The sequence below is a fragment of the Schistocerca gregaria genome, chromosome 2 (assembly GCF_023897955.1).
Source record: "Schistocerca gregaria isolate iqSchGreg1 chromosome 2, iqSchGreg1.2, whole genome shotgun sequence".
Taxonomy (NCBI): Eukaryota; Metazoa; Arthropoda; class Insecta; order Orthoptera; family Acrididae; genus Schistocerca; species Schistocerca gregaria.
In genome coordinates this window covers 390,819,498-391,735,653 of record NC_064921.1, presented here as the reverse complement: position 1 = coordinate 391,735,653, position 916,156 = coordinate 390,819,498, and the positions used below count along the sequence as shown (strand labels likewise).

Below are 916,156 nucleotides of genomic sequence, written 5' to 3'. Positions count from 1 at the left end.
TTGGCGTCCTACTATCAAAAAATGATGACACTGGTAATGTAACTATTCGTGATGTCACTTGTATGACACTCAATGAGAGAATTTCTCAGTTCTCACCGGGAAACATTTTTTTAAATAGTGAAACTGAAGGGCGCAACAGCGAAAATTACTTTGATTACTTGCTCAAGATATTGCAAACGAAGGAACGGGATACAGTTCGTAAAAAATCAAAATACTAGTGACACAATTTTATACATCTCATGCAACTAATAACACAACAGTTTACAAAACAACAGGAATATCAGGAAAGCTTAAGGAAAATATAGGACAATAGTCTACACAGCAAAATCAGGCATTTAACAATTTCAAGACTAGCATTAGTCAATAGTTCAGTGACGTGTACAAAACTATACGCACTGAATTATCACGCGAACTATCTAGGAAGGTGACAGAGCAAGGAAAAAAACGTAAACAGGAGATAATTAACAACGTATCCTGCAATGTAAATACGTTAACGAAAAAAGTATCAGCCGTAGGCGATAAACAGCAACAACTGGCAGGTGAGATTAAAAATCATCCGTTCAGGAAATTATAAAGGAACTTTCTTATTGATATGTGAATAGATAATTATTCGACACTTACCAAAGATCAGTTTGAAAAGTATTTAACTCTGACGGGCAAAAGATTTACGCTCTTCGTTTATTAGTTTTATTAATAGTTACTTTTCATTGTTCTCATGTCCTGGTGATGAAATTGTGCTAAATAATGAAAGCAACTTCCGAAACAGAACGACTTTTTCATTTACAATACCATGGATCCCAGCTCCAGTAACTGTAGGTTATTATTATTTTAATTTTATATGGAGAATAGATAGAGGCAGCGATCCTCACGACGGCGCTGCTTAACGATAGTGGGACATGAATGTGTTATCTCTTTCCCTTCGTGGCCACCAATGTCAATTTCAGTATTTATGTCATATTTGCTGTGACATTCAGAACCTTGCAATCTTTCTTTTCATTTAATTACGTAGTCCGATTATTTTCTTTCTCAGATGAATAAATGCATTTTAACCACAATCTTTCCACCCAGGCCACGGGCAATGATAGAATGAACGTGCCTCTATCTCAATGATATGTTCGCATACAACTGAGTATGTACAGACGTAACTATACTTATGACCCATTTCCTTTATAGTATCAATACTTCTTTGAACCACTCCCTCGCAAATGTACGTGCCCTCTTATTTTGTGTAGTCAGTCGTGTATATTACCTAATAACTGTACTTTTAATATTCAGTGGTTTAGTATCCACAATTGACCTTTGACTGTGTCGCAACGACTCTTCACACGAAACGATCATACTAAAATCTTATTTCAAAATTACGACACCGCCTGACTAAGCTTCTAACAATCTAACAGAGCAGTTACAATGGGGACTGAGTGCCATGACTATTGTTATTACAGAATTCATAAATAATTATTCGATTGAATTATTTAAATTTGTTCTTGTTGCATGTTGAGTCAAGTGTAATTTTGCAGATTTTTGTACATATATTATACGCGAATGTATCACAAGATGGCGGATCATTTCCATTGATTGCACGTGTATAAATAACTTAGCAGTCTTCTGTTTCACCGTGGACATATTTTACTACATTGAATATCACGAACGAGCGCAACGTCATCTGTGATTTGTTTGTGTGTAGTATGAGCCGCAATAGTAGTGAAGTTCGGCTGCACACTGAATTACGGCTATATACAGCTATGGTGAAATTAAGATCAGAAACCAGAACGATGGATAATTCATGCAATGAGCAATCGGTTGCTCAACCTATGCCTAATACAGAAGTAGAAAATATTGCTGATACTGATAACGCAGTCGCAGCGACTAGTGGTATTCAGTCGCAAGCGACAGACGACATATTGTCGACTTTGGAAACTGTTCCAGATTCCGCAAATGTACAAGGTTCACTAGAGCCAGACATTACGAAGATGTTAGAGTAACGCAGGCAGATTTGGTGTCACAATTTGTAGCTCAGACAGCAGCCCAAATGAATACACACGTAAGAAATGCCACAACACAGATAAGCAATGTCACTACACAGATAGACAATGTCTAGATAGGGAATGTAACAACTCAGATAAACAATGTCACTAGATAGGTAGACAATTTCACAACACAGAAAGGGAGTGAAAAAAAAAAAAAAACACCTTACCGATTTGCACAATAACCTGACAACACAACTAAAAAAGACAGGTAGCGGATCAGGTAATAGAAGTGGTACATGAAGATTTAAATGCCATGAATCGGGATATTTGTAATTTCAAAACCACAGTTAAGAATGTGCCAAATCAGACACGTAAGTTAACTGAAAATTTCAATGCCGTGAGTGTACAGCAAACCGATCTCAATACAAAAATGCAGGAAGCTGTAAATCAAGTTGCGGACATGACAAAACAGTAGTTTGAGGACTTCCCAGAAGAAAAAGACACACACATAAACCGTACTCTAGAAACAGAGTAACAAAAAGCAATAAGTAACCCTATGGAACAAGTATACACGACACAAAACACATCTGTAGTTAAACTGCAAACTGACATAGGCCAGATACAGAAAAATTTGTCACAGGACTTACCGGGCTGGCAGTATCAAAGAGTCACGCAACTTAAAAGGAAACTTAGTACTATGAAAGAATGACACCAAGACGCAGAAGAAGAGATTGACAACATACCTACAGGTAAGAGCGATAGTGCAATTAAGTGACTATCCTACCAGAAATTATTCCTGTGTTCACTGAATTATGAGGTGTATGGTAACCAACGACACCGTGATCAAAGAAAGAAACAGCAGGTAGCAGAACCCACTTTGTCATCAGTTTTGTTAGAAAAGAGTCTTTTAAAACAATGGCCATTTCAAGTGTTTATCCCTGAAAAGATGACTGTTAATCCGATAATTTTTATAAAGTCATTCAAAAATGTATTGACTAAAAGGTGGCCGAACAGCAAAAAGTACAATATGTTATGAGTTACATCCAGGGCGATGGAGCATTATGGGCGATGGAAATGTCAGAAACTTGTCAGAACAGGTTGAAAATGCATTTCTTTCAAAGTACTGGTCACATGGCGTTTAAGGTAGATTAAGAAAACCCCTATTCAACCCGGAACAATGTTGTTGTTGTTGTCGTCTTCAGTCCTGAGACTGGTTTGATGCAGCTCTCCATGCTACTCTATCCTGTGCAAGCTGCTTCATCTCCCAGTACCTACTGCAACCTACATCCTTTTGAATCTGCTTAGTGTACTCATCTCTCGGTCTCCCTCTAGGATTTTTACCCTCCACGCTGCCCTCCAACGCTAAATTTGTGATCCCTTGATGCCTCAAAACATGTCCTACCAACCGATCCCTTCTTCTAGTCAAGTTGTGCCACAAACTTCTCTTCTCCCCAATCCTATTCAATACCTCCTCATTAGTTACGTGATCTATCCACCTTATCTTCAGTATTCTTCTGTAGCACCACATTTCGAAAGCTTCTATACTCTTCTTGTCCAAACTAGTAATCGTCCATGTTTCACTTCCATACATGGCTACACTCCAAACAAATACTTTCAGAAACGACTTCCTGATACATAAATCTATATTCGATGTTAACAAATTTCTCTTCTTCAGAAACGCTTTCCTTGCCATTGCCACTCTACATTTTATATCCTCTCTACTTCGACCATCATCAGTTATTTTACTTCCTAAATAGCAAAACTCCTTTACTACTTTAAGTGTCTCATTTCCTAATCTAATTCCCTCAGCATCACCCGATTTAATTTGACTACATTCCATTATCCTCGTTTTGCTTTTGTTGATGTTCATCTTATATCCTCCTTTCAAGACACTGTCCATTCCGTTCAACTGCTCTTCCAAGTCCTTTGCCGTCTCTGACAGAATTACAATGTCATCGGAAAACCTCAAAGTTTTTACTTCGTCTCCATGAATTTTAATACCTACTCCAAATTTTTCTTTCATTTCCTTTACTGCTTGCTCAATATACAGATTGAATAACATCGGGGAGAGGCCTCAACCCTGTCTCACTCCTTTCCCAACCACTGCTTCCCTTTAAGCCCCTCGAGTCTTATAACTGCCATCTGGTTTCTGTACAAATTGTAAATAGCCTTTCGCTCCCTGTATTTTACCCCTGCCACCTTTAGAATTTGAAAAAGAGTATTCCAATCAACATTGTCAAAAGCTTTCTCTAAGTCTACAAATGCTAGAAACGTAGGTTTGCCTTTTCTTAATCTTTCTTCTAAGATAAGTCGTAAGGTCAGTATTGCCTCACGTGTTCCAACATTTCTACGGAATCCAAACTGATCTTCCCCGAGGTCGGCTTCTACTAGTTTTTCCATTCGTCTGTAAAGAATTCGTGTTAGTATTTTGCAGCTGTGACTTATTAAACTGATAGTTCGGTAATTTTCACATCTGTCAGCACCTGCTTTCTTTGGGATTGGAATTATTATATTCTTCTTGAAGTCTGAGGGTATTTCGCCTGTCTCATACATCTTGCTCACCAGCTGGTAGAGTTTTGTCACGACTGGCTCTCCCAAGGCCGTCAGTAGCTCTAATGGAATGTTGTCTACTCCGGGGGCCTTGTTTCGACTCAGGTCTTTCAGTGCTCTGTCAAACTCTTCACGCAGTATCGTATCTCCCATTTCGTCTTCATCTACATCCTCTTCCATTTCCATAATATTGTCCTCAAGTACATCACCCTTGTATAAACCTTCTATATACTCCTTCCACCTTTCTGCCTTCCCTTCTTTGCTTAGAACTGGGTTGCCATCTGAGCTCTTGATATTCATACACGTGGTTCTCTTCTCTCCAAAGGTCTCTTTAATTTTCCTGTAGGCAGTATCTATCTTACCCCTAGTGAGATAAGCTTCTACATCCTTACATTTGTCCTCTAGCCATCCCTGTTTAGCCATTTTGCACTTCCTGTCGATCTCATTTTTGAGATGTTTGTATTCCTTTTTGCCTGCTTCATTTACTGCATTTTTATATTTTCTCCTTTCATCAATTAAATTCAATATTTCTTCTGTTACCCAAGGATTTCTAGCAGCCCTCGTCTTTTTACCTACTTGATCCTCTGCTGCCTTCACTACTTCATCCCTCAGAGCTACCCATTCTTCTTCTACTGTATTTCTTTCCCCTATTCCTGTCAATTGTCCCCTTATGCTCTCCCTGAAACTCTGTACAACCTCTGGTTCTTTCAGTTTATCCAGGTCCCATCTCCTTAATTTCCCACATTTTTGCAGTTTCTTTAGTTTTAATCTACAGGTCATAGCCAATAGATTGTGGTCCGAATCCACATCTGCCCCTGGAAATGTCTTACAACTTAAAACCTGATTCCTAAATCTCTGTCTTACCATTATATAAGCTATTTGATACCTTTTAGTATCTCCAGGGTTCTTCCACGTATACAACCTTCTTTCATGATTCTTAAACCAAGTGTTAGCTATGATTAAGTTGTGCTCCATGCAAAATTCTACTAGGCGGCTTCCTCTTTCATTTCTTAGCCCCAATGCATAATCACCTACTATGTTTCCTTCTCTCCCTTTTCCTACACTCGAATTCCAGTCACCCATTACTATTAAATTTTCGTCTCCCTTCACTATCTGAACAATTTCTTTTATTTCATCGTACTTTTCTTCAATTTCTTCATCATCTGCAGAGCTAGTTGGCATATAAACTTGTACTACTGTAGTAGGTGTGGGCTTCGTATCTATCTTGGCCACAATAATGCGTTCACTATGCTGTTTGTAGTAGCTTACCCGCATTCCTATTTTCCTATTCATTATTAAACCTACTCCTGCATTACCCCTATTTGATTTTGTGTTTATAACCCTGTAGTCACCTGACCAAAAGTCTTGTTCCTCCTGCCACCGAACTTCACTAATTCCCACTATATCTAACTTTAACCTATCCATTTCCCTTTATAAATTTTCTAACCTACCTGCCGGATTAAGGGATCTGACATTCCACGCTCCGATCCGTAGAACGCCAGTTTTCTTTCTCCTGATAACGACATCCTCCTGAGTAGTCCCCGCCCGGAGATCCGAATGGGGGACTATTTTATTTCCGGAATATTTTACCCAAGAGGATGCCATCATCATTTAATCATACAGTAAAGCTGCATGTCCTCGGGAAAAATTACGGCTGTAGTTTCCCCTTGCTTTCAGCCGTTCGCAGTACTAGCACAGCCAGGCCGTTTTGGTTAATGTTGCAAGGCCAGATCAGTCAATCATCCAGACTGTTGCCCCTGCAACTACTGAAAAGGCTGCTGCACCTCTTCAGGAACCACACGTTTGTCTGGCCTCTCAACAGATACCCCTCCGTTGTGGTTGCACCTACGGTACGGCCATCTGTATCGCTGAGGCACGCAAGCCTCCCCACCAACGGCAAGGTCCATGGTTCATGGGGGGGGGGGGGGGGGGGGGGGCGGCGGAACAATATAATCCAAAATTTGGATCATTGCGGAAGTATTTTGTGAGATGTTCAAATAAGACGAAGTTCTGGGACGAGCCAGTGACACACACAGACATCCTATGCATTTTGAAAGCTAAACTACCGCTTAATATGTGGTACAGCTAGTACAAGTACCTGAAAGCAATGTGGAGAATTTTCTGTCTGTCTTGGGCTCTACTGACTTAATTAATGGAGATGCAAGACAGAGCCACACCAGCCAAAGTAAATTCCATAGCGATGGTGGCAAGCATCCCGCGCAGTATGGCGTCAACAATGTAGCGTGCACGGCTGAGTTACTACCAGCTTTTCTTGTTCCCGCCGCAGCAGAGCATATGCCAGGCCCTAGTTTGAGAGGCAATTTTGGTATAAACGGAAAAGAAAAAAATGATGACACAGACTATTCTGGCTACTCCGGTAACCAGAAACAGAACTGGAATTGAAACGATAACGGGAATCAGTGGGGTAACGCTAACAGTAATTTTCAGCCTCAATTTAGCAACAACAACACAGCTGAATCACGAAATGCGCAGTGGCAGTACCCGATTAGTAATCAATTGTATCAGTCCCAGGCGCAAAGTAACATTACAACTATAAACTCAGGGCACAATCATGATCGGATTCCGCAGCAGAGAAACAACACGTTGGGATTGAATAGTAAATGAAAAGAACAATAAACGAAACACATACAAACAGTAAGAGCGGGGCGTTAAACTAAACTTGGCCTCATTATGCGCCCCAATGTTGGCCATGGATAGATGTGAGGGTGATCCATGCTACCATGGTAGTAATTTGCTATTCCAAGACAACCAGTAGACTTAAAGAAGAGATAGGACAGAGCAAGCTCAACCTGACAAGAAACATTTTACAAATGGCTACATGGTGTTATGAGATTTGTGGTTAGAGGAAATGTATTACTTCAGACCCATGTGAAATCTCTGTTGGCCAAGAAAAAAGCTAAGTGCAAGTAAGGTACACTGTTCCAGACATTATTGTACATATTCTGCATGACGCATGTTAAACTGCATAGCCTCACAATGGTAAAATGAAAGGACTCTATGCACACAAGAGACTTGACAAAATTCTACCATGTTTAAGTATCATACTTCACATATATCTCTGCACTCGAGCGAAATAAGTAACCTATGGTAAAAAGAAGGAATACGAATAGGGTAAAGTAAGTACATATTATGCAGCTACATGAATCAGAGCATTTCCCTACTTTTGTTTACATTTGTCGGTGAATGTGGACACAATACACAAGCATACTAGGACATACACATCAACTGATGACTAGCAATGTTAGCAGAGGGTGTACTTAGGTTTGACTGAATAGTTTATGATCACATTGGTATTTTATTTTTAAGTTTGTGTATGAAGGATTCTGGAGCGAACAATTACCACAGACATCGGAACAAAGTAGCTGCAAGATTCCTTTTTTTTTATGCCGCTTGTGTATCAAGAGGCAGGTATAAGAGTTGAGGGGCATGAAAGGGAAGCAGTGGTTGGGAAGGGAGTGAGACAGGGTTGTAGTCTCTCCCCGATGTTATTCAATCTATATATTGAGCAAGCAGTGAAGGAAACAAAAGAAAAATTTGGGGTAGGTATTAAAATTCATAGAGAAGAAATAAAAACCTTGAGGTTCGCCGATAACATTGTAATTCTGTCAGAGACAGCAAAGGACTTGGCAGAGCAGTTGAACGGAATGGATAGCGTCTTGAAAGGAGGGTATAAGATGAACATCAACACAAGCAAAACGAGGATAATGAAATGTAGTCGATTTAAGTCGGGAGGTGCTGAGGGTATTAGATTAGGAAATGAGACCCTTAAAGTAGTAAAGGAGTTTTGCTATTTGGGGAGCAAAATAACTGATGATGGTCGAAGTAGAGAGGATATAAAATGTAGACTGGCAATGGCAAGAAAAGCGTTTCTGAAGAAGAAAAATTTGTGAACATAGAGTGTAGATTTAAGTATCAGGAAGTCGTTTCTGGAAGTATTTGTGTGGAGTGTAGCCATGTATAGAAGTGAAACGTGGACGATAAATAGTTTAGACAAGAAGAGAATAGAAGCTTTCGAAATGTGGTGCTACAGAAGAATGCTGAAGATTAGATGGGTAGATCACATAACTAATGAGGAGGTATTGAATAGAATTGGGGAGGAGTTTGTGGCACAACTTGAATAGAAGAAGGGATCGATTGGTAGGACACGTTCTGAGACATCAAGGTATCACCAATTTAGCATTGGAGGGCAGCATGGGGGGGGGGGGGGGGGGGGGGTGTAAAAATCGTAGAGGGAGACCGAGAGATGAATACACCAAGCAGATTCAAAAGGGTGTAGGTTGCAGTAGGTACTGGGAGATGAAGAAGCTTGCACAGGATAGAGTAGCATGGTAGGACTGAAGACCAAAACCACAACAACGTGTATCAAGATTGTAAAATACAGGGTAAGTTACAAAAAATATTGGACTCCCTAGGGTACTGCATAAGTGATTTACGACTGAAGATATAAAATATTGCCAATATCACTGGGAAGTACACTACTTGACGCTCAGTAAGACTAGAGACTTTTCTTCGAAATGAAAGTACTAAGAACCTATGTGGACTTAAGACGTATACACTGATTTTCTCTTACATTTATAATATTTTATCGAATCTGGGTTGAACAAATTTTGTGGAAGAAGTAAAGTAAGAAATGACTAACGTGACCTTAAATATAGACAGTAGAGCGTCGATTATCCGAACGTCGGTCAACCGAACGACCGCTTAGCCATACTGTATACTCACTCGCACCTGTTACTCTCCCACCCTACCAGAGCGGCCTGAGCTGGCGAGGCGTGCGCATCGCTGCCGTTGCGCGCTACGCTAACTCGGCCGTTGAGAGCTCGTGAAGAGGTTTCTGTGCTGTGGGAGCCGCGCAGAGCAAATTGTCGTGCGTTGTTTTGACAACGCGTGCAGATTGTCGTGTTTCGCGCCTCACAGCATGGGAAAGAAGGGTGCGCAGAGGAAACCTGCCGCTACGAAGGGTCCTTCGGTTGCGCAACTCACTAAGTCTGCCGACCATGCAAGGAACTCCAGAGAAGACGAGTCGCGGCCTGTCCCCCCTTTATACATCAAGTGTAAAGGTGGGTGGACAGCGCTGTTCGACACCATGACGAACTGCGCACGGAACGAAGTGGTCTACGAGTCTGTCGATACAGACTCGCTGATCTGCGTTCGAGCCGCAAACGTGGCCGACCACAGGGCGATCAAGGTCGCAGTGGCCGACCACATCGTCGACGCGCCGCCGGCGCGTGAGAAGGCACCTTCCGCAGGAAGGATGAAGACGACCAAGGCACTCCTCAGGGGGCTACCTTGGTGCTGTGACGAGGCAGCGGTCCGGGAAGGGCTGCTGCGAGCCGGGTTTGGTGGTGTAACCGCAAGGCTGCACAACCGGACCAACAAGAAGAGGGCGCCGCTCTATGCCGTTACCGTGCATACGGTCGACGGCGGGAGCGACATCTTCGACTTGCGGAAGCTGCTGGGCTTCCCGGTGACGTCAGAGGCTCTCCCGACCGCCATGGACCCCCAGCCCCAGTGCTTCAGGTGCCAGGGCGAGGGCCATGTTGCGAAGTATTGCCGCAACGCGGTGCGGTGCGTCAAGTGCTCAGGGGAGCACGACAGCCGCGCCTGCGACCGCGGCAGCAACGTTCTGCCGACCTGTGTCCGGTGTGGCGGCCCGCACGTCGCCAGCTGGCGCGGCTGTGCTGCTTTTGCAAGCCGCAGCCGTGTCGGGGGCGGCGAGGCGGCCGCGGCCGCACCGACGCAGCGGAAGATGCGAAGACGACATCAGAAACGGCGTAGGGCGCAGAACAGCCCGGCGCAGCAGAGGGACGGCGCAGCAGCAGCTCCACCTGCCAGGAGCAGGGAAGACCGCTTGGAAACGGGCGGCCAGGACGCAGCCCGCGCTCCCGAGAAGATACGTGACCTCGAACTCGGCAACGCCGTGAAGGAGGCCACTGCAGCCCTCAGAGCCGTCATTGCGACGGAGAGGGCTGCCTTCGCAGCCGCCGTGGCTGCAGAGAAAGAAGAGGCCTTAAGGCAGCTGCGAGCAGTCTTCGCCCGAGGCCCCGGCCCAGTAGTACCTGCGAACACTCCTGCGACCTCGCAGAAGGACGTCCGCGCGCCTGAGCCAGCGGTTGCCCCAGCAGCACCGCAGGTGAAAGGTGCTGAGAAGAAAAAAGCCGCTCCAGCTGAACCGGTGGCAACGCCGACCGCGACGGGAGCGGGTCCCCCAAGGGATCGAGAAGCCAAAAGGGCAGCCTTTATCGCCCAGTCGCGAGCGAACGGCAAAACTTCCTCGGACGCTGAACTGACGCAGCTCTTCGAACAAACGGAGCTCTTTGAAGCTACATTGCGAAAGAGCTGCGGCGTGCAGTAGAGGAGGACGCTGAACGGTAGCCGATCGCTGTCGTTCTGCACCAGCCTGATGAAGCTGCACCAAGTCTCCGACGACAAGGCGCAGCAGACGGCCTAACAGCAACGCATGCGTTGCCGCGCCGAACTCTTATGTTACAGGGAGGAAGCCACTGCAGCCGGCCCAGGGGACTACAAGCGAGCCCAGCCGCAGCACTCGGACTGACCCAGCTAACGGACACGCAACACATAGATAACGATGCATGACACCTCACGCTAACCGACCTCACCTTGCATGCTCTATCGCAGCTAGCAAGCCGCTACTGCCCTTACTACCCGTCCTACTGTCGCAGAGGTTTTTTTTCCCTTGGCTCTGGCCTTGGCACTTTTTTTCCCTCTGCCCTTACAACCGCTACCCTTCAATCGCTTTCGACCACTTCTATCTCCTGATGGACCTTGTAAATGAGTAATCTTACCCAGACGCATGGACAACATCACAGCCTGCATCCTGTGACGCCTGATTCAAAACTAACATGCTTACGGAGGTGACAGTAGAACTTTTGGTTTGGTCACCACGTTGATGCGGGCGTGGAGGGGCCCCATCCTATATAAAATTTCTCCCACCCTACCGTCCATCATCCCCCTCACTCCCAAACCAGGTTTCCCACAGTAGTCGCCGCACTGGGCCACCGCTGGCGGAACATTGCTTCTGATGGGGCCTTCACAAGGCGCTGCTAACCGGCCAAGCCGCCAGTCGCTGTTTTTCAACAATCAGTACACGTCTGACAGCTTGGCACTGGCAGTAAAGTAGCGGCAGTATCAAAGCTGTTCACAGCAACAGCTGCGCCAGCTTAGAGTTGAGGCGTGCCGCTCCGCGCAGTTTGAAGGATTGCGCGCCCCCAAGAAGAGCTTGTCACGGTGCAAACAGTCACCTTCTGTTCTCTGTTACGACCACTTGTGTGCTGTTGCGTGAAGAAGCGAACTTGACTTAGCTGCACGTCAGCGTGTAGCCTTGCTTAGACAGACTAAAATAAAGGATTTTTTTAACGTTAATTTTGTATACTGTGTGTATTGTTCATGCAAAATGCGTATGTGATATGTATATATTTTTGTTTAATAAACTGTGCCACATACTATATGTTCCTACTGAAGTTAACTTTGTATGTTACTTTGTAATACTAAAAGAGATGCCTGTTTTTATGAATAAATTTACTGTACAGTACTTCTTTTTGGCAAATAAACATGTACAGTTAGATTATGTGAACAAACCAGTTTTCCGAACACCCATGTCCCCCAATTACTTCGGATTATCGACGCTCTACTGTACATATATTAAAGAAGTGCACATCCCAGTGATACAATGATGAACACACGAACGTGAAAACGTGTACAGACATAGACGTAGGAAGGAGCATAGCGTACAGCAGTCAAGCTTCATTATCAGTCTGTTGTTCGTATTACCTAGCATTTTAATTTACCATTCATGTGACAATTTAAGTATAGTGATTTGTTTGTTTATGTGTTTTAATTTCATTCTACTTGTTTTTGATGTGTGTGTCATGCATTGTTACAATGTAGGGTGACATAAAGATGAAATTCTCTCCCCCCCCCCCCCCCCCCTGCCCCCAGTAACTCGCAGGTAGTTAATGCACAGAGTGTATCATTTAGAGACATTAGGTATTTTTAATCCAAGGCTTGTTCTTTGATTGAAAGCAATAACAACTTTTTCTCGTCTGCTGAGCCTAACACATCCAAGGATTTTCTTTCAGGGTTTACTCCCTCAGCCTTTGAAGATCCCTCTTCGACGTACGGCAGTGGTTCCACTCATCATTTGCCCTTAGGAGGGAAAGGGTGCCACCTCCGCCAGCTGCGCCGTACCAAAGATGTTCTCCGCCGTAGCTGCCGTTAAGGACTTCGCCATATCCCTGGCAAGGGTCTGATAATGGTTAGAAAAAAGGAGAGGTTTAGGATAGGATAGGACACAGGCTAATGATAGGTCGTTGTGGGACACACTTCGTCTGGCTCCTCCCCTTTCCCTCCGGATCCAGAGCATGCAAACCTCCTCACCTGCATAAATAGTTCTACGTTAAGGTAGTGTCCCCTGAAGATCTCAAGTGGAAAGGAGTAACATGGGATGTAGTGGAGTGGGAAACGCTATACCAGGACAGAAACCAACGGAGGCATATCGTTCACAAAGTTCCTACCCGACTCCCTCGAAGGAAATCCTGATGATGATGATGATGATTAGAGACAATTTTTATGAGCACGTTTGGTGCATTCATTTTTTGTGTAGTCGTTTCGATGTGTAGGTGCATGTGCAGTATAATCCTAAGTTAGGGAAGTGTTGTTCTTCTCGAAAACATGTTCTCTTATGCCTCATGCGATGTATCGCGAAGTATAGTACTAGAGGCATGTGTTTTCTGAGAACACATTCACCAGCCCACTTGTGTAATGAAATATTTTGAACAATATGTGCACAGATAAAGTTTTCAAAGAGAATACAGGAGCAAATAACGAATGTGCGCATAAACTACTAAAAACTAGCCAGTGGTCTCATGAGCTACAGTATTTTTGAACGGTAAAAATGAACAGGACAGTGTATAGTTACCCAGTGACTGTGAGTTATTCAGTGACAATGATTTATTCAGTGATATGTGAGTTACATGCATAGAGGCAAGTGAGAACAAGTTTTATACCACGAGCCTTCTACTTCGAAATAAAGGAGACTTGGTGACTCGAGGAAGCCTGTTATGGTTCGAGTGTCTGTGCTCTAGGACAGTGTGCCATTGGGAAGCTGAACAGTAAAGTGCAGTACTTACCTTCATGCAGTGAACGTAGGAGGTGCCCTGTGGTCCCCTCTCACAGCCAACGTGTACAACGAGTTGAAGCTGATGCAGTAATTTGGCAAATGATGCGAATGCTGCACAAAGCACTTCATAAAGATGTAGTGATCGGCATGCTGACATCGCTACCTGGCGGAAGGGTCATGGCTACTGGATTCCAAATGGTGCGTGCTGCCAGACTAATTGTTGTGTGTGTGTGTGTGTGTGTGGGGGGGGGGGGGGGGTGGTTACTTGTAACTGACGCATTATTGGCTGACGGCGTGATGCAGAAGGGCACTTTGAATGGAAAGAAAAATGCACCTACAGTCACCATAGTGCAAAGAGATGTAGAGACACAATTTCCTGACCCGCTAGTAAAGTCTTACCACTGCAGCTCATTATTTACGTCTCATGTTACGAAATAAAAATGACACCCAAGTTCATTGAGCTTAAGCAGAACAGCGCCTATGTTTATGTATATGTTAGTGTTAAGTTAGAGTAAGTACTAATATCGTCATACCAAAGTATACGACATTCTTGTGATTTTTTTTTTCATTTTCAGGAAAAATGTAATCGTAGAATCATAGAAAAGACTTGCGAAATGTAATTTTGTTGCCAACGTGCTACCGAAAATATTATTTGTTCACAGGAACAATGACTACAAAATAATAATAAGGAACTGAACTATTCACTAATACAAAATGTAATGTAATATTTATGTATATTTTGTGTACCCTTGTGTGTATGTTTTGTTTTCATTGCTAAGTGCTAGGGCCAGCGTCAGCACTACGTAAGCAAAGTGGTGATGAGAAATCCCTCAAAAGGCACGAATGGTGCAATTCAAATTCGTATGTACCCCCCATGAACCATGGACCTTGCCGTTGGTGGGGAGGCTTGCGTGCCTCAGCGATACAGATGGCCGTACCGTAGGTGCAACCACAACGGAGGGGTATCTGTTGAGAGGCCAGACAAACGTGTGGTTCCTGAAGAGGGGCAGCAGCCTTTTCAGTAGTTGCAGGGGCAACAGTCTGGATGATTGACTGATCTGGCCTTGCAACATTAACCAAAACGGCCTTGCTGTGCTGGTACTGCGAACGGCTGAAAGCAAGGGGAAACTACAGCCGTAATTTTTCCCGAGGACATGCAGCTTTACTGTATGATTAAATGATGATGGCATCCTCTTGGGTAAAATATTCCGGAGGTAAAATAGTCCCCCATTCGGATCTCCGGGCGGGGACTACTCAGGAGGATGTCGTTATCAGGAGAAAGAAAACTGGTGTTCTACGGATCGGAGCGTGGAATGTCAGATCCCTTAATCGGGCAGGTAGGTTAGAAAATTTAAAAAGGGAAATGGATAGGTTAAAGTTAGATATAGTGGGAATTAGTGAAGTTCGGTGGCAGGAGGAACAAGACTTCTGGTCAGGTGACTACAGGGTTATAAACACAAAATCAAATAGGGGTAATGCAGGAGTAGGTTTAATAATGAATAGGAAAATAGGAATGCGGGTAAGCTACTACAAACAGCATAGTGAACGCATTATTGTGGCCAAGATAGATACGAAGCCCACACCTACTACAGTAGTAAAAGTTTATATGCCAACTAGCTCTGCAGATGATGAAGAAATTGAGGAAATGTACGATGAAATAAAAGAAATTATTCAGATAGTGAAGGGAGACGAAAATTTAATAGTAATGGGTGGCTGGAATTCGAGTGTAGGAAAAGGGAGAGAAGGAAACATAGTAGGTGAATATGGATTGGGGCTAAGAAATGAAAGAGGAAGCCGCCTAGTAGAATTTTGCACAGAGCACAACTTAATCATAGCTAACACTTGGTTTAAGAATCATGAAAGAAGGTTGTATACGTGGAAGAACCCTGGAGATACTAAAAGGTATCAGATAGATTATATAATGGTAAGACAGAGATTTAGGAACCAGGTTTTAAGTTGTAAGACATTTCCAGGGGCAGATGTGGACTCTGACCACAATCTATTGGTTATGACCTGTAGATTAAAACTGAAGAAACTGCAAAAATGTGGGAAATTAAGGAGATGGGACCTGGATAAACTGAAAGAACCAGAGGTTGTACAGAGTTTCAGAGAGAGCATAAGGGAAAAATTGACAGGAATAGGGGAAAGAAATACAGTAGAAGAAGAATGGGTAGCTCTGAGGGATGAAGTAGTGAAGGCAGCAGAGGATCAAGTAGGTAAAAAGACGAGGGCTGCTAGAAATCCTTGGGTAACAGAAGAAATATTGAATTTAATTGATGAAAGGAGCAAATATAAAAATGCAGTAAATGAAGCAGGCAAAAAGGAATACAAACGTCTCAAAAATGAGATCGACAGGAAGTGCAAAATGGCTAAACAGGGATGGCTAGAGGACAAATGTAAGGATGTAGAAGCTTATCTCACTAGGGGTAAGATAGATACTGCCTACAGGAAAATTAAAGAGACCTTTGGAGAGAAGCGAACCACGTGTATGAATATCAAGAGCTCAGATGGCAGCCCAGTTCTAAGCAAAGAAGGGAAGGCAGAAAGGTGGAAGGAGTATATAGAAGGTTTATACAAGGGCGATGTACTTGAGGACAATATTATGGAAATAGAAGAGGATGTAGATGAAGACGAAATGGGAGATACGATACTGCGTGAAGAGTTTGACAGAGCACTGAAAGACCTGAGTCGAAACAAGGCCCCCGGAGTAGACAACATTCCATTAGAACTACTGACGGCCTTGGGAGAGCCAGTCATGACAAAACTCTACCAGCTGGTGAGCAAGATGTATGAGACAGGCGAAATACCCTCAGACTTCAAGAAGAATATAATAATTCCAATCCCAAAGAAAGCAGGTGCTGACAGATGTGAAAATTACCGAACTATCAGTTTAATAAGCCACGGCTGCAAAATACTAACGCGAATTCTTTACAGACGAATGGAAAAACTGGTAGATGCAGACCTCGGGGAGGATCAGTTTGGATTCCGTCGAAATGTTGGAACACGTGAGGCAATACTGACCTTACGACTTATCTTAGAAGAAAGATTAAGAAAAGGCAAACCTACGTTTCTAGCATTTGTAGACTTAGAGAAAGCTTTTGACAATGTTGACTGGAATACTCTTTTTCAAATTCTAAAGGGGGCAAGGGTAAAACACAGGGAGCGAAAGGCTATTTACAATTTGTACAGAAACCAGATGGCAGTAATAAGAGTCGAGGGGCATGAAAGGGAAGCAGTGGTTGGGAAAGGAGTGAGACAGGGTTGTAGCCTCTCCCCGATGTTATTCAATCTGTATATTGAGCAAGCAGTAAAGGAAACAAAAGAAAAATTTGGAGTAGGTATTAAAATTCATGGAGACGAAGTAAAAACTTTGAGGTTCGCCGATGACATTGTAATTCTGTCAGAGACGGCAAAGGACTTGGAAGAGCAGTTGAACGGAATGGACAGTGTCTTGAAAGGAGGATATAAGATGAACATTAACAAAAGCAAAACGAGGATAATGGAATGTAGTCAAATTAAATCGGGTGATGCTGAGGGAATTAGATTAGGAAATGAGACACTTAAAGTAGTAAAGGAGTTTTGCTATTTAGGAAGTAAAATAACTGATGATGGTCGAAGTAGAGAGGATATAAAATGTAGACTGGCAATGGCAAGGAAAGCATTTCTGAAGAAGAGAAATTTGTTAACATCGAATATAGATTTATGTATCAGGAAGTCGTTTATGAAAGTATTTGTTTGGAGTGTAGCCATGTATGGAAGTGAAACATGGACGATAACTAGTTTGGACAGGAAGAGAATAGAAGCTTTCGAAATGTGGTGCTACAGAAGAATACTGAAGATAAGGTGGATAGATCACGTAACTAATGAGGAGGTATTGAATAGGATTGGGGAGAAGAGAAGTTTGTGGCACAACTTGACTAGAAGAAGGGATCGGTTGGTAGGACATGTTTTGAGGCATCAAGGGATCACAAATTTAGCATTGGAGGGCAGCGTGGAGGGTAAAAATCGTAGAGGGAGACCAAGAGATGAATACACTAAGCAGATTCAGAAGGATGTAGGTTGCAGTAGGTACAGGGAGATGAAGCAGCTTGCACAGGATAGAGTAGCATGGAGAGCTGCATCAAACCAGTCTCAGGACTGATGACAACAACAACAACATGTAAAGAAGTCAGAGGACTTCCAGTGTGTAAAGTGGTTGGGCTCATTGCCCGAAATTTGACATTTCTTAGGGGATTCCCCCAAGGGCGTGATATAAAGGAACTAAACAATTTATTTTTTATTGATAAATGTATAGATAATTATTCGACTCTCATACCAAAGATCAATTTGAAAAATATTTTACAATGAGGGACAAAAGAAGATTTATGCTCTTTGTTTATTAGTTTTAGTAATAGCTACCTTTCGTTGTTCTCATGTCCTGATGATAAGACGTGCTGTGTAATTAGTGGTGAAATTGTGCTAAATGATGAAAGCAACTTCCGAAACAGAATGACTTTCTCACTTACAATACCATGGATCCCAGATCCTGTATTTTAATTTTGTTTGGAGAATTAGATGGAGGTGGCGATCTTAACAACGGCGCTGCTCAGCAATGTGTTCATCTCCTTCCCTTGGCCGCCAATGTCAATTTCAATATTTAGGTCATGTTTCCTGCGACATTCAGAACCTGCAATCTTTCTTTTCATTTAATTGCAAAGTCCGATTATTTTCTTTCTCAGATGAATAAATGCATTTGACCACAATTCTTTTCACCCAGGCCACGGGGAATGATAGAATGTACGTGTCTCTATCCTGACTGTACGTTCATGTACAACTGAATATGTACCAACGTGACTATATGTATGACTTATGACCATTTCCTTTACAGTATTAATTCTTATTTTGAATCACTCACTCGCGAATGTATGTGCCCTCTTACTTTGTCTAGTCACTTCGATGTATTCCCTAACAATGTTAATTCAATTAATTATTCAGTGGTTTAATTTCCACAATTGACCTTTGCCTGTATCGCAACGGCGCTTCACGCGAAATATTTATTACACAACAATCATACTAACTCTCTTTTTCAAAATTATGACACTGGCTGACTAAGCTTCTAACAATTTAACAGGTTGGTTACAAGATGCAATCCCAAGTGGATGTGTCAGTAAAAATTGTGATGGGTACAGTCAGTGAGGTGCAAAGACGTGCACAAAAACTTACCTACAGAAGTACAAAAGTTAAGTCTAAGAGTAGACCAGTTAAGTTTAGAGTCAAAATTTGCCAAAAAACAGAGAGATAAGATAAGTGCAAATGTAAAGGAAATAGCTGAAGCTGGGATGCTGTACAAGTGCAGCACCCTTGCCGAAAAGGTAGTGTCCAACTGCAAAATTAATGTAGATACTGTAGAAGAAGCTCTAAAAGAGAAGGAAGGTCAGTCTGTAACTAAAATAGATTAAGGTTTAAAGGAAGCAGAGGAAAGGTTACGATGCAGTATTGCTAAAACTACTGACATTCGAAAACATGTTTTGACATGAAACAAACCTATGCGTTTAGAGAAGTTGGATACTTTCACTGGTAATCCACAATACATGGGTTACCCGACGAAGGAAAATAGCGGAGGTTGCAGAATACAGCAGCACATGCCGGCAGCTTTACCTGTCAAGTAAGTGCAATTGCCATGCGCTACGCCACAAGCGAACACAAACACGCCTGTCACTGATAGTGCAGAGTGTTTGTCAACATTACTTGCAGATGAGGGATTACTTACGCATCGACAATTTCCGGTATTTACCTGCGTAGGGAAAAGAACAAAATCCGTGGTCTTTATCAAAGCTATTCGCAATGTTTTGCCTCGTACCTGGACCAAAGCCCAGAAAATTATAGATTTTTTGTTGGATACATACAGGATGACGTTCTGCTATGGGCTATGGACATGACAAAAACATTACCGCTACTACGAACAGTTTGAGAGAGCCTTTCTGGATAAATTTTGGTCTGAGGACATACGAGAGAGGCTCAGACATGAAGTATTCAACCCAGTTCCATTCAATAACAAACATGGAAGTTTAAGGGGCTATTCTGAAAAATATTAGAATAAAACCAGATACTGGACGAATCCGGTACCTCAAGTAGATGTGCTGAAAATTTTAAAGTGCCGTCTTCCTGCCCACATTAGGGAACAACTCATTACCATTCCGGACAACATTGTATACGTTCTATCTGTAATGAACTCAATAGATTTGATATACGAAGAGAGACCAGTACAACCCAGCCTATTCTTATGCAGATAATGCCACAGAAATTTACGGACCAACAAGTGATCAACTGATTCTTTGTACAACGTGGATGGCAACCTTACTCCACACAGACCTACAGAAACGGTAATCACAACCGCAATGGAGAAAGACCTAAATTAAAGGGCAGATATAAAAGAAATGGGAAATATTTAACAAAAACCATTGCCACAGGCAAGCAGCCAGCTTGTACAATATGTACAAACACAAGCTACCGGCAATAATCAGCCGATCGCTTAACAAACACAAAACAATACGAGACAGCCGCATAATCCACAGACAGCGGAATTTGGCTAACAAAGTAACACACACATGCTGAATAACGTGCAAAGATAAAGAGAATTTCAGTTGAGAGCCTCACAGTATACTAACTGGCGTAATCAAACACTTACAGTCCATATAGTAGAAGTTACACCTAACCCAGATATCAATGCCAACGCAACGCCTAAAAACTTGAAACGGTTACGGTAGGGCCCCTTTCTGTGACCTTGGAGGAGAGTGGGGGCATGAGCCTGATCGACACTTGCTTTATCAGATATTATCAAGATAGTGATGTGAAAAATGATCTATATCAAAGTAATGAGGATACACAGAAAAAATTGCCAGAGAGCAAGGTGCAAGCTACTGTTAAAGCCACAATATTTGACCTTGATACACCCTTTGTGCTTGACACAGGTGCTATGACTAATATGTCACAGAGATTCTTTCAAGAACTAAAGAAACTTGGGCGTATACCCACGCTGCCAGTTCAAAATTACAAGGTACAAACTGCCACTGATCAGAAATCGGAAGGAGTCAAAATACAAGCCTTAATTCTCTTCCAATTAGGACAGTTTACTGTCAGATGCAACTTTTTGATAGTAGAGAAATTAATAGTTGATCGTTTAATTGATATGGGTACATTTACGACATAGCAAGTACAAATTGATATACGAAAGGACCAATGTCATTTCACTTTGTGCTGTCGATTGTTTGTATCAACAACAAAACTTAATATCTGTGAACTCGAAGTGTTCTGTCGAGCCTCCATCTTAACCATGGGGGAAGAATATTCTTACCTCCATGGTCTTAACACTGTTTTAGTCAGATCTTTGTTATACTTCATTCTGTATGGACGCAGTGTCAAGTGTAAATATATACGAGCTACGACATTTATGGGAATCAAGTTTTCTATATCTCGATTACCAATCCCGTTTCCATAACTGTAAATAACTAATCAGGGGAAGTACTGGTAGACGTAAAACTGAAGTTACTCACGACTTTGAGGTTCAGTTGGCAAATTCCATAGTTATCTTTGTCAGCACATACAATAACGAAAGAACTGTCGGCAGCAGAAGAGGTAAATGTTGACCAAATAAACACAAAGGAAAGTGAATCAAAGCGCTTGTCTCAAGAACAGCAGGCGGAACGTAGGGAACTGACACTTGCTTACATACACATATTTGAATAATATGAGATATTACTAAGGATTTTATGTACAAAATGAATGGGAGTATACCATCTTCATATGTGGGAGCAGGAACTTCGAATTTCAAGTATTACGTTTTGGATTGAATATGTCACTCACTTCTTACAAGTTGTTAACAACCTTACCCATAGATCAACAGGATTTACACCAAATGAGCTGCTGTTCAGTTGCAAACAAATAGATGAGTGGGAGAAACCTTTGCCCAAGATACCGATACAGGGGTTATCACTGGAGGATAAAATACGACAAGCAGTAATCAATCTTGAAACCTGGGCTAAATACAGGAAAGGAATTTATGACAGGATGCTGAAACCTGCAACACAATTTTATGTAGGACAAAAGGTGTTACTTAGAATATATCCGAAATCCACAAAAATTGGAAAAATAAGCTGTAAGTGGCAACTATTATACATAGCACCATACATAATTACTAAAATCAACTATCCAGGCCGGCCGGTGTGGCCGAGTGGTTCTAGGTGCTACAGTCTGGAACCACGTGACCACTATGGTCTCAGGATTCGAATCCTGCCTCGGGCATGGATGTTTGTGATGTCTTTAGGTTAGTTAGGTTTAAGTAGTTCTAAGTTCTAGGGGACTGATGACCTCAGAAGTTTAGTCCCATAGTTCTCAGAGCCATTTGAACCTATCCGGGAGCATGCAGATTCGTACACACAGACATGGGTAAAGACAAGGGCCTTTACCCATACAAACACTTGAGAACATTTACATACTGAAGAAGGGCTGTATACCCTTGTAAGTTGTATATATGTATAATAATACTGGATGTCTCAGTCCAGAATCGATGTTGCTAGTTGATAAGGGAATTTTTTTGCTTTTATTGTATTGTCGCAAAACAAGCTGAGTAGCACTGTGGTGTAGTGGCTATGATACTCAACTGTTGCATGGAGGGTCATGAGTTCAAAACTCATCTGGATTGTACAATTTTAATTTCTGTATTCGGATTGTGAACATTCTAGGAGTAGCCTTAAATGACAAGAATATATATATATTCCAGTGCAATGATTCTTGTCATTTATGGCTACTCCTAGAATAAATGACAAGAATCATTGCACTACATATATTCCAGTGCAATGATTCTTGTCATTTATGGCTACTCCTAGAATGTTCACGAACAGAATATAGAAATTAAAATTGTATTTGTTCTGGCCAGAGGCAGATCACTCTACACTCTTGTATGTGCAAGTGCTGAATAAACCTTCAGTAAGTGAAGTTAGTGTTCATCATTCATCTAATTACACTTTCTTCTACATGACATTATTGTGGTGGAGGCGCTGGGTATTGAAACTTGTGGTAGCACACACAGTGGCTCCCATCACGCCACGACAGAGCTGCTGTTTACGTGCCGAGTAACGTGAGTTCGAAACATATTTAACAGATTGCAATCTACTGCAGACAGAAGAAGAAGAGGACGTTACGATGACAGCAAATGTGTGCCACCACATGTGACATCCTTCAGGGTTCTCTGGTGACTATGGCAAAGATCAAAACAAGTGACTAAAGGTATATGAGTGTTTAGCCAGATTTAACAAATGGGATGGCATCGTGTCTTTGGCTAACGTATTTTTCTACTTGGAGGGCACTGCCAAGCAATGGTATGAGAACAACGAGGAGAAAGAAGTTCACAAGCTGGGAAGTATTCCAGGTGGAAGTGTGCAAGTATTTAGGCGACACATGACAACAGAAGTGCAAGTCTGAAGATAAATTAAAGTACAGGGCACAGCGTCCAGGAGAAGCTATAGTATCCTACATTCGAGACGTATTGGAGCTGTGTAAAATAGCGGATCCTAGAATGAAGGAGGAAGATAAGGTTGCACATCTCATGAAGGGTGTTGCTGAGGCCATGTATAAAGCCCTACTCCTAAAGTTGCTTCAGCAGACGACTTCATAAAATGGTGCCAGTATATCGAGACAATGCACCAAAACAGAATTACATGCAAGAAGTTTAAACAACTTCCAAATGTCGTATCGATGTCTGTGATGGAGGAAGAAACTAATTTCACAAGTGTTCTTCGTCAGATAGGGAGAGAGGAAGTTCAGAAGGAACTTGGATTGCACAGCGAGCAAAAAACTGAGACTCTGCAAGAGGTCATAAGGGAGGAAGTGGAACAAAAATTGAAACCAGTCTCTCGTCCTTCGTTTCCCTTTAAAATGGCGAAAAAGTCGAGACCTAGGCGGAGTTACGATTCTACAATGTTGCATGAGGAACCTGCTGGGGCACCAAGAAAGACTGACGTCTGGAGGACCAAGGATAACCAACTAGTATGTTTCCACTGCGGACAACCGGGACATGTGGTGAGCTATTGTCGAGAAGGGTGGCGGATATTTGATGACGCCCACTCCAGAAGACAGCAGACTGATCTTAGCCAACGCCAACTCCTGGACAAAGAAGATGTGGGTGCAAGACGACATAGGTCACCATCGCCGCAAGCTAGCCAATGGAGAGGATGCTCCCCAACTCGCCGATCAAGGTCTCCATCGCCCTTTCGAAGCTCCGGCTGATCACCTAACCGCTGCAACCTGGAAAACTAAACACCTTTCTTGGAGGTGAGGCCGCCAAAGAGAAAAATCCTCCACCGTTGATCACTACAAAAATGACAGGAAACTGCTGGCTGACCAGCCCTATCTCTTGTGAACTCTGGAGCATCATATTCATTCATTTCGGGAAGTACCGTCGCCAGTTGTAGAAAACCGTATTTGTCACCAACAAAATATCTCTGCTGAAGGTGTCTAATGGGAAATATGTAAAACCTACAGGAAGATGTACCATTCGTGTGCGTATAAGTGGCCGTACGCAGCCCTTAGAATTCACTGTCTTACAAGAGTGCAGTCATGATGTCATTCTCAGATGGGACTTTTTGAAAGCGTCTCAGGCAATTGTAGATTGTGGTCGCTCGAAGATTATGCTATACGAGATGAGATACGGTGGACAGGAAGATGTGCATCCAAGTGTGTAGAGACTATGTGTGCTGGATGAAGTGATCATTACTACAGTCAATGCTAGAAAGATAACTGTCACATGTAATGCCATGTCTCAACCCATGGATCTTGTAGTGGAATGTAAGAGAAGCACACCACTGAAGAATAACTTGCTCATCCCAGAATCTGTCGTCTTGTTTGAGAATGGATTAGGTGAATTGTGGTTAGTTAACTGTCACTGAGAACCACAGATCCTTCCAAGATGCATGCACATAGCAAACGCTGAGTCGTTAATTGAAGAACAGTTGAGCATCATAGAAACCTCCCATGCCGAGTCTGTGGGCGAAATTAGCTCTGCCACTATGAGACAAGATCTTCTAGTTCGATTATCACCAGATCTCACCAAGGCAACAGAAGCAGCTACTTGCCATTCTTCAAGAGTTCTCTGAATGCTTCAATACACACGTGAAGAGCAAATTAGACAAATCGACAATGAAGCACCGGATTAGTACTGGAGACCATCAACCAATAAGCTGCAGAGCATACAGTGTGTCAGCAATGGAACGTCGAATAATTTGCGATGAGGTAGAGAAAATGATGAAGAATAACATCATTCAGCCTTCGCAGAGCCCATGGTCATCACCAGTGGTTCTCGACAGGAAGAAGGATTGCAGTTGGCGCTTTTGTATTGAATCCAGGAAGCTTAATATGATAACTAAAAAGGACGATTACCCCCTTCGACAAATTGACATACACTAGATTGTCTGAAGGGGGCTAAGTTTTTCTCAACCATGGACATGTACTCAGGATACTGGCAAGTCGAAGTAGATGAGGCTGATCACGAGAAAACTGCATTCATCAGCCCTGATGGCCTGTATGAGTTTAAGGTAATGCCGTTTGATTTGTGTAATGCACCAACAACTTTTGATCAGATGATGGATAATCTTCTAAGTCACCTGATGTGGACAATGTGTCTTTGTTATTTAGATGACATTATTATGTTCTCAGAGACATTTGATATATACATAAGAAGACTAAGGGCCGTTCTTAAGTGTCTTCAAGAAGGTGGACTGAAACTTAATCCAACAAAGAATCTCCTTGGAGCAAAAGAAATCAAAAATACTTGGACATCTTGTGTCAAATGAAGGTGTGCGGCCAGATCCAGAAAAGGTGAGACCTATAACGGAATTTTCTATTCCTAGAAGTATTAGAGATGTGAGAAACTTCCTCGGATTATGTTCTTATTACTGTCGTTTTATCAAAGACTTTTGTATCAAAGCCAGGCCACTCCAAGAGTTGTTAAAAGCTGATGCTAAATTTATCTGGGGTGGTGCTCAACAAGATTCTTTTGATGTGCTGCGAAAAACTCTGACAACGGACCATCTACTTGATTTGAATGATGAGAGAGCACCTACAGAACTACACACAGATGCCAGTGGGTATGGGATCGGTGCTGTTCTGACGCAAATTTCAGATGGAAAAGAGAAGGTTATAGGCTCTGCTTCTAGGACACTTACAAAAGCCGAGAGAAACTACTCAGCTATAGAAAGAGAATGTCTTGTTGTGATCTGGGCCATAAGCAAATTTCGACAGTATCTCAATGGAAGGCCATTCGCAGTTGTTACAGACCATCATTCACTTTGTTGGCTGACAGGTCTTCAGAATCCAACAGGATGACTCGCCAGGTGGGCACTATGTCTTCAAGAGTACGGCATTACCATAGTGTACAAAAGTGGAAGAAAACACCAAAATGCCCACTGTCTCTCAAGAAACCCTGTGCAAGACCATCAAGACTTTGATGAAGATAGTGACTGTCTCGCAGCACTCCAGGATCTCTCTGCTGAGCAGGAGGAGGACGCCAAGATATCTCAAATTATGCTTGCCTTAAAACAGTCAGAGGATGTGAAAGGACAATTTAAGGAAGTTAATGGATTACTATGCAAGAAAAACTTTGATCCGTTTGGAAAGAAGTGGCTACCAGTTATTCCTAAATGCATGCGCTTAGACGCTCTACAGCAGTTCCATGACGCACCTGAGGCCGGACATTTAGGATTTATTAAGATATACGATAGAATCTGCAAGAGATTTTCCTGGCCAGGTTTATTTAGGAGTGTCTGTCACTATGTGCCGCACTGTGAAGAGTGGTAGGGGAGAAAGGCAGTTACTCAGAAACCATCTGGCTGACTCATACCAATCCCCTCAGTCGAAACGCCTTTCCAGCGTGTTGGGATTGACCTCCTCGGACGATTTCCCACGTCTGCTAGTGGCAATAGATGGATTATTCTTGAAAGTCTCTTAAGGGCATGGAATCCTGTACTGTTTCGCATCAAAATTGAACACTCTTGGGTGTGGCACTGAGTGCAATATATCGTTGCCCCCAGTGTTCTACTAAAGGCGGCGCCACTTCCCTGTCTTGGAGGACAGCAACCATGATGGGCGATGCATGCTCCGTGTACTGAACGGTGGTCTATACAGGGTGTTACAAAAAGGTACGGCCAAACTTTCAGGGAACATTCCTCACACACAAAGAAAGAAAATATGTTATGTGGACATGTGTCCGGAAACGCTTACTTTCCATGTTAGAGCTCATTTTATTACTTCTCTTCAAATCACATCAATCATGAAATGAAAACACACAGCAACAGAACGTACCAGCGTGACTTCAAACACTTGGTTACAGGATATGTTCAAAACGTCCTCCATTAGCGAGGATACATGCATCCACCCTCCGTCACATGGAATCGCTGATGCAGCCCTGGAGAATGCAGCCGTCCACAATACGAGCACGAAGAGTCTCTACATGTGGTACCGGGGCTGCGTAGACAAGAGCTTTCAAATGCCCGCATAAATAAAAGTCAAGAGGCGTGAGGTCACGAGAGTGTGGAGGCCATGGAATTGGTCCGCCTCTACCAATCCATCGGTCACCGAATCTGTTGTTGAGAAGCATACGAACACTTCGACTGAAATGTGCAGGAGCTCCATCGTGCATGAACCACATGTTGTGTCGTATTTGTAAAGGCACATGTTCTAGCAGCACAGGTAGAGCATCCCGTATGAAATCATGATAACGTGCTCCATTGAGCGTAGGCGGAAGAACAAACTAAAATGAGCTCTAACATGGAAATTAAATGTTTGCAGACACATGTCCACGTAACATCTTTTCTTTATTTGCGTGTGAGGAATCTTTCCTGAAAGTTTGGCCATACCTTTTTGTAAAAACCTGTATAGGATGTTGATGTGCAGCATAGCGTCAGTTCTCAGCAAGACTCATCAGCAGAAGCAGCATTCTCCATGAAGATGGTGACCAGCTGGATCTTTTATTTATTTGTTTATTTGTCCATATAAATCTCTTTTTAAGTACAATGTTGTACACAGGATATTGGACAGAAAACCTTTTTAGCTATAGGATTTTCAAATGTCAAACACACATTTTATAAATTTTTTTGACAAATTAGATCTATACAGTTAATAATTACAAATTTTTGAAATACTATATATTTATAAGCTATTTCTACAATTAAAGATACAAATTAAATTTTTTCTTGCATATGATACTGTGAGATTGAATAGTAGCAGTTTTTCAGTAGTTAGGATGTCACAGACTTTTTAAAGGTTTGCAGTTCAGTAAGAGATGTTATATGCCTTGGTAATCTGCTGTAAAGTTTTGTTCCTGCATTATATACACCTTTTTGGCATAATGTGGTGTTACAATGATTAACATGTATGTCACTGTCTGACCTGGAACTGTAATCATAGACACTTTTGTTTTGAGGAAAAAGGTTTTCTTTTCTCAGTATGTTTCTTTTGACATGCGTGACTACTTCCAGTATATAAATGCAGGGAAGTGGTAGGATCTTTAGATCTTTAAAGAAAGGTTTGAATGATTTTCTGCTGCTGACTTGTTTCACTATTCTTATAATTGCCTTTTGTTTCCTGAAAACTGTTATGGCGTGATGTACATTTCCCCAGAAAATGATACCGTACTTTAGTACTGAATGTACTTGAGCAAAGTATACAGCCCTAACTGTTTCTGCACTAAAACTGTTGCAGAGAATTCTTACCACATCGCTCATTTTTGCTAGTTTTGAATTTAGGGCTGTGATATGAGTGTTCCATTTAAGATTTTCCTTGATATGAATCCCAAGAAATTTAGTTTCATTGACAGCACTAATGTTTTGGTTATCTATACATATTGCAGATTGTGCTGGATTTTTATTTTGATCAGTGTGGAAACTCATGAGTACCGTTTTTTGGGGATTAAGAATAAGCCTGTTTCTGGTAAACCATTCAGATACTCCCTTTGTAATATCTTTTGCAGATGCAGTAAGATTTTCTTCATTATTCCCTTCAATCAATAGACTGGTGTCATCTGCAAACAGTACTGGTTCAGAATCCATAACGTGTGATGAGAAATCATTAATGTAGACCAAAGAAAGCAAGGGACCTAAATCGGAGCCCTGTGGAACACCATGACTTAGTCCACATGGTTCTGAAAGGTGTACCTGGAGTTCATTTCCTTCCATGTACTTAATTTCAGTTACCTGAGAGTGATATTCCAAATATGATTTAATCCACTGATTTGGCACACTGTATACAATGATCAATCACATCAAAAGCTTTTGTTAGGTCCAGGAATAAACCTGAGATATTTCTGTAGTTGTCCACTGCATTTAAGACATGGTTTCTCAGATTGAAAGTAACAGTTTCAATTTATCTCTGGTCTGAAGCCATGTTGACATCCAGAAATAATATTATTCTTGTCGAAGAATGTAATTAGTTTTGAAAGGAACACTTTTTCAATAATTTTCGAAAACCCTGACAATAGTATCGCCGAAATATCGAGTCAAGTTGATTTCAGGATCCGGCAGCAACACCAAAGAGACTTTCAAGACTTATTACGCCGGGAAAGCCTATGAAGTCACAGATGGATTATTGTTTCCACTAATTATCTCACACGCTATGCCGTTACAAAAGCCGTGAAAACAGCTGAAGCATTCGAGGTAGCCAAAGTCATTGTATTAAAACACGGTGCCCCAAGGTCGTTAATTATAGATTGAGGGAAAGTTTTTAATCGAATCTTTTGACAGAGATAAGCTATTGGTGCATCACATGATGACTGCCTACCATCTGCAAGTTAACGGGCTTACTGAATGCCTTAAGACCTTGGCCGGCATGCTATCAATGTTCATCAGTGTTGAGCAGAGTAACTGGGATGAGGTGCTACCTTTCGTGACGTTTACCTACAACATCGCCAAACAAGACACCACAAGATTTACGCCATTTTTTTCTGGTGTGTGGGCGTGAGGCGACTACGACGATGGACACTGTGTTTCCGTTACATCCTGATGACGTGGACGACGACTACATTGCCCAGGTGTTAACCAGAGCTGAGGAAGCTCGGCAGTTAGCTCAACTCTGCAAGCTGCAGGCTCAAGAAAACGATCACCGAAGCCACTGATCACACAAGCCACTGACCTGTTGTCTACCAGCCTGGTGACCTTCACTGGATCTTCAGTCCTGTTCGGAAGATGGGTCTCTCTGAGAAGCTCCTCAGGCGCTACTTTTGATCTTATAAGGTTATAAGACAGTTGTCTGATGTTACTTATGAAGTTGAAGATTTCGACCCCGACACAAGACGATAAAAGATCAGAGATAAGGTCCACATCGTTCGAATGAAGCCCTACAAGGATACTTCAGCGCAGGGTAAATTCGAAGACCCAGTGACTGGCAACAAGCGGGAAGGTGACAGAGAACATAGCAGCAAAGGAAGTTCTAAGAAGATGAGGCCAGGGCGAGCATCAGTCATCTGGAGTTAGAGCATGCAGGATGACTCATTCCCGCACTAGGACGATGTAACGTCAAGATGCTGTTCACTTAAGGAGGGAGCAATGTCGCAGATGAAACTGAATAGCACTGTGGTGTAGTGGTTATGGTACTGAGGTGCGCGCCAGACATGCACAGCTGGGAGTGTTGGTGCGCCCAAAACAAACAAACCTGATAAGCTACAGCATGTATTAGCATTTGTCACACACACACACACACACACACACACACACACACACACACACACACAAAGGTAAGGGAAGGGGATTATATACATGGGAAAGGGATGCTAAATTATAAGATATTTACTTAAGCTATGCTACTACATACATTACATAAGCTGTGCTATTATATACATTTTATCTATGTATGTACAATGCTTGTAAAGCTAAGTATTGAAAGTACATGCAATAATTATACTTGATGGACAAGAAAAGTCTTGCTGCATGTAAACGACGAGTACATTGTAAGTGGCAAACTGAATAAGAGGCCGCACCATGCCTATAATACACTTTATCTTTCAGATTTATAAGTAGAGATACACACATAACATTAAATAAGTTTTGTGATAGCCCAATTGCACACTGAAGTGAATGAATACATGGTTGAATACATGAAGAAGATATTAGTGGCCATTGAACCACTATACATTTATCTATGAAGATTTAGTTTTAACCTAGTATTAAGGTTTTTTCTTCCAGGGGAAAAAGCATTGACACATCATAAAGTGAAGAAAGATAAATGCTGGTAGAGTGTTAGCTACCATATAAACATAAGAAAGGACCACACCACAAGTAAATATGATTCTAAGTTTATGGTACATATGAATGTGACTTACACTGAAATTTTTATTCATGTTTGTTACTCATGTAAACACTGTTTTACGCTCATTGTATGTAACATATCATATTAACAACTCTGTATACCTCAGCACATGAAATGGTTACCCTTTATACAATGAAAATAACAAGTAAATACTATACTGCACTTTTAAACACTGAATAAGTATTTAATAGAATGGGTAACTTTAGATTTGAGTTGTGTTTATAAATTGCAAACTGTTCTGTTCTTGGGAATTCCTCAACCCTGTAGTGTATAGATCCTTCCTGGAGAATGCTAGAGAGGTGAGACCATGCATAGTTATCTGAGCAGCGTGTAGTATCTACTGTAGCGACTATTGTTTACTTCTTTAATTCTTTGGAATTGATAAAAATGCTCTGACAAGAAGTCACTGTAAATTGAAATGAAATATATATCAATTTATGCCATAAATGAAAACAGAATCTATAATTGTGAAAATTTTATATGACGCGTAAAGAAAGGAGAGTAAAGTGTGTACTCATATAATTGGAATCAAATAATGTAACAAAATTGTAATTTAACAAAATGTACTAAAACAAAATGACAAGCAATGAAAATTATATAAAAGGGGGAGAGAATATGTTGGAGACTAGAATGTATATAAGTGACGATACTGGCATGTCAGCAAATTAATAGGATAAGTGTAATTTTTTATGTGTATAGTATGTGAAAAGACCACTACAGGAAATTTAATGCAACTGTATAAAAGATGCTCAAAAACAAAGAGCAAAAACATACAAAACCTGGCTGAAAAGTGTTAAGTGTGCACAAGGGCAATATTTCATGTAACATGAATTTTCTGTGCTGGACAATGTCATAAAAGTGACAAGGAACTTACCTTGTCAATAGATGTTGGATGTACAGCTGGTGTCCCCACTGAATAAGTGATGAGGTGAAATAAATTCCTTGGGTCGCTGATATGGAAACCAGTTCTGACCACATCAAAGATTTCGCAAAGGATCATGGTACTGAACGCAAGCTTCACAAATTTGGTAAAAGCTACTGTAAATGAGCGACACTGATACTCTGGCTTTGTACTAAACATGAGTGCAAACTGAGACAATAAAGGATGTTGCACTGTGTACTTACTGCGCAAGCTAAACACTGTGCAGATGCTGACTGACAACGATGCGACTATGTGTTTACCAGCAAGCATTTTGTTAGGAGAGGAAACTTATGTATTAAAGGAAGGGGGCAATTATGCTGACTCATTTTTTTCACTTTTTCATTCTTTCTTTTTATACATGTAAGCTACATATATGAAAACTGAATGACTTATAAACGGCGTCAAAGATAAATTAACGAGTTGTTTTGTGGCAAGAATAATGTTTTGATACATCTGCATTAAAAAAGGGAGAAGAACTATTTTCTTCAGTTCATTAATTCCTGTATCTTCATCTGTTTGTTTCCACCAGTGGTAGTGGATGGACGTATGACTAGATCTGACATATCCGTATTGTTTAAAAATGTGTGTTTCAGCGATACATTAAAAACAGTTATAAAAAGTTATTAGGAAAGCAAAGTTTATTTGTACATGCCCATCAGTCACACAATGTGAAGCTGTACATATCTTAAATTATGAATATTGACTTTAAATGTGTGGATACTGAAGGTCTGTTGATGTTGGTACCAGTTAAAGGTTCTCCCAGGATAAGTGTACAGATTTATAAATTAGCTTCCAATTTCTTTTAACTATTCTTTTGAGTTAGTTTTTTTTTATTATTCAAGCAGCAATTATTAATCAGTTCCCATTATTTGCACACCAAAATATGCCACTATTCAGGTAGCATCTACAGTTGTCACAAATGACACTGCGTTTACAGTAAACTGAAAAGCATAACAGCTCACTTAAACTTAAATAAATTAGTAATTAGAAAAAACTTATCTTTTTATGAATTGTGCTGCTAACTTTTTGACAGCAGGCAAACATTAAAACACGATAGTGTAAACAACACACAGACGTTCGCTAAACATAAGTTTTTTTTTGTAGCAGAAGAAAATGAAATGAATGAAGACTACAACACACAACATTTCTGATGACAATTTACATACACTATCAGGAAATTATGTAAAGCCTTGAGATGACTCCAAAACAACTGTCACTGAATTGTAAAAACGTTGTATTGTGAAGCATACACCCTGAGTCTGAGAGCTTTGCCAGGTGTAAATGTTGCCAGCATAAAATGGGTTTCAGACAATGCTTTAATTGTAAAGGCTTCTTAGCAGGCTGCACACCATTCAAAACTGGTATTTTTTTCTGCCAATTCAGTGGGAAGGCAGTCACTTAAGAACAAATTTGCCATAATATTGAATCTTACTACAGAACGAACTTAGTTCATTCAGATTTTTCAATATGACAATGAACATCCAATTTACTGAACATTTGTCCCAAATACGTATTTCTAGGTTGAAAGAAATTGCATTCATCAAGTTGACAGCAAAGGCCATTTGGTAGGACCTGATGAAAATAATCTCTAGCTTTTGTAGTCTCTGCCACTAAAAAAAGAGTTCTTTGCACAACCCAGAACAGGTTCAAACAACTGCCTATAGTTTGCATTGGTATCTATATCATTAAACAGGATATACTTTGAAACCAAATCAGCTTGCTTCTGGATCAGAAAAACCACTACACGAAAATACATGCAGTTCAAAAATATTAGCCCATTCTGGCAAAGCCACCACTAGAGTCGCACCACATAACATGGTGAGTGGTTGGAGACTTCTGCACATAGAGCAGTTGGTGGTGGGGGAGCTATCTGTTGCAAAGTAGCCAGACGGTGCATTAATCTGGGTTCAAACATGCAACTAATGTGGCACCACAACTACTGGCTCTCTGTAACAGCATCATGAGCAGCTATGTACACAGAACACCAAAAATAATACATTGTTACATTGCTTTCAATATGGCATTAATTACAATGATATGGGTTGGTATGAATGCTATAGTGTAGGTTATGCCATTAGAGCTGAGGCAAAATTTAGATACAAGAAATACAAAAAACAAATTTTGGATTCGAAAATAGATTTTGCACAGGATTAAATCAGTGGCCACAAACACATTTATAAAAGAAGTAATACCAGGAGGTGAAATGCTATCAGCAATGGCAAACTAACTAACAGCTGGCATGTAAATATCATCACGCCACTCTTCCAAGATTTTAGAGTCCGTTTGTACTTGCTGATATAGGCACTTTGAGTAACTAACTTAGTTTAACAGCTGCCACATCATGTTCAGGGGCTATTTTGTGCATACAATTCACAATTTATATAATGATTTGTCTCACAAATCACTAAATTTATAAGACTCACTTTTTTGTTACATATATTTGTTTATTCATTCATCCAAAACAAAAATTATTAAAGGATGTCAGGTTCACGACTGTGTCATTTCTTCAGTAATAAAATGAAAACACACCGAAATCTAATGCAGCACTTATGCCAAGATAAATGCCACATAATGCTCGTGTTCCAAAATAATGCCACCAGGGAGCAGTGGTGGAAGGAATGTGGTGCAACAAAGTACAACCAATTTGAACTTTTTGTGGCATAACAAAAGTAGTGTCTCTTAAGTTGCTGCACTAAAAACTGAGAGTTCACACCTGCAATTGCATTGCAACTGCAGTATCCACCAGCTGTGGTGATTCTTTTGTTGTGTGTGTGAATCTGGCTTCAAGCAAATATCTGAGCAAGCTACACGTACAGTATCTTTCCGGCATGAAGCTGAAACATTCTTACTTCAGAAAATATGAAAAATGTCTGACATACAACACAAATCATTATTTAAAAAACAACAACAGCAGTTTCTGTTTCTAGATGCTTCATTTATAATAAATAATTTATAATTGACATCAATATTGTTTCTATTGTAGCCTACACAATTATTACAATACATAACACAAAATAAGTTTCCACTCGCTGCTTGTTGGGGCTGATCTCATGGAAAATAAGGACAGATTGTGGTAATATTTCCAACACAAATTTTTGAAGAAGGTACAAGATTCTTTAGTCATTGAAATAACTGACACATCACAGAGAATGAACAAATAGTTACTTTTTCAAAAGTGAAGACAACACTTCAATAAGCACAAATAGGAAAATAATTTTGTATATTTTTATGACTATGAATCAAACTTTATTCGCAACAAGACTGATGAGCTGTTGAAGACAAAAGACAAGCTTTAAATGAAATCCACAATAAACTGCATTATGAATTAAAATATTTTATAATTCTGTTACTAAACCAAACAAACCTATTCTTAGGTCACATGACGTGGGCTTAAATTGTTCAATATATTTTTAAATGCAGCAATAAGCAGTATTGACACAGTCAGCCCAAGACATCATCTTCACCCCATCTGTGTGAGTCAGATTAATCAGAATTGTGAAGATTAATTATGAAAGGCTTCAGCACCAAGTCTCTATTGATTCCCTTTTTAAAATGTTCTTCCTGCAGTTTCTGAATGTCTGGCAAAGTTTGCACATGCAGAGATGGATACATTGTTCACTGCTTCTTGTGTGAGTCTTAGGACGTCAGCAATCCGGAAGGTACTTTTTCTTTCTGCGATATGTGCTTTAACTTCCACCCTTGCCAGCTCAATCAGATTGTAGTGGCAGTGATATGGTGACAACCTGTTTACTCAGTACCCGTGCTGTCTTGCAAGTTTGTCTACCTTGTAAGTGCAGTATTTAGGTTCTTATGCATTTACAAGCATTAGTATGGTAACTCTACTCTGCTTTTTGATGCAGTGTGAGGAATTCTGTTAGTCGACAAGCATGAAATAATTTCATCCTTTCTGATATTTGAAGTAGGAGACTTATTCAAGCTTGCATTGGCCATGAAACTAACAGAATTATCCACCAGGTACAGCAGTAGCTGTTGTACAAACCACACCACTTGAAGACAGAGTAAGTCATTTCAGACCAGTAGTCACTGAATGCTTTGACTTTGATGCTTTAAATATTAATTTATTTTCTGGTATTAAGCCTGTCTTTGCAGAAACAGCATGAAGCACGTAAGGCGTCTTCCTTTCCCCAAAGCGACCTTCAGGCCTCCAACATCATAACTTCTCTTCCAGCACAGTGGTTTAAAATGGTTCTGGTATATGTACATTTCATCAAGATAATAAATATGTGATTGTCCACCTTGTTTTAGCTCTTGTGTGGTTTTCAAGAACACAGCTATTGTGGGGCACAGTAAATCTTGTCACTGTAACAGAACTTGCCATACAAGACATGGACAGCACCTAAAAGAAAATCACTTCTTTTTTTTTTTAAAAAAAAAAAAATATTAGCTGCAAAAAAAGGGAAAAAAACAAATTAAGCTGTGCAAATAAAACAATACAAACAATACATAGGCTTCAGTTTAAAGAGTCAGAACAGGGAAACTTCCTGACATATGCTTAATGAATTACAGTACTGCTCAGATAAAACTGACTGCAGTATACTATGAATTAACGAGCAGTGGCTGCAAAACTCAGAAATGGACTTAAGTGAACTATATGTTTACATATTAGCCACAAATTATTGTAGAACAAATATTGCACATGGTAGCATGGCAATTTACATGAAAGAAAATCTAAATCTGCAGCACTCAGTAACAGACCTAAACAAGCACTGCACTGAAGGTGCATTTGAAGAAGCAGCTGTAATATTGCACACACAAAAAAATTATCATCTGCGTACCATACCCCACCTTCTCATGATGAAGTTCTTATAGATAAAGTGAATGCATTAATCAAACAGTTCAGTAAGCAATATACCACAGGGTAAAAAAAGTCCAGCACCTTGGAATATAATAAAAAGTGAGATAAATATGTGCAAAGGGAAAACCACAGTTCCCATAGATTGAAATACCTTAACGAATACTTCATAAACTATACCAGTTCCCATTCTTCATTTACTACATGTAATTCTATTTGCTGTTCAGCTGTTGTCTCTGCTTAAGCAACAAAAACCAGCAACCTATGAACGAACTTAAGAACCCAAAAACAGACAATTACTATGGGATTGTGATTCTTGAAGTTTTCCCGGCGTACTGAGTATTCGATGAGATTTCGGGATTGCAGCCGGATCACGTTGACTTCTTGCCACGATATTTCGGCTGGCAATCGTCCAGCCATCTTCAGGTGAGTGTGCGTCACTGGAGACTGCAAGTTCCGGGAGTCAGCTTTATAGCAAAAAATTGGCGCGAAAACGCATGCGCATTGGTCACCGTCACAGGAGCGTCCTCTGTCGAAGTCCGCGCCCTCTGGAGCTACTGTTCTATCTTTGGAGCGCAGGCACATGCGTTAAGGTGAAAACTACATGTCCGCCCTCTGTCGGAATGCGCGCCCGCGTCGTTAAAAACAGACGTCAGATGTCGCTAGACGTGTCATTTAGAATAAACCGTCTTCTCTCAGAGGAAATTAGAGAGATCACCGGGTCCCAAGCCTTGTCCAGTTGAAAACCGCCGTCACGATTTATAAGATTTTGCGCTAGGCGTATCTCCACAGATTCTTTAATAACGGAATCCCAAAAAGTTTTCGCTGGGGCCAAGATTTTCGTGGCCGAAAATTCCATAGCGTGTCCTGTGGTAATACAATGCTCAGCTACGGCCGACTTACTGGGCTGCAAAAGGCGAGTGTGGCGTTCGTGTTCAACGCACCTTTCATGTACTGTGCGCGTCGTCTGACCGATGTAAGCTTTGCCACACTGGCAAGGAATTTTATAGATTCCGGCCTTCCGCAGACCCAGATCGTCCTTTACCGAACCGAGAAGGGCACTAATCTTCGCCGGTGGCCGGAAGATTACTTTTACTTGATGTTTCCTTAGGATCCTGCCTATTTTAGATGAAAGGTTGCCGGCGTATGGAAGGAACGCCCTGGACCTGAAAAGCTCCTTATCTTCTTGATGTGAGTGGTCACGTTTCTTCCTTTTTAGCGCTGCTCTAATCTGATGTGGAGAGTAACCATTACCTCTGAACACCGACTCTAAATGTTCCAGCTCCTTTGTAAGGCTGTCTCCATCAGAAACAACATGAGCCCGGTGCACCAACGTTCTAAGGACACCAGTAGTTTGTGAAGGATGATGACAACTCGACGCTTGCAGGTAGAGGTCCGTATGTGTGGGCTTACGGTAGACAGAATGCCCTAATGACCCGTCCACTCTCTTGGTAACCAAGACGTCCAAAAACGGCAAGCAACCATCCTTCCCTATTTCCATCGTGAACTGGATGTTATTGTGGATTGCATTCAGATGCTGCAAGAACCGTGACAGTTCTTCTTTACCATGGGGCCACACTACAAAAGTGTCATCTACGTACCGCCAGAATACACTCGGTTTAAGTTCTGCCGAATCTAGTGCCCTTTCCTCAAAGTCTTCCATAAAAAAGTTTGCTACCAAAGGCGAGAGAGGACTTCCCATGGCAACACCGTCAGTCTGCTCAAAATACTCGTTATTAAATAAAAAGTAGGTTGAGGAAAGGACGTGATGGAAAAGTGCTGTTATGTCGGCCGTGAACTTATTGCTGATGAGAGACAAAGAGTCCATAAGAGGAACCTTAGTGAAAAGTGAGATGACGTCGAAGCTGACTAGTAAGTCAGTTTCACTGAGCCGAAGTGACTTTAGTCTACTAATAAAGTCAGCCGAATTGCGAACATGATGCGCACACTTCCCCACAAAAGGTCTCAGTAGAGAGGCGAGATGTGTCGCCAAATCATACGTGGGGGCGTCGATATTACTGACGATCGGCCGCAAAGGAACCTCTTTCTTATGGATCTTCGGAAGACCGTATAACCTGGGTGGCACAGAACTGTGAGGTCTTAGTCTTTTCGCCACTTCTTGCGGAATAGAAGAAGAATTCAGCAGTGCTGATGTTTTCCTTTCCACTTTCGCTGTGGGGTCTTTGCCAATCTTCCGATACATTGGTTCATTCAGCAAGTTGTAAATCTTCTGATTATAGACCTCACGTGGCAAAAGCACTGTAGCGTTTCCCTTATCCGCTGGTAAGATCACTGTATGAGGATCTTCTCGTAGCTTTCGTAATGCGGCCCTTTCCATGGCAGAAATGTTGCTCTTCTGACGTGGAGCTTTCGTGAGTGCACGGCAGGTTTCACGTCTAATTTCTTCTGCAGCATCACTAGGAAGAGGTCTTACAGCTTCCTCAACAGCACTAATAAAATCAGTTAAAGGCAGGGTCCTCGGCGTAGGAGCGAAGTTCAGGCCTTTCCCAAGCACAGACAGTGTTACGTTGTCCAAAACTTTATCCGTTAAATTGACCACGGAGCGTCGTAAAGCATCTTCTTGCGGTAACGTTGCTGACAGCCGGGTGAACTTCGAAACCTGTCTTGATGTAGATTCTTTATGAACCCAGTCCGATTTAGCCCAGGTCACGCCATCGACCCATGCCCAGGAAAGTGATGGCAGGCTGGATGCAATCTCCATATGCAGATGAAACAGCTGTTTCGATATGGCGTCCAGTTCACGCCGAGTAAACCGGATCCTCTCCTTCACTAATGCCAAGCTCGCCTTTCGTGTAATGAATTTTGCAGCGGCGGTCTGGATAAAATGCCTCACTCTGGCAAACTTCGGTATAAGGCCGTTGTCCCGACACTTCAGTAAAAAACACAGAGAACTTAACAGTCTCGCTCGCTTATTGCGTAGCTTGTCCAACCTCTGGATTTGTAATGCCATCGCCTCCCCGAAGAGGTATCTGATGTGATTCTTGAAGTTTTCCCGGCATACTGAGTATTCGATGAGATTTCGGGATTGCAGCCGGATCACGTTGACTTCTTGCCACGATATTTCGGCTGGCAATCGTCCAGCCATCTTCAGGTGAGTGTGCGTCACTGGAGACTGCAAGTTCCGGGAGTCAGCTTTATAGCAAAAAATTGGCGCGAAAACGCATGCGCATTGGTCACCGTCACAGGAGCGTCCTCTGTCGAAGTCCGCGCCCTCTGGAGCTACTGTTCTATCTTTGGAGCGCAGGCACATGCGTTAAGGTGAAAACTACATGTCCGCCCTCTGTCGGAATGCGCGCCCGCGTCGTTAAAAACAGACGTCAGATGTCGCTAGACGTGTCATTTAGAATAAACCGTCTTCTCTCAGAGGAAATTAGAGAGATCACCGGGTCCCAAGCCTTGTCCAGTTGAAAACCGCCGTCACGCCGTCAGACGACGCGCACAGTACATGAAAGGTGCGTTGAACACGAACGCCACACTCGCCTTTTGCAGCCCAGTAAGTCGGCCGTAGCTGAGCATTGTATTACCACAGGACACGCTATGGAATTTTCGGCCACGAAAATCTTGGCCCCAGCGAAAACTTTTTGGGATTCCGTTATTAAAGAATCTGTGGAGATACGCCTAGCGCAAAATCTTATAAATCGTGACGGCGGTTTTCAACTGGACAAGGCTTGGGACCCGGTGATCTCTCTAATTTCCTCTGAGAGAAGACGGTTTATTCTAAATGACACGTCTAGCGACATCTGACGTCTGTTTTTAACGACGCTTGCGCGCATTCCGACAGAGGGCGGACATGTAGTTTTCACCTTAACGCATGTGCCTGCGCTCCAAAGATAGAACAGAGGACGCTCCTGTGACGGTGACCAATGCGCATGCGTTTTCGCGCCAATTTTTTGCTATAAAGCTGACTCCCGGAACTTGCAGTCTCCAGTGACGCACACTCACCTGAAGATGGCTGGACGATTGCCAGCCGAAATATCGTGGCAAGAAGTCAACGTGATCCGGCTGCAATCCCGAAATCTCATCGAATACTCAGTATGCCGGGAAAACTTCAAGAATCACATCAGATACCTCTTCGGGGAGGCGATGGCATTACAAATCCAGAGGTTGGACAAGCTACGCAATAAGCGAGCGAGACTGTTAAGTTCTCTGTGTTTTTTACTGAAGTGTCGGGACAACGGCCTTATACCGAAGTTTGCCAGAGTGAGGCATTTTATCCAGACCGCCGCTGCAAAATTCATTACACGAAAGGCGAGCTTGGCATTAGTGAAGGAGAGGATCCGGTTTACTCGGCGTGAACTGGACGCCATATCGAAACAGCTGTTTCATCTGCATATGGAGATTGCATCCAGCCTGCCATCACTTTCCTGGGCATGGGTCGATGGCGTGACCTGGGCTAAATCGGACTGGGTTCATAAAGAATCTACATCAAGACAGGTTTCGAAGTTCACCCGGCTGTCAGCAACGTTACCGCAAGAAGATGCTTTACGACGCTCCGTGGTCAATTTAACGGATAAAGTTTTGGACAACGTAACACTGTCTGTGCTTGGGAAAGGCCTGAACTTCGCTCCTACGCCGAGGACCCTGCCTTTAACTGATTTTATTAGTGCTGTTGAGGAAGCTGTAAGACCTCTTCCTAGTGATGCTGCAGAAGAAATTAGACGTGAAACCTGCCGTGCACTCACGAAAGCTCCACGTCAGAAGAGCAACATTTCTGCCATGGAAAGGGCCGCATTACGAAAGCTACGAGAAGATCCTCATACAGTGATCTTACCAGCGGATAAGGGAAACGCTACAGTGCTTTTGCCACGTGAGGTCTATAATCAGAAGATTTACAACTTGCTGAATGAACCAATGTATCGGAAGATTGGCAAAGACCCCACAGCGAAAGTGGAAAGGAAAACATCAGCACTGCTGAATTCTTCTTCTATTCCGCAAGAAGTGGCGAAAAGACTAAGACCTCACAGTTCTGTGCCACCCAGGTTATACGGTCTTCCGAAGATCCATAAGAAAGAGGTTCCTTTGCGGCCGATCGTCAGTAATATCGACGCCCCCACGTATGATTTGGCGACACATCTCGCCTCTCTACTGAGACCTTTTGTGGGGAAGTGTGCGCATCATGTTCGCAATTCGGCTGACTTTATTAGTAGACTAAAGTCACTTCGGCTCAGTGAAACTGACTTACTAGTCAGCTTCGACGTCATCTCACTTTTCACTAAGGTTCCTCTTATGGACTCTTTGTCTCTCATCAGCAATAAGTTCACGGCCGACATAACAGCACTTTTCCATCACGTCCTTTCCTCAACCTACTTTTTATTTAATAACGAGTATTTTGAGCAGACTGACGGTGTTGCCATGGGAAGTCCTCTCTCGCCTTTGGTAGCAAACTTTTTTATGGAAGACTTTGAGGAAAGGGCACTAGATTCGGCAGAACTTAAACCGAGTGTATTCTGGCGGTACGTAGATGACACTTTTGTAGTGTGGCCCCATGGTGAAGAAGAACTGTCACGGTTCTTGCAGCATCTGAATGCAATCCACAATAACATCCAGTTCACGATGGAAATAGGGAAGGATGGTTGCTTGCCGTTTTTGGACGTCTTGGTTACCAAGAGAGTGGACGGGTCATTAGGGCATTCTGTCTACCGTAAGCCCACACATACGGACCTCTACCTGCAAGCGTCGAGTTGTCATCATCCTTCACAAACTACTGGTGTCCTTAGAACGTTGGTGCACCGGGCTCATGTTGTTTCTGATGGAGACAGCCTTACAAAGGAGCTGGAACATTTAGAGTCGGTGTTCAGAGGTAATGGTTATTCTCCACATCAGATTAGAGCAGCGCTAAAAAGGAAGAAACGTGACCACTCACATCAAGAAGATAAGGAGCTTTTCAGGTCCAGGGCGTTCCTTCCATACGCCGGCAACCTTTCATCTAAAATAGGCAGGATCCTAAGGAAACATCAAGTAAAAGTAATCTTCCGGCCACCGGCGAAGATTAGTGCCCTTCTCGGTTCGGTAAAGGACGATCTGGGTCTGCGGAAGGCCGGAATCTATAAAATTCCTTGCCAGTGTGGCAAAGCTTACATCGGTCAGACGACGCGCACAGTACATGAAAGGTGCGTTGAACACGAACGCCACACTCGCCTTTTGCAGCCCAGTAAGTCGGCCGTAGCTGAGCATTGTATTACCACAGGACACGCTATGGAATTTTCGGCCACGAAAATCTTGGCCCCAGCGAAAACTTTTTGGGATTCCGTTATTAAAGAATCTGTGGAGATACGCCTAGCGCAAAATCTTATAAATCGTGACGGCGGTTTTCAACTGGACAAGGCTTGGGACCCGGTGATCTCTCTAATTTCCTCTGAGAGAAGACGGTTTATTCTAAATGACACGTCTAGCGACATCTGACGTCTGTTTTTAACGACGCGGGCGCGCATTCCGACAGAGGGCGGACATGTAGTTTTCACCTTAACGCATGTGCCTGCGCTCCAAAGATAGAACAGTAGCTCCAGAGGGCGCGGACTTCGACAGAGGACGCTCCTGTGACGGTGACCAATGCGCATGCGTTTTCGCGCCAATTTTTTGCTATAAAGCTGACTCCCGGAACTTGCAGTCTCCAGTGACGCACACTCACCTGAAGATGGCTGGACGATTGCCAGCCGAAATATCGTGGCAAGAAGTCAACGTGATCCGGCTGCAATCCCGAAATCTCATCGAATACTATGGGATTAGTAACAGTAGTATTTAATACACAGCCTTTGCAATCACAATACCACTAACATATCTGAAAAATCATATTTTTAATGAAGTTGCGTTTTCCAAATGTCCGAAAACAACAGTTAAACTCCCAATTTATAAGAAAGGTGAAAGAAAAATGTAAAAAAATTACAGAGTCCTATCAATAGTCCCCATTAATCAAAAATCATAGAAACCAATATAGATATGCAAATTTACAATTATTTTGGAAGCAATAAAATACTGAGTAAATGCTAGTGTGGCTTTCAATCTCAGCTGTCAACAAAAAAAGCAGTAGAGGACCCCTCAGTAAAATATGCGAAGGATCTGAGAACAAGAAACTCACTTATGCAACACTGTTAGATTTAAGCAAAGCCTTTGCCTCAGTCACACATGACATAATGATAAAAAATCTAGAACAGTATGGCATTGTAGATAAGCCATTATGACTATTTGAGTCCTGCTTAAGTGACAGGATACAGTTAGTAAAGGCAAACAACCAAATGTCAACACCCCTGAAAATAAAGAGAGAAATTGCATAAGGCTAAGTGCTTGGGACTTTCCTGTTCATTGTGTATATCAACAGCTTCCCAAATTACATGGCATTTGTCAGTGTATTGTATGCTGATGACACAACACTAAGTACACACAGAGAAAACCAGCAAGATGTCTTAGAATACAACAAAGGTGTAACTGAAATGAGCAGTGACTGGCACAGGTCCAATTTTTTGCCTATAAATCCAAAACACTGAGGGAGTGAAACAGAAGATGAAGTGTTTTTTGAAAATGTCATTATTAGGGCAATTTTGAAGCTATACTTAAGAAAGTTGGTATTTGGTTTCTTGGTGAGAAAGAATTATATGTATTAGCATTTTTGGAAATTAGCCCTATATGAGTAAAATTTATTTGATAAAAGCTTTTTTTGAAAGTACATCATTATTAAAGAACTGCTAAAGTATTTTTAAAGCTACATCTTTGAAAATTGGTATTTGACTTTCCAGTTACAAATATAAAAATATGTTTTTCAGTGTTTTTGGAAATTGAGCCCCTAAGGGGGTGAATTAAGGGATGAGATATTTTCTGAAAATATTGTATTCTGAAAACACTTTTTAAAATTAAAGATTTGGCTTCTCTATTAGAAATAAAAAATGTATTTCACTGCTATTGGAAATTCATTGCCTGTGTGGGTGAACCAGGGATGAATGTTTTTATGGTAATATTTCATTGGGCACGCATCTTTGAAGCTAAATATATGAAAATTTATATTTGGATTCTCTTTTAGAAATAAAACATAAACATATTACTGTTTTTGGAAATTCAAACCCTACGTGGGTGAAAGAAGGGTGAAACCATGGACCTTGTCATTGGTGGGGAGGCTTGCGTGCCTCAAAGATACAGATAGCCATACCGTAGGTGCAACCACAATGGAGGGGTATTTCTTGAGAGGCTAGACAAATGTGTGGTTCCCGAAGAGGAGCAGCAGCCTTTTCAGTAGTTGTAGGGGCAACAGTCTGGAGGATTGACTGATCTGGCCTTGTAACACTAACCAAAATGACCTTGCTGTGCTGGTACTGCGAATGGCTGAAAGCAAAGGGGAAACTACAGTTGGAATTTTTCCTGAGGGCATGCAGCTTTACTGAATGATTAAATGATGATGGCGTTCTCTTGGGTAAAATATTCTGGAGGTAAAATAGTCCCCCATTCGGATCTCTGGGTGGGGACTACTCAGGAGGACGTTGTTATCAAGTGAAAGAAAACTGATGTTCTACAGGTCAGAGCATGGAATGTCAGATCCCTTAATTGGGCAAGTAGGTTAGAAAATTTAAAAAAGGAAATGGATAGGTTAAAGTTAGATATAGTGGGAATTAGTGAAGTTCGGTGGCAGGAGGAACAAGACTTGTGGTCAGGTGAATACAGGGTTATAAATACAAAATGAAATAGGGGTAATGCAGGAGTGGGTTTAATAGTGAATAAAAAAATGGGAATGTGGGTAAGTTACTACAGACAGCATAGTGAACACATTATTGTGACCAAGATAGACATGAAGTCCATGCCTACTACAGTAGTACAAGTTTATATGCCAACTAGCTCTGCAGATGACGAAGAAATTAATGAAATGTATGATGAGATAAAAGAAATTATTCAGACAGTGAAGGGAGAAGAAAATTTAATAGTCATGGGTGACTGGAATTCGGTAGTAGGAAAAGGAAGAGAAGGAAACATAGTAGGTGAATGTGGAATGGGGGTAAGGAATGAAAGAGGAAACCGCCTGGCAGAATTTTGCACAGAGCATAACTTAATCATAGCTAACACTTGGTTCAAGAATCATAAAAGAATGTTGTATACATGGAAGAAGCCTGGAGATACTGACAGGTTTCAGCTACATTATATAATGGTAAGAATGAGATTTAGGAACCAGGTTTTAAATTGTAAGACATTTACAGAGGCAGATGTGGACTCTGACCACAATCTATTGGTTATGAACCGTAGATTAAAACTAAAGAAACTGCAAAAAGGTGGAAATTTAAGGAGATGGGATCTGGATGAACTGACAGAACCAGAGGTTTTAGAGAGTTTCAGGGAAAGCATTAAGGAACGATTGACAGTAATGGGGGAAAGAAATACAGTAGAAAAAGAATGGGTAGCTTTGAGAGATGAAATAGTGAAGGCAGCAGAGGGTCAAGTAGGTAAAAAGACGAGAGTTAATAGAAATCCTTGGGTAACAGAAGAGATACTGAATTTAATTGATGAAAGGAGAAAATACAAAAATGCAGTAGATGAAGCAGGCGAAAAGGAATACAAACGTCTCAAAAATGAGATCGACATGAAGTGCAAAATGGCTAAGCAGAGATGGCTAGAGGACAAATGTAAGGATGTAGAGGCACATATCACTAGGGGTAAGATAGATACAGCTGACAGGAAAATTAAAGAGACCTTTGGAGAAAAGAGAACCACTTGCATGAATATCAAGAGCTTAGATGGAAACCAAGTTCTAAGCAAAGAAGGGAAAGCAGAAAGGTGGAAGGAGTATATAGAGGGTCTATACAAGGGCAAGGTTCTTGAGGACAATATTATGGAAACGGAAGAGGATGTAGACGTGAGGCAATACTGACCCTATGACTTATATTAGAAGAAAGATTAAGGAAAGGCAAACCTACATTTCTATCATTTGTAGACTTAGAGAAAGCTTTTGACAGTGTTGACTGGAATACTCTCTCTCAAATTCTGAAGGTAGCAGGGGTATAGTACAGTGAGCAAAAGGATATTTACAATTTGTGCAGAAACCAGATGGCTGCTATAAGAGTCGAGGGACATGAAACGAAAGCAGTAGTTGGGAAGAAAGTGAGACAGGATTGTAGCCTCTCCCCAATGTTATTAAATCTGTATATTGAGCAAGCAATAAAGGAAACAAAAGAAAAATTCGGAGTAGGTATTAAAATCCATGGAGAAGAAAAAAAAATCTTTGAGGTTCGTCAATGACATTACAATTCTGTCAGAGACAGCAAAGGACCTGGAAGAGCAGCTGAATGGTATGGACAGTGTCTTGAAAGGAGGATATGAGCTGAACATCAACAAAAGCATAATGAGGTAATGGAATGTAGTCGAATTAAATTGGGTGATACTGAGGGAATTGTATTAGGAAATGAGACACTTAAAGTAGTATATGAGTTTTTCTATTTGGAGAGCAAAATAACTAATGATGGTCAAATTAGAGAGGATATGAAATGTAGTATGGTGATGGCAAGGAAAGTGTTTCTGAGGAAGAGAAATTTGCTAACATTCAGTATAGATTTAAGTGTCAGGAAGTCGTTTCTGAAAGTATTTGTCTGGAGTGTAGCCATGTATGGAAGCGAAACATGGACAATAAATAGCTTAGAAAAAAGAGAATAGAAGCTTTTGAAATGTGGTGCTACAGAAGGATGCTGAAGATTAGATGGGTAGATCACATAACTAATGAGGAGGTACTGAATAGAATTGGGGAGAAGAGAAAAATTTGTGGCACAACTTGACTAGAAGAAGGGATCGGTTGGTAGGACATATTCTGAGGCATCAAGGGATCACCAATTTAGTATTGGAGGGCAGTGTGGAGGGTAAAAATCGTAGAGGGAGACCAAGAGATGAATACATTAAGCAGATTCAGAAGGATGTTTTATTTATTTTTATTTATATATTTATTAATTTCATGTTCCGTAGATCCAGTTAGTGAGTCAATCACAAGGATATGGAACGTGTCAAATTGTACAGGTTTCAATTTAAACTTATAATAAATACAAGGGCAATTCAATGCCAAATTGTACATAGTCTAAGTAAGACATACTATAAATACAGTAATATATACAATGTCAGCTAAGTAACATAACAACTATTTAACAGAAAAAAGTTTCAAATAAAGGTTACAAATAAGAGCACAAGGTTAAATCAGACATTAGGCCTACATGAGTAAATACAGGTGCAGCCAATTTGTTGTTGCAAAAACTGATTATGCTCAAAAAAATCAATGAACTAGTTCTAGGCACATTAAGTTTAGTAATGATGTACACTTTCTTTCAAATATTCATCCACAGTATAAAAAGATCTCTCTGTCAGGTAATCTTTGAGAACTTGTTTAAATTTTGGCAGTTCTGTATGAACACATTTGATATGTAGTGGGAGAGCATTGAACAGCTTAATGCTGGAGTAGTAAACTCCTTTTTGTACCAGAGCGAGATGTTTCATTTCGGCATGTAGATTGTTTTTGTTTCTGGTGTTATAGCCATGGAATTTACTGTTGTCTTGGTGGATAGAATAATTTTTGCACACAAAGGTCAGCAAGGAAAAAATATACTGTGAGGCAGTTGTTAGGATACCTATCTTTCGAAACAAGTGCCTGCAAGTGTGTCTTTGATGGACCCCACACATTATTCTGATTGCTTTTTTTTGGATGGTGAAAACTTTTTTTGCAAGTGGTTGGTTCCCCCAGAACATGATAGCATATGACATCAATGAGTGGAAGTAGCCAAAGTAGGCAACCTTAATGGCGTCAACTTCAGCCACTGAAGAAATTACCCGTAATGGAAATGTTGCCGAGCTAAGTTTCTTACATAGATGTAGAATGTGAACTGACCAATTACATTTACTGTCTATATAAGCACCCAGGAATTTTGTATCTTCAACTTTCTGTATTGGTTGATCTCTACATTTTATGTTAATTTCATTGAGATTACTTTGTGATGTATGGAACCTCATATAATGAGTTTTATTTGCATTGAGTGAGAGACCATTTGAGGAGAACCAATTTAAGATGTCATTAAAGACAGTATTTGTAGTTTGTTCAAGATTGTGATCTATCAAATCATCAATTAGAATTGTGGTATCATCAGCGAACAGGGTAAATTTGCTGTTTGTCTCAGAACAAAGAGGAAGATCATTGATGAAGATGAGGAACAGCAATGGGCCCAAAACGGAGCCTTGAGGCACCCCACATGTTATTGTGCCCCACTCAGACGAGACAGGTTTTCCAGAAGAGCCATTTAGCATTACTGTCTGCTTCCGGTCCTTCAGATATGATTGCAGCCACAAGCCAACAGTACCACCTAAACCATAGTATTCTGCCTTTTTCAAAAGAATTTGGTGGTTTACACAGTCAAAGGCTTTCGTAAGATCACAAAAAATACCCCCTGGCGACATTTTTTTGTTAATGGCTTCCAAAACTTGGTTGCTGAAAGAGAATATTGCCTGTTCGGTACAAAGACCAGCATGAAAACCAAACTGATTTTTGCTTAAGATACTGTGGAAGTTGAGATGATCCACAATCCTCCCGTGTATGAGTTTCTCAAGAATTTTCGAGAAGGTAGTTAATAGGGATATTGGGCGATAGTTTGTTACATCGTTTTTATCACCTTTTTTTAAAGAGAGGAATCACTACAGCCAATTTTAGTCTGTCAGGGACAATCCCTTCTTGTAGGGATGTATTGTATATGTTGCATAAGGCGGGACTAACAAATTTATAACAGTGTTTTAGTATTGTACTAGAAATATTGTCCACACCAGCAGAATTTTTATTTTTTAATGATCTGATTACTCTTATGACTTCGCTTACAGTAACTGGAGGTAAAGATAACTGTGGGATTCTGTTGCTAATAGCTTTCTGTAGGAGGGACAATGATTCTTCCATAGAACCATTACAGCCTGTCTTCTCTGCTGCTCTCAAGAGAAGATGTAAGTTGCAGTAGGTACTGGGAGATGAATAGGCTTGCTCAGAATAGAGTAGCATGGTGAGCTGCATCAAAACCAATCTCTGGACTGAAGACCACGACAACAAACAACATTTTATGAAAATATTTCATTGTGAAAGAATTTTTAAAGCTAAATCTTTCAAAATTGACATTTAGTTCTCAGTTGGAGGTTAAAAAATAATTGTTTCACTGTTTTGGAACATTAGCTCCTAAGAGGGTGAAATAGGGTCATACTGATTCACTGACTTATCATCACCCAGCACAAACTGCTAAGGATAGAAACTTGAAGTTTGGAAAGGGTGTAGATGTTACACTGTAGACATTGTTTAAAAAGGCATTTTCCAAAAATTCCATTCCTAAGGGGGTGACATAGGGGATGAAAGGCTTTTCGAAAGTATGATGCTATTAAGGGAATTTTGAAGGTAGAACTATGAACCAGGTTTTTTGTTTCTCAGTCAGAAAATTAAAAAAATATGTGTTTCAGCATTTTTGGAAATTCAACCACTAAGGGGGTAAAATAGTAGGTGAAAGTATTCTTGAAAATAAGTAATTACTAAAGAACTACTGAAGGATTTCTAAGGCTACATTTATGTCAAATGGTATTTGACTTCTCAATTAGGAAGAAAAAAATCTGCATTTCCATGTTTCTGGAAATTCAGCCCCTAAGGATTGCAATAGGGAATTAAAATTGTTATGAAAATATTTTGCTACATGAAAAAGATTTAAAGATTATTTTAAGAAAATTGCTATTTCACAGCTTGATTAGATGTAAAGAAATATTTGTTAGGCGTTGAAAGTAGCTATCGAAATATCTCCACAAGGATGCAAAAGATGTAAGAAAAACTTTGGACTCCAGCTACCAGTATCGCTTTTTGGTCAGAAGTACATTTGGAAAGGACCATGCTTATATGGCCTTAATTAGCATGAAAAGCTTAGAAGGTGTTGCAATTTGTGAACCACATAAAAATTCCATTAAACAGAAACAAATAAAATTTCTGAGGGCCATACACTCTATACGGGTGAAGCAGCAGGTTCTAACCTTTTGACGACACGAGGAGTGGTGAGAAACTGGATTGCATTCACAATTCACACATCTCTCTCATCAGTTGACTTACGTGACAGGTCTAGCTGATCCTCTTCTCTGGATAATCAGCTTCGTCAATCTCCCAAAAGCTTCTCCTCCGAAGACTATTACTAGTTATAGGAATTTAGAGACTCTACTTTTGAAATAATTGGATACTCACAGAAAACTTTCAGTTCAATCATGGTATATTTTCACTTCAACAGGAAACCACTTTACCTTTTCTTGTATAAACATTTAAACTCTGTTAAGCCAACTGAGTCATCAAACATTAGACTCTATTAATATACATTTATATCATGGCCGGTTTAATAACCACCTCCACTTATTAACATGTCTTGCCTCTAGTGAGTTCCATACATGAAATAACTAAAAGTTTCTATTCAATCCCTGCTTCACCTATCTCTTTAACAATTATCACAGTACCATAAACTACGGAATATTACACAAACACTCCTTGTCCTTTTAATACAGCTTCCAAGGCACGACCGGCAAACACTTGTCAGTGTTGCTAGTATGACGCAGCTCCTGTCCTCCTGTGAAAAACGTCAATCCTGCACACACAGATATGTGATGGGCAGTAAATAGGCTCTGTCACACTTATCTTTAAAACTTTGCATGTTTGAGGCCATAGAAGGTCAATTGGTTCCAGAATTTAGATGGAAATGCTTAAGTCACAACATATCCCCCTCCTTAGATTGAACATGTGATATTTTATACGTAATCATTATGTACATTAATATTGTACCTAGTAACAATCCACATTTTAAAAGTAATCATTTACTACATAAGTGTATATACACAATTTTTTTTCGTAAATCCTTGAATTCCATAGAGCAGGCTTCCGATTTTTGTCTTTCCACTGATTATTTACTCTACTTTGCTCTTTAGGATGTAAGCCACTACTTATGATATCATTCCGCATTACTCTTACTTATGAATGGTGAGGACTCTCTCTTCAGCTCCAATTGTAAATTCCAGGTGCCATGGACACTTTAATATTTCATCCTTTATTCTAACTTTTTATACTATTTTTTCTCAGTACTGACTAGTATCATTATTGATTGCTGTCTGCAGTCTGGAGGGACTCTGGGAAAAATGAAGATGTTCTTTCTGACATTCATAAAACCTAATAACGCTAGTGGTATATAGTATAGTTCCTACCAAATGTGTGACTTCTGCCGCGATACTGCCCTTTTCCCTTTATGAACACTACCTATACTTTACATATGGGTTGACCCTATGAGTGTACTTCCTCCTTCCATTTTGGTAGGTATGCTCCTTTTAAATCCTATTCACCTGTGGTACAGGTCAATCACCTTCTTGGTGCCCCTGTCCGCAAAGTATAGGTCAGCCTTTCTTAGGTCTGCCTATCTGCCTTTTATATCCAATAAACGCTGGGTGCACCCCCTTATTCTTCCTGAGTAGGCCTCATTGTTTACTGCCCTAGTATACATCTTTATGTACACTTTAATTTAATATTCTCTGGAAAAATTAAAAATCTACTTCACACTTAACAATTACTTTTTAATACTTCATTTCATACCCTAGAGTCCTGCTTTACTCATCAACTTCTACACTTCCAGCATACACCATGCCTACATACATTATTCAATATAATTTACTTAAGCTATAAGAGTCCCACCATCCTACCAGTCGTCAGAATACTTGGGTTAACCTTCTTTGATGCTTTCCTCTCTGGCTTATGTCCTCTTTCCTTATTCATGCATGCTCATTATGCATACTTGATGTGGAATCTTTCTAGTCTTGTATACTTATACAATTATCATAAGTCTTCTACACTTTTGCACATATGTGATATAGAATCATCATTGCCTTATACCAATATATATATCTCTATTTTGTGAAAAGGTGATGTAGAACCATTACAGTAAATGACAATGTGTGCATATTTCCCTAAAGTATTCCTATATAACCATGTGTGCGATGTAGAACTGTCACAGTAAACGACAATGAGTGCATTCTTTCCAGATGTACACATTCATATATAACCATGGGTGTGATGTAGAACCGTCACAGTACATGACAACGTATGCATCCTTTCCTGATGTACACATTCCTTTCCCCCTACAACGCTTGACGGTTCTCCAGTTTTTGATGTGTAACTTCATTGTCTGTGTACTCATATTTCTATGTGTGTATGTGTAATAGTGTTTGTGTAGTGTGATTCTTCGGCCTACTTTTATGAAATAAGTTGTAGGTTATGGGAAACCGTGGAAATTAAGAAGGACTTCTGCGATAGAAGTAGTTGAATATGGAAATAGGGAAAGATAGATAGGTACTCAAATGAGAAGTAAGAAAGGAAAAAGTAGACATGGATGCTAAGATCAAAGAAGGAAAGAAGATGGCCCCAAAGACAGGGAACCCTTCCCACCCCCACTTCCCCGGGATCCCTGCCTCACCGGTACTTGAGTGAGAAGCCAGTGGAGGTATGGTGTTAATTGTCTCCTACAGAACAGACCCTTGAGGTCCCTGAAGAAAAATCTTAGCAACATCTATGGAACAGCAAATGGTGAAGAATCAGTCACACTTGTTTGCGAGGGTCATTTGAATGGTGTGATGTGTGTTTAGTGTCCGCTCCTGGGATTGGAATGACTCCTTACCCTCTCCCTTAAAACCCACATCCTTTCGTCTTTCCCTCTCCTTCCTGCAGAAGCAACCATCGTTTGCGAAAGCTAGTATTTCTGTGTGTGTGTTTGTGTGTTTTGTTCATTGTGCCTGTCTGCCGGCGCTTTCCCGCTTTGTAAGTCTTGGAATCTTTGTTTTTAATATATTTTTCCCATCTGGAAGTTTCTTTCTATTTTATTTAAATAATGTATCATGTTATATTAATAGTTTAATTATTTGCCCAATATTATATCTTGCATTAGCTCAATTTCTTTTTCAGTTCATCAAAATGAATATGCTCCAAAAACTATAAATTTTAACTTTTACTTGAACATATTACCTTCAGTATGAATTCTGAAATTATTTTGAAAGTTATGTGCTAGCTATGGTTCTCCCTATATACCGAGAAACATGTAGCAAAATCAGGGTTTACCAGACAGCTTTCAAGAAATTCATAGTTAGAGACCTTCTAACAACATCTCATATCAATTATCCATTAGTGACTTTGTTTCCATTTAGACCTCTACACACCAGTTTGCAAGGCAAACTGGAGAACAGATTACCTTCAAAGAATAACTTAGGCAAAAATAAGACCTAACTACACGTGGATGGCAGGGGAGACTAGCTGACTAGGCAGATTTAGTCTATCTTACCTCAGGGATAAAACTGCACACTCATTCCCGTCTCATTTCACTACCTAGCAAGTCAAAATAAGTTGGGATAACACAGGACGAGTCATGAAGACAGGCAGGGGCACCACTGAAATAACCGAAGACAAAGCTATAAAAATTCCTAGCGTGCACAACTCTCTACTCTCTAACACTGAAGATGACTTAATCCAAATACTTAATGAGCACAATCCTCTAACAACCGAGGACAACTCAAGTCACATACCAGGAGCAGTTTTGGGTGACGTAATCACAGTTCCTCATTGGTATGTTTCTCTATTAAACTGTAATTGGTGGATAATAGGATAGTGTAAGAAGTAGGGGGAATTTAGTGTAGGAAAATTTTATGACACAAGAAACATCGGAAACAACTAGGGATCCAATGGTCATCACTCCGCCCGTTAACACAGAAGGTTAATGTCCTTGGGAGATATATAACTTTATGTCTTTAACATTGTATTTTCCTTTTTCTGATCCTGTTATAGGATCTACTAAACATAAGGCTTTGGGATGTATTACCATTTGTACTTGGTAAGGAAAATTTATGTGTCTCCTTCTTCAGGGCAGAGCTCTGCAGATGCTGTTTTACGAGAACTAGATCATCAACTTTGTACTGAGGTTCAATACCTTCTCATTATGTTTACTCACTCACTGTTGTATCTTGTCAACCAGATTTTTTTTTTGATGCTATTGCCTGTTTAAGTTGGTAATCATCAGTAGGCTGTTCAGGTCAACCCTACAAAGGTTTTACCTATTACTTCTAAAGGTGTTAATCCCAATGATAAATGTGGTAGTTCATTTAAAATAAGTTCAAAATCTTTGATCTTCATGACCCATGACGTATGTTGTTCATGGCAGAAGGTGATGCATAATTTCCCAATCTCCTTCATTACTTGTTCACATGGATTCGAAGGCATGTTATAGTTGAATATTAATACTTGACGAATATCTTCCCGTGCTAAAAATTCTTTAAATTTGTTACTGACAAATTGTTGCCCATTGTCTGTAAGAAATCATCTTGGTTTGCCTACATCAAGAAAATATTGTTGCAGACAGGGAATCACGGTTGGTGTGTTAGCTTTCTTAAAAGGATACAACTTAATACACTTCAACTAACACTCTATGAGGACAAAAATGTTTGATACTCCTCCCTTTACTTTCGGAATTGGTCCAAAGAAATCTGTGGCTGTAAGACTCTGTAATGCCTTAGCAATGATTGGACACATTTTGTATTTAACATAAGTGTTACTCACTTTTACCTTCTGACAAATTTCTCAAGTCCTAATTAAAGATGCTACCTTATGTCCTAGCTTCTTAAAGTAATAGGACTTATTCATAGGAGCTATACATTTCTTTATCCCTAAGTGTCCATGTCCAGTATGAACATACCACACAATCTCACCCTCCATTAACTTCTGGATGCATAAAAGTTAATTTTTGCAACGTTATACTGTCTCTCAAAACAAATTATTCCCTATAACCTTCCATTTCCCTGCTTGATTAGGAGGTAAAGACTTCCTAATACTCATAGCAAATATTTCCGTGAAGTAGGGATCATAATGGATGTTTTAGATTATCCTTTGAGCCATCTCTTGTACACTGGAGATCACTGTGTTTAAATATTACCATCATACTATGCTTTTCACTACCATAATATTCTTATTCTGTTTATTTCCTCTAGAGATCACTTTATTTCTTATTCTGTGATTCTCTTGGGTTGTTTTCCACTTGACTGTCATATCCACTACTAAAATTACAGGATAGTTTAAGAATTCAAGAATAGATTACAGAATAGTGTCAGATTTGAAGAGAATTTGGTGCAGGAAAAGTATTTTGGAAGAAACACCAAAAACAACTTGGGATCTGGCAGTTGTCACTCCGCCCATTAACACAGAACATTAACGTCCCTGGGGGACAGATGTGACTCCGCCCCAATCCCACTGATCTCATATTAACTTCACTTGAGCAAGTGCAAACCAGTACTTCTCGTTAAATTTTGTGTGAAAGTCTCCCCATGACAAAACAATCACCACTTTACTTGGTAACACACCATTAGGTAAAGTTATTCTATTTTCTACACTATCCTGGATGAATTTGAATTTCTTCCATAAATTATCTATACCTCTCTTGGTATTGTTAAGTTCAGAAGACAAATTTGGAGACTCGTTGTTGGAGCTTCCTCTTGCAGCCACTTTTCAGTCTATCATTTCCTCCACCTGTCCCTCCAGAGTACTGATATTTATTATAAAACAATAAACTGGTAGCCAAGATCACAGGAATTCTTTTTATTCCATGATTACTGGTTTTGGCAAAACCAAAGTCGCCATCATTGGATCTTAGTACACATACAAGTTACAACATCAAAGCAAACAATGGTGATATTAATAGTTGCCTATAACATGCAGGCCTTACAAAATTGTCGTAAGTAGCATATAGGCATCCAAGATCCAAGAGAGATGACATAAATGTTAAGTGTCACCATCACGTACAAGCGCAAGGTTGCAATGCTGGTTACCGCATCAGTGTCAGTTTCAATGTGTGTGAGCTGTGTACTCTCCACACTGTATCTTCTTAGTTGAAGTATTCTTGGCATAACTCTTCTTAGTCTAAAATGTTGAGGTCTACTCTCAGTTCCTTGACGTTATTACTTTCTTAAGTCTTTTACTGTGTTGCATTTGCAACTATCTTCCATTTTGTTTCTTCGACTCAATCCAATTACTCAAAACAGTTCTCTTATCTTGTTATGTCTCATTGCTATGGCAAATCAAAACATCTTTTTCCTGTTTCCATCTTAAAATTCCCATTTTCTTCAAGTCCCATCACTTAGGCCGCCACGTTCTAACGTTATGATGACACGAGGAATTGTGCAAAACTGGATTGCATTCACAATTCACACCTCTCTCTTATCAGTTGACTTACTTGATGGGTCTAACTGATCCTCTTCTCTGGATAATCAGCTATGCTGATATCCCAGAAGCTTCTTCTCTGAAGACTATCACTAGTTATAGGAATTTAAAAGACTCTACTTTTAAAATAATTGGGTACTCGTAGAAAACTTTCAGTTCAATCATGGTATATTTTCACTTCAACAGGAAACCACTTTACCATTTCTTGTATGAACATTTAAATTCTGTTAAGCCAACTGAGTCATTAAACATTAGACTCTATTAATATACATTTATATCATGGTTGGTTTACTAACCACCACAAATTATTAATATGTCTTGCCTATATCAAGTCCCATACATGAAGTAAGTAAAAATATCTATTCAATCCATGCTTCATCTGTCTCTTTAACAATTATCACAGTACCATAAACCACAGAAGATTACACAAACACTCCTTGTACTTTTAATACAGCTTCCAATGTGTGACCAGCAAACACTTGTCAGTGCCGCTCGTCTGACGCAGCTCCTGTCCTTCCATGAGAAATGTCAATCCTGCACACACAGACATGTGTTGCGCAGTAAATAGGCTCTCTCACACTTATCTTTAAAACATTGCATGTTCAAGGTGGCAGAAGGTCAAGTGGTTCCAGAATTTACGTGGAAATTCTCAAATCACTACAAGATGCTAAGCTAGTCTATAAATAAAATAAAAACTGAAGAAACTTACTTCACCCTAAAGATATTAAAACAAAGTACAAAAAGCATTAAAGTACTGGTAAGGCATTAATATAAAAACTCCATGGGATAAGCACACAAATTACCTGTGTGGCAAACTTGTTCATACTCTCTTCCTATAGTACAAGCTGAGGCACATTATTAGTAAAAATTTATTAATTTCTGCATACTCTGCTTTCTTTGATTCCCAACTGCAGTAAGAAGTACTACTTTGGGGTAACTCAATGACTTCAAGTACATTCTTCAAGTGGCAGAAGAAAGCTGTTTGATGTACCAGGTGGTTATACTTAAATTTTCCCTACTGAACACGTTATAACACAGAAACTAAGTACCGTACGAGTATCAAACTTGGTAGCATTAATGCCCAGAGTATGGGGTGCATGATTTCCTTGCATCACAGCACCACTGTACAGTTCCAACTATGGCCATCACGTGCCATGATCAGTCATCATGATTCATAGTCTCTCATATCTGACCAATCGCATTGCACTTGTTGACGTGTCAACATGAGCTTGGACAAAAGGAGCATGGCATTATTGGTGAAGCTCTATTATCAAAACAACAGTAATGCTGCAGCTACACTTCGTGAATATTACTGGCTGAAAGGATTATGGAAAGGTCCTCTTTCTCCATGTGCTGTGCCGACCACGATGAAGTAGTTTGAATCAACTGGAGAAGATGGCGTTGCTCCGGGCAGAGGCTGATGAGCGATTGCTCCACAGGTGGTTGATGAAATCACTGTTACTATGGAAGACAATGCTACGTGCAATTCCTGATCATCTGGCAGTGTGCGTGCTGTATCATGGCAGTTGAACATCCCGTGGTCCACTGAATGGAAGGTGCTTCGAACCACTCTCAAATGGTATTCATAAAAGATCCATATTGTACAGCAGCTTGCACTACAGGATGCACACCAATGTGTTGACTTCACTCTCCACTTTCTCACAAGGATTGAAGTTGACAAGGCCTGGCCCCGGACCTTCATATGGACAGATGAAACTCATTTTTCTCTGACGGGTGAGGTGTACACACATAACTGCTGAGTGTGGGGATGTTCACCTCCAGTCACTATGCTTGAAATTTCTCTGTATGGTGAACATGCCACCGTATTGTGTGGCTTCATGGCTATGTTCATCATTGACCAATTCTTTTTTGAACAGGTTGGTACTCAATGATCAAAGGTGTGCAGTGTAACTAACCAGCATTACCGCAATATCCAGAATGAAATTTTAACTCTGCAGCAGAGAGTTTGCAAATAAGAAACTCCCTGGCAGATTAAAACTGTGTGCTGGACTGAGACTCAGACTTGGGACCTTACCTTTTGCTGGCAAGTGCTCTACTGTGATATGCTTCACCTACAGAAGAGAGACGCATTGAACTCAACAGTTTTCATGCAAGGTAGGCCCCCACCACACATCTCTTGTGAAGTTTACCTGCTTCTCCTAAACACATTTGGAAGTGATCAGATTATCAGCCAATCATTTCCAAATGTTTGGCTGGCATGATCACCTGATCTCACTCCCTGTGATTTCTGCTTGTGGGGCTACCTGAAGGATGGGGTTTACAGGGGAACATTCGCACAGGTGTGGATCTGAAGGACAGCAAACCTATGCACATGCTATGTTCTGTTGTGCAAAATACAATCCTGCACTGTCAGACATTTCTGGACACTGATGGGCCCCATATTGAGCCCCTTTTGTAGCAGTAATGGTACCAGTATGCAGTATGCAATGGTATGATGTACCATAATAGCACATTAAAAGTGTTTCAATTGAATTGATTCTGATTTTACTAAGTTTTGAAGCCCCTCTTTTCCGCAATTTAAAAACTGGGCAGTTTTGGAAATCAGCCTTATGCAAACACAATTCTGCATTATTTGTCTTCCACGTGTGCTTGACATTAATGCTACCATGTTTGGCACATGTGTGGCAACTAGTTTCCATGTTATAACAAGTTAAATAGGGAAAATTTATTTATAACCACCCGGTATATTAGGTCTAACACCACAACAAAGCTGCAAAATACTTTAAAGAACTCAAGATAATGAAACTGCCTAGTATGTATGTCTACAACTGTTTAATATATGCTAAAGGAAACATAAGCAATTTTAACTTAAGGGCCAACTCTATGCCTATAATATCCGAAATAATAGAAACCTAGCTATCCTGTACTCAAGATGGACATTAACCCATGAGAGTCATACGGATCTACGGAATTCTATAACAAACTCTCAAAGACAGTGGGTGATGCTACTACTACTATTATTATTATTTTATTACCACCATTATTTTAGCATTAGTATCTTAATTGTCCTGCACATGAATATTTACGTAATTATATTTTATTGTTTTTATTTATTCAACACTGGCGAAGCCAGTTGTATAGAAAACATACCAAAAGGTAAACAAAGATTCTATTCTATGAAGGAATTTGGGACAAGGTGGGGCAAGTAGTTTAGTGGACAAAGAGACATTAAACTAGATAAGCTAAAAGCAACTAAAAGTGAATTAGTGGACAAGTAAAACCTCAAGGTATTAATTTCAAAAAGGTATTGGTGAAGGAAAAGGAAGAAACAATTGCAAAATTTAACAATAAACTAGAATTTACTAGTACTGATTTTAAAGGAAAAATAGAGACTTTAATAATCAGTAACATATACTGCTTCACTATTTACAATAGTCTGCCAATGCTGGACTAACTTATCGATCCCACCATTGTTGAGGTGAAAGAACTTGGAGCATATATTCATCTCAAAAGGAAGTTCTTTGAAGGTTATTTGATGGAGAGCGCAAAAGGTGAAACTGTGAGGGTGCAAGGTCCAGGTCAAGTTAGACTTAGAAAATTTCTGATCCACAGCGTCAGCCGAGAACTGCTATATGTACATCAAGAACCAGGGGCTCAAGGAGGCAACAGTTTTGTCTATACAAGTAATGAATATGGTAAGGTGTCAGTCTTCGTGCAGCCGCGTGAGCAACAGCATTGGACCGCTCACACAGAAGATGCCATGATATTATAGGAGAAGAAGGCATACTTGCCTTACAGTTTATAAAGCAATAGACAATATTGTTATTAATATGGAGAACTATGTTGGTGCACAAGTTGTTCTGCATGGTCCAACAATATTTTGTGGTGGAGTTCTTAACTTTACCCTTAGCAACAATGATACCCAGAAGCATGGTAACAGCTGGGTAACCATAGTCCTTGTCCATGGACCTAAAGTTGATAAAGTTCCTAGGCTACAAAGTTTTAACAGCTGTGAAGTCATCATGGATTGTACATTTCACTTGCAGAGGTCTACAATAGTGATAATGATAAATCATATTACCTGTCGACCATGCTTTTCATTCTCAGGACCAGGTATCATAGTAAAATAAATGAATCTGAATCTGTGTCAGTGTGGGTGAAAGGTGTTGAGGAATGCAAGAAAATTAAACTTGTTGGTGATCTAACCCATTATTATTGAAATTAAATAAAATCTTTCCTTTCCCTTATCCTTACCAAAAAATATATATACAAAAAAAATTAATTACCCTATTGCATCAGCCACATGGGAGATATTCTGAGTGAGCCAACCCATGCATAATGTTTTTGTCAGTCTATCAGTATGTGGGTAGGCATTATTGTGAAGTAGCATGACTCCATGCAGTCTTCCTGGTCATTCTTCTGGGACTGCATCTGCAACACATCTCAGCTGTTGACATTAAATGTCAGTAGTGACAGTTACTTCTTGGGAAAGCAGTACATAGTACACCACACCTTCACTGTTAAACCAGATGTGTAACATTATCATTTGTGGCTGCATGCACATCTTTGTATGGGGACTAGCTGCTTTGTTTGGGTTGAACCATTCCTTTCTTTTCCTTATGTTAATATAAAGACACCATTTCTCATCACCAGAAACAATACAGGACAGGAATGGTCAGTGTTGCTCACAAACCAATTGATGATGAGCAAGCAGAGATGCATATATGGCCACCTGCTGACTATTTGTGATTTTGACTTAGAGCATGTGGTACCCAAACATCCAATTTTTGAACCTTCCTCAATGCATGTAGATGTCACATTATATTTGAATGATCATAGTTCATCACATTTGATAGTTCTTGAGTACAATGACATGGATCATTGTGGATTAATACATTTATATGATCTTCATCAAACCCTAAAGGTCTTCCTGAACATGGAGAGCCACTAATGACAAAAAGATACTCCTTACAACGAGAAAACCATTTTGTAACCATGCTCTGTCCAGTTGCATCATCCCCATACACGGAAAAAAATGTTTCTCGTTTCCTCTGCTGCTGTCCCCACCCTGTTGATCTCAAACAGAAGAATATGTTGGAAATGTACTGATTTCTCCACTTGGCACTCAATTTTCTAGCATCTGTAGTTCCACTTATCATCTCCTAATGACAAAATGACAACTTGTAAACTCAAATAGCAATAGTGAACTACAAATCATAAATGACAGTCTATAAATAAATCCATTACAACCAGAATACCAACATGCAAAACAAAAATGCTGTAAGCCTGTCCGCCAATCTAATAAAATCAAATGTGCGAAGTAACCATATATTTGAAAATTGGAAAAGACAAAGTAACTGAGCCTGTCTTGCATTAGTTACATAAGGTAATAAATACCATAGTTACTATCTACAGATGTGCTAAAAGAGCATGTGAGAAATGTCATATTCATAACTAAAATGCTAAAACGGAAAATGACATTATGGGAACCATATACCAACTACCACCTCTATTTCTCTGGCATTTTAACAGGTATAAAATACAAATACAATGTTAACAACAAAGGAAAGAGAATTAACGACTTGCTTGAAATCACTGAACATTGTTTTATAATGTGGGCATTACTTTTCATAATGGATTGATAACAATAATCATAAATAATGAACACTGATGCACAACATTTTCAAATATGTAGTAGAGGTTATCTACCAAAGGAAATATTCCAAGGTTTTTTATCTATTTATTTTTTAAAGAACAAGGGCTCAAAAGTTTACTGGCGCAAGTGCATGGCACATATGTGTTTTGCTAATGCTGGCAGTTGGATCACCAGTCAACTGGGGAAAAAAAGGGAAGATATCCTTATATGCATATTAATTATCTTACATGCTAACATACATAGGTACCTACATTGAAAACCACATCAGCAAAACATTTTTGTAATGAATAAAAATAAACTTTAGACAATAACTTTTAGTAATGTTAAGTTGAACCCAGGGGAATATATATGAGATAAATCAGATGAGGAAGCTCAGCAACCAGGTACAGATTCTAAATACATGAGGAATGAGTCCTTCAAATGATACAAGGCAAGGGAAAAGCACAGTGGTATGCAATGTTAAATAGGATACTGTACCAATGCATATAAGTTTGTGTAATTTTTATGTTGATGATGCCAATGGAAAGATGTCCCACACCAAAATGGGAGTGAAAGAGAGAGAGAGAGAGAGAGAGAGAGAGAGAGAGAGAGAGAGAGAGAGAGAGAGAGTGTTTGTGTGTGTGTGTGCATGTGGAGAGGACAGGGTGGGGGTGGGGGTGGGGGAGGTTTAAGGTAATGTCCTTTTGCAGGAGGAGGTCTACTTGAGTGTTTCTACAGGAGCAGGATACCACTGATTTTTAGGCTCACTCTGAGGTTGCAAATTAGGTGAACCTACCTGAGTTCTGTTTTCCATTCTTTATGCAGATATAATAAATGAATGGTTTTGTGTGCTATTCATGATGAGGGGAACAGTAAATGAATAACCAAAGTATGCAAGACAACAAAAGTTGTTCATTGTTTCAAGCATATGATGCCTCTGATTTAAAGGCAGTGCCACCAAAGGATAAAAATCTTATACCTACACTTGCTGTAGTGGATATCCTATGATCCGTAATGCAGGCAACTATGCCTGCACATATTTTGCACAGTTTTATACAAGGAATATCTATATCTTTTGCTATTAAGCATTATGGTAGGTTGATATGAAATGTTGTGCGAGATTCAGGTTAAATAGTAATCTATCTATGTAACTGTCTTATTTGAATACAATTTACGGCAGGTGAGAGGTGTTGCTCATAAGCCATAGTTTCCTTAGAAGTTTAGTTGGTTAACCAAACTGAGGTTACTATTTGTTTTGTTACTCCTTCTGTAGGCTGTCAATAGTAGTGTGTTTGTGTCAATTTTGGGCCTGTGGAGATAAAGCCAATGGTCACTGTTCTGTAGGATCGGTGAACACATCTCCACACTGTGGCCCACCAGTGAAGCACCTCCCAAGGAATGATCTGTGGAGTGGGATGGGAACTGCCTTTGGGGTCTGTCTTCTTTTCTTTTTAGTTCTGCAATCCATAGTCTTTCTTTTCCTTTCTTTCTTCTCCATCAACAATACCATGTCTATCCTTTTTCTTTCCAGATTCAGTAGTTTCCATCACAGAAACCCTTCTCTTTATCCTTGCGTTGGGCTCCAAGATATGTATTGCACTTACCAGTGACTCCCTGACTGTGTAAAAACAACATCAAATTGGTACCAGGAATCGATAATTACTGCATGTTACAGTGGCACTGACCTGATTGTTGCAGCCCCCCCCCCCCCCCCCCCCCCCCTTGATAGCACCACTCTCTGTCACCACATTGCTGAAATGTGTGTGGGACAGTGTTTGCTCAAAGATGTACACAATATCTCAATTTAGTTTGCATTAACACACACATTTATTCTTTGCTGAGTTCAGTTATTAATACTGGTGATCAGTTTGTCAACTATGAAAATTTATTAGTGCACTGAACAGGAACAGCAATACAATTACAGTGGAAAAGTTCATTTTTCTAGTGTGGCACAAAAACATATTTCACAATTACATTAAAATGTCACTGTTTGTGCTTCACAATGTTCTGTAGTGATTTACTAGAAAGATTTATACTTGAGTCATTCGTTTAAATCAGTCCATAATTAGTTTCATCCTGTCCAACAATAACTAGTTTCAATGACAATAACCTTCCATAATACTTATTATTCACAAGACGTTTAAATTAAAATGTTCTTTAACCTGGGGTACAGAAGTCACTCAAAAGTTTTTGAACATTTAAGTTTTTGAGTTTCGTGATTTTTGGTATGCGTATTTTCGCATACTGAGCATGCATAATAGTAGTGTGAGTTAACACTGAAAAGATGCCTGACAGGGGTCTTACTCGTGAGCTCTCTAACTGTGAACTGCCAATTTTGGGTGACATCTGACTGCTAATAGATAGGTGTAAGAATAAACTGTTATTTCATAAACCACATTATGCTCTGAAAATTGGTTAGGCCAGATTTTACTGTTTTGGATCAACTACAATAGCAAAAGTGATTTTGACTTCTAGAAAATGTCGCAGGTTAAAAATTTCAAAAAGTACATGGACACTACTCCTATGCAATGTGGATCCCTTTGTTTAAATTTGAAATTTAGCAGTGGTTAAATTTAATTTTGTCTTCAATTAATTAGACTCTGATATTTTAAAGTACTACACAGGAAAATTGGAATGTGTAGTTTGTTGGTGTGGGTCATTATATGGAACTACTCTTATTAGCTCACAAAGTTTCTCATATATTGTACTAGAGAGTCAACTTTAATTAACTGTGACTTTTAATTAACCTGCTTTATAGCCACACTAATCAGTACAATCAAAATAACAATACGAATAATAAATTCAAATGAAATGTAGTTTAAATAAAACCTTGTGATTTTCAAGTAAGTGTTAAGTGTATGGGGCAAGGTGGTTAGTTCTGGGAGTAGAAAAACATAAGAGATGGGAAGAATCGACTTTGCTATGTTACAGTGTTGAATAAATGTAGTTAAGCAATGAATGCTTATCCTGCTTAAATAGTGAATTAATAATTAAAACTAGAGGTGTAACTGAATTACGAGCCCTGTTTGTGGCTAGTCCACAGGGTAAAAAGCATTAGACTTAAAGTTAAAAAATAATTTATGAGCAGGACATTTTATGACTACTTCAAGAATTTCAATTCATGATGAATGAGTGACTTCTCGGTAAAGATATTTTTGCAACTGTGGTCAAAAAAATTCAAGGTCCGGTACAATGCAAGGGTTAGGGGTTACTAGTTCTTGGAGCCAATGTTATGACTATATCACTCCTACGGATTTTGAGATTGAGTTCTGCAAAATGGTTTTCAGTTGTTGAAACTGGGAAAGATAAATGTGTTATAAAGCCTGGTAGTACATACTCTTTAATGCTATGGATTCCAAAGAGTGTTCAGTACCATCAGTATAATTTGTTTGTTTAAGTCCAATAACTATGACATCATCATTTGTCTACAGAGAGGGATATGAAGTGTAATATATAACTTTGGTAAAGTGAAGTGTTGCATGATACCTACAGTATTGAAAAATTATGATTGCCATCCATGGAAGTATATTTGCTTTTAGTTAAGTGATTTAGAAGCACATACTGTGCAGAAACCTGATGTTATGTTGCATATACATGGGTTCTGGGATGGACACAGATTTTTTGTAAGACGAGGTGATGACAGCAGCTGTATCACACTTTGCAGTACCTGCTGGTTGGGCAGTTTATTCCCTGCACTATTGTCATGGCTCAAGATGTGCAACACCCCTCCCATAGAGCAATGGGTATCATGACAAATGGTATTGTGTGATGGTAGCAAGAGAGTAAGCTGGCTGTTCGTTCTAAAGAGTACTTCCAATCACATTGTACAAGCACACGTAATGTCGCACCTCACACTTAAATATGTACATTTATGAAGTGTTTGCATATTGCAGCTGATGGATCAATATAACATAATATAAGAAGAAGTACTTTATAATAATTTAGTAGGAAATTGAAGATGTAGATAAACTTCCACAAACAACAAAACAATACAGGGGACTTAGGTATTTTACAAGGTGGAACACTGAAACCAAGGACAAACATACAAAAGTTTATAGGGAGGAGACCTAGACCTGGGGGCATGGATTATTTTTAAATAACCATAAAAAGGTGCCGTTTCTGGACCTCTTAAAAACTTGTGTAATACCAAGTTTTAAATCATTTTTCTAATAGAAATATGTTTGTCTACACTATATTTTTTCCTTGTACTTGGCTCTTTGATTTTTACAAAACTAAGACAAAGATTATTTCCAGCAGTGGTTAGATACTTTTTAACCACAGCATAAATAGGCTTATTTACACACCTACAAACACTTTGTCTCGCAGTGTATTAGTAAACAAAATTCAAACCAGTCTAAGAACCTCCAAATGAAAAGATGTTACATACAATTTACACAAAGGTGTTGTAATTTCTAAGGTGATACAAAGATGTTACATTATTATTTATGTATAGATGTCATTTGCAAAACAATTATTAGTGCAGATAGCAGATGTGGCTTTACATTGTGAAATGTTCGCAACTATTAAATTCTTATTTCTTTGGGGAAAAAGTAAACTGTTGAAGATGTTGAAAAAACTGTCACTGTTAAATGCAGTTTGTTCATTTACCTTGTTTTTAGAAAAGTTTTCTTTGTGTAACAGTATTTCAGTTGTTCTAACCAGTCAAGTTTGCTACCTTCATTTTCTGTGTGGAATACAGTAAGGTTTATTTTTCTTTAATGTTTCAGTTAGCAATGTTGGCCTATGTTTTGATGGACATTTTGTCAGTTGATTTTACTGAGTAGCTATTATTGTCTGTAAATGCTGTTATGGTATACATCTCTTATGTTATTGCTTTCAGATATGGGTCTAAATGTGTTTGGACAGTGTAATGATTTGTGTATTGTGATATCAGTGTAAGCTGGTTTCCTTCAGATGTAAAAGTTGTGTTCCCATTGTTCATTAACAGTTATGAGGTCTAAGAAATTTATGGACTTGTTTGTTTCATGTTCTATTGTAAATTTGATTTTATTATGAAGTGAGCTGAAAAATGTAAGAAGTTCATCAAGTAAAATTTTGTGGCATCAGACAGAACTAGAGTATCATCAATATATCTCCTGTAATAAGCAATTTTTCCAGTAAGTTTAATGTCCCCACAAAAAAATTGTTTTCGAAATGGCTGATGAATATGTCATCCAGAAGGTTCAACCTGTTGTTACCCATAGCTAACACTTCTTTCTGTTGATAGATCTTGTCATTAAATGAGAAACTCTTAGGGGGCACTACCAGTTCAAGTAAACTGGCCAATTTTGAAATCTCTGGCATGGATTTTGTATTTAGTTAAGATAATTTTGTATTTAATAAGGGTTTTTTTCTATTGTCTCATTGATAGGTATATTTTTTAACAGATTAATGATGTCCAATGAGACAAATCTAGATTGCCTGGAGATTTTTATATCTTTAATGAACGTTGTCTGCTCATGAATGTTTTTTTATTGAAGTTGTGGGTTCACAAGTGTAAAATTTCCTAGGGACATTATTTAAAAGTTGTGAACATTTGAATGCTGATGTATTCTCAGTGCTTTCAATGGGTCTAAGTGGTATTTAGGTTTATGGGTTTTTGGTTGTGCTGTGTATTTGTGGGCATGGGGTTCATTAATGTGCAACTATTTATTTGTTTAGCAGAGAGGAGAAAGTTATATTCATTAAGGAGTGGTTGAATCATGGCTAAGATCAGTAATGTTGTTTTCTGAGAAAAAAATTAATGTTTTAGCAATGTACTCATTTTTGTAAAGGACAACAGTCAAGTTTCCTTCATTAGCCTTAACAACAGCAGCATCATGTTCATTGAGATAGTTTCAACTGTTTAAACACTTTGCTTTCATCAAGGATTGTATCGGACCTTTATTTTACTTGGTTCACTCCTTGTAAGTGGTGAATTTTGTTAATCTTATGTGCAAAGACAATCTGTTCATTATGGTTCAGAATGGGCATATCTGCAGCTTTATTAGTGTTCACTACCTTATTGACAAAAGTTAGCACTGGTTTAGGTGGTAAACATTCGAAACAAAAAACTGGAACTCCAAAAGAAATACTACAGTCCCCATAATAGTGTAACCACTAAGCATAGAATTTCTGTGGAAGAGTCATAAACAAACACGACATTGGTTTTTGAACACAGAATATACTTTATTTAATAAAGTTCTTAAGTAAACCACAGACCAAAGTTTAATCACCTCTATGTGGTGAGTTGCAACTTATGGTAATTTGTATTTTTGTTCCTGGATTTTCTATTGTCTACTCTCAATATGTAATCATATTGATATACAGTGATTTGTCTTCTAAACAACTTACAAAGCTGAAATATCTAAGTATTAAAAAAAAATGTTGCACTTTGGAGTATTGACCAGATGTAGATAAGTAAGGAAGCTGTCAGAGTGGCTACAGAAAAAATTCATCTGAACTACTTAGCCATGATAGCATATAAATTGTTGATGCTCTTAAAACTTTCAACAACAAACTTTTATTAACAGATACAGGTTTATGATAAACAAGACCTTCAAACTTATGATTGCAATAAATTAATGCTAGGCAGGATGTGTACCTATAAGCAAAGCAGTTATCAGTGACTTAGCTCATGAAGCATCAATAAACAAAGGAAGCACAGATTCTAAAACATGAGCACCTGGCTGGTGTGTGAACTCAATGAGAGCTATAAAACACAGGCGGCTTTTATTTACTGCATCAGCTCCCTAGGTAGAAGTGGAACATCACCAAAATATCTTGCAGGAAAGTAAACTTGACATGCAGAGTACACTCTTCTGTCAGGTTGTGCATCTGCTTTAGATTGTAGTGTTCATCTGTTGGGTTGTGTATCAGTTTTAGATGAAAGCACTTATGGTTTAGGCTAAGGGTGATTCTGAGTCACAATAGTAGGTAGCATTTCCGCTGAGATGAATCCTCTGAAGATGAATCTAAGACCGGTTTGTAAGCAGTGCAAAAGCTAAGTAAGACCATAGTCAATGCAACTGTCCAGCTTGTGGCATGTCACATTAATGCAGCCTTTAAAGAATGGTGTGATCACTTGACCATGCCATTGCTCACTGAGTGGTAACTAAATGTCCAGTGATAGAGTTGGTTATGGTCAGTGGGTAAAACAATCAGCGGCAGTCAATAGGTAACATTGACCATTAGAAGGAGGTAGTGGATCCACAACATCAATGTGCACATGTACGAAATGCTTTTTTGTATCTTGAAATTCTCCATTGTGCACATGTACAGGATGGGCTATTTTACTGTGCTGACACTGAAGGCATGTGTGAGCCCACTAACGACTATTCCTTTGGGCCAGATAAAACATTATGACATCAGGTGCTTAGATGTTCTAATGGCAGGATGGCATAGGTTGTGGAGGGTGTTGAAAGCACATCTGCAGAAAGTGAGTGGCAGAAATGGGTGAAACCAACCACTGGAAATGTCACAACATAGTTTGATGTTGGAACCAGGAATGTCGGAAAGTTGTGACTGAAGGTTGAATGATGCATTGTGCTACAGCTTCTGGCGTTCCTTGTCAGATTCCTGTGTCTATGCGAGCTGAGCAAAATCAGTATAAGACCAGAAATGTGGTGTACATCAGTACTGAGTTGAGCAATAAATTCCAGGTGGCTGTACTGTTGTGATGAGCTTTTGTTGTTGTTCTGTCTGAAGGCATGTGATCCGTAAACATTATAAATTCTTTTGTTGTTGTTCTGTCTGAAGGTATGTGATCAGTAAATATCAATTCTCTGTCATCCTACTGTGGTCAAAAGTGCTTGATTGTTTCGTGCACAGACAGAAGCTCATAACTACAAGCACTCCATTTTTCTTCTGAAGTGGATAGCTTATGCAAGAAGAAGGAGAGTAATTACCAAGAGCTAACAACTTGGTGCTGCAGAGCTGCACTAGTAGCTGTCTGACTGGCATCAACTACTAGGAGGAGGAGATTAGTGTTTAACGTCCCATCGACAACAAGGTCATTAGAGACGGAGCGCAAGCTCGGGTGAGGGAAGGATGGTGAAGGAAATCAGCCGTGCCCTTTCAAAGGAACCATCTCGGCATTTGCCTGAAGTGATTTAGGTAAATCACAGAAAACCTAAATCAGAATGGCCGGAGACGGGATTGAACCGTCGTCCACCATCAACTACTAAAGTGAGTGGTGCATCCAATACAGGATGTGCCAGGAGTGGATCCCTTTTTAAGTTTTACATTTCACTGCATTAAAAGTGGAGTTCATCTCATCTGTCCATTGGATGGGTGAATGCTCCTTAATTTTGGATCCAATAAGTACTGTAGTTAATAGTTCTTGCAATGCAAGTGAGTGGGAGAGAGTTCACCTTGCAGGTGAAATTAGATGGCCCAACAAGGTGATGTGAGGTTTACGAAAACACATTTAGCAGTGTTCAGTGACATCATGTTGTTCTAGGTGTTTGTCCTCCTCTGGCTGAAAAGAACAGAATTTCATTCAAGTGTGCAAAGTAGAATGACAGTCCTTTCAACAGAGAGTCAGTGAACATCTGCTATGATTGAATTGTGTTGTACAAACCAAATGCCATATAAAGACTTTCAAATAAGCCAAATGGAGTGATTACAGTAGTCTTCAAAGGGTCTTCTTGTCTACTGACACTGTATTTCACTGTGGTATTGAACGTCATGTAAAATGTCTCTTAATTGCAGTAATTAATCATCCAAAATTGTCAACAAAATTTACACATCCTTTATGTTTGGAAATACTTTTGTAACAAATAATATTTTAGGCTATTCCTGAAGGTATGAAGTTCACTTTTGTCTTTGATCACTTGTGGTAGGTTATTGTATAATTTAACAACATTATAAAGCACATTACTTTGGGTTTTAATTTTGTTTTTTTCTGTTGAGAGGTAAGTGGTGGCTGGATCTGGTTCCAAGTTCATGTAGAGATCTGTTTGTGGGATACTTATCAATGTCTTTTTTAATGTGGGCCACTGTCTGCAAAATTTCAAGATTCCAATAGATTTAATCAGCTGAGTGCAGTGAGTTATCTTACTACCTTTTTCATAATTCGTACACCATTTTTTTGCAGCTTAAACATTGTTTGTCTGTTCTGCTCATTTATTCCCCAGATCATTATCCCATAACTCATTAAGGAAGAGAAATATGCAAAATATGCTGTTCAGTGCATGAACTACTACACACAGACTTTATTATTCTCAGTGAAAAGCATACTGAAGCTATTCATTTTCTGAGTGCAGGAACATGCTCAGTCCATTGTAGTTGTGTGACAACATGGAGCCCTAGAAATTTTGTTTGTGATACATGTTCTATGAACTCATGTTTCACTTTTAAAGGGTGATTTTTAGGTTTCCTACTTATGTGGAAACTAAAACTGTTCTTTATTTTTACATTTAAAATTAATTTGTTGTTGTCTACCCATCTGCATACATGTACGAGTGTTTCTTCAGCTTTTACATGAAAGCCTTTGCACAATCCAGTATACTTACACAGTTGCATCACTGGAGCATAATTTTAGCCCTCATTAGAGTCAGTGGATATCTGTCCCATATTGTTCTCAGATTGACCACACAGTAATCATCAAAGCCACCCTTTCTGTGTACAAGATGCAGAGGGGAAGACCAAGGACTACAAGAAGGGTGAATAACACTATCCCTGAGCAACACCTTCACCTTTTTGATTGCAAGACAACTGAGAACTAAATGTCTAGGATGGCATCAAACTGGTGAGCCATCAGTAAAATTCACGGTGTTGCGACATACCTCCCTCATCTCTCTAGGTGGGTTGAGTCAGGAAACTGTTCAAGCAACTCAGCATACCTGCTTTCAGCTGTCTGCACTAGCTTGGCACTGTGAATCACTGCAATGTGTCAGAATCCAGCACTAGAATATCTAATGATACTGTTGATAAGATTTGCATTTGCTACATTGGGTAAACAGGAAGTTGTTTCCAATTATAGGCTCAAAATCTGCAATAATAAAATTTCAGATGAAAGCAAAATGCAGCCCCAAGTACACCTCAATATATTGTTTAGTGTTGTAGGCTTAAAAGGTTGAATACATACTATTTGTTGATAATCACACCTACATGTATAACACTGCCTATTAGCCCATTCTCCAAAATTCTGAGCCTGTTGTTGCCCTCAGACTAAAATTATTGTGGAGTCATAACACTGGAAATGCACATACATCCAGAGAGTCTCATAAGGCATGTTTTCAGAGAAGTGAATCAAGAATTTCTCAAGACATGCATTCTCATTTCCCACCCCTAGATCCACATCTGCGAACCACTGTTAAGTACCACATATTGGGGTTTCTTCCCATTATAATTGCATGCATACCATGAGAAGTGTGACTGCATAAATGCCTCTGTGCATGCTGTTATTAGCTTACTTTTGTCTTCATGATCCCTAAGGGAGCAATACATATTGGGCAAAAGAATATCTTCAGATTCTTCACTTAATGCTGCTTTTTGAAATTCTGCAAGTAGGCTTTCACAGGAATCTGTCTTCAGAGATCTGCCTTTCAGGTTTCTGAACATTTCTCTAGTTTTCTCACTTAAGTCAAAGAAAGCTGTGACATTCATGCCACCACTCTTTATCAACATTCAACATCCCCCTTTTGTCCTATTTGGTATGAGTCCCACACACTTGATGGAGATGGATGACGGAGATGGAAAGGGTTTTAAGGGGGCACGATGGCGAGGTCTTCAGTGCCCACTCAGTAACAGATTGAGATGGGTGTCAAGAAAAGATTCAGAACAGTAAGATAAAACATAACATAAGATACAGGAAACTAGCTTGGAAAAATATGTGCCCACCTACACCGAAGCATGGGACGAAGCATGCCGCCAGCAGTAAAACATGGACAACCCAGGAAGAAAGTGGTAGAGGGAGCTAGAACAATATAGCAGATGGTAGTGGCTGGCTGACGACAAGGAAAAAGGCTTGAGCAACATCCTAAGATGGCATGCACAAGTAGTTTGTAAGGAGTCTCCTTTGTAGAGTGACTGCTTTTTCTCAGCATCGTGCCAAAGAACTGAAGTCTTTTCCTGACTTACCTACAAATGAGCCAAGGTGATTACTCCATTTCATATCTTTACAAATTGCTACTCCCAGATATTTGTATGAATTGATTGATTGTGATAGTCTCAGGATATTACCGTTTTTCTACCTCGTGAAGTACATAATTTTACATTTTAAGCAAATTGCCAATCATTGCAACACTTTGAAATCTTATTAAGATCTCTCTGAATATTTCTTCAACTTGTTTCAAACAATACTTCATTATAAATAACTGCATCATCTTTGAAAGTCTGAGGTTCCTATTAATATTGTTTTGTATACTTGAAGTTACTTTTACTTCTGTCGATGACTTTCCATCCAAGATAATATGCTGCATCCTTCATGCCAAGAAATCCTAAATCCAGTTACAAATTTTGCTTGATAACCTATATGATTGTACTTTCGATGATAATCGTTGGCGTGGTCCAAAGTCAAATGCATTTCCAAAGTCAAGAAATACTGCGTCCACTTGACTGCCTTGATGCATGACTTTCAGGAAATCAGGTGAGTAAAGTGCAAATTGATTTTCACATGACTATTTTTTTGGAACGCTTGATGGTTGGCATGGAGGAGGCCATTTTGTTTGAGACTATTCATCATGTGTGAGCTCAGAACATGCTCTAGGATTCCACAACAGATGGACATCTCTGAACAGGGCAATAGTTTTATTAATCCACTCTGCTATCTTTCTTTTAGTTATTTTACAATGACAGGGAAAATTTTTTCGTTCAAGGAATCTATGGCGTATTATGGTTAAAATAGGAGTTACCACAGATGAAAATTCTGTACAGGCTTTGACAGGGATGCCAATGGGCTCTGGAAACTTGTTCAATTTTTATCAGTTTTTCAATACCGCTGATACTAATACCTGTATCAATAATCTCCACAGTGGTGTGAGAAGTAAATTGGGGCAGTACTTCTGTCTCTTCTGTACTTCTGTACTAAAAGAGCATTTGAAAACGGAATTTAGTAGTTCTGCTTTTGCTTTGCTACTGTACCCTGAATTGGGTCAGACAAAGAGCACTGTCTCCTCAAACTGGAATGTATCACAAAGCTGTAACACTGAGATGACTTCGAATTAACATAGAAATGTACTTCTCACAGATGAAGGGGGAGGGGATACAATGAGAGGAAAACCATAAAAGTGACCAGTATGAAGGGGAGTGGGTGTTTTGTTGTGAAGGAACATGTTAGATTAGCAAAATCAAACGCATAGTTTCATCATAAAAAAAGGTAGCAGCAAAGAAATGCGAGTAGTCAGCAGATACAACAGTAGATATGACAAGAAAACTGTAGCTCCTCATCATCCAAATGATTTTTTAAAGGAAGACAAGAAAAACTAGAAGGCTTCAAGGCAAGAAGTGCTCAGTGTTTCTCAGATCTCCAGCATAATATACAGTCCATAAGAAATGAAGTGCAGATAGAAGTGGAACTGCAGACTACTGATAGGTCACTTGTATGCACAACAGAACATTGGTGTAGGGGATCTGAAATTACACATGAAGCTCTAAGCTCATATAATCTAGGATGCCATTATAGTAGAACCACTATGAGAGGTGGTGGATCATACATAAGTCTAAAGAAAGGGCTTATGAATAAAGTTAGAAATTACAGCATTTCATTAATTGAAGGAAAATATGTAGAAATATCAGCTATAGAGATAAGAAAGCCACATATGTTTCAAAGACTAACTGTACCATGTATTTACCATTCTCCCAGTGGTGACACAGATACATTCATAGCAAAACTAATTCAAGCACTGGGCATTGTTACTAATCCTAAGGGCAAAATCCTCATTTGTGCAGATTTAATCATCAACACATTGAACTCAGATGGGTTCTGCAAACATTTTCAAACATTACATACAGCTATAGAATATCACCATTGGTTAACACAGCCACAAGGGTAACTAAGCATTCAACATCAATTATTGAACATGTACTAACTGACTTCGAGAAAAAAAATTTGTGGTGTAGCTGTAAGTAGGCTGGGCCTCTCAGATCATTCCAATCAGTTCTTAAAATTAAACGCAGCTGTAGAAAACAAAACTAAAATACTCACATATAGAAGTGTCAACTCCAAGAAAATAAAGGTCAAATTTATCATGCAAATGATGAAAGTGCATGGAGCCTAGTACAGATAGGAAGTTTTCAAAGTTTCTATGAAATTTAAATTCAGGTTCAAAGAAGTGCTTCCAAAAGTACTACTAGTCACTAAAACACAAAACAGACGTAACTGGGTGATGAATGGAACAAGGAAAACCTCTCTAACACAAACATCTCAGCAACAAAAAAACAGCCAAAATGACCCTGCATTTCAAAAATACCACCAAACATACAGAAACATTCTAACGCTTTTTTGGATGACAAGAGACATTGCGGTGTTGGGTTGCATGGCTCACACATCTCTTCCAGTTTACTTACACATTGTGCATGTGGACGATCCTCTTCTACATCTACATCTACATCCATACTCCGCAAGTCACCTGACGGTGTATGGCGAAGGGTACCCTGAGTACCTCCATTGGTTCTCCCTTCTATTCCAGTCTCGTATTGTTTGTGGAAAGAAGGATTGTCAGTATGCTTCTGTGTGGACTCTAATCTCTCTGATTTTATCCTCATGGTCTCTTCGTGAGATATACGTAGGAGGGAGCAATATACTGCTTGACTCTTCGGTGAAAGTATGTTCTCAAAACTTTAACAAAAGCCCGAACCGAGCTACTGAGCGTCTCTCCTGCAGAATCTTCCACTGGAGTTTATCTATCATCTCTGTAATGCTTTCGCGATTACTAAATGATCCGGTAATGAAGCGCGTTGGATCTTCTCTCTCTCTTCTATCAACCCTATCTGGTAGGATCCCACACTGTTGAGCAGTATTCAAGCAGTGGGCGAACAAGCGTACTGTAACCTACTTCCTTTGTTTTCGGATTGCATTTCCTTAGGATTCTTCCAATGTGTCTCAGTCTGGCATCTGCTTTACCGACAATCAACTTTATATGATCATTCCATTTTAAATCACTCCTAATGCATACTCCCAGATAATTTATGGAATTAACTGCTTCCAGTTGCTGACCTGCTATTTTGTAGCTAAATGATAAGGGATCTATCTTTCTATGTATTCGCAGCACATTACACTTGTCTACATTGAGATTCAATTGCCATTCCCTGCACCATGCGTCAATTCGCTGCAGATCTTTCTGCATTTCAGTACAATTTTTCATTGTTGCAACCTCTCGATACACCACACCATAATCTGCAAAAAGCCTCAGTGAACTTTCGATGTCATCCACCAGGTCATTTATGTATATTGTGAATAGCAACGGTCCTATGACACTCCCCTGCGGGACGTCTGAAATCACTCTTACTTCGGAAGACTTCTCTCCATTGAGAATAACATGCTGCGCTCTGTTATCTAGGAACTCCTTAATCCAATCACACAATTGGTCTGATAGTCCATATGCTCTTACTTTATTCATTAAAAGACTGTGGGGAACTGTGTCAAATGCCTTGCGGAAGTCAAGAAACATGGCATCTACCTGTGAACCCGTATCTATGGCCCTCTGAGTCTTGTGGACGAATAGCGCGAGCTGGGTTTCACACGACCGTCTTTTTTGAAACCCATGCTGATTCCTACAGAGTAGATTTCCAGTCTCCAGAAAAGTCATTATACTCTAACATAATACGTGTTCCAAAATTCTACAACTGATCGACGTTAGAGATATAGGTCTATAGTTCTGCACATCTGTTCAACGTCCCTTCTTGAAAACGGGGATGACCTGTGCCTTTTTCCAATCCTTTGGAATGCTTCGCTCTTCTAGAGACCTACGGTACACTGCTGCAAGAAGGGGGCAAGTTCCTTCCCGTACTCTGTTTAAAATCGAACTGGATTCCCATCAGGTCCAGCGGTCTTTCCTCTTTTGAGCGATTTTAATTGTTTCTCTATCCCTCTGTTGTCTATTTCAATATCTACCATTTTGTCATCTGTGCGACAATCTAGAGAAGGAACTACAGTGCAGTCTTCCCCTGTGAAACAGCTTTGGAGGAAGATATTTAGTATTTCGGCCTTTAGTCTGTCATCCTCTGTTTCAGTACCATTTTGGTCACAGAGTGTCTAGACATTTTGTTTTGATCCACCTACCGCTTTGACATAGGACCAAAATTTCTTAGGATTTTCTGCCAAGTCAGTACATAGAACTTTACTTTCGAATTCATTGAACGCCTCTCGCATAGCCCTCCTCACACTACATTTTGCTTCGCGTAATTTTTGTTTGTCTGCAAGGCTTTGGCTATGTTTATGTTTGCTGTGAAGTTCCCTTTGCTTCCGCAGCAGTTTTCTAACTTGGTTGATGTACCACGGTGGCTCTTTTCCATCTCTTACGATATTGCTAGGCACATACTCATCTAATGCATATTGTACGATGGTTTTGAACTTTATCCACTGATCCTCAACACTATCTGTACTTGAGACAAAACTTTTGTGTACTCTGAAATCTGCTTTTTGTCACTTTTGCTAAATAGAAAAATCTTCCCACCTTTTTTAATATTTCTATTTAAGGCTAAAATCATCGATGCAGTAACCGCTTTATGATTGCTGATTCCCTGTTCTGCATTAACTGATTCAAATAGTTCGGGTCTGTTTGTCACCAGAAGGTCTAATATGTTACTGCCACAAGTCGGTTCTCTGTTTAATTGCTCAAGGTAGTTTTCAGATAAAGCACTTAAAAAGAATTTCACTGGATTCTTTTTCCCTGCCACCTGTTATGAATGTTTGAGTCTCCCAGTCTATATCCGGCAAATTAAAATCTCCACCCAGAACTATAACATGGTGGGGAAATCTACTCGAAATATTTTTCCAAATTATTCTTCAGGTGCTCAGCCACAACAGCTGCTGAGCCCGGGGGCCTATAGAGACATCCAATTACCATGTCTGAACCTGCTTTAACCATGATCAACACCCAAATCATTTCACAATTCGGATCTCCATGAATTTCCTTCGATACTATTGCACTTCTTATCACTATAAACACGCCTCCCCCTTCACTGTCCAGCCTGTCTCTGCGGTATACATCCCAATCTGAGTTTAGGATTTCATTACTGTTTACGTCTGGTTTCAGCCAACTTTCTGTCCCTAGTATTATATGGGCATTGTGACCATTTATTAATGAGAGCAGTTCTGGGACCTTTCTATAGACGCTCCTGCAGTTTACTATTAGCACATTAATATTGTTATTCCCTGTTGCATTTTGCCTACTCCTACCTTGCCACATCTCAGGAGGAGTCTTGTCGGGCCTAGGGAGGGAATTCTCTAACCTAAAAAACCCCCATGTGCACTTTGGGTTATCAGCTAAGTTGCTCTTACCATTTAATTCATCTCCGAAGACTGTATCAGGTTAAAGGGAATATTATTAACCAGCTCTATATTCTTGAAATAAAATATGTACTTGTAGGATTTTGTCAGTTCAACAACAATATATGTACAAACTCCAGGAGGACTGGAGGAACAGGTAGAGGAATTAATCAACCGAAAAGTTGCCAAGAGGGTAAACCCAGACAACGTTCCGGCATGTTTAGCTTCAGAACTTAATGATACTAAGAGAGGCATGGACGATTTGTGGAAAGAGCTTAAACTTATCCAGGATAGGGTAGAGAAAAGGGTGGCTGCACCAAATGTAGTGTTGACTACTGAGGTGGTGACAGATTTACAATGGGGAGCAAATTCTGGACTTTCCAGACAAATTCCAAAATTTAAACCAGATGGAGACGTATATCCAACTCATTTCTTGAAACGATTTAATCAAGCCTTGCTGAAGAATTGGGAAGACGCAAAAAAGATAGAATTTGCTCTAGATTATCTTCTAGGAGAGGCATCTGAGTAGGGCACAGTGAATATAGAGAATTTCTCATCTTAGGTAGACTTTCAGAAAAGGTTTAAGGAGAAGTATTGGTCAACAAGGGCCTAAGAAAAGTTAATATCTGATTTGTGGGACCCAAAGTATTATAACAATACATGCTGTACAATGAGAAAATATTTTGACTGGCATTTAACAAGGGCAAAATATTTACATAAACCCATGGAGGAAGAGGGTTTGGTAAGAATTTTGATAAGGTGATTACCCACTTACGCTACAGAAGAAATATTATGTAGTGGGTGGAAGGCAGTAGAAGAACTGTTATCCTTTGTAGACACACTTGATGCCATCAATAAGGACCGAAATGAGAATGTGCAAAAAAGTAAGAATCAGAACTACAAAAGGAATAATAATAATAGCAATAGTAATTTTAAAAGACGTGAAACTATTTTGGCTAGAGTACACTGGTATAATCAGAATAGTGGTAACAACAATTATCAAAAAAGACATCCAACTTTGAATATAGGCCCAGGACTCACACAGGAATTTGTACCTAGTAATAATAGAGCTCAAAATGGAAACGTGATACCTCAATTTGGTAACCAGCTAGTAATTACCAATAATGAGAAAAATGTCATGCTATCTGGATCCAGGGCTGGCGCCCAGGTCATGGAAATACATTAGAAGGCCTACATCATAATAAATATGATTGCTTTACACATAAAGTACCAACAAAAGAATGGTTACTACTGGAAGAACACACCAGTAACAACATTAATCCATGTCCAATTATGATTGGAAGAATAGAAGGTCTTGAAGTTAACATCTTTATAGATTTGGTTAGTGAAGTGTCACTTATTTCTCAGGTTTCTTTAAAACATTAAGAACTAGGTATGACTTACCTATACTACCAGTAACAGAAGTATATATAGTCGGTATAACTGGAACTAAAAGTAAGGTTGTCAAATATGAAACCCAAGTAAATTGTAGCACTGGAGGTATTACGTTCCATCAAACACTTCTTGTAGTAGAAAATATTAACAGGGATGTGTTATTTGGCCTAGATTGGCTGTCGGAATTTAATGTCATTTTGAATTTTGAAGAGTGTTGTCTTTATTTTGGATTAAGTGAAATGAATATTCTGTTAAGTTTATCATTTCCAATTAACAGCGACAGTGCAATTGTCACCAGAGATGGTGACATGCATCACATCAAGCTGACATACACAATAAAGTAAATGAATCCCCAATATTAACCAACAACCAAAAATCAAATTTAACCAGAATTCTATTAGAATATGAAATGGTATTTTCTGATAGTCCATGGAGTATTAGTGACTATATATGTAAATTTAAGATCAAAGATGATACTCCATTTTTTTTGGTAAACTTTACCCGATACTGGTAAGCTTAAAGGAAACAGTTAAGGAGGAGATAGATAAAATGATAGACAAGAACAAAGTATTTGGCAGTAGTGAAAAAGGCTGCAGGAGGTGTGTGGCTAGTACTGGACGCACGCACCCTAAATAAACATATAGAAACTGAAAGAGATAGACCTATCTACATCAACAAGCAATTGTCAAAATCTGAAAAAGTACATTTTTTTAGTTCGATGGACCAAACTGCTGGGTATTGGCAGATCCAGTTACATCCAGATTCAAGGAAATATACAGCATTTCTATTTGATGGGAAATCCTGTCATTTTAATGTGTTACCATTTGGACTAAATATCTAGGTATCAGTATTTATATGAGTGCTGGACAAAGCAATAGGGAGAGAGTTATTAAAGAACTTAATCATGTATGTAGATGATATACTGATAATATCACCCACCTGGGATGAGCATTACCTGACCTTGAGGAAAACCCTAAAATGATTTAAAGAAAAAGGTATTACAATAAAATTGTCTAAATTACACTTTGCAAGGCAAGAGCTAAAATTCTTGGGACATATCATAGGTGTACAAGGAATTAAGCCTGATCCAGAATGTATAAAGGCCATTAAGGAGTGTCCACCACCTAGAAACATAAGACAATTGGAGGGATTTCTTGAAATGGCATGGTATTACAGACACAATATACAAATTCAAGTGTTGAATGACCCTCGACTTTTGCATTTATTACAAAAAGGAATACCATGGAGTTGGGACCAAGAGGAACATAATGCGTTTGAAAGTGCAAAATGGGCACTATCAGAATCACCGATATTGCACCATCCGGTGATGGCTGAACCATTTAAGATTTCAACTGATGCATCAGACTATAGTATAGTCACAGAACCTTTCCAAGGTGAATGGGGTTTAGAAAGTATAGACCATAGGTCAATAGGTTTTGCTAGCCGGAGTCTCAACAAACATGAATTAAATTATACAGCAACAGAAAAGAAATTATTGGCCATAATATGGGATATACAAAAATTCCAAACACTGATAGCCAGGTCCGAAATATATGTTTAAACAAATCACCAAGTTCTGTCATTTTTAATGAATAGTCAACTACTAGATAGTAGATTGATGCAGTGGACGTTGTTTCATCAGGAATATGACATTAAAATCCAGTATATAAAAGGTTCAGAGAATATTGTACCCAGCAATTTGTCTCTGCTACCAGTAGGCATGAAAGAACTAAAGTGTACAGAAGGGCCTGATGTAATTTTTATGATTAATTTTTTAACATTAGAATATCCACTTAACAAGGTGCAAGAAATGGCTCAGCAAATAACAGATAACATCCAACATGATCTCTATTTTACAGATATATTTGCTATTTGTGTTAGGAAGTCATTACTGCCTAATCAAGTTGGAAGGTGGAAGATTATAGGACATAATTTGTTCTGGAGAGACAGTAAGACAACACAACATTGGCGTTTATGTATACAGAATTTAGTAGAAGATGAGTTAGTGTGGTACATTCATGAGGGGTATGGGCATTTTGGTATAAAGAAATGTACTGCACATATTAATATGTTCTACTACTTTAAAAAGCCAGGACGTAGAATAGCATTGGTCATTAAAACTTGTGAAATTTGTCAGAGGGTAAAAGAGGATAACACTCACATTAAATATAAAATGTATTCAATTATTCCTAAAGCATTACATGATCTAACAGTTGCAGATTTCTTTGGACCAATTCCAAAAGGAATGTTGGTCAAAGTACATTAAGTTGTACCCTATTAAGAAAGCAAATACACTAATGGTAATGAACTGTCTGCAACAATACTTTCTCAAGATAGAAAAACAGAAGCATTTCCTTCATGATAATGGACCACAGTTCATTAGTAACGAGTTTAAAGAATTTCTAGCTAGCGAGAATATTCATCAAACACTAATCTCGAACTATAATCCATCTTCCAACCCATGTGAAAGGGTTACGAAAGAAATTGGGAAGTTATGCCACACATACCGCCATAAAGAACATACATCACGGGCAATGAAAATTAGGGACTTCGAGCTTATTTTAAATGAATTACCACATTTATCAACTGGACTAACACCTTTGGAAGTAATAGGTAAACCCTTTGTAGGTGAACCTCATATTAAATGCTTTACTTGGCCAGAACAACCTGCTACTGATTACCAACTAAATCAAACAATAGTTGCTAAGAAGTTAGTTAAGAGGGCACAACAGTGAAGGCTATCGAACCTCAGTACAAGGTCGATGATCTAGTTCTACTAAAACAGGATCTTCAGAGCTCATCCCTGAAGAAAGAAACACATAAATTTTTTGAAACGTTTGTGGGACCTAACCAAGTACAATCGGTTGTTGTTGATGTGGTCTTCAGTCCTGAGACTGGTTTGATGCAGCTCTCCATGCTACTCTATCCTGTGCAAGCTTCTTCATCTCCCAGTACTTACTGCAACCTACATCCTTCTGACTGTGCTTAGTGTATTCATCTCTTGGTCTCCAGCTATGATTTTTACCCTTCATGCTGCCCTCCAATGCTAAATTTGTGATCGCTTGATGCCTCAGAACATGTCCTACCAACCGCTCCCTTCCTCTTGTCAAGTTGGGCCACAAACTCCTCTTCTCTCCAGTTCTATTCAATACCTCATCATTAGTTATGTGATCTACCCATCTAATCTTGAGCATTCTTCTGTAGCACAACATTTCAAAAGCTTCTATTGTCTTCTTGTCCAAACTATTTATCGTCCATGTTTCACTTCCATACATGGCTACACTCCATACAAATACTTTCAGAAACGACTTCCTGACACTTAAATCTATACTCGATGTTAACAAATTTCTCTTCTTCAAAAACTCTTTCCTTGCCATTGCCAGTGTGCATATTATATCCTATCTACTTCGACCAACATCAGTTGTTTTGCTCCCCAAATAGCAAGACTCCTTTACTACTTTAAGTGTCTCATTTCCTAATCTAATTCCCCTCAGCACCACCCAACTTCATTAGACTACATTCCCTTATCCTCATTTTGCTTTTGTTGATGTTCATTCCACGCTCCTATCCGTAGAACGCCAGTTTTCTTTCTCCTGATAACGACGTCCTCCAGAGATCCCCACCCAGAGATCTGAATGGGGGACTATTGTACCTCCGGAATATTTTACCCAAGAGGACACCATCATCATTTAATCATACAGTAGAGCTGCATACCCTCGGGAAAAATTACGGCTGCAGTTTCCTTTTGCTTTCAGCCGTTCCCAGTACCAGCACAGCAAGGCCGTTTTGGTTAGTGTTATAAGGCCAGATCACTCAATCATCCAGACTGTTGCCCCTGCAACTACTGAAAAGGCTGCTGCCACTCTTCAGGAACCAAACGTTTGCCTGGTCTCTTAACAGATACCCCTCCGTTGTGGTTGCACGTATGGTGCGGCTATCTGTATCGCTGAGGCATGCAAGCCTCCTCACCAACAGCAAGGTCCGTGCTTCATGGGGGGGGGGGGGGTCACCCACCCGAAAACCTTATTTTTAGTGTATCCTGCAACAGGAGAAGAAAAAGGGAAATATAATGTTAAGGATATAAAGTGGTATATTCCCCAGGGACATTAACATTCTGTGTTAACGGGCAGAGTGATGACTGTCGAATCCTGAGTTGTTTTCAGTGTTACTTCCACATTAGTTTTCTTACACCAAATTCCCTTCGCTTCTTCAACTATTCTGTAATGTACTCTTGAATACTTAAACTATACTATAATATAAGTAATTAGAAAACCGGATATGATTACAAGATTGAGACCATTCAAGAGAATCATGGATAAACGGTGATTTCTAAACATAATATGGGACAAACAGAAACTGAATGAATATAAACTGAATGAATAAACAATTATGTTATCGTAGTGTATAATTTTCTATTTTTATAGAATAATTTTATACCTTATGTGAGATGTAAAGTAAATGGGAGGGTTTGTATCACTTTTGGAAAGGGTAGGTAGTGTAGGTACAAACATTACTAGCACTACACATATACCACACCTTTCAAATGACCCTCGCAGACAAGTATAACTGATTCTTCACCATTTTCCATTCCATAGGAGTTGCTAAGATCTTTCTTCGGGGATTACAAAGGTGAAGGTGAGAAAGTCCGTACTGCAGGAGACATTTAACATCTTACCTCCTCCAGCTTCTCACTCAAGTTATGGTGAAGTAGAGAGCCTGGGGCTATCTTCTTTCACTTCTTTGATCTTAGCAACCATCTCTACTTTTTCTTTCTTACTTCTCATTGGAGTACTGGTCTATCTATCCCTCTTTCCAAATGCATAACTTCTATCGCTGAAGTCCTTCTCATGTCTCTGTAACAATCCTCATGACACCACAAACCACGGAACATTATCCAAAAACTCTTTGACTTTTTGATATGACTTCCAAGGCACTGCTGGTAACAACTTGTCAGGGCCCCTCGTCTGACGCAACTCCTGGCTCCTCGTGACAGCTGTCCTTCCTGCACACACAGACATGTGTGGCACAGTAAAAAGGCTCTCTCACCCTCACCATTAAAATGTCAGGTGTTTGAGATGGTGGAGAGCCAAATGTTTCTAGAATTTACCTTGAAATTCTTGAAGCACTACAACATATGTAGAAAAGTTTTAGTAACATAATAAAGGTCCCAAAATGACAAAAATATAGAAAAGGCAGAAAACAAAATAAAAGCAGCCCAGAATGTGACCAAACAGGAGCAAATAGAAAAAAGACAAAACAGGTAAACATACAATTAGAGCCCAATGATACACAATACAAGATTTAAAAAATGCAAATCAATATTTCAGCAACATAGGTATGAAGCTACAACACAAATATGACAAAATATAGCCTTTACAAACACTGAACTATGCTCCAAACACAATGATGCCATGATCCACCACTTCATAAAAAATAAGCAATGTAGTTTGGAACCTAAAAAATAAAACCTCAGCGGGTATAGATGAAGTGCATATGTTATTGCTGAAGGACTGCCTGGACACCATGTATTTGTGTGTTTAGAAACATCATAAATGAATCATGCACCACAGGTTGCTTCCCGGAGGCACTAAAGCATGCAAAGGTCCTGCCCCAACATACAAAAGAAGACCCTGAAAAATCTAGAAAATTATAGGCTCATCTCTTTCTGTTATCATTTTAAAAAGTAACAAAAACCACAATGAAAATTATACTCATGGAGTATGTAACAAAGTGCAACCTTCTGTGTAAAGAACAGTTTGGGTTCATGCCTCGTACAAGCGCATGATGAGCTATATTGCATTTTACAATTGTTGTTCTGGAAGCACTAGATAAACAAGATCATACTGCATAACAGGCATCTTCCTTGACTTCAGCAAAGCCTTTGATACAGTAGACCACACAATTCTGCTACATAAACACGAAGCTCTAGGGGCAAGAGGGGTAGCAAATAAGTGGTTTCGTTCGTACATAAAAAGCAGAATGCAATGGGTAGAGATCTGTCAGACAAACTCCAATCATACCATAAAATATCTTTCTGATGGATACATTAATACTGAAGTCCGAAACATCACCAAGTGCAATAAAGGACAAAGCTGAAGAAACACTTGTGCATGTATGCAGATGGGTTGACAACAACAAATTACTTATTTTTTTAAATAACTCTTTAAACATGGAGCATGAGCTCATAGAATGTGTATCCCAAACAAAATTTCTAGGGACCCATGTTGTCACACAACTACATTGGACTGATCAAGTTCCTGCCCTCAGGAAATGAGTAGCTTCAGTATGCTTTGCACTGAGAATAATGAATTCTGTGTGTAGTAGTTCATGCAACGAACAATAAACTTTGCATATTTTTGTTCTGTGATGAAATATGGAATAATGTTCTGGGCAATAAATAAGCAGAACAGACAAACAATCTTTAAGCTGCAAAAAAGTGCTGTATGAATTATGAAAAAAAGAAGCATGAGAACTCACTGCACTGAGCTGATTAAATGTATTGGAATCTTGACTGTTCCATGCGTGATTTTGCAGACAGTGATCCACATTTAAAAAAGACATTGATGAGTATTCAATGAACAGATCTCTACATGAACATTGAACCAGATCTAGCCACCACTTACATCTCAATGTAAAAAACAAAATTAGAACTAAAAGTAATATGCTGTATAATGGAATTAAAATATACAATAAAATACCACACGTGACCAGAGACAAAAGTGAACTACATACCTTCAGGAATAGCCCAAAAAGTGTTTTCAGATATAAAAGGTTACCTAAAATGATGTGGAAATTTTGTTGACAACTATGCTAATGATTAATTACTGTATTTAAGAGGCATTTTACAATATGTTCAACAGTACAGCGAAATACAGTGTCCAAATAGTTAACTTGGTAGACAAGAAATTTAAGTGTAATTGTGTGTCTTTATGTATCTCTGTGTCTCTATTTTATGTATTTGTGTGTTTAGAAACATCCACACAGTTTACATTGTCTAGGGATGGATGGATAAACAAATAAATAAATGTTGTACAGTTTTATGATTGCAGCTGACTCCTTCCATGTAAAATTTATTTAAAGCATTGTTGGCATTATAAATAATAGTAAAATAAGAGAAAATTTTTCACAACAACTAAAATTGCACAATGAGCTTTCACAATAGCATACTTCAGTATTTTCAGTCTTCAGTGCCATGTATATGTCTTGGCATCCAGCCTGGTACTTATATCGCGAGTAAACATTTGAGCATCTCCTGACAGTTATAATTGAAATGTCAAAATTTATGACACCATTCTCTTTCTTCCCATATTCTTTCTGGAGGACTGCTTCTATATTTAATGAAACAAGAAAGTAAGTATTAGTTACATATAGATGTACAACAATTAACATATAGGATTGTGGATATATATAATTTGCTGTGCTGTGTCAATGCTCTACTTCACCTTTTTACTTTTTTTGTGTTTTCAGCAGTCTAGGATGTATGTCATTAAAATAATTGTTTCTTCTCTAGCAGTCTGTGGGGTTGCTCAAGATGGGTAGTTATAAAGTATTAATTACTACCACTAAATACATTTATTTTCAAACAATTGATGCTCCTGGTTGGAATATCAACAGTATTAGGAAAATGATAGATTGCTACAAATAATGAAGATGACACACTGTGTTGCAAACAACATAATGTAAAGATTGTTAGACATTTAGATTTCAGCCAAAGTCTACTTAAGAAAACAGGACACACACAAGTTCACACATCTCGTGTACACATGACTTCCATCTCTGGAAAATGTAGTCATGTACATAAGGGGCTTGAGTGAATGTGTGTGTTCCCTTTTCTGAAGAAGACTTTGGCCAAAAGCTAAATGCATAACAGCTTTTCACTGTGGCTACCTGCAACTCAATTTGTCACCTTTAAAGCGAGTAGCAATCTATCGTTTTCCTAATACTGTTGTAATTAACTTTTTGTTTGTCTATTTTCAAGTAATTGTCTATAGTCATGGCATATATTGTCCTTGGCTTGAATAGCCAAAACAAACTGGCACAGCACACTGATAAAGTGAAACATGGTGCAGTAATTTCTTTTCAGCATTTATAGGGGAACAATAACACAGCAATCCGCGCTAAGTTGGCAGAAGTGTACAGCAACAGTGCACCATCATATGCCATGATAGTTGGGTGGTGCAGATGCTTCCATTGTGGCCAAACAAGTCTGAACAATGAAGAACTAAGTGGCAGACTAACTCCTTGTGAAGAATTATTGCAAGAGAAGGGGAGGTCCTGGTGCTCAAAGACTAGTAGGTCAAAATTTTCAATATAGTGGAAAAAGGGGAAACCAGTCAGCATCAGGGTAAAAAAGTTACCCCACTCAGTTATGTGACTGCTCATGTCCATTCATAAAATCTGCTGAACCGAGACAGAATCGGTAATATTTCAGCTGTGTCAGTTCGATCCAGGTGACTTCCTTAGGCATCTAATCACTTGCCATGACCGCAAGATATAAGAGCAACGGGAAACATTTTTATGCACCACTGCCAAAAGGCAATGACCCAATTATCATTAGACAAAATTAAATTTTCATTGAGTAATGCTAACATATTGTGCCTGTGTGGGGCAAATGATCACACGAGCATACTATTGAAATCTCTTGATGAGGTTACTGGAGGCCATAAGACAAAGCATTGTGGAAAACTGTCCAAGGATTAGTTTTGTTCAAGGATAATGCCCCAGCTCATTCTGCATGGGACACAGCCACACATGTTGCACACTTCCATTCTCACTATATGCCTGAAATAAACCCTGTGACTTCTTTTCTCTTTCCTCAGATGAAGAAACCATTATGTGGCAGTTATTGTCAGAATGAGGATAATTTTCAATGTGGGACATTTTCTGTACAGTCAAAAATGTAGATTTCTACAAGCAAGATTTGTGCCACACTATATGGTGAAAGTGTAGAGCAGGATAAACATCATCACCAAGTTTCTCATTCACTGTTTACTCTTTTGCTTTCATTATTTATTTACGTCCTTATCAAGGTGATAATTAAAAGTTTATGAGTACCCTATCTTGTACAAACAACACAATACTGCTTCGTATATTTCCCCTAATCTTTTTATGCAATACCTCAAGGAACTTTATGGTATTAGGTTAATACAACGCAATCAGTCAAGTTCCATGAACTTTGAGTATGTTTCAGCATCTAAAAGTGAGCATGACAATGAAATTCTGAATGTCTTAGAAAGTGGCGATTTTATTTGATGGCATTGTGTGCACAAGATGCCTCTTTTAAAAAAAAGTCATGTTCGAGGTGAGTTGTAGCCATGGAGAACTGCTGAGGTGGAACAGTTGATAGAAGGTAACCTCTGGGATACCCGACATCCTCCAGCTGTATTATGCATGTCCATATAGGCAGGGCTCTATGGGGGTTGACTTAAGAAGTAACAAAATGCACATCATATAATGAAACAAGGAAGATGCATGGGACCACGCACAGTGTAGTACTTATGACATTCTCTCCATCCACAGTGAAAAAACAGCCAATTAAGACTGATGTAGTATTTCAGACACAGACAGAAATAGTAGGAGTCAACAACCAGAAGTGAAGGCAAGAATCTACAGAAAACATCAACACTATTCTTTCCACAGAGATATAAGTTTTTAAAGCATCAGAAATAAGGAACATCGAGTCTCAAGCCAATAGATTATGAAAAACTTTATTTCTTCAATGGTTTTGATGATAATTCTTGAGCATATGGAAGCTGAGTTCTCCCAAGACAATGATCCAGATACTAAAAAAAATTTCCATCCATCACAGACTCCATACTTCAATAGAAAGACCAGAAGAATGAGGAACCCCACTGTTAAATAGCTCCCATACATTAGTGAAACTCAAATGGTAAAATGTGATATTGAATCATAATTCAGAATAACACAGGCATTGCAATATTGTATTTATCCACTGATACCAGGCAAGTGACTTTCAAGTGAAATGTCTCCCTTTACAGGAATATACGTGATGACATATGGAAGTTTGGGTCTGGGTGTGAGACAGCCAAACAATAATGCAAAAATTTGCAATAAGCAGGAAATCATGGTTTGGGCCCCATTCCAGCACAAATTTTCTTCGTCATCATTCCATTATACAACTGTGTTTGTCTATATTCATAATGGTGAATACATTTCATGTACAACTGGTAAAAGGTTCATGCAGAATACATGAGACTCTTAGCACTGTCTTTAGCAGACATGTTTTCAAAGCACGTATATCTCTGTGTAAAATGTACATAAGATGACCTGAAGGAAGAGAGAGGTAAAGGTGGCTTGGTCACATTTCTTAACAACAAACCATTTCTCAACTGTATCTGTGAGCATTATCTTAGAAGCAATCACTGGTTGTGTACATATGCCCTGGGTTCTATCATGCCCTGGGTTTCTACTATGCCCTGGGGTTCTGCCATTGCACTGTTTACCTATCAGAAGCATTGTAAGTGCTTAGTGTTCTGAACAAAGGGCAGAAATATGTCTCATCACTACTATGGGGACATTTACTGCCATTTTCTCTTCATATTCTGTTTTTGTGACCTCACAGATGCTGCTCAGTGGTGTGTGGTTGTTGAGTTTCATTCCAATAGCTACTTTCCAGTCAGCATATATTTAGGAGATCAAATGTTGCCTGAACAGATGGTCAGCATGGCGAACTTGGCATTATAGAGTTATATTTGAAGATCATCCAGGAATGGTTAGACCAAATTATGAATGTGATTTACTAAGTCACAGGTGGAACCATTCCAAAGTTTTAACCTTATATCCGTTTAGATGAAGAGGGTCAAATACTAATTGTGTTATCAATCAGAGCAAGATGGGATCATGGTGTGAGTTTCACAATAAACCATTCCATGATTCCATCTCAGTATGGGAAACCATGATGAGGATTTTGAATAAGATGGAAGGTGACTTGTTACTGTTGTAATTTGATGTCCCTGCCTCCTGATTAGCAATATATATGTTGCACTGACATTCCAGAATGTTTCATCAAGGTTACCTTATCTGTGAGTTAGACTCTGAACTGTCTGCCTCTCATGACATAGTATGTTGTCATGATAGTGCTGATGGCACCTTACAGGGACACACATAAATCCTTCTCACCCTGTCCACCATAATTTGGGAGATATTATGAAGAGTTCCTGGGTTGTGGTGGGAGAACACCTTAATTCAGCTCCTAAAACCATGGAAGCACCATACATTCTCATAAAGTGGGTGGTATATTTTACCTCCCTGGCTGTGAAATAGTGTGACAAGCTTTTTGAGCACTCTGCCTTCTCTGCTGCCCAAACAACATGAGTCAGATATTTCTTTTGAAACATAAATAAAGAGGTTTCACATATTTTATGTGATAATGTAAAAGAAAATTTATGTTTAATATTCAAACGGTGGAATCAGAATGACATGACTGTGAATACTTTATTGGGCTTAAGTAGAAGCTATAGGCCTAGTAGGCCTATACCTATTTCAAACAATGATGATATTTTATGGCTTCAAACCAAGAAAAGAAAGAGAATGTGACAGATCAGTCTACAAACTTACATTTACTCACAGCAACTTCTCATTTTTAAACATTAAGGCTCTTGAAAGTAAAGTTGAAATACTGGAAGAATCATTAACACAAAATAAGTATTCTTTTCTCTGTTTATCCTAACATTGGCCTAAACAGGAAAGAAAGAATGGAATATAATAAAGCCAAAGGATATAAATACGAAAACAGCATCTGCAGAACTCAGTACCAACATGGTGGCATTGTAATCTACATTTCCCATGAAACAGACTTTACAGACTTGATCTCAGGTGGGCAGGTATTGACAAACACTTTGAAATTGCTGGTATAATATGTATTAAATTGAATTGAATTGAATTTTTATTTGATCCTGTAAGATTACATTGTGTACAGTAAATGTACGTGTAATATAGGACATGTCAAAGTGTTAACATTTCTTATCACTTATTTTTCTACATCTTTAGCTTACATTTTTACATTACTGATAATGAGTAACAATATATACAAATTTAATGGCATAAGTATTCTGCAACACTGTAAAACTCTTTTCTTTTTCAATGAGATAGTCTTTAAGTTTCTTTGGAAAGTCATTGTGAAGTACACTATCTTTCAGGGTTTTGGACATACTTCTTAGTAGTCTGATACCAAAGTACTGGGGTCCTTTTTCTAGCACTGCCAGTCGGTGGGGTATGCTCCATACTTCATTCTTCTCTTGTATTGTGGGTGTGTACACTAGCATTTGTAATCCAGCCCTCACTACCTTTCGTGATGTACATTATTGTTTTGTATATATACAACGATGAAAAAGTTAAGATATTTAAATTCTTGAAACAGTTTCTGCATGTTTCAGAGGTCTTTCTTCTTAAAATGGTCCTAATTGCTTTTTTTGTAATGTGAACACTCGTTTTGTCTCTTGTTTGTTTGAGTTTCCCCACACAGTCACTCCATACTGTAAGTATGGTTCGAAAAGTCTATGATGCACTGTACACAGAAGGTTCTTGTCTGAATACTGTGATAGCTGCATCATTAAGAATATGACAGAGCTCTGTTTCTTACAGACATTATTAATATGTTTTTTCCATTTCAGTTCATTATCCACAAGAATACCTAAGAATCTAGCAGATTCTACTTCTTCCAGCCTTGTTCCATCAATCTCTAAATCCATGTCTACAGCCTTTTCCTTGTTCATGTAATTAAAGTTATTTTAGCATGTATCTACCATGCTCCTGGCTTGGACTAAAATACTTTTTTAGATCACTTAGACACAATACTCTACTACATAACAAAGTGGACAGAATATGAAACAATAATAGGGAAGCATAAATTCAAGCTTTGATGTCACTTGTGTCAAACCTACTGTAAAAAAAGTCACTGAATAGTCTAAGGCAGCACAATTTCCATTACATTAATTCAAAACCTACTAGACTAAAGCATGCTTAGATAACATTTTTTGTCAGCTATCCTCATGATATGTATTCCACCAATGTGAAATAATTTACTTTCTTAGATCACTGTATGTTAACAGTAAGGTTAGAACATTTTCTAAGTGTGGATAGGAGATGTCCCAATACAAGTTATGAGTCTCAAAGTACCTTAATACTAACAAAATACAATTTACAATAACTAGTGCACTTGCTGAGCATAATAGATTGGGATAAATTATTTCTAAGATGTGGTACCAGTGCCCAACTTGTTTATGAAACCTTCCAAAATTATTTAATTAGTACCTTCAATGCTCATCCTATTCCAAAGAAAAAATATACAACTAGGAAGGGAAAACCATGGTTTACCCAAGAATTAGAGAATCTAAAGGCTAAACTACTGTTGTTAAAAAGGCCTAAGCAAAGTTAATAATTCTGATGAAATTACGGATCTGAAAAAATTACCAAGAAACTGTACAAGAAAGAGTTTCAGTTGGCTAAACAAAGATCCAACTAAAGTGCTCTCCAACACTGAATTTATAGTCTCGGTGTTAAGCAGAACATCACATGTGAAGAAGAAGAAGAAGAAGAAGGAGAAGAAGAAGAAGAATGGAAAGCAACAACAGAAGGAAATGCAACAACCACACAGTGCATTCTACAACTACAGAAAGAGTACTGAGAACATCAACATCAGCAGTTTCAGTGGGAACAAGAAAGTGAAAATCAAAATGTTTAAGATCAGGTCCTGATGCCAACGCATCTGCTTTAGCAACAGAAGGCCACATTACATCTTAGATCATAATTCCAGTCAACCAAAAGACTACAAGATTGTCATCCAGGAAATGTAGAGTTGCAATATGCAGCCAGGATTTTCAGTGGTAATACATCACAAGAACAGATAGATAAAATGTCAAGCCAGTGCTCATTCCAAAACAAATACAGGTATCAAAGCACAAAAATAAAATTAAATTTGGGTGCATTAAATCAGAATGTGCATTTATCACCAAGTAAAGGACATGACATTTGAGATACATGTTTGTTGTGTTCAACAGAACACTGGGTTGACGAGAGAAAACTTTAGATGATGATTTTTGTAAATTATGCTATAGGTAGTCTTTTGTGACAAAATAATTACAAACAAGGTGGCTGTTGTACCTGTGTAACACCTAATAAATATTGTGAAACAATATGCTTCACTGAAGAAATAGTGAAAGATAAAGATGCAGAGGTATCAGAGGTTGAAATATTAGAAGCAAGAAGAGCTGTATTTATTTGTACAGAGTACCCATCAATTGGTGATGTGAACAACTTGCTAAAAAGCATATAATCACTACTTAACAAACTAATGCATATAAACACAAGAGTAATTCTATACAGCAATTTCAATACACACTTTGCAAAAGAGTCAAAACAAAATACATATTTACTGAGCCTCCTGCCAATCTTCAATTTACAAGGTACCATAGAAACATTGATACATATGAGAAGAACATCAGTCTTTAAAATTTTCCACATCTTTATTAATGTGCGAATAAACTCTCACTGAAACATTGAACACAGACTTTGGGGGCCACATAGTATGGAAGCTTACTCCTCACTTAGAAAATCAACTAAACTTATTAAATACTTAATAAAGGACAGCAAGTGCTACAGTGATAAAGGCATAAATTACTTTCTCCATTGCTTAAACAAAGAAAACTGAGGAAAAATATATCAATGTTCAAATACTGATGACAAATTTGATCACTTCATTAGCAACTTTGCTCATTACTCTGAACTGTGTTTCCCTCTTAAAAAGAAGAGTTTACACAGCGAAAATAATTGTACTACCACTGGAATACAAATATATGCAAACTCAAAAAGGTTACTACAACAAAAGTCCTAATACATGGGTGTACTGAAAAGTAATGAATCTGAATTTTTCATTTTGTTCTCAATATTGGTTGAGGTATTACACACCATGCACATTACTTGGTTGACTTTCCTACTTTGTTGACACAAGTTGCAACCCTCTTCCATTCGAAGACTCCAACTTATAGCATGTAACATGATGGTATGTAACATAACTATGTCATTACTTGAGAAACAGTGTGATGTAATTCAGTTTTTAATTCGAAGAGTTTGTCCACACATGGGGTACTCTCTCCATCAACATAATGATGCCAGACCACACACAAGAACTATGACATCTGTAACAATCTGGTGCCTTGAGTTCACTGTCATTGATCATTTTCCATACAATCCCAACTTGGCCCCATGCATGATTTTCATCTGTTTCCAAAACTGAAGGAACACCTTTAAGGTCTTCGCTTTGATAGTGATAAAGTGATAGAAGCAGAGGTGAGATTGTGGCTCTGTCAATGAAATCAAACATTCTACAGTGCCACTACCAACAAACTGGTCTCTTGCAGGGAGACATGTGTTTGTCACCAAGGTGACTATGTTGAAAAGTAAATGTGTAGACATAAAGAATAAAGATGCAGAAAGTTAATGTGTGGTCAAACTCTTCAAATTCATAACTCTATTACAGCATGGTGCTTCTCATGCGCCAACATAATTATGTTACACACTATCATGTTACAAGCTACAATTTGGAGACCTCTAGAGGCAGAGGGACGCAAATGTGTAGACATAAAGAATGAAGATGTACAATGTTTAATGAAATGTACACTCCTGGAAATGAAAAAAAGAACACATTGACACCGGTGTGTCAGACCCACCATACTTGCTCCGGACACTGCGAGAGGGCTGTACAAGCAATGATCACACGCACGGCACAGCGGACACACCAGGAACCGCGGTGTTGGCCGTCAAACGGCGCTAGCTGCGCAGCATTTGTGCACCACCGCCGTCAGTGTCAGCCAGTTTGCCGTGGCATATGGAGCTCCATCGCAGTCTTTAACACTGGTAGCACGCCGCGACAGTGTGGACGTGAACCGTATGTGCAGTTGACAGACTTTGAGCGAGGGCGTATAGTGGGCATGCAGGAGGCCGGGTGGACGTACCGCCGAATTGCTCAACACATGGGGCGTGAGGTCTCCACAGTACATCGATGTTGTCGCCAGTGGTGGGCGGAAGGTGCACGTGCCCGTCGACCTGGGACCGGACCGCAGCAACGCACGGATGCACGCCAAGACCGTAGGATCCTACTCAGTGCCGTAGGGGACCGCACCGCCACTTCACAGCAAATTAGGGACACTGTTGCTCCTGGGGTATCGGCGAGGACCATTCGCAACCGTCTCCATGAAGCTGGACGACGGTCCCGCACACCGTTAGGCCGTCTTCCGCTCACGCCCCAACATCGTGCAGCCCGCCCCCGTTGGTGTCGCGACAGGCGTGAATGGAGGGACGAATGGAAACGTGTCGTCTTCAGCGATGAGAGTCACTTCTGCCTTGGTGCCAATGATGGTCGTATGCGTGTTTGGCGCCGTGCAGGTGAGCGCCACAATCAGGACTGCATACGACCGAGGCACACAGGGCCAACACCCGGCATCACGGTGTGGGGAGCGATCTCCTACACTGGCCGTACACCTCTGGTGATCATCGAGGGGACACTGAATAGTGCACGGTACATCCAAACCGTCATCGAACCCATCGTTCTACCATTCCTAGACCGGCGAGGGAACTTGCTGTTCCAACAGGACAATGCACGTCCGCATGTATCCCGTGCCACCCAACGTGCTCTAGAAGGTGTAAGTCAACTACCCTGGCCAGCAAGATCTCCGGATCTGTCCCCCATTGAGCATGTTTGGGACTGGATGAAGCGTCGTCTCACGCAGTCTGCACGTCCAGCATGAACGCTGTTCCAACTGAGGCGCCAGGTGGAAATGGCATGGCAAGCCATTCCACAGAACTACATCCAGCATCTCTACGATCGTCTCCATGGGAGAATAGCAGCCTGCATTGCTGCGAAAGGTGGATATACACTGTACTAGTGCCGACATTGTGCGTGCTCTGTTGCCTGTGTCTATGTGCCTGTTGTTCTGCCAGTGTGATCATGTGATGTATCTGACCCCAGGAATGTGTCAATAAAGTTTCCCCTTCCTGGGACAATGAATTCACAGTGTTCTTATTTCAATTTCCAGGAGTGTATTTTATTTAAAAGGCTTTAAGAGTTATCACACAAAAAATTGGAGGCATTACTTTTCAGCACATCCTCATTGAACATCTCCAGAATTCGATATCTATTTCAAATCCTGCAAGAAAATTTTCAGCAGCACAGTAAAACAGGCAAAAAGAGTAGCAGATGACATGTACATTAATAAACTCAAAAAATACAATGAAAGCTATGTGGAAAATTGGAAATGGTGGTGTTGGAGGGGGGGGGGGAGGGGGGGGGGGAGAGCTCTCTGAAAGCTCATCTGTATTACCAGACCCCAGAAAAATTGCAAATAAATTTGATTTATTTTTCACACAGGTTAGCAGAAGACCTTGTACATCAAAACTAACAGTGAGCCATAATGAATTAGTCCAGATGTAGGTCAAATGAAGAGTCATAAAACAGTCAAAAAGAGTAGCAATTAACAGACACGCAAAAAAACTCTGAAAATAAAATGAAAGCTATGGAATAATGGAAGGGGGAATGCAAAGGAAAAACAAACAGAATTTCAAAATATTAAGCTCTCTGAAAGCTCATCTGTATTATCAGACTCCAGAAAAATTACGAATAAATCTGATTTGTTCTTCATACAAGTAGAAGAAGACTTCATATAGCGAGACTAGCAGTGTGCCGTAATGAATCAGTCTAGACATATGTCAAACAAAGTAAGTCTGTTGCTATACCTCAGTAGTGAGAAGCAATTGCTACACACAATTATCATGTTGAGTACTGCACGTACAGGGATGGATGTTTCACAGACAGGCTATTGCATCAGGTTTGTGACTGCTGGTGGGCACACCCTATCAGGCACAAGGCTCCTCTGAGGCCGGGGGCAACTTCGTGGCTGTCAGTGTGTTAAGAAACTTAAATCAAAACACTCCTCTGGTACAGACAATATCCCTGATTTTATTATAAAGAAATGTGCTCCCTTCCTACTCCAGAATCTAGTTGTCATCTGCAACTGTTCACTGTCAGTCCGTGCATTCCCAAAAAATTGAAAACAGCCAAAGTAAAGCCCCTTTAAAAAATGGAATAAAAGCAGATGTATCTAATTATAGGCCCATATAAGTTCTATCTGCCTTCCCCAAAATAATAGAGAAACTCTGCTATATGAGAGCATTTCTCAGACTCACAGCACGGTTTTTGTAAACCCAGATCTACTGAGACTGTAATCTCTGTTTTCCTAAAGGAAACATAAAATGCAGCGGACAGTAAAGGCCATATTTTGATAATTTTTGTAAACCTCTTAAAGGCATTTGATGTACGTCACATCTTGCTTATAAAACTCAAGTGTGTGGTACTAGGGGATCAGCCTGTGGGAGCTTAAAATGTTACTTGCAAAACAACGAGTGCATATTTTAACTTGTATTCAAAGAAAGATATATCATAAAATCCTGTTACTCAGAAAAACAATGTACGAAGTATGGTGTACCACAAGGTTCCATGCTGGGACTAGTTTTCTTTTTGCTCTTCATAAATGAGCTGGAAGCAACCGACCCACAACCCAAGTACATTAAATCTGGAGACTATCAAAAAAACAGTTAAGCAATGAAACCAAAATATGTACATCAGACATTACAAATAGATTTGGTGTTAACAGTCTAATAATAATAAAGACTATGCACCTCTACACAGTTCAGAATAAGCAATCCATTAACCCCACCTGTAGAGTTATTTACCAGAAACTTGGAAAATGTTACAAAATTTTTTGTAGCATTGATATTGGATGGTGTAAAATGGATCCAACATACAAAGCATGTAACCAATAAACTGTACACCTTCTGTTACTGCATAAAAATTCTTTCAAGCTACATATCAAAAGAAACAATGTGTACTTAGGCAAACCAAAACATCTACTGTGATGTGGCATAATCTTCTGGGGAAACTCAATTGCTACCCTATGTTGTTTCACAGCCCAAATGAGAACTCTGCAAGCATGGGAAGAGCAGCTCAAAGAATCATATACAAGCCTTTATTTTAAAAATTTAAGCCTTTCTTCAATCTTGTTTATATTTTCTGCAAGTAATAATTACATTACAATAATCTTTGATGGTAATAACCAGCTTGTAATTAAAAACCAGGATATTCAATCACATAATACAATAAAAAACCAGGATATAAAAGTCCAATATTCAAATACAATGTTAAAACAAACTGGACATCTGTAACCAGCAAAACAAGCTGCACAACAGCCTTGTGATATTAAAATGATCAAAGTAATTTCAACATTTAAAATAGCTGTTCATAGTTATCTACTCCAGAAGTGTTATGATGGTGGAGTTGAGTATCAAGCAAGTTCAAAACCTAAGTGTGTACATTCTGATTGTAATATTATAATGATATTAGAAAATTTTTATGGATTTTGTTGAGTGTGAAATAGTTACATGTGTTGTAACCTGTGTAAGTATAAGTAATTTCTGTTAATTACTTCCAGATGTGTGGTTCGCGGGAAGAACGACTGTCTGAAAGCCTCCGTGCATGCTCGAATCTCTCTAATTTTACATTCGTGATCTCCTCAGGAGGTATGAGTAGGGGAAAGCAATATATTCGATACCTCATCCAGAAATGCACCCTCTCGGAACCTGGCCAGCAAGCTACACCGCGGTGCAGAGCGCCTCTCTTGCAGAGTCTGCCATTTGAGCTTGCTAAACATCTCCGTGACGCTATCACTGTTACCAAATAATCCTGTGACAAAATGCACTGCTCTTCTTTGGATCTTCTCTATCTCCTCCGTCAACCCGATCTGGTATGGATCCCACACTGATGAGCAATACTCAAGTATAGGTCAAACGAGTGTTTTGTAAGCCACCTCCTTTGTTGATGGACTGCATTTTCTAAGGACTCTCCCAATGAATCTCAACCCGCTACCCACCTTACCAACAACTAATTTTATATGATCATTCCACTTCAAATCATTCCGCACGCATACTCCCAGATATTTTACAGAAGTAACTGCTACCAGTGTTTGTCCCGCTATCATATAATCATACAATGAAGGACCCTTCATTCTATGTATTCACAATACATTACATTTATCTATGTTAAGGGTCAGGTGCCACTCCCTGCACCAAGCGTCTATCCGCTGCAGATATTCCTGCATTTCGCTACAATTTTCTAATGCTGCAACTTCTCTGTATACTACAGCATCATCCGCAAAAAGCCGCATGAAACTTCCAACACTATCTACTAGGTCATTTATATATATTGTGAAAAGCAATGGTCCCATAACACTCCCCTAGGGCACACCAGAGGTTACTTTAACGTCTGTAGACGTCTCTCCATTGATAACAACATGCTGTGTTCTGTTTGCTAAAAACTCTTCAATCCAGCCACACAGCTGGTCTGATGTTCCGTAGGCTCTTACTTTGTTTATCAGGCGATAGTGCGGAACTGTATCGAACGCCTTCCGGAAGTCAAGGAAAATAGCATATACCTGGGAGCCTGTATCTAATATTTTCTAGGTCTCATGAACATATAAAGCGAGTTGGGTCTCACACGATCAATGTTTCCAGAATCCATGCTGATTCCTACAGAGTAGATTCTGGGTTTCCAAAAACGACATGATACTCAAGCAAAAAACATGTTCTAAAGTTCTACAACAGATTGACATCAGAGATATAGGTCTATAGTTTTGCGCATCTGCTTGATGACCCTTCTTGAAGACTAAGACTACCTGTGCTCTTTTCCAATCTTTTGGAACCTTCCGTTCCTCTAGAGACTTGCGGTACACGGCTGTTAGAAGGGGGGCAAGTTCTTTCGCATACTCTGTGTAGAATCGAATTGGTATTCCATCAGGTCCAGTGGACTTTCCTCTGTTGAATGATTCCAGTGGCTTTTCTATTCCTTGGACACTTATTTTAATGTCAGCCATTTTTTTGTTTGTATGAGGATTTAGAGAAGGAACTGCGGTGCGGTCTTCCTCTGTGAAACAGCTTTGGAAAAAGGTGTTTAGTATTTCAGCTTTATGCATGTCATCCTCTGTTTCAATGCCATCATCATCCCGGAGTGTCTATATATGCTGTTTCCAGCCCCTTACTAGTTTAACGTAAGACCAGAACTTCCTATGATTTTCTGTCAAGTCGGTACATAGAATTTTACTTTCGAATTCACTGAACGCTTCACGCAAAGCCCTCCTTACGCTAACTTTGACATCGTTTAGGTACATCTGTACTTCAAAACAGTATTACAAAAACAAGCCCTGGATCAGCATAATTTGATCTTTTGAGTAAGGTAAAGGACACTTGTAAAGAGTATTGAGACTAGCAAATATAATAAACCCCAGTGATTAGCATTTATACGAAAATGTAAGATTGCTTAGTGATGATTTGACTATTTAGGTTAGCACAGTGTAATGTCCGCCCCCCCCCCCCCCCCCCCCCCCCCATGAACCATGGACCTTGCCATTGATGGGGAGGCTTGCGTGCCTCAGCAATACAGACCGCCTTACCGCAGATGAAACCATAACGGAGGGGTATCTGTTGAGAGGCCAGACAAACATGTGGTTTCTGAAGAAGGGCAGCAGCCTTTTCAGTAGTTGCAGGGGCATCAGGGGCAAAAGTCTGTATGATTGACTGATCTCACCTTGTAACACTAACCAAAACGGCCTTGCTGTGCTGGTACTGCAAATGGTTGAAAGCAAGGGGAAACTACAGCTGTAATTTTTTCCTGAGGGCTTGCACCTTTACAGTACGGTTAGATGATGATGGTGTCCTCTTGGGTAAAATATTCCGGAGGTAAAATTGTCCCCCATTCGGATCTCTGGGCAGGAACTACTCAAGATGATGATGTTATCAGGAGAAAGAAAACTGGCATTCTACAGATCAGAGCATGGAATGTCAGATCCCTTAATCGAGCAGGTAGGTTAGAAAATTTAAAAAGGGAAATGGGTAGGTTAAAGCTAGAAATAGTGGGAATTAGTGAAGTTCGGTGGCAGGAGGAACAAGACTTGTGGTCAGGTGAATACAGGGTTATAAATACAAAATCAAATAGAGGTAATGCAGGAGTAGATTTAATAATGAATAAAAAATAGGACTGCAGGTAAGCTACTACAAAGGAGCATAGTGAACACATTATTGTGGCCATACAGACACAAAGTCCATGCCTACTACAGTAGTACAAGTTTATATGCCAACTAGCTCTGCAAATGATGACGAAATTGATGAAATATATGATGAGATAAAAGAAATTATTCACATAATGAAGGGAGATCAAAATTTGATAGTCATGGGTAACTGGAACTCGATAGTAGGAAAAGGGAGAATAAACATAGTAGGTGAATATGGATTGGGGATAAGAAATGAAAGAGGAATCCACCTGGTAGAATTTTGCACAGAGCATAACGTAATCATAGTTAACACTTGGTTCAAGAATCATGAAAGAAGGTCGTATACATGGAAGAAGCCTGGAGATACTAGAAGGTATCAGACAGATTGTTCAATGGTAAGACAGAGATATATGAGCTAGGTTTTAAATTTTAAGACATTTCCAGGGGCAGATGTGGACTCTGACCACAATCTATTGGTTATGAACTGTAGATAAAAACTGAAGAAACTGCAAAAAGGTGGGAATTTAACGAGATGGGACCTGGATAAACTGACTAAACCAGAGGTCGTACAGAGTTTCAGGGAGAGCATAAGGGAACAATTGATAGGAATGGGTAAAGAAATACAGTAGAAGAAGAGCAGGTAGCTTTGAGGGATGAAGTAGTGAAGGCAGCAGAGGATAAAGTAGGTAAAAAGACGAGAGCCAGTAGAAATCCTTGGTTAACAGAAGAAATATTGAATTTAATTGATGAAAGAAGAAAATATAAAAATGTAGTAAATGAAGCAGGCAAAAAAGAATACAAACGTCTCAAAAACGAGATTGACAGGAAGTGCAAAATGGCTAAGCAGGGATGGCTAGAGGACAAATGTAAGGATGTAGTGGCACATACCACTAGGGGTAATCTAGATACTGCCTACAGGAAAATTAAAGAGACCTTGGAAGAAAAGAGAACCACTTGTATGAATATCAAGACATCAGATGGAATCCCAGTTCTAAGCAAAGAAGGGAAAGTAGAAAGGTGGAAGGAGTATACAGAGGGTCTATACAAGGGCGATGTACCTGAGGACAATATTATGGAAATGGAAGAGGATGTAGATGAAGTTGAAATGGGAGATATGATACTGCGTGAAGAGTTGTCATAGCAATGAAAGACCTGAGTCGAAACAAGGCCCCGTGAGTAGGGAACATTTCATTAGAGCTACTGATAGTCTTGGGAGAGCCAGCCCTGACAAAACTCTACCATCTAGGGAGCAAGATGTATGAGACATACGAAATACCCTCAGACTTCAAGAAGAATATAATAATTCCAATCCCAAAGAAAGCAGGTGTTGACAGATGTGAAAATTACCGAACTATCAGTTTAATAAGTTAAATTACTAATGCGAATTCTTTACAGACAAATGGGAAAACTGGTAGAAGCCGACCTCAGGGAAGATCAGTTTGGTTTCTGTAGAAATGTGAGTCAATACTGACCTTATGACTTATCTTAGAAAATAGATCAAGGAAAGGCAAACCTACATTTCTAGCAATTGTAGACTTAGAGAAAGCTTTTGACAATGTTGACTGGAATACTCCCTTTCAAATTCTGAGGGTGGCAGTGGTATGATGCAGGGAGTGAAAGGATATTTACAATTTGTGCAGAAACTAGATGGCAGTTATAAGAGTCGAGGGACATGAAAGGGAAGCAGTAGTTGGGAAGGGAGTGAGGCAGGATTGTAGCCTCTCCCCGATGTTGTTAAATCTGATATTGAGCAATCAGTAAAGGAAACAAAAGAAATATTCGGAGTAGGTATTAAAATCCATGGAGAAAAAAAAAAAAAAAAAAAAAAAAAAAAAAAAAAAAAAAAAAAAAAAAAACTTTGAGGTTCGCCAATGACATCGTAATTCTGTCAGAGACTGCAAAGGACCTGTAAGAGCAGTTGAACGGAATGGATAGTGTCTTGAAAGGAGGATATAAGATGAACATCAACAAAAGCAAAACAGGATAATGGAATGTAGTCAAATTAAGTCGGGTGATGCTGAGGGGAACTAGATTAGGAAGTGAGACACTTAAAGTAGTAAAAGAGTTTTGCTATTTGGGGAGCAAAATGATGATGGTCGAAGTAGAGAGGATATAAAATGTAGACTGGCAATGGCAAGGAAATCGTTTCCGAAGAAGAGAAATTTGTTAACATCGAGTATAGATTTAAGTGTCAGGAAGTCACTTCGGAAAGTATTTGTATGGAGTGTAGCCATGTATGGACATGAAACATGGACAATAAATAGTTTGGACCAGAAGAGAATAGTAGCTTTGGAAATGTGATGCTACAGAAGGATGCTGAAGATTAGATGGGTAGATCACACAACTAATGAGGAGGTATTGAATAGAATTGGGTGAAGAGGAGTTTGTGGCACAAATTGACCAGAAGGAGGGATTGGTTGGTAGGACATGTTCTGAGGCATCTAGTATTGGAGGGCAGCATGGAGGGTAAAAATCATAGAGGGAGACCAAGAAATGAATACACTATGCAGATTCAAAAGGATGTAGGTTGCAGTAGGTACAGGGAGATGAAGAAGCTTGTACACGATAGAATAGCATGGAGAGCTGCATCAAACCAGTCTCAGGACTGAATACCACAACAACAACAGTGGAATGTTAATACACAATGTTGCTGTTTCAGTGTACCAAAATATGAGAATGTAAAAATTTAATAATAGATAAACAGTGAATATATCTTACAGTAGACAAAAGGAATAGGCACATGAAGTGCATTTGTTCATTAACAGACAAGTCCAGACCTGCCAGTCGGGGAGTTTCAATGCCGCACTAGTACAGATGGGTTAGAACAGTGAGATCTGCGTTGACGTGGCTCATCTGACCATTGCCGCTATGCATCACTTGAGCGTTGGAGGGCAGCGTGGAGGGTAAAAATCGTAGAGGGAGACCGAGAGATGAGTACACTAAGCAGATTCAGAAGGATGTAGGTTGCAGTAGGTATTGGGAGATGAAGCAGCTTGCACAGGATAGAGTAGCATGGAGAGCTGCATCAAACCAGTCTCAGGACTGAAGACAACAACAACAACAACAACAACAACATCACTTGAGCCGGGTCACAGTCTTGGGGGATCGTCGGTTGGTTGTCCTACCAGTTATTCGTGCAGGTGTTTGTCAGGTTGTGTGTGCAGTTGGCGTTATTTCCACTGACGACTATTTTAGATGTTGTCGGCATTCTGAGAGAATTGGTTGGTTGGTGTGGACCAGGGAAGATATCTCTGCGCAGTGTTGGAGCAAGTGTGGAGCTGTCCAATCTCTATGAGCTTCGTGGCTCACCGACCCAGGACATCAAAGTTGAGTGGTCTTTTAAGTACCCAAGCCATGTCCATTCATGTTGTATGGTTCTTTTGGTGGTTCACTGTTGGGGAGGTTTTCCTGTAAGCAACACTGAGTGTTTGTATTACTGAAATTTAGCCACAATGTGGTGGAATTAACTATATTGGTTGACTACAATTTAAATGCACCAGTGGAAATTTCTGCCTTGTGGCCATTAGTGTCTCGGTTACCTGCCCTGGTCACTAACATAATTTCAGGCAGTGTCCTTTCCTCACCTGTTGTCACTGTCCAACAGGGTGTGTAGTTTTGACTGTTTAATACATACACATATTTGATTGTGGATAATTACACCTGTAACATTTTGTGTTTGAATTCTCATGTACCGATTGGTGGCAAGCAAGTCGTTTGTTGGTTGGTCCGTGGCTGTCCCTTGGTTGGGTTCTGACGGATCAAGCGTAGTTGGGCTCACCATCTGTCTCAACTAAGTGAACGAGAGCAGACCAACCCCCTGGAGGCATCTGAGTGCCGTTGTCTTTACTGCCTTTCTAACCAGTGTTTGTCTGTTTATAATCTATTATAGGCAATGATAAAAAAATTTCTTGGTTTTACTGTGTGTTATGTAAATTAATGCTCTTCACGTGCATATAAGTAAGTTTGAATTCTGGCAAATGAATATTTGGTGAAAGGTTCATGCCATTATGTTGTCCTTTCTTTTAGTTTGGTTTCAGCTGCTTAAAACTTAAGGCTTACGGTGATATTTTAAAAAAAATTTGGAAAATTAATTTTGGGCCTTCAGTCACAAGGAGCCTTATTCTTAAAATTACCTTTCAAGCTTAAACATTGTGGCCTTCTGCCCTTGTTTTACATTGTAGTCAGATTGTCTATTTAATTACAAAGCACATAAAGTCAATTTTAATAGTATCTACTAATACTGATATAAATTACTTCACTTAAACTGGCATAGAATATTGCAATCAATCTGTGTTGTGGAATGTTAATAACTGACATTGCTGTGTCAATGTATTGAAATATGGGTCTGTACAAATTTAGTGAACATAAAGAACAAGTACATCAGAGTAGACAAAAGCACATTGTGTGCATTTTGTTCATTAAAAAATTGGTTTAACAAATGTCTGTTAAAACACATTAGCAGAAATGCACTATAGCCAAATTGTCCATTTAATTACAATGCATACTGAGTATCTTCTAGTACTGACAGGAATACCTTCACTTACACTGGAATAGAATATTGTAATCGACTGATGTTGTGTTAATTGTGTAGTTTATTGAGAAGGCATTATAGTAAATCTTAAACAGCTTACACAATCTTGGCAGCGCGCCAGCGGCGGACTTAGTGCACAGCGGACGGGAGCACCTAGAACGGCTAGTGCTCCCGTCCGGGATAATGCGCTGCTGGCAGCCTGAAATATTTTAAGTCCGACTCAAGGTCATGCGTTATCGGACTCCTATATAAGCGAGCGTGCGCCGCGCAGCGGCTCATTCGCGCTGCTGCTGCTGCACAGGCAACTGCATTGAACGCTGCCAAGATGCCGTACAGAAGATACCGTCGCCGTTCTAAACAGACAGTCTATTAAACTATCGAGAACATCGAATTTGCTACAACAGCTGGAGACAAGAAGAATCGCATACCAGTGAAGTCTGTCGCTGCTCAAGCCTTGCTGGACGGACCTTCTGTTTTCTGTGGATGCCGACTTAATTTTAGTTTAGATATTAATGATTCCTTTGGTCATGGTAACGGATGGTTTACTGTAGCCATTGTACGTGGAGGTACAGGAGTACCAAATGTTCCTGGACTTGAAAGTTTCATTGACAGAGACTTTGGTAAATCCGCTTATATGTCAACATCTGCTTTGTCTTTTTATACTCATAACAGGAGGAAAATATCCGTAAATGAGTCTGTATTCATTTGGGTAAAAGGTAAAGGTGTATGTGAATATGTAAAGTTTCTTGGTGATTGTACTGTATTGTACTGTCATTCAGCTCAGCAGGACTGATGGCAGATAGGTAAGGAAGGGTTTGGGGGCACACAACATGACAGAATTTTTATCATATTGCTATTTTTGTTTCATGAGTGACATATGGTAGATAATTGTTTCAAAATGTAATTAAAGAGTTTTTAAATATTTTCATTTCATGAAATAATTACAAAATGCCTATTTTTATGTTTGATGTTGAGTGAGCAGGGACCCAAAGCAATACAGGCATGGATCACTGCCACATTGGTCAGTGACACATCCTCAGCCAATAGCTGCTGATGCTTTGGTAGAAGATGCTGCAAGGATTACATTACAAAATTGTTGAGAACATCACTTCCTTGATTTCTAGAACTGTAAGAGAATTGTAAGAAGGTACAGGGGACGTGGAGGCTGTATTAGGAGCATATACGAGAAGGGAAACACATGCAGGAGATAACAACTTCTTACAACTTCAAGTTCTCTGCAACCATTGCACTACCACTGATGAAGCATGAATCAGCTCACCAAGCTCAAGGGGACAAAGTTAGTGAGAGAACCAATCACTCAGAGGAGATTGGAAGAAGTCAGTCTTCAATACAGAAGACTTGCTACAAGCCCAGAACTCACCCGAGAGCATTGCATAATTCAGCTATATTTCAGAAGGGAATATCGTAGCTGCGGAATACAAAAGTGGGAGCAGGTGTTGTTCACTAATGAATCACGATTGGACCCATGATCACCTGACAGTAGACAGCGGATCTGGAGGAGGCCTGAGGAAAGGTGTTCCTCTTGCACATTCTCATCCAGGATGTCTTTTCAGGGCAGTCCTTTGTTGTTGTGGTCAGCAATCAGGATGGCTGCAAAGATGGAGTTGGTCTTTGTGGAGCATCAGGGCCTTAAATTATATTGGTATGTGGAAAAAATCCTTTTTGAGCATGTTGTACCTTTTGCTCAATTTATTGGTGATGGTTTTATACTAACACATGACAATGCAGGGCCATATGTTGCAGGAATTGTGCAAGAGCCCTTGGATGAAGCAGAGGCTCGTGCTATGGCTTGGCCTGCTGAAAGCCTTATTAGGATTCTGTTGAGCTGCATGGAACCAGTTGTGAGAAAGTCCCATCAGCACTATTCAGAGGCCTTAAGAGGCCTATGGAGGTCCTTATAAGAGAGAGGGACATGATTCATTGAGGACATTGCAGCACTAATCAGGAGCATTTCTGAAAGGATGGATGCCATGTCTGGTAAAAAGAGAAGGCCATGCACCCTTTTTAAGATATAAAGAGAGGTCTGCAAACTATACAACCCCAATAGCAAAGTGCTTTACCTCCATTTCTTCATGAGCTTTCTCAAAATTTGCTCAAACTGCGAATCAGTTTGTGTTATTTGAACAACTCTGACTTAACTTGTTTATAATCATCCTTTTTTCCATTGTTTGGAACAATACTTTATTGCAAAAAAAGACATACTGGACTGTAACTTAAAATAAAACATTAAAATACAAAAAAAAAATGGTACAAATAACAAATTTAGATATTTTAAAAAAGCTCTTAATTAAACGAAATAAATACAAACCATCACTTTAATTTGCTACAAATAGTACAATATTTTATACTTTATTAGTATGTTCTAGGATGACGAATTGTGAGGAGACCAACTGTATTCATTGAGGCTGTGAACTTAACACTAAAGTATACAAAGAGATATGAAATAAATATCTAATCCATGATAAATCAGTTAATTATTCTTAAATCCAGAACAAACAGGTGTCTGAAATTATCATTCAAAAATTTTAGCACAAAGTGACAAGACTTACAATGAAAAAGAAAGGGGAGGGGGACTGATGGGTCACCTTCAATAATTTCAAAGAAACCATGTATTGGCCCACCCGGTTGGCCATGCAGTCTAATGCATGGCTTTCCAGGCGGGAAGGAGCACCTGGTCCCTGGCATGAATCCGCCCAGCGGATTTGTGTCGAGGTCCAGTGAACCGGCCCATCTGTGGATGGTTTTTAGGTGGTTTTCCATCTGCCTCAGCAAATGCGGGCTGGTTCTCCTTATTCTGCCTCAGTTACACTATGTCGGCAGTTGCTATGCAAACAAGTTCTCCACGTATGTGTACACCACCATTACTCTACCACGCAAACACAGGGGGTACACTCGTCTGGTGTGAGACATTCCCTGGTGAGGTGTGTCTACCAGGGGCCGAACTGTACAATAACCCTGGGTTCAGTGTGAGGTGGCGGAGGGGTGAAGTGGACTGCGGTAGTCGTCGTGGGGTTGTGGACCATGTGGCTGTGGCGGGGACGGAGCCTCTCCTACGTTTCTAGGTCCCCAGTTAACATACAATACAATACAATACAACCATGTATTTCCAAAATAATGGCTGCAACTTTAACCAAATGTGCAACCAACTCTCCTGGAGTGTCTATGTCTGTCTGATACACCAAAAGCCAGTTGCTCACTAACGTAAATGTATGACATTTCAGCAACATCTCTTAACACAATATTCAGCACACAGCAGTTTGAACCCCATCAGTGAACATCATTAGTGTCCAATGAACATGTAACAAGGAAATGGTGCACCTCTGGCAAATTTAGTTATGTAAACAAGTCTTTATTTTTATGTACTGTAATCCTATTTACTACTGGTCTTTGAGGAGAAGCTTGTATGTATCTTTGGCATCTCATTATCTTCAAATGTTCAAATGTATGTGAAATCTTATGGGACTTAACTGCTAAAGTCATCAGTCCCTCATTATCTTCAATTTGCAATTCAGAACTGCAGAATCGCTTCTTTGGCTGTGTCAAAAGATATGATAGTCCCCTTAAGCAAACTATGTCTCTTGCTGGTAATCTTAAGTGAAGGATCACATGTAATGCATTTTGATTTTATATTCCTTCACATCCATTACCATACAGGCATTGCCATTGTCTGCTTGAATGATAACTATGGTACTGTTGTTTCTTAGTTCTGCAACTGCTCACAGTTCTCCCTTTAATACATTTGTTTTAAGCAGCTTAGCTCGTATTAGGTCTCTTTCGGTTTCTTGCCTGAATTTCTCCACCTGAGCTGGGAACAAATGTCACAAGAAAGCTTACACAGATTCAATGATGTAGGCACATGGTACATTTGCACACAGAGTCTACAAGAAGGCCATTAGCACTAATGGGTATGTGCATGTTATGTCTCACAACCACCTACAATAGAATAATTCAGAAATTCAGTTTTACATGCATTAAGAGGGTTCACCATCTCTGCAATGCAGATAACATAAAATCAGAGCTGCAGAAACCCTGTCTTGCCCACAGTGCAAATGGATACAATGAAGAAACTGTCAATAGAATAATGACCACAAATAACAAAAATGTCAGAAATGAGTGTTTGGAACAATAACTCACTGCTCTTCAGCCAAACATGCAAGAAGTCAGCAACTGTCAGGGAATTTTTTTTCACAGGAGCATTAAACGAATCTATCAGAGCAAAAACAAAACTAGAAGCCAGCTAGCATCAACCAAAAATGCATTGATATGTTGCAAATACTGGGAGTTTATCAGGTCAGCCACAAATGTGGAGTATTTTACATCAGAGAGCTGGACATCCTATCAGAACACGTCTTAAAGAATGCTGTCATCATGTGGGGCAATCTTAAAGTCATATACAAAGAGTTAAATTTTGCACTGTCCCAGGAGTATTGCACACCATGATGAAGTCCATTTACAGTAACAGCTGAAATATTGGAACATTTTATGGCATGAAACTGATCCTTGTTAATGAACAGAACAGCCGCCCATCAGACAAAATGCTTGAGACTGTGATGTTGGTGTACAAATTGGTTGCTGTCATGTCTGCACAAGCACTTCTCCCACATGCAAAGGCATGTTACATGCATGTTCACATGGTTTGGCCATTTGGGGATTAAAAGCATATTTAAATATATTTTCCATATAATAGCATAATTTTATACATTTATAATGCATATTTATTTATTTATCTTTATTTGTCCAAGCATAATATCATAATGATATGGGAGTTACCGTAGTAATACAACACAAATCAATAGCTCAAAATACACACACACACACACACACACACACACACACACACACACACACAAGGATAACACTTGTAGTTAGCCATAGCCTTGTTAAGGAACCTTCCTGGTATTTGTCTAAGTGACTTAGGAAAATCACAGAAAACCAAAATCAGGATGGGCCGACAGAGCAATTCCGTTCCCTCCCCTCACATATCAGGTGAGTGTTTTAGTAGCTGCACTGTCTCGTTTGGTTGGTCCCTATTGTACAACATTATTTGATGTACACACAGTTTGTTTTGGGTAACTCATAATAGGAAACAGTTTCATTCTTCATTGTTGCACACATGAAGGACAGCTGTTGATGATGGCTGGAGTGTGAAGATGCTACTGTATCCCTTACACTAACTCCATGCAGGAGTGTGGACGCTCTGATTGACTGGAAGCTGGGGTTGCAGGGGACTCAGACTTCTGTACGTACCCCTTCGTCTGGCCTTCGCTTTGGTGGAAACATCCTCCAGAAAATGCCCAGAAGGGTACGCGTCCACCTCCTGCGGCCCATAACAAGATGTAGAAGACATTGACTGCTGTGACATGGATGGGTCCAGCTCCATCAGCTCAGTTCATAGTCATGAGCAATGATTTGACGACAAGATGCAGCAGAAGCTGCACCAGTTCCAATTGGAAGATGTGAAAGTGCATCCGCATTACCACGTGGAGCTGTCAAATAATACACACTCTTGTACCGGTATTAAAACAACAACAAAGCCCATCTTTGCAATTTTTGGGCAGTTTGTACAGGAACTGGCTTCATCAGATGAAACAAGGATTGTGATGGCTTGTGATCCATTACTAAGCAGAATTTTCTGGGATACAAATAGTGGTGACACCATACACAATAGCCAGAGTCTCTTTCTCTATTTATGAATAGTTAGACTGAGCTTCGGACAACACTTTCTATGGGAAAGCAATAGACCTGTCTATCACCAATTCTGTGCAAAAACACTGCACCAATTCTGTAAGAAGAAGTGTCAACTTGCAACACAACTGGTTTGTCAAGATCAAAGTGAACCAAGCATTGATCACTGAGCAATGCATCTTTAAGTTTTTGAAAAGCTTCTTGGCACTCATCTGTCCAAACAAAGGGGACACTCTTGTGACTCAAGCAATCTAATGGAGCTGTGATTTGTGCAGCATTAGATATGAACCGAATATAATAGTTTATTTTCCCTAAGACTGACTGCAATTCTGTGACACTGCAAGGAAATGGCAGGTCTTGTATGGTTAACCAATGTGACTGAAGAGGATGTACATCTTGACTGTTTATGGCATGACCAAGATTTTGCAACTCAGGTTTAAACGCACTGCCAAAAGGCACACCCAAATATTTAAACAAGCCCAGATGAGTATTCACAACACACACATTTTGAGATTCTTCATCTAGTGGTATTAGAAGATATGCATCGAGCAAATCAGTTTTTGATAAGTAGTGACCAGTGCCTAATCTGTCCATGAGATCCTCTGGGCATGGCAAAGGATCAGTATCAATCACAGTTTGTGAGTTGAATGTAGACTTAAAAGTCAACACAGAGGCAAATGCGACCTGAAGGTTTGGGGAGCAAAACCAGTGGACTTTCCCATTGACTAGCTTGTATGGGCACAATAGCTCCACTGTCTTCAAATTCTATATGTTCAGCAGCCACTTTGTCACATAATGCAATGGGAACAGTTCTGAACCAACAAAATTTCAGCTGAGCACTATCTTTCATAGTAATATGTGTAACAAAATTGTTAGCCTTGCCTAAACCTTCAGAAAAGTGTTCAGGGAATTCTTTCAGCAAGCTAGGCACACTGTTTTTGGCATTGAATGCAGTCACTGGCAACACATTGTCCTGAATTTTAAAACCAAACAAATCAAATGAATCAAGGCCAAATATCTTCTTACAATCACATGATTGTAGCACAGTGAAAGTCACAGTTTGCTTATGTGAGCGATACATGGCAGGCAAAGTATATTTTCTGAGAATAGGAATGTGTTGTCCATTATAAGCAGTTAGGTGCATGCTAGGTTTAGACAGGCATGGGAACCCTAACAGTTCATATGTGTTTCGATTCAGCAGAGTAACAGAGGCACCATTATCCAACTGAAATTTCACATGTTTTCCACTAAGATATAAATGAACAAAAAGTTTTTTGGACTGACGTAGCACTGAAGAAACAGTTCGCCTGCTAATTTTGCTAATGCCTGCAGCAGGCTTTGAATACAGTGCATCGATTAGATGGGCCTTGTAACTAGATTTTTGTGAGTAGGCAAAATTCTTATGTTTCGTCTGTTGCAAATATATGGATTGTATGTGACCTTTCTTGCCACAAGCATAACACTGTGCTTGGCTGTAGGGGCTATCTTGGAGTTTGTGCCATGAATAGCACCAATGTAGCCACCTGTTTAGAGAACTGTTTATGAGCCTTGGCATGTGTGTGCTGTTGCTGCCTACAGGGCCATTCATGAGCAAGGGACGACTCAACCAGACAAATTGGTGGGTGTTCAAATTTATCAGCCACTATGGCACCTGAATTGTAATGATCTAGAATTTGCACTACATGATGAAATGATGGCTCTGACTGTTTCAAAATCTGTTCTCTAAGGCTGCCATCAGTTACACTGTACACAATCACATCAGGCAACATAACATCTGAATATGAAGCACCACAAGCACATTTGAATTTGCATTTCCTCGTCATACCCTGCAAACCTGTTACCCACTAGTGATAAGTCTGTTCTGACCTTTTCTTGCAAAGAAAGAACTGATACCTAGCTGCCACCACATTCACTTGTTGGTCATAATAGTTAGAGAACCTACAACTTGATTATAGGAAAATTCACTCAGAGTGTCATTAAGGAACAATTTCTGGATGAGGTGAAAGATTGCACTTCCTAACATTGACAAAAAGTAATGTAGTTTCACAGTACCTGGTACTTTGTGAACAAGGAGGTGGGCTTCATACTGATGCAACCACTCGAGCCACTCCTATTCTTTTTTGTTAAACTGGTGAAAAGGCGGTTACAGTTACAGTTGTTGCATGTTGTGCTGCATTTATCACTTGGTTAGCCAGTAACTGCTGTACTGTGTTTAGAAGGGTTGCAGTCTGCTGCATCTGAACCTGAAACATCTGTGTCAGCTGCACTGCATCTATCGCTTGCAGCTGAGGTGCCTGAGCAGGGGGTGGAAGAGGTGGGGTTCCTCATTTTTGAATAGTCAAATGCAATAAACAGACAATGCAAGCAATAACAATTAGCACACAAGCGAAGAAAATTTCTGCAACACCCACCTTAAAACACTGAATAAAAAAGCACTATAAGAGATACTACTAAAACATGTAAACACATCACTGCAAAGAAAAGACAAGGTAGAATTAAAGTTCCAACAAAACACAAAAGCCCACAACAAACAAAACAGAGACAATGTGTGGCAACTGGGTTATTGCTTTGATATCATCAGCACCCTGTTATTCAGACATTTTTGTTGCCATGTTATTCGTCCATCCTCGTTGACAATGTTGTCGTGTCTAGGAATCCTGCATACTCGGTTTGCTACACAAACAGTCAAACACTCATATTAATGAGTTTTACTACAAAAGCCAATTACAATTACTTACCTGTGACGTGTCACAGGCAAAGGGCAACATGCAAAATAATCAGTCTTCTACAGAATAGGCAAATACAAGTCTATGCTACACAGAGATAGCTAATGAAGTGGGTAACGTTGAAGCTGCTATCAAAGTGGGCTGCCAGCAGTCGGGTGTGGCACTTATGTCCTCTTCACCTAGAGGCTGCTGCTGTTGCATTGTCATCCTGGAGGTAAGTCGGTCAGCGAATGATTAGCTGACCTCTTCTCACGGCTGTCTCTTCTCTTTCGTTCACAACTGGTGTGCCAGCCATGACTTTATGCCATAGCATGACAAATTCTGAAAATCTTTGTAAAACAGTAAGATGGTGGGAAGCAAGCTTTCTTAGGTTCACTAAAGACATTTATTTTGTGGCAAGTATACTTCCCCAAGCCTTTTTGAAAAACTACTTTGGTGATAATCATACTTACAGTGAAACTTTAAAACAGCATTAATTGGTAAGATTTATACTTCCCATGCTAATAAAATTTATTATTTCACAACAAAAAGAAATCACACCTAGTCCAAGAGACTGCCAGGAATGTACAGAAGTGAAACAACATATTACCATAAACATTGTATAGAAATACAGTTATTGGTAAATTCATCCTCCATGGCCCTGTAAAACTGTTAAGCAAATATATTTTAGCAATATTTTTTTCATTTCCTTTAGCAGTTTATCATAAAATTTTATTCTCTGATAGAAAATGCTGTTTTGAGTTTTTTTTTCTTTTTCCTTGGTAAATGTAAAGTCCAAATCGGTTCTTGTTCCATGATTATGTATAGAATTATTAGTGTAATAATTAGTAACTTTTTCCTTAGTGTGCAAATAGAGTGGTACACATTTGATGCAGAAAGAATGCCTAATTTTTTTTATATAGTTCTGACCATAACTACATCTTCCAGTTGTTATTCTTACAGTCATGTTTTCCAGCTTAAAAGCTGTGTCCAATGTTTGTACCTTTGATGTCCAGAAAAGAATCTCATAGTTATGAATTGAGTGTACATAGGCATAGTATGTCATCACAAGACATTGGCTACTACAAAATGATGCTAAAACCCTAAGAGCATAACATACTGATGAAATTCATTTTTCCAGTCTCTTTGTGTGTTCATTCCATGTTAGCTGACAGGCTCATCCCTAAAAACTTTGTGTTTGTTGTGCAATCCACAGATTTATCATTTATGCTTAATACAAAATCAAAAAGTTTTGCATCACCTCAGTTCTGAGAGTTCCAGAACCTGTACAGAAAATTGGAATGGAGGTCAACATAAACATCATTTCCGCTGTTGTTAATGCTCATGAAAAACATGCATTGCATGTTGTACCACCATACAGCAAGACTGTCAGAGGTGGTGGTCCAGACTGCTGTACACACCGGAACCTCAATACCCAGTAGCACAACCTGTTGCACTGATATATACCTGTATTCATTATGGCATACTATCCACAAGTTCATCAAGGCACTGTTGGTCCAAATTGTCCCACTCCTCAACGGCGATTCGGTGTAGATTCCTCAGAGTGGTTGGCGGGTCACTTTGTCCATAAACAGCTCTTTTCAATATATCAATAGGGTTTATGCCTGGAAAACATGTTAGCCACTCTAATTGAGCCAAGTTGTCCTGAAGGAAGACATTCACAAGATGTGCACAATGGGGATGCAAATTGTCGTGCATGAAGATGAATGCCTCACCAATATTCTGCCGGTATGGTTGCACTATCAGTTGAAGGATGGCATTCATGTATCATACAGCTGTTACATCGCCTTCCATGACCACCAGTGGTGTACATCGGCCCAACATAATGCCACCCCAAACCAGCAGGCAACCTCCACCATTCGCTGGAGTGCGTCTAAGGCATTCCAAACACTTCTCCAACGATCGTCTGGTTGAAGGCATATGCACTACTCATCGGTGAAGAGAACTTGATATCAATCCTAAGCAGTCCATTTGACATGTTGTTGGGCCCATCTGTACCATGCTGCATGATGTCATGGTTGCAAAAATGGACCTTGCCATGGACATCGGGAGTGACGTGGCACATCTTGCAGCCTATTGTGCACATTTCGAGTCGTAACATGGCGTACTGTGACTGCATAAAAAGCATTATTCAACATGGTGGCATTGCTGTCAGGGTTTCTCCAATTCACAGTCTGTTGGTACCAGTCATCCACTGCAGTAGTAGCCCTTGGGCAGGCTGAGTGAGGCATGTCATTGACAGCTCCTGTCTCTCTGTATCTCCTCCATGTCTGAACATCACTTTGGTTCACTCTGAGATGCCTGGACATTTCCCTTGTTGAGAGCCCTTCCTAGCACAAAATAACAATGCAGATGCAATCAAACCGTGATACTGACTGTCTAGGCATTGTTGAACTACAGACAACATGATCCATGTACCCCCTTTCTGTTGGAATGACTGGAATTGCTCGGCTGTCAGACCCCCTCCATCTAATAAGCGCTGCTTATGCATGGTTGTTTACATCTTTGGGCGGGTTTAGTGACATCTCTGAACAGTCAAAGGGACTGTGTGTGTAATACAATATCCATAGTCAACGTCTATCTTCAGGCGTTCTGGGAACCAGGGTGATGCAAAACATTTTTGATATGTGTATGACATTGTTAATTCATTACATTCTGCCCAGCTGTAGACATCTTTGAGTGTGTCATTTGCTTTCTCTAATAGCAGTTTTAGTGTTTTGTCAGTGATTAAGATGTTGCTTTCATCAACAAAGAGAATTTTTTTCCACAGCTTAGATTATCTGGAAAGTCACTTATATATAAAAAGATGATAACTGGAACAAATACACTACCCTGGAGAGCATTTATGTTTATGTGTCTCTTGTCTGACAACTGTTTTATTAAAAATTTATCAGCAGTTGGTGTTTGAACTATTCCAATCTTTTGCACCCCATTTTCTGAGTAAGACTGGAACTAATCATTCACTATTGTTCTTATACTTAGTGCTTCTAACTTTTATTTAGTTGTATTTTGTGGTCAACATTGTCAGAAGCCTTGGACAAGACATCCTTGACAAGAGCTTCAAGTACCAAGTATCAAGACCTCTGTAATGGCTGATGTTGTACTTCTCCCACTTTGGAAACTAAACTATGCTTTGTTAAAATGGTTGTATTTATTCACATAACTCATCACTCTCTATTTCATGACTGATTCAATTATTTTCGAGAATGAGGATGGTGGTGAAACTGGCATGTAGTTTTCAATGCTTTCTGTGTCACCTTCCTTTAGTATAGGCACAACTCATACATACTTTAGATACTCTGGAAAAATACCTGAACTAAATAACTCATTTATTTTGTTTGTTAATGGGGTTTGTATGCTACCTACACATGTGTTCAGAACAGGGACAGGAATTTTCATCTATGCTTGCTGACTTCTTATTTTTCAATTGTTGTATTGTCTTCCTGATTTCAAGCTCAAGGTCATTCTTGAAACCACATGTCTTTTAGCCACAATTTGCTGCAGCTACTCCACAGTACCAGAGAAATACTCATTTACAAAATTTTCTAATACTTGAGGACTCTATCTTGTTTTATGCCCATCTGTGATCTCTAAGTAATTATACTTGTGTCTGCCTTTTCCAGTTTCTTGTTTTATAACATCCCATACTATTTCACTTTTACTGTCTGCATTATATATTATACTGTTATTGAATAATTTCTTCACTGCAAGTAGTACCATACTGCTTATTTTTAATACTTCCAGTAGTAATCTAGGAACTGTGGATTAGTGTAGTGCTTTTGTAAAGAAATGAGAATTTAAGTGACTGGGAGGACTTTATAATAACTACAATTATCCATCTATTTGCCTTAGATGCTGCTGTATTAATCACTACTTCTGGTAATATCTCCTCAAAAATTAACATAAACAGTGTGTAGAATTCAGAGAACTTAGCATCTACATTGATTTTCAAATACACTTCATCTCATGTTTGATTTGAAAATGCTCTAGAAAAATATATCATATCATTTTTCTGGCTTCAGTGGATATATAACAATAACTTACATCAAACTTATTGATGATTTGTATGTGAAATACACCAAAATTGCAGAACATGAATAAATCTGCAAATTTCGTTACAGTCAGCAAATTTGACAGTGACCTCAAGCATTCTAGTTAAGCTTGTTGGATGCCAGTAGAAGTTGATACACTTCATGCCTTTTCTCACTATTGCTGATACTTGCTATCTGTGGTGAATGCTATGAATTATTGTATTTGAGCCATGAGGCACAAAAAAATATGCTGTCTGCACTTCCCTCCACACCCCTACTGTCCCTCACTCATTGGCCTCTAACTGGAACCTCCTTTGCGTTTAGTGGAATGTGGAGTTTGCTGGCTGTACACCAATTACTATTTTAGAAGCAAAAAATTTTAGCAATCAATTCACAAAAATGTGTGTAAAATATGGCAACAACAAGTCATTAAACCATTTCGTTCTTGCATTTGTATTACAAAGTTGGTCAACAATGAAATCCTTTTCCTGAGAAACGAAAACAACTGAATTCTGTACCATCCAGGATCTAATGAACACAGATACCTGATATATTTATGTCAAATTATAAAGTTCCTACTTTGAGTACAAAACGAGACCCTTTGTCAAAATGGATAGAGGGAAAGGAATTTCGAAGAACTGACAGTGCCGTCATTTATTGTGACTGTTACAATAATGGTGTAAGTAATCGTGTATTTCCCTTAGTATTACCAGGTGGGAGCATATTGTTCTTTAAAAAAATATTTTCACCAACAATAGTAGTAGTTGTAGTAGTAGTAGTTTATTCATCCAGAGACAATGTACACTGCATGGATTTCATCAAAAAATACATAGTATATCTATGTATACATAAAGGGTGAACAATACTCTACACAATACAAATGTGCATAGTAGACTACACAACACCAGACTGCATTGAAATAGCATGTACAACTTTGATTAATTACATTAATGTATGAGAAAGGCTTCTTACATGGAATACACAGTTGATATTTAGATGTAACACATAATAATTCTAACACTTTTGTACATATTATTTATTTAGATCATAGCAACAGTAAGATAAAAATTACTATTGACACAAAGTACATAAATCTAATTGTTTTGTATGAAGCTATTCCAGGTATTCGTTTATACTGTAATAGCAGTTGGTCATTAAAAATTTGAATACTGCTGCTTTAAATATAGGCATTTTTTATTTTTTTTATCTTTACCAGTAGTTTGTTATACAATCTACTTCCTTGTATGTTTGTTTGACTCTGCGCCAAAGCCTTGTTAACACTTTTATTACGAATGTCATTGCACTTTCCTGTGTTGTAAGTATGTAGATCAGAGTTGGATTGAAAATTGCTAATATTTATTTTTACATTAATTATGCTTTTTTGTATATAGAGGCACAGTAGGGGTAGAGTATTTATCTGTTGAAATAATTGCTTTGAAGGAGTTAGTCTTGAACTGTTGATAATTATTCTAACAGCTCGTTTTTGTAAAGTGAAGATGGTTTTGAGATTTTTCTTACTATGACCACAGAAAGTGAGGCCATAGGTAATAGCAGAATGTACATAAGCAAAGTAAACTGTTCTGCTACATTCCCTACTACATACAAAGCTAATAACATGTAATGCAAAGCAAGCAGAGCTTAACTTATGAGAGAGATACAGGATGTGGGATTTCTAGTCTAAATTTTCGTCTATGTGTACACCTAAGAATTTTGTGGTAGAAACTCTCACAATTTCTTTATTTTGTATTCTGAGATGCAAATGAGAGTGTGACTTTGTTTTCCTGTAATGGATATAGTTAGTTTTAGAGATATTTATGGTTAACTTGTTCATTTCAAACCAATTTTGCAAATATTCTATAACTCTGGTTGCAGATGTTGGCAATACCTGGTTTATGTCAGTTACTTCAATGTTTGTGTCATCCGCAAACAGGGTTATATGAGTACCGTTTACTGGAATCTTGATATCATTTATGTAAAGAAGAAATAGGAGAGGTCCTAGAACACTACCCTGTGGTACCCCAATTGGCACAGTCTGAATATCCAATCTGTAAACAATACTTTGGTTTTTACTGTTTGTTGTTGCAATTTCTACTACATGTTTCCTATTATGAAGATATGACTGAAACTACTTTTTTGCCATTCCTCGTATACCGACATATTCTAATTTGTCTAGCAGGATATAATGTTGGACAGTATGAAATGCCTTTGATAGGTCCAAGTTTATTCCTATTGTATTGTTGTTCCTATCTAGTCCCGTTACAATATTTTCAATCAGTTGGGTGATGGCTGACTCTGTACTCATTCCTTTGCGAACGCCATGTTGGTTTACAGACAATAGGTTGAATTTCTCGAGGTAATTTGTAATTCTGTTTTTCATGACTGTCTCTATTACTTTTGAAAATACCGATAATAAAGCTATTGGTCTATAGTTTCCCACTTCATGTATATTGCCCTTTTTATACAATGGTTTTATTTTTGCAATTTTTAATCGTTGAGGAAAGATTTCTGCCGACAACGATATGTTTATGATGTGTGAGAGTGGTTCTGATATGACACTAGCACATCTCATCATGACTGAACAAGGTACTTCATCAATCCCTGAGGAAATTTTATTCTTCATTGTTTTTATCATTCAATTAACTTCCAATATGTTTGTGGGAGGTAGCAATATTGAATTAACACTTTGTTCTCCTGGGATTGATGTTCTACTAATCCTAGAACAATTTTTACTCAGATTGATTGGACTATTTATGAAGTAGTCATTAACGTAATTTGCTAAAGTAAGATTTATGACTAGAGCACCTTGATCATCTTTTAAAACAAAGTCATCTAGATTCTAATATTTTTGTGTGGGCGTATTTCTTTTTTTGCTACATTCCATATAGCTTTTGATTTGTTTGCTGGCACAGCAATCACACTATAATTGTGCATTTTCTTGGCTTTTTTGATCACCTTCCTGTAAATTTTCTTATGCCTTAACAAAATCTGTGAAGTGTTCATCTTTGTTGTCTTTTTTAAGTTGACTGATATGTTTTATTGTTTGACTAGATACTCTAATAGCAGGTGTTATCCACTGGCTTGTGTTCTTAGGCATGACATTGATTTTTGTGAGCTTTTTTGGAAAACACATCTCAAATAGGGACATGAATGTACTAGAAAAAGCATTGAAAGATTCCTCGGTTGTTGTTTGTGCAAAGACATCTTCCCAGCTTTCATTAGTTAACAATTGGATGAAAGTATCCAATTTTTCTGTATAGAAGTGTCTTTTGTATTCCCACTTATATTTTAATGCCTTGGGTACAGAGGAATTTATGTATGCAAATAGTGTTTTGTGATCCGAAAGACCTAAGTTTACATTTAGTGCCTCAGTGATACCATTATCCATATTTGTGAAAATATTGTCTAAAAGAGATTATGACAGTTGTGTTATTCTGGTGGCATCTGTAAAGAGTGGTTTCATGTGAAAGCTGCTTAGTATAATCAAAAGCTGTCTTTTTTCATCACTTTCAATTAACAGGTTAATATTAGAATCCCCACATAACAATAATTTCGCTTCATTACTATAAAAAGTTTCTGTGTTTTTGAAGAATATGTTTTTGTCATCCTGTGGTGATCTATATATTGTTATGACAACTAGTTTTTCACTCTTCTCCTCAGGTTTTAACTCTATGGCACACGATTCAAAATGTGTTTCTGTATTTAGACGGTCAAATTCTGTTTTCACTTTGAACTGCAGTCCTACTCTAGAGTAAATGCATACCCCACAATTTTTAAAAATGCTTCAGCAATAATGTGATGCTAAATTAAAGTTGCTTATATTTATGAGACTTAATTCACCAGCCTTGCACCAGTGTTCAGATAAACAAATACAAGAGAGATCATTAAGATTGTTGGCACTGAATATTCTGACACATTATCCTGACTGGTTTGCAAGTATTTTTTCTTTTGTCATTACCTGGTACTGTGCTGTTTTTTCCATAGTAGTTGTGACTTATCTGCAAATTTTCTTACTGATTTGTCACAATCTTTTCCTTTTCTTTCTTTGAAGCCATAAAAAATCCTTATTTAATGATGTAGATGTACCTTGCCTTTGACTCCTCCTTAAGCAGTGTTGTGTTGCTGCAACTGTTGTCGATGGTTTTGTTGCTGCTGCTACTGTTGTTGTTGGTTTAGTTGCTGCTGCTTCTGTTAATGTTGGTTCTGTTGCTACTGTTACTGTTGTTGGTTCTGTTGTTGTTGTTGTTGCTATTGCTGCTGCTGTTTCTGCAGCCGGTGGTGGTGGTAGTAGTGGTTGTGGTGCTGACAGGATTCTTCATCCGGTTGCTGCCTTTGTTTCTTTTATTGGCACTATATCTGTTGATGGTGGATCTGTCGTTGTATCTGTTGGTTCAGCTGTTTTTTCTGTCGATGGTTTTGTTGCTGTTACTGATGGTGGTTTGACCACTTGTGATAATTTTACTGCTGCCCCCGGACAAGATTTTGATGTTGCTGTCGCTTCTGCTGTTGTTGCTACTTGTGATGAACCTGCTTTTATTGATTTTTGTGATGTTATTGTTACTGTTGTTGATGGTGCTGCAGATGTTTGCTGGTACCTTTTATTTCATCCAATACTTTTTGAGCTACAATTTTCTTTCCTAGGCCATTCAAATGAAGGCCATGAGAAGTGTGGAATCTCCAATCAATGCCACTAATATCAACAACACAAACATTTTCGAATTGACTGCATATAATGGAAAAACTCTCATTAGCAGTACTAATCTCTATGTTCACACAAGACCAGGGTGGCAAATTGTAGCAATGTGGAATGTTGACAAAGAGAATGTTTGTATGTGACAAATGAGCCAGATGCTTTTTCATTCTCAGCAGGCTGTAGAGGTTTCATTTTTATATACATTGTTAGAGCCACCAAACAAAGCCACAAAGTCTTTTGAAGTCAACTTGATAATGTCATCAGTGTAAACATTCTTAATTACCTCTGAAAGGGAAGCCCCAGGCTTGACATAACTTGTGGATTTCACAACTGATGCCTCATCAACAAGAGAAGCTATTCTGTGTCCGTGGCTATCAGCTAAAATGTGCAGTTTTATCATGTGATTATGTATTTTTTGCTGTGGCCTAGGCATATGTTGACATGGATTGCATGTAGGCCTATTCAGAGGAGCAGCAACGGCTGAAACATGTACCTGCATATTTTCAAAAGTACTCTCTGAAGCACTATCATTTTTTATTTTGCTTAGCACTTTGTACCTGTTTTGTAGTTGAATAGGTGGGTTTAGTCTGACCCTGTAAACATTGGTATCATATTTCCATTCTGACGACGATTTTTCATGTATTTTCGGCGACGGATCAACTTTTGCACACCAAGAACGGAACTTTGTTTTGCATACGTCATTACTACCTACTCTCCTGTACTTTTTACACACATTGTGTCTTGTATTTTTGCTACTATAGTTTATGATTCCTGAGTGAAGTTGCACAATGTATCAGGCCACTTGGTTTAAAACTTTACTAGGCCTAGCAAATGTTTGCATGAAAAAGGCTACATTTCATTTTCAAATCAAATGCTCAAAGAAGTTTCAAGTAGATCAGCATGTAACCTCTGCATGTGACACAAAAAAAGTGGAACTATAGAAACTCACAGAATTGCAAAGTGTGCACTCAGTATGTTACCATTTGACATGTTCCACATCCACAAGGATTCCTCAGCACAGATATGTGGAAAGAAAAACTAATCTAATCTAACTACCAAAGAGAGTGCAAAATCAATTTTTTGTGTGAATTTATGTGATGTTTTACTGTTCGAAAACCAGCCTGTCCTGCATTAAGATCATTTTTAGAAAGGGTCACCAAACATGATATCCTGGCTCCATCCACCTTGTGCATAAATCACCTTCAAATACACGCACAGATAAGTGAAAAACTACTTAATATTAAAAGACAGTTTCCACATTCACTCATTTAACACTACATAAAAAAGATTTATTTTTGACACTGCATCAGGGAACTGCAGTGATTTTATGTTACATAATTCTTGGAAGAATACCTGTGATTTGAATTATCTTGCAAGAATTTACGAATTTATTTTATGAACTTGAACTAACATCAACTGGCACATTAATTGTTATTTTGTCAGTTAGGTACTACTTGAAATGGAACTTGGAAATCTGTAATATATGTGCCTCTGCTGATGAAACTACTGACTGTATGGGTTGACATACTGCAAATTTAATAGTTGGAAAATTGAGGGCAGACTAGGGCAAGTACCTCCACTGTGCTACAAAGCTTAGGAAAATGAAACCACTCTAAAACTGCATATTTCTTTGATGAAGGAAAGCATGAATAATTGTAAATAGAAAGACATTTGTATTGTCTGTAAAAATATTCGTAAGCCCAGGTACCACTGTTTTGATCAGCAAAAATTGGTGGACTTCGGAGATACTATCTATATAGTTACTTGATCTAACAGTATTTGTAAATGTTCATACAGGTGTAATTTAATTTCATATTATATTTGACTGTGAGCTGCTTTACCATGTGCTTTCATACTTTCTTTTGCTGCTGAGTTCTGTGTGTCATTTCTATTATAGTGGATGCTCTAAACAAAACACATGTTGTCAGCACTGCACAAAGAGACAGAACCTGATTCTCTCCACAGTGTCATCTGCATTTTGGAAGCCTGTGTACCTCCTCTTCAACCTGCAAACCAAGGGAGCTGGGCTTGCTAAAATGTTTACAGACTTTACATTCTGTGTAGCAGTAATCTGACGGTTTTATCAATTTTTAGGAATATTGTGGCCACCAAATTTAAATAAAAAAGAGTAATATTGTTGCTAAGCAATGCCTCTCCACATATACTGAAGACCAGGAAAGCAGTTAAAATATTTTTTCCTAACCTCAAACATGTTATATGTCTGGCTCATGTGCTACATTACATGGCTGAAGTAGTGCAACTAAAATATGCAGATATTCTACACAAAGATGGTAAGTGGACACATAAAATAGAAAGATTTGGTAATTCTGACAGCACTAATTAAATCATATGCTGACTTTTTTCCTATCTTGAAAGTACTTGTCTGTAATGCTGCATTTATATACATAATGTCAGATTTAGTTTTTCCAACACAAATTATCTTAGTTCTGTGAGTGGACATGTGGCCGCTCCTTCAGCAAGGTCCGAGCGGCACACGGGGGGAGGGGTTTATTAGTTATTGGGAGCTCCAACGTTAGGCGGGTGATGGAGCCCCTTAGAGAAATAGCGGAAAGGTCGGGGAAGAAGGCCAGTGTTCACTCTGTCTGCTTGCCGGGGGGTCTCATCCGAGATGTGGAGGAGGCCCTACCGGCGGCAATAGAGAGCACTGGGTGCACCCGACTGCAAATTGTTGCTCATGTCGGCACCAATGACTCCTGCCGTCTGGGTTCAGAGGTCATCCTCAGTTCGTACAGGCGGTTGGCGGAGTTGGTGAAGGCGGAAAGCCTTGCTTGCGGGTTGGAATCAGAGCTAATTATTTGTAGTATCGTTCCCAGAACCGATCGCGGTCCTCTGGTTTGGAGCCGAGTGGAAGGCTTAAACCAGAGGCTCAGACGATTCTGCGGAGAGCTGGGGTGCAAATTTCTCGACCTCCGCTATCGGGTGGAGAAATGTAGGGTCCCCCTGAATAGGTCAGGCGTGCACTACACGCCGGAAGCGGCTACGAGGGTAGCGGAGTACGTGTGGAGTGCACATGGGTTTTTTTTAGGTTAGAGAATTCCCTCCCTAGGCCCGACAAGACGCCTCCTGAGACGCGGCAAGGCAGGAGTAGTCAAGATGCAACAAGGAATAACAATATTAATGTGCTAATAGTAAACTGCAGGAGCGTCTATAGAAAGGTCCCAGAACTGCTCTCATTAATAAACGGTCACAACGCCCATATAGTACTAGGAACAGAAAGTTGGCTGAAACCAGACGTAAACAGTAATGAAATCCTAAACTCTGATTGGAATGTATACCGCACAGATAGGCTGGACAGTGAAGGGGGAGGCGTGTTTATAGCGATAAGAAGTGCAATAGTATCGAAGGAAATTGACGGAGATTCGAATTGTGAAATGGTTTGGGTGAAGGTCACGGTTAAAGCAGGCTCAGACATGGTAATTGGATGTCTCTATAGGCCCCCGGGCTCAGCAGCTGTTGTGGCTCAGCGCCTGAAGAATAATTTGGAAAATATTTCGAGTAGATTTCCCCACCATATTATAGTTCTGGGTGGAGATTTTAATTTGCCGGATATAGACTGGGAGACTCAAACGTTCATAACGGGTGGCAGGGACAAAGAATCCAGTGAAATATTTTTAAGTGCTTTATCTGAAAACTACCTTGAGCAGTTAAACAGAAAACTGATTCGTGGCGATAACATATTAGACCTTCTGGTGAGAAACAGACCCGAACTATTTGAATCAGTTAATGCGGAACAGGGAATCAGTGATCATAAAGCGGTTACTGCATCGATGATTTCAGCCTTAAATAGAAATATTAAAAAATGTAGGAAGATTTTTCTGTTTAGCAAAAGTGACAAAAAGCAGATTACAGAGTACCTGACGGCTCAACACAAAAGTTTTGTCTCAAGTGCAGATAGTGTTGAGGATCAGTGGACAAAGTTCAAAACCATGGTACAATATGCATTAGATGAGTATGTGCCAAGCAAGATCGCAAGAGACGGGAAAGAGCCACCGTGGTACAACAACCGAGTTAGAAAACTGCTGCGGAAGCAAAGGGAACTTAACAGCAAACATAAACATAGCCAAAGCCTTGCAGACAAACAAAAATACGCGAAGCGAAATGTAGTGTGAGGAGGGCTATGCGAGAGGCTTTCAATGAATTCGAAAGTAAAGTTCTATGTACTGACTTGGCAGAAAATCCTAAGAAATTTTGGTCCTATGTCAAAGCGGTAGGTGGATCAAAACAAAATGTCCAGACACTCTGTGACCAAAATGGTACTGAAACAGAGGATGACAGACTAAAGGCCAAAATACTAACTGTCTTCTTCCAAAGCTGTTTCACAGAGAAAGACTGCACTGTGCTTCCTTCTCTAGATTGTCGCACAGTTGACAAAATGGTAGATATCGAAGTAGACGACAGAGGGATAGAGAAACAATTAAAATCGCTCAAAAGAGGAAAGGCCGCTGGTCCTGATGGGATACCAGTTCGATTTTACACAGAGTACGCGAATGAACTTGCCCCCCTTCTTGCAGCGGTGTACTGTAGGTCTCTAGAAGAGCGAAGCGTTCCAAAGGATTGAAAAAGGGCACAGGTCATCCCCGTTTTCAAGAAGGGACGTCAAACAGATGTGCAGAACTATAGACCTATATCTCTAACGTCGATCAGTTGTAGAATTTTGGAACACGTATTATGTTCGAGTATAATGTCTTTTCTGGAGACTAGAAATCTACTCTGTAGGAATCAGCATGGGTTTCGAAAAAGACGGTCGTGTGAAACCCAGCTCGCGCTATTCGTCCACGAGACTCAGAGGGCCTTAGACACGGGTTCACAGGTAGATGCCGTGTTTCTTGACTTCCGCAAGGCGTTTGACACAGTTCCCCACAGTCGTTAAATGAACAAAGTAAGAGCATACGGACTATCAGATCAATTGTGTGATTGGATTGAGGAGTTCCTAGATAACAGAACGCAGCATGTCATTCTCAATGGAGAGAAGTCTTCCGAAGTAAGAGTCATTTCGGGTGTGCCGCAGGGGAGTGTCATAGGACCGTTGCTATTCACAATATACATAAATGACCTGGTGGATGACATCGGAAGTTCACTGAGGCTTTTTGCAGATGATGCTGTGGTGTATCGAGAGGTTGCAACAATGGAAAATTGTACTGAAATGCAGGAGGATCTGCAGCGAATTGACGCATGGTGCACGGAATGGCAATTGAATCTCAATGTAGAGAAGTGTAATGTGGTGTGAATACATAGAAAGATAGGTCCCTTATCATTTAGCTACAAAATAGCAGGTCAGCAACTGGAAGCAGTTAATTCCATAAATTATCTGGGAGTACGCATTAGGAGTGATTTAAAATGGAATGATCATATAAAGTTGATCGTCGGTAAAGCAGATGCCAGACTGAGATTCATTGGAAGAATCCTAAGGAAATGCAATCCGACAACAAAGGAAGTAGGTTACAGTACACTTGTTCGCCCAATGCTTGAATACTGCTCAGCAGTGTGGGATCCGCACCAGGTAGTGTTGATAGAAGAGATAGAGAAGATCCAACGGAGAGCAGCGCGCTTCGTTACAGGATCATTTAGTAATTGCGAAAGCGTTACGGAGATGATAAACTCCAGTGGAAGGCTCTGCAGGAGAGACGCTCAGTAGCTCGGTACGGGCCTTTGTTAAAGTTTCCAGAACATACCTTCACCGAAGAGTCAAGCAGTATATTGCTCCCTCCTACGTATATCTCGCGAAGAGACCATGAGGATAAAATCACAGAGATTAGAGCCCACACAGAAGCATACCGACAATCCTTCTTTCCACGTACAATACGAGACTGGAATAGAAGGGAGAACCGATAGAGGTGCTCAGGGTACCCTCTGCCGCACACCGTCAGGTGGCTTGCGGAGTATGGATGTAGATGTAGATGTAGATCTACATAATTGCTACCATCTTTTATTGTGAAATTTTTTATGAAGGTAAGGTGGTAAGAGACTGGCAAATAACAGGCTACCTTTAAATAATACAAATGAGACAAAGGCTGTATGATCAGTCATTAAATCTGAGTTAGGCATTATAGCCTGTAATCGAGAAATTTCAGCAATTGACATTGAAGGAAATACTACTCTCTGTCCAATTCAAATACCAGAGAACTTTAATGAATTCTTTATAAATGTAGCAAAGTCTAATGCAGATGTAACAGATTATACAACAAAGTAAATCCCTTCGGCCTAAGCGTAAACACAGATAACCTTACAAAATTCTTAAAAGTTTCTGTAGAGGATGTAGAAAATACTATTCTAACATTAAAAAACAAAAACTCCGCAGGGTGGGATGGAATATCCAACAAAGTTATTAAAGTATGAATGTAATAGAGAGAAAAATTGCACGTGGGAAAAATATATCTAAAAGCAAAGATGATGTAACTCACCAAACAAAAGCGTTGGTATGTTGATAGAGACACTAACAAACACAAACACACACACAAAATTCAAGCTTTCGCAACCCACGGTTGCTTCATCAGGAAAGAGGGAAGGAGAGGGAAAGACGAAAGGATGTGGGTTTTAAGGGAGAGGGTAAGGAGTCATTTCAATCCCGGGAGCGGTAAGACTTACTTAGGGGGAAAAGACTCCTTAGGGGGAAAAAGGGACAGATATACACTTGCACACACACACATATCCATCTGCACATATACAGACACAAGCAGACATATGTAAAAGCAAGAGAGATGTCAGTCGAGGTGGAAGTACAGAGGCAAAGATGTTGTTGAATGACAGGTGAGGTATGAGCGGTGGCAACTTGAAATTAGTGGAGGTTGAGGCCTGGAGGGTAACAGGAAGAGAGGATATATTGAAGGGAAAGTTCCCATCTCCGGAGTTATGATAGGTTGGTGTTAGTGGGAAGTATCCAGATAACCCGGACGGTGTAACACTGTGCCAAGATGTGCTGGCCATGCACCAAGGCATGTTTAGCCACAGGGTGATCCTCATTACCAACAAACACTGTCTGCCTGTGTCCGTTCATGCGAATGGACAGTTTGTTGCTGGTCATTCCCACATAGAAAGCTCCCCAGTGTAGGCAGGTCAGTTGGTAAATCATGCGGGTGCTTTCACATATGGCTCTGCCTTTGATCGTGTACACCTTCCGGGTTACAGGACTGGAGTAGGTGGTGGTGGGAGGGTGCATGGGACGGGTTTTACACTGGGGGCAATTACAAGGGTAGGAGCCAGAGGGTGGGGAAGGTGGTTTGGGGATTTCATAGGGATGAACCAAGAGGTTACTGTGTAAACATTCCCCATGTATTTTGATAGCTATTAGTTCACTAATGGTATTTTTACTTTTGTTAGCAGAAAATAAACACAAACAAGCAAAGAACTGATCTGAACAGAGTCCGTAATTCTACTACTTTTAATACAGAAAGAAAGTTTTTAGATCAAGGGATAGCACTTGGCAAAATATCGTAACTTTTCATTGCATATGAAGTGTTATGCTGGGCAGCATGACATCAGCATGTTATGATGCTATGAGTAGGATACAGGTAGTTCCGCTTGTTAATCTTTTCCTCTGACAACCAAAAAAAAATTCTGCACAGCTGTACCAGTAACGCAGTGTTGATTAACAAACCACAAGGCACTGGTATGCGACCGTTGTTGACATGTCCCCTCTTGCAAAGCACATTACGTTGACAGCATTTGTTTATACACTTTGTGCACTGTCCATGATACTTTTGTCCACAACTACACAGTTTGTCACATTCATATATAGCCACAAATTCTCAGTTCACAGAATTGTTCTTTTACATGATGCACACCATAAACATGTTCACTCTGTTCTCGCAGTTCAAATTTCAATAATGTCAGTGGAAGTCAGATGTACTGCACAGTTCATTAAAGTCTTCAGTTTCACGTCTTGATAGAACATAAAAGAGAACAGTTCCACCACACGAACATCAATGCCAGCAAAGTTCATTCGCATAAAAGCACTGTTCGTTGTGGCGATTGCTGTGTTATTCTGTGGTTTGGTATTTAACTAATTTGTAAATGGAAATGATAATCTTATTTGATTACACTGACTAATTACTAAACAATTTTTCTCCCGGCTATAGATTTGATCAAGTTGCTAAAGAACTCTAAGTTAACGTTGTGTTAAAGTGTTGTCTGTAAGTTGTGTAAGTGTCACTAAATCACAGTTCATACAACAGATTCAATATTTTGCCTTTAAATATGTCTGCTTGTGTCTGTATATGTGTGGATGGATATGTGTGTGTGTGTGTGCGAGTGTATACCTATCCTTTTTTCCCCCTAAGGTAAGTCTTTCCGCTCCCAGGATTGGAATGACTCCTTACCCTCTCCCTTAAAACCCACATCCTTTCATCTTTCCCTTTCCTGATGAAGCAACCGCTGGTTGCAAAAGCTCGAAATTTTGTGTGTGTGTTTGTGTGTTTTTTATTGTGCCTATCTACTGGCGGTTTCCTGCTTGGTAAGTCATGGAATCTTTGTTTTTAATAGATTCAATACAACTATTGATTAAGATGGAGGCAGTTATCTTCAGCAAGATGATCATTAAAACCACCGAATATCAGCTGCGCACAACACTGATGTATGTTACCTGAAACAATATTCTTCGCAACCCGTGCGTAATTAATTTTGGCTCGATACATCAGCTAGAAGAGTTTGTTATAACACTCATGCTATGAGCACTGTTTTTAAAGAACCAATCTGATTCGAATCATTTTCATTAAAATGACTTCGGGACCACTGGTGCACATTTATTTTTACACATCTGTATTACCTTCGGCATTTATTCTGCAGAGTTAGGTAATTTAAATTTGAATTTGCCACTGAAATTATTGTTAAGATGGCGGCAGACAATTGATAGAGACTTTCTATTGTTAGAGCAAATAAGTAAATATTTAAAATCTACTTTCGTATGGTGCACTATTTAGACTTCATCAAGCAAACGTTTGATTTGTTTCTAAGGAAAACACAGACAAAAACGTGATACAAATCGCTATCATCAATGGATATGCTGCTTGCGGCAGAAATAAATAATTAACAAAGATAATGCTTACTGAGAGAGGAATTAAAGTTACAAATAATTATTCACTCATATTTATAATAATAATGAACTCTATTTTCAAGTAATAATTATCAAATAATTACTGTTTCTTAACAGACCTCAGTTCGATATGCGTCCGCAACCTACAAAAGCCAAACAACAAAAGGTAAAAACAAAGGAAGATGCAGATCATAAAAGGAATTTACAATTATCATTGTATTTGTATGATACTCATCGATATGTCCAATTACATCATGGAATATTATATAAATAATTAATATTTATAAGTTTTCACTGTTTTTTCATACGTCGAATAGATAATGTTTATAATGTTACAGGCATAATTTCCTCTTGTCGCACTGTAGCTAAAATTTATCTCATGGATGTTACATCGTGTCGGTCACAACCAAGTCTTGTTAGCAGCACTTTCACAGTCCAGTTTATTTACTCCTACAGCTCGCTGGTGATGGCATTACATACCACAGTGGTAAAGTGAACTGACATTCTCATAGTTTGGTATCACTATTCGTACAATTACGGCTGCTTTTCATAAAAACATAGTATCATTTTCCAGCGTACGCTTCACAGATGCATCATTCATCATACCTTTTACAACACATCCTCTGTTCAACTATCGAAATCGCCACTGCTGTCCCCTATATACAGATGTTATATCATTATCGTAAATTATGTAAATCTTTACAAATGATCTTGACTACATTTTTCACAATTAATAATATACCAAAACAGAAATTTCCAAACTTTTCCACAGTTACAAAGCAAGAAACATATTAATCCACTTTCAAATGAAATAATCACAATTACATCTTTACATTTAAAAAGCATAGCAGTACTTTACATCATCATAATTACATATGCCGATAGGAATAAAAGAAAAAATAGAAAATGAAAGAAAATCATGGCAAAAAATTTTATATGCTTAGTTAGCAATGCCTTCACAAGCTCTACCACTTCTGGAATCCATTGTTATTGAAGAGATTAGGGGACAAGGAAGGAGCCTCCACGAGAGCATTCTATAGCAACATCATCAGATTACAGCATGTTCCCATATACACCCAACATCATCAATCATGTTTGAAGTGGACACAGGATTATCAAGTTTGGACCGTGGGTTAATGGAAATGTGTTGCCTGATCAGATGAATCACATTTTTTATTATACTAGGTTGACAGTTGTATCAAGATATGCCATCATCAGGGTGAATGGGTGCTCAAAACACACACTGTGCCATGGGATAAGGGCAGTTGGGACAGTGTTATACTCATCTGGGCTTCTACAGGACCTGTGGTGGTGACAGAAGGCATTGTGATGGCAGTGGACTGAGTGAGAGTTATAGCAAATCACTTACATCCCTTCATGCTTTCTGTCTTCCATAATGTGGTGACTTCCAGCAGCATAACTCTCTGTGTCACAAGACCAGAATCATGTTACAGTGGTTTGAGGAGCATGCCAGTGAACTCCAGCTAATGTCTTGGCCAAAAAATTCGCCTCATCAGCCCAATGGAACATATGTTAAATACTATTTGGTGTCAGCTCTGCATCCGCAAACCACTGGTGTGCAATTTAAAGGAATTGTATGACCTGCACATAGGTGCCAAATACCTCTGGAAATCTACCAGGGACTTTTTTGAATCCATGCCACAGAGAATCACTGCAATATTGCATTCCACAGGTGGACCAACACATTGTGTAGCACATGGCAATAATGTTTTGGCTCATCAGCATAAGTATCACGGATAGCAGCTTGTTTAGGACTTTCCTCTTTTGGAAATTCAAATTATCTGTACTTCAAAATGAGTTAATTACCAAAAAAGCCAAGTGTAAATCTATATCCTGTTTCTTACATAATAGTGAAAATACACTGAGGTGACAAAAGTCATGGAATAGCAATATGCGCATATGCCGATGGCAGTAGTATCATGTACATAAGGTATAAAAGGGCAGTGCATTGATGCAACTGTCATTTGTACTCAGGGGATTCATGTGAAAAGGTTTCTGATGTGATTACAGTTACACAATGGAAGTTACCAAATATTGAACACAGAATGGTGGTTGGAGCTAGATGCTTGGGACATTCTGTTCCAGAAATCATTAGGGAATTCAATATTCTGAGATCCATCACATCAAAAGTGTGCTGAGAATATCAAATTTCAGACACTATCTCTCACCTTGGCCAATGCAGTGGCCAACGGCCTTCACTTAATGACTGAATGCAGTGGCATTTGCATAGAATTGTCAGTGCTAACAAACAAGCAACACAGCATAAAATTGCCACAAATCAATATGGGACGTACACTATGTGATCAAAAGTATCCGGACACTCCCAAAAAACTTACCTTTTTCGTACTGGGTGCATTGTGCTGCCACCTATTGCCAGGTACTCCATATCAGTGACCTCAGTAATCATTAGACATGGTGAGAGAACAGAATGGGGCACTCTGCGTAACTCACGGACTTCAAACATGGTCAGGTGATTAGGTGGCATGTAAGATTTCCACCTCCTGAACATTCCTAGGTCCATTGCTTCTGATGTGATAGTGAAGTTGGAAACGTGAAGGGACACGTATAGCACAAAAGCGTACAGGCCGACCGCGTCTTTTGACTGACAGAGACCAACAACAGTTGAAGAGGGTCATATAATGTGTAATAGGCAGACATCTATCCAGACCATCATACCGGAATTCCAAACTGCATCAGGATCCACTGCAAGTACTATGATGCCTCGCTTGGTGTAAGGAGCAACAACATTGGACGATTGAACAGTGGAGACACTGTGTGCGGAGTGACAAATCACAGTACACAATGTTGCAATCCGATGGCAGGGTGCAGGTATGGCAAATGACCAGTGAATGTCATCTGCCAGCATGTGTAGTGCCAACAGTAAAATTCGAATGTGGTGGTGTTATGGTGTGGTCGTGTTTTTCATGGAGGGTGCTTGCACCCCTTGTTGTTTTGCATGCCACTATCACAGCACAGGCCTACATTGATGTTTTAAGCACCTTCCTGCTTCCCACTGTTGAAGAGCAATTTGGGGATGGTGACTGCATCTCTCAACAAGATTGAACAACTGTTCATAATGCATGGCCTGTGGCGGAATGGTTATATAGCAATAGCATCCCTATAATGGACTGACCTGCACAGAGTCCTGACCTGAATCCTGTAGAACACCTTTGAGATGTTTTGGAATGCCGACTTCATGCCAGACCTCACCAACTGACATTGATACCTCTCCTCAGTGCAGCACTCAATGAAGAATGGACTGCCATTCCCCAAGAAACCTCCCAGCACCTGATTGAACATATGCCTGCATGAGTGGAAGCTGTTATCAAGGCTAAGGGTGAGCCAACACCATACTGAATTCCATCATGACCGATGGAATTGATTTTAAACGTACTTCCCTATAAGCTATAGACTTGAAACTTTCAACTATGCTCAGAAGTGGTTGAGCAATGTTAACTCGCCTTCTCTTCTAGTGTGTGGCAGAGAGTACTTACTTGGAGTACCACAGCTATTTCCCTGTTTTATTGTTCCAGTTGCAAATGTTTTGCAGTTAAGAATAATTGCTGCTATGCTTCCCTGTGAGCTTGATTCTCTCTCATTTATACATTCATGGTCTTTTTTCGAGATATGACTGTGGAAATAAACCTGAAGTTTAGCACTAGTCTCTGCTGTAATCTCATCAAAATGTTTTAAATCAGTTGAAAATTTCACATACGCAAGACTAAAAAGCAGAAGATAATTATTTAAATATAGAAACTTTTTAATATAAAACAGTTTTAAAGTGGACTAAAAAATATTAAATAATCTCTCCTAGCCAAATAAAGATTCCTAATGTCATACATATTGTCCTGAAAATTTGAGCTTGTGAATTTTTAATAGCTATGATATCACCTTCAAAACTGAAATTGTCAGGGGAACTTATGTAGCTGGTGATATAATTCTCTGTACTAAATATTTACCTACAACACAAATAAATGACTGAATATTCAAATGATTTTGCATTTGTGGACATCATCGCACATTGCCTATAAAACAGAAAGCAAACTGTTGCTAAAATGAGGCAAGATTACTTTCTTCTTTATATGTGATGAAGGGAATCATTCTGCTGATCTTGGCATCCACAATTACAGCTGCAATGTGTCCAGATTTTCCCAGATTGGTCCTAATTTTGAGGGTATCTAGAGGCATGCTGGAGGGATTTTTGTGCAACTGTCCAGGGTAAACCTGGACTTTTTTCGTGTCTATGGAAATTTGATTGATTGGAAATAGATTGTAATAAACCTTAGTTGAAAATTCATCAAAGGAGGACCAAACAATAGATTGTTTCTTCATTTTAGACTGTTAAAATGCAGTGGGAAGCACACTTAGAAGCTCTGCTATAGACATAAAGTATGTTCCAAAATGATCTTAACAAGTTAGATCACTCGTATTTTAGAAATAGGAATAGGTAGAAAGGTTTGGTTTACAGCATAATGTTCACACACACCTGAAGCTGGGTTTTTTCCTTATTTTCCCCTGTTATTGACTGACCACTCTCCAGCAGTTGGCACGATGTGTAGAATGGTTGGTACACACCAGATCTAATTCACAGGCCCTGCAGAACCCTATTTCATTTTTTTCTTCGGGTTGAACTTTCACGAACTGTGAGCTTGCATCAGAGCAGCAACAGCACACTTTAATGAGGACATCCTAGGCCAGACATGGAACTGGAATATTGCTTAGATAACATGCGTACTACAGATGGTGAGGTGACCAACTGTACTTCCATTCCCCCCTTTTTTGTGTGACAGTCACAATTTTTCTCGCCCTGTCCCAAATGTTTTCAAAAGCAATTCGGGACACCTATTTGCACTGGATTTAACGATTATGGAATGATTTATCGTGAAGTATATGTTCATTTCACCTGTATTGTTATGCTGTTCCCAAATGAGTAATGTATGGAGCAATGACAAAACACAATTTGTTGTAGAAACTATAAAAGCAGTGTTAGTGACTAGAGTGAATTATGATCAAATTTGATTGAACCTTTTTGATAATGCTGTTGACAATTATAGACATGTTGAAGAAAATTTACATCACTGATGAATACTGTGTGTCTGCTCACACTCCACCTTAGAAGATACTAATAAAATATAAATTAATGCTGTATCAGTTTACATGTACACACCATCAACTTCAACTTCCTGAAATAAATGAGCACCCAATCCAACATCACTAGGTCTGTCATAATACAAAAAGTAAGAGACAAATCTGGTCTGAACAATATCTGACTTTGAAGCATGTGTCGTTTGATCTCATTGAAAGTATCTTGACACTCCTGATTCCAACTTCAAACGGTGTCCTACTTCAAAAGTCCACACAAGCATGGAGCATTCAAAGCTTGCCTGCTACAAAATTTTCTATAAAATCCAGTTAACCTGTGACAGTTCACCTACTTTATTTATTCGTTTGCTGTCCTCGGTGTCGACTTACTGGCTGAAAAAACAGGGGTGGAAGTGCAACTACTGTCTACAGTAAATGATGTAGCTGACAGATGCATAGTTGCGTTTCACAGTCTTTTAGTTTCACTGATCACAACCCCCAATATTACACAGTCATATGGCCAGTGCACTACTGTTTAACGTTTGATAAGCCTCATTAATAGGTTGCAAGCGAACATCCACATACTGCTACAATAGTTTAGTGTTGAACATCTACGAGCAGTAAAAAACATAACCACATAGTCCACAATTCTTTTGGAATAATGAGGTACTATGGAACAGACACTGTCATTGTTTTAACATATGGCCTAATTATGTAACACTTATTTCACAGTTAAGTGGATGCATTGTTGTTGATCTAACCAACACAGGTTTATTGTCTGAAACTTGGTTGTAGACTGACTGTCTCTGGACCAAAAATCAGGCCCTTATATATCGTCACAATAATAGGTACTGAAACTACACATTGTTCAAAGTTAAATTTACAGAAATTACAATTAAAACTTAACTTGTTAAAGCAACTGAATACATCAAAAAATTCAACAGTTTCTTCAACTACAAGGGTCAAGTGTGTTTAAATCATGAAATTAACATATATAGTTACACAAACAATACTTTTGACAAAACTGTTAATTACTTTGAAATTAATTAAAGGCTGGCTTTGCTAACATGTTTTTGAATAGAGCAAAATAGATACCATAAGAATACTATTAGTTGTTCTTCCAAATGTTTATAACTAGTACAGAATTTATATTTGTTTATACATCAACAACAGAATTTAAGCTACAAATCAGTTACTGATTTCACCCTATAATAAAAAATACCAACTAGGAATAGTCAAAATAAATTAGAAAACCAATTACATACATAAAACCAAGCACAAAATTATATCTGGTGTTATATTCTTTAAAACTGAGGACCAACCTTTCTCTTTTATGAAAATGCAGGTTATACTCATGTATGTTAATGGTAGTCAGTTAAGAACAAAAAGAATTTTAAGGATGCAGATGGCAATACAAGAGAGGAAGTAAAATTAGCCCAGCTTGCTTCATCACAAACCCAAAAAATGATTTAACCTGTTTTTTGTTACAACGAGTAGGAAAATTACCAAGAACATCAACTTTCTCTTTGTCGGGTGCAATTCCTTTTTCAGATACATCATGTCCTAAAAATTTAACTTCTTCCATACCAAATTTACAGTTACCTATTTGCAAAGTCATGCCTCTTGATATAATTTTGAAAACATGTATCTTAACAGATTCAAATATTGTTCCCAAGTCTTATCAGTTACCAGAATGTCATCAACATACACAATTAATTTTGAACTCATTTCACTTCCCAAGACAGAATCCAGAGCTATTATGAATCCAGCTACATATACATTTAGCCCAAATGGCACCACACAATACTGAAAACACTTACCTCCATACAAAAATGCTGTATACTTTCTAGAATTAATTACAATTGGATCTGGTGAAATCCAGAGGCCAAGTGCAAACTACTCATGTATTTTACGTAATCAAATTTGTGTAACATCTCGTCCATGTTCTCAGGATAATCATTCTCCCTGATAAGAAAGTCATTAAGATGTTCAGAGTCCAAATCAATGCTCACTCCATCATTTCTCTTACTTACCACAACTAAATGATTATTGTAGGCACTCCTACTTCTCTCTCTATTACACCCCATCTTTCCATTTTCTGAATTTATTTCTCAGTCTCATCAAAATCTACATCACGAAACACCTGATACTCACCTTGGTTCACAATGTTTTGCAAATAGTTACAACTTTTCCCACAGCTTAAGATACAAAAATTATTTTACACATAAGTATTTGTTTTAGGTTCCAAAATAAACAAATCTTTAGCATTCCATCCCAAACAAGCCTCAGCTTTCACATCCAAACCATACCGAGAATTATATTTTCTTCCAGACTGGGGATCACTAAGCATCCATCTTCAAAAGTCTTGCCTTCTATACTAAACATTAAAAATACTTGAGAGTTTACCAATTTGATTTGCTTACCTGTAGCTCCTCTTATCTTTACATCTAAAATGGGCATTTTCACAAAATTCTTACTACACTGGATTTTGTCTCTAAATTGTTCAGATATAACACAAATCAGACTACCTGTATCAATCAAACAGTTCACTTTCCACTGATCAATCTTAACCTTAATGTAAGGACATCCAAAATCTGAATCATCATCTCTGTTATTAGACATTTCACGTAAAAAATCACTTTCAATTTCATCAAATGCTATATCTACACTGTTTTCACAGGGTTTTATCAACTTTACTGGTACCATAGCATTACTTTGGTTACTCATGTTTTCAGGTAAAGATTGAACTCACTGAATGGATTCCATAGTACAATTAACATTACTTATTACAAAAGGAATACAAAATATGTTACTGTCAAAATTACACTTCCTACTTAGATCTCCTTTCACTTCACTCCACTAATTTGGATACAAATTTTGATTAACCACAGCTAACTCACTCCAGAATGCACATTTGTCTACATTATCATCAATTTGATCCCAAACAAATTTCAAAAAGTTTTCACGTTTATTCTCTATGCTTACAGATAACTCACCTTTACTGTTGGGATCACTACTCAGCATGACATTAATGAAAAACTGCTTTGACTGGAGTGGTATCCCATGACTCCCTCTTACATCACTACAAACATCACTTACCTTAACTGTATTCACAAATAACTCTGGAACTTCATTATTCTTAAACTCCACAAAAACCTGATACTCATCATCATCACATTCTTCCAAAATTACTTCATCAATAACATTGTTAACAACAATTCTCATCACTACCAAAGTGATATACAACTCACCTGCATTCATTTGCAATAAGCTACCTGTCTCAGACTTACCAACCTCAGTCAATTCACAGCTCTCATTCACATCTACATCAAAAATACCCCCAATTCATATCCAATACAGTCATTGCCCGTTTTGCATGCATCAATAACACTGTTTTATGACCAAGAGAAGAAATCACTAATACACATTATGTAAAAATTCTCATTACTTTCACATTCTGGTTTGTGATTACTGTCTGCATCATTATAATTAGACGTAGTATTACAAAATTTGATCAAAACACAAATGAGAAATCTGATGTTCCTTCTGTTTAACTTCAGATACCTGTGCCACATTATTAATACTGTTATTATTGTCTAAATGTGAGTGTAAATTGGGGGTCCTATGTTTCCTCGCTGCAAAACTGTGGAACTTCATTGAGGCAGACAGTCATTTCCTGAATAGTTACCTCTATGTTTGTTTTTTCTATTAAATTGTGTAGTTATCTCCATTGTTCCTATTCTGCTGATGTTCAAAATTTCTGTCTCAATTAGCATTTTGACCCTGATTTGAAATTACCACTATCTCTGTTTCTGTAGTTGTTCCCATTGTTATTTCTATCATTTCAGTTATTACAGTATATATCTCTTTCTACTGCCCTATCCTGCCTGTTTACACATAGTAAAAAATGTTCTAGACAATTGTCAGGTCCGTGTAGTAAATCCCATTGCAGCCTTTCTGGTAATCTCCTTTTCAGTGAGTCAATTAATGTAATTTTGTCAAATGGCCTTTCAAGGTGTGTTAATTTCTTAAAATGATTATTACAAAAGTCTTTTCAGTGTACCATTTTTCAAAACTTTGGTATGATACCCATTGACTTAAATTTAGATTTACCCACGACCAAATTTAATCTTTTGATCCTCACTCATGCCTGACACAAAACTATCTCTACAGTGGTGTAGAAAATCCATTGGATGTAAATTGTCTGATGGAAAACTTTTGATAGGAATGTTGGACCATGCAATACCACTGTTTGAATAAAGATTTTTGTGAGTACAGTTTTCCTGAACTACTGAAATTTTTTGATCTAATATATTTTCATTAGTTAGCATACTGTTTTCAACATTTAAAATTCTTTGATCTAAACTACTAAAGTTCTGTTCCATTCTTTCTGCTATGGCTGTCTGTTCAACCCTGACATCATCAATATTCTTCTCTTGTTGTGCAGATCGGGCCATGAACTCATTTTCCAAAACAATAAATTTATTTTCTAATACACTGACTTTTTCATTCACACTGTTTAATTCCTCTGACAACCATCTTTAGTTCCAAAACGTCATTACTAATTTGGTCTATTTAGTACTGTACCCTGTCCATTTTATCACTGTTTTCAGACAGTTCTGTTTTTTTTTCTGTTAACTGATAATTGACTGCACTAAATTTGCTATTTTTGTCGATCTTCATTTCCTCTAATTTTAATAAAATCCACTGCAAAATATCAGTTTTCACTTTTTCTTTGCTTTCTACACTTTCACTTGGTTCAAACATATCCAGACTACATCCTATAGCTTTCACTTCATCACCACGACCCTTGTCTCTATTCTTTTTGCTAGCAATCACATGAGTCCACCAGAAAAATTAATTTCACAAATAGTTTGTACTTTTCTGATGTCTTTCGTCACCGTTGAAACGACTCTGTTGGGCAGTTCTCTGGTCTTCTTTCATCAACTGTTTGGAGTTTCTGAATGTATATAAAGACTGGAAATAAGACAAACTTACTGTCCTTTCTCCTTGTGCAACAGATAAGACTTCATCATCAGTCAACAGATCACGGCTGATGCCCACTCTTGTAATCTTATCCTCTCACACAACACTATTAAATTCTTCTTAGTTCGTTCATTATTTTCAAAAGCTTCAAGAGGTATAAGATATACAAAAGAAAAACTTTTTACTTATCTTCATTATCTTGTTGTTGTTGGCTCCAAGTGTTGTGTCTACAGTACATCCTTTAGGCTGTAATTTTTATAAAGTTGCATATTCTTGTTGAACTGAATAAATGATGATGCTATGAATATCTTTTTATTTTATCGCATTCTTCTAAACTGCACCAACTTTACAATCTTCATTCCAGAACACTAATTCACATTGTTGCTGTCAAAGATAGAAAAACGTCTACTTTTATCTGAGGCATGCCTACCACTCCTTATATTCTGCAGTACTCACATATTCCAAAGAGCTTACAAAGCAAAAGAGTTTAGAAACTTTCTTGAAAAAAGAAGAATCATCACCAAGATTTAACATTATTTTACTAATGAGTCCAAAAATAAATTTAATAATTAGTGTTGGATTGTGCAATTAATAATATGAATATTAAGTATGACAGACATTCCATAATTTCAAATATTTTTTAAAAGAATAATAATTTCAACTATTAGTACATATCAAATGTAACAAATTAATTTCTTTTCATACATTTTAGCCTGAGCCATAATATTGTATCAGACAGCTGATATAATGTTCACCTATACAAGAATTGATAGTATACATGGTATCAGTTGTTTCTATATAAAAAAAGGTAATGTTAGAGGAGGTTGACCAATTATAACAGCCAAATGCCTTGTATAAATTACTGAAGATACAGCTGGTGATACTTTTAGCACTTTTTCTTTGGAAAAGTGTTTTCAAATAAGCATGTTTCAGATTAAATTTTGGTACTGTTCGCATTATAAACTTAATGTTGCCTAAAAAGGCTTCTTTTGCTCTGTCATTAATCACCCTCATGTTATGCTTTAAATTTTCTGAAGTTACATGTTGCAGTTGCTGAGAGCAGCCTGACAAACAAAGAAGAAATTATATTTGCTAGCACAGGAATCTTCTCCACACAACAACCTGACAAATTTATCCATTACAATGTCTCAATTTTTCCCAATTTCTCCATGAGAACAGAGAAACTGAAGCAATAAGAATTATTGCATTTTTGAATGCTGTTCACAAGCAAAAGCTGCTATTTGCTGATCTATACAGAATGTAATTATTTCTATATTTGTTGATTTTATTTTAATTTAATGTGGCAACACCTGGAAATTTGTGAAGACACAACTAGTCTGAAAAACAGATTAAAGCAAGGCAGTTTCATACTAAATAGAAACTGTAATTACGAAGCAGCACGTCAGCTTTATGAGAACTCACAGCCTAATCAGTGGAGGTAAGCTTAGGCATACAAAGAAATGAGCCTACTTCAAGATGTGACTGACAGTTATCATATGTGTGCTATCTTTCTGTATCAAAGACTTGCTAAACCTGGATTGCCATTATTGGATAAAGATCAGATATAATAAAACAGGAGTTCTATAACAAAGCAGGTGGATTCTTTCATCCTGTTATGTTTTTCTACCCCAAACATTTCTATTTATATTTTTGCAAATACCTTAAAGGTTATCACCTCATATATGGCATGTGCACACTACTGAACATCTCAAATATCAACTCAAAGCACAGCCAACTTTACTGTTCTACCCACTACGTTCATTTTGTTAATCATTTGGTGTAATTGGTTTACCTAAAAACTGCTAATCACAAATACCAGAAATTGCAAACTTTGTTATGATTGTTTGCATGTAAACTTATACCAAGTTACTAATTTTTTGATAGAGTAGAGGAAAAAGATAGATAAATAATTATAGCAACCATATGGCTAATCCTGCAAAAATGTTAGCCATTTTTCCACTCATTTAGTTTCAAAGTACTTAGCATTCTAATCTAAAACATTGTTACTCAAGTAGAATCCCACATTTTGGCAAAATAGACTGAATAATGCAATAGCAATTATTGTTTTATCTAAATGTCCTCTGTCAAATAAATCTTATTCCGCTATTCAGTTAGCCAAAAATACAAACTGTGAACTGTGTTATTTCCAAATTAGACTTACGATACACATCATTTTTGTGTCACTACGACTAGCTACTCAAAGTCACTGGTGAACTGTTAATACTTTCCTTGCCAGATATTAATACTGTGAATCAGAGCATTTATGTTAGATTACTGCACTTGTACAGTCATCATCGTTCTAGGACATCAGTCAAGTGTATTATGTGGCTTACCCATTATCTGTGTGTAAATAATAATAAATAATAGTAAATGCGATTGGCTTCAGCAACAAACAAAAGGTTATTTATTATCAAAATGCAATTAAAGTGTTTTGAACTGTAAACCTTGTATGGGCAATGTCATTTGAAATAGCCTACTTTAAACAACCATTTTTCAGCCAGATTCTAAAAGGTGCACCTACCGATGGCACATTTTTACAGGTAAATTGGGTAATGTTGCAAGTTGAAATAACTACTGACACAATTTAATATCACTGTAGGTAGTGTAAAACATGTTTCATCATTCTATGTATCAGTTACTGCACAAAGGAAATGAACCACTAGAGAAAATGGGACTGATCATTAATTAGTTAGGAATATTAACTAGAATATTAACTAGAATATTAACTAGAACCATAAGTTGAGGAAGATGGATCAAGACAGAACAGGATGAAAAGGACTGACACTGAATACAAAGTAAGTTCTAACTGACCATAGATAGGTGACAAAATATTCCTATTCCTTTTGTCTCTTTCTGTGCGATAATCTTGAAGAAAAATATTTGAAAACAAAATTAAGTGGTTATAAATACATACGGAAAGGATAGATAGCCACTCACTGTAAAGATGACACTTTGACTAGGAGACAGGCACAATGAAAGACTGTTACACATTAAGCTTTGGCCAAAGCCTTCATCAGAAGGAAAACACGCACATAAACTACACAAACAAGCACACCTCACACACACATGACCGCTATTTGTGCCTGCTCAAGACAGGCTAAAATTGAAATGCATTGAATGGGAGCAACAATCTGTAGTAGAGACAGAGAAAGGGGAGGGATAGTAGGCTATGAGTGGGGGAAGAGGAAAAAATGCTGCATACAACAGTGTACAGGAACTAGAGGTGACAGACAATGTTACCTGGTACAGCATTGGGAGGCTGTGGGGTAGGGAGGGAAAGGAGGAAAGGGGAGTAGAAAGGAGAGGAGTAGAGAGGGGTATAATATCAGTGGATGCATTGGCAGAGAGCAGTGCACAATGAGGGTGAGGGGCATGAATTGGGCGCAGCTAATAGGACAGCCAGGGCAGAACATGTGCTCACACTCCTGCCACTATTGAACACCACCTCTCCCAACATCCTTCAGATCCCAGACCCATTAGCTCATTTCTTATACACCATTCTAACTAAATCCTAACATGCAACTGCTTCTCGTTTGAAGGGAAGGTACACGAACAAAACTGTGGCACAGCCACATCGCCGGCCAGAGTGGCCGTGTGGTTCTAGGCGCTACAGTCTGGAGCCGAGCGACCACTATGGTCACAGGTTCGAATCCTGCCTCGGGCAACGGATGTGTGTGATGTCGTTAGGTTAGTTAGGTTTAATTAGTTCTAAGTTCTAGGTGACTGATGACCTCAGAAATTAAGTCGCATAGTGCTCAGAGCCATTTGAACCATTTTGAACAGCCACATAATCTGCATCACATCCTCCTATGCCAGTCTGTTTGTGGGCCATCTAGAGGAAACCTTAATGGTCTCCTAAAACCTGAAACCCCTGGTATGGTTCTGGTTCATTGATGATTCTTCATGAAATGGACTCAGGTCTGAGACACCCTATTCTCATTCCTTCACTACCTCAACACCTTTCACCTTCTCTCCCATCTGCTTCATCCAGTCCTCCTCAACCCAGCATGCCACATTCTTGGACATTGATCTCTTCCTCTCTGATGGCTCCATCCACACCTCTGTCCACATTAAACCACCAGCCATCAATAATTTCTGCATACCAGTTATCATCCCTTCCGCACCAAAAAATCTCTCTCATACAGTCTGGCTACCGTGGGGTGGCGTATACCATCAGACTTGTCTGCAATGGATGTCTCGTGTCATACCCCCACACAATCCAAGTCTTTCCACTACCTACAATATCCAACTACAAAGGACAGGATCAACTGAACCACATCCTTCATGTGGGCTTCAATTACCTAGCATCATGTCCTGATATGAGGGACATCATATCCAAGATCCTTACCACTTCTCCCAAAGTGGTGTCCCATTACCTACCCACCCTCCACAACATCCTAGTCCCTCCCTATGCCACTCCCAATCCCAGCCCCTTGCCACTGTGATCATATTGCTTTGGGAGAACCCAGATGCAAGACCTGTCCAATCCACCAACCAGAACTTCCTATTACAGTCCTATAGCATACCTGTCCTACCCCATCAGAAGCCGAATGCCCTGTGGAAGCAACCACATCATGCAGCAGCTCTGCTCCAACCATTGCTCAGCTTTTTATATTGGTATGAATACTATCCAGCAATCTACCAGGAAGAATGCCCACTGGTGAACTGTGGCCAAGAGCAAAGTGGACTATCCTGTTGCTCAACGTGCAGCTGGAAATAGCATGCTTTATTTCAGTGTCTGCATCACAACCCAGGCACTCTGGATCATCCCCTACACCACCAGCTTTTCTGAGCAGTGCAGATGGGGAATTATCCTTACAACACATTCTCCACTCCCAAAATAATCCTGGCCTCAACCTACAGCAATCCTCTGTCCACCCTCCATCCAACAGTTTCCACCCCCTTTGTGCTATCACCTCCTCCCAACTCATCTCCCCTTACCCTCATTTTGCACTGCTTTCTCCTAATACACTTACTGATATTTTCCCCTTCTCTGCTCCTTTCCTTTCCACCTCCTTTTTATCCCTTCCATCGCTCCCCCAAAGCCTCCTGTCGCTGCATCAGGCAGCCCTGTCTGCTGCCTCCAATCCCTGTATGCTCTGCCAGGTAGCACTGTTTCCTCTTCCCCCACCAATATCCTCCTATCCCCCCTCCTTCCCCACTCCACTATGGATTGTTGCTCCCGTTTGATGCATTTCAGTTTTAGTGTGGGCTGAGTAGCCAGAGATAGAAGTTATGCGTGTGTGAAGTATGATTGCTTGTGTAATGCATGTGTGTTTTTCTTTTCTGATGAAAGCTTTGGCCAAAAGTTTAATGTGTAACAGTCTTTTCTGTTGTAGCTCCATGTGTCATCCTCACAATGAATGGAAAACTGTCCTTTTCATAATTGTTGATATTCCAACTTGAACTTTCCATTAATGATTATAACATTTACATGAGGAAAGCTCCAGCTTTTAACATCTTGGAATTTTACTTACGATGTGCCGTCATTTTTACACAACCTGTAGCCAAGTATGGACACACTGCCACTAATCTGGGATTGTTCTCACAAGAAGGGTCCTCCAGTGAGTTACACACATAGCACCGGAATGATGTAGTAGCTGAAAAGATGCATAATCAGATTACATCCAATAATGAATTTGTAGTTTATATTTGAATGTCTTGTTTGTTTATTTATTCAATTAAACATGAGGACCATTTTAGTTGAATCAACTGTAATTATTTTATTCAGCATTTGGACTTTATATTTTCTCAATTTATCAGTGAACAGTATTGACAGTTAAATGTTTTTGGAATTATCTGCAAAGCCTATAAGTCTAAATTTCTTGGAAAATGTCACTCGGAAATATCTGTTCATCTAAATAAAAATGTCTTTCTTTGACCTTAGGGAAGAAGGAAATCTCTTAAACTGATGAAGTATTATTGCTACTTGATGTGCTTGCAAAATATTTATAGTTGTAATTGCTGGGTAAAATGGTTCATTTTGGTGTCCAATCCTTTCTACCTCTCCCAATCCACCAAATATCCCAGTCCACACTTATGTCACAACTACCACAAGTCCTTGCCACATGGATGCTGTCACTGTGGAAGACCCAGGTGCAAGCCCTGTTCTATACATCCCACCAAGTATGAGGGGAATTTACAAAGTAAAGGGACTTTTGAGAAAAGGAATATTTATTCTAATGATAAAAAACTGAAACATACATTATTTCTCTAATAACCTTTCTGCACTTCAACGCACTGTGTCCAGTGTTTCACAAGATCTTTGATTCTGTTAGAACAAATTTTTTTTATTGTACCTGTAACCAATTTTGCACAGTATGAATGACTTCTACATCTGTTGCAAATCTTCCTCCCCTAGATGTTTTCTTCAGTGGTCCAAACAAATAGGAATTGCTTGGAGTCAGGTCTCGACTGTATGGAAGGTGTTCCAGCCATCAAATTGCAGTTCCTTTATTGTTTTGGCTGTCCATTTGACAGAATGTAGCCAAGCATTATCTTGCCGCAGGACAACACATTTTCACAGTTCTCTGGTACATTTGGATATGATTGAAGGTTTCAGTTTAGTTTGCAACACATCACAATAGCTCTCATAGTTCACATTTTCGCCTCTTGGGATGAAATGAATGGCTACCACACATTTAAGTCCCAGAATAGTGTTAGCGTAATCTTACCAGCTGATGGTTGCTGTTTAAAGTTATTAACTTCTGGTGATGATGAGTGTCACCAAACCATGCTCACAACCTTACTTTCGGGTTCATGATGATGCACCCACATTTTGTCTACAGTAATGATTTGCTGTAAAAACCCATGCCCCTTGTGGTGGTAATGCACCAAATGTTTATGAGATATGTCAGTTCTCTGCACCTTATGCTGCATTGACTATTCTTTCAGTACCCACTTTGCACACACTTTCTGAAAATTTAGCGGCAATTTTGTCCGCTACGATTCGTCTGTTTTCCATCACCATACCCTTAACAGCTTCCAAATTGTCCTCAGATGTCAAAGTTGACAGCTTGCCCTATCTTTCCTCATCACATAGAAAAGTTCTTCCCTGTTTAAAGCACTCTATCCATTCATAGCTCTTGCTTTGCTGTCACCGTGCTGTCCTGGCATCCAATGAATAATTTCCACATGTTCAATACTGTCTGCAAACAAAAAAGTGTATCACTGTTCTCATTTCCTCCTCAGCAAAGATTGACAATGGAGCTCCCATGTTTCATGGTCTGCTATCACACTGCAACTAACACAGAAATAAGAGTGACATGTTGCATTGCGTTGTTGCAGACAACAATACTTCAGCCCTGGATACAAGCAGTCAAGCATTGTTATCAAGAAATTGCAAAAGCCCCTTTACTTTTTGACTTACCCTCATACATCCTATTTCAGTTTCATTACAGTCATACCACATCCTAGGAGAGGCAGTGGCACTTGTGGAAGTAATCATGTTATAAGTCATATCTGGTATAACTTTTTCACAGCTTTCAATGTGGACATGACTGCGAATTAACTGTCCACCCAAATGAGTGGACATTGCTGATCTGTAAGAGCAAAGTTGACCACCCTATGGCAGAATACACTCCTAAGTTCAACATTCTGAATGTCAGTGACTGCTTCACATCCTGTGTCATCTGAATCCTCCTCTAAATACCAACATACATAGATGAGTATTGTCTTCACAACACATACTTCGATCACGCAATCATTCTGGCCTCAACTGCCTCTGGACCATGTCTTTCGTCCACTTCCACTCCAGTCCCCATGCTCCCTCCCCACTTTTTGGTGAAATGATTGAGTGGATTGAAAATGAGATGCCTTATAAATCACACAACAGACCTTTCTCTGAATTTTCATAACGAAATAAAGAGTGAGAAATGAACAAATGGCACATCAGATTAACGAATGTGAGTTCTAGTTTTTTTCTTTGTTTTTGATGGGGGAGGGGAAGATGTTTAAATATAATCAGGTTAACTAAGAAAAACTAAGTTACTGATTTGAGGGAAAATTGAAATATCTGATGATAAGCAAAAACTGAAAGTTCTCTGCTTTCTCTTGATTTATATGCTCTTAATAATAGTGGAATACTGACTGATATTTAAATATATTACATTTCATGCTTGCTGCGCAAAATTTAGAAATAAAAATATATTTTGAAAAATAGATGGTCAAATGTTTTGAGAAATGATTTTCTAAAATTAAAAAATAAAGGGTCCTTCACCTATAAATTCTGGCTGAGTGATCTCATCCCAGAAGTTCAACATAGCCTCCAATCCATGGTAAAAGTTTTATCAGGCTCTTTCCACAACCTTTCCTCTGAGTTCATTTCCCTCCTCAACCTCATGACACCCCTCACACCAACTTTCCATATGCTCTCCAAAATCCACAAACTCAACATTCCTGGATGCTTCATTGTAGCTTGGTTATTGTTCCCCAGAGAAAGAGTTTCTGCTCTCATTGACCAACACCTTCAATCAATTACTGAAAATCTAGTATCCCACATCAAAGATGCCAACCACTTCCTTCACTGGCTCTTCATCATCCCCACCTTTTTACTTCCTGGATCCCTACTCATCACTGTTAACACCACTTCCCGATACACCAACATCCCTTGTATCCATGATCTTGCAACTATTGAACTTTACCTCTCCCAAAGCCCTTCAGACTCCAGACCCACTACCTCATTCTGCATACATCTTATTAAATATATCCTAATACACAACTGCTGCTCATTTGAAGGAAGGTATACAAACAAACCTATGGCACAGCCATGGGCACCCGCATCACACCCTCCTATACAAACCTGTGCTATTACTAAAGCATTCTTAAAAGAAATTTTTAAACCTCTTACTCACCTGATTAATTGCAGCATTAGAGAAAACATGTATACAACGGTTCTAAAAATGAGTGTAGTAAAACCAGTGTATAAAAAAGTAAGTAAGGAAGAAATCTCCAACTACAGACCAATATTGTTAATTCCCACTTTTAGTAAGATATTCAAAAGCATTATCCTTTCTCAGCTAAGAGCCTTTTTCACAAAACATAAACTGCTTGTAGATTCGCAGCATGGCTTCAGAAAAGAGCTAAGTACAACCACAGCAGTTACACAGTTCATCCATGAAGTTTACTGTCTGTTGGACCAGAAGATGCAGACTGCAGGTATATTTTTGGACCTGACAAGAGCATTTGATACGATAAACCATAGGGTACTTCTCAAAAAGCTAAAATCTTGTAGTATTGGGGATCAAGCCATGAATCTTCTAACCACATACCTGTTGAATCATAAGCAAAGCACTAAATTGTCATACCAACTAGATAATAAAATCATGAAATCCCAGTCCACCAGTGAACCTGTATTACAAGGTGTACCACAGGGATCAATCCTTGGACCGTTTCTCTTCCTTATATATACTAATGACATTGCACAACCCATTAACTCCCATATTGTAAGCTATGCAGATGACACATCAATCTTATTCCATGGGAGTAAATCTAAAGAGCTAGAATCTCTTGCTACTAGTGGTGTAACAGAAGTAACAAAATACTTCAATGATCAGGGACTCAAGGTGAATGTCACCAAATCTCAACTACTGGCATTTAAAACAGGCAGTTCTCATCACAACAATATGAGTAGTGTGTGTAATATCTCTGCAACAGAAAATGGTAACTAAATACCTGGGTGTATATGTTAATGAAAATTTGTGGTGGCCATAAGACATTAATTTCGTATGCGGAAAAGTCAGTAGTGTCATATGTCTCCTCAGCCAGCTCGCAAAGACAGTTCCTAGCCAAGCACTGAAATTAGTATATTATGAACACTTTACCCCTTTCTCAATTACGGAATTGAACTATGGGGCTGTGCAGCTGATGTACATTTAAAAAGAATACTACTAATACAGAAAAGAGCAACAAGACTTATACATGGGATGGGATACAAGAGATTCATGTTGTGAAGTGTTTGTGCAGCATGAATATCTGACAATATATTCTCTGTACATCTTCAAAATAGTTGTAGTTTTTATAAGTCAACCAACAGAAGCTATCAAGGGCAGTGATGTACACGATCACAACACTAGAACAAAGTGTAACTATTTACGTAACAGAACAACAATAAAAATGACTGATAGAAGTCCATATATCAGTGGTTTGATTTGGTATGACAAGCTACCAAACTTTCTAAGAATGTACACGGGATATGTTTTTAAAACAAAATTAAAATCTTTTCTAATAGAAAATCTTTATATTCTTTCAATGAATTTTAAGATAGTGATTGTAACATGAGGCATTAGCATATAAGCTGTAATGTGATAAATGTAAAAAACAGACGTAAGAAGCAACAGCTACAGAATATAGTGTATTTTATAAGTATAAATATAACCATAGTATTAAGTCTGACATTTGCAGAAGCCATCATTACGATGGCTCCATGCAAAGAAAATGTAAATAAATAAGTAAAAATAAATAAATGTGCCACCTACAGGAAACATTCTTAGCTTTCCAAAACCTAACCCCTGGTCTGGTTCACGTTCATTGATGATATATCCATGATGTGGACTCAGGGCCAAGACACCCTATCCTCATTCCTTCAACACCTTACACCTTCTCTGCCATCTGCTTCACCTGCCCTCCTCAACCCAGCATATCATCTTCCTGGACATCGACCTCTTCCTCTATAATGTCTCCATTCACAACTCTGTCCACATTAAATACACTAACCACCAACAGTATCTGCATTTTGACAGCATACCTGCTATGACAAGAACTCCTTTGTCCAGTATGAGGTCTGTTCAAACATTCCAGAACATTTGCATGAATGGTGTGCTGGAGTGAAATGCGGTAGGCATCTCTGCATACACATGTTTAATGTGTAACTACCAGAAGTTTCATTGTTGTATGTCTGTTAGGTACTGTTTAGTGTTGTGCTGAATAGAATGTCATTTCACATAGTCCGTGAATTCCAAGATGGCAGAGTTAGAGGTGCAATGAGTCAGCATTAAATTTTGAATGAAACTCAAGAAAACTTTACAGAGACAAGCCAAATAATGCAGATGTTGATGAATGCTGAAGCTGTACTTGATGTTGCAAATGGTTCACATGATTGACAAATGGGCAGACAGAAGTTAAACATGATCCTTGTTCAGGATGCGCTTCGATGACTACCAACAATGCTCATGTCAGAAAACTTCAAATACGCAGACAGCGCTTAGCATGATCCAGCAAGAGGCATAATAAGACTGCCTCCAGAAGTGAAAATGGTTTTGGGAGTGGCTTATCAGTTGCGGAGGAGAAGTATTTTGAAGGAAATCATACAGAAGGTAAGCATAGTAAAAGGTAAGCATAGAAAAAATCTGTGGGCAAAGTTCCAGAATTTTTTGAAGACCATGTATGCTAAATGTCTCACAAAGGTGTTCAGAGACCAAGTCTGCAAACAGATTTTCCAAGCAATATTTACACAAACCCCCCAATCTTCCCAAAACCCCCAACAACCAGCTACATTGGAGCACTCTCTTCATCAGCGAATATGACTCTGGACAGGAACAACTGAGTCATGTCCTTCATCAGGGCTTTGATTATCTATCATAAAGCTCTGAAATGAGGACATCAAAATTAAGATACTTACCACGCCTCCTAAAGCGGTGTTCTGTTGCCCACCCAACCTCTACAATGTCCTAGTCCATCCTTATGCCGCAGCTAATTCCAGCCCCTTGCCACAGGGATCATGTTCCTGTGGAAGATCCAGGTGCAAGACCTGCCCAATCCACCCAACCAGCACTTCCTATTCCAGTTCTGTCACACGCTTACCCTACCCCACCAGAGACTCACCACCTATGAAAGCAACCATGTCATACACCAGCTCTGCTGCACTCATTGCATGCCTTTTTATATTGGTATGACTACCAACCAGCAACCCACCAGGAAGAATGGCAGCTGCCCGACTGTGACCAAGAGCAATGTGCACTATCCTGTTGCACAACACATAGCTAAAAATAAAATACTTGATTTCATGGGCTGCATCACAACTCAGGCCCTCTGGATCATCCCCTCCACCACCAGTTTTCTGAGCTGTGCAGATTGGAGTTATCCTTACAACACATTCTCCACTTCCCAAATAATCCTGGCCTCAACCTACACTACTGGTAAAGGAACAATGAGGTTAGTGGTACACTATGACTATGTTCAATATCACTTTACGCTATTGTTCCTGCCGTCAAGCAACTGAGTGTCTGGTAGACGTTTAGGAAGACATTAGAGTTTATCAATAAAATGTCTCAAACATGTATGCATGAGCAGTGTTTGAGGTACACACACCAATAACACAATTAACAGAAGTGAAAATGTCTGCTGTTATATTACTGAAAATATCTTAGTGACAAAACATGAATTATATATGTTACATGGTGCACATGCAGTATCTATGCAAAGGCATTTTGAATAATAGACACAAAGGACTGTCTGAGGATGTGAGTCACAGTAGTTTGCATAGCCATTTAGTCAATATTCTTGTCAGACACACACCCTCTTACCTTCTTGTACATCAATCAGCCAGAACATTATGACGACCTACCTAAGAGCCAGTATGTCCACCTTTGACACAGATAACAGTGGTGATGTGCTGGTATGGAACCAATGAGACCTTGGTAGGTCACTGGAGAGAATTAGCGCCACATCTGCACACACAAGTCACCTAATTCCTGTAAGTTTCTGGGAGTGGGTGATTAACTCTGACACCACATTCAATCACATTTCAGATGTGATCAGGTTCAGATCTGGCGAGGGGGGGGGGGTGGGGGGGGGGGACCCACCACATTGTTCCTTGAACCACTCCATCACTCTCCTTGCCTAGTGACATGACTTGTTGAAAAATGCCACTGCCAGTGGGAAACATGATCATCATGGAAGGGTGTACATGGTCTGAAACCAATGTACAGTACTCGTTGGCCATTATGGTGTCTTTCATGCTCCATTGGACCCACAGATATCCATTTAAATGTTCCTCCGAGCATAATGGAACCACCACAAACTTATCTCCATCCTGCAGTACAGGGATGGAGGTGATGTTCCCCTGAAAGACGATGGATTTGTGCCCTTTCGTCAGCATGAGGAAGAAAGGTATTGGGATTCATCAGACCATGCAACACAATACAACTGCATCAACGTCCAGTGCCAATGGTCATGTGCCCAGTCAGTTGTAGTTGCTGATGTCATGGCATGAACATTGGCACATGCATGGTCATTGACTATGGAGGCCGATTGTTAGGAGTGTTCAGTGCACTGTGTGTTCAGATGCACTTGTACTTTGTCCAGCGTTAAAGTCTGACACTAGTTCCACCACAGTTCACTGTCAGTGTTGTTTTATGTTCTACCCATCCTACAATTGAATTGAATTGATTTGATTTGATTTTATCAGGGAAGCAAAAACAACATTGGTCAAGTCCACTGCTGCTGGCACCAAAACAGAGTTTATTGTGTGGTATCATTCCCTGTGTCTCTAGTAAAGCCAACGAATGCTCTTTAACAGTGCAAGGAGATCCTTTACCATTGCTTTGCTAGACACAATTTCTTCAGGTTTGGTTGATCCGAATATCGAATGTGATGTGGCTTCCTCGCCCACACCACACATCCTGAATTTGGGGTCTTCTTCTATTATCCCCATTGTATGTAGGCGTTTTTTGAAGTTCCCATGGCCTGTCAATAGTCCAATCATGAGTTTCATTTCTCTCCTGCTCAAGCTCAGGATTGAGAGACTTCTCTTAGAACATGGTTTCGGATCAATACTTTGCCATGTTTTTGCTTTTGGACCTTAGCCCTATATTATACATGCTGTCTCCTTGTCCAGTCTCATAGTTTTATTTTGATCATTGCCTCGGTGATTGTCAGAACAGGTTCTGGTCCAATAAATGATGTCATCGGCCCTATCCTGGCCAACCTATTGGCTTGCTCATTACCACCAATCCCTGAGTGACCAGTGATCCTCAATAGGTTTACCTAATGCTCTCCCCTCGCTCCACAAGGACTTTGTGGCATTCTGCCGCAATCTTTGATCTTGTTGCAGAGGTTGCCAGTGCTTTCAGGGCTGCTTGACTGTTTGAATAAATGAAAATGCTACAATCTCTGTAGCACCTCCGCAAATTCTCCTCCATGCATACCCTGATAGCAGTTATTCCCGCTGGAAACACAGTGGCCATCTTCCCTAGAGATATTGCACTTTCCAGCCTTGGCTGCACTCCTTATACCCTGGGCCCAATGCCTTGGTCTGTTTTTAAAACGTCAGTGAACCAGACTATGTCCCCAGTATGGTGTCGAAGTTTGTTCTCACACAAAGGCTTGCTGAAGCAGCTGGGAGTTATTATATAGTTGGCCACCATTTCCCCAACCATACCTATATCTACCTCACTCAGTATTTTAGTGTGAGTTTTTGCCAGTTTTTAACCTGTGTGCTCAAGCTGCTGCCTCCATTTTAGCCACAGATGTAATGAGGGCATGTCCAGCATGATTTCCATCCCAGCAGTGGGTGTGCTGCTAATTCCACCTGTAATGGCTAAGCAGGCCAGTCTCTGCACCTCAGCAAGCTCCTTAGCAGCTACCTGCTGTTCTACCTTTTTCCACCACACTGTAGCCCCATAAATAATCAGAGGTCTTACTAACGTGGTGTATATCCAGTACATACCCTTGGAGCTTAAGCCCCAGTCATTACCAAAAGCTCTCCTGGTACTCATTAGAGTATCTTTCACCTTCGAACAGGTGCTCCTTATGTGAGGGGTCAACAATAGTTTCTCATCCATGGTTACCCCTAGATATTTCACTATCCTCTTAACTGGAAGAGTTTCATCGAGAAGCTTGAGATTCCAATATGTGTGTTGGATCAGTACTTGAAAATTTGTCAAGTATTACTATAACAAGATCATCTGCTTATCCCTGGCAAAAGTACTGCCTAGAGCTTAATTCTACAATGAGTTCATTCACCACAAGGTTCCATGGAAGAAGGGACAGAGCCCCTCCTTGAGGACAGTCTCTGGTGGTGTTGATTACAATTTTTTCTTGCATCATGGTGGTTTCTACCTTTCTACCACTAAGCATGTCTTTAATCTACCTGTAAATGGTGGTCTCCAAGTCACACAATTCTGCAGCCTTAACCATGGATTCAAAGCTCACGTTGCTAGAAGCCCCTTCAATGTCCAAGAAGATTCGGAGAGCTATTTCCTAAAAGTGTAGTGCTTTCTCTACCTTCCTAACAAGCTGGTGGAGTGCAGTTTCACACGATTTTCCTGGTTGGTATGCATGTTGATTTATGTGTAGAGGGACCCTAGTTAACCTCCTCTCCCTAATATGCACACTGACCAGTTTTTCTAATGTTTTAAGAAGAACGGAGAGCAGACTGATTGGTCTCATACCCTTGGCCTTGGTATGATCAATCTTCCTGGCTTTGGAATGAAGACAACCTTCACTGTCCTCCAGACATTAGGAACGATTCGTGCTGCTAGGCTAACCCTAAGAAACCTGTATAGGAATCTTATTAAGTTCACTCCTGCTTGTTGCAGGAGTGCTGGAAAAATTCCATCTGGACCAGGTGACTTGAAAGGTTGGAATGTTCTCACTGCCCATTGGATTTTACTATGGTCAACACATTCTCTGGCAGATTCCCAGTTCTCCCTATGAATACCTGAAAACTGATATCTCACAGGGATCGTGTCCTCATCTATGTTGTCTGTCAGAGTACCTTGAGGAAAATAAGTCTTGAGGAGTAGTTCCAGTGTTTCATGTGCTGCTCTTATATACTCCCCATCCTCTTTCCTTAAAGTTCCTCCTGGATTAATTGGTATATCACTGAGGATTTTGTGAAGTCTGGCCTGAGCAGCCGTACCCTCTACCTCCTCACAGAAAACTGAGACTGTAGTACTATAGGTCCGTTTCCATATTTCTTACCTCAGCTTTTTCTGGATATGCTTATCCTGGGAAGTGGGAGGCTTAGATTCCTCACTTGTTCTGCTACTGCCTGCCCTCGATGTAGAAGGGGTTTATACACTCCCTTCGTCTTGGCACAGTCTTTACTGGAGGTCTCGGGCTGAAGCCCATTTAGTTCACTCCATTTTTGTTTAGGAACCCACTCTTTTCCTTCCTTTAGCTTTTGTACTCTAAGAAGTTTCCTCCTCTGGGCCCCACAAAAGTCTTTGATCTTAACCTGGTCCAACTTCTTAGTAAGCATTCCCACTACTTGAACAGGCCTGTCCCCCTATTCAGCCAAGGGGCTGTTTTCCACCCGCTCCAGCCCTGATGTTTGGGTGTCTGAGGTCTCAACTTGCCCTTTAGTATTACTATTTCCTTTCACGTCCAGTTTGGTCCCACGAGGGTTGGGGATCTAATAGGTCCACACCATGAAAACCCCATGCGGTGAAAGGCTAATTACTCAGGGAGGTTGTCTGGTATCCCTGAGGCTCAGTTCATGTCACATCTTACCATGTGCCATGCACCCCTCGGCATCGATCGCATCACACCTTCGGTTGGGTATTGAGGAGTTGGGAAAAGACAAGGAATGGAAGTGGGATGACAGGTCGTTGTGGGACACACTTAGTCTGGTCCATCAGCCAAGACCTTACTGACAGTAGGTTCCCACAGCCGGCATAGCCCTCAGCTTCCTGCAAACGCACAAGCCTCCTCACCTGCACAGACTACTTCAAGGTGGTGTCCCCCGGGGAGGAGCCTATGATGTCTGACATATGTAATCGAGGGTCGCAACCCAACGCCATAATGTCTGGATATGGTTTCACCATATGTTGAAGACAGTCCCCACAGCACTATTAGAACACATGACAGGTCATGCAGTTACCAAAAATGCTCGTGCTCAGACTCCAAGCCACCAGTCTTTCTCTTGGTCAAACTCAGATTGTTTACCTTCCCCATTCTACACATGGACAGTGCGCTCACTGATACTACATGGACTGTGCATGTGTCTGACTAGCAGTCATTCTTACCAGGTGATGCTGCTATTGCCTGGATGGGTTTATATGGATAACAGGTCAGTGGTCATAATGTTTTGATTGATCAGTGTAGTTATGAGTTGTTCGCTGTTCAAGTATTGTAAGATCACTGGTCAAGGACCAGGATGATAGAGAGTTTTGTTGTGTGTTACGGTAATTTACCACACTTGTATTTCACATTTTATTATAATATAAGCACATAGCCTCAATGGCATATTCGTAAATGTAAACTTGAATTCATTTGTTTGTTGAGAGATGTATTTGTATACACAAATTTCACTTTTACTGCAATTTGAGAAGTGTGAAATTGCAAAACCTATGTGGATAATTTATGGGAAATTATGGAGGAGCTGAAATGCAAGTCTGGTATTGACCCATGGTGTATACACTTTCAGCATATCATTTCAAAAGAATGTCTTACAGATACAATGCATGCATGTTGTTTAAACATCCTTCTAGCAGATTAACCATGTGGGTCTTGTAGTTGAGTGAGTTTGATTAATAGTTGTTCAGCAATCTGGGAGAAAACATACAAATGCACATACTTTCCACTTGAAGGTTGCAGCGCTGCAAATGTTTGGGAAAGGAATGAGTGCCAGGCAGACAGAACAGGCAGCTGATGCAGACTGTCAGAAATTTAGGTCACAGTTGCAGTTCACAACACATGTAAGCGTACTTTGCACATCAACATGACCATGTTTTGTCAAGTCATGTGGGCCAAAGAGCAACTGATAGCACAGTGGCTGAGAAGTTTTGGTGGTGTACAAGAAAATGAAATGTTGAACTGCATTCCATGTGTCCAACAGGCAGATATCAGTCACAAAAAGATATCTCTTCAAAGGTTGCCCAAACTGTCTAAACCCTTTGAAATGATACAGCTTGATATTTTGGGTCCATTCAACAGAACTCCAACTCGTAATAAATGCATATTAACCCTTTCGCTATGGTGAACTTCTGTAGAAGTCAGGAGAGAAGGTGCTGCTCAGCCAGTGGACTGGTGCAGCAGTCAAGTGCAGTCCCTGCAGCCCAGCTGGTGGACTGCTGTAGCATTTCTCCACTGCACTATGCTTGAATTGTGTGGAAGTTTGACTTGGGCGCCATCTAGTGGCTTTGTTCAAAGTCTGTAGCTGACAACAGAGTCACTAGATGGCAATGGCATTCAGTTTGAAAGCATTGGCTTTGTTTGAGTTGCCTACTCATTTCCCACTTTGTTTCTAATTTGAAGTGACATGTTGTTAACCTCAGTTAGTTTCTACTAGAAGTTATATGGTAGATAAGTCATACACAGTGGAGGAAGCTCTTGCTCTCATACTGGGTAGTGACTTTGAAGATGAAAGCAAATCATCGTCCAAATCTGACAACGAACATGAAACACCTATTGTAGCTGCTTCTACATCAGGTACATGTGCTACTCCAGCTATTCCATTGACATCCCCAGATTTGTGTTTGTGCACAGAAGATGAATCTACAGGCATCAAAACTGCTGAGCAAGACAAAAATAATGTGGAAAAATGACAACTTGAATTTGAAGAAACACGCGTTTGACACAGCTACTTATGGACTGAAAGGTACCGTAAACAATGACAGTATGCTCAGTTTCTTTCAGTTGTTCTTTAGCTTGGATATCATAAACATTTTGTGTGTGTAAACTAACAGATACTTTTCTCAAATGGTGGCTGCTGGTCACGTTCTAGAAAGGATCCAGAGAGTATGGAGTGACGTGAATGTAAATGATATTTACATCTTCATTGCCACTATGTCTGTCATGACAAGAGTAAAGAAATTGAGCCCATCTGAATATTGGTCTGGGATTCCAGTTATTCATACACCAATATTTTCTAAACTGCTACCTAGAGACAGATTTCAACATATCTTGTTGTTTTTACATTTCGCCGATGACAAAAAGTCTCATGACAATGAATGTTTGTACAAGCTATGGCCAGTAACTGACCATTTTAGAAAACAATGTAAGGAAAATTTCCATCCTTATGAAAAGTTACGTGTAGATGAAAGTCTTCAATTATTCAAATGCAGACTAAAAATCAAGCAGTACATATCTGCTAAATGTAGCCATTATGGGATTTATTTATTCATTATATTTTAGATTTTATTGTTTACTGTGGCCCACATATAGATATTGAAAACTCTGATCTCAAAAAATGTTGTAGCTACATTGGTAGAGCCATATTTACAGAATGGACACATCCTGTAGTGTGACAATTGGTATACAAGTCCTGCCCTGTTTTGTTGCTTGTATAACTGGTTAATAAATGCTTGTGATACAATCAGACACACAAGGAAATATGTGCTTAACATACCTAAGAAACTAACAAAAGGAGAGCTTACCGATACTTTCCATTCTGCATCGGTATTTCTGTTGGCACTAAAATGGAATGACAAAAAACATGTATGTATGCTTTTGACAGTCCACTTTGCAGAAATGGTGGCAATATCGAATATGGATTGTCCAACGGGCTTGAAGCAATTGAAACCTTCAGTAGTATTAGACTACAATAAATCAATGGGATCTGTCAGTAAAAATGACTGGTAATAAAGACCATGGAAAGCATCAGAAAATCCACTAAATGGTATCACAAGCTGTTTATTCACATCATGGACATGTCCCTTTTCAATGCTTATTGCTTATATAAGACATTTGTATGAAAATTAGCTACACTAACTTTCAAATGGGAGTCATACAGGGAGTCCTGGAAAAATATAAAGTAGAAAAAAGAAGATACAGCGGAGGAAGAAGATCAGAGACTGACAGGAGGGCCTGATGAGTGGAGCAGCTACAGAACTTGCATTGTCTGTAGAGCACAGAAGAAGTGGAAGCAGACTAAAACGTGTTGTAAGGAATGGAATACAACACTTTGCACCTTTCCCTGTTTTGTGATTTACCGTACACAAGAGACTTTTTGAAATTATATTCTTGTAATGTAATCCTACTGAAATGTATTGTAAATCAACCAAAAATAAATGTTACTGAACAAGTGAAAACAAAAATAATATTCAATAGGTCTATACATTTAAGTAATAAAGCACCCACCCCTCCAGAGCTGACTCCGAAACACTGATCTTATAGAATGTATGAAAAAATTACACAAATTATATGAAACATCAAAGAAAACAATCTTTAGTCAAAATGAATATTAAAAGCATGTATGATTTGTATAAATACTTTCCTGAATGAATATATAGTATAAAGTGTGATAATTGTGATAACAGTACGAGTGTGGCAGGAGGACAGAGTAATGCCGTGGGGCGCGTGAAATATTCACTATACAGGGGCACGGCTGGGTGGGACTGGCACTTGTCCATAGTGCACAATGCAAGTCATGGCGCCGGCATGAAAGGGTTAACATTCACTGACCATTTTTCGATGTTTATATGTATGACAGCAATTCGCGACTAGCAAGCTGCTATGGCATTAGTGAATAATTAGATTCTTAAATCTAATCTTATCAAGGTACTAATTTTTAATCTGATTTGATGAAATACCGATGCCTTTTACTTCATGTTCGCAAGGTACAGACAAGCCTATTTCATTTGCAAGTAAACAGCTGTATAAAACATGTTCACCAAATATTATTGAAGATGGTGAATTACTACATCAAGAGTCAAAACATAGTCTAGGTACATACCTTATTCATGTTGTCAGTGCATACTATTCTAAAGTCCATACTAGTACTGGCCTCTCGCCATATGAAGTGGTCTATGGAAGAAAATTGCCATCTCTTTTTGATGTACTAAAACCAAAGACTGATAGAAAAAGAGGACAGGATGATAGGAAATGTGTAAAGACATCTTGGAATAAGTTCCATGGTACCAGAGATAGCTGTAGATGGTAAAAATTGTAGAGGCAGATAGGAACTGGAATATATGCAACAAATAATTGAGGACACAAGGTGCAACTGCTACTCTGAGAGGAAGCAGTTGGCCAGAAGATGAATTTGAGGGGAGCTGATTGTAACAGTCAGAAAAAAAATTGAAAATTGGAAATCTATGTGAAATCATTGTACTCTAAATTTTACTTATTGAATTCATGCTACTTAATACTTTATACATGTAAATTTGTAAAAATCACAAACATGTAAATAGAGTCAAAGAAAACACTTATATTGATCAATATAAAAACAGGTAAATCCTAAAATAATAATATTCTCTTCCTTACTGTCTCTCCAACATTTTTTGCATTTATTGTGTGAAAGGAATGCACTCAGGGCACACAAAACCTCTTTTTCAAGTTAACATTCTTCAGAGACCAAGGAGATGCTAATTAACAAACAAACAAAGCCTACACTTCATAGCGAAGGGTCTGATGCTACACTTTCTAAAGAGAAGATGGTAACTGATATAGTATGATATGTCTCACTGCAATCAGCCATGTAATGTTACAATTAATTAAATGAGAAGTTTTACAGAATCATGGGAAATCACTTCTAGATGTGTATGAGAATTATGTAATGAATAAAGCTCTAAAGTTCTGTACTCCAGATTCCAGGGGCCAAGGGAAACACAGGACCCCCTCTACCCCCTCCTCATCGCCTTGTGAATGCTAAACAGTATACTCCTGTTACAAGGGAAGAGTCTCATTTTTCAGAGGCTGTTTATAGTAATTTCCATTTCTATTGCTCTCAAACGAGCTGCTTCAAACAACCTCTGAATAAAGAATGAAGCTACTACTTGACTTAGGTTATTTGTGAAGGCTGTTCCTATTTCTTGAGGGTAATATGTTTCAAACAGTCTCACGAACTCTACACAAGGGGTTGCATTTTATGTGTGGAATGGGTGATAAACAAATGATGTGTACATGGTTTTCTCTTCCTTTGTCTATCATGTGATATGATGCTCATCAAGTATTAGCACAATAGAAGCACCACTACTTAGCTTCACAAAGTTCACAAAATTGTGTTGCTTATTTAGTAAAAATGTAAGTCTGAATGCAGTTACTGCTAGCATGGCAGGCTGAATTTATTCAAGCTTGAGACAGCGTGTCCTAATATGTCACATATTAAGATACACGTGCTATCGCATATTAGGAATAAGCCATTGTACATTAGAAACTTTGCCTCAAAGTTATGCTGCTCGGTTTGATAGATGATCCTTCATAGCAAATGAAAGAGTACTTTGTGAAGAATATAATCATACGAATATTATTCCGACAGCTATTCTACTTCACATATTACACCTCTAGAGACACACACGCTCAAAAAACTTGAAATTCAACACTTTTTAATCAAGTGTTCTCGACAATGTCCAGCTCGGTAAAGGTCTTACTGCCACTGCTCTACACCTCAGGCACCATGAGAACGACTTCCTGATACTTCCCAATGGAGTTGAGCACTTACTCATGTCACTATATAGCTGTCCCACATTAGCCAGCTCTCCCATAATAGACATCTTCCAGCTCTATTAAAAACGTGGGCCTCAGAAGAAATTTTTGCAATTTGGGTGGGGGGGGGCGAAAGTTCAAAACTTGCCAGGTTTTATACAGTGATTCAGTGAGTCTGAAATTGTATTACAGTTTGACAAGAAGTGTACTGAACATATTGTATGTCAGGCATCAATGACCTACCATTCATCCATTGTTGGACCACGAGGGAGGACATCAAACAGAATAGCTGCTTCAGAGTCCCTGAAGACCACTGCCACGATTTTACCTGCTAAGACTGCAGCTTTGAAATTTTTCTTCGGAGGAATGGAAGTGTGGTGCGATTCGATATATTGTAGTTTTGTTTTTTGTTTCTGGTTTGAAGTGACAATCTAACGTTTCATCATCTGTGACGATGTTCAACAAGCAATTGTCATATCGGCATTGTAATACGCAATTGATTGTGCACAGATGGTCTTTTGTAGCTCTTTGTGGTCTTCTGTTAGGTGGTGAGGGACCCAACAGACACACACCTTGGAGTACCACAACTGGAGGACGTTTGTGTCAGCACTACAAACAAAGATGCCCAGTTGTGCAGCGAGGTGCTTTACTGTAACCCATCAGTCACCTCAAATGAGAATGTCCTCACATTCCAACACTGCTGTGTACGCCCAGCAGGCTTGCAGGAAATCGGATAGGTTTCAACGACCTTGTTGGTGATAAGTTAGCCAGTCAGGGAGAAGCAACCAGCTGGGACACAAGCAGCAATAGCAAAGCAACCAATTTTGTAACTTTTACAAGCTCCTAACCAGGAGGAATTGAATACGATTGGGGAGAAGAAGAGTTTGTGGCACAATTTGACAAGAACAAGGGACCGATTAGTAGGACATCTTCTGAGGCATCAAGGGATCACAAATTTAGCATTGGAGGGCAGCGTGGAGGGTAAAAATCGTAGAGGGAGACCAAGAGATGAATACACCAAGCAGATTCAGAAGGATGTAGGTTGCAGTAAGTACTGGGAGATGAAGAAGCTTGCACAGGATAGAGTAGCATGGAGAACCGCATCAAACCAGTCTCAGGTCTGAAGACAACAACAACAACAACCAGGAGCTAATTGTATAGTTTCATTGTGTGGTTTGGTAGTTTAGTTTCTCGGGTTTCTGCATGTTAGTTTAATATATAATAGAGACTGTTCTTGGGGTTTTGTTTGCGTCGGAGAGTAAACCGATGTTATGGCATACCTCTGCTTATTAATCTAATTTATTAGACACAGTTCTTGTGTTTTTGTCAGAATCTACAGTAGAGTTCTGCACCTCGTGTCGATAGTCCATTTGTCGGTGTAGTGTAGTTTTCCATAGTGTTTAGTGCTGTGTGCAGATGCGAACTAAGATGGTGACACTTTGCTCTCAACTCCAGGCTGTGATACCTTTGTCTATACAGCTTGAAGCTGCAGTGGATGAGCATGACTGTTGCAGGCCAGCTGTGGGGTTCCAATGGACGTACAGCACATCTGAGTCACTCGATCAGTCTGTACCAGTTGCTAGACCAGTTACTGCTCGCACTGAGGCTGAACCCTCACCCATCGTCAAGTGGGAGGTCACCTTGGGGCTTGGCAGGTGGCAACCAGGGAGCCACATGTAAGGCTTCCCCCATTAGTCTGACAAACAGGTTCCAGGTGCTGTCTGTGGCTGACAGTGTTGCTCAGCCAGATGCAGTCGACTTGCCTGTTTCAGAGGAGACCTCTCTGCCTGCAAGATCCCAGCAGTCACAGAGGATGGGATTATTCGTAATTTGGAGCTCTGATGTTAGGCGCGTTATGGAGCCCCTTAGGGACATGGCTGCCAAGGAGGCTCCAAGTGCACACCAGATGGAGTAATTCCGGACATGGAACGGGTCGTTTTTGATCCCATGAAGAGCACAGGGTGCAGCCAACTGCAGGTGGTGGCTCACTTCGGTACCAAAGATGTATGTCATTTTGGATTGCAGCTAACAGAAGTGGTAAAGGCTGCCAGTCTTGCTTGCGAAATGAAAGCAGAGCTCACCATTTAAAAAATAGCCGACAGGACCAATTGTGGACCTCTGACACAGAGCTGAGTGGAGGGTCTGAATCAGACTCTCATGTGGCTCTGCTACTGTGTAGGCTGCAGAATCCTCGACATGCACCATATTGTGTATCAGGTTCCGCTGAATAGGTCAGGAGTCCATTAGACACAGAAGGCATCTACACGGGTAGCAAGGGCTGTGTGGTGTGGACTGGGCGGTTTTTTAAGTTAGAGGGTCTCGGGGAAAACACAAAACGGGCTTCCATCTCAAAGGGCGCCAGCCGAAAACAGGAAGTTTTTCCAAAATTTCTGTGAAGAACCTAACGGTGTTCCAAAAGGATAGGCTAAACACAGGTGGCGGTGACGTGTTTGTTGCTTTCAGAATTAGTTTACCTTATCATGAAATTAAAGTAGATATTTCCTGTGAGTAGGTATGGGCAGAGGTCGTTCTTGGCAACCGGAATAAAATAATAATTGGATCCTTTTACCGACCTCCCGATTCAGATGATACAATGGCTGGAAGGCTCAAAGATAATTTGAGTTTAATTTCAAACACGTACCAAATTCAAACAATTATAGTTGGTGGTGACTTTAATTTATCCTGGATATGTTGCCGATAATACATGTTCAAATCCGGAGGTACGCATAAAACATCTTCCAAAATTGTGCTAAATGCATTCTCTTAAAATTATTTCGAACTGTTAGTTCATGACCCGACGGGAATTGTAAACGTTTGTGAAAACACACTTGACCTCTAAGCGACAAATAATCCTGAGCTAAAAACGAGTATAAAAACGGAAACAGGGATTAGTGAACACAAGGTTATCGTAACGAGATTGAATATTGTAACCCCCAAATCCTCCAAAAGAAGACGAAAATTATACCTATTCAAAAAATCAGATAAAAATTCACTTGACGCCTTCCTGAGAGACAATCTCCACTTCTTCCATATTAACAATGTAACTGTACAACAGATTTGGCTTGAATCGAAGAAATAGCATCGACAGCGACTGACAGATTTACGCCAAATAAATTAACCAACGACTGAGTCGATCTGCCTTTGTACATAAAATGCGTGAGAACAATGTTGTAGAAATAACGAAACAAGAATATGAAATTTAAACGAACGCATAACCTCCGAGATTGGCGATGCTTTACAGAAACTCTAAATTTAGCGCGGACTTCAATGCAAGATGCTTTTGTGTCACCTGTAACTCAATGTTTGCTTGCGAAACTTCACATAAAATCGTGTTTACTGAATCTTACGTTGGTACTAAGTTGTAATGCCATGGGAGCAGTTGCCGGAATTAGCACACAAGCATGCCGGAGTGGCGACATTCTGCAGCCCGACAAAGGCTGCACATGGAAGCGCTAGAGAATATACTGGAGACTATTTTGGTAAGTTCTGTAAGTCTTCACATTCTCCACAACTGCAGGACTGCGCAGAAACCAATGTCACGCGAAGGGAGAGGCGTACCTTGACAGCCAAACAAACAAAAAAAGCCAAGTAATATTGTCAGTGCTAAACCCACGATATTTCTCGCCGCACTTGACATTACTAAGTCTACGGTGTAGCACAATCACAGATTCTAGGTACGCGGGAGAATTGTGTAATGGATAAAAAATGTACACCCCAGATTCCAGGAGGAGGGAAGTGCCCCCTTTTGCGTTCCCCACCCTCCCCCTACCCCCTTCCCTATCCTTGCTGACGCCTATGGTCCACAATACTTTTCAGTGTGTAAATTAAAGGCAGCATTAACTCAGAACAGAAATAGTCATTTTCTCAAATTAAATTATAATTGCAATGAGGCTAGGCGTAGTGCATTCCGTCATTTGTCGTCATTAGCTTCACACTCGCAGACCGCTGAAATTATTGATTTCTATTTTACTGGAAAATCAGAATGAAACGAATCGTTATTTCTGTTAGACAGCCATGTTCTATGCTTATCCTGTCAACTGGAATGTCATGCAGTTTCGTGTCCGCTAACCTCTTTCGAATCGTTATACATGTCCAGCTTAGTTTTAATACATACTGTCTGACAGGATTTGAACATTTTATTCAGACCCGTTCCGCGAATAGTTAACTTATTTTTCCAACATAGATTTGTAATTATTTAGAGATCAAACATAATGAGCTCATTATTAAACATTTATTCTCTCTCACTCAGTTTCATCTTAATAATATTCCCTGCTGCGTCTGCATTCCTGTTCTGTCTGCAGCTTCTGTAAATAGTTTCGTGCATACAGACAAAACTTTCTCTTCAGCAACTTAATGTGTATCTGAATGTGTTCGAAACTGAGAGTGACAGGGAATTTTAGTGTTCGCAAATAAAAGAACAAAACGAGTGTTGTTGAGCTTGGCGCTTCCGTTTGAATGCATAACTTGAAAAAAAAAAAAAGGAACTATATCGTTATCAGTTTCATCCGCGCCCACAGAATTCAAAATTAACCCCGGTTAGTTACGCTTCTACGTAAAAGATAAAGTTTTTCTAGACGTCTCTAAAATGAGTTATTACCCAAAATAATAATATTCTCTCACTTCTGTAAAACTAATGTCCTTAAAATAACTTGGATAAATTTTGTTTAAATCGTGTGAGTTTTGTAACACATTTTTTTTTATTAGCTCGTCCTATAATAGTTCTCTAAGGGGAGCCGGAGGTGGTCAAATCCAAAAAATTACGATCTTTTTTTTCTACCGAAAATTAATTGGAACATTCCTCTTTAATGTAAACTTTGAATTATTGTTCTACTCGCCCTAGAAGTTGAGTTATTACCATTTTCCCCCACGCCTGCAGAGGAAATGGGCGGCCGCTGAATGCATCTAACACCCTCTCGTGACTTCCTGGCGAACTGCTTGGGATTTTCTCGGCCTGTTACGCATACAGCGCCTTATGTTACGCATACAGCGAGTGTGCAAGGGCTGGCTACATTGTTTTATGTGCCAAATGAAGCGCTAAGAGCGCGGAACATCGTCTCTTTGCTGTTTACCGTTTCGAATTAGTTCAGGTGGGAGAGGCAGGCTTACCGATGAGGTGATTGAACGTCTAGAGATACTATGGGTATGCTATAAGGCAAAATACTAGTAATGTTAGTGACATACGAAAAGCAGTGTGGGCATTGTTCCTTAATACTGCCTCTTCCAATGAATACCCTCAACACAGCCTGTGTCCAAAAGATTCCTGGTGCAAATATAATGCAAAAAAGGACTATGATCACAAACATGGTTTGCCAGCAGCTATGATAAATGCAATAAAACCAATTTTTCATGACTTAGCACAGCCAGCATTGTTACACAAATGTCTACACGGAAAGACGCAGAATCCTAATGAGAGCGTAAACAATTTGATTTGGAAAGTGATTCCTAAAAGGGTGTTTGTATGCATAAAAACACTGCACTTTGGCATTTATGATGCAATAGCAACCTACAACCAAGGGAACAGTGTGAAGTGTGAAGTTCTGAAGGCATTAGGATTTAAAGCTGGGGTGAGTACTGTACGAGCACTAAGAAATATTGACAAGGAAAGTATAAGAGGAGCAGAAAGAAGAGAAAGGCATATGAAGTAAGATGGAACAACAGGCCAGAAAAGAAGACAGAAGAGGAAGCTTTTGGAGGATGAAGAAGAAGACCCTGATAATCCATCCTATAGTGCAGGAATGTATTGAGAAACTTTGATAACCATTTCCCATAAATTAGAATTTTTCGAATATAAGGAACTGCTTCTCAAAATCCACTCAAGCTAGAGAGATGAAATTTTTATACAGCACTCCTAGTGGTCAAACTTACATTGTAACACAGCCATCTGGCAATATGGTCAGTAGTTTCATTTCAGTTTAAGCATAAAGCAATTATTTGTAAAAAAAATTGGGTCATTAATAAAAAAAAATAATTGGAAGGAAACTAGAAAAGATACTCCAAAATCCCTGTCATAACTGCAATATTAAACCACTCTATATGTAAAAAAATTCAAATTTTTCTATTTGGTAGTTTATTCACAAATGTTCCTCAAACTTAGTGATTTTAACATGGGCAGCATAGGCACCTCCGGCTCCCCTTAAAGACTCCAAACAAGGTTCAGCAGTCTTGTACTCATCAAGACAAGAAAAACTACTACAGAATCGTCGTTAACACGTACCAAGATAGGAGCATTAACAACGTTGGCCAGATGGCAGAACCTAACTCTTGATTCGACGACTGACGACTAGGCACTTTGACTGTGAACTTCTTGCACATCGACGCTAACATGTCCTTCGTACCGCGCCAGGTGGCGCAGTGGCTAGCACACTGGGCTCGCATTCGGGAAGACGACGGCTGAAACCCGCGTCCGGCCACCCTAATTTAGGTTTTACGTGATTTCCCTAAATCGCCTCAGGCAAATGCCGGGATGGTTTCTTTGGCCGACTTCCTTCCCCATTCTTCCCTAATCCGATGGGACCGATGACGTCGCTGTTTGGTCCCCTTCCCACAAATTGACCATCAAATCAACGTCCTTTAGACCGCATCTGACGCAGCTAGTGAAATCACTACACACTGTATTTCGCGATCGCTGTCGGCATCTCATACTTAATGTGAATAATGTCTAACTGGCATTAATTTGGAACCTTTTATATAGTACGTCTCGCTGGTATGACAGCATATTGCCTCTATAAGCCAACAAGAGTAATAGCGTGGCGAAAGTGTTGCCAAAATTAGTGACGTGGCTGTACACGCTGCGTGATGTAACTTGTCAGACATTTCCCGTGCAAGCTGTTTTGTTTTGTCGATCGTACATATTGCGCCTAAATAGGTTCTTGTTTGATTACATGATACCCCTGGATACTTTCGCATCCCTTAGATACTATGAGTGTGGTTACGCAGCATTTAAAGAGTAATAATTCCGAGATCTTACTTTTCTAGCAGAGTTAACCAATACACTGCTTCCTCCTGCTGTAGAAAGTACTATGAAGGTAAAGAGACTCAAGCTTATAACAAGTCCGACGAACAGTCGATATCACAAACCCCTTTTGCGGCTGCAGCATAAAACAAGGGGAGCGATAGCAAATGAAGTACCCTCCGCCACACATCTAAACGTAGCTCTGGGAGTGTAATTGGAGATGTAGATCTATATAAATTCAGCTGCGCTCAGAGCAACTGAAGAGCTTAGTTTGATGCAAGGATAATGAGGTATTTGTCTAAGAAAAACGTTACATATAGAGCGCTTATATGGCCATGTAGGGTCACTGCTCTAGCGTGTGACATCTATGCAGGGTTGTATTTATGGAATTTATTGACATGTAGTTACAAAGAAAAAGGAGAGTAAACAATCACATGCATTTTTGACGTGCACAAGAATGCCAAGAGCTGCTAAAAAAGAAAAAAAATGGCAGCGCCAAAAGAAAAGCTACCGTATTAATGTCTCGCTATAGGGTAGTATTTACAAGGTTCATTGGCATGTACCAAAGAAAAGCAGACTAAATAGTCACAGGCTCTTTAGACATGCACAAGAATGTCAAGCAAGTGCTGAAAATAAAAGAAAAAAAGTCAGCGACACCTAATGAAAAACTAAGGTATTAATATCACGCAAAATCTGTTTGTAAAAATTCAAGAATCTGTTTTCTCGGTAATCACCATAAATATTCTTCCGCCCACTACAACTGCTCCAGTACGAGCTGCGAATATTGGTACAGAACGAATCACCTCGCAGAGAAGCTTATCGTGCTGTAAGCATTAATTTTTCCTATACTGCAACTGTTAAATGAACGGGCAATAAAAACTTATATATGTGACTATAAGGTGTAAATGATCATTTGTAAGATTACATCAAGAGTGTATAACGCAGCCGTACAGGAGAGAACGACATAATTTATTAGCCGACCCATGAGGGTTATCAGAGATAAAGCAGAAAAAAATAGAACACTCACAAAGCTGCTAAGCATAGTAGAAAATATGCAAACGAATCATAAAACTACATTGAATGTAAATATTTATGTTCTGTGGTGCTTGTCTCACGTATCAACATACGCGATAGTATAAGTACTCAGAAGCTATTACCACAACGCACATGTAGATTTTTTACTCTTTTTTCTTTGTCTCTATACACATTCTAGAAAGATGTGATCTGAAAATGGGTTAATACAGGGTAGCAAAAGACTCAGCATTGCGTAGTACCGGTACCTGTATGCGAAGGGCGAAGTACGAAGCCTGGCCCTCTCTTCACAACTGTACGCTACTGATACAGCTGAGTCATCCAACTGTAGGGCCATTCACCAGTGCAATGGTCCTACAAAACTATGTTTCCTAGACAGTGCTACAACTCTTCACCACCTGATGATGCTTTTAAAAGCCGAATACGACAAGCATAATCACACACTCGCATTTACAAATGTACCATTCACTATATAATGCGTAGCCATTTACCTGACACTATACAACAGGAAATGATAAACAGTTTTTCAAGAATCATACTACATATATGCTGTTTTCTTCTCAAATGACAAACATATTCTGAGCACAGATGAAACAATGCCTAAGATGAAATTAGATCACCGAGTTCCTCTGCTGTGTTGAGGCTTGAAGCCAAAGACCATATATAACACAGACCGCGCATGTGCCTATCTCTGCCGTGTTAAGGCTTGAAACCAACATCTACGCTATGTGATCAAAAGTATCCGGACACCTGGCTGAAAATGACTTATAAGTTTGCGGCGCTCTCCATCGGTAATACTGGAATTCAATATCGTGATGGCCCACCCTTAGCATTTATGACAGCTCCCACTCCCGCAGGAATGCGTTCAGTGAGGCAGGGGCGTCTGATATTGGGTGGGGGGGAATGGCATACTGGGGGTCTTGCCCCGGGAAATTTTCTAAATTTTAGATGAAAACTAGTGAGTTTTAAAGTTTTTTTAAGCGTTTTAGATTCATATGATCAACATTAGAACCCCGAAAACTGGACTCTCGATAACTCGACACTCTGGGAAACTCGACAAGCCACACTCATTTTTTGTCCTTGAAGAAAGAAACAAAACATAAACACGCACGGTATTTTCGTAAAAATCTAATTTAATTTACAGTAACAATCATGCTTATAGACTATTACAGAGCAATGAATATATGGCTCTGAAAAGACTGAAATTACATTCAAATAAATCCTAAACTATAATTAAAAGAATAAAACATAAAACATTGCTGTCGCACAGTAATAGCACTTTGATTAATAAGTGAAATAGCTAGTTTAAGCTTGCTTTGAATAAGGCTCAGGGTTCATTAAAAAAAACCACCCTAAAATATTTAAGTATTTGAAAATAACTAATGCAGTACTACAGTAATACAGTACTAAACTAGCACTAATATTTAGAAACTGAAAATTTAGCATTATGTATGTCTTTAATTCTCTATTTTACAAAGATTTTTAATACCGGTATTGCTCTAAATGTCATTATTAGGGCTAGAGTGTCTTTAGAAAGGTGCAAATGTCGACTGTCTGGCTGGATTACTGAATATTCATTGATGACTGGTCGGATATCCTGTTCGTCCAAAACATGTCGGTGGGCATGAAGAACAGCCAAGTTGTTCAATCGCTTTTGTCCCATTGTTGATCGGAGATATGACTTCAGACGTCTAAGTGTGCTAAATGACTACTACTTCATTACTTCACGTAACATTTCTCCATCTACAGGTTCTTATGTAATGTACTTTCTTACATCACGCATGTTTTTAAGACCAGTTGTTTTTTATTAGCGATATCGGCTACCATATTCAAGTGTAAGCGCAGTCTTTCAGTCTAGGTCATTTTTGAAAAGCTCTGTTGATTTTTCCAAATTTATTTCACCTCAGTTTACTAAAAGCAAGCACTCTTGTTCAACTGCAATGACCTGTTGAGTCCAGTTGAAGCAACCCCTTAGTAATGCAAGATTGCACCGTTACACAAACTTCAAGGTAAATAGCTTTGTGGTATTCCTTTGGGGTTTTGAAAGTGTGTGGTGAGCTGGCTCCGTTGTTTTCATACCTCTTTGGTATACTTCGATTCCGAGGAAGCGAAGGATCATCAAGTTGTGAAGGTCTTTCTGTAAACATAATTCCCAAAAGTGTTCAAAACTATCACGCTTTCCATTCAATGTACAAATCAAGCCATCATATATTTTTTCCAGATCAGGAACACTTAGATGAGCGCATTGAATTTTTTCATTGACATCCTCTGCTGGGTTCATTGCATGGCAATAAAGATGTAAAAAGAAACAAGTTTTGAATTGTAGCATTGACTCAAGGTAGCCTGCACTTTTGTAACCTGCCTCTGTTTTGGCCTCTGCAGAAAATGTTTCAAAAAACCCTAGAAGTTCTTCAAATATTTCCAGTCTTCTCAAAATATTAGAAGCTTGCATAGTCCATCAAGTCGGGCAAAGGGGTCGTAGACCAGGTTGGTTGTTGGCGCTCTCACAGCGCATGCTTCTGAGAAGTCTCATCCTTTTGTTGGATTCCCTTATGGTGTTTATTTAAGTCCTTGGCTAAAGCCTTAATATACCTCATAGACGTAAGATGGCGGAGACTGTCTACAACAGCCAAGTCTAAACTGTGAGCAGTGCAGTGCACATAACACGCTTTTGATTGCATACCAAAACTAACTTCTTTAGTCCTTTGAACTTACCTCTCATATTCGAGGCACCATTCACTGATAAATCAAGACGAGCAAAAACGTCTTTTAAAATAATAAACAGAGTTAGTGATTCAGTTTCGGAGGTCTCGTATAAGCCAATAAAGTATTCATTGATGATTAAGGAATCGTCGACAGTACGAATACAAATTGACACTTGTTCGTGAAGCGAAGAATCAGTTGTTTCGTCAACCTCAATAGAAAAATGTTCAGTCTTCTCGATTGTAGCCAATACCTTTCTCAGCACAGACTTTCCTAGTAGATCAATGATCTCGTTTTGAATATCGCGGGATGTCCACTTATACCTCGAACGCCCTAATCAATCTTTAAACTCTGGTATGTCATGCTTTCGGAGTTTCGACAGTTGAAAAAAAAAATGAGTATACATCTTTGTGCTCTCTAATCGTTAGTCTTTGGTGGCATAGAAATTACATGGCAGTAAAAATTGTTCCAAGAGCTAAACGGCCTTTCTTCATATCACTGTCTAACTGTTCATTCAACTGGGAGGCCACACTTCGGTTAGTGATAGCATTTAGTATCAGAATACCTTCTTTATGCGTAATCGTATTTTCATGGAGACGCAATTTTTCCAAAACCTTTTTCCAGTAAGAAAACCCTACGGAGGTAAATGCATCTTCTTCCTTTGAAGAAAATTGTAATAGATGTTCAGCATCCGCCTCTTTGCTGGTTTCGCAAAAACTTTTTCTGTGCACGATTCATATTTGATCAACCAAGACTTCTAAAATGATCTTCCACTACTGGATTGTCCAGGTTTCGGCTGTGAACGGTTCTCGCCTGAAGACGATGATGCAACTGACGACACAATAATTGTTGGAGGTTGACTTGCAGTATCATCAACATCCAAGCGCGCCTTTTTGGTTACAAATTTATCCATTGCAAACTTAATTCACAATACACTAAGAGACTGAAGTAAGCGAATAAAATATAGTCATATAAAATAGTCCACTAGACACTAAAGTCAGAACACTAAACTCGTCTGCAGAATATACGGAAAGAAACTATCCATACAGAATGGCTGCGACAGCAGGGTGGGCTTTATATAGCCTCGGCGTCGTAATGTCTCGAAGCGTCAAGGCGACGCGAGGCGGAGGGATCCAGGCGCTCCTGTTCCAATACTTTTGATGTCGCCGTGGCCGCAGCGCTGGCCCGCAGACGCCAGACATCACCCAAAGGTTCGCGCACCGGGAAAAATTATGAGTGTGCCTGCAGCACCGTATCAGTATCATGATCCACACCACTCGTTTTCAGTTAACCTGCTTGTTGTTGTTGTTGTGGTGGTCTTCAGTACTGAGACTGGTTTGATGCAGCTCCCCATGCTACTCTATCCTGTGCAAGCTTCTTCATCTCCCAGTGCCTACTGCAGCCTGCATCCTTCTGAATCTGCTTAGTGTATTCATCTCTTGGTCTCCCTCTACGATTTTTACCCTCCATGCAGCCCTCCAATACTAAATTGGTGATCCCTCGATGTCTCAGAACATGTCCCACCAACCGATCCCTTCTAGTCAAGTTGTGCCACACGCTCCTCTTATCCCCAATTCTATTCCATACCTCCTCATTAGTTATATGATCTACCCATCTAATCTTCAGCATTCTTCTGTAGCACCACATTTCGAAAGCTTATATTCTCTTCTTGTCTAAGCTATTTATCGTCCACGTTTCACTTCCATACATGGCTACACTCCATACAAATACTTTCAGAAACGAATTCCTGACATTTAAATCTCTACTCGATGTTAACAAATTATTCTTCTTGAGAAACGCTTTTCTTGCCATTGCCAGTCTAAATTTTATATCCTCTCTACTTCGATCATCATCAGTTGTTTTGCTCCCCAAATAGCAAAACTCCTTTACTACTACTATATTCCATTATCCTCGTTTTGATTTTGTTGAAGTTAATCTTATACCATCCTTTCAAGACACTGTCCATTCCGTTCAGCTGCTCTTCCAAGTCCTTTGCTGTCTCTGACAAAATTACAATGTCATCGGCGAACCTCAAAGTTTTTATTTCTTCTCCATGGATTTTAATACCTACTCCAAATTTTTCTTTTGTTTCCTTTACTGCTTGCTCATACAGATTGAATAACATCGGTGATAGGTTACAACCCTGTCTCACTCCCTTCCCAAACAGTGCTCCCTTTTCATACTCTCCGAATCTTATAACTGCCATCTGGTTTCTGTACAAATTGTAAATTTCGCTCCCTGTATTTTACCCCTGCCACCTTCAGAATTTGAAAGAGAGTATTCCAGTCAACATTGTCAAAAGCTTTCTCTAAGTCTACAAATGCTAGAAACGTAGGTTTGTCTTTCCTTAATCTTTCTTCTAAGATAAGTCGTAAGGTCAGTATTGCCTCACGTTTTCCAACATTTCTACGGAATCCAAACTGATCTTCCCCGAGGTCGGCTTCTACCAGTTTTTCCATTCGTCTGTAAAGAATTTGCGTTACTATTTTGCAGCTGTGACTTATTAAACTGATAGTTCGGTAGCTTTCACATCTGTCAACACCTGCTTTCTTTGGGATTTGAATTATTATATTTTTCTTGAAGTCTGAGGGTATTTCGCCTGTCTCATACATCTTGCTTACGAGATGGTAGAGTTTTGTCGGGACTGGCTCTCCCAAGGCTGTCAGTAGTTCTAATGGAATGTTCTTTACTCCGGGGGCCTTGTTTCGACTCAGGTCTTTCATTGCTATGTCAAAATCTTCGCGCAGTATCATATCTCCCATTTCATCTTCATCTACATCCTCTTCCATTTAAATAATAGTGTCTTCAAGTACATCGCCCTTTTATAGACTCTCTATGTACTCCTTTCACCTTTCTGCTTTCCCTTCTTTGCTTAGAACTGGATTTCCATCAAATCTTTTGATATTCATGCAATTGATTCTCCTTTCTCCAAAGGTGTCTTTAATTTTCCTGTAGGCAATATCTATCTTAACCCTCGTGAGATAAGCCTCTACATCCTTACTTTTGTCCTTTAGCTATCTCTGCTTAGCCATTTTGCACTTCCTGTCGATCTCATTTTTGAGACGTTTGTATTCCTTTTTGCCTGCTTCAATTACTGCATTTTTATATTTTCTCCTTTCATCAATTAAATTCAATATTTCTTCTGTTACCCAAGGGTTTCTAGTAGCCCTTGTTTCAACTCATTACTGAACGTGTTTTAAAATGTAACTATTGTCAAACAAGGAAAATAAAAAATTCCAACATAATTTTGTGATTATACAAAGCATAATATAACTAATAATTTTCTCAAATTATTGAGGGCTCGCCCCCCCCCCCCCCCCCAAACGAATGGAGTTGGCGCCAGTGCAATCAGGTGCTGGAGGGTGTCTTAGGGAATGGCAGCCCATTCTTCACGGAGTTTTCCACAGAGGAGAGGTATCGATGTCAGTTGGTGAGGCCTGGCACTAAGTTAGCGTTCCAAAACATCCCAATGGTGTTCTATAGGATTCAGGTCATGACTCTGTGCAGACCAGTCCATTATAGGGATGTTATTCTCGTGTAACTACTCCGCCACAGGTCGTGCATTACGAACAGGTACTCGATCGCGTTGAAAGATGCAATTGCCATCCCCGAATTGCTCTTCAACAGCGGGAAGCAAGAACGTACTTAAAACATCAATGTAGGCCTGTGCTGTGATAGTGCCATGCAAAACAATAAGGGGTGCAAGCCCCCTCCATGAAGAACACGACCACACCATAACACCACCGCCTCCGAATTTGACTGCTGACACTGCACTTGCTGGCAGGTGACGTTCACCGGGCATTACCCACACCCACACCCTGCCATCGCATCGCCACATTGTGTAACGTAATTCGTCACTCCACACAACGTTTTTCCACTGTTCAATCGTCCAATGTTTACGCTCCTTACACCAAGCGAGGCGTCATTTGGCATTTACCGACGTCATGTGTGGCTTATGAGCAGCTGCTTTACCATGAAATCCAAGTTTTCTCACCTCCCACTTAACTGTCACAGTACTTACAATAGGTCCTGATGCAGTTTGGAATTCCTGTATGATGGTTTGGATAGATGTCTGCCTATTACACATTATGACCCTCTTCAACTGTCGATGGTCTCTGTCAGTCAACAGACGAGGTCGGCATGTACGCTTTTGTGATGTACATGTCCCTTCACGTTTCCATTTCACTACCACATCGGAAACAGTGGACCTAGCGAGGTTTAGGAGTGTGAAAATCTCGCTTACCGACGTATGACACAAGTGACATCCAGTCACCTGACCACGTTGGAAGTCCGTGAATTCAGCGGAGCGCCCCATTCTGCTCTCTCACGATGTCTAATGACTACTGAGGTCGCTGATATGGAGTATCTGGCAGTAGGTGACAGAATAATGAAAGTAATATGAAAAACATAAGCTTTTGGGGGTGTCTGGATACTTTTGACCACATAGTGTAAGTCATCTGACTCAGAGCAGAAACCCGAGTTCCTGTCATTGTGCACTGTGTGAAATGGAGCTGGCAGTTATAGTTTTTCTCATTTACAGCTGAAATCAAGCATTGATCCTGATAGTTCAACGAATTGTAATATTACTGTTACGCATGTAACACTGCAGTTAGTGTAGTTTCTCCAAAATTCTTGATAATAAAGAAATGGTTATCGTTTTTACATGTGGACAAGTCGAAATGTACTGACAGTCCTTTTTAACAAGCAACAGAATCACTGCTCTTTAGTGAGTACTTTTTTTTGCGCTGTGAATTCTTGAAGCTGACGTCTTCCACAGGAGCAGAAGACAATATAACAATATCGCAAAGCAGCATTAGTTTTCTAACGATTCCACAAGAATATGTGTGGAATGTTTTTGTATGCTGTTGTAAGAAAGGAAATTTGTTTATGTGCATAAATTCAGGTAGTTGCGCAAAACAAGCACATTCATTTTCTGACTTTCGCTTAATCCAATAGATACCGAAACGATATCAAGACGGAAAGTGTAATATATTGCAAAACGTTATTATATTTGTGTAGCGAGCTAGATATTAACAAAGTGTCATCTTAAAATCTTAGTCACTCATCAAGTTTAACGTGTAAGGACCAATATCCATCCTAACTTTCAACTCGTTCAATGATTTTGAAATAGTTCTCTTTAACAATTGAGATTTTCAACTGTTTTTGAAGTGTGTAGGGTCAAAAGAAGACTTCTCTGCACATATATGAAAGTCATTAATTATGCTGCTAATACAAAGTACAAAATTCGATCTGTAACAAAATTACATCGTAGATGGAGAAACCTCAGGGATATGGAATGAGTGAAGATCTATACTAACAAGAAGCAAATTGTAGACAATCTGTATTAACATTAATGTACCTATCTCTATAATTTAATTTGATTTCATTTATTATCATCCTTTTCATCATTTACATGATACAGGAATTGTCATGATACTGTCCAGAATATGCACAGCAGAATATTACAAATTTCTATCAAACACACAAAATTAACATTATGTTGAAAATTAAAACATTGAATTGAAAGATATAAAATTAACATTATATAATATGTAGAAAATCAAAACATTGAATTAATTTGTTGTTCTTTTACATGTTCTTGTAACATGTACTGTATGTGATGGATTTATATATATTTAGTACATTTTGGAAAACACATATTATACATAATTTTAGAGTTAAAGGAGTATAAATGAGACATAGAACTGACAATGAGAACAACATGATATTGACAATACAACTATCAGTTAGTAATTTAAGAATTCAAAATAGTCCTCTATGCTATAAAAACATTTATTTATCATAAACCTTTTTAATTCTAACTTAATTTTTTTTTTTCGTCTTCTGTTCCCCTGGTGAGTGGCAGAGCTTAATAAAGCTTTATTCCATAGTGGCTCACATGTTTTTGAGTTTTTGTTTTTCTTGTTCTTTCTACATGCAGATTCTTACAGATACATGCATTGTAGTAATGAAGATCTGAATTTACATGTAAACTACTCAAGTGTGTCCCTGTATGCAGTATGCTTTTTAATATGTACAAAGATGGTACTGTAAGTATGTTTAGCTGCATGAACAAGGCCTTGCAGTGTGTTTGTGGGGAGCTGGGTGTAATAATTCAAATGGCCCTTTTCTGTACTTTAAAAACCTCTCTCTCAGGCGACATTTAGTTGCACCACAGAATGTTATTCCATAGGATATAATAGAATCGAAATGAGTCATATACACTAATCTTGTACACTCTTCACTGCAAACTCTAGAAATTATTCTCAGTGCAGAACATGCTACATTGAGTTTTTTGGATATGTGTGTGACATGGTCTTTCCAGCTCAGTGCTGATAAATGTACATGCCTAAAAATTTTGTAGACTTTCTCTATTTCATGCTCACTCAATGATAAATGGTGATTATCCTTCTCATTTACTTTACCATACTTTATGTAATTGGTTTTATTTGAATTCAGTGTTAACTTATTAGTGTAAAAACCACTGTTGCACACTCTTCAGAACCTTTTCAGTTGTTGTCAATAAGGATTTACTGTCATCACTTATAATTATACCTGTATCATCTGCAAGTAACATAATTGTTGATGATCTGTTGGGTCTTTCAATGTCATTTATATAGATTAGGAATAATAGGGGGCCAAGAACACTACCCTGAGGGACACCTACTGCCACTATCTTAGCATCAGAAACTCACTTTATTTTTTGCTTATTCTGAGATTAGGTGAGTTTCACAACCTGAGCTCTATCTTGGAGATAGGATTCAAACCATTTCCTCCCAATTCCTCTGATGCCTATTGCCTTCAGTTTGTCAAGGAGAATTTGACGATCTACTGTATCAAAGGCCTTGAAAAGATCTAGGTTGATTCCCACCACACATTTGTTATTGTCTAAATTTTTAATAATTTCTTCTGTATAGGCCTTCTGTATATACCTACAGCAACTAATTACTTACAAGTAAAAATGTTCAAATGTGTGTTAAATCTTATGGGACTTAACTGCTAAGGTCGTCAGTCCCTAAGCTTACACACTACTTAACCTAAATTATCCTAGGGACAAACACACACACCCATGCCTGAGGGAGGACTCGAACCTTTGCCGGGACCAGCCGCACAGTCCATGACTGCAGCGCCTTAGACTGCTCGGCTAATCCCATGTGGCTACAGGTAAATAGTTATAGGTAAAAAGCTGCTGCATCCACTGTTTTACTAAATAATTTGTTTGCCTCCCACAGGTTCCTTAATACTTACTTGATTACACTAGAATTTTTCAAACAAAATTGTTACTTATATCTGCAAACACTGTGTCTTGCTTACATCGCATTACTATTTAACATACAGCTTTACAACATAAATCTGTACCTGCCAAATAAATAACACAGCTTTTAAATTATTGAATCTAGATCTTCAGTGGTAAAAAGAGTGGCTAATTGAAGTATCGTTTCCTTTTGAATTAGTAGAAATTCCCAGATTATTGCTTCATGTTAGACTGGAGCTTGTTAAATGCCATACCTTCACAGCACAATCCATTATTTCTCTGAGAACACTGGCAAGAATGCAAAGTGCACATGAACGTGATTGTGATTGCCTTGTATTGTCTTAAGTATATCACAGTTGAGCTGAAACTTGTTTTTGTTGTCCGAAAGAAAAACCAATAAGGAGTACAGGTACTGTGGGGGGTAAGCATTCCAAGAGCCTTAAAAAGCACTCTGCACAATGTGTTGTTATTACACAATAATCTTGCTGCTCACTTCTGGAGAATAGACACTGATTACTAGACATGTCCAAACAAAGGATTCATTTACAACAGAGTGAAAATATGCGAACACCAATGCCCGACACCCCATCAAAAGAATCATCATTTACACGGACAGCAATGTACACCTGAAACACTTTACACAGACATTAATCAACCTTCAAACCACTGTATTTGTCTTAATAATATTGTATATTTCTTATATGTGAATTGCTCTCTCAGAAGAATAAGGCAGACAGCCTTCTCTTAACAGGATCATACTCAGTTTTGTAACTTCTTTAGGACCTGCAATAGGCTGCAGCTTTTTCTTGTGAAGTGTCTGGAGGGAGTACTTTTCTGATGACAAAATTTTCATCTTCTGACCTGAGGCCAAAAAGTTGAACAGAATTCTAAAATCAACAGTTAACACAAAAAATGAACTATTGATATTATTTATAGAAGCACTTAATTTATCACAGAAAAACAGAGTTTCTGCAAGACTTATATCCTTGTCCTGTGGAAATTTATTACTGTATCACTTAATGCAGATCTTTCAGAATGAATTTTATTTAACCCAATTTTTGCTGTAGTAGAAACTCTGTATAAGAGGGCACAAGAGAAAATTGTTCAGTCAACTTAAAAATTAAGATAATAACGTAGTTTTAAGGCATATAAATTCGGAAACTGATATTCTGAATTACACACTGAAACAAATATAAGGCATTAGTTCATCCCATATCAGCAGCAGAACTTAAGAAAAATGTAGAGCAGGTCTACAGAATGGGACTCAAACTCATTAATTTATTTCACACAAACAAACAAAAAATCTACAGCTCAGCTGTATGTGACTTGACTTCTGCAGCTGTAGGTGCCGCAACATATGTACGTAATTCCACTTTCAAAAGCATCATAAAATTACCGAGTATTAAACAAAATCATGAAAAGTAAAGTTGCTACTCACCATATAGCGGAAATGCTGAGTCGTCTATTGTTGATGAAGGCGTTAATGGCCAAAAGCTTTATCTGTGACAGTCTTTTTGTTGTGCCCATCTGCGACTCAGCATCTCTGCTATATGGTGAGCAGCAACTTTCCTTTTCAAGGTATTGCTGCATTCCATCTGGATTTTCCATTATTTGATTATTAAACTAAACTGTTTTTGTGTGGATGCTTCTAATCAGAGCATGGTGTTGCTTCTTGTTGTGGAGTCTCTCTTCTTCATGTAGCCTTATTTTACAATACGTGATGAGTACGGCTTTTTTTCAGCTGATGAATGTGATTATTAAGGGGAAAACTATTTGGACCCTATTTATTCAGCTGAAGTAAAACATCATTCCTTACGTCCTGGAGAGCTGAGGTAACTAATTTTCACACTAAAAATGGAATTTGTCTAATACTTGCCGACCCATTTTGCACAGATAAGCATGATCACTGGATATAATAGAAAAGCCACCTCTGCTTTTTCAGTTCAAAATAATGGTACTAGAAATTTTAGCACACAGTGAAATTTGCCAGTTTTTTGTTCAGATTCCTAGCCAAATAGAAAGTGTAAGAAATTGGATGAGGTATGTACAATGGCAGAACAGTAGATGTACCAGTATGAATGTGTCCTAAAAATCCTTTGGAAGCAGCTTCAAACTGTTGGATTGCTATTCTGCGCCTCCACGACTAACCACAGCATTGGAAAATACTCCCACCAATACGAAAGTTCTTCACGGTGCAGATCCTTATGACAGCTTCACACACAACTAAAGATGAAAGTATACTGGAAATCTTTTACTTGCTTTACATGCCTGCATCACTAAGTGGGACAATTCATATAGTATGAACGCTTATATTACATAAAAATCGAATCTGTTGGTTATAAATGGATTTCATTTCTTATAAAAGCTTAACATTTCACGCATTTCTTGCGGAATCGTCAGAAAAGTGATGTTGCCTGCCATACTGATATTATGTGTTCCACTCTTGTGGGAACGATGCACTAAAAGACTCACAGTGTAACGAAAACAAGTATTCACTGAAGAATTGTAATTTCGTTGCTTGTAAACATAACTATAAGTACGTTTCACCTCGCTACATGTATAAAGAATAATCATCACATTAATATTAGGAATTTTGGAGAAATCAGATTAACTACAGTACTACATGTGTAACTGCAATAAGGCAAATTGTTTTCTTATTAAAACCAATGCCTGATTCCAACTATAAATGAGAACTGTGTCAACTCCTCTGTACACAGTGCATAATAAGTAAAACTCGGCGTCCTGTCCTGAGTCTCCTGACTCAGATGTTGATTTCAGTGTAATGACGTTACTCACAGTCTATGTTATCTAAAGTCTATGGATTCGTAGATAATAAGTCGGTTATTTTCTGTGGCGTAGCGTCATCATTGTAAAGTGCAATAAATGAATGTGTTTTTAAAAGGCAGGGTTAGATATTGTGTAAGATTTTTGTCACTTGTATTAAATCATTTGTTCGTTCCAATTCATTCGGTACTGATTTTCATTCTTAGTGAGTTTTGGAAGAATTGTTTTTTATTCTGGACAATTTTCATTTTTTGATTTTGGGTTTGTAGGTCTGGGCTTTTCTATTCCAATGAATATGGAAGACTTGAAGCAGAGATCGTCAACTGCAGCACAGAATACAAATTTTACAGTCATCGCTTTTTTTCGCCTTTGCTAGCACTACTGTTACTACAATATTTTTCAGTCGATATTAGCACCATCGAAGGTGAAATACCGACATAAGAAATGTTTGTATCCAGTACTATACAGGGTATCCAATTTTAATCTATACCGCCGATATCAGTAGTGGATCAACGAGGACACCACCCCAGGGGGACACCACCCCAGTAGGGGCACCGTTAGCCAAGATGGTGGCCGTCACCTCAGCTGATGATGCGAGTACTGTTATCCAAAATGGCGGCCGTAAAGTCAGTTGATGATGATGATGCGAGTACCGTTATCCAAAATGGCGGCTTTGGTGGGAAGATAGGTCAACTGGGCTACCTCTACTAACCTAAGAAAATGGCGATAAGGAAAGGGCTCTTGGCCCATCCCTATTAACCTAAGAATATGACGGGAAAGAAAGGGCAGTTGGACTACCTCCACTAACTTAAGTCACATGCCCGCCACCTCTTCCTAGGAATTTTGGTGGGACGATAGGTCAATTTTGCTACCTCCACTAAACTAAGAAAATGGAACCAAAGAAAGGACACTTGGGCTCCAGTAACCTAACTCACCTCTTCCTACCAACTGGACATAAGTCTTTTTTTAAACAATTAGAGCCACTACCACCATCAATTGTCTTTGCCATCCTCTTGGAAACTGTTCTCGAATTTTGCTGAAAGAGCTTACTCCTGCAGCTGGGGGGAGTTAGTATGGTTTCGCTCCCACTACAGGCTGCTCTTCCAATTCGAATATAATGTCTATAAATTTATTTAAATTCGTATAAATTTCCCTAAATTTGTTTAAATGTGTATAAATTTGTTTAAATTTATTATGTACCTACAGCATTAATGTTGTGTTACCGCCACAAGAAGCTGAGATATTGGATTCTCAGTGTTTTAATAGTTGTGTTACATGCACTCATTCAGCTCTGGGCATAAGTCTTTATTTAAACAATTAGAGCCACTACCACCATCAAGTGTGTTTGCCATCCCCTTGGAAAACGTGCGTCGATTTTGCTGTAAGAGCTTACTCCTGCAGCTGAGTAGAGTTAGTATGGTGTCACTCCCACTAGAGGCTGGTCATTGATATAGGCAAGAAAAGGTGTTCAGTACGCTTTCAAATACCTAGTTTCAGCTACTTTTCAATGTCATCCAACCACATTTCCTACATACATCGAATTACAGATGTCACCTAGTTTCTTTATTTATAACGCTGATACAAAACACTCACCATGCCAGGAGTCTGGAGGGGGAAAATAGGCGCGAAAAAAGGAATCAGCCTGTTCTGGTCTGCTGGAGAGAGGAAGGAGTGTACCTTATTTATGTTTTTTGAACAATTTATTTAGCCATGGATTTCACCTAATTTATTTATGACGCTGATGCAAAACTCTCACCCTTACGTGCTTTGAGTCACAATATACAGTTTACAGACCTGCAAACTGCCAGTAAATAACGCTGATGTGTAGAGATGCAAACAACTCGTAAATTAATGAAAAATCCAGTACACACCATACAGACGTGCACACTATTCCCAGATCATCGAAATAATGCTTGAAAACATCTAAAAATAATTCAGTCCATACTCAGTGCACGCCAAAAAACCCAACTTATCAGCAAATGGAACCCTGATTCTACTGGATGGAAAGCCTAAGTGCACCCCCTAACACATGGAAACTGTCCACATGAGGGAGAGGAAGGTTAGGTTAGTGTACTTCATTTAGTTTTGCTCAATTATCGATCCTAATTACTTAAATAATCACAAAGATCGGTCTTAATTTCACAAGTAAACGCATAGTGCTACACAAGAATGGCTTAAAATGGCAAAAAACTAACTATACCATACAAGTGGTCTTATCATGCTTGTAAAAAGAAATCGCAATACCATTCGAAACTGACCTAACCACAAAATCGACCCTAATTACACAGCTATATGCATAGTGCTGCACAAGGATGGCTTAAAATCTCAAAAACTAGCTATACCATATAATTTGTGTTATCCTGCTAGAAAAAAATCCCAATACCACTCCAAACTTTCGCAAATGTCGATCCTTTTAAATCACAAAGATCCGACCTAATTACACAACTATATGCATGGCGCTTCTCAAGGATGCCAATACTCCACAAAAACAGACCACTCGTGTTACCCTGCTTGGAATAAAATTATACCACTCTAAACCAGTGACAGAAACACTCATTCTCTACCCTACACATACAAGCTGAGGGGGGGGGGGGGGGGACGCTCAACTAACTAGATTCTCATGTTGGACAGAGACGAGCTAATTTTTTTTTTTTTTTTTTTTTTTTTTTTTTTTTTTTTTTTACCTGCAACCATATAGCACCTATCCATGTTTGACGTCAGAGTTCACTACACACATCTACTAAAAAAAATCACCTGAATCTAAACCAATATACGCTATCACAGTTGATGGGAAAAACTGCATCACAGTACTGGAGGAAATCCTCTTCCTAAATGACTGCGTTCTCACCCCTGTACAATCAGAAACTAGGTCACCAAGCTACTACACCGACGTTCTCGCAGTCCCATGCAGTCCTGTGCTGGGCGGCGAGTGAAATCCCCAGCAGACCGAGCAGACTGGCTCCCACATGAATCGATCACGCACTTCACCAATACAATAACAGGATGGCTTTCCCCCAAATGCATTTGCTTGTGTAAAAGTATACTCGCGCGTCCGGCCCTAATGTCTATGAGCCACCCACTGCTATCGTTCTGACTTTCTTTGATGTCACGTAGAACGTATCAGCAGGGGGCCTCCACCGCCGTTCTGTGCTCAATTATTATTTATTTAACATCAACTTTACTCCTATAATAAAGTAACTATTAAAAAAACATTTCCAACCATAATAAATGTCCTCTTTCCACAAAAATAGACGAAGACCAGTTTCATGTTTTTTTATGTTTGAATGAGAAACTTGTCACATCTGCTAAGACATTTTACCTGGAAACTGATATTTCCACTTGCGAATACCGATGTCGGTGATGTAGCAGATTCCAAATCACCCCTATAATTTATGAAGTCAAATAACGTCTTTCTCATATCGAGAGAACCAGCAAATGTGTCTTCCGCCAGCTAGATGTGCATACCAGAACCGATCTTTTCTCTCAACTAAATAAAGATGTCAAATACTAAGAAGCAATCTGCAGAACAAGGTACATTGGAGGGAATAATGACCCAGGGCAAACATACGTCCATATTCAATCTTCTCAAATTTCCACTTGATCAAAAAAGCTGTCCAACACACATACTAAGTATTAGTTCCCTTTTTTCGGCGATCTAAAGGACTACACGATTGTGTGAACTACATTTGGACGCCCCCCTCCGCCATTAGCAGGAAACGTCACTCATTGCCAGCACAGGCCGCGCGTAGGCGGAATCATCCTTTCATCCTACGAAATCGGCCACATATATATTTGATCACTATTCTTACCGTTAAATGTTACGATTGCGGTTTCAGGTGAATGACATTCGAGAATGATCGAACTATCCGAAATACACCCTGCTGACGGCTGTTGCTCTGGAAACAGGAGTATCTTGTCATACGCCATCACAGTACTGAACGTCAAATCCATACCTTCCTTACAACTAGACATAGTCATTTCCTTTTCACATGTCTGAACAGAAACACATGACGCTCAAGGCGAACCTATCACATATCTCCTACTACTAACTGTCAATAACTAACTGCCAATAACTGGTTGCCTGCGAATTGAAATAATACTGACAGAAAATCAACCATGGGTGGACATGTCTAATAAGTTTTCTTGCGAGTGCTACCACTGTGTCCTAGAAAGAGAGGCCTAATCGTCTTACAAACAGCGAGATGGATCTGTCGATTGAGGTCGTAAGAAATTTACACTAGATTTTCAGATCTCTAGTGCTATGTTATCTGCTAGAAACGCTGTCTGGGATTTGGAATCAAGTCCTCCCATTCAAGAACATGCCTGTGTAGGATCCTATGGAGAAGTCCTTTATTCATTACAGCCGCTGGTGAATCACATTTCTAGCACTCTCATATCTCAAAACGAGTCACCTTTCTCGAACCTATCTGCTACATTAAAATTCGAAACTCGTTTTAGGTAGCCCTCATGCATCTCGCAACTGCTGCCATTTCTCAAGCCTTACAATTTAAGTCGGAACTGAGTAGGAGTCAGCATGTAGAAACAGGCTAAGCTGCTTTACTGTGACAGGGCTGTGTTTTGACCATTCGATCGAGCTATGAGAAGGACAACGATTTTTGCTACTGCACTGTGGTGCTCCCTCAAACTATATACAAGTATGAAACTTCCTGGCAGATTAAAACTGTGTGCCGGACCGAGACTCGAACTCGGGACCTATGCCTTTCGTGGGCAAGCACTCTACCAACTGAGCCACCCAAGCACGACTCACGCCCGGTCCTCACAGCTTTGCTTCCGCCTGTAACTCGCCTCCTAGCTTCAAAACTTTACAGAAACTCTCCTGTGAACCTGTACGACTAGCACTCCTGAAAGAAAGGATACTGCGCAGACATGGCTTAGCCACAGCCTAATGGATGTTTCCAGAATGAGATTTTCATTCTGCAGCCGAGTGTGCGCTGATATGAAACTTCCTGACAGATTAAAACTGTGTGCCGGACCAAGACTCGAACTCGGGACCTTTGCCTTGCTTGGGTAGCTCAGTTGGTAGAGCCCTTTCCCATGAAAGGCAAACGTCCTGAGTTTGAGTCTTGGTCCGGCACACAGTTTTAATCTGCCAGGAAGTTTCATATCAGCGCACACTCAGCTGCAGAGTGAAAATCTCATTCTGGTATACACAAGTACTACAAACCCACATGCATTCACATCTATCTTCCCAAAATACTATCTTCGTTATTCTGTACCATCCAACAGAGAAATATTACGAACTATAAAAGCTCCACTAACTTCATCTGAAAGAGAACATGATAAGATTTTTACTGCATCTCTCTCCTCCCATACATCCAAAACAAATACAGAATGAGTGCAGGCATCGAGCAAATGTGACCATCCTAATAAATATACAGCTATTGATCAACGGCACAGACCAGTTTAAAGTTTCATCAGTAGGAGGCTGATCACATCCCGGAACTATACTGCAGATCGCAAGAGATGCTCCCTGTGACCCTGTCTCATTGTTTGAAACATTGTTTTTTTCTGCTCTAACACACTCTCTTCATTGCCAAACATTTAGTTTTCCCACCACGACTTAGAGGTCTGTGTCAGGTTCTAAACTGACATTAAAACGCTCTGATACACGGCGAAAAACTAGACGTCACTCGGTGGCGCGATTGACGTCATTCAAGATGGCTGCCGTCACATTAGCTGATTATGCAAGTGCGGCTACCCAAGATCGTGGGAGAGTGCCACGCCTTCCTGCCAAGACCCCCTAGCCGGATGTTTGAATTTTGGAGGGAAGTTAGGTCAACTGGGCTACCTCTAGACATCGTACGGTGTAAATCGTGTTGTTACAACTGTTACCCTAACATTTTACATTAATTTCCACAAAGACCAATGATGTGACAGCATGTTCCCCAGTTTCAATATCATAGCTAAAAACACCCCTTCTCCACTTTGCGAATGTGGATAGATGACTGTGCAGTATGTCCACTCATTGTTAATTCTCGTACACATACATCATCAAAGTATATCGGCATAGAGATAGATCGTAAATTAAGCACTACACTCGAGCTGTTAGGAATATGTATAGCGCTGTCATTGACCAACCCACCCTACAGCACCTTGACCGATTTAATCTGCAACCTACCAGAAGTAGAACACTACATTTCATGACTCGTGAATGGATCGAGCTTGCCGAGTCCTCACCCATCCAAGTGCACAAGATTTCTTGAGATGTGCCCATGTCGAGGAGGTTAGCACTCATAATTGGTGTATAGTAACAGATTTGAAAGTGTTGTCATGTAATAGCAGACGGTTAAGAAGAACAAGAAAAGGGTAATTTTCATGCCCGAAGGAGATTCAGACGGGTGGAGTTTGAAGCATTTTTAAGTAAATTAACCATGCAATCAATTTGAAACTATTATTCCAGAGTCTAGGATCAGTAGCTGGAAGGTACTGGTAAGAGAGAACATAAACACACGCACTTCTAAGGTTACAACGTTCTGCACTTAAAATGGGCTATAATGTTAGATTGCTTAAGTTTCCGACATATCACTCATATGGAATGTAGGAGGAGTGCTGTTAATACTCCAGTGTAAGAAATATATTTCATGCACATGACATACATCCTTGTTCCTGGTTTCTATATGAAAAATATGTTATCAAACTGTAAAACGAAAAAAACTACTTTCTTAAAATATTGGTTCTGTGTGATACGAGCACAATATAGCTTTCCAGAGATGTATAGTATCCACTGTTCACACCCGATCGTGGCTCAGAAATATACTATGCCTGTATCAGCCCTATATAAAATGACCATTAGCACCAGGGAATATCTCTTACTAGGAAACAGATAGATATATAGCAGCAGCGCCCACATGTGAAAATTACAAGTCATTCCGCCACTTACTCTGTAAACAGCACAAATGTCAGGCAAATGTATACAAGGGGGTTGCAGTGCCTCACAAGTACCTATTCCTAACTTAGTTATGAAGCTGAAGTCTCGATTTTACACCGAAGATGCGAAAGGGGGGTCAGAGTACATCGCATAAGTCATAGTTCGTTTAGAAAAATGTGTCACGTTTCATCAAACATGAGGTGGAAGTCCTCTGCTAAACGAGTGGCTTACAGTTAACAAAAGCAAGCAGACAGAGCTTCTAATCATATACAGAACACGTGGCTCTATACGAGTCGAACACAGGCTATGTCATGCGACTGTAGATGCATGTAAATTCAGAGGTGGATGGTTCTCTGTCTTCCTGAAAAGTATCAAATACAGTAATCAACTAGCATGTATCACTGACACCTCAATAGACATACATTATAATGCTGCCTCAACAGACAAAAAATTGACTGCTTCCGTGATTCCCTTTGCTTCCATGTCGACGTTTTCTCAGATTCCTCTTGCTGCCACATCTTGTTCCAATGTACAAATTGTTCTGCGCCAAGCAGTGCTTGCTCAACTTCCACAGCATTTCGATGTATATTAAGTCAATTTATACCTATTCCACCATCATTTTTCGCAATTCTGTCTATTTTTTATCAGTTCTATCCATTCGATCACGACATAACATCTCTTTCTTTGTTCTAAAATTACTTTTAAATCTAGTACAGCTGTCAACACCTGGCCCAAATGCATGGATTGGGAGGCATAGTATAGCACCATACTAGGTTGTATCCAGTCATCTCCACATATAGAGAGCGTTTGCTCTGTTTTCTGTATTTCTGTGTATATGCATGTGTCGTGGACAGCTTCCAGGACCCGAGTTAACGTTTGAGTTTGGATATGCCTCCAAACATTGGTCCAGATATATACAGTGCGTTGCACATCCACAATATACCACATCCAAGTTAGGGTACAAGTGTGGATCTGCCACGCACTATATATAACTGGAATGATATTTGGAGGGCGATCCACCTGCAGGGGGGCTGGGCCCTGGGAACTGTCCATGACACATACATATACACAGACATCCATATACATAGACATCCTTGCCTTGCCATCTGCCTCACCACCCTCCACACACCGCCCCAACATGCCCTGCCCTGAACAATCCCACCTCACCCTACCTGACCCACCTCAACCTGACCTGTCGCACCTGCCACACCCCACCTCATCCTACCCAAAACTTCCCCACCTCCCCTCACCACAAGCCTTGCCATCCACCTCGCCTCAACTCACCACTTGCTCACCACACACTTCACTTCACCTCGCCACCTTCCTCGCCTCGGCTAGCCACCTCCCTCGCCACCTGCCTCGCCACCCTCAAATCCTGGCTTTGCCACCTGCCTTGCCTCACCATCGATCTCGCTACCCACCTCTTCTCACATAGATACACTCCTCACCATCCACCTCACCTCTACTCGCCAACCACCTCGCCACCCACTTCGCTTCGCCTTGCCATGTATGTCACCACCTGATTCGGTGTGCCTAGCCACCTGCCTTGCCACCCACATTGCCAACTGCCTCTCCTTGCCTCGCCAACCACCTTGCCAAAGACTTCGCCTCCCCTTGCAACCCACCTCAACTAGCCTCACCTTGCCACCTGCCTTGCCTTTCCTCGCCACCCACTTTGCCAGCCTCCTCACCTCCCCTCGCCACCAACCTCAACACATCTCACCTCACCAGCCACCTTCCTCGCCATCCCCATCACCCCATTCCACTTAGCCACCTACCACTCACAATCAGCCTCACCACACACCACACTTCACTCTCTCCTGCCCCACCCTACCCCGCCCCATCCTGCCACAGTGCCCCACACTGGTCTCCCCAACCTGCCCGCCCTGACCCGTCACATCTCACACCACCCCACCCTGCTCTGCCTTGCCTCACCACCTGCCTCATCACCTGCCTTGTCTCGCCACCCAACTCACCACCCACCTCACCATGCCACCCACCTCACCATCCAACTCTCCTCGTGTACATACATGGCTCGCCATCTGCCTCACCTCACATCATGACCTGCCTCACCACGCACTTCACTTCGCCTTGCCACCAGCCTCACCACCTTCCTCACCATGCCTGGCCACTCGCCACCTGCCTCACCACCCACCTTGCCTTGTCTCACCTCCCACCACACCACCCACCTTGACTGGCATTGCCACCTGCCTCACCATCTTCCTCACATTGCCTTGCCACCCACTTCGTTACCCGCCTCATTGTGTCTCATCACCCGCCTCCCCTCTCACCTCTCTTTGCCTCACCACCTACCTCGCCACATGCCTTGACACCTGCCCCACCCACCATGCCCACACCTCCCACCCTGGCCCATGGCACCCCAACTCACCCTGCTCCAACTCACCCTGCCACCTGCCTTGCCTCTGCCTTGGAACCCGCCTCGCCTTATCACCTGCCTTGCCCCCATCTCATCTCACCTCACCACCCACCTCACCATCTGCCTCACTTTGCGTAGCCACGATACCCACCTGGCCTTACCTCGTCATCCACCTCACTACCCACCCTACCATCAACCACGCCACACCTCGGCACCTGCCTCACTTTGCCACGCCAACTGCCTCGCCACCTGTTGCCTCTTCTCACCACTAGCCTCACCATCTGCCTTGCCTCACCTCGCCACCCACCACACAACCTGCCTCACCTCGCCTCGCCTTGCCACTCGCCTTGAAAACTGCCTCGCCTTGTCATCTGCCTTGATACCCATCTCGCCTTACTCTGCTCCTCACCTAGCCACCTGCCTTGCGTCACCTCACCACCTGTTTCGCAACCCATGACACCTTGCCACCTGCCTCAAACCCACAATGCCTCACGTTGCCACACCCCTCGACATCTGCCCTAAACCACCTTGCCCCGCCTGTCCTGCAATGATGTACCACCCCTCCCCACCTGCCCTGTCCTACCCCACACTACCCTGCCCCACCTACCTCACCACCTACCTCACTAACTTCCTCGACACCCGCATTGCCACCTGCTGCCTCGCAACCTACCTTGCCTTCATACCTGCCTTAAGCCATGCTGTGTCTCACTTGCCACACCACCTGCCTAGCAACCCACCTCACCTCCCCACCCACCATGCCTCACCATGGAACCTGTGCCACCTCCGCCACACTCACACCACCCCTTCTTGCCACATTCTGCCCTGCCTCACCTCACCTTGCCACCTGCCTCACCACCTACCTTACAATGCGCCTCGTCACGTGCTTCACCACCCACCTCGCTTCGCCACCTGTCACACCACTCGCTTCAGCTTAACTCGTCACTCGCCTTGTAATCTGCCCTGCCCTGCCCCATCCCACTCCATCCTGCTCTTCCCTGCCTCATCTCGCCATCTACTTTGCCAACTGCCTCACCACACGCCACGTTTCGCCCTGTCCCGCTCCACGGGTCTTATATGCCCCAACATGCTTACCCCACCATGAATCCTCCTGCCCCATCCTATCCTTCCCCTCGTTGCCTAGCCACCTGACCCACCACCTGCCTCTCCTACTGCCTTGCCACACACCTCGCAACCCATCTCACATTGATAGCCACCTTGCTCCTTGCCTCCACTCACCATCCCACCCACCTCACGAGGTGCCACACCTCACCTTGCCACCCACCTCATCAACTGCCTCATCTACCAACACCACTGACCTCACCTCACCTGTCCTGCTTGGTCACCTGCCCCAAGCCACCCACCTTGCCTTATCTAACTTCCGACACACCTCCCGCATCTCCTCACCTTGCCACCCACCTTGCCATCTGCCTTACGCCGCCAACCACTTCGCCACACACCACACCTCGACATGTCACCTGCCTTGCCACCCACCTCTCCTCACCACCCATCACATTACCAGCTCGCACCACCAAGCCCAGCCCACCTGCCCTGTCACATCCCTCTGTGAACCAACTGCCCTGCTTCGCCATACCACCTGCCTCACAACCCACAAGGCCACTGTCCCCGCCCTGACTTGCCCTGTCATTACTGCTCTGACCCTACCCACCCCATCTGCTGCATCCCGCCTCTTCTCAGCATCACCCTGCCCTGCCATGCTTCGCCACCCACCATGATACCCACCTTGCAACCTGCCTCGTCTTGATACCTGCCCCACTCCATGCCGTGCTTTCCTCGTCGTCTACCTCGACACACTTTCTATGCCTTGTGTCACCACTCCCTCCTCTACCCACCCCACCACCTAGCCCACCACCAACTATGCCTTTCCTTGGCATCCATTTCGCCTCACCTCATGAACTACCTCGCCACCTGACTCGCTTCTCCTCACTACTTGCCTCACTACCCACCCTGCCTGACCTATTCACCCACCTCGCACACTGCCATTCGTCTAGAAACCTGCCTCGCCTCGCTATCCGCCTCGATACCCACCTCGCCTCACCTTACGACTCACCTAGCCACCTACCTTGCCTCGGCTCACTACCCACTTTACAACCTGCCATGCCTCGCCACCTGCATCATGACTCATCTTGCCCCACCTCGCCACATGCCTCGCCTTCCAGCCCAAACTGCAGTGGCCACCTGTCCCACAATGACATATACTACCTCACCCCACCCTCCCTGATCTGCCTAGTCCTGCCCCACACCGCACTGCCCCTCCTACTTCACCACCTGCCTTGCCATCCACCTTGCCACCTACCACAACTCTCCTTGCCTTGCCTGACCACCTGCCACACCTCACCACCCACATCACCTCTCCTCGCCACCTGCACCGCCACGTGCCTTCCTACCTGCCTTGCCACCCACTTCATCACCCACCACACATTGCCTTGCAGCCCACACCACACCCACTATGCCCGCCACACTGAGACCACCCAGTCACACTCCGACCTGCACTGCCCCACCTCACCTCACCAACTGCCTCACAACCTGCCTCTCCAGCTGCCCCACCCCATCACACACTGCACCATAGTCTCATCCTGACCCTCCCCACCACGACCTGTGACACTTCACCTCACCCCTAGCTCTCTTGGATAACAATTTTCTGAGGCATTCGATTACATGAAGAGGGCCCATTGAGATTCTTTCACCGTCGCCATATCTAACGCTTATGGACTTTTACTAGTGGGGAACTGTGAAAGAGGACGCTGGAGGAACTTCACCACAAGATTACAGCGACATGTGCAGTGATGTCCACTGTAACATTGACTGAAGTAGTTGCGGTGACTGCTCGTCGTTCTGTTATGTGTGTAGCTGCCAATGGTGAACATTTTGAACATTTAAAGTAACCATGTGCTAAACTGAAGGTTGTGCAATATGTGTGATCAATTATTAAATGTAAGACAAACACGTAAGTAACTCTTTTCTTTCCTTACAGTGTGTATGCATTTTTCTGGTGGACTCTGTATTATGTACTTACTCCCCAATACAAGTGCTAGAAGTTTGTAATGGGAATTTCCAGACACAATGTGTAGATATGCGAACTGATGTGACAAATTTTATGTATATTTCTTTCTTCTGTACACTGTTAAAATAATTGTAAATATTCTGGATACTATTTTCTATACCTTGTTTTTTTCTCTCCATAAAGTGAATAAATTACTTCAGTTTGTGTGAGTTATTCCAACATGTGGAACATACGTTCTGTAAAAACGAAATTACCTGTTCGCCTATTTTGAAGAAAAGAAAGAGACAGAAGAAATAGGTATAATTTGATTTAGTTCGGCCTACACTGTGTACGACAACAGGCAGTAACATCAGCATTAGATGCATCTTTTTCTATAAGAGTAGGCCCATTTACGCCACTAAAAGTGTTCAATTTTACAATGAGCAGTTACATCTGCGGTGTACATGTCCGTTCTGTAAGAAGTGACTCATTTACATTTCATTAAAAGTGCATTTGGGCTGAAATATGCACATCAGACATTATCCACATGTAATACCAGACACTCTGCAGTGGCAGTACGTGGCACAAGCTGCAGCATAGTGGCCCAGCCTGGCCAAGCATGGCACAACATCTGTGGTCCAGAGGTCTATATGGCTGCTAGTAGTGCACGTGTACTGCTCTCAGAACCTCTCTGATGTGCAGAGAGTGGTGTGGGTGTGGTGTGACCCTCCCAGTGTGGTATTTATTTAAATAACGACATAAGCATTCCTATTCCATTTCTCTTACAATATTGTTTTAAACTTAGGGCAAGTCACCTCTTGGGTTTCAAACTTAGAATGACAAGTGTTTGATCTGTGACATCAGATTGTGGAAAATTATTTAAGCTGTGATGCCAGAGGGAGAATCATTTAAGTGTTGTAAGCTTAGGAAGTGATCCGAAATATCACAGGAGTGGCAAAAATCAACGAGTTTTGAATTTTCCATCATTTTAAAATTAGGACAGGATTCTGTACTTGGCACAAGTGCTCTGACAACAATGCAGACCATGCTGATATTCCAATTTTGAATTGTGATGTCATAGAGCTGTGCTTATATTCCCTGTTCATTCATATTGACCTGTCATTTTGGTTAATGACATTGCAGAGCCAGTGCTCATATTCCCAGATCTTAAATCACCATCTTGGATTCTGATGTCATAGATGATGTTTGTATTTACAGGCCTGTTATCTTGGGCCACTTTCTTGTATTGTGACATTAGAGTGACTGTATTCATATTCCCATATCTGTTATCTTGGATTATGACATTATAGAGCATGTGCTGATGTATCAAGGTGAGCCATCTTGGAGTGTCATATATAGCCTGTGCTTGTAACCCACATCCGCTATTTTGAATTTTAAACCAATAGGACAGTACCTCATTTTGAATTTTTTGATTTTCTCGCCATTTTACATTTAGGACAACTGCCTTACTTCAGTGTCAGCATAGGATTGAGGGAAATCTGTGTAGCACAACTGGGCTGTTATGGATTTCCCACCATTTTTTGAATTTATAGCCATGTGGTATAAAGGAAAATGGCCTATTAGGTCAGTGGAGCATGCGGAAGGGGGGTGGGATATCTGGCAACATTGCAGGAGGGGTAGGATACATCTGACAACAATGCTGGCTATGCTTGAACTGTCTCAGCCCCACCACTTAGTTCTAACTATAATAACTGCAACCTACCTAGCTATCTTCCACTTGATAGAAATATATTGTGTAGTACAAATTTTCCATTTTGTAGGTAGTCGAACTCATTGTTAACATGCACTCAACGAATGACAACACAGGTGTTGTGGTTTTACACTTCTACTGCATAATAATAGCCTGAATTAGATGCTTGTGTTGCTAGAAGCGGTTGATAACCTATGTAATTTTAACTTGACCTAAGTGCTGATGTAGTAGGGCGTTCTGTGATGATGAGTAGGCCTAAGTTGAGTAAGGAATGAGAAAGAGTCTCACATATAAGTATTTGCTGATAATTTAAAATTGTGTATTGAAAAATTTGCAATGTAAAGTCTCTACCTTTCAGGAGTGGGTTACTTCCTATTAAGCATCTTTGATTCTTATAGATGTCAGCTAATCTTATGATATGCATCCAAAGGCCATTGCAGGGAGAGATGACAAAGATCGATACAGTTATCTGTCATTTCACAACAAACTTTTGCAACATATTCTTTTCGTTCTGGAAAACCTTACCATATAACTTTTACTATGACTAATACTACAGTATAACATAACAGTCGCGACACTCGCTGCTGTAAAAGTTGTTACCGTTTGAGAGATGGAGCGACACTAGCGCTCCAAGCGGCGAGTAAGATGAACGTCAGACGTGTCGTAAGCTAATGTTTGTTTTGCATCCATTTCCTACGTAATGTACGAAATATTTGAGTTATTTTCTTTCCTCTAAGGGTTTATGTAGAATCAGAAGGCATTCAAGCTTCTAAAAATGATTATAAAATAAGCGCAAGTATGGACAAAACCGTGAATCGAGTGGCAAGCTACAACACATTCGTCAAGAAACGCTTGTGACATTGGATAGAACTACAGTTTACCACGTTGATAGCAAATGAATATAAACACACAGATTCACATGTAAGAAGCACAGACATGTACCTCTACATGCAAAAGCGATCGACAGCTCATTTATCATTCTGTAGGCCTACAGTGTTTGTCATTGCAGTCGCCTGTTGCCACAAGTACGACCTTCATCTTTATATTATTCTAAGTGGGACAAGCAGATGCCAAACAGTGGGAGAAATATGTTGAAAATATTATAATGAGCTGATTACATTACATTTCACGCAAAACCAAATATTTGAATAATTTTCAAACAATCTGTCAGTGAACAAGGTACTAACAAAATAATGTCATCACACGAAGGAAGCAAGGAAAATTAAGTGACTAACAACAGAAGTGAATGAAATACATACCAAACGCCTTTGTAAGACACGAATAACTCCTCTTAATCTACCCACTTCATCGTTAAAGCATGTCTGTGTTGACGATTCACACTTGGCACTGATATATGGAGAGATGAACTGGCTGCTTCTGTGTCATAGGACTGTTTTACAGCTTTGGATGGATGTCGAATCTTTGTGGCAGTTTCCTCTTCATCGTTAGTTGAGGTGGCTTATTTGGGATGTCAAACAGTGTGGGTTCTGCATTCTACACGAGTTTCTGGGTTCATGAGCTGGTTTTGTTCGAAGTATAACGAATAAAGCCTAATATTATTATACAGGTAAACTGGATCTTTTTTCATAAGGTCTTCTCGTCTGCTACTAACCATTTTCTGCTCCTAAAACGAAACATTAATCATTAATACACATGTAGTTTGCAACTGAGTCCCGACGATACAGTTTAGTTATATACCTCTCAAGACCCTTAGAAAACGTAAAGAAGACAGCTGTGCTGTCTTCTTCCTGTTGTTGCTGCAATTTATTGCGCTACAAACGCTCCAGCTTGTAAAAATCATTGTAGAAATCAAAATAAACAACCACTATTCGCTTTCACTATCGCGCCGAACTCACAGTTTAAGTTACTGACCACTTGGGGCGCTGCTGGTGCGGTAGGCAACAAAATCGAGGCGAAGTATCGTGACTGTTATGGTAGACTGTGCTAATACGAACATCCTCTTCCTGAGCTCAGTGGTAAGACGCTGGACTCCTGTTCAGGATTACGGCAGTTAAAATCCCCGTCCATTGTCTGTATGTAACTTACATATCCTGTGATTGCTCTACATCGCTTAAGGTTACTTTGAAAGTACATGGCCAATTTCCTCTAGAGCTTGTTACATCTCAAACGACCACATCGTAGACAGGATGTTCAAACCTAATTTTGTTTCTTTATTAATTCGAGATTTCACTCAGAATAGAAGCATACTGTCTCAGTTTCTCAGGTAATGAACTGGAAGTTACAGTACCCAAAATGGGAACCGAACGTCATCATCTTGGTCATTCGAGATTTCACTCAGAATAGAAGCATACTGTCTCAGTTTCTCAGGTAATGAACTGGAAGTTACAGTACCCAAAATGGGAACCGAACGTCATCATCTTGGTCATGATTTCAAATGATAGTGTGTGCAGTTGTTGGCGTTGAGAAATAAACGAAAAGCTGTTTACGTTCTACAATAACTTATCTACAACAATGTGTAAGTAAAACAATATTTGTACTAGGGATAAACCGAATGCCGCTGCGCTGTTTTTAACGGGTTTGCAATGTATTTGCCAGAATGGAACTCTAATACCCATCCGACCATCCTGATTTAGTTTTTTCATGGTTCCCCTAAATTACTTTGGGCAAATGTCGAGATGATTTATGTATCATATCTTCTTTAGAAGTAAGAAAGCTACCGATCCGTCAACGCTTAAATCGGACCAGCTTGCTGAAATCTTATAAAAAGTAAAACTTCCTGGCAGATTAAAACTGTGTGCCCTACCGAGACTCGAACTCGGGACCTTTGCCTTTCGGGGGCAAGTCCTCTACCATCTGAGTTACCGAAGCACGACTCACGCCCGGTACTCACAGCCTTACTGCTGCCAGTATCCGTCTCCTACCTTCCTTTCTTATAAAAAGTATTTTGCTTTGGCAGGAGGGGTAGACTGAATACTTAAGCAAAAACAATTTTACACTAGATAACATGTAATTAGCTTGAAGTTATTACAATACTTTACACTAATGTAGGCAATGGCCGACCGTGCGTGCTATTCAGACAAGAGTACAAGAGAGACAGTCACCGTTATCTGTGAATTACACTGTGCTAGTGTAAAAACCATCGTGTATGTCTGTCTGAACGCGGTAATCTCCAAAACAACCAGACGAATTTTCGTGGAATTTTCTTAGGTAACTCGAGCGTAGCTAGGGACGACATACAAGCTGTATTTCACCAAAACTGCAACACGAAAAAAAAGACATCGTAATTTAAAGTTGTATTTAAAATCGTTTGCTCAGCTTAGTGGCCCGGATGTTTACTCATCACGGCGTAGTGCACCAAAGAACCATAGAAGGCTCTGTTAGTTTCGTAGCACACCAAAGAACCAACAGATAACATGTTTATTTGTCAGTGACATGTATTTTCGGAAGTATCTGTCACCGACAGAATTAAGTGCCACAAACTTATCTTTATGAATACAAACAAACAGCGAGTTTACGTGACTAGGATATATGGATTTACTGCTTCCACTCTGTTAAAATCCTAGCTTCTTTTGACAAGTTTTATTTACATTATGTCCTAGGAAAAACGCATTTATTAAGTTTACTATGTGATTTGTGTGCTCACTCATTATATTTTGATTTCATTTTTTTACAAATAACAACGCCTAGAAAACGGTGGTGTCTTTCGAATACACTAGAACAGCTAACAGACTGAGAACTGCACGGCCTCAAGAAATCAGTGAAGACTGTGAGACAAAGCTTGTTGCGGCTCGAGAGCTTCAGGCTTAGATTTACCCTTTCGAAACTCCTTCTGAAAGCAAGGTGTAAAGTAACTCTGTTCGAGTATGTCATGTTTTATCTAGCGCCTCAGAAGACTTCACACACTGAGGTTATCTCAAACATAACGTCGTAGAAGGCAAAATTTTGACGGACAATCGTGCAGACAATAAACTTTTTATGTCCTGAATACTGCTTTTTCGTAAAAGTTTACCGTTTCGCTTTCGAACAGAGCTATAAATAAACACCAGGGCAACACCGGGGTTCTTAGCTAGTTTCTCATATAATACCATGGCTGACTGCCTGCTCCACCCTTGTCAAATTGTATCAGTTACATGTAAATGTCTGTGTATGTGAAGTATAGTGTTGTGTACATAGTTCCGCGTAGTCAGCGCATACACAACTTTCCCACTAGAGCGCGCCCTGCTAAGCACAACAGCGCAGGCGCAGCGCTCGTCCGTCACCGCACTACGAGATGGCGCTGTCTTAGAGACGGACCAAATTCTGCTTCCGCAGATCAGCGTATTAGTATGTAACGCAACCAATGAGATTGGTGCTAACGTAGAACCTTTTCTCCTCGTGGATGACACTTGCGCAGTGATACCTGAACGCTCGAGGTATTATAACTCCCTCTACTATCCTCTCCTCCATGATGATCACCCATTCCCTGACACCCTTAGTAAGGCCAATCACTTTGCCTCCTACCTCTCTGATGTCTTTTCCATCCCCGATGATCCCCAGTTCGATTACTCCCTCTTCCCGGATGTCCGCGATCGAACTGACACCTCTGTCCATCCCCTAGCGCCTGGTTTCCAGTACTTGGACAACATTGCACACACAGAAGTCAATGCCCCTATCACTACACGGGATCTCATTGCTACACTCCGCACCAAACGCAACACCGCTCCTGGTCACGATCGTGTTACCTACCGTCACCTTCGTGAAGCTCCTGTCTCTTTCCTCTCCACCCTGGCCAGGCTCTACAATGTAGTCTTGTCTACCGGTTACTACCCTGACCTGAGGAAAACCTCACATATCCTGATGTTCCTTAAACCTGGTAAACCGCCATCCGCCGTCTCCTCCTACCGTCCCATCAGCCTTACCTCGGTTTTCAGCAAGGTCCTGGAATCTATCCTCACCTGCCGCATCCACCAGCATCTCCACCAGCACCGCCTCCTTCCCATCACCCAGTGTGGCTTTCGGCCATCCTTCTCTTCCGATGACCTTCTCCTTCACCTCACTCATCTCCTTTCTGAACAGCTTAATTCCCGTCACTCTGCAATCTTCCTCTCCCTGGACCTCGAACGTGCTTATGACCGCTTATGGCATTCCGGTCTCCTCTTCAAGCTCCAAACCTTCGCCCTTCCCATTAATTACGTCCGTCTGATCGGCTCCTTCCTACGTCACCATCTATAACACAGATTCCTACACCTTTTTTCCCTCCGCCGGTGTGCCCCAACGCTCCGTCCTCTCCCCCCTTCTGTACCTTTTGTATACGGTGGACATACCGCCACCGTCACCCCCCGTCCACCTTCTCCAGTTTGCCGATGACACCGCCTTCCTTGCCCTTGCCCCCACCCTGCAGCGCTCCCAACACCTTCTCCAATCCCATCTTGACCGGTTCACCACTTGGTGCAACCAGTGGTTGCTCAAGGTCAATCCCTCCAAAACCCAGGCGATCATTGTAGGCGAAACCACCCCTTCCTTCCACCTCCTTGATTTCTATCTCACCGTCTATGGCCGTCCTATCGCCCTCACCCCCACCCTCAAGTGGCGGATTTCTTCGCTTCATTCTAGCGCCAAGCGTTCATTTCTGTCTCCTATTTTCAGTCCTGTAACGCCCGCCTCTTTAACCGAGTTCGGAAGTTCACTTCTGAAAGGTAGCCACTTCGAAGAGGAACTGGTAATGGAAAAACGTATCTTCGCCACTTTTTTTGTATGAAAGAGAAGAAGAGTTGACGCCGTACACTTCGTGAACACCAGATTTTGCGTCAGTGTCCTGGAAGAATGTTGGTGGTGATTCGTGTACTGTGTGGGCACGTTAACCCGTTAACCTCTTCGCTTCCCGCATGTCGAATACGACACACGGAACCGGTAACTTTCGTCTGCATACAGAATCCATGTAAAGGCGAAGATACACTCATCAATAGTTTCCTCGCCTTCCGCGAGGTGTTACTACCTGACACAACACGTCCCAGCGCTCTTCGGGTCATTTATTTACGTCAGCCATTGTTTCCCAAACATTCACAGCGGAAGAACACCGAAATGTTTTCATTCACTTACACACGAGGTATATAACTTGAACTGATCCTGTTTAATTGTCAACAGAGGTTAATGGACTGTTAATACCTTGTAGCACTCAGATAATACTGCCCACTACTTTGCAGCGTAAGTATCACGTTTGTGTCGTATACAGCACTGTGAATTTGCATCTCGTAAAAAGGTTTCTTCATTTGTAAATATTCAGCAATAAATTCCTGTCTATTTTGGCACATTCCGCTATTGTCGGATGATAATAAGTGGAGTAGCTATAGTAAAAATTAATTATTGATATAAATCTTAATGATTAAAGATTAATGTTTTGATTAAAGGTAAAGTGAGTAAAAAATTTTCCTTAGTGTCGCAAGATGAGATTTCATGAGCTGGGGAAAACATTCGAATTTGATGGGAAACAATCAGAAACGTCAATCGTTGACGAGGGTGATGAGGTCTTCTTCCCACCTACAGACACAACGCCTGTAGTTTTGTCGTCCGAAACGGCTCAAACGTGACAGATTGACAATTATGGCTGCCACAAAAACAAAGTAATCTTCCTTGTCATTACAGAGATATGTGTGAACCCGTTTTATCTGCTCCAGTTTTGAAGAAGCAGTTTGGGAAGAAAAAGACGATCGGTTGCACCAGTATGGCTACTTCATAAAATTCATCACAGCAGGGATTTTGGGCTTGTTCTCCACATGTACAAGACAGATGTCATTCATAAGCGCTGGCTAGTCACTAAACACAACATCTGAAGAAACAAACATACTGTAAGAGCTGGGTGTCCTCAGAATCCAAGGACTCTGAAAATATCTATAGACGAACAGATTGTTCCATTACAGAGTCAGACTATGACAAGAAAATATATTCGTGGCAAACCAAATGCACGTGGTCCGAAGAACTTGGTTTGCGCCTCGCTAGACAGACTTCCTTTCGCTCTCTTCATGTACGAGGTGAAAGGTGACACAATAGTGGAAGGTTATATCTTTTTAAATATTGGAGACACAGTTGTGATGAATCTGATAAATACGTCACCTGGAGGTTATATTATTTAGAAGGACAGTGATTTTTCACCCACTGTGCTATTGGACCGTCTTCATTCTGAGCGAGGTTGTTAATCAACTGGAACCATACAATTAAGAGGAATTCCAAGACAGAGCAATGCAATGGAAACGTCTATAGTGCAACTGACAAGTTCATACGAGGAGATGGACAGGTTTCTGTCGTCAAATGTTATGACACTAAAGCAGCAGTCCTTGCTTCGAATGCAGTAGGAAAAATGCCTGTAGGACAATGTAAGCGGTGTTCAAAGAAAGACAGAAAGTGTATCAGAAACCAAAGCCCACCAATCGTTCAAAGCTACTACGAAAATATAGCAGATGTCGACAGGCCGCATCATTGCAGCATACATGCAAACTGCAGAAACTAGGAAGTGGACAGTCAACTCAATGTTACAGATGAGAGTTGCCAGAAAGTAATGCACTGAATTTTTTTATCTCAGCCGAAAACACAGCTACGAAGGCGAAACATTACGTATGTATTATTTGAAGTCTCCTGAGTGAGCACGCCAAGTTTCCATCACTTCGGACAGATAGCTCAGCTTTAGGACAGTTTCAAAGTGGCGTCTGCAGGTGACGTAGTTACTGTGAGAAATATTCACAAACGCTTGTGCAAAGTCTATGGAGCATCTGTTGTCAACCGAAGTACAGTTAGTCGTTGGACACAGAGGGAGAGGTCATCAAAAGCTGGTTCGGCGGAGCTACACGATTTGCAGTGGTCAGGGAGACCATCCAGACCTGACAAGTTGCAACAACCTGATGTTGTCATTCGTCATTAAAGGATGTCATTCGTGGAAGACATTTTGAGGACGATGAGGATGTGATTCAGACAGTGAAGCACTGGCTCTGCCACCAGGGCAAGGATTGGTACTGACAAGGCTTACATGCGCTTATTTCGTGCTGGAGGAAGACCATACAACTGGATGGAGATTATATGGAAAAATAGGTTGTGTAGATAAAACACCATTCTTTTGCGCATGTAATTCTTATTATATTCAATAAAGAATTGTTGAAGAAAAAAATGTGGTGCATTACTTTCTGGGCAACCCTTATACTTTTAATTTTGGCTGTGCTCCTGCTTGGATTGGATTCAGGCAGGACAACATTGCTCTGAAAATGAAGCGCAAAGAAACATTGGATTAAGTAAAGTTCAAGACTCAGATGTCAGAGTGATTACCCCTGCCGAAAAAGGAGCACATGACAATGTAAGGGAGTATGGTGAAGAAGTTGTATATGAAGTATCCTGCCTTCCAATAAAAAGGAAACTTCCAATGTTACAAACAAACCAAATAAACAGAAAGACAGGAGCATTACAAATTCCAGAAATTGTTGGTGACAGTAAGACTGAACGCTATAGAATGGTTGCAAAAGTGTAAGAGCAAGAGTCTACAGCAAAGAATGCCATGTTCATTTGGGTATTGTGAAAGAAATAAACTGTTTCAAAACCACAAGTATTGTGTGTGACAGAACATCGTCTTTATGTACGTATAAACTAGTATTACATGTACCATGATGTATTTAAGTAATTTCTTCGTACTGGTTCCTTTCCATAACAAGTTTACATAATATAAAATTAGTATATTAATCAACTTCATTTTTTTACAATTGCATATCTTGGATGCCAGTGTGTTCTAGAGGATCTATCGTTTCCTTTGAAAACAGTTACATTTTCTTAACCTTGTTGGTCAGGTGATTACATGTACGAGGCGTGTTTTTAAAGTAAGTACCGTTTTGAAATTATAAAAAGACGTGCTAAGAAACTCAATAATTTTATTTTTACATGAAAATCTGTACCTTAATCTACATTTCTACATAATTTCCGTCAATATTGAGTCACTTGTCATAAAGTTGTACCAGTTTTTTGAATACCCTCCTCAAAGAAGTCTGCCGCCTGACTTGTTAACCGCTGCATCACCACTGTTTTGACTTCGTCATCGTCCTGAAGACGCTGACCGCCCAGATGTTTCTTCAAGTGCAAGAACAGATGGTAGTCGCTGGGTGCCAGATCGGGGCTTTACGGAGGATGAGAGTTTCCTATCAAAAGGTGTGATGAGGTATTTGATCTGATTCGCCACACGCGGACGGGCATTATCTTGCAGCAAAACGATGCCCTTGCTCAACTTCCATAGAATGTTGCTTTGATTCTGGTGTGACGTAGGCCACCCATGTTAAACTGCCCGTAACAATTTGGCTTAGGAAATCATCACCGTCATTGTGGTACCGCTCAAGGAAAGTCAATGCTCTGTTTAAAAGTTTGGTTTTGTGCACATCGTCAACATTTTCGGTACCCAACGTGCGCGCAATTTTCGGTAATTCAAGTGCTCGGTCACAATGCCATACAAAACACTACGAGAAACATGAGGAAAGTCATCCCGCAAGGAGGAAATCGTAAAGCGTCTGTTTTCTCTCGCCTTATTGCCCACCTCCTGCACCAAACTTTCATTAACGATCGAAGGACGCCCACTCCGTTGTTCATCATGCACATTTGTGCGGCCATCTTTAAATGCTCTCACCACTTTCTTACCATACCATCACTCATAATGTTTTCTCCGTAAACTGCACAGATCTCACGATGAATATCGATCGCTTTTAGGCCTTTAACACTAAGAAATCTTATAACAGACCGTACTTCACTGTAGGCGGTACTCACGACTATCGGAGGCATCTTAAACACTCAGTACACAACAGAAACAAGGAAGAATCAGACTGTAAAGGCGTCAGTGCGTAGATTAAGGTACAGGCTTTCACGTAAAAATAAAATTATTGAGATATCTTAGCACGTCTTTTTTTAATTTCAAAACGGTATTTACTTAAAAAAACACGCCTCGTAATACCACTATTAGAGTGAGAAACATACTTTTCTACTAGTGGCATTGAAGAGGTTAAGGTCAGTTCCTCCAAGATTGATTTCTCCCTCTTCGACGAGCGGTGTAGCCTCGCACTCTAGGGCGCTTTGCCACGGTTCGCGCGGATCCCCCCGTCGGAGGTTCGAGTCCTCCCTCAGGCATGGGTGTGTGTGTTGTCCTAGTTTAAGTTAGATTAAGTTAGTTTAAGTTAGATTAAGCAGTGTGTAAGCCTAGGGACCGATGACCGGCTTAGCAGTTTCGTCCCATAGGAACTTACCACCACCTTCACCCTCTTCCTTCTGTCTCTGCTTCCGTCTGCTTCTCTTAGCAACATATTTGTATTCTGCTATAAGAGACTCTTTTTCTTCCTCAAGAGCCGAAACGAAGAAAGTTGAGATGTTGGACTCTGGAGTCTGGAGCGAGATCGACGTTCTGTCTCATCCCACATTTACATTGACTTGGGGGTCAGACTCTGGGCAAACCAGTCCTTTTCATGAATGTTATTGTCCACAAACCATTGCCTCACTGATGTTGCTTAGTTACGGGGTGGGTTATCATGCTGGTACAAATAATCATCAAGTTTTCCTCTACTGTATGTAGTAAACAATGCTGTAAAATGTATTTATTTCCTTCCGCACTTAGTGATTATTTGAAGAGCAATATGGAGACCCACACTAACCACGAAAAACTTCCCTATACTGCAACACAACCTCTTCTGTACTTCACTGTTGACACTGTATGTGATGGTAAATAAAGTTCTCCAGGCATTCATCAATCACAAATTCTTCCACAGGATTGCCACTGGGTATAGTGTGTTGCATCACTCAAAAACACGCTTTGCCAATTATCCATCGTTCAGTGGCGCCCTCGATACACTACCCCAATCGTTGGCTATCACTGACTAAAGAAACGTGTGGTTTATGAGGAACTGCTTGACCATTGAGGGACTATTTTTTAAGTGTCTACGAACAGTCATTGCGCTGCTGGTAGCACTTTGGAACTGTCGAGTGATTACTTCCCCCGATTTCATGTAGGTTTTTACATCAACCGTCCGCAGTACTCGACAATCCCTGCCCGTCATTGCATGAGGTCTGTCTGCTCTTCGTCTAAATTAGGTTTTACTTTTCCGTTTTCAGTTCACAGTTACATCATCAATAATCGACCTTGGCAGCTTTTAGAGGACTGAAATGTCCCTGGTGGATTTGTTACTCAGACGACGTTCACTGATTAGTTCACGACCCATTTTGCTGTCACTGCTTCCCTTACTAACGACACAATACTGCCCACTCCTTTCGTACTGGCGGGCTGCCGCTCGTGACAGCTAGTGGTCAATTCCTCATAGTATAAGCGTTAGTCAACATATACACACCAGTCACTAATGTCCTTAACTATCAAGTAAAGTAGGCCATTATGCTCGTAGAAAGATATCCGTTCCAAGTAGGCGGTTGAATATACTCTCTCTAGGTTTCATAGGCAACAGTGGCTTAGTAGATCACTTTAATCCCACAATGTCATGATTTCGACTCAGATATCGCGAAATATGGGAGACAGTGTCACAGAAATTATACAGGATTTGGGCTGGGCATCATTAAAAGAAAGGCACTTTTCATTGCGACGGAATCTTCTCACGAAACTCCAATCACCAACTTTCTCCTCCAAATGCGAAAATATTTTGATGACTCCGACCTACATAGGGAGGAACGATCACCAAGATGAAATAAGGGAAATCAGAGATCGCCAGCCACGGTGGCCAAGCGATTTTAGGCGCTTGAGTCCGGAACCGCGCGACTGCTACGGTCGCAGGTTCGAATCCTGCCTCGGGCATGGATGTGTGTGATGTCCTTAGGTTAGTTACGTTAAGTAGGTCTAAGTTCTAGGGGACTGATGACCTCACATGTTAAGTCCCATAGTGCTCTGGGCCATTTGAACCATTTGAAATCAGAGCTCTTATGGAAAGATATGAGTGTTCATTCTTTCCGCGCATTATACGAGATTGGAATAATAGAGAATTGTGAAGGTGGTTCGATGAACCCTCTGCCAGGCACTTAAATGTGATTTTCAGTATATCCATATAGATGTAGATGTCCCTCGTCGGCTTATCGTTTATTTTTATTAACAACAAGCATGATTTTCGATTGAGTTCTTCTCCTTTTCCATACAAATTGAGGTTAATTCTCCATCCACTTTATCTGAATTTGCAATAATTGCAGTGCTACCAGTAAACAACTCCTAGCGAATAGGAAATGGCCAAAGGCTTCCCCGCTTCGTATATTAGGCATTCCCTCACTTCGCTCCGCAAGATTTGCAACAGTGATCCTATAGCTCGTCCAAATGTGCCAGAGAGGCATCTGTGTATCTACTGTGTTGTGTTTCAGAGGCAAAAATACGTAACTCCTTATGTGCTCAGATCAACGTAAAACCCAATGTACTACATTTAAGAGTTAGAATTAATCTTTTTCCCGCCGAAGGGGAACTTGATTGAAAGATGCAGTTACTTACGGGACTTGATGTGAAAAACAACACTTAAGGCGGCGTTCCGAGTCAAAACACAGGTAGGAGAGAGCGCTTAAAGGCTCTTTGGGTAGACGAATGTTTTTGTTTAGTGCATTCAACAGAGCGGCGGTCATTAGTATCTCCGGTTATAGCCTTCTAATGGGTTTACGTTGTGCTTCGTTTATATCCTGTGCCAGTTTGACTATCCTCACATCACGGAAGACAGAAACCGAACAAAATAATTGATCACGCACACGTTATCAGATAGTCACGGCGCCGACGTAATACAGCTTGTGAATAGTGCAAGCGTGGAGCAGCAGAAAAGCCACAACCAACTGGGCGATGAAGAGGAGAGGAAAAAGGGACAACCAATAGTCGACATTAGAATTATCTCGGATTTTTTTTCACCCCTGGAAATAGGATGCGAAGAAATTAGATTTATTTGTATTTAAGGAAGTGACGTCTTCTACATGTAGGAAGAATTGGAAAGATTTGCAAGCCATCGTTCAATCATTGAAATATATCCTATATGGAGGCACCTGACATTTTCTTTGCTTCATGCCCCTAATTAATTCAGTCCTGAAAGTAGGTAACTGGGTAGCTGCGAGGCAATGGCCTCTGGACTGATTTGGCTTTTATTTATGCAAGAGACTGCTTTGAAATTAAGATCTGATTTCAAATACACATTTAGTTTTATTTACATTTACTTATAAAATATCGTTTCTCGAATTAAAAATAACTTCCAGAGTAGTTGTTGCAAATTGTATGCATTAATTTATTAATTAATTGTGTTCTGTAGATTTCAACGTGAAAGCGAACCTTCATAAATGTCAAACATACATTAATAATTGTTTCTTTTTCTATAATTTTGAATATTACTTCGATGTTGCATTACCAGTGAAGAATATAACAGATCAGGTAAGTCTAATGCATGGATACCACATGGCATAAGTAAATAAACAGATATTCTTAGAATTCTTAATACAACAGCAAAACGAAATGCAAAAAAGGGCAGCTCCTTTTGTATTAACACGTTGTAGGGGAGAGAGTGTGGCACATATGATACACGAGTTGGGATGGAAGTCATTACAGCATAGACGTTTTTCGTCGCGGCGAGACCTTTTTACGAAATTTCAGTCACCAGCTTTCTCTTCCGAATGCGAAAATATTTTGTTGAGCCCAACCTACATAGGTAGGAATGATCATCAAAATAAAATAAGAGAAATCAGAGCTCGAACAGAAAGGTTTAGGTGTTCGTTTTTCCTGCTCGCTGTTCGGGAGTGGAATAGTAGAGAGATAGTATGATTGTGGTTCGATGAATCCTCTGCCAAGCACTTAAATGTGAATTGCAGAGTAGTCATGTAGATGTAGATGTAGATGTTTCTGAATTCATGTGTAAGAAGCTATTGTTGGTATATAGGAAAGTAAGAGTTTTATTGTTGTGGTCTTCAGTCCTGAAATGGTTCAAATGGCTCTGAGCACTATAGGACTTAACGTCGATGGTCATCAGTCCCCTAAAACTTAGAACTACTTAAACCTAACTAACCTAAGGACGTCACACAACACCCATCCATCACGAGGCAGAGAAAATCCCTGACCCCGCCGGGAATCGAACCGGGGAACACGGGCGTGGGAAGCGAGAACGCTACCGCACGACCGCGAGATGCGGGCTTCAGTCCTGAGGCTGGTTTGATGCAGCTCTCCATTGCTACTCTATCCTGTTCAAGCTTCTGCATCTCCCAGTACCTACTGCAACCCACATCCTTCAGAAACTGTTTAGTGTATTCATCTCTTGGTCTCCCTTTACGATTTTTACCCTCCACGCTGCCCTCCAATACTAAACTGGTGATCCCTTGATGCCTCACAATGTGCCCTACCAATTGATCCCTTCTTCTAGTCAAGTTGTGCCACAAACTCCTCTTCTACCCAATTCTATTCAATACCTTCTTATTAGTTATGTGATCTACCCATCTAATCTTCAGCATTCTTCTGTAGCACCACATTTCGAAAGCTTCTATTCTCTTCTTGTCTAAACTATTTATCGTCCACGTTTCACTTCCATACAAGGCTACATTCCATACAAATACTTTCAGAAACGACTTCCTGACACTTAAATCTATACTCAATGTTAACAGATTTCTCTTCTTCTGAAAGTCTTTCCTTGCCATTGCCAGTCTACATCAAGAAAGGAAATAACGAAATGACAGCAGTCTGGCAATTTCTTTATAATCATGCAAGTGGAAATAACTAAAACACTATAGATTCATCATAAACAGTAAAGGAAAAATCGTTGAAGATCCCACACAGATTATTAATACATTTAATGATGATTGTACTAACATAGCACAAAATTTAATTTCAAGCCACTCTAATCCAAACGATTTTGTAAAAGTTCCCAAAAAATGAAAATACATTGCTGCTGTATCGAGTGGCTACAACACAACTAAGTACTGCTGTCAGTAAACTTAAATCCTGTGGTACTCATGGAATCCCAGATAAGATCATTAAATAATATTCAAGCTAAATAGACTCTCGCCAACAAATACAATCAATATATCATTTAGTACAGGAATCTTCCCAACACATTAAAACAATCAATAATAAAACAATTTAAAAAAGAATGGTACATAAGATATACTATATAATGTGATCACCTTTGAAAAGTCTCAATAACCACCTTTTGCATCACAGACTACTGCGAGATGTGCTGGAAGAGAATCAACGAAGTTCTGGACGGCACCGACAGGAATGTGGAGGTATGCCGATTCCAGTGTCATAGCAAGTTGTACTAGGTCTCTCGGTTGAGGGTCCATAAGGCAAACAGTCCGATAGGGGGGTCCCACAGATTCTCGACTGAGTTTAAATTCGGGAGTTTGGTGGCCAGGGGAGTACGGTAAACTTATCCTTCTGCTATTTGAACCACACACGTACACTGTGAGCTGTGTAACACATGCATTGTTCTGCTGCTAAATGTGACTGTGCCGAGGAAAAACAAACTGCATATAGGGGTGATCATGGTCCCCTAACATAGATGCGTAATTGTGTTGATTTGTTGTGCCCTCCAGAATGAGAGGGTCATCCAGGGAAAGCGACGAAATATTCCCCAGACCATAAAGCTGTTACAGGGTGTAAGCTTGTAGACGTTTCATGCTCTGCATGCCAACCCCATCTGTCCAGTGGACCGTAAGACGTGGTTCGTCTGAAAAGGCCACTTGTTGCCACTCAGTGACGTCCAGTCCCGGTATCGGCGTGCAAAATTACAGGCTTCATTGCCGACGGACAGCAGTCGTGATGGTTATAAAACCACAGGCAGCAACGTTAGCTGGACGTTCGTTGAGGAGACACATTTGGTAGCCCCTTGGTTTCTCTGGACAGTGAATTGTTCAACGTTGTGCATCTATTTCACGTACACATCTCTGCAGCCGTCATTCTCCCCTGTCATCTATGACATGTGGTACACCCCAGTTGCCACTATGCTGTTTATGGATAAGGCCATTTTGCCATGGACAGTATACTTTAAAAGTGGCAGCACACGAACAATTTACAAACTTAGTCTTTTTAGAAATGCTTCTACAATTGGCCCAAAACCCAATGCTCTTTCTTTTGTGGAAGTCAGATAAATCACTCAGTTTCCACATTACGACAACGATTGCATTGTTTTGCGCGTCCCCCGACACGCTTTATATACGCTCCATTGCTATTGCTGCCACCTATCGTCTGAGAGGTTATTGCATACTGACATTAAACATAGGTGGCGATCACGTTAATGTGAGTGGGCTGTGTTCAAAAGTATAGTAATTTCGTAGTTGCCTCAACTGGTTTAACTCATATGTTTCTGATATATAATAGATGGTAGAGCTATTTCAGGATGAAAGTTGCTTTTTAGGACAAAGGAAACGTAGTTGTGGAGGAACTCGAGGCTCTGTGTTGGCCTCTGTGTTCTTCTTGTTTACATACCATTTGTGAGAAGCAGAGCCATTATTGTGTATTGAAAACATTTTTATTAAAGAACACGATTACGCTGATTTACAGCAGAAGTTCTCTTGACAAAATAAGAAGGAGGAAGATGATACAGTGACTACTGTATCGTTGTGAATGAAAAAAAAAAGGCTCTGAGCACTATGGGACTCAACTACTGTGGTCATCAGTCCCCTAGAACTTAGAACTACTTAAACCTAACTAACCTAAGGTCATCACACACATCCATGCCCGAGGCAGGATTCGAACCTGCGACCGTAGCAGTCGCACGGTTCCGGACTGCGCGTCTAGAACGTTGTGAATGAGAAGAAGAGGTATGGATGAGCTATAGATACATATGAACGAACATCAGAAGCAATATAAGCCTAGAATTTTGGGTCTGTAGCATTGAGCAGACACTGTGCTCGAAGTTTTTATGAGTTTTTACAGATGGAAAAACATGTTGAACTACTAAAAAGAGGTTGAATAAATATTGTGTCTCAAGATTGGTTAGGGGCTGTTGTAACACTAAAATAATAAGATGTGCTTTCTATGAAAATACACTTAGTCTGTTATGGTGTGGAGTAACATTCTGAGGAAATGCAATTATTACTAAAAAAATTATTTAAAATTTAAAAACCAGCAATAATGATAATGAAATGTGGTACCAATAAAGAATTACACAGGAAAACTTTAAAGGATATTAAAATTATGCTTTTTTCACGATTGTGTATAAATCGAAGTGTGTGTTCCTTAAATCACATAGGAAATTTCAGCACAGCCATTATTGTGAACTTAGAAACAACGATTATTTTCAATAGAGAAGTACATGGGAAGGCTCTACATCAGAAAAGCATAGTATAAACCTAAAATAATCTTTTTTGCATTTCCTGTGGAATTAAAAACATATAAAATATTTGGTACACTTGAGAAAGAGTTGAAAAAGGCGCTATCATACAAAAGTTTTTACAGCATGGAGAAATATGCCAATCATTCACATTAACAAAGGCATCTCACTTTGTTTAAGAATACATGTGATGTGCTTTACTACACTCCTGGAAATTGAAATAAGAACACCGTGAATTCATTGTCCCAGGAAGGGGAAACTTTATTGACACATTCCTGGGGTCAGATACATCACATGATCACATTGACAAAACCACAGGCACATAGACACAGGCAACAGAGCATGCACAATGTCGGCACTAGTACAGTGTATATCCACCTTTCGCAGCAGTGCAGGCTGCTATTCTCCCATGGAGACGATCGTAGAGATGCTGGATGTAGTCCTGTGGAACGGCTTGCCATGCCATTTCCACCTGGCGCCTCAGTTGGACCAGCGTTCGTGCTGGACGTGCAGACCGCGTGAGACGACGCTTCATCCAGTCCCAAACATGCTCAATGGGGGACAGATCCGGAGATCTTGCTGGCCAGGGTAGTTGACTTACACCTTCTAGAGCACGTTGGGTGGCACGGGATACATGCGGACGTGCATTGTCCTGTTGGAACAGCAAGTTCCCTTGCCGGTCTAGGAATGGTAGAACTATGGGTTCGATGACGGTTTGGATGTACCGTGCACTATTCAGTGTCCCCTCGACGATCACCAGAGGTGTACGGCCAGTGTAGGAGATCGCTCCCCACACCATGATGCCGGGTGTTGGCCCTGTGTGCCTCGGTCGTATGCAGTCCTGATTGTGGCGCTCACCTGCACGGCGCCAAACACGCATACGACCATCATTGGCACCAAGGCAGAAGCGACTCTCATCGCTGAAGACGACACGTCTCCATTCGTCCCTCCATTCACGCCTGTCGCGAAACCACTGGAGGCGGGCTGCACGATGTTGGGGCGTGAGCGGAAGACGGCCTAACTGTGTGCGGGACCGTAGTCCAGCTTCATGGAGACGGTTGCGAATGGTCCTCGCCGATACCCCAGGAGCAACAGTGTCCCTAATTTGTTGGGAAGTGGCGGTGCGGTCCCCTACGGCACTGCGTAGGATCCTACGGTCTTGGCGTGCATCCGTGCGTCGCTGCGGTCCGGTCCCAGGTCGACGGGCACGTGGACCTTCCGCCGACCACTGGCGACAACATCGATGTACTGTGGAGACCTCACGCCCCACGTGTTGAGCAATTCGGCGGTACGTCCACCCGGCCTCCCGCATGCCCACTATACGCCCTCGCTCAAAGTCCGTCAACTGCACATACGGTTCACGTCCACGCTGTCGCGGCATGCTACCAGTGTTAAAGACTGCTATGGAGCTCCGTATGCCACGGCAAACTAGCTGACACTGAAGGCGGCGGTGCACAAATGCTGCGCAGCTAGCGCCATTCGACGGCCAACACCGCGGTTCCTGGTGTGTCCGCTGTGCCGTGCGTGTGATCATTGCTTGTACAGCCCTCTCGCAGTGTCCGGAGCAAGTATGGTGGGTCTGACACACCGGTGTCAATGTGTTCTTTTTTCCATTTCCAGGAGTCTATGTCTTATGCATGAAGAATGTTTCCTGCCGCTCTTCCTTTGTTTTGAATGTTTCAAGTGGCCAGAAAACAGAAAGCTGTTCAAGTGAGCTTGGCAAAGACGACAGTAACTGTGGTTGTAGTTGTGGTGTTCAGTCCCGAGACTGGTTTGATGCAGCTCTCCATGCTACTCTATCCTGTGCAAGCTTCTTCATCTACCAGTATTTAGTGCAACCTACGTCCTTCTGAATCTGCTTAGTGTAGTCATCTCTTGGTCTCCCTCTACGATTTTTACCCTCCAAGCTCCGTTCCAATGCTAAATTTGTGATCCCTTGATGCCTCAAAACATGTCCTACCAATCGGTTCCTTCTTCTTGACAAGTTGTGCCACAAACTACTCTTCTCCCCAATTCTATTCAATACCTATTCATTAGTTATGTGATCTACCCATCTAATTTTCAGCATTCTTCTGTAGCACCACATTTCGAAAGCTTCTATTCTCTTCTTGTCCAAACTATTTATCATCCATGTTTCACTTCCATACATGGGTGCACTCCATACAAATTCTTTCAGAAACGACTTCCTCACACTTAAATCTATACCCGATGTTAACAAATTTCTCTTCTTCTGAAACGCTTTTCTTGCCATTGCCAGTCTACATTTTATATCATCTCTACTTCGACCATCATCAGGTATTTTGCTCCCCAAATAGCAAAACTCCTTTACCACTTTAAGTGTCTCATTTCCTAATCTAATTCCCTCAGCATCACCCGACTTAATTCGACTACATTCCATTATCCCTGTTTTGGTTTTGTTGATGTTCATCTTATATCCTCCTTTCAAGACACTGTCCATTCCATTCAACAGCTCTTCCAAGTCCTTTGCTGTCTCTGATAGAATTACAATGTCATCGGCGAACCTTAAAGTTTTTATTTCTTCTCCATGGACTTTAATGCCTACTCCGAATTTTTCTTTTGTTTCCTTTACTGCTCGCTCAATATAGAGACTGAATAACATCGGGGCAGGCTGCAACCCTGTCTCACTCCCTTCCCAACCGCTGCTTTTCTTTCATGACCCTCGACCCTTTTAACTGATATCTGGTTTCTGTACAAATTGTAAATAGCTTTTCGCTCCCTGTGTTTTACCCCTGCCACCTTTAGAATTTGAAAGAGAGTATTCCAGTCAACATTGTCAAAAGCTTTCTCTACGTCTACAAATGCCAGAAATGTAAGTCTGCCTTTCCTTAATCTATTTTTTAAGATAAGTCGTAGGGTCAGTATTTCCTCACGTGTTCCAACATTTCTGCGGAATCCAAACTGATCTTCGCCGAGGACAGCTTCTACCAGTTTTTCCATTCGTCTGTAAAGAATTCGCGTTAGTATTTTGCAGCTGTGACTTATTAAACTGATAGTTCAGTAATTTTCACATCTGTCGACACCTGCTTTCTTTGGGATTGGAATTATTATATTCTTCTTGAAGTCTGATGGTATTTCGCCTGTCTCATACATCTTGCTCACCAGATGGTAGAGTTTTGTCAGGACTGGCTCCCTCAAGGCCGTCAGTAGTTCTAATGGAATGTTGTCTACTCCTGGGGCCTTGTTACGACTCATATCTTTCAGTACTCTGTCAAACTCTTCACGCGGTGTCGTATCTCCCATTTCATCTTCATCTACATCCTCTTCCATTTCCATACTATTGTCCTCAAGTACATCGCCCTTGTATATACCCTCTATATACTCCTTCCACCTTTCTGCTTTCCCTTCTTTGCTTAGAACTGGGATTCCATCTCATGTCTTGATATTCATACAAGTGGCTCTCTTTTCTCCAAAGGTGTCTTTATTTTCCTGTAGGCAGTATCTATCTTAACCCTCGTGAGATAAGCCTCTACATCCTTACTTTTGTCCTCTAGCTATCCCTGCTTAGCCATTTTGCACTTCCTGTCGATCTCATTTTTGAGACGTCTGTATTCCTTTTTGCCTGCTTCATTTACTGCGTTTTTATATTTTCTCCTTTCATCAATTAAATTCAATATTTCTTCTGTTACCCAAGGATTTCTGCTAGCCCTCGTCTTTTTACCTATTTGATCCTCTGCTGCCTTCACTATTTCATCCCTCAAAGCTACCCATTCTTCTTTTACTGTATTTCTTTCCCCCATTCCTGTCAATTGTTCCCTTATGCTCTCCCCGAAACTCTGTACAACCTCTGGTTCTGTCAGTTTATCCAGGTCCCATCTCCTTAAATTCCCACCTTTTTGCAGTTTCTTCAGTTTTAATCTATAGTTCATAATCAATAGTTTGTTGTCAGAGTCCACATCTGCCCCTGGAAATGTCTTACAATTTAAAACCTGGTTCCTAAATCTCTGTCTTACCATTATATAATCAATCGGATACCTTCTTATATCCCCAGGCATACAACCTTCTTTTATGATTCTTGAACCAAGTGTTAGCTATGATTAAGTTATGCTCTGTGCAAATACTCTCCCCCATTCCATATTCACCCACTATGTTTCCTTCTCTCCCTTTTCCTACTCTCGAATTTCAGTCATCCATGACTATTAAATTTTCGTCTCCCTTCACTACCTGAAAAATTTCTTTCATCTCATCATAGATTCCATCAATTTCTTCATAATCTGCAGAGCTAGTTGACATATAAACTTGTACTACTGTAGTAGGCATGGGCTTCGTGTCTATCTTGGCCACAATAATGCGTTCATTATGCTGTTGGTAGTAGCGTTCCTCCTGCCACCTAACTTCACTAATTCCCACTATATCTAACTTCAAACTATCCATTTCCCTTTTTAAATTTTCTAACCTACCTGTCCGATTAAGGGATCTGACATTCCACGCTCCGATCAAGAGGACGCCATCATCATGTAACCATACAGTAAAGCTGCATGTCCTCGGGAAAAATTACGGCTGTAGTTTCCCCTTGCTTTCAGCCGTTCGCAGTACCAGCACAGCAAGGCCGTTTTGGTTAGTGTTACAAGGCCAGATTAGTCAATCATCCAGACTGTTGCCCCTGCAACTACTGAAAAGGCTGCTGCCCCTCTTCAGGAACCACACGTTTGTCTGGCCTTTCAACAGATACCGTCCGTTGTGGTTGCACGTACGGTACGGCCATCTGTATCGCTGAGGCACGAAAGCCTCCCCACCAACGGCAAGGTCCATGGTTCATGGGGCTAGGCAACAGCAACTACGTAAGTGAAATTAATTGAGTCATGTGGTTTGAGTACAGTGGTATCACTGTTGTGTGTTTGTGTGTGTGTGTGTCGGGGGGAGGGATGTTTGAGAGAGGAGAGAGGGAGGGAGGGAGAGAGAGAGAGGGAGAGAAAGAGGGAGAGAAAGAGAGAGAGAGAGACTGTAGAGTCAGTGATACGTGAATTACTGCATAAGATTTTCGTTGCATTTCTACACAGTTAGAAAGAAAATTTATTGCCATGTTACATCATCTACTGTAGTGGGTCGGGGGTGCAATGACAGCTACGGGATGGTGGGTGCCGTCTTCTTGTTTGGCAGGACACAGAACTGATTCTGGGTTTGCTGCCTGAGCCATGGCGCTACATTCGATATATCTGTTTTTAAGTGACTCGTCCATCTCGTTCTATAAAATGATCGAAGGATAAATAAATATTAAGTTATTAATAAATGATAGTAGCAGTTAGAAATAACTTTAATAAAGACTGTCATTAAACTTCCATGAACTATTTGTGCTTACACAAGCTAAGTCAACATTGTAAAAAAATAATCAGGTAAGCCTGAGGCCTACTTTGGACTGGACAACAAACGCCATCGATTAGTCATGTACTGAAAGTGAGTGCAATTATCCCAGGGCCTTTGCAGAGTTGTAATTATTTGATTTACCTCAATGTGTCAGTAAGCTACTTTTTGCTACAGTATCCCAGCAGAAAATTCCGTACATAGGTAGGAGTAAAAACACATGAACTATTCAAGCATCCTGGTTTTCAAGTCTGTATAGTGAGAAATACAAGAACAAAACACATTAAACTGACTTCCTTGATTAGTTTACCTGTGTGCTGATCTCATTTTTTGCTAGTGGCCAAGTTAGATTCCAAGGAATTTAACACATATAGTTTCATATTGTGTCTATTTCTAGCACTAGTAGGTATTTGTTTGAAGTGGCATAACAATAGTCTTCATAGGAGTATGAATTAAACTGTAACTGTGTACCAATTGTAGGCTTTTGTAGCTATAATTTGGAGTATGCCTCGTACAACTCAGTGTGTTGCCTGATTAGTACACTTCTTTTATCGACAGACATTATGGTCCTGAAGAATCATTTAGAAGATTTTGGAAGGGTATTTATATAAACTAGTAACGGGAGTGGAACCAAAACATAACCTTGTAGGACTCCGCATTTTATGTGACACCATTCTCAATTTAGAGTTATTCCTGTTTTGCAGTTACTGGATGTGACCCTCTGCAGTCTACAATTAAGGTAAGACTCCATCTACATGGGAAGATTTTCACAAATTTTATATTATTTTAGTTTCCCATGTAGAATTTTGTGATTGGCCTTATCATGGGAACGTTAAGGTCATAGGTTTTATTGAAAAGCTCTGCCAGAGATCTATTTGAGAGGTCATAAGGTGCCTGTAAGAAATGTGAAGCACGCAGAAGACATGGCCTGATATCAGTGGAACTTCATACATGTACACACCTGTTGGTGGGTGTGTGAATGATTACCAGAGTGCATTAATGTGGTTCGTGTTTAATTTTGTTACTGGGCCTGATAGGGTATATAACGGGAGTGAACTGAGTCAGATGTTGAGGGATCACGGTAAAGGGCACGGAGATGCCACGTCTCCTATGAGACAGCGTTATCAGTACTTGATATAATTTGAAAGGAACCTCATTCTCCTTTTGGACTTTCTGCAATATTCTGAATTATCCCACACGATTGGTCATGTGACTTCAAGTCTTGGCGTGTACTGATTGAGGGAACTCTGACGGCACAATAGAACGTCATGGGCATCGTGCTTCTCGTGGGACAGTTTCGTAGTGCCATTTTTCGACACGACAATGCTCGTCCACAGACAGCGCGTGTCTCTATGAACTGTCTCCATGACGTTGGGGCGCTCCTGTCGCCAGCAAGATGCTCACATCTGTTCCTGATAGAATATGTGAGGGTGGTTTGAAAAGTTCTCAGGCCGGAATAGAAAAAAGTACTTACATCACTAAAACTTTTTATGTTTCAATGTAGTCTCCTTGTAAATTAATGCACTTGGTCCAGTGATGTTCCAGTGCCTTGACCCCATCACGAAAATGAGTTTCCTCCAAGCTTGCAAAATAGTTGTCAACTCCGGCTATCAGTCCTTCGTTTGGAGTGAATCTTCGTCCATTAGAAAAATTTTCAGTTTTCGGAAGAGATGGAAGTCTGACGGAGCCATATCTGGTGAATAAGGCGGGTGTGGCAACAATTCATACCTTAGTTCGTGTAATTTTGCCATGGCGACTGCACATGTGTGTTGATCCAGCATCGAGAGTCGCGGCACCCATCTTGCAGATAATTTTTTCCTTTCTAATTCTTCAATTAAAATGTGATTTACTCTTTCAGATGACATCTGGCAAGCGTCAGCAACTTCACGCACTTTCAATCGGCGATCCTCCATGAACACTTTGTGCACTTTTGCAATGATTTCTGGAGTAGTGACACATCGTGGCTGACCACTGCGCGGATCATCCTCTAATCTCTCCGGTCCAAATTTAAATTCATTTGTCCACTTGACAACAGTTGAATATGAAGGAGCACAGTCCCCAAGTGTATTCTAGAAATCGGCATGAATGTTCTTTGCTTTCATACCTTTCTTTACGAAGTACTTAATCACTGCTCGAATCTCGATTTTTTCCATCCTCACAAATCACTACGCGGGAACAACAACGGAGCCACGTCACCGCCACAGCTCTCTTCCAAGAGCACTGACCTAGCACGTGTTTACAGGCAACAGTCCAATGAATATCATGAGAACAACTCGTTCCTCTCGTGGTGATCCCGATAACTTTTCAAACCACCCTCGTGTATGGGACCAGCTCGGACATCACCTGTGTTCCAGTGTCACATACGGGATCTTAAGTACCATTTACAATAGCCGTGGGCATGATTGCCTTAGGAGAGGATATAACTGTTTGATGACACTCTTCCCCGTCGAATGATGCACACATCCATGCCAGAGGGTGTGCAACCTTATACTGATAAGTGGACTCATACTGCCAAGTTCCTTGTAAATTTTGACACGATATTGCAAACACTGAAATATCACATACCTTCTCAGCCCGTGAAGCTTCATTTCGTTTTCTTCATTCCTTCTGACTTCTGAGTGCTTCACTGTTTTTGCCAGGCAGTGTATCTGATACACACACACACACACACTCTTTCTCTTGCTCTCTTGATAATTATTCACGAAAGCCAAATTGAGAGCCACTTAACAAGTTGTGTTGTAAAAAAGGAATCAGTATGCTGCTATAGATCGCTTCCTCAACAACGTTTCATAACACCGGGAGACATTAAATAGGTCTGTAGTTAGAGGTAGTTTGCTCACGTCCTTCGTTTATTGATGGATGTCGGTGCTATGTATTTGAGTCGGCTAGGCAATATCCTTTGAGTCATGGAGTAATTACATAGCTAGAGGGTGATCCTGTCAAGTTATCAAAATATTTTGGTACACTTGCTTCTCGTTGTGTGCCGCGCAGGGTAGCCGCGTGGTCTGGAGAGCCTTGCTACGATCCGCGCGGCTCCCTCCGTAGGAGGTTCGAGTCCTCACTCGGGCATGGGTGATCGTGTTGTCCTTAGCTTAAGTTAGTTTAAGTTAGATTAAGTAGTGTGTAAGCCTAGGGACCGATGACCCCAACAGTTTGGTCCCATAGGAACTTACCACAAATTTCCAATTTCTCGTTGTGGTCTTCAGTCCAAAGAGTGATTGATGTAGCTCTCCATACCACTCTATCCCGTGCAAGCCTCTTCATCTCCGAATAACTACTATAACCTACATCCATATGAACCCGTTTACTGTATCCTTCTCTGGGTCTTCCTCTACAATTTTCACCCACTATACTTCCCTCCAAAACTAAATTAGTGGTTCCTTATTGTCTTAGAATGTGTCTTATCAACCGACCCCTTCTTTTAGTCAAATTATGACATAAATTTCCTTTCACTCAAATTCTGTTCAGTACTTCCTCATTAGTTACGTCATGATCTTCCAGTCCAATCTTCAGCATTCTTCTGTAGCATCACATTTCAAAAACTTCTCTTCTTGTCGGAAGTGTTTATTGTCCACATTTCACTTACATACAACGCTGCACTCCAGGCAAATAGCTTCAGAAAAAGACTTACTAACACTTGAAAGTATTTGAAGTTAACAATTTTCTCTCCTTCAGGAAGGCTTTTCTCGCCGTTGCCAGTCTACATTTTGTACCCTCTCTACCTCGGCCAACATTAGTTATTTTACTGCACAAATAACAAAACTCACCTATACTTTTAGAGTCTCATTCCCTAATCTAATTCCGTTTTGCACTTTCTGTCATCTTCGTTTTTTAGATGTCTATATTCCCTTTTGCCTGCTTCATTTACTGTATGTTTATATTTTCTTCAAATTCTGGTTGTTTGATTCCTTTTTTTTGTCGTAGTAGACAAATTTTGCTTTTCTCTTGCTTCCTGTTAGAGAGGTATTACTTGAAAATTTTGCCTGTGACTCCGTAACATTCTACTTTACTTACAAGAGCATAGAGATTCACGCAGTGAAGCACATACATTCTTGGTGCATCGCCAAATAACCTTTTATCTTTAATTACATATTCCGCAAGCCACCAAACTGTGAATAGCGGAGTGTACCTTGCATCTCTGTTCTATGAGTCGTCTTCCCTACGGTCAACCTTACGTGCTCGTTCTCTTTCATATCGCTTTGCAACGTTACAATTAGATATTTAATCGAGGTGGCACAATTAATACTGTGTTCGGACATGGTATTTCCTACTCATCGCACCTAACAGAAATTCTGTCTAAGTCATGCCGTATCCTCATAAAATTGCACAACGATGACTCTTTTCTGCACACTACAGTGTCATCAGCAAAAAATTGCTCACCCTGTCGATGAGATTGTTTATTTATGTAGACAGCTAATGCGGTCGTGTCACACTTCTCCCGGGCGCTTCTGACGATACCCTTGTCTCTGATGAACAATCGGCGTTTGTACTGGGTTTCTTATGAGCCACTCATAAATATGAGAACCTATTCCGTATGCTCGGACATTAATTAACAATGTGTAATGAGGATATGTATCTAACGCTTTCCGGAGACCTATAAATATGTAACCTGCCTGTTGCCTTTCATTCATAGTTCGCAGGTTAACGTTCGATAAATCAGCGCTGATTTACGTACAAAACCTTTCCTGTCTCAAGAAAATTTATTATATTCGAACTTAAAATATGCTAAAGAATTCTGCAGTAAACCGACGTTAAGGATATAGGTTATTATATGAAACCTCAAAATGTGATTGCATTGTAAAGAGTAGAGAGGAGAACTTTCAATGGTTTGTTAGATAGTTGACGAAGACATAATGCTGGATAAATTTTGGTGGGGGAAGAATACTAATTTAATTTTATTGTACCGTGATATATTTTAATTTAGTGACAGGGGAAACTTTTGATGTTTCGCGGACAGCTGACAAAATGAAGACGTTGCATATATTTCCGTGAGGGGGAAACAGTTAATGTAATTGTGTTTGCACTGAAGCTAAAGGAGCTTGTTCTTCCGAAACTCGTAGTTCAATAAGTAGAACCATGTCACGTACCTGAATGCAATAATCCAGAATATTAGTCTGTGAAAATAGGCAACGATAGAAAGTGTAAATTCCCTTCCCAATTTCGAATCATGCAGAAATTCAAACTGTGATTTGGGAATTAGATTTTTTATGACCGAGAGATTAAGAAGGCAATTTTGCGTAATATTTCTAAAATATTGGAGAATGTTTTGACTAACAAGAGTATACGGATTTATAGTCTGCCATTTTCCACGTGTTACGCCGAAAGATATACTCCAAAAACTTGTCCCTACCTCAACATCGTGATCCAAAACATTACCTAGACTGCCATCATTTTACTATACATAGCTCTCATGTGTCAGCGTCTTACCTGTGGTTTCCTTTGCTCCAACTGACGGCTGGAAGATTTGAGTTAAACGCTCCGTCAATGTTCAGCTAACTCAGTACAAGATTTCAATGGAAATCGGTAACGGTGATGTTTGGAATCATCCTGGCCTTCATCTGAAGAGATAAATCGGCACGGGAAAACAAAATATATTTGCCCGGCTGGAAATTTCAACCCCGTGCTTTCCGAATACGAGTCCAGTACCGTAACTACTGCGCGCCCCTCTCTGTTTTTCGTCTACTGTCGGGTCCACCACCGTTTTCCATGTGCCTCAGATTCTAGTGCCGGAGACACTGAACGTCCAGCTATCTACAACATTCGTATGTAAATGATAATGTCACAAGATAATTAAACAGCTTTAAGGCATGTACCAACCGTAACTTGTATGGGCGCATGTGTAAACGTTTTCTTAAAACCTTCGACTCTGTCGCCTCTGGCAACCGAAGTTTAAGATTTGTTTGCTGAGCGGACTTCTTAGGACTACGACGGTAAAATGCTGTGGCTGGGTCAACATCATCTTCAGACACTTCTTACTTCACACAAACATCCGGCAGTTTCGAACTGATTATCCCATTGGTAGATGTTGGTCCCACATGGGGGATCACAATTAAACTTTAAACGAAACACATGTCGACTGAAACTGAAAATCCACTCTCAAAATACTGCAGAACACGAAATGCTTTACGCTCAGGAGTAGCCGTTCTGCATATGTGGCGCCGCCGGCCGGGGTGACCCAGCGGTTCTAGGCGCTACAGTCTGGAACCGCGCGACCGCTACGGTCGAAGGTTCGAATCCTGCCTCGGGCTTGGATGTGTGTGATGTCCTTAGGTTAGTTAAGTTTATGTAGTTCTAAGTTCTAGGTGACTGATGACGTCAGAGGTTAAGTCCCATAGTGCTCAGAGCCATTTGAACTTTTTTTTTATGTGGCGCTGCAAGCAGGAAAACAAAACAAAAAAAGCAGTACTCGCGCAACACTTACCCAAAACTGTTTCAGTTACCCTTTATTGTGATCTTTAACCAGATTAGATTAGATTAGATTAGATTAGATTACTTTTTTGTTCCATAGATCCGTGTTGAGGAGATCGTCGTGGATGTGGAACATGTCAATGCGGAATTTGTTGTTGGACATCTTGGAATATTCCCGCTTCAGCTCTTATGGTTTCAAGAAGTCCCGATTGGTGATGGTGTTTTACGTAGCCTTCTAAATAGCGTCTGTAACGTAGGTGCGGTCCAAACAAAGAGCTGTCATCGGGTTTCTTAAAGCCGGAACCCAGAGCATCGTAGATATTCGTAGACGTTTGCAGAATGTTTACAGAGACCTGGCACTGAACAAAAGCATGGTGAGTCGTTGTGCGAGGCGTCTGTCTTCATCGGAACAAGATCGCGCAAACCTGTCCCGACCACCTGCGTGATGACTGGACGCACACAGCTGTGATTCCTGCAGTGTTGGAACGTGCGGGAACTGAGCAGCCATAGCGTACGGATCTCCGTGCCGGCACGTTCACAGGAGCTCAGTCCGTCAGTTCACCTGATGATGGCGACATGTTTGATCGCCGAAATATTGTGCCCGTTGGACACTATAGACCGGCAGTACACCCGTGGATATTTTGATTATCAAATACGCCGGGAGAAACTCAAGAATCACAACGAAAGTATTATTTCCTCTAACATACCGCTCGCAAACTGACAACGAGCATAAATTAGAGACATTCAAACTTATTCAGAGGAGCTTCATTTTCTAGTTCGACGAAGGACGACAATGGATTTGTGCCTTTTGCCACATATCTTACGTTGATTGAGTGCAGACAAACAATATTTAGCGTGGAGGTCCCGAGTTGGGTGTATGCAGGACGTACTTCTAGCGATGCATTTCTATTTGATTCTTCAGCTATTACAAATTTGTGTATTTTTGATGAAGCAGACATTTACCCCAACAGTTACTACATTTGTAAACAAACAATTTTTTTGTGACGCCCGGGAGTACTTGGTTTCAGTTTTCATTTATATGGGCAAAACTGCTTCTTTAAAAAGAAAGGCATGACAGTCAGTCGTAGTTTGGATATATTCAAACCTTGTGTTTCTACACTAACTACTTAGCCTAATAAAAAGACAAAAAGTCCGCAGTTTAATCTACAAGCGTAGATCTTAATGAAAACAATGTGCCTTCAATACTAAATCAACATCTACATCTACATGATTACTCTGCAATTCACATTTAAGTGCTTGGCAGAGGGTTCATCGAACCACGATCATACTGTCTGTCTACCATTCCAATCCCGAACAGCGCGCGGGAATAACGAACACCTAAACCTTTCTGTTCGAGCTCTGATTTCTCTTATTTTATTTTGATGATCATTCCTGCCTATATAGGTTGGGCTCAACAAAATATTTTCGCATCCGGAAGAGAAAGTTGGTGATTGAAATTTTGTAAATAGATCTCGCCGCGACAAAAACGTCTTTGCTTTAATGACTTCCATCCCAACTCGCGTATCATATCTGCTACACTGTCTCCCCTATTACGTGATAATACGAAAGGGGCTGCCCTTTTTTGCACCCTCTCGACGTCCTCCGCCAATCCCACCCGTGAAATTTGTGTTCTATAACTGAAAATTATTTTCAGTTCACTTCAGCGTTTTAGTTTATTTTCTAGTGTTACTCAGTGGCCCATAATTTTCTATTGGCAGCTATCAATACGTAAAAAAAGTAATTCATTAGCAACGAATACACAGTGCCGGAAAAAAATAATACACCTCGAAAGACGAAGCCGATTTTGATCCGATGAGAGCATATGCCAGCTGGTGGAAAGCAGTTGTCCTGCTAATGGTTTCAACGCCTTCCGTCAATAGATAGCGTAGTGGCATGGCTCCCAGGGCGCATCCGTGTCCACGTTTGAACAGGGCCTGCTCACGGCCAGAAGGCTCGGTGTGGTGCAAATGCTTGAAGCAGGCAACCATACCACATAGAGGCGCTGGTGCCTCCTACAGCGAACTGAGCGAGTTTCAAATGGGTCAAAATGTGGCCTTCTGATTGACGCAATGGTTCTTTCGCGGAATTGCCACACAAGTTGGACATACTGCGTCAGTTGTGCAACGATGCTGGTGTGTCAGTGGTCACGTTGTAACACCTACAACGCCTCTCGGTGTTAATAAACCAAAATAGCTCCCAAATTAGCTCCCATGCCCTCGAAATACAAATTCAGAAAATGTCCCAAGCCCCTCCACAAGTAGTAATTTACGAAATAGAAATAAGAGACAAATAGAGGGAGATCTATAGTGTAATTATGTAATAGGCGTATTTAAACTGTTTTAGCATGTAATTATCTGAACTGTTTCTTATTTAAATTGTTTTGTTAATTAAATTGCATTGTGTATTATTGAGAAAGAGCGGGAAACCGCGCATAGATACATTTTGAGAAAGAGCGGGAAACAGCGCGCAGTAATACATCTGTAATGGTAGCAGGGATTGTCTGCACCAAAAACCATTGTTGGCGGCGAGACCGCACTTTTGTAGCATTGAGCGTTGGAAGCGAGCAGTTGCGAGTAAGATGTGAGACGAGGCAGTCGTAGCTAGCGAGACATGAGAGGAGGTCGCTGTAAGCGAGGTATGAATTAACACTTTGAAAGAAGCGGTGTGCTCGCCAGCCACTCGCTATATGTAGCGCAATGCTAGTTTTTAAGAATTTTTGTAAAGAACTATGCCCCTTGTAATTGTTTGTCAAGATCGTTCTCAGAATATAGTTATGTAATTTTGATGGAAAATTAGGTATGTAGCGCAACGCTACTTTTTAAGAATTTTTGTAAAGAACTATGCCCCTTGTAATTGTTTGTCAAGATCGTTCTCAGAATATAGTTATGTAATTTTGATGGAAAATTAGGTATGTAGCGCAACGCTACTTTTTAAGAATTTTTGTAAAGAACTATACCCCTTGTAATTGTTTGTCAAGATCGTTCTCAGAATATAGTTAACTTCTACCAGATTAAATGCATTAAGAATTTTCTATCCCAAAATCATTCACGTAAATGCTTTACGGAATTTATTGTTATCTTAAAAGAAAAGTCTAAACTGAGCTTCAGCTTTTATCAAATCTAAATTTAACTTCAACTTAAAGAATTCCAGTCACAAAGTATTATGAAACTCCACCAGCAGCTTATAATTATGTTAAAGAGAAGTAAGTATATTCATTCCACAGTTTGCTGTAGCAGTCAGATGGCGATCCAGTATAAATAATTAAAGGTAAGAATCAGTCTTAATAATTTCAGGTAACGACTGAGGGCCACGGCGACAACACATTTTATGTTTCGTCGTAATAATCAGCAGGTAGTCTTGACAGAGCAGCAGTTAAAAGATTTTAAGAGACGCAGCGTTCAGTCAGCAAGCAAACGTACATCCAATATTAGACGGGAAGGTTTCAATAGCAGAAAAATAATAGAAAAAGAAAAGAATTTTCATCATAAATTCTGGAAGCATAGGAGGGGGGGAAAACGGTAGAAATGGTTAAATTATTTGTTATTCTTATATATGAGAAAATCAGTCACAGAACGTAGGCCTTGAACACCAAAGATAACGTTTACTAAAGTATAAATAGACATACAATGGAATTATGATACTCCAGTCTCTATCCTCTAGTCTGTTCGAAGTCAATTAGGACGTACAGCTTTAGGAAGCAACAATAGGAGCTTTATTAAACCAGGGCGCGAGAATAAATCGCGACGAGATTGTTTTTTGGGAAGCATTAATTTCAGATCAGAATTAGAACTTTTGTCATATTAGAGAAACGGGGAGGTATCAATAATCTCTCTGACTTTAACGTTACTTCGTGCGAAGATTTAAATATTTTACGGAATTAATGATTTTTGGACAGATTCGGACTTTGTATTGTGATAGTGGAAAAGCTTTACTTCACGCGACTAGTTATCATAGTTCGTGACAGTTTATGGATATTAAACGGGGACAATCTTTTTATCGAAAGTGACAGAACATTGTTTAATATCATTGATATTGACGGGATTCCAGATTAGATACTTATTCAAAGAACCCCTTTGAATGCGATCGTGTGAATGAACTGATTTATTAATAATTATTGTTAAATAAAATAACGTGTTAATTTGAAACTGACAATTCGTCTTGAACTTTACTTCGATTTAGGATCATAAATAATTAGGTACGTGATTTTCACCAAGAATAAACTGCAGACCAGTAACTGAAACAAGTGAACGAGAATCTATTGAAAACACTAGTATTAATTTACTTATGGTTTTTTCCTTCATAACTGGGAAGACAATACGTGTAGTGACTCACTGGGGTTAATTTAAGAACTAGCCGGGATAAAACAAAACCCTTCAATACCAGTCAATGTATAGATAAATTAACATTCCTACTTTCATGCAAGATACGGAAGTCGGGATAGAGAAAAGGGTCGCTACAACGTGAACATCTTTACACCCACAGACAAGGTTCTGGACGTCAACACAGCACAGTGCTTTACCGGGACCGTCATGTTATAAGGGAATCAGTGGCAGATCGTACAGACAAGAGGACTTGTGAGCCCAGACGAGTCAACACGAACTGTTGCGAACCGGTTATGAGCAGTGGGATTACGGGAACGCACACCGCTAGCTCGTCTTCCAGTCAAGCCGCACCATCGACGAGCACAGCTCTGATGAAGCCGTCAGAGGATCACTTGGAAGACGAATGCCGTGGCTTCAGCGACGAAAGCAGATTCTAGCTGCACGCAAGTGATAGTCATTGACGAGTACAACTTAGACCTGGTGAGTACTGTCTCGTAGAGTGCATTCGTCCAAGACACACCAGGCCTTATGGTCTGATGTGCGATACGCTACAGCTCTCGTTTACCTTTGATGTCACAAGAGAAGTCCAGCGCTCGGTAAGCGCCGAATGTTTCAAACCCGGTTTTTCCTGTTCTCGCAACAGGAAAGTGATGTTACACCAGTATAATACTCGTCCACACGCTGCCCGTGAAACCCAACTTTCTCTGCAAAACGTGTAGGAAGTTCCCTGTCCAGCACCTTCTCCAGACTTCTCTCCAACCGAGCACTTGTGGGGTACGATGAGACAAGAAGTGATGATTATATGATAGCGGAACAAACACTGGTAGCAGTTACTTCTGTAAAATATCTGGGAGTATGCGTGTGGAACGATTTGAAGTGGAATGATCATATAAAATTAGTAGTTGGTAAGGCGGGTACCAGGTTGAGATTCAATTCAGTGGGAGAGTCCTTAGAAAATGTAGTCCATCAACAAAGGAGGTGTCTTACAAAACACTCGTTCGACTTATACTTGAGTATTGCTCATCAGTGTGGGATCAGTACCGGATCGGGTTGACAGAGGAGATAGAGAAGATCCAAAGAAGAGCGGCGCGTTTCGTCACACGGCTATTTGGTAAGCGTGATAGCGTTACGGAGATGTTTTGCAAACTCCAGTGGCAGATTCTGCAAGAGAGGCGCTCTGCATCGCGGTGTAGCTTGCTCGCCAGGTTTCGAGAGGGTGCGTTTCTGGATGAGGTATCGAATATATTGCTTCCCCCTACTTATACCTCCCGAGGAGATCACGAATGTAAAATTAGAGAGATTCGAGCGCACACGGAGGCTTTCCGGCAGTCCTCCTTCCCGCGAACCATACGCGACTGGAACAGGAAAGGGAGGTAATGACAGTGGCACGTAAAGTGCCCTCCGCCACACACCGTTGGGTGGCTTGCGGAGTATAAATGTAGATGCAGATGTAGATGTAGACGTAGACTCGTAAACCGAGAAATCTTGCAGATCTACGCGAACAGTTCGAGCAGGAGTGGTATACCGTACCGCAGGACAGTACTCGTCATTTTTACCATACACTAAATGCCAGAGTCAGCGCCTGCATTGCCGCCCACGGAGGCTACACCACGTACTAATAATACAGGTGTTTCGGCACGGGTCTACACCTGGTAACCTCTTGCTTCATTGATTTGAAATGTAATTATTTCGTGTATTCACTATGCATTGTTGCAACAATAAGTCTTGAACTGGAAACTTCTAAAAGGGTGCACTACATTTTTATCCGATAGTGTATGTCGCGGATCTGACTGTCAAGTGCAAGTTATTCGATTTGTAAGTGCTTAATCATCTTGTGTAGGGTGACCATATTTTCTTCAGACAAAAGTGGGACTTTCATACATTTTCGACTGGAAAGAAGTACATAAGTAAATTTCAAGTTTTGAGAAATTTACTTATTAAGAAATGTAACATTTATAACACAGAATGTAGAAAGACCTACAGTAACAATCACTACAAAAAAAGTTCTTAGTGAACACAAGGAATTTATGGTTTTGTGGATTCCACACCGCAATCATATTTCTTCGAAGATGAAATTTCATCCAGCAACTCAGGTTTGCCTAATAGGTATGAATAGAAGTCAGTGCAACTGTATTTACTGAAGTTTAAACAAGTCAGTAAAATACACTTAACGCTCCTCGCCGTAAATCTGTTCCTCTCATCTGTCCACTCTGACGATAGTAAGCTGAAAACTTTTTCAACATTTGCATTGTGGGCAGGGAGTGAAAAGAAGTACTGCGCTATATTAAGAGATTCTCTGAACTGTTCATTACACTGACAAGATCTGATAACCTACAACATTTTTCATGTACCATCAACTGATTCCATTGTTATCGGCCCGTTTCCACTTGTTTTACAAATGACTGTATATGAACTATTTCATCAAATAAGAGGCTGTCATTTATTAGAATGCCCTTTTCATTTAGCCACATTAAAGTATATTCAAGTGAGCATCATCCATGATAATACAGAAAACTGAGCTATTCCCTGTAACCACGAGGATAAATAGTCCACTGAAGCATCATAAAACATTGATACTGCTATGTCAAATTTCTTAATAGGCTGGTCATCACAATCATTCAGCAGTTTTTTTTATTTTTTTTACACTTAGTGGTACAAAATGCTCATGTTTCCTTAAATTTAGACTTGTCAAAGCTTTATTTAAGACTGGTAATACTTCACATATGGAATTATTCTGTTTCTCAATGCTCAGAATGGATTGTTGGAAAACACTCATTTGTGAATGTACAAAAAGTAAATAACATTCATTTATAGGATCACTGAAAAACACTGAGTTAGACTGTGACAAAAAGTAAGATTTCAAAGGTTCATACAGTTTCAAGATCTTTTCTATGGCTGGCAACAATGAAAGCCACCTTGTTTTGGAAAAGGAAAGTAAATTTTTGTGACACCAACAAATTCACAAAATTCAGTGAGTTCTGCAACACGAATAGAAAAATATGAGAATGGTTGTACAACTTCATGACAATGCAGTCAATGTCAACAGGTAAAATATCACAAGCACTCTGCGAAGTGTCCAGAACGAGATTTTCACTCTGCAGCGGAGTGTGCGCTGATATGAAACTTCCTGGCAGATTAAAACTGTGTGCCAGATCGAGGCAAATTGGAAAGTAGGAGACGAGATACTGGCAGAAGTAGAGCTGTGAGAAGGGGGCGTGAGTCGTGCTTGGGTAGCTGAGTTGGTAGAGCACTTGCCCGTGAAAGGCAAAGGTCCCGAGTTCGAGCCTCGGTCCGGCACACAGTTTTAATTTGCCAGGAAGTTTCACTTTGAAGTGTGTTATGAACAACATGTGCTGGACAACCTATGCCTACAATGTTAAGAGTTTTTACATTTTTCTTTCAGATGTGTGAAAACATTATTACCCTTTTTCTTCATTAACACCCCAAAATAACAGTATTGTCTGCACCAAATGCAACACACTTTGAGATGATGCTGAATGACTGTATAACATGAGAAAGATAATTGGAAATTGTTTCGGACTTTTCGTTCTGCAATTCATCAAGATCAAGCAATTTCGACAGCAGTCCACCCTCACAGAAAAATACTTACCAATCACAGGAAAAATTTTCTGATGCCCATGGTTGCTAACATAAGTAGATATTGAAAAGTATTTTGCACTGTTTACAGCAGCTATTACCTGTTTCTAGGAATGCGAAGCTATAACATTGTTGATAATTACTTCACACTTTGTTCTTCCACACGTAACATTTTATGCTATCTTAGAATAAGGATTTTTTTTGTTTAGTTGAACACTGCAGTCATTAGAGCGATAGCTTCGGTGGTGTTTAACAACATGGAATGACAGGGTTCCTTCTGCTGCAGCTACTTTTTCTGTTCCTGTGTATTTTAAGTTACAAAATACCTCTTTTTTTTGCGAGGAACCTGCCAATCGAAGACTCTCCCTGTGTTTCTCTGATTCCATATGATGCTTGAGATCTGCAGCATCACCATGAGACACGGATTCAGCACAGTTACATACGTGACATTTTTCTGAACAGTCATCGACCGTAGCAGTGACGCAAGGAAATTTCCACTGAAACTCTTCCGAAAACTTTGATTTTCGTTTCGGCATCGCCACGACGTGCTAGCACTTCAAGAAACTGATACTGAGTGCTGACAACAATGTCAAGCAAAAGCAAAGAAAATAAGAGTACGCAACAATTACAGTGATTAAGCTGTACATTATCAGGTGGTGCCAACGTACGGAATGTCAGTTTCCATTGACAGTCTATAAAATCGACACTCAGAAAATATTTTAACCACTCTGTAAATGTCTGAAAATAATCCTTGAAAATCGGGACAAATTGCTTGTTTTTTTAAAAAGTCGGGACAAATTTTTGAGCCTCAAAAACCGGGCCAATCCCGATTAATCGGACGTATTTCACCCTAATCTTGTGTGACAGTGTTGTCATTTGTTTTATCGAGCAGCTCATTTGGTCACACGAAGCTATGTGGACCTCGTTTCGGAAGTTCTGATGACCAAACAAACAAACAAAAAACAAAAAAAAAAAAGTTCGCCATGACTAAAGATAGACTTTTGCATCAGAGTTCAAAGTCGCTATCCTCTAACCTTCGGAGGATCTCACTGAACTATACGAATATAGTCACGTCAGACAAATCATATAAATCTACGAAATGTTCCTCGAACGTTCCACCGACCTAACAGTTTTGCCATTCAGTAATCATTGATAACAGGGGGCAAAACTGTCCGTTTGCGTCGGCGTCTATTGCCCAATTTGGAAAGATAGAAGCCTATACTTAGGTATCACGAATCAGAGACGTAGTATGTGTATTTATCGTCTCGAGGCTTGTGAAAAATGCTTACTGAAAAGAAGTTCTCGAAACATGCTCTCGAATTTCGAGTCCTTAATTCAGCGTGCTATTGGCTTCACGATTGCGCAAGGTTAGATTTAGTTTTAGGACGTTATCTTAACTCGACAGCTCATCTAGAGCTACTGCGGAATAACGGGCCCCCATTAACTGCTGTTTTGTAGTAGAATGGGCTGTGAAAGGTCAGTGGAATACGAAACCCGGTGTGTGTGAAATGGACACGTGGCAGGTAAATGCCTCTACGTTTAATGCGTACCTCAGCTTTAGACTTTTTACCACACATAGCAAGAAGTGTGTGCGCATGGTATGAAAAAGGAAGCTTACGGTTCGACGTCCCGTCGACATCGAAATCATTAGGGGCAGGTACGGCGTGAAGGACATGATTTCAGTCTGTGAGGCAATAATGATTACTTTGAGAGAGGGGCACAACTCGTCGCCTAACACAGTCACCCAACAAATACTGCCAATGAATTATGAACAGGTATAGAAGCATCCTGGCGAGGTATCTGAAACGACGATCTAATGCCCTTTGATATGATGCTAATACGTATTGTAGAGGCCCTCTCGTCAGCTTCACATCTAATATTAATTGTGTGTTAGTGGCTGGATTGAGGCTTTAGTTTGCTCTTTTCACCAGTCATGAAACATCTGTATCAACCTTTTGTACAGTTTCTTCTTAGTGGTGCAACCTTGAAAAACAGGAATACACAACTTACTGTATACAGCAATCATATGATCATCTGTTGACGCTACAGGTAATGAGATGATTTCTTCTGTCAGAAATGTGTCCTGACGCAATGTACACGTTAGCTGATAAAGGAAGTGTGATGGTCTTCGGGAATAATTAGAAGCAGACAAAAAATGTTACAACTTTTTATTAATATTCAAATATGCCCAGTTATCTGGTTTTTGAATGGCTCTAGTGTGAAGCATATCGTGCAACACAACATATACACCATGTTACAGTACTTTACAGGAATAGAAAAATCACTAGACCAATGTTACATATAAATAGGTCCCTTTATACAATATAGTTTTGTAGCTATTTACATAAAAATAAGATAAGTAGTGAACTAATTCACTACATCACATACATAGTGACATTTCTGTGTCTACATAAAAATTGTGACGTTCACAATCATCAGTTTAATAAGCACCTGAATTCAGCTTTGTAAATACTGTCGTAGTTGCTATCAGTAATAACTGCACTGGTAGACTGTAGCACTTTCCATTGTACATCCAGGAATAATAGTGGAAGAACAGTTCATATATTACGCTATATATAACAGTGTAATGCAACACCTTTTGTTAATAGCCGCAAACATTTTTAACTTCTTTCAAAATGGTTGGTTGGCGCTAACAGAATGAAAGGGGTCATTCTTTGGCATATGACCGACGTTTTTGCCTCTGCGTCCAAAGAGAGAACAAAGGAACGGTAGGGGAGGAGACGAGAAAAGTTAACTAGAAGACTAAAGAAAAATTAAATGAAAATATAGAAGGCATTGTGTAGCTGAGAGTATGTGAGACGCGAAGACATCAAACTTAACTGGAAAGAACTGTTCAGTCACGTGGTAGAAACTACTTTAAAGGTATCTTATCCGTAGTGTGTGCTGTCCTTGGAACAAAATCACCATCACAGTAGAAACTTTTAATATACCTTAAATTTCGTGCGGCTAATGCAAAGGGAATAACAAAACATGCTCAGGTTTCATGGCACATCGTTCGTAACTGAGCTCACGAGCTCTCCTTATGCAGTGTAGCGGACAGAACTCTGAAGTTACTGTCAACGTGGCAGTCTATTTGCAGATGCACTGAGGTCGCTCTCTAGGAGAACCCCAGCGAAGCCAGTCTTTATATTGGTGTAACGTTGGTTGTGAGGAGAAACAAGCAGCCGTTCTTCCATTTATTAATATTTTACGGTTAGCATCTGTCTGTTGTGATGTTGTCATTGTAATGGACGTTTTCAGTGATGTCATTTATACGTTGACATCAAGGAAAGAAGATGGTCTGGGGTCAGCTGCCAGGGCTCATCGTCCTTTGTAGGTAGTGTCATATCAAATATCTCGGGGCTATTTGTTTGGTCAACAGCATCTTGGTGTCCAAAATTATGGCCGCTACTGTAATATTTCACCGTCGTTAGGCAAGGATCATCATTATCTGCAATGAAGCTATCTATATAGCTGCAGTTGATACTCTGTCGCGTTCTCTTAATGTCCGGAGCGACGTTCAGGTCGATTTTTCACCTACTACCAGAAGGATTTCATAATTGTAATTAATGTACAGACAGGCTGACCTTAGGATGTGTGTTACCAATGACGGCTTAGACTTCAAAATATACAAACGGTGGTCTCTGTAGGTTGAAATAAATGTAGGTTGAAATAAATATTTCTTCACTGTACATGTAAAAGCCAAACATAGGTGATTTACGTGTATTACTAGACATGAATCTGGCCGCCCAGTGACAATTTAATCGGTGTTGTGTGTAAGTAACTGTTTACGTCGTGTGGATGTAGGAGTATGGCGAATAAATGTGATGTAAGACGATTGGGAAAATGTTTTCGTTATGACTGGGCGCTGTCTCTTAGTACTGTGGAGACTAAATATTGAAATGCACTCCGATTACGGATTTAATGCTGAATGTCCTCACACAATAGTACTTTATTGATCTGTAGGGGAGACGTGTAACTTGTTATGGATATGTAATCTAGCTTTTTTTGGGAGGTTGGATCGGGGGGGAGGGGGGGGGGTGGAGGAGATACGACTCCATGTGTTGTTAGAATGTGATCATTATGACTATATGACATGTTGATTGTGCAAGAAATTTTGTGCATGCCAGTGGTCATGGCCTGCAGACTATCTCCGGATATGGTCGATATTTGAATCGGACGGTAACAAGTAGGACAGATGCTAACAGACAGACAGTGCGGTGGCAGATATGTTGGTCCCAATTCTCCATCGGTTACGTCAGTTTGTTGGGGCGTATCTGTCCTCCGAGAAGAACAGTATACAAGCATGTGTGAGGTCGGATTTACGATCGTGGACGGACAAGTTTAGGGTCGTTCAGCGTAACTGAGATTATTCAGTTTCAGACATCTGTTCACTCTATTTTGTTTTGAAGACTGCAGTCAGTGTTCACTTTAAATGTCCTAGTGTGTTAATATGAAGTTTGTTGCAAGTAGTAGTTTCAAGCCGCGAATACTACAGAACGGACGCTTCGTTCGTGCGCGGAGCAAAACACGTTTCCAGATCTCGAGAACACACTACTGAAGCTCGATACGCGTGGCACGGCTGTAATTTAGGAACCAGAAAAGCAGGAATTAATATCCACGCCGCGTCCTGTGCGGCCCTCTTTCGTGACTGACTGACCGCAGTTGCAAGACAGAGCGTGCTGGGTTTGATCATGCTCTCCCACCAAGACTTCCTTTGGCTGTCAGTTTCTCTCTTAGGCAGTTCCGGTGGAGATGTGCTGGTCGCGTTAACACTTTGCGAAGCACGAGAGGAAGTAGAGGAGGTTCGTAGGAGCTAGGAATGCGTCGACGGCGGAAAGCGACGGAGCGCGACCGCCAGACTGTGAGACCTGAGCATGTTTTGGCGAGCCGCAGTCGTCCCGAGCGCAGAGACGGGTGGAGTGGGCAGGGGAGGGCAGCGGCCGCTACGTGTCGTGCCGGGGCGAGCCGGCGGTGGAGCCCAGCTCGCTGACGGCGTCTGCGTCGTTCTCGGCCGCCTCCTCCTCGTCGATGATAGAGATGTCGCGCAGCGAGGGCCGCGCGCTGCGCCTCCAGCCCTCTGGCGGCGGCGTGGCGAGGCGCCGCAGCAGGCGGGGCCCGGACAGCATGATGAGCACGGCGCCCAGCGGCGCCGTCAGCAGGATGGACAGCACGCACGTCGTCTGCGTCAGCTGCCCCCACGTCAGCTCCTCCTCCGTGCCGCCGGTCTCCTTCACCTTCTCCAGAGGCTGCGAGCACAGCGCCGCCTGCCCGACAACACCGAGCGTCTCATTTCGGGAACAACCGATACTTACGAACAGTTGTCGATAATTCTTCCGGGTTATATGGCCGTGGTCCGTGGAATTCTATTCCTAAGTGATTTTTATCAATGACGATTATCGATATTTCAGTTGAAGTGAGAGGAGAAAGTACAAACTGGATCAGACTAGGAAAAGGAGTAAGACAAGGATGATATTTATCACCTACTCTTTTCAACGTCTAGTTGGAAAATATGACTGACCAATGCTCATTAGATTAGATTAGATTAGATTAATACTTGTTCCATAGATCATGAATACGACACTTCGTAATGATGTGGAACGTGTCAGGTTAATAAAAGATGTCTGTACAAGAAATTACATTACACAAAATATTGCATGACACTAATGATTAAGTTTTTTTTTTTTTTTTTTTTTTTTTTTACTTACTTTATATCTAAAAATTCAGCCAATGAGTAGAAGGAGTTGTCATCTAGAAATTCTTTTAATTTATTTTTAAATGTTAGTTGGCTATCTGTCAGGCTTTTGATGCTGTTTGGTAGGTGCCCAAAGACTTTTGTGGCAGCATAATTTACCCCTTTCTGTGCCAAAGTCAGATTTAACCCTGCATAGTGAAGATCATCCTTTCTCCTGGTGTTATAGGTATGCACACTGCTATTACTTTTGAATTGGGTTGGATTATTATCAACAAATTTCATAAGGGAATATATATACTGTGAGGTTACTGTGAGGATCCCTAGATCCTTAAATAGATGTCTGCAGGATGACCGTGGGTGGGCTCCAGCAATTATTCTGATTACACGTTTTTGTGCAATGAATACTTTTCTACTCAACGATGAATTACCCCAGAATATGATGCCATACGAAAGCAGTGAATGAAAGTAGGCATAGTAAGCTAATTTACTGAGATTCTTATCACCAAAATTTGCAATAACCCTAATAGCATACGTAGCTGAACTCAGACGTTTCAGCAGACCATCAATGTGTTGCTTCCAGTTTAACCTCTCATCAATGGACACACCTAAAAATTTTGAAAATTCTACCTTAGCTACAGACTTCTGTTCAAATTCTATATTTATTACTGGAGTTTTGCCATTTACTGTACGGAACTGTATATACTGTGTTTTATCAAAATTTAAAGAGAGTCCGTTTGCTGAGAACCACTTAATAATTTTGTGAAAAACATCATTTACAATTACATCACTTAGTTCTTGGTTTTTGGATGTTATTACTATACTTGTATCATCAGCAAAAAGAACTAACTTTGCATCTTCATCAATGTGGAATGGTAAGTCATTAATGTATATCAAGAACAGTAAAGGACCTAAGACCGAACCCTGTGGGACCCCGTGCTTGATAGCACCCCAGTTTGAGGAATCAGCTGTTTTAACATTACACGAACCACTTATTTCAACTTTCTGCATTCTTCCAGTTAAGTATGACAAAGTAGTAGAAATTGGAGGAAGAAGAGTAGGGTGTTTGAGATTTGCTGATGACATGGTCCTTCTAGCCACAGGGGGAAAAGAATTACAGGATTTGGTGGACACCATTGCAACTAACGGAAAAAAACATGGAATGAAAATTAACACAAATAAAACAAAAGTATTGGCACTAGGAGGAAATAAGAAAATAAAAATTATTCTGAATGGAGAAACACTAGAACAGGTGCAAAATTTTAAGTATCTTGGAAGCAGGATAGACACCGACTGGAAGTGCACCACAGAAATTAAAACAAGGATAGCAATGGCAAAAAAGGCGTTTTATAAGAAAAGGAGAATTTTCTGCAGCGGTCTGGACAGAGAACTCAGAAAAAGACTCATAAAATGTCTTATATGGAGTGTTGTTCTATATCAGGGCCGGCCAGAAATTCTGCACGCGTGCGGTGCTCTTGCACATGTGCAACTTCCGGGTCACAGCATGCACGCCGCAGCCGTCACCGTTCATGTAGTGCATGTTTCTACGCACAGATGTCGCTTTATCCACTTGCTGGGATACTCTGTTCCGGCGCATTCTAGTGCTCTTTCCACAGCTTGCAAGCCAACCGTGGGAAGGTATTTCGCGTATTTCACAGTACCTGATATTTCTCAGTACTTCCCTGTTAAGGTTAAGGTCACTAGGGGTGAAGGAGACTGGGTATGTTGCGATCTTGCTTGTACCACAAACAGGGAAGTGCAGCCGCCGCCGTTCATTTAGGGCACATGTCTAATAACAGATGTCGCTGTCGCACATGTGCAGCACTTCCGCACGTCTGCACACTGTGCAGCATTTGGCCAGCCCTGTTCTATATGGTGCTGAAACGTTGACTGTGAGGAAAAAAGACAGAAAGGCTGGAGGCTTTTGAGATCTGGACATGGCGGAAGACGGAAAGAATAAGTTGGATGGACAGAGTAAAAAATGAAGAGGTACTGAGAAGAGTGGGAGAGAAAGACAGTTACTAGAGGTAATAAAGAGAAGAAAAAGAAATAGGATTGGTCATATATTAAGAATGAATGACGGACTGATAAAAACAGTATTAGAAGGTTATGTAGAAGGGAAAAGGAAGCGAAGAAGGAAGAGATTCCAGATACTGGATGACATGATGGACAGTAAAACATACAGCAGCCTTAAGAAGGAAGCAATGGATCGCAGAAAATGGAGAGGCAAAGGACCTGCTAATATAGCAGATAACTGATGATGATTATCGATAGTTACATTTTATCTTTGACTAGTTTTCTCTCTGCTACTATGTGCAAGCTAGACCACGCCCACTTTCCTCGGTATTTAGGCCGCTCTCCGACGCCCGATCCAAGTTATACACAGATTCACGACCCTTTAATCCCATCAGTTCGTTACCACAATCATCAGACAAAAGGTAGGGATCAAATTAGATCTGATCGTTTGACCACTGGGGTTCAATACCCATCAGACCATCTAGTCAGACTCGTCAGTCAGCAGGACCAGCCATGCCTCTGAGGATGTCCAACGTAGTATTGGACGAAACGTTAGGAATAGAAGAATTCAATGGACCACGGCCATACAACCCGGAAGAATTACCAACAACAGTACCATCCGGTCGTGAAAGCCTTCATTGTATGACTTCCGAACAGTGTTCAAATAGCTCTGAGCACTGTGGGACTAAACATCTGAGGCCATCAGTCTCCCAGACTTAGAACTACTTAAACCTAACCAACCTAGGGACATCACACACATCCGTGCCCGAGGCAGGATTCGAATCTGCGACCGTAGCAGCAGCACAGTTCCGGACTGTAGCGCCTAGAACCGCTCGGTCACAGCGGCCGGCTTACGAACAGTGTTTACTCACATTATGTCGATTCGTAATTTAACTTAATTGCACATTGTGTCTCATTGTCAAATGTCAGAGCGGATCGAAAACAAGACTCCAAAAAATGACAGATTTTTTTCCCCCAATTTTTGTAACGAACAGTGGGAAGGGACAAATGGGGTATAAAATGTACCAGCCAGAGATAGTTTCGAAAAAAAAAGAAAAAAGCTTCAGGTCTGATCTGCTTGAGAAGCGAATTCTTTCTTTCTTCCATCTATCCTTCCTTCCTTCCTTCCTTTCGTTCATCCATATTGAAAATAAAATACATATCAAGTAATAACTTAAACTGATACTTAACGCTGGTCAACAAGAACATTATGACCACATGCCCGCTATCGATGTCAACCCGCCCAGGCGATAACAGCACTACCTGGCGAGGAATGACTGCTAGTGAGACACACTCCTTGTGCATGTAGTATCAGTAAGAATGCTGTCTGTGTGTAGAATGGGGAAGGTGCGCGATCTGCGTATGATCAAGGGTAGACTGTGATGGCCCAGAGGCTCAACACGAGAATTTTGGCAACTGCACGACTTGGGTTGGGTTGTTTGGGGGAAGAGACCGAACAGCGAAGTCATCGGTCTCCTAGGATTAGGGAAAGACAGGGGAGGAATTCGTCCGTGTCCTTTCAAAGAACCATCCCGGCATTTGCCTGGAGTGATTCAGGGAAATCACGGAAAACCTAAATCAGGATGGCCGGAAGCGGGATTGAACCGTCGTCCTCCCTCCCGAATGCGAGCCCAGTTGCACGACTTGGCCGGTGTCCGAGGAGTAATGTGGTGTCTTCAACACGTGGCGAAACCAAGGTGAAAACATGTCCACACGTCGTGAGGGATGGATGGCCACCACGCTTTACAATACACATCAAATGAATCCTCAATTGCGAATAAGGACTACTATGAGCTGTAGAATGGAATGACGGCAATGAAAATTTGTGCTGGCCCGGGACTTGGGAGAGGTTTCCTTACCATTTGGCTATTTGTGCACAACTCAGTACCAGACCCAAACTTCCATATGTCGTCGACCATGCGTCCACGGTCTGTACTCATACATCCATTATGTATATTCCCGTACAGATCAGACATTGCACTTCAAAGTCGTTTGCCCGGTATCAGGAGATAATAAGATATTGCAGTGCCTGTGTTATTCTGCTTACTGTGCAAAGTTCCTTTGGACATGCCCCAATACAGATGTCGGACGTCGTAGGCTGGGCAGACTGGTAAAACAGGAAAGGCGACAACTGTGGCTGAACTAACATCAGACTAATGCTGGGCAGGCTACAAGCGTGTCTGAACACAGAGGGCACGGAACACTTCTAACGACGGGCCTCCGCAGCTGACGACCTACGCGTGAGCCACTCTTAACACTACAACGTCGGGAACTATGACAAACGGATACTTTAGGTTATGGTTTTAGGGCACAAAACAGCTACAGTCATAAACGCTCATTCTGTGGCACAGTGAAGGGTAAAAACAAGAATTTAAAGCAACAGCAATGGAAGCGAAACTCAAGAAGAAGGGAAGACAAAAACGGAAGGAAATCTTAGAAATACGCTATTGAAGGTCGGTTGTTTTCCTCGAAAAGAGCTTCAAATGACCGATGTCATCTCACTAACACTTAATAATCTGAAGAACGCGATCGGATGAGTGCGCGTCATCTGCTAAACGGAAAGATAGATCAGGCGACAGCTGTAAACGGGGCACAGCTAATTAAAATAGGGGCACTGAAGTTAAAGGTGGGTCGCCGTCCACGATTGATAGCAGTGAGGACAAGCGGGGGGAGGGTCGCCGCTTAAAAGATGTAGATGGCTAAAAAGACAGTGCCAACTCCGGAGTCTACTTAAGGCTGGGAGGAAGAGGTCCAAGTACAGGAGAGAGGTTTTATGTCCCATAAATTATTATCCTAATGTGCAGACCAATGTGTGTGCCATATAAGAGCAACACGACGACATAAAATGCTCTGCAGGTCGGCAAAGGGAATCATGTGAACAGAGCGCCAAGGAAGAGTGAGAGAACAGCCTTTGCCTCTATATCATCTGCCTTGTTTCCACATACACCAACATGCCCTGGGATCCAAAGGAAGGAATGTCACAGAGATGCTCCCCAAGTGGAGCATGTGGAAGCAGCCCTGAATCCGGTAGACCAGAGGGTGGACGAGATAAAGAGCTGCGCGAATCCGAGCATATAATACACTGCATCGTCTGATGGCGACGGATGTATTGGACAGCCTGGAGAACAGAATAAAGCTCCGCAGTAAAATCCGAACACTGCTCGGGAAGCCGAAGTCTAATAGGGGTGTCGTCAATGATATAGGTACTCCTGACACTAAAGATGGTCTTGGAGCCATCAGTGTAAATAAATGTAGCATCCTCCATTTTTGTGCTTAGAGCAGCAAATGTCCGACGACAAACTATGGGTTGGTGGAGGGGGGGGGGGGGGTACTACCCTTGGGAAGCTGACATAGGTCATGGAGAAGGCAGGCCCATGGGTGAAGCCAAGTTGGCGTTGTACCCCAATTTGTCAACAAAGTTCTACGAAATTGGAAGGAAAGTGAATATAGAAGTTGGTGGAAGCAGCCTCCGGGTGACAGTCGAGAGGAAGGGCTGCCTGCATAGCCTAAATCCAAGGACGCGTCGAAAATAATGGCATGGACTGGATGAGCAGGCATGGAAGACAGATGACTAGCATAATGACTCAGAACAGATCGCTGATTGGACAGCGGAGGTTCAGCAGTCTCAACATAAAGGCTCTCCATGGACGCAAAACGCAGTCCACAGTGGTGGACAGAATCTAGTCACCGAAGAATAGACGGACGTGCAATGGAGTAAACGAAGCCTCCATAGTCAAATTTCGAGCGCACTAAGGCTCGATATAGGCGGAGGAGGACCACTCCATCTGCTCCCCAGGAGGTACCACTCAGAACACGGAGGGTGTTGAGGGATCACAGACAGCATGCCGAAAGATATGAAACGTGGTGGGAAGACCAGCACGGTTTTCTGTCAAACAACTCCTAAGACTTTGGCGACGTACGCGAATGGAAGGTCAACAGGGCCTAGTTGTAGGAAAGGGAAATGAAACACATGTTCGACGCCAAAAATTTACACAGACAGTCTTACTGGGAGAAAATCGGAAGCCGGTTTTGATGCACCATGAGTTGAGGCGATCGAGACATCTTTGAAGACGACGTTCAAGAAGGCTGGTCTGTTGAGAGCTGTAGTAGACTGCAAAATCGTCGACAAAGAGGGAGCCCAAGACATCGGGAAGGAGACAATCTATAATTGGATTTATGGCAATGACAAACATTACAACACTTAGCACAGAGCCCTGGAGCGCCCCGTTTCCTTGGGAGAAAGTATAGGATAGAGTAGTGTTCACCCGCACCTTAAATGTGCTCTGTCATAAATTTATCGATGGAAAGGTGTTGCCGACCTCGAAAGCTCCAAGAGAACAGTGTGCGGAGGATGCCTTTCCTCCAACAGGTATCGTATGCCCTCTTCAGATCAAAAAATAGAGCTACCGTTTGGTGTTTCCTGAGAAAATTGTTCATTATATAAATAGTGATGGTCAACTGTGGAACGATGCTTTCGGAAACTGCATTGGCCTGCTGTTAAAAGGTTTCGGGACTCCAGCCAGCAGCCTAAGCGGCAATTTACCATACGCTCCAAAGCATTACAAACACTACTCGTGAGAGAGATTGGGCGATAGCAGGAAGGGACATGTTTGTCCTTCCCAGGTTTCAGAACAGGAATGACGATAGCTTCCCGTCATCTTTTCGGAAAGGTACTGTCGACCCAAAGTCTATTATAATAGGCGAAGGAGATAGCACAGATTAGGATATGATAGTCGCAGCAACATTTGAACGTGGATATCGCGGTCTAGGGGTAGCGTCTTTGATTCATAATCAAATAGTCTTCCGTCTCGGGTTCGAATCCCGCCACTGCCTAAATTTTGATTAATAATCAGCACTAGCGGCCGGAGTAAGAAGTCACCGTCATTCTGCCAACAGCCTTGTCAAACAGGGTGGAGGAGCGGACAGAGGTTCAGAGCACACACTTGCCCTAGGGGTGGGAAACTGCCCCCAAAGGCGGAAGAATCAGCAATGATCAACAGCATGAGGATGCAGAAGGCAATGTAAATCACTGCATTAAAGACATTTAACGTGTATCCACAGGACGGGTGGCCTGTAATTGAAGTGTCATGATCTCTCCATTGGCAAGAGATTCCGGAATAGTCACCCATTCGGATCTCCGGAGGGGGACTGCCAAGGGGGAGGTTACCATGAGAAAAAGTTTAAATAATCAACGAAGGGATAACGTTCTACGAGTCGGGGCGTGGAATGATAGAAGCTTGAACGAGGTAGGGAAACTAGAAAATCTGAAAAGGGAAATGCGAAGGCTCAATCTAGATACAGTAGGGGTTAGCTAATACCCTGTTAAAGAATCACAAGAAGAGGAGGTATACTTGGAAAATGCCGGGTGATACGGGAAGATTTCAGTTTACATCATGGTCAGAGAGAGATTCCGAAATCAGATACTGGATTGTAAGGTGTACCTAGGAGCAGATATAGACTCGGATCACAATATAGTAGTGATGAAAAGTAAGCGGAAGTTTAAGACATTAGTCAGGAACAATCAATACGCAAAGAAGTGGGATACAGAAGTATTAAGGAATGACGAGATACGGTTTAAGTTCTCTAAGGCTGTAGATACAGCAATAAGGAATACGTCAGCAGGCAGTATAGTTGAAGAAAAATGGACGTTCCTAAAAAGGGCCATCACAGAAGTTGGGAAAGTAAACTTAGGTACAAAGAAGGTAACTGCGAAGGAACCATTGGTAACAGAAGAAATATTTCAACTGATCGATGAAAGGAGGAAGTACAAAAATGTTCCGGGAAACTCAGGAATACAGAAATACAGAAATACAAGTCGATGAGTAATGAAATAAGTAGGAAGTGGAGGGAAGCTAAGACGATATGGTTTCAGACTCAGCATGCAGGAAAATCAAAACAACCTTCGGTGACGTTAAAACCAAGGATGGTAACATTAAGAGTGCAATGGGAATTCCACTATTAAATACAGAGGAAAGAGTGGATAGGTGGAAAGAATACACTGAAAACCTCTATGAGGGGGAAGATTTGTCTGATGTGATAGAAGAAGAAACAAGAGTCGATTTAGAAGAGATAGGGGGTCCAGTATTAGAATCAGAATTCGAAAGAGCTTGAGAGGACTTAAGATCGAATAAGGCAGACAGGATAGATGACATTCCATCAGAATTTATAAAATCATTGGGGGAAGTGGCAACAAAAAGACTATTCAAGTTTGTGTGTAGAATGAGTCTGGCGACATACCATCCGACTTTTGGAAAAGCATCATCCACACAATTCCGAAGATGACAAGCGCGAGAATTATCGCACAATATGCTTAACAGCTCATGCATTAAGCTGCTTACAAGAATAATATACAGAAGAACGGAAAAGAAAATTGAGGATGCGCTAGATGCGATCAGTTTGGGTTTAGGAAAGGCAAAGTCATGAGAGAGGCAATTCAGCTTGGAAGGGACTGTGTAAATGGATTGGGTGATAATGGATAGTGCTGGAACGCCAGCTACAGGGGGGAAATCAAACTGCACTGATTGGAAACGAGGGAAGACAAAGTGATCATGAGGACTTAGCTTTGTTTTCTTAAGACAGAATATGACCAGGGAGTAGAATCTTAAGAGGATCGGCATGTCATCCCGATTGGAGCGAATTCCGCTGATATTCTAATGGATAACTGACATAGGGTGGACGAAAAAAAGGAGAAATGTCACCACAGTAGCCATCAACTCGGCAACTGCTGAGAGCTGGTCTCCGGCGGTGTGGAATGGCATTCAGCCAGACGCAAAAGATCCTAATCCATAGGTTGTTCGGGGGCAACTCCTGCCACCAGTGATCGACTGAAAATAGGGGGGAGGGGCGCCAACAAAGTAAACGGGGCGGGGTGGGGGAGGGGGGGGGAGGGGCGCCCTCAAAGAAAACGGGGGAGGGGCGCCCTCAAAGAAAACGGGGGAGGGGCGCCCTCAAAGAAAACGGGGGGGCACTCACAATCAAAACAGGGGGGGGGGAGACAACGAAAACGGGAGGAACAAAGAAAATAAAAGAGAACAATTCTCAAATGTCGCCGTGAAAAGTTGGTAAAGAGAAAAATCAAGAAGAGAGAAGGACGAAGTAAGAGCAGATACTTGACACTGTAGACATAAAAGAAGAGACACCACTTCATTCCCAAGCATATGTCTCCGAATGTAGGCATAAAACATACTCCCAAAGAGAGGGAGAGGGGGAAGGGAAGGGGCGAGGTGGGGAGAGGGGGGAGAAGATTTCAGACAGGCAGGGATGTGGAAAGGCAAGGTAGGCAGCATGGAAAGGAAAGAGCTGCATGAACTCAGGATCCCTTGCTCGCGACGCATGTGTCCACAAAAGAGTTGTGGACCACGAAGGGGGGGGGGGGAGGGGGAGGGGGACACGTGACTACAATCGGCACTGGAAGTTAGCGCAGTGGTGGTGTTGCATGGTTTGATGAATCCAGATCTGGTTAATAAAATTCTTTTCCGGGCTATTATGCCGTGGTCTGATGGATTTCGCATTGTAACCCGACGTTTCGTCCCCATCTGCGGAGGACATCTTCAAGGGGGTTCGTGGCTTCTGTTAACTTCCGAAACACACACTGTCTCACTACTGACAAGGTAGTCAGTAGTGAGACAGTGTGTGTTTCGGAAGTTAACAGAAGCCACGAACCCCCTTGAAGATGTCCTCCGCAGATGGGGACGAAACGTCGGGTTACAATGCGAAATCCATCAGACCACGGCATAATAGCCCGGAAAAGAATTTTATTAATCATGGCAGTTCCGGCCGTGAAAGTATACATTTTAGGAATCTAGATCTCTTCTTCATCATGCCGATGGGAGGGAGCGAGCCCATCGGCTTCAAGAGGAACAGCTCCTTGGCACCTGTATTGCTGGATAGATACTACCCGGTGGCGGCTCGATTATGCTCTAGGGAAAATTCATGTGGGCATACAAAAGGTCCAGGCATCACAACGGCCAAGGAGTACCTTACACTGGTTGCAGATGACGTACAGCTATCATGACGATCATGTTTCCTGACGGCAGTGGTTTTTTACAGCAAGATAATGCACCATGTCACAAGTCCAGGAGTGTGAGGAAGAAGTTTGTGGAACACAGCGGCGAGTTCCAGTTGATGTGCTGGGCCCCAAACTCACCAGATCTGAAACCGATTGTGCACGTCTTGGTTGTCACTGACGTGGCGGTTAATCGACCCCTCCCCGGCATTGACGGGAATTAGGTGACTTGTGTGCGCAAATGTGTGATGCCAATTCAGTCCCAGCGATCTATCAAGGCTGCATTTCTTCCATTCCATGACGCATCGCCGTTGTTATCCGGCTGTTAGGTAGATGGTCATAATGTTCAGGCAGATCAGTGTTATGATGCAATGTCCTTTCAGTTTTTTTTTTACTGTGATGCATGTAACAGATGTTGCTTAATAATAACCATGGAGACAAAATTAGCTAATCTCTGAATAATGAAATAAAATTGTTATTTGTTGACTTGTATGTACATAACACTATATTGTCACATGAACATTTAACTACACATTAATTTATGCATTACACATTCTGGTTTACGGTTATTTGCAGTGAGAACAGTATCTAACCATTAGTAAGAATCTTCGCTGTATTAATATGGTATTACGAAACTAAAAGCTCACCTGCACCGTCGCCTTGGCCATACATGCCAAAGCCACGAATATCTTCTCTCTCAGGTTCAGTCTGCTGCCAATGCCCACCACAACCGTGATCAACAGTCTTAACTGCAAGAAAATAAATAAGGTAAGAACAACATTTGATGTTAAAGCAAAACTGTGTTGACGGAGAGACTGGTGTAGTTTGCTAACATATCATATCATATTGTATTGTATTGTATTGTATATCACAGTTTGCGCTTCCAAAGTTCCTGTATGTCGATACATCTGTAAAGATATTGCACGCGTATCCTCGCAGAAGTTATGTGCCTATGAAGTATTTTGTAATGTATTATGATACACCTGTGGTGAAACTTCCTAAATTTAATTAATGAACACTCTGATCCGGCGTAGTGATCCAAGGGCTGCTTACAGACCTCAGTGTCTTTCTTAGGTCTCGTGGGACGTCAGTATAAAGCGTAATATAGTTAAGGCACCTATACACAGGCGGACGAGTCTGCCAACCCATATGCCGAGATCTGTCTCGAGCAGTTCGCTTGTGTGTGGGTGGGTGGGTGGTTCATGTTCGGGTCCATGGTTCGACCAGATGACCTCTACATAACTGCCCCCACTGCTACCTGTCAGCAACCACTCCCGTCACTGCAGGCAGGTAGGGTCCATAGAAAGTCGCTGATGTCCACGCACAGTCCGACAGGTTGCCGGAGCCCCTACAGTTGTGGCTGGGCGCCTTTAGCACACCACTCTCCCGGGCCCTTAACGTCTGCTGTCACAAACTAGAAGTATTATAGTCTGTCAACTGAAGATAGAGCAGCAATTGTGGTGAAGGAAGAGGCCTTTTCTGAAGAACGCTACCATTAATTTCCCATTATCAGTACGAAGCGACATGCAGTGATTTACAGAAATACTGTTCCTTTGCGTTTCTGTATTAGTTACTAATTTATGTATCCCTTGTAGCGTTGGCGCATTCCACTTCGTGGACGTGTCTGTACTCTACATTGCCTCTGCACGCTGTGGGAGGCTCCGTATAACTTTGCAAAACAGCATGTATTTGATCCTTGTGACCTAGTCGAGGAGAGAGAGAGAGAGAGAGAGAGAGAGAGAGAGAGAGAGAGAGAGAGAGAGAGAGAGAGAGAGAGAGAGAGAAGACTCCGACGTTCACTCTTCAGTCACATTTCTCCTTTGCTCCCTCAATTCATCTCAGTCTGAAACGATAGCAAACCAGCTACAGTGGCAGACATTATAAAACTTAAGACTTGGAGATCCTATGGTGCCAGTGACATTAAATTTTGTCACACTATTTATTTACATAGTTTAAGCCCACATTGGTACACAAAATTCGGACAGCATATAACAGAATCTACAATGAATAAATTTAGATTTTAGCAGTCAACAGTTTCTTCCTTTCCAAAACAAATTCATTCAGTGTGATCTGACGACTCTGTATTCTGCAGATATGACATACTACTTTCGATTTGATGTTTTGAATGTCAGTCGTATGTATTTGTTCCCCAATGGAGAGAATGGAAGTTTTCTTGAAAGTAATGCAGTTTGTTACGCTGTTTAAAGTGTCTTCAACTGGATAGTAGCACGACTTCGAAATATTTACTTCCTGATCCTATTTGCCCGGACATTAACACAGCTGAAGCTCTACGAAGACCTTTTGATCGTCAAGTTCCAGTAATGAACTCAAGTCACTTTTTTTTTGCAGCTGTGGGAAGCACTAGTAACAGCATGGCTTCAGAAACTTGTTAAAAATTACTAATTCCTAATCGACTTACGAACACCTTGCGTAGAACCTGCGAACGGTGCCTAGTCGACTGAGTGTTAATTATTTGCGTGTTGAAATGCTCTTACCTACAGAAATACTTTGTAGTTAAAACTTCGAGTAACTATTGAAAACATAAATTTGACGACTTTTACTTACCACTATTGCCGTGATGAGACAAGCCAGGGAAAATGATACAACGTCTCCTTCCAGATCGCTGAACTTTATCTGAGTGCCTGTTATTCCAAACAGAATTGGCTCAAAGATCATCCAAAATATTTCGAACGCCGTGGCCACTGGATTCTGAAAGTGAAAAATGTAACATCTTAATAATAATGTTTTAAGCGTTAATGTATACAGCAAGATTAAAAAATGTAACCATTAATTTTGCCAGATCGTAACTGCACAACAGCAGGCGTGTACGACAGAGACAGTTGCCGTCTCCAGTTCGTCTGGCCGTTTGCAATGAACAATTTCGCCGACTCCTTTTGGCTCCATACGCCCAAGCAATACGGAGGGACAACAGATTCCGGCTTACGAACGTAATGCGGGAGATGCCTGAGCTACAGCGGTTCTAGGCGCTTCAGTCTGGAGCCGCGCTACCGCTACGGTCGCAGGTTCGACTCCTGCCTCGGGCATAAATGTGCGTGATGTCCTTAGGTTTAGGTTTAAGTAGTTCTAAGTTCTAGGGCACTGATGACCTCAGATATTAAGTCCCATAGTGCTCAGAGCCATTTGAACCATTTTTCCTCTGTAACTTTAGAATAACGGGACTGATGACCTCGCCGTTTTTTCCATGAACCCTCACCTATAATCAATCAATAACGTGGCTAGTAGACACACAATCAATAGAGTATACAAGGGGGATGTGTTAGTAGTGGGGGCTGTAGGAGGAAAGCCGTTCTAAACTGAAGCCTACGTTCATATAAGTTTGTAAAAATTAAGTGGAGCGCCTCCAGGCCCGAGCACTTGCATGGGAATCATTCAGAAAGATCTACAGTCACCTCTCTTTTGGTGAGTATTTAAAAGGAATTCCGCTGAAAATGCAACAAACGCAGCGATTTATTTTCCCCTGGCTTGTTAACCATTTGGTAGTTCCAGAGAAGCGTCATCAGTGGCTAATTTGAGTAAAACCTACATTTCTTTTGACATCTTAAAATTTGCTTCTTTCTCCAAAACACTGTGGTGTTTACATAACTGCGAGAGAACTGTGGAATATTGGTTCAGTAAGTTCATTAAGTGAGGAATTGAGGATAAGGATGGTCAACAGCTTATGAAAAAGCATATAAACATGTAATGTATTCACTTATGTTGTCCAAAATCCACAGCATTTCTCGTTTCAGCAGTTGTCGATAGTCCTTAAAATTGCAATCTTTCATCGAAAAAATTTCTAGTTGAATAACAGGATGGATAAGAAAATTTTGCATAGTAATATTGTAAAATACTTTACTCTTCGCGTGATATCATTTGCCATAATCTCACTTCGATATCACAAGTCGTTTATGAACCACGAGGAATGTTGTGGATATTTCATCCTGGTTTTATCGCTGATACATGCGACCACACATGTATGTGCTACATCATGTCAGTTTTCTCGAGACTGGTGGCGGATAGAGACCTCCACTCAAGTCTAAAGAAAAATTCAATGTGTTAGCTAAATTTCATATGGAGCAACATGTGTTATATTCACCAAACTCAAAATCATAGCGACCCTCAGTTTTCACTGCAAACTTTTTCGAATTTCAGGCAGTGTCTTACTTAAATGCCAGTATCACAATAACTACAGTCTTTGACGAAATGATGGGCACATCATCATGAAGCTGACATATAAAACGATAAAAAGGACAAAAATGAATTTTTTAATTGTACTGTTTCTGTAAAATCGTTTTGGAAAGATTACAGGAAGTGCGCCTGGATTCTGCCATCGAAGCGCGTCGCCGACCGGCCGAAAGGGGGCAAAGTATGCTGGCCTCCCCCTCCGCCCAAACTAATGTCCTCGCCCAGCGCCCTAGGACGAAAACTGGTCACTGAGTTCCATGAGTAACACTGAAGGTTCCATGAGTAACACTGAAGTGGGTAGAGGAACCATAATTGAGGAGAGACAAATCGAGATCTGTAACAAGTAGGTCAGTTAGGAAACCCCTACCCATTGAAGTGGCACTCCCCCACAGTGGGTGGTGGGCATGGAAGTCACCAAGGAGCAGAAAGGGGCGGGAATTTCTGTATTAAGGTAGGCAGTTCAACATAAGGAAGTGGCCTACCTGGAGGCAGGTAGACATTGCAAACTGTGATTTCCAGAGTCGTTTACACTCTAACCAGTACTGCTTCCAGGTTGGTACATATTGGGATCCAGGCACTAATGACATCGAAGCAAACCAAAGTGCAGACCCTGCCAGATGCTAGTCCCAGACCGGCACGGTTCCGAAATATTGCAGAGTGGTCATCACAGAAGTGCGTTTCTTGAAGAGCAAGACAGAATGCAGAATAGGAGGAGACAAGTCGTATTTCCGATAGGTGACGACAGTATCCATTGCAGTTCCACTGGATGATGTGTGGCGAGAGTTCAGACAAGACAAAGATGCCGAGTAGAGGTCATATTCAGAGATTGGAGAGGCATAACAGACCCTGGGACATTGCCAAGATGATCACAGATTGGGCGGCAGAAGCAGCTTTCAATAACAGGGAGCCTGACCAAATCTTACTAAGGGATTCTACTTCACCAAACGTGTCCTCGATATTCTGGCAGTGAATGTGTCCCCATCCGTCCTAGTACAGACGGCGCGCCTGGCCCTCTTCCCGTGGTGTAGCCAGGGGAGGGAAGGCTGCCGGATCATTTGAAGCAGCTTTCAATGGTTCTTCACCATTCAAAGAGAGCTTTTTGAGAACTGCCAGATTTTTGTAGCTTCATGCGCCAAGCATCCGCACTGATACCATCCACTCCGATCAGGGGCTCTCCCCATGTGCAGCGCCACCCAACCACAGCAAGGGCCGCCTGGATGGGAAAGGCTGGAAGAAAGAAAGTAGGTTAGAGGGGGGGGGGGGATAGTTAGGGGTAGGGGCGGTAGGAGGGGACGACACACGTACATGCACAGAGACAGGCGTGGGGGGGGGGCATACAGGAGGAAATGGACAGAGAGGGGAGGAGGAAATGAATGAAGCGTGTAGAGTAGGACGAGATCGACAAATGAGAGTAGGAGGGAGATGCAGGAGGCTGGTGCAAGGTTAGACGGGTATTGGGCCAGTGGACAAGGAAGATTGGTTGGGGATTGGGTTGTTTTGGGGAAGGAGACCAGACCAGACAGTGAGGTCATCGGTCTCATCGGATTAGGGAAAGACGGGGAAGGAAGTCGGCCGTCCCCTTTGAAAGGAACCATCCCAGCATTTGCCTGGAGCGATTTAGGGAAATCACGGAAGACCTAGATCAGGATGGCCGAACGCGGAATTGAACCATCGTCCTCCCGAATGAGAGTCCAGTGCTTAACCACTGCGCCACCTCGCTCGGTAAGGAAGAGTGGGAAGAGATGGATAGAGAGGGGGAGATCGACGTGGACTGGTGGAGAGAGAGGAAGATATTGTCAGACTGAGGGGGCAGCAGAGATGAACAAAGAAAGGTGGGCGGGGGGGGGGGGGGTGGGCATGTGGGAGGATGAAGTGGACACACAGGGTGGAGGAGCAGATGTGTGCATTGTATTTGTTTAACACGTACATAAGCAAAGTTCTGGGGAAAAGCTAGTTCTTCCGTATCTTTAACTGCTATTATTGCAGTAATATGGTTATTCTTATCAGAATAGACAGTAAACCATCGCCAGAAAAAAATAGATCAAATATATGTGCTGACATCATAGGCAGAAAATGATGAGAGAGAGAAAGTGTGTGAGGACGGGTAATTGACTGGAAAGGGAGACGACAATGTTAGGGGACTGGAACGTGGTAATGTGGAGAAGGAAGAGGAGAGAGAGGTACAGGGGAACCTGCCGCAGTCTTCGTTGACTTTTCTGCTGCGTATGATACAGTAGTCCCCCAACGATATCTCACTAAAGTCAATGAAATAACAAACGACATTAGACTGAGTTACGTGTTAAGAGGCATGTTGCAGAATCTAAGATTCTATGTAATCCCCAAAGGAAAGAAAAGTAGCTGGGGTACCAAAAATATAGATTACGGCTAGGGATCTCTTTCCTCTGTTCTGAACAATATATACATAAATGACAAGCCACACCAGCCAGGAATAAAACCATTCGTATATGCATATGGTTCAAATTGCTCTGAGCACTATGGGACTCAACTACTGTGGTCATCAGTCCCCTAGAACGTAGAACTACTTAAACCTAACTAACCTAAGGACATCACACAACACCCAGCCATCACGAGGCAGAGAAAATCCATGACCCCGCCGGGAATCGAACCCGGGAACCCGGGCGTGGGCGTGGGAAGCGGGAACGCAACCGCACGACCTGTATATGCAGACAATATCGCCGTCACTGCTCAAGGAAGAACATTTGAAGAGAATGAAAGGAAACTGACAGTACTTTGGAAACCTTGGGGAACTACTAAGAGAAATGAAACCTGCAACCTAATCCAGGAAAAACTCAAGTAGGCTATGTGCATTTCATCTGTCTAATAGAGAAGCCAAAGACAGTTCAAAATAGAATGGAGAAAGCTTAGATTAGACCATTACACCAACCCAAAATACTCTTAATTGGGAGTCAGCCTACGCCACGCACCCATTTATAGTAAAACCATTGTATTTTCCTAAAGGGAAAAAGATGTGAGCTAGAAACAAAATTATACTTAAACTATCAGCATGGGGAGTGTGCCCAGCCTGAAGTTCTTTGTTCACCCCCAATGCAGCTGTATAATAGACGGCACCCGTGCAGGAGGCGTCTTGTCACGAAGTAGACGTTGCTTTAAATGAAACTGTCAGGATTGTTAAGGGGAAGTCAGAGCCTAAGCCTGGCCCCAAAATTTATCCACTGGGGCCATAGCACCACAGGATATCAGAATCAAAATAGACGGCGAAATGGAGGAAAAAACGACAAACTGACACACAACACTTAATGTATAAAAAGCAAACAGTTCCCGCTCCCCGTGAGTCTAGGAAGAGTTTTTATGCAGGCGAGACTCGCCGTTCGCAGGCGAGACTCGCCGTTCGCAGGCGAGACTCGCCGTTCGCAGGCGAGACTCGCCGTTCGCAGGCGAGACTCGCCGTTCGCAGGCGAGACTCGCCGTTCGCAGGCGAGACTCGCCGTTCGCAGGCGAGACTCGCCGTTCGCAGGCGAGACTCGCCGTTCGCAGGCGAGACTCGCCGTTCGCAGGCGAGACTCGCCGTTCGCAGGCGAGACTCGCCGTTCGCAGGCGAGACTCGCCGTTCGCAGGCGAGACTCGCCGTTCGCAGGCGAGACTCGCCGTTCGCAGGCGAGACTCGCCGTTCGCAGGCGAGACTCGCCGTTCGCAGGCGAGACTCGCCGTTCGCAGGCGAGACTCGCCGTTCGCAGGCGAGACTCGCCGTTCGCAGGCGAGACTCGCCGTTCGCAGGCGAGACTCGCCGTTCGCAGGCGAGACTCGCCGTTCGCAGGCGAGACTCGCCGTTCGCAGGCGAGACTCGCCGTTCGCAGGCGAGACTCGCCGTTCGCAGGCGAGACTCGCCGTTCGCAGGCGAGACTCGCCGTTCGCAGGCGAGACTCGCCGTTCGCAGGCGAGACTCGCCGTTCGCAGGCGAGACTCGCCGTTCGCAGGCGAGACTCGCCGTTCGAAGGCGAGACTCGCCGTTCGAAGGCGAGACTCGCCGTTCGAAGGCGAGACTCGCCGTTCGAAGGCGAGACTCGCCGTTCGAAGGCGAGACTCGCCGTTCGAAGGCGAGACTCGCCGTTCGAAGGCGAGACTCGCCGTTTATCTTTATGACTGGACACACTGCTAAATATAAATCTGCGTCCCCAAAGAGGAAATAACACGAGATCAACATCTACTGTATGGCATGTGCAGAGCACTGACTAGACTAAGAACAGAAGTCAAAAAGCATAAAGTAAACACGGTTAAGTGGGGCTACCCTTAATATGACCAGTGAGAATGCATAGAAAAACAGAAGTCTGAGCATTCGCTCAAGTGCCCTAGAATGGAGTTGGTTTGCATTTTTATGCAATGATAAGGATATGGTAGCTGGAGAGTTATGGCAGAAGAGAATTTAGAGGTTCTCGTCCGGAAATGGAAAATAAAGTAGAGAATCCGAATCAGATACTGGAATGTATAGCGTACCCAGCTTTGATCAGAATTTAGTAACCAGTAAGAGTAGGCTGAAGTTTAGAAGACTTCTCCAGAAGAATCTGCGTGAAAAAAAAGGGGGGTTACTTAAGCATTGTGGAATAATGAGATACATTTGAAGTTATGAAGCTACAGATACTGCGATAAGAGTATCACAGTAGGCAGTTAAGTTGAAGGGGAACGCACAACTCTAAGAAGGGCAATCGCCGAAGTTGGGAAGACGAACATAGCTACAGGGAAGGTAAATGGGGCGTTTGTGAATTCGGCAGTGAGCTGAGTAAAGTTGACCGCTCAGCTCAGTGGCAGAGGGAAAGTACTGATAGTCGTTCGTTCACCACAGTTTCCACAATGAAACCTTAACGCTATTTCATTATCAGAACTCTTCTTACGAACTTTTGCAGACTTCGCTCCACCGCAGTCTATAGAGTGTCTCTTTTCGTCAGGTGTTATTAGTCCGTATTTCAGACAAAAATTCAAAGTATTTTACATTATCTAAGCATGGAATTAGATTCTTCCACGTCAGGCAGTCGGACGAAGAAACGTCTACGGCACCAGACATCCCAACTCAGTACCGAAGTAAATCGTATAGGTTTCCGTAGCATCTCTCAATTTATGGTAACTCTCGCCACCACAGTCGCATGATCGATTTAGAATGGCGCGTTCGGTATTTATCGTTCGGGGTCTGCGGCGCCGATAGGCAAACCTTCTTGGAAATTATCCGTGTTTATGTGGTTCCATGCTCATATGTAATTTAGCACTCTTTTTGGAACTGGTTATGGAAGATACTGGTGTTGTGGGCGATGTTTGTGAGAGTTTACCAATGGGTTTTTCTCAATCGTATGGTTTCTAGTGGTTATTTTTAATTTCATGCTAACATAGCCTCTGACGTGTTTGGAAGGACAATTTGTATAAAATTTCCTATGTAATGTTTGTGTTGAAACCTACCAGTTCATTTAGAATTTCGTGAGGGTAATTTTGTGCGTGGAACGTATGGTGGATGCTATGGGCTCAGTTTATCGTACAGGTATGACATTTTTAGAATCAAAATCCATCATACATAAGGATATAACGTTGGCAAGAGAATTAGAAACGAAGAAGAAATTTGTATATATACTCGCTATATATCAAAGCACGATATCTCACACAATTAACGCGTTACTAAAACACACCAACATAAAATTTGCATACCAGACGACAACACAATTTTCGAACACTACTAAGCTCCTGACAAAGCAATCTAACTGTATATTCAACTCCAGGCATATATAGAATTCAGCGTAATGTATGTGTTAATTTCCAAATAGGTCAAACTAAACGGAATTTCAATATTCGATACAGGGACCACATCAGAAAGCGACTGCATCAACTTCCTTCCACCAACTTAAAACAGAACGACATAGAATGGCCTGTCAAAGTTTTACACACTGCACAAGAAGGGTCACTTATGAATATTCTTTAAGAAATTGAAATATATTGTCACATACAAAATTACCCTCAAGAAATTCTAAATCAACAGAACGTTTTGAAACACAAATACTATACAGATAATTTTATCGGAATTATTCTTCCAAACACGCTAAACGAACGTGGAAAACCACTTACAACTATAGACAGCATACCTGCAGCGTAAATAGTCTGATGCACGGATTCGATTCCTACCTTCTCGGAAGCGCGCTAAGCTATTCGAGCAGGCCGACGAAATGTGCAGTCTGAAACTAGATTGCTTGACGAGAAGGGAGCTATGAGGTGCTTACGTCCTCTACGTCGAGCCCCTGGCTGCTCCAGGAGACGCAGGACACGAAGGCTGCAGAGACGCAGCCCAGCGGCCCCGCGCCGTCGAAGCCGATGGTCTCGCTGCCGAAGACGGCGAGCATGCCTCCGCCCAGCAGCATCAGCACCCGCAGCGGGATCACGTACGGCTGTGGGCAGCCGCGCCTTAGTGACTACAAAAGCACTTACAACGGGCTGTACAAATATTTCACTGCGTCTCGGCGCTAACTGCTAGACTACTTACCTGAAAGTTTTGGGTTCGGTCCCCGATCAGTCCAAGAATTTTATCTGTCACTTACCACTCCATCTCTGACAACATTTTCTGCTCCAAAAAATGCCGAAGTTTGGAGTCCATTTTAAACTGTACCCTGGCTAAGTAAGTTTACAGGTCAGAGGAAGGCAATGGCATCATCACCTCTAATAGCATTATATCTAGTAAAGCACTGCGGCGATTGAATTAACCTTTAGATTGATGACAACTTTATCTCAACGTTGCGAAAAATCTCTCTTCTTCATATTTTGAATTCTTTTATTCTTAAAATATATGATCAAATCGATTTTGTTGAAAAATTATTCTTTATACTTGAAAACCACGTTTCAATGGAAGCGGCGCTTGGGCCCTTTGCGACTCTGTAAGTAGGCTGTTTAGGTTTTTATATTGGTAACGCTACGTAGCGCTCTGTATGAAAATCACAGGCTGTGCTGTGTGCAGTCTGTGGCTGGGTGGCATTGTTGGAATAGTCGCTATTGTAGTGTTGGGCAGTTGGATGTTAACAGCGCGTAGCGTTGCGCAATTGGAGGTGAGCCGCCAGCAGTGGTGGATGTGGGGAGAGAGATGGAGTTTTGAGAGCGGATGATCTGGACGTGTGTCCATCAGAGACAGTAAATTTGTAAGACTGGATGTCATGAACTATATATATATATATATATATATATATATATATAATGACTTTTGAACACTATTAAGGTAAATAAATTGTTTGTTCTCTATCAAAATCTTTCATTTGCTAACTATGCCATTCAGTAGTTAGTGCCTTCAGTAGTTAGAATCTTTATTCAGCTAGCAGTATTGGCGCTCGCTGTATTGCAGTAGTTTGAGTAACGAAGATTTTTTTTAGGTAGGTGATTCATGAAAGGTATAGGTTATTGTTAATCAGGGCCATTCTTTTGTAGGGATCATTAAAAGTCAGATTGCGTTGCGCTAAAAATATTTGTGTCAGTTTAGTGTTGATCAGAATAGGTAAAGAGGGAAATGTCTGAGTACGTTCAGTTCTGCTCAGCTGTTTGCAAATCAAATGATGTAAGCGGTTTATCAGCACAGTAATTCATTAATTTTTCTAATGGGACGTTTCAACTCCAATTGATATTTTTTTCTCTAAGAAGCTATTTTTAATATGCTAGGCGACGAAAATGTCGATATAGGTGCCCATCAGATGTCTCGATTGTGTGTTTTCGACAAAAAATGGGTTAAAATCCGGTTATGGTTACACTATCGCAGGAGTTCAACGAGTGACAATCTGCGGCACCATTACTGTTCTGGAAGTTGATGTAAATGGAAGCAAGCTGAGGTGAACGGGAAACTGGATACTTTTGATCATAAGCCACCGCTAAAGAGAGGTTATCGAAGTTATTGCTGATGCGTACAAACAGCTGACTGACGATAATCTGATGGTGCGAGGCCTTTGAGCTTATAAGCAGAACAACAATGAAGCAATGAATTCATTAATTTTGACTTATGCTCCGAAACAAATGTTTGCGACTGAAATTCCTCCAAATTGATAACAATCGGGCATGTCTTTCAACGAGGAATTTAAGGATGTCTTTCATAACATTTGTTTATTTATATTCAAAAGCGACAAAATAAGTTGATTTTCAGTGCCTACGTTTCCAAGTGACCGCCAGTTTGAAATGCACTTCAGGAAATTTGACTTTCGAGGTTCACGCCACAGAGAATTTAATTCAGATATTTTACGTATGTTTAATTTTGTTTACAGACCTATACTTCATCCTTAATCATGCGAACTGTTTAGTTCTGGTATCGGCGCAGAGGTATTTTGGCCGCCATTTAGTGCTGCATAGCAAGGTATGTACTTTTGTGTGTTAAAAAAAGATTTGTATGAAAAAATTTCTTACAGGAAAAAATGTTGCACATGAGCATAAAATAAGGCTCCAAGACCGGAGAACTCTTTATATCAATCGACGTACAGGGTGTTTCAAAAAGTTTTACATCAAACATTTAAGGGTGACAGGTCGCATCATGGGGAACAACTTCTGTTCAAGGCAGAATGTTCGCTGGCATTTCCTGTTGACACAGACGTCTTTTATAATTGATTATGCCCCTGAAAGGCGACAGGGCGTAGGCACTCTGTAGCGTTTATGGGCAGCGTATGTTGCCTTTAGTCCACTCAAGTGCTCTGCGTGAAAGGGGGCAGACCGAGCTTAGTCACACTCATTCTTAAGGCTTTCTTGTTGAAAATTATTGCCAGTTAGTTAGGGCAGGCAGTCTGTAGATGCAGCATCCGTTGTTAGTAGACACTACTAGTTCAGTGAAATCTCGTTATCCCTGGCCGGCGAATTCAATAAAACGACACCCAGCGCAGCAGGGGGAGAGAGGCATCAGCGAACTTTTTGTCTGTAACAAAAGTTGTTCCCCTTGAAGCGAGTTACCACCTCTAGACGTTTCATGCAAAGATTTTTAAACATCATGTATATCTGCCCAGGAGGGAGCAAGTATACGGTTTCTGTGTGAAGGCACTATGAAGGTAGAATCTTTATTTGTCGAGGTTGGAAATACCAGTGACTACGTGCCAATAAAAATGTTTTGGATGTGTAATGCACTCGCTGTAGCGGCAGGGTACATAGAATAATACCCTATATAACATTTTTTGAGTCGGAACCAGTGACTTTCTGTGGTTACGGAGCTCCACATTTAGCAACCCATGAATTGTATTTTTTGCCTGACTCATTCTACACACTATAGAAACGAAACTGAGAAGTATGTGGTGCGGTTGTAGGCAAAGTGGGTTTGGAAAATAAGCAATCATTGGCTTCAGTAAATCATAACGGTGTAGAGGTGGAGCAGTAAAAGATAAACAACCACTTGTTTGCGTATGTGCGCAAGTGTGTCGAGGCAACTGTGTCACTTTTCACGTTCATTTCGACTGAAGTACCTAGATACCGTTCCCAGCCACAATAAGGCTGTCAGGCGCGTTTACAGTCTGAAAACAGGAGGTATTGTAAATGAGAAGCCACTGTAACGACTTCGGAAATCATTGAGAGCGAAAGGCCGGTGTTGATTCGGAGCCCAAGGTGAATTAAAGTCAAGTCGTGAATTCGTGCGCACAATGGTACGGGAGGATTTAAATTTTCATTGGTAAAATATGCGTACTATTGAACAGCTGAAGGCACGAGATTAAACGTAATTTTCCTTTGCGATTCGACTGCAAGTGCTCATTAAAGAAAATGAATATGCCTTAATCATGAGCGATGCAGATCATTTTTGTTTGAGTACGGAGTTCAGTTAGCAGAATTTCCAGTAGTGTTGCAAAAATAACCATTCAGAGTGTTATTACTTTGAGTTTTTGGGTTTACTGAATTATATTTTTTAAAGATGAAAATGGTGCCTTACGTTCACCTGGGGAGCACTTTGTTGCGTGCATAACTGAGAAAACGGCGTATATACAACATTTTAAATGTCTATTTCCTACAAAATGATGCAAACCAGCACATTGCACGATTATTTATGGACGCCGTTAATCGTTTGTTTCGAGGCTGGGTCATTTCAAGCTTTGGCAACATCTCTTGGCTCCCAAAACCCTTAAGAGGTAATCAACCAAAAAGTGCCTAAAGTTGGTAGAGAAATGCGGAGATGTGTATATGAGAATTTTCAGTAAATGCTTGAAAACCGAAGTCAAAATTAACTAAATCACTGTCTAGACGTACTTAAATCTTAATATGCTGTGCGCTAAGTCCACCGCTGGCGCGCTGCCAAGTTTGCGTAAGCTGTTCGGCGGGTTGCGTTGGCCGCCTTTGTAGGCGTAACATGCTGTTGCATCCTTGAGCCCCGATTCTAGATGTACCATTGTCCGGTTCTCAGCTACGCCACAGATCAGTTTGCAAATAAACAATTTATTTATGAAAATATACAGTACAATCACCAACGAACTTTACATACTCACATACTCCTTTACCTTTTACCCAAATGAATACAGACTCATGAACAGATATTTTCCTCCTATTACGAGTATACAAAGACAAAACAGAAGTCGACATATATCCGTATTTACCAAAGTCTTTATTAACTAGTTCGGCCATATTAATTATTAATTAATGATTCGTTTGGTCATGGTAACGGATGGTTCACTGTAGCCATTGTTCGTGGTGGTTCTGGAGTACCAAATGTTGGTGGAGCGGAAAGTTTCGTTGACAGAGACATTATTGCATTTCGCACCTACCATATGGCCGAACTAGCTAATAAAGACTTTGGTAAATCTGCATATATGTCGACTTCTGCTTTGTCTTTGTATACTCGTAATAGAAGGAAAATATCTGTTAATGGGTCTGTATTCATTTGGGTAAAAGGTAAAGGAGTATGTGAATATGTAAAGTTTGTTGGTGATTGTACTGTATATTTTCATAAATAAATTGTTTATTTGCAAATTGATCTGTAGCGTAGCTGAGAACGTAACTACGATTTTTTAAATGTAATAAAATGCTATTTCATAAAAAAACCAAATCAGAATTATCCACGTCATAAACATTCTATTTTCGTCGGCTGGAGTGTATCTTTGGAAACACCACAGGAAAAGACACCTGACGACTTAGGACAAGAAATTCAATGTATGTGCTGCCTATAAGGTGAAATTTTTCTGAAATTGTTCCTTTTAGTTTTTTAGACAATCACCTATATCCTGTAATTTCTACCTTAAATATATGATCACTGCTATATAAATATTTAGTAAATACTTAGGCAATAATTCATTTAATCAGCAGGCAGTATAACTAAAAATTTGTACCTTTCTTCTACCACTATTGCTGCGTACTGGCGCATACACTGGTATATAATAATAATATTTAAAACATTACTAAAATGTATCTAGCATATCTTACTTGTAATAAAATGTATAATATTGGAGATTAACAATCAAGAAAAAATTTCTATAAAGACCAGTTTTTCGATTGCATTACTAAATCTAAAGTGAGCATACCACAAAGTGACTGGTTTCTCAAGGATTCTCTCTAGTGCCGTACCCAAATAGCATACTCACATCGTCTTTCTCGGGGATGTACTTGGCGAGAATTCCCCAGACGATACCGAAGCCGATGCCGCCGAAAACAGACACTGGGCCTTGCGCAATCTGATACGCCAGACTATCTGTGAACAAACGTTAACAAACTGTTTCCAGACTAGCTCTTTCACTCTGCAGTGACTCAAGACCCATACTCAAAGCATCAGGTCTCTGCTTTCTGAGGACAGGAACTGAGTCATGCCTGATTTGCATTCAAAGTAAGATTCTGGTTTCGAATCCAGATCCAGAACACAGTTTCAATCTAACAAAATATTGCGACTTAGGCTTGACAAACAAGGGAACACAGGCAGATAAGCAATGTGCTGTATCTTTACATGATAAAATAACAAATATTGACCACACTTCTATATTACACAACTGTGTTGCGAGTCTGTATCCCTTTATATATACAAGGTGTGTGTAATTACTTAATTGATTTCAACCAAGTTTTTTTTTGAACCCCTGACATATATGCTGGCCTGCTCGACAGGTTATAGTGCAGATAGCATCTGTATGCCTTGCAGGGGCTACATGTGCAGATGGCCAAATGGGGGCGGGGGAAGGGGGGCAGGAGATTGAGAGGCAGAGAGGGATGGGGAGGGGAGGGGAGGGGAGGGGAGGGAAGGGGAGGATGTTGTGGACAGAGGGCGGAGGAGGTGGTGGAGGAGGAGGAGGAGTGTGAATTGTGTGCTGGGTGCATAGATAAGTGAAACTGTGGGAAAAAGAGGCAAGTATATTATAAAGAATTACGTATGTATACATCTACGTTATGTATACATGAACGAATGTATGCATGTTCAAATGTTCCACACATCTATTGAACAACTAGATTTACAACCAGTCTTGATACATACACAACTTACAATTTGGGAAGAAACATACAGGTGGGGGTGCAGGTGAAAAAGGGGATGACACAGAAGATTAACTCGGGGATATCTGGAGCAATGTCAGCCAAATTCTCTGCATACATATAATTTTTATTATTTGTGTACAGATGTGAGTCTGACATACCGCCGGGGGTGTGAGTGGGACTAGCAACTCGTGATGTGTAAAACTATTCGTTAATGAATGATATCCGTATCTAATCCATAGTTTTAGTTGTCACTTGGCTCACTGGTGACTGGCGCAGTGACGTTTAAGTCCTAGGGGTGAGGTAGTGACGGGGGTGCAGAGACATGTGCACACCAGAATATCTGTGTAACGCCTTAATCAATGTACACCAAACTTGGCACAGGTATCACTTGTTATCTGAAAAAAAAAAGAAAACCCACTGTGACAGGAAGACAGCTCTAGTAATCTATGGCTGAGAGTGAGGTCGAAGAACTGTGAAACAGAAGCATAACTAACACTTGGAGCAATTTCAACTATTTTCAATATACAAGTGACTCATTACTTCTGTGTTGCGTTGTTTTCATCCCCACTTCTACCTGTACAAGTCCAAGTCCTACAGGTTATGATGGGAAAGAAGGGTGACATGTAAAAATGTTAAGAACTTCAAAAGTTTTTTGGTATTTCTTCTTAGTTTACTTTAAAAGTATTAAGTGCACTCTGTGTCTGATTTGTGTTGTTCAACGCGTCAACTAGGGCGCAAGCAAATACGCACTGCGTGTACTCCTTACCCAGGCAGTTTCCTCAGGATTGAAATGAAACGATGGGTCGAAATTTACTACAGAGGCAGATGAAATGTGTACAAATATGTGTGAAATATGATATATACGTGACAGATATACTGTATATACGCGGGCAAAAAGCCAGTATACAAATAAAATGCACGAGGATCTAACAGCGACAGTGAAACCTTTATGGCTGCACGAATAATTTTTTTTTTGTATGAGACGAGCTGAGCAAAATATTTCTACTATTCTGCACAGGATGAGACAATAGAAGCACTGGTGGCTGGTGGAATATGGAGCGCTTCTCTACTTCATTGTAGCAAGCCTTTCCAACACAGCAGCATTTTTACACATGTGTAATACGAAACGCGGTTTGCTGCGCAAAGTACCGTCAACCGGACATCTTTTGACCGATTTTCAGATTCAAATGTGACTGTCATGAATTTTTAAAGTCTGTGATATTTATCGTAGTAAACATAGGGACTTGTATGAAAGCATTACACTCCCGTTAGTGAAGTACATTTCCTTAAATGCAGATGAAGTAATCGAAAAAACTGCATGTGGTGAAATTTCGCATGAATTTTGGGACACATTAACTGGCCTATACTTCCACCACAACTGTCAATTAGCATTCTATTTGTCGTCAATATTTCAAAAATACAATGAAACTTTCACCACCCAGAAATAAATAAATTGATCTAACGTTTTCCTAAGTGCTCCATTAAGCCCCATAAAAGAAAAAACCTAGTATGATACATAAATTCTGTGATCCATCATCAAAAGTATAAGTACAATGAAAGGCACTAGGATGTTTAGCATAACAACTTCCGTTTCATCCATTTTAAACCTAAATCCTAGTTTCAAAACATCCGGTGCCGTTAGAACCAAGATTATATGTTCTTCATTTATCGAGGCATTATCTGGCTCTTGTAACCAAACGAACTTCGTTTCTTGTTTCCGGAGATTTGACATTATGTGCTATACTTGAATCATTGCCTGAGCAACAATAACTTGTGTTTAGAGCAATATATGATTGACATTTGTTTTTGTTAGTTGTAGTCACATTAACAATTACATGAGTTTTCGTATATATACTTGTGAATAATGTTTTTTTTCCTTAGTTCCAAACTACGTGTATCTGTACTCCTGGGATGACAATGACCAGTGGTCAAAGTAGTCTCAAAACAGTGAAATCATACACACGACCTCAGAAATCGTAACATACTGGTAGATATATGGAATTGAAGAAGAAACTAATCAGTGGTTTGTTTGGCGAATTAATCGAGTAACATGCGTGATACAGTAGAAGACACCAATGGCTTTGCAGTAAAATGATATGGATGAATTTTGCACAACCTGATTTTAACAGATTTTCGTATACAATTATAAGTCGCAAGAGGTTCGTAAACTGTTGCGGAGGAAAATCGGCACTACACTGAATCATGGAGTGTATACGGATGGAACTTTACCACCAAACTATGTATACTTAACACTTAACAGAGACAGCAGAGAGCTGTAAAACTTTTAGTGTCCGAGTGGTCAAAGTAACCAGGGCGGTAAAAGTATGCCCGGTTTACGGTACTGACAAGGGAACCTCCCCATTGCACAACCCTCAGATTTAGTTATAAGTTGGCACAGTGGTTAGGCCTTGAAAAACTGAACACAGATCAATCGAGAAAACAGGAAGAAGTTGTGTGGAACTATGAAAAAAAAGCAAAATATACAAACTGAGTAGCCCACTCGATAAGCAACATCAAGGCTAATGTGAGCCCAGGAGCGCCGTGGTCCCGCGGTTAGCGTGAGCAGCTGCGGAATGAGAGGTACTTGGTTCAAGTCTTCCCTCGAGTGAAAAGTTTACTTTTTTTTATTTTCGCAAAGTTATTATCTGTCCGTTCGTTCATTGACGTCTCTGTTCACTGTAATACGTTTAGTGTCTGTGTTTTTGCGACCGCACCGCAAAACCGTGCGATTAGTAGACGAATGGACGTGCCTCTCCAATGGGAACCGCAAGGTCATAGGTCAACCGATTCCTCCACAGGGAAATACGTCTGATGTATTCTATTCGACACTGGTGACGGCATGTGTGTCACATGAGAGGAATATGTTATCGACCCACCTAACTTTTACACTTGGCGAATGGGTAAAAAGATTCTTCTACCTTGCCCTATTAAGGTTTCCTCTTGGATGTGATAATCAATCCCAAAAAAGTGATCGCATCGGACGGACAGATAATAATTGTCTGAAAATAAAAAATTAAGCTTTTCACTCGAGGGAAGACTTGAACCAAGGACCTCACGTTCGGCAGCTGCTCACGCTAACCACGGGACCACGGCGCTCCTGAGCTTACGCTATCCTTGATGTTGCCTGTCCATTGCATGGACTACTCGGTTTGTTTATTTTGCTTTTTTTCATAGTCCCACACAACTTCTTCCTGTTTTCTCGATTGATCTGTGTTTAGTTTTCAAGGCCTGTCCACTGTGCCAATTTATAACTAAATCTGAGGGGGGTGCGATGGGGAGGTTCCCTTGTGAGAGTGACAAGCGTGTAAGTTGTAGGGGCACTCACTCTGGGAGAACATGATGCTCTGGACGACGCCGAAGACGGCGACGGAGGTGGCGTCGTCGATGCCGGAGATGGCGATGATGACGGTGGGGATGCCCTTGCTGACGCCGTAGCCCTTGGCGCGCAGCCGCAGCAGCCCGGGCACGATCACCGCCGGCGACACCGCCGCCACCACCGACCTGCCACAGCACCGACGTCACCACACTGCGCTCTCGCTATCCGCTACTTGTGTTACAACGTCGCTACGGCTCTGAATGGGCAACAAAGACGAATCGCCTAGCGCCAGGGGCCTCCGAACTACGGCCCGCGTTAGCTGGCCGGTCATCTCCGGTATCCGGCCCGCCAAATATTTGTGGTTGTACCTATACTGGCAACAATTGAGTTTCGAGGCCTATCGCGACCAATACACCGCGACATTGTCGGAGCTCTATCTTTACAAAGCGGAAGGTCATGGTTAAACTTGTGGCTATCCACAATAAACAGACAGATCATGCTCCGTGCGATAGTGAAAAAAAAAGTAAACAGACTAGCACAATAGCAGTTTGTGTAATTTTGATAAGTATGGTATGCAGCCATATCAGACATATAGTTGCCCAAATCCTGCCCTTACTTACCTTCAACCTGCAGGTTTACATTACTCATGTCGGTAAAACTGAAGAAGTAGCTCAACCATTGAGGTCAACAATAAGCTGTGAAAAGAAACGGAAAAACCAAAGAGAGGTACAAAAACTCATGTTCTGTATGTAGTTTAAAATAAAAATGAGAAGTTCAAGCCAAAAGCTTATTCGAGCATTTTATTCTACTCACGAATCTGGCGCAAGTCTTTCAAATGGACGCCACTTCGGCGACTAGCCTTAGTAATCAATCATTATGGAAGATGCTTCTTAAGCGAGGTTCCACTTTCTTTTGATTACGTCGTAAAATACATACAGAACGTGCAGTGACATACTTTTTTGTCGATGAAATTCGCCAGAATAAAATACGCCAGAATTTCGGTCAGGTGCGTCCACCAATAAAAATTATGTAATTAAATAAAAATCGTTGCTCGTTTCAGTTTCCCACAACGTTAGATTTTTAAGATTTCATCTTTCCTTTAGCCTTACATTACGGTGATCATGGAGTGCTAGGGTGCTTTAATCTCACTAGGTGGATTTTGGCCCTTATGACTTCGTGGAAGAGTCAATGTGGGCCGCGGACTAAAATGTTTGGAGACCCCTGGCCTAGTCAAAGAGCTTAGCCGGCCGCGGTGGTCTAGCGCTTCTAGGCGCTCAGTCCGGAACCGCGCGACTGGTACGGTCGCAGGTTCAAATCCTGCCTCGGGTATGGATGTGTCTGATGTCCTTAGGTTAGTTAGGTTTAAGTAGTTTTAAGTTCTAGGGGACTGATGACCTCAGATGTTAAGTCCCATATTACTCAGAGAATTTTTTTTATTTATTCATTCTTCTGACAAGTCATTTTTGCCATATGGAATATTTACTGTTTCCACTCCTCAGCTGATTAGGTCCGACGTCAACGAATTAGAAAATAAATGCTTTATTAACAGCGTTGTAAGTGGCCTACCGGGAAAGTTTGTCCAAGTGTGAATAAGAAAGTTTTTACAAGGTGATTCCCGCAAAGAAGAAAACAGCCACCTGCCACTGTTAACTTGTTAGCTTTTTCCCCAGTCCTTTACATAAACAACCAAAAATTTAATATAAATGTGAGTAGCCGTCTGAAAATGAACCTGTCTGCTCGAAATCAACAACGGTGCTATTTGGTTATGCAAATAACATTAACAGTGGGTGGTCGCTGTTTTCTTTTTTGCGGGAACCAACTTGTATTTTGTACACAGCCAAGGTCTTAAAAATTTCAGTTTTCGATGAAATAGCAGGAAGAAATTCTTTAGTCGAAGTGTCATCAATACTGGGGCGCTAAATGTTATTTGAGAAAATACAGTTACGGAAATATAACATTAGGTTTTGAATCAGTAGAACTGTAGTCAAACCACTTCTCATAGTGTGACCAAAAGTATCTGGACACATGGCTAAAAATGACGTACAAGTTCGTGGCGCCCTCCATCAGTAATGCTGGAATTCAGTATTGTGCTGGCTCACCCTTAGCCCTGACAGCTTCAACTCTCCCAGGCACACGTTCAATCAGGTGCTGGAAGGTTTCTTGGGCAATGGTAGCCCATTTTTCACGGAGTGCTGCACTGAGGAGAGGTATCAATGTCGGTCGGTGAGACCTGGTGCGAAATCTGCGTTCCAAATCATCCCAAGTGTGTTCTATAAGATTCAGGTCACGACTCTGTGCACGCCAGTCCATTACAGGAATGTTATTGTCTTGTAACCACTCCGTCACAGGCCGTGAATTATGAACAGGTGCTCGATCGAGTTGCTCTTCAACAGTGGGATGCAAGAAGGTGCTTAAAACATCAATGTAGGCCTGTCCTGTGACAGTGCAATGCAAAACAATAAGTGAGTGGGACTGGTCCAATATTCCATGTGCTCGTATTTTGTTCATTAGACAGCAATAAGGAACTGTATCGAATGCCCTTGGGAAGTCAAGGAACACGGTATCTACCTAGGCGCCTGTATCTACTGATTTCTCATTATATATAACTTTGGTTGTCACGTGGTATCTAACAAAGTAGTAGATAGCACGTGACAACAAAAGTTATATGTAATGAGAAAACAGTAGATACAGGCGCCCAGGTAGATACTGTGGTCCTTGACTTTCCAAGGGCATTCGATACAGTTCTTCACTGCCAAACTTCTGCTGTCACGTGCAGTTGACAAACTGACAGCACTATTCTGACCTGTCATTGGTTATTCCAGAGTAATGGTGACCGTGGAACGGTAGTTGCCTGCTTACCCCAGCTGCTGATCGGCAGGCAACAGCTAGTTGACACCTTGCACCCAGGATCAGCTTATTCTATCAGCGGTACATCGAAACCCGTCGGAAGTGGTCAATTGTTGATGCAGCTGAATCCGTATATTGAGGAACTGCTGGCTGGCGAACACACGTGGCTTGTTAGACTGGGGTAGCTAGCAACCAAGCCATCGGCAGTTTGTAACCATCCTACCTGTTCGTGCTGTTGGGATGTTTGGTTATCTGAATAGCCTGCCTTATTTTCCGCTCCTGTATCCGTGCTTGCCGAGCAAGCGTACGGTCTTCTAGAGGACAACTGACAGGTCGGCCGCCTACAATCCAGGTGGCGTTCAGCTGTTGCTGATTTGCTATATTCCCCTGTCTCTCACACCGTACATGCGAATGCTAATCGGTCACTCGGTTTCGCCAAAATAGCCTTCTGTACAACCATTCCTCCTCAGGTTTCTTGACTTCACTGTCCAGTGCTGTTTCAGAATAGTGTCTTCATCTGTCACGTGACAAACGAAGGTCAGTATACACTATCAGCTCAAAAGTATCCGCACACCCCTATGTAATGTTGTATTGGCCACTAGATGTCACGAGATGCCGACCCGCTAGTATAAAAGGTACGGAGAGTACGGTAATGTCAGTAGAGAAGCAGTAACAGGAGAATGGGGGTGGTCAGAAGGTCTCAGTGACTCCCAGCATTGATTAGTCACTGGCTGTAATTTAACTACCAAATCCATCAGAACATTTCAACCCCTCTACTGTCATCAAAATCGACTTCTGGTGATGCGATTTTGAACTGGAAACGCGAAGGGACAAACACAGCTAAAGATCAGGTGGTCCGTCACTTACTAATGGCTAGGGATCGTCGTGCATTGCGGAGGGTGGTTGTATTAATTCGTATGTAACCAGCAGAAGGATCACTCGTGAATTCCAAAATGCTACCGAAAGTCAGTGTGAAGAAAGTTTGAAACAATGGGGTACAATGGTCGAGCAACTCCTCATCAGCGACACAAATCTGAAGTCGATGCTGAGCGAACTTTAAGTGGTGTGAAGGGAGACTCCACCGGACAGTGGATGACTCCAAAGTGAGGTGATCTTGGTTGGGTGTGGGATTGAAGGGACCAGACTGCTAAGGTCATCGGTCCCTTGTTCCACGATAAAATCACACGAAATAAAAACTGTCAGTCGTTAAAAACGGAGAACTGAGACAAGGGACGACACAATACAAGAAAGGCAGACAAAGACCAGACAAACGGAACTAAAATCGCACCGAGTGTGAAGGTGGTTGGCCGACCATGAAAATAAGGAAAAGCCAACCACCAAATGACATTAAAACCCACAGTTTAAAACCACAGGCCAAAGGCCCAAGTCAATACAGGAAATAAAAGGACAAACACTCAAATCATACGATAAAAACCCCCTGCCCGAATAAAACTCAACACGAGGTCCGCCATAGCAACGTCATCACATAAAAGGGCAGGGAGGGTATCAGGCAGCGCAAACGTCTGCCTGAGTCCTGTTAAAAGCGGGCAGTCCACCAAAATGTGGACCACCGTCAGAGCTGCCCCGCAGCGACATAGCGGTGGGTCCTCCCGGCGCAACAAATGGCCGTGCGTCAGCCACGTGTGGCCAACGCGCAGCCGGCAGAGGACGACAGACTCCTTCCGAGAGGCCCGCATGGAGGAGCGCCACACACGGGTCGTCTCCTTCACCGCCCGAAGTTTGTTGGGCGTGGGCAGGGTGCGCCACTCGTCACCCCAGGCACCAAGCACTTTCTGGCGCAAAAGCGACAGGAGATCACACTCCATAAGGCCGAGTTCCAGAACCGGTGAACTCACTGCCTGTTTAGCCAGCGTGTCAACCCGCTCATTGCCCGGGATGCCGACATGACCTGGGGTCCAAACAAAGACCACGGAGCGGCCGCAACGGGCAAGAGCATGGAGCGACTCGTGGATGGCCATCACCAGACGGGAACGAGGAAAGCACTGGTCAAGAGCTCGTAAACCACTCAGGGAGTCACTACAGATGACAAAGGACTCACCTGAGCGGGAGCGGATATACTCTAGGGCGCGATAGATGGCAACCAACTCGGCAGTGTATACACTGTTCCCGGGTGCCAGCGACCGTTGCTCACAATGATCCTCTAGAGTAAGAGCGTAACCAGTGCGACCAGAGACCATCGAACCGTCGGTATAGGTCACGGCAGATCCGGGAAACTCGGCAAGGAGAGCAACAAAGCGGCGGCGGAGGGCCGGAGGAGGGACCGAGTCTTTCGGACCCTGTGCCAAATCCAGCCGAATGCATGGTCGGCGCACACACCAAGGGGGCAGACGGAGATTGGCCCGGAAAACAGGCGGGAGAGGAAAAAACTCAATCCCACACAGTAGAGCCCGGATGCGAACCGCGATCGTACACCCTGACCGGGGCCGCCTGTCTGGAAGATGGACGATCGAGTGCGGGAACAGGAGACGGTAGTTGGGATGCCCTGGCAAGCTACAAACGTGGGCAGCATAAGCGGCCAGAAGTCGGTCGCGCCGGATCCGCAATGGAGGAACACCAGCCTCCACAAGTAAGCTGTCAACAGGACTTGTCCGAAATGCTCCTGTGGCGAGTCGGATCCCGCAGTGATGGATGGGATCCAGCAATTGCAACGCTGATGGCGACGCCGAACCATAAGCCACACACCCATAATCAAGGCGGGACTGGATCAGCGCTTGATACAGCCGGAGAAGGGTGGACCGATCGGCACCCCATCCGGTGTGGCTAAGGCAACGGAGAGCGTTTAAATGCCGCCAGCATGTTTGTTTAAGCTGCCTAATATGAGGCAGCCAAGTCAACCGGGCATCAAATACCAGTCCCAAGAAGCGATGCGTCTCTACCACAGCAAGAGGTTCACCGTCAAGGTAAAGGCGTGGCTCAGGGTGAACCGTGCGACGCCGGCAGAAATGCATAACGCAGGTCTTAGCGGCCGAAAACTGGAAGCCGTGCGCTACAGCCCACGACTGCGCCTTGCGGATAGCGCCCTGCAGCTGGCGCTCAGCAACTGCAATGCCAGCGGAGCTGTAGTAGAGGCAGAAGTCGTCTGCATACAACGAAGCTGCGACGGACGATCCCACCGCCTCAGCGAGCCCATTGATCGCAATTAAAAACAGGGAGACACTGAGGACAGACCCCTGTGGGACCCCGTTCTCCTGGACCCGGGAGGAACTATGGGACGCAGCAACTTGCACGCGGAAGGAACGAGACGACAGAAAATTCTGAATAAAAATCGGGAGCGGGCCCCTAAGACCCCATCCATGAAGTGTGGCCAGGATGTGATATCGCCAAGTCGTATCGTACGCCTTCCGCATGTCGAAGAAGACGGCAACCAGATGTTGGCGGCGTGCAAAGGCTGTACGGACGGCAGACTCTAGGGAGACCAGATTATCGACGGCAGAGCGGCCTTTACGGAACCCACCCTGAGACGGAGCCAGAAGGCCTCGAGACTCGAGGAGCCAACTCAACCTCCAGCTCACCATACGTTCTAGCAACTTGCAAAGAACGTTGGTGAGGCTTATGGGGCGGTAGCTGTCCACCTCCAGCGGGTTCTTGCCAGGTTTCAACACGGGAGGACGATGCTTTCTCGCCATTGAGACGGGAACACACCCTCAACCCACATGCGGTTGAAAACATCTAGGAGGCGTCGCTGGCAATTCACAGAGAGGTGTTTCAGCATCTGGCTGTGGATGCGGTCTGGCCCAGGAGCCGTATCAGGGCAAGCAGATAGTGCACTCTGGAATTCCCAGTCGCTGAAAGGAGCATTGTACAACTCCGCGTGGCGCGTGTGAAAGAAAAGCCTCCAACTTTCCAACCGCTCTTTCCGGGAGCGGAAGGCCAGTGGGTAATTCGTAGATGCGGAACACTGAGCAAAATGCGCTGCTAACCGGTCCGCAATCGTGTCGGAGTCAGTACACACCACTCCATTCAGCGAAAGCCCAGGGACAGAGACAGGCGGCCGATAGCCATGGAGTCGCCTAATCTTAGCCCAAACCTGCGATGCAGAGGTACGGACGCCAATGGTGGAAACATACCGTTCCCAGCACTCCTGCTTCCGTTGGCGAATAAGGCGTCGGGCACGGGCACGGAGCTGTTTAAAAACGATGAGGTTCTCCAAGGACGGGTGCCGCTTATGGCGTTGAAGAGCCCGCCGGCGATCTCTAATCGCCTCTGCGATCTCGGGCGCCCACCAAGGCACAGTCCTCCTCCGAGGGGACCCGGATGAACAGGGAATCGCAGATGCCGCCGCAGAAACGATGCCGGTGGTGACCGACTGAACCACCGCATCAATGGTGTCAGGGGAAGGAGGTGCGATAGTGGCGAGAGAGGAGAACAAGCCCCAATCAGCCTTATTCAGAGCCCATCTGGAGGGGCGTTCAGAAGAGTGACGCTGTGGTAGTGACAGAAAGATGGGGAAATGGTCACTACCACATAAGTCGTCATGGACACTCCAGTGGATGGATGGTGAAAGTCCGATGGCCGAAAATGTGCCATGGACGACGCTGAAATGTGTCGGCTCTCCCGTGTTTAAGAGGCAGAGGTCAAGCTGCGAGAGAAGAGTCTCGACATCTCTACCCCGGCCAGTAATCGCGGCGCTACCCCACAGGGGGTTATGGGCGTTAAAGTCGCCCAGTAACACAAAAGGAGGAGGCAGTTGTGCTATCAATGCAGCCAACACATGACGCGAGACATCACCATCTGGCGGAAGATACAAACTGCAGACAGTAATAGGCTGAGGCGTCCACATCCTTACAGCGACAGCCTCTAAAGGTGTGTGAAGAGGTACACATTCGCTGTAGACAGAGTTAAGGATGTAGACGCAGACTCCACCAGATACCCTCTCATAAGCTGCCCGGTTCTTGTAATAACCCCGATACCCACGTAGGGCAGGAGTCCGCATTGCCGGAAACCAAGTTTCCTGTAGGGCAATGCAGAGGAGAGGGTGACTGCTGATGAGTTGGCGAAGCTCAGCAAGGTGGTGGAAAAAGGCGCTGCAGTTCCACTGGAGTATTGCTTTGTCCATGTCCGAAAAAGGCGTGAAGGGGCCGAGGAGGCAGATTACGCCACTGGGTCACCTGCTGCCACCGATGGAGGACCAGTACAATCTGCTTCCATGGCGTCTGAGGGTCCGGCGAGATCCAGGTCCTCAGCGGACGCCCGGATCTCCACCTTATCCCCGGACGCAGAGCCTGTAGGGAGCAGTGGGGTGGATGCCACCGCGTGGTCCTTGGCCTTAGAGGTCTTCTTCTTCGTCTTGTCTCTCTGGTCCTTGGGTTTCATTGGCTGGGAGGGCTCCAGCGAGTCAGTCTCCGGGACGGAGGAGGAGCGGGAAGCCCTGCGATCAGCCGCTGGTCTGCTTTTCTTCCATTGGCTGACGTCACCCTTCCCAGAGGTGGAAACCTGGAAAGGAAGGGACCCAAGGGACCCTTTCCGTGCTATTCGAGCAGGGGATGTTTGAGGCTTCCCCAGCTTAGAAGTGGGGACTGATGTCCCCGATGGTTGGGGGGTTGCTGCTCCTGAGGCAGGTAGTGCAGGAGCAGCAGGGAGTGAAGTGCCCCCCACCATCAAGGGGGCAGGTGTAGCATTCCGGCTCTGAGAGGTGGCAGTCTGAGGGAGAGCTAATGGGGCCATAACAGTAGTAGCCGCGGCGTAAGAGGCAGTCATTCGAACAGGGTGGAGGCGTTCGAACTTCTGCCTGGCCTCAGTGTATGTCAGGCGGTCCAGGGTCTTATACTCCATGATTTTGCGCTCTTTCTGGTAGATCCTGCAGTCCGGCGAGCAAGGTGAGTGGTGCTCTCCGCAGTTTACACAGATGGGAGGCGGAGCACATGGAGTATTGGGATGTGATGGGCGTCCACAATCTCGACATGTGAGGCTGGAAGTACAGCAGGAAGACATATGCCCGAACTTCCAGCACTTAAAGCACCGCATCGGGGGAGGGATATAGGGCTTGACGTCACAACGATAGACCATCACCTTGACCTTCTCAGGTAAAGTATCACCCTCGAAGGCCAAGATGAAGGCACCGGTGGCAACCTGCTTATCCCTTGGACCACGATGTACGCGCCGGACGAAGTGAACACCTCGCCGCTCTAAATTGGCGCGAAGCTCGTCATCGGACTGCAATAGAAGGTCCCGATGGAATATTATGCCCTGGACCATATTAAGACTCTTATGGGGCGTGATTGTAACCGGAACATCCCCCAGCTTGTTACAATCGAGTAACCGGCGGGACTGGGCGGAGGACGCCGATTTGATCAAAACCGAGCCCGAGCGCATTTTGGACAAGCCCTCCACCTCCCCGAACTTGTCCTCTAAGTGCTCGACGAAGAACTGAGGCTTCATGGATGTAAAGGATTCACCATCAGCTCTCGTACACACCAGGTAGCGGGGCGAGTATGGTTCGCTGGCATCCTTAGTCTTTCGTTCCTCCCATGGTGTAGCCAGGGAGGGGAACGATTTGGGGTCATATGTAGTTGCGTTGTATTGAGCCCTGGAACGCTTAGAGACTGCTGGCGGCTGGCCACCAGCAAGAGTTGATGTACCACGCTTCATTGCGGGTCATCCGCCCTGATGCCACCTACTCCGACCAAGGGCCCTCCCCACGGGCGCCACCCAGCCTCAGCAACGACCACCTGGCAGGATGGCCATTGCCGGGAGTCCCAATGCCCCAAGGAGATAGGCATCTACTCCTTGGCATACGTGGGGAGTTAACGGCGCTGGCATCAGCAGAGCGATCCCTGTGTAGTCAGGGGGCTACAACCAACAGGGTACATGGCGGCCCCACCACAACGGACTGGCTACCGTACTGGATTTCAGGTGATGTAGTCCAATATCGTCATTGGCGCATAAAGCGACACAGCATAGCAGACTGCAAGAAACCGCGCCCAAGAACAAATCCACGCCCAAGAGATGGTAGGTGAGCGGGACTGCTAAGCGATGACGACAAACCTGGCTAGAGATGGTAATGCTTGATGGACACATCGCTCCTTGTAAGGCGCCCTTCCCCAATCGGCTCGCTCTTCGGAAAATTTAGAAGGATGGAGGTCAAACCCGTTAGGGGACCATCTCACAAGGCCAAAACGTTTGAGACTCCTTTTAGTCGCCTCTTACGACAGGCAGGAATACCGTGGGCCTATTCTTACCCCCGAACCCACAGGGGGGCAAAGTGAGGTGAGTGATGGATCACGCTATAACCTGTAACATCCGAAGGGAGAGTTTGGGTTTGGTGAAGGCCTCGAGAACGTTGCCTGCCACAATGTCCAGTGCTAACAGAGAAGTACAGAGGTGGTATTACGGCATGGGAATGTGTGTCGTGGTTAGGATGTGGTCCCTTTATTGCAGTCAGGAAAACGCTAAATGCAGAAGTTTGTGAACAAATTTTACAGCATTGAATATAGTGTACAGCAGAGGAAGAGTTCGGAGACGATGACTCACTGTATCAGCATGACACTGCAGCCTGTCATAACGCATCTGTGAGCAACATTCCTCAAGCGATCTGCCCTGTCGGAAGTCCGAATCTGAACCCAGCGGAACACCTTTGGGATGAGTTACGAAAGGCGTTCAATAAGGAATGTAACACTTTTCTTGGGCAATTTCGGTTAAAAACAGGCGGAATTTGTTGTTGAACATCGCGGAATATTCCCGCTTCAGCATCTAAGGTTCCGTGTAGTTCCGATAGGTGGCGGTGCTATACGTAGCCTTCAAAACTGCGAGCTGTCATTGAATTTCACAGATGTTCACAGGTGCTTACAGAATGTCTACGGAGACCCAATGTCAGTGAAAAAAAGGCTCGATGCGTCATTAGGCGAGGCGTCTGTCATCTTGGCAACAAGGTGGCGCAAACCTGTCCGATCTCCCACGTGCCGGCCGACTCAACTATCCGCAAGAAATCAAAGGAACCACTTATGTTCGTCGAGACAAACGTGCAAACGAACTTTATTTCCGATACATTGCAGGGCCTCACACAAATCTGCGCAACGACTGGAACCCACAAAAATTCATTGGACAACTCTTCGTCACCCGTACAGCCGGATCTTGCCCCCTCCCTACTTCCATCTGTCTGGTCCAATGAAGGATGCGCTCTGTAGGAAGCAGTACGAGGATGATGGGGAGGTTATTCATTCAGGAAGACGTTGGCTCCGATGTCGGCGAGTAAAGTAGTACCATTCGGATGTACAGGCCCTCCCAGGAAGGTGATGTAAGGCCGTCACATTAAACGAGGATTGTGTTCAAAAACAGGGTTTTGCAGCCCAGAAAGTGGAGAATAATATGGGGTTCAAATGGCTCCGACCACTACGGGACTTAACATCTGAGGTCATCAGTCCCCTAGAACTTACAACTACTTAAAGCTAACTAACCTAAGGACATCACACACATCCATGCCCAAGGCAGGATTCGAACTTGCGACCGTAGCGGTCGCGCTGTTCCAGACTGGAGCGCCTAGAACCGCTCGGCCACACCGGCCGGAGAAATAATATGGTGTATTTGAATCCTGAATAATACTGACGTGCTTAAAAAAGAAAAAAGGCATTTGTTACGTTACTTATTGAACGTACCTCGTATATGTAGACCATCATCAAAGGAGGTGGCTTACAAAACACTCGTTCCACGGTTAATGTGCTAATAGTAAACTGCAGAAGCGTCTATAGAAAGGTCCCAGAACTGCTCTCATTAATAAACGGTCACAACGCCCATATAGTACTAGGAACAGAAAGTTGGCTGAAACCAGACGTAAACAGTAATGAAATCCTAAACTCTGATTGGAATGTATACCGCAGATAGGCTGGACAGTGAAGGGGGAGGCGTGTTTATAGCGATAAGAAGTGCAATAGTATCGAAGGAAATTGACGGAGATTCGAATTGTGAAATGATTTGGGTGAAGGTCACGGTTAAAGCAGGCTCAGACATGGTAATTGGATGTCTCTATAGGCCCCCGGGCTCAGCAGCTGTTGTGGCTCAGCACCTGAAGAATAATTTGGAAAATATTTAGAGTAGATTTCCCCACCATGTTATAGTTCTGGGTGGAGATTTTAATTTGCCGGATATAGACTGGGAGACTCAAACGTTCATAACGGGTGGCAGGGACAAAGAATCCAGTGAAATATTTTTAAGTGCTTTATCTGAAAACTACCTTGAGCAGTTAAACAGAAAACCGACTCGTGGCGATAATATATTAGACCTTCTGGTGACAAACAGACCCGAACTATTTGAAACAGTTAATGCAGAACAGGGAATCAGCGATCATAAAGCGGTTACTGCGTCGATGATTTCAGCCGTAAATAGAAATATTAAAAAAGGTAGGAAGATTTTTCTGTTTAGCAAAAGTGACAAAAAGCAGATTACAGAGTACCTGACGGCTCAACACAAAAGTTTTGTCTCAAGTGCAGATAGTGTTGAGGATCAGTGGACAAAGTTCAAAACCATGGTACAATATGCGTTAGATGAGTACGTGCCAAGCAAGATCGTAAGAGATGGAAAAGAGCCACCGTGGTACAACAACCGAGTTAGAAAACTGCTGCGGAAGCAAAGGGAACTTCACAGCAAACATAAACATAGCCAAAGCCTTGCAGACAAACAAAAATTACGCGAAGCGAAATGTAGTGTGAGGAGGGCTATGCGAGAGGCTTTCAATGAATTCGAAAGTAACGTTCTATGTACTGACTTGGCAGAAAATCCTAAGAAATTTTGGTCCTATGTCAAAGCGGTAGGTGGATCAAAACAAAATGTCCAGACACTCTGTGACCAAAATGGTACTGAAACAGAGGATGACAGACTAAAGGCCGAATTACTAAATGTCTTCTTCCAAAGCTGTTTCACAGAGGAAGACTGCACTGTGCTTCCTTCTCTAGATTGTCGCACAGTTGACAAAATGGTAGATATCGAAGTAGACGACAGAGGGATAGAGAAACAATTAAAATCGCTCAAAAGAGGAAAGGCCGCTGGTCCTGATGGGATACCAGTTCGATTTTACACAGAGTACGCGAAGGAACTTGCCCCCCTTCTTGCAGCGGTGTACCGTAGGTCTCTAGAAGAGCGAAGCGTTCCAAAGGATTGGAAAAGGGCACAGGTCATCCCCGTTCTCAAGAAGGGACGTCGAACAGATGTGCAGAACTATAGACCTATATCTCTAACGTCGATCAGTTGTAGAATTTTGGAACACGTATTATGTTCGAGTATAATGTCTTTTCTGGAGACTAGAAATCTACTCTGTAGGAATCAGCATGGGTTTCGAAAAAGACGATCGTGTGAAACCCAGCTCGCGCTATTCGTCCACGAGACTCAGAGGGCCTTAGACACGGGTTCACAGGTAGATGCCGTGTTTCTTGACTTCCGCAAGGCGTTTGACACAGTTCCCCATAGTCGTTTAATGAACAAAGTAAGAGCATACGGACTATCAGACCAATTGTGTGATTGGATTGAGGAGTTCCTAGATAACAGAACGCAGCACGTCATTCTCAATGGAGAGAAGTCTTCCGAAGTAAGAGTGATTTCAGGTGTGCCGCAGGGGAGTGTCATAGGACCGTTGCTATTCACAATATACATAAATGACCTGGTGGATGACATCGGAAGTTCACTGAGGCTTTTTGCAGATGATGCTGTGGTGTATCGAGAAGTTGCAACAATGGAAAATTGTACTGAAATGCAGGAGGATCTGCAGCGAATTGACGCATGGTGCACGGAATGGCAATTGAATCTCAATGTAGCGAAGTGTAATGTGATGCGAATACATAGAAAGATAGGTCCCTTATCATTTAGCTACAAAATAGCAGGTCAGCAACTGGAAGCAGTTAATTCCATAAATTATCTGGGAGTACGCATTAGGAGTGATTTAAAATGGAATGATCATATAAAGTTGATCGTCGGTAAAGCAGATGCCAGACAGATTCATTGGAAGAATCCTAAGGAAATGCAATCCGACAACAAAGGAAGTAGGTTACAGTACGCTTGTTCGCCCAATGCTTGAATACAGCTCAGCAGTGTGGGATCCGCACCAGGTAGGGTTGATAGAAGAGATAGAGAAGATCCAACGGAGAGCAGCGCGCTTCTTTACAGGATCATTTAGTAATTGCGAAAGCGTTACGGAGATGATAGATAAACTCCAGTGGAAGACTCTGCAGGAGAGACGCTCAGTAGCTCGGTACGGGCTTTTGTTGAAGTTTCGAGAACATACCTTCACCGAAGAGTCAAGCAGTATATTGCTCCCTCCTACGTATATCTCGCGAAGAGACCATGAGGATAAAATCAGAGAGATTAGAGCCCACACAGAAGCATACCGACAATCCTTTTTTCCACGTACAATACGAGACTGGAATAGAAGGGAGAACTGATAGAGGTACTCAGGGTACCCTCCGCCACACACCGTCAGGTGGCTTGCGGAGTACGGATGTAGATGTAGATGTACTTTAGTATTGCTCATCAGTGTGGGATCCGTACCAGATCGGGTTGACGGAGGAGATAGAGAAGATCCAAAGAAGAGCGGCGGGTTTCGTCACAGGGTTATTTGATAACCATGATAGCGTTAACGGAGATGTTTAGCGAACTCAAGTGGCAGACTCTGCAAGAGAGGCGCTCTGCATCGCGGTGTAGCTTGCTGTCCACGTTTCGAGAGGATGCGTTTCTGAATGAGGTATCGAATATATTGCTTCCCCCTACTTATACCTCTCGAGGAGATCACGAATGTAAAATTAGAGAGATTCGAACGCGCACGGAGGCTTTCCGGCAGTCCTCCTTCCCGCGAACCATACGCAACTGGAACAGTTGCCACACACCGTTGGGTGGCTTGCGGAGTATAAATGTAGATGTAGATGTAGACTTCGCTCCAGACCCGAGAGTCCAACACCATTACCTTCTCTAGTTTCGGCTCTTGAGGAAGAACTGGCTGCCATTTCTCCACAGACAATCAATATCTTGTCTGAGCGCCACTAGCCGAGTTCAAGCCATTACGATGGCGAAAGGTGGACATACCTCATTAGCTAACAGATTTCCAGATACTTATATTACATAGTGGCAATCGTAACAGCAATACATAGTTCTGAAGAGTACCTCTACAAAATACGGCCGAAACAGCAGTTCTCGTTTTTAACAATACGACACGCACCCTAAATATACTGCCGCTGCGTATACCTACGTTAAAGTGATTTATCTGCAAACTTTCGGAATGACACTGCTGCAACGGGCATACAGAATCCAAGAAGTAATACTATTGTCTAACTAAAAGCGCGTTGCAGAAATACGCAGATCCCTGTGTTTCATAACGTGGCAGCGATCTGTGTAGCCAGAGACAGCCGGAGCATGCAGTGTCGCAACTTCCCACTTGCTGATGGACATACGTGGGCAGCGGCTAGATGCCCGCCAAACACGCGCGAGGGATGCGCGCATTTCATTACACTCCATTCCACTTGAAGCGACTGTGTGTCTCAGTAATACAAAAACGAAAGGAACGTCTACAAGACGTTCCTAGACAACTATCGCATAGAGACCACGTGTGAAGGCTTTGTTAAATGATCTCGTCTTTCTTGGGCAGATAATACTGGGAGTGACACTCTTCGAAGCCAAGCGCTATGTCGGCAAACTCACTCGGCAGGAAACCTAAGAGTTTTTAGTGTTAAGTGGTTTGAAAGGATACACGGGTAATGCGGTAACAATGCGAAAAATGCATGCTTGAACATAAATGCGGGTACTAACAAGGGAGGGAACCTCCCATCGTACACCCCTCAGATTTAATAAGTTGGCACAGTGGATAGGCATTAAAAAACTGAGCACACATCAATCGAGAAAACAGGAAGTAGTTGTGTGGAACTACGAAAAAAATAAAATATACAAACTGAGTAGTCCGTGAGCAAGATATGCAATATAACAGGAAATTGTGAGCTTAGGAGCGCCGAGGTCCCGTGGTTAGCGTGAGCAACTGTGGTACGAGAGGTCCTTGGTTCAAGTCTTCCCTCTACTGAAAAGACTAATTATTTTATTTTCAGACAATTATCAAAGTTCAGGCACTCGCACATAATCAACTTCGCTCTCCAAAATTCGAGGACATGTTCAGATTTGCTTGGACATGTGCAGGATTTGACGGTCTACGCAAGGAAAAATTTGAAAACGTTAAAACATATATGTTGTGAAGAACACAGGGGAAATTGTGCGACTGTGAAACTGTTGCATTCATTTGTTGCAGTTTATGTGGCAAACTCTTATGTCTTCATCACTTTTTTGGGAGTGATTACCACATCCACAAGAAAACCTAAATCGGGCAAGGTAGAAGAATCTTTTTACCCATTACCCTAGTGTACAAGTTAGGCGGATCGACAACATATTCCTGTCATGTGGCGCACATGCCGTCACCAGTGTCGAATAGAATACATCAGACAGGTTTTCCCGTGGAGGAATCGGTTGACCTACGACCTTGCGATCAAATGTTTTTGGTTCCCATTGGAGAGGCACGTCCTTTCGTCTACTAATCGCACGGTTTTGCGGTGCGGTCGCAAGAACACAGACACTAAACGTATTACAGTGAACAGAGACGTCAATGAACGAACGGACAGATCATAACTAAGAAAATAAAGAAAGAAAAATTTTTCACTCAAGGGAAGACTTAAACCAAAGACCTCCAGTCTCGCAGTTGCTCACGATATCCACGGGACCAAAGCGCTTCTGAGCTCACCATCTGCTGTGATGTTGCTTATCTTGCGCATGGACTACTCAGTTTGCATATTTTGCTTATTTTTTTCATAGTTCCACACAACTTCTTCCCGTTATCTCGATTGATCTGTGATCAGTTTTTCTAGGCCTATCCACTGTGCCAACTTATAACTAAATCTGAGGGGGCTACGATGGGGAGGTTCCCTTTTAAGAAACTGCAGGTTGCCCTCTTATATTTGACCACACCCGCTCAACGGCAGTTTGTAGTGGTGAGGCGGTCCGTTAATTGTGCCTGAATAGTTTGATAAGAAATTCTGGCCTGGTACACAGTGCTGTGTGACCGTCTCTGTAGCTGAGAAGTCAGTGGGCTGACTACATTGCAGGGGAACCACGTTAGATTCCCGGTACTGACAGGTGGGAGGACAGGTACGCGATACACTCAGCTTCGTGAGGCCATCTGAGGAGCTACTCAACGGATTTATAACTGTTCCAAGATCAAGAACCCAACGACGACCGGGAAAGCGGTGTGCTGGCCATAAGACCTCCATATCGCACCCAATGACACCATTGGATCCACGAGACTCAGAGGGCCATAGACACGGGTTCCCAGGTAGATGCCGTGTTTCTTGACTTTCGCAAGGCGTTCGATACAGTTCCCCACAGTCGTTTAATGAACAAAGTAAGAGCATATAGACTATCAGACCAATTGTGTGATTGGATTGAAGAATTCCTATATAACAGAACACAGCATTTCATTCTCAATGGAGAGAAGTCTTCCGAAGTAAGAGTGATTTCAGATGTGCCGCAGAGGAGTGTCATAGGACAGTTGCTATTCACAATATACATAAATGACCTGGTGGATGACATCGGAAGTTCACTGAGGCAATTTGCAGATGATACTGTGGTGTATCGAGAGGTTGTAACAATGGAAAATTATACTGAAATTCAGGAGGATCTGCAGCGAATTGACGCATGGTGCAGAGAATGGCAACTCAATCTCAATTACACAAGTGTAATATGCTGCGAATACATAGAAAGACAGATCCCTTATCATTTAGCTACAAAATAACAGGTCAGCACCTGCAATCAGTTAATTCCATAAATTATCTGGGAGTACGCATTAAGAGTGATTTAAAATGGAATGATCATATAAAGTTGATCGTCGGTAAAGCAGATGCCTGACAGATTCATTGGAAGAATCCTAAGGAAATGCAATCCGAAAACAAAGGAAGTAGGTTACAGTACGCTTGTTCGCGCACTGCTTGAATACTGCTCAGCTGTGTACCAGATAGGGTTGATAGAAGAGATAGAGAAGATCCAACGGAGAGCAGCGCGCTTCGTTACATGATCATTTAGTAATCGCGAGAGCGTTACGGAGATGATAGATAAACTCCAGTGGAAGATACTGCAGGAGAGACGCTCAGTAGCACGTTACGGGCTTTGTTGAAGTTTCGAGAACATACCTTCACCGAGGAGTCAAGCAGTATATTGCTCCATCCTACGTATATCTCGCGAAGAGACCACGAGGATAAAATGAGAGAGATTAGAGCCACACAGAGGCATACTAACATCTTTCTTTCCACAAACAGTACGAGACTAGAATAGAAGGAAGAACCGATAGAGGTACTCAGGGTACCCTCCGCCACACCCCGTCAGGTGGCTTGGGGAGTACGGATGTAGATGTAGATTGGTCAGGCCCGATTGGCCTGTAGGAGGCCAGAACGCGCGACGTTGACCTTTTCACCTTGACACAGTCATGCATATCCTTTGAAAGTTGACGGAAGTGAGAGTACGGCTGCTCACCCCAGCAGGAAGCCCCAGATCCAGGGCATGCCGAGCAGGAAGTGCGCCATGACGGTGATGACGGCGCACTCCGCCAGCCACGGCACCAGCCCCAGCTTGAGCACGTGCACCGCCAGCCGCCGCAGGGCGCCCGGGTCCAGGTCGAGGCCGGCTCGGATCAGGATGATCACCAGCGCGATGCGTCTGCAGGCACGACGTTTCCGTTACCAGTGGCTTGTCAGGTGAGAAATCACAAGTCAGGTAACGAGTGAGGTTGTCTGCAGAATCGGTGAGCAAGCGAATATGTATAAAACTGTAATTAGAGACGGGCTAGCATTATTGGACCTGTATTGACACGTGAGGGAATAACTTGCATGGTACTGGAGAGAGTTGTAGAGGTCAAAATCGTAGAGGCTGACATGTTTGTAAGACACAGATCTAAACATAGTCAAGGACGATTTTCCAAATTGTTGATTCTCATTACACCACTGCCCATTAAAATTGCTACACCACGTGCTACAGACGCGAAATTTAACCGACAGGAGGAAGGTGCTGTTATATGCAAATGATTAGCTTTTCAGAGCATTCACACAAGGTTGGCGCCAGTGGCGACACCTACAGCGTGCTGAAATGAAGAAAGTTTCCAACCGATTTCTCACACACAAACAGCAGTTGACCGGCGTTGCCTGGTGAAACGTTGTTGTGATGCCTCGTGTAAGGAGGAGAAATGCGTACCATCACGTTTCCGACTTTGATAAAGGTCGGATTGTAGCCTATCGCGATTGCGGTTTATCGTATCGCGACGTTGCTGCTCGCGTTGGTCGAGATCCAATGACTGTTAGCAGAATATGGAATCGGTTGAGGAGGGTAAAACGGAATGCCTTTGTGGAACCCAACGGCCTCTTATCACTAGCAGTCGAGATGACAGGCATCTTTCCACATGGCTGTAACGGATCGTCCAGTCACGTCTCGATCCCTGAGTCAACAGATGGGGACGTTTGGAAGACAACAACCATCTGCACGAACAGTTCGACGACGTTTGCAGCAGCATGGACTATCAGCTCGGAGACCATGGCGCGGTTACCCTTGACGCTGCAGCCAGACAGGAGCGCCTATGATGGTGTACTCATTGACGAACCTGGGTGCACGAATGCAAAAACGTCATTTTTCGGTTTAATCCAGGTTCTATTTACAGCATCATGATGGTCGCATCCGTGTTTGGCAACATCGCGGTGAACACACATTGGAAGCGTGTATTCATCATCAGCATACTGGCGTATCACCTGGGATGATGGTATGGGGTGCAATTGGTTACACGTCTCGGTCACCTCTTATTCGCATTGACGGCACTTTGAATAGTGGAAGTTACATTTGAGATGTGTTACGACCCGTCGCTTTACTCTTCATTCGATCCCTGCGAAACCCCACGACCGCATGTTGCAGGTCCTGTACGGGCATTTCTGGATACAGAACATGTTAGACTGCTGATGTGGCCAGCACATTCTCCAGATCTACCACCAATTGAAAATGTCTGATCAATGGTGTTCGAGCAACTGGCTCGTCACAATACACCAGTCACTACTCTTGATGAACTGTGGTATCGTGTTGAAGCTGTATGGGCAGCTGTACCTGTACACGCCATCCAAGCTCTGTTTGACTCAATGCCCAGGCGTATCAAAGCCGTTATTACGGGCAGAGGTGGTTGTTCTGGGTAATGATTTACTAGGATCTATACACCCCAATTGCGTGAAAATGTAACCACATGTCAGTTATAGTATAATATATTTGTCCAATGAATACCCGTTTATCATCTGCATTTCTTCTTGGTGTAGCAATTTTAATGGCCAATATGATCGTCAACGTTTGGTCCTCGAGTCAAAATTTCGGTCAGGAGAATAAGTTGCAGAGTGGAGAGCTGCGTTACCTGAGCACGGAGCAGACTTCTACGTAGGGCCCGGTGATGTCGATGACACCGAGGTTCTGGAAGGCGATTCCAACGAGCAGCATGCCGACCAGCGAGGGCAGCATCAGCAGCGTGGCCACCCAGCCGCCGACGTGCGCCGTCAGCGTCAGGAGCGCCAGCTTGAACAGCTGACCACCTGCCGACGCCCAGCAAGCGGTCAACGGACAAAACATCTCTCTATGCAGGAGGAGTCAGTTGCAATTCAAGTGTTTCTGGCTTTCTGTATCAATTTTGCCTCCTTGTGTTGTTAATTTGATATCACATTGCCATTGAGGACAGGAACACAAGATAAGGCTTAACGCAGGCAGGAAATGAAGTTTGTATCCTCATGTTGAATGAAGAGAAAAGGATAAAGGTTAGAGTCTAATCTAGTCGACCAAGAAGGTTGTATAGACGGACGTCTACTACGACCGTTCGAAAGGAGTCATCCTGACATATGCCTTGCCAACTTTGAGATATCAAAGAAAACCATCAAGATTGTGTTCTTTACCTTACTGAACTTATCGGGAGATTGCTTGTGGGCACCAGTGAGCTGCTCGTGAACCATGGTTGACGAAATGTTAAATATACGTGACGTTGAAGTTTTACGAGGTATCACTCGTATTTACGTCATGGAAGGTATTCATTCCAGTGATACGCTGGCTGGTATAGGAATTTTGTAACTACACTGCTAGTCCTTAAAGTTGCAACAGCATGAAGTCGGCGTACAAGAAACATCAAATGGCATGAATTGTATTTAATGGTAGCATACGCAAATGATCAGCATTTCAGCTCAACCACAGAAACTAGATAGGTTTAACACAATCTACATTGAGCACTCGCCTATCATGAAAGATCACCATTGGTTTTTTCACTCAGAAATCACATTTGAATGTGCGGTGTTTCTGTGAAGCTCGTCTAATGCCTCGTGTAAAAAGGAGAAATAGATACCAGCTCATGTAAGAATTTAACAGTGCCAAAATCGAGGGCTATCGAGGCTGCTGATTATCATTCCGCGATTTTCAGCTATCCAGCCAATATGGGTTCACGTCGTGCAGGATGTCAACAGGCCAACTTAACTAGCATCCGAGAGGACAAACATTGTTCTCCCGTGCACTGTGTATAGTCACGACACGTGGCGTGAGTTAGGAAACCGGCTTATTTGCAGCAAGCCAAGTATCCACACGGATAATGTGACGAGGTCTGGAGCACCATAAGCTGTAAGTGGTGTGACCATTGTTGCGGCTCCCCTTGACGCGTCAATAGAGGAGCCCCGAAAGTGGTCGGCCCTACGACAGTGGACACAGAAATGGCACCACGTCGCCTTTTGAGGCGAGTCGTGGTTCTGTGTGCAGTTCACGACGCACATATCCTCGTGTCGAGGATCTGAGAAGAAATAATATTGATAGACTGCATTCTTCTCTTCATACAGGCCTAGAACCTGTCATCCTACGGAATGCCGTTGGGCACACAAAGATAATCACCTCTAGTCACACAGCCTATAATTTTGGCAGAAGACTATGCATTTTTGATGTATTAAGGCCAGTGGTTGGGTCTCATCTTAGAGGTCTCCGTAATGTTATTTTTCAAGAAGACACTGCAATACTGTACGTTGCCCATAGTGTCCTATCTACATTGATACAAAGGGTGTTCCAATATTGCTATTTCCAGGATGTTCTTCAGATCTCACATCCACTGAAAACATCTGTCCATCCGTTACAGAGAGGCGGACTCGCCACCGCTTACCAGCTAGTACAGTTGACCAATTTTGGCTCTGAGTTGAAGCTGCATGGAATGGATACCCCGTATCTGTTATCGAAGCTCACTTCGATTCTGTGTCAAGTCCGGTTAGAGCTGAAGTTGGTGTCAAATTGGTGCTATCTGTACTAAATTTCGCACACTGTACACCTACAGATCACCTAAAGAGTTAATCATGTGTTGTTCATACTATGCTATATACGTAGAACAAGCGACATGTCGTGATTTGCTAACCTTCCTTCGGGCGTAACCGCAATGACCAGCAGTGTGTTTTATTAGTTGTGTTGCTAATCATTTAGTGTGAGCGACAGACAGTTTTGTCGAAATTGTCTGTGGATCTAAAGGGTGTTGAACGTGAACTGTTGCATCATCGAGTTTGTCGCAAAACTTGACAAGATCCGCAACGGAAAACAGCACACATTCTTAAACTGCGACGTAGTTGCGAATAAAACAGTGATCCAGAAAATTTAGAATATTACTTTATTTTCGTCTATGGTCAGAAGACTACCGGTTTCGGTTAGCGATAACCGTCTCCAGATCTGCAGAAAAATGGGAAAATCAAATACATTAACGGTTAGTCTACACCTTAAAATGATAAGTATTGCATTCTTCATACACGTGGAAAACACGTATTTAAAATGTGACGAGACATACCCGTTTTAAAACATCTAATATAATGAAGTCATAGTCGCGTTGTAAAAAACCACACAAAACCATCTCAGCATCATCGCACGCGTTTAAAATATACTGTAAACTAGGCCACAGGGCCGGCAGTTATCCTCTTCAAAGCGCTACACTTCATAAACTGAGGTACAGCAGACAAAATATGTGTGTACTAAGCTCGTCAGATGTCACTGCAGTGGGCCTACAAATATTGGACAGTTAAACAATTGTACAAAAGCTATGAAACGAAAAGCACAATAAGAATAACTATTGTCCGCTTTACAAAATGTAAAAGTTACTGCAGTAATAAATGAAATATTAAAAGACGAATAAATTTTAAAATAAATAAAAAGGAAACAGTTGAGTGACAATATGAGATGCTGGAACGCACTTTGCCGATTGTTAGGTAAAAAGTAATAAGATACGCAGGAACAGGCTTAAGGAGCTAAGAAAATAACATAAGTATAATACAACTAGATAAAAAAAGCCAAAGGATGTAGTAGCGACCGGATTGCAGCATAGCATTGTTGCATCTAGCTGGCTTTCTTCTCCAGTTATTTTGTCATTGTTATTTGGCTAGCTCCTTGGTCATGTGGCTACTTTTTATCTAAGATCACAAATGTGTGACAGAATCACGTAACGTCACTTAATATTTTGTTTTTAATAACTTTACAACTTAACTTCATTCGCGTTTTTCATATATTTCAATTTATAATGATAGTAAATTATACACCTTTCAAGCCCAAGAGTTTTTACCTACTACACTTTCATTTTATTGCGCTCTGTGTAATCGATGAATGTGTGTAGGTCAGTAATAGTGACATCTAACGAGCTTACGACACACTCATTTTGTGTCTCTGTGCCTCAGTTAGTTATGAAAAACAGCGCTGTTAACAATATGACTGCCGGCGCTGTGGCCTAGTTTACACCACATTTCAAACACGAGGTTCGATGTTAAGTTGATTTTGTGTGTATTTATCGATATTAGGAAATGTTTAAAACCGGGTATGCATCATACACGGAAAAGCCAAAGAAACTGGTACATCTGCCTAATATTGTGTAGAGCCACCGCGAGCATGCAGAAGTGGCGGAACACGGCATGGTATAGACTTGATTAACGTCCGAAGTAGTACTGGAGGTAATTGACACCATGAATCCTGCAGGACTGTCCACAAATCAGTAAGAGTAAGAGGGGTGGAGATCTCTTCTAAACAGCACGTTGCAGGGCATCCCAGTTATGACCAATAATGTTCATGTCTGGGGAGTTTGGTGACCAGCGAAAATGTTCAAACTCAGATTAGTTTTCCTGTAGCCACTAACATCTCTGGACATGTTGGGTGTCGCATTGCTTGCTGGACAAGTCGGAATGCACAATGGACATGAATGTAAGCAGGTGATCAGACAAGGTGCTTGCGTACGTGTCACCTGTCAGAGTCGTATCTAGACGTATCAGTAGTCACATATCATTCCAAATGCACACGCCCCGCACCATTACAGAGCCTCCACCAGCTTGAACAGTCCCCTGCTGGCATGGACAGTCCACGGATTCATAAGGGAGTCTCCATACCTGTATGTGTCCATCCGTTCGACACACATTGAAACGAGTCACGTCCGACCAGGCAACATGTTTCTAGTCATCAACAGTCCAATGTCGACGTTGACGGGCCCGGGCGAGGTGTAAAGCTTTGTGTCGTGCAGTCATCGAGACTACACGAGTGAGCCTGCGGCTCCGAAAGCCCATGTCGAGGGCGTTTCGTTGAATGGTTCGCACGCTGACAGTTATTGATGGCCCAGCATTGAAATCTGCAGAAATTTACGAAAGTGTTGCGCTCCTGTCATGTCGAACGATTCTCTTCAATCGCCGTCGGTCCCGTTCTGCAAGATCTTTTAGTGGTGGCAGCGATGCCGGAGATTTGACGTTTAACCAGATTCCTGATATGTACGGTACACTCGTGAAATGGTCGTACGGGATACTCCCCACTTCATCGCTACCTCGGATATACTGTGTCTCATCGCTGGTGCGCCGACTATTACATCGCGTTAAAACTCAAATCTTGATACTCTGCCATTGTAGTAGCAATAACCGTTTTAACAACTGTGTCAGACGCTTGTCTTATACAGGATGTTACAAAAAGGTACGGCCAAACTTTCAGGAAACATTCCTCACACACAAAGAAAGAAAATATGTTATGTGGACATGTGTCCGGAAACGCTTACTTTCCATGTTAGAGCTCATTTTATTACGTCTCTTCAAATCACTATCATGGGATGGAAACACACAGCAACAGAACGTACCAGCGTGACTTCAAACACTTTGTTACAGGAAATGTTCAAAATGTCCTTCGTTAGCGAGGATACATGCATCCACCCTCCGTCGCATGGAATCGCTGATGCAGCCCTGGAGAATGCAGCCGTCCACAATACGAGCACGAAGAGTCTCTACATGTGGTACCGGGGCTGCGTAGACAAGAGAATTCAAATGCCCGCATAAATAAAAGTCAAGAGGCGTGAGGTCAGGAGAGCGTGGAGGCCATGGAATTGGTCAGCCTCTACCAATCCATCGGTCACCGAATCTGTTGTTGAGAAGCGTACGAGCACTTCGACTGAAATGTGCAGGAGCTCCATCGTGCATGAACCACATGTGTCGTACTTGTAAAGGCACATGTTCTAGCAGCACAGGTAGAGCATCCCGTATGAAATCATGATAACGTGCTCCATTGAGCGTAGGTGGAAGAACATGGGGCCCAATCAAGACATCACCAACAATGCCTGCCCAAACGTTCACAGAAAATCTGTGTTTATGACGTGATTGCACGATTGCGTGCGGATTCTCGTCAGTCCACAAATGTTGATTGTAAAAATTTACAATTTGATCACGTTGGAATGAAGTCTCATCCGTAAAGAGAACATTTGCACTGAAATGAGGATTGACATTGTTGAATGAATCATTCGCAAAAGTGTATCTGTGGAGGCCAATCAGCTGCTGATAGTGCCTGCACACGCGGTACATGGCACGGAAACAACTGGTTCTCCCGTAGCACTCTCCATACAATGATGTGGTCAACGTTACCTTGCACAGCAGCAACTTCTCTGACGCTGAATTTAGGATTATCGTCAACTGCACGAAGAATTGCCTCGTCCATTGCAGGTGTCCTCGTCGTTCTAGGTCCTCCCCAGTCGCCAGTAATAGGCTGGAATGTTCCGTGCTCCCTAAGACGCCGATCAATTGCTTCGAACGTCTTCCTGTCTGCACACCTTCGTTCTGGAAATCTGTCTCGATACAAACTTACCGCGCCACGGCTATTGCCCCGTGCTAATGCATACATCAAATGGGCATCTGCCAACTCCGCATTTGTAAACATTGCACTGACTGCAAAACCACGTTCGTGATGAACACTAACCTGTTGATGCTACGTACTAATGTGCTTGATGCTAGTACTGCAGAGCAATGAGTCGCATGTCAACACAAGCACCGAAATCAACATTACCTTCCTTCAATTGGGTCAACTGGCGGTGACTCGAGGAAGTACAGTACATACTGAATAAACTAAAATGAGCTCTAACATGGAAATTAAGCGTTTCCGGACATGTCCACATAACATCTTTTCTTTATTTGGATGTGAGGAATGTTTCCTGAAAGTTTGGCTGTACCTTTTTGTAACAGCCTATATAGGCGTTGCCCACCGCAGCACAGTGTTCTGCTTCTTTACATACATCTGTATTTGAATACGCATGCCTATCCCAGTTTCTTTGGCACTTCAGTGTATTTTAAACGTTTTCCAAATGTATGAGGATAGTAATACTTCTCATTATGGCATATTTTGTTTTGATATGAACATTGTCCATTAGTTGTACTTTGTTTTCCCATTTTTCTGCAGCTCTGAAGACGGTCGCCAGTGACCGAAATCGGTAGTCTAAAGAGAAAAAATTTTGTGATCCCAAAAAGAAAAGATTTATTGTGGACGTTGTTTAGGCCACGTCGGAGGGCCCACAGGGCATGCAGAGTATGATAAGTAGTCGCTGCAGGGGACTTACCGGGGCCGGCGTCGTGTCCGACGACAGCGAAGGTGACGACCCAGCAGAGCAGCAGGATGATGACGAGGGCGACGACGCGCGCGAAGCGGCGGTAGGACGGGCAGATGGGCGGCGGGCACAGCCGCGGCCAGAACGCGGGCTGCCACGACGGCGTCGTCTCCTTCTGGTGGCACCGCTTGAACAGCAGGAACCACCACGACCTGTCGGCAAAGGCATCACCGTACCCACAGTTGACCGCTGGGACTACTGCTACAAAAATCGACATTAGACAGAGACAACTTCGACTATGGACGTATGATCGTTCCACGAAATGTCCGCTTGAAGAGGGTGTAAGTATGTGTGGTGAGCATACTGTAAGGCCTTCGGTACACACACCGATTATTTGACTTGTCGCTCTAACGAACTAGGCGAGTGTCAGCAATATGTCTCGTGGTCTTATTGTGGCGTGTTTACCTTCTGCCGTTAGGTCAGACGATAGAAATGCCACTTGTACGCTAGAGTAGCAGATTGAAGGTAACCAACTTTAAACAGAACTTGATTAATTTTCACACACATTTATTAAAATAATAATAACCATAAAAATTATTTAACTTGGGTCTGGATGCTATTTACAATTGACAATCTGAAGTTCCTTTGGTCTTGGTACGTTAATCTTATTCTCACATATCTCTGATACTTGACAAAGTGTCTATTCATTTATCTTCATGCCTATGTACAGGAATATGGTAATCTGATTAGGCGCAGACTGACTAATCGGAGGTCTGTACACTCGTTATAATACCTCGAGCGTTCAGGTATCACTGCGCGAGTGTGATCCGTGAGGAGAAATGTTCTACGTTAGCAGCAATCTCATTGGCTGCGTTACGTATTAATACGCGGATCGGCGGAAGCAGAATTTGGTCCGTCTCTAAGACAGCGCCATCTCGTAGTGCGGAGACGGACGTTCTGCGCCTGCGCTGTTGTGCTTAGCGGGGCGCGCTCTAGTGGGAAAGTAGTGTACGCGCTGACTACGCGGAACTATGTACACAACAGTACGCTGTTTAGGTTTTTATGTTGGTAACGCCACGTAGTGCTCTGTATGAAAATCACTGACTGCGCTGTATACAGTGTGGCTGGTTGGACTCATTGCTGGAATATTTGCTGGGGTACTGCTGGGCAGCTGGATGTGAACAGCGCGTAGCGTTGGACAGTTTGAGGTGAGCCGCCAGCAGTGGTAGCAGTGGTGGATGTGGGGAGAGATATGCCAGAGGTTTGAGCGGACGATCTAGACGTGTGTTTGTCAGAAAAAGGAAATTTGTTTAATTTGATGTCACAAAGATATATATTGGACTTTTGAATGCTATTAATGTAAATACATTGTTTGTTCTCTATCAGAATCTTTCATTTGCTAACTATGCCTATCAGTAGATAGTGCCTTCAGTAGTTAGAATCTTATTTAGCTGGCAGTATTGACGTTCGCTGTATTGCAGTAATTTGAGTAACGAAGATTTTTGTGAAGTAAGTTTCATATGGCGACCCTCCCTTACAAAAATTATAAATGTCTGTTTAAGCTGACACACAATATTTTTAGCGCAACACAATCTGACTTAATAATCTCTACAAAAGAATGGCCCTGACTAACAATAACCTATACCTTTCATGAATCACTTACCTCACAAAAATCTTCGTTACTCAAACTACTGCAATACAGCGGGCGCCAATACTGCCAGCTAAATAAAAGATTCTAATTACTGAAGGCACTAACTACTGATAGGCATAGTCAGCAAATGAAAGATTTTGATAAAGAACAAACATTCAGTCTTACAAATTTACTGTCTCTGATGGACACAAGTCCAGATCATCCGCTTTAAAAACTCCATCTCCTCCCCACATCCACCACTGCTGGCGGCTCATCTCCAACTGCGCAACGCTACGCGCCGCTAACAGCCAACTGCCCAACACTACAATAGCCAACAACAATGCAAACCAGCCGCAGACTGCACACAGCACAGTCAGTGATTTTCATACAGATCGCTACGTGGCGTTACCAATAAAAAACCTATACAGCCTACTTACAAAGTGACTGATTAAAGGTATAGCTTATTGATAGTCAGGGCCATTCTTTTGTAGAGATTATTGAATGTCATCCCGCGCAGATTGCGTTGCGCTAAAAAATATTGTGTCAGTTTAGTGATGATCAGAGTAAGTAAAGAGAAAACTGTCCGAGTACGTTCAGTTTTACTCAGCTGCCTCTGTATCAAATAACGTAGTTTACCAGCGCAGTCATTCATAATTTTTCTAAGGGAACGTTTCAAGGGGCAAGCAGCGACAGAGGAGGTAAGAGGGAACAGCCGATTTTGTATGTGCAATACCTTATTCTCACCAGCATTCTCTTCCTGCTGCTGTCATTACAGCAATTAAACCTATTTTCAGAGGTTTTGCTGATCCTGACCTAAGGAAATGTTTTAGCGTTGTACCAATTTTCCAGTACCCATATCATAGAAGGCAGCCACCAACACTTTCCACCAAGTCTCTACGCCGGTCTCTAGCTTCTTGTCTGGGCCAAAATGCTGTCACAGCCAGTGGTTTGTGTGAGCAAAGAAATGACAATCAGAGGGAGCAAAGTCCGTGCTGTATGGTTGCTGATCGAATACTTTCCATCGAAAATGCTGCAGGAACGTTTCTGTTGTATCTGCAATGTGCGGCCGAGAATTGTCTTTGAAAAGGACAATTTCTGATTAAAACATTTCTCTATGATTGTTTTGAATTTACCTTCATAGACGACTTCTCTGATCACCTGGTCCATTTAATAAATAAGATCATCGTTTGACAAATCTTTCCCTGATTGCCTACATCATGAACATCTGAACGTCCTGCTTCAAAGTTCCTGCGCCACTGCCGAACTTTGTTGCCACGCATGACTTATGTCGGCTGCATGAAACCAGGCGGAAGCACTCAGCGTGAAGAAATCGAATTACAGCGTGCACTTCGCACTTGACAGTGGACTATTGTTCTAGGCACCTTTACGTGCTCAATGTGCACTCAAAACTGAAAATTACGACGTGACGCGATTGACGAAAGTACACATGGCACAGATGTGACGCACAAAGCTTCATTGGATTAGCCGGCCGTAGTGATTGAGCGGTTGTAGGCGCTTCACTCTGGAAGCGCGCGACCGCTACGGTCGCAGGTTCGAATCCTGCTTTGAGCATGGGTGTGTGTGCTTTCCTTAGGTTAGTTAGGTTTAAATAGTTTTACGTTCTAGGGGACTGATGACCTCAGATGTTAAGTCCCATAGTGCTCAGAGCCATTTGAACCATTTCATTGAATTATCACTGTGGATTTAATTTCGCGACAGATTGGACCTTGGGAAAAAATGGTGGTGGAGGGTACTTAGAGTCCTACCGTTCTGCCCCTTTTCCAAACAATTCGCGAATGCTGAACGGAAAGAACGACAGTCTGTATGAGCAACAGTTTGACTTCTTTTCCAGCCGTGATCATTTCGGGAGATTTATGCAGAAGTAAGTAATATGTTGCCCAGTTTCTCGAAACGTACACGCTCTAAATTTTAACTATTAACTGTCTTTTTGACTAGCGTCTGACATTGCCGCACTTATTAATCCAACCCGTTACGAAAATCACCGCTATTATTAGTATATTCTGTATCTCCTCTATTACTACTACTTGGTAAGGATCCTAGATTAACGACAGATACTCAAGAATCGATCAACCAGGGTTTTGTAAGGTACTTCTTTCATCACTGAATTACATTTGCTTACAAGTCTCCGTCTAACATCTGCTTTTTTTTCTCTGCAATCTGTTTGTGTTGTTCCACTTTACGCGTGCTTGTAGGTATTCGAAAAATTTACTCCAAGAATAGTGAGTGTTTCCGTTTATTTATGCGCTGCTTAGCGTTGTTTACATTGAGGATCAACTGCCAGTGGCCACATCAAACGGCGGACACTAATACAGAAATTAAGGAAAGGTCGACGAAGGGTTCCAGCAGCGAGCTAACACCCAACACGAAGCCCGCAGCTTGTTCTGCAGACAGAAGAGCGCTTACGTGTATTTGAGCATAGGAGTCCTCTACACTTCAACGACAAACGCGTGCCGGAGTTTTCATCTTCTTTTTAACTTTTTCAGTCAACTCAAGGTAACATTTAAATATTACATTCCTGCGTTTGGCTACGTGGTATCGGCTCTGGTTTCACACCAGAAACTGACAAGAAAATCGAAGAAACAACTCCAGAACAAATTTGTGCGATGCTGAAACAGACAGACTGAATTTACTAAACTGTGTTTAGTACTAAGCTTAAATGTTATCGTTAGCTTAAAAATATCTTATGAAATATTCACATCTGAAGCTGAATATTATATTTCTTTTCTTTTACACCATTATTCTGTCAGACAGTCTTCATCTTCTCCCAAAATGTTGTAATAAGAATGTAGTAGCATTCTACTTAGCATTGATTCGCTCCTACAATATGGCTTACTAGTGTGTTGCGGGAAGTGGCCAAGTGGTCTGCTGTCAGTTGCAGAGTTCTGGTACTGGCGGAGTTCGCATGTTCAGCTGGTAAACGTTCCGACTATGTTAGTCCGTATCAACCGTAAATCATCTGCGGGTCTGCTTGCATTTTGGGCCATTTTCTATCACTGCTACTTTTTTATATACAACAAGATATTCGTGAGTGTTCTCGCGAATCTTCTGACGCTGTTCACCATAGCGTTTGAATATCTTGTATGCCATGAATGGTAACTGCGTTATTTCGGTCACTTATGAAACGTACGAAGCTAATTTTACGTCCGACTTATCTACCCAGTTAAATACGGCTTGTTCTTTTCTGTCTGCTAGGAAGTTCTGGACTCTAATCGTAAACATGGTACGATATTTCGTAAACTCGTAATTGTTTCACAGCCTAAACAGTCTGGAATTGTATCGGACGCGTTTTGGAACATGAAGTTATGGTATGAACAATGCTGTCTTAAGCTCCAGACACTCTGCTGAATATTCTATGTGCACTTACAGGCTATGCTTCTAATGGTTCATACACGACAAGCGAACTGCGATAAAATGAGAGATTTGCTTTCTGTCAGAATCAGTGCACGGAGAGAATAGAACGATTTATAACTGCACACGACAGTGAAATTTGGACGAATTGGCTATTTATTCTGGTTTTGCTACGCGTTGTTAATTTGCAGTGATATGAAAGTAAACTATGTTTGGGAAAACTTTGAGGCCACAGTATACTTCTCATACCGTAGTAACACTTAATTACCATGCTACGCCGATAAGAAGAGCAACGTTTGTTGCTACTTGGTTATGTTGTTGTTGTGGTCTTCAGTCCTGAGACTGGTTTGATGCAGCTCTCCATGCTACTCTATCCTGTGCACGCTTCTTCATCTCCCAGTACCTACTGCAACCTACATCCTTCTGAATCTGCTTAGTGTTTTCATCTCTTGGTCTCCAGCTATGATTTTTACCCTCCACACTGCCCTCCAGTGCTAAATTGGTGATCCCTTGATGCCTGAGAACATGTCCTGCCAACACATACTACTAGTCAAGTTGTGCCACAAACTCCTCTTCTCCCCTATTCTATTCAATACCTCATTAGTTATGTGATCTACCCATCAAATCTTCAGCATTCTTCTGTAGCACCACACTTCAAAAGCTTCTAGTCTCCTCTTGTCCAAACTTTTTATCGTCCATGTTTCACTTCCGAACATGGCTACACTCCATACAAATACTTACAGAAACGACTTCCTGACGTTTAAATCTATACGCGATGTTAACAAATTTTTCTTCAGAAACGCTTTCCTTTCCGTTGCCAGTCTACATGTTATATCCTCTCTACTTCGACCATCATCAGTTATTTTGCTACCCAAATAGCAAAATTCCTTTACTACTTTAAGTGCCTCATTTCCTAATCTAATTCCTCAGCATCACCTGAATCAAATCGACTACATTCCATTATCCTCGTTTTGATTTTGTTGATGTTCATCTTATATCCTCTTTTCAAGACACTGTCCATTCCGTTCAACTGCTCTTCCAAGTCCTTTGCTGTCTCTGACAGAATTACAATGTCATTGGCGAACCTCAACATTTTTATTTCTTCTCCATGGATTTTAATTCCTACTCCGAATTTTTCTTTTGTTTCCTTTATTGCTTGCTCAATACTCAGATTGAATAACATCGGGCAGAGTCTACAACCCTGTCTCATTTCCTTCCCAACCACTGCTTCCCTTTCATGCCCCTCGACCCTTTTAACTGCCATCTGCTTTCTGTACAAATTATAAATAGCTTTCGCTCCCTGTATTTTACCCCTGCCACCTTCAGAATTTGAAAGAGTATTCCAATCAACATTGTCAGAAGCTTTCTCTAAAGTCTACAAATGCTAGGAACGTAGGTTTGTCTTTCCTTAATCTTTCTTCTAAGATAAGCCGTAGGGTCAGTATTGCCTCACGTGTTCCAACATTTCTACGGAATCCAAACTGGTCTTCCCCGAGGTCGGCTTCTATCAGTTTTTCCATTCGTCTGTAAAGAATTCACGTTAGTATTTTGCAGCTGTGACTTATTAAACTGATAGTTCGGTAATTTTCACATCTGTCAACACCTGCTTTCTTTGGGATTGGAATTATATTCTTCTTGAGGTCGGAATTTCACCTGTCTCATACATCTTGCTCACCAGATGGTAGAGTTCTGTCAGGACTGGCTCTCCCAAGGCTGTCAGTAGTTCTAATGGAATGTTGTCTACTCCCGAGGCCTTGTTTCGACTCAGGTCTTTCAGTGCTCTGTCAAACTCTTCACGCAGTATCATATCTCCCATTTCATCTTCATCTACATCCTCTTCCATTTCCATAATATTGTCCTCAAATACATCGCCATTGTATAGACCCTGTATATACCCCTTCCACCTTTCTGCTTTCCCTTCTTTGCTTACAACTGGGTTTCCATCTGAGCTCTTTATGTTCATACAAGTGGTTCTCTTATTTCCAAGGGTCTCTAATTTCCTGTAGGCATTCTCTACCTTATCCCTATTGAGATAAGCCTCTACATCCTTACATTTGTCGTCTAGCCATCCCTGCTTAGCCATTTTGCACTGCCTGTCGATATCATTTGTTGAGACGTTTGTATTCCTTTTTGCCTGCCTCATTTACTGCATTTTTATATTTTCTCCTATCATCAATTAAATTCAGTATTTCTTCTGTTACCCAAGGATTTCTACTAGCCCTCGTCTTTACTTACTTGATCCTCTGCTGCCTTCACTACTTCATCCCTCAAAGCTACCCATTCTTCTTCCATTGTATTTCTTTCCCCAATTCCTGCCATTTGTTCCCTTACGCTCTCCCTGAAACACTGTACAACCTCTGGTTCTTTCAGTTTATCCAGGTCCCATCTCCTTAAATTCCCACCTTTTTGCAGTTTCTACAATTTTTATCTACAGTTCATAACCAATAGATTGTGGTCAGAGTCCACCTCTGCCCCTGGAAATGTATTACAATTTAAAACCTGGTTCCTAAATCTGTCTTACCATTATATAATTTATCTGAAACCTGTCAGTATCTCCAGGCTTCTTCCATGTATACAACCTGCTTTCATGATTCTTGAACCAAGTGTTAGCTATGATTAAGTTATGCTCTTCACAAAATTCTACCAGACGGCTCTCTCATTTCTTAGCCGCAATCCATATTCACCTATGTTTCCTTCTCTCCCTTTTCCTACTCTTGAATTCCAGTTACCCATGACTATTACATTTTCGTCTGCCTTCACCATCTGAATAATTTCCTTTATCTCATCATATATTTCATCAATTTTTTTGTCATCTGCACAGCTAGTTGGCATATAAACTTGGTTATAAATTAGTTTAATTACTTCAGTAGCTTTCTGGAAAAAGCAAAAAAGACGGAAATAAGATGAATGGGAGAACTGAGGCATAAAGTGGAGGAGATAACTGATTTCCTAAAAAACCAACTAGGGATATTAATACAAGAGCAAATAAAGAAGACTCTAGAAAAGGAAAGCCAGCTAGACAGAGAGAAAACCAAAACTGATGGAAACAACATACAAACTAAATGTAACAACAAAGTTAAACCAGAGGGAACGACAATATACAGAAATCCTCTGCTCCAGCAACAAAATCAGCTACAAGTCCAAATCAATGCACATGACCAACATAATAAAACCCGAAATTAGGTTAATGAGCTAGAGGAACCGACTTTGAGTACTGTGGTAGGGAGGAGCTGGTACAGAAGAAACCAGAGTAATAATAAAACCATATTGGGTACAAAAAAAGATGAAGAAATGCAAGCAGCATAAACAACAGCGTAGCTATACATCGGTAACAAAGAGAACCACCACAACTGCTACAGTAGTGAAATACTGTAACAAAAACGGAATACTGTGACGACTAGAATGTGAAGAACTGCGCACACTGGGCGACAAAAAAGCTTTCAAAGTAGGCATTCCGTTTGAAAAGCTACAAATCACACAAGAACCAGAATTCTGGCCAGAAAACATTAAAGTACGTCGATTTCGTTTCCCAAGACGATCAATGGAAGAGGAAACAGCTTAACTAAACTAAGAAGAAAACCAGAAGAGCAAGAAATAAAAGCAGTCTTGTGGAATAAAGAGGGAGTAAAAAGTTCTCTTAACCTAACACCAACAGACATTCTGCAAAACTCGGATCTTGCAATTCTAACATAAACCTTCCTGATAGACAGCTGGCAACATAAAGATTTCTATAATTATCACCTAATGGCCAAGAAGGGAGAAAGAGGACGACCCATGGGAGGAATATCTATCCTACTGAAACCCTGAATGACGCCCACCAAAAACATTATAAAACAAGAAAATAGTATGCTAGTAGAAGCGGCAAACAAATATAATTGCAGCCTATTTTAAACCGCACACAAATGCTGTAGAAATAATTGACAAAATACTCACACTCAAACAATGCGACAGCAAACCCACCATTATCGCACGCGATCTCAGCTGCAGAATACACACAGAAAACTATAAAACAAAACTACTCATTGAAACCCTAGAAGAAGATAGTTTCACCCTACTTAACTATAGACAGATACCTACATACATATGCCACAATGGGAACAGCACCATTGATATCGCATTAACAAGAGGAGAAGTAGAAGGAAGTATTCAACCAATATGGCATGACTATTACTCCTATACGAAAGCACATTCCAATGAAGATAAAAATAAATATCGTCACGTCACCGCCAGTAAGAAAGACCCACCAAATCACACAAAGAAAAATTGATATAGAAAAATGGACAAACCAGCAAGAACAATTGACACAAATAGACACTTTCATAGAGGAAGGAGACCTTGAAAAAGCATCAGACCAAATAGAAGACCTCCTAAAAAATTCAGTGATACAACAATCCCCAAAACAAGGACGTCAAAAAGATGGTTCGATGCTGAATGCTACAGAAAAAGGAACACTGTTCTAAAAACGCTCCACATACTAAGATACCAGCATGACGAGAAAACATACAAACTGTACGCAGAAGAGAGGAGAATCTGCAAAAAACTAATGGAAGAGAAGAAAAAAGAATACATAGAGAGGCAAAAAGAGAAGCAGATGAAGCAGAGAAAAACCCATACATAGCAGCAAGACCAAGAAAAATGGCTCATACACCAAATATAGGCCTGAAGGAATGGGAAGACCACTTCAGTAAGATACTGAACAAACGAGGAATCAAAACACCCCCAAAGAAAGAGAAACAATTTCAAACTAAGGAAAAAATGTATGGGAACCTCTAAATGAAGAATACGTGAAAGAAGTAATAAAAGCACTGAAGAACAAGAAAGCAGCACGATATACAGAAGCTGCAGACAATCGTTGAGAGAATAGACCAGCAGGATATACAGAAGCTGCAGATAATCGTTGAGAGAATAGACAGATGGTGCAGTGAACACAAACTACACATATACATATCAAAGACAGAAATGGTAATTTTCAGAAAAGGAGGCAAAACACTCAAGAATGCGGAAATCAGCATCAAAGGACAAAAAATAAAAATCTCATCAGACTTTAAATACCTAGGAGTGACATTGCAACCAACAGCCAAATGCTTCACAAAATATACATCATAACGTGCAGCCCAAGCAATAATAGCAATATAGGACATCAAAAACATCCGCCTACTCAGTCTAGGAACAGCCATGAAATTATTCAACACAAAAATCTTGCCGATCCTGGCCTATGGGATGGAGGTTATATGGGACCACCTGACAAAAGGAATCTAGAAATACTAGAAAAGGTAAAATCACTTATCTAAAAAGAGCACTAGGTCTCTCAAAGTCAACAAGATCTAGACTAGTGTACCTGCTAGCGAGAGAGACATTCCTAATTGAAGACATCAGACATCGATATATGATGCCACACACCAGGGCTTCCAGAAAGAAACTTAAGATCATGGACAAACGAGAAAAAATGTGGCCGGAGTTCTATAGCACCGAAGCAATGACGAACCGCTCATGGACAGCACCAAACTTCGAACAGCGACATGTCGTAACTAGACTTTCTATTCACGGCTCTCATCATCTAATCTGCAAAACCAAAACTTATCACGACCCAACCACAACATGTTTATGTTAACTGTGTAACGAAGCCTGTTAACTATATCACATAGAACTGTGCAGGAAAAGAGTGAAATCGATAAATGAATATGCAAAAATGTAAAATGTTAAGCAAAATAACTGTATATGGCTATTTGGCTGCAATTTTATTAAATAAAATAGTTTAATTACTTTAGTTTAATTACTTTAATTAGTTTAATTGCTTAATTAGGTCACAACGTAAATCTCCGGAGAACACAAATACATATCCAAATATTTTTCAAGAGGAGAGCCAGGGCCGAAGTCTTGACAGCTGGAAGTGTTTCTATAGCTACGTTTGTCCTTGATAAGTGGGAGATACGGTATTAAAAGCATGAAACTAATAACGTGTTTGTCGTTCAGATGAGAATATCTGCGTCTGGTTTAACAGACTGTCAGTTAATGGCATTAACACCTTGAATGGTTTTAATTTTTCCTAGTCTGTGATATGAGCGTGCGTTGACAAATGTGCATTACTGTACCACTTTAAAGTATGGTTTTTTACTTCTCATAAGGTACAGTATTCTACCACTGATCACACAGCAGTCGAGATGACGCCGTGGAAAGTAGCTACCGTGTGTTCATCAGCTTACTTTCATAACATACAGTTTCAATACCTTTGCAAACTATTTCGTTTTTTCATTTAGTGACTCAAAATTTCAAGTCTTTTCAAGCCTAGTGTTGACGAATCTTGAGCCTATTATTTTGTTTCCCTGTTTTTCATTGGCTTAATGGCCTTTTAAGTTCAGGCCAAAATTGTTAACCAGTACAATGGGGAACTTGGAAATTTAATGTGTAAAATATTCAAGATACAATTCTCAAGATTGCCGATCCTGTAAATAAAGAAAAAGTTATCTAAGAACTCAGCGTGCCTAGTTTCTGCAATAACAATATTACAAGATATTTCAGTATCTTTTTAATATGTCCCTCCAAGTAGTTAGTATACAAGAGGAACAGTAATGTCGGGGAAATAAATGACTGCGGAAATTATTTGAAAGTAATTAGAGAATTATTAAAAAAGGTAAAGGGCCGGAGAAACAGTAGCGGTTACCTTTATGTGAAAACAGTAGCTACGTGCAGGAACTAATCACTGCGGAAGCTATGTTTAACTGTATACCTGTACACTGAACAGGTTGTTGGGAAGCACAGTACTGTATCACAAGAAAACTTGTTTACTGTATGAAGTTGTGATGTAACTTGAAGGGTTGATTTATGTTATTCGAAAATAATACGCCAGTTTATTCCAGTTGAATGTCTGGAGTAAGTTGGCGTGGTCACAAATGAATTTAGTTTCAAGACATTAAATACAAACATCATAAGTCTGATTTTACTACACATATCTAAAATACAATACCTGATTACCCATTGACTGAATAACTGAGGAGGCGCTATCCAATGCACCATAATGTTTTTTAAAGTTTATGCTTGTATTCTGAGTAAAGATAAATATAAAGGAAATAACGAGGATAGGTTGTAGAATATGTTGAAACATCATCTAGAACCGTCTCTAGGACATACCGAAGCGGGTGAGGCACTTCTAATGGGACAGGTTTTAGGAGTCAAAATTACGCCTAATTTAGCGATATTTGACGGTGCAGATTATATGACCTCTTAGTGGTATTCCCTAGTAACAGGAAAAATCTACACTGTGTGATATACACAGGTTTGCTAATGATATCTGCATTGGCCGCTCTTTGAATTCACAAGGAAAGGTTTCCAAATCAGCCTACATCAACGTGTTCTACTTTTGCAGAAACTAGGTAAACTAGCACGGAGAAAGGCTTCTTTCTCCATAGTACCAGGTTTAATTGTTTGACCGAGCAGCCAAGCGGTCACACACACGAGAAAGAGAAATGTCTTAGAAGGAAGATACGGATGAAAGAAATCGTGAAGTAATGTCGAATGAGATTGTTTGCTGAAAAAAAAAATCTAAGGCATAGGTTCATCCGCCAAGCCAGAAGAGTTTCTTTAATTACTGCCTCATTTCTTTAAGAAGTTTATGTCTTCGATGTAACATGTTTTAGGGAACACAGGCATCGCACGCCAGCGACACATCTACCATCGTAATTACTATTCTGATAAAACAGTTACTCAGGTCGCACATACTTTGATCAACGTAACCGCTTTCACTTGTCAGACACGAGCATCATTACTTGATCGTTGCCCCGGTAGCAATGCGTTAGGGGTTAAAGGTATCACTCAGTGCCTCAGTCAGAACGAAGTGTTTGTTGGTCCCAGGGCAGCGATCGTGCGAACCCCGGTGACATTGGTAATGGTGAAACAGATTGCGTGCGATCGTTGGCCTTTCTTTAAAATTTGAATTGTTATTGTTTTTAATGCAAGTGTGGTGATCAGATACTTGCTCTACACACCTACGATTCCTTTAACACCGAAGTGCAATGAATGGAAACTTTCTTCCACTAACTGGTTTGGAACAGGTTACCCTACTCGACACTCGCCGCTCTAGGGGGAGGTATTAGTTTTTGATGGAAGTAATGGAATTAAAACTCTACATGACTCACGGAAATATGTCGTCCGTATAAATCTTGTTATCGTACGAACAACTGCTTTAGCGACCTTTAAGAATATCAGCCACACACAAACATTCCATTAAAAAAAAATTATGAATTACAGTGCTGGTAAACATCTTACGTTATTTGATTTTCAAACAGCTCAGCAAAACTGAACGTACTCAGACATTTCTCTCTTTACTTATTCTGATCAATAGTAAACTGATATACAATTTTTTTTTGCGCAACGCAATCTGACTTTCAATAACCCCTAACAAAGGAATGGCTCTGACTAACAATAACCTATACCTTTCATGAATCACTTACCTCACAAAAATCTTCGTTACTCAAACTACTGCAACACAACAAGCGCCAATACTACTAGCTAAATAAAAGATTCTAATTACTGAAGGCACTAACTACTGATAGGCATAGTTAGCAAATGAAAGACTTTGATAGAGAACAAACAAAGCATTTACCTTAATAATGTTCAAAAGTTATCATATACAGGGTGTTACAAAAAGGTACGGCCAAACTTTCAGGAAACATTACTCTCACACAAATAAAGAAAAGATGTTATGTGTACATGTGTCCGGAAACACTCAATTTCCATGTTAGAACTCATTTTAGTTTCGTCATTATGTACTGTACTTCCTCGATTCACCGCCATGACTTCATACGGGACTCTACCTGTGCTGCTAGAACATGTGCCTTTACAAGTACGACACAACATGTGGTCCATGCACGATGGAGCTCCTGCACATTTCAGTCGAAGTGTTCGTACGCTTCTCAACAACAGATTCGGTGACCGATGGATTGGAAGAGGCGGACCAATTCCATGGCCTCCACGCTCTCCTGACCTCAACCCTCTTGACTTTGATTTATGGAGGTATTTGAAACCTCTTGTCTACGCAATCCCGGTACCAAATGTAGAGACTCTTCGTGCTCGTATTGTGGACGGCTGTGATACAATACGCCATTCTTCAGGGCTGCATCAGCGCATCAGGGATTCCATGCGACGGAGGGTGGATGCATGTATCCTCGCTAACGGAGGACATTTTGAACATTTCCTGTAACAAAGTGTTTGAAGTCACGCTGGTACGTTCCCTTGCTGTGTGTTTCCATTCCATGATTAGTGTGGTTTGAAGAGAAGTAATAAAATGAGCTCTAACATTGAAAGTAAGCGTTTCCGGTCGCATGTCCACATAACATTTTCTTTTTTTGCGTGTGAGGATGTTTCCTGTAAGTTTGGCCGTACCTTTTTGTAACACCCTGTATATATCAGTTCATGATATTCAGTATAACCAATTTACTCTTTCTGATGTGGTCCAGATCGACCACTCAGAATTCTCCCCACATCCACCACTGCTGACGGCTCACCTTCAACTGCTCAACAATAGCCAGTGATTTTCATACAGAGCTCTACGTGGCGTTACCAATATAAAAACCTAAACAGCCTACTTACAACACCTATCATTTAGTAATTGTAATGGATATGTTTCTCTGGTTCCGCTTGAAGTAGTGAACGGCTCGGGTCGACTAGATCAACCCTGGCCGCAGGACTTGACATTTTCACGTCGGACACTGGAGTGCGTAAACAGGCCGGAAGCGCTGGGTGAGCGCTGGCTGGCGGACACTCACCTCTGCAGGTCGTCGAGCGGGTGCTGCTGCTTCTCGTAGTAGGCGCTGCTGCCCGTCGCCGTGGAGAACTTCTTGCTGGGCAGCGGCAGGCCATCGTTGTATAGGAAAGGCGGCTTCCCGTTCTCTGCTCGCAACGAAGAGAACGCTTCATTAGTACAAGTGGAGCAGTTGCCTGAGGAGCCTTATGTACACACACCAAAAAAAGTCTTGCATCACCCCGGTTCACAAAACTCCTTAAGATAGACGTTGACTGTGGGTATTGTATCACAGACAGTCCCTTTTACTATTCAGAGGTGTCACTAACCCCGCCCAAAGATGGAAACAACCATCCATGAGCAACTCCTATTAGACGGTGGGGTTCCGACAGCCGTTCAATTCCAATAATTCCACCAGGAGGGAGGTACACGGCTCGTGTTGTCGGTAGTCCAACCATGCCTAGACGGTCAATACCGCGGATCGATCGCGTCCGCATTGTTACTTTGTGCCAGGAAGGGCTCTCGACAAGTCAAATGTCCAGGCGTCTCTGAGTGAACCAAAGCGATGCTGTTCGGACATGGAGGAGATACAGAGAGGCAGGAGCTGTCGAGGACATGCTTCGCTCAGGCCGCCCAAGGGCTACTACTGCAGTGGATGACCGCTAACTACGGATTATGGCTCAGGAGAAACATGACAGCAGCGCCACCATGTTGAATAATGCCTTCCGTGCAGCCACAGGACGTCGTGTTACGATTCAAGCTGTGCAAAAAAATGGTTCAAATGGCTCTAAGCACTATGGGGCTTAACATCTGAGGTCACCAGTTCCCTAGAACTTACAACTACTTAAACCTAACTAACCTAAGGACATCACACACATCCATGCCCGAGACAGGATTCGAACCTGCGACCGTAGCGGTCGCGCGGTTCCAGACTGTAGCGCCTAGAACCACACGGCCATCCCGGACGGCCAAACTGTGCACGATAGGCTGTCCGATGCTCAACTCCACTCCCGACTCCAATGGCTAGCTCTATCTTTACCACCACGACAACATGCAGCACGATACAGATGGGCCCAACAACATGTCGAATGGACCGCTCAGGATTGGCGTCACGTTCTCTTCACCGATGAGTGTCGTATATGCCTTCAACCAGGCAATCGTCGGAGACGTGTTTGGAGGCAACCCGGTCAGGCTGAACGCCTTAGACACGCTGTCCAGCGAGTGCAGCAAGGTCCAGATTTCCTGCTGTTTTGGGGTGGCACTATGTGGAGCCGACGTACGCCACTGGTGGTCGTGGAAGACGCCGTAACGGCTGTACGATACGTGAATACCATCCTTCCACCGATAGTGCAACCATATACGCAGCATATTAGAGAGGCATTCGTCTTCGTGGACTACAATTCGCGCCACCATCGTGCAAATCTTGTGAATGACTTCCTTCAGGATAACGACATTGCTCGAATAGGGTGGACACAGTGTTCTCGAGACATGAACCCTATCGACATGCATGGGATAGATTGAAAAGAGCTGTTTATGACGACGTGACCCACAAACCACACTGAGGGATCTACACCGAACTGTCTTGAGGAATGGAACAGTCTGGACCAATAGTGCCTTGATGAACTTGTGGACAATATGCCAAGACGGATACAGGTATGCATCAATGCAAGAGGACGTTCTACTGGGTATTAGATGTACCGGTATGTACATCAATCTGGACCACCACATCTGAAGGTCTCGCTGTATGATGGTACAACATGCAATGTGTGGTTTTCATGAGCAATAAGAAGGGCCGTAATGATGTTTATGTTGATGTGTATTCCAATTTTCTGTACAGTTTCCAGAACTCTCGGAATCGAGGTGATGTGAAACTTTTTTGATGTGTGTATTAACTGCGGCACGTCGTCGTCGTCGTCTTCTGACATCTCAGTTCCAGACGATGCCTGTATGCTTCAGCCAGAAGCTGTTGTGCTGGTCTTTTTCTAATCCTCCTAAATGGTTTGTGGATGGAGTCTACAAAATTGGCTTAGAGTGAGAGTAATTTCCACGTGACGGCTGGTATTTCCAACTTCAGTTGCACAAAAATCGTGCCATAATGCAGCGCGTTATAGAACCATCGTAAGAAGAAGGGAATGGCCAATGAGAATGGCTACATTCCGGCTCTGATTCTAACTGGCTGAAAGACCTAAATCTATCATAAAAATTATGCACAACCGTCGTGTCTGTCTTTAAAAACGCTAATCTCCAAAACTAGAGGTGCATTTTGATTGGGTTTTCTCAGGTAGCTTGAGCATAGCTTGGGGCATTGTACAGGCTTCAGTGCACCAAAATCTGATAACTGAAAACCGATCGAGATTCAAAACTTTGTCTGTCTGAACACACTAATTTCCAGAACCACTAGTCTCATTTTTATAGGGGGGGGGGGGTGTCTTCGCTAGTATTCTCAGCGTAGCTAGAGGCACCAAATAGGCCATATTTCATCAAAATGTGGTGGCGGGAAAAAGTCACAAATACTAGAAGATTGTATGTATGTCTGCCCTACATCTCCGAAACTACTGGAACGACTTCACCCAAACTTGGTACATATACCAATTACTGTCTGGAAAGTATCTCTGCGTGCGTAAGAATCACTCGTACGTACCTATAAAATGGGGCTAGGGTAGGGGGTGAAAAAGAAGTATAGGCTAGGACGAGCGCGTACCCAGATGTTATTCATGTGGTACTTGAGAATGAGAGCACTTAGTGATTTGTAACAAACTTTACACAAAATTTCAAACCTTTACAAAAAACTTTCTCGCTGTCACACCCTCACATAAAGATGGAGATTAAGTCTTACTACATTTTCGCTGTTCATGCAGTAAAAATGTCACGTCAGGCTTCTTTACTACTAATTGTATTCACGACATATTTTGCAGAAAGTGTTCACGTATAGCACTGAATATTGGTGTAAAATTACATCGTTGTACGGCCCATAGTTCAGGGGATGTGACGACGTAAACACTGAAAGCGTGAATAATTGCAACGAAGTTTGAATTTATTCCTTCTGATAATAATCGAAAAAAGGTAGAAAGTATCCACAACGATGCTGAATCTACTTACAAAGTTATATAATTGTAGGGCACAGAGACAGGCGGAGGAGATGGACAGAGAGAAGGGGGAGAAATCCAGAGGAAGGGGGGGCGGGAGGAAATTGATAGCGAGAGGGGAAGGAAGGAGACTGAGTACCATAATTAAATAAATACGAGCACATACGCAGGCAACGTTCAGTTCTCAGCTAGGGTAACATAATTTCGTGGAAGGCTTGGAGCTCGCGAAATTTAAGACTCGGTCGGCAGACGTCGTGGAGTTGAGGTGGTGAGTCATTAGCCGTCTGGGAATTCCATTTACGTGTAGAGCGTAGTAAGAATCACTAAGTGCTTTTGAGAGTGTTTTAAGTAATCTGGTATTGTCCTCACGATTCCTAGAGGAGCAATAAATAAGGGGTTGCTGTATATTCATAGAGTAATCATTTACAGCCGGTTCTTGAAACTTTGTAAGTAGACTTTCTCGAGATAGTTTCCATCTATCTTCGAGAGTCGACCAGTACTTACACACTCCCATAGGTAAAACCACCCGTGACCATTCGTGCTACTCTCTGTATGCGTTCCACATCCCTGTTAGTACTCTTTGGTGTGGGGACCCACACACTTTAGCAAAATTGTACGGTATATAGTCTGTTATAGACTGATTGCATGTCTCAAGTTTCGTATCTATAAACCGAAGACAGCAACCTGCTTTATCTAGGACTGATCCTAGGCGTTCATTTCATTTCTAGCAACCAAATATGGCTCTGGGCACTATGCGACTTCTGACGTCATACGTCGCCTATAACTAATTAAATCTAACTAACCTAAGGACATCACACACATCCATGCCCGAGGCAGGATTCGAACCTGCGACCGTAGCGGTCGCTCGGCTCCAGACTGTAGCGCCTAGAACCGGCTGGCCACTTCGGCCGGCTAGCAACCAAATACTTTACGTAGTGCTATGTAAATGTACCCTCTCCATTTTTCATTTTCAGTTTCATTTAAAAGCTTTCAAGAATGTCTACAATAACAGAAGCACAAGAGCTTCACACATAATAAACTGAAAGAATTCACGCCACCCGTAAGGCAACGTGTATTGTTTTATTTACTTTATTGTCCAAACATATGTGAACGAGAGTACTCCGATGACATTGGGTACGCGTACGTCAGAACAGTGTGTGTAGAAGGCTCTGAGTCACACAGAACGGGCAGGAGCACTGAGTCACGTGACCGGAAGTATTAGGGAGTGCCGAGTGCGTAGGGAAGTTGCAAGCTTCTAGAACAAATCCAGCTTAGGAATACCTTTTTGATAGCAAGAAAGCGCGCTGGACTGATACTTCTGACAGGAATCCCCATAAGACTGAGGTGCGATATTGCGAGTTATCGCCATAGAGACAAAAATAGTCCCTCATTATTCTTAGTCCCTCAGGTTAAGAAAAATATTTAATAACTATCTAAGCCAAGTAATTGAGGACAGTGCTTGAGAAAACGATTTCGTCTCTTACATTTCACATTTCATGCAATGCTTGGCGCTGGTGTGAATTTCCATATGTCTGCAAAAGTACAACACGCAAGATAGTTGATTGGTCGAGTGTGTATAGCAAACTTCCAATTCATTGTTTCATGTTTGAATGTGTAGGCGAGAGTGCAATTTTAGTTTCATTATTAGAAGACTTGAGAAGCAGTGAAAAAATAACTATTTACGATTGCCCCGAGTGAAACCGGTATCCAAATTCTATATGCTTCCAGTATAGACATATTGATCTACAAGTGGCTAACGTACATAAAATTTATCTAAGTATTAGGGCCTGATTCATAGTGAAGAATAATATGAACATTACTGGTGAAGGTATCATCATATGTCGAGGAAGGCAAGACGTTAACCTGATATTCTGTCATCCGTGTGCTCTCGGATTCAACAATAGGTGCCAAGTACTACTGCAATAGAAATACCTTGCAAATGTAACAGGTGCGCCTCTCAATTACATTTCAGTTATCATGTTAGATCCGCTTTCTTATTTACTACGAACCTTTTTATTTCCAAAATTACTTTAAGTTTTGAGTGCGTCGAGAGCGGAAGAGCAGTGCAATATAAGGGTGGTTCTCGCGTCTGGCTGTCAGCCTGCTGCACGCCCTAAGTGATGCAATTTGCTTGGCACCCCTGCTATCAGGTGACTAACAACTGACGCCGTTACATAGCAACAACAATCAAAATTATTTTCAATCGTTAAAGCATTTGGTTTAGTCACAATGGTAGTCACGAGGAATAAATGCCAGTGACAAACATATCCACCGAGCCTGCTAACTTTCAGACTTCCTATCCCTGCCAGAGTAGGATTCCATTCCACGCTAAATAAATCCCCTTAAGTGCATATTCTATCAGCAGCGGAGTGTATGCTAATTTGGAACTTCCTGGCAGATTAAAACTGTGTGCCGGACCGGGAATCGAATTCGGAACCTTTGCCTTTTCAGGCAAATGCTGTATCTACTTTGCCATTCAGGCCCAACTCACTAACCATCATCACAGCCTTACTTCTGCGATAATCTACCTGTTAGCTGGCCGTAGTGGCCGAGCGATTCTAGGCGCTACAGTCTGGAAACGCGTGACCACTACGGTCGCAGCTTCGAATCCTGCCTCGAGCATGGATGTGTGTGATGTCCCTAGGTTAGTTAGGTTTAAGTAGATGTAAGTCCTAGGGGACTGATGACCTTAGAAGTTAAGTCCCATAGTGCTCAGAGCCATTTGAACCATTTTAGAATCTACCTGTTACCTTCCAAACTTTCACAAGTAGCTCTGCATTACTTACAGGACAAGCAGTCCTGGACGAATTCCCATGACATGGCTAAGCCAATTTTCCACAGTATCTTCTCATCCAGGACTGCTAATGCAGAAAAGTTTGGAATGTAGGAGAAGGATTCTGACGGAGCCAAGAGAACGGGAAGTGACCTATGTTTAGATAGTGTAGTCCGTAGATAATTTCCCCGCGAAAGGCAGAGGTTCCGGAATCGAGTGTCAATCCGGTACTGCTAGGAAGTTACATTCAATTAGCTATACGAATTGAGCGCGAAGTTCACTGAAAGTTTCGGAGATGGTTCAGATGTGTGTTTTGAGTGTTTTCTTGTCTCATTTAAGAGTATTAATGTATTTATGATTTATTCCATTTATTACCCCAGCCATCTCTGTTTCTGACAAAAAACTTTCACAACAGTAGGAAAATCCTACCATGTAAAGTCACCAAACGTGCCACGGAATGTTCTAGTTTCACGTAGCCGCCTATACACAGATGAAAAAGATTTGGTTGTCGTTGCAGCGGGAACAGATCAGCGTAGCGTCTGTGTGACGCTGTTCAACGCACTCAGTGAACCCTTACATGAGACATTTATAGGGCAACTGATCAGTAAACCTATCCGTACTGCCGACAATCACTGTTTACTAACACTGCCAGAGAAACAAACCGTGCAGTGCTGAATGCAAGCTTGTGGGCGATTTTTGAGTGAATGGAGTGTTTCCAATCAAGCCACACAGCGCCTATCAACGACATCTGCGTTGTGCACATATCATCAGTGCAATAAAATTTATTACAAAGTTAATTGGGGGGGGGGGGGGGGGGGGAGAAATAAATCTATACGCAATAACTGTTGTAACGACCCACCAAAAATATTGTCGGAGCTTGGTTCACCCTGTATACTTCGTTATATTTCTGATAATTTTCAGCCCTAAACTCAGGGTCGAACGAATCTATAGTAAGAGACGTATGGAGCTCCAATATGTTGATGACAACATTCGGACAAGAACTCTTGACTATTCTGAATGCATTCACTTTGTCAAATATATTTTAGTTCTTACTTTAAACTTCGCCAAGACCAATATTTTATGCTAGGCTATACAGTAGGAGACTGAAAGATCTCTTAACATAATTAACTGGCAATGAATCCAGAATGTTGACCCTTCCATACTAGAGAAGACACCATAATCCGAGTGCTCAAATCTGTTGTACCCCTAACTCCATCTCTGGAAGTGAGACGTTTTCCTGTAGTCAATGGCAATACCGGAGACATTTACATATCTGCCTCTTCGGCGTCACGAATGGCGTCCATTAGAAATATGTGCACTAGCATTTGGTACGTATGGAAAGTAAAGCTAGAGGCATTAGATAATATACATGGTTGCATTTTCTACAATCTCTCTACACTATGAACACGGTATCATAATAAATTCTTTTTCTTGTTGATTAAGCGGCAATGCTGGTCAATAACTGGCAACATAAGTCACTGATATTCGACATAAACTTAGATTCTGAGAAATTTACAAGTTCTCAATGAGCTACGAAACAATACGACATGCATGTATGGATGCCGAAGAAGATTCAACGTAACATAAGTTTTCCTCAACATGCCCAGAGAAAGATGTCCGCTTCCTAAACTTGGAAAAAGAAGAAATGTGCATAAAAAATCAGCCACTATTAAAAGCCGATTTAGAACAAATAGCGCCATCATGCTTGCTCTCACATAGTCCTGTTCAATCAAGAAACAGTTGGAAAACATTGGTTAGGGTACACTTCCTCATCCTACCTGCGTCCAGATTCGGCTCCCTCGGATTTTCATTTGTTTGCTCCACTTAAGGAGTCATTACGTGAAATAAACCTCAGCAACAACGAGGTGGTCAAAGAAGTTTTGGGAAAGTGAGTCAAGAAACAAAACAAATGCTTCTTTGCATCTGGTGTAACAAAAAAAAACTGTTCCTAGTTGAGCAAGTGCAGTAATATTGGCGAGGATTATGTTGAAAAGTAGCAGAAGTCTCTTTTATAAAAATACAGTTTTTTGTACATCAGTTTGTCTGTTTAACTATTCAGTGTTCCTTGTATATCGTAATCTTTGTGTACTTAGATACTTCCACGGCTGATCGTCACGCAAATTGACTATTCCCCAATCTCGTGAAGTAGTATAGGACTAAAGCTGTTAAGATTGAGCAATGAGAAATTATGACAAGGTTTTGTTCAGTGTTAAACTTTTCAATAAAGAACTGGACCCCTGAACGCAAAATACTTGTCCATTAACATTATTCAGAATCCCATTCCTTCATAAAGAAAACATGTTTCAAAATTGGCTTGCTAAGAATGCATACTGAAGTTAATTCATCAACACACTGTCAATCCGGTTTTTGGCGTTTACAATGCCTTTATTTTATTTGGTCAGATCTATTAAAATCGTATGGTTTAAAAAATTGCTCTGAGCACTACGGGACTTATGTGGTCATCAGACCCCTAGAACTTATAACTATTTAAACGTAACTAACCTAAGGACATCACACACACCCATGCCCGAGGCAGGATTCGAACCTGCGATCGTAGCGGTCGCGCGGTTCCAGACTGTAGCGCCTAGATCCGCTCGGCCACCCAGACCAGCTATGGTTTAAATATTGCCGTCAGAATACGATGTGACCCTGCAGGTGAAGTGAACGAACAATGAAGTGATGTGGATAAAATTGAACGCTTCGTTACACTGTGGGTACCACTGGCAGAATATATGCATTAAAAAAACTTAAGAGCCCCTGTTTCACCGTGTACCTGGTAAATGTTCATTGTGCCTTAGGCTTGAACCGACGCACTTTTATAACTTACAACTTATAATAAGAGCACAGTGAAGAAGGGCGAATCGAATGTGGCGGACGTCTACTACCTAGTTTTGTGGTTCCATCGAGTTGCACTGTGTCGTCATGAACGTTAGCCAATCAGCGACCCAGTTTCTTGGGAACCTTTATGTGCAGTAGTCAGAGATCTCTTGCTTGAAGGCTAGAGCTTTGACAAATGCCGGTAATTGTGCTAGACGCGCATAGTTGGGCTGGCTCCCTCAGGAAGTTTGAAACAAAAGCTTCTCTCGCCTCCTAAGCTGGGCGGCAAGCCGGAGCACAAGGGTCCGGACACTTGTCTTGTGTATTCGATATGGGAGCATTCAGCCAGCAACTTTCACTATAATGGCGAGAGACCAGTAAGCTGCGAGCATTAGAGTCGCATTCACAGGGTTATTAACCGCGAGAGTGTTGAAATTAGGTAAAATCATGACCTTTTCGTGTTGCCTTTTCCACGTGGACTTACTGTGCTTGTGGTCTTCGTTCTCGTTTTCAGTTCCTTCAGAACACATTGTGATCAGTATCCGTCACCGAATTAAATTCATTTAAATTCAAGGGTCTTACAAACAGATTCTCTCCTCGAATATGCATTTCTAAACAACATGTAAAGTTATATTCACTCCGTTTTATGTCATGTTGTTCGGAAGGGATGTTTACATGTTCTGACTGTTCGTAGCCAAAAAGTGTAATTTGTGTTATATTTGATCTCTCGTGCATTTTGGGCTCCGAGAACTCATTTTCTTCCACTTACCCTTTGTTCACAAATCCTGACATGCGTAGCTTGCTTTCATGTTTTGAGTTGTTAATCTTTGTTTCATATAAAACGTGCTCCAGTCGCTTAAACTGTGCGTTTCTGAGTAGCTACGCTACTCATACTTGCACTGTTTGCATTTATTTCCCGCAAGAAATTTCAGCAATCCAGAAAACGCGACGTTGATATAGTTCTTCAAATTAAACGGTGGCGGAAATAGAGTCGTCGTAAATTATTGCTTTCATCACATGAGCTCTGTTTCCAGGTTGTCAGGTAGTGCAGGGAACAATTGACAAACCTCTGTCCTGCACAACTCGAGGTGATAAGGATATGAGGCAGAATCAAATCGATGTTTGCAGTTACTGTTCTACGTACTGTATTTTACAGTTGTGCGATTTCTGAGTAACTCCCTCTTCGTTGCTGTCTCTGAACTCCAACAGTTGAAGTCAGGTATCGTTATTAATGGCTCATATTCGGTGTCTGGGTGCATATTTTACGACAAACTGGGCTCGTCATCTATAATTAACATTCAGGCACAGTTTCGGAAAGAATGGCAGGCTTTCAAACTAAAATATAAAGGTCGATTAAAACGTTTTCGTGCGAAGGCAGTACAGAATCTGTATGCCAGTCATGTGAAATCGGCACCAGCGTTGAGGCAGTAATCCCACACACTCACCTGGTTGGCCGGCAGAGGTGGCCGAGCGGTTATAGGTGCTACAGTCTGGAACCGCGCGACCGCTACGGTCGCAGGTTCGAATCCTGCCTCGGGCATGGATGTGTGTGATGTCCTTAGGTTAGTTAGGTTTAAGTAGTTCCAAGTTCTAGGGGACTGATGACCTCAGACGTCAAGTCCCATAGTGCTCAGAGACATTTGATTTGAACCACTCACCTGGTTGAAGACACCCGCTTGCTAAAACACAGTCTCCTGCTGCGTGTAGAATTCCGTAACTGCTTGTCGCAAATCTGCACGTTCTCGTCCGACATAAATCGTCGACCCTTCAAGGCCTTTTTTAAAGGGACCGAAGGCTTTCGTGGGTCTCCCACTTGAGTTAGCATAACTTCTGCGTTACAATAATTGCGATATGGAGACGTTCATTATCATGAAGAAGCAGCAGCAGCAGCAGCAGCAGCAGCAGTAGTAGTAGCAGAACACTTTGTCGCAGTTTTCCCGGACATTTCGCCTTAATTCCAAGCCGTCCATTAACATTATTCAGAATCCCATTCCCTCAAAGAAAACATGTTTCAGAATTGGCTTGCTAAGAATGCATACTTAAGTTAATTCATCAACACACTGACAATCCGGTTTTTGGCGTTTACAATGCCGTTATTTTATTTGATCAGATCTATTAAAATCGTATGGTTTAAAAAAATGGCTCTGAGCACTATGGGACTTAACTTCTGAGGTCATCAGTCTCCTAGAACTTCTAACTGTTTAAACTTAACTAACCTAAGGACATCACACACATCCATGCCTGAGGCAGAATTCGAACCTGCGACAGTAGCAGTCGCGTGGTTCCAGACAGTAGCGCCTAGAACCGCTCGGTCACTCCGGCCGGCTAACTTTTTGGGACGATGGATGACACCACGGTATCGTCGGCGCTATCGACACCGAATTTCAGTGTTGGCACCGGCTTTCATCGCCTGCAACAAAGCGCTCAGCGAACGTGTTGTCTTCAACAGTGACATGCATCAATTGCTTCAGACAAACAGTCATCCAGATAATGTGTGTGACGCAACCGAAGCCGAGGTCGAGACCTTCAGCTAGCGCACGAATGGTTATGCACCGGACTGCCCTAATCACTTGTTGTTGTCCATAACGGATGAGGCACGTCTGAAAGACATAAATGTCACTCTAATCCCTTGCCTTCATACACTCACATCGCAGTCGCACTGGGTTGCATATACGCTGCAGCAACGGCGTCAAACGGAAATTTTTTGATCGCCGCTTGTACATGCAGCCGTTATTGTAACGAAATAAGTGAAATGTTATTGAAAGAACGATATTAACAAACTGCAAATGCTTATCAGTGCTGTTGCGCACTCTATAAACCGATAGATGTACTCTGATGTTCTAGATCCACGCTAAAGTACGCTTCCTGGAGAACGAAGTTTCACCAACTTGAGGTATTACTCTTTAGAGTGCCAAGAGGCATTATTGGCACTAAGCGACAGTTTGTGGAATACTGTAGTTCGGCAATATATACAACGGAAAAGCCTCAATTTGTTTATATGAACATACGGAGCTAAAAAGCAAATTCATCGAAAAAATTCGCTAATATCTTTAATGAAAACATATTCCTTTGTTCTGCTAATCGAGATGATAGAATTAGCATTATATGTATTATGAAATGTATTATGAAATGTATGCCAGAAGTAATCTCTTCATGTTCAGTGGCTACGAATGATAACTGCATACATTTCTTGTAAGTAAAAACGAAATATGAAATCAAGCAACGAGGCATCCAGTTTTCCAAGAAGGCACGAAAATCTGATTTAATTCCATATCATGTAATGTCATACAGGTACACGTGCGCCATTGTCCAATGTAGCTTCATGAAAGTTTTTTTTTTTTTAATTTGTAATTCTTGTTTTCAACAGAGTTATTCGTTAGAGTCCACATTTGATTCTCTGGCCAGAGGTCTGGAATTTATGTTGCAAAAGTCTGATTAGGAAATGAGAGACTAATAATAGTGTATGAGTTTTGCTATTTGGGTGGAAAATAGCTGCATATGCCCAAGCATGTAAGAAATGCAATTCAGGCTGGTAATAGTAATAGAAGATTTTTTGAAAAACTTAATATCTAATATAAATTTCAGTGCTAAGGCGGCTTTCCTCATGGTATTTATCCGTCCTATAGTCTTGTACGATAATGAAATTTGGATGATAAATAGTCCAGACAAGCAGAGAATAGAATCTTTTGAAATTTTGCATTACAGAAGAATGGTGATGATCACAAGGGTAAATTAGAGAGAGAGAGAGAGAGAGAGAGAGAGAGAGAGAGAGAGAGAGAGAGAGAGAGAGAGAGAGAGAGAGAGAGAGAGAGAGAGAGAGGGGGGGGGGGGGGGGAGGGGGGGCCGGGGGGAGATATTTCCTTACACGACGCCGATGACAACTGTGGTTTTTTTTCCAGACCAATAGTGAGACTTATATTAGCCTAGTTATTCCTTTCTCTTCTCTCTCCTCTCCATCCTCCCTACTTTTATTGGTCCAGAGAGAATTAAATGAATTATCGCGTTACTAAAGGCTGAACGGAACTACTGCGATCACAGTTCGGAATTCTGCTTTCGAAACTACGTTAGAACCTGTTGTTCTCTTAATCTTAATCCACCGAGTAAACTGAAGAAATTCCTGTCGAGAAACAATCGCCCGCTATTCGGGGCAACGGCCGTTCTTTCGGCATGTGTGAAGTTCACTCATTGATCCCACGCTCATTTGGACAATACCTCGGTAACGTCCCGGTTTATGTACTGATGGCACTGCGCAGGAAGTTTCAACCCGCATTGTTTACGACGATGGCCAAGGATGCAGAGGCTACATGTGACTTCTACCTCCTTGCCTGTGTCCAAGGGAATTAAGCTGGCGTCCTGTAGCATAATTTATACCCATGAAAGTGTTGGACTGGCAAGGGCGGACAATCCAAGTTCGATTCAGCCACCTGACAGCAGTGCAGTCGGTAGGCGTGGATGAAGCCGACATGATTGAATTCCAAAAACCCTCGGAATTTCCTTAAGTTTTTGATGCCGTTTGAGACAATTGTTCGATAATCGTCACCATGAACTGGGGTCCATTGACAGTGGTTGTGGGAAGCCCTTCAATGGCTAGTATCTGGAAGATTGAAAGAAGTATGGTGCCGTTGGTGGTGGGTACCATGCCGACTACAAATGGGTAGTTAGAGTAAGCGTACACGTCGGTGGGCCACGTAGAGTTCAGAAAGGGGCCAGCAAATACCAGATGGATATAGTCCCAGGGAAAACAGGGGATAAGGATTTCAGCCGAGAACCCTGATACCAGGCACAAGTGGAACGGCTGCACTTCATGATGGAACAGCTGTGCTCCATGACAACGTCCTTGATCAGTCTTTTCCAGTAGGCATACTGCCTAGTGCACAAAACTTGAGTAAACAGGCTATTTGGGATGGTGACACGATTATCTGCCTCCACATTCATCAGCGGAACACTGATGATTACTGACACAGTGGAAGAGGCAAGCTCAGACCCAGAGCTCTTTGACATGTAAGTGGACCACCCATGGAACACACACTGCGTAAGATAAGTGTGAAATGCATGACTGCAGTGATTTGAGCAGCCATAGTGGAAACACTTCCAAGGTCTGCCACTGTTACATGTAAATGTGGAAACAGGACCTTTCCTGTTGGTCAAGGGCAGGTCTGGTTCCGAGGGTAAGAAAGATAAATCATTTGAAATTCATTGCTGTCTTGTGGGCTTTTATTAAACGGTGTAACTGAAGGAGCTGAGGAAAAGTGCCTAACACTGGAGCTTTTGTGTGAACCACTCGAAGCCGGGACCGCGGCCCAAACAGTGATACCAGCGGTTTCTATTGTTAGTGAGAACTAACACTCTTGAACAGGAAACGTGGATCCTCCTAAGTGCAAAGACAATCACCAAAGCTTGTTTATAAATCAGAGTAGTTGCTTTGAGCAGGTGTCAACGTTTTTCACACATGAGTAATCTACATCTACATCCATACTCCGCAAGCCACCTGACGGTGTGTGGCTAGGGTACCCTGAGTACCTCTATCGGTTCTCCCTTCTATTCTAGTCTCGTATTGTACGTGGAAAGAAGGATTGTCAGTATGCTTCTGTGTGGGCTCTAATCTCTCTGATTTTATCCTCATGGTCTCTTCGCGAGATATACGTAGGAGGGAGCAATATACTGCTTGACTCTTCGGTGAAGGTATGTTCTCGAAACTTTAACAAAAGCCCGTACCGAGCTACTGAGCTTCTCTCCTGCAGAGTCTTCCACTGGAGTTTATCTATCATCTCCGTAACGCTTTCGTAATTACTAAATGATCCTGTAACGAAGCGCGCTGCTCTCCGTTGGATCTTCTCTATCTCTTCTATCAACCCTACCTGGTGCGGATCCCACACTGCTGAGCAGTATTCAAGCATTGGGCGAACAAGCGTACTGTAACCTACTTCCTTAGTTGTTGGATTGCATTTCCTTAGGATTCTTCCAATGAATCTCAGTCTGGCATCTACTTTACCGACGATCAACTTTATATGATCATTCCATTTTAAATCACTCCTAATGCGTACTCCCAGATAATTTGTGGAATTAACTGCTTCCAGTTGCTGACCTGCTATTTTGTAGCTAAATGATAAGGGACCTATCTTTCTATGTATTCGCATCACATTACACTTGTCTACATTGAGATTCAATTGCCATTCCGTGCACCATGTGTCAATTCGCTGCAGATCCTCCTGCATTTCAGTACAATTTTCCATTGTTGCAACCTCTCGATACACTACAGCATCATCTGCAAAAAGCTTCAGTGAACTTCGGATGTCATCCACCAGGTTATTTATGTATATTGTGAATAGCAACGGTCCTATGACACTCCCCTGCGGCACACCTGAAATCACTCTTACTTCGGAAGACTTCTCTCCATTGAGAATAACATGCTGCGTTCTGTTATTTAGGAACTCCGCAATCCAATCACACAATTGATCTGATAGTCCGTATGCTCTTACTTTGTTCATTAAACGACTGTGGGGAACTGTGTCAAACGCCTTGCGGAAGTCCAGAAACACGGCATCTACCTGTGAACCCGGTCTAAGGCCCTCTGAGTCTCGTGGACGAATAGCGCGAGCTGGGTTTCACACGACCGTCTTTTTCGAAACCCATGCTGATTCCTACAGAGTAGATTTCTAGTCTCCAGAAAAAGTCATTATACTCGAACATAATACGTGTTCCAAAATTCTACAACTGATCGACGTTAGAGATATAGGTCTATAATTCTGCACATCTGTTCGACGTCCCTTCTTGAAAACGGGGATGACCTGTGCCCTTTTCCAATCCTTTGGAACGCTTCGCTCTTCTAGAGACCTACGGTACACCGCTGCAAGAAGGGGGGCAAGTTCCTTCGCGTACTCTGTGTAAAATCGAACTGGTATCCCATCAGGACCAGCGGCCTTTCCTCTTGAGCGATTTTAATTGTTTCTCTATCCCTCTGTCGTCTACTTCGATATCTACCATTTTGTCAACTGTGCGACAATCTAGAGAAGGAAGCACAGTGCAGTCTTCCTCTGTGAAACAGCTTTGGAAGAAGACAGTTAGTATTTCGGCCTTTAGTCTGTCATCCTCTGTTTCAGTACCATTTTGGTCACAGAGTGTCTGGACATTTTGTTTTGATCCACCTACCGCTTTGACATAGGACCAAAATTTCTTAGGATTTTCTGCCAAGTCAGTACATAGAACTTTACTTTCGAATTCATTGAAAGCCTCTCGCATAGCCCCCTCCTCACACTACATTTCGCTTCGCGTAATTTTTGTTTGTCTGCAAGGCTTTGACTATGTTTATGTTTGCTATGAAGTTCCCTTTGCTTCCGCAGCAGTTTTCTAACTCGGTTGTTGTACCACGGTGGCTCTTTCCCATCTCTTACGATCTTGCTTGGCACATACTCATCTAACGCATATTGTACCATGGTTTTGAACTTTGTCCACTGATCCTCAACACTATCTGCACTTGAGAAAACTTTTGTGTTGATCCGTCAGGTACTCTGTAATCTGCTTTTTGTCACTTTTGCTAAACAGAAAAATCTTCCTACCTTTTTTAATATTTCTATTTAAGGCTGAAATCATCGATGCAGTAACCGCTTTATGATCGCTGATTCCCTGTTCTGCATTAACTGATTCAAATAGTTCGGGTCTGTTTGTCACCAGAAGGTCTAATATGTTATCGCCACGAGTCTGTTTTCTGTTTAACTGCTCAAGGTAGTTTTCAGATAAAGCACTTAAAAATATTTCACTGGATTCTTTGTCCCTGCCACCCGTTATGAACATTTGAGTCTCCCAGTCTATATCCGGCAAATTAAAATCTCCACCCAGAACTATAAAATGGTGGAGAAATCTACTCTAAATATTTTCCAAATTATTCTTCAGGTGCTGAGTCACAACAGCTGCTGAGCCACAACAGCTGCTGAGCCCGGGGGCCTATAGAGACATCCAATTACCACGTCTGAGCCTGCTTTAACCGTGACCTTCACCCAAATCATTTCACAATTCGAATCTCCGTCAATTTCCTTCGATACTATTGCACTTCTTATCGCTATAAACACGCCTCCCCCTTCACTGTCCAGCCTATCTGTGCGGTATACATTCCAATCAGAGTTTAGGATTTCATTACTGTTTACGTCTGGTTTCAGCCAACTTTCTGTTCCTAGTACTATATGGGCGTTGTGACCGTTTATTAATGAGAGCAGTTCTATAGACGCTCCTGCAGTTTACTATTAGCACATTAATATTGTTATTCCTTGTTGCATTTTGCCTACTCCTGCCTTGCCGCGTCTCAGGAGGCGTCTTGTCGGGCCTAGTGAGGGAGTTCTCTAACCTAAAAAAACCCCATGTGCACTCCACACGTACTCCGCTACCCTCGTAGCCGCTTCCGGCGTGTAGTGCACGCCTGACCTATTCAGGGGGACCCTACATTTCTCCACCCGATAACGGAGGTCGAGAAATTTGCACCCCAGCTCTCCGCAGAATCGTCTGAGCCTCTGGTTTAAGCCTTCCACTCGGCTCCAAACCAGAGGACCGCGAGCGGTTCTGGGAACGATACTACAAATAGTTAGCACTGATTCCACCCCGCGAGCGAGGCTTTCCGCCTTCACCAACTCCGCCAACCGCCTGTACGAACTGAGGATGACCTCAGAACCCAGACGGCAGGAGTCATTGGTGCCGACATGAGCAACAATTTGCAGTCGGGTGTACCCAGTGCTCTCTATCGCCGCCGGTAGGGCCTCCTCCACATCTCGGATGAGACCCCCCGGCAAGCAGACAGAGTGAACACTGGCCTTCTTCCCCGACCTTCCCGCTATTTCCCTAAGGGGCTCCATCATTCGCCTAACGTTGGAGCTCCCAATAACTAAGAAACCCCTCCCCCCGTGTGCCTGCTCGGACCTTGCTGAAGGAGCGGCCTCATGTCCACTCACAGGCAGAGCGGGCGATGCCACACGGCCAGCCTCCACATTGACCCTCCGCCTCGTGCGCCGCGAACGCCGTTGAACCCGCCACTCCCCTTGGGGAGAGGATGGTCCAACCGCGCCCGGTACCCGCGAAGATGTCTCGACAGCAGGGACAGTGGGTGAAGCATGTAACACCTGGGGTGTACCTTGCGACGCACCCGACTCCCCACTGCCGCTACACTCCGAGGCAGCAGCCTGAAGACGGCTGACCGCGGCCATCAACACGCTCAGCTGTTCGCGAAGAGTTGCTCAGTACCGTTATACACTGAAGCGCCGAAGAAACTTGTACAGGCATGCGTACTCAAATACAGAGACCTGTAAACAGGCGGAATACAGCGCTGCGGTCTTCAACTCCTATATAAGACAACAACTGTGTGACTACTTGTACAATGGCAGGTTATCAAGATTTAAGTGAGTTTGAACGTAGTCTCCAAGATATCGATGAATGGGGATTTTACCGCACGTCAAATTCATGAGTGTACCAAGAACATCAGGAATCCGATGAAACATCGAATCTCCGACATGGCTGTGGCCGGAAAGAGATCGTGCAACAACGGGACCAACGACGAGTGAAGAGAATCTTTCAACGTGACAAGTGCAACCCCTCCGCAAACTGCTGCAGACTTCGATGCTGTGCCATCAGCGTCAGCGTGCGAACCGTTCAACGAAACATCGACATGGGCTTTCGAACCAGAAGGACCGCTCTTGTGCCCTTGATGACTGCACGTCACAAAGCTTTACGTCTCGCTTGGGCATGTCAACACAGAAACTGGGCTGTTGACGACTGGAAACATACTGCCTGATCCGACGAGTCTAGTTTCAAATTTTATCGAGCCGATGGACGTGTACGGGCATGGAGACAACTTCATGAATCCATGGTCCCTGCATGTGAGCAGGGACTGTTCAAGCTGGTAGAGGCTCTGTAATGGTGTGGGGCGAGTGCAGTTCGAGTGATATGGGACCGATGATACCTCTAGATACGACAGGTGACACGTACGTAAGTATCCTGTCTTGTCACCTGCATCTATTCGTGTCCAGTGTGCATTCCCACGGACTTGAGCAATTCCAGCAGGAGAATGCGACACTCCACACGCCCATAATTTCTACATAGTGGCTCCAGGAACACTCTTCTAAGTTTAAACACTTCCTCTGGCCACCAAACTCCCCAGACATGAACATTATTGAGCATATCTGGGATGCCTTGCAACGTGCTGTTCAAAGAGATCTCGACTCCCTCGTACTCTTACGGATTTATGGACAGCCCTGCAGGATTCATGGTGTCAGTTCCATCCAGCACTACTCCAGACATTAGTCGAGTCCATGCTCGAGGGGCATCGTCCAAGGAAGGGCTGTCCAGCTTCAGGGCTGCAGTGAGTACTTCCAGATCGGGAGCCTATTCGACCACTACATCTAGAATCAAGGAGTATGTATACAAGGTGTAGCAAGTCGAGTTCACACAAGTGAATTCGGAAAAGAGACTAAAAATCTTGTAAATCACTCACTCACGAGCGAGGTGACTGACGTGGTTGCTTGTGGTACTAATGAAACTCTAGTTGCAATGCACCCACATAGAATCATTGAGAATAATAATTTTTAACAAGATAAACGTCTCTTGAGAAATCCAAGAAAGGAACAGTGACCATTGAAGGGCGTTATCAGAGACCTGGAAGGCACGGTAGTTCTGTTTCAGCTGCTGCAAATACGTGTGCCAGCCCTCTGTCACAGTTAAATGTAGGAAAAGAGAGTGGGCGCTGTCCGCCTGGGAAGTGAAAAATGCGTGAATGGGGCACCTGGGAAGACTGGGAACTGCTCGAGAACCCGCAGAATAGGCCGACCAGCCGAAGCAGTCGATAGCGAGTCGCCGAGAGTTAACAGGAGGACCACAACAAGAGAAAAAACAGACGACGGAGACGGCACAGCGGAATAGTCCAAGTAGTAGTTCTGGAACGAAAACCTAAGGTGTAATGAGTCCTGCAACCAAATCGACGGTACAAGAGGGCAGTGGAATCACGACTGAAGACAGAGCCGCCGAGCTGCTGGCACTAAAGGGCGGCCGCGAGCTTGATGTGCCTGCAAAATGGGCGTGGCTCCGTGGCCAACACTGCAGCGCGACAGCAGCTCGAGCTCTGGAGCGGCTGTCTAGAGTTTCTTGCCCTCCGACGGGCTTTCAGTCTCTCCGGTCCGGAAATCAGAATGTCTTCCTCCACAACGATTAGGGCCACCTTCCATATCTGGGCTACCACACAGCTTCTGTTTATGGAATTTGGATATGAAGGGGGTGATTTTAGCTTTTGTTGTTGCTACAATGATTTATGCCTAAGATAATTTCGTCAGTATCCAGTCAGATGATGAAGCTTCAGCGCAGTACGTTGGCAGGGATCAGACTAAATTACGAAGTATAAATTAATGGTATTCCTCGGCTGGAAGATAATTAACTACAAACACAAATGCTTGACATAAAATTCGTGGAAAATAGAAACTGATGTACACGGTCCGTCGGTTGTTATACCAAATGGTAGGGTTTAGTTAATGAATACGATACTGATTATGAAAAAAGTTTGTCCATAAAAGACTAGTAGAACAAAATATTTTGAGAAGTCGGAATAACCTAAATCGGGTTATTAACAAATGGCAAGGGAATGAAAGTTCTAGACAGATTAGCTGAATATATAAAATGAGACTTCAGCATGGTTTGCTGTACAGAAGGGCAACAAGATAATGTATGTACGATATATTGTTAATTTTCTCCTCTAACAGTCTAAATTAAGGGAATTGGCCTGAATTCACACGTTGACATAAATCAGAAAATATCAGAATGGCAAGTGTCTTAACGACTGCGACATAGTACTTGCTATACGAAATCTACATCTACATCCATACTCCGCAAGCCACCTGACGGTGTGTGGCGGAGGGTACCCTGAGTACCTCTATCGGTTCTCCCTTCTATTCCAGTCTCGTATTGTACGTGGAAAGAAGGATTGTCGGTATGCTTCTGTGTGGGCTCTAATCTCTGATTTTATCCTCATGGTCTCTTAGCGAGATATACGTAGGAGGGAGCAATATACTGCTTGACTCTTCGGTGAAGGTATGTTCTCGAAACTTCAACAAAAGCCCGTGCCCAGCTACTGAGCGTCTCTCCTGCAGAGTCTTCCACTGGAGTTTATCTATCATCTCCGTAAAGCTTTCGCGATTACTAAATGATCCTGTAACGAAGCGCCCTGCTCTCCGTTGGAACTTCTCTATCTCTTCTATCAACCTATCTGGTACGGATCCCACACTGCTGAGCAGTATTCAAGCAATGGGCGAACAAGCGTACTGTATCCTACTTCCTTTGTTTTCGGATTGCATTTCCTTAGGATTCTTCTAATGAATCTCAGTCTGTCATCTGCTTTACCGACGATCAGCTTTATATGATCATTCCATTTTAAATCACTCCTAATGCGTACTCCCAGATAATTTATGGAATCAGCTGCTTCCAGTTGCTGACCTGCTATATTGTAGCTAAATGATAAGAGACCTTTTTTTCTATGTATTCGCAGCACATTACACTTGTCTACATTGAGATTCAATTGCCACTTCCTGCACCATGCGTCAATTCGCTGCAGATCCTCCTGCATTTCAGTACAATTTTCCGTTGTTACAACCTCTTGATATACCACAGCATCATCTGCAAAAAGCCTCAGTGAACTTCCGATGTCACCCAAAAGGTAATTTATGTATAATGTGAATAGCAAAGGTCCTACGACACTCCCCTGCGGCACACCTGAAATCAATCACTTCGGATGACTTTTCTCTCCATTGAGAATGACATACTGCGTTCTGTTATCTAGGAACTCTTCAATCCAATCACACAATTTAATAAAAAATATCATCCAAGGAAAAAGCAATCACTGCGATGATCTGGGAAATCTTTTTGGTAAATTCAATAAGGCCATGATGTCGAAGAGCTTTGGTCCTCTCTCTCTTCTTAGTACCCCAATCTGGGTTTGCAGTAATTTCCGCAAATGATTGCTGTCAAATGTTTGCGTATACTGAAAAATGTGAGTAGACTTTCGTTAATTATAACTAAGTACAGTGCAGAACTTTTGCTAATAATTTTCCCTCGATATTTCGGTCACGTGATCCATCGACTTAGCTGGGGTGCTAACGATCTCTGCACAGTTCTGTACGTGCCTCACCTCACCTTCAGACGCTGACTGAAGGTGACTACGTTCGAATGCTTCGCAAAAGATCGTCAAGTAGTGGGTCCTTGTCGACCAGATGTTAAGCGAAAACCCCATCACCGTATTCACTGGGTTCGAATTACGCTCCAAACAAACAGTTGACGTGTGTGCGAGCTTCCACACAGATGAGTAATGCTCACTGACAATCTGGCAAAAGTCGACGTGGCTGTTGGCAGTTTTGAGCCAGATTTCCAAAAGCAGGGTGTTGGTTACACAAGATGCCTATTTTTACGATTAATTCGATCCTATTACTTAATTATTTGTGTGTCGTAGCATATCCAACGGACGACCTTGAAAATACTGTTCACTTCTAGTAATTCATCCGACGGAAATTCAGCAATAGCCTGCTTTGAAGAAGTTAGGATAAGTGGTGGAAGAACAGAGCAATTTCTGATGGAAACTTGTTTGCACGTAATGCTTTCATTGAGTGTTTCGTACAGATTATAAAGTCGGTGTAGATTTTCCCGACACTGAGGAGATGCCACTGGCAGAAAAAAAAAAGAAATCCTCCAAAATTTGAGCAATCGGGACACAAGAAGCGGCTTCTTATTCTTAATCAGGTGGCTATGGTGTTTGTTGAGAATTACACTCCAAACGTCTTGGTGTCATGAAAAATCAAATAATCTCTTCACATGGAACAGAAGTCTGAATAGCCCAAAAAGATAACGAGCCCGTGCGTGTGAGCTCGGCGAATACGGAAGATTAAAGTTTACATCGATGTGCATGTAATGAAATTCGCTTTGGCATATATTGCCGTTCAGTTTGCATTCCGTAGAAATGTTGGAACACGAGAGGCAATACTGCCCCTATGATTTATCTTAGAAAATAGATTAAGGAAAGGCAAACCTACGTTTTTAGCATTTGTAGACTTAGAGAAAGCTTTTGACAATGTTGACTGGAATACTCTTTCAAATTCTAAAGGTGGCAGGGGTAAAATACAGGGAGCGAAAGGCTATTAACAATTTGTACAGAAACGAGATGGCAGTTATGAGTCGAGGGACATGAAAGGGAAGCAGTTGTTGGGAAAGGAGTAAGACAGGGTTGTAGCCTATCCCCGATGTTATTCAATCTGTATATTGAGCAAGCAGTAAAGAAAACAAAAGAAAAATACGGAGTAGGTATTAAAATCCATGGAGAAGAAATAAAAACTCTGAGGTTCGCCGATGACATTGTAATTCTGTCAGAGATAGCAAAGGACTTGGAAGAGCAGTTGAACGGAATGGACAGTGTCTTGAAAGGTGCATATAAGATGAACATCAACAAAAGCAAAACGAGGATAATGGAATGTATTCGAATTAAGTAGGGTGATGCTGAGGGAATTAGATTAGGAAATGAGACACTTGAAGTAGTAAAGGAGTTTTGCTATTTGGGTAGCAAAATAACTGATGATGGTCGAAGTAGAGAGGATATAATATGTAGACTGGCAACGGAAAGGAAAGCGTTTCTGAAGCAAAATTTGTTAATATCGCGTATAGATTTAAAACTTCAGGAAGTCGTTTCTGTAAGTACACTCCTGGAAATGGAAAAAAGAACACATTGACACCGGTGTGTCAGACCCACCATACTTGCTCCGGACACTGCGAGAGGGCTGTACAAGCAATGATCACACGCACGGCACAGCGGACACACCAGGAACCGCGGTGTTGGCCGTCGAATGGCGCTAGCTGCGCAGCATTTGTGCACCGCCGCCGTCAGTGTCAGCCAGTTTGCCGCGGCATACGGAGCTCCATCGCAGTCTTTAACACTGGTAGCATGCCGCGACAGCGTGGACGTGAACCGCATGTGCAGCTGACGGACTTTGAGCGAAGGCGTATAGTGGGCATGCGGGAGGCCGGGTGGACGTACCGCCGAATTGCTCAACACGTGTGGCGTGAGGTCTCCACAGTACATCGATGTTGTCGCCAGTGGGCGGCGGAAGGTGCACGTGCCCGTCGACCTTGGACCGGACCGCAGCGACGCACGGATGGACGCCAAGACCGTAGGATCCTACACAGTGACGTAGGGGACAGCACCGCCACTACCCAGCAAATTAGGGACACTGTTGCTCCTGGGGTATCGGCGAGGACCATTCGCAACCGTCTCCATGAAGCTGGGCTACGGTCCCGCACACCGTTACGCCGTCTTCCGCTCACGCCCCAACATCGTGCAGCCCGCCTCCAGTGGTGTCGCGACAGGCGTGAATGGAGGGACGAATGGAGACGTGTCGTCTTCAGCGATGAGAGTCGCTTCTGCCTTGGTGCCAATGATGGTCGTATGCGTGTTTGGCGCTGTGCAGGTGAGCGCCACAATCAGGACTGCATACGACCGAGGCACACAGGGCCAACACCCGGCATCATGGTGTGGGGAGTGATCTCCTACACTGGCCGTACACCTCTGGTGATCGTCGAGGGGACACTGAATAGTGCACGGTACATCCAAACCGTCATCGAACCCATCGTTCTACCATTCCTAGACCGGCAAGGGAACTTGCTGTTCCAACAGGACAATCCACGTCCGCATGTATCCCATGCCACCCAACGTGCTCTAGAAGGTTTAAGTCAACTAACCTGGCCAGCAAGATCTCCGGATCTGTCCCCCATTGAGCATGTTTGGGACTGGATGAAGCGTCGTCTTACGCGGTCTGCACGTCCAGCACGAACGCTGGTCCAACTGAGGCGCCAGGTGGAAATGGCATGGCAAGCCGTTCCACAGGACTACATCCAGCATCTCTACGATCGTCTCCATGGGAGAATAGCAGCCTGCATTGCTGCGAAAGGTGGATATACACTGTACTAGTGCCGACATTGTGCATGCTCTGTTTCCTGTGTCTATGTGCCTGTGGTTCTGTCAGTGTGATCATGTGATGTATCTGACCCCAGGAATGTGTCAATAAAGTTTCCCCTTCCTGGGACAATGAATTCACGATGTTCTTATTCAATTTCCAGGAGTGTATTTGTATGGAGTGTAGCCATGTTTGGAAGTGAAACATGGACGATAAAAAGTTTGGACAAGAAGGGACTAGAAGCTTTCAAAATGTGGTGCTACAGAAGAATGCTGAAGATTAGATGGGTAGATCACATAACTAATGAGGAGGTACTGAATAGAATAGGGGAGAAGAGGAGTTTGTGGCACAGCTTCACCAGAAGAAGGGACCGGTTGGTAGGACATGTTCTGAGGCATCAAGGGATCACCAATTATCATTGGAGGGCAGCGTGGAGGGTAAAAATCGTAGAGGGAGACCAAGAGATGAAAACACTAAGCAAATTCAGAAGGATGTAGGTTGCAGTAATTACTGGGAGATGAAGCTTGCACAGGATAGAGTAGCATGGAGAGCTGCATCAAACCTGTCTCAGGACTGAAGACCACCACCACAACAACAACAACATATATTGCCGTTGAATTTAGGCAGCACTATTTATGACCTGTAATTAGTTTTATAAGGGTAAAGGTTGTTAAAAAGAAATATATGCACAGCAGAACTGTTGGTACAGAGTAAGACAAACGATGTGTGTTTCACAAGTGGGAACAAACTAGAACAAAATGAAAGAAGTCTAAGTTAGAACTACTTGAATGAAGCAACGAAGAAGTGAACAGTCCAATGCCTCAGCAACGGGATGCCGACTATGAAGCACTGGAGCTTTAGTCGAATGGGGACGCAATGAAATCACGGTCCGAAATTCTGGGTACGTTACCCTTGCTGTCTCTACATTAGATGAGAAGTATTCCTTTCTGGCGCGAAGCTATGACTCATTCTGTACACGAACAGAAGTAGCAAGTGCACCGTCCCTTACGATTAAATACTAAGAGGGACTACGTCAGTGCTTTTCCTGTAACACTAAGTTTTGAAACGCTTTCGATTTTTGTCATGAAAAACCTCGCTGCACGCATTTGTCAGAGCCACACGGGAGACGGTGCTTCACCTCCCGCTGGCGCTTTCATTCTCGTTCTTACAGGTCAGTACGCCTACTTCCTCCAGAAGAGTACCCATTTTGCAGTGGTTCACTGTTCGCAGAAAACAGCGGCTGTGATAACTGTTAGTGGAGCATCCCACGCCAGAGCCGTTTCACTGCTTTATAGGATAATGAGGGTCACGGACGAATGCGCTGCTCCTTAATCGTAATTCACTGGAACTCAGTAACGCCCCCATTGTAACGGAGCCAGTAAGATGGCTCAAATTCTTGAGTACGGACCAGACACTGTTGTCCTATTGCTTAAAACATGCTGAAGATTTGGCACGTACAATTGCGCTCCTAGTCAAGCCGAACAGTTTTAAAGTTTCAGTTTTTCTAAGTTAAATTTAGGATACGAGTCCAAGAGTAGTTCCATCACTGATCAATACTATGCTACGCTTGTGTTTGCAAACATCTCCCGGCCTTAAAAAGTTGTAGCATGCCTAATTGTTTAATCGTTTACTCAAGGGGAAATAGGATTGCTCACAGAGACTACGCGCTTTTGACTTTAAGATATAAATGCGGCTCCTTGGCTTTTATTAAGGCTGCGAAAGACTTCTTGTATCGCGTGTGTCCACTGAAATGAAATCTCATTTAAAAATAATATATGATCTGTCACTGTTTGCAATACAGATATTGGTATTTTCATGTTTGTGTTTGATGCGACAATAAGAATGCTCAATTTAAACTGCTCGACATTTTCATTCCGATCAGTTGGGGACGTTTCCTATTACTTTTCGTCTATACAAATTTCGATGTGTGAAAATGAATCTCTTTACCATATGGAAACACGTTGTCATTGCCAAATCTGATTACAAATACGGGTAACATTCTTTAGGGAACTTCGGAAACTGTCTACCAGATCTGGTCTGTGTACCCAATTTATTGACAATTTGATGCGTAACTGAAAGGTTTGGGAAAAGTAGTTGAATTGCTGAGAAGACAACAAAGCGACGTCGTACTGACGGACCACAGAAAATTTTGAGTCCGTGTGAGAGAGATTGACCGAAAGTCTCTGAACTTGGAGGCGCAGTCTATCACAATAAGGGCTGCGAATTCTAACAAAGGATCATCTACGGCCCTACAAGGCTGCACTACTGCAGTGGCGTGAATTGGCCGATAGGCGTTAGAAATCAAAAATGTGGCTGCCAGTTTTCCGAAGATCATCATCTTGAGCGATGAGACGCATTTCCAACTGGACGGCTATGGTGACCGTCTACTTAGAAGAATACTCTGCCTAGGAAACAGGCCATTTATGCCGTTTATTAAAGCTTTACTGGCACATACATAACTGATATGTCTTCAAGAGTAATGCATATTGAAAAGGGGCTAAGCTTCAAGATCCATTTTTCGGTTTTACTTTCGTTCTTTGACATAACTTTTAAAATAATGATGAAGGAAACTGTAATTATCTTCCCAAGATGAAATGCGACGTGAGCTATTGAGCAATTTCTTCCGTTTGAGCTTCCAAAATTTCTAGCTCACTCAACAAACGTGACGCATTTATAGCAGAATTACAGCAAACTGCGGAACCTACAAAATACGCCCATGAAATTACGTCAATGCGACCATATCAACCATTCACAAAAGCAGCTTTCACGTTCGATAATATTTCTTTCGAAAAAGTTCTAGAAATTGACAACAGGAGGCAGTATCAGTTAGGGGCAGGTCGCGAGACATCCGTACATTCTTCTCATACGAAGTAAGTCCAGTCTTCCAGCAATAGTGTGTCTTGTCCGTCGAGAAAATGGCGGCACAACCTATACCCGGGTGCGGTCTTTTCAACACAAAGTTGCGGCCAGAGTTACTCGGGCTTGGCCTACGAAGTGTTCACTGTCGGATTCGGGTCTACGAGAATGCTTACCTAACACTTCAACAGCTGATGCGTGTACAACGAGCCACTGGAGCGGATTTTGAGCGGGTACAGTGATTACGAGTTTCTTCCAGAATGCCGCAGATAGTGCTATGATGGTAAAAGGCTTACGTTATCACAACATAAAGTGAAACTCTTGCCCAGAATCGGGTGAGATGGATCTCGAAAATAAGACACCATCTGTCATAACCTTGATTCCCCCGCACTGTTGCAGGAGAAATCACACACACATATACATATACATATACATATACATATACATATACATATGCCCTCCCCCAACACAGGTCGCTACAGATTTACATGACGTCGAACCATTGCATAAACTGACTAATTTGTAAGTAGGCTGTCAAGGTTTTTTTTTTTTATTGGTAACGCCATGTAGCTCTCTATATGAAAATCACTGTGCTGTGTGCAGTCTGAGGCTGGTCGACATTGTTGTAATACTCGCCATTGTAGCGTTGGGCAGATGGATGTGAACAGCGCGTAGCGTTGCGCAGTTGGAGGTGAGCCGCCAGCAGTGGAGGATGTGGGGAGTGAGATGGCGGAGTTTTGAGAGCGGATGATTTGGACGTGTGTCCATCAGAGACAGTAAATTTGTAAGACTGGATGTCATGAACTGATATATATTATGACTTTTGAACACTATTAAGGTAAATACATTGTTTGTTCTTTATCAAAATCTTTCATTTGCTAACTATGCCTATCAGTAGTTAGTGACTTAAGTAGTTAGAATCTTATTTAGCTGGCAGTAGTGGCTCTCTCTGTATTGCAGTAGTTAGGGTAACGAAGATTTTTGTGAGGTGATTCATGAAAGGTTGAAGTTATTGTTAGTTAGGGCCATTCTTTTGTAGGGATTATTGAGAGTCAGATTGCGTTGCGCTAAAAACATTGTGTGTCAGTTTAGTGTTTATCAGAATAAGTAAAGAGTAATGTCTTGAGTACGTTCAGTTTTGCTCAGATGTTTGAAAAGCAAATAATGCAAGAGCTTTATCAGCACAGTAATTCAATAATTTTTCTAAGGGGACGTTTCAAATTCTAGAACCGACTGGGGACCGACCATTGACCATCGGCTTTTTGGACTTTTACTCTGTAGGGTGGTACTTAACGCATGGACTGTTGATGAATGAATAAGATTAACATTTGAAAAGCGGTCTACATTGTGTTGTTCTGTAGTTTACGAAGGTCGTTTATGTTTAGTGAAGTGAAACCTCGTTTATTTGGAATATAATTGTTGTCACTGCTTTTGATGCTTATATATGTGAGATACTAGAATACTATGATATTACAAATATTATACTGTTTATATCACCATCACCATTTTTGATGTTTGACTCAGCTTTGTGAAAACTGTTGGGTTTTACGCCACAACGGCGACTTAAGCTTCTGTTGCAATATTTTAGTGTCGCCGACACTGGCGTGTGTCGAGTGTTTACGTCGTCGAAGCGAAAAAGTAGCCTGTGGTGCTAAACCTACCCGTCCCTATGAGCAACTGGGATGACGCCAAACTTCATGTCCCCGTTCGATGTACGGATCAATATCAACAGTTATTCAGAGCCACCGTTTCATCTCGCCTTTAAAGCCAATTGCTGAAAAAGGGACTATTCAGCGTACTAGATTCGAACTCATATGCTTTGTTTTGAGAGTTACCCAACAGTACGAGTTAGCAATCTCTTATAAATATGGATATCTAAATAAGATAAAAAACAGACTATAGAAATGGCCTAACTTTAAATCTTTTCGCTATTATGCGTTTATTTTCTACCTACATTCTTGTATGTAACGGGTACAAAAAGCGTAGCTTTTTCCTTTTATCTAGTCCTTGACCATCACTTTATTACAAACTGAATTTCTGATATCTCTAAGATCTTGTGCGATTTTGACTGGTTACAAGATACTTCAAACAGTTCCAAGGAACACATTACAACAGTTTCTGAAGCTGTATTCCATTCAGGGATGGAATTCTAGGGGAGAAGGTGAGCAGTGTTAGTTTGTAGAATTGCCCTTAGTTATCCAGATGGACTCCAAATTTCTTATTCTCTTATGTGAAGCGCACGATTAATGTGTGTAGTTTTCTGGTCAGGTGCGTATACTGTACCTAGTTCCAATATCTCAGTGTTTTTAGGAAGTAAAAATATTTTTTATTTCAGTAAAATACTAGCAGGTGTGTGCGACAGCTTCGTATTGAAAACACGTGCTCACGGCTTTCTCCATATTTCCTTTTATAAAGGCTCACTAGTGGCTTCCTGCATTAAGTCAGACGCAACAGCAGTGTAAACGTTGCACCGAAAACGACTCCGACAGCGAACAGCCTGCCAGATGTGCATTGAAGTTGACGCTCTAAGAAATGTTTTTCACAGATACAGCGTAAACCAGGTGTTTTACACTAGTGACAATTTACACTTCCGCAAAAGACGTTTGTAAGGTAGAACCCATTTCAGAAGAACTAGGACATTTCCTTTCCAGAACGTCGGTTTAGAGCTCAGGTAAATTGATCCATAAGAGCTCGACCATTTCAAGTGCTATTTTGAGGGATTTCAGTTGGATGTTGTCAGTCCTATGTTTCCCAAAACAGAGAAGAAAGCCTTTAGATGACAGAAGTTCAGTTTATGGCAGAAAATTGCTAGCGAGACTGAAATTGCTCTGAGTATTTACTCAGACATTTACATTACTGTGACACGGCCATCCCGCTTCTCGTAGATAAATTTCTCTTGCCTTTTAAAGATGATCCTCAATTACGCGGCCTGGCCGTTAGACACTTAGCGTGAAGGCTGGCATTATGCAGTGCGGTATCGGACGGAATCCGTGAGCCATGTTTGTCACCTCAGCACGCTGCTCCAGTTTGTCTATCATCCTTTTTTCTTAACTCTCTTGCTACAATTATCTTTTCATAGAAAAAAATCACCCACATTATGAGAATTTATAGCCGGTGTCTGGAAAAAACAGAAAAATGGCTCTGAGCACTATGGGACTTAACATCTGTGGTCATCAGTCCCCTGGAACTTAGAACTACTTAAACCTAACTAAGCTAAGGACATCACACTCATCCATGCCCGAGGCAGGATTCGAACCTGCGACCGCAGCGGTCATGCGGTTCCACACTGAAGCGCCTAGAACCGCACGGCCACACCGGCCGGCTGGAAAAAAAACATTCAGGTCTGTTTTACAGAATGTCACAATAGACGGTTGATATTTAGAACAAAATAAAAGCATTATTGTGCGTCAAGGCAGATCAGAGGTGTCTTTAGGGTTGCAGCACTGCCGTCTTTAACCCCGAGAAACGAGGACCGAAGGCAGGAAAGACTACTTCCCTGTTACATGTGGAGCGCTCACGAGTTGCACTTAGGTACACCAACCAGTAACCCTCCATCTACGATTCCTTAGGGAATCTAACTCCCATGTATGAAACAGCTAGCTTCTCAGGCATCTCTTTGTTTATGAAGTCATATCTCTCGAGCTGAGTCTTACGATAAAATTTTAGAAGTTCATTCATTAGCGTATATGGATGCTCTCGGCAAAATGTGATGCAAATATAGTTGGTAGTATAAAAGTAATAAATTAAAAAGTCGTGCACAGTGCTGGGGTTTTACTGCATGAACTGCGAAAATTTAGTAAGAAACGTTTTTGTGTTCATTACTTTTTTGAAGGTGTCGGCGAGAAAAAGTTTCGGAAAGGTTTGAAATCGTGTGTGACGTTTGTTGTCAGTCGCTAAGTACTCTCATTCTCAAATACTGGACGAATATACAGTGGGCTAATTTGCGCGCTGTGATTTAAGCTGCCTCCAGACATTTACACAGTTTCTAACTGAAATAGGCCTACTGCTCTTACTGTGTCAAATCTTTACGATGGGATCATACGTCTTAAGTCAGGGTCATGACAGCTTTTTCAGTTTTTAAATTTGGTCAATAATTATAATTATACACAATATTGCAAAAATCTGAACTTCTCCTGCAAGCTATTATGTAAACAACCTGCAATTGGGTATCATGCACCAGGTTAGCCGTTTAGTGATACAGATGTCTCTTCATTGACGGGTTTTATGGGTGTTATTCTATACGTTGTGTTTTTGTTTCATTTTCGGCGCTGTTCTCCTCCTAATTGCCACCTGAATTGGTGTTTTCCAGACTTCACTAGGAACTGAACACTTGTTTTGATGCTGCGTATTGGTTGGTGTTACCGACAGTTCCTAGTGCTGTGGAGTCTGGAAAACAAAAATTCAAATGGCAGTTATAAGAACAGCGCCAAAAGTGTAACAAAAAAACATGACATGTAGAACTACACTCACAGAAACTGCCGCTGAAGATGGCTTACAAAGAATAAAGGCGAAACGCGTATGGCGTGAAAATTGCCTCTCATTCCGTTGTAATTAAACGGCCCAAAAGTAAAAATTATCAACATAACGAAATAACTGACAGGCACTTTGGCTCCACAACACTCCTCTGACGTCATTACTTGGACGACTTATTTGAAAGAAATGTTTTTGAATCAAAGTTTCGTCTGCCGCTTTAATTCTGTTGATTATTTCCTAAAAAATCTACTGTGTTATGTTGCATATTGGCAAGTTTATTCTACCAAACCTCAAACGGAGAATTTTTTTCCTCGGGTTCCCTGACATTGCTACGGAACATTTTTCACCTATATCGTCAATGAGTTCTCTCCTGTGTGAACCTCGCCTCTTGCTCCTTGGGGGTGGGTACTTGTGTCTCACTGCACACGACAGTCTCTCTCCTGCTCTAATTTACACGCCACCGACTTAACTTCGGAGTCATTTTCCGTCTTCCTGTTCTTGCACTGCAGGCTAACAATTCACAACTGGGACGCAAGTGTAGCTAATCACATACCCAAATCAGTTTCCTCGACGGGTCTACAGTTCGCTTTGTCGAGTAATACTTGGGGCCGGAAGGTAACTATGTATTTTGCTATCCGTGCAATATTTCGACGGTTGCGCCTAGTACTCCGTCAGGTGCTGCGATTTAATGTTATGTACTCGCTGCCCAGACTGCAAACGGAAGATGTGGGCTCTGCTGGACCTCTAAAAAAACACACGGTTTATCAATAGTATCGGGAAAACATCAATCATTTCACTTTTATCTTCTAACCATCCCTAAAGAAGTCTGTAGTCTCGCCACGACTTCCTCATCAACCTCACATCTTTTTTGTTCTCTGTACCTGGTAAGATTCTATACAGGCCCGCTGGCCACTGAACAGCTCGACAGCTAGCACGAGATAGACTAGCGTAGACACACAAAACAACAGCGAGCCATAAATTAGCTTAATGGTCTGTGGAGCTAATAGAAGAGATGTGGACTTCGTTTCCCGTTGCCATTAACTTCCTCTGCTCCAAGCTGATACCACGTTTCTTACTCATTAGTGACAGTTTTGAGAATAGCTTTAATCCAAATTGATATCCTGAAGTGGCCTCCTTTAGCCTCCGGTATCTTTCAGGATGTGATGTTCATAGCTTTATTTATCCTCAAAGGTTTACTTAAAACGTATTTAATCTAAAAACTATAATAGGTTTTAAAACAAGAAAAAAATCAGGCTTGCGAGGTAATATACCCCGTATACAAACTCTACAGCGCCTCTAACTCCAGTGTCCCAAAGAGTGTCACATCATATATAACTCATTTTGTCCTAAAGCGTTCAGTTGTATTTCGGTAAAAACGTTACTTACGTGTAGACTAAATTTGTTACGTAATAAAATACTGAACCCAGACACGAGAAATACAATGATTCTGTAAGCTGTCGTGTGCATTCTAAAGTGACAATATGTAGGACTTAACAACAAACTTACCTGATACCAACAGAAAAAGAACTTGTGATGCCAAGAAAATCTTCTGTTTACGCAGTTGTTAACAATAAAAAGAAGTGAAGTGGTTCTCTACCCAACATCTGGTTCAAATGCAACAATGCGTCACTTGGCGTGGTTCTAACTCCGTTCTCGAGACATGGGAACTGAAAAACCTATCCAGTTATAGTGACAACTAGAATTTTAACCTGGAATTCGAACGACGCTTTTTCCTTTTATACAAAGTATTGCTAGAAACGATAACTAATTTAACTGCCAGGAATAAAACTAGAACGGAACAGGACGGAATTTCATACATTTGAGTATATTGTCCGACACGCAACGTCTGAGACATTCCGTCCTTGCTATACCAGAACCAACAAATTGGGATCGCAAATGTCGCTGTAGATGAGAAGAGAGACGGTTTTAATGGACAGAGATGAAAATAGTAAACAACCAAATCGCTGACGCGTTGCAGTACCCTGGAGTAATTGTTACTCAGTCACTTAGGAAATTATTTTTTCACAGTATCTTAGCATGTTGGAAATAAATTGGTGACGCCTTAACTCTGAATTTTAATACAGGAACTATTGAGAGGCTACCTGCATATTGCATTCTTCTCGCAGAAATTGTGAAAATGGTCATAGAGGTCTTTAATACATACCATCACTAACAAATTTCAGGATACACACAACGCAGATATAAAGACAATTTTCGTGTTATCTCATTAGATACCAAGAAGCACCTTTTAGCCCGTCTTTTACAAGCCAAATACACATTCATTACAGAAAGGAATAGTAACAAAACTAGTAGCTTTGAAATGGAGTATTTGTTCACACTGATAAAGTACGACATTCCTTAAAATATTAAATCTAATTGTGGAATCCAGAAAAACATCTTGTCCAACGGCGTTCTCGTAACATCTTAATATTCACGTTCTTTCTTCGTGCATTAAATGATTGCGTTCTGTCTACGTCATCGTGAATAACAAGTGACTGCAGAGCAAGAGAACAAGAAGTTAAGTCTACTGCATGAGAGTTATAGCGACAACATAAATGTTCATTTTTGTCGGTGATTATTGTAATAAACTAGGGGACATTAAAAATTCCTGACAATTCACTCTTTTACAAGCTACAACGATATATTCACGCCCAAGTAACTTATTAACAACAGTTATTACTGTTTCGGCGATCTCTGAAGAAAATAAAATCTATGCGCTAACTGCATTTTATTATATCTCGGTACTGTTACGAGTCGCGAACAGGCGCTTCCACCTTAACAGAAGGATTTTTTTTTTTTAATCGTGAAGTACTTGTTTCCATTTTGGATTACTTCAGAGATACAAAAATCAATCTCGACAGTTTGTCTGCTGAGTGTTCCTCACGCAAGTTCACTTTGTATGCAGTTTATATGTTGCTCTTTTCGAAAACCAGAAGGGTACTCTAAAAAATACCAAAATTTTAGCCGTGTGTGCTAATTATGAAGCCGCGGGGGCGAAAATACATAGCGGAAGAAAATATATGCAATACTCTTGATTAAAAGCAGCTTCGTTGTATATCTCAAAATTACATTATTGTTCAATAGAACTGAAACAATGTTTCCGTTCACAATATGTTTGTTCAATTCTTGGGATAACTTATTTGAGAATATCCTCTTGAGGCGCATAGAATTACATAGAGTAAAAAAAAAGTTAAACCGATTGTTGGTGGGCTGTTGAGAGAACTAAGTAGTGCGCAGTAGTGCTTTTGGCTTTAAGTCTCCCTGCACAGTATTTAGATTATTAGGCGTTGTCCATTGGAGCAGGCATTTGGTTGTAGTCCTCGTCTCTGTTCCCACTCACACAACGAAGGAAATGTTACTGCAACACTCGTCGCGACTTGTGTGCAGGTAACAGATTTCAAAACAGATTCACAGTTTTATAATCTTTTTTCTTGGATCACTCCAGCGGAAGAGCTGTTACCTGCACAGCAATCTGCTCCGTGAGTCAAAGGGATTTGGTATAAACAAAAATATGTACAAGCGATACACATAATAAACAATTAATTTGTACGATTTCAGGAATATTCTGTTCCAAAGTCAACACGGTAATAGCAACCATATTTCCCTGGCACCACCTTATGTTATTTTCATACACAAACCTGTCAGTAAGTTAAACTTGGAAGTATTCTTCAAAAATCGTGAAGTACCGATGCTAAAGCAATTTTGCTTTTTGGTATTTTCTTGTGTATGTGTCTCTTGTATATGAAAGCGCATTAAGGCGTACAGATTGACAGATTATGACGTTGTACTTACGATACATGGCCCGTAACCCTTGTACAAGAAGTCTTAAACTGACTGTAGTCGCTCAGACCTAAATATTGCTTCCCTTGTAAAAAAAAAAATAAGGTGAAAGAAGTGGTTCATAACTTTCTGAACAGCATGGCGGCGAGCTGGTATGACATGGGCATACAAAAACTGCCACAGCGTCTACAAAAATGCATCGACAGAAATTGTGATTATGTCGAAAAATAGCTAAATGTTCTAGCTGTAAACTGATGTAAACCATTGTAGAAATAAACGCTCGAGCCATTCTTTTGCTTATCTGGAAAATAAAGTGTGTTACATCCTTCCAGTCGGTCATGAATTAATGTAAGTAGTCACGAAGTACTGTGGCAGAGAAACGATAATCTTCATTTTCCTGAACAATAAGAGGCGTAAAGCTTTCATTCCCTCGAAAGTAGGTTTGAATACCACAGATGTCGTGTTGCAGCCGTCTGCTCTTGCTATCCTCCAAGTTGTAAGCTAATCCATCGAAGTATCAAGAAACCTACGGCTTAATCTGAAATACCAATAACCCACTAATCTGTCATTCTTTTCGTAAACGAAGCACTAAAATGTGGAATTTTTGGCAAGTGCCAGAAGAATTTTAGAAGTAATGAAGGTTCTCAGCCGTTACCTTTAAGTTTTCCAGTCTGAGTCCTGGCTCGTACTCTATTTCAGTTTAAATGATATCTGTAACCACGTCAAATTTATGTTGTTCATCACCCCTTATGGCCCTGTTATTTTCGGCAGTTTATGTGTGATATACGGACATTATCATGTACCAAAATACTAGCCGGAGATGTTTCTGTTGTGGGGCATAGCTTTTCCGATCTACCATGCAATTTTAATTATTTCTAACGAAACGTGAACAAATATGGACAGACAATTTATCTTCAACTGTGCTAGATTAATGTGTTATCGCAGTCTTCATGTAGTATTCTTATGTGTTGGCTCCGCCGAGCGGTTCTAGGCGCTTCAGTCCAGAAGCGTGCTGCTGCTACGGTCGCAGGTTCGAATCCTGCCTCGGGCATGGATGTGTGTGATGTCCTTATGTCAGTTAGATTTAAGCTGTTAAATCCCACAGTGCTTAGGGCCATTTTGTTATTGGCCTCGCCAACCCACAACTAGATTGCCACTTCGCAATTAGTCGCGGACCTCGAGCTAGGCTTCGTGTGTGACGTCACGATCAAGATTTCAATGGGAATAATATCACACTGGATCCAGCTGTACTGAGTCCCCCCTGAAATTTATTTTTGTTTTATCCATACTGGATTTTGTAGAAACCCGTGGCTGCTATTGAATCAGAAAATATCGATGAAGAACGTCATCAGCCACAAATGCTTTTGAAAGCTTTATTTTACTGCCACGACGGTTTCGAGCTATGATGCTCATTAGACGGATGCACTCGTTTTAATAAAGCATCCGTATTAGATTCGTCAGCAACATGTCTTCCGCTGCTGGACTACATAGCGGTTAGTGCCACCTTATATACTGCGTGGGTGGCTTGCACAACACTGAACAATTTGTTAATGTGCTGCAATTGATAACTTCTACATTAAGTGAGTTATATGCACTTAATTGGTTCTAGTAAACGCTCGCTGTTTCGTGTTGTATTTGCCCTTATGAATTTCTGAGGAGGAGACACAAGGTATTTACGTGTAAACAGCACACAAATACCACTAACAGTTGTGTCGCACAAACGCTTCACAATGTTCATGTTAGTTGCAACTTCAAATACAGTTGCTAGTGTGGTATGTGTGTGAAACACGCGTGAACACTATGCACCCACTCACACTCAAGCCTCCAGATGTCAGTCGGTCCGTCCGTCCGGTACCAAACGTTGTACATTGATAGATTATCAACCAAGACACCGATACAGTTCGTGCTATGCGCTGTAGACCCGGAGAACGGGCATAAACGGTAAGTACCACATGACCTACAGAACACAGGAAAAACATAACCGTGAGAGTTTGTTGTGCGGAGCTCCTGTGGGGAAGTCCATAGAGCGCTGATTCCTCGTAGACACGATCGCGGGTTCGAGTCTTGGTCGTACCAGATTTTGTAATTTATTATGTTCAAATGCGGGTGAATTCCTAACGGACCAAACTGCTGAGGTCATGGGTCCCTAGATTTACACACTACTTTAACACACACACACACACACACACACACACACACACACACACACACACACACACGAGGGAGGACTCTAACCTCCGGCGGGAGGGGCCACGCAATCCGAATGTAGTATGTGTAAAACTCGAATGATACTACTTGTTCGTGACACGTAAAAGGATTGTTTGGAGTTTATAGATGTACCGCGGTGCTCTCATCTAGCAATCTCGTGATTACTGTTATTATTGTTATTAATACTTCAGTTGCCTTACACACGCGGTTTCTCTATTCTTCTGTTCCTGTTTGTTTATTCTGTGAAACTGCAAGTGTGTTCTATTGGTTTGCTGCTTTCAACAACATGTTGTCCCGCGCAGCTGTCTCACACATATTACAGTACAAAAACTGGCAAGAGCAGGGCTCGAATCCGGGACCTTTGGTACTACAAACTAAAGCTTCAAGTTCCCCGAAGGAGCTCTACATGACAGATGCTTACAGTTACGTTTTTCTTGTGCTCCATAGTCATGCGTTACCTATTACTTACCGTTTACGCACATTCTCCTGGATGACAGCACATAGTACGAACTGTATTGGAGTCCTGACAAACTCTGTCGATATAAAAATTTTGATACCGCTATGACTGATGAACATCTTGATGTTTTGATGTCACAAATGCTTAAGGACGAAAACTAGGCAAAAATCCGTTCAGTCTAACTGTAAGTGCATATAATTCACTCACTTTGTTTATAGACTGTATAGCGCGTTAACATTTTTCTCTATTATGCAAGTCACCTACACGGAATATAAGGTGGCGCTAACTGCTAAAGCATTACAATAAAGTACAAGAGCTTGCGACATGCTGCCGACTTTAATGAAACAAATGTCTCCGTCGAACTACGGGCACGATAGCCCAAAACCGGTCATAGCAGTAAAAAACGAGCTTCCTCAACAATCTTCGATTAATAATTATGTCTCCCAGCGTTCACCAACATGTAACCATCAGAAGGTCGTTAACGCCGTCCGCAGCTGCACTTGCGTTTTGTTTTGCGATCAGCAGAACACACTACCGGTGAAGAGACCCACACGTATATAGAAAGACTCCAGTTTTAATGCAGACGATGTGCAACATCGCGTAAATGGCTGTGGAAGGAACTCCGTGCCCAGCGAACAGCAGCAGTATTTGAGCCCGGGGCGGCTTTCGGAGACGCGCAGGACTCACCGACGGCTTCCCGAGGCTCTGGCGCGGCCGCAGTCCCGGGCGCAGCGGCGTCGGCAGAGCAGTCTGTGACGACGACGGAGAGCTGGCCGTGGGCCGTGGAGAAGACGCGCAAGCTCGGCCTGCGCCACGGCATGGCGACTCAGCCCGCTCTGGCCGCCCCGCCGCGCAGCCTCGCCGCATTAGCGCCACCGCGGCCGCTCCCAGCGGAGCGCTCTGCCGACCAATCGCGAGCTGTCGGGGCTACGCGCTTTCATCCGCCAGGGGGGGAAACGACGGGGCGCGACACGATTCCACTTCGATGCTGCGCTTTCGGGCTTTCAGCCGAGTTGTCGGTTGCATTTTTTGTATTTTCAACGGATACAGTTACTGATTCTGTGAGTTCTATCCCAAAAGTACCCGAACTAACAATGAAAAAAAATTAGGAAAAACACTTTTACTTCTCTGCATATTCTCCTTTCAGCTCGGTACACTTTCTACAGCAATGTTCAGTAGCTTCTGACCTTGTGGGTGACATCGGAAGTTCACTGAGGCTTTTTGCAGATGATGCTGTGGTGTATAAAGAGGTTGTAACAATAGAAAATTGTACTGAAATGCAGCAGGATCTGCAGCGAATTGACGCATGGTGCAGGAAGTGGCAATTGAATCTCAATGTAGACAAGTGTAATGTGCTGCAAATACATAGAAAAAAAGATCTCTTATCATTTAGCTACAATATAGCAGGTCAGCAACTGGAAGCAGCTAATTCCATAAATTATCTGGGAGTACGCATTAGGAGTCATTTAAAATGGAATGATCATATAAAGCTGATCGTCGGTAAAGCAGATGACAGACTGAGATTCATTAGAAGAATCCCAAGGAAATGCAATCCGAAAACAAAGGAAGTAGGATACAGTACGCTTGTTCGCCCACTGCTTGAATACTGCTCAGCAGTGTGGGATCCGTACCAGATAGGTTGATAGAAGAGATAGAGAAGATCCAACGGAGAGCAGGGCGCTTCGTTACAGGATCATTTAGTAATCGCGAAAGCGTTACGGAGATGATAGATAAACTCCAGTGGAATACTCTGCAGGAGAGACGCTCAGTAGCTGGGCACGGGCTTTTGTTGAAGTTTCGAGAACATACCTTCACCGAAGAGTCAAGCAGTATATTGCTCCCTCCTACGTATATCTCGCTAAGAGACCATGAGGATAAAATGAGAGAGATTAGAGCCCACACAGAAGCATACCGACAATCCTTCTTTCCGTGAACAATACGAGACTGGAATAGAAGGAGGTACTCAAGGTACCCTCCGCCACACACTGTCAGGTGGGTTACGGAGTATGGATGTAGATGTAGATATGTCCTGTGAGAGCCGTCGAACACTGCAAAATAGGCATCAATTGCAGACTCCGGCTCATCATTTTTGGCAAATCTTTTTTACCACCAAGCCATTTCTTGAATGCTGGAAACGTAAAATAATCGGAGGGGGATAAATCTGTCGAACAGATTTGATTTTGACCACTGTGATAATTCATGTGTGAACAAGTGCATTGTCACGATGAAATAAAACTATTTTTCGCTAAATGCGGTCGCTTTTTACTAGATTTCGTGACTCAAACGCGGTAATAAGTTTCCATATGCTCGTAATTTATTGCTTTTCCTTGAGGGTGATACTCAATGAAAATCATCCCACGCGCATCCCAAAAAACTGACGCTTTGCCTGCAGATGACTCTATCTTTGCCTTCTCTGTAGCCTATGCCCCCATTTCAGTCCAATTTTTTGACTGTTCCTTTGTCTCAGATGTGGACTGATGAACTCTGATTCAGGCCGGCTGCTGTGGCCGAGCGATTGTAGGAACTTCATTCCGGAACCGCACTGCTGCTACGGTAGCAGGTTCGAATCCTGCCTCGGGAATGGATGTGTGTGATGTCCTTAGGTTAGTTAGGTTTACGTAGTTCTAAGTCCAGGGGGCTGATGACCTCAGATGTTAAGTCCCATAGTGCTTAGAGCCATTTAAACCATTTGAACCCTGTTTCATCCATGGCTACGAATCGACGCGAAATATCGGCTTCTTCGGAACGAACTATCGCCAGTCAGTCACTGAAAGATTCTCAAGATGCTGTTCTTCTACATCTACATGAGTACTTTGCAAATCACACTTAAGGGCCTGGCAGAGGCTTTGTATTGTATTGTATGGAACTGGGGACTTAGAAACGACGGAGAGGCTACAACCCCGCCGTAGACCGCAGTGGTACACATCCTCACAACAGGCTACAGCAGTCCACTCACGCTACCACCGCCGCACGCCGTACCAGAGTTCGTGTGCGGTTCGGCCCCCAGTGGACCCCCCGGGAACGTCTCACACCAGACGATTGTTACCCCAATGTTTGCGTGGTAGAGTAATTACGGTGTACGCGTACGTGGAGAAAGTGTTTGCGCAGCAATCGCCGACTTAGTGAAACTGAGGCGGAATAAGGAGAACCAGCCCGCATTCGCCGGGGCAGATGTAAAACCGCCTTAAAAACCATCCACAGGCTGGCCGGCACACCGGACCTCTACACTAATGCGCCGAGTGGATTCGTGGCGGGGACCGGCACGCCTTCCCGCACGGAAAAAGGGCGCTAGACTGCACGGTTAACCGGGCGGGCTGTCAGAGGGTTTATCGAACCACCCCCACACAATTCTCTTTATCCCACTCTCGAACAGCGTGCGGGAAAAACGAACACTTATATATTTCAGTGCGAGCTCAGATTCTCTTATTTTATTATGATAATCGTTTCTCTTTATGTAAGTCGGCATCAAAAAAATATTTTTCTCGTTCGGAAGAGAAAGTTGGAGATTGAAATTTCGTGAGAAGATCCTACCATAACGAGAAACCCTTTGTTTAATTGATGTCCACCACGAATCCTGTTTCATGTCTGTGACACTGTCTGCTCTGTTTCTCGATCATACAAACCGAGCTGCCCTTCCCTGAACTTTCTCGGTGTACTCCTTTAATCCAATCTGGTAAGCATCCCACACACTGCAGCAGGACTCCGAAAGAGGACAGATAAGGGTAATGTAGTCAGTCTCTTTAGTAGATCTGTAGCATTTTTAAGTGTTCTTCCTTCCATACAACATTTTCTATGTGTTATTTCGAATTTAAGTTGCTCGTAATTGTAAATTCCCAGGTATTTAGTTGAATTTACGGCCCTTGAATTTGAGTGATATATCGTGTAACCAAAATTTAAAGAATTCCTTTTAGCACTCATCTGGATGGCTTCACATTTTTCATTATTTAGGGTTAAATATCAATTCCCGCACCGTACAGATATCTTTTCTGAATGGTTTTGCAATTTGTTTTCATCTTCTAATGATTTAACTAGACGATACACGACATCATCATCTGCAAACAACCTAAGATGGCTGCTCGGATTGCCTCTTAATTCGTTTATATAGATAAGGAACAGCAGAGGGCCTATAGCTCTACCATGAGGAACGCCAGAAATCACTTCTGTTTTACTCGATGACTTTCCGTCAAGTTGTGTTGTTATACGATGGCTATCAGGGAAGTACGAAACCTAACAACTGAAGGAAACTGGAAAAAAATATTTTTATTTCTCTATATAACCTCCTTTCAGCTCGATACACTTTTGACAATGACTGTCGTTAGACTTCGTACAAGATATGGGCGAGTTCATTCGTTGGTTCGTTTGTTTTGCGTTACTTATAGCTTTACATGTCAGCTTCATGATGACGTGACCATGATTTCGTTAATAGTCGTAGTTATTGCGATACTTGAATTTAAATAAGACACTACCCAAAATTCGAAGAAGTTTGCAATGAAAGTTAGGGGTCGCTATGATTTTGAGTTTAGTGAATATAAAATAATATGTTATTGCATATGAAATTTAGCTAACATATTTAATTTTGCTTTAGACTTGGGTGGTAGTAGCTGTCTGCCACCAATGTCGAGAAAATTGACCTGATGTAGCACACATATTTGTGGTAGGATGCACCAGCGAGAAAGCCAGAGTGGAATACGCACAACATTCCTCACATTTCATAAACTGTTTGAGATATCGAAATGCGGTTTTGGCAAATGATAGCACACAAAGAGGAGAGTATTTTGGCTGATAGTTATTTGCAAAATTTCGTTATCTACCAAGTTACTCCACTAACTACAGACTTTTTTCGATGAAAGAATCTAATTTTTAAAGGCCATCGACAACTGGTAAAACGAGAAATGGTATGGATTTTGAAAAAAAAACATAAGTGAAGAAATAACACGTTCGTTTTTGTACGGAGAATCTGCTTTTTCGTAATCTATTGACCTTACTATTCCTCAAAAATATTCTCGATAAACCACTCTTTCAGAATTCTCTTGTAGTTGCATCTCCACAGAATGCTAGAGAGGTGGCATTGTGCAAACTCCGCTGTGTTTTGGCAAAAGAAGATAATTTGGACATGGCAACAACTTTGAGGTTCGCCGATGACATTGTAATTCTATCAGAGACAGCAAAGGACTTGGAAGAGCAGCTGCACGGAATGGACAGTGTCTTGAAAGGAGGATATAAGATGAACATCAACAAAAGCAAAACGAGGATAATGGAATGTAGTCGAATTAAGTCGGGTGATGCTGCGTTAATTAGATTAGGAAATGAGACACTTAAAGTAGTAAAGGAGTTTTGCTATTTGGGGGGCAAAATAACTGATGATGGTCGAAGTAGAGAGGATATAAAATGTAGACTGGCAATGGCAAGGAAAGCGTTTCTGAAGAAGAAAAATTTGTTAACATCGAGTATAGATTTAAATGTCAGGAAGTCGTTTCTTAAAGTATTTGTATGGAGTGTGGCCATGTATGGAAGTGTAACTTGGATGATAAATAGTTTAGACAAGAAGAGAATAGAAGCTTTCGAAATGTGGTGCTACAGAAGAATGCTGAAGATTAGATGGGTAGATCACATAACTAATGAGGAGGTATTGAATTGAATTGGGGAGAAGAGAAATTTGTGGCACAGCTTGACTAGGAGGAGATTATGCCAGAGTAGAATCTAGCTAAGCTTTAATATTAGTTGGAATAAGGCCTTTCAAATTAAACTATTGTATCACATAACCTTTACAAATTCACTGAGCGTATTCACTATTGACAGCTACGAAACAAGTATTAAACAGCGTAGCATAGTCGAACTCAAGCTTTGTGAGGACGGTACTTTCTACCGTTGTCGTTTGTTTGAAACAACAACCGTTATCTATACTTCGAGTCGAGTACTTCTGGATTCCAACCAGGTTTTTAAATATTGTTTTCTTTTCCTTTGTTATTATTTCAAGTCTCCAAAGGGGGCGGACCGATAGCGGACGAAACTTTTCATCAGCGAATAGTTTCACATTTTTGACGAACTTTTAAGATGTGGAAAACAATTTATTATAAAGGAAGACTCAAATCTTACGGACATCTGTTTAGGATGTATGAGAAGAAGCTGAAAAAACACGTGTAACATAATTTACAGCACTTCAATTCGTTTTTGGGTAGGTTCTGCCTTGACGAAACACAGTTTTTCCCTCTTTTCTTTTCATGCAGGTTTCGCTAACGATTTTTAAATTTACTTTCTGTTAAATAACAGGAAAAATACTTTTTACTATATCCACAATAGAATTTCAGCTCTTAAGAAAGTATTTACAGATTGAAAACAGACAATTTTTATATACCTTGTTAACACATCGTGTAATTTCCGTAGTTTTCTATATTTCGAGTTATAGCTATAATACATGCACTGTGTCACAATTTACATGATAAAAAAAACAAGATGACAAACAGCTGAACGGTGGGAGTTCTGAATCTTGATTTTGGTCTTAGACTTTGAGAGGTGAATCTGACACTTGATGTGTGAGTATGTGTGTGTGTGTGTGTGTGTGTGTGTGTGTGTGTGTGTGTGTGTTTAGGGTTTGGGTCTTCTGACGGTTCTCTGGGACAGAGAACAGAGTTGTATTGGAGTGAGCTGTGTATGCATTTATTATTTCTTTTCCTTCCATTTCAGTTTACAGCAGACCTAAATGTTCAGAGAGGTGAGAAAGGATCTTGAACGGGCTGGATTAAATCGACGAGACGCCTCAGACCAGACAAAGTACAGGTAAGTGATGCACAGTCTTGAGGATGTGAGTGATGAAAAGAAACTGGAGAGGGTCAGAGGAAAGATAGGCTGCTAGAGAAAGATATGCAAAGATTTGAACTGGAAAGAGGGCGTCCAGTAATGCGTCTTTGTCACCTAAAGTAGTCTTAAATGGACATTATCGAGAAATATGAAAAAGTCTGACATTTCAGATATATTCATCAGTGGACAAGGTTTATAATTTTAAAACTTTTTTTTGATTTTGGCCAAAAGCTAAACTATAATCAATGACGCTAACGTTAATACTGCTATGTTGCATGAAGATGATCGTTTTCGTGTCGGAGGTGGAATAATGAGTGAGACAGTTTAAAACTGCAGGAAGAAGCTGTCATTGGGGGGGGGGGGGGGGGGGGAGGGGTGGAGGAAAGAGGAAAACGAGAGGTTGAGGTGATGTTGATGTGGAGCCTTGTTGGCTAAACCTGGAAGGTAGTACATGTCTTAGGACGAATTTCATTATTAATTAGTAGGAGTAGGTTGAAGTTCCGGTGGGAGAGGATGGAGAAGACATGGAGGCGTATGGACGGTGGGATATGGATGCAGTGGTGCAGCAGGGCACAGGATTGGTGATTAGTGTATATGATAGCGGATGCCAGGACTGGGTTTTTACGATTAATGTATTAGGTTCCAAGGTGTTCCTAGAAGAGAATATATGGGAAAAAGATGACGGTATAGGATGCGAGCTGAGGAAGGTAGGCGGATGCCAAAGGTGAGGTGGAGTGCATGTCTTCCCAGGTTTTAAAGGGATTTGAAGTATTTAAGTGAAGCAGAGAATGTGGGAATATTGACGCATGTTAGGATGGGTCAAGTGTCAGTTGTAAATACAGGGTGTCTCACGGGAGACGCCCTGGAGGGGTCCGTCGGTCGAACGGCGCGTTTGCCGGCCGTTGCCGCTGCCTCTGCCGGTTGTCGCTATGCGCAGTTCCCGGACACTAATACCTTGCACGTGCCCTCTACACTGTGCGACTGAATGCACGGGTGTTTTCTTTTGAGTTCTTTTGGTCACTTTTAATGGCTTCAAATATTGTTCCTAGACGTTGTTATCGCAACTGCGCCGAGTCCGGGGCTTTCCCTACCCGTATGTCGCTGGGCCCGGTCCTCAGACAGAAACATGTGCGCGTGTCTTCTATACTGTGAAACTGAGTCTTCGGGTGGTTTGTTCCAGCTTCCTGTCGAGTTCCCATTCGGTAAGATGATCGTTTTCATGATGGAGGTGAAATAATGAGTGCGACAGTGGGACCCTGTAACGAAGGATCAACGAGTGTTTCTTGTAATGAACTATGCAAAAACAGAAGCTTATGTGGAGTGGATATTGCGGTGTGCATGTTCCCCATGATTCGACGATACGCAGATTAGTGCAGAAATTTCAAGCGGATATATCTGTGTTACAAAAATGAAGGCCTAGATAATCTAGTGTTTTAACCGAGAATAAATTAGGTGAGATAGGGGAGGAGTTCGAAAGAAACATTTTTGATCACCACGGACGGCAGTGCATACTCTGGAGGTTGCTCCCATGCTGACCCTCCAAGGAGTTCTTGTGGTAGAGCGTTCCATCCCTTCAAACTGCGGGATGGTCGTCGGTACGTGCCTGTGGACGTGCTAAAATACTTCTTTGCCACGCATCCCACATTTGCTCATTGGGATTAAAGTCGGGGGAACGGACAGGCCAGTCCATTCGCCGAATATCCTCTCATTTCTAGAGCTGTTCCTCCTCCTCCTCCTCCTGCTATGTTCGATACGGTCGTGCATTGTTATCCATAATAATGGAGTCAGGACTGAATGGACCCCTGAAAAGATGCACAGATGGAAGGAGTAGAGTCACAGTAACGCTGACCGGTGAGTGTATCGTATTCGAAGATATGGAGGCCAGTACGCCCACGCAACGTTGTGCCCTCCCTCTCCCTCCCCCTCTTCTTGTCACATATACCATAAGAACTGTACCACCAAAAAAATCTTGTAAAACAATGTTCCTGGGTGCATTATGTGTTCCCGCCTCTTGCCATGTGAGGATACGACCAGCATTGTCGAACATGAACGTTTTAAGAGGCATATGTAACCATGAACAAAATTCTAGGATTTGTTTATCATACCCAGATGTGACTAGACATTAGTATGGATAGATGTATCTTTAATTTGTTTCATACCGCTTAAAGGCGGAATCAGTACACTAAACAAAATGTTCCTGCTCAGTTTACGTGGTTTCGCTTAAGAACACCACCGGCGTTGAGCTATTATGTCCTAAATATAAGGTATCTTTCTTTAACTGAGAACCACCAAGTTGTCTTAGCAATACATGAAATTGGTGAAACGATATGACTAGATACCACGAAGAATCCGTGCATTAATTGATTGAACTGGCAGTTAAATAGAGCATAAGGACAAAAGGGTTACTGTCTTGTATAAGACGAGGAGATATTTCTGTATCTCACGGAAAAACGACAGAAGATAGGCACACTTCGCACAGTGGTAACGACGTGCTTAATTTGTATCTTGATCCACGTTTATACTGCGCAAGTCACCTTACAGTATGTGACTGAAGATACTTATGTTACCACTATTTCGTCCAGCTTTTCTGTTCCACTATAGAACGGCTCATCAGAAAAATGAAAGTCGGTAAACCTCCGTATGACATTTAATTTCTCTGATTTTGTCATCGCGTTCATTTTGAGAGACGCATATTGGAGAAAGTAATATGTTATCCCATTCTTCTTGGAACGTGAGGTTGCGAAATTTCAACGGTAAACCTCTTCATGTTGCACAGCGCCTCTGTTCTATCGTCGCTGAAGCTTTTTCAGTATCTCCGTAACGCTCTCGAACCCGTGCAGACGATCCAGTGACGAAACGTGCCGCTATTAGTAAGATATTCCATATCTCTTCATTAATCCTACTTGGTAAGATCCCAGACTGATGAACAGCACTCAAGAATTGTTCGAAGGAGAGTTTTGTATGCCACATTTCCTCACGGATCTCTGAATAAATCTCAACTTGCAATCTGTTTTTCCTACATTTTTTGTGTGTTCATTCCATGTTAGGTCGCTCCATATGGTTGGTGCTAGGTATTTTATGGTGGTTACGTTTTTTTCAGTGACTGCCGCCAATAGCGCAATCGCAAAGTAGTGGATCTGTTGACCTATTTACGCCCAATACGTCACACAGCTTTGCGTTCAGAGTGTACTGCCAATCCCTGCACCAGTCATCAATCATCTGTAGGTTATCCAGCAGTTCGCTAGAGTCTGTAACCTTCCAGTAGACAACGCGTCCGCCAGTAGCCTTATAGAATCCCAGCGTTGTCCGCCAGGTAACTGGCATAAATGGTAAATACCAGTGGCCTTATAACACTCATTTGTTGCACTCCCGAAATTACCTCTACATGTGTAACTTTCTTTCTCTAACAACGACGTACTGAGTTCCATTTGCAAGGAAGTCCTACACTCCTGCAAATGGAAAAAAGAACACATTGACACCGGTGTGTCAGACCCACCGTACTTGCTCCGGAAACTGCGAGAGGGCTGTACAAGCAATGATCACACGCACGGCACAGCGGACACAACAGGAACCGCGGTGTGGGCCGTCGAATGGCGCTAGCTGCGCAGCATTTGTGCACCGCTGCCGTCAGTGTCAGCCAGTTTGCCGTGGCATACGGAGCTCCACCGCGGTCTTTAACACTGGTAGCATGCCGCGACAGCGTGGACGTGAACCGTATGTGCAGTTGACGGACTTTGAGCGAGGGCGTATAGTGGGCATGCGGGAGGCCGGGTGGACGTACCGCCGAATTGCTCAACACGTGGGGCGTGAGGTCTCCACAGTACATCGATGTTGTCGCCAGTGGTCGGCGGAAGGTGCACGTGCCCGTCGACCTGGGACCGGACCGCAGCGACGCACGGATGCCAAGACCGTAGGATCCTACCCAGTGCCGTAGGGGACCGCACCGCCACTTCCCAGCAAATTAGGGACACTGTTGCTCCTGGGGTATCGGCGAGGACCAATCGCAACCGTCTCTATGAAGCTGGGCTACGGTCCCGCACACCGTTAGGCCGTCTTCCGCTCACGCCCCAACATCGTGCAGCCCGCCTCCAGTGGTGTCGCGACAGGCGTGAATGGAGGGACGAATGGAGACGTGTCGTCTTCAGCGATGAGAGTCGCTTCTGCCTTGGTGCCAATGATGGTCGTATGCGTGTTTGGCGCCGTCCAGGTGAGCGCCACAATCAGGACTGCATACGACCGAGGCACACAGGGCCAACACCCGGCATCATGGTGTGGGGAGCGATCTCCTACACTGGCCGGACACCTCTGGTGATCGTCGAGGGGACACTGAATAGTGCACGGTACATCCAAACCGTCATCGAACCCATCGTTCTACCATTCCTGGACTGGCAAGGGAACTTGCTGTTCCAACAGGACAATGCACGTCCGCATGTATCCCGTGCCACCCAACGTGCTCTAGAAGGTGTAAGTCAACTACCCTGGCCAGCAAGATCTCCGGATCTGTCCCCCATTGAGCATGTTTGGGACTGGATGAAGCGTCGTCTCACGCGGTCTGCACGTCCAGCACGAACGCTGGTCCAACTGAGGCGCCAGGTGGAAATGGCATGGCAAGCCGTTCCACAGGACTACATCCAGCATCTCTACGATCGTCTCCATGGGAGATGCTCTGTTGCCTGTGTCTATGTGCCTATGGTTCTGTCAGTGTGATCATGCGATGTACCTGACCCCAGGAATGTGTCAATAAAGTTTCCCCTTCCTGGGACAATGAATTCACGGTGTTCTTATTTCAATTTCCAGGTGTGTATATCCAATCGCGAATCTGCTCCAGTACTCAATAAACTGACAATTTACTCACTAAAGGATAGTGCTGCCTCAACTTGAATACCTTTGTCTACGTTACTCTGGATCTGATGGAGGAACACCGCGAGTTATGTTTCGCACTCTCTTTCGCCCTCTGTTTGCGGAATCCATGTTGATTATTTATAGGGGAGAATTTCAATGTCCAAAAACGTCCTAAACATGTGCCAAAACTTAGTTCAGCGACATTTGCGGCTACAATGATTGCAAATATTGGGGAGAGACAAATCAGTAAGCTGACGTATTTAGCATATTTTCAATTCAATAACGTCATGTGGAATAATGTTCTGGGGAAATTCATCTTTAAGAAGGAATGTCTTCATTGCTCAAAGACGTGCAGTACGAATAATATGTGGTGCTCAACCACGATCACCTGTTTAAGGTTCAAATGGCTGTGAGCACTATGGGACGTAACATCTGAGATCATCAGTCCCCTAGAACTTAGAACTACTTAAACCTAACTAACCTAAGGACATCACAAACATCCATGCCCGAGGAAGGATTCGAACCTGCGACCGTAGCGGTAGCGCGGTTTCCAGACTGTAGCGCCTGTTAAGGAGATGGGCATTGTGACTACTGCTTCACAGTGTATTTATTCCCTCATGAAGTTTGTTGTAAACAATCCACTACAGTTCAAAAGGAACAATGAGGTGCATAATTACAGTACCACATTCCTCCACATTAAGGTTGTCTTCAGCACAAAAACGGGCGCACAATGCTGCAACAACAATTTTTGATCATTTACCCAGTGATATAAAATGTCTGATAGACGTCAAAGTAAAATTTGAAAACAAACCGAGAAAGATTCTCCTTGACAATTTCTATTCACTCGAAGAATTTATATTGTTTTGATGTGGTAATGATGAAAGGTGTTGGGTAGGAATTACTAACTCACATCTGTATATCCTTTTCGTTTTAGTATAATAAAACTTAGAAATGTTCAGAATGTAGTCATATGTACAAATTGATTTGTGATGTGAATGTAAAATGGCTCGCTCAGCATCATTATGGTGTCGTGCAAAATGATCTACGGAACATGTAACTAACTAACTAATAACGATTCTAAGGAAGATTAACGACAGTGATATAGGCCTACAATTATTAGCGTCTGTCCGACCACTGCTCTTGGAAATGATTTACCTGTGCTCTTTTCCAGTCACCAAGTACCCTTTGTTGCTCCAGTGACTTAAGATAAACTACTGGTAGAAGTGGAACAACTTTAAGATTATTCTCATTTATTGTTCCGTCTCAGTTGCATGTTTTTAATTAGACTGCATCTTTCGATAACGCTGGAACATCTTCTGATCTAAGTAGTTGGTGGTTCTGAGTAGACAAGACAGGCTGCTGACACTACTCAGATCCGAAGATGATCCAGAGTAAACAAAACATGTAATCTGATTAAAAATGTGCAACTGAAACGGAACAATAGATGAGAATTATCTTAAATATCTCTTCAGTTGCGGAATATCTAAAGAAGATTTTGTCGGCAATAGTGGGGGAACAAGTTCTTTCACATAATCTCTGCAGAGCCTCACAGGTATCTCATTCCACCCAGTTGCATTTAGACTGTTGAACAGTGTAAATTCGTTTTTATTCTGAAATAGTTGGAAGGAGAGACTGCATTACGGGCTTCCAAGGAAAAAGAATTTCGAAATAACGAATTCGGTATTTCGGCCTTATCTGAGCTATCTTTATATTTCAGTGCCACTGTGATCACCAAGCGACTGAATAGATGATTTCGACCCTGTAGACCTAAGTCGAAACAAGGCCCCGGGAGTAGACAACAACCATTGGAACTACTGACAGCCTTGGGAGAGCCAGTCCTGACAAAACTCTACCATCTGGTGAGCAACATGTATGAGACAGGCGAAATTCCCTCATACTTCAAGAAGAATATAATTCCAATCCCAAAGAAAGTAGGTGTTGACAGATGTGAAAATTACAGAACTATTAGTTTAGTAAGTCACAGCTGCAAAATACTAACGCGAATTCTTTACAGACGAATGGAAAAACTAGTAGAAGCCGACCTCGGGGAAGATCAGTTTCGATTCTGTAGAAATGTTGGAACACGTGAGGCAATACTGACCCTACGACTTATCTTAAAAGAAAGATTAAAGAGAAGCAAACCTACGTTTCTTGCATTTGTAGACTTAAAGAAAGCTTTTGACAATGTTGACTGGAATACTCTCTTCCAAATTCTGAAGGTGGCAAGGGGAAAATATAGGGAGCGAAAGGCTATTTACAATTTGTACAAAAAGCAAGTGGCAGTTATAAGAGTCGAGGGACATGAAAGGGAAGCAGTGGTTGGGAAGGGAGTGAGACAGGGTTGTAGCCTCTCCCCGATGCTATTCAATCTGTATATTGAGCAAGCAGTAAAGGAAACAAAAGAAAAATCCGCAGTAGGAATTAAAATCCATGGAGAAGTAATAAAAGCTTTGAAGTTCGCCGATGACATTGTAATTCTGTCAGAAACAGCAAAGGACTTGGAAGAGCAGTTGAACAGAATGGACAGTGTCTTGAAAGGATGGTATAAGATGAACATCAACAAAAGCAAAACGAGGATAATGGAATGTAGTCTAATTAAGTTGGGTGATGCTGAGGGAATTAGATTAGGAAACAAGATACTTAAAGTAGTAAAGGAGTTTTGCTATTTGGGGAGCAAAATAACTGATGATGGTCGAAGTAGAGAGGATATAAAATGTAGACTGGCAATGGCAAATAAAGCGTTTCTGAAGAACAGAAATTTGTTAACATCGAGTACAGATTTAAGTGTCAGGAAGTCGTTTCTGAAAGTATTTCTATGGAGTGTAGCCATGTATGGAAGTGAAACGTGGACGATAAATAGTTTAGACAAGAAGAGAATAGAAGCTTTCGAAATGTGGTGCTACAGAAGAATCCTGAAGATTAGATGGGTAGACCACATAACTAATGAGGAGCTATTGAATATAATTGGGGAGAAGAGGATTTTTTGGCATAACATGACTAGAAGAAGGGATCGGTTGGTAGGACATGTTCTGAGCCATCGAGGGATCACCAATTTAGTATTGGAGGGCAGCGTAGAGGGTAAAAATCGTAGAGGGAGACCAAGAGATGAATACACTAAGCAGATTCAGATGGATGTAGGCTGCAGTAGGTACTGGGAGATGAAGAAGCTTGCGCAGGATAGAGTAGCACGGACAGCTGCATCAAACCAGTCTCAGGACTGAAGACCACAACAACAACAGACATTAAATAAAACCCAAACTTCTTAGAATTTTTAGTGGGATCGTTAGGCAAAATTACTCTTCGAAATTCGTGGAATATTTCTCGCGTCGCTTTCCTAGCTCTCATTTTGGCATCATTCAGCTTTTCATTGTATTCTGATTTTTTACTACGCTTTATTCGGAGATGAAGCTCTCTTTGCTTTGGCAGTAACTTTCTAATATGGCTTCACGGGAGGAGAAGGATTTAAATAGACCTCCAGCTGTTCTGGTTGGTTTCCTCAAATCTCTTCAGGGGAGTGCTGTGGCAGTTGTCTTAAAAATACCGTGTCAGGTTTCTCGCTCCGCTCTTTCCCTTTGCGAGCTCTCGCTCCAGAGCTGACGCCCTCATTATCGGCAGCGCAATGAACACCAACCTTCGCTGCTTCCTTTAGAATTTTAGCGTTTTTTCACCATTCGTTCTTACCACCAATTTGACTGAGTGGTAGAACAAATCGAACTTTGTAGTTTGATTAACTAGGGTGCAGAAAGATGTATATATCCATGAACTCGATGAGCTAGAGTCAACGGAATAATTTCGTTATTCTTTTATATGAAAAAAAGGAAGTTCGTTAGAGTCATACATACTTCACACCCTTTCTTCTGTTTAGATGGATGTAAGATCGCCATGTTTGTAGATTTAAATTAATTATGAATAATAATCTTGCTATTCAGTCAGACTTACTTACTATTCATTGAATATGATCTTAAATATCTTGAGTCTACAAGTTTATACATGGTTCAACAGTTTCATTCCGATGGAAAGCGGACGTTTGGTGATGTGACGATTACGAGCCATCAAAGTGCTGTCATATGCATATTTGCATCCTTTCTCTTAGAACGTGCAGTGTAAATTGTTGGTGTACTAAGTTCGACCATTTTTGCTGTGAATTGCAACATATTTCATCGCATTGTGCTCCAGTTTAACACGGTCAGCCATCGCCCAGCTTACCGCTTTCCTCGGCGATCTCTGCGCCTGGTTTCACCATAACAGGAAAAAATAATGGTAACAACGTGCAGAATCGGGTTCAGCGGGGAGATTGTGTAAATACCAGCTTATCTGCAAACCAAACATGATTTTCACTCCCGCTGCAGCCTTTGTGATTTATCCTACCTCGGAACAATTTATATTCTGAGGCACAACGTAATTTAGCCTTCCATCTTTATTTTGATGTGATTCGTAGGATAAAAAATCTCTGTGCTCCGCTTTATCAGCAGTAGCACTAGCACCGGTTCCTTTAAGAATGATCTGTCGATACAAACGTGATCGTAACTTCTATATGTTAATTTTCTAATGTTGCCTCGCTACTCATTTTTCTAAATTTTTCACAACGTGAAGAAGTAGTAATGATTTCCCGCACGTTCGGTTCCTTCTACACGGTACTACAGATATTTATTCGTACTATTCGAATAAAATATGACTTGCATCTCGCTGGGATTGTCATCATGCACCTATCGACCTTGAAAATTATTGATTCGACACAATGTTGGTAATTTCGATTATTTTTACATACTATCGCTTACCACCTCCACGGCTATCCCCGTCCAATAGGCTGTATGCCACATTTTATTATAGATGGCTAGTCATTTCTACTCCAAGTTTGATGTAATAACATAAAGCCCCCGGTGCGTTCTTGCGATCGTATGTGAAGGCTAATCTAAGGAACTACTGTCGGGATTTTATACGCTTTTCATTAATATATAGGCTAATTCAGGAGGAAAGTTTGTGTATGTTTTATAATTATAGAAACGATGAGCATGTAATATATTTATTGTTAATTGTTCTATATGTAATTGTCGCTTGGAGGATCACATCGTGGTAGTCATGGGAGCATTGTGGTCTCCGTCATAACAAACATCACTCATAACTAAAATTGTATGGGCGCGACAGCTGTTTGATGAGAAAGTTTCAGTGTGGATGTACAACCAACGTCTCATCTCCTACGGGCACCAGAAAACTACGAGTAGAGGATTGGTGGATGGCCGGCCGGAGTGACCGTGTGGTTCTAGGCGCTACAGTCTGGAACCGCTCGACCGCTACGGTCGCAGGTTCGAATCCTGCCTCGGGCATGGATGTGTGTGATGTCCTTAGGTTAGTTAGGTTTAAGTAGTTCTAAGTTCTAGAGGACTGATGACCTCAGAAGTTAAGTCCCATAGTGCTCAGAGCCATTAGCCATTGATGGATGGAGGTCGTTGCGGTGCGGCGAGCGGGAACCGGGGAATTTGGGGGTGACGAAAAGCGGGTCCGGATGGCCGAGGCGGTTAAGGCACGCATTCTAGAGAAGAGGAGCATCCGGGTTCGAGTTACAACCGGGATAAATTTTCAACTCTCGTCTTTGCATTGCCGCAGTACTCTGTGCGGATGGAAGTCATTATTTCCTTCCTGTCTCTTTCCCATCCCGGTTGTTTTCCATCCCTGTCATCCCAATTATTCATACATGGTGGGGGCTACGAGTAGGTCAGCTACAGAAAAGACGGTATCTGCCAGGAAAAGCAGCAAAGCAGCTGCAGCTCAAGAGATCAGCGAAACTTCGCCACGATCTACACGTATTATTATTTACGTCTTTTTGTCTGAATATGAAGGCTAATCTGAGGAATTACTATAAAAATTTGATACTGCAGCTTTGCTTTGCTTTTGTTCGCTGATAGATTAACTGCCGGCCGCGGTGGCCGTGCGGTTCTGGCGCTGCAGTCCGGAACCGCGGGGCTGCTACGGTCGCAGGTTCGAATCCTGCCTCGGGCATGGGTGTGAGTGATGTTCTTAGGTTAGTTAGGTTTAAGTAGTTCTAAGTTCTAGGGGACTTATGACCTAAGATGTTGAGTCCCATAGTACTCAGAGCCATTTTAACCATTTTTGAAGACAGATTAACTCGTGTCGAAGGTTTCCGTGTATAATTTATTACCGCTTCATCGGACAAGTAGTCTGGCGGCAGATACACTGACGGAAAAAAGTAATACCATAAAATAATTAATGTACAATAATGAATTTTTTCTGTCTAGGTAAAATATTTAAGCAATTAACATTGCAAGATCACAGGTTGATGTAGGCACGAGATAAGCCATTGGAAATGTGAAATTCTGGTACATTAATAATCGGTGTAACCGCCAGAATGTTAAATGAAAGTATGCAAATGTGCAAGCATTGTGTTTTACAGGTGCTGTGTGTCAGTTTGTGGAATGGAGTTCCATGCCTGTCGGACTTAGCCGGTCAATACAGGGACGGTTAATGCAGTGCGTGTGTGACGCTGGAGCTGTCGTCCGATGATGTCCCATATGTGGTCGACTGGAGACAGATCTGATGACCGAGCAGGCCAAGGTAACATGTCAAGACTCTGTACGGATGTTGGTTACGATATGTGGGCGAGCGTTATCCTGTTGGAAAACACCTCCTGGAATGCTGTTCATGAACGCTAGCACAACAGGTCGAGTCACAAGATTGACATACAAATTTGCAGTCAGGGTGATTGGAATAACCACGAGGGTTCTCTCGCTGTCATACGAAATACCACCCCGGACAATAACTCCTGGTGTAGGTCAAGCGTGTCCAGGTCGCAGACAGGTTGGCTGCAGGCCCTCAACTGCCCTCCTTTTAAAGAACATACGGCCTTCACTGGCATCGAGGCAGAACCAGTTATCGTCAGAAAACACAACAGACCTCCACCCTACCCTGCAACAAGCTCTCGCTTCATAACACTGGAGTCCCAAACGGCGCAGGTTTGAGGTCAGTGAAATGCATGCTACAGGGCGTCTAGCTCTGAGATGTCCTTGAAGTAACCGATTTGTATGAGTTCGTTGTGTCGCTGTAGTGCCAAATGCTACTGATATTGCTGCTGCAGATGCAGTACGATGCGCCAAAGCTCCAAGCCGAAAATGACGAACTTCCCTCTCAGTACTCCTACGTGGCCGTCGGGAGCCCAGACTTCTTGCAATTGTATATTCCGGTGACCACCACTGCCAGCAATCCTATACAGTGGCTACATTCCTGCCAAGTCTTTCTGCAATTTCGTTGAAGGAACATTCAGCTTCTCGTATCTATCAAAAAATTGTTCAAATGGCTCTAAGCACTGTGGGACTTAACATCTGTGGTCATCAGTCCTCTAGACTTAGAACTACTTAAACCTAACCAACTTAAGGACATCACACACATCCATGCCCGAGGCTGGATTCGAACCTGCGACTGTAGCAGCAGCGGGGTTCAGGACTGAAGCGCCTAGAACCGCTCGGCCACAGCGGCCAGCTAGCTCACTGTCAGTGAGTGTTGACAATGGTGTCTTTGTCGCCTTAAAGGCATTCTTGACTAACATCGGCTCACCACGTCCATTCTCAAACGCAACTAATGCTCATTACCGTTACAGCGAGTATTTAAAGAAAACATGATTTGCATCCTCATAGTGGCGCTACTAGCGTCACTCTTACGCAACTGGCGCAAAATCTGAATGCGTCATCTTTCAGATGTAAAAACACGCCTAACAACTTTTGTTTATGTCGCACAACTCCCTTTTGGTGTTGCGATTTTCGTTCCATCAGTGTACTTTCCGAGTCGCTAGTGTTCGTGAGTAAGCGCGCGAGCGTGTGTGTGTGTGTGTGTGTGTGTGTGTGTGTGTGTGTATCTATGTGTGTGTGCGCGCGCAACTGTGTTGGGCGTTACGATACTATCGTCAAAAACAGTAGAGATAAGAAAAATGGGGAGCCTAAGAATGCATTGTAATGTGCTGACTAAGGTAATATCAGTTTACGTCGTATCTGATACTAAGCGAAAAAGAACATATTGACTGAAAGAAGGAGGGAAATAAAGACAAGAGGAACAAACAAAATTGAACTGTTGGGATTCAGAAGCGAATGTATCCATCAAGTGATTAGATTGCTGCGATGTATACTGAGAGGCTTTAACTATGCGTCTCGATAAGAATTTCGAGAAAAATGAGCTCGGATACGTTTAAGTGTCTTGTGTGTGTTGTTTGTGGGAAGAGACCAGACAACGAGGGCACCGGTCTCATCGGATTAGGGGAGGATGAGGAAGGAATATGGCCGTGCCCTTTCAGAGGAATGCCTGGAGCCATTTAGGGAAATCACGGAAAACCTAAATCAGGATGGCCGGACGCGGGATTGAACCGTCGTCCTCCCGAATGCGAGTCCAGTGTGCTAACCACTGTGCCACCTCGCTCGGTCGGATACGTTTAAGATGAGAGCTATGTAAGTTTATTTGAACGGATATGGAACAATAGCTTATTAGAAAATCGTAAAAATTAGGGTGTTAAAGTGTAAAAACGATATTCTCGTACAATCAAATTTTCGGATAATAAAGAGTTTTTGCCTAACAACAACGTCTGTCTCCATATTATTGCCACCCTGCTTGTTTTCTGTTCTGGATTTATTTCCCATCCTCGAGGTTATTAAAAATAAATCAAAGAAGAAATTAGGCACGGGGTGTGGACTGCAACCCGCCTTCGGCACACGGAGACCACGCGTAGGAGCCAGTTCAGTGCTTTCAAGAAGACTGTTTACAACCTTGATATTCGTACATTTGCCCGTAGAAAGATGAGTTCTTTGTCTCTGCAGTCCGTTCAAAACATACAGTGTTAAAATCTAATTGTAATTTCAAGCCGGTCTCGGTGGCCGGGCGGTTCTAGACGCTTCAGTCCGGAAGCGCGCGACTGCTACGGTCGCAGGTTCGAATCCTGCCTCGGGCATCGATGTGTGTGATGTCCTTTGGTTAGTTAGGTTTAAGTAGTTCTAAGTTCTGATGACCTCAGATGTTAAGTCCCACAGTGCTCAGAGACATTTGAACCATATGCAATTTCAATAATGTCTATTGTCTCATAAAGTCGCAGCTGCCGAAGAATACAGTTTCAGTCTTGGTAATAGGAATTTTTATCGCCAAGAGAGATTCTTACGCGTTTCCTATGACGGGTTTTCCTGACTGCAGCTCAAGATGGCTACCATTCTGTGAGAAAGGAGAGATCTTGAGTAGTAAGTGTATGGACTCGGAGTCATGACAATTCGCAGCGGATATGAATCTTGTGTGGACTCAAAGCCCCGACGGAGACAATGGTACATTGCGTTATCATCAACTTCCCACGTGAATGTCGTCGCACCTCTTTACTCTGGCCTATACACAGACCAGAAAGTGATCGTAAAATCGTGAATAATATTCGATTCAGTCAGCAGCCGAAATTGCGCTTTAACTGTTGAATCGGAGTTTCCTGAGGATGAGTAATGGCCGTAACTTCTTTACTGGCACAGGTGCTAACGGCTCTCCGTAGATAATGGTGTCGGAGCTCAGACGTCAGACACAATAAGATGAACCACAAAGCGCCCTCAGACTGGAACAGTATGCTGAGTTCCCCGCAGGATATACGGCGAATATGATAAGTAGCTGTTACTGAACTTTATGCTGCTCTCCAAATTAGTCTTTCTTTTTCAGAACTCTTTCTCTTTATATAACTACTGCAGCTTACATCCACCGTCTTTACTATAGTCAAGAGGTGGTCTCGCTCTACAACTTTTACGTCACAATTCCTGTCTTACCAGATCTGCTATTCGCTGATGCTCCAGGACGTAAACGAATAGTTGATGGTGTACAGAAACCAGCCACAAATTGGTTTTAGGTTGCTTCATTTAAAAAATACCGTTACCGGTTTCGAATTTTTCACAGTTCAACATCAGACCAGTTTATAACGCTTTCATCAAAACAAATTATACATTGATTTCCTGTGAGTTGCCCTAGGATAAACAATAATTCACAGTTATAAACGTGTAATCACGAGTGCGCTACATATTTGTGTTGGAATGCAACTTGCATGAAATGTCCATCTGGCGCATTTGTGCCTGCCGTTTTCTTGCAGTGAAATACATTCTCAATGATGTTTGTATTTTCACAGACACAAAAACTGCATTGCATTGTAAATCACTTTCGTTAGGTCATGAATAGGGCCCGAATTTTAATGATAAGTCATTTTTTTTGCTGAACTGTAGGGTGAATTTTAGAACAATTTATACACAAATCTAGGCATTTTCGTGTCCAAAAATGTATTTTGATTGTGCATATAAAGTCATATTTCAACAAATTTTAGTAATAGGTCATATTGCGGCTAACTTTTAATATAATAGGTCATATTTCCGTCAACTTTTGCCAAAAATGGATATACCGTTTTTCTCGTATCTTCACGGGACACACGTATAAGAAAATGAATATGTTGCCCACGAGACAGTATTTAACGTGCTATTACAGCTTTATTTCTCAGGACTGCAGCAGAAAATCGGTGTATCATAACAGTCGTTTCGCGAACATAAAACATTGTTGCGCAGAGTCGACAATACGCTCTCAGAGCCAACAAAGGCGGCTTCTGCCGTAATAATCATCGCAGTCGCACAGGTGTTCGCAGTAACCAGTTTGAGTACAGCCTTTGCCTTGTTCAACATGCTTAAAGTAAAGTGCTCCGACAGCGTAAAGTTGCGGGGATATGTTCGAGAATTTGGAGAGAAGTTCTTTAGTACTGATGGGAAAATATTATTTTGTAAACTGTGTAATGTTAGAGTTACTGCAGAAAAGCGCTTTAATGTGCACCAACACTGTAATACTGCTAAACACAGCAGCTGTGTGAAACTAAGTGCTGAAAATAACAGAAGGCAAACGCTGTTATTTGAACAGACAGGTCAATCGTCAACCGTGCTATCATTCTGCAAGGATTTGTGTGAGATGATCGTGTCCTATAACGTCCCATTGGAGAAGCTGAAGAATCCACGCTTTAGGCGGTTCTTGGAGAAGTACACAACACATCCAGTTCCAGATGAACCTACACTGAGAAAGAACTATATATCCGTATGCTACAATGATGTGCTCAACAAAATACGAATCACTATTGCTGAGCAAAATATCTGGCTGTCGATAGATGAAACTACGAATATTAGTGGGCGATATATTGCAAACGTTGTTGGTGTTCTAAAAGTTGATGGCCCTGGAGATATGTTCCTACGAACGTGTGAAGCTCTCGATGGAGTAAACAATTCAACGATTGCTATTTTTTTGACAACTCTGTGAAGCTGCTGTGCCGGATGGCGTGAAAAGAGACAACGTTTTGCTGCTTGCAACAGATGGTGCTTCATATGTGACTAAAGCAGCCAAAGGGCTTCAGATTCCCTACCCCAGTGTGGTGTACGCCACTTGCCTTGTACATGCTTTGCACAGAGTTGCCGAAGAGGTGTGCGATCAAATTACCCTGACGTTGTCAAATTAATTTCCTGTGGCACGAAAATCTATGTGAAGGCTCCGCTATGGGTGCCGAAATTCAAGGAACAAGCAACTTCAACGTCCCTCCCACCTAAACCTGTTCTTACACGGTGGGGTTCTTGGCTGAATGCTGCTGAATATTACTGCACCAACTACACCCAAATAAAGTCAATCTTCTGTGAGCTTGACAGAGATGAATCAAGTGCTATCAAAATTGTGAAAGAAGTTTTTGCAGATACTTTGCTCGAAACTTGGCATACATCAACGCCAATTTTTCAGTGATATCAAAAGCCATCAAAGGACTGGAAGCTATGTGACGCCCTTAGTATTGTGCAACATGTGCAGAGTGAGTTGGATCGAGCTCGTGGTCATGTGACTGACAAAGTGAAAACCACATTGCAAAGTGTTCTCCAACGGAATCCTGGATATTACACACTGTGCAAAATTTGTGACAGTCTCTCAGGGAATGCCGCAACATTTGAAGATACTGAAACAAAGCTGAACTCCTGTGACCTGGATGCCTTCAAATACGCTCCACTGACGTCTTGTGAAGTGGAGAAGAGCTTTTCCAGGTACAAAACTATCCTCAGCGACAATCCTCCGCTCCTCGGACAAATAGATTTTTGTTTGGAATCAATTTTCTGACGATCTAAGGGCAATTTCATTTTTGCACAATGAAGTTTGTCTGCCCAGAAGATCCTATTTTGTTTTCTCTCTTCTCTTCGGCTTTCCTTCACCGCCTCATTCTTCTGTTTCTGCTCGAGTGTTCATCACCGGTGATGAGAAGAGGATTCCCATTTTTTCCGCCCTCCACTTCCTTCTGTCAATTGATGATAATTTTGGCAGAGCACAGATGTCAGAAAAGGGAGAGTGCCTTTGACACTCAATCCCAGCTCTCTCTTACAAGTGTCTGGCTAGGTTTCCTTCTCTGGACCACTGTTTCTTTTCATATTATTATCCTCGAAGGTCTAAATTTCAATTTCCTCTCTTGCCATGAAAAGAGATGGAACAAAATTCTCCGCCGAATAAATATGAGGAGAGTATGGTCATATTCCCGTTACTTGAAATACTTGTCCTGTCTTCACCATTGCTGTTAAACAGCAGGCATTTCTGAATAGACCACCGCTGTTCACTAACTGACAAATGTATCGTTAGACCCCACCGCATAACAGACAGACAACTGCTACCACCTCGAAAAGGGAGAACTACTAAGCAGAATTAACTACGAGTACAGCACATTAAACTGCAGTTACTGGTTGAAGCCACTTAAACTGCGAGGTTCGCGTGATACACTTTATGCTAACAAAAACGCTTTCTTACCTGAATTCCATGAAGAATAAAGCAGTTGTCTGTTCTTTTATGTCACTATGCATCGTTACAATGGCTATCCAGTGCTTGTTTCCTTCCAAGTGTAGACGACGCAGGAAAACCTAGTGCGTTCACTTCGACGACGAATGCTCTTGACCAAATTTCCCTTAAGTGGAAGAAGGATTGTTGTAGAAGCTTTTAAACTCTCTCATTTTTCCACTCCGGTAAGTATACTTGCACTTACTGGAATCTGGATCCTAGAAAATCTGTGAGGCCCTCCACTTTTCTTGCAGCGGCTGCCAATGAACTTTGTTGAACCTTCCCGTGATGCTCTACAACTAACTAGGAACGAATAACGAATCACAGAGTAGTTCTCCTTTGTCTCTTCCCGTAATCTCCCGTTGGTAAGGGTGTCAGACCGAGGAATAGTTCTGAAAAATTGGCATAATGGTTTTTTTTGTCGACTTCCATCGAGAGTAGATTACTCTATTTTAAGTGTCTGAGAATCAGAGTAACAATACAGATTATTAATAAAGATACCTTTTTTATACTTTTCGCCTTCTTCTTTGAAGGATATGACGAGCTGGTTGATTTCCAATTGTTGTACTTACCTTAGAACCAAGGATACTCTTTGCCTTCTTCTCTGAAGGATATGACGAGCTGGTCGATCTCTAGCCATTGCAGAGTCAAAAACTTTTCGGTCACGTACCAGGGGAACCGAATCAGAGTAACAATACAGATTATTAATAAAGATACCTTTTTTATACTTTTCGCCTTCTTCTTTGAAGGATATGACGAGCTGGTTGATTTCCAATTGTTGTACTTACCTTAGAACCAAGGATACTTTTCGCCTTCTTCTCTGAAGGATATGACGAGCTGGTCGATCTCTAGCCATTGCAGAGTCAAAAACTTTTCGGTCACATACCAGGGGAACCGATACGGTTGACAGGATACCCCAATTGGCCACATTCAGCAAATGATTTCTCGGCCGTGAAAAAAGATAGGACTAGCGAGCTATTTATCTGGAAAGTACTGATATGTAACTGTGAGAGATGTATGCTGTTGACGGAAGAAATAATCCTCATACTCAGTAATCGTGTTGTTCGTACGTGAGTTACGAATGTGATGCTACAACGAAAATAAATTAAACGGGAACATTTTAAGTGAAAGAGAGACGTGCTATACAAACAAGGGACATAAAAATTGTCTCTTACATACTAAAACTATTTTTTTAAATACCTTTCATTCCTCGCTCTGATGTGGAAAGAGAGTTGTTTTAGATCTGACTAACTGTCGATGTCGTTTCTTTTAGGATCGTAAGAAACGTCTGCACCTCGTAATATAGGCAGTTTCACCCAAACAGGAATTGCAGTTTAATTCATTGTACCAGTGGTTCATTCTAATTAGTACTGCCCCCTTGTCCAAACATTAGCAGCTGTCTGTCACGAGATGGAATCGAACGGTACATTTAGCAAAAGTATTTAAAGTAACGGGAACATGATCATAAAAGCCTAACGGTTATTCAAAATGGTTCAAATGGCTCTGAGCACTATAGGACTTAACTGAGGTCATCAGTCCCCTAGAACTTAGAACTACTTAAACCTACCTAACCTAAGGACATCGCGCACATCCATGCCCGAGGCAGGATTCAAACCTGCGACCGTAGCGGTCGCGCGGCTCTAGACTGAAGCGCCTAGAACGGCTCGGCCACACCGGCCGGCAATGGTTATTCGACGGAGAATTTTGCTCCTTCTCGCGCAGGAAACTCCAGTTCAGTCCATCGACGATAATGACACGAGATGAAACAGTGGCCTAGCGAAGGAAACCCAGCCAAGAACTTCTACAGAAGTCTTAGAAAACGTATACATAATAGTTAAGAAAATAGTGTATCTTTCCAGAGAATCTGTCTATGTCTCCTTTACTTCTGTTGGAGACAAATGCAAATCTTCTTTTCTTCATAATATCTACAGCAGTATTTAACCGCATCTACATCAACATACATACTCTGCTTGTCCTGTTCCACTAGCAAATGGAGCGAGAGAAAACGCACTGTCTATACGCCTCCGTAGGAATCCTAATTTATCTTATCTCGTCTTCATAATCCTTACACGAAATGTACATTCACGGCAGTAGAATCATTCTGTAGTCAGCCACAAATGCCGGTTCTCTAAATTTTCTCAACAATGTTTGGCGAAAAGGACGTCGTCTTCCGTCCAAGGATTTCCATCTGAGTTCACGAAGTATCTCGTTGATATTAGCGTGTTGATAGAACCTACCTGTAACAAGCTAACAGCACGTCTGTAATTGAACTTATATGTTTATTTTTCCTACTCATTTGCATTAAATTACATTTTTCTACATTCACAGTACGCTGCCACTCATCACATCATTTTGTGTAATTCATCCTCGGTTCTCTTGTAGGCAATCAACGACGATATTTTCTCATACACTACAGAGTCATCAATATAAAGCAGCAGGTTGGTGCTCACCTACCTGCTAGATCTTTAGATAATTTATATTCATATAAAGACAACAAGAGAGTTGCTGTCAGATTTACCTGTGGCATTCATGACGATATCCTGGTGTCTGAACACTCGGCGTGCAGGACACCGTACTGGATTCTATTACTTAAAGTGTCTTCGTATGCTCGGATCTTCGTTAATAATCTGCAGTGGGAAACTGTGTCAGCTCTACGCTTCTAAGTGGAGAAAAAAGTTTTGAATCACGCTCACAGTTTGCCTGGTTCTTTTTTTTTTTTTACCGAAAGTCTCTTTTTCATTACCATTTTGACCATAGGAAACGGTTGCGTACCTGCGTATTAGAGTTGAAAGTAACTCCCAGTCCGTCTCAGTAGAATCTCCAATCGTAGAGGAAACAACGTGGCTTATGTGGACCGTCCAGTTGGACCGTTCAGTCTGTCAACTTGTCCCTAAAGGTCATTCGAGCTTCGACAGTGCGTGAATTGTCCCTTTGCGGAAAGAAGGATTGTCAGTGCGGGAACTTGCCGCCGAATTGCTGGGTTAATGGCGCCAGGTTCACTTCACCGACGAATCCAGGACTTCTCTGACACCTGTGTGACCGCCCAGAAAAGAGTGGAAGAGGCTAAATAATAACGCACGTCCCAGGCATGCATCTCACGCGTCCACCCGGGAGGTGCATCAGTCTTGTCTTCGGTCGGTTTCAGACTGGGTGTCAAAACGGCTCTTATCTCCATCAAAGGGCCGCGCGGTTAGAGGCGCTACGTCACTGACTGCGGAGCCCCCCCCCCCCCCCCCCCCCCCGGAGGTTCGAGTCCTCCCTCAGTCTTGGGTGAGTGTGTTGCTCTTAGCGTAAGTAGTGTGTAAGTCTAGGGACCGATGACTTAAGCAGTTTGGTCCCTTAGAAATTCACACACATTTGAACATTCATCGAAGGTAATTTTCAGGTTGTGCGGTACCGGAACAAGATCCTCGAGTCTATTGTTCAACTTTACAGTCAAGGTTTCGGCGATGCCCGTTTGTCTTTCATGACGATAACGGCAGTTAGTCACACCTACCATAGATCATTTGAACGATTCTGTAATCGAAATAATGGGGAATGAGTCAGTTTACAAGATACTTATGCATGAGTAGCGATAACATTGATGAACACATTATTTTGTAGTCCTAATAATGCAACTACATCTAAAAAGAAAGCTTTTCTTTCTTTTTTCTTTTTTTACAAGCTGTTACTTTTCAAACAGAAATCCACCCATGGAATATAAGCAACTGTCCAGAAGAAACGATTTCAGGTTAGATTTAAAAATTGCTTTGCTATCTGTCAGACATTTTAATTTACTGGACAAATGATCTAAAATTTTCGTTGCTGTATATTGTACTCCTTTCTGAGCCAGTAGCGGCTCTAATAAAGAGTACAGGTAATATATTCCTCTAGTGTTGTGGGTCCTCTCAAATTGTGGTGGAATAGTTATGTCGAATTTCATAAGTGAATATATCTGTAGCAATTTTGCAGTTAACAGTTAAAATGCCTAGCTCTTGATTAGGTATCTACGTGACGTCCGTGGATGAACACCACGTATTGTTCTTACTGATGACTTTTGTGTAACCAGTACTTTCTTTCAAAGTGGTGAGTTACCCCGGAAAATTATCCCACAAGACATTTTTAAATGGTAATATGTAAAATGTGTCATCGAGGTTAATTGGTTTGTTTCTCAGACTAGGAAGTAGCTGAACTAATTTGTTCGAAAAGCTCGGCAATATGCTTCTGCTAGATCGTTTCCTTCAATATGTACACCCAAAAATTTGCAGCACTCCACACTGTTTATTGCCTCCTGTTAACGTGTCATATCAGTTGATGGTGAGGCGCTTTCGTCGTACACAAATGAATGTAACTTTTTTTTTTTCAAAATTAAGAGCGAGTCCATTTTCAGAGAACCATTCAATAATTCTCTGAAAAACAGCATTATCGATCTCTTCTGTGGCTTTCTTTCTAACGATATTTATTACAACATTAGCATTGTCCCCAAAGAATGGCAACTATGCTCGTTGAATGTTAAGTGAAAAGTCATTCACATATATACAGAATAGGAGTGGACCCAAAATTGGCAAATTTAATGCTCTTCCAGCATAGTTTGAATTATGCAGCAGAATTTTTTGCCTTCTGTTTGTTAAGCATGATTAACACTAGCTGTGTAAAACGCGATCAGTTCAGCAAAACTTGAGTACAAGTAGGCCCTACACAGCGTCCATCTCGAGAAGACCTTCGTCCAAGAGGCAGTAATCAACCGAACAGAATAGCTTGCGACACGTGATCAAAGGAAATCGATTGAGTGTGCTCGCTGGAACCCTCGTCACACACTGGCTAACCGTAGGGAGCAGCAACTTCCGACCCTCTTGTGGACAGCATGCCAAGAAGGATTCAAGCTTGTTATAATGCACGGCGTGGAGTGACACGGCACTGAATGTTAACCAGCAGCAGATTTTGATATGACACAGCGCAAAGATTTTCACTTGCCAATAGGCGCCCTTTGTTTTGGTTATGTTGTGGTTTTTCTTTTACAATACAGTTTCTCTTTTTAGTTTTAAAAGATTATTTTTTCATTCCTTGTTCCCCTTCAGTCTAAGCCTACCCACGTCCACAGTGATGCAGGCTGTTCAGAAAAGAAGGTTCGAACAGTTTATTTCAGCTTTCCAGATTAAGGTTCGGTTTGCTCAATGTCGTAAAACGCGTAATTTACACTGGCACGCAAAAGTTAAGGACAAAGGTAACTTTCTCATGAGGCGCTACTGCCAAGTAACATGGCTCGGCGAAACTTGCACCATAAATAGAAAGAACTGCAACAGTATAGTGCAGAAGGTAAGTGAATGGAATGTGCTTTGAGACGAAAACACGGAGTAACATCTACATCTACGTGATTACTATGCTATTCACAATAAAGTGCCTGGCAGAGGGTTCAATGAACCACCTTCAAGCTCTCTCTCCACCGTTCCACTCTCGAACGGCACGCGGGAAAACGAGCACTTAATTTTTTCTGCCTGAGCCCTAATTTATCTTATTTTATCGTGATGATCATCTCTCCCTATGTAGGTGGGTGCCAACAGAATGTTTTCGCAATCGGAGGAGAAAACTGGTGATTGAAATTTCATGAGAAGATCCCGTCGCAATGAAAAATGCCTTTGTTTTATTGATTGCCACTATAATTCACGTAGCAGGACTGTGGCACTATCTCCGCTATTTCGCAATAATACCAAATGAGCTGTCCTTCTTTGTACTTTTTCGATGTCATCCGTCAGTCCCACCTGACGCGGATCCCACACCGCACATCAATACTGCAAAATAGGGCGGACAAGCGTGGTGTAAGCAGTCTCTTTAGTAGACCTGTTGCACCTTCTAAGTGTTCTGCCAATGAATCGCAGTCTTTGGTTTTCTCTACCCACAACATTATCAATGTCATCGTTCCAATTTAGGTTACTTGTAATACTAATCCCTAAGTATTTAGTTGAATTTGCAACCTTCAGATTTGTGTGACTTATCGCGTAATTGAAATTTAGCTGATTTCTTTTAGTACTCATGTGAATAACTTCACACTTTTCTTTATTCAGGGTCAATTGTCACTTTTCGCACCATACAGATATCTCATCAAAATCATTTTGGAAGTCGTTTTGATCATCTGATGACTTTACAAGACGGTATGTGATGACTTTACAAGACGGTATGTGACAGCACCATCTGCAAACGACCTGAAACGGCTACTCACATAATCTCCTACGTCGTTAATATAGATGAGGAACAATAGAGGGCCTATAACACTTCCTTGGGGAACGCCGGATATTACTTCTGTTTTACTCGATGACTTTCCGTCTATTATTACGAACTGTGACCTTTCTGACAGGAAATTACGAATCCAGTCGCACAACTGAGGCGATACTTCGTAGGCACGCAGTTTGGTTAGAAGACGGTTCTACATCTACATTTATACTCCGCAAGAAACCCAACGGTGTGTGGCGGAGGGCACTTTACGTGCCACTGTCATTACCTCCCTTTCCTGTTCCAGTCACGCATGGTTCGCGGGAAGAACGACTGTCTGAAAGCCTCCGTGCGGACTCTAATCTCTCTAATTTTACATTCGTGATCTCCTCGGGAGGTATAAGTAGGGGGAAGCAATATATTCGATACCTCATCCAGATACGCACCCTCTCGAAACCTGGCGAGAAAGCTACACCGCGATGCAAAGCGCCTCTCTTGCTGAGTTTGACACTTGAGTTTGCTAAACATCTCCGTAACGCTATCACGGTTACCAAATAACCCTGTGACGAAACGCGCCGCTCTTCTTTGGATCTTCTCTATCTCTTCCGTCAACCCGATCTGGTACGGATCCTACACTAATGGGCAATACTCAAGTATAGGTCGAACGAGTGTTTTGTAAGCCACCTCCTTTGTTGATGGACTACATTTTCTAAGGACTCTCCCAATGAATCTCAACCTGGTACCCGCCTTACCAGCAATTAATTTCATATGATCATTCCACTTCAAATCGTTCCGCACGCATACTCCCAGATATTTTACAGAAGTAACTGCTACCAGTGTTTGTTCCGCTATAAAATAATCATACAATAAAAGATCCTTCTTTCTATGTATTCGTATGTTGTAAGGAACGGTGTCGAAAGCCTTCGTTCTTAATAGGGTGTGTGATCGCTATGGTTCGCAGTGCATGTCCTGCAACTTTCTCCCGTGCTGGCCACGAGGTTCATAAGCAGTTGTTGTGGTAGGACGTTCCACTTCTCCATAAGCGCTGTCGACATTTGCTGGATGGTCTTTGGTGCCTATGGACGTACTGCAATATGTCTCCCCAACGCATCGCACACCTGCTCGATGGAATTTAAGTCAGGGAACGGGCAGGCCAGTGCATTCACCGAATGTCCTCTCGTTCCAAGAGACTCCCTATCAGCGCAGTTCGATGCGGCCACGGATTTCCATCCGTAAAAATCAAGTCATGGCTGAAGAGACGCACATGGGGAAGGGTAGAGTGTCTCAAATAACGTTCACAGTTGAGTATATCGTGTTCAAAGATTTGGAGATCGGTACGCCCGTGCAACATTATCCCTCCCCACTCCATAATACTTGTACCACCAAAACGATCGTGTTCGACAGTTTTGCTGCATCAATTACGTGTCCCTACCTCTCGCCAATGAGCGTACGTCCACATAAACGAAAATGATCGTTTTGGTGGTCCAGGTGTGCTGAAGAATAAAGCTGCATGAGCGTACTGACCTCCAGATCTTTGAAACGGTACATTCACCGGTCAACGTAATTGTGACAGTGTAATCTTTCCCCGGGTGCGTCTTTTCAGGGATGCATACGGCCCTGACTTTATTTTTATGGATGGAAATGCAAACCGCATCGAACTGCGCAGGTGGAGAAGCTTGTGGATCAACAGGGCACTCGGCGAATGGTCTGGTTTTCCCGTTCTCCCCGACTGAAATTCCGCCGAGCACGTGTGGGATGCGTAGGGCAGCAAGCCCACACGCATCCAGTAGCTGTAAATCCGCTGGCGGGAGAATAGAGTACCCTAAGGCAGGAACACCTTATCAACATTGTGGCCAGTATCGAAATACGTTGCAGGCGATCCACTGCCGAGCGTAGTAATTACATACTCTATTAGGAATCACCGCCTCTTGTAATGTCCACTGGACCATCATGAACCGCTGCGGCTTCAGTTGAATTATTATCTTTGAGTAAAACCGTGATTTCTGTGTTTCTCATTGCTTGTAGCTTTCCGTTACCTTTTGTACTATACAGTCGCAGTTCTTTCTTTGTGTGGTCCGAATTTCATCGATCCATGTTACTTGACGGTGATACGTTATAAGAAAGTTTCTTTTGATTTTGTTTTGCATACCAATGTATTAGGTAACTGAACTGGTTGACGAGAGTTATCATTTTCACACCTTCGCTAATACTGACGCATAATCTGCTTCGAACAGACGAGGAGCTCCACTGATTAGTCGTTTCAGTTTATCTAGCTGTCGGGAACATCTGACATTAATTTATAGTATCACCTTACATAATAGTAGATTCAATAACATAGCCTGTGACCAGAGAAGTAAGATCTCTGTGATATATAACTGGAACATGAATTTTCTGACAAGAGGCTTCTCACCGTCAGCCGGTTGTAACTAGATTGTCACGATAGCACGTGTATCAGAAACGCAATATGCAACGTGATAATCAAGCAACAGCCAAGTTCAGGACTGAAGTGTATTTAGCCTAAGCAGAAAAAAAGGTATTTCTTCCTCGTGGGAATCGTCGTTTCCGTAGTCGGAGAAACAAAAGCGTATACTGGGAAAATGCTTATCAAGGTCAAAATTACTTTGCGACATATGGGGAGCTAGAAGATCATTCATCATATATAGTAAATACTTAATTAGACTATTAGGTTTTATTACCAAAGTAAATAAAATGAAAAACAAATGAAATAGAAACTAGTCGTGATGGAATTCAGGTTATGATGATGGTATAGCATGACGAATCTTTCTCCCTGTTCCAATTCATAAACTGCGTCACGCAGCAGTTTGTATGAAGGATACTGCAACCACATAATTCAGGCCATTCGCTAGCTGTTCCCTTTACTAGATGGTTGCATCCTTGCCTTTCCGTACTGCGCTCTTGGAAATACGAAGTAAGCGAATCTACCGTTCATACGAAAATGTTAGAATGTTTTCTTCCAAACTGTACCTACACGGGATTGCTGAGAGCGTAGAAAGTACCCACACTACCACCCACCAGTGACTCGTCCTTTTGATGGACCCCTTTGCGACCGTATGGAGAAAGTGGAATATGAGGCACATATTCATTTTATTGCTGTACTATGCTAAGCTATAGTCATGTGAGTAGAAATGGAATCATTTATCGTTATTCTTGTGGAGCCTAGAACTAACTTGGGTGCTCTAATGACCTTGATGGTGATGGCAAGTTATACTTCAAGTGCCCTTTTGGAATGATATTTTTTTCTAACGTTTCCTTTAATTGCTAGCTTCTTCCATTTCCCTAGAAATTATGTTTGTCATTAACGAAAATTTGAGAAAAATCAAAGATTTAGCGAATCTTCCTAAATACGTCCCGTAGCCTTCGATGTTACTACAGAGCATTGGAGAACATTCCAAAGTTACTCCCGAGTCTTTGAACAGGGAACGATTTAAATTTTTCCCTTCAGTAACGCAGGGTGACAGTTTAAGGAGGAGGGACGAAATCTTCCCCAGGTAACTAGTCAAAATTCTTAATCACAACAGTGATTCGTTCGGCCGTTGAGTCAGTTGTGCGACCTTCTTATGCCTTCCCCCTCAGTATCATTTCCGACATCACTTCTAAATGTAAAATAGGACGTTTACCTGTTATCTATCAGATATCCACTGGCCCACTGTTCTTTATCAGTTATGTAACTGAAACCGTTTTAAATTGCTTCCGAGCTATAGATGCGATCTCTGAGGTTACGACATCCTGCCTGAGAAATAGGGCGCAGAACGTTGACATGATTCAGTTTCTGCTGTGACATACTACGGAGATTCTTGAGTCTCCTGGTTTTTGTTCAAAGATAGTCACTTTTGGCTATTTCTGCCATGCAGTCAGAACATCAATGTCGAAATATCTGCCATTTTGAGATATCCTCATCCCACGTGAAAGTTACAATTGATTTACTTATTTTTCATCCGTATTCTACATTTCACATGAATTTAGCAGCCAAAGTAGACAGATGCTTACATGGGAACCCCACAGTAAAGATAATTTAAAAACGCATGCCTGTTCTCGACGCGCAAGCTGAACCCTTGTGTTTCGCTTTATTCTGAGACATCAAAATGAGACTAATCGGAGGTTCTGTAGATGTGTACCACCGGCCGTGCTCAGAATCCCATAGCTGTGTGAGATTCTCCGAATGTAGAGTGTGTCGCAAAGAGTACTTGATATCGTTAGTCTATGAATATCATGTTTCCCTCGTGACTTGATTGAGAGAAAAATGATTGACTACATGACTCCGCACGCGTTCAGTTTTCTCGTATTTCTTTCTTATAGACATACCATAAGACGTACGGTGTAAACAGATTTCCCATATTTAACTGTTTGTCACAAATATTAATTCTCACAAGAAGATGGTCGCCCATGTTTGAAGCGCTCCTTGTGATATCCCTGAGCTTACTGACTGAGGTAGGCGATTGCAAAACCAATACTGTATCTCTGAATTTCTTCGAACTTCTCTTTTAATCCGATCTGGATAGCAGCCTCAAAACTCTAGCAGGACTGAAGACCTGAACCACTTTGCAGCTGTCGTGCACTTTCCCAGATTTTCTTTTTCGTTCTCTACCCCTAAAGGCAGAACGGCCTAACAGTCGGTAGTGGGGAAGATGGAGACTCAAATGCGAATATTTGGGATGTTTGCCTTACAACTAAGTGAGAGTCGGAGACGCGAACTACTTTGCAAATTAAGTATTGGCAGTAGGTCTCAGACAAAAACCGTGACAGTCTGTTGTGCGAATAAGTCTAATTGTTTATGGACACTGCCTTTCAAAAATAGTGAAGCACCCAGAAGAGGAAGCGGAAACTTTACGCGTTGAAATGGTTCGTGCTGTTATTGGAATAGCCGCGCGGGATTAGCCGAGCGGTCTCAGGCGCTGCAGTCATGGACTGTGCAGCTGGTCTCGGCGGAGGTTCGAGTCCTCCCTCGGGCATGGGTGTTTGTATTTGTCCTTAGGATAATTTAGGTTAAGTAGTGTGTAAGCTTAGGGACTGATGACCTTAGCAGTTAAGTCCCATAAGATTTCACACACATTTGAACATTTTTTTTGTTATTGGAATGATTACAAAATCGAATCATATACAAAGAAATTACTAGTATAAGCCCATGTATCAGTAAGGCGTTGTACTCCATCTGACCTTGATGCACGCACTGCTTCGATTGGGACGGGCGTCATAAAGGCGTGGCATCCTCTCCTGGGTCAAGCTGGCTCACACCTGTTGTAACTCGCTCTTGATATTCTGAATACTGGCGCTGAGACGGAATTGACGTGCGAGATACTGCCAACGTATTGTATCAGGGACACATTTGAGGATCTTGCTGGCCATAGAAGTACCTCAGCATCACGAAGACAGGATCCTCGTGACGCAACCGTTCAGCTGTCAAGAGTTCTCTCAGTCACTACCAGCCGTGACTCGAAGTCCTGCCACTCCTACAAGACGACGCCAGGGCTAACACCGCTGTGCCTCTGCAAAATATGGGTAGAATAGGACCTCTCCACAGCTCGTTGCCATACTCGCCGACAATGGTCATCCGAGATAGTACAGAAACACTATTTATCGCTGAACACAATACGACACTTTTTATCAGTAGTCGATGCTTCCCGATCACTGCCCACTCCAAACGCAGCCGTTTGTTTTGCGTGGTTAACGGCAGCCCGCACATAGGGCCTAATTCGCTAGTCCAGCTGCTGCTAGTCTCCGACTAAGGATGCGGAATGACGCAGAATGTGCAGGGAGTCAGTTACTTGTTCTTGGATGACAGGCGGGGATGTGAAGGCATTATTAAGTGGCTAATGCACAGCACAGAAATTCTCCCTTGGGCTGGGCAGACATGGTCGATCGGTACCTAGAGGACTCTGATGAGTTCCCACGCAGTCCAGGCTAGTATCATATCCGAATGCTCCACAAATATGAATAATATATGATTCGACCAGCTGGCCAAATGGAAACACACAATGAAGCCTCTTTCAAATTTTGTCTCACACGAGTAAGCGGCATCTCCGTGTCCTTTAGAGTGATCACTCAACCGTCTGCCTTCGTAGCAGAGTGGTTTGCGCGGCTGACTGCCATGAAGGGTTCCAGGTTCGATTCCCGGTAGGAGATCTTATCAACCTCGGGGACTGGGTGTTGTGTTGTCATCATCATCATTTCATCATCATCGACGCGCATGTCATCGAAGTGGCGTCGAATAAAATGACTTGCCCTAGGCGGCCGAACAATCCCACACGGGGTAACCTGGCCGATAATGCCATAGGATAATTTCATTTGTCACTCAACATCTGGCGCTATTCACGTTCTTTTGTATACCCTAGCACACCTGGTAAAAACAATAAACACGAACAACACTAATGCACTTTGCTGGACGTTCTACCTGTCACAGAGCATTCCTACTCTAATCATTTACATACCCGACCATGTCTTCTCGGTTCTTCACTTTTAATGTCAGGCAGTGTATATATATAACCATGAAATTCAATAACTCACTCGAAATGTGCAGTGTACTTATAGTGTCTTATGACTTTCCTAGAATTCTCTCTGTAAATATAAATCTTACAAACTAAATATCGTCTACATGGGACACAGCCACCGTTAGGAATTAACATAGAGATATTTGCCTTATTACTAGTTTTATTCTACAGACGAGAGCATCTTCACACCTGTGAGTGGAATTTACAGTATACAACAAGTGAAGTAAACCTCATGATTCAACTTACAAAATGATAATTTACATTCAGTGCCATAACTAACACACGTTAAACGTTTAAAGATCCTCTCGGCGACATCGTCAACAAAAAATGATTTTGTTGTTCACTGGAAGTACATTGGCTGAGTGTATCCTACAAAGGACAACAGAGAAAAGTTATCGTATCATGTTTAGAGAACAAGAACCACATCCATATGTGGCAAGGTGTGTGCAGGTCGCCCAGCCAGTGTGGAGGTAGTTTGATTTTTTATTTTTATTTCCAAAATTTTCCCTCTTAAATTTTTTGTATGCAGTGTTCCAGTACAATTCGTTGCGACCTAGGTGTCGCATAGGACCCTCACCTCTCCACGGGTTGTATGTTCCCGTGAAAGGTGCTAAGGAACAATTCCGTATGCACCGCTCTGTCGGAAAGGGACTGGACGCTCTCTTTGGTACCCACTATAGCGCGAACTATCTCCTCTCGCTCCTCATCCTTCGGATTTTATGCCGACGCCAAAACGAACATCTTTGTATGACCACTTTGACTGGCAGGCGGTCTCTCAGGTAAAAAAAAGGCGTCCAAATGTATTCTATGTCGGAGAATATATTGGCCTAGTAAGAATTTAACTCTTATTTAACAAAATCTCCCTTCAGTAACCCACACCCTCCTCTATCCTAGTTATAAATTGATTAAAATTACTTGGTAGTTGACACTTCACGTACTGGAGGCGTCTTCCCCGAATCAGAGCGCTCAACGTCACGCCTGAACTAATCGCCGTTACCAAACTTCCACAACAAATGGTCAGTTAACGGTAACGAAATACGCACATTTCGTACACACCACCAGCCAAAGACTACTGGATTCTTTCGCACAAGACGCGATTCGACTTTAAATATTCAATTATCGTCACAGAGATCGGCCTAAAGTATATAAATGTCATACGTCATGGTGAAAATCCGAACTTTTTGAAGGCAGAATAATGATTTTGCAACTGGTTCTATATACAATTAAATATGGCGATACGATTTTAAGGTCTTCCAGTGGTAACGTCACAGTTTACGGTGCAACGGGATGTGGGTTCGGATAATAACACGTGGCATATATATATATATATATATATATATATATATATATATATATATATATATATATATATATATATATATATTCCTGGAAATGGAAAAAAGAACACATTGACACCGGTGTGTCAGACCCACCATACTTGCTCCGGACACTGCGAGAGGGCTGTACAAGCAATGATCACACACACGGCACAGCGGACACACCAGGAACCGCGGTGTTGGCCGTCGAATGGCGCTAGCTGTGCAGCATTTGTGCACCGCCGCCGTCAGTGTCAGCCAGTTTGCCGTGGCATACGGACCTCCATCGCAGTCTTTAACACGGGTATCATGCCGCGACAGCGCGGACGTGAACCGTATGTGCAGTTGACGGATTTTGAGCGAGGGCGTATAGTGGGCATGCGGGAGGCCGGGTGGACGTACCGCCGAATTGCTCAACACGTGGGGCGTGAGGTCTCCACAGTACATCGATGTTGTCACCAGTGGTCGGCGGAAGGTGCACGTGCCCGTCGACCTGGGACCGAACCGCAGCGACGCACGGATGCACGCCAAGACCGTAGGATCCTACGCAGTGCCGTAGGGGACCGCACCGCCACTTCCCAGTAAATTAGGGACACTGTTGCTCCTGGGGTATCGGCGAGGACCATTCGCAACCGTCTCCATGAAGCTGGGCTACGGTCCCGCACACCGTTAGGCCGTCTTCCGCTCACGCCCCAACATCGTGCAGCCCGCCTCCAGTGGTGTCGCGACAGGCGTGAATGGAGGGACGAATGGAGACGTGTCGTCTTCAGCGATGAGAGTCGCTTCTGCCTTGGTGCCAATGATGGTCGTATGCGTGTTTGGCGCCGTGCAGGTGAGCGCCACAATCAGGACTGCATACAACCGAGGCAAACAGGGCCAACACCCGGCATCATGGTGTGGGAAGCGATCTCCTACACTGGCCGTACAGTTTACGGTGCAACGGGATGTGGGTTCGGATAATAACACGTGGCATATATATATATTCCTGGAAATGGAAAAAAGAACACATTGACACCGGTGTGTCAGACCCACCATACTTGCTCCGGACACTGCGAGAGGGCTGTACAAGCAATGATCACACACACGGCACAGCGGACACACCAGGAACCGCGGTGTTGGCCGTCGAATGGCGCTAGCTGTGCAGCATTTGTGCACCGCCGCCGTCAGTGTCAGCCAGTTTGCCGTGGCATACGGACCTCCATCGCAGTCTTTAACACGGGTATCATGCCGCGACAGCGCGGACGTGAACCGTATGTGCAGTTGACGGATTTTGAGCGAGGGCGTATAGTGGGCATGCGGGAGGCCGGGTGGACGTACCGCCGAATTGCTCAACACGTGGGGCGTGAGGTCTCCACAGTACATCGATGTTGTCACCAGTGGTCGGCGGAAGGTGCACGTGCCCGTCGACCTGGGACCGAACCGCAGCGACGCACGGATGCACGCCAAGACCGTAGGATCCTACGCAGTGCCGTAGGGGACCGCACCGCCACTTCCCAGTAAATTAGGGACACTGTTGCTCCTGGGGTATCGGCGAGGACCATTCGCAACCGTCTCCATGAAGCTGGGCTACGGTCCCGCACACCGTTAGGCCGTCTTCCGCTCACGCCCCAACATCGTGCAGCCCGCCTCCAGTGGTGTCGCGACAGGCGTGAATGGAGGGACGAATGGAGACGTGTCGTCTTCAGCGATGAGAGTCGCTTCTGCCTTGGTGCCAATGATGGTCGTATGCGTGTTTGGCGCCGTGCAGGTGAGCGCCACAATCAGGACTGCATACAACCGAGGCAAACAGGGCCAACACCCGGCATCATGGTGTGGGAAGCGATCTCCTACACTGGCCGTACACCTCTGGTGATCGTCGAGGGGACACTGAATAGTGCACGGTGCATCCAAACCGTCATCGAATCCATCGTTCTACCATTCCTAGACCGGTAAGGGAACTTGCTGTTCCAACAGGACAATGCACGTCCGCATGTATCCCGTGCCACCCAACGTGCTCTAGAAGGTGTAAGTCAACTACCCTGGCCAGCAAGATCTCCGGATCTGTCCCCCATTGAGGATGTTTGGGACAGGATGAAGCGTCGTCTCACGCGGTCTGCACGTCCAGCACGAACGCTGGTCCAACTGAGTCGCCAGGTGGAAATGGCATGGCAAGCTGTTCCACAGGACTATATCCAGCATCTCTACGATCGTCTCCATGTGAGAATAGCAGCTTGCATTGCTGCGAAAGGTGGATATACACTGTACTAGTGCCGACATTGTGCATGCTCTGTTACCTGTGTCTATGTGCCTGTGGTTCTGTCAGTGTGATCATGTGATGTATCTGACCCCAGGAATGTGTCAATAAAGTTTCCCCTTCCTGGGACAATGAATTCACGGTGTTCTTTCCCAAAATGACTGAGTATTATTATTTTCAATTAATTGGTTTCAATCTAATTTTTTTATTTTTAGGCTTTTGTCGCGTGAGTTCCATCATCGTATTGACGTTTTGTATGCTCTTATTTTTCCGCTGATCATTCTTCTTTCCTTTGCAATCTGCCTGTGTTGTATAAAGCCTCGTCCTCCCCCGGTAGCTGTGTGGTGGCCGGCATGGTTGCTCAGCGTGTGCGGTCAGAGGGTTAGCTGCCCTCTGTAATAAATAACTGAGTTAATTTATCAACGACGAACTTAAACGGGTGTCTTACGACGTCCGCCCCGAGCAGAGGCAACGAACGAAAACGAACAAAAATGAAATTAAAAAAAGAAAAAATAAAGAAAAAAAAGAAAAAAGTGGTCAGCGCGACTGAACGTCAATCCTAAGGGCCCGGGTTCGATTCCCGGCTGGGTCGGAGATTTTCTCCGCTCAGAGACTGGGTGTTGTGTTGTCCTCATCATCATCATTTAGCCCCCATCGACGCGTAAGTCGCCGAAGTAGAGTCAAATAGAAAGACTTGCACCCGGCGAATGGTCTACCCGACGGGAGCTTCTAGTCACACATCTCAGAGCCTGTATATGCCTTTGTATGAGTTCCAACCAGGACTGCTCATCGCTCGGTGTCGCGTCAGCTTGCGTAGAGAAAACGAAAAGTTACACTTCGGTTTTAGCGCTGAAGATGAATTTTGTCTTGAGTTTGTTCGTACAGGTCAGCTTTAATCACCGGCAGCAAAGCGAGCATGTTTTAGTTCTGCCGCAGCTTTCTGACCGCCGTTTTCTCGGATACATTGCATATCAAGAGGTTGTGATTAGTTTAGGATAGGAATGAAAGTTCATGGCACGCATTGTCCCTCAGTTCAGTCACTGGTCATTGAAAATCAGCTGTGGACAGAGCTTCTCGCGCTCCCGCCGTATCTAATGGCAGCAGCTTCCAACATTGCTCCGCATTACATGAACAGCATTTTAGCACTTGGGACCAACCGTGTTTGCGTATCTCCGTTAACCGAGCGATAACCGATGTGGCAAAATTGTAGCGCAAAGCGACTGACGTCAACTATCTAATAATTTTAAACGAACTATAGGAGCCACCCTGACTGGCACATGTGAGGAGCCGCGGGCAGTGGACAGCACTGGATGTGCGCCACATTCTGCAGGCCAATCGCAGGCTCGCAGTGCGTGCTGTACATGGGACGCGTGCGTGTGGGAGCGCCAACGCGTGCCAACAATTGGGCGCTTCCTCCAGGCGCCGCGCTCCGGGGACGCCGGCGTCGCCGCCACCAGCGCCACCTGTGGCGCCTCGGCACGCGGACCACTCCGCAGAGGGACACCTGCCCGGTGCTCGCACTGACACGTTCCCACTGCGGCACTCAGACACGTCCCGGCTATGCTAGTGCTGATGTAGGCCCAATTCACACTAGACGTCAAGAGAAAGTCGAGCCACGTCACGGAACGGCAAATGGTGCTGTGCTCCCACTAGTCGGGGAGTCGTTTTACGAAAACGACGTCACGTTTAACTGCCCAATACTGGTCGATGAAAGCTATGAGGGGCCGTCCATCGATCAAAAATGAGGGAACTGGCAATAGCGGTAGAATTTATTAACAGTCGAAGCAAATTATTGATGGACGTTCTTCACGGAAGGTGCATGGTAAAGCATATTCACTGCTGGGAACAGAGAGGTGCAAACATTTCAGACCATCAGCGTCCTCAGGAAAAAATATGTACAGTAAAAAAATTGAAAAGTAAATAGTCAAACGTGTTGTGAAATTGTTCTTGTTGCTGTGGTTTTCACACCAGAGACTGGTTTGATGCAGCTCTCCATGCCACTCTATCCTCTGCAAGCTTCATCATCTCCCAGTACCTACTGCAAGCTGCATCCTTCTGAATCTGCTTAGTGTATTCATCTCTTGGTCCCCCTCTACGATTTTTACCCTCCACGCTGCCCTCCAATACTAAATTGGTGGTCCCTTGATGCCTCAGAACATCTCCTACCAACTGATCCCTTCCTCTAGTCAAGTTGTGACACAAATTTCTCTTCTCCCCAATTCTAATCAATACCTCCTCATTAGTTATGTGATCTACCCATCTAATGTTCAGCATTCTTCTGTAGCACCACATTTCGAAAGCTTCTATTCTCTTCTTGTCTAAACTATTTATCGTCCACGCTTCACTTCCATACATGGCTACACTCCATACAAATACTTTCAGAAACGACTTCCTGACACTTAAATCTATACTCGATGTTAACAAATTTCTCTTCTTCAGAAACACTTTCCTTGCCATTGCCAGTTTATATTTCATATCCTCTCTACTTCGACCATCATCAGTTACTTTGCTGCCTAAATAGCAAAACTCCTTTACTACTTTAAGTGTCTCATTTCCTAATCTAACTCCCTCAGCATCGCCCGCCTTAATTCGACTACATTCCATCATCATCGTTTTGCTTTTGTTGATGTTCATCTTATATCCTCCTTTCAAGACACTGTGATCCATTGCTTTTAGTGTATCTCTCACTATTCCTAATCACTCGTAACGTTTCTTCTCCGAAGCATGTGGTTAGCATAAATCATGCTATAGGATTATAGATATCTATAGAGCTGCGGTAACAATACTCCAACGTTTCCATTGCAAAATGTATAAAAACGTGTAACATGACTGGTTGCCGTTAACGCGCAAAGTAGCCGCACCAAGCCCACATCTTCATCTCCAGATACATCCATACGATGGAAACCACTGTGAAGAGCATGGCAAAGAGTCCTTCCCATTCCCATTCCTTTCGTATACGAAGCGCTGTAATTATTCTAACCTTGTCTTCGTGGTGACTACGCGAGAGATATGTGGAGGCCGTAGAATATTCCTAGATTCCTCACTTCGTAAGTAGGCTTTCTTGGGGTATTTACCTGCATGTCTGAATGAACAGATATTACTGACGACTGACACCGTCCGAAATTAATTATAAAGAAATCCGCTAAATGCGAATATCTTGGTATCAGCAGTTTTAGGTATAGGTGTGCTACCTATTAGTGAGAAATAAAAATTTGTGCCAGATCGTGACTCGCACTGGATTTCCCGAAAATTGCGAACGGTGGCCTTGACCATTTGGGCTGTCCGTGAATGACTTCTGGACCGATCTTAGCTACCATATTTCACACAGCCTACGTTCATATACCATAGTCCCCTACACTCATCACTTCATGCTCGTAGCTTTACTCTGTATTATCGCACCAATGATAACGAGACTGTGAGGAATGTTATTATCGTCTTGTGCGCACCTCCACTCGCAGATTGGGTCGGACCGAGAAGTGTGCGCGGATGTCCAAATTGGTTAAAGCGACCGCTTGCGATAAGCGGGAAATTCTGTTCGAGCCGTGGTCTGGCAAAAATTCTTGTATGTCACTGATAGGTAGTACATCTATATACCTAGCACAGGTGATGTCAGGATATTCACGTTCACCGAATGTATTTCTCATTAATTTCGCGGGATAGTTTACGTCTACCTTTAAGTGTCTGCCAGTGCAGTTTTTTCGGCACCTCCATGACGCTCTTCCATGGGTCAAACAAATCTGTGACCATTGTGCTGATCTTCTTTGTATACATTCAATATACCTTGTTACTTCTATTTCGTACATGCCTCATACACACTAGGGTGGGTCACACGAGTGGTTTGTAAGAAGTCTTCTTTGTAGACTGACAGCTTCGTTAGTAGTGTACCACTAAACCGAAAAGTCTGTCATTTGATTTCTCACAGTTGACACTATGTGGCCGATCCATTTCATATCCCTACAAATAGATATTCCCAGATATTTGTACGAGTTGACCGACTGCAGTTGTGACTTATTGATTCTGAAGTCATAGATACGCCATTTTTTCGTTTTGTGAAATGCGAAAATTTACATTTTGACATTTGAAGCTAGTTGACAATCTTTGCACCAGTCTGAAATCTTATCACGATAAGAAAATATCTGTGCAGTTTTCTCCAAAAGCTAGTGATGTAACAACCGATGGGTTTTAACAGCTGATTGGTCAGTAGATTGTTTTTTCGTTCAATCGATTTTTTCAGTTGAATGAAACAATCGAATGAAACTAGTCATTGCGGACATGTCAGTAATATGAATATTTTTACTCACTTTTCAGGTTCGAGTGGTTTCACTTACTCTGAGACAACCGAAAAACAGAAGTCTGTGACAGTTATATGAGTATTTTCACTCGTGCAGGTTCGAGTGATTTCATTTAGAGCTACGTACTTTCTTAGCCTTTACGGTTATACGTGAACCATTTTTAGAGACGAATAACGCATCTTCTTTCTAAGAGAGGTGAATAAATAGTATATTTCTAAAGAATGAAATAATTTTGAAATATTTGTATTTATTTACTTAAACACGGATTTTTCGTACTTCTGACATTAAATATGAAATTTTGTTTAGTTCTACTAGGCTAATAACTGGTGATATATGATAAATTATTTTTAAATAAGTGAAAAATTGCTTTTTTATTTACATTTCTTGAAGCTCAGTCTGTCTCTTCCCTTTATTTCGCACTCATCGGCGATAATTCTGATAGGTAAATACTGAGGTATGATCAACAGAAATCGTATGAGATACAACGTTTCGAAATGTTTGATGACTTAAAACACTTTCTGTTTATGCTTATACAGTCACTTGTTGGAAGTATGCTTCTGCGAGGAATATCGGTCATCATTTCTTCGAATTTCTTTGATTAATGAAGTTTCATAACATGAACAATTCTTGTAGACACTGTACATCGTGACATATTTATCGCGAAGATCACTTTCTATCCAGCCAGAAGACTTCTTTCATTCTCAGGCCACTGAGCGTTTCGACATTCTGATCCAGACAAAAAATTCGCTATCAAGAAAACGTCTACTTATAAACACTGACGGAACGCTGATGCGAAATGTACTTATTAGCACTGACGTAAGTAAAAAGCAAATTTCTGAACGACAATAACAATGATGCCAAGCGATAACAGAATGCAGTCAGCAATAATGATTAATAATGGCAAAACTATCGAATGTTTCTGCTCAAACTGAATACGCCGGAATGCGTCGACTGTTTCGGTTCAGTTCCTCTCACCGACTATTTCACTCGAAACAATGAATGGATAGTTCAACCGATTTGAAGGTGAAGGGGCGAGAAGGGAATGGAAAGGGAGGGCATTACGGAGAGCATTACCCATGTCAGCTGCGTTAGAATGGTACGCGGAATCAGCAGCGACGAGTGTAAATATGTGGCAGAACTCGAACCCAGGATCTACTCCTTACCAGGCAAGTGCGTTATCCACTGCGCCATCCGGGATGCAGTGTTCATCGCAACTACGCGGTATATCTCAGCACGTCTCATGGCCGACCCACACTCTCACTGAGTGCCATCTATTCGCAGTCGGTGTCTTTTTCCTCCATGGTCGCTACCCTGAGATTCCTGCAGAGGTCGGACGGAGTAGTACATCCACACTGAAGAAAGTGGATTCATTGCCAATTTAGGAGAATCAGTTATATGAATGTGTGGCGTTTGTTCTCTCGCACAGGTGCGAAAGAACGGGATCATACATATAATACGTAAAACTACAACCGAATGAGTCGATTGTTTTCCAAAAACCGACTGTTTTCATTCGGTTGTTCTCATCGGTAGAACACGCCCGCATATATTTCCACATCTGTTGATGACTGTCCATTTAAGATTACATGCTGCATGCTCAATCTAGTCACGGATTTCGCTTGATAGTAATATGATAATAAGGGCAAGTGTGGTATTAAATCGAAACTTTTTAGAAATCAAGAAATACTACATTTACCTGAATGGTTTGATCCATACCTTTCAAGGCTGGTTGGCATCGAGGAGGTCGCTTCGTCCAAGCTACCTCAATAACCATTTTCAATGTTAGGGCTCTTCTTTCATGATACAGTCTGTACATGGATAAACTTGTGGGGTAGACTACGTGACCCTAGGTTGTAAATAGTAGTATCATACATCCAGGTTTACCCAGACTTGTCCTAATTTTGCAGATGTCCAAAAGTGGCCTTTTGTTGTTTTTTTTCCAACCGTCCCAGGATTAATCAGGACCTGTCACTGGTGGAATTCGATTAATTGGAAATATAGATTTCAACACATATTAGTTAAAATTCTGTAAATGAGGACTGGTATGTGATTAGGTTTGTTCATATTTTATTAAAAAACCATCAGCCAGCACTCTTAGACAATCTCCTATATGTACAGGGTATAGGTACAGATACTGTGACAATTGATACCTTAGTAAGTAATCCACTTCAGTGTGTTAAGTTGTTTCTCTGAGTCTTACAGTCTCCTCGCAACGACGTCACGTAATTTACTACCTGATGTTTACTACACGGTCGTAACTGCACCATGAAGTACACTACACCTGTCTGTATAGGCTATCCATTTTGCGTCCCTGCGTCTGCGCTTCGATACCGGACCTGCTGCCCAGGGGAGAATAAACTTTAATGACTTGCTCTGCCACACACACACGCACACACACACACTTGGAGGTACTAACCAACCTAAAAACATACTGCTCGTATTAGATATAACTGTTCGTCTTAAATGAGGTAAATACTAATGTAACTTGTTCAGTACAATGTCATCAGTCATCAATAGAAATATCTGCACTTATACCCCTAATACCTATATTTTCCATACTTCTTTGTTGAGAACAATAAGAAGCCGCCAACAATCTATTAAATTTCCAGGATTTCCGACGTCTTTGTCCGGTTTCGGCAATTCAAGTGATGTCAGGCCTGTACTATGTTCATCATTACGAAAAAAACTAGATGTAAACAATACACAATGAATTAATACGCGTTTGCTGGGATCTCACCAAATTACTTTTCGTGAGGAGCGGAAGGTAAGCTGTCTCGAGTGGAGCCAATTGTGATAGTAATGATATGTCTTGTGGTGCACGTTACTCACATGTCGACTGAGTGATAATACAGGACAACAACTTTACTGGCGCATTTAATTTGGACAGCACTGGCCAGTCAGCTGGTCCAACTAATCTGCAGTGACGTGAGCAGCTGTACCTGTGATGTAAAACGTAAGGAGAAAGAAACAATATAGCTTCGAATGTAATTTAATTTTTAAACAGAATGACATAATATTCAGCAAAACACCAGCAATACCGCACGTTTTTTATCAAAGGAGACGGAAAGCATAACATGCTCTTGTTCGTAGCTAACATAGCGTTGTAATTACAAACAAGAGCATAAAAGTTTGTAACTTAAACTGGGGTAATTCTTCTGCACTAGAAATGTGTGACGCGAAAGCTTATTGTAGGCATTTCACGGTATAGTTCAATATTGAAGACATTGAAGGTATTAGTTGCAGTCAGTCGTCTGGTAATCTCTCAGTTCCTTTCATCTCCAAATCCGCGAAATACATTTCAGTACTGGAGCTGTCATCTGCTACATTGATAATGACTCAATCGACAACTGAATCCTTGAAGCCATTCAAGCAACACATTTGCTCCTTTTCATCTACGACACATGCCATTCTGTATTCCTCCAGCATTCGGTAGTGACACGAAACAATACTTCGTGCAGTACTGCATCTGGCAGCTTAACTGTATTTTTATTTCTCTCGGCAAATTCGTTAACTTTTCTCCAGATCAATTGTGTTGTGTTCATATTGTAATTGTATAATGGCAAATGTAAAAATACACCATCTTTATGGTGTGCTCAATGCTGCAAAAATTATTGTTGTCTATGTTTCCATGACACTTATCACTCTGGCTCGTGAGAGACCACATCAATGGGCATAATCCAATGATAGTATTTGATTTTTCCTTTTTGTCCTAAAAATTTGATTTGTTACATTTTCTTAATTTAACCCAACTTGGTAACAATCTTTTATAAAAGATCAATAATTAAGAATTTATATTTGTAAAGAAAACAGGAATTTTGCGTGCTTTATTTATTTAAAACAAGGAGAGGTTCATTTTTCATTAACATGATTAGATATGTGTCATATTCATTTGATGAATATGACACATAAAAGATGTAGGTATTATAATCTGAACCAAATGAAATAAATGATCGTATGGCATTGTTGTCTGGGAGGTCCCATTCGGGTCCAGTCGCCAAGTGCAAGTCTTATTTGAGTCGACGCCACATTGATCGACTTGCGTGCCCATTATGAGGATGGAATGATGATGAAGACAACACTGCACCCAGTTCATGAGCGGAGAAATCTCAAGCCTGGACGGGAATTGAAACCAGGCCCACTGCATGGGAAGCAAGCATGTTACCATGCAGCTAAGCTGACAGACATCTGAACAAAACAAAAAAAGAACGACGAAAATGAAGTTTGAACCCAAATTTTTCTACAATGCTATCGACTCCACAATGCACCCTATACTCTAATATCTCTTAATTTAATAAATATAGTTCCTCAGAGAAGCTCAAAGCTGGTTTTTTTCTGTAAACTTGTGAAAAACATTACGAACATGTTTCTATGAGCGTGTCTCACTACTGAAATGGAAGCAATGTCAGTCATTTTCACCTAAGCACTGTATAAGAGCGCGATAATCAGGCCACAACAGGGAAAGACTGTGACTGTCCATGATTGTTGAAATAAAAGATATATAGCTAAAATATAATTAAGAAAAAATTTGATGGTTGTTAATATTAAATATTCATTTACTGAAACATAATAACAAAGATATCGAACATTTGATGTAATGTTAATAACACATCTCCTTATAATTTATCTCTCTTAAACATATTCACAGCTTATGGTTAGCATCATGATTGAATGTAAATATTAACATCAATTATTTTGGCTTTCTGGTCGGTAACTCTGATCAAATTCTATATATTGGCATCTGTGTTCTATTTTTATTTATTTTTGATATGAAATATCATTCATGTTAGACTGGTTATAATTATTATGGTCTCTGTTTTGGACATTTCTGTAAGTTCCATAGCTTTGTAGGGTATGTCCCTTAGTTCTGTACCTTTTTAACTTTTTATGACTGTGTTAATTTTTGACATCATGACTTTGTAAGTTTTATAAAATATTTAATTCCTTTTCTTTACCCCCTTCTTACAAACACTCCCACAATATTTTATTATTTTCACAGTTGTATTAGTTTTATAATATGTTTAAGGGCAGGGTTAAAAACCACATCTTATTTTTCCCATTGTCTTCCTAGTTTTGTCAATAAATATATAAAATCATATGATATGATCATTTCTCTGTGTTTTGATTTTATAATTAGGTATTGCCTTCCTTTGTTAATTTTTATCTGAATGCGAAATGATCTTTTTTGATTGTGTCTTATGACTATGTACCAATGTTGATGAAATATTTATTAACCACTGTGTTAATGTGTAGATTCATACCATGTCTTTTTATTTATTTTTATCTATATGGAATTTTAATTTCATTTTGTGATTGTCTCCTCGTTTGGATGACATATTTTTCTAATCATTGTGTAAAAGTGTCGATACGAGTTTCTTTATAAAAAAATTTCGTTAGATTGTGTCATATGTATAAAATTTTAGATGTTTGCATCTACATATTCTACAGCTCTTTTAAATTTTTCTTCACTCTTAAAAATTGTATTTCCTTCACATTAATTTATTTAATGTATATTTTTGTCAGATGGCTTGACTGATTTTAATTTCATGGATTGATCTGTAGCTTGTATTTTACACACTTACATTTGTTGAATGTATTGTTAAATATTGCAATTCTTACATTCACCAAACTTGTGTACCTGCATTTTATATTTTTTTATTGGTGCTTTTATGTAATCTCACTCAAGTGTAGAACTACTTATGCTTTAGTAGTGTAATGTGATTATCACCTGGTTGGTTGCTTCAACTATTTTGGACTCGATCAAAACTGTTATCTTTGACTTTGAAGTTCTCTGACTTGTATTGCCGTACATTACATTTTGTCCTTGTGTCATTGTGCCAACATATTTTTATCTTGTTCCAACTTTTGATTTTATGTTATCTTGGCAATTATGGTTTCCAGTGGCATCGTACTTTAAAGCATGCCTGATATGTGATACATGTGTGATAATTTTCATGCTTTGATCGATTTAACATTTTTTCTGTTTCTCTTATTTCGTTTGGCTTTGTCACATTGTCGACTTTTATATGTTGAACAGCTGCCGTTGATGATGGTTCAGAACCGAAACCGGTAGCAAAGTACAACAACATTACTACAGACAGCACAATGTTATGCATTTAAAAAAATAATACGTAAGTAGGGCCTACTTCCAAGAGCGTAACAACAGCCGTGTACGTGTGCTGCGGCTGCTGACGAATCTTCGCGTTTGTTTGAGTTTACATCAGGGTTATTCTTATGGTGAACGATGTATGCAGGGTGTATCAAAAAGAATCATTCGATTTTAAAAAAATCATAACTGTTTTGCTACTTGAGATATATGCATGAACAATGTACTTTGGGAAAGAGCAAACTCTCGAGTTTTACATCGTTCTCGCTAGGTACCAGCAGTGTGCGCCCACTTCAGTTCTAGTATAAATGATGTCGGGACAACAGAAAGCGTTTTGTGTTCTACGTTTTGCGCAGTGCGGGTCAATAAAAACTGTTCAGCGTGACCTTCGTACTAGGCATGGTGAGAATCCTACAGAGCATTAGACAATGGCATGAACGATTTCGAGAAACAGATTATCGTGTATAGGTAAATCGTCGGGCCGTCCCCGAGTGTCTGACAAAGAAGTCGAACGCATCCACCATAGTTTCACAAGGAGTTCGCAGCTCATGCCCCCGATGTCCATCTGGCGTGTGTTGCGTCGACATTTACGCATTAAACCATAGAAAATTCATCTACTGCAAGCTCTGCATGACGGCGACAAACAACAACGTGTGTTCTGCAATTTCGTTCTTGGCAAAACTGGAGGGTGATTGTTTTCTTCCAAGCTTAAAGTTTAGCGACGAGGCAACATTCCGTTTAATGTGAAAAGTGAAACGTCATAATGTGAGAATATGGGGTACGAAACATCACGTGAAGTTGTACAACATGAGCATGATTCTCCAAAATGGAATGTGTTTTGTGCAGTTTCACAGGAGAAGGTGTATTGTCCATTTTTCATTGTCGAGAATACTATTACAGGACTTACTTATTCCACAGTTGGGGACTGACTCAAACGACTTCATTTACGAACAGGATGTGGCACCGCGAGATTAGCATCTGGAAGTGCCGGAATTTTTAAATAGAAGGATTACTGAGCTATGGATCGGTCGCATTGGACCAAATGATTCAGCTTTACATTACTGGCCCCCAAGATCGCCGGACCTGATTGTAAGTGATTATTTCTTGTCGGGTTTATAAAAGACTGTTTATCTCTCTGCGTTAAGAACAACAATGAATGAACTGAGACATCGCATAACAGCAGCTGTGGAACATCTACATCTACATTTATAGTCCGCAAGCCATTCAACGGTGTGTGGCCGAGGGCACTTTACGTGCCACTGTCATTACCTCCCTTTCCAGTCGCGTATGGTTCGCGGGAAGAACGACTGCCGGAAAGCCTCCGTGCGCTCTCGAACCTCTCTAATTTTACATTCGTGATCTCCTCGGAGTAGGGGGAAGCAATATATTCGATACCTCATCCAGAAACGCATCCTCTCGAAACGTGGACAGCAAGCTACACCGCGATGCAGAGCGCCTCTCTTGCAGAGTCTGCCACTTGAGTTTGCTAAACATCTCCGTAACGCTTACCAAATAATGCTGTGACGAAATGCGCCGCTCTTCTTTGGATCTTCTCTATCTCCTCCGTTAACCCGATCTGGTACGGATCCCACACTGATGAGCAAAACTCAAGTATAGGTCGAACGAGTGTTTTGTAAGCCACCTCTTTTGTTGATGGACTACATTTCCTAAGGACTCTCCCAATGACTCTCAACCTGGTACCCGCCTTACCAACAATTAATTTTATATGATAATTCCACTTCAAATCGTTCCGTACGCATACTCCCAGATATTTTACAGAAGTAACTGCTACCAGAGTTTGTTCCGCTATCATATAATCATAGAATAAAGAATTCTTCTTTCTATGTATTCGCAATACATTACATTTGTCTATGTTAAGGGTCAGTTGCCACTCCCTACACCAAGTGCCTATCCGCTGCAGATCTTCCTGCATTTCACTGCGATTTTCTAATGCTGTAACTTCTCTGTATACTACAGCATCATCCGCAAAAAGCCGCATGGAACTTCCGACACTATCTACTACGTCATATATATATATATTGGCCCGGATTCCCGGGTTCGATTCCCGGCAGGGTCAGGGATTTTCTCTGCCTCGTGATGGCTGGGTGTTGTGTGATTTCCTTAGGTTAGTTAGGTTTAAGTAGTTCTAAGTTCTACGGGACTGATGACCATAGATGTTAAGTCCCATAGTGCTCAGAGACATTTGAACTATATATATATTGTGAAAAGCAATGATCTCATAACACTCCCGTGTGTCACGCCAGAGGTTACTTTAACGTCTGAAGACGTCTGTCCATTGAGAACAACATGCTGTGTTCTGTTTGCTAGAAACTCTTCAATCCAACTACACAGCTGGTCTGATATTCCGTAGGCTCTTACTTTGTTTATCAGAAGCTGTAACTCAGGATATGCTCGTTGCAGTGTGGAAAGAATTTGAATACCACATTGACATATTCCGTGTATCTTCTAACAACCCTACCACAACAAAGGTCAAAATTTTAATAACGATTGTAGTGTTGCTCACGCTGCATTTTCAGGCAACAACTAAGTTATGTGGCAGGTGTCATTAGAGAACAGTTAATAGTCATTTCATGTAATAATGAAAAAACTAGGCACTCAACTTTTTGTGTTTCCCACGCTGGTCTCGTCGTAAAATCATGGCTCAATCGTTGAAAATCTAGGTGCTTATGATTCCAAGCTCGGATGCAAAGAGGCCTAGGTTTTATTCTACTATATTCAAAAGTTTTGTAGTTGCGCTTCAGAAAACATTCTTCAAGATTAAACCTTTCAAAGTTAGCACAATGGTGATGTAAAAAAAAAAAAAGAAATAATCTGCACTCCGAATTTAGGTTACACTTCCTTTTAATTGCAATATCACGTAAACACAAAACATCACTTCACAATACAAAACATACTTGAAAACATCTTCCTCATAGTGGACGACAATATTCGTCTTTCCAACATGACGTTCACTACTTAACTTTGTCAAGGTCCGACTCTCTAACAAGTTAACAACTAACTAACTAATAATCGCTTACGCGGCCAAAAATCAGAGTTACAAGTACGTCAAAGATCATAGTGACAGAAGAAAGAATACACATAAGAATAATATCATTGCAATATAAACATATCGATGTATCACAAATGAAACCAAATCTGAATGTTGTCTCAGAAATATGTCAACTACTTTGCAGAAACACTGTAGAATATTACTGGTATCGAGAGGTTCGGGTGAGGTGCCGTAATGGATGCGTAATTCAAGTACCATTACAATCTCAAGGGGGGCATATTGAACACCTACGGAAAAGTGTGAAAAACACTCTTTGTGATTCCCGTTCATCAAAAAACAAAATTCGTTGTATTTGTTTAAAAGTTTCAGAAATACAGACGAGCCAAACTGGATACAGACGTGCCAAATTGGATAAATCTTTTCGGTACATCCTGTGCAACAGTTATAGGGGACCCAAGAGTGCTGCGTACTCACCGTCGCGGTGTATGGGCGGCGGCGAGGGCAGCGGCGAGCGCGAGGCTAGCCCGTGCGAGTAGTGGCCGAGGTGCGGGAAGCCGTCGAGCGGTGGCGGCGGCGGCGAACCCGGCGGGGGCGGCGGGGGTGTCAGCGGGTTGTGCAGGATGGACTTGCGGCGCTCGTGCGGCTCTGAGACGGAGCTGATGCGGCGCAGGCGCGGCGGGTCGTGCTCGTTGGCCACGACGGGGTCGGAGGCGATGCTGACGCGCCGGTGGCGGGCCTCGGTGCCTCCCGGGGACGGCGACCTGTCTCTGGCCGGCGGCGGCACCGGCAGCGTGGACGAGCCCGGCGGCTGCTGGTTGGGATCGCTGCCCGCGTCGCCGCCATCTGCAGCAACCACCGGACAACTCAGTCGCGCCCTCGGCGGCTGCTGCATTCACGTCACACAAATACACTGAAGCGCCAAGCGAACTGGTATAGGCATGCGTATTCAAATACAGAGGCACAATACGGCGCTGCGGTCGGCAACGCCTATGTGAGACAAGTGTCTGGCGCAGTTGTTAGATCGGTTAGTGCTGCTGCAATGGCAGGTTATCATCCGAGGTAGCGATGAAGTGGAGATTTTTCCCGTACGACCATTTCACAAGGGTACTGTTAATATCAGGAATCCAGTAAAACATTAAATCTGCGACATCTTCCAGCATTCGAACAGAAAACTTCAGAACACAGCTCCACTGCACAGGTGTGAGTAATGTGCCTGGATTAAGGAAGCGGTTTGTAGTTCAGTATTCTACAAACCAAATAATTTGGCGTTATTCCTCCCCTTCATTCTGTTTACTCACATTCTATTTGATATTTATCAATCGCCGCTGTGCACCACCTTCTTATTATTTTTACAGTCTTAATTTGTGGGGAAGAACATCAGATTGTCGGCGCCTGCTGTTACATGAATGTAACGCGTACGGACAGCGTTGAATGTGAGGTATTATAGAGTTGTAGGAAATTTTAGTGACTTAATACACATAATTTCACTGATGCACAAGTGGCTGTCAATCCAGCCCCAGTGAAATATTTCCGCCAAAAGTGTCTTTCTACACCTGTATGCTCGTTCAATAACACACTCAGAGTACATGGTAGTCATACTACGTTCTCTCTCATAAATTCATTACAGCAAAGTGATCCGTTCTATCAAAATAATAACAATGAAATGCAGCAGAATCAAACAAGATCCCGCTGTTAATGAAAAATATTGTAAGTGTGCTCGAAGCCAACAACATTGAAAGTAAAATTCCTAATCCTTATACGGAGGCAGTGGCATCTAATTGTCTGTGTGCCCGTTATAATAATAATAATAATAATAATTATTATTATTATTATTATTATTATTATTATTATTATTATTATTATTGTTATTGTTTTTATCGTGTGCATCAGTTACAACAACAACTGCAACGCACATTTATCCCAAAAAATAGAGGTATGCCACTATTTACACTATATAAACATTCAACGGCTCAGACTACACTAAAGTGTCGAAACAGTCCAGCGCATCGCCTCGTCAGATTCTCCATATACAATCCCGTTACCACCAGGGAAACGTCTGTTAGGGTACTCATTTACAATTTGGCTCATTGTCTGATTATCACCATAGTAAGACGTACTGTTAGTGACATGATGTCGGCGAGAGTCTTATATTGAATTTTCTGAAAACAATGCCCCGTAAGACTCTAGCTAACCTGTTATGCAACATGTTGAGCAATCGGCAGTTTAAAGTGCACCAAAGTTAAAAGAAAAGCAGATGGCGTGTACTCAGTGATGGGTTGCCTTATCGTCCTGTTCTTGCTCCGTCGTTATTCAGTCTCTATACAGCAGACCTGCTGAACTTGACCTACCGGAAATCCCAACGTGCAGATGACCTTCCAATGTCATATCAGAGTGAAGATATTTCTGAATGTGAAAAACACCTAACAAATAGCCTCACTAAACTCTTCGGATCATGGTACCTTAGACATAACTTTGTAAAACGTAAATATGTCTTTTTCACCTCTCTAATCGTCTAGCAATGCCCAACCCAAGATCAGCCTGCGGTTTGGCTCTCTTGGCCTAGTCAAATGCAACGTTAAGCCAAAATACCATGGTGTCACATTAGACACAACGCCGTCACATCACAAACTCCTTTGTAACACAGCGATAAAAGATACAAACTCGAGTAAACGGTGAGGAATCTCGCAGGCTGTACATTGGGAGCATATGCGTCAGTTGGGTTGACAGTTAGTTCGTTGTTCCGTGTTTTCGAGACTTGCCTCTCATGTTTCCGTATAAAGTCCCGGCTGAACCCAGTGGAGAGCATTTGAGCACCTTCCTTTGCTGCTTTCCTGGATCAGAGGCATTTCCGAGAGAACGAGAGTGAATCTTCGTGAAGAGGGATTGATTCACTTTTAGAAACGTGATGCAAAGATTGTAGAGAGACCCTTTTCTACGAAAATGATCTGGATAGATGTTCGATAGTATTGGCAGCCAGCATGTAGGTGTAGATCTGACTGTATCATTAATCGTTCTCATAGCTGCACTCCAATTAGCGTCAACCTTCTTCACATGAGCGCTACGGAGCCAAACTAGTGAGCAATATTGTGCTGCAGAACATACCAACGAAAGAGTTTCTCCTCGGAGAACTAACGCATTTGATCCCAATAAACAATTTCAGAGACAATTTGAGTAGCCGTCTTGGGTTGTTTGCAGATGACGCTGTCGTTTTTTAACTAGTAAGGTCATCAGAAGATAAAAAGAAATTGCAAAACGATTTAGAAAAGTTATCTGTATGGTGCAAAAATTGGCAATTGACCCTAAGTAACGAAAAGTGTGAGACCATGCACGTAAGTGCTAAAAGAAATCCGTTTAACTTCGATTACACGATAAATAAGTCAAATCTAAAGGCCTTAAATTCAATTAAATACCTAGGAATTACAATTACGAACAACTTAAATTGGAACACATAGAAAATGTTGTGGAGAAGGCTAATCAAAGACTGCGTTTTTTGGCAGGACGCTTAGAAAAATAACAGCTTTACTAAAGAGACTGCCTACACTACGCTTGTCCGCTGTCTTTTAGAATACTGCTGCGCGATGTCGGATCCTTACCAGATATGACTGACGGTGTACATTGAAAAAGTTCAAAGAAGAGCAGCGCAGGAAGATGTAGCTGTTCGTTCTTTCCGAGCACTATACGAGTTTATAATAATATAGAATTGTGAAGGTGGTTCGATGAACCCTCTGCCAGACACTTAAATGTTATTTGCAGAGTATCAATGTAGATTTAGATGTAGATGTCGATACGGGTTGTGCAGCCCATGTAGTGTTTCCTTGTTTACACAAGATGTTGTTTGTAGCAGCTACTTTATGATTCGTGTTCATTCAATGTTTCTCATACGTTAGTGCTCTACTTAATGTGACATCCAAGTATTTTGGGGTTGTGCAATGCTCTAGTCGTTTCCCCTCCCATGCTACTTGTAGCGTCTTTGACGCTTGTCAATTACTCGGGTAAGAAACACATGTTTGTGTCTTCGACGGGTTAGGTTTGTGTCGGTTTTCCTTGTAGTAGACAGCCAGTAGTTCAAGAGCTTCTGATAATTTCTTTTAGACGGTCTCAAAGTTATTTGCATGGGCTGTAATGCCACAGTCATCTGCGTATATAAAGCTTTGAGTGCCTTCTGACAGTGGGTGGATGATCATTAGTACAGATGCTGAAAAGCAATGGAGCCAGTACACTAACCTGCGGTAAGTCATTCTTCTGTGTTCTCCACCATCTTTTTTGCACTTGGAAATCAACAAAGGTTCTTCTACTGTGGAGGTGATTTACAATCGGTTGTGTCATGCTATAGTCTTTGCTTGGTTTGAATCTTTTTTGCGTAGGAGCAAGAGCTGATTGACTGTCGTGATCAGCTCATAGATCTATGAACACAGCCTCAGTGTTTCTTCTTTCCTCGAATCCATCCTCGATGTGCCGCGTTGGTATAAATACCTGCAATGTGCGACATTTGCCTTCTATGAAGCCAGCTTGTTGTGGGACCAGAAGATGCTTCAGTATTTCTGCGAGCCTGTTGATATCATATCCTTTCGGAAATTTTATAAATAAAGGATGGTAATGAAGCTAGCTTGTAGCTCTTAGTGTCATCTGGTTCTTTACCAGGTTTTAGAATGCCTACGACAAGGGACTTCCTCCTGGTCTTAGATATTCTACAGAGCGACATGCAGTTATTCATCTGAGCAAGTATACTGGTGGAAACAAGAGATCAGCCAGCTATTTAATAAATTTAAGGAAATAGGAGACCAAAAAACAGCTACGAAATTGATGTGTACCGTTAATTCTTTGTATGTAACATAGAAATATAATAAGACTATGGAACCAGGTCATTTTTCGCAGATCGTGTGCTGCTTAAAGGGACTAATGATGACACATTCAACACAATGGACTCACTAACTAGCAAGCAGTGAGCGCTCGGTACCAGAGTCACGACCAAGGGTAAACTCGCCAATGACAGACCTATTCGCACGGGAATAAAGCTGTTAGCGGCCACTCGATAATGTGCTGTGACGGCGTAAGGGGCTGCTCTGCAGACAATAGTTAGAACTCTGGAGGGCCACTAATTAGATGGCTTGTTGCCCAGACCTCCAAACTGGCAACAGCTCGTGAGAGAGAAAATTTATTTCATCACATTTTCGTGATCGAACGTCAACTTTTCATAAAAGATACAAACAGATGTTTGTAATTTTATTATGGCGACGGAATTTTCTCGTTATGCTCAGAGGATGGTCGTGGTATTAATTGAGAAACAAAAGAAAAAATGCTTTTGAAAATGCAAGGATTGCAACTGAAAAAGGAACGTTCCATCAGCAGAATGCATCGGCCAGCAGAGTTTATTTTGGAAAAGGAAACGCTGGAGATTAGAATTCGAAATTTTGACACATCCTCCATATTCACCAGATGTAGAAGCAACTTCCAGTTTTTCCACAGGCTACAGAAATGTATTTCCACTGAACCTATTTCATTCTTAATACGGCATTTTCTGAACAGCATTTACGAGTCGTACGAGCTACAATCACCATCTTTCATACTCGTCTGGGCGCCGTGGTCGAGTCCCTGTCCTACAACTACTATCATGGATGGTGAAGTACTGACATAGAAATATTAAAACCAGTGGTACAAAATTACTTGTACAGCTATTCGGTGACAACACTGTGCGAAAAAGGCCTACTTCTAAAGTTTTTTCATCACATACACAATGTTATTAAGCAGCTGTTTGGGGAATTGCTCTGTGATATTTGAAATGATGTCATTACCAGTATTCTATCGATTTTTTTTGAACGGGGGACGTATTAAAAAGAGATTATTGGCACAGGTAATACGCTTCTTTAATTTATATCGCTAGCAGAAATGTACCTACCTGGCAATATCTACTTTCTTGTGAAGTACTGTGAAGATTGTAATGAATTAATTCAAGCGAGAGCTCTATTGCCGGAGCTCAATATATAAAGGGTGTCCCGGGAGGAATGATGTGGAGTATGACAGGAACGACCATTCTGAGTAAAAAGTCTAGTAAACATGGACTCCAAAACACTACCTTTACGGGTACGAGCGCTTATTCATCTTCGCTACCGTGAAACACATCTCTTCTAGTGAACAAGAGCTCACAGCTCTTACGTTATGAATTTTAGAGACCACGTTTACTATACGAGTTTTCTTTCTTTTTGGTCCATACTAAATGGTCTCAAAATACAGATAGCAAAGAGCTTTGTTTCACAATATCGAATATGAAAAAGTCCTCATAGGCATTAAAGTATGCATTTTAGAGCCAATGTTAAGTTGATTTTTTTAAAAAATTTTGTTGTTGTTGTTTTGTTTCGAACGGTCGTTTCTGCCATGTTTCCGAATACTGACCACTCCTCCAGGGACATCCTGTATAAATACACTGTCTAGTCAGATTAATGTGACGCCCTGTCAGAAGCCTGAATAACCACTTTTCTACATCTACATGACTACTCTGCAATTCACATTTAAGTGCTTGGCAGAGGGTTCATCGAACCACAATCATACTATCTCTCTACTATTCCACTCCCGAACAGCGAGCGGGAAAAACGAACACCTAAACCTTTCTGTTCGAGCTCTGATTTCTCTTATTTTATTTTGATGATCATTCCTACCTATGTAGGTTGGGCTCAACAAAATATTTTCGCATTCGGAAGAGAAAGTTGGTGACTGAAATTTCGTAAAAAGGTCTCGCCGCGACGAAAAACGTCTATGCTGTAATGACTTCCATCCCAACTCGTGTATCATATCTGCCACACTCTCTCCGCTATAACGCGATAATACAAAACGAGCTGCCCTTTTTTGCACCCTTTCGATGTCCTCCGTCAATCCCACCTGGTAAGGATCCCACACCGCGCAGCAATATTCTAACAGAGGACGAACGAGTGTAGTGTAAGCTGTCTCTTTTGTAGCGCGGGCCGCTGCGAGACGTGCTCGATGAGAGTTACTGAGTTTCTGGAAGGTACCGACAGGGACGCGGAGCCATGCCGATTCCAGTGCCGCGGCCAACTGTGCTGGCTTTCTCGGTTAACGATTCATGTTGCGAGCAGCGCGATCGAGGAGGTCCCACAGATTGTCCATCGGGTCTAAATCCGGGGAGTTTGGTGGCCCGGGGAGTACGGAAAACGCATCCTGATGCTCTGAGAACCATTCACATACACTGTGAGCTGTGTGACACGTTGCATGGTCATGCTGGTAGATTCCATTGTGCTGAAGAAAACATAACTGCATGTAAGGGTGGACATAACGAAATCACACAGGGAATAGTACGAAAAATTCCCCAGACCATAATGCTCCCTGCTCCGGTCTGGACCCTTCCGACGACTGTTGCAGGGCGTTTGTTTTCAGACGTTTCACGCCGTACAAACCAACGGCTATCTGTCAGATGAGCACAAAACGCTATTCATCTGGTAAGGCCACCAGTCGCCACTCAGTGGACGTCTAGTTGCGGTATTGGCGTGCAAATTCCAGCCTTTGCCGTCGACGAGCAGCAGTCAGCATCGGTGCATGAACCGGATACTTGCTGCGAAGTCCCATGCCAAGCAACGTTTGCCGAACGGTCGATGAGGAGACACTATGGGTAGCTCCTTAGTTCACATGGGCGGTCGGTTACTCAATAGTTGCACGTCTATCCGCCCGTACACTTATCCGTAGCGTTCGTTCACCCTTGTCACTTATGGCCAATGGCGCACCCTAGTTGACTCGATGACGGTTTTGGATAAAGCCATTTTGCCATACGCTGTTTATTTTAATCACGGGGGCGCGTGAACAGTTTACAAACCTACTCGTCTCGGGGGTGCTTCCACCCTTGGTCCAAAAGCCAATGATCATGGCCATATCGCGTTCTAATATGACAATGACTGCATTGTTTTTCCGCATCGTCCGCCACCGGTAGCTGAGTGATACAGCGCGACAGAATATCAATCCTAAGGGCCATTTTACAGGCCGGCACGGTAGCTCAGCGTGTTCGGTCAGAAGGTTAGCAGCCCTCTGTAATTAAAAAAAACTGAGTTAATCAATCGATCAACAACGAACTTCAACGGATGTCTAACGACGTCCGCCCCGAGCAAGTAAACATACGAAAGCGAACAAAATGGGATAAAAAAAGGGCCCGGGTTCGATTCCCGGCTGGGTAGGAGATTTTCTCCACTCAAGGGCTAGGTGTTGTGTTGTCCTACTCATCATTTCATCCCCACCGACGCGCAAATCGCCGAAGTAGCGTCAAATCGGAAGACTTGCACCAGGCGAACGGTCTACCCGACGTGAGACCCTAGTCACACGACATCTACATTTTTTTTCCGCATCTCCCCCAACATACTTTGTACACCCTCCACTGCTAGTGGAGGGTGTAGTTACTGCATGCTGATGGCGAACATAGGCGATAGTCACAAAAATTTGACTGTACCTTAGAGATTAACGATTGCCTTACGATGAACCAAAGTGCGGTGCCATTCTCATTCAATAATTTACGAAAAAGCTAATTCTGCCAAACGTACAGACGATTCTATTGTTCTAAGTGACTCGAGTGTTTATTTAGTACATCGAAAACAGTCTTCGTCACTGGAACCACTGTTGCAGCATAACTCTACGCCAATGTTGCAATAATAAAAATTGCAACACCACGAAGGCGTTATCCAACAGTCGTGAAAATGGCATGAAGTGTAATCTGCATTACTACAGGAGTACTGCGTCCTCGGATATTATTAGCATATCACTGCAACCGCACTAAGTAGGTAGAAGTAACACCATCTACCTACATTGCCGGCCGGTGTGCCGAGCGGTTCTAGGAGCTTCAGCCTGGAACCGCGCGACTGCTACGGTCGCACGTTCGAATCCTGCCTCGGGCATGCTTGTGTGTGATGTCCTTAGGTTAGTTAGGTTTTGTGGGGAGTGAGATGGCTGAGTTTTGAGAGCGGATGATCTGGAGAGAGACAGTAAATTTGTAAGACTGGATGTCATGAACTGATATATATATATATGATGACTTTCGAACATTATTAAGGTAAATACATTGTTTTTTCTCTCTCAAAATCTTTCATTTGCTAACTATGCCTATCAGTAGTTAGTGACTTCAGCAGTTAGAATCTTTTATATTTAGCTGGCAGTATTGGCGCTCGCTGTATTGCAATAGTTCGAGTAACAAAGTTTTTGTGAGGTAAGTGATTCATGAAAGGTATAGGTTGTTGTTAGTCAGGGCGATTCTTTTGTAGGGATTTTTGAAAGTCAGATTGCGTTGCGCTAAAAATATTGTGTGTCAGTTTAGTGTTGATCAGAATAAGCAAAGAGAGTAATGTCTGAGTACGTTCAGGTTTGCTCAGCTGTTTGAAAAGCAAATAATGTAAGAGGTTTAGCAGCACAGTAATTGATTAATTTTTTTAAGGGGACGTTTCAGTTTAAGTAGTTCTAAGTTCTAAGGGACTGATGACCTCAGATGTTAAGTCCCATAGCTCTCAGAGCCAACCATGAACATTCTGTAAATAAATCGCATTAGACTGTTTTATTTGTGTGAAGGTCGACCAATGTTTCCTTTAAGAAGGAGAAACGTCTCCCAGAATGTATCAGAATTTGACAGTTGCAGGATCGCGGCCAATCGAGACTAGCGCTCAAGAGGATGACATATTACTTGAAATACGTTATATTGCTCGCCCAGCTATGTAGGGTGGTGCAGCCACGTCGCACAACTTGAACTTGAGTCGTTTGCAACGAGGTAAGTATCCATATGGCCAGTGCGACGGCGTTTGGAGCTCCATCGACTGTCAGTGCGCCGTCTATTGTTACGGCTCCCCTTGATGCGGTGGCAGGGAGAGGTGTGCCGGCAGTGGGGGGCCCATCAACACTGGACGCAGGACACTGGATACACGTCGTCCTATATAACATCACGATGGTTGTATCCGTGTGTCGAGACTCCAAGGGGAATGAACATTGCCAGACTGCATTAGACGTCGTCATACAATACTGGCGTGTTGGTCCAAATGGCTCTGAGCACTATGGAACTTAACATCTGAGGTGATCAGTCCCCTAGACTTAGAACTACTTAAACCTAACTTACCTAAGGACATCACACACTTCCATGCCCGAGGCAGGATTCGAACCTGCGACCTTAGCAGCAGCGCGGTTCCAGACTGAAGCGACTAGAACCGCTTGGCCACAATGGCCAGCTGGCGTGTTGGTGTGCAGTTCCATTAGGTACACAATACGATCACCTCTCGTTCGGATAATCGGTAATCTGGATAGCAGTCATTACCTTTCTGACGTATTAGGGCTGGTGGCTGCGCCATATCTTTGAGATCTGTGTGTTGTTATCTTTTAACAACAAGAAAACGGACTACCGTGACCTTAAATTGACACATTTAGCCTTCTCCATCATCCATGAAAGTTTATAACGTGTTCACGAAAACCGCCGTGTGTAGCTTCTTGTTGTGTACATAGTTCTGCATAGTCAGTGCGAACACAACTTTCCCACTAGAGCGCGCCCCGCTAAGCACAACAGCGCAGGCGCAGCGCTCGTCCGTCTCTGCACTACGAGATTTCGCTGCCTTAGAGACGGACCAAATTCTGCTTCCGCCGATCCGCGTATTAATATGTAACGCAGCCAATGAGATTACTGCTAACGTAGAACCTTTCCTCCTCACGGATCACACTTGCGCAGTGATACCTGAACGCGTGAGGTATTGTAACGAGTGTACAGATCTCCCATCAGTCAGTCTGCATTTGTCCGCATTAGTCTGTAACAGTCTGCATTTGTCTGCATTAGTCTGTACCAGTCTGCATTAGTCTGTACCAATCTATAGTCAAGTTTCAGTCTGCACCTAAGAAGATTATCATATTCCAGTACATAGCCATGAAGATAAATGTATAGACACTTTGTCAAGTATCAGAGATATGTGAGAATAAGATCAACGTACCAATACCAAAGGAACTTCAGATTGTCAATTGTAAATAGCATCCAGAACCAAGTTAAGTAATTTTTATGCTTGTTATTATTTTAATAAATGTGTGCGAAAATTATTCAAGTTCTGTTTAAAGTTGGTCACCGTCAATCTGCTACTCTAAGCGTGCAAGTGGCATTTCTATCGTCTGACCTAACGGCAAAAGATAAACACGCCACGATAAGGCCACGAGACATATTGCTGACACTCGCCTACTTCGTTAGAGCGACAAGTCAAATAATCTGATGGTGTGTGTACCGAAGGTCTTACAGTACGCACACCACACTTCTATTCGACCCCGCAGTTCGTCTGTGTTGAAGTGCGATCAGTTGTGTGAGAACATAAAAGTTTGTAACGTGTTCACGGAACCGCCCTGTCTAGCTTCTATTTGACCCCGCGGTTCGTTGTGTGAAAGTGCGATCAGTTGTGTGAGAACAGCGACGCTGTGCAGAGCCGGGACGAACGGCGGCGGTGGGTGTCAGAGCTGGCGCTATCGCACAAGTAGGACGTGCGCGGGCGGCCGCGTCGTGCGCTGCAGAACCCACAAAGGCAGGCGCCGCGACGCCGCCAGAGGTCGATGGCGGCGATAAGAGCGGAGGAAGGCGAGCCGGCGCTGCCGGAGGACGCCGGCCGGCACCACCGCCGCTCGTTGTGCAGCCAGCCGCGACCGGCTCGCTTCTCTACCCCTTTCCCCGTTATTTTGTTTACATCAGCCTTCTGACTGGTTTGGCGCTGCCCGGTTCGCCACGAATTCCTTTCCTGTGCCAACGTCTTCACCTCCGAGTAGTACTTCCTCGCTATTTTTTGGATATATTGCACTCTCTGCCTTCCCCTACAGTTTTCACCCTCTGCAGCTCCCTCTAGTACCAAGAAGTTATTACCCGATCTCTTAGCAGATGTCCTGTCAGTCTGTCCTTTCTTGTCAGTGCCATCCACATGTCCCTTTCTTAGCCCATTATGTGGAGAATCTCCTCGTTCGGCATACATCTACATCTACATACATACTCCGCAATCCACCATACGGTGCGTGGCGGAGGGTACATCGTACCACAACTAGCATCTTCTCTCCCTGTTCCACTCTCAAACAGGAGGGAAAAATGACTGCCTATATGCCTCTGTATGAGTCCTAGTCTCTCTTATCTTATCTTTGTGGTCTTTCCGCGAAATGTAAGTTGGCGGCAGTAAAATTGTACTGCAGTCAGCCTCAAATGCTGGTTCTCTAAATTTCCTCAGTAGCGATTCACGAAAAGAACGCCTCCTTTCCTCTAGAGACTCCCACCCGAGTTCCTGAAGCATTTCCGTAACACTCGCGTGATGATCAAACCTACCAGTAACAAATCTAGCAGCCCTCCTCTGAATTGCTTCTGTGTCCTCCCTCAATCCGACCTGATAGGGATCTCAAACCCTCGAGCACTACTCAAGAATAGGTCGTATTAGTGCTTTATAAGCGGTCTCCTTTACAGGTGAACCACATCTTCCCAAAATTCTACCAATGAACCGAAGACGACTGTCCACCTTCCCCACAACTGCCATTACATGCTTGTCCCACTTCATATCGCTGTGTCAAGCGCTACACTACTAATGGAGTATTCAAACATTACGAAATTCCTTTCCTATTCGTCTTCATTAATTTACATTTATCTATATTTAGAGTTAGCTACCATTCTTCACACCAATCACAAATTCTGTCCAAGTCATCTTGTATCCTCCTACAGTCACTCAAAGACGACACCTTCCCGTACACCACAGCATCATCAGCAAAACAGCCGCACATTGCTATCCACCCTATCCAAAAGATCAACAGTGGACAGAAAACAACAGCGGACATACTCTCTGTTACTTGCTGAAATTAACTGCAGAATTCAATTAGCCTTTATTCTGTCTTTTGGCTACTACCAAGCCCATATTGTCACGTAAATCTTTCTTCTTTCTCCACAATAACCACTAAACCCATACTTTTGCATTACTGTACGCGCCACTTAACTCTTTACCCAGAATTATGGGGTTCTTTAAAAACATTATTTTGATTTATGCCTTTTCCAGATAGTCTCATGTACACAAAATATTAATTAAATTAATTCTTCAAAAATTGGATGAGACAGATCTATGAGGACCTTCTGAGAGTGTCAAGTTTAGACACACCAAAATCACAGCTTCTGAATTTTACTACCACTGTATTTCTCTTTTCCTGTGCTACACTAAGCCTATGCGCTAATGAAACGTTACGTAGATCAGTAGGTTACTTGTTAGAAATACCCGAAGCATTCGGATATTGAATGACAGACAGGTCAGAGACATATTCAGATAAGTGATTTTCCCTCGTCACTAAGGAATCCTCAGGTATATCTTGCATGTTTTCCGTGGTAATGTTAGTTTCACAGTATTCATCAAAAACAGAAAAAACAGCTCCTCACCAAGTACATCACCATTCGTCAGACATTACAGAATCTTTTTATCTCATAACCCGGACATATGATAGTAATAAATTCATTTACTTCACAAATTTAAAATTTCTCACCGTAACCTTACTTTGCGTTCACTTTCTCCCAGTGGGTCCATTTCGAACTCATCAAAAGTGCTCACCTGTTACAGAACCTGATATCGTTTCTAAGTTGTCTCATCTAAGTGTTAGTCTCTCAATAAAAATAAGAATAAACTGTAACCAACCATCAAATTATTATTCTATTGGAACGGGGATAGGGCTCAAACATCTACGCGTACTTGCTTCTGCTTGCTGCGACTAACGAGCATTCTGGCCATCCAGTAGGAGCTGCCATCTATTGATGCTACAACACACTAAAACGTAATAGTGTCATGTGAAAGATACTCTGTAAATAAATGTAATAGTCCAAATGGAACTGCTGCCTGGAAAGAGTTAACATTCCGGGTGAAATTTCATTGTAATATAAGATGGCTAGTTTGTGGATCTGGGGGGAAACCAGGCCAGGATCAAATATATATAATGGATGAATAGCCATTGGCTTGGTGCACCGACCACCTTGGTTGTATCGCTTGGTCGTCTCCTGCAGCTGTTTAGTCCAGTGTCAGACTGTTTCTCCGACTATGTCTTGTCAACATCTACGGAAGCGATTAACATACGGAATCTCGTGCAGCAAAGTGAACGCTATACGCAGATGGCGTACACGAATTTTCTTTCGTTGGATTATGGTGGCACTATCATGCTTCAAAGGTAAGTTACAGCTCTCCATGATCCGGTAAGATTGATCGGGTGCAAACAGCGTAATATGCCAGCTAACGTCAGAACCATAAGATATTTTTTAAAAAACTGTACTATCTAGAGTGATCACAGTTTTTAAAATTGTTGCAAGTCACGCATAACTAGTTGATACGTTACATCAGGTATCCGGAGGGATAGTGCTCACAGAGAAGAGAGTAAAAGACTTGGGATGGTCTGGTTTCAATGCCAAATTGTGTTCTCATTCACAAAGCTACTAGAAGAGGAAGTTCATGGAGGTATTCGTAAACCTCTTCCAATCATTGCTGAGTATTTTTGTCACTGTATCAGCCCGCATTCTCCGCAATAACTTCCCATTTCTCGCATGGGTGATAATCCCTTCACAATGAAATTGGCCGAGTGTATGTTAAACGAAGACCAGTAAGCGTTGATCAGAGATTTCTCTGGCAGTGGTTGCGTGGCGTTCGTTAGGGAAAATAAACAGTGTTTGATGATTTATTATTTATTTTAACAACGATCAGCGCTTGTCGGTGGGAACGTTTTGTACAATATTATCTGTTATCTGAGCCATTACATATCAGCATATGTTGTTGGCCACACGTATAATTTCCAGTGCTCATACTCATCAGAGACGGCGACAAATCGTTAGGTTTTGAGGGTAATATATTATTCTGTACGTTTAGATATTTGTAAATAATTAATTCTCAGCCTCCCCCCGTGCTGGAATCCCCAACCGGCCATTAAAATTGACGTTTTCCGTGGTTTCTCTAAATCGCTTGATTGTTTTGATGGTTCCTTTAAAAACTAAGTTAGATTTACTTTTGGAGAGGATCTGCCTTGAACAAAACACAATTTTCTTGTTTTTCTTTTTATTCCCCAAACATATTTTGCTGAAGTTACAGCATCAACAGTGGGTTTTGTATTATCTTCTACAAAACAGGAAAAGTGCTTTTTACTGCTATTACACATATAAAAAACGAAAACATTTTGTATTTATATCTTGTTGCCACATGCTATGGATTTCATGGATTTTATGTAATTCAATGTGATTGTCCTATTTCACAGTTTGTCATATGCAACCATATAGAACTGCTCGACGTTAATTCTGTATGGTTACAGATGACAAACTGTTAAACAGAAGAAGAACAATGAATTACGTAACATCTATGAAATCCACAGGATGTGGTAACAAGATTATATGTATAAAATTTTATCCGTTTTTCAAATATGTAAATACTGACTTTAGAAACTCAAATTTATATGTGTGTCAGTGGTAAAAAGCATGTTTTCTGTTTCATAGGAGATAACGTAAAACCTACGTCATGTTGTAACTTCTGCGAAACATGTCTTGGGAATAAAAAGAAAAATAAGAAAACTGTGTTTTATTCAAGGCAGATCCTCTCCAGAAACAAATATACAAACATCAAAAAAAGTTTTGCATCGCTTCGGTTCTCAGAGTCCCGGAACCTGCACAGAAAATTGGAATAGAGATCAACATAAACATCATTTCCGCCCTTTTTATTGCTCATGAAAACTACACATTGCATGTTGTACCACCATACAGCGAGATTTTCAGAGGTGCTGTACACACCGGTACCTCTCATACCCAGTAGCACGTCCTCTTGCATTGATGCATGGCTGTATTCGTCGTGGCATTCGACTGTAGGTCGAGATTGTCCCACTCCTCAACGGCGACTCGGCGTAGATCCCTCAGAGTGGTTGGTGGGTCACGTTGACCGTAAACAGCCCTTTTCAACCTATCCCAGGCAGTTTCGATAGGGTTCCTGTCTGGGTAGCATGCTGGCCACGCTAGTCGAGCGGTGTGGTTATCGTGAAGGAAGTCATGCACAAAATGCGCAGGATGGGTCCGCGAAATGTCGTCCATGAAGACGAATGCCTCGCTCATATGCTGCCGATATGGTTGCACTATCGGTCGGAGGATGGCATTCCATGTATCGCACAGCCGTTACGGTGCCTTCCATGACCACCAGCGGCGTACGTCGGCCCCACATAATTCCAACCCAAAACAGCAGGGAACCTCCACCCTGCCACAGTCGCTGGACAGCGTGTCTAAGGCGTTCAGCCTGACCGGGTTGCTTCCAAACACATCTCTGACGATAGTCTGGTTGAAGGCATATGCGACACTCATCGGTGAAGAGAACGTGATGTCAATCCTGAGCGGTCCATTCACCATGTTATTGGGCCCATCTGTACCGCGTTCCATGGAGTCGGGTTTGCGAAGATGGACCGCGCCATGGACGTCGGGAGCATGCAGCCTATTTTGCACAGTTTGACTCGTAACACGACGTCCTGTGGCTGCACGAAAAGCATTATTCAACATGGTGGCGTTGCTGTCAGGGCTCGTCCCAGGCGTAATCCGTAGTTAGCGGTCATCCACTGCAGTAGCAGCCCTTGATCGCCCTGAGCGAGGCATGTCATCGACAGTTTCTGGCTCTCTGTATCTCCTCCGTGTCCGAACAACATCGCTTTGGTTCATTCTGAGACGCCTGGACACTTGGCTTGTTGAGAGTCCTTCCTGGCACAAAATAACAATGCAGACGCGATCGAACCGCGGTACTGACCGCCCAAGCGTGGTTGAACTACAGACAGCACGAGCCGTGTACCTCCTTCCTGTTGGAATGACTGGATCTGATCGCCTGTCGGACCCCCTCCGTTTAATAGGCTCTGCTACATCTTTGGGCGGGTTTAGTGACATCTCTGAACAGTCAAAGGGACTGTATCTGTGATACAAAATCCACAGTGAACGTCTATCTTCAGGAGTTTTGGGAACCGAGGTGATGCAAAACTTTTTTTGATGTATGTATTTGTAAGCAAGCAGGGACAGACGAGCTTCAACCTCAATATGATTAAAAAGTAGGTGGCTGTTTTGCTTCCTCGTGCTTCTATGTCGCCAGTGTGACACTGAACACTAATCATCCTTCCTTCTCTTCCCGCCCATCTTCTTCCGTGCCTCCTTCCCTCCCTCACCCCCCGCCCCCTCCCCGCCATTTCTCTTTCTCTCGCACACACACGCAATGTTGAGTTTCCATCAGACTGTTTAAATGATGACTTTTTTAAGTAGCCACCTCATCGACCACGCCGTGCACGCCTAGTGATTTCTGCTGCAAACGACTTACGAGGTTGGTGTTTCCACACACATTGTGCATTTCAGAACGAGTACAGGTTCGAAAGTATCTGCGAGTGGACTTCGTACAGTACGTTAGACGTGACGTCCCACGCCAAGACCCGGGGCCAACGAGATACACAGGCCCTGCAACGAACTTGTGACGTCACACTAGTCGGCTTGTCCGTCACATTTCGCGAACCCTCGGCTCCGTGCTGGGCTCACGGGAAATCAATATTTAATTGTAAATGTACCCACTAGAGATCTTAATTTTGTCGTGTGCCATCGAGAACTTGCATACATTTAAACAAGCAGTCAAGAATATTTAAATTCGTCTGAAATAGTTACTCGCTGCCTGCTGGAAGCAGCTGCTGGCACTAGTAAGACCTGCAGTGTCTCGTGCTGTGACGTACGCGACACGGCCATTTTGCCCGTGGGCCTCGCCAGAACCGCTGCGCAACAAGAGTGCCGCATCGTTAAGAGTGAGTATACGCTCCGGGTTTTCCGCAGGCACAATTCTGCTACGGCACAGCTACAGGTGCATAACAGTGTGCGAATGAAATGGCGCGGCAACTGGAAGCGTACTGCAAAGTTGAAGCACGCGTGACAATACGATTCTTGTGGACAAAACGTCTAAAATGCAAACAGATTCCCCGTGAAATTCTGGCGATGTATGGTCCAAATGCAGTTTCGCGTCCAGCTGTAGTGAAATAATCCAACAAAACTGACCAAGGGGCGCAGACGTGGCAGATGTCAATTGGGTATGGAGGTCATCGACATGGACCACTGGTGGTAATGTCCAGGAATTGATTAGCAGCAATAGCAGCGGTTAACAAATGGCTCCGTGACCCAGGAGTGGATTCCTGCCGTCGAGAAAGTGAGCGATTGCGAAAGCGTTCCGGCCGTTGTTTACAGACACTTGGTTACTATAATGAAAAATAGTGTCGTGCATCTATGTGCATTCAGTAAAAGTTACTTGGCCTTCCATAATACTCTGTAACTTACTTTTTGAAGTCCCCTCGTTGTATTGTCCCATACAGTTCTCGTGGAAACGAACAGGCTGTTGGACACTATGCCATTCTTTATATTTTTTCGAAGATGGGCACCAGAAGAAGTTTGAGATTTTCATCTAGTCTAATGACCTAACGATAGACGCAAAATTGAGACCAAATGTAAATATCAATTCAACACGCACCGTGTAGCGGAACATATCATTGTAAAGTAGCCATTACAGACCCCCTGGCAGTGGCGGAAATTCAGCAGCACGCCTTACCTTTCTCAGAATAACGTTGCTATCACAGATACAGACAAGCAACTAAGTGGTCTGTCAACATAATAAACGTTCCGTACCTCATCAGACGGAATCTATGAGGAGAAGATCGCTTGATTCGTGTTGTGATATCATTGTGATATCCAGTTTTCTGTAACGACACGATTGTGAAAATCTTTTGCCTCCACTTCCTTAAACGTTCTTTCACTAATTACTAACACATTCCATTTTTATTTCTAAATGGCGTTGTAAAAGATATTGGAGTAATTTGCTCTTCATTGTGACGCACTGCTGACGCCTGATTCCGGGAAAAATCCTTCAGACGTTCATATCAAGTGTCGAGGTAGCCAGGTCATTATGATTGTACTGGAATTTTAATGTGCCATCTGAATATTTTCCGATAATTCATTCTCTCTCGTCTACTGTCTGCAGAATTATCTAAAATTTTAGTTTCAGCGTTGAATGGTGCGTGATAAACGGAGGAAGTACCAATGACGAAGAACATTTATTCTTCTAGTGTTCATGTCATAAAGGTCTTTTAGCTTGTAAGCTAAGCTAAACTTACTAATACTTGCTGAATCTAAAATTAATTCAGCTGTTGCAGACTTCTTTGTCATGGCGTAGCTTAAAACAGATAATTTCTTCTATGAACTGTCAAACAAGTTTTAGTCTTCATTGGCATTTCACCGCCACTGCGCTACTCACAGGACCATTCGTATCTCGAACTAAAGACAGGATCAAATTATTTGAAATCCCTTACGGTAGAAACTGTAGTGGAAGACAGAGGTTGGAATACATTCAACAAATAACTGAAGACGGTGGGTCCAAGAACCGCTCTGGGATGAAGATGTTGGCACAGGCGTATAGTCATGACTAGCCTCATCAAGCCAGTCAGAGGACTGATGACTCAAAAAACATGTACGAGATGGAGCCGGGTATTAAGTTCTGCTTATCTACCTCTAATAACTCTTGTATCGGACTGTTGTAATACAAAAATCAAAACAGTTATCTGATGTGATGAGACATAGTGAAAATATACGCTTTTTAATCACTTTCGTATCATACACAGGAATATTTACTTCCAGATGCACTTAAAAAGTGTAATATAGTGTTACATGTACTCGATAATTCTATTCTAAAGGTTTGTGATGTGAGAGTAATTTTCGCACCTGTGGAATATCACAAGCAGGATAATCAGTCGTAACTACCGTCTCGTAACAGAGTACTGGATTGTAACAGAGTGGAATGCATTTCACGAAATCATTGATAAGTTCGTCGAAGGTATTTGATTCCTGTGAATCTGCATGTTCTACAGCTATGGAGTAATTGGGAGGGGGGACGGGGGGTAGAGGGAAGCTGTCGTAATTGTAACACACATTCCAAGCGAACAAGCGAATCCCACACATGCTCTGTGCGTAAGGCCATAACGCCCTTTGGTCATGGCCTTTGACTGGTGCCCTTACCTTGCAGTGCAGCATGTACTCCACCAAACTGACTTGATTAGGTTGTCATCCACAAAAATAAACTATTACTAATGGTTGTAGTACATGGCAGGACAAAAGTTTCTGATTTTCATCCCCTCTTTCTAGAACAGTCGAAGAACGGTTGCAGGACGACGTGGAGTTCCATCTGTCTGCCAACCCTCACTCCTTACTACATCATCAGTCCGGTACCTCTATGTTGGGATATTTTGCAGAAAAATCTCGATTTGTTTCGCTTTCTCTCGAAACTAAAAGAGTTAGTTATCAGCTGGGCACAAAGTAGCGACCGGTAAGAGAGCAAAACTCGGCTACTTTCGATGTCTTCAGCTCTGATGTCAACCCACGCAATTTTTAATGGAGCATACAACATTTGACTACACACGAAAAAGGGCGTCTTGACGGGACAACTAGATGGGTTGATATTCTGCGTCATGTCATTGTTTACAATTGTTTTGCATGCCAACGCCTAACCCGAAGGAAAGCGAACACGTAGTAACGACTGTGTGTTGCTGTCGACCTACTGCTAGATACTGTACGATAATTTTCCTCCATTACCTACCACTATTTGGAGGTGAATCCTTAGCTGTGAGAGTATATTTTGGACCCCTCTAGTGGGATATGATATTAAACATTCTCAATGAGAATATTCTGCTCTAGAAATGATTCGTCGACTTAGAGGTTCTGGAAATCACGTTCCTCACACCAATGACCACTTTCACTTTACGGAAGTGAGCCTGCCGCTGTGGCCAAGCGGTTCTAGGCGCTTCAGTCTGGAACCTCGAAATTGCTACGGCATGGGGCATACAACATTTGACTACACACGAAAAAGGGCGTCTTGACGGGACAACATTGCGGACTAGATGGGTTGATATTCTGCGTCATGTCATTGTTTACAATTGTTTTGCATGCCAACGCCTAACCCGAAGGAAAGCCAACACGTAGTAACGACTGTGTGTTGCTGTCGACCTACTGCTCGATACTGTACGATAATTTTCCTCCATTACCTACCACTATTTGGAGGTGAATCCTTAGCTGTGAGAGTATATTTTGGGCCCCTCTAGTGGGATATGATATTAAACATTCTCAATGAGAATATTCTGCTCTAGAAATGATTCGTCGACTTAGAGGTTCTGGAAATCACGTTCCTCACACCAATGACCACTTTCACTTTACGGAAGTGAGCCTGCCGCTGTGGCCAAGCGGTTCTAGGCGCTTCAGTCTGGAACCTCGAAATTGCTACGGCATGGGGCATACAACATTTGACTACACACGAAAAAGGGCGTCTTGACGGGACAACATTGCGGACTAGATGGGTTGATATTCTGCGTCATGTCATTGTTTACAATTGTTTTGCATGCCAACGCCTAACCCGAAGGAAAGCCAACACGTAGTAACGACTGTGTGTTGCTGTCTACCTACTGCTCGATACTGTACGATAATTTTCCTCCATTACCTACCACTATTTGGAGGTGAATCCTTAGCTGTGAGAGTATATTTTGGACCCCTCTAGTGGGATATGATATTAAACATTCTCAATGAGAATATTCTGCTCTAGAAATGATTCGTCGACTTAGAAGTTCTGGAAATCACGTTCCTCACACCAATGACCACTTTCACTTTACGGAAGTGAGCCTGCCGCTGTGGCCAAGCGGTTCTAGGCGCTTCAGTCTGGAACCTCGAAATTGCTACGGCATGGGGCATACAACATTTGACTACACACGAAAAAGGGCGTCTTGACGGGACAACATTGCGGACTAGATGGGTTGATATTCTGCGTCATGTCATTGTTTACAATTGTTTTGCATGCCAACGCCTAACCCGAAGGAAAGCCAACACGTAGTAACGACTGTGTGTTGCTGTCTACCTACTGCTCGATACTGTACGATAATTTTCCTCCATTACCTACCACTATTTGGAGGTGAATCCTTAGCTGTGAGAGTATATTTTGGACCCCTCTAGTGGGATATGATATTAAACATTCTCAATGAGAATATTCTGCTCTAGAAATGATTCGTCGACTTAGAGGTTCTGGAAATCACGTTCCTCACACCAATGACCACTTTCACTTTACGGAAGTGAGCCTGCCGCTGTGGCCAAGCGGTTCTAGGCGCTTCAGTCTGGAACCTCGAAATTGCTACGGCATGGGGCATACAACATTTGACTACACACGAAAAAGGGCGTCTTGACGGGACAACATTGCGGACTAGATGGGTTGATATTCTGCGTCATGTCATTGTTTACAATTGTTTTGCATGCCAACGCCTAACCCGAAGGAAAGCGAACACGTAGTAACGACTGTGTGTTGCTGTCGACCTACTGCTCGATACTGTACGATAATTTTCCTCCATTACCTACCACTATTTGGAGGTGAATCCTTAGCTGTGAGAGTATATTTTGGGCCCCTCTAGTGGGATATGATATTAAACATTCTCAATGAGAATATTCTGCTCTAGAAATGATTCGTCGACTTAGAGGTTCTGGAAATCACGTTCCTCACACCAATGACCACTTTCACTTTACGGAAGTGAGCCTGCCGCTGTGGCCAAGCGGTTCTAGGCGCTTCAGTCTGGAACCTCGAAACTGCTACGGCCGCAGGTTCGAATCCTGCCTCGGGAATGGATGAGTGTGATGTCCTTAGGTTAGTTAGGTTTAAGTAATTCTAAGTTCTAGTGGACTGATGGCCTCAGATGTTAAGTCCCATAATGCTCAGAGCCATTTGAACCATTTTTCAAAGGAAGTGATCACTAGCACCCACCAACCCCGACTCCTGAATTTCTAATAGCTGAACAATGTTTCATTATTCGCTTACGCAGATGTTCAAATGGTTGAAATGGCTCTATGCGCTATGGGACTTAACATCTGAGGTCATTAGTTGCCTAGACTTAGAACTACTTAAACCCACCTAACCTAAGGACATCACACACATCCATGCCCGAGGCAGGATTCGAACCTGCGACCGTAGCAGCAGCGCGGTTCCGGACTGAAGCGCCTAGAACCAGTCGGCCACAGCGGCCGGCACTTACTCAGATGTGCTCCAAATTGCGCCAGGCGTAATATTTCCTGCTAAGTGAATCAGCTCTACCAAACTGTCATCAAATTGTTTTGCCCAGTGCGCACATCATAAAGATACAGTTTTAGCTCATGCAATAAATCTTTCACACTGTATAAAACTTAGTTGCTGTATGAAAAACCCACTCCCAGAAACCGCATGTTGAAGGACAGAGCGACTAGAAGTTTTATCGGTACTTTTCTCTCTAAGTGGCGGTGATTCTACAGCGCTATCCGTTTCCTAGATAAGTGCTTCAGTCGCAAAAGCAGATGACGGTGGTTGTCTGAACGGAGACTTCCTGATTATTCGCGACTATTTTCTTGGACAAAGCAGTAACAAAGCTAAGCTCCATGTTCTGGCGCTGATGGGCCAATCGGGATCGACCGACAGTCGCGTCGTCCTCTGACGGTGGCGTTACTGGATGCGATACGGAGGGGCGTGAGGTCAGCATACCGCTCTCCCAGCCGCCGTCAGCTTTCCAGATCTTAGAGCTGCTACTTTTCGGTCAAGTAGCTCCTCACTTCACATCACGAGGCTAAGTGTACCCCGTTCTAGTCCAGTAACAAAACAGAGAAAACATCGCGGGCGGTATAGGGAACGGAACCCTGGCTCTCCGGATGGACGCCAGACACGCTGACCACTTTGTTTTTTTTATCTCATTTTGTTCGTTAGTGATCATTGTATTTGTTCGGGACGGACGTCCCATGACGCTTGTTCAAGTTCATCGTTGATCCATTCACTCATATATATATATATATATATATATATATATATATATATATATATATATATATATATATATATATATATATATATTACAGCGGGCAATTAACCCGCTGACCGGACAAGCTGAGCTACCGTATCGGCTGTTACTAAGCTATGGAGGCGGACGAACACGGGAGTAGTCAATGGGTATTTATAGTATACGATACGCTTAACATGACAAAATAACTGCACAGCTACAACTTCGATTATAGACACAGTGTGTGTTAATTAGTAGTTACAGTATCAAGCGAATGTTAATTAACTCCAGATTTCTCGCATGAGATCTCACTAGCATTTGTTTAAAATGTTCGAAAACTAATCATTCCCATTTCTTGCTACACCCTTAATCCAACAAGAAGTCTTGTTAGTCGTATGGTTAATTACTATGCTTTTAAGGCAAAAATAACCATTTTTGTCGCAGAGTATACTAACATTAGGTGTACGCGCTTTTTACAACGTTCTACCTGTGATAAGATCCCATTCTCGAGAGTCTGTAAAATGTCCGCATACGGCTACCGTAATAACTTCACTGGACTCTTCTCACTTACTTCAATGTCAGTATATTAACGTACTAATCATTTTAGACTGTTCAAATATCCAGAAAATTACAAAAAAAAAAGTGGTTCAAATGGTTCTGAGCACTGTGGGACTTAACATCTGATGTCATCAGTCCCCTAGAACTACTTAAACCTAACTAACCTAAGGACATCACACACATCCATGCCCGAGGCAGGATTCGAGCCTGCGACCGTAGCAGTCGCGTGGTTCCCGACTGAAGCTCCTAGAACCGCTCTTCCACCGCGGCCGGCCAGAAAATTACATTCAAACGGGCAACTCGAATGGAGTGTGAAATCGATCTCCTCGATGTTGTTCTCCTCGTATAAAGTACAGTTCTACGGAAAAAGATACTAACAATGAAAAATATGCCTCACGTAGCCCTCGTCTTCTTTTTAGTTATATACCAGCAAGTTGGCCTGACGAGGACTATGAAAGTTTCCAGTCTAAATGTGCTGCAACACGATCTCTTAAAGGCCGCTGTCTCAGGTTAAAAAGAGATGAGACAAATGCCTCGAGAAAGATGTTAATTCTGTCAGTATTATAGGGAAAAGCCTAATCAAGTAGCTGAGAATGTGTAAAATAAATATAACAACAATCACACGTAGGTGGGGGGAATATTGGTGCCTGACTCCTTGTCGACGACATTAGAATAGGAGCAAAAACTTGGACTGGAGAAGAATGGAGGAAAATATCAGCCGTGCAATTTTCGAAGGAATCACCCTGGCATGTGTCTTAGCAATGTCGGCAAACCCTACGCCCATCCAGACGCGGATTTGAAACACGATCTTCGTGGTGGGTGTCGAGTGCTTTTAGCCACTGTATCACCTCGCTCTGTATTATTGAAGTGACTATTTTAAAACGTAGACCCAGATAAGTGATTTTGTAGCCACAATACCCGAATATTTTCAGACGACTTTCGTGAGTCGAACACGATTCTAAGAATTTCACTAAATTAGGTGCAAAGTAAAACTGGTACCGCGTTTTGAGGTAGCACACTGCTCATTAATGCGCCTATACGGTTATTTTACGCTGCATTAAAAACGATCAGATATTTTTGCCATTTTTAATCCCAATTTGTTCACTGCGTTAACTGTCCTGCTAAACATACGTATGTTATGATCAATACTCATTCTTGTATATTTTTCAGAACAAGCACACGTTCGACCTATTAACTTACATATTATATTTATTTTTAAGAAGGGATCGTCACATTACGTCAGGTAATAAGAGACTGCGAGTACGCAGTGAATTTATCTCGTGGTAACATTTGGTACAGTCTCAGTTATTTACTTAGGCATCTGAAGATAGTGAGCTGTCGAAATGATTCGAGGCTGGTAATAAAAGGGCTAAAGACACGTAATGTAACGAAATTTTACAAATCTCAGCTCGTTCCATGAGAAACTTGGAGGAAATGAAACTATGGCTTCTTAACGCAGTTGAGAGCAACACCTTCACTGCCGGTACAGAGAAAGAATGGTCCAACTATGCGAATAAATTTTACTCTCGACTCTATGCCAACATATGCAGGAGACTTTTTTTTTTTTTTGCTTAATTTTATCGAGTGTGTGAGATGCCCATAACTGAATTAACATTTGGCTTTAATATTCTGCGGGCATCGAGAATATGTATGATCAGCAGTGTGCGCAAGTGACATTAGAGCACTACACAGGTTGGAAAAAATAATGTCATTATAAGGTCAGAGGAGGCTAGGGAACATCCAATAAAGCAAAATTTTTGAAGCAGCATTGGGTCGAAAATTAATCGTTGTGGAGCTGCGGCCATTAAACAACAGCCAAACAACGACTAGCGCGGAGATGGTGCCTGTTATGATAAAGAGCACAATTACTGATTAAATTAGGCGAATATAATGGTCTCAGCTGGTATTAGGCAAAGCATAAATTTCTGCCCAAGACTATGGTATGTGCGAATTTTCTGTGAAGTTTACTGGGTGGATGTTGATTGTTAAACCAGCTGCGCTAAAAGTATTGTAATGACATTAACTTGTAACCTGATCTACAGGAATAGCACAACAGTAGACAGGTAAGAGTGAACTAGAAATGGTGGAAAAGAAACTAAATTTTAAACACTCCTTTTTTTCAAGAGGCATTTTTAACAGTAAATGCCCGAATTTTTGCCTCCAACACCGCTACAAAGTTGCGCACCCTCTCGGAAACGTGGCACGATTATCGTAGCTACAAAACACGATCGCTCATCCGAACAATACCCACTCGCTCTTCACAGGTTGACTGTCATCCTGTGGTCGTAACCCACTGCTATCTGGAAAGTTTTGTTCGTCTCGACGTTCCCTACTCTGCTCCGACCGTATTTTTCTTCACCCTGTATAAACAATCAACAATTAAAAGTCCTGGAAATGAGAAAGAAACTGGAAGCTCATTTTACGAAAAAGCTCCAGTTCTTCTGTGTACTGAAGAAAATGTGAAGCCCATGTCGCATAAAGAGTGTGAGATTAATATGGATAGCGATGCATATTGGAGTAAATCGATTTTTAACTTCCTCGGTGAATAGCAACAAAAGTATTCGTTGTTTAATCACATGGTCACTGCATTCCTGCCGTATAGCCGCTGGACCGAGAGTGTGAGAGCGCGACGAACGCGGCCGTCCGTTCCCGCGTCCGCTCCTACCTGTATAGACGGTGAGGAAATGCATGCGGACGTCGACCGAGCCTGCAAAGGACTGCGACCCCGCGGAAGACGCTCGCGCGGGCGAGGCAGAAGCGCGCATGCGCGGCACAGCCCACTGTCCGTCGCGAATCTGTTGCCGCGTCCTCGCCGAGGCTGCGCTCTCGTACGTAACTTTCCTTACGTCACAACATCAATAACACTGTTGTTGCGGACCTTCCGAGAGGGGGCAATTTTCTCTGTAAAAAAAAAAAAAAATTCCGACACAGAGCCTGGTGCCGAAAGCAGCATACGAGTTGATCTGCTGCCACGCTTATGCTGCGATTGTGATGGCATCGTCATCGACTGGATCCTAAACCCTCTCCTTCCTTCCACATTCGAGTAAATTCATTGTTAGCCGTTAAAAATAGCAAATAAATGAATTTCGCTTACTGTGCACATATGGAACAGTAGCGAGAATACACCATTGAATTTGTAGGTGAATGGGACGTATAAATTAACGAGCTCCTCGTTCTGGCCGTGAAGGCCCAAGGCATGTCTACAGGACGCCGTGACATTCTCTGTCTTGAGACGACATGCGAATGCGGTATGAAGGCGATGGCGCGGGGGGGGGGGGGGGGGGGGGGGGGGAATTGAGGAGGGAGCGTGTGGTCAGCACACACCGCTCTCCCGAAAGTTTTCGTAGACTTTCCAGACCGTTGAACCACCGCCATTCGGTCAAGCAGCTCCTCAATTGACATCACCGAGGAAAAGTTCTTGTCAGTACGGGGAACCGATCTGGGTTCCTCCGCATGACAGCCATCTACACTAAATATTGAGAAGTGTGAAGGAATCCGTTAAACAGTATTGGTTAAAAAGAGTCTTGGTTGCAATTTTATTTTTTTATTTTTCAACTAGGCGTTTCGCCTTATTTAGGCATCTTCAGGTTATCTTAATTTGGTATTTCTTAGAAGAATCCTTTAGACAGTGTAACCAATGGGCATCGTCGAACACATCAGGCCAACATCGCCTTCGTTAAACTCAGTAGACGTGAGGGACTCCCTCGTAAACGCGTAGTTGAAAAATAAAAAAATAAAATTGCAACCAAGACTGTTTTTAACCAATACTGTTTAGCACTTGTTTGCTGTATGCTACATATGGATTGAAAGAAATCCTTTAAACTTCGGTTACACGATAAATCAGTCAAATCTAAGGCCCCCAAATTCAACTAAATGTCTAGGAATTACAATTATGAATAATTTAGATTGGAAAGAACACATAGAAAATGTTGTGGGGTAGGCAGACCGAAGACCGCGTTTTACTGGCGGAACACTTAGAAAATGTAACATATCTACTAGAGAGACTGCCTACACTACGCTTCTCCGCCCTCTTTTGGAGTACTGTTGCGCGGTCTGAGATCCTTACCAGACAGGGTTAACGAAGTTCATCGAGAAAGTTCAAAGAAGAGCAGAACGTTTTGTATTATCGCGAAATAGGGGAGAGAGTGTCAATGGCATAATACAAGATTTAGTATGGGCATCGTTCAAACAAATGCGTTTTCCGTTGCCTCGGGATCTTCTCACGAAATTTCAATTAGCAACTTCCTTCTTCGAATGCGAAAACGTTTTGTTGACGACGACCTACATAGGCAGAAACGATCATCATAATAAAATGAGTGAAATCAGAGCTCTCTCGGAAAGAGATAGGTGTTCGTTTTCTCCGCGCCATGTTCGACGGTAGACTAATAGAGAATTAGTGTGAAGGTTGTTCGATGGATCCTCTATGAAGCCTTTAAATGTGATTTGCAGAGTATCCATGTGGATGTAGATGGCCTTTCAGCTATTGAGGAGTGATGTAAGAGTATCCATGGTTCGAAATTTAGTACACAGATCTGCCAAATTTCTAGGATTTGTTTATATTTTAAGTTACCTCGATGTGATCTTCAGTTCGGAGTAATAATAAAATACACGAAACAGGACTTGTACCCTAATAAATCTTCTTACATAATAATTAAAGCTTTATATTCTGAACGATTATCCTGGATAGCAAAAATGCATATAGTTCTACTAATAAAGCCTGTTTATTCATATTCAAAATTAGCACGAGATTTCACTTCCACCCAACGAAATTATTTGTTTGCAAAGTTTTGCTAGTAAATATCTAGAAAATCACGTACCCTCACAATATGTGGCAGTTATAACTGCCGAAATCAGATACTGGATTATAAGGCGTACTCAAGAGCAGACATAGACTCAGATCACAATGTAGTAGTGATGAAGAGTAGGCTGAAGTTCAAGAGATTAGTAAGGAAGAGTCAATGCGCAAAGAAGCGGCATAAGGAAGTAATAAGGGATGACGAGACACGCTTGAAGTTCTCTGTGGCTATAGATACAGCAATAAGAAATAGCACAGTAGGGAGTACAGCTGAACACGAATGGACGTCTCTAAAAAGGGCAAACACAGAAGCCCAACTGCGCTGGGCATCTAGCCAAACTGTCTTGTGTGGGAGATAACAGGTACGTCATTCCACGGTGCTTCAACTCTACACCAGAGCTCGTCAGTAGCAGTACGGGCAAGTGGTGTCACGTCAACCCATGACGAGATGCACTGGTGTGCAAAACTAAGGACCAATGCAAGTTTCGTACGGTGTACCACTACCAAGTAACATAGCTGGATGAAACGTGTACCATACGTACAAAGAACTGTTGCACTATAGTACAGAATCTTACTGAGAGAAGTACGCAATCAGACGAACGGAATAATACTTTTGTGGAAAAACATAAATTACACTGAAGTCACAGCTATTTATTGTGCTGATCCGGACAGTACAAAAGCCGGGACATGGTTCATAATAGGATGTGCACCACGGACGGCAGTGCACGCTCTACAACGTGCTCTCAAGCTAGCCACAAGGTTGTTAAGGAGTTCTCGTGGTAGGGAATCGCATTCCTCCATTTGGAGCTGTTTACAGCTGCTGGATGGTCGATGGTGGATATGGACGTGCTACAGTACCTCTTCCCAACGCACTCCACTCGTGCTCGATGGGATTTAATTACGATGGGATTTAATTACGGGGAAAGGGCAGGCCAGTCCAGCGAGCCAAAATATATCGCCTCGTTCCAAGAGCTGCTCCACCTGCACCTGCTGTGAGCAACGGCCATGAGGGAATAACGCGATTCCCAACATCAATCGTCGTGGACCAAGCGTGTCACTCGTCTCTGGTCTCCGTGGTTAGGGCGTTTTTACGAGCACTGCTCTTACGACATGTTACATTACTGCGAGTGGTACAACATTCTTGTAGTTACGTTCAACAGTTCGCATTGATACATCGATGAAACGGCAACCATTCACGATTGGGTGATAAGTACACCGAACCACGATAGCTCCTTTCTGCCTTTCTCTCCCTCGACACATCTTAATGCATTGACTCCAAACTGGCACATACGCATACTTTAGGGCTCTGAGCACTATGGGACTTAACATCTGTGGTCATCAGTCCCCCAGAACTTAGAACTACTTAAACCGAACTAACCTAAGAACATCACACACATCCATGCACGAGGCAGGATTCGAACCTGTGACTGTAGCAGTCGCGCGGTTCCAGACTGAGCACCTAGAACCGCTCGGCCACCGCGGCCGGCCCGCATACTTTACTGCCATAACTTAAGTCGGTGGTGGAGGTTCACGTGACCTCTAGGTAGACGGCCGCTGTGGCCGTGCGGTTCTAGGCGCTTCAGTCCGGAATCACGGGGTTGCTACGGTCGCAGGTTCTAATCCTGCCTCGGGCATGGATGTGTGTGATGTCCTTAGGTTAGTTAGGTTTAAGTAGTTCTAAGTTCTAGGGGACTGATGACCTCAGATGTTAAGTCCCATAGTGCTCAGAGCCATTTGAACCAACCTCTTGGTACCACTGTTACGCCATCTTCGCTGCTACAAGGCGACCAGCGTGCACTTTCAACTGAATGATTGTTACTTTGTCCAGTGAGTTTATAGTAACAGGTTAAGATTTTCGCAGTTGCTATGGTATAGTAAAATCCAATTTTTCAGGAACATAATGCACATCTTCACTCAGTTTATTGCCTATGTTGACTTTTCCTACGACAATGGAAGGGTCGTCCGAGAGACTTGACGGCGTCTGCGCCCGCCTGATATGAGCCTACATGTTTACTTTCCTTTGAACTGCTGTTGTAGACCACTAGTTCCCAACCTGGGGGGAGGGGGGGGGGGGGGGGGGGTTGAGAGATTTACAGGGGCCGGATGGCGCAGAGACCTCATTTGAAAGCACATACATACGGCAGGCAAGTAAAAAATTTTGTATTCTTAGTAGTGCTAGCGAATGCATTTTTTTTAGATTTAGCAACATCAGCTTTGTCTTGTGCGTCGCCTAGTTATTGTTGATATACCACGTTCTTCCATCTGCACTCTGCATTCTTAACTCAATGTCCTCAGTGACGGCCCATTACGGCCTATGCGTCTGGGACCTCATCTAACAACAGCTCACCCAGCGTTGAAAAATAAACAAAAAGAGTTTTTTGTTGGAAAAAGAAATTCTTTAAATCGCATGAAACTGGAGTGCAGCAGGAAAGTGGGAATCTTATTGAAACATCATATGAAATTACTGTCTTAATGGCAAAAAACAAAAAACTCATACTCTTAAAACAACTAGAACTCTTTTTGGTAGAACACATTTAGGAAAAACAGACAAGATACATCTTTTAAACAACACTGTGCAACGTACTATCGAAGAAACGGCCCTGAATGTGAAAGAAAAGCTAGTTGAAACAGTATAACTTTCTGTTACCATACATTTGAAACCATCTTTTACTAAAGTTTGGACTGCAGATTACTGAGAAGTAAAGTTCTTCGAAAGAAGCAAATAAATAAATAAATGAATAAGGTTGGGGCATGATATATTCTGTGGCTGCATAGATGGGGGTGGGGGGTGGTGGGGTAGAGGGCACCTGGTAGGAAAACTTGAGAATCACTTGTAGACAGTGTGCACGGGCCTCCCGTGTCAGAAACAGAAGCTCTGAAAAGAAGACACACACAGTCATTGCAACGACCCCTTCTACACGTCGCCTAATAAACGGAATTAAACTGAATGTCGACTAGACGCACCGTCTATTACTCATAGCACTGTGTCTCGTGATGTTTTTTTCTTTACAATATGTGTTTTAAATACTGTGGCACGGTTTCGCATTACTGTCACGAATACATAAAAAATAAATAAATTCTGGAATGAGGTAAAACCGCTCCTGATATCCAGCACTACTGCTAGCATAATGTAAATGGAGCAAATGTTACTTATAAGATTGCAGCATGCTTGTCTCATGGAGTTACCCGCAGGATATTGATGTAGAGGTGCACATAATAAATGCGCAAAAGAAAATTAAATAAAATTTCATTCTGTGCAAAAAGACTTACTTAAGAGAGTGTTTAAGCCTGTAATACACAGCATACTACTTGCAATATTTTCTGAATTTTTTGTCTGATGACGTTTAGGCATTGTCAAGAGAGAACTGAAGGCGGAACATTAATTCAACTGGAAAAGAATGAGAGAAAGAGTGAATTATGCTGTCCTTACCGAAACTATCCCAACATTTGCCTTATTATCTGCGTGAACAGAACATTATTTGAATTTAGCACATTTCGTGTACGTCTACGGTTTTCCTTTTTTGACACCACGTCGAACGCTTCTTCTCGTTTCTTTAATACGTAAAATACTCTGTTGAAGCGTTATGGAAATAACATAAACAATAGCATTAAAAACATGCTTAAGTTTGTTCTGAATAATCGAGTTTCATAGTACAGTTGTAGCTCACCAGCCTCGTACTCGGTAGAGATTGGGTGCAGTATTTGGTTTCGACAGCCTGATTTAGGATTTCTGTGTTGTTTGTTGTTCTATTGTCGCTTCATGAGAAAGCTGCCTGTAGATGGGCTTCACAGAGGCAAGGAGCTACTTAGTCACCATTCATTCCCAAAATGGAGCTATGTATACCATGGTTTTTTCGAGATTTGGGTCTGATAAAGGGAGTTAATATTGCAATTAGAACTGTGTCAATTTTAAATGATTCTACACTACATAAAAGGAAATAGTGAAATGGTTTCCCTTTGAAGAATGATATTTTACACATAGAGCTTTTTTTTCTGCGATGACTGTGCATTTAAACCGTGAGATTGGAAAATAATAGCTTGTGTCATCACGTCTCAATGTGTGGAAAATCCCAGCCACTTCGCGCGACGGTTGAGGGGATGCAACTGATGATAACCGACGGACTGTAAGGCCGGCGCACCCAACGCCTTAATTCTTTCCGTGCAGTCCACCAGGTGTCAATCGTCTCCTGTCGGGGAAATTAGCGGGTAGAGGCTTAGCGGGAATACCGTCTCAATGGCAACTGTACCAGGAGGGCCAGTGGCGTAAGGTTGGTTGGCAGGTGAAGAACGACATCAAAGTTCGGAGACATGAACAACAAACAAATAATAGATTCCGAAGTTCTGCAGAGTCAACAAAATCTCCATCATGAGACGGATAAATTGGCGAGTGAAGCATTTAATGTAAGTACTATGCTAAAACTTTGGACTAGTAACGTGACGTGTAAAATGGTACCAAACTGCAATACTAAATACATTCCCCACCTTTCACACGTTAGTGAATGAAGTATCTAGAATGGTGAGACAGCCACTGTGATGTAGGCACGGCAATACTATTAGTAATTTTATTTTTTTGTCGTTTCAGTCTGCTGGTTGTGATACAGAACTTTACATTGACGTGCTATTGATAACGTTTCATGATGTACCGAAACCGGTCATATGTTAATAAAAATGCTTTGCAAGGAAAATAGAACAGAAATTTTATACTACTAATGATCTATCATTAAAGATAAGTAAGACGTAATAGCCTACCGCAATCTCTGCTGTGTGAAAAATAAGTTCATAGCAGAAAATGCCTCTTGTACGAATATTCTGTTGAAATCCAAATGAAATTTATTACTGAAAATGTTGGCAGTGCGGCAACCAAGCAATTGCGATTGACGTGGTAAAATGGAAACAAAGTGGAAACTGCACACAAGTGGAATTTGGCTTTCATTAGTCCAAGTTCGGTAGGGTATGACAGTGAAATCGTTAGTGACCGAATCAGTCTCTGTCAAACTAATGCTCCTCCATGTAAACGCAACATCATTCAGCTCCATGCCCTTACTGGTACAGCGAAGGACGAGGAGACACAGGAGTTCTGTGAATAACTGGGATACGAGCTTCGTAAGTTCCCTAACAAAGAACATTCAATAATTCAAAGAGACCTGAATGCTGAAACTGGACATAATAACCAAGAAACGCACTTAACAGTCTGTGGTTATACCTTATGGTCTATGTGAGGCAAATGAACGAGGCAGGTACTGCCGGCCGGTGTGGACGAACGGTTATAGGCGCTTTAGTCTGGAACCGCGCAACCGCTGCGGTCGCAGGTCCGAATCCTGCCTCGGGAATGGATGTGTTTTATGTCCTTAGGTTGGTTAGGTTTAAGTAGTTCTAAGTTCTAGGGGACTGATGACCTCAGAAGTTAGGTCTCATAGTGCTCAGAGCCCTTTTGAACCATTTTTCGCGGCAGGTACTTACTAGGTTTCTGTGTGAGTAACGAAATGACTAACAGCACACTATCTTCCAACATCACCCAAGATGACTATACACATGAATATAACCTGATGATAGAAACCAGACTGACGTTGCAAGACTTCGGTCTTGGACAGTGAGAACTTTCCTGGAGCTGACTTTGGAAGCGATCACAATCTGCTGTTCATGAAAATGGGATTCAGCTCAAATCCACTAAGAAGAGCGATGAAAGACAACTAAGACCCATAAAAAGAACACTCGTCGGGAATTTAGAGACCTTATAAGGCCAAAACTTAACTACATCAGTCTTGATAAGGAAGCACCAGCATCACAAACATGGGACCGAATGAAGGGGAGTCGTTTTCTCGTCACATACGACGTCAGAACGATCACAAAGTGCAAAATAACCTTGAATATCACAGTCCATACTAAAAATAATTGAAGAGAGAAGCAATCTGAAGAAAACCTGGCATCCACACTACCCAGAATCAATAAAGATATAATCACCTGCGCAAAGAAATACAACTAAATTGTGGAAAGAAAGATCTTGATCATTTCAAAAAATGCAACAGAATTCAGAGGTGAGTGGTAGACGATGAGGATGGCAACACAACGGTACGGACAGTCAAGCAGTTGAGCAACTTACATTAGAACCTACAATTTTACGCAGCGAAACAGAAAAAGCAATTCAACATCCGAAGAACTCTAAATCCTCCGGCCTAGACAGTATATCTGGGGAGAGGATCAAAGAAATGGGGCAGGGAGGTGTTCATGTGCTGCATTGTGACAGGTATATGAGAAACTGGGGAGTGGCCACAGGACTGGTAGAAGTCTCTCTTCATCCCTTTACACAAGGAGGGGCCCATTGGGAACTGCTCCAACTACCGAACTATTGCTCTCATATCTCAGGCGAGCAAAAATTTGCTCTATGTCTTGAAACCGGCGTCTGAAACAGTATGTTCAGCCTCACATATCCACAGTACAATCAGCTTTTGTTGAAGGAAAACAGACTCCTAACGTACAACAAATAAGCGAAAAATCGCGAAGTTCTATGTTTCTGTTTTCATCTGCTTCCTTGTCTTTGGCTGTGATGTCTGGGAAAAGTTGTGACAAGTACTCGCAAAGTTAGGTGTCCCACCACAGTTGACAGCATTGATTAGAAGTCTGTACAGTAATCACCTTGCAGCTGTGAAGACAAGTGCTGGGACGTCTCATTTCTTCAGTATATAAAAATGAGTCAGACAAGTTGTGTTCTATCCCCTCAACTGAACAGCATCCATGCAGAACATGTCATGGGGAACGCTCTTGATGGTTGGACTAAAGGCGTCTCACATGACGATAGAATTGTTAACAACTCCGATTTGCTGATGACACCTGCTTTTAGCCAGCAGCGAAGGTGAACTTGTTGAGCTCCTAACAAAAGTAAAGAACATTAGTCTATCATATAGTTTACACATCAATATCAGTAAGTTCAATCTCGTGATAACTCATCTAGGAGCACAGGTTCAACTCACAGATTATTGAAAGGAAATGGAAATCGTGCATTCTTTCATCTGTCTTGGGTCATTCATCTGCGACACATAAAGCTGTGAAGAAGAGATAAGAAGACGGATCACGCTATGGCGAGTGGCTATAAAGAAGCTCACCATCACTGGCAGAACACAGCGATAACGAATAACACAAAGACCCGGCTTGTTTAAACATTCGTGTTTTCCGTCTTCCTTATGGTTGCGAAACGTCGACGCCTGAGGCAAGAGACAGAGTACTGATGGCCGGCCGAGGTGGCCGAGCGTTTCTAGGCGCTACAGTCTGGAACCGCGCGACCGCTACGGTCGCAGGTTCGAATCCTGCCTCGGGCTTGGATGTGTGTGATGTCCTTAGGTTAGTTAGGTTTAAGTAGTTCTAAGTTCTAGGGGACTGATGAGCCCAGAAGTTAAGTCCCATAGTGCTCAGAGGCCTTTGAACCATTTGAACAGAGTACTGATGCATTTCAGCTTTGGTGCTGGCGCAGGATGCTGCACATAAAATGGATCGAAAGAAGAACAAATGTGTCCGTTATTGAGCAACTCAGTATCTCCAGGCTCCTTTCTTCTCGTGTCAATCAAAAAATTCTCTAGTTCTTTGGCCGTATTGTGAGAAGAGATAAAGAAAATCTAAACAAAATAATCGTGTAAGGGAACATCGATGGCACGAGATCGAGAGGAAGAGCAGCGAGCAGGTGGATAGATCAAATGAAATCTCCAGTCTACCTCTTCCGCAGGCTCCAAGAGAAGCTGGTAGCCGTCCGGGATGGAGACGATCGGTTTTGGGATCACGGCACTTACTTAACAATGCGCACGAAACTTGTGATGATGATGGAACTCTTTTTGTAAACGAATTCGCCACCAGTCATTCAACTAATGTAGTACCATTCCCGAAAAAGAAGTAAAAGTTGAGATTAAAAATTAAGTTTAATAATGAATTGTGTAAGGTTGACTCAGGGCTTAGCAAAAATGATTATAATTCCTCCTGTACAGTGCGCCTATCATGTGTTGTATGTCTCAAGAAGGCAAAAATGATGTTAAAAACAACAAGCAGTGCAGCACATGAGTTGGCCTCGGAAACGCAGCTGGAGGTGAGTTCTTATTTCACGCCTCATGGAAGTACAGACTAAGAAAAAGGGATAGCTGCGGAAGCATCGCTTGTGTTTCATGTAGTTAAACATAATCAAAATTGCGTTTCTGCTGTAGCAATTTATTTTCGCAATAATTTCCAGACACAAAACTCACTGTAAAATATTCATTTGGACCACAAAGAGGTCGAAAACAATTTTGATAGTGATATGTCCATATTCAAAAGAGCGAATAGACCAGCAGTTGAACGAATATTAGTACGTTTTCCCGATGCAACCAACAAAAGGTACGTTAAAACTTTACTACTCTTTTCGTTGTGATACTTTGAACTGAAGGCAATAAACCAGGAATTTTGGGATATATATTTCAATTTTAGACCTGCATGTGTTAAATATACTTTTAGACGCGTCATTTTTCGGAAAAAGACCCCAGTTTGTTCAGTTTAGCAGTGCCAGATTCTTAAAAAAGTGCTGACGTCCTTTAGAAAACCGTCGTAACTGGGTACGTTGTTATGCAACACATGTACAGGGTGCACTCATCTGCAGGTGGTCGGTCACGTCGGCACCAATGATGTGTGACGCTATGGATCGGAGGATATCCTCTCTGGCTTCCGGCGGCTATCTGATTTGGTGAAGACTGCCAGCCTCGCTAGCGGGATGAAAGCAGAGCTCACCATCTGCAGCATCGTCGACAGTACTGACTGCGGACCTTTGGTACAGAGCCGAGTGGAGGGTCTGAATCAGAGGCTGAGACGGTTCTGCGACCGTGTGGGCTGCAGATTCCTCGACTTGCGCCATAGGGTGGTGGGGTTTCGGGTTCCGCTGGATAGGTCAGGAGTCCACCTACACACAGCAGGCGCCTACACGGGTAGCAGGGGTTGTGTGGCGTGGACTGGGCGGTTTTTTTTTGGTTAGATAGCCTCGGGCAAGTACAGAAAGGGCAACACCCTCAACGGGTGCGGGGCAAAGTCAGAACATGAGGGGACCAATCAGCAATCGGTATTGTAATTGTAAACTGTCGAAGCTGCGTTGGTAAAGTACCGGAACTTCAAGCGCTGATAGAAAGCACCGAAGCTGATATCGTTATAGGTACAGAAAGCTGGCTGAAGCCAGAGATAAATTCTGCCGAAATTTTTACAAATGTACAGACGGTGTTTAGAAAGGATAGATTGTATGCAACCGATGGTGGAGTGTTCGTCGCTGTTAGTAGTAGTTTATCCTGTAGTGAAGTAGAAGAAGATAGTTCCTGTGAATTATTATGGGTGGAGGTTACACTCAACAACCGAGCTAGGTTAATAATTGGCTCCTTTTACCGACCTCCCGACTCAGCAGCATTAGTGGCAGAACAACTGAGAGAAAATTTGGAATACATTTCACATACATTTTCTCAGCGTGTTATAGTCTTAGGTGGAGATTTCAATTTACCGGATATAGACTGGGACACTCAGATGTTTAGGATGGGTGGTAGGGACAGAGCATCGAGTGACATTATACTGAGTGCACTATCCGAAAATTACCTCGAGCAATTAAACAGAGAACCGACTCGTGGAGATGACATCTTGGACCTACTGATAACAAACAGACCCGAACTTTTCGACTCTGTATGTGCAGAACAGGGAATCAGTGATCATAAGGCCGTTGCAGCATCCCTGAATGTGGAAGTTAATAGGAATATAAAAAAAGGGAGGAAGGTTTATCTGTTTAGCAAGAGTAATAGTAGGCAGATTTCAGACTACCTAACAGATCAAAACGAAAATTTCTGTTCCGACACTGACAATGTTGAGTGTTCATGGAAAAAGTTCAAGGCAATCGTAAAATGCGTTTTAGACAGGTACGTGCAGAGTAAAACTGTGAGGGACGGGAAAAACCCACCGTGGTACAACAACAAAGTTAGGAAACTACTGAAAAAGCAAAGAGAGCTTCACTCCAAGTTTAAACACAGCCAAAACCTCTCAGACAAACAGAAGCTAAACGATGTCAAAGTTAGCGTAAGGAGGGCTATGTGTGAAGCGTTTGGTGAATTCGAAAGTAAAATTCTATGCACCGACTTGACAGGAAATCACAGGGAGTTCTGGTCTTAGGTTAAATCAGTAAGTGGCTCGAAACAGCATATCCAGACACTCCGGGAAGATGATGGCATTGAAACAGAGGATGACACGCGTAAAGCTGAAATACTAAACACCTTTTTCCAAAGCTGTTTCACAGAGGAAGACCGCACTGCAGTTCCTTCTCTAAATCCTCGCGCAAACGAAAAAAATGGCTGACATCGAAATAATTGTCCAAGGAATAGAAAAGCAACTGGAATCACTCAACAGAGGAATGTCCACTGGACCTGACGGGATACCAATTCGATTCTACACAGAGTACGCGAAAGAACTTGCCCCCCTTCTAACAGCCATGTACCGCAAGTCTCTAGAGGAACGGAAGGTTCCAAATGGCTGGAAAAGAGCACAGGTAGTCCCAGTCTTCAAGAAGGGTCGTCGAGCAGATGCGCAAAACTATAGACCTATATCTCTGACGTCGATCTGTTGCAGAATTTTAGAACATGTTTTTTGCTCGAGAATCTACTCTGTAGGAATCAACACGGATTCCGGAAACAGCGATCGTGTGAGACCCAACTCGCTTTATTTGTTCATGAGGCCCAGAAAATATTAGATACAGGCTCCCAGGTAGACGCTATTTTTCTTGACTTCCGGAAGGCGTTCGATAGAGTTCCGCACTGTCGCCTGATAAACAAAGTAAGAGCCTACGGAATATCAGACCAGCTGTGTGGCTGGATTGAAGAGTTTTTAGCAAACAAAACACAGCATGTTGTTATCAATGGAGAGGCGTCTACAGACGTCGAAATAACCTCTGACGTGCCACAGGGGAGTGTTATGGGACCATTGCTTTTCACAACATATATAAATGACCTAGTAGATAGTGTCGCAAGTTTCATGCGGCTTTTCGCGGATGATGCTGTAGTATACAGAGAAGTTGCAGCATTAGAAAATTGTAGCGAAATGCAGGAAGATGTGCAGCGGATAGGCACTTGGTGCAGGAAGTGGCAACTGACACTTAACATAGACAAATGTAATGTATTGCGAATACACAGAAAGAAGGATCCTTTATTGTATGATTAAATGATAGCGGAACAAACACTGGTAGCAGTTACTTCTGTAAAATATCTGGGAGTATGCATGTGGAACGATTTTAAGTGGAATGATCATAAAAAATTAATTGTTGGTAAGGCGGGTACCTGGTTGAGATTCATTGGGCGAGTCCTTAGGAAATGTAGTCCATCAGCAAAAGAGGTGTCTTACAAAACACTCGTTCGACTTATACTTGAGTATTGCTCATCAGTGTGGGATCAGTACCGGATCGGGTTGACAGAGGAGATAGAGAAGATCCAAAGAAGAGCGGCGCGTTTCGTCACAGAGTTATTTGGTAACCGTGGTAGCGTTACGGAGATGTTTAACAAACTCAAGTGGCAGACTATGCAAGAGAGGGTCTCTGGATCGCGGTGTAGCTTGCTCGCCAGGTTTCGATAGGGTGCGTTTCTGGATGAGGTATCGAATATATTGCTTCCCCCTACTTATACCTCCCGTGGAGATCACGAATGTAAAATTAGAGAGATTAGAGCGCGCACAGAGGCTTTCAGACAGTCGTTCTTCCCGCGAACCATACGCGACTGGAACAGGAAAGGGAGGTAATGACAGTGGCACGTAAAGTGCCCTCCGCCACACACCGATGGGTGGCTTGCGGAGTATAAATGTAGATGTAGATTTAGAACATGTGCCGTGGTGTTATAAGTTGTCTGATTTTGGGAACTTTCAAAGCCACTGGAGTGCCAAAGTATATTGAGGGACAATTCGTTTGAAGGAGCTAACTCACCGTTCGCACGGTGTTTTCTCATGCCGGCCACGAACTGCGGAAGTCAAACATGGGCCGACGGCGGCGATTAGAACGACGCGGGGGGCCGTGCTTGCTGTGAGTTTCCACTGTGTGCCCAGCCTAAAGGCGTGAATTAAAGCGCCCAACTGTTATTTGCTGCGCCAACGTAGTGATTTGCACACCGTTTATTCCAAACCACACTAGACCAAGGATTCTTCTCACCAAAGAGACGGGGGAAGTATTATGAAGGAATAATGTACTACTGCGTGTTAAGAAATCAAACCCACGATTCAGTTGAGAAAAAAGAATGTATCCAGAATGAGATTTTCACTCTGCAGCGGAGTGTGCGCTGATATGAAACTTCCTGGCAGATTAAAACTGTGTGCCCGACCGAGACTCGAACTCGGGACCTTTGCCTTTCGCGGGCAAGTGCTCTACCATCTGAGCTACCGAAGCACGACTCACGCCCGGTACTCACAGCTTTACTTCTGCCAGTATCCGTCTCCTACCTTCCAAACTTTACAGAAGCTCTCCTGCGAAACTTGCAGAACTAGCACTCCTGAAAGAAAGGATATTGCGGAGACATGGCTTAGCCACAGCCTGGGGGATGTTTCCAGAATGAGATTTTCACTCTGCAGCGGAGTGTGCGCTGATATGAAACATCCCCCAGGCTGTGGCTAAGCCATGTCTCCGCAATATCCATTCTTTCAGGAGTGTTAGTTCTGCAAGTTTCGCAGGAGAGCTTCTGTAAAGTTTGGAAGGTAGGAGACGGATACTGGCAGAAGTAAAGCTGTGAGTACGGGGCGTGAGTCGTGCTTCGGTAGCTCAGATGGTAGAGCACTTGCCGGCGAAAGGCAAAGGTCCCGAGCTCGAGTCTCGGTCGGGCACACAGTTTTAATCTGCCAGGAAGTTTCAAAAAGAATGTAATCTGTACAATGTGAATCAAACAGAAACATTCATGGTACATAACGAAATACAGGGATAAGGGTTGTCTTGTACCTTGCCTTCGCTGAAGTCTGGAAAGCATGTACCATTATTACGATGGTAATTTATTGTGCAATGCAATTGTGTTTATGTTGTTACGGATGGGTATGGGGATGAATAAAGAGATCGACGGTGTCATTTCGTAAGCTTTTGCTGTAAGGTTTAAGAGACGGTAAACAACGAACCTGGACAGTCTAGCAATTAGGTACAGAACAAAAGTCCCCATCCTTTCATTTTGACTCCACTAGTTCAAGTGGTTTAACATTGGTGATGCTAATGTCTTCTACCACCATAACTGAAATCTTGTACATATGATACCGAACATCACCAAACTAACATCCATCAGCGACATTGTCTATAGAGCCTGGTACGTAACACATCGTAGCAAGAACATAAACTACGTGACCAAAAGTTAAGATGTCACTCGACCATTTTTGCCAAAAAGGTCCCACTCCAATAGAGGGTGAATAAGGAGGAAAATTACGTGCTTTGAGGGGCGATAGTGTTGCTGATTCTGAACAAAAAACGACGTACGAACATATGTCCTGTTCCTAAGGGTTTTCGAGGAAATTAGTCAAAACAGTGGGGACCAGGACAAATGTAGGTGATAGTACATGAAACATTGTGATCTAACGTTTTACTTAAGTTTGCGCATTTCCTCAAAAAGATGTTCAAAAAGTCCACTGTAAATTGCAATGCATTTTTCAGATTTTGTAGACAGCTGCTGCATTGCTGATCTGAGCTTAACGGTCATTTACTTGAACACACGCATGTAAAATACAAGCGAGAAGTTTCTTCTTTGTGTCCGCTCTGCGCTTGTAGCCTTCGCTCTTAAGCTAACCGCACAAACAGTAAGCTAATGGAGTAAAATCCGTGACCACGGTGGCTAAGAAACGACTCCACGACAACCGATTCAACGCCCAGGATACGTTTCAGTGACGTACTGTGTCGCTGCCTTTACATAATGCACGGGAGTTCCGTCATGCTGAAGATAAGTACCACGTCCTGTTGCCAAAGGAGTATCCTCCAACTATTCTGGTAACACATTTTGAAGGAAATGAAGATACCGTACTCCATTAAGACAGTTCTCTAAAACAACTGGACTGATGAGTTCGTCATCAGTAATACCGCACCACATGATCACAGAGAAATATCGTTGAAAACTTGTTTCCACAGTAAGGTCCACATTTTTATCTGGCCACACTTGAAAGGTACAGACGTTACTGATGCCACTAAGGGTAAATGTTGATTATCAGTGAACAAAATACTCTTATGTAGAACACAGCGTTCATTGGCGAAATACAGCTTCCTTTGTCAATGATTCATTGACAGAATTCCTTCCGTTTGGCATCATCTCCTACATGCGGATGTTCCACACTCTGCCATTGATATGGATGCAGACCATGCTCATGTACTGTTCTCATCACTAACGTTTGTGGAATACCAAGCTGTGCAAAAGTTCTTCTAGAGCTGGTAGTGGGGTTGCGTTTTACCATTTCAAAAATGTTCTCAACTTCACTACGGTCTTATTGGAAGGAACATTCAGATACAAAACGTACACTGAGAAGCGTACTGCAAACATCCGGCTACGTAGCATACTATCTGGAACTTTCTGATTAGAATATCGTCATTTGTATTCGTGAACAGCAGCTCTGGAATTCCAACTGTAAAACCCTTAGACAGAGGTCATGTGACGGTAATCTGCGTGTGTGAAGACCTGCGGCATTTTCTCTACACTGACGAGTACTGATTTTACTGTGCACATAACAATATTGTAGTACACTTGGGTAACCACCGTTGTACGAAGACGTGAGGTAAACAACACGTACACTTGCACAATTCTGCAGTAAAGTGCACGTTGAAATGGTCAGTAATGACAACGCTAAGTAGCCTAACGTAGCGTTGGTTATATTCCCATGTGAGCGCTGGTAATAAAGGACATGGCGACTGACACCCGCGATTTTCAAGCACCTGTATCTCGAACACAGTCGAGAAAAGGGCTTTGTTCATCTGAAGTTTTTTGTTCAGAATCATGACTCACTCCTCAAAGCATGTAGCTTTCCTCTTGGCTCGTCCTGCGCAAAATCAGAGTTGAAAAGACTAATCATTGTGAACTTGAGGTACCACCGAACTCTGTCACTTCACAGATAGAATGTTTAACTCAATGTAAGAGACGCCACGACTGGATAACGTAAATAAACTAGGAGGCAGAAACAGAGACATGACTGTGCCGTCGAGTACCCACTTTATCGTCCGTAGAAAAAGACAGAGAGAGGGCAGAACGCAAACATTCAGCGCTAGATGTTAGGAAACGTTTTACTGGTTAGCTTTCTGAGATCAGAGACAGAGAGGGGACCCGTTTCTTTCATGTCATCTTTTTACTGGCCAGCGCTTGGAATATCATTAGCTAATCAAAAATGACGCGAAGAATGAGAAAGCGAAAATCCGAGTCTTCCTTTTCGAACCAGACGGAACAATATCACCTCATCGCCATACTTCATCGTAAGACATCTTCGCCGCATATCGCCAACCGAGCAGCCAGGCACCTCTCCGAGCAGATGAGCTGGGGGAGTTGGAATACTTTGGCTGAGTCGCATTCAGCCGCAGGGGCAGGTAATGGGTGCGAAACCAATGTCTGATTTTGAGGACCACTTCATCCTCCACCTACAGGTAAACACAGTGAGATCTAGCCGCGACAGCGAGACGAAACGTGGGGACAGTCAAATCGCTGCTGCTGAGTTTGAGTAATTTTCAAGCTCCACTCTGAAATTGTCTGAGTTAATTGTCGTCTTTAGCAACTGTAATAAAATTCTTATTGAGACCAGACGCGTTTCGCTTTATTTTATAGCACCCTCAGTGGTCACTGCAACAATATGGTTGTTTCTCTTACAGTTTCTTTTGTTTTGATCATTCACAGTTCGCATGCTTCACTTATTACTATAAACAAATTTCATTCTTTTCGTTACTCACGGTTTCTTGTAATTTATTGTATTCTTCTACGTCTTCCATGTGTATGTGTGGAGATGTGTTGAGTATCTGAACTCATTTAAACTTCTGTGCGCTGTCCTCTCGTCATTTCATGTGAGGTTTTCTTTTTCTTTCTTCTTTTTTTTTTTTTTTTTTTTTTTTTTTTGCGGGAAGTGTTGGCATGTTGTTCGTTTTGATAGTGGTGGAGGCGTGTGCTATCGACCTATTAGTGTTAATATATCTTCTGGTTAGGAAGAGAGAGGGAGAGAGAGAGAGAGAGAGAGAAAGCGAGAGAGAGAGAGAGAGAGAGAGAGAGAGAGAGAGAGAGGGAGATTTTTTTAGAGGGGGTGTTTACCTTTCTGTCTGTGTGTGTGTGTGTGTGTGTGTGTGTGTGTGCGCGCGCTCGAAAGAGGGAGAGAGTGCGATGTTTTTACGATCAGTATGGTTTCGATTTTGGCCACAGATGATAACGATTATCCTCCGATAGCGCTATCTCACTTTTAATACTTACATTTCAGACATCATGGTACGACTTTGCAGATATAGTTGTTTTAGACCGAGACGCGATTATTATCTACCCTTTACGCAGATGTGTCAAATTAAGCCGGTCGTTGTGGCCGAGCGGTTCTAGGCGCTCCAGTCCGGAAGGAACCGCGCTGCTGCTGCGGTCGCAGGTTCGAATCCTGCCTCGGGCATGAATGTGTGTGATGTTCTTAGGTTAGTTAGGTTTAATTAGTTCTAAGTCTAGGGGACTAATGACGTCAGATGTTAAGTCCCATGGTGCTTAGAGCCATTTGAACCATCGTCTAATTAATAGTTTGATACTGTCAATGTTTGTCAGATGATTTAATGCACGCTTCGATGTAATAAACCGAATTAATTGAGGTTTTTGTTTAATTTCGTAGCTAAAAATGTCCTTATTCACTATTTTGGAGGGGCGAAAATTTATTGATGTCAGATTAACAAAGCCACTTTTTTACAACTTTGGTCACATAAACCTTGAAAATAATGCGATATTGGAGAGTAAACATGTGTCCCACGAAATACTACGATATAGCTTCCCAAACCGTAACCGAATCTCCGCCTTGTTTCACTCTTGGGGCGTAAATCCCGCCTAAATTGGAAACAGTGTGAAACAAAACTCATTAGAATAAATGAAAATCTTCGATCGCTCAATCTTCAGAGCACTACGTTTCCCTGCTACGGGCATTTGCGCCACTGATGAATGGTTTCTTAATTCCTGCTCATCCTGCAATTCCCCCCTTATGGAGCTCCAATCGTGCTGTTTTGCTGCTATCTGCATTCACGAGTGTGACATTCAGTTCTGCTGTGACTTTTGCAGCTGTATACCAATATTTTTCGTCACATCGTGGATTTGTGCAGTTTCACTAGTGCTTTGTCCTGGCACACAATCAATCGGAATTGACATATTGTCGCAGTGATTCCGCAGCCGAGATCGCCTTAAGGAAGCCGAATTGAATCTCAATGGGAGAAGATAGTTTCTCAGGGCAGAACAGGTGGCAGCGTAAAACATCTTATCATCATCCGTTGCAAGAATAAGCCTTACGCTTCAAGGGCTGTGGTGTGCTACTGTAAGACCTTCGGTACACACATCATCAGATTATTTGACTTGTCACTCTAACGAAGTAGGCGAGTGTCAGCAATATGTCTCGTGGTCTTATTGTGGCGTGTTTATCTTCTGCCGTTACGTCAGACGATAGAAATGCCACTTGCACGCTTAGAGTAACAGATTGACGGCGACCAACTTTAAACAGAACTTGATTAATTTCTCACACATTTATTAAAATAATAAAAATCGTAGATATTACGTAACTTGGTTCTGGATGCTGTTTACAACTGACAATCTGAAGTTCCTTTGGTCTTGGTACGTTAATCTTATTCTCACATATCGCTGATACTTGACAAAGTGTCTATTCATTTATCTTCACGGCTATGTACAGGAATATGATAATCTTATTAGGCGCAGACAGAAACTTGACTATAGACTGATGCAGACTGACTAATCGGAGGTCTGTACACTCGTTATAATACCTAGAGCGTTCAGGTATCACTGCGCGAATGTGATCCGCGAGGAGAAAAGGTTCTACATTAGCAGTAATCTCATTGGCTGCGTTACATATTAATACACGGATCGGCGGAAGCAGAATTTGGTCCGTCTCTAAGGCAACGCCATCTCGTAGTGCGGAGATGGACGAGTGCTGCGCCTGCGCTGTTGTTCTTAGCGGGGCGCGCTCTATTGCGAAAGTTGTGTACGCGCTGACTACGTGGAACTACGTACACAACAAGGGGGCAATGCTGATGTAGAAGAATTTGAAACTGAAGTTTCGGGCTTATTCCAAAGACTCTTGAGAGAATTTTCCTACATGCAGATCGTTTTACGTCACAGTTCGATCCCCGAACCCGACACGATTGTGTTCCGCATGAGGTGGCCATTCCGCTCGCGGTACTAATTATTATCGATACAAGGAAACCCACTTACTGCTGCAGGAGACAACAACATAGTCGTCGAGGAGTGGACGCAGCTGTTCAGTTTTCGTCATCGTGCACCAGCGCCCACCGATGTCGAGATACAAGGCTATCGTGTAATATTATCTATACAATATTGTGATTCCTACATCCTCTTCAGATTAAATTTTATTCTGCCGTCTAACGTTTGAATCAACAAGATATTATTTGGACAGTCGTGATTACGAAAGAAGTTAAACAGCAATAAATCGTGATTTCTTCTGTATTTCATAATCTAGGGCTAACAACACACTACGAACACTGAAGAACGAATAAATATGTGTGCTGAACAGATGGTCACACTTCAATGAAAGTTTACAAATTATGAGAGTTGTACATTGCACGTGTGCACAATCAGATGTCATACACGTGTGGCCAGATCGTGTATGATAAAAATTTCAGTTATTATTTAGGCTTCTCTAGGATACAACACGTACTATCGTGTGCGGAGACAATGGTGTGGATGGATGTCATCTTGGGGTATAACGTGCCAACTTTCCTCCTTCCGCTGTTGCAGTGGCTCAAGATTCACTATAGGCAATCGAAGCCGGATCAGATATTACCCAATCATGTCCTCAAGCCGTTTTATGGACAACATGTCTCGTGAAAGTTCTGGCTATCGTACCTGATCACGGACGAGGAAATTGGAGAAATTAGAGCTAACACAGAGGCTTACCGACAATCATTCTTCCCACGCGCCATTCGCGAGTGGAACAGGGAAGTGGGGATCTGTTAGTGGTACCAGGAGTACCCTCCTCCACACACCGTTAGGTGGCCTGCGAGTATGATGTTGATGTAGCTGTAGATCCAGGGAGATTGTTCAGCAACGCCAGAAGTACGTGCGTGTACGTTGTCGCACTATAAGAGTACATCTCGCCGATTTACAAGCACGGCATGAAAGTCAGTTGTGTGCTAGTTCTGAATGAATTCATACGTGTTCACTGCTCCCAATTTGCGACCAGAGGTGTACAGTTACTGTATGTTGTGTTTCCTGTAATTATACGCGCATGCCACTGTCTGATATACTGCGTTCCGCGATAGATGCCTTTCTCTACATCTACATCATCTACTTGATCACAATTCACTCTTAAGTATCTGGCAGAGAGTGCACCACTTTCAGACTATTTCTTGACAGTTCCACTCCCGAAGAACAACCGGCAAAAAAGAACACCTAAATGTTTTCATGCAAGATTTAATTTCTCTTATTTTATCACGATGGTCAGTTTCTCCCTATATAGTTGGGAGTCAACAAAATATTTTAGCATTCGAAGGAGGAAGTTGGTGCTTGAGATTTTGTGAAAAGATCTCGCCACAACGATTAATACCTTTGTTTGAAGTACTGCTACTCCAACTTGCCTATCGTATCAGTGATATCTTGGGCCCCATTTCACGATAATACAAATGACCAGCCGTGCTTTGAATTTTTCCGATTTGTCATATTTCTGGTAAGGATCTCAAACCAGGAAGCAATATTCCAGAAGCTGTCGGATAAGCGTAATGGAGGCAGTCTTTATAGTATATTTAAATAAGTGTCTTTAGGTCACCGTCTCCACATTTCCTGTATGATGGTTATAATTTAAGTAGTTCGTAATGGTAACCCCTAGATATTTAGTTGAATCTACAGCCTCTAAATATGTGTTTGATCTTGTAGCCGAAATTTGATGGAGCAATTCGAGAGCTCTTGTGGAGGATCTCACACTACTTATTGTTCAGGATCACATTGCAGATATCTTGTCCGAACCATTCTGTAATTTGTTTTGCTACTCTGTTGACTAAACGGTTTACGACGGCATCCTCAGCAAACAATGTAAGAGGATACGTCAGATTGACTCTTAAATCGTTTATAAAGATCATTAATAGCAGAAGGCCCATGACACTTCTTTGAAGAACCCCACATATGTATTTAGTTTCACCAGATGACTTTTCTGTCAGTTATTACGAACTGCGAGCTTTCTGGCAGAAAATCACGAATCCACTGACACAGTTGAGACGATACTCAGTGGGCACACAATTTGATTAGAAGCCGCTTTTAAGGAATAGTGACAAAAATCTTCTGGAAATCTAGAAATACTGAATCAACTTGACAATCGCTATCGATAACACACATTACTTCGTGGAAATAACACGCCAGATGCGTTTTACAAGAACCACTGAAGCCAAGACAGAATCTGTCTTCTTCACTAAACATCCACTAGCCTCGACTGTCTTCCAAGTGTATCTTGATAGACATTATATGATCAAAAGGGAATATTAATATGGGATGTGTCTGTGGACGAATGGTAGTCCACTCTTCGTCAAGAGCCGAAGCCAGAGAAGCTAGTGATGTTGCAGGCAGAGGATCCGGAAAGAAGTTTACGTTCTAACTTATCCCAAACGTATTTATCTGGGTTCAAGACGAGACTCTGTAGAGGCCAGCCCATTTCAGGATTGTCCACAAACCATTGTCTCACAAATGCTGCTTCACAATAGGATGAATCGTTATGCTGATGTAATTATGTATCCGAACTGTTCCTCGACTGTACGCACAACACAATGTTATAAAGTGTGTTTATATCATTCCGCAGTTAGCATTTTCTTAAGAAAAATAAGGGACGCGCGTTCTAACCACGAGAGAAACCTCACACAGTAACACCACGTCATCTGTACTTCACTGTGGCACTATATATGATGGTAGGTAATGCCTCCAGGGATTCGACAAACCAACCTCATCCATTGGATTAACACAGGGTACAGAGTAACTCGTCATTCCGAATCACTCGTTTCCAGTCATCCACTGTCGGGTACCGTCGCTCTTTACATCATCGCTTACCACTGACTACAGAAATACGTGTCTTACGAGGAGCTCCACGACCACTGTTCCCCATTCCTTTTTAATTCCTTACACACACTGACGAGTTGAACTGCCGGCTATACTTTGGAACTCGTGAGTATTCGTTCCCCTGACTTCATGAGGTTTGCGTTTCCACTTCACGATCACATCACCAAGAATCGACTTGCGGAGCTTTAGAGTGTTGATATGTCCCTAGTGAATCTGTTTCCAACTGTCATCTTTAAACGTGTTCATTTACCCCTTTACACTATCTTATGTCCTAACCTGATAGGGCTGGAAGTGGCAACCTGTGTTCGAGGAGACGGCTCGGCTAAATGCCTCTAGCAATTAGAACACTGACAGACGTCTTGCTCTGTCATGGATGATCCTGCAGTTATTGGTCGGTAAGTTCAGAATGATATCCTAACAAAATATAAAAATTCCATTAAATACGCTTGTGAAACACTCCGTTTTCTTCTCATACGTGAAGTTCCGAAAACAGGTAACGGCTACCTTCGTCAAGCATAACGACTTTAATCTGTTGCTACAATGATATCAAACGCGCAAAGATCACGATATGCCATTTACAAAAGAAGCAACCACAGATAATGGCAATCTGTCATACCATATGTGACATACAATGAAGTCATACACAGATATCCCAGTAGACGTTGTATTCGTAATACAAAGCTCTCAAATTACCAATCACAGCTGAAATTCACCTGATTACGGGGCGATGGCTAGTGCAGACACCCGATGCCCTTTCGTCCGAGATCAAAGTCCCAATAACAACACAGTTTTGAGAAAAGCATCACAAATAATCGACCGAAGTCTTATTAAAAATTAATTCCTCCATTCGAGTGAAATAGTACGTGTTGTCTTACCAGCTGATGACATACGTGCTAAGGTTTTTTTTTTAGTTCTTATCCGAATTGCAGTAGCTTCTTTACAAATCGTTTGTGCTGACACGAGCAACGTAGGTGACACACAGGACTCATATCACAGATTTGGCGCATAACTGTACATAAAAAAGCATTTAATGCAAGAGCTCATAAGAGTTTTTAGAGCGTTTGCTCTTTCCCTGTTGCCGATTAACATGTGCCGGATAAATGTTTCTCGATGTTTTTTTACTTACAGCAGGTCGGGTAGGCTCCTTCGACGACCATCTTACAGCATTGTAAATGGTGAAACTTCCTGGCAGATTAAAACTGTGTGCCGGACCGAGACTCGAACTCGGGTCCTGTGCCTTCGTAAATGGTAACAAGAAACAACACACTGAGGAACAAAAACATTATACTATTACCTACCGCGTAAATGAATGCCACCTGGTGTCGTTGTGGGCACGTAACGCGCAAAGGAAAGTGTATAAGCGAAGCAGAGACGAATGGCGAATCATTCTAGTGACGATACTGGCCGAAAATGAGGAAATCCACAGACGTAAGCGACTTTGACAATGGATATATTGTTATGGCACGGCGTCTAGATCCGATCATGTAGTTCGAGTGCTGCTGTAGTGATCATCTATGGAGAGTGGTTGAGGGACTATGAAGCAAGGAATAGGTGAAAAGGTGATAGACGTCGATGCCTCATCACAGAGTTTGGAGATTGGAGACTTGCCCGTTCCATAAAGCATGACAGGCGGCGATGTGTGGCAGATCTGGGGCTTCGCAGCAGATGACGCCTGCGAGTTCCCACGCTGACGCTGTCATCTAGGCAAACGGTGGCTTGAAACATGCACCGTACCGGGTGTCCAATAGGGGCAATATCATGCGGTGACGGACATTTACCATGGGACCTGTGATGGTAATTGAAGGCATCATAACTCCTATGGACTACGCGAACGCCGGCAGCTGTGACCGAGCGGTTGTAGGCGCTTCAGTCTGGAACCGTGCTACCGCTACGGCCGCAGGTTCGAATCCTGCCTCCTCGGGCATGGATGTGTATGATGTCCTTAGGTTAGTTAGGTTTAAGTAGTTCTAATTTCTAGGGGGCTGATGACCTCAGATGTTAAGTCCCATAGTGCCAAGAGCCATTTGAACCACCATTTGACTACGCGAACGTTATAGCGGGTGACCTGCATCCCTTCACGTTTGATGTCTTCTCTGACAGTGATGACATCTTCCAGCAGAATAACTATCCGTGTCACAAGATCATAATAATGCAACGGTACTCTGAGGTGGATGATAGTGAATTGGCCACCATATTTCCCTGATCTGAACCCCATGGAAAACATCAGGGATGCCATCGGGCTCCAAGTCCGTGCCCACAAATCCCCACCCGCTAATTTATGGAATTTGCGTGACCTACACGTAGACATCTAGTACGACGTGCCCTGGGAAATCTACCAACAACATGCCGCGCAGAATCACTATTGTACTGTGTTCCTAAGGTGGAGGAATACACTATAAATGAGATTGTCTTTTGACTCATCAGTGTCACTATTGTAATGCGTTCCTAAGGTGGAGGAATACACTATTAATGAGATTGTCTTTTGACTCATCAGTGTATATTAGTAACTAGTTCTTTCTATGTCGCTTTAGTTTGCATGTATTTGATGGGGTTCACATTTGCACTAGGAGATAAACAAAGCTTCAACAAAGAATAATTATTATATCGAGATCTGCTGGACCCTTGTTCATGTTTTAAGCATACCGCTATCTATATCTCTAAGGTAGGAGAGTACTGGCTTGAGGGTCTCATTCCCAATTGGCAGCGCAGTGACTGACTGCATCTACTATGCACTATTTTCCAGTTACGGCTGAAGAGAATATCTTGTGCCAACAGACAAGCAGGAATGAGGTAAATATTACTCTTATTAAAGGTAGCTTGTACCAGAGACGTGCTAAGTTCAGTCCGTCGACTGTTGTTATCGACGGTATATGGCAGCACAAAATAAGACAGGGATGTGGATGAGAACAAAAAATAGTTCGTCCCTATGAATCATCACTTTCATTAATAGTGGGGCTTCTCATGTAGTGCAAACCTCATGAATCTGAAATTTCCAACATCGACGAAGGCGCTATGCTACATGGAAGCGGCACGCAACCACACATTCGCCCGTATCTCGTTAACGGCTCGTCTGTGTACCGACTTGTACGAGAACATTTTTGGTTCTATTGTGGTATACGCTGAGGTGAAAACAGCCGTGGGATACTTTCTAACATCGCGTCAGACTTCCTTTCGCCCGGCGTAGCACAGCAGCTTGACGTGTCCTGGATTAAACAAGTCGTTGGAAGTCCCCTGCAGAAGTATTGTGAAATGCTGCCATTACAGCATAACTGTTTAAGTTTTGCCAGTGCTGAATGTTGGGCAAGAAACTGACCTCTCATTTATTCCCCATAAATGTTCAATGGGATTCACGTCGGGCGATCAGAGTGGGCAAATCATTCGCTCGAATTCTCCAGAATGTTCTTGAAACGAATCGCGAACACTTGTGGCCTGATGACATCATATCGTTTTTTGGGAGCATGAAGTCCATGAATGACATCAAATGGTCTCCAAGTAGCCGAAAACAACCATTTACAGTCAACAATAGATTAAGTTGGACCAGAGGACCCAGTCCATTCCATGTAAACACAGCCTACACCATTATGGAGTCACCACCAGCTTGTACAGTGCCTTTTAGACCAGTTGGAGCCACGGCTTCATGGGGTCTGCACCACACTCGAATCCTACCATCAGTTATTACCAACTGAAATTGGGACTCATCTGACCAGGTCACGATTTTCTAGTCGCCTAGAGTCCAAACGATATGGCCACGAGCCCAGGAGAGGCGCTGCAGGCGACGTCGTTCTGTTAGCAAAAGCACACGCGTTGGTCGCCTGCTGCCACAGCTCATTAACGCCAAATCTAGCCGCATTTCCCTAACAGATATGTTCGTCGTAAGTCCCACACTGATTTCTGAGTTTATTTCCCGAAGTGCTGCTTGTTTGTTGACACTGGCAACTCCACGCAAACGCCACTGCTCCCGATCGTTAAGTGAAGGTGCACTGTTCGTGTTGAGAGGTAACGGCTGAAATTTGGCATTCTCGGCAGACCCTCTTGACACTATGGATCTCTGAATATTGTATTCCCTAACGATTTCTGAAACGGAGTTACCTATGCGTCTAGCTCCAACAACCATTCCGCGTTCAGAGTCTGTTGATTCCCGTCTTGCTGCCATAATCAGGTAGAAACCTTTTCACGTGAATCACTTGAGTACTCATGACAAACCCATCAATACATTGGCCTTTATAGCTCGTGTACGCGATATTTACGCTATCTGTGTATGTGCACAGCGCTATCCCACGACTACTGTCAACTTATTGTACAGTCTGTTAATGAGTCTACATGGCTTCTACAACCAATGTCCCGACTCTCAGCCTTTGTCTACTCCTACGCACTTTCCGATTGCGACGTTAATCATTTCTAAATGCAAAGCAGATATGTACGTTTTCCATAGAACTGTTTCCTTGTTGTCTTTCTATTACCTCTTCCTTTGGTAATTATATAAGCACACAGTAACTTATATCTGTGACAACGCTTTTCAAATTATATCAGTGTCTTTCAGTTTTGTGTGAAACTCGGAGGCCAAGATAATTAGTACACAATGACTACGCTGTGGAAGTGTGTCAATCCAGACACGTTATTTGACCGTTTGGTGCTTTCACTCGCAGTTGTTCAGCGTTACTGCATCTTACAATGTGTACTTCTTGGTAAAAATCAACCAAGAGGTTCGTCTGAAGCATGCCAAATGAGATTCACAGGTAAACCGTTGAAGTGTGAGATCTCTAAATTTATGGTAGGAGATGCAAAACAAGGAAGATTAGGGTTTAGCGTCAAATACGACGAGAGGTTCTTAGAGACGGAATGTGGGTTGGGATTGGGGAAAGATGGTAAGAAAATCGTCAGGGCCCTTTCAGAGGAACGATCCTGGAATTTACCTTAATTGATTTCGGGAAATCACGAAAAATCTGAGTGGCTGATAGGGATGTGAACCATCATCCTCGCGAATGGAAGTCCAGTGTGTTATCACTGCACCGCCTAGTTTGACGGCAGAAAAAACAGAGAGCGGTAACCGTAGACACTGTCGAAATACGGGGTAGTTATAATTAAACTTCCGCTACAGTGTAGGCGGAAAACTGTTTATCTTATGGGTATCACACTTTATTGGAATGATGTTCAGACTATGAGCTGCGGGATTTCTGTTGTTGTAGTGTTAGTGTCGTGACTTGCCATGAAGCATCGATACTGGTACGGCGACGAAGGGATGAAACACAATTATCGGTGTGCATTACAGCTGCAGACAGTCAACATGGATCTGGACAAGATGAGCAGGGCTTTACTCGTAAAGCAATAGTGCTACTGTTCGCAACCCATTAAAGGAATGAGAGGCCCTGTTTCCGCACCGGGGTTGGACAACAGTTCGTATTAACTGGCGGCTTGAGAATTGCTCCTGGAAGAGGTCGACGGTCAATTGCGCCAAAAGTTGTTGAGGGAGTTACTGTTGCCATGGTTCATAATGCTGGACGTTATGTGCGATCTTCAAGCATGTACGACTTGTGTCACTACACTGAATATTCCCCGGTCCACCGTTTGAAATGTGCTGCGAACGACTGTGAAATAATATCTTTAATGCGGTCACAGGCTGTCGTGCATGCAGATGGTCGTCACATTGAGCAGCACTTGTAATATGGAAGGTAAACATGGTACACAATTAACGCATGATACTCTGTCATGTGGAAATTAAAATGTGTTTCTTTCAATTGTTTATTCGTTACTTCTCTTCCGGATGCCCTTACAGAAATATCCACTTCGTTTCATTGCCCTACGCCCACTCTTTTTCCACAGTGGCTCTCTTAAGTACCTAGAGTTTAATTATGACCGGCTTGTAACTACAAAGACGGTGTTTCCTTATCCGACTACCCGATGCTGTTGCACCTATGGTATGGCCATTAATCGTTGAGGCACACCACCGCGGCAAGGATCATAGTAGTCCGTGAGGGGATAGTTTACGTATTAATAACAAAAGAATTGTAAGGCGTTGTTGTTGCGAGACTCAGGGTTGTGTTTCACGCGGCTAATCAGAAAAAGGTGTCTTCCTCCACGCACAATGGCCCCTTTTTTCGCAAATTGTGAGAATTGCATCTGAAGTGTATTTCTTGAGTGTAGCTGCGTGTAATATATGTTTCTACACTGTGGTGTCACGTTTGTGTTGTGTGATCATGAGACGAGGGAGAGAGTAAAACGCCGTGCCGGCACATATCCTACTCCTCTCGAATAGCACCAACGGGGTTACCAAGCTTAACGCCCACACCTGACGGACGGATCGCCATCAACAGAGACGCATGTCCTCACTTCGTGAGACATTGCGGGGATGTCTGGAGTTTATTCCAAGACATTGGCGGCAAATCTAGAAGTAAAGCACTTTAAGACACCACCTCTCTCTCCCTGCCCGCCAAATGCTGGCGGCGACAATTTCTTCCACTAACACGAATCGAACCGGCTACGTTCCATGCCGAGTGTTTGCGCACAGGCGTGCGTTTGGAATCTTGGCCACAGATGCGAGATACACTGATCAACCAGATTAATATGACCACCGACCTACCATCGACATAAACACGTCCGGGCGATAGCAGCGTCACCTGGAGAGGAATGACTGTTAGTCAGACACACGCACGGAGCGTGTACACGTAGTACCAGTTACCGTGCTGTCCATTTGTAGAATGGGAAGGAGCTCGATCTATCTGAGTGTGAAATCTTATGGGACTTAACTGAGAAGGTCATCAGTCCCTAAGCTTACACACTACTTAATATAAATTATCCTAACGACAAACACACGCACCCATGCCAAAGGGAGGACTCGAACCTCCGCCGGGATCAGCCGCACAGTCCATGACTGCAGCGCCTGAGACCGCTCGGGTAATCCCGCGCGGCGAGGGCAGTTGTGATGGCCCAGAGGCTCGGTACGAGCATTCCGGAAACTGCACGACTCAGGTGTGCGAGGAATGCTGTGACGAGTGTCTTCAACACGTGGCGAATCCAACGTGAAACTGCGTCCAGACTTCGTGGGGTTGGGCGGCCACCCCTCATTACAGATGTCGGAAGTCGTAGGCTGAGTAGACTGGTGACAGGTGACGAAAGGTGGCGGGACTAACATCAGACTTTAATGCTGGGCAGAGTATCAGTGTGTCTGAGCACACAGTGCACCGAGCACTCCTAACGATGGGCCGCCGCAGCCGACGACCCATGCATGTGTCAACACTACGGCATCGGCGACTACGACTGAAATGGGCACGTGCCGATCGGCACACGGCGTTGTGACAGTGGCAGGGTGTGGCATGGCCTGATCAACCCCGACACCTTCTTCATCATGCCGATGGGAGGGCGCGAGACCGTCGTCTTCCAGGGGAACAGCTCCATGACAACTGTACTGCGGGACAGAGACAAGCTAGCGACGGCTTCATTGTACCCAGGGGAACATTTACGTGGGCATCCATGGGTCCAGTGGAGCTCGTACAAGGCGCCACGAAGACCTAGGGGTATCGTACATTGTTTCCAGACCAGGTAACCCCTTCATGACGATCATGTTTCCTGACGGCTATGGCATTTTTCAACAAGATGATGCGCCATTTCACAAGGCCACAAGTGTGATGGAGTGGATCGAGGAACATAGTGTCGACTTCCAATTGATATGCTGCCCCCCCTCCCCAATTCGCCAGATCTGAACCCAATCGAACACATCTGGGATGTGAATGAATGTGACGTCAGAGCTCATCGCCCCCCCACCCCTACCCCGAATGTACGGAAATATACTAGTGTTAACAATTTTAAACAAAGCCTAGCGGTGTAGCTCAATTGCAGTTTGAGATAATCGTAGAAGAACCCACAAGAACAACCAGTACTCACAAAGCAAAAATCTTGACTATAAAACATATCGGTTTATGAGCTGCTAATATGCTTCAGAACTAAAAGCAAAATGTCAATAAGAAATTACGAACAATTAAATACGTGAAGAAATGTGACAGCAATGAGCATTTGATGCATCTTTAATTAACTCATTTCCTTTATCTGTATGAAGCTTAATGTGTGACACTTATCTGCAATAACGTTGGGAATATACAATAAGTGAAGTTACTCCCAACCCTAGAGGCATACAATTCCTGCCATCAATTACTCCAACGTTAAAAGGCGATTCGCATCTTATCAGAAACATATAGCCACCAGTTCAAGCTAACTATCAGAGCATTCATTACTGTAAGAGTGTGCTGCAGCGTACTTAAAGTTTTGCATTGTTAAAAGCACATCACAATATAGCGACAGCTCAGTTGGAGTCTCTGACAATTCTCTCCATTACGTAATACAGTACCCTTGCGAGATTTTTGTGTTGGTGAGTAAATTTTATCAACTTGTATTTGGTGTATCACAATTAGTAGTGACACCCGACTCCGGTGAGAATACGCTGACGTGACAAATGTCATGGGTTAGCAATACACACATATCCAGATGGCGGTAGTATCGTGTACACAAGACATTAAAGGGCGGTTCATTGGCGGAGATGTCATTTGTACTCAGGTGGTTCACGTGGAAAGGTTTCCGACATGATTGTGACCACACGACGGGAATTAACAGACTTTGCACGCGGAATGGTAGTCGGAGTTAGACGCATGGGACGTTCCATTTCGGAAATCGTTAGGTAATTCAATATTCCGAGATCCACAGTATCAAGAGTGTGCCGAGACTACCAAATTTCAGGCATTACCTCTCAGCACAGACAACGCAATAGGCGACGGCTTTCCCTTCACGACCGAGGTCAGTGGCGTATATGTAGAGTTTTTAGAGCTGAGAGACAAGCAAAACTGCGAGAAATAACCTCAGTGTATACGTGGTGCCTGTTCTTTCGGGCATGTCCGAAAGAACAGACACACCCGATAGAACAGACACATCGAATATATAATTACGGCGATGACAGCCTGTGATCCCGTCAGTGCAGATACACACCAAGCTGAAACACTTACGACAATCGAAGAGATGCCGCGAGTAGCGAGCCTAAAGAACAGTGCACTACATCAGTAGTGTGTGGTAAATGTCGAGAATTTGGGTCTGACGGGAGGTATGCTAGGGTAGTCCATGCAGTTGCGGTAATCGCTGTGTCCGGATGGCGTAGTGGCCAGCGCGTCTGCCTAGTAAGCAGCAGACCCGGAGCGAGCACACATTTACAACTTGCCCCATTGCTACAAATCAATGCCCACTGATAGCTAATGTCTTTAATTTCTTTGTGTCTTGGTACATTAACAGAAGAGAGAAAGATAGGGAGAAATTGTGAGCGGCATCAATCTAATAGAAAGGTTGAAAACTATAAGAACGACTTTTTGTGACTTCCCCAATTGTTACAGCAGTAGTGCGTCATCTTCTTGTTAATCTTGTTCCCACTTCGGTTCATACAGAGCACTTTTCATGTTTCAGAGATGATTGCCATTTGTATAGATCTCGTAATCGGAAAATTTCTACTGTGCGATACTGTTGACAACGATGGAAAAAGCTAATCAAATAATGGACATGTTATCTTGAGTGCCATTTGGTACCCATTTCCAGAAATAAAGATTATCTAGGCTGAAGAGATTGTGACTGAGGGCTACTATCCATGAACAAATGGCAGCCGCATCTGTATTTCTTTTTCTTTCCTTCAGTTACTAGATAGTCTCAAAAGAATGTCAGAAATTTTGTGCCGAAGAGTACAACTGACGGGCTCAGATGTAACACTAGTTCTGAGTGTACAAGTATGTTGCACGATACTGGTAGCGTTCTTTTCAAGGGAACCACCTCAGCAATCTGCTAAAGCGTATGACCCAGGACAAACGGAAGAGCTCAGACCTCCCAAATGCGAGTCCGATGACTAGACCGCTGCGACACTTCGTTCAGTTGCTTGAGAGGTCTATGTAGTGCAGCAGTACAGTGTCCAAGAAGTCCCTGTATTCCTATATCAAAAATTATATTGCATTTTTGCGCACTTAAAGCCGCTTGGTTGTAATTAAAGTTCCTCTACTTACGCTGTCCACTGAGGGCTATAGCTGTCGAAAGACAGCGAAACTTGGTTGGTTTTCTAATGCGGAACCGATTTACGCTGAAAACAAAAGTTCCAGTTTTGGTCACTAGATGCAAATCTGGCGCTGTGAATTCAAGAAAATGTTTCCATGAGTAAGGGATTAGGAACGGGACGTGGGCAGAAAAAGTCAAACAGGTGAGAAAGACATAATGTTAACCGAAGCTTACACAATTTGTTGAATGTGAGACAGATGTGATCAGTAGTTGCTGGCAACATTTCTGACGGAATATAATGAGCACGCGTTCCTTTATACGGACTTCGTATCAGGTAGAGACCTTATGTGACTCTGGCAAAGGCGTTCTTTTAGATATCCCCAGCGTCAAAAGTCACGTGGATTCAGATCGGGTGATCTTGTAGGCCATGCATTTAGAAAACCTTTGAAGACAACACGTTCGAAGGAGGTTGCATTAAATAGATCTTTCCTTGGGCGAGCGACATGAGCTGTTATCCCATCTTGCATGAAAAATGTGGTTTCCATAAAGTGGTACTCTTCCACTGCAGGAATCATGTACTGTACAAGGAGTCTCGATAACCTGCAGATGTCACGATGCACCTGACTGACCCCTTGGGTTACTCTCTTCAAAGAAGAACGGACCGAAAATAAAGGTTCTTGCCAATCCTGAGCACACAATCACGTACAGTGAGTGCGATGGCTCTTAGCGCAGAAGATGCTGTTCAACAATGCGGCAAATTCGTCAATTCTGTGTATTCACTACATCCTGTATGTAGAAATGTGTCTCGCCGCTGCGTATAATATTGCCCGGCCACATGTCATCAACTCCGGTACGTGCCTGAAACCGAAACGAAAATTCAGAACGTTTCTACGGATCATGTGGTTTCAGTTGGCACACCATCTGGACCTTGTACGGGTATCAGTGTAAAGTAGACCGGGAGACTTTTTGTAGTGTTGACGGTGGGAAGACACTGCACAATGACTAGCTCTACGCTGAGCGTGAGCTTCATGGCGAGTCACAGCAACAGAAACCTCGTCAATAATTTGCACTGGGATAGGACGTCTTCCTCGTCCAGGTGCCACACCAAGCTCACTTGTGTTTCCTAATTGCATTATCTTCTTTAAACCATTGAATGACATCGGGTGTCTCCTCAGACTTTTCAGTCGGCGATACTCTCTCAATGCAGCACTGTAATTGCTGCCGTTCACTTAAAACAGTTTCACTATCAGCGCAGTGCCTCACTTCTCGATAGCCGGACTGTTCACTCACGTTATGGTTTGTCAAACGAGAGCGTGGATGCCATACCTTCATACAAACAACATATAGCGCCAGATATGCACCTGGTAATCACAACTGGAACTAATTCATTTTCAAGCGTAAATCGGTTCAGCATTAACGCTTAGCATACCTACCAAGTTTCACTACCATACGATAATTACAAGCCGGCCGCTGTGGCCGAGCGGTTCTCGGCGCTTCAGTCTGGATCCGCGCGACCGCTACGGTCGCAGGTTCGAATCCCGCCTCGGGAATGGGTGTGTGTGGTGTCCTTAGGTTAGTTAGGTTTAAATAGTTCTAAGTCTAGGGGACTGATGACCTCAGATGTTACGTCCCATAGTGCTCACAGCTATTCGAACCATTTTTTATATGATTACAACGCACACAGTACCTCTGTGAGTAGCTGTGCTTCAATTACAACCATCTGGTATAAAATAGACGTATCCAACTGATCTGTGTAGGCACCATAGTGCCGTAAAAAGTGATCTATGTTTCTTCAAGTCCTCCTTAACATCTTTTAGAGGATCTGACGAGTTATGGTTTCGCACAATTTTTTAGTCTTGTACCGACATTGAGCCTCACGAGGAGTGATTATTCCCTGTAATGAGTTGTCTGGCCTGGTAAGGTCCGGGATTCGTGATACTTATTTCAGTGGGGCTGAAGATGTTTCTGAAACACGCCCAATCACGCGGCCTACAATTCTTCAAGGAACTCACAAACCTTAATACGAAAATGTGCTTGAGTTCCTCCCTGCCGTTACTATATTTGACCCATTAGCCTCATGTCCTCGACCCCAACTCTTAACCACTTTTTCAATATGTCCAAATATGAGTTTCCGTTCATGTACCCTTCAAAAAAATTGGTCTGAACATGTGTCGTAATGACATCCCAGCCCATATCAAGAGAAAATCTTTGCACTTAATGGTGATTTTCCTTTCACCAGAAAACCACAGTCCGCATTCCTGACAAAGTAATTTCTAAAGTGCACTCATTGCTCCTGTCATTGTTTTCGCTATATGTGGATTTCCTATACCCATACACACACCCATGTCCGCTCTTCAACAGTGTTAAGTGCGTCCACTCTTATCAGCAAGGCGTCGCAACTTCAACACTGGAACCGTATAGACGAGATTAAAAGCAGGAATAGGAGGATACTCGGACTTCTTGAACACGCTTTCTAATTCTAATTTTATCCTATTTTCATACGTATATGAAACACTTTGACCCATTCTGTAAGCTTACAACATGTATTGTCTAACGAATTCACTGCCGAAGTGTTGTATGTTGATTAACAAAACCGCATACAGTGGCCCAGAGATAATCTGTCGCAAGTAGACTATTCGAGATGATAACGACAGAAAAGTACACGTTTGATAAACCCCATTAATTGTAAGCGGTGTTATTCTCTATCAAAAATTCGCAAAAGAAATTACAGCTATCACTAGAAAAGTGACACAAAAATAAGATGAGAAGAAGGCCACAAGAAAATCTGCTGCCATGTTTGGTGACTGAGAGCTGTTGGCTGTATAATTAAAATCATGATTGTACAATGGAACCGCAGCTAATCCTCAAAAGACAATTCCGAATTAATATTACGTTACTATGCTAAGCTTAACAAAAGCTCCGTTAAGACAAGGCAGAAAAGGTATCGGTTGTGTTCTTTCCCGGTGAAAGATTAGGGAAACAATGGAAAACCTGCATCTGGACGGTCGGAGGGGGATTTGAACTCGTTCTCCACAGAACGGGTCCAGAGCCTCAAGCATTGCACCACTTTGATCGATGGACCTTCATTGTGAAAGAGAGTTTGTAAGTGGCATGGAACGAGAGATAACGCTGACAAGTATAGGTGATGATCGAATTCAGAGGAAGACAGTAGTTATAGAACCACCGGACGACAAGAAAATTTCGTGTGCTTTGGGAAGATAACGTCGAGTTACTCGAGGCTTCATAAATCAGCTCCTTGGTGTAGTGGATAACAAGTGGATCTTCACAGCTCTACTCAGCAAACGAGGGCTGAAGCTGGATCATAATGCTATAAATTCTCTCAATACGTCCAGTAAACGCACTTTTCTGTCTACATAACGTATAGTGAATTCTCGTTTTATTCGCGTTTAACAATCGTCCTCCCAGAGGTGCGTAGGACCCTAATCCCATGTCCCACTTTCCTCTTGTCAGTGTTGATCTTACACAGTCGTCGTTATCACATGTTAGATACTTACATTAAGAGGCACTCAACGCTTCCGAAAGCCTCCCGTTTGAATGGCGTACTATCGCTAAGACTCCCTAAGCCTCCAATTCTCGCACTGCATTGAATGAACTGGAACATTCAGCAGCCTATGGTGCTGTTAAGTACTTTGCTTCTCCATACTGTAGCTTGTCCGTGACTATTACGAAGTGTTCTAAATAAAATCCTCCCTTTGCCACAATATCCTTTATTAATAATGCGACCAGTTTCGGAGGGTTAACCAACAAACTAAAAGCACGAGGAAGCCTGGACTCAAGACCTGATACGACCAACGTGCTGCTCAGCATGCCGTATCCCCTTTCCAATATATATATGATGGTGGAGACGTAATCCTTCGAAAGTGCCACATCACAAATGAAACAGAACCAATTTGTGGTGGAGATGAAATTTCAGTACTTTGTCTTCAGTATTTAGAGCCTTGTCGGCTAGGCGCACTGATTACTCAAAACGAAGTTTCCGAATCCGGTTTCTGCAGATACATTCGGTGCTGTACGATGTTTTATTTCTCCTTCGATTTAAGTGTTGAACACTTGCACAGGCCTGTTCCAAAACAAAAAGCACTATTGTTAAGTATCAGTTGTGTAACACCCTTGCTAGTTATTACCTAAAATTGAAAACGGGCATCATGAAGCATCCAGATATTCCTCAGAGAGAGTAAAATCTTGGCAAATGACGTTATTTGAAACAGTTTGCAGAAATTTGTTTAAATCCTACTGTTTACCTAAGTATTCCCATTAGGACTGAGTAACAAATTTAAAAGTCAAACCGTTGTCGAAACAGATTCTAATTAGGGCAATTTTCTTAGTTAGACACTATTTCTGAGATGGTTAACATGGAGGAATACAAACCAACGGCTGTGTAATTAATTATGGACAGACAGACTTCTAGACTCTTTTATTAAGACAACGGCCGGCGGAGAAACTGTGTAGAGCGAGGTGAGGGTAAAGAATGAAAACTCCACTTCTTATTATATCAGTAGGTGACGAGAACTAGCACAAATTTCGCGAAAATGTATCAAATATTGTAAGATAATAGCAGTTCTTGCTTCATATGTGTGTGGAGCATATCACTTGCGCAAAAGAAGTCAGCCATGAAAGCACAAAATGTGAGAAACAGGGGACTGCAGTAACGTTTTGTTTTCAATCTATCCGTTATGGATGATGTTGGTGCGCCTATAGATTTAAAGTTCACATTAAGAAGACCGCAACCAGCCAGATATTTTTTGTGGATCTATTTACTCAACAGATCTGGCTAAGGCTCAGTATATAGGTACATAACTTCTCCGGTTAACCACATCAAGATCTTGTGCTGATTACAAGGACAAGGCACATTCATTTGTCCAGTCGAGCTATAAGTCTTATTAACGAAGTATGTCACATTTCACTACAAAGCGCATTTCAAAGAGGCTGTGAACTGTGGAGAAAAGATATTTAATATGTATATGTATATGAAAGGGCGGAGACGTTGCGGTTGTTGGTGAAATTGCATACGCGCGCAACAGACAAGAAGGTGTAATTTTTAATGTCAGTGAATATACATAAGTTTGTAAATATTGAACGGAAAGTAAAATATAATCGAGAACGGCACTAGCAAGAAAAGTATTACTGTATAAGAGAAACTTGTAAACATCGGATAGTACCTTAAATGTTAGAAAGTCTTTTTATGAAGGTATAGGCTGGAGTGTAGCCTTCCACGTAAGCGAAATGTAGATGGTAAACAATTCTGACACGAATAGAGGTTTTTGAAATCTGCTGCTACAGAAGAATGATGAAGATCAAGTGGGTAGATTGAATGACAAATGAAGAGCTACTGAATCAGATTGAAGAGAAAAGGAATTTGTGGTAGAACGTGACTAAAAGAATGGACGGTTGATATGATGGACCTGAGGCACTAAAGAATCGCCAATTATGGTAAATTATGGAAGAGCTTGGTAGAAAAATTATAGAGGGAGACCAAGACTTGACTATAGTTTGTGATAAACAAGTTACCTTGTAACGGTGGATGATCGTCTACTTACGGCTATACACTGAGCCGGTCGCCGTGGCCGAGCGGTTCTAGGCGTTTCAGTCTAGACCCTTGCGACCGCTACGGTCGCAGATTCGAATCCTGCCTCGGGCATGGATGTGTGCCATGTCCTTAGGTTAGTTAGATTTAAGTAGTTCTAAGTTCTAGGGGACTGATGACCTCAGAAGTAAGTCCCATAGTGCTCAGAGCCATTGGAACCATTTTTGAGCTCTACACTGAGATGACAAAAGTCATGGGATAACTAACTATATGCACATACAGAGATGGCAGTGATATAAGGTATAAAAGGGTAGTGCATTGGTGGAGCTGTCATTTGTGCTCAGGTGATTCGTGTGAAAAGGTTTCCGACGTCACGTTATGGTCACGGGAATTAACAGACTTTGGACGCGAAAAGGTAGTTGGAGCTAGACGCATAGGACATCCCATTTCGGAAATCGTTAGGAAATTCAATATACTGAGATCCACAGTGTGAAGAGTGATCCGAGACTACCAAATTCCGGGCATTAACTCTTACCATGGGCAGCTCAGTGGCCGACGGCCTTCACTTAACGACCGAGAGCAGAGTTTTCAATGCGTGAAATAATCACTGGAATGAATATGGGGCGTACGACGAACGTGTCCGTTAGGACAGTGCGGCGAAATTTGGCGTTATGGGCTACGGCAGCAGATGACAGGCGCGAGTGGCTTTGTTAATGCACGACACCACCTGTGGCGCCTCCCCTGGGCTTGTGACCATATTGGTTGGACCTTAAACGAATGGAAAACAGTGGCAGATGAGACGCGATTTCAGTTGGTAAGATCTAATGGTAGGGTTTGAGTGTGGCGCATACCCCACGAAGCCATGGACCCAAGTTTTCAACAAGGCTCTGTGCAAGCTCGTGGTGGTTCCATAATGATTTGGGCTGTATTTGCATGGGGTGGACTGCGTGCTCTGCTCAAACTGAACCAATCATTGACTGAAAAAGGTTATTTTTGGATACTTGGAGACCACTTGCAGCCATTCGTGGTCTTCATGTTCCCAAACAACAGTGGAATTTTTGATGACAGTATGCCATGGCAACGAGCCGCACTTATTCGCGATTGTTTTGAAGAACATTACGGACAGTTCGAGCGAATGATTTAGCCACCCTGACCGACCGATATGAATCCCAACGAACATATGAGATATAATCTGGAGTTGCGTTCGTGAACAAAATTCTGCACTTGCAATACTTTCACAATTATGGATGGTTATTGTGACGGCATGCCTCAATATTTCTCCAGGGTATATCCAACGACTTTTTGAATCCATGTTACGTCGAGTCATTTCAGCGTGTCATGAGAAGCTGCATACAGGAAAGGGACCCTGATCCAGAAACGAGCGAGTCGAAAAGTATGATCGAAAAATGTTCTGATACCTCAGACAGTGGAATACATGTACCGGTATTGTTGTTAATAAGCTTATAGGGTAGACAATTTTCAGAGGTGATAGTATGGGCCAACACAAAAGAAAAAGAGTCTAGTAAGCAAGGACTCTAAAGTGCATAACTTAAGAGGTATAATCACTTGTTCATCTTCACTACTGCGAAATACATCTCTTCTACTGAACAAGTTCCCATAGCTCTGAAGGTATGCATTTTAGAGTCCATATTTACTATACTTTCTTTTCTTGTTTTGGTTCATACTACCACTTCTGAAAGTTCTCTACCCTACAGTTTTAGCAACAACAATATTCCCTTGTCAGAGGTATCAGAACGAATGTCGCTTATAAATTTCGATGCGGCCATTTCCGGACCAGGGTCCCTTACCCCATATTGATAAATTTACCCTTCCCCATCATCCCTGACAGTTCGTACATAATCACGGAACCAGCCTGTGGACAGAATCTCACAACCTGATACGTCAGAGACACTTGCCGTCGCCAGACAACTGATGGCACACATGCTCAGCAGACAGGTGCATTACAAAACACTGGTAACCCCGTTCAGTTGTTGACATCTGATTATTCTCGAGATAAGCTTCTGGACGCGCCTGAAAGACAGTGAGCCCTTATCTGTAGATACCGGTTCCCACAGCACAATTCAGATGCGCGTGACAAGAAATTCCCAAAAGATATACGTCGCGCGTCCAAAGGAAAATCATAATTACTCTCAATCATGCTGGATGGAACGAGCATAGACCACTTCTTATGTGCGTACTGACAACTGTGATTATGATTGCGATATCGTGTCGCAGTGGTGGTGGAAGTATGTTGCTACGGACAACAACACGTCTCCTCTCAAACAGACAAAGACTGTGGACACTCGAATAGCAAGATGACCTGTTCTTTAATATTATGTGAAGATGGCAGAAGCAACAGGCGGAAATGGAAAATGTTATATGGTTCAAATGGCTTTGAGCACTACGGGACCTAACATCCGAGGTCATCAGTACCCTAGAACATAGAACTATTTAAACCTAACTAACCTAAGGACATCACACACATCCATGCCGGAGGCAGGATTCGGGCCTGCGACCGTAACGGTCGCTCGGTTCCAGACTGTAGTGCCTAGAACCGCTCGGCCACAACGGCCGGCGAAAATGTTATAGAATGAAAACTTCTACAGCACGCTAACAGACTGAAATTACTATATTTCCTTGTCCAGTGGTATAAGATGATTAAAATTTCAGTAAAAAATGAACTATTACTAGAAATGAAGAGTACTGAATTGACACAAGTCATGGGATAGCGATGCACACATATACAGATGGTGGCAGTATCGCGTATACAACGTATAAAAGGGCAGTCATTTGTATTCAGGTGATTCATGTGGAAAGATTTCCGACATGAATGCTGCACACGACTGGAATTAAGAGAAGCTGAACGCAGAATGGTGGTTGGAGCTAGACGCATGGGAATTCCACTTCGAGAATCGTCAGGGAATTCAGTATTTCGTGATCCAGATTGCCGAGACTACCAAATTTCAGTCATTACATCTGATCACGGGCAATTCAGTAGCCGGCGACCTTCCCTTAACGACTGAGAGCAGCTGGATTTGCGTGACATAACTTCAGAAATCAATGTGGGATGTATGGCTAACATATCCTCTAGGACAGTGGGGCGAAATTAGTATATATGGGCTGTGGCAACATATGACAGACACGAGTGCCTCTGCTAACACCGTGGCATCGCCCGCAGCGCCTGCTTTTTACACTATACGGCTGGAAAACCTTGGTCTGGTCAGATGAGACCCAATTTCAGTTGGTAAGTGTGGCGCAGACCCCATGAAGCCACGGACCCAAGTTGTCAAAAAGGCACTGTGCATGTTGATGACTCCCAAATGGTGTGTATATGAAGTGAACTGGGTCTAGATATTCGGGTACTTGGAGACCATCTTCAGCCATTCATGGATACATGTTCCCAAACAACGATGGATTTTTTTGTTGATGACAATGCGCCATATCACTGGGCGACAGTTGTTCGCGATTAATTTGAACAACATTTTGGACAATTCGAGTGGATGGTTTGGCCACCCAGATCGCCCAACATGAATCCCATCGAACATTTATGGGACATAATCGAGAAGTCAGTTTGTGCACACTTTCGCTGTTATGGGCGGCTATAGGAGCATCATGGCTCAGTATTTCTGCAGCGAACTTCTAACGACTTCTTGAGCCTATGCCACATCGAGGTGCTGTACTACGCCAAGGAAAAGGAGGTCCGACACGTTATTAGGAGGTATCCAATGATTTTTATCACCCTAGTGTAGTGTGAGTACATGATTGGTGTTTGGTGCGTCTAAAGTTACTGGAACTTTATAGATGTAGATCGCAACACGACATGCCCATAGGACTTGTAGCTTATCGCCATCTATCGTACTCTGAGAAATATCGAAACATTGGCATGAAATGAAAGCATCGTACAGAACAGCACAGGCCGGTGGCTGTAATGAAAATACTACGGAACGAGGTGACAAGACGGCCTCGGAACTGCAATGTGCCAAGACAAATATGTACGGATCGTTCTGGAAGCACTATAACACGGGATGATCGTAGGACTGTACCACTGGCTCTGACGAGCAGCCAGAATAAAGAAAGCATGATGTGATGTCAAATAGTGATACAAATCCGCTACAACTGCTTATTATTCTAATAGTTTTATTGTAGCATATTGCCGTATTGGTATTAATAATGATTACTAGTTTCGTTCAAATTTGGAACATCTTCAGATCTTTTAATGCAGATGATAACTAAACGGAAACACACATACGATAAGTACACAGTGACTTTATCATATTGATGTACCACAAAGTCGACACTCTTCTATTTGATGCAGCCTGCCACGAATTGCTCTTCATCTCAGAGTAGTACTCTCATCCAACGTCTGCAGTTATTTGTTGCTCTATATTGCAGTCTTCCCCTACAGTTTTTACCCTCAGCAGCTCCCTCTTGTACCCTGGAAGTTATTTCCTGATGTCTTAACACATGTCCTGTAATCCTGTTCGTCTACTTGTCAGTGTTCTTCATAGTTCCTTTCCTCGACAATTCTGCGGAGAAGCTCCTCATGTTCTATCTTACCAGTTTACCTAATTTTCAACGTCCTTCTATAGCACCAGGTCTCAAATGCTTAGATTCTCTTATTTTTTTGTTGTTTTCTTACAGTCTGCGATTCAATTCCACACAATGCTGTGCTCCAAAAGTACATCCTCAGAATTGTATTCCTCAAATCAAGGTCCGTGAATCTTACTAGTAAGTTTATTTTGATTTGGGCAGCCTCTTTTGCCTGTGCAATTTTGCCTTTTATGTCCTCCTTGAGTCATCCGTCATTTTGCTGCCAAGGTAGCACAATTCCGTAACTTATACTTTTCTCCCCCCCCCCCCCCCCCCCCTCTTTGGATGGTAAGTTTCACTAATTTCATCTCTGCTACTCCTTCTCTCTTTCATCTTTCTTTGCTTTATTGGCAATCCATATTCTGTACTGAGTAGGCTGCGCATTCCATTCAACAGATTCTGTAATTTTTCCTCACTTTCACAGAGGATAGCAATTTCATCAGTGAACCTTAACATTGACATCCTTTCACCTTGAATTTTGATGCCCCTCCTGAACCTTTCTTTTATTTCCATCATTGTTTCTTCGATGTACAGATTGAACAGTTTGAGATAAAGACTGCATCCTTTTCTTAACGTTTTGTAATGTGAGTACTTGGTTCTTAGTCTTCCAAATTATTTTTCCATCTTGATTCTTGTACATATTGCGTATTATCCATCTTTCCCTTTAGCTTACACACATTTTTCTGAGAATTTTCAACATCTTGCACCATCTCACTTTGTCGAACACTTTTTCTACGAGGACAAATCGTATGAATGTACGAGTATCTTTATTTTCCCTAAGTATTGCTTCCATTATCAACCGCAACGTCAGAACTGCCTTTCTGGTGCCTTTACCATTCCTAAGGCCAAACTGATCCTCATCTAACAAATCCTCAGTGTTCTTCTTCATTTTTCTGTACATTATTCTTGTCAGCAGTTTGGACGTATGAGCTTTTAAGGTAAGTGTGCAATAACTCTCGCACTTAACCCTACTTGCTCTCTTAGGGATGATATTCTTCCTAAAATATGATAGCATACGTCGAGACTAATCTGCAAACCAAGTTGTATAGTTGCTTGGTTGCAACTTTTCCCAGTGATTTCAGGAATTGCAAAGGAATGTGGGCAAGTCTTTCAGTGCTATGTTTAACTCTTACTCTAAAACTGGTTCTCTATGTCTTCCATATCCCCAGTCACATCATCAAATAGTTCTTCCGCCTCGCAGAGGCCTTCAGTGTTATCTTTCTACCCGTCCTCTTGCTTTCCCGTGTTGAACATCAGAATTCCTGTTGCACCCTAAATGTTGCCGCCCTTGCTTTGAATTTCACAGAAGGTTGTTTCGACCTCTCCGATGATAATTGTTTTTTTATTTCTTCGCATTTTTCGCACGCCATTTCTCCTTGGCTTCCTTGCATATCCTATTTCTTTTATTCCTAAGTATTCCTGTCTTTTACTGAACATTTTTGTACTTCCTTCTTTCTTCGATAAATTTATTTCTTCTCTTATCAAAGTTACTTTGCGATGACATTCCTTGTCCCTATGTATATCCAGTACTGTGGCTTTAGGGATGTGAAGTTCCCTCCATTTGAACTGCCTACTGTGATGTTCTACAGCCTCATCATTCGACAGTACTTCAGTGCCCCATCTCTTTCCAAATTCATTCTTTTGAACAATTCTCTTAAGCAAGGCCTACTCTTCCACGTTACTAAATTATTAGATTATCATCTCCCTTTGCAGACTGAACTACTCGTTCAGTATTCTAATACACTTTCGTTGTCTCTTTACCTTCTGCTCATGACGTAGGCATATGTACCTGAACTATTGTTGTTGGCCTTAGTTTGCCGTTGACAGTGATGGGAATAATCTTATCATTGAACTGTTCGTAGCAATTTACTCTCTTCCCTGCTTTCCTACTCATGACGAACGCTACTCCCCTTATACCATTTTCTTTTGCTGCTGTTATTACCGAACATTCGTCTGCTCGGAAATAGTAATCCTCTTTCCACTTGACTTCACCAACCTCGCTATGTCTAGACTGAGCCTTTGCATTTCCTCATTCAGATTTTCTAGTTTCCCAGCGACTTTCACAATTCTGACATTCTACGCTCCGACACGTAAAAAGTTACATTTTCGTGGTTTATTCAATCTACTTCTCGTGATCACCGACCCCAGAGATCGAAATGGAGGATCAATCCGGAATTTTTTGACAACGGAAAAAATCATCAGGACACTTTTCCATTTCAGGTCACATGTCCTGTGGATATACATTGTGTGTCTTTAACTCAGTCGTTTCCAATGCCTTCTGCATCCTCGTATTATTGCTCCTTGCTCATTCTTCCGCGTTGTAAGGACAGTGTCCCATCCAAGTGGCAATAATGTGCCCCAACTCCCTGTCCTCTCCTACGCCATCTTTGATAAGGCCGTTAGCGGAAAGAGGGTGACATCGGTCGCCATTACTAAATTCAAGCAGAGGCTGGACTCGAACCCGGGACCCAGAAGGTTTTGATTATTAATAAGAAATGCTACCCATTTTTTCCAAACTATTTTTTTAAAAACTTTAACAATACACGGACATTTCACAATAACATAAAATAAAATCAGTTTATGAATATTTGTATACACTGTAATACACCCACACTTCAAACTGTGAACGGTTGTGGGAACACACTTCCCCGTCATCAACTTTAAATAAGTTCTAATGAACACAAATAATTCTCCTTTGTTTTCGTAGATAGCTATTGAAAACTTTTTCTAATTAACTTCAAGACCATCGTGTCACTTTTCCGTTATTGTATACACTTTTATGTGTATCATATGTGTGTTTTACATTAATTACGTTAGATCGAGCTTAGAATTTCATTTATTTGTTTAAACAGAATTGAAGATGTTCAAAATTTGAGCGGACGCGGTAACAGTTACAAGACGATAGACTGCAGTAAAACTATTAGAATAGACAGATGACAAATCCGGACAGCGATTACAACTGGAATCTCACCACGAGCCGCCCGTGGTGGCCGAGCGGTTCTAGGCGCTACAGTCTGGAACCGTGCGACCGCTGCGGTCGCAGGTTCGAATCCTGCCTCGGGCGTGGATGTGTGTGATGTCCTTAGGTTAGTTAGGTTTAAGTAGTTCTAAGTTGTAGGGGACTGATGACCTCAGAAGTTAAGTCCCATAGTGCTCAGAGCCATTTGAACCATTTTCTCACCACGAACCCTCGGGAACAGATAACTGAAGGCTCGCTTCACACCTTAAGTTATGATGCGTTGTTCACCTGCGACCCCATACCACAGGCAACACAGACTTGCAAGTCGTACAGGCGGGGTAATTTGGCACACTGAGTGCTATTCTGTGGTGTTCCGCGCTGAGTCTCCCTTGTGTTTGTAGCGCTCAAATAGCTGACGACCTGGTGGTAGGCTACAGAAAGCAGCTATTCTCTAGAACTTTATCCCTCCAACTCCTGAGATGATGCTCCGGAATTGGATATGACAAGAGAACTGATGTAGTTCCTGAAGAGAGACGAAAGAGTCGCCAGTTTCTAGCAAACAGAACACAAAAATCAAATGTGTGTGAAATCTTATTGGACTTAACTGCTAAGGTCATCAGTCCCTAAGCTTACACTCTACTTACCCAAATTATTCTAAGGACAAACACACACATCCATGCCCGAGGGAGGACTCGAACCTCCGCCGGGACCAGCCGCACAGAAACAGAACACAACACGGCATTTTGAACGGAGACATGTCTTCAGACGTTGAAGTAACTTCGGGCGTGCCTCAGGGAGTGTTATTGGGCCTTCACTTTTCCATTGTGTTTAAATGACCTAGTAGATAAAGTCGGGAGTTCCATGAGGGTTTCGCGAATGATGATCTTATATACAGAGAAGTTGCGACGTTAATAATTATAGCGAAATGCAGGAAGACCTGAAGAGGATCGACGCTTTGTGCAGGCAGTGGTAATAGACCTTCAACATAAACTAATGTAAACTAATGTAACTACTGACAGAGAGAGATCCCACATTGTATGATTACAGAATTGCAGAACAATCACTGCAAGGAGTTACTTCCATGAAATACCCGGAAGTATGCATACGGAGCAACCTGAAGTGAAACGATGGCATAGAATTTATCGTGAGGCAGACATCGGACTGAGCTTCATTGGAATAATTCTCAGGAAATGTAATCCACCAACAAAAGAAGTAGGTTACGAAACACGCGTTCGACAAATACTTGAATATCACTCGAAAGTCTGGTATAGATAACAGTTTGTACTGACAGAGGAAATGGAGAACATCCGAAAAAGAGCACCACGTTTCGTTACAGGTTCACTTTGTTAGTGCAAAAGCGTCATGGAGATCCAGTGGAAGACGTTGTAAGAGGGGCATTCTGCATCACGAAGTGGTCTACTGTTAAGGTTCCCAGAGCTTAAATGTTTAGAAGAGTCAATCAATATATTGCTTCCTCCTGCGTATATCTCGCGGAAAGACCATTAAGATAAAACCAAAGAGATTCCAGAGGCTTACCGGCAGTTATTCTTCCCGCGAACCATACGTGACTGGAACACGAAAAGGGAAACACTGATACGCAACATACCCTCCGCCACACGCCATAAGGTGGCTTGCGGAGTTAGATGTAGTTGTAGGTGTCGAGTATGTGGAAAGTATCGTAAACCGTGTTATACTCTTCATCAGTAGGGTATCAGTAGGGTATCACACGACAAACGCTTTGTGGAATGTACGAGGTGCATTCACGTTCTAAGGCCTCCGATTTTTTTTCTCCGGACTGGAAAGAGATAGAAACATGCACATTGTTTTAAAATGAGGCCGCGTTCATTGTCAGTATGTTCCAGAGATGGCAGAACCGTACGGCAGATGGAATTTTACTGCCAGCGGCGAGAATGAGAACTGTTTTAAATACTTAATATGGCGACGTTTTCCTTACTTGAACAGCGTGCAATCATATGGTTTCTGAATTTGCGTGGTGTGAAACCAATTGAAATTCATCGACAGTTGAAGGAGACATGTGGTGATGGAGTTATGGATGTGTCGAAAGTGCGTTCGTGGGTGTGACAGTTTAATGAAGGCAGAACATTGTGTGACAACAAACCGAAACAACCTCGGGCTCTCACAAGCGGGTCTGACGACATGATCGAGAAAGTGGAGAGAATTGTTTTGGGGTTTCGCCGAATGACTGTTGAACAGATCGCCTCCAGAGTTGGCATTTCTGTGGGTTCTGTGCACACAATCCTGCATGACGACCTGAAAATGCGAAAAGTGTCATCCAGGTGGGTGCCACGAATTCTGACGGACGACCACATGGCTGCCCGTGTGGCATGTTGCCAAGCAATGTTGACACGCAACGACAGCATGAATGGGACTTTCTTTTCGTCGGTTGTGACAATGGATGAGACGTGGATGCCATTTTTCAATCCAGAAACAAAGCGCCAGTCAGCTCAATGGAAGCACACAGATTCACCGCCACCAAAAAAATTTCGGGTAACCGCCAGTGCTGAAAAAATGATGGTGTCCATGTTCTGGGACAGCGAGGGCGTAATCCTTACCCATTGCGTTCCAAAGGGCACTACGGTAACAGGTGAATCCTACGAAAATGTTTTGAAGAACAAATTCCTTCCTTCACTGCAAACTAAAACGTCCAGGAAGAGCTGCGCGTGTGCTGTTTCACCAAGACAACGCACCCGCACATCGAGCTAACGTTACGCAACAGTTTCTTCGTGATAACAACTTTGAAGTGATTCCTCATGCTCCCTACTCACCTGACCTGGCTCCTAGTGACTTTTGGCTTTTTCCAACAATGAAAGACACTCTCCGTGGCTGCACATTCACCAGCCGTGCTGCTATTGCCTCAGCGATTTTTCAGTGGTCAAAACGGACTCCTAAAGAAGCCTTCGTCGCTGCCATGGAATCATGGCCTCAGCGTTGTAAAAATGTGTACGTCTGCAGGGTGATTACGTCGAGAAGTAACGCCAGTTTCATCGATTTCGGGTGAGTAGTTAATTAGAAAAAAAAATAGGAGGCCTTAGAACTTGAAGGCACCTCGTACGGATCCTTGAGTGACTTCAGTGGTTAGCACACTGGACTCGCATTCGGGAGGACGGCGGTTCAATCCCGTCTCCGGCCATCCTGATTTAGGTTTTCCGTTATTTCCCTAAATCGCTTCAGGCAAATGCCGGGATGGTTCCTTTGAAAGGGCACGGCCGATTTCCTTCCCCGTCCTTCCCTCACCCGAGCTTGCGCTCTGTCTCTAATGACCTCGTTGCCGACGGGACGTTAAACACTAATCTCCTCCTCCTCCTTGAGTGACTTTCCACCGATACTGATTTTTCACCCATGGAGCACACCTGGAATGCAATCGGAAGACGTGTACTTTCATATCTACCTCCGGTCAGTAATTTTCATGAGATGACACAGCATGTCTTTGAGTTATCGCTAGAAATCTCTCAAGATGACATTCGGAGGTTGTTTGGTTCCATGACTGAACGAATACAATTGTGGATTCGTGCGCATGTCCCGCGCCTCACACTGATATTGACACTGGCCATCAGTCCCAATTAGAATTAAAATTTAATCACTTAGTCCTCGGTATACGATGTCAAACATCTCTCGATAGTTTGATAAATTCGGACCAGTGCTTCATGATATAGAACTTTCCGTCGGTGTGATTTATCTTTCTTCCTCCACGTGTATACGCCTTTTTGCGGCCTCAATAAATAGTGGCTATTCGTAATTCTTTACTTTAACCCCTACTTGTGCATATCTCTTACAATCACGAATATCTGTACGACTACTCTTAAATTTTAATCACTACTCCTTGATACTATCCCTAATCCTAATGTCTTCCTCTTACACTTCAATAACTCTTCAGCGAATGCCTCATATGTAAACATTCCCGCCCACATAAAATTAACTAAAGCCTCGAACTTTACAGTCGACCGGAATTTCAGTCGGCGCTTTCGTAGGAACCAGTTCTGTGGCAAGACTACACATCTTACTGAGTTCAGAGAATAAATGACCCACTGCCGCAAAATACAATACCGGCAAAAAGACTTAGTACACGCGGGAAAACGACTTCGGTTCTGATGCGATGGCGGCATATGCCCCTGGGGAGTAGTAGATGTAGTAATAATGATTTCAACATCGTCCGCCAGCAGATAGCGTAGTGGCATAGGTACCAGAGCACCATCTGTGTCTACCCTTTAATAGGGAATGCTCACAGCCAGAAAGCTCAGAGTGGTGCAAACGTGTGAAGCAAGCAGCAAACCATGCCACGAAGACGCACCCCTGCTTCCTACAATCAATGAGCGAGTGTGAAAAGGGTTGGAGTGACCGGATGTTCCTTTCGGAGAACTGCCACACAAGTTAGACGCGCTGCGTTATTTGTGCAACGACGCTGGTATCGCTGGTCACGTGAAGATTGTCAGACCTGAAGACGAGGTTCTGAGGTTCTGGCCGTCCATGCATCACAGACGCTTGCAAGGATCTTCCTATTGTAAGGGCAGCAGTGGCAGATCGTACAGCTACCACAGCAAAAGAGGGCTTGTGAGCCGAGACGTGTCGACACGAACTGTTGCGGACCTGTTATTATAAGTGGAACTAGTGGCACACACACCTCTACCGTCTTCCTCTCACGCCACAACATCGATATGTATGACTATTGGTGCCATCACCTGGCAGATGGAATGTCGCGCCGCGGTCTTCAGCGACGAAAGCAGTTTCTGCCTGTATGCAAGTGATGGTCGTTTGGGCGTACGCGTAGGCCTGGTCAGCGCTGTCTAGCACAGTGAATTCGTCACATGACTCACAGGCCCCACCCGAGGCCTCATGGTCTGGGATGCGATAAGTTACAGCTCCTTTCACCTTTGGTGTTTCTGGAGTCCACTCTAACCAGCGCTCGGAGCGTGCAAAAAATATGGTTCAAATGGCTCCGAGCACTATGGGACTCAACTTCTGAGGTCATCAGTCCCCTAGAACTTAGAACTACTTAAACCTAACTAAACTAAGGACATCATAGACATCGATGCCCGATGAAGGATTCGAAGCTGCGACCGTAGCGGTCTAGCGGTTCCAGACTGTAGCGCCTAGAACCGCACGGCCACTCCGGCCGGCTCGTAGCGTGCAGCGTGTTGTTAGTTTTTTGCCGTTATTGCAACAGGAAGAAGATGTGTTATGGCAACAGGATAATGCTCGCCACACTGCCCGTGAGCCTCAACGTGCTCTGCAAAATGTGCAGCAACTTCCCTGCCCAGTACGATCTCAGGACTTACCTCCTGTCTCGCAAGTGTGGTATTCGATGGGACGAGAAGTGAGTCGTGCGACAACTCTTGCAGGGGTGCTATACGTGCACAGGACAGTACTTACCAGCCCTAAGATCGGCTGCATGCCAGAGAGAGCGTCCATGGAGGCTACACCACGTACTAATATGGGGTTTCAGCGCGGGTCGATAACCCTACATCAGAATCGCTTGTGCTACTCAACTGTAAATATAGTCATTTCATGCATTCTACATGCACTGTTGCAACGATATATCCTGAGTGAATCGGACACCTCTAAAAGGGTGTACGATTTTTTTCCGGCAGTGTAATTCTGCAAGGCCTACATAATTTTTCCAAAGGTCTCGTAAAATTCCTCCTTTAAATTCTTGTAAGTAAATGCCCAGAATGCGATTCTTTCGCTTTTCTTCACCACAGTGCACTACGCTGCACCCAGTTGATACCGTACTTTTGTATTAAAAAAACTGAGTACGCTACTAATGACTAACTCAGAACTTAAGAAGTTATTCTAATAATTCGACAATTTCAATTTAGAGAAATTTGTTGTTTGCTACATCCAAAAATAGGATGCTGCTTGGATATTCTGAGTTGCTGAAAACCGATGAGGTGGTAACGCTTTGGCTTAATTTGCTCGTAACTGCTCCCGCACACTCAGACTGTCCCTGAACCATATCTGAAGTCTATCTCCGAGCTATATCAATCAGGGCACAACTGACAGCCAGACAGTTTGAATGTATAAATTTCTTTCAGTAATTAGCGTTATTAGCGTATCTTTCCTCTGATAATATCTCTGCTTGCAACTGTCATCAGGCACCACTAAAAGATACAATGCGAAGTAGTGTCACGTGCGCCTTGCGTTTCACGTTCCACAGAAGTTATTAGTTTCAGAACATATCCGGTGATGGCTTCTTACCCGATACGAGATAAAGTGTTGTGAATTTTCTGTGGACGTGTTGCTTCCAATGGCCAACAATTATCTGAAAGAGCAGCCACTTGTCATCATATTATTAGTGAATGTCTGCGTGGTCTTTCCACATTTAAGGCTTTGGATCTCTCCTTTAGTATTAAAAGATACGAAAGTAAGTAACAATACTTAACTAACTGCCACTATATTACTTACTAGCTAACCTGGCAATCTTTCACAATTGGGGTAAACATGTATGGGAATTTGATGTAGGTCCTAATACGAGGCACCCTTGAGAATTGTATCAGACACAAATTTCGACTCCTCGTTGCGACTTTATACACTTTGAAGATATGACACTCGAAATTATAATAAATCATACAGAATGTAAATGAGAAAGAAGACGCCTTTGTTGTTTTTTTGTTTTTATTGTTTGTTAGGTTTTTTCTTTTAAATTTTTTCCTACACAATACGAACGTACAATTACACAATTTTTTTACTGTGTGGTTTAGAGCCCCAAGTTGAGTACCCTCCCAATGGGTAGTTCGTGCAGAGATGTTAGCCATCGTGCTGTGGTGGTGTAATGGTTAACATTTCTGCCTAGCAAGCGAGAAGCCCGGGCATCGAGTTCCGGCCGCAGCATAAATTTTAATTCATTTCTTCTGCTTTGATCATAATCGTAGATAATGAAGAGCTTTGAATGTCTCAGGGAAACATTTAATTAAGATCTTTCTGGATTGTGTAGGAGGAGTATCAGATACGTATAAATTAAACAAGAAAGGAACGAGGACAAATCTCTATGGTAAGCCATAGAGTACTATTGGATAGCTCTTCCTATTCTTACAGCAAATGTCCTTCCAGCCAAGAGTTGTCAGTTAATTTTGTTGTCCATCTTGGTGGAATCACTTAATTTATAATACAACCTATGCCTCCAATCGGTATCATACGATGCAGTTAGATCAGTAAAACGTCTCATGTTTTCTTCTTAATTTGATATTCTGCTTCAGTGAATGTTGTAAGTGATAAGACCCCATAGCAGAGTTCCGTCCTGGTCGGATTCCAGCTTGCTCAACACGAAGGTTCTGAAAAATCACTGAACGAGTCCAGCTGTATAGAATTACTTCAAAGAGCTTGCTCTCAATAGCGCAATTTGGCGATAGTTCTTTTGCTGGTCTGATGACTCGCCAGGTTTGAATATTGCTATGATTTTTGAGTATTTAATTTTTTCTGGGATTGCGAATACTTCTGTAAAGGGTAGTAACAGCCTAAATCGAAAAAGAAACAGAAGTTGCATGTTTTTATATGTCCATTTGATTGGCGCACAGAGCCCTTGACATATACTCTGAGAATAGTGTACTGAACAGTAGAGCACTGTGCGTCTGTCTGGCTTAATGCTCCGTATGTGGAAAAAATGGATGTACTACTTAACGGATTCATGCACGACGTTAGTGGTCAATATGGACTGCTTCTACATACTGATTACCTATTTTGCGTCACATTTCACTTCCTGGTATTAGACGGAACTGTGCGCTTCTACGTGAATATTAAAAGATTATTGATAAGCCTTACCTTCCAGTATTGAACGATGTATACGCTGTCGAACGAAAAAGATTGAGATCAAGACATCACAACTAGGATTCTTCCTGAAGATGAATTAAATGTCATCGTTGAATGCGAACTGCTGGCGACAAAGCCGTTCTCCACAATACCAGAAACTTCCCCGCCACCAGGAGAAACCCCTTTTATTTGATCAGCCTCAAGTGGTTTGGACTGTCATAGATCGCATCCGAACGGGCCAAGAAAGATATGCAGGCAATCTCCCCAAATGGCAGAAATATTCATTACCATCTTGTAACTCTAGTGCTGAACGAAAAGCACTTGCTAATGTTATATCGACGTGTCCTGCATGCCCCTCACAAATTAAAAAAGTTAGATGCGAATTTTCTCTTTTGTTTGCTCGGCTCTTAAATCAGTTGCATTATTAGTACCGCAATACTATCAGACTATTAAGGTAACAAGCCGCACTACAAAAATAGCACTTTAGTAACATATTCTACATATGTTATTTTAACGTCCATTGTCATTAATAATGAAATCTAAAGGCTACATCTTTTAATTTTTGTTATTACACAGACGGCATGAGTGAACGTTTACTCTAACTAGTACTTGCGAATTAAAATAATGGCGAAAAAAATACACAAAATAGTTTTTAAACCCTCTTATTTTGCTAAATTACGCTTTTGCAGAAAAGTCTCGAAACTGGTGAAATGAAAGCAGCAGATTAAACGAACAAAACTGCACAAAAACTTTCGCTTACCGAACAAACTTCTTGACACTTGTCGCCGAATGGCTAACGTTTTATTGTCGTACCTGCACACTGTGCATTTTCTGTCTGTGATTACTGGGAAGATTTCACTTGATTCGAAGTCCCCTGTCCCGCTTTGACTTTATTACCAGATTGTTTTTATTCACGCTGTAGATCTAACCGAGCGAGGTGGCGTAGTGGATAGCACACTGGATTCACATGCGGCACTACGACGGTTCAAACCCCGCCTGGCCACCCATATTAAGCTGTTTGTGTTTCTCCTAGGTCGCTTACGGGATGGTTCCTTCTATAGCGTCCCCAGTGCTATATTACGAAAAGACTTTAAAAAAACAGTATTTATAAAGAAGGGACATTTAAAAATTGAATAGTATATTTTTATCATGTAGCCGTAAAATAATAATTTCTCTATGTTAGTTTCGATTGCAAAGAAATAATTTATGACAAAATGATCTAAAGAGGTGACAAGATACGCTCTTTTGTCAATTTTTTAGTCGTCTTCACTTCTTCTCTTGTCTTGATTGTATAGACGGACATCTTGCGAGGGCTGGCAAATGTAAGCATGTTTGTATGAGTTAAGCAAATTATATGTATATATATTGAGTTAATCTTATTGTGCACTTTTAATTTGTAAGAGGTGATCCCGATTTCATGTCCGCCTTCCTTTAATTAACCTGCATTCAAGTAATTTACAGTTCAACAATCGCAGCGGCCTATGCAGCCAACAACGCCATTTATTAATTTTTCTCCACAGCCACACGAAGTTGCAGAAAATACGTAGCTTCAAGATTCTTATTTTCAGTACCATAGCCGAGAGGCAGAGCCAGGACTCCGACTACGTGGCAATGGTTAACGGAGGTGAGAGAAAAAGTACTCTCGCGCGTGTGTGGAGCGCAATTGTAATTAATAACTAAAGATCTCTTGCTTTAAAGTGAACTGATTAGCCGAGGAAATTAATATGAAAACTTTATTACATGTTTCAACTTATATACTCATGTTTTAAGATTCAGCGAGTCTATCATTCATTAATGTAACAAATAATTTGAGATTAATATTGTTAAAAAAGAGAACTTCAGGAAAGCATTTAATCGTAAATCAAAATTAAAGGATTATCATTTTTATTAAGGCCCACCACGTAAGTCGGCAACAATCAAAAAATAATAATAACAATAATAATATATTAAATTACGACGCCCGACGGACGCGAGACTTCCTTCCCTAATTCGAGCTTTGGCCCTGCCCTTAAGGACCTCGCTGTTATTGGGTCGTCCTTCCTGCACATCTAAGAAAGTGAATATGAAACTTACGATTGCTCACTGTGGAATACCGTACCCGAGATCCAAATCGAGTACGATCTCTCTCGACCCGAAATTAGAGCCTGTATTTGACTAATTCGGGTTGTGAACGTGGTCGCACTGCTGTGTGTTGGCAGATACTGAGTTGAGGCGGCGCACTGGTTGAGACGCTGGTCTTGTGTTCTAGTGGACCGTGGTTGAGAACCCTCTTCGGATATCTACATTTAGGGTTTTTATGAATCGGTTAAGGCAGAGTTTCCCGACACTTCAGTACTCATGACCCAGTGTTTAATCACAATTGTCATAGCCGCTTCCCTCCCACTGTTCCTCACACGCTAACAATGTACACGGTAAACATTAATAAAACTGACAAATTGCAGGGGTGGATTCCTGACATGTGTCCGGAAATGGACAGTGTGCTTGCAACGTCAACAGATCACACCGAACACAGTACAGAACTGCATCGCATCCCCGTCACAACAGATGTTCAAAGCAGCTTCCGTGGGATTGCAGGTGTTACGGACAGGAGTGGTTGTCATGCAGGATACACTTCATCATAGTTTGCCTTACACCACGTTGGCCGGCCGGTGTGACCGAGCGGTTCTAAGCGCTTCAGTCGCAGGTTCGAATCCTGCCTTGGGCATGGATATGTGTGATGTCCTTAGGTTAGTTAGGTTTAATTGGTTCTAAGTTCTAGGGGACTGATGATCTCAGATGTTAAGTGCCATAGAGCTCAGAGCCATTTGAACCATTTGAACGCCACGTTGGCGGGCCGCTTGCCTGGAGCTTGTACTAGGGTTCGTCTCAATAACCTGTAGAACCTGGTCCTCAAGTCTGGTGTACGCACAGTCCGTCACCTCCCTGCACTTTCATCTGTTTGGAAGGACCCACGATTAAACAAATGTCCAAAAAGGGCTTGAAATGTTGTGTGGCCGTGCAACCTCTCGACCGTTCCCATCTGCTCGGCCGTACACAAACATCATCTCGGCTTGTTGCCGAGTACCGTAACATTCTGCTGCTTGCAATACCCTGCGTCAGTCACGCAGCCTGCTACACACAAGGAACACACGGCACGTGGTGGGAGCAGCAGTCATTCGTCAGCGCCATCTGCAACGATGCATTTCCCGACGCATTTTCATAGGACCTTTTTCCCCTCATTCCCATTCAGGAACCCGTCCCTGCAGCTTGTCGGTTTTATTAGTGTTCACCCTGTATATACAATAATGTATTATGACGCTAAAGTTACGAACCTTACAAATTACCAATAATAAGCAAAATAGTTGCTACTGCGGATCACAGATCCGCTACATTGACAAAACCAGAATCAATGGGCATCTATTTCTCTCCGTCTTACAGGTAGCACACAAAAAGTTAATGGATTGCCTTAGGGGCGTGTGGGGTGCAGAGAGCAAAGTAGTACGGCCGTTGTGCGGTGCTAGAACGTGCCATGGAAGATGCTTTCCTGTTCGTCATCTAGTGCTGACAATTTGTGGGTGTGCGCAACTCAAAAATACCGATCAGCTGCAATATTTTGACACTGTGCTCCTTCCGCATTTGCGTCTTTTCTGGGGTGCGTTCGGCCCTGCCTTCATTATTATGGCTGACAACGTGCGACTGCATCGAACTGCGCAGGTGGAGGAGCTCTTGGAACGAGAGGAAAGTCAGCGAATGGACTGGCCTACCCGTTACCCCGACTGTACTCCCATCGAGCAAGTGAGGGAGCGTTGGGGAGATGTGTTTCAGGGCGTCCGCATGCACCAACGACCTCCCAGTAGTTGTCAACCGACTGGTGGAGGGTTGGAATTCCTTACAAACTCTGTGGCCCAGATGGGAGCACTTTTCTGAGCACACATGGTCGTCCATTGTGATCACACACCATATTAAGAACAATGCCCCGGCTTTTGTGATGTCCAGAGGATCATAGTACATCGCAGTATCTTCGTTGCCGTTACTGTCTTTCAATAAACGCGCTATTCCTGCTCGTCTCATTGCATGTATCTTTCAGTTATCTTCTGTACTATAGTATAGCATGTCTTTCTATGTATGGTCAAAGTATCATCAAGCTAGGGTGCTTACTTGGCAGTAACGCACCATGCAAAAGTGACTTCCGTCATTAAATTTTGCACATCAGTGCAGGTATCAGTGGAAATATTTTAATTTAATTTTTTGTAATGTCAGAATGTATTTTTCTTTGCTTTCCTTTCAGTAAATTAATCAGTTTTTGAATTCTTGTTTTTTTGTTTTAATACGCTCACGCCCCCCATTTAGCATCAACACGCTCCCTTAGGGGGGCATGGCCCACAGGTTGACAAGCGTTCTCTTAAGACAAACAGCGCGAGCGTTCATCTGAAAAAGACAGCGTCAGTGTTCTTTCCCCTCCGAATTTGTGATATGTCTCTGATGAACTCGTTACAGATGCGATGTGGGACAGTAATCATTTTTATTAATCTTTCTGTTTCTGGTCAGTACATGTCCAATATGAGCTCTTAAATTTTTTCGGCGTGACTGATTAATGGGGTACTTTTCAATGTCGAGCCGAGTTGTCACATCCATCTTATGTCTAATTTTTCGAGAGGCACTCAGTCGTATTCCTCAGGTGCTGTGACTTGTGCTGCTATATGTATTCGCTGCCTGAACTCTAAACTTAAGATTCCAGCTAGCGATATGTGGTTTGTGGGGCGCTCAACTGCGCGGTCATCAGTGCCCGTACAAAGCCGAATTTTTACACAGTCCTATGTAGCCACTGTATGAATGATGACGATGATGAAATGATGAAGACAAGACAAACACCCAGTCCCTGGGCAGAGAAAGTCCGCAACACGGCCGGGCATAGAACCCGGGACCCCGTGATCCAGAGACAGCAACGCTAACCACTAGATCAGGAGCTGCGGAGAAGGGTCCAGGAAGCGAGTACATATTACACCTACATCTACATTTATACTCCGCAAGCCACCCAACGGTGTGTGGCGGAGGGCACTTTACGTGCCACTGCCATTACCTCCCTTTCCTGTACCAGTCGCGTATGGTTCGCGGGAAGAACGACTGCCGGAAAGCACCTCGTAGCATAGGAACAAGACGACTGGGTCCATCTCGAAATATTGCGCATAAAAGGTAGACAACCACTCGCCTGAACGCTCGGAAGCACACCATTATGTGTTAAGTTTCTTAAAATCACGGCCACCTTATGTGTAACAATTGCAAAGTTCCTACCTCGAGGCAGTCACGCAATCGAATGCGCCGCGTAGCGTGAGCGGGATACATCTCTCGAGTACAATAACAAGCGTTAAGGCGCAGCGCACAGGCGATCGCTGTTACCAAATCACAAAGACTTCGTGTTTCGGAATACAGGTACTTCGACTATTGTGACATTCGTCTGCAGCTCATTCAGCGGTTATATGAGCACGGGAGCACACAGGGAAGAATAAATGCAATTAGTATTCTTGCAACATCCACGTGACGACAAATAGACAAGTTTTCTTTCTGCACCTTCTTTGTGCTTCTGCCGTGGCAGGTCGCGCCTGTTACGGAGAAGACGCCTCCTCGGCATTGCTTTCTGATGCTGAGCAGTACTCGTCTCAGTGGCATTGCGAAGCGACACTTTCAGAACGCCGGTTGTGTTTTCGAAGGGCACTTCGTCTGCTGTTACTGACTGCGGCTTAGAAATTGGCAACGGTCTATTTTTCCGGCATTCATTCCGAAAATACTAGTTGACAGGCACGTGCCTTTCCGAAGTCACAGTGTGTTTCGTACTGTGTGTATATGACACACTAGTGGGAACCGTGGAGCATGTTAGAAGCAAATGTGGTGTAGCGAAACTGCCTCAGAGTGGCAAATATTTACGACGATGTTACTGCTCCCGAACACATACAAGGGCAAATTATTATGGCAGGCCAAGGAACTTTTGTAGTACACTGCACTATACTCCATAGTGTCACAGACACGTGACACTTTTCAATGTAGCCACGTGATCTCTCTAAACCACGTTAGAAACACACTACCAATCGTTCAACTCCTGTGCGATAGAAACCCTCTCTTTGGTCACGGAGCTGCTCGAAAACCGTTTAGTGAACGCCCTGATCATCGAAAAAACTGCTTTATCTGCGTGCCAGTTCCTCAATTGCCTACATATGTCAGCTGTGGTCTGTGGCCTTCCTCCACGATCTGCATCACATACTTCTGTACGGCCTTGGTCAAACTGTAGCACCCTTTCGTCTCAGTACGACTAAACGCGACACTGAATTCGATCCACACACCGCGATAATTTCGCAGTGAATCAGTCAGCAATTTATACGTTTTTTCGCACAATAATCATACTACTCGACGCACTTCATCTTTGGTGTACGTTTCCAGTTGCCGCACAATTTCACTCCAACACTGTGATTGACCTGTTATCCGTACCGCAGCATACACTTAAGCGCCAAAGAAACTGCTATGGGCATGCGTATTCAAATACAGAGATAGGGTATGTAAATAGGCAGAATACGGCGCTGCGGTCGGCAACGCCTAAATAAGACAAAAATGACCGGGGCAGTTGTTAGATTGGTTACTGCTAGTACATTAGCAGCTTATCAGAATTTAAGTGAGTTTGAACGTGGTGTTATAGTCGGCGCACGAGCAACGGGACACAGCATCTCGGAGGTAGCGTTGAAGTGGGGATTTTAGCGTACGACCATTTCACGAGGGTACCGTGAGTATCAGGAATCCGGTAAAACATCAAATATCCGACATCACTGCTACCGGAAAAAGATCCTGCAAGAACGGGACCAACGACGGCTGAAGAGAATCGTTCAACGTGACAGAAGTGCAACCCTTCCGCAAACTGCTGCAGATTTCAGTGCTGAGCCATCAACAAGTGTCAGCGTGCGAACCATTCAACGAAACATCATCGATATGGGCTTTCGGAGCCGAAGGCTCTCTCGTGTACCCGTGATGACGGCATGACACAAGCTTTACGCCTCGCCTGAGCCTGTAAACACCGACACCGGACTATTGACGACTGGAAACATGTTGCCTAGTCGGACTAGTCTCGTCCCAAATTGTATCGAGCAGATGAACGTGTACGGGTATGGAGACAACCTCATCAATCCATGGACCCTACATGTCAGCAGGGGACTGTTCAAGCTGGTGGAGGCTCTGTAACGGTCTGGGTCGTGTGCAGTTGGAGTGATATGGGACCCCTAATACGTCTAGATACGACTCTGTCAGGTGATACATACGTAAGCATCCTGTCTGATTACCTGCATCCATTCATGTCCATTGTGCATTCCGACGGACTTGGGCAATTTCAGCAGGACAATGGGACACCACAAACGTCTAGAATTGCTACAGAGTGGCTCCAAGAACAGTTTTCCGAGTTTAAACACTTCCTCTGGCCACCAAACTCCTCAGACTTGAAATAATTGAGCATATCTGGGATGCCCTGCAACGTGCTGTTCAGAAGAGATCTCCACCCCTCTTACTCTTACGGATTTGTGGGCAGTCCTGCAGGATTCATGGTGTCAATTCCCTCCAACACTACTTCAGTCATTAGACGAGTTCATGCCACGTAGTGTTGCAGCACTTCTGCGTAACCAAAGACTGCGAGTCATTCGCAGAACACTTAGAAGGTGCAACAGGTCTACTAAAGAGACTGATTACATAACCCTTGTCCGCCCTATTTTGCAGTGTTGATGTGCGGTGTGGGATCCGCATCAGGTGGGACTGTAGGATGACATCGAAAAAGTACAAAGAAGGGCAGTTCGTTTGTATTGTAGCGAAATAGCGGTGATAGTGCCACAGACACGATACGTGAGTTGGATTGGCGGACATTAAAACAAAGGCGTTTTTCGTTGCGACGGGATATTCTCATGAAATTTCAATCATAATTTTTCTCCCCCGATTGCGAAAACATTTTTTTGGTACCCACCTACATAGGGAGAAATGATCGTCACGATAAAATAAGATAAATCAGGGGTCGCGCAGACCATTGAAGTGCTAGTATTTCCCGTGCGTCGTTCGAGAGTGGAACGTTATAGAGACAGTTTGAAGGTGGTTCATTGAACCCTCTGCCAGGCACTTTATTGTGAATAGCAAAGTAATAACATAGATGCAGATGTATAACCAGCCGCTTGCTGCTGAGTTCCACTCTCAGCATCGTTTGCAGAACAGTCATTGAGGAAATACTTTTAATAATCGCTTTGTTAACCTGGGCAGTCAGTTCTTCAACAGTTGCACACCTATACGCCCGTACACATTTCCTCAGCCGCCATTCACCCGTGTCATGTGTGTCCCGTGGTGCACCGCACTTGCCTCAACGTCGGTTTCGGATAGCGCGTTTTTGCCATGCACGGTATACATTTACCAGGACGCCACAAGAGCAGTTTACAAACTTAGCAGTTTCGGAAAGGGTTCCACCCTTTGCCCGAAAGGAAATGAACACGCCCTTTTGAATGTCAGATAAATCGCTCCGTTTCCGCATTACGTCAACGACTGCACCGTTTTCCGCGTCCCCCTCGACATACTTTATATACCCTGCAATGCTAGTTCTGTTACGTGACATCTGTGAGTGGTTACTGCTCAGGCAGCCAAGAGCTGCATTCACTTCACGAGGTGGTAACTCAGACTAGAGGCAGTTTAAACTCATGACCAATAATCATTTGTCGAGTCTACCTAACGTCCGATGAGCAGTGCAACGCTGGAATAACACACTCAAGCCGGAACCGGCGGTCAGAAGTACGTCTTCAGACACCGGTGTTTAAAAGCATCCGGAAGCAGAAAGGAACCACTACTACCAGAGTAGCAAAGAAAAAACACACCATCCGGCCCACAAATCAAGGAAGCTGTCTAGCTACACGCCTTAGCGGACAGCAGCGGAAAGCGAGGAAAAGTACACTGTCGTAACATATACTAAGCTCCAGGGCAGGTAACTGGGGCGTTAGCGGCCACTAGGTAGGAAAAATACCACTGGATGAACTTCAAAAATAATAACATATAGAATGCAACAATTAATAGTAAGAAGTGGAGGAAGGGTAATTAGGTTCGCCTTCCCCAGACGCTCCACTCGCTGCTCTTCGTCTCGGTGACACTGCGAGCAGCAACACGCAAGCAGAAGGTGAGATCTCACAACGGTGGAGGTTTCACTACTTGAATGAAAGTCCACTCAAACTTCCTGGGTCCGGTCGACAACTGGGTTGTAGCCCTCGCGACTACAGCCCTTCCATCCAGTAGTGTCTGCGTGTCGCCAGTGGTCCCGGCGTATTTACGCGCTGCGAGGACCTGGCTGCTCGTCCGTCCCCAACCGAACGGCCGACCCATACCACAAGGAAGCACCACAACGTCTCTCCAAAGATAGTACCACCGTTACTAGATATCGATAACCGCCGCTTCTGCCACTAGCGGACAGACAACGCTTGCAGACGGAGTGGCGCCAATGAACACAAGAAGAAGACGACAACCGTAACTATACCAACTAAATGATGGCAACCTAGCAACGGCACCAACGCGAGCCACAGCACGGCTCAGAATCTGTATTTGAAGCTAACACCAGAACGATTGCGCTGCCGCCAATACAGATTTGGCTTAAGGACCACGAAGATAAGATACGAGAAATTAGGACTCATATGAAGGTATATAGACAGTCGTTTTCACGTCGCTCTGCTTGCGAGTGGAACAGGAAAGTCGAATTTCAAGTATTGGTAAACGCTATCTTCCGCCACGCGCAGTATAGTGCTTTTGCGGAATATACAGGGTGTTACAAAAAGGTACGGCCAAACTTTCAGGAAGCATTCCTCACACACAAATAAAGAAAAGATGTTATGTGGACAAGTGTCCGGAAACGCTTAATCTCCATGTTAGAGCTCATTTTAGTTTCGTCAGTATGTACTGTACTTCCTCGATTCACCGCCATGATTTCATACGGGATACTCTACCTGTGCTGCTAGAACATGTGCCTTTACAAGTACGACACAACATGTGGTTCATGCACGATGGAGCTCCTGCACATTTCAGTCGAAGTGTTCGTACGCTTCTCAACAACAGATTCAGTGACCGATGGATTGGTAGAGGCGGACCAATTCCATGGCCTCCACGCTCTCCTGACCTCAACCCTCTTGACTTTCATTTACGGGGGCATTTGAAAGCTCTTGTCTACGCAATCCCGGTACCAAATGTGGAGACTCTTCGTGCTCGTATTGTGGACAGCTGTGATACAATTCGCCATTCTCCAGGGCTGCATCAGCGCATCAGGGATTCCATGCGACGGAGGGTGGATGCACGTATCCTCGCTAACGGAGGACATTTTGAACATTTCCTGTAACAAAGTGTTTGAAGTCACGCTGGTACGTTCTGTTGCTGTGTGTTTCCATTCCACGATTAATGTGATTTGAAGAGAAGTAATAAAATGAGCTCTAACATGGAAAGTAAGCGTTTTCGGAGACATGTCCACGTAACATATTTTCTTTCTTTGTGTGTGAGGAATGTTTCCTGAAAGTTTGGCCGTACCTTTTTGTAACACCCTGTAAATACAGAAGTAGATGTTCCAATTTTAACAGCTAGCTGTGTAGATCGTACAGTCTAGAAAAGTAGTTACACACTGGCGAAAAAACGAATAGAAGAAGGTGTTTGTTGGGCACCACTGGGGGCACACACACTGCCCAGCACGAGTAGTGCGTGGGGGGACGCTGGCTCGGCGTGCCTCGCCGGGACCTCGGTGCTATCGCACGACTCCGGAACGCACGCGCCGAGGTCGGCGGACGCGTTGCGCAGGCGGCGACGCGCGGTGGTCGGCGCTCGCGTGCTGCTGCAGCGGCGCAGCCAGCAACGGGGCCAAGGCGTCTGGGCCAGGCGGTACCGCGCTACGATACGGAGGCGCCGCGCGCCCTCCCCAGTCCTTCGCTGGCAAGCGAGCGCGCCTTTCAGGTTTCCTTGAGCGTAGCGGCTTTTGAACCACAGTTGACAGTTAACGTACACTGCCGTTTACATCGAAAATACACTGACGGAAACGAAAACCCAACACAAAAAAAGTAGAGTAATGTAATCTAGGGAACAAAATCGTCTAGGTAACATATTTAAGTTATTGACGTTGGAAGACCACAGGTTAATGTAAGCGCGAGGTACGCCACTGCAGTTGTGAAACGCTTGTCTCTTAATGCACTCCGTCTTCAGGCCACAGGCCCTGACGTTATAATGGTTTTCTTTGACCGGAGCCGCCACTATTCGGTCGAGTACCTCCTCAACTGGCATCACGAGGCTGAGTGCACCCCAAGAATGGCAACAGCGCATGGCAGTTTGATGGACACCAACCCAAGTGCCGGCCACGCCCGACAGCGCTTAACTTCGGTGATCTCACGGGAACCAGTGTATCCACTACGGCAAGGCCGTTGCCCTTGTCTCTTAATAACCCATGTAAATACCAGAACTTTGAATGCAGGTCTGCAGACGTGCATGCATTGTGCTGTACAGGAGCTGGATGTCACGTTTATGGGAAGGAGTTCCGTGACGTTGCACTTTCTCCGTGAATACAATGACAGTTAATGCTATTTGTGAATGATGCTGGAGTTGTCGTCCGATGTTGTCCCATTTGTGCTCGATTGGAGACAGATCTGGCGATCGAGCAGGCCAAGGCAACATGTCGACATTCTGTAGAGGAAGCTGGGTTACAACAGCGGCAAGTGGGCGAGCTTTATTGTTGGAAAACACCCATTCGAATGTTGTTCATGAAAGGCAGCACAACAGGTCGAATCACCAGATTTACCTAAGTTTTGCAGTCAAGACACGTGAAATAACCACGAGAGTGTTCCTGCTGCGTCTTACGAAACCGCACATCAGACCATAACTCCAGTTGCAGCTCCAGTGTGTCTAGTGGGAAGACAGGCTGGTTGCAGGCCATCAAATGGCATCCTTGTAACCAACACATGGCCGTCATTGGCACCGAGGCAGAACCAGCTTTTATCAGAAAACACAACAGATCTCCACCCTGCCCTCCAAAAAGTTCTCGTTTGACACCATGGAACCCGCAAATGGTAGTGGTTTGGTGTCAGTGAAATACACGCTACAGGACGTCTGGCTCTGAGTAACTGATTTGTAGCAGTTCGTTGTGTCGCTACGGTGCCAACTGCAGCTCAAATTGCTGCTCCTAATGCAGTACGATGTGCCATAGCCATACGCCAGACACGATGGTCTTCCCTCTCGGTAGTGACATGTGGCCGTCCAGAGCCCGCTCCTCTTACGACCGTACACTCTCGTAACCACCGCTGCTAGCACTCATGTAAGTGGCTACATTTCTGCCAAGTCTTTCAACAATATCACAGAAAAAGTGTCCAGCTTCTCGTAGCCCTGTTTCACAACCTCCTTCAAACTCAGTGAGTAGTTGATAATAGCGTCTTTGTCACCTTAAAGGCGTCCTTGGCTAATCAACTCGCCCCGTCAATTTCAAAGATAACTAACGCTCACAACCGTTACAGCGTGTATCTAGCGCAAACCTGATTTGCGTCCTCATAGCAACGCTACTAGCGCCACTGTTAAGAGTCTGACGCAAAATATGAATAAATATCACCTGTCAGTTGTAGAAACATGCCTACCAACTTTCATTTATGTGACACAGCTCTTTGTTGGTGTTTCGTTTTTTTTTTTTTTTTTTTTTTGCGTCGTTGTAATTTAAAGTCCTGTTCCATTTTCTTTGTACTGTGGTGTAACATGTCGATTCTATAGTATAACATGTTCCATTTCTAAACACTTAGACCGACGAAAGATGTTCGTGGAAACTATAAACGTCGTTTAGGCAGTTGTTACGTGTGGAACATCCCACTGAGCGCGCTCTGCTTCGACATATGAACAGGTTTGGTTTAAAAGGCGTCGGCTCAGAACATCGACAAGGCGCGACGGCCAGTCAACGTCTCCACTTGCTGTGGATCGCCGCTTTTGCTTTGACGTCGCGGGCTGGTGATGTCTTGGAATCAAGGAGTAAAGGGTGTGGGTGATAATGTCAACACCAGAACAATTGAAGATGTTACAAAACTATCATTCTCTAATGCCAGATCAGTACAAGAGTGCATGTCGCGATCTGTATTGAGCTATCAACTCAGAGATATTTTTGACCCTCAGTTGTAAATGAAGCAGTACAGTGATGAAGCGACTACCTGATTTCAGTAGCTTGAATGTATTGCAGCTGCCTTTTAACAGCAGCCTGTTTCAAAACGTGAAGATGTCTCACGTCACGGTTTAGTGCCGTTGCTCAGCTGATCCGTTACAGCGAATAACTTCAAGAACGGCGACTCCAAAATATACGTAAGGTAAAAAGTTGGCGTACATACCAAAGGGGTTACAGACTGTACGTGGAATAGAACACATGCTACTAAAACTACATCCGTCACACTTCAACATTTGTAGAATTTAAATGTCACTGCTCAGTTATTAACCGACTTGGTAGTTTTCCGGGCGCTGCTAAGCTTGAAAAAAATTTCGATATATAATTGCCGATCAAGAGTATCCGGCCAATCCTATGTAATGTGGAATTGACTACTGGACTCAAAGGAGGCGGGGAGTGCTGTCTGGTCAGTAGGGAAGCAGTAACAGTAGAATGAATGCGTCAAGAGCGACCAGTCACTTCGAACGTCAACTAGTGGCTGATTGCCACCTAGTAACAGATCCATCAGGGACATTTCAACCCTTATGAAGCTGCCGAAGTCTGTTGTGAGTGATGTGACTGTCAGCTGGAAACGTGCAGGAACAACCACAACCAAACGAAGACCAGACAGTCTTCATGTACCGTAAACAGTGACAGTCGAGCACTTTCGGAGAGTGATTGTAAAAAATCATATGAAATGAGAATAATCACTCCTGAGTTCCATAGTACTGCCAGAAGTCCAGCTGCCACAATTACTGTGCGTTCGGAATTAGAAAGAATGGTGTACAGTGGTCAGGCAGCTCCTCGTAGGCCACACATTTTTGTTGCCAGTGCTAAGCGATGCTCGACGTGCTGTAAACGGGGACGCCGCTGGGCGGTGGATGACTGGAAACGGGTGATTTGGGATAATGAATCGCTCTGTACCCAGTGGCAATCACAATGGGTTTCGCGAGTGCACGGGGAACGTCGCCTGCCATCGTGACTAGTGTTATGGGCGCTAATAATCTCGTCGTTGAGCGCCTCTAACGCACAAACACAGACATATACACAGAAAGACACACACACACACACACACACACACACACACATACACACACACCCGTGGTTTTAATGCCGGCAGTGCAGTACGGAGGAGGTGGTGTTCCGGTATAGGAATGTTTTTCATGGTTGGGGTGTCTCCCCTTATTCCACTTAAGAAAACACTAATTCAGGAATGAAATGATCACATTTAGCAGCGTTGTGTACTGCCACAGGAGAGGAACAGTTGGAAGACGATGACTGTTTGTGTGGGGATGACAGTGCTGAAGCTGTGAGGGAATACTTTGTGGACAATAACAGTCCTGAAATGGACTGGTCTGCCCAGAATCCCAGAATCACTACCTGAATCCAATGGGAATACCTTTGGGGCGAGCTAGAACATCGAATTCGCTCAAACCCCCAGCGTTCAATCTTCTCTGGTTTCAGCTCTTGAGGAAGAATGAGCTGCCATCCCTCCTCACGTATTCAGAAGCGTCACTGAAATTGTCCCCAACAAAATTCAAGCCGTCATAAAGCAGAAGAGTGCAGACAACCCATTTTATTCTCCACTAATAGGTGTCTGAATACTTTAGATACTGCATATTCTTTTTGATAATCAACGTAAGCTAGTATTGTTATTTTTTAATAATCCTTTGCTTAGTGCTAATTATTAGAAATATTTATTTATGATGGATAAATTTGTATTAACATCTGCACAACAGTTTAGCTCATTATGTTTTAGCACAATAAAACTTGAAAAAAAAAATAGCTGCATGCGTTGCGTAGCTTGAAATTTGTTGGTTCAGACCTCGCTAGATGCAAGTTTATTTTATCTTTATTTGCTTTCTGCACTTATTAAGAGGTTGAAAAGTTAGTTAACAAGTATTGACTCATACTTCTTAACGAAAGTAGTATTCGTTTGTAACTACCTTTGCGTGGCCCCAAGTGTCAATTATGCGTAGTTTTGTTCACAGTGTTTGTTCGCTGATCACATAGGCTCAGTCGTTGGTAAAGTAGGTAGTAGACTTCGTTTCGTTGGTAGAATACTGGGGAAATGCAAAGGATATTGCCTACAAATCACTCGTGCGATCTATTCTAACGTGTACCAGGGGCTATTGAACGCATACAGAGCAGGGCCCACGAATGCTCACAGATTTGTTTGATCCATAGGAGACTGTCAAAGAATTTCTGAAAAAAGTGATTTGGCAGACTCTTGAAACCATTCCAAGAATGCCTACTTATGAAGGTTCAAGAACCATCTACATATCGCTCCCACAGGGATAGTCAGGACAAGATTAAAACAATTACAGCACACACGAAGCCATTTAAGCTGACGTTCTTCCCGCGCTCCATAAGTGCATGGAATGGGTGAAACCGTATTAAGTGATACAGTGGGACGTACCGTCTGCCACGTACTTCACAGTGGTTTGCAGAGTACAGATGTAGAAACTGGTTGATCGACTTGCATTTACTGCCAGCAGCAATTACTGCCAGATTTTAAAGCCGTTGGCACTGACAAGGAGTGACTTCGCCTCTGATCCCTGATTGTTAAGTTCTACTTACGAACACTATTTGACGCTGAGCTACATGGTTGCAAATGGTACACCTTCTGTTGCAGACGCAACGTACAGTTAGCGTTACTACACCGTAAAATTGGGCAACTTAACTCACGACGAGGTCAAAGGCATGTCAAAACACGATAATTAAAACCCAATAGTCAACAGCTCATTTCTGCGCTGAATCCATACAACATCTGGGGCATAAATACCACTTCACTTTCAGGCCATATTCCGCGGTATTGGGTTCACCTGGTCAACTTAAACCAGGTCTACATAACGTACAGCGCTCCAAAGTGTCCCGTTAATTTTGTGCAGTTAGTTTAATTTGGAGCCTATGCTCCATCTGTAAAGTCTTCACCATCGATTGTACTGTAAACACTAGCCCTTCTTCCATAATCGATTAAATGTAAAAAATATTTGATGTTTTCCATTCGGGTTGAACCGTTGTCCAGTGTGATGTATTGTTGTTCGGTGAGTTTACTGCATCGTCGACGAAATGACATTTCCTCAGCCTCACTTTTGAGAGTAGCCCGTGCTGGAGTTTTCAAGAACACATTGTCTAACACATGAAGTTCCATTCCAAGATATGCTACCTGCGAACCGAATCCTTCCAAATAAGTGACCTCTGACTCCGGTGGTGAGTCGTTTATGCTGCAGTCCGTAGTTGCAAATCATTTTAAAAATGCAGCTCTACATTTCTCGACCAATATTGGCTTGTTTCCAATCTTGCCCCATGGTTGAATCACGATGACAATGGCCATTTGCGTTTATTTGTTCCCATTACTGCAGCACCGAAAGGGGGCATTCAAGTTACGACTGATGTTATCTTTCAAGCTCTTGAAACTCGGCATGGCCAAGAGCACAGTTTTACTGTCGCACTCTGGCTCAAGTCAGCGTAAACTCAGCCACAGTTGATGATTCTCTGTCCACTATAAAGAGCTGCGGTCAGCAAATTCTGAATGAATCGTAGTCAGGTATAGATATCTCGTATAAACTTGTTTGCTTTAGTGATCATCTGAGTGAGACAGGGTGAGCTTCATTACGTACGCCGTTTCACGCCATTAAAGAAACGATAAGAGGAGTATCTGCAGCCAGCGTAAGTATGCGCACTAAACTGGGGGCAGTAAAGTGGGACGTAAAAAGAAGCACACGGTGGGTTTCCATTCGAGCCGTATTTCGTAGTGACGAGTGGAGGCGGCAATGAAACGTGAACGCGTTCACCGGCCGCTGTGTCGCGGTGCTATTACTGCGGCTGCGTCACCATTGTGTCATGGCCCTGCAGACGATCGTGAGGAGTAAAGAACTACATCAGTTTTCGAAAATACTATACACCATAGAAAATGTTTCATTTTAATCGAATACTGAAACAATTCCTTGAAGAAAGGCTATTCTTTCATCCCACTTGTCTCCTCAGCGTGGATAGAACTCCGTCTCTAATGATTTCAACGTCGACGAGATATTAAAGTCTACACCTGGCAGCCTCCGTTGTCTCATCAGGGTATGCATCAGAAGTCTATCGAGACGTCGACAGTTGTCTTGTGCGTGCTACAAAACCGTACGCTACTCTGGTTTTATCGTCGAAAAGAGGTTGGTGAATGCATAGAGTGACCAAATACCCAGTTATAGCCCCTCAGTATTGTTTCAGCTTCCGCTAAGCAATCAGTTTGGAGTGTTACCGTAAATAGGAGAAGAGCCTCAACCAGAGTATGAGCAAAGTAGAGTGCAGCAGACTCTTAGGAACAACTTTAAAGATAGGTCGGTAGAAAAATCAAGTAGAAAGGCAAGAACCCTTCTGCTAGTTAGGGGTGCACGTCAAAAAATACAGGGAAAGCTAGGTGTAGAGTACCACATCACAAGCATCGTGAAACATAGTGGCAGGCTTAGCTAGGTGACGGGTAATATAGGGGCCTTTTGCAGAGATTTTGATGAAGAAATTACTTATGTACTGTCCAGTTACATTAATGTGCCTAAATAACCACCTTCTGCAGCGCGGGGCATTGTGAGTCGCGCAGGAAGAGAGTCAACGAGGTTCTTGGAGGTACTGACAGGGATGTGCAGCCATGTTGACTTCACTGCTGTGGACAACTGCGCTCTGTTTCTCGGTTGAACGGCCAGATTGAGGCGGTTCACAGATTCCTCTTGGTTTAAATCTGGGGAGGTTGGTAGTTAGGGGACTGCTCTAAACTCATCCTGGTGCTCTTCGAACCACGCACGTACACTGGGGGCTGTGTGACACTTTGCACTGTCCTGCTGGTAGATGCCATTATGCGTGTGCGGGTGGACATCGTCCAAAGGACACATGCATACTTATGCTGATTTAGTATGCCTTCCATAAGGACGTGATCACCCAGGGAATGCCACGAAAACATTCCCCAGACCATGACGCTCCCATTTCCGCTCTAGACCCTTCCGACGATTGTGGCAGGGTGTTTGCTTTCAGACATTTCACGCCGATGGACAAAAAATGCGATTCATCTGAAAATGCCACCTGTCGCCCCTAAGTGGAAGTCCAGTTGCGCTACTGGCGTGCAAATTCTAGCTTTCGTCGTCAATGAACAGCAATCAGCATGGGTGCATGAACCAGGCACCTGGATAACAAGTAATGGTATTAAAAGTGGCCTGGTGGAAATGGGAGCACCAACAGCACCACTCATGTGGGGCTTGTGGAGGTTTTGCAGCGCCATGACCAACCCTAGGTTAACAGGGCTTTTAGTCGTGTAAACGAAGATCTGATGGTATTGCTTCTAGGGAAACGAAGTTTCATGCCTGTGCTGTACCTGTTGTAGTAATTGAGAGATGGGCTGATGCACCTGGTAGGATAGGAAAATAAAGATTAGCCGGGCATGTCGCAGAAAATGTAAGGAAGACCACAAGCACGCAAGGCGAAATTCCTTAAGTAGGTTAGTAAGGTTATAGGCAACCAGACATGGAAGATTTTAGAACAGATTCATAATTTAAGTAACAATTTCCAGAAAAGAAAATTAGCTTGTTTCGTCAGTTCATTAGGGGCCTGAAAAACAAGTTAAATGAGCGTCATGTGTATCTAGGTAATGTGGAAAATTCTAATGTGATAGATGTTGTGTGCCTTTCTGAACACTGTAAAAGCAGGAATACAGAAGTTAAATATCATTTTCGTGTATAGTTAACAAGGAGAAACGAGGAGATTATTTGCTACTAAAGAATAATTCTCTTGTAATTGCAACAGTCTACAAATCCCCTATATGAGAAATCTAGACACATTATTGATCTACCTGTCAGACAAGAAGAAACAATTAGTTGTTTTTGATGATCTGAACGTAGATTTATTAAATCTATTAAAAGGTTATAATAGGAAAAGTTAACTGGAATCATTATTTTGTTGCTCCAATCGGACTTCAATAGCGAATTTTTCAGCTCACTTACAGCAAGATAGTAGGAGCCTGACCGATACATTCTATGGTCAGCGCTCAGGCAGACACAATGTGTCCAAATTTCTAACAGACTTATCTGGTCATGACGCACAACTGATGGAAATAAACAACGTAGCACCTTACAACTGACTTTATCATTGAAAAGAGGTTAGTGAATGCATATTGACCAAATACCCAGTTACAGTCACTACAGCACTGAGGCATGTTTGTACAAAGCTGTGGGGCTTTTTAATGAGAACCGGGTTCAGCGTTGTAAGAATGAGTTTAAAAAAAGTGGTATGGGTCAAGGTTTACAAGATGTGTGAGAAAAGTAATGAGACTTATTTTTCATTTTTATTTCATCTGAACAAGCTGTTTAAAACAACAATACTGTCCCCTTCAAAGTAGTTCACTTCTGCAGCTGTACACCGGCAGAGTCGCTGTTCCCAGCCTTCGTAGCAGCGCTGCAAGGCTTCGACTGGCAGGGCCTTCAAAATGTCAGTCACATTCTCTTGAATGTTCTCCAGAGCTCCAAAATGACGCGCTTTTAAGACTTTTTCAGTTTGGGAAAAAGACAAGGACTCAGATCAGGTCAATAGGAAGGATGTAGAACAAAAAGAATCCCTTTGAGGTCGAAAACTCCGTTGAAACGTTGCGACAACGCAACGCCACCATCCGACTGGTAAGCTAATATTATTTCACCAATGAAATTAGCCGAGAAAGAAGCTACCATTATCAATTATCAAGGATATATTTATTTCAAAAGCTGTTCATCTGTCTCACACATTCCAGGAAGTTCGCTACTCTGAGAAGCACAGTAATGGATTAATCTCTTGACATTCAGCCCCAATATAAATTTTAAGTTACCTATACTTGTCTATACCAACTAAAATATCTTATCTGATCAAAGTATCAGGATACCTATTAGTGAATATTAATAGGGCGTATGTCCGCCCTTCGCCTTTATAGAGACACTTTATGGAGAAATGGCATTCCATTCTTCCTCAACGGCCGAAACCAGAGAAGGCAGTGATGTTGGGCTATGGAGTTTGGAGCGATGTTGACGTTCTAACTCACCCCAAAATTGCTCCATTGGGGTCAGATCGGGACTCAGCGCAGGCTATTCCATTTCTGGAACGTTATTGTCCACAAACGATTACCTGCTTTACGAAAACGTGCATTGTCATCGCCTCCCAGCTCTTCCTCTGCCGTACGAGCACATAATGCTATATAAAATGTGTTTACATTCTTTCGCATTTAGCGTTTTCTTAAGCGCAATAATGGTATCACACCCTAAACGCGAAAAACACCCCAGTACCGTGGCGCTACCTCCTCCGTACTTCACTGCTGGTATTCCACATTACGGCAGATAATTCCCCCACGCATTCACCAAACCCAGATCCTTCCATCGGACTGTTTCACAGTAAAGCGTGATTAATCGCTCCAAATCACTCGTTTGCAGTCATCCACTGTCTAATGGCGTCGATTTTACAGCACCTCAAGCGTCACCTGGCACTGAGTACAGAAATATGTGACTTTTCACGCTTTTCTTTGTATCTCCCTAGGCGCAGTCGTTGTGCTAGCTGGATTTTGCTAGACGAATTTGTTACTCAGGTGACATAAACTGACTGGTCCACATTCGAAGTCTCTTAGATCTATCGACCTATTATGATGTAAGTGCATCTCTGCTGAAAATATTCTCCGCTTCCTTTTATACCGACGGGTCCACCTTTCGTGAAATCTAGCAGCCAGTTTCGCGTTACACAGAGATATCAGAATATTTTTGATCAGAAAAGCAGCGAGTCATCAGAACAGTAGATCTTTTTCCGGTTGTCAATCATCCAGTTCGTACACTCGTTGGACACGGCGAGTCATTTACAAGGATGGACTCGTCTGAGAGCGCAGTGCACGGGGTCTATATTGACGTAGCCCGTCTGCGAGTGTTCTGGTGCGATCATCGGTCTTCATGGGCAGCCTACTTGACCTCTGATATGTTGGTCATCTACTCCAGAAGTACGATGAGTCTATTAAAATCTTTCAGTCGCCGAACACAGCGCTGGATTCCTCTATCAATCTCTGGTTGTTCTTCTATCTCTCCTGTTGACGCCGATCTCAGTACACTCAGTAAGCGGACGCCACAGTTTTAGCGAAGTGCACATCGTCTAAGTATTTACGTTCCGCTTTCTGTGTCATGCTGATAAATATCCATAACTCTTAAACCATCACTTGCCTGTGACTGATGGGTATGTGCTGCAGTTCTGATTGACGCTTCTTCTCGGGAGTCATAAGATCAAAAGACCACATTTACATGTGTCGAGTTGCCGGCCGGAGTGGCAAGGCTGTTCTAGACGCTACAGCCTGGAACCGGCGACCGCTACGGTCGCAGGTTCGAATCCTGCCTCGGGCATAGATGTGTGTGATGTCCTTAGCTTAGTTAGGCTTAAGTAGTTCTAAGTTCTACAGGATTGATGACCTCAGATGTTAAGTCCCACTGTGTTCAGAGCCATTTGAACCATTTGATGCACATGGCGAGTTGTCATTCAGCGATCATTGAGAATACAGCAGGAGGGTGAACTACTTCAGCAGGCGCGGAAGGATACTCAGTACACAAAAACGAACTACTTTTAACAAAAGAAAATGTACATGTCGGACCCTCTTAGTTACTTCTCTTACGGGTGTAGATTTTGCAATTTAGCAGCAACTGAAAACATGCATGTTCATATGCGGGCCGCTGAAAGCGCTAATTTCCAAGCAGACAGGTAGTTACCATGTGATAAAACTCCAGTAACAGCCTTGCTAGAATGTCTGGCTTTACATTTTGGTTCAGAATAAGAGTTGATTGTTCACGAAGATTAGCACTTCGTGCAACAGTGGACTTTTTTGTAGTTCCGTGAGAAGATTATGACGAACTTTGGAGTATGCACATCGTATGAAGATAATGGAAGATCTTGTGGCATGGATTTCAGGAGCTTTAAAAAGTGTCACCCAAATCTTTGGTCGAATCTGACTGTCTCTTATTGGAAGTTGCACTTTACTTTTTAAATGATGAAGATGACAATATTGAGCCATTGCTGTTGTAACAATATTTCCGTGATAAAGTACTTAAAAATTTACGCATTGCGTTATATTTTACTTTCAGCAATCAGTTAGACATGGGAGTAGGGGAAAGTATTGAACTTTGGAACCGGCCGGTGTGGCCAGCGGTTCTAGGCGCTTCAGTCTGAAACCGCGTGACCGCCATGGTCGCAGTTTCGAATCCTACCTGGGGCATGGATGTGTGTGATATCCTTAGGTTAGTTAGGTTTAAGTAGTTCTAAGTTCTAGGCGACTGATGACCTCAGATGTTAAGTCCCATAGTGCTCAGAGCCATTTGAACCATTTTTTGAACTTTGAAACACTTCTAAGCAACTCTGAAAATAAAGTTTGAAATTATTTGTTATTCCATTTTGAAATGATGGCAACGCTCTTGCCGCAGTGGATACACCGGTTCCCGTGATATCACAGAAGTTAAGGACTGTCGGGCGTGGTCGGCACTCGGATGGGTGACCATCGCGCTGTTGCCATTTTTCGGTGTGCACTCAGCCTCGTGATGCCAATTGAGGGGCTACTGGACCGAATATTAGCGGCTTCGGTCGAGAATACCATCATAACGACCGGGAGAGCGGTGTGCTGACCGCACGCCCCTCCTACCCGCATCCTCCCCCGAGGATGACACGGCGGTCGGATGGTCCCGGTAGGCCACTCGTGGCCTGAAGATGGAGTGCTAATTTTGAAATGATAGCATTCACTTTATGTGCGCTGCAGTCTTTTTCTGGAATTACAAAAATTGTCCCAGAAAAGTAAATGCGGGAAACTGTTGCAAAGTACAAAATGGTCATGTAGCTAGGAACAAATACTGCGAAACCCCCTCCAAACAGACCCTAAAGGCCCAACAGTACCGTGCTACCGCCATGTCATCCTCACCCACGGGCGGCACTAGATGTGGATGTGGAGGGGCATGTAGTCAGCACACCCCTCTCCCACCCTCTGTCAGTTTTAAAGACCGGAGCCGCTACTTCTCAGTCAGGTAGCTCCTCAACTGGCCTAACACGAGTGGAGTGCATCCCGCTTGTCAAAAACACCCGGTAGACCCCGACGGTCAGCCATCTAAACGCTAGCCAAACAAGACAGCGCTTAACGTCGGTGGTCTGACGCGAACCGGTGTGATCACAACGGCAAGGCCGCTGGCTACTTAGGAATAAATATTCTATTCAAATTTAAAAGTCTTGCAATCGAGAAAATCTTACCAATATTGTATTTAATATTCTTCGGGTTTCATTATTACTCAACTACACATCAATAATTACTAAATGAAATCAAATTAAGAAGTATTATAACGGACTGGTTATAAGTTAAAAATATTTTTAAACAGAAGCTCTTCGCAACTAATATAGATTTCCATTTTCAAGACAAGGCAATTAAGACACTGAACGAACTCAGGTCATTTCTGAACATCATGTGTTCTATGGTAAAAAGACCTTCCGTTTCAAGGGACAAGACGATGCACGACTGACGAAATATGGCATTACTGTCTACACTTTATGTAACTAGTTTTAAAAAATATACAAAATTTTACTCACCATAAGGTGTTATAACTGAATAATTAACAATACCCTCAAAATAGCAGCACTTGAAAATGTAAAATTTTTAATATTTACAAACGCTGGGCTAAATACATCATATTCCACAACAATAAAAACAGTTGCTTTAATGTCCATTCCTTTATGTGATTCTAAAATGAGTCACTAGATTGAAACACCTAGGTACACTATTCTACGTATACATCACTCTCTCCTACCTCGGGAAAAATTCATTTTCCAATTTAGTTTCATTTCATGGACATTACAGTTTCTCATATTTTGTAAAAGTAGTTCTTACGCATACTGTACTAGCTCAGTGTTCATAAATATTTAAAAACATATTTTTACGAGTATCGCGTTCCTGGTGTGTAGAAGAAATGCACCACAGCCATATTATGTCTCCATAACGCTGTTCCCATTCCCAGGACTGCCTCAGGTTAAATTCTCGTGGGAAGTGGACCTTACCGTGCGCAATTGCTACAGCTCGTACCATGCCAAAGCAGCAACTCGGAGCGCAAGCTAGGTTGCGTCGCTGTCCTTGTCAAGCAGAAAACAAACGGGGAAAGACTGTCAAAAGTGGTGTCTTACGTTTTCCAATAACGTTATCATGTCCTGCAGATAAGATGGGAGAGTGGTGATTAAACCCCAGCCGGACAGCTTGATTTGATGTTTGCTTCAAAACGTCGCGGTTCAATTTCTGCTCCTCCCTTCTCTAAGTTGCCCAATACCTACTGTACATCTGAAGGAAAATAAACGAGAGAAGACGATAATGGATGCACCTGAGATTAGCTCCAGGTTTTTAAAGTGTCGGTCGGAACGTTTTAATTGCTTGCGTCTTCAGTGCACCATGAAGAAGTTATGATATATCAGCACGAATATTTGCGATGTGCCTGGCATGATGTGCAAGAGAATTAACTGTGTTCCTCGATATTAAATACGCTGTTCTTTCAAGGTCCACCCATCTCTTTAACTTGTGTGTTGGTCTTCAGCAACAATTTTAAGTCAAACTCACTTTGTTGTAGAATAATGTTCCCGGATACGACTATGAATTATCCCGGTGCAAAATTTATTACGACGACCAAAAATTAGATTAATTACATAACGAACTCATATAGTAGTTAACTGTTGATGCGCATTTTTATCAATCTTATCATGCAGCCACAACCACTATCTACTTAAACGTATCTTATATTGACAAATAATTATAATTACTTATTTTTGAATCGGTCCTAAAACGAAGTATACTTTAAATAAGTAAAAAGCGCAAGTAATGCACATGTTCAGCCATGACAAGCAGAGAATGACGAACTTTAGTCCACATCTTTCATGAATAAAATCTAGAAGGCCAAAGTTCAAGTCACACTTTTACATCAAGTAACAGAGCCTCGTCCTTCTAGAGCACGGAGACCTGGAACACTTTTCAATCCATTCGCGTCGACGATGGCAGCATAATGTCGGCGTTCGGATGTTTTGTTGCAGACACTAGACGTTTTCATGGGGGGTGGTAATCAAAGCCCAGTTCGGGCAGCTCGATTTGATTTTCTGTGATGTTTGCTTCAAAAAGGCTGCGGTCCAGCACCTGTTCCACCCTACTTTAACCAAGCATAAATTGACTTCCGGATGACGTTAATGACCTTAATGTCTGACTGCCGTTAAGCCCTACAAGTGGGGGTTGGACTTGAAACCAGAACCTCACATTTTATCGGCAGTGTTCCACCAATCAACGCCTAGTTTCTTGTCTCAGTCTACCAGAACCTCCTTTTCCTACATTTCCAAAATTGTTTAAGCAACGTTGCAACATTCCTAAACTCATGCGCGTGGAGGAATGAATATGAAGTCAGGGGCTTCAGTTGCTTCTTCATAGAGATTAGATTAGATTAGATTAATACTTGTTCCATAGATCATGAATACGACACTTCGTAATGATGTGGAACGTGTCAGGTTAATAAAAGATGTCTGTACAAGAAATTACATTACACAAAATCACAAAATATTGCATGACACTAATGATTAAGTTTTTTTTGTTTTTTTTTTTTTTTACTTAGTTTATATCTAAAAATTCAGCCAATGAGTAGAAGGAGTTGTCATCTAGAAATTCTTTTAATTTATTTTTAAATGTTAGTTGGCTATCTGTCAGGCTTTTGATGCTGTTTGGTAGGTGCCCAAAGACTTTTGTGGCAGCATAATTTACCTCTTTCTGTGCCAAAGTCAGATTTAACCCTGCATAGTGAAGATCATCCTTTCTCCTGGTGTTATAGGTATGCACACTGCTATTACTTTTGAATTGGGTTGGATTATTATCAACAAATTTCATAAGGGAATATATATACTGTGAGGTTACTGTGAGGATCCCTAGATCCTTAAATAGATGTCTGCAGGATGACCGTGGGTGGGCTCCAGCAATTATTCTGATTACACGTTTTTGTGCAATAAATACTTTTCTACTCAACGATGAATTACCCCAGAATATGATGCCATACGAAAGCAGTGAATGAAAGTAGGCATAGTAAGCTAATTTACTGAGATTCTTATCACCAAAATTTGCAATAACCCTAATAGCATACGTAGCTGAACTCAGACGTTTCAGCAATGGAGCAACTGTCACACCTATCTTCGACAGCCTCTCACATACAGAATTTCATCAATATGACAATGCACTAATGATGAAAAACCATCTGGTTGAAATTCATTTAAATTTCATTGTACCGAATTAAGGTCGTTTTAAGTTTCGCTACCAAGTGTTAGCACTTCTTCGTGTGCAGAAGCGTAGCTTCCACCTTCGAGCTATGCGTTACAAATGGCAAGCAACGCAGACAGTGCAGACGTATGATTGTGTATGTGTTCTGTAGCCTAGCATCCACTATTCTTATGTACTTGTTGGGAAACAACGATAACTATATTGTAATAGTGTCCACTGTAGTATCCGTCACTTATCTGATGTAAATTTTTGTAATTTTTGCTTGATTACTTTATTACTATTATACTGAATATAATCCTTTTAGACGAAGATATTAAATTGCTGGTGCGAATATGTGTCGCAGTGCTTTTTTTTCCCCTCTGCTATAGTTAATGTACACACTTTCTTGTCTAGACATTTGGCGGACAGTACGTAGTTTTGGCTTCGCTCGTAATTGCACTTAAATTTATATACACCCTAAGAAGAAGAAGGGAAAAAACGACGCATCAAGAAGGAATTAGGAATTATCCGAATGGGACGGAAATCGCTAGATGTGATGTACATGAACAGACAAGGAAATGATGACAATTTCAGGAAAAATTGGGTGATGTATTCTAGAGACGCCCCGGTCATCGCCCGCCATACGGCCTGACAAGCAGAAGTGATGGTCTGAAGTATGAAGTACGAGGGCTATTCGGAAAGTAAGGAACGCTAGGTTGCGAAATGGAAACCACAGTGACAATCAAAACTGTTTTATTTGCAACGGTTAGCTACACCTCCCACCTACTTGTCTACACAGTCGCCGCTCAGACTTAGACATCTGTCGTAACATTGTACCAACTTTTCAGTTCCCTCGTTATAGAAGACAGCCGCCAGTGCTTTTCGACAATTTTCTATTCTTGACTGCAGCTCGTTGTCCGTGTCAAAATATTGTCTTCATAGCCAACGGTTCATTTGAGCAGAGATGAACCTCAGCGGTAGCCAAATCGGGCTGTATTGTGGGTGATCAAACACTTCCCATCGAAAACGCTGCATTAGCATCTTCATTACCCCTGCAGAATGCGGACGAGAATTGTCGTGTAGAACGAACCGCATGACTGTTATGATATGTGAATTGCATAGCTTCAGGCGAAATCTTTCGCCAGGCCCTCATACATGGTGGGAGACGCTAATTCCTAGAGGTCTTCACGTTCTCCCTGTGAGCTCAGAACTGAAACGAGCGACATGATGCGATCGACGGGCGTACTAGAAACAGTGCCCAACGCATCTGTGCAAAGCTTCATCAGATTTTCACTGTACTCTCCATTTCGCGATCGATCGTTCCTTACTTTCCGAATAACCCTCGTATCATTTCTTTTCATAGTTGTCCGCGGAACCCTCACAGCGCAGCTGTACGTCGATGACATTCTACCCCCCGTTTTGTTGCCCTTCATGGCAAGCCATCCTGGGAGTACATTTCAGCAAGATAACGCCCACCCACACACAGGGAGAGCTTCTATTGCTTGCGTTCGTTCTTGCCAACCTGTCTTGGCCATAGTAGTCGCCGGATTTCTCCCCAGTTGAGAACGTTTGAAGCATTGGAGCATTATGGGCCGGACCCTCCAACTAGCTCGGGATTTCGACGCTCTCTCTCGCCAATTGGACAGAATTTCGCAAGACATCCCTCAGGACGACAAAGAAATCTGTCAATCAATGGCAAGCCGAATAAATGCTCTCATAAGGGCCAGAAATGGTTGACTTGATTAATTCGTGAAGATCTTTCTCTTGATTAAATCATTCAATTTTTCTGAAATGTTAATCATTTGTTTGTGTGTACATGTACATCACATCTACCGATTTCCGTACCATTCGGATAATTCCTTCGTCGTGTAATTTTTTTTAAGAGTGTATTATTGACTGGTCTGCTGACTCAGCGCTTGAGATTTGTAGCAAACGCGTGAATGCATAAGGTAAATTAACGAGTCGTAACTTACTTATAATCTGCTGGTTAGAAGCAAATGTTGTTAATGAATTTTCGGTTCACGCGTCATATAATAGGCATTTCATTGTGGCGTTCAGTATCACGGATGACCTATACCGCAGCAGCTGCGAGAGAGGTATTCTGTCGTTGTCCTTACATGCTAGTGGAATTAAGTAAAAAAAATTCATGTGTGCGCATTTCGGATCCGTGCAGTAGATTTTTCGTGAAAACATCTTCATAAAATCACAAGTGTTTCGTATTAATGTGTAATTTAATCATCAGTCTCTTTAATACAATGGCTATGCCAATATTATCACTGTCTGCTATAGCACGACGATATGTGGTAGTCACGGTACATGCTCGTCTTGCGCTGTCGCGTTACCCTCTCTGTGTCTGTGATATCACTGTTTCCTGTGCTGCCTTCCAGCAACGCCCGCACATGACTAGTAGACTTTTGCGACATCGTTTTGCGCCATTTTTTCATTTCCTTTTCCACACTGCAGTAGTTCTCACATTCATTTGGCACTAGAACTATTAAATTTTTTTCGGTTCCTTTGGATGCGAGCTTCCCTGTGAGGTGCGTTTTCTGCAGTTCCTAGCAAGTTTACGAGTCATATGACAGGGCACTTTTCATTATTTTGTAACTTTCAATTTTATACCAATTTTCACTTACATTTTGAGGAATATTTTTAGTGTCACACTTTGGATCCCAGTACCGTTCCACGAGCTCTTCACCGTGACACCGGAATCACTGTCCTAACTGAACGCGCTTCCACGGTAACACCACTTTATATCTTTACACAAAAGCCAATTCGTAACAATCACTTCCGCAGTTTGTGGTCTAGTGGCTAGGGTTGCTGCCTCTGGATCACGGGGTTCCGGGTTCGATTCCCGACCAGGTTGGGGATTTTCTGTGCCCGGGGAATGGGTGTTTGTGTTGTCATCATTTCTTCATCATCATTCGTGACAGTGGCTATATCATACTGTGAAAAGAAATTCGACTGTGTCAAAATTGGGACTTTGTACGGGCGCTGATGACCGCGCCGTTGAGCGCCCTACAAACCAAACATCATCATCATCGTAACACTCACGCACTGGCGCCTACGCTGGTACGATGCCGCCAAAGGCAAAATAAATGCTTGCCGACAAAAAATGTTGAGACGTGATCTATCATCATTGTTTACGCAGTATAAGTCTCGTAGCTATTAACGCTTCAAAGCTGATGGTATTTTGTCGCACAGAAACGTTCAACCGACGAGCGAATACATTAAGTTGGTGCATAAGTCCGTAGCGTTTTTTTTTTTCACGAATTAACAGAGAACTTGCTGATTAATAATATAGTCAGCTTCACTATTTACAACAGTCTGCCTATCCTTGGGTAATTTTTCAATTCCGCGACTGTAGAAATCACGAGGTTTTGAGGCGAACTCATCGAGCCATTATGAGAGCGCATTTTCAGTTGGAAAGCACGTTCCTCGCAGGGTGTTCGATAGAGAACGGACTAGGAGAAAATCTGAAGGCTCAAGATCAGGTGAATAAGGTTGGTGCGGAATAATTTCCCAACCCAGTTTTTGTCAGTCTGGCAGAATACGGGAGTGGAGTAGTATCAAGTCACACAGTCTTCCTGGCCGTTGCTCATAGAGTGCGTCTGCAAGAGATCTCATTTGTTGACAATAAATGTCATCAGTGATGGTTACGCCTCGGGGATACAATTCGTAGCACTCCACACCATTACTGTTCCAGCACAAGCGTAACATTATCTTTTGTGAATGTGCGCATGTCTTTGCACGGGAAGTTGCTGCTTTGTTTGCGCTTAACCATTCCTTTCCCTTATGTTACCATAAAGACACCGTTTCTCGTCACCAGTAACGATACAGGATAGGAATGGTCGGTGTTGTTAACGAGCCAATTGATGGCGAGCAAACAGAGGTGCATATATGACCACCGCCTGATTTTTGTGATTTTGGCTTAGAGCATGAGGTACCAAACAACCGATTTTTGAACCTTCCCCATTGCATGCAAATGTCGCACGATGGTGGAATAATCACAGTTGATCACATTTGCCAGTTCTCGAGTACAGCGACGTGGATCATTGTGGATGAATGCGTCTTAACGATCCTCATCAAACCCCGAAGGTCTTCTTCAACGAGGAGACACACTAATGTCAAAACGGTCGTTCTTAAAACGAGAAAACCATTTTCTTACCGTGCTATGTCCAATGATATTATCCCCATACAAGGCACAGATACTCGTGGCTGCCTCCGCTGCTGTCACCCCAGTATTGAACTCAAACAAAAGAAAATATGTCCCGATTTTTCCACCTGGCACTCCATTTTCTAGCGTCTACGACTCCACTCATTATCTGTAGATGACAAAATGACAATATGTAAACGCAAATACCAATAATGAACTACAAATAAAAAAATGACAGTCGATAAATACACCCATAGCAACCGGAATACCAACCTGCAAAAGAAAAACGCTACGAACTTATGCACCAGCTTAATACGTTTTCAGGTCAAAAGCAGATCCGTCATTTATTTAATTAAAGCACGCTAAAATAAAATAATTATAAAATAGGACAGCCCCGGCACGTACCTTGTGCTCGGATAGAGGACACCGGCGATACCGTATCACCGGTCAAGTGCACGCCCCAGTTGCCTGCTGATGGACGCTATCTGGGCGGCGCGGCTGCGCCCGCGTGGCGATGGTCAGCAGGGCGCGCTGCAGGTGCCTGCTTTTGCGTCAGCGCACTCGGCAACACGGCTCACTGCACTAACACCGGCCGCGGTTACAGGGAAAAATTCCGAGATCAATGCTGACGGCGTTGCCGGAGCGCGTCTGACATGTATTACGGCCTTGTCACTTAGACCTGTATAGACCGGAACAGTTCAAACAGTGCCACGCTTCTGTGAAGCACGAGTAGGGAATCTGAGAACGCTCGATTTCTCCCTCCGACCGTACGATGAGAGGCATAATTACCTGCCGAAGTATTAATGCAATACCGCTAGACGGTGTTAATGTCGGCGTGTTATTGCAGTAAACTTAATGGACAATAGTACGATAAAAATCGGTACTTATAATACATCAACATCCAATAAAAACTATACTAATAGATCTAGCACATTTCAGGTGGCCATAACTAGGATAATGGGATAGTAGGATTAAAGAAGACAACATGGGTTCCGGTTACAAAAACATTTTTGTTCTTCAAGATTCGCCCAGCCGGGGTGGTCGAGCGATTCTAGGCCCTACAGTCTGGAACCGCGCGACCGCTACGGTCGCAGGTTCGAATCCTGCCTGGGCATGGATGTGTGTGATGTCCTTACGTTAGTTAGGTTAAGTAGTTCTAAGTTCTAGGGGACTGTCCCATAGTGCTCAGAGCCATTTGAACCATCTTCAAGATTCAAGGGAATTAAAGAAATTACCTGCCAGTGGGCATTGATTTATATCAATGAGGCAAGATGAAAATATGAGTCCGACCGGGATTCGAGCCCGGGTCTCCTGATCCGTAAGCAGATGTGTTGACCACTACGTCATCCAGACACAGAGGTCAGCACAACCGCCCCGAATACGCAGCATGCTACCCGTGAGACCACACGCTATTGATGTAGCGCCCCTGCTCATTAGCCTCATTACTCACTGCATCTCGTCGATTCCAGAGTTCGAGATTGGTGTGCATGTAATAAGGCTAATGGGTCAAATGGCTCTGAGCACTATGGAACTTAACTTCTGAAGTCATCAGACCCCTAGAACTTAGAACTACTTAAACCTAACTAACCTAAGGACATCACACACATCCATGCCCGAGGCAGGATTCGAAGCTGCGACCGTAGCGGTCGCATTGTTCCAGACTGTAAATAAGGCTAATGATCAGGGGCACTATATCAGTAGTGTGCGGAGTAAGTTGAGAATTTGGGTCTGGGGGGAGGCGAACTGGGGCAGTCGGTGCAGGTGTCGTACCTACTGTGTCCAGATGGTGTTATTGTCAGGGCATCCACGTAGTAGGCAGTAGACGTGGGTTCGAATCCCAGTCTTGCACAAGTTTTCAGCTTGCCCCATTGACATAATTCAATGCCCACTGGCAGCTAATGTCTTTAGTTCCTTTGTTTCTTGATTTATAGTGACTGCAGGATCCAGTTGGTGTCTGTTCTTTCGAATACGCTGTTGTTCTTGTTGTTTCCTGTCCCCTCAATCCGAAGACTGGTCTGATGCGGCTCTCTATGCCAGTCTGTGCGAGTCTCTTCTTCTCCACGTAACTACTGCAGCCTACATCCGCTTGAATCTGCGTCCTTTAATCAAGGCTTAGTGTCCGTCTGCAATTTCTGCTCCTCTACACTCCCCTCGATCACCAAACTAACTATTTCTTGATACATTAGGAAGTGTCGTATGAACCTACCGCTTCTTTCAACAAAGGTTGGCCGGCCGCGGTGACCGAGCGGTTCTAGGCGCTTCATTCCGGAACCGCGTGACTGCTGCGGTCGCAGGTTCGAATCCTGCCTCGGGCATTGATGTGTGTGATGCTCTTAGGTTAGTTAGGTTTAAGTAGTTCTAAGTTCTAGGTGACTGATGACCTCAGATGTTAAGTCCCATAGTGCTCAGAGCAAGTTCAACAAAGTTTGCATTACAGGTTTATCCTCCCCAGTTTTCTTCATTACTTATTGGGACTACACATTTAACCTTCAGCATTCTTCTGTAGAACCACATTCGAGAAGCTTCTATTCTTCTCTTGTATTTACTATTTGTCGCCCATGTTTCAGTTTCATATAAGGCTACACTCCAGAGAAATACTGTCAGATAAGACATTCTAACACCGACATTTACATTCGATGTTAACAAATTTCAGTTATCAGAAACACTTTTCTTGCTATTGTCAGTCTGTAACAAAGATTCTTGAGTACTAACTGAGTGAGGTCCGCATAAGGTTGGATTAAAAGGAGACTTGTACATCTACATGATTTCTCTGAAGCTTACTATTAAGTGCCTGGCAGACGGTTCACCGAGCCACCTTAAAGCTATTTGTCTACCGTTCCATTCTCGAACAGCGCGAGGGAAAAACGAACACCTAAATATTTCCGTACAAGCTCTGACTTCTCTCATTTTATTATGTTGATCATTTCTTTCTATGTAGATGACCTCCAACAAAATTTTTCGCATACGCGGGAGTTTCTTCTGGAGCTCAAATGGGAATTTAGACAAACGGCATTTATAGTTGACTGTAAAACGATTTTATTGTGACCAAAATAATTTCGCGTAAGGACCACGAAGATAAGATTAGAGAAATTGGGGTTCGTATGGAGACATATAGATACTGATTTTTCCCTCTCTCTGGCTGCTAATGGAACAGGGAAGAGAATGACTAGCAAAGATACAAGGTACCCTACGTTACGCACCGGACGAGACTTGCAGAATCGGTCTGTAGCTGTAGATACATATCTTCTTAACTCAGGCCATCGTCAGCTATTCTGCTGCCTACATAAGTTAACTCGTTTATAGCTTTTAGTGTCTCATCTCGGGGTCTAATTACCTCAGCATCACCTTATCTGATTCGATGACGCTTCATTAACCTTATTTTACTTTTATTTAGCTTCATCTCCTAATCTCTTTTCAAGACAATCATTCTGTGAAAGAGCTCTCTGGATCTAGCAGGCATGTGTACTTGTGCTACTGTAGGGGGCCGGGGTTTGTGTCTATCTTGCCTATGGTGATCACTATACTGTTCATAGTAATTAATCCACATTTCTATTTCCTACTTAGTTGTTAGATCTATTCCTGTTTTAACAGTATATTCCTGTGTAGTCAGCTTTGTTTAGAAACGAATATGTGAGGTATCACTAACGAAACTAGCGAACGTAGAAGAACGCTATTGTCTCAGAATCCAGAGAGCTCTAAATACTTATTGAAGGGAACGGCACGGCACTTTATTGTATTTTAGGATGACTGCACATAATACTGAAATAATCAAAAAAACTTTCGTAGTTTGAGATTGCCGTTTCAAGTTTTCCTTCCAGAGTGTTTGCTGTTGCGCTTCGCAAGCGATAACAGCACACGTGACACTGTCACTTAAAATACTTTACAGTTGTACCTGCTGCCTGAAATTTCCCTGAAAGATACTCTGGCACCAAGGATGTGGCATTGCCAACACCTTTGAGGTATGAAGTGCACCCCGCGTAACATTTGAGGGCGACGGAACAAGGTTTCCGATAAGTGATAATACGTAAATGGGGACAGCATTTTACTTTACGGTTCATGATTCAAACATTTTATCTATAAATAAAGAGAAACAACTATGATACTTCTAGATAGAACGACCTATCTTCTTTATCATAGCAGTCGATAGCTGTGTAGAAGAGAGTATAGTGATGCCAAGCATATAAAGTATTTGGTGTGGAAATTAACCAGACGATTTATTAAAAGTGAAGACATAAGCTGCCACTACGCAGCACAGTTTCATAGGCGCTGCCCGATAAACATGGCACAAACAGGCCTGCGTCGTCTCAGGACAACGTTACGCCGTTTCAAATGTTCAGATGTGTGGGAATTCCTAAGGGACCAAATGCTGAGGTCATCGGTTCCTAGACTTACACACTACTTAAACTAACTTATGCTAAGAACAACGCACACACACATGCCCGAGGGAAGACTGGAACCCCCGGCGGAAGGGGCCACGCAATCCGTTGCATGGCGCCTCAAACCGCGCGGCCACACCACATTTTAAGTATTGTTCATGGGCGTGGGTTTACGATGTCATTAGTTTGTGTACTATATAGATCTTTTCGCTTATGTTTTCGTTATCTACCTGTTCGAGTAATGACGGATTGGAGAGGCAGGCGAACTGGTAATGGAGCAGAGGGATTTACAGTTGGGAATATTTCCAATTTTGGCATTTACCTTGCAACCAAGAAAAATATCCAGAAATACTGGGCCAGAAGCAGGTTATGGGAACTACTCGTAATTTTAAATGTACTTTTAGAACAGTATGCCCCACACAAAAAATGAAAGTCTAGTATTATGTGAAAGTCTAGTATTATGTGAAAGTGTATTGTTTTTGTGTGTAAAGAGTTAATTCGATGATTTTCTCGACATTTGCTGTGTATTTGTAACCATCGTACGTAGATATAGAATATGAAATAAAAGTAAAGAAATTCAAATTAATGTAATGTGATGAATGTGTTTAAAAATGACTACTCAGCAACACTGTAGTGATGTAATAGTAGAGCCAGAAAAAGATGTTTGCTGAAACAAAACTATTTTTGCTGCAGTGCATGTAACAATCCACATCTCCTTGTAACAGAGTGACGGCGTGAAATCATATTGGTGCCGTGGTCTACGCGAGCGCTCCAAGTTTTTGCGATTCACGCGAATCCGCTATGCGACGTAATTACACCACTGCCGACGAAAGACCGGTTAATCCACGGACCCAGCTCTGCCGTTCGTGCTAGTGTATTAGTGAAACTCTTTTTTCACTAGAGCCGTCAGGATCGCTTTAACCTGCGGAACAAAAACTAACTGCCAAGAAATAATGAGGAAAATTTCCGTGATATCGCAGGAACCGCTCGGAATACTGGTACAAAGAAAGCTTTCCCCAGTGCCAGCCTGCGCTAGAATGTGGGGAAAACCACTTCAACCTCTTAAGTCGACGGTAAAGGGAGTCTCCTGGCTCCCGTGTAATACTTACAAAGATCACGACTGATGCATGACCTCCTCTAAAGGATACTGTGCTGTCCCGCACCAGACTTAAGAAGCAAAAGATTATTTTCCATATTGAACATTTACTCTTCCGACAAGCACTATCGTGCTGGAAAACATGCACTACACACTTGTGATTGAGCCAACTCACTTGCGTGTACAGAACGAGATGGAGAATGATTAAGACATGCGACTCGTATTCAAGAGACGATGTGTAAAAACTGCATCCTGATGAACGTTTCCTGTTATTTCTATGAATATCACCAAATGTACGCCGAAAGGGAGGAAGGAAAATTAAGCTTTTACGTCCCGTCGACCTCGCGGTTGTTAGAGACGAAACACAAGCTCCGTTTGTGGAAGGAAGGGCAATGAATTCTGTTTCGTGGCATTTATGCTTCAGGGAAACCACGAACAGCCCACATCTAATCGCAGAAGGGAATTTGAACGGCAATGCAATTCCGACATAGGTCGACGTGATTCCTCGAATAATGCGGAGTCGTGTTATCCTCAGTCTCCACTCATGTAGGTAAGTCTATTCGATCCTTCAGTCTCAACTATCATTCTAATTACAAAATAGTTACTTCAGAATCTCCTCAGAGAAAGATAGCATAGTGGTTTTAACTCACTTTTGGGGTCAGAACGAAGCGATGAATTGGTGAGACAGGCTTCGGTTTTCTGTGATTTCTCAAATGGCTTAAGCATATGCAAGGGTGCTCGATTTCCTTCTCCACACTTTCTCAATCCGAGCTTGAGTTCCATCGACAGGAACAGTAACCCTAATCTTCCTTTCTTGGTTTTCAGTATCTCTATACATAATAAAGGTAGCAATAACATGTTGCCAAAAAGTACGCACCTATTTGCCAGAGCCAAATTTACAGGCAGCTGCGCCCCATACGAGAAACTTTTCGATGACTGTCCCTCTCAACCTGCCACTTCATTGTTTACGACTTTCGGGCTTCTTTCATACATTTTTGTTGTCCTGAAAAACTAAGATTATAAATTTAAAAAAATAATCAATAGTGGGATCACTTAAAAGAAATGAATCATGGACTCTGCACTTGTTTACTGCTGGGAAACAGGAAGCTGTATCAGAGCGAGGGAACAAACAAGTTCGACTACTTGATATCATCTTTTGGATGATATGGCGATACGCAGGGCGGAAACGAAAGACTGGTTTTCACCTTAGAATAATAACGAAACAAATCAGACGGTTGCTGTTTATTCACAGAAAGGAAAAAAGTAAATAAATGTCGAGACCACTTTCCGACAAAGTTATCAGTAACGTCATCACCATCAGTTCTCTTTCGAATTCCACCTTGTGTCTAAAATACGGAAAAAGTAGATAAGTCTTTCTTTCAAAGCCGTAGAGATGATATTTATTTCTTTTTAGACCAGAAAACGAACTTTCCGCAGAGAAATTAGACACGGTCGTTGACAGGCGCACTCTGAGCGCAGCTATAACGTTCAGGTATAATTCGTCTAAGGCTTTTTCTTGCAGGAACAATAAAAGCACCACTGAAGTAAGCAAAACATTAGCTAACACGTACAATGGTACAATTGACAACCAAAACCATGTCAGCTTGTAAACGAATCGACGCGGAAAACAGCTTTCCCTCCAACTGAAGTCAACAAATGAATCAAACATTACGCTAGAGATAGTCGTGCTGGCGTGCCTTCCATCTTTTCTAATTACATGAAACCTCTTTGTGTGTGTGTTCCCAAGTCTATCTAAACTGTGAATGATAAGAGGTCTCTCGGCGGGTTGACACTGTACCTGCATGGAATATACATAAGTTCAGCCCTGCCATTTACACACTGTCACTGGTCGGGTCTTGTTTTGGTATCTTCAAACATTTGGGAAATGTTAGGGGTGTTCACTTCCCTTGAGACGACCAATACACCGTCTGAAGACCTGATCGGTAGATGGTACGCATTAAGGTCAGTCACAATATATTGCTTTCCATTTTGCTTCTATTGTGGTGTGTGTGTGTGTGTGTGTGTGTGTGAGAGAGAGAGAGAGAGAGAGAGAGAGAGAGAGAGAGAGAGAGAGAGAGAGGAGGGGGAGAGAGACGTGAGGTATTATTGTTCATAAAACTTCGAGAGGCTGCTTGGTGTATAATTTGAAAGTGTGTCTTTAATTATAATTACCTGACATTGTCGTATTGTAAGAGGCGGTCTTTAAATGCAGTTTGTAGTCTTTTTTTGTAAAACATTTTATTGATCAAGTTCGCAAGGAAGGATACATCGCTATATCCTTGCGATCTCGGCCAACAAAATGTTTTAAAAAGAAGACTACAGGACCTACGACACTATGTATATTCAATGGTGAAAACAAGCATGTTTTCTTCAAGATGTATGAGGACAGAAGGTTGCGTTTTAAATATAACTGTTTAGTGCACATGACTGCGATGATGGCATCCACAGAAGAGTCTGTTGAAGAGTATGTTGTTGAGTTTGCATTGTTAACTACGAGAATCGAAGGGTATGGCGAAAACCATGTCGCATTCTCTCACTGCATAAAAGTTTTGGATCAAACTTAGCGCTGGCCGCGGTGGCCGAGCGGTTCTATGCGCTTTAGTCCGGAACTGCGCGACTGCTACAGTCGCAGGTTCGGATCTTGCTTCGGGCATGGATGTGTGTACAGGTTAGTTAGGTTTAAGTAGTTCTAAGTTCTAGGGGACTGATGACCTTAGCTGTTAAGTCCCATAGTGCTCAGAGCTATTTGAACCATCAAACTTAGCTCTTAAGTCGTCCAGCCTTTAATCTTGCCAAGTATTTCCTACTGTAATGTATTTCAACGAAGCACAAAAAGTGAAGACTCTACCATTCACTTGTTTGGTCTCGTCATTTGTTCCTACGCTCTATTAACGTGAATGTCCGGCCCTTGTATCTGAGTGGTCAGAGCCGCAGAATGTCATACCTAACTGCCCGGGTTCGATTTCCGGCTGGGTCGGAGATTTCTCCGCTCAGGGGCTGGATGTTGTATTGTCCTTATCATCATCATCATTCTTCCCCATCGACACGCAAGTCGTCGAAGTGGCGTCAACCAGGCGAACGGTCTACCCGACGGGAGGCCCTAGCTACACGGCATTTCATACTATTAAGGTTAATGCCACCGGACAGGCAATGTGATTTCACACGCCCTGATTTCTTTAGCGGTTTCGAAGTCACCGCGTACTAAATATCTCTCTTCATACATAAAATATCTATCTCATTTAACGCGACATCATATCGAAAACGTCCAGCATCTTGGCTGTTCCTGTGCATAACTCTAAGCCCCTCTCTATGTCAGCCAGGCGACTCTAGAGCAAACCAACCAGAAACTTGTATAAAACCACTCTGCCTTGAAGAGGAGATTAAAGTTAAATCAGTGTCGGCATATTTTCACTCTTGATTTATCCCAGCTGCCTCCCTTCTATCTTACAATGAACCTATGTTTCTGTCAATACTATCCGTGCTCTACTCATCCATACCTACTGGTGTATTTTTCCTACCTTATCGTATTATTTCTTGCTTTTCTCTGATCACTCAACTTGTCCAAATTTGCTCCGTCTGTGCGTGTGTCACGCAATTCAAATTAGGCGCGATTTCTCATATTCGACAACAATGTAATGGCAAAATTTCTTAATGCAACGTTGGTGACTGACATTTTTGAAATTGCATCTATTCATTACTGTATCTATTATAATTAATATGGTTCATTTCTTCCTCTTGTCGTTTTGCCACTTCAGGAATTCATTCTCATACACTTTAGTCTTCGTCGCTCTTCTGCCCATGATATTTTTGCCGCCTGTCTGATTCTGTCCTGGAGATTAATAACAGCCTCAATTTTTTGTTTGAAAGCCACCCAGTTGTAAATCTCGTTTTTCTGCATTGCCATTTCGTTCAGATTACTTTGCACCTTTTGGATCCAGCGTAATTTGGTTCTCCTGTTCACAGAAACTATAGTATCTGCTGTATCAGTTTCATCTGACCCGTTCTAAAAATGTCCAAAGAACGTAGTCATTTTCCTGAAGATGATACACTTTGTAATGGAACTGATAAATGACCCATTTTCACTTTGTATTGTACTACTCGGTACATTCAAATAAATGGACTACTCGATCCAAGACATTCAGAAATCGATAAAAAAATGTTTCGGTTTTTTTATTATAATGAAATAACCTGCAGAATACTACTTTACTTTCGTACAAATATAAGACAGAATATGTGTTGAGGAATTATTTCAAAAATATTGTTATAGACAGATTTGTTTAAATTTTGAAAAGACGTTTGAGATTCTAATTATTGTTACTGTTATTTCTGTAATATTTGATGATTACTTGAAAACATTTGTAAAGTAAATTATTAATCACATACGACTTTCTCTGAATCTTTAACATCTTGCAACGTCGTTGTACTGCAGGATTCGCATCTTCGGTCATCTTTGTCTAACTTTAAGTGCGTATTAATGGAGTTGTGTCGAAGAAGTGATGCAATGCATTACGAGTCCTAATTTGTCACATGTTTGAGTAAGATGGGCCGACCGCGGCCAGAGGTTCGAATTCTACCTCGGGCCTGGATGTGTGTTGTCCTTAGGTTAGTTAGGTTTAAGCAGTTCTAAGTTCTAGGGGACTGATGACCTTCGATGTTAAGTCCCATAGTGCTCAGATCCATTTGAACCATTTTTTAGTGTGATGAGCTGAGAGATTTTGGCTGAACCAATAAATAATTATGAAAAACCTCCACAACTTTTTATTATACAACTTAAGGCATAAAATGAAAACGTAGACACTGAACGAAATGGACACTGAGCAATCAAATGAAATAAATTTCTAGAAGACACATGCTGAGTAACATTACTGTCCATGTAATATTCTAGTTGCAACTTTACAATCATCCGCCTCTCCGTTTGTGCTTTGTCATGTGCAGTCTACAGCAATGCACGTCACTAAATATCAGCTGACGAACTTCAATCATTTGGATTTAATAAGTAATTAACTGTTGTTCGATATTCCAAATATCCTCATGAGAATCCTTCCTTCCACAAGTTCTTTTCTTCTAATTAATCGTGCTGTTACAAGATTCACATTTTCTGTTTTATATAATTCTCCAGGACGTATCATTATCTGGTAAACCCTTAATTTTGCTTTAGTCAAAAGAGTCTTCATTATTTTTATAACGTTGTGCTCATTAACTACGTTGACTGATTAGGATGTTTGGTTAAATGTAAGAGAAAGCCTGAGAACCCGAATCTTGCCGTGCGGAATAAATGCAGAGGTAAATAAATACAAATTGGTGATATACGGCCCAGTTTAATTAATGTGACCACTGACGAAGTTCGACGTCCATGTGCAACAGTCACTCACAGATGGTAGCACTAGTAGGGACGGTATGGAAATGTGTCGCGGGGATGTGGAAATCAGTGCAGTCGTTGTTGTAATGAGGAAACGGAGAGATTTGTCTGACGTCCGAAAGAACATGATTATTGTCTTTCGTGCCAAGGGTGGAAGCATTTCCGAAATGTTTGTAAACTGTGCGCGTGCACCCACGGTTAAAGTATACCGTGCATAGCAAAATGGCACAATTCAAATCCGGTGTCGAGGGAATTAAGATGTACAACAGGCCACAGATGACAGGTGTGAACGACGGCTGCGGAGATGTCTACGGGAAAATAGACGAGCAACTGCTGAAGCATTGATGCCAGGATGACGTTGCTGCGTATGGGCATCAGCAGCAGGCACCTGGTTCATGCACTCATGCTGACTGCTATTTAGTGACGACAAAGTCTGGAATTTGGATGCCAATGTCGCAACTGCACATCCACTGAGAAGTGACAGATGGTATTTTAATATCAGTCACATTTTATGCCCGACCATACAGGTGGCCTTTGGCATATGTGGCGTGAAACGTTTGAAAGCAAACACCCTACAACAATCGCCGGAAGGGTCTAGACTGGAGCGCATTCCGTGGGTGATCTCGTCATTCCTGAAGGCACTGTGGATCAACACAAATATGCATCTATCATTTTGTTTTTCGTCAGCACAGTGGCATTTACCAGCAGGACAACGCAACGTGTCACACAGCCCGCAGGTGGCTTTTTTTGTTGTTGTTTTTTTTTCTTTTTTTAAATCTTATGGCTAGGGCTCCCCGCCAGGCAGGCCGTTCGCCTGGTGCCGGTCTCTCAATCTGACGCCACTTCGGCGACCTTCAGTAGATGAGGATGATAGGATGACAATGAGGACAGCACAAAACCCAGTCCCTGGGCGGAGAAAATTCCCCGACCCAGCCGGGAATCGAACCCAGGCCCAGAGGATTGACAATCTGTCACACTGACCATTCAGCTACCGGTGGCGGACGCAGCTCGCAGTGTACGAACGTGTTTCGAAGAGCACCAGGATGAGCTTACCATTCTCCCATGGCCACCAAGCACCCCGGATTTAAATCTAATCTAGACCACCTCGGCCGGGCTGTATGCGTATACTCAAACGAGGAACGTAGCGCATGTGGCTACGGCATGGCTCCACATCCGGTACCTCGCAGACCTCATGACTCCCTTCCTGTGCGTGATTATTCAGGACATTGACGAGTGGTCACTTTAATGTGACTGGACAGTGTACCACCGCTGTGGTGTGCTTTAGACCGGCGGGGCTGTGCGGCGTGGCGTGCAGTGAATACGCGCTGAGTGCAGGTTGTACCGTACTGCGACTGCCAGTGGCTGCGTTTCCGCCGGGCGGAAACGGCGAGGCTGCGGCTTTCCTGAGGCGTGACGGGCCCGCTTAGGCGGCCGACCGCCCACTCGTGGAATATAAACACGACGCCGGCCGCCGCGCTCTGCAAGACCCCGCGCTATCTGCAAGGCCGATCAGGCGCTCCGTGTTCCCCACCTGCCAGTGCGAGCACAAAGCGCGACAAACGGCTCCAGCCGAGCTAAGACGGGCACTAACTGACATTTTCCCTAATAGAGGCGAAGGGACCGACATTGTCTGCACCTACGAGGGATGCTAAAAACGCAAACTGGGAAAAAAGCCGCAAGTCTTGCGGTATAACCCTTCATTTTTCCCAGTCTACTCAGTATTTAATTCAGCACATTTAGTCCGGTGACTGTCCAAATATTTAATACCGCCAGCAGGATAAGATGTTGGAAGGAACGGGATTTCAGTAGTGCTGGTGACGTCAGCGGATGTTCAAATGCTTGTATTGAAAACATTTTATTTTTCCCTCTCAGTCGCACAGTTTCAGTACATTACCGGTTTCGGCATCCATCGACATCTTCAGATCTACAATACAAATAAGTTAAAACTGAAACTACAGAAATTAGGTCAAAAGTGACACATGAAAAGTACAGTGATTTCATAACATAATACTGATGCCGTAGTTTAGTTTTCATAAGCCTGAGGATGAATAATAGGACCATGTCGTAGTTTTTCAACCTAATGCTTTATGCACCTAAATTAGTCATCGTCTCCCGTCCTTCAGCTTATTTAATGCACTATTGGAATACCTGTACAGAAAACTAGGATTTCTGTGGTTGCTGGAAACTGGATTCATGTCCACGTCTATGATACAGCTCAAGTGGTGTATATCTATTGTTGGATTCTTTTGATGTTAATACAGAGTGTTGATTCAGCATTGTGGTTAGTCATTTACTCGATTTTCATACAAAGTACTGAAGCACATGTTGCCAACGCCTTCTTGGCGATACTTGTCAATACTAGGTTTATGAATTCAGTGATTGTCTATGAAAAACATACTGAAATACTTCAGTCAGGCACAGTTTCTCTCACGAATTAGTAATAAATATCCCGCTTTCTGCGTGAATAATTTGCAGGTTTTGAAAGGTAAGTTTCGCAGAACTGTAGTAGAGTTTTGTAATATGCACGATCAAGTTCTGATGCAATAATTTGTGCAGAGTATGGTGATAAGGCCTTCAGATTTTGTAAGCGTTTGTAGAGTTTGTTCTTAGGCGACGTCATTATTCAATAGCTTTAGTGAAGTATTTTATATTCTATGTCATTTTCAGATTGGAGTACTGTGATTAGAGTTAAGGCAAATCATCCCGTAGCACCGTATTTAGCTATAAGCCAACCACACTACACCCCGTATTTCTGAGAATTCTGAGAGGCTTTTAAGAGTGATTACGCAGCTTTTGATGTTCAATTGTACAAGCTATGCATTTCAATTTTCCGTTGTGCACAATTTCTGTGAACATTTGGTACTGTACTCATTTCTTTTGATTTATTCGCAGTCAGATGGTGTTTCACAGATGCTTTTTGGACTATGAATATTCGTATAAAAGATCATGGCTTCAGTCAGTCAAGGCTTAGTCTAAGTATTCATGGATAGTAGACCAATCACAACGCAACAAATGACTTACAAACTGACAAAACCACATTTTCGATTAATATATGTCGATGTATGTGGTCTGCCACATGAAGAATTAAATACACTCATCATATTAACTGACGATGTAGTTTTCTCAGTAGGCAGCCGTGACCTGCTATGACATCCTTATATTTTACATATTTTAATTTTGAGGTAATCTCCATAGTTTCACTTTCAAGTTGCAAACTTGTCTTGTAGATCTGACATGTTCGGTGACGGCCTAAACCCATAATTTCTTATTGAAATTCTGGTGACTGTGTCGGGTGAATTAAGTGTTTTCAAAGCAAGAATTAGATATGTCCAGCTGTGCAAAACAAAGGTCTGCCTCAGGTTCAGTCGTGTAGCCGGTGTGAATGTTCGTTCAGCCTTCATTTGTGTATTGTGTATTGAAACTGGGGACCTACAAACGACGGAGAGGCTTCGTCCCGCCATAGCCCTCAGTGGTTCACAGCCCCACAACAGGCCACAGCAGTCCACCCACCCCACCAAAGCCTCACACCGAACTCAGAGTTATTGTGTGGTTAGGCCCACAGTGGAACCCCCGTGAACGTCTCATACCAGGCGAGTTTAGCCCCAAATGTTTACATGGTAAAGTAATTCTGGTGTACACGTGCGTGGAGACAGTATTTGTGCAGCAATTGCCGACCTAGTGAAACTGAGGCAGAATAAGAACCAGCCCGCATTCGCTGAGGGAGATAGAAAACCGCCTTAAAAACCATCCACAGGCTGGCCGGCACGCCGGACCTCCACACTAATCCTCCGGGCGGATTCGTGCAGGAGAGCGGCACGCCTTCCCGCTCGGGAAGAAGCGCGTCAGACCACGCGGCTAGCCGGGCGGGCCAGCTGCCATGGTACTTGCACTGGATCCTGATACAGTTTGGAGTTCCTGGTCTCGATAGATGTCTGCCTATTACACATTACGACCCTCTTCAACTGCCGGCGGTCTCTGTCGGTCAACAGACGAGGTCACTCTGTACGCTTTTGTGCTGTACGTGGTCCTTCGCGTTTCCTCTTCACTATCAGATCGGAAACAGTGGACGGAGAGATGTTTAGGAGTGTGGAAATCTCGCGTACTGACGTATAATACAAGTGATACCGAATCATCTGACCACGTTCGAAGTCCGTGAGTTCCGCGGAGCGCCCCATTCTGCTCTCTCGCGATATCTAATGACTACTGAGGTCGCTGAATTGGAGTACCTAGCAGTAGGTGTCAGCACGATGCACCCAATATGAAAAACTTATGTTTTTGGGGGTGTCCAGATACTTTTGATCACGTAGTGTAAGTTCTCTGAACATCTCTGTTACATGTGATTCTTGAGTTTCTCCCGGCGTATTTGATAATCAAATAATCGACGGGTGTACTGCCGGTCTGCAGTGTCCAACGGGCACAATATTTCGACGAGCATACATGTCGCCATCATCAGGCGTACGGATCTCCATTCCGCCACGTTCACAGGAGCTCAGTCCGTCAGTTCACCTGATGATAGCGACATATATGATCGCCGATATATTGTGCCCGTTGGATACCTTAGATCGGCAGTACACCCGTGGATATTTTGATTATCTCTGTTACACATCCGTATGTGCTAAAGTTACTAATTATGATCCTCATCTAGCGTCAGATTCTGAAGCAGTACTCTAGAATAAGTGACACTAACGTCTTGTATGCTATTTACTGAACAGATGCCACTCACATTTCCAGAACGCCTCCTACAGATCTAAGTCTTTCATTCACCTGCTACTGATTTCATATCGCTTCGTAGTATTATCTCTAGATAGTTATGCATAAATCTCCGTAAGTTTTCCACTTGTATTGTAATAGGATATTATCTGGTTCATTGTTACAGATATTATCGTACGTTGTAGCACTTGTACGTAATACAATGTGCATACGACGCCTGGTGTTGAATCCAGAAAGTTTGAATGGCGCAGGCTCTGGCAGTTATTACTGAATGTAAATACATGTAACATATTGCGCGTATATAGGAAAAGACATCCACTATTGTACAATTAAGCTGTTATGACTGTGGTGTGTGTACTGTAAGACCTTCGGTACTCACACCATCAGATTATTTGACTTGTCGCTCTAACGAAGTAGGCGAGTGTCAGCCACATGTCTCGTGGTCTTATCGTGGCGTGTTTATCTTCTGCCGTTAGGTCAGACGATAGAAATGCCACTTGCACGCCTAGAGTAGCAGATTGACGGCGACCAACTTTAAACAGAACTTGATTAATTTTCACACACATTTATTAAAATAATAAAAAATATACACATTACGTAACTTGATTCTGGATGCTGTTTACAACTGACAATCTGAAGTTCCTTTGGTCTTGGTACGTTGATCTTATTCTAACATATCTCTGATACGTGACAAAGTGCCTATTCATATATCTTCATGGCTATGTACAGGAATATGGTAATCTTATTAGACGCAGACTGAAACTTGACAATAGACTGGTACAGACAAATGCAGACTAATGGAGACTGACTAATCTGAGGTCTGTACACTCGTTATAATACCTCGCGCGTTCAGGTATCACTGCGCGAGTGTGATCCGCGAGGAGAAAAGGTTCTACGTTAGCAGCAATCTCATGGGCTGCGTTACATATTAATACGCGGATCGGCGGAAGCAGAATTTGGTCCGTCTCTAAGACAGCGCCATCTCCTAGGGAGGAGACGGACGTGCGCTGCGCCTGCGCTGTTGTGCTTAGTGGGGCGCGCTCTAGTTGGAAAGTTGTGTACGCGCTGACTACGCGGAAGTATGTACACAACAATGACAAACGACTGGAAACAGTATCAATAAATACCTAGTAGTAACTGTCCAGTGCGACCGTAAGTGGAACGATCAAGTAAAAATAAATAAATAAATAAATAAGAAAAGCTGATGCCAGACTGAGATTCGTAGGAAGAATCTTAAGGAAATGTATCTCATCCACGAAGGGAGAGGCATACATGGCACTTCTTCGACCGATTCTTGGCTGTTATTTATCGATCTGGGAACCTTAATGGGTAAGGACTGAAGAAGAGATGGACACATCAAACAAAGAGCGGCGCGTTTCATCACGGGATCGTTAATTCGACGCGAGAGTTTACAGAGATGCTCAGCATACTCCATTGGCAAAAGGTTCCAAAGAGGCGTTGTGCATCACTACTGAAATTTCGAGAGCACCATCCCGAAAGGGCCGGACGAGATATTACTTCCTCCTACACACATCTCGCCTAATTCTCTCGTTCTTCCCACGCATCATTCGCGAGTGCGACCAGTTAGTGGTACCAGAACTACCTTTGTCACACACCATTAGGTGGCTTGCGGAATATGATGCAGATGGAGAAGTTTCCGTAGCTAGTCAGGGAGCAGTCGCAGAAGGCGGCCGCTACTTTGACAAACAGCACCGTGAACAACAAAGCTGAGGTAGCAGGATACGACCCCCACCACGGCAAGTAGCTGCGAGCGGCGCTTCCGCCGAAGACGGCGGATGACGAACGCCGCGTTCTGCGTCACGGCGGAGGTCACAGCCGCTACCCGCCGTGCCCCTGACGCGCTCGCCGCTTCACCACTTCGCATCGCCCCTACACCACTCAGAGGCTATCGCTACTACACCGAAGCGCCAAAGAAACTGGTACAGTCATGAGTATTCACGCACATAGATATGTAGACAGGCAGAAAATGGCACTGCAGGTCGGCAACGCCTATTTAAGACAATAAGTATCTAGCGCAGTTGTTAGATCGGTTACTGCTTCTACAATGGCAGGTTATCAAGATTTAAGAGAGTTTGAACGTAGTGTTATAGTCGGCGCACGAACGGTGGGACACAGCACCTCCGTGGTAGCGATGAAGTGGGGATTTTAGCGTACGACCATTTCACGAATGTACCGTGAATATCAGGAATCCGATAAAACATCAAATCTTAGACATCACTGCTGCCGGAAAAAGAACCTGCAATAACGGGACCAACGACGACTGAAGACAATCGTTCAACTTGAGAGAAGTGCAACCCTTCCGCAAATTACTGCAGATTTCAATGCTGGGTCATCAAGAAGTGTCAACGAAACATCATCGACATGGGCTTTCGGAGCCGAAGGCACACTCTTGTACTCTCGATGATTGCGAGACACAAAGCTTTACGCCTCACCTGGGCCAGTCAACACCTACGTTGGACTGTTGATGACTGGAAACATGATGCCTGGTGAGACGAGTCTCGTTTCAGGTGTACCGGTATGGAGACAACCTCATGAATCCATGGTCCCTGCGTGTCAGCAGGAGACTGTTCAAGCTGCTGGAGGCTCTGTAATGGTGCAAGAAGTGTGGAGTTGGAGTTATATGGGGACCCTGATTCGTCTACAAACGACTCTGACAGGTGACGCGTACCTGTCTGATCACCTGTATCCATTCATGTCCATTGTGCATTCAGAAGGACTTGGGCATTTCCAGTAGGACAATGCAACACGCCACATGTCCAGAATTGCTACAAGAACACTCTTCTGCGTTTAAACACTTCCGTTGGCACCAGACATGAACATTATTGAGCATATCTGGGATGCCTCGCCGCGCGGGATTAGCCGAACGGTCTGAGGCGCTGTGAGGCTGGTCCCGGCGGAGGTTCGAGTCCTCCCTCGGGCATGGGTGTGTGTGTTTGTCCTTAGGATAATTTAGGTTAAGTAGTGTGTAAGCTAAGGGACTGATGACCTTAGTAGTTAAGTCCCATAAGATTTTACATATTTTTGAACATTTTTTGTGATGCCTTGCAACGTGCTGTTCAGAAGAGATCTCCACCACTCATACTCTTACAGATTTATGAACGGCCCTGCAGGATTATTAGTGTCCAGCACTACTTCAGAAATTAGTAAAGTCCATGCCACGTCGTGTTACAGCACTCCTTGCGTGCTCGCAGGGACCCTACACGATATTAGGCAGGTGTACCAGTTTCTTTGGCTCTTCAGTGTACATGGTGAGATTACTTAAACCGAGCAAACTCTGGGAGGCTGCACGAGACACTGACACAAATATTTTTTCTCTAATTCCATGTTTTATCTGAGGATTTTTTAAACCGGTAGAAGGATTCTTCACTGAATGAAAATTACTTAATCTAACAAAGTCTGGGATGTTGCGTGGGACAATGAAAACACTTTTCCCTGATACCTGTTCCTGTGAAGACAGAAGGTAACACAAATACCTTTTAATTCTTCATTACCAAGAGACATTAACATTAACACAACACAGGCACTTTAGCTGCAGTAGAGGTTCAAAAATACCTCCGTTGACTTGGAAACAGAGGTTATCCTGGTGGATAATGCCCTGTTTAACACGGCCAAAGACTGCAGGAGTGTCCTTAATTCCAGCGAGAGGCACGTCATCCAACATCTCTGGCAATGCCCTGGTGAGGAAACTGTAATAGTGCCTGTCATTTATGGAGATATGCACCAATTAAACAGTCATCAACAACATCTGCCTACACATCCACGTAGAACTGCAACTGATGAGCGCAAGTAAATGTGGCATATGTATTAACCTAACTTAAAACATTAGAATTGTGGATGTTGAATTCCACCTTAAGCCCGAACCTTGCTTCATCTCTATACAGCAGAGAGGACGGAAGTGTAGGATGCATTTGACACTGTGCCAAATACCACTGCGAAAACTGTGTTCTGAGTGGATAATCAGATGGCTTCAGCTATAAGTGAAAGCTATTACTGAAAAGGATTAACAGTTGCTCGTGAAGGATGTTTCTTGCATTCGTCTGATTCGTTCCCATGTTACGCGCAATTGCACGAGTGTTGTGATCGATTATTCCATCTGCCGAGTTAACAAATGCTCACAGGTAATTCTGACATTAGAGAAAAATGTTTATTTTGGTGTCTCGTGTAACCACCCACAGTTTGTCGATTTAAATAATTTTCACCCTGTATACCCAGAAGGACACCCCCACCAACCATCCAAATTCTGATAGCCTTACTCCAAAAGAGCCATGCCTGACGAGTCTAACGACGTTACTTTATCCATTCTCAATAGCAAAGCTAATAATGACTACAAGTATTCAAAAACAACAGTTATGTTTCTAGAAATTAGCTCTCAACTGACTGTAAACATGTGCCTCCCTCGTAGTTCTTCGTCAGGAGCCTAGCAATGTTACCGAGACAGTATTATACTTCAAGAGACTGTTTTCAGGCGATAACGTCTTGCTAGATCTACGTCCCTTTTACTGCTTCACAACCGCTGTATGGTATGAACTAATGTGATACTCCGTATTTCTATGCGACTCTCAAATGATCTACAGGAAAAACAACTATTGGGTCTCTGATACACACTGGCTTTCTAGTAGCATTGCCGGCTGGTTTTGGTGAACATTTTGGTGACGCACTCGTACCGATTTACAAAACAGTGTAGATTTCTTCTGTTCGTTTTACCTGTCTACATTGCAAATGCAATTTGGTAAGGACCAAAATCAACGAACAATATTCAGCCATCGGTCGGGCGTCAGCATCTTCAGTATCTTCCTTTGCATGTGGATTACGCTTTCTTAGCATCTTTCCAATGAATTTCATTTCGGCATTTGTCTTTCCACTACAAGATTCCTTATTCGGTAGTTGTGCCTTAAATAGCTCCGGGTGCAATACTTTTAGATGCTCGACAGTTCTGATGATTGATTACGACTCAATAAACGTTTTCGTTTATTTTGAACCACTGGAACACAGTGGTCTAAGTTGAGGGCCAACAGCCAGTTATGGAACAGGCATGGACCATCTGCGGGTCTTCTTGAATTTCGCAACAATTTTCTAAATACGCGTCCTACCCGTACACTACTGGAAGCGCTGGTGAGGAGCCTCAACAATACCGCTGATATCTGCTAGAGCATTTGCATATATCGTGTATTGTAACGGACCTATCATATATCTTTGCAAGGCGCCCGTTGATCTCTCACTTCCGTCATTGTCTCCTGGATAAGAAGTACGCAGCTTACTATGATTTCAATGTGGCACGCCATTTCACAAACACTATATCGTTTATTATGTGGCAATGCGGACTTAACTGAACGCATTCTAAAATCAAGAAAAACGGATATGATATCTACGGCATTCTGTGTATCGTGGACAAGCAGATAGATACGATTTTGATATGTCTAATACCTGAAAAGAAGGCGGAATTGGTAAACTATGAAGAAATCATAGAGACTGAAGGAAACTGATACCACAAATGTCTAAAAGCGGCCAAAGAGGCCATAAGTTTGAGACATTAACGGCGTATACAATGACATATGACCAATATCTCCTTCACATAGGTGGACTAGTTACCGAATGGCAGTAAGCCAGACATTTCTATGCCTAGAAAATTGCTACGGTAGGGCTGCGAACAATGTGTGCACTTTCTAATGATCTTGTTTTCCTACGTTATCAAGTACATTGTTGAACTTTGAACTACGAATCTGCAGATTGAAGGATGTGGACGAGCCAGGTGCTAGAGTTGGGAACGTCCTATTTTCTTAGTAATCATATTCAGAGTTGTGTTTCACAGGAGCGGAGACGTCCATGTGCTCACAACTCTTAAGTATGAATTTTAGAGTCCATATTTACTAGACTTTGTTTCTTTCTTTTGGTCTATACTACCACCTCTGAAAGTTGCCTGCCCTATAATCTTAGCAACAACAACACTGGTATATTTATTCCACTGTCAGAGCTTTCAGAACGATTTTCGTTTAGCGTATCTGGCCCGGTTGTTTCAGAACGAGAGTCCATTACCTAAAATTGATATATTTGCCCTTCTCCGTCATCCCTGAAAGTTTGTAACATCATCACAGAAACAGCCTGTACTACAATAACGACGTCGTATGCAGAAAGAGGCTGCTAAGTTTCTGCGTGCATTCCAGAGTGTTGTTACAGATGAATAACATCAAGATACAGTATTCAGACTCTCTAAATCCTCTCAACATGCTGCTATGTTTCAGCACGCATTTTCCTTAATGATGTAACAGATGAATGGCAAACGGGAAAATACAGCACGTAAACCCTGTAAGTCCTCTCAAAGCGTATTTGACCCTCTACCGCATCCAGACGACGAAATTCATCCCAATATTCATCCTTTCATAACCGATGTATGTGTTTTCATACTTCCCCAAACCATAGCTCTCTCCCTTTCGTTTTCTTCTCTTTCCATCATCAGTTGTAGTAACTACCCACACCACTTCTTCTCGCCTTTCAGACTACACTCACCTCCTCAGTCAGCGCCGTCTGCTCTTTTGTAGTAATATACCCCACAGTTCTACGCAACTACTCGTGTTTTCCATTCCCAAATTATCCTCCTATAGTGCGGCAGCTTCCGATCGCTGCAGTGTTTTATGCCTTCATCTTCACCGTTAATCAGAACCGGTTTAAAAATTACAGTAGTGAACTCATGCAGTTTTTAGTATCGCCAACGCACCGTTTTAACAACTTGTTACCATGCAAACGTCAATAATTGTAGTTTTTTCTAAAATAATTCTTATCTAGTTTGCATCCAAAATGAAGAGTGGATATTTGAAAATCCATACCTACTACCGATAGTCCACCACTGTCCTTGATAAGTGACTGCAACAAAAATTAATAAAGAAGATAAAGAGAGAAAGGTTTCGGGTAGGATTACTGTGAATTTCTCCTATCTCCAATGGCAATTTCTAGGTGTAGAAAGATGTAGACCTATATCCATTTGTTAAAAACAGTTGAGTTAAATAACACGTGTTTCAGTTATTCTTAGGAATCTTCAACCTTTATATCCAGCATTACATGAGGGTAATTTTTTAGTGTCGTGCATAGCAAAAGCTGGAATTAGAGTGTTGTAATTCGACGACAGTAAGTTTCCTGTTACGTCTGTTAAGTGAGACTGTATATTCTGTCTGCCTCTAGTACAGGCTAGCAAGATGACTGCATTCCTAAATAACAGCTCTCGATACACGTAGTAGGTAAGACTTCTAAGAAGTTCTCTCCCTCGTGTAAAACACTCTTTATGGTCTGTGTTCGTCAGTTGTGAATTCGAGAAAAACCTCACCCTCTTCTTAGGATAAGGAATGTAGCTACTTCCCAAAATGTTGGACGGTAATTCATTATGGAACTAAAAAAATAAAGTTACTTATGCAACAATGCCATCATGAAAACCTACCTGGGCGCTAATGATCGCGGCATAGTGGCCCTTTGCCAAGATAGTTTCAGTAGCGAAGCATAAGTTTACTGCGACAACGATTTGTGAAATACATGAGCATAGAATTATTCAGCTTTCAGCATAAATCAACGGAAGCCCAAATCAAACTGTGTAGCTACTGAAACTTTTTTTTTTTTCAAATGAGGCTCTTAACCTATACTAACCAACATAAGTAGTATCTGTTGAGAAGAAACTGTTTATTTATTTTTACATTTCTTGTACGGCAGCTTTTTCTATGTTATTGACAGCATTATAAAAGGTGAGTGTTTGACACACATAAACACATTGTAGAAAGAGATGGTTGACTTGGATCTTGGACATACGAATAACAAAACATACAGGGGAAACTGCATGATTATGGCGACGTATTAACGAAAAAAAAAGCACAGTCTGAGGTACGATTTCTGCTGCCAACTGAATGAAAAGGGCTACACATTAACAACGATCAAAATATATCCAGGTAAATTGTGCCATAAGTTTTCTCACAATAATATCTAAGATCTTACGAATATTACGAAGCGAGATGATCAAAAGGAATTCGATTTTGTGAAAAGAAACGTCCTACTATGAATAGTAATGATCGATAGTGGCGAAGGAACAATAACAGCCGAAAGAGCTGGAGTGCAGGAACGTGAGCCTGGCAGCTAATGGGCACGAGCCGTGCAATAAAAGTGCAAAAGAGCGCCAACATTAGGGCTCGTTGGCGAATAACGAGGTAAGTAAGCCATTTAAGCACTCTGCTTCAATTTTCCTCAGTCTAATGAAGTGCATCAGCAAAGAGAAGGAAAGTACTAATAAAAACAATGAGGACTGCAGTTAGTGCACTACCGGAGTACCGTGCCATCTTAGAGTTGTGTTGTGCCTATTACTTAAACTGTTCTTCCTTTTTATGTTCCTGGCAGAGGTTACCATTTTTGATTAATTTATCTATCATAAATGAGGGAGAGGAAGGGAGAGGGGGGCGGGGGAGGTATAGTACACTACTGGCCATTAAAATTGCTACACCACGAAGGTGACGTACTACAGACGTGAAATTTCAGCGACAGGAATAAGATGCTGCGATATGCAAATGATTAGCTTTTCAGAGCATTCACACAAGGTTGGCGCCGGTGGCGACACCTACAACGTGCTGACACGAGGAAAGTTTCCAACCGATTTCTCTTACACAAACAGCAGTTGACCGGCGTTGCCTGGTGAAACGTTGTTGTGATGCCTCGTGTAAGGAGTACAAATGCGTACCATCACGTTTCCGACTTTGATAAAGGTCGGATTGTAGCCCATCGCGATTGCGATTTATCGTACCGCGACATTGCTGCTCGCAATGGTCGAGATCCAATGACTGTTAGCAGAATATGGAATCGGTGGATTCAGGAGGGTAATACGGAACGCCGTCCTGGATGCCAACGGCCTTTTATCCGCATGGCTGTAAACGATCGTGCAGCCACGTCTCGATCCCTGAGTCAACTAATGGGGACGTTTGCAAAACGACAACCATCTGCACGAACAGTTCGACAGCATGGACTATCAGCTCGGAGACCATGGCTGCGGTTACCCTTGACGCTGCACCACAGACAGGAGCGCCTGCGATGGTGTACTCGACGACGAACCTGGGTGCACGAATGGCAAAAAGTCATTTTTTCGTATGAATCCAGGTTCTGTTTACAACATCACGATGGTCGCATCCGTGTTTGGCGACATCGCGGTGAACGCACATTGGAAGCGTGTATTCGTCATCGCTATACTGGCATATCACCCGGCGTGATGGTATGGGGTGCCATTGGTTACTCGTCTCGGTCACCTCTTGTTGGCATGGACGGGCACTTTGAACAGTGGACGTTACATTTCCGATGTGTTACGACCCGTGGCTCTACCCTTCATTCGATCCCTGCGAAACCCTACATTTCAGCAGGATAATGCACCACCGCATGTTGCAGGTCCTATAGGGCCTTTCTGGATACAGAAAATGTTCGACTGCTGCCCTGGCCAGCACATTCTCCAGATATCTCACCAATTGAAAACGTCTGGTCAATGGTGGCCGAGCAACTGGCTCGTCACAATACGCCAGTCACTATTCTTGATGAACTGTGGTATCGTGTTGAAGCTGCATGGGCAGTTGTACCTGTACATGCCATCCAAGGGCTGTTTGATCAATGCCCAGGTGTATCAAGATCGTTATTACGGCCAGATGAGGTTGTTCTGGGTACTGATTTCTCAGGATCTATGCACCCAAATTGCGTGAAAATGTAATTACATGTCAGTTCTAGTATAATATATTTGTTCAATGAATACCCGTTTATCATCTGCTTTTCGTCTTGATGTATCAATTTTAACGGTCAGTAGTGTAATTTTCAGCTCTTCCTCACGCCAAGATGTCTGACCCACTGCCTGAATAGCCAGAGCAGAATACAGCTACATCTGCACTTTGAGACACGCTATAAAGTGTTCCCTTCATTAATTCATTTATAGACGGTACATGAAATACCGTTCTAGGTACTCCTCTGTATACACCCAAAATGTCTCTCCTTTCACTGTCGAGGACATCACATGAAATCTGTGCCGCAGAAACTAAAATATTCTGTTAATATTCTGCATTATGGGCTTTAGAATTTCAGAGTACGGCTTTCTCTGATGCCTGACGCCTTCCCTGTGGTGTCTCCCCCCTCGAAGCTTCTTGGACATTTCACTGACCACGTCGCACTTACTAAACAATCGCCTTACGAATAGTACAGCTCTCCGATGAAATTTCCCTGCCTCTTGCGTTAGAATACTTTGGTGAGGCTTCCAAACCGGTGAACAATTATGAAATGTAGTAAGTCGAAAATTCTGGAACAGATCTTTCTCGTCAAAGAATCGTGCTGTCTTAAGATACTTTCCACAAAACTCTATCTGTCTTCCTCACATCTAAATCTACGGTATGAAATCTAATCTATTAAATATTTGTCAGCTGTGACTGATTCCCGTGACTATGTGGCTATGTTGACATGCCTGTCATATATATTTACAGTGAGGACAACCGTGCCTGTAGCTGATCATCTGCACGGCATAGCAAACGTACCGTGTTCTGAATACATAGACACTATATTGTATGACTACGCCACTGCAAAAGAATAGCTGGAAGCAGTTACTTCCGTAACGTATCTAGGAGTAGCCGTACGGATTGATTTTATGTGGAACGACCACGTAAAAATAATCGCGAATAAGGCACGTACCAGACAGATTAACTAGAAGAATCCTCGGGAAATGGAATCCACCAACAAAGGAGGTAGCTTACGAAACACTCATTCGACCATTACTTCAATATTGCTCTATACCAGTTTGGACTGATGGAGGAAATAGAGAAGACCCAAAGAAGAGCTGCACGTTTCCTTATAGGTTTTTTTAGTAAACTCGAAAGCGTCACGGAGATGGTCAGCCAACTCTAGTGCAAAACGCTCTGCGGTCTACAGTTAAAGTTCCGAGAGCGTACATTCCTGGAAAAGTCAATCAGTATATTAGTCCCTCTTACGTATATGTGGCGAAAAGTTGAGTAAGATAACATTAGAGAGAATCTCGGGGAATACCTGAGGAGAAGTTTCTTACTGTTGCTTTTCTCAGATTCGTGGCTCTGCTTTTGTCGTATAGTTGCGTATGCTGCAGATGACAATAGCGACGATAACTTCAGCGTTCTGATGTGTCCCTTACGATCAAGGTGCGAAGAGAAAGTAAAAGAAGTAGATCATCCGTCATTGGTCCACTGATGCTGAAATGGAGCGAATAAGCTGGCCGGCATAGTCGAGCGTTAACCACCAACAGCCTCCCATGCGCTTAATTCATACAAATGACATTTGAAACTTCGTGGCAGGTTAAAACAAAATCGGGGAAGAGAGGATATTGTGGGTCATGGTTTAGCCACAGCCCAGTCTGCAGAATGAATTTTCACTCCGTAGCATTGAAACTTTTCAGATCAGCGCACACTCCGCTGTAGAGTGAAAGTTTATTATAGAAACTATTTCGTAGACTGTAGCTAAGCTAAGTCTTCGCAGAATCCTTTCTTCCAGAATTGCTAGTCCGTCAAGGTATGCAGAACAACTTATATGAAGTTTGGAAGGTGCTTGGATAACTCAGTCGGTGAAACACTTGTCCGTGAAAGTCAAAGTCTCTAGGTTCGAATATCGGTACAGCACACGGTTTTAATATGCCAACTCTACACAATTTCCGCAGCAGAGTGAAAAAGTCATTCTGCAAGCTAACAGTTGCTTTGGAGAATGGCATTGGATGTTGGCGCACGCTATGTTGATTTCCAACAGCCTCTGCATTTCCGCAGTTCATAATTATAACCTTCGCAGATCTCTTTCCGGTACTTTCACCTGCCCTTTCAACTCTTCGTGCGTTCTCATTAGTACTTATGCACTGCAGTTGCGGAACACGCCGTTCTTCTCGTGATAGTTTTGAGGTAATTTCGTCGTTCATTTCTGGCCAAATAACGCTGATATAGTTTCTCTTAGCGCAGAATCAAGTGCTCCTTGGTGACCCTAAACAGGTACATGCATTACGTGATTTACACAGTCATGAATAATTCAATTGGACACATCTACGTTGTAGCGTGTAGCGCCTTCTTTCACTCTGATGACGGTGAAACCCACTAGTAACCGAAAGCTATCCACTATTTAATAACACTTAATTTGCTTACTATGCTCCAATTGAAAACAGTGGCGTAGGCTTTCCGGAACTCAAGAAACGTCCTTAGGGTGCTTATGACACATTTCCGTCTGACATCAGCTTTCCCTATTACTACAACTATGTGGTCGTTTCACTTTAAATCACTCTGGTTGGATATTTGACGAAACCGACTTACTCCGGCGATCGTGGGATGCATGTACCTATACAGGATCACCGCGGACAGTTGCTTCTAAGCTGCGAAAAACTGTATCACAGTCGAAATGAAAGGTCAAGTGTAGGAACGTGTTGTATGTAGGTGACAACAGCGAAATTTCGGAACCAGACAGCGGCTTTGTGAAATCAACAGAGCGCGCGCCAACACACACCAAGCCAAATGTCAGTTGCATCAGTTTATGGCATCAAACACTGTTGATAGTTATGCTCATGTCATATAGGAACTCGAGTCGGCATCTTTTGTGCCGCCTTTCGGCTTCAGTAGATCAGTACACCATTGATATGTTTCCTTTTCTCTGCTTTCTTTTCCCATCTGCATCCCAAGAAAAGAAACAATACACCGAGCAAATGTTTTCAAATTGCTCAAATGGCTCTGAGTGCTATGGGACTTAACTTCTAAGGCCATCAGTCCCCTAGAACTTAGAACTACTTAAACCTAACTAACCTAAGGACAGGACATACATCCATGCCCGAGGCAGGATTCGAACCTGCAACCGTAGCGGTCGCGCGGTTCCAGACTGTAGCGCCTAGAACCGCTCGGCCACCCCGGCGGGCAAATGTTTTCACCACTGGCATCTGCAGAATACGTATTATTAGGCAGAGGCGTAGACAGAAATGAGAGAAAAGGAGCGGTAAGAAACTTCCATTCAGTTTACACTCGCCTCCGCAGCAGAGCTGGCAAACGCTCGCCTGAACGATGGCGCTCGAGTCAGTTAGTTCGAAACCTGGTGGTGGATGAAATTTACACTGCAAGTATTTGGTCAGCAAGGGAAGGACAGGAAGTGGCATAAGGTTCCTGATCACCGGATTTTGTGGCAATATCCTGAATTAAATTGCAAACCTTTTTCAGTTTCTCATGTAATGAAGGCATGTGACACCGTTGGTAATCCGTCCGTTGGATGGGACTGATAGACTCGGCGGCGCCCTTGGTCCTGTCCAAGAGGAGCAGGATATGAGCCGGCAGCGGCTTTCACCTTCTCCTTCTCTCATCATCTTACAACACAAACACAACATCGCGCGACATATACAGCCGTTACACTCACTCACAAACAACAAATACACTCATGAACTCCGGCATATCCGCACGAAAAGGGCTCACTGCGAGCGGAAGAAGAATACCTTCTCCGACTTCGTGTCTGGATCTACCCCATGGGGTCTCCCAGCCAGCAGTGACATAACTCTATTTTCTTTTGCTCAGGTCTTCTCCCATAATATCTGCTTTATTTTGTACGTCACCGAACCGTGTATTAAAACGAATATTACTCTTTGCATACTTTTATCAAATACGTGTCACGTAAATTTCATTCATCAGTTAATTATACATCGGTCAAGTTTTGTGATTGAGATCACATACACCACAAGAAAATACAAATTCGTAAATAATTGTGTCTGTTGCTTAATGTACGTAATCGGTGTCACGAAGTTAATTAAAATTGTTTATAGAAATTTATTTGTGCACATACAGAGAATAGGAAGTTCGTTGGTATTCTTGATAAGTTGAAGTATTTTCTTCTGCAGGGACACCACAGCATGGATAAATTCGAGGTAAGACGCCATTCCACAGGGCTGTATTTTAAAAATGGCCTGCATTCAGTGCTACTAGTTTCGAGCATGGCCCAGTTTCAAGCGATTGTAAAAAGATAACAACACAACACAATGAAAAGAGAAAGTTTCAGAATAAAAGCCGTACAACGACAGTGGATGTAATGTTTACGCAAACACTGTAATTACCTGTAACAGATGTGAACATATTGTCCTCGTCTCGTGATATAAAAATCGTGTCATCCGTAACTGTCTTTAGCACAACCGTCAAACTCAGTAATCTAAAATAAAGTGCACACACTATTAAAACGACAAACCTCGTGATGCATAGCTACAAAACACACCTACACACAACAGACACGTGTGTACAAGTGTGTGGAGGAAAATTCTCAGTGTCAGTAAATGCAGTTTAAACACAGGGCATTTACAGTATTATCGACACACAGTTTCAAAGTACCTGTTCTATCTTACACTAACAATAATATTGTCGTAGTAAACTCGTGTTAGCTCTCCTAGAGAACGCTAGCGGCCAGTTCTATGACTGTCGTACTGAGGTATCACTCAATCTCTTAACGGTCTCCTTGCCGACAATACACAAGCCATTCCCATAAACGCTTTTCTTCGGGTCCACTGTTGACTATATGAATGTAGAATTATATTGTTATGCTATTTGTATGACAGAGGCAACTGCCACCTTAAAATAGCGTGATGATCTTTGACACATGTATTTTAATTTTTGGCCCTTATTAGTATATGAAAGAGTAAAGGCCACCGCAGTAGTTAAGTCAGTGGACTAGTATTCTGGAGGAATCCGGCTCAGTACTCCGTCGGCTGCCCTCTCTCACTCACTCATTTACGAATGTCAGACCTGTTGACGTGCGCTTATAACTGTCTCAGACCTATATTTTTATGAGGTGTAGAGAACATACGGCTGGAGTACAAAACCTGATGTAAAATTTTTTGGGCAAGACAAATGTGTGCTTGAATATGATGTTTTACGTGTTAATTTATTCTACCAAGATGTTTTGTTAAAGTATGTATTCTTACGTGGAGTTGAAAACGGTTTATACTACTGACACGAGTCGCCAATAAAGCGCTATTCATTAAAAGCAACTTGTGGAGGTAACGTGAACTCCTTCAAATACAGGGTGGTCAGAAACAGCCGAAAAAGCTTGTAAGAGTGTTTCAGACGAGGTTATGCTGACAAGTAAGTGGTAAGAAAAAAATTCCATGCGTTGGCCCGTTTCCGAGTTATTTAGCATCAAAGCTAGCCAATCAGGTCGCTGCGGGCGCAAATTTAAGCATTTGCACGCTCTAACATTCGTTAATGGACAGACATCTGCGGCTCAGCGGGGTACCACTTGTTCTTACAAAATGGTTCAAATGGCTCTGAGCACTATGGGACTTAAATTCTGAGGTCATCAGTCCCCTAGAACTAAGAACTACTTAAACCTAACTAACCTAAGGTCATCACACACATCCATGCCCGAGGCAGGATTGGAACCTGCGACCGTAGCGGTCGCGCGGTTCCAGACTGTAGCGCCTAGAACCGCTCGGCCACTACGGCCGGCTTGTTAGAACAATCACTACCAATTATAATATGACTTTTTCGGAATTTGATAATTTTAAGTTAGGAAACAAAACGAATAGCACGTCTGGCGACACTGTCTGTGGCAGGCTGCTTGAATTTGCTCGCGCTACTACCTGATTGGCTAACTACAATGCTAATTAAATCGGAAACGGCGCGATGTATCGAACTTTTTTTTCTTAACGACTGTTTCTCAGCAGAACCTACCCTGCAACACACTTACGAGGTTTTTCAGACTGTTTCTAAATAATCTGTATATCAGAGCTGTGGAGCACTTAAAAAAAAGAGTCAAGTGAATTTTTGTCGTTTAGCGACCTCGAGAAAAGCTATATCCGTCTCACTTAACTGTAAAATTATCGCGGCCTCCTGCTAGAAGCTGCGACGCAAATTCGAGAGGAAAAAAAACCAGAGGTTCTGTCTTTTACAGAAGTGTACCGACAACCCTTTTTCGAGTGTGCCATTCGTGAACGGATTAGGTAGGGGAGAAAATCGTTCTGGTGCTCCGTGCTCCCTCAGTCAGACAATATGCAAGTCTTTGCAACGTCGGAGTAGGGGGTAAATATTCCTTCTTCCTCTTCTGTACCTTGAGCAGCCTCGTTGTGGCTCGCCGTGGCCGTCGTCGTCATCGTCGTCGATGCCGTCGCCGTGCTCGCCGAGGTCGTCCTGGGTGTAGCGTCAGCGAGCTCCATCCCACTATTGTGCACCTGGCATACCTGCGGCCGCTCGCTCCGGAGTACGCGTCGCCACTGGAACACGCTGGGCGCCGTGTCGAGAGAGCCACGGCTCGCGAACCAGCTGCGCCCGCCGCGCCGTCGTGGAGGGGAGCAGATAGGCGCGCTGGCGCTCTCAGGTATCTCCTCCAGAGGGCACAAGTCACTCACCACCGTAATCTCGACACGGAATCCCACACACGAGCCCGGACACACCACTGTTCAATTCCGCAAACTGACATCAGCTCCTGAGGATCTAGTCACACCGTTACATCTGCATTTACTTTGCTGACCAGGGAAGCGTCCTGGGACCTATGCTGTTCCTGATGTAAATAAATGACCTGCGTGACAATCTGAGCAGTTCTCTTAGGTTGTTCGCAGTTGATGCTGTAATTTACCGTCTAGTAAGGTCATCCGAAGAACAGTATCAGTTGCAGAGCGATTTAGAAAAGATTGCTGTATGGCGTGGCAGGTGGCAGTTGACGCTAAATAACGAAGAGGCGATCCACATGAGTTCCAAAAGAAATCCGTTAGAATTCGATTACTCGATAAATAGTACAATTCTCAAGGCTGTCAATTCAACTAAGTACCTGGGTGTTAAAATTACGAACAACTTCAATTGGAAAGACCACATAGATAATATTGTGAGGAAGGCGAGCCAAAGCTTGCGTTTCATTGGCATGGCACTTAGAAGATGCAACAAGTCCACTAAAGAGACAGCTTACACTACACTCGTTCGTCCTCTGTTAGAATATTGCTGCGCGGTGTGGGATCCTTACCAGGTGGGATTGACGGAGGACATCGAAAGGGTGCAAAAAGGGCAGCTCGTTTTGTATTATCACTTTAATAGGGGAGAGAGTGTGGCACATATGATAACCGAGTTGGGATGGAAGTCATTAAAGGAAAGACGTTTCTCGTCGCGGAGAGATCTATTTCAGTCACCAGCTTTCTCTTCCGAATATGAAAATATTTCTTTGAGCCCAATCTACACAGGTAGGAATGATCATCAAAATAAAATAAGAGAAACCAGAGCTCGAACAGAAAGGTTTAGATGTTCGTTTTTCCCGCGCGGAGTGGAATGGTAGAGTACTAGTATGATTGTGGTTCGATGAACCCTCTGCCAAGCACTTAAATGTGAATTGCAGAGTAGCCATGTAGATGTAGATATAGATGTAGATGTGAAGAAAAATCTGCGCACTCGGACTTCGCTGAACGATTCCTCACGTACTGCCCGCATCTCGTGGTCGTACGGTAGCGTTCTCGCTTCCCACACCCGGGTTCCCGGGTTCGATTCCCGGCGGGGTCAGTGATTTTCTCTCCCTCGTGATGGCTGAGTGTTGTGTCCTTAGGTTAGTTAGGCTTAAGTAGTTCTAAGTTCTAGGGGACTGATGACCACAGCAGTTAAACCCCACAGTGCTCAGAGCCATTTGAGCCATTTGAACCATTTGAACCTCACGTACTAGCAATACAAAAATGTATGACAAAAAATTTCGTTTGCGCATATTTCGGGCATTAAATCGACTTTAATGATTGGCAAACTGGCCACACTGTAATGAAATGTACGGTAAGTACCCCTGTCAGCAGTTGGAGCAGTGCTGTGGTGTTGGTGCGCTGTATAGCGTTTGCGTTAGCATGCAGGAGGTCCAGGGTTCGATTCTGGAAGGAAGCTTATTTGTTTTCGTTTGGTAAAAGTAGTTTGTTTGGTACGGTATCTAGCATCTTAATCGTCATACAGCGATTGCAGCCTTTTTTTTTCAGTTACGTGCTACGAACACGGAAATGGAAGTACAATCGTTTTAACTGATCAGCCTTTAAAGAAACCTTTTGTATGTGTAGACGCGAACTGTCTCGTACCACTGCACCTACTAGTTCCAAAACTGTTTTCTGTGTACAAATGGCTCTGAACACTATGGGACTTAACATCTGAGGTCATCAGTCCCCTAGACTTAGAACTACTTAAACCTAACTAGCCTAACGACTTTTCACACACCCATGCCCGAGTCAGGATTCGAATCTGCGACCGTGGCAGCAGCACGGTTCCGGACTGAAGCGCCTAGAACCGCTCGGCCACAACGGCCGGCTATTCTGTAAAGTGTCTCCCTTGTCATCAGAAGGGTTCTGGGAACAGCATGTTGTCGTAGTACTGAAACAGATGCAAAACCTGTCTAAGCTGTAAAATTACTTTGCTTTGCGTTAACTCAAATTCACATAATTAAATTACCAAAACTTTGCTCACCCATAAAATTCTTTTCGCATGCGTGACATGTCTTAATGTAGCAGGGAAAAGAAGGGAACCAGCGGAAAAGTGCTCCAATCGGAGCACAAAAAGGCGCCCATGCAACAGTTCATTAAAAGACTCTGACTGAAAAACGGGGCTCCAGCCGCCCACTGTGAGACAAGGAAAGGGATACAATGGCAATGGAACACTGTTGACAGTGACACAAAAATGGTACGAAAAGGGTGAAGGAGACAGCGCCAGTGGGAGAGGAATGAAGACGAGGAAGACAGAGATACTGACAGTGAGAAGAGACAGGTGTACAGGGAATGAATGAATGAGGTAGTAGCAGTGAGAGAGAGCGAGAGGAAGACAGTGGCAGTAAGAATAGACAGCATTAGTAGAGCACAAAGAAGGAGACTGTGGCTGTGAGATAGGGAATAGTGATAGTCATAGAGACACAAAGAAATAACGGCAGTGAGTTGGGCTGAATCAATAAGCGAGAATGGGCAAGTGGGAGAGGATGGGTACGAGAGACTTACAGCGATGGACTAATGGGTGTAATCGAGGTACAGTTCTGGGAGCTTATGGGAGTAAGATGTGAGTTGTATGTTAAAAAGTGCGCTAATATGTTTGCAGGCCAAAATTTTTGGGAAATTTTTAAAGGTGCTGAAGAAGGCAGAATGAGGCACCTGTTACCCCACTTTTGACTCAGTCTTTTGTGAAAAATGAGCATATTCGCCTTTTTTGTGCTCCAATAGGAGCGTTTTTCCGCTGGTTTTACACTGATGAGTCAAAAAGTTATGACCACTGCCCACCGAGAGGTTGTTTGCTGCCTGGTGGCACGTGACGCGGAAAGAGAAGTATATGACTGGAGCAGAGACGAATGGGGAATCTCTCTGGTGCCGATGAGTGACGCAAATGAGGAAATCCGCCGACTTAAGCGACTTTGACAAAAGCCAAATTGTTGTGGCCCAGTGCCAGCGAGCGGGCATCTCGGAAGCGGCGAAGCTGGTCGGCTGTTCGCGTGCTGCTGTAGAGCATATGTGGAATGTGGTTGAAGAATGCTGAAACCACGAGTAGGCGACAAGAAGTTGGACGTCCACACCTCATCACAGGACTTAGTGATCGGTGACTTGCCTGCTGTCTAAACTGAGATAGTCAGCGACCTGTGGCAGTTCTGACGACAGAGTACAGTGCTGGCGCAGGCGCAATTTCTTTTGAGCACGCCGTTCAGCACACGGTGTTGAACATGATGTTCCGCAGCACAGGACCCCCTCCGTGTTCCCATGTTGACCCAGCACCATCGTCAGTTATATTACAAAACTATTAAAAAACTAAAAACCCGCCTCGATCGCGAAAAAAGCACCTAGTGTTAAATGTCAACCCAGGTTTCGGCGTAGATAACTACACCTTCTTCAGAACAACAATAAAACCCACAAGTGCCTAACAAGACCTTTGTCAATGATTAAAAGAACACCATAGCTATACATTTATAAACGAAAAAGAAAAGGAAAACACAAAAAGTACGTATGTACAAAGTCAAAACCACTACTTAACTTAATGGTGTACGCTCCACCTCCCACCGGCCATGACTCGCCATAAACTGCAGCTACAAACGGTCGCTCACTTACAAGCCTGACCCGCTACCTATGCACATGCGCAAGACGAGGGAAGTTACTTGAATGCGCATGCGTATACGAATACGAGAAAGTTTATACATGGGTCGGGGCTAAATAGCCCATTTATTCCCAACCGTGGACCAACTTGAGTATAATGCCCCGAAAATAATTCCCTTTTCGCATGATTTTGACCCAAGATAATCATTAAAGCTAACTGACCTCGATTTAAGGGAAAGATTCAGCAGTAGAAAATGCTGTCAGTGCTCAGTGGAGAGAAAAGGAGAGCTTGAACGAATATTTGAATGAATGGAAGATTACGATTATATCCTCTAACTTCCTGGCACCACCTGTAAGTGTGATATGATCTTCCTTATAGGCAGATCACGTGCAAAGGGCATGTAAATCTTCACCTTCAAAGATTAACGCCTGTTCACAAATAGAAAATGGAATATAACAATCGCTTTAAACACAGTCTGAAGCAGCATATAGTTTCGAAATATCGCCAACAGCAACTTACCTTATTGATTGTAATATGCGCTCAATGAATTCAAAATATTCCTGCGTATAGAATCTCGTTTTTTGAAAATAATAATTCAGCTGACGGCACAGTGTACGTGGGAAATTCTTCTCAGCTCAAGTACTGACACCCCTGTCCGGAACGACCGAGTCGAAAGCTATAAACGGAAATAGTTCCGAGATCTGATGGTGGAATACAGGTACCAGGACGGTTTTTGCTAAGGTTGTAGGGTAGGCAACTTTAAGCAGTGGTAGTAAGGACGAAAGATAAAATATGGGCACTAAAATGCATGCCTCAAGAGCTGTGATCACTTATTCCGTAGAAGAGGGTGTTTCACAGTACCGAAGACGAACAAGTGCTCATAGGTCTTAAGGTATACATTTTAGAGCCCATATTCATTGAACATTTTTTTCTAGCTTTGGTCCATATTACCTCCTCCAAAAAGAAAAGGAAACCAAAGAGCTTGGTTTTCACAGTATCGAAGATGAACAAGTGTTCATAGCTCTTAAGGCAGGGATGTTAGAGCCAGTTCTTACTAAACAGCTTCTTCTTTTGTCGTGAAAATTGCGTAGCAACAAAACTGCCGGCGCATGAATTCTACTGTCAGAGGTATCACAATTATTTTCGCGTGTAACTTTCGACTCGGTCGATTCCGGACCAGGTTCTCTTACCTCAAATTGACACATATATCGTTCTCCATGAGCTCTGAAAGTTTGTAACATCATCACAGAATATAGCCGGCCGCGGTGGTCCAGCGGTTCTAGGCGCTCAGTCCGGAACCGCGCGACTGCTACGGTCGCAGGTTCGAATCCTGCCTCGGGCATGGATGTGTGTGATGTCCTTAGGTTAGTTAGGTTTAATTAGTTCTAAGTTCTAGGGGACTGATGACCCAGCAGTTAAGTCCCATAGTGCTCAGAGCCATTTTTTTCATCACAGAATATATATTTAGCACTGAAAGCATTGTGAACAAAATATTACGCCCAGCTGTCTTAGCATAACCACGATCTCACCATAATTCTTGTGGATTACAGAATGGAAATGACCATTTAAAAGTAACTTCAGCTAAGTACAGGAAGCTTCCTCACGATGCATGTGGCCTCACAACTCCACAAAAGCAAGCCGGCTGAGAACAACGTAAAGAACCAGCGGGACAAAAGGCAAGAAAGACTGCGACTCTTTATAAAACGTTTAGAGAGGCATGCTGCCACCGAGATCTGCCGCGCAGAACGTGACTGATCAGTCAACTGTACCTCCAAAGGTACGTTTTTAATATTAGGTGCATTGTGCTGTCAAAATGGCTCTGAGCACTATGGGACTTAACTTCTTTGGTTATCAGTCCCCTACAACTTAGAACTTAGAACTACTTAAACCTAACTAATCTAAGGACATCACACACATCCATGCCCGAGGCAGGATTCGAATCTGCAACCGTAGCAGTCGCGCGGTTCCGGACTGAGCGTCTTAACCGCGAGACCACCGCGGCTGGCCATTGTGCTGTCACCTACTGCCACGTAATCCATATCAGCGACGTCACTACCCATTAGACATCGTGAGAGAGCAGAATGGGGCGCTCCGCGGAACTGCCGGCCGCGGTGGTCTCGCGGTTAAGGCGCTCAGTCCGGAACCGCGTGCCTGCTACGGTCGCAGGTTCGAATCCTGCCTCGGGCATGGATGTGTGTGATGTCCTTAGGTTAGTTAGGTTTAAGTAGTTCTAAGTTCTAGGGGACTGATGACCACAGATGTTAAGTCCCATAGTGCTCAGATCCATTTGAACCGCGGAACTCACGAACTTCCAACGTGGTCAGGTGACTGGGTGTCACTTGAGTCTTCTGTACGCGAGATTTTCACGCTCCTAAACATCCCTAGGTCCACTGTTTCCGATGTGATAGTGAAGTGGAAACGTGAAGGGATACGTACAGCACAAAAGCTTACAGGCCGATCTCGTCTGTTGACTGACAGAAAACGCCGACAGTTGAAGAGGGTCGTAATGTGTAATAGACAGACATCTATCCAGATCGTCATACAGGAATACTAAACCGCTTCAGGATCTATCGCAAGTATTATAACAGTTAGGCGGGAGGTGAGAAAACGTGGATTTCATGGTCGAACTTCTGTTCATAAGCCACCACTCATGTGGTAAACGCCAAACGACATCTCGCTTGGTATCAGGAGTGTAAACATTGGACGACAAAACAGTGTAAAAACATTTGGCGTGACGAATTTCGGTACACAATGTGGTGGTCCGATGGCAGGGTGTAGGTATGGCGAATGCCCGGTGAACGTCATCTGCCAGCGTGTGTGGTGCTTAACAATAGAATTCGGAGGCCGTGGTGCTATGGTGTGGTCGTTTCTTTCATGGAGAGGTATTGCACCCCCCGTTGTTTTGCGTGGCACTTTCACAGCACAGGCTTACATTGATATATTAAGCACCTTCTTGCTTCCCACTGTTGAAGAGCAATTCGGGGATGGCGATTGCATCTTTCAACACGATCGATCACCTGTTCATCATGCACATTGCCTGTGCCGGAGTGGTTACACGACAATAACATCCATGTAATGGACTGGACTGCGCAGAGTGCTGACCTGAATCCTATAGAACACCTTTGGGATGTTCTGGAACGCCAACTTCGTGCCAGGCCTCACCGACCGACACCGATACCTCTCCTCTGTGCAGCAATCCGTGAAGAATGGGCTGTCATTCCCCAAGAAATCTTCTAGCACCTGATTGAACGTATGCCTGCGAGAGTGGAAGCTGTCATCATGCATAAGAGTGGGCCAACACCATATTGAATTCCAGAATTACTGACGGAGGGCGCCACGAACTTGTATGTCATTTTCAGCCAGGTTTCCGGGCACTTTTGATCACCTAGTGTATTAACTACAATATACCCCACTGTAGCATATTCAGCAGTCGATAACTCAGGTGTAGAATGTCTTTCATTATTTTACCGAGTCACAACTCGCGTAAAAATATGAATTACACCCTAAGACAAAAAGAAATATGCACCACGAAATAATTATCCGAATGGACGGAAATCGGTTGATGTAATGTACGTGTGCAGACAAACAAATGATTAAAATTTGAGGATTTTTTTTATTCTAGAGAAAGCGATTCATAATTTAAGCAAGTCAATAACGGGTTTGTCCATCTCTCACCCTCATTCATGCAGTTATTCGGATTGGTACTGATCGACAGAGTTATTGGATGTCCTCCTGAGGGATATCGTGCCAAATTCTGCTCAATTGGCGCTTTAGATCGTAAGAATCTCGATGTTGCAGGGCCGTGCACATAATGCTCCATTCGTTGCCAGCTGGGGAGAGATCCAACAGCCTAGCTGGTCTAGGTAGGGTTTGGCATGCACGAAGACCAGCAGTAGAAACTTCCGCTGGGGAGTAGGATATCGTCGACTTACCACTGTGCTCGAAGGTTGCAGCGGATGACGACCATTGGGGTTCTGCTACGAAAAGAAGTGACACTCCGGGCCATCAGTCCTGGTTTTCGGACTGTATGGCGGGCGATACTCAGTTTGGCATCCCACCGCTGTCTCAGGTGTCATCAGACACGACTTTCTATTGCCTGGTTCGTGCTTGTCAGACCCTATCTTGTCCAGCAAAGTCGCCGAATCTCTCCCCAACTGAGAACGTTCGTAGCATTACGGGTAGGGGTCTGCAACTAGATCGACACTCTCAAGATCTGTACACCCGCTGGACAGAATTTGGCACGGTACTCCTTAGGAGGGCATCCACCAACCTTTTAAATAAAATCCAAGCTGAATAACTGCTTGCATAAGGATCAGAGGTGGGCCAAAGCGTTAATGACTTGGTCGGTTTCTGAAGGCCTTTCTCTTGAATAAATCAGCCAGTTTATCTGAGACTGTAACAATTTGTTTGCCTGCGTGTACATCACATCTATTGATTTCCGCCCCATTCGGATAATTCCCTCGTGGTGTTTATTTTCTCAAAATGTATTTGTCACACTCTTATATACGATGTTTGTGTGTGTGTCGCTTAGTCACTGAGCTGTTTGAATGTTTTTATTCATGTGCTTCAGTTGAATCTGTTCAATTTTTACATCACGTTTCTCTAGCGTTTAGACGAGTCACAAGTAGAGTTAGAGTTGTTTGTATACCTTATCATCCGCGCCTTCGCTATCTCATATGTATTTCGCGTTCTATACTGATATTTGACAAGCGACTGAACGCATTTCGTCAGTATGTCTCATGAACCATTGTACTCTCACTTTCTTGGATAATCCTATAAACGGTTACTTGCAGTCAGATTACTATTGCTTTAACGATATTATCACTCTGTTACAATATTTATATTACTGAGAGAATGTACTTCTCATTGTTTTTTTTTTCGAACGACTGTGGTTGAAGACTTCTGTATAGTACCTAAGGTTTCACTGCCAAGAGTATACACGTATACGGAAGATCAGAGCTTGTCAAGTTATGAGGTAACAATCAGCGCATGGAGCATTTGAAATCAACCCCCTTCTCACTATGTTGCATAGATCAAATAGCTCGGGGACAAATGAAAATTTTTTGCCCAGTAAGCCAGGGACGACTCCATTTAACAGATATATTTTTCACAGAGAATTTACTATCTTCAATTTTACTGCTATGTTTGCAACTGTACTTAACCTCGATCAATGGATATTTTCTCAGAACAAAGAATGACGCCATTAGATACGCCGTTATATATTTCAGTATTCTGTAGTAATTCCCGGGAGTGCGATCCCTGGTTTCTGTCACACTGTCTTTGGTAAGCTCATCGTGTGTACCGGATGCAACCCATACCGAAACCTTACGTCAATCACCTCAATATTGCCCGCATCTCGTGGTCGTGCTGGAGCGTTCTCGCTTCCCACGCACGGGTTCCCGGGTTCGATTCCCGGCGGGGTCAGGGATTTTCTCTGCCTCGTGATGGCTGGGTGTTGTGTGAATGTCCCTAGGTTAGTTAGGTTTAAGTAGTTGTAAGTCCTAGGGGACTGATGACCATAGATGTTAAGTCCCATAGTGCTCAGAGCCATTTGAACCTCAATATTTAGTGCGTCCTGTAGATAACATGGCACAGAGTAAATGATAGCTCTCGTAATTATGACGTAGGCCTAAGTGTCAATCACGGCATTAACTGACACAAATATACCAAATAATTGACCTCTCTATCAAGGCTCACTCTTTGCTGAGTCACAATGACAATTTTCGTTATTCCACAATGCTATCAGACAGTGACATCTCCGATAAAGACAGCTGTGGGAAACAAACCTGGCAGGAAGTGGGCGCATTGAGAAAGACTGCGGCTTCCAAAATTAAACAAAACGGTAAACATTCGTGTCTGAAATTTCGCCGTAACGTTTGTCCATCACGTCAAAAACAGACATCAGTTGCGATGAAAAACAGCATAAGTCGTTGACCTACAATAAGACTCGGATACTTATAGAAACTTTTTTAGATTTTTGTACGGAAACTGTAGAACAACCTTCACAATAATGAATTTTAGTAGTTACCATGATTAATCCTAGAGATATAGACCTATAGAATGGTAAGAGGGATAGCAGAAGTACTATTCTGTAGGACTGACATTCGTTGAACTCTAGAACGTATTCTGTTTTAAATATTACTCCGGTCTCGGTCCAAGTTCCTTATCACTGAAACTACCATAAATTCTGGAAACGTTTCACACACGATATTTTGAAGCAAGTGGAAACAACAAAGTGATATGTGTGTTTCTTAAATTTCGGCGGTTTTCGATTCGGTAAAGAAGCAAAAAAGATTCATTAAGGATATTTAGAAGGTTATTAGAGGGACATATTTATCTGCGAGCAGAATACAAATGTTTCTAGGGATGAGGAATAACGTAAGAATAATAGAGGCAGGGACACCTTCAAATTACCCACCGAGGAAAGCGATATTACCGCTGCAATCTTTTTTCTGTTTACGAGGTTTTCTGTGATAACATGATCTCCAAAGGAAGTTGAGCAAATATTTTGTCAGATCAAGATAAAAATTCAGCTTGGAGGAAATTTGAATAGTGTTCTTAAATGAAAACAAATAAAAAGTGTTGTGCTTTCCTAAATATAAAAATGCATTTTCCATCTATTGCAGGATTAATATACATTTAAAGCAGTCATGTCATAAAATTACGTGGGACCAATGGTTTCGTATTCCCATCTAACCAGTCATATTTAGATTTTCCATGGTTATTCCATATCACTTCCTTAGACAAGACACAGCAAGTCCTTTTCGGTATCATTGTCCCTCTGCGCCGGCGTTCCTTCTTTATTAACCCCGATGCCGAAAGTTTACTTCTTTAAAGAATTGATATTGTATTTATTGCATTCGGGAATGCATTCGTTCCAGAAACATGAATACTGCAAACTGTATGTAGACCTGTGGTTTACTTACAAAATTAGTTCCTTTTGAATTACGATAACGGTGCTTTCCAGGGAAGAGTGTGAATTTTTATGTTACACGCGAACGAGAAATCGGGACAGCGGACAGTTGCGCAGTAATGCACAAATTGGATTTCGATACAATAACATGGCTCTTTAGGGGGAGCCAAATGCACCAAGTTCTTTGGTTGTTGCGACGGTTAAAATACCCAAATCAGGCTCCAGTCCACTAATCATTCTAACGATCATGCTACTGGCATCCATTCGATGGTTGTATGTGTCTTAAAAAACTTTGCCACAGGCAGTAGCTGAAATGCCAGGTAGTCTCTGTTCCAAACTACACTCCTGGAAATTGAAATAAGAACACCGTGAATTCATTGTCCCAGGAAGGGGATACTTTATTGACACATTCCTGGGGTCAGATAAATCACATGATCACACTGACAGAACCACAGGCACATAGACACAGGCAACAGAGCATGTCGACACTAGTACAGTGTATATCCACCTTTCGCAGCAATGCAGGCTGCTATTCTCCCATGGAGACGATCGTAGAGATGCTGGATGTAGTCCTGTGGAACGGCTTGCCATGCCATTTCCACCTGGCGCCTCAGTTGGACCAGCGTTCGTGCTGGACGTGCAGACCGCGTGAGACGACGCTTCATCCAGTCCCAAACATGCTCAATGGGGGACAGATCCGGAGATCTTGCTGGCCAGGGTAGTTGACTTACACCTTCTAGAGCACGTTGGGTGGCACGGGATACATGCGGACGTGCATTGTCCTGTTGGAACAGCAAGTTCCCTTGCCGGTCTAGGAATGGTAGAACGATGAGTTCGATGACGGTTTGGATATACCATGCACTGTTCAGTGTCCCCTCGACGATCACCAGAGGTGTACGACCAGAGGTGTACGGCCAGTGTAGGAGATCGCTCCCCACACCATGATGCCGGGTGTTGGCCCTGTGTGCCTCGGTCGTATGCAGTCCTGATTGTGGCGCTCACCTGCACGGCGCCAAACACGCATATGACCATCATTGGCACCAAGGCAGAAGTGACTCTCATCGCTGAAGACGACACGTCTCCATTCGTCCCTCCATTCACGCCTGTCGCGACACCACTGGAGGCGGGCTGCACGATGTTGGGGCGTGAGCGGAAGACGGCCTAACGGTGTGCGGGACCGTAGCCCAGCTTCATGGAGACGGTTGCGAATGGTCCTCGCCGATACCCCAGGAGCAACAGTGTCCCTAATTTGCTGGGAAGTGACGGTGCGGTCCCCTACGGCACTGCGTAGGATCCTACGGTCTTGGCGTGCATCCGTGCGTCGCTGCGGTCCGGTCCCAGGTCGACGGGCACGTGCACCTTCCGCCGACCACTGGCGACAACATCGATGTACTGTGGATTCGGCGGTACGTCCACCCGGCCTCCCGCATGCCCACTATACGCCCTCGCTCAAAGTCCGTCAATTGCACATACGGTTCACGTTCACGCTGTCGCGGCATGCTACCAGTGTTAAAGACTGCGATGGAGCTCCGTATGCCACGGCAAACTGGCTGACACTGACGGCGGCGGTGCACAAATGCTGCGCAGCTAGCGCCATTCGACGGCCAACACGGCGGTTCCTGGTGTGTCCGCTGTGCCGTGCGTGTGATCATTGCTTGTACATCCCTCTCGCAGTGTCCGGAGCAAGTATGGTGGGTCTGACACACCGGTGTCAATGTGTTCTTTCTTCCATTTCCAGGAGTGTATAACACACGTCACAAGACAGGAAGACAACACATAGGTACAAGGAGCACGCACTGGCCCACCGAGATAAACATCTGGTTGGCTCGGGACAGTAAATCAGTAACGGCAAAGTCGTAGAAAAATTTGATCTGCAAGAATTGAGAGCAAAGCTACATCTAGTTTTTATTGTAGTATTTGCACCGATAGCGAGATCAACAGAGATGTACAGCTAAATTGGTTGAACAAGGATGGAGAAAAGAATCAACTATGAGCTATGCAAACAGGGTGCACCACAGAATACCCTTGAGTAATATTGGTAAACAGTACCAGATACGGATGATGAACTACAGATATTAATTTGCTGCCACGCCCTTCATGAAATGACGGCACCGAACTAATCCCGCGATCAGTTTCCTCAAGTTATAACTGGTAACCCAACCTTCTTAGAGCTCTACGTTCCATTTTTCCTCTTGCCTGCAATTTATTGCAATTTACATCAGCAGATGTAAAAATATATGTTCGAGTACTATTTTTGAACAGAGCGAAATGGTGTAATGGCTGAGTCATTTGTCTCGCATTCGGGAGGACGACAGTTCAGATCCGCGTCCTATCATCTGGATTTGGATTTTACATGATTTCCCTAAATCGTTACAGGCAAATACCGGAGTGGTTACTTGGAAAGGTCACAGCGAATTTCCTTCCCCATCCTTTAGTTATCCGAACCTGTTATTCTTCACTAATCTGGTTGTCGATAGAACGTTAAATTCTAATCTTCCTTCCTATTTTTTTCACTATTTGTGCAGTACAATGCTCATAAGAGGTGAAAATAAAACGCTAGTATTGACCTAACAGTACAACGCTGGTTGACATTTAGAGGGTAACTCGTGGAAACGCAAGTCAGTCATTACTGCCGCAGATAGACCGTAAATAGTTGCTACCAAGCACAGCTGTAGTTGGGTTAGCTGTTTCATGTAGTTTACTGTTTACCTTCGCGTCTGATAATCGCCAGTCCACCTGCGTACCCGAGCTCACTAACAACTGCCAGTGCAGTAGCGCTTGACGCATAGATAGTTGCTTCGAATCCTGTCGGTGGAAGAAACTTTCACCGCCAGTATTTAACAGGCCTTGGAGGAGAGGTGGTGGTATAAAGTTCCTAAACACCACAATTGTCCTTACTGTATTCGATTAAAATCGAAACGTCTCGCCAATGTCGTATAGAGTGACTCTGTTGATAGTGATCCGTCATGCGTACGAGGACGAAGTCGGCGATCTCTTTGGTACTATTCGAGAGGAGCAGGCCGTGTGTGTTGACACCGTTTTTCACCCCCTCCTTTCTTTAACCATACAACATATCGATGACGCCATGCTATACACTCATCCATTATAGTCACCTACGCCCAAGAAATACACACACACACACACACACACCGCGGGAAATTTCGTCAGCGAAGAAATGAGCCGTTGTTGGCCTCTGTGCAGTAAGCATACAATGTGTAGGATCAACGCCAGTTAAACGCCTGACAAAAAGCCGTACAGAATGTGTACTATCAATCCAAACGGTAGTAATTACAGCCGGCCGTAGTGGCCGAGCGGTTCTAGGCGCTTCAGTCTGGAACCGCGCTACCGCTACGGTCGCAGGTTCGAATCCTGCCTCGGGCATGGATGTGTGTGATGTCCTTAGGTTACTTAGGTTTAAGTAGTTTTAAGTTCTAGGGGACTGATGACCACAGCTGTTAAGTCCCATAGTGCTCAGAGCCACTTGAACCACTTTTGGTAGTAATTACACTGACGGAAATAGAAAACACCAGTCTGACAAACTTTGTGGAGACCTTCATAACGTAAAAGACATTAAATGATTAAACTTCCTTTCCATTCGGAACGGATATCCACCATGGAACATCCTCCATATGTCATCCTGAGACATTTTTTGCCGTGTCTGGAACACTTGATGCGTCAGTGCGTGAACATTGCTGATTGCAGGTTGGTATGAAAGTGTACATCTTCACACCGCGCCCCAAAGGTACTCTGTGGGTGACAAATCAGGAGATTGGACAGCCCAGTCATGCATCAGTACATTCTTCATGACGCTTGTGATGTGGACTGCAGTGTGGTGTCTTACATTATCCTGCCGGAATATGCCATTTGCTGTGACAAAACTGTTTTTTGCTACATACCAAATTAGTTATCTTGTCGTGTCCAATAGCTCTCCACAATTATTCCAGGAGAAATATGGCCCTCGGGGATCGCTGCTTCGTATGACTTCTCACGACGTCTTCTAGGGACACACCGACGTCGATCTGAGAGCCACAAACAGAAGTGAAACTCGTCGCAGAACATCGCAGAGCGCTGCTCAATTTCCCAAGTGACTCTGGCTCCACACCATGCAAGTCTCTTTTGTCTATATAGTGGTGACAGCGTTAAACGCCGCATGGCATTCGAGATCTCAACCTACCTTCCAGTAATCTGTCACCAGTCGTTCTCGGTGAAACTCTACCTCTGATCTCTACCCTAATTTTAACTACTGTCATCCGTGCATTCGTAAGAGCCAGTCGAATAGGCCTAAGACTTTTCGTGGTGTAGTCCCTCTGGAAGTACTATTGTCCAGAGACCATTTCGTTACCACTTGTTCTGCAATCATTTTATTATCGCCAGCTGTCTGTGCCATCTGTCGGTATGATGCCCCATATCTCTCACGGCAATGAGTCGACATTTCTCAAAGTCCGAAAGATAGCAGTAGACACCCAGACTGTGTTGCGACGTCCACCTGAGAAGCTCCAGGAACGTTAAACATCCAACAGCCATCATGTACCCGCATCACTCTTCATATGTAAGAATGGCTTTTTCTGAATAGAAAAAAAATTCATCAGATGATCGCACGGACATGGAAATATTGCAGTATGTTTAATAGCTTTCGATAAAGGTGTTCACCGCCCAAAATTTTAGATTTCGCGGCCTCTGTGTTTTGCGCCGTGGATGGGCACCTCCTGAAGAGCACTGGTGCCATTCGTCAGCCTGCCTCGAGTAGCCTATTTTTGTAGTGGCGTGCTATGTCTGGATTTGATGCCGAAACCTTGCCTTCACCGGCAATGATTTCGAGACATAACTCATGACAATACCCCCTCCCCGCCACACCCTTTACCCAATCCTCTCCCACGCCAACTTCAAGTGTGCCAGCACCTTCCTAAGAAACTCGTGTATGTTTTGGTCGACTAGCACTCCTGGATAACACGGTGGAACGGCTTAGTCACGGTTCGCTGCAGAGTGAATGATTCATTCTGAAAACAACCCAACTAGTTGCGGATAAGCCATTTCTCCGCAATATCTGCTTCCTCCAGAAACGCTAGTATCGGAAGATATGCTGTGGAGGAGAGCTACTGTGAAGTTTGGAAGATGGAAAAGCGGTAGTGGCAAAAGTAAAGCTGTGGCTGTACGCATACAGATTTATTACAAGAGTTCATCCGATATCAGTGAGTCAGTAATATAACAATTCTCCTTCATCAAAATACTATATATTAAATTGAAAAATAACTATGAAATTTTTGAATAAATGTATCCTTAACGTTTAAAATTCTAGGAAATTCCTTAAACGCTGAGAGATGGCTACGCAGCCTATAGGCCACAAGCAAAAAGAAAAATGAACTGTGAGGGTGCATTGTGAGCCGCACCCGGTACCTCAGTCGGTATGAGAGATTCCGGGATGGAGTACCGATCCTAAAAACAGTTTGACCCTGCCGTGAAGTTTAAAAAAAAGTGCACATCTAACTGCAGTGTGAAATATTCATTATGTAATCAGTTATCGTTCGGCATCCGCTGTGGGCGCTCTTCTGTGTGAGAAGATCAAGTTGATGAACAGTAATAATGTAGGAAGCATTGCCCACTTCTTTAGGTAGAAGCTACACCACGAAGATGACGTACCACAGACGCGAAATTTAACCGACAGGAAGAAGATGCTGTGATATGCAAATGATTAGCTTTTCAGAGCATTCATACAAGATTGGGGCCGGTGGCGACACCTATAAAGTGCTGACATGACGAAAGTTTCCAACCGATTTCTAATACACAAACAGTAGTTGACCGGCGTTGCCTGGTGAAACGTCGCTGTGATGCTTCGTGTAAGGAGGAGAAATGCGTGCCATCACGTTTCCGACTTTGATAAAGGTCGGATTGTAGCCTATCGCGATTGCAGTTTATCGTATCGCGACATTGGTGCTCGCGTTGGTTGAGATCCAATGACTGTTAGCAGAATATGGGTTCAGGAGGGTAATACGGAACGTAGTGCTGGATCCCAACGGCCTCGTATCACTAGCAGTCGAGATGACAGGCATCTTATCCGAATGGCTGTAACGGATCGTACAGTCACGTAGCTGTCGCTGAGTCAACAGAAGCGGACGTTTGCAAGACAACAACCATTTGCACGAACAGTTCGACGACGTTCGCAGCAGCATGGACTATCAGCTCGGAGACCATGGCTGCGGTTACCCTTGACGCTGCATCACAGACAGGAGCGCTTGCGATGGTGTACTCAACGACGAACCTGGGTGCATGAATGGCAAAACGTCATTTTTTTTTTTTTGATGAATCCAGGTTCTGTTTAGAGCATCATGATGGTCGCATCCCTGTTTGGCGACATCGCGGTGAACGCACATTGGAAGCGTGTATTCGTCATCGTCATACTGGCATATCACCCGGCGTGATGGTATGGGTGTGTCATTGGTTACACGTCTTGGTCACCTTTTGTTCGCATTGACGGCACTTTGAACAGTGGACGTTACATTTCAAATGTGTTACGACCCGTGGCTCTACCCTTCATTCGATCCCTGCGAAACCCGACATTTCAGCTTGATAATGCGCCACCGCATGCTGATACAGAAAATGTTCGACTGCTGCCCTGGGCAGCACATTCTCCAGATCTCGCACCAATTGAAAACGTCTGGTCAATGGTGGCCGAGCAACTGGATAGTCTCAATACGGCAGTCACTACTCTTGATGAACTGTGGTAAAGTGTTGAAGCTACATGGACAATTGTACCTGTACACGCCATCCAAGCTCTATTTGACTCAATGCCCAGGCGTGTCAAGGCCGTTATTACGGCCAGAGGGCCGGCCAGAGTGGCCGTGCGGTTCTAGGCGCTGCAGTCTGGTGCCGAGCGACCGCTACGTTCGCAGGTTCGAATCCTGCCTCGGGCATGGATGTGTGTGAAGTCCTTAGGTTAGTTATGTTTAATTGGTTCTAAGTTCTAGGTGACTGATGACCTCAGAAGTTAAGTCGCATAGTGCTCAGAGCCATCTGAACCATTTTTGAACGGTCAGAGGTGGTTGTCCTGGGTACTGATTTCTCAGGATCTATGCCCCCAAATTGCGTGAAAATGTAATCACATGTCAGTTCTAGTATAAGATATTTGTCCAATGAATACTCGTTTATCATCTGTATTTCTTCTTGGTGTAGCAATTTTAATGGCCAGTAGTGTATTTTGCAGACGCTTAACAGTAAGGATGGTGGGTGACCTGTTGAAGCTCTCGCCGTACATCAAATTTTGACTGAAATTTTGCACATGATAAAAGCTTGTGTCAAAATGGTGTCAAAAAGCCTCACAGCTCAGCTGGACAATCGAAGAAATCTGTGCGTTGATCTTTTTGAGAAGATTGCGAATGGTCCAGTCGTGTGATCACAGGTGATGAACCCTAGATTATTGAGTACGATCTTGACACGAAGCGGCAAAGGGAAGAATGGCACCCTGAGACATCTCCTAGACCAAAAAAAAATCTCGAATGAGCAAATCAAAAATCAAAACAAAGTAGATGGGAGGGGTATCGTCCACAAACAATTTGTTCCTCCAGGTCTAAATATCAGCCAAATGTTTTGCAAAGATGTACTTTGGTAGGATCAGGAAAGTGGTGAATCGAATGAGACCTTTCATTGCAGACAAATGGATGCTGCATCACGACAACGTCGCATTTCACAAGCCACTGTCATCACGGAATTTTGACCTCAAAAAGGTTTCTGTTGTCACACAATCCCCCTACTCGCCTGATCCGAGCCCTTGTGACTTCTTTTCCCGAATTAGAATAAGTCTTAAAAAGACATTATTTTGGGACTCTGGAGACCATTCAAAAGAATGTGACCGACGTGTTAAAGGGCCTATCAGTTGAAGCCTTTTAGCGCTGCTTCCAAGACGGAGAACAACGCCGCCGCCTGTGTATAGCTGCCGAAAGGGACTACTTTGAAGGAGACAATGTATTGTTTGAAAACAAAAAAATCTTTGGTGGATAAAAAAACCAGTCTCATTACTTTTCTCACACGGATCATATAGGCAAATATCAGTAGAAACTAAGAGCTCTATAGTAGACAACCTGGCACAAATGGTAGCTGTAAATGCCTGTACCTGTTCTGTAATCTAATCCAGTGAGAGGCTGCATTAGGTAAGACATTGGACGTTCATGGAGTTCAAAAACCCGTGCATTTACCATCTATTTAGATTTTTAGTGCAACAAATTGTTTCTTTGTTCTCGCGCAGTTGAAGTAGCGAAAAGATCCAACGTTCTCGATGGTGAAGGAAAGCGGTACTGCAGATGCCGAGCCAGCCGCCTAAGCTTTGTGCCCATTAGGTGCTATTCGATAACAGTAGCTAGTGTGTCGACAGCTAGTTTATCCGCGTCACTGCCTTTCATTTAGACACAAACACAACAATACGCTGCAGGAATATTCATCAGTCATCCAGAAACCACAGATAAACATAACATGCACTTGAGTGAGGACAGAAGTGGGATTCTAACCAGCGGAAAATTGATCACAGTGTTAGGCTCCAAAGTAATGACTAGATGTTGGCTGGAATGCCGACTTAAATGCAGCATACGCCTGGGACTTTTTCCACAATACGAGACGGGAAAAGGCAAGCGACGGAGACCGGTATATGTCGGTGATCCTTCTCTTCGAGAAAGATGATCCAGGAGGAAACAAAAAGACGTAGATGCCAGGTTTTGACACGACGTAAGAAAAACTACGCACAGCGAAAGAATGAACCGATTCGTATTTAAATTGAGATCACACATACGAGGAACATTAAAAAGAGAAGTATCTCAAGGCAAGCACAACAGTTGAGTCATACTGTTAGCGCAGCAGTACTCAAGAAACCCTCACACAAACCTATATCCCGCGGTTAGATCTTTTTCTTGGATTCATAGACTGCTTTAGCTGTATTGTATAGACCGGAATAAATAGAAGCGAGCAATCTGATGTAAACTGCAGGCGAGCACGAGAGAATAGCATTCGGTCGTGTTCGGTTCGCATTCGCAACTGCTCCCTCTTGTTGCGCGGGTTGGCGGCCTTTCAGCGAACCACCAAAGAGGCTTCGTACTCCCTCGGCTTCTGCGCTCGCCGATGTGTGAACAGTACAGAGAGGGTTAGCTTTCGCACTCTGTTGTTTCTCGAGCATAAACTACCTGTAGTGAGTGATGGGATGGTCAGAATGGGGAGTGACTAGGGAAAGTAAGCAAGAAGATAAATCCAGTACTTGCTTCCTTCTGGCTGGGGCCGGCCGTTGTGGTCGAGCGGTTCTAGGTGCTTCAATCCAGAACCGCGCTGCTGCTACGGTCGCAGATTCGAATCCTGCCTCGGGCATGGATGTGTGTGGTATCCTTAGGTTAGTTAGGTTTAAGTAGTTGTAAGTTCTAGGGGACTGATGAGCTCAGAAATTAAGTCTCGTAGTGCCTAGAGCCATTTGAACCATTTTAAACCAATATATAGAAAAACGACTCAAGAACGTAAGCCAGTCGGTGTGGCCGAGCGGTTCTAGGCGCTTTAGTCTGGAACCGCGCGACCGCTACGGTCGCAGGTTCGAATCCTGCCTCGGGCATGGATGTGTGCGATGTCCTTAGGTTAGTTAGGTTTAAGTAGTTCTAAGTTCTAGGCGACTGATGACCTCCGATGTTAAGCCGAATAGTGCTCAGAGCCATTTGAACCATTTTCGTGCGAACTATTCCAGACTGGAGGGATTTAGGCGAACTGTAGAGCAGAGTACTCAACCTTTTTTACTTGCTGCCCACTTTTGTATCTCTATTAGTGGTAAGATTTTCTAACCGCCCTTCAGTCCCACAGTAATGGTGGTTTACAGAGAAGAGAAGTAACTTCACGCTAGAAAATTTATAAAGCCGATTTGCAACAAGTTAAGGCATATAATAAATTAGTACTGAGTTTAGAATTGCGTTTGTCACTAAATAGTGTGTTATTTGTTCAGGTCACACATTGTTTGATATTTAAGACCAATGTCAAATTCTTCCTTTTCTTTTTTATAGGTCGTTGTGGTCGCCGGTAAAGAGAAAAAGTAGACTTCTCACTGGAGTTCAACACCTGTCAAAAAATGAGATATATGAAACTAATGTAAGTAGGTTGATTTTTGTCGAACGCTAAAGCATCGGTCACTTGCTTTTGATCGTTGAACTTACCGGATTGTGCCAGAAGAAACCGGCTACATTTACGGTTCGTTGTACCAGAAGTGTGCAGGTGCCTACAACGACTTATTGAAGACCTCATTCACTTAATACTTTGTTTCCATTTTTAAGAGTCCAGAGAGCAGACGGACCGGAGAGGATTATGGATTGCAGCGAAATCTCTTTCCTAATCTTTATATACGTGGGATTATCTCGTGGAAGTGGGGCAGTCGTGTAGGATCGCGGCCACTGCTTCATCAGCGTTGCTAGCCCATCCAGATTTCCCCAGCGGTGCCCTTCAAAACAACAGGCCCTTCATTATAACGCATGTATATTCATTCATAGCTAGCTTGATCTTTCCGCTAGCCAACAAAGAATTCCCAGGTGCTATACATTACAGGACAGCTTGCTACAAGTTTTTCAGGCTCGTGTGCTATTTCAAGTTTTAATCACTTGTTCGGGGTTTATCTCAGTTCACTTAATTACATATAAATATGCTCCTAAACGAAATAAACGACGCACCACGAACGAATTAACCAGAGTTCGGATATCGGTACATGTGATGTACATGTACAGAGAAATGATTGCAGTTTCAGAAGAATTGGATGAGTTATTCTACAAAAAGAGCTGACAAGTCTTGCAAGTCATAAACGCGTTGGTCCAGATTTGGCCCTTATGCAAACAGTTATTCATCTTGGCATTGAATGACAGAGTTGTTGTATGTCCTCCTGAGGGATATCGAGCCATATTCTGTCTAACTGGCGCGTTAGGCCGTCAAAATCCCGAGCTGGTTGGTGCGCCCGCCGATAATGCTCAATTGGGGACAGATTGGGCGATCTGTCTGGCCAAGTTAAGGATTGACAAACAGTAAAAACTCTCGCCCCGTGCGGGTGGGCATTATCTTGCAGAAATGTAAGCTCGAGATGGCTTGCCATGAAGGGCAACAAAACGGTGTGTAGAATATCGTACCGCTGTACTAGAGGAGTGGCGCTGATGGCAAGCAAAGGCGTCCTGCTACAAAAACAAATGGCACCCCAGACCATCAGCTATGGCTGAAGGGTAGTATGGCGGATGACTGTCATGTTGGTGTCCCACTTCTGTCCGTGGAGTCTCCAGAAACGCCTTCGTTGGTCATCGAGGCTCATTCCGAAGCGGTACACACTACTCAAGACAATTATACTCCAGTCTATGAGAATCCAGGTCGAAGACTTGTCTGGACAATATCCGAATGTCGGTGGATACCAAACTAACTGTCGCCTGCCTTACGGCCCTACAACCCAGAGTGATGGTCCGAGGTGCCGTTTGTTCTCATAGCAGGACGCCTTTGGCTGTCATCAGCGGTACCCTTACAGCTCAGCGGTACGTTGACGGTATTCTACGCCCCGTTTTGTTGCCATTCATAGTGGGCTTACATTTCAGCAAGACAATGCCCGCCCGCACACCGTGACAGTTTTTATTATTCGTCTTCGTGCTTGCCAAACCCTAATTTTACCAGCAAGGTCGACGGTTCTCTCCCCGACTGGGAAAATTTGGAGCATTATGGGCTGGGCCCTCCAACCAGCTCGATATTTTGACGATCTGACGCGCCAGTTGGTCAGAATTTGACACTATATCCCTCAGGAGGACAACCAACAACTCTACCAATCAATGCCAATCCGAATAACTGCTTGCATGAGGGTGAGAGCTGGACTTGAACAATTTGTGAAGCTCTTTCTCTTGAATACTCGTAATCATCGATTTTTTCCGAAATGTGATCTTTTTTTTTTTTTTTTCTGTACATATACATCACATCTACCGATTTCCGTCCCATTCGGATAATTCCTTCGTGTTGCGCCTTTTTTTGTCTTAGAGCGTCTTTGTATCCTACTTACTTGCTCTTTATCTTCTTTGGTCTTTGAAATTAATTCGCTATGTTAAGAATAGATCTCCTTCCCAGCAATGCCGCATCTGGATTCAAACCGGGATCTCCTGCTTATCACGAATCACTTCAGCTATCCGTACACACTCCCTCGATCGACCCATATTTCTAAATATCGTACTGTCAACACTCTATTATCGTACTCCACCGGTCTCGGTCCGGCTCAAATTATCGTAATACGTCACTGCTGGGCAGTACAGCTGATCTCAAGAAATTCACAGTCAGCGAATTCATTCCCAAGTATTTGGTTCGGCTGTGCATCGTCAACAGTGCCTCTTCTTTAGACATGCTTGTAAGTTCCTTGTCTTAGTTACAACAGACAAGAGGAAGTGGGAGCGCCTGGAATCGAACTACACTGTCCAGACACCTCTGTGTAATGCGGAATTGACCGCTAGATGTCACGAGAAGCGGACAAGCTAGTATAAAATGAGGCAGACAATATTGTGGCTCTGAGCACTATGGGACTCAACTGCTATGGTCATTAGTCCCCTAGAACTTAGAACTACTTAAACCTAACTAACCTAAGGACATCACACACATCCATGCCCAAGGCAGGATTCGAACCTGCGACCGTAGCAGTTGCACGGTTCCGGACTGCGCGCCTAGAACCGCGAGACCACCGCGGCCGGCAGACAATATTGTGTTGTCAACAGAGAACGTGTAACCGCAGAATGGATCAGCCAGGAGAGCTCAGTTGCTTCGAACGATGTCCAGTCATTGGATGTCACCTGAGCTATCAAATCCATCAGGGTATCAGAGTTACCACGAATTTTTACTTCAATTTGAGTAGGAGAGAAGACTTTCATTTTCGGCGGTAGATGTACGTTTCTGTTGTGTTTCGGAACCGATTACTTTATTTCCAAACAGGTTTGCGATCACACGGTAATAATGATGATAATTCGGTGTGGCTCAATGCCCTGGTACAATTCTTGGGCGGCTTGTGTGTCACTAACTTATCCCAGTTATCCAACATGGGAAAGGGAATCTTCAGTTTAACGTGGAATCCGTGACTCCTCACATCGTCGAGAGGTGAATGCTATGTCACAACTCAGACTGAGGTATTCCACGTTGCGACCGGGATCCGATTCCCCGTCCCTTCGGTTCCAAGACACCCGCTTTACCGCTAGACCACCAGACCCGACGGTCTCTGTTATGTTACCGATAGTGATGTGGGATCTGATATCACGTTCTGTGAAGCCTACCCAGAACGAAGAATTGTTGGATGGAAGAAATGACACAGTAACGTTGATTAAATATCTAGGCGTAACGTTGCAAAGCGATATGAAATAGAACGAGCCTTCGGTTTATTGGGAGAATTCGAAGAAAATTAAGCTTATCTACGGGTATAAAGGAGACCAAGTACAAAACACTGTTCCGACCCATTTTTGAGTACTGCTCGATTGTATGGGATCCTCAGCAGGTCTATTTAAATAAGTAAGACATCGAAGGAATTCAAAGACCTCCTGCTAGATCTTTTACTCGTAGGTTCGATCAACACTTGACCATTACTTGGAAATCTTTTCGAGGAACACTATTGAGAAGATTTAGAGAACCGGCATTTCAGCTGACTGCAGAACGACTCTAGTGCGCCAACGTACATTTCGAAGGACTGCTAAGACAAGATAAGAGAAATTAGGACTCTTACGGAAGCAGACGTATTTCCCTCACTCCATTTTTCGAGTGTAACGGGAAAAGGAATGAATAGCAGAGGTACAAGGTATCCTCCGCCATGCATCATGTGATGGCTTGTAGAGATGAAGATGTAGAAGATTACTGTTTAACGTGCCGTCCATGACGGGATCAATAGAGCCGGAGCAGGACAAAGAAAGAAAGCGGAATCTCAGGTTGAGGAGTATTTAATAGGTATTAATGGGCACGAGGAAACGAGTCACGTGCTGCAGAGGCGACCTCCAGTGGTAATGGGTTCCCGTTCCCGCACTGCTGGCAAAACAAACCATTAGGGACGAGTTGCCGCTTCCGGCCGCCGGCGCCACTGCGGGCCGTCTGATCGTCTGATGTTTCACTTACCAGAACGAAAATTTTATTGTGACATTAAGACGTGTGTTGGTGCGGCTGTACTAACTCTCTCACATCACATCCGCTTTCGGAGACGCGCCCGCTGGCTCTTGGTGGTACAGCGACGCGGTTCTCGGGGACTGCCTGTCGAATACCAGCAGTAAAAGAAACTTCTACTGTCAGTAATTTCTGGTAATCGGAGGAGAGGTGGAGTTTAGTTCCCAGTCGCATGACCTTGCGCCAAATTCTTAAATTTAATTCCAACCGCCTGTGCAGTGTCTCAGTAGTTGAGGGCGTGTGACACTATTGACAGTGATTCGTCCGTTGTGCGGGGTACGTTTAGGTTGACGACTCCCTTAGTGCTATTCGAGAGGAGCTATGTGCCGGCACTGAGCTGTTTCATCGACATTAACAACACAAACATTACACTACTCTCCATACGCACTCACCACATCATACAGTACCACTCTGAATACAGTGAATCGGTAGTAGAAAAATACCCTACCAAATTTAAAAGCAAAGTGTTTTTATTATTTTCCTCTATAAACTCCGCTGTAAAAATCTGATAGAAAATCCAAATGTATTCTGGTCGTATGCAAAGTACAGCAGGGGCAAGACACAATCAGTTCCTTCGCTGCGCGATACCAGTGGTAATATTACCAACGACAGCGACACAAAAGCAGAGTAATTAAACACAGATTTCCGAAATTCGTTCACAAAGGAGACGAAGAAAATATTTCAGAATTAGAATCAACAGCAACTGCCAACATGAGGAACTTAGAAGTAGACATTTTGGTGTAGTGAAGCGGCTTAAATCACTTAATAAGGCAAGTCTTCCAGTCGAAATCCCAATTAGGTTCCTTTCACAGTATGCTGATACTATAGTCCCATACATAGTAATCATATGCAACCACTAGCTCGACGACAGATCTGTACCTAAAGACTGGAAAGTGCACAGGTCACTCCAGTAATGAAGAAAGGAAATAAGAGTAACCCGCTGAATTATACACCCATATCACTAACGTCGGTTTGCAGCAGGGTTTTGGAACATATGCTGTTTCGAACATTACATATTATCTCGAAAAGTAACGGCCTATCGACGCGTAATCAGCAAGAATTTAGAAAATATCGTTCTTGTGAAACACAACTAGCTCTTTACTCGCACTAAGTAATGAGCGCTATCGACAGGGGATCTCAAATGGCCTCAATATTCCTAGATATCGCAGAACGCTTTTCATACTGTTCCTCACAAGCGACATCTAATCAAATTACGTGCCGTCTCTGTTGAGCGACTGAATTAGTAATTTCTTGTCTGAAAGGTCACAGTTAGTTGTAACTGACGGAAGTCTTCGAGTAAAACGTAAATGATAGCTGGCGTTCCAGACGGAAATGTCATAGGTCCTCTGCTGTTCCTAACCTACATAAATGAGTTAGGAGGCAATCTGAGCAGCCCTCTTAGATTTTTTGCTGTCATTTATCGCCTAGTTCACCCACCAGAAGATCAAAACCAATTGCAAAATGATTTAGACAGGATACCTATATGGTGTGAAAAGTGGAAACTGACTAAATAATGGAAAGTGTGAGATGATCCACATAATTCTTAAAGAATTCTCTCAAATTTCCGTTATACGACAAATCACACAAATCTAGAGGCTGTCAGTTCAAGTAGATACTTAGCGATAACAACTGAGAATAACTTAAACTGCAATGATCACATCGATAACGTTGACATACCGGGATGATTCCCTTGAAAGGGCACGGCCGATTTCCTTCCCAATCCTTCCCTAACGTCCGTCGTTCTGTGAATATAAAATAAAGAACTACCGCTGGATCGTAGTAATCTAGTAATTGTCGAACATTTCTGTGATGTTCACACAATCACTAAACTTTTTTTTGTAATCTTCTCTATATCCTTCATAAGTTCAACTCTCTAGTGGTCTATCGGTGCCGGCAGTGCAACTCAGCATGTTTGGTCAGCGGGCTGGCTGCTCTCTGTAGTAAATAAACTTGAGTGAAGTATTCAACCAATAATTTAAACGGGTGCCATATGACGAAATAACAGGAACAATAACGAAAGAAGTGGCTAGCGTTCCCTGGTTGGATAACTGGGGTAGCTTGGGCACATGCAAGTCGCGGAAGTGGCGTCCAATGGGAAGACTTGCACCAGGCCACCGAAATTATTGTTCCTCTATACGCGTACCGAAGTACTCGTAACATGGTGATGGTCGATGTTGGGACTTTGCTCATCTTTCCGGGTATGACTTTTCCTTATGTCGAGGGCTGCACTAAGTGGTGATCATCTGTAGGTTTTCTTGCATTTCATACTTCAGAGCGGGCTAAAAAGAAATAGAAGCTCCTAGAAGGAAAGCAGAAAAAGAAGAGCAGTTTCACGGTATGTGACGTTATTTCTGTGATTGCAAAATCGAGACAAATTTACAAAGAACGTAGCAATGTTTGGCCAGTTACCAGTTCGACGTTCCCTCTAGCCAGTGCTTGCACTGGTAGTGTTGGGAAGGGTGTCATCAAGCCGTTGTATCGTCTCCCAAGGGAAAATAACCAACAATATCTGTAAGTGGTCCTTGATCTCCCCTATACTGGCAGTGGGATGGAGACGTCCGAGTTGGTCCTGCAAACGCTCTACCGGGGACAAATATGGGGATATTACTGGCCGTGGGAGGCCCTCAACATAACGCAGACTGTTCTCAGAGACATGTGCCATGTGTGGACGAGCATTGTCCTGTTTAAAAATGGCGCCACGACACTGACGCTTGAGGGGTAATACATGAGTGTGTAGAATGTCCGTGAAGTGCCTGTGCCTTACCATTGCTAGCGCCAGCCTACGCATTGTCTAGTCTATCCTGTTGCCGCTTATCGCCGAACAATGGTGCAGGGTAACAAAAAACGACGCAAGGAGTCCATTATTTCTGGCAGACGCAGAGGTGAAGGGGTCACGACGTGTTTGCTGCACTGTACGGCTACCTCTTCTTGTCGTGGCGTGTGTTATCGAGCTCAGGTTCCCATGCACTCAGACGTATGGCAGTTTTCACATCTGAATACCCCAAAAATCTCTATATTGCATTATTCGACCAACCGGCCGAATGAAGACCCATAATGAGGCCCCTTGTTAATTCCGTCACGTGTCGATAACGCCGTCTACACGAGTATGCAGCATCTCCGTGTGCTTCATAGTGATAAAACATCTGATGCCGTTCATGCCCATTATACACTATACCAGGCCTGTTACGACAGTAAACACCAACAACACTAATGCACTCTCGTTGTCGTTCTCTCACAGAGAATTGACCTCTAATCATCTACATCTACATCACTACTCTGCAATTCACACTCCACTTGAGTGCCTGGCAATGGGTCTTTAGAACCACCTTCAGACTATTGCTTTTCCGTTCCACACTCTAAGAACCCGAGCGAAAAAAGAATACGTAAATCATTCTGTACGAGCTCTGATTTCTCTGCTTTTATTATGACAATCATTTCTCCTTATGTCGGATGCTCACCGTAAAACATTTTCACATTCAGAGGAGAAATTAATGACAAGACCTCGCCGCAACGATAAAACGCCATTGTTTTCATGATTGCCACCCTAAATCGCTTATCATATCCGTGATACTTTCTGCCCTGTTTCGCGATAATACAAAACGAGCTACCCTTCTTTGGACTTTTTTCGGTGTCCTGTCTGGTAAGCATCGCATACAGTACAGCAGTGCTCTAGCAGAGGAGGGACAAGAGTAGCGTAGGCAGTCTCTATGCTAGATCTGTTGCATCTTCTAAGTGTTTCTCCAGTGCAGCGTAGTAATTGGTTTGTCTTCTGCTCAATATTATCAATGTGGTAGTTCCAATTTAAGTTGTCCGTAATAGTAATTCGTAGCTGAATCGACAGATTTTAAATTTGTGTGATTTATCGTGTAACTGAAATTTAACGTGTTTCTTTTTGTACTAGTAGGCACGTAATTTGATTAGAAGTCTCTTGTGAATAACGGTGTCAAAAGCCTTCTGGAAATATAGAAATATTGAATCTATTTGAGATCCTCTGTCTATAGCACTCATTACTTTGTGCGAATAAAGAGCTACCCGTGTTTCACAAGAACGATATGTCCTGAATGCTTGCTGACTATAAGTCATAATGTTCGAATACACACAATAATATGTCCCAAAATCATAGTACAAATCGACCTCTATAACATGAGTCTGCAATTCAGTAGATTACTCCTGTTGCCTGTTTTGAATATTGGTAAGACCTGTGCAACTTTCCAGTCTTTGGGTACGGACATTTCGTCGAGCGAGCGGTTGTATATGATTGCTAAGTGTGGAACTATTGTATCAACATTCTCTAAAAGGAACCTAACTGGTATGCTATCTGTATCGGAAAACTTACCTTTATGAAGTTGGTTGGCTGATTTGGGGGGAGGGAGCAAATAGCGTCATCGGTACGATCAGATTAGAGGAGCTAGTGCTCTTTCAAAGGAACCCTCTCAGCATTCGCCTCAAGTGATTTAGGGAAATCACGGGAAACGTAGATCAGGATGGCCAGACGCGGGTTCGAACCGTCGTCCTCCCGAATGCGAGTCCAGTGTGCTATCCACTGCGCCACATCGCTCGGTCCTTTATTAAGTGTTTTAAGCTGCTTCGCTACACCGAGGATATCTACTTCTAAGTTACTCATGTTGACAGTTGTTCTTGATTCAAATTCTGGAATATTTACTACGTGTTCTTTGGTGAATTAATGTCGGAAAATAATAATTCCGTTTTAGTGGCGCTGTCATCGTTAGTATTAACACCGGTATCGCACAGTGAAGGTATTGATTGTGTCATGCCGCTGGTGTACTTACTGTGCAACAAAAATGTCTTTGGCTTTTTTGTCTGATTTTGTGACAGAGCTCCGTCGTGGAAGCTATTAAAAGCAACTTACATTGAAATTCGCCCTGAATTTCGAGCTTCAGTAAATCATCGTCATTCATTTACATATCCGCCGATGGAATATTCGCTATGCCAAGAGTGGCACGATTTTGGCTTTGATAACAAGACTGACACCACTTTGGTGCGATGAGTAGTTGGGCAGAGGTATGCCCCCTCTGGTGCAAACAGTGATATCTTGTGACTCCGAGCTGTGGCGAGGAGTTCGCTATGAGCCGAATTGTTGGGTTGTTCAGCGTCGAGTGCACGATTCCACGGCTGACAGCAGCGTAGCCAAATTGAGGCCACTCCTGGCCTATCGGGCAGAGTGCAGACTTGCCGCTGTGCGACGAGTGGCTCGCAGCTATTGAGTGTGCAGTTGTGGCTGTGGTGTCTGACATTTTGGACACGGGATGTTACGGTGTGACCTACAAGTAAATATAATTAGTATGTACCAAAAAAGATAGTGCTCCGATCAGGCTCTGAGGCTGGTGTTTCGCTGATTCTGCCATCGTGTAACCACAGTAATTAAACTGTTTAGTTCACTGGGAACTGCTATAATTTGCTGCTGAGATGAAATGGCCACAGTGAACGCTTGTTAAAATCATACAGAATAATGTTGATAAGATATTGTGTCTTGTGCCTGATGCTGAACTGCTTCAGGTAAACCTTCGAGTGGTGGTTAATTTTCATTCTTCGGATGACAACAGATCGTTTTGCAACCAGTCCTGATGTGTAATGGAAGCAGGTGATTGTCTAATAGCAGCCAAACAAGAGCAAGGTTGTCTGGGATCGAAACCCGGAACCATCGAGGGAACAAAAATGGTTCAAATGGCTCTGAGCACTATGGGACTTAACATCTTAGGTCATCAGTCCCCTAGAACTTAGAACTACTTAAACCTAACTAACCTAAGGATATCACACATATCCGTGCCCGAGGCAGGATTCGAACCCTCGACCGTAGCAATCGCCCGGCTCCGGACTGAGAGCCTAGAACCGCGAGACCACCGCGGCCGGCCTTAAAGGGAACCTGCTGTTCTTAATTTGTAAAATCATGTTAAATAGTTGTTAGTGATCTGGAATCATTCCGAATCTCTGTTTTAAAATTTTGTCCCTACAAAATTCCTTTGGGAACTTTGTTTTGCAGTTGCTGATGTGTTCATCTTGTTTCTGTTACAAGACGTTTTTTTCGTATTACAGAAATGTTTTAAGGTATTTGCTTACTTAAGACTCAAGATTCAAAGGTATTTTACTGAGAAGCTCTATGGAGAGATCTGTTAAAGTTCTCTGTCTTTTTGTTAAATAAATGTACAAAATCCCTCTTTTCATCCTTGATATCTGTGTGTTCTGGGTGCTTCATTTCTTTTTAACAGACAGTTTAATATTTTAATAAACCCGTAGCCCGTATATGACGGTGTCGTCCACAAACTGCATCACTGACCTACCGACGTTATGTATCATTCGTTATGTGCGTACCATGGTAGCAACGGCCGTATCGCACTTCTTCGAGGTATGCTCGGCATTACTTTCTGTTCCTAGCACGTCTTCATTCTGTGAATGCGTTCTTAGTTGTCTTTGAAACTTCCTGGCAGATTAAAACTAGATGTTGGACTGAGGCTCGAACGTGGAGCCTTTGCTTTTCCTAGGAAAATGCTCTACTAGTTCAGTTATCTTCGATAGGAAGACTTCTGTTTAACCGCATACTTGGTCTGATAATCTTAAACCTGTATTTTGCCCACTAGTCATGAGTGTGCTAGAGTTTCCTCGAAGTTTTGATACATTGACCTTTAGTTATTAAATAAAGCAACCTTCATGTTTTCTTTCAATTTTTTTGTCCCGCCTTGGCATATTCAGTTGATGCCTTCCCTTGTGCATGCATGATTTGGAATTTTCGTTAATTTTTATTTTTATTCCCGTCGTTAGCACTATAAGGGAAGCACTCACGTTCTCTCTGTGTGAATCACGGGTTAACTGAAAGTGACAGTTTCTGCATTGCGATTCTGAATCGTAGATGGGACATCAGCTCGATATTTGCCAGGATGGCTGTGTAAAAACTTCAGAAACATACACCCACGCTGCTTGTGTACGAAACCGCCGTCTCTAATAAGCCACATGAGAACGTTTAACTGCAGTTTATTTTTCTTTAGAGAACTGACTGCTGATGAAAAGACATACGGTTATTTCATTTAGGTCAATACAAGAGCATACTCCGCCGACCCGTCTACTGATCGAGTTGGTGCAGTGGTTAGCACACTGAACTCGCACTCATAAGAACGACGGTTTAAATCCGAGTACTACCATCCGGATTTTGATTTTACGTAATTTCCCTAACTCGCTCCAAGCAAATTCAGGGACGGCTCCTTTGAATGGACAAGACCAATTTCCTTCCCCATCCTTTCGTATTCCGAGCTTGTGTTCCGTCTCTAACGGCCTCGATGTCGATGGGATGTTCAACCCTAATCTTCCTTTCTACATCTTCCAATGCATGTATGATGTTATTAAAAGATAATTTTGATTTTCTGTCCTCCCACAGAGATCAATCATATGATCAAAAACATCTCAAAGACGCATGGGTGGTATATGCTCTCGTATTGTCCTGTCTTTTCGTTAGTTGTTTGTTCTCTCAAGGAAATTTATAACGTATTATTTCTAGAATTTCTGTCGTTACGTAATTAATATAGCTTTACTTCTACTTTTATCATTTAAATGATTGTACGATGGTTGTTCAGAAAGTAATGAACCGAATTTTTTTTTTCTCAGCCAAAAACAAAGCTACGAATGCGAAATGTTACGTATGTATTATTTGAAGTCTCCTGAGTGAGTGCGCCAAGTTTCCGTCACTCCCGACAGATAGCGTACCTGCAGGACAGTTTCAAAATGGTGTCTGTAGGTGCTGTAGGTTACAAGCAACGTGCCGTCATTAAATTTCTCACTGCAGACAAAGAAACTGTGGGGAATATTAATAAACACTTGTGCAAAGTCATTTGCTGTCGACAGAAGCACAGTTAGCCGCTGGACACAGAGGGTGTGGTCATCAGAAGGCGGTTCGGCGGAACTCCACGTTTTGCAGCGGTGGCGGACACCATCCACGGCTGTCACACCTGACACACCTGACCTGGCCCCCTAGGACTTCCACTTGTTTGGGCCACTAAAGGATGCCACTCGTGAAAGACATTTTGAGGACGATGAGGACGTTACTCACGTAGTGAAGCACTGGCTCCGCCACCAGGACAAGGATTGGTACCGAAGGGCATACACGCCCTTGTTTCGCGCTGGAGGAAGGTCACAGAAAGGGATGGAGAATAAGTGGAAAAATGCAGTGTGCAGATAAAACACCGTTCTTTTGTATCTATAATTCTTATTATGTTCAATAAAGAGTTGCTGAAGAAAAAAATTCGGCGAATTACTTTCTGGGCAAACCTCACAGAAGTACAGTTTGCTTTTGCTTCTAGGTAGCAAGTCAGACATATGATAGCAAATAAATTAATAAATTATATAAAATAAATTTAATTAAATTTTTCATATGTGTATTGTAAGTTGTGGTTTAATGAACTACTTTTGTCCCAGTAACTCGTGTTGCACTAATTACTCACCACACTGCTGTTTCACACCACACATAAGCTTTTCAATCTACTGATGAGGATTTTCAGCGGCATCTCAGGATCAATCTCTCCAAAACGAACAGACTGCAACAGCCAGTTGCAGTAGTGACGTGTAGCAACAGTATCTGAATTGGTCGATCGATGCACTACTATTGCTTAGTAACGTTTCAGTTTGTGCACAGCTCTGTGAGCAGATTCTGCTGAGACGCAGTGAAGTGCTAAATGGCGGAATAGATTCATCATACTTTTTTCCAAGGCTGCTTTGAAGTCATCAAATTCGTTTGAAGTCGATACGCCATATGCCACATTCGGAGGCTGCCTTCCCACTATTGGTTCCCACTCTAGTTGCACGCCGGACATAGCCCTGGTGCCGTGCATGACATGCCCTGTCTTACAGTTGCACATGATGGAACCGTCTACAGAGGATAACTATTGAAATTACTACCGAAAAACTGTTTCATTGTGTACAGAATGAAGTAGAAATTTCGGACAGAAAATGGACGAGACCGCACCTCTGAATAGCAGGCCACCTTAAAATCCAACTTGCATCAATCTTCCTTCTTCCATTTCCCCACAAGGCACCTTACACGTCCATTTCTTGCAACTGCTTGTTATTTACTCGTCTTTTGTTATTCTTTTGTCGTTAGGTGAGAGGGAACAACACCTCAGAAACAGACCCCACAACACAAAGAAAAGACGAACGAAAAAAACACAGAGCGACAGTTGACAGCGCTTTCTGCAGTAAATAAGCCAAATCAAAACACCTTGTTCAGTAGAAGTAAGGTTTTAAGTTGAACAGTGTTCGTAAAACGCCGAAAACTGGGCACGCTGAATCAGCAAACCATCTAAGTACAGCTACAGGACGACATATGCTCTAATATAACCAATCGTATAAGAAACAAATATTCATTTAAAATCACTAAATCGCGAAACTTGTGCTACAAAAAGTTATCTCTCACCTGACGATGAGGGATAACAAAAAACTGTAATGTAATAACAAGTCTGTAATTGAGAATGAGATTTTCACTCTGCAGCGGAGTGTGCCCTGATATGAAACTTCCTGGCAGATTAAAACTGTGTGGCGGACCGAGACTCGATCTCGGGACCTTTGCCTTTTGCGCGCAAGTGCTCTACCATCTGAGCTACCCAAGCACGACTCGTGCCCCGTCCTCGCAGCTTTACTCCTGCCAGTACCTTGTCTCCTACCTTCCAAACTTTACAGAAGCTCTCCTGCGACCTTGCAGAACTAGCACTCCTGAAAGAAAGGATATTGCGGAGACATGGCTTAGCCACAGCCTGGGGGATGTTTCCAGAAAGTTCCCGAGTTCGAGTCTCGGTCCGGCACACAGTTTTAATCTGCCAGGAAGTTTCATATCAGCGCACACTCCGCTGCAGAGTGAAAATATCATTCTGGGAATATCCCCCAGGCTGTGGCTAAGCCATGTCTCCGCAATATCCTTTCTTTCAGGAGTGCTAGTTCTGCAAGGTCGCAGGAGAGCTTGCCGGCACGGAAGCTCAGCGTGTTCGGTCAGAGGGTTGGCTGCCCTCTGTAATAAAAAAAAACTGAGTGAATGGATCAATAACGAACTTCAACTCGCGTCTGGTGACGTCCGCCACGAACAATTGAAACGAACAATAGCGAACAAAATGAGATTATAGCACTTGCCCGCGAAAGGCAAAGGTCCCGAGTTCGAGTCTCGGTGCGGCACATAGTTTTAATCTGCCAGGAAGTTTCAAGTCTGTAATTATTGTACACGGTCCAGTCTACATTAATGCGACCACCGCCAATGTTCGACGTCAACGCGCAATGCACATTCACAGATGGTAGGTGGCAGCACCAGCAGTGGAGGGTATGCAAAGCGTGTCGGGCGTGGGAGGAGGGGGGGGGGGGTGCGGGAAACAATGCAGTTGTTCTCGTAATGCGGAAACGGAGCGATTTATCTGACGTGCAAAGGGAAACGGTCATTGGCTTTCGGAACAGGGGTGGAAGAATTCCTGAAATTGCTAAGTTTGTAAATTGTTTGCGTGCCGCTGTGGACAAAGTATATCGTGTATGGCAAAATGAGACGCTATCCAAAACCAAAGCCGAGGCAACTGTTTTGCACCACGAGCCATAGACAAGAGTGAACGACGGCTGTGGAGAGTTGTATGGGTGAATAGGCGTGCAACTGTTTAGTAACTGACAGTGCAGATGATCCAAGGGGCTACCGACAGTCTCTTCGGAACGACCTTTCAGCGAACGTTGCTGCGTATAGGTCTCCACAGTACGTGTCTGGTTCACACACCCATGCTGATTCCTGTTCATCTGCGACGGAGGTTGGAATTTGCCGCCAATACAAAACGTCCACTGTGGCGACAGGTGGCCATTTCAGATGGCTCACGTTTTATCCTCCATTGGTGGGAAATGTCTGAAAGCAAAACACCCTGCCACGATCGTCGGAAGGAACCAGGCAGTACGAGGGACTGTGATGGTGTGAGGAATGTTTGGGTGGTATTCCCTCGGTAAGATCGTTATTCTGGAAAGCACGATATATCAACAGAAGTATGCATGTGTCTTTGGGGTCTATGTCCATCCCCTATATGCTGTTTGTTTTCCTTCGGCAGGATGGGATCTACCAACAGGACAGTTCAACGTGTCAAACATCTCGCGGAGTATGTACGTGGTTCAAAGAGCACTAGGATGAGTTTACAGTGCACTCTTGGCTGCCAAACGCGCCGTATTAAAAGGTAATCTTGATTGTGTGGGACCACATCGATCGGACTGTTCGCATCATTGTTCAAAATGGCTCTGAGCACTATGGGACTTAACATCTGAGGTCATCAGTCCCCTAGAACTTAGAACAACTTAAACCCAACTAACGTAAGGACATCACACACATCCATGCCCGAGGCAGGATTCGAACCTGCGACCGTAGCAGTAGCGCGGTTCCGGATTGAAGCGCATCATGTATCCTCAACCGAGGAACCTAGCGCAGATGGCCACGGCAGAGGAGACGCATGGCTCTACGTCCCTGTCGGTTCGTTGTAGAACCTCACTGACTCTGTTTCAGCACGTCTTACAGCGGTCCGCGCTGTAAAAGCTAGGTGTTCCGGTTTCTGACAGACGGGCACATTAATGTGACTGGGCAGTGCACTATTATAACGCAAATATTACATACGGAAACAAACGGTGTTACAGGTCACTAAAGATGCTTCCAAAATAAAAGAACGAGAAACGCGTATGGGACAGTAACAACTTAGATTTAGTTGCGGTAGACGAACCACGTGTCAATAATTTTCGAATAACTGCAAAGGTATGAGATCACGTAAAATCGAGGCTCATGTTCAACTGGACGAAGTTACGGAGAGGGTGCCTTGACAGTACCGACCAGACATGCACCTCGAGTAATTTACAGAAACTGCGGGAAGCCTCAGCAATAAAGAATGCCTGGTGTTAAAAGCCAAGTCCTGCAGTTCATTGTCGCAGCCATTGTATGTAGTCTCTCAGTAATAGCCATTTGACTTCGCCAGATGACACTGCAGACACTTAAGAGCATTCGTTATGGAGAGCGTAAAGTTTGCGATGACAAGGTCGCGAAAAACTGCTTTGCGTCGTCGAAAATGATCTTCCACAATAGCTATTCGTCTCGTGCTCATGACTTTTCGCCTGAAAACTGAAGCCTATTTATGACTTTTACGCTCGGCCTTCGGCGGAGACAATCGTAGTCTCTTGAGAAGCCCGTGATGATTTCTTTATTCTGTTTACTGCTTTGTTGGCGTTTTCCTCTGCATCCTCTTTACCCTCTATATCTACTCCACGTGGTACTCGGTACGTGTCAAAGTGTACTATATACCAATAATAATTTCTCCATTTCCTGTTGAACTGGATTATGAAGCGAAAGGAAAATGATTGTATATTCCCAATAACACTTCGTAATTTCGGTTACCTATTCCGTATTGTATCTAAACGAAATGAATTTGTCTATGGGTGGAATAAACAATGGGCGAATATGGAACGGTTTTGAGGGGTAATTTCTAAGAAGAGTTGCATATCAAAGTCGAGGAGTGCCTTCGACCGATATACAGAGTGAATCACCTAAAACGTGCACCGCAAATATTCTGGAAATGGTAAGTGCCATTGTTTCGTGGTTTTCACAGAAATGATTGGTATCAGGGGCCCATATTGTTAGACAATACAGAGACTGTAAAAATACTTAGAAAATGTAGTTTTTGTGCAAAAATACACTTTTTAAATACATATTTATATAAATATAAATTACGCTGCCGGGGACGCGCACTCTGTAAGTAGGGAGAAGGTAAACTCTCACGTTTCATGATATGAAGTGCAGTCGGCACACTGTCAACTAAGGAATAATTTATTCCTAGGATAAAAAAATACCCGAAATCTACAGTTTGTAGATGTCTTGACATGGTTGTGGGGAGGCATAAGAGTTGGACGGTGTAAACAAAAGAAGCGAAGCTCATCTAGCAGGCAATAAGAGCATATATTAGATCAGAGCACCAGCAGGCATCAACTCTGTACACATGTCAACTCCCTGTTGCAGATCCCTACACGGTAGAGTGGAAGTCAGATGAATTTGTAGAACTGTGCCAAACTTTGAGTTTCCATCAAATGCGTGGCTACATGAGTCTACAGACAAGCTCTTTAATGTGTCGTAGCAGTACACGGATTTGTTACCAGACTACGAGTTTCCAATCTGCACCACTCGTTGAGTCTCATCGAGGTAAGAGGCGAGTGTGACTGCGTTTTCATGATCTCCTATCTAAAATGCAAACATGTAGATCATCGGGAAGAGGGTTATTCTTAGGATTTTTTAGCAGGCTGGTGTATAGGAGACGCAAATATCCTCGTATAAAATCAAACAACGCATGGGTATGTTAGAAATATGACCATATACGTACGGAAAAATATTAAAAATGTGAAAATGACATAAAATGGTAAAAATCGACGAAAAACTGGTATAATTACGACAAATTAATTACGTAATTTGACTGAGAATATATAAAATTAGAGAAAAAGTATCATGAAATGTGGGGATTTGAGGTGGGTTGTAGTACCTGGACACTCAAGGCCGAGAAAAACTTAAAAATTATGCTCCGGCTGCATTCACGTCTCACTCTCCCCCTCCCCCTGTAAACTAAAAGGCGACCTAAGTATAACACAGAGGGTCTATATTAAAGCAGGCAAAACATATGTATCCCAGTCCATAACTGTGTTCCCACACGTGCAGTCGAATATAGATGTTACCGAATTACAGATGGTTCTCACCAACAATGTTATTCCTTAAGTATTAAGGAGACGAATCAATTTGTTTATCAGACTTAAGCCATTTCCTAGAGTGTTAACAGTGTGATAGGGGTGCTCTCAAGAGACATGGTGCTAGGACCAAATTGCTATATTATCCTTCACATGAGCAAAACTAACTATCATCAAACCAGGACTTCTTTGTGCAAGAGGAATGCTACCAGAGCTGTGGTAATGCTACTGTAAACAGTAATAAGACTGTTACATCTCCTTTGGCTATTGATCGTGGGGCTTACTCCCTCATAAGAAGTTGCTGCTTCTTCGTGTGCAGTTTGTGCAGCAGGGTGTTGGTGATATCTCAATGTATCAGCTATCCAATTTATTCAAAGCAAATGGTTCAGATGGCTCTGTGCACTTAGCCTACTCATTCCCGTTACCGTGCACATGGGCCGGGATGTCGACATCCTCGGTGGCTAAGTGTCGCCCTCTCTTCTACATCTTCGTGATTATCCTATGTACTTCCCTGGCTTTTAACAAGGTACCTGTCATGTTCGGTGGGCTTCTCACATACGTTTCTGCTTTGACAAACACTATTTAATCTTGACTCGCTCGCTGAATCGCCCAGTCTTCATCCAACAGAAAATGTTGTGGACTATTTAGAACATGTAAAACACAACAATCAGTAGTCCCAAAAGTTGGCAGTTCTGTGGGGTCAGATAGTCAATGGATGGCTTCAGCACGATATGACATACGTGAAGAATCTTCCTTTCCAAATTGAGGCCATTGACAAGGTTAAAGGCGGTCTTACATGGAAATGGCGTCCTGTCTTCTGGTGATAACTGACTTTTTGTCTAGGTTAATTACTGTCTGTCTTCCACGTTAAAGTTCAGTGGCACTTAGACAGTGTATCTTCAGTCAATAAATCAGGTGGGGCACTCCTAATTTTCTAAGTTCTGGTTTTCCAGTTTCTACCTTTTGGGACACGAGAAAGGCGTGCATGCAGAGACATCCCGAGAGGTGTAGCCACAGGAACCACTCGTCCGTAATAGGTGTACCACTATCCGGATGCGGGTTGATATATGTGAACTAGTGTGGCTGCCCTTGTAGTATGGCATAAACTTCTCAAGCCTTCTTGGGCCCACTTCGGACGCTTCCAGTTCACCAATGGCATCATGTCTTCCATTGGAATGACCTATTCAAATTTTTGCATAGAATGAATAAGATTGCATCTAGCAGGGGAACCATGTTGATCGCCAGTGGTGACGCTATGTTCCAAGGCGACGGGGCCCTCCTCACACAGCTCGAGTCGGCCGAGGCCTGTTTTGTGAGCACAGGGATGAATTTTTGCATCTCCCTTTCCCGTCACAGTCACCAGATCACAGGTAGTACTTACCAAAGCAAGAAAAAAATGACTAGTGAACATTGGGAAAAATGTATAGATAACTTCAGAGCTAAGGGTACTTCTTCATCTTCCATACTGTTTGACGTATCTCTTCTACTGCAAGCTCGAAGGATGCATATTTTTGGAGGAGGTCGTATAGTTAAAGCCAATAAAAAAAAGGTTAGTACGTACGGGCTCTAAAATGCATACCTTAAGAATTATGGCCTCTTAAATGAACAAGTGCTCATAGCTCAAAAGGTATGCATTTTAGAGCCCATGCTTAATTGACATTTTTTGTCTTCTTAATTTCTTTTAATGTTCAAATGTGTGTGAAATCTTATGGGACTTAACTGGTAAGGTCATCACTCCCTAAGCTTACACACTACTTAACCTAAATTATGCTAAGGACAAACACACACACCCATGCCAGAGGGAGGACTCGAACCTCCACCCGCAGCCCCCTAGTACATGACTGCAGCGCCTTAGACCTCTAGGCTATTCCCGCGCAGCTTTTTTCCTTGGTCCATACTACCACCTCTGGAAGGTGCCTACCCTACAATCTTAACAACAATAGTGTCGGTACATATATTCCACTGTCAGAAGTATCACAATTTTCGTTTATAATTTTCGACTCCGTCGTTTCCGGACCAGGGTCCCTTACCTCAAATTGATACATATACCCTTCTCCATCATCCTTGAAAGTTCGTAAGATCATCGTGGAGTAACCCTTTAATCCTAGATTCATCACTTAAAACTAGCTCTTCAAACTCTGTTAGTATGCATTCGAAGGATACTTTGTGTATATCTTCAAGCGTCTACACTTCTGTAACGCCTTCTATTGGTTAAACAAACCTGTGACCATTCGTACTATCTTTCTTTGTACACGTTCAATATCCCCTGTTAGTCCTATTTAGTAATGGCCTCACACGAATGTTTTGTAAGCAATCTCCTTCGTAGACTGATGGCATTTCCCCTGTATTCCACCAATGAACTGAAGTCCACTACTTTTTTTTACCAACGACTGAGCGTGTGTGACCGTCCCATTTCATATCCCTACACACTGTTGCACCTAGGTATTCGTTTGACCGATTTCAACTGTGGCTCACTGACACTGTAGTCATAGGATGCTACGTGTTTTCATTTTGAAGCCTGCACAATTTTACATTTCTGCACGTTCAAGCACATTGCATTTTCGCCTCTTTAAAATCTTATGACGATCCGACTGAATAATTGTGCACCTGATTTGAGATAGTTCTTCATTACTGACACCTGATTCATCTGCGAAAATTCTGAGGTTGCTGTTAATATTGTCTGCAAGCTCATTAATATACAACATACGGTATACGGTGAGCATCCCAGCACACTTCCTGGGGCACACCAGAATTCACTTCTACATCTGTCAATGACTCTGCATTCAAGACAACATGCTGTGTCCTCTCGACCAAGATATTCTCATTCCAGACACAAATTTCGCTTAATACCTCATCCGCTCGCACTTCCGCTGATAAGGGTAGATGTGGTAGTGTGTCAAATGCTTATCGGAAGTGGAGAAATACTGCATTTACCTGAATTACATGATCCATGGCTTTCAGCATGTCACGCGAGAGAAGTGCGAGTTGGGTATTGCATGACCGATCTATTGGGAATCCAAGCCAATCGGCAAGGTTATTCAGTTCGAGGTATCTGATTACGTTTGGTCGCAGAATATGTTCTAAGACACTGGAACAAACGGCTGTAAAGGTAAACTAATATCTATGTCACTCACCTTTGGACGAGAGTATCATGGATTTTCGTCTGTGTAGGAGCATTTGAAAATGAGGTTCAGCATTTCTGCTTTTGCCTTGTTATCCTCTCAATTTCAGCTTCTGTCTCGTCAGTCAGTGTCTGGACTCTAACTTGAATTTGTTTGGGATCTGTGAGAGGTCATTCGATAATATTCTGTTACTGTACTCGTTGAAGGTTTCACACATTGCACTCTTGACAAACGCCTTTCATTCGGTATTTCTCTGTCTATATCCCTACACGTCGTTATACACCTGTTATGCAGTGTTCTCTGACCCTTTGGAAGTTTCTTTACGGTTGTTGTACACCAAGGAGGGTCTATCCCAACATGAACTGCTCGAGTAGATACATATCTATCACGTACTTGGTAAACAGTTCGTTTAAACTTGAGCCACAGATCTGTATGCTCCTTTCCTGAGCTAAATGTTTCTAGTTCGACATGTAGATGTAACACTTGTGGCTCCTTATTCACTTTGATGAACATGTAAGTCTTCATACTTGCTTTAGTTGCTCTTTGTACTTTGGTAATATTTTCCCTAATGGTCACAGATATCACACGGTAAAGTCACATTAATGTGACCACCGCCTCTGTTCGATGTCATCGTGCTATAACCACTCACAGACGGCAGTTGGCAGCACTGGCAGTGGAGGGTAAATAAAGCGTGTCGGGGGACGCAATCATTGTCATAATGTGGAAATGGAACAATTATTCGACGTCCAAAAGGGCATGATCATTGGCTTTCGGAACAAGGATGGAAGCGTTTCCGAAACGGCTAAGTTTGAAAACTGTTCGCGAGCCGCTGTAGTTAAAGCGTACCGTGCATAACAAAATGGCGCTATCCAAAAACAGCACCGAGGAAACTATAGTGCACCACGAGCCACAGATGACAGGGAAGGAACGACGGTTGTGGAGGTATGTATGGGCGAATAGATGTGTAGCTGTTGAGCAACTGACCGCCAAGATAAACCAAAGTGCTACCAACAGTGCTTCCTCAACGTTACTGCTTACAGGCCTTCAGAGCAGGCGCCTGGTCCTTGCAGCCATGCTGGCTGCTGTTCATCGGCGGCGAAGTCTGCAATTTGCACGCCTGTTCCGCAGTGTGGTGAGTGGTAGCCTTTGCAGATGAATAACTGTTTATGCTCCACTGGACAGATGGCGTTACGTGTATGGAGTGAAACGTCTGAAAGCGAACGCCCTGCAACACTCGTAGGGAGCGTCCATGCCTGAGGAGAGAGAGCTACGATCTGCGGAATGTTTTCGTCGCATTTTCTGTGTGATCTCGTCGTCCTGAAGGCACAGTGGATCAATACAAATATACGTCTATCATATCTCTATCTCTACCACGTCCACCACTGCATATAGTCTTTTTCCTAGCCGTAATGGCATCTTACAGCAGGGTAATGCAATGTGTCACACAGCTGGCAGTGCACGCGAGTGGTTCGAAGAGCACCAGGATGAGTTAACCGGACTCCCCTCGCCACCACCTTCCCTGGTTTAAACCCAGTGGAGAATCTGTGGGAACACCTCGGTGAGGCTGTACGCGCGTTGCCTCCTCAACTGAGAAACCTAGCGCTGCTGGCCACGACACTGGAGTCCAAATGACTCCATATCCCTGCCTGTACTTAAACTGTCTTTCTGCACGCCTCGCAGCGGTCCAGGCTGCGAAAGATGGTTGTTCAGGCTTTTGAGAGGTGAAATGGAAATGGAAATGAGCGTTTGGCGTCGTTGGCCGGGAGGCCCCTTACGGGGCAGGTCCGGCCGCCTTGGTCCAGGTCTTATTACATTCGACGCCACATTGGGCGACCTGCGCGCCGGATGGGGATGAAATGATGATGAAGACAACACAACACCCAGTCCCTGAGCGGAGAAAATCCCCGACCCAGCCGAGAATCGAACCCGGGCCCGTGGGACGGCAACCCGTCACGTTGACCACTCACCTATTTTTTTTTTTACTTTATTAATCTCATTTTGTTCGTTTTTGTTAGATATATATGCTTGGGGCGGACATCGCAAGACACCCGTTTCAGTTCGTCGTTGATCCATTAACTCATTTTTTTTTTATTACAGAGGGCAGCTAACCCTCTGACCGAACACGCTGAGTTACCGTGCCGGCTCTATCGGGGCGGACTTTGAGAGGTGATCACGTTGATGTGACTGGACTGTGTAGTTCATTGTTGACAACCCTAAATAGGTCAGGTCTATTTGTTGCCCTTAGATCCAATATAATTCCATAATGAGTGTGCTTCAGAACTGTCTATTTTACGTACTTTTCATAGAAGCATTTGACAGCATTGGTCCCCAACCAATACATGATTCCTTTTTAAAATTTGCGGAGCGGCCTGACATTTCTGTCTCCTTCTACTACTTAATATTAAGCAATCTGATCAGTACTTGCTCATTCATTGCCATGAAATTTAATTTTATGCAAAAGAACGTTGTAATTTGTCACTAAAATACTTTACATCAAAGTCATATCCAGCTGGTGCCTCTCGTCCTTCATTTATTTTACAATGTTTTAAGCAGCATATGATCTCAGGCTGCTCTGGAAAAAATACTTGTAATTTTTCTTGTTAAACTACATTACACTCTTAATTATAAGTTGCATATATTCCAGAAAATGTGTTGTGCAATATTCTGGAAAATATACATCATTTGCGGCATAGTGTTGAACATGAAGCACAAACTGTTTTTTCTCCGTGGGTTGCTTCATTGACCATAAACATAACAGGAAGTGGCACTAATGATATTAACCACCCACTCCCTCCACACACACACACACACACACACACACACACACATACACACACACACACACACACACACAAACAAACACACACACACACACACACACACACACACACACACACACACACACATACACACACACATTAAAGAAATCTGAATGGTGCGTTTAGCCGTACTAATTTCACATCACTATTTAATAATCAGAAAGGTCTGTGTAGAGACAAAAATCGCTAACTCTCCCTGCTTTTGTGTCTTTCAAAGCAACAACAGATTACTAATATGGTGTATAATAAGCTGTTAGCGCATCGTGCATCAGATCTCTCGGGAAACCGCAGTCGTAGAGATCCAACGCCTAAAGTTCCACTCAGCGTTCTGAGACATACACTAACTCCTTGTCCAGGAGTTGCTGCTCAAAATAAAGCTTTACTCGGCTCAATGAATTTCTTCTACAAATACTGTGTATAACAGGGAAATTTTGACATCTTCAGAACGTAAGTCGCACTATGTCGAACGAGTCCGTGCGTTCATTTTATGTGAGACGCTACTGAATTCTTAATTCGACGATTTTAGAGCTGTGGTGATTTGTATTCGCTGGGTACGTTTAGTCTTCAGAAAAGCTTGTAATTTCACACCATCACTGTACAGCTAAGTCAGTGCCGAAGCGTGAAAGCACAAAACTATATGTGATACCTCGAGTGGCGTTTAATAAGTGACCCAGGACCAGTTGTAAACTAATAGGACGGACACGATCGGCATAGTCAAACTGTTACTTGTCGAATGACGACAATATGCAACTCCAGTACTCGACATTTCGTTCTAACCTGTTGATAGAGTCATTCACCATTCGTGTGCGGTGCGACCTAGTGGTTGGCGGCAATGCGACCGGTGTTCCAGCAGTCCACGCCACGGTTTCCCTTAGCCTTCTTACATTCCACGTTTCCTGTGCTTCCGACAAGAAGAACAAGGTAGTAGTACTTACGCGTAGACCAGAAGTGGTGCATGTCTGGTGGACTGCTTCACCCTCAACCTGCAGCCGGCGAAAGCTCCAGCACCCGTCTGCGAACACTGGCCCCTGCCCACCGGCGCTCAACGGCTATTGACAGTTGACTTGACACTAACTGTAAGCACACACGCAAACAGCCGGCTGTTAACATGCACCTGCTGATCTCCTAGTTTGCAGTCCATCCGTCGTACCGACACATCATCAAGTCTTTCGCACCTCCAACGAGCTTGAACTGACGTATTATAGTGAATCGCAGACACTTTTCTGACTAGTTCTGATTACACTGATTGTCCAGCTCCTTTTCATCGTTATAGTGTATAAGACGCCGGGAAGGCAGATAAATAAAATATCCATTCGTTTCGGAGCTTATTTTCAAGGGGTGGACAAAAGTGTGCAATCTCCAAAACCGCATGACATTGCCATGCCTAATGCGGTGTAGGAAAACCGTTAGAATTCAAAACAGCTTCCAGTAGTTTCGAAATGAATAAATATAGGTCTGTTGTGGTTTTCAAACGAATCTTATATCATTCTTCCAGCAAAATGTGGCAAATGCAGATAACGGTGATGGAGGTGGATGGCGATCATGCGCCGTCGTCTCCAAAGTAGACCACAAAGGCTGAGTAACATCCAGATCTGGTGACTGCGATGGCCAGGTTAGATGCGATAATTCATCCTCGTGCTCACAAAAAGCAGCTCTGGACGATGCGAACTGCCTGAACAGGGGCCCTAGAGTGTTGATATACATCATCCACATTAGGGACCAGTCATCGTACCATGGAGAGGACCTTATCAGACAAGATGGTCACATAATGCTTGGCAGTAGTGCGATCTTGCGGAGTAACCAGTGGACCCAAGGAATACCACAGTATGGCTGCCCAGATCGTCACCAAACCCACGCCATGTTTCACTTTTGGGGCATAAACTCCACCAGAAGCTGTGGACAGTGCTAAACAAGACACGTCCGACCATATGACTTTCTCCCTTGCGCCATAGCCCAGCTTTTACGGAGCAGGCACCACGTTTTCCTCTTACGGACGGTTGCATCACTGCTGCGTTGTTTTGGAATTCCAGCTCGCCCTACAGTCCCGAACATATGGAACTTCCTTCGTGATGTTTTGGTGCTGACAGGGTTCGCCAGTGCGACGTTCAGTTCTGCAATGACTTTCGCAGTTGTCGTCCTCTTTTTTTTCCTCACAATCCTCTTCAATGACCGTCGCCGGCCGCGGTGGTCTCGCGGTTAAGGCGCTTCAGTCCGGAACCGCGTGACTGCTACGGTCGCAGGTTCGAATCCTGCCTCGGGCATGGATGTGTGTGATGTCCTTAGGTTAGTTAGGTTTAAGTATTTCTAAGTTCTAGGGGACTGATGACCACAGATGTTAAGTCCCATACTGCTCAGAGCCATTTGAACCATTTGAGCCATCTTCAATGACAGTCTATCACGATTACTCAGTACACACTTTTGTTTGCCTTATAGCTAACCGGATGACGTTTTTCAGCTTGCCCTGTATGTGGTACAAATGTTCGAAGTGCTGCCACTTAAAATGCGAAACACATCGGCTACCCTGGTTACGGAAGCACCCATCATACGAGCTCCAACAACTTGCTCACATTCGAATTCACTTAGATCCGGCACAATGCAGTCACAGCTACACAGAACACTGGACCGGCACTTGCAACGTATTGAGGGAATTGCACAGATGCCGCTCGTGTTCATCTACGATAGCGTAATCTGTAGGCTTGGTTAGCATCTGCATTTACAGGGACGTGCTGAAAAGTAATGTCTCCGGATTTGTCATTCTGTCCTCAATAACGATTGAGGTATTACATGACATGCATATTACTCGGTCGACTTTACCGCTGTGCTGACGCAAGTTGCAACACTCTTCCGCTAAAGAGCTCCAAACTATAGGGTGTAACAGGGTGGTGTGTAACGTAACTATTATATCGGTGCGTCAGCAACAGCGTGCTGTAATCGAGTTTCTAACCTCAGAAAACGTGCCCCCAATTGAAATCCATAGAAGAATGAAAGCTGTGTATGCTGATGGTTGTGGTGCTAACCTCAACGTGTGTAACAGAGTTTCACCTGTTTCCGTAACTGAAAGAACACTTTCGAGGACTTCACTTTGTTAGTAGGTGTTCGGTGATGGTTGTGGTGCTAACCTCCTCGTGTGCTATAGAGCTTCACCTGCTTCCGTTACTGAAAGAACACTTTCAAGGACTTCACTTTGATAGTAACGGAACGGTGCAAGCAGAGGTGTGGTTGTGGCCGTCAACAAAGCTGAACACCCTACACTGACTGTATCAACAAACTGGTCTTTCTTTGGGAGAAGTATGTTTGTTGCCAGGGAGACTATGTTGACAAATGAATATATGGACACGAGGAATAAAGATGTAGAATCTTAAAAAAGTTTTTGCTATTTAAAAACTTTACGAGTTTTGACATAAAAAATTCAGAGGCTTTGCTTTTTAGCACGCTCTTGCATGTTCAAGCATACATTTCTCGCGCTGTTTTCGTTTTTGTCTAACCACATTCTCCATTTTATTTTTGTAGCAATGAGATCACGCGAGTCAGGAAAATTGGCTTCAGAAGCGTAGACCCTAAAATTTCACATAAAATTTGTAAAAAAATTCATGCGTGTCTTGTTATACATTGCTTATTTTCGCGGAAAACTATCTGGTACTTTAAAAGCAGCTGTAACCTATACTTGGTCTTCATGCAGTTTTGGCAGCAGTGTCTCTGTTCAAGGAATCATTTCCCTTAATTTCGTTGTACATTTACTTGAATAAAGGTATATTTCTGAAAACTTTCCGATGTTTGCAATTTAGCAGCAAATTTACAGTTGCGAGTTACAGCTCTGCATTCTGTTAAATTCCGCAGCAGAATCTGGCTTGAAAAATCGTTTCCCCTTAATAGCAGTGTAATTATTTGCGCAATCTATACATATAAAAATTTAAGTCTCCTGTCGGATTCTTCTGTCTGCGTGGGAAGGCTAATCTCAGGAAATACTGTAAGAATTTTGATGCGATTTTCATTAATAGGCAAACTGACCAACGAGGAAGGTTTGTGTATGTAATTGATTAGCGCTACGTCAGGAAGGTCGTCCAGCCGTAGATAATTAGCACTACCCGTTCAAAGACGGGGCGGATAGCTAAAAAGTGCTATATCTTTACCTTTTTTCGCTCGTTGACCAATTCGTCTGAAAACGTATGATCGCAACGTAAGCATCGCTCACATGAATTCCACTGTTGTGGCGTGAGTGTGTTCTGCGCCTACTGCAGCTATCATATAGTCTTGTGTGATCGTAGCGTCCGTAGTTGCTTTGTAATTCTTGACAGTATTTTTGTTCTAATTAAAAAAATAAAAATAAAAACAGAAAAATATGCTGCAGGTCAAAGACAAAGTAGTGGAAGAGTTATGTTGTCAACATTAGAAAATATAAACAACAACACATACTTGAAGTAAAAAAACAAACAGAATACAGTGGTGTGCATAAAAGTGTGTTGTGAAAAAGATAAGAAGTGCATAGTGGTGCAGAACATCTAAAAATTAGACCAAAATTATCAGTGTCTAACACAGAAAAAGAACGATGTGCTAGCAGACGGTATTCCCTGATGCAAACAAGAAATCAGCCGAAAAATCACCTTAAGTACAAATCAACCCCGTCTTAACGAACTGTATTTCGATCTAAAAGCAAATCAAAACGCAAATAACTTAATTACAGAGCACAGACCTTGCTTTACCTCAATAAAGCGAAACAGGTCTGGTGAAAAAATCACTCATTTTTGTAGTTGCAACGACAGAACAAAAATACGCTCCAGTATCATATAGTGTTACATTTAGTTTCCCCTTTCAGAAGCAGTGTATATTGTCTGCCTGTATAGTATATTTCCGTTATTTTAGAGTGTTATAATGGTCATAGCCTCGAAAAAACAAAAGTTCAAGCCTAAAGCTCCAAGCAGATTCAGAAAATAAATACATTTAATCCCAGGTTTTTCTATTGTCAAGACGGAAATCACTTTGTTGGGTGTTAATCGACCTATTTCTGAAAGAGAACATGTAATCCTTGAACCATAACAGTCCTATAAATTAAAAGAGAATCAGAAGCTTAAATGAAAGCTGGATCTTTATTTTTCTGAAAAAAAAAACATTGCACCAGTCACAACGCACAGTAAATGCCGTTCTGGGGCGTGTGAAGAGTTACTTACTATTCATAAGCAGCTCGAAATTGTCTTGAGTGCTGACAACAGGTAAGAAGCTGCTGCGAATAACTGTACTGGGCACGCTATCGGAAGATACAAACTAAAGGTTTCCACTGTGGTAGCAGGCAGCAACCAACTGCAAATTGTGCCACACGTTGGCACGAACGATTCTCGTCGTCTTGTCTGCAAGACTATACTTAAATCATTACAGACACTCTCAGAGATGGTTCAGAAGACCAGCCTTGCTCACGGAATTTTAACAAATTACACAATATGCAGCATTCTCTTCACAACAGATCACTGTCCCCTGAGTCGGTGCTGAGCGTAAGGCTTGTACCAGAAAATTATTTTGATCATATTGAGCACCACAGCTGACACTAACATTAAAGATGAATAAAAGTCTTCTCAGTTATATTATACATACTTATTGTGTTACAATCGGCATAGTGCGTACAGTACACTGCTCGCCATACTTCCTCCAGACGGTCGACAGAAAGTTTACGATCATTGTTTTTGGATTTGATCTTTAACGTTGCTTCCTACAACCAAACCATTTGCGTCAAGACTTTAGCACAACTCGGCAAATTGACGATGTCTACGAACGAAACTGGACGTAACATAATAAATGTGTAATAATACAGATGAGGTGATTTTCATTAAGCACTAGCCTGAACCAGAGATTTAGAAGGTTCTGAGCAAACCAGATTGCGACTTCGTAGACTTACACCAAAAGGTTGATAACGGTTGGGACGCTTAAATTACACAAATGTATCTTAGACGTCACAGGTTACTACGCAAGAAGCTAATTGTATATGACGTGCTCACATAGTTTTTTCTTCTTTTATTGAGTGACTTTGCATGCAGTCCATATAACTCTAGAAGATCCTAAATATTAGTGTACTACCCGAAGAAGTACCCCCTCTCCCCCAAAAACGAGGTTGTTAAAATCTAAGTGATCGACTGCCTAAGCATTCGTAGCAAAGCACAGTCCTAAAAAAACAGTGGAGTTCACGTAATAATTGGTACTGTTTTCACTTATGCCTTTGTCGCACATCGGCGCAAAGTTGGCACGGTTGTTAACAGACGCAGCATCATTAATTTAAGAGGTGGCCGGATGCCCTGCCTATCGCCGCCCTATTATGCCGTAGGACGGAATCTACTTACCCCAACTGCTTGTGTGTAGTTTTATGCATGGGAAAGTGACCGAAAATTTTAGAAATATTAGGAACAAATTGTGTAACTGAGTTGAGACTTGGATGTATAATCGGTAGATGTATAATCACCTTGTGGGCTGTGGAAAACCACCTAAAAACCACATCCAGGCAGGCACGACCCTCGTTGTTAATCCGCCGGGCAGATGCAGTTCGGGGCTGATACATCTCCCCGTCCCGGAAAGCGGCAGAGTAACACGCACTGCTGTCCGGGTGGGTTCAAAGATAAATAGCTACAAACCGAACAGATCATAATTATGTTACCACTCTGTAACGAGATAATGGAAGCTACGTGCCCCTTGCTACAAAAGGCTCAGGAGGTATCCCTCCGCAATCTTGTCGGTGTATTTCAAGTTCACCCTGCATAAAGTACGGACACCGTTTTTCTGTCCAGTGCTGTATGAACCTGTGATTATGATCTCATGCGGTATACAACCTATATCTGATCAAAAGTATGTGAACATCCGTTAGTGGACATTAAGACGGTTTGAACTCCGCTGCGAGCACTTTCAATGACGTATCTGAATGTCTGTAGAGAATTGTTGCCCGTTCTAAGTCACTAAGCTCCCCTGATCGACCCAGTCCGCTGTTTCTGCTTCGCTACTGAGAACATAACATTCTCCGCCTCCTATTACACTTCTGGAAATGGAAAAAAGAACACATTGACACCGGTGTGTCAGACCCACCATACTTGCTCCCTACACTGCGAGAGGGCTGTACAAGCAATGATCACACGCATGGTACAGCGGACACACCAGGAACCGCGGTGTTGGCCGTCGAATGGCGCTAGCTGCGCAGCATTTGTGCACCGCCGCCGTCAGTGTCAGCCAGTTTGCCGTGGCATACGAAGCTCCATCGCAGTCTTTAACACTGGTAGCATGCCGCGACAGCGTGGACGTGAACCGTATGTGCAGTTGACGGACTTTGAGCGAGGGCGTTTAGTGGGCATGCGGGAGGCCGGGTGGACGTACCCCCGATATGCTCAACACGTGAGGCGTGAAGTCTCCACAGTACATCGATGTTGTCGCCAGTGGTCGGCGGAAGTGCACGTGCTCGTCGACCTGGGACCGGACCGCAGCGACGCACGGATGTACGCCAAGACCGTAGGATCTTACGCAGTGCCGTAGGGGACCGCACCGCCACTTCCCAGCAAATTAGGGACACTGTTGCTCCTGGGGTATCGGCGAGGACCATTCGCAACCGTCTCCATGAAGCTGGGCTACGGTCCCGCACACCGTTAGGCCATCTTCCGCTCACGCCCCAACATCGTGCAGCCCGCCTCCAGTGGTGTCGCGACAGGCGTGAATGGAGGGACGAATGGAGACGTGTCGTCTTCAGCGATGAGAGTCGCTTCTGCCTTGGTGCCAATGATGGTCGTATGCGTGTTTGGCGCCGTGCAGGTGAGCGCCACAATCAGGACTGCATACGACCGAGGCACACAGGGCCAACACCCGGCATCATGGTGTGGGGAGCGATCTCCTACACTGGCCGTACACCTCTGGTGATCGTCGAGGGGGCACTGAATAGTGCACGGTACATCCAAACCGTCATCGAACCCATCGTTCTACCATTCCTAGACCGGCAAGGGAACTTGCTGTTCCAACAGGACAATGCACGTCCGCATGTATCCCGTGCCACCCAACGTGCTCTAGAAGGTGTAAGTCAACTACCCTGGCCAGCAAGATCTCCGGATCTGTCCCCCATTGAGCATGTTTGGGACTGGATGAAGCGTCGTCTCACGCGGTCTGCACGTCCAGCACGAACGCTGGTCCAACTGAGGCGCCAGGTGGAAATGGCATGGCAAGCCGTTCCACAGGACTACATCCAGCATCTCTACGATCGTCTCCATGGGAGAGTAGCAGCCTGTATTGCTGCGAAAGGTGGATATACACTGTACTAGTGCCGACATTGTGCATTCTCTATTGCCTGTGTCTATGTGCCTGTGGTTCTGTCAGTGTGGTCATGTGATGTATCTGACCCCAGGAATGTGTCAATAAAGTTTCCCCTTCCTGGGACAATGAATTCACGGTGTTCTTATTTCAATTTCCAGGAGTGTATAATGATGCGTCCATCTCTCGTGACGTCTATTGATCTGTTCCTTATTACGTAATACGTGTGTGTTAAGCTTCATTAATCTAGGTTTACTGCATCGATATGTACATCAGTCTTTTATTACTACTAAATTTGATAGGTACCGACTTGGAGAATGAAAATTAGGCATAGATGTAGCAACTGTTTATTTCCTCACCAAGTTACAATTTATACTGCATTTTTTAGATTACATTAGTCGACAAAGCAACCGTAACCTCTGTCAGTATCGTAGCAACGTCGTGTTTACGGCACAAAGAGAGACGAGAAAGTTAGTGCAGCTAAGTACCGATACTTTTATTAATAGAGCAGCGCCATTGCAGTCTACTAAAGCCATGACTAGAGCAAATCAACAGTCAGAATTACTTCTTCCAGATTCCTATCTGGGTGAAAGAGTGGTTGTCGGGAGGAGTTAAGACGTAATCATTGTAAAATCTCCGGAAGAGTTACGACGTAATTATCGTAAAACTTTACGTATTACGTATACAAGAGAACCGACAATAATTATACACCAAATGTCAGTATTGTTGCGTAATTTTGCCTTAATGATTCATCGTGGACAGACTTGTTACATGTAAAAACCAATAGCTGTTCTAGCCCTGATGCTTCGTTTTATCGTTAAGTTTCGAGCTTGCAACTATATTCTTTCTTTCGCATTTGATTACTCATTTAATCTGGTACTTCCATATGGAAACACTATGCAAAAAAACATTGTTTCTTCGTTATCATTAAAGTCCAGATTCATCTAACAAAATCTGTATAGTTTTCACGGAGTTGATATTTGTTTCCACTGCTGACAGTACGGGAAGACAACTAGTTCACAGCATACAGCAAATACACTGAATACTTTCATTTAAGAAATTATCATTTTTTTACGGTTCCATACCTCAACTGTCAAAAATGGGACCCTTGTTGCATAACTTTCTAGTGCATCTGTCTGCCTTACTCTATGCCCAACAGTTAAACACACTTTTCTAAGGAATGGGTAGACGTATGAAGATCAGATTTACATCACATACTAAGGGCCGCGTTTCCTTGACGGTGAAAGAACTAGAAGTCAGTGCAATCAAAATATATGGCCATTTACATAACATATTTCGATACCCACAAATTAAACTAAAATCATGAAATTTTGCAAGAAGCAAAGTTTCATAGTCCATATAAAGGAAAAAAATCAGTTTGTAATTATATCTTACATAAAAAATATTTCTTTTGTCATTTATTGTCATCCAAATTCAAATTAAGACATTCCCGAAAGTCTCGGAATTTCCGTGACCGATACATTGCCTGTATCAATGGCGATAACAGGCAAAATCGTCGAGATTCCCGATTGCCAAGGAGACGAACTGTCCGTAGACATAATTAAGTTTGTACGGAACTCTCATACCGCGAGTGCTACTTGCAACGACCGTTCTTTCTGTTTGGAGAAAACATTGGCATTCCAGCTACCACTCATGGCGCTCACCATTCTGCATTTCACAAATTGTCGCCTTTTAATGTTTTTAATACCTCTAAAGAACATTTGGGCGCCTATCCGACAGGTACTCTCTTTTCCCTTCTTCTGGTCCTTCTGGTGGTTAGCTTAATAACTTGAACAGCAAACAGTACTTTTACCGCTTTCTTCGCACGCGAAATGTAAACTCGTATCCCTTAGCAGTCGAATACGGTTGTATCTTGTTCATATAGTCATAATCAATTTCTGCAAAGGCTAGGGTTACAATTACAAGGGAACATTCCAAAGTGTCAATAAATGATCCTGTTGAAAGTTGCCGGGCGTGCACAGGGGGCAAATATTGTAGTAAGTATATTTTTGCGTGTGCTCAGTTTCACTTTTACGGGGTAACACACACCAAAAGTTAATTTGGCGTATTAGGTTGCAGGTAATATCTTCGAAACGATGATATATAAAAATGTTTCTCACATAAGAGTCGACATATAATTAATGTTCTTGAAAACAGTATAATCTAATTTGAAATTTTGCAAAGTACCCAACTACTACTAATATATTTTGAAAAATGAAAGCCTTTGTTGTAACATAAATTAAAGAAGCTTTCAAGATACATACATCCATATGTAATAAAGCTCGTTTCTGAAATACCATTTCTGGAAAATAAGCTGTACACAATGTGCTGTCAGAGTATTTTCAACATACCTCATTAAAATATCTATACATTCATTAATAGTTCAGTTATTTATTTTACTTGTATTTCTTTTTGTTTTAAATTCTTATTTTAGTTTTACATTTATTCATTTGTTTTTTGTTTTTTGTTTTCTAATTTACCTTATCACATACGAGTAGTTTTCTAATTGAAAATAATAAGTAACTCATTATTAATATACAAAATCAGACCAATATTGATAATTACTAAATAAATGATTAAACAAAACTTTTCCTACATCATACACGTAAAATGAACGAAATTTTTTCACATAATATGCACGACAGAGAACACAATATAAAACAAAATTCATCAGGATTTCAAATTGTCACGTGTGACCCTATAAAAATCCTGATCTGTATCAGGGTTATTTCAGTATATTGGTAAGCATTGCTGAAGAGAATTCATTACATATTAGTGACTACGGCTTGATTATATTGGTTTTCAAGTGCAGATTGACATCATAATCATTCGAAAGAACTAGATATGAAAATGTTCTCAAAAAGTTCTTCACCAAGGCTTACCATTGTACTGAAATATGCCTGATACAAATCAGAATATTTAGAGCGACACCTGCGAAAATTTGAAATCCTGCTGAATTTTGTTTTACATTGTGTTCTTTGAGGTGTACATTATGGGAAGAAATTTCGTTCATTTTACGTGCATGGTGTGAGAAAACTTTATGTTTTTCGCATTTATTAACTGATTACCATTACTGTAATGGTTTCATATCATAATAATAAGTTACTTATTGTTTTCAAATAACAAAACCCACATATGTCAAAAGGTAAACTGAAAAACAAAAAAATGTAAAACTAAAGTAACAATTTAAAACATAAAGCAAATATAAATTAAATAAATATCTAGACTAATAATGAATGTGTAGATATTTTAATTAGATATGTCGAAAATACTCTGACAGCACATTGTGTACAGCTTATTTTTCAGAAACGGTGTTTCAGGAACCAGCTTTATTACACGTGGATGTATGTAGCTTGAAAGATTCCTTAATTTATGTTACAACAAAAGCATTCATTTTTCAAAATTAATTAAAAGTAGTTGGATATTATGCAAAATTTCAAATTACTACGAAATTAGACTATACGATTTTCAAGAACGTTAATTACATATCAACTTCTATATGAGAAACATCTTTTTATACATCATCATTTCGAAGACATTCCCTCCAAACCTAAAATTCCAAATTACTTTTCGATTTGTGTTAGCCCTTAAAAAGTAAAATTTAGAAGAAAAAATGTGTATTGCATTATTTTGCCCCTGTAAATACCCGATAAGTTTCACCAAGATTATTTATTTTTCACTTGGGAATCTTCCCTCGTTAGTCTTGTCGAGTAATGATTAACTAGCCTACTCACTGGCTATGTGCGTGAAGCGCAAATTACAGGTCTGTACGAAGGTTGCACTGGACCCGCTCCAGCAGTGATAATGGACAGTTTGTCGCGATTCAGTGCTAAAGCAGTGATGAAGACTCTACCGCCGACGCCTCGGCGCCCGTTTAGCGACAGTGGACGCGACGCTAATCGCGAGGCCAAACTGGACAAGGGAACTAAGTAGGTGCGTAATTGTTGGCGGCACGTGCTGTGCTGTGCTGTGCCGTGCTGCGGCAAACACCAGCCGCGATTCCCAACTGTCTGCCAGGTAGCTGCGGTGCTCAGTCCACGTCAAAGTGAAGAGTTCTTTGCTACATGTCACGTCTCCTCCAACTAACACTGCGAAGATAATCTCTCCTTTCTGCTCACGTCAGAAGAGATCCCGGCGTCAGTGTGAAGAAACCCCTAGTCAGTCTGTCCGAGGTCTCTACATGCTCCAGCAACAGCAGCTGAATCTCAATGAGATGTAGAATCAGAGTCCAGAAATTTGACGAAAACATGAAAGCATCTGTCTGTCTGCGTTAGGTTCTCAGAAGCAATTTTATGCAGTGCTTATAAAGAATAAATAAATTAATACTTAATACCCAATGTAAAAGGGATGTAATAAAAAAACAATTAAATCGGAATTTAAATTCAAACATCCACTTTCATAGGGAACAAAGAACCACGCTGCATCTGTGCAATTTGTGTATAAACATTCACTCGCGCCTTCGCCTTAACTAAACTTATTATATGGTAAAACATTTTGTAAGCAAAGGAAACGCACATGTAATGTATTTACTGTTATCTATCTTTATACATATAAATCTTTTATGTTGAAGTGAAGTTGCTATTCCTCTCGCAATTGACTGGCCATTTTTTCGGACTGTATTACCCCTATATTATTTGCAAAAACTGCGAATGCGGGAGAGAGTCCTCAAATACAGAAAAGACAACATGCTCATCTGCCTCCTATGGTTAGAAGTATCTGTCAACCTGGAGAATGTAGCCGTACACCGAGAGTTAATACTTTGCTATGGGGACCCGACACAATTACAATTTGGTGTCTGGAATAATATAAATTTCCAAGGACAAAATGGGTATAGAGTACGCTAACAGACACATCTCAGATGTCTATATCTGCTTCCATTGAACTGTTATTTAAGTACCGGTCCCACACTTATATTCCATAATCAAGGAGATACATACTATTAAAAAGGGTTCCAATTTCTATGTGTTCTACATTGCTCATTTGCTACATACACTACTGGCCATTAAAATTGCTCCACTAAGAAGAAATGCAGATGATAAGCGGGTATTCATTGGACAAATATATTATACTAGAACTGACATGTGATTACATTTTCACGCAGTTTGGGTGCATAGATCCTGATAAATCAGTACCTAGAACAACCACGTCTGGCCGTAATAACGGTCTTGATACGCCCGGGCATTGAGTCAAACAGAGCTTGGATGTCGTGTACAGGTACAGCTGCCCATGCAGCTTCAACACGATACCACAGTTCATCAAGAGTAGTGACTGACCCATTGTGACGAGCCAGTTGCTCGGCCACCATTGACCAGACGTTTTCAATTGGTGAGAGATCTGGAGAATGTGCTGGCCAGGGCAGCAGTCGAACATTTTTTGTATCCAGAAAGGCCCGTACAGGACCTGCAACATACGGCCGTGCATTATCCTGCTGAAATGTAGGGTTTCGCAGGGATCGAATGAGGGGTAGAGCCACGGGTCGTAACACATCTGAAATGTAACGTCCACTGTTCAAAGTGCCGTCAATGCGAACAAGAGGTGACCGAGACGTGTAACCAATGGCAACCCATACCATCACGCCGGGTGATATGCCAGTATGGCGATGACGAATACACGCTTCCAATGTGCGTTCACCGCGATGTCGCCAAACACGGATGCGACCATCATGATGCTGTAAACAGAACTTGGATTAATCCGAAAAAAATGACGTTTTGCCATTCTTGCACCCAGGTTCTTCGTTGAGTACACCATCGCAGGCGCTCCTGTCTGTGATGTAGCGTCAAGGGTAACCGCAGCCATGGTCTCCGAGCTGATAGTCCACGCTGCAACAAAGGTCGTAGAACCGTTCCTGCAGATGGTTTTTGTCTTGCAAACATCCCCATCTATTGACTCAGGGGTCGAGACGTGGCTGCACGATCCGTTACAGCCATGCGGATAAGATGCCTGTCATCTCGACTGCTAGTGATACGAGGCCGTTGGGATCCAGCACGGCGTTCCGTATTACCCTCCTGAACCCACCGATTCCATATTCTGCTAACAGTCATTGGGGCTCGACCAACGCTAGCAGCAATGTCGGGATACGATAAACCGCAATCGCGATAGGCTACAATCCGACCTTTATGAAAGTCAGAAACGTGATGGTACGCATTTCTCCTCCCTACACGAGGCATCACAACAACGTTTCACCAGGCAACGCCGGTCAACTGCTGTTTGTGTATGAGAAATCGGTTGGAAACTTTCCTCATGTCAGCACGTTGTAGGTGTCGCCACCGGCGCCAACCTTGTGTGAATGCTCTGAAAAGCTACTACTATCACAGCATCTTCTTCCTGACGGTTAAATTTCGCTTCTGTAGCACATCATCTTCGTGGTGTAGCAATTTTAATGGCCAGTAGTGTAAATAATAACTCAGTAAATCTAAAACGAATGTAAAAACTGGATCATTTTTTAATCTACGAGTTCACTAACTGGTGTCAACTTACGCCTTTCCATTTAGTTACCTTTCTTCCAATACTAATTTTTTTCCCCTGACTTTTTCTTTTTTTCTTTCACTTCGGTACCAGATTTTTCCCTATGTTGGGATGCTTATTTCTGTGATACAGGCTATTAATGACTTCTTTCTGCAGAAATGCAGTAATATTTGTTTTGTTAGCCTGTTTTCTTTCAACTGCTTTAGTTAAATTGTATACTCGTCTTATTTTATTGATTCTTAGATATAATGCACGTCTTTCTAATCCATTCCGTTGTACAGTTTCTAAAAGATATTTAGATTTCTTAACCCATTCTATGTTACTTATTTACGTTTGTATATGTGAATTTTTTAAATGTTAGTCATGTATTAAGTTTTCTCACTTGAAATTATGATTGCTATTTTCTCTAAAAGACATCTGAGTAAATGCTACCATTAGATTTGCTGAAAGTTGACTAGTTCCATTCGCTTTTCCTCATAGAAATATTTACAAAAATTTGTATTATCAGCAAATTCCAAATCCTTTCAAATTTTTGTGAAGTACTGGCAGAGGCAATAACACTCCCTCTCTATAAAATCAGACGTATTTAAAATTACTGAGATATTTTGCCCATAGACATCTCCTTAGATATTGTGCTGTCTGTGTGTCACGAAGTAGCCTATGTTTGCAAGTTTAGCCTTAACTATAAAAAGCTAAAAGTGTTGTATCACCAATCGGGGATAGAACCCTGAATCTGTGAATCAGTAGTGTGACTTGTAACGCGCTGATCTACCAAGCAACCTCTCTGACACACTGCAACACGTGTTTAGGATCGTTTGTCGCAGTCCTTCCTAGATATCTTGTAGCAGTTTGTTTCCAACTGTGTATGTGTGTGTGTGTGTGTGTGTGTGTGTGTGTGTGTGTGTATGTGTGTGTGTGTTGTGAGTACATCTATCATTGTAGATGAATCATTCACCATTCACGGTGTTTCAATGTTTACAAGCATTAACATAATTTGCAATGTAGGTTGCATCTTCATTTCCAAAATAAAATTACGAGAAAATGAGTTGTTTCATTGGTTTAAGCTTGAAGATCTGAATATAAGATAAACGCTGCCCTCTATTTTGAAACCGAGAACTTTTTCTTTCTTTGCTGCACTAGATGGTCTCCTTCTTTGTTCTCTATCAAACTTCTCTATATTACACAGCAATGTTATTTTTACGAAATGAATACCTTCCTACGGAGTCAATGATAATTATCTTAGTTTAGCGACCAATTGGTAATGCGACCTACCGTAGCCATCGAAGCTCTGTCGGCGAAACGCGTGACGTAAATAGTCCCGCGATACAACGCGCGCTGTAACGACCTTTCTTCAAGATGGCTTCGCTCACCGTTCAAGTATGAGTGAATACGAGTGTTTTCTGACGGTTCACTCGTTTAATACAGTGCTTCACTATCTCACTTGCTAGATCATTTCTTCCTGTGAGTGTACTTATAGTATCTGAAGTAGTGTTCTCTTTTCGTCGTCAACACCACTTTTCGTAACAAAGAAAGAGTGCCTTACTGCTTTTCCATTATCCTTCTGAATTAGAACCGAAATGCCAACTGCGAATCTCGCAGGACAGCGAGTCTGTCTTTCAGTTACATAAAAATGAGTGGTGAGAAACGCACATGAACTGTCCAAACAATTAGCGGAAGAGACTGTAGTCACACATTATGTAAAAAATAAATATTTAATTAAAACTGATATCATTCAAAGAAGGATGTACATCAACATACGGTATAATGCACTTGAAGAGACTTGTGTTGGCACGCTGCTGATGATTCAGTAGCTTTGAGGAGAACTCCTGGACCAATGTAATAGCTCACAGACATACAGTGTTCAGTTAGCGGAAAGGCCAACTGCGAGATATGAATGTACTGAAATCGTCAATGAATTCCTCAGACGTATGTAACCATTCGCAAAGAATACCAAATTCCAATTCCTAAATACGCATTAAAAATATTGTGAATAGGGTGTCAGACGAGTGGGATTCAGTTCAAATAGTGCGTTGCCCATGCCATTTCAATGACATCCTTTTAGCGTATTATTCAGTAGGACTGCCATTATCGTTCATAAAATTGAAAAAATGATCAATGGTACAAACATACGGTGGAATAAAAAGCAGAATGACGTATTCCCTAGACATATGAAGGACAAAGAACAGTTTTGGACGACGCGCTGCAAAAACTGACATTATATTTTTTGGGGAAAATTCGCGATCAGTAGCCGCACAAAATATTGTCTAGAATGTATTTATTTGTAAAACTGTGGTCGATTTCAGTTGCATCAAAAAATGCTTGCCACGGTTTCCGCGGCTGCCCCCTTCGGAGGTTCAAGTCCTCCCTCGGGCATGGGTGTGTGTATTGACCTTAGCGTAAGTCAGTTTAAGCTAAATTAAGTGGTGTGTAAGCCTAGGGACCGATGACATCATAAGTTTGGTCCCACAGGGACTTACCACAAAATATAAAAAAAGAATCCTTAGACTTGAGTAAGTCAACTACTAAAATAATCCGTCAATTTCTATTCACAGAACGATGTTTTTCTATGATGTAGCGTGTAAATTTGCCTATAGAATCTGACAGTTACTATTGTAGCCGATATACTTAGATCTGAATGTAATATGATCAGTCCGACACTAGTCACATTTTACTAATATTTCCAATCAAGAAGAGAAATAAAACTTGTTCCGTATGTCAGCCAATGTTGTTTGTTGCTCTATAACACTCAAATTGAGAGTTTTCGCTCATGAATGTGGGGTTTCTTGCACGTTTCGCCTTCTCTTCCGATAGAAATGGATGGAGAGTGTTTGTAGTTAATCATAACTGACACAGAACAAAACACGGGTCCATGCAATGCGTGTTCACTCACTATGTTCCTCCACTCGAATCTTCAACCATCACAATGTCCAGTTGATGACATCACAAGCGGGATACTAGCTTTTATTTTAAAATCGAACAGTTTTGCTTTTCGCTGCTCCAGATCTTCTCCACGTAAACTTCTTATGTTTTCTATCAACTTTTCCTAAGCTGCTCATAAAAGTTACTTTTGCCTACAGTTTGAGTTGATAATCCATGCCCTGCAGCAATACGCAACTCTTTACGCCGATGGGTTACACTCTGCCTCCTGTTCCTGCTGTCTCTAAACAACAATTACCAACTGTAATCATTTGTCAAAAAACTTACTCTGATCTCCCTTCCTCCCCAAACACTCTTCCTTGTTTGAATGCAAGACCACAGCGACGGTGTCGTATATAGAAATGACCTTACACATTTGCTACCGAGCAAATATTTGGTAGTGAAACTTCCATCCTAACGACTGTTACCCATGCCACAACCTCCAATAAATCGTGTTGCTCTGACACTGTTCCAGATTGCCTAACATCATATCACAATAATTCAACAACAGTCGACAACTACTAGAGTTGCTGTACTAGTTACACTGAACAGCCCAAGAAACTGGTACGCCTGCGCAATATCGTGTAGGACCGCCGCGAGCACGTAAAAGTGCCGTAACACGACATGGCATAGACTCGACTGCTGTCCGCAGTAGTGTTGGAGGAAAGTGACACCATGAATGCCGCAGGGCTGTTCATAAAGCCGTAAGATTATGAGGGGGTGGAGATCTCTTCGGAACAGCACGTTGCAAGGCATCCCAGATGTGCTCAACAACGTTCATGACTGGGAAGTTTGGTGGCCATCGGAAGTGTTTAAACTCAGAAGAGTGTTCCTGGAGCCGCTCTGAAGCAATTCTGGACGTGTGGGATGTCACATTGTCCTACTGTAATTGCCCAAGTCCGTCGGAATGCACAATGAACATGAATGGATGCAGGTGATCAGACAGGATGCTTACGTACGTGTCACCTGTCAGAGGCGTTTGTAGTCGTATGAAGGGTCCCATATCATTCCAACTGCACACGCCCCACACCAACACAGAGCCTCCACCGGCTTGATCAGTCCGCTACTGACTTGCAGGGTCCATGGATTCATGAGGTTGACTCCATATCCGTGCACGTCTATCCGCTCGATACAATTTGAAACGAGACTCGTCCGACCAAGCAACATGTTTCCAATCATTTACAGTCCAATGTCGGTGGCGTAAAGCTTTGTGTCGTGCAGTCCTCAAGGGTACACGAATGGGCCTTCGGCTCCGAAAGCCCATATCGATGATGTTTAGTTGAATGATTCGCGTGCTGACGCTTGTTGATGGCCCAGTATTGAAATCTGCAGCAATTTGCGGAGGGGTTGCACTTCTATTACGCTGAACGATTCTCTTCAATAGTCGTTGGTCCCGTTCTTGTAAGATCTTTTTCCGACAACAGTGATGTCGGAGATTTGATGTTTCTGCGGTTTCATAATATTCACTAGTGAAATGGTCGTACGGGAAAATCACTTCATTGCTGTCTCGGAGACACTGTGTCCCATCGCTCGTGCGCCGAGTATAACATCACGTTAAAACTCACTTAAATCTTGATAACCTGTCGTTGTAGCAGCAGTAACCGATCTAACAACTGCGGCAGACACTTTCTGTCTAACATAGGCGTCGCCGACCGCAGCGCCCTATTCTCCCTGTTTACATATCTCCGTATTTGAACACGCATCCGTATATTAGTTTGTTTGGCGCCTCAGTGTAAATGTGCAAGTCTAGCTTACATACTTAGGTTATCGGATTGCCGGCACTCTTCCTCTGTTGTAGTAGTACTAAACGATTATAACTCAAGCTGTCCTTGACACAATATTCTTATCAGGTTGAGGCGTGCTATATCGAAATGTCGAATCTCTAAGTTTTCTCACCAGCGTGCAATACAAGTATTTTGTGGAGTTAATGGGTACATTTGATTATGCTGCGCTGCATTACCTTCAATAGAGATAGAATGTGTGTTTATAATTAAGACTTGTGGCATGAAATTCTTTTTTAGTGTTCCGTATCTCTCTTGATAAAAACGGATCCATTATAGGATTACTTTGTCGTCCGTCCATATGTTAAGTCATCTTTCTCTCAGGAACGGGTTGACGTATCAGGTTGAAGTTAATGTCACATACTAAGGTCTATAGTAACTTGACGATGAAAGCCAGTGCAACCAAAAGAAATAGACATTTATGTAACGTATTTTGATACCCGCAAACTCACTCATTAAACAAGTGTGTTTGCTTGGCCATCCGCTGCAACAAGTACAGAAATACTTGTTCTGTAAATAAAACTGCCTTTTCTTGCTGCAACTTAATTTATTTTTCCCAGACGCGTTTCCACTTTTTCTTGCTCCATGGCATCTGCAGTGGGATTCGTAACGATACAGTTGTCTTATTTATAGATTATTAGTTAGTCAGTCGCGTTTTTTATGTAAACAAGTAATTACTTACAGTTTTATGTCATCTTTGATTAGAACCAAAAATAAAAAACACCTCCTAACCTTGCAAGAAAATTACCACATACAGAAAACCAAAGCAGAAAGGAAAACCCTGTTGAATGATCAAGTACACATTCATTGTTTACACTAATAGATAAAATATTGGAGTAAAGCTCCCAAAGAGTATTAATATAATAATAATAATAATAATTATAATAATACCACCCAATATAGTAATAATACCACCCAACACCTTTCACTCACTTTTCAATGAACCCCTCCAGAGAACATTGAAACCAAAGGTCAGATCAGCTGTCACCAAAGCTTTCAGCCACTCTCTAACAGCTGTTACATTAATATTCAACACTGCACAACTCAAACTACTGCAACCCTCCTCCCCCCCCCCCCACCACCACCACACACGCACACACCCTTCAGCTCTCTCTTATACATACACACACACACATACACACACACACACACACACAGAGAGAGAGAGAGAGAGAGAGAGAGAGAGAGACCACGAATAGGAGTTGGTTTTGAACATATACTTCATTAGATTGGCAACATGTAGGTAAGCAAACCAAAGAGGAGGAAACACATGATGAAGCTACAATATTTACGTTGTTAAAAGCACAGTGTTCGAACAAATAGCTACATCTACTGGCAAAAGACCAATAGTACTCCACAAATAAGGAGAAACATGGCGAACAGTGTGAAAAAGTTTGGAATACAAAACTGTGCTAATATTGTGAAATAAAGTGGTAGTGTGGCCTCCAGACCAGATGAAAAGAAACGCAGATCACAGCAAACTGTAAGTAATTACGTATTTACATAAAAACGTGACATGAACTGTTTGATAATCTAAAAATAACAAAACTGTATCGATTTCGATCCCACTGAAGATGCTTAGAGCAAGAAAAGGGCCAAACGCGTCCGGGAAAAATAAAGTTGCAGCAAGAAAAGGCGTTTTCATTTACAAAAGAAATATCACTCATTAAAAGCTATAGCGTACTTCCCCCTGGCGTAGAATCATGAAATTGTATGTAACAATCTTTTATTCTCGTGTCTTTATTGAATGCGGGTAAATGAATGTGCATTTCCTCAGGGGTGCAAGACTGGACGAGTATTCAACGCTCGCTACGCCGCGCCTCAGGTTGTTTGTGCAGGCAGCGGCCCGGCTGCCACCTCGCTAACAAGCGGTGACGTCCTGCTATTACACGGCGTAATGCTCTGCTCAAACACGGCGTTTACCTTCCTCTCTGCAAACAGAACGGTCGTCTAAACGCCTAATATTTGTCCAACAGGCTACTGATAACACAAACTGGCAGCGAGCCTCGCTTGCCACTTCAGACGTTCAAGCGTAGCTGTTATCCAGATGACAAACTCCCAGGTTCCCAGAAGATCAAATTACTTTTATCCAGTTTATACCGCTTCTAAGGGAAATAAGAGGGCCATTATTCCCTGGTGTGGCAACACTGACAATACCAGATGGGTACTCTAGAACTGCAAGAGGACTCTTAACCGAGTGGCAGCAAGGAAATACAGAACCGCGAAGCATTTGTTTTCAAGAGCAGTAAAATTAAAGGTGCGACATTTTCCAATACTTTTTGCGATTGTTAAACTGTGGCACAATTACTATAAAGACTTGCGAACCGTAATTATATTTGCCGAGATAGAATGTATATAAGTACGTCCCAGTCACTGCACGTGTCTTTTTCCGCACTGACCTTTTTAGGCAACACATCTTCTGTGGAAAAACTTTCAATAACCCAGTGCTTTATAATACGCATAACTGTGGACAAAATACTGTAAGAGGTGGTAATAGGAACTCTTAATTATCCTACTCTTAATCATCTCTTTTATTTATCTTAAGGCTCATAGCTCCATCGCAGTATCATCAGAAGATGTCTCTCAAAAATTTGATACATTTATTCTTTTGTCGCTAATATTCGGCTCTGTTTCCACTATAAACACAACGTGCTGCTACTGACAGACCGTGAATATTTTTCGAGGTTGCTGCTTTGACAGAGTACTTACTGAACCTGCCTGCAGAACTCGATGGACAACCTTATGCGATAATCAACAAGTGGATGGGAAATAGAAATCAGTTTGCGATCTTTCTGGCTACACTGGCTCTTTTTGTTTCATTTCTCAGTTTTCTTGTAGTGTACATTATGACATTTACAACATCCTCGTGTTCAGTGGGACCACGGTATAATATGTGCGTACTGAGGGGTACGATCATCCGGAATCAGATGCCGCTCAGGAGGTCTGTCTGTGTATCTTCTGTTTTGGCTCTGCAGGCAGTAACTGTGCTGAGTTCAGTGAACTATGTTTGCAACATTAGTTCTAGGGTACAACTAAGCCACACCAACGAGTACGTATTCCAGTCATTTGAAAGGGATCGTATTGTGGGCATGCTGGAAGGTGGAGGGATGTGCACAAGTTGTGCACAACGCACTGGTGATGTGCCACTGCTTTCAATAGTGGTCTGTGGGACACTCCCACGTCTGTAGACCCGCACTTCAAGATCGACGTATTGAGCTGATGGCGTTGGCCGATCGAACGTCATCCAGGGAAGACATCCGGGTTATTTTTCACCTTGTGTGTCATCAGGGACCATTAGGAAGCGATTGATTGCAGCAGGATTAAGATCACTTGTGCCCCTGACCAGACTATTATTCACACAAGACACCGCCAACCATAGCTGCTCTGGTGTCGTGAAAGAGTTGACTGGAGAGTTGTAAGACGTCGTGGTCCCCTCACCTTCATTGCTTACATATTCCGCCCTCACAATCATATTCCGCACATCAAGACGCTTCATTCGAACCCAAACTCGATAAGATAAAGTCAATGTTGTATGAATTTATGCAAACGATATGCAAATAACTAGTAAATCGCAAATGCGCTCCGAGATTGAAATACTCGAGGCTTACGTACACACACACACACACATTCAAGACACGACGATCACATAGGCTTTTAGTTCGGGATAGCAACCGGACGCCAGGAGGCCAGTCCCAATCTATCTACGTCGGCCGGTGACTGCCCGTAGAGCAGACAGCGTTCGCCCGAGTGAAAGGACGACCCCGTGTTTGGCTTAAAAGCAAATGCCGCTACATTGTGTGGGAGCGCCCAGCCTACGCATTCTTTACAAATGTAGCACACAGTTTCAGAGATTTGCACAGGGAGACAGGAAACGCCAAAGGCCGATGCTACAGATTTCCGGATTGGTCGTCTTAAACGAAACGTCATTCTCCCGTTTTAGAAGAGCAATGCTGGTTGGCAGACGATATTTCTGACGCCTTGAGCTGAAGGAGTAATGGAAGAGACCGAAAAATATACCCCTTCACGTCTGGCGTGAAGAGGGGCCGGTGCGTTGTCGCTCTTGGAGTGAGAACACGTAACGAGAGCGTGCGCGCTCGTACGTGTACTCAAAGAGCGAGGAATGAGTCTCTCCTCAGTACTTCACTGGGAGAGTACCTCTGTCGAGAGCGAATTGGAGTGCGGCTCTATATTGAGTCCTTGCGATTAAGCGTTGTTCACTGTGTTGGCCGCCACACTTGTTGTGCGGTGTGAACGGGCAGAGTTATGGTTAAACGCCTGTGAGCGAATTTTTGAGTGGCATCGCGGTGGACTGGTTATCTGACCGTTGTACCACGCCAATAGTTAGGCTAGGGGCGAATAGGAGTCCTTGACTTCATCAAGACGTAGGGAGAGTTTGATTGGCGAAGGTTAATCCAGATAGAACGCGAGTTATCTTATTTGTCAGCAGCGACCGGAGCAGACAGCAGTCATTGCAGCTTACGGTACTGTGCGCTACAGCTCTTGCGAGCCCGATATTTCCTCCACAACAGTACACTTCACTGCATTTCACATGCAACATCCTCGACCGTACCTAGCAACATCCTAACGGATAATTATTCAAGTTGAGTAGGCGCGGCTCTCAGCCAATCTGCCAAGTCAATAACAATCATAAACTTTGTATAGAAATTTCATTAGCGAATCATATCCTTAAGAGGTAACTTCACATTCCGAAATTGTTCAGTTCATAACTAAAAGTGCCATTGTGAAAAAATAATGATAATGAAAAATAATGATAATTTTCGTTAGTTTCATGTTTTTTTTTACACTAACTAGCACTACTCAGTATCCAAGTATCCCACTAGTTACGTAAGAAATTTTGTGAATTTTTGCGTCATTTCCTTACAGCGGACGACTCCAGAAGATATTTATTGCTGAAAGTTTTTCAGGCATTTCTCTTTAGAACATTAGGAGCGTCTGTCTGACTTCTGTAGTAGTGTGGGGGTGGAAATTGCATCTTGCAGGAGCCACAGGTTGAAGAGTACATCTCAGATTAATTCGTTGCGTAGAATGACAGAATAGCACCCCCCACCACTCACAGAGTGGAATAGTGCTCTCTTGTGTTCAGTGATGACAGTATGTCCTATCTGTATACGAGTGACGGACGCACATGAGAATGACGCAGATTCAGTGACCTGCCTGTTCCACAGTGCATTGTCGCATGATACACAGGTTCCATCCAAGGCTTCATGATGTGGACGGCTATCAGTTACAGTCACATTTCGTGTTTCTGCAGGGTAAAGTAAACAGTGCCCGATACGCTGCACAGCCTTTTATCCACGTTTACTGCCATTTCTTCGACGGGAAGGTGATGTGCTTTTTCAGCAGGACAGTGCACGTCCACATAGGCTACAGCGACGCAGCGTGCTCTTTGTGGTGTACAACGACAGCCGTAACCAGTAAGATCACCAAAATCTTCACCAGTTGCACATGCATGTTGACATGAGGAAGCGAGAACTTATTTATTCTCTAGGGCCTGCAATAACCATCGTCGAATTGCAACAAAATTCATCAGATGCTTGGGACAGTCTGTTGCAGGGTGCCATTCGTCACCTTTATGATTGTTTGCATGCGAGAATACACACCTGTATTGCCGCCAGAGGGGCATACACTGTGTATTGAAGCGAATGTTTGGGCACCATTTTACTGTGACATGTACGTTTCACTTGGTCTTAAGTTATGCGCGTGTACTCCTACAAGGATGAATTACCTGTCACCTCACTTGACAATAAAACGACCTTGTCCTTGGGGGTGCTGCATTTTTTCTGCCATTGTATTTTAAAATTGAATTTACGAATTGTGTTGCACAGATTCGGTGGTCGGAATATGATGATCTGGCCATTTGATATAAATATTTGGGGAATGGCGACGGAGGTACGCGCTGACGTATTAGTAACTGCATGGATACTTTTTTGTCAGGCAGTGTCTGTGTTTGTAGTGCAGTGGCTCGCAACCCCCCCCCCCCCCCTTGCCCCCTCCAGGGGAAGTGTTTCCTGAGGTGTAAAAATAAATTTTGCTGAAGGTTAAATATTGAAAGAGTTTGATTATCTAATGATATGAACCTAAGCTGTTTTAAAATATGATCTCTAATTTCTCTTTGCTGTTGTATTCTAATATTTATCAAACCATCATCATCGTCCTGTAACCATCAGCCATTTGACATCTATTGCTGTAATAGGGCCTATTCTGGACTTTTCCACGCATTGCGGTCTACAGTGCTACACACACACGTATCTCTCCTGCATATTGTCTAAAGTGGTCAAAGCAGTTTCCACTGAGCCGTCTTCTCGCTGTTGTCCTATCTCTTGAAATGCACCGTTGAGCTTCCACAATTTATCCACCATACATCCGTCTGAATACATGTCTTGCACACTTCCACTCTGTTTTCATTACGACCATAATAAAATTTCCCTCTGTAGTCGGTTCCCTCATCTGTTTGTTTGTCCTGGTAATTCCCATGGAGCATCACTCAACTGCTCACTGAGCAACCGTCAATTTCGAATGGTTTTTGTACTGACATTAGACAAAACTGATACTACAAACGGACTGTAAAATATCCTGACATTGGAAGTTTTGTTTCTAAAGTTTTGTTTAATTATCCAAAAGCGTCCAGATTTTTTTGCTTTTCCATTTGCACAGGTGTTTCATAGTCTTTGCATCGAACTTATAGGGGTGATAGATCACGTCACAGGAAACATCTTTGTTTAGAGATAAAATGTTCCCTGACGCTTCGTGGTTAAGCAAGGCGTCTCCCCAGTCATCTGCTCTGCATGAAAGTGGTTAGGCTGTGTAGCTTCTTGGCTTCTAAATACCCTTCTCAGCTTAGAGATATTTGCAGTTTTCTTGCTGAAAATTATCAATATACTGTGGTAGATCGCACATAGATGTAGCCCACCTGGTTAGTAGACCCTACTAGTACGGTGAAATGTTGTCGTCCTACAGCTACTGCGTCGCCGGAAAGCTCCAGCGAACATTTTGTCTCTGACAAAAGTTGTTCTCTGTGAGGTGATCCATCGCCTCTAGATGTTTAATGCGAAGACTCAGAAACATCCTGTATATTTTGCTGCCCATGCAGTCTTACTAGTCAGTTGTTGTCATTAGTAACAACATCTATTAGCAGCTGCTTTCCTGAATTGGAAAATCGACAAGTTAATGCCGGGATCCTAAGGCCATTGTTAGTGAATGAAGGATTACTTTTAGGTACCGAAACTGGAGGTAAAGTGAAATTCCTTGCAAAGACAACGATTGGCTAGCAACGTTTCATTTAAATACTTGTGCCGAGAATCCATTATTTTAGGTGAAAGCTTTCAGATTTTCGTCTTCTTTCTCCACAACATGGAGGTGTGGGAGAAGATTTAAAACTGTGGTACTATGAAATGAAAAGCAAGGAAGAGAATAAATTTGGAGAATAACCTACAATGCCTGTCAACGAGCCAAATATAGAAAAGCTGCTGAAAACAAGAAATACCAACAGTCTTACTGATTTATTATTTCTTGGTTTAGTAAAAAAATATAGAAGGAACAGGATTTTGCCTGTTTGAACATCGTCTAAAAATTTTTATCTTTCATCCATTTCGAAATAGAATTATTACAATTCACCCCCCCCCCCCTCTTCATTCCAAACTTTAGTTAGATGTTAATCTGTTTTTGAAATTGTTGTGACTGATATCTTGTTCTGACCAGTGCTAACGGTACCATGATAGTTGTGAGCCGTTGTAGAGGAGCCAGTAGCCGGATGCCCTGCTGTAGTTGGAGGGGTCCCCTGCGATTGCCGCTGTTCCGCATGACAAACGTTGCGTGCGGGTAGCCTACCACAGACCCGCTTGGCAGTACCTGGCCACGACATTGATCACGGTTTTCGTTGTAAACGCTTTCCACGGTCCAAGTTGCAGTTTCCGAACGCTACCAATATTACTTGCTTGTTGTAATTCATCAATCACAGGTCAGGCCTGCCCACCATGGTTAAGCATAAACAGCATTTATTCAACTTTTTCTTCGTAATTTGTTTTCTTGTTAAAGTCACATGTAACTGCTAGAATTATGTTATAATATGTCTAAGAAAATGGAGCTTAGTACTTCTTCTCCTCTACTGTTTTCCCGAATATATTTCATTCATTTTAAACCGGACACAATACACTCTGTTTTACTCTTTGCGCCGCACGGGGTAGCCGTTTGGTCTAAGGCGTATTGTCACGGTTCGCGCGGCTCATCCCGTCGGAGGTTCGAGTCCTCCCTCGGGCATGGTTGTGTGAGTTGTCTTTACCATAAGTTAGTTTAAGTTAGATTAAGCAGTACGTAAGCCTAGGGACCGATTATCTCAACAGTTTGGTCCCATAGTCCCTACTACAAATTTCCAAAATTTACTCACTCCTGCAAAGCATACGTCCACATTCAGCAAGTTAAAGAAACCACATAACACCGCACGCTCTTAATTCACTGTATGAGATGTGATCTAGCCTTAATACTTAAGTTAGGATTATAAATTTCACAGGCGTTTTTGAACTCAACAGTGTTTTTGTTTCAGTATCTGCAAACAAATGCGAACAACTAGTATGGCCTTCAGAGGGCCCTAAGATTCAGAAAAGAATTCCGAGATTATAATTTCAAAATTGTATCTGTCAGACCTGAGAAATCTGATAGTATTGTTTCATGAGATTTATTATGAAATAAAACAGATAAAATAATTGTATGCTACAAAAAGGTTCTAATATTACCGTCAAAGTGTGTTTCATAAGTCCATGTCTTTGTTCGTGAAATCAAAACTGCAATAAAATCACTGGTTGGTCTGTAAACGTTTCTAGTTTGTCAACAGAACGGCAATACGTGGCGGAGTAGATATTCCGTCCAAAGAGCGGAAGGAGTGCATATCAAAACACCACCTCTTTCTTTAAATACACTGATAAGCCAAAACATTATGACTACTGCCCACCGCAAGGTTGCACGCCACCTAGTGACTTTGCGGGCAAGTGACGTGCTATGTAAAGTATGTAAGCGCCGTAGAGACGGGTAGGGGATCACCCTGGTGGAGATATGGGGATATCCACTGAGATAAGCGACTTTGGCAATGGACAGAATCCTATTACGCCAAGCTTGTGAACGAATACCTCGAAAACGATGAAACTGGCCTAATGTTCATGTGCTACTGTAGTGAAACTACCACTAGACGCTAAATGGTTGGACGTCCACGACTCATCACAGAACGTGGGATTCGGAGGCTTGTCCACTCCGTAAAGTAGGACAGATGGTGATCTGTGGCGTCTCTGCCGAAGAAGCACAATGCTGGTGCACGCACAAGTGTTTTGGAGCACACCGATCATCGTACATTGTTGAACATGGAATACTGCAGCAAACCACCGCTACATGTTCACAAGTTGACCCAACGACTTCGTCAATTACGACTGCAGTGGGCACGGGAGCATTGGGATTCGACCGTCGATCAATGGAAAGTGTCGGCTCTTCGGGTGAATCACATTTTTGCTACGCTAGGTCGACGGTCGTCTCCTTCAAAAGCCGCCATCTAGACGAACGACGGCTCGAAACGTGCAGCGCACCACGGACACAGGCTGGTAGTATTATGCTGTGGGAGACATTCTCCTGCGCTTGCATCGAACGTGTGGTAGTAATCGAAGACACGCTGACAGCTACGAATCACCTGCATTCCTTCAAGCTCGACGTCTTCCCCGTCGGCGGTATCATCTTTCAGCACTATAATCGCCCGTGTCTTGGCGCCAGAAACGAGCTACAGTGGTTTGAGGAGCATTATACTGAACCCCCGCTGATGTTTCGGCGGCCAAATTCGCCTGATTAAAATCTTATCGAGCCCATCTGGGTCGCTATCGGGCGCCATCACCGGGTACGCAGATCACTGGCCAGTTATTCACTGGAATTACATGACTTGTTCGAAGAAATCTAGTGCCACATACCTCCACAAACTTATTAACAACCTACCGGATCCATGATGCGCAGGACCAGTGATGAATTCCGTCCAAAGACGGACAGACAATCTATTAAGCAGCTGGTCATAACGTTTTTGCTCATCAGTGTAAATGGTTTTCGGCATCATACTGACCCCAGATTTGTTTCAGGGCATTATTGTTCACAGTTATTATAATGACTAGCAGAATACAGATGTCAGTGCAAGGATTGCGTAATTGAGTATCCGTTTTATGAAAATACAGTTTTTGATCATAGGGCCTAGCTGAAGAACAATGGTAGAATAAGCATCGAGCAGCTGAGTGAATGAATGCTAGTCGTCTCCGACTCCTAGTTGTGTTTGGAGATTTTTCCGCTTAAAAAGCACGTTTACGAGGCTTCCTCTCTGGTGAATTTCATACTATCATTTCACCATTTTTACTTATTTTTTAATCGCGTATTTAACAAACTAGACTCATATGACACATTTTTCCTGTGCAGCACTGCATGCTGCTGTTTGTCCTGCCTCCTCTAATGATTCGTCAATGCTCAATTCATTTATTTATGTGCATTGTCATATATTTACCTATACTATCTGATCTCGTATATGAACACTCCTGTGTAATGCGTAATTGACCACTTCTATAAAAGGAGGTGGGGAGTATTGTGTTGTCAGTAGAAAAGCATTAATACCGTAATGGATCGGTCAGGAAACATCAGTGACTCCGAACGTGGGCTAATCACTGAACGTCGTCTGAGTAAAGAATCCATCACCAACTGTTAAACCTTTCTAAGGCTGGATAAAATGTTCTCGGTTTTCAAGCTGCATCAGTTCCAATGAAATTCTCAAGCTTTCGATGGCTAGCTCCACCTTCATCGTCAGGAGCAAAATTACTGGCTGTTGGAGCTGGTTTTTCTCTTTTTTCTCTCTCTCTCTTTATTGTGACTTCATTTCTGGCAGCGGGACAATCCACCACTCTTCAGCCGAGTGCCATTACAGTTAATAAAAGGAGTAAACTATAATTATAAAGGCGATGAAAAGGGGGACATGAAAACAGAATAAGTGGAGACAATGGGGGTTAAAATATACACTGACACAGAGACATTCATTGTGAGACAGTTAAAAAAAAAGTCGACATGAAGTTAAAAAACACAGTTGACTGCCAGGGCTGGCACTATTTCCCACATATATTCCTACGATTATGGCCGCTGTCACCAATCAAAGAGCGTCAAAACAACACCAGTGCGGAAGCCGAGTTGGGCAGCTCTTAACAGCTCCGGCCCGCCGCGGGACCGAGCTACCAAAGTCGACGATTGGTAACGTGACTCTGAAGTGGAAATGCGAAGAAAGAACCGCAGCTAAAACAAGATTAGGCAGTCGTCGTACTGGAAGGCCGAGCATTGTGGGGGCTGACTGTAGGAAATCACATGAAATCAGTGGAAAGAATCACTGTGTGTTCCTAAGTACAATCGACAGTCAAGGCAGATCAACGACTGTACGTAGAGAGTTAAAAAGAATGTGGTTCAGTGGTCGAATGGCTCCTTGTAAGTCACACATTTCTGTAATTAATGCAAACGACACCTGAGGTGGCGTAAAGGCCGACACCACTGTGAAGTGTGCAGCTGAAAACGAGTTATTTTTAGTGACAGGCCATACTGCACACTGTGGCATCCGATGGAACGGTCTGGGTTTGGCGAAAGCCCGACATCACGGGTAGTGCCACCAGTGGAGTATAGAGGAGTTGGATTTTATGGTGTGCGGGTTTTCTTTGTGGTAAGGCTGTGTTCCCTTATTGTGCTTAAGAAAATCGGAAGGATATGAACACCCTTTACTGCCTTGTACACTTCATGCAGTAGAGCAACTGTTCGGAGACGGTAATCGTTTGTATCAGCATGGCAGTGCACCATGTCATAAAGCCGCGTCTGTCAGGCAATGGTTTGCTGACCGTAACACTCCTGAAACTGTGATGACAGGTTGTGGGTCATGCTTGTGTAGCTCAGTTGGCAGAGCTCTTGCCCGCGAAAGGTCAAGTTCCATCGTTAGGGTCTAGTGCCACACACAGTTTTAATCTGCTTGTGAAGTTTCACATAAGATCACACTGCACTGCAGACAGTTGGAATGAGTTAGACGTCGACTTCGCTTCAGACTCCAGCGTCTGGTTTTACTTCTTGACGAAGAATGGGCAGCCATTCCTCCACATACACTCCTGGAAATTGAAATAAGAACACCGTAAATTCATTGTCCCAGGAAGGGGAAACTTTATTGACACATTCCTGGGGTCAGATACATCACATGATCACACTGACAGAACCACAGGCACATAGACACAAGCAACAGAGCATGCACAATGTCGGCACTAGTACAGTGTATATTCACCTTTCGCAGCAATGCAGGCTGCTATTCTCCCATGGAGACGATCGTACAGATGCTGGATGTAGTCCTGTGGAACGGCTTGCCATGCCATTTCCACCTGGCGCCTCAGTTGGACCAGCGTTCGTGCTGGACGTGCAGACCGCGTGAGACGACGCTTCATCCAGTCCCAAACGTGCTCAATGGGGGACAGATCCGGAGATCTTGCTGGCCAGGGTAGTTGACTTACACCTTCTAGAGCACGTTGGGTGGCACGGGATACATGCGGACATGCATTGTCCTGTTGGAACAGCAAGTTCCCTTGCCGGTCTAGGAATGGTAGAACGATGGGTTCGATGACGGTATGGATGTACCGTGCACTATTCAGTGTCCCCTCGACGATCACCAGAGGTGTACGGCCAGTGTAGGAGATCGCTCCCCACACCATGATGCCGGGTGTTGACCCTGTGTGCCTCGGTCGTATGCAGTCCTGATTGTGGCGCTCTCCTGCACGGCGCCAAACACGCATACGACCATCATTGGCACCAAGGCAGAAGCGACTCTCATTGCTGAAGACGACACGTCTCCATTCGTCCCTCCATTCACGCCTGTCGCGACACCACTGGAGGCGGGCTGCACGATGTTGGGGCGTGAGCGGAAGACGGCCTAACGGTGTGCGGGACCGTAGCCCAGCTTCATGGAGACGGTTGCGAATGGTCCTCGCCGATACCCCAGGAGCAACAGTGTCCCTAATTTGCTGGGAAGTGGCGGTGCGGTCCCCTACGGCACTGCGTAGGATCCTACGGTCTTGGCGTACATCCGTGCGTCGCTGCGGTCCGGTCCCAGGTCGACGGGCACGTGCACCTTCCGCCGACCACTGGCGACAACATCGATGTACTGTAGAGACCTCACGCCCCACGTGTTGAGCAACTCAGCGGTACGTCCACCCGGCCTCCCGCATGCCCACTATACGCCCTCGCTCAAAGTCCGTCAACTGCACATACGGTTCACGTCCACGCTGTCGCGGCATGCTACCAGTGTTAAAGACTGCGATGGAGCTCCGTATGCCACGGCAAACTGGCTGACACTGACGGCGGCGGTGCACAAATGCTGCGCAGCTAGCGCCATTCGACGGCCAACACCGCGGTTCCTGGTGTGTCCGCTGTGCCGTGCGTGTGATCATTGCTTGTACAGCCCGCTCGCAGTGTCCGGAGCAAGTATGGTAGGTCTGACACACCGGTGTCAATGTGTTCTTTTTTCCATTTCCAGGAGTGTACATTCAGACGCCATATTGAATGTGTCCTGGACACAGTTCAAACACTCATAATGGCTAATTGAAGGAAAAACCCACTAATACGCGTCTGGATACATTGAAATCTCATTAACAAATCTTAGATAATTCATTTTCTATCTGCATCCCAGATCTGTACTCCAGATGTCACCTTACGGTTAGTGGCAACGGGTATCTCCTCCCGCCCTCTTCCATTCGAGAATGGTGCGTGTCAGAAACGATAACCTTTACTTTAGCTCAAGGTTTTCTAGATATATCGCCATCGTCATTTCACGAAATTATGATAATGGTTGGTTTGTGGGGCGCTCAGCTGTGCGGTCATCAGTGCCCGTAGAAAGTCCCAGTTTTTACATGGCCCACGTTTTAGACAATCCAATGTAGCCACAGTCACGAACGATGATGATGATGATGAAATGATGAGGACAACGCAAACACCCAGTCCCCAGGAAGAGAAAGCGAAATATATGTCTCGACTCTTCCTATAGCGTGCACCGTCGAAGGTTTAACGATAAGCCTTTAGAAGTTTCAGTAACATTTCTGGATTTCGTATGATAATCCTTACAACACTGACTATTTCCAAACGAAAGCGCCTTCTACCAAAGTCTTCGAGAGGTAACTATGAAAATTGGCATCAGTTTCGCTTCTGAGGACGGCCACCGCTGAGGACCACGATCTAAGTTTTGTAGTTTCAGTCGAGTGGTTGCACAAGGCCGAAGACCCTGAAAATGTCTTCTCTGTGTGGGAAATGAAGACTTGGACGGTGCGACCAGCACCTTCTGATCTCACGTTACAAAACGGCCGTAAAATTCACTCTACGAACAGGTTACTTGGAAGTCAAGCTGACGCCACCGACACTTAATATTCTGCTGACCCCTGGCAGTAGTTGTAGCCGTCGTCTTGATGAAGCATTATTCTGTTTAACGGCAGTCCTCTCAACGACAGCCGTACACTGGTGTAGAAGGTTCTAGGCTAATAGCGGCAGCTCGGGCCCGGAGCTGTTAACCACGCTCAGCTTGAACCTGCTAAGTCTATTTCTTCATCAACTCATCATCGTCATCATCATCATCACCATGTTTCCGATGGCAACAGGAGAAAATTTCCAGCCTGTTGCTAATGTGGCACTGATAACAACAAATTACAATATTTGCGTCAGTTAGAAGTTCGTTATTTTATTCTCGGCACGTTTTGAATATTGCACAATCAATATTCGGTAGCACACCTTCCGCCTGATGACGATCGTATAACTGTCGGAACACATCATTCATAACGTAAAATGCTTGTGACTGCTGAAGACATTGTAATATTTTCATTCAAGTTAGTTGCCACAGTCCTATGAACTGTCTATATTGGATGAAATAGTTCTAAATACGCTGGAAAATCGTGTCGTCAAAAATGGTTTGTTTTACCAGTTTCGCCGCCAATGAAAGTCTTCCACAAGTTGTGAAGGCTTGTATGATTTCTACGCTTTCATTTTCAGCGGACATGAAATGGGCAGGTAAAATCAAACTTCGCGAGTGGGTCTTGAAAGTATCCAATATGATTCTGGACGATCGGTGATTTGTCCATGAATCAAATTACTCCTGTGTATTTTTTCGTTTTTCATGTGTTGTATTTTTAGGGAGGGGAGCAACGGTGTAAAAAGAACAACCTGATTGGACAGTGTATCCGAACAACGGTCGCCAACACGGCGATCACCTCTGTCTCACTTCCCTGTATAGGAGTCCAGGAAGCTGCGCGTGACGCTTTACCAGAAGAACCTTACTGTTGTATATCGCGTCATCAGATATACCGCAGCAGTTTGACCCGAAAAAATATAATCATAAGTATATGATCACAAAGTGCTTGGCGATAAATTCCGAAATAGGGTTGTGGAAATCTCACTGTTTATGTGTTACTGGAGACAATGCGGCTTTCATTTACCGTTCCTCTTATCTCTGTTTACAATCATTCCCACTTTTTTTTCTTCATTCGATTGCTCAGCAACTGCAGGGACAATATGGGACTTTCTGGACCCAGCTTCCGCGACGAAACACTTTTTTTATCTTTACCCATACTAGTTTCAACAAAGTTTCGCTTTTATCAGCACTCTTCTAATTACACAAAAATGCTACAGCAGACACAACGAAATGTACTTGATTTTCGATGTTGTTTGTTACTGATCGTACTTCGAAATGATTGAATGCCTCTCGCTTCCCACGCCCGGGTTCCCGGGTTCGATTCCCGGCGGGGTCAGGGATTTTCTCTGCCTCGTGATGGCTGGGTGTTGTGTGATGTCCTTAGGTTAGTTAGGTTTAAGTAGTTCTAAGTTCTAGGGGACTGATGACCATAGATGTTAAGTCCCATAGTGCTCAGAGCCATTTGAACCATTTTTGATTGAATGCCCTTTCATTTACTACCTACCTTAAACAGTTACACAGTGTGTAACTTTAAGACCGATGCATGTGTATAATTAGGTATTATATTTCGACCCGATCTGCCCAAAGGTCCTTTCAATATGCACTTCTAACACGTTTGGTAACCTTTGTTACACTTTTTTCGAGTCAGTCTTCGCCAAATCCAGGAATAACACTGCAGTAATTTTCGGGAATCAATGTGAATAAAAACATGAAGAATAAGAAAAGAATTTCATCGTAGAAACGGTCACTGAGGATATTTAGCGCTCTGTTTGTATTGGGAAGACATACGAATCTGGCTGTGAGGACAACGGTGTGAGACGACAGAAAATTAGTGTGTAACCTCCCATGGATATCTCCCTCACAAGAGACGCAGCTTTACCTGATGCTGACAAGGATGAGGTAGCTAAGCGGTCGCGGGATTAATTTGCGTGCGCCTAAGAAACATGGTCTGTTAGCAAGTTTTAACTGCCACAATAGCTTCCATCTCGCTCTCAACTTTATCAGTAACCCTTCCAGATTAACCATTGAGTTCCATTACCGTACATCAAACCAGTAACATTTAACACACAAATATGATCATAGCCGTAGATAATACAAAATATAATGAGGAAACGAGAGAGATCACAACTGTATAATGCTTTTTTTTTTGTTCAAAGAAACTCCTCTCCTTTTCTTTCGCTATTCAGTTATTTGAACTCATTAAAGAACTTAATAAAGCAATTTTTTTAGCAGATAGTTTTGTTGTTGTATGATGTTCCGTCGAACGCTGCAACGGGGGTTATCAGGTTCTTGTTCGATTTCCACTATAACTAAAATAGCTGTTTATCATTCCAGGCTTGAGCACAAATTTCATTTCATCACACACACACACTAATGCAGAATCTGGATTTTCATCCACTGCATTTTTTCTTGATTTTCTTGATTTCATGTGACTGGTGATTTATCCGAAATAATTTCTAAAAGAAAATAAAGAGAGAGAGAGAGAGAGAGCAAAATTATAAGGTACTAATGACTTCTTGCCAAGTTGAATGGGAATCCTCTATCGTCCATCCGATTTTCAGTTTCAGTGAGACTCAACATCATGGTATGTAACGAACAGGGCATTTACCTACAAAAATTACGGAAAAGTCTTGTGCAAGTAAAGCACTATTTCATTCCAAAGAGTTTGGCATCAGGAGGACGTTAAACCGTATCAAAATCAACAACCTGGAACAAATCAACAAACTTGATATTTTCGCCTTATTATCTTTTAATTAAATTATACTATCTATTACGTAAGACAGCTGTCAGCTTGTCAATAGAGTCGCAGTTGTAGTGATTGGTTATCTTTTAATGAGACGTTTTAATAGCTTTCACAAGTTGACTCTAAGTACAAAAGAACGATTGCAACTGAGCGGAGTAATTTACGATAGCAGAGAAAGTCACTATAAATGGTGTTTACTTTAGAATAAAATTTGACATAAAATGAAAATTTGTAGATCGATCATATGATGTACATAATTTTTTATTAAATTTGTAGATCGATCATATGATGTACATAAATTTATATTTAATTGTCTTAATTGCAAATTTTTTGAACAGAGTTACTAGTTTCGGCTACACAGTAGCCATCTTCAGACTGTACAATGGAAGTTAAAAAAAATTACTATCTACTTCTACTGTAGCAAGCAGGACAGTTTTAAATAGACCGTTATACTTTCTTTAACGATTGAAAAGACAAGTACAGCGACATAATGCCTATTAATTTTGAGAGTGAAACGCTTGGCGAAAGAAACCGAGGAATATTCTAAAATTGAAAAGCAGGTCGGCCGAAATCTGCTATTGCATCGCAAACACGCTCATGCTAGGCTACGTCACCTTTCGACTGTTTGTATTGTATTGTATAGTATTTTAATCGGGGACCTAGAAACGACGGAGAGGCTCCGTCCCCGCCGCAGCCGCAGTGGTCCACAACCTCCCGACGACTACCGCAGTCCACTTCACCCCTCCGCCACCCCACACCGAACCCAGGGTTACTGTGCGGTTCGGCCCCTGGTGGACCCCTCAGGGAACGTCTCACACCAGACGGGTGTAACCTCAAATGTTTGCGTGGTAGAGTAATGGTGGTGTACGCGTACGTGGAGAGCTTGTTTGCGGAGCAATCGCCGACATAGTGTAACTGAGGCGGAATAAGGGGAACCAGTCCGCATACGCCGAGACAGATGGAAAACGGCCTAAAAACCATCTACAGACTGGCCGGTTCACCGGACCTCGACATAAATCCGCCGGGCGGATTCGTGCCGGAGACCAGGCGCTCCTTCCCGCCCGGAAAGCGGGCGGGCCTTCGACTGTTTACTTGTCTTTACTGCAGGAACTGTGTTGTCTAGGGATAGGTCTTTTCTACTTCAACATTTCTGGCATGCAGACGTGTAGACCAATGATGAGACGTTACATATGCTACCTTTATACGGCGAGTGTCGAATAAATACTATCGAAATGGTAATGAAACACTGCCTTACGAAAGTGAAGTTGTTTACACAAAACATGGGAACGTACGCACATTCGAAATAGTTTTCGTAAGCCCCATCTGTTTGCAGAAGCTAGCATACCTACCATATGCCTACTTCCATATACAAAGATCATAGCTGATCCTGTATCTACATACGTTGTATGGGAAACTAGGTTTTACCTTAGTATCGCAGGCATGTCTTGTTAAACGTAACGAAGGAGTCCGGCATCTGAGCTCTGCTTGGCGTTGTTCACACCGCAATAGCCGACTCTGGCCGCATTGCTTCCAAGTTTTAGTACATTTCTCGGACTCTTTTGCGAAAGGTTTCAACGTCAAGCACTATATCACTGTTCGGAAAATTATACGGTTCGATTAAAAAAAAATGCTTGTCTCAATATTTCGATTGATACAAGAGTTCAGAGCATTAACCACGCAAAGCATTATGTGTCCCTCAGCATATTATCGATTGCTGAAAACCTCTTTTCTCTATCTGGAACCGTTAATGAATAAAAGGAGTGTTCGTCTTACGTGACCCACCGTGTATGTAGGCTACAAATCTATCCTAGAGGTAGTAGATGCTTGCATTACGTACAGAAACCTACACAAAGTAATTGAAAGAAGATTTATTTAAAAGCACAGTTATTTAAAATATTCTCAGTTGTATTTAAGATAGCATTTTTTTAAATATTTAATCACTTGAAAAATTTATTTAACTTCCGGATTTTTAAAGCAGGTCGGAACCAAACAAAACATTCAAACGTTAAAACTGCGCCGTCGAAGCATTGCTGAGGTCAACAGTGCCGCAGTCATCTACAGAGCTTGTGGACGCGGGAACATCCTCTAGCGCCGCCTTGAGCAGCACAACAAGAGCTGAAGAGTGAAAATGGAAAATATTGTCAGTGCCATTTTTTTCACAAACACGTTTTCAGTGCTTGTGTGTTCTCGGTACTCTGTTGCATTAAGCTAGACTTGATGCATGTGCCAAACCATAGAGAAAGTCTTTCAAACATGATTTAGTAGATGGTCCACCGTCTTCGTGCCAAACTGTGGTTCCCTCTGCAGTTCCAGAATTTAAAAGATATGAGAAGTGGTTATTGTTGACTGCAGTTCCACTTGTTAAAATCGTATTGCTGTATCTGTGTACTTGTATTATCACAAATAAATATTGTCCTGTGTGGAGTTGCTAGTATCCCATAGGACGCCTCCCCGGTTAGCGGATAGGGGAATGCTCACTAGATATAGTGAGTACCGGAGAAATAAAATACCTGGGGTGGACCAAAAACTAGCAGCTGCTGCCTTGTAGTTAATTATCGACTTATCAAATGCTAAAGGGAGACAACCTTGGAAAAAAATTTCCCTCCCTCCAGGTTGGGGGTTCATGCAATGGGCCAACTCCCTATGCATTGGAAAAAAATACAGTGTTAAAAGACCCAAGATGATACAGCCGGATGTATTAAATGGTAAACGTATAAAGCTATGGAAACTATGAAAATTGTAACATGCAACATTACAGGAACGGGAAATAATTACATATAAAACAGAAAGGATATTGTTGTGCTATCCGAAACAAAAAATAAGCGAAATGGTATAGAAAGTAAAGCATCCTATGTACACCTATACAACGGGGTGGAAAAATATCGAGGGACAAAGCGAAGAGCGTCAATATTGGTAAAGAAAACATTACAGAAACATATTACAAGTTGGAAACCTATTGATGAAAATCTGATTGAAGTAAACATAAGTTTATATGAACACAAAATTACTATAACAGGAGTCTATCTGGTAAGTGAGGATTAACCAGATCACACCAAAGAAGCATTCTTCAATAAATTAAATGACTTAGTAGAAGCGAAAGGAAATACAAGCGAAATAATAAATGCTGGAGATTTCAATAGTAGAACAGGGCGACAAGTAGGAAATAAATAATAGGACCACATGGAGAAAATCTACTAAATGATAACGGGTCAAGATTAATTAATATATGCGAACAAAAGTCACTAGAAATTTTCAGTGGTTTCTATCCACATACAGAAATTCGTAAATGTACATGAAACCAGCAAACACTCCAATTAAAATCAATAATTGATTACATAATTCGGCTCAAAATAGTTTTACAAACTCAAGAGGTCAGAGCATACAGAGGAGTAATCCAGAGTGACTATCATCTGGTTAACTGCAAAACTGTTTCCATATGTAGATATAAAAAGTAAAAAAGAAATTGTTAATTTTAAATTTGTACCACACCTTTCCTACCATTGTTCAAAGCATGCGTCCTGACAAGTGCCAGAAAAAGTGCCTGAGAAAAGAAAGTGGAAGGACGGATTTCAAACCTGTAGCCACTTAGTTGTTATATCAATTTTAGCCTCCTATGAACCTGATGTATGTCGTCCTTTGTCAGCTTCCTAAGAAGCATGTGATCGCTCTTCATTATCATAAACAACACTCCATGAACGATAAAAGTCTTGCAAGTTGAAATCACTGACCATTTTATGTTCTTACCAGGTCGTTATAAGATAAGCACTTAAGGTTTCTAACTACTGTCCTGTGAGCGTTACAGCACTTTCCAATCGCTTAGTTTATGACAGATGAATGAGTAAAACGCACACTGAAAGAAACGTCGTCAAATGATGCGTGGTCAGATCATTAAAAAAGTTCGTGAGCAATTAGTTTCCACTAAAAGTTTATAGGCCTGTCTCGGTGGTCTCGGGGTAGCATTGTTGCATTTCAACTTCAATGGCTCTGAGCACTATGGGACTTAACATCTATGGTCATCAGTCCCCTAGAACTTAGAACCACTTAAACCTAGCTAACCTAAGGACATCACACAACACCCAGCCATCACGAGGCAGAGAAAATCTCTGACCCCGCCGGGAATCGAACCCGGGAACGCTACCACACGACCACGAGATGCGGGCTTTCAACTTCAAGGTGACGGTTTTTTTTCTTGGAATGTTATTTCATTCTTATTTCCCTGAAGGTGTGAGCAGATCGACAGCAATACACCGCCATTCTTCAGAGGTAGGGTTCTGTAACATTTTCGTATGTCGGGAGAATTCAATAAAATTTACGGTACTTACTTTCAAAATGTATGAAATGAACGAAAGTACACTGAAGATTTTAAGTAAATACTGCTCTTTAAATACATTATGGTAGTTTATACACAGTAATGGAAATCACTATAAAGACAGGGTTCTATGAATGTAATACACTGTAGCGCCAAAGAAGTTGATATAGGCATGCATATTCAAATACAGAAATATGTACACAGGCAGAATACGGCGCTGCGTTAGGCAATGTCTATATAAGACAACAAGTGTCTGCCGCAGTTGTTAGATCGGTTACTGCTACTACAATGGCAGCTTAAGTAAGTTTGTGAGTTTGAACGTGGTGTCATAGTCGGCGCACTAGCGATGGGACACAGTGTCTCCGAGTTAGCGATGAAGTGGTGAGTTTCCCGTACGACCATTTCACAAGTATACCGTGAATACCAGGAATCCAATAAGACATCAAATCTCCGACATCGCTGCGCGGTCGAAAAATATTCTGCAAGAACGGGACCAACGACGACTGAAGAGAATCGTTCAACGTGATTGCTGCAGATTTCAGTGTTGGGCCATCAACAAGTGTCAGCGTGCGAACCACTCAACAAAACATAATCGATATGAGCTTTCGGAGCTGAAGGACCACTCTTGCACCCTAGATGATCGCACGACACAAAGCTTCACGCCTCACCTGTGCCCTGTCAACACTGGCATTGGACTGTTGACGACTGGAAACATGGTGCCTCGTTGGACGAGTCTCGTTTCAAATTGTATCGAGCGGATGGACGTGTACGGGTATGGAGACAACCTCATGTATCCATGGACCGTGCACATCAGCAGTGGACTGTTCAATGTTCAAGATGGTGGAGGCTCTGTAATGGTGTGGGGCTTGTGCAGTTGGAGTGATATGGGACTCCTGATACGTCTGGATACGACTCTGACAGGTAACACGTACATAAGCATCCTGTCTGATCACCTGCATCAATTCATGTCCATTGTGCATTCCGACGAACTTGGTAAATTCCAGTAGGACAATGCGACACCCCACAATTCCATAATAGTAACAGAGGGGCTCCAGGAACAGTCTTCTGAGTTTAAACACTTCCAGTGGCTTCCAAACTCCCAGACATGAACGTTATTGCCCATATCTGGGAATCCTTGCAACGTGCTGTTCCAAAGACATCTCCACCCCCTTATAATCTTACGGCTTTATGAACAGCTCTACAGGATTCATGGTGTCAATTTCCTCCAGCACTAATTCAGGCATTAGACGAGTCTGTGCCACGTCGTATTGCGGCACTTCTGCGTGCTCTCGGGGGCCCTTCACGATATTAGGCAAGTGTACCAGTTTCTTTGGCTCTTCAGTGTTGTACAAGATCTGAAGTGTACACGTATCAAATTTACTATGAAAGTAGTAGAAACTTATAAGACGTAAACAATCACGACGGGATTTCAAATTTTCTTTCATAACACAAGTAACAAAATAAGGTGTTCCCGGATGCAAGTTGGTACAAGGGTACTCACTGTCCTGTTGTGTTATTGCATTGTTACTACTTTGTTCAACCTTCTTCTTAATTATCTCAAAGATTCTCTTCGGCATTGATTTTCTTAGGGTTTGTATTTGTAGTGAAATTGTCACCCACTACTATCACATAGCTCTTTTCACATCAAATATTCCTTCCACTGCAGTAAACATGCCTTGCAAGTATTGTTCGAAAGTTTTCCACAGTGTGCAAATCCGGCCTAAGAGCAGGCCGCTGCAAGACATCGATGTCTTTATCTTCAAACCACTTTTTCATTGCAGCACAACCATACATAAATGTATTATCTTGTTGAAACATTAAGCTTGCAACCTCCAGGTCCTCATACAATCTAATCAGTTCTGTTTCAAACACCTCAGTGTACATGTTAGAGTCCATTCTAGTGTTCAGCCAAGCAGTGCATGATTTACCTTTAGCGAAGAATGCTGCCCAAATCATCACACTCCCACCACTAAAGTTTCTCATCAATCTTACCTACTGTCCTGTTCTCAGATCATGCCATTAATACTGGAATCCACCCAGGCCATCTAAGTTAAACACCTTCTCATTGCTGAAGATCGATTTATCCCATTTAAAATCAATAACACATGTATTTCAGTAAATTCCTATGTAGCCTGTTCATGCTTGGGTGTTAATTACCTCAAAGTAATTCCAATCGTTTCTTGGATGCAAGATGTTTGTCATGTGACAACATTTATCATATATGTCTGGGAAGTTACTGGAAACTGTAAATCAGCAACTAGTTGAGAAAAATAACGGCCTGTGGCTTTGCGCAAAAGTAACCCTTTCTGCTTTGCCCATATTTTCCGTTCTGTCCGCATTGTGCACCCAGTCTAACGAAATTATCAACCATTGTGCTTGAACAATTCATTTTCTTGGTAATTTGACAATTAGATAGTCCCATTTCCTTGTACGCACCGATTGTTGCTAGTTCATCACATACTGTTTCCCGCGTGGCGTTGGAACAACCGTGGTTTATTACACAACATCCACAGTTACTAATGGTGTCTGTTTCCTATCTGCAGTAAAGACGCGTACGCACTCATTCACACTCACCCAGCCGATCGGCTTTATAACGAGTTCCACTCGCTCCCACCTGGACCTACACGTTCACGTCAGGTAATTTTGCGACTTCCTTTTTCGTACAACTTCCAGAATCCTTTTAATCAGATCCAAGCAACCTGTAAATCAGTAATGTCCAACTAACTTGCAGTTGAGAGTGGCCAGTCTCGTAAATATCCCACCGTAACGGTGCACTGACTCTCACGAAAAGTTCGAAATTTTCCGAATGGTTTTTCTTTCACACTTTTGAGAATTTCATTTTGGCACGTATTTTATACTTCGTGTAAATCTTTCTTCCATTTATAAAACGCATGATCAGATTTTGTGAAACGAAGCTGGATTTGCACACAGCTTAAGTTTGTGCATTTGGTTCCTCCTCCGTTTAACCAAAAAGTTTACAGCCTATTCTTTGTCACTGAAAGCTGTTAGTGTACATGTTTTCTTCAGGCTTGGAAGGCACTCTGCCTTGTTCTGGACTTTAATTAGCGCAACAATCATCGTTGGAACCACTATTCACGGAATTTCCTGTTTCTTCTAATCTACCCTAAATTTCTAGCTAAACGTCGACGCCATTGGAATCAGTATCCATGAAATTACCTAAAAAATAAGACATATGCAGGTCTTCAGGAGAAGTAGGTGGTTTTGACTGCATACCACGTTCTTCATACTTTATAACTGTCAGACCGAAAACATGAAATGGATTCCACATTACTGTGAAACTGAGGAACCTGCACAAAGACAGATGCTATTAGCAAGCGTATGTAAAGGAGTCACAAAGAAAATCTATTGTTTTATATTCATTGTTAACACTGAGGCAACTGCTAATTATTATGGATATTAAATGAATCACAAATTCGAGCGAATAGCAAATGCGAATAGTTGGGTCAGAGATACTATCAGCGGTAACTGAAATTCATTTTACAAATTACGATAGTGCTTGTGCTGTGTCATGGCTTTATCGATGTGCCGTCAATCAAGGATATATGTCCACCATGTTGTGCGTGCACTGTTTGCTACAGCTACACTTTTCCTGCCGCCTGCTGGGCAAGAAATTTGGCAAACTAAAACATTTTTTAAACCACCTCAAGTGTGTATTAGCATCTAAAATTTTGATATTGTTTTTCTTTTGGTGCATCATTCCCGTATAAAAAAAATTCCAGGGCAGATTTCATCATATCGGATTGGACAGTCCCCTTGTAAGTTGAAGGAAGTGAGCAGTGGATGAGGTGGATATTCTGAAAGATTGTTTTGGAAATAATGAGGAATGGAGAAGTTAGGTAACAGGATCGCGAACCAGGATGATAGGAAAAGAGGAAGGAAAGAGGAGTGGGAATCTTCTGTTAAAGCTAGAAAGACTGGTAGTTCTCTGAGCGGATTTCATGGTCGAGTAAGGGGAGATGTTGTGGAGAATGTATAGGAATGAGGTCGAGAGAATGTGTTGATATAAGTGCAGGTGAGTGCAGGGTTAATTATTACGGAGGAAACGATAGGGTGGTTGGTGTGACGTTTACAGGAAATGTAAGGAATTCGAAGATGTTCAGTATGGAATAGGAGAAATAAATTTCATACAGCATCATAGTGAGGAACTGTAGGTAGATGCAGAAGGTGATATGGAATGCATGGCGTTCGAGGATTTGGAATGAGTGTGGCTTCTTGTCAAGCCTCTGTTTTTTATTGATGTTGCATCCCCCACGCCCCATATGGGCTGTCGGCGGTACAGTCAACCTATTCGTCAACCCGTAGGATAGGTAACATACACAAAGAAGTTAGTAAACTGAAATGGGAGATCTTTTCAAATGATGTTACAATATCTAAAGGATTAATTTCATGAAAGTTTTAGATATATGAATGACGGTAACTTGAGTGCTATTACAATAATAAAAGAAATTTGACATTCCTCCGGTTTTTTAAAGTTAAAACAGGTAAACTAAAAGGTACAATTAAATTAGTAAGAATACATCTAAAACAGATTGTAAAAAAGGTTATCTTCAAAATGAAAAACTGCACTTTTACTAAAAGGTGAGGGGCTTGCCTTGCGAAAATATGGTCTGTTGTTAAATTGGAAAAACTTCAGGTGGGCCAGAGGCTGTGGGTATAAGTATTGAGAACTGATGAGTAGTATCGATGACGAAGGAATGGATTTTGGGAAGACTAGAAGTGAGTAGTAGTTTGGGACCTGGGTTGGGCCACAATACGAGGGAGAAAATGGGTAGAGAAAGATAGGAAGCGAAGGGGAAAAAGAGTAGGGAAAGTTGGGGTTAGAAAGGAGAGGAGGGGGAACCTTGATGAGGTGGGATGTCAGGGATGGAGTTATAGTTGGTGGGCTGGATAAAGGAAGGACCGGATTTCACTGTATGGGAGAGGAGAACAGCAGAAAATTTTTTGAAAAGGATGTGGAGAATGTGTTGGGTTAATGAACTGTCTCACTACAGGGGTGGTAGCGTTCTAGGGATGGTAATTAAAGGAGAGACAATAGGATTATTGGATTCGAGTTTACCAATGGTGCACGTTGTTCGAAGGTGTTCAGTATTAGTAAGGAGAGGTGGAAGTTTGATGAAATGGTATGAGATCTATGTGGAGGAAAGTAAACGGGCGTGGAAACGAAGCGGATTGTGTGGCGTTCAAGAGTTTGTAGGGACTGAGAGACGTTCGGCGTAAGAGATATCCATGCAACATTTTTTTTAGGAGAGAATGGGTCAGATCGAGGATTTGCAGGTGTGGAGGTTAGTGGAGGTGTGAAATCCCCTAGTTAGTCGTTTTAGTCTATTGTGGTCCTTTTGTTGGATGGTTAGCAGGTGGGATTTCGATATTAATAGCCAGTCGTGTGTGTGTGTGTTGGTTAGTAGGACAGGATAACCATAAATGGTGAAGTAGTGGAGGCGGAAGCCGTGGATAGTTCGTCCTATAAATATTGACCGGGTTTTGGAAGGATTGACCTTGTGGAGGCACTAGCTAACCCACGACATATTATGCCTTGGACATGTCCAGAAGTTTTAATTACGTCATTACTTACTGTATGCTCGAGAGTGTCTAAAAATCTATGTTTGTATCTGATTATTGCAATATGATAGCAATATACCTCATTAATTTAAGTATTCAGCTAGCAATGTCATTTTTATATTTTAATAAAAAGATCGCTAAGATTAAGAAATTTGTTTCCTGATTACATTCCGCTGTCATCTCTAACAGAAAGACAGCTGTAGCCTAAAAAGTACACATGATTTACCACCGATAACAGAGTTATCTCACCTTAACATTCCGCGCTATCAGGTACAAGAGGTGGTCAAAAATTTGTAAACACCGAAAAGATAACACATTACCATGCCTAATACGGTGCAGTATAACCACTGGCATTCAAAACAGATTCCAGTTATTACGCAATGGATAAATACAGATCCTGTATGATTTTCAAGGGAATCTTACACCACTCTTCCTGCAAAATATCGGCAAGTTCAGGTAACGAAGATAAAGGTGGCTAGCGTTCACGTGCCCTTCTTCCCAAGGTAGATCAACAAGGCTTAACGATATGGAAATATGATCCCTGTGGTGACCAGGGGAGACGCGACAATTTATCCTCGAACGCACAAAACCCGTTCTGGACGATGCGAGCTGTCTGAACAGGGGCCCTGTCGTCTTTGAAAACGGCATCACCATTGAGGAACAAAAATTGTACCATAAGATGGAGCAGATCAGCCAAAATGATCACATATTCATTGGCAGTAATGCGAGCTTGGAGAGCAACCATGGGGCCCATGGAATACCACGATATGGCTGCTCAAATCATGACTTAAAAAACCTGCCATGTTTCATTCGTGGGACGTAAACCCAACCAGAATTTGAAAAGAGTGTGAAACAAGACTCATCCATCCAAATGCCATTGCGCCACAGTCTACGTTTTGTGGCTTCAGCACCGTGTTTTCCCAATATGGGCATTTCCATCACTGATGAGTGGTTTTGGGAATTCCAGCTCATCCTTCGATTCCTTGCTTATGGAGCGCCCTTCAAATGGTTAAAATGGCTCTGAACACTATGGGACTTAACATCTGTGGCCATCAGTCCCGTAGAATAGAACTTGGAACTACTTGAACCTAACTAACCTAAGGACATCACACACATCCATGCCCGAGGCAGGATTCGAACCTGCGACCGTAGCGGTCGTGCGGCTCCAGACTGTAGCGCCTAGAACCGCTGGGCCACTCCGGCCGGCGAGCTCCCTTCTTGTCGCTTTTGTGCTGACAGGAGTCACGAGTGCTACATCCAGTTCTGCAGTGTTTTTGCTGCTGGCCTCTTATTTCTCGTCACTAATGACCTTTTGTCACGATTGCTCAATCCCACACCTTCGACCGCTTTGTGACTTAGCGGATGATCTTTTTTGTGTTAGACCGCGTCATTGCAACTATAACAACTAAACTGCCAACGTTTCGACCGACTTGCAATTTAGTTGCTTTAGTGTTTAACAATTACGCAGACTAATAGTCAAAAATATTTTATTCGAATTGATACTGACTGTGGAAGCCTGCGAATTTACATTAGCGGATGACGTTTCTCCGCTTTCCCTGTATGCAGTATAAATCTGGGATACGTTGCCTCCTGAAAGACTATACACTTCGGCTACCTTGATTACGGGAGCACCAACCATACGAGGCCCAACAATTCGCCCACGTTCGATGGCTCTGAGCTTCGGCATAACGCACTCACAACTACACAAAACACTGTTCTGATCACTATAGGCGCTTGCAATGTATCGAGGAGATGGCACAGGTGCCGTTCGTGGTCAAATAGAACAGTGTAACTTGCAAGCTTTGCTAGCGTCTGCATTTATGTTCAGTCATGTATTTCTCACGGTGATAGTTTTATACACCCCCTGTGTATCGACTTGGCCACTCCGTGTTGTTGAGATAACGAGTCCAAAGCATATTGACGAAGCCATTATCTGGTGGAAAATCACAGCAGGTTATTTGCCTTAAGCAGGGAGGAAAATTACACCATTTCGATAGGAGAAATCAAAGTAAGTTATCTGAAACTGTAGGATAAACTCTAATCTGTTTTTATGATGAACATACGGCGACAATTTGAAGTCACGATAAGATAGTTCATTGTTAAATCTTCTGTCAGACGTTGCGTAACGATTAGCTCTCTGAGAGAGTGTCGGCGCAGCAGCTTTAATCATAATTACGATGACAAAGCAGTGCCAATCTCATTAAGTAAAATATATGCATCACCGTTAATTACAAATGTGCAGGCACTTAAAAACCGATGTAATTTCTTAGACTTTCCCGGTGATTCGGTGTCATCTCGTGGCTCGGACGTACTGCCGATGGTCTGCGTCTCCCCAACACAAATTTTCGAGGACGTAATTCGACGTCTTCATCAGGTGTTTCCTGCAACTGGTCGACAGCCTGACCGTATCCCACTCACTCACTCACTTTGACTTTAGCCGATCTCTGGATCTCGTTTCTTTTGTAGTTCTGGCACTTGTAGTGTCTTGCCTACTTAACTGCTCTATTCGTTTGGTTTTTGAATTCTTCCCTTTTGGGGGCGTCTACTGAAGGTATCACCTTGTTTTATTACACTATTTTTCGTATTGCGCGCCTTATTCACGGAGTAGGTCCGGCCGGCGCCAATATATCTGGTTCCACATTGGCTATTATGGGTTTCCAGACCGCTGAGGTTCCTCATAGAATTGGAGAGCGTTGTGTTGGATGCGATCCTTTAACATGGGAACGCCAGCCTGCCCGTGGAGCTCCGTAGTGGGTAGGTGAAGAGCAAGATGGAGAGCTTTGTTCTGCATTTTCTGTAGTTTTTCAGTGTGGATGTGGGCAGCATTGCCCCATACCACAGAAGCCTATTCTACAACAGGCCTAATAAGTGCCACATATAGTGTCAATCCACACTGGGAGAATAGCATCGCTGTTCGGTTTAAGACTGGGTAAAGTGTGCGTGGGCGACCCAACGCTTTCCCTCTTACTTCGCGCACATGAGGTCACCAGGTCACGTGCCGACCAACGGTCATGATACGAAGCGGTACTAAATCTGCAGGAAGCTTCTTCCTAATAATTACCAAAGCTTGGCTTTTAGCTGCATTCATCTTGAGTCGCCATTTGATCGCCCAAGATCCAAGGTTATCGCGTTCTTCTTGAAGACGTTATGTGTGCGCTGAGACTGCGCGCAAAGAGCACAGAGTCGCCTGCGTAAAGTGCGAGCTCGATTCTGGGAGTTTTCGGCATGTCAGACATATATAGAGTGTACAGCAGGGGACCGAGAACAGACCCCTGCGGCACTCCCGCCCGGATTTGTCTTGCTGTAGATTTGAATCGGTCCGCTCGAACTTGAAAAGTGTGGTCACTTGGGTAGGATTTGAGCAGACTGGCGTGTGACATTGGTACCCCCAGTAGAAGAAGCCTGTACAGGAAGCCGTTATGCCACACGCTGTCGAATGTCGTGGACATGTCGAGAAATATCGCCCCAAATATCCCTTATTTATGCTTGGAAGGCGTGTGGTGTTCCCTACACCGTCCGCGCCCACTGGGGCATTTTCTGGCGGTGCATTTAGTCTCTAGGCTTCCCGTCTTCCGTCCTCGCTCTTTTCCGGTGCTTTCCCCGGTGGCGACCACGCCAGGCGTTCCGTACTAGGTCCGTACTCCCAGCGCCAACGGCACGCAGCAGACGTTTATTATGCTGTTGGCGACCGCTCCGGCTTTTGTCGTGACCTTCTCATTCTCCTGGCCTTGTGAGTTAGGCTACTATGGGAATCAGGCTGCTGTGGGAATTGCATACCCTGTCCGTGCACGCCGCTACAGTCTCTCGTGGCGGTGGCCGCTGTCTGGAGTTCTGTTCTGTGTCTGCTCCCAGATTATGTGGTGCCTCAGGTTTCGGGTGGTTGATGTTGTTTCCTCTCTTGCCCGTCAGCGCTATTGTTGCCTCCTGACAATACCGTTAATTACGCCTGTTTTTGTCTGAGGTTAGTTACTGGAGAACGAAACTTTTTTCCTTTGTTTCTTTAGTAATTCTAAAGCCGGATTCCACTGTACTGAGCAGGCATCCTGCTTCCCGGTTGATCAGGTTCTCTGTCATCTTGACTTAGATAAATTCATTAATTACACTATCCCAAAATCTGACGCTGACACCTTGGCCCGAGGACTTTAAGCTGTTGGAAGTTGTCCCTCCTCTCTTCCTGACTCTTCGAATTGTTGGAACCTCAGGGGCTGGATGGGCTTCTCGGTTATCTGGAACAAAAGAAACTATGTTCCGGATGTCTCTGGGGGCTTCTTATTCTTCTTTTCTTTTAGTCTCCTGGCTCTCCGAACTATTTTGGTCAGACGGGAGTGGTCCACTTGTGGCGAGTACTGTTTGATGTGCAGGACGGCTTCCTCCGTCATGTACCTCCAGTCCGCGTCGGTGAAGACCGGGTAGCGGTTGGTTTGCTCCAGGTCCGTACACCGGATGAGTTCCCTCCCTTTAATGTTCTGTTTAGGGTTTCACATTCCCCAGTGGAATGTATAGGGTTTGTGTGGGAGAGGAGGGAAATCGGTTACTGTGAAAGGATATGCATTTCCACGGTGGGTATAGCTGCCATCTCGCAGGGAGTACCGAGCGAGGTGGCGCAGTGGTTATACCCTGGACTCGCATTCGGGAGGACGACGGTTCAATCCCGCGTTCGGCCATCCAGATTTAGGTTTTCCGTGATTTCCCTAAATCACTCCAGGCAAATGACGGGATGGTTCCTTTCAAAGGGCACGGCCGGCTTCCTTCCCCGTCCTTCCCTAATCCGATGCGACCGATGACCTCGCTGCCTGGTCTCCTTCCCCAAAACAACCAACCAACCATCGTAGGGAGTCTGCGATCTTGGTGAGTAACTCCCTCAAGCAATTGTTGTTGGGAAGGGGCAGGCACTCAAAAGACGGCTCGTCTTCTTCTCTCTCGGTCTCCAGGAGCGTCTCTTCGGCGGTCTATGTATGTGCAGAGGCTGACGGGGCGACCGTTTCCAAGGGGGCCGTCTTCTTCCAGTCGGCGGGTGTCCATGACTCCATGACCACCTCCACAGCACCATGAGTTGCAGTATGGGCCAGGCAGAAAGTCGTATGTGTTTCCGCGTCTACCCCGGGACAGGGGTGGAGGGGGGGGGGGGGGGGGGGTGTTGGCACCTCTTCAGGTGTCACAAGAATTGCGAGAGCCAGAGCTACCCTCATTTTAGTCACCTTGCAACACTGCTCGTCCATTTCCGTCCTCAGGACCGCCCTCTCCTCCGTCATAGTGGATTTGAGCGCGGCAACGGTATCGTTGGTGGCTTTCAGCAAAGTTTCGCGGAACCCACCGTCGTCGTCTTCACGGTGGCGCGGCCCGCTTCCGCTGCAAGAATTGGAGGGCGTGGCGTCCGCCTTGTCTTCTTGGGCCACCTCTTCAAGTGTGGTGATCCGTTTCTGCCGCTTTCTATGAATGCAGGCAGCCGCAAGTGCGCGAATTTGCGGCGTGCGCGCCGCCACAATTCACGCTCGCGGCCGCGCTTCCCCTTGGTTTGTCGCAGTTGGGTGTACCATGCTATTTCCCGCAGTTCACACACGCAACCGCGCCCTCGCAGGTCCTGGCTATGTGTCCCATCTTCTGACTATTATAGAACTGTAATTGTGCCACGGTCTTCCCCTTCTTCTTCTCCTTGTCGTGACCGTCTCTCCCGACTGCCCTCAGCAGGAGCTCGGCGACGGCAGAAATCTTGCCTTTTCCTCCCTTTCCGCGTGCAGACACGATTGCGTGTATCCGGAGCGAGCAACGCAGTGAGCCGCAGCGAGTCGAGCAGCGATGTACGTGATCCCAAAATCTCGGAGTCTGAGCCAGGACCCTTAGCGGGCGCGGACGGCGTAGGGAACACCAGACACCTCCCAGGCGTAAATATGAGATACTGTCAGCTTGTCAACCAGTCGCAGGAAAAACGTGATGAAGACGCCAAAGTACGACCTCGCAATATTGTGTTGGGAAGACGCATACTACCTGCATGCAGTATACCCAATTCCATCGAGAAACCAGTTTGTCTCTCAAACGTTGCCGTTGCATTGTAGTAGCAATAGTAGTAGTAGTAGTTGTTGTTGTTGTAGAAACAGTGGCAGCAGTAGTTTTATTTGTACGCGGGCCACTTTTACAAGGATACTTCACGTCTCATGGTGCTACGGTTTAAGAACACAAAAGCATATTTACATACAGGTTTGTTTTCACAAGGAAAGTACAGGTAATCGGTCATGGCCTTGTGGTGGGAACCAACCTGAGGTTTGTCTGCAGTAATTTGGGGGAACCACGGAAAATTTAAATCGGGATGGTCAGACCTAAACTGAGGTGACCGTCCTTCAGAATACAAGGTCACTCTGTTTGAAACAACGCATCCTCATTTGATTTATCCATAGTGTCCAGTACTGCGTTGTTTATACGCTTACATTCTTGCAAAGACGCTACTTAATACCATAAAGAGCTAGAGTTAAACTTTTGATTCATTTCTCCATACCGATCTTAGCCCACACTACCACAAGCTATATACATTTTAATTCACATTATAGAGTGGCATAGGTGTTTCATTATTATCATTTACATGTATTACTTTTTCACGAAACGCTGTGTTATATAATTTATCTTTCAGTATATTTGTATCGCGCAAGCAAGATCATCCTCCATGTTTGTGCAGTAGTAAACGAGAGTATTTTTGATGTGCATAACTGACTGGTAAATGTATTCATATGGTTATCATTGAAATTCTAATTTTGAACAGATCTTTACAATGAGCTCGAATACTGTTTTTAGTTCTTACTTTTATGTCGCTCTTCTGTAGTTTGTAATTTGTGTTTATATTGTGCACATTTGTTTTCCATAAAGAATCCCATAAGTAAAAACTGGTATAATTAGCGTTTTCTAATACTAACATCAAAAAAACTTTTGCATCACCTCGGTTCCGATAGTTCCGGAACCTGTACAGAAAATTGGAAATAAGATCAACATTAACTACAATTCTGCAATTTTTTTGCTCATGAAAACCACACATTGCATGTTGTACCACCATACAGCGAGACCTTCAGAGGTGGTGGTCCAAGTTGCTGTACACGTCGGTACTTCTAATATCCGGTAGTACGTCCTTTTGCATTGATGCATGCCTGTATTCGTCGTGGCTTACTATCCACAAGTTCATCAAGGCACTGTTGGCCAAGATCATCCCACTTCTCAATTGGCGATTCGGTGTAGATCCCTAAAAGTACTTGGTGGGTCACGTCGTCCATAAACAGCCTTTTAATCCATCCGAGGCATGTTCGGTAGGATTCATGTCTGGAGAACATGCTGGCCACTGTAGTCGAGCTATGTCGTTACTCTGAAGGAAGTCATTCACAAGATGTGCACGGTGGGGGCGCGAATAGTCGTCCATGAAGACGAATGCCTCGCCAATATGTTGTCGATATGATTGCACTATCGGTCGGAGGATGTCATTCACGTATCGTACAGCCTTACGACGCCTTGCATGAGCACCAGCGGCGTACGTCGTCCCCACATGCTGCCACACCAGAAACAGAAGGGAACCTCCACCTTGCTGGCCTCTCTGGACAGTGTGTCCAATGCGTTCAGCCTGGCCGGGTTGCCTCCAAACAAGTCTCCGACGATTGTCTGATTGAAGGCACATGCGACACTCATCGGTGAAGAGAACGTGATGCCAATCCTGAGAGTTCGATTCGGCACGTTGTTGGGCCCATCTGTACCGCGTTGCATGGTGTCGCGGTTGCTATGATGGACCTCGCCATGGACATCGGGAGTGAAGTTGCACATCATGCAACCTATTGCGCACAGTTTGAGTCGTAACACGACGTCCTGTGGCTACACGAAAAGCATTATTCAACATGGTGGCGTTGCTGTCATGTTTCCTCTGAGCCACAATCCGTAGTTAGCAGTCATCCACTGCAGTAGTAGCCCTTGGGCGGCCTGAGCGAGGGATGTCCTCGACGGTTCTTGTCTCTCCGTGTCTTCTCCATGTCCGAACAGCATCGCTTTGGTTCACTCCACGCCTAGATACTTCCCTTGTTGAGAGCACAAAGTAGCAATGCGGACGTGATCAAACTGCGGTACTGGCCGTCTAGGCATGGTTGAACTACAGAAAACACGAGCCCTGTACTTCCTCCCTGGTGGAATGACTGGAACTGATCGGCTGTCGGTCCTCCTCCGTCTTTGGCCAAAGGGACTGTGTCTGTGACACAATATCCACAGTCAACGTCTGTCTTCAGGAGTTCTGAGAACCAGGTTGGTGCAAAACTTTTTTTGGTGTGTGTGTAAAGTAACATTACGTCTCCTCTTTACTCTTTCAGTTTGTTGCATTACTGTTTATTTATTTACTTAACAGTACATACTAGTTTCGAAAATAAAGCCATGGCGATATGTGTAAAGAGAAAGGCTAAAAGATTATTTGAGGCAAGTTTACTGTATGATGTGTTCACATTTACAAAAACAGTGACTTTACAAAATGTTATTGTAATTGCTAAATGCTTGTAGTGGAGCCTTCTTTCATAGATGTCGGTCCTGTTCACGTATTATTATAATGTGCGATCACAACGGACGTACATGAATAAAGTGCCAAATATGATCGCAGACTCGCATATAGACTTTAGAACTGATGAAGCCTTCCATTATGTTGAGATCGGGGCTCTGGGCAGGCCAGTCCATTTCAGGAATGTTGCTGTCCGCAAACCATAGCATCACAGTTGCTACTTTATGACGTGGTGCAGTGTCATGCTGAAACAAACAAACATCGTCTCCAAACCGTTCCTTTACTGTATGCAGTACACAATGCTGTTCATATCCTTCCTCATTTAGCGTGTATTAAACGCAAGAAGGGGACCACACCCACAGGAAACACTCCCATGCCACAACGCAAAATCTTCCTACTTCACTGTTGGCACTACATACGGTGGTACGCAAAGTTCTCCAGGCATTCACCAAACCCAAACCCTCACATTTTGTTGCCTCATGGTACCACGTCATACGTCAATCCAAATCACTTATTGCCAGTCATCCACGGTCCAATGGTGTCGCCCTTTAAGCCATCTCGGTTAACATAGACTACAGGAATGGGTCGCTTACTAATAACTGTTCGGTCATTGTACCCCATACTTTTTAACTCCCTACGGACAATCATTGTGCTAGTAGCACTTTGGAATTGACGAGTGCTTCCTTCCGCTTTACAGCCGCCCTTCGCATTGCTCGATGGTCCTTGTCCGTCAGAATATGAGGTCTGCCTGGTCTTTGGTTTAGCTGTGGCTGTTGCTCAATGTTTCAATTCACCTTAACATCAGCCACAGTGAACTTGGTCAACGTCAGAATGATTTAAATGTCCCTGATAAATTTGTTACTCAGGTCACATCACAATGTCAAGTCCAAATTCTACCGAGCAGTGGTTAGCACACTGGATTCGCACTCGAGAGGACTACGATTCAAACCCGCGTACGGCCATACAGATTTAGGTTTCCCGTGATTTCTCTAAATCGCTCCAAGCAAATGCCAGAATGTTTCCTTTGTAAGTGCGCGGCCGAATTCCTTCCTCTTCCTTGACACTTTCCGAGCATGTGCTCCGTATCTAATGACCTCGATGTCGACGTCACATTAATCCCAAAAGTCCTTATTTCATTCCTTAGTCCAAGTTCGAAGTCACTGGGCTCATCTGATCGATCGATTCTGCTGTTGCTGCTTCTCTACTGATAACGCAGTACTCCCGCCTTCTTTTATACTGACGACTCTGTCTCTCGTGACATCTGGGGTTCAGTTCCGCATAACATAGGGGTGTCTGCTTACTTTTGGTCAGGTAGGGTACAGTGCTCCACTATTGTTTGTTAACAGCTTTCTCTTTTTCCGTGTTCATTCTGGTCTAATGTGAGATTATGGTACTTTGGATTCTTTTCCTAGCGAACTGTCGACTACGTGAACTTACTCGTCACAAAGCACTCGAAACTGAAATTAGTACCAGCGGCCACCGCGTCACTGTATGCCTACAGACACTGAAGGTTTGTGAGCTAAACACAGTAAGATGGTAAAACCTAAATCTTGAGTAGCCCAATAGATCACTGCAAACTCTCCCTACATATTCCAGCATTGTTTGAGGAGCACTCAATGGACGTGAATGTGCCTTTGTGGCCGCCACACTTTTTTATCTCACTCCCTGTTGTGTGCATCTGGAACGCTAAGTCACAATTGTTTACGCTGGCGCCAGGACAACCTGCCTTCGTGAGCTGTAGTCGGCAGTTGATCGCTCATGTGCGAGGGGCGTTCAATAAGTAAAGCAACACTTTTTTCTGAAAGCAGGTTGTTTTTATTCAAGATCCTAATACACCACATACTTCCCCACTCTTAGCGCTACAGAACTTTTTTTTTTTTCAACGTAATCTCCGTTCAATGCTACGACTATAAACCACCTTACTGGGACGGTCTGTATGCCCACATTGTACTACTCTACAGGGTGACGTCGGAGCCAACGTCTTGATGCATCAATAACCTCCCCATTATCCACGTAATGCTTTCTGCGGACTGCATTGGGCCACACGGAAGTCCAAATGTGAGAGATCAGGGCTGTAGCGTGGATGGGGAAGAACAGTTCAGTGAAGTTTTGTGAGCTCCTCCCGGGTGCGCTGACTTGTGTGATGTCGTGGAGAAGGAGAAATTCGTTTGCACTTTTGTGGTGACGGAGACTCTGAAGTTCAACAGTGCAGGAGTCACCGCTGTTCACGGCAGACCGGCAAGCGGGAGATCGGATTGGTTTGCGCGACCTCATTGCGATGGCGACAGACGCCTCACCCACCGACTCACCGTGGTTTTATTCACTGCCAGGTCTCCGAAGACATTCTGCAAGCACCTATGAATATCTGCGATGCTATGGTTTTCCGCGGAAAGAAACCTAATGATAGCTATCTGCTTAAAACCATTTCTGTTGCAGGCGCCATTTTGAAGCTTACGTATAGCGCCACCAGCTATCGGAAATACACTACTGGCCATTAAAATTGCTACACCACTAAGATGACGTGCTACACACGCGAAATTTAACCGACAGGAAGGAGATGCTGTGATCAGCAAGTGATTAACTTTTCAGAGCATTCACACAAGGTTGGCGACACCTACAACGTGCTGACATGAGGAAAGTTTCCAATCGATTTCTCATACACAAACAGCAGTTGACCGGCGTTGTCTGGTGAAAGGTTGTTGTGATGCCTCTTGTAAGGAGGAGAAATGCCATCTTCCGACTTTGATAAAGGTCGGATTCTAGCCTATCGCGTATGCGGTTTATCGTATCGCGACATTGCTGCTCGCGTTCGTCGACATCCGATGACTGTTAGCAGAATATGGAATCGGTGGGTTCAGGAGGGTAATACGGAATGCCGTGCTGGATCCCAATGGCCTCGTATCACTAGCAGTCGGATGACAGGCATCTTATCCGTATGGCTGTAAAAGATCGTGCAGCCACGTCTCGATCTCTGAGTCAACAGATGGGGACGTTTACAAGACAACAACCATCTGCACGAACAGTTCGACGACGTTTGCTGCAGCATGGACTATCAGCTCGGAGACCATGCCTGCGGTTACCCTTGACGCTGCATCACAGACAGGAGCGCCTGCGATGGTGTACTCAACGAAGAACCTGGGTGCAAGAATGGCAAAACGTCATTTTTTCGGATTAATCCAAGTTCTGTTTACAGCATCATGATGGTCGCATCCGTGTTTGGCGACATCGCGGTGAACGCGCATTGGAAGTGTGCATTCGTCATCGTCTTACTGGCGTATCACCCGGCGTGATGGTATGGGGTGCCGTTGGTTACACGTCTCGGTCACCTCTTGTTCGCATTGACGGCACTTTGAACAATGGACATTACATTTCAGATGTGTTACGACCCGTGGCTCTGCCCTTCATTCGATCCCTGCGAAACCCTACATTTCAGCAGGATAATGCACGACCGCAAGTTGCATGTCCTGTACGGGCTTTTCTGGATACTTTCTGGATACAGAAAATGTTCTACTGCTGCCCTGGCCAGCACATTCTCCAGATCTCTCACCAATTGAAAACGTCTGGTCAATGGTGGCCGAGCAACTGGCTCGTCACAATACGCCAGTCAGTACTCTTGATGAACTACAGTATCGTGTTGAAACTGCATAAGCAGCTGTATCTGTACACGCCATCGAAGCTCTGTTTGACTCAATACCCTGGCGTATCAAGGCCGTTATTACGGCCAGAGGTGGTTTAGCTGGGTACTGATTTCTCAGGATCTATGCACCCAAATTGCGTGAAAATGTAATCACATGTCAGTTCTAGTATAATATATTTGTCCAATGAATACCCGTCTATCATCTGCATTTCTTCTTGGTGTAGCAACTTTAATGGCCAGTAGTGTACATTGCATTATAGGGACTGAAGCAGAAATATTCCAGTATGTCCCTCAACAGATTCCGCGTTCCTTTTCAACCGAAACTGACTGAGAAAAAAGTGTTGCATTACTTATTGATCGCCCTTCGTATAAGCTGCTCATCCCTTTCGTTTATTGTTTACTTTGGCCATTCCATCAAATGCAGTACAGTATGCTAGATGATACTGAACGTCACACAAATCTAATTTTTACAGATAAAAGTAATCATATGTACAAACGCTGAAGTTCATGTATTCACTAACTAAAAAGAAGCAGTGTTGTTGCAGATATTCTCTCTAACAGATCTTTCAAATGCGTTTATACTTAACATACACTTTAACTCACATGGCAACTTGAAAAGTTTTATTCCCAAATAGCATGCGTAAGAGGCAGTCAAATGAAATCGAGACACATGGAAAGAAAGTAAGTAAACTGATTATTATTTCAAAAGCAATCGCCATAACTGTTAATACATTTATCCTACTGCGAGATGACATGGTCAGTTCCTTCTTGGAGAAATGTTGTGTTGAAACAATCTTGGCAGTATGTGGTCCGCACATATGTTTCCAAGGTTGTTTCGAGTACGTTGATAAATTTCCGCTGGGAAGCCCTTACACAACATGCATACAGCACCGATCTCTCCGCAAGCCATAGCCATATTTCTGGAGCCCTGAAGAAAGACATTCGTAGCCGTCGATTTGCTTCGGACGAAGAGGTGCACACCTGGATGCAATCACGGTTCCGTAGGCAACTGCAAACATTTTTCCATGAAGGCATTGACCATCTTGTCTCAGAGTGGTATACTTATATTGTGAGTAGCCTGTTTGTATGCTGGCAGCGCTATAGACTGTTCTAATATCGCTAACAGCGCTCTGTGCCCTCGGCAAGAGATTCTGTGGTTGGACGGACTAGCAGTTAGCAGTCAGAGTGGGGACGGCTTGGACATGTGTAATTCGTGGAGACTCTGTGTTGGCAGGACGTGCATTGTAAAATGATGACGTGTGTTTGATAGTTAATGTCTGGGCAGTGGAATTATTGCCAACTACATAATTTTTGTAGCTGGATGTCACATGAATAAAGTAATATTTTCTAAACACGCTGTCTGCTCTTCAACAAAATCTTTCTTTTGCTAACAATATGCCTCCTAGTAATGAGAGTCTATAGTAGTTATAATATTTTTATTCAGCTGGCTGTAGTTGCTCTTTGCTGTAATTGCTGTATTTCGTGTTATGAAGATTTTCTGTGAGGTAAGTGACTTGTAAAAAAATGGGATTCGTGATTGAAATGAGTTTAGGCAGTTAACAGAGTTGGAAGTAGTTTCATATTTCTTTATTTTCATATTTTTTGGAGTTTTATTATTGTTAGGATTTCTTGCAATTCAGGGCCATTCTTTTGTGTTAATTATTGGAAGTCATGTTGTCACTATATAGCAGTCATATTGCGTTGGGCTTGTATATTGTGGGCAATAAACGAATAGGTTGAGTTGTCTTTGTCAGGGAAAATTCTGTAGGTTAGTGTTTAAATGGTAAAAATAATTGAAGACATAGTTTCAATATTAACGGTTATGGCGATTACTTTTGAACTAATGAAAAGTTTACTTATTTGTTTCCATCGTTCTCACTTTCATTTGACTGCCCCTTATTACCTTGTGAGCATAGTTTCAACCTTGCACTGTGACTGATTCTGTCACTTTTTTTCTCTCAGTACTATCATTGCCTATAACATTTTTGATATTCAGGGCCTTTGTTTTAACTTGTGACAGCTAAATATCTCGAAAAAGACGCACCGTACGAAAACATGTAAGTGTAAAGATACGAGTTCTCACAGTTGACATTTATACTCAAAATTTACTTTAATCCTGTAAACTTGATTGTGCACTACAATATGGTTTGCGGTTTCAATGTACGTTGAGAAACTACGCTTACTGTGATCCAGGAACAACGACGTGGATGCCGTAGTTTTCTGTTCCCATGGATATGCTGAATATCGATGAGTCTCCTTGCTTTTCCCCATTAGTGTGTTTCATTTCTGTGAGACCTCTTGCCTCTCACAATAATTGTAATTCACAATAAATGTTCAAACTCACGACCTTCCATTTCGATACATTTATTAATTAGAGCGTGGAATGCATGTACAAAACTTAAAAGCAGTGTGAAATACAGTTACGGTGAGAGGCAAGAAGACGTCGTCGTTTTTGGATCACGTATTTTCTAACCAGACACTTAAATGGTTAACTATACGGTTCTGTAAGATCAAATTTGCAATATTAAATAAGATTTCGAAGATAAATATCCGTTGGATAAGAAGGCTCACATTTACCTCACAAATAACCTGTAGACTCAAAGCGTCGGTTCTTAATTGTAAAAATAAGCACACTTGATATTTGCCAATTTCAGCCCCATCTACAACGAATGGGAAAAACGGTTTGAATAAACAGTACGTATTTTTTGGCGTAGAATCCGAATATGCAGTAAAAATGAGAGGTTCCCATCCGAAAACTCGAAACTGACCCCACGGGAAGGGTGGTTAGGAGGTGCTATTTGTAGCACACATGGACGTCCCCCTTACTAATATTAACTTTTCCACTTTGAATATTTCTTTCCGTACGATGAATCGTTTTCGAGATATTTAGTTGTCTCAAGTTAAAACAAACACACTGTATATTAGCGTGCCATAATATAGAATCATGGTAATGGTGGCACTTGCACTGCTTTACACGACCATCCAGCTCTGCTCACTGTAATAAAGCTGATAGCTCTCTTTAGGATTCTGAAGTTCTCCTGAACTGCTGTGGAATTCCCGCCGAATATGATGCCGTATTACAAATGTGCATTTGAATGCTCGTTTATGGATTCTTCTAGGACCATTAAAAAATAACAAGTGTACACAAGTTGCCATTGATGTATTCAATATGTTTGTCCCTGTTTAGGTCACTTTGTATCCAAATACCAAGAAACTTTGTTGCCTTCTTATTTACAATGGATAGACTGTTGATGGTGACACCCGAAAACTGCAAGATGGAAGTTTATTGCTGACCTTGTTGTTTATTACGATCAGATTTAGTGTTTGATCAATTACTGGTGTCGCAAGAACTCCATGCCACGGTGCATTGGAGCTGTCATTATAGCGAAACGGTATGCTACATACTGCTTGTTCGGCGTCTCCATTTTAGTTTCTCATTAGCGTATAATTCCTGCGTAGGCGAGCCTCTTACGCCCATTTATTTTATGATAACATTATCCATCCGAGGCACCAACGCTTCGTAAAGTAGTGGTATACTGCTGTTCCAATCTGACGGCAACGAAAAATCTTATCAAGAGAATTAAGTCGAAAAGGAGATGTTGGTAACGTAAAACGCCTGACCCTTGTACTGTGCTCCATTGTCCTACATTTTCCCATTGTGCCCAGTGACGACTGAAGAGTATAGGATTGACTGTCGCAGAAATATTTTTCGCAAACAATAACAGTCACACTTTTCAAACAGATATTATCCACATAGAATTCACTTTATTACTTTCTGTCGGTTTACACAGTGATATCAGTTCGAATGAGCGATAAGTTAATGCATGTTAATCTTCCCTAATGACTTATCCAAAACTTTATTTTATCTTTACCTCAATTCTCATTTGTCACATCTCGTAATTGCTTCATGACGATTTAATAGCTGGCATATCGCACCAAATAACATTATCACCCACGAAGAATTTCTACGTTCTGCTGCAGGAATTTTTGTCTTTACGCATAACACATTTCAATTGAACATATTTTCTGTCAATTTAAGTGTATTACGTATATTGTGAAATACTTTTTTACTCACGTGAATGCTACAATCTGCAGCAGCTAATCAGAAAAGGTTGAAGTAAATTAAATGTCAGGTAACTTTGCAACTCTTTTCATAAATCGCAGAGCAGTGACACAGTAAAACAGTAGGAGCTGCAAGTATAAGTTCAACCATTGTATAAATATAAGTTAAAAAGTTTGTTTGGAGCATAACGTAGCAGCTGCACAATACATTTTTTATCAATAATGATAAAAAACCTCGCTACTTATATTTTTAGGCGCATGATTTTAAAACGTGCCAGCTTTGACGTGCTAACTTCTTTCGTAACTCAATCTAGTTTCAGCTCCCAAGTACGATAAAAAATAGACGAATTTAGTCGGAGAAATAAATAGTATGTTGAGGACTTGAATACATATTTTATCATTCTTCTTCCTGTATCAACATAGTAATCGTGGATAGGATCCTTCTTACCTGTCTTTAACAATCTCGCCAGTAGATTCAAAGTAACTCGGCGTGTGTCTCTGGTTCTGTTTTCCTCGCGCAATCGCTGGTCAGAGAAATTGCAAGGGATCATTCAGTTACATTCAGCTATTTTTGACAGTAGTTACTTTTAACTGTGATACCTCTTTAGCACTAACTGTACAGTCTATAGCTACCCTGGGTACATGAAGAGCAAAGGTTTGCGAGCGATCGACGTTGTCTATCGATTAGGGATGGGCAATTATGAGTAAGAGTCGATTAATCGGCCTTTCTATTATTTAAGTAAGTCGATTAAACACATCGATTAAATTTAGTCTAATAATTGATAAATCCATTAATTAAAACATTTCCCTATAATTATTTATATGACAAAAAGGTTTGTTCTATAAAAAATAAAACTATGCTTTCACACTTATATTTCTCTTTTTGTAACTATTGCTGTCTCGCCTGCATTAAGAAACCATCTCCCAGAAGTAAGAGAGGAAGCCACTGTTCCCAGATATTTACGAGGCGCCATAGGCACAATAGGATACACTGCCTCATTGTCTTTTCAGAGTAGCAGGTTAGATGATTTTCGGTTGATAATAGTTAGTGTAAATAGCGCAAAACTTTAAAAGGCTAAATCCTGGCTATTTTCTGTTACTGTGGTAGAGAACTGGTTCTACTGTATTGCTGTTAAAGTCTCATGAATGCCTGAAAAAACATCTTCTGTAGCAGCCGGCAACTGTACTTGTGACTCTTACACTTCTACTTTCTGTGTGTGCCTCTTCTAAATGGCAAAACATGCTAATGGCAATAGTTACTGCGAAGGGATCTTGGAAGTGGAGCGTCTTGCAGCGAGGATCTAGAATCGTGCACAGTGCCAACAGCTTGATCTTTTCAACATTCTGAAAGCATCTTTGGTCTTGCTCTTGCAGATTCTTCTCGAGATATTTACATTTTAGTGTCGAAATACTTGCGTCCATTAACTTCTTCACGATTTTTTATCGTATGGTTTTACAAATACACAAATGGAAATGTCCAAATGTGGCATCCAGTCCAGAGCTGTTGTGGCATCCAGTCCAGAGCTCTCGGAGATGTTACACAGTTCTCACATCATCGCCAAATGCTCGCAGTGGGCACTCCTTAACAATGTGATCTATTGTATGCTCCTCCACTCCGCAGTCGCAGCCAGCAGAGGAATGGAAATCTCCACTTGTTCAAGGTGTAATCACACCGTCTCCGATCCGTCTTAAAGTGGTTCAGCCTCGACGATTACGATCATTTAATTGCAACTAATCACGCATCCCTATTGTCGATAGCCGAATGTCACGTGGAGCGTACATACTTGAACACATCATACGCATACAAATATAAAGAGGTAGACAAATGGAAATGCTACAGAGGGGAAAAATAAGTAAACTGTTCATCATTTCAAAAGTAATCGCCATAACTATTAATAAATCTATCCCACTGTGAGCCAAGGCGCTCAATGCCGTCATGGAAATATGTTTGCTGTTGCTTCAGGAACAGCCTAGCACCTCTTCGTCCGAAGCAAATCGACGGCCACGAAAGTCTTCTTAATAGCTTCACAAATGTGGAAAACACATGGGGAAAGATCGGGGATGTGAAGAGGATGTGTAAGTGCTTCCCAGCGAAACCTTGGGAACATGTGGGCCCCTATTTTTTAACCGGTAAAAAAATACATTCGTGGCCGTTGATTTGCTTTGGAGAAAAGGGTGCACGCCTTGGTGCAATCAAGTTCCGTAGGCCACAGTAAACTTTTTTCCATAAAGGCGCTGACGTCTCGCACTGGGATGAATGTATTAACAGTTTTGGCTATTACTTTGGAAAGAATAAACCGTTTACTTACTTTATCCATCCGTCTCGTTTTCATTTGAGTGGCCCTTATATATTCAGTATCCCCTGTTAGTCCTATCGGATGTACTCCAGCCATTTTCCTCTTCTCTCTAGTCTGGTAGTTATCGAGCTTTCTCTTTCTGTCATTTCTGCTGGGTCCCTTTGAGGCCACCTCCTCGATTATGGCTCCACTTCACTGACAAAAACTCTCGCAAACTCTTAGCATAAGTCTACACCGGCGACCCGCCACGTTTAACAGTAGTCACTGTCCTAGCGCGTCACAGAGCTGATGGGCCAACCGAAAATTGTGTGGCTGTGTGTCATACAACGATTCATAACGGAGGGTATAAGGCAGGAGCTCTCATGACTGTTCCGCTAATGAATAAATGCTTCTAGTACAGGCCCAGCAAGCATACCGTTGCAGCATGTTAACTGACTCTTTTGTGACAAATGAGACGAATACGTAAGTGTTCTCTAGAGGATGATATTTGTTGCACCACTTCGAAAATCGAGATCCGCGGACACAGAGAGCGTTGGAGTGGCCGCATGGTTTAATTTGTTGGACAGTCAGACTGGATAGGCTGCAGTAGAACCCAGGTTGTTCGATTCGATTATGCCAGCCAGCCCAATGTTCGTTTTAGACATGTCCTCATCTTTATTCAGTCGAACTTTGGGCTAATTAGCATCTACCGCGTTTATTTTAACGTTTGACTATGAGGTACAGCTGGAAAACTTTGTCTGGAACTTAGTGCAACAACGAGAACGATTTTCAGGCATAACCTAGTTCGCATATAGATACAGAACCAGGTTAATACCGATAAAGAAATATACTCACGTGTTTTACGTCATTCTTTCCTAAATATACCGTTATCGGTAGCTTAGCGACCAACCGAGCGTCCGTATCGTCTATCTGTTGTGATTAAAGTGGCAGAAACTTGCAGCACTAGCAACTGTCGATACTGTGGTTCCCATCATGTAGTTCACGGAATTCCATATGTGTCATAAATGTCTGACTAATGTGTCCGAACTGCAGTATCTCAAGTCTTATTGCTGTCTTCGTTCACTGAATCAGCGAAAGAGTGCGTCTGTCATGAAGGGATTAAACCACTGAGCGAAAAATTGCAAAGAGGTTGAAGATCCGCTTACAAGGTCCACAGTGCGTCATTAAAAATATCGTAAGAAAGCTATTACGGATGGAGCTTCAGCACGTTGCTATCAAAGACTCTAAATATGCACGTTCTAACGCTGTACGAATTACAGCTGTGTGCTGCTGGCCGGCACACGAGAGATCGGACAGGTTTGCGATGATGACAAACGCCTCGCACAACGACTCACCGTGTTTTTGTTGACTGACATGTGTCCATAGACATTCTGCAAGCCCCTAGGAATGTCTGCAATTCTCTGGTTTCCCGCCAAAAGGATCTCCGTGACGTTTCTCTGCTTGGAACGCGCCTCCATTACAGACGCCATTTTAAGGCTACATATAGCGCCGCCACCTGTCGGAAATTCATGAAACTATAGACGATGAAGCAGGAATATTCCGCGATGTCTCACAACAAAATCCGCATTTTTTCAACCGAAATTATCCGAGAAAAAAGTATTACATTTCTTATTGAGCGTTCCTCGTTTTTGTCTGCAGACTGTAATGCTTTTTTTAAAAATAAAACTGAAGTACCAAGAACCACTGATATCGCTTGTCGGCAAAAGAACGTTACTACTCTGTATGTCACTTTGCAATCATCTTTAATGACAACAACGACTGCGTGAAAATGAAAGAATTGAAAGTTTTTATTATCCGTAGCAATTACGTTTCAATGCAACAAACGAAAAGAGTAAAATCATTCGAATAGTGGCACAACACAAACGTCTGCAAAACCTTTATTGAGTATATGTTGGTGTCCTATATAGAAGTACTTACGTTTACGTGAATCAAATGTAATCTTACGTACCACAAACGGAAAATGTATATTAATAATTCGAAGTATCAGTTTTAGCAACTTACAAACTGACACCGAACAACATGGGCACACACTACTTGAAACCAGGAAAGCATTAATAGTGTCGCCAACTCTCCAAAACGACAAGGTATGTTATTGTGCACTTTTGTTTTCGCTATAATTATACTGTATAACAGATTTCACGAATTTATATTTATTTTCTTAAATTCGTATTTGCTGGGCATTAGAATAATACAAACAATTAACTGTAGTGTATAACTAGACCCATATTTTTAAAAGTTCCAAATGGGTTACATGTCTCACTATATATGTTAATTTAAACATCAACATGTACCTTCATTTACTATTTCTTCGTCCAAATCATCTCTGTATTACATATTTTGAAGCAAAAATGTATTTAAATAACCACCTTCACTTAAGTTCTTTCACACAACTTTCAGTTTTTCCGTAATAAAATTGTAAATAGTGTTTCATCTAAGTACTTAGAGGACAGACTTCATAATATTTGCTCTGTAATTTTACCTTATTTATTAAACTTAGCAAGCTGCTTCATTATTGTGAAGTTGTGTAATTTTGCAATAAAGCTCTCAACTGTTTCTATTTTCTAGTAATGGTTTTGGTCTTGTGTTTGTGTATGCTGATGAGCCCGAAGCACACATCAACACTGTTTTGGTTGGCTATGTTTTGCTTCTTAATTCAATCTAATAAAGAATTTTCATGGAATATCAAAGGGTGTTTTGGAATTTTAATTCAATGCAAATAATTTTTCTTTAATCAACATGAATTTTAATGCATCCCAATAGCTAAGGAATAAAAGCCAGAAAAAAAGATTGTGAAAAACTCATATTTCTAGACTCCAACTAAATCATTAATTTGACAGCATAACGATATTAAAAAGGAGCTCCAAAAATGCTGATTTGGCAGCACCGAGCATGAACTGAATGAAGAATGAAAGGCATTAGCTGACTTTTAGCTCCAATAATAGCCAAAGTTCCTGCCTTAATTCTTTCAAAAATATTGTTCTGTCACTCCCTTCTCCGCCCCTGGTCACATTTGGTAAGTGGCAAAATGTCGTTACGAGACGTGTTCACAAAACGATTTGTTTAAATGACAAAAACGTTATTTGCAGTGGTAACAAGTAGGGAATTTGTTTTTATCCAAAATCGAAGGTCCCTATTTTGTCTTTAATATCGATGTTTCGATGTATCAGTGACTTCGTATAAGTACTGAGACATAAGTTTTTAATCTCTTAACAACGATAGTTTGTAAATATAGAAGATCTCCGAACGTCAGTATTTTTAGGAGTCACAATTTTTGCAGTCATCAGTGCATGCCCGTTGAAGTGAGTGACTCAATACGCGAACATTTGACACGGCGGTGGCTGCTCCATCGGCCTACTGTTCTCAATTCCGGGACACCGTTGTGCAACGCCCGTGTTTTGCAGGAGCAGCTATCAAGTTTGCTGCTACCTAACTTCTGAAGAAGACCAGCTATCGCTCATTTATCTTATCGACTCTAATCAGACTTGGCGATTAGGAAAACGACGACAGCATGTGAAAACAAAGTTATTGCAATCAGTTTCAAATGGCGTAATAGACAATACAAGAAACTGATTACTGTATGACGAGGGAAATTCCTTGCTCGGGCGGAAGTGGAGAGACAACATGTTTACATCTCGTAGATAGCGCAAAAGATGATTGGGGGAATTGCAATCAAGACATCCTTTGGCGATAGAGAAAGACAATTAGAACTAAGCAGGTAAACTTATTTGGCTACGTGCATTGGTAGCTGCGCGGTCTGCGCGGCTGATTGCTAAGCCAAGGGGCTTGTGTTCGATTCCCGGCCGGGTCAGACAGTGTCTCCGCTCGGGGGCTGGCTTTTGTGCTGTCCTCTCTTTCATATTATTATAATTGATATTACTACCGAGGTGGCTGAACGGGCACGACAAGAAAGCGAATAAATCGAAAAAAAAGCTATCATGAACAGCAAAGCGAACCGTTTACCATATTCGAAATAGTCAAGACCCATTATAGTGCGAACAGTGAAAACTTAACATTAGAAATTGGTTTCCAGCGATAGAGTTAACACAAGTGTTTATTTGTTGTTCAATTACACAGCTCATCAACAGTTAAGAAACTGTGGATTTATTCCCGCAAAGTTTGGGATAACTGCGAAAGTCCTAAAAGGAATAAGAGCCCGAAAATTGAAAACCGACTCTTTCTGGGAGAAGAAACAAATAAAAAGCATGTCAAATTGTACTGCGGAGATGAAGAAAGAGAGAGAGAGAGAACAGGACTTTGCTCGGTACTTGTAGACCACGTTCACTGAAGAACCAAAGGAACTGGTACATCTGCCTAATATCGTGTAGGGCACCCTCAAGCATACGGAAGTGCCGTAACACGAAGTGGCATGGACTCGACTAATGTCTGGAGTAGTGCTGGAGGGAACTGACACCATGAATCGTGCAGGGCTGTACACCAATCTGTAAGAGTACGAGGGGGTAGAGATCTCTTCTGAACAGCACGTTGCAAGGCATTCCAGATATGCTCAATAATGAAGTGTTCCTGGAGCCACTCTGTAGAAGTTCTGGACGTGTGGGGTGTCGCATTGTCCTGCTGGAATTATCTAAGTCTGTCGGAATGCACAATGGACATGAACGGATGCAGGTGATCAGACAGCACTCTTACGTACGTGTCACCTGTCAGAGTCGTTTGTAGACGTATCAGGGGCCCCATATCACTCCAACTGTACAAACCCCGTACCATTACAGAGCCTCCATCAGTTTGAACAGTTCCCTGCTGACATGCAGTTTCTATGGATTTATGGGGCTATCTCCATACCCGTTTTCCCGTCATAAGCAGTCCAGTCTCGGTGTTGACGAACCCAGGCGAGGCGTAAAGCTTTGTGTCGTGCAGTCATCAACAGTACACGAGTGGGCCTTCGGCTCCGAAAGCCCATATCGATGATGTTTCGTTGAAGGGTTCGCACGCTGACACTTGTTGATAGCTCAGCATTGAAATCTGTAGCAATCTGCGGAAGGATTGCACTTTTGTCACGTTGAACGATTCTCTTCAGTCGTCATTGATCCCGTTCTTGCAGGATCTTTTTCCGGTCGCAGCGATGTCGGAGATTTGATGTTTTACCGGATTCCTGATATTCAAGGTACAGTCGTGAAATGGTCGTACGGGAAAATCCCCATTTCATCGCTACCTCGGAGATGCTGTGTCCCATCGCTGGTGCGCCGACTATTAACGTAGCATTCAAGCTCACTGACATCTTGATAAGCTGCCTTTGTAGCAGCAGTAACCCATGTACCAACTGCGCTAGACACTTGTTTTATACAGGCGTTGCTGTACGCAGCGCCTTATTATGCCTGTTTACGTATCTCTGAATGTGAATACGCGTGATTATACTGGTTTCTTTGTCGCTTAAGTGTAGCATCACATAATGAATATATTCTCAAAACTTACTATGCTTACCACTTTCATAATGCGATAGATTATTCTCAGTGATTAGATAAAAAAAGTGTGTGAACTAGTTTCAATACCGCTTTTAGAGCTCGTACAACATTTTGTTAAATGTATGAGTATGATATATTGCAATTTTTATTTCACAAATCTTTAAATAAATTTTACCGTAATCAACTTGCAAAAATTTTGTAACACAGAAAGTTGTGTTATAGCAAGTACACAGCCCGCAGCAGATTTCTTTTTTTTTTTTTTTGTCTATAGTGGTTCAGCAGAAAATGTTCTTTATATAACGAAAAATGAAAGTTTCGGAAATGCATAAAAAAGATTTTATTGACGTTTATGCCAGGCGCAAGTACCTTACATTGACCATAACCATACATTTGTCCTTTCTGGTCTTCATGTAGCTTTTTATTTCTAGTCTGATCCTTCAGGCGTGTCCTTTTGACAATATACTTCACTGATATTTCAGAATTAGAAATACGCGTATAGTTAATCTTCTTCGAAGAGTTTTCAGTGAACCAACCTGCATCAAATCCTAGTCTCATAAGGATTCTGATTCTCTCACTGTTACCATCGTCGAACACTGGACTAGCATCATGTGACGAAATTTTAACAACACTAGAAGAGCAAAATGTTGTATTTGGGTGTGTGTCTTCTAAATGAGATTTTCGAAGCTTTCGTTCGAGTTTTGGAGACAATGTGGTGCAAAAATTACACTACTGGCCATTAAAATTGCTACACCGCGAAGATGACGTGCTACAGACGCGAAATTTAACCGACAGGAAGGAGATGCTGTGATATGCAAATGATTACCTTTTCAGAGCATTCACACAAGGTTGGCGCCGGTGGCGACACCTACTACGTGCTGACATGAGGAAAGTTTCCAACCGATTTCTCATACACAAAGAGCAGTTGAGCGGCGCTGTCTGGTTAAACGTTGTTGTGATACCTCGTGTAAGGAGTAGAAATGCGTACCATCACATTTCCGACTTTGGTAAAGGTCGGATTGTAGCCTATCGCGATAGCTGTTTATCGTATCGCGACACTGCTGCTCGCGTTGGTCGGGATCCAATGACTGTTAGCAGAATATGGAATCGGTGGGTTCAGGAGAGTATTACGGAACGCCGTACTGGATCACAACGGCCTCGTATCACTAGCGGTCGAGATGACAGGCATCTTATCAGAATGGCTGTAATCGATCGTGCAGCCACGTCTCGATCCCGGAGTCAACAGACGGGGACGTTTACAAGACAACAACCATCTGCACGAACAGTTCGACGACGTTTGCAGCAGCACGGACCATCAGCTCGGAGACATGGCTCTGGTTACCCTTGACGCTGCATCACAGACAGGTGTACTCATGTACTCAACGACGAACCTCAGTGCACGAATGGCAAAACGTCATTTTTTCGGATTAATCCAGTTTCTGTTTACAGCATCATGATGGTCTCATCCGTGTTTGGCGACATCGCGGTGAACGCACATTGGAAGCGTGTATTCGTCATCGCCATACTGGCGTATCACCCGGCTTGATGGTATGGGGTGCCACTAGTTACACGTCTCGGTCACCTCTTGTTCGCACTTTGAACAGTGGACGTTACATTTCAGATGTGTTACGACCCGTGGCTCTACCCCTCATTCGATCCCTGCGAAACCGTACATTTCAGCAGGATAATGCACGGCCGCATGTTGCAGGGATTGTACGGGCCTTTCTGGATACAGAAAATGTTCTACTGCTGCCCTGGCCAGGGCATTCTCCAGATCTCTCACCAATTGAAAACGTCTGGTCAATGGTGGCCGAGCAACTGCCTCGTCACAATACGCCAGTCACTACTCTTGATGAACTGTGGTATCGTGTTGAAGCTGCATGGGCAGCTGTACCTGTACACGCCATCCAAGCTCTGTTTGACTCAATGCCCGGGCAACAAGGGTTATTACTGCCAGAGGTGGTTGTTCTGGGTACTGATTTCTCAGGATCTGTGCACCCAAATTGCGTGAAAATGTAATCACATGTAAGTTCTAGTATAATATATTTGTCCAATGAATACCCGTTTATTATCTGCATTTTTTCTTGGTGTAGTAATTTTAATGGCCAGTAGTGTAGTAGGTACACGATCTGTAGAAGATTTCAGTTTTTTTACTTGCCGTTGTTCAGCACAAAATGGTCCTTATATACCGGAAAATGAAAGTTCCGTGAAATGCATAAAAAATCTTCTATTGACGTTTATGCCAGGCGCAAGTCCCTTAACATTGGCCATAACCATACATTTGCCCTTTCTGGTCTTCATGTAGCTTTTTGCTTCTAGTCTGATCCTTCTGGCTTGTCCTTTTGGCAAATGTCCTTCACTGATATTTCAGAACTAGGAATACCCGCATCATTAATATTCTTCAGTAAGTTTTCAGTGAAGCAACCTGCATCAAATCCTAGTCTCATAAGTGTTCTGATTCTCTCGCTGTTACCATCGTCGAACACCAGAATAGCGTCATATGAGGAAATTTTAACATCAGTAGAAGAGCAAAGTGTTGTATTTGGGTGTGTGTCTTCTAAATGAGGTTATCGAAGCTTTCGTTCGAGTTTTGGAGACAATGTGGTTCAATAATTGTTTTGAGCGATTTTTATGACTATTGTAACCTAAGCAACAAGATTTAACTCACCGTCGAGGCGAGGTAGTTAGAGGCAGCTCAAACTCATTTTAGATTAGGATGGGCGTTTTCCGTTCCTAAAGAACCATCCAGGCTTTCGTATCATTTGATTTATGGAAACTACCGGACGAGGTTTGATGCCCGCTCCGGGAAGGCTTTTCCTGTCTGCGCCACCTCATTCCGACTGTAGCCTGAGGGATTTTTCATAACATAAAAAAAGATTGTCCCGTGGCGCAGTGTTGGCAGCTCGCCAAGGCACCCGCGGGTTGGACACTGGCCGCTCAATATGGACAGCGTTCTAAGTAGCTCTACAGTCACGCACGGTGTTTGAAATGCGAGGGGTGTCGCGTCCCTCGTACGACCATACCGGCACACCACTCACAGCAAGACCTGCCGAGCTGCCACTCACATACAATGCAATGGAAAACACTCAGTGTCAAAGTTCTGAATTAACTCAGTCACGAATTTGTAACCGTTTACTATGAAGTCCATGTGCCATGAGCTTCCTATAAAATGGGAACTTTTGGTGTGTCGTCATTTCGCAAGACTCGTTGTTGTTAAGTTGCGTCGCGTTGCTTGTTCCGGAAGTGATCAAGTACCTATCTCACTCTCACTGTCACTAGTATAAACATGGCTGACAGCGGCAACAATAAATAAATTTTGAGTAAATAAAGTATACAGCCATCTGGCCGCATAAGTTTTTTGTAGAAACCTTGACCAGGTTTCAATAACGCTCTGGGTACCTTTTTCAGAAAGATACATAAATTACATGACGTTAGAATTGTAAACATGCATGATGACCTAAGAACCACAAGTCAGACAGCAGTCATATAATTTATGTGACTTCCCTTTGAAGAAGATACCCTTCGTGGTATTGAAACTTGGTCAAGGGTTTTACAGTAAACTTTTGCAACCGACTGGCCGTATACTTTATTTATTGACCATTCTACTGCAATTAAATTTGATCTGCAGCGCTGGTGTCTTGTTCGGTTACTTCCCGTAGGCACTAAATTATACTTCGGACACTTCAGCGATGTTCATTATCTTATTCAGAGTCTGAGTGTCTTCTGTCTTGCCAATGACTGGCCACATCACATGTTCTGATAAATCACAATGCTGAGATTTTCACTCGTATCGAAGTAAGAAACACAGTCTATGCAACACTTGAGCAATGTCGCACTTATCCATCACGTGTCTAATTGATGACTCTCGGCAAGCCGAATGGTGTTCTTCCTGTAGTAATACTAAGCAGTTGTACTCCAACAATACAATATTCCCAGTGCGTAACAAAATATCCACACGGATGCCCCAAATAGTCTGATCGGTGCAGTATTTATTTTCTTGTGTGTGTCATAACGTCTAAGTTTGTGTGTGTGTATGTGTGTGTGTGTGTGTGTGTGTGTGTGTGTGTGTGTGTGTGTGTGTGTGTAGTACAATTTACATGGAGAGTATTGTAAAGAAGAGCATTTCTGATTTTATTTAATGCCAGCATTCTTGAAAGAGTCAAATTAATATTAAAATTGCGTTACGAATTCCTTCCAGTCTTTATCTGTGCTGCACTTTGGGACTTTATGGGAAGAAATAGTTCAGTCTATTTCATTAGGTTTGAGGCATGTAGCTGAGACATTATTATTTCCTCGCCCGACATTTCGCCTGGAAGCTACCCAGTCGTTATGACAAGTGGAGGATTCCTATCTGAAATACACTGAGGTCACAAAAGTCATGGGACAGTGCTATGCACTTACACATATGGCGGTAGTATCGCGAACATAAGGGCAGTGCATTGTCGGAACTGTCATTTGTACACAGGCGATTGATGTGAAAAGGTTTCCGACGTGATGATGGCGGCACAATGGGAATCAACAGACTTTGAATGCGGGATAATAGTTGGAGCTACAAACATGGGACGTTCCATTTGGAAATCGTTAGGTAATTCAATACTCCGAGATCCACAGTTTCAAGAGTGTGCCGAGAATACCAAATTTCAGGCCTTACCTCTCACCACGGGCAATGCAGTGGTAACAAACAAGCAAAACTGCGTGAAATAACCACAGAAATCAACCTGAAACATACGACGAACGTATTGTAGCGTTGATGTTGGAGGGGCGAAAATAAAAAATATTGTTATTTTATTTTATTTTTTTGAAAAAATGTCGAAAAAGTGAATATTTTGGTGAGCCACTTGGCAACAGAATCAGGGATTGATTACATTATTATAATAATATACGTTGAGCATTAAATACCTAAATAAGAGAAACATTATCATTTCTGTGCATTTTTATATTCGCTATGTAGTCATACCCGGAACACCACTAAGGGACCAGAAGATTTAGAGACTTTAAAAGAAATGCAACACTATACAATTAAAAAAGTTGGTTCAGAAATAATAGGAAAACGATGATGTTCCTTCTGCCTCATGCAGCGTTCGGCCCATCAGCGTGATCGTAATTTCTGGTGATGAACTTTTCATATTAAATTACAATAGATGTCCATTGTGGTTAAATGCTTTGTACATAACATTCAAAATGTCCTCTTGATGCTGTCTGTTCGTAATGAGTTACAAGAAACGACATGTTTTCTGCTTTCCCGCGAAAGGCAAAGGTCCCGAGTTCGAGTCTCGGTCGGGCACACAGTTTTCATCTGCCAGGAAGTTTCATATCAGCGCACACTCCGCTGCAGAGTGAAAATCTCATTCTGGACATGTTTTCTGATTGGAAAAATAACAATTAGCATATTCACTCAACATTTTCACATGAAGCAGTATATTGCTCCGTCCTACGTATATCTCGCGAAGAGACCATGAGGATAAAATCAGAGAGATTAGAGCCCACACAGAAGCATACCGACAATCCTTCTTTCCACGAACAATACGAGACTGTAATAGAAGGGAGAACCGATAGAGGTACTCAAGGTACCCTCCGCCACACACCGTCAGGTGGCTTGCGGAGTATGACTGTAGATGTAGATGTAGGTGAAATATAAAGTACCGTTGCGGAGCGCAGCAAGTCCGCGCCCGCATTTCATGGAATACAACCGTTAGGATTATGCGGCCAAATGTGGCGTTAATGGCAGTAGACGACCGACGCGTGTGCCTTTGCTAACACCACGATACCGCCTACAGGGCCTCTCCTGGACCATATCGGTTGAACTCTAGACAATTAAAAACAGTAGCCTGATCAGATGAGTCCCGATTTCAGTTGTTAAGAGCTGATGGTAGGGGTCGATAGTGGCGCAAACCCCACGAAACCACAGAACCAAGTTATCAACAAGGCACCGTGCAGGCTTGCGGTGGCTAGATTATTGTGTGGGCAGTGTTCACATGGACTGGATCCTCTGGTCCGACTGAACCGATCACTAATTGGAAATGGTCATGTTCGGCTACATGGAGGCCAGTTGCAGCTGTTCATGGACCTCATGTTCTCGAACAACGATGGAATGTTTATGGATTACAATGTGCCACGTCACCGGGTCAAAATTGTTCGCGATTGATTTGAAGAACATTCTGGCCAACTTGAGCGAGTCATCTGGTCTCTCAGATAGCCCGAAAAAAATCCCATCGAACATTTATGAGACATAATCGAGAGGTCAGTTCGTGCGCAAACTTTATGAACGGCCATAGAGACAACATGGCTCAATATTTCGACAGGGGACTTTCAACAACTTGTTGAGTGTATGGCACATCGAGCTGCAGCAGTACGCCTAGCAAAAGGCGGTACGACACGGTGTCGTGAGGTACTGCACGAGTTTTGTCACCTCAGTGTAATTAGGTCTTGGCTGCAACCCAGGAAACCGATGGGAAATAATATTCGCAGAGGAAACGTCGACAATCGTAGTGGTTTAAATTGCTCGAGGGGATGCGGACCATTAACGCCTTCCATCGTTGCATTCTTCTGTTATTGATTGCAGCTTTCAGACCACTCCATAACATGCATTGTGATGTTTCGCATAAGAAAATTCCGACATTCTGAAGATCGTGAAGCAACAACACATTTCTTACGAAGCAGTAATTCCCAATTTTGCTTACTTATCTTTATTTTACCCCACATGGAGACCAAGATCAACTCGTCCGAGCAGTCGAACGCACGAGTACACCGCTTTCGCGATTCGGGGAGGCGCACCGGCCCCGGAGCGAATGCACCCGAGGGATTAACGACGAGGGCAGGTGTGCCGGTCAGCCTGGATGTGCTTTTTTAGGCGGTTTCCCCCCTCTGACTAGGTACATACGGGGCTGCTAACCAAGTCCAGCCTCATTTACATGATTCTCCAACATTTCGAAAAGTCTCACACTTTCACGTGTGCCGACTCTAGATGCATACCGATTGGGAACACAAATTCCGTCCCGCGGGAGAAAGATAGGGAACAGGAACGGCACCCGGACACCGTGTACCACTAGCATTACCACATCCCGATTGACATGCCGAACGCTGTAAAGACGTGGGAAAAGACCAGGAAAAAGAAGACATGAATACCAAGCTCCTACTATAATGAAGGACGTGACAGGTTTGTCTCACATAATTTTATAACCAGACTTTCTACCTGGTAATGACTTATCATTCTAAAATGATTTTAAATGTAAGCAAAATTCAGAGCATTAACGTCGTAATGGGTCCGGATGAGTACATGTGGGTTTGTAATAGCGGGGGTTACTATATTTAATGTGTCCCTCAAACATTATATGCGGATTGTTAGCACATTTGACAGAGCAACAAATTACTAAATTATTATTAGTAAAAAGAAATAACACATCACAGAGCTAACACATTATGTCTACTACAATGCGTTGTTGACGTAATATTTTAAAAACTTAAGGTAATTACTTTCCGCAGTTACAGATTTTACAACAGGTTTTTCTTGCAGTAAAAAGAACTTACTTTCAATTGCAGAAACTTATAGCATACGACACTATCTTCTGCAAGCAGCATCCAAAATGAACAAAAGAGTGCAACATGTGCACTTCAATTCGTTTCACTTGTAATTCTTCTTCTGTTATTGAATCACCAATGATGATGTTTTAAGAAAATGACACGAAATGCATTGGTGAGAATAAACTGGAAAAAAGACCAATTATATGTAGACAGCTGGTTTTGAATATGATTTTTTTGTAGTAACGTCATGCAAGCTTGCCGTAGGTATTTCTACCTTTCATCGGCTGGTGTCGGGAGCATTGTTTTCATTAAGCTAATGTGCTTCTTGATTGTGTAATTGGACGTATCCAGCACTCAAGTGACGATTGGATTCCAGATACTTTCGAACGAGACGGCTGAATACAATATACAAGGCGACGCAGGACGCCACATCAATTCCTCAGATATGCCGTCTTTAATGTTGACGTGTTAGCCAAGAATTGTACCCTTTAGAATCGAGTAGATTAAGATTGTAAAGAACTGCTTTATCGCATTGGCACATGTACTTTACACTATTGTGATACCTGTAATACTACAAGGAAAAATATCGCTGTATTCTTCTGTCGTAGCATGGTACTTACGTCGTGTTTAAGAATGAAAAAAAATTGAATGAAAAATGGTTAAATCTTTTGTGAAATAATTTGGCTAAAAGTAAGAAAGAAAACAGATAACAGAAACATTTGATGTGGCTTCGAATGACGCTCGAAATCCTGTACAGCAAACAAAACGTGTCTAAGGTTGGTCTGATCTGTTTTATTTATTTCTTTTAGAGAAATCGTTTCACAAAACCTTCCACCGTGAAATATACTTAAATATCGGTCTGTATTCTGTATTTATTATGACTATATAGATCATAAGAAAAGAAAGAAGTTTCTATTTATGGTGTAATTTCATAATTTCATATTTACATATTTCTTTTCTCTCTCTCTCTCTCTCTCTCTCTCTCTCTCTCTCTCTATCTAATCTATCATTTTTTTTTACGTGAAAGTAAGATTCCACAATTTCCACCCCGATGTAAATCTTTATGAGCACAATAGCGAGGCCTCTCTTCACTTAGTCAGGTCAGCAACAGCTGATCGTGAAATATTCCAATTTCCCCTCAAATGATTAGTTAAGTTTTTCTTAATTACCCCGATTACTTTCAAGCAATTATATCTCTTTTTTTTCAAAAGTAGTTTCCCACTCTTTGTTTGGCTATGAAACTTCGGCCAAAAATGAATTGCGTAAGTTCTAGGAAGACTATTTTTCGCTCTTGACCCCAAAAAAACCTGAAAAGATCTACTATATTTAATTTTACTGTAAACAGAGTTTTGGCTAAAAGGTCTAATGTTAAACTGGAATCTGACAGACATGTTACAAGAAAAATAAATAAGGTACACTAACAGTCTTGCAGCAGCAGCAGTAACAACAGCACCACCGTTTCTTCTCCCTGAAGGAGTCCTTCGACAGTGCTCTGTCCAGACTCAGTTCTCCATATCTTGAACAATTCGCCTCAGCTGCCGAGGTCGCAGACGCACGTCTGTGCATTGGTGCTCGGCTCGGAGGTACTCAGTTTGAATCCTCAACATGGAAGACATTTTAACATCTTTAATTTCACTGATAATGAGATGAGAGATGGTAGCGTACAATTCCCGAACGTCAAACTTCGTGTCAATGTCCTGAGTTTAAAACCCATCCTCTCTCCCTTTGGTGTCATTGGTCTTCAACGTCAAAGAACGACACTAAAACGCTACAAAGTACTCATCTCAGTCACCCATGTGATATCGCGCGTAGAGCGAGGTGACAAAGTAAGGTTGGTACCTCGCTACACAACCACAAGAATAGATAGTCACTGCAAGCTGCATCGGCGAATGAGCGACATCGGCGCAGCTTAGCCACGCCCACAAACGTTTCGCTACTCCGCCCCATCCGCTCGTCTACTTACGGTGGAGTACAGGATCGCTCTAACCCAGTCTCAGAGCATCGACTAAGACTACGGCGTTGTCTTCTAGTAAGCCAGTTGTGTGAACAGTGTGTCAGGCAGAATACTACGTGAAAGTTGTTGTTAAGTGTATTTTGTGTTTTTTGTCTGTATCAAGTGGTAAGCTGATGTTCAGATAATACTCACGACATTCCTATGAAAATGGATTGTTCAAAGTTAAGTAATTCTTCTTGTCTATGTTGTAATTAAGTGAACTAATAGTTTACGTACACACTCGGTCTCCTTGTGGTGCAAACTAAAGAACCCACTGTTGTACTGGCGAGTGTAATTTGAAGGAAGGAAGGAAGATTGGGTTTAACGCCCCGTCGACTTCGATGTCATTATATACGGAGTGGCCGTGCGGATTGAGGCGCTATGTCACGGATTGCGCGGCCCCTCCCGCCTTAAGTTCGAGTCCTCTCTCAGGCAGGGATGTGCGTGTGTCTTGTTCTTCGCTTAAGTTAGTTTAAGCTAGTTTAAGTAATGTGTAAGTCTATGGACTGATGACCTCAACAGTTTGGTCCCACAGTCTTTACCACAAATTTCCAAATTTGTGTCAATGATGGGGAAGGAAATCTGCCTTGCCATTTCAAAGGAACCATCCAGGCAATTGCCTGGAGCGATTTAGCGAAATCACGGGAAACGTAAATCGGGGTAGCCGGATGCGGGTTTGAACCGACGTCCTCCCGAATGTGAGTCCAGTCTGCTAACCACTACGGAGTGTAATTTCGTCCAACACAACAATCTATACCGGATGATTACGAGGAATACCAGACAAACACACACTTTGCGAAGAAAAAGTGCGATTATGAGCGAGGAAAGGAAGTGTTTCCAAAGAGACGCCTGAAAACCCACTGGATGGTCTTCCAGCTAACAGCGTCATAAACTTTTATATATACTGTGGTGGCCATTAGACGGTGTGCAACAAACGTCAAACTGACATGAAATGTACTATGTACTTGGATGTGCAAATGTTTAGCATTCGCACAACCACATGAAGCAGGAAGGATTAACGCTCTCTAAATTCTGTATGTAGGAAAAGATCAAGTAGCGTGTTTCTCTTCCAGAAGTCGCATTCGAATGTTGTTTGTTTGTGAGAAGATTGTGTTATAGCTCGTGTAAGGAGGAAAAACATCAATCAATACTTGTCGGAATTCGACAGTGCTGGCAGGATCGAGTTCTACAAAAATTGGTTCAAATGTCTCTGAGCACTATGGGGCTTAACAGCTGAGGTCATTCCCTAGAACTTAGAACTACTTAAAACTAACTAACCTAAGGACATCACACACATCCATGCCCGAGGCAGGATTCTAACCTGCGACCGTAGCGGTCGCGCGGTTCCAGACTGAAGCGCCTAGAACCGCTCGGCCACATCGGCCGGCTCGAGTTCTACCAAAACTGACATTATTCGTCTGCGATGTCGCTGCTCATGACTGTTATGCGAAAATGCAATCGATGGATTCAGGGCGGTCATACTCGACACTTTGCAGCATGAAAGATTCACGTCAGGGTACTATTGCTTTTAACGTGATATAAAGTTCTAGACATGTGTTCTATTCGTACACACCCGGATGTGTGCTGAGACGATACTGTCGTCGTTAGCGATGAGTACAAGTCAGGCTGATTATGTAGAGACCCGGCGATCACATAGAGACTGGGCTGAGCGGTACTGCGCTCGGACGTAAACAACATTTCTGCTGCGGCGCCGTAAGGAAACACTTGGGGAGTGTCTACGTCTACGATTCGTCGATGCGTCTGGCAGCGACTGTCTTTACATGTGGCGCCGTCGTGAGGCACCAATTTCAGCATGAGACCTCGTTCTGCGGACAACATCACAACAGTAGACACGAAACAGGGCTTTGAAGTCCTATAAACCATTGGCCACCATGTGTGTCAGGCTGTCCCTAAGATTCACTTAAGGCAACGATTATTACTATCTCCTTAGATGCTCGCACGCCATTTCTTGCTCTGTGTTTATTCACAGCCCTCATCTGGAAGGTGCTCCCCAGACACGTGATAGTGTTTCCAACGAAACAGGCAGTTGTGGTAAGAAAGGCCATCCAGAAAGTAATTTCCACTCGACTACACATAATATACTGGAATAGCAAATGTATCACAGACATTTTAATACCACACCTTTGTGTTATTTACACAACCCCTATTATAGATATATTGATGTTCAAGTAAGTTTAAAACATTAAGGGATTCAGGTAGAGGAATATATTAAAAACAACGAATTTAGTTTTTAGAATTTTAAAATATAAAATAATTGACTAGATTACAATATCGTCAAACGCTGTACATGAAGTACGACCTCTCCCTGGTATTGCGACGCTTAAATTGTTTTAAATACAATACAAAATCAAACAACTCGAACCGCAAAAACACGGGGATGCAGAGTGAGCGAACTGTGGACGAAACATTGCCGAGGTTGACGAGAGTCGCAAAAGTTTTCGGGCTCTGATTAAAAATGAATAGCTGCATGGGGCTCCCAAAAACGGATTTCGCAAACCGATTTCACAATACCTTTTCCGGTTGGCCACGTAAACGCTCCAAAACCGATCCTGGAAATCCGTTTCTAGTTGCAGGTTTTCCACCTCCACAATCTATTTTCGCTCCCGCGTAAATGCGCAAGATTTTTGAGACGTGCTTGGATTGTCTTGTTTTCAAAATACCTCGAATACTTAAGTGAAGGGAAATTGCGGTTATGCTGAGCATATCTGAAATTTGAACAGCTGTTTTACAGACGCCATGAAATCCCTTTCAGACCTTAACATGCAAAGGCGTCATCAACAGACGGTTCCCGAAATTTAAAAGAATCGAGTGGAAAACTATCAGTATCGAAATGCAATTAATCGATGCCGAGATGTATCGATACTTTCTCCCGCTACCAAAAGACGACAGCGTCGCCGCTGTGGCTGGTAGCGGGACTAGAGCTGTGCTCGCCAGGTAAGAGGCCAGCCGGCAGACTCACCTTCGTCGCCCTCGACCACGAGCTGCATCATGAGCCCGTAAGGGGTCATCTTGCGCTGGCGGGGGGCCTGCATGCTGTTGGCTGTTCGCTGTGGTCTGCCGTGGCCGCGGCCGTCGCCTGCACACTTCACACTGCTGGGGCCGCCGTGGCGGGCTCCGCAGATAAGTGACGCTGCGCGTCGTCCCCCAACGCGCGATCCCACCTACGCCTCACGCCTGCACCTCTTCTCACGCGCGGCCAGCAAAGGACGCTGCTAGAGTCGGGCCATTTACTTTCGTGCTCACAGACAATGTCGCATCGTGACGCTCGACATTTCCATCCGCATCTAGATTCCACTATTCTATATGGCAGTATGCGAGGCGAAAGCGTTAACTTCCCCGGATCCAAGCTCGTTTTTAAATTTGGACGCCAGCGTTGTATACGAACTTTAAGGAAATAGGGTGCGTCTGTGGTCTTCCTAGAACAGGTAGGCCTGGATCTAGTACGCAGACAATTCAGCCAGTAAGAGACGCCTTTGCCAGAAGTCCCAAGAAGTCAGTCCGCAGATCCTCACGTGAGTTACAGATTTCGAAGACATCAGTGCACCACAGCTTACATAAACAACTTCTTTTTCGAGCGTTCAACATCCAGATCCTGCAATCCCTTTAACCGACGGATTACAGTGCTCGTTATGACTCTGCTGTGGCCATGCTGGCTGAAACTGAGGAAGACGATGAATATCTGAAATGTGTCCTTTTCTCAGATGAGGCCACATTTTATTTGAACGGTGTTGTCAACTTTTTTTCTTAAGTGAAAACGACAGTCACAGCCAATACCTACCTCGATAAGTTGCAGTTACTTGTTGTGCCACAGAATCAGGATATTCCGGACTTAACTTTCCAACAAGTTGGTGCGCCAACTCGTTGGGGGTTAGATATTTGTATCTATTTGGATACATTTCCAGGAGAATGGATCGGGCATGGTGGTCCCATCAACTGGGCTCCACTATCGCCGGCCGTAACAGCAGCGGATTGCTTCCTTTGGGGTTATGTCAAAAACCAGGTTACCAAACGGCAGAGTTGCTGACGTTATAACATCCATCCCTCACGAAATGGTAACCAAACATAGGTGGAATTGGAATGTGGCAACGAAAGAAGCACGCGTCGAAAATTATTAACTGTGCGTCTGTGCGTCTGTGTGTGTGTGTGTGTGTGTGTGTGTGTGTGTGTGTGTGTGTGTGCGCGCGCACACAAAAACTTGAATACGTTACCTACACTTCAAGATAAAAGGTATGAGACTAAGTGTTCTATTTTCTGCCTTATGCATGTTTGTATCCAGGGAAAGAGTTTTGGGACACTCTGTATTGGAATCTGACGACTGTGGCAGGCAGAGGATATGCGACGATTCACCCTGGTGCTCACAAAACCAGTCCTGGACGATACGAGCTGTGTGAACAGTGGCTCTGTCGTCTTGCAATTTAGCATCACCATTGGGGAGCAAACATTGCACCATGCGATAGACTTGATCAGTCAAAATAGTCATAATTATAATCCTTGGCAATAATGCGAGTTTGGAAGATTAGCATGGGACTCAGGTAATACCACGATGTGGCTCCCCAGTCATCAACGAACTCCCTCCTTCGGACGCACACCGGCGATATGCACCTATACATATGGCTGTAGTACCGCGCACACAAGGGCAGTGAATTGGCGGAGCTGTGTGGGACGTACGAGGAACGTATCAGTTATGGCAATGCGGTGGAATTTGGCGTATAGGGGCTATGGCAGCAGAGACTGGCGCGAATACCATTGCTAACACCACGAAATCGCCTTCAGCCCCTCTTCTGGACTCGTGGCCATATCTTTTGGACCCTGTATGAATGGAAAACCGTCTCCTTGTCAGATGAGTCCTGGTTTCAGTTGGGAAGAGCTGATGGTAGAATTCGATTGTGGCGCAGACCCCACCATCCATGGACCCAAGATGACAACCAGTTACTGTGCAAACTGGCGGTGCCTCCATAATGGCGTGGGCTGTGTTTACATGGAATGGACTGGCTTCTCTGGTCCAACTGAATCGGTCATTGACTGTGAATGATTATGTTTGGCTACTTGGAGACCATTTGCAACCCAAAAACGATGATTCAAAATGGTTCAGATGGCTCTGAGCACTATGGGACTTAACACCTGAGGTCATCAGTCTCCTAGAACTTCGAACTACTTGAACCTAACTAACATAAGGACGCCCGCCCGGTTGGTCGTGTGGTCTAAAGCACGGCTTTCCGGGCGGGAAGGAGCGCGTGGTTCCTGGCACGAATCCGCCCGGCGGATTTGTGTCGAGGTCCGGTGAACCGGCCAATCTGTGGATGGTTTTTAGGCGGTTTTCCATCTCTCTCGGCGAATGCGGACTGGTTCCCCTTATGCCGCCTCAGCTACACTATGTCGGCGATTGCTGCGCAAACAAGTTCTCGATGTACGCGTACACCACCATTACTCTACCACGCAAACATAGGGGCTACACACGTCTGGTGTGAGGCGTTCCCTGGGGGGTCCACCGGGAGCCAAACCTCACAATATCCCTGGGTTCGGTGTGGGGCGGCGGAGGGGTGAAGTGGACTGCGGCAGTCGTCGTGGGGTTGCGGACCACTGCGGCTGCGGCGGGGACGGAGCCTCTCCGTCGTTTCTAGGTCCCCGGCTAACATACAATACAATACAACCTAAGGACATCACACACATCCATTCCCGAGACAGGATTCGAACCTACGACTGTAGCAGTCACGCGGTTCCGGACTGAAGCGCCTAGAACCGCTCAGCCACCGCGGCCGGTGAAAACGATGGAATTTTTACAGATGACAACGCACCATGTCGTCCGGCCTAAATTTTTCGTGATCACTTTGAAGAACATTGAGGTAAGTTCGAGCGAATGATCTGGCCACCCATGTCGCTCGACATGAATGTCATCGAAGATTTATGGGGCCTAATCCAGATGTCAGTTTAGAGACAGCATGGCACAATATTTATGCAGGGGGATGACAACGACTTGTCGAGTCCACGTCACGTCGAAAAGAGGTCCGACGATATATTAGTAGTTACCCCATGACTTATGTCACCTTAGTGTAAACTCGGTCTGAAGCTGGAAACAGTGTGAAAAAACATTTATCCAACCAAATACCCTCCATCCATTGCTCCGTAGTCCAGGCTTTATGGCTTCAGTACTAAGTTGTCCCTGTTACGGCCATTTTCATCACTGATGAGTGCTTTTGGAATTCCACCTCGCACTGCAATTCCCTACTTCAGGAGCTCTGGCACTGACAGGATTCACGGACGCGACATTCAATTCTGCAGTGACTTTTGCAACTGCCGTCCTCTTATTTTTCGTCACAATCCTCTTCAATGACCGTCTGTCGCGATCACTAAACATCATCTTCATCTGCGTTGTGACTTCGCAGATGACGTTCTTCTGCTTTCCGTGTATACGGTGCGTCTTGATAGCCCAAACACTTCGTCTCTCTTGGTTACGAGCACCAAAAGTCTGCTTACGTTCCAATTCATTTTGTTTCGACATAACGTAGGCTCAACTACACAAAATAATATTCTGACCACGACTGATACCTGCAACGTATTTAGGTCTTTGCTCGGGCGCCGTTCGTGATCAAACACAACAGCGCAACCTGTGGGCTTGCCTAGCATCAGCATTTATGTTCAGGCATGCATTTCTCACGATGTTTCCTTATTTTTGTCCAACCCCTGTACTTCACCTCACATTTTTAGTAACAGCTGAATAACTAAAACTATTGTATGAGGAAATAAATCCATCCTGAAGTCAGCCCACTTTTGTGTAAAACATTGATGAGAAAAAACCCCTGTAAAAAAATGGATATTGTTTGGGAGAATATTGTACTCATCGGGACATCATATTGAGCCATGTCGCGCAATCGTCCGAAAGCAGAACGTGCGACGTAAGAAATATAAAACAGCTGGGGACTGTACGCCACAGCAACGTCGGTGACGCCACTTCAGAACAGAGAGAGGCCTCAGGCTTTGAAAGTGTTGGACGCGAGAGTTAACAAATGGTTCAAATGTCTCTGATCACTATGGGACTTAACATCTGAGGTCATCAGTCCTCTAGAACATAGAACTACTTAAACCTAACAAACCTAAGGACCTCACACACACCCCTGCCCGAGGCAGGATTCGAACCTGGGACCGTAGCGGTCGCGCGGTTCCAGACTGTAGCGCCTAGAACCGCTCGGCCACCCCGGCCGGCGCGAGAGTTAACACTGCGTGATATGCGGATGTTGGAATATTGAGACAGTCATCAGTTTTAGGCAGAACACGTGAGGGTATAAAATAGGTGTTACTGTTGAATATGAAAATTGTGGAACGAGTTTTATTTATTTATTTATTTTTTTTTTTACAAAGTGGTGAACGGAGTGTATTAAATTGGTGCAAGCAGTAGTAAGTGTGTGATAACATCATCATCAGTGTTCTGCCAAAAGGCAAGTTTTCACATGGTAGTTCTCCTGGCTGTCCGGTCTTCTGCCATCCTCTTCAGGTCTGCATAATTTCCTCTTCCCTTTATGTCGTCTACCATCTTGTATCTCCTTCTTCCTCTCAGTCTTCTCCCACAAACCAATCTGCTAGCAAGCACTCCCTTCTCAAAGAATGTCCCAACTAGTTCTTTTTCCCTTCTCTTACAACCTTCAGCAGACATCTTCTCTCACCAGCCCTTTCCAATACTCTTTCATTACTCACTCTTTCCATCCAGCTTATTCTCTCCATTCTCCTCTACATCCACATCTCAAATGCTTCTAACCTTTTTTCATCCTCTCGTCTCAGCGTCCATGTTTCTGCCCCATATAGTGCACACTCTAGACAAAACATTTGCCAAGCCTTTTTCTTAGTCCTTTATCTAATTTGCCACATAAGAGTCTCCTATTTCTGTTGAGTGCCTCCTTCGCTATGGCAATTCGAGTTTTCACCTCCTGGTGACATCTCAAGTCTTCAGTTGTTGATGCCAAATCAAATTCTAAGTTTTTATGCCCAGACAAAGCTACAGTCGTCTGGCCATTACTGTGGGTTCTTTGATTGCCCTGCGAGATGTTTCATTGGAACTACAACATATGAAGTATTACTTCACTTTATTACATGAATGAATAAAAACATTTACGTCACTAGGAACAATCCTTTGCCACAGGAGTGGTTAATAATTTACAACTATCATTTACTATTTAGCATCTCTTTATGCATTAATTAACAAACTTTTCTCTTGAAGTACAATGTTCAACATTTACAAAAGTACATGTCCATTTGTGACTTGATAACACTTTAATCCCGCGTCCGGCCATCCTGATTTAGGTTTTCTGTGATTTCCCTAAATCGCTGCAGGCAAATGCCGGGATGTTTCCTTTGAAAGGGCACGGTGGTCTTCCTTCCCCGCCCTTCCCTAATCCGATGAGACCGATGACCTCGTAGTTTGGTCTCTTCCCCCAAAACAATCCAACCAACACTTAAATCTTACTCGATGATGTTGACTTCGTCAGCTGAGGTCATGAACTAGGGCGGAGCACTTTCATGCTTTGCTCTATATTGACCTGCCTGTGAGGGGTGCTGCTGAGCTGAGAGAGAGGGCATGTCTTCTTCAGCCTTTTACATTCGTCATTGGAGATTGCAGCGAGACTTTGCTAACGTCTTTGGTATGGATGTGTGCTGCAATTTTGGTGTGGTACCGCGATCTCCGGACGATACCAAATAAACGATAAATCAAAAAATAATTATAGTTCTATTATTTCCATTAACTACATACATAGAGAATGACTTCGAGAAAAGTCAAAGCACTCAGGCTAAGCTCACCATCATCTTAAAAGGAATACACAGCATATTTATCACATGTGTAGCAGAGTAATTCTTCTAAGATAAAGGCTCAGGACTTGCCTGCAGCAGATTCGTTCAATAATATTGCACTACAGTCACGTTTTATCTGCCTCCTCACACTAGGTTAAAAGAAAAACCAAAAATTGTACTTGACTTTCCATGACAGAGTAAATAAATTCCCATCTTATACTTGCCTCCACATGACAAGATTTCAAAAGAAAGAAAGAGAAGAGACAGTTTGTAATGAAAGAGTACGTTACAGTTGCTCATTGTTATGGAACTTAGTATATACTTACATAACGCCTTTATTAGTTTTAGTAGTAGCAATAGTAGTAGTTTTAGTCAACTATGGGTCACTTTTATGGGGCTACTCGACATGCAATGGTACTGCAATTTAAGAATAACAAAAATAGCAACATTCATACACATGGGCATTTATACAGGGTGACCTAGGAGGAATGGCCGATGGTGAGTGATATAGTGGGAACGAACATTCGAAGCAAGAAGATCCAGAAAACATCGGCTCTAAAATGCATACCTTAAGAACATTGAACACACTTTCATCCTCGCTATTGTGAGACATATCTCTTATACTGAACACGTGCTCATAGCTCTTAAGGTATACATTTTAACGCCCATTTTTACTGCATAGTTTTCTTGTTTTGGTCCATAGCACCTCCTCCCAAAACATGGAAAACAAAGCGCAACAGATTTGTTTCACAGTATCGAAGATGAAGAAGTGCTTATAAATCTTTTAGAGGCCTTGTTTGTTGGACTTTTTCGCTTTGAGTGATCGTTCTTGCCGTATCGTTGAATATCGGCCATTCGTCCTGTGACAAGCTGCATACATATAGGTCTAGTTCGAAAAGAATGGGAGAGGTAGACGGTTTCTGTCTTATAGTAGAAACCATCCCGGCATTTGCTCCTAGTAATTTAGGCAAACCACAGAAAACCTAAATCAAGATGGCCAGACGAGGAGTGGAACCTCCATCATCCTGAATATAAGGCCAGTCTGTTTAAAACAGCATAATCTCATTCGATTTTTCTGTAGTGTACAATACAGTTTTACAAAGAAGTTATTTAATAATGTAAAAGGTTAGTGCTAATCCGTTCATTCATTTCTCGCTACCAGTCACTGCACTCACTACACTACATGTACGTTATTTTGTAATGTCACATTAGACAGACTATCAGCTGACATCAGGGCCGTAGTGTCGATGTCTGGTCTCCATTTTTATACCGCAACCACGCATAATCAGTGAGATGTTGAGCTCAGAAAGAGGATAAGTAGTTATACAGTATTAGACACTGCATAGGTTTGGGAATACAAGCTTGAGAAAAGGAAAAAAAGAGAAAAGAACACAGTGTGAAAGATGTTTTATTATATTATATTGTATTATATTATTATGCTTTATGTTTCATTACGTTATTATCGTTATTGTTATATTTTTTACTCTTTTATCTAAGTAATCTTACACTGTACACAGTGTATTGGTAAACAGGTGCTTTTTAACTGCATTTTTGATAATATTCCTGTTAGTAATCTCTTTGAGGTGATTTATTATACAGTTTTATCCCTTGGTAGAAAATACTTTTACTAGTAACACCATTATGAAATCGTTTTACTTTGATTCTGGAATTTCGTTGTTCCAGGTTTTGTTATCGAAGGTTTCTTTTCCTTTTTTTTTTTTTTTTTTTTTTTGTATAGTTTCCGTATCAGACGCCCTTCAATGTCTTGAACGCATGTTGACTGGAAAGACAGAAGAACAAAATTAAACGTGTTTGGCTGCCACTGCAGTCTAGTGGTCTAGCAGTTGCCATAACTGGTTACTAACACATATGTCCCATGTTCGATTCCTGGTAACCACCTCGCATTTGCCTGTGATGTTAAAGTCTGGAGTGTCATTCACTCACCCTCGAGAGGCCAAATGTTTGTTAAAATAAGTAGTGAAAAAAGGCACCAAAAAGATGTCAAACAAAAGACTTGCGCAGGGTGGGTCCCATTTATTACCAGTGTGTGAGGGTAGGTATTAATCAAGAATTATGTGCAGCAAAACAAGAAAAGAGGTAAGACAAGGATGCTCACTATAGTTATATTTGTGGAACTTTTTCATTACAAATTAGAAGAGTAAGTAACATCCAAATTGAAAGAAATGAAATAGGAAAAAATTGGTAAATTTTGTCATTTAAGTATTTTTATTTCAGAAGACAACGTCTGCAGCCGAAAATTAGGAAAAGAATTGCAACAGCTTTCTACGAATAAAGACTAGCGAACGTCCACCTTGATAGCTGCGGTCAGTGTGGCGGATTGCTAAGGAAAGGGGCCCAGGGTCGATTCTCGGGCAGATCAGACAGTTTCCTTGTGCAGGGACTGGGTTTTGTGTTGCCCTTATGGTCATATCGTCATAATAAGAGATAGCTGAATGGGTACAGCCTGAAGCTAATAAAAAAAGACTAGTGAACAGGTCGTTTAGTACAGAACATAACACCCGGTGTGACAGATGTTCATCTGGAGTATGCTCCTACTTGACTCTGAAAGCTGGACACTGTTGAAAACAAGGAGTACTTAGAAGGGATGACGAAGACTAACGAGGACTAACTGGACAGTCCATCAAATGAGCAGACTGTCACAGCATTTATAATGATGTAGGACATAGGTGCAATGCAAGCAGAGAAGCAAGGTGTGTCATCTCGCTCACAAGTAGTAACTTAAATATTAATAATAATGCGATCAATTGAGTAGTAGATACTAGAACACTGTTTCCAAGTGGCGAATGAACGTGAGTAAGCATTCATCTACGTCACTCGTTGTGCACGCACACGTGGAATCACGCGGCTGGCAGTTCACGTGGCGCTCACACACCGAGTGATGGCCGACAGTCATGTGGCCTTGCCACACGTGTAATGAAACATCGATTCTACCCATAGAGCTTCCATACAATGTAGCGGCACTAATGGGCATGGGAAGCGTTCGAATGAATTTAGAATTAGAGTTTCTTTTCAAGTGTCGATTTTCCATGTTTTCTGTGGAGAAGGTGTGTGCTATATACCCGAGATTCATCAAGTGTTGGCATACTGAATGTTATTGAAGGTCATTGTTTCAGCTATGAAACTGTATTCTTCCGTGAAATAATATCTGTCGAATTGCACGCTTTCTGTCAGCTGCTAAAATCGCGCTAACATTTAAAAATATTTTGAATAGAACAAATTAATAGAGCAGTAAAAGACCTTGGAATAATCTTGGATGAACACCTAAACTGGGAAGAACAAACAGTCACAGCTTGCCGGAAATCGCTCTCCTCCCTACATACAATTCAAAAATTTAGAAAAATATTTCCAAACCATGTTAAACAAAAATTAGTCCAAACACTAGTCTTGCCTAATCTTTACTACTGTGATGTAGTTCAACACGGCACAAATAGTGAAAATTCTAGATGCCTCGAGCTAGTGATGAATGCTTGCGTTAGATACGTGCGCAATATTCGCTTGTATGATCATATCAGTCCTTCATACTCCCAGCTAGGTTGGATACGCCCACATAAGGCACGCGATCTCCACACGATGTGCTTACTTCATCGATTTCTTAGCCACTGGTGCCCCCAATACTTATCTTCTCACATTAAACACCTATCATCATTCCACAATCGCAATACCAGATCGGATACGTCTAGCATCTTGGCTGTACCTTTACATAACACAAAATCTTTCTCCGTGTCACTCTCCATCTCAGCCATACGACTATGGAACGCGCTCCCCTGTGATCTGCGTCTTATCCAGAACTACTCAACATTCAAGAGGGAACTCAAAACTTACATATTAGGGACGGTATAGCCACCATTGTTGTGCCCCTCTCATCTCTTTCTTTCTCCTCTCCATAACAGCTTCAAATTTTACCATTCTATTTCTCTTCCTCTAACCTATCTACCTCTTATATATCTCTTTTACCCCATTCTATCGTCTTATGTCTCTGCGCGATGAGAATAACTCACAAGCTGCAAGAACATAACGAGAAAATTCCCAACTAACAATAGGACTGACATTCACAAAAGAAAAGTATGTTTACTTTCATATACATAGTCATTACTATTATTATTATTATTATCATTATTATTCTTGGTTGTTATAATTATTTTTTTATTGTTATAGTTATCATTGTACTACTGTTATAATCTCTATTTTTTTTTCTTTAACATCAATACTGCATAATACGTTATATGTCCTTAATGTTCTGTAGAAACTGTAACTCGTTCAATTTGAGTATGCCTGGTTAGCTGTTAAAACAGCTGATTCCTCAAACTGGGGTGCTATCAAGCACGGGGTCCCACAGGGTTCGGTCTTAGGTCCTTTACTGTTCTTGATATACATTAATGACTTACCATTCCACATTGATGAAGATGCAAAGTTAGTTCTTTTTGCTGATGATACAAGTATAGTAATAACATCCAAAAACCAAGAACTAAGTGATGTAATTGTAAATGATGTTTTTCACAAAATTATTAAGTGGTTCTCAGCAAACGGACTCTCTTTAAATTTTGATAAAACACAGTATATACAGTTCCGTACAGTAAATGGCAAAACTCCAATAATAAATATAGAATTTGAACAGAAGTCTGTAGCTAAGGTAGAATTTTCAAAATTTTTAGGTGTGTCCATTGATGAGAGGTTAAACTGGAAGCAACACATTGATGGTCTGCTGAAACGTCTGAGTTCAGCTACGTATGCTATTAGGGTTATTGCAAATTTTGGTGATAAGAATCTCAGTAAATTAGCTTACTATGCCTACTTTCATTCACTGCTTTCGTATGGCATCATATTCTGGGGTAATTCATCGTTGAGTAGAAAAGTATTCATTGCACAAAAACGTGTAATCAGAATAATTGCTGGAGCCCACCCACGGTCATCCTGCAGACATCTATTTAAGGATCTAGGGATCCTCACAGTAACCTCACAGTATATATATTCCCTTATGAAATTTGTTGATAATAATCCAACCCAATTCAAAAGTAATAGCAGTGTGCATACCTATAACACCAGGAGAAAGGATGATCTTCACTATGCAGGGTTAAATCTGACTTTGGCACAGAAAGGGGTAAATTATGCTGCCACAAAAGTCTTTGGGCACCTACCAAACAGCATCAAAAGCCTGACAGATAGCCAACTAACATTTAAAAATAAATTAAAAGAATTTCTACATGACAACTCCTTCTACTCATTGGCTGAATTTTTAGATATAAAGTAAAAAAAAAAAAAAAAAAAAAACCTTAATCATTAGTGTCATGCAATATTTTGTGTAATGTAATTTCTTGTACAGACATCTTTTATTAACCTGACACGTTCCACATCATTACGAAGTGTCGTATTCATGATCTATGGAACAAGTATTAATCTAATCTAATCTAATCTCTAATCTAGGTGTAAGAGAGGACCTGAAGGCCCTAATCTTGCCAGGTAAAATAAATTCATAAATAAATTACGTTGAGGAGTGAGACAACAGAGAATTGTCAACTTTGTTTATAATTAACAAAAGAACTTCAGTCCAGCTACACTGTAGGTTTTCGTGAGTAAATCGATCAAATGAATTAGCAGGACTCGTTACATTTGATAATAAGAACAGAAAGAGAAAGGAAGCGTAACGTGTAGTGATGAAAAGATGTGAGCATTATTCGAACAGATTTCTGTCTGGATAGTTCTTCGAATATCAAGATCATTCAACAAAATTTATTCACCAATAAATAAACTGGAAATTAAATAATGAGCAACAAATAATGTCAGTGCATTTCCTTCATTTACTTCTTGTGCAGAATTAGTATTTGTTGTGTTGGCTCAGTGCAGTTTCTGTTTGAAAACAACTTATTAATTGTTTGTCTAGAAATGAACCTTTGTGTCTCAATGGCTTAAGTTCCAGACAACAAAACGTAGCCTCACGGTTCGACCTCCTGTTGATCCCATGATTTTCTCTGTTCTTATCTCTTCTTTCATCTATAACAATGACAATAAAACCAAATAAAGTTGCATTAATCTTTAACGCCTTTCTTAGATTGCTAACACTATCGGATAAGCGTGTCTCCTTGACATAATTACGCAATTCTTGGTTGTAATGTTACAAAATGAGTCGACCAAGCAAGAACTCAGTGATTCCTAACGATTAACTTCACCAGACTTTTAATCTAAAGTCTCCTAAAATGTTTGCAGAATGCTGCTGGGTGTCCAACGTCCTAAAAAGTCTTTTGGACTGACTTTGAGTAAGCTTGCCGTTAGAATATGGAATAGCTTTTAGATCTGACATCTATCTATGCAATTACATAGGGTTTTGAGATACCAAAATTTTGGAAGAGACACTTGGTTCAAGTATATAAGAGAGTTCGCAATGTTGCAGCACACTGGCAACTTGTGTATCATGAAAGTGTTAAAAGGGCAATCGAAAAGCATACCCCCACTCTCACTTGGCCACGCGGTTGCAGGGCTCTAGTGCATACAATGCAATTGTTCTAAAATATATAAATAAGTAGAGAAAGCTCTTAATACAGATCCAAAAAGAAAGCAAAGCTTTTTGGATATGTATTGAGATACAAGAAGTTTTTAACTGTCTTATTGGAAGGAAATTATTTTGAAAAGAAAATCACGGAAGTTGAATGACCTGTTGGTAGCAGCAAAATTATGAAGAAGTCAGCACAAAAAAGGTGATAATAGTTGCAGCGACGAGGCATAGCCTTTAGAAGATCTTTTACTGCATCTTTTGCATCTTCAACTCTTTCATGAGAGCTTTCGTCTATCCTGTTGTTAAGAATCACAAATGAATGTTTGTGATCTGAGCTGCAAGACATACTATCTAAACTATGTTCAGAATGTTTATTCTTGAAACATAGAGAAATACTGTCACTGGGGTACCTGGCATCCTGGGCAGACTCCATTTTTGTGTCACCACTCTACATCATCCAATTTTTTATTCGGTCCTCTTTGCTTCTTATCTTGTTTATTCGTTTAATGACCACGATTTTACCATGAAGTAAAAGGTACACATTTGAATAGTCCTTTTTGTACAGTACAATTATAAATCGAAAAAGACACAGTTCAAAGTCATATTGCATGCAACAGTTCAAAATGGTTCAAACTGCTCTGAGCACTATGGGACTTAACATCTGAGGTCATCAGACCCCTAGGACTTAGAACTACTTGAACCTAACTAACCTAAGGACATCATACACATCCATTCCCGCTGCAGGATTCGAACCTACGACCGTAGCAGTTGCGCAGTTCCGGACTGAAGCGCCTAGAACTGCGGTCGGCGCATGCAACAGTAATGCAATGTCTTTTCATTATTTCATTGCCCATCAATGCTAAACTGTAACAAACAAACCAACTGATGACGCATTTAGTGTCAAAACTGACCAATCACATTATTTACGGAAATGAGTTAAAGTTTTCAATTTAAAGTAGAAGTAATTCATCATCAGGTGAAACAAAAATATACTTCAAAAGTGGATGGATCTTCATGTTACAAGAGACTGAATTCTTGGTCATGCAGCAGAATAGGTCAAGTCTGATTGGAAAAGAGCACAGGTAGTCCTAGTCTTCAAGAAGGGTCGTCGAGCAGATGCGCAAAACTATAGACCTATATCTCTGACGTCGATCTGTTGTAGAATTTTAGAAGATGTTTTTTGCTCGCATATCATGTTGTTTCAGGAAACTCAGAATCTACTCTGTAGGAATCAACATGGATTCCGGAAACAGCGATCGTGTGAGACCCAACTCGCTTTATTTGTTCATGATACCCACAAAATATTAGATACAGGCTCCCATTTAGATGCCATTTTCCTTGACTTCCGGAAGGCGTTCGATACAGTTCCGCACTGTCGCCTGATAAATAAAGTAAGAGCCTACGGAATATCAGACCAGCTGTGTGGCTGGATTGAAGAGTTTTTAGCAAACAGAACACAGCATGTTGTTCTCAATGAAGAGACGTCTGCAGACGTTAAAGTAACCTCTGGTGTGCCACAGGGGAGTGTTATGGGACCATTGCTTTTCACAATATATATAAATGACCTAGTAGATAGAGTCGGAAGTTCCATGCGGCTTTTCGCGGATGATGCTGTAGTATACAGAGAAGTTGCAGCATTAGAAACAAATACATAGAAAGAAGGATAATGTATTGTATGATCATAGGATAGCGGAACAAACACTGGTAGCAGTTGCTTCTGTAAAACATCTGGGAGTGTGCGTGCGGAGCGATCTGAGGTGGAATGATCATATAAAATTAATTGTTGGTAAGACGGGTACCAGGTTGAGGTTCATTGGGAAAGTCCTTAGGAAATGTAGTCCATCACCAAAGGAGGTGGCTTACAAAACACTCGTTCGACCTATACTTGAGTATTGATCATCAGTGTGGGATCCGTACCAGTTCGGGTTGACGGAGGAGATAGAGAAGATCCAACGAAGAGCGGCGCTTTTAGTAACAGGGTTATTTGGTAAGCGTGATACCGTTACGGAGATGTTTAGCAAACTCAAGTGGCAGACTCTGCAAGAGAGGCGCTCTGCATCGCGGTGTAGCTTGCTGTCCACGTTTCGAGAGGATGCGTTTCTGGACGAGGTATCGAATATATTGCTTCCCCCTACTTATACCTCCCGTGAAGATCACGAATGTAAAATTTGAGAGATTCGAGCGCGCATGGAGGCTTTCCGGCAGTCGTTCTTCCCGCGAACCATACGCGACTGCACCAGTAAAGGGAGGTAATGACAGTGACACGTAAAGTGCCCTCCACCACACACAGTTGGGTGGCTTGCGGAGTATAAATGTAGATGTAGATTTATAACCAGTCTTATCAAGAAAAGAACAATAAACTTCAAGACGCAGCATTTTCGTCTGGAATTTTGTGCTGTTAGATTATGCAATAATGGGACAGTATCAAGAAGCAAAATAATTCCTTATCTTGTGTATTCTTTGAAGTCGTAATATTTCATTTGTACATTGGCAACACCAACTTTTCGCACTAATTTTCGTATTCGCGTTCTTCTTACCGCAATTTCCGCGAAAGCAATCCTATTTCCTGTACTCTTGTAATTTGTCACTTTCTGGGGTACCCGGAATGAAAGGATACCTTGCCAGACAAGAATTAAAAAAAATTATTGAAAATATTCTGACTATTTATAATACTAGTTTATAAACAAGATTTTTCATTTTTGTTATCCAGGGTATATATACAAAAATTTTCGAAGTTCCTACTCGGGAGTAAGCTACAACAAGTTGACCTTGAGAGAAGCAGAAGTCTCTGAAGTTGATGCCATGATATTTTAAAGTTTGTTAATTGTAAAGCTGCAAGCTAATTTGAGTGGAATGGCAGTTCAGTAGAGATCAGTATCATTCTGGGGATAAGTAATGTGTGTCCTTTATACTTTCCAGTTATAAGTTCGGCTTCGGTGATTTTATTCGATAACTGTTTGACGTTCATCCTTGTTCGATTACATAGTTTTCGTGTGTTGAGATTTCTGAGTAATATGATCGGAGAGTCAAAGGCAATGTAATGGCATTCCTGGTGCTTGCAAGGAGTCTAGAAATTCTGTTGGGAAGTTCACGCATTCTTCAACGTTTACTGTCGTGTCGATCAATTTGTATATTTTGTCTTTCTGTTGAATATTAAAGTTGAGATCGTCGATAAAATTATTTTTAGTTGCCAAAATTTCCCTTTCAAATAGCCAGTCCGGATTGATATAATTGTGAACAATGTTTGGATAAATTTGGTCGATGAGTTTGTTTTCAAAAGTGACTATGTTGCAGAGTTAGGTTGATTTGGTAGAGAAGACCAAACAACATCATTGGTCTCATCGGATTAGGGAAGGATGGGGAAGGAATTCGGCCGTGCTCTTTCAAAGGAACCATCCCGGCATTTACCTGAAGCGAATTAGGGAAATCTCGGAAAACTTAAAATCATGATGGCCGGACGTGGGGTCATACTAGTCTCAGGAAACAAGGACTCCAGACAACATACAGCACTACTTATTAAATGAAACAGTAAACCAGTGAAAAACTGCTTTTAATAAACATTTTAAATACAAAAATGTGCTTGTACAATCCGAGAAAACATGCAGCATTTCTTATTAAATAAAACAGTAAACTAGTGAAAAACTGTTTTAAATAAACATTTCAAATATAAGAATGCACTTGTTTAAAAATACAACTTTTTAATTCAGTAATAATCTTCTAGATTTGCCGCAAATTTCTCAGTTACTTTATTCTCTAACATCTCGCAGTTTTCTTTTACATAATTGCGGTGTACGCTGATCAGGCACAATCCTGTGAGCCTTTCTTCTCCCATAATGCTTCTGAGCCACGTCTTCACTCTTCGAAGTGTGCTGAAGAATCGTTCCACAGTCGCTGTTGTGCATGGAATAGTGCTCAAAATTTTAATGCTTTTTTCATGCTAGGGTAAAAAAAATATTAGTCTTGTTAAACAGGTCAACGACTTCCATATCCTTTAATTTATCTTCAGTTATATTCTTTTTCCTCCACAAATTATACCATAGTTCCAGTTCTCCGGCAATATCATCCAATCCATAAAATGTTTTAAACAATTATGCACTTTTAAGGAAGTCTGTTACACTAGAATTGCTCATATTCAAGGGATGTAGCTTATTTAGAGCAAAATCTGGTGTATTTTCTGGTGAAAATCGTATTTTTAATGATGACCTGAATGATTCGATGTATGGTATTACCAGCGAACGTCACCAGCATTCGTTGTCATTTTGGGATGGTGGATTGTTTCTGAATTCTTGCTTGCAAGCAAAACGTGGAACAGTAATTTCTATTTCCAGTTTCTTTGCTATAACTTGTGCTTTTGCTAATAGTTCGCTAGTTACTCTGTCTGCTTCCTTTCGATCATTACTGAGCACGTCAAGGATTCCTCTGATGGGTTCCCTCACCGCGATCATATCTACAGACTTAGACTGCAGGACATTAACTACTGGTTCCAAAACTGCTGAGTATCTGGCTATTGTTTGTAAAGATAAGATAAACACTGGTTTGGTAATGGCTGAATGCAACTGATACGCAGATTTCCTCGTTGCATTATTTCCCTCAGTTGACAATTTTTCTAGAGCTCTCTCAACCTCTGGGAAATTTTGAGAAAAATGTCTGATGGATTTATATTTTTCAGACCATCTCGTCTCACACATTCTTGTTAAATTGGGAGCGTGTTTCCGACGTGTACTCGATTCTCTAACAAAGTTTATAGTGTCTTTCACAGTGGCAACAGTATTCCTGATTTCCAGCACTGCGTTTGCATCATTCACCACAAGGTTGAGTTCGTGGCTTGAGCAATGAACGTATGATGCTCGATAATATTTCTTTATTCAAATGGTTTGTACACCACTCTCTCTACCTGTCATTGTAGAATAGCCATCGAAGCCAAATCCTACACAGTCTTCTGCTGGAAGATTATTACTGATCAAGAAACTGTCAATTGCTTCGGCGATTGAAGAGGCTTTTTGTGACTTCAGTTCTATAAAACCTACAAATTCTTCCCGGATTTTCACTTTTCTTTCGTCGTAGGACCGCACGCTATCGATAGCTGTTCCTTCCCAGCTATGTCAGCTTTTTCATCAGCCAAGACTGCATAAAACGTCGCTTTTTTAATGTCAGTGATTATATTCTCCTTAATACCATCGCCACACAAATTTATGAATTCATTTTGTATTTTTGGCGATGTGTAAACAGCATTGCGGCGACATTTTTTCAGATGACTCCTTAACTTGTCGTCGCCAGAATCGATTCTTAAGTTCAGTAATTCTAATAAAACACCTTCATCCGTCTGTTTTCCTCTAAGAGGCATATCATGTGTGCCGCAAAACACTATACAAGAAAGAATGGATGGATGGCAGTATTTGCCTGTTTTCATCGATCACTCTTTGGTGCACATTCTGCAATTGGACGTCCACAGGTACATTTTCAAGAAAAGATTTTGCTGCAGCTGACGCTATTAAGTGAATGTGGGTTTTAACATGTTTCCGAGAGTCTTCATGCATATTCTTGAATTTTGTGAATGGCCTATTGATAAAGATCCCAAAACGCCTCTAACAGTGACAGTGCCAGTGACAGTGACAGTAGGGAACTAAACACAGTGCTTGCATAGGGCGTCTTTCACAAACTTGTAGTATACTAGCCATGATGCATGTTGATTTAACCATGCATGATTAAATTTTCTTCACAAATGGCTTGCATCACGTACAAAATCATAATTATTTGAAGGGATCCAAGGATTTACTAAGAGATCCTTCTACTTGTCCACTGGTAGCTGGGTAGTTAGCCCAATAAACCGACCCAGATCATTTTCATTGCAGTAACTATTAGTTACAATTTCCGAATCATCTTTGGACACACAAGTTAGTTGGGCTGTTGAGGGAGAATAGTGAACAGGGGGCTATAGTTACAGGTGCTGCTGATGAATTTGATTGTTGTTTAGCGTCACCTTTAGGTGATGATTGTGACCATTTTTCTTATGATCGTCATCGCTTCCACTGCTACTATTCCGACTCCTTTACCTTTCGTGAGCGGTAGTCCCTACAAAATAAATACATGTAATTTATTTTCCTACTACTTAGCCACACAAATAAAACAGGGTTAAGAGAAATAAAGAGAATACTTATAGGAAATGGAGGAGGGTTGTCTACATTGGACCACCTTTAGATTTTGTCACCCCAAGTCTTCAATATGTATTTAATTGAAACAAAATGTACTGAACAATAATGTATAAGCTATACACTTCCATCAAATGATATTAGATGTACTCATCGAAAAGCAGGCTTGATTGAGTCTTGTCCTTACTAAATAAGGAGCTGCCCTTTAAGATCAATGTTCACGTAAAAGACCTTTTTATTCTTGTAAACGTTTCACAGATTTATTTTTATAGCAGTGTTACCGGCACCAGTTCATTTTCAACCGTGCCACCGTGCTGTCTCTGCCACCAATGTCGAAGTGCCTTCCTTACATTGGAGTTGGCCAACACGATTCTTTTTCAGCAAACGATTCCTGCTGTTCAATCGCACAATGCGTATCGATTTCTACGATTCGTTCATAATTCTTTCTAGTCTACGGTGGCGCGATTCTTACAGAATGCCAAAACGTTCTACATCTTACTCATAAATCGCAGAACATGTCTGAAAATGTCAAGGAGGTCAGAAACACGCCTATATAGACAAACTTAAAAATCAAAATCCTTGTCTAAATATAAAATTTTGTCCACATCGTTAAAGCCGTTTCCGAGATACACAAAATTCGCATTTTTATAAAAAAAAATGTTTTTGTGTAAAATCGCGTTCTTTTAGGAAGGACACATATACACAGATAAACATAAAAACCAAAATCTTAGCTACTTTCAATCATAACACAGATTTACGAGTTTGCGTTATAAAACATGTAAAATCGAGTTATTATATAAATTTTTTGTGATCATGGCGTTTTACGAAACATACAGCTACAGGGTGTTTCAAAAATGACCGGTATATTTGAAACGGCAATACAAACTAAACGAGCAGCGATAGAAAAAAACCGTTTGTTGCAATATGCTTGGGACAACAGTACATTTTCAGGAAGGCAAACTTTCGAAATTACAGTAGTTACAATTGTCAACAACAGATGGCGCTGCGGTCTGGGAAACACTATAGTACAATATTTTCCACATATCCACCATGGATATGGCGTAGTCTCTGAATGAAATTACCCGAAACCTTTGACAACGTGTCTGGCGCAATGGCTTCACATGCAGATGAGATGTACTGCTTCAGCTGTTCAATTGTTTCTGGATTCTGGGGGTACACCTGGTCTTTCAAGTGTCCCCACAGAAAGAAGTCACAGGGGTTCATGTCTGGCGAATAGGGAGGCCAATCCACGCCGCCTCCTGTATGTTTCGGATAGCCCAAAGCAATCACACGATCATCGAAATATTCATTCAGGAAATTAAAGACGTCGGCCGTGCGATGTGGCCGGGCACCATCTTGCATAAACCACGAGGTGTTCGCAGTGTCATCTAAGGCAGTTTGTACCGCCACAAATTCACGAAGAATGTCCAGATAGCGTGATGCAGTAATCGTTTCAGATCTGAAAAATGGGCCAATGATTCCTTTGGAAGAAATGGCGGCCCAGACCAGTACTTTTTGAGGATGCAGGGACGATGGGACTGCAACATGGGGGTTTTCGGTTCCCCATATGCGCCAGTTCTGTTTATTGATGAAGCCGTCCAGGTAAAAATAAGCTTCGTCAGTAAACCAAATGCTACCCACATGCATATCGCCGTCATCAATCCTGTGCACTATATCGTTAGCGAATGTCTCTCGTGCAGCAGTGGTAGCGGCGCTGAGGGGTTGCCGCGTTTGAATTTTGTATGGATAGAGGTGTAAACTCTGGTGCATAAGACAATACGTGGACGTTGGCGTCATTTGGACCGCAGCTGCAACACGGCGAACGGGAACCCGAGGCCGCTGTTGGATCACCTGCTGCACTAGATGCACGTCCTCTGTGGTTGCCGTACGCGGTCGCCCTACCTTTCCAGCACGTTCATCCGTCACGTTCCCAGTCCGTTGAAATTTTTCAAACAGATCCTTTATTGTATCGCTTTTCGGTCCTCCGTTGAAAACTTCGTCTTGTTGCAACAACACTGTGTTCTAGGCAGTGGAATTCCAACACCAGAAAAATCCTCTGTTCTAAGGAATAAACCATGTTGTCCACAGCACACTTGCACGTTGTGAACAGCACACGCTTACAGCAGAAAGACGACGTACAGAATGGCGCACCCACAGACTGCATTGCCTTCTATATCTTTCACATCACTTGCAGCGCTATCTGTTGTTGAAAATTGTAACTACTATAATTTCGAAAGTTTGTCCGCCTGAAAATGTACTGTTGTCCCAAGCATATTGCAACAAACGGTGTATTTCTATCGCTGCTCGTTTAGTTTTTATTGTCGTTTCAAATATACCGGTCATTTTTGAAACACCCTGTAGGTACTGCAGCCATGGACTCTGCACCAATGTGTTCCACACACTGCACAAGGAAATGTATCACTCGATATATGATGCCTGTATCGTTTCTCATTCATTCACAATTTTCACACCTGCAATCATCTGCCAAACCAAGGTTATTTTTTGAAGTTGAATGCATACTTTAATTTTGCTATTTTCAGCATTTACTATTTCAAAAGAATTTAATTTAATTTCCCCACAAGTTCTGCACCCCATGACAGATTTTTAGTTACATCAAAATCTGAAGCATACTCAAAAGACATAAGTAGTAAAACTCCATGATGAATGTAACACTTTAAGAAAATCAGAAGACATTAACATCAGTTTCTGATGAATTGTAAACAATTACAAGGTAAGATACACATGTACATGTAACTTAACGTTTGTCTTTGATTCTATACTCTTGTGCAAAACTGTTAAGCAAGCTCATGCTTCACCATTTCAAGAAAGACAAGAGTCTTAAAAAAAATCATGTATTATGTGGATTTAAAATGCATGTGTTTTGGTAAAAAAAGTTCAAAATAAAGTAAGCCTTATTCGTAAATCATTTAAAGAACAGCTTGGCACTAATGCCTCTAATTCTGCATAAGCAGTTTTTAATTAATGATATACAGCAGAAGCTTCTGTTTATTAGCTGCTGTTGCTCTATTTATTTATTAACTCATTCCATGTACCTGAAGAGCCTTCCCACATGCAGGAAAGCATGTTACACACTGTGAGACTGAACGAAGGAATGGAGGAAGGAAAACAATCATGGGGATGTGAAGGTGCAAGGTAAGTAACTGAACAATTCTACGCCATGTATAAAACGGAAATTTCAATTTAGAAAATTGTGAAAATCACAAAGGGACAAAGACAATAGGTGACAAAATAATGACAGTTAAAAACAATACATGACAAAAGAACAACAGTTGAGACACTGGGACAAAACAAGAAAAAGAATAGGCACAGTCTTTCTTTGATTTTAACTTACACAATTTCTAGAAAAAGTGCAATTTAATGCACCATGTGAAGGTCTCAACCATATTGCAGTTCTTAGTAACTGCAGTACATGTATTTCAAAATTATGACATTAACAGAAAAAAAACTTTTTTTTTCTTCACTTTCAAAGTCATCAAATATGCCACACTCTTCGCATGTGTTACCAGTACATCATTTGCAACAATGCAGAAACATGGAAAAAAAAGCTGACTCCTTAAGAACTGAATAGAACTGAGGTTTAAATATTACAAAAAAGCAAGACTCTTATCTACAGGTAAAGGACTTGTGAGCAGTGTGTCGACTATACAAGTTCAGAATTATAAATAATTTTGGAAAAGCATTTTGAAGCAAGTTTATTGCCTATTAATACAACATTTCTCTGCAGCTATTACAAAACTGCACCATATGCTTTAGATAACAGTAAAACTCTTTATATGACGTCTCATTCACATAGCATTCTGTGACTTCAAATATATTTAACATGTAGATGCAACGAAATACCATGCTACGGGTAGTCTGTCACAAGCATGACACACACAACAAATGTTTAAAGTTGTGGCCAGCAAATAGTGTACATGAAACTAGGCAACAAGGTAAAAATATTCAATATTTTTGGTCACTTTTATGTAAATAAAAAAATAATATATTTTATAAACATTATCACAGCACAGAAAATAGAGTGTTACTAGAATCATCAACACTGATAATGAGATTACTTATTTGCTTCTTAATCAAGTTGTGCAGTTTTAGCTGAAAGACTGAACTACATGGTGATATAATGACAAATGAAAAAATAAGAACACTAACATTATAGCAGGTTATGATATGCGTCACCTGTCTGGTGACTACAAGAGCTTTCTCAATTTGTCATATTGACATTTTAGTAACTAAACAAATATTATCATTCTCAGGTAAAAAACAAAATTTGTTTACAAGACTGCAGGGGGCAAAGCAAGCACTGGAGTAAAGTGTGAGGAGCAATTACCTAAAATTTGCTAAATCAACAACTGCTCTGATAAAATATATAGTCTACATTTCATACAACATGGGTAAAAATCCAAACCAAGTAGAAAGTGGGAAGAGCACATTATTCATTTTGTACCAAAAGCTTAAGACCCAATGTAGCGCAACTTTTTTCTCCCTTTATTCCTCTCAAACATCTCAGATCCCACCTTCATCACCTAACGCCCATTTATCAGCTTAGCATAGCTGATTTTGTCTATTAGGTGTTACATATGCTATCTGCTCTTTTATGGCAACAGCAACATAAACTTCACTACAAAAAGAAAGAGATTTTCCCCAGAGTAAAAATTCATTCTGAAGGAAAATATGTCATTTCAAGTTGGCGATGAGGGAACTTACTGCAAATGATACATACAAACTGCACCAACTAACGTTAACAGATATTGCCATGTGGCACACTAATCAGCTAGTCCTAAGTTGAGTATGAATAATCTCACTGAAGTATAATACATACAAGTGTATCAAGTTTCACACATATTGCTTAAATCATGACTGCTACATTAAGACAACACATAACATGGGTAAATCAAATGTACATCTCAATAAATATACACTCCATACACAAATACATACCTATAACACAGCAGTCTATAAACAGACAGAAATGAATAAGCAGGTGGTGGCATAACTGCTGGCAATCTATTCAACACTTCTTTCCATTCATATTATACACAAGAAAATGCACTCTCGCTTCTTCTTTTTTTAAAAGAAAAGAGAAAGAAAAGAAAAGAAAAATAGAACAGTACTGTGACCACTGAAACAAGGACTAAAAACGAAAGATGTGATTCCACTGTTTGCATGTTCTTTATCACAATAACTCCATATAATTAGTGTTTGTATAAATATTCACAGTCAACCCCAGATTATACAAACATTCATTCCATGTATGTTAATATCAAATATGAAGAAGGGACAATGGAACACATCCCCAAGTTCTTTTAAATTGATTGCTGGGATTAGGGATTAGAGAGATGGAAACAATGTTTTCTGTGTATTAGTCTGAATTGCAGATTCTGTTAGAAAAAGAAATGACCTTGTTAATTACAAACAATTACAATAACAAAACAAACAGAATTTGAATATTAAGTTGTTGAAGAAGGAACAAAAATTGGTGCTTGTTTCTTTCCTTTCCTTTTCTTTTGTATAAAAATAATGGTAACATACTGATAAGAAAGGGTACGGTATGGATCAATAAACTCTGTGTGAATTGGCTTTGTACAGCTATAACCACGTTAAGTGAAAAAATAACCAATATACAACTTGCTGGAATTATACTGGTTACAGTTACCAAAAACAGAATTATGTGAATACATAACTTTTGGAAAAAAAACCTCTTGCTTCGAGGTAATTCATGAGTTAGCAGTATGGACTTTCGATCACAAAATATGAACTGCTACAAGGCTCTTTAATCACAGAACAAATAGCCAGAGAGATGAAAATAAATAAGATTGACAATGGAAATTGGAATTTTGCAATTTACCCATATGCTTAACTGAATTACTCATGTAATTCAGATCTATGATGTTAAAAACAGCAAAATACTTCAATCTTAATACACTACCTATACAAGCTTTTGATGCAACACCTTTAATTGAGGATTGGGAAGGGTGGTTAAGGAGCCTCATAGTATATTTTCTATAGATTCTGGGATCCTATTTTTAATCATGTCCTAATCTCTGCTGTCCCTTGGCCTGAAAGCAAATCTTTGGTTGCAAAATATGAAGATTCAATTCAGTTTTTTTCCTACAATATCGCACAGTTGCACAATATTCCTTTGTATAGTCTTTTTAATTATCTACTCTAGTTCATAATTATTGGGATTTTCTTGTTTTGTTTTAAATTAGCACACACAATGTAGACTACCATCCTTTCAAGTGCACAGAAAGCTTCACTCTCATTAGGATACAAAACAGAAAAAGAAAAGAAAATCAGATCATACAAATATTCATGAACTCATCAGCACATAAAAGTCTTAACACAACAAGTACTGCGACAGTACCAAGTATCTCTAATTCTGAATGTGTGTAACCAAAGGTGAGCATTACATGAAGCTCCATCCAATGTTTTTGTGACACTGACTGTACATTCCCAGTTTCATTTACTTCCAAATTATCTTATTTTATGGCACAAAAAAGTTTTCCCACGTCACTCACTGGACAATACACTCATGCAACTAGATCTGGTCTGGAACTCTTCCATACTTCAACCTGCTATCAATACACATGCACAGAGAATTTTGCTATAAAATTTCAATCAGAGCACTTCCATCTCTACACAGACAGTAAATAATGGAGATGCTGCCATATGAATGGGCAATTTATGACAATTTTCTGTCAACAAGGTCAGCAGGCAAATATAATGGCTTCTACAACTTTTTTGGATTAGCTGCCTCTTTAACTTCACATAAATGTTTCAGCAACAGTAACTAACCAAAACTGTCAGTATATTAAAGACAAACATGTATACTTCAATCTTCACATACAAACAAACAAAAATAATGTTGAATAACATCCCCATTATCATTACAATGAATTAAAAAAATAGTAAATTTAAAAATTACATTCACAATTTGGAATCTTTGCTTTTACATGCTCTCATATATTAATAACTACATGTTCAATTACAAAGGTCAACAATAACAATATAAAAGGCATATATTGAGCACAAGAGAGGTAATCTGTCTAGGAAAAACTCCCAAGATAAAAAATACACCTCTGGCCACAACTTCCAAACTTCTCAGGCAAAACAACTCAATTGAACAAGAGCACCAATGTACAAAATGTACAGCACTAACACAATAATACTTGTGGCACCTTGAAGCATTATTTTAGAACACCATAGTAACTGCATATACTCTGCAAAACAAGCCAATCTGGAGTGTCCAGCATAGGTTTTTTATGATCTCTTGACTACATACAAAGCACATTTAGCAGTCAATGCCATTGACTGTTTCTCAGTAAACAACACATTTTAAGGAGGTCTTTTTACTATATTAGTAACTGCCTGGAACTTAAAATTATCTAACAGATTTCTTCCCTTCTTTCTGACATACATGTCAACATATAAAATAAACTGCACATTTTAACATACATCTATGTCAAAAACTATCTAGCAGTTTCAACCTTAATTCTCTTCATAGATTATTACAAAATAGCATAATAAACATATATATTTTTTAGACTCCACAACTGTCTCTTATCCATGCAATAAAGAATTCTATAACTGAAAATTGCCTTGTATCCAGAAAAGTACAAGACAGTACTTTGAGAAATTCCAGTACACAATATACTCTTTAATTTAAGGGCTTTCATTCTGTTAGGTGACTTCTGAGATGCTCCAACTGCATTTCCAAAGAGGCCCTTTCTTCTTGAACTTCTGCTAATTCTTGGTTCAGTTCCTGGCACACTCTAAGCAGCAGTGTGTTTTGTTCTTGAAGTTGACGCAGGGTGTTCGATGGCCTAAAACAATGAAGAATATTTACAGTGTAAATAATGTAGCAAAACAAAATGAATGAACTACAATTATATCAGTTTCAAGGGGGAGGGGGGGGGGGGGGGGGAAAGATGCATAGATGTCACTCATATAACATCCCAATATTGATAAGCAACAGTACCACTGCTTGTTCATAGTAATAATAACTGCACTCCCACCCAGTATATTATCCTTAACAGGCTTCAAGAGTTGCAATGCTCACCCAAGAATTGATTTAATGTTTACTTCTTCAGGATTAAGTTTTTCTTACTCATTAATAGTCACAGTCAGTATTTTGCTCTTTTCCGATGAGTAGGGTTTTTTCCCCACGTTATTTCTGCAATGGCTTCAAGCTTTGCCTATTACTGCAGCCATATCGTCAAAATACTACTTCCCGTTGTCTCATTTTTTGACAGTGATTGGGTACTATGCCAATTCCCTGGTCTATAGAAATCATTTGTACCAGTCCATCATCATTGACAACATACAAATAAATGTCCTTGTGTGTTAGGTTTTATTCAAATGCCGAGGTTATGTCATAAGCTGACCTCTTTGTTAAAATAGGGCAGCACATTACCTTACTCCACAACCACAGAGAACCTGATGTGGTGAAGAATGCTGCCTCAGTGTTCTAATAATGCAGCTGGAATTTCCTATGCATTAAACCAAAGAATGACTGTATCAACAATATAGCAATAAAAGCAAATTATCTTTAAGAAAACGAGGTCTTATACATGATGATCTAACATCTGTGCATAAAATTTAATACCACTTGAGACAAGGAACCCAAGCGGATAATACACATCAAATAATCCTTATACTGAAGCAAGGAGAGCTCTGTTCTTAGATGTCTGCTGCTTGATGAAGGGCTCCTCTGGACATCACACTACAGTACAGACTTCAGTTGCAGGCATACATGCTGCTCCTGTTTATATACATTCTAATACCTTTGATCCACCTACATTAGGTCATAATCCCTACCGCTTCTTATCTCTCAGGATCCAGCCCTTGCTGAACCTATCAGTTTAGCTGGTTTATATATCACAGATACATCTATTTCATTTCCACTGCATTCATAATTATGTCTTCCACTTGAGACTATCACATAGTCGATTTGTTTGTTTTCCTATCAATCCTGTAATTCCAACATGCATCTCTCCATTACCCGGTGAATAAGCCTCAATTTTCTTTCAGTAATTTCTGCATTCAAAGTCCACAGTCACTGTCATAAGTACGCACTAGTAATACACACTGACATTAAAATTTCCTTTTCAGACACATCAAGGGCTTAATCTCTAATATACTATTAAATTAAAACAAAAGTGCTTCAGACCATCTTACTCTTCTCTTTAACATTTTTTCTGCTTGTCCGGCTGTCTTAAACTGCCATAAACTCGACAACTGATCATTTGGTTCTATGACTTCATTGTAAATTTCTGCTGTTTGCTTTTCAATATAGTAGTTACACATGACTTAGGATTTTTTGTTAAAGCTTATCTGGACAAGAGGCAAACAGTACAACAGCTTTGGCAAAATGAGGGTCGTTAAAATAAGTTACATCCATGTGTAGTCTTCTCCGTTATCCCGGTTTGAGGATATGGAAATTTCCTCTAGGACTGCTGAGAATAGTTTTGGAGACATGAGTCTCCTCGGTTCATTCCTCTTTCATTTCTAAATTTTTCATCATTCTGGTGAAGTCTAATGAAAGCTGTGGCATTAGCATATGTATTATTCCTTATTATAACATTTAGCAACTTGCAAATGAACCATTGCACTATATCCAATTCTAAAGCAAATTTGGTTTTTTTAATTTGTAAAAAACATAGTTTTTCTATGCAGTTGGTAATGCTTTCACTGAATATGATGAACATTATGTAGAGAGAGGTGACATGTCTGTAGTTTCTTATGTATTTGCTCTCTTCTTTCTTTTGAACTACAATAGTTACAGCATTGATCCAGTATCATGCAACTGTCTTCCTCTGAGACATTCTGTTAATACTTTTGCAAGATTCTACTGTGCTACTTGGCTGGAATACCATCAATCCAACCACCTATAACTACTTCTAACCTCAACAGTTGCTACATCTCCTCTGGAATTACCTCCAGAATGTCATTATTTCTTAATAAACCATATGTATTTCTGACTAATCTCTCAAACTACACAAAATTCTTGTACAGTTTTGTCTTTATTGGGACTTACTGTCCCACTTGCTATATTCACTGACAAAATGTGATTCCTATGCAACATAAGATTATTTTATTCATACTTTCATTTCTTCCCATCCATTTCTGCTATCCATTTTTATGGTATTTTCTTACTTCTCCTGTAAACATTTTCAAATAATTTTGTTCAGTTCAACACAGTCTATCAAGTTCCTGTTATTGTTTGCTTGAAACTATCACCATACCTTTAAAAGCTGCATTGTTCCATTTGATACGCGTAGTGTTTCAAAATTACACCGCCGAACTTTGAGGGGATGTAGAAGGTGTCTTTAAATAAATGAGTATAGGAAACAGTGTCCAAAAATGTCATCCAATGAGGCTATAAAGCATCGATATTACAGGTGTCAGTGTGTCTGCTTGTATATACAGGGTGGTGACATCACAAACTTTTGGGGTGACAGAAGGTTAAATGTATCAACGTGAGGTAAGGGACCCTGGTCCAGAAACATATGATTCGAAAAGTATAAGTGAAAATCGTTCTGATACCTCTGACAGTGAAATACATGTTCCGGTAATGTTGTTGCTCAGATTGTGTGGTAGGTAAGTTTCAGAGGTGACAGTATGGACCAAAAGAAGAAAAAAAATCTAGTAAACATGCAGTGAAGATGAACAAGTGTTCATAGCTCCAAAGGTATGCATTTTAGAGCCAATGGTTACTAAATATTTATTTCTAGTTTTCCTCCATACTACCACCTCTAAAAGCTACATACCTTACTACCTTAGCAATACCAGTATCGGTACACATGTCCCACTGTCAGATATCGAAACGATTTTCACTTATAACTTTAGGCTCATTCGTTTCTGTCACCAGGTCCCTTACCTCAAACTAATACATTTATCCTTCTCCACCATTCCTGAAAGTTTGTAACATCATGATGGAATTACCTTGTATGTATATACATACACACGCACCGGTGCCTACAGCTTCGACACCCTTCAGCAACACTAGATGACATTTCCCGACACTGGGCCGTATCCTCATTTTGTTCCTCAAGATGTCTGTACCCCCTCAAAGTTTGTCGGTGCAATTTTGGAACAGCCTGTTTGTGTCTACCACATTTTACTGACTGGTTGTGGGTATCACTCAAATAATCATTCCTTTACTACATCATTATACTCTTCATTTTTTAGCTGATAAACTTCTTTTTATTCAAAACACAGAAAGATAAAAATAAAGCTTTTGAAATTACAAATTGCTTCCACAGCTACCACCCATGGCTGTGGCAGTTTTTGTGCACGGGGCATCAGACTCCCACTGTTGGCGTCACCTGTGCCTGTGTTAATTATAGTGTAATCAACCACAATTTCATATAGTATTATGAAAAGGAAAGTTGCTGTGGCTTCCGTTGTCAGAGACTGCAGTCGTGTGTGTGTGTGTGTGTGTGTGTGTGTGTGTGTGTGTGTGTGTTTGATGAAGGTCTTGCTGGCCAAAAGTTTTATTTGTGATGGTCTTTTTGTTGTGCCTATCTGCGACTCTGCATCTCCGCTGTATGGTGAGTAGCAACTTTCCTTTTCATAATATTGTTACATTAAACCCCGGATTTTCCATTGTTTGACAGTTTCATACATCAAATATAGCTCCCCTAACTACTGCATTTTTCTACCATATCCTTTCCAGTCTCTGCAAACAACTGACAAAAAAGAAACAGCAACAGGGGTCTGTCGATTTTTGGCAGACACTTCAATGATATTCCGCAACCCAAAATATTTTTATGTTCCTACTGTGCAACTTCTATCGAAACTAGGCGCCCCCCTCCACCTCCCCTCTCTCCCAGTCCCCCCCCCCCCACAAAAAACAACAACAACTAGTACTACTACAACCACAACCACAACCACAACCACCACCACCACCACCACCACCACCACCACTGCTACTGCTACTACTACTACTGGAATGAGGAGTTGTACCAGATGGAGTAGGCAAGGGGACAGAGGATGCGAGGAGGGAGCTGAGGGATGGAAGGAAGGGAAGATGGCAGCTGGAAAGGTGAGACAGTACGTAAATGTGGCACAAATGAGCTAGCTCTGACACACAATGATGTGTGATGTGGAAGAGTGGACTCTATGGGGGGAACAGAACACAAGGAATAGGGAGACTGCTGAAAGAAAGCTGTTAGTGTAGGGTGAGAAGTGGGGAAAGGGGTAGGGAGGGTCAGTGTATGAACAGGGGTGCACCTGAGTGTGACCAGGATCTTGGCAGCGATTGAGGCCAGGAGAACTGAGGGATCAAAGAATCTGTTACTAGAACAATTCCTATCTAAACAATCAAAAGAAGTTGATACGTAGTGGGGGACTGACATGCTATACGATAAGACTGATTTAACAGGTGCCTTACCTCTTAAGTTAGGATATGTCTGTGACAGTGACAGGGACAGGGCCAGAACAGGGCGTGGATGGCGAATGAAGCAGGTCTTGCACCTGGATCTCCCACACTGATATGACCCTTGTAGCAATGGGGTTGGAGAGCGTGTTGCATAACAATTTAATAGGAAATTTCTTAGACTGTGTGGATGGCATACTATCACTCTGGGAGAGTTGGAAAGAATTGTAGGTGAAACTTTCCTGATTTCGGGACATGTTTAAAGTTAGTTGAAGCTTTGCCACATGATACGGTCAAGTTATACCAGTCCAGGGTGATACTGACTAATGAGTGGAATTCTCCTTTGCAGTTTTTTCAAGGGGATGCTCCTATGATCAGAGGCACGTGTGGATATGGCACAGCAAATCTGTTAGCAAATGACATTTCAAGGGAAATGTGTTGTCAGCTAAGACATGCCTTATAACATACTGGGCAACTTTGGCTGGACGGATTATGTGGGAGATAGTTTATAGAGTGAAAGGGATGGCCTGAAGATCATGCTATTTTGGACATCACATAAATATCTCTGTTTCTGCATTATACCAATGACTGCACTGTTTTCTGTATCTCCCCCCCCCCCCCCCCCCCCAAACACACTTTATATACCCTATACTGCTAGTGCTGCCACATGCTGTTTGTGAGTTGTTGCACATTGATGTCAAACATAGGAAGTGGTCACATTAATGTGACTGGATAATGTATACTGTATGCTTGCTGCTTCTACTCCCAGCCATCGCCCACACTTCTGTTCACATCTCTCTATCCCTTCGTGCTTCCTTTCATCCCTCACTCGCTCCAACTTATGCAATCTGTCATCAGGACAACAATGTTGTAGAGACAAATGTGAGTTTGTAAAGAGATAAGGGTGTGTGTGTGTGTGGGAGGGTGGAGAGGAGACACCTGCAGTACCATCTCCCTGTCAGTCAATTCCCAGGCAATTACCAACACCAGAGGATGTATCATATATGACTACAGCAACACTCAGGCCATCTGCCATCTGGTCAAGTAGGTCACCACTCGAATCACCGAGTCATCAGTAGTCACGGTGTTGGCTTCTGCCATGAGGTCACCATCGTTCAGCCATAATACTGACAGGTTTGCCTGCCAATCAGGACCAGCCACTGCCTGACAGGCTGAGGCTAGAACTGCAGCCTTCAAGTAACTGTGTGCTTGCCAACACTGACTGTCGCCAGCCAGATGTCACGTGCCTCGGCTGGGCAGGACTCAGGTCGCCCTGCTAGCACCGTAACAGCAGTCAGCCACATCATCATCTGACAAAGCACTGATAGGGAACTTCTACTATGAAAAGTCCCTCTGCACTGAGGCCACATTGTGTGTAGCAGCCTAATGCAGTCTTTACAACAACGATCCTATATCAATGGCTGCGAGATCAGTGCCTGACCATGCTCCACCACCGGACAAGGGCATGCACCTGTAGCTGCTCAAATCCATTGGAATAATAAAGAGTTTACATTAACGTTCTGTCTGGGTGCAGCTATCTTACTCCTCAGGTGGACTCTTCTAACCCTCGCCATCTCACTGAAACCATGATGCCCAGATTCGAGAGCTGATCTCCATCCTGACAAAAAGAACATTTCTTCCACCTCTCCAGAAAGATCACTGCAGACCAGGCCACTATAATTTGTTCTACTAGTTACCTCTGAAGAAGGAAAGCATTCAAAAACTTATCTTTGTTTTCATTCTTTTTTGTTTGCCTACAGACTGCTCAATATCTCAACTGTACAGTGAGTTTTCATCTTTACTCCTTCCGTTATTTATTGTCCACCAAGGATTTCCTGAAATTTCCTAGCAGATTAAAAGTGTGTGTCAGACAGACTTGAACTTGCTTTTCTGTGGGCAAATGCTCTATTTTGAAACCTCTGTGAAGTTTGGAAGGTAGGAGATGAGCTGATGCCGCTAGCAAAGCTGTGAGGCTGAATCATGTTAAGCTTGGGTAGCTCAGTCGGTCGAGCACTTGCCAAGGAAAGCCAAAGGTCATGTTAGAATCTTGGTCCAGCACACAGTTTTAACCTGCCAGGAAGTTTCATATCAGTGCATACTCAACTGCAGAGTGAAAAATTTATTCTCTGAACTTTGTAACCATATGTATATTTTGTTGAGCATTGTCAGTAGGGAGCAGCACAATGAGAGCTGTTGCTAGATAAACTTTCGTATGGCTGTAACTCATTTCACAGAGATTTCTCTCACAGTTTCAATAGGCATATTATGGACAATGTGATGGCTTTTCTTATTATATCACACAACAGGATATTCAAGCATGAAGATGGACCTCTCTTACTGTAACAGTTATGACATTGTCTCCTAATGAGCAGTGTCCACTACATTGCATTCCAGTTGTGATAGTAGGCCACATTTCCCCTTCCACTTCTCAGTGACAGATGTCAGGCAGCAGCAGCTGGTCAAGACACAAACAGCAACAGAAAAGTAACAGATTTTGTGACATTTTACAAGTTCCTAACCAGGAGCGAGTTGTATAGTTTCATCTGTGTGTTTTCGTAGTTTAGTTTTTTACGTTTCTGCGTGTTAATTTAACATGTAACAGACACAGTTCTCAGGTTTTCATTTGTGTCTGAAAGTAAACCAATTTTGTCACATATTCCACAAGATCCTAATCAGGAATGAATTATTTAGACACACCCAAGTGCTATGGTGGTTCAGTTTTTGAATCTCTGTGTATTATGGATACAGTTCTTGCATTTCTCTCCATGCCTACAGTAGAGTTCTGTAGTGTGTCAACTGTCATTTGTCTGCAATGTATCTGGCAGATCGAACGAGAAATAAATAATTTGTCTGTGTAGTGTATTTTTCCATGGCCGTTAGTATGCACAGGTACTGTGATTGCTGTGTGCAGATGAAAGCCGAGATGATGACACTTCAATCTCAGTTCCAAGCTGTGATGGCTTTGGTTACACAGCTTGAAGCTGCAGTGGATGGTTGGTTGGTTTGTGGGAGTAAAGGGGCCAGGCTACTATGGTCATCGGTCCTTTTTTCCATAAAAAACTAAAACCACCGTGTGAACAGTGCGTCGCCAGCAGAAATGCACAACGCAGGTCAAAACTGAAAAACATGTGCTACAGCCCAAGACTGCACCTTACGGATTGCGCCCTGTAGCTGAAGCTCAGCAGCTGCAATGCCAAAAGAGCTGTAGTAAAGGCAAAAGTCGTCAGCATACAGGGAAGCGGATACAGAATTTCCCACGGCCGCAGCGAGCCCGTTAATGGCTATTAAAAACAGACAGACACTTAGAACAGAACCCTGTGGCACACCGTTCTCCTGGACTTGTGAGGAACTATATGAGGCCACGACGTGCACGCGGAAGGTACGATACGACAGAAAATTGCGGATACAGATCGGCAGAGGGCCCCGAAGACCCCATCCATGAAGCGTAGAAAGGATGTGATGACACCAGGTCGTATCGTATGCCTTCCGCATGTCGAAAAAGACAGCGACCAGACGGGCAAAGGCAGTACGGATGGCCGACTCCAGGATCACCAGGTTGTCGGCGGCGGAGCGGCCTTTACGGAACCCACCCTGAGACGGAGCCAGAAGGCCCCGAGACTCCAGTACCCAATTCAAGCGCCAGCTCACCACCCGTTCAAGCAACTTGCAAAGAACGTTGGTGAGGCAAATGGGACGGTAGCTGTCCACCTACAAAGGGTTCTTCCCTGGTTTCAGAATGGGGACAACAAGACTTTCCCACAATTGCAACGGAAACTCACCCTCGACCCAAATGCGGTTGTAAAGGTCGAGGAGGCGTCGCTGGCAGTCCACTGAAAGGTGTCTATGCATCTGAGAGTGGATGCTATCTGGCCCAGGAGCGGTATCAGGACAAGCGGCGAGGGCACTGCAAAATTCCCACTCACTGAATGGAACATTGTGCAATTCAGGATGGTGGCTGCAAAAAGAAAGACTCCGACGTTCTATCCACTCTTTAATGGAGCGGAAGCCTAAGAGGTAGTTGGCAGAAGCAGAATTCAGAGCAAAGTGCTCTGCCAAGCGGTTTGCAATGACGTTGGAGTCAGTACAAACTGCTCCATTCAGTGAGAGTGCAGGGATGCTGACAGGGGTCCGATAGCCATAGAGGCGGCGAATCTTGGCCCAGACCTGCGACGGAGTGACATGGAGGCCAATGGTGGAGACATACCGCTCCCAGCACTCCTACTTGCATTGGCGGATAATGCAGAGGGCTCGCGCACGCAGCCGTTTGAAGGCGATAAGGTGTTCGATTGAGGGATGTCGCTTGTGACGCTGGAGCGCCCGCCAGTGAGCTTTAATCGCTTCAGCGATCTCAGGCGACCACCAAGGCACAGTCCGCTGCCGAGGGGACCCAGAAGAACGGGGAATGGCAGATTCGGCAGCAGTAACGATGCCAGTGGTGACCGATTGAAACACTGCATCAATGTCATCGTTTGAGAGAGGCTCAATAGCGGCAGTGGAGGAGAACAAGTCCCAGTCAGCCTTATTCAGAGCCCATCTGCTGGGGGGCCCCGAAGACTGACGCTGTGGCACTGACAGAAAGATCGGAAAGTGGTCACTACCACACAGGTCATCATGCACTCTTCATTGGAGAGACAGTAAGAGGCTAGGGCTACAGATGGAAAGGTCAATGGCGGAGTATGTGCCATGCGCCACACTGAAGTGTGTGAAGGCACCATCATTTAATATCGAGAGATCGAGCTGCGCCAATAAATAGTCAACGACGGCGCCTCGACCTGTTGCCACTGACCCACCCCACAGATGGTTATGGGCGTTAAAGTTGCCCAGTAACAAGAAAGGTGGCGGCAATTGGGCTATCAGAGCAGCCAGGACATGCTGCGCGACATTACCATCCGGCGGAAGGTAAAGACTGCAGACGGTAACAGCCTGTGGCGTCCACACCCGAACAGCGACAGCCTCTAAAGGTGTTTGGAGAGGGACAGACTTGCTGTGAAGAGAGTTCAGGTCATATATGCAGACACCACCAGACACCCTTTCATAAGCTGCCTGGTTCTTAAAACAACCCCTATAGCCACGGAGGGCAGGGGTTCGCATTGCCGGAAACCAAGTTTCCTGCAGAGCAATGCAGAGAAAAGGGTGAAGGCTGATAAGTTGGCAGAGCTCAGCTAGATGGTGTAAGAAACCGCTGCAGTTCCACTGGAGGATGCTGTTGTCCATGGCTGAGAAAGGCGTGACGGGACTGGGGAGGCAGATTACGCCGCTGGGTCACCTGCTGCCTCCGATTGAGAACCTGTGATAGTGCTTTCCATGGCGTCTGAAGGACCGGCCAGACGAGGTCCTCAGCGGACGCCAGAATCTCCACTTCATCCTGAGACACAGAGCTGGAAGGTTGCAGTGGGATGGCTGCCACCGCGAGTTCCTTGGGCTGAGAGCTCTTCTTCTTGGGTTTCTCACGCCGTTCCTTGGTTCGCACTGGCTGGGAGGGCTTCACCGATTCAGTCTCTGGGACGGAGGAGGATCGTGAAGCCCTACGACCAGCTGATTGTGGGCATTTATGCCACTGTCGGTCGTCAGTCTTCTCACTGGCAGAAACCTGGGAAGGGAGGGACCCAAGGGACCCCTTGCGAGCGTGAGAAGCCGAAGAAGTTGGACACTTCTCCGGCTTAGAAGTGGGGGGGGACATCCCTGATGGGTGGGATGGTGTTGCTCCTGAGGTAGGTGGCGAAGGAGCAACCCGGTGGGTAGAGGCCCCCACTGGCGAGGGGGCAGGAGGAGTTTTACTACTCGTCGATCCGGCCACAATTGGAGAAAAACAGGCAAAAATTCGGCAGTCTGGCGAGCAAGGTGAATGGTGACTCCCCGCAGTTGACACAGATGGGTGGCGGGGCACATGGAGTATTGAGATGTGATGGGCGTCCGCAATCTCGACATGTGTGGCTGGAAGTGCAGCGAGAAGACATATGGCCGAACTTCCAGCATTTAAAGCACCGCATCGGGGGAGGGATATAGGGCTTAACGTCACATCGGTATACCATCACCTTGACCTTTTCCGGTAATGTATCCCCTTCGAAGGCCAAGATGAAGGCACCAGTAGCAATCTGATTTTCCTTCGTAGCCCGATGAATGCGCCGGACGAAATGTACACCTCGGCGCTCTAAATTGGCGCGCAGCTCTTCATCAGACTGCAAAAACAGATCCCTATGGTAAATAACCCCCTGGACCATATTTAAACTCTTATGGGGTGTGATCGTAACGGCAACATCCCCCAACTTGTCACAAGCGAGTAACCATCGTGACTGGGCAGAGGATGCCGTTTGTATCAGGACTGACCCAGAGCGCATTTTTGACAAGCCCTCCACCTCTCCAAACTTCTCCTCTAAATGCTCGACGAAGAAATGAGGCTTTGTGGAGAGAAAAGACTCCCCATCAGCCCTCGTACAAACTAAGAAAGGGGGGCAAATAACTGCTACTGCCATCCTGAGATTTACGTTCCTCCCACGGTGTGGCCAGAGAGGGGAACGTTTTTGGATCGTACTTTTGAGCGTTAAACTGAGCCTGAGAATGCTTAGAGACTACTGGTGGCTGGCCACCAGCGAGAGACGATGTACCACACTTCATTGCGGGTCATCCGCCCTGATGCCACCTACTCCGACCAAGGGCCCTCCCCAAGGGCGCCACCCAGCCACGGCAAGAGCCACCTGGCAGAATGGCCATTGCCAGGAGTCCTGATACCTCAGGAGGATAGGAATCTACTCCTTGGCATACGTGGGGAGTTAACGGCGCAGGCATCAGTAGAGCGATCTCTGTGTTGTCAAGGGGCTACAACCAACAGGGTACATGGTGGCCCCACCACAACGGACTGGCTACCGTGCTGGATGTTAGGTAACATGTGGTCCATGGTCGCCGTGGGTGCAGAAAGAGACACTGCACAGTGCAAGGTGTAATCTGCACGCAGAAACACTCATGCCCAAGAGATGGAGAGCGGACAGGACTGCAATTCAACAGTGTATAAGCTGGCGAAAGGTCTGATCGCAAGACCAAGTAAGGCGCCCTTCCCCAATCGGCTCGCTCTTCGGAAAATTTTGAGAGATGGAGGTCAAACCCAACAGGGGACCATCACATACGGCCAAAAAGTTTGAGACTCCTTTTAGTCGCCTCTTACGACAGGCAGGAATACTGCGGGCCTATTCTTACCCCCGAACCCGCAAGGGGGTGCAGTGGATGGGCATCAGTGTTGTGGGTCAGTGATGGGGATCAAACAGACATTCCGCACGTTCTGATGTAGGTGGCCGAATGAAAGGCCTCTGTGGTTAGCCTGATAAACAGGTTCGAGGCGCTGTATGTGGCTGACGCTGTCCCTCAGCTAGATGCAATTGCTTGCCCTGTTCCAGAGGAAACCACCTGGCCTGCAAGATGCTGATAATCATAAAGGGTAGGATTAAAGGTAATTGGGAGCTCCAATGTTAGGCACATTATAGGGGCCCTTAGGGACATGGCTACCAAGAACGGGAAGAAAGCTAATGTGCACTCCATGCATGTACCGTGTAGAGCCATCCCGGAGGTGGAACAGGTCCTTCCAGATGTAATGAAGAGCACATGGTGCAGCCAGCTGCAGGTGGTGGCTCATGTTGGTGCCAATGATATGTGTCACTTAGGATCAGAAGAGATTCTCTCTGGTTTCGAGTGGCTAACAGAAGTAGTAAAGGCTGCCAGTCTTGCTTGTGCGATGAAAGCAAAGCTCATCATTTGCAGCATAGTCGACACAGCTAATTGCGGACCTCTGGTACAGAGCTGAGTGGAAGGTGTGAGTCAGTAGTCCCGATTGTTCTGTGACCATGTAGGCTTGCGCCATATGGTGGTTAGGTTTTGGGTTCTGCTGAATAGGTCAGGAGTCACTACAAGCAGTAGGCAGCTACCCAAGTAGTAGGGACTGAGTGGTTTTTTAGGTTAAATGATCTTGGGGGTGGTAACAAAAAAAAAAAGCTTCAGTCTCAAAGGGAGCAGGTTGAACACAGGAAGAACGTAGATCCAGGAACCATCAGTATAACAGTCGTAAATTGTCATCGCTGTGTTGCGGAAGTATCAGAGCTCCAAGCACTAACAGAAAGCTGACTAAAGCCAGAAATAAGTTCAACCGAAATTCCTACAAAGAACATAATGGTATTCAGAAAGGATAGGCTAAACACAATTGGTGTGTTTGTTGCTATTAGAAGTAGTTTATCTTGTAATGAAATTTAAGCAGACAGTTCCTGTGAGTTAGTATGGGCAGAGGTCATTCTTGGCAACCAGAACAAAATAATAATTGGATTATTTTACCAAAAATTGCTGAAAGGTTCAAAGAAAACTTGAGTTTAATTTCAAACATGTACTCAACACATACAATTATATTTGGTGGTGACTTTAATGTACCCTCGATATATTGAAGAAAATACATGTTTAAATCTGGAGGTACACATAAAACCTCATTCGAAATTGTGCTAAACCTACTATCTGAAAATTATTTCGGGCAATTGGTTCATGAGCCCATGTGAACAGTAAACAGTTGTGAAAATACACTTGACTTCTTAGCAACAAATAATACTGAGTTAGTAATGAGCATCAAAATGGATATAGCAATTAGTGAACACAGGTTGCCGTAACGCGATACCTATTCACAAAATTGGATAAAAATTCACTCGACACCCGTCCAAGACAATCTCCACTCCTTCCAAATAAATAATGTAAGTGTGGGCCAGATGCGACTTGAATTCACAGAAATAGTATCAACAGCAATTGAGAGAGAGATAGCAAATAAATTAACAAACAATGGAACTGACCTCATTGATACACAAAATGGGTCAGAACACTATTTCAGAAACAACAAAAAAGCATGCAAAATTTAAACAAATGCAAAATTTCTGAGATTGGCGATCTTCTACAGAAGCTCGAAATTTAGCATAGACTTCGTGTGAGATGCTTATAATAGTTTCCCAATGAAACTTAGTCTCGAAATATGGCAGAAAATCCTGAGAGATTCTGGCTGTATGTAAAGTATGCAGCGGCAAGACACAATCAATGCCTTCTGTATGCAACAGCAGTGGAAATACTATCAATGACAATGCTGCTCAAGCCGAGTTACTAAACACAACCTTAGCATCCAACCATCATAACTTAGGTTTTCTGTGATTTCTCTGAACTGCTTCAGGCAAATGCCAGTATTGCTCCTCTGAAAGGGCACAGCTGCTTTCCTTCCCTATTCAATGGGAACGAATGACCTCACTGTTTGGTTCCCCCCTCTGAACCAACCAACCAACCAACAAACCAACCACCTTCCAAAATTCTTACAGCAAAGACAACAAAGTAAAAATTCCATAATTCGAATAACTAACAGCTGCCAACATGAGTAACATAGAAGTAGATAACCTTGGTGTAGCGAAGCAACACAGATCACTTATAAAATCAAGTCTTCTGGTCCCCACTGTGTACCAATAAGGTTCTTTCAGAATATGCTAATGCAATAGCTCCATACTTAATCATATACAACCGCTCGCTAGAAGAAAGATTCATACCCAAAAACTGGAAAGCTGCGTAGGTCACACCAATATCAGAAAAGGCAATAGACATAATTCACTCAATTACAGGCCCATATCATTAAAGTCGATACGCTGCAGGATTTTTGAATATACATAGTGTTCAAACATTACAAATTACCTCAAGATAACAGTCTACTGAGAGACAGCCAACACAGATTTAGAAAAAACAATTCCTGTGAAACATGGCTGGCTCTTTACTCACAGGAAGTGCTGAGTGCTACTGACGGGGGATTTTGAACTGAGCCTGTATTTCTAGAAAGCTATTAACACTGTACCACACAAGTGGCTTGTAGTGAAATTTCATGCTTAATGAATATTGTCTCAGTTATGTGACTGGTTTCATGATTCCCTGTCAGAGGTCACAATTCATAGTAATTGACAGAAAGTAACAGAGTAAAAAGAAGCGATTTCTTGCGTTCCCCAAGGTACTGCTAGATGCCCTCTGCTGTTCGTTATCTATATAGATGATTCAGGAGACAACCTGAACAGTCATCTTATGTTGTTTCCAGATGATACTGTGATTTATCGTCTAGTAAAGTCAAAACAATTTAGAAAAGATATCCACATGGTGTGAAAATTGACAACTGACCCTAAATAATGAGATCATCCACATAAGTGCCAAAGGTATCCATTAAATTTCGGCTACATGATAAATCAATCTAATCTAAAGGCTGTAAATTCAACTAAATACCCAACAATTACAATTAAGAACAATTTAAATTGGAAAGAACACACAGAAAATGTTGTGGGGATGGCAAACCAAAGACTGTTTTTTATTGGCAGAACTTTAAGAAAATGTAACAGATCCACTAAGAAGACTGCCTGCACTATGCTTGTCTGTCATCTTTCGGAGTACTGCTGCACGATCTGGGATCCTTACCAGCCACGATTAATGGAGTACATCGAAAAAGTTCAAAGAAGAGCAGCACATTCTGTACTGTCGCAAAATATGGGAGAGAGTGTCATTGATATATACAAGATTAGGAGTGGGCATCATTAAAACAAAGGCCTTCTTCGTTGTGGTGGAATCTTCTCACGAAATTTCAACCACCACCTTTCTCCTAGGAATGCTAAAATATTTTGCTGTCGCCAACCTACATAGAAAGAAATTATCATCATAATAAAATAAGATAAATCAGTCCCCACATAGAAAGATATAGGTGTTTCTTCTGTGTACTGTTCGAGATTGGAACAATTGAGAATTATTGTGAAAGTGATTCAATGAACCCTCTGTGGGGTAGTTAAGTGTTACTTGCAGTGTATCCATGTACATGTAGATGTATGTAATAGAAGTGTTAGAAAGTGTTCTATAGTTGTGGATGCAAGGTCAGGGGAGATCAGTAACTTCGAGTGTGGAGTAGTGACTGGATGTCGCCTGAGTAACAAGTCCATAGGGAATAATTAAAGTGGAAATGCAAAAGAAACCATCACAGCTAAAACAAGAGCAGGCACACATAATGTACTAAACAACATGCACTACTGAGCACTGCAGGAGGTGGTTGTAGAAAATCACACAAAATAAGCAGAAGTAATCACTTGTGAGTCCAAAATGCTGCACACAGTTCTCCTAGCAGAATGACCGTGCATCAGGAGCCAAAACAAATGCAGTAAAATGGTATAGTAGCTCCTCATATGCAACACATTTCCATAGTCCATGCTAAGTGACACTTTAGGTGGTGTAAAGACAGTGGATGATTGGGAATGGGTGATTTGGAGTGATTAATCATGCTATGCCTGTGACAATCTGATGCAAGGATTTAGATTTGGCACATGCTTTGAGAATACTACTTGCCTTCTAGTGTGACACCAAAAGTAAAATACAGATGAGGTGGTGGTACAGTATGGGATCTTTTTCATGGTTAGAATGTGGTCACCCTATTTTGCTAGAGTAAATGCTAAATGCAGAAGGACATGAACACATTTTACAGCGTTGTGTACTGCATACAGTCGAGGAACTGTTCAGAGATGATGACTGACTGTATCAACATGACAATAAACTCTGTCATGAAGCAACATCTGTGAAGCAATGATTTGTAAACACTAAAATCCCTGATGTTGACGGGCCTGCCCAGACCCCCAACTCAACCTAATGTAATGCTTTTAGGACTAGTTACAATGTCGGCTTCACTCCAGACCTGAAAATCCACCACCACTAACTTATCTTGTTTTGAATCTTTAGGACAAATACACTGCCATTCCCCTGTATACATTCAGATACTTCACTGAAATTTTTCCCAGGAGAGTTCAAGCCATCAAAGATAAACGGTGGACCTGCCCCATGTTAATGTCCTGCACAGGTATCCAGATACTTCTGATCAGATAATGTATGCAGCCAATCACTCATGTATAGTACTTTCTGTTACAAAAGGAATAGCAGTGGTTTGCAATGAACTCTGCCTTCGATCACCACAGTGTAGCAGAAGGGCTTAATAAGTTGGTTGGTTGTGAGAGAAGAGAGGGGGACACACACACACACACACACACACACACACACACACACACACACACACACACACAAAACTGCGAGGTCATCGGTTCCTTGTTCCCGGTAAAGTAAGTACACAAGGGAAAGTACACAGTTGATGGAAAAATATGCACCCAAGAGGGTGATCTCACTCACCAGTTGTAGAATGAGCAGAAGTGCAGATCCACGTCTATGAAGGATGCGATAGGTCTCAGTGCATGATGGACACAATGCACCATGTAAGGCATCCTTCCTCAATTGGCTTGCTTTTCATTAAAAATTTTGAAAACTGGATATCAAACCCCCACAGGGGACAATCACATACAGGGCGAAACATGTGAGACTTCTTTAAGTTGCTTCATAAGGCAGGCAGGAATACCTCAGACTATTCTGACCCCCAGACCCACAGGGGGAACTTAATAAGTGAATCTTTTTAATGTGCAGCCATGAGTGACCGGAATTTTTGCTGAATTAAATTCAGGATTTTTCCCATAAATTTTAGTCAGGCAAAGTTTTCTGATTGTCTATAAATCAGCAATTATGTCTGAAATTAATTTTACTATCAGGGGTATGATGATTAATTAGCAGATAAATATGTTGTTTCTATGTATCTGATATTCAGTATTGATTCAAATAATTGTTTTGTATTTTTTTATTTGTCTGATGTACACCTTAGGCAGTGTGGCAGTGTGCTGTGGTTGGAGTTCACCAGCATATATTCTTACGTCACAGCAGATAGAGCATGGACCTACCAACACTGCACAGACTGCCCAGGAGAGCCTCCAAGTCTTACACCATAAGAGTTGGCATGAAGACTCAAGATAATGATGTATATAACACTGATGTTGAAAATGTTGAAAAACTATTGGCAAAGAGGCCATTAAAGATGGAGCAGAAGCTCAGATAAAGAAAGGGCGGGGAAGGACATCGGCTGTGTCCTTTCAAAGGAACCACCCAGTCTTTTGCCTGAAAAGATGTAGGGAAAGCACAGAAAACCTAATTCAGGAAACCGGAAGTGGGTTTGAACCATCGTCCCCCCAAATGTGAGTCCAGTGTGCAAACCACCATTCCATCACGCTCGGTAACCTCGTGTGCGCTTAGTATCTGCTCATTACACAACTCCGTATGCAAGCATCCAATAAATGCTGGCTGTTATACAAAATTGTCCCAGGTCATTTTGGAAACAATAATATAAAAAGATTACAATTTTATGAACACCCAAATCAAGAACTGTCACGTTTTTGCCACCTGAACCCCTTTCATAGCTTACCAAGACAAAAATTTTATGTCACATTTCCTATCTTCTGATGATACAATCTACAAATGCACATTTCAAGTCAACAAAATATTCACAGAGTTCTATGCAGATCCAGTAATTTAAAGTGTGCAAGTTTTTGATATTTGGCTTATGGACTAACTTTCACTAACATGACTTCCATTTTGATCATATCACTGCTATTAAGTCATACAAGTCACAATGTTTTAGAACACATCAGATACGTCATGTTGGTAATACCAGTATCTCCCTTACACTTTCTCAGATCTGTTTCATCTTCACAAGGACTGGGCCTGAAACCATGTAGACTGTAATCTGCTATATTTACTCAGATTATTTTTTAGAATTTACATTTCAGTCATGTTTATTGTAATACAGGGTTGTTCACAGGTGCAGGGTGACTCTTCTAAAATAAAAAAGGTGGATAAATAGACATGTAAAGTCAATGTTACCAACATGATCGCCATTTTGAAAGAAGCAATCTTGGATACAACTAGTCATTTTCAAATGGAAAGAGCAGTCATGTGACCTATCAAATACATACAGAATTATGGGGGGGGGGGGGAGGGGGGGGGGGGAACAACCAACCAACCATTATTGGTGCCATTCATTTTCGCATAGTTTTATACATTTGATGTTTCCTCCTAACAGGCAACATGACAGCAGTAGTTTTAACACAATCCAAATGTAATGAAATCTGCTACAAAGCCAGAATTGAAACACAAAGTTAATGACCATTGAAATGTTGTGTGACTTAGTTTGAAATTATCCTATTTATTGACACCTTATATGCATTAAACATTGTGTTGTCTGTTAGCTAAGTTGCTGATGAATGGAAATCATTCAAATCAGTCAATGTATATCAGTATCTGCTAATCCAGGTATTCCCATCACTGACCTGATCGAGTGTCTTCTTGGACTGCATGAACAGAACTGCTATAAGCAATAGAAAGGCGGGTGGCAGGATGGAGCAAGGGTACCCATACCCAGGGCAAGACGCCCACCACCTCTTAGGGAAAGGAAAAAAAATATAGTGTAATCAGGTGGTGTTCTCTCACAATTTAAAAGTTAGCATTGCACAGATTTTTAAAAAGGTCGGAACCGGAACATTTTTAATGCTACTTGTAAGTCACCATTCATCTTCAAAAATATTAAAAATACTCAAGTAACCAATGTCTAGCCCTTCCCACCTTCAAACAACTGTATAGGCGCCCTTGGGATGGAGCGAGAATAAGTAGGTATACAGAAAATCTGGAACACTCTAGCACCTGCTATAACATCTTATCCCATTTAATAATGTTGTAATTTAAGAAACAGATTGTCACACATATCAATCTTTGCAACTGAAAAAGGGTAGGTCAAAGCCAACTCTCTAATATAGACCTTGTGTTGCTTTGTGCAAAAAGAAGAGTTAAAGGTCTTTTTTAGCACACAATTTTCAGCTACTGCGAACTAGGATCAAATCACTAGTTGTGAAAGAACTAGCTATGATGGGGGAAAGATTTAGAAAAGGTATTGCTGATAGAATTATATTGGTATCTAAATCAACTGATTTACAGAGACCATACATTGACTTTACTTTCTACATATAAAGCTAACATAGTCAAACTGCACAATGAAGAATGTGTGTATCACAACAACATATTATCTTACTGACTTAATATCTTCCTTTCTGGCTTTCCAGCATCATGACAGCTTTTTATTAATCAACAACTATTGTATAAAGTACTACAGTGATGTTTCCAATATAATTTTTATTATTTGTATCTAATTGCTAGTATTTCAATAACTTTGACTGAAAGCTTATAATGATTAGTGTTACTGCAATTACAATATCCAAGAGAACATTTTGAATCTTTCAGTAAAATGCAACTAAAAATACCATTCTTGCAATATCAAACCAGAATGTTGCAGTGATGATGAGCAGATAATATGAAAGAGAAACAGACTTTAGAAAGAAAACTTACCCTCCCCCTACAATAGTTATGAAACTGTGTATAGATAAAAAAAATTTAAAAATCATAGTCAGCTCTGTCACCCTATTACCTAAAACTTCATGGAGTATAATGAAATGGTTCACTAAAATTCTCACCTAGAAGTTGATGGCTCATGCTGGTGCCTTTGTTGCTGACTGTCATCCTGCGGGCTATCCTGTTCAGGAAGGACACCAACTCCAGCATCAGATGCACCTGAAAATCAAAAGAGAAACAATTTATTTTATCTGTCTGAACTGTACATATTTAAAAAAAACATAAGTCATTTACTCATAGCATACCAGGCAGTAAGGCGTGCTCTACTAGTATCAACTAAAGTAACTAGGACTTACAAAATCAGTAGTAACACAATGGGCAATGGCAAAAATATTAATTTTGTTCACTAGGCATGATAAAGATGTAATGATAAAATGTCATTCCCAGTTGTCAACAATGTGGGGTCTGGCATATGTGAGTATGGAACGAACCTATGCAACTATTTTGGTAATCACAACCCAGTTCCAAAGTCAGTCAGGGAGGGAGGGAGGGGGAAGGGGGCGAGTTACAGAATGTAAATAAAAAAGGGGAGTGGGGATGGCTGTGATCAAAAAGGGTGAAAAGATCATTAAAATTACTCAGGAGTCCTGAAGTCCTTGTATGTAAATGTCGGATGCGGATAGGTAGCTTCATCTTTGTCATTATGTTGCATGGTATAGTTGGGCTGTGTCCATATATTCTGACTGACAGCATGGGAGTGGTTGTGTCAATGTGAAATCTGAACAAAACTTGCATATCTGTTGACAAATTGGATGGTTATCTTCCCAAGAACACTTACAAACATTAGGGCAGATATATATGGTCTGGTAGAAATCATTGAGTGCATTTTCAAAGATGCTCCTCTCATCTACATCTACATTTATACTCCGCAAGCCACCCAACGATGTGTGGCGGAGGGCAACACCTAATACATATACTATGAAGATCAGACACATGGCAAAAGGTTATTGTGGAAATAAAGGAAGGACTTTCTGGCACCTATTAAAGAAGGTAGCTTAAAAAGTTATAGTCTCAACTTTTCTTATAAAAAAAACTATTAAAAATACACGAGTATTCAAAAAAGGACAGTACAGTCCAGCTACATAAATTACTCAAACCTACTGATGAATACGAGTATAATATTACCACTCAAACTTTTCCTGCTGCCACTCCTCCGAACTGAAATTAGCGCTTGTGCACTGCTAGCATGGAGTGCCTATTAGAATTTTCAACTTGGCTGCTTCATTGCCCTGCTGTATTTGTGTCGTCAATTTCTTCCTCACTAATCTCTTCTGGATTCTCTTGATTCAGCATGTAATGTTTAAAAACAGTCACTTGTCCTCTTTCTAATTTCAGTGAACGACTATCAGTACCCCTTGGTATGTGATAACATGCATTAACATAGGACAGTCAACAGGCACAGCTACTTCATCCACCTCAGATGCTTAGTTTGTTCCCCTGACAGTTCCTGACAAACGTATTTTGTGAAGCTTTTCTTTCATTGGTATTCTTTTGTGAACCATTTTGTTCCATGTTGATCTTATGTCAGTTCCTCACTTTTTGAATATTCTTCCAGATTATGTTCCACTCCTTTGTTGGATACTTTACTTTCTTATGGCTGACTCTTCCATTATTGTTCATTAGCATGTATAGATGGGCAATGGTTTGTTCTCACAGTACGCTAGTTTCTGCCTCAAGGTAGATAGTTTCCAGTAGAAACAGCCTGATGTGGTTCACTTTGTGATGTATTTCTCCCAAATTTATTGGGACTTGGATATTGCCTGGCTTACATATCTTCACAGCTCCACTCAGTGTACTGTACGAGTATTTGTGGCACATCTGCAAGATTCTCTGTATCTAAATTGCCTTGCATTTTGTTGGACGTGTGGTAATCACAGAGATCCCTTTAAGATGTCAGGGTTGTAACATTTACGCCCAACTTTCAGAAACACCCCACACACGTCAGCCAATTGCAGCCACTACTTTACTAGATTATGTTTTGCAGCACAGGAAGTCCAACATACCACATTTTTGAGAGTATTTTGGTGTTGACAAAGTCTACCCTCTGTACCAAATACTGTAGTCTGCCTTTGTTGTGTTGCTAACAGTCTCTCGTCTTGGCCGGAAGTTGCTTACAGTTGTCCTCTTTTGTTTTTAGAGAGCAGCTGGCTCACCATTATTCCTAGCAGTTTGATGTCCTCGCATACTTGGAATGGACTGTTTTTGTCTGTTTTGAATCCTCTCCTGACTGGCGTTAGGCTAGTTTTCCTGAAGTTTAGTTTATAGTCAGATGTTTCATGCTCATGAACACTGCTATTGAGTTCCTCTAAGTCCTTCTCCAATCATACAATGACATCCTTGTCATCTGCATATGCTTGAAGTTCACAATTCATCATTCCAACTAGTGGCTCAAATGTTAAGTGCCACCCCACTAACTAAGATGTACAAGCCTGGGGTCAAACGAAAATGACAATGCCCATAAATTGTATGTGGTGTTACATTTAACTGAGGCCAAAACACTGCAACATTACTGTAAAGGGTTTGGTCAGTGTTAAATGTTTTACAGATGTTTAGTAACAAAATGCATCCATAGACGCCACAGCAGTATTCTTTACATCATCATAATTTGTGTTAAAATTTATCTTTGTGTTCTCGGTATTCCTCATATTGCTGCTTCATTTTTAACCATGATTCATCGAGGTTTGTCATCAGATGCAAAACTTGCAGATCTGATAAACAATAGCAACACTCTGGATAATGTAGAGTGTGATTCATATGATTCTGAGTACAGTGGTGTGCCTCAAAGTATGTATTTACTAATTTGCAACAGTCTATGACTGCTCACAATTGTGTAGCATACACATTTCTGCTGAATGAGTTTTTCTGTAAGAGATGTACATAGTTTCACATAGTGTCCTTTTAGTGAATGAGATCAATGACAGCCTGTCTGCAGGTGCAGATGAGAATGATGAAGGTATTGGGTCAAATCCAATGCCTGTGCCATATTTGAAAGACAGTAATTGGACAACCAGTAACTACAAGTGAGACAATGCATTTCTTGGGGGTTCTTTCCCATATGTGCATTTCAAGAAAGAAAAGAGATTTTAGATCATTGGAGAACAAGATAAAATGGATGTGTGCACATTGTCTACAAGGCATCAGGTTATATTTGGTATATGAACTAAGGAAAATGGGAGTGTGGTATTGAAATTACTTCAGGTATTGACTTACAATATGAATAAAATTGGAGGGGATATTGGAGTTTAATCCATTCCAGCACAGAACTATGAAAAGGTGGTGAAAATTATATTTCCCTCTGCTGCTGATAGGGGGCATCAAATGTGTTTTGGTTGTAGAATGCAGTGCACAACAAGAAACTCATTTAACAGAATTTATAAGAATGCTTGCAGCTCAGCTTGCTGCAGACAATTCACTTTAAGCTGTACAAAGTAGTGAAGAAACAACAGGCTTGCTACCAGAAACACATTTTGCATCACATAACTGCAACTACTAAGAAATATGCTGCTCATGTGTGTGTCATGTGTGCAGTTCCAGACACAAGAAAGAGAGTGGCAGAGCTTCTTGTAGAGAGACATGCTACCAGTGTGAACAGTGTGGTGGTGCAATGCTTGGAATCTTGTTTCAAAATTTTCTACACTAAAAAAACAATATGATTCTGTGTGAAATTTATATGAAATGATTGTAGACAAACAGTAATATATAACATAATACCATGAAATTAGTTAAAAATAAAAGTCAGATTTTTTTTCTTTGTATGACTTTTCTAAATTCTTAAAAACACCTAAGTGATTTTTATAGCTTTAACTCAAAGTTGCGCATTCCAATGCGGTTTCTTTCAAACAGAATTAAAGCAGAAAATTTCAGCTTTAAAATGGTGCTAAATGTGCCACAGTCCAGTCAGCAGCTTTGATGTATTGATTTTTTAAATATTGTTAAAACTGCCTGGTACATAAATTAGACCTGGTACTGAGAATGATAACAGAGAGGCAGCATGGATGTCAGGTGAATTGGCCATTCATGATGATCTTAGCAACTGGTGTGATCATACATATTTTTAAAAGTTTCCACCGAATCTGAAATGGTTCAGTAGTTTGAACAAGTAGTGGTGAGAAGTCTGGTCAAAGGCTTTATCTTGGCCTGATGCTAAAACTGCTGCATCTGGTCATGACAGTGCACCAAAAGATATGATATCTCTCTAGTCAGCTAGACTTACAAGTGTGTTCATGTTGATACTGCTACAGTCTGCTGTTCTGTATGACTATCTCTCCGACATTTTTTATTCTAGCCACTATAATGTGGGAAACAAGTTTGTAACAAGTGTTCAAGAGGGAGGTAACTGCATTCCAATCTTCATGTGATACATAGAATATGCCTTCCCCTCCCCAAGGAGGATCATTCTCCTTGTAATCAGTTACAATAGACCAAGAAATTTGATCACACTTAAGCCCGTTACAATAATTTTGGTATGTCAAACCATTCACAATATATAATTCTGAGGCACTCAATGAATATGTGCAGTGATTTGAGAAGAAAAAATTTCTTCGAACAACTGTATTGTTCTACACATTATTCATTAACTTTTCTTGCAATTTAACAACAATAACCTGCAAGATAAAAACACGTGATACCTAACAACATTACTTTTAGAAATCTCATAACAATTCTCTAGCCTGAAAAAATAAAAAGTAAAAACACACAAATTCCTTGTACGTAACTACTCACGGGCAGTAGGTTTCCGGTAAACTTCAAATGCCCCATGTTTTCTTGGCATCTGCATTTCTGCAGTCTCTTCTTCCTCCTGCCCAAATCTGCCAAAATCCGCAAATCCAGTTTGGTCTGACACTAGTGACAGCACATCGCCTTCACTATGCTGCCCGATCAGCTTTTTGTTTGGTGATGTCTATAATCACAAAATGAAATCATTTTAAAATGTGTAAATCAAAGAGTTATTTGTTTTAGTAATTAAGCTAACTACATAGCCACTTGACATAAGCTCTTCCACTTCCCAGTTTTCGTTATAGTGCCATTAGCTAATCAATGAACCACAGCATACTATTTAATATTATAATTTACAACAGACAAGTTATCTTTATAGCTGTTCATTTATTTTCTCCTAACAATTCATAGGTACACGAATAAACAGCACTGACCAATACTCCTGTTTTCCAAGTATTGCTTTTTTTAGCTGTTACTGCGAAGTTTGCACATCTTGTCACTGTCATTATATTTGGTGTGCTAGATCAAGGTTGTGGCAGTACTAACAATTAAAGAAATATCTTAAAAATTGAGATAAAATATCATCTAAATAAATTTAGTCATTTAGTTAATGTATGCTTTTAAGAAGAGAGATTATGGTTTAATGTACAATTGAGTAAGAGGTCATTACAGAAAGAGCATGTAATAAATAGGCTCAAAACTGAAGACGGATGGGGAAGTAAATCAAAGAAAGCATCTCAGCAATCTCTCTGAAAGATTTATGGAAATCTCAACATAAATCTGGATGGTCAGATGTGGATTGGAGCTGCTGTCGTCCTGTACACAAGTCTAATGTCTTCCCATTGCACCATCTTGCTTGGTGCTTTCAAGACATTATTCCATGTCACAGTAAGCAATCTTCTTCCATATTTACTGAAGGCTTAAATACTGTGTATGTGGTGTATAAAAATAAGTCATTCCAACTTTCATCCAAATGTATTAAACTGTCTTTGAGGAATGCAAGTAGACTGCACATTGTGTAAACTGTAAATCATCATGATTTAGTCATAAACTTAAAAATGTAACAAAGTCCTACACAAGTACATTAACTGAACTTAAAGCACAGTTGCTAACTAACATGAACTCAAAGCCTTCTAGTCTATATGATTGTTCAAAAATGCATAAGCAAAGTGTACCAATCCAACAAGTTGCATCGTGTACCTAAGCTCTAGCCTACAGGCTGGCCAGCAAATTGCGAACTTTAAGTAAAAACAGTACAAAACTGAAACCCAAAGATGGTACCTTAAACTCAATGGTCTTTATGAATAAAATTAAATGATTAGTTATCGCATTGTGCTACACCACGAAGTAGGTATCCTTTGATGTTTGTTGTTTTTTTCCTAACACACCAATGTATGAATGTATAGAGTGTCATTTCATACTTAACACATTTTATCTATTCTAGTAACATTATCTAAGTAACAACGATACATGCTAAGACAATATTGGTAGAGTAAGAAGCAGTAGTAGAAAGTCTGCTTTCTCCATTAAAATTTATGCACAAAATCTATGCAGGACTCAGCCTCAAGAGCAATTTTGAGAATTCGCACGGTGACTCCCCATCACCAGAAAATGCAATTCCCTGTCACTTCTGAACCACATCTCACCACTAGTCTACTTCAAATTTATTGAAGACTAAAACACAGGCAAGCAATAACTGGTATTACTATTCCAATTCAGACAGCTACAATGAAAATACACACGAGGTCTTCATGCAGGTGGCTGATGCAAGCTTTAGCAGCAATGAATGCACAGACTCTGATCAATCAGTACAGTGTCACCATATCTTGAGCTTGGGAACCTCACTGAATTTGATTAAAAATTATACTACAGGAGTCACAGATAGAGAGAAGTAATTTATTCGGTTACAAGCAGAGAATGGGGAATCCACTAATTTAAGTGACTTTGACAAAGGTGAGGTTGTTATGGGAGAATGGACCCAAAAATGGTAAAAATCGCCATTGGGTAGTCATCAGGTTATGCTTCGTGAAGAAAGTGATGTAATATGAGATTCTTTAGTACATAGCAGTGCATATAACTGGGAAAGTTACAGATACTTCAGTGTGCACAATTCACAACAGATTGCTACAAATATGAGTGTAAAGCGGATATCCTGTATTCATGGCACTGTTCACAAAATGGGAGTGTCAGTAACAACAATTAATACAGGGAAACCTTTGATGGACCATGGAACAAATGAAATGAAATGAAATCCCCCATCATATGACTCAAATTAACATTTACATCCTGTTAATAATATTGCCTGATTATATAACCTATCAAATGATCCCCTACTCAACACATGCACCACAGTACATACACAGTGAGGTGGTGGCAGAAATAAGCTATGAGTCACCTTCACTTGAGTCCCCTGGAAAACTCTGAAGGTTGGAAAATGTCCTCTCACAGCTAAAGCCAACACTAAAATTATTGCTCATCACTTGTATTCTTATTGGCTGATGCACTCTGCACCACACATAGTATCTTACACAATGACAATTATCTATTTATGTGAGGCCTGAGTCAAGATACAGACACATAAGAAGAATGATGACGTTTTCTAATTGAGGCACAGCATAATTCATCTAGCACCAGTTCAGGTTATTATTATTATTATTATTATTATTATTTTGGACGTGGGGCACTGAACAGCGTGATCAGCAGCACCCTTACGAAGAATCAGCAAGCCATTCTCACGAGTGGGAGGTGGAGCTGTTGTTTACACTACTGACCATTAAAATTGCTACACCACGAAGATGATGTGCTACAGACACGAAATTTAAGCGACAGGAACAAGATGCTGTGATATGCAAATTATTAGCTTTTCAGAGCATTCACACAAGGTTGGCACTGGTGGCGACACCTACAACGTGCTGACACGAGGAAAGTTTTCAAAAGATTTCACATACACAAACAGCAGTTGACCAGCATTGTCTGGTGAAACGTTGTTGTGATGCCTCGTGTAAGGAGGAGAAATGCATACGACTTTGATAAAGGTCGGATTGCGGTTTATCGTATCGCGACATTGCTGCTCACATTGGTCGAGATCCAATGACTGTTAGCAGAATATGGAATCGGTGGGTTCAGGAGGGTAATACATAACGCTGTGCTAGATCCCAACAGCCTCGTATCAGTAGCAGTTGAGATGACAGGCATTTGATCCGCATGGCTGTAACAGATCGTGCAGCCACGTCTCGATCCCCGAGTCAACAGACATTTGCAAGACGACAACCATCTGCACGAACAGTTCAATGACGTTTGCAGCAGCATGGACTATCAGCTTGGAGACCATGGCTGCGGTTATCCTTGGAGCTGCATCACAGACAGGAGTGCCTGCGATGATGTACTCATTGATAGACCTGGGTGCATGAATGGCAATACGTCATTTTTCGGATGTATCCAGGTTCTGTTTACAGCATCATGATGGTCGCATCCGTGTTTGGCGACATCGCAGTGAACGCTCATAGGAAGTGTGTATTCGTCATTGCCATACTGGCGTATCACCCGGAGTGATGGTATGGGGTGTCACTGGTTACACTTATCAGTCACCTCTTGCTCACATTGATGGCCTACGATCAGGTAGAAGGCGTTGCACGCAGAGAACTGGTAGCAAGGCTTAAGAACGACATAGCAGGAGACGTAAGTTTAAAAACAGTTTCATAATACAGAAGGTATCAAAACATGCAACATAGTTCATGTTCTGTAATGCGTGGTGAATGAGAGCGGAGAAAACACAACTGAATCTGCAATTCGAGCAAGCTACAGGGTCGCTCACATCATTGCGACAAGTGGCAAGCCATTTTCGGTGGGACCACTCGTAAAATCGTGCATGGTAGTAGTTGCAGAATGTTTGTTTCCAATGGAGGTGCAGGCAATTGAAGGGGTTTCCTGTCGAAGCAAACAATGTCTCGTCGAATCCTGGACATGGCAGCGGATTTAGAGACACAGCTCAGGAAAAAGGCGGAGAGCTTTGTTGCATTTTTGCTAGCGCTTGACGAAAGTACCGACATATCGGACTGTGCTCAACTTGCCGTCTATGTGCGTGGCGTCGACATGGAGCTACAAGTACCTGAAGAACTCTTGGATGTGGTACCACTCGATTACACCGCAACAGGATGTGGCATTTTTGAAGCTGTTTGCGAATCAGTGGACAATATAAATTTGCCGTGGAATAAGCTCCATTCTGTAGCGACAGACGGTGCACCACAAATGATCGGGCGTCACCAAGGTTTTGCTTCTCGTTTGAAAAATAAACTCAGGGACGAATTCGGGAGAGACATCTTGACTCTTCATTGTTTTATTCACCAAGAGGCACTGTGTGCTGAAACAGTAGAGCTAGGTGGCGCAACGAAAGATGTCGTGAAGTGTGTGAATTTTGTGCGGTGTCACGGTATGAATCATCGTTAATTCAAAGGATTCCTGAAAGATATGGAAGCGGAATATACCTTACCATAGTACAGTTCGTTGGCTGAGTTGGTGAAAAGTTCTTGATGTTTTCTTTGACATTCGTGAGGAAAAATCCTTTTTTTTCTAAATGAAAGGGGAAGAAATGTGTTGTCTGAAAGATATAAAATGGATATCAGACCTGGCGTTCCTAGTTGATATAACTATGCATCTGAATAATTTAAATTTGTCACTGCAGGGCAAAGGGCAGCTAATCGTTGACATGCACGACCAGATCAAAGCGTTCATGGAAAAGTTATGTTCATTTGAGAGGCAGATGAGTAATGGACATTTAACGTTCTTCAATTGTCTTGCTTCTTTAAAACTATCTGAAGGTACTACTTCCAGTGATTACCAAGCAAAGTTAAAGCAGCTCATCACGTCGTTTGAAACACGATTCCGAGACCTCACTAGTTTGGAAATGGAACTATGCATCTGAATAATTTAAATTTGTCACTGCAGGGCAAAGGGCAGCTAATCGTTGACATGCACGACCAGATCAAAGCGTTCATGGAAAAGTTATGTTCATTTGAGAGGCAGATGAGTAATGGACATTTAACGTTCTTCAATTGTCTTGCTTCTTTAAAACTATCTGAAGGTACTACTTCCAGTGATTACCAAGCAAAGTTAAAGCAGCTCATCACGTCGTTTGAAACACGATTCCGAGACCTCACTAGTTTGGAAATGGAACTTAAGGTGTTCAGCACTACGTTTTCAGTTTCCCCCGATAACTTGTCACCGTCACTTCAATTGGAGATCATTGATTTGCAAAATTCAACTTTGTTGAAAGAGAGGTACTATAACACGTTGGATTTGTCGCGATGGTATCGTTCATTACAGCAAAAAAAATTTCCCAAGCTTCACACCAATGCCGCTCAGATCATGTGCATGTTTGGATCTAAGTATTGTTGTGAGCAGCTTTTCTCAGCAATGAAAGGAGTAAAAAGTAAGGAACGATCGTTTCTTCAGGATGCAACAATGAAGGCCATCCTCCGCATTAATGCTGCGAACAATTTGACGCCTGATATTTCCGATCTTGTAATGAAAAGAAAATGTCAAGCTACAGAGGCCCAATAAATTTAATATGCAATTTCTTGTAAAACAGTTGTTTCTTATTTATTTCCCGAACATCATATTTCCAGGAGTAGCATGTCACCACATCTTAGCAGCTAGGAGTATGAGGTTGACGATCTTTTAAGACAAGCTGGCACATCAAAACGCTTGCCTTGCCGCCTGGCTCAGCCAGCAGTGCCACGTGCCTGCGTGCCGCCCCACTTGAATGGTCAGAGCGAGCGACATGGCTCCCTGGAGCAGGGAGCGCTCCAAGGCTCACAACGGAGCCGACGAGCTGATACAGCCTGGTCTAGTCAATGGTGGCCGAGCAACTGGCTCATCACAATACGCCAGTCGCTACTCTTGATGAACTGTGGTATTGTGTTGAAGCTGCATGGGCCGCTGTACCTGTACACGCCATCCACGCTCTGACTCAATGCCCAGGCATATCAAGGCCGTTATTATGCCCAGAGGTGGTTTTTCTGGTTACTGATTTCTCAGGATATATGCACCCAAATTCCATGAAAATGTAATCACATGTCAGTTCTAGTATAATATATTTGTTCAATGAATACCCATTTATCATCTGCATTTCTTCTTGGTGTAGCAATTTTAATGGCCAGTAGTGTATAATAGTATTGAAGCCCACCTCCCCTTCTCAGCACTTCACTTCATGGATGAGACCCAACAGTCAACAAAATTTTGAAAGCTGTGCAACACTGATGACAGTATTGGTGAGGAAGGTGAGCAAATCTACAGTCAAACTGAGGGTTTCCCTGATGCCAATATGTAAAACACATGGTACCAGAATATGCCACGCCGAAAGTGGCAGAGTTGTGGATCACCTTGCTGGAGGAAAAGTGGAAGTGGATTGATTAATGGAAGTTGTGAATTCCATCCACACTTTCCTCTTCTGTCGTTCTATCATTTGCCTCACTAGTGCTCTCGCAGACTTGAAGAGATGGAGGTTTATGTCGTTGGAAGATGTTTGAATTCTGCAATGCGGTGCGCCCGGCTCTGACTACCGAGCAACAGTCTTCATCCCACTAAGGGACAGTCCATCATCTGAGATAGTTACTAGACTGGGGAATGGAATAGGCAGCAACTCATTGGATCACACTGATGACATGTCCACCATCTCCTGGACACATTCCTGTTGTTCAAAGATGCCCTGCTGACTATCACATCAAGTTTGCCCTTTCAACCCGTGATCTTTATCATCTGTCAAACACCATCGAAACCAAGAGGTGGATCCACACCAGAAAGTACTCACTGGAATGTAATCTGTGACCACTTCCCTCTGAATTGAGTCTGCAATAGCCGGGGAGCAAATACAAAGGTCAATGGCAAAAGATGACTCTGTAGCTGTAGAAAAGTGTTTCGTTGAGTAGAGTTCAAAAGGCAGATACACTCTAAATGGACAAGTGGATTGATAATTCAATGCCTGGAACAAACGGTAACAAAGCAAACTGTGTACACTGAAGTCCCCCCACTAGGACGAATGTGCAGGGAAGTGCCAGGGAGAACTACGTCAGTGCATTCAGATACAACAGATTGTGAGCTGGAAATACAAAGAACACACTGTGATCTTAAGTGGTGTGTGAACTTGCACTGCAACTGCCTGTATGGCCACATCTGTCATTGACGCAAACAGTCACCCCATTCTTAGTCCCGTCTACAGTACAATCATCCTTCCTGTAGGAATGTTAGTCCTGTAACTCAGGTGTATCGGTGGCTTTAAAATGAGGTTTTTGGAAGCACCTGAAGAATGGTCTCTCCTGCACCAGGAGCTGCAGTTTGTAGTTCTTCCAAACGTGAGTGGTATCCATTTAAATTCCACTGCAATGCAGAAGTTCCTATGGGTATCACTGATTAGCAATGGTTGCCCTTGTCATCCTTCCTTGATGGTGGTGATCTACTCAAGAGGTCAGGGGGAACATTAGACACTGCCCAGCTCTCTGGTTCACCGAGCGAGGTGGCGCAGTTGTTAGCAAACTGGACTCGCATTCGGGAGGACAAAGATTTAACTCCGTGTCCAGCCTTCCTGATTTAGGTTTTCCGTGATTTCCCTAAATCGCTTCAGGCAAATGTTTCCTTTAAAAGGGCACTGCTGACTTCCTCCCCAATCCTTTCCTAATCCGATGGGACCAATGACCTTGCTGTTTGGTTCTCTCCCCCGAATCAACCAACCAAGCAGCTGTCTGGTTCCTCCATGCAGACAGTCATCATCATCATCATCATCATCATCATCATCATCATCATCATCTACTGCCTGGTTTGAACTCATAAACAAAATCATTTCCATCTTTTTCAAGATCTTCCAATACTTCTTTTCCCATCTGACTCATAGTTTAGGATCTACTAGGGCATTCAGCAACAGGACATTCTCACACAGTATTGTCTCCAGTCTTCATGAAATTTTTGAATTTTTCACTCATTTTTAAAATATTTCACTCTGTTGCAATATTCTCATCTTGTGCAGCCCTTTTGTCTCCCTCTGAAACCACATCTCTGGTGTTCGAATTTTTGTTAACCCAGCTTTTGTTTCTATAGAATGACACAAGAACCGCCATCACTTTATAGAATTTCATAATGGTCTGTTTTTTCACTTTATGTCCCAATGTGCTGCTAATGGTACCACATACAACCAGGGGTTTATGTACTTTACTTTAAAAATCAGAGTCAAAATTAAAACCTCTAACACAACCTAAATATGAGATTTGACATACTTGCCCTAAAACTGAATTCTACAAAACAATTTTTGGTCTGATGTATTTTCCTCTGAACGCTGTTACTTTTATTTTATTACTAAAAAATTTAAGTTGTATTTACTGCGTATTTCCTCCAAGTGGTATACTGATGTCTGGGGTCATATTCATTCTTTTGAACAATAATGATATCATCTGCAAACAGAATTAGAGTATTCCTCATTTGTCATCTTAATTCCTTTGTTCACTTTAAATTTTCATTTATAAAGAATGAATTCAATGTAAATATTAAAAAGGGTAGGTGATAGACCACACCCTTATTTTAAATCTTGGTTAATAATTATTTCTTCTCATTGTTTCCTACCCGTGTTAATAGCAATGCATGGATTGCTGTAAGGACTTTTCGCTACCTCTATTGGGATATCCACAGGCAGACATGATCTTACATATAAGTTAAGAACACTTACAAGGCCAAAAGCCTTTTCAGGGTCAATAAAGATCATATGGGTTTCTATATTAAGTTCTTTGTGTTAATCTACAATGTTTTTAATTATAAACACATTGTTTGTGCATGAACGATCTGATCTAGGGTCATTTTGTTCTCCAGAAATAACAGCTTCTGTGATTTCATTCATGAAGTTATTGATTATCTTTGAAAATAGTTTGTAGTGGGTTTAGAAGACTGATGCCATGATAGTTTTTACAGTCATTACATTGCTTTTCTTGAATTGGGAGATTACCAAGGGTCAAGATCTTGCAGTTCATCCTACATTCATTTATTAATTGTAAAAGTCTTTTACCTAGGGATAGCCCTCCATATTTAATGAGTCCTGCATTTATTTGATCTACTCCAGTAGATTTTCTGTTCTTCATACACATATAAACACACATATTTTGCATAGGATTCTTCACTCTATAAGTAATTAGTAAGTAATCAATCACAGACCTTATCCTTATGCACTCTATGTAAACTTGTGAATGTCTTTCTTTCTGTAAAATGTTGCTCACCATAAAGATGACACGATGAGCTGCAGATAGGCACAATGAATAGACTACTATATATAATTGCACCCCCCCCCCCTCTCTCTCTCTCTCTCTCTCTCTCTCTCTCTCTGACACACACACACACACACACACACACACAAATCACTATCTCCAGCCAGACTGCAACAGAAACATGTTGAATGGGAGAAACAATCTGGAGTGGGGTAGTGAAAGGTGGTTGGGGATAGCAGGGCAGATGGGGTGGGGGTTGGAGGAAGAGGAACTGGTGTCGCCTGGTGAAGCATGAAGGGACTAGAGATAGCAGGACAGGGCTGCCTGGCACTTCAGGAGGCAGGGGAAGGGGGGGGGGGGAGGGAGGGAGGGTGTGGTCTTGGGAGGGGGAGGGGGGAAGCACAAAGTGGAAAGAAGACGAACATAGAGAAGAGCACACAATGAAGCTGAGGGGGGCAGGAAGAAGAATGGGTGAACTGTGAGAAGGCGAAAGGAAAGAGGGAGCAGAAACAGTTACAGAGGATGTGGAGACAATAGGTTACCACAGGCTGAGGTCTGAATGTGTTTCCCTTTCTGAAGAAGGCTATGTAACAGGCTTTTCATCAAGCCTATCTGCATCTACATAATGTGTCACCTTTACAGAGAGTAACAATCTATTCTTTCATAATATTGCTGATATTCCAGCCTGGAGTTTCCATTATTTATTTCTGTAAAAGGTGTCAGCAAAAAAAAATTAAAAGAGGTAAACTGGCCTAGTTCCTATTAATTATTATTAAAAATCTTTTCTCCAAATAGTCCAACTATATTCTCACATTAAAATCACTTGATGATAACATGGCCTGTCTTGTTAGTTTTGTTCACTTTTTCTGAATATCATCAAAAAAAGTGTAAATATCAGCCTTCTTTCCCTTCTCTGGGCTATACACGGCGATAAGAGTTATATGACCTCCTGGAATTTGAACTCTGACTGTCATTATTCTTTCATTTATGGAGCTGTATTCAAAAATCTTTCCTCACCATTCATCATAGACTAAATTGCTACTCCAGCACTAGCTCTTTTTCTTTGGGGAACACCACTGTAATCCAACCAGTAGCCTGTCAAATCTTTTATTCATTTTAGTTTTTTCTTAGTTTCTGTTAATACTGCAATGTTCACTGTCCTCTCTTTGAGTATTTGATGTAACTTGCTATCTCTCTTGTTCCACACTGTCAAAGACACATAATCAGTAATGTCAAATCATTTGTCATTTAAGATTTTTAGTTTGTCAACAGTTTATCCATTCCTTTATTCGAAGCTGTCAGTTAGTGCATATACTCATATTGAATTCATGGTCTGGGTTTTTGTGGAGGCATCACACTTGGCAACTGGCTTCTTAAGGGCGGGTTCAAAAGAAGTAGCAAACACCAGTGACTGCATTGCATTTACAGCTTTTTTAACTTCACCAAAGCATATGCATCTTGTTCAGCTTCTGAATTTTTCTTTCCTCATTACAAACCCTGCAATTCCTCCGCCATGCAGGGTGATTCCCGGAGCAGTTTATACATTTCAGAGGAATTATACAGAAGTTGCTGGATTCATGAGCTTAGGCTCCACAATTTCCACATGTAACCCTTCTGTTACGCACCACAGTGGTACAACCAAATTTTGGATATTTGAAATATCTCACTGTGTTGGGAATAAATGGTTGAACTTTAAGATGGATATAGCCTGCAAGTATGTTCAGGTAAGTCTGGAGTGTTGAAAGTTAGAATAAATGTTGCCAGCTTCTCCAATATTCTGCTGAATCACCTCATATAATACTGCGCTGCTTTGATGTCTACATCTACATCTACACGACTACTCTGCAATTCACATTTAAGTGCTTGGCAGAGGGTTCATCGAACCACAATCATACTATCTCTCTACCATTCCACTCCCGAACGGCGCGCGGGAAAAACGAACACCTAAACCTTTCTGTTTGAGCTCTGATTTCTCTTATTTTATTTTGATGATCATTCCTACCTATGTAGGTTGGGCTCAACAAAATATTTTCGCATTCGGAAGAGAAAGTTGGTGACTGAAATTTCGTAAATAGATCTCGCCGCGATGAAAAACGTCTTTGCTTTAATTACTTCCATCTCAATTCGCGTATCATATCTGCCACACTCTCTCTCCTATTACGTGATAATACAAAACGAGCTGCCCTTTTTTGCACTCTTTCGATGTCCTCCGTCAATCCCACCTGGTAAGGATCCCACACCGCGCAGCAATATTCTAACAGAGGACGAACGAGTGTAGTGTAAGCAGTCTCTTTAGCGGACTTGTTGCATCTTCTAAGTGTCCTGCCAATGAAACGCAACCTTTGGCTCGCCTTCCTCACAATATTATCTATGTGGTCTTTCCAACTGAAGTTGTTCGTAATTTTTACACCCTGGTACTTAGTTGAATTGTCAGCCTTGAGAATTGTACTATTTATCGAGTAATTGAATTCCAACGGATTTCTTTTGGAACTCGTGGATCACCTCACACTTTTCATTATTTAGCATCAACTGCCACCTGCCACACCATACAGCAATCTTTTCTAAATCGTTTTGCAACTGATACTGGTCTTCGGATGACCTTACTAGATGGTAAATTACAGCATCAACTGCGAACAACCTAAGAGAACTGCTCAGATTGTCACCCAGGTCATTTATATAGATCAGGAACAGCAGAGGTCCCAGGACGCTTCCCTGGGGTACACCTGATATCACTTCAGTTTTACTCGATTTGCCATCTATTACTACGAACTGCGACCTTCCTGACAGGAAATCACGAATCATTCACAAACCCAATCAACCACATAATCAGGCAGCGTTCTCTTGTTTGGCTTTATTCCGCTCAGCTCGAATAGCCCCATCTGCTTCTGTCCAGATGAATGTTTATTTCTAGATGCGATCAGGATTCTCCTGGCAGAGATACGACATACACTGTGCACGCATTCAAAAATCAGCTTATTCATTCATTCAGAAATATACCTAGAATATGTTCAAAAACCAACAGAGATGCGTTTCAAAATAATATGAATAATCGATTTTCCTCAAGAATATGAATTTGGCACCCCCTTCCCCCTTGAAATTGCCGCCTGGGGCACATACCCCGGTTTGCCCCTTGTGAATCTAGCAACTTGTGCATGCCAGTAAAATTGTTTCCGGGTAGCACCTTGCTGCTACTGCTTATACAGCTAAAAGCCACAGTTCTGTAGACAGAAGAAGGAGAAGGTACTACACATGCGTAAGTCAACTGCGCATGCGCATGAGCCTGCTCACAGCTCCTCAAACGAATCTTGCAGTTGTGATGTCACACTCATCGCAGGCAATTTGTTGTTATGAAGCACTGAATAGTCTTCCTAAAGCCTTTGACACATTTTGCCATTAGCAGACGCTTATATGAGCACTGTGTTTGGTTGTTGTATATGGCGCATTACCTTGGCAACTTAAGTTTTATTTTTATTTATTTGTTTTTATTCTCTCATTCAGATTTATTGAGCCATTATTATTCTGCAGTAGCCGGATACAGTAATATCCTTTGTTAGAGTATTGTTTCTTACCAGTCAAAATTACAAAAATTTAACTGAAAACTAAATTAAATAAATTCCCGGAATCTTAAAAAATTCCTGGGTTTTTCCTGGTTTTCTCCCAGATGAAAAAAATCCCAGGTTTTTCCAGGATCTCCCAGTTGTCCCAGGTCTTATAAACCCTGCTACAGCTATAGCTAAGTCTAGGTGGCTAAGCTACCATCGTCACACACCTCAGCATCGTTGAAACATATGACACATAAGATATGAAGATGGCATCTGTTGAACTATTACGGAAATCTGTGGATTGTCTGCCACGAGTAATGGGTATAAGGGCAGGGGCACTGCAATATAGTTGAGAATGTGGACTGTAAGTTGAGAATGTGGGTCTCACGGGGAAGGTGCCAGCGATAAGTCAGACCAGTTTATGACCAAATGCTTGTCCTTATATTTTTTTGCTCTTTTTCAAAAATTAATAAAACAAATTATGACTGATTAATGACTAAAGACATTGATAAATTCAATCTATTAATTTAAGAAATCAATATAATATTAATTACCGTGCTTGGGGATACACGAGGAGGTACAACTGGAGGAATACCTAACAGGCCACCAGATTTACCTGAAACAAAGGTAAATACTTAACCACATCTAAATATTTCTTTAACCAGATCTACACTCAACTAAATTTATTTATTGGACAATTATACAGGGCATCCAAGGAGGAACGTTCAAAATTCAGGGATATGGCAGGAATGATCATTTGAAGCAAAAAGTCTAGAAACACAGGCACTAAAATACATATCTTAAGAGGAATGAGCACTTTTTCAGTAGAAGACATGTTACACAGCAACAAAGCAAGTGCTCAGAGCTCTTAATGTATGCATTTTAAGAGTCCATGTGTACTGGAGTAGTTTGCTTCAAGTGATTGTTCCTGTCATATCCCTGAATATTGACTGTTCCTACTGGGACATTCTGCATACAACAGTGGGCTCTAAGTTATTACTATTCAATCTCATAATACTCAATTATTATGAAAATCATTCATTCAACCCAGAATTTAATTTCTTCTGGAAAATACAAACATTCATGGATCATACAGGAGGCAAATTGACCCCTTACAATATACACACACACTATTTAGGATTCCTGTCCCTGTTAAACAACAGTAGAATATAACAAAGAATGCAGGAAAAGGAACAAGAGGTCAAATGGCAGAGAGAGAGAGAGAGAGAGAGAGAGAGAGAGAGAGAGAGAGAGAGAGAGAGAGAGAGAGAGAGAGAGAGAGAGAGAGAGGGGGGGGGGGGGGGTTGGAGGGAACAAGTGATGGTAATTGTGTTGGGTTGTGCGGAGGAGAAGAGCAGGTGCATTCGTACATCACCAAAACATGGTCTGAAAACAGCAGAGATCAAATTTCTCATCTTTTAACACACTAAATGCCACAATGCACATTTGTGACAAGTTTTAACAGTATGCCAGGTTTATATATCGACTTCAACTGAGTACGATAAAATGTTTCTCATGTATTACCAGGACCGGCATCTGATATCCTTTTACAGTGCTCCCATGTATTTTCTACATACATAAAATGTGTTAACATTTGTAAATATTAACTTTCATACATGAAATCTTAAGAATGTTCAAGCTTGTTCGATGTTAAAAAAAAAAAAAGGACGACGAGAGGAAAGGTTCAGAATGAAGACAGTGAGACTGTTGGAAAAATACTCTAAAAATGGCTGTAACAAGGAGGGCCTAAAAATTCCACCTGATCAACAATTAATTTTCAATAAATACCTATAAACTGTTAAGCGTAATATTAAATGGGTTAGAAGCTCTGGAGGTCTAATTGTAACCATAGTAACAGTCGCACAACATGCATGAAGCATAAATAAATGCAACATGTGAAGTGTCACTCTTCATTTCAATAGTTTGTGAAACAGTAGTGCTTTGTGCACCACAAGAAGATTTATTTTACACCTTATCTGTTACTTCCAAACTTGGAAACCAACTGAATAATCACCTCAGCTCTACAAAACTCATTCATCAACAAATAATGATAGTTTTATAGCCTTATTAATTAACACAAAATTTCAGCAATTAAATGAATAGTATTTATAATGATACCAACAGCATGACAAGTTAAATACATTAGAGATGGTAATTCCATTGAAGACCGTAGAAAAGAATTAATTATTATCAATACAGATATCATACCCAGCCTGTTGAGGTCCAAAGATGAACTCCTTGCATGCGTACGATAAGGTCTAGGTGGAGGAGGAGGTGGAGGCTCCTTTTTGGGCCCTATCTGAGATGATGGAAGACTGGTTGGCCCAGACTGGGCGCTGTGGAGAAAATATTAAGAAACTTGTAAACTATTTCACATGGATGTTAATCCTTTACCTAAATTTGATGAAAATTTTCAAAAAGAAGAGTCTGATGACTCACCCAGGTATGCTGTTGACTTCTTCAGAGGTTGGGATGACAGCTGGCTGTGGTGGAGGGGGTATTGCTCCAGGTCCCGGAGCTGCACAAACAATAGATTTATTTGAAAATGTTTCCATACCACAGCTGGAGGTCAAGAAAATTGAGGTGGCTGAAGTGATTCTGCCAGAATTTGTTCCAATTAGGAAATTAAGTCACAGATTAGATGCTATCCCAGGTCATAACACATACTGCAAATAGTATCATGGAAGCTAACTTGTGAGAATGATTTTTACAGCTGTATAACATCTTCCCTGAACATACAGCAATTTAACTACTTATGCAAACAGAACAGTTTCAAAAAGTATAAATAATTAAGATCATATTTCAAACCATAACATTGCACTTCAGTTCTAAATATATTCAAGCCATTTCTTCTTCCCACACTGTGAAACTAACTAAGTAGTATAATATGCTAAAAAATGGAAACAAATAATGTCATGTATGTACCCAAACCCAATGGCAGCACTTGATTGCTTCTAAAAAGAATTTCTAATTTCATGTTTACACTTCCTTTCTTTCTCTCTTCCTTCCACGACTGGTTCAACACGGTTGCTACTGGCAAACAGTGAAATCTGATATTTTACAGAATGCCTAAGCAGTATAAAGAAACCAAAAAGCTTTACAAAGTGTATGAAATGCATCTTATTTAAGACTCTGCCTAGGCATTTAATGTAATGCCAGTTAAGTTTAATGCAAAGTATGAAAGGAATAATTATGTTACTTCTCATAATAATTTCTTTTTATAATTCTCTTCACAAACATGATGACAGATTAGCAATGGGCCGTTGCATTGCAGGTTTATGGGCCAACATTCTTGTCAAATACATTTTATTTCAGGAATAGTTCATCCCTGTACGAGAAAATTTTGGTTTACAAACATTATGTTGATGACATTGATTCTTTTCAGTGGCCACTCTTCTGAGATACAACAACTTGCCAATGAATTTCATAAAATGTATCCAAGGAAGTCATTTACATATTAAGTCGTGGATTTAACAACTTGGCATTAACCTCTCAATGATTTGGAGATTCCAATATGTGGAATAAAAACAGCCAGCAGTTGTGGTGTGTGTGACCAGTAACAGATAAACGTGCAATTGACACTCTAATATGTGTATTATGTTATGTATGAAAAAGCCAGGCTGCTATTTTTACAATTGTAAATTTTAATTATGGCTACGCCTACTGGCAGCACGTCATGATTAGCATGTAAAACTTAGTAAGACTTCTGAAGAAGGCCCATTTATATGTGTTGAACCAGGTCAAGAGCTCTTTACTTCCACAACTGGTGGCTGTTTTTATTCCATATATTATATTGCACAGATGCTGATGCAGCCATGCTTAAGATTCTAAAATTTGGAAATTTGCAGGGAAAAAAATGTGGCTTGGCTTCCATGTTACATTGTGGCTCGTCTTTCCCCAGTTGGATAAATGGTTAGGGACATGCAAGTCACCTAAGTGATAGGCCAATTTCTGCTTCCCTCAGATTAGCAATTGCAATTTGCACTCTTTATTCACTGCAAACTCTCTGAACAGTGAGCAGTGAGGCACTCAACTTTTGAGTATTGTAGTAAGTATGAGTGACGACAACGAAAAGATATCCACCACATCATCAGGCCATGATGCGAGACTTAGAATTTGAATAATTGAATTTTTTAACCAATAGTTCCTCTGCAAGCGTTTGAGAAAAACTGCATAATAAATCCAAAACATTTGTTGTTTTTATTTTTATGTTACAAGTAAAACGTTTTCTGAAAAATTACTTCAGCAACTTTGCTTTGTTTGGATACAGTATGTTCTTTCAGCAGCACTGCAGGTGACTCAGCTTTCAACTTTCTGCTTTACTTGAATCAAACCTACATACTGACATGATTCTTTGTGTGCCACAACTAACACGTCTCCAGGAGTGGGATCAACTGTTTGAAGCTATCTACATAGTGATGTAGGTTAAGATACCAGATATCACAGCCTGCAGCCATTCACCCTGTTGTGCCCTTGTTTGAGAGTATTCAAAAATCAGAATTTTGTGTGACGCTCATTAGCTTTAAAAAAGTGCTGCTGTATGGACTGGTTGTGTGGCTTAATGGGTAAGGTAAGGGCATCACATGCTGAAGTTTGTAGGTTAGAATATCATCATTAAGTACTCATCATTTTCTTATTTTTAAATCTTTATTGCAATGACTTTAATCATTAGTTGTATTCAGTTAATCGGTTTAAATGTAATTTTTTATTCGTATTACTTTGTCACACCATTTTAACCACCCCAATCTTTATTTGCTATCATGTTTCCTTATATCATTCTTTTTCTGCTTGAAATCTTTGTTTACATGATTTTAATTAATTTCATGTATTAACTTCAATTTAATTTCTATCTTTTATCATCCTATTTTTTCATCCACGTTACTGCATCCATTATTTCTATTCCTCATTTTGCTTGAATTATATTTCACTTACAATACCTTCTTTCAGAGAGGTCTCATCCGGTTTTATTTTGTCCATAGTACAATAGGAATCTAGGCTACATTTTAAATGTCTGTATGATGATTACCATCCCCGAAACTGGAACACCTCTTAACAACAAATACATTTTTGATACCACTGCACAGTCAATATGAACAAATTTCATCTTTTGTTTTTTAACTGATAGATTGGCATTTTCAAATATTTAAATACCATAATAGATAAACATAATTAAATTCAGAATGAAATTTTCACTCTACAGTGGAGTGTGTGCTGATATGAAACTTCCTGGCAGATTAAAACTGTGTGCCGGACCGAGACTCCAACTCGGGACCTTTGCCTTTCGCAGGCAAGTGCTCTACCGACTGAGCTACCCAAGCACGACATCCCCCAGGCTGTGGCTAAGCCATGTCTCAGCAATATCCTTTCTTCCAGGAGTGCTAGTTCTGCAAGGTTCGCAGGAGAGCTTCTGTGAAGTTTGGAAGGTAGGAGATGAGGTACTGGCTGAAATAAAGTTGTGAGGACAGGGCATGAGTCATGCTTGGGTAGCTCAGTTGGTAGAGCACTTGCCCACGAAAGGCAAAGGTACCCAGTTCAAGTCTCGAACCAGCACACAGTTTTAATCTGCCAGGAAGTTTCATAATTAAATTCAGATTCTTAAAAATTCTGAATGGGGAAAGAAGATATAAAGAAAAAATGAGAACAAATGAAAAAGTCCATATGGTGAGTAAAATTATGTGACAAAGGAATAAAAATCATATTTAAACCAATTAATTGAATAAAAATAATGATGGAAGTTATTTTAACAAATATTTAGAAGTAAAAAATTTAAAGCACCTGCTGAGATTCAAACCCAAAACTTTAACATGTGAAGGTTTCACCCAATCCCTTACACCACACAGCCAGTCTATACCATGCTCCTTTTTTAAAGCTACTGAGTGTCATGAAAAATTCTTTTCTTCAATGATTACTCACGAACGAGGGCCCATCAGAATGAATGGCTGCAGAGAGTGATATGTGGGATCCTAACTACATTACTGTATATACAGTTCCAAAAAGTCACTCTCATTGCTGGGAACCTCTCCTTGTAAGAATAGTGGCAATGAATCTTAACGATGCGCACTAAGCTTCACAAGAGAAGTGCTTTAAATGAGCTAAACATGTACCTCAAGCAAGTTTTTTCTTTTTTTTGTGCCATCTCAGCCAGCTTCAGATACATACTAAATCTCTCTCTCTCTCAACTCTCCTTGCATCTGCTGTTTATATTGCACACGTTATAACAAAACAAGGACATTCAGTTACTTAGCATTGTTCTCTGAACTTTATTCATAACTCTACACAGTATCCCATAAATACTCTGGTCTTAGATACTTAATGCTTCCTGAACGAAGCTAGGCTGGATGGTTATTACTTATTATTTGCCTTTTGCTGTTTTAAGTGTTCTGCAATTTGAAAAAATACTAACACCAAAGTTCAGCTCCTGTAATTCTTCACTTCCTTTGCTGACACTACAATATTATGGAAAGGATACATTGCTACTCACCACATACAGCAGGTGCTGAGTTGCAGTGAAAAAGGAATATTTTCAGCTTTCAGACAAAGTCTTTCTTCAGAAGTAGAATTCTCACAGCACAACAATAACATCAACAACAACTCTCATATCTGTGTGTGTGTGTGTGTGTGTGTGTGTGTGTGTGTGTGTGTGTGTGTGTGAGATAGATATATATATATATATATATACATACACTCCTGGAAATGGAAAAAAGAACACATTGACACCGGTGTGTCAGACCCACCATACTTGCTCCGGACACTGCGAGAGGGCTGTACAAGCAATGATCACACGCACGGCACAGCGGACACACCAGGAACCGCGGTGTTGGCCGTCGAATGGCGCTAGCTGCGCAGCATTTGTGCACCGCCGCCATCAGTGTCAGCCAGTTTGCCATGGCATACGGAGCTCCATCGCAGTCTTTAACACTGGTAGCATGCTGCGACAGCGCGGACGTGAACCGTATGTGCAGTTGACGGATTTTGAGCAAGGGCGTATAGTGGGCATGCGGGAGGCCGGGTGGACGTACCGCCGAATTGCTCAACACGTGGGGCGTGAGGTCTCCACAGTACATCGATGTTGTCGCCAGTGGTCGGCGGAAGGTGCACGTGCCCGTCGACCTGGGACCGGACCGCAGCGACACACGGATGCACGCCAAGACCGTAGGATCCTACGCAGTGCCGTAGGGGACCGCACCGCCACTTCCCAGCAAATTAGGGACACTGTTGCTCCTGGGGTATCGGCGAGGACCATTCGCAACCGTCTCCATGAAGCTGGGCTACGGTCCCGCACACCGTTAGGCCGTCTTCCGCTCACGCCCCAACATCGTGAAGCCCGCCTCCAGTGGTGTCGCGACAGGCGTGAATGGAGGGACGAATGGAGACGTGTCGTCTTCAGCGATGAGTCACTTCTGCCTTGGTGCCAATGATGGTCGTATGCGTGTTTGGCGCTGTGCAGGTGAGCGCCACAATCAGGACTGCATACGACCGAGGCACACAGGGCCAACACCCGGCATCATGGTGTGGGGAGCGATCTCCTACACTGGCCGTACACCTCTGGTGATCGTCGAGGGGACACTGAATAGTGCACGGTACATCAAAACCGTCATTGAACCCATCGTTCTACCATTCCTAGACCGGCAAGGCAACTTGCTGTTCCAACAGGACAATGCACGTCCGCATGTATCCCATGCCACCCAACGTGCTCTAGAAGGTGTAAGTCAACTACCTTGGCCAGCAAGATCTCCGGATCTGTCCCCCATTGAGCATGTTTGGGACTGGATGAAGCGTCGTCTCACGCGGTCTGCACGTCCAGCACGAACGCTGGTCCAACTGAAGCGCCAGGTGGAAATGGCATGGCAAGCAGTTCCACAGGACTACATCCAGCATCTCTACGATCGTCTCCATGGAAGAATAGCAGCCTGCATTGCTGCGAAAGGTGGATATACACTGTACTAGTGCCGACATTGTGCATGCTCTGTTGCCTGTGTCTATGAGCCTGTGGTTCTGTCAGTGTGATCATGTGATGTATCTGACCCTAGGAATGAGTCAATAAAGTTTCCCCTTCCTGGGACACTGAATTCACGGTGTTCTTATTTCAATTTCCAGGAGTGTGTGTGTGTGTGTATATATATATATATATATATATATATATATATATATAAAAACAGAAAGAAACTTCCACATGGAAAAAATATATTAAAAACAAAGATTCTAAGACTTACCAAGCGGGAAAGCGCCGGCAGACAGGCACATGAACAAAACACACAAACACACACACAGAATTACGAGCTTTTGCAACTGGCAGTTGCTTCGTCAGGAAGGAAGGAAGGAAGGAGAGGGAAAAATGAAAGGATGTGGGTTTTAAGGGAGAGGGTAAGGAGTCATTCCAATCCCGGGAGCGGAAAGACTTCCCTTAGGGAAAAAAAGGACAGGTGTACACTCGCGCGCACACACACACACACACACACACACACACATATCCATCCGCACATACACATACTTTTGGGGTTCTTCTGTGAGAGGTTCTGGGTTTGAGGGGATGAGGAAGTGGCTCTGGTTATCTGCTTCTGTACCAGTTTGGGAGGGTAGTTGCGGGATGCGAAAGCTGTTTTCAGGTTGTTGGTGTAATGGTCGAGGGATTCAGGACTGGAGCAGATTCGTTTGCCACGAAGGCCTAGGCTGTAGGGAAGGGACCGTTTGATATGGAATGGGTGGCAGCTGTCATAATGGAGGTACTGTTGCTTGTTGGTGGGTTTGATGTGGACGGATGTGTGAAGCTGGCCATTGGACAGATGGAGGTCAACGTCAAGGAAAGTGGCATGGGATTTGGAGTAGGACCAGGTGAATCTGATGGAACCAAAGGAGTTGAGGTTGGAGAGGAAATTCTGGAGTTGTTCTTCACTGTGAGTCCAGATCATGAAGATGTCATCAATAAATCTGTACCAAACTTTGGGTTGGCAGGCTTGGGTAACCAAGAAGGCTTCCTCTAAGCGACCCATAAATAGGCTGGCATACGAGGGGGCCATCCTGGTACCCATGGCTGTTCCCTTTAATTGTTGGTATGTCTGGCCTTCAAAAGTGAAGAAGTTGTGGGTCAGGATGAAGCTGGCTAAGGTGACGAGGAAAGAGGTTTTAGGTAGGGTGGCAGGTGATCGGCGTGAAAGGAAGTGCTCCATTGCAGCGAGGCCCTGGACATGCGGGATATTTGTGTATAGGGAAGTGGCATCAATGGTTACAAGGATGGTGCAGATGGATATGTGTGTGTGCGAGTGTACACCTGTCCTTTTTTTCCCTAAGGGAAGTCTTTCCGCTCCCGGGATTGGAATGACTCCTTACCCTCTCCATTAAAACCCACATCCTTTCATTTTTCCCTCTCCTTCCTTCCTTCCTGACGAAGCAACTGCCAGTTGCGAAAGCTCGTAATTCTGTGTGTGTGTTTGTGTGTTTTGTTCATGTGCCTGTCTGCCGGCGCTTTCCTGCTTGGTAAGTCTTAGAATCTTTGTTTTTAATATATATATATATATATATATATATATATATATATATATATATATATATATATATATATCCTTTCCATAATACTGTTGTTACTCCATCCTGGACTTACCCATTATTTGATTTTGTTGACACTATGCACGACAAAAGCATGATATTAGCTCCTCATGAAACCTCTTAATACTTTTTAATGTCTCAATCTTCCTTTCATACCTGCTACATCCTATTACCAGGTTCTAAAGAAATGCTGAACTTCAGGATAAAATCAAAACTTAAGAAGTAACTATTACACTTAATGAAGGCAGAATAACTGGAGCTTTGAGAGAAAAGAAATCAAAATCATATGTATTTCACCAATAATATTTGAGATTTTTACAAACCTGCTGGTTTCTTTGCTTGTGGCCTCTGAATGGGTCGAATTTCTGCTGGTGCTGCATCTGTGTGCGTCACAGCAGTAGAGAGTACTTTCTTGGGGCTGCCTGAGTCTGCACTTCCACCAAATTGTTCATATGGAATGGCTTGTGGTTCAGATGGTTTTCGTGGTGATCTGCAAGGTTCTTCTTCAACTGCCGCACTAGCAACTGCCGCAACCACACTGACACCCTGTGACTCCGGTGTGACTCTCAAAGCTACAGGATGCAGAATTTTAGGATCCTAAACAAAAATGTCAAGAGAGTTACTCAACAGCTGCCATTGTAATATGAAGGGGCATAAACTAATACTTTTATTTTCACATATTTGTGGTTCTAAGAATTAATTACATACATGGCATGTTTAAAAGTTAGAGCCAGCTGGCTTGGTGGGAGGAGGGTGTTTTTAATACCCACACAGACAACATTTTCTGTGTGTTCACCATTACTCTTCAAATACCTGACATAGTGGAACAATCCCTTTTTTACATCCTGTATAGAATTTTGTCACGTGGTATTTTTCCCAGCCTAGAACTGAACTTGATAGCACTCTTCATTACCTTCAGAACAATGAAAAGCAATACATTTCATGAAAACCAAGAAAAGGCAAGTCTCATCACGCAGTAAGTATCGCCGTTAGGGGATGTTCACATACAAAGTTCCGATTGTTGGATAGTGTGGGTGGTAATGTGTGGATGTGCACATTACTGAAACTAAATAATTCTTGATATCGGGGCCCAATGTTATCGATTCTGAATGGCAAGTCTCAGATTCCCCAGTGTCTGATAGTACACTTCAGATGTTATTGGTGCTCCTTGCTCTTTTGAGTATTCCTGTTTTATTCATCACTACTATCGCCATGATTTTATATCCAAATTTTATTTATTAAATATTTTGGTTTTGTGAGTTTAATGATAGTACAGTGAAACCTCTTTATAACGTTCCTCCATATAATGTTTTCCTCTATATTACGTCCCGATTTTTATTTTTTTCCGGTCCTGTCTAAAAGCCCATATAAACAATGTTAAATTTTCCTCTTTACTGTGTTTCCTCTATATTACAATTTCATACATGTAACACTCATATTTTTGGAACCCTGCTCAATTATTTACCTCTTTATAGCGTTTAAGTGGCTGGATGTAGACACATCGTGTTCCGTTCTGTGGATTCACAGTTTGCACCGGCTCTTAAAGCCCATGCTCAGCGTGTTTCATATGTCAATGGCTGAACCCGATCACATGACATGTGACGCACATTCTGCTTGCAATCTTTTTGGCGCCATTTCAGTTAATGGTTTGTATTCATAGCGTGTTGTGTGAGCTGAGCAGCAAACAGTGTGTGTGTCTTGTGAGAGTGTGTCTTCGATATAACTTTTTTTTAAGATTTCATCAGTGGACATGAGTGAAAAGTGGAAGAACATTTCTCTGGAAGAGAAGGTTTGTTATGTCACGTGGAGCTAGCGAAGCAATTTGAATTGGCCTCCTCAACACTACTATGAAAAACAGATCGTCAATAGTGGAAGGGTTTGAGAATTGTGGAAATTCAAAATGTATGCGTTTGAAACCATCGACTTACGACGAAATGGACGAAGTTTTATTAACTTTGTTTCAGCAAGCATGTGCTACAAACATTCCTGTAAACTGAACTATTCTGAAGGAGAAGGAGCTTCAAATATCACTGCAGTTAGGAATGGAAAATTTTAAGGCGTCCAATGGATGAATTGATAAATTTTGACAGCATTGTGGTATCGCATACAAAGTGGAATGTGGAGAAAGTAAAAGTGTGGACAAACCAACTGTAACTCAGGAGACGCAGACTCTCCCTCATCTGATACATGGCTACAAACTGCGTGACATTTATAAAGCTGACGAAACCGGCACGTTTTTCAATTTAATGCTGGCTAAGACATTTACTTTTCATGAGGAAAATTGCCATCGCGGTAAGAAGAGCAAGGAAAATCTTACCATTTTGTTGGGTACAAACGCCGATGGCAGTGAAAAACTGAAACCTTTGGTTATCAGGAAGCCAAAAAATCCAAGGTGCTTCAAAACATTTCCACGTTTCCGTGCAAGTATACAAACAATGCCAAGGCATGAATGATGAGTGATATATATTTATGTTTTCTCAGAGAACTTGACGTCAAAATGGGGAGTGCTGCTGTTTGTTGATAGATGTGTAGCACATGCACCAGATGTATCCTTTCTGAGAAATGTGAAAGTAATTTTCCTGCCACCCAACTGCGCCAGCCACCTGCAACCTATGGACTTGGGAATAATACACACCCTTAAGGTTAAATATAGGACAGCCCTTGTAAAATAACGCCTTGAATTTGATGGACCAAAGAAAACTGGGTAGCCAGCAGAGCTCACAACTGAAGCTGAATATTTTACAAGCAATGAATTTAATTATGTACTCGTGGAGGGAAATCGGTGCTGAAACTATTAAAAACTGTTGCACAAAAGCGGATTCCGTGAGAATGAGATGGCAGCTCCTGTGGAAGATGTTGAAAGTGAGTTGCAAGAGATTCAGGAATTAATAGGGAGCGATTCTGTCACTTTCGAGGACTTTGTGGCTGTGGATGATAACGTGGCAACCACAGGAGTACAAAGTATTGAGGAGCTGACTGCATACAGAAGCTTGGAGAATAGTAGTGGTAGTGACAGTGACAGTGACAAGGAAGATGACCCTGTGCCCTCATATACTAAGGCAGCTGAAGCCTTTGAAACATTCAGGAGGTATGTGATGGCCCATAGACTTGTGGACAGAACGAGTAAGAAATTATTGTCAGAGTCAAGGAGAAATAGAAAACAAACATGCTTACTTCAATACTAAAATCATAGGCATGTGATTTTCAGATTGCATAGGTTCCTAGAGTTTTGTGTAAATTTAAGTTCAATTTCATAATTTAATTTTTAAAGTAATTTTTTTGTCACTAATTATTTTGTAATCCATACCACTTACTGTGTTTTTATGTAATATGTGCAGTATATCATAACAAAATTTGGCTCATATTCTATAATTGGGTCAACTGAAGAACGGGATACCATCTGTCAGCTTTGGACAATGATGCTGTATCATAAGAATCTATTATAACTTTTTATAGTACAAACTGATCCATTTACTTTCATCCATCCACCTACCGGACCGCATGTTTTAATTACAAAAAACTAATCATTTGATACATTGATCATTTGTAATGAATATCATATTACGGTGTTGTGAAAATTTTAAATGTCATCTATGGCACCATTAGTGGTATCTCAATCTTCAGTAATGCCCTATAACTATTATTTGGAAGCCTCCCTCTTTATAGTGTTTTCCTCTATACAGTGTTCAGAATTTGTGGTCCCTTGAAAAATGTTGTATAGGGGTTTCACTGTACTGCATACACTGTTGTTTTGACTCCATACAAATGTCATGAACCTGTTTCTCCATTTGATTCAGTGCATTTCCAAAAACTCAGTGTCAGAAAGAGAAAACAATATTCACTATAGCACAATCAGAAAAGAAGATCACTGACAGTTCCAGAGTACTTGGCACAGCTTCTTCGCATATCTACCTCAACTAATAATAAAAGGTGATTTTGTATATATCTCTACAGCAACTCCTCAATGTCCTTTCACTTCCATACACAACTGTTGTTTGTGTCTGCAGCCATTTGTGTTTTGCAGAGAAAAACTGACAACAGCACTGCTAGCTGTCAGGTATTTTCTTTTACCAACTCTACTGTAGTCAGCATACTGTGGCTATTAATGGATGGATAAGTGCAAGTTGATATTTGTAAAGAACTAAATTTTCTACTGTTAGCTCATACTTTTGAGAAAATTTGTATAATGCAAAATGTAGCAGAAATAACTCCCAAATTTTAAAGATTAATAAGAATAAAAATTGACATTCGCAAATTTAATGCACAGCTTGAAAGATTAGTTTCGGCCATTTACATATTGCACACGCACGCACGCACGCACACACGCACGCACGCACGCACGCACGCACACTATATTTTGAAAAGGGGTGTCATCCAAATGATGAGCGTTTATTTCTATGCACATCTGAAGTGTCTCCCTGAAGTTCTAAATGACCTCCTTTGTCATGTCTTGTGATATTGCCTCAATTTTATGATAGGTAGATACATTCAAGTCATGTAGCGTTCACAACTTATGATGCACGCCTGGAGTTATATCCATACAAGAAACACACAAGGGGTGATATGGGGAAACTGGCTGGCCACAGAACATCACCCCATGACGAAACCAGACACCCTGCAAACATTTTCCTAACGAGGCCCACTGGCACCCTGGCTGTGTGTGCAGTGCACAATCATTTGAGAACTACATAGCAGGCTGTCCTAGGTCACTTGTCCTAGGTCACTGATGTCAACTCCAGGAAGTTGCATAGCAGTTGTACAGAATGATCACAATATGCTGTCACTTTCTTGGGCCTGCCTGAGTCTGCTTTCTTCAAGAATGTATGAGCCTATAATTCCAACATCAATGACAGAGCACCAAACAATTATATATTCACTGCAGAGCATGCATTCTAGAATCTGTCAAGCACCACTTGCAGCCCAGTTCTGAAAATTTTGTTTATTGACATTGCCTGACGAATGAAAGTGCACTTCATTATTAGACAGTAGATTGGCGTCAGCTTCAATGAACAGCTTCCAGGTTAGTGTCAAAACATGCTCTACAATTGGCCCACCAACATTTACTAAGTTCCTGCACACTCACCACTTTGTACAGATGGTTGTTTGTTTGTTTGTTTGTTTGTGTGTGTTTTTTTAAGGTAATAACTGAGGATTGTGCGACTGGTCAATCACTTAAAAACAAATAAGCCAGTAAACCTGATAACGCACTAAGAACCCCCGCTTTGTCTTTTAGGGAGTATATCGGGGATTTCATTGAATCTTTAAATTTGTGCTACCATCATCTCGTTGTCTGCTAAAATAGTGGCAACATCTACATGCAAATTAAGCTGTTCCCTACTTTCTGAATGCAAAACAATCAGTTAAATGTGGCACTCTAAATATATATGACACAAGCACTGTAAGTTCCTCTCGGGAAAGCAATCAGGTTATGCCCTATCCTTAGATGTGTGAGTAGGACTTCATCTTGTCTGTGTAGTTGGAAGAGGATATGCCACACATGTTTCTCCCTCATTCAGTGACCTCCTCCTTCCCACTGACAGAGGACACTTGTAAATCAATACTGAGGTGACAGTGTTTAGGGAACAGCACACTAAACAGGATTATCAGTATGTGCCTGCTTGACTGCAACACCTGCCAGTTTCTTTCCCTGAATCACATGTTTTCTGGTTCTCAGCAGTATAACACCTCTCTCTGAAGCCTTCATAGGCACATGTTTGCATCCTGGACATTCTGTGCTTATGTGTTTTCTGACATACAATGTATAGATTGAATGGCATATAATTAGTCAGAATAAGCAATACATATCTCAGCACAAATACACAGATACTGTCAACTTTGTATGTAGCTCAGCATAAAAAAGAAGAAGAAAAGAAATTTAATTTTAATTTTTTTCACAAAACTGCCACTGTCACCATGGTAAGCAGCAAATAGAAGAATTGGCATAAAATAAACAACTGTTTTAAGAAGGTGGTTTCACTGTGGAACCACTTGGACATACAATTTTCAACCACCCATCATTTCATAAGACATATTTGAAAGCAATTTTACATGTTTCCTTGACAGAATGCCTCATCTCTAAACTTCCACGAGCTCATGATGCCCAAAATAAATTTCTAAATAAAAAACGAAAATCAGCCTAAAATGGTAATTTATATCAAACTGCACCAGCAGTTTCATTTCAAAACCACTCAGAAAAGCAGTAGTACCACCACAAATTTATGTTGCAATACTTTTTGACATACATTGAGGTGACAAAGCCCATGGGATAGTGATAAACACATATACAGATGGTGGTAGTATTGCATACACAAGCTATAAGCAGTGCTTTGCTGGAACTGTCATTTGTATTCAGGTGATTCACATGAAAAAGTTTCTGATATGACTACGGCCACACAATGGGAATTAACATACCCTGGACACAGAATGATCGTTGGAGCTATACGGGTAGGACATTCCATTTTGGAAATCATTAGGGAATTCAACATTTCACAATCCATTGTGCCAAGAGTGTGCCGAGAATGCTAAATTTCAGAGATTACCTCTCACCACAGACAATGCATTAGCTGACAGCCTTCACTTAATGACTGAGAGCAACAGCTTTTGCATAGAGTTGTCAGTGCTAACAGACAAGCAACACGCCTGAAATAACTGCAGAAATCAATGTGGGATGTATGAGGACTGTACCCATTAGGACAGTGTGGAAAAAATCTAGCATTAATGGGCTGTGGCAGCAGACAACCCACTCAAGTGCCTTTGCTAACAGCACGACTTTGCCTGCAGCGCCTCTCCTGGGCTCATGACAAAATTGATTGTAAACAACTGGAAAATTGTGGCCTGTTCAGATGAATACTGAATTCAGTTGGTAAGAGCTAATGGTAGGATATGAGGGAGGGTGTAGGCAAACAGGTTTCTGGATGCTACTGAACTTCAGTGGCTAGTTGGTAATAATCACTATGTGGACGATGTGGTCTATTCTACACCATATTTTAAATCTATGTAACAATGCTATGCTGATTATATTTATATGCTTTGACGATGCCGTTATGGCCGTATCACTTTAGGACATGGTGTAAAAAAAGATCTGAGGAAGGATGGTCATTACAGACTGAAACCAGTCATCGCCTAAAGAAATCATTTGTGATCAGAGATTGTAATAAAACAGCACAAGGAAAATTAACATCAAATTTTGAAACTGTGGGCTGAGACAAGCAAATGCACTCTCATGCATGCTTTTTAACATAGTACTGGAGAAGGTAGTAAGGACAGCTCAAATCAACACAACAGGCACAATATACAACAGAATGGTGAAGCTTCTTGCCAATGCATATGATGAGGATATTCTTGCAAGAACACAACTAGCTACTAAAGAAACATCTAGGGTACTGGTGGTAGCAGCAATAGAAATGGGATTTGAAGCGAACATTAACACAGTAAAATGAAATACATTTAATAATAAACCAGAACTAAATACATATTAGAAATTGACCACATGCAAATAGAATCTGTTAGTGAATTTGTCTATCTAGAAACACTGATAACATCACAGAATGATATTAGTATGGAAATAAAGTGGCCCCTCCACACAGCAAATAAATGCTGTTATGGGCTGGCCCTCCAATTTAAGTCTAGAAATCTGTCCAGAAGAACAAAGTGTTGGACACTAATACAACAGTGTGGAGAGCTAATAGCATGTTTTGAACAAAAGGTGTCATGCAAAATCTACAGGGCAACTAATGAAGGTGGAGCGTTGAGCAGACAATAACATTTTGAACTTCACATATTATATAAACAGTCTGCAATCATAAAGTTCATTAAAATAAAATGCCTGAAATGGTTTGCTCATGTTTTTCATGTATAACATTAGTACCCATACAAAACAGCACTGCTGTCTGACAAAGAAGCAGGGGAAGATCAACACTTTGATACTTGGATGACGTGCCAAAAGATTTAAAAATTATTTGTGTCAGAGCATGGAGAAGCAAGACGATGGATGGAGACTAACAGAGTGATATACTACAGCAGGCCAAGCCCCACAAAGAGCAATAGAGCCAGTAAGAAAAAGAAGAATAACAGAGAGGTCAGTTTCTGTACAAAATCTTGAACTGGCAACACTTTCACAATCACGGACGACTATAGGGCACCATGACTCAATATTTCTGCAGTGGATTTCCAATAACTTGTTGAGCCCATGCCACATCACATCAAGATGGCGCATTACACCGGACAATATGAGGTCTGACATGACATTACGAGGTATTCATGACCTTCGCCACCTCAGTGCACTTACTTTCACTATCAATAACCTCCTCCATATAATCATTGTCAAATGTCAAAGTATTGTGACAACACAATAAAAACTATCTCCAACATGTGTTTGTAGTCTGAAGATGATCACTGACTGTTCAAAACCAGTAATGGCACTGAGAAATGCTCGAGTGATAAGTGTTGAAAAATATAAAAATAAAAGTGTCCATGATCTTTGGGTAAGTAAGCATCCATAACCTTGTTGGATCTATGAAAAGATTTTGTAGTACTGGGATGGAAGTGCCCTGCCTGCTCTCTAAAACTCATGAGTAAAGCACTTCAAGATGTCTTGTGCTTACAGGTCTCTTTATGTGTGGCAACCATGACAACTTAAAATTTAATGTAAAACCCATAAACGTCAACAAATATTTAAACTTTAGATAATTATCCCCATGTATTAAAACAGGTAGATTAAAAAGACAATAATAATGGTGTGTATGTTTGTGTGTCTATCGACCTGCCAGCACTTTCGTTTGGTAAGTCACATCATCTCTGTTTTTAGATATAATAATGGTTTAAATTGACATACACATGGCTGCAAAATACTAACACAAATTCTCTACAGACGAATGGAAAAACTGGTAGAAGCCGACCTTGGGGAAGATCAGTTTGGATTCCATAAAAATGTTGGAACACTTGAGGCAAATACTGACCTTACGACTTATCTTAGAAAATAGATTAAGGAAAGGCAAATCTACATTTCCAGCATTTGTAGACTTAGAGAAAGCGTTTGACAATGTTGACTGGAATACTCTCTCAAATTCTAAAGGTGGCAGGGGTAAAATACAGGGAGCGAAAGGCTATTTACGATTTGTACAAAAACCAGATGGTAGTTATAAGAGTCGAGGGGCATGAAAGGGAAGCAGTGGTTGGGAAGGGAGTGAGACAGGGTTGTAGCCTCTCCTCGATGCTATTCAATCTGAATATTGAGCAAGCAGTAAAGGAAACAAAAGAAAAATTTGGAGTAGGTATTAAAATTCATGGAGAAGAAATAAAAACTTTGAGGTTCGCCGATGACATTGTAATTCTGTCAGAGACAGCAAAGAACCTGGAAGAGCAGCTGAACGCAATGGACAGTGTCTTGAGAGGAGGATATAAGATGACCATCAACAAAAGCAAAACAAGGATAATGGAATGTAGTCAAATTAAGTTGGGTGATGCGGAGTGAATTAGATTAGGAAATGAGACACTTAAAGTAGTAAAGGAGTTTGGCTATTTGGGGAGCAAAATAACTAATGATGGGCAAAGTAGAGAAGATATAAAATGTAGACTGGCAATGGCAAGGAAAGCATTTCTGAAGAAGAGAAATTTGTTAACATCGAGTATAGATTTAAGTATCAGGAAGTCATTTCTGAAAGTATTTGTATGGAGTGTAGCCTTGTATGGAAGTGAAACATGGCCAATAAATAGTTTGGACAAGAAGAGAATAGAAGCTTTTGAAATGTGGTGCTACAGAAAAATGCTGAAGATTAAATGGGTAGATCACATAAGTAATGAGGAGGTATTGAATGGAATTGGGAGAAGCGGAATTTGTGGCACAACTTGACTAGAAGAAGCGATCAGTTGGTAGGGCAAGTTCGGAGGCATCAAGGGATCACCAATTTAGTATTCGAGGGCAGTGTGGAGGGTAAAAATCGTAGAGGGAGACCAAGAGATGAATACACTAAGCAGATTCAGAAGGATGTAGGTTGCAGTAGGTACTGGGAGATGAAGAAGCTTGCACAGGATAGAGTAGCATGGAGAGCTGCATCAAACCAGCCTCAGGACTGAAGACCACCAAAACAACAACAACAACAACAACAACAACAACACACTCATCTGTAGAAAACTTAAAAACTTTTGTGTGTTACCCATTTTTAAAAACCTGCTTGCAGCTAGTTGTTGGCATCCTGCTATTGCACGTTTTAAGAAGAACAAACTGTGAAACTGTCCACAGTTAAGGAGCATTTAAATATTCTTCAAACTGTGGAATTTGTGCTATTGATGGCAGTAGCAAAGGTTACACTAAAAGTATTTTCTTGAGTGACACCATTCTTCTGTTCAAATCTATTGGGGAGAACTTCACCACCTCAGGAGGGGGGGGGGGGGGGGGGGGCAGGAGGGGGGGGGGACACCATTACGATATACGAGTATGCATCTTGCCACAGAAGCCCCCTGATGGAGCTATCAGATTACATTGTGCCTCTATGTAGTGTTGTGTATTTTATTTCAATACAAAATATGCGAATTAAATACTGTCTTCACAGGAAAGTCATTTGTAAAACTGACTTCAATAGGACCAGGTTGTTTATAGTTGATCTGTAGCACCTGAACCCTCACTGAAAGCAATTAAGAAGCTGACTAGCTTTGTGTGTCCAGACCAGATGACAGTTAACCATTCAGTCCAAGGTCTTTCACACACAGCACATCAAGGTGACACTTCTCCAATTGTTGGGACATGTTCAGCCCCTCTGTGGTCTGAGGAAAGGGGTTATTACTGTCTCCCATCACTAGTCTCTGACAGTTCTGAATACATCTAACCCATGGGGAAAGGGCAGTTATGGGACTCAACTACTGGATCGTAAGTTCACCTCAAATGTTTTCACTATTGCACGGTGGGAGTGCAGCACTGGATACAAATCGGTAGTGGTGGTACTCCTGTTGAAACTCTCCACCTTTGCCTAGGTTGTGTCCAAGTGGTGTTTACAGACACCACTTCTTCAGTATAATTGCTACTATTGCCAAACTTCATTTTCTACAATTCTTTATAATGGCTTTCCATATTCATGTTGAGTTAGTAGACTACTTTATCTACTACAAGGACATATACACTATATGGGATATACACTGTGATAGTGACTGTTTGCAAGCCTTAAATGAGGGGAAGAGGTTACAAGTTCCATTTTATTAACAAAGAGAATTATACCACATACAGCCTCCTCTCCAATGAGGTCACCCTTTTCTTGGGACGCTGTAGCCTCTTGGCTTCCCAAGGTCAATGTATTCTAAATCTGTATAACACAAAATCACAAATATGTTCTTGTGCCAGTATGTCCCATTCACCCACTGAATGCATTCTAGTTACACTGCATGATGAGTGCAGTTTTAACAATGATTTTTTTCTAAGTCTTCCTCACTGTCTTATTGCCAATATTGCAGCTGAGGATTCATGGGAGAAACTGCTTGGTTCGCTTCATCAGAATTCAAACTGCATTACTCCTAGTCTTCTTCAGAATTGTCCATCAACACAAAACTGACACTGTCTGATGATTTCTGATCCAGTCTGTATGTTTCTGTTTATTCACTTTGTTTTTCCTTTCAGTCATAACGAAGATTACAGCTATTGTGGCAGGTCACCTGCTGTATAATTCTGAAGCAGTCAGGCCAAGTATAGTGGATCTCTCACTTAAGAGTCATCAGGCACATTTTCTCTGGTGTCTTGGCAAATATCTGTAATTTTGTTTTTGCATTGTTTAGCTGGAGTCAAACCAAACAATTACTGCTCATCATGTTTTTCACACGATGCCTAGTATCAACAGAAAACAACTGTTAGTTTTCCAATAAAAACAAAATTATTTTTAAATCAGAATTGTAGTTGCCCACTTGATAGAGTACTCCCAAATTAGTCTAGTCTGATATTTGTTTTATTGATATACATGGTGTACATAAACTCCAGGAACACTTTCAATTATCTATTGCACAAGAACTAAACATTGTACAGATGTCATATATGTTGCATTTTGAAGAGAAACTCTGAAAGTTTTAGTTTCTTGCATACCCATCCCAGCATGGCATCGCTGACTGTGGCAGTTGCTTCCCGTATTCTCTCCCACAGCTCTGCTACATCACATGGTAGAGGCAGTAGTTACACCAGATCTTTAATGTGTCCCCACAGGAAAAAGTCACAGAGAGTGAGTTATGGTGATCGGGGAAGCCATTTCATGAAACAGCTGTCCCCTTCTGTAGCACGGCCGATACATCGATGCGCCAGCTCCGTGTTCAGGTACCCACAAACTTCATGATGAAAATGGGGTGGGGCCCCATCCTGCTGAAAGATGAACGGAGAGTCTGATTGCATATGAGGCATCAGCCATTGCTGCAACATGTCCAAGTAAGAATATCCAGTGACAATGCTCTTGGCGAAGAAGAATGGCCCATACAGTTTTCGACGTGATAAAGCACACAAAACATTTACTTTTGGGGAATCATGCTAAAATTCAATGCATTCGTGTGGATGCTTTGTACCCCAGATTCAACATCTGTGCCTGTTCACTTTCCCATTAGTGTGGAAAGTGGCTTTGCCACTAAAAATTAAGCAATCAAAATGCCATCCCCATTCACATTCGATTGTTGCAACTGTGAACAAAACTCAAAACACTTGTCTTTGTTGTCGTCACTGAGCTTCTGCATTAGCTCCAATTTGAATGGTTTCATGGACAGGTTCTGTTGCAGGACTTTCCACACTGTCACTGGAGCCATTTGAAGCTCACAGGATGCACAACACAACAACTTCTTTGGATTCCTTATGACTGTCTCTCATATGCGCTCCCCATTCACTTCACTCACACTGGACCGTTCGCTTCTCTTTTTTTGGGCACAAGCAACCAGTTGTTAATGAATATCTTGTGCCTGTGATACATTGCTTTCCCTGCTGGTGGCTTCTTACCATACTTGGTTCTAAACATCCATTGAACAGCTGTAGCACACTTGTTTTTGTCGAACTCCAACACAGAGAAAGCTCGCTCCAAACCTGAACTCGCCATGTTTGCGACTAGCGCTGATTATTGACAAATTACCAAACTATGCTGTGGCAAGAAAAAACAAAATTTTCAGCGTTTCTCTTCAAAATGACATATGTATAATATCTATATAAAGTTCGGTTCATGTGCAATAAATAATTGAAAGTGTTCCTGGACTTTATGTACATCCTGTATATTAACAGGAGCAGCGAAACATGAAAAATAAACAGCAATCCAGCAGCAAATCAGCAGTACTGTGTGATTGGCGTAGCTGTCATCAAGGGTCAGAACAGTGTTGTCACTGCTCGAATACTGATTATTCTTCAAATTTTACTGTCCTTGTTAACAGGAATCGATAAAACAAATATCACACTAGACTAATCTGGAAACCTTCTATTGACTGGGTACATTAAATTCCACTTAAAAAAAAGAACATTTTGTTTGTAACAAGAAACAAACTGATGCTTTCTGTCAACACAACACGTAGCTTTAAAGACGTTTAAACAGTAATCAAATTTGGGTGGCAATGTAAAATATTGTTAAATTTAATTTTAAAAATATTGTTTGGGGTACAATTTTTCCTGTGAGCAGTCAATTCAAAAAAATAATCTGGGCCTCCTCAGCAGACAGGAGGGTCCCCTACTCCATCCCTAGCTTTGGACCTTAATCCCCCCCGACCTGTAGTAACTCAAGCCATTCCGTCACACAGATCCCACATGGCTTTCTTGCCCATGGAAGGTGACAGAACAGTTGTTCCAGTGGCAGTTATACAATGGAGATGAATGCTAGTAATTTAGGAGCAGACACAGGCTAGCAATTGGATCGTGCAATAAAAACCTGTTCACAGCCTAATACCCTCATGGCAAACTAAATTCAGAATTTTGTGATATGAAGGCCTTGCTGATCAATAAACCTGGCATCCATATTCAAGCCGGGGTCACACAAAAGCCTTATAAAGTTGGAATGGACATGCCCTATAGGCTCCCAAAGACATATGACTGACACATTTAAGGATGTTTAAAGCCTCATCAAAAGTGAGGTCCAGATGTTTCACCTTCTCCTTATAAGTGAGGACCATACCACCCTCCCCCCCACCCCACCCCCCAATTTTAAAAAAGGTAAATTAGAGAGAGTGGGAGTGATTAGAACCACCACACACACTTTTCTCCTACAAGAATTTAAAATCTGTGGTATTAGACCATTCCTCCAACCACCTGTTCATCAAATGCAACTGTCAAGTAGCTGTTGCTAGGTTGGAGGAGAAGTCGTCCACAAACCAGGAACACAGCATGGGACACTGCACTCTGGACTTAATACTGTTTATTGCAATGGCAAGAGCCGTAACACTTAAAACACTCCCTTGAGGGACACCATTCTCCTCCTTGAAATGGTCAGACAGGACCTCATAAAAGTGGGCAGACTGCCACGGAACCCTTACCAATATGAGGTGCAACAAAATATTATGCCTCCAAATTGTCTCATAGGCCTTTTCTAACGTGACAAAGACACTGAAAGTGTTCCTATGGGAAGAAACCTTATTGAGAAGCTGCTTTGAACAGGGTCAGTCTACCGAGTGTGGAGAGGTACTTCCTGAAACCACACTGGGAGTGGCTTAGTACAGACCTGGTTTTGAGAACCCACACTAGACACCGGTTGACTATATGCTCAAGCATCTTTCCTATGCAGCTAGTGAGACCTGTGTCTGCCGATAACAATGGAAAGCTGGAACCTGGCTAGAATCGGGCCATGATTATCTTATATGATGTAGCCAGTGTCTGAGTAACGTCTGTTGGCAATGTTAGGAGCTAACCTGCTTTCGTGTAGTTGCTATTGGTGGTTGTAACTGCCATCTGAAAATCCTCTTAATAGCTTCCCATATTTTGGTTGTGGGTTTGAAACTATTGATGGAGTTCAGGAACTCATGCCAACCAATACTTCTGCATACTCCGGCGAATTATTTTCCTAGCCTTTGCTTTCGCCATGAGGAAGGCTGCAAGGTTCGCATCTATAGAGCACTGAATGAATCTTCACAAAGCTGTTCCCCAGTCCATGATAGCAGAATGACATTCATCATTCCACCAAGGGACACAATGCCTCCTAGGTGCTACTGATGGCCTGGGAATGGATGTATCAGCAGATTGGTGAATCACAGTTGTTACGTGATTCACCCAGTCCTGGACACCTTTACACTCCCTGAAAGCAGCTAACTGTCTGTATAGCAACCAATTAACCTTTTTGAAGAACCATCTCAGTTGCTTCCTTTCGTGATCTTTTCCGTCTGGGAGATATATCCAAATGGGGAAGTGGTCACTGCCATGAGGGTCATCATCTACTTCCCACTGAGCATTATCAGCTAGGATAGGCAAGCACAAGGAGTGGTCTATTGCTGCAGATGAACTTGTAGCCGTGCTGAAATGTGCAGCAGGGCTGACGTTAATCTATATGATGTCTGCAGTTTGAGTGAATTCCTCGAGTATCTGACCTCTGGGGTAAGTGGTGTTGGATCCCCACAGAGCACTCCTAAAAAGAGAAAGGTTCAGGGCAGTTCAGCAGTAAGTTGCTTGAGGTAGTCACTGTCAAGTGGGCTCATGAGGTGGGATGCACAGACAGTATACTGTGACATTAACATGGGCCACTCTCCTAAGAGCAACTGCTTGTAGTACTTTCCTAAGGTGATAGCTTTCAAGTACATGTGTATTAGTATCTTTAAAATGTGTCTCATGGAGACATAGGTAGATAGGTCTATTCTGTACAAGGAGTCTAAGTTCTTCCATGTGGGTCCTGTATCCATTCATATTCCACTGTAGTATGGAAGCCATTTTGGCAGTGTAGTTTTATTGTAACCCTTTCTTAACGCTAGTATTGTGAGACATTTTTAGAACTAGGAGAAGTGAGAGGCAGAGGAAGGGGGGGGGGGGGGGGGGGAGAGATGAAGGATGTCTGGATCAGGTGACAAGGCATTTAAATCTATGATGTCCCCAGTTGTCAGACGTGCCACAATAGCATCTGATGGTGCCCGGGACAGCTTTGAATCCGAACGCCGTAATCCTTTTCCTGCCCCTTTCCCTTTGAGGAAAGTGGGGAAAGGGAAAGTGAAGCGGCACTCTGCTGTTGGAGTGCCTTTTCAGAGTACACATTAAAGTACTTCTTCCTCTTCCACTGGAGCTGCATGGATTGCTATATCTTTACCTTCTATGCTTTGGCAGGTACATGTACAAGTACAGGTGCTGATGACGGATAATGGGGTGCCAGTCATTGTGTGTGTCACAGTATCTACCTTGGGAACAGGTTTCTTCACCAAGTAAGCAAAAGAAATGGCAAAGACAGGGTGTTTTATTGCCTTCTATTCTTTCTCGGCTTCCATGTAAGGGATCCACTTTATAACACATTTATTTCTTGAATTTTACGTTTCTCAGCAAAAACTGGGCAACTTGGTTCCAGACTGGGTGACTTACAGAGCAGCTGATGCATATCACTGGAGACATGCACTCAGTGCCAGATTTATGTGCTGCCTTTCCACATTTCCTGCAAATCACTTTACCCCTACAATTCAGCATTGTGTGGCCAAATCACTTGCATTTGTAGCACCTTATAGGGTTAGGTATAAAATGCCTAACCCTACATTGTAGAGAGACCCTGCCATGATTTATTCAGGCAGCATAGGAGACTTGAAGGTGACACAGCAGATGGCAGTCTTCTCACACTCTCCATTAGTTCTTCATGTCCTTTGTTCCATATCTACTATCCCCTGTGATGCTCATTCTTGTTTCAGATCTGTTACATCCGAGTTCGTAACATCACGGCATGTGACCACATCCTTGCTTGAGCTGAGAGAGGTATGCACCTCAACAACAACATCATGGTCACCCAATATGTGCGACTTCTTAAGAAGTTCCACCTGCTTTTATCCATTATTTTCAACCAACGAAGAACCATTATGCAGTTGTTTAATAGACCTTAAGATTCCAGCAAGCCCTTCTAAGCCATTATGAATATAGAAAGGGGGCACTTTTTCAAATGTCCCCTCTTTCCTCTTGTTCACCAGAAACACATTTTGATTTATGACTCCTCAAGCCCCATTGATAAAGACCAACTGATTATCAGGAGAATTAGCCTCCCTCATTTGTTTTGATTCATGGGTGTGAGTACTCCCAAACTTCACACCTATCACACTGGGAGTTAAAGAATTTCATTTTGATGGTTACATCTCGTTCCTATAAGCAGGTGGGGAAATTGGGGTACACTCAGGCAGAACCCTGCTTGCCTGAAAAAGCCTTATACGATTGAGGTGCAGCAGGTCCCCAAAGACAGCCATGCATCTCATCAGCAAACAGTACACCTTCAGGTTGAGAAGTTCTTAGATATGTTTGAAACATTCTCATTCATTTACCCAGGTGGTTAAGCCGTAGAGGCAGGTCTCCAGAGATCACCGACTAGTAACTGTTCAACAGAGAGAGAGAGAGAGAGAGAGAGAGAGAGAGAGAGAGAGAGAGAGAGAGAGAGAGACTATCCTTGATGTTCTTGGCCATTGGTCTCACACCAGGAGAAACATTTGTTTTTGAATGCCTCAATCATGAAAGTACACTTTTCTGCAGTACCATAGGCTGTAATATACTGCACTTACCCAAGTATAAGATGACGACCCCCTTTTTTTTCTCAAGAGACCTCCTGTGAAAAGTTTATTTTTTAATTTCTTTTTTAGTTTCCTTATTAGTCTAACTAATCAAAATTACAAATTAACTGAAAGTATCTGCCTAAAATGTTAACATTATACCCATTTTAAATTTATGTCATTTAGTGACTCTGTACATTCTGATAATACAAGGAGAAATAAAATTAACGAAAAGAAATGGTTTCACTATTTTTAATCATCATCATCATCATCATCATCATCGCATATACGCGGACAAGAAAAACAAATTCCCCGGTTTCCCGGTTAAAAACACACTTTCTCCCAGGTGAAAACACACTTTTCCATCTTAAGTGACAGTATACTTTCCCTCAGAACTGCAAAATGTATCAATCCTTTGAATGATTATGGTTTTAGACATGAGTGTAGAATTCCCCGGCACTTTAGAAAACGAAACTCAGGGAAAAATACACGTTTTGGAAATATCTTTGATGTGCAGCAACATGTACACTGCGTATTTTTGTATTACGAAAGTATACATTGGAACTCCACCAAACACCACATGTTACTTTCTGAATCATTGAAATCGAGATTGGGATGCACTTTGGAAGCCAGTCATAGCTCATGTCACCTGATGTCGCCAGCTGATGACAGCGAATATTCAGAGCATAGGAAGCATGATGTAGTCAGCCAACAGCATCATTGTTAAGTAGCGGTAACACACAAGTTAATGATTTAAATTAATATACACAGTGTTGCTACAAGAAAAGAAAAGAAAAGTTTTCGCATATAATATTGGTCTCTAAGTTTAATAAGCTGCAAGAGCAGCTAATCTTAGGCATATAACGTTGATCTTTTTTTGCACTTGTTACACTAAGATATATCACACAAATGTGCCAGTAAAATTTTTAATGACATAATTGTCTGATCTTCAGGGTTCGAAATTCTTCTAAATGGCTCATCATCAAAGAACTGATTTTTAAATGAGAGTCAAACGCTCTGCGATTTAAGAAATTCATGGTAGATTCTCGCGCATAGTTCAACTTAGTAAAAGGATATTTACTTTGAAAGGAAAACTTTTCAGACCAGCATTCACAATATTTTTCTGTGACCTGTTAGAAATTGGTTCATTTCAGCAGTTGCCAGAGAGCACCAGATAACAGGTGATACCTCACTTGTGCAGCTAACATCATGTAGGAAGCCCGTATTTACATACATGTAAAACATTGAAAGAGCTTACAGTACGTTGTAAAAGCAGCAAGACATCACACGATACTCCAAGAGTATCAGGATTTCATGAAGCATACTGAAATGTGCATATTTAAACTGCAACTTAAAGTGCACATTTGTATGTCCAGATTCCCAATGAGGTAGACCTCGACCTGATATTAAACTTTTCAGTGTGGTTTTCAGGGTGTAAATTTTCTTGGAGCACCAGTACTGTATTATATCATGTTTGGTTCTTTATTGTGGCATAATGCCATATGTCCTCGAAGATGAAAACATGCACTTGAAATGCAGTGAACAGTTGAAATTAGCCAGTACTGTGGAAAAACATTTCATTTCAAATACATTGACTACCTGTGCAGAAAAGGTTAATAAAGGCCAAATTTCTTTAGCAAACAGACAAAAATAACTTGATTGTTCTGCAAAGCGATTAATGCTTGACTGTCAGAAAGGTGGAAATAAAATAAAATCTGAAAATAATAACATATGTTGGCCTTCCGTAATTATGTGAATGTATTTTAATTCACTTGATAGCCCCCGGCCACAGATATCAGTTTTGTTTTCATCTGACATGAGAGTAAACAAAGGGAAAACAGCAAAATAACTAAATGTAAACACAGGTCACATGGAGACTATCCACTATAACTCAGACTGCTCTGTGCATCAGCCCCAGATCTATGATATTTACGAACTGGGTCAATACTAAAAATCAAATTTTCAAAAACATGTGTATCTTTGGACTTTTACTGCCTCCAATTTTAAAGTCGATTCAATTTCAGCTACAAATGGATTCAGGCAAACTGCAGTTTAAGTGTGCTACATGGTCCTGAAAAGCCAAAGTATGCAGTATTACATTCCCATGATTGGCAAAACAACGTAATTTCCTGCCCACTCACTACTCCCCTCCCCACTTTCACCACAGTTCTCAGCCAAGCTGATATCACTGTTTCCCCTCTGATCCTTGTATAGTACTAAGCCTGAGCAGCTGTGAAACAAACTGCAATATATAATAGGGTGCATCTCATATGTAACAACAACTAATACATCAATACGACTGCAAACAATACTCAGTCCAATTCACATACTTGTGCTCATCCCGACAGTTACCAACATCTGTTTATACATTTCCGCCTATGGGTCTTGCCGCTGTAGCTTATTCTTGCAACAACAATTACAGTCAGTTTTTTTCGTTTGTTAGACACTACATTCTAGATAAATTTTCCTTCTTGTTTTGTCTGAATGTCAGCATGACATTCTAAAGCTGTTTGAAAGCTGGTAATGTTTTCACCCAGTATTCTATTATGTGAACAGTGACTGAATTTCTCACTTTCAATCCACTTAGTAAATCAGTACAGTCTGAAATAAAATATTTATCTGGTGTCAGAAACAAGTAATGACCTCCAATTAAAAAGTGGCATAATGTTTGTACACAGTATCCATACATGTGTGAGAACTGTTACTGCAAACCTGTTCAAATATAACAATGGTTCATAAGATGATAGAATTTGGTGCTATTTCCTCCCGTGTTTTAAAAGACTGTCAAATTTTAAGCAGAGCAATAGACTGCTATAGTAGCTAGTTCATAGTTCCATGCACATCCCTTGTACTAGCACCACGTGAGTCAAATGTCACGTGATTGTTCAAGCACCATTAATACTGTATCAAGAGCTCTGTCATATCACATCATCTCGAGCCTGTTTGAAAGCAAATATTATTTGCCCATCCCTGCCCTTCCAAATTCTTAAAAGTAAATTTGCACATGACCTCAGTAGCCAAAGCTTCATCTGTGATGTGTGACGACCCCTATTTACTCAATTAAACAATGTAAAAATTATAACCTACGCAGAAATAGTTTAATCTATAAATATAAGACAACCCTGTATTTTTTAAATGACGAATTGGGGAAAAAACCTTGTCTTATAATCTAATAAATATGGCATGCTGAATGTCACAAATGCACGCTGTTCATCTTCAGCTGAAAATATTGCTCAGTGGTTCCATAATCAGTTTACGAATAATATGTCATATTTTCACAACATTCAACTTATTAAAATTGCAACATCCAAGAAAGTAATCACCAAATTACTATTTAACAAAGATGTTAAATGTTACACACAACAAAAACAAAAACAGTAATAGCACTGTGCAACTGTATCTATACATACTAAAGTGTACCACAAAACACACACACACACACACACACACACACACACACACACACACACACACACACACACACACACACGCGCGCGCGCGCGCGCGCTTTTATATGATGCTATAACAGCTGAGTAGCAATTGAATACATTAAAGTGGTCTCTTACTTTACCTGTTCAACAGCTGATTTATGGAAATCAAAATTCACTGGCTTTGGACCTGGAGATGATACAGAACTCGTGGGAGAGTCCACAAACTTTGTCCACTGCAAAAATGAAGCCAAATTAACTGAAATGTAGCTGTAGATCAATTACACCATTGCACACTGCCACAATCTATTGTTTCCATTCCTCAAAAATAGCATTTTGTGAACAATTACGAAAACTGATGCATTTTCCCATGAAGGAATTATTTATTCAAAGCAGAAGTATTTTAAATGCACTGGTGTTGATGTCAATGGAAATTTAGTGATTAACACTAAAGTCTCGCACTTTGTTAAAAGTCACATGGATTAATGGTTAACATGTAACCATCTAATACCAAAATTATAATCAACTTCATTTAATTTGAGCAAACTTGGTGGACACATTCCTTTCAGTAAATTGTATATTTCATCTCTATTCACCAGTCCCTAAAACAGTATGTCTCGTCTCTGATGTAGAACAAAGTTTTACTGTAAATAAGTAGTAAATAACATGTACATATTTAAGAACATATTTCCATCATGTTTTAGATTTAAAGAACTGTGTCGATAATAATGCTGCTGCTTTGAGGCACAACTTCTTGTCTATATTTATAACTTCTCTAAATTCTCCATAAATATAGTATAGAGATACTATCTCAAATGCATTTCCTTTCTTGGCGTCTGAACTTATATGACCGTGCCCTAAGGTGAAACAATTTCAGATGCCAAGAAAGGAATTGGATTTGAAATATTATCTCTACCCCATGTTTAGGGGGGAATCTGGAGAATATGTTTATCAATTCAGCAACCTTACAATGATTTAAATGCAGTCTTTCAGATTTGGAAAAAAGGAGATATTAATTATATGAACTAGTCGTGTGGGGTTGTACTGTTGAACTGCAAAATTTGTTACAGTCCACCATATTACAAAGTAATTATTTCCTCAGTAAACACAATTCTCAAAAAGAGTTCCACTACACATAAAATAGATACACATTACATAGACAATAATACACAAAATGGCTTTAAAAAACCAAGTTGTGTGTGGCAATAACTAAGTATTAAGTGGAAAAAGATAAAAATCACATAAAAGATTCATGTAACAAAATATTTGTTTATTAGACTGTGTGTGTCAAGAACACACTTTTATTATTTTTCCCAGTCACATCTCATTTTGCTATATTTTGTGAGCCTTAAACTGAGTTTTGTCACTTTCACAGCAGTCTTCTGCCCGACTCCTCCTCCCCCCACCACCCCTCCTCTCTCTCTCTCTCTCTCTCTCTCTCTCTCTCTCTCTCTCTCTCTCTCTCTCTCTTCCCCCCCCCCCCTCTCCCCCCCTCGCCATATAACACTACCTCAAAACTCATGCAGGTCTATAAAAATTTTACCACGACAGTACCAGTCACCATTTACTATGATTGGCCGAGCACAACTTTTTACCATATCACACAATCCAGCTATCAACAACATATTCAATGCTCAAGTAACAATTTTGCCATTTTGTGTGTCTACACTTACTGATTGCTGGTACTCAAGCCTAATTTTTTCATGGAGAATAGTTCTGTTTAACATTCTGAACACTGTTCCTGAAATTAATTGACCTTCATGTTGGCACAGATATTTTCTGTCTTCCATAAAATTTTATCAGTACATTTGGTTGACTATCTACCTTTCCTTTCATCATGAATAACATTTCTTCCATCCTACACGAAATAAGGGAAAAGCAACCACTCATCTATAATGGGTCAATGCATGGAGCACAGCAACACTTAACAGGAAACAGCCTTCACATTAGCTTCCAAGCACCAGCTCTTTTTCCAATAATAACACACACACATTTGAACACACCACCAATACATCCAAATGCATACTCCCACGGCCATGGCATGGTTTTTCCATCCCAAAATTCATCATACCACAAGCCAAAGGATTTTTTACTTAAAATCATACACAATTAATTATCAACCAGTTTAGACCACTGTTTATGCTTTCCTATGTAGAAAACTAATCCCAGCACAAATGTTGCCCATGGTGGGATTTAGAACAGATGCAGTCATGAAACTTCCTGGCAGATTAAAATTGTGTGCCCGACCGAGACTCGAACTCGGAACCTTTGCCTTCCGTGGCCAAGTGCTCTACCATCTGAGCTACCGAAGCACGACTTACACCCGGTACTCACAGCTTTACTTCTGCCAGTACCTCGTCTCCTACCTTCCAAACTTTACAGCAGCTCAAATGGTAGAACACTTGCCCGCGAAAGGCAAAGGTCCCGAGTTCAAGTCTCGGTCGGGCACACAGTTTTAATCTGCCAGGGAGTTTCATATCAGCACACACTCCGCTGCAGAGTGAAAATCTCATTCTAGATGCAGTCATTCTAGATTCATTTTTGAGAACAATAGTGCCCTAACTGGAGTCCAATGAATTGTGGTAACTCACACAAACAACAAAATAAATATCACTACTATCCATTGTCAAAAAATGTCTAGCATCGATTTTTGTTAAATTTCTTTCTTTACTCTCCATGTTCTAGCAGACTGCACCAAGAATGTAATTAAAGTTCAAAAAATACAGTCGCCAACATATCTGTTCCATATGGAACCAAACATGATAGACTGTATTACTTCACAAACATTACACACTTGTTATTCTAACAAACAATACTCCACTAATGCAATACATTTTGTATAAAAGAGAGTGCACAGATAGTTGAAGGTTCCTACCAGTAACTCACTACTTTGTGAATACAAATACATTTAAAATTAACATCTTTAGTCACCATGAATAACTCTGAATTAGCAAAAAGATTATAGTAAACAATAAACATGCACATACTTCATTGGGCCCAGGTCATCTTTTCGGGCTAGAAAGATTATCTACTTCAGACAAGATGGAAAAGTCATAGTCAATTTTGGGAAAAACTTTTTATTTTTATTTATTATTTATTTTTTTAATATTACTACTTTCTAATGCCATTAATGTCTGAACATGTGTTCAAATATTTTTACTTCAAACAGAGGACGGGCTGTCTTCACATTAAATAAGTAATCTCTCAGCAGCGACAATAGTGATTCACAGAAGTTAAACAAATACAAATCATTATCACTTGTTTGCAATTAGAACCCTGCTTCTCCCAATGAAGACTAACATTTTGATGCTGGCCCTCCAATTTTGCATAAGCATCTTGACAGTTGTCATATTATCTGAAAACTGTTCCAAATGTGGAGATAGAAACCAAAACATTCAAGTCTCCATCTGTAATATAAAATATCTGTAAATACTAACATCTTCAGCAGGAAACACTTTACCTTACTAACATCCTTGTTACTTCCCCGTAGTGGTGAATCGGTGTCACCACCTGCTGATGGTGATGGGCTGGGAGGGCTGTCTGCAGATACCAATGTTGTCGTCGGCTCGGGTACGGGTACCACTGCAGGGGGTGGAACTGCAGTAACTTGTACAGGTGCTTGTGGGGGTGCTGGAGGCTGGGTCACCGATGCCGGGAGTGGTGGAGCCAAAGTAGGTGGTAAACAGTCTGGCAGATCTATGTTATTACGCCGGAGTACAACAAGGTGCATTGCCGTGTTGAATTCCTCAATAGAGAGCGCACCATCCTTTGTTACATCAGCGAGTTGCCTGTGCACACATTAAGTTAATTAAGAAGGCTCACTAACTATAATTTACAAAACAAATGATGTGATCTACAGAAATACATCACAAACTATATAAGGACTGTCAAGTTTTAAAAGGCAGAAATAAATTTTTAGTGAGTAACAATCCATCACTTAAGAACTTTGCAGAGGTAAGGACTGGAAGTTTGGGCAAAAATAATGGCATATGTTGGATGAGTGGTAAAATCATGTATAAAATTTAAAGCAAGTTTTTTCCTGCAAAGTTTGGTTCTATAAAGTTTGATCAAAGCAGTAAATGTTGTAGCTGGTTAAACAGTTAATTTGAAAATAGTTATAATCTCAAATCACAAAAAATTAGTATAAAGAAGGTACTAGTACCCTGCTAATATTGACAACCGCACAGAAAAAATGAAAAATCAACACTTTCAAATTTTCTTGTTGATTTAACAACAACTCAGCAATGGCAATACTTTCCCAAGTGGCCTTTCTGAGATGACAAAATTGTTGCCACAAATTAGTTTTCTGATTTATTAGTAATGTCAATTTTTAAGAGCGTGCTAACTCACCATATCTTTCTCAGCTCATGAACAGGTAACCTTGATTTTTCAAAGAAAAGACGTGCAACAGAACCAGCAACCAATCCTGCAGGATCTGGCTGCAGTGAAAGGAATTGAGCAGTGTAGTATTCTCGTTGCTCTTCAGTGATTGTCCACACTTCTGATGGGTCACCATCATCATCACTGCTATGGCGGTCCGATGACTCCTCTTCAGTCCCAAGTAACTGTCGTTGTTCTTCACATACTATTTTTAATCAGAAAAGATAAAAATTATCTGAATATAAAAACTCTTCACAATTTTAGTTTTCACAAATCACCAATTAAAGCAGTGAGCTGTGACTGCTTAGATATAGCTGTAAATAGTGTGATAATATTTTTGGGTGCTCTGAAATTGCAAACAACGGTTTTCATTATTTGGTTTGATACACAGGGCCTCAAGAAAAAGATGTGATACAGTATGTACACTTTTCTCCTGCTAGTATTACAAATGTAGATGACAGTCCTACAGTAATGAGGAGCTATAGCAGAGCACATCTACCATTTCTCTGCTTAAAGCTTCACTGGTAGCTGTGTGCATTAAATCACACCAGTGTGCTCAGTGACTGCAGTCATCCTGTTTGGAACCTTAGCAACCATCCAAACAGCAAAATAGCTCTAAACGTGGTTTTCAACATCATAAGCCGCAGTTTAAAGACTGAAGGTCTCTTCTCATTATATATATCTAAAAAGAAATCAGTTTAACGATCACTGGAACACTTTTTTGCATTGTAGAGCAACAATTTTCATGTTTTCTACCTGTTCCACTTATGCAAGGTAATGTGAAACTGAAAAGTTTCATACCACAAGTGTACAGCAGGTATTCTACATGTTAGAATTTAATTGTTGTTGTTCTGTCATTACAGTTCTGAGAAAACTTCATCAATGATTAATTTGAGCATTTACAAATACCAACAACATTCACATATGGAATCGGCAGTTTGAAGAAACAGAATGTGTGTGCAAAGCAAGAACTACTGTCCAGCCACATGTATTAGCACAAAAGTTGAGATAATTCACCTTTTGTTTGAACTTGGTCCATGGATATCAACATATGAAGTCACTAGGGAGCAGCAAATGCTACAAACAACATTTGGCATGTTCTCAAAACAAAACTGAAATGTATATTTCTAATGTGCTCTACCAGTGATTACATATAAGCTTCAGAATGTATGGTGTGAAACAGATTTCACTTAGATGATGATTGTGTGGCCAAGGGAAGCCATACAGAACAGTAAACAGTTTTAAACTGCCCTTACATTCTCTGTAATTCTGTATCACATGCACTACATAGTTATAACTGTTATATTCATTGACAACCGGTTGCTTATAGACCATCTAACACAGAAAAAACCTATTCAAGAATGCATCAGATAGTGACGTGTTCTTTTCACAACAGCACACTGCACTACTACCTCAGACGCCTTTTTCCACAGCCGATTTACCTGTGGTAGGAAACCTAACTGTTGTGATTAGTTTCAGTGTTATTTGATACATGCGCATTAACAGTTAACTCCTCCAGACTGTCAGAAGTTAGCAGTGAAAGTTCACAGAAAATTAATACAAGCACTATGATCCTGTGAAATAAATTCAGTGCTGCACTTTAACAGTAGGTGTATAAATGTATCCAGTCGGAATCACAAAGCTGCTGCTGCCACAACCACTCTGACAGTGCGAGTAATGGTATACCACAAACATCACCTTTACCATGTTCAACTGCAAAAAGTGTCAATCAAGTTTTTTATTATGTTTCCAGTATAGTTTTTTATGGAATGTTGTCATTAATGTAATTTTATGTGAAATTTCAGCTACAGTACAGTCTCAGTTGAAATTTAACATTTCAAATTTATGAATGACTTTACAGGGAACAATCAAATATTATACTAATTTTGCAGGTACAGAGTGCATAAGAGTTTTAAAATTAAAATTATGTCCATTGCTTGCTGTAATGCAGGCACAGAAATAAATGTATGATAAAAGTTAAGAAGAGTTATATTCACTGAAAGAAACACACCTATTCCATGCCACTGTGCAGCTGCTGCCCAGTTACGCTCCTGTACACTGTTAGTGGGGGTAGGAGAGTCACTGGCTGTGCTTGATGCTTCTGGCGATCGACTCTTCTGTCCACTTGATAGTGACAGAGCACGCCCATTATGAGTTGGGGAATGCCTCCCAATCACATCACTATTGCAAGCCATTCTCCCAGCAGCCACCTGTTCAGACACACATAGAGGTTCACTTGAAAGCCATATGCACAACTTTGCATAGTTAACTATGCTCTCTGACAATTTAACAGCCTCTACAGTTGATATCCTTGGTTTTATCAGCCACATACACCCTCGAATATCTTTAAATGCTTGCAATGAACTGTACGTTGTGTGTCAATTTAAGCATAATAGCAAGTCATAGAAATTGCAAACATATTTCACTTCAGACTCTGAACAGTGTGTGTGTGTGTGTGTGTGTGTGTGTGTGTGTGTGTGTGTGTGTGTGTGTAGGGGGAGGGGGGAGGAGTTGAAAACAAATGATAAATCCAGAAAAGTAGGGGTGGTGATGCTGGTGGCGGCAGCCGCAGCAGCAGTAGCGGCAGTGGTGACCAGTCCACGAGCTTTTGTAATTAAGTGATCTAAAATTTAGTAATGAAAGCAATTTTGTGAAAAATAAAATGGGAGTTAATACTCTTCAGATGAAAGAAGTATGAAAATTAAATGTCTCTCTGAAGCTTACAGCACTACTTCATGATGCCATTAAGGGCCAACTGTATAATACAGTTAATCTTAGATTCGGGTCAAAAAATTAACTCTAGTCAAGCTGAACTCAAAAATCTGTACTATATGAATATAAAGTACAGATTTTTTTTTACTCTGAACTGTGATTAATTTGGAATAGCAAAATTCATGGATCAAGTCAAGTTCAACTGTAGTTATCAGTTCACAACCTATCAACAGTAACGGTTAAGGAAAACATCAGCAATGGAAGTAACTAGAGCAGATAATTTCTCCAACAAGAATTTCGAAACTCTGATCTAACTGTAATGAACAGTACTTTCATGGATTTCAACAACAGCCAATTAAGACTGAACATCTTTCACAAAACTGCTCTCTCGGTTTGAACAGCAGTAATTACACACACACACACACACACACACACACACACACACACACACACACACACACACACAGTTTTAAACTATCCACAATCCAGTGCTCACCGAAGGTCAACCTACCAAATTCCCAAACTGCTCATAAAGTGCAGTGATGAATGAAATTATTAAGTACTTGCAGGTAAATAAGCAATGACATCTTTAACAGCCAGTGAGCAGACAATACAGATGTATACCTCTACTGCAAGGTATACTGGTAGTTTCTTTAGCACTGTATATCAATAGCTCTAAAACACGGAAATTGTTTGGAACTTTCAACCATACTGAAATCTGCCTAAATCAGTAGCTAATAACTGTAATAATTATTATGGCATCATACTCAGCAACCAGCTAAAAGCTTGATGCAATGAGATGGTCTGCAACAGTTTTTGTTCATGGTTGTGATCCATTAACTGCCAAATGATGAATTCACTACAGAACTGATCACAAATATACTTATGAAAACATTATGTTATGAAACCATATTGCCTGAACATGTCACTCGCTGTTCTTGCATTCTAGGCAACTGTGGCACAGCATTTTAATTGCAACAAGCTTAAAAGCTAAAATGGATAGTGAATGGCTACTAGCCTGTTGTTGCCTTTCTACTGATGAAACTTTAGCAGTTTGCATGTTGATTTTACTGCATATTTTATCAAGAAGCTTCTCATTTGGCTTTATGAGACCAAGAGGCTCCCATTCCAGTCCAAACCTTTCTACCACAAGAAAAAAATTTAGGTGACTGTGACTCACATTAGTAGCCACTGACACTCATCACTACACCACAAAGGTAGGAGACACTTAAAAGAGCTGAGAATTATACTGTTCTTTTCATTAATTATTCTGATGAGTCTACTGAGGATGGTAATGAGTTCCAAAAAATCCACACCTAGTTCACAAAAGAGTGAATCTATTCTTGGAATTACATGATAAACAATTTAGACCGTATGAGATTTTCACTCTGCAGTGGAGTGTGCGCTGATATGAAACTTCCTGGCAGATTAAAACTGTGTGCCGGACTGAGACTCGAACTCGGGACAATTGCCTTTTGCTCTACCATCTGAGCTACCCAAGCACGGCTAACACCCCATCCTCACAGCTTTATACCTGCGAGAACCTAGAGCACTTTCCCGGGAAAGGCAAATGTCCCGAGTTCGAGTCTTGGTCCAGCACATAGTTTTAATCTGCTACGAAGTTTCAAAATGGCTCAAATGGCTCTAAGCACTACAGGACTTAACAATCGAGGTCATCAGTCCCATAGACTTGGAACTACTTAAACCTAACTAACCTAAGGACATCACACACATCCATGCCCAAGGCAGGATTCGAGCCTGCAACCGTAGCAGCACCGCGGTTCCGGACTGAAGCGCCTAACAACGCTCGGCCACAGTGGCCGGCTGCCAGGAAGTTTCAATTTAGACAGTGTCTTGGACAAAAGCACCAAAGTAATTAAAACTAAGACAGACAAATGTCATGCACGAAATGCTTCTTGGTCCTTTGTTTATGTCGTTATGACATTTTTAAAATTTTCTGTCACAATTTATCAGCATTTTTTGTCAAATAAAGCCAGCAATGGCTTCCTTTCATGCCTTTACTTTGTTGGTAATAAGTACTTTATCAGTTTTTGCCTCCATTTATGTTCTAACACTGTGCCAAGATGATTTTCAGCAACAAATATTTTTTTGCTGTAAAGAAGATTGAGTAGTGTGCCCTCTTCTGCTTGTTATTTTTCCACCTTTAAAACACGTAGCCTTCAATAATAAATGTGTGTAACAATTAATATCTGTGAGCAAATTCTGAGATTCGTGTCAACAGCTGATTTAATGGAGTTGCCTAGTATGTTAGGAGGAGTAGAAGACGTGTTTAACATCTCGTCAACACAGAGGCCATTACAGATGGCTCACAAGATCATATAAGGGAGGGAGGGAGGGGGGGGGGGGGGGGGGCAGGGAGAGAGAGGGAGAGAGAGAGAGAGAGAGAGAGAGCAGAAAGTAGGCCATGCCATTCCAAAGGAATCATCTCAGCATCTGCCTCAAATGACTTCGGGAGATCACAGAAAACCTAAATCTGGATGGCTGGATGTGGGTTGAACCATCATCCTCCCAAATGAGAGTGCAGTGTGTACTAAACACTGTGTAACCTTGCTTGATCCTAGTATGTTCCATATTAATTTAGATCAATATGGAACATAGATCATTTGATACAAGTTTAGTATTAAAAAATGTAGCACATTCGTAAACTAGGTTCATTTTCTGAACTAAGGTCCAAATTGATCCACTGTCAATGACATTTATACAATCACCCTAAGTGTTGGTACTTAACAACTATAAAATAAAGTTTTGTCATAGCTGCACAAAACGTCAAGTTCTGTTTCTTCCCATCTCCTCTTAGAGGCTTAAGTTTGCAGTGTGTAAGAAATTTTAATGTATCACTATTCCTGTATATTTTTAACTGTTTAGTGAAAAACAAAGATTCCAAGACTTACCAAGCGGGGAAAGCGCCGGCAGACAGGCACGTGAACAAAACACACACACAGAATTACTAGCTTTCGCAACCGATGGTTGCTTCTTCAGGAAGGAGAGGGAAAGACGAAAGGATGTGGGTTTTAAGGGAGAGGGTAAGGAGTCATTCCAATCCCGGGAGCGGAAAGACTTCCCTTAGGGGAAAAAAAAGGACAGGTGTACACGCGCGCGCACACACATACACACATATCCATCTGCACATATACAGACACAAGCAGACATATTTAAAGGCAAAGAGTAAGGGCAGAGATCATCTCTGTTCTGCGACCGTGTGGGCTGCAGATTTCTCGACTTGCGCCATAGGGTGGTGGGGTTTCGGGTTCCACTAGATAGGTCAGGAGTCCACTACACACATCAGGCGGCTACACGGGTAGCAGGGTTGTGTGGCATGGACTGGGCGGTTTTTTAGGTTAGATGGCCTCGGGCAAGTAGAGAAAGGGCAACAGCCTCAAAGGGTGCGAGGCAAAGTCAGGACATACGGGTACCAAGCAGCAATCGGTATTGTAATCGTAAATTGTCGAAGCTGCATTGGTAAAGTACCGGAACTTCAAGCGCTGATAGAAAGCACCGAAGCTGAAATCGTTATAGGTACAGAAAGCTGGCTGAAGCCAGAGATAATTCTACCGAAATTTTTACAAAGGCACAGACGGTGTTTAGAAAGGATAGATTGCATGCGAATGGTGGTGGCGTGTTTGTCGCTGTTAGTAGTAGTTTATCCTGTAGTGAAGTGAAAGTGAATAGTTCCTGTGAATTACTATGGGTGGAGGTTACCGACCTCTCGACTCAGCAGTATTAGTGGCAAAACAACTGAGAGAAAATTTGGAATACATTTCACATAAATTTTCTCAGCATGTTATAGTCTTAGGTGGAGATTTCAATTTACCAGATATAGACTGGGACACTCAGATGTTTAGGACAGGTGGTAGGGACAGAGCATCGAGTGACATTATACTGAGTGCACTACCCGAAAATTGCCTCGAGCAATTAAACAGAGAACCGAATCGTGGAGATAACATCTTGGACCTACTGATAACAAACAGATTAGAACTTTTCGACTCCGTAAATGCAGAACAGGGAATCAGTGATCATAAGGCCGTTTGCAGCATCCCTGAATATGGAAGTTAATAGGAATATAAAAAAAGAGAGGAAGGTTTATCTGTTTAGCAAGAGTAATAGAAGGCAGATTTCAGACTACCTAACAGATCAAAACGAAAATTTCTGTTCCGACACCGACAACGTTGAGTGTTTATGGAAAAAGTTCAAGGCAATCGTAAAATGCGTTTTAGACAGGTACGTGCAGAGTAAAACTGTGAGGGACGGGAAAAACCCACCGTGGTACAACAACAAAGTTAGGAAACTACTGCGAAAGCAAAGAGAGCTTCGCTCCAAGTTTAAACACAGCCAAAACCTCTCAGACAAACAGAAGCTAAACGACGTCAAAGTTAGCGTAAGGAGGGCTATGTGTGAAGCGTTTGGTGAATTCAAAAGTAAAATTCTATGCACCGACTTGACAGGAAATCACAGGGAGTTCTGGTCTTAGGTTAAATCAGTAAGTGGCTCGAAACAGCATATACAGACACTCCGAGATGATGATGGCATTGAAACAGAGGACGACACGCGTAAAGCTGAAATACTAAACCTGTTTTTCCGGAGCTGTTTCACAGAGGAAGACCGCACTGCAGTTCCTTCTCTAAATCCTCGCACAAACGAAAAAATGGCTGACATTGAAGTAAGTGTCCAAGGAATAGAAAAGCAACTGGAATCACACAACAGAGGAAAGTCCACTGGGCCTGACAGGATACCAATTCGATTCTACACAGAGTACGCAAAAGAACTTGCCACCCTTCTAACAGCCGTGTACCACGAGTCTAGAGGAACAGAAGGTTCCAAATGATTGGAAAAGAGCACAGGTAGTCCCAGTCTTCAAGAAGGGTCGTCGAGCAGATGCGCAAAACTATAGACCTATATCTCTGACGTTGATCTGTGTAGAATTTTAGAACATGTTTTTTTGCTCGAGTATCATGTCGTTTTTGGAAACCCAGAATCTACTCTATAGGAATCAACATGGATTCAGGAAACAGCGATTGTGTGAGACCCAACTCGCTTTACTTGTTCACGAGACCCAGAAAATATTAGATACAGGCTCCCAGGTAGATGCTATTTTCCTTGACTTCCGGAAGGCGTTCAATACAGTTCCGCACTGTCACCTGATAAACAAATTCAGAGCCTACGGAATATCAGACCAGCTGTGTGGCTGGATTGAAGAGTATTTAGCAAACAGAACACAGCATGTTGTTATCAATGGAGAGACCTCTAGAGATGTTAAAGTAACCTCTAGCGTGCCACAGGTGAGTGTTATGGGACCATTGCTTTTCACAATATACATAAACGACCTAGAAGATAGTGTCGGAAGTTCCATTTGGCTTTTCGCAGATGATGCTGTAGTATACAGAGAAGTTGCAGCATTAGGAAACTGTAGCAAAATGCAGGGAGATTTGCAGCGGATAGGCACTTGGTGCAGGGAGTGGAAACTGACCTTTAACAGAGACAAATGTAATGTATTGCAAATACATAGAAAGAAGGATCCTTTATTGTATGATTATATGATAGCGGAACAAACACTGGCATCAGTTACTTCTGTAAAATATCTGGGAGTATGGATGCGGAACGATTTGAAGTGGGATGACCATATAAAATTAATTGTCGGTAAGGCAGGTACCAGGTTGAGATTCATTGGGAGAGTCCTTAGAAAATGTGGTCCATCAACAAAGGAGGTGGCTTACAAAACTCTCGTTCGACCTATACTTGAGTATTGATCATCAGTGTGGGATCCGTAACAGATCGGGTTGACGGAGGAGATAGAGAAGATCCAAAGAAGAGCAGCGCGTTTTGTCACAGGGTTATTTGGTAACCGTGATAGTGTCACAGAGATTTTTAGCAAACTCAAGTGGCAGACTCCGCAAGAGAGGCGCTCTGCATCGCGGTGTAGCTTGCTCACAAGGTTTTGAGAGTGTGTGTTTCTGGATGAGATATCGAATATATTGCTTCCCCCTAATTATTCCCCACAAAGAGGTCACGAATGTAAAATTAGAGAGATTCAAGCGCACACGCAGGCTTTCAGACAGACGCTCTTCCCACGAACCATACGCGACTGGAACAGAAAAGGGAGGTAATGACAGTGGCATGTAAAGTGCCCTCCGCCACACACCATTGGGTGGCTTGCAAAGTATACATGTAGATGTACTACATTTGTGGCTGAGAATCCAACTTATTTGTTGGGAACAAGCTTTTATTACTCTGTTGGAAATGTCATCAATTCCATGTGAGCTTTTACATTTGAGTGAATTTATTATTTTCATAATTTCAGTAGGAGAGGTGGATTGAATTTCAATTTTATCAAATTGCATAGGTACTGCCTTTTCCATATACTGCCTTGCATTTTCTAATGAATAGCTGGAACCTATTTTCTCTACAACACTTAAAAATGATTATTAAAAATGTTTTCTACATCTGACTTCTTGTTAACAAACTTTTCATTGTGTTTGACAGAACTACAGTCTTTCTGTGCTCTTGGTTGCCCTGTTTCCCTTTTCACAATATTCCAAATTGTTTTAATTTTATTATTAGATGTGCTAATCTCACATATAATGCACATACTTCTGGACTTTTTAATAACTTTTCTTAATACAGTGCAGTAGTTTTTATATTGTTTCATTGTTTCGGGATCATTACTCCTCCTAGCTATAAGATACACTTCCCTTTTCTGTTTACAAGACATTTTTATCCCTTTAGTAAGCCATGGCTTTTTACATGGTTTCTCACAATTATATTTCACTGTTTTCATAAGGAAACTGTTTTCAAATATACTCACAAAGGCCTCATGAAATAGGTTAAATTTTAAATTAGCATCATGTTCCCTGTACACCTCATCCCAGTTTAACTGTTGCAGGCTTTTCCTAAAATCTTGAAGTGTTAAATTGTTAATGGAATGCACTATTTTGGAGGACTGTTTTGCATTACTGTACGGAGATATACCATATACTGTAACTAGCTGTGCATCATGATCAGACAGACAATTCTTAACAGGAAAAGCTTTTTGATTAAATTTATCTTTGTCTATGAAAACATTATCTATCAGTGTTCTGCTTTCCTGTACCACCCGAGTAGGAAAATCAATAACTGATGTCAAATTGAAAGAACCAAGTAACACTTTAAGGTCAAGCATTCTATCTGACTCTTTCAGAAAATCTACATTGAAATCCCCACAAACAATAATTTGCTTTCCTTTGTCCGACAGGCAGCACAACAAAGTTTTTCAAAAATAGTTGAAAATTTTCCAATGGGGACTTATACACGGCTACAAATATAAAAGTGCCTTTACTTAGTTTAAGCTCACATGCACATGCTCCTATGTGTTACTCTACGCAAAATTTTTTAGTTTCCATATTTTTCACACTATGACTGATTTTAACATATCGTAACGTAAGCTAGACATTGATTGAATTATGAATGTTTGTTGGTGCGGTAAAATCAAAGCACTGAAAGCAATTCATAATAGTAAAAGTGATAAGGTTAAAAACCTACTGGATATCAGTTGAACTGATAAAATAAAATAATGTGAGAGAAATAATCAGGTTAGTAAGTGGTTGGAGTCAGTCAAGAGTTGCTCAGAGCTCTGCATATGATGGGGCCTTTCCTCTCACAGGCACCCCATCACCCCTGACCCATTGTACCCAGAGTTTTAAACAGGTGAACAATGTCCACTAATCACTGGGGTACAATTCGTAAAATGGAAATTGGGTGTGATGGAAAAAAGGGGGCTAACCACATATAAAAACAATTGAAACGGAGTAAAAGAGGGATGACACAGACAGCTGGCAAAGGAAGTACAGTCGAGTGTCCCTTAAGCCTAGCATGTGGCAGGGGATGCCCCAATATCATGCTTAGCATGGAGAGTCAAAAGCAGGGAGCTTTTGACCAGGATACGAACTACATATGTAAGGCTTTGCAGCCGCAATGTGGGCATGGCTCATTACATGAGATCAAACTGTGGGATAATCTGTAATGATTAATTCAGTGGGAACATACAACATGAATTCCTTGTGGGAGAAATGAAAGGAAGAGCATTATTCAGCAGCAGTCGCCTTGACAGTGCAGGGTTCATTAGGGGCATACAGTCCACCAGATAGTTTTCAATCTCTGAGTGATGAGAGAGTTTATTTGGACCCACAAATCCCCACCTGGGACTGTTTAAGTCAATGTTGGTCAAGTAATAGTTTCTTAAGCCGAACAGTGTGGAAGTTAATTACCCAGGATATCCACATGATGGTACCCAGAGAAAGGCAATTGAGCAGGCAGGACGGCTAAGGTCATAAGGAAATTATAAACAGCAGACACCAGAGGGTGACGAGACTAGCATCAATCAATAGCATGGAGACTGTCGTTTAGTCACTACAAATTGAAACGTGGTCACAGGAGGTTTGTTTAATAACATGTAGGGCCCTGTTAATGGCCACAAGATCCATTACAAAAACACTACCCATTTCTGGCAAATGATGTTCCTGAGCAGAGGGAGATGTAATAGATTATTCTGACTTGTCTACAGATTTAGAACTGCCAGTGTAAATAACAGAAGCACCTTGATACTCTTGAACTGAGAGGAACAGCTGCCGGAATGTCATGGATCTTTAACAGACCAGTCCTAATTCATGGTTGGGGTTTTAACCAAGGGGTTGCACATGGAAAAATGCAAGGAGTACATTCTAAGGGGGTAAGCACAGGTCCCAGGAGAAGGTCTCTAGGCATAGTCCAATGGTTATCCTGCTTGAGGGCAGTTGTCAGAGTGTCGATGCCCCTTTACACAAAAACAAGTGGCAAGTTGGATGATTAGGAAACTGTTGGATGTTTATGAGCTACAGTTGACAGTTTCAGAACTGAAGAGGTAAGATCCCCACATTGGCAAGGACACTGTCTAGTCTGGAAGGTACCAGTTTCATTCCACAATAATGAACTAAATCCAATTATTTCAAAGCTAAAGGTCCCACTGAGCCATAAACCTAGCACCCACAATCTGATCAGGATGAGACTAGAGCCCAGTAAATATGGAGAAGAGTAGCACAATCTGAACCACATGAGATTTGAGCAAGGAAGCAGACAGCATTATACTTTCACATGCCGTTAGTCTTGATTGGAGAAATGTTGGGTAGACATTCAGCCTTTCATTAATGCAGAGTACCAAAAATCGAGGTCATGCAGTGAAGTCCAAGTGCTGGGTACCCAAGTATGGTTTCGGCCAGGATAGACTGATATGACAGCAATGCATGACTCGTGTATGAGCAGCAGAGAACTGGAAACCATGGGAAACGGTACAAGTGGAGACCCTTCAGAAGGTACTTTTGAACTAGCAGTAGGCCACAGCTAGAGATTGGAAACCATACCAAATGCAACAGTCATTGACATACCACATAGGGGTGACCACTGGTCTGATGAAGGTCACTTACTGATAGCAATGAGGGGGACTGCAACATTCAGCATGAAGGCCTGAGGAATGTATTCTCTTGGACCTAAGAGGAGTTGAGTGATGTATCAATTTTAGCCCAAAACAACAGGTGCGATAAAAACCGATAAAAAAAAAAAAAATAAGTAGGGAGCCTCAAAAGCCCCAGTCCTAGAGAATAAATAAAATGTGATGGTGCCACATAATGTCATTTGCCTTATGTGGATCAAAACAAACTGCAATGTGCTGTTTCCATTAAGAAATAGCTAATCAGATTGCTGTTTTCAACCTAACGAGATGGTCGGATGTAGTCATCCCTCCTAGAAACCACACTGACAGGGGGAACAGATAAGTCCACCAGTCCAGAACACAGCACAATTGTCACGTTACCATCCTTTCACGCAGTTTTCTGAGCATTTTGGTAAGGCTTAATCACTTGATAGCTGTCAATGGTCATTGGATTTTTGCCTAGTTTAAAGATTGTGGTGCTGATATTATCTTGTCACTACAAAGGGAAAAAACTCTCTAGTGAAATATGTTTGAAGACCATAAGCATATGGAAACCTTGAGTAACATACAGGTGCTGGGTCTTCTAATTATGAATTAAGTCATGGTCTGGGGCCATACTGTGTGCCTGGTCAAGAGCTTGCAGCAGCTCCCAATAAGTGAAAGGTCTTTATATAATTCGGTGTGATGGGGAAGGCGAAGGAAGGAGATAAAGAAGGGGGAGATGTCTTCAACTTGTCTGTTATGCATCCGAATGGTATCCCTGCAACAAGAGGATAACAACACTGTGATAAAGCAGGGCATAATGTGTTCGGCAAGAACAGACACAGCGGCAGAAGGAAGAGACCCATGAAGCTTGTTGACAGTCCAGAAGACTACACAGCTTGGCCCTCACCTGGGGACAAAATGACATATGTTCTTGAGGAGGAAACACACACTTTTACCATTTCTTCCTACTGCATTTAATTAAATAGCAAGTCTTAGTGTGAAATTACTTAAAAGTGATGAGGATGCTCTGTGCACAATATTGTTTGAGATGTTGCAGTGCCCTCGAATATGCTGAAAAGTTGTTGCAATGTCTTTGGTCCACCATGGCACCAGCTGGCAGTGGCTGGGACCTGTAGAAAGGGGATTAGCAGTTCCAATAGTGCAGCTGATTGCGTCGGAGACACCTCCCACAATCTCAGAGATGCAATGTGTCAGAAAGAAACGAAGGTGACAGAGGCATACATCTGCCAGTCAGCTCTTCAGAAAGTCCAACATGGTATACATCTGCCAGTCAGCTCTTCAGAAAGTCCAACATGGTAACTGTCCGTCACATGGTGATAAGGTGGTCACAAGAGCACCTGAAAGCAGTCACTGGCACAAAGGTCATCATGTGGTAACCACTGTAGTGAAACCACAAGATTGATGTGAAGAGCTTTTTGGGTCAATAACCAAAAAAAGGTCATGGATGGCACTGAAGTTGGTAGTAATACCATCATTTGAGGGAGACAGATCAAAATCAGAAAGCAGCTGGTAAATTGGAAGACAGATGGCATGGTGCTTCTCCGCAGGATTTACTGCACACTTAAATATGCAAGCAGGAGCAACAGGATAGGGGTGAGAGACGATTACTGGATTACAGTGAGCATCTCAAGGTAAACAGTGCCCTCTGCCAAATGTTGACTACTGGGGTCATTTACACTTGCACTGCTAGTGCTTCCAATGTCATATGGATGAGATTACACTTACTGACATCATCAGTGCAAACCAATGAATAAGCCCCTCCGGATACTCTCTCAGGACAAGTATGGTGCTGACCAAAAGCAACTCAGGAGTTGGAGAATGGGCACAGGGAATTGTGTTTCTTGGAAATGAACCCACATTAGAACAACAGGAAATTAGTTCTTGTAGTTCCAGCACATGTGAGTAATATTTACTGCAGTTCCACTGAATTATCGCATTAAGTGTGTCCAAGTCAGGAGTGAACAGCCCAGAATGACAGATCAGGCAAAAAAATCACTGCCTGTCACCAGTGGCACTGAATGAAATCCAGGAACATTGGTTCTGAGTAAGATGCCATGGGGGGGGGGGGGGGGGGGGGGGAGATCTGGTGTCTCCAGACAGAATACTCTGAGAAGCCTTCTCCCAAGATTTTTTTTTCCCCCTCTCTCTTTCACTACCTTTGTGTGTCCCAGAATCTTGTGAGGGCTTATTAGCTGTGGCCATAGGAAAAGAAGAGGAGTGGACAGGTGTGGGATCCACAGTCCACAGCTCCACACACGCGAGACAGATGTGCACATATTGTAGTGCAGGAAACCCATGGGGGGAGGCCCATCACCTCCCATGGTCTAATTTGTTTACACAATTGCTGTCAGTTGATGCTAAGGGAGTATATATGTCAAGTAGGGCCAATGATCTGGCCACTGTAGTGGCAAAGGTCGAAATCACTGAGACCTGATATAAATTATCATATTTTCACTGAGCTTCAAAATATGAGAGGCAATTGGAAGCCTTCAGTTCCTGGATTTTGGATTCTTTCATTAGGGTACCACACTTCAGGGACAACAGGTAGTACAGTAAATGAGTTTTTATGATGTAGTCGACCACAGTCTCCACAAATCAGGTTGCATGCACACTGGGAGGCATATGCCTGAGTGTTGACATTTAAAGCGCAGTGTTTGTATTTAAAGCATCACATTGGGGTGGTAAATACCACTCCACATCACAGCACTAAACCATGATTTTGATTTCTCTGAAAGTGAATTCCTCTCAAAAGCAAGAAAGAATGCTCCAGTGTCAACCTTGTTGTCTAGTGGGCCTTGATGTACACGACATATGAAATGGATACCACACTTCTCCAAGTAATTGGTGTGTCTGAGAAAAAATGGTACCCTGTATCACATATCAGAATTATGTGGTGGTGTGGTAACTTGTACATGACCAACATTCTTACAAGAGAGTAACACCCGAAGCTAGGTAGGATTCAGCAGTCTGATTAAGACAGATACACTTTGTAATTTATTATGAGAAGAGACTTCCTCAAAAATGTTTTCAATGTTCTCTACAAAGAACATTGGCCTAGTACAGAAATGATTATCTGACAGAGTCCAAAATTGGAACTGAGAGGAGTACATTTCTGCAAATCGTGCAGCTTTGCTCCTATGGTGTGGGCAAGGAGGGAATGTTCTTAAGGATGTAACGATCTGCACTGAAGTAGTCCGGTTTGTCTGGAGAGACTGCTGGAGCCTCACAGCCACCAGCTGATAGTTTTCCGGTGCCCCCAAACGGACAGGCACATACACATACTCTCCTCGGCATGTATGGAGAGGTAACAATTCAAGCATCAACAATACATTCCTTGCTTAAACAGGAGGCTATCACCAGACAGGCACCTAAGGAACCCTTACATGGACTGTCTACCACACTGGCTATCAGGCGACCTTTCCCATGCATGCCACACTTAGTTAAAATATTTAACTGAAACAGGTAGTGCAAAATAATGAAACAATATGGGAAACACCATAATCATCCTATGAGGAAGCGAGGTTGACAGCATGGAATCTGTTCTAGGGACAAAATCTGAGAAAATGTATAGTCAGAGAGTAAGACTGCAACGGGCTAGGTCACTGTGCCTGTGTACTCATAAAAGTAGGCAAGACCCTTGGGGGCACTACTGTGAGATTAATGTTTATACAACCATGATTTCAGAGTTCAGCTTGATATGAACTCATTTTATCTGCATCTCAACGATCAACTTCATTGTGCCAATAGAAGTCGGTGTTAGTTTAACTAGACGTAAGTCCCACACTACACATTTAAAAGAACATTTTTGTTTTTAATCATAGCTGCAGTTATTTTCATGTATATAGAATTAATTTACTTTGTAACAGATACGAGATTGCTCCACCGCTAACTTCATTACACCTTAAAATTGCTACTGGAGGAGCACATAGTAGACTGAATATTTAACCCATGCACCAAAATTTAAACATTCTTCATAAGCTGGAAATTCAACACAATAAATGTGTTCATTATCCGCAGTTTTTCTGTCATAATATGCTATACAAGATTTATCTCCTGTAGGCTAATTAGAAGATGATGACTGGTAGCAGTGCTTGCAATAATGGAAGGATTCAACAATCAGCACCCCCCCCCCCCCCCCCCCACACACACACACACACACACACACACACACACAGCCACTGTTACCTGCAGGTACTATGGCCTGATACTGTATACGTCTGGGGTCGCATTCGGGCCTTAGAGCAAAGAGACAACAGTGGCCGTGCGTGCGTGTGAGATGTACATCTGACAAAAGGCTTAGTTCAATAGCTAACTATACCTAGCAGTCTTTTTTTCACTATAACTACCCATCTGACACTCAATGCTTCATTTTTGTGGTGAGCAGCAAGACATTATTGTTGCTCCGTCCCAACTATTTAAAGAAACAAATCCTATGCTACACAATTCCAATAAGCTCTAAGCTGTGGTTGCGTAGATCCACAGAAAAATGCTTAATAAAATAAATGTCTTAAGTGCTGCAGTTAGCATTTACTTATGCTTTTCATTGGTACTCACAGTTCACACAGTTTTCAAGCAGTTGCACATAAAGTATCCTTGTCATTAGTCTATGTAGGTACACAGAAGGGAAGCAAACAACACAGAAAATGAAGCAGTTCTAATAAAATCAGCACAATAATCGAGAAAACTGTTCCTGGAGCTTTGATATATCTGATAGTCGCAGAGAAAGCTCTATGTAGGATGGATTCACCTACTTGGGACACCTTATAGCCAATTTTTCTTTCTTATAAATGAGGAAAGTATAATAAAGGTTATATCCTTTGCTCACAAAGAGCTTTTTCTGTTCTAGGTCTTGAATGAATTGTGACATAAGTCACAACTGGAACAACTCACAACTACACATAGCATCCAAAATTTCCAAGAAATATCACAATATAAATTCCCTCTACAATACACTGCCCATCAGGGAGGTTGTTCCAGTACAGTGTCACATATCTCTAAGATCCAGTCAACACTAAAGTTGCAGTAACACTCTGAATAATGACAAATCAAGTGTTTCACAAAGATCCTGACTTTATTCACCCATATAGAATTTGTAGTATATTCTTCACAGATGTATTATTAATACCACAAATGTTGTAACAATTTAAGATAAGCTGAAAAAGGTGCAAATAATGCACAGAGAAATACAATAGAACATTTTTTGTGTAATGTTAACACATTGTATTATAAAACAACTCTGAAGTGCCTGTTTTCCACACAAATGTTATGCTGACAACACAGACAGTAATATGACACCAGGCTATCTCACTAACCTGATTCAGACTTCTATCAGTGTCACTGAGCTGTATTAAGTCAGGGCTGCCTGCACTCTGATTAACATGGCATCTCTCCCACTTCTCTATGAAAAAAAGGTACAAAAATATTATTGAAGAATATTTTCAACTGAAACTTCAGTTCCAACTACAAATAATATTTGTAGAAAAAAATCACTAAGTAGAAACAGATATTACAGACCTCATTAATAGTACTTTTATAATTATGTATCTAATACAAATCTCCACAGTTAAATTACTGAACAATTAATCACCATTTACAAACTGATTTCCACACACAGGCAAGAGATGGGGAGGAAGGGAATGAGGGTGGTTCAATGAAGCGAGGAGAGAGAGAGAGGGGGAGAGAGAGAGAGAGAGAGAGAGAGAGAGAGAGAGAGAGAGAGAGAATGAATGTATAAACCTCACCCATGCTGTTGTTTCTTGTGAAGCGAGGTAAAGGTACATCTAAGTTAGTTTGAAATAATTCTGGACGAATTGGTAACCCTGCCTGGAATGCGGCAATAAGCTTCAGTGTCCAGTAGAACTGTCGGCGCTCCAAATAATTACTTCTTCCAACTCCACATATGTCTGTAATCTGGAAAAGAATTAGGAATAGAGTTCACTACTGCCTTCACAAATAAAGTTATTTACTCAAAATAAATCACAATGATGCGAAATTCACAGGGAAAAATATGCAAAATATGATTCTTTAAATACTATTACAAATACAGAAAGTTTACAGAAAACCTGAAATGGACTTTATGAATATTTTTACTCATAATGAAATTTGCTTTTGTTGTTCCAGTACTGACAAGTAATTACTTCACCTAATTATCATTTTAACCCCTGCTATTAGTTTCACAGTGTTTTCATAAAAATTCGGACTATGTAATGCAATGTTTAAATTACTTTTTCAGAACACCAGTATCTAGTACTTTTAATGTATGTCATGGTAGCAAAGACATCACCTTATTTGCATAGTGCTAAGTATTATCCTAATTCTAGATTATATCAAATTCACTTCAATTCTGCTCATTTTTCCCAGCTTACAATGTTTGTAAAAATTTCATGTATTAAATATTGTGTCATAACGGAACCGTCAATTACAAACTATTCATTTGTTTCCACGTTAAGCTCCAACATGAAAATCACATTTTCTTTTAAGAGCTTTACTTACAATAACAAATTAAGAGAGATACAGTATTTATTCACTCATTCATTGTGTTCCTTAGATCCCATCAAGCTGTAAACTTTCTTGAATGTGAAATGCGTCTACAAATATGTTAATGCATATACTGTATCAGTTACTAACTACCACACACTGCTTAATATTACTGTGTTCATATTGTCTAAATGTAGCCTAATAATTTAGGAGGAAAACTGCTGTTTTGGAACATCTACATATTACTCTGCAATTCACACTTACATGTTTTGCAGTTTCAGACACTCGCTCTATGGTTCCACTTTCAAATAGCACATCTGAGAAACAAACACCTATATATTTCTGTGTGAGCTGAGATTTATCTTATCACAACAGTCACTGCACTCTATGTAGGCTGGAGTCAAAATGTTTTACCTTTTGGAGAAGAAGTTTGTTACTGTAATTTTGTGAAAAATCTCACTGCAACTAAAAACTCCTTTCTTGTAATGGTTAACAAACCATACTTGCTTAACACAGCCATGACATCTATTTCCTGTTTGGTGATAATACAAACAATCTCCCATTCTTTGAAACTTGACAATGTCCTATATAAAACCTATCTGGTAAGGATCCCATAATGAACCATGATACTCCAGAAGACAGTGAAAAAGTGTAATGTAGGCAGTCTCTTTAGCTGGTTTGTTGCACTTTCTGTGCGTTCTGACAATAAAACAGTCTTTGGTTACCCTTCTTCACAACATTGTCTATATTATGGATCCAATTTAACCAGTGTGTAATTGTAATCCATAAATATTTATCAACAACCTTTAAATTTGTGTTATTTGTTGTGTAACTGAAATTTAACATTTTTTTAGTACTAATGTGAATGACCTCACACATTTCACTGTTCAGGTTCAAAATGCCACAGCAAGTAGGTATCTTGCTTAAATGATCTTGTAATTTGTTTTCATCTGATGACTTCACTAGATGGTAAAAAAATTTTATCACTTGTGACAAGGGCTGGTCAAATTGTCTCCTAAACAGAACTTGGTGCTTCCCCATTTCTAGTAAACAGCCACTCTTTGTCTTCCATTAGAAGCTTAACATTTATTTTCTTACACGGGTTTTTTTCAAAGAAAGTACTTTTTTACATTTGTAATGTCACAGACCTGTTTATAGTACATTATTACATTTCTTGTAATGTTGCAGTAGAGCACTAACTGAAGCAGCACATTTATTTTTAATTTTTTTATAACTGTTAAGAATTCACAGTTTCTAGGTTTTCGTCCAATGACACCTCATTTAAATTCTTTAGACCAGCGTAACTAGCTCCACTCTGGATCCTAGAGTGAGTGAGAGAGGGACTAAGGCCTTATGGACTGAAAGCTTTATTTGCGACAGTCTTTTTGTTGTGCCTATCTACGACTCAGCTTTTCCGCTATTTGGTGAGCGACAGCTTTCCAACTTTCCTTTTCATAATATTGTTACATTCCATCCAGGATTTTCCATGTTTGAAAATATTTGTGTGTCCTTTATAGTGACTGTACAAACTGAACTTCCAATGAATCTGCCAAAAGTCATTAAGCAGCAAATTTATTTGTTAGTGAGTGTGAACGTTTAGCATCCTTCAAGGGCCTTTGCAAGATGTACTGCTATCTATTTTACACAATATTCTTACTGCTCACTTCTGCTGCGGGAATACATTATTTACTTTCGGTACACTGCTAGAACAGATAATCCATGTGACAACAGGGACTGAAGATATGCAAAATAAGAAAACACACTTGTCCTTGGGTCAACACAATGAGATATACTGCTAAGAGGAAAACATGCTTATCTGCACTTCTCAATTTGATCAGTTTTCCATTTTAACTTGTTATCCGATTGGCCCCTGAAGGAATTTTCCGTCCAGTGTATGACCATTAATATCTACTTCTTGAGCCAGCAGGTTACTTTTGCTTGTCAAACTGAATATGTGAGATTACAGCTCAAAATATTTGCTGTGGGCAAATTTTGACCATTCCAGAAAATATGTGTGTTGTTTCTCAGATTTGAGCTTCGACCTTTGCTTAATATGCTGGCATCATAAGCAAACATCAAAGTTTTTTTTTTTTTTTTACCATCCTTTAAAGTCACTGGTAGATGATTTATATATGTTAGGAATTAGAGCAGATTCAGTATGGATCCTTGTGAGATCCTGGATGTAATGATCCTCCAATCCAAAATTAGTTTAATTCCTGTTGCACAATCCGTCAAAGTGACATTGATTTCTGTTATGAATGTAATAATCCACCCATGCAAGATGTATGTCATTAATGCTGACCAACGCTGTTTTCCAAATGGAATTTTGTGGTGTCATACTGTCAGGATAGCTTTCCTTGTTGAGCCTTTCCCGAACCACATTTATGAGGTCTTTTATATCATTTTATGTGGAGAATCCAGCATAATAGTTAAACTGAGAAGCAGTTAAGAGAAGACTTAGTTAATATTTTATAACAGCCTATGTTCTTACGAGAATTTGGCAAAAAAACTGTAAGAACTGAAATGGGTCTGCAATTAATGGTGGTCTTCTTACCTCCAGTTTTATGCAAGTGTGTTACTACAACGTATTTAAGTACGTCAGGAAATATGCCACAGAGTCAAGGAATGAGTGAACAGATAGCTTAAAGGCAGTTCTATTTGCCATCACAACATTTTTATAGTCTGCCAAAAACTGTTTTAACTATCATAATTAGTGACTCACCTGATGAATTCGTAACTGCCTCAGGGACTGCATTTTAAAACTAATGTGTCTGGTAGTAAATGAAGTGCCTGACAAACAAAAACTAATGCACCTTTGTTTCCAGAATGAGATTTTCACTCTGCAGCGGAGACTGTGTGCCGGACCAAGTCTCAAGTTCGAGTCTTGGTCCGATAGACAGTTTTAATCTGCCAGGAAGTTTCACCTTTGGTTGATACTTAATGAGTAAGTAATCATTGAATCTAGTTCAAAAATTCTCTCTCTGTCATTGTTTTCACCACAACAATTGTTTGGAAACTAAATTTCACTTTCACACTGCTTTTACTAAGAACTGTGCATTTCTGGAAGTTTGCTTCATCAGTAAGATTTGACATTTTAGTATATGGACTATTCTGCCATAAGCAATGACTATACTTTACTTCTCACACCATGTCTTTGGCCACAAATCAAAACATCCTGGGCCACAGGTTCGATACCAGCTGCATCTTAAATTTTGGATAAAAGTCATCAGCAGTGGCAATCAATGACTTTCAGCACAAAGAGTCACCTTTTTTCTGCCAAAGTCCTTGCAAAGAGAGCAGAGGAGTGAACAGTTGTTCAGGACACTGTCTTGCATTTAAAGTGGACAACTGCCTGTAAAAGGAGGAAGAATCAGCAGTAACCTGTGGTTTGAGGAGGCAAAAGGCAATGGAAACCACAGCGTAAAAGACACAATGTGTGTCCAAATGTCATGTTGTCTGTAACTGAAAAAAAAAAAATCATGATGATCTCTCCACTGAAAAAAATATTCTGGTTCAGTCTCGTATTCGTATCTCCAGGCACAGCTTGCTAAAAGGAAGGTAACAATGAGAATTAGATTGCTTAAGCAAAAAAGGTTGTCATTCCATGAGTCAGGTAGTGGAATATTGGAAGTCAAAGTGTGAGGAAGGCTATAAAATATGAAAAGGGAAAAACAAAGTCTCAGTTAAATATAGTGAAAGTCAGCAAGGGCACTCATACCTAGAGGGAGGGTGGGGTGTGTGGGAGGGGGGGGGGGTGTAGTTACATTTTTTTCTTTCTGTAAAATGATTAAAAAGCCAATATGGTGCAAGTTTTTAACAGTGTCAGAACTGAAACTTTTTTATGACAACTTACATATTGTCATTTGTCTTCCAAAATATTAAAAATACTCCACACCCAATGCAACACCTCATGGTCTGGTTCCGTGTGGTTGATGTCAAACCATTCAGCAATATTTTCTTTGTCAACAGTGTCACACACTGGAATACATTTCAAAACTGCAGCTAACGTTATTAAGAAACAGTCTTCTTCATTGATGGAATAACTGATTTCATCAATTTTAGGGTTAATGTTCTTCCACAACTTGGTTATGGTTGATTGTTTTAGCTAATACTTCCACTTTTCGCCTTTGACACTTAATAAATTGCATCTGATGATGATGATGATGAGTCCCATACTCCGTTTACCGAGCGTAGGGGAGCGACGCGGGAGACCCGCGCCGCCATACTAGGCAAGGTCCTAGTGGAGGTGGTTTGCCATTGCCTTCCTCCGACCGTAATGGGGATGATTGATGATGATGATGAAGACGACACAAACACCCAGTCATCACGAGGCAGGTGAAAAATCCCTGACCCCGCCGGGAATCGAACCCGGGACCCCGTGCTCGGGAAGCGAGAACGCTACCGCGAGACCACGAGCTGCGGACAAATTGCATCTAGTACAGTTAATTGTGTCCAAAATGTTTGAACACTGCTACTCTCACCAATGACAGGGTGTACACAAGGACAAGAAAACAAATTCTCAGGTTTTCCCCAGATTTCCCTGTTAAAAACATACTCTTCAGGATGAAAATGCACTTTTTCTGGAGGACATTACACTATATCCTGTGTTAAAGTATAATTTTTTTGTGTGTTAAGTGACCATATTGTTCCCCTCAGAGCTGTAAAATGTATCAATCCTTTGAATGGCAAAGGTTTTATACACTGGTGTATAACTTCCCAGCACTCCCAGCAAAAAACAACACAGCTTGGAAATATCTTTAATGCACGACTACTTACACTGATTATTTTGGTATTACAAAAGTATAAATATGAGTTCACAAGAAGTGCGATGCTCATGCTACAATACAGAAACAGAGACCTTAGTAGCGCTCCAAGTGGCCTTGCAGTGAACTTTGAATTCAGACACTTATCAGAGCACAATCTGCAATATTTTCCTGTGACCTGTTAGAAAAGTAAACAGTTGTGACGTCATGATCATCAATGTAGTTTGTTGTATATAGTATCACAAAGTCTTTGTCCTTCAACCTTGCACATATTTTGCTGTTGACAGACACTTGGGCTGTTTGTGCAAACTAAGTTGAGACTCAGCACCAGAGGCCACTGGGAACAACCCAAAGGTGTTTTGTATTTATGGTCACTCTCGTCAGTCACTGGACCAAGTGTCAACTCTTAGTTTGCACAGACAGTGTGTGCACTGTGTTTTGTTGTTGTAAAGAGCACACGTTCTTTGCAACTAAAGTTTTATTTTCATGTTATTCTCTCATTTATGTCTTACTGCTGCAGTATAATTCTGCAGCAGTGGGATAAAGTCAAATTCTTTGTTAGAGTATCAGTTCTTACCAGCCAAAATTATAGTAATTCAACTGAAACTTAAAATAATGAAAAATTCTGGGAATCCTAAAAAATTCACATGTATTACCGGGATGAAAAACCTCCCAGGTTTTTCTCATGTTTCCCAGTTGTCCCGGGTCATATAAACACTGAATAAGTTTCCGTAGCAGACTTCCTCTCTAAATTTTCTTCATGGCAGCAATAACACCCTGATCCACTGGCTGTATTAATGCTAGAACCGTGGTTGGATCACTCGTGACTCACTTCGTAATTCTGTCTTTTGTCACTCTTTTGCATTGTTGCCTAGAGTGCCGAGTTTCTTTGACTTTTTATGAAATAAGGTTATTAGCAGCAGTTATACTCAATTTTACATTTTATGGGGAACCTTAAAAGATAAATACGAATATTCACATAGAACCGCAGATGGGACAGTTCTGACCCCTCAGCTGCGGCCACTATAACAATTACATTTTTCATGTAGCTTCCCCCCATAAACCATGGACCTTGCCATTGGTGGGGAGGCTTGTGTGCCTCAGCGATACAGACAGCCGTACCGTAGGTGCAACCACAATGGAGGGGTATTTGTTGAGAGGCCAGACAAATGTGTGTTTCCTGAAGAGGGGCAGCAGCCTTTTCAGCAGTTGCAAGGGCAACAGTCTGGATGATTGACTGATCTGGCCTTGTAACAATAACCAAAACAGCCTTGCTGTGCTGGTACTGCAAACGGCTGAAATCAAGGGGAAACTACAGCCGTAATTTTTCCCAACGGCATGCACCTTTACTGTATGGTTAAATGATGATGGCGTCCTCTTGGGTAAAATATTCCGGAGGTAAAATAGTCCCCCCCATTCGGATCTCCGGGCGGGGACTACTCAAGAGGACGTCGCTATCGGGAGAAAGAAAACTGGGGTTCTACGGATCGGAGCGTGGAATGTCAGATCCCTTAATCAGGCAGGTAGGTTAGAAAATTAAAAAAGGGAAAAGGATAAGTTAAAGTTAGATATAGTACAAATTAGTGAAGTTCGGTGGAAGGAGGAACCAGACTTTTGGTCAGGTGAATACAGGGTTATAAATACAAAAGCAAATAGGGGTAATGCAGGAGCAGGTTTAATAATGAATTAAAAAATAGGAGTGCGGGTAAGCTACTACAACCAGAAGAGTGAACGCATTATTATGGCCAAGATAGATATGAAGCCCACACCTACTACAGTAGTACAAGTTTATATGCCAACTAGAAATTATTCAGATAGAGAAGGGAGACGAAAATTTAATAGTCATGGGTGACTGGAATTCGAGAGTAGGAAAAGGGAGAGAAGGAAACGTAGTAGGTGAATATGGAAAAGGGGCTAAGAAATGAAACAGGAAGCCATCTGGTAGAATTTTGCACAGAGCACAACTTAATCATAGCTGACACTTGGTTTAAGAATCATGAAAGAAGGCTGTATACATGGAAGAGCCCTGGAGATACTAAAAGGTATCAGATAGATTATATAATGGCAAGACAGAGATTTAGGAACCAGGTTTTAAATTGTAAGACATTTCCAGGGGCAGATGTGGACTCTGACCACAATCTATTGGTTATGACCTATAAATTAAAACTGAAGAAACTGCAAAAAGGTGGCAATTTAAGGAGATCGGACCTGGATAAACTGACTAAACTAGAGGTTGTACAGAGTTTCAGGTAGAGCATAAGGGAACAAATGACAGGAATGGGAGAAAGAAATACCGTAGAAGAAGAATGGGTAGCTTTGAGGGATGAAGTAGTGAAGGCAGCAGAGGATCAAGTAGGTAAAAAGACGAGGGTTAATAGAAATGCTTGGGTAACAGAAGAGATACTGAATTTAACTGATGAAAGGAGAAAATACAAAAATACAGTAAATGAAGCAGGTAAAAAGGAATACAAACGTCTCAAAAATGAGATCGACAGGAAGTGCAAAATGGCTAAGCAGGGATGGCTAGAGGACAAATGTAAGGATGTAGAGGCTTATCTCACTAGGGGTAAGACAGATACTGCCTACAGGAAAATTAAAGAGACCTTTGGAGATAAGAGAACCACTTGTATGAACATCAAGAGCTCAGATGGATACCCAGTTCTAAGCAAAGAAGGGAAAGCAGAAAGGTGGAAGGAGTATATAGAGCGTCTATACAAGGGCGATGTACTTGAGGACAATATTATGGAAATGGAAGAGGATGCAGATGAAGATGAAATGGGAGATATGACACTGTGTGAAGAGTTTGACAGAGCACTGAAAGACCTGAATCAAAACAAGGCCCCGGGAGTAGACAACATTCCATTAGGAGAATTACTGACGGCCTTGGGAGAGCCAGTCCTGAGAAAACTCTACCATCTGGTGAGCAAGATGTATGAGATAGGTGAAATACCCTCAGACTTCAATAAGAATATAATAATTCCAATCCCAAAGAAAGCAGGTGTTGACAAATGTGAAAATTTCCGAACAATCAGTTTAATAAAATACTAACACGAATTCTTTACAGACAAATGAAAAACTAGTAGAAGCCGACCTCGGGGAAGATCAGTTTGGATTCCGTAGAAATGTTGGAACACGTGAGACAATACTGGCCTTACGATTTATCTTAGAAGAAAGATTAAGGAAAGTCAAACCTACGTTTCTAGCATTTGTAGACTTAGAGAAAGCTTTTGACAATGTTGATTGGAATACTCTCTTTCAAATTCTGGAAGTGGCAGGGGTAAAATACAGGGAGCGAAAAGCTATTTACAATTTGTACAGAAACCAGATGGCAGTTATAAGGGTCGAGGGATATGAAAGGTAAGCAGTGGTTGGGAAGGGAGTGAGACAGGGTTGTAGCCTCGCCTTGATGTTATTCAATCTGTATACTGAGCAAGCAGTAAAGAAAACAAAAGAAAAATTTGGAGTAGGTATTAAAATCCATGGAGAAGAAATAAAAACTTGGAGGTTCGCCGATGACATTGTAATTCTGTCAGAGACAGCAAAGGATTGGAAGAGCAGTTGAACAGAATGGACATTGTCTTGAAAGGAGGGTATAAGATGAACATCAACAAAAGTGAAACGAGGATAATGGAATGCAGTCGAATTAAGTCTGGTGATGCTGCGGGAATTAGATTACGAAATGAGATACTTAAAGTAGTAAAGGAGTTTTGCTATTTGGGGAGCAAAATAACTGATGATGGTTGAAGTAGAGAGGATATAAAATCTAGACTGGCAATGGCAAAGAAAGTGTTTCTGAAGAAGAGAAATTTGTTAACATCGAGTATAGATTTAAGTGTCAGGAAGTCATTTCTGAAAGTATTTGTATGGAGTGTAGCCATGTATGGAAGTGAAACATGGACGATAAATAGTTTGGACAAGAAAAGAATAGAAGCTTTCAAAATGTGGTGCTATAGAAGAATGCTGAAGATTAGATGGGTAGATCACATAACTAATGAGGAAGTATTGGATAGGATTGGGGAGAAGAGAAGTTTGTGGCACAACTTGACCAGAAGAAGGGATCGGTTGGTAGGACATGTTCTGAGGCATCAAGGGATCACCAATTTAGTATTGGAGGGCAGCGTGAATGGTAAAAATCATAGAGGGAGACCAAGAGATGAATACACTAAGCAGATTCAGAAGGATGTAGGTTGCAGTAGGTACTGGGAGATGAAGAAGCTTGCAGAGGATAGGGTAGCATGGAGAGCTGCATCAAACCAGTCTCAGGACTGAAGACCACAACAACAACATGTAGCTTCCTGCTTATTGTTAAAATGTGTGGTCAACAATGGCAAAACTCCCTTTTATCTCATTGCCAGACAACATTGCTCTTTTTTTTTGCGGAAAGTGAGGAGGGAGAGCACGTTGAAACGCATCTGACCGTGTATGCAAGTTCTGCGCAGTCAGTGCTTTATTTCATTAAATTCGGTTTTAGTAATGCATTCTTTGCATCATACAAACTTATTAGGGCCAAATTTCTATGAACAGAATAGGGCATTATAAATGCCTTAAATGAGATTTTGGATTGTGCATCTGAGGGCTAGCTACTGGAGCCTCCATCTAAGGAAGAAACTCCACCACCTGTAGTTACAGATTTTTCATCAGATGATGTTACTCATCAGGATGTTCTACTGAATATTGATGAGGGAGGAGTACATGTTTGTTTGTTTTTATAATCATTATTGTTTATGGATGTGCTGCATAGACAGAGATTTCAATTACAACACATATGGCTATATGTCGTTGATTTATTGAGTTTTTACGTGTCTTACAATGCACTTATGAAGGTGTGTTTTTTGTTCTAATATTCCACAAAATATTGAATACACATATGTATTGTAATACTAATAACTACTGTTACAGGAACAGCTGCCAAAAAGGATAGGTCAACTTGTGGCTGTGGGAAGAGTGAACAATGAAATGACTGAGGCTGTGGACTTCAGGTAGAATATTGTAGAACCAAATGGAACAACCTGGAAAGTGGGAGTTATAGGTGACTGTTTAGCTGGCACATATGGACAACAGAATGTTTTTAAAGACCACACAGGACCATCTCCGTATGGAATAAATAAATAAATAAATAAAACCATAATGAGAACTGCTACAGTGCAGGGGTCAAATGAGTGGACTATGAACAGTGAAGCTTTTATAGCTATATTGTACATCTGTGGTGCTATAGGAGCAAAATGCTTATAACATCGTGGTCAATGAAGTGGCGAAATAATTTTGTCAAGTCAACAATGGCTCGTGACAGATTCAGAGAGATAATGTGTTATCTCAGATTTGACGCTAGATCCACAAGATCAGAACTGAAAGAAGACAAGTCTGCTTTGGTATCAAAAATCTGGTATGCGAATGCACAATGTAGCTACAAACCGGGTCCATATATAACAATCAATGAACAGCTTCTTCCGTCAAAGTGCCATTGCAGATTCACACAGTTCATGGCCTCAAAATCGGACAAATATGGGCACAACTATTGGATGGCAGTAGATAGAGACTCCAAATGTATTGTGAATGTTTTCCCTTATCCAGGAAAGGATAACTGTAGGCAGATTTTGTCGTAGAAAAATTGATGCAATCTTACCTCAATAAAGGAAGATATGTCACCTGTGACAATTTTTTCACCTCCTTGGCTCTCTCTGTAACCTCAAAAGCAAATGCTACACGTCTAGTGGGCATCATAAATCATTCTGACAAGGAAATTCCAAGCTCTACCAAGAACACAAAAGAAGTGTTATACAGCACATCAGTGTTGAAGAAGAATGATACCACACTGACAGTTTAACAGCGAAATAACAACAAAAATATCCTGATTCTTGGCACTATGCTCCTTATATAAAATTGAAGATGGTTTGAAAAATAAGTGACATGCAGTTAAATTTCATAATGACTCTAAATGTGGAGTGGACATGGTGGACCAAACAGCTCACAGACTGTCGAAGCACCATCATTGGCCCGTTCACACATCATTTTACAGCTTGTTGGATTTGGCTGGGATAAATGCCTGGGTATTGCACAATGCTATAAATGAGAAAAAGTTGAAACACAGACTTAATACTGCAGCTGGGGGAGGAGCTTGCTGAGAAGTACGCACCTAACAGGATGTCTCGTACATCAACCACATCTGAAGACATTCCTAAGGGACAATAAAAGTGAATATGTTGCCTTGTAAAGTCTAACTGTGAAGGAAACAGATCATTTGTAAAGTGAAATATGTGCAAGAAAACCATCTGCAACAAGTGTACATCAAAAGACTATTATTTGCACTCATTGTGTGATCGTAGACAGTAAAGGAGGTCAGCACTTTGATCTCGACATGAAGATCCTAATATTGTGACATCATCAGCGGCTAAAGGAAACGCAACTGGAATCCTCTCCAGACCAATGTATTCTGGCTCTAAGGCACAATTTTTGCAGCACCTAAGTTCTCTTCACTCTAACATCAAGTTCACAGTGGACATGGAGAAAACAGCAAACTACTGTTCCTGGATGTATTGGTGTGGTGAAAAGAGGATGGCACCTTGGGGTAAGCTGTATTGCTGTAGACCTGCACACACGGACTTGTACTCACAGGCCAACAGCTGTTGCCAACCTGCACAGTGAACTGCCACACTTAGGACTGCCCGAGCCATATTAGATTCAGACAGCTTATCTCCACAATGTATTTTTAGAGAATGGATATCCTATATGGGAGATCCACTGTGCCTTATGCCTAGTGCGTGTTAGACAAAGTGAGGAGCTAGAAGAAAATGAACAAAGGTGAATGGTCATCTTGCCATATCTCAATGGTGTTTCCTCAATCATCAGAGTATTATTTTAAAAACAAAATTAAATGTGTTTTACCTGCAACAATGAAACTCTGAGCTGTTAGGCTCAGTGACAGATTAGGGCCTCATGACTATAGGATTCCATGTAGCTGCAGGATGTCATACACTGGATAAACTTGGTGCACTGTGGAAGACAGATGCATTGAAATCGACGATATACACTTTGGACCAGGCAGAGAAATCTGCAGTGGCTGAGCATTGTCTCGGTACAGGATATAGTATGGAATACAGAAACACCAAAACTCTCTTATTTATATCTTCATAGTGGGACAGCATTATTAAAGAAGCAGTGGAAATTTACAACTCCACTAATTCACTCAATGGGCACACAGGATACCAACTCAGCACAGTGTGAGATCCATTGCCAGCCTTCTTAAAATCACAGCAACTACAAAGGGGAACTGTTGGTCATGCAAAGGATGACACTGTGGTAGCTACATACATTTGCAGATGGCAATAGCATGGATGGTGGACACACACACATTGTAGGCCACTCCCGACAGAGGGCATTGGGGTCCTGACTGCAGCACACAGTATGACTGACAGCCTCTGCACATGTATCGAAGCTGTTGCTTAATCTTTGTCACAGAATCTGATGCACGTAAGCCTGTGCAGCTTTTTCTCAGACTGCCATAACTAGGAGGCATTGGTCACAACCTCAGCAGTGTGTTCGCCACACATGAGGATGACAATCAGTTGCATTGATAAAATAACGTGGAAATTTCACAACATCCAATGTCTCACCTAAGAACCGTATTTACAGCATAATTATTAACAACAGAAAGACTGCTGATTAACTGCTGTCTTACTTAAACAACTGACTTTGCACATGATAAAAATAATGCCTCTCAATCATGATAAACCTACATCACAATGGTTGAATCATATTTTGAAATGTGCACCAAATTAAAGGTCCAGAATTTTTCATGTAGTATTCGCTCTGGGGCAGTACTGTATCAGGAGCAAAGTGACTGATCTCCACCTAGTAAAATCTTATCTGCAGCTCTCACGACATGAGCTTATCTGAACTTTGCACATGTGTGTTAAATATATAAAAAAGAATATTTTTTGCATTATGCTGCTGGAATAATAAATTTACAACATTTTCTTCTGCTTAAATATGTACCAAAGTAATTCTCATGCTAAATGATGTAGTTCACTCTTTAAATATTTTTTAATTTAATTGTATTGAGAACAAGTAACCTACAAAACAGACAATTCATTCACCATCTGACCTGTGGTAACTGACATTACCAGTGGTGCAATAACATATGACAGCCAATACAAAGAAAATGCAGATAATTACAAATCAATAGTGCTTCATTATTATTTTTACAGATACCTGTCTGAGGAAATTTTTTTTTATTGAATTCTCGTAACACTCATTACGTTCTGCCTCAAGTATAAATATTTACCAGTAATGCAAGGTATTTCACACGTCAATCTCTATCATTAAAAGTGAAATGGATGTAACTTAGTTCTTAGGGCATAATATTTACCATTATCACTTGGGTAGAAAAATTTCCAACTACAATGATGTGATCAGAGCGCAATTTTGACTATGCAATAAAAATATCATTACTGTATCCTTCCATTTTATTTCCTTCAATCATGTCTTTCAGACGTTTCAATGTCTTTCAGAAGTTTCAACAATACTTATGTGCACTTAAAAGTAAAATGTGGTTTTCGGACTATTTTTAATTAAAGTTTCATTGGCAGCAAATGACTGGAGACTGGGATCCCTACATACAACCAATGCACTCTTTTTTAATCATGATAACCATAAAACAGAACTTTTTTTACACAGTTACAGTTAACCAAAAAGATAAGTTCTCTCTATGCACATTCGGAAATCCCTCTCATTGTATTTAACAACAATATGGAAAGTATAGATTGCTACTCAGCACAGTAAAAGCGCACTAATGATGTTAGCGACTTTTGTGTTGTGTGTTGCAGTTGGCAACAGTGAGTGCTTATCATGGGCAATAAACATGACAAATGATCAGTACGACGATTAGATAGTATGATGGAAACAATGAGGGACGTGTTCAATACCTGTAGTCAAAAAGATGTGGAGTGTATTAAATTATGTGATAGCTGAACTGACGAATTTTTGGTAGGTAGGTTGCAGCATGTTATCTTGGATGGAGAGTCATCATTAGACATGGAAGTAACTTCAGGTGTGCCCCAGGGAAGTGTGCTGGGACCTTTACTGTTCATGTTGTACATTAACGACCTTGCAGACAATATTATTAGTAAACTCAGATTTTTTGCAGATGATATAGTTATCTAAAATGAAGTGCTATCTGAAAGAAGCAGCATAAATATTCAGTCAGATATTGATAAGATTTCAAAGTTGTGCAAAGATTGGCAACTTGCTTTAAATGTTTAGAAATGTAAAATTGTGCGATCCAAAATAAATAAATAAAGCATAGTACCTTATTACTTTAATATCGATCAACAATCACTGTAGGACTTGGCCAACTCATACAAATACCTGGGTATAACACTTTGCAGAGATGTGAAATGGAATGATCACATATACTCAGTCACAGGTAAAGCAGTTTATTGGTATAATAGTGGGGAAGTGCAATCAGTCTACACAGCAGATTGCTTACAAATCACTTGTGCAAACAGTTCTAGAATACTGCTGATGTGTGTGGGACCCGTAGCAAAGAGGACTAATAGGGGATACTGAATATATACAGAGAAGGGCATCACAGTCACAGATCTGCTTCAGCTGTGTGAGGGGGTGTCACAGAGATACTGAAGGAACTGAATTGGAAGACTCTGGAAGAGAGATGTAAACTCACGCCAGAAAGTCTGTTAAAGAAAGTTTCAAGATCCGGCTTTAAATGATGATTCTAAGAATATACAACAATCCCCTATGTAACACACACACACACACACACACACACACACACACACACACACACACACACACACACACACAAGGATTGTGAGAGAAAGATCTGAATAATTACAGCATGCACAGAGACATTCAAACGATCATTCTTCCTATGTTCCATACATGAATGGAACGGGAAAACACCCTAATAACTGGTATAGGGGGACATACCCCCTGCCATGCATCTCACATTGGTTTGCAAAGTATAGATATAAACGTAGCTGGAATATATTGTGCAGTACATTTTCATAACATAACAAAAAATATTCCATAAAATTTAAACTAAAAAACTTAGTTTCCTGTCTGGCAACAACCTTGGGATTGGGACATTTTAAAAATGCAAGGTTTCAAAATGATGATCAAGCTATGCTACAAATTTAGTCCACTGCCACAGCCAGTTTTCCTCCATTCACACTTGTTGGCTTCACCAACTCACAATAAAACTATAACATTGAAATTATGAAACAATATCCTGAGAAATCCTGCCAAACCCCAATAAATGCATGCGAAAACCAGTAACCAACTTTATAATCCATAACAGACAGATGAAAAATCATCAGTTTCACACTGTCCATGTTGAAAACAAATGTAATCAATTCGTATCTCCTGCAGATTTTCAGTGACTAATGTATACTGTTACCCAATTGGCCAACAGAAACAGCATGCAGCTGAAGAGCCACCGATGCCATAAATGTACTTTAACCACAACACATGGAGGAGGACACGAGTCACAGATATGCACAACAAAAAAGAATACCATAAATTCTTTTGGATTTAGCGCTTATAAGATCTAGGAAACTCCCATACAGTGTCTGTCTCTCTCTCTCTCTCTCTCTCTCTCTCTCTCTCTCTCTCTCTCTCTCTCTCTGTGTGTGTGTGTGTGTGTGTGTGTGTGTGTGTGTGTGTGTGTGTGTGTGTGTGTGTGTGTGTGTGTGTGTGTGTCTCTCTCTCTACATATATTAGGGTTTCCTCCCGTTCCATTCATGTATGGAACTAAGTTGAATGCCTCTGTGCATGCTGTAATTATTCTAAACTTATCCTTACAAACCCTGTGTGAGTGATTATATATATATATATGCTTGACTGGATGTAAGCAAAAATGCTTGACTGGATGTAAGCAAGTTTTCTTCTGCAGTGAGCTGCAATATATCCTTTCCATACTATTCCATCCTGGACTGCTCACAGTTATTGGACACTGCATATTTTCACTCAATACTTCCCAGTGGTATAACTTACAAAGCAAAGCAGCTATGGTCAGATAAGCAATAATTCAACAGGAACATATAAAAAGTTGAACTGTACATTTTGCTGAAATTTGTTCTGGGGACCTTTACAGATCCCTACAGGTACCATGCATGCTAGTATGTATACTAATATATCTAATAGTATTTGTGGTTAATCACAAAAGTGAATTTACAATGAGCTCTGTAATTCACAATCACAATACTAGAAGTAAAAATAAATTTCACACAGACTGCGCGTCAGTATCTACAGTTGAGAATAGAATTTTTAAGCTGGTGTAACAGACTAGAACACGTCAGCAACAGACATCAGGCTGGAGATAAAAGTTTTCAGATATTCAACGTAAAGTAAAACAATCTCTTCATCAAACCACCTTCAATTTGGTTGGTTGAAGAGAGGGGGGAAGGGACCAAACTGCTAGGTCATCGGACCCTTGTTCCGAATTCAGCAATGCCACATGGGTGAGAGTAAAACAAGTGAGATTAACAACACGAACTGGAGAGAAGGAAAAACCACAAGAACGACGGAAGCGCAACAAACACTTAAACGGACAAACAGGGAGAAGAAAACCACAGAAACACAAGAAACACGTAGAAGAGATTAAAACGACAAAACAGATTACCATGGCTGGCTGACCATGAGAAAAGGAGAAGCCAGCCACTCTGCAACACATTAAAACCTCCACTCTAAAAGCATTAGGGTGGAGGACAAAGAGGGACAAAGGACATGCACTAAAAACTTAAATCAAATGATAAAACCTGCCCTCACGAATAAAATGTAAAACTAGATCAGCCAATGAGGCGCTGTCAGATAAAATTAGCAGCAACAAGTCCAGTAACCGAAGATTCGTCGCATGGCAGTCAAAGTGGGGCAGTTCACCAGAATATGGGGCACTGTCAAACGTGCGCCGCATCAGTACTGAAGCGGGTCTTCATGGCGCAGGAGGTGGGTCACGCAAGTGTGGCCAATGCAGAGCCGCCAGAGAACCCAAAGTCGCTGCAAGAGGCCTGCGTGGAGGACTGCCACACATCCATAGTCTCCTTAATGGCACGCAGTTCGTTGTGCGTACTGTGACTACGCCATTCCGTCTTCCAAAGCCAAAAAACCTGGCGGCGTGATAACAAACGCAGGTCAGTTACTGTAATGCCGATCTCCGTAAGCGTTTTCCGTGTGGCCAGTCAGAAAGTTCGTTGCCTAGGATTCTGACATGTCCTGTGGTCCACACAAACATCACTGAATGACCGGGCTGTACCAGGGCATAGAGGAACTCCTGGATGGTCACTACCAAAGGATGACAAGGGTAGCACTAGTCGATAGCTTGAAAGCTGCTCAAGGAGTCAGTACACAGAAGAAACGACTCCACAGTGCATAAACAGATGAGCTCAAGAACACGAAATATAGCCACCAGCTCTGCAGTAAAAAAACTGCAACCATCGGGCAAGGAATGCTGTTCAATATGTCCTCCATGGGCATACGCGAAACCTACGTGACCATCAGCCATTGTCGTAAACCACTTCATGGCCTCGATACATGTCAAGAATCGAGAGTCATGGGGGGAACTGAGTCCTTTGGACCACGTGAAAGGTCCAGGTGAAGCCCCGGCCTAGGTGTACACCATGGAGGTGTAAGCGAATGGACCTTGAGTATAGGTGGTAAAGGCGAGGACTATCTAAACAATAGAAAGGATCTGACACGAACTGCAACTGTAAGCTCTGACCTGGGCCACCGTTGAAGGAGATGAATCATTGTGGGTGGGAAAAGGATGTGCAGGAGAAATACGAACATGTGCAACGTAACGGGTGAGCAGTTGTGCAGGCCTGAGCTGCAATGCAAGGACTCCACTACAGTGAGAGGATTGTCAGTAAGATAAAGTTCCAACATTGAGACCAAAAACTGGAAGCCATGGGCAAGTACCCATGACTACACCTTGTGGATGTCTCCCTGTAGGCACCGCTCAGCAACACCTGTACTGGTGCAGCTGTACGAAATGTGTAAGTCTTCTGCATACAGACAGGGTGAGATGGACGGCCCTACAGCAGCTGCTAGACTGTTAATGGCCACTAAAAATAGAGATACACTCAATACAGAGTCCTGAGGGACCCCATTCTCCTGGATATGGGGGGACTATGGGAGGCACCAACTTGGACACGAAAAGTATGGAGTGATTGGAAATTTTGGATAAAAATTGAGAGCAGGCCCGGAGAACCCACTCATATAACGTGGCAAGGGTATAATGTTGCAAGGTAATGTCATACCCTTTTCGTAAATCAAAAAAGATGGCAACCAGGTGTTGGCATCTGGAAAAGGCTGTTCGGATGGTAGACTCGAGGGACACAAGAAACCGCCCTGGCACGGAGCCAATAGGCCACAGAGATGAACTAGCTGCAGAGGAGAAAATGGTAAAAGATAATGCCTTGTAGAAATCCTCAGATAACACACAAGACACTGCACTTAGTCTACAAAAGGCGAAAGAACAAAAATGCAGCAAAAGAAGCAGGAAAAAGGAAATAAAGTCATCTAAAGAATTATATTCACAGAAAGTGCAAAATTACTAAACAGCAATAGCTAGAGGAGAAATGCAAAGGGGTAGAAGAAGGTACAACTATAGATAGTGATACCTAAAAGAAAACTCAAAAAACCTTTGCAGGAAAGAGAAGCCTCTGCATGAATATCAAAATCTCAGAGTGCAATCCAATACTAAGCAAAAAATGGGAAATGGGAAGCAAAAATATTGGAAGATTCAAGGAATACAGAAAAAAAAGCTGTACAAAGGAAATGAACCAACAAATATTATCAGATGAGATGAGTAAGTAGATGAAGATGAGATGGGAGATATAATATTAAGAGGAAAAAATTGACAGAGTGCAGAACAGTTTCAGTCAAAACATATCCTCTGCAGAGTTAACAATGTTCCCTTAACTGCTGATATCATTTGGAGAACATACCAAGGCAAAACAGTACTATCCGGTGTGCAAGATATACGAAACAAGCAAAATCCCTCACACTTTAAGGAAACGCCAATTATTCCAGTTTCAAAAAGCAGGTCCCGAGAGGAAAGAATATTGCCGAATCATCAATTTAATGTGTCATGGTTGCAAAATACTGAAACAATTACTTACACAAGAATGGAAAACCTGGTTGGACCTGACCTCAGAAACGATCAGTTTGACTTTTGAAGAAATGTATGATCATGCAATGCAATACTGACAATAAGGTTAACTTGAAATATAGGTTGAACAAAGGCGAACTTGTGTTTATAGCATTTGTAGATTTAGAGAATTCTTTTGACAATGTTGACTGGTATATATTCTATGAAATTCTGACAGTGGAGATAACAGAGTGACAGATAGGTAATTGCAACTTATACAGAAATTGAACTGCAGTTAAGAGAGTCAAAAAGACATGAAAGGGAAGCAGTAACTGAGAAGGAAGTGGGACAGGATTGTAGCCTATCCACCACGTCTCTCAATCTGTGCATTGAGCAAACAGTAAGAGACACCAAACAGAAATCTGGAAAGGGAATTAGAGTTCAGAGAGAAGAAATAAAAACTTAAGTTTGCCACCACAAATTGCGAAGGACTTGGAAGAGTACTTGAATGAAGTGGTTAGTGTCTTGAAAAGACATTGTGCAATAAATATCAACAAAAGTAAAACATGGGTAATACAATTCAGTGAAATTAAATCAGTCAATGGTATTGGAGTCAAATTAGCAAATGAAACTCTAGAAGTAGTAGATGGGTTTTGCTATGTGGGCAGCAAAGCAACCAATAACAGCTGAAGTAGAGAGGATACAAAATGTAGACATATAATAGCAAGGAAAGTATTTCTGAAGACAGAAATCTGGATACTTTGAAGATAAGTTCTAGTATTACAAAGTCTTTTCTGAAACTATTTATATGGAAGAAAGGAAAACATGGGGAATAACTAACTGAGATAAGAAGAAAACAGAAGCTTTTAAAATTTGATGCTGCTGCAGAAGAATGATAAAAATTAGCCGGGTGCATCAGAAAAGTATTCAAACCGGGGACAAATGAGTGTTATGGCAGAACGTAACTAAAAGAAGTGAGCAGTTGACAGGACATATACTGAAGCATGAACCAATAGTAATGGTTAAGTGGGGACCACTGGTTCATTTGATATGTAATGTTCCATTACTTTAACAGCATGTGAATAATTCCTTTGATGGTAAACCAAATGTTGCATTTTCAGTTAGATTATTATTTTATTCTTTTTTTGTGGCAATAATGAAACAAGAACAGAAAATTTGAATCTTGGCAGAGTTAACCAAAATTAAATAAGAATAGTGGTTTTGGATGACCAGTCAAAAACTGGCTTAAAAAAGCTGTCAGGAGTATTACAAACAATATTATAGATGAAAAATAACAGCTTCGATTTTTGTTAACTTTTCAACTTAATGGAGTTACATGATAATTTGCAACAAGCGTGCAGTATGCTTAGAATACACTGTAGGAGTACAATAGTTTCAGTGAATATTGTCTTAAAAAAAGCATTAACAGTTTCCAGTACAGACATAAATGAACATATTGAGTTAATAATTTTACAATGGCTTATTTGTTATGCTATTGATCATTAGCACAAACAGTACACTTTGCATCTAACTACAGAAAGAGTAATAATTTTGAGGAGGCAACTCGTTCATTAAATGAAAAGACTAAGTTTCTACATATCACATTAGTAATGCCCAACTCAATATTCGTATGTGGACATCAAGAAATCTGTGTAAACAACAAGAATGCATCAATACACAAGAAGCAACCAAGTACTGTGGATTTTACAATTTTATGTCTACTGACGGCTGTATAAAAGGAGTAAAATAAATAAATCTAAAATTATTACAGACAAACTAAGATTAATCACAGTGTACCTATTTGCAATGATTACTGTCTACACTAATATATTCCTTCTTTCACTCCACATTCTTCACGACCCTCTTCCACTATCGGACCAACATGTAGCTTAATAATTTGCATGTGGATCAATAACTCAATGAGAACATCGAACCTGTAGACAAGTTTAAAATTGTACCTTGCCTTTAAATGTCTAGTGTCAAGTCTCCCCCCCACCCCCTCAAAAAAAAAAAAAAAAAAAAAAAAAAAAAAAAAAAAAAAAAAAAAAAAATGTGATATCAATACCACAAAAAGATATCTGAGGCACATAAACACAATATCTTTGATATGTTGACATATACAAAAGGGTCTGTCTGAGATGTAATAACCACATGTCTTATCCTCAAGTATACTTGTGTCTTATCATCATCATTATTATTATCTTTAACAGTTTCCAGCCAAAGCTGGGTTGGTTTGCAACACAAGCCTCATCATCTAGTCCTGTTTTCCCACTATCTATCTTTCTGTGCCCTCTCTGGTCCAGTCCTTCCTGTTCTTTTAACACACTCCTCTACACCTTTCAGTCACCTGTCCCTCTGTCTTCCTCTTGGTAATTTTCTTTGTATCTCCATTTCATGTATCTTCCTGGGAGTCCTCTTGCTTTCCATTCTCTTTTAAGTGCCCATACAATCTTAACCTTTTTCTATCCTGCTCTGCAAAGGTTCCTCTTTCATTCCTCATACTATCTCTCCTTTTTACTCCTATCCTGCCTCTGGGGAACTTCATTTCAGATGCTTGCAATCTGCTTACATCTCATTTCTTCATTACCATGTTTTAAATGTATTGGCTAAGTGTTGTGATTTAGTAATTTCTATACATTATTTCTTTGCATCTTCATTCCAAACTAAGCTCCTACCATTTTTCAGGAATGCTTCTGATTGTCTTCTACATTCACTGATCACTTTCTTCCACTTTCCTCTACTACTTGTATATATATTTTCAACTATTTATTTTCACTAGAATCCTATTACCATGACAATCTCTGCACCATTCTGAGATGACCCTTCAAGGTTGAATAAAAATAAACAAACAAACGTGTCTGGATGATGCTAATAGAAAGAAGGTTCTACAATAACTACAGCCTACTTATATTTGATCATCATTGTAAAACCATTCCCAAGAGAATACTTCATATGTTCTAGGAACATATGAACATGAAATCACTATTAGTAAGTAGTGCACTGCATTTCCTTCTAGAGATCTGGAATCAGGTCTTTCAAGCCTACATTTAACAGATTAACACTTTTCTCCCCAGATCTACAGTATATCACATCCAGTTCATCATCCTGTCTGGAAGACACCCTTTGCTCCTATAGCAACAGTACATAAAATTGATTTCTTCACAAAAACAGTGATACAAGGCCATATTAAAAAAGGGAATATGTAGGCAACATACCTTAGTAGTGACCAGAATCTTTTGTATCAAATAATGAACAGGGCTTCATTGACATTGTCCAGACAGTAGGAAACATGTATATTATCTTACACAGGATAAACGTCAATAAAACCAAAGGAAATGGCACCAATGTCCAGTTCCCTCCCATTTCAAATAAATCTGCTTTTGCAAAATTATGAACACTACGAACAAAATACATCTACAAATTAGCCTTCACTGTGAACACAGCAATACAACGACCTTGCAAACGCGTGAGCAACAGGAACACAACACGGAAATATTATGAATGCTTAATGACAACTAAGTCCCTATGAGCAAGCAATCAGGAACCGAAATTAATAAATCACTTGCCATAACGTTCAATGCTGTCAGCAGCAAAGATCCATTCTCTTTATTTTTGTGTATTATATTCCAAGTAGAAAAGACACAAAATGTGAACATACCTGTTTCAAGATACCAATAGGGAGATTTGCAGACTTAAACAGTTCGGCTGCTTTAGACAATGGTATTTTTCCTGTGTTTTCTAAATCACAGCATGCAAACAAGTCACCAAAGTACCGCTGTTCACTTTCAGTAAGCTGTATATCTTCCATTTTCTAAAAAAAATTATTTGTCCATATCCTAACCGAGCAACAGTAACTACGCCGGTTCATAAACCAAAACACAGTACATCCCAGATGTTCTCTACGCTGCCAACATACATAACATCTAATTGTCACCAGTGCCGGTAACGTACATCCTCACTTTACGAACCACTCAAAGCTAAAACACAACTACCTTCACCATTTTCGTTTTGCCTCTTTACAGGAATGCCAAATTAAAGCCATTAATTCACAGTCTCACACGCTTATTATTGTCATCTTTGACGCACACTATCTGACCCGAAACCATTGCGTCAAAGCGCTTCTCCGTCTTGATTTTCTGAGCATCCTGTTCACATCGAACAACCTTCGTGTGTCAATGTAATCAGTACACTTTTTTTTTTAATGCAGCGATGCCCGATTTGTACTGTCACATCAACAACACAGTGACGTGCGTAATAAATGCACAAAATGGTAAAACTTGAACAAATCAAAAAGGCAACAACACAGTCTATTTGTTACTATATGTTACATTATTCCTACTGTAGAATGATCTATAGTATTGTGCCTATAATATAGTGAAATGATAGAACTTTCTGAAGCACAGAAGCTAGCAAAAGGAGCAATCAATCATAAAAGATACACATACAAACAACGAGTCAATCCTGGGTCAACTCACATACATACAGTCGGGAAAAAATATTACGCACAACTCGTGCACTTATCCTTGTGACTGTGAAACGTATTTCATGAATGATAGAATTCTAAATTTGCATCTACACTCCTCACACCACCTTAAGATGAGTGGCAGAGGGTACTTGTGGTACCACAACCTTTTCCTCCAGTTTTCCTGTTTCATTCTTGAATGGTGTGTAGGAACGATAATGGTTGTCGGTAAACCTCCGTAAGACATATAATTTCTCTAATTTTCTCGTCCTGATCATTTGATGGGACGTATTTGGAATAAAGTGGTTTCCTGCCTGACTCTTTCTGCAACACAAGCTCTCTAAATTTCAACAATAAACCTCTCTATGATTCACAACCCCTCTATTATAGCATCTGTCACTGGAGTTTGTTGAGGCTCCCCGTACGGCTCTCCCACTAAGTAAACAATCCCGTAACGAAACACACCGCTTTTCATTAGGTCTTCTATACCTCCTCTATTAAATGGTTCAAATGGCTCTGAGCACTACGCGCCTTAACTTCTGAGGCCATCAGTCATCTAGTACTAATTAAACCTAACTAACCTAAGGAGATCACACACATCCATGCCCGAGGCAGGATTCGAACCTGCGACCGTAGCGGTCGCTCCGTTCCAGACTGTAGCGCCTAGAACCGCACGGCCACTCCAGGCGGCTTCCTCTATTAAATCTACTAGGTTTGGTCCCAGACTGTTGAGCAATACTCAACAATACGTCGAATGAATGTTTTGTAAGCCAATTATTTCGTGGAAGAATTACGTTTCCTAAAGATTCTCCCAACGAATCTCAATCTGGCATGTACTTTACCTGCTCTTTGTTTTATGTGGTCGTTCCGCTTTAAGATGCAGTGGATTGTTTCACCTAGGTATAATTACGTTAGTTACTGTTTGTACTGGTCTATCGCCTGTACTGTAATCGATCAGCCACGAACGAAACCCACTGTCGCAGTAAGATTGCCGACTTCCTAGGTCCGCAGACATATAGGAAGCTGAGTTAAGGCTCCACGAACGAAGTCATTAGAACTCTTAAACGGTTAATAAAGAAGTCTGCAACCGAGGAGAGTGCTCAGAAAGTCCTGTTGTGTTCGGTTGGTCTATTAACGAGACGTTTTAGATTACCACACATTCACAAAGAAAACATTCTGCTGAGACTTGTATATACCATTGGTCCGCTCACCTATTCAATTGCCAAGTTCTTGAAAACATCACTTGGAACAGACTTGGGCCGATTGGGCTCTGTTATCAATAATTTGGTAAATTTCTTCAGGAAACTGGATGGGAGTTTGAGGGCATAGCAATTTCGATAAGGTATCGCTGTTTACTGTGGTCCAACTTATGGAGTTGCTGGAATAGTTGAACCGGATGTTTCCTGCCAATTTGCAGAGCTACTTAAATATTAGCTCATGACTACGTTTTTAAAATGGGACCATGAGTCACGACCATGTACTTCAAAGGGAACGACGAGTTTCGTGAACAGATGGGTGGTGTGGCTAAGTGGAGCACCTGAGGCTACATTACAGCAAATTTATTTACGAAATAATTTGAAGAACAGATATTAAAAACTTCTAACAAAAAACCGAATATACGGTTCCTTTATGTGAACGATACTTCTGTGCTGTGGAGACTTATCAGGGAGGAATTAGGTACAGTGTTGCTGAGTTTGACTACAAAATCTATTTTCAGTTTTTAATTTCACCAACATACATCAGTACATATAAAATGATCTCAGACACCTCTCCACAATGAGAGATCAAGATCAGTGAAAGAGGATAAAGCATCCAGACGAATAGATTGTGATTATGGTGGTCATAACAAATGTATGACATTCTGTATTTCCTGTAAGACAAAAAAGAAAATGGATCTGTCGACCAAGAATAGCTTCAATGCTGATGATTTAGCTAAATACAAGGAATACTGTAAAATATTAAAAAAAGTAATTTAGACATCTAAACAAATGCACTACGAGAAGAAGATATCAATGTCAGGGAACAAAATAAAAACAATATGCGATATAGTGAAAGAGGAGACTGGTAGAACCAGAAAGGAACAGGAGCAAATAGTACTAAGGGTAGATGACACGTTAGTAACCGCTGGGCATTGTGTGGCAAATCTATTTAACAAGTACTTTATATCCGTTACTGATAGAATGGGATTGTCAGAATCAGTAAATAATGCCCTTGAATATCTGAAACTAGCCTTTACAAATAGCTTCAGGTACATGAATATGTCACTCTCTTCACCAAAGGAAATAACTTCCATAATAAAATCTTTAAAAACAAAGCATTCTAGTGGTTACGATGAAATATCAACAAAGTTAATTAAGGCCTGTTCTTGTGAGTTTAGTACAATTCTAAGTTACTTGTGTAACCAGTCAATTATAACTGGGACATTTCCTGACTGGCTGAAATATGCAGATGTTAAGCTTCTATTCAAGAAAGGGTATAAGGAGATGCCATCAAACTACAGACCAATTTCTCTTTTGCGAGCATTCTCAAAAATTTTAGAAAAAGTAATCTACAGGCAGCTTCTCAACCATCTGACCACGAATAACATATTATCAAGAACACAGTTCGGATTTCTGAAGGGTTCTGATATTGAAAAGGCTATTTACACCTATAGTGAAAATGTACTTAATTCATTAAATAACAAGTTACAAGCAGCAGGTATTTTCTGTGATTTGTCAAAGGCATTCGATTGTGTAAACCACAACATCCTTTTAAATAGATTAGAATTCTATGGTGTCACAGGCAGTGCTGCAAAATGGTTCAAGTCATACCTAGCTAACAGGAAACAAAGGGTGTCAGTGCAAGGGACTAGTGAATTAAGCCATCAGTCATCATCAGAATGGGAAGAAATTACATGTGGTGTCACACAAGGATGCATTTTAGGACCATTGATTTTTCTTGTGTACATTAATGATCTCTCATCAGTTACACTGCCAGAGGCAGAGTTCGTTTTGTTTGCAGATGACACAAGTATTGCAATAAATAGTATGTTGAGTGTAGTTCTAGAAAGATCTGCTAATTATATTTTCATGGACATTAATAAATGGTTTAAAGCCAACTCACTGGCATTGAACTTCGAAAAGACTCACTATATGCAATTCAGAACCTGTAAGATGTTTCCATCCAGCATATGCATAAAGTACGAAGAAAAGCAGATAGAAGAGGTTGACAGTCTTACATTCCTGGAATTACAACTTGATAATAAATTCAGTTGGGAGGAGCACACCACAGAACTGCAGAAACGCCTTAACAAGTCTGTATTTGCAATTCGACTGTTATCAGACATAGGCGACTTAAAGTGAAAAGCTTGCATACTTTGCCTAATTTCATTCCATAATGTCATATGGTATAATATTTTGAGGTTACTCTTCAAGTCAAACAAACGTTTTCAGAGTCCAAAAGCGTGTAATGCGTATTATTTGTGGAGTAAACTCACGGATGTCTTGTTGAAACCTCTTCAAAGAACTGGGTATACTAACTACTGCCTCACAGTATATTTACTCCTTAATGAAATTTTTCCTAAAAAATATATCTCTTTTTCCAACAAACAGCTCAGTTGATACATACAATACCAGGAACAAAAATGATCTGCACAAGGCCTTAAAAGCACTTACTTTAGTTCAAAAATGGGTCCACTACTCAGGAACACTCATCTTCAATAACTTGCCAGCAAACATAAAAAATTTAGTTACAAATAAAGATCAGTTTAAAAGGAGCCTGAAAGACTTACTAGTAGCCAACTCCTTGTACTCCATTGACGAATTTTTTAATAGAAACAAAAGATCTATTGTATGTATTCATACTATTAGTATTAGCATTGTTATATACATATAAAAAATATAAAAAAGTGACATGTTCCACATCCACGAGGATCTCCTCAACACAGAACCATGGAACGAAAAACTAATCTAATCTCAAGACTACGACTAGTTCCTAGAACTTTATGTGTCATATATACTAAACTAAGAATTTTTTTACATCGAGCTACGGATTAAAGAAGTTAATGATTTATTAATAAGCTAAATACAAAGTATTAATGTTAAGGATTTCTCTGAATTCAAACATAACCATCATTTGAAAATATTCAAAAGGATGGAAATGCACTACACCGGCAGTGAAAAGTCAAACATCAGGGTGGAAGAAGGTACTAGGAGCCAGATCAAGAATTTTATTAGTATAGAAGAAATTTCTATTTAGCCTCAGATAAACAAAATGAGTGAATATATTATTAGTAAAGTGACTATGTGTCTTATTATTCATTATTTTATTGTTGTGTTTTGTTTTCGTGGCAAACTGCAAATGTTTCATTACGACCTGGATATTTTGTCCACTGTGTTTTCACACAAGGGAGGTTGGATATCTGGAAGCGAAGCATTATTTAGGTTTTACAATCACACAATGGAGCTGATGTCTACACTGTGTGTAAATAAGGACATAAAGTCAGTTTTTGACAGGCGTGTATTACTTACATGTGCATTACCCCACCACCACTCTCAAGTAAACTTACATGTGGAAACACCCCACTAGCACACGTTCATGCCATTTTATGTGTAAGTTACAGATGTTAAAAGGCGTTTATCTTTCTTGCATAGTGCCACTTCCCCCACCATCGCCTACAAGCTGCAGCAGCTGCCGGTAGGTGGATGTGCTCTCATTCTGCTCTGATTCATTCAACATCACAGATCTGAAATCGTTTGTTTATGCATGTGAAAAGTTTTAGCGTTATGCCAAAATAATGGGTGTAGCATCAACTAAGTAAATAAATACCGTAAAACGGAACACATAGAAAAGCTTTGCAAGAAAATTTGACAATTTTAAAAAGAAATACGAACATCAAAATTGTATGGGATGGAGAAATAGACAAGGTGAAAAGGGACATGTTGAAATCGGTTATGAATCTAGAAGAATAAGAAAAATAATTATCTAGTTCAAAAAGGTTTGATTCAGGTTTCATTCAATACATAAGCTAACAATATTGCATGAATTTTGTTTATTATTCTGTTTTCCAAATAACAATTGTTATGTTATGAATTACTTCATTGTATTATTAAATTGATGATGTTGTTTTCTTTGTTAATACATCAAGTCACCGACATCATGTTGAAAAATGGTGTCCTTGAATCTGCAAGTCCTATCCCAAAAGTAACAAAGAGCCTTTGAACAACATCTGCTTAACTACAAAATGACTCCTCATCTGTTAAAATAAAGGTATTAAATCGGCTCGTTTTTGAAAAAAGTCAGCATAAGTTTTGCCTTCTAAATAATTAATTTCACGTGCATAAAATCTAAACAATTGCTTACTTTTTCATATACTCTAATCACAGCATAATCTATTGGGTCGAAGACAGTGCCCAGCGGTAGTTCATTTCCTTCAAATTTTTTGTCTTCTTCTGAATAAATTCCAATGATTACTGTTTCTGTCCACCCCACAAATTCTGGGATCACAGCTCTACATTTTCAATTAGTCGACACACAAGTTAGGTTTTGGTCCTCACCAGTGGACAGCCCAGATACTGCTCGCACTGAGGTTGACCCCTCACCTGTGGTCGAGTGGGAGGTCGCTTCAGGACGTGGCAGGTGACGAAAGACTTCCCAGGCGGCCGATCATAAGGCCAAACAGGTTCCAGGCGCTGCCTGTGGCTGACGCTGTCGATGAGTCAGACGCTGTCCGTTGTCCTGTTTCAGAGGAAACCTCTCAGCCTGCAAGATCCGGACAATCACAGAGATTGGGATAATTGATAGTTGAGAGCTCCAACGCTAGGCTCGTTATGGGGCTCCTTATGGACATGGCTGCCAAGAAGGGAAAGAAAACCGTTGTGCACTCCATATGCATACTGGGTGGAGTCATTCCAGATGTGGAACATGTCCTTCTCGATGCAATGAAGAGCACAGGGTGCAAACTGCAAAACGTTTTAGAAAACATATCTGAATGGTGCGAAAATTGGCAGTTGACCCTCAATAACGAAACGTGTGAGGTCTTCCACATGAGTGCTAAAAGGAATCCGTTAAACTTTGGCTACACGATAAATCAGTCAAATATAAAGGCCGTAAATTCAACAAATACCTAGGAATTACAATTACCAACAACGTAATGGTTATAAAGAATAATCATTAAATTATTTACGATTGCTGACACGCTGCAATGTTAAAAGTTCTTACAAACAACTTAAATTGGAAGGAACATGTAGAAAATGTTGTTGGGAAGGCTAACCAAAGACTGCGTTTTATTGGCAGGACACTTAGAAAATGTACCAGATCTATTAAGGAGATTGCCTACACTACGGTTGCCTGCCCTGTTTTAGAATACTGCTCCACGGTGTGGGATCCTTACCAGATAGGACAGATAGAGTACATCCCTGGACATCATTAAAAGACAGGCGTTTTTCGTTGCGACGGAATCTCCTCAAGAAATTCCAATCACCAACTTTCTTCTCTGTATGCGAAAATCTTTTGTTGACACCGACCTACATAGAGAGAAACGACCATCACGATAAAAATAAGGGAAATCAGAGCTCGTATGGAAAGATATACATGTTAGTCCTTCCCGCGCGCTATACGAGATTGGAATAATAGAGAATTGTGAAGGTGATTCGATGAACCCACTGACAGGCACTTAAATGTGATTTGCAAAGTATCCATGTAGTTGTAGATGTAGACCCCATTCTGTGGTCCTTCTGAAGTGGGAAAATGTTCTTGGTCAGCATAACAGGAATATCAATCTAGCAGTCACCAGTTCTTTATGATCATTTATCTGTAACAACATAACACACAATAATTTGAAGTGGTGAAATTGATTAAAAAGAATTTTAACAAACTGTGCTGGCTTATTAGAGGAGGGAAGGGAGGCTGGGCATCCTCACTTTTTTGTAGTATAAGTATTAGTAGTAATAACAGAAATAATTATTTTTACAATAAACTGTTAAGCAGTTTTGTCAATAAGCGCAAAAGTTCGTTAGCTTGTGCTATTTCTTCTAAGCCAGCAGCACTAGAGTGCAAATCATAGTGCAAAAGCTTAGCTCTAACCTAAAGCAGACAGAGGTACGAAGCATATGGCAAAAAAGCAAGGCACAAGACAGGCTGCCTATAAATGCTCAGTTGTCATCACTCTCCCAAACAGGAAAGGGGGTACAGGCTGCCTTAGCAATGCTGCCACATGCCTCTGTCTCACGAGAGGACAGTAGTCGTGTTGCTGCCTGTGTGTGTTTGCTTTAAGGCTGTTGTACATGGGACCAGTAATGGCAGTCAGTTCTGACAGTCAGAAGTCGACGCCACCAGTTTACTGGCCAGCACCCTTATTCACGAAGGCAGTAATAGTTTCCAGTATTTTCTCATCTGTGGCTGCCAGTGTGTCGGTAGAGGTGGTAGAGTATACGGTGTTTATTTATGGTTGGAAAAAAATGTAGAATGCGACAATGATACTGAGTTTGAGGAGGCCATTGATGAAGTGGCTGGTGAAATTGTTGTAACTTTAAGTGAGGATGTGAGAGCCATTTTAAATCAGCATAGACTGTGGGTAACGACTGAATAGGTCAAAGAGAAACCCTTGGAGCATATCCACTTTGTTTCATGAATTCTCAGTGTAAGATGCTTTAGAATATGAGAGGCAATTGGGAATGAAAATTTTGAACAATTTTAAGAACTTTTGAACACAATTGACACACAGATAGCCAAGAGAGATACTATCCTGAGAAGTACAATAATTCCCAAACAAAAACTAGAGGTCATACTGTGCTACTTAGCAAGTGTTAACAGCTTTCAGTCTCTAGCACTATTATTTCGCTCACCGGCGATTCAAGATTCATTCCTGAAGTTTCCTTGTCATGTGGATTAAACACTACTTAAAGGTACGTTTTACTAGTTGATTATTGTGTAATTTGGTGAAAGAAGAAGTTTAGAAAATTGTCTAGGCAAACTTTATATTATATGTTCAGACCGAAACTGAAAAAGTAAATTAAAAATAATGTAATTATTGAATTGTTTTTATGTAGCTTAGAAGTTTGAGCAATTCAAATAAACAAAAAATAATTATGTTATAGTTTTTAACTGATTATTTAATCACTATTATTCGGGATTTGTTATCTATAACCGACTATTATGACACTCTGACAAGGCAAATAAAAGATTCATCAGGTTTTTTTCTGAGGTATTATAATTGACAAAAATGAAACATTACTTTATATAGACCTTGCCTCAGCTTTCACTTCTGGAGAAGCTACTGAAGATTTCTGTATATCATTTCATCAACTGTGAATAGGTCTGAGTTCAAATTGGTAAGGTTTCTTCATCTGACAGATGCAAAGATGTACTTCCGTATTGTGATGCAGAAGTAACTGGTGAATCTGGTGGCAAGTGCTTTAGCTTTTGTTTGGTTATAAGGTTCTGGAATTTTTCTTGCAAGATCGCAGATCTTCTGCCAGGAGGTGTTCTCAATTTGCCAGCAATATGTTGGCCAAACAGCTTGTACTCATCCACTTTTCTTCTGAAGACGGTGGACTAACCATAGCATTTTTATTAATTTGGTAATTTTTCTTTTAACCTTGGAAAGTTTTGAATTTTCTCGCTTCTTTGAAATTGGCGCCTCAGATTGGTTTTCTTGTGCCAATGTTCCTGTTGCTTTCACTGTGCTCTTTGCTATTAGAGGGCTATCATTATACATGTCTTGAGAATCTTGTTCTTCATTTCCTTGGCGTTCAGAAAGGACGTTAATGGCTTCCTGTTGTCCAACATCATCATCTTCAGTGGAGCATTTCCGAAAAATACAAATGTAACATTATAGAAATTTTACAATTATTTACAGTTTAGAATAGAATATTCTTAGGTTGCTGAATTAAATTGAATATTCACTGGTTTTTATATAGACTAGTAAATCAATAAATTATATTATGAATTTTTTTGAAGGTTCCTCAAACTTTGGATGAATGGAGACACAAACAAAATAATTTTGAGATCAATCGGTGGTCTATCTGTAGCAATTTTTTTTAATTTGGTAGCTGCCTTTTTAACCTTGGAAAGTTTTGTAATTTCTCGTTTCTTTGAAATTGCCATCTCAAATTGGTTCTCTTGTGACAATATTCCTGTTGCTTTTTCTGTGCCCTTTGCTATTAGAGGGCTTTCATTATCCATGTCTGGAGAATCTTGTTCTTCATTTTCTTGGCGTTCAGTAAGGACGCTAATGGCTTTCTGTTGTCCAACATCATCATCTTCAGTGCAGCATTTCTGAAAACTACAAATTTAATGTTATGGAAATTTTACAGTTATTTGCAGTTTCGAATAGAATATTCTTAGGTTTCTGATTTAAACAGAATGTTCCCAGGTTTTTATATAGACTAGCAAATCAATAAATTATATGCTGAAGTTTTTCTTAAGGTTCCCCAAACTTTGGATGACTGGGGACAAATACAAAATAGTTTTGAGATCAAATGAAATTTTCCATCCTGCTGTGGTGCACTGGATGGTAAACATATGGCCATAAAACATACACCTGGAAGTTGTGCAGAATTTGACCAATGTAAGGGGGGTTACAGCTTAATGGCGTTGGCTTTGGTTGATGCTAATTCTAAATTCATTTATGTAGGTGTGGGCACAAATGGAAGGGCTAACGATGGAAATTTGTGTAGGTTGTTACTTTGAAAACAGTCACTGACAAACAAAACCATGAATTTGCCTTGTGATTACATTATTGTAGCAGATAACGCATTTTCCATGTATACAAACTTGATGAAACCATTCTCAAGAAGAAACTTATCTTTAGAAGAACTCATATTCAACTACTAGTTATCAAGAGAACAATGAGGTTCTGACAACATGTTCGACATATCAGCAGCTAGATTTGGAGTATTTCGAAAAGACATCGATTTTAATTTATCCACATTTGATCTAATTATGCAACCTGCATGTACAATTCACAGCTCGTTGCATATAGTATCACCAGGTATGTACTTTTTTTAATGGGGATGGGATGATTATTAAGACACAGAAACATGAGTGCTTTATGCAGGCTTATGGCACACACATGGAACCAAGCTACCGTCCTTAAGTAGTGTTTTTACAGAAAACACCTACTCAAAGCAGGGTTCAGAAAGAAGGAATGAAACAGCTGCTTACTTCAACAAAGAAGAACAGGTTCCTTGTCAAATGTAGGCCATCGGATTGTAAATATTGTGGAAGATAACTACTGATTCAAACATCATTTTATCTGTTTTTGTACAACGATTTAGCTCCTTTACCCTTGTAAAACTGGAATTTTGGCAATTTCTTATAACAATTCAATCTCGAGATATGGAATCACATAAATACATTTTCATAAATAATAAATAAAAATCAAATTATTCATCAAATTATTAAAGAATATTTGTTTCATTTTTCCATTAAACCTTTTGCTTCCATAGTAAAATACAATTAAACATTTCCAAGTACTAACAACTCTAAAATTCTAAAAAGACAATTATTAAGTATTTTTATATTCACTAATTTTCAAGCCATGTACTTAGAATACAATACATTAACTTACCAAATCTGATTGAAAGTCGCATCTCATGACAACACTGTTTAGAAATGTGTCAGCCATTTTGAACCAAGGCAGTTTCAGTGTATAAACATCATCAGCTCCAACTCCACTCGTTTTTGATGAGATGACCTATAGTAACTCACTTCTGTATATTGTCTTGATAATCTTTAGTCTAGTTCTCACAAATGCAACATCAAGAACAACTAGATCATTATTATAGGGTCTCGATAGTCTTTATTCTAGCTCTCAAAAATGTAACATTGGAAATAACTAAACATTGACCTACTAGGTCTTCTTCACAGTTTCAAAATACTGCTTTCCCTTTTTATTTTGTTGGAGTTATCTTCATAACATATGTTCCACAGTACTTCACAGTTTTGTAAAGTTTCTAAAAATGTTTCAATATTATCTGCCCTCCCTCTTAACGTTCTTCTTAGTACCAGTATCTTTGTTTGCTTTTGAACAAGACATATTAACTCAGAACACAACAGCACAGCACAACAACCACTTGATTCAGGCACAAAAATAGCGGCACAGCTCCTCACACACACCACAGCTGAAACAGCTGTGCTGTTGGTCAAATGACCTGCTAATGGCCTCTACACTGGTCACAAAACTCAAACATGTTTAACTTTCCTGTCCGCCATTCACTAATCGGTATGGAAGGTGCCAGTGCACCTATACATAAGACCAATAGCATAATAATTGGTAGAGGCCAACACTGTACAGTTACAGTGGTGTGAATACTGGTCCCATGTAAAGCAGCCTTTAGTTTAGTTGTCCTGCATACAGTGAATGTGGATGAAGCCCAATGTTATGCACGTATTGATGTAATGCTTTTGACTGAGAATATCATTACTTGCCCATAGGAGCTGTCATTTTCATGGAGATGTGAAACTGATGTGAAATTTTCAAGAAAGAATGTCCAGCAATGCAGGTAGACCTTCTTCAGATAGATAAGTTCAAAACACAATCATTCTAAACTCTTAAGCACAAGAAAAATTAAATAACACACAGTGGATTTTGACGATGTGAAGAAATTGTCTAGAGGTTTTGCATGGCATGCTTCTTATAAAGATCATCTAAGTAGTTTTATTTCATTTAAAGAACTATCTACACAAGTGTTTAGTATTTCAGAGCTCTTTAATGAGCATCACAAACCAATGAAAACGAGACACAATAATCAAGTGAAAGCTAACAGAGAGGTTATGCAAATTATAATTGACTTCACAAGTCTTGTGTAAGACGAGCTAGATTTCAGGGGTCATCATGAACGAGAAGAAACCCTGATTCCTCGAAATTTCAGAGCCATTTTTGAAACTGTGCTGAACAGATGCAAAGATTTGAAAGCACATTGGAATAAATGGGCCATTTCCGGGCTATTAAAAAACTACACAGAACGAAATGATTATATGTATAAATGAGTCAGTTTGTGAACATACGCATTCAAGTTTGGATAGAACCTCTTTTTATGCCTGCCCCATGGATGAAGAACAGGTCTTTTGGACAAGTCACAAGGCTCTATTGTTGTGGAACTGGTGGACTGCAATGGCGACATTCAAGAAAATTTTCTTGGTTTTCATAATATCGGCCAAGCTAGAACTGCTGCTGCTTTAGTCATTGGGCTGAGTGGTGTATTTGAGAATTATGATTTGAAGAACAACCTGGTGGCCCAAACCCGCTTCTGTTCTGGCAGGAAAAGTAAATAGTTTGCAAGCTAAGGTCTGTCAAATTGCCTCCCAAGATCTTTTTACTCACTGCTTTTCACATCGTTTAAATTTAGTATTGCTGCAGAACTGTTCTTGTTTAAAACCAGTGAGGAGTTTTGCTCACACTCCAGGGTATTCCTGCCGTCTTCTGCCAGTGTCCAAAAGCACAGTAATTCTGGACAATTGTTGGAAAAAGCACTCCTTCCAGTGAAACGAGATGGAACTAAAATTCCAGAATAATATCTGCAATTCTCGAAAACTGTCTGGAGTTAATCGATGTTTTAAATAGAATAATTGACAGTCCAGACTTTAGTGCAACGACTAGAAGAGAAGCCTATGATTTCAAAAATACCGTCCTAGACTCTGACTTGTTTTTCAAAGCATATTTTAAAGACTGAAGTTGTTTTCAACATTCTTGAGGAAAAACCAGCGATGCACAGTTTTGCAAGAACGTTGTCTCAGAATGCATAGCTACCACGAAAAGCTTAATAAATGAAGATAAATTGATTGATTTTTACAATTCCATGAAACTCTCGGTAATTCACAACCTGAAGCTTCCGCAAATAGTGCTGAAACGATCGATGGATACAAAGGCAATGCATTACTGTCAAAATACAAACTGGTTTATTTCGAGGCATTGGATAATATTGTAACACAAATGTAAACAATACCTTCACGTTGTGATAAACTGCTCTTCCTTAAATTAAGCAATAATATTCAGTTCGCCAATTACTCTCAGCGTAGACGGCGTTTATTCACCATTAAGGGCGTGGTACATTCTTCAGTCCCACACAGTTTCGTGTAGAACTGGAAACTGTATTTTCTTCCCAGCATAAATAAACATTGCAGTTTGTCCATTTGAGATATAATCAAAAGAATGACTGAGAACGAACTGGATGAAATTCTTCGAGAAGCTTTCGAACTATTTTGTGTAACTGGTGCCATTCCTGCAATAAGTGCTTCAATTGAAAGGAGTTTCTCTTGTCTCAAATGCGTAACAACGTGCTTCAAGAATAGATGCCTAGGATTGCTTACCAGTTCTTGCTTGTACCTAATTGAAAAACCAATACTTGTGGTATCACAATGTCATCCAAAAATGCGGGAAGAAGAAGGATCGTCAAGTTACCTTGTCTGACAGATAACAATATTCAAAAGCCCAATCTATTAGCCCATTTGTATATAAAAGTGAATGTAATTGTTACTATTATTACTATTACTTTTATTAGCAGTAGTAGTATTAGTAGTAGTAGTGTTAGTAGTAGTGGTGGTGGTCGTTAGGAACGCTAAGTATTTGTACCTTAAAAGGGAAAGAAGGGGATTATCCAATATGTTTCCTGGTCTCCAATGAATATAGGTTCATGATCCTCCACTGATAACTAAGCGTATGAGCTTGCAGAACAGTCAATTGTAAACGTACTGAATTTTTTTTTATATAATTTTTTTTTTTTGCTTTAGTCATTGAGCGCGAAATGGAAATTTATTTGAGGCCTTAGAGAATTAAAACTACTCTTGGAACCAATTAAAAACCTGTATAAATATAACGGTGTTGGCACTGTCACTGAGTAATCACAGTTCTGCACAGCAGTATAGAGTTTGCTGACAAAATTAAGTACCATACTGGTCAAGAAAAACATATATTTATAGCACCTACGCCCTATCTGAACACTGGCCCTGAAAATAAAAATAAAGCTAAACTATTGAAACAGAAACTTTACGTTCTGATGTACCTTCGGTGTGTTGTAGATAATGTAAAAAATTAGAAATAGTGCCTTTCAGAATGCAATACATTCGAAAACGATTTTCGAACGAAATGTCGACCTCAGCAGATACCGCCATTATTAAAGTATTGGATGTTCTCGAACGATTCCTACGAGCTGCCCATTTCTATACCCAACATTTGTTGGTCTGTTTCTGATTTGTCAACGTCACTATAAGCTCTTTGGCCAAAAGCTGCACAACTCCCCTACGAACAAGGGTAACCTACAATTCTCAAGACTATGTGCAGGCATGACATCATTTTGACGTCACACGCACTTATCAAAGACTGCAGGAACTGCTACTGACTTTTGTTAACATTCGATGCTAGGTGTTTGGGAAACACCATGTTGGACTCTGTAATTTCATATCCTAACTCGTGTGTTGTGAAAGTACGCCGTTTCAAGTCAATGGCACATTGGAGATATATTAAAACGCGTCACTCTTGGTACTATTTGGTATACTTAAACCTACACCGCTTAAAAAGCCCTCACGAGATATAACTTATAGTACAAATGCTGGAATGCTGTTCTATTTTGTTCATCATAAGAATAAACACGATTTACACAAAAACAAAAGCGATGATTGGTAGGTAGCAGTAGCACACGTACACTTGTAACTGGTATTGCTACACTCTTGAAAGTAGTTCCTCTTTATGTTTTAGATATCTTGTTACTGTGTTACAGTTAACAAAACTTTATGATATTGTAATGTATTAACAGCCATCAACGTTTTTCTTTATCATACTTTAACGCTGTAGATTTTATTTCAAAAATCGTGTACAGTCGCAGTCTCTGTACTGTTGTGCTCTGAGTTGTTTCGCTGTTGATACCTAGGATGAAAATGGCAGGCGTTGCTTCCAGCTCTGTAGTGAAACATATGCGTTGACCATCGTTAAAAAGTATCGAGAGACACACTGTTCTCGAAGTTTTTCACAACCTTACAAAAACAAATCAGCGTCGAAGTTTTATGAGGACTTTTTTCACTAATTTTTTTGCGTTTTTGTAAATAAGATGTATAACTGAAATGATAGTAATCTGTGGTAGTCCCTGGATCGCTGGTTTAACTCTTGAGTTGGTTTCCTTTTTTATTTTCATTCAATTTGGAATGCCTACGTCTTATAAATATGAAATACACCAAACATATGCCAATTAAGACTTATCTAATCATTATGTATTTCGTAAAACGCGCGTATTCTTGTTTCTAATTAAATACTGAACAAGAAATTCAAGTTTCGATCGCAAATATAAATTCTTGATTATTCGAGATTCAGTAAATTAAGACAACATAGAAAATTAAATTTTTGGGAGAAAAACGAAAAATCAGATAATTTTTATTTGGACTACATCGATTTCATGCCACAGACATGGTCTCACAAGTCGCAGAGTGATAAGTGTCATAGAAACATGGAAAGCAATAACTTACAAGACATCGAGAGCACCATAGAAACGTTACATTTTTACAGTTGCCCCTGAACCACTGTATAAACCGAACAGAATTGATCTGGAGTCAAGTTAAGGGATTCCTCGCTAGAAATAACAAGACATTTAAGCTGCCAGACGGACTGCAACTAATGCTTGAAGCTTTGTACACGCCAGTGCTGAACGCTGATGGGATACAGAACGCCACGACATAAAGGAAGAGGAGAAAAATTTGATGCATGGATAGCTTCGCGAATCGACTCGTTATCGAAGTAGCAGACGATAATTCTAGTACTGAAATGTACTTTTCGAATTCGGATATGGAACGAGTTCAGAATTACCAGGTGACTTATTGTAAGTAATAGATTCAGTGGCTTCAATATTTAACTATGTGGCGACGTCATTTCTCCTCTGCGCCAAAGACAGCGGATGAAAGCTGCAGCTGATAGATATTTATCTTTGCCGTAGTCGGCTTGGTTACGAGTTGTTTATTCTTGTTAGTTTTTGATCTGGGCTTAAAAAAAATGTTTTCTCATCTCATGAAAAAGCTGTTACTTCATAAAATACACTCCTAGAAATTGAAATAAGAACACCGTGAATTCATTGTCCCAGGAACGGGAAACTTTATTGACACATTCCTGGGGTCAGATACATCACATGATCACACTGACAGAACCACAGGCACAAAGACACAGGCAACAGAGCATGCACAATGTCGGCACTAGTACAGTGTATATCCACCTTTCGCAGCAATGCAGGCTGCTATTCTCCCATGGAGACGATCGTAGAGATGCTGGATGTAGTCCTGTGGAACGGCTTGCCATGCCATTTCCACCTGGCGCCTCAGTTGGACCAGCGTTCGTGCTGGACGTGCAGACCGCGTGAGACGACGCTTCATCCAGTCCCAAACATCCTCAATGGGGGCAGATCCTGAGATCTTGCTGGCCAGGGTAGTTGACTTACACCTTCTAGAGCACGTTGGGTGGCACGAGATACATGCGGACGTGCATTGTCCTGTTGGAACACCAAGTTCCCTTGCTGGTCTAGGAATGGTAGAACGATGGGTTCGTTGACGGTTTGGATGTACTGTGCACTATTCAGTGTCCCCTCGACGATCACCAGAGGTGTACGGCCAGTGTAGGAGATCGCTCCCCACACCACGATGCCGGGTGTTGGCCCTGTGTGCCTCGGTCGTTTGCAGTCCTGATTGTGGCGCTCACCTGCACGGTGCCAAACACGCATACGACCATCATTGGCACCAAGGCAGAAGCGACTCTCATCGCTGAAGACAACATGTCTCCATTCGTCCCTCCATTCACGCCTGTCGCGACACCACTGGAGGCGGGCTGCACGATGTTGGGGCGTGAGCGGAAGACGGCCTAACGGTGTGCGGGACCGTAGCCCAGCTTCATGAAGACGGTTGCGAATGGTCCTCGCCGATATCCCAGGAGCAACAGCGTCCCTAATTTGCTGGGAAGTGGCGGTGCGGTCCCCTACGGCACTGCGTAGCATCCTACGGTCTTGGCGTGCATCCGTGCGTCGCTGGGGTCCGATCCCAGGTCGACGGGCACGTGCACCTTCCGCCGACCACTGGCGACATCGATGTACTGTGGAGACCTCACGCCCCACGTGTTGAGCAATTCGGCGGTACGTCCACCCGGCCTCCCGCATGCCCACTATACGCCCTCGCTCAAAGTCCGTCAACTGCACATACGGTTCACGTCCACGCTGTCGCGGCATGCTACCAGTGTTAAAGACTGCGATGGAGCTCCGTATGCCACGGCAAACTGGCTGACACTGACGGCGGCGGTGCACAAATGCTGCGCAGCTAGCGCCATTCGACGGCCAACACCGCGGTTCCTGGTGTGTCCGCTGTGCCGTGCGTGTGATCATTGCTTGTACAGCCCTCTCGCAGTGTCCGGAGCAAGTATGGTGGGTCTGACACACCGGTGTCAATGTGTTCTTTTTTTCATTTCCAGGAGTGTATAAAGGCTCCCATAGTGGTGACCCCGGAAAATCGTAGCAGAAGCATAAAGAAAATATATATAAACCGACGAGAATAATGAATTCAGAGACAAAAGTATGGGGCAGTGAAATCAAGATTGAAGACTACAGTCTGTTCGACCAAGGATCGCGGTCCACGCCCTTTGATTCGCCACAAAACGGAACGACAGATGTTAACGCAAAAGATGGGAGTACCTACGCGCGACACGGAAATGTTAAGCTTCCCGCGTTCTGGCCGACGCGCCCCTAGCTTTGGTTTACGCAGGCTGATGCATATTTCGGCAGCGTGGGTGTCTAACAACATTGACAAATTTAATATAGTGGTTTCACATCTAAATTTAGAAGTGATAGAGCAAGTAGAAGAAACCTTGTCGCAACAAAATTACTTTGTGCTAAAGGAAGCTCTCATACAGCATTATACGTTGTCACCAGATTTGCGACTACAAAAAATTTTCGCATACGAAGATTTGGGCGACAAGACTCCGTCACAAGTACTCAAAGCCTTACGTACATTAGCCGGTCCGGAACTCCTACCTGAAGAGTCTTTACGTCTAATATGGCTTCGTAAACTTCCTGCCAACATCCGTGCCGTCATTGCAGCAGAAACAGACTTACCATTGCAAGTCTTAGCAAAAAAGGCAGACACCATCGCAACCACCTTAACTGAAGTTTCTGCGTGTTCCGAATCCAACTACAGCCAGGATAGAGGCCCAAGAACGTGTAGTGTGATTGAATCTAACGCCATTGAGCCAGGAACATGCAATAATAATACTTCCCAACAGCAGTGCTCATCGACCGAGCCCACCATACAGCAACTGGCAGCACAAGTGGCAAAACTCAACGTGCAAGTAACTTCACACCACCAGCAGCTACGAAGTCGCAGTTGGAAAAGACGAAGAAATGCTATCCAACAGGATCTGACAGATCAATGGTGCTGGTACCACAGACGCTTCGGTAACACTGCCCGTCAATGTATTCAACCCTGCAGTTACCCAAACTTAAAAGGCGGGCGTTAAAGGGCGCTAACGTTCGTCAACAACAACATAGGCGCCCGAGTCATAGCGTGATTCAAAGAGGTGAAAACGCCACGGTATCTGCAGTCATCTAATCACACCGATTGTTCGTGTTGGACCTATCTTCAGGTGAGAAGTTTCTGATTGACGCAGGTTCAGAAGTCAGTGTTTATCCAAGAAAGAGAGGTGATATACTAACGACAACAACGCAACATGTGCTGACTGCGGCAAACAATTCCAGAATATCTACCTATGGTGAGAAACAGTTGGCATTACATCTGAATTCTAACTTCCATCCAAAATGGACTTTTGTGGTTGCTGATGTGCCGAGTCCTATAATTGGAGCGGACTTTTTAGGGAACTACCGACTTATGCCCGACCTGGTTAACCGTCGTTTGGTGACAGTTCCCACAGAAGGGATATTGCCTACTGCGTCTTCCGCGTCGGTTCAAGTGCAGTGCGATGTGCCCGTGTCTTTCCGCACGAAGATTTCCGGCTCCTCTACCGCGTCATCCGCTTCGGGATATTGTGATACGATTTCGTACCCGCAACTAAGCGGGGCGCACACGTGTGCGTCACGCAAGAAGACACCCGACAGTCGTAACGATTCGTATACTGTAGGCAATATCAGAGCACTTTCGGAGGAATCACTTTTTCGTAAACTGCTTCAAGACTTTCCAGCACTTACCGAACCCGTCAACGCAACCAGGAAATGCAGACACAATACTCAACACCACATCAGCACGACACTAGGTCAACCCGTTGCCTTCCGCCCGCGGCGTCTGCCTCCAGAGAAGCTGCTCGCGGCGCGAGGTGAGTTCGACAGACTTCTAAAAACAGGTATTGTAAGTAGGTCTGATAGTTCATGGGCATCTCCAATTCACATGGTCCGTAAAAAAGACAATTCATGGAGAGTATGTGGAGACTACAGGGCGCTCAATGCCCGCACGATTCCCGACCGCTACCCAGTACCCAATGTGACTGATTTTAACAGTACGATTAGCAATGCCAAAATATTTAGTGTGATTGATTGCGCCAAAGCCTTTTCCCAGATTCCCATGGCTCCATCTGACATTAAAAAAAAACAGCAGTTATCACACCATTCGGTTTGTTTGAGTACAATTTTATGCCATTTGGCCTCAGAAACGCTGCCCAAACATGGCAAAGATTCATGCATGAGGTGCTTCGAGAATTACCATTCGTATTTTGTTATATGGACGACATTTTAGTATTCTCTGGTTCTGTATATCAGCATGTCGAACATTTGCCGCAGCTTTTCCGCCGTCTGACAGAGTATGCCATAATTATTAACGAAACAAAGTGCACGTTTGGAAAACGCGAGGTTAAGTTCCTGGGATGTTTGATTTCAGCAGCAGGCCTGTCACCTTTGCCTGAGCGGGTTGAAGCAGTACAACAGATGCCCCTTCCCACAACTTACAAAGGACTTCGCAGATTTTTAGGCATGCTCAACTATTACTGACGTCACTTACCTAAATTAACTGCCGCCCAAGAGCCACTCACAACGTTACTTGCAGGTAAAAATACAACAGGAAATCGTAAAATCCCATGGAGTCCAGATGCTGAAACATCTTTCCATGACTTTAAGAAATGTCTTTCTCGTGCAACACTACTGGGACATCCAAGATTGAGCGCTCCTTTAGCGCTCATGGTTGATGCGAGCCAAACAGCAGTGGGTGCAGCGCTACATCAAGAAGGTGATGGCAGATGGCAGCCGCTCGCATTTTTCTCTAAAAATCTGACTCGACAGCAGCAAAAATGAAGTGCTATTGACCGTGAGTTGCTTGCTATTTACTTAGCCATAAAGCACTTTCAAACGTCTGTCGAAGGGAGGCACTTTGCAATTTTTACCGATCACAAGCCGTTAGTAGCTATATTTCAACGAGACACAGAGCTCACTCAGTTCACCACGTCAGTGCAGGCAAGTAGAGTACATTGCACAGTTCACAACTGACGTGCGTCACATTTCAGGAAAAGACAACCTGGTCGCAGATTGCCTGTCTAGGAATTGTGCCAGTTTGAATTCAGTTCGTTGGACCGAGTTAGCGTCTAAACAACGAAAAGATCCTTTCTTGCGCCGTCTAATAGAGGAACAGAGAACTGCGCTGCAGCTCAGACGTGCGTCTGTCCCAAATGTTCCAGACGGAATTTGGTGTGATGTAGCAAAAGGAAAGGAGCGACCTTACATACCAGAACAATATCGTCGCGAGATTTATAATGCACTACATAACCTATCACATCCAGGAGTACGAGCTACAGCCAAGTTAGTTTCCTCCAAAGTAGTGTGACCTGGAATACAAAAAGATTGTCGTGCATGGGCGCGTGCATGCCTGACATGCCAGCGTAATAAAATCAGCAGACATGTCTTTGCACCTATTGCTGACTTCCCGACGCCATCTGCAAGATTTTCACATATACATGTGGACATTGTGGGCCCGCTATCATGCTCTTCAGAACAACGCTATTTGCTCACAATCATTGATCGTTTTACCAGGTGGCCAGAAGTAGTTATAATATAAGACATTTCTGCGGAGTCGGTTGCAAAAGCACTGTTGCATTCGTGGTTCTCCAGGTTTGGCGTTCCGCGAAACATAACAACAGATCGCGGAAGGCAGTTTGAAAGCCAACTTTTCAGTGAACTTTTACTACTGTGCGGGTGCAACCATCTACGCACCACAAGCTATCATCCATCTAGTAATGGAATGGTGGAACGATTACACCGCACGCTCAAAGCTGCATTAATGTGTAGTTCCACTTCATGGCCTGAAGCACTACCGCTGGTCCTACTCGGATTGAGAACGGCCGTGAAGGAGGACTTACAAGGCTCTTCCGCAGAATTGGTTTATGGCGAGCAATTGAGGGTTCCTGGAGAATTTATCGTTCCAGTATCTACACAGCCGTTCGCCCCTGAGCTATGCACGCAATTCGCGAGACAACTCAGCGTTAGAATGAGAAACATCAAACCCGCTAACCCTGGCAGACATGGAGACCGGAGAATGTTTTTACATAAAGACCTGCAAGCAACGTCCCACGTGTGGCTTAGGGATGATACGGTGCGCCCGCCGCTTGTTTCGCCTTACTCTGGACCATACAGGGTAATCACAAGAGTAAACCACAGCTTCAAAATCGATAAGGATGGTAAAGAAGAGACAGTCTCAATTGAGCGGCTTAAACCTGCTTACACCGAAGAGGGTACACTCCTTCCTCGGTCTGCAAAATCACCCTCAAACGTGGAGGCCAAAGAAACAGCAGATAGTCTCGCCGAGCCCTCGGTGTCAAAAGAGGACAATGAAGCAGCAAGTGCATAACAGGAGCAGCCATTGCCTGCACCAGATGTTTTCACGAGAGCTGGTAGAAAAATCAAGTGCAAGTTTCCCCACATACCTGGTGCACCCGGTTTCAAAAAGAGGGGGCTGATGTGGCGACGTCATTTATCCACTGCGCCAAAGACAGCGGATGAAAGCTGCAGCTGATACATATTTATCTTTGCCGTAGTCGGCTTGGTTACGAGTTGTTTATTCTTGTTAGTTTTTGATCTGTACTTAAAAAATAAAATGTTTTCTCATCTCATGAAAAAGCTGTTACTTCATAAAATATAAAGGCTCCCTAACTATACTATGAAATCCCCGCAGTACGTTTTTGAGCCACATACAGGTCGCACAAAAAAATTACCTTGTGTTTAAGTTACGAATTTCCATTACTCTGCGGACTGATGACCATAGATGATAAGTTCCATAGTGCTCAGAGCCATTTTCGATTACTCTTGTTTTCAGTTACAGTATTATGTTATTCAAGAACGAGAGCGTGTTATACTTTCTGTCTCGTTCGCTAAGGAGCGTGTGGTATGGCTGGAATTTTGCTGAATGTTATTTCATTCTGTTTAAAATTGAATGACATTTCAAGCTGTATTGTTTTCTGCTCATCTCTTTTTGTGTGTTAAATGCAACTGCTCATATAACTAAAGGTTATTTGGACCAGCTGGCTGACCTATGCTGTCCAAGTTCAGTACGCCAGTAAAGCTGTTTTCCCACATTCTTATTCAGTCGAAGGGCACAGAACACACAGCATAAAACGTATCCCATACTTGACTGTTGGGTTCGCTCCATGTAAAACAAAATCCAAAGGTGAAAGAATATGTAGTGTAAAGTTTACGTCAGGTTTATTCTTACGACGAACACATTGTAGACGATCGTGCTGTAGTGGCTATAAGCGTTGAATTACAAACTGTAGGATAGAAATGAAGACGGTTCACGTCCTGTCCATCTCTAATCTTAAAGGTTCTGGGACTTATTTATTAAGCTAATAGAAGTATTATGTCCCTTCTGTACTATGCAATGTTATGCAGAGTATCTCTCTCTCCCTCATGTGTGAGTTGTCATTGTCAATATTTTATAAATGTGGTAAATGTATTCGTGTCCTGAAACAGCATTTGTTGACACATTGAGGATCTCCGAAAACGTACCCCTACTGGTAAAATTTGTTGTAATAAAATGACAAAAAGTGTAATATTGGTTGTTAAAGATGCACTTTACTTCAAAACGATTCTTTCGAAAAAAAAGTGTCCTAAAAGAATCAGCTCATAAATTGTCCTTAATACAATTCATAGACAGCTGAGACTAAGTAAGTTACCTCTTAATTCTTTTGCAGATGTGTTAGTCTTTTCTATGCTTTTTATTCTGAATAGTAGTTTGCTTTACACATGATGAACGTACAGGATTTTTTTTTAATCAACCAGATTCTTCATGTGGCACAGATAAAAATTCTGTGTATGTGCTGTTTTCTTTGTGGCTCAGAGCATACCATTTCCACTAACTTCCTGGGCTGATCGTTGGAGAAGTTTGTTACAATGCTGGATCATTTCATGCGAGGTATGATTCCTCTTATTTTATGTGATGACGCTTTCTCCCTATGCACATGGAAAGCATCAAAATAGTTACACATTCCGAGAAGAAAGCTGGCGACTGAAATTTCGTAAAAAGATTCCGTCACAACGAAAAACACCTTTGTTTTAAAGATTACCACTCCAACTCGTTTATGATATCTGTGACACTCTTGCTTCTGTTTATCGTAGCACAAAACGAGCTGCCCTCCCTTGAACTTTTTCGATTTCTCCTATCAATTCAATGTGGTAAGGACCTCATACCTCACAGCAATAAGTCTACTGCAGTAGAGGCTGATGTCGCATCTTCTTAGTGTACTGCTAACAAGCCGTTATCATTGATTCTTCTTTCCCATAACATTTTATACGATTTTTTGATTTAAGTTGTCTGAAACTGTAATCCCTTGGTATCTGGTTGAATCTACAACCTGTCTATTACTGTCAATATCTTTGTGACTGAAAATCAAGAATCCAGTCACACCGTTAAGCTTATACTTTATAAGCACTCAGTTTTATTGAAAATGGTTTGTGAGGAATGGTGTTAAAGGCTTTCTGGAAATCTAAAGATGTGGAATCAACTTGAGGTCTTCTGTCAAGAACACTCACTACTTCACATGAGTAAGGAGTCACTGATGTTTCACAAGAACTACATTTTCTGAATCCTTCCTGATTATGCGTCAATAGACAATTTTGCTTCACGGTATTTCATGATATTGGAAGAAAGCATGTGTTTCTGAATCCTGCCGCAATTCGACGTGAAAAATATGAGTCTATAATTCAGCGGACTGTTTCTATTTCCTTCCTTGTATAGTGGTATGAGCTGTGCAACTTTACTGTCTTTAAGTATGGATCTTTGGTCGAATGATTGCTAAAAACTAAGCAATTTCCAATCCTGGAGATTTTGATTTCTTTTAAGTATGGAGTGTTCTTTTCGTTGCTTCTGCAACATTGTATTGATCTGTTCTGTGAATCATGGGGGATTCGTTCCATCTTATTAATTTACTTGGTATAAAACTCATTTGCCGTCAACGTTACTATGTAGAAAAGTAGTATTTAAGTGTGGCTTTCATCTGTATATAATAAAAATTCCAATACTTTATTTATTTTTAATTCCAAAACGTAATGACTTTGTGGATAGCCCTCGTATATCATGCCAAGTTCTGTCTCCTCCGCCAGCGTCCTTACTGCGCTAACACTTGGCATCATCCAATCTTTCTGCGAAATCTTCAAAAACTTCAATACTTTCTGTGGGTCTGTTCACTAGATCCCACTGTAAATGATCAGGCAGCCGCCTCTATGAGTAAAGATTTCCGGCAGTGCGCCTACAGTTTGGTCCAGATGCACTGACTTCTACAGATCAGCTTCGCAAAATTAGAGGAAGCTACGCCGATTTCTTGTGTAACTTGGCCCGTTGAGTAAAGCATTCAACAACTGTACGTGTTTCCTAAGGCCTCGGTGCTTGTTGAGCAGAAGCGCCTCAAATCTGGGGTAATCACAAAACGCGTATACATTTTGGTTCGTCCATGTTTGTGTACTTCCGTCTAGCTGCCGTTTGCTGAACTTTTTTTCACCTTGTCAGTCGTTCCTATAATGGTACAGTCTTTGCATGAGACTATAAACTCAACCACATGGTACTTATTCTCTCCATTAAAATATTTAATCTTACAACTCGCCACAAGCTGCGTACATACTCTCCTCCCTTAGTACATCGCTATATTACTCAATATGACCCTAAAGAACGCGATCTCTTTCGCCCTGTCCTTGTCTCACCTTATCTACACTCTGAGGCACCGTTTTCAGTGCGAATTTAGTCACATTATCCTGTTATAAGTACCTTATCTGCATAGCATCCATTCTCTCCCCCAAACCCTTCTATACCATACTGATCCGGCCTGACAACTTTTTATCCTGCTCATTTGACGCTAATTCCCTTTGTAAGCTCTTAAGTCGTCTGGTTTTCAGTTTTAATCTGATTCCCTCTTTTTGGCTCTTGATTTCATGTAATCCCCCCAACTTCTCCATAGTAAACTGCATCTGTACAAAAAAATTCCCAGCTACTACAAATTCACTAATGTCTCCCTCAGATTTATCATGACTCTTCATATCACTCTATGATTGTTGAAAGCCATTCTCACTTGGCCACTTTTTAATCCCACCAGCCACGATTGTGCAGTGACAAGCCAAACGCAAATGCTTCGGCGCCCTGTGAACTCTCGATGGTTGCTGATATGAAGCACATTTGCAACTGTCTTCATTACATCCCTTAACTGTCGTCTTACAGCATCCACACTCTCACAAAACACACGTTTGTTAGCGGTCATCCGATCCCGACCATTAGTCATTTTGCCTTATCAATGCTATTTTACGACAACATGGTCATGGACTGAACTTCCATACTCACGACTAGCCCACTCCAGTATGTTTGGTTAGAGAGAATGAGTCGATGAATGGGAACTGTCATACTCGCGGATCCAGTGAAATAACAATGACGCCTTGGTTTCTAGCGTACGGACCCGTCAACTTTAGATCACTACTCGCTTCATTTCCGATCACTACAAGATACCCACAGCTTTCTCAATGCAGTCAACTTAGTCAGCCTTGTCTGACAGATGACACTGTGTTCAACGCATCTGTGTAATTGCAAACGAAACTAGATTATTAGTTTCGAATACTGGATAGTAGATGTCCTCTGTATAAGATCATAATCACAGGGCGACGTTAAAAATAGAACAATACAGCTACGACTGTGTCAGTATAGTAGGGCGTAGACTTTGTAGTTAACATTGGCGGTGACCAGAAACCAGGGAATATAAATTCGAAGGCTTAAAGGCACATTTGCAGGATTGGCGTGGATATATAGTAAAAACGTTGATATAAGTACAGAATATAAATAAATAATTGCATAAGATACACTACTGGCCATTAAAATTTCAACACCAAGAAGAAATACAGATGATAAATGGGTATTCATTGGACAAATATATTATACTAGAATTGACATGTAATTACATTTTCACACAATTTGGGTGCATAGATCTTGAGAAATCAGTACCCAGAACAACCACCTCTGGCCATAAAACGGTCTTGATATGCCTGGGCACTGAGTCAAACATAGCTTGGATGGCGTGTACAGGTACAGCTGCCCATGCAGCTTCAACACGATACCACAGTTCATCAACAGTAGTGACTGGTGTACTGTGACGAGCCAGTTGCTCGGCCACCATTGACCAGACGTTTTCATTTGCTGAGAGATCTGGAGAATGTGCTGGCCAGCGGAGCAGTCGAACATTTTCTGTATCCAGAAAGGCCTGTACAAGACCTGCAACATGCGGTCGTGCATTATCTTGCTGAATTGTAGGCTTTCGCAGGGATCGAATAAAGGGTAGAGCCACGGGTCGTAACACATCTGAAATGTAACGTCCACTGTTCAAAGTGTCGTCAATGCGAACAAGATGTGACCGAGGCGTGTAACCAATGGCACCCCATACCATCACGCCCGATGATACACCAGTATGGCGATGACAAATACACGCTTCCAATGTGTGTTCACCGCGATGTCACCAAACACGGATGCGAGCATCATGATGCTGTAAACAGAACCTGGATTCATCCGAAAAAAAAAACGAGCGAGGAGGCGCAGTGGTTAGCACACTGGACTCGCATTCGGGAGGACGACGGTTCAATCCCGCGTCCAGCCATCATGATTTAGGTTTTCCGTGATTTCCCTAGATCACTCCAGGCAAATGCCGGGATGGTTCCTTTGAAAGGTCACGGCCGACATCCTTCCCTAATCCTATGAGGCGGATGACCTCGCTGTCTGGTCTCCTCCCCCAAACGTTAGTGCACGTTAGTACACATTACTACATGTTTATGTACGTTAATGTATGTGACACTCTCCCCTTGTAGTATACCAGTTGGAGCTACATCATGAATGAATGAACACTGCACTCCTAGTGGAGTGAAGTTCTCATTTGATAACTGAATATCCAACTCGTATATTCATTTATGGCATATGATTAAAAGTGAATTGGAACTGAGTACTTAAGTAATTGATACGTTAGATGCGCGATGTGGGTGGCACATGAGATCAGTTACATTCGCTAGCTTACTTCCAGAAGACTATCTGTGGCGTCCACTAGGTCTACATGTGCGGCATGAGGAATGCCCTCTTTTGGTGGTGATGTGTAGTAAGTCAGTTGGGCTCTGGACCTCGTGGCGAACGCACCTGCATGAAATTTTTTAAATAATAAAGATATATATCCAAGTCCTTCTTACCACGAATCGTTAGGAGGAGTTGGCAGTCGAGTGAATGAGGTTAGTACAAGTGTCCTTTCTTTCGTACCATTTTCTTAGCTTAGTAGAGATATGCGAAATCAAACTTCTTGCCAGTTCGTAGGATGAGGTTGTGGTCGGGTGACTTAGGTTAGTGGAGGTAGCCTAAGTGACCTATCTTAGCCCGATTTTCTTTGCTTAGTAGAGATAAGCAGGGTGTGATGCATTATCCTGTTGGAATTCAATCTTTGGGCCAGTTTGTATAATGAGGTGGCGGTCGGATGACATATTCTAGTAGAGCAGCCCAAGTGATCTATCTTGCAGCGATTTTCTTTGCTCAGTAGAAATAAGAGGGCTGTGATAGAGTATAATGATGTAATTTGAACTTCCCGCCATTTTTCTGGGGGAGAGGGGGGCGTGGCACATTCCCGCCAAAAGCCACCACCTTGGATAACAGTACTTGCGTCATTAGCTGATGTCATGGTCACCATCTTGCATTACATCATGCGCTGTTTCCAAGTCTACAATTCGCCATTTTGGATGATGTCATCGCCGCCATCTTGGATACATCTAGCAACAATGAAGTGTGGCGTAGAACGGACATGGCCCCAATACTTCTAGATGGTTAATTTAATATGATATTTTGTGAATACAGTCCTAAAATTTAATGTTGTGTTTCATTTTTGTTACAAGCTACTGTTCCAATTTAATGGCGTTTTGGCAAGGTTAAAGGTTCCGTGTCAAAAATGATATCGAAGTTCCAGTACGAACCAAAGCTTCGGAATTATTCAAAGAATGAACTCCGATATTTTCAGTAAAATCATGGTCAATTTACAATGAACAGACTTTATTCAAAAAGCCATTGTCAAGTGCGCAAAGTTTGTATAAACTGATCACAATTTTTTATCATTAATTATTATTATTATTTGCTTGTTCTTCGATATACTCAAACCAGACAGGAAAAGCTATGATAAATCAAAAGTCAAACACCATTCAATGAATACTGTCAGGACAGCTATTGCTGTCAGCCACTGTGGTAAGAGTTTTCTTAGTGTGAAGAATTAACAGATGCAAAGAAAAACAGTTGAGCTAGGCAGCATGAGCTTGCCTTTTCCCATCTGCTCTTGCAGACACTCAGTGGGAATCCAAACGTCTAACTCACAGTCTAGTTACACCTTCCAAAAACAACAGAATACAAAAGGAGTTCCCCCACCCCCTCTCCAAATTTGGTGATTAGACGAGCATATTAGAAAGTGTATTGTTAACTGGAGAAATTCAAATAGCGAGATAGTGCCAGGACTGGGAGCATTACATCACAAACATATTCACTTTTGCAGTTGATGCATCTATCCCATAGACCCTAGAACTGCAAAAGATGCAGACTGTCCCCAAGGCAGTGTTCTTTGCCTTCTGCTGTCACTTACCTATATAAACGATTTAGGAGACAATGTGAGGAGCCGTTTTAGGTCGTTTGCAGATGATACTGTCGTTTATTGTCTAGTAAAGTTATAAGAATTTGCAAATAATAATTGCTAAACAATTTACATAAGATATCTGTGTGGTATGAAATTTGGCAATTGACCTTCAATAACGAAAAGTGGGAGGTTATCCATGTGAGTGCTAAAAGGAATCCGTTAAACTTCGGTTACACGATAAATCAGCCAAACCTGAAGGACATAAATTCAGCTGAACACCTAGGAATTACGATTACAAACAACTTAAATTGGAACCATCACATACATAATGTTGTGGGAAAGGCGAGCCAAAGACTCTGTTTTATTGGCAGAACACTTGGAAGATGCAATAGATCTACGAAACAGACTGCCTACACTACGCTTGTTTGTCCTCTTTTGGAGTTCTCGTGTGCGAGAGGTCCTTATAACATAGGATTAATGGAATACATCGAGAAAGAAGGGCAGCACGTTCTGTATTATCGAGAAATAGGGGGGAGAGTCTCAATGACATGATACAAGATTTGGGGTGGAAATCATTAAAACAAAAGCGTTTTTCGTCGTGGTGGAGCTTCTCACGAAATTTCAGTCATCAACTTTCTCCTCCAAATGCGAAAATATTTTATTGACACCAAACTACATAAGTAGAAACAATCATCAACAAAATGAGGGAAATCAGAGTTTGCACGGAAAGATATGTCTGTTCGTTTTCTCTTCGCACTATTCTAGAATGGAACAATAGAGAATTAGTGTGGAAGTGGTTCAATGAACCCTCTACCACGCACGTACGTGTATTTTGCAGAGTAGCCATGTAGACGTAGATGTAAATGACAAAACATTGCTTTGTAACCAAGGACAGGTGGATAGCGTTGTGAAGATCATTAGGAGTGAACCTAGGAGCCTTCTGGAAGGTGACTACAAATGCTCAGCAAACACTTAAAGAAGGGGAAGAAATTTGCAGTTACATGCAGATTGGAGTCAATCAGGAGAATTTCAGGTACGGAAGAAAGAAGTATAAGAGCCATCATAAAGCGAAGCATAGTTCTTCCACATAACCATATCTTATTGCATATGAGTAAACAATGGCTGAATATTATTATAACATAACTAGTGGAGTACCTGGTGTTGGCTGGGTATGTGTTTATTTCAATCTTCTTTTAGCCCATCTACCTCTTTCCTCTCTCTATACCTCTCTGTCCATCTCTACCTTCCCCCATCTCTCTCCATCTCCTCTATCCCCTCTCTCTGTCAACCTCCTCATACCCCTGTCTGTGTCCATCTGTTTCTCCCCCTCTCTCTGTCCATCTTCTCCTTCTCCCTCTATCTATCTCCTTTTCACCCTCTAATCTCCTCCTACCCATCTCTTTTTCCATCTCTTCCCACCCTCTCTCTGTGTTCATCTTCTCCTCTCCCTCTCCCAGTCCATCTTCTCCTCCCCTCCCGTACTGTTCATGTTCACATCTCTCCTCTGTCAGACCATCTCCTACTTTTTCTTCTCACTGTCTATTTCCTCCTCTTCTCTTTCTCTATCCGTTTCCTCCTCCCTTTTCTCTATCCATCTCGTTCTCCCTCCTCTCTGTGTCCATCTTCTCCACCATCTACCTCTATCTGTCTCGTCATTCCTATGTCCATTTCCTCCTCTCCCCTCTTCCCCCATCTCTGTCCACTTCCCTCTGTCCATCTACCTCCATCCATCTCCTCTTTTCTCTTCTCTGTATGTTAATTTCCTCTAACCCTCCCCAAACTCTCTTCACGTTATCATCTCCACCCCAGTAGGAGGCTGGTGGTTCATATCCCTACAGTATGTCTTTCCAGATTGTAACTAATGTATACACCAAATCTGATTGAAATCATTCGAAGGGTTTAGAATGAGCTTTTTACCCATGGCTTTGCCCTTGTACAAACATGTGGAACATATTTCACATACTTTTTACAAACTTCACACGTGTTTTTTCACATTTCACCTGTGTCTAGCGAATTTTGCACTGCAATTTCATTTTTCACAGTCCAATTTATCTCGTGAACTGTGTGCCATATTGTGATATACACTCCTGGAAATGGAAAAAAGAACACATTGACACCGGTGTGTCAGACCCACCATACTTGCTCCGGACACTGCGAGAGGGCTGTACAAGCAATGATCACACGCACGGCACAGCGGACACACCAGGAACCGCGGTGTTGGCCGTCGAATGGCGCTAGCTGCGCTGCATTTGTGCACGGCCGCCGTCAGTGTCAGCCAGTTTGCCGTGGCATACGGAGCTCCATCGCAGTCTTTAACACTGGTAGCATGCCGCGACAGCGTGGACGTGAACCGTATGTGCAGTTGACGGACTTTGAGCGAGGGCGTATAGTGGGCATGCGGGAGGACGGGTGGACGTACCGCCGAATTGCTGAACACGTGGGACGTGAGGTCTCCACAGTACATCGATGTTGTCGCCAGTGGTCGGCGGAAGGTGCACGTGCCCGTCGACCTGGGACCGGACCGCAGCGACGCACGGATGCACGCCAAGACCGTAGGCGACCGCAGTGCCGTAGGCGACCGCACCGCCACTTCCCAGCAAATTAGGGACACTGTTGCTCCTGGGGTATCGGCGAGGACCATTCGCAGCCGTCTCCATGAAGCTGGGCTACGATCCCACACACCGTTAGGCCGTCTTCCGCTCACGCCCCAACATCGTGCAGCCCGCCTCCAGTGGTGTCGCGACAGGCGTGAATGGAGGGACGAATGGAGACGTGTCGTCTTCAGCGATGAGAGTCGCTTATGCCTTGGTGCCAATGATGGTCGTATGCGTGTTTGGTGCCGTGCAGGTGAGCGCCACAATCAGGACTGCATACGACCGAGGCACACAGGGCCAACACCCGGCATCATGGTGTGGGGAGCGATCTCCTACACTGGCCGTACACCTCTGGTGATCGTCGAGGGGACACTGAATAGTGCACGGTACATCCAAACCGTCATCGAACCCATCGTTCTACCATTCCTAGACCGGCAAGGGAACTTGCTGTTCCAACAGGACAATGCACGTCCGCATGTATCCCGTGCCACCCAACGATCTCTAGAAGGTGTAAGTCAACTACCCTGGCCAGCAAGATCTCCGGATCTGTCCCCCATTAAGCATGTTTGAGACTGGATGAAGCGTCGTCTCACGCGGTCTGCACGTCCAGCGCGAACGCTGGACCAACTGAGGCGCCAGGTGGAAATGGCATGGCAAGCCGTTCCACAGGACTACATCCAGCATCTCTACGATCGTCTCCATGGGAGAATAGCTGCCTGCATTGCTGCGAAAGTTGGATATACACTGTACTAGTGCCGACATTGTGCATGCTCTGTTGCCTGTGTCTATGTGCCTGTGGTTCTGTCAGTGTGATCATGGGATGTATCTGACCCCAGGAATGTGTCAATAAAGTTTCCCCTTCCTGGGACAATGAATTCACGGTGTTCTTATTTCAATTTCCAGGAGTGTAGTTCTGCAGGCACACCCAGTGGTATAAATGACCACTGTCTAGCAAAATTTGTTGTGACTATAGTTAGTGGTAAAGAAGCAATAGTCCGCAGCTCGTGGTGGTGCGGTAGCGTTCTCGCATCCCGCGCCCGGGTTCCCGGGTTCGATTCCCGACGGGGTCAGGGATTTTCTCTGCCTCATGACGACTAGGTGTTGTGTGCTGTCCTTAGGTTAGTTAGGTTTAAGTAGTTCTAAGTTCTAGGGGACTGATGACCATAGATGTTAAGTCCCATAGTACTCAGAGACATTTGAACCATTTGAAAGAAGCAATAATGGAAAACATCATGTATGGTGTGGCAGTTTTTCATTCATCTCAGTGTTTTTCCTGTCTTATATCCTGAACTATGTGTCATTCATTGACATATTTTTCTCGGTGTATCTAGCGGCACAGGCTGTCGATGTGAAATGTGTTGCGAATAGAGTTAGTAATGAAGAAGTAATAAATTAAAATGTCTTTGTTGATGCTACAGGTTTTTATCCATTTCAGTATTTGATGTCACATCTGAACTATGTGTCATACAATGATATAATTTTGTAGCCCCATTAAATGACATACCTCGATATATTCTGCAAAATGTGTTGTTAATAGAGTGAGTAGTAAATAAGTAATAAATTAATATGTCATGCATGAAGTAGCAATTTTCCACACATTTCAGTATTTGATGCCACATCTCCTGAATTACATGCCATACAGTGATATGTTTTCGTAGGTACATTCAGCAGCATATGTCCATGCTGTCTACAAAATGTTTTGCGAATATAATTAGTTGCAAGGAAATAATGAATTTAAACGTCAATCATAAAGCGACACTTTTTCACGCGTTTCAATGTTTATGACGTCATATGTCCTGAAATGTGTGGCTATGGTGACATAATTTTGATGGTACATCCAGTGGTATATGTGACGACTGCCTACAAAATTTGTCACGGATGTGGTTAGTAGTAAATGTGGCAGTTTTACTGTATGAATAGCAAAAATTTATCAAGTAATAACCTTTTTTCTCCAGTATTTTGAGAGGATTATCAGTGAGAAACACTTTTGTAAAGGTCTGAAATTATGTGTAAAATTCGTTGCAAGTTAGTAACAAGGGAACATTCTCAGGAGTAAACACACTGACAGGTATGAAGGGCGATCAAAGTAATGTAATAGGTGTTTTTAATTTTTGCTCAAATTTCACTTTTAAGGTGTGATACACTCTTTCCAAAAGGAAATTTGGTATATTACATTTAGAGGGAACATAAGTGTATTCAAAACATTGATACATAAAAAATGTGCTTCATGTAAAACTTGAGATATAATTAACATTCTTGAAATCTGTACACTAATTTTTGTAATAATTTACAATATTATGAAAAGGATAGATTCCTACTCATGGTAAAGAAGACACATTGAGCTGTGGATGGGCACGAAAAAAAGACTGTTATATATAAACTTTCCACTAAAACCTTCTTTAGAAAGTAAATGTGCACCCACTTTCACACAAGCGAGCACACCTCACACTCGAATGACCGCTATATCCAACTGCTCCTGCCACACCTCAACAGAAAGACGTCAAATGGAGCAACAATATGGAAGGGGGAGGGATAGCAGGGTATGGATGTGGGAAGAGGAGTCGGCACTGCTTGCCAGAGAAGGCAGAGACTAGAGGTGGCAGGACAGGGCTGCCAGGCACAGCATCGAGAGAATATTGGGGAGGAAGAAGGGGAGAAATTGAGGAACAGAAACGAGTGGAGCAGAGAAGAAGAAAAAACTGGTGAGTGTGCTGGCAGAGAGCTGTACACAGTGAGGATAAGGAAAGGTGTATTATGAGGAGATAATATGACAGAAAGGGAGGAAATAGTTTGGTGGAGGGTTTTCGGACTCTAGGTTACCACAGGTTTAGAGTGAGACGATTTCCAGAGTGGAGAATGTCTTGTAAAATAGCTTCTGTGTGTTCAGAAAAGATGGTAGTGGAGAAAATAATCCAAATGACACAGGTTGTGAAGCTGCAACTGGAATCAAGCTTGGTATGCTCAGCTGCATGTTGTGCCATAGGGTGGTCAACTTTGCTGTTGGCCACAGTCTGACAGTGGCCAGTCGCCTATCATCCTGGTGGACAGCTGGCTGGTAATCATGCCAAAATAAAAATCTGAGCAATTACTGGAGCAGGGTTGGTATATTACATGGCTGCTTACATAGATGGCCTCACCTCTGATGGGGTAGGATAAGCCCATGAGAGAACTGGAATATGAAGTGCTGGGTTGTTGGACTGGGTAGGTCATGAATCTGGTTCTTCCAGAGGGATATGATTTCTGTGCCAAGGGGTTGGGAGAAGGAGTGGCATAGGGACAGACTAGGAAGCTGTGGAGGTTGGGTGGGTGATAGAATACTACTTTTGAAGGGGGGAAATACATCTTGGGGAGAATGTCCCTAATATCAGGGCATGATGATAGAATCAAAGCCCTGAAGAAGGACATGGTTTAGTTGTTACAGTCTGGAGTGGTACTGCCTGACAAAGGAGTGCTCCTTTAAAGCTGGTTCTTGAGGGGGGTTGGGAGAATTGAGTGTTTGTGGGAATACAGTATTGGAAATCAGTTCACTGAATAGGTCTGGGGAGTAGTACCTGTCTGCAAAGATCTTTGTGAGACCTTCAGGATACTTAGCAAGGGAGATCCTGTCAGTGCAAATACACTATCCCCATGTGGCCAAGCTGTATGGGAGGGATTTTTTGATGTAAGGTTTGACAGCTGTTGAAATGCAGGTACTGTTGGAGGTTTTAAGGTGAACAGAGTGGAGGAGGCCAGCAACCAGGAAGGTTGCATGCTCGGTTGGAGAGGACCAAGTGAAGTAGATAGGAGATTAGGTGTTGAAGCTTCGAAAAATGGCAATAGGGTGTCCTGGTCCTCAGTCTAGACCATGAAGATGTGTAAATGTGAACCAGACCAGGGGATATGGAGTTTTGGGAGGCTTGGAGGGTTTCCTCTAGATGGTCCATCGACAAATTGCAATAGGAGGATGCCATGTGGATGCTCATGGCTAAGCCACAGATTTGTTTGTATAATTTGCCTTCAAAGGAGAAGTAGCTGTGTGTTAGGATATAGTTAGTAAGGTGTATGAGGAATGAAGTAGTGGGTTTTTGCAATCTGAAGGGTGTTACAAGAGGAAGTATTCAGTAGGGACAAGACCATGGACATAAAGGATGTTGGTGTGTAAGGAAGTGGATCAACAGTGACAAGTAGCGATCCAGGAAGTAAAGTCGTGGGGATGGTGGACAGTTGGTGAAGGAAATTGTTGGTATCTTTGATGTCAGAAACAAGATTTTGGACAGTAGGTTGGAGGTGGTGATCAGTGTGGGCCAAAGAGCTTTCAGTGGGAGAACAATAACCAGCTACAATGATGCATCCAGGATTGTCGGGCTTGTGGATTTAGGGGAGCATGTAGAACATGGATGTGTGAGTAGCACCTACTCTTCCTCCTGCACACATACTCCTCCTTCCTTGCCCCACTCCACTTTCCCACTCCCTATTGTTGTTCCAGTTAGACGCATTTCTGTCGCAGTCTTACTGGAGTGGCAGGAGTTGGTGATCATGTGTGTGTGTGTGTGTGTGTGAGAGAGAGAGAGAGAGAGAGAGAGAGAGAGAGAGAGAGAGAGAGAGAGGTGTGGAGGTGTGTTTGCTAGTATTAAAGTGTGTGCATTCATCTTTTCTGAAGATAGTTTTGGCCAAAAGCTAATATGTAACAGTCTTCTCGTCATGCCTGTCTGCATTTCGATGTGTCATCTTTACTGTGGATAGAGATGGGACCTGGATAAAGTGAAAGAACCAGAGTATGTACACAGTTTCAGGGAGAGCATAATGGAACAATTGACAGGAACTGGGGGAAAGAAATACAGTAGAAGAAGAATGGGTAGCTTTGAGGAATGAAATAGTGAAGGCAGCAGGGGATCACGTAGGTAAAAAGACGAGGGCTAGTAGAAATCCTTGGGTAACAGAAGAGATACTGAATTTAATTGATGAAAGGAGAAAATACAAAAATGCAGCAAGTAAAGCAGGCAAAAAGGAATACAAACGTCTCAAAAATGAGATCTACAGGAAGTTCAAAATGGCTAAGCAGGGATGGCTAGAGGACAAATGAAAGGATGTAGAGGCTTATCTCATGAGGGGTAAGATAGATACCGCCTACAGGAAAATTAAAGAGGCCTTTGGAGAAAAGAGAACCACTTGCATGAATATCAAGAGCTCAGATGGAAACCCAGTTCTAAGCAAAGAAGGGGAAGTAGAAAGGTGGAAGGAGTATATAGAGGGTCTATACAAGGGCGATGTACTTCAGGACAATGTTATGGAAATGGAAGAGGATGTAGATGAAGATGAAATGGGAGATAAGATACTGCGTGAAGAGTTTGACAGAGCACTGAAAGACCTAAGTCGAAACAAGGGCCCAGGAGTAGACAACATTCTATTAGAACTATTGACAGCCTTGGGAGAGCCAGTCTTGACAGAACTTTACCATCTGGTGAGCAAGATGTATGAGATAGGCGAAATTCCCTCAGACTTCAAGAAGAATATTATAATTCCAATCCCAAAGAAAGCAGGTGTTGGCAGAGGTGACAATTATCGAACTATCAGTTTAATAAGTCACAGCTGCAAATTACTAATGCGAATTGTTTACAGTCGAACGGAAAAACTGGTAGAAGCCGACCTCGGGGATGATCAGTTTGGATTCCGTAGAAATGTTGGAACACGTGAGGCAATAGTGACCCTACAACTTATCTTAGAAGAAAGATTAAGGAAAGGCAAACCTACGTTTCTAGCATTTGTAGACTTAGAGAAAGCTTTTGACAATGTTGACTGGAATACTCTCTTTCAAATACTGAAGGTGGCAGGGGCAAAATACTGGGAGTGAAAGGCTATTTACAATTTGTACAGAAACCAGATGGCAGTTATAAGGGTCGAGGGATATGAAAGGGAAGCAGTGGTTGGGAAGGGAGTGAGACAGGGTTGTAGCCTCTCCTTGATGTTATTCAATCTGTATATTGAGCAAGCAGTAAAGAAAACAAAAGAAAAATTTGGAGTAGGTATTAAAATCCATGGAGAAGAAATAAAAACTTGGAGGTTCACCGATGACATTGTAATTCTGTCAGAGACAGCAAAGGATTGGAAGAGCAGCTGAACGCAATGGACATTGTCTTGAAAGGAGGGTATAAGATGAACATCAACAAAAGCGAAACGAGGATAATGGAATGCAGTCGAATTAAGTCGGGTGATGCTGCGGGAATTAGATTACGAAATGAGATACTTAAAGTAGTAAAGGAGTTTTGCTATTTGAGGAGCAAAATAACTGATGATGGTCGAAGTAGAGAGGATATAAAATGTAGACTGGCAATGGCAAGGAAAGCGTTTCTGAAGAAGAGAAATTTGTTAACATCGAGTATAGATTTAAGTGTCAGGAAGTCGTTCCTGAAAGTATTTGTATAGAGTGTAGCCATGTATGGAAGTGAAACATGGACAATAAATAGTTTGGACAAGAAGAGAATAGAAACTTTCGAAATGTGGTCCTACAGAAGAATGCTGATGATTAGATGGGTAGATCACATAACTAATGAGGAGGTATTGAATAGAATTGGGGAGAAGAGGAGTTTGTGGCACAACTTGACTAGAAGAAGGGATCGGTTGTTAGGACATGTTCTGAGCCATCAAGGGATCACCAATTTAGTACTGGAGGGTAGTGTGGAGGGTAAAAACCGTAGAGGGAGACCAAGAGTTGAATACACTAAGCAGATTCAGAAGGATGTAGGCTGCAGTAGGTACTGGGAGATGAAGAGGCTTGCACAGGATAGTGTAACATGGAGAGCTGCATCAAACCAGTCTCAGGACTGAAGACCACAACAACAACAACACGATGGGTAGCAGTCTATCTTTTTCATAATTGTGTTGATATTCCAACCTGGACATTCTATTGTCTGATTTTGTAAAAATTTGAAATTTATGTATTTCACCCCCGCTAACTAAATTCGAAAAATGAAAACTTTTGTTACAGTATGAACTGAAAACCTTTATTCCACATCCATCCATGCATAATAATGCTGGTTTGCGAAATACCATTTTTGTAAAATAAGGTGTACACACTGTGCTGTCACAGTATTTTCAGTATATCTACTTAAGATATCTTAACCATCATTTTTATTCTAATTATTTCTTTTAGGTATTTTCGTTTGTTTTAAATTGTTATTTTACATTTTAATTTGATGTTTATTTTTTGTTTTTTGATTTATCATTTCACATACACATTTATGTGAAAGTAACTTATTTTCATGATATAAAATCATTACAATTATGATTATCTGTAAATAAATGCTTAAAACATAACTTTCATTACATCATTCATAGAAAATGAAAGAAATTTTTTCACATTACACAGCGATGGACACATAATATAAAATTCAGCAGGATTCACAAGTTGTGGTCGGCGATATTCTAAATATCCTGACTTGTACTAGTCATGCTTCAGTATACTGGAAACATTTGCGATGAGAACTGATTATGTATTGGTGATTGGAGCTTGATTATATTGTTTCTCAATTAGTGACTGAGATCATATTCATTCAGCAGAACTAGATCCAGGGGTTACGACAGTCTGCCGTCTCTTGGAATTCAAGATGAGGGTTTCCCCACTAAAATACTGAGTGAAACCAGCGCCCATTACTTAAAGTCTCTGAATTAACCATCACATCTGAGTGCGTTCTTACATATGACGTACTTTTGTGGGGAAATACTCAAAATCAAAGAGCTGATAACCTAATCTGTTGATGCAAAATTTCATTTGTTAAGCATAGAATACACCATGGCAAGACAGTCAGTTATTGTCATTTATGTTGAACTATTAGCTGTAGTAGTTCGCAGTACAAACAGCACAATATCATTTCAAATATTTCTCTAGGAAACGTACGATTTTCAGAACGACAGCACTAAAATGACGTTTTTTAGTTGTTGAAAAACAAAAATGAAAAATATTGGTCAGGTTTTTCAGCAGCTAATCATTCCAATTGTAATGAAAAATTGGCATTACATGTTAGGCAAAGCCTTTGTCTGTCTAAAGCATTGTCTCCCCTCTAGTAATGTTTAGGTATTCTACATATTATCAACTTTATTTTACAGTTTTGCACTCAGGGATATGTAGTTCACTTACTATTTTATCTTGCCGTAGCAATCACTAGTGGACATATATTCAACACAATGTCGTTAAAAAGCAGTTTCAGTGGAATATAAGTATTGCCCTTAAATTATTATTTTATTTAAAATGGAACAGTGCTTCAGTGCTTTGTGAAGTAAAATCTTTATGTCACTTACACAAAACGAACTTGCAATTTATTGAGCATTGTACTTCATCCAAATCTTTTTCGTTGACTTCAAAGATAATTACACTCCTGGAAATGGAAAAAAGAACACATTGACACCGGTGTGTCAGACCCACCATACTTGCTCCGGACACTGCGAGAGGGCTGTACAAGCAATGATCACACGCACGGCACAGTAAACACACTAGGAACTCCTGGAAATTGAAATAAGAACACCGTGAATTCATTGTCCCAGGAAGGGGAAACTTTATTGACACATTCCTGGGGTCAGATACATCACATGATCACACTGACAGAACCACAGGCACATAGACACAGCCAACAGAGCATGCACAATGTCGGCACTAGTACAGTGTATATCCACCTTTCGCAGCAATGCAGGCTGCTATTCTCCCATGGAGACGATCGTAGAGATGCTGGATGTAGTCCTGTGGAACGGCTTGCCATGCCATTTCCACCTGGCGCCTCAGTTGGACCAGCGTTCGTGCTGGACATGCAGACCGCGTGAGACGACGTTTCATCCAGTCCCAAACATGCTCAATGGGGGACAGATCCGGAGATCTTGCTGGCCACGGTAGTTGACTTACACCTTCTAGAGCACGTTGGGTGGCACGGGATACATGCGGACGTGCATTGTCCTGTTGGAACAGCAAGTTCCCTTGCCGGTCTAGGAATGGTAGAACGATGGGTTCGATGACGGTTTGGATGTACCGTGCACTATTCAGTGTCCCCTCGACGATCACCAGAGGTGTACGGCCAGTGTAGGAGATCGCTCCCCACACCATGATGCCGGGTGTTGGCCCTGTGTGCCTCGGTCGTATGCAGTCCTGATTGTGGCGCTCACCTGCACGGCGCCAAACACGCATACGACCATCATTGGCACCAAGGCAGAAGCGACTCTCATCGCTGAAGACGACACGTCTCCATTCGTCCCACCATTCACGCCTGTCGCGACACCACTGGAGGCGGGCTGCACGATGTTGGGGCGTGAGCGGAAGACGGCCTAACGGTGTGCGGGACCGTAGCCCAGCTTCATGGAGACGGTTGCGAATGGTCCTCGCCGATACCCCAGGAGCAACAGTGTCCCTAATTTGCTGGAAGTGGCGGTGCGGTCCCCTACGGCACTGCGTAGGATCCTACGGTCTTGGCGTGCATCCGTGCGTCACTGCGGTCCGGTCCGCCGACCACTGGCGACAACATCGATGTACTGTGGAGACCTCACGCCCCACGTGTTGAGCAATTCGGCGGTACGTCCACCCGGCCTCCCGCATGCCCACTATACGCCCTCGCTCAAAGTCCGTCAACTGCACATACGGTTCACGTCCACGCTGTCGCGGCATGCTACCAGTGTTAAAGACTGCGATGGAGCTCCGTATGCCACGGCAAACTGGCTGACACTGACGGCGGCGGTGCACAAATGCTGCGCAGCTAGCGCCATTCGACGGCCAACACCGCGGTTCCTGGTGTGTTCGCTGTGCAGTGCGTGTGATCATTGCTTGTACAGCCCTCTCGCAGTGTCCGAAGCAAGTATGGTGGGTCTGACACACCGATGTCAATGTGTTCTTTTTTCCATTTCCAGGAGTGTAATTATCTTTGAAGTCAACAAAAAAGATTTGGATGAAGTACAATGGTCAATAAATTGCAAGTTCGTTTTATGTAAGTGACATAAAGATTTTACTTCACAAAGCACTGAAGCACTGTAGATCCGTGTATTTGCATCTAATTTAGTTAGAGTGGGCAAAGACATTCAGGACAAACACTGCATGAGCCATACTAGACAAAAATATCAAGTGATTGTCATGGCACAACTGACGTTTTCTCTGGACGCTCAGGTTCGCAGATAATCTCTTGTTTATGCAAATTTTTGCACAGAATTTCACTAACCACTAAATCAGTGGGGTTCCGTGGACATTGCATCACTTGTGACACCAGCTCCCCATGCACACTTTCATACCGTTTACTTATTGGTCTAGGGTGTGGTGAGCCAATATCAAATATAACACCAATATAACCATATTTTCCTGTAGAATATTAGTTGACTATTAATGCAAAAGACCTCAAAGCTGAGGCATATTGTATAAAAAGACAGAACCTGCGATGTTGGTAAACTTCTGTGACAGTACAGCATCATTACACCTGATATGCTCTTAATCACTGGAATTTTCACTTCATGTGTGTAGTTGGTCTCCTGCAAGGCCATTATCACATCATCCAGATTACGTTTCTGCTGCTTGAGCTGACAGCATGCCTGCTTAATGAGCTTCATTTTTTTGACATACAGTGTACAATTTTTTCTTGATGTGCTCAACATAGTCTTGAGTTGCTTCATTGTGATTAAAGGAAACACCTTTCGCCCACACTAGAAACCAAATAGAAACATAAAATAACAAAATTAACAGATCATGTCAAGGTTTTGATGCAAATAAATTATTACTACTTTCTGAACTAGCAGTCCTGGAAAATGTGGGATGTCAGTTGTGCTGTTTAGCATACCTTATATGCCATACTCTGATCACCGGTGACCTACATTGAAGGAGGCACCATATATGTTCAAAGAAATTATTTCTATGGATGAGATAACGTCACGCAGATGAAAATGTCTTACTGAAATGATAATTAAAAATATTTACCCAATCAAGTTAGAAAATATTGGTGCCACACCACGCACATATATATTGCTGAGATGAGGGAACATTTATCTTTAACAGAAACAAGTGGCTATAAGAGTCAGGTTTATTATCATAAAAAGCAACATTTGGGCTACCCATTGTTGTAGTTGAATGAACATTGAGTACCTGGATAAGGAATTACAATAATGATATCTAATCTTGGCAGAGGTTGGTGGTCACGATAAACGCATAGTTATGAGAATTATTCGTGGATATCACTGGTGACTGAAAGGGCGATTAGATGTTTACAGAAAGAACATGGAAAAGTAAGTATGAACATCAAAAGCTTACCAAACGACATAATGAGGGCAACTAGCTGGCTGTGCAGCATTAAAAGTGCAGTGCTGGCTTCTCAAGGGAGTGAATGAACTTTATGTTCCTTCTGTACTGGTCTTTGCAACGCCAGTCCATCTTACCAAACTTGCATAGCATGAACGAAGGAGTCATCAGCGGTGGCGGCTGAAGATTCTAAGTGCAGCCCTCACTCTCTATATTAAGCGCTCAAACGGAGACATCCATCTTTATAACAGAAAGGCTAATCTCATCAGTAGCCTAGCAGCCTAACAGTAAGTCGTTATTCCTCCATCTCCTAGCAGCAAGTGTTTTTATCTTAATGTTCTGAAACTTGACTGTCTTTCATAAAAACAGGAATCTCGCTGGCTAATAGAAGGAGATATTGCACGGTTACCCCAAATTTTAGCAATACAATTAAACTAACCCCTACTCTTGCGGAATTCGTTATTATAAACCAAGAGTGTTGCGGCATGTAGAAGAAGCTAGGAGACCTCTCTCAATCCCTGATACGATTCTGAAGCTAACTAATAAGAGAGCTCCCACTCAGACAAGCATAAAAAAGTATGCACTTTACCAGAAACATCACTATGAGCAAATGGCAACGTTTGTTTTACAAATTATAACAGAACACTATTCTGTAGAGTGGCCACTGAGGAACAGCAGATCTCATGCTCGACTTTGGGAAATAACACCTAGCAAGATTTTCTTATCTTAAAAGCATTCTTCGAACAATGCTGTGTTTTTCTCTGGCAAATATCTGTTCCCATGAATCGATTAAAATATGTGGATGAGGGAGGATGTGAATGCTGTGGCAGCTACCTAAGGCTAATACTCAGGCCTAGATTAACAAATTCACAACTCTGTTCGTTTCTCTCAAGAAAACTCTTATCTTTTGTCGCTTGCTTGCAGGCTCCCAGTTCTGGAGTGCCTCACTGTAATAAAAGAGAAGTGAAAAGGAGGTAATGAGCAGGACGGTCACTGGTGGTACTGGATATGGCCTGCAATTACAATGCAGCGCACGTGAATGGCTGCATTGATCCAGGGTGTGGCATATAATATTCCGTAATACATTGCGTGACATTGTAACAGTAAACATGCCACATCATATCACAGTTACAAATGAAATGGATGCCAATGAATTTGGGCTAAGATTCATCTGTAGCACAAGCTCATTAAGAATATTTTAACTGGATAGGATTATTATCTTTATTTTAATTTTATGCACTCATTGTTTGATGAGAATCATGCAATGAATGACAAGGTTGAACCAAGTGCCAAGCAAACAACCTGAAAATTTGCAAGCACACCAATATACAACCCACATCACATTCATACACATGTAATTGTGCAAAGGAATCTTTATTTTGGGAAACATATAATAATAAGAAGAACACCAGCAATTAAAATATTTCACTTTCATAGTAGTTACTCTTTTAATGATTATGTATGGATACAGTGCTATGATAGACATACATACAAATAAATGCCTTGTTGTCAGCAACCAAATATCCTCAATTAAATTCACATTTCATTACTCCATCCACACTTATGACTTTATAACACCAAATCATTTATTCACCTTCTACTATTGGCTGATACACACACATTACATCAAAAAATAGGAAAGGACTTCCAGCCACATAGGTGCTTATGCCTACACTATTCTGAAAAATCATCCATGGTAGAAAACACTTTAGAAAATCGACACCAAATTCTATTCAGTGAAACATCTGTCATTGTGTGGATGAATTAATTTTGGGATAGCATCATAAAGGAAGCGGTAGAAGTAAAAATATCTGAAAACACCATCAAAGAGAACGTTGCTTTGCATCTCAGCACAGCCTGGGACTTTTTACTTGACCATAGTGAGGCTGAAGTGGGCGCGACAAGCATGGGATGCAAACATTACCACATTTTGAGAGGATGCACCTTTGATGTCACAGCCAGCTGCACAGCTATGTAATAGCAAGTTCACGACGACTCAGCAGTCATTTACCAGTTGACAATGGTCAAGGAGAGCTCAGGCAAAAGTTCATGGGATTTTAACCAATTGGCGTGGCACATATGCAACATGTGTAACATCACATCAAACAACAACTACATGGTATTGTACATTGAACAATCAGTATGACATTGATAGAAATGCACCTGCCAAAGATTACATTGAAAAGCAAAGGAATGACAGTCACAAAAAAGTGTGTTCAAAACAAACGAGACATAAGCTGTAATAAACAGCAATAAATTTGTGTTACTGTTTTGTTGTACAGCAGTCATAAGTTCTTAAAAGCATATATACAACAAATAAAAACACAAAATTACTACTAAACTTACACTAACTTCTCTTGAGCAAACACTTCTGTTACCATGTAGACAGTATGAAGTACATATCAGTGAATGAGTATTGTAATACCGATATTAGTTTAGACAATCTCAAGCATAATTGACACAAATTTAACATGTTTTTATCTTAAAGATAACAAATTTTCAAGTACTCACAAACTACGACACTGCTGATGGCATGCATCAGAATTACTATGTGCATTAAAAGTATGGAATAGATATTGTTTGGCTAGTGGTGGGCAGGAAATCGTGTATCTCTTAGAAATCACAGTGAATGAGAAGTCACAGACATCACAATAACAACTTTACAGAATCTATCTTCGATTTCAGTCACAGTTAGCTGTCGTAAGTAGCATTTCACATTCAAAGCCGTGACCATCTATTGTCCAAAGTTCGTACTACGCTATTCGCTATCGAGTCAAACTACGATTTCTGTGACAATTCACAGCAAGAAGTTGCAAGTAGCAACTAAAAAGGGCAGTTAACATTCTTCTCATAGTGCCATCTGTTGACCGACGTACGTACTTCGTTATGAGAGCCTTTTGCCTCACGAGTTCGATGTACTGTGTGTGCATATGAAGGACTTATTTCAATAGTGGTACAATTCCATTTTTGTTCATTTCGAGATACAGAGCCCTAAAGTTAAATGAGCGCTTCAAAATCTGCAGTTGAGATACCAGAAATATTCGATCATATGGCTTCTTGTTAGAGATGAAACCTTTCTTCCTGTTTGTTTGGATCATTAATTTCAGAAGCATTATAGACAGAAAAGTGAAGGTAACGGACTTGTACCACTATTGAAATAAACCCCTACATATTATATGACGACATGCACATTCAGCACCAGTTATGGTTGGTAAAACACAGCTGTGACTCTGAATGTATTATGTTAATAAGAAGAAACATTACCTTTTTCTCCTGAAAATATCAAGTAACCTATAGAATGTGTTTGATTCCGCTCCCAATATGGCAGTTTTGGTGAATACTCCACTTGCCTGCAGGACTTTGCAGTGTGAACACATCAGAACTCAGACATCTGTATAAGTGTAATGAAATGAAAACAGTAGTTTTGAGTCATATGAATACCTCACATTTTCTCCGACACAGTTCAAGACTCTAGAGAAAAGTTTTACACCCGATGCTCTACATGGAAAATACACACACAAGACCTTTTTGCAGACACTGCTACCACCTACATAAGTAAGCTTTTCCTGTGCTACTTTCAAGTAATGCACTTAAACTATTCCTGGTTTAATTGGAAGATCTGTACTTCCCACTTTCATATCAACAGCTTCAAAATGCATACTCTAGGCCTGTGTCACAACAAGATTGTGGAGAAAGGGGGGAGGGGGTGGCATGTCACTCTCCAACAAGTGTTTACCAATTAGATTAGATTAGATTAGATTAGTTTTCGTTCCATAGATCCGTGTTGAGGAGATCCTCGTGGATGTGGAACATGTCACCTTTTTTTCAATTTTTTTATTTTTTGTATAAATATATACAACACGTCATTTGTTTCTATTAAAAAATTCGTCAATTGAGTAGAAGGAGTTGGCTACTAGTAAGTCTTTCAGGTTTCTTTTAAACTGATCTTTTTTTGTAACTAAATTTTTTGTGGTTGATGGGAAATTATTGAAGATGAGTGTTCCTGAGTAGTGGACCCCTTTTTGAACTAAAGCAAGTGCTTTTAAGTCCTTGTGCAGATCATTTTTGTTCCTGGTATTGTATGTATCAACTGAGCTGTTTGTTGGAAAAAGAGATATATTATTTAGGACAAATTTCATTAAGGAGTAAATATACTGAGAGGCAGTAGTTAATATACCCAGTTCTTTGAAGAGGTTTCTGCAAGACGTCCATGAGTTTACTCCACAAATAATACGTATTACACGCTTTTGGACTCTGAAAACTTTTGTTGGACTTGAAGAGTTACCCCAAAATATTATACCATATGACATTATGGAATGAAAGTAGGCAAAGTATGCAAGCTTTTTCACTTTTATGTCGCCTTAATTCTGTCAGAGACGGCAAAGGACTTGGAAGAGCAGCTAACCGAAATGGAGAGTGTCTTGAAAGGAGGATATAAGATGAACATCAACAAAGGCAAAACGAAGATAATGGAATGTAGTCGAATTAAGTCGGTTGATGCTGAGGGAATTAGATTAGGAAGTGAGACACTTAAAGTAGTAAAGGAGTTTTGCTATTTGGGGAGCAAAATAACTGATGATGGTCGAAGTAGAGAGGATATAAAATGTAGACTGGCAATGGCAAGGAAAGCGTTTCTGAAGAAGAGAAATTTGTTAACATCGAGTATAGATTTAAGTGTCAGGAAGTCATTTCTGAAAGTATTTGTATGGAGTGTAGCCATCTATGGAAGTGAATCAAGGACGATCAATAGTTTGGACTAGAAGAGAATAGAAGCTTTCGAAATGTGGTGCTACAGAAGAATGCTGAAGATTAGATGGGTAGATCACATAACTAATGAGGAAGTATTGAATAGGATTGGGGAGAAGAGAAGTTTGTGGCACAACTTGACCAGAAGAAGGGATCGGTTGGTAGGACATGTTCTGAGGCATCAAGGGATCACAAATTTAGTATTGGAGGGCAGTGTGGAGGGTAAAAATCGTAAAGGGAGACCAAGAGATGACTACACTAAGCAGATTCAGGAGGATGTAGGTTGCAGTAGGTACTGGGAGATGAAGAAGCTTGCACAGGATAGAGTAGCATGGAGAGCTGCATCAAACCAGTCTCAGGACTGAAGACCACAACAACAACAACAACATGTCTGCTAACACTCGAATTGCAAATACAGATTTGTTAAGGCGTTTCTGCAGTTCTGTGATGTGCTCCTCCCAACTGAATTTATTATCAAGTTGTAATCCCAGGAATTTAAGACTGTCAACCTCTTCTATCTGCTCTTCTTCATACTTTATGCATATGCTGGGTGGAAAGTTCTTGCAGGTTCTGAATTGCATATAGTGAGTCTTTTCGAAGTTTAATGTCAGTGAGTTGGCTTTAAACCATTTAATAATATCCATGAAAATAGCATTAGCAGATCTTTCTAGAACTACACTCGACATACTATTTATTGCAATACTTGTGTCATCTGCAAACAAAACGAACTCTGCTTCTGGCAGTGTAACTGATGAGAGATCATTAATGTACACAAGAAAAAGCAATGGCCCTAAGTTGTATCCTTGTGGGACACCACATGTAATTTCTTCCCATTCTGATGATGACTGATGACTTAATTCATTAGTCCCTTGCACTGACACCCTTTGTTTTCTGTTAGCTAGGTATGACTTGAACCATTTTGCAGCACTGCCCGTGACACCATAGAATTCTAATCTATTTAAAAGGATGTTGTGGTTTACACAATCGAATGCCTTTGACAAATCACAGAAAATACCTGCTGCTTGTAACTTGTTATTTAATGAATTAAGTACATTTTCACTATAGGTGTAAATAGCCTTTTCAATATCAGAACCCTTCAGAAATCCGAACTGTGTTCTTGATAATATGTTATTTGTGGTCAGATGGTTGAGATGCCGCCTGTACATTACTTTTTCTAAAATTTTTGAGAATGCTCGCAAAAGAGAAATTGGTCTGTAGTTTGATGGCATCTCTTTATCCCCTTTCTTAAATAGAGGCTTAACATCTGCATATTTCAGCCAGTCAGGAAATGTCCCAGTTATAATTGCCTGGTTACACAAGTAACTTAGAATTGTACTAAACTCACAAGAACAGGCCTTAATTAACTTTCTTGATATTTCATCGTAACCACTAGAATGCTTTGTTTTTAAAGATTTTATTATGGAAGTTATTTCTTTTGATGATGTGAGTGACATATTCATGTTCCTAAAGCTATTTGTAAAGGCTGGTTTCAGATATTCAAGGTCATTATTTACTGATCCTGGCAGTCGCATTCTATCAGTAATGGATATAAAGTACTTGTTAAATAGATTTGCCACACTATGCCCATCGGTTACTAATGTGTCATCTACCCTTCGTGCCATTTGCTACTGTTCCTTTTTGGTTCTACCAGTCTCCTCTTTCACTATATCCCATATTGTTTTTATTTTGTTCCCTGACATTGCTATCTTCTTCTCGTAGTGTATTTGTTTAGATGCCTGAATTACTTTTTTAAATATTTTACAGTATTCCTTGTATTTAGCTAAATCATCAGCATTGGAGCTATTCTTGGTCGACAGATACATTTCCCTTTTTGTCTTACAGGAAATCTTTATTCCTTGTGTGATCCATGGTTTTATTATGGACTTCTGTTCAATTTGAGTAACTTTTAGAGGAAAACAGTTTTCAAACATGGTACTGACATTGTTCATGAATGTGTTATATCTTTCATTCATGTTATGGGGACTATAAACATATTTCCAGTTCATATCTTTTAGCAGTTTTCTAAAACACTAAATTTTTGTTTGATTGAATACTCTCCTGTATTCAGATTTAGCAGTCTTGATAATCTGCTTAGAATTTCATCTAAAACAAGGAGCTGCATGTCATGATCTGATAGTCCATTTATTACAGGTTTTATGATATGATTTTGTCCCTTTGATTTGTCTATAAAAATGTTATCAGTGGCTGTCCTTGAGGATTTAGTGATCCTAGTTGGAAAGTTTACAGTGTGAGTTAGATTACTAGCTGCAGTAAATGTTTACTGGGTTATTGAATTAGAAGATCTGTATTAAAGTCACCAGCAATCAAAATTTCTTTGTTTCTTACTGTTAAATAACCCAAAAGAGATTCTAGATGATTTATGAATAGATTACAATTTCCTGCAGGTGTTCGGTAAATAGTTACTATTATATAGGATCTGTTATGGAACTCTACTTCTGTTGCACATGCTTCTTGATGCTGCTCTAAACAGAATTTATTAATGTCAATGTTCTTGAATTTATGGCACTTTTTAATAAATGTGCCAATTCCTCCTCCCTCCATATCTACTCTGCAGAAGTTGGAAGCTAGCTTAAATTCTGAAATGTCTAACATATCTATACCAGTGGTCACTTGATGTTCAGAGAGGCGGAAAATTGACGGGTATAGGATGGCTTAACATGTGGAAAATGAGATTTTCAGTATTCACTCACTGTATTTAACATTTATTATTCCTTTAACCCACATAACAACTTCAATAAAACACAGTTTAATCACTCATTCTGCACACTTATTTCATTATGGCACTTTTAATCTGCAAATCCTGTAAGAGCTGTCTTGAATCTTTGCGGTTCTCTCTCAAGAGCCTTGATGTCAATGGATATATACAGCAACCACTAATCAGAATCGGAACTGTGTCTGCAAAATCACATTGATTATTAAACGTTTTTGCTGTCTCTAATTACAAGCAATGTAATTGACAGAGTAGTATTGCTAATATTTACTGTAATGAAAGCCACTCAATGGGGTACATATCACGTTTCCAAGAATGATCTCATTTAAGTAATTAAGTTCATCGAAACACTTTGAAACTAACCTCTAGTCTGACGAAAACAGTATAAAGAAGCAGTGGCAATTTCTCCAGATCTGTTGGCAACGACATTTTGAGTTATCACTTTACTGAGTGACTCAAATGTAGTAGGGGCACCTGTGAACATAAACAATAAGGTAGAATTCATTTTCTAAACACGAAATATTATGGTACTGTGTGGCTACTTACATATTAATTACACTATTGATATTTTCACAGTTGTTTCTTCAATACAAAATTAAAGCCAATGGAAGAACAAACGTAAAACATGGTTACTAATGACAGTTTTGTTGAGATGCAATTATCTGTGTGGACAAATGTAATTTCTTCATACAGTGGAAAGTTGCAGAAATCGCAGGAGTCACAGAAGTCGTAGAAATCTCAGAAGTCGCAGAAATTGCGGAAATAGCAGAAGTCGCAGAAGTAGCAGTGGTAGAGTGTGGAGGGATTCCTTAACTGGATTCCTTAACTGCGACAAATCACAGTTAAAAATAACAGATACTGAAAAGCAGCATTCACAGAAATCTCCGATATCGGAAAATCGCAGTTTAGCCCATCACAGGTTTGGGCCAAATGGTCACTCTTTAACATTCTTCCTAAAAAACAAAGATAAAAAAATCACCATACGCAAAGCAACAATTAATACTCTGAGCTCAAGCAATACATTGTTCGTCACACACATTGTTCTATAGGACGTTCAATGCACAGAAAATGCAGAAACGAAATGTCTAATGTTTAGAATTTCGGTAGATCTTCTTACAGAAACCTGACATGATTCACAAGCCTAAATTAATAGCTTGCCTAGATGATTCATTTTGATTTTAATTAATGTGGTGACTGTAAAGTTTATATCCATAGTCTGCTCTTTATAATAATTAGTTGTTCTCCAAATCACTAACAATGTCAAATAGCATAAGGTGCAAGAGTTCCCAGCTCTAAGATTTGATGAGTCTTCAGTAAATTGCTGAACAGTTCTAAAAGTGTTCGTGATACATAATTGATTTACGATAGTGATGAGCATAATTGAAATGTTCATTCTATCATTCTAATAAAGGTGAAAGAAGGCTTTGTCAGTAGCAGTACTCTTCATGTATGTGAACAGTGTAAACCATGATTGAAATGAAAAGTTAGAGCAAGAGATCATTTTCTCTGATAGGTACATAATATGAGGTAAGATAAAAGAAACGACGAATATACTTTTTTAGCAGCAGTTGCTGACGCTACAACCATTTGATGTAATTTGGCCTATAGCCTGATCTGTTGACACATGCAGCTACAAGTTGGATCACATTCTGACTAGTCGCTGAGTGTCCACAGACACTAGAGTGAGATTTTGTCCGCCATGTCTATAGCACATGAGGGATTTCAAATAACGAATGAACATTAAGTTCTGCTTCAGGCTGCGAGAAAGTGACATAGAAACTCAAGAAACATTGAAACTGCGGTATGGTGCTAATGGTGTAGCTCTGAAGACTGTTTACAAGTGGTATGAGCGATTTAAAAGCGGAAGTGAGTCAGTAAAAGGAGAACAACGGTCGGGACGTCAATTACCTCAAAAGCAGAAGTAACCGTGCAAAACGTCACAAAAATTGTTTGTTCAAAGAGGCGAATAACTGAGCTAGAGCTTACCGAAATCTTAGCATCGCGTGTAGGTCCAATAATTAGTGAATGAGACACGTGAGTACAAAATTTGTTCCCTGACTTTTGAGTGATGAACACAAGGAAAACCGTGTAACAGTTTGCACAGAGTTGCAGCAGCAGCAGCAGCAGCATCAACTTCATTCTGATCTGAACCTCATGTCCAACATTGTAACTAGAGATGAAACGTGGATCCATGAGTATGACTCTGAGTCGAAAATTCAGAGTTTCCAGTGGGAAACCAGTGAATTTCCTGTCCCTAAAGAGGCACATCAGTAAAAATCATTGTTTTTTATGTATATGGATGGAATTATGCGATAAGATTTCGTTCCAAGTGGAACAACTGTAAACGCTTAATTTTACAAGGGTGAACTGCAACGTTTGCAAAATAATGTATGAAGAAAGGGGCCAGGAAAAATTGGCCAATGGCTTTATTCGTTGTAACGACAGTGTTCCGTGCCACACCTCGCTTTTGATTCGCAAGTTTTTAGCCAGAAAATGTTTTCCTGTCTGTCTAACGCTCTTTACTCACCTTGCGACTTCTGGATGTTCCCAAACATTAAAACCGTTCCTAAAGGAAAAAGTTTTGACACCATTCCTGTCACTGAGAGGGCCAAAGTAGAGCAGCTGAACACCATTCCAAAAGAATCCTTCCAGAATGCTTCCAGTCATAGATTCAACGTTGGGATATGTCCATTGCTAGCTAAAGACAGTGTTTTGAAGGAGAGTAAACCAAATTCCATGTAAGCTTATTGCTTTGTTTATAATAAAATTATTCACTGTATTTTTTGATCACATCTCGTATTTATCTGCGCTGAGTGACCTAGTGGGGGTATTCATGTCTATGAAAAGATCCTTGTATAGACCTTCCACACAGGTCTATTAATTGTTCATGTCAACTTACAGCCTGCCTGATAGATGACATTGCCAACATGGATTTGATGACCTCTGTACCACCGTTTCTTGCTCTTTGGGACAGAAGTGTTGGGAGCTGCAGTAAGTAGATGCACACACCTCATTTGTCTATGCAGTCGTGTGTTTGCATTTGTCGTATATATATATATATATAGTAACAAAATTAAACATAAGACAATTACATACAGAAACGAAGTTATAGTGCTAAAAGGCAGATAGTGCACTTTTATGTACAGAAGCAATTCGAGACTTTTGCAGCCATATTACGTAAATAATTGCCGTTAATAACTAGGTGTGTGATCTGAGAATGGGTGTGTAAGCCAAAAATCGGTAACCATGGCAGAGAATTTTTATATCAATACAACTGGGAAGGACAAAATGAAAAAAAAAAAATCTACTTACCTCAGTATGAACAATTGTGAACCTACAATTCCCTGGCAACATGCCTCCAATAAGCAAATCCTTGAAATTCTTGTAACAAAAGAGTACTAATTACAGTCCTGTGGCATCAAAAAATTTAACAATTAAATTGGGCTTTCAAAATTGAAACAATTGTTTATAAATTGTTCACAAACAAGGCTAGACTCCATACATGATGTTACAAGCACTGGCGTTATAAAATTCAGGCTCCTAGGCCTCTTAACAATTGTCAGAACATTTAATGAGCAAAAGTATGGGCATGATTCTGCCTTAATCTCTCATTATCGATGAAGTTCGCTAGGTCAAGTTTATTAATTAGCTTTATTACTATCAGTTAGTGGAAATGCGATAAATGTATATGGCATGCAGTTTTCCATTAAATTTCTAAGTTATCTGTGGATGCTAGACGGAATAGCATTTTAATCAAGTTTGTTACATAAGTTATTGGCGCACCCACAGTCAATTACTGTGATTGTACTGTAAGTAATCATACTCCAAGACTCTCATGATGGTTCTCTCTTTCTGTCTCTAATATCCTCTTTTCTTACTCATCCTTCAGTTAAAATAATCCATTTTAATCTAAATTTTGAAGGACAGTTCTAAATACACAAGGATACACAAACATACCATAAGTTTTATGACTTCACAAAGCATGAAGCTTTATTAGTTCATCTGTCATAACTGCAAAATTTGTATGTAAATAATGGAGATGTGCACATCTCTGTATTTTACCTTTGTTTTTATATTACGATTAGGTCACTTGACTCATACAAATGTCTTGTTAATGACGATTCCACACTGATATGACCTACCTCCATGGTCACATGTAAACAAAGAAATAAGTACTGCAAACATACTGCTGTCGAAAATGTACAAACAATATGAAAACGTAGATGCTGTGGATCTCAGTGGTATAGGATGTAGATTCCACACTACACATGGACTACACTTAATTGGGCTAGGGAAGCAGCCTGTGGTGGAAAAAATAAGCAGAGGTGTCGTCAAGAAATCGGAATAAGACATACAATAACAAAGAAAACAGATCTTATATTCACAGCTTCTCCATTTACCAAAACATCAATCAGCTCCCTTTTATGCACAAGTGGACCACCGCTCATTGGAAGAAAAGAGTCGGATTCCAATAACTCAGAAGATGAGGCTCCCATACAGATGATTTTTTATGGACAAATCCTTACCAAGCAAGAAGGAAGTTAGTGCTGTAAAAAAAAATGCCCTCAGGGAACTCTAATGTTAATATAAAAATCAGTTCTAGTAATAAAATAACTTGCAGCAGCAAAATTCTTTCTGTTTGCTTTCAAAATATTCACTCAATAACAAAAAAATTTTAGATATAGAGATTTTACTAAATACAGAACTCTGCTTTATCAGTATTCTGTGCATTAGAGAGCAGTGGTTAATTTTTGACTAGATTGTCTCTTTATCTATACCAGGTTACATACTAGCAAATTATATCTGTAGAAACAGTCATAAAAATGGAGGCACTGTAATTTTTATGCCTAAGGATATTTAAATTTCCTTTTGTCTTGTATTAGGTCTATAGATATTTAATTATAGCAAGGTCTCAAATATAGATCCATTAATAAATTTCAGCATCTCTGTGCAGAAAGAGACTTTGAGCTGGTACTCATTGAAGTCAGTGTGGCATATACAGTTACAGCATGTATTTATCGCTGCTGAAATGAAAGTTTTGGGCCATACCTAAATAAACAGGCACCATCTGGACAAAAAATTCAATAGTGCTGCGTGGGGGCTTCACACTGACTTTCATGGAACCAACGAAAGAAAAGAACTACTGCTGAACCTCACAGATACCTTCAACTTTAAAAAAAAACTATAACAACTCCAACAACAATTACAAAAACTACTGCCACTGCCCTGGTTCAGATATTTGTGACTACATACTGTACTGCAAAATGTATAGGTATAAACCTTAATGATCGTGAAGCTCGAGTTGCCACCTTTCAAAACTACTTGCTGGCCACCCAGAACTGTAAACGAACTGTAACAGCAAGAAGTAATATAGAAATTCAATTCCCTATTATAATGAGAAAGGTAAAGGAAGTTTTTCTAGTAGATGAGACCAATAAAAAATCTGAGAAATTATCTAGCGTCTTCAGTGATTACATTAGAATTACATTCGCTCTCAAAACACAAGCAATAAGAGACACAACTCCAAATGCAAAGAGATGGATAAGAACAGTTATCAAAATCTCAAGAGCAAGGAAAAGAAAATTAGTCAGGTACAGGAAAAATAATAACCTACCCCAAAAGAATGATACCCCAGGCAAAAAGAATGGTCATTGATAAGTTCATAACAGAGACATTAAATAAAAGCTAAGTAACATGGAAAGTAATAAAGAAGGAAGCAAATAAAGAGTCCCCAAAAATTGAAAATATCACTCTGAACCATGACAGCAAGAGTGTGACTGATCCCCAACACATTGTAAATATTTTCAGGTGTTACTATGCAGATATCACAAATACTTTAATAGACAGTGGCAAAACAGACACTAGAAATAAGCAGAAAAAACGAAGTGCAATTATGTTCCTCTACATTATATATGTTTATGGAATACCTCCAGATGAAATGATCCATGTTGCATCAACTCTTAAGAAAATTCATCAGGAACTGATGGCATTTCTGACTGAATCAGAAAGCAATGTGTTACATACATGGCTCTTTCAGTAGTTAATTCGTTTTTTCTAATAGGCACATTACCAGACTGTTTAAAAATTGCTTAAGTAGTCCCAATTCATGAGAAAGGAGACAAATCAAATATGTGAAACTATAGACCAATTGCCTTATCGTGCAGTCCCTCAGGGGTCCATCCTTGGACCAATCCACTTTCTACTCTATATAAACTATTTAGACCTCAATATTGAGTGACAAATACATATTTTTTGCACATGACACAAGCATCCTTATTACAGGAAACATCACAAGTCAGCTACAAGCAACTACAAATAAAAGTACATTACACCTAAATAGAAGGTTTGAAGGGAATAAACTACTGATAAGCAAAAAAGAACAACATTCCTAAACTTCTGTTTAAAAGATGATGCATGCAACACCATTATGGCAATAAACTCCAACAAAATTTCATCTTCGCTGGAACCAAAATTCTTAGGCATATAGCTTCAAAATAAGTTCAAATGGCATACAATTACAAACAAAAAATGGATCACTAAATAATATATGTCATTGACTACGTTACTCTCTGTTAAAGTAAGTTTTAGTACTATCCAGACTGCCTACTCTAGTTCACTCATTTTCCTAACCCAGAAAAGAACTGTAAGAGCAATGCAACACGTCCATCAAACTGATTCTTGCAAACCCCTCTTTCAAAAATCTTCAATCCTCCCACTTCCCTATATGTACATACCAGAAATCTACAAGTATGCTAGAAAGAACTTATAAGACATAAATATAAATTTAAATATCCATGGGCATGATATAGGATGAAAGGAAAAGCTTCTTGTCCAGTCAATTAGGAAACCAGTCTACAAAACTTCCGTAATGAACAGTGGTATGAAACTTTATGATAGTCTTTCACATACGGTAATCATATCTTCGTCCACACTCTTTTGCAAAACCTTAGGGAATTCTTATTAGATCATTGCTTCTATTCAGTACTAGAATTTTTAGAACATTTGAGATAAAAGAGACTTGAAACAAGAAAGTGTAGCTACTGCAAGACGTGAAAGCTCTTTTGAAATTAAAGTTAACATCTATATATCTACTAAAATAATACTCTTTTTTTAGAGTGCCGTGTTGCTGTTTTGTCTTGTGTTTGTTCTGTGTCCCACAATCTGGAAATACTTTTTGGGTGAATGGGTAAATAAATGGTCTTCACCGGATTCTGGTGTCTGTGGATGGTAATTGTATTGCTTAATCAAATGGACTTCCACTGGATGACAATTGCATCATCTATGAACAGCATATGTAAATATACATGGAAAAATCGTACATTATCATTTGCTTGCACACATAACTTTACATGAAATGGTGTGTTACTAAACTAGTCTTCAACAAAAAGTCGCACATTGCTGCTAGCTAATGCCACACTTAACTACAAGTAGAATAAAAATCCTCATTAGGTCAGTACTCTATCACATCCACTAAAACATTATAAGCTCTGCGACTCATGGTTGCTACAAATAACAGCACAGTGCTCTTCACTATTGGCTGTAAAAACCAATTATACAACACAAAAAAACCTCCTTGAAGGGCAAACTTAACCGAAGTGTTGTGCATTGCATTCTGTATTGAACTCTTCCTACACTGCCTCAACGGGTTCATTTCATGGTGAAATCGTCCAAATACAAATCATCTTAGTTATTTTTCCTTGCAGCCTAGCCCACAAATGTGAAATGGTTACTACCTATTCAACAAATCTCTTGAGGTGCGAAAGATATCTCCTATCTTTCAAACTGTGACCACAGAGAGTTTCATTATCTGCACCATTTTTATGAATAACTTCCCTGACTCTGTGTGGCTTGCAGAATATGTAGAAAACTTGTGGCTAATAGATTTCTTTTTGTGTGACCTCCGCGTTTTCAGTAACAATTTATCGCCCAGAATCTCGCTTCATCACATCGCATTCTGCGGTTCCATAGTCCCCACAGATCCCACTTCTTTTTTTTTGTCAACTATTTTAAAGTTACAATGGGCAAACACTGTTAATTGTTTCTCAATCACTGTTCTCCCTGTCGTTTCAGTACAGCAACACATTTTAGATCTGAGTCATCGTTAATTAACCTGGGTTCAGCTACAGCTCCTAATTTCTTACTAGCTGTACTGTATAGTCATCAGGTACAAAAATCAATCTCTTCTTGAACATCTGTAAGATCCTGCACTTAAGTTCTTCTATCTTTCTTTCTATATCGTCGCCTTGACCCATGTCACATGGGGTCGGTGTTGCTCTTCTGGATTCTTCTCCTCCATAGTACTCTATCCATTGCCTCTCCCTTCTTCCATCCTTTCTCTCTTAGGTCTCCAGATATCTTATCCTTCCATCTCATCTTCGGTCTTCCTCTCCTTCTCGCTCCTTCAATCTTTATATCTTCAACTCTGTTTCCGATATACTCTTCCCCTGCACTTCAGTATGCTCTTTAATTTTGTTTGTAACTGCCAAAACCGCTGTCACCCTGTCTCCTACTTCAGTCTGTTCATTTTTCGAAACATTAACTTACTGGCCTTTCATTTCATCTGCTCTCATATCAAGCAATTCCGATCATATAAAATTGGCATTGACTACCTCATTCTGTTCACTTTTTCTAACACCACCTTCCTGTTGTAACATAGTCTCGAAAGAATGAATGTGTAATAAAATTATTTAACTTTAATCCTCCAAAAGCTAAATGTTGGGAGGTGGAACACATCAAAATAACCACAGCACGAGCACATGAAAAATCATGGATAATTAGAACTTCAATGTTGACTTTTGTTAAGACTTCTATTAGGCCAAAGACAACTCCATTACCTCTTTTTACTGATTTCTTTTAGAGCCAGTTGCAGTGTCATCATTGGGGACTGGAAAAACTTGGTGACAGTGGACCATAATAATATGAAGTATAATGCTTTGCTTTACACAGAATGTAATCACACTTCATAATTGGGGATTTTAGATTGCTGGGCTCCACTTGTAAAAATGGAAATGCAGATAAGATGGTCTGCTGACTATGTGCGATCAACATTACACCAAACCAATTGGTTTCCAATATAGTTAAATAGGTGGAAGAGAAACAAACTCTATATACAACAGTAATAAACTAATATGGACCAATTGCTTGATAACATTATTGTTATAACCAACACTACAGAGAATCAGGTTGGCTGGTTGGTTTGGGGAAGAGACCAAACAGCGAGCTCATCAGTCTCATCGGATTAGGGAAGGACGGGGAAGGAAGTCGGCCGTGCCCTTTCAGAGAAACCATCCCGGCATTTGCCTGGAGCGATTTAGAAAAATCATGGAAAACTTAAATCAGGTGGTCGGACGCGGGATTGAATCGTCGTCCTCCCGAATGCGAGTCCAGTGTGCTAAAAACTGCGCCACCTCGCTCGGTAGAGAATCAGGAAATGCATCCTCATGTTATGTATGTATGGTATTATGCCTTGCGGCAGATTTTGTCATAGTTTAAGCATCTTGCACTTTTGTCTGTCCATTCATTTCTGAATATTTGCCTCCTTTGATATTGTCCAGCATTTGATATCTGCTTTTTCCTCTTACCCTTTTTCCCTCCACCATTCCTTCTATTCCTTCCTTCAATAAACAGTCCCTCCTCTAAACAATGCCCAATCCAGTTCCGTTTTCTCTTTCTGATGACTTTCAGGATGTTTCTTTCTTCTCCAACTCTTTTTAATACTTCATTATTCCTTGCTCGGCCTCCCAATTTCACTTTTTCCATTCTTCTCCATATCCACATTTCTAATGCCTCCAATCTTCTTTCATCTTTCTTCCTCAATGTCCAGGTCTCTGCACCATATAGTGAAACACTCCAGATGTAACATTTGGCAAGTCTTTTGCTCAGATCTTTGTTTAGTGGGCCACAAAGTAATTTCTGTGTCCTTTTGAATCCTTCTTTTGCCATTGCAACTCTTTTCCTAATTTCTGTTGAGCTATACATATCATCCATTATTACAGATCCCAAGTGATTGAAGTTATTCACTTGCTCTATTTCCTCTCTCCCTATTTTCATACGGTATTTTCTCCCCTTTCCTCCAGTTACCATGCTTTTCGTTTTCTTCTTGTTAATATTCATTCCATATTCTTGTAATTTTGTGTTTAGGTCATCTAACATTTGTTCCATCTCTCTTGCACTCTCTGCCATCACAACCATGTCATCTGCAAATCTTATACACTCCACTCTCCGACCCCCTACACAAACTCCTCTCCTTCCATCAAAACTTTCACTTACAATTTCCTCCAGATATATATTGAACAGTGTTGGTGATAAACAACAACCTTGTCTTACACCTCTTCCCAGTTCAATTTCTTCACTCATCACACCTTCTATTCTTACTCTTGCTCTCTGGTTCAAATATAAATTTCTAATTAGCCATCTGTTCCTCCAATCCCTCCAGTCAACTCTATGTTTGCTTAGGATTTCCATCAGTTTATCCCATCTGACACAGTCAAAAGCCTTCTCAATACCAGTGAACTCAACATACACCTTCCTTTTCTTCTCGATGTACCTCTCCCCTATCACTCTCAGTAGCCCAATGGCATCTCTAGTTCCCACTCCTCGCCTGAAACCGAATTGTTCATCTCCTATTACGCTATTCAGCTTTCAATATAGCCTTGTGTTGAGCATCCTCAGTAATACTTTGGCTGCATGCGATATCAGACTCACTGTTCTATGTTCCTCACACTTTTTGCTGATCTTTTTCTTCTCTATAGATATTAAGATACTTTCTGTGAAGCAATTTGGCCATTTTCCTATCATGTATATTTGATTACACAATTCAATCAACTCCCGTTTCCCATCTTTCCCCAATGACTTTAACAGTTCCACAGGAATGTCATCAATTCCCATTGTCTTACCATTTTTCATCTCCTTCATAGATTCTTCAATCTCACTAGGTAGTACTGCATTTCCTTTGTCATCATCTGCAACTTTATCTTCTTCTTCTATCCCAAGGTCTTCTTCACTTTGTCGACCGTCTGCAGTGTATAGCCATCCTATATATTCTTCTGATCTTCTCATTATTTCTTGTGATTCACTCACCATTTTACCATCTGCTGCATCTGCTTCCTTTAGTCCATTGTTGTTTCTCTTTTCCCTGAATGTCAAATCCATTGCTTCTTTGTACATCAAATCATATTTTCCTTCTATGTCTAATTTCTTTGTCTTGTCAGACTTTTCTGTCACCCATTTTTCCTTTCCTTTTCCTGTTTCCCTTCTTAATTCATTATTTAACGTCCTGTAGATGCACTTCCCTTCTTCTGTGTTTACAGTTATCCATTTCCTGCGATCATCCATCTTGGTTGTCATATCTGGTGTTACCCAATCTTTCTTTACTTTTTTCCTCTCCTTGCTAATCATTTGCAGCACTACAGATTACTATTTGATCTCTAACATAGCGAAATACATTAATTTGTTACAATGCCCCCTTGATCAGCAAGTGTTCGGAAATTGACACATAATAGTTTTCCTTTTTATGTAAAGTGAAAGAGGCCCATGATTAAGGAATTTGTTGCTTGCGCACTCGAGCATATGTAATTTCGATGGATTGCTCACTTGCTGCCTAAAAATTAACATTTGACAATTATTCAACTCAATTTAAAGATTTTACTAATTTCTCCAATCCACAGTCATCCTGATTATTGTAAAGAAAAATCAGTTGTTTCTTTTTATGCATGACAAATCTATCGGCCAGCGTTGCACTGAGTTGTGCCAGAAAAATTTCTTATAGGAGCAGATATATACGCGTTATCTGGCCACCTTATGGGGATACGAATTTTCAGTTTATTCAGAATGATCTTTCAGGGCCATGACACAGCGCTGCTCACGTCCAAAACTCACCAGTTTAAATTCACAGTCATTATTGAAAGGTTATAAGTGAGTGACAATTTTATTGAGAAGTTAGTCACATTGCGTTATTGGTAGGTTACGAAATTTTACTTTTGGGAGGTTTTGGATTGTATCTGAGGAAGGTTACGCTGAATGTGAGTTATATACTTATATTTTTTACTGTTGAGAGATTATTAGACATATTATTTATCTGTGGGGAGGTTACCCTTGTCGACAACCAGCCGGGATCGTATTTTTGTGAATTTCTGAGAAGTAGTCAGTTATATATCTGCTCTTATTTACCTAATATTAAATGTGGTTTGCATCTGCCGCAACTCATTTACTAACTTGTCACGCTTTCTTTCACAGATCATCAACAATTTATTGCTCTTTGTTGTTGTTGTATTTGTTCCATTTTTGCTTTGTCGTTGCTGGATTTTGTGCATAACTTTGACTTGTGAAAGTGCCGTGAAAAACTGCTAACACTACATCGCGATCCGTAATGAGTGAAAAAGCTGACTTGAATAATTTGACTGATAATACTAGCGACACTCAGTGTATTAATGATAATCCTCCAGTTACAGACAATCAGTGCATGCCGACGACCAGTAATGATTTTAATCCAAATGATGAACATACAAATTCAGTTACGTGCACACTAAATTTAACGATAATTGATAATGCCGCACGTTCCGATACTATGAATGCTGCCCAGTTTGACACACCTGATTTGCAAAATTTACACAGTGAGCACATAAATATTTCTAGCAAAGATGAACAATGTACTCAAAATACGTCAGATTTGTTTGATTCTGATGTAGTAACCAACAGTGCACATGCAATTAGCAAACCTTTCCGTGAATCAGACAATGACCAAATGATTACACAAAACGTGACACTTGCAGATACACCATCACACAGCACAGAAAATAGAGTCGCTAATTTTGGCATGGATCAAGTTATGGCTTCATTGCTACAAGTTAATGAAAATCTCAAACAAAAACTTAATGAAAATCTCTTACAACTTAATGAATCGAACAAAGAGCTTCATGAAAATCTCAAACAACAAATTTCGAACAGTTGAATGAAAGACACGACAACCTTAATGAATCGAGCAAAGAACTTAATGAAAATTTCAAACAGTCGAATGAAACCCACGACAGGCCGTTCAAACAAATTAATCAAAAACTTGACACCTCTATTGAACAGCTTACTGAACAGATTACAGCCGTAGCGGAGCAATGTAGTGAAACTTAAACACAATTACGTGAGCAAATTAAGGCCTGAGCCAGGAATAATAGTGAAGAGATACGCAATACACATGCAGCCACAACGAAATTACTTAGAGATGAAATTAGTGCAGTCGCTTAACAATGTTCAGAAAACGCAACATAGTTACGCGACGAGTTTAAATTATTGTCAGCAGAACTTTCACACACGCTGGATGCGAAAGTCGACAAGAAATTTGAACAACGAAACAGCGTAATTAACGAACGTTTTGATCACCACCTACAAAACAGTGAAACGCGTTACCGTAATTTCATACAGGAACAGAAGAAAGTAAAGAAACAAGTCATGGAAACAATTACTGCACAGAGACAGGAAGATAAGCGTAAAATGTTTACGAAGGCAAAAACATACATAGACAACAACATTGCTACAGTATCAGACGAAATCAAACAGTTGAACACCGAATTGCATTATGAAATCTCAGATCTTAAAACAAAAGCAGACACACACACACAGTAGCCTTTCAGACACTGACCAACAGACTTGAACAATTAGAATTGATACAGGATCCTGATGCCATCAAAGCAGACGTTAAGAAATTGAACAAAACCACACGTAAAATACAAAAACAAATTAATGATTGTGACACTAAAAATGACGATCACGTAAAAGCACTGACTGAAAAATTTGATGAATTGGCCAGTCGTATTGACGTTATCGAAAATTACAGTGACATCGAATCAGACGATACTTCACCAGTTTCGTTTAATCAAACACCGGAATTCCAAAATTTACATCAGACAATCAGTGAGATAGGTTCATCCAACAATACATTTTGTCATCTTTACTGCAAGAAGTGACAGAAATGAAAAAATTTTCAACCTCTAACATGTCACCGCATATGCCACATTCTGAACATTTGACACACTTACAGTCAGTACAGCTTAGGTAATTTACAGAGAGTATGTGACTTAGATTCCGAACAGTCACAGACAAACAGATTATCATACAATCCTGAACCTGTTCAGATATTCAAAGACGATAATTTTGATTACAAGCACTTTCTATCCTTTAGGAAATTTTATGTTTTTAAAAATGACACCCTTTAGACTGGATACAACAATTTGCTTTTGAATTTTCAGTGGCATTTCCTGTAATGCAGAAGCTAAAATTTATTTGCAGCGCGTAAGACACCTCAGGGGATTCATTACACTTCGATGAATATGTGCCATCGTGTGCACAGGGCCCCGAGCCGAAGTAGTTCTATTTCCTCTTTAGTTTCTGCACTGTTGCCTTCTCTTTTACTATCCTTTATATCCATCAAAACAGTTCTTCAACTATCGATCTATCTAGTATTAAGAATGAGTAAAGAAAACCTGATATGACAAGTTTTACCTGGAAGTGACAGTTTTCATTAGACGCTCCAGGAATAACAACCACCAGAATATTTATAACAGACAAAATTTTAATTGTCAGTATCGTCAAAATTATCAGCAACAGGAAACACCTTTTGGTAACAATAGAGGTTTTTCCCCACAACAGCAACAATACCAGCCGGTTAGCATACCTAACCAACAATGTAATGTGCAAGGTCAACCAAGCTTTTATGTTTCACCGCCTACACGTATAGCGTCGACTCCACCAAATAGTAACGCACCACAACAAGGAAATCAGTACGTACAGAAAACACATCATTTCAATCCTATCGCAACGCGCCGTATAGCAATGACTATCATGACAGACATAAAAGTAATGAGCACAGATTTCAGTGTACATTTAATAACAGTAGGTCTTACCAGCAGCAGAATCATCCGCAACAATAGAATACGTCAGGAAGAAATAACAGAACAGTACAAATAGTTGAAATGCCACAGCATCCTCCCGCAAATAAGAGCACGTCAGAAAGAATTTGACTAGATACAGTACAGATTGAATCTTCCAGCAATGTAGGCAATACCTTTGACACACAGACTCTTGTTCACGAAATGTTATTACTTTTGACGACACCCGAGACACTCTTTTGCATGAAAAGCCAGTTATTCAAAAAACCATTTCCCACCCTGTCATTGAAGTAAAGATTGGATCATACACATCGATTCTCGATCACCTATGTCAGTTATAAATGAAGAAACTTTCAACGAATGCAACAAAGAGAATACCTATCCTACGTTACCATTAGGCAAAACTAAAGTAAAAGGCGCAGTATCTAGTAAAGGAGTAGATGTAAAATTCCAGACACACTTATCGTTTTATATTGCAGGTCATATGTTCCACTCAAATTTTTGGATTGTTCAGTTATTGACAACAGACGTTATTTTAGATACGAATTTTCTGGTAAAACATGACCGCAATTATTGACTTTCAAAATTCCTATTTAATGTTAAAGGATGAGAATGTACAACTGGCATTAGAATTTCAGCACGCTTAATCTGCAGATGAATAGATAATTAATAGAACATGTCATTTCTACATCGCATAACATAGACTGTCATTCCACATTGTTCACAGATACGTACGTACACAACTATAACACACCAAATGAAGCCGACTATGACGTTATGAAAATGATTTCTGAGAAAGTAAAACAAAGTAGTGCAAATACAGGCTACGAACGTACAGAGCTACGCAAAATTCTTTTACAGCAAGCTCCAGTTTTTGACAACATCCCTTTACTATGTCTGGTTTCATGTATGAATTTCAAGTTAAACAGCACACGTTTCAAGCCAAACATTATCCCATTCCGTATATTCACAGAGAACAAGTTAAGAAAGAATTGCAAGTGATGATTGACCAAGGAGTTATTGAACCGGCGGTTACTCCGTACATAACCCGCTCCACATTGTTAAGAAAAAGGATGGATTGCTTCGCCTCGTACTTGATTCGCGGCATGTCAATGACATTACTAATAATGAAACAGGGCGCCCACAGACACTAGAAGAACTTATACAGAAATTTCGTGCTACTGCTGTTTATTCAACATTAGATTTGAAATCGGGATTTTGGCAAATTCAGCTCCATCCGAGCTGCAGAAAGTACACAGCAGTTCTCTGTTTTGGTGATTGTTATCAACTTTTAAATTACCGTTTGGTTTAACAATTTTTTCAGCAGCGTTAATTCGCGGTTTGAATTCTATACTTCCGACAGAACTTAAAGACAGAATCACAACGTATGTAGACGACATTCTTATTGCAGAAGCTAACTGGTCTGAACACAATCTGATTCTTGAACAACTGTTGCAAACTTTTCGTGCACAACTACTCACAGTTAGTCTGAGCAAATCACACTTTGCCAAAACTTCCATAAAATTTCTTGAACATGTAATTTCAGCAGAAAGCATTGTGCCTGACCCAGAAAAACTTCAAGGTTTACATGACATTACTGTTCCAACGACGAAGAAACAACTACGCAGCTTTTTGGGTTTAATTAACTTTTTCCATAAATTTATTCATTACTCTGCTTTAGACACCCCTAGATTATGCCAGTTGACGGGTAAAAACGCTATTTGATCGTGGGATAGCCAAGCACAGTCTGAAGTTGTCAATCTAAAACAAGCTTTGTTGAATGCACCACTTTTATCACTCCTTGATCCTACCAGAAATTTTTCCATTGCCACCGACAGTTCTAACACAGCTTTAGGCGTACAGATTTGTCAGGAAATTAAAGAAGATGGTAATACAGTAATTAAAAACATCACCTTTGCAAGTCGCATTCTGTCACCTGCTGAACGCATTATTCTGTTACAGAACTTGAAACATTATGTGTTGTATGGGCATTTACCAGATTTAGGCATTTTCTTTATGGAAGACATACTACCGTTTACACAGACCATAGAGCTATACAGTTTTTACTTTCCGCTAAATTTACACATGACAGGTTAAGCAGATGGAAACTTTATTTACAGGAATTTAATTTTAAAATTGTTCACATTCCCGGAACACAAAATGTTGTAGCAGACGCACTACCCCGTTCTCTCAGCAACAATCAGCAAGACATCGGATCCAACTTGTGCCAAGCAAATTTTAGCGTCATGTATACTCAACAAGTTGCATTCGAAAATTTCATTTCGTCATCATTACGAGACATAGCACAAGAGCAGAGCAAAGACAACGTTGGAAAGAAATTAAACACCTTTGGCAAGATAGGAATAACGTTACCATTAGAAACCATTATACTGTACGCAACAACATTCTGTTTCGCCGCTCTCACCCTGACACCAACAACTGGTTATTATGTATTCCTGACGAACATGTTAACAAATTAATTTGGTATACTCATTTAAGTTACTCACATTACGGAGCCACAAAATGTTTTCTTATACTGAGACAGAACTGTTATTTTGCCAATATGGAGAAACGTATTCTACGAGTTTTAGCCTCATGTAGAATATGCCAGAAAGCTAAATCAGACACGACTTTACATATTCCTCCGTTACATCCAATTGTACCCGTTAAATTGAGACACATGGCCGCTGTAGACGTTTTTGGTCCGATTCCCAGAACTAATAGAGGTTTTTGTTACATCTTTGTCGCTGTTGAATTCACTTCGAAATTTGTTACCTTCACTCCGTTACGGAAAGCTACTGCTAAATCTATTTCGAATGCATTTGTAAAACATTTTCTGTTTCATGTAGGGCATGAAAGTAATTTCCGACAATGGACCACAATTTCGATCTGCGATATGGACATGTATGTTACGAACTGGGAACATTTCTCCGATCTATATATCCAGGTATCACGCTTCTTCGAACCCTTCTGAACGGCTAATGAAATAAATTGGTAAACTATGTAGAATATACTGCCATAAAAAACATATTGACTGGGACGCACAGACACTCTCATTCCAGGATGTAATTAACTCCAAACTAAATCAATCTTCTATGCTATCTCCGACTGTTATATTGAAAAATGTTGAATCACCTAACAAAATTAAAGAATTAGTTTCTTTTCCTACTTCTCGTCGACTACACCACCATGAAATAATTGACACTGCAGTCAACAACATCAAACGTGCAGCAGAGCGCCGGAAAAGACAGCAAAAACAGGTTTGTACACGCCGTGACTTTCACATAGGACAGAAGATATTAGTACGCACACATTATTTATCAAACAGAGGAAAGAGTAGATGCAGTAAATGTGAGCTTCTATACGCTGGTCCATACAGAACTCGCAGCATTCCTCACCCCAATGTAGTACATGTCGAAACTTTGAGAACCAGGAAAAACAAGGGCAAACACCATATTTACAATATTAAACCCTTTATTGAATGAACATACTTTATGATTTATCACACTGTAATGCCATTTCCAAATATGACCACTTACTGATGATGATTATACTTTTTCTTGGCAAGTCGTGTTTCTTGTCATTACGTATCAGACTGTGCACATTTTTCATTTTTATTTATATATAATAGTTTTCCTATTGAAAGTAGAATTTTTGTCTGTATGTAATATGAAACCTCTAAGATATAACAAACACCAGTTGACTTTGACATTTTGCCTTATGATATCTCAATATTTTGACTATTCTACATTTTTGCTACTGCATTATGATACTGTGCGTACATTTTCACACTTGAAAACTATCTATGTTTCTGACCTAATACGTTTTCTGCCATGCTATGCTGTATACTTAATTATATTACTAGAAACAAGTTTTTATTTAATGGGTATATGAATTAAATGCAAGATATTAATCCATATTCTCATTTTCAGAAAGCAATACCATGTAAAAGAAATGAATTAAACAGACCACAGTGGTTTACTATGAAATGGAAATTTTACAACCAGAATGAAAGAAAGAAAATGCAGTACATTGTCATGAAGAGTAAATGGATCAGAATTAACAAGCATTAACAAGAATATATTATGCACACTGTATAATAGCAGTCTTAACTGACTATTTTTCTTTCAGAATACGAGGCGATTGATGCAAGCTGTCAGACAGAACTACAATTGTTAGTTGTAGTGATGAAATGTGCTAGAAGTAAGAAACTCTATAATAATGAATTATAATGAATAGTTGTATGAAGTAAATGCTAATATGAATATGGATAATGAAGTGTCTATTTTGTGCGGATGATAATAAATGATGATGAATAGTTATATGGAGAATACAATTATATGAATAATGAAGTTTTTCTTTGCAGATGATGACAATGATGAAGTTTATATATTTTCTGTTAGTTAAGAAATGGCATTTAGTTATTTAAGTATTTGTTGCAATTCCTTTTTACAGTATGTCTTATGTCGCATGGTATAATGACTGAATGTTTTGGGAAAGACAGCTAGACTATGTACATATTGAGCAAACGTTTTGTTACCTGTTAATTCGAAGTCTACTACTTCTCAGCATAATATGAATGCATTTCTTCTTTCAGCTCAATAATCCATTTTGTCTTTTTTCCAGGAGAAGCTTTTCATGACATTAATATGCTATAAGCAGTTAGTTATTAAACCTGTTCTAATAATTGCATTTTTTACCCAGTTGTGTCTATCATTTATGAATATGATCACATATACTGTACTTGTTTCATAACCTTGCTACAGCTGACTCATGACAAATAACGTTATTAATCCTTATTTCCAGCAGTAAGTCACAAGTAAATATTTTCATGCCCCAGCAATGCATTGCACAAAAAAATTATTACCTGTCCCAACTATTACCAGTATACAACTAAATAATGCTACCAGTTTAAGATATATTTCTAGTCCTAAATATAATGCAAATTTCTCTGATGTATTGAATCCATTATATCTACATATTATTGGACTACAGACCTTCAGTAATAGTTACAATGTCTTACATTTTAAATATGTCTTATGTCACTAACATGATATCATATATTAACACTAGCAGTTTGATGCTACACCCAATAACTCCTGTTTTGAATGATGACTTCTGAATAACGCATAATAAATGCTTTGAAACTGGCCAAGGAGTGCCAATAATTACTGTAATGAGAAGACTTATGATGCCAATAATTACTGAAATTTGATGACTTATGAATAATGTTTAGTACTAATTACTGTAATAAGACGACTTATGATTACTGTTCTGTAATACTCCAACCATATTACAGAAATGTTTAGTAATTAGCAAATGAGTGCCAATAATTACTGCAATGACATGCGTTCTTAATAATATTTTCTTATACTCTATTAATGAATGCCAATAATTACTGCAATGAGATGTGTTATGAATAGTGTTTTGAAAAACTCAATACTTACTACATGTTTAGTACTAATTACTGTAATAAGACGACTTATGATTACTGTTCTGTAATACTCCAAACATATTACATAAATGTTTAGTAATTAGCAAATGAGTGCCAATAATTACTGCAATGACATGAGTTCTTAATAATATTTTCTTATACTCTATTAATGAATGCCAATGATTACTGTAATGAGATGACTTATATGTAAATGCTATGCCAATGATTACTGTAATGAGATGACGTGATGCCAATAATTACTGTAATGAGATGAGTTCTGAATCATTTTTTGTTATACTCTATAAATGATATGCCAATAATTACTGTAATGAGATGACTTATGCATAAATACTATGCCAATAATTGCTGTCATAAGATGACTTATGAATAATGTTCTGTAATACTCTATACATACATAGAAATGTTTAGTAACCAGCCAATGAGTGCCAATAATTGCTCAATTCAGTTGATACACTAGTGTAATTCCGAATGATGACTAGCATAAGATTTAATGTCCTTCACCTTCTGACCTAATTACCAGCAATTACTGCAATATCCATATGTCCTGTCCATCCTCATAAATATGGAGCACTATATTAGGTTTTTGCACTAATTCTACATTGATGAAAGAGTGTGGATTCTACAAGAATGAGGTGTTGACACATCATGCTGTCCTCCACCTTGAACAATGGAGACGTTATTATAGTCCTACTGTTTGGTGTACCTAATGCACAACCAAAATTATAACATGCAATATTAATACAACATTTCAGTGTCCTGGCTACACTGATAAATACTTCAGGGAAGAGAACTTCAGATTGTCTAATTTGGTGTTGTGCTTCTGTAGAAAGATATGGACTTTCAGGGCAGCTACATGCAACCCACTTTTCCTAGTTCTTGTAAAATGGTAAAGACCTACACAATGCATATAAAATCTTGTAAAATGATAAAAACATATACAGTGTGCATGCACTTTATTTCATTTCTCAATATGTTTAAATTCTTGTAAAATGGTAAAGACTTATTCAGTGCGTGTGCCAGTCGCAGTGGTCTCGCGGTTCTAGGCGTGCAGTCCAGAACCTTACGACTGCTACGGTCGCAGGTTCGAATCCTGCCTCGGGCATGGATGTGTGTGATGTCCTTAGGTTAGTTAGGTTTAAGTAGCTCTAAGTTCTAGGGGACTAGTGACCACAGCAGTTGAGTCCCATAGTGCTCAGAGCCATTTGAACCATTTTTTTTCAGTGCGTGTGCACTTTATTTGATTTCTCAATATGTTTCAGGTCTTGTACAATGGTAAAGACTTATACACTGTCTGTGCACTTTATTTCATTTCTTAATATATTCTGTACTCAGTGCATGTGCACTTTATTTCATTTCTTAATGTATTCAGTTCATGTAAATATCCTAAAGACTTCTACAGTGCATGTGCAGTTTATTTCACTCCTTGATACATTCAGTTCTTGTAAAAAATGCTAGACTTATACAGTGTGTGTGCACTTTATGTCATTTGTTACTATATTTTGTACTCATTGTTTATACATTGTCATTTCTTAATATGTTCTGAATGCAGTGCATGTGCACTCTATTTCATTTCTTAATATGTTCTTCACTTATCAATAATGTATGTACTCTCTGACTATAGAATTAGTAAACTAAATAGATTATAGAAAAATTTGTTGCTCATGGTAAGTCCAATTGACTCACCATCGCTGCCAAATTTTTGCCACCCCCCCCCCCCCCCCCCAGTGGAGGATTATGTAAGAGGTCCATGATTAAGTAATTTTTTGCTAGCGCATTCGAGCATATGTAATTTCGATGGATTGCTCACGCGCTGCGTGCGATATGTAAGCTGTAAGAGAATCTCAGACCAGAGAGCAGTGTTGTATGCAGTAGGAACTGTGTAGCAGTTGTAGTAGTAGTAGCTATCAGTCTGGTGTATCGTGTTGGCGGGGCTGGCCGTGTGGAGCGATGGCAGTGCCTGAGCGTTGCAGTATAAGGTAAAAGATGCCTCGCGCATATGTAGTATTGTTATATTATGTCCCATGTAAATGCTTTTAAAAATAAATCTCTTAATAATAATCTTTCTTATAAAAATTCAACTCAATTTAAAGATTTTACTAATTTCTCCAATCCACAGTCATCCTGATTATTGTAAAGAAAAATCAGTTGTTCCTTTTTATACATGACAAATCTATCGGCCAGCGTTGCACTGAGCTGTACCAGAAATATTTCTTATAGTAGCAGATATATACGCATTATGCGGCGACCTTATTGAGGTAAGAATTTTCAGTTTATTCAGAATGATCTTTCAGGGTCATGATGCAGTGCTGCTCACGTCCAAAACTCACCAGTTTAAATTCACAGTCATTACTGAAAGGTTATAAGTGAGCGACAATTTTATTGAGAAGTTAGTCACATTGTATTATTGGTAGGTTACGAAATTTTACTGTTGGTTGCTTATTAGACATATTATTTATTTTATTTATCTGTGGACAGGTTACAATAGTTGCAAACAATTAATGCAGATTATATTAGATTAATTATTCATGCCATAGACCCACAATAGAGGGGATCCTCCTGAGTGAGGAACATGTCAGATAAACACATTACAAAAATGTAATTAGAAAAACTTGAGTTTAATTAATTTAATGATCCTCAGTCAATAAACAGTAAATTTATGTGCATGAATTAAAATTAAACTTCTAATATTTACAGGTTTAATACTTACGTCTGCTTTCATTAAATCCATCATTCACACAGTCGCTAGTTACTTGTCAGATTTGAATATTGTGCCTTAGCGACATTCTTCTTTTGAAAGTCTCTGTTTATCAATGGTGTTATGCTTTTTACTGTACAGAACTGTATTACTGTGTTTTCTCAAAATTTCATAAGAGTCCATTTCCAGAGAACCACTTCCTAATTTTCTGAAAGGCATTATTTAGAATTTCCTCAGCTAATTCTTATTTATTGGGTGTTATTACTATACTTTTATAATCAGCAAAAAGAACTAGCTTTACATATTCATGAATATAGAACAACAATTCATGAATATATTTCAAGAACAATATGGGACTCATTGCTGAGCCCTGTGGGACATCATTCTCGACACCTTCCCAGTTACAGGACTCTGCTGATTTTGTACTATTTGTACAGTTTATTTCAACCTTCTGGATTCTTCCAGTCAAATACGAATTAATCCATTTGTGCACTATCGCCCTCATCTCACAAAAGTTAAGCTTATCTATAAGGATTTCATGATTCTCACAGTCAAAAGCATATGAGAGATTACAAAATATCCCAGTGGGTGATGTTTGGCTATTCAGAGCGTTTAATATCTGATCAGTGAAAACATGTATAGTACTCTCTGTTCAAAATTCTTCTGAAAACCAAATACATATTTTGTTAGTACTTCATTTTTACAAATATTTGGAGCTACTGAAATGAGATTTGGTTCACTCTATTCAGTATGCCAAACATAGCACTGTGGTGGTATCATCGGATGCATCACAGGATTAACATAATCGTCTTTTGATATGCCATCACTGTAAAATTACACTTGCAGCAGAAAGAAGCGAGCCACCCCCTATTGTTGCAGTTATTCATGTTATTTGTATTATTCTGGAACACCTTAATTTGTTCATCTTCAAACAGGCATACATGTAATAAAATTTACTGTAAATATGGCATTGTCCCTACTCCATATATGCTCTTGGGTGACATGCGTAACTGATACAGTTCAGTAAATAGTGTGGGATAAGTACTTTCATTACCTGTGGTAATAAAGGTGTGTCTGGTATTGTTTGTCTTAGATCGGTTGCTGCTGTTGTACATTACTGATCTGAGTCATAACTTTACCACTGTGTTGTGACTTTGGTAAATTTTCACTGAATGTATTTTCAGATGGTTTCATTTCAGACTGTGAAACTTTTTCCAAAGAGAATTCTGAGAGGATACCTCACTAACAGACTGCTGAACAACACATGGCACTCCTGAATTTAATTTTGAATTGCTGTTAATTAACACTTCATCGAATACTGTCTCTGTTTTGAAGACCATAGTATCTGATTTAGTTAACACTTGATTTATGTTAGAGGGCATTTCCTTACATGTAGATGACATTTCAGTGCACTGACTAGACTTCATTACTGTAGAAGACATTTTACTATATTCAATGGACATTTTATTGATGTTAGTGGATATTTCATTACATTTAGCTGACAGTTCATTACAGAACCTTGATATTTGAGATAATAATCTATTTTCTAGATGACAGTTCGTTACAGATCATAGATATTTGAGATAATAATCTATTTTTCATTTGTTGAAAACGTGTCTTTATTTTTCTGCGTCTGCCTCCCAAAGAGGTGCATTAATCTGATCTTAAGTGTTAAAAGAAGTTGGATTCATTTTATTGTTATGCACTCCTCTTTCCACTATGGTTGACTTTGCTATTTTACAATAGGACATAAGTTGACCCAAAATCACGTGTGTGGAATCACATACTCCAATTTAATATTAATACACACTTAATATTTCTGAGCGAGATTGTTCCAACACAAAATTATTGAGATGAACAAGCAAGACACCGCAGTGCCATTACAAGCACTCAACACACAAAGCCAGCCACCTTGTGCAAATCAGATTATGAATACTGTTAAAATTAATTGGGTGCTTACAATAGGTTTTTATTCTATTTTTCTCTGGATTCTCTTGCAGTTTATCCTACTCATTCCTTCAGTTCTTCATAATTTTTTGTTGTTCATGAAACAAATAAAAAATTTAAAATGTTATATTAATAAAATTAGCATATTATACACATAAGGATTATATGAGACCAAATCACAATGTCACCAATGTAACGTATCCATCAAAGAAAGAATGTGTAATGAAATGATTGAACTTTAATCCTCAGAAAGATAATTGGTCAGAGGCGGGACACATCACAGTTGCCACAGCAGGAACACATTAAGAATCTTGGATAACCAGAATTTTAATGTTAACTTGTGGTAAGACTCTTACAAGGCCAAAGATGGCTCCATTACCTGCAACTTTCTGGTTTGCTTTAGAGTCAAGTGAAGATTTATCATTGGAGAGCAGACAAGCTTCGTGACGGCAGGCCACGAAAATGTGAAGTATAATGCAACAAATGATTTGCATTACATAGAAATAGTAATCAGATTTCGTAATAAGAAATTCAGATTGCAAGATTGGACTTTTAAAAATGCAGGTGTGTATATGATGATGCACTGGTGGTGTGCAATCGACAGGTCACCAAACCAATAGTTTTCCAATGTAGTCAAATAGCTGACAGATAAATAGTCTTTATATGCATCTTTAGTAGAGGAACATCGACAAATTGTTTCTAAATAAAAACATAAATGAACTTAAATATTGTTATAACTAAAATTAAAGAGAATGAGGAAATGCATCCTTACATGAAGATAGTCACAAGACAAAACTTAATATGAAGGAGACTTTATTTTGAAAAATTTGAAACATTAAACTACAGAAATGATTGTAACCCTTTGCTGGGATACATATTACAATTTGGTCTGTGACACGGTGAGAAACATTAATTTGTAACACTTTATCTTCTTGTGTTGTTATGCTTAATTTATTTTTGCAATTGCTGATTTTATCCTCAGTGACATTTTTCGATTTGAAGCCATGCTACCCATTTGTAATGCTATAGATTACAATTTGATCTCTGACATAGCGAGATATATTAATCTGTTACACCATTCCTTAACTTTTTTAGTTGTGGTGCCTAATTTATTTTTGAAATAGCTGATTTTATACTGAGTGATGTGTTTCGATCTCTCTCCTCATTTCTTAACTTCTTCCCCCAGCTTTCTGTCTATCTTCCCAACTCGTTCTTCATATCCTTGTGCATGACCTGTTACCTGTTGTTCTAGCCTCATAAATGGTCATAATGTTCCTTGAACTGCTCTTCAATATTTTTAATACATGTATCATTTTCCTCATCTTTCTTCTTGAAATTTTCGTCTTTTCGTAATTTTTGTCGGCCTTTTTGAAATTTTCGTCTGTATTTTTGAAATTATTGTCTGACTTTTTGAACAATTCGTCTGTCTTCTCGTCAATAATCCTATTATGCTCTTCCTCCTTTTCATGCCATTCATATGCCTTTTTGCAATTTTCTACCATTCTTGCAAATAATTATGACAGAATGTCATTAGGTGTTGGTGAAAATGATGTTGGAGGGTGACTGGCAAAACTTTATGTCACATTTTCGTGGCCAACAGCTACAGAATCTTCCGTTTACCACAACATCGTCACTCTCTCTTCCTTAAGAACTCTGCTTTTGATTGTTCCATATTATTCTGTGAGTAATCTGTTTCTCTATTTGTCGCTAATGACTCATCTGTATTACTGACTCATCTGTATTACTTTCCTAACTTTCCCTCGTCTCAGAACTGTGTGACCTATTCTGTTCAATCGTCATGTTAAGTTGGCGGTTGACAGATTGTCTCCTTTCTTCCCTATCCACCATACTCACTCGCTCTCTCTAAAGTAGATGCATGAGGACTGGTTAATCTTGGCATAACCAAATACTGGCCAAACATTTATATACCTTCCCCTAGATAGACAAGTTCCTAATATGCACGTCATGAAGCACAATAAAATCCTAAAAAAACACAAACACATAAAAATATTTCCCCCAAAATTGCGACGACGAAGATTTAGAAGAATGTTGGAATTTTACCCACCAACCTTTCCTAGGGAGATGTACAAATTAATAAAAATCACCTGTATCTTCTGACAGCTTTTAAATTTTTGGTGTTCGTTTATTTTTAAGTGTTTGTGCTTAGTTTTCAGCTTGAAATTTCGACCTGTTGAAAGAAAATTAACTACGAAAATCAGATGGTTCCTGGCTTCGGAAATCCTGGCAGTGGATAGACAAAATCGTATGTGGGATGTCGATTGTGCTGTTTGTATACCCACAAATGCTGTAGTCTGACCAATCTCTGATGACCTACAGAGAAGGGAAGCACCCTAAATCATCATGCAAATTAATTTTCAGGAAGTGATAATGGCATGCAAACAGAAATGTCTATGTAAAATGATAATAAATAGTCATGGCCCAATTAAGCATTAAAATGTAGTTACCACACCATCCACAGTGATAGGAGAGATCATCTATTGATAACAGGAACAAGTGGTCACTATTTCAATCAGGTTCACAGACATAAACACCAGCATATGAGTTACACAATAATACAACTGAATGAACATTTAGTAAGCTGAAAAGGGATTATAATCGTAATACCTAAACTTGGCACAGTGGGTGGGAATGATAAAAACATAGTTACAAGAGTAATTCGTGAATATGACCATTGACTGAACGAGTGGTTAGTTCATCAAAGAAAGCCCACATAAAAATAGATATGAACACCAGAAAGCTCACCAAATTCCATAATGAGAGCAACTAGCTGTCTGTGAAAAACTGTACATCTGGCTCCTGAAGGGAGTGAACCAGCTTCCCATTCCTACCACTTTGTCTTTGCAACTCTGGCTGGAAACTCTCAATTCAGCTATCTCTCTGTCTCTCTCTCTGTACTCAGTGCTCAAGTGCACAGATCCTTCTATACAACAGCAACACGTATCTCATCAGTAGCCTAGCAGCCCAGAAGCAAGTCTTTTCTTCTCCATCCCTTAGCAGCAAGTGTTTCTATCTTAACGCTCTGAAACTTTGCTATCCTCCATCAGAACAGGAATCTCACTAGCCAATAGAAGCAGACATTGTAAGTTCCATGCATTAAGATTTTAGCAATACTGTTAAACAAAATACTACTCCTGAAGATTTTGTTATTATTAACCAGTTTTGTAGTATGAGGAAGAAGCCAGGAGATTTCTCCAAATCCCTTATACGATTCTGAGGCTGACAAATAAGAGAATTCCCACACAGACATACATGAAAAAGCACACACTCAACGGAATATAAACCTATGAACCAATGGAAACGCTTATCTTATAAATTATATGAGAACGTTATTCTGTGGCTACTGAGGCTACAGCGGTTCTCACGTTAGTCTTTAGGAAGTGACACTTGGCTAGATTTTTTTTTTATCTTTCGAAAAGGATTTTTCGAACAATGCTGAATTTTCTCTGACAGGTAGCTGTTCCCCTGCATCATGCGATGTGCTTGGGATGGGAGGACGTGAATGCTGTGGCGACTACCTGACGCTGAGACTCAGTCGTCGACAAACAAGATCACAACCTTGGTCATCCGTTTTAAGCACACTCTTATCTTGTGCCAGCCAGCTTGTAGGCTCTCAATTCTGAACTCCCTCACTGTAATAAAAGAGAAGTGAAGAGCAAAAACAGAATAGTCATTGGTGGAACCAAATATAGCTTGTAAGTAAAAAGCAGCAGAAGAAAATGACTACATTGATCAAGGGGATGAGCATATAATATTCTGAAATACGTTGTGTGACAGTTTAGGAGAACATCTGTGAACATAACAAAATGTGGAAAAAGCTCCAACATAACAATTACTGCACAGCACAATAATCATATATGCAAAAAATCGAATTCATATGATTCAAATTGTAAATGAATGGTTTGTTGTCTGGTCATAATATTCACTCTCTGAATGATCTCAAATGTAAGCATTGAAGTAAAAGTGTTTTTGGTGGTTTTGCTGCTGTGAAACCATTCACCAACAGAAAAATTCGTCAAACGCATATCATACAGTGATACATTACACTATTTATGAAACATCTAGTGCATCTTAAAATCTGTATGAATGACCAGAAGAATGAAAAGTGCAAGATACTGCGCCATCTCTGGTGGGAATATTTGAAGTCAAAATCTACGTTAGTCAACTTCATAGAGAATATCTAAACATATTCTACTATATTTGATGGCTATGCTACATTTCATCACAGTGGCCTGATCGGCAGACATATGCTGTACTTTGTGGAACTGTGTAATGTAGACATATGAATTTAAAGCCAGCGAATTAAAACATCCACATTTGAAGCAAATGGATTAATTTAGTTGAAGCGTTTACCAGAAGAAATTAACAACTGACTTCCCATTTCTTTTTGTACGTCTATAAACAACAAAATTAATCATTTTTTGTTAGATTTATGTCATTATTTAGGCGAATAACAAAGGAACACACACACGTGCTGCTTGTACTATTTTGGTCTCCAAAAAATGGCGGAGTTCATAAGTCGCTCTCTTCACATTTATGTCATTAGGGCTCCTCCATAGACTGTAACATCCTTTTGACACAATGAGGCAATGTGTCTGACCTAGACCGATGCCATTCCACCTTTACTGAAACAGCTCCTCCAATCAGTCAATGTGTGAGCCTTCAAGCTGTGTCCATGTTATAGAGCAGAAATATCTCTACTCTATGGTCCACACCATGGAAGTTTTTTCTATAATCAAACCACTGAAAGAATGTCCATGAAAGCCAGCAGCTATGTTGCCAATGCTACTATGCTGCTATTTGCTGTTACACCAGGTTGGTCGTTCACTGGTTTACCATTTTGACCTTGAGTTGTAGAGGTGGCAATGTGGGTGGAACTGTCAACATGGCAATATTCACAAATTCTAGAGCTCAGATTAGTGCTAGAGGGCCTGTGCACACAATGTGCGCCATATGTACAAAGTGTCAGGAGAGTTCTTCCAGGAGCCTGATTAATGGAAATACCTAGGACCTTGTACGTACAAATAGGCTGAACCTTAACCAACAACATCAGTGTGGAAATGGGGATCAGCGGTCATGACATCAATACAGCAACTATAGTTATGCAAGTTAATAAATCAGTAGAGAAGTCTAGAAGAGTATTTCTGCTAGAAATAACAGGTAAGAAGTTGTCAGAATCTCACTTACATAGACGTTACTGACACTTCTGAGTTTCTGTAAGTTGGATGTAGAAGAATTATGGGCGAAGTTATGGGAAAAGTTTGAGGAGATTGTAATCTAGAGAATTATGTGTCTAGTAAGTAGATTAAGGATGGAAAAGACCCACCACGGTTTAATAATGAGATTCGGAAACATCTGAGGAAACAAAGGTCGTGGCACACACTGTTCAAAAGAGAATGCGCAAATGACGACAAGCAAAGGCTGGGGAGATTCGTTCGTCTATGAACAGATCTACAGGGTGTTACAAAAAGATATGGCCAAACTTTCAGGAAACATTCCTCACGCACCAAGAAAGAAAAACTGTTATGTGGACATGTGTCCAGAACCGCTTACTTTCCATGTTAGAGCTCATTTTATTACTTCTCTTCAAATCACATTAATCATGGAATGGAAACACACAGCAACAGAACGTACTAGCGTGACTTCAAACACTATGTTACAGGAAATGTTCAAAATGTCCTCCGTTAGCGAGGATACATGCATCCACCCTCCGTCGCATGGAATCCCTGATGCGCTGATGCAGCCCTGGAGAATGGCGTATTGTATCACAGCCGTCCACAATACGAGCACGAAGAGTCTCTACATTTGGTACCGCGGTTGAGTAGACAAGAGCTTTCAAATGCCCCCATAAATGAAAGTCAAGAGGGTTGAGGTCAGGAGAGCGTCGAGGCCATGGAATTGGTCCACCTCTACCAATCCATCGGTCACCGAATCTGTTGTTGAGAAGCGTACGAACACTTCGACTGAAATGTGCAGGAACTTCATCGTGCATGAACCACATGTTGTGTCGTACTTGTAAAGGCACATGTTCTAGCAGCACAGGTAGAGTACCCCGTATGAAATCATGATAACGTGCTCCATTGAGCGTAGGTGAAAGAACATGGGGCCCAATAAAGACATCACCAACAATGCCTGCCCAAACGTTCACAGAAAATCTGTGTTGATGACGTGATTCACAATTGCGTGCGGATTCTCGTCAGCCCACACATTTTGATTGTGAAAATTTACAATTTGATCACGTTGGAATGAAGCCTTATCCCCAAAGAGAACATTTGCACTGAAATGAGGATTGACATATTTTTGGATGAACCATTCGTCGAAGGGTACCCGTGAAGGCCAATCAGCTGCTGATACTGCCTGCACACGCAGTGCATGGTACGGAAACAACTGGTTCTCCCGTAGCATTCTCCATACCGTGACGTGGTCAGCGTTACCTTGTACAGCAGCAACTTCTCTGACGCTAACATTAAGGTTATCGTCAACTGCACGAAGAATTGCCTCACCCATTGCAGGTGTCCTCGTCGTTCTAGATCTTCCCAGTCTCGAGTCATGGGCTAGAATGTTTCGTGCTCCCTAAGACGCCGATCAATTGCTTCGAACGTCTTCTTGTCGGGACACCTTCGAACTGGAAATCTGTCTCGATACAAACGTACCACGCCACGGCTATTGCCCTGTGCTAATCCATACATTAAATGGGCATCTGCCAACTCCGCATTTGTAAACATTGCACTGACTGCAAAACCACGTTCGTGATGAACACTAACCTGTTGATGCTACGTACTGATGTGCTTGATGCTAGTACTGTAGAGCAATGAGTCGAATGTCAACACAAGCACCGAAGTCAACATTACCTTCCTTCAATTGGGCCAACTGGCGGTCAATAGAGGGCGTACAGTACAAACTGACGAAACTAAAATGAGGTCTAACATGGAAATTAAGCGTTTCCGGACACATGTCCACATAACGTATTTCCTTTATTTGTGTGTGAGGAATGTTTCCTGAAAGTTTGGCCGAACCTTTTTGTAACACCCTGCGGAGATAATTCTGATCCTATGTAAAATCGCTATTGGGCCGAAGTCTTCAATCCAGTAACTTGTTGACCAATCTGGTTTGGCAGTTGAAGATAGGAATACGAAAGCTGTAGCTTTAAATTTCCCAATCAAGAAATCGTTCATGAAGGAGACTCGTACGAACATATCATCATCTGACCATCGAACAGATTTTCCATTGGACTACATAGCAATAAGCATCTGTGGTGTAGAGAAACAATTGAAGGAGTTCAAAACAAATAAGTCTCCAGATCCAGACGGAGTCCCAGATCGGTTTTTCAAATAGTACTCTATGGCACTGGCCCTCTACATGGCTTGAATTTATTGCGAATCTCTCGCCCAGTGGAAACTTCCAAGCGACTGGAAAAAAGGTACTCCTGTTTATAAGAAGAGCAGAAGAACGGACCCACAAAATTACAGATTAATACCGCAAAAAAAAAAGAAATCTTGAGACCGAGAAGCATATGTCCACGAACCAGCTTGTTTTTAGGACGTATTGCTAGTGCGGATGATATACTGCGAACTATGGATGAAGATTTCCAGAAAGTGTCTAACACAGAGCCCCATTGCAGGTTGTTACAAAAGGTACGAGAATAAAAAAAATAGGTTGACAGATATATGAGGGATCGAACACTTCTTAAACTATAGAGCCCAGTATATTGTCCTCAATGGCGAATGTTAATCAGAAACAAGGGTATCCTCAGGAGTGCCCTAGGGAAATGTGTTAGAACCACTGTTATTCTCTATATACGTGGATGATTTATTGGACAGGGTGAGCAGCAATCTGCGGTTGTTTGCTGATGATGCTGTGGTGTTTGGAAGGTGTCGTCGTTGTGTGACTGTAGGAGATATAAGATGACTTACACAAAATTTCTAGTTTGTGTAATGAATGGTAGCATGCCCTGAATGTAGAAAAATATAAGTTAACGCAGATTTTATTTATTTAAACTAACGACTTGTCGCCTGAATATGTTTCTTATATTTCATTTTATCTGTTTCTACAATCTACAACTGAATATGTTTCTTATATTTCATTTTATCTGTTTCTACAATCGTGTTATAATTTCATGTATTGACTCGTTCCATGACCATGGAGACTTCTCCTTAATGTGGTCCCACGGAACAATAAATAAATAAATAAAAGGAAAAACAAATCCATAAAGTTCAGGTACAGTATTAGTAGTGTCCTGCTTGACACAGTCGCATCGTTTAAATATCTGGTCATTGCAAAGCGATTTGAAATGGAACGAGCGTGTGAGGATTGTAGTAGGAAAGGTGAATGCTCGACTTCGGTTTATTGGAAGAATTCTACGAAAGTGTAGTTCATCCGTAAAGGAGACCACATGTATGACGCTAGTGCGGCTTCTTCTTGTGTACTGCTCGAGTGTTTGTAATCCATACCACGTCGATTTATAGGAAGACATCGAAGTTACTCATAGGCGGGGTGCTAGATTTCTTATTGGTAGGTTTGAACACCACGCAAGTGTTAAGAAGGTGCTTTGGGAACACAAATGGGAATCCCTGGAGGGAAGGCGGCATTCTTTTCGAGGAACACCACTTAGAAAGTTTAGGAAACCGGCATTTGAAGCTGACTACAGAATGATTCTGTTGCGCGTAAGGACCACGAATGTAGGATTCGAGAAATTGAGGCTCATACAGAGGCAAAGAGACACTCGTTTTTCTCTCGTTCTACTTGCGAGTGGAACAGGAGAGAAAATTACAAGTAGAAGTAGTGTGGGGTACCCTTCGCCATGCGCCGTAAGGTGGATTGCGGAGTATCGAAGTAGAGAGACGTAGATGTAGATTAAGATACCCAAATGCAAATGACAGGTCGCAGGTAAACTATCATCAGGATTTGTAGTTATTCAGAGAACACGAACCACCCTTAGAAGTGAAGTTCTGGGTGGAGATGCCATTTATATTAAGTACCATAGTAATTCAAGTAAACAGAACAGTGACTTCCTCTGAAACTTGTGCTGTAGAAGTAGAATTGATGAGAAATTCATAGTAAGAGTAACGACATACTAGGCTCTGTAAGATGAACTTGTATTATTTATGAAACTAAACGCAGTAATGAGGTTTTTAACTCTTAAGCAGAATGGTGTACCATTACATTAAGTGGATATTTTAATTCCATCCACATCTACATCTACATACTTACAACAGAAGCCACTGAATGGTGTGTGGACGAGGGTACCCTGTCCCACTGCTAGTCGTTTCCTTTCCTGTTCCACTCGCAAACAGAGTGAGGGAAAGGGAATGGCTGCACGACTCTGCATAAGTCCTAATCTCTCAAACCTTATCTTCATGATCCTTATGCAAAATGTACATTGATGGTAGTACACAGACTTGTTCTGCAGTCAGCCTCAAATGCTGATTCTCTAAATTTTCTCAATAGTGCTTCTTCAAAAGAACATCGCTCTCCTGTGCTTTCCATGTGAGATCCCAAAGCATCTTTGCAATACTTGCAAGTTGTTCACACCTACCAGTAACAAATCTAGTGGTTCGCCTCTGAATTGCTTCGATCTCTTCCTTTAATCCGATGTGGTGCACATCCCAAACAATCGAACATTACTCAACAATGGATCGCACTAGTGTTCTATATGTAGTCTCCTTTACAGATGAAATACACTTTCGTATAATTCTCCGAATAAACCGAAGTCGACCATTCACCTTTCCTACTACAATCTTTACAAGCTCATTCCATTTGATATCGCTTGGAAACGTAACACCTAGATATTTCATCAGTGCGGTTGTATCAAGCAGCGCAGTACTAATGATGTACTCGAACATTTATGGCTATGAAACTTCCTGCCAGATTAAAACTGTGTGCCCGACCGAGACTCGAACTCGGGCCTTTTCCTTTCGCGGGCAAGTGCTCTACCATCTGAGCTACTGAAGCACGACTCACGCCTGGTACTCACAGCTTTACTTCTGCCAGTATCTCGTCTCCTACCTTCCAAACTTTACAGAAGTTATTTTCGCTATTCATTTGCATTAACTTATATTTTTCTACATTTAGAGCTAGTTGTCATTCATCATACCAACTAGAATATTTGTCTAAGTCACCTAGTATCCTCTTGCAGTCAGTCAATGGCAACACATTCCCAGACACCACAGCATCATCAGCAGACATCTGCAGACAGTCGCTTACCCTGTCAGCCAGATCATTTATATATTTACAAAATAACAGCAGTTCTATCACACTTCCTTGGGCACTCCTGACGAAACCCTTGTCTCTGATGAAAACTCTCCATCCAGGACAACATACTGGCTTCTGTTGCTCAAGAACTCTTCGAGCCACTCACGTACCTGATAACCTATTTTGTATGCTTGTACCTTCATTAGTGGTCGGCAATGGGCACTGTGTCAAATGTTTTATGGAAATACAGGAATATGGAATTTGCATGTTGCCCTTTACCCATTATATGTTTAGGTCAAATAAATTACACAGCTATATTCAAGTCCGTTATCATTTCATATAAACTGACTCTCTCTCACACAATTTACAAAAAGAGTCATGGTAATCAACAGTGCTCTTATAGACAACACTTTGACAGACGTATTGAGACTGCAAAGCAAATTGTGTAAAGCCCAATACACACTGGCTGTCACATTACATGACGTCAAAACATCACGAAATGTCACATTACATCAAGTCAGGGTTTCTCAGGAAGAAACTTTTGACACTGTCATCATCTGCTGACACCGAAATTTAACCTATTTTCGCTGCACTCACTAATTTTATAGTACTGGATAAAGTAGCTAGGCTCTATTTATCCTCTTATAAATATTATTTCATGTGTTTATATGTATATATTTTCTCTGGCAAAATAATGACAATGTTTTGAAATGTTGTTTCCTTCCTCAGCCCTTTACCACACAAAATTGATCAAAAACATACATTGCGAAGTTTCCTTTGGACATTAAGAAACTTTATCGTTGCTAGTTCCTTCAGTTTTGCGCATTTGCTCCGCATTTGTAAAATCACACACTCATGTGCATTTGTTCAAAATGAAAGCGAACATCATAGCATATTACTTCATATGTCTGGTGTGAATTCTTTGCATTGTTTGGCAGATGAAAGACAGACGTCCACATGTGTTACGTTGTGTAATGAGTTGTGGTTATGATTTCACTCACCTTATAAGCAATGACTTCTGTTGATTCCAAAGAAAGTATGCTCAAATTCATATATGATTTACAGAAAATAAGCAGTCATATGGAATCCATTGAGCTCACTGGTAGAACTCCATTTCTAATGATTATTTGAACAAAAATTTGAGATGTGATGCTTTGAGTGCCAAGTATGGACTTGACTTAGTGGGAACTAAAATTAAGACAAAAGTCTTCCATCTACTGTAAAGAATATGATAAGTCTTAGAGCAGGTAAACAGAAAATATTAGTCTACAAATTAATTAATAGTGCATGTGAAAACTGTGAATGAATAGTTGTGCTTTGGTGACTTTACAGCACAAAAAGTGAGGAACTTGATGTCTGAAAAACTGAAGAAGATATTACAGGAAGAGCTCCTTAACAACCCACTAGGAACTGAAATGAAAGACGTTGACTATGTAAATTTGGAAAACATGACCTCAACTGAAGTCATTTGTAGGGTTACGGAGATTCTGAATTTGTCGAGTGTAAGGATGTTAATCTGTAATATTTTTATGTGAATTTTATGGATAAAATTAAATAAAAAATGATGTATGAAAGCGAACTAAGCTACCCATAATCACAAGCTTGCACATAATCGCTAAGAATGCTCTTTAAGTATTTTACAGTCTCAGAAATAATCACTGAAGAGCTTTCTTTTGAAATGGAAATAAATAGCTCAGACTGGTATATGGGTCGCTGGTTGCCAAATAATATTATCTCCAGTCTTATCGCTAAAGAAAATACGTTTTACAATACAGTAACTTGCCTAAAGGCACGTGTTCTCAGTTTTCCAAGGACTGTGGCAGTCAACAATGGCAGGCTTGCTTCGTGCTTCTGCCACATCTAGCTACATGACGCGATTCTGAATACATTAAATGTATTCGCAACTGCGATATGGAGAACTATAAGCTGTAGAAAGGAATGATGACAATGAAAATTTGTATTGGACTATGACTCAAACCCAGATTTCCTGCTCAGTGCTAGCAGTCGCCTTACCATTTGGCTATCCATGCATAACTCACAGACAGACCCGTGACATTTTACTTGAAAGTTGCTTGACCGGCGTCGGCAGATAAATAAGACATTGCAGTGCCTGTGTTACTCTAAATTACAATGCAAAGTTCTTTTGGACATGCATTCATGTCCAAAGTATCTTTGCATCGTAATTCAGAAAAACACAGGCACTGTAATATCGAATCGATTTTGAATATGTCACTATGACAACATCACAGTGTTGGCCCAACTCTATAGAAGAATATCATTTCTGCCAGCAGCCATGCGTGCTTCACAGCTGAATGCTGGTAACCGCCAAGAGTACTGCATATCTCTGCCCACTGTCATCAGAGTTTTCTTAGAATTGGCTTATACAATTTAAAATGATCTCTGTACCTTGATGGAACTTGGCATTATTCACTTTAAAAAATAGTTGCCAGATGTGACACAAATGATAAATGAAAGAAAGAATCACAGAACCTATGTGACATTGAACTTCATACATCTACACTAGTAGTCTAACATTTATCAACTAAGCTACAAGATCTGGTAGGAATTTATCAGCTAAGGATACATATACACTATACTAGTAGTGTACTTATTCATTACTATACAGATCATGCAAGTTGCAACGATGAAGTTGGCACATTCTCAGTAGTGAAGTACAAAAAACAGAAATAGCTTCCAAAACAGCAATGAAACTGCCAATTGAAGACATAATGAGAAACTGCTTTACTTTGTCTTCTATCACTTTGTAGGATCTTGATACCCTGTAGCATTTGAAAAAAATAGCGATTTTGTATCGAGCCCCTTATGATCCCTTTGACAAATATTAATCTTTTTGATGATAAAGATCTCTGACTTGTTCTACTCTGAATGTATGCACTTTTAAGGAAAATTCACACTAGGCATCACATCACATCATGTCCCATCCTGCCCAAATATTCTTCAATGCATTTCAAATGGCGGCATCTCCATTGGCAGTCCAATCCCATCTCATCACATTGCGACACGGCATTGTCAAGGTTTCTTGGGTAGAAAGTTTGGATGGTTGACACCATCCGTCCATTGATCACAATTCCCAAGCTCACTTTCTCCCGATACACAGCCACACACTGATCATCAAATTTCGTTTTTCCTTGATTTTCGTGGTTGATATCAGTTGTTTGTTGTTCATTATTTACTATAAATTATTTTGTCTCATTATCTCTTTTGTTAAAATTTATAATAAATGATGAAAGATTAATTGGAGCACTGAGGTAGCAGTCTGAATTGTACAACATGAGCGTACTTGCTTTCTCCTACTGTCATAAAGTGGATTTTTATATATACTGGTACCGTATTTCATGCTTTACTGTGATATGGATTTCAACATGGCTGCAACTTGAAGTGAAAAAAGTACTGTGGATAGAATCAGATTGATTAGTAAGTGGAATTTTTTTCAAATGTTTTTATTCTAGTCTTCGATCACAATATCAATTCCTTTGATGATGACCAGTTTCAGTCATTAATGATGATCTTCAGATCTACAATATAAAATATATACACCTACTGGGCAGTCTGTCTTTCAACACAATACAGAATTACATATCACAATATACTATCATACAACCAGGGAAATGTACAGATAAAATATGGTAAAGCATACCCTACACCATGTCCTAATGTGATAAGGCCATATTGGCATCATTAAAAACTTATAAATATACCCAGCACAGCATCGTCAGATAGATCTAAAATGTGGTGTAAAATAGGCCACATCGTCCACACAGTTATTTTGCGACTGGCTACCGAAGTGCAGTAGCTACCAAAAACCTGTCTGCCTATATTCTTCATAGATGTCGCTACTGTGGGCTTAGATGTAGTCATCATTTACATTAGAAACATAATCTGATAAAAACACGTTAGGTAAAATACACGTAGCGGATGTGGAAGTATTGATAACTACTCATATTATAGAAACTAATTGTGATACAGTAAAAGACGAATACAGTTACCCATTTAAAATTATTAAAAGGAAATAAGCCCACAGTAGCGACATCTATGAAGGATGTAGGCAAACAGATTTTTGGTAGCTACTGTACTTCAGTAGCAGTTGCAAAATGACTTAATTGGACGATGTGGCCTATTTTACACTATATTTTAGATCCATATGACGATGGTGTACTGATTATATTTATGTTTTGACGATGCCATTACAGCCTTATCACATTAGGACATGGCGTAGAACAGGTACACTTTACCATATTCTATCTGTGCATTTCTCTGGTTGAATGATAAAAATTGTGATAAGTAATGCTGTATTGTGTTGAAAGACAGACTACCCACTAGGTGTATATATTTTATGTTGTAGATCTGAAGATAGTCATTATTGACTGAAATGGATCGTCATCAAAGGAATTGATATTGTGATCAAAGACTGGAATTTAAAAAAATTGACATTATTGGATCACTGTTCATATTCGCGACTATGTCGCAGATGGTGGAATTTCTTTTCATGTAGCCAGGCAGTTGTAATGTTTCATAAAGAAATTGGCTGGAACATACAGACAATGCGAGTTGTTTGATTAAATGTGTGTTCGTAGCAGGCTTATTTATTGTTAAGTAGCTATCTGGATTGTGGGTGAAACATTTTTGCAAGTATCAGTAGTCAATATTTATATGGTTTCACTAGCTAACCCCAGTACGAACAAGGCACTAGGACTATTAAAAGCCAAATACAAGATGTTAAGAAAACTCATAAATTTTGAAAGGAAAGGTTTTGGGGGACATATTACACAAAAATTTGCACTGAACTAGCAACTAAACTTAACGTTACACAAACCAGTTTGTCATGGAATGAGATGGCAGCTCATAATACTTCGTTCCTTTTTGTAATTATGGGTGCAATTTGATGTGACAAGTGAAAAAACTAATGCTTCGGCTAACTAAAATATAAAATGTGCATTCCTCTTCCTTCAGCTCCTTGTATAAAGTGTGAAATTCCCCTTCCATATCATGTAATAATATTTCCCCTTTTTGTGTTGTTTTGCACTTTTGTCTTCCTTCTCTAACATACAAGCTATCCCTGCAAGCTTCAGACCATTTGAGTTCGATAAAATTCGATAAAAGACATTTCCGTACAAATGTGCACTTCGGCAACCACATATATAAGCAACTGCCTCCTGTGTGCGGACATCGTGTGTAATAACAGTTAAAAATCATCTTGTGAAGATGGCAATACCCGCAAATAAACAGTTGAGGATAGCCATGCGAGTTGAGGTCATGTGACATGAACTGATTTGAGATGCTGTGATGGACAGTATGAATATTCCTTGACATGATGGTGATGTGATGATGCAGTGCCATGACAGGCACTGTGAATTGGCCTTTATATATTGTTGGTATGTGTGTCATCTTGTGTGTTCTTTATTTTCATCATTGAAAAGATCTATTAAAACTAAATGGTTCTTGCTTGCAATGATGCTCTGCTTACAGTTTTCTGAACATGTTAAGGGCCAGAAAAGGAAAACATTTGAGATAGTTTAAAATGTATCTATTGTGCAACCATTTTTGTATATCTGGTTTGTCAGCTTGGAGTAACTAAACGTCAGAAGAATACGAAATCAATTATTGAGTTACACTTTTCGAAGGAAACAGTTTTGGAAACTGGAAATTTCGAATGCAAGCTGTGCTAGACGAATCTGATTTGTTGGATCTCACTGTAGAAGAATACACAGACTGAGTGAAGTTTCTAGACAGTTATGTGGAAAAGGAACTAGCTGAGAAAAAGAAACAACTCAAAAATCTCATAAACATGATAAAAAGTGTCGTTAAAAAATAACAGAACGAACTGCCAAGAGCCATTTGGAATATGTAAAAAACTGCAACAGTGCATTTAAAATGTAGAAAAACATGTGTTACACATCTGAAAGAAAAAGTTAGTTACTTCTAACTAAACAGTTACTACAATTGTAGTTAAATCCAACACAAATTACAATGAGTGAGCATTTCTTATAATTTGGCAAGTTGATACATGACCTTCAGTCGACAGACGTAAGAGATGAAGAAACCAGTGCTGTGTGTCATCTTTTGCTACCAGTGCCACATGAATATGATAACATTGCAACTGCGAGTGAGATATTACCAACGAAAAATCTGAATTAAGTTTGAAAAATAAGCTCATGGATGACGAAAATAAGAGCGCAGTTTCTAAAAAGAAACCTGTAGTAGACTCAGAACAGAATACAGTGTTCAGAACGTACAGAAACAGTTTGAGTCATGGGGTGCAATGAGAAAACAAATTCGTGAATATCGACGAACATGACAAGCTCAGTTCAGGAGGAGGAAAACAGTATAGATTTAACTGCTGTAACTGTGGTGAATTTGGACTCAAAAGAAAAACTTCAAATTCAGTAAATTGTGAGTCACAAGATGTTTCTATAAGTACAGATGCATGTTGTTTTTTAGTTGATGCATTTAATAAATCGGTTTTAGGGAATTCCCAAGGAACATTGGATATCGGCGTGGCATCCACAATGTGAGCAGTACATGTCGAACGTGAGATTGTCTAGGCATCATGTTTGGATATTTTTTTGCGTCTTGATAACTCAGATGACAAACGACGAACATGGCAGTGAAAACTTAGACGATAAATGTCGAATATGGCTTTAAATGAACGCAGTAAAAAATGAAACGATAATGCATTTACTGTCACTTTCAACAAGGTTATGAAGGAATTAGTAGATTGAGTTACCTCAGTCAGCAACGACAGCCTCAGTGTGGCTAATGCCACTGAGCAATCTTTGGCAAGATGGCCGCCGAATGAGATGACAGGTATTTTCTTCGTCCACTAAATGAGCGTATTTAAGAGGAAATAGTGTTAAATTTAAATTTTCTAGGTATTTTCTTTATCTGCTAAAAGAACTTATTTAAGAGGAAATAGTGCCAAATCTAAATTTTCTTTGTTTCATTTACTTCCTGCAGTATCCGTTCTTGTCAAACAACTGAATATTAACATCCCAGAATAGCTTGTTCTTGAAAAAGTTCGTATTATCTGAAGTCCCCATAATCGCAACGTAATAAACGCAAAAAATTCTATTCAAGTTTTCTGGACAGTGCAAAATTCTTTAAAAAAGACAGCTAGCCTACTAGTTTCGCCTACGTCTACCGTCGCAATAAAAGTGTAAATAAAAATTTCTAAATCGTATTTAACTAACACATTCCATATTGTTTACTGCTTGATAGACGCGATTTAGGCCTAAATTTTCCGAGTTATAAAGTTTAAAAATATGACCAAACACGCTTGATAACGTAAATTCTCTAATTAATTCTTCTGTCACTCTATCTTTAAATCAGTACAAAAACAACAACAACTGCCCATGAGACCTGTGTCGTTTTTTGTTTATGTAAAGCCAATCTCGCATACCTGACAAAATTAAAACATTCTTTAAACTTAATTATTCTTTCGAAACTGACCATGAGTGAGAAATGTCGGAGCTGTTATAGGGTAGTGATTAGAGGGATTTGTTGAAAATCTTGTAGGAAATATTTTCATTGGGGGGGGGGGGGGGAGACGCAGTGGAGAGAATATTGGGTGAACAGAAGAGGGTCTCTTCTGGAACTACAGAGTATGCAGTAGGGACATTTCGATTGGGGAAATGGGAAAGGAAAATATGTGTCCTTCAGGCACAGTTGGAGAAAGCAAGAAAAGAACTGATAAGGATCAAGGGAGATAGGGGGGAGGAGGGTGGTTAGGAACTGGCAGCTCGTAGGAGGATAGGATGAAAGAGAATGCGATCTGACAGTTTTATCGTCAACACCAAAAACAGGTATTTACCACTGTCAGAGTTAAGTGGAGGAGCCCTCTGGTAGAACGAAGAGCATGAAATGTGGATCACACTTCAGCCAAGGCCAAGAAGCCTAGGAATGTACAAAATGTTAGGTCCAAGAAAGTGCTGCTGCTAGGTAATAGCCATGGGCGAGATGTAGACCCTCAGTTACGGAAAGTTTAGGGGCAGCATACCAGCCCACCAGTATCTTCAAGCCAAATTCAGTGCTAAGTCCAGTGATAGAGGACTTAGCGTCTTTTTGTAAGGACCTTCAAAAGAGGACCATGTAGTGACAGTGAGTGGGGTGGGAAAAAGTTTAGACAAGGATGGGGCATACGACATAGGTGGTGACCTGGACAAGATAGCTTTCCTGACTCACGGCACCAATGTACACTTTGTTGAGCTGTTCCAACGTTATGATCGACCACACCTTGATGGAGCTGTGAGGCGAATCAATGTGGGGTTAGGGATACCTCTGAGGGCAGCCAACTTTGCTCATGTTTCTCTGGTGCCCGTTGGGACTGTCAACAGATGGGGTTTCACAAGGCATGGCCTACACCTATACAGGACTGGGAAGGGAAGATTGGTACAGATGATTCATGAAAGTATACGGGATGGATCTTGGGCCACACATGGTCAAATACCTGTTATCATGGGTAGTAAAACTAAGTCTTTTTTAGGATAAATCCAGACAACAGGTTTCCTTGCCTAAAGAGTACCTCCAGTAGTTTAAAAAAATACTGAAACAATCACTCAGAAGACAGATTTTAACACTCCAAATATCATGCATACCAGATGTCACAAAGAAAAACAAATGTTTGGAAAGAGTAAAATGGGGCATTTCACAGACTTAACAATCCTCCATCAAAACATACAATCAATAAAAAATAAAATTCAGCTATTAGAAATTGAGCTACAATCTTTGAACTGCACAGTAGTTTGTGTTACTGAGCACTGGTGTAGAGACACAGAAATCCAACATGTGGTATTATCATTGCACGAGATGGCAAAATCTTACTGCAGAACTGCTTGGAGGGGTGCAGGATGATGGAAAGGAACACAGTTCAAATCAAGAATGACCTCAATAGAGTAAGTGAAGGCAAACACTTTGAAATATCAGTTATTGAATTAACAAGGCTTCATATCACCAAGAAATTAATCATTTTGTGCATGTATAGCTTTCCCAGTGGTATGTGGACACTTTTTCGATAACCTGACAGAAGTTCTAGATAAAGTCACAAATAAAATGGTCAACATAATTCTGTGTGGGGACATTAACGTCAACACTAATGTCATAAATGAATCCAGCAGCACCCTCATAAATATACTTCAAAGTTTTGGTATGTCACTATTGGTCAATAGTGCAACAAGGGTTACTAAAATGATTGCATCAGTAATTGACCACGTGGCCACAAATATGGAGAGGGAAAAACGTGAGGTAAATGTAAAAGATCTAGGTCTATCAGACCATCTCTGTCAAATAACAACAGTAAAATCAGGCATCAGATCATTCCCTAAACTACAGGTCTACAAACGACATCCAGAAGAAACCAAAATAAAAGATTTTTCAAAAGAACTAGCAAAACAAAGCTGGGATGAAGAGTATAAGGAAACCAATGTGAATATGAAATTCTCTAAATTCTCCACATTATTTAAATTGAACTTTGAAAAGGCATTTCCAAAAGTATGCATGTCTGTATCAATATGTCACAAAAAGATGGATAACAGAAGGTATTAAGAAGTCCTCCCAAACAATTAAATACCTCAATTCCATGAAAAAGTGTTGCAGTGATCCAGAATTCTTAAATTTCTCTCACACATACAAAAAGATCTATAGGAAGGTGCCGATTGCTACAAAAAAGTCATTTAATGACAAAATAATATATAATGCAGAGAATAAAAGCAAAGCCATCTGGGATATTATAAAAAAGGAAATGGGGAGAGTCAAACAAACACAGAATATCATACTGATAAGGGAGGGGGATAAGGTAATACATGATCCACAACACTTAGCAAACTATGTAAACAAGCATTTTTCAAGTATTTCAGAGAAGTTACAGCAAAAATTCCCCAAAACAAAACACCTGTAAATAACGTAGCACTAAATAGAATGATGTTACTTCCAACCACAGAGAATCAAGTCACTGAAACAGTTCAAAAACTAAAAAATAAAAAGTCAGTGGGCTTAGATGAAGTGCCAATGTGTGTACTGAAACAATGTGTAGAGGCTATGCAAGGCCCCTTAACAAATATAATAAATGAACTGTTCACATCAGGGACATTTCCAGGCGAAAGTTGTACCTTTGCTTAAGAAAGGTAATGCAGAAGACAAAGAAAATTACTGACCCATTTCCCTGCTGTCAGCATTCTCAAAAATAATAGAAGCAATTATGAAAAACAGATTAATGAATTACCTGGATACGGAATCAGCCATATTAGAATTCACAAAAGTTGTACTTGATGCTCTTGACAAAGATGAGTGTGTCACAGACATATTTTTGGATCTTTTGAAGGCCTTTGATACAGTCGACCACAATATTCACTATATAAGAAGCGTTAGGAATAAGAGGGGTAGATAATGACTGGTTTCGATCATACCTAGCAGATAGGGTACAAAGAATGGAGAAACACATTATTCAAATAGATCTAAACATTTAATAAAACACTTATGAGAAACAAAATACATTAATATAGGGGTTCTGCAAGGTAGCATATTAGGACCAATACTATTCCTGATACACATTAATGACTTTCCCAATAGTGTTATGGTGAAAAAATTCTCTTTGCTGATGACAACAATATTATAGTCACTGAGAAAACGATAACTCCTTGGAGAGAAAGCAAATGAAACTCTCGAGGAAGTTTATGATCGGTCAATAAGCAATGAAGAGATATTGAACATAACGAAAACTAATGCCATGAATTTCAGTATGAAGAGGGAAAATTACAACGTTAAATTAAATGTAGATGCCACCTCTATAGACTTTGTAACAAATGCAAAATTTCTAAGAATGAATACTGATTCGCAGCTGAAGTGGTGTAAACATACAAAGGCACTTGCAAGCATAATGTCATTAGCATGTTATACCCTTAGACCCTTAGAATCCTATCACCAGTGTGTAACATGCAGTGTCTTTTAGTTACATACTATTCATAAGTGTGCTCAGTTCTTAGCTATGGCATTCTTGTTTGGGGAACAAATGCACAAAATATAAACACAATTTTCAAACTCCAGAAAAGGGCCAGAAGAATAATAACCAAATATAGTAGGTGAGCTCATTATAAAGATTCAAAGCACAGGGGATTTTAACTGCTCCGTATGAATGCATATACCAGTCAGTTGTACTCATCAGAAATAACATTGGTAGTTACTGCACAAACTAGAGCTAGACTAGGCTTACATTTACCAAGAAAAATGAACATAAAACTCAAAGCAGAATTTTCTATCAAGGAATCCCCAAAGGGGATTACAGAAATTGCCAGAATACACTTATTTAAAAAGGCAGCTAAAAAGTACAGTAGGTGTTTGGTAAAAAAGAAATGTTATACAAATAAATAATAATAATGATTATAAAAGATTCAGCATTCCACATAACACCTTCACACTACGTGTTTTCCTTCTTTTTTCCTTTTCTAGAAAAACTTGCCCCCAAGCTATGCATAGCACAACACTAACAGCTCTTCCTTTTTCTGAGATCAACATCTCACTCATTATAGAGGTATGCTGACTCAGCTTTTCAGGATAGCAAATGGGAAATTGTAGTACAGAAAATGGCCCAGAGATCGCCAGTGTGTGTGTGCGCGCTTGTGTGTGACGGGAGTTAAGTGTTATGAAGATTATGAACCAATGTGTGTATAGTGTGCGCAGTGACGGATAGTGAGATATGAGTGAACAATGTGGCATTACATTATTTAATAAGTCATTTGTAAAAGAAGTATTGTATACCAGGAGTAATTCTAATGATTGTCTTTAACTAAGAGCCTGTAAATGTATGTGTATAGGAGTTAGCTTATTTTAAATTGGTCTAAACTTGTAAATACTTTGGAATGTCCTATATCCATGTAAAAATAGATATATCGATGAATAAAGCTACTACTACTTATAGTACCAGATGTACGCAGCTGGGAGCATACCTGTCTTTCCACATCTGTGGTAAATTAGTCTTTGAATCACACAGATGAGATTTTCCTGAGAGTCGTAAATTGTGGAAGTAAAGGTATTGGAAAATGTATACTTCGTCTCTCTATACCCAGTCAGCCTTCTCTCCCAACAGATGATTTTAGTGATTTCCGCAATCGCTCATTGTTT

The 916,156-nt window shown here is 41.7% G+C and overlaps 3 protein-coding genes across 10 annotated transcripts; all 3 read right to left on the bottom strand.

Moving 5' to 3' along the window:
- Positions 1-87,447: 87,447 nt before the first annotated feature.
- LOC126321701 (uncharacterized) lies at positions 87,448-174,185 on the bottom strand. Of its 3 annotated transcripts, none has more exons than XR_007558489.1 (3): positions 173,865-174,185; positions 148,802-148,924; positions 87,448-87,721 (listed from the first exon to the last, which is right to left on the bottom strand). XR_007558489.1 is itself a non-coding variant. In XM_049994208.1 (3 exons), the coding sequence occupies exons 1-3, from the start codon at positions 174,151-174,153 to the stop codon at positions 87,468-87,470; spliced, it is 423 nt and encodes a 140-aa protein (XP_049850165.1). In that variant the 5' UTR covers positions 174,154-174,185; the 3' UTR covers positions 87,456-87,467. The 3 variants fall into 3 exon arrangements, 2 of the variants coding, with proteins under 2 accessions (XP_049850165.1, XP_049850166.1); XM_049994208.1 differs by having other exon boundaries at positions 87,456-87,721; positions 174,108-174,185; XM_049994209.1 differs by having other exon boundaries at positions 87,456-87,721; positions 148,826-148,924; positions 174,108-174,185.
- A 65,164-nt stretch (positions 174,186-239,349) lies between these two features.
- On the bottom strand, positions 239,350-677,955 carry LOC126321537 (sodium/hydrogen exchanger 9B2-like). 5 transcript variants are annotated; one of them, XM_049994193.1, is made up of 12 exons: positions 677,841-677,955; positions 407,236-407,604; positions 314,270-314,393; positions 299,522-299,721; positions 293,048-293,222; positions 291,145-291,327; positions 272,812-272,987; positions 268,613-268,719; positions 263,330-263,494; positions 255,477-255,620; positions 253,559-253,660; positions 239,350-242,465 (listed from the first exon to the last, which is right to left on the bottom strand). In XM_049994193.1, the coding sequence occupies exons 1-12, from the start codon at positions 677,911-677,913 to the stop codon at positions 242,145-242,147; spliced, it is 2,139 nt and encodes a 712-aa protein (XP_049850150.1). In that variant the 5' UTR covers positions 677,914-677,955; the 3' UTR covers positions 239,350-242,144. The 5 variants fall into 5 exon arrangements, with proteins under 5 accessions (XP_049850150.1, XP_049850153.1, XP_049850149.1 ...); XM_049994196.1 differs by lacking the exon at positions 677,841-677,955 and adding an exon at positions 595,831-595,967; XM_049994192.1 differs by lacking the exon at positions 677,841-677,955 and adding an exon at positions 550,228-550,386.
- Positions 677,956-700,000: 22,045 nt separating this feature from the next.
- LOC126321511 (ralBP1-associated Eps domain-containing protein 2) lies at positions 700,001-818,474 on the bottom strand. 2 transcript variants are annotated; one of them, XM_049994190.1, is made up of 14 exons: positions 817,709-818,474; positions 794,448-794,616; positions 794,019-794,104; positions 778,546-778,744; positions 776,505-776,739; positions 775,615-775,942; positions 772,298-772,390; positions 751,416-751,689; positions 743,989-744,067; positions 743,758-743,885; positions 742,104-742,165; positions 728,775-728,952; positions 724,115-724,211; positions 700,001-704,157 (listed from the first exon to the last, which is right to left on the bottom strand). In XM_049994190.1, exons 1-14 carry the CDS (start codon positions 817,856-817,858, stop codon positions 704,007-704,009), a joined length of 2,229 nt encoding a protein of 742 aa, XP_049850147.1. In that variant the 5' UTR covers positions 817,859-818,474; the 3' UTR covers positions 700,001-704,006. The 2 variants fall into 2 exon arrangements, with proteins under 2 accessions (XP_049850147.1, XP_049850148.1); XM_049994191.1 differs by lacking the exons at positions 743,758-743,885; positions 743,989-744,067 and having other exon boundaries at positions 817,709-818,208.
- Between the last annotated feature and the right edge of the window lie 97,682 nt (positions 818,475-916,156).

Bases quoted from the DNA above. Each gene is read 5' to 3' on its own strand.
- LOC126321511 (XM_049994190.1), bottom strand. From the start codon at position 817,858: ATGGAAGATATACAGCTTACTGAAAGTGAACAGCGGTACTTTGGTGAC. The intron at 742,166-743,757 runs GTATGATATCTG...CCTTTGTTTCAG, and splicing joins TTTGGACCTCAACAGGCTGG to GTAAATCTGGTGGCCTGTTA. The intron at 728,953-742,103 runs GTAATTAATATT...TTGTGATTATAG, and splicing joins CTCGTGTATCCCCAAGCACG to ACATCACCAAACAAAAAGCT.
- LOC126321701 (XM_049994208.1), bottom strand. From the start codon at position 174,153: ATGATTCTTGAAAAACTGTTTATCATTTCCTGTTGTATAGTGTCAG. The intron at 148,925-174,107 runs GTAAATGGCTAC...GCATCTTTTCAG, and splicing joins TTCCTGTTGTATAGTGTCAG to CTACTACATCATTCCGGTGC. The intron at 87,722-148,801 runs GTAAGTAAAATT...CATTAAATATAG, and splicing joins TGTAAAAATGACGGCACATC to AAGCAGTCCTCCAGAAAGAA.
- LOC126321537 (XM_049994192.1), bottom strand. From the start codon at position 550,333: ATGGAGCTCGCTGACGCTACACCCAGGACGACCTCGGCGAGCACGGCG. The intron at 407,605-550,227 runs GTACAGAAGAGG...TGGTTGCTGCAG, and splicing joins CCACAACGAGGCTGCTCAAG to ATGGCGGCGACGCGGGCAGC. The intron at 255,621-263,329 runs GTAAGCACCTCA...TTTCACTTTCAG, and splicing joins AGGGGCTCGACGTAGAGGAC to AATCCAGTGGCCACGGCGTT.